This window comes from Rhinatrema bivittatum, chromosome 4, assembly GCF_901001135.1.
Source record: "Rhinatrema bivittatum chromosome 4, aRhiBiv1.1, whole genome shotgun sequence".
NCBI classification, from domain to species: domain Eukaryota; kingdom Metazoa; phylum Chordata; class Amphibia; order Gymnophiona; family Rhinatrematidae; genus Rhinatrema; species Rhinatrema bivittatum.
Window position 1 is genome coordinate 211888309 of NC_042618.1, and position 1033666 is coordinate 212921974.

A 1033666-nucleotide genomic window follows, 5' to 3' on the forward strand; every position below is an offset into this window, starting at 1 on the left:
CTGATTTATCAAGATTTAACTGTAGGCCTGAACAATGTCCAAATTCTTGGATGGTATGTAATACAATGGGCAGAGAGTAACATGCCTTCATCAGAGTTATGTTAGCGATCACCCTGCCAGGAGGGCGGAGTTAGCAATCTGGTGTCGATCATCCCGGGGGGGGGGGGGGGGGGGGGGGTGGAGTTAGCAATCTATTAGTGATTTCCCCGCCAGGAGGGCGGAGTAGCAATCTGTTGTAATCTGACTCCTCTAGAAGAGAGGGGTTAGCAGTCTGTTATGGCTTACCCCGCCAGGAGGCAGAAAGATCAATCTGTTAGAGTGTCTGCTAGGAGTTAGTCTGTTATTGGTTAGGACTGCTGCGTAGCAATCTGTAATAGGAGCTGCTATGGAGTTGCTCCCCAGAGAGGAGAGGTCAGCAACCATCAAGATCTGTTCTTCCAGAGAGGAGGAAATAGTATCTGTTATGAATCTCCGTACAGAGTGGCAATCTGATATACGAGAGTCTCCCTGGAGGGAGGTGTAGGCCCACTGTATAGTGGGCCTACACCTCCCTCCAGGGAGGTGTAGGCCCACTATACAGCAAATGGTTATGTTACGGTTATGATACAATGGTTATGATACAATTCCTGAGGAAGAAGATGTTAGCAACAGTTGAGCGTAGACTGTAAGGTAGCAGTATGTTGTACTCAGCTCTTGAAGTGTGAGAGATGAGCACCCTTTTTTAAAAAAAACTTTATATAATGGCAGCTATAAAAAATAAAAACTGAAAAAGTAATGTACAGTAAATTGAAAAATTAATGAAATGCAATAACTTGTATGTATAAGCTTGCTGGAACAATTCAACCATCATTAATTTAAAATAGTCTTACATGAAGGGAACCCCTACATGTTGAACATTTATATTAAAGCATGAGTCTTAAATTTTAAAGGCAGTATTCCGGTTGAATAAATGCATAATGTTTGTTTAACATTAAAAGGTAATGTGTATTGACATGAGAAAATAGATGCAATGCAAAAACTGAAACAGAATGTGATTAAGAACCAAAAAGAAATAAATATGTTCATTTGTAGCCCCTGAGGCAGCCACTGGAATGTGGCGAAACCCGGCCTGAGTTGGGCAATTTTAACTTACCTTATACGTCTCCACCTATTAAAGAATTGGCAAAGACTTTCTTGGGCATCTATTCTTTTGTTTCCTTATGAAATAACTTCTGAAATAGAAGTGAGTCTTCGTAAGGTTTTAGGAATATAGACCCTCGGGGAGTGAGTACCAGTTCCTATCTGCAATCTGTAATAACTCACGATCTCCGTACCTGCGATAGCGTCTTAGACAGAAGAGAGTCTTCAGTTCTAGAAACATGGGCCCTCAAGGAGCGAGTAACGGTTCCTATATGCGACTGGAAAGGAAACTCACAATGTTCACGTCTACGATCGCTTTCAGGCAGTAGGGAGTCTTCTGAGCGTTCAGGGACGTAAGCCCTCGGAGCGAGTACCAGATCCCATCTTAGCAAACTTAAAACAAGAGAAGAGATCGGGGGCCCCCGAGGAGCGGGTACCCCTGGTAAGTTCAAAGAGGCAGAGCAGTGGCAGATGAAGCAGGTCGGAATGATCCCCGCAATCAAACCCCTAGAGTGCAAGTAGTCTTGGATAGCCGAAGCTAGTCCAAACGGAGTCCTTGCTAACTCGCTAAGTAAGCATAAGCGAAGACCTTTTATGTTGGAAGTAGATGACGTCACTACGGGGGGATGCCCCCGAGGTTCGCGCCCTTGCTGGTACAAACTTCGGAGCGCACGCCCTACGTCATCTGGAACATGGCGGATCCGCAGCTTCAGGCCAGCCCAGGGACTCCAGGAAGAAATGGTGAGGAGAAGCCACAGCGGCATCTGTCCATCAGACCCGAAGGGAGTCGCCTCAGAGGTAGAGAGGGTTGAGCGAGGGCAAGAACAGGCACGAACGCAACAGGTTATTAACATATCATCTTCGAAGAAATTTTTCAAGGATTCAACACCTATGGGCATTCCCTGCACTCAAATGTCGTCTTTTAATTCTCTAACAAGTGCCTCCAAAGTTAAAAAAAAAAAAAAAAAAAAAAATTTGGATATAAAGGGCAACCTAGTCTTGCACCCTGGGCCATGGTAAATGGGGTGAATTTACGCCATTAACATTTTATAAATGCTGTCAGGCTAGAATATAAGAATTATAGCCATGTAAATTGGTCCCACAAAACCATTTTTAGTCAGACAGAATGTAAAAATGTCCAGGACACCTTTTGAATGCTTTTTAAGCATTGAAACTTACCACTAAAGGATCTATGGGTCTAGAATAAATGCTGAATTCCATGGCCAATAACAATTGACGGATATTTGAATTGGATGACCTCTTAAAAACAAACACAGATTGCTCTGGGGAAATAAAATTAGGAATAATATATTTCAATCTATTGGCTAATGTTGTGCTGGGAGTGGACCCTTGGCCTGGTGCAGGATTGGTACTACGCTCTGGTCAGACCCAGAGAGCGCCTGCCACCAGGAGGCAGAGCACAGGAGGAGACAGAGGCTAGCTGGAGTTTCACCAATAGCAACCCGGGGTTCCCTCAGGTTGAGCCCTTGGTTACCTGAACCGCCTGGTCTTAGGTGGGCCTTGCAGGGTCTCCTAGAGAGAAAGTTCAAGGGAGTGCCCACCACGAACAAGGGTGCGCGGTTGGTGTTCAGACAAGGAAGTCCAGAGGTCGCAGGAGGCCAAAATAGAGTGTCCGAATGTATAGCGAGAAGTAAGGCCAGAGTCTTGGTGCAGAATGGTCAGCCAGGCAGGGTCGGTAACAGAAGTCAATCCGGGCGTAGTCAGGTCAAGCAGGAGGCCTGGTTCCATGTGGCAGACAAGAGTAATCTGAGTTCCAGGCAGAGGTCAGGACAGGCAAAGGTCAGTACCGTGAGATCAGTCCGAAGGGTACTACTAGGGATGGAGAGACGAAGGAACAGGAGACGCTGGAACTGGAGACACAGGAGACACTGGAACAGAGAGATTGGAACAGGAGACACATGAGCAAAACACTGGAACACAGGAAGGCAAACTAGAGATACCGGAGTGTACGACCCGACTGCCAAGGCCCCGAGCTAGGGGCCAGGCTGGTGTATATATACCAAGCCTACGTGATGTCAGGAATGGGCGTAGCCCGGGGTTTTCCTGCGCTAGGATCTTTATGAGAGCGAGAGTTGTACGTGCGCCAGGGGGCACGGCCAACACCAAAGAGACACCGAGCCCTGGCGTGAGGAGAGCTGCAAGGGAGTAGGCCGCAGAGAGTCCGGTGACGCTTGTTGGAGCTGTGGCTGAGCGGAGCTGGGAGTCAGGGAGGAGCTGGTAGACGGTCACGCCAGGTGAACGGGCCCAGCCGCGGAGCCAACGCAGCCGGGAAGCGCAACAGTACCCCCCCCCCTTCTAGGCCTCCCCCTTACCGGCCTGGGCTTTTCAGGGTGAGTCCGATGGAACTCGGGGAGAAGTTTCTTATTGTAGTTGTGGTGGGAGGGCTCCCAGGAGTTCTCCTCTAGTCCGAAGCCCTCCCACGACAAGAGGTACTCCCAATGGCCTTTGTGTCTACGGACGTCGAGGACCTCTTTAACTTGCATCACATCTTCTGGTTCGGCCTCGAGTTGAATGGAAGCAGGGGGATCTTCGAGAAGGCCATGATAACACCAATGGCTTTAGCAGGGAGACGTGGAAGGTGTTGTGGATACCCATGGATTCCGGAAGTCGTAGCTGATAGGTCACAGCACCAATGCGACGAATGATAGGGATCGGTCCAATAAAGCTGGGGGCGAGTCGAGAGCGAAGTCTCAGTCTGATGTGCTTGGTGCTTAACCAGACTTTTTGTCCTGGTCGGAACAAGAGTGTGGTGCGTCGGTAGAGCGCTTAGCTCGCACGGTGTCCTGGCCCAGCCTTTCTTTGACTTGGTTCCATAACAGTCTTATCGTCTGGGCCGTCAACTGGGCCACAGGTGAAGGCACTGAGAGTGGGACTGGTAAGGGCAGATGTGGTTGGCGGCCAAATACCACAGAGAAAGGTGGTGGAGGCGACATGAGTATTGTGGGATAACTCAGCCCAGGGTAACAGGTTGGATCAGTCGTCCTGCTGGTCATTAACGTAAGAACGTAGGAAGGTTTTTAAGGACCTGTTTGTTCTTTCTGCTTGGCCGTTCGCCTGGGGATGATAGGCGGAAGTCAGACTCAGAGTAATCTCAAATTTCTTGCACAAGGATTTCCAATATTTGGCGGCAAACTGCGGACCTCGGTCTGAGATGATCTCTTTGGGTAGCCCGTGTAGGCGGAAGATGTGTTTGAGGAAGAGTTTAGCCAGTTCAGGAGCTGAGGGAAGTTTCTGGAGTGGAATGATGTGACCCATTTTCGAAAATCGGTCAATGATGACCCAGATGACTTTGTGACCTTTTGATGAAGGTAGGTCTGTGATGAAGTCGGTGGAGATGCTCGACCAGGGTTCTGTTGGTGCCAGGAGAGGTTGGAGGAGCCAACGCGGCCGGGAAGTGCAACAGCTAACAGTTTGGCATAAATCTTTTTATATCCAGATTCAATAAGGAGATCAGCCTATAAGATGCAGTATTTAGATCTTATCCTGGTTTTGGCAGCACTATGGTGTTTGGCAGCATGGTGGGAGGCATCTGACCCTCTTGCACCATATGATTAATGAGTAGATTTCCCATTTTTTAAGCCCCACAGCCTGATGCAGGGGAGGAGGCCTATTTCTTACCAGTCCGCACACTCTTCCCCCCCCCCTCCCCCCAGTCTTGCACAGCGTGACTTTGGGAGTGGAGTGGAAGAAGAGTTTTGAGAAGCAGATTTTTGTGTGGAGTCTGCTCCTGCCTCAGGAGAATTGTTCCCTTGTCTGAAGAGGGTCAGGGCAAGAGAGCTGTGGTTTTTTGCCTTCACTACCAGGAGGGACAGTAGTGACTTGCTAGTAGAGAAGTGAGAGGAATAATTTAAAATATATTGTTTCTGTTTAGTTTGGAGGAATTTTTTCCATCACTCCTGCCCATGAAAAGAAAGATGGTTTTTTTTGCAGTTTTTAGGACTTAGCCTAGTGCCAGCCATCTGCATGGACTAACTCAGCTGTGAAGGAGTGAGATCAGAAGTGCATTTTTTTAAGTTTGTGAAGATCAATTGAAGACATTTTGCAGCTAATTGAATATATTTTTGGTTGCAGTATTCTGTGTCGTTTGTGAGACTAAAAGGTGCCCATAAAGCAAGGGCATCCTAATAGTGAGTACATTTGAGAGAGAAAGAGACAGAGAGACTGTGTGTTAGTTCCCCCCCCCCCCCCCCTCCAGTTTGCCTTTGTCCCCAGAGGTTGAATCTCCTTCTCAGTGGACTGTACCCCGGTACCTGTGGCCTGTGGACTGCAATAAAGGAGGAAAAGAATAATAGAGGGAGTTTGTAGCCTGGGGACAACCCCTGGGCTGGTAGTCCCAGACAGATGTTCCAGAGGCCCATATCTCCAACACAGTCATTGATGGTACACTTCTCTTTATGGTCTGTTATGTTCTTAACTAACACAATAGCGGAGGATATAAATACACCAGAAAGGTAAACCGCAAACGAAAAAAGTGTGTTCAAAACACAAGTTCATCTATAGACAAAATATGCCTTCAATGCATATAGTAATTTTATTTTTATATTTATATGATACAGAATCGTCAGGCAGTCTTGTCTGTGAAACTTATTATTCCCAATTAAAGTCACAGGTCTGTCCCCTGACACGGGCCCTGTTTCGCAGTGGCTGCATCAGGAGGGACAGAAAATGAGACAAACGATCTTCAAAGCAATAATATAGAATCTTCCTTGAATCTTCTTCGGTTTATGCCCCTTTTTGTTTTGTCCGTCAATGCCATGTCTGGTTTTCAGCGATGCCCCCGATACCAGAGAATCATATCCATCACAGATCCACATAAGAGATGTGCCCTCGGCCTGGGGGCATCTCATGAATTCTGGGGTTGCTGCTTATGTGCCTAGATGACCCTGAAGGGACATCGGCTTCGACTTGACAAGATGGAGAAGCTCTTCAGGTCAAAGAGGTCTGAGCCATCAGCATCAAAGGACCAAGGAGCCGTACTGATGGATTGGGCCAAGCATCGAGGGATGCTGAAGTAGAATTGGCACCGGTCCTCGTCGATGCAAGGTGCCAGGCACGAGGATGCACCAGCTTTTGCTGCAATGCCTCCAAAGCGACCCTATGGCAAGGAATGCCAATCTTCCATTGCTACCAGGGGTCCATGATGGTCTCCACTGGTCCTGATGCCAGTAACCGATCCACCTCAAAGGTACGAAGAGGATCTGGCCACCCCTCCTTCCTCCCAGCAGTGTTGGCATCAGCAATGTTTGAAAAGGAGCTGGAGGTTTGAGTCCAGCTAGGGTGGACAAGGCGCTGCTGGGTTTCGGTCCTGTGGCACAGATAGCACTGGACCTGGTGCTGCCCATCCTCAGAGCACTACTGGAGAAGCTCAATATGCTCATTGGTGCATTACTGACCCAGCTGGCTGAGGTTCCTGGGAGAGTATCAGTGCCCCGCCTCCCCCTACTGATACGGTGGTTGTTGATGGTTTCCTCCAAGGAGGAAGCTCCACTGAGGCCAGCAGATATGCCAAGGCCTGCCACTCCCATCCAATTCTACCTGTGCCTGCACTTTGGATGAAGGTCGAGCATCTAGGTACCCATCCCCTGTGGCTTACAGTGAGGATGAGGAACCCTATGACCCCTGGGGGGATGACGCTTTGGAGTCCTCCTCTGAAAGCTCTGAGGTTCTCCCCTCAGAATCTTTGCCTCCAGAGGGGCGAAACAAGTCTCTGCTTGAGGATTTAAACTTTGCAGGTTTTGTGAGGGTGATGGCGGAAGCCATCCTGTTTCAGATATTGACAGAGGAGGATGCAGGCATAAAATGCTTGAGATTCTCCAAGGAGCATCCTAAGGAGATTGTGATGGTTCTGGTACACAAGATTCTTAAGGAGTTGCTGCTGAGTGTATGAGAACACCCCTCACAGTGCCTCCTATTAATAAGAAGGCAGACGGGATCGACCTCGTCTAGAAGGCTGCCAGATTCGATAAGCGTCAGCTGCCCCACCAGTCATTGGTGGTCGAATCCATCCTCAAGAAGGCCAAGTGATCTAGGATTCATTTCTCAGTGCCCCCAGGGAAGGACAATAGAGCAGTGAACATTCTTGGGAGGAAGGTGTTTCAAGGCACCATGCTCATTGCCCACATTGCTGCCTACCAGCTCAACATGAGTCAGTACTTGCGGGACATCTGGAAGCAGGTGCAGGAAGTGGCCGAACAGCTGCCTCAACAGCATAAGGGCCTGGAATGCAGACAACACGAGGTCCGTGTGACCTACGATGTTTTCGAGGTGGCATTGAGAGTCTCTGCAGTGGGAATCGGCAGCCATAGAATGGCATGGCTGTGGGCCTCAGATCTCTGACCAGAGTAATAGGAATGACTCAGATGTGCTGTGTACTGGAGAGAATCTCTTCAGAGAGAGGGTGAGGGACGCTCCGGTCCAGCCATGAAACCTTCCAACAACTATCCGCCAGTACTCCAGACCCGTTGTCGTCTTCTATGAGGCCAGCAAAACCGGGGCAAGGAAGTATTTCTTTTGTCAAAGGAAGTACTATCCTCTGACATCTTGCTCCCGTAAACACCATCAGGGCTCCCACAGCCATCCTAGGCAGCAGAGAGTCCCCAAGCCCCAGCTGGCTCTTCAGTCAACTCCGGGGATTGGGTTTTGACCTGGTCACAGGGAGCATTCGCTAGTTGCCCATACCCGGGATGATGGGCCCTCTGGTCAGGGGAAGGCTGCGGATCTTTGTGAACCACTGGCCCAGTATAACCTCAGACCAGTGGGTTTTATCCATTGTCTGTCTTGGGTACTAATTGAATCTATTGGGAGTCTCGCCAAATTGCCCTCCATGCCCGTTTTGGGGTCCGGTAGCGCATCAGGAAGTACTACTAGCAGAGCTCTCCTCCCTCTTAACAGTTGAGCCCATACCACCAGGGCAAAGAGGCTGGGGATTTTACTCTAGGTACTTCCTGATTCCAAAGAGAGCAGGAGGACTCCGTCCCATCCTAGACCTAAGGGCCTTGAACAAGTTTCTAAAGAAAGAAAAGTTCAAGATGGTTTCCCTGGGCACCTTGATCCCCCTTTTGCTAAAAGGGGGCTGGCTATGCTCCCTCAACCTAAAGGATGCATATACTCATATTGAGATCTTCCCTGGTCACAGGAAGTATCTCCAATTTGTTGTGGGAAACAGCACTTCCAGTACCGGGTGTTGGGCTTGCATCAGTCCCAAGGGTCTTCACAAAATACCTGGCCATGGTATTTTGCAGGCTGGGAGTGCATGTTTTCCTGTTTCTGGACAACTGGTTGGTCAAGAGTTTGTCTCAGGCAGGGGCCACCAGGTCCATGTGTTGGAGTCACTAGGGTTCATTCTCAACTACCCAAAGTCTTATCTCAGCCCATCACTTCAATTGGACTTCATAGGAGCCCTGCTAAACATTGCTCAGACCAAGGTCTTCCTGCCTCACCCAAGGGCAGTCACCTCGACAACCATTGTGGAAGAGATCCAACAGATCTAGCAGGTGTCAGCCTGGCACATGTTGAGGTGGTTGGGCCATATAGCCGCAACCATCCATGACGCTCTCTTGGCATGTTGGCACATGGACCCTGAGGTCACAATGGTGCCAGTCCACTCACAGCCTCCAGGACTGCAACCAAGTCAACCCATCTCTCCGGGACTCTGGTGGCAGGTACTTTCAAATCTGAAATGGGGGATCTCTTTTCAAAACCTCTCTACCCAAATTGTCCTAACCACAGATGCATCCACCCTGGGGTGGGGAGCTCATGTAGATGGATTCAGCACTCAGGGTCTCTGGTCTGCCCAGGAACACTCTTATCAAATCAACTTCCTGGAGCTTCAGGTGATCAGATATGCACTATGGGCTTTCAGAGATCAGCTGTCCCAACAAAGTTGCCCTGATGCACACTGACAACCAATTAGCTATATGGTATGTCAACAAGCAGGGAGGCACGTGATCGTACCTCCTGTGTCAGGAGGCAGTCCATATCTGATCGTGAGCTCTGTCCCATGGGATGGTGCTCAGGGCCATGTACCTGGTCGGGATGAAGAAAGTGGTAGCAGACAAGCTGAATCAAGCTTTCAGACCCCCCCAATTGGTCTCTGGACCGGGGGTAGCGAATCAGATGATCTGCCTCTGGGGGAGCCCAGATGTAGATCTGTTCACATTCCCTTGCAACAAGAAGGTGCCTTGCTTCTGCTCTCTGTACAGGTCAGATGACAAACTAGCCTTGGATGCTTTCGCCTGTTTCTGGGGCAAGGATCTTCTGTATGAGACTCTCTTGAAGGTTTGCGAGGACAGGGAGACTATGATCCTCAGCTCCTCATTGGCCAAGACAGATATGGTTTCCACTCCTACAGGAGTTGTCCATCTGGAGACCTATCAGTCTGGGGACTTCCCCAGATCTCATCACGCAAGATCAAGGTAGGCTACGGCATCTCAACCTCCAGGCCCTGTCACTCACAGTCTGGATGTTGAGAGGCTAATCCTGCAGCTGCCTGATCTTTCAGAGGATGTGTCTTGGGTCCTGGTGGCTTCTAGAAAGCTTTCCACTAGAAAGACCTATAGACTGAAATGGAGGAGATTTTCCATGTAGTGTGAGCAGAAGGCACTAGATCCATTCTCCTGCCCCACAGAAAAATTGCTTGACTACCTCCTACACATATTGGAGGCTAGCTTAAAGACCATTAGAGTTCATCTTAGTGCAATTGGCGCATACCACCAAGGTGTAGATGGTATGCCCATCTCTGTACAGTCTATAGTTGTACGCTTCATGCGAGGCTTGCTTAAACTGAAGCCTCCCCAAAGGCCTCCCACTGTGTCTTGGGCCCTCAACATGATATTAGCTCAACTGATGAAACTCCTTTTTTGAACCACTGCACACTTGTGACCCTGAAGTACCTGTCTTGGAAGGTCATATTTTTGGTGGTGGCCTTAGTGACTTATTCACTTTATATTAAGTTTTATCATGACAGGGTGGTCTTGCATATGCACCCTAAGTTCCTGCCTAAGGTGGTGATGGATTTCCATCTTAACCAGTCAAACATCCTGCCTATATTCTTTCCCAGGCCCCATTAGCACCAAGGTGAATGAGCACTGCAGAGTTTGGACTGCAAGCAAGCCTTAGCCTTCTATCTAGAGCAGACAGAAGCCCATAGACAGTCCACCCAACTTTTTATTTCTTTTGATGAAAATAGGTTGGGCATTGCCATTGCAAAACAGGCACCATCCAGTTGGCTAGCAGATTGCATCTCTTTTTGTTATGCCCAGGTGGGACTGCATCTTGGGGGTCATGTTAAGGCTCATTCTGTCAGAGCCATGGCAGCGAGCACTTCCCGTGGAGGAGATCTGCAAGGCTGTGACGTGGAGTGCTCGCCACACATTCAGATCTCATTACTGTCTGGATATGGATGACCAATGTGACAATAGGTTTGGCCAGTCTGTCTTCAGGAACCTAGTTGAGGTGTATAACCCAACTCTCCCAAGCTAGGGCCCGTTTGGGTTCAGGCTGTCTCCCCCTTTGTTACCAACAGCACCGGTGGTGTTGTGCCTGTTGGCACCTGGTTGGGTGTCTGTATCTTGTGTTGAGAAGCAGCCTGTAGCTAGGGATTCACCCATGTGTGAAGACTACCATCCTGCTTGTGCTTGGAGAAAGCAGAGTTGTTTACCTTCCTGTGATTCCATTAACTAAGGCAATGGCAGGTTCCTAAATAAATTCTCCCTATCTTCACCCCGAGTTTTGGCTGAATATAGGTCTGAATAAAACTGTATCAAAATATCTGAAATTTCCTCAATATCAGTAACAACATTTTGCCTATTTCTCATGTGACAAATAAAGTGTTGTGGCTTGGAGCTATGAACCAACTGAGATAATTTACTAGCTTTATTGCCATAACAAAATAGTTTACTATGTAAGCCATAGTAAGATTTCAATGCTGTTTGATGCAGTAGGGTCAAAGTGTGTCTAAGATTTTTAATCTGGGTTTGAACAGTATCTTGCTTTAAGGAAATATGAATAGGCAAGTCTAGTCAACTGCATGTTAAGTCTCAATATTTCACTATCCCTATATTTGTTTTTTCCCAATGGAATAAACAATTATAGTGCCTCTCATAACTGCCCTCCCTGCTTCCCATGATATGTCTAGTGTTATTTCAGAAGAAAGGCTAAATTCCAAGTATTCTTCCCTTTTACACATAAGATACAGTTTAAAATCCTTATCATACAAACAAGGGCTAATGCGCCATTTAAATGCTGGTGAGGAACAGGTGCCCAACTGTATCTGGTATAGGTGCATGATCAGACAAAACAAAATTGCCTATGTTTGCCTTAGTTTCTTTAGAAAATACAGTACGGGATATTAAAAAATAAACAAGATGGAAATAAGTCTGATGTGAATGATAGTAGAAAGAAAAATCAGGTATAGTTCCCTCCAAATATCCAAAAGTTGAGGTTCTTTTAAAAGGAAAGGTATACCAGTAATTAGGTAACATTTCCCAGGTAGATGTGGAGATTTAGCATCAATACAATTCAAAACGTCTTCCCGCCCAACGAGATTCCAGAATTTAGCCAAACTAAATATCCCAGCACCCAATCTGACTAAACTTTCTAGTACAAAAGAACGATCTTTCATCATTGCTGGATCAACAATATGGAACACCATGCCCTCTGAATTACGCCAGGAACTCTGTCACAAAAAATTTAAACAAAACCTTAAAACCTGGCTATTTAAAAAAGCCTACTATCAATGATCTGAATCCTCAACTACTCTTCCTAACTGCCACAATCTCTCATATATTGCTTATATTCTGTTAATACAAAGTTATATACTATATTGTATTCGTTCAGTTACCATGTTATAATGTAAAGCACAATGCTGAATTACTGTTTGAATGTAAACCGAGGTGATGTTATTTACGTACCCCGGTATAGAAAAATCTATAAATAAATAAATACATGGATCTACCAACGAATTGAAATCTCCACACAAAAGAACCAGATAATCAGGGAACTGAGCAAGCAAAGGAAATAATTTTAGTGAAAAAAAGTAAGATTAGGCATATAACTGGGAGAGGCAATATTCGCTTTCCTTTTACACCCCCCCCCCCCCATTCCCCCCTATTCCCCCCTTTCCTTGCTTCACTGAAAAACGACAAACATCTTTATTTGGTCAAATAAAGGCCGCAGTTTATTTACACCAGACCCGAGCCCCATAACTTTATAACAAAGCTAAAACATGACCCCCCCCCCCCCCTTGTAACATCATTCTTAACCGGCCCCCCACCTCGTCCGAGTGGTAGAGCTCCGCCTGTATCCTCCAGACCTCTTACCCCACCTCGTCCGAGCGTGGGTAAGTGATATCGCCTCTGAGCATCGGCCCCCCCTCTTGCTCATTGGCCAGCTCGTGCAGCAGCCCCCCCCCGCACTGCACAAGATTCCCCCCCCCTTTTGCATACCTTTTAACAATACAATAAATCAACAACATTTGGGCTCAGGTTTATCGCCACCACTGCGACAAATACACTTTAACAATACCACAACGACCACCTCTGGGCGGGAGGGAGGGAAAGCTTCTTGCCTGCTGCATCTGCCGTTTCCCCGCCAACTGAGGCTCAGTAACGGCTGCTCCCATTGACTCACTTTCCTCGTCCAATCCCTGGTCTGCCTTTAAAATTCCTATACCCTATTGGCTCCCTACCTAGCCCCCTCCCCCCCTTCCTTTCTAATTCCTCCCCTTTGTTTTTCTTCCTCACTAGGGCCTCGCTCTCTTGCCGCCCGTTATTTTCACGGGGTGAGACAAGCTCACCCTGCTTTAACTTAAGCACATGGTTATTACAAAAAAATAAATTTTGTACTATCTACTTCTCCCAGAACTATTATGTACCTTCCTTCAGGATCGGTGAATACTTTTTCTCCTGGGTCAAGCAGGATGGTAGTCCTCACAGATGGGTGACATCAGATGGAACCCTGTCACGGAACACTTTTGTCAAAGTTTCTAGAACTTTGACTGGCACACTGAGCATGCCTCTAACCTTGTGGCCCTTCAGTCTCTTTTTTTTTCCGCGCAGCAGTTGCCTTTCCGTTTAGGAGCTCTGTGAGAATTTTCCTCACGGAAAAATCCAAAGTCCATCTTCTCTATTTCACCCTTACCGGGGTCCCTCATTGCGCTCCGTTCCCTCCAATGCTCGGTAAGTGTATTTCCCGCGATTCACGCTCAGCTGAGCGTACTGTATTGCATCGGCCCCTTAATGTGCGCCAGTCTAAACTGCATGCCCCTAGTGCCCCCTCAGCAGGGGGCACCCTGGAGAGGTGACTGTCAGCAGGTTAGGAACATGGACACTCGTTAATTGAGAGGCCCTTTTCCTAATGTGACCGTTGGTTTTATTCTTTAAACTTTTTTTTTTGGGGGGGGGGGGGTTTGGGCACATTTCTAATTGTTTTAGTTCTTCCAACTTAATATTGCCATGATTTTGGGTTCCTACAAATCAGTGGCGTAGCCACGGGTGGGCCTGGGTGGGCAGGTGCCCACCCAACTTAGACCCAGGCCCACCCAACTAGCACCGGAACTGCAAGGCTGTCGCGGGATCCCATCCCCGCGACAGCGAACAAGAGAACCCACGCCTTGCGCGCCATCACGGCACACGTGGGGAAGCGCTGCTGCGGCCGTATGGCCAACCGGCCTTCCTGTTCGGGGGGGGGAGCGGAAGCGCGCGCGCAGCTTCCGCTTCCTCCCCCCAATGCAGGAAGATCAGCTGCCTCTCCTGCTGCCACCCGTTCTGCTATCTTCGGGTCAAACGGCCCGCCGAACTTCCTGTTTGGGGGAGCGGAAGCGCTGCGCACAGCTTCCGCTTTCTCCCCCAAAGCAGGAAGATCAGCTGCCTCTCCTGCTGCCACCGGCCTCCTGCTATCTTCTTCGGGCGTCGGGCCCTATGGCCCGCCGATCTTCCTGCTTGGGGGGGGGGGGAGGGAGGAAGCGGACGTTGTGCGCTGCGCTTCCGCTCCCCCCCCCCCGACAGGAAGGTCGGCGGGCCATACCGCCCGAAGAAGATAGCAGGAGGCCGGTGGCAGCAGGAGAGGCAGCTGATCTTCCTGCTTTGGGGGAGAAAGCGGAAGCTTTGCGCAGCGCTTCCGCTCCCCCAAACAGGAAGTTCGGCTCACCGTTTGACCCGAAGATAGCAGGAGAACGGGTGGCAGCAGGAGAGGCAGCTGATCTTCCTGCATTGGGGGGAGGAAGCGGAAGCTGTGCACGTGCTTGAATGTGTATGTGTGGATGAGAATGGGAGTGTGTGTGGGTGAAAACTGGAGCCTGGGTGTGTATGTGGGTGAGAATGGAAGCTTGAATATGTGGATAAGAATGGGTGCTTGAATGTGTGTATGTGTGGGTGAGAATAGGACCTTAAATGTGTATATGTATGGATGAGAATGGGAGCTTGAATATGTGTGGGTGAGACTGGGAGCATGGGTTTGTGGGTGAGAATGGGAGTCTGGGTTTGTGTGTGTGGGTGAGAATGGGTGCCTGGATGTGCGTCTGTGTGTGCATAAGAATATAAGCCTGGGGAGGGGTGAGAAAGTGAGAACTTGAATGTGAGCTTGTGGGGGAGAGCATATGAGAGTGACAGCTTGAGTGTGTGAGAGGGAGTCTGTGAGAGAAAGCGTGTGTGTGTGTGTGTGTGTGTGTGTGTGGCAGGGAAGAAGACAGTAATAGAAGAAAGACACTGAAAAGGAATTAGGAAATGAGCTATAAGGGAAAAAATGGGAAAAAGAGACCAGGACCAACTGATTAGAAAAATACAAAGATCAGACAACAAAGGTAAAAATATATATCTATATTTTGAGATGTTAGCAATTTAAATATAAGCAACACAACCGCTCTCTCAAAATTTATGGACAGGTAGGAGCCGTGTATAAAATTGTAATAATAAGAAGGCTAAAGTACCACAAATCACCGTGAATTATGTTTGTATCAAGTAAACCTCATACTTAGGCGTAGATGTGAATGCTATGCTGCATAATTTGCCATTATTTATCAGTAAAAAAACAACTAGTAGACCTGCATGCCTACAGCCCACCCATGTTAACCTTGTGCCCACCCAAAAAATCAATTCTGGCTACGCCACTGCTACAAATTAACACCTCCTCAAGGAAAACGTTAATTTTGGGCGGTAAAAATGTGCCCACACTTTTTTTTTTTTTTTTTTGCATCGGGGGAACAGATAATAGCTTCATCAACATGCATTTAGATGTGATGAGCGCTATTACCTACTCGCGTTTTGAACATGCTAATTGCCGTTTTGCAACGGGATGTATGCGCTGCCACCAGCGCACCCTATTGCATCGGCCTGAAGCATAATACGTCAACTCAAGAAAGAATGGGATAAGCACAAGGCATCGCTGAAGGAGTTGTAGGGATTTTAAAGCGGAATAGTTTTGAGGATGGACGGATTAGATAGCCTGTACGGTATTTAGCATCCCATTTCTAGGAGCAAGCTAGAGACTGGAAGGGGAAGCTTTAGTAAAAACCGTGGGATTTGGCGTATTATAGGACTCCTAACAGGGTTTCCAGGCTACTCTGCCCGCATCGCTGAACCCCCAAAAACACGAGTGCGACTGGATCCCGGCTCCCTGAGCTAGTTAAGGCAAACGGCTAGTGGGAGAGGTGGGCATGTACCGGTCAGCGAGCAATGGTGCAACACGGAAAATCCACAAACCATTCCCCAGTCTGCACACCTATTAATCCACTCAAAAGGCGAACCGCCAAACGTCTGACGCTTAGGCCGGTACGCAAACGGCAGACGACGGACACACCTCCACTTCAGACCAATCACGGTGAGCCGGGGCTCGGCCGGAAAGCGCCACTGAATTTGTCGCAAGCATCTGCCGTCAAAGGCCCCGAGAGCAGGGGATTGGCGGTTGTGGTGGCGCGCGATGGCTGCAGATTTCAACCATTCGCGCACGCTGTTTGTGAAGGAGGATGGCAGCCCTATGCGCTTCTATCTACGCCCGTGCGCCGCTAAGCGCCAGCTCCACCCGCTCATCCTGCACGGCGGCGGCGTGATGTGTCGGCTGCAGGAGCCGGGGGCTGTGCTGCTCCGGGAGCCGGGGGAGGCGCCCCCGGCAGGGGCAGCCGGGGAGAGCGAGGCCTCCGGCTCCGCGTACATTTCCGTCCGCTACGTCACCGACTGCGTGGAGCGCAACGAGAAGCTGGACGTGTGCGACTACCAGCTCCGGGGAGCGGCGGGGAACGTGTCCGGCACCTGCTGCGCTCACGAGCTGCCGCGCTTCCTGGGCTCGGGCCGCACCGCCTTCTCCCGGGCCGAGGATGTGGCCATCCTGGTCTACTTGCGGGACCATGCGGCTCCCGAGAGCGGGTACGCCGGCAACGCCATCTGGAAGGAGCTGCAGCGGCTGCAGCTGACCCGTCACTCCTGGCAAGCCATGCGCGACCGCTACCTCAAGCACCTGCGGGGCCGCGAGGACTCGTACCAGCTGGAGGTCCGCACCCTTGTTCCCCTCGTGGTGTTCCCGCACTGCTCCCGCTGCCCGCAGCCGAATGAGAGTGAGGAGGAACCGCATGCCGGAGACTGCACTCTGCAGCCCCATTCGGAAACCCACCGTATTGAAGAAGGGGAGACATCACTGCAAGGTAATACCTGCCCAGCTCCTATCCGGCTCCCGGAGGAGGAGACGGAGACCTGTAGCATCGAGGATCTTCCGGACAAAACTGCAGGTATGAGGACCTGCAAATGCTTTTTCCACTACTAGTACCTGGTTCGAGATCTAAGCACGGATTCAGAGTAACTGTTGAGTCCAAATAATACTTTCACCAGGCCTTTTTGACCCGGGTTGTGGATTCTTAATATCGGGGGACTGGCCTCCTAGGCCCATGGCTTGGAATTGGACTCTCTAACCCTTGGTGGTGTTATACCCCTCCCTGCTATGAGGCTGCAGGAAACAGGACATAGTTTTGGGTGCTCAAAAAATGTAAGTTCACTGTGATTTCTTCAAAATAAAGTCCAATTACTTTGAAAAAAATTTCCAAGTTTACACGTGTTAGAACTGGGCTCTCTTCCTCACTAGACTCCTCATACCTCTCTGTAAAATTGTCCTTGGTACAGGCTCCTGAGATAGGGTTTATCCCCTCATGGGGTGAATTAAGTGTCCCAGTGGGACAAGGTGTAAATGGGATCATCCCCCCCCCCCCCCCCCCCATATACCAGAGATCCACTGGCGTGCTTGTCTTCAAAGACCAGTCTGTGTCCTAAAGGGTGGAATTACCAGAGGTGGGTCTCCAGAGAAGTTTGCATTGCCATTTCTTTGCACTCCAAACTCCTCCTGGGGATCTCTCTTGATGGGAGAACAGGGCTGTTATAACTCTGCTACAGTGTGAGGAAGGGTGGTGAAAAACTTACTCACAAATTTAAGGGAAAAAGACACACACTATTAAAGTCCACAGCTCTCCTCTAAGATGATGATTCACGGTTGCTCCTTCATTGGCAGTGAAAGGGGTACAGCAGTTCTTCTGGTCCCTTGTCTCTGGATATGAGGCATGTCCTTATTCCAAGAAGTATCAGGTCCTCACTTGGGTTTGGTTACAACCCAGAGTTCCAAAACTTCTGAAAATAGTCTCTCTCCCATTTAGAGGCAGATCCTCACAAGCCAGGGGTGCAATAAAGGAAGTTCTCCCAAATGAAAGATCAGGCCAGGATGCCTAAACTTAAACTTGGGAGTGAAGAAAACCAGCTCCTCACTCCTTAATTCCAAGTCAGAATGACCATACACTACTCTCTCCTAAATCCTCCTTGTATACCAGGAGCTCTCCACTCCAGCATTCCCGTGGGGAGATGCTGTTAAGAATGGTATTCCCCTCTACTGACTAACCCAAGGGCTGGGATTGAGGGTCATCTAGTGGAGTCCTAAGACGTCTCTACACAAACTTTGCTGCCAATGTAGCAAGAAGTTTTGCCAACAAGTGTGTTTAACTTGGAAGCCTTTGTGTGGAAATTCCATGCTAGTGATGGCATTAGCAGTTCACCTCTAATGCAGAGAGGTGGGCTGGAAACTTCATGGTGGAGTTACTACCCTTAACAGAAGGCATGGGATTACTACCCTTAACCAATAAGCCTTGATGCTTTTGATGCAACATCACTCTCCACTTTGGGAGCTGGGGAGGGGAGGGAGGAGGAAGAGGAATTGGATTCAGATGACAACCAACATGGGCCCTGACTTTTACAGTCTGGGGCACCGACACAAAGATATAAGGGAAAAAGCACAGGAATGCTTCTACAGCCAAGTCCATAAGCAAAGCACGTCAAGCAGCACTGTTTGAATTTTCAAGGAGTCTCATCACCCAGTAAAAATTGTTAGTAGTAATTTTTTTTTCTGGGTTATCATAAGGCTTGGGGATAACTGCATGGAGCGGCAGTTCCTACCCTTAAGAGAAACATGGGGGTATCCTGTGTGGCAGATACCATAAAAAGCTTGCTGGGTAGACTAGACCATTTGGTCCTCTTGTGCTGTCATGTACTATGTATGGGCAGAAGCTGGAGTTCTGCTGCTGGGACCTGCAGTTGGTATTTTATGTGGAGAAAACATACTTTGTGCATAAAAAGCATGTTTTTTATGCTTAACTTATGATTTATGGGAACAAAAAAACATGTTCTATGCTGAAAACATTTTTTGTCTGAATAACTCATTTTTTATGTGTGGAAAGCATGCTTTTTGTGCACAAAACATGTTTTTACAACACAAAATATGATCTATGCACAAAAATGCTTTCTGTGCAGAATGCAATTTTGCGCACAAATCATACTTTATATGTGGAAAACATTTGTACACATTTTCTATGCATAAATCGTTTTGCTGTACACTAAGGTTAATGTAAATCAGTTATTTACTCTCAGATGATAGGACAAGGGGCACTTCATGAAGTTAGTAAGTAGCTTTTTTAAAACAAATCATAGAAATGTTTTTCACTCAACATGTAGTTAAGCTCTAGAATTTATTGCCAGAGGATGTGGTTACGGTAGTTAGTATAACTAGGTTTAAAAAAAGTTTGGTTGAGTTCCTAGAGAAGTCCATAAACTGCTACTAATCAATAAGGAATAGTAGTTTGGGATTTGTTTAATGTTTGGATACTTGCCAGGTGCTTGTGTCTTGGATTGGGCACTGTTGGACACATGATGTTGGGCTGGCATATTTTATGTTTTTACGTATACCTTTGCACACATCTTATGTTTCTGTATGCCTTTTTTTTTTTTTTAAACTCCCAGTACATTAGCATACTATTTTCTTACTGCATTGGGATTTAAAAAAGAAAATGAGCTTCTGTGTTAAGAAACTGCACTGAATTTCAGGACATAGTTTTAAGATGCAGATTTTGCAGTGGCCTTTATGGTTGGCAGCTAGTTCTCTCTGTGCTTCAGCTTTCCTCTGGGGGGGAGAGGTGGGAAATATATAACAGGAATTTTCCAATTCCTTTGTAAGTATGCATGGATATGTATGCTCTTCTTTTTCCTATCCTCTTTCTGACCCTTTCTGTTGCAGAGAGGATAAATAATCACCACCATCATGCCTGTGAACTTTTCATGGCAGAGTCTGCAGATGTTTGTTATTGGATTAAGAATATAAGAAATTGCCATGCTGGGTCAGACCAAGGGTCCTTCAAGCCCAGCATCCTGTTTCCAACGGAGGCCAAAGCAGGCCACAAGAGCCTGGCAATTACCCAAACACTAAGAAGATCCCATGCTTCCGTGTTTACTAATGAGGATTTTGGGGAGATACCAGTTCCTGAGATGGTTTTCAGGGGTGATGAGTCAGACGAACTGAACAAAATCACTGTGAACCTGGAAGATGTAGTAGGCCAGATTGACAAACTAAAGAATAGCAAATCACCTGGACTGGATGGTATGCATCCTACGGTACTGAAGGAACTAAAAAATGAAATTTCTGATCTATTAGTTAAAATTTGTAACCTATCATTAAAATCATCCATTGAACCTGAAGACTGGAAGGTGGCCAATGTAACCCCGATATTTAAAAGAGGCACCAGGGGCGATCCGGGTAACTATAGACCAGTGAGCCTGACTTCAGTGCCGGGAAAAATAGTGGAAACTATTCTCAAGATCAGAATCATAGAGCATATAGAAAGACATGATTTAATGGAACACAGTCAACATAGATTTACCCAAGGGAAGTCTTGCCTAACAAATCTGCTTCATTTTTTGAAGGGGTTAATAAACATGTGGATAAAGATGAACCAGTGGATGTTGTGTATTTGGATTTTCAGAAGGCGTTTGACAAAGTCCCTCATGAGAGGCTTCTAAGAAAACTAAAAAGTCATGGGATAGGAGGCGATGTCCTTTCGTGAATTATAAACTGGTTAATAGAAAGGAAACAGAGTAGGATTAAATGGTCAATTTTCTCAGTGGAAAAGGGTAAATAGTGGAGTGCCTCAGGCATCTGTACTTGGACCAGTGCTTTTCAGTGTATATATATAAAAATAAATGATCTGGAAAGGAATATGAGTGGGGTTATCAAATTTGCGGATACAAAATTATTCAGAGTAGTTAAATCACAAGCGGATTGTGATACAGGAGGACCTTGCAAGATTGGGCACCCAAATGGCAGAAGAAATTTAATGTGGACAAGTGCAAGGTGTTGCATACAGGGAAAAATAACCCTTGCTGTAGTTACACGATGTTAGGTTCCATATTAGAAACTACCACCCAGGAAAAAGATCTAGGCATCATAGTGGATAATACTTTAGAATCGTCAGCTCAGTGTGCTGCAGCAGTCAAAAAAGCAAACAATGTTAAGAATTATTAGGAAGGGAATGGTTAATAAAACAGAAAATGTCATAATGCCTCTATAATCGCTCCATGGTGAGACTGCACCTTGAATACTGTGTACAATTCTGGTCGCCACATCTCAAAAAAGATATAGTTGCGATGGAGAAGGTACAGAGAAGGGCAACCAAAATGATAAAGGGGATGGAACAGCTCCCCAATGAGGAAAGGCTGAAGAGGTTAGGGCTGTTCAGCTTGGAGAGGAGGCGGCTGATGGGGGATATGATAGAAGTCTTGAACGAGTAGATGTAAATCTGTTATTTACACTTTCAAATAACAGGACTAGAGGGCATTCCATGAAGTACACATTTAAAACTAATCAGAGAATTCTTTTTCACTCAATGCAAAATTAAGCTCAGGAATCTGTTGCCAGAGGATGTGGTTAGTGCAGTTAGTGTAGCTGGATTTAAAAAAGGGTTGGATAAGTTCTTGCAGGAGACGACCATTAAATGCTATTAATCAAGTTGACTTAGAGAATAGCCACTCTTTTACTGGCATCAGTAGCATGGGATCTACTTAGTGTTTGGGTACTTGCCAGGTACTTGTAGCCTGGATTGGCCACTGTTAGAAACAGGTTACTGGGCTAGATGGACCCTTGGTCTGACCCAGTATGGCAATTTCTTATGTTCTTGTGCAGGTTAATTGGTCTAATGGAGATTTCCAGCAGCTGCCACGCCATTCCATTCCTACAGATTTCAAATAGGCTTCAAAATGAAGCTGCTGTGTTACTCCTAGAGTTGACCAGTAAACAGTGCCGATGGTGAAAAGTCTGATTAGGTTATAATTTATGGCATGGTTGGAGACGTGCTTTTTTTTTTTTCCCAGAGGTCCTCTTGACTTGTCCTAAGGCATGTTTTCTTCGGACATTCAGTTGGAGGAATTTTGTGAGAAAAATCATCTCTAGATGTTTAATGAAAAACAAATGTAAAATGGTTCTTATGCAAAAGAAATGATGATTCTAGGGAGAGGGAAATCGAGATGACTAACAGCATGGCCCACTTTGTTTTTAATCTCGTATTTTTTTTTTAATTGCAGCAAAATTGCATATGAGGAAAGCTGCTAAAATGCAGGAGGAAAGCAATCTGAATAGTGATAAAGTTTTGAAGGTTCAAAAGAAAGCAGCAGAAAAGGAGCTGTCAGCAGAGGAAGGAATCATTGGACGCTTTGAGACCACTAATCAAGAAATTGAGGTATAAATCGAAATCTTGTAAATTCATCTAATACTGTTGTAGCAGTGTATGTGGTTTAGCTACTTATAGCTTATAGGCAGGGATAAAAAAATCTTACTAAGAACCCGGACACCGGCCCAAATTTTTCTAAGGGGGCCTGGAGAAAACTTGTCCCCTACCTTTCCCAACTTTTATTTTTTTAATATATTTTTACAGTTTCATTAACTTTTTTTTTCCTAGCGTGTAGCAGGTGGACTCAGGACCAATGGGTACAATGTACTCCTGATAGCAGTTGGAGACGGAGTCAGATTTCAATCTGACGTCAGCCCTAGTACATATACCTCTGCAGAAAGTGCAGCTCTTCAGTATTTTCCGTCTCCATAGCAGTTAGGGACTCTATGCACGCTCGCACAGCGTTAGAGTAATTTTACCAAAGAAAACCAAATCAAGAAGAAATCTTACCTCTACATACGAGCCCCACTCTCCTGCGGTGACACCCTTTGGGTCCCTCCCCCAGTTGAGAATTCCCGAGGTGATTTCCGCGATCCTTCGGAGATAAGCCTTGGTCCGGCGTCCGACTCTTGGCGGGGACCTAGCCCCCGACATCGGGTGAGGCTGAGAGGCAGTGGGTGCAACCTAGAGTGTGGCGGTGAAGGTATTTTCCCTCTCCCCCTGCAGCCGGAGACCGCCCGGAACGAGACCGGGAAGCGCCGAGACAAGGTAAGGTAGAAATCTATTTAAAAGTCTCCGGTCTCCAAAGCTCGAGGAGACGTACAGGTCACCAGCCGGGACCAGTGCCACCGGGTTGATCTGCCCTAGCAGGGCTAGACCCCGGTCAGATCAGAGGGTCCTCCCACGTGGACACCCTCCAAGGTGGTCGCCATATTGTCCGCGTGGTCGCCGTCACCATCTTGCTCTGTTCACTGCCCTATCTGCCGTTCCGATCTGTGCGCACAACGTTGCGCGCCCAAGTACCTTGTGTACAAGCGACGCGCTTACTGTGCCAGGCGCATAACTTCGACCTGTGCGCACAACAGCGCGCACATCTCCCTGAGCGCTCACCCAACCTACACGTACAACTTCACACACCGGAGCGCAGAACTGTATTTTACACGCACAACCCATGGCACCACCGGAAAAGAAACTCGAGGCTCGGGGCCTTTGTGCAGCATGCCACATTAGAGCCGCACAGCATGAGGAGGCCACTGCCCTGTGTATACAGTGCGAAGAGGCCCTAGGGGATCCAACTCATGGCCCTCCCCAGCCGGTACCAGGCTCCATCATCTCGAGCAGTACGCCGGACCTAGCATTGCACAGCGGACCCCCCCCCTCAAACAGGGCTCCCCAGGGACATGGCGCCCCTTAGTCTAGATCCAGCATCTATCAAGGGTCTACCAAGGGTCCATCAAGCCCAGCATCCTGTTTCCAACAGTGGCCAATCCAGGCCATAAGAACCTGGCAAGTACCCCAAAACTAAGTCTCTTCCATGTTACCGTTGCTAGTAACAGCAGTGGCTATTTTCCAAGTCAACCCAATTAATAGCAGGTAATGGACTTCTCCTCCAAGAACTTATCCAATCCTTTTTTAAACACCGCTATACTAACTGCACTAACCACATCCTCTGGCAACAAATTCCAGAGTTTAATTGTGCGTTGAGTAAAAAAGAACTTTCTCCGATTAGTTTTAAATGTGCCCCATGCTAACTTCATGGAGTGCCCCCTAGTCTTTCTAATATCCGAAAGAGTAAATAACCGATTCACATCTACCTGTTCTAGACCTCTCATAATTTTAAACATCTCTATCATATCCCCCCTCAGCCGTATCTTCTCCAAGCTGAAAAGTCCTAACCTCTTTCGTCTTTCCTCATAGGGGAGCTGTTCCATTCCCCTTATCATTTTGGTAGCCCTTCTCTGTACCTTCTCCATTGCAATTATATCTTTTTTGAGATGCGGCGACCAGAATTGTACACAGTATTCAAGTTCTTGGAGGAGAAGTCCATTAATGGCTATTAATCAATTATACTTAGGGAATAGCCAGTGCTGTTAATTGCATCAGTAGCATGGGTTCCCTGTACGTACCCGGATCAGTCCAGACCAGGGGTGGGCAATTAATTTTCCCATGGGGCCGCATGAGAAATTGGGATGGTTTTAGAGGGCCGGACTAATATAATTAACTCAGTTCTCAATAGCCCTACTTATGAAAAGACCTCTGAGAAAACACAACAAATAAGACCGATACAAACGCTTACATGCTAGCAAAATATCTCATCTCGGTAACAGACACAGAACCGACCTAACATACTCCCAGGATCCGTAGTAATGCACATAAACTAATCCACACACAGTTACACCTGTATTATGGAATACAAAACAGGAGCAACCCTATCTATGAAAAGGCAACACCACAAATATTAAATCAGGTCCTAAAAACCAATACACCTCTTATTAGGAAAACAGAATAGCAAGCAGCTATAGATCCCCACACAGAAATAATTGTAAAACTATACTAATAAGCAGAATAAATGTTTCAAAACAGCTATGAACAGAATAACATCCAACAATTAAAAACTCATAAAAACTATTAAACATTCTCCAAACACCAATAAAATATTTCAAAAAAGCAGACATCACACAATTAAAATGGCAGTCAAGAAAAATAAACTTAAAGCCATCTTTACTTACCCCCTCCAGCAGCTCTCCTACTCCCCTTCCCTGCAGGCCGTGGCACACACCAGAAGCAGCAGTAGAAGCTAAGCTCTATACTTATGGTCCTCTTCCTTAGTGCCCATGTCTCTCACACACACACACCATACCAGTCATGCCCCCATGACCAGTTTCTGTGTCTCACACACCAATCATCTCCCAAACAGTCTTTGGCACACACACCAGTCACCTTCCTGAACAGTTTCTCTCATGCCATACACACACACACACACACACACACAGGCTTCCCACTCCCGTGTTCTTCTTACATATATGGGCTTCTCACTCTCATAATCACTTTCTCTGTCTCTCTCTCTCACACACACATACCCACACACTCACTCACCAGTCTCTCACTCCCATGCTCACTCTTCACATGCACAGGCTTCTCATTCCCATAATCACTTTATTTCTCTCTCTCTCACACACACACACACACACACCAGTCACCTGATCTCACTCATGCATACACACTCACACAGGCTTCCCACTCCCAAGTTCTCTTTCAGATATACAGGCTTCTCCCTCCCATGCTGTCTCACACACACCCAGGTTTCTCACTCTCATGCTCACTCTCTTCACATGCAAAGGCTTCTCATTCCCATAATCACTTTCTCTCTGTTACACACACACCAGTCTCTCTCATTTCCATGCTCACTCTCCACGTGCACAGGCTTCTCATTCCCTGAATCACATTCTCTCACATTCACACACACCAGTCTTTTTCTCTCACACACACCGTCACCTTACCAAGCAGTCTCTCTCTCTCATGCATGCACACTCACCCAGGTTTCTCACTCCCACAACACCAGGCTTCTTACGCTCATGCTTTCCCACATACCCAGACTTCTCACTTCCATGCTTTTTCTCTCTCACACACACACACATCAGTCACCTCCCTGACTAATGTCTCACACTCTCACATACACATCAGTCATCTTCCTGAGCAATCACTTTCATTGTCTCTCACATACACACACACATCAGCTCTCTGACCAGTCAATCACACACAGGCTGGCTGGCTGCTTCTCTCTCTTTCTCACTTCCTCTCCCCCCTACCGGAGCACAAATGGGAGCTGCAGCAGCCCCCGAAGGCCAAGAAAGAAGAATCCCATCGGCCGCGGGAGGCTCATGCTGCTGACTCCTTTCTCGATTACTGGCTGCTTCAATTGCTCGGGAGCCGACGCGGCACGGCTCTTTCTCCTTCCCGCGCACCGCTCCGTGTATCACTTCTGTTCCGGGTCACGGGAGGGGGGGTGCAGGCGCGGGAAGAAGAAAAGGCCAGCCGCGGGTACCACAGCTTCTAACACTGCTGCCGTTCCCGCTGGGCTTGAACGTGCTGACAGCCCAGCGGCAACGGCAGCGGGAGAGACCGGGAGCGCGCGCCGCAGACCGGCAAAAAACTCCCACGGACCGGTGGTTGGGGACCCTTGAAAAAGACCACGAAGGCGGAACTGGTAGGTAGGTAGGAAGAAACTCGAGCGAAGACACGCTGTCCGATTGGCCGGTGCTGGGTAAGCCTTGCCCAGCACCGGCCAATCGGACAGCGTGTCTTCGCTCAAGTCACTCCCTCACCCCCCCCCCCCCCCCCCCCCCCCCCCACCGAATGCTGTAAAAAAAACAGTTCATTCTCCGCTCCCTCGCTCCCCCGATTGGCCGGCCAATCGGGGAGCGAGGGAGCGGAGAATGAGGCACGCTGCCTTCCCTTGAGGGAAGGCAGCGTGCCTCATTCTCCGTCTGCTCTCAGCAGTGGGCGGGCCGGTCACAGACCGTAGGCGGGCCGGATTCAGCCCGCAGGCCGCCCCTTGCCCAGGTCTGGTCCAGACTGTGGGTTGAGCCTCCTTTCCAGCAGGTGGAGACAGACTAAAACTGAAAGGATATCCTATATGAGGACAGAGCCTATCCTGTAACCCTTCAGTATTTGTCTGTCTCCAGCAGATGTAGCCAACAAGGTAATTATATAGAGGGAAAATGCTTTTTTAGCTAAACTCTCTGATATCACATAAACATATCACATCACAGAGAGACCACATACATGTAAATTATAATTTATCATTTATTAGAAATCACAAGGTATGTTACCTATCTAGACATTTAAAATCTAAACTCACACATTCATCCATCAATCACACACCAACCAATATAAAAATATCTGTATTGCACAAATGATATTCAATGATCCAAGATTACAATCAATTACCTGCATATATTTTACATCACTATAACAATGTCAGGTGTATAGAATTATTACTACATAAAGGTTATTCACATCATTTTTATTCCCATATTCCTCTGTGTTTAACAAAGGATCTCCTTGTTTCGCCTCCCAATCAGGCTTCCTCAGGGACTCGAATCTCATATAGCAGGTTATATCTCTCAAAACTTCATTTCTTAAGACTTTTATTCTTGTTCCACCACTCTCATAAAATGTCAATCTTCACCACATTTCATTATACCATCGATATAACCCAAAGTCATTTTCAGCTGTGGGCACACCTTCCCAGAACTGCTTTTGACCAGCCTCTTGATAGTGCAAAACATTACAACCAATCACCGCCGCTTGTTCCAGTCTTTAAATCACTCATAGTTCAAATGACTCATCAAAATTAATTCAATAAGGAACCTTGCGTGTTGTGCTTCATTGTATACGTGACCCGACGCAACACATTGCTCTACTTCTGACACAATGTGTTGATAAGCTTATGGACTCCTTGGGGGACAACAATGTCCATAAGCTTCCGGAGGACCGTCCTAAATCCACCCGGTCCTACACGCCTTCCCGTTCTCGCTTCCCGGGGCCAGCGTCGTTTCACTCCGCGCGGGCGGGGTGGTTCTTCGATAGGTTATTCTTCCCGGTCTCAGTCTTGGTCGCAGCCCTTTCGTGGTCGGCGGCCCTTTCGTGAGGGCCAAACCGCATGCTCCACCCCCAAGCCTGCCACACAATGAAGTTCGGCTGACTCGTTCCTCGGTCCCTCCCCTAGGCGGCCGCCTCTCCTTCTTTTTCGAGGAATGGGTCAAGATCATGTCAGATCAGTGGGTTCTCGACATCATCAGAGACGGGTATGCCTTCGAAATTGTCCGCGACCTACCGGATCTCTTTCTCTTTTCCTCATGCGGGCAGTCCAAGAGGGACGCAGTGGAACAGACTCCTGGCTCTGGGCGCGGTGGTTCCGGTCCCAGAGAGGGAGCGTGGCGCCGGCCAGTATTCTATTTACTTCGTCCTTCCCAAGAAGGACGGCCCTTATCGTCAGATCCTGGACCTCAAGAGGGTCAATCGGGCCCTCAAAATTCCTCACTTCCACATGGAAACTCTGCGAGCGGTTATTGCGGCGATCCAGCCCGGAGAGTTCCTTGCTTCTCTCGACCTTGCCGAGGCTTACTTCCATATCCCGATTCACCGCGATTACCAGAAATACCTATGCTTCCATGTTCTCAACCAGGACTTCCAGTTACGGGCACTTCCTTTCGGACTCGCTACCGCGCCTCGCACCTTCACCAAGGTCATGGTGGTGGTTGCGGCGGCTCTTCGCCGAGAGGGAATCCTTGTTCATCCCTATCTGGACGACTGGCTCATCCGGGCCAAGTCGGCGGCCTCGTGTCAACTGGCGGTGGATCGCGTGATGTCCTTCCTGGCTTCTCTCGGGTGGATAGTGAACTTCTCCAAGAGCAATCTCCAGCCCTCCCAGGAGTTGGAGTTCCTGGGAGCCCACTTCGACACCTGAGCAGGCAAGGTCTTCTTACCGCGTGCACGCGCCCTCAAGCTGATCGAGCAAATCCAGAACCTGATTGCGCTACCCTCCCCGACGGCTCGGGACTACCTGCAGGTCCTGGGATCCATGGCTTCCACCATCGACCTTGTGCCCTGGGCCTTTGCTCATATGCGTCCGTTACAGAAAGCTTTGCTGTCCCGTTGGCAGCCGGTGTCGGAACAGTTTCACATAGTCCTTCCGTTTTTGGACTCTACAGTCGACGACTTGCAGTGGTGGCTATCGCTTCCTCATCTCCTCCAGGGGATGCCCCTCCAAGCGCCACAATGGACGATAGTGACCACGGACGCCAGTCTGTCGGGCTGGGGTGCGGTTTGTCTCTCCCAATCCAGGGAACCTGGTCGCCGAGTCACTCATTGGCATATCAATGAGCTGGAGACCCTGGCGGTGTGCCTGGCCCTCCAGGAGTTTCTCCCCCTGCTCCCCGCGGCAAAGCAGTAAGAGTTCTGTCCGACAACTCTACCACAGTGGCTTACATCAATCGTCAAGGGGGCACTCGCAGTCCTCTGGTGGCCCTGGAAGCCAGCCTTCTCTTCTCTTGGGCGGAACGACATCTACAGTGCCTGGAGGCTTCCCACATCGCGGGCAAGGAAAATATTCAAGCCGACTTCCTCAGCCGTCAAGCTCTCGATCCGGGGGAATGGGAGCTCTCAGAGGCGGCCATGGATCTGATAGTGGACAGGTGGGGTCCTCCCCACCTAGATCTCATGGCGACCCTGCGCAATTGCAAGGCCAATCGGTTCTTCAGCCGCTGAAGGGAACACGGATCAGAGGGCGTGGATGCTCTGGCTCTTCCTTGGCCAGCGGACGTCCTGCTGTACGTGTTCCCCCCCCCCCCCCCCCCCCCCCCCCGTGGCCCCTGGTGGGAAAAGTCCTGAGAAGAATCTAACTCCACCGGGGACCCGTGGTTCTAGTATTACCCAAGTGGCCACAGAGGCCGTGGTTCGCAGATCTCGTCAACCTAGTGACGGACGGACCCATCCGCCTCGGTCATCTCCCTAGCCTACTTCGGCAGGGTCCTGTATTTTTCAACCAGGCCGATCGCTTTTGTCTAGCGGCCTGGCTTTTGAACGGCGACGCCTGAGGCGTAAGGGCTATAAGGAGGAGGTCATCTCCACCTTGCTTCGGGTCCGAAAACAGTCGACTTCCCTGGCCTACGTGCATATCTGGAAGGTTTTTGAGGCTGGCTGTGTGGAATCCGGTATCCCAGCGCGTTCCGCCCCAGTCTCGGTGATCTTATCTTTCCTTCAGAAGGGCCTCTCTAAGGGCCTCTCCCTCAGTTCTCTTCAAGTTCAAATTTCTGCGCTCGGCTCTCTCTTAGGTCGGGTGGAAGGTCATTCCCTGGCAGCTCATCCGGACGTGATTCGTTTTCTGAGGGGCGTAAAGCATCTTCGCCCCCCTTCTCGTGCCACTTGTCCGTTGTGGAGTCTCAATCTGGTCCTTCGGGCCCTCTGTGCAGCCCCGTTCGAACCTCTCCGTCGCTCAACGCTAAAAGACCTTATGCTAAAGACTGTCTTTTTGGTCTCCATTTCTTCCGCTCGGCGGATCTCTGAAATCCAAACGTTGTCCTGTCGGGAGCCCTTCTTACGCTTCTCCGATTCCGGGGTCTCTCTTAAGACTGTCCCTTCCTTCTTACCTAAAGTCGTTTCTAGCTTTCATGTCAACCAGTCAGTGGAACTCCCAGCGTTCTCCCCAGAGGAGGTTGCGGGTACGACTGGGGATGATCTCCGGCTGGACGTCAAGCGAGTCCTGCTTCGCTGCCTCCTGGTTACTAACGACTTTCGGGTCTCGGACCATCTCTTCGTTCTCTGGAGCAGTCCCAATCGGGGTAAGCCAGCTTCTAAGACCACTATTGCGCGGTGGTTGAAGGAAGCCATCTCCTCAGCCTATCTTTGCCAAGGTCGACCTGTACCCGAGGGTCTCAAGGCTCATTCTCTGCGCTCTCAAGCCACCTCTTGGGCGGAGAGTCAACTCGTTTCTCCACAAGAAATTTGCAGGGCCGCCACATGGATGTCCTTGCATACTTTTTCTCGACACTACCGTCTGGATGTGCAAGATCCGGTTGTTGGATCTTTTGGGCGGCAAGTACTTCGAGCGGGACTGTCTCAGTCCCACCCAGTTTAGGGAAGCTTTGGTACATCCCACAGTCTGGACTAATCCGGGTACGTACAGGGAAAGGAAAATTAGTTCTTACCTGTTAATTTTCGTTTCTGTAGTACCACGGATCAGGTGCCGTTATCTTTTCCAATACTTTATTGATGCAGAGACGTTCCAGATAATTTATCTGGAACGTCTCTGCATCAATAAAGTATTTGGAAAAGATAACGGCATCTATTCCTTTTGTGTTCACCTGACGGTATCATAGATCGCCTACCTCTTTGTTTTCTTGTACCACGGATCAGTCCAGGCGCCCTTCCCTGTCTGGTTTCTTTCTGTCCTCTCGAAGCTTGTTTTCTTGCAGGTTTTGCAGATTCTAATATTTCAGGTTTTTGTGCAAGAATACTGAGCAATTACACCGGAAGCCTTGGTCGTTCTAAACACCAAGTATATGCAAGAGCGTATAGCTATACCATGTTCATCCTATTGTTTTACAGTTGCTCCTTTGAGCTTTATGGTTACTTGCTTGATCCTATTCTGGGTTTGGTTTTTCTGCTTTGACATTGGTTATACTGAAGGGTTACAGGATAGGCTCTATCCTCATATAGGATATCCTTTCAGTTTTAGTCTGTCTCCACCTGCTGGAAAGGAGGCTGAACCCACAGTCTGGACTGATCCGTGGTACTACAGGAACGAAAATTAACAGGTAAGAACTAATTTTCCTTTCTTCTTAGTGTTTGGGTAATTGCCAGGTTCTTGTGGCCTGGTTTTGGCCTCTGTTGGAAATAGGATGCTGGGCTTGATGGGACCCTTGGTCTGACCCAGCATGGCAATTTCTTATGTTCTACTATGTATGCAAGCTTCATTGACTAGTCTGGTGTTGCTCTAACAATACATTATTTGGTATGAGTGGAGTGCTTTTGAATAGCACTGTGACATCGGTCTGGTATAAGCAGCCATGAAGAGGAGGGTTAGAATTTTCTTAGCAAGCATGTGTAAAACTTTCTAACCTGTCCATTATAAAGTAGTAAGTTGATATGGTGGTCTACTTACAAAAGAAGTTTTATTATTTTTATATCTTTGAATTGAAGAAATGGTGAGGACTTGGAAGTATATTTGTTCTCACACTTGAAGCTACTTTTACTAATGCAAGGATATTGTCTACATGTTAAAGTCATTATATATAGTGAAGGTTTAAAGGTTCAGAGTATGTCACAGTAGTTTATCAACACTTCTCATTCAGCTGAAAGCTTATTATTGGCTTTGTGCCTCATTAAATGCTTTTGGAGAACTGATGGCCCACAAAAATGTACAGTATCATGCCTGTTTCATAATCCATGCATACCTAGTAAATAAACTAGGTTAAAATACTTAACCTTTTCAGTTGGGTACTGTTCATCCAAGAAGCTAAGCTGATGAGAATCTGGAGAATGGATTGCATTGAAACACTACACCAGTCATTTATTTTTTATAAGATGCAGCATTGTGTTCAAATGAACATGAAGCAGATATTTTCTTTGTTTACATGAACAATAAGAGTATTGATCTATGAGATAAATGTTGACTTGACCATTGCTTTGGTTACTTCTATACAGGTAAACGATAAGACCCTTAAAATAGTGGAAGCATTATCTCCTGAGAAGGATAAAGAGCAGACTGAAAGCCCTGAGCCACAAACTGTGAAAGAGACACAGATGAATGTAATGAGTGAGGACTCTGCTGACCCTGATCCCCTCCCTCAAGGAGAAATGACATCGGGACCTCCCAAGACTGAGGAGGAGGAGCTTAAAGGATGCATTCAAAGATTAATGGAGGAGTTTGGCTTTAGTTTGTCAGTTATTACGCAAGCTTTACTGAAAAACAGTGGTGAACTGGAAGCCACAAAGTACTTTCTGAAGAACAAACGACGGGCTGATGGGTACCCTCTCTGGACCTTTCAGGATGACATGCTCTTGGAGGAAAAGGATCCAAAGTTCAGAAGGAAATTAATAAACAAATTTGGAGCTGAAAATGTAGCTAAGCGATATAAATTTCTAAATAGTTAGGTGGCTTGTTAGAATCTGTGTGCAAAACATTCAAGTCTGATGGTATTACATCCTCACGAGTCCTGCAGTTTACAGCAAGTTACAGGGTAATCTAGCAGAGTGCTGACGAAGTGGTAATGTCAGGATACTGAAGCCAGAATAGCAGAAACAGACATTTTAGTATAGAACAAGGTTTCAGTTCATGCAGAGAACTTCATCTATACTAAACTTTTGTTTGTTTTTATTTTTTATTTTATTTTTTTAGGTGTGCCTGATTTCTGCTTTTCTTGTTACCATCTGGTATTACAGTGGAAATAGATGAACTGCTCTGATAGAGCAGCTTGACTGTATTCTAATCATCCACGGCTGAAATGCTGGATGAGTTTGAGGCTGACTATATGCTTGTTTCAGGGTTCTATGAAAAATTGTGAAACAATCCAAGAAACAATGTGCCATGAAACACAGCAGTGTATGCTCTGAGACAGACACTCGCAAACACGCCCTTTTAATTAGGAACTTCGCTAAAAACCTTTCGTATATTTGCAACCCATCAAATCTGTCTTAAGTATTCACCAAATTTTAAAGTGTGCTTTATAGTCTAGTAAAATGTAAATAATTTTGCAGGAATAAAAGATGTATATAAGAAAGCATATATGGCTATATATATTTGTTTAAATAGATTATCAGTGCTGTGTATAGGAACAGTACTGTGCTATGTTCTTGTATTCTTGATGAAAAGACATACCCTAATTCTGTGAAAAGGGCTATTGTGACTTCTAACAGCTTATCTACAACCTTTATTTATTTATTTACTCACTCACTTATATTTTGCCTTTCAATCAATCAAAGTGGATTACAAACAATATACATAATACATGAAGATAAACAATATCAACATCTTTTTCACTTACAATAATACATTGTATATACATTAGCAATAGACAGCATTAATTAAAAGCTTCTAAAAACATGGGTGGTAAGCACCGTTCATAACATAACAGTACTAGATCTAATCTTCAGAATATCCACAATATGTATTTGCAATATATCACTTTACATATCAGTTCTAGTTTAGTGTTTCCCAATCATTTGTGCCTTCAGACTTGGTTAGATGTGTCTCAAAAAATCACCACTGCCTGATGCTCTGATCCAGGTCGGCACCTAGGCTTTGCTCTCAGCAAGAAGAGACACTAGTAGTTGCTCTTAAACATGTGGGAGCTTCTTTCTGAGAGTATGCCTCTTCTTCCTAGCTGTAGCATGAGCCCTGCAGTCTGGTAGTTAATAGCATGCAGGGGATGGAGAGCTGGGACCTGCTTTGTGCAGTGCACACAGCACCACCTCATCTTTCTCCTCTTTAGCTGCCTCCTTTTAATCCTTCTAGCCTCTATCTCTCCTCCTCAGGCTGAGTGAAATAGGAAGAGTATGCTCAGGACACTGAGTGTTGGTTGACAATGGAGGAGCTCTGGCAGCCACATAAAGCAGCCAAGGTTAATTGAACCAGATGCCCTTACCACACTAACTTTTACCTTTGGTCCATTGTGATGAGTTCAGGTATGTCTCTGTCCCCTCCTGCCCTTTGTTTTAAAATTTGGAAGACAGTGGTGGGACTTTTAGTGCTTCTGTAACTCTTTTTTTTTTTTTTTTTTTGCCAAGTCCTCTTTATGTCCACACTGTCTGCTCCATGGAGACTGGTATGCCATACAACATTTTGTAATGTAGGTGTGCTTTGGGCTTGAAAATGTAGAAAACACTGTTCTAGTGCATAGTCAATATATTTTTATTATCATAAAATTAGTATCTTCCTGAAATACTTGTACTGAAATTCACTTGTTCCAAGTTGTGTATTGCACTTGGTGTCTGAAAGGAATCTGTAAAATTTCAATGCTGTGCCATAGTAATTAATTAATAAAGATGATCATCACAGTTTTTCAGATTCAGCTGCTTCTTTTGCTTTATTATTATTATTTGGAACTTGGAGAATGCTGGCTTGCTAGTGCCAGTTCCAATTCTGTTAGTTTTCCATAGAGCATATAGAAAGACATGATTTAATGGAACATAGTCAACATGGATTTACCCAAGGGAAGTCTTGCCTAACAAATCTGCTTCATTTTTTTGAAGGGGTTAATAAACATGTGGATAAAGGTGAACCAGTAGATGTAGTTTATTTGGATTTTCAGAAGGCGTTTGACTAATATATATATATTAATATATATATATATATAAAAAAAAAAAAAATCTGGAAAGGAATATGACGAGTGGGGAAATCAAATTTGCAGATACAAAATTATTCAGAGTAGTTAAATCACAAGCAGACTGTGATGCATTTACAGGAGGACCTTGCAAGACTTGAAGATTGGGCATCCAAATGGCAGATGAAATTTAATGTGGACAAGTGCAAGGTGATGCATATAGGGAAAAATAACCATTGCTGTAGTTACACAATCAGGTCGATACTGTAATGTGCGGTTGAAGATTTCCCGTCTGTAACGTGCTGGGAGCGCACAATTCGGACGCGTAAGGCGATCCAGCCATACAGTCTCCAGTTTCACGCGTCCTTAGCGCTTCTTAAAACAGACGCATAACCCTTTCCGCACGCAGCATGTATATGATATGTAAATGAACGAATTAGCTGTATAATGAAGGAATTAGCTATTCCCCTCCGATACTGTGACGTGCGCTCAGATTATCTCCTTTGTAACCCGCTATTTTGCCGCGGCCTTAACGTGTTAGTTTACCGCTACCCTCTACTTGGTGTTAGTGTGGTGTTCGAAAATTAAAACGGGAATAAAGTGTAAAAAATGGTGTAAAAAAAGTGTAAAAACATTGCTTACCTGCCCTGGCCCCGTCCGGTCTCCGGTGCAGTCCCAGTCCTGTCCCCTCCTCCCGAAGCAAAAAAAAACCGAAAAAGTAGCAAGGCTCGGGCCTGCTACGGTAGTCCCTTCTCCCTTCTCCTCTCCTCCCGATTTCGGCGCTCAAGGCGGCCGGGTGGGCGTGCATTCATCCAGGCAGAGGGAGCCGGCGGCGAAAACGGCCTCCGGCTCCCTCTGCCTGGATGAATGCACGGCCCCCGCCGGCAGTGAATGAATGCCCGTGCGATTTCGGCGCTCAAGGCAGTCACATGCCGTGACGTCGCAACGTCACGGGCATTCATTCACTGCCGGCGGGGGCCGTGCATTCATCCAGGCAGAGGGAGCCGGAGGCCGTTTTCGCCGCCGGCTCCCTCTGCCTGGATGAATGCACGGCCGCCTTGAGCACCAAAATCGGGAGGAGAAGGGACTACCGTAGCAGGCCCGAGCCTTGCTACTTTTTCGGTTTTGTTTTTTTTTTGCTTCGGGAGGAGGGGACAGGACTGGGGCTGAACCGGAGACCGGACGGGGCCAGGGCAGGTAAGCGGGGGCTGGGGGAAAGTTTGCTGAGCATCGGGGAACATCTGGTACCTGTCATTTCAAATGTCATTTGAAATGACATTTGAAATAACAGATACCAGCGCGGCCATGAAGCGTTAGGCCCGCGAACCCAGGATACTGTATTAGGCGCTCTATACAGTAAAATGGGTTGCGCGGGCCTAACGCTTGCCTAAGGCTTCGCAGCCGCGGCATGCATTTGCATGCAATTTGAAGAGAGTATCGAGCGGTAGGTGAAGAGAACTGTGCGTGCGGGGAATGAGGGTGCGCCTGACACTGCTGCACTGTTTCTATCGCGGCCTTAGAGTATCGATCTGAATGTTAGGTTCCATATTAGGAGCTACCACCCAGGAAAAAGATCTAGGCATCATAGCGGATAATACTTTAAAATCGTCGGCTCAGTGTGCTGCAGCAGTCAAAAAAGCAAATAGAATGTTAGGAATTATTAGGAAGGGAATGGTTAATAGAACGGAAAATGTCATAATGCCTCTATATCGCTCCATGGTGAGACCACACCTTGAATACTGTGTACAATTCTGGTCGCCGCATCTCAAAAAAGATATAGTTGCACTGGAGAAGGTTACAGAAAAGAGCAACCAAAATGATAAAGGGGATGGAACAGCTTCCCTATGAGGAAAGGCTGAAGAGGTTAGGGCTGTTCAGCTTGGAGAAGAGACGGCTGAGGGGGGATATGATAGAGGCCTTTAAGATCATGAGAGGTCTTGAACAAGTAGATGTGACTCAGTTATTTTCACTTTCGAATAATAGAAGGACTAGGGGGCATTCCATGAAGTTAGCAAGTAGCACATTTAAGACTAATCGGAGAAAATTCTTTTTCACTCAACGCACAATAAAGCTCTGGAATTTGTTGCCAGAGGATGTGGTTAGTGTAGCTGGGTTCAAAAAAGGTTTGGATAAGTTCTTGGAGGAGAAGTCCATTAATGGCTATTAATCAATTTTACTTAGGGCAGTGATGGCTAACCTATGACACGCCGAGACTTTTTGCTGACACGCGCAGCGTTTTGTGGACTATCGGGAATTTTTTTTTTTTTTATCGGCTGCGCAGAGCCTTTTTTTTTAATCGGCTGTGCCGACCCTTTAAAACTAGTTTTTTATTATCCCCCCAATGCCCCCAGGCGCAGCGACAGGCAGATCAGCAAGGCCAAGAAAAAGATGGCGTTTAAACGCGATGATGCTCCTCCTCCTTCCTGCCTGTGCGTCCCCGGAAGTAAACGTTGCCGGAGCCGCGTGGGCAGGAAGGAGAGGAAGCATCAGCGCGTGCAGAAGTGGAGCAGCGCTTGCGTTTACGGGCAGCCGCGAATCTCAAGTCGCAGTGGCCCGAGAAGAAGAAGAGGCCCGGTAGCAGGGCCACTGCAGAGCCCATCCTGCGGTGACCCGCAAAGAGGAGGCCCAGAGGTGAGAGAGAGGCTGAGGGTCTGTAGAGGGTGTGTGTGTGTATGAGATGAGTTGAGAGATTGTGTGTGAGAGTGAGGACCTGAATGTTTGCAGAGACAGCATGTGAGAGCCTCTGTGTGTGAGAGACAGCATGTGACAGTGAGAGCTTGTGCTTGAGCAAGACAGCATGTGGGAGTGAGAGACTGAGTGTATGAATGATTGTATGAGAGAGCATGTGACAGTGGGAGCCTGTGTGTGTGTGAGAGAGAAATGCATGTGAGAATGAGAACCTGTGTGTTTGAGGGAAGAAGATGGAGAGAAAAGAAACAGAAAAAAAGACAATATAAAAGGAATTGGCAAAAAAAATAAGAAAGGGAAGGTGGGAAAAAATAAGAAAGGGAAGGTGGGAAAAAAAGCCTGTGACCAACCAATTAGAAAACGAAGATCAGACAGCAAGGGTAAAAAACAAAATAAATTACTTTTTAGTGATTGGCACATGTAATCTTTGGGAATGTGCAAGGATATCACTTTCTCTATGCGGATCTCACAATGTACGAGATCAGCATGGAGAAAGTGGAAGCCCACAGGGCCTGCACAGAGGAGGCAGCAGAATGGGCTTCAGTGTCAGTAGCAGCAATCGGCACCTCCCCAATAGCCTCACGGCAGCAGTGACAGTGGCAGCAGAGGAATGAGAGAGGTTCTGAGGTTGCTGGCAAAAGAGAGGGGGGTCTGCCTTTAGTGTGTGCATGTGTATGAATGGGAGTCTTCCTGGGGGTGTATGTCTGTGAATACATGGGTGCCTGCCTGAGGGTGTGTGTGTGTGTGTGTGTGTGAGAATGAATTGGTGCCTGCCTGGAGGATGGAGCGGGACTGGTGTGAGAATGACTGGGAGCCTGCCTGGGTGTGTGTGTTTGTGTGTGAGCCAGTGAGTGTGAGAGCATGAGTGTGTATGAGAAAATCCATGGGAGTAAGAGTTTGTGTGTGGAGGGGGAGAGAGTGTTTTAATTGAAGATTTAGCCAACGAAATTCAGCAACAAAAAAGTCACTAAGCAGGTAAGGTAAAGAATTATTTGTTTTTGCTTTATTAATAAATACAGAACATATATTAAAATTATAACTTTTTGTTATTAATATTAGAGCTACAAATATCACAAAATTATGGATTTTTCTAGAGGTGACACACCACCCAAGTTATGCTTGGTTTTTTTTATGAATTTTGACACACTGAGCGCAAAAGGTTGGCCATCACTGACTTAGGGAATAGCCACTGCTATTAATTGCATCAGTAGCATGGGATCTTCTTAGTGTTTGGGTAATTGTCAGGTTCTTGTGGCCTGGTTTTGGCCTCTGTTGGAAACAGGATGCTGGGCTTGATGGACCCTTGGTCTGACCCAGCATGGCAATTTATGTTCTTATGTACATTAGGAGTGGTTAAATCAGTGTTTCCCAACCCTCTTCTGGAGCCATATCTAACCAGTCTACCTGGCTAACAGTGGTTTAGGGATTTTTCCTCCAGGAACTTGTTCAAACCCCTTTTGATCCCAGCTATGTTAGATGCCTTGACTACATTCTTAAACTTTTTAGCATCCAGACAGATGACTTCAGAACCAGTGGGTTATGCACCTCTACCAGCAGATGGAGACATCACTCCTGCAGTGACATTGGTCTGCCAGTATTCTCTGTCTCCAGCACATAGTAGATGTGCATCTTCATACTGGGGATTGCTTTAAGTTTTAGAAGGAGAAAAAGAAGGAAATTTAATTTGCCCTGCTCTCCCGTGGGATTACCTAATGGTCCCTCCCTAGTTGAGAATTCCTGTGGTGATTTCTGTGGTCCCTCAGATGAGTGCCTTGGTCTGGTAGCTGCTGTTTCATCTGGCATGGACTTAGCTGTTGAGAAACAGATGAAAGTTAGTGGGTGCAGGAAGCCGAGCATGGGCGGTGATAGTATATACCCTCCTCCCGCAGCCAGAGACCGACTGTACTCAGCTGGGATGGGCTATGCTCAAGTAAAGTTAAAAAAAAAAAACCCCAAAAAAAAATACCTGTGGGGCTCTTAAGTTTTTTAGATGCATAATTTTTACAGTGCGAATTCAGCTTGGACACACCCCTTTCAGTTTCTTGTTAAGCGTACTGACAGATTGATGGTGCCTATAACTAAAAAACGTAAGCCCCTTTCCCTCTGTACTGCCTGTCATATTCAGGCATCCCAGCCTGGCAGTCCCTCTAACTTGTGCCAGCACTCACTGTTTAGAAGCTCAGGGTGAATTGCCTTCATCTGATTTTTTTTCTAAGCCCAGTTCTTTCCAGCCTGATGAAGGCCTGGGTAAAGACATGTCAGAAGGGGTGCCTGACCTTGGAACTCCTTAACTGGTTCATCAACGGAGGAAGGTAGCTCAGGGGCCACAGGACAGGTGCCTCCTAGCTTTGGCATGGCTCCTTCTGCCTTTTTTTGGGTGGAATTTTTTCAAGCATTGCAATCCTTTCTTTAGGCACAGTCCTTGGCCCCAACCAATCTTGCCAGGTCAAAGTCACAGGTGGTGACCTCCCGCATGCCTGATGCGGTGGCTAAATGCCGAAGTATACCTAGATCAGCAGCCGGTCTTCCCGATAGGGATCCAGATGGCACGGAATATGAAGCCGATCTTTACTCACTGGAGGATGGGGATCTTCCTCTGAGACTGGAATAATATAGGACTATGTTGCGGATCTTTCATAGGTACCAGCTCTGATTTCTCAGACTTTAAAGACTCTGAGAGAGGCTGGGGCTGATTCCATGCCTGAGCCAAAGAAGAATCCCATTTTGGTTTCATTGCGTAAAGCCGGTCAAGAATTGCTTGATCTTGAGTGGGTGCCCTGGAGGCTAATTTCAAAGTGGGTCGAGTCTTGGAAAGCCTGTACCCCCCTCCCCCTGGATTCCAGTGTTGAGAGCGGTTGCGTTTTCTGAAAGTGAATGTGCTTGCGTGTGCTGTCTCTAAGCTGATGGCTATCCCCGTGCAGGGAAGAGCGGCCTTGAAAGATACGCATGATGGAAGGATTGAGGGCATCCTTAAGCAAGCATTTGAAGCAGTGGTGATGACCTTGCAGATAGCTTCTTATTGTTCCCTGGTTGTCACTCCTGTTTTCCCCGCAGATAAGCAAGCTGAATTAGCCATACTGCCTGGGAACGTCCTCCGGTCCTCTAGGTGGCGGAGCTCCCCAAAGCACATAGAGCTCTGCTCTGTCTGCCCGTGTATAACCTCTCCCACGCGGTTCCCAGCTTGCCTCAGTCTTGTTCTTCCATGTTGCAGGCTGCCCGTGGAGCTCCTCTCTCCTTTACTGTTACCATTTTTTGGCTACAACTCCGCATACTTTGTTTCACCTTGCTGCAAAACAGCAAAGTGGGAATCCCAAGACCACCTGGCTTTGTTTTGCCAATGTGGCAAAGTGATGTAGGTAACAGATGGCCATGTGCTCTGTTACATTTGCCTGGGATCTGGCCATGACCCTTCCAGCTGCAGGGACTGCGGCCGCATGTCCCCTAGAGCACGCAAGCAGTGGATGGCGAAGATAGAGAAGTTGAAGGAGGCAGCATCAGGACTGGGTGTTACAGAACCATCGCGGAGATCCACTCAGTCCTCTCCAGGGCCCAGCCAAGAACCCCCGAGAGCATGGACACAAAGGGCCTCCTCAGCAGGACCCTTGGGCGACTAAAGGGCCCTGCGGAAGCGTGCCCATGTCGCCTTGACACAGGGAGCACTGGAAGATCTGCAGCTTCCAAGGCACACGCAAGTCTCAGGCGCCCGATGCATTGAAGCGACACATGACACCATGACTACGCATATGTGCTGAAACGTAGGAAACACGATGCAGGATCGAGGCACCGGAGGGCGTTGGTCGATGCACCTATGCAGGGATCCATCCCTGAAAGTGAAGAGTGCATTGAAGCAGGGGAGACCCTCAGACCATCGGGTCCTGCATACCTCTCCAGTGGATAAGAGCTTGTCTCCTACAGCCCAGCAGCGAGCCTTGCATATGGGGGCCCCTGTTCCGGATCTGGAGCTTGTGTTCTCGGATTTGGAACCGACATCAGTCCACGAGTCGACAGGATCCTCCCATTCTTCCAGGATCTTTTCCAACCTGACTTCAGCATCGAAGTGCAAGCGAGAAGGGTCACACTTCCAAGAGCCCTTGGGGAAAAAAGGAACAAGCGGGCACACTTCCAAGAGCCCTTGGGGGAAAAAAGGAACATGCAGCCTAGAGGCCCAGATTTTGATATCCTGGCAGCGTTGCCTCCCAGAGGGCCTCGGAAGGAATCCTCCCCTAAATCACAGGGATCCCTGGCCTTCCAGGCAATGACACAAATCTTGCAAATATGGACACTTTAGACTTTTTGGGTACTTGCCAGGTTCTTATGGCCTGGATTGGCTACTGTTGGGAACAGGATACTGGGCTTGATGGACACTTGGTTTGACCCAGTATGGCATGTTTTTATGGACACTGTTTCGGTCATCGCTGGAACAGCAGCATGGGCAGGAAGAGCATTCCCCCCTGCACGATTCCACCTTCACCGAGTCAGGGCACCGACCGGCCAGTACTAAGCCCCCCTTGAGATACAGCTCAGGAGGCTCCCACATATGACCCATACTCTACATCTCCCGGTCCAGTTGCATGCGATGGAGGAAGGCCTACGCCACCTGCTCTGTACCATTTACGAGGCATTTGATACCTAAGCCAGAATCTCTGCGGGAGCTAATCGCAGCCAGATGTTTGGCATGGCTACGGGCAAGTGCTATCAGGGAGGATGTTTATGAGAAGCTCGTCGACCTCTCCTGTCTCCCAGACAACTTCTTTGGGGACAAGTTGCGGGAGACAGTGACACAGCTAAAAGAACAGAACGTCGTGGTGCAGTACCTGACTTCTAGGGAGATCAATCATCCGGAAGAAGATACTATTCTGCCCCCCCCCCCCCCACCCCCTGTAGAACACATGCTCAATTGTGTTCGGGCAGACCTTACCCCTTATTTCGCCTGCAGTTGTACCAACCATCCAGGGGACCACAGCAAGCACAGAGCAGCAGTAGATAACGCAATCTGCCTCAGCCACGTGGGTCCCTGGACCCAACCAGCTCCAAGACCCAGCAGGAGTTTTAGGAGCACCCAAACCATCTCCACTGCTAATGGTGGGAGGAAGACACTCCCATTTTTTCCGATTTCTGGGAGGAAATTAAGACCCACCGCTGGGTACTGCAGACCATCAAGGAGGCCTACATCCTGAATTTCAAGACAATACCGACCTGCATCTCGAACGGATGCAGGGGGATGGAGCGCGCAGAAGGAATGCCCTCAAGGAGGAGATCTCCAGACTGCTTTACCAGGACTGCGTCTGTCTCCTTGCAGAATCAGGGATTTTATTCCCAATACTTCATCCCCAAGAAATTGGGAGGATTTTGCCCCATCTTGGACCTACGGATGCTCAACAGATTCACTCGCAAGGGAAAGTTCAAGATGACGTCCCTCAAGTACTTCCTACCCCTCTTACAGCTCAACAACCGGAGGAGTGCGCTAGATCCAAGGGATGCGTATGTCCACATTTTCATCCACCGTACCTGTGGGGTGTACATCAATTGTCACCATTTCCAATACAAAGTACTCCCATTTGGACTGTCATCATCCATGAGAATCTTTAAGTGCCTAGCAGTGGTTGTGGCCCATCCCAGGAAACAGGGAATACAACTGTTTCTTTATCTCATCGACTGGCGGCTGGTTGCCTCTGACCCATCCCCCCCCTGTCATGACGGATAAAGGTCACCTCGAGCATGAAAAGGGATTTCCAGTGGTGACTGTTCATGGGAAAGCCCCTCCGACAGCTGACTTATCAGGTCATCGTGACCAGACACCTCGAGCAAAGGCTGGGGAGCCTATGTAGATCAGTTTCAAACGTAAGGCCGATGGTCAGACTGGGAGAGAATGCAGCAAAGAAACCCGTTGGTACTGCGAGCGATCAGGTACACCTTGCGCACGTCCAGGGATGCCCTGCGGGGGAAAATAGTCATGGTCCACACAGACAACTTGAGCAGACAGACTCAGCACGACTTTCCATCCCCATGAATGGGAACTCAACCAGGAGGTGGTGAACCACTCCTTTGAAACATGGAGCCACCCCTCCATAGATCTCTTCACTACAGGAAACAACAGGAAAGTGCCTATGATCCACTTCGGCTACCCCAGCAATCACCGCCTAGCACAGGACGCTTTCCTCATCCCGTGGATGGAAGGACTGCTTTGCACCTTTTCCCCCCATCCTGCTCATATTGAGGACTGTCCAGAAGTACATCATGGACAGAGCTGATCTCATTCTCACAGCCCCGATGTGGCCCAGGCAACCATGGTATGCCTACCTATCAATCGGGCAGCCAGTGCCCATTGGGCACGCTCTGATCCTGCTGCCAGGGGACGGAAGGTCCCTGCTTCATCCCACGTTTCCCCCCCCCCCCCCCCCCCCCCCCCATATCTGACAGCGTGGAGATTGAAAGAACATTAACATACCTAAACCTACCATTTCCAATTCAAGATGTACTGGTGTCCTCCAGGAAGTACTCCACTAAGAAAAACTACCAAGCCTAGATCAAATACTCGAAGTAGTGCAGAGAACACAGAGTAGTCATGCCATCCACTCGTCTCTAGATGCATGAAGGGCATTCTATGGCTGTGCCCACTGGTTCAAAAGCCACCAGTTCCGTGGGACCTCAACCTAGTTCTAGAACAGCTGATGCTCCCGCCCTTCGAACATCTGGACAGCAGTCACATGAGGTACCTCTCCTGGAAAGTCCTCTTCCTAGTCACCCTCACCTCAGCAAGGAGGGTCAGTGAACTGCAAACATTGGTCTACTATTCACCATGGGGCGGATTTTAAGAGCCCTGCTCGCCTAAATCCTCCCAAATCCGGGCGGATTTAGGCGAGCAGGGCCCTGCGCGCCGGTGAGCCTATTTTACATAGGCCTACCAGCGCGCGCAGAGCCCCGGGACTCGCGTAAATCCCGGGGTTTTCTGAGGGGGGCGTGTCGGGGGCGGGCCCGAACCGCGCGGCGTTTTTGGGGCGTGTCGGGAGCGTTCTGGGGGCGGGCCCAGGGGCATGGCCATAGCCCGGGGCGGTCCGCGGGGCATAGCCGCGCCCTCCGGACCCGCCCCCAGGTCGCGTCCCGGCGCGCTAGCGGCCCGCTGGCGCGCGGGGATTTACGTCTCCCTCCGGGAGGCGTAAATCCCCCGACAAAGGTAAGGGGGGGTTTAGACAGGGCCGGGCGGGTGGGTTAGGTAGGGGAAGGGAGGGGAAGGTGAGGGGAGGGCGAAAGAAAGTTCCCTCCGAGGCCGCTCCGATTTCGGAGCGGCCTTGGAGGGAACGGGGGTAGGCTGCGCGGCTCGGCGCGCGCCGGCTATACGGAATTGATAGCCTTGCGCGTGCCGATCCAGGATTTTAGCGGATACGCGCGGCTACGCGCGTATCTACTAAAATCCTGAGTACTTTTGCTTGCGCCTGATGCGCCAGCAAAAGTACGCCGAATCGCGCGGTTTGAAAATCTACCCCCATACCTGGAGCTCCACCACAATAAAGTGACATTAAGAACTCATCCATCCTTCATCGCCAAGGTGGTATCAGCATTCTACCTCAACCAGACAATCACGTTATTGACCGTCTTCCCGAAGCCATACAAATCTGAAATGGAAAGACGACTTCACATATTGGATTGCAAATGTGCTTTGGCTTACTACAAACAGCAACTATTAATAAAGGACAACACCAGTATCTAATGGCAATCAAACAATTATAGCTAGTGTGACAAAATTGCTGCTGTTATAATTAATTTTTCTGGCTCTTCACTTAACTTGAATATCCACTGTTGTTCCTGGTGATACAAAAGTTTCAAACAATCCCCTCCTCGTTTACTCTTATGTACGACATAAGGTTTTTTAGACCCATGATTGCACTAACTGGTATGAAAATCTGATTAAATATTCAGTAGAAAACCAGTGGTGAGGTCTTTTCCTCTTATAAATTAAATATATAAGAAAAAAAAATTTAATAACAGCATCTATAAGTGTTTGGTTTACTACAAACAGCACACATATTCGGAGTCTAGGGCCTCCCAACTCTGTGTCTCCTTCAACCGGAACACCCCCGGACTCCCCATCTCCAAGAGAACCCTATAGTCTTGGATCTCCCAATGCATCCTGTTTCCTTACAACAGAAGAGCGGAAACCCCATCTACCTCACCAAAGGCTCACCAAGTCAGAGCAATGGCGGCCTCCATTGCCTACCTAAGCGAGGTGCCTATCCAGGACATATGTAAAGCTGCCACGTGGTTGTTGCTGCATATTTTCATTTCACACTATTGTCTCAAACAGCAGGCGGTTGCAGACGCTGTGGTGGGCCGAGCCATCCTGGCAGGAACAACTAAAGAGAATGTCCACAATGGTGTACCAGGTTGAGCGCATCTCCTACAAGAATCTGAATGAACTGTGCATCACTTCGAGACCATGCCCCGGCTCAACCTTCCAGCTGGGGACTCCCAGGTGGTATGGCTAATTCAGCCTGCTTATCTGTGGGGGGAAAACAGCAAGTTTGCTTACTGTAAATGGTGTTTTCTGTAGATAGGGTGAATTAGTCATGCTAACTCACCCACCTCTCTGGACAGTCTCTTAACCATGCAGTATAAGCTTGGATAACAGACTGAGGCAAGCAGGGAGCTGCGTGGGAGAGGTCACACACGGGCTTTGAGGATCTCTGCCATCTAGAGGACCGGAGGACAATAAGAACATAAGAAAATGCCATACTGGGTCAGACCAAGGGTCCATCAAGCCCAGCATCCTGTTTCCAGCAGTGGCCAATCCAGGCCATAAGAACCTGGCAAGTACCCAAAAACTAAGTCTATTCCATGTAACCATTGGCTAATGGCAGTGGCTATTCTGTAAGTGAACTTAATAGCAGGTAATGGACTTCTCTTCCAAGAACTTATCCAATCCTTTTTTAAACACAGCTATACTAACTGCACTAACCACATTCTCTGGCAACAAATTCCAGAGTTTAATTGTGCGTTGAGTAAAAAAGAACTTTCTCCGATTAGTTTTAAATGTGCCCCATGCTAACTTCATGGAGTGCCCCCTAGTCTTTCTACTATCCGAAACAGTAAATAACCGATTCACATCTACCCGTTCTAGACCTCTCATGATTTTAAACACCTCTATCATATTCCCCCCCCCTCAGTCGTCTCTTCTCCAAGCTGAAAAGTCCTAACCTCTTTAGTCTTTCCTCATAGGGGAGTTGTTCCATTCCCCTTATCATTTTGGTAGCCCTTCTCTGTACCTTCTCCATCGCAATTATATCTTTTTTGAGATGCGGCGACCAGAATTGTACACAGTATTCAAGGTGCGGTCTCACCATGGAGCGATACAGAGGCATTATGACATTTTCCGTTTTATTCACCATTCCTTTTCTAATAATTCCCAACATTCTGTTTGCTTTTTTGACTGCCGCAGCACACTGCACCGACGATTTCAATGTGTTATCCACTATGACACCTAGATCTCTTTCTTGGGTTGTAGCACCTAATATGGAACCCAACATTGTGTAATTATAGCATGGGTTATTTTTCCCTATATGCATCACCTTGCACTTATACACATTAAATTTCATCTGCCATTTGGATGCCCAATTTTCCAGTTGCACAAGGTCTTCCTGCAATTTATCACAATCTGCTTGTGATTTAACTACTCTGAACAATTTTGTGTCATCTGCAAATTTGATTATCTCACTCGTCGTATTTCTTTCCAGATCATTTATAAATATATTGAACAGTAAGGGTCCCAATACAGATCCCTGAGGCACTCCACTGTCCACTCCCTTCCACTGAGAAAATTGCCCATTTAATCCTGTTTCCTGTCTTTTAGCCAGTTTGCAATCCATGAAAGGACATCGCCACCTATCCCATGATTTTTTACTTTTCCTAGAAGCCTCTCATGAGGAACTTTGTCAAACACCTTCTGAAAATCCAAGTATACTATATCTACCGGTTCACCTTTATCCACATGTTTATTAACTCCTTCAAAAAAGTGAAGCAGATTTGTGAGGCAAGACTTGCCCTGGGTAAAGCCATGCTGACTTTGTTCCATTAAACCATGTCTTTCTATATGTTCTGTGATTTTGATGTTTAGAACAGGCAGTAATGGCTAATTCACCCTATCTACGGAAAACACCATTTATAGTAAGCAAACTTGCTTTTACTTCTCTCCCAGGAGGTTGGAGTGAATTTCAGGGCAATTATGGAGCCAGCAGGTGCCTTTCTGGCAGATGCGGACCACGATTTAGTCCACACCTCAGCCAGAGGGGTGGCTTCAGTGATTGCAGTCAGGCGTCAGTTATGGCTGAGAATTTGGTTGGCCAATGCGACTTCCAAGTAGTAAATTACCTGGACCGGATAGTATACACCCCAGAGTTCTGAAGGAAATAAAAAATGAAATTTCAGACCTATTAGTAAAAATTTGTAACCTATCATTAAAATCATCCATTGTACCTGAGGACTGGAGGATAGCAAATGTAACCTCAATATTTAAAAAGGGCTCCAGGGGCGATCTGGGAAACTACAGACCGGTTAGCCTGACTTCAGTGCCAGGAAAAATAGTGGAAAGTGTTCTAAACATCAAAATCACAGAACATATAGAAAGACATGGTTTAATGGAACAAAGTCAGCATGGCTTTACCCAGGGCAAGTCTTGCCTCACAAATCTGCTTCACTTTTTTGAAGGAGTTAATAAACATTTGGATAAAGGTGAACCGGTAGATATAGTATACTTGGATTTTCAGAAGGTGTTTGACAAAGTTCCTCATGAGAGGCTTCTAGGAAAAGTAAAAAGTCATGGGATAGGTGGCGATGTCCTTTCGTGGATTGCAAACTGGCTAAAAGACAGGAAACAGAGAGTAGGATTAAATGGGCAATTTTCTCAGTGAATGGGAGTGGGCAGTGGAGTGCATCAGGGATCTGTATTGGGACCCTTACTTTTCAATATATTTATAAATGATCTGGAAAGAAATACGACGAGTGAGATAATCAAATTTGCAGATGACACAAAATTGTTCAGAGTAGTTAAATCACAAGCAGATTGTAATAAATTGCAGGAAGACCTTGTGAGACTGGAAAATTGGGCATCCAAATGGCAGATGAAATTTAATGTGGATAAGTGCAAGGTGATGCATATAGGGAAAAATAACCCATGCTATAATTACACAATGTTGGGTTCCATATTAGGTGCTACAACCCAAGAAAGAGATCTAGGTGTCATAGTGGATAACACATTGAAATCGTCGGTGCAGTGTGCTGCGGCAGTCAAAAAAGCAAACAGAATGTTGGGAATTATTAGAAAGGGAATGGTGAATAAAACGGAAAATGTCATAATGCCTCTGTATCGCTCCATGGTGAGACCGCACCTTGAATACTGTGTACAATTCTGGTTGCCGCATCTCAAAAAAGATATAATTGCGATGGAGAAGGTACAGAGAAGGGCTACCAAAATGATAAGGGGAATGGAACAGCTCCGATATGAGGAAAGACTAAAGAGGTTAGGACTTTTCAGCTTGGAGAAGAGACGACTGAGAGGGGATATGATAGAGATGTTTAAAATCATGAGAGGTCTAGAACGGGTAGATGTGAATCAGTTATTTACTCTTTCGGATAGTAGAAAGACTAGGGGGCACTCCATGAAGTTAGCATGGGGCACATTTAAAACTAATTGGAGAAAGTTCTTTTTTACTCAACGCACGATTAAACTCTGGAATTTGTTGCCAGAGGATGTGGTTAGCGCAGTTAGTATAGCTGTGTTTAAAAAAGAATTGGATAAGTTCTTGGAGGAGAAGTCCATTACCTGCTATTAAGTTCACTTAGAGAATAGCCACCTCCATTAGCAATGATAACATGGAATAGACTTAGTTTTTGGGTACTTGCCAGGTTCTTATGGCCTGGATTGGCCACTGTTGGAAACAGGATGCTGGGCTTGATGGACCCTTGGTCTGACCCAGTATGGCATTTTCTTATGTTCTTAAGACTCGCTCTTGGTTGGGAGTGAGTTGGAGAAAATGGCCAATAAGTGTGGTGAGTCTCGTTCCTCGATTGCCGGAGGATAAGAACAGACCCTGTGCTCCTTTAGCATGAGAGATCATGCGAGGTGATCCAACCATTTTCGACCTTTCAGAGGACTTGGCCTTTCGTCCTAGACAGCCCAGCTGGGGGTGCAGGCTCGGGTAGCGGACCCCACCAATGCTCCCAATGAAGATGTGCCCATCCACCCCTGAGAACAAAAAATAGAGAGAGAGGCAAACCCCTATCAGAGTGGATTGAAATCACGTCAGACCAGTGGGTCTTGGAGGTGATATGAAATGAATATGCACTGGAGTTTCACAGTGTTCCTCAGGACATGTTCATGGTGTCTTTGCCACTTCCCACAGAAGAGAGAGGTGGTGGAATGTACATTGTCAAGGCTCAGCCATCTGAGGGCTGTGGTTTCAGTGCCCACATCTCAAGAAAATAAGGGCCAATATCCCATTTATTTTGTTGTGCCCAAGAAGGAGGGTTCCTTTCGTCCCATCCTGAATCTCAAAGGACTCAACCGTTGTTTGCGGGAGACTTATTTTTGCATGGAAACTTTGCACTCAGTGATAATGGCCGTGCAGTTAGAGGAGTTTCTGACCTCATTGGATCTGTTCGAGGCATACCTGCATATTCCATCCAACTAGAGCACCAGTGTTTTCTGTAATTCATGGTCTTGGGTCGTCATCTGTTTTAAGCACTGGTGATGGTGGCGCCAGAGTTGAGGAAGGATGGGATTCTGGTACATCCATACTTGGACGACTGGTTGATTCGGCCAAGACTCTGGAAGAGAGCTGCCTGGTAACTCACAAGGTGATCTCCTTGTTGCAGAAACTTGGTTGGCTGATGATCCTGACCAAGAGCAGTCTTCAGCCATCTCAGTTGTTAAGAGTATCTCAGTGTTCGGTTTGACAAGAAGCAGGGCAGTTTTCCTGCAGGAGGTTCATATTCAGAAGTTTTGGGCGCAGGTGCGTCTGTTGATGAACACATTATGCCCAGGGGTGGTTCTGTAGTGAGGCAGCCACTTCAGGCGGCAAGATTTTGAGGCAACAAAAGTACCCTCAAACCACCCTACCACGGCCACCTTGCCCTGCATTCATAGCCAGCTTTTGAGGTGTTTGACCTGGGAGATCACATGCCCTGACTTTGGGGGTGCTATGGGCCAGTGCGATGAATGTAATGGTGTTCCTCAGTCCCCTCCCCAACAAGTGCCTTCTTTTCTTTGATCTCTCACGTACCGTTGGTTCATTGGCTGATCTCAGTGTTATATCAAGGTGTTTGGTAGATTCCTAGGGGCAACAGTGATAGTGACTCCCATGGGGAGGAGCCCCGTAGGGAACTATAGCACCAGGCTAGACTCAGATGCACAAACACAGAGAATATATCTTTATTATGCTGCTTATATGGTTCACCAGAGGTGGCAGTAGAGAGTGGATTAGATAGCAACAGTCTGTGATCCTCGGCAGAGGAGACCCTTCCCACAATGGTGGTATAAGGCCCCGATGCAGATATCCAGTGAGGCACTGTAGGAGAGACAGACTGGCAGATGTTATTACACATTCCCTTGTAGCTGAGTAGATAGTTCCTAATAAGCAGTAGAGAGAGGATAGGTAGCAACAGTCTGTGATCCTCGGCAGAGGAGTCCTGTTCCACAATGGTGGTGTAGGGCCCGATGCAGATAGACAACGAGGAGCTGTAGATGAACAGACTGGGAGAAGTAGTACTCACTCTCTGTAGCTGATAGGTAGTGTTCCAGCAGGTAGAAGAATTGGTAGCAGGCACCAGGATAGATACAGGCCCTCAAGCGAGTACCTGGATTCAGGATAGGCACCTGGAAATAAGCAAAGGGCCCCCGAGGAGCGGGTACCCAAGTTAGTAGAACCCCAGAGGGTGAAGATAGCTTCCAGCAGCAGCAGAAGCAGCAGAGCAGCTTCAGATCGGAATGAATCCAATCCATTGCTAACTCTGCGAGAGTCAGCAAATGGGCAATCTTTTGTAGTTGGAAGCAGTGACGCCACTCGAGGGGGGTGCCCCCGAGGTTCACGCCAACACTGCTATAAGACGAGAGCTGTGCGCGCGCCCTAGGAGGCCTTAGGTCAACATAGCGGGACGCCGCGCCAATGCCACTCCGGGGATGCCGGAGGGTGCGGCAAGGAGACGCTACGGACGCCATCCTCCCGAGGTTGGTGGAGAAGGCTGAAATAGAGGTGAGGCACCAGCACCAGCTCTGTAGCAGTCTTGGGTTTTTTTTTTTCTGCAGCAGGCAGCTCCTCTTCTCTGATATTCTCCTAATCATACATTTTTTCCATGTGGCGGCAGCAATAGTGGCAGTGGCCCCCTCCATGGATCTGCTTTCATGGCTCTGAGTGCTCTCCTCCCATTGCTGTGACAGTGGAAACTATTCTTGCTGGCAGTAGCAACAGGAAGTAGACCCAATACTTATTTTTGGAGGGCCATATGCCTAATTCTTCCCTGACCAATGTAAGTGTAAAAATTTATTTTTCTATACAGAGGAGGGTGGGGAGAAGAGTGAGTCAGGGAGAGTGTGTCAGTGTGTGAGAGAATGCACAAGTCAGCCAGCATATGAGGGACTGTCATGTCATGTGTGTCAATGCATGAGGGAACATGAGTGTCGTAGATCGTGTCAGTGTGTGAGGAAGCATGTGTGTGTGAGGGAGCATATCTGTGTCGGAGCATGTGTCAACATGTGATATAGTATGTGAGTTACGGAGCATATGTGTCAGTGTGTGATGGAACGTGAGTTGGAGTATGCCTCTCCACCTTGACTAATCCATGACAATCTCAGGGTGACTGGAATCAAAAGTTCCCAAATAAGGAGAGGGAGGATATTTTTTCCTAATTAGTTAATTATTGGGTTACATAATGTTAAAACCCTTGAAACTTATCCTACCTGGTTTCCCTATAGATAGCCAGTGATGAAACAGACTTTCAGTTTCAGAAACATAACATTTATTAAGTAGCTTAGAGATCATATAAGAAATGGCAGTATTTGCTTATTTCATGCATACATACAAGTTCGGATAGAGGAATCTATAAGGAAATCAAGATTGTGTTTTCCTTATGGTAGTAAAGGAGCCCAATTTACAGAATATACTGTTTTGTGAGCAATGCCATTTACTCTTTTATACACTGTTAAACTTGGCTCTACCCCTCCCCTTGCTCATCCCCTACGTCTGCTGGTAATTTTCCTTCATGTGCCTTTCAGACATCATGCATTCTGCTTACGTAGTACTTCCTTTGTTTAACTTTCTTGGCACCTTTCTTATCTCACATTTGCCCTGCATTCTCACGCCGTTCTCAGCTTTGGGCTGACAATTGCATTTTTCTCTCTTCAGGCCTTCTTATTCTAGTTACTTGTTAACATGAGGTAGTTTTTTCTTAAAGCAGCAATTAACAAATAACCTAACTCTTCATTCCCCTCTTGATGATTGTGGACAATCGTCACACTCAGAGCCATGCGACTGTGTTAGGTTGTCAGAGGGTGTACTCTGATCTTAACCGTCATTGTCAACATGACTCATCCTGAGGAGGTCTCTTTCCAAGGAAGCTGCAGTATCGAGAGAAGCATTGAGGTACTGTGTCATACTTGACCCCTGAATGTTGACTGTGTTTAAGGTGATAGGAGACTTGTTTAGGCCCATAAAACAATAAACAGGTAGGCAAGCATATTCACACTGCTATCACAACTATAAGAAGGACCAGAGCAAACCACAAGAAAAACCCCTGCAATTTCCCTTAGGGATGTGAGCCAGTTTACTAGTTGTTCCCACCAAGTAGACCAATCTGGAGAAAAAACAATCATACCTACTGGTTCTTCTAGATTTATCCTCAGCTTTCGACACGGTAAACCACTCACAACTCTTAGACCAACTATCAAACATAGGAATTAAAGGCACTGCCCACAGTTGGTTTAAATCGTTTCTATCAAACAGGTTCTACAAGGTCAGAATAAACAATAAGGAATCTGAACCCATCCTATCAGACCAAGGCATACCACAAGGTTCATCTCTCTCACCCACCCTGTTCAACATTTACCTCCTCCCCCTCTGCCATTTGCTATCAAATCTCAAGCTTACGCACTACCTCTATGCAGACGATATCCAGATCCTCATACCCATCACAGAATCTATTCAAAAAACCTTCTCCTTCTGGGAGGATTGTTTACAACCAATTAAACAACTCCTCTCCAACCTAAACTTGATTTTAAACTCCAGCAAAACAGAGATGATACTTATCTCACAAGACCCACGTATCTACTCACCCAGCCTTTCGCAACCCTCCTCATTAAACATTTATCTCTCCTCAAAAGTCAGGGATCTAGGAGCATGGCTTGACAATCAACTTAACTTAAAAAATTTTATAAACACCACCACCAAGGACTGTTTCTATAAACTACAAGTCCTCAAAAAGTTAAAACCACTCCTTCACTTCAATGACTTTCGCCTCGTCCTTCAATCCATTATTTTTTCAAAACTCGACTACTGTAACGCAATTCTACTTGGTCTCCCCGCTAACAGTATCAAGCCTCTACAGATGGTACAAAACGCCGCTGCCAGAATCCTAACAAACACCAATAAAAGAGAACATATTTCCCCCATTCTGAGCAACCTCCACTGGCTACCCATCAAACAGAGAATCCTTTTTAAAACCCTCACCATTATTCATAAATCAATACACAACATCGCACCTATATCACTCCAAACTCAACTTCGTCCACACCTATCCTCCAGACCCATCAGAAGCGCTTACAGAGGCACATTATTCGCCCCTCCAGCAACATCATTACTAAGAAAAAGAGCACTCTCAACTGCAGGACCACACCATTGGAACGCTCTCCCCCCTGACCTACGCCTCGAACCCAGTCTACCAGAGTTAAAAAAAAAGTTAAAAACCTGGCTCTTCAGGCAAGCGTTCCAATCTCCAGAATGTAACTAAGCGCCGCATCCTGATTGAACTTGGGAATATTCTGTGTTACAGTTAATAATATGCAATTTTATGCAAAATTAAATTTCAATTTACCTTACATTTAATTTAAGTTCAACATGCCATTGGCCTAATTTTAATTAAATTACGAAAATATTTAAGGATTTATTGTTATTGTTCAATGTTCTTTGTATTATGAATGTATTATATGTTATTGTTCAATGTTCTTTGTAAAAAAACCCTGATCTGACTTCCCAGACCAGGGCTATCTTTTCGTTCCATGTAAACCGGACTGATTTGTATTGTATACAGGAATTCCGGTATATAAAAATTAAAAATAAATAAATAAATAAATACTAATTCAAAATTATCAATGGAAACACAACCTTTGTCCTTTTACAATAGCACATACTCAGCCCTGGGATAATAACAGATAATTATTTGTACATGTTTGTGATAATTCATTAATAGTTCTGTCAAAAGCATATTCAAACTCATAAGCCATAACTTCTAAAAATGACTTGTAAGCGCTGTATTTTTGTACCATAAATTGAAAAAGGAAATGGTATGACATCTGTAATGGCTAAACCTACATTTTGGCCTTCCGTAAGCAGGGAGGGTTTGTTAGAATTAAGGAGATCTAATGACTGTTGCAATTCTCTCTTCAATCAGGAATAATTAGAGTAAACATTTGGAATTATAGACAAATTCAGATAATGTGTGTGTAGGATAGAACACTTGCACTGAAGTGCTCGGTATGTTTTATGTCCACATACAAAATAATGTCTTTGTAGAGCTACCAAACCTGGGCGAGTCCCTGCACAGGAGAGTGAAGAAAGTCAGGAAAATAAAAACAAGAAAAAATGGAAAAAATAATTATATACCCCTCTTGATCCTTTTTGAACCTTGAATGGGATCAGACTAGCTTCCATAGATAAAGATAGAGGAGAGCTGACTCTGTAAGTAAATGCATATATGTATTAATAGTTATAGGACTGGAAAATGCTGCAAAACACTTGGAATGTAGGGACTAATAAAACCTGCATCAACTCAGATTGTTATCATTAATTTGGAAATCTAAATAATGGCATCTGCAAATTGATACCTAACTAGATATTGACTAGGTATATCATAAAAATATTTTTGTTATGACACTCAGTTATCACATGTCAAATAAGAGTACATTGCCTCATAAAACAAAGGTGTAAGGCATAGAACAAAACAAAGAGAAATTCAGGCAAGAAGTGTAAACAGTTCAGTTCATATAATGAAGGGTGCAAGATGGCTTCTGTGGCAAAGGATGGGATGATTTCTGAAATTGATGACATATGGCGTATACAGTTCTCTTAGTATGGTGTATTTCTTTTGACATCGAAGCATAGCCTCTTAATTCATTATTAAGTGAGATGTGTATGTTACGAATCAAAACCTAATATAAAATCAAAACAAATCCAAATTAATCAGTGAGAAGATTCCATCATGGCCATATCTCCCTGCATCTAGTAATCCTTACATATATACTATTACTATAATATTTCCTCTTTATTATTAGGTAACGTGCAATAGTCAGAACCACAAACAACTTAGGTGTTCAGACATTACATAAAAACATATATTTCACTGAACTGACACACAAATTCATCCATTACATTCTTCAGGTGTCATGACACACAACACAAAAGACAAACAACAATTAACACATATTTGAGCTCAAGAATTAGAAGTGTTTGGATCAATCCAGAATAAAACAAAAGTCAGATTTAAAATAGATCTGTTTAAAAATAAAAAGAAATCAAACTGGGAAAAATGTCATCTTCAAATGTCACATCTTTCATGGCAGAGTCAACCTGGAAAAATATAAGCCTGGCATACAACAAAATTGAGGTAGTGGTTACAGTGAAATTACAGTTCCATTAAAACCAAACATTCTAATATGCCCTAATTCAGCAAATAACGGTCATGAAGCTACTTTCTTATTTCTATTGTTATGCCTCTAGAAGGCACTACCCCAAGTTGTGGTGTGGAATAATACCAGTTTTAGTTTTTAACCTTGGAATAAATTCTCTCAGCAGAATCTTAGCTACAGAGATATCTGCCTTCACTACTGGGAAAGACTCCTCCCACTCTGTGAAAAAGCAAATTATTGTTAATGCAGACTTGTAATTTTGACATCAAGGCAATTCCTATACAATTTGTTAAAATCAATTTGGATTTGCAAGAAAGGGCTTGGGGGGGGGGGGGGGGGTGCTTTAAGTGTGCCGGTGTGATGACCAAATCTTTGGAAGCATTATAATAGCCAGAACCCTGACTGCTGAGACCATCCCCCACCAATGATATCATGCCAAGGAATGCTCGTAGCTTTTTCAATGTCCCAGGAACCTGTACTTTCAAAACAGCCTTAATTCTCTCAGTAGTCATTTAATACTGGCCAGGATTTATTTTTGTGTGATTAACTCTTATTACTGACACTTAGAAAAACAGGGATGTGATCTGACATCATTAGGATATAACATACTCTTTAACTAACATACTTTAACATACAGTACGTTATGACATGGTAATGTTATTCAATCAGACTCACTTACACGCACCTTCAAAAAAAACTTAGTAGTAACGCTCTATTCAAACAAACAAAACTCTTTCCAAAAAAAGAAAAGCTCATTCAATTCTGTATTCCCTGTACTGATAAGATATAGATTTTTATTCACTGCAAACGAAATTAAACATTCTTGCTAAACCAAGGTTGTTATTATTCTTAATATCTTTTAATTCTTCACCAATCTGTTTTTTTTTAACTGAAAGATTAATTCATTGAATGGAGTTTTTCTCCTCTGTTTATCTTCTCCTGAGAAATACTTTTCCTGCATTCACCCACTCACCCCCCACTTTCTCTCTGCTGCTAACCCCTTAACCGCCAGTGTCCTTTCAAGTTCTAAACTTTAACACTAGTAATTGCTCTTTCAGCAATCAAATTGCCAATCTCCCCAATAGAGGAGCCCCGATGTTCTCCAAACAATTCCGTTCCTGACATTTGCCACCCTTCTCTGGAAAAGACAGTTAATGATCTCTAAATTCAAATCAGAATTTTTATCCTAATGCAATAAGTTCTCTTAAATCTACCATTAACTCCCCTAAGAATGTTTTCTAATTCTGAAACAAGGAAAAGCAATATCCTTTTCTGATAATAAATTAAATACTCATAGCCTTTCAATCTAATTATTATGTGAAAATAGCTTCAAATGAGCACATCTTGCACAAATATGCCTCACAATTTATAGTGCAGAGCAGGAAGCAGGAATGCCAATAGATAATATCCAAAATAAAGGCAAATAGCAGAAACGCTTTCTTTTTAAGTCTAATCACCTGGGAAGACTTTTTCATTTACTAAAGAAACTACTGTGAATATTTTACCTAAAAAAGAAATCCTAATCTATTCTAACCACGGGATTTTTAATTTATTAAAGCAGAAAAATAAAAAGGAATCTTATCTCATCTCTATCAGATCTCTGTATAAACAATTTCAAACATCTTCATCTGCCCCGTTCAAAGAGAGAGGCACTCAGAAACTAACTGCATGTTTCACCTCATCCTGCCATATGTTCTTTCCCGAAATAAACAGTATTTACAGTATTTCATTACATACAATAGGGATAAAATATCAAATTTAACTCTATACAGGCAAATGAACTAGTATCACTTCTTAATAAGTTTTCATTAAGTATGCTGGACAATTGGCCAAAAAAAAATCTTTTTACTTGCTAACAACAGTTGTAAGAGACCGGGGCTGAGAAACACTACAGTCTTCAAACAAAACTAGCTTACTATGGACAACATACAAATCTTATTACAAACTATAAAAACAAGCTGTAAATGTGTAGCTCCCTGCACTATAGCTCAAATAAGGGTTAAATCCTAATTCTTTGAGAGAGAAAAAAAAATAAAGATATAGAACACGCAAGAGAAAGCTCAATAAAATAATAAGTGCACACAAATGGATAACAATAATATATTATGATAAAACAAAACTATAACCTACCCCAATGATGGCGAGAGCTATTTCTTCAATTTTTTTTGCTTACCTCAATCTCATCAGCAGCGTTATCGCGTAATCACGTGTCCATAATAACGTCGCGGGGCACAAAGAAATATTCATTACCCGAGGTCCGGATCTCTCGGGAAGTTCAAATCATTACCTGAGGGCTATGTCACTGAGGGAGTTCAATATCATTACCTGAGGCATAAATCTCTCAGGGAGTTCAAATCATTACTTGAAGGCTCCACACACACAGGGAGTTCAAAGACCTGCCAGAGGCCCGACTCTGCCTCCGGACCCAACTCTGAGGTTTCTGGACCGGATCCGCCCCCCCCCCCCCCGGATGAGGCACCAGCGGCTCACGTGATCGGCACGCACCCGTCGGGGTAAGGGCCTACCTCTAGCAAGGCCTCACCAGGCCTAGATTCGCTGCCCATTGATGATGCTCCGCCCCCCACGTCATAGGAGGAGGAGGACAACACAGGTCCTTAAGCCTCCTGCTGACCCAAGGCGCTGCACGCTGAAGGGGCCTGCTCCTTGGTGCGCCCCTTTGTGCTCCCCTTTTGCTCCTCCTTACCATCCCGTCCATTCCTGTCGTCCCTCCTTCCCTCCTGCCATCTCCCCTTCAGCCCTTCATCCCTACCTACCCGACCTTCAATACGCTGTAACTAAACTTATGACACACTGTACATTTGATAGTAATTCCCCCTGAAAGTTACATTGCTGAGTGTGCTTCACCTTATCTTACATTGCTTCTGTGATGTACACTGTTTTAATAGCTCGCTCACAGCCTACTCACTCTGCGGCCTTTATGGTTTGATTTAACTATCTTTACTGCATCACTCCTTCCCAGCACTGCAATTAATATATTTCATACAGCTAGCACTCTGTAATGGCAGCCTTCCCTATCCCCGCATACACCACCCAACCTTCATACCTCCTTTCCCTCACCTCCACAAAGCCCCCCCCCCCATCCGTAAGTCCCTTATCCCCATCCTTATCTCCTCCCTGACTCAACTACTAGGTCTCACTACCCTCTCCATAGTCCTATTCAACACCCAATCCCTCTCCAAAAAAACCCCCATCCTTAATGACCTCCTAATTGACTGCAAGTCTGATATCTGTGCCGTCACAGAAACATGGCTTAAAGACTCTGATATTGTTCTCCTTAACCAGCTCCCTAAACCCGCATATGAGATCCTCTCCATCCCAAGACCCAAAAAAAGAGGTGGAAGCCTTCTGGCAGCCCAAAAGTCTTTAAAACTCAAATATATTAATGTAGACACCCCCCCTAAACTTGAACTTGGCTTGTTCAAAACCCCGGAACTACAACTCTGCCTAGTCTACTTCCCCCCCCCCCCCCCCCTTCCTTCCTTGAATCCAACCCTTCCCTGCTCATAGAATTTATCGCAGATAATATCAATATTGAAATCCCTGCCATCATACTTCGAGATTGTAATCTCCATGTAGACTCCTTCCCACTCGTCATCCTGCGAAGCCTTCCTCAACTCCCTCCACACTATTGGATTTAAACAAATCATCTCATCCCCCACCCATAAAGCTGGGCACACTCTAGACCTTATTTTTATCAATTCCTGTATCCACTCTCCTAATACCCCCTTCTTGTACTCCCGTCCCTCTGGTGACCTGCGCGTGGAACAGGGAGCATTTCAGAGAATGCTACCCTGGAGGTTCTAGATTTAAGCTTTCTACCTATGAGCCTAAATTTGGCTTCCAGAACCTCCCTCCCACATTTTCCTATGTCGTTGGTGCCCACATGTACCACGACAGCCAGCTCCTCCCCAGCACTGTCTAAAATCCTATCTAGGTGACGCATGAGGTCTGCCACCTTCGCACCAGGTAGGCATGTTACCAGGCGATTCTCACACCCACCAGCCACCCAGCTATCTATGTTCCTAATAATCGAATCACCAACTATGATGACCGACCTAACCCTTCCCTCCTGGGCAGTAGGCCTTGGGGAGATATCCTCAGTGCAAAAGGACAATGCATCACCTGGAGAGCAGGTCCTTGCTACAGGATCCTTTCCTGCTGCACCTGGTTGGTGCTCTCCCATCATTAGACCTTCTTCCTCCAAGGCAGCACCAGGGCTGCCAGTCTGAAGTTGGGACTTGACTACCGTGTCCCTGAAGGTCTCAGTTAGTCAGCCAGAGTGACTCACTGCTCTCTTGATTAACAAATGTTGGTCCCTATTCAAACCCAATCACACTACCTCAACACCTTTCTAAGGTGAGTAACTGAGATGACGTATTCAACTTTTTTACTTAGGTATACACTGCTCCTAGCTTATTTCTAGCTTCTGGCTACTTTTTGGGGTTTTGTTTTTTTTGGTGGGGTTTTTTTTTTTTTTTTTACAAACACTCAGTTTGTATTAAATACAAACACTCAGTTCTTTAAAAGTCTGCAGAACACTCAGTTCTGCAGACTTTTAAAAATAAACACACTACCTACTGCTTACTAGCTACCTTATTGACTATTTAAAAATACAAAGTCTAGCTTGTTTATTCACTGCCTTTCTGACTATTAAAGGCACAACACACAAACACACTAAATAATATTCCCAAATAGTTAACCCTGCCCCAATACTTTTAAAAAAGACAATGTCCCAAGCAAAAACTTACTGATTCCTTTCAGCCACCAGCAAGGTGATCCTCTCCTCTCAGTGTTCCCACTGGAAGAAACTGCCACATTTCAGGGAGAACAAGAAATGATGTGTGAATTAAAACAGAATGGAAGAAGAGAAAAAAAATAAAAGGGGAGAGGAAGTGTATCCATTATGTGAAATTATTGACAATCTTTTCTATTGAATAATCCCTGAATCAGGCCGGCAGGCAGGAAAAAAACAATTGATAATCCCCAAAGTTTTCCAGAGTACATTGATGTCCCTCGTTCATGATATCCCAATGGCCAGACACTTGGGTAGCAAGACAACCTTCTCACGCTTCACTAGACATTTCTATTGACTGGGTATAGCCCAGGCTGTAAAGGATTTTTGTATATCTTCTCCAGTATGCCAGAGGATGGACCCTGATTTCCCTGCCATAAATATCTGAGCCCCTGAATCAGGTAGCAGTAGATATAGTGGGTCCCTTAGAGAAAAGTGTGCATGGCCATCATTATATTTTAGTCATGGTTGATTATGCCACTTGGATCCTTGGGCCATTCCCCTTTGTTCCATATCAGTAAAGGTCCTAGCAGAGGAACTAATCTGGATATTTATTTATTCATTTATTTATTTGAGGTTTTTTTTATATACCGAGGTTTAGCAATAAGCCTTCACCCCGGTTTACAATAGAACAATTTGTTACATAGAACGGTCAAAAAGAACAAAGAAAGGTTACATGGAATGGTATAAGGGAAAAAACAGAGGTTTATGTGACCTCAAACTAAATGGCTAATAGTCGGTGACTGACTTAAACATTTGAGCAAGGTTGTCAAGAGCAGATTAGCAACTTTGCTAGCATAGCTAACTCAAATTGGAAACTTTGCTAGCTCGAATTGGAGGCTTTGCTAGCACAAGTTGGAAACTGGGAAAGAACATATGTAATTATGTACAAGATTAAGTGTCGGGGGGGGGGGGGGGTGTGAGGAATGTATCCAGGGGATGGGGTAAGGAGGGATGGAGGAAAGGGGGGGGGGGAGGGGAGTAGAGTGGAGGAAAGGGAAGGAGGGAGCAAAATGGATTCATGGTGTATTTATCTTGTATGGGTGATGTTGAAGATGGTATTAAGGGATTAGCCTACGCCGTCTCTGAACGTTTTTGTGAATAACCAGGTTTTCAGTTCTTTTTTGAAGGATTTGCAGTCGGTTATTGTGCTTAAGTATTGTGGTAGGGAGTTCCAGATGTGAGGTCCTGCGATTGAGAAAGCTCTGTTTCTTGTGCACGTGAGCTTAGCCGAAGGCAGTGTTGGTATTTCCAGTAGTAGTTTGTTGGTAGATCTTGTGAGACGTTGAGGTTTGAGTTGGTTTATCATGCTGTAAAGTGAGTTGTTTTCCGTTTTGTGTAAGCTGTTGTGTACTAGAGTAAGGGTTTTGAATTCGATTCTCTGATCGATTGGGTGCCAGTGAAGACTTTTTAGTACAGGGGTGATGTGATCTGTTTTTTTCTTTCCTGTTAGGATTCTGGCAGCGGCATTCTGTAGAGTTTGGAGTGGTTTTAGTGAAGATTTGGGTATCCCTAGTAAGAGCGCGTTGCAGTATTCGAGGCTGTTGAAGATCAGCGATTGTAGAACTGTCCGGAATTCCTGATGGTGTAGGAGTGGTTTTAGATGTTTCAGGACTTGCAGTTTGTAGAATCCCTCTTTGGTTTTGGTTGTGATGGTCTTTTTAAGATTGAGGTCTTTATCAATCCATATTCCAAGGTTCTTTGTATTGTTTTTTATCTGGATGTTGATGTTGTCTATTGAGGGAGTGTGTAGTGATGGTTTGTTCTAGGATGTTTCTTCCTATGAGGATGCATTCAGTTTTATTCATGTTCAAGCATAGCTTTAATTTGTTTAGCATGTTTCTGATTAGTATTAGATGTTTTGCTGCAGTGGAGAGGGCGTCTTCTATTGAATTTGTAATTGGGATGATGAACTGGATGTCGTCTGCATACATGTAGTATGTTAATCCAAGACTGGAGATGAGGTGGCATAAAGGTAGAAGATATATGTTGAAGAGGGCTGCAGATAGAGCTGATCCTTGAGGTACACCGGTTTCAAGAGGAAGGGGTTCGAGGAATTGTTGTTCAGTGAGACCTTGAAGAATCTGTTTTGAAGGAAGGAGGAGAACCAATTGAGGGTACAGCCTGTGAGGCCGATGTTGGCAAGACTTGATAGAAGGCTTTTGTGGTCAACGGTATCAAAAGCCGCTGAAAGGTCAAGAAGAATTAGGAGATGATTTGTTTTGTTGTCGAGTCCTCTTAGTATCTCATTCGAGAGGTTGACGAGTAGAGTTTCTGTGCTGCAGTTTTTTCTGAATCCATGTTGTGCATCGTGTAGAATCTTGTTGTTTTCAAGGTGATCATTTAGTTGAGCCAGGGCAGCTTTCTCTGTCAATTTGGCAAGTAGGGGCAGGTTTGAGATCGGACAGTAGTTGTTCAGGTCTTTGGGGTCTAGGTTCTTCTTTTTTAAGATTGGGGTTATGATATTTTGTCAGGTGGGGTTTCCCAGAATGCTTCTGACTGATTTAGGGACAAATTTTGTCACAATTCCTCAAACAGGTTTGGGCCTCATTTGGCATACAGCATATCAAAACTGCTGCCTACCATCCGCAAACAGATTGTTAGAACGGTTTAACAGCATTTTATAGGGCATGCTACGCAAATGTATTCAAGAAGACCTCCACAATTGAGTCCAGTTGATTCCCTTTCTTCTGTTTGCCATAAGAGTGCCTTGGGCCTCCACAGGGTTCTACCCATTTGAATTATTATTCGGAAGACAACCACAGGGTGTCCTAGAAGCCTTAAGCCTCCCGCTAGAAACATAGTGAGCTATGTGGTGCAGTTGAAGGAAAGGTTGTATAAGGCCCACAAAATAGCCAGGGATAATCTACAGGGAGCCCAGGTTTGCCAGAAAAGCTATTTTGATAAAGGGGCCCAAATGAAGGAATTTAAGGAAGGAGATAAAGTCCTAGTATTGGTACCCACTTCCCCACACCGCCTGATAGCCAGCTGGCGAGGGCCCTGTAATATCTGCAGGAAGATGGGACCAGTGGATTATGAGGTTAGCCAGGGAAGAAAAAAAACTCAAGTTTTCCATGTAACCGTGCTAAAACCCTGGGTTGAAAGATATGGCTTAGGGAGAGGAGGAGGAAATGGATTTGGGCCCCGAAGTAGGACAGATGGCAGGAAAGGAGATTGGCCTCACACTCACCCAGGAAAGAAACAGGAGATGCAGGCAGTGACAGATCAATTTCTGGATGTATTTTCTAAATATCCAGGGAGGACTAGGATAATCTAACATACAATATACACGGAGCCGGGGAAAATGAGACAGAAACCCTATAGAATCTTCGATGCCAAAAGGAAAGAAATTGAAAAACAACTAGAAGAGATGCTGGAACTAGGGGTGAGTGAAGAATCATATAGTGAATGGGCTAGTCCCATGGTTTTGGTCCCAAAGGCTGATGGAATGACACGGTTTTGCATTGATTTTCAACAAGTAAATGCCACCTCCTGCTTCGCTGCATACCCAATGCCCAGAATTGATCTCCTGGAGCAACAGGGAGGTGCCTGATACCTGCCAACCCTAGACTTGACCAAGGGATACTGGCAAATCCCATTAAAACAGAAGAGATGGGAAAAATCAACCTTTATCACTCCCAGGGGGCCTATACTAGTTTAAAGTGCTTCTGTTTGGAGTACATGGGGCTCCTGCCAGTTTTCAAAGGGTGATCAACATAGTCTTAAGGCCACAACAGGCTTAAGTGGAAGCCTATATAAATGATGTGATAATTTTTTCAAAAACTTGGCAAGCATCTAAACATCTAAAGCATAAAACATCTAACAGGCATCCTGCAATCCATGTGCTAGGCTAGATTAACAGAGAATCCAAAAAAGTGTGTGCTTGGGAAAGCATAAGTTCAGAATTCGGGACATGTGGTAGGGCATGGAGTATAAGACCCAAGCTAAAGACAATAGAGGCCATCGAGAAAACTCCCTGGCCTAAAACAAAGAAACAAGTAAGAGCCTTTTTAGACTTGGCAGGCTATTATAGAAGATTTATTTATTTATTAGTAACTCCATTAATGGAGCTCTCACGGCCCCATTAATGGAGTTACTAATAAAGGACCACCCGAATCAAGTTAGGTGGGATAGCGAGACTGAAAGGGTTTTCGAGAAAATAAAGTGGAAATTGTTAGAACACAGTATTGCAGAGCATTGCTTTTCAATACCCATTTATACTGCAGACAGATGCCTCAGACATAGGGATAGGGGCAGTATTATCCCAAAGAGTGGGGGATGAGGAACATCCAGTCCTCTTATCAGCAGAAAATTAGAGATGAATGAAAAACATTATGCCACCATAGAGAGAGAGAGAGTGTCTGGTGTTTAAGTGGACCGTGGGAATTCTCAAATATTATCTCTTGGGTAGAACCTTCACTTTGATCACAGATCATGCCCCCCTAAAATGACTCAACCAGATGTGTACTTCAAATGCTCGCATCACAATGTGGTACATTGTCCTGCAACCTTTTAAATTTACAGTACAGCATTAGCCAGGAGGGATCGCAGAAATGCAGACTTCTTGTCCCAAGTTGCAATACCCTGTGAAAATGGGAAGGAACCAGGGACCAGTAAAAAAAAAAAAAGGAGGGAGGTTTGTAATGAGGTAGATTAAAGGGGAGTGTAGGGAAAGAGGAAGCCAGTGTAGGCAGAAATGGGAGTGGGGGGAGGGGATAACTACATTTCCCAGAGAGCCACAGGGCTGAGGGAAAAGGAGATTGTGTAAGACGAGGAACCAGGTGATGACCTGATTAAAAGGAGTTACCAGATATACAAAGCTGGTGGGGAAACCAAATTGAGGAGGGGATAGCATGAGGGAAAGCTGCTGGCATCTAACAGCAGCGAAAGTCCCCAACTGGACTGCAGCGGGAGGAGGTAAGAAAATCTGAAATCCTTGGCATTGAAAAATGAGTAATTCAGCTTGTGCATTTCCTACAAAGGGGAGAAGTAGCAATCCTCCCCAGCTACGGAAAAGTAACCGGGCTGGGGGCAGGTCAGCCAGCTTTTGAACTGCCTTATATTAAGTACTTGTGCCTTATATTAAGTACTTGAACTGCCAGACCCCTAAGTGCGTGTGCTGGGGACAAACCTGTCAGCAATGAACTACTCCTATAAGTGACGGTACTGGAGAAGAGAACCAGATCTACTCTTGATTCAGATGTGCTTTTAGCCCATATTTCAGCTCCGTTGGTCATAGGATCCTGCAGAAGGAACTGGCCTGGGAAATGTCAAGCAGCAGAATTCTACCCAATGGGTCTCTACACCAGACAAGGCTGTGGGGAAGGGTGATTTAATATGAAAGTTATCAGATAATGGTCTGAGAGGGGACAAACTGAGGTAGAGAAGTCTGAGGGACAGCAGTTGGAAGAAAGAACTAGGTCAACACAGTGACCATATTGGTGAATAGGAGTGGTAGAGCAGAGCCGGAGATCAAATAAGGAGGTTAAGGAAATGAGTTTTGAGGCATGATTAAGAGGGGTCAATGAAGTGGAGGTTAAAGTTCCCAAGATTAAGGGAAGTGAAAGATGGATCAAGAAAGAAAGATAGCAAGTTGATGAGAGAGGAGAAGGGGGATTTAATAAGCCATTGCCGACTTCACCTCCAGCCTGCAAGTGGTACTGTAAACTGCTTGGATTATCTATCCAGTCCTCCTAACTCTGTGTCCTTCATTTCCCCCCCAACAGCCATCTTGTTTCCTGCCTAGGTCTATATTTACACTCAGGCTTTTTATTAGTTAGTTGCCAGTACTTGGTCCTACTTCCTGGTCTTCATACTTTGGCTTCTTCTTTATTGCCTGAATCTAGAAGACTTTTTTGTTTCCAGTTTTTTTTTTTCCAGCGTTCCTGCTTAACCTGGTTTTCTGGGGGTTCCATCTTCCCAGTGTGCTCCAGGCTTCTTGCTCCTTGTTTGTATCAGAGCTACCCCTGTTTCTTATGCCTTGCTGGCCATCAGCACCTGAGGGCTCAACTTGAAGGGAAGGTGGTTGGCATAAGCAGAAGACCTTGTACCCTTAGCTGCCTGGATTTGCCTCTCCAGACATTAGGCCGCTAGTTCCTGTGGCAATTCACAAATGATTGACGTCGCGTGAGATTTATCAGGAGTTTTTTTATTTTTAAAGATTTTCTTTCCTCACTCATACATATTATGTTTGAGGTGGAATATAATGGAAACCATACAAAATTTAAAGTGCATCAAAAAGACAAAACAGATATGAAAAAAAACCCCAAACAGGTGGGTGCATGTTATAAAATCGGGGGTCGGCGCGCGCACGGGGGTGCACAATTGTGCACCTTGCGCGTGCCGAGCCGCACTGCCTCGGCACGGCCTCGGAGGGAACTTTCCTACCCCTCCACCCCACCTTCCCTTCCCTTACCTTCCCTGCCCTTTCACCCATACCTTTTTCTGTCTTCTGTTTCAAAACTTACTTCAGCCCTGGGGCACGCGAGCCCCGACACAGCGGCAAATGGCCACTGTGTCGGAGGCCTCTGACCCTGCCCCCCGGACCGCCCCTTTAGTAAAGCCCCCAGGACTTTACACGTGTCGCCGGGCCTTTTGAAAATAGGCCTGGCGCGCGTAAGCCACTCTACATGCTGTAAAGCTTTGAATATCCGTCCCTTTGAGAACAAATAAAGATACCTAGAAACCAATACTTTACTTTGGTACAGAGATTCCGGTTCCAGGAGCGCAGGCCGCATGGCAGACCAGAAAAGAGCCAGACCACTGGCTATATCTGTCTCCTTTCACCAAACTTTAGTGACCCAGCCCAAGACAAACCATGTAAAAGGAATACTTCCCTGCTCCACTGGCCTTGTATTGAGAACTGCCAGCAGGTTCCACCGCTGTCTCGTGGGGGATGAGGGATCTGGACCACCAAATTTCCACCCCATGGACCTCCAGACTGAGCTATCAGAAGGGTCACCAACCCCCCTGCTCATCCACCTCAAAGCAGGGGGGATGGCCCCACCAGGACCTCACAACCCTCTGGGAGGATCCAGAAATTTCTTGTCTTTTAATCTTTTTTTTTTTTTCTTTTTTTTTATATACTCCAGACTGCAGGTTTTACACCATCCACCATCTGCTGGAGACAGAGAAATATTGAGGGGACTGCAGGTGGCACACTGGGTTATGTACAGTATTAATGAAACTTTCTCTGTCTTCATCTGCTGGCAGGTAGGCAAAACCCAGGGGTCTGCACTGATCTGGGTACGTACAACGAAGTATAGTTTGATTATAGTTTATGTAATGATTTTTACAGGACTTACTTTGTGGCTTCAGTTTGACCATGACACTTTACTGCACTCTAGTGACTGGGACTATTGGAGTTTTTGCAGTCTGTGATATCTTTTATTGGACCAACAAAAATGATGTTGTACTGGAGCTTTCAAGATCACATAGGACCCTTCAGAAGGACCTATGGGACCAGGGGCAGATTGGACTATTGGAGCTCCAGACATACCCCAATGGGCTGGTCAGTCATTGATCGCAGTGGCCCCATGTTTGTGGAGCTGCTGCAATCAACACCAAGCCCTGTAGCAGCTCTTCCATGAGACTCTCCACTCACTTCTTGCTTTCTCCATGGCTGCAGCTCCATAGGCCTGCACGTCTGATTTTTTTTTTTCTTCTTTTTCCCGTGGCTTCAGCTGATACTTAGTCTATGGGACAACTCTCCCCCCCTCCTCTCATCACTCAACATTTCCACCAGTTCCCCTTACACCAAACTGTCTCTGTTGACAGAGGGCAGCCCGCAAACCTCCTGTTACTGCCTCACCACCATCTGCAGTTCTGTCAATGATCTCTACAACTGGCTCCCCTTTTGTTGGAGCCGTGGTAAAAAAAAAAACTCTCTCCCCCCTGTATCAGGGCCTTTCTGCCCATTTTCCCACACCAAGGGACACCTCCAGACCATCAGCAGGTAGCCTGCCTGAATCCTTCCTGACCACCAATGAAAATAAAAATATATTATTTTAATATATTCAGAGGCAGCAAGGGAGAAGAGTGAGAGTGGTAGTGTGTCAGTGGGCATGAGAGAAGGGGTGTGGGAGCATGTGTGAACTTGAGCGTGCCATTGTGTGAAGGTGAGACAATGAGCATGTGTAAGGGAGTGTGTGTGTGCCAGCATGCATGAGAGACCATGTGTGTGTGTGTCAGCGAGCATGCATGGTGTGTCAAAGAGCAAGCAAGTGTGGGTATAAGGGAGTGCACAAGTGTATGTCAGACAGCATGGGGGAGGAGAAGGTTTGTGCACTCCCCTATACCTGCTAATCCACAATCTCAGGAAAATAAAAGTTCTAAGTATAGAATAGGGGATTTTTAAAAATCATATTGGTTTTATATTGGGTGTTATCTGATGTGTCTATTGGTATTTGGGAAATTTTAACAATTTTTTATGAGTTTTTAATTACTGGATATTTTTAGTCAACTGTTTTGAAACATTTTTTTTATTAGTATGATTTTACTATTACTGATGATTCATATTTTTTGATTTCATTGTTTGATGTTTTATGAGGAATAATGATATTTCTATTTTTCTATTGCATTTCATACAGGGTCTGGATTGTTGCGGATTCCAGTTTAGTTTTTGTGTGCATGTTTCTAGTTATAAGAACACAACATAAGATTTGTCATACTGGGTCAGATCAAGGGTCCATCAAGCCCAGCATCCTGTTTCCAACAGTGGCCAACCAAGTTACAAGTACCTGGCAAGTACCCAAACATTAAATAGATCCCAAACTACTATTCCTTATTGATTAATAGCAGTTTATGGATTTTCCTCTAGGAACTTATCCAAACCTTTTTAAAACCCAGTTACACTAACTGCCATAGCCACATCCTCTAGCAATGAATTCCAGAGCTTAACTATGTGCTGAGTGAAAAAGAATTTTATTTTATTTGTTTTAAATGAGCTACTTGCTAACTTCATGGAGTGTCACCTAGTCCTTCTATTGTCTGAGAGCGTAAATAACCAATTTTCATCAATCTGTTCAAGTCCTTTCATGATTTTGTAGACTTCTATTATATCTCCCCTCAGTCATCTCTTCTCCAAACTGAACAGTCCTAATTTCTTTAGCTTTTCCTCATATGGGAGCTGTTCCATGCCCCTTATCATTTTGGTCACCCTTCTCTGCACTTTCTCCAATGCAACTATATCTTTTTTGAGATGTGGAAACCAGAATTGCACACAGTATTCAAGGTGCAGTCTCACCATGGAGTGATACTGAGGCATTATGACATCTACCATTTTATTTGCCATTCCCTTCCTAATAATTCCTAACATTGTTTGCTTTTTTGACCACCCCATTACACTGAGCCTACGATTTTATTGTATTATTCACCATGACGCCTAGATCTTTTTCCAGGGTGGTATCTCCTAAGATAGAACCTAACATTGTGTAACTACAGCAAGGATTATTTTTCTCTTTATGCATCACCCTGCATTTGTCCACATTAAATTTCATTTGCCATTTGGAAGCCCAATCTTCTAGTCTCATAAGGTCCTCCTGCAATTTAACACAATCCACGGGTGATCGAACTACTCTGCATAATTTTGTGTCATCTTCAAATTTGATTACTTTACTTGTCATAATCCTTTTCAGATCATTTATAAATATATTAAAAAGCACTGGTCCAAGTACAGATCCCTGAGGTACTCTACTGTTTACCTTTTTCCACTGTGAAAACAGACCATTTAATCCTACTCTCTGTTTCCTGTCTTTTAACCAGTTTGCAATCCACAAAAGGACATCGCCTCCTATCTCATGACTTTTTAGTTTTCTTAGAAGCCTCTCATGAGGGACTTTGTCAAACACCTTCTGAAAGTCAACTACACCACATATACTGGTTTACTTTTGTCTACATGTTTATTCACCTCTTCAAAATAAAATGTAGATTTGTGAGGCAAATCTTCCCATGCTGACTGTATCCCATTAAACTATGTCTAGCTAAATGTTTTGTGATTTTATTCATTATAACAGTTTCCACGATTTTTCCTGGCACTGAAGTCAGGTTCACCGGTCTATAGTTTCCCAGAGCACTCCTAGAGCCCGTTTTATATATCAGGGTTACATTGGCCATCTTCCAGACTTCAGGTACAATGGATGATTTTAATGATGTTACAAATGAATTGAAATAGGTCTGAAATTTAATTTTTTAGTTCTTTCAGAACCCTGGGGTTTATACCCATCTGGTCCAGGTGATGTACTACTGTTCAGTTTGTCAATCTGGCTACCACATCTTCCAGGTTCACTGTGATTTGGTTCAGTTATACCTTTTAGTCTTTTTATTCTGTATTTGGTGAGGGTCTGTCTGTATTCTGTATGTGTGACCAAGGTAAGGTATTTTGCTAGCATTCAGTTTTTGTCTAGGGATCTATAGTGGCTTGGTTTGTTCTATTTTCCCAATAGGAGGTGTGTTTGGGTCTGGTGTAATTTTTGCAGTATTGCCTTTTCATAGGTAAGGTGGTTATTATTTGAGTGCTGGCAGTTCTTGCTCTTTTGGTTTGGGAGACTATATTGTAATTGTAATTCTGTTTGCCCAAGGTCTTCTGAGAACTGAGCCCACATCCAGCATGTGTTACAATAAGCCTAATACAACATGGGATCCAAGTATCCTTTTATTTTTGATTGCAGGGTTTTCTGGTTGGCACCACAGCAGTGTATGTAAAAATAATGTACATGTTGTAAGTGATATATTTACCTCATAAGAGTGTATTTTGAATGTCCTTTTCAATGTAAACTCTGTTATAAATGCATAATTTTTAACTGCATGTGGGGAGGGGCTGGGGGGGTAAAAGGTAGCAAGGTCACCTGCCTTGGCTGCAGCGACTTCATGTGCGAAAGCAGTATTCCAGCTGGAGCTGTGCAGCTTTGGGTTAGTGGCTCTTCCCCATCTCGGTGTGGGCTTTCTTTTTTTTAGGCCTTGGAGGAACTACATGGATCACTTCTGATCCCCACCCCCACCCCCCCTCCCATAGATTAGGTAGGCAGCACCCAGCCTGAGAAACTATAAAAGACAATCACTAGTCGTCATTTTACTCACCTGGACGTTTTGGTCTTCTATCCTCTCGAACGATGGACTCTGGCACTTCCAAGTTAAAGCACCTTAAGCCATAACCCATATTATTTATTGTTTTATGTCATAATTACCTCCTGCCTTACCTTTCTTCCAGCTATTTAAGCTTCCAAGTTTTTACTCCCTGTTAAATGTAACTTTGCCTTATTCACCTCTATTGTTAATTACTTTTATTTATTGCTTCAGTTATACCCTTGTTCTATGTAAACCGATCCGATATGGTTATTACTATGAAGGTCGGTATAAAAAAGTGATAAATAAATAAATAAATAAATAAATAAATAAATAAAAAAAAAAGCATCAGACTGTGTTGTATAAGATCAATGTGAATGTGCTAGAGTGGAGGCAAGAGTATGAAGAAATGGAGGAAAAGGATGGGGTGAACCAAGAGGAAGGGCCTATGTATTTTCAGGAGGCTTCTGTCTGCTGAGCTTACCTCTAACAGGGCAGCTAGCTGTGGAAAGAGTCTCTTCGAGAGAAAGGGTGCCAAGAAGGAATGGGAATTGCAAAGGGGAATGGCTGGCAGCAAAAACTTTACATAATGATGCGACAGTGCTGGCTGAAAGGTATTCACTAAGTGTGTGTGTGTGCGTGTAAACAGCAGCATGACAGAATGGGTATGGGTGTCTTGCTGTGTCTGACACCCCCACCCACATTGTCTGAGAAAGTATGTACATAGGTGTCTTTCTCTGTGACATGGAAAGACACACACACACTCACACTATTTCTGTAATACAGACAAGCCACACCCACACACTGAGAGCAACTACAGGTGTGTGTGTCTTTGTAATACACAAGTGTTTCTGTCTGACACTGGCTGGCAGTGTGGTTGTTTCCTTACTTGGCAACTAGGTTGAGGCTTTAATACCAAACCAGGAATCCAGGGTACACATAGAAGAGATGTAACCAAATTTGGTGGAGTAACTGATTGCAGTCATTGAAAGGGTACTGTAGTTTTGTTTGCTCATCCCTACTCTAGGGCGTGCTCTAGTACTTAAGTTAATTAAGAAAACCGTGAAATTTATTTTATAGATTTTTTTTTTTTGGTTCAGTTCTGCCAGGGTCCAGGACCCACATAATGCATCTCTGAAGGATCAGGTTATTTATTTATTATTTTTTATATACCGACATTCGATCTCAATTGAGATATCACACGGGTTTACATTCAGGTACTGTAGGTATTTCTCTAGCCCCAGAGGGCTTACAATCTAAGTTTTTGTACCTGACGTGCTTTTGGGAACGGTTTCAATACACGAAGCAAGGATAGCGCAGAAGGGCGTCAGACAGTTACCCTGTGGGCTAGTAAACAACAACAACCAAAAATATTCCCCGCCTGATCTTTTCCTTGAATGTCTAATGCAATCTTAAATGTAAATATACTACACCATCTTTCTTATTCTTTTGTTGGGCCAATAAACGATATCAGAAGCCTCAACTATCCCCATTTATTCCACAACCATAACCCCAATTAGACCTCTGCCTACAACTATATACGAAGGGGTCTTATAAGAAAATACCCGTTTTCGGACCCAGGAAATGCAGCAGCCAGAAGAAAAGTCGGACACGTAATTTGGAAAAATACACATCTAACTCGATCTCCTTCCGGTTGAGGAGGTGATGCGATCTCCTCTTAACGTGCGAGTACCGCCTCGGCGCTTTCTCATTGCAAGTCACCGGCGCCCCGTGACGTCATTAGTCGCCGCCGACGCACAGCATTGACATTTCAGGGGCTTATTCAGGAGCTGGCGTGTTCCCCTCGGGGCTGGGGAAGACGGATTGGGTCGTGTTTTCATGGAAGTCTGCAGAAGTAGACAATAAAACTTCGGAGGTGAGGTAAGGAGTCGAAGGTGGAGAAGCGGAGGCGCGAAAGAGACCTACTGAAAGGGGGACAGGGAGGAAGAGAAGGGAGGCAAACTCATGAGGGTTGAGAGGGGTGCAGGGTGAGAGAGACTCACGGTGGGGAAGGGAAAAGGAAAGTGACTCATTGGTTGGGGGAAAGATGAGGGAATGAGAGAGAGGGACTCGGTGGGAGGGGGAGGAGAAGAAGGTTGTTTGGGGGAGAAAAGGGGTTCACTGAGAGGAGGATGAGGTGCTCACTGTAGTGAGAGGCACACGGAAAGAGGAGAGTAGTGGATTCTTTGAGAAGGTACAGAAAAAAGATAAAGTGGGGTTCATTGAGGGAAATGGGGAGGGGGAAAGGGAATCAAGAGTGTTAGGGGGAGGGGTTGGCTTACTGAAAGGGAGGAGATACTAGGGAGCAAAGATGAGTGCAAGGGGCTCACAGGTGGGTCAGGACGGATAATGTTTTAATGAAGGAAAATAAAGAGAAGAGAGGCTTACTGTGGGGTTAGAGAGGAAGGAAATGGGTTCCTGGGTTAGTGGGGGATAAAGAGGAGGGTGACTTCAGTCACTGAAGTGTTAGTTACTTGGGGAAATTGACAATAAAGGAAGAATAAACAAAAGGGGTCTAGGGTAGGGTGAGGAATGTTCAGAAGAGATGAGATCAAAAAAAGAAAAACTCAAGTATTAAGACAATATAGAGCACAAAAATAAAGACAAATAATATAGAACACAATATATTAAATGGAGTTTTAAAGTTTCAGAAATGTAAGGGAGAAGAAAATACAAAGGCTGCCAAATATGTGTGCATTGTTGGGGCAGCAAGGCAGGTAATGGAAGAAAGTGTTGAGCATTGTGGTACAGTACACTGCCTGTACTGTATTTGTTCTTATTTATTGTGCCTTGATTTCTTGCCTTTCCCTGTTTACCTTGAAACAAGTTACATTTAAAAGCAACAATACAAATACAATAAAATAGAACAATACCAACAACCCATTCAAAAACCTAAATCAGCCAGCAAATAATGGTTCAGTTCTATTACTACTAAAAGGCTTGTTGGAACAGCCAGGCCTTTAAGTTTCTGCCACAGCTCAGGATTGACCCTGTTTGTTTTAGAGTTGAGGGACAAAACATCTGAATGCCCTAAGCCTAGTAGCTAACTTTTTACCAGAAGCTAATGGGGAAGTGGCTAACAGTGCTGCTTGAGATGACATCAGGTTTCTGCCAGCTACATAAGGTAATAAATTTGCCAAATGTTGTGGAGTTGCTGTTTGGAGACATCAAAAAAACAATAGATAAGAGTCTCGTGATGAGCCTGAGCTAAGCAGCAGTGTTTCTCAGTGGCTTCTGACTCTACAGTATTTTTCTTGTTCCCTAACTTCTCTCTAGTCTCTCCGGGGAGCTTCACAAATGGCCAATAAAACGGCCAAAAAATCTCTGCCGATGATGCGGCAAGTGGTGCGAGTGAAGCAATCATGCAGGAAATAGTGGTGGACAAATCTGCTTGCACAGGAGAAACGGTGCCGGATGAAGGCAATATGGCTGATTTGGGCCTTCCCGCTGAGCTGGCTGAAGCAGTTAAAATGGCAATTCAGCAGCTGGGAGAGAAAATTCACGTGAGTTTGGGCACAAAACTTGCGTTGGTAGTTGATCAAATTACACAGTTCGTATCTACAGTCGGGGAAGCGTCAGTGAGGTTGGATAATATGACAGAGAAAGTGAAGGAGTTGGAAATGTCCCTCAGGTTCAACAAGACAAAGGCTAGAAGTACTAGAATGTACTCAGAAGAAATTAATGGAAAAACAGGATGATGCTGAAAATCGGAGTAGGTGTAACAATATAAGAATTGTGGGGCTCCCTGAGCGAGCAGAGGGGTCTGACGTGGTGTGGTTTTTTTTTCCTCTGTGTGGCTCCCAAAGCTCCTTAATATTACATGCAAGCTTAACGGTCTAAAAATAGATCGTGTGCACAGAACTTTGGCACCAATGCCTAAAGAAAACGCACGGCCCAGTGCGGTCATTATACGCTTACACAACTTTGGGGGTACGTGCAGGATCCTGGATGCGGGCATAAAGCTCAAGGCGCTGAATTTTCATGGCAAAAGAATTTTTATATATTTCAAGATTTTTCTGCCGATGTACAGAAATGCTGGCAAGACTTTGCTGAAATTAAGTGCAAACTTCAACAGAAGAGGCTGCAGTAAGCAGTTACACAAGAAGGCAAGATTACTGTGTTTGCAACAGTAAAAGATGTGAAGGCCTTCCTGCAAGGATGTGCTGGAGGCGGCGGAGGGAGCTAAACATTGACCCGAGTAGACGCTCTTTTTTTTTTTTTTTCTTTCTAAGTTTAGCGGGAGCAGTGGCTGAGTGAGGGAGAGAACAAGTCCTTAACAGTTTACTGCGATTGGTGGGAACAAGAATTTGCTTTGTTGTTTGGTTGTGGGAGGAAGGCATGGAATATTTCTTGGATACACTTACTTTTCTTCATAATGCCGCAGATATTCCAGACTGGAGATGTTTATTTCGTGGCCCAGCATGTTGACTATGCAGTCAGTACTTGGTTGTGTGGAGCCCAACCAAAGAGATGGAGGGTATATGAATGCGAAACTCGTGCTCTGCGCCTGGGGGAAGAAAGAGACTGGAGGTGGTCCAGCAGTTGGGACACTGATAAACTTTCTGGGTTATTCACCCCCCCCCCCCAAATCAATGACTGTTTATGGTTAAAGACTGGGTGGCAGCTTAATGAGGAGAAGAGTTATCCACCGGGTAGCTCAGGCCTCAGAGGGAGGCACAGTAATGACACAAGGTTTTAGGGGTTTAAGGTGGGGGAGAGGTAGAAAGATTCGAGGGTTGATTAATGGAGAAGCAAGTTGGTCTCGCCATTTCCCTCACCTGCTTAGTATTTCTCTATATAGGAAAGGGGAACATGGGTCTTGGGTGGGCATTGGTTGTGCCTGTGACAGGGAACATGTCAATGGGCCAGTGTTGGGGATGGCTCACTTTTGGAGAATGGGATAGGAGGAACGGGGAATGGAGGTTTTAATTTTAAAAAGTTACCAAACATACAGAGTGGGAAAGTTACCTTTCATTTATTTGTAGATGTACAACAAGAAATGGTATACTCAATAATGAAAGAAATGGTATACTCAATAATGATTGATTAGCCAGGATGTCTGGAGAAATGGGAGATATGGCTGATTTACCTATAAATTTGATATCCCTTAATGTGTGCGGTATTGGTTTTCCGACTGAAAGAAGTTGATTACTGGGATGCCTTAAGAAAAGAGGGCCTCAGATAGCCTTGCTTCAAGAGATGTACCTCATGAATGTGGAGCATGCCAAACTTTTTTGTGATTGGGTGGGTAGAGCTGAGTATCCCTCTTATAACTGTAAGACCTGGGGGGGGGGGGGGTATCTATTCTACATAAAGCTTTGCCATTATAAGTGGAGAAAGGTTTTAGTGACCCCCAGGGGAAATATGTGATGATGAAATGTTTGATGTATGAGAGAAAATTTACTGTAATCTTTGTTTATGGACCCAATGAAGGTCAGAGAGTTTTATAGTCAGTTGGTGTTACGGTTGAGTCTTTCTTTTCTGCGCCGCTAATAATGGGTGGAGATTGGAATGTTTGTTTGTCCTCTCCTAAGGACAGGTCTTCCAGCCTACAGTATCGTGGGCAACAGTCTCCCTGCAACTTTTAATAAAGCAATTGGGACTTTGTGACGTGTGGCGAATGCAAAACCCCATAGGGGAGACTATACATGTTTTTCGCCAAGACATAGAACATATAGTCGAATAGATTTCTTTCTTTGTTCTAGTTCCCTGGTTTCGAAAATGGGGCTGGTGGATTTATTACCTAGCTTCATCTCTGATCACAATCCGATACTTCTGGCAGATGAAATTTAATGTGGACTAGTGCAAGGTGTTGCATATAGGGAAAAATAACTCTTGCCGTAGTTACATGATGTTAGGTTCCATATTAGGAGCTACCACCCAGGGAAAAGATCTAGGCATCATAGTGGATAATACTTTGAAATCGTCGGCTCAGTGTGCTGCAGCAGTTAAAACAAATAATGTTAGGAATTATTAAGAGGGAATGGTTAACAAAATGGAAAATGTCATAATGCCTCTCGCTCTGTGGTGAGACCACACGTTGAATAATGTGTACAATTCTGGTCACCGCATCTCAAAAAAGATATTGTTGCGATGGAGAAGGGTGATGAAAATGATAAAGGGGATGGAACAGCTCCCCTATGAGGAAAGGCTGAAAAGGTTAGGACTGTTCAGCTTGGAGACGAGATGGCTGAGGGGGCATATGATAGAGATCTTTAAAATAATGAGAGGTCTTGAACGGGTAGATGTGAATTGGTTATTTACACTTTTGGATAATAGAAGGACTAGGGGCCACTCCATGAAGTTAGCAAGTAGCACATTTAAGACTAATCTGAGAAAATTCTTTTACACTCAATGCACTATTAAGCTCTGGAATTTGTTGCCAGAGGATGTGGTTAGTGCAGTTAGTGTAGCTGGGTTTAAAAAAAGGGTTGGCTAAGTTCTTGGAGAAGTCCATTAACTGCTATTAATCAAGTTGACTTAGGGAATAGCCACTGCTATTACTGTCATCAGTAGCATGGGATCTTCTTAGTGTTTGGGTAATTGCCAGGTTCTTGTGGCCTGGTTTTGGCCTCTGTTGGAAACAGGATTCTGGGCTTGATGGACCCTTGGCCTGACCCAGCATGGCAATTTCTTATATTCTTAATCTTTTCAAGAAGGTAAAAGTTGGAGACTGAATGTGTCATTCCTGTGGCAGGAGTCATTTTGTTCTTTGATCAGAGAGGTCATTAGAGAATTTTTTGAGATTCACAGTGTTGAGGGCTATTCACTACTTTTTGTTGTGGGAAGCGCTTAATGTATTGCGTGGGACAATAATTCTTTTTCCTGCACACTCCAAGAAAGAGAGGCTTAAGAGGGAGAGTTCCGTAGAGGGATGGATAAAACAACTGGAATGGTCCCATAAACATACGGGCTCATATAACGTACACTCATATCGAGTGTTAGAAAAATGTAGAGCATATGTTAAAGAATTACAGATGGGGAAATATTGAAAGAGTAATGTGTTACACTCTGCAGCGAATTTGTGAACATGGGAACAAGGCGGGTTCTATGTTAGCCAGACTGTTAAGATGCCATAAGCAACAAACATTAATTGTGGGAATATGTAAGTCACATGGGCTATTACACATTTGTTAAGAGATTAGTATCAGATTACATGCTTTCTTTGTACAATTATATTCTTTGGAGGTTCCTATTTCCATGGAAGAGGAACTCCAATGTTTGAGAGAGGTGCAATTGCCTAGTCTAACTGACAAAGAGAGGGCTTAGCGACACCAATCTCGGGGGACGAGCTGAGGAGAGCAGTTTATGATCTGCTTGGGAAAAAGTGTCCTGGCCCAGACGGATATCCACTAGAATTTTATAAGAGCTTTCTTCTGGAACTCTGGGGGCCCTTGCAGTTATTGTTTTAAGCACTTGCAGGCTCACCCAGAGACATCTGGAAGTTTGACGGATGCAACTATCAATTTGATATACAAAAAAGGCAGGGACCGATTAGAGGCTGAATCATACAGACCGATTTCTCTGCTCAACACTGATAAATTGCTGGTGAAGATTTTGCAGTTATGCTTAGAAAGTTGTCTGCCAGACTTGGTGGTATAGATCAGACAGGTTTCGTGAAGGGCGTTCTTCTATTAATAACACGCGAAGATTTTTTGATATCATGACCTTAGGAGGGACAGGATACCAGATCTGGTTATCGGACTGGATGCCGAAAAGGCCTTTGACACATTGCAGTGGCCCTTCCTATTTGGTGTGCTTGACAAATATGGCATTCCCCCTCAGTTCTCTGCTGAGATTAGGGCCTTATATGCTAGTCCTAGGGCACGTATAATTATCAGTAGGTGCTTGTCAGAATTTTTTCCCGTATAGAAGGCTACCAGGCAGGGATGCCTTTTGTCCCCTCTGCTTTTTGACCTGGCCATTGAGATCTTGACCCCAAAGATCTGATGATTCAAGGTTTTAAGGTGAATGGTAAAATGCATACTGTTTCCTTGTATGCTGCTAATGTCCTGGCTTACCTCTCTGATCCTAAAGTAGGAGGTAAGTGTTTGATTTCACTACTTACATCCTTTAGGAGGATAACAGGCTACAAAGTGAACTTTCGAACATCAGAAGTATTCCCAATAGGAATGAGTGATCCTAAGGATTTCCTACATTGCTTTGCCCCCCTCAAATGAGCGGATTCCTATATTAAATATCTGGGTATTTATGTGCCGCGCAAGGAAGGGGATTTATATAAGCTTAACTATTCCTCTATTTTTGACAAGATCCATAAAGATTTACAGGAGTGGAACAGACATTTCCTTTCTTGGGTGGGTAGAGCAAATGTTAAGATGAATATGCAGTGTTTTGCTGAATCCTTTCTGTATTGTTCAGTATGTTAAAAAGTTAAGCAGAAAAAAAAACAATAGACAAAACTTTGAATTTCAGATGAAACTCAGGCAGCTAGTGTTCTGTTTGGGGCTTGCATGTGAAGAAACTATGCTGCCTGTTCTGTGATGGGGCAGTGTATGTGAGATAGGCTAAGATTAATGCAACCCAGATTGTATTTGTTTCATTGCAGTAATATGCACTTTGGTGTAACAAACACTTTTGGTCAAGCGGTAGGTCTTCATTATGCAGAGAGATGCCATTAGATTTCTAGAAACTGTTGGATGAGTGTATAGAAACTATTGGACATAAAACAAATTTGGTCTCATAGCACAGACTTGCAGTAGTAATTATTCATTTTAAAATGCTTATAGCCCACATCAAATGTTTTGTTCTGGGAGGGTAATAGAGTTAACATACATTGTAAGTAACATAATAAAATCAACATAAAAGAAAAAAAATAAAACATTAAATCCAATTTAAAAAAGTTGTTGCCAGGCACATTCAAAACAGCTAAGACTCTTTAGATATCTGTTAAAAGCTTGTGTGACATTAAACAGCTTTGACTTGCTTCCTAAAATTTGTAAATTGGAAATTTCTCACACAATCTGGGAGTAAATTCCATAAAATTGGAGCAAGGATGGAAAGCATTTTATTTTTCAACTGTTTGAGGTGGACTTGCTTTATAGTCGGGGCAGACAGTGTGCTGTGAGCGTAAGGCATGCTAAGGGACATACTTGGAAATCAAGTTAGTTAAATAGCAAGGTGCATCATCATGTAGTGCTTTGAATACAAGATCAACTAGTTTGAACTTAAGCCTAAAGGCCATGGGCAGCCAATGAAGTTCCTGAAGTTTGGGTGACACATGATCTCTTAAAGAAGAGCCTGTAATACATTTAACAAATTTTTTGGCAAGCCAACATATAATAATCAAGTGACTGCACAATAATCCTGAAGCCCCCTTTATCAACTAAATACCTAACCTGGCCGATCAACTTCATTTTAGAAAACGTTTTTAAAAAAATCATTTTATTTAAATATAGCAGTGCAACGCACCTGCAAAATATACAGCAAAAATAAACAAAAGGATTGACAAGTATATCCTTTTCCTTCTAAATGTTGCTGCTGAAGTAGCAATAAAAGCATGACAGACATCCAATTCATGCACACATCTTACCCCTGGATAGGGCTAAACATACAAAACCTTCTGTAATAATACAGCTTTCTTATTTTGACAAACGCGAAACAAACCTTTACCAAACTGCAACATAATCTTTAGGAAGGCGTTTATGCAGATTTTTGGCACCCGGTTTTTCACTTTGTTTCCATTCAAGCATATGAATATACCACAGCTGCACAGGCGATGGTTCTTCCTTGATCCAAAACTGTAAAATGACAAACGTTTTGCCAGTGCAAGAGCTATTTGAGCAAATGTTACAAAACAAGAAAAAACCCTTGGATACCGATATTGTCTAAGTTGTTTCTCCCAACCGAAGAGACTTTCTTTAAAAAAAAAAAAAAGGGAGGGGGGCTTTAGAGAAGAAATCCATCTGCACAAGTGATAGTACCATGTCCCAAAAAGTATAGGAGAGCACACACAGCAGAAAAATCCTATGGATCAAAGTGTTCTTATGGATGTTACAGGTTGTTATAATTTATTTGAGGACTTATGATCTGAAGTACTCAGCGGATTACAAAAGGAACATACATAATAAATACACATGGTAAAAGCCTTCTTTCAGCAGACATTTGAGCAATTGATGAATGTAGCATGTGAAGCAATAGCACGATGGTTTTTATTTGAGAGGAAGCGGGTGATGGCATAAGGTCTAAATCAGCTTAGATCGTATTCTGTGTAAATGTGTGTATAGTTTGATGGTTTATTTATTTTATTTATTTATTTATTTAGCATTTTTTATATATCGAGGTATAGCAGAGTTGCCTTCACTCTGGTTTACATATACAAACAACATGTTACATAGAACGGTGTTTAACAAACCGGTAGCCGATCCAAGATGGCTGTCAGCAATAAAACACGTAGCTGGATTGGTGTAAGCAAGATTTTTATTGAAGCTTGCGAGAATCCGCTGTTGAGCGCTGATTTTGCGAGCTTTTTCCTCTGTTTGTCTTCATTAATTGGTATGCAATACTGATATTTTTAAAGCTCTGCTTTGAAACCTAAGGAACCTCCTCTTGATTTCATCTTGCGTTGTTTTAAGCCAATTCATGTGGCTTGTAAGCCCCTGAGGCAGCTCTTTGAGCGAAACTCGGCCAGAGTCGGGCAAGCTTCAATAAAAATCTTGATTACACCGATCCATCTACGTGTTTTATTGCTGATAGTTTGATGGTTTGACATATTCTTGTTTTATTTATGGATGTTTTTAATTGTATACCACCTAGAAATGTTTGAGGGTTAATACATTTTTTAATAAATAAAGGGAAAGCAAATTAAAAAATTGTAAATCGTTTGAAATCATCTTATAATACATACTCGATAAAACAAAAGTAACTTTAAAGACAAAATCAAACATGCTGCCAACTTTAAAGTGTCAGTGCTAAATGCTTTAATGCAAGACACCAAGGGCCGGATTTTAAAAAGGTTACACGCGCTGGGCCTATTTTAAAAAGGCCCGGCGACGCGTGTAAAGCCCCGGAACGCGTGTAAGTCCCGGGGCTTTACAAAAGGGGCAGGGGTGGGGCCAGAGGCCTCCGACACAGCGGGGGAGGGAAAGTTAGGGGAAGGGAACGGTGGAAGGCAGTGCGGCTCGGCGCGCCCAAGGTGCACAATTGTGCACCCCTTTGCGCGCGCCGACCCCGGATTTCATAATTTGCACGTGCAAGTTATAAAATCGGGTGTACGTGTGCGCGCGCAACCTTTTTAAATCTACCCCTAAGGGGTAGATTTTGAAAAAATACGCAAGCGCCTCCATATGCGCGCATTACCCGCAGCGTGTACATGGACACGTGATTTTATAACGGGCGCGCCAGCGGGGTAGATTTGGCCAGTTTATCCATGGCGACGAGATCGGGCCTCCCTCAGTTCCCTCCTGGTCCGCTCCAATTAAGGGAGGAACCCTTTTCTACCCCCCTCTCTTCCCTGACCCCTTTTCAGGGCCTGTCCCTTTTTTTTTTTTTTATATCTTCTTTATTTCAGAACTTAGCCAGCTCCTGAGCTGGCGTAAATTGCGCACACCGGCAGAGTGGCAAATGGCCGCTGCACCGACCACCTCAACTCTGCCCCTTTTCTTGGGCCCGGCATTTCTGCGTGTAACCCTTGTTTTCCCCGCGCACAATAAGTTGCACATCATCCGCATAAATTCAGTATTTAATATCAAAGGTAGAGAACGAAGAACCTAAAGGCTGCAGGTAGCTGTTAAACTAGCCGATAGAGCAGATCTCTAGGGCACACCACAGTCTTAGGGGCTCCAGCTTCCAGTAAGGAATGACCTAACTATTGAATGACTTTCTGCTTTATACCACAGGAAACCAATCACTGAAGAACTTCATGTGAAATAGTGTCGAAACACAAGAAACATCCAGTAGCACTATTTTAACAGATTTATCATTATCAGAATTGGGATAGCATTCTGAATTGATACAAGCAATGTTTCAGTACTTTGTATTTTTCCTGAACTCACATTGATAGGTATCAAGAAAATCCTCAAGCTGGTCTAGGACACATTTTTCTAGCAGTTTTGCTAAAAAAGGTACATTTGAAATGGGATGAAAACTGGATGTAATGCCGGCTTCTTGATAACTAGCCATACTAAATCATGCTTAAGGGCTTCAGAAAATACTCCTTCAATAAAAGGCGAATTAATACATTTTAACTGAGATATCTACAAACAAATGTTTCAAACTACACTAAATCCAGAGTGGGCATTCGTTCTGGAGACAAGCTGTAAGCTTTAAATTCTTCTTCCTAGACACATGGCAGAAATTGGACCGCTTTTCTGGAGCGGTGATTAAAACAACATGATTAATCAATGAGCATAGTGTTCTAATATTGTTCACAAAGTACAATGTAAACGACTCTTGCCTGATTAACATAATTCCCACCAATGTGGGAGAATGTTTGGTGTGTTACTTTTGGATGTCTGACTATTTGAGCCTTTCCCTGTTTTCTGCTGCAGCTCCTTTGACATAAGTTGTTTACAGAGAGGTAAAAGATGTCACGGGGCACAGGAACTGCCTTTCCACGCCGAAACTACAAGCTGACCTCCGAACCAGAGAAACCAAAGGTCACAGGTACTTGGTGCTATGAATGTTTGATTTGTGTTTGAACAGGACATTGCCATTGGTGTCTGGGAATTCGAAGTGGGTGAATGCTCATGATTAATAAGCTGGAGGAGGTGGGATCAACGGCACTTCGTCTCCCCTTGTGGTCTGCAGCTTTAGTGCCAATGTGGTACTGATCCAAGAAAACAAAGAGGTAGGCGATCTATAATAGCCGTCAGGTGAACACAAAAGGATAGATGCCTTGATCTTTTTCTCTGCTTCAATAAAAAGTTTTGAAAAAGATCAAGGCATCTATCCCTTTGTGTTCACCCAATGTGGTACTGTCCATTGTACAGTGTGAGAAGGAAGTAAGAATTAGAGCAAAGGTTGCTGGGGAAGAGAGACACAAAGTGGATGAAGAGTTGAACAGTATTCAAGGTGCTGTACTTTTGTGGTGAGGGAAAGCCAAACTAGGTGCTGGGGGATGGGGGAATAGGAGCCCAAGGAGATCTGAGAGAGGTGAAGGAAGTGATGATGAAGAAGAGGAGGAAAAATATAGTAGAGAGATGAAGCTGGGTGTTTTTGTTTTTTGTTTTCTGAGATATGAAAGTGCCAGAAGTTGGGTCTCTTCCTGTTTCTTTCACACTCCAGAAACTACAAGACTTCAGTTTTTCTTGGGTTAAGGATGAGAGAGTGTGAAGTTCTCCAGGGAGAGACAGCAATAAGACAGGAGAGCTGTGACAAAACTGGGGGAGAAAGATGGGGCAATGAGAGAGTTGAGTATCACTTGTGAAAAGAGATTAAGACCAGTAGAGATTTGGAGAAAGAAAGCACCAACATCAAGTGAGAAATGGGTAAAAAAAAGCAGCTTTTAACCAAAATGCTCATGTCTAAAGATGGAACAGAACCAGTTGTCAACTACACAAGAAAGCCCCAGCAAAGATATAGTGGAAGGAAGACTGGAAATCAACAGAATCCAAGGCAGCTGAGAGATCAAGAAAAATGAGAATAGTTGCGTGAGAGAGCTTGAAACTTACCAAATAATCCGAGATGGAGAAGCAGGTGTTCAAAAATTGTTTCCACAACTTACTTGGCAGGGGAAAAATGCACTTGTTCTATACTCTTGCTCCTCTCTCTCCAATCAGTATCTATATGTTTGGGGGGAAGATGTGGCAGGTGTACATGGTGAGTAAAGTTCTTTCCTGGAGCATACACACCCTGTACCCGACCCTGTGCAGCCCCCCCCCTCTCTCTCTCTCTTTCCACATTTCCTCCCTCCCCATCCCTAGGGAACTTCGGTGCAGTCCTCTTTCTCTTCCTTTAATCTCATCTCACTTTCCTCTTCTCCTCCCCTCACTCCAGGCTCCAACATGTTTGGTTTTTTTTTTTCCTTCTGCTCCTCTCCATTTTGGGAATGGCTTCTTGGCGTTGCATCTCCTGCTCCTATTTGGCAGTAGGGGGTTGGCAGGTGCTGCCATTTAGCACTTCTGCTACTGTTTCAAGATGAGCGTGCCTCCGCTGGGGTAGGGGTGTTCCTCGCTGACCTCTTGCTTTTCAGGAGTGGTGGAGGTGTTTGCTGGTTCTTGCTAGCAGCAAGAAACAATTGCCTGAGACCAGTAGGCGAACATATTTTTCAGTCCCTCTTGAGAACAGTTTAGTTTCAGTCAAATGAAAAGGGTGAAAACTAGTTAAGTGTTAGAGGAGAGTAAAATATTCAAAGTGTGGTGACAGACTTGATATCGTGTGAGGAGAAGAGCTGGCAATAGAATGGTATATTAATATGGTTTTAGTGGTGTAGGATGCAAAACCTACACCACTTATTTTATTTCATAGATTCTAAGATACTGAGTAGATAGGCTGGTGACTTGTTATGTACATTGTTTACTGTATTTTGTATATTTAGTTACCTCTATTTAGCTATTTATGCTTAATCTCTGTATCCTTTGCCAAGTTCCGCTGCCCCCCCCCATATTATCTGTTATATTGTTATCTTGTTGCAATGTAAACTGCCCACTGAGGCGTCAGTTTGAGTTCCTTGTAAACCGGTGTGATATGTATATTATACAGGAACATCGGTATATAAAAACCAAAAATAAATAAATAAATAAAATAAATATATTTTAGAATTTATTTTAAAAGGTTGGTTCGAATTATTTTGTACATCGCTATGAGCATTTGTTGGTGTAACGATAAATTCAATGAAAACAATACAATAAAGAACTGCAGTGGAATTGATTTCTAAGGACTAAGATAGGAAAGGACAGTGGAATTAAAAAGGAAATGCTCCAAAGTAAAGATGGTGGCAAAGATGAGCTTTAGGTGGAGGGGGAAGAGAAATGTTTAGAGGAAGCAAGGGTAAGGAGAATGACTGAGCACAATTTAAAGTGAAATTGACTGATTGTTCAAAGGCTTTGTTGGGTACATTATGGAGTTACCTGGACAAAAAAAACAGATTTTGTAAATTATCCCCTGCTCCCTGGCTAAATTTTAGCTGGATAAAGAGACGGTGCTGCAGGTGTTCTGGGGCCTGTTGAACTGATAGTTAGATGGCACTGATTAAAGGTTGGCTAGGTAAGTCTGGTCAAAGGAATTTGGCCTGCAGTTACCCAGATAACTTTCCTCAGGTATAATCAGTGACAGTTCTTACTGGATAAGTGCCGCTGAATATTTGAGTAAAGTTATTAAGGCAAATTTCAAGCTCACTGACCCTTCTCAATATCTACCTCATAATAGCATCTATAGAAGATGAGATCAAGATGGTGATTGGTTATATTCCTTGGAGGCATATTGAGAAGAGGAAAAACAGGGACAGAAGAGCTGGGAAAAGAGTATTCAATGTGAATATTAAAATTGTTAGCTATAAAAGTAGGAATTAATGTGAGAGCACCCATCCAAAAAGTTTTCAGTAAATGATGAGATTGATATAATTGGCATCACAGAGTCCTGGTGGAAGGAGGATAATCAACGGGACAGTGCTATATCGGGGTACAAATTATATCGCAATGATAGGAAGGATCAACTTGGTGGGGGTGTGTACTTTATGTCCGGGAGGGTATAGAATTCAACAGGATAAAGACCATACAAGAGACTAAATGCTCAGTAGAATCTATATGACTAGAAATCCCATGTGTGTTGTGTAAGAGTATAGTGTTAGGAGTATACTGCCGTCCACCTGGACAAAATGGTCAGACAGATGATGAAATTCTAAGAGAAATCAGGGAAGCTAACCAATTTGGCAGTGCAGTAGTAATGGAGATTTCAGTTACTCCAATATTGAATGGGTAAATGTAACATCAGGATATACTAGAGACACAAAGTTCTTGGATGTAATAAATGACTGCTTCAAGGAGCAATTGGTTCAGGTACCAACGAGAGAGGGAACTATTTTAGATTTGGTGCGAGAGGTAACGGTGGTGGGGCCACTTGGCAATAGTGATCATAACATGATCAAATTTAAACTAATAACTGGAAGGGGGAAAATTAAGTAAATCTACAGCTCTAACACTAAATTTTCAAAAGGGAAACTTTGATAAAATGAGGAAAATAGTTTAAAAAAAAAAAAAAGCTGAAAGGTGCAGCTGCAAAGGTTAAAAGTGTTCAACAGGCATGGACATTGTTTAAAAATACAATCCTAGACGCGCAGTCCACATGTATTCCACGCATTAAGAAAGGTGGAAGGGAAGGCAAAACAATTACTGGCATGGTAAAAAGGTGAAGTGAAAGAGGCTATTTTAGCTAAAAAAAAAAATCCTTCAAAAATTGGAAGGAGGATCCATCTGAAGAAAATAGGAAAAAGCATAAGCATTGTCAAGTTAAGTGTAAAACATTGGTAAGACAGACAAAGAGAGAATTTGAAAAGAAGTTGGCTGTAGAGGCAAAAACTCATAATAAAAACTTTTAAAAAATATATCCAAAGTAAGAAACCTGTGAGGGAGTCGGTTGGACCATTAGATGACTGAGGGGTTAAAGGGGCTCTTAGGGAAGATAAGGCCATTGCAGAAAGACTAAATGAATTCTTTGTCTCCATGTTTACTAATGAGGATGTTGGGGAGATACCAGTTCTGGAGATGGTTTTCAGGGGTGATGAGTCAGACTAACTGAACGAAATCACTGTGAACCTGGAAGATATAGTAGACCAGGTTGACAAACTAAAGAGTAGCAAATCACCTGGACCGGATGGTATGCATCCTAGGGTTCTGAAGGAACTGAAAAATGAAATTTCAGATCTATTAGTTAAAATTTGTAACCTATCATTAAAATCATTCATTGTTTCTGAAGACTGGAGGGTGGCCAATGTAACCCCAATATTTAAAAAGGGCTCCAGGGGCGATACGGGAAACTATAGACCAATGAGCCTGACTTCAGTGCTGGGAAATATAGTGGAAACTATTCTAAAGATCAAAATCACAGAGCATATAGAAAGACATGGTTTAATGGAACACAGTCAACATGGATTTACCCAAGAGAAGTCTTGCCTCTCAAATCTGCTTCATTTTTTTGAAGGGGTTAATAAATGTGGATAAAGGTGAAACAGTAAATGTAGTGTATTTGGATTTTCAGAAGGCATTTGACAAAGTCCTTCGTGAGAGCTTCTAAGAAAACTAAAAAGTCATGGGATAAGAAGCAATGTCCTTTCATGGATTACAAACTGGTTAAAAGACTGGAAACAGAGAGTAGGATTTAAGGGTCAATTTTCTCAGTGAAAAATGGTATACAGTGGAGTGCCACAGGGGTCTGTACTTGGACTGGTGCTTTTCAATATACTTTATAAATGATCTGGAAAGGAATACAAGTGAGGTTATCAAATTTGCAGATGATGCAAAGTTATTCAGAGTAGTTTAAATCACAAGCGAATTGTGATACATTGCAGGATGACCTTGCAAGACTGGAAGATTGGGAATCCAAGTGGCAGATGAAATTTAATGTGGACAAGTGCAAGGTGTTGCATATAGGGAAAAATATATCTTGCTGAAGTTGCACAATTTTAGGTTCCATATTAGGAGCTACCACCCAGGAAAAAGATCTAGGCATCATAGTGGATAATACTTTGAAATCGTCAGCTCAGTGTGGTGCAGCAGTCAAAAAAGCAAACAGAATGTTAGAAATTATTAGGAAGGGAATGGCTAATAGAACGGAAAATGTCAAAATGCCTCTGAATTGCTCCATGGTGAGAACGCACCTTGAATACTGTGTACAATTCTGGTCGCTGCATCTCAAAAAAGATATAGTTGCGATGGAGAAGGTACAGAGAAGGGTGACCAAAATGATAAGGGGGATGGAACAGCTCTCCTATGAGGAAGGGCTGAAGAGATTAGGGCTCTTCAGCCTGGAGAAGAGACTGCTGAAGGGGGGGGGGGGGGGGGGGGGGGGATATGATTGAGGTCTTTAAAATCATGAGAGGTCTCGAACTAGTAGATGTGAATCAATTATTTACACTTTTGAATAATAGAAGGGCTAGGGGCCATTCCATGAAGTTAGCAAGTAACCCATTTAAGACTAATCGGAGAAAATTATTTTTCACTCAACGCACAGTTAAGCTCTTGAATTTGTTGCCAGAGGATATGGTTAGTGCAGTTAGTGTAGCTGGGTTTAAAAAAGGTTTGGATAAGTTCTTGGAGGAGAAGTCCATTAACTGCTATTAATCAAGTTGACTTAGTGAATGGCCTCTGCTATTACTGGCATCAGTAGCATGGGATCTTATTGGTGTTTGGGTAATTGCCAGGTTCTTGTGGCCTAGTTTGGCCTCCGTTAGTAACAGAATGCTGGGCTTCATGGACCCTTGGTCTGACCCAGCATGGCAATTTCGTATGTTCATGTTTATTAACTCCAGAAGCAGGAGGTAGAGACATCTAAGTTACTTGGCTAAATAATAGTTAATGGTCCTGTCCTCTAGAATCTTATCTAAACCTATCTTCAACTCTGCTATATTACTATCACATTTTATGGCGGCAAATTCCATAGTAAGAGTGAAAAACAAATGCTTTAAAAAATATTTTTCCTAGCATGTAGCAGATGGATTCAGGACCAAAGGGTATAATGTGCTCCTGATAGCAGTTGGAGATGGAGTCAGATTTCAATCTGACGTCAGCACCAGTACATATACCCGTGCAGGAAGCTCTGCTCGTCAGTATTTTCCGTCTCCACAGCAGTTCAGGACTCTATACACGCTTGCACAGCTTTAGAGTATTCAAACCAAAGAAGAAAGAAAATTCCAAACAAAGAAGAAATCTTACCTCTCCAGACGAGCCCCGCTCTCCTGTGGTGATACCTAAGGGTCCCTCCCTTAGTTGAGATCTCTGAGGTAATTTCCGAGATCCCTCAGAGGTAGGCCTCGGTCCGGTAGCCGGTTCCCGGCGTGAACTTAGTCCCCATTGCACTCGGCTGAGAGGTAGCGGGTGCAATACTGAGTGCGGCAGTGAAGGTACTTTCCCTCTCCCCCCCCCCCCCCCCCCCCCAAGCCGGAGACCGCCTGGAACGAGACCGGGAAACACTGAGACAAGGTAAGGTAGAAAACTTTTTTTAAGTCTCCGGTCTCTGAGGCTCGGATAGCCGCACAGATCGCCAGCCGGCGTCTGTGCCATCGGGTTGATCAGCCCAGTCCGGGCTAGACCCCGATCGGATTCGAGGGCCCTCCCATGTGGAGACCCTCCGGGGTGGTTGCCATCTTGCCCGCGTGGTCGCAGATGCCATTTCGCCGCTCTGTCCGCCTAACTGAACCGTGTGCACAGCGGTTCGTGCATAGGTGCCATATGCACAGCGACGTGCACAACTGTGCCTGGCGCACAAGTTAAGACTGATCGCACAGCGGCGCGTGCATCTTGGGCACACCCGTAGCACATAACTAAGCCTCCTGGCGCGCACATTAAACGCATAGACCGGGGTTTTAACGACTTAAATGCACAAAACCATGGCACCACCGGCCAAGAAAACCAAGGCACAAGCCCTTTGCCCAGCCTGCCACACAAGAGCGGCGCAGCAAGAGGAGCCCACGGCGCTGTGCCTACTGTGCGAGGAGACCCTGGGAGAATCTGGCCAAGGCCCTCCCCAGCCAGTACAGGAATCCGGATCCACTGATAGTACCCCGGACCTTTCTATCTCCAGCACAACCCTCCCCCCAAACGGGATCCCTGGGGAATGCAGCGGCCTTTAATCTAGACCCAGGATGCTTCTCCTGGGTAGAATTCTTTAAGGGTCTACACAACTTTGTCCACATGCAACCACCACCGATGGCACAGATACATTTGCCACCAGAGGACCCTTGCCTCCCAGGGCCCTCCAGGCCTTCCAGTGACGTGCTCCCCCCGGCTAAAAGCCTCACCATAGGGGACAAGGACACCTTTGACGAAGATCAAGACCCCCTGGAGGAAGGGGAAATACCTCCAGGAACGGAACCTTAGTGAACCATGAGGGATTTCTTCTCCAAAGACGAGATACCAGATCTAGTGGCTCTCAGCTTGAAGGAGCTCGCCATTCCAGGCACAAGTGCCACAGAGGAACCAAAGACGAACCCTCTCCTAGAAGGGCTCAGTCAGGCCTCCCGCCATTTCCCCTTGCTGCAAGCCGTAAAACAGCTGATTGACTTGGAATGGGATGCCCCGGAGGCCAGTTTCAAAGGGGGGCGGGCCCTGGAAGCCCTATATCCACTGGAACCCTCAGCCACAGAGCTACTAGTGTTCCCCAAAGTGGACGCCATGGTCTGCGCGGTCACAAAGGAGTGACACTCAAGGATGCCCAGGACAGATGTCTGGAATCCATCCTTAAAACAGACATTCGACGTATCCGCTATGTCACTACAGATTGCTGCCTGCTGTGCCGTGGTAACTCACGCCTGCTTATCAATGACCAGGAACGCCGCCATGCCTGGCAAAGCACTAGAACCAGCTGTATCCTTCCTCACGGAGGCAATCTCTGACCTGGTACGCACCTCAGCCAGGGGCGTCTCATCTATAGTGGCAGCCAGAAGGCAACTCTGGCTCCAAAGTTGGTCAGCCGACGTAACCTCCAAGACGAAACTCACGAGAATGCCCTTTAAAGGAGCCCTCCTGTTCAGAAGCGAACTGGAGAAGTTAGCCGTCAAATGGGGCGAATCCCCAGTACCTTGGTTACCGGAGGACAAGAACAAAAGAAGCCAACGCCCCTCTCCCCGATTACCTAGGGGCAGAGGATCACAGCGTTTCAGACCCTACAAGAGTACATATCAAGCCCCTGCCCCGCAGGCAGGGGCCATTCCTTTCGGAACAAACACAACAAGAGGGGCACCGGCTCTGGCACAGGCCCCAGCCGCACCCAACAATGAGAATCAGTCGACCCATCCACAGGAAGAAGCCATAGGGGGCAGGCTTGCCCTATTCTACCAAAGATGGGTCGAGATAACGGCGGACAAGTGGGTCCTAACCATCATTCGAGATGGATACTATCTGGACTTCCACAACATCCCTTCGGACAAGTTCGTGAAATCTCCTTGCCACGCACCCTCCAAGAGGTCGGCAGTGGAAACCACACTGGCTAAATTACTCACCCTAAAGGCCATAACGCCGGTGCCTTTGCAACAACAAAATACTGGACACTATTCCATCTATTTTATCGTCCCCAAGAAAGAGGGAACATTCTGGCCCATACTGGACCTCAAGTCTGTCAACCGCTACCTGAGGGTATCACACTTCTGTATGGAAACCCTGCGCTCGATCATAAGGGCGATACAGCCGGGAGAATTCCTTACATCCTTGGACCTGTTGGAAGCCTACCTGCATATCCCAGTTCATCAAGAGCATCGACATTTCCTACGCTTCTCGATCCTGGGCCACCACTACCAGTTCCGGGCGCTACCCTTCAGGCTAGCCAGAGCCCCCCGGACGTTCACCCAAATCATGGTGGTAGTGGCTGCGACACTGAGGAAAGAAGGAATCCACGTACATCCATATCTGGCACCAGCCTAGCATCTCATCCGGATATCTCCCGCTTTCTGAGAGGGGTCAAGCAGGTTCGACCACCCCTAAAGTGGCCGGTACCCCTATGGAACCTCAATCTAGTACTAGATTTCCTAGCGGGAGCCTCCTTCAGACCTATCCAAGGTCTGCCTCAACGACTCCTAACCTTGAAGACAGCATTCCTAGTGGCAATATGTTCGGCCCATCGCATCTCCGAACTTCAAGCACTGTCATGCCAAGAACCATTCCTCCGGTTCACACTGGGATCCATACAGCTACGCACGGTCCCTTCCTTCCTCCCAAAGGTGGTTTCTCACTTCCATCTAAACCAAACAATCTCCCTGCCATCTCCAGATGAGTATAGGGGCTCGGAAGAATCTCACAGTCTTCGCCATCTTAATGTCGGCAGACTTCTATTCTGATACCTAGAAAGGTCGGAACCCGTACGAAAGATGGACCACCTATTCATCCTTCACAGCGGGAAGAAACAAGGGGAAGTGGCCTCGTGGGCAACCATAGCCCACTGGATCAAAGACGTAATCAAGACGGCCTACATAGAGGCGGGCAAGCCCCCACCTCTACAAGTCAAGGCCCATTCCACTAGAGCCCATTCAGTGTCCTGGGCGGAAACGAAGATGCTGTCACCCACCGAGATCTGTCAGGTGGTGATGTGGTCCTCCATTCGCACCTTCGCCAGGTTCTACAGACTGGACGTTCAAGCTCGGGAGGACAGCATTCGCAAGGGCAGTACCAAGTGGGCTACGTGCATCCTCCCACCCGGTTCGGGAGTAGCTTTTGTACATCCCATTGGTCCTGGCTCCATCTGCTACACGCTAGGAAATGGAGAAATTACTTACCTGATAATTCCGTTTTCTTTAGTGTAGACAGATGGATTCAGTATCTCGCCCATGGCAGCCGCTATACACGAAAACTTCGGGTGACAATTCCTGAGAGCAAGACAAACACGGGTAAGCCACGCTTCCCTTCAGCTAGGACACCCATATTTACTGGGTGTCGGCGTTTCTCGGTTGAGGGCACTGGCGGTCTCCAGCCATGGTCCACGTCAACCAGTTCAAGTTGATCACGTTTCTCAAGTTATTCAAGTTAAACAGTTAACAGAGTTAATCAAATTATCCAGACACACACATATCCACAATTGCTTTGCGAGGAGAATACTGAAGCGCAGAACTTCCTGCACAGGTATATGTACTGGTGCTGATGTCAGATTGTCTCCAACTGGTATCAGGAACACACTATACCCATTGGTCCTGAATCCATCTGTCTACACTAAGGAAAACGAAATTATCAGGTAAATAATTTCTCCATTAATCTTCAACTAGTTAGCTTCATAGAGAGCACCCTAGTGTTAGCACTCTTGGAAAGGATAAATAACTATTTCATATCAACTTGTTCCATCCCTCTCATTATTTTATAAACTTTAATCACATTGCATTTCAGTTGTCTTTCTCCTAAGCCGAAGAGTTCTAACCTATTTAGCATTTCCTCATAAGAGAGCCGTTCCCACCCCTTAGTCATTTTTGTGCAGAAAGAATAATAGCAGAAGTGGCCAGAGCAAGAAAAATACACCATCTCCAAATTAAACAATTCAGAGGAAAGCCATGGATAAATTTTCTCCTCAAGAGGAGAAAGGGCATTTTAACTGTTCCTGGATATGTATCTAGGAGGCACTGTTGTTTTTAAACCCAAAGCTAGAAGTGCTGGAAAAGCCTAAAGCATAGTTGTGTTATTTTGTGCCACAGGGATTGTGAATGAGAGGTTGCTGAGCGATTACCTTCACCGCATCTTCCCCAGTGCAGAAAAGATTCGTCCAGCCGCAGCTTACAGGTACAATTGTTTTCCCTCTTGCCAGCGTTCTTAGAAATGGAGGGAGGACAAGGCTGTCTCCCATTGAAAGCTGTGGGTGGAAGGATTTGCTCTCCCGCTGCTCAGAGTTGCTGTGATGGAGGGAGGGAAAGGACAGAGGGTGCTCCCCTCTTACTCCAAGCTGCTGGGAGGGGAGGGGAGTGATGCTGTCATCTGCTCAGGGCTGCAGACCCTGCTGAGTGTTTTGATACTGGGAATCCTGAAATTGATAAGGACACCATTTTATTATATACTAATTGAAGTCTGCAACCATACCAGCACAGATGCGGTGACCCCACCTAGCACATGTGTTCTTCCTCAGATTGAGAGGGATACCATGCTGAGTCCATTCCATGTGCGGGATCTGTACCTTCTGTAGTCAATGAAATAATGTTCTCATTGATTTTACGGTTACAGGCAGCATTATTTAACAAAAGCCTTTCTAGTTTCTTTTGTAATCTCAGTAGATTGTGCAGTCTTTTATTGGGAAAACCATAAAAATGAACCAAAGATGATGTAATTGAGCTTTCAAAATAACATTTGTCTCTTTTTCAAATTTCATAGATAGTCTTGAAAGCTCATTTAGTCATTATCTTTGGATGTTTGTGTTGGTTCAGTAAAAGGGATCACAAAGCTTTTAAAGGAAAAGAGAAATGTTTGTATCAGCAAACGATGCCAGAGAAATTGCTTCTTGTTCTGCTCACTGTGGCTGAATGCAGTTACTTGCACTTGTGCCATAGGGTTCCTCATCAGCCTAATCTTTTTATCCTGTTTTGTTAATCTCCTATATATACATTTTATTTTGAAACTGGGACTTCTATAAAGCATGGCCTGCAAACTATCTTGAAGAAATGTCAATGAAAAGAAGCTCACAGCATAGGGTACAGCATCCATACTTGTCTCAAGGTTTATTAGAAAATAGAAAGATTGAAAAAAGCAAATCTCAACAAGAAAGATGAAACATGTTGCCTTTTTTTTTTTTTTTGGTTGTTTTTTATATCTGAGTAATAGCCCTTGTGCTGTGGACTAATGTGTACTGTACATCCCACCTGATGACACCTCTCCCATTCTTGCACAAAGCACGTTGGCGGCCGCATCTACACCCACATCCACACAATCAAAGCAGTGATGCAACTCTGCAGTTGTCCTCTGTATCTGCTCAGACTCTTGGAACTCTTGCCTTGTTCTCCTCTGTGAGCCATCACTCTCCTGTTTTCTGAATAGTTCTTCGGTGTGCCATGGCTGCCCTCTGGCAGTGAGTAAATGTAGTCGTGTGTCTGACATCGAGTTGCTTTCCAGCAGCTATATTTAGACCTTGAGCTCTCTCTTCAGCCAACTTTGGGGCTGGAAATAACTTGAAGGAGTCTGAGGTTACAGTACTAAAGAACTCCCCAGATCATTTTACTACTACTGCATCTTGGGAAGTCAGAAGCTAGCAGAGGCTTTATTGTAACTGGATCATGAGATTGGAATAGAATAGAGTTACAGAATCTTTGAATTGTAGGTCATGGGTCCAAATCTAAATCAAAAACTGAAAACCATATGGTGGGCCTATGTGGAATGAGTTGGTGGTCTGAGCACAGTTTCTAAAGGACCAGTGTCCACATCACTAAAAGAACACCATACAGATTGATTGATTGATTGATTTATTTATTTATTTATTTAACGTCTTTTCTATACCATCGTTTGGTGACAGTCACAACGGTTTACATTAAGGCACATAACAGTAATGATACTACCATTTATCCGTTTACATAGGTGCCATAAGGATCGGTAACATAGTTTATCAATGTTAGATGTTAAATGTGATTAATCATGTCCATATCTTTCCTTCACAGTTTTAATAACAGATCTAATTTTACAAATGTAACTTTTCCATTAGTCATGGTGTGCTATGAGTTAAAACTACACACTTAGTGAATTTCTGCAGTGTGTATGGTTGTTTAAATAATAGTGCTTTGCCCATTCCTGGCTTCTATTCTCCCTTCTCTTTCTGGAAGGCTTGTTTAAATAGCCAGGTTTTCAAACCTTTTCTAAAGGTTTTATTGTCCTTTTGTAGTCTTAAATCCTGGGGCATGGAGTTCCATAGTATGGGTCCTGCCAAAGATAGTGCCCTCTCTCTTACTTGTGTTAGTCTTGCTGTTTTGACTGATGGTATGGTCAGAAGGGCTTTGTTTGCTGATCTTAGGTTTTTATTAGGGACGTGTACTCGGAGGGCTGGATTTAACCAGTCTGCGTTTTCGTTATGTATTAATTTATGTATGGTGCACAATGTTTTATAATGGATTCTTTGTTCGATCGGAAGCCAGTGTAGTTCAACCAGTGTTTCCGCGATATGTTCTCTTTTGTTTTTGCCGGTTAAAACTCTTGCTGCTGTGTTTTGCAAAACTTGTAGTGGTCTTAGTGAGGTGTATGGTAGGCCTAGTAGAAGTGCATTACAATAGTCGGTGCTTGCAAATATCAACGCTTGTAGTACTGATCGAAAGTTAGCAGTTGTTAGGAGTGGTTTGAGTCTTCTGAGTACCATGAGTTTAGCGTAACCTTCCTTTACTTTCAGAGATATGTGTTGTTTTAAGCTTAGTTCAGTGTCAATTATTACTCCGAGATTCCGTACTTTTTCTGCAAGTAGTATTTGTTGGTTGTTTTTGAGTGTGATGGGGCTTTGTTTAATTTCTGTGTTTTTTCGTTCTAAGTGTAGGAATTCAGTCTTCTCTATATTGATTATTAATTCCATTTGGTTTAGTAGCTGTTTGGTTTAGAATTAATTGACACCCTTGTTGGCAGTCTTAGCAGCTAGGCCAAGGATTGAAAGGGCATATGGAGATTGGATTACCTTCTCACTACTAGAGGTAGTCACTTCAGAGCAGGAATCAAGTACAGTAGGCCAGTATGTGGAAACCAGTATTGCTGCTGGTGGTGCATTGTGTGTGTCTGTGTGTGTGTGTGTGTGTGTGTGAAACTCGCACCTGTTCTGTGGTGGAAATAATATGTATGTAGGAAGTGTGCACTGCTACTGCCTGTGCTGTGATGGGGCAGTATATGAGTAAAGGTTGCATAGTTGTTGTGTATATTCTACCTGTTTGTATGTGTGAGGGAAGTTTACATTGTTGCTGCCTGTGCTGTACCTGTCCTGTGGCGAGGCAGCATTTATGGGAAGTTTGTAATGTGCAAAGAATTCATAGAAAATTCAATTTTTATGAAAAATTTTAACTGGGCTACCAAGTGCATCACCCTTCTGGATAGGAAGAGACTGAGACCTTCAGGTAATGCTTTCTTGGCAATGCTTTGTGACCATATGAGCTGTATTTAAAAACATTGTACTGGGCTAGTGGAATGGCTCAGTGGCAGTACTGTGTAGTGCTTGCAGTGTGACTTGAGTTTGATTGCCAGCTCCCTGGATTGGCTGTGGAGGTAGTGTTCATAGCTCATGGGTAGAGGAAGTTGTCATCGCACAATAGTGCCATCTAATGGCTGGATGTAGGGCATGAGATTGCAGAGTTCTGGACGGAGCCCTGGTGCATGGCCCCTGGCCAAGGATTGTTGCTGCAATGACCAGACTAAAGTTGGTGGGGGGATATAAAATGGGATAAAGACAGTTCCTGTTCTTACCCAGATCAGTCTAGACAAGTGGGTTTATGCATCCCTACCAGCAGATGGAGGCAGAGAACAAAAACTTTGAGGCACTGCTACATAACAGAGTGCCACCTGCAGTCCCTCAGTATTTCTCTGTCTCCAGCAGATGGTAGAAGTGCAAACCTGCAGTATGCTAGTTTAAAAACTAAACAAAAAAAATAACAGAGTAGGGAAAAGAAGATCCGGAGCTCCCAGAAGTGCTAGGGTACCTTCGTGGGCCATTTCTGTAGTTGAGCAGGGCGAACTGGGGGGTTGGATACCCTGGCTAGGCTCAACCCTTGATTCCAGGGGGAGGGAAAGCCATGAGGGTCCTGGTTCCCTCGCTCCCCCTGAGGGCCTCCCACCAAGGCTGGCCTGTGGACATGTCTGGAGCCCCAGAAGCAAGAGTATCTTTTTTGGTCCTTCCTTGAGGGGATGGGGAGGCTGGGTGCCTTTCAGGGCCATCTGTGTGGCTATGTTTCCCCTTGCTGCGGCTCTGTCGGCTCAGCGTCGGGGGGGGGGAAGGCTTGCGTGGCTTGTCCTGTCCGTTCAGCACCCGGAGCCCAGACAGCGGTGCAGCTGCAGCGGCTTTGTTTTTTTCTCCTCCTCTGTTTATGTTTTAGCTGCGAGTGCCATGCTGACTCCCGTTGAGCACAGGATATCCCATCAGGCCTGCGGAAGGAGGTGTTCTCACCTCAAGGCGGCCCTTCTCTGGAGGCGAGGGAACCTCGACACAGACTCCCAGGGGCAGACGTTGCACACGGGTGCAGGCCCAGTGCAGGAGGCCGCGGAGGGCACAGAGACAGTGGCCATTTTAGCTCCACATAGCAGGAGTCCTGTCTTGGATGTGGAGAGCAGGGATTCCCCTCCCCCACTTTCTACTGCGGTTCAGGGATTGGATGGGGGTGGAGTGGTGCTACCGAGGACATTCCCCTTGCTGCAGCAGATGAAGAAGTTGATTGACTGGGAGTGGGATTCCCCGGAAGCTGGTTTGAAGTTGGCCAGGGCTATGGCCAGGTTGTACCCCCTGCCCGATAACATCTTGGAGATGTGGATGTGGTGGTATTGGTGGTGACGAAGAAGGCAATCATTCCTGTGGCAGGGTCGGTGGCTTTGAAGGATTTCCAGGATTGGAAGCTGGAGATCCTGTTGAAGAGGCTGTTTAAGGTCTCTGCTCTGAGCCTGAGGGCTGCAGTCTGCACCAGCCTTATGCAGAGGGCTTGTTTGTGCTGGGTGCAGAAGGCGCAGGCGACTGCCGGAGGTACCCCTGCAGCTGCTGGCCAGGATGCTCACCTGCAGCAGGTGTGGCTTATGTGGCGGATGCCCTCTATGATTTGCTTTGCACTTCGGGTAGGAACATGGTGTCCCCACGAAGGCTTCTGTGGCTACGCAATTGGTCAACAGATGTTTGGTTGAAAGCACAGCTTGCTAATCTCCCTTGTAAGTGACAGTTATTGTCTTTGGTGAGGACCTGGAAAAGCTGATGAAGCATCTGGCAGACTCTTAAGGGGAATAGGTTTCCCAAAGATAAGAAGGGCACTAAAAAGACATTCTCGCTCTCACTTCTGTGAGATGAGATTTCGTGCCAGCAGACGTTTGCCCAGTTCTTATTTATTTTTTTTATTTAAATTCTTTTAATATACCGATGCTCAAGACCAGGTCTTATCGGACCGGTTTACAGTAAACTAGGGGTAACCAGTTAACAGAGCAAACAACAACAAAAGAACAAAAAGTTACATTATAACAGGGAATGTAGAACTAGGCTGTTAGAGAAAAAATAAGTTAAACAAATTCTAACAAATTTTTTTTTTTTTTAAAGTTAAGTTAAACAAAATTCTAACTGGAGAGAAGGGCAAAGGAGGAGAGGGTGCTTACTGGATAAGAATTATGTACGAATTTACCCAGTATATATGAAATTAATCAAATTTACATAGTGTATATGAGATTAAGCAAGTTATAAGATAGTGCAATTAGTCGGGCAACAGTTCCTTTGAGTTGCGGAAATGGACGCATCCGTGAGGTAAGAGACAGTTCTTCACAGAAGCAGGGTTCAGGATAGCAGTAGTTCTTTCAGGGGACCCATAGTCCGACCAGAGAGGGTTCCGGACAGGGGTCCAGAGGTGCCAAGGCCCACCCCAATGAAGGCGGGCTAGTCCACTCCTCCCTCATGGCTGTTGGAGAAGGTTGTCCCCATTTTTTATGAGGGTGGACCAGAATTACCTCTGATCAGTGTGTGCTGGGAAGTAATATAGACTGCTATGCGTTAGAATTTTTCTTGACACCCCCCCCCCCCCCCCCAGGAGGCCTTCATAGTTTCCCATTGCAACTTCACCCGCCAAGCCATTGTCCCTGCTGCCGCTCAAGGAGTATGTCAGGGAAGGTATTCCGTATACTTTGTGTTCTCAAGAAGGAGGGCTTCTTTTCAAGAAGGAGGGTTTCAGCCCCATTCTGGATCTGTCAAGGGTCAATGCGACCTTGTGGGTCCCATGTTTGCAGATGGAGACGTGAGCAGTGAATTGCGGCAGTGTGCTAAGGGGGGGAGTTCCTGGCCCCTCTCTCGATCTGACAGCATATCTCCATATTCCCATCAGGGTGGATCATCAGAGTTCTGCTGTTTTACTGTGCTAGGAGAGCATTTTCAGTTTCAAGCCCTGCCCTTTGGATTGGCTATGATGCCAAGAACGTTCACAAGTGATGGTTGTAGTGGCGGTGGCCTTCAGAAGAGAGGGATACTGGTTCATCCTTATCTTGACAATTGGCTCATTCGGGCGAAGTCCTGAAGCGGGAGTGCTTCGCCTCCATTTGGCAAGTGGACTGAGCACCTGGAGTCCCCTAGCTGGAGATATATCTGGCAAAGAATCAGCTGGTCTCTTCTCAGTCCTTGGACTATCTGGGTGCAAGATTAAACACCCTGGTGGGCAAGGTGTTCCCCTCCAGAAAGGATTCTTCAAATTGCAGTTGCAAGTGGTTTGTTTGAGGGACCCTGCTGGTCCCCAAGGTCTGGGATTATTTGCAGGTCCTAGGGTCATGGCTTCTACGCTAGATCTGGTGCCACGGGCTTTTGCACACATGCGTCCCTTACAGAAAGCTCTCCTATCTCATCTGAATCCAATGTTGGAGGAGTTTCAAGTGCTGTTGCCTCTCCAGGGAAGAGGCCATGTCCAGTCTCTCGTGGTGGCAATTGAGGTCCAGTTTGGAGAAGAGAATTGATCTGAAGGTTCCGGACAGAATGGTAGTGACCACGGATTCCAGTCTCAGCAGTTGGGGAGCGGTGTGGTCAAGGATTGCCGGCCCAAGGGCAGTGGTCCCTAGTGGAAGCGTCTTGGTCGATCAACCGTCTGGAAACAAGGGCAGTGTGGAGGGCTCTATTCTTTCACCCTTGGATTGAGGACTGGGCAGTACATGTGTTCTCGGACAATACAACGACAGTGGCCTATATCGATTGGCAGGGTTGAACGAAGAGTCATTTGGTGGCTCAGGAGGTTCATTGAGCTCTTTGGGCGGAGCTTCATCTAGCGGCTCTCGCCGTGTCTCACGTAGCAGGTATGGACTATCTTAGCAGGCAACAACTGGATCCAGGAGAATGGAAGTTGTCGCCAGAGGCCTTTACAGTCCTTCGGCACAGGTAGGGAGAACCCCTGTTCGATCTCATGGCAACACGGAAGAAAGCCAAAGCAACCAAGTTTTTCCAGGAAGAGATCCTGGTGGTTTGGAGTTACACATCTTGGCTTGGGTACAGCTCAGTACTGAGGGACTGCAGGTGGCACTCTGTTTGTAGCAGTGCCTCAGACTTTAGTTTTCTGCCTCCAACTGCTGCTAGGGTTGCAATAAACCCACTTGTCTGGACTGAAAGGTGGTATTCCAGGAACTAAAATTAGCAGGTAAGAACCAATTTTCCTGCCCTGTTAATTAGGAATGAAGGCTGATGATTCTAGGTCCCAGCCTTGCTTCAGAATAAGTAGGAAGCCCAATCCTCGAGCCACAGGATATTCATAATGAATATGCATGAGAGAGATTGCATGCACTACCATCAGTGTATGAAAATCTATCTCATGCATAATTTATTGTGGATATCCTGAAAACCAGGCCCGTTTTTGTGTTCTGAGAGCTGGAGTTGGCCACCCTTGGGATTAACAGGAAGAAATGATGTTGCCTTTCTGCTGTCATTCTTCAGAGCAGGATCTGGGGTAAGGATGTAAAATCATAAACAGTAAGTAAAGTTTTACCATTTAGTCCATTTAATAATAGCTGCCAGGGCAGGTGAGAGTGAGTTGGGCCACGGCTGAGGGAATGAGTTTGGCAGGCACCTGCGTTCGGTACTATTCAGTTGGCTGTGCAGCTCTCGTGGCCTGCCCCCATGGTTGAGGGAATGTCCTCCTCCCCCAGAATTTTTGGAGGGAGTGAATCTCTGTTCCAGATGTCAATTGGTTTAGGACCAGTCCTCTAAGAGCCTGCGAATAGGAGGTTGGTAGTAGGGGTGGGAGATGCTGTAAAAGCCTGAAGATGGGTGGTAGGGATAGGAGACTCTCAGAAAGTGAGTGATATTGAAGGGGAAATGCTCTTAGAGGTTGGTGATGAGACATGGACAGTAAGGGCAGAGGATGCTCAATGAGGTGGATAGTACAGGTGGGTGGTGCAGCAGGCTTATAGGGGTTGGACATGCTGTGCAAAGCTGATGATGGGAGGAAGGTATGGGCGGGAGATACTCTGCAGATTTGGCTGTGGCTGCCTTTGATGCTTCGGACCGGTTGTGTGGCTCTCTTAGGCCCCATGTTGGGGCGGGCCAGACTACTGTTGGCCAATTTGAGGAGCATACACCAATGCATTGACACATCTCCGTGCAGGGAGAAAGGGTTGTATTGAGTGGCTGCCAGCCCCTTCTTGTTTAAACAATTAACATTTTAAATTATGTTTAGATCTCTAGTCTGGGATCTGGCACCACAACTACCCAGGGATTTTGTATCCCCATTCAACTTAAGCTAGTGCAGTTACTGCAGTGACAGCCTAGGCGCCCGCTTCCAGAGTCCTTGCATGGTGACTGAGACTCCCTTCCCCTTCCGGCTGTTAGTGATGCCTCCACATCTTTCCAAGCCTGGATGAGATGGGGAGCAGAAGACCTGAGCTGGAAACTGAATCTAGATTAGTTTTTGTTTGTTTTTTTTCCCCTGTGCTAGGTCCCCAGATGTGCTCCAAGCAAATTACCATGTCTAAGTTCTCTTTATTCACACACAAACTCCCCAGTATATCCAATCAATCTGTAGAATGATATTGCCATAAACACCCTTGTTTATAAAGTGAATTAATACAAAAACATTTGTTAGAAAAATGTTTTTGAATGGAATGAGGTAGTTTTCATGTATTATCAGTGTGCCTCCATCCAGGATGCCTCACTATATGTCTTTTTATAACCATAAACAAACCTCCTCCATCCTATTTTTTTTTATATAATGGTGTAAATTCTAGCAGTAAAATTCATTTTTTATAAGTACCTATATATGTGTTCAAACTTTCTCCTATTGTGCGAAACTGCATCATATACACCACCAAAATGAAGATACTCTCTCTATGCTAAGTATTTTTCTTTTTTATGACCCGATATTTCTTCGTGACAAATGAAAGTCCCTGACCTGTACAAGTTTCGATTTAGCACCTTCCTTAGGGGTTATTCTCTCAAAAGAATCTTCAATCGAATGTTTTAACACTACTCAAAGTATTCTCTGTAAGTTTTGTTGTCCAAGTGATGTACCAAACTAATTCACTTTATAAACAAGGGTGTATATGGCAGTATCATTCTAAAGATTGATTGGATATACTGGGGAGTTTGTTTGAACAATCAGTTTCAACCCAGCACACTGATCTTGAGTGAGTAGGTCTGTACGCTGCCATAAAGAGAATTTAAGTGCCACTGAGCATCGCACTGTCCCCAGGCTGTCCTTTAGTAGCACACCTATTTCTACTGTGGGCCTGATTTACTAATGGATTTTCCCATTTTTTAATCTATGGGGAAAAATGCTTAGTGCAAATGCCTCTATATATTTCTGTAGTTTTAGTATTTGTAATTTTTTAAATATTAGATGTATTTAATATATATATATATATGCTCATCTTTTCTATAGCATAACTGGATGTTTTACACATAAACAAGCATGATAAACATTCTTGCAAATTGTTTACTGTGTTCCTTGCTCAAATCAGAATTGCCATCAGAAATTGGGTGCAAAATGCATGAGGGTGGTAATGGGGGTTTTAAAAAAATTGAAACCATAATTTCCCAATACTCCAAGATTGTACCTAAATAAATAAATAAGTAGTTGAAAGCTTATTTAGAAGATGTTCTTTAATTCTCCATGCAGTGCATGCTGAACACGTCTTCCCTTTCTGTATCCAGGAAGCCCTTGTCATTCCAGAACCTGCAGGAGCATCTGGAGCAGCTGCTCACCAGTGATGATGAAGAAAACAATAAGGGTAAGACTGTCCATGAGGTGGATGGTGTATAGGTCCTAATTGCTCAGAGAGCCAAATGGCAAGAGGTGGTCAGAGAGCCGGACATTAGGAGGTGGATGGTACAGGTGAGAGATGTTCCAAGCAGGGAAGGGTTTTGGAGTGTGCAGCTGCACGGAGCATCTTTGCAATAAGGGACACTAAAATCTGGGCTGATGGGTGGAGATCTTCAGGTAGTGGCAGCAGTAGTAGGAAAAATCAGCATGGGGTCTGTGAGTTGGAAGTTACTAGCAAGGCCTGTGGTGATCCTGCCTATTGCAAGAGTCTTTTCTTAGTAACAGTAAACCTATGTGAAAGGAGAGGGTGGGGCTGCTGGAGGACCTGTGATTGCCTGCCAGTTCAGAGACCCTGTGTGGATTTTTCCTTCTATTGCCAATGCCACCTTAAAATCTCTGCTGGGCCTGGAACTGAAACCTATTGAATAAGGTGAGGTGAGGGGCTGAATATAGGAGTAGAGGGGATGAGGACCCAGGAAGGAATTATGGGGAGGAAGAGAGCCCATCTTTGGAGGGGATGTCCCTTCTCCCTGGTATTTTCAGAGGGAGTTCTCTCCTGGATTGGACAGCCCTAGCTTCAAGAACTTGGCAGTAGGAAGTGGATGGTAGGGATGGGAGATGCTCCGAAAGCTTGACAGGAAGTGAGTGGTGTTATGTGGATATGCTCCAAGGCTGGTGATGGGGGGAAATGTACAGGGTTTGCTACAGGAGTTGGATGGTAAGGTAAGTGATGCACCAAGTGGTAGGGTTGTGATGTTTTGCAAAGCTCATGACAGAAGGAAGATGCTCCAGTGGGAGATGATCTGTGAGTTTGATGATGGGAGGAGATATTCAAAGTTCTGGTCATCTGGGCCTAGTGATAGAAATATTCCCTGTATTACTTTAGCTTCCAGCTTTGATTGTAAAGCACTGCTATGAATAAATGAGGAAATAGAAGGAAATGAGTAGTTGTGAGTATTTAAGTCTGCATGAGGTATGGAGATTGTTTAAAAATACTTTTTTTATCTGGGTTTTGCACAACTTAAAATGTTGTGCACACAAATATGATGAGTCCATTGTATAATCCACATTTTTACACCAAACCTTTTTCTGCAGAGAGGCAACTCACTTAAATTGAACTTTCTCTTAAATGAGACACTTGTATAAGTGAAAGCCTAGCTCATTCAAGCTTTTTTCTAAATCAAAAGCCCTGTGGTTTTCGCGGAAAACAAGACCAACTAGTTTGACCTCCGTTTTAGTTAATGGGGATCCTATTTTTGTTTGTCGAACAAGCAAAAATTTTAGGAATTCCTGCATTATACTGCCCAGCGGCAATCTGTTCTCTCCTCTGGGTATTTTAAATTAAAGCTACTTTGACATATTAGACCTCTTTTTTGGATCCCTCTGATTTTAGAACCTTAGTACAGTCGTTTTATTCTACCAGCAATTGATTATTTCTTTTCATTTGGACAGGCTCTGAAGAATGTTATCTATAAACCATTTTCAGGTTTTAATAGTTAACCAAAAATTTAGGTGTGTAAACATGTTAGTCTCAATCTTACAGGATCAATTACAGTACAGTTATTAACGTAAAATATTTTTAGTCTGCTTATAATAATAAAATCATGCTTAGCGGATAACATAGTCAACATAAAATAAGACAAGGTCCAGAACAGTAAGACACGCACAGTTCTGGATCAATCAAAGGCCTTTATAAATAAGAGGGCCTTGAGCGACTTTCTGAAAATTTTCAAATCAAGTGAACACAGTTCTGCTGCTAAATCGTTTCAAAGCTTTGGACCTATTACCAACAATGCTTGATTTCTAGTGTTTGTAATCGGATCTCCTTTATTGTTGGAATCTCCAAAAGATGCACTGTAACAGAGCATAAGGCACAAGAAAGGCGATACCATGTAAACAGTTTGGTTATGTAAGCGGGGGGACTTCCCAGAGAGATTTAAAAAGAAAAATTTTAAATTTTTCCCGTTGGGGAACCAGTAACCAATGCAATTGCCTAAGTTGGGGAGTGATGTGTTCCTGTGATGGAATTTTTGTAATCAGATGTGCTGCTGAATTTGCAATAATTGCAAGACTCTGATTTGATTTTTCGGCAGCCCCACATACATAGAATTACAGAAAGCATAACACAACAACCGGAAATGCCAATATAGTGCAAAGACAGTTAATTGATATACAATGATTGGAAATAAAGTTGATTGAATTGAGTTTTCCCACTCCTCCCCCCCCCCCCCGGAAAGGAAGAGCAGCTTTCGATATAATAATAATAAATTGCATATAACTAATAGAGCAGAACATCTCTGTCCTCTTATAGTATCTCATCAATAGTTGCATACTTAGGTATTATAATTGCTGTATAAGAATAATGATAATTGGGAGACTGAGGTAAGTGCATAATGCTGAAATCATATACCCCAGGTAACAGATCACATTTAATGATATCGTCATTGTTCTGTGTACAGATTCATAGGCAATGAGAATGTCATGAAATAGCATATGAGGTGTATAAGAGCTCCAACTTGTTATTTTAAGAACTCTAACTCACTAGTTTAAGGATTGGGACTGGGAATATTCCAGCTTGCCTTAGATGATAGGATAGGTGACATAGAAGATGCTAATTGTAATTATGGGGGCAAAATGTCACTATTCGTAAATAGCTTCCAAACTTTTTGAAAGGAGATTAACTGATTGTGCTTTACCGCCGTCAAGTAAGCTAACCTTTTGATGTTTGCGCAGCCTAATCAATACTTCTGGCAAAGTGGGCACTGTCGCAGACTTCCAGTGTTGTGTCAGTTGAGAAGCAGTCATCAAGTGAGAGCAAAATTTCTGCTGATTGGAGTCCAAATAAGCCACAGGGGCAAATAAAAGAATATTAATTGGGTCCAGTATAAGTGGCTTATATAAGATTGATCTCAGCCACTCCATAATAGTCTGCCAGTATGGCTAAATCTTGGAGCATTCCCACCAGATGTGGGAATGCCAACATCTGGTGGGAATGCATAAACTTTATCCTGCCAATAAGAATAGGCAAAAACTGTACCATCCCAATGTATAAAGTTGGTAGATGCTTATCCTTAATGGTTTATGGCTGTTATTGCTGCAGAAGGAGTTCCCCCAAATATTGAGTCAAGGGGTATGAAGACCTTTTTTGAATATTTCTATGACTGATCTTTCATGATGAAAATGTAGAGTGTATTCTATCAATACATTAAAGTAGGTCTTTCATTGATTTTATTTATAATTTTTAGACACTGTGAAAAATGGGTATGAAGACTTTTTTTTTTTTTTTTTTTTTACAAGTAACTATTTGGAGTCTAAATGCCTCCTTTGACGCAGAGTGCTTTTGAACAGTGTAGTGTTACTCTGTGCACTATAGGTTTCTTTATATCTCTTCATTTCACTGCCTCTTTGTGTCATACAGAAGTATTTCAGCTTGTCCGGAGTGTAACGATGGGCAGGAAAGCTTGGGAAGTGCCTTCTTGTTTGTAAAATATAACTGTTGTTTACTTTAGATCCAGTAGGAGAAGGAAGATTGGGACCCTCCACAGTGGTTCTTGATCACACCAATGGCTTTGAGGGCTTGCTTCTCGTTGATGATGACCTCCTGGGGGTGAGTATAGAGCTTGAGTGGGATGGGTTTCTGCCATTCTAGAGGAGACTGTTTATGAAGAGTATGAGGTTATTTCCTACATGCAAATTCTCTATGGTTGTTATGAAAATATGGCTAGTTATGAAGTCCCTGGGACAAAATTGAGAATACACATTTTAGAGGCAGAGCATATCATTGTCAAAACCAGTGTAATTTTATTACTTCTCCAGAACACCACCTAATGCTTCTGTAAACCAACCATATGATGTTCCACGAGATCAGTATATGGGCTGCCCAGATTCATGGAGGAGACCTGAAGCTTGCTCAGGCAGACCAAAGAGCAGCAGCCAGAGCTGAATATTAAACAAACTCATGTAGGGCTGCATGACACTCCATGAGTGTGGAGCGAGTAGTCTGTACATCTAGTGACCTCAGAAGTCGGGGATTTAATGCCTTGGATGCTGGTTTTGTAACCACCTGTTCTTGCCTCTTTGTTTAGGTGATTGGACACAGTAATTTCAGTTCTATCAGAGCTACAACCTGCGTATACAGAGGTAAGCAGGAATGACACAGGCCTACATAGGAACATGTGTGAGATGGTGCTGGGTTTTTTTTCACCATGTACACTTCAATGGCATTACTAAGGACAGGTTTAATACCCCAGCTCATTGCATGCTAGCATTTTTCTTGTAGGAAAGAGCTTACTTGTATTGATCCGCACCCAGGTTAGCTGTGTGCTCCAGTGAGAGTTGATTATATTTTTGTCCCATGGCACCTGCTCCTTTTTTGATTTCCAGCTCAGTCTGAACTGATCTCTTAAGGGCTATGGTGTCATCAACCTTCATTCACAACTAACTAAATTGTTTCCTCATTTTTAACTCTCTCCCTCCTATCTGGTCAAGCCAGTGCAATGACAGTCCTTAGCTGGGGCCATAAATCTCTGAAACTCTGTATACCTGCACACTGAATCTTGCTAAGATTGCTTGTTACTCCCTCCCATCCTCTGAGGACTATGAACATTATCTACATAGCCAGCCTTGTCACAGCTGGCCAAAGAGTAGAAGCCTGACTTTATAATCGAATACAGGTCTTCCATATGGCAGCACCTTGCACTGCTGCTGGGCCATAGTGCTGGCCCTGTGGTAAGATTGTGGAATATGCCCAGTGAGGCAGCAGCTGTATGAACATTAAGATTCTTACATGAGGTGTAATGGAACTGCCCTTGCTGTTTTGGGTATATTTTGTGAGCTGGAGACCAGGAAAAGACTGATCCTTCTAGGGTGATGCTATTATCCTGACTCTTAGCCCTTTAGGAAGTTGTGAAGCAGGAGACTTGGGGATAAATTAAGACAAAATTGAGAAAACATTCTTTGTAGTGTTTGAGTGATAGCTGTGGGCTTTCCTTCTCATTTTGGAATCGGGAGACAGCTATGTATAACATATATACAATATATCTCTTTCCTTGATGTAATCTCTCTACTGAAGTTGGAACTAATGTCAGGCCCAGTCCTTCCAAAGTGCTTTACATATATTATCTAGATTATTATTGGCATATATATATAATATTCAGATGCTGTGCGGCTCGCTAGTTCCCCAGATAAAAGTATCTGGCTAACCTGGCCTGTATATTGAGTGGTGCGAGCTTGCCATTGAATATACCCAGCTATCCTAAAGTTAGCCAGATACACCTATCAGCTAACTCAACTCTTCCCAATTATACCCTGCAGGGGTGTTTTTAGCCTACAACAGCCTCCGGAATGCCTATAACTTATCCAGCCAAGTTTTAGCCATATAATAAGTTGTCCAACTAGAATTTAGCTGGATAAGTGCCCAAATAATCATTTAGCTGGATAACTTCTGAATTATATGGATAAATGCTTCTAAGCATGGACCTCATTATATATATCTTGTGACAGTGTCTTGTATTTGTGAGTGATATGTGTACCTCAATTTTTATTTATTTTACACTGTCCCCACTGTTTCCCTAGTTAGAGCTTCCCAAACTTGTCCTGGGAACCTTATAGCCAGTCGGGTTTTCAGGATATCCACAATGTACAGGTCCTTGGTGAGGCCTCAACTGGAGTACTGTGTTCAGTTCTGGAAACCTTATCTCAAAGGGGACAGAGACAGGATGGAGGTGGTCCAGAGAAGGGCGACCAAAATGGTGGGTGGTCTTCATCGAATGACTTATGAGGAGAGGTTGAAGAACCTGAATATGTATACCTTGGAGAAGAGCAGAGGTGATTATGATACAAACCTTTAGATACTTGAAAGGTTTTAATGATCCATGGTCAACAACAAAGAGAAGAGCCATGGAAGTGGCTTGCTGGAATGGTGGCTACTACCTGGTGAATACTACCCTTTCTCAATAAGCCTTCACATGGTTAATGAAACTCCAACATTACTCTCTGCTTCAATGGCAAGGGGAAGTGTGGAAAAGAGGATTTGTATTCAGACAACAACCAACAAAGACTGAACTATACAGTCTGGATAAACAAGCATGGGGGTAGCTTGTTTATTGCGGTGGTTACTACCCTAAACCAATTAAGCCTGATACTTCACTTTGAATGCATATACAGCATTGCTCTCTGCTTCAAAGGCAGGAGGAAATGTGGAAAAGAGGATTTATTTTCAGACAACATCCAACAAGGCATTGATCTGTGCAGTCTGGGTAAACAAGCATTGGGGTAATTTGCTTAATGCAGTGGTTACTACCCTTAACCATTAAGCCTTATGCTTCACCTTTGATGCAACTCCAATATTACTCTCTGCATCAATGGCAGGGGTGGCAGGAAATTCGAATCAAACAATTACCAACAAGGGCCCTGAACTTAGTGGTCGGTGAAACAGATAAGTATGGGAAAATAAGTGTGGCAGCTTGCTGGGCAAACTGGATGGGCCATTTGGTCTTTTTCTGCCGTCATTTCTATGTTTCTATGTTTTCCATTGCAAAATTTAGTAGAACTAGGGATCACGATTTGAAATTCCAGGGAGGAAGACTTAGAATTAATGTCAGGAAATATTTCTTCATGGAGAGGGTGGTGGATGCCTGGAACGCCCTTCCTGAAGAAGTGGTGAAGACTAAAACTGTGAAGGATTTCAAAGGGGCGTGGGATAAACACTGTGGATCCCTAAAGGCTAGAGGGATGGGAGTGAATGAAAAAGCTTGGGGGTAACCTGCACGGAGTGGCAGTTACTGCCTTGGGAAGCTTGCTAGGCAGACTGGATGGACCATTTTGGTCTTTTTCTGCCATCATTACTATGTTACTATGAAATAAATTTCTCCGAGGACAAGCATGATGATAGACTTCGCACGTGGGTGACATCAGATTGAGCCCAGCCCAAAACGTTGATCTAAAAAACTTTAGAGCTTTCAAACATGCCCTACTGAGTATCTGCAACTGTATTTATCACTCTGCCCCCTAGCAGTGTCCCTCACACTTTTTTTTTTTTTTCCTGCAGAGCCATGTGGTCATGGTATTTAGTGTTTTGCTTTCCTCAGTTTTTTTTTTTTTTCCCCTTAGAGCTGCAGCTATTTTTTTTTCCTTACGGTAGTCTTTATTTTTTATTTTTTCTCTTCCTTTTCAATTGAGTGCCATGGTCACCCTAGATGCATGAAGGTGCCAGGGCGCCCTGGATGCCATCGATGTATGTGACCACCCTCCACACCGTAAGGGCGCCATTGAGCACCATGCATGCTGTCAATTGCCCTTGCTGGGGGGCAGGAGCCCTTTTGTGCCGTAGGCATCAGCGGGTACCATCATCTGCCATAGTTGCCATCGAGCACCTTAGGCTCTCGTTGTGGCAGAGTAGTGGCACTGACTGCGAGTGTCGCAATCCGGACCAGGACTGTCATCGAGTGCTGTGGTCACCCTTGATGCCATTGGTATCCCTGTTTTCTGTCTCTTGGTGGAAGGTTTCTGGATTTCATTCCTGGGAAGTTCACTCTCAGTTTCATCTGTTCCTATCATGCTGAGCAGTCTACCTCGGGGGGAGGGAGGGTACGCCCTACTGTAATCAGCAGTGAGTTGTTTAGGCTATATTATTTATTTATTTTTCTTATCCCTGTAGCCCCAGGGTCTATCTCCTTGCGATCTTCACTCCTTCCAGCTTCTGGTTGGAATGTTGGGGTGAGGGAGAGAGAAAAGCTAAGGCAGTCATGGTCTACCTTGGTGTACGCCTGCAGGGAACAGTACAGTACCTTTTCCCTGTTTTTATTTTCACCAGGTTTTGGACAGTACTGTCTTTAGCTGTTTCATACCAAAGTGCCTCCCTGGTCACCTGAGCTATCCTGTGGATGACGTGGATAGGCTTCTTGATAAGGTGGAGCATGGATGATCTTCAGGCCTAGCTTAGGTCCCTACTTGGGGTTTTTGAGCTAGCAATCCCATTTCAGGGATTGTCTTTTATACCCTGACACTCTTGATGTTTGTCCTGAGTGGTCAGATCTGTCTGGTACTTTGGCAGGTAAGGTCTGCTACAGATCTGGCCACTGTTGCCGTTTTTTTCTTCCAAGCTCCTTATCGGATGAGCTCAAGGCAGCAAGATTCTATCTGATACTTAAATATAATCTTGATCCTGACATACCTATTTCTAATCTATCTGGCCTTTCCAAAATTATAAAGAAAGTGGCTTTAAATTTTGGCCGTAGATGGAAAGATCCTTTCATTTCAGGAGTTGAAAAACCAATTTGGTTTAAGACGTGCATATCTTTCCATATATGCATTATGTTAATTCGTTGCCAAAAGGGATTTTAAGCGAGGCAACTGTTGTGAAAATAGAGGATTTTTTTCATATTGAAACAAGATTATCTATGTCACTTCTATATAATTTCCAAAACTTCTCTACAGTGAGTACAAATCAGTAGAACTAGGGGTTATGAAATAAAACTTCAAGGAGGATGACTCAGAACCAATGTCAAGAAATATTTCTTTACGGAGAGGGTGCTGGATGGTGGATGCTTGGATGCTGGATGGGAAGCCTTTCCGAGGAGGAGGTAGTGGAGGTAGTGAAGAAAAACACTGAAAAAAATTCAAAGGGGCATGGGATAAATACTGTAGATCCCTAATACTAGAGGATGGAAATGAAGAAAAGAGAGCATGGGGGTAACTTGCTGTTGCGGCAGTTACTACCCTTAACCAGTAAGCCTACATACTGTAAATGCAACTCCATGCTTCAACGGCAGTGGAAAAGGGGAATGGGATTCAGAAAGCAACCAATGAGGGCTCCGACTTTTACGGTCTATGAAACTAAGTATGGGGGTAACCCGCACGGCAAATACTACCATAAGCTTGCTGTCAGACTGGATGGACCATTTGGTCCTTTTCTGCCTTCATTTCTATGTTTCTGTGTTGATTGGGTTTTTCTGCCCCTTATGCCTTATCAGCTAATCATTGGGTGCGCTTCTGCAAATGCATTCTGTCCTTCAGATGCTATTGGCTTACAGTTTCTTTCTGGCAGGCTTTCTGGCCCCAGTTTTTTTTTTTTTCCAGTTGTCTTGTGAGACTGAAGGAATATAGATGAAGACCGCACAAGAGTTCTTCTCTTGGTTGATTTTCTAAGTCTTTTCCTATATCCAGGAGGATCTAGAACTACTTTGCTTGTCAGGGTTTGCTGATTCAAAATCCTGACTGTAATAGTCCTGTGAGGCAAAGTATGCTTCTGGATGGACTTCACATCATATCTTCTACTATTTATTTGGGTATTTGTGCCTCAGTCTGTTCTATGGTTTTCTTTTGTAGAACCCAATTTTTTTTTTTTCACACCTAAACCCATTTTTGGGTCAGCTGCCTCACAGGCCTATGCCTGCTTTGTTCTACACATGTAGCCTATAGCTTGGGAATCACCCATATGTGAGGACTACCTGCTTGTCCTCTGAGAAAGCAGAGTTGCTTACCTGTAACAGAGGACAGCAGGATGTCAGTTCTCATGAAATACACCCCCTTCCCTTGGGAGTTGGTTTCTCCATGTATTAGCTATATCATGGTTTGATCCTAGGGGGCAGGATGATAACTACAGCTGTACATGCTCAATAGGGCATGCTTGAAAGCTCTAGAATCTTTGAGATCAAAGTTCTGGGCTGGGATCCATCCGATGATGTCACCAGTGTGTGAAGATTGACATCCTGCTATCCTTGTAGAACACCTGTTTACAGGTAAGCAACTCTGCTTTGCATATCATGGAGACTCAATATATGTAAACTTAGCGCATGCATATTCATTGTAGATATCCTGAAAACTCAACTGGCTGTGGGGTTCCCAGGACAGGTTTGGGAAGTCCTGCCCTAGGTTAAGTAGTTCTTTTTATTACAGTTCTATTGATATGAGTTTGATGATCCAGTCAGTTGTTATGCCCTTCATGGTTTATTATATTATACAGTGTGTTTTACATTTTTGGTTGTTTGTGATCTATTTGTTTCTAATATATATGCCATAATCTGCTGAGAGCACTTGCTTATGAAGCGGGATAGAAATAAATATTTATTTTTATTTGTTTTACGTATAAGGCCTAGTTTAAATACAAACATACATAAATAATAATGTGCACAAACCTTTTTGAAGTGTTTGCTTGTCCTGTGTGAGTCCTTAAAGGTTGGTATGTGAGGAGAGAATAGCTCAGCAGGTTTAAGTGTTTCATTATCTCTTTGGGACTTGCTGCATGAAGTTTGTGGTTCTTTGGTTTTATTTCATGGCAGGTAAATGGCTCTATGAGGTTTTGATCTCCTCCCAGGGCCTCATGCAGATTGGCTGGTGCACCCTAAACTGCAGGTTTAATCAGGAGGTAAGTGAGTAGCGCCAGTATCTGTCATCACTGCACTTTTCCCAGATACAAGCTGTGCCCCAGCGTTAAGTGGGTAGTGCTAGTGTGTATCCTTACTCCATCTCCCTGACACAGGCTGTACCTAGGAGGAAAACTGACAGTACCAGTGTATGTCCTCGCCTCATCTTCCCGACACAGGCTATAGCAGGTGGATATATTGGGAGTGTCGGTGTGTGTCCGTGCTCTACATCTTCCTGATTTTAGATTGTAGCCAGGATGTAAGCAGGCAGCACCAGCAAATGTACTTAATCCACATCTCCTTAAGAGAGGCCTAGAAACTAAGCGGTGCATACCTTATAATGTACCCTCACTTTGCTTCTCCCAGAGGGGCAGGGTGTACCCATGAAATAAGATGAGTACTACTGGAAGACAACTTGTCTCATTAGAGTAATCTATAGCAAGGAGGTAAGTGAGCAATGCTAACTTACCTAACTCCACATCTCTTAGGGTCATAATATACTTAGAAGGTATGTAGGCAGTGCCAGCATGTATCCTCATGCCACATTTCTCAGCCAAGCTGTAGCTGAGGGTAGATGGGCAGTGATAACTTATGTGGTCAGGTTATGTACATCCAGATGTCTGAGGGGAGACTCTGAGCAGCAGGGCCCGGTACATTAGAGGTGTATGAGTATATACAGAGGGTAGAGGGGTGATGTGGAAGGAAGCAAGGGAAAAGTTAGATGCATTATACCTTTTTGTAGTTTACACATTCATGTTAGCTCTCTTTATAAATAGGAAGGGGTTGGCGATACCCCAGATTCTTATGCTTACGATGGAAACCGTGTGCGGAAATGGAATGTGACAACGACAAACTATGGGAAGGTAAGCATGTAAGGATATGAAACCCATCCATGGGGGACTGTGCATTGTAGTCTGAGGCTATCACCTGAAGCCCTGGCTAATGTGTTCCCTAAAGCTGGTAGTGGGATGCTGCATTCTGGCATGCTCATTAACAGAATCCCATGGAATGTCATTCATTCTGATTTTTCATAGAAACATGATGGCAGAAAAAGACCATGCTCATCTCTACAAGCCCTACCACTATCTCTGAGATCCCTTAAGCTTGTCCTATGCTTGCTTGAATTCAGTTACTGTCCTTGTCTCCACCAACTCCAGTGGGAGTCTGTTCCACTTTCATCCTATGACACCTCATTCCAGAGCCTCCTTTCCATTGAAAGAGGCCTGCCTCCTGTGCATTGCTACTTCTGAGGTAATTAAATGTTTCTAATCTCCCCATCCCATCTTTCCTTTATAGCAAAGATCTCTGAGCACTGTAGTAGCCACCTCTGGACCAACTCCATTTTTTATTCTTTTGAAGGTGTGGTTTCCAGAATTGTACACTGTATTCCAAATGAGTTCTCTCCAGGGACTTCTAAAGGGGCAATATTGTCTCCTTTTATTCTGACCATTCCTCTTCCTATGCAGCCAAGCATCTTTCTGGATTTTGCCATTGCCTTCTACTACTTCACGCATTTGGCCATCTTGAGATCATCAGATGTGATCATCCCCATACCTCATTTTGATCCATGCATAGAATTATTTCATTCTCTGTACTGTACCGCTCCCTTGGGTGTTTGCAATCCAAATGCATGACCCTGCTTTTTTTTTTTTTTTTTTTTTTTAAATCAAGTTTTATTAAAGCAAACAAAATTGTAATACCACATGTGTTATCTAAAAGAATAAATTCCAGTCAAGAAGCTCTTAAGCTTCTTTGGAGGAGCAAGGTGTTCTGGCAGGAAGTGATCCTGTAGGTAGGATCTGCCCTCCAGGTGATACCTTATGCTCTTGCACTGAGGATGTATCTCCAAGGTCATGTGCCCAGGAGGGAAGGATTAGGGTGGCCATTATAGTGGATGATTCGATCATTAGATATGTATATAGCTGGGAGGCTGGTGGATGTGAGGATTGCTTGGTAACTTGCTTGCTTGGTGCAAAGGTAGCAGATGTCTCGCGCCACCTGGATAAGATTTTAGAGAGTGCTGGGGAGGAGCAGGGTGTCATGATACATGGTACTAATGACATAGGAAAGTGCAGGAGGGAAGTTCTGAAGAGTATATTTTAGGCTCTTAGGTAAGAAACTGAAATCTAGAACCTCCAGGGTTGCATTCCAGAAATACTTCTTGTTCCTCATGCAATACCACACAGGCAGGCTGAGCTCCAGAGTCTTATGCGTGGATGAGACAATGGCGCAGGGAACATGCCAAGGAGGTAAAGTTTCTAGATTTATTTTAAAATATTTGTAACCCGCACTCTTTAAATGCAAGGTGGCTTACATGGTTAAAAACATTCATATTAAAAAAAAAAAAAAAAAAAAAAAAGACACCATAATATAAATAGTCAAATGGAATAAAAATGTGTGTGTGTATGTAATCAAGTCTTGATCAAGAAGGCGTAGTTATCAGCCTTAGTAAACACACAGATTTTTAAAGCCTTTTAAAAAAATTTTTTTTTTGTTTTATTTTTTATGCAATATCATGAAGGGTGTCTGGGATAGAGTTCCACAGAAGTGGACCTGCCACAGAAAATGCTCTTTTTTTGAGTGACTTCAAGCCTGGCACATTTGACAACTGGGACTTTAGGATGTTTTTTGTTTGAAGATCTGAATTGCCTGGCAGGCTTATAGAGGCAGAGGGCAGCATTTAGCCAAATAAATGAATCTTTCTGAATCAGGTTGTGAATGATGGTTACAATTTTATGCTGTATACTATATGGAATGGGTAAACAGCGAAGATCGATCAATACAGCTATAATGTGGTCTCTGAGTTGTGTCCCAGTCAAAATTCTGGTGGCAGCATTCTGGATCATTTGTAATGGGCATAAAGTTGCTGCTGGAAGTCCAAATCAATTGCAGTAGTCTCTGATTTAAAATTAGGGATTGAAGTACTAGATGAAATAAAATGACTGCTTCATGGAAAAGCTGGTACAAGAACAGACAAGAGGGGGAGCTATTTTAGATCTAATCCTTAGTGGAACACGGTTTGGTTTTCTCACCAATTGGGTGAATACCACCTCTGACCAGCAAAAGCCAAGGGTTGTCCTTGTTGATGCTAACTCTAGGGAGTGAGACCTCCTGCCTTTGTGAACCCCAAGTCTGTTTTTCTCACCCAAGATCCAGGCACTCAAGCTGTAAATTTCCATTATACTAAAACCCCACGACACCTGACAAAGCATATGTTCCCATACTACCATACCCTTATAGCCTGCATAATAATTAAAGAAACAAATAACAGAAACAAACCCTTCCCCCTCAGCCTTTCAAGTCTATCTTCCCACTCTTTCTTCCTTTTTAACAGCTAATAATTGTGCTATATTTTCCCCATATCCTTCCCCCATATCCATATAATTGGCATGTCAGCTATCAGCACACCAGAAAATATCAAACTGGCAAATATACTGCATTAGTGCCAATCTCTGCTACTTGTAAGGCCTCCTAAGTTTCAGTAGGTCCAGAGACGTCTGTCAAGAGAATAAAAACACCCAACTATGGTTTTCCCTTTCCTCCTCAGACCCAGTGTTAGCTCCAGTGAACCAGAAGATTGATTAAAAAAACAAATACAAAAATCACTGTGTGCTGCTTTGCTTTGTTACTTCCACGGCTGTCTTAGTCATTCAAGAGTATGGAGCTGATATCCTCCTCTGTTACTGAAATTCTTTGTTCATTCTATTGCTTATGATTAGGAAAACACTATTTTGTCTAATAATTCTTGTGGCTTCTTTAAGAATTTGAAAATCTAAAAGAAAACATACACTCTCCACGATCTAATAGTATGCTAAACAAATGGGAGTGAAGCAACAATATTTTTTTTAGTGATGTAAGCAAGGTATAATAGACAAAAATGTCTTTGCGGTGTTTCAGTAAATCTTCCCTGTAGTATAACTTACCATGCAATGTAAATTGTAATTTTTTTTAAATATGCAAATAGCATTTGTCCTGATAAACCTTTTGGAAACTTATTACATTGTTGTCAAAGAACCCAAAGACAATGTAGTTAAATGTCAGTGAAAGCAGTTAGTTTTTTCAAAATATCCCTTGAAACACCAGAAGATTCTAGCAGTGGAACTGAGTCTTCACAAACTGGCACCAAATCATCCAAGATTTCCAGACACCGCTGATGTTTTGGCATTACATGAATGCCTTCTTCAGTGGAGATTTCTAAAAAAAATTTAAAAATAAAATAATGGCTCCATGTTGCCAAAAGGATGGAAACATTTACTACAGTTATAAAAACTCCATTGTCTCAATCAGTGCATCAGAAATGTCAGACCAAACCACCTAAACATTTTTAAAGACAACTATTTTAAATTTCCTCTAAATTTTTCTATTGGTCTATCTAGCCAATCAAATGGGAGCAATTAACAAAACGCTATTTAATTTCTTAACTCAAAAGGGGCAACAGTGTTCAGAAAACATATTCATTGTTCAGAGTAATAATATTGAATTCCAATCACCTCTCAATTTGTTTACATGCAGCTGTTCCAACACAGAAAATGTAAAATTATCAAACTGATGTGAAAATGCTTTATAATGCTCTACTAATTGTGCATCAGATTTCACACGGTATATGCAGCTTCAAAATGGGGAAATATCTGAAGGCAGAACTTGAAGACTGGGAGAAAGTAGGAGAGGTGGAACAGTGGGCCAAACTAAAAGGAGCAATTACAAAAGCAACATCTATATGTTAGAAAAGTAAACTAAAATAAGAAACCAATCTGGTTCACAAAGGAGGTGACTGATGTAATAAAAGCAAAAGAAGCAGCTTTTAAGAAATATAAAGGATCCCAAAAAGTGGAACCCAGGGAGGATTATCTGGTGAACTGAAGGAGACGAAAAAAGAAATCAAGAAAGTAAAAGTCAGGCGGAGGAAAGGATTGCCAAGGAGATAAAGTAAGGTGACAAAACATTTTTCAGATACATCAGAGAAAGGTCCATAGTGGTATAGTGAAATTGAAAAGTGATAAAGATCAATTGGTGGAGAGAGACGTGGCGCCGGCCTGGGGCGTGGTCGAGGCCTCCGGACCAGCCCCCGGGTCGAGTGATGGTGCGCCAGCAGCCCGCTGGCGCACGCAGATTTACACCTGCTTTTGCAGGCGTAAATCTGCCAACAAAGGTAGGGGGGGGTTTAGATAGGGCTGGGGGGGTGGGTTAGGGAGGGGAAGGTGAGGGGAGGCGGAAGGAAAGTTCCCTCCAAGGCCGCTCCGATTTCGGAGCGGCCTCGGATGGAACAGGCAGTTGCACAAATGTGCACCCCCTATTTCCAGCAGATGGAGGTGGTGCAAAACCTGCGGTCTTCACCTTTTGTTGAGGTGTTGGCAAATCTCTTGTAAAAAAAAAAAGGCCAATTTAAGTCCTAAAGAAAAAAAAATGACAGATCAAGCGGAACAGCAGGAGCAACCTCCCAGGGGGGATAGGCAGGTCCCAGAGGGACCATCCCCCCTGGTTGAAGGTGTTCAGGAGCTGGGGTTGGTGATCCCGTGTGGCTCCAAGACGGTAAGGCACTGGGGGTGATTACCGGTAGTCCGGTCCCTCCCCCTCAGTCCCGGTCTGATTTAAAAAAAAAAAAAAAAAAAAAAGCAGCAGTTACCCTTCTTATGGTTTCCTGCTCAGGCTGCTACTCTGCCTGTTTTCTTTAAAAAAAAAAAAAAAAAAAAAAGCAGAAGGGAAGCAGTGACTATCGGCAGACGCGGGCGAAGCAGGGAAGTTTATTTCTGCAACGGCGTTTTCCTGCAGGAGCGCTCGGACTGCAGGGCACACGTTTCTGGTTGTTTCTGCTCCAGTCTGTTTAGATGCGCCTCTTCCACCCCCCCTCCTCCTGCCCTCTGTGCCGCGTCTGTCTCACTGTGTAGCCTGTAGGGAGTCCGTTTCGCAACTCTCCCACTCTGGGCTCTGTCTTCGGTGCCTTTCTGGCAAGGAGGGCACCTCCGATCGGCTGCCTAAGTCCCGTGGGGCTAGTAAGCGTCAGAGCAGTCAGGCCGACCTGTTCCCGCTGAGCGCGGGAATGGTGGCCATTTTGGAAACCTTTGCCGACGTGCAGGCAAGAGCGTCGGGGAGAGGGGAGCTCACGCCCGATCTTTCTCAAGTCCCTGGCAGCCCTGAGGCCCTGCAGGATCGGTCTCATGATGACTCTGATGGAGAGCACAATCCCCTGGGGGGGGGGGGGGGTTGTCCTGAGGCCGTTTCATTGGACTTTGTGCTTTTAATGCACAAAGCATTTCTGGCCACCCAGGCCCATCAGAAGGGGGCTTCCTTGCAGGGGCCCCCAAATAAGGTTCCTAGGGGTCAGGATTCCCAGGGATCCCTACGCGTGAAAAAGCTTCAGAGCTCTTCCCTTCCCGGGGTAGGGACCCCCATGACTGATGCCGCGGGCGCTGGTCAGTCAGATGCCTTTTCAGCCCCTCTGCCCCTCCCTGGGGGGGGGGGGGATCCGGATGAAGACCCGGGCAAGGCATCACCTTTGGAAGGCGATGATCCTAAAGTGGTTTGCCTGTTTCATAAGGAGGAGTTGGACCTGCTTATTCCGTGGGTCTTGGCAGAGCTCAGTGTGGAGCTTCCTCACGAAGTCCTTCCCCAGGATTCGGTGGGTCTAGTCCTGGAAGGGTTACGGGTTCCATCCAGGACTTTTCCTCTTGATCCCATGCTTCAACAGTTAATGACCAGGGATGGTATGTTACGGAAGCAGACCTTAGAGTTGGTCGAGCGATGGAAAAGTTGTACCCATTGCCCGAAGAGATCTTGGAACTCCTGAGATTTCCCAAGGTGGACACATCTGTGTCAGTAGTCACAAAGAGGACCATGATCCCGGTGGCTGGAACGGCGGTTCTTAAGGATCTCCAAGATAGGAAGCTCGAGGTTCTTCTGAAGAGGATCTTTGAGGTTCGGCTCTGGGTATCTGTGCGGCCGTTTGCCATAGCTTTATGCTCCAGGCGAGCCTACGATGGGTTCAACAAGACCTCCCACCTCAGGAATCTTTCCAGGCGTAGCGCCTGGAGGTGGCGGTTGCATATGGGGCGGATGCCTTATATGACCTACTACGTACTTCTTCCAGGACCATGGCGTCTGTCGTCTTAGCCAGAAGGCTTCTGTGGTTACACAACTGGTCGGCCGATGGCTCTTCCAAGGCCCAGTTCAGCTCTTTGCCTTTTAAGGGAAAGTTTCTTGTTGGGGAAGATTTGGAGCAGTTGATCAACTTGCTGGGGGAAAATAAGGTTCATAGGCTCCCGGAGAGCAGGCCTAGACCTTCCAGGGGCTTCTCTACGGCCCGTTCTCGTTTTCGGGGACAGAAGAGGTTCCGGTAGAGCAGGGTGCAGGTTTCGTTTCAGCGACAGCCTGCGGGCAGGGCGCAACCCTGGTCTCATTCCTTTCGAGGCTGAAGGCCCGCTTGGAGCCAAGTCCACTCAATGAGATGCGGTCGGCCCATTCCTCGGTTCCCAGGGTGGGAGGACGGCTGTCCAGTTTTTACGAGGAATGGGTCAAGAAAACCTCCGACCAGTGGGTTCTAGAGGTAATCAAACACGGCTTCGTGTTGGAATTTGCTTGGCCCATCCGAGACCTCTTTCTAGTCTCCCATTGTGGTTCTCGCATGAAAGAGCAGTTCATATGGCAGACCCTCGACCGGCTTCTGGGTCTAGGGGCTATCGTCCCAGTCCCCCAGGCGGAATGCTCGAAAGGGCATTATTCCACGTACTTCATCGTCCCAAAGAAGGAGGGGTCCTTCCGGCCATTCCTAGACCTGAAAAAGGTGAACAGAGCCCTCAAAATTCCACGTTTCTGGATAGAGACCCTGCACTCAGTCATTGAGGCGGTCCGCAGCGGCGAGTTCTTGGCTTCCCTGGACTTGACTGAAGCGTATTTACACACAGCCATTTGCAGGGATCACCAGAGGTTCCTTCGATTCAAGATCCTCGGCAGCCATTTCCAGTTTTGTGCTCTGCCTTTCAGTCTGGCGACGGCGCCTCACACATTCACCAAGGTTATGGTGGTTGTGGTACAGCTCTTCGGAAAAGAGTGTGCTGGTTCACCCGTATCTGGATGACTGGCTCATCCGTGTGAAGTTGAAAGTCCTTTGCGAGGCAGCGGTCAACAGAGTTATGTGTCTCCTAGAATCTCTGGGAAGGTTTGTCAATCAGGCGAAGAGCAACCTTCTTCCATCTCAGGTACTGGACTTCTTGGGAGCCCGGTTCCATACCCACATGGGGAAGGTGTTCCTCCAAGTGGAACGGATCTCCAAATTGATGCAACAAATCCGCCAGCTGTTGTTGCTTCCTATCCCCAAGGTCTGGGACTATTTGCAGGTCCTCAGTTCTATGGCATCCACCCTGGAGTTGGTCCCTTGGGCGTTTGCTCATATGCGACCGTTACAGAGAGCATTGCTTTCCTGTTGGGATCCGAAGTCTGAAGAGTTTCAAGTCCCATTGCACACAGTCTGCCAGATCCAGTCTTGGCTGGTGGCTGATTCGGGAACACTTGGGTCGTGGAGTGGATCTCTATGTTCCTTAGTGGGTGGTAGTGACCACAGATGCCAGCCTCTCCGGTTGGAAAGCGGTCTGCCAGTCATGGGCAGTCCAAGGACTATGGTCGCTGGAAGAGACGAATGGGTCCATCAATTGCCTGGAAACGAAAGCAGTTCGTTTGGCGCTACAGCTCTTTCTACTGATGGTGTGCAGTTGGGCTGTCAGAGTCCTGTCCGACAATGTGACGGTGGTCCACATCAACTGTCAGGGTGGCACCAAAAGGTGGCCACCAAAGTGGAGCAACTCATGGATTGGGCAGAGAAGCATCTCACCCTTCTGGCAGCATCGCACATCGTGGGCACCGACAACGTGCAAGCGGATTACTTGAGTCGACAAAGCCTCGATCCCGGAGAGTGGGAACTCTCCGAAGAGGCGATGGACCTCGTCATTCACAGATGGGGATTACCCCATCTGGATTTGATGGCAACTCAAAGGAATGCCAAGGCCCCTCGCTTTTTCAGTAGCAGAAGGGATAGACGCATTGGTGCTTCGGTGGCAGACCATGATACTCCTCTTTGCCTTCCCTCCGTGGCCGCTGGTCGGCAAGATTCTTCGCCGGATAGAGGTTCACCCAGGGAGGGTAATCCTGGTAGCTTCGGAGTGGCCTCTGCGCCCGTGGTTCGCAGACCTAGTCAATCTTGCAGTGGATGGTCCCCTGAGGTTAGGTCATCTTCCTAATTTACTGAGTCAAGGCCCTATATTTTTTGATCAGGCGGATTGCTTTTGTCTAGCGGCCTGGCTTTTGAAAGGAGGCAATTAAGAAAGAGAGGTTATCAGGAGGATGTAATTACTACCCTTCTACAAGTGTGTAGACCTTCTACCTTGTTGATGTATGTTAGAGTATGGAAGATATTCAAATTATGGTGCAAAGAGCAGGGCGTTCTTCCCCCATCGTTCTTCGGTGGTGCAGATTCTGGCTTCTTACAGAAATGCTTATCCAAAGGGTTGTCCTTCAATTCCCTTTGGGTCCAAGTGGCAGCCTTGGTGTGTTTCCTAGGCAAGCTTAATGGAAGATCTCTGGCGTCACATCCGGACGTTGTCCGTTTTACTTCAGGGGGCGAAGCATTTGAATCCTCTGGTCCGTACTGTATGCCCGATTTGGTGCTTAGAGTCTTGTGTGATGCTCCTTTTGAGCCCCTTAATCGGGCTACCTTAAAGGACCTCAGCTCGCTGGATTTCCGAGCTCCAAGCCCTTCTTTGCAGGGAGCCCTTTTTGCTCATTTCTCATTCTGGGGTCTCTTAGGACCGTTCCATCCTTTCTTCCAAAGGTGATCTCATCCTGCCATTTGAATCAATCTGTGGAGCTTCCTGTCTTTTCTCACATCGATTCAGAGGTGCCGCACGCTAGGGAGTTAAAGCGTTTGGATGTCAGGAGGGTTCTCTTATGCCATTTGGAGGTCACACATTCTTTCCGGGTTTCGGATCATTTGTTCATCTTGTGGAATGGCACTAAAAAGGGATAACAAGCGTCCAAGGCGAGTATTGCCCAATGGTTGAAAGACATTGTCTCTTCTGCTTACATTTGTTGTGGCCGACCTATCCCTGAGGGGTTAAAGGCACACTCATTCCGCTCTCAGGCCGCTTCATGGGATGAGTGTCAGTTGGTTTCGCCACAAGAGATCTGCAGGGCGGTGACCTGGAAGATGTTACACACTTTTGCTCATCACTACCGTTTGGACGTCCAGGCTCCGGATGTCATCAGCTTTGGCAGTAGTGTTCTTTGAGTGGGACTCTCAATGTCCCATCCTGTATAGGGAAGCTTTGGTACATCCCAGCAGTCTGGACTGATCCAGGTGCGTACAGGGAAAGGAAAATTGGTTCTTACCTGCTAATTTTCATACTTGTAGTACCACGGATCAGTTCAGATGCCCTCCCTTTAAGGGGGTTATCTCTTATTTTTTTCTTCAGCGTCCGCTCTACTGTTTATGTGTTTTTTTGCTGAAGAAATCAGAAAAAGACTACAAGTTTATTCTTTGGTTTTTTCATTAACCAGTTTGACAGTTCCCTGTGTTGTTTTTTTTTTTTTTTTCTTGCTTGATCTGCAATTTGCTGCAATTTTTGTCGTTTTATACTGTTATGTTTGTTTGTTTGTGTTTATACTGAGGAGATGCAGGTAGCACACCAGGCTAAGAGGGGTTCTCTACAAGTTTTTCTCTGTCTCCATTTGCTGGAAGGGAGGCAAAACCCAGCAGTTTGGACTGATCCAAGGTACTACAGGAATGAAAATTAGCAGGTAAGAACCAATTTTCCTTTACATTTACTTTATGGGATCTGCAAGGTACTAGCAATCTGGATTGGCCACTGTTGGAGAGAGAATGCTGGGCTCAATGGACCTTGGTCTGAGCCAGCATGGCAATTCTTATGTTCTTAATGTATATTTGTGGCAAAATCATTGTGTTGCAACCTAAAAACAAAGTTTTTAAAAAAAATATTTTTGTATCTGATGGTGTGTTCTTTTTTTCTGTCTAATTCATCATTAAACTCATTTTATTTTACTTTTGTCATCTTTCTCTTCTTTGCTGTCTGTCCACTTCCCCAAATTATCACATCTTCTTGTCTTCTAGCCACATCCCTGTCTGTAACTCTCTTCCCTTCCCTGTCTCTTTTCCTCCACATACTTTGATCCCTTTCCACCGATATATTTACAATCTGTTTCTACTCCAACCTATTTCCCTTCTTCCATAGCCTTTTCCTTATTACCTGTCTCAGTACTCTTTTTGTTTTCACATTTCCTAGACCCTTGCTTGCCTCTCTGCTCTTCCTTCAAGGCAGAGCTAGGACTGCAATGCTTTTTCTGTGAGCTGTGAGGCAAAGCTCCTCCACGGTCCTTGAGAAGAGCAGAAGCACATTATGGGTTTGAAGGAGCTCTAGCTGGCAGGGAGAGGACCTGGGAAAGCTCTGCCTGACAGCCCACAGGAAAAAAAGGTGCAGCATGGTGTGTGGAAGTCTGCAGATATGCAATGCTGATTCTGCATGTGAAGGTTATCAGATGTGAGTGCCACAGGCTGTTCCTTTTGCCTTTTTAGGAAATTGGCATCTTCTGGTCTCTTTCTTTCTGTACTTTGAATTGAGATTTGGGTGCCTGCAGTCCATTGCACTGCCTAGTCACTGATTACACACAGACTCCAGAAATACAGGAGTGAGTTTTAATATAATACTTCAGCTTCTGAGCTTCCCCATCAGGCAGGTATTAACGTAAACCTTGAAAAGAAACCTAAAGAATGAAAGAGACTGATTTTTTTTTTTTTTTCTTTTTTTTCCTATTCTAGTCCTGGGCAGCTGGAGACATCGTTAGCTGTTTGATTGATCTGGATGAAGGGACTATTTCTTTTTGCCTGTAAGAGAAGAATGATCTGCAATTTACTGTGATCCAGGCTTGGTGGTTGGGGGGTGACATGTTGCTCACCGAAATAGAGGAGAGATGGTAGTCTACAATATCTCTTTACAATGGGTATATTTTTGCAGTTGCAAACCAGGCTGATACTCTTATTTGTGGATTGTTTTAAGATGAAAAATTTATTATATTAGGCAAATGCAGATCCTATTTTGTTTGGTTATATTTCATTGCCATGTACACAGAACAATGAAACATAGACCTACAAAAGAAATTGCAAGAAGATGTTAGCAAAAAGCAGTCTGTTCCATGTTTGAGTACACTTTACTGAATCTGGTTCATGTAGGTGAAATTTCAAGGTTTGACACAGTGCATGGAGTTGCTTGTACAGACATTGGTCTCCTGCATTAAATATGAGATCTGCATTGGGATCTCCTTTCAGTTTTGCATATATATCCCTGGATTCATTATTCTGCTATATAGCAGAATCATGAGCCATGAAAAAAAGGCCAGGGAAGCGATAGTGAGCAAGCAGCCGCATCGCAGCAGTGTGTGTTTGCCTGCCGCGGTTGCAGCTGCGCTGCACAGTATTGCCCCCGAAACGCCAATGAAATAGCTGTAGCTATTTCTGGCACTAATACGGGCGATAATGTGCGATTACATTATCATCTGCTGTGCTACAGGACCCGGATTTTCCTAAACCCCGCCCAAACTCCTCCCCTTTCCCTAATTTATATTTTCGATTGGCAAAGTGGTAGTTAATGCGTGCGATAATGCCCTAACACATGCAATAATGGCCCATCACGATTGATTTCATAAATTACATGTGTATGTGGTAGCAATTCTCTGAGGAAGAGGAACAATTGTTAGTACAATTGGTAGCGCCCATCTACCTTCCTTTTAAAGAACAAATTAGAAGTGGGTAGTGAGGAGTCCATATCAACCACTTCCATCTACTTCCCACCACCCTCCATTCTCCAGCAGCTTGTCATTCTAATCTGTGTTCTTTTTATTCCTATTGCTCCCATCTTCCTCTCCCTTGCCACTCAAGTCATAGCAGTAGAAGTCTATCCTTCTGCTCTCATGACCTCATGATTCTTCAGCTCTGCTGTTCCTTCATTGGGTCTATTCTTAAATATGAAATTTGCAGGCTGTCTGTCCCCCTGTTGGCCTAATAGTGTGGAACATTTTTTTGAAAATCACCATGGAGACTGAGTAGCAAAAGCCAGAGCCAGTAAAAGCAGAGGGGGTGTTAGATGCAGTGATGATGGGATCCTTCTGCCTCTAGTACTGGTAAGAGGAAAAGTGATTGGGGATGCAAGTCTGCTAAAGGAGGAGAGAAGTGATAGAGGAGGGGATAGGTAGAAGAGAGAAATAGGGGAGATGAAGGGGGGCAGATGGGGAAATGGAAAGGGTGAGATTAAAATGGGGGGAAAATGAGATGCAGGCAGAAAGACAAAGGGAGTGGACGATGAATGATGAGAAAAGGGCCAATGGATCAGTGAAAGATGAAGAGGGAGATTGGAAAGGTTATAAAATTGCCATTCAGTGGAGACTGCACCTTGGACTATGTCTGTAATAGGTTCCTTAAAAATCTCCTCAAAAAAGCTTGAGGAGTGCTTGTGCATGATAGCTGTACTTCCATGTAAGCAAGTGGAAAGGTACTGATACGTACCAAACAAGGGAGAGATCCTTGGGTGCTCATATCTAATTTTAATGTTGCAAAACAGTGCAACTGGTATTGGCCAGAGCCAGAGGAATGCTAGCATGCATTGGGCGAGATGTAATTAGTACATTAGAGGGAGGTGTTAAAGCATCTGTTAAGTCATTTGGAGCAGTGTCCAAATGTGAAGGTTATGTTTCTAAAAGAATATAGATAATAGGGACTGTAGTAATTTATTGGGGTATTCCTGTCATCAAACTGACATATTTTGTCATCCATTCAGTTCTGGGTTCAAGCCCTGCCCCATCTGTAGACATGAATGAACTGTAGCTCTGCCAAAACCATGCACCCATCTGCTACAAACCACACTCCCTAACCCAGGACCAGCTGTAGGTTTCTTGGGCAAAAATTGTCTGGCTGAGTCCCTCCTCATTTAGACATCCTCTCCCCCTTTCTCTAGGCATTCCCTCTCAGCCTCTATCCCTGCTGCCAGCATTATCCTTCAAGCTTTTCTCTTCTCCCCCTCCCTCTAAGTGTTCTCTTTTTCCTGTCCATCCCCACGTCTCCCTCCCTCCAGATATTCTCTCTCCCTTATTCCACTCCTTTCTGGCATTATTTCCCCCTTCTCTATTCCCTTAAGAACATAAGAACATAAGAAATTGCCATGCTGGGTCAAACCAAGGGTCCATCAAGCCCAGCATCCTGTTTCCAACAGAGGCCAAACCAGGCCACAAGAACCTGGCAATTACCCAAACACCTAGAAGATCCCATGCTACTGATGCAATTAATAGCAGTGACTATTCCCTAAGTAAACTTGATTAATAGCAGTTAATGGACTTCTCTTCCAAGAACTTATCCAAACCTTTTTTGAACCCAGCTACACTAACTGCACTAACCACATCCTCTGGCAACAAATTCCAGAGATTTATTGTGCGTTGAGTGAAAAAGAATTTTCTCCGATTAGTCTTAAATGTGCTACTTGCTAACTTCATGGAATGCCCCCTAGTCCTTCTATTATTCGAAAGTGTAAATAACCGAGTCACATCTACTCGTTCAAGACCTCTCATGATCTTAAAGACCTCTATGATATCCCCCCTCAGCCGTCTCTTCTCCAAGCTGAACAGCCCTAACCTCTTCAGCCTTTCCTCATAGGGGAGCTGTTCCATCCCCTTTATCATTTTGGTTGCCCTTCTCTGTACCTTCTCCATTGCAACTATATCTTTTTTGAGATACGGCGACCAGAATTGTACACAGTATTCAAGGTGTGGTCTCACCATGGAGCGATATAGAGGCATTATGACATTTTCCGTTTTATTAACCATTCCCTTCCTAATAATTCCTAACCTTTTATTTGCTTTTTTGACTGCTGCAGCACACTGAGCTGACGATTTCAATGTATTATCTACTATGACGCCTAGATCTTTTCTTGGGTGGTAGCTCCTAATATGGAACCTAACATCGTGTAACTACAGCTAGGGTTATTTTTCCCTATATGCAACACCTTGCACTTGTCCACATTAAATTTCATCTGCCATTTGGATGCCCAATCTTCCAACTTCTAACTCAACATTCCCTGTACGTACCCAGATCAGTCCAGACTGTGGGTTGAGCCTCTTTTCCAGCAGGTGGAGACAGACTAAAACTGAAAGGATAAACTATATGAGGACAGAGCCTATCCTGTAACCCTTCAGTATTAGTCTGTCTCCAGCAGGTGTAGCAGCTCACCCTTCGGTTCTCTGCTTTAGGCTAGTCAGCCTTTCCTTCTTTTTCTTAGGCTCAAGCAAGTACTTATTTGTAGTCTTCTTTTCCTATTGAAAAAAAAAAAATTTTTGCTCTTGGTGACTTTTTTTTCTTTCTTCTGTGAGGGAGACTGATCCGTCTCCCAGCTCTTGCCGGGCTCAGGGGGCTTTGCCCCTTGTGCGCTGCATAGCCTGAGTCCGTATCCGCTTCCAGGTGTGGGGACAGTGTCTCTCCGGGTCTAGTCTTCTCCCCCCCGATCTGGCTGCTGAGAGGGTTTAGAACCCGACTGCTGCACTCAGTAAAAAAAAAAAAAAAAAAAAAATTAAAATTAGTTTTAAAGTTTGAATTTAAGTTACAGGTATTCCCCTACCTCTAACTTATTTGCAGCAGTAGTAGACCAGTCTTTTTTTTCTTTTCTTGTCTCAGGAGGCCTTGAACCGGCAGCCAGACAGTCCGGGCCTGCTTCACTCCAGGCCCGGAGTGAAGCAGGAGGCTTCACTCCGGGCCTGCTTTTTTTCTTCAGAAGCGGCTCTCCCATACCGCGGCAGGCAGCCTGCCTCTCTTGTGGGCAGCCCTCTTTGCAATTTTTGTGACAGGGCCTCTGCTCTGCTTGCCTGCCGGGTGGGGAAGGTCCCTCCTCGGCAGGACAAGCAAATTTAGCCCGGGGATCGTCTTCCTCCGGCATGGCCAGGCCGTTCCCGAGTCGGCAAAACCCGGGAACGGCGGCCATCTTGGATTTTTCAGCGGCTCCGTTTTCGGAGCTGCCTGAGGCTGGGGGGCCAGATTTTTTTGAAAGACCCCCCCCTCGCCCCCCTCCACGCCGTTGACGGCTGGCCTGGCTGAGGAGCCCAGGGGCAGGTGCGGGTGGTCCCAGGGGTGCCCCCCCCTTCCAGACCACCTGGTGGATCCAGGGTTCCTGGACCCCGCCATTTCCCCGGATCCGGAGGGTACCCCTCCTCTGGAAGGAGAAGACCCCAGAGCCCTTCGCTTGTTCTGCAAGGAGGAGTTAGAGCCCCTCATCCCCTTCGTCCTCCAGGAATTGGGTTTGGAGGGGCCCACTGTGGATAATCTGATGGAATCCTTGCCCAAAAATATGGACCCAGTCCTGGGGGGTCTCAGGGCTCTGGCTACCGTTTTTCTCTTCCACCCCATGCTTAAGCTCCTGATCCTACGGGAATGGGAGGTCCCTGAGGGGGCTCTCCGGATGGGGCATGCCATGGACAAACTCTATCCCCCTCTTGGAGAAATGTTTGAAAATGTTAAAGAATCCCTCTGTGGACTCCTATGTTTCAGCGATCACCAAGCATACCACGATCCCGGTGGAGGGATCAACGGCACTCAAGGACGGACAGGATCGTAAGCTGGAAGCTCACATGAAACGCATCTTCGAAGTCTTGGCTCTTGGAGTCCGGACGACTTGCTGCAGCAGTCTCATGCTGCGGGCAGGCCTCAGGTGGGTTCAGCAATTACTCTGCACCCAAGACCCTCCCGCCGGCAGAGGCGGAGCAGGCGGAGCGTCTAGAAGCCGTAATCGCTTACGGGGCAGACACACTCTACGATCTGGTTCGTGTTCAGGCAATGGCTTTAGCGGTGTATGCCCGGAGGCTCCTCTGGCTATGCAATTGGTCGTCCGATAAGTCTTCCAAAGCCCGCTTAGGCAAGTTGCCTTTCAAAGGTAAGATGCTCTTTGGTGAGGACCTTGAGAAGCTTATGGACTCCTTGGCAGACAACAAGGTCCATAAGCTCCCGGAGGACCTTCCTAAACCTGCCCGGTCTTACACGCCCTCCTGTTCTCGCTTCCGGGGTCAGCGTCGTTATACTCTGCACGGGTGGGGTGGTTCCTCGAGGGGTTTTTCTTCTCGAGCTCAGTCTTGGTCTCAGTCCTTTCGTGGGTGACGGCCCTTCGCGAGAGCCAGCCCGCACGCTCCACCCCCAAGCTTGCCACACAATGAAGTTCAGCTGACTCATTCCTCTGTCCCCTACCTCGGTGGCTGCCTCTCCCTGTTTTTCGAGGAATGGGTCAAAATCATGTCGGATCAGTGGGTCCTCGACATTATCAGAGATGGGTATGCCTTCAAGATTGTTCGCGACCTTCCGGATATTTTTCTCTTCTCTCCATGCGGGCTGTCCAAGAGGGATGTGGTGGAACCAACCCTCACCAGACTCCTGGATCTGGGCGAGGTGGTCCCGGTCCCAGAGAGGGAGCTTGGCGCTGGCCAGTATTCCATTTACTTCGTTGTCCCCAAGGAGGATGGGTCCTATCGCCCGATACTGAACCTCAAGAGGGTCAATCGGGCCCTCAAAATTCCTCATTTCCGCATGGAAACCCTGCGAGCGGTCATAGCGGCGGTTCGCCCCAGAGAGTTTCTCTCTTCTCTCGATCTTGCAGAGGCGTACTTCCATATTCCGATTCACCGCGACTACCAGAAGTATCTTCGCTTCCATGTTCTCAACCAGGACTTCCAGTTTCTGGCGCTTCCCTTCGGTCTCGCGACAGTGCCTCGCACCTTCACCAAGGTCATGATGGTGGTCGCGGTGGCTCTGCGCCAGGAAGGAATCCTTGTCCATCCCTATCTGGACGACTGGCTCATCAGGGCCAAGTCGGCGGCTTCTTGTCAACAGGCGGTGAATCTCGTATTATCTCTTCTCGCTTCCCTCAGGTGGATAGTGAATTTCTCCAAGAGCAACCTTCAACCCTCCCAGGAGTTAGAGTTCCTGGGAGCCCACTTTGACACCCGAGTAGGCAAGGTCTTCTTACCGCGTGCACGCGCTGTCAAGCTGATCGAGCAGATTCAGAATCTGATTGCTCTACCTTCCCCGACGGCCTGGGACTACCTGCAGGTTTTGGGATCCATGGCTTCCACCATCAACCTCGTCCCCTGGGCTTTTGCTCATATGTGTCCGTTACAGAAAGCTTTGCTATCCCGCTGGCAGCCGGTGTCAGAACAGTTTCACATGGTTCTTCCGTTCTTGGACTCTACAGTCGACGACTTGCAGTGGTGGCTGTCGCTCCCTCATCTCTTCCAGGGGATGCCTCTCCAAGCGCCACAGTGGACGATAGTAACCACGGACGCCAGTCTGTCGGGCTGGGGTGCAGTTTGTCTCTCCCAGTCCACCCAGGGATCCTGGTTGCCGATTCAGTCTCGCTGGCACATCATTCGGTTGGAGACCCTGGTGGTGCGCCTGGCCCTTCAGGAGTTCCTCCCCCTGCTCTGCGGCAAGGCAGTACGAGTCCTCTCCGACAACTCTACCACGGTGGCTTACATCAATCGCCAAGGGGGCACTCGCAATCCCCTGGTGGCCCTGGAAGCCAGCCGTCTCTTCACATGGGCGGAACGGCATCTGCAGTGCCTGGCGGTGTCCCACATTGCAGGCAAGGAAAATGTCCAAGCCGATTTCCTTAGCCGTCAATGGCTCGATCCGGGAGAGTGGGAACTCTCGGATGCGGCCATGGCTCTGATAGTGGACAGGTGCGGTCCCTCCCACCTAGACCTCATGGCGACCCTGCGCAATTCCAAGGCCAATCTGTTCTTCAGCCGCTGGAGGGAGCACGGCTCAGAGGGCGTGGATGCTCTGGCTCTTCCTTGGCCAGCGGACGTCCTCCTGTATGTGTTCCCCTGGCCTACGTGCACATCTGGAAAGTTTTTGAGTCTGTTTGTGCGGAGTCGGGTATCCCAGCGCGCTCCGCCCCGGTCTCCGTGGTTCTTTCTTTTCTTCAGAAGGGTCTCTCCAAGGGCCTCTCCTTCAGTTCTCTGCGCGTACAGGTCTCTGCGCTCGGCTCTCTCCTGTGTCGGGTGGAAGGTCATTCCCTAGCGGGCCATCCGGACGTGATTTGGTTTCTGAGGGGCGTTAAACATCTCCGCCCCCCCCTCTCGTGCCACGTGCCAGTCGTGGAGTCTTAATCTGGTCCTTTGGGCTCTCTGTGCGGCTCCGTTCGAACCTCTCCGCCATGCTACGCTAAAGGACCTCACACTAAAAACTGTCTTTCTGGTCTCTATCTCCTCCGCTTGGTGGATCTCCGAGATTCAGACATTGTCCTGTCAGGAGCCCTTCTTGCGTTTTTCCGATTCGGGGGTCTCTCTCAAGACGGTTCCTTCTTTCTTGCCAAAAGTTGTTTCCACCTTCCACGTCAACCAGTCGGTAGAACTCCCTGCATTTTCTCCAGAGGAGATTGCGGGTAAGACTGGGGGCGATCTCAGTCGACTAGATGTCAAACTGGTCCTGCTTCGCTATCTCCAGGTTACCAATGACTTTCGCGTTTCGGACCATTTCTTTGTCCTTTGGAGTGGTCCCAACAGGGGTAAGCCGGCTTCTAAGACCACTATTGCGAGGTGGTTGAAAGAAGCGATCTCTTCGGCCTATCTTTGCCAAGGTCGACCGGTTCCCGAGGGCCTGAAGGCTCATTCTCTGCGCTCTCAGGCTACTTCTTGGGCGGAGAGTCAATCTGTTTCTCCACAGGAAATTTGCAGGGCTGCCACTTGGACGTCCTGCATACTTTTGCTCGACACCACCGTCTGGATGTGCACGCTCCGGTTTTCGGTTCCTTTGGGCTGCAAGTGCTTCGAGCGGGACTGTCTCGGTCCCACCCGGATTAGGGAAGCTTTGGTACATCCCACAGTCTGGACTGATCGGGGTACATACAGGGAAAGGAAAATTAGTTCTTACCTGTTAATTTTCGTTCCTGTAGTACCACGGATCAGTTCAGACACCCTTCCCTGTCTGTCTTTATTATGTCCTCTCGAAGCTTGTTTCTTGCAGGTTTGCAGATTCTATTACTTCTTTTTTGCGCAAGAATACTGAGCACTTACACCGGAAGCCTTGTTCGTTTTTTCATGCTAAGTATATGCAAGAGCGTATAGATATACCATGTTTATTACATTGTTCTGCAGTTGCTCCATTGAGCTTTATGTGTACTTGCTTGATCCTGTTTGGATTTTGTTATTTTTCTGCTTTGACAATGGTTATACTGAAGGGTTACAGGATAGGCTCTGTCCTGATATAGGGCCTCCTTCAAGTTTTAGTCTGTCTCCACCTGCTGGAAAGGAGGCTCATCCCACAGTCTGGACTGATCCGTGGTACTATAGGAACGAAAATTAACAGGTAAGAACTAATTTTCCTTTCTCCTTCTCCCCCCAGACATTCTCTCCTTCTCCATCCTGCCTGTTCAGTCCCACCTGCCCTGCTGCTCTTCACTTTTGGCCAGCGCTTCTCCTGGATTCAGGGCTGTTGTACCCACTTGTAGGGCTCTGGGTAAACCTTTTGTGACTGGATCCTCTTATTTTTTTCACATGGACCACCCTCCATAGCCCCAACTCATACTACCAATTCATATCCCCCAACCGATCTAATACTCTCCACCAAAAGGAATCTATCTACTATTGGGATTCCTGCCAGATACTTGTGACCTGGATTGGCCACTGTTGGAAATAGGATGGGCTTGATAGGTTCTTGGTCTGACCCAGTATGGCAGTTCTTATGTCTCTTCCCCCCCCCCCCCTTCAATCTTTGCTCAGTCTATTTAAAAAAAAAAAAAAAAAAAAAAGTTGAAAGAAGACCCATCCTGTTTGCTTTTGGGGCTTGGGCTTGGATCTGGACCTGTACTTTTACCAGGACCATGATCCTTCCATCTGTCCTAGCTGTGGTTGGATGTCTCCAATGTTTCAGCAGTACCATGCCTTCACGATGGAGGCCTTATGGAAGGTGCCATTGAATAAGACCTTGAAGTCTTGGCTCAAGGTTAGACTGCGGAACTGATCCAACTCTCGGAGCAAAATGTTTTGGGACTCCTGGTAGTAGTCTCAATTGTGCTAGCTCCTGCAAGTCAAAGAAGATTCCCCCCTCCTCTCTCTCTGATGCTGACCTCCAAATCAGTCACAAGTCGGCGGTTGGACACTGCTTAGAAGAAAACACTGGATTAAGTGCTGAGAAAAATGGCTAAGCATTGTGAAGGTTCACTTTCCAGGGCACCAAAAGAAAACCAGTGTTGGTGCTTGGCTCCGCTCGGGCAGACCTTTCCTCAATGCAGAGATGAGATGAGATCCTTCTACATGGGTATCCTCTTCCTTCCTGGCACAGAAGATACTTATGGTGATGAGCAATTTGTTCTTCCCTTAATCCCAATTTTGGTGTTGTCTGTCTCATTGGCATGGAGTGTGCTGGTGCATTCCAGGGCACAGTAATAATCCACAAAAATTAGACTCTGGAACGTGTCCGAAAACCCTTTTTCACAGAAATGGGTAGTGGATGTTGGAATGTCCTCCTGGAAGATGTGATGAGGACAAGAACAGTAGTGGAATTCAGAAGGGCATGGAATAAAAAGGATCCATAGTGGCTGGAGGAAGGAAATGAAGATTGGAGGTAATGGGTGGTAATTTTGGTGTAACGTTTTTGTTCAGGAATAACCTGCACAGTACAGTAGTTAAAACCCTAAACATCTTGCTGGGCAGACTGGATGGGCCTCTTTAGTTCTCTGCCTCACCCCCCCCCCCCCCCCATTCTGTTGCCTGCAGGCTGTTTGTGATGGGAGGGTCTGGAGCAGGAACAGAGGGATAGCTGAAACTGAAGGCAGGCATCCTGTAGCTTTCATCAAATGGTTCAATTAAGGGATGGGAAGGCTTCAAGAATGTTGATTATGTGGCAATAGGCTGATTATGTACTTCTTCCTGTGGCTGCTCAATTTTAGGAGCCTAGGGGCATTGGTAGAGACATTTGGGTACCTTTAGAGGCATAAAATATGTCCAAGAAGCAGACATTTTTTCATTTGGAAGGAAATTCTAGAAGAGGAGGTCATTATATGAGAATTAAATAGGATGGACCTGGGAGTACAATTTAGAAAATATTTCTTTGTGGATGGGATAGTGGGTGCATGGAATGGTCTCTCTGCATAGCTAATGGAGGCAAAACGGTAGCAGAATTCAAGAAAGCATGGAATAAGCACAGAGTATCCTTAGTTGGGCGAATAGAAAACCAGAGATCAACTGAGTTTATGATATTACAACAGAAGGAAATTGTGCAGATTAGTTGGCCCGTATCCACCCTCACATTCAATGTGGCATGTAATATAACTATTCCATCTTTTTAAAAACTGAGATTAAAGGTCAAATTTTATTACTCTGACCTATGAACAGGTCTGTAGATATCATCATAGTTTTCAAGTGATACCTCATTTATGAAAATTTGCTGCACTAGTTGCAGAGAAAATAGCTTGTTATATACTTAAGAATTTTTGAAACCTGATGAGTCGAGTCAAATGGACAGGCATAAGGAGAGAAATGATGCATATTGACAACCTAGGAGCAGGATGGGATGGCATAAGGTTAGAAAGTGCATTGTGGATGCCTGATGAGTTTGAGAGAGAGAGTAAGAACTGCCATATTGAATCAGACCAAAGGTGCATGTCACTCACTGTTTCTGACAATGACAAGCAGCATGGGCTTAGATGCAGTATATAAGAAACAAGATGTGTGTAGAATTGTTCATGTTCTGTCATACTCTTCTAAATTTTTTTTTTTTTTTTTTTTTAGCAGTCATGGTTGAGGGGGTGCACTGAACCACGGTGACATCCCTGAGTTTTGTGTTAAATAGTCTGAGATAAAAAAAAAAAACCAAAACTTGTCTAATCCCTTTTTGAACTTCTCATACTATATCTGCCCAATATCCTAAGGCAGTAAGTTCCATAGAATAGCTATGTATATTGTGCTTTTGATTTAAACATGTTTCCTAATAATTTCATCAGGTGCCCCCTAAACCTTTTATTATGAATTATATGAGGGAAACTGTGCATAACACTTTGAGAGCCAGATGGAAAGGAATGGGGGAAGGATTTGTATGATGGCTCCTCAAGAAGAGCTGGGTAGAAAATAGTTTAAATCTACTCGTACAACTTAAAAAGGATTTTTCTCTGCCATGTTTGTGTTGTGCAAAGGTGGAGAATGAGTTTCTTGGTATGAAGTTGCTGGGTGCTTACTTGCCTGTCGCCTGTCTTTCAGAAACGGTGTGTCCCTGGGTACAGCTTTCAGTAACATTGTCATGGGACCAGGAATGGCGTATTTCCCAGCTATCAGCCTGTCCTTCAAAGAATCTGTTGCCTTTAACTTCGGAAGCCGCCCTCTTCGATATCCTTTTAAAATGACTTCTGAATGTTTAAACAATCATTTGGTTCAAGTTTTCTAGAAATGCTTTAGTGATTTAATTAAGCACCTAAATTGTAGGCTCCCAGATTTAGGAACCTATGATTTCAGTCGACTATTTGTCGAAGTTTAGGCCCTAAGTTATGGCACCTAAGCTAGGTGCTTAGTACTGCACATCAGTGCTAAATACCTAACTTTTTTTTTCTCTGCCCAAACTCTGGGGGTCATTTATCAAAATGCGATAAGGCGTTTTCGCATGTGTTAAGGGCTTATCGCATGCGAAAAGCCCTGTTAACGCATGCGATAGGCCCTTAACGCATGCGAAAACGTGTTTAACGCATGCGATAGCACCATATCGTATGGTGCGAAGCAAATTCAGAAAATAGGAGGAGTTGGGGGCGGAGAGTGGGCTGGGTTAGCCTGTCTGCGAAGAGCTATCGCACAGCCATAATGCCGATTTTGAATTGCGTTAGGCTGTGCGATAGCTGCCGTGACTGTGCGGTAAGGTTTCATTGCCCTTTGCGATGTCTCTCGTAAGGCTTATTTCAGGTGAATTGACGGGTCCAGCGCCTGAGAGAGAAAGAGAGAGAGTGGTTGAATGCAGGAAATACAACAGGTCTGGCACTTATCGCAGAATCTGAAAATGGTATCGCAATTTGCACTAACTTAGCTCTTCGCACAGGTAATTAGCGCAAATTGCGATAAATGCTATATTATCATAAAACACGCCCCTTTGCTATCGCATGCGGTACTTACCGCATTTTTGATAAATCCAGGCCTCTGTTCCTTTGATTGCTTTTTAGGAACCTACATTTAGATGCGTAATTAAATTAGGATCCTACTCCTGGCCAAATTCTGCACACGCAATGTAAAAAATGTGCAAAATTCTGCATACTAAATTATCAAAATAATAAAGGTGTAATCACAGTCTTTGAGTAGTAATTAATTTAAATGTAAAAAAACTGGATTTTTTTTTTTAAGTTTTAGGTGCAAAAGTTCAGTAATACTGCACCGTATTTAGGGCTTCTGTTTTTTGGGGATTTTACTTTAACAATCTACGGAATCTAAGGGGAGATCTGAGCTGCAGGAAGTGCTGATTTCTTGCCTATACTTCCAGCAGTACAATGGTGTCTCTAGTTGTAGCTACAAATGCCTGCAGCTCCTTTTGGGCTCTACTGATGACTAAAATGAATATTTCTGAAATCCAGAAAGCCTAACCATTAGGCAGTAGAATACATTCCCACTGCGCTCTCTCGCGCGCTCTCTCGCTCTCGCGAATTCAGCAAATGCACAATATTTTAATAATTTCCCAGATTTATATACTGGAAATATTGCTTTTTTTTCCTCTTTTTTTCTTTGTTTGCCCTTAGTAGCTGCTGTATAGTCTATGTGGGTATTCCTCGAAACAAAATAGTTGTCTCCAATAAATAGCTGAATTCACAGCAACCAAATGACTGGTACTCTTAAAAACAATATTGCAATATGTGATACTTAGCTTCTTTGTTCCCTATTTTAGGTGATTTTGATAGCTGGCCAAAGTCATGGGGACCTCTGCCAGACATTGCCAGTGTTTAGACGGGGTTATTGTCTGCTTTCAGGGGCCGGTACGGTTAATATTGGAGACATTCGCAGTTTCACCATGCTTATGACATGGCTGCTCAGGGATACTAAAAAACTAATAGCAACAGCTGTACCAATTACACTGCCCCCCCTTTTTTTTTTCTTTTTCTTAAACATTACAGTCACCTCCCTAAGGGGAATACAGAATGCTGGGACACAGTCATCCTGTGATTTGAGTACCTACAGTATTAATCTTTAATAGCTAGGAAAAGTTTTTTAACAGCCAGAAGTTGCTTCTGCACTAAAGGTTCATTTAGGAAAATTATGCGGGAAACTATAGACAAGTGAGCCTGACTTCCGTGCTGGGAAAAATAGTGGAAACTATTCTAAAGATCAAAATCACAGAGCATATAGAAAAACATGGTTTAATGGAACACAGTCAACCTCGATTTACCCAAAGGAAGTCTTGCCTCACAAATCTGTTTCATTTTTTTGAAGGGGTTAATATAAACGTGGATAAAGGTGAGCCAGTAGATGTAGTGTATTTTGGGATTTTCAGAAGTTGGACAAAGTCTCTCATGAGAGGCTTCCAAGAAAACTAAAAAGTCATGGTATAGGAGACAATGTCCTTTCATGGATTACAAACTGGTCAAAAGACAGGAAATGAGAGAGTAGGATTAAATGGTCAATTTTCTCAGTGGAGTGCCTCAGGGATCTGTACTTGGACCCGTGCTTTTCAGTATATTTATAAATGATCTGGAAAGGACTATGACGGGTGAGGTTATCAAATTTGCAGCTGATACAAAATTATTCAGAGTAGTTAAATCACAAGTGGATTGTGATAAATTGCAGAAGGACCTTGCAAGACTGGAAGATTGGGCATCCAAATGGCAGATGAAATTTAATGTGGACTAGTGCAAAGTGTTGCGTATAGGGAAAAATAACCCATTCAGAAGTTACATGATGTTAGGTTCCATATTAGGAGCTACCACCTAGGAAAAAGATCTAAGCATCATAGTGGATAATACATTGAAATCGTCAGCTCAGTGTGCTGCAGTAGTCAAAAAAGCAAACAGAATGTTAGGAATTATTAGGAAGGGAATGGTTAATAAAACAGAAAATGTCATAATGGCTCTGTATCACTCCATGGTGAGACCACACCTTGAGTACTGTGTACAGTTCTGGTCACCGCATCTCAAAAAAGATATAGTTTTACTGGAGAAGGTACAGAGAAGGGTGACCACAATGATAAAGGGGATGGAACAGCTCCCCGATGAGGAAAGGCTAAGGAGTTTAGGGTTATTCCGCTTGGAGAAGAGACGGCTGGGGGGGATATGATAGAGGTCTTTAAGATCATGAGAGGTCTTGAACGAGTAGATGTAAATCTGTTATTTACATTGTCTGATAATAGGACTAGGGGGCACTCCATGAAGTTAGCAAGTAGCACATTTAAAACTAATCAGAGAAAATTATTTTTCACTCCATGCACAATTAAGCTCTTGAATTTGTTGCCAGAGGATGTGGTTAGTGCAGTTAGTGTAGCTGGGTTTAAAAAAGGTTTGGATAAGTTCTTGGAGGAGAAATCCATTAACTGCTATTAATCAAGTTGATTTAGGGAATGACCTCTGCTACTACTGGCATCAGTAGCATGAGATCATCTTAGTGTTTGGGTACTTGCCAGGTTCTTGTAGCCTGGTTTGGCCACTGTTGGAGACAGGATGCTGGGCTTGATGGACCCTTGGTCTGACCCAGCATGGCAATTTCTTATATTCTTATGAGATTGCTCTTTTCTTGTTTGTTGCTTATGGGCTGGGCTAACACATTCACTCTAAAATTAACCACCAGGAAATATTCAACTTCCCATTGTTGCTTATTTTATTAATCATGTGGTTTCAATTAAACGATTAAATGTATCCATTGCTATGCAGTATGTTGCTTCTCCTTAATGCTCAGCACATATCCAGTGGAAGGTTATTGCCCTCTGCAGGATCCTCCTAGCACTGACCTTCAGAAGGTGTACCGGCTACTGGGCTTCTTGAAGAATGTGATCCACATAGGGATAGATGGGCCAGTAAGTTGCTGTCGAAGGAACCTTTGTCACCCTCCATTAGTCTGCACCCTGGGTAGCACTGCTCTAATCAAACAGACCAATGTAATAAATCTAGCAAGAGAGCTTGCAGATTCAGGCCTCATTTCTGCTCAGGAAGAAGATTGTGGTTATGGTGCTTTATATTTTTTTTCTGCATGTTTCTGATGCTACTTAGGCTATCCTGTAGCTTGTCATTCATTGCCTGAAGCATTCCTTGTCCTTAGTTCACCACCTTCGCATCTTTAGTAAGCAGGAAAAGTGATAGCTGCAAACCACTCTTTTCTTTCAAAACTTGATCCAACAAATGCAATTACTGAGTTATTCATTCCCCTGCTATTCACTCCCCTGCTACTGAGTCTCTGGAAATAAGACTGTAATCAGTGTTCTGACTTCTGTGTAATTAGCTCCCCCCTTCACAATTTCTTCAACTAGCCAGTCCACATCAGTGGGTTAGGCACTCCCCCCCCCCCCCCCCCCCCCCCTCTGGAAGATGGTGACTGAGTAAATCTGACTTGCTGACATCCCTGATGTATAGCCCTGCCCCGACAGCAGCCTGCCAGTATTTTCCATCTCCAGCAGATGATGGACATGCAGCTTCCTTGGAAGTTGCTTGTAGTGATTAAAAAAAAAAACCAAAAAACGAGAGAGAAGATTCAAATGCACCGCTTGAGCTGCTGAGGTGACACCCGTTTGGTCCCTCTCTGAGCACTTTAAGTCTGGAAGCCTGGTCAGGTGTAGACAAAAAAAAAAAAAAGCATAAAAGAGGACAAGGACATGCTCAGTGGTGAAAGCTTGTTCCCTCTCACCCTGTAGCAGGTGACTTGATTATGCTCTCAGCAGAGAGGCTGAGCTCAGATAAAGTTAGGAGGGAAGTTTTAGACCCCCCTCTTTTTTTTTTTTTTTTGTTTCCTTTTCTTTACCGGGTCCTCCTTTCCCTTGATGTTTCCCTTTTTTTTTTTTTTTTTCTTATCTGGGGAGTTAGTGAAGAGTGGCGGCGGGTTGAGCAGCTTTTGGCTAGGCCCTGCTTCTCAGGCTCGGTTCATCAGCTGTGTGGTAGGCTGCAGCAGCAGATTTTTTTCTTGCGCACTTAGTTGTGTGCGCGTATTCTCGCCTCTTGGCTGTGTACTGATGTGCATGCACGTGCACTTGGGCACGTAAGGCCTCGGCCTAGATTTGAGCGCATATTTGCGTTGGTGCATGTGGGCGCTGTTGGTGTGTGCAAAGGCCTGGAACTGAGTTTAGAAAAACTATGGCACCATGGGGACACACAATTTATTAGCATCTTGCTATCTGTGAGGCTTGCCATATAAGGGCAATCCAGCCATCACCTTCTCTATACCGGTGTCAGCACTGTTTAGATGCTCAAGAGATTTGGCTACTACAGATTTTGCTGATGTTCGGATATCCCTCGACCTGTGGTGGCTCTGGAGAGGAGTGGGCCAGAATGCGACACACCAGACAATTCCATCCCCCTTGTTTCTGATGGCACAGGGCCTATGACCACATCACCCTAATCTCGGAAGCTAAGCAAAGTTGAGCCTGATTAAGTACTTGCATGGGCATCCCCGAGAGAGGGTTTGGACAGTGCCATATTTGGGCCTATAGGCCCTGGGAAAGATCCATCCTTCTGGTTGGAATTTTTCCAGGGACTGCAGGCTTTTCTGCAGGGGTGCCCAGTGGAGGCAAAACATCTTACTAAGAATGGATTACATTCTCAGACTATCCCTGGAGATGTTCAGGGGGATGAGGATCATGACATGACGGATGGTTCCGATGGGGACTTGGCTTTCTCACTTCTGGAAGAGAGAGAAATTTCACCTGATTTGGAGCCAAATCGGACTTTTTTTTTTTTTTTTCACAAAGATGAGTTGCCGAGTCTGTTGACTCAGACCCTGAAGACACAAAGTGTCCTGTTTTTTCCCCCTCCTGGATCCAATTCAAGAGATAACTGACCTTGAGTAGAATGCCCCAGAGACAAGGTTTAAAGAGGGGCTCGTTTTGATGGGTTTGTATCCCTTAAATCTGAAGGTAAAGGAACAGTTGTGATTCCCGAAGGTGGATGCTTATTACCAAAGCGACTCACCATCCCGATTTGAAGGAGGGACAGCTCTAAAAGATACTCAGGATTGGAGGATTGACTCCATGCCTTTGAGACCATGACCATGAATTTGTAAATTGCTTCTTGCTGTTGTCTGGTTCAATCTGGTTTGCGTCTTTCTCAGGAGACCCAAGGAGCAGGGGTCCAGTGGTGCATCAGTGATGGAACCGGGAGCCAATTCTTAGCTTATGCGGGCTGTGACTTGTTGCAGATGGCCGTTAGAGGGATGACTTCCATGATGTTGGCTAGGCGTCAGTTGTAGGTGTGAAACTGGTCAGTAGACACTATTTCCAGATTCAGTCTTACAAGGTTCCTCGATTGCCCGAGGACAAGAAAAGCAGCATCATGTCCTTTTGGAGCCAAGGACCGCTCCAGGGATTCCTGTCTGTTTCATCCCTTCAGAAAATCTTGGTCATTTCATTCTAAGAAGCATAATAAGAATGTGGGCTCTGGGTCTTGAGCATTTAAATCTTTGCAATGAAAGTAAAGGGGCTCACCTACTGAATCAGGAGATAGGCGGGTATCTATTTGATATGATACAGACTTTCAGATACTTGAAAGGTTTTAATGATCCAAAGGCAACGACAAACCTTTACCATAAGAAAAAAATCAGCAGAACCAGGGGTCACGATTTGAAGCTCCAGGGAGGAAGATTCAGAACCAATGTCAGGAAGTATTTCTTCACGGAGAGGGTGGTGGATGCCTGGAATGCCCTTCCGGAGGAAGTGGTGAAGACCAGAACTGTGAAGGACTTCAAAGGGGCGTGGGATAAACACTGTGGATCCATAAAGTCAAGAGGCCGCCAATGAAGAGTGGGTGACTCGCCAGAATGATGGCTACTGCCTGGAGACAATACCCTTAGTCAATAAACATACACATGGTTACTGTGACTCCAACATCACTCTAAGATTCAACAGCAAGAGGAAATGTGGAAAAAAGGATTTGCACTCACAAAGACGGGAGTAGCTGGCTTGTTACGGCGGTTACTACCCCAAACCAAATATCCAAATTACTACCTCCACCTTCCTCTATTCCTGATGCCTTTCAACTAGCTTGATCACTCCATTCTTATACTTCACTTTCAATGCATATCCAGCATAGTTCTCTGCTTCAACAGCAGGGGAAAAGAAAAACTGTTACTTCACACATCCAGCAGAGCTCTCTGCTTAAACGGCAGGGGAGAAGAAAAAAGGGTTCGCACTCACAAAGCAGGGAGTAGCTGGCTTGTTACGGCGGTTACTACCCCAAACCAAATGTACCTGATACTTCACTCTCGACGCATATCCAGCATGGCTCTCTACTTCAACGGCATCGGAGAAAGACTGATACATCACGAATTTCCAGCATAGCTCTCTGCTTCAACGGCAGGGGAAAAGAAAAAAACTGATACCTCACGCATATCCAGCATAACTTCAACGGCAGGGGAGAAGAAAAAAGGATTCACACTCACAAAGCGGGGAGTAGCTGGCTTGTCACGGCGGTTACTACCCCAAACCAAATGTGCCTGATACTTCACTTTCGATGCATATCCAGCATAGCTCTCTGCTTCAACGGCAGGGGAGAAGAAAAAAACTGATACCTCACGCATATCCAGCATAGCTCCCTGCTTCAACGGCAGGGGAGAAGATAAACAACCAATAAGGGCTGTATAACATAATCTGGGTAAAAACAAATAAGCATGGGTGTAGCTTGCTTATTGCGGCGGTTACTACTCCTACTACCTCTAACTAATCAAGCTAGATATTTCACTTGGATGCAGCTCCTCCACCGCTCTCTACATTAATGGCGGGGGTGGAAGGGAATTAGAACCAAGAGCTAAGAGAAACAGATAAGTATGGGAGAAGAAATGAGGGAAGCTTGCTGGGCAGACTGGATGGGCCATTTGGTCTTCTTCTGCCGTCATTTCTATGTTTCTATGTTTCTATGTTATTTCTCTCTTATCAAAGATGGGCCCAGATTACGACAGACCATGGAGTCCTGGAGGTGGTAAGGGACAACTATGCTCTAGAATTTCTCAGAATTCCTTGTGATGCATTTATGGTCTCTCCATACAAATCTCTACATAAGAAAGTAGCATGAAGGCTATGTTAAGGAAGCTGTTGGAATTTGAAGGCTGTAATTCCTGTTCCTGGGGTGCTATTCATTTTTGTCATTCCCAAGAAGGAAGACGGGGGTCCTTTCGGTCCATTCTGGATCTAAAGGGAGTCAATCAACATCATGTGATTCACTTCAGGATGGAAACTCTAATTCTATAATTATGGCAGTACAAAGAGGGGAATTTGTCTCTCAATCTGATGGAGGCCTATTTGCATATTCCCATTCACCAGGAACATAGTTTCCTATGTCTCTCTGTTCTGGGATGTCATTATCAATTTCAGGCCCTGTCCTTTGGGCTGGTTACTGTGCCCAGGACCACCTTCAAGGTCATGGTGGTAATAGTGGGTTCTCTGTGCAAGGAGGACATTCTAGTCCATCCATATCTGGATGACTGGTTGATTCGGGCCACAAGTGCAGAAGAGAGTCACTTGGCATTTTGCAAGGGGATCTCCTGAGCTAGGCTGGGTGGTGAATTTGGCCAAGAGCAATTTACAGCCATCTCAGACGCTAGAGTATCTCGGCGTGTGATTTGATACAGAGCAGGGCAAAGTGTTCTGTGAGAGAGTCACATTCAGAAGTTAATTACTCAAGTTCAGAGCCTGAGAAGGACTATTCACCCAATGATGTTGTCTTACCTGGGTGAGGGTGCACATGCGGCCCCTTCAGCATGCATTACTCTCTTGGTAGAATCTGTGGTCACAGGAGTATACAGTGAGACTCCACTTGCCATTGGAAGCTCGTGCAATTCAACTGGCATGCTTGCGATTCGTCAAGCTGTAAGTATAATGTTGAACATTGCCATGACAATAGTCATCATCAATCATCAAGGCAGAACCAGAAGGCAACAGGTGTCTGCGGAGGAAGATGTGCTCAAGGTGTGGGCAGAACATCTTGAGGACATATCCATCTCCCACATTGCCAGGAAGGACAGTGTATGGGCCGACTTCCTCAGCAGACAGGTCTTGGACTCAGGAGAGTTTGAGTTGGCAGACAAGGCCTTTCAGCTCATAGTGACTCATTGGGGCTGGCCGAACCTGGATTAGATGGTGAGCTCCACCAAGATGAAGGTACCACGGTTCTTCAGTCACAGAAGAGATCTGATAGTGCTGGGAATCTATGCTTTCTTTCAAGTTTGGCCTCGGAGTGGGGTGTTACTTGCCTTCCCACCATGGCCAATGATAGCCAGGGTCATTTGGAAGATTGAGAGTCAGATCGAAACCGTACTTCTGGGGGCTCTGGATTGGCCCCGGAGGCCAATCTTCAGAGGCTACTGGTGGACAGTCCCTCTGACTGTCACTCTGGAGGGATCTGTTCCATCAGGGGCCAATACTGCATGACAATCTGGGTCTGTTCTGTTTTATGGTTTGGCTCTTGAGAGTGCTCGGATGCTAAAGCACAGTTATGTTTCTACAGTGATTTCCACTTTACTTAGGGTAAGGAAGTTTTTTATATTTTTAATTTGTTGGGGTTTAGAGAGTGTTTGAGAGCTGGTGTGAGGGGTGAGGTTCTGACCCTCTTAAAGTTGAAATTCCACTGATGGAATTTTTGCAGGAAAATTGGTTAAAGGCTTGGCCTTAAATACTCTGAAAGTGCAGGTAGCAGCCTTTGCTTGTTATAAGGGGTGGGCCAATGGTAAACCCTTGTCTTCCCATCCAGATGTGTCCAGGTTTGTGAAGGGAGTTAAGCATTTATATCCTCTCTTGTGGCTACTTGCCCTTTGGGACCTTAATTGGATCCTGTGTTTTTTGGCAGATCCTACATTTCGGCCACTGCGTAGTCTCTCTTTGCGGCTATTCACCTTAACAGTTTTTCTGGTAGCAATCTGTTTGACATGGCTGGTCTCTGAGCTGCAAACTCTTTCATGCCATGAGCTGTTTCTGTGAATGACTCTGGGGGTGGAACAGCTTAGGACTGTACCTTCTTTATTGCCAAAAGTGGTTTTGGAGTTTCATTTGAAGGTCTATTTCCCTGTCCACGCTGGACAGGGATAAAGATGAGCGGGATTATCTGACATGTCTTGGATGTCAAGCGGCATCATGTGCGGTTCTTGAAGATTACTCGCTTGTTCAAGAATCTGATCAACTGTTTGTGCTCCATAGTGGAGGTAAACAAGGAGAAACTGGCAATGCAGACAACTATAGCCCATTGAGTAAAGGAAGTCAAGGCTGCCTATGTGGATGCAGATATCCCATTACCTAGTAGGTCAGGGCACACTCCACTAGAGCTCAGGCGGTTTCGTGGGTGGAACTTTGGTTGTTTGTCTCCCATCAAGATTAGCCGGGCAGCAAGTGGTCCTTCTTACACACTTTCTCCAAGCATTACCGCTTGGACGTTGGGGCTCAGGAGGATGCTGCTTTCGTGCGTGCGGCGTTGACGGGACTGCAGGCAACCTTCCACCCTTTTTGGGAATAGCTTTGGTACATCCCACTGGTGTGGATTGGCCTGCCTGAGTGCAGAGGAAGGAGAAAATACTACTTGATGATGATTTCCTTTCCTCTAAGGAAGGCAGGCCAATCCACAACCTATCCTGGGTTGCCTACTTGCTTTTAGTTCTTCCCTTATCTGCAGAAGATGAAGAGTGTTTCTGTTCATTCATTTGAAGGACTGTTAAGTGACATAACCAGCCCCTAAGATTAGTTGGTGTGAATCTTTTTTTGCTGAGCTCAGTTGTTTCCCAGTCGGTTGGAAGCATGAGTGATTGACTGTTAATAGTCATGTTCCAGTATAATCAGTTCGTTCACAGTTTGGCTTTTCTAGAGATACTGGCGGGCTGATGTCAATGCAGGTCTATATGTCTGTGACATCAGCTTTATTCTGTCTCCAACTGCTAGTAGGAATGCATAACCCACTGGTGTGAATTGGCCTGCTTTCCTTAGAGGAAAGAAAATTATCAAGTAAGTAGTAATTTCTCTCTTTTTTTTTTTTTTTTTTTTTTTTTAACAAAAAAAGAAGTTTTGAAAAATAAGCAAGACTTAATTTTGTAGTTACATTTCTCAGTATTTTTCCTTTCTTGCAAAACAAGAGGACTGTCAGGAAAGCCTTTGATCCTTTTATAACAGCAGAAAAGGATAAGGCAACCAGTAATGTAGGGCACTGTGCTAAGTATTCTTCAGAACAGCAATTTACTGATGCTAGTACCTTATGCTTTGTATGTACAGAAAGAGGTCAGTTTTGCTATCCTAGAAGTGTCTGGTCAGCTGAGTTTCTATCCCAGGCATTTATGTTCTGCGTCTTAGTGAGTCTAGGAATATATCTTTTTATTTATGGAGCTAGTTCTATAGAATGCATTGCCTCTTGAGACTTGTTTGGAAATGGATTTTCTTCACTTTTGAAAAATAGTTAAAATTGTTTTTTGAGAAGGTGTTTGCTGAGATTTGATGGTTATGTCCATAGAGAGCTACTTTATTTCTTGCTTTGTCTTCCTGCAATGTACATGTTTTTATTTCATTTGTAATTGATGTGACAATTTTAATTGTGTTTTTGTCTTGTTTGGTTTTTGATGTATCTTTCACTTTGACTGATTTATTTTTGCTTGTGCTATCTTTGGTGAATGTTTTATATTGAAGTATTTATACCTGATTGTAATCCACTATGAGCACTTATTATGATTACTGGAGTACAAATGCATACAATAAATAATGCACAGGCTTTTTCATTGGTAAATGTTGCATCTATATGAAATCCTGGATTGAGTAAATTAACATTTTGAGTAAGATCCATGTTTAGCATGTGACTCAAATTTTTAATTGAGTGTATCAGTCACAACTGGGAGTCAAGAATTGGTTTTTAATGTATTTTGTGAGTATGTATGCTTATGTCCATTTAACTTGTTTGTGATTTAAAGTATACAAATTCTGTGTGGTGCACTGTCAAGGATTATATATATATATATAAAATGTACATAGTTGTATGGTGAACTGTCAAGGATTATATATATAAAATGTACATAGTTTATTAGTGGTGTATAAGAAATTAAATTTCCTTGTTCTCATTGATTCTTTAGTAGTGATGGGCCAGGCCTATCTGGTTTAAAGAGAGAGAATTTGTTACTATAGTACCTCCTGTAATAGGTCTCAGATAGTTCTGCTTTGTTGCTTATGCAGAGATCTACATTTTAACTTTCAGTTGCCTTATTTTATCTGATTCTGAGCTGGAGAACAACTAAAGTGATATAGATTTGAATCTGATTGGTTTATTGCTGATACTTTTAGGTCTTGTCAGGGGGAAGGTGCTGGTAGGATTTGAACTGTCAACATCTGGGAGATGAAGGGCCAGAGCCATAACAGAGCCAATGAGGGGACTAGAATAAGCAGGGCTAGGGGCCTTAAAAAGAAACAAAGATGGTTACTCTCTCTGGGAGAACCAGATTGGCCAAAGCTAGGCTAAAAGGGGTTTGCGGGCATCAGGAAGTTCTCAATAACCAGAATGTACAACTTGGATTGTAAGCCCCCTTGAGCAGGGAAATAGCTACAGTAACTGAACTGTAACTTGTCTTGAGCTTGGATTTGGAAAAGGTGAGTAATTCTAAAAATCCAAATCCCAAACGTTCCCCTTTTCCCACAGAGCTCTGCTAATTGCCTCAAATTTCAGCTGCGGCTGGTTTGCTTTAGGTTTTAGTCAATATTTGTGCTAATTTCTTTACATTTATTAAAATGTATTTATTGCTTAACACACGTGGCCTAAGCAATGTAAAAATAAAAACACTCAAATTATCAAAACATTGTACAAAAACAAATCCATACAAATTGCAGTAATATATAAAATACCAAAAATATAAGACATGACAACACTCGCTCTGATCTTAACAGCTTCTTGGTAATAAAAAAAACCCTCATTAATATGCTGCATCCAAAACTCACGTGTGTCGCATCTAAAGAGGAGAAACTCATTAGCATATAATACCTACTAAACTTAGGCAACAGTACCTGGAAACCTAGCAATTCGCCTGCTTAAATAAGATTTAAAAAAATAATCTGTATGTCTTGATGCAAACGCTTAATCTTAATTCCACTGGAAGAGAGTTCCAGAAAACAGGAGCTGCTATAGAAAAGGCAGATTCTCTAGTGACTCTAAGGCGAGCAGCTCTAACTGAAGGAACATCAAGCATACCATGCTTCGATGACCTTAACAGGCAGAAGGGTTGATATAGTTTTGAGCATCATCCATTTTCTTTGTGAGAGTTCACTACCTCTTTTAATCTTATAACTTTGTTGTAGGAGGGCAAGCTGGTGGAGCGAGACCCTGCAGCATGGGAGCTTCAGGGAGAGCCCACTGTTCTCATCACACTAGCTCATATCTTCAATCATTTTTCTCCTCTGATGGTAAGTGCCTTCCATGTGCAGGTGGGACATGGCAGCTTGTAATGGGGAGCTACTCGGAAAGAGTAAAGTTTACTTATAATAAAGATGGGGACACCAAGCTGGTAATATAATTTTGTGCAAGTCTTTTTGTAATCTCCTTTTACTGGGTGTGCTGCTCTTTGGCAGTCCTAAAGTTGTCTTGGCTGTGTTAGTGGGATAATGCTGAAAATCGGCGCTTATCTGGCTAGCTTATCCAGATAGCTGTCTGTGCTCTGGAATGCTCCTGCCTAGCCCTCGAGCTAGCTGAAAACGTTTTACTGGGGTGAACAGTTGTCCAGCTATCTTGGGGCCCGGTCAGTGCGGCAGGATTTTCAAATCCCACCATTTGTCTGACTAAATCTGAACTTAGTCGAACCAATGGCGTTAAATATGGATCTCTGTGTTTCTAAGCCAAAAACTGGCAGTTCATTTTGCCAGAATTTCAGCAAATTAGCCTTTGCTTGAAAGGGTAGCTGTGAGATAGGTTAGTAGGAGTCCACTCCTTTCTGGTTGATCCCTAGATTTTTCTTAATTATTACTGGGTATTCAGAATAATTAAGACTTTTTATTTATTTTTTTTAACCCATGAATGTCCTCCACTTCCTTTGGGCTTCCAATTCCAATTCAGTAAGAGTCCTCAGCCAAAGACCACAAGCCATGGTTCCCTCTGCATCCTGACTAATATGGGCCCTGAAAATCTAACCATTGGGTTGGTACTAAGAGAATTCATACTGTAAAATGTATTTATCTAATCATTTATTCACAAGTAGGAACCTATGAAAATCTGTAGTAATCTTCTCTGTCGCTGTAGTTGTTGTGGTTCTGTTCTCTTTGGCTGCATCCAGACTCAACAGTATTTGACCTACTATAGGCCTTGTTGCCACCACTCCTCTAACTGGCGGCTGTCTGCCCTTGCTGCTGTTGTGCTGCGGGTTCCTGCTGCTTTTTGGTGCCCAGTTCAACAGTTTCTGACCTGGCCCTCACTCCACTGCTGGGACAGCCTGGCTGGAGCCTTCCATCCCCCCCTTCTCCTGCATCTGTGTAGCTATTTAGCTTTTTCTCTCTCTGGCCTTCTTCACTCACTATTGTGCTTGTAACCATAGCAGCATCACTGACAGCATATTGGGCATTTTCATCTCAGCCATTCTAATAGCTCTTCATTTATTGACTGTCAAGTTTAAAAATAAAACAAAATATTTTTTTGGCAAAATGTTACAATCCCATACCTAGCTTGCCCATACAAAACAGCTCAGTTTTCTATCCGTGTAGAGATTAGTATTATAGGATGTTTTAAGAGTGACATTGTTTCCCCATCTCAATGATGACAGTCCAAACGAAAGCAATTTAATTTTGGAACTAAGCTCCCTATCCTCGCTGGAACAGGTGAAAATGGCATGGCCTGTATATTCTTGCTCTGTTTCTATAGGGCAATAGATTTCAAATCTGTGCTTAGGCTTCTCCTGCCCCAAGCCATTTGGATTTTTGTACTTTGAAGCATCCATCTTTCCCTTCGATATTCAGAAACCTTCCTATCCCCACACCATAATGCTGTCGCCACCATGCTTTACTGAAGGGATGGTGTTAGCCGGACAATGCTGTGCTTTTTTTATGCCACTGAGACCCAAAAGTTTCACTTTGGTCTCATCAGATCACAAAACTTCCCACATGTGTGCAGTGTCCTCTGAGTGTTTCTTTGCAAACACGTATGTGGCACATAATATGGCTTTTCTTCAGCAATGGCCACCCTCCATTGTGGAGTAATCTTGAATTTGCTGAACAGTTTAGGTTTTCCCCAATCTCAGCCAGAGACTTCTGCAGTTTTTTTTTTTTTAACGTAATTGTAGGCCTCTCTGTGACCTTTGGCAGTAGTCTCCTTAACCCATCGCTACTGAGTTTGGAAGCATATCTTGACCAAGGTAGTGTTTTGGTGGTGCCAAACTGTTTCCACTTTGCAGTTATGAAGCAGACAGTGCCCGAAGAGATATTCAAGCACATTGAAATTTTTTATAGCTTTCCCCAAATCTGCACCTTTTGATTAATGTTATCCTAGCGTTCTTTGGCAAGCTCTTTGTTCAGCATGCTTTGACCTTTGCTTTAAATTCACGTCATTCAACAGAAACCACTTGATTCTTCATTCAGGAGTACTGAATCAGCTCAGCTTCTGTGATTGGACACAAGTGGGCTCTGTTAGCTTATTATGGGCCTTGTTAAAGCAATTTTTTTAACCAAAGCTAATTTGGGTTTGTTATGACAAAGGGTGTGAAGACTTAAACAATCAACAATTTTTTAAAATGTATTCTTGCTTATTTTTGGAACATTTCTGTAATTGTTCTTTCACAATGAAAATGTACAGTATGTTGTGTAGATCAGTGAAACAAGCTCCTGGTTTTTATGCATTTTGATTGTTTAAAAAAAAATTCAATGTGAAAAATGAACAAGGGTGTGAAGACTTTTACAAGACATGGTACATATTCATTAGGGATATCCTGAAAATCTGACTGACTGGGGACCTTGGTATAGGTTTAAGAACCACTGCTGGAGGATACAACTAGGTTTTAACATGCGGGTTGGCATGCTAGTGCACTTATTTTTATTTTATTTATTTAGTAATTTTTATATACCGATAACCGTTTGCACATTGTATCGGTTTACATGGAACTAAGAGAGCGTCACCATGAAAAGGTGAGGCCTTTACAAGGAACATGGAACAACAAATTGGTTAAATAAGCTTATATAAGGAACATGATACAAAATTAATTGTATAAGGAGAGGTTATTTCGTTATTTACAGTTGACATTGAGGAGATTTTGCAAAAGGCAAGATAGAGAAAAATAAAGATAAAATTGATTAACTGGATAAATAATAGAGGCAAAAGCATATCGATAAAGTAGATATTTACATGATGACTAACATAGTGATATCATGGTATTTACAGATCTAAGGATTTACAATTCAGTGGAAGGAACTTGCGGGAATGACTTGTAAAAACAGCCAGGTTTTCAGTTTTTTGTTTTTTTTTTTAATTTAGGGGTAGAAGTTTCTGTTCATAGTTCAAGCGGCATGGAGTTCCATAGTGTGGGGCCTGCGAAAGAGAAAGCTCTTTTTGTTGTGGAAGTGAGTCTGGTGGATTTGATTGAAGGGGGCGGAGCGTTCCTTGAAGAGTGGACCGAATTGGTCTTGTGGATGTAAATGGTATGAACGGAGGGTTGATCCAGTGGAGGTTTTCATTTAGAATACTTTTGTGAATGAGGGATAGGGTTTTGTATAAATTCTTGATTTTATTGGTAGCCAATGTAAGTCCATGAGCGTGGGTGTGATATGATCTCTTTTTTTTTTTTTTTTTTTTTTTTAGTTAGTAAGGATGCGGGCTGAGGCATTTTGTAAGAGTTATAAAGGTTTGATGTGGGAGGAGGGGAGGCCAAGGAAAAGAGAGTTACAGTAATCAATTTTAGAGAAAATAATAGCCTGTAGGACAGTGTGGAAATCTGTGAAATAAAGCAGAGGCCTGAGTTTTTTAATTGTTTGCAGCTTGAAGTAACAGTCACTTAGGATAGATTTGATAAAAGGTTTAAGGTTGAGTTGGTTGTCAATCATGACGCCCAGGCTGTGAGTGTGGGTGGGGAAGGTGGAGGAGGTGTGGGGTAGGGGGATAGGGGTTGCAGGTTATTTGTTGGAAATGATAAGTAGTTCCGTTTTGAGGATTGAGAGCTAAGTGCATGTTAGTGAGAAGGTGGTTAATAGAGTTAAGGCATGATTCCCACTTTAGAAGGGCAGATTGCAGGGTGTCAGTGATCGGGAGAAGAATTTGCACATCGTCTGCGTAGAAGAAGTGCTTGATGTTAAGATTGGTGATGAGATTGGATAGAGGGAGCATATATATGTTAAATAAGGTTGAGGAAAGTGAGGAACCTTGGGGGACACCTCGGTTAAGGCTAATTGGGTCGGATTTATTGTTATCAATGATTACTGTGTAGTGCCTATTTTGAAGGTAGGACTTAATCCAGGCTAGTGCGGTTCCTGATATTCCGATACTGATAAGAATTTTGATAAGTATGTCGTGATTGACGGTGTCGAATGCAGTGGATATATCCAGCATAGCTAGTAGATAGGAATTACCGGTGTCCATGCCTTTGATTATGTCTGTTAGAGACAAAAGTAGGGTTTCCGTACTCTGGTGTTTCCGGAAACCATGTTGTGTGGTAGAGAGGATGTTATGATGTTCAAGGTAGTCAGAAAGGCGATTGTTGATGAGCTTTTCTAGGATTTTCAAGATGAATGGGAGGTTTGAGATAGGTCTCAAATTAGATAAACTAGAAGGGACAAGGTTAGGTTTTTTCAGAATGCGTTTAACTGCTGCTTGTTTGAGTATGGAAGGTACTGAACCTTGTTCCAAAGAAAGATTGAAGATGTTAGCAAGAGGCTTAGCAATTATTTTGGGAATAGCGAGGAGGAGCTTGGTTGGGATTGGAGGAGAAGTCCATTACCTGCTATTAAGTTCAATTAGAGAATAGCCACTGCCATTAGCAATGGTTACATGGAATAGACTTAGTTTTTGGGTACTTGCCAGGCTCTTATGGCCTGGATTGGCCACTGTTGGAAACAGGATGCTGGGCTTCATGGACCCTTGGTCTGACCCAGTATGGCATTTTCTTATGTTCTTATATGTTTCAGAGGGGTGCGATGATGGTCTCATTTTTTTTTTTAGGATGTTTTCTATTTCTGAGGAGGAGGCAGAGTCAAAGGATGAAAGTGTGGCTGACAGGTTGTTGGTAGGGAGATGCACATTGTCAGGGTTGAGGGGAAATTGTGCAGAGAGAGAGGTGACTTTGTTTTGAACAAAATAGGCTAAGTTGTTACACCATTTTTTGGAGGAGGATTCTTGAGGTTGTGTTGGGATTTTGGTGAGGTTGGTGATCATCGTGAAGAGAACTTTGGCGTTGTATTGGAGGTTGTGGACTTTTTTGCATAATATTCTCGTTTAGTTTCGAGAATAGTTTTTCTGTAGTCATGCATGAATTGGTAGTAGGTTGTTTTGGCAGCTGATGTGGGGTGTTTCCGCCATCGTCTTTCTGAGGTCCTGAGGAGGGTTTTAAGATTTTTGAGTTCCTGTGAGTACCACGGTTTTTTGTTTACTTGGATAGGTTTAATAGTTTTTGTCACAATAGGACAGGTTTGGTTTGCAATGTTGAGGGTGACATCAAACAAAGTGGAAGTGGCTTTGTCAGCTGACGATAGGTTGATTTGGTTAGATATGTCTGCGCATGCTGTGGTGAGGGTATCTAGGGTGCAGGCTTTTCGGTATTCGAAGGAGTGTGGTTGGGGTGGTGGAGAAGGGGGTAGAAGGTGGAAGTGCAAGTGTAGATTTGATTATAGAGTGGTCAGACCATGGTACAGTGATGCATGATGGGGGGGTTGATGGTATTGATAACAGAGCTTGTGAAGATGAGGTCTAGGGTATGGCCAGCTTTATGTGTGGGGGAGTGGATGATTTGTTTAAGACCCATAGCTTCAAGCGAGGAGATGAAAGCTTCACAGGAGGGAGATTGCAGGATAGAGTCAACGTGGAGGTTAAAATCTCCAAGGAGGATAGTAGGGAGATCTTGGGCAAGTGATTCAGTGAAGAATTCAATAAGTGGGGATGGATCTTTTTCGAGGAGACCAGGAGGGGTGTAAATAAGGCAAACTTGGAGGAGTTTAAATTTGAAGAAACAAATTTCGTATCCATTAGGAAGGTTGCAATTTTGAGGTGTAAGTTTTAGTTCTTTTTTTGCGATTAAGAATAGGCCTCCACTTCTTTTCTTTTTGCGGGGTATGGAAAAAAATCATTGACGACCACCCCCCCCCCAACTTGTTTGGTTGGGGGGGGGAGCAGGGTGGTTGTCAATGATATGATTGGGTTCTCCACTGGCAGTTGGAACTCCCAGGATCTAGCAGTGTCCCTTGGGAACTAGGATACATTTTGTCAAGCTTCATTATTTAGAATTTTTGTTTTGATTTTATTTATTTTTGTTTTTTGCTGTTTTTGATTTTATTTTTATGTCTTGCCTTTTTTTTTTTTTTTTTTTTTTACTTTTCCTTTCTCTTTCTTCCAGCTTCTCTCTCCCTTTCTTCTACTGCCAGCTTTTTTCTCTCCCCCCAGCTTGTCTTGTTTGCAGCCTGGCAGCAGGGAAGAGACATGTTTCTTCTTGGGTTCGGCCCAGCCATGGCATCTCTTCTGGGCCAGCTCCAGACACTGAGTTTTCATCCAAGATTTTTTTCATCGCTCTCTTATTGTCCATATCTCGAGGGCAGTGCACTTTGTGTCTCATGCTGACCAGCTGCTTTATATCCTCAGTGTAAAGTGTACCTGGTGGAAGATGCTCTGATGAACTTTCTACTGAGCATACTGGAAGGGGGAGGGTCTGTGGAAGAGCATCCCCTCATCCAGCAACTGCTGGAGCTCATGTGGCTGCTCATGGAGGTAAGTCTTTCCCTGAGGTTGCAAAAGTCAGTTTTTCCACATTTGCATTGATATTTGAGACTGACTATATGCTGTAGCTTTTAGAGAAGCCTGTGACCAGGATGTTACTGTGTGTAACCTGGGAGTTCTCCCATGTAAATAGGTGATGTGGCTGGAAGTGCTTATTGCAAATTACATGTGCTTCGTAGACTTCTTCCTTATTTACAAGAAACAGACTTAAAAGTGGTCATACATTCTCTGGTTCTCTCTTCTTTGGACTACTGCAATACCATGTATATTGGTCTACCTTTGTCCTCCATCAAGACATTGCAGTACGTACAAAATTCCACTGCTAGGGTGGTCTGGGGGAGGGTGGGGGGGGGGTCTCTGCTCATGAACATATCACTCCCATTTTATCTAAATATCACTGGCTTCTGGTAAAATGGAAAATAAAATTTAACATTTTAATGCTAGTATTTAAGGGTCTTAATCATTTGGTGCCTGCTAACTTTTAATAATGCTTTGAAGTTTTATCAACATTGAGACCACTAAGATCTGCTGCCCACAATTTACTGGATGTACCTTTTTTTTTTTTTTTTTTTTTCTTTTTGAAAGTAGTAAGACTTGATGAATCACTAGAGAGAGTGTTTTATGTGCAAGGCCCTGAGCTATGGAACTTGTTATCTTGTTTAATAAAGGAAGAAACCTCTCTTCTAAAATTTAGAAAATAGCTCAAGGCTTAATTTTGTTAAGGAGACTTTTGAATAGCTTACTAGCTGGTTAATAACAATGTCTTATAATATCTGTATAATATATTTAAGAGCAGAGAGTGAACAATTTAATACTGGGTTATGTAACGAAGAAGGAAAATGCATAACTTGTTTTGTTTTAATTTAGTTTTTATGTGTTTTATTCTGTTTTCATTAAGTTTTATGTTTTTGTTTTGCATTTTTATGAATGCAACTATGGAAACCACTTAGAAATTCTGATTTGCAGTATATCAATTTTTAAATAAAATATAGCAGCATGAAGAAAACTGTGTGCTGCCATAGAAGATTATACTCATTCAAAATTTCAAAAGAAATGTGTAATATTCAGAAAAAGAAATATATCACCTCATTTTTAAATTGAGCATTGTTTACAGGATCCTGAAGAGGCTGCATGCAATTCAAGGTTCTTACCCATGAAATTTGCTGAAAACTTCCATGATAACTCTGTATTCCAAACAGTGATTGCTGGCACAGTGGTGTCATCTTATCTCGGACCTGCTTTTCCACCTCCATGTTCTTATGCTAGCAGCATCCTGCAGGCTTCCCCTCCCTTCTTGGCTGTTGAAGTGCTGTAGATGCACTCCCTTCCCAGTTACTTGTCAGAGATGCTAAGTTACTTGTCAGAAATTGCTCTTAAAGAAAGGCTTTTTTTTTCACTTTCCAGGACTATGAAGTGCATGAATGCCTAAAGCAGCTAATGATGTCCCTATTACGTGCTTACCGATTCTCCCCCATCATTCCTGACCTGGGCCTACAGGTAAGCAGATGCTCTTGTGTCCTCATAGCAAAAGCTGTCAAACACTAGGCTCCATTAATCTTCTTATGAGTACTAGTCTGGCTAAGAATCAAAAGAGCATCTGTCTCAGAAGATGATCCTGGTATTTGGGAGTATATTCTTTCTGGCTATTTAATAGTAAATTAAAGCCATTACTAGTAATCCTATGATAGTATTAATTCATGGCCTTCTGTTTCTACAGGTACATTATATCTAAGTGTTGTGGGTGGTTTTTTTTGTTTTTTTTTTTACATTCTTTATATTTGAAATCTCATCTATTTTGATGGGGTCATTGTAACCCTTCTAGTTGCAGTATCTCCTCTGTTGCCTCACTGCTTCATCCTTTCATTTCATATGCAATTCTCATCTTCCTCCTCATTGCCAATTAACTTCAGTACCACTGTTGGCCCTTTCTAATGTCATATCACTTCCTCAGAAGTTTGAGAGATCACAGCTGGAACTCATATGGTGTTGATGTGCTTGGTTGAACCCTCTTAGTTCTGTCAGCGTGTCTAATACCAAATTTACAAGTGGGGCAGTGAGATTCAGTTGCAATGTTCTGGGTGCCATTAAACTTTCTGTTTGGGTCACAATTTAGAGGGATAGGACAATGACTACCATTGTGAACAAAGAGTAATTTCTGTGGTAACTCATTCTCAGCAGAGTTCTAAGCTACAGAAAACATTTTAAAATAATTTTGTTTTTAGTTTACAAAAACAGTATGTTCCTGTACGTACCCGGATCAGTCCAGACTGCTGGGTTTTGCCCCCCCTCTAGCAGATAGACAGAGATGTTTTAAAAACAAAGCTCCACGTTATATAGGAGAGTGCCACCTACAGTCTGCCAGTATTTGTCTCTAGCAGATGCTGGAGGTGCAAAACCTACGGTCTGCTCAGAGTATTTATTTTGATTTGATTAACTTTAGTTTAGTTAGTTTTCTCTGTTCTTCATGATTGTTAGTGCCTGTTGCTTTAAATTTCTTTGAAAAAAAAAGGATTTGTTTTTTGGTCCGCCTCCCAGAGGGTTGTTAGGCTCTGAGAGGGCCGTCCCCTGCTGGTTTGAGGCAGCTGCCAATGGGGGTTGAGGACCCTAACTATTAATTCAGGCAACGGGGGTGCGATACCGGGGAGCCCAGCTCATTCCACCCCCCAAGGATCAGCACCCTGGACCACGGTAGGCTATTTTTACTTTAAAAAAAAAAAAAAGTTCTGAAGTAATTTTTTCTTACTTTCTCTTTTGATCGGGCAGGCTCTCCCTTCCTTCCTCTCATCATGAGGGAGATTTTCGCCGTGTTTTTGGTCTCGGGGGGGGGGGAATGGGGGTGTTTCAACTTTTTTTCAGTGCTTTTTTTCACTCCCTCTGTCTTCACCGATGCCGAGGACAGCTGCGTGTAGAGCGTGCGGCTCGGCCCGCACGCAGCTCTTCCACCAAAATTTGTGCTCCCAGTGTTTGCTGGGGGGAGAGGGTTCCTCCGGTGCAGGAACTACTAAAAAGACTGCTAAAAGCAGGCCCCCCGCGGGTTCCTTCACCTGCAGCAGGAGAGTCTGTTACCTCAGGATCCTTTCCCTTTGAGTGCTGGCACAGAGGCCATTTTACAGTTGTTCCGCACTGCTGCTTCTGTGCCTGCTATGGGGGAGGGGTCTTTTCCTCCTCAGTTGTCTCCTCAGCCGCGGCCCCTAGAAAATAGGGATTTACAATAGCCTGCTTCACCAGCTCCGGAGGACAGTCCTGAGGGGACTTCTGACACCTCCTTGGAGTCTTCCTTTATTGTTTTCTTACATAAAGCCTTTAAGGCTAGGAAGGCAGGCAAGCTGATGGCGGGGGGAAAATCAGATTCCCATAAGCCCCAGGCGGCTATACAGTAAATAAGGGGACGGAGCCTATTCAGCCTAAGCGTCCTCTCCGCTCTGGAGTTCCGCAGGGGAATAAAGACTCCTTGGATCCGAATTCTCAACCCCAGATCCCGCAGAGTGCGGATGACCCGGAGCCAGATCCACCACTGGCGGACAGGGGCACTCAGGCGGCTGAGAGCGATGATCCTAAGGTAGTTCGCCTTTTTCGTAGAGACGAGTTGGCACCTCTTATTCCTGCTATCCTCTCTGAGCTAGGCATTGACAGCCCTCCTGAGGAATCCAAGCTTGGGAAGATGGACCCTGTCTTGTTGGGCCTGAGAGGTCCTGCTACTGCTTTTCCCTTTCATTTTTCAGTGTCTGATTTATTGTTTAGGGAATGGGATACCCCAGAGCTCGTTTTAAAAATTAGTAAAGCCATGGATAAGCTCTATCCTCTTCCGGAGGACGCCTTAGAGCTACTGCGAGTTCCAAAAGTGGACTCTGCAGTGTCAGCTGTCACAAAGAAAACCATGATTCCTGTCACGGGAACAACGGCACTCAAGGATCTCCAGGATAGGAAGTTAGAGGCGCAGCTCGAACGGATTTTCGAGGTCTCAGCCATGGGTGTCCGCGCGGCTATTTGTAGTAATTTTGCTATGCGAGCTGGGCTTCGCTGGGTGCTGCAATTACAGGCCAATGTAGATTTCTCGGCTGAAGAAGCTGCCCAGGCGAACTGTTTGGAATCCTCGGTGGCTTATTGTGCTGATGCCTTTCATGACCTCCTCTGGACGTCCACCAGGTCCATGGTGTCAGCGGTCGCGGCTCGTCGGCTTTTGTGGTTGCGCAACTGGTTGGCAGATGTGTCTTATAAGGCCCAACTGGGGTCCTTGCCCTTTAAGGGTAAGTTACTTTTTGGTAAATCTTGGACGACATGATTCAGTCGCTGGGTGAGAATAAGGTGCATCGCCTGCTGGAAGACACACCTCGCTCGCGCAGTTCCTTCTCTTCTCGAGCCAGATTTAGAGGTAATCGGAGTTCCCTGTACGTACCAGGATCAGTCCAGGACACCTGGGTTGTGACTCCGCACCAGTAGATGGAGACAGACTAAAACTTGTGGGCGGAGCCATATATGCCCCTGTGCCAGTCACAGCCCCTCAGTCTTACTCTGTCTCCAGTAGAGGGTGCAGGTGCGGTCACAGCTCCTTCCTGCCCTGGTTTTGGTACTCCGTCAGGGTCGGTTCTTTTTTCTTGGGTTTTAGGCCAGTTTCGCTAGGGTGCTTTAATTTTGAATTTTGAATTTTTCTGTTTACCAAATTGTCACTGACGTTCCGTCCGCCCTGCCTCCCAAGGGGGTTGTGAGGTCCTGAGGGGACTACCCCCCCTGGTTGAGGCCGCTGCTAGGGTCGAGGACCCGGCTTTCTTAGTAGCAGCGTCAGGGGTGACACCGGGGAGCCCGGTTCACTCCCCCTGTTGGATTAGGGCTCCAGGACTGTGGACAGAGACAGGTTTGTTTGTTGTAAAAAAAAAAAAAAAAAAAAAAAAAGGGTTTGTTTTATTTGTGCCGGCTCTCTCTCTCTCTCTCTCTCTCGTAGCGTCGCCGCTCTCCGGTGGGGGCGCCGCTGGTGGGGGGGGGGGGCGGCCGTTCGCTGCATTTTATTGGAGGTGTCTCTTCCCTACGGCGGTCCTTGGTCCCCGTTTCGCGCCTTTTCTTTCGCCGGCTTGACTTGTGGCTCGGTTGCCGGGCTGGCAGTTCGGCGCGCGCGCTGCTTCCCAGACGGTGAGGGATCGTCCGTGGCGCCTCGGGGGGGGCTCGTTCGTAACCCGCGTGATTTCCGCCGCGCGGGGGAGGGGGCGCGAACGAAAGCCCTCAAGAGCTCTTCCCGCTCCGTGCGGCAGTGGCGGCCATTTTGGCCGCGGCTGGCGCCTGAGAAGCAGGGGGCCCCCTTCGGCGGCCGCGAAATGGCGCGGGACACGGCGGGCGCCTGAGCGGCGGGTGGCCCCTCCTTCGGCGGTTGGCTCGGCGGGTCATTCGCCTGGTGCTGTGGAACTGGGACGGCTAGACCGGCATTTGTTGCTGCTGCAGTTGGCAGCGGTCCCGATCGCGACACGCAGGGACCCTGAGGCAGTAAGGGTAGCCATTTTGCCGCTGCAGTCGGCAGCGGTCCCAATCGCGGCTCGGGCAGCCATTTTGCCGCCACGGTGTACAGCGGTCCCAATCGCGGCAGCAGCGTCCCGATCGCGGCAGGGGCAGTCGTTTTGCCGCCCCGGTCGGCAGCGGTCCCGATAGCGGCGGGAACCTTCGGGGGGGGGGGGGGGGGCAGAAATCGTCGCCTCCACTTCTCCTCAACGGTTCCCTCTGCGTCCCTCAGTTCCCGCGGGTCCCTCGGGAAAGGGGGCAGGAGTCGTTGGGCATGCGCGGGGCCTTTGGGGCCCATAGGGCGCGCAAACGTTCAGTGGTTTAACGGCTGGGGGTCTCGTAGCGCCGTTTTCTAGGCCTCAGGAATGGCAATCGGTGGGCCCCGGCCGGAGGGCCGCGAGTTAAAAGGTTTTGAGGACCATTCCACCTCGGGACGATTGGGAGTCCTCTGTCTCGTCCTCGGCTCAGGAGGGCTCGGAGAACTCGTCCCCGCCCCCGAGGGGGGCAGAGAGTGACAGGCACCCTTCGCCCAGAGCCAGGCATTAGCACCGGACGTCCGAAGGGGCAGTTACCAGTTCCCAGGGTTGTCCAGCTGTTCTCCTCCCCGTCATTCTGGAAAAGTTAGGGATCTCGCGCCTCCGGGGGAGGCTAGAGGAGGCTCCGTGGATTCAGGGTGGGTCAGGTCTGCGTGGCCCTCTACCACCTTCCCGGTCCCGCTCTTGACTATGGACCTGCGGCATTGGGACAGGGACATCCTGGACTTGGGGCTGAAGGTTCCCCCGGCAATGGACAAGTTTCACCCTCTGCACGAGGAGGCCTTGGAGGTGTTGCGGGTCCCTAAGGTGGACTCTTCCACGTCAGCAGTCCCGAAGCGCACTCCCATCCCGATGCGGGATACCGCGGACTTATGGGATCTCTAGGATTGACATTTGGAGGTGCAATTGAAGAAGGCATTCGGGGCTTCCGCCCGGGGCTTGGGCCGCAGTCTGGAGTGATTTGCACTTCGGGCTGGCTTGGGATGAGCCCATCAGCTTCTGGCCACTGAGGGGAGCCCTGGCGATCACAGGGGCCAAGGCTTCGCAGCGAAATGTGGTCGGTCCATCTCTTGCCGCAGCCTCAACACGCCGTTCCTAACGTCAGGGCGCTGTTGTTGTCATTTTTCGAGGACTGGGCCGGCATAACGTCAGACCAGTCGGTCCTCAAAGTGATAGGACACGGCTACGCGTTAGATTGTGCTCGTACTTCAGCGGACAAGTTCCTTATCTCGCCCTGCAAGGCCCCGAGAAGACTGCTGCTGTGCTCGACACCATCCGACGCTTAGACGGCTTGGGAGGTTTTTTCCCCAGTCCCGGTCAGCCAACACGGCAAGGGCCGTTACTCCATCTACTTCATCGTCCTGAAGAAAGACGGCACGTCCACACTGATTCTGGATCTCAAAGGGATAAGTCGATGCCTTCGCATTCCTCACTTCAAAATGGATTCGTTCAGTCATCGCTGCGGTAAGGCCCGGCGAGTTCCTGGCCTCCAAGTTCCTGGCCTCCCTGGATCTCACGGAGGCATATCTTCACATCGGCATTCATCCGTCATTCCAACGCGTCCTCAGGTTCTGCATACTAGGGCGGCAGTACCAGTTCCGAGCGCTCCCCTTCGGGCTCGCGACGGCCCCACGTACATGCACGAAGCTGATGGTAGTGGTGGCGGCGTAGCTGCGCCGAGAAGGTCTCTTGGTCCATCCTTACCTGGACGATTGGTTGATTCGGGCGACGTCCGAGGCTCGGGTCGGATGGCGGTAGCCAGGGTCCTCCACCTTCTGCAGTCCCTAGGATGGGTGATCAACTGCAGCAAGAGTCATCTGACACCCGCGCAGACCTTGGAATATATGGGAGCTCTTTTCGACACAAAGCTGGGCAAGGTGTTCCTGTCGCATGAACGGGTGTGCAAACTGCAAGCTCAAGTACGACGCCTATTGTCTCTCCGCCAACCGCGGGTCTGCGATTACTTTATGGTCCTAGGGCCTATGGCTTCAACGCTGGCGCTGATTCCCTGGGCATTCGCTCATCTGCGACCATTACAGTCCTACTTTCTATCCCGCTGGAAGCCGGTCTCGGAGGAATTCCATCTACCGCTTCCGATCACGGAACACGCGAGGTCCAGCCTGCTCTGGTGGCTGGATCCCAAGCATCTGTCGTCTGGGGTCTCTTTTCGGGTGCCCAACTGGACAGTGGTGACCACGGATGCCAGCCTTTCCGGTTGGGGAGCGGTCTGCGTGGGGAGCGCAGTCCAAGGCCTATGGTCCGTGTCGCCAGCCCAGGGGTCTGGCCATCGCCTAGAGACCGGAGCGGTCCGTCTGGTCCTGCCTGCAAGCCTTCCTGCCGTTGCTGCGGGGGAAGGCAGTTCGAGTGTTGTCGGACACTGCGACCACTGTGGCATACATCAACCGCCAGGGCGGGACAAGGAGCCCCCAGGTGGCAGAGGAAGCTCAGTGCTTGATGGCCTGGTCGGAGCTACATCTCAGCAACATAGCAGCGTCTCACATTGCGGGAGTTGACAACGTGCAGGTGGATTTTTCTCGGCCGTCATCGCCTGGATTCCGGAGAGTGGGAGTTGTGGCCGAAGCATTTCTGCTCATTTGCAAAACGTGGGGGGGTGCCCCACATGGATCTCATGGCCACGTGGCACGACGCGAAGGCCCCGCGCTTTTACAGTCGACTTCAAGGACGGGGGGCAGAAGGCGTCGATGCGTTGGTGCTTCCCTGGCCGACAGATGTGCTGCTCTACGTGTTTCCCCCGTGGCCGATGTTCGGCAAGATTCTACGGCGCATAGAATTGCACCCAGCCAAGGTGATCTTGGTGGCACCGGAGTGGCCGCGCCGGCCGTGGTTCGCAGACCTCGCCCAGCTGGCGGTATCGGCGCCCTTTCGGCTCCAAGGAATGGCGGGCCTGCTCCATCAGGGCCCCGTCTGTTTGGAGGATACGGATCACTTCTATCTCGCAGCATGGCTTTTGCGAGGAGTCGGCTGAAGTGGAAAGGTTACTCAGATGCGGTGGTAGCCATGCTGCTGCGTTCCAGGAAGCAGTCAACGTCTCTGGCGTATGTCCGTGTCTGGGTGGTCTTTGAGGAATGGTGCGTGCAGCGTGGGGTGGACCCCACTTCGGCTTCCGTCTCCGACATTCTGGCGTTCCTCCAGGCAGGTTTGGCCAAGGGTCTGGCGTGCAGTTCGCTACGGGTCCAAGTGGCGGCGCTTGGTTGTTTGCGAGGTAAGGTCCGTGGTACGTCCCTGGCACTTCATCCGGACATTTCTCGTTTCCTTCGGGGTGCTAAGCACCTTCGTCCTCCATTGCGTCTCCCTTGTCCGGCTTGGAACCTCAATTGGGTTCTCTCCGCTCTCTGCACGGCGCCGTTTGAGCCCTTGAAACGCGCAACTCTTAAGGATCTCACTTTAAAAACGGCGTTCTTGGTGGCGATTGCCTCGGCACGGCGTGTTTCCGAGTTACAGGCCCTGTCCTGTAGAGAACCTTTCTTGAGTATTTCGGATTCCGGAGTTTCTTTGCGGACGGTTCCCTCCTTTCTTCCGAAAGTTGTGTCGTCTTTTCACGTGAATCAATCGGTGGAGTTGCCAGCTTTTGTGGGAAGGGAGTCCTCCGTTCCAGAAGAAAGGGAATTACGGAAGCTTGACGTGCGGAGATCCCTCCTTCGCTATCTGAAGGTTACTAATTCTTTTCGGGTCACAGATCATCTGTTTGTCCTGTTCTCTGGTCCAAAGACAGGGGCAGCAGCGTCACGCACAACGATCGCCCGTTGGCTCAAGGAGGCCATTGGTTCGGCTTACTTGATGCGGGGAAAACCACTTCCCGTGGGCCTGAAGGCTCACTCGACTCGTTCTCGACTCGTTCTCAAGCGGCGTCCTGGGCGGAAGCTTCGCAGGTGTCGCCTCAGGAAATTTGCAGGGCGGCTACCTGGCAGACGTTGCATACCTTTATCAGGCATTACCGGTTGGATGTCCGGGCTACCGGTTCCGGGGGTTTTGGAGAGAGGGTACTCCGAGCGGGACTCTCTGCTTCCCACCCTCGGTAGGTTTGCTCTGGTACATCCCAGGTGTCCTGGACTGATCCTGGTACGTACAGGGAAAGGAAAATTAGTTTCTTACCTGATAATTTTCGTTCCTGTAGTACCAAGGATCAGTCCAGGATCCCGCCCGCAGTGCTGCGCTGAAGTAATGGAGAGTCCGCTCTTTGTTCTGAATTATTCTGTTCCGCTTGTTTAGCTCTCTCGGTTGGAGAGTCCGTTTCCAGGAGGGGTGTTTTTCTTTCCCCGGTTTTTAAGCGGTTTATAGCGTGTTTAGTTCTCTGGTTGTGTTCTACTTTGACATTCCGTATGACTGAGGGGCTGTGACTGGCACAGGGGCATATATGGCTCCGCCCACAAGTTTTAGTCTGTCTCCATCTACTGGTGCGGAGTCACAACCCAGGTGTCCTGGACTGATCCTTGGTACTACAGGAACGAAAATTATCAGGTAAGAAACTAATTTTCCTGTATCGCCCTTCTAAACCGCCCGCTTCGTCCTTTCGTTCGGCTCCGGCGAAGCAACAACCCTATACACAGTCCTTTCATGGCCGAAGATTTGGCAGACCTGGGGCGGCACTCCCTCCCTCAGGAGCAAAATCCTCCCAATGAAAGACCGCTGGTCTATTCCTCAACGCCGGAGGTAGGGGGCAGGCTGGCCCTATTCTTCGAGGAGTGGACCAAGGTGACCACGGATCAGTGGGTCCTGGCTGTGATAAAACAAGGCTACGCTTTAGATTTTGCACAGCGGCCCCGAGATCAGTTTTTCATCTCTCCCTGCGGATATGCTACCAAAAGAGCGGCAGTTCAGGGCACATTGCAGCGGCTTCTGCAATTAAGGGCCATAGTTCCCGTTCCTCCAGAAGAGCAAGGGACAGGTCGGTACTCAATATACTTCGTAGTACCGAAGAAGGAAGGATCATTCCGTCCCATCCTAGACCTCAAGGAGGTCAACAAGTGTCTAAAGATCCCTCGCTTCCGCATGGAAACTCTCCGGTCGGTCATTAGCTCGGTGAGGAAGGGAGAATTCCTAGCTTCACTAGATCTCACGGAGGCTTACTTCCACATAGGGATTCGTCAGGATCACCAGAGGTTTCTGAGGTTTTGCATCCTGGGACAGCACTTTCAGTTTCGAGCCCTTCCCTTCGGTCTGGCGACTGTGCTACGGACGTTCACCAAAGTGTTGGTGGTGGTAGCAGCTCACCTCCAGAGGAAAGGTCTCCTGGTGCATCCCTACTTGGACGACTGGCTGATTCGTGCAAAGTCAGCAGCTTTAGCCACAGAATGCTATTCACAGAGTTCTCAGTTTCTACGGTCGCTGGGCTGGGTGATCAATCTATCCAAGAGCAAACTCGTTCCATCTCAGTCCTTGGAGTATTTGGGAGCGCTCTTCAATACTCGGAGGGGCCGCATTTTCCTCACCAAGGATCGCATCCTCAAATTACAAGCTCAAGTGCGGAGTCTACTGCTCCAGACTTCTCCCAGGGTTTGAGAATACCTACAGGTTCTTGGATCCATGGCGTCGACCTTAGAGCTGGTGCCATGGGCATTTGCTCATATGCGGCCCTTGTAGTATGCGTTACTGTCCCAATGGAACCCAGTATCCGAACAGTTTTTTCTTCCATTGCCACTTACACAAGTGGCGAGAAACAGCCTAACATGGTGGCTGGAAACGGACAATCTATCCAGGGGAGTTCCCCTGGAGATTCCCGAATGGACAGTGGTCACCATGGAAGCCAGCCTCTCCGGTTGGGGAGCGGTGTGCCAAAGGAAGTCTATGCAGGGCCTCTGGTCCCCCGAAGAGTCCCTGTGGTCGATCAATCGGTTGGAGACCCGGGCTGTATGGTTAGCATTACAAGCCTTTGTCCCTCTTGTACAGGGGAGAGCAGTCCGGGTGTTATCGGACAATGCGACCACGGTGGCGTACATCAACCGGCAAGGGGGGGACTCGGAGTCATCCTGTGGCAGAGGAAGCTGCTCAGTTGTTCAACTGGGCACAACATCACCTACTCTGCATTGTGGCATCTCATATTGCCGGAGTGGACAACATACAAGCGGATTTCCTCAGTCGACACCCCCTCGATCCCGGCGAAAGGGAATTGTCAGAGGACTCTTTTCACCGCATATGCCTTGCATAGGGAACGCCCAGCATCGATCTCATGGCGACGTTTCGGAACGCCAAAGCCCCACGGTTCTTCTTGTGCTGTCTGGAGCGGAAGGGGTCAATGCTCTGGCTCTACCCTGGCCCATTGACGTTCTTCTGTATGTGTTTCCACCCTGGCCATTAATCGGCAGAGTACTCCATCAGATAGGGCGTCATGCAGCGCCGGTGATTTTAGTGGCACCGGAATGGCCGAGACGTCCTTGGTTCGCAGACCTCCTCAATCTTGTGTCGGCAGGTCCCATTCGGTTTCCCGGGATTCCAGATTTGCTTCACCAAGGGCCAGTTTGTTTGGGAAAAAGCCGATCGCTTCTGTCTTGCGGCATGGCGCCGTCTAAGTGACAAGGGTTATACTCCTGCGGTGGTGGCTACTCTTCTCCGTTCACGCAAAACTTCCACTAATCTGGTTTACGTTAGAGTTTGGAAGGTATTTGAGACCTGGTGCCTTGCTCATGATGTTTCATCCATCCGAGCTTCTATATCCGATATTTTGTGTTTCCTGCAAAAAGGGCTGTCCATGGGATTATCGTGTAGCTCCCTACATGTACAGGTAGCTGCCCTTGGTTCTTTGCATGGCAAGGTGCAGGGTGCAACTTTAGTGGCCCATCCTGATGTGGCGTCTTTTCTTCGAGCAGCTAAGCATTTACATCCGCCTCTTCACCAGCCTTGTCCATCTTGGAGTCTCAATTTAGTTCTTACAGCTCTCTGTGAGGCGCCCTTTGAACCTTTATGGAGGTCAGCTCTGAAGGATCTTACATTGAAGGTAATTTTTCTTGTTGCTATCACTTCAGCTCGGTGGGTGTCAGAACTCCAAGCTCTTTCTTGCAGGGAACCTTTCTTGCAGATTTCCGATTCTGGTATTTCCATCCTTTCTCCCGAAGGTGATATCTTCTTTTCATGTCAATCAATCGGTAGAGCTTCCAGCTTTTGGGGATCTGGACCGTTTGGATCCTCTGTCCTGTGATTTGAGGAAACTGGATGTTCATCAAGCTCTTCTACGTTACTTGGAAGATACCAATGATTTTCGCACGTCGGACCATCTTTGTACTCTGGAATGGGCCCTGGAGGGGCCACATGGCTTCCAAAACTACTATTGCTCGTTGGATGAAAGAAGCTATCAGCTCCGCTTACTTGATGAAGGGCCGTGTTCTCCCGGTAGGCCTTCGGGCTCACTCTACTCGGTCGCAAACAGCATCCTGGGCGGAATCCCATTTCGTGTCTCCGCAAGAGATCTGTTGGGCGGCGACATGGAAGTCTCTGCATACTTTCACGCAGCATTACAGTTTGGATGTGCAGGCTACTAATTCGGATGGATTTGGAGAAGGTGTGCTACGAGCGGGCCTCTCTGGATCCCACCTCTTATAGGTATAGCTCTGGTACATCCCAGCAGTTTGGACTGATCCGGGTACGTACAGGGAAAGGAAAATTAGTTTCTTACCTGATAATTTTTGTTCCTGTAGTACCACGGATCAGTCCAGAGGCCCGCCCTGTCAGAGTGGTTCAAGTGAGGGGAGAGTCCGCTCGCCTTTCCATTCCCTTTTTCTGCAGATTTTTGAATTTTTTGACCTGCGTGGTTCTATAGGTTCCGATCTCACAGGGGTTCGGTGACATGTTTGGTACCGTTTTCCCTTTTTTCTTGTTTAGGTGTTAGTGTATGTAGTTATGGTGTCTTATGTGAGCCATCTTGCTTTGTCATTATGAAATACTGGCAGACTGTAGGTGGCACTCTCCTATATAAGGCGGAGCTTTGTTTTTTAAAACATCTCTAAGTGGAGTTGCCATGCAAATAAAATCTACATTACAGTTGTTTTCTAGATGCAAGGACTGTGTACTTTCTCTGCATCTCTCTTTGGTGTGTTTATAGAATTGTTATCCATACCACACAGAGGGGTAGACTTTAAAACCCCTGCGCGCGTAAATCCTCCCGGATTTACGCTCGCAGGGCACTCCACGCCTATTTTGCTTAGGCCGCTGGCACGTGCGTAAGTCCCGGGACTTCGTAAAAGGGGCGGGAGGGGGCGTGTCTGGGGTGTGTCCGGAGCAGGGGGCGGTCTGGGGCGGGTCCGGGGGCGTGGTGACTGTTTGGGGGCGGGCAGGGAGGGCGGTCCCAAGTCCCCCGGCGCTGCGGCCTGTGCCGGGGGATGCCAGGGCGGCGCGTGCAAGTTACGCCTGCTTCAAGCAGGCGCAACTTGCCCAACAAAGGTAAGGGGGGGATTTAGGTAGGGCTGGGGGGTGGGGAAGGTGGGGGGACGCGGAAGGAAAGTTCCCCCCGAGGCCGCTCTGATTTCGGAGCGGCCTCGGAGGGAGCGGAGGCAGGCTGCGCGGCTTGGCGTGCGCAGGCTGCCGATTTTGCGCAGCCTTGCGCGCGCTGACCCCGGATTTTATAAGATACGCGCGGCTACGCGCGTATCTTATAAAATCTGGTGTACTTTTGTTCACGCGCGCATATTTTTTGAAGATCTACCTCTCAATGTTTTGGAGGTTGCAGAAAACAATACTGTTAAATAAAATAAATTTATTTATTATTTATTTTTATTTAATGTCTTTTTTATACCGATAGCCGTTCACACATCGTATCGGTTTACAGTTAAACAGGAACCATTGGGCAGAACCCTTACATATAACATTGCAAATAGGTTAACTTTTGGGCAGGGCCCTTACATAAAATTGAGAACAGCAAAATCACTATATACATATCATCAAAACTATATACAATAGATAAGTACATAAATAGCCGAGTCAAAGTACAAAATCGATAGGCATACAACGTAATCCGAGAAATAAATCATAAGTCGCATATCAGATTCTAGGAGAATCACTTATTTAATCAGTAGGGATTTATGTAATGGGAGGTGATGTGTGGTAAGCTTGCTGGAAGAGCCATGTTTTCAGTTTTTTTTTGAAAGTGGGTGTGTATGATTCCAGGCGTATATCAGGAGGCAGGGAGTTCCATATAGAGGGGCCGGCTAGGGAGAAAGCTCTGTTTATAGTGGATGATAATTTGAAAGATTTGATAGGTTGTGCACGTAGGGTTCCTTGGAGGGCAGTACGTGTGGGTCTATTCGAGGTACGGGGGAGGAGTGGGGGGTTAATCCAATTCAGGTTAGAGTTCAACAGACTTTTGTGGATGATGGAACAGGCTTTATAGAGAATTCGAGAGTGTATAGGGAGCCAATGAAGTTCGATAAGTGTAGGGGTGATGTGATCTCTTTTTTTAGTGTTTGATAGTATCCTGGCGGCAGCGTTTTGTAGTAGTTGTAGGGGTTTGATATGGGTAGCGGGGATGCCTAGAAAGAGTGCATTACAATAGTCTACCTTAGATAAAATGATAGACTGTAGTACAGTGCGGAAATCAGAAAAGTGTAGCAGTGGTTTGAGTTTTTTTATGGTTTGGAGCTTAAAAAAGCATTCCTTAATGATAGATTTAATGAAAGGTTTGAATGTAAGATGGTTATCAATGAAAACACCAAGGTTGCGAACGTGTGATGGGAAAGTTGTGGAAGAGTATGCAGGTGGGATGTCTGGGAGCGGTGGCCTGTTAGATATAATTAAAAGTTCAGTCTTGCTGGGGTTTAGCGCTAGTTGCATGTCATTTAGTAATTTGTTGATGGCTGAGAGACAGGATTCCCAGTTGCGAAGGGCAGTAAGGAGAGAGTCAGAGAAAGGGAAAATAAGTTGCACATCGTCTGCATAAATAAAATGCTTGATGTGGAGGTTAGTGAGGAGGGTGGTAAGGGGGAGCATGTATGTATTAAAGAGGGTGGAGGAGAGTGAGGAACCTTGGGGCACACCTTGGGGAAGACTGATGGGGTCAGATTCATTGTTATCAACTAATACTGTGAAAAGGCGATCCTGGAGATACGATCGTATCCAGGAAAGGGCATTGCCAGTGATCCCGATGCTCCTGAGGATGTTAAGGAGGACATCATGATTGACTGTGTCGAATGCCGCTGAGATGTCAAGCATGGCAATCAGATAAGAAGAACCTGAGTCTGTACCTCTAATGAGGGTATCATGTAGAGAGAGTAGCAGGGTTTCAGTACTTAATTGCTTTCTGAAACCGTGTTGTGTGGATGGGAGAATCTTGTTTTGCTCCAGGTGATCTGAGAGCCGTGAGTTGACAATTTTTTCAAGAACTTTAGCTAGGAGAGGTAAATTAGAGACAGGTCTGTAATTAGATAAAGTGTCGGGGTCAAGATTAGGTTTTTTGAGTAGTGGTTTCACTACTGCTTGTTTAAGAACATTGGGGACTGTGCCATGCTCTAGGGAACAGTTAAGGATATTTGAGAGGGGTTTGGCAATCACCTCGGGGATAGCTAGCAGGAGTTTAGTAGGGATAGTTTCAGAAGGATGAGATGATGGTTTTAATTTTTTAAGGATGTTTTGTACTTCGAGAGAGGATGAAGAGTCAAAAGACGAGAGGGAGACTGGAGAGTTGATGGTGGGCAGATAAATATTGACGTTATTATGTGAGAATTGTGCAGTGATGGAGGAGACCTTGTTTTTGAAAAATTGAGCTAATTCATTGCAACGGTTTTTAGAGGGATTGGCTGGTAGTTGCGTGGGGGCAATAGAAGTGAGGTCTGCCACCATGGTGAAAAGGGCCTTAGGGTTGTATTGCATACCATGTATTTTTTTAGCATAGTAACTACGTTTAGCCTGGAGGATGGAGTTTCTATATTCATGCATTCGCTGGTAGTATAAAGTTTTGGTTGCAGGGGATTGATATTTGCGCCATGACCTCTCTGCTGTTCTGAGTTGGATTTTCAGATTCCTAAGATCAGGCGTATACCAGGGTTTTCTGTTTCTACGGTTTGGGTTAATAGTTTTCGTTATAAGAGGGCAATGTTTGTCAGCAATGTTGAGGGTGAGATTGATCCAGGTAGAGAAGGCATTGTCTGGGGATGAGGCGTCAATTTGGTTGTCTATGTCAGCGCATGCTTGTGAGATGGTATCTATATCGCATGGTTTGCGAAATTTAAAAGAAAAGGGCTGCTGGGGTGTGATGGGGGACATTTGCGGGAGAGAGAGTTTAGTCTGAATCAGGGAGTGGTCAGACCAAGGTACTGTGATGCATGTAGGGGGATTGTTTATGTTGATGGGGGAGTTGACAAAGATCAGATCAAGTGTGTGGCCAGCTTTGTGTAGGAGCGTTCACGATTTGTTGGAAACCCATTGCTTCAAGAGAGGAAAGGAATGCTTCGCATGCTGGAGATTGCGGGGAGGTGTCCACGTGTAAGTTAAAGTCCCCTAGGAGAATTGTGGGTATGTCAGGGGATAGAGAATTTGCAAAAAATTCGATAAGAGGAGATGAATCTTTCTCCAGTAGGCCTGGGGGCGTATAAATGAGACATAGTTGGAGCGACTTAGATTTGAAAAAGCCGATTTCGTACTGGTTTGGAATATCACAATTCTGGGGTAGTAGTTGAAACTCCTTTTTTACAGCCAAGAGTATGCCACCACCTCTTTTCTTTTTCCGAGGGATAGAGAAAACATCGTAGGTTTTTAAGGGTAGCTGGTTGATGAGGGGCGTGTCATGTTGTTTAAACCAGGTTTCCGTGACAGCACATATTTCTGGTTTAGAATCTGTGAGAATATCATGTAGTAGATGGGTTTTCTTTTGGAGTGATTGTGCGTTAAATAGAATAATGGAGATAAGGGATAAACTGATGGCTTGAGTGCGTGTGAGGGTGTATATTGGGATAAGCCTTCTTTTGCTGAGCTTAGTCTGGTGGTGTGGGGTCTGATAAGAGAATGTAAAGGGAAAAAATGGGTTGTGTCCCAGGTGGCAGGATAGAGAACAGTTTCCACTTAAAGGAGGCATTGTTAACCTACAGTGTGTTAAAAGTGTAGAGTTTGGTGAGACAGTTGTAAGGCAGAAAGGTACCGAGAACTATTGTCATACAGTTTACAGATAAAGCACCATTCTAATATTGTTTCCGGCAATAATGATTAATAAAGCCGGTTGTACAGTGGGTTAAACAGTTCTGACAGAGAATATCTTGTTTAAAGGTGTCTGGAGAGCAAAGGATGTAAAACACTGATATTGATAACGTGCATATGCATTAAAACTAGCAAAGAGGCATATGAGTGGATTACTTCTAAAAGAGGTCCTGATTAAGCACAGAAACAACGCATTAATCCCGCTAACGCATTGGTAAAGAGAGCGAGGATGGTACAGAGTGCTAAATAGCCTTCACAATATTAAGCAACAGACACATGAAGCACATAGAGTTAATTGTCGTACAGAATCAGATTACCAGAGGCTCCCTGACAGGTGTTATAACGTTTGCTAGCCTTACTGTTAGTAGTTTTAAATGATCGTACTGTTACGCTTGTCTAAGCTTAGGCTGGACCCGCTGGTTCAAGCAGGAACACTTTGATATTACTGCCGATACTTGTATGACTAACCGTTTGAGACTTACTCCGACCGCAGTATCTACGGCAGGTTATGACAGACACAAGGGAGACGTCCTTCCGGTCTGTCGAACGGGACTGCTCGAAGGGGCGCTCAAAGGGGCAGGCCCCTTTGTCGCGCTCCTTAGGCGCGCGACGCCGGGGCTGTATGGATTTTAAAGTCCCTCTGGTGCCTTCCTGATTGGCTGCAGGTAGGTGGATTGTGGGCGGGCCTTGCTTGCAGGTCTGGACGGACGGAACGGCGTCGGGACGGAGCGGTAGGCCGCATGGTCGTTCGCGGGCCCAGCGGGGGGAAGGGAGATTTTAAGCGGCCTTACCCCGATGGGTCCGTGGCGCCGACCCCGGATTTTATAAGATACGCGTGGCTACGCGCGTATCTTATAAAATCTGGTGTACTTTTGTTCGCGCGCGCGTATTTTTTGAAGATCTACCTCTCAATGTTTTGGAGGTTGCAGAAAACAATACTGTTAAATAAAATAAATAAAATATCATCGGAGGTATGGATGATTAATATATAGGCTTGCCCTTATTCCCTGTGAACCAGTAGTTCTCTCCATTTGGAAATGGACTTGATATTTGCTGTATATCTCATAGTCATTGATATGTATTCAGTGTCTTAAAATATATTCAGTCCAGATTTTCTATTCAGACTCTTTTCTTCTTTCCTACCAACTCTTTACCTTTTAATTCAATATGAATGGGAAACAGCTAATGATAATTACACCTCAGTCTTAGTTCCAGCTGATAGGCCAGCTTCAATTGCCTGAATTCAATTTAGTATTTATTTATTTAAAAATCTTATATCTCATCTTCTCACGATTCAGATTCAGTGCGGTTTACAAAGCACACATTCATAAAACACAAAACCATCAACATACCAATAAAATATTACAATAAAAAAATTTACCAGTGGTAGAAGAGGGTGAGGGTGCCAGTTTATTTAATCACCTAGAAGTGACTGTTAGCGAAGAGCTTTTGGTCTAAGACTCCTCAAAAAGCATATAATTATGGATGTCTTATAGAACAGAAGGCTAAGCAGTCTTTTAGCAGGCAGATGTCCACTGAAAGTAGATCTTTGAGAGATCTAAATGTGGTTCATCCTTTGAAGGGATTGGCAGATGGGAACTGGGAGCCTTCAGAAAAGAAGAAATGCCCTATCTGCATGGAGAGGGATAGGCTTGGTATTGAATGTTTTATCAGATACCTATATAAAGACTGGTAGGCATTTAATCTCTACTGGATCATTTCCTGCTTTCCCTAGGTTAATGCTGTCTGACCAGGGGATCTTCCTCCTCCAAGGCAGCACCAGGGCTGCCAGACTGGAGTTGGGACTTGGCTTCTGTGTCCCTGAAGGTCACATCTATACACTTCTCTCTCTGCCTCAGCTCCTCCAGGTCTGCCACTCTAGCTTCCAGTTATGATTCATTCTGTGAGAGACAGGAGCTCTATGCACCAGGTGCACACATACAGTCTCTCACCGGCAGGTAAAAAATCATATATGTGACACTTGATGCAAAAGACTGGAACATCCCCCCGCCCCTTGCAGCTGGACTGCTGCCGCCTTCTTAATTTTATTCAGTTCCTAGTTAAGTTTAGGTTGCTATGGGAGTTGAGTCTTTTAAATGTATTCACTATTTATCTGGTAGTGACTTACAAGGGGATGATTAACCTCTTGATAAGGCCTGGGGCAAGCCTGTGTTTAAGTTAAAAGGTTGATTGATTAATTTATTGTTTGTGAAAGTGTCTCCTACCTATAAATGAAAGGATGAGTTAGGGGTAAGTGGGCGGGAGGGAAATCAAAGCACCCAAACTCCTGGCTTCTGCCTGCCTTCTAACTAGCTATTTAATACAAAAACACACTAAAGAGTATGCTCCAATAGCTTACTTGTCCCCCAAACTTTTTAAGTTCTAAAATTTCCCAAAGTGGTACTTATTGATTTTTTTTTTTTCCAGCCATCAGCAAGGTGATTCTCTCCTCTGTGCTCCCACAAGTTCTAACACAGTACTACCAATTAGCTCACAAGAAATGTACTTAATTTGTTCTATTTGCACAAAATATAGAATGAGCTAATATACTTGCTCTCACTCCTTTTTTCTGGTACCAACCAGTATTTTTCTTTCTTATCCTGAAAATTAATTACCTGAAATATCTACTACTCTGAAGTGACGAAAAGCATAATATAAAAATATCTAAATAGAAAAATAGTATTACTAATGAATCTCCTCCTGAAACTTTACTTGATTCCACAGTAATTAAACTTATCTAAATTACTTCCTTGTGATACTCTGCCAGCTAATATCCACCTCCCCCCTTACTAGTGGGTTAGTCTATAAAGTTAGAAGTGAAGGTAGGGCTGGGTGGGAAGGTGCTCTTTCCTTCTACTCTACCTTTCTAAAACTAAGTAGAAAAAATGCCTATGAAACAAAAAAAGCAATGCAAAAAAATCCCTTTTTCAAAAATTAAAAGAACAAAACGTTATTAATAAACATTATTCCCCTTCAAAGTAAGGTCTCTGCAGTTGAATTCAGCCAGAAAAACTTACCTGTTGTAGTTTAGCTTCTCCAATAAAGGCAGATTAGTTCTTAGCTGTGGGTGATCTATATGCAGAGCTCAGATCCTGATCCATTTAACATAGGCAATGAGCTCCTTTCAACTCCCGAGCTTTTTGGAGGCCACAGATTTTGTTTTGGGCCAGCTAAGACTTTTCCCTTCCACAAGTCTGTGAAGAAGCTGGTGGTCAGGGAGTGGGGTACTCCTGAGTCTGGTTTGTGAGTCGGAAGAGCTATGGCGAAGCTCTATCCTGTACTGGAGGACACCTTGGAGGAGTTGTCTCTGCCCAATCTGGATGCCTCGATGTCTGCAGTCACCAAGAAAACTACTATTTTGGTAGCGAGTTCTGACGCATTGAGAGATGTGCAGGATCCGAAGTTGGAGCTCCATCTCAAGCAAATTTTTGAGGTTTCAGCTCTGGCCATTAGGGCTGTGGTGTGCAGCAGTCTGGTGCAGAGGGTGTGCCTCTGGTGGGTCCAACAGTTGCAGGAGTCGCATCCTGCGGAAGCAGTGGAAGTGCAACAGGCGGATCGGCTGGAAGCAGTGGTGGCATATGGAGCTGATGCCTTTTAGATCTAATTGGGACCTCTTCATGGATTATGATGTTGTCAAGTGTTCACTAGGCGTCTGCTATGGTTGCAAAATTGGTCAGCAGATGTTTGGTCCAAGTCACAGCTTGGAGCACTTCTTTTTAAAGGAAAGTTGTTGTTTGGACAAGATTATGAAGCATCTGGATGAAACCAAGGTGTACAAGTTGCTGGAGGACAAGCCTAAGGGTAGAAAGTTGGTACTGGTGCAGACTAGATTTCGGGGCAACAGACGATTCAGTCAGTCCAAAATTTGAGGGGCCACAGTGCCAGTTTTCTGCCAGGTCCTTGTCCTGGGGGCAGTCCTTTTGAGGGCATCCTAGAGCCACCAAGGACAAGTCTGGGACAGGTTCAGAAAGTGCAAAGCCTTTTCAATGATGCGAGGCTGGCCCACTCGGATTCCAGCTGTCGGAGGGCATTTATTGCTTTTTTTCAAGGAGTGGTTCAAAATTACCACAGACCAGTGGGTCCTCTCAGGTGATAAGACAGCTACGCTTATCCCATCAGGCATGCCTTTGTCATTTTCCCTTTAAGGTCCACTTGCAAAGCAGTTGGAAGTCCGAGAAACAATAGATCACTTGAAACTTCTGGGGAGGTATTCCATCTATTTTGTGGTTCCAAAGAAGGGAGGGTCTTTCAGGCGCATCCTGGATTTAAAGAAGATAAATGTGGCCCTCATTTTGGCAGTATGAGGAAGCGAGTTACATATAGAAACATAGAAATGACAGCAGAAAAGGACCAAATGATCCACCCAGTCTGCCCAGCAAACGTATTCCAGTTTCTTCTGCACTATGCAGGTTACCCCCATGCTTATCAGTTTACCAGACCGTAAAAGTCAGGGCCCTTGGATGCGGATTGTATCCTGTTTCCCTTATCTGTTGTCATGAAAGCAGAAAGCAATGTTGGAGATGCATCAAAGTTTCTTAGTTCTCCCAAGCCTTAAAAGTCCAGGCCCTTGTTGGTTGCTGTCTGAATTCAATTCCTCTTTTCTCACTGTCGTTGAAGCAGAGAGCAATGATGGAGTTGCATTAACAGAATTGAGGCTTAATTGTTAAGGGTAGCAACTGCCAAACTAGCAAGTTACCCTCAGTTACCCCCATGCACAGTTACCCCCATTTCTTTATTTCCAACCTCTATCCTTTAGGGATCCACAGTGTTTATCCCATGCCCTTTGAATTCCCTGACTGTTTTCATCTTCACTTCCTCCGGAAGGGCATTCCAGCTATTCACCACCCTCTCTGTGAAGAAATATTTCCTGACATTGGTTCTGAGTCATCCTCCCTGCAGTTTCATTTCATGACACCTAGTTCTTTTGATTTCTTTCCAATGGAAAAGGTTTGACGATTATGCATCATTAAAACCTTTCAGATATCTGAAGGTCTGTATCATAGTGCCCCTGCACCTCTTTTCTTCCAGGGTGTATGTATTTAGATCCTTCAGCCTCCCCTCATAAGCCTTTCAATGCTGACCCCTCTCCATTTTGGTCACTCTTCTTTGGACCACCTCTATCCTGACTTTATCCTTTTTGAGATATGGGCACCAATATTGAATGCAGTACTTCAGTTGAGGCCTCACCAAGCACCTGTATAAGGGCATTATCACCTCTCTTTTTTTTCTTACTTGTTTATTCCTCTCTCTATGCGGCCCAGCATTCTTCTGGCTTTAGCGATCACTTTTTCACATTGATGCGCCATCTTCAGTTCATCAGACACTATCACACAAAAGTCCCTCTCCCAATCTGTGCTCATTAGTCTTTCACTCTTTTGGATTGCTGCACCCCAGATGCATGACTGCACATCTTGGCATTGAATCCCAGCTGCCAAATCTTTGACCACTCTTCGTTTTCTTAAATCACTTTTCATTCTCTCTGCTCCTTCAGTTGTGTCCACTCTGTTGTAGATCTTAGTATATCTGCAAATAGACAAACTTTACCTTCTACCCCTTCTGCCAGGTCTCTCACAAAGATATTGAACAGTTTCAGTCCCAAAACTGATCCCTGTAGCACTCCACTTAACACCATTTTTTCTTCAGAGTAGGTTCCATTTACCATTAAACGCTGTCTCCTGTCAATCAACCAGATGGCAAGCCACGCTACTACTTTGGCACCCACTCCCAAGCTTTTCATTTTGTTCACGAGTCTCCTATGTGGGACCATATCAAAAGCTATACTAAAATCTAAGTAAATCATATTTAGTGCTCTTCCCTTATCTAATTCTCTAGTCACCCAATCAAAAAAATCAATCAGCTTGGTCTGACAAGATCTTCCCCTTGCGAATCCATGTTGCTTCTGGTCAGGCAACCCACCGGATTGTAGTTAGTTCACTATCCTTTCCTTCAACAGAGTCTCCATTAATTTTCGTATTGCTGAGGTGAGGCTAATCAGCCTGTAGTTTCCAGTCTCCTCTCTGCTCCCACTCTTGTGAAGCCAGGACCACCACCACTCTTCTCCAGTCTTGTGGTACCATTCCTGTTTCCAGGGATTTATTGAACAGGTCCTTCAGCAGATCTGCCAGCACATCTCTGATCTCCCTCCAGTATCCTGGGATGTACCCCATTCAGCCCCATGGCCTTGTCCACTTTCAGTATACTTAGCTCTTCCCATACATTCTCGACTGTAAATGGAGTTTCATCTACTCTACCCACATCCATAGTCTTGTTAACTAGAGATGGTTTTTCTCAAGAGCCTTCTCTGTGAACACCGAACTAAAGTATTTGTTCAATATTTTGGCCATTTCTTCCTCTCTCCCCACTTGTCACCGTTCAGTTTCAGTATACCACTTCGGACCTTTCTCTGATATATCTGAAAAATGTTTTGTCACCTCTTTACCTCTTTGGCAATCTCTTCTTCTGCTTGACTTTTTTTTTTTTTTTTTTTTTTTGCTTTCTTGATTTCTTTCTTCATCTCCATCAGTTTCACCAGATATTCTTCCCTGTGTTTCTCTTTTTGGGATCCTTTGTATTTCTTGAACGCTGTTCTTTTTGCTTTTATTTTATCAGCCACCTCCTTTGAGAACCAGATTGTTTTCTTGTTTCTTTTGTTTACTTTTCTAATATATAGATTTGTTGCCTTTATAACTGCTCTTTGTAGTTTGGCCCACTGGTTGCACTTCCATCATTTTCTCCCAGTCTTCTGGTTCTACCTCCAGGTACATCGCCATTTCAACAAAGTCCGTATTTTTTAAATTCAAAACTTGGGTCTTCGTGTGACTTCTGTGTAACTTATTTGCGATATCAAACCATACCATTTGATCACTGGTGTGGAGGTGGGTTCCCACCTGGACATTAGAGACAATACTCCCATTAGTGAGCACTAGGTCAAGTAAAATTCCATCCCTCGTGGGTTCCAATACTATTTGTTTGAACAGATCCTCTTGCAGGGCATCCATTATATCTCTACTTCTGGTAGATTCTGCAGAAGGGATTCTCCAGTCTACGTTCGGCAGATTAAAATCTCCTATAATCAACACTTATCCCTTCTTTCCCACCTTTTGGATGTCTTTGGCCAGATCTCTGTCTAGTTCTTCCGTTTGAGTCGTAGGCCTGTAAACCACTCCAGTAAAAATGGATGCACCATCGACTTTTTTTTTTTTTTTTGTTTAGGATGGCCCATAATGCTTCTTCTCTACCCAACCTTTCTTGCAGTTCAGTTGCTTGGATGTTTTTGACATAGAGCTACTACTCCCCCCTTTTCTGTCCACTCTGTCATTCCTTAACAAGATAAAGCCGGTATGGCCGTATCCCAATCATGAGAAGTCTTGGCACGTCACTCCACCTTAGTGACTAGACTCATGAAGTTAGCTCAAACCACTCGCACCTCTTCCATCATCTGCATTCCTTGATCAAAAACTGCCTGAGACACTGGCTCCTGGCCTAGAGCATGTGCTTCAGCCACTGAGATGTAGGCTCAGACACTACTGGCAGGTCAACAGATGATGGTGGGAGGGGTAGCTTGGGGCTCTGGCCCTCCCTTGGCTAGCAATGGCTGGCTCAACTGAGTCCCTGTGTCACTAGATCCAAGGGAAGAAAGAGGAGGGAGTCCCTACCAGGATGGGGAGAGGAATTTCTGCTTCAGAATTGCCTGTTTGGGGGGGGGGGGTTGGAAGAGGAGCTGGATGGCACAGCTGGGTTCCGTGATGGTGGTAGAGGGAGGGATAATGGCAATATAGCCTGCTCTTCCTCAGCAGTGGTATTGGCTTCGGTGTCGGGAGGGGCCGGACCCTCATCGCCATCTTCAGTCTCTTCCTCCTCATCTGACAAGGTGGCATCTATGAAGAGAACACAAAATAAGTGTCATTTCATGTGCTCATATGTTCTAGGATGTGATATGCACAATCATATAGGCAATTAGAGTGCATTTCTTTTCTGGAGAAGGGTAGACAAAGGGGAGTGCTCCTAGCTGCAGGACACCTACATCATAGGTGTTGGAAAGGCCATATAATGGTTCAGTGAGATTTGAAAGCTTCAGTTGAGCAGTATGTTACAACATAGTGCTGCCTAGTTAGTGATATGGGGCTTGGAGGTAGAAACTGTGTCAGGGTCGTTAGCATGGTCTACATACCAAGGCATCAAGGGCCATGATAGATCCCACTCCTAAAATAATTACCTATGAAAGTATATGCCCCTATCATAACACCCTCAAGAATTTCTTTCTAGGCCTGAGGGTGTTCTACAAGTTGGGTTTCATGATATTGCTACCTGTAAGCCAAATAACTTTCAAGATCTAATTATTTTTGCATGAGGGTTTGTTAAAGCTCATAGCAAAGATAGTCTTGCTGAGTGGTAGGCCAATAGTGTGGGCAGTAATGGAAATGGGACATAGACCATATGAAATGCTTCCTGATGACTCTATCATAAATTTACCTCTGCCATGCAGCTGGTCCATCCACCTCTGGTGCAGCTTCTGCGCCGCCTTCTTGAGGTCCTCAATCTATATGGAGAAATAGGAATACAAACCTAACAACATACGATTTACAATATTGGGTCAGACCAAAGATCCATCAAGTCCAGTGTCCTGTTTCCAACAGTGGTCAGTCCAGGTCACAAGTACATGACAGGATCCCAAAAGGTTGATAGATTCCATGTTGTTAATCCCAGGGATAATTAGTGGATTTTCCCAAGTCTACCTTAATAATGGTTTATGGACTTTTCTTCCAGGAACTTGTCTAAACCTTTTTTAAACCCAGCTACACTAACTGCTTTCACAACATCCTCTGGAAATGAATTCCATAGTTTAACCTTCATCCTACCAACTGGACCCCATACACTAATGTGCTTCTGCTATATAAACACCAGAAATTATTTTCAGCCACCATGTTAGGAATTTGTCACTTAGCATACAGTAAGTCTGATTCAAATGTTATTCTAAACTATTCTACTTTATTCTTCCTATAGCAGCTATTTATTATTTGGGGTCCAAAAAGACCCCAGAATTTGCGACTTTCAATTAAGCAAGTTTAAAAATGTATAACTACTGATTCTTTGCATTTTCAGTTGGTAAAAATGTCTACAAGAGGGGCTTCTAGGCAGAAAATTGCTTTCAGAACTGCAGATGTTCTGAAAGCAATTTTCGAGGATAACGACGACTCTGATTTTGAAGATACAGACAACTCTGAGGTTGATCACATTTCAGAGCAATTGGAACATAGTGACACCGAATCCGGTTAGCCACTTGTTGTTAGTCAACCAAATGATATTCCTGCAAGAGGAAGATGTTCATCAAGGGCACATAGAACTAGTCGTGACACACAGGGCAATCAATAAAACTGTATGAGGTCCATTTGGACCCCAGTTGGTAAGATTATGATGTAAAATATGTTGGTAGGATGAAGGTTAATTATGTATTGAATAAATAAAATTTTCTTATTTGTCTTAAATCTATCACCTAGTGTCTTCATCAAATGTCCCCTAGTCTTTGTACTTTTTGAAAGAGTAAACAACAGATTTAAGTTTACTTGTTCCATTTCACTTTTTTTTTTTTTAACTTTGAGTCGTATGAAACCAGAGAAATATAGGCAACACTATCCAATTCCATATATCAACATCTATCTCAAGAATATGCCAATATTCCACTCATTATTTTATAGACCTCTCATATCTCCCCTCAGCTATCTTGTCTCCAAACCGAAGAGCTCTAACCTATTTAGCCTTTCCTCGTAGGGGAACTATTCCATCCCCTTTATCATTGTGATTGCCCTTCCTGTTGCGTGGGAGGTGGATCCTTGGGCTGAGATGGGGTCAGCAGGCGGAGTGGGCTGAAGATGGAGGCCACTGGAGCTTCACCTATACCAGCCCACATTCCCCTCGGGTTGAGCCTTCAGGTGCCGGATCCAGCAGGACTTAGGCAGGCCTCAAGGTTAAGTACAGTAGTAGATGGTTCAACCCAGAGACAGCAGCCAGCAGGTGGCGTGGTCCTATCCCGGACAAGATGTGGAACAGGAACACAAGCACCAAGGAAGGAACAAGAAGGAACTGAAGGTGCCTGAGCAAAGGAAGGCCGAAGCCTTAATAGCCCGTGTCCAGAGGATAGGGACAGAGGCGTCACTGTCTAGCTTGAATGGAAGCTGGCGGCACTTGGAAGGTGTAGCAAGCAACGTGGAACTCTGAACTCAAAGTCTGAGGCGAAGTCATTCGAGGCAATGGTCAAGGCACTGAGAAGGCAGGCGTAGCAGTGGTCAGGCTTGGAGAAGGCAGGCAAGGTCAGGCGTAGCAATGGTCAGAACCAGGAAGTCAATCAGCACACAGACGAGACGAACACGGAACAGGAACTTGGAGAAACATGAACATGAAGCAAGGCTCATGGAGAAACGAGTACGAGGAAGCCAGGAACAGGAGACCAAGGAGACCTGTTGCAAAGGCAATGCTTCAGTGCGAGGCCTGAGCATTTAAGCGCTGAGGGAACTAACGTCAGCATCCGGGTCCGCAGCCAGGTTCCCGCCTTGGGCCTTTTAAAGGTTTCACTGGTGTGCGCGAGTGCCTAGGGAGGAGTGCAGTGGCGCTGCTGGCGGTGTCTCTCCACAAACCCCGCGGAGAGGCCCGACGGATGGAGGCATTCTGGCTGGAGGTCCCGGGAAGTGGAGCAGGGCTGGAGGTGCTGGCGGAAGTCTGAGGTCGGGACTGGCGGCCCACTGTCGCCAGCGACGAGGAGCTGGAGCCTGAAGCTTGTGTAGAAAGGTGAGAGGGTCGCACTGCGGGGCTGCTGCGGGCAGCGAGCGTAACACTTCCTTGTACAAAGTTTAGTGTGCAGTGTAGCTGTTGCTGTATATACGTACTGGTATGTATCTGGTTTCTAACTGATGCCTGCAGTGATTTGCATGACTCTTTGCACTCTCTTAATGTACATAGAAGCGGTGTGCTGCCCCCAGGATTGAAAGTACACCAGAACAGGGACACTACATGAATTGCCATGGATACTCCTTTACATGAGGCAGCAAGCTGAGCAGTGTAGCCATTGGGAATATCTTTCAGTAATTGCTAATTAAAAAGGGATAGATCTGGAACAATAAAGAGCACATTTGGGCCACCCTTAAATGTATACTATGTCCCAGAAGAAGTTCTACTTCATAATTTTTACTGTATTTATGACTGTTAATTATCATCCTTTGTAATCTTTGCCTACGATTTCACGCTTGCAACACAAGTGATTATGCTATAAATTGAATGTACATCTGTTACTATTTTCCCCCTTAGTGATCTCCTACGCACCTCCTAAAAGCAGCTTCCACCCCATCCCACATGCCCCCTATAGCTCCCCACTTAGAAATCCCGCCCCCCCCCCCACACACACAACACCGTAAGCAGCCTCCATGCCTACTACCCACATTCTACTTACCCAGCATGGGTATGATGCTCTCTGGTTGAATGCATGTTACAGGCCCTGTCCAGGTCTGCTTGTTCACCCACTGGTTCCTCCTGACTCCAGGGATAGAAACAACTCCCTCTCCTTATCCACTAGCAGAGATGCCAGTTGGGCGATGCCTTTGGTGGTGAAGTTTGATTGGTGTGTTGGTAGTGACATCTTGTAACAAGCCTGCCCTGGAAGAACTGGAAGTTCTGTGTTTCAGAAGCATGCATGTGAATGATTCACATGCAAATTTGTGCGCAAATGAAAAACCATTCGTAAATGTACATACAACATTCATGTGCAATGTATATGTATGCTTGTACATATTTTATATGGTGTGTGCTTGATGATAAAAATAAATTCACGCATGTGCATGCGTTTATGGGTTCGTGCAATTTTTTTTAAAGTTATCCTCCCTGAATGTAAGCCCTCTGGGAGCAAAAAAATATCTACAGTACCTGAATTTAACACTTTGACGTGGTGGACCAGTTACAAAAGGTAGAATATAAATAAAAAAAAATGTAGCTAAATTTAAATTAAATGGTCTGTCTGATATTGTTGACAAACTAAAACTGTGACTAAACTAGACATGAAATTAGAACCAAAGCAAAAATAAACAAATGCTCTGTTTAAAAAAAAATCTGAAAGTAATATCAGGTTAGGCTGAAGTTCATGCTAATATAATGAAATACAATGACATTATAGTCCCTGATCCCCTATCTCCCTTGTACATATGTTCTGAGTAGTACTATATCTGTTATATTATGCCTTTTATGTATTCCGCCCCCGAGGCGACAGTTTTAGTTCCTTGTAAACCGGTGTGATATGTATATTATACAGGAACAGCGGGGTATAAAAAATAAATAAATAAATATCGATTTCCTGAATTAAACTGCTATCTTGTGCATTCCTTCTCTCCTTCAGCCCATCAAGCTTTAATAATATTATGAAGATAACAAATCCATTATTAATGAAATGTACAGTTTTTGATTCTCAAATCTGGTCCTCTGCTCCCCAGTCTGGCTGGGACTTGGGGATATTGTGGAAGCAGCATTCATAGCCACTGGTGGGAGGACATCCCAGTCGTCATGCAGCAGTGACACATAGTGGTTGGAATTAGGGCCCATGATTTAAGGGGTCTGGACGGAACTCTGGGGCATAGCACCTGGTTGAAGACTGTTGCTGCAAGGACTGGCTTGGGTGAGCTGGGAGGGAGGAGGATATAAAATAGAAGAAAATAAAATCACAAGGTAGTTGTGAATGAAAGTTCATGTACCAGTTCCAAGCCCTGGTTTTGGCTGAGGTGGAAAACCAAAAGTAGCAGGAGGAAACTGCTCAGCCTATAAAAAGGAAATGTTAAGGGAGAGTTGCTATTATCTTATCTTATTTTTAATTTCAGTAGTACAGGCTACCCTTAAAGATTCATAGTATATTAAAGCCTCCTAATCAGGAAACCTTGAATCTGGATATCCCATGTATCTTCACATCTTCCTTGAATAGCTTTACTAGCCAGATCCTACAGAATATCAACTTGCTTGTTTCTTGACTCTACTGGTTCAACCTGTAGTCTTAGGCCTACAAGGATTAAAGAATATCTTCAGGCATTTCTGTCTCATCTGTCTCCCTCTTCATGCTGAAGGAGGATAAAGGAGATCTTCAGGTGATTCTATCACTTCTGCCTCCTGGTAAGATGCTGCTGTTAGTTTTTCTTATGTCAGAATGGAAGCTCCACATAAGAGTTACTGACAGCCTCATTGCATTGAAAGCACCAAACAGTGGTGGCAGTAGGTGGAAGCATCATATGAGAGTCTGTTTGCTTCTGTCACTGCCCTCAGGTCTTAGGTTTTGTTACTAATGATTTTTTTTCCAAGCCTAGGCAGAATCCTAGAACAGTCTATACTGTTCCTTTATCCTGGAGTTTCCTGGTGTTTTCTTACTGATCACTTTCTCTCTCTCTCTCTCTCTCTCTTCAGATTCACTACCTACGCCTCACCATTGCCATCCTGAAACATGAGAAATCCAGGAAATTTCTGCTCAACAATGTTTTGTATCCTTTTCCATCTGAATCACAGGAGCGGAATGTTCCTGGGCTACCACGGAGAGGAGATGATACAGCTTTTTTTTCTCTACAGTATATGGTGATGTACTGGAACTTGATTGCTTACTGAGAGCAGAGCCATGTTGGGCTTCGATCTCTCACTGCTGAGCATGCACCTCAGGGTTCTGCTGATTGAGATTATTATTGCTTTTCAAGTAATACTCGCATATCCTGGGAGGGAAGAGCAAAGTTTTGCTGTGCTAATAATATCTATCTTGGGAAAACTCAGCATTCATTTTAGCCGCCCCCCCCCCCCCCCCCGCCGGGTATCGGCATTTAAATGGTTTCAGGAAATTGAGTTTAAAATAAAAGGAAATATTATTGATCATGTATGATGGCTTCATGATGAGAACTGGATGAAAAGGGGCAAAAAGAGGCTCCCTGCATGATGAAAAACAAATAAGAGAGTACAGCAGTGAGCTTTGTAGGGAAGGCATGCAGCAGTTTCTCTTTTGTTGCTCCTTTAACTGTGTTGAAGATTTGATGTTCTGCGCTCAGTCGTTTTCTTCTACATTAAGAGTCCCTTGAGAGTGGAGGAGGCTGGCCTACAGGAACTTATTCCAACTACTTGGTGGCCCAACCGCTTCAACAAAGAGGTAAGAAATAGCCAGGCCTTGGGTACAGGCTGCATCTTCCTGTACATGGCTTCCCTTGATAAAATGTGTGTGTACAGCTTTGGTGCTGGCATTCACCAGTGCAGTCCTGCAAAGAGAGCCCCTGTATGGATGAATGCAGTGCTTTCTGAGGGTTTATTAATTAATATTACTACTGCTGCTAATAATAATGTTACAGATGAGCAGAATGAGACACCAGAAAGGGGAAGACTTCTCCAGATGCAATGGCAAAACGGGGGCTCTAGGGAGATGGCAGAGTGGGAATCCAGGGTGTCCTGACATAACTTTATGGAGGAACCATCACCTTCTTCCATTGTGAACTGTATGTGTTCCAGCATTCAAGGCAAGAACATGCTGTGGAAGATTTGGGTTCTCCTCTGACTCCAGCACATTTTCTCCTTTCTTCCAAGGATGATGTTCTGCTGTGTTGATAACAATTTACAATTTACTGCACATATAGACCGACAATCCATTGCATTTTTGGATATTTTGATCCAACGTGATAAGGATCGCATAAAAACCACCCTATATAGGAAGACAATTGATCGTAACAATTATCTTAGATACTCGAGTGATCACCCCTTGGGTTTGAAGAAGGGACTTCCCATTTCGCAATTCTTACGTTTAAGACGCATTTGCTCTACAGTAGCTGAATTCAAGGTACAAGCTCCAGAACTAACAGCGAGATTTGTTCAGCGTGGATACCCGAATATAGTTGTGAAGAAAGCTTACAAGAGGGCGCTATATGCAAATAGATCCCTATTGCTACAATACCAGCAGCGTCCTTTCTCACAGAAGACCACATGCACTCTGCAATATTGCAAACAAGCCAATATAGTAATGGGCATTATCAAGTCACACTGGAACATTTTGTCTCTACATTCTATCTTTCACAAGGGACCAAGATTCGCATTTTTCAGGGGTCAGAATATAAGAGACATGGTGGTTAAATCCACCTTTACATCCACTAATATACCCCCGTCAACTGGTGGCCACCGGGAGTGTGGCCACTGCGATATGTGCAGTCTGGCTTGGAAAGGTAGTCAGTGGAAAGTACCAAGTTCAGACAGGGTTCTGAAATTGAACACACGTACAGATTGTGATTCTGAGAAAGTCATATATGCTATTCAGTGTCCATGCAATTTGCTATATATTGGCCGTACAAAACGGAAGATCAGAACCAGGCTCATCGAGCATAGAAGCTGTATTAAGACGGGAAAGATTACGGCACCATTGGTACAACACTGTATCAATGCCCAACACAAGTTTGTTGATTTGAAGTGGCTAGTTGTGGAACAGGTGTATTGTGGCCCACGGGGTGGAGATATCCAAGCCCGTCTAAACATGCGGGAACAGTTCTGGATCTATTGGCTCAATACAATAGACCCGGCGGGTCTGAATGAAAAGATAAACTGGTACTCTTTGATCTAGTTCCCGCTGTTCTCTTTTCTACTGGTATGCTTGTTACCGATAAAATATAGTGAATCTTATGCTTGCGTTCTCCCTCAAGAATTTTGCATAAAGAGAGTCTTGGTATCAAGCTCCCGAATGCGAGATGACCATCAAAATAGTATACTACAATATAAGATTCAATTGTTTGCAGAAATCTCTGATCAGTTACTGACATTGATTGTCTTGGACTCACACACCCCCGGTGACGTCAAAAGCGGACGTGATAGAGGACTCCCCCGTTCTGGGTAGACCTATTGTTGAGTTATGGCAGACGCGGACTGTGAAGCCTAGTAATGCCCGTTTGGATATATAAGCATATGCTTCTTTGAACACTGTGAAACCTCTGAGTATTGTGAAATCGTGGTTTAAACGACTCAATTCCCTGGAGATGATAGGGACGTACCAGGGACTTCCGACGTGAAGGAAAACCATGCACGGTGACGTTAGTTCCGGTCCAGGGTATAAAAGTTTCACTTCAATGGGACGCCATTTAAAATACAAGAGCGGTGAGATGCGGCCGCTGGAAAATGAAGATAGCTTTAAAGAAGCCAAGAAATTGAGTGAAGGAGGCTAATCGCGATTTGAAAGCCGGGTAATTCTTTGAGTACCAGATACAGAAGGACATCCCCCTGAGGCAGAACTTCGGGTTCGAAACACGCGCGTGTCGGGGAGAGGGAGACCAGCCAAAATTTGGCAACAGATGAGTATTGCGGTTCCTCTCGTATCTTTTGATACCTTTGTGCTATGAACAGCGGTGATTTAATGCCCAGTAGTGATCATTTTGCTTGACATTTTAAAAAAAGAAAAAACTGCAAAAAAGTTCAAAAATTTAAATAGTTTACAATTAAAGCAAGGTGGCCCTATACCTAATTCAGGAGTCTGTATGACTTTGACAGACCCTTAGAGTGAGGGGCCTACATATATTTGGCGAGATTAATTCATGAATTAATTACCAGTGTAACAATTGTTTTTGGTTTTGCTATTAGGACACCATGCCTCATACTTTGATTTTTGCAGTGCTGGAACAACTTAAGTCTTTACTTAGTGTATTTGCTGTCCATTGGAGCACTTAAAAGGAAACTTTGCTGTGCTGTGTCACATGTGGACAGGAAGGGTGAGAAAATCAGCTGCTGTAGTGAGAATGTTTTTGGACATAAGAATTGTTTCTGGGATTAAGTGGTGTGCACTTTCTGATGTGGTTTACACACATTTATAATGGTACATGGGGTAGTGGGTGTGTATGTTCATACATATCTGTGAATGCTTTTGCATGTGAAGTGACAAAGTAATGAGCAGAATCAGCCCTGATTCATATAATTGCTGAATTTTCTGCAGGTTATACATCTACTAATTCCTTTCTTAGTTTCAGGTAGAGAGAAGTTTCCATAATTGCCTCTAAATAAAATCTGTACTGGAAAAAAAGCAGTTGATGACATGAAAATATATGGTAGAACTTACCTGTTTTACATAGCACCAATGCTCTGTGGGCAAGCAGGACAATAATTAGCTACACAAATGGGTGAGGACATGCTGTGGCGCTGAGATGAAAAAGCAAGTTTGCTTACCGTAAATGGTGTTTCCGTAGATAGCAGGATGAATTAGCCATGCTGTCTGGGAAGCGCCGTGATCCCGGGTAGGCGGAGTTTCTCTTAGCTGATCACAGAGTTTTCAACTCTGTGCGTCTGCACGGTCGTCTTCCCGCGCGGTTCCCTCACCTCTTCAGTTTCTTTTTTTCCGCGAGCCGTTTGCACGCGTGGATTTTTCTCTTAGTGAATTTTTTCTCTGACTGGATATTTTTTCGTCAAATTACTGCGTCTTTTTCTCACGAATTCCCATCCCAGATGGCTCCGAAGCCGTCTGGTTTCAAATATTGCCAATGTGGCAAAATTATGTCCATCACGGATGGACATATAATTATTGCTACATTTGCTTAGGCCCGGACCACGATCAAAAGTCGTGCCGGGACTGCGGCAGGATGTCTCTGCGGGCCCAGCAACACCGGGCCGCGAAGATGGAAAGGCTCCACATGGGATCTTCGGCCCCACCATCCTCCGTCCATTCCTCGCCGGGACCGGCGAAATCGGGTAAGGCCCACCCGAAGCGGGCGTCCTCGCTGGGACCAGCAGGACTTGAGAGGCTCGAAAAATGCTCCAGGCTAGGGTCTCACACACCCTCAAGGCCTTGTTCAAAAGTCGGGGGTCCGGCAGAGGATTTGCAGCGCAAAGTACCGGCGGGTACTCTTTCGGAGCCTGCGTCCTCAAAATCTCAACACGACGCTTCAAAATGGACAAAGCATGGGTATGGCGCGTCTACGGCGCATTGCCGCGATGATGCATCATCAACGCATCGCATGGAGCAACCGGAGCACACGGAGCATCTCAGGCGCACGGAGCAGATACGGCGCGAAGCCAATCGCACGACGCACCCACAGAGATAGAATAATCTGGGATGCTCCTACAGCACATGGCGCTAAAACAATGCCCCTTCAATCACCAGAATGAGGTGCATCAGGCAGACGTCACCATAAATCGCATCATACAGATTCTACAAAACAATTTTTTCACCTTCTCCAACTAGTTTGGATTCATAGTGAATTCTCTCAATGCACCCTTACGTATTAAAGATTGCAGAAAGGGGAATTCTGAGTGCTAACATTCAAGAAAATGGGAATTATTGATTTGTTGGCATGTGTGTTGGAAGAAGGGTACTTTTATGCATGTTTGGTGTCTTGCCTTTGTAGATGTCGTTTTCATCTGCTTTCTTTGGCATTGAGAGGAATGTCTTTGCGTTAAATAGGCTTGTGCGCCAATAAGTCTCTGGTGCCTGTGCTAATGGATAGTGACTGGAATTATTTGTATTGGAAAGAGATTCAGTTGATAGTGTTGATCTCTTACCATGTACCATAGTGGAATTCTTGTTCTTGTCTGTGTTGACATCTTGTCTGCATAGCTCCAATATCCCTTAGAGCCAAAGAATGCAACTTATCTCCAATTTACAAGGAGGGGAATGACACCTATGTCTATCCTGTACTGAATCATGTAACAGACCATGAGAGGATTCTTCCTTTTTAAGTTTAGGTGCTGAGGTCGATGCTTGAGGGGACTTCAAAATGTCTTGAAGGGCATGGCCTGGGGGACGTGCAGGCTCAGGCTGCACAATTTGGCACATCATGAGTATGCCTTAGACACCTGACAAAATTGGTCATGTTGGTGTGTTAAAGATTTCTTGCGGGTATAGAGGGGGGTTATCTTTTGAAGCTCAGTTTCTCTAACATCATGAAAAGGACTTGAAGCTAGATCAAATTCAGTTTTGAAAAATAAAGTTTTTCTAAGCTAACATTTATTACATCACACATTAAATGTTTTAGCATGTACATCAAATTTCTACCTACTTGCATGATAACAAATTTTTTTTACTGTGAGTTTTATTTCATAGTCCCCTTTATCTCCCTGTGCCTCACTGTAAACTTATCAATAGGAAAAGTTTCCAGCAATTATGGTTTAGAGATGCCATCCTGGATGGTTTAGTTTAATAGCTGCTGCCCCCTCTATCTTTCATAAATTTGTCTAAGCCTTTTTTGAACCCATTTATACTATTTGCCTCTACAATGTACTGTGGCAGTGCGGTCCACAGGATAACTATGTAAGCATCTATGCTTGGATGATGATATTTATGTATGATTGAATGATACTATTGCTCTTTCTGTTCAAGCATTTTTGTTAAATTTGATGAAATTGCCAGAAGTATGGATATTAAGTCTGATATATTTATATATCCAGTTTATTGTTCCTCTTTGATATGGATTGCTAATGCCATATTTTGCTGCATGAAGCTTTTTTCCCAGCATTTGGAGCATTGGTGTATTGAATGTATCTCACCTTAAATCCTAGGGAAAGGAGAGCAAAGAACTGAAGGATGAGTCTGCAGAGGAAAGGATGAGACGCCGAGCCTATGAAAGAGGCTGCCAGAGGCTAAAGAAGCGTATTGAAGGTCTGTGCTGCATGAACCTTAATGTCTTATGAACATCTCACTTTAATGGAAGACATTGCCAGGAGGAACTTAAACCCTGTGCCTCTCACACACTGGGGTAGATTTTAAAAAAGCGCGCCTTCGCGTACTTTTGTCGGCGCATCAGGTGCAAACAAAAGTACACTGGATTTTAGTAGATACGTGCGTAGCCGCTAAAATCCTGGATCGGCGCGCGCAAGGCTGCCGATTTCGTGTAGCAGGCACGCGCCGAGCCGCGCAGCCTGCCGCCATTCCCTCCAAGGCCGCTCCGAAATTGGAGCGGCCTCGGAGGGAACTCGCTTTCGCCCTCCCCTCACCTTCCCCTCCCTTCCTCTATCTAACCCACCCCCCCCGGCCCTATCTAGACCCCCCCTACCTTTGTCGGGGGATTTACGCCTCCCGGAGGGAGACGTAAATCCCAGCTGGCCGCTAGTGCGCCGAGACGCGACCTGGGGGCGGTTCCGGAGGGCGCGGCCACGCCCCTGGACAGTCCCGGGCCGAAGCCACGTCCCGCCCCCAAAACGCAGCGCTGATCCGACACGCCCTCCTCGAAAAACCCCGGGACTTACGCAAGTCCCGGGGCTCTGCGCGCGCCGGTAGGCCTATGGAACATAGGCGCACCGGCGCGCAAGGCCCTGCTCGCGTAAATCTGGGCGGATTTACGCGAGCAGGGCTCTTAAAATCCGCCCCACTGTGTAGTGTATCCCAGTTCCTCGTGGCAAAGTAGTGACATTCGCCCTGGATCAGTTTTCTTTAGTAAATTCTTTAGGCTGTACACCTTAACCTCTTGGAGTAGCTCTGTGCAGAGCACTCTTATAGCTTGCATCACAAAGAATAGCATCAGATTGATTTATGCTATATATGGAATGTCCTATGTGTCTGTCTGCCAGTCAGAGGCAGTGCATGAAAGCCATTGAATTATAAACACAGCTGCTCTTCGTTCAGGAGAATTGTAGGGGAGTAGCCTAATGATTCTAATTGTTACATTTTAGCATTTTTTTAAATTAAATCGGGATGGTAGGTCTATTTGTCTTCTCCACTTTTCATATATTTTATATTACATAGAGGCAGAGCTTTCTTGTTAACTTTCAGATCTTTTGCAACACCACGTTGGGGATCTGCCATCTTTCCAAACAGAAGAGCCACTTTACTGTTTGAGAGGTGCAACCATGTCATAAATCAGGTTGTTCATGTAAATCTCCTCCTCCTTCTCTTCTCCTCTCTCCCCAGCAATCACCACATCTCTCTTCAATCCCCCCACCTCATTCCCAGCGGTCACTCACTCCCTGAATCCTACTCCATTTCCCTAGCAGTTGGTCTTTCTCTCGTCAGTTCTCCTATTTCCAGCACTCTTTTTAATGCTCCTATTCCAACAGGTTCTTTCAGTCCACCCCCTCTCTCATGTATGAATTCAGTCCAAACCACAGGCACTTATAATATCGGCATACAGTAAACATAGTTCAGAATTATGAGACGAGTAAAATACATTTTTGTTCAGAGCCGAAAATTGTACTGACTGACTTTCACTTTGGCAGGAGCTGCTGCTTGTATCTGGCTGGGGACGGCAGTTTGTTCCCTACATGTTGGTGGGGCCTGCAGGTGATTACATCTGGGATAGGGGTAGAGGCAGCACCAGCCCTTCCGTTGCTGCTACTTCTACATTTGCTTGTATCTAGCAGACATTTTACTAATGGCCAGTGGGCACTACACCAGCAGGCAAGACATCTCAAGTCTCCTCATCCAACAAATTCAAACCAGCAGGGACCAAAGATGCCACCTTTCTTCTCCTTTTGCCCCCGAGGGGCTTATAATACCACCTCAGTCCTCCTACACAATCACACCCAACCTATGACCCTTTACCCCCCATGGGTTGATGATGCCACTTCAGGTGGTCTCCCACAGACTCGCACCAGTGCAGGTTGGAGAAATCACCTTCTGATCTTTGGCCTGCATTGGCTAATGACGCTATTTCTTTCAGGTGGGGCCTGCAGAGGTTAATAACCTTCCCCTGACTCCTGCATGACCAATGATACTGCAGCTGAAGCTCACACAGCAGATTTTGTCTCCTTCACTCAGGCTGATGATGCCAATATGCCCCTCCACTTCATAACAATGCCTTCATCCTCTGCAACCCATGTGGGCTTATGAGATACCTCCTGCCCCTGTGGCCTGCATGGGTTGCTGATGCTGCCAAGCCACTTATACTGAGCTGCAGTGAGGCTGTGAAAGAGCTGCATAAAGTTAAAGAGCTGCGGGTTACTGTCCCTTGTACTACATTAACAATAGGAGTAGAGGAGTAGCCTAGTGGTTAGAGCAGCGGGCTACGACCCAGGGAAACCAGGGTTCAATACCATTGTCTCTGCTTAAGACCTTGGGCAAGTCACTTTGCTCTCTGTTGCCTCAGGTAAGCCCTGCGGGGATAGGGAAATACTTATAGTACCCGAATGTGATCCGCTTTGATGTACACTTTGAAGTGCCGAAAAGCAGAATATAAAAATCTAAATAAATAAATAGGAACTGACAGCAGTCAGAGGATGGGGGCTTATTTTGTACATGCTAGCTGTGCTAAGACCACTGAGTATTGCAGGATGTATGTTAGAAGATCTGTTACTTATAATATAGTAGCTCTATGCTTTCTGTGCTTGCAAAACTTTCTTTATTAGGGATTCACTCTTAAGGAACTTTGAGAAAATCTTTGACCTTATTGAAAATAGAAACCAGAGATCATGGCCTACAAACGAGAAAAAACTGGGTGGACTAGTTGCTCTCATGTTTCTATGTTTAAGCTCAATATCAAAAAAAGGTACTTTTCCCCAGCTTTTGTACTGTAACTCTAACACAGAAAAGACTCTCTTTAATGACAAATTACCGTCTGCTGTAAATTTGACTTGCCTGTACTAATGTAGCAGAATCGCACAGAACTGCATTTTAGAAATGCAGTTATAGTGGAGTCATGTAGAGCTAAGAAATAAGCTTCCTCTTCCCTTTTTTTTTTTTTTTTTTACAGTTTATAACTAGCTGTCTTTCTTTTGTTCTAGTTTTTTCCCTTGTTATTTTCCTGATTGTCATTTTCTGATTTTCTTGTCTTATGACACTTGAAATGCAGAGTGTGTGGGGAATGCTGGGCTAATCACAGTGAGAATTGATTGGCAATGTGCTAAGGTTAATGAGAGTAAGTCACAGTGTTGGGGTGCCAGTGTGTGGGATAAGTCAGAGTGCTGGGCTGCAGTATGAGGTTGAGAGGTCTCATGGTGGGGTAAGGTTTTTATAAGGAATACCTGATGGCAAGGTAAGGAGTGAGAAGGTCTCCTTATGGGTACAAATTACAGCGTATGCGATTAAAATAGATTTGGAAGGTCTCGTTTGTAGATTTGTCACTGGGTTGGATGGCAATAATTGGGTTATAAGTTTTTTCCTGTGAGGGACTCACAGCAAGATTGATTCTTGTGAAATTCACAGAAAGGAGGCATAGCCTAGTGGGTAAAGCAACGGACTGAGAACTAGGGAAAGCTAGGTTAAAATCCACTTACCCAGCTGACCATCTTTGTGACCTTGGGCAAGTCACATTATATTCAGTTGCCTTGAGTATCCACTTAGACTGTAAACTTTCCGGGGTAGAGAGATATTGTACTTGAATTCTAATAATGCCGAAAGCTTCCTTGAGCATCATTTGGAAAAATGGACTAAAAATCCGGAATAAATTAATTACCTACTCTAAATGCTTTTGCCTTTAAAAAAAATAAATTATACATTTTCCAGTTACATTAATATTACAGTTGATCAAAAGAGCACTCATATAATGAAATGAAATTACAGCATCCAAGAATAGATGATTAATTTCATAATTATCTTTCTATATTCAAATAACAAATATCTGGCAGAGGCTAAAAACACAAAGTATTTTAGTAAAGAATCTGAGGAGTTTTTATGAGGAATACATGCCCTATTTGAGGTTTCCAGCAAAGAATGCAGACTGCTTCCTTTTTTGTGCTTGCATATCTTATCATTGCGCTTTTGCTGTAGATTTTAGGAAAATTTTGATGTTTTCCCCATAGAATATAGTTGTGTATTCTCCGTCAACATGCAAGCATGAATTAGCCATTACACATGGGCGATGTTATCTGACGGCACTGCCTCGGGCTCAACTTTTAGAACTCAATAAAGACTTTACTGATCATGCAAGGGAATTCCCACATGCACACACTGACTCATGATTCCCTTAGTATTTCTTCGTCTGAGCTACCATAAGGATGTGTCCCTGTCTGTTCCTATTTTTTTCAGCTTGGGGCCTTGTACCCGTATCTAGCGTGTTACATTTATTTTTCTACATAGTCTCTGCAGCCTCTCAATAGAACGTTTAAGTTTTACAAATAAAAAAGAGGACATTAGTGGATATAGTTTTCTTTTTGATGAGTATGGAGAATTCCAAAGCCAAGAAGCCTGTAAGTCAGCAGCTTCATGGCTGGTGTCTGTGGGTACTGGATGTCCATCACTGACACACATGCCTAGGCTCCAACATGATTTCTGCGGTTGCAGTATTGCACCTGGAAGATTGAGGCCCTAAGTGGGTAAGAACCTGAGGTGGGTAAGAACCTGAAGCCCTGGTTTGAGGCTTGGCAATCAAGCTGCTCCTCATCCGGGAGCGAGGTGTCTTTGGGTGCACGAAGTAGGGAGTCTAAACAGGATTTTCCCACCCCATTCCCACTCCCGATCCCTCAAATATGGGACAGCTCCCCCATACCTTAGTGCTGGTTCCTGGGTCTGGTTGCATAGAAGCCTGAGGCACTGAGAAGAGCACCTAAACAATATAGGTAAATCTTTCAGGTCATCCCCTGGGAGCCAAAGAGGTGATTGGTGCCATTGGCGCAGGGCACCATCAAAATGAGACCCTTATCCAATGCTGAGATGGGAGATATCTGTTCCGGCACAGAGCCCTGTGGGAGCAGAGCTCTCTGCATCCTTCATGGCATGGAAGTTTCCTGTGGTGCTAAGTCACTTACTCTTTACAGAGCTGGTGCCAACCAGGGTGCTGTCAGTTGTCCTCAGCACAGAAGTCATGCTGCAAGAAGGTTTTGCCTCACTTGGTGCAGCAGACCAAGGTTCTATTGGAAGCTTCGGAGAGGAGCACTTCGGTGCATAAGCCCAGGAATCCTGCTATAGGGCTATTCCCCCCACCAGATGGCTCAACTGGAGCCAGCCATGATCCATGGCGCTGTCCGTCAGGAAGTGTTGATATAATCGGTACAGAGCCCCTTGGAATTGGCCATGGTGGTGGCAGGTGTGATGGATGCGTCTCAAAGTTCATCCATGGTGATGTAGACTGCCTTTAGTAAGGATTTCAGATGAGAATGTCTCTCCAACTCCTACGCAAAAAATTCCCCAAGTTGTAGGGGCCCAACTGTTGAGAATTTCTTTGCCTCCTTAGGACCTGAGGAGCAGAGAGAGAAATTGGAGGCCTTCCTGTCCAAGCTGGAGAAGATTTTCCTACATAATAGGGCCTTCTAGGTTTCTGCACAGATGCATGCGTCCCTTCGAGAACTCCCAGAGAGGAACCAGGCTGCTGGTACTAACCTTTGAAAAGGAGGTAGTGCAGCTTTTAAACTAGTTGATGGAGGAAAGACGACAGTCACTTGGGAGCGCATGGTTTGGAACGATAAAAACATAAGAAATTGCCATGCTGGGTCAGACCAAGGGTCCATCAAGCCCAGCATCCTGTTTCCAACAGAGGCCAAATCAGGCCACAAGAACCTGGCAAGTACCAAAACACCAAAAAGAACCCATGTTACTGAAGCAATTAATAGCAGTGGCTATTCCCTAAGTAAACTTGATTAATAGCAGTTAATGGACTTCTCCTTCAAGAACTTATCCAAACCTTTTTTGAACCCAGCTACACTAACTGCACTAACCACATCCTCTGGCAACAAATTCCAGAGCTTAATTGTGCATTGAGTGAAAGAATTTTCTCCAATTATGATCTTTCTTTGAAAAATACTAACAGAAAAGAAAAGTTGAGGCATAAGAACATAAGAAATTGCCATGCTGGGTCAGACCAAGGGTCCATTAAGCCCCAGCATCCTGTTTCTAATAGAGGCCAAACCAGGTCACAAGAACTTGGCAATTACCCAAACACTAAGAAGATCCCATGCCACTGATGCAATTAAAAGCAGTGGCTATTCCCTAAGTAAACTTGATTAATAGCAGTTAATGGACTTCTCCTCCAAGAACTTATCCAAACCTTTTTTGAACCCAGCTACACTAACTGCACTAAATACATCCTCTGGCAACAAATTCCAGAGCTTTATTGTGCGTTGGGTGGAAAAGAACTTTCTCCGATTAGTTTTAAATGTGCCACATGCTAACTTCATGGAGTGCCCCCTAGTCTTTCTATTATCCGAAAGAGTAAATAACCGATTCACATCTACCCGTTCTAGACCTCTCATGATTTTAAACATCTCTATCGTATCCCCCCTCAGCCGTCTCTTCTCCAAGCTGAAAAGTCCTAACCTCTTTAGTCTTTCCTCATAGGGGAGCTGTTCCATTCCCCTTATCATTTTGGTAGCCCTTCTCTATACCTTCTCCATCGCAATTATATATTTTTTGAAATGCGGCGACCAGAATTGTACACAGTATTCAAGGTGGGGTCTCACCATGGAGTGATATAGAGGCATTATGACATTTTCCGTTTTATTCACCATTCCCTTTCTAATAATTCCCAACATTCTGTTTGCTTTTTTGGCTGCCACAGCACACTGAACCGACAATTTCAATGTGTTATCCACTATGACGCCTAGATCTCTTTCTTGGGTTGTAGCACCTAATATGGAACCTAACATTGTGTAACTATAGCATGGGTTATTTTTACCTATATGCATCACCTTGCACTTATCCACATTAAATTTCATCTGCCATTTTGATGCCCAATTTTCCAATCTCACAAGGTCTTCCTGCAATTTATCACAATCTGCTTGTTGATGGGAAAAGCAAATCATGCCTGCTTGTTGATGGGAAAAGCAAATTTGCTTACCTGTAAACAGGGTTCTCCTTAGGTAGCAGGAGGAATTGGCCGTTCCTTATACCTTTCCACCTTCCTGGAGAGTCGACTAACTTGCTAAAGCATAAATTCTGGAAGATACTGAGGGGCTTATGAGGCAGTGTGGACATGAGAATTTCTGTGCATGCTCAGTAACACTTTATTGAGCTCTGAAAGCTGGGTCTGTGCTGGCACCATTGGATGACATCACCCATGTGCAATAGTCGAGTCATCCTGCAGATATGGAAAACCCTGTTTATATGTAAGCAAACTTGCTTTCTTATCCATTGTTAAGACAAATTGCATTTCATACTGAAAATGCTCTAGATAATTAAAATGCCTTCAAAATTACTAAATGTGGACTATCATTCTCCTGATTCCTGCAGTTTGTTTTGTTAGACCTAAAGCCAGTAAATGATTAGTGTGCAGAACTCAAGATTACCACACAGCAGAGCTTGAAGCAACATATGTGCTGGTATATTTTATTGGCACTTTTCACTGCCCCATTATGAACCTGGTGAAAAGAGCAGTCACAGGGTCTGTAAGCATATTTTCTCTCTTGTGTCAAGTTCACTGACCTGCCATGCTTATTGCCATGATGGAAGGCTTGAGGTGGAGGAGCGAGGGAAAGAGCCAGACCTGATGTGATGGAGGGAGAGCAAAATGGGAAATGGCTAAGAGAAAAGTGCTGGAGGGGGTATGTAAGAGAGGGAGAGAGGAAAGGGTGATGGATGGTAAGGATGGGGCATTGGGAGGAGGATAGAAAAAGAGGCAAGGTAGGTCAGAGGGCCAATTTCATATTTTTGTCCACTTTAGTTTTTTGTACAGATATTGCTCTTCCTGTGTATTGCTGTATATCTGTCTAGCGCTAATTCTGGCTAGTTTATTGCAGCCAAGAAATTTTAGCCTGGTTGTAGTGGAAAGACAATAAGTCTGTACCTGTCCCAGCAGTAGTTACCTCATGCCTTTCGAGCATATGGCAGAAAGTCCCATTGAACAGATGTTGCATGCCTCTTAGTATGTATTTGCTTTGACATGACAATCTCTCGTGGTGGCACAAGAGGCTGGTTAGAAGGCAGTGTATACTATACTCATTGCATGTCTAATGCTGTCAGTACAGTGCCTGAATTCTTTCTCTCTGTGGACAGTGGTGGAAGAGCTCCAGGTACAAATACTGATGCTGCTCCTCAACAATAAAGACAAAAGTGGGGTAAGCAAAGCTACAGAGACTGCAAAGAGATTACACACAGCACACGCAATCACAGAATGCTAAAAGACTGCAAGGGGATCCATGTAATACATGCACTGATGTACAGAGCTCGAGTCTGCAAGGTACCACTGTATAGCACATGCAGTCACAGATCATGAGAGATAACAAAGGGATCTCTTGTAGTTTAGATGTTTTTGTAAAAGTGCTTGAGACTGAGAAGGGTCCCATGTACCATACTCACAGGCAAACAGCATGCCAGAGATTGTGAGGGATATGTATATGCTCATGTGTAAAAACACCAGAGATTGCAAGGGGTACCATGCACTGCACGAACTCATGTGTAAACAGAGCTCTTGAGACCTTAAAATATGCACTCAGTTTGATTCATTCTTGCAGGAACTACTGAAAAGAGCAGTATCTTTGATACCTTCTGTAGGAGCAGAGTGTAAATGTACATCCTACCTTTTCTGTCGACAAGCAGGCATGAATTAAACATAATGTGTGAGGGTGATGACATCTGACAATACTGAAATGGATCCAGTTCTCAGAGCTCAGTAAAGACTTTAATGAGCATGTGCTGGAGTTCTCATGCACTGCCTCTTAAGCCCCTCCGTCTCTTTGCTGAACTGCTGCATGGACGTGTTTCCAATCATTCTATCTAATTTGTTTTCTTGCCTTTTTCTATGATTGGCTGGTTTTTTTCTGCTTCATTGCATTGTTTTTCTTTTTCAAGCCACTACCTCATCAGCCCCTCCACAGAGCTTTTCAATTCTAAAAAAAAATATATATATATAAAAACAATTTGTGAAATGGAGAAGTTCAGGGTCAAGAAAATCACGATCAGTGTCTTCAAGGCCTACATCTGTGGGCTCTGGATGTCCTTCACAGATTCTTATTCAATTTGCTATCGCTCTCTGGAGCCGATTCATGACTCTGCCAACTGCTACATTTGTGGCAAGATGTCCCCACATATGGAAGAATACAGCAACTGGAAAATGGAGGCCCTGCAGAACGTGCAGTAGAGCCAATCCTCCTCCCTGCGTGAAGCATCGACAGACTCGGGGCAGAAATCAAAGTGGAATATTTCTCCTGCAAGTCTTGCACCCCTCCCCTCTGTGTGGTGCCAGTTCCTGGATCCATCACAGTAAGTGGTTGAACGTGTTGCATAGAAGCAGGGCGACAACTATGGCACTTAATGAGATGTGAGGGATCCCTTCTAGAATATTCTCTCTTGACACCGAAGAAGCCTGTGCCAGAGCAGAGTTATCCTTGACCCCAAGCCAGGACAGGACCTCCCTGGCATAGGTGCAATTCTCGTTCATGGCACAAAAGACCCCATAGCTCCAAGCCACCTCTTCTGAATCGAGCATGGTCCAGGGTGCCGCCTATTTTTTGGGCATGTAGCTCTTCCACAGTATGGCCTACTAAAACCCAGTTCTTGTTGGGGCAGAGAACCTTGGTGCTGAAGAACAAAAGTCCTGCTACAATGAAGAAGATGGTGTCTGTGGTGCTACCCATCAAACATAGCATTTATTAATGGGAAGTCTTGATGCATTTGTCATGGAGTGCCCCAGAGCCAGCCACTTGGTGCTGCTGGCATCAGCAGGCCTTAGTGAAGAGGAACCCATCTGAGTTTCTGAAAGGAGATCTCTTCTCCAGTGCAGAGGATCCATCAGTCAGTGGTAGCCAAATTATCAGAGCTTATGAAGAATTTCTTTGCTATTTTTAACCCTGAGGATCGGGGTGGGAAGTTGGAGCCTTTCCTATCCAGGATGGAGGATATCTTTTCACATAGTGATACTGTTCAAAGCCCCCCAATTGCTCGTGCTTTACTTCAGGGCCTTCTAGTGATAGGAGTAAGTTCTCATCTTGCAGATGTAAATCTGCCTCCTCTAGGAGGATCCCTTCATGATCAGAAAGGGAAGAATTAGCATCTGTACACTTGGAGTTCTTTCCAGCAGCTTCCTTTTTGGAGCAGCAGAGGTTTTTCTTAATGATACATTTTTGGAATGGGTTGACACTGGCTGTGAGGGTTCAATTCTATCGCCTGCATTATTAAATGTTTTATCTGGCACATTTTTGTTTTCTTATTGAACAATTGGGATTTGAATTTTCAGTCTATATAGATGATATTCAACTTTTTTTTTTCCAGTTGGTGCTCTCTTCCATCGGTATTTGAGTATATTTCTAGTTTTTATCAGTTATTAATACTTAGATGAGTAATAATAATTTATTACTAAATTTAGTTAGGTCAGAGGCTTTGTTTACATCTGCCGCCTATTTCCTTCCCCAATAAGTCAAAGCTGTGTGTTAACAATGAATGTTCTGTAATCCAGTTTTCAGAATCAGTGAAAAATCTTGATTTCTTTTTGATACCCATCTTAGTTTTAGAGGGCATATCCAGTCTGTATTACGGTCTTGTTATTTTAAATTGAGAATGCTTCAATATGTGCATTATATTTTAGATCCCAGTGATTTTAGAACCATTGTTCAGTGAGGTGGTTTATAGACTACTGACTACTGTAACACCTTTATATAGGCCTTGCTGGGCTTTGCATCTTAGGGCTTTGCAGATCTTAGAGTTCCTCTGCCTGTTTGGTCATGCGGGACTCTCCCTGGGAGCATATTACACCGCTGTTGTGTCAACGTCATTGGCTTCCTATTCATCAGTGGATAAAGTTAAAAGTTTTGATTTTGATTTTTAAATCTTTGAAAATGCAATGTCTTAGATATCTTGCTGGGTTGTTGAATAATTATTTTCCATCTCGATCCCTCCATTCTCAGGAAAAGTCCTTCTTGGCGTTCTTTCTCTTAAAGTAGGTTGTTTTAAGTGAAACAAGAAATTAGTCCTTCTCAATAATGGGTCCCACTTTGTGGACCTCATTACCTGAGTCATTACATTCTCTAGAAGATCTGGGAGTCTTTTGGAAACAGTTTCACAAAGCTTTCTCAGCAGTTAACTGGATCTCAGGTGTGTGATTAAGTTATTTTAGTTGTATTAGCTGTTAATAATAATTTTAATTTTTGGAAGTGTTATGACAAGTAATTATGTATTGTACATCACTTAGCTCAGAGTGGTCTGTTATAGGTGGTTAACAAATGTTTTAAAATAAAATAAATGTTTATCCCCAGTTGCCATAGTCATCGAGGTTAGGGGAGGAATAGGATTCCAATGCTTTATCAGTCTTACCTGTGCATACATCTCTTCCAGAAGATCTATGCTACTTATGTGACCTGGATAAGCTGGCAAAGATGCTTTCTATCAGTGTTGGGAAGGAAGTAAACCTAAGAGCAAATGTCTTTGGGCTGCTTCAGTTCTTCAACTTCTGATGTATGTCAGATCTGGTGCAGGCTTGTTTTGTGGTGGTTCAGCTACCGCACTGTTTGGTGGTGGTGGAGTATGCATTGAAATGTGAGACATGCATGTGGGATCACTCTAACCTAAGAACATAAAAAATTGCCATACTGGGTCAGACCAAGGGTCCATCAAACCCAGCATCCTGTTTACAACAGTGGCCAATCCAGGCTAAAAGTACCTGGAAAGTAATAAAACGCTAAGTAGATCCCATGCTACTGATGCCAGTAATAGCAGTGGCTGTTCTCTAAGACAACATGATTAATAGCAGTTAATGTATTTCCCCTCCTGGGAAGGACACACAGATATTAGACAAGTTTGGGAAGATGATCTTCCAGGTACCCATGCTTAGCACCTAGACTGATGCTCATCAGTGTACATGGTACAGTATTTGAATGAATGTGTGCAGAAACTGAAACCTTTGAAGGCATTCTCAGACACTGAACAGGATGAATTCCATTGAGCCATAGAGCAAGGGTGACAACCCTGGTTCTGAAAAGCCACAAACAAATCTGGTTTTCAGGATATCCATAATGAAGATGCATATGAGAGATTTGCATGCAGTGCCTCCATTATATACAAATATATTTATTCATTATAGATAACCTAAAAACTGGGCCTGTTTGTGGCTCTTGAGCCTGGAGTTGGCCACTCCTGCTATAAAAGAATGTGAGAAGCATCTGATTCGCTCCATACATGGCCAGGACTTCAGTTGCTTCCATCAGAGTTCTAAGACTTGCATGGCTGAGAGTGAATAGTCTTTGTGAAGATGTGTATTATTGTCTGGTTGATGTTGTGAACAAATTGTTTGGTAACAGGGTGAAGGAGAAAATGACTCCGATTTAAGGAGCATTAGTCCATCCAACATTTGTCAGAGGCAGCAGGAGACCGCCCAGCCCAATGACAATACTTTTCTTACAAGTGTCCATTCTTCCAAAGATGCCTCTTCTGCTCTTTTCAGTGCCCTCTAGCTCCTCCTATTCTCCAACAGCAGCAGTTGCCATCTAGAGACTGGCAGGAGGAAAGGCGTCAACTGAAGGCCCAGCAGTAGACACAGCCTAGGTCAGGGACTGTTATTTGATGTCCTTCAGGCCTGCCTTCCTGACCCAAAGAGCTTGACTCCAAACGCTCAATCTGCCCAGCCGCAGCTGGACTTAGTCACTCCTGCAGCAGAAAGTGATGGTGTGTCCCTTCTTAGGAATGTGGCCAGGGGTTCTTTTTCAAAGATTTTCTGATCCCCAAGCAGTCGGGGGAATTGAGACCTATTCTGGACTTGAGGACTGAACAAAACTGTTGGTTTGGGAGAGGTTCAAGATGAACCCCCTTCCAGATGATTTTTAAACCAAGGGATTAGATGTGCACTGTGGACCTGAAAAACACTTATGTGCATGTCCCCATTCACCCTTCTCACCAGACGTTCCTCAGAATTGTGGTGAAGGACATGCACCACCAGTACAAGATGCCTCTCAGCAGCTCCAAAAGAGTTCATAAAATACCTGGCAATGTTGACTTTGCATTGGCAGAAAGACTGTATATTCTTTTCCATGGATGATTGCTTGGTGATGGTTCCATCTCAGACAGAAATTCTGAGTCCTTAGAAGCAACCATTTGACTTCTTCACACTCTGTGGTTCCTGATTTACTTCCCAAGTCTAACCTGACTCTGTCTTAAGGGATTCATTTCAGTCAAGGAGAAGGCATTTCTGCCATTCGAAAAAGCCACTTTACTGATGGGTCTTGTGAGCTCCATTCTACAGTAGGACTGAGCACCAGCAAGATCAACCATGGTTCTTCTGGGATTCATGGTTGCAGTGATGCATTTAGTTCCCTTGACTTGCCTGCATATGTGGGGCCTTCATGAACCGTCTGAAACAAGTGAGATCAGCTGTATTAACCATTATCCCACCAAATCTTTGTAACCCCTGAGATGAACCTGGTGGATGAGCCCAGAGCTTCTCAAGACTAATCTCACTGCACATTAAAGAGCATCAAATGGTCCTTTCTACCAACACCTCCACTAAGAGGGATGCATACAGAAGATGCCTGGACCCAGGGGTTATGCTCCACAGCGGAGAGCCATCTGTAGATCAACATGCTGGAGCTGTGAGCTATCCAATATATGCTTGAAGCATTCTCCCACCTGCTGTCAGCCAAGAGAATATTGATTCAGATAGACAACCAGGTTGCCAAGTTCCATGTGAACAAGCAGAGGAGACATGGACTTGTATGCCCTCTGCAAGGACGCTCTCTGAATCTGGGCAAGGAATGCTTGTCACAACACTCATCTCCAGATGGTGTATCTTTCAGGAGTCCAAAATGTGTTGACAGACCACCTAGCAGAATGCTTCAACCTCACAAGTGGTTCTTGTATTAAAAGGTTGTGGATGAGTTGTTCAGTCTTTGGGGAATGCCCGTATAAGTTTTGTAGACTTGGTACAACCCTTTCGTTGCCAGTATTATCCAGAAGGTCTTTCAGGACAAGATGAGATTAATTCTCATAGCACCAGAATGCTCATGTCCAGTGTGATATCCATATCTCAATAGTCTATCAGCTCAGCCTCCAGTTTTGTTGGGGAGCTCTGATTCTCATCAGACAGGCAGGCGGAAGGCTCTGCCATCACTGGCCCTTTTGGTGTGGATGTTGAAGGCGCAGTTGCCTCCTACTTCCTAAGGAAATGGATGACATGATTTCCGCTAAAAAGTCTTCGACCATAAGATCCTACAGATCTCGCTATGGGACCAGCTGGCTGGATTCTTTTTTCTATGGCCTGAGGAATTTGCTTCAATATTTATTCTTCCCCCTCATCCTCAAGCCTAAGTGTCTCTTCCGTTAAAGTTCTTCCCAATGCCATTGTGACATATCACCAGTAGGTGGAAGAAGCTCCAATTTCTCTCCACCAGTTAGTATCAAATTTCATGAGAGATTTGTGGTATTCCAAGTTTCTGGTCCATAACCCTCCACTGCCTCCACCCTCCACTCAACTTATGAAACTCTTTCCACTGGACCATTTCTTAGCTGGAGATTCTTTTCTGCTCTCACTAAGGCACAAAGAGGTTCTGGTTTCATATTCATTTTACCTGCAGTTCTTTCACAACAGAGAGGTTCTATGCATTTGCCCAAATAACTTTCCAAAAGTGGTATGTGCATTCCACATTAAACTATTGTGCTGCCTACTTTCTTTCCAAGACCTCATGCATATAGAGGAGAATGACTTGTCAGTCCTTGGACTTTGAGGGCCTTAGCATATTTCTTGAGAAGGACGCAACCTTATTGTCCAACTTCTCAACTGTTTGAATCTTTTGATCCTAAAAGATGAGGACAGGCAATTGCCAAAAGAACTCTTTCTAATTTGCTAGCAGATTGTGTCATGCACTGTTATGTGCTGGCTGGCTTGCAGATTCCATACTCTCTCAAGGCTCATCAAGTGAGAGCCATGGTGACCTTAGCGGCTCATCTAAGGGCTACTTCCATTAAAGACATTTGCAAAGCTGCTACTTGTCCATTCACACCTTCACATCCCTCTGACTTGACAACATGTCTCAAAGGAAATAGTGACTTTGGATAAACAGTTTTGTATAGCCTAATTACCAGTACTCCACTCGCTTCTGTTGAGATCTGAGTGGTTTATTTCAGTAGTTGGTCTAGACTCCCCCATATATTATGGCTAATTCATGTCTGCTTGTCAATGGAGAAAACCAGTTTGCTTACCTACATTTAATCCCATCTGCCTCCTGGAGAGTCGACTACATTGCTAAAGCTCAATATGGAAAAAACTGAGGGACTTATGAGGCAGCATGTAACCACATCATTCTTTAAAATGTGTTATGGTGTTAAAGCACGCGATAAGCACCATAACACATGACGCAATGCTAATTTTTTAAAGGGGAGGGATTGGTGAGGAGTTGGGGTGGATTTCCACAAAAGTGAGCTGGCTTCGCAAAGTGCAAAGCCATAATGCATGATATCGTGCAGTTTTAATGCCGAAAATAACTACACCTTTTTCAATAGCGTTAAGCTGTGCGATATGCGTTATGCCCATAACACAATTTGCAATTTTTTTTGCAGATTCCTTTTTGGGCATTTTTAGACTGGGGAAGGGCCTGTGATGTGGGAGGAGAGTGGGGAAGAGGCCTGTGATGAGGGGAGAGAGAGAGAAAAGTAAGCAGTAACCCCCAAATTTCCCTAAACGTGTCCCTTTTTCTTAGCGCAGGCGTTATCACTGCATTAAGACTTTTTGATGAAGTTATGGGTTAATTAGTTAGCCGGCTAACTATAGCCAGCTTTTAGGACAGCTGTTTGACTCGACCACACTTAGCCAGCTAAGTCATCCGGTTAACTTAGCTGGCTAACTCAACTCCTCCCAGTTATACCCCTGGACTGCGCCTAATTTATCTGGCTAAATTCTAGCCACCTAAATTATTAGCTGGCTAGAATTTCACCAGATAAAGGCTGAATATAGCCTGGTAAGCCATTTGGATGGATAACTATTACGATATCCGTCTAAATGGATTTTGAATATGGTGCTCATAATTAATAAAGGCACCCTCTTAAGAGTTTTCCCTACACATAGGGGTGCAAAGCACTTACGCACATAAAATCAGCATATACACACATAAGTAGCCTGTACTTGAGTCTTTGCTATTTTATAAACTGAAAGTACGCATGTGCATTATGATGATGCATGTGCACATATACACTCAAGAAAAAGGGGTGGTTTACTATTTTATGACACATACATTAGGTAACTTGAATAAATTTACACCTGCTAATTATCTTGCATAATTGATATCAGACTTGTTTATTGTACACTGTTGGCTGGGTGGGAGGTCTGGGTGAACTGAAGGGAGTTCAGGCTGAAGAACCAGGAGGGTCTCAATGACCTGGAGAAGGACTGGACGAACTGGTGGAGGAATCGTCAAACTGGTAATTTCAGTTACGCATGTTTTAAAATATACTGACTTCAGTGCATTAATTGGGTTTTACATGAGCAAGTTCTACTTTTTCTCGCATAAAATATGTGCGTATATTTTTAGAATTGGTGGAAAATGTCTATGTTCGGTGCATTGAAATACTTGCTTTCAGTGCATTGTATGTATTCGCGCTTAAACATACATATGCACATATGCTGCAGGGTAGCAGTACATGTATTTTATACATGTACTGCTACCCTGCAGCATATGTTATTATTCCTCCTGCCTTTCTTTCTTCCAGCTTTAAGCTTCCCAAGTTTTTTCCTCCTTGTTAAATGTAACTTTGCCTTATTCACCTCTCTTGTTAATTACTATTTTATTTATTGCTTCAGTTATACCCTTGTTCTATGTAAACCGATCCGATATGGTTATTACTATGAAGGTCGGTATAAAAAAGTGTTAAATAAATAAATAAATAAATAATCTGCATGTATCTAATACATTAGTATTATAAAATACCATTGTAGATCTCCATGTGGCCACATAGTTCTTTGAAAATTATCCTCAGAATAAGAGAAACATTTTTGAAAATAGGACCCATTATATGTAGATAGATTTGGAAGTAAAGAAAAAAGAATGTTTTTTTTGTTTTTGTTTTTACCAACTATATTGTAAAACAGCACAAAATAATAGGGATGTGCATTCATTTCATTCGTTTCATACGTTCCCATAACATGTCAGTTAGATGTGCATTCATTTCATATGTTTCATGCATTTCATATTACATGCTTGTATAGGAAACGTATGAAACGAATGCACATCCCTACAAAATAACAGTGCCTATGTTGGAGGATTCTATGTTCATATAATACATTTTGGCATAAAATTACAGGGACTTATGAGAGAGGTTGAATGTTCCTGTTACATACCAGCCATGACATGGCAATAGATACTGTGATTGCAGGGATTTTGGAATAGGACATTATAAAATATGTAATTGTATGTGCTACAGGAACTGAATCTGAGTTCTTTGAACTATAGATATGCATTCTCTCCTTTTAGGGAGAAGCCTCCAGATATATCTTTCTAAACAAATTTCGGAAGTTTTTGCAGGAAAATACCAACAATCGTGGGGTAAGTTGATAACTGAAAAGTTGTACATATTTTGTAAAGAACAGATGAACAATCGCAAGCTGATTCTGATAGAACTGCCTATAACAACAGTTAAAATTATATAATACAATTTGGGAGATTAAGAAATTATACTTTTAGTAGAGTGAAATCAATCACCACTATATGCCAGGATGCCATTACTCCTTCATCTCCAGACTTCTGTATTAATGTTGCCTAGCATTTTAAAGAAAAAATAGACAAAATCTCATCAGAATTCATAACCCTACCAATTCCCATTCCATCACTTTCCCCTGCCATCAGCTCTTTCTCTGACTTTGATATTGATTCCACGAATGATGCTACCACGAATATCGGTATATAAAAAATAAACAAATAAAATAAATACTCGTATCATTTCTAAATCTAAAGCCTCAAATAGTCCATATAATCCCTGTCCAAGATACATGCTAAAAGATATTAAAGAACATATTTCCCCTTTTATAGCAGATATAGTCAATTTATCTCTTTCCACTGGATCCTTTCCAGCCACTCTAAAACAAGCTTCCATCTTACCAATAACCAAACAGAAGAATGCCGACCTGCTAGACATTACTAATTATCGTCCCATTGCCTCACTTGCAAAAATAATCAAATCTGTTGTCCTTCATCAATTATCAGAATGCATTACTGACAATAACCTTTTACATCCGCAACAACACGGCTTTAGAAAAGGTCACAGCACTGAATCCTTGCTCATTTCAGATTCCAATACAGAAAATTACATTATAGTTTTTTTGGATACTGCTGCATTCGATACATTAAACCATGACATTCTTTTTTCGAATCTTCAACAAATAGGAATCACAGGCTGTGTCCTTCAGTGGTTGAAATCATTTCGAACCAACCGCCTACAAACGGTCACTCTTGGTGAATTCAGCTCTGACTGGTACTACACTAACTCTGCAGTCCCTCAAGGATCCTCACTGTCCGCTATCCTATTTAACATTTACGTGCTCCCACTCTTTCATCTTATGGCTAGTCTTGACAAAAAATTTAAAATATATGCTGATGACATCCAGTTCATCGTTCCCTATACTGATTCCTGGTCTAAAACGTTTTCCTTGATACAATTACGTAAAAAACATAAATACCTGGCTTTCACACAACCGTTTAAAACTGAATACAGCAAAAACAGAGTTACTCTTATCCCCTATTCAAGACTCATCTTGTTGTCCCCCAGCAAATTTCACCTTTGGCAATCACACTATTCCAATTATTCATTTGCACACACAATTTAGGAGTAATGATGATTTGGTAGTCTATCAATGACTACCAACATCTCTGTATTAGTTACAAAAATCATTCTTCAAATTACAATTACTCAAAAAGTTAAAACCTCTACTTTTTTCATTTGACTTTCGTTAAGTTGTGCAAGCACTATCAGGATTATATTACTGCAATGCCTTATATTTGGGTCTTCCAGCATGCTCTATCCGTCCCCTCCAACTTATTCAAATTTCCGTGGCAAATATAATTACTAATACCCCCGTAGAGAACATATCACTCCAGTCCTTCAGTCTCTCCATTGGCTCCCTTTACAATACCGTATACAATACAAGGTTCTGTCCATAATTCACAATTTAATATACAACCCTTCCTCCATCTGGTTATGTTCTATACTAAGATTATACCATCCACCTCGCCAATTAAGATTGTTAGATAAATGTATACTTGAGGTCCCCACCATAAAAACAGCCAGATTAGACCTGACCCGCAGATGCGCCTTTTCAGTGGCCAGTCCCAACTTTATGGAATTCTCTCCCAGATCATATCAGTCTTATTGCAAATTCCAAAGACTTCAAAAAAGCTCTCAAAACTCATCTATGCACCCTTGCATACAATTAGCTAAACAACTATTACTTATTTATTAATTCAACGTCCTGCTCTGTTTGTTCCCATGTATTGCTAAGTTGTCCTATGTGATGTTGTAATTAGTTATTTCGCCTACTATGATGTTTTAAATTATGTATGTTTTAATCTGTTTGTAAACCACTCAGATCCACCACAAATTGTACAGGCGGTATATAAGAATTTTTAAATAAATAAATACTTTGCTAATTATCTTCATATCTGAATAGACCATATGACCTCTTTCAGATTATTAAAATTCTTACAGAGTCTACTAACATAGCTACTTCACAGAAATAGAGGTCGACAAAATAAATAGAAAAATATATATGGTGATATGTTTTTATTGGACCAACTTAATACATTTCTTTACTGGCTTTGGAGAGCACTTTAGGTCAGAATTCAAATGAGCAAAAGGTAACCATATTTGGAAATATAGTAACAAAGTAATGATGGAAAATAAAGACCAAATGGTCCATCCAGTCTGCCCAGCAAGTTTCTCATGGTAGAAACTGCCATTCTGTAGTATAGTTGTCACTTTCAGTACATATCCAGAGTAGCTCTTTGCTTCAACGGCAGGGGGAATGAAGAAAAGTAGACTTATATTCAGATAACAACCAACAAGGACTGAATTACACAGGCTGGGTAAACAAATAAGCCTGGGAGTAGCTTGCATATTGCGGCGGTTACTATCCCTAATCAATTAAGCTAGATACTTCACTTAGAAGCAGTTCCAGCACTGCTCTCTACATTAATGGCAGGGGTGGAAGGGAAATAGAACCAAAAGGTTACATTAATGGCAGGGGTGCTACAGGGCAAAGGTAGCGCCGGCACCATTTCTATCAACGCACCCGTGGCCCGAGAGTGGAACATCACACCGGGACCCCCCCCACTGGACCCCAGGTAATTTAAGACATTTTGGGGGGGTTTGGGAGGGTGGGCGATTTTATTTTAAAGGGTCAGGGTGGGTTTTAGGGTTATTTTAGTGTGCTGGTTTTCCCACCCTCCCCCTTCCCCTCCCCCTTCCCCCGATTTACGATTTTTGATGATAAATCGGGGGAATTCCTATTATATATCGCCTTTAACGATTTTTGACGATTTAAAATATATCTGACGATATTTTAAATCGTCAAAAAATGATTCACATCCCTAGTGATAACTCAAGGGAAGATGCCCTAGCATGTTTTTGATTTTAAAATTCAAAATATTTGGTTACTGCTACTAGTGAATCAATTCCCCTTGTGAGCAGATAGGATGCTGAACACTGGGCTGTCTCTAGTTGGGGAAGCCCAACGCAAATTATAGCCCCTCTGGCAACATTCTATTCTTTATCACAAAAGGATTTTCACAAGTTGCTGTCATTGCCAAGCCTAGTGGCTCACCTTTAGATGCTGTTCATCCATACATAATTTAAAAAATAAATAAAAAGGGAAGCTCTAGTACCTTACTTAAGTTTGATAATGACTTGCTCCCTAGTAGAGGAATTTTTCCTTCTCAGCTAAAGGAAATAGTGTTTTATCCTATTTTGTAAAAGGGCTGTTCTGATTTTTTTCTTCTACATCATACTTTGATAGGCAAAGGAAAAGACTTATAAAGCAATTATACAAATTATATTTTTAGATAAACATTTTTTTTTTTCAATTTCTCTTTATTTTTCAAAAATTTACAAAGTATACACTTTGATTTGAAACATGGTATTACAATACAGAAAATTAACTATAGTTTTGATTGAACTATGTAATCAAATAAAGGAAATAATTCTATCCATTATATTACCCATTAGACCCCAAGTAGGGAGGGGTGATAGTTACTATAAATTTTAGGAGATATCTAAGAAATTTTTAATTAAGGAAATAAAGGAACCTCGCAAAAACCTTCCTCTCTATATTATGGATTAGACAAATTATTACTCAATTGTAGTAGAGCTTTCTTCCCATCCGCAAAACTCTACAGTTGCTCCGGCTGGTAAAAAAAACCAAAACTATCATCTTTGTATTTTACAATACACTTGCACAGGAAGCACAAGAAAAAAAGGTGCTTCCAGTACCTGTAGCTCTTGCTTCAAATCCAGGAAAGCCTTCCTCCTCTGATGCATTGTCTTCGTTATATCGGGGTATATTCTTATGCTTGCACCCATAAAGTTGGAGTTGGTCTTTTTAAAATAAGCATGCATAATGTCTCCAAGATCTTTTTCATTAAAGAAGGAAATTAATAAAGTTGTTCTCTCCGCTATTTCATATGCTGATGATTCAAAAAAATCAGTTAGATTTTCAAGAACATTAGGGGTTGTTTGCTTTGGTTGAGCTTTTCGTATCGGGAGTACACCTTATCCAAAGGTGGAGTTTTTTTCAGTGGAAATCTCAAGTAGTCAAACGAGGGTAACTCTCCTACACTCTGGGGAAGTTTAAAATCCTCAGATTTGGATGTCTCATCGCATTCTCCAGATACTCTATTTTTCTATTTATAGCCCCATAGTTCTGCACCATAGTTGATTGAACAGTTTTAACTTAGATTATATCTTCTTCCATTTTTTGAAATTTTCCCACTGCTTCCTGCTTGAATTTTTCAGAATTCTCATTCATTAAACGCATCTGAGATGATAAAGAATTTATATTTGCAGAACATTCCGATAAAGATTTTGCAAGGGTGGATGTTAAAGACCACAAGGAGTCTAATGTCATTATCTCCGGTTTAATCAGTGTTACAAACTAGCCAGGACTAATAGAGGGAATGGAATCTAGGTTCTCACCACTTCCGTTGACTTGTCCCTCTTCAGTTTCCAGCAAAGGGCCTCTGGCAAGATTCTCTCCGGTTCCTCTGGGTGTCTGAACAGTATCTCCCCGGCACTAGCCCCTCTGCCCAATTAACTCAGAGGTCCTCATCGGGGCTTCCAGTCGGGTGGGGTGTCGAGGTTCTTCGTTCAGCAGAGGTAGCCTCTGATCCAAGGGCCTGAGGGAAAATACTTCCGAGGTCGGGTCGAATTCTCCTTCCTGCGACCCGACAGCCGGACCACTCAAACCCATCTTTGACTGTTTTGCAGTGCATTGAGGAATGGTCTTCTGCCCTGGAGGTAGGGAGGATGTAGAAGGGTAAGCCCTCTGCTTGCCTTTGCGTTTCGGGTGCATCTTGAGTTTAGAAAGAAGAAACCTTTAGAAGAAAAACACCGGAGCGATCTCAGTGCGCTGCTGATCGAGGCGCCATCTTGACTCCACCCCCTAGGATCAACATCTTATTATAAGTTCTTTTCAGCGAGGAATTTAAGAAAAAACAAAAAGGCCCAAATTATAGGGAGTTACATAATAGGAAAAAGAGAAATTACATATTGAAAACTGGCTTAACGATAAAGTTGGAGTGTATTTTCATGATTGTCATGGGTGTCCTTGCCCAGGCATGACTTCAACACTTCTGGCATGTAAAAAGGGCTTCAGTTGTTCTACCAAGGTAAATACAAAACTTTCATCTTTATTTCTTTTTTTTGTCTTTTTTTATTTTCTTTATGCAATTTTAACAACTTATAGACAGCAATTTAAACTTGTCAGTGAATAGGTCTTTACATTGCAACAACAAAAGTAATACTTATACATATTGGGCTCAATCTTAAATTAGGATTAAAGTATTATCTCAATACTCAAAAAGAAATATAATTTAGCCAGAGTCCAATATATAAAATAGGAAAAAGACCATTTATAAGGAATTAAGAGAAGATCCAAGATGTACAATTTGGAGCAAAATTAAGGAAATTTCCATTTACTTAAAAGAAATTAGAAGGAACTAAGAGCATTCCATTATCATATCCTATGATCCGATTGATAAATCTTATTTAGGAGCATGATCTAGGAATTTCCTAAGCTCTAGTGGTTCTAGAAACACATATCTTTCATTCAAATATTTAACTATACATTTACAGGGGTAATATAAAGTCATCTGAGCCCCTAGATTTTTAACCTCTTGGCTCATCTGTAGGAAATTCCTTTTCCTAATCTGCGTAAGCCTGGCAATATCCGGAAACATCCACATTTTCTGTGTTAAATAAGGTTTATCACGGTTACAAAGAAAAAGTCTTAGTATTTTGTCTCTGTTTTCAGCTCTTTGGAACTTTATGTATAATGTTCCACGTTTTTCCACTTGATCTTGCATCGATCCTTCCGAAAAATCTGTAAGATTATTCAATTGTTGTGATTGATTTTGAAGTTGCCCAATTTCAGGTTCCCTTTTCCCAGACTATAACATATATTTTTTCTATAGATGGAATATTCTCAAAAAGTAATTGTAAATTTTCCACTGCAAATTTTTTAAACTGCTCTTTAGGTGAAATTAGTTTTACAATGGGAAAGTTAAATATTCTCCGGTTATACCAGAAATTTTCTATGATTTCAGTTCTCCTTGCATTTGCAACTTCTCCTTTCATTAATCCAAATTGGATCTTTTGAACTTGGTTGACGCGGTTTTCCAAGGTCTCTAGCTTCTCAGTGTTTTTTTTACAGTTAAGTCCAATTGTTTAGACTGATTCTGAATTTCTGTTATTTTTGTATCAAGACTAGCCATTGATGTTTTTAATTCCATCAGAACAAGCCATACGTTTTCCAATGTTATCTTTTGTGTTGCCTCAACACTAGAGCGAACAGCAGATTTTTCAATTTGAAAGCGGCGTTCTTGCCTCATAGCAGAGGCCGCCGCCTTACCTTCGCTGCCATTGGGTGTTGAGGTTAGAGGCTCCATAGTCAGGACTTCCCCTCCGCCATTTCTCCTCTCACTCTCCGGTGGGACATCTTTGTTTCCTCAGACCTGTGGTCTCATTCCTCTTTCTCCGTTTCTCCCCCCGATGGGGTCCGGCAGCACCACGCTCTCTCGGGGTGTCCCCGGCTCCGAGTCCAGAGATAGAACAGGTAACGGCAGTTCAGGTGTCAAGGGTGCTCCGGGGCTAAGGGAGGTGTAATGATCCTGTGGCGTTGTAATTCGCATCTCCCCAACGCCATCAGCAGATACTTCACCCGGAGTCGTTGCACTTAGCGGTGAGAGGAACCCCTCAGTTAACGGTTGTGAGAAGGTGGCGTTAAGAATAGTCGGGGTCTCTATTCTTACTTTCCCCTTTCTTTTTGTGTGAGGCATCGTTGAAACAGCGGAAAACTTGCAAAAATTGAGGAGCTCTCTCTCGACACAACCTTCTAGGCAGCCATTTGAATCTTCCCTCTCATCTTTATTTCTTATCAGACACCTGCAGGGGTATCTTAATAAAAATGTAAACCCCAAGGCGAACACTTGTGGTCTTAAATGAATAAACTCCCTCCTCCTATTTTGGGTTGGTCTAGCCAAGTCGGGGAAAATCTTAACAGTTTGACCATTGAATTCTACTGTATTATTTTGAAAATAACATCTCATTATATTGCTAACATCTCTTTCCGTCACTAAGGATACCAACGAAGTTCCCCTACCCAAAACCTCTACAGCAGAGCTCTCTATAAACTGTGTTAAATTTTTTAAAGCTTCCATTTGATTTTCCGTATTTCTCCTCATTGACTTCATAAGGAAATAAGCTTTATTTATTAACGGCAATTGAGACTCTTCAAATTTCAAACACTATCTTATGTTTTTTTAAGGTGGTTTGAATGTCCTCTCCCAAAACACGTGGGAAGTTAAGAAATCTCAAATTCAAGTGTCAGGTGAAATTCTCCAGCGATTCCAGTCTTTTAGACTGTATTGCCATATCTTTTATTAATTTAACGTTCACCATATATACTTGTGCTGTTTTATGCTCCAACTCAGTCATTTTATTTCCTAAATCTTTAATTTGACCTCCCATCTTTAGGTCCAGGGCTTGTAACTCTATATCAACGTTTTTGTATTTACTTTCACAGTCCTTGACTAGCCCTCCTAGGCTAGCCACAAGGTCCCATAATGTGTCCAGGGTTACAATAGCCGGTTTAGGGGGTAATTGGAAAGACTCACTCCCTTCCCGGACTGTTGGCAGCCCTGGTGTTTCCGCCACTTGAACCACCAGAATCCTTCATTCTTCCTCCTCTGGAGACAAAGATGGTTCCAATACTTCCAGCTCCCTGGCATCTGTTGAAACCAACAGGCTAGAGGAAACTCACTGTAACATCGCATGATCCTCATCTCGGCGTCCCCCTCCCTTCGGATGGGTGATGTCATCAACCTGCGATGTTTCCTGGAGGAACGTCAGAGTTGCAGGGGCCGGCGGAGGTCGGCAATCCGGGGGACTGAGAGTGATTTCCCCAATCGGCATCGGAGCTCCCTCTCAGAAAACAGAAGCGGGGATGTCCTCCCCCGTTTTCTCCAACTTTGAGGTAGCAAAGGAAGTGATACGCTTCTGTCCATCTGTTAAGGCGGGTTCAGAGGGATATACCCATTTCTTACTCTTCCTTTTTGCTGGCATCTTGTATCGGGTAACAGAATTCTAGAGAGCATCTTTCCCTGCTGCCGTTTATGCCGCCATCTTGGGCTCTGATTTTTCTCTTCTAATTTATGTTTAATCTCACATTTACCTTTTCTGGGAAAATTAATTGGAAAAGCAGTTGCATCTGCCAATTATTTGGCAGATATTGATAGTTGAGCATCAAGCCAATCTGGATTTCATGCTGGTTACAGCACTGAGACAGCATTATTAGCATTGGTAAATAATTTTCCAAGAAGCCTACACTTAAGTCTAGGGAGAGTAAGAAGCAGTCCTAGCCTATCTGCTGCATTTAATACCATGGATCACAAGATCTTGCTGATGCAGTTGCGATCCAGCGATGTCAAGGGTACAGTACACACCTGGTTTGCCTCCTTTCAGGGGAGAAGTCTATGGGTATGCTGGGGATACAGCATATCTCTATCCTGGACCTTAATGTCTGGTGCTTCTCAAGACTCCACTCTATCATCAGTATTGTTTAAAATGTTCATTATACCTTGCTCAACTGATCGGTTCTTTGGGCTTTCATTATACAATACACACGGACAACATACAAGTCTACTGTGAGTCTGTCTCTAAATTGAACAAATGCCTCCAGAAGATTCAGCACTGGCTGGCATGCTATAAATTAAAGCTACATCACAATAAGACCGAGTTTCTGTGGCAGAGATGCATACGCTTGTCTTTCCATTGCTTTCAAATTGGATTGGCCATAGAGGCAAAAACTCATAATAAAAACTTTTTAAAATATATCCAAAGCAAGAAACCTGTGAGGGAGTCGATTGGACCTTTAGATGACCGAGGGGTTAAAGGGGCTGATAGGGAAGATAAGGCCATTGCAGAAAGACTAAATTAATTCTTTGCTTCTGTTTACACTAATGAGGATGTTGGGGAGATACCAGTTCTGGAGATGGTTTTCAGGGGTGATGAGTCAGACGAACTGAACGAAATCACTGTGAACCTGGAAGATGTAGTAGGCCAGATTGACAAACTAAAGAGTAGCAAATCACCTGGACCGGATGGTATGTATCCTAGGGTACTGAAGGAACTCAAAAATGAAATTTCTGATCTATTAGTTAAAATTTGTAACCTATCATTAAAATCATCCATTGTACCTGAAGACTGGAGGGTGGCCATTGTAATGGCCACCCTCCAGTTACTGGTCTATAGTTACCCGGATCGCCCCAGGGGCGATCCGGGTAACTATAGACCAGTGAGCCTAACTTCAGTGCCGGGAAAAATAGTAGAAACTATTCTGAAGATCAAAATCATAGAACATATAGAAAGACATGATTTAATGGAACACAGTCAACATGGATTTACCCAAGGGAAGTCTTGCCTAACAAATCTGCTTCATTTTTATGAAGGGGTTAATAAACATGTGGATAAAGGTGAACCGGTAGATGTAGTGTATTTGGATTTTCAGAAGGCGTTTGACAAAGTCCCTCATGAGAGGCTTCTACGAAAACTAAAAAAATCAAGGGAAAGGAGGCGATGTCCTTTCGTGGATTACAACTGGTTAAAAGACAGGAAACAAAGAGTAGGATTAAATGGTCAATTTTCTCAGTGGAAAAGGGTAAACAGTGGAGTGCCTCAGGGATCTGTTCTTGGACCGGTGCTATTCAATATATATATAAATGATCTGGAAAGGAATACAACGAGTGAGGTTATCAAATTTGCGGATGATACAAAATTATTCAGAGTAGTTAAATCACAAGCAGACTGTGATACATTACAGGAGGACCTTGCAAGACTGGAAGATTGGGCATCCAAATGGCAGATGAAGTTTAATGTGGACAATTGCAAGGTGTTGCATATAGGGAAAAATAACCCTTGCTGTAATTACAGGATGTTAGGTTCCATATTAGGAGCTACCACCCAGAAAAGAATCTAGGCATCATAGTGGATAATACTTTAAAATAGTCGGCTCAGTGTGCTGCAGCAGTCAAAAAAAAAAAAAGCAAACAATGTTAGGAATTATTAGGAAGGGAATGGTTAACAAAACGAAAAATGCCATAATGCCTCTATATCGCTCCATGGTGAGACCACAACCTGAAAACTGTATACAATTCTGGTCGCCGCATCTCAAAAAGATATAGTTGTGATGGAGAAGGTACAGAGAAGGGCAACCAAAATGATAAAGGAGTTGGAACAGCTTCCCTATGAGGAAAGGCTGAAGAGGTTAGGGCTGTTCAGCTTGGAGAAGAGACGGCTGAGGGAGGATATGATAGAAGTCTTTAAAATCATGAGAGGTCTTGAAAGAGTAGATGTGAATTGGTTATTTACACTTTTGAATAATAGAAGGACTAGGGGGTATTCCATGAAGTTAGCAAGTAGCACATTTAAGACTAATCGGAGAAAATTCTTTTTCACTCAACGCACAACAAAGCTCTGGAATTTGTTGCCAGAGGATGTGGTTAATGCAGTTAGTGTAGCTGGGTTCAAAAAAGGTTTGGATAAGTTCTTGGAGGAGAAGTCCATTAACGGCTATTAATCAAGTTTACGCTGAGGTAGATCTTTGAAAAGTACGCACGCGCATACTTGTGTTCGCGCAACCGGCCGAGCCGTGCAGCCTGCCTCAGTTCCCTCCGAGGTAGGCTGCTCCGAAATCGGAGCGGCCTCAGAGGGAACTTTCCTTCCGCATCCCCCCACCTTCCCCTCCCTTCCCCTACCTAAATCCACCCCCCTACCTTTGTTGGGCAAGTTACGCCTGCTTGAAGCAGGCGTAACTTGCGTGTGCTGCCTCGCATCCCCCGGCACAGGCCGCAGTGCCGGGGGACTCGAGACCGCCCTCCCGGCCTGCCCTCGAACCGTCGCCACGCCCCTTCCAGCCCCTTTTACGAAGCCCCGGGACTTACGCGCGTCCTGGGGCTTTGCGCGCGCCGGCGGCATATGCAAAATAGGTGCGCTGGCGCGGAGGGCTTTTAAAATCTAGCCCTTAGGGAATAGCCACTGCTACTAATTGCATCAGTAGCATGGGATCTTCTTAGTGTTTGGGTAATTGCCAGGTTCTTGTGGCCTGGTTTGGTCTCTGTTGGAAACGGGATGCTGGGCTTGATGGACCCTTGGTCTGACCCAGCATGGCAATTTCTTGTGTTTTTGAGTCCCATAATAATGTGCTTATATTGCCTATTTTTTTGTTTTCCTGTATTCATGTGTACCAGCCAAGAAGGCCCCTTTTTTCATTTCAGAAAGTCTTCCTCCAGATAGCAAATGGCATTAAGCTGATAACTACGTTAGAGAACTTTTTCTTGTTTGGGTCCCTTACTCTGGAAATCATTACCTTATGTTCATAGGCTCCTGGATGATTTGCCTGTCTTTCATAGTCAAAGCTTGGCTTTTTATGAAAGCCTTTGACTCATGAATGTTTAAAATGTGTTTTTGTTTTTAGCCTATCCTCCTTTTTTTGTTTTTTTGTTTTATGTGTACGCTGCCTTGTAGCCTTTGTGGGAGAGGCAATAGCATCTCTGAAATGAGTTCAGAGTCAGGTTGGCAACTTCAGCAGATTGGACACCAATGGCATAAAATACATTTGGGAGAAACTCTAGAGGTATACAATACAAGTCTCTGGCAGTAAAAATTATCTGTCCGCAAAGTTGTCATTCATTAAAGGTTGAAACAGCGATTATCTACCCTCAGGAATTGTTTAGGACAGTGAAGGCATTGATGATTGGTTGTAATGCTGATTCTGCCACTAAACATTGATAGTGAGTGAAGAATTAATTTTTGGTTTTATGCAAGTTATTCAGTTTCGAACTTGCTCAGCTGGGAATATTCTTAACTTAATTTTTATTGGAGTAGCTACTGTAGAAAAGTTTTTTTTTTTCCAATTTAAGATGTATGTTAGTACCGGTCAGGTTATTAAATTTTTAAAAAATATTCTTCTCCCTCTATTATCTCTGGTCCTGTGCTGTCTAGGCAAGATACAAAAGATATGTCTGTTTCAGACTTGATGGCTGGTTGCTGAGTTGCAGTTTGAGCACTTCTCAGGTTGATGAATTACTTGATTATATAAATGTATCCATGACTAAGATATTGTATACTGTTGCTCCAGTTACTAAGTGCAGTTCTCAGGAGTATTTTAATCATTCTTGGCTTTCTGCTGAGGTATCCACTTTTAAAACTAAATTGAAATGTATTGAGAGGCGCTGGTGAAAAACTATTAATATCAAGAATAAAGAATTGTATTTGAAATAATTGTAACAATATAAAACTTTGAGTCTTCTAAAAAGAAATCTTTTGCTCAACAATTAAGGTCAGTAGCTAACCATCCACGCATTTTGGGTTTTTTTTTTGGGGTTCGTAATATGATTTCTATGTCTACTGTATGTGAAATGCTCATATGCTGAAGCTTTAGCTTAATTCTTTGTTTAAAAAGTCACTAAACTGCATACAACTTTACCTCTTATTTCTAAACCACCTTCTTTAGATTAATCTATAGCCTAGGATCCTATAGCCTAGGATCATTTTTATCCAGTTCCCACTGTTGCAGTACAGAGGGTTTTTACTGTGTAGAAACAACTAATAATGATGTTTATGACTTAAAATTCTGGGCAATCAGCCAATTATCTCTGTCCTAATGCAAATTACTCTATCATTGAAAGGGAGGCCTAGTTCCTGTTAATCTAAAAACAAAACCCCCCCCCCAAACTATAGTTTACCCTAAGATCAAGATGTTTTTCAGCCATGTAGTTGCAGATCTATGTCTGTGGTTTATTTAACTCATGCCTTTTCGTTGATGGCATTGAAATGTACCTTTTATAGCAAAGCTTTTATATGTATATATAAAAAAATATATAGTATTTATGTAGGGAACCTTTGGTTTCCTTGCCAGAAGGTGTAAAGCAAAATTCTGGGGAGGTATAAAGAGAGTAATGAAGGAGAAGTTTGGGTTTTGCTCCCCCCATGAAGAGAGAAGTAGATGGCGTGCTCAGAGCCTTATAAACCCTCACCACTATCTGAGAGTGTGGATTTTAGTTGTAGATTTTCATTTGGATTTTAGTTGTTGTTTTCATTTTGGATTTTCAGTTCAAAGCTTAACTTTATCTTTTAAGGGGGCAGCATATCCCATGCTGTAACACTTTTGATTTAATGATCCATGGTCAACAACAAACCTTTTCCGTTGGAAACAATTTAGTAGAACTAGTGGTCACGATTTGAAACTCCAGGGAGGAAGATTTGGAACTAATGTCAGGAAATATTTCTTAACTGAGAGGGTGGTGGATGCCTGGAATGCCCTTACGGAGGAAGTGGTGAAGACTAAAACTGTAAAGAATTTCAAATGGGCATGGGATAAATACTGTGGATCCCTAAAAGGCTAGAGGATGGGAATAAATAAAAAAGCTAAACCAGCATGGAACGGCAGTTACTACCCTTAAGGGAAACATGAGGGTAACCTGTACGGAGCAGCAGTTACTACCCTTAAGAGAAAAATTGGGGTAACCTGCACGGAGCAGCAGTTACTACTTTTGGGAAGCTTGCAGGGCAGACTAGATGGACCATTTTGGTCTTTTTCTGCCATCATTACTATGTTACTATGATTATTTTCTGGATTAGGACTCTGTGGTCTTTCTGCATAGAGACTGGGAGAAGTAAGGAGACAGAATACCCTACCTCATATAGAGTTTTGTTCATGTTTTTGGTAACTGTTTTAGTTGCCACCTTTCCTGCCTCTTGTTGATTTTTTTTTTTTTTTGTGATACTGAGAACCTCAGGGCCCAGGGGGGTCAGATGCTGCTGGTTTGAGAAGCAGTGCCTTTCTTTTCAAAAGGCCTGGGAAAAGAAGATGTATTGAGGATGAATAGATTCACAATCATCTCCAGAGAGAAGAAGTCCCCAATGATCTTGTCAGTCACTCTTTTCTTATATGTGCCACACCCCATTCTGCTAAAGGTAGAAGGGAGGTAGCCCACCTGGGCAGGGGTGTGTGTACCTTAGAAAGGCAGGGCACTCTGGAGTCAGTGTTCTTTTGTCTGAAGCAACCACCATTCCTCATGGTTTGGCCCTTGGGGCAGATGGCTGCCAGGACTTACCAAGCGGAGGCAGGAAACCAGAACAGAGCCAAGGACCAGTAATGGAGTAGGAACCAGGAGACAACTAGAATCTAGAAACAAGTAGGAAGCCAGGCCAGGCAAGCAATAGAATCATGGAGCAAGCTCTATGAGGCCTGTTGGACCAGCAAAAGTGTGTCAGTCTAGAATTCCTTATATCCAGCCCTCAGTTTGGGACACATCTAATGCTGATCTTGTTGGTCAAGAAAGATTAAAAACTAGTGCTGATCTAATATGGAGCCTCTGGAGGTGGGTCTCTCTAATTCTGCTTAGCTTTGTATTTTTTTTTAACAGGATTCTTGATTAGCCAGAGACCCTGTAGCTCCATTGCAGGATCCCCTAGCCATGAATACCCGGCGCTGTGGGTTCAGTTCCTGCTGTCCCTGATAATATGCTGCCACTAACTCAGCTAATAGCTTCTTTTGGGATACAGTACCATTTTTCTGTGGATAATACCTTGTTGATATTTTCTATTGACCCATCCAGCTTTTTCTATTCCCTCTATTGTGGCTAAATGTCTGCAGGCAATTGCTAGATGGATGCCTGTCTTAAAAAGGCAGAATATTTAATGATTAGTTATTGTTCTCTTTTTTTGTGCATCTTTCATATACATTCAGAGTTTAATTATCTTAAGAAAAAAATCTATCCTGAATGGAGAACATATCTCACATTTGCTTACCTCATGCTTGGATCGGAAATGACCAGGCATTTAGGTTCATTATGAGTTTTCCGCCTGAATGCCTAGCCATTTCTAGTCGAAGCATGAGGTAAATAAATGTGAGATATACAGGTATTTCGCATTATGATTCAAAGTTGAAAAATTTCCAAATTGACACTCATTATCCAACATAAGTTTATTTTTGCTATAAGAAATTGCCATGCTGGGTCAGACCAAGGGTCCATCAAGCCCAGCATCCTGTTTCCAACAGAGGCCAAACCAGGCCACAAGAACCTGGCAATTACCCAAACACCAAGAAGATCCCATGCTACTGATGCAATTAATAGCAGTGGCTATTCCCTAAGTAAACTTTATTAATAGCAAATTCCTTGTTATTTGTCTTTTTCTTTTCTGTTTTCTATTTCTGTATGTTATACATTTCTTTTCTTCTCTCAATCTTTGTTTTTGTTGTTCTCTTTGTGAATGATGTCAGTGTGTATACACACTTATCTGAGCATTGTTCTGTGATCTATTTTTCTTCTTCGTTTCTTTTTGTCTGCTGTCTTCTTCCTATTACCTATCTCCCTCCACCGATCATCTTCTGCCAACTAATGTATAACGTGTACCCTAGATGTTTGACCTCATCGGCTGAGACTATTTTGTAAATAAAATAATCAATAGTGCCCTGTCTATAGGAAAAGTACAGGAAATGTCTTTGCCAATCTTTCCTCATGCACTCTTTATCAGAGCCCCCAGATGTTTCGCAGCAGGTATGCATTGACAATTTATTTATTTATGTATCTAATTTCTATTTATTTTATTTAATTTTTAAACATTTATTACCCGCCCTTCCTACATTCAGGTCGGGGTACAATCATACATTCACAATCAATATAACAAATGGCAACAATAATATAAAAACAAAAACATGGATTTCATATCTTAGAAGTAAAACAAGTTGTTTCAACATTCATATGCCTTCTTAAACAAATAAGTCTTTAAAGCTTTTTAAAACAATTTGGGTTCTTTTATATTTCCTATTCCCTTCGGGAGTGAGTTCCAGAGAAAGAGACCTGCTAACGAGAAGGCATGTTCCCTGGTTTCATCAAGGTGTGCTGTTTTCGGAGAGGGGTTATATAGTAAAGTTTGGCCAGAGGATTGAAGAGCTCTAGAGGGAATATAAATTTTCATAGCTGCTTCGAACCATGGCAAGTGTACATTGTTAATCAATGAGTGAATAATGGTTATTAACTTATATTGTATGCGGTAAGAAATTGGGAGCCAATCAGAGATTGCAGAGATGGAGTGATGTGATCATGGAAGAGGGTTCCTATTAGGAGTCTTGCAGCAGCATTTTGGATAATTTGAAGGGGGTGTATGGCATGCGGGAAGACATACGAGAAGAGAGTTACAGTAATCAATGCCAGAAAAAAGAAACTATTGCAAGATAGCACAAAGGTCATTGAATTCAAGTAATGGCTTCAGATGCTGTAATAATCTGAGCTTGGAAAATGAGGTTTGTGTTACAGCATTCAGGTGATTGTTCATAGAAAGTACAGGATCAATAAAAATACCAAGGTTACGTCTAGCCCTTGATATTTTGATTTTATGATTTTTTAAGGTAATCTTTTCAGGAATATCAACAACTGGAAATTGAGTTAGTGTCATGTTTTGGTTTGATTTGTTTAATGCTAATTTATTTTGATTAAACCAAGGAAAATAGTGTATAAGAAATTCTTCAGTTAGATTCCAAGATGTTTCACAAGGAAAAAAAATTGAATATTATTGGGGTAGAGTTTATAGCGTACCACAAGGCAATTTCTTAGGCAGCCAATTGCAGACATCTGTTCTGGGTGGCTTACAATTTCAAAAACATAATATAATAATTAAAAAAAAAAAAGTTATTCTTAGAAGAGAATTTGTATTAAATTTAACTGCTTTTATTATGAGCCAAGCATACATAAGGACCTTTGTTTTCAATCATTACCTTATTTTCCCTAGGAATGTTTCAGTGTGTTTTATAATGAATAAAAAAAGGAGAAATAGTGCAAAAAATGAGACTTTCTCCATTGATTTTTCTCTTGTTTATTGACATGCGGATGACGATCCAGCAAGGTGACATCAGCAGAAAGAGTGCCAAGGGCTTCCTTTTCTCTGAGCAATGTTAATGTAATGTCCTGTAGGCATGCCTTGGCACTTTACTCTTCAGATATTTTTATTTTATATATATATATATATTATATTCTGCTTTTCGGCACTTCAAAACAGATTACATTCAGTTACTGTAGGCATTTTCCTATCCCCAGAGGGCTCACAATCTAAGGTCCAGATTCATTAAGGCTTTTCTCCCATCTTATGTCTATGGGAAAAAACCTTAGTGAAGCGGGTACTAAGTTTGTACCTGAGGCAATGGAGGGTAAAGTGACATAAATGTAGTGCTTTAAAATGTTGCATTTTACTGTACTATATATTAATACATTGAGTTATTTAAACCGGTGCAATATGTATTTTATACAGGAACATCGGTATATAAAAATTAAAAATAAATAAATAAATAAATTTTGGTGAAAATAGGGTATTGGGCCATGATGCTGGAATGAATCCCCCATTTATAACGTTATTCTTATGGGAATATCGGCTTTGACGTACATTGCAACTTAAGACATGGTTTTCAGGAACTAATTGTATCTCAAGGTCTGTGGACTTTCTGTTCTTTTCATTTGAGACAGATTTTTCTTAAGATTAAATTCTGAATGTATTTGGAAGATGCATAAATGGACAGTAGCCAGCGTTGATGCCTTGACAATTGGTGCTATTACTAGTTTTAAACATGCTATTTCAGCTCTATTTTGTATTTGGTACCATGTGTCTAATATATATGCACATGTTTTACAATATATTTAGAAAATGGTAAAGGACATCTTATTTACTAGCAAAGTAATGGTATATTGCTCCTAGTTGTTTTGGAATGGTAACTGTAATATAACTACACACAGTAATTTAAATTGTCTGGAATAAAATCTTAGAATAATGTGTTTGCATTGGTGTCTGTGTGCTTGCAAGGTGAATCACTTGAAGGTTAACAGAGCATCTATAAACTAGGGCTTGGAGTTTTTCTGTGAGCTGCAGTGTACCATCATAAATATTTATAATTTAAATATGTAACCAAACCGAACTCTGTCCTGTCCTGTGTTGAACAGGACCCCCAGATACTCCAACGACTGGGATGGTTGAACATTGCTCTTGGTCAGATTCACCACCCAACTGAGCTCCTGCAATAAGGAGATAACCCTGTGTGTCATCAGGCGTCTCTCTTCCTGAGAGTTGGCTCGAATCAGCCAGTCGTCCAAATATGGATTCACCAGGATTCCTTCTTTTTGCAAGGCTGCCGCTACCACCATCATAATCTTGGAAAATGTTCTGGGAGCGGTGGCTAGATCAAAAGGCAGCACCTGAAACTAATAATGGCATCCCAACACCGCAGAGCATAGAAAGTGTTTTGAGTTCCAGTTGGATGGGAATATGAAGGTAAGCCTCTGACAGATCCAAGGAAGTCAGAAATTCCCCTGACTACACCACCATTAATACAGAGCGTAAGGTTTCTATTCGAAAATGTCACCTTCAAGTGTTGGTTGACCCTCTTGAGATCCAAGATGGGACAAAAGGAGCCCTCCTTCTTGGGCACAACAAAATAAATGGAATTAGCACACCATACTTTCTTGAGACATGAGCACCGGAACCACAGCCCTCAGTCTGAGGAGCCTTTGAAACGTGAACTCCACTGCCTGCATCTTCGACAGGGAGTGGCATGAACACATACCGAGGAATACTGCAAAATACCAGTGCATACCCATCACACATCACCTCCAGGACCCACTGGTCCGACATGATCTCAACTCACCTCTGATAAAAGAGAGTCCCCCTATTTCGTGTTCCAGAAGGTGGGTCGGCAAATCTTCATCAGGATACTTGGGGGAAGGTCCACCACCCAAGCCCGCTCCTCTCTTGGGCTGCCGGGGACGAAAGGACTGAGATCTACCGAAAGGCAGAGTCCACTGAAAAGTTTTTTCTCTGTAGGGACAAAAACACCTGGAACCCTGGAAACGACCTCTCCTACCAAAAGGGGCACTGTAACTGTTTATCTTCTGGCAACTGAGGCACCGGAGACTCACCCCACTTACTGGCCAGTTTCTTGAACTCGCTCTCAAAGAAGAGTGAGCCTTTAAAGGGTATCTTGATAAGACTGGCTTTGGAAGCTGTGTCAGCTGACCAATTTCACAGTCAAAGTTGACGCCTGGCTGCTATCACCGAAGCCACTCCTCTGGCCATGGTCTGGACCATATCCCAGCCTGCATCTGCTAAAAATGTGGCACCTGTCTCCATAACATATCTGAAAATCCCTCCAGATTCATCAACCTCCTGAGAGAAGCAGACAAGATCTCGCCACTAGGGTGCAACAGGAGGCAATCTGTAAATTCATCGCCATTGCCTCAAAGGCTTGCTTAAAGATAGCCTCAATCCTTTTATCATGTACATCCTTCAAGGCCACTCCTCCCTCTGTAGGGATAGTCATCCGCTTAGACATGGCACACACCAGAGCATCCACTTTGGGGAAAAAGCAAATGCTCTCTCACAGCTGGATCCAGGGGGTACAGGCTTTCCAATGCCCGACCACCTTTAAAATTTGCCTCTGGGGCATCTCATTGCAGATCAATTCCTGGATGGCATCCATCACAGTGAAAAAACCAAAATGGGATTCTTCCTCGGCTCTGACATAGCATCCGAATCAGGAACACCGAACTGTTTCAAGGTCTGGGAAATCAGGGCTGTAGTTCATCTCTAAGAAAGAACTACAACATGGTTCCAGGTCTGGAGGAACTTTCCCATCTTCCAGGGAATCAGGATCAACCTCCTCATCAGTGCCATTGGATTCCTGTCGGGAACACCTGCAGGGAGCCGAAGTGAGTGCTGACGCTTATGCATAGGACTGGAAGAGTTAGGAGCCCCCAGCTGAGGGTCCGACCAGACAGAAATGGGGAAAGCAGAGAACTGTGCTTAAAGAAAGGCTTGCAAGCCTTGAAAAAATTCCACCCAAGAAAAAGCAGCTGGGTCCAGACCAAGCCCAGAAGGAACTGGAGCTGGTCCCACAGAACTGCCCTCACCAGTGGAGAATACAAAAGAGAAGAACAAAGATCTGGCGTCCCCCCAGTCAAGGCCGTGACCAACCCATCATCAGAAGGGGAAGAGCCAGCTTAGCAAAATCTGAGGAAGACAATTCTCCCTGAGCATCTGAACAGCGCTGACACAGGTTAGAAGCCAGGTCAGGCTGAGAAGCCCTAATATGACAGGCAACACAAATAGGAAGATGCTTAGGCTTCTTGCTTATTAGTGCCAATGCTGCGGTAAACATGCATCGGAATGGCTTGCGCTCAAAAATAAAATGCGCCCAAAAAATAAGCGCCTGGAAAACACGGCAAGGTGCACATATAACCTATGCGCCAAGTTAAGCACATAAAACAGTTTGTGCTCCTAAAAAGCATGCCCAAAAACAGAGTGCACAATGCGTGAACAGAGCTGACACACTGCGCCCACCGACGGCCTGTAGAGGACAGCATAACATGCACAAGAGCACGCAAAAACGGTTGCCACGGCCTGCCACGCGGTATGCAAGAAAAAATCCTAAGTGCGGGGCCTACACACCGGGGACTGCCCAGTTCCCCAAACCCAACCCCAATGGGAGCGGGAACAAATGTTGGCACGGTACACCGAGAATGGAGACTGGAGGAAGTCCTGAAACCCCTCTGTCTCTGATTCAGGTAAAACGTTCTCCCTTTTTTTTTTTTTTTTTTTTTTTTTTTTAAAACCTTGCCTGAGCTCAGCGCTTACCGGTTGAGTACATAGATGGTCTCCAGCTGCAGGGGGAAAGGGCATCTGCCATCACCGCCGTGCTCGGCCTCCTGCACCCACTGCCTGTCAACTGAACTAGCAGCTAAGTCCATGTTGGGGAAACTCAACTCCCAGACCAAGGCACAGCTCTGAGGGACCAAGGAAATCATCTCAGGAATTCTTATCCAGGGGAGGGACCTTTTAGGTATCACTGCAGGAGAACACTGCTTTCTTTTCCTGAATTTAGAATTTCAAATTTCTCCTTTGAAAAAGCTCAAAGCAATCTTCATAAGGAGATGCACGTTCACCATCTGCTGGAGACGGAGAATACTGGCAGGCTGGGGTCAATGCAGGGTTATATATACTGTGACGTCAGCTTGCTCTATCTTCAACTGCTGGCAGGGGAGCATAACCCACTGGTCCTGAGTCAATCTGCCTACACGCTAGGAAATTCAGTTAAGTCAGATTTTGTCATTGTTACAGAAAAAAAAAATCAATTTAATTTTGGCATTAAATCTCAGACCTGGACTAGTGCCAACTTTTAGCTTTTTGTGTTATGTATGAATGTGTAAAGCTAGGGGGTTAATAATGAAAGTGAAGTGATGTTTGATTAATAATTATGCATATGTGATTGCAGACACCCAATATTTGTACAAAATCCTGGGCTGTATTACACCAAATATAGCTTGGTACCAAGTTCCTTACTTAAACTCTTTTTCAGTCATTGCCTCTAAATTGACCCCTAGTATCAACATGCATTCAGCTATTGTGGTTTATTGTAGTCTAACAGTTGCAAAGATTGTGATGACACTGGCCATTGTTAAAATGATCTGTATTGTGCTATCTCCTGGTAAGTCTGAATGCTTTTAAAGGACTGTGATATATTATAAGTGGAGAGAATATGAGGAATTTGTTTTGAGCTGTGCTGTATTCTTTACTCTTGTCTTTGGACCTCTATCTTGCCAGAATCCAACAGTGCTGTGTCCTCCGGAGTACATGGTATGCTTCTTGCATCGCCTTATCACAGCCCTCAGACGTTGCTGGGATGAGTTTAAGACTAAGAGTTTGACAGCAGTCTACAGTGAAGGTAATACTGTACAGTATAAAGAAGCCACTTACCAAATGTTTTCTTAAAAACTCTGAAGAGGCTCATTACTTCCTACTTCCCTCAGTTTCCCCTTCCTCAATCCTACAACACCCTGATTTACTTCTTCCCTATCATGGCTTCATTGTTTTAACTCAGAACCTCATATTTTGTTTTTTGTTGTGTTTCTTGTCTGTTTGTCTTTACTAGATTATAATCAAGGCATAAGGATTATCCATTGTGTTTCTGTAGACTGCTGTGTACTTGTGCTAGGTGCTATACAAATAATGATACTAACCACTCCTGCAGTGACACTAATGCTTATAACATCAAGTACCTGTTCCACAGTGAGCAATAACAGTAAAGTTTTCATATTTCCAACATATGAAATGTTGTAAAGATTTATGTAAACAAGGGCTGTGTCTGTCTGTCATTCTGGGGGCAAAATGTACATATATATTGTAGCACCAGATATAGTGTTAAATCATGTGTCACGCCTCACCAGTTATATTGTTAGACATATATATTGTCGCACTGATTATATTCTCTTGTAATACGTTGTTTTACCTGTAACCGGAGTGAAGGCATCTAGCTAAACTTCAGTATATAAAAGCACATAAATAACTGCAAAGATGGGACAGAAAGTCAAGAAATTTGACTCATTGGAAGAAAATGGGAATATTTTGGCTGAATTTGAAAACCAGAAATTTTGGATGTGCCACCTCCATTTTTAACACATCTGTTCAGCTCCTCAAACATACACTGGACGATTGTCAGTTGTCTGAATGCAGGAACCTTGAGCTGTCATGTGCCCCCTCCATCTCTTCCTTTCACTTTGGAAGTGTATCCAGGAAGAACAGGAGGCATCAAAGATGTTGTGAATATGCCACTGCCCACAGACTGATCCATGGTTGCAGAGGGTGGCAGTGAAGAGCTAGGGAGCTGCTGCAGCAAGAGGGCCAGAGTGAGGTTTTGGGCAATGGTAGCAGAGGGGGATTTTGACGCACCTTGAAGTTTGCTTCTTGAGTTGTGGCAGGCCTGAGAAGAAACTCTATAAAGCACACTCAGACAACTAAATTAAAATACATATAAAACTTTCAAAGTCACATACTCAGATATTTAAATTGAGCCCCTAGCCCTTACATTTTTATCTGTCTTTTTCCCCTCATCATACTGTCTTCTGGGAAGATAAGGCCATTGCAGAAAGACTAAATGAATTATTTGCTTCCGTGTTTACTAATGAGAATGTTGAGGAGATACCAGTTCTGGAGATGGTTTTCAGGGGTGATGAGTAAGATGAACTGAACGAAATCACTGTGAACCTGGAAGTTATAGTAGGCCAGCTTGACAAACTAAAGAGTAGCAAATCACCTGGACCGGATGGTATGCATCCTAGGGTACTGAAGGAACTAAAAAATGAAATTTCCTAGCGTATAGCAGATGGACTCAAAACAAATGGGTATAGTGTGCTCGTGCTAGCAGTTGGAGACGGATCTGACGTCAGCACGGGTACATATACCCCCACAGGAAGTGTAGCAAATCAGTAATTTCCGTCTCCAAAGCAGTTTGAAGTTACCTCACGCTCGCTGAGCGTGTTTCCAAATTTTCAACGACTAAATTCCTAGAAGAAACCTACTGAAGACAAGCCCTGCACTCCTGTGGTGATACCAGGCGGTCACTCACCCGCTTGAGTTTCCCGAGCTGACTTCCGTGGTCCCTCGGAGGTAGGAGCCTCGGTCCGGTGGCCGGTTCGCGGCTGGGTCCTAGCCCCCGAGTGAGAAGGGCTCGGTCGCGGCTTGGCCCCCGAGCGAGACGAGTTCGGGCGCGGCCTAGAGGCGGCCTCGGTCCCGGCGTGGACTTGGCCCCCGAGCGAGACTAGTTCGGGCGCGGCCTAGAGGCAGCGGGTGCCCTTCCTCGAGCGCGGCGGTGTAGGGTATCTACCCTCTCTCCCCGCAGCCGGAGACCGCCCGGGTCGCAGCCGGGAAGCGCCGAAGACAAGGTAAGGCGTACGTCTTTATTGGTCTCCGAGGAAGTGTGGATTGACTGGGCCTGCCTACGAGGCAGCCCCGCTTAGGAGGTTGCCGTTTTGCTCTACTCGCCTTCACCATCTAGGCGCACGTTGTTGGCGCACACGATAGGCGCCCGGTACATAGCAAAGCGCACGCGATAGGCACACGTTGTTTAGCGCACGCGATAGGCACACGTTGTTTAGCGCACGCGATAGGCGCGCGTTGTTTAGCGCACGCGATAGGCGCGCGTTGTTTAGCGCACGCGATAGGCGCGCGTTGTTTAGCGCACGCACGTTGATAAGACGCTCGTTTATAGGCGCACATTGATAAGGCGCCCGCTCATAGGCGCACATTGATAAGGCGCCCGCTCATAGTAAGACGCCCGTTCATAAGCGCACATTGATAAGGCGCCTGCTCATAGTAAGACGCCCGTTCTGGAGCGCAGGCTGTTAAGCGCACTTTGATAAGCGCACATCCTTAGGCGACACGTATCTTACTCTGGCTGGGAGGAAGTGAAAGGCGAAATGGAGCAGAAGAGAGCTCATGCGTCCGCAGAGCCGGCACCTCCAGAATCAGGCATAAGAGCTCTAAGCCTCTGCTCAGCATGCAACCTCAGAGCCACACAGAGCGAGGAAGCAGACTCACTATGTGCCCAATGTGAGGAGGCCATGGGAGTTCCGGGCCAGGACCGGTCCCAGCCCAGCGGTTCCTCAGGGAACACTCCGGACTTAGCAGGCCGCGGCGAGCAGCCAGGGAACCCAAGAGACCTGGTGCCCCTAAGGCCAGATCCGGCCTCGCTCTCCTGGGTGGAATTATTTAAGGGGATTCACGCCTTTGTCCAGATGCAGTCTGCTCCTCAAATGGGTTTTTCTGTTCTGGATGATCCGGCCCCTGGACCCTCGAGACCTAGGCATGGGCACTCGCCACCTGACAGCCCCAATTATGGGGATTCGGATTTTTCTGTGGAAGATGAGGAGCCCCCCGAGGAGGGTGAACTTCCCTTGGAGATAGAACCTTATCGGACTATGAGACGCTTCTTTCAGAAAGAGGATCTTCCAGGCCTGGTCTCCCACTGCCTATCAGAACTGGCCATTCTGGGACAGGATGCCCCAGGGGACCCCAAGATGAACCCCCTGTTAGAGGGCCTCCGCCAACCGGCTCACCACTTTCCCCTCCTACGAGCAGCACAGCAGCTAATCGATCTGGAATGGAAAGCGCCGGAGGCATCATTTAAAGGGGGTCGGGCCTTGTCAGGCATGTACCCTCTGGACCCGGCGTCCAAGGAGCTGCTGGCGTGCCCCAAGGTAGACGCCATAGTTAATGCAATTGTGAAGCGCACCACCATTCCGGTGGAAGGGGGAGCGGCCCTCAAGGATGCACAGGACCGGCACATGGACACCATTCTGAAACAAGCCTTTGAGGTAGCAGCCATGTCCCCCTACGAATCGCGACCTGCTGTACCGTGGTGACGCGTTCCTGTTTATCGCAAGCTAGAAACAACACCCCGGGAGAAGACATGGAGTCAGCTCTCGCATTCCTAACTGATGCAGCCTCCGACCTCGTCCGTAAGGCAGCCAAGGGAGTATCATCTTCAGTGGCAGCCAGAAGACAGCTTTGGCTACGCCATTGGGCGGCCGACTCTTCCTCCAAGACACGCCTCACAAGAATGCCCTTTAAGGGTTCCCTATTGTTCGGCAGCGATCTCGAGAATTGGGCTAATAGATGGGGTGCCTCTCCATTACCCCGTCTACCAGAAGACAGGTCGAGGAGGAGCCAGCATTCTAGACCGTCCAGAGGTAGAAACTCTCAGCGCTTCCACCCATACAGGGCTCGCTATCAAGCACCTCGTTCTCGGGCCAGGAACCAGCCCTTTCGGGCTAAGCACAATAAGAAGAGAACCGGCTCGGGTTCCGGTCCCGGCCGCAACCCACAATGACAATCAGCCGACCCATCCGAGGGTAGCAGCCATAGGGGGCAGGCTAACCCTCTTCTACCGCAGGTGGGTCAAGATTACTTCGGACCAGTGGGTCCTCGCCATCATCCTGGAAGGATATTACCTGGATTTTCTTCAGCTTCCGCTGAACAAGTTTGTGGAATCTCCTTGTTCACTGCTCAAGACAGCGGCACTAGAAGTGACCTTACAGAGGCTACTGGCCCTAAAAGCCATAATCCCAGTATCTGCAGGAGAGATGAATTCTGGTCAGCATTCCATTTATTTCATAGTACCCAAGAAGGAGGGCACTTTCAGGCCCGTCCTGGACCTCAAGTCAGTCAACCGACACCTACGGGTCCCCAGCTTTCGCATGGAAAGTCTACGGTCTGTCAGGAATTCAGTACAACCAGGGGAGTTTCTCACCTCCCTAGATCTGTCGGAAGCCTATTTACATATCCCAATTCATTGGGATCACCAGCGCTATTTACGCTTCAAAGTCCTGAATCAGCACTTCCAGTTCCGGGCTTTACCCTTCGGGTTAGCCACCGCGCCGCGGATCTTTACCAAGGTCATAGTAGTAGTGGCGGCGGCACTCAGGAAGGAAGGAATTCTCGTCCATCCCTACCTGGACGACTGGCTGATCAGGGCGAAGTCACCGGAGGAGAGCCACCGGGCAACCAACAGTTATAGCCCTTCTGGAAAGCCTAGGATGGGTAGTCAACATAAACAAGAGTTCTGAACCAGTATGGCAATTTCTTATGGATTTTTCCAAAGATGACAATCGGTTTAAACAGATATTCAGCATAATTTTAGGATGATTAAAAAGCTGCTTCAGAGCTGTGGATACAATGTTTTAAGGCCTCCCACCACTGCTGGAAGTCAGTGTAGGCCATAGCACATGCTGTGTTTCAATTTCCAATCCCTACCAGTGAAATCCCTTGCCTTTCAGTGCCGCCCATACCATGTTTCAAGTCCCACCTCCTCACCCCCAAAGCAGCCAAAGTGCCAGCTGTCTGGTGCCATGATTGCATTTGAAGCAGGCCATATCCACTAGAAGCACCTTTTTAATACTGTATTGTCTTGGCTTCTGTCAACCAAAATAAACTTCGATATTTATCTGGAAAAATGAGTCCTTTTTTCATCTGATTTTCTCCTGTTTTTGTTCTTGTAATAAACCCTGATAAATTCCCTGGGAAAAATAAAGAACAATAAAAACTGAAAATGAAGGTCCCTACAGGTCTTCTAGTTCTTTTTCAATCCCATAAATCTACTAATCTGTTTACTATTTTAAGAGAGGAGTTTTATTTCAAGATGAGAGATAAGACATCAGGTTCTGTTCCACTGTCATAGGAAAAATCATTTTCAAAGGCATTTCTGTGGAAATGGTGTGTTATAAAATTGCCTGTCCAAAGAGTAGATAAACTCATTGTGCATATGGCAAGTATGTGCGTACGTTTACCCACAGAGAGCAGAGGTGTTCCTGGGGTGGGATTGGGGAGGAGCTTGCATTTATGCACATATTTTTGCTTTTTTTGCATGCAAATTAGCTGGTGTAATTGTATGAGAGTAGTTTTGGTGGGCTAACTTTCAAAATGAAGTAATTGCATTCTTTTCCCTTTGAAAGACGAGGAGTAGCATAGTGGTCAGAGCAGCAGGCTGCAAACTAGGGAAGCCAGGGTTCAAATCCCACTCACACACCTTGTGACCTTGGACAAGTGACTTCACTCTCCATAGTTTCAGGTACAAACGTAGGACCCGATTTATTAAGACTTTTCTCCCATTCTGTGTCTATGAGCGAAATGCTTGGTAAATCAGGTCCTTAGATTGTAAATCCTCTGGGGACAGGGAAATACCTACAGTACTTGAATGTAATCTGCTTTGAAGTATCATGAAACGTGAAATATTGAAAATTGATGTAAAGTATGTGTGCAAATGTATGTGGACTATTACAAATCTCCTACCGTATATTACTTTTTTTTTTTGTTGTATTCTGTTTTGTTCCTCAGATGCCTATGTTCCTCCTCAGTTATTCTATAATGGCAAGGTGGATTACTTTGACCTTCAGAGGCTTGGGGGACTTCTGTCACACTTGAAGAAAACCCTTAAAGGTGAGGTCTTAGTATAAGGGATTTAATAGTAACTCAGGTGCAGTGATAAACTTTAGATTTTGCAGAATGGAGGAACACCACTAATTGGATGTTGACATTGGCTTGAGAATTCAGCTTGGAAGGAGCCTAGCTTCTGAGACACCTGAACTGCTGTCTCCCTCACTGCTGGATTAAGTAATTATGGGCCCATGACACAGAAATGGAAGTGCTCCTTGCCAACCCATCTATGATATGCAAAAATACCTCTTGTGTAATAATTCTAGGTTCAGAGAGGGAAAGAGGTTTTATATGTATACCTATAAATGCTCAATCCATCCTTTAAATATAAAGGATGGGATGTATGCCCTGACTTCCTGGATTATTTATATTTTTAAATATGACAGGTATCCCAGACCCCCCCCCCCCCCCCCCCTCAACTACGGTATTTACTTTTTTTTTTTAACTTCTCCAATCCATTTCTTAATCCTCCCCATCTTCTTCATGAATGGTGTGCAGCTCCTCTCCCTGTTTTGTGGATTAGGAGTGTTGTTGAGTCGAACCTGCTGGTTGTTTCATGGATGATAAAATCTGGCAAGTTTCTCTTTACTCTGTCTAGGACCCGTGTTGAGCTTTCCCTTTATACTCTGTTTCCCCCCCTCTTTTTCTGTTGACAAGCAGGCATGAATTAGCCATAACACGTGAATGACATCCGATGGCGCTGACACAGATCCAGCTTTCACAGCTCAGTAAAGATTTTGAGTATTTGCACACTGCCTCGTGAACCCACAGTCTTTCTTTTTCAAGGAACACTATGTGGATGTTTTCCAGTTTCTCATATTTTTTTTGATTTTGGATCATTTTTGGCCTCCTTTGCCTTATTGCATCTCTTGTTTTTTTGCTGCTGTCAACAGCCCCTCAACAGAACGTTTCCGCTCTAATTAAAAAAAAAAATAAATTTCAAGGCCTGTATTTGTGGGTGCTGAATGTACATCACTGACACATTGGTAGAGGCAATAAGAAGAGTGCCTAAGCAGCATACAGGATCACCTCTGGACCCATCTCCCTTGGTATCAAAATGAAAGTCAGTTCAGTCAGTGCAGGACCCTGCCAAGGTGGAGCCCTCCTTGATGCAAAATGAATAATGGCCTCCTTGGCACAGGTGCCATTATCCTTCATGGCACAGAGCACATCCTTGATGCTGAGCTTATCCTTGGTGCTGAGCTGTTTTAACTGGATTGGGTATTGTTGGGCGCAGAGCATATGCAAGGTGCCATCACTGTTGTTGAGGTGGAGCACTTCAGTACCCCTGAGAGTGTTACAAAAAGCCTTGCAGTGGTGGCTGTATGGTTTTAACAGGGAGTCTGTATATTCCTGTATATGGATGATTGGTTGGGGATAGGTCCATCTCTGACAGGAATTCTGGAGTTCCTCGAGCAGATTATTTGGCTCCTCGTGTCCTGGGGTTTTCTGGTTAGCTTTGTCAAGTCAAATCCTTTTCCATCTCAAAGGATTCAGTTCATAGGAGTCTGGATAGGCTTGCTTTAGGAGAAAATATTTGTCTGTCGAGAGGGCCACATAGTTCATGGGCCTAATATGGTCTCTCCTTCAACAGGGCTAAGTGGCAGCTAGGTTGGCCCTGGTCATTCTTGGCCACATAGTGGTTGTAGTGCATGTGATTCCTGTAACCTATTTCCCAGCTGTGTCCATCGCTTCATCTCCTCTTTTCTGCCCTCCCTCAACATATTCACCTTTTTTTTTTTTTTTTTTTTTTTTTTTTAGCAGAATCATTTTTATTAAGAAGATATGCAGCTCATAGGCAGAACATTAGCATACAAATACAAGGCAAAACCAGAGACCGAGTATTCAGTTAGAAAATTGAAACAACTGTCATGTCCTCCCCACTGCTCTGACAGAATCACCAGCCTGCAATCTTCATTTTTAAACCAATGAAAGCACCTCCATTCATCCACTAACTCACTCACAGACAACCCAACACTTCCAGCCATCATTCATCCATCTTAACTTTCAAGCCACACATCCTAACTATCCACTCCCTAACCCCACCCCTGTCCCCAGGAGACCAACAACCCTGTACACAGCACAGGAACAGATAATACATGGAGATACAAAGAGAACCGCAGCCCGCACTGCAGAAAACCCAAATACTTCCTCCTCCGAACTCTAGAAAATGGGAATTTGTGGCATAAGCCCAGAGAGCCAGCCCACTCATATTCACCTTTTCTTTTCACCTTTATTGATCTCAACTTTGTTGCTCTCCTTTTGCTTTTTCCTTTTTGGTTTTCTACTTCCATTACCTCTCTTTATACTCTCTTCCCCTTCCTTCCCTCTCTGGAGCACACCTGCATTCTGTCCTATACAGCGTAGAGTCACAGTAGCTGCTGCTGGCTCAACTCCTCCATGGTCTCATAGCTGCACCAGCTGCCACCACCAACTCTGCTTCTGCACAGCCTTAGGGTTTTATCAGCTACCACTGGCTTTATTCCTCCATGACATTGGGCCACAGCAGTTGCCACCAGCTCTACTTCTGCACAGCCCAACCTGCACCTGGTTGCAATATGTTCTCATGGAAAGCTATACAGAGGCATTGTTCTATATTATCTCTGTGACCCTGTTTCTATTGCTCTTTCTCTCCTGCTGGTGTCACCATGGCTTCTGGACACCATCAAACCCATATAGCTGTATGATAAACTGAGAGATGGGAATGAGAGCAGAAAGGCTCTTTCACTCTTCTCATGGGTAGTTTTTCTTACAGGTGAGTCCTCTTTAGCCAAGGGACTGCAGCCTATGCTCGTGTGTCACAGTCATTATTCTTGCCATGGTCTTACTAAGGAACATATCTCCTGGGTCCCCTGAATTGCTTATCCCTTATGTTCTGATGCTCTAATTCTAGAGAGCTATTGAATTTATTAGTGATTTTTTAAAAATGGCCTTTGGACTGAAGCATTTGGTCATTTTGTTATATATCTCTATATTTTGCATAACATAAAAGGGTCATTCTACAATTTATGCTTATGTAATTAAATCTGAAATTGAAGTTTTGAGTCTACTGGTAAGTGAGGAAGGAGGTGAGAGAAATTGGTAGGGAGAGGGCAAAGAGAGAGAGGGAGGTAGGCTGACGTATGAGAGATGGAGAAGGTGGAAGAAATGAGAGCTGAGAGGGAACACGAGGAAAGAGACCTATCTTTTGAGTCCTGTGATGAGCCTGAGGCCATTCAGGGTTTGTCTGTGGTGGTCGTACCTTTCTTCTTTCTATAACTGTCTCCTCATTCCTATTTTCCTTTCCCCTGACCCCTTTCTGCCTCTGAGCCACTTTTCTGATGTTAAGAAAAGAAAATACTCCGGGAGTGAGTATAGCCATGCTGACTAGAGGGGTAGAATTAAGGGGATAGTTTGGACTTGGAAAAGCAGGAGATGCTTACAGTGACATTGACAGGGGTAGAAGACAGAAAAGGTCAGAAGCAGACACTGAAATAGTGCAGATGGGAAGATCTGCTCCACTCTTCTTTGCTTCGGTTCCCCTCAACAGATTCCTTTTCTTCCGGGCAGGGAAACTAAACTTTGCTTGAGCATTTAAGAGCAAAATTTTCTGGGTTTAAAGGTATATTCTGAGCAGTGTAGGCAGCAGGATTTCTTCTCACTCATCATTCTTCCCGGTAAGGTCCCTATAAATTTATATTTTTTACCATGTGCTGTATTTGTTTTAACAATATTTTCAAACATTTTAGTTTCTATTGTTTTAACTGTTTCTCAGAAACCTTTTTGTTCCCTATGTATCCTGTTCCATTTTTCATCTTCTGTTCCTCTTTTATGCATGGAAATAAATATCAATAGACAAAAAAGATAAAGTGATACTTATTTTTCTTTTTTTTTTAGCCCAGTAGTTCTTCCATTCCCCTCTTTCTTCTAGCTCAGTTGAAACCAGTCCTGGGATTCTGGTACCATGAGCCTTTATTCACAACTACCTGGGGGGTTTCCCCCTATTTTAATAGGCCCATCCTTCCACTGTTCCTTCCCTGGTCATTATATCAATGATTCTGAGATAGGAGCCATGCACCAGGGCTCTTTCTGGAACCTTGTATCATGGGCCCTAAATCCATCCGACACAGTTTCACTAAAGGGGCTGCATCGAGAGGGACAATAGAGGCAGACACCCCTTATATCATTTCACAAAGGAACTCAAATGTGAGAAGCATGAAGTACACATTTGCTGTGACAGCAAAAATAAAATGTGTGCTTAAGGTTCAAGATACTGTATCCAGGGGCGATCTGGGTAACTATCCGGGTAACTATAGACCAGTGAGCCTAACTTCAATGCCGGGAAAAATAGTGGAAACTATTCTCAAGATCAAAATCGTAGAGCATGTAGAAAGACATGGTTTAATGAAACACAGTCAACATGGATTTACCCAAGGGAAGTCTTGCCTAACAAATCTGCTTCAGTTTTTTGAAGGGGTTAATAACATATGGATGAAGGTGAACCGGTAGATGTATTGTATTTGGATTTTCATGGCCAAAGGCCATTACGTGTAGGGATGGTGTCCAGGTCATGACGAGCAGGGTTGAAGAATGTGGCGAGTTCTTACATATACACGCGAGTTCTTATATATACCCCAAGAACTCGCCACATTGTTCAACCCTGCTCGTCATGACCTGGACACCATCCCTACACGTAACCTAAAAGATATGGCTCATATCATCGCCCCAACCATAGCCGCCATCGTCAACAAATCACTCGAAGAAGGTGAGCTGCCAACCGTACTAAAAACTGCAACCATAACTCCAATTCTAAAAAAGAAGAACCTAGACCCCAAAGACCTGAATAACTACCGTCCGATCTCAAACCTTCCTCTACTTGCTAAGTTGACCGAGAAGGCAGCTCTGTCTCAACTAAACGAACACCTTGAAAACAACAAAATTCTACACGATGCACAACATGGATTCAGAAAAAATTGCAGTACAGAAACACTACTCGTCAACCTCTCGAATGAAATCCTAAGAGGACTCGACAACAAAATAAACCATCTTCTAATACTTCTTGACCTATCTGCGGCTTTTGACACAGTTGACCACAAAAGCCTACTATCAAGACTTGCTAACATCGGCCTCACAGGAAGTACCCTCAACTGGTTCTCCTCTTACCTACAGAACAGATTCTTCAAGGTCTCCATGAACAGCAACTCATCAAACCCCTTTCCCCTCGAAACCGGCATACCGCAAGGGTCCGCCCTATCCGCAACCCTCTTCAACATATATCTTCTCCCTCTATGCCACCTCATCTCCAGTCTCAGAATAACTTACTATATGATTGCTGATGACATCCAGTTCATCATCCCAATTTCCAACACACTAGAAGAGGCACTCTCCACCGCAGCAAACCACCTAACATCAATTAGAAACATGCTAAACCAACTGAAACTGTGCCTAAACATGAATAAAACAGAATGCATCTGCATAGGAAGAAATGTATCAGAACAAACTATCAATACACACTCCCTTATAATTGACAACATTAACATCCTGATAAAAAAATGATACAAAAAACTTCGGCATATGGATTGACAAAGATCTCAACTTAAAGAACATTGCAACCAAAACCAAAGAAGGATTCTACAAACTGCACGTCCGAAATCATCTAAAACCTCTTCTCCACCATCAGGAATTCCGAACACTACTACAATCACTGATTTTCAACAGCCTTGACTATTGCAACTCGCTCCTGTTAGGTCTTCCCAAATCTACCCTAAAACCACTCCAACTGCTGGAAAATGCCGCAGCCAGAGTCCTAACAGGCAAAAAAAAATCGGAACACATCACCCCTGTTTTAAAAAATCTTCACTGGCTCCCAATCGAACAGAGAATCGAATTCAAACCCTTACTATAGTGCACAACGCCTTATACAAAACGGAGAACACCACACTCAAAAACATGATCCATCAACACAAACCTCAACGATACACCAGAACTACCAGCAAATTACTCCTGGACATACCCTCACTTCCATCGGCGTAGCTCACGAGCACGAGAAACAGAGCCTTCTCAATTGCAGGTCCAATCATATGGAACTCCTTACCACAATACCTAAACTCAATAATCGACAGCAAATCCTTCAAAAAAGAACTGAAAACCTGGTTATTTAGCCAAACATTCAGAGATGGCGTGGGCTAAACATCATAACCCCTCCACCAGCAACTCCCATACAGAATGAACACACTAAGAGCGCCTAATGCCCTCCCCTCCCTCCCCCCCTTCTCCGCTCTTCTCCTCTCAATCCCCTTAACATGCCAACCGTATAATGCAGCGATCCATTTCTCCCGTCCTCCCACCTTCTCTCATATTGCTTTGCTCTAGTCCTGTTTTTTTCTAGAAACCCGTTTCCCAGTTCTTGTTGCCGTTAAAGTTTAGTTAATCACGATGTAACCTTGTTCAAGTGTTTAAGATTTGTTCTATGATATTCTTCTAACAGTTCGATGTAATCTCTGCCACTTTATGTTCCATGTCCTGTTCATTGTAATAATTTGTTTTACTGTAAACCGGGGTGAAGGCTAATTGCTAAACCTCGGTATATAAAAGCTCCAAAATAAATAAATAAATGATCTGGAAAGGAATACGACGAGTGAGGTAATCAAATTTGCGGATGATACAAAATTATTCAGAGTAGTTAAATCATAAGCGGATTGTGATACATTACAGGAGGACCTTGCAAGGCTGGAAGATTGGGCATCCAAATGGCAGATGAAATTTAATGTGGACAAGTGCAAGGTGTTGCATATAGGGAAAAATAACCCTTGCTGTAGTTACATGATGTTAGGTTCCATGTTAGGAGCTACCACCCAGGAAAAAGATCTAGGCATCATAGTGGATAATACTTTAAAATCATCGGCTCAGTGTGCTGCAGTAGTCTAAAAAGCAAACAGAATGTTAGGAATTATTAGGAAGGGAATGGTTAATAAAACGGAAAATGTCATAATGTCTCTATATCACTCCATGGTGAGACCGCACCTTGAATTCTGTTTACAATTCTGATCGCCACATCTCAAAAAAGATATAGTTGCAATGGAGAAGGTACAGAAAAGGGCAACCAAAATGGTAAAGGGGATGAAACAGTTCCCCTATGAGGAAAGGCTGAAGAGGTTAGGGCTGTTCAGCTTGGAGAAGAGATGGCTGAGGGGGGATATGATAGAGGTCTTTAAGATCATGAGAGGTCTTGAACGAGCAGATGTGAATCAGTTATTTACACTTTCGAATAATAGGACTAGGGGGCATTCCATGAAGTTAGCAAGTAGCACGTTTAAGACTAATCGGAGAAAATTGTTTTTCACTCAACACACAATAAAGCTCTGGAATTTGTTGCCAGAGGATGTGGTTAGTGCAGTTAGTGTAGCTGGGTTAAAAAAAAGATTTGGATAAGTGTTTGGAGGAGAAGTCCATTAACGCCTATTAGCCAAGTTTACTTAGGGAATAGCCACTGCTATTAATTGCATCAGTAGCATGGGATCTTCTTAATGTTTGGGTAATTGCCAGGTTCTTGTGGCCTGGTTTGGCCTCTGTTGGAAACAGGATGCTGGGCTTGATGGACCCTTGGTCTGACCCAGCATGGCAATTTCTTGAATTCCTTCCTTTATAGAACTTTCTGGACAGAACATAAGAGTTCAAATGTACCATATTTATTCAAGGCTTCAAAATATAGATCAGTGACATTAAAATCAGTTCCCCAACACGGTCCGTGTTTTGCAGGAGGGGGCTGCATTGGGAGGGACAATAGAGGCAGACACACCTTATTTCAAAAAGGAGGCGGAAGACCTGACTCGGAGATCCATATGACAGTGTACCACACTATTACTGAGCCACTTGGGTGGCCCCACAAACAGTAATCTTGAGAGATGCATTGGTTTAATGTAAATATTACGTGAAGGTCAAAGCTAGAAATTCAAGGAAGTAAAGTTCTTGGACTGGTTCTTTTCAACATTTTCGTGAGCAACATTGCAGAAGGATTTTTGGGAAAGGTTTGTCTTTTTGCCAATGGTTCCAAAATCTGCAACAGGGTAGATAGCCAAAAAGGTGTGGAATATATGAGGAGGCATCTTGCGAAGCTTGAAGAATGCTCTAGGGTCCAGCAGCTAAGATTTAATGCTAAAAAAAAATGCAGAGTTATGCATTTAGGATGCAAAATCCCTAGGTAAAGGTACAGTATTGGGGATAAAATTCTTTTAAGCATAGAAGTGCAACCTAGGGATGATTATATCTGATAATCATTAAGGGTTAGCAGAAAAAGGGAAATGATATTGCCTCTGTAATGGTCCCTGGTGAGACCTCATTTGGAATACTCTGTATAATTTTGGAACCGGCACCTTCAAAAGGATATAAACTGGTTGAAGTCTGTCCAGAGAGTGGCTACTAAAATGATCAGTGGTCTTATGTATTTATGTATGTATTTATTTTAATGTTTTATAGACTGGAATTCGAGTAGCATTCATAGTGGTTTACAACATTGCATACATTATTAAAATACAAACAATATATTACATAACATAGAGTATGATGCAAAGTAGCAGAATTAGTTATCAATTTAGCCTTTCAATTGGAAATATTGGCTATAAAAGGCAAATTATGATGCACTTAGGTGTTAGTGTAAAACGGTTTTATTGAACAGACACAACTTGGTAGACCAAACAGAAACCAGAGATGCAGTATTTCTTATACATCCCCGATCGCAAGACAAAATTTAGGGTAAAACACCATCCCCCTTTCTACCCCTCCCACCAGTGATAGCTCCCCCATCCTCCACACAGTCCACATCTGTATACTTCCTCCAAGCAGTCCACAGACTATCCACGAGCAGGAATACCGTCCATCACGATCTTCAGTCAGTCATTAAGTACCAAGCTTCTGGAACGATGTGGCAGAGCTGCATCCCAGATTTGTAAAAACCGATGATGATGCTGCGGGCACACTTCAAAGCCAAATTGTCCATTTGCATCATGCAGTGGAGATGGATGTGCCAGGCCCAGAAAGAAGAGGGATCCGGCTCTCGCCAATTAAGTAAGATGACCTTCTTCCCCATAGCTGCTTCTTTTTTTTAAAAACAGGCACGGGCCCAGACCCCGAACAAACGGTCAGGGAATGCAATCAAATAAGAGCATATAAGGAAAACTGGGAGATGGATATCCAAAAGACGCTGCAAATAGCTCACAATCTTACCCCAGTAAATTTGAATGCAAGGGCAGGCCCAAAACGTGTGGGACAAAGTCCCTAAAGATGAATGGCAGTGCAACATGTCACTGTTGGAGTCAATTTAGCATGAAAAGCTAGTTGCGGGGTAACATATGCTCTCCTCAGAAATTTGAATTGCATTTCTCTGTAGTACATATTACCAGTACCCTTGGTCAAAATCTTCATACAAGCAGTAAAGGTAGCTACAGGCACTGTGAAAAGCCCATCACGCCCCCAGCGTTCCACTGATGTGAGATACATGTCCTTAGCGAGACCTCGCAGCAGCCCCTGATAAAATGTTGATAGAGATGGCGCACGCTGGTGCTCAAGCTGAAAGAAACTTATCAAGGGCCTGAAAATGGCAGGGCAACCTAGTGGAGGGTGGCAAAGAGTTTTTATGTAGTGACGTACTTGAAAATAACCAAACAGGTGACCACTGGTTAGCCCATAGAGATCTCTGAGCTCCGCAAATGAGAGCATCGTGCCCTTGGCATCCAACACATGACCCAACTGAATAATGCCCTTCAGTCGCCATTCTCAGAAACTAAGGGAGTGAGAGCCAGGAGAAAATTCAGGGTTCCCCATTATGGGTAACAAATACGCGCATAATGTGGGGATGCTTAGCTGCTTAGTCAAAAACCGCCATGCCTTCCTAATCGGCGCTATTAACTGGTCCTGGATCAATGCACTCGGGAGAGCCTGCTGGGGGCCCATAAGCACAAATTTAAGGTCCAGCAGGGCCACTAATGTGTTTTCGGCCAGGAGGTTCATGAAAATAGATTCCCCCAAAACCCAATCTCGAAGGACACGCAAGTTAACTGCAATATTATAGCGTAAGAGATCCGGTGCTCCCATCCCATCAGATCCCCATTTCAACTTTAGCCACAACAACGGGATTCGTGCCTTCCTTCCCTTCCATAGAAAAACACGCAGTATTTTATCGAACGTCCCCAGGTTGCTGCGCTTAAGGGAGAGCGGAAAATTCTGCAACACATACAGCCACTTAGGCAGGATAATCAATTTAAACAGATTGATACCGCCCCCCCCCCCCCCAGAGATAAAGGGAGTTCTCTCCAATGATACAATTTGTTGCGCGTAAATGTGAGTAATCCAGATATATTGAGAGAATAGATGGCTGTCAAGTCGGTGGACAGATGGATCCCAAGATATTTAATGTAATTTCTGGGCGACTGTAAAGGAAAGGGACCACTCCAGTACTATTTAAGAGCGGCTGATAGGCCAATGCTTCCGACTTGTCCCAATTAATTTGCAAACCGGAGAAAGTGCCAAAGGCCTGAAACAGTTCCAGAAGGATCGGCAACGAATGTTGGTGGGAGGTGAGAAAAACTAAAACATCTGCAAAAGCAGCATATTTGAAAATTCCCTCTGAGTCTGGGAGTGGAACTGCACACCGCGGATGAGAGGTGACTCCTGTATTGCCAGTAGCAGGGGCTCTATGGTGAGTAAAAAGAGCAGGGGGGACAGTGGACAACCCTGATGCGTGCCTCGTAACACTTGACAAGGGGAGGACAACATCCCATTCACCTAAAGAGAGACAGCTGGGTCATGGTAGAGAAGCTGAATGGCCTGAAACCCCCCTCCCCCAAACCCCATTAAGTTGAGCAGCCAAAACATATAACCCCACTTCACCCGGTCAAAGACTTTCTCGGCATCTAAGCTTACCATAAGGTAGGAGATATCTGAGCATTGACATAGCGCCATTGCTGCAGTGACCCACCGGATATTCGTGAAGTCATAACGACGCTTAACAAAGCCCACCTGACCTGGTTTAACTAAATGCGGTAAGATGTCCCCCCCAACCGATCCGCCAAGATTTTAGCCAAAAGTTTATGATCGATGTTTAACAAGCAGATAGGATGATATGCGGCCGGTGACAGTAGATCTTTCCCAGCTTTGGAATGAGAGTCACAAGGACCTTATTTCCATGAGGGGGAAAAGACCCCCGGTCTTTCAAGGCGTTAAACACCAAAGGGAGAAGGTCAGTAAGAGGTTCCACAAGGCATTTGTAAAACTCTGAGCCAAATCCATTGGGTCCTGGAGCTTTTAATTTCTTGGAGCCGTGAATCGCCAATCGCACCTCCTCAGTCTTAATGGGCTCGTTCAAACACTGCTGTTCCAAGGTTATGGAGGGAAGTTTAAAGCATTCCAAAAACGCATCCCAAGTGTCAGGGTTCCAACCTTCAGACTCATAAAGAGAAGAGTAATATTTATGAAAGGACGCCAAAATGACAGGTGTATTGTTAACCACTTGGCCCCCTGCGGACCTAAGAGCTGGAATATGACGAGAACCCCTGGCCGACTTGATCAAATTAGCCATCATTTTCCCTGACTTATTCCCAAATTTGTACAACTGAAACTGATAATACAGGACACTCTTTTTCGCCCGCTGATGTGAAAGGGAATTGATTGCCGTTTGTAGTGACATAGGATGCTCTATGATGAGGAGACTGCAGAGCAAGCAGTCCCTTTTAGCCTTCTGGAGCTGTGCACTAAGTAACAGAAGCCTTTTGTCCAAAGATTTCTTCCGGTAGGCCAGATAAAAATATCATCTCCCCGCAATACCACCCTTAGCAGTGTGCCAAAACAAGACAGGATCCTCACTGTGTTGGGCATTCAGTGTTGCAAAATCCGCCCACTTCTCCCTCAAAAATACCTGGAAGGAACTATCTTCTGCCAAAAAATAAGGATAGCGCCATTGCTTCATGGAAGGGTAAGTGTGCGCTGCTGTCAACTCCAGCCAAATCTGAGCATGATCAGAGAGAATAATGTCCCCAATCCCGGCAGAGGAGAACTTGGAAAAGAAATGTGCATTGACCAGAAAATATCAAGACGCGATTGGGTCACATGCACCCTGGAGAAATAAGTAAAGTCTTTCTCAAAGGGGTAAAGTGTTCTCCCAGGAATCGATCAGGTGTAAAGCATTTTCTAAGAGACGGGAGTCCCTTACTGGGCATACCCGTATTGGAGGCTGCCGATGTCCTATCCCACCCAGGGTCTCGTAGGGCATTGAAGTCCCCTCCGACCACCAACACCTGATCCATGTAGGGAAGGAGTAATTGATGTAGTGCTTGGAAAAAGGGGGCCAGATGTGCCTTTGAGGCATAAGCGCAACATAACACCATAGGGACTTGATTAAGTTCGGTCTCTAGAATCAGGTATCGACCATTAGGGTCTTTAATTTCGTTCATGACTTTAAATGGGAAATTCTTCCGAATTAAGATGGCCACCCCTGCAGATTTAGAACAGCAGATGCAAAATGAACCGCCCCCACCCATCCCTGGCGTAATTTGGCATGTTCCACATCAGTCAGGTGAGTTTCCTGAAAAAAAGCCAGGTCCGCTGATTTTTTGTTTCAAGGCCTGTAGGATCTTTGCTCTTTTAATGGGGGAATTAATACCACAAACATTCCAGGATAGTAAAACAGTTCCCCGACTAGCCATCAGTATATACAAATAGGAAGAACTGACCAAGACATTACCATCTTAGAAAGAGAGATGGCCATCCCAGCAAGGGCTACCCCTCCGGCGGTTGATCACCATCTGCTCGTGGAAAAAACCCCCAGATAAATGGAGTATACACATTCTCAGCCCATTCGAGATCTTTCCCCCCCACCCCCAATCCCCTCTTCCCATAAACTGATCATACTAAACCCCTCCTAATAAGATCACCTAAGACACTAGAGACTCCTTTGCCCACCACCCAACTCCATCCCCCTTTCCCCATTTGAGAAGAAGAAACCTTGACAAAGGCCCTAGGGAAGAAAAAGGAACAATAGGGCATAGAAGGAACAACAGCCCACAACTATAGTACATAAACTTAGAAGGCTTATATCCAACACAGTTAACATCAATCATATCAAGCAACAAAATTAGGGATATAACTAGTATACACTCAAAATGAAAAAATTAACTAGCTATATGAATCAGCTTGGGCTACAAAGTGAATAAATAAATGAGGTTTGTCTCTATTAACAATAAATTAGTGCTGTGACAATGATTTTTATATAGAGATTTTTATATAGAGATAAGACCTCAGTATTGGCAGGAGATCTGAATTAACAGAAACTTCTTATGGCCAATTGGTCTAATCATCGGTCTTATAATCTCTAATTTTAATTTTTAATAAAAATTATTTTATTAAATTCAATTTTAACTGTTATCACAAACTTCAATTTTTGTTTTTAATAAAATTGGATACGTGTCTATAGACAGTTATTTAACAACACTGTAAATTTCAATATAATTGCTGTTATAAAATTGCTTTAATCAAGCCTTGTTTTTCTCTATTTCTGTGAAGAATTATACTACTAAGATAGGATTTTGATAATTCTGCTATGCTGACTGTATTGGAGAATGATGTTACAATATTGCTTAGAGGGTGATCATAGAGCAATTGCTTTTATAGCTTATTGTAGCTAATTTAAAAAGATGATGTAACAAATCTTTCACAAAGCAAAACAGACGGCTACGCTGCTTCAATGGACCCGATCGTCTCAAAAGAATTTCATTTTGTTACTCATCGGCAACTATGTAGCATCTTCTTAAGCTGAAATGTCTCAATACAGATAAAAGCACAGTGTTTGCTGGTGAAACTTTGCCAAACTAGTCCAGTAGCAACGTGTCTCAAAATCAATGGAACAATGATCTCTGCAGCCAAGCTTATCTTTGTATTGTAAACTAGAAATTTTATATTTTTCACTATGTACTGACAATTGATAGTTTTAAAATAATAGGAGATAAAATATCTTTCATCTTTCTTCTTTCTCTCTTTTTCTTTTATTCACTCACATTCGGTTTGTCTCAGATGACCTGGCTTCAAAGGCAAATATTATTATTGACCCTGCAGAATTGCAGGCTGTGAGCATGGATGACCTGGATGAGGATGAGGAGTCAGCAACATCTGCCACACAGGTATTAATCACAGCATTGAAAATAATATACGGGTTACAAACAGCTGAGTCAGCTCTGTAGGTCACACAATTAATAAAACAGCACAGCCAGCCTTTTATTCACACAGGTATTCATACTAGGTATCTGCTCAGTACAGTGCCCTAACTCTATATATGCATCCTTTCTCCATCTATCAGCGTCCCAGCCCTGCAATGGTACTTGGTAATGCTCTGGCCAGACCAAGCTGGCTGAGCTCCCCCACCCTAGGCCGTGCAAACCGATTTCTGAGCACTGCAGCCGTCAGCCTGATGAACCCACGAAGACCTCTGGGGTCCCTAGAAAAGATCAAAGTACGCAGCCTAAACGTGGAGCAGAGGACTGAAGAAGACAGTGAGTATCCACAGCTGCATCATCCTTCCTTTTCCTGCTAGTGATGGAACATGTGCTTCTTGGCCTCTTGGCTAAGATTCAAGCACAAGGTCTGAGCTAAAGAGAGTCCTTTCTGCCCCTTTTTGGCAGCGACTGACAACCAGTACAATATGGGGGAGGGGGAGGAGGTTAATACCCTGCGGAACTTAATTCCACCAGTTTGTTGTTCTCAGGAAGTTTTATTATAGTTGTATGATAAGGTAGAGTTCAGTGCTAAAGAAATACATTAGCAGTCCCCCGACACGGACCCTGTTTTAGACAAACTGCTTCGGGAGGGACTGGATCAAATATTCGTCGTATACACAGAATTTAGTAGCAAAGCATTTTCAGGGATTTGTTCACATGGACTTGCAAAACAGAGCTTATCAAATATTTACAAGTAGCGTCTTTAGAGAACAACTATTTGTCCCATTTTCCTTACCTGCGCACAGCCACCTCTTCTGGGCGCTCAATGACATGGATGCACTAAGGACATGCAGTTTATCCATTGCACATCCCTTTTAGCACCCCAGCTCATTTGAGTATTACATCGAGCACCCAAGAGGAAGGGGATGTGCGTATGTTCAAAAAACATGCGTCCAGGTTGGATGCACTTTTTTTGCGGGCATGATATTGCATCGGCCCCTAAACGAGGTGTCACGAGAGATTTATGCAAAGGCAGTATCACTTCTGATGGTTATTCCTTTCTTTATGCACCATAGCATACTTCTAGGTTTGCTGCTGCGTTGTCACATGTATGGCCACCTTTAGATTGTCTGTCTGATATGATAACCCTCAGTTCCCTCTCAGTTACTGCACAACAGAACTTTTTCCCATATTTTGTTTTACTTTTTCTGAGGGTTTTGCTACCCGGATGCATGACCTCTTATTTTTAGCATTAAATATTATAGAAACATAGAAATGACAGCAGAAGAAGACCAAATGGCCCATCCAGTCTGCCCAGCAAGCTTTCACACTTATTTTTCTCAGACGTATCTGTTACTCTTGGCCCTTATTGGTAACTTTTTGGTTCCAATTTCCTTCTCCCCTGCCATTGATGCAGAGAGCAGTGTTGGAGCCGCATCGAAGTAAAGTATCTAACTTAATTGGTATGGGGTAGTAACCGCTGCAATAAGCAAGCTACTCCCACTCTTATTTGTTTACCCAGCCTGTGCAATTCAGTCCTTGTTGGTTGTTGTCTGAATATAAATCCTCTTTTCTTCATTCCCCCTGCCGTTGAAGCAGTGAGCTGCGCTGGATATGTATTCCAAGTGAAGTATCAGGCTTATTTGGTTTGGGGTAGTAACTGCGGCAACAAGCAAGCTATTCCCCCGCTTATTTGTGAATGCAAATCCTTTTTTCTACATTTTCTCTTGCTGTTGCAGCATAGATCTTGAGATCATTTGTATTGCTTATTTTGATCACATAGGTAGGAATTTGTGTGTTCTGGTTTTATTCAATATTTATATTAGTTGCCAAACTCTAGGCCAGTCACCTGGCTTCCTTAAATCACGTCTCAACTTTTCTATAACTTCTATAACTATCTGCAGAATGACAAATATAGTAACATAGTAATGATGACAGAAAAAAACCAAATGTCCCATCAAATCTGCCCAGCAAGCTTTTTATGGTAGTAACTCCCTCTCCTTGCAGTTTACTCGCACATTTCTGTTAAGGGTAGTAATTGCCACTCCATGCAGATTAACCCCAAGCCTTATGATAAGGGTAGTAACTATCATTCTGTGCAGGTTACTCCCATACACCCTTTTCTTCATTTTCAACCTCTAGCCTTTAAAGATCTGCAGTGTTTATCCCAGGCCGTTTCGAATTTGTTTACTATTTTTGTCCGCACTGCCTCTTCTGGAAAAGGGAATTCAATGCTTCCACCACCTTCTCTGTGAAGAAATATTTCCTGATGTTGTCTGAGTCTCCCTCTTGGAGTTTTATTTTGACACTCCAAATCTTTCCCAATAGTCCTTTGGCAATATTGCTTATATAAATGTTGAATAAAACCAGAACCAATACAAATTCCTATGTATGTGATCAAAATAAGCAATACAAGTTATCTCATGATCTGGAACCATGCTTGAGGCAGTAATGCACAATCGGGGTACTTAAGTAACCAGCAGTCTTGAGGATTGAAGCCAGAGCATAGGCAATGCTTTATTTATTTATTTATTTATTTATTTATTTATTTCAGACAATTTATATTCTGCTGATCCACAAATCACAAAGTTATTCTCAGACCCTATAAGCATATTCTAAGCCCTCAGCCATGGAGATATGAAGTCTTCAGGTGCATTGAGCAATGGAAGCTAAACGTCAAACACCTGAGAATCTATGAGGCATGAATGTACTCAAGAAACAGTAAAATCTTTTGAAGACCCTAATATTCAGAAGTACTGTGTGTGCCAAAATACCCAAACACTATAGATTAGACTGGCTAGTAAAATGGGCAACATAATAATAATGGGAGACTTAAATTACCGAAGTATTGATTGGGTAAATGTCACATCAGGACATACAAGGGAAGTGTATATTCCTAGCTGCCATCAATGACTGCTTCATGGAACCAACTAGAAAGGGATCTAGTTATCAGCGGAACGCAGGATCTGGTGCAAGAGAGAAAGGCGGTGGATCTGCTTGGCAACAGTGATTATAATGTAATTGCATGTGACATAATCACTGGCTGATGAATACTAAGGAAAAATATTGCAATAGTATTTAACTGTAAAAAGGGAGACTATAATCAAAGAGGAAATATGTTAGAAAAAAACTAAAAGGAGCTATTCAAAAGGTTAAAAATTTGCAGCAAGTATAGATATTGTTTAAAATTACCATGCTTTAGGCCCAGACAAAATATAGTCTATCCATTCTAGGCAGGATCTGTGGTCATCTGAGCATGGGCAATTTGATGGTTCCAACACATAAGGAGTGTTATGTGCAAGGGAGAACAAACTTTTTTTTAAAAAAAGGGCCACATTATTGGTGCTTATTGGAGCACAGGGCCGGAGTCCCCCTTTGTGAAAGGGGGGGGGGGGGGGGGGAGAAGGTTGTATCCCTCTTAAATGTCCATGAACAGCCATTTCAATAAAGAGATTAATTCAACACAATTAACAAATAGAATAACATCAAATAGTTAAACAATCATATAAAAATATTCCAAACACCCATAAAACATTTCAAAACAGACACATCAAATAATACCCAATAATTAAAACTAGTAAGGATTTAAAAAAAAAATTTCCTGCTGTCCATACCTGGGAATTTTTTATTTCCAGATGCCCAGAGATTGTCAGGGATTAGCAGGCAGAGAGCAAGAAGGGGGTGGTGGTGGTGGTGGTGGGGGGGGGGTTTGCACACACATGCACTCTTTTTGTATCACCTACATAAATACACACAATGCGCTCTCATCCACCCGTATATACATGCTCCCATTCATTCTCTTTCACACACACTCAGACCCCCAAGAAAGCACCTATTCATTCTCACATATACACAGCCCCCCAAGCAGGTAACCATTCATTCTCACATACACATACAGATCCCCAGGCGTGCACCCATTCATTCTTACACACACACATACAGACCCCAGCTAGGCAACCATTCATTCTCTCTCACACATATACACATGGCAGCCTCACATCCTCTCTTATTCCTCTGATGCTGTTGTCATCATTGTCATGTGCTGGGGAGAAACCGATCCATTGTTGAAGCTGCTCTGCTGCTGCTCCTCTCTGCAGGCCACACTGTATTGAAAAAACGTGGTTGTAGCACTTCCTTCATGCTGAACTTGTATATTGCAAGATCAGCACAGAGAACGTGCTGTCCTCGCAAGCTTTTAATACTGCTTGAGACCTGCAGAGATGACATACTGGTTCATTTCGCCCAGTGGTGCAGAGATGGGCCTCTTCTCTTCGCCGCCTCCCCGGCAGCCACATGGCCTCTTCTCTTCACCGCCGGTGGGATGGGATCCACCAGCGGCCTCTTCCTTTCTTTGCTGGCGATGGCATGGACCCCTCTATGGTTGGGCACTGCTTCTCTTTTTCCTACCCCGCTGCTCCCTCTGAGGGGGGACATAACCTCCATCCACTGACATCCCGGTGGAAGTCATCTACAAAAGCCTGCGATTCAGGCCATTGCTGATGACATTGAAGGTTCCGCAGGCTAGATCTAATGGGGCAAATCGAAGAGGAGGGCTGGAAAAAATATCTGTTGTCTGGCTGGATTTGGCTCACAGGCCTTAGTTTTCCCACTCCTGATCTGTGCCTATTTTATTAAATAGTCTTCCATTGTCCTATTTGAAACAATTTTGGAAAGAATTAAAAATGTATTTGTTTAATGATGATTATCTAGAGGAAATATATTAATGATCTTAACATAAAGGTGGATGTTTTTATTTTTTATATGATAAGATGTATAAATTATGCTGATTTTAAGTTATGTTAATTTTTATAATTCTTTGTATAATCCATTTAATAATTGATAAATCATGGAAATAAATAACAAATAAGAAAGGTAGAAGGAAACCAAATAGTTTCCAGTATGGTTTAATAGCGAGATAAGAGGCAATTATAGCCAAAAGGACACCTTTCAAAAATGGAAGACAGACCCAAATGAGCAAAATATGGAAAAGCACAAACACTGGCAAGTTAGATGTAAAACAGTAATTAAACAGCATAATAGAGAATGTTTGAAAAGAAGTTTGCCATAGAGGTAAAAAATAGTAAAAACTTTTTCAAATACACTTGTAGTGAGGAAGTCATTTGGGTCGCTAAATGACTGAGGAGAAAAATGAGTAGTCATGGAGGACCAGGAGAAGTAAATTAGTTCCACCTAATCAGAAACATTTTTTAATGGTGATGACTCTGAGCAACTAAACAAAATGTCTGTGAAAACTGGAGGATGTAATAAATCAAATTGACAGACTAAAGAATAACAAATCACTGAGACCATATGGTTTTCACCCCAGAGTTCTGAAGGAACTCAAACATGAAATTGAAGACCTGTTTCTGCAAACTATCATTTAAAACAGTCACAGTATTTGGAAGGTGACCAATGTGATGCCAATTTTTAAAAAGGGCTCCAAGGGTGATCCAGAAACTCTAGACTGGTGAGCTTGACGTTAGTGCTGGGTGCAATGGTAGAAACTGTCCTTAAAAACAAAATTACTGACCACATAGACATAGTTTGAGGGACAGTCATCATGGTTTTTGCATAGGGAAGTCTCGCTGTACCAATTTACTAGATTTTTTTCAAGGTATAAATAAATGTAGATAAAAGATGAGCCGGTTGATACAGTATATTTGGGTTTTCAGAAAATATTTGACAAAGTCCCTCATGAGATACTTTTTAAGTAACTGGAAGGGCATGGGACAGGAGGCAGTGTCTTATTGTGGATTAGTAACTGGATAAAAGACAGGAAACAGAGGGTAGGACTAAATGGTCAGCTTTCCAAAGAGATTCTTATTGGCGTGCTCCAGGAGGTCTGTACTGGATCTGTGCTATTTAGTATATGCATAAATAATCTGGGAAAGGGAACAGCAAGTGAGGTGACTAAATTTGCAGATGATGCAAAATTGTTTTTAAGATGTTAAAACAGCAGTGAATTGTAAGGAATTGCAGAAGGATCTTGTGAAATTAGCAGACCAGGCCTCTAAATAGCAGATGCAATTTAATGTGGTCAAGTGCAAAATAATGTATGTAGGGAGTAATAATCCCAATTACAGGTACATGGTGCTAGGTGCTGTCTTACGAGTCACCTCCCAGGAAAAGGATCTTGGAATCCATGTGGACAATTCCTTGAAATTTTCAGCTCAGTATTTGGTGGTAGTCAAAAAGCAAATAGAATGTTAGAAATTATTTGGAAAAGAATAGAGAACGAGAATATCATAATGCATTTGTATAGATTCATGATGCAACCACACTGAGAGTATGTGTACAGTTCTGCTCGCCCCATCTTAAAAAAGACATAGTATACATAGAAAAGGTACAGAGAAGAGCAACAGAAATGATAAAGGGAATGGAAAAAAGCTAAACAAATTAGGGCTCTTTACTTTGGAGAAGAAATGACTGAGGGATATGATTGTATAAAATCATGAGTGGGGTGGAACAGGTAAATAGGAACGGTTATTTAACCTTCCATGCAACACTAGGATAAGGGGACACTCGATGAAACTAGAAACCAGCAGATTTAAACAAATCATAGGAAGTATTTTTTCACTCTGTGCACAATCAAGCTATGGAATCTGTTGCCAGAGGACTTGGTCAAGGCAATTAGCATAGTGGAGTGCAAAAGAAGGTTGGACAACTTCCTGAAGGAAAAATCCATAAACAGTTATTAGCCAGGTAGACTTGGGAAAGCCAGTGATTATCTCTGGGAGTTAGATGCTAGAAATAGATCAGAGATACCAGAAATCAGCTATTTGGGATCTGCTGGGTACTTGTGACCTGGAATGGCCACTGTTGGAGACAATGGACCTTACGTTCTTATGTTACCACTGCCTTAGAAATCCCCTGTGCTTGTCCCATGCTTTCTTGAATTCAAATATTGTCCTTTCCTTTACCATCACCACTGGAAGACTGTTCCATGCATCCATCAGCCTTTCTAAAGAAATACTTCTGTAGATTACTCCTTAGTCTACCTCCTTTTGTCTTCATTCCAGAATCTCCTTTCCTTTGAAAGAAGCTTGCCTCCTGTGCATTGATGCATGTGAGGTATTCAAATGTCTCTATCATCTCCCCTGTTTCACCTTTCTTTTAAGGGTATACATGTTTTACTGGAGATGCTTGCTCCACCGATGCCCCTAGAGCCATCTCGGACAGGAACTATTCTATTATTAATTGTATGCCTTGAGAAAGGAAGAATGGAAACTTTCACAGGGAACATTGCAGTATCGATGGCAATTACAATTTGTTGGCTTGTCTATCTTGCTTATTTCTCATTCCCTGCTTGTGATGTTCTGATAGTTGAGATTAGTCAACCTTTGTATCCCTTTTTGATAGTCTTTCTTTTTTTTCGGGGGGGTTTATTGCAGTTGAAGGTAGTCAAGGAAATGAGGGTCTATTACTAGGAAGGCCAGCAGAGGAGCCACTTCATCCAATCACAGAGAATTCACTGCTGGAAATCTTGGATGGAATCATCATGATGTACAACCTTAGTGTCCATCAGCAGCTTGGGAAGGTAAGCAGACAATTGTTCTAGAGCGATGTCAGGGCTTACCACTCTCTTACTGTTCCCATGCCATCTCCTCTGACTGCTTGAAAAGTGAACAGAAATATTTCCCACGGGTTAGGATGGCATTTTGTTTTTTTCTCAGTCCTTGGGCCCTTTCCTGTTATCACTTTCAGACAGTGGGCAGGAAACTTTCTCAGAGGCACATCCAGTCTGCTGCTGCTACCTCCATTCCTCAGCAGCATGGGACAATGACTAGATATTACTCCTGGAGCTGTGACAAGGCACTCCTAGCTTCCTTTGAGTCCTTGCACTATGTTTGCAACCATTATGTAAGTCCAATAAACTAATAGTTTAGTGTGTTTAGTTCTCCACATTGCCAAGCAGGAAGGTTAGATTTGATTCTCTCTAATATGGGCTTCTGTTGCCTAAGTTGGCTGGGGCGAAGATTGATGCCATATTAGTTCTCAGATCCATTGGGTGGGAAAACTTAGTGACACGATCTTATTCAATATTATTGAAATTAGCTGTAAAATGCTCCGTTTTATGGTTTGTTAACCAAGAGAACGCTGTATATAACGTGGCCTAACCATAAGAAAAGGTATGTGGGAGAAAAATGGTAGAGGTTATATGCTACAGCTCCTTGATAAGATTAATAAGAAGCAAGGCTGCATATGATGGCTTATTGCAAAAAAAAAAAAAAAAAAGAGTTTGATCATAATGACTCCTGCATGAAAGCTGAGTAGACGCTAGGCATGATGGCTCCCTGATGAAAACTGGATGGGAGGAAGAAAGGGGTAAGACCCTACTTTGACAGCTTTTTGATTAGGGTTGGATGGATAGGAGTCTGGAGAACAATAGTGTGTTTGTGAATTCATTTATTTTATGTTCTTTCAAATTCATGAAAGTTAATGAGGGGAACCCTTCAGAAACTGAGAAAGTTTCTATACAGCCTATAGGGATACTCTCCTCGCCCCAACCATCAAAACCTCATTAAATAAACGTACTCTATCCACAGCAGGCCCCGTGCAATGGAACTCTCTACCTCCAGATCTCCGGAAAGAACCTTGCCCTATCACCTTTAAAAAGAGACTCAAAACTTGGCTATTCGAACAAGCTTTCTATCCATACCAATAATTTTCCACTCAATCTTTCCAAATATGTGCACCTTGTACCGTGACTCCTGTATATTTAGCCAGGTCCTTTCTAGAACCTCATTCTTTATTGTATTCTTTGTTCTTTAATCCCCAGTTATTTGATCCAAGTTTATCCACCTGTTCGATGTAATTGCATTCTGTCATGCCTGTTTAATGTTATAATGTAAACCGAATTGATATGTAACTTTGCTACATGAATTTCGATATATAAAAATGTTAAATAAATAAAGTTTTTGTAAATGCATGCTGTCCATCCACATGAAAATGACAGTAGTCAGGGAAGGGATTACTGTTCTGTTCCCCTTTCAGATGGTAGGTGTCTCAGATGATGTGAATGAGTATGCCATGGCGCTGAAGGATACAGAGGAGAAGATCATCCGTTGTCCTAAGAGGGTGAGAGCTCTTGATTGTGCTTTTTTGTTTCAATCTGTGTTCTCAACACATGTAGTCTTCTTATGATACTGTTGTGTGCATATAAGCATCCAGGTCAAATTGTATGTTTCAGTGAATCCCTAAGTGAATAGAAGTTGATACAGCCTCTACATGGTACAAAGATATGAATGACGACATCTGCAAATTTGAAGGCATAATTATCTTTTTGCAGTTTTCTTTTTTTGTTGGGTTTTTTTTTAAGATTCAAAATAAGAAAACAGTGAATTTAGCACATTCAAAAGAGGGTGCATGCTTTCAGTCAGTACTTTATAACACCTTTGGCAGAAATATCAGCTTCCAAATATTTTCAGTAGCTAGCTAACAGGCCGATGCAATATTGGCATGGGGAAAATGGGCGCTATGATTGAGTGCCCGGTCTCCCAACGCACGTCAATCAACTTTTCCAGGGCACCAGATTTAATAGTTAATATTTAAATCTGGTGCTGCGGTAAAAAGGCGCCGATGGAAATTGTGCACAGCCACAGGTAGGAAAATGGACACTTGTTAATTGAGCCTTCCTTTTCCAAACCTGACCGCCAGTACTTTTTTTTTTTTTAAGGTTGTCCTTTTTATTCCTCCAACTTAATATTCCATGATATCAAGTTGGAGGAAGTACAGAAAAGCAGTATTTTCTGCTTTTCTGTACACTTTTTGGGCTGCTCGCAATTAACGCCTGCCCGGAGCAGGCGTTAATTTCTGAGGGTAAAAATGTGCGTGTCAGGCACCCTTTTTTTTTTTTTTTGAATTGGGCGGAATCACTAATAGCCTCATCAACATGCATTTGCATGTGATGAGCGCTGTTAGTTTCGCAGGGGGTTGGATGCGCGTTTTGAACGGGCTGCTCCCCTTATAGAATAAGGTATTGTGGACGCACGTCCAACCACGGGTTAAACAGTGCGCTTGGCTGAGCGCACTATATTGCATCGGCCTGAAAGAGTCTTGCTTGTGAAACTTTTTCCCACTTTTCTTTGCAGAACTTTTCTAGCTCAGAAATATTCTTAGGTCTCCTTGCATGCATTGCATGTTTGAGATTGCCCCATAGATTTTCAATAATAATCAAGATTTGGGATTGAGAAAACCATTCCACATCCTTCATTTTTCTTTCCTGTAAGTACTTCATGTTTATCAGGTATGTTTAGGATCATAGTCTTGCTGAAATATCAGACCTCTTTTCAGCTTCAATTTCTTCACTGACTGTAGGGCATTGGCTTCTAGGATATGTTGATGTTTGAATATATTCTTCTTTCCACCTGTACAATATTTTTAAGCCAGTGATTGCCATGCAACCACAAAGCATAACAGTTCCACCCCTGTGCTTAAAAATTGGCAGTGTTCTCTTTTTCAAATGCTTCAGCCTTTTTTCGCCAAATGTATCTTATTTATTTATTTTATTTATATTACCCTTTTCGACACTTCCTGTGTGGTTATGGCCGAAGAGTTAATTTTAGTTTCATCGTTCCAAAAAGATTCAGTCTTATTAAGGTTTTGTTTTGTGTACTTTAGATGATGACTTTAGTGATGAGATTGCAGAAAAGGTTTTCTTCTGGCAACTCTCCCATGCAGATCATTGTTGCATAAGCAATACTGTACCGTGGACCTGTGGACAACTACTCCAGTGGCAGCTAAACTTTTCAGCAATTCATTTACATTGATCTGTGGGTTCTGTTTTGCAGATGTGATCGATTTTTGGGCAGATCTGTCAGATTTGTCTTGGTCTTCCAAATGTTGTGTTGATCTCAGCAGTTCCATGTAACTTCCATTTCTTAATGACTACACCAATTTAAGACACCATTCTAAGACTCCACTCCAAAAAACCTTTTTGTCTGTCATGACCATCATACTAGGCCTCATCGTATAAGCTCACGCTATTTAGACTCAGCCTTATATATAATCATAGGTCATTCTTGGTTGAAAAGTCCCGACAATCTCTCTTTTTTTGAAAAAAATTTTTATGCAATTAAAACTCTAAAAGAATGAAGTACTTAACTTCTGGTGTTCCAATATTCACTATTCGTGATGGTCCTTCGTCTCTTGACAAGAAGCTGGTAACCTGACACGGGGCCGTGTTTCGGACTGCTAATTCATTGTGCCAGTCCTTTTTCAAGGGTGAATTATCATAGATTTGACACAACTTTTTCAAACGATGGCAACCCAGCGTTTCTGTTCACTTCGATATGGAAGTTGATACTTCCATTTCTTAACCATGTTTCTGACAGTTGAAATTACTAGCTGGAAGTGTTAAGAGCAGGGGTCTCAACCCAGTCCTTGGGACACACCTACCCAGTCAGATTTTTAGGATATTCACAATGGGGTACATTTTAAAAGAGCGCGCACGCGTAGTTTTGTTCGCGCATCAGGCGCGAACAAAAGTACGCTGGATTTTATAAGATACGCGTGTAGTGCATATCTTATAAAATCCGGAGTCTGCGCGCGCAAGGGGGTACACATTTGTGCAACTTGCACGCGCTGAGCCCTGCGCGCGCTGCCCGTTCCCTCTGAGGCCGCTCCGAAATCAGAGTGACCTCGGAGGGAACTTTCCTCCCACCCTTCCGGCCCTATCTAGACACCCTCCCCCCCCACCTGTATCAGAAAAGTTGCTACTGCCTCCGGGCAGTAGTAACTTACGCACGCCGGCACAGCAGGCCACGCCCCTGGACCGCCCACATGCCCCCGAACACGCCCCCAATCCAAAACAGTGACCCCCCCCTGGCCACACCCCCGACCTCCCCTTTTTGCAAGACCCGAGGCTTGGGTGCGCTGCCGAGCCTATGCAAAATAGGCTCGGCGCGTGCAGGGGTTTTTTAAAAGGGTTACGCGCGTACCTTATGCGCGTAACCCTTTTAAAATCTGGCCCAATAAGCATGCAAGAGGTACATTTGCATGCATTGTCTCCATTGTATGCAAATGTATCTCATATATATTCATTGTGGATATCCTAAAAATCTGATTGGTTAGATATATCCCAAGGACTGGGTTTAGAATCCCAGATTTAGAGATTTTTTTCTTTATTTTCTTTTCTTTAGTTTTATTTATTTACATGTCTTTATATTCTGTTACATCCACAAATATTAATAATAATTAATAAGCTTGCCTGAAAAACTATGCGCTTAGTTTTTTTTCTAAAACTTTTCAACTCCATTTCTATTGTAAGTTCCATAGGCAAAGCATTCCAAACTACTGGTCTACCATAAGAAAATGCACTACCTTAGTCTCTTGACACCTATAATTACATAAAGATGAGACATTTAAATGATTCTGAACAGAAGAGCACAATAAACAAACTGGAGCCTACCTAATTAACAATCTATCCAAACTGCAAGGTTTCTCCTGAAAGAGAAGTTTGTGAATGATCGCTAAAATCTTAAATTTGATTCGCCATCTTGTCGGGGCCAAAGGCGTTACATTAATTTTGGTAATATTTTCTCATTCTACTCCCAGTAAGAAGACACACTGCTGCATTTTGTACCAACGGAAGTACACGCAATAGATTATAAGATAAGCCCATATATAATCTATTGCAATAATTCAATTAATTAATTACTAATGCTTGCAGGACTGTTCTAAAATCTTTAATAGTTAAATAATATTCAAACACCTTAATTTTAATTAAAAAAATGCAAGTCTAGAAACATTTCTTATTTGTGCCTTCCACTTCAGTTTTGAAATCCAACATCATCCCGATATTCCTAGTCTGTTACAATAGGTAGCTCAATATCATTAAAAGCTAATTGAAAAACATTTCCTGGAAGATCATTCCATCCAATCCAAAGAAGAACTGTTTTCTGGATGTTTCAAACAAATTTATTCTCTAACATCCAGATACATATATTTTGAAGACCATTAATAAACTGAGTAATTGGAAGGGTAACAAGGAATAAAAATACCTGTATATCATTAGTATACATAAAATCTTACCCCTAGCAAAGCTAATAACTGTCCCAGTAGTTGCAAATAAAGATCACTGGCAATAACGTAGAACCCTGAGGGACCCTGCAGACAATACCTTCCAAGACAAGCATTAGTCAGCAGCCTGCACTTGTTGTGTTCTGTTAAAAAGGAAGCAAACACTACACCCTCCATCAATGATTTATTTATTACTTGAGAAAGCAACTCATAAGTAATGTCTTGCAATCCCTGAAGAAATCCATAAGGGCAAAGATCCAAACTTCAGTATGTGGATTTTAATTTAGAGGCCAGAAATTTTACCGCTGCTGGAGTTACCAATTTAAACTCTGACCAACCACTAGGTATGTTGGTGACTTGTTGGTATATTGCAGTTGTATTATCACTTTTCCCCAAACTGGATTGCAACTTAACCGCTTTCTATCTATTGTATCTGCAGTAACAACTTCTACCTTTTTTTTTTTTTTTTTTTACTATTTTTTTTTTTTTACTGTATAGAACAGTTCATGTGATTGATTGACAGCTCTTTGAATATTTATAATAAAATATTTTTGCCTAATTTGCTGTACACCTTTATACTTTTAAAATCCTTAAATACTCCTCTTTCTTATTATCTGAATGCTTACACCAACTCTGTTCTCTTCGAAATCTTCCTTCACAAAATTAGACTGTTTTACCCTGGTGCTGATTTATGCCAGTTCACAAAAAGTGCCAACTGTTACAGTTGTGGACCCCTGTGCGGTGGTATGGTTGATTCAGGCACATGGGCTAACCCATGTGGTCCACACTGACCAAGGGCAGAAGGGCCAGGATGGAACTAGCAGGAACTTCACCTATACCAACCGTCGTCCCTATAGGTTGAGCCCTTGGTGCGGATGGCCAGCAGGACTTGGGTGGGTCCCAAGTGCAACGCAAGGGAAAATGTTCAGGTCCAAATGAAGGTCAAGGCAGGCAGCAAACAAGGAAATGCAAAGAATAAAGCAAGGACAGGCAGCAGAAGGCAGAATCTGAGAGTTGAAGCAGGGTCAAGGAGGACAGCAGGCAAGCAATTGGTCCAAAGCTGAGGTCAGGCCCAAGAAGTCAATCTGAAGAAGCAGGGCAGGCAGAAGAAGAAATAGAGGCAGAACACACAAGAAGACGAGATGGAGGAAGGAGCAGACACCGGACATGCCAAGAACTCAGGAGCAGGGCCATGAACTAGCACTGAGAAGCAGGCTACTCAGGAGGCCTGTTGCCGAGGTGCTGGCTGTTTGCAAGAAGCTTCATTATATACTCCAGAAGGATGTGATATCATCAGCCAGTGCCACAGGAAGTCCCGGCAAGGGGGCCTATAAAGGACATCCAAGTTTACAGGAAGATCTATCCCAGGTCCTTGGAAAAGGATGCTGCCGGAGGCTTTCTGGAGTCACTTCGGATCAGAGGTGAAGGGTTTACACAGGGGAGGCTCCTGGAGTCTTAACACCAACCTTGCTCAAAATATCAACAATAGTAGAAAAAGAGACGAGGTATAAAATATACTTTTTAAATGCACCAATTTGAGCCCAAACTTTTAATTAAGGGGTATCAGCAAGCTGTTTTACAAACTACTGCCTGTCTTCTCTATCATCTACCCACAGTTTGTTTTTGGGATTTTTGGTATTTTTTTTTTTTTTTTTTTTAATTTTTTCACAGTGCAGATAAAAATCTGACAGCCTGTCAATCATTCAATATATATGAAATATATTCACAAGACCCATTCTCCACAAACATATCTGAAAAGGGTGCTGAAATGCAAGACGAGGTCTCATAATGTTTATGCATCTATCAACAGACTGTCATGCATCCAGATTTTCTAATTGATTCTTCTTAAATTCCCAAACCTCTTGAAAACTATTCAACTCTGTCTTTTGGCCTGTTTTACTCATTCCTGAATTTGAAAAATATTCTAATTCCTTGTTCTTTAACTTAAACAAGATTAAAGTATGATCACTCCTAAGAATAGTCTGATTCTGAGCATTCTGCACCAAATTATCTAAATCAGAGATTCTCAACTGGTGTGTCGCAAAGCATAAGCTGGTGTGTTGCCACCTCTGCAGCCAGAATACTGTGCTCCCTGGTCTCCTGCTGGTATGAATACTCTACCTCCCCCTCCTCTGCTCCAGTGGAATGCAGAGTTCTCCTCCTGCGCACGGGCTATCGGCATTTTCAAGCCCAGATGAACATAGCAGCAGAGCCGATTTCAGTACTATGTGGCCACCTACTGCCCTGGGGGGTAGGAGGCCGTGTGCGTGGCACAGGCTGGAAGAGGAAGTGAGGTGGACCTGCATGGGAACAAGAAATCATGCCACTGTCATAAGTAGGCAAAGGTGCAAGGACTAATTGAGAAGGAGCAGTGCGAGTCAAATTTGAAGAGGCACAGCATCAGTTCCTGCAGCCCCAAGAAAGAGTCCTGTTGGCCACAGGGGCTGGAAGGGGACAAGCTGAAGCTGATGTTGTCACTTGTGTTTCCGGGAGGAGAGAAACAGCATGTGTGTGCCTGTGTGAGGCTGAGCACATGAGTGAGTGACAGCCTGTGTGAGGCAGAGCACATGAGTGAGTGACAGCCTGTGTGTGCCTGTGTGAGGCTGAGCACATGAGTGAGTGACAGCCTGTATGTTTGTGTGAGTGAGACTGAGCATGTGAGAGTGAGGAAGAGTGTATATGCATATATGAGAGAGAGAGAGGAAAAAGTTTGAGCAACAGCCCCACTCCTCTCCTCTTGCTAATCCAAGACAGTCTCAAGGCACCCGGAAATCAAAAGGTCCTAAGTATGGAGAGCAGGGTCTTTTTTTTTTTTTTTAATCCCTATTAGTTTTAATTATTGGATGTTTGTGTCTGCTGTTTTGAAATGTTTTATTGCTGTTTGGAACATTGGTGGATGTTATTCTATTCTTCAGCTGTTGTGAAATATGTATTCTTTTAATTAGTATGATTTTATTGTTATTGATTTTATATTTCTTGACTTTATTTGATTTTTTTTCTGAGGAATGTTGATTTCCATTGTTGTACTGAATATAGTTTAGCTTGTTGTGGTTTTCTGATTCAGTTTTTGTCAGTATGGTTTTTTTTATACTTTTGCTCTTTTTATTCTGTATTTGGTGAGGGTCTGTCTATTCTGCATATATGACCGAGGTAAAGTATTCTGCCAACGTGTAGTTTCTTTGTAGGGATCTATAGTAGCCTGGCTTGTTCTATTTTCCTAATATGAGGTGAATGGGTGTTTTAAGGCCTTTTCATATGAGGGGTTGTTACTGTTTGCGTGCTGGCAGTTAGTGTTGCTTTGGTATGGAGGTTTACTATATTGTTATCCTTTTACTCATGGCTTTCTTGAGTGCGAAGCCCACACTGAACACATTACAATTTATTTATCGAGTTTTATATACTGTCGTTCAGTTTCGCCATCACAATGGCTTACAAAGATTTGATGTAATAAATTTGCTAACAGATCTTATGGTTGTTAGTCTTAAAAAGCATAACGTATATAAATTTAAGTAATAACATTTGGTTTTTTAACACATTGTAGGTAGTTTAGATAATATCGAATGATATTTAACAAAATTTCCAAAGAAGGTTCCTGTGGTTGTTTAACTAGATCGCTTCTTTAAGTAACAGTCTGACGATTTTTAAACATGAATTGGAAGTCCAAATATACATCTTAATTACAGTCAGGGGTAGATTTGTCTGCTAGATCAAAGGTTATTAAGGTATGCTTTGGTGAACAGCATGGTTTTAAGTTCTTTTTTGAATGTTTTTGAGTTTAGCTGTGTTCTAAGTTCAGTTGGGAGTTCGTTCCAGAGTTTGGGACTACCTAGGGTTATTGCTCTCTTTCGAGTTGCTGTCAGTTGTTTGGATCGAGCAGGTGGGGTTTTTAAAAGCTCTTTGTTGGCTGAGCGTAGGTTTGTCTTTGAGTGTAATTTTATGGATGCACTTAGCCAATTTGTTTGATTTTCATATATAGTTTTGTGTATAATGGATAGTATTTTGTATTCTATCCTGGATTTTATCAGGAGCCAGTGTAGAGAGAAGAGTGGGAGTGATGTGGTCGCGTTTTCTGGATCCTGTGAGTATTCTTAATACCATATGGATTTCAAGTGTCTCTTTCTTTTTCTTTTTTTTTCTTTTTTACTTTTTGTTAAATAGTTTTTACTGGTTGGCACCACAACAGTACATGTAAATTTAATATACATGTTGTAAGTGATATTTTTTTTACCTCTCTGTACTTTTAATGTCTTTTTTTCATGTAAAGTCTCTTATAAATGCATAATTTATAATTGTGTTGGGGGGAAGGAAGGGTGCAGACTTCTTCACCCACTGGGCCCAGTAGGACACAGCTCTAGCCCTTATTCCTGCCAGAACCCAGCAAGAAATGGCAATTCTTTTTCTTCCTGGCCAGTGATAACTGATTTGGTCTTCTCTTGCTTGGGCCCAGAAGTGTCAGCTAAAGACAGGGGACAGAGAACACAGCTTGTACAAAAATGTATGTAATTTCTGTTCAGAGAAAGTACTCTTTTTCACTCCCTTGTGTCATACTTAACACTAAAATAATACTAAGGCTTTTTTTTAGTTCAGCTGTGGATTGTTGTGAACTGTGTTTCAGACATGTGAGCATTGTCCGTCAGGTGTGTCACGATGGGAAAAGATTGAGAATCGCTGGTCTAAACTACTTTCATAACAGAACAAAGATCTAGTTTATGATCATCCCTATGTGTTGGTGTCTGAATTGCCTGTAGCAGTCCTTTAGCAGCCATATTAGCCACAAATTCCCTTGCATATAAAGAAGACTCATCTACATGTAATTTAAAATCACCAACTATTATCAGTCTTTTATATAAAAGTTATAAATTTACTAACTGCTCTGTCAAGAACATAATTTGTGACAAAGAGCCCCTTGGTTTGTCGATATACTAAACATAGCATCTAAAGAAGGTTGTGCAGAGAGTTTCCCAAAGACAAATGACCCCATTTAATAAATGCCAGGAGATACTATTAAGCAGACACTGTGAAATTCATGAATCTTTTTTCCAATCTGGATATTTGAATGCCAGATCTGTAAGGAATAAGGATACTTATTTATCAGATGTTGTTTTTCAAAATTCATTAGATGTTTTATTAATTACAAAATCTTGGCATATTGATTCTGATCTAATAGTGTTGAATCAATTATGTCCACCTCATTCTCACAGGACAAGCAGGATGGTTGTCCTCACAAATGGGTGACATCGAGGATGGAGCCCACCACGGAAAACTTCTGTCAAAGTTTAAACAGAACTTTGACTGGCCCCTACTGGGCATGCCCAGCAAGGCACTGACCCTGCAGCCAGCAGGGGTCTCCCTTCAGTCTTCTTTTTTCCGCGCAGCAGTTGCCACGCGGTGAAAGGAGCTCTCTAACCACGTTCCTGACAGGAATTTGGAAGTTAATTTCCTAAGAAAATTTGCCCCTCAGGGGTCTCCCTTCGACAAATTTTTAGTCATCTTACGGAACCCGGTAAGTTTTTTGCCTTTTTCCATCGACTACCGTCGATTTTGGCCCTTGAGGCCTGTTGGCACTTACCGATCCCCAGCCTAAATTTTGGCTTCAGGCCATGGCAACGGGGTTCCGCCGTTGTCCGGATTGTACCCGGACTATGTCCATCACAGACCCCCACAGGGTTTGTGTAATGTGTTTGGGTAGTGAGCATGATGTCCTGACTTGCACCAAATGTGCCTTAATGACACCCAAGGGTCGCAAAGCCAGGATGGAGAAGATGGGGCTCCTCTTCCATGCACCCACCCCAACGCCATCGATAGCATCGACGTCATCGGAACCGGCACCGTCGAAGTTGTACCATCATCGTCAACCCTCCGGGGACCGTCCGCCATCGATCGCTTCTCGGCCGTCGACTCCCGTCCCTTCCCCGGATGGGCGAGGGGATCGGAAGGAAAAGCACCGCCATCGACGGCACAAGTCTCGGCCTGTCGAGGATCCACAGCCATCGACCTCTGCTCAAGCCGAGCCACCGACAAAGAAGCCGCGAACAGACCGGACACCCTCCACGTCTCGTTCGCCGGCATCGAGGAAACCCTCACCCTCCCGGGGTGCGGGGGCCGTGATCCCACCGGTTACGGTGGTCCCTCCGGCCCTGCCTCAGCCTCCCTCTCCCGTCGAGCCGGGTATGGTTACCCCTGGTCTCCGGGCAGAACTGGACCGGCTGGTCCAGGAGGCCATCGAGAAAGCGATGAAGAAATTGCAACCTCCATCGGCACCGTCTCCGGCACCGGTTCCAGTGCCGCCCCCGACACCGGCACCGGTTTCACCACCGAGGAGGGAACCGACCACCGAGCCGTTGATACAAGCGCTAGCACCGCTACTGAGCCGCATGGAGGCGCTCATGACGGCCCTTCCATCGGTGATTCCAGTACCATCGACAACGCCACCGTCTCCGACTGGATTTTCATCGGCAGGAGAAACACCGTTCCGGATTCCCCCTTCCGGGGTGGTTCCATCGGTGCCTTCTGGTATATCTCCACCGATATATCCTTCGGTTCCATCCATTCCACGCCAGGCACCGATTCCATCGGCAGCACCGAAGCCATCGATGCCATTTCTGGTTCCACCTACGGCACCGATTCCACCTCGGTTTCCATCGATGCCTTCAGAGCCTCAGCCAGGTCCATCAGGGCTACAAGCCCCACTTGATCCCTACGATACCTGGGGTGATGATGATGATACATCTTCTGACACAGATTTGCCTTCGCCACCATCTCCTACAGAGAGTAGAAAAAGATCTCCTCCTGAGGATCTATCTTTCATTAATTTTGTGAAAGAGATGTCAGAAGTTGTACCTTTTCAACTACAATCTGAAGCTGATGACAGACACCAGATGATGGAACTCCTTCAATTTCTGGATGCTCCAAAAATCATCGCTTCCATCCCTATACACCAGGTGTTTTTGGATCTGCTCAAGAAAAACTGGGAATCTCCTTCATCAGTGTCACCAGTTAACAAAAAAGCTGACTCCACCTACCTTGTCCAGTCAGCACCAGGTTTCCAAAAACCTCAACTGGATCATCGCTCTGTTGTGGTTGAGTCCGCGCAGAAGAAGGCCAAGCGTCTTAAGCCACACTCTTCTACCCCACCTACCAGGGACAACAAGTTCCTAGATAGTGTTGGACGGAAAGTCTATCATGGAGCTATGTTGATTTCACGCATAGCTTCATATCAACTTTACATGACTCAGTACAACAGAGCCATCCTTAAGCAGATGCAAGACTATGCTGACACGTTGCCAGACCAATACCAACCGCAGCTTCAAGCCCTTCTTCACAAGGGATTTGAGGCAGGGAAGCACGAGATTAGGACTGCCTACGACATATTCGATGCTTCCACAAAAGTTTCAGCCACAGCCATCTCAGCCAGACGTTGGGCTTGGTTAAAATCATCCAACCTTCGCCCAGAGGTTCAGGATCGTCTTGCTGATTTACCCTGCTTAGGCGATAATTTGTTTGGAGAGCAAATTCAGCAGATTGTGGCGGAGTTAAAAGACCACCATGAGACGTTGAAACAACTCTCATCTGTCCCACCTGAGCTGACCTCCAAGCAACTGCAAAAGAAAGACTCTAAGAAGTCATTCTTTCGACCACGCCGTTATTACCCTCCATCGGCCAGGCCTCGTCCAGCTCGATCCTCTACTAGGCCTCAGCCGCGTCAGCCTAGGAAACAAAGGCCTACTGTAGCCCCTCCTCCTGGGCCTGCGGCTGGCCTTTGACTCCCCTGTAGGGAACACATGCCAAACCCCTCTTCCGGACATCCCTGTAGGAGGTCGACTGTACCATTTTCTACAACCTTGGTTGCAGATCACCTCAGATCAGTGGGTGCTAACAATTATCGCACAGGGTTACCACCTCAACTTCATAACTCTTCCGGCAGACTCCCCGCCTCTTCAAGCGTGGAGTCTATCCACCCATTTGGCTCAATTACAACAGGAAGTATCCCTTCTTCTGCAATCAAATGCTATAGAACCCGTTCCTCCCTCTCAACGAGGCAAGGGATTCTATTCCAGATACTTCCTAATACCAAAGAAATCAGGGGGACTACGTCCCATTTTGGACCTTCGAGCCCTCAACAAATACCTTCAAAAAGAGAAGTTCAAAATGGTAACCCTAGGCGCGCTGCTCCCTCTGCTACAAAGAGGGGATTGGCTGTGCTCTCTTGACCTCAAGGACGCTTATACCCACATTGCGATCACACAATCCCATCGCAAATATCTGCGGTTTCTAGTAGGCCACGACCATTATCAATACCGTGTCCTCCCTTTCGGTCTAGCTTCTGCCCCACGAGTCTTTACCAAATGTCTCGTAGTGGTAGCAGCATTCCTAAGGAAGGAAGGTGTCCACGTCTACCCATACCTGGATGATTGGCTAATCAGGGCCTCCACCCAACAGATAGCTCAATCCTCCCTAAAATTGACAATTCAAACACTCCTTTCCTTAGGGTTTCTCGTCAATTACGAGAAATCTTGCTTAGTCCCGTCTCAAACCTTATCCTTCATTGGGGCAGACTTGGACACCTTACAGGCAAAGGTTTACCTTCCTCTTCAGAGGGTCCACACCCTAATGTCCCTGGCTCGCCAGCTCCAGTCTCAGAACACTGCCACGGCTCGCCAGTTCCTCATTCTCCTAGGGCACATGGCATCCTCGGTTCAAGTCACTCCCATGACCCGACTAGCCATGAGAGTAACACAATGGACTCTACGACACCAATGGATTCAAGCTTTTCAGCCTCTGTCCTCCATAGTTACAGTCACACAAGCGCTGCGCCTATCCTTAACCTGGTGGACGACTCAGGTCAACCTCCTTCAGGGCTTACCCTTTCTTCCACCGGATCCGCAAGTAATCCTAACCACCGACGCTTCTCACATCGGTTGGGGAGCCCATGTGGACGACTTTCAAACCCAAGGGTTATGGTCCAAAGAGGAAGCCGAACACCAGATCAATTTCCTGGAACTTCGAGCAATCCGCTATGCGCTCCGCACTTTCAAAGATCATCTCTTTCATCAGATAATCTTAATCCAGACGGACAACCAAGTGGCCATGTGGTACATAAACAAGCAGGGAGGCACAGGCTCCTTCCTTCTGTGTCAGGAAGCTGCGCAGATCTGGGCGGAAGCCCTCTCCCACTCCATGTACCTCAGGGCCACTTACCTGCCGGGAGTAGACAATGTATTGGCAGACCAGCTGAGCCGTGTCTTCCAACCACACGAGTGGTCACTCGATCCTCTGGTAGCGACCTCTCTGTTTCACAAGTGGGGTTCTCCCCGCATAGACCTCTTTGCGTCCCCTCAGAACCACAAAGTGGACGATTACTGCTCTCTCATTCGGAGCCAGCACTCTCGGCCGAGGGATGCATTCTCCCTCAAGTGGACAACCGGTCTGCTCTATGCATTCCCTCCACTCCCTCTTGTGTCAAAGACTCTCGTGAAGCTACGCCAGGACGGAGGAACCATGATCCTGATAGCACCTTACTGGCCACGCCAAGTATGGTTTCCAATACTCCAGGATCTCTCCATCCGCAGGCACATTCCTCTGGGAAAGGACCCGCATCTGCTCACTCAAAACAACGGATGCCTCCTCCATCCCAACCTCCAAGTCTTGTCCCTGACGGCATGGATGTTGAAAGGTTAGTCCTTCAGCCTTTCAACCTTTCAGATTCCGTTTCTCGGGTCCTGATAGCTTCACGAAAGCCTTCCACAAGAAAGTCTTACTCATACAAATGGAAAAGGTACACATCATGGTGCACTTCTCAGTCCCTTGATCCCCTTTCCTGTCCAATCTCCAAATTCTTGGACTATTTATGGCATCTCTCTGAATCAGGTCTTAAAACCTCTTCTATCAGAATGCATGTCAGTGCGGTAGCCGCCTTCCATAAGGGTATTGGGGGTAATCCTATTTCAGTACAACCCCTAGTAACACGCTTTCTTAAGGGCTTGCTCCATCTAAAGCCGCCCTTGCGTCCTCCGGCCCCATCCTGGGACCTTAACCTGGTTCTTGGTCGTCTTATGAAACCTCCTTTCGAACCTCTGCACTCCTGTGACTTTAAATATCTCACTTGGAAAGTGTTATTCCTTTTGGCTATTACTTCAGCTCGCAGGGTTAGTGAATTACAGGCCCTAGTTACCTATCCGCCTTACACTAAGCTCCTGCAGGACCGCGCGGTACTCCGCACTCACCCTAAATTTTTACCTAAGGTAGTTTCTGAGTTTCATATCAATCAATCCATCATACTACCTATCTTTTTTCCCAGGCCCCACTCCAACTCTGGAGAGCAGACCCTGCATACCCTAGACTGTAAACGAGCTCTAGCTTTTTACCTAGACCGTACAGTTTCCCATAGGAAGAGCACTCAATTATTCGTCTCTTTCCATCCTAATAAGTTGGGACAACCTGTGGGTAAGCAGGCTCTTTCTTCCTGGTTGGCGGACTGCATTTCTTTTTGCTATGAGCAAGCTGGCATTCCTTTTCAAGACCATGTTAAAGCACACTCTGTGAGGGCCATGGCGACGTCAGTGGCACACGTTCGATTGGTGCCGCTTCCTGACATCTGCAAAGCTGCAACCTGGAGTTCTCTCCATACCTTTGCAGCCCATTATTGTTTGGACAAGGCTGGAAGACAGGACTCCATCTTCGGCCAGTCTGTCTTGCGTAACCTTTTTCCAACCTGATGTACCAACACCCTTCCACCTACCCGGTTGGGTGCGGATGCCCTTTCCCAAATTTCTCCTCACTTATTGTGCCTGCTGCACACCGTTGGGTACATTTGGTGCAAGTCGGGACATCCTCAGCTCGGTACTCACTCATTTGTGAGGACAACCATCCTGCTTGTCCTGTGAGAAAGCAAATGTTGCTTACCTGATGTAACAGGTGTTCTCACAGGACAGCAGGATGTTAGTCCTCACGAAACCTGCCCGCCTCCCCGCGGTGTTGGGTTCGTTTTATTCTTACTTTCTAGGCACTGCCTGTAGCTTTGAAAATCAGACTGAAGGGAGACCCCTGCTGGCTGCAGGGTCAGTGCCTTGCTGGGCATGCCCAGTAGGGGCCAGTCAAAGTTCTGTTTAAACTTTGACAGAAGTTTTCCGTGGTGGGCTCCATCCTCGATGTCACCCATTTGTGAGGACTAACATCCTGCTGTCCTGTGAGAACACCTGTTACATCAGGTAAGCAACATTTGCTCTATACTTAAATGGCATATTCTCAGCAAAGAAAACATGGGGTGGGTTTTTAATTACATAAAAGTCACTATCAATAAAGAGGTAATCGAGTCACCAGTGGATGCTTTAGGTTATAATACAAGATTTTGTCTGTTAGTTATGAACATATTCCATCACAACTGGTATCCCAAACGAAATTGACATCACAAGAACAATAAAACAATGAAGCTAACCCTTCCCTAAACAAAGTAGTCCAAATAAAAGAATTCACAGCAAAATAACACAAGCAGCTTGCATTCCAACCAACATCTTTCCCTGACCACTAGGCCCCACCAAGGAGCACCAAAATGGCAGGACCTTAAGCGGGCCCTTACGTAAAGGCCCGCCTATCTGTTTTCCCCAAATGGGAGTCCAGGTGTGAAATCCAACAACATCACATGATCATCAGCGACTGGAAACGATAACAGTTGGTTAGATAGTCAAAAGCAGTGTTGGTGTAAAGTACACTGCACAAAGTAGATTCCAAGCAGGCATTTGATGTGAGAACATTGCAGCTCACACTGCGCAGGGTAAAATAGTTCATGCGACCTATGGGATACCCCTAAATGGGAGTTCACGGGCGACATCTGATGACATCACTTGATCAGGGTGGGACCCAGCAACTCAGCAATGTATCAGGACTGGAAATGCCAGCAGCAGAATAGACAGTCAAATTAGATTCCACGCAGGCAGTTGATGTAAGAATACTGCAGCTCGTGCTGCGCAGGGTAAAAGGCTCAGTTCATGTGGCCTACAGGCAGCCCCTAAATAGGAGCCCAGGGACAACACTTGATGTCATCACATGATCAAGGCAGGACCCTGCAACTCATTGGTGGATTGGGACTGGAAATGCCTTCACGTGCTTCGTAAGAGTGACTTGTTTTCATTTTCAGATGTTCAGACAGAGAAGCCCTGTCATAGGTTAAAGGTGGGATTCGCTGTGGTCGATGGTCAGGGGACAGGCCAAGGTAAGGGCAGGCGGAGTTCAATCAGAGTCCAGAGGCAAACAAGAAGTCAGGACAGGCAGCAGGCAAGGCAGGGTCAAGGATGAGGCCGTGTCAGAGACAAAAGTGGCATTGAGAATAGCAACTCACAAGAACACACAGAACCAAGCAGTTTCTCAGGCATTGGCTCAGATGACTGAGCTTTCTTTATAGTAAAGCAGTGATTATGTCCTCAGGGTGTGCCCGCAGGAAATCTTAAGGACATGTCAAATAGATATTTTGTGGAAATTTTGAAATTTTCTGTAGAGGCTTTGCCACTCCAGCGAGAGTGCAATATGTGCTGGTGTTTTCTCAGGATATTCTGGGGATCAGTGGAGTGAGAGAGCCCCTAGAACATGAAGATGTTAATTTGACAAAACGTTTGGAGCAATCTCAGGAGGAAATGATGGTACAGACCATTGATTGTTTGTGTGTTGGAACCTGAAAGGAATTGGATTTTGAAAACTTTTTTTTTTTTTTTTTGTCAATTAGATGCCTTATTTTATGAATAGAAGATCTTGGTTTTCTCTGAACTCTGAAGAGGCAAGCTTTGTTGGTCATGCATTTCAAGGTTGTCCAGTTGGGGACCATTTTCTTCCTTAAATTTCTTTTGACATGTATAGCATCATCAGATACCTCTTGAACTGTCTATAAAAAGGAGGCCTATTAGGCAGACCCTCGTCTTTGTGGGCCACCGGACTTATGGACCTTGGATTTTGATCACTTAACTAGGTTTTGTGTGTAGAGATTCATAAAAGTTTTATCATAACTGCTGTGTTAAGATAGTGAAGCTGTTTTATTTACAGCTGTAACATTTAAATATAAGATACAGCATATAATTCATGCCACTTTGTTGGTGTTTTTTACTGGCAACTTTTATTCCAGTTCATATGCATCAGGGAAGATATGGTGAGTTATCATATGGAAAAGACAGCCCCTATGGTGAGGGTCCTAGTCCCTATACATCAGGAACTGGGAGTTGTACATGGAAATGCTCCCTTATATTTGCATTTTGGATCTATAAATGCTTGATGATTCAAAATAAGACAGATTATGTGGCTAATGTTCTTTCTCATTAGAGAATTGTGGCATCATGATTTTGATGTAGTGCTTTTAAACCATATGTATCCTCTAGGTTACTCTTATGTGCAACAAGCTTGTCTGATTAAACAAGTTGGGGGAGTTCCTGTGATTTATAGAACACTTATCTGTAAATAGCAATGATTCTGTTGCTTTGCCACCTTGTGTGTTATTATTTAGTTTTACAGAATGGCATTATTGTATTATATATTGTTCTCCTCCTGGCCTGTCAGTTTCATTGTTGTCTGACCTGTTGGATTTGTTGGCCAGTCTTCAGCTGTGCTATGCTAGGCCAGGGATGGCGAACTCCAGTCTTCCAGTGCCAAAAAACAGGCCAGGTTTTCAAGATATCTACAATGAATATGCATGAGAAAGATTTGCTTGTTCTGCCTCTGTTATATGCAAATCTATTTCATGCATATTCATTGTGGATATCCTGAAACCTGGCCTGTTTGTGGCACTCGAGGACTGGAGTTCCCCATCCCTGTGCTAGGCTATTGTAATGGTGGATTTTAACCTACATATTAATGCTACAAATTCTACATGTGCCAATAATTTCCAGGCAGTTCATTGTGAGTCAATTTTTGTACACATCGTGCCAGCCATTTGTTAGATCTTTTGATCTTTCATCAGCAGTGGGCACATGTAATTATTGATCTCAGTATAAAGCTCTGGAATTTGTTGCCAGAGGATGTGGTTAGTGCAGTTAGTGTAGCTGGGTTCAAAAAGGGTTTGGATAAGTTCTTGGAGAGAAGTCCATTGAAGGCTATTAATCAAGTTTACTTGGGGAATAGCCACTGCTATTAATTGCATCAGTAACATGGGATCTTCTTAGTGTTTGGATAATTGCCAGGTTCTTGTGGCCTGGTTTGGCCTCTGTTGGATACAGGATGCTGGGCTTGATGGACCCTTGGTCTGACCCAGCATGGCAATTTCTTATGTTCTTATTTTAGATGTGTTATTGGTCAGAGCATTATTTAATCTTATTTAAAGTTTAGACACCAGGTAAGGTACCTGCTTAGCCCTTGTTAAGGAAAATGGTTCACCTGCACATAGAGATGGAAGCTTTTAATTGTCACTAGGAAAGAATCTTCGCTAGTGAGGATTGCGGGGTTTATGTGGGGATGAGGCTTTTACTAAATGGAATAAGGGATTAATGAACATATATGATATGGTTATCAGGAGGTAATATGTAGGCATAAGGACAGAAATACTCCTTGGTTTCCTTCATTTCTTCTTGATGAAAGACCATTGTTGACAGAAACTGAAAGATGGTAGAGAAAAAGACTAGATTCTATCTCTGAGTTATAGAACCATGTAAAAAGAATAAAGGGCGTTTTGTCAACGAGCCAAGACTGATTACTATATAAAATTATTCTTTAGGTTGATTAACTGTCCCCTGGGACTGTTATCCTTAGTAAAGAATTTGAGTGCTAAATTGCTAATTGTTAGTATTGAACAGCCTAGTTGTGAATTTTTTGACTTGTTTTTGTTTTTTTTTAACCAATGCTTTTAAAAATTCAAAATAGTCTGGTTAATACAGTTGAAGATTATAGTGCTGTAACCACATCCTCTGGCAATGAATTTCAGAGCTTAGCTAGGCGCTGAGTGAAAGAATTTTCTTCAATTTGTTTTAAATGAGCTATTTGCTAACTTCATGGAATGCCCTCTGGTCCTTCTATTATCTGAGAGAGTAAATAACCAATAGAAAATGAGGGGAAAATTCTTGGGGTGCTCCTGGATTCTAGTTTGACTTTTAAATCACAAATTAAAAAGTTAACCAGTGGGTCTTTTTTATAAATGGAAGCTTTTAAAGCCTTTAAAAAATGTTTTCCAGGGATTTATTTCACACTGTACTACAAACCTTAGTCAAAGGACAGCTAGATTATTGTAATGGTTGGTCTGCTACATAAGTCGTTTCAGGTTTTATAACTCATTTAGAATGCAGTGGCCCGGCTGCTGAGTGGGATGGGATACCATGATCATATTACACCAATTTTGATGGACTTACATTGGCTCCCAGTCAAACAGAGGGCACTAGTTAAACATGATGATGATATAAACAAGCTGTTATATGGGAATGTGAAATAGTGTCCCTGAAAACTCTCCTTAACCAATGCTAGACCAAGCATATAAACTGGTCCACCTTAAAAGCTAGAAATAAGGTAGCTCTATGGGTGGGTCCACAGAAAACAAGGATAAGAGTGTAGGCCTAGCTGGGAACAGACAGGCCCCGGGGTTCAGGAGTAGGCAGCTCCTGCAGGAATGTGAATACTGAAGGTAAATATTCATTATGACTGTACTGAAGGTAATCAAAAATTATGAAGCAACTACCTCTCCTAAATTAATCACAAACAAAGGAGAGAGGAGACTCAACTCACTCAATAAATCTAACAAATCAAATGTCGACTAACTTGTTATCCAACAATTAATTACCCGGCAAATGACAATATCATCAAGGTTATTGCTCTCGTATTGTAATCTGCAGCCTCTCGCCACGCAATGGGCCGCAGACTGTTGTCAGCTTACAGAGCTTCTTTTATTGTAATCATTTACTGTCATTTGTCCACCCACCAATTACCTTTATTCAAAAAACAGTCCTATAACCATGTTAATCTTTTTCAATAGTTTAAACTTTAACAGAACGGAACGTTCTTTAAATATCAAGTTCAACAAGATTGAATACTTAGCCATAAATTTTTCATCGAGCAGCTACAATGCTTTGCTGTTCAATTTAAACGTCCCAACATGTTTCGACTGAAATATCCGTCGTCTTCAGGGGAATTATGATATCTCGAATCAGGCCAAAATATTCCGTGTACCCTAAAAATTAAAAACCATAAATTAAAACCACTCAAAGCAGACCACACAGCCAAAATCCTAGTATAAACTATAATCCATTGTTTAAGAGTCAGGAGATATACTCCACTTACCCGGACCAAGTTTGCAGGTCTCACTAGGGATTCGAAAATGGCGCCTCAGCGTCCTAGTTGATCTCTACAACCATATTCACTCTGAATTTAAGCACATCCCACTAGTTCTAACAACCGGAAATCCGGATCCTCTAAACCCAATGAACCCCAATTCCCACAATTCTACGCTCTTAAAATGCCACGGTTTTTAAAACACTGACCAGTCAATGTCTTTATTTAATCCATTTGGATCAACAGTATTGAAATAATAAATCAGTCTAAAATGGAGAAATTTTTACGCGATGAACGTGATTATCAAAAGGGTTCTGTGTACTATTGGATGCAACCGAACTACAAACGCAATCAGAACAAAAAGCCACGCAATTTTGATAATTTGAGTTCATCGTCGTCTGAGTCGTCTGGTGAAGAAGGTACAAATTCCAATGATGGCAAACAGAACAGACGAGTGAAGTTCCAAGAGCAAAAAAACTCCAAGTTTGTGGGTCGAGGATCCAAAACGAGTCAACAACAAACCCGATCCCGTCCAGTTACTCGCTCGCAGCAGGATCAAGATTAAGTGAATCAACGGTAATTAATTTATCTTCTTGCATTTTAAGCGACAATAAAATAGCTGTGCTAGAGAAGGGGCTGTCATATGTACCTACTGTGAAATTTGATCTATTTGAGGTTGAGAAACATTTGTACAAATTTATTCGCCAACTTTGGCTTAAGGTTTATTTTGGTAACCAGGCATGTCAGAGTGATTCTTCGATAGTTTTTCTTAAAACTAAGTGGTGTCCCCCGGGAATTATGGACCCCGCTATTAGCACGTTTAGAGATTTAGTGGTTAAAGAGATACGTGATTTACAGAAGTTGGCATTTACAACAGAATCCAACATCTCTGAGTCTGAACAGAGTGCATTAATTGAACTCAAACAAGATCCTTTAATTGTCATCAAAGCTGCCGACAAAGGTGGGGCAGTGGTCGTGATGGATGCAGAGAATTATCAGACTGAAGTGATGCGTCAGGTGAATGATCCCGTTTACTATTCCAGATTATTAGAAGATCCCACTGTAGAAATGAAAAAAGACATTGATTATTTGGTCGAAATGGCTTTTTCCAGGTTTTGGATCACTTCCCGTGAAAAAAGATTTCTGACAGTTGACTTCCCAAAGATACCGGTGTTGTATATACTGCCGAAAGTCCATAAGACACTAGTGAACCCCCCAGGTAGACCCATTGTGTCCACCAGAGGTTCGCTGTTGGAACCACTATCAATTTTCGTCGACAAATTTTTGGCACCGATGGTGAGTAGACTCCCATCATATGTTAGGGACTCGTCTGATTTGATGTCCCAGTTAGAGTCCTTGACTGCACAATTATTCCCCAATGATCGTTTGGCGCTAGCCACTATTGATGTGGTTTCGCTTTATACGAATATTCCGCAGCCAGAGGCTATTGAAATTATTGCGGCAAAACTGAGTGAAGTGACATCTCGCATTCCATCCACATTTTTAACAACTTTGGCAAGAATAGCCCTGGAACAAAACTTTTTCATGTTTAATAAGGAATTTTTCCTTCAAAAGAAAGGGGTGGCTATGGGTGCCACGATGGCGCCTGACGTGGCTAACTTATATATGGGGAATTTCGAAGAAAGATTTGTGCAAGACAATCCCTTTAACAACCATATAAAATTATGGAGACGATATATTGACGATATTCTGGTGGTATGGGAGGGTGAGCTTAGTGAATTCACAAGATTTATGGAATGGTTGGAAGGTTGTGATAACAATTTGAAGTTTACGTATAACTTCAATAAGAGTCAAGTAGCATATTTGGACATTTTAATCATGTTACAACCTGTGGGGTTTGAATTTTCCATATATCGGAAGCCGACTGACAGAAATACATTGCTACGGTATGACAGCTGTCATCCTCACCATCTGCGCAATAATTTACCTTATGGTCAATTTTTGCGATTGAGAAGACTGTGCTCAGACATCAGAGAGTACAAATCGAAAGCTCAAGTGATGAGCCAGAATTTCCAGCAAAGAGGTTACCCACCTCAGATTGTTAGGAGGGCTTACAAACGAGCACGCTGGATCAATAGAGACTTACTGTTTTTGCCTAAGAATGTACAACATGACAATAACAGGTTGGTTTGTGTGTTGCCGTTCTCCTCACAAGTATATAAAGTTCAGAATATCATAAAAAAATTTTGGCACATTCTACATTTACATGATGGGTTCAATGAACTCCCAAGGTTTGCCTTTAAGCGAGGGAGAAACCTGAGAGACATGATGGTACACTCAGACTTCGCAGATGAAAAGAATGATGGAGAGATCAGAGATTTCGGGATTAAAGGACACTTCCCTTGTGGGAATTGCACTGTGTGCACTCAATCTTTTGCAGGTAGTGTTCTACCGTTTTTTGCTAATGGCAAATTTCAGCTTCGATGTCTCACCAATTGCGAGTCTTAGGGTGTGATTTATGGGTTATGGTGCCCATGCCCTCGTTTATATATTGGCAAAACCAAACGTTGTTTAAAGACCCGCATGATTGAGCACAGGAGTGCCATTACACGCGGTAAGGTTGAAGCGCCGGTAGTACAGCACTGCCTTTCACATTTGCATACGTTCAATGTCTTAAGATTCGCCGTAATAGAAAAACCTCTGCCTAAGAGTCGTGGAGGTGATTTCGACGGTTACCTCCTTCAAAGAGAGCAAAAATGGATTTATTATTTCAATACTGTTGATCCAAATGGATTAAATAAAGACATTGACTGGTCAGTGTTTTAAAAACCGTGGCGTTTTAAGAGCGTAGAATTGTGGGAATTGGAGTTCATTGGGTTTAGAGGATCCGGATTTCCGGTTGTTAGAACTAGTGGGATGTGCTTAAATTCAGAGTGAATACGGTTGTAGAGATCAACTAGGACGCTGAGGCGCCATTTTCGAATCCCTAGTGAGACCTGCAAACTTGGTCCGGGTAAGTGGAGTATATCTCCTGACTCTTAAACAATGGATTATAGTTTATACTAGGATTTTGGCTGTGTGGTCTGCTTTGAGTGGTTTTAATTTATGGTTTTTAATTTTTAGGGTACACGGAATATTTTGGCCTGATTCGAGATATCATAATTCCCCTGAAGAAGACTGATATTTCAGTCGAAACATGTTGGGACGTTTAAATTGAACAGCAAAGCATTGTAGCTGCTCGATGAAAAATTTATGGCTAAGTATTCAATCTTGTTGAACTTGATATTTAAAGAACGTTCCGTTCTGTTAAAGTTTAAACTATTGAAAAAGATTAACATGGTTATAGGACTGTTTTTTGAATAAAGGTAATTGGTGGGTGGACAAATGACAGTAAATGATTACAATAAAAGAAGCTCTGTAAGCTGACAACAGTCTGCGGCCCATTGCGTGGCGAGAGGCTGCAGATTACAATACTAGAGCAATAACCTTGATGATATTGTCATTTGCCGGGTAATTAATTGTTGGATAACAAGTTCGTCGACATTTGATTTGTTAGATTTATTGAGTGAGTTGAGTCTCCTCTCTCCTTTGTTTGTGTACTGAAGGTAAGCCATATATGTTGGACAGTTTGCTTGTGGAAAATAACGTTTTATGTAAGAAGAGCCAAACTCCAGCATTTGTCTGTCCTCTGGGAAGTTAGACCGCTTGTGCTATCTCACATATGGTGCCAGCAATGAGATTTTCTGCGCTAAACAGTGTTCAGCCAGGAATACGTGCCTCAGGAAGAAAAGTGTTGGAAACATGGTAAGGATTGTGTTACATGAAATTGTGAAATAGCTGTACAGAGTAGTGGAAGAGAGAGAGAATTTTTTTTTTTTTTTTTGCAAGGGAGGCTGGACCTTAGCAAGGTTCAGGCCAGATATACAGCAATTTGGCACAGAACAGTGCTCAAACTAGGAAAATAAAGAGAGACCTTTTTTTCTGTGATTCCTGCATAGAAAAGCAGTCTGGTGCAGCTTGGACATAGAGTACCCATCGCTGAATATTGTGTCAGATTTAACCATGCATTTGAAGATTTGCAGTTCTGAGGCAAGGAGGAGATATGGATTTGTGTTTCTGTTAAGATGTTTTTGTATTTTCATGTTTGTATCTTTATGAATAAAGACCTTTTTAATAGATATATATTTAAAATAGCATTTTGTGGTATATTTATCATTTATTTATTTATTCAATTATTCTTTGCTTGTACTGCTCTCTTTGTTCCGTTGTAGCACCATTGTATTATTTTTGCCTCTCTTTTCCTTTGTTATTCTAATGTGCCCTGTGTGGCAGAAGCAGCAAGACGCTTCCACATGAGAACAGCAATAGAATAACATTGGCAACCAGTAATCGAGGTATTATTTACTGTACCCCAGATCCAGGAGTTAAATTTCCAGCGTTATGTCAGCCGAAGCAATTCAGTTACCTCAGGCGCGCGCACACACAGACACACACAATGGTCTCCACCTGCTCATATATATATATGCATGGGGGGAGAGATTAGAAAGGGGTAGTGCATGTGCACACCCACACATACTCTGCAACTATAATCCCTGCCCCTCGACTTACCCCCTTCTGCACCACTACCTACCCACACTCCCATATACACAAGATGAGGCGAGGGTAAAAATGCTACTACCCATATACACCACCTCCTCAACACACACACTGCCGTTAAGCCAGTCACCGAGAGAGACAAAGGAGGGTGTTCCTTTTGCAGTTTTGCTTTCCTTTGAAATGCTGGGGAAGATGGGAAGCAGGGGTCAGGGTACCCAAAGGAGTAGTAGATGTCTGTGATAATATGTCCAGGAAGCTGGAAACCCTGCCACACCCCTGGGACCCCTCCACCCCCCTCCCCCTTTCCCAGCATTTGCCTCCTGGGGAAGTAAGTAATGGAAGATGGTGGGGTCTGTGTGTGTACAGTCTTGCTCTCTCTGTACTTCTCTCCTTTTTCCACCACCCTCTCCCTCTCCCTTTCCCCTCATACCCTCCCTTTCAGCCCTCACCCACATTCCTCCTTCCTTCCTGCCCCCTCACACATCTTCTTCCCCTCCCCTTGCCAAAGGGATTTTGCATGTGAGATTGTTCCCAGATAGGGATGCAAAGTGCCAATCTCTCATGCAAAGTCATTGTGCCAGAGTACCAGTGCATACTGTTCAGCTATTCATGCCTACCCAGAGAGGCAGGTGCTGGAAGTTGGATACAGAGTGCCAGACGTTTGTACTGGTCAGCTGTAGATGCTCTCCCCAGACAGCTTACCCTTTCATTTCTATTGGCATGCCTTGGTCAGGGAACAGAGTGCGAGTCTTACATGCATGGCTATTTTGGTCACACTCCTTCCAACTTCTAGCACCTACCTCTTTACACCTGTTTTTAAAGCATTTTTTAAAGTACTTTTCTGCATTAGTTACTCCTGCATGATTTGCATCCCATTAACTTACTATACCTGCAATTCTGTGGGTTTCTACCATGTGAGTAAAGTAGGTTTTATTACATTGGCTCCTAAAGATAGTGAAAGTTCAGAAACTATGATCTGAGTGTAATGCTTCTATTGAATGTTTAATTTTGGAAAATTTAAATTTGAGTTTAAAGGTATTGCACCTATTAAGACTTAATTCGTTTATGCTTTTTTAAAGTTTAATGTAACTTTACTTTCTAACTAGATGTTAATTGGTTTCCCCTCAGTTACATTGTAAACCGGTACGATAAGACCTGGTCTTGAGCATCGGTATAGTAAAAGAAATTAAATAAATAAATAAATAAATGCTGTTATTAATAATCTTTGCATATCTAATATACTTTAAATTCTGCTTTTAATAAACATCCCATAGAGGATTACAATTTGAATATACAAGATTCAGAACACTCCTTTTATATAGTTTTTGTTAGTAAGTAATGGAATGCACTCCCCCCCCCCCCTCCCCCCCCCGAACCTACGCCTGGATCCTAGCCTATCGGAGTTTAAAAAATAGCTAAAAACTTGGCTCTTCAGCCAAGCGTTCCCAGACCCTTAATGTAACCTGGTTGTCTTAATTTGATACATTAACTTTAAGCCTTCTAATGCTAACTCTCTTGACAGGCAGTACCTCCCCTCCTCTTTCTCCCCCCCTCCCCCCCCCCATTGAGCCTCCTATCTAGCAGGCTTCCCATTTACACTTTCATCTGTTACCCTCCTTTTGCTCCCTCCCCCCCCCCCCCCCCTCACCACCTTGTTCAATTGTCCTCAAGTTAAACTTTTGGCGAACTACTGTTCAATTTCAAGAAAATAGCCTTAAGCTTGCACCTACAGCCCCAGGCAATTTTCTCTGTTTAATTATTAATTGTTAACAATTAATAATGATTACCATTAATATTTTGAGACCCACTGTTTAATCATTATATGTATAGTTTTGGAGACTCATTGTTTACTGTTTTATGTAAAAAGCCTTTTGTTTACTGTTTTATGTAAAAGCCTTGGTCGGGTATGTAAGCCCCGGGCGATCTGTCGTTCCATGTAAACCGGATTGATTTGTATCTCATACAGGAATTTCGGTATATAAAAATTAAAAATAAATAAGTATTGTAATTTGAAGACACTGAAAGTGTATCAGCAACAGAGGCAGTACAGTCCATCCCCAGATGAGAACAAGTTTTGCTATTGCTGTATAAGGATGTCCGCTGCACAGGCTCGGAGTAGCTTTACCCTGGGGTTCTGGAGAGAGCCTCAGATTTGTGGCTGGTTAGAGTTTTGGGAAAAAAATGCCATGTGGTGCAGTGGCAGCGCCTGCTGCTTCTCACTGCAACCCCAATCTCGCCTCTCAGCATGACACTTCCTTAAGATGAGACAGACTCCAACTGAGCTGGAGGTCAAGGAAGAAGGTTGCCTGACTGACCCTGATGCCCCAAAGCCCAGTTTCCCAACAGGAAGCACAAGGTGACTGAGCTTTGAATGAGCGTCTACTTTAGAAAGGCACAAGAACATATTGTGAATCAGCCATGTGACAGTTTGTTCTTACCTGATAAAATGAATGTTGAACCTGTGTCTGGTTCAACATTCCTGGTTTTACAGGAAAACTTTGCCGGCAATTATTTATTTATTTTATTTATGTGTACAATTTTTATATACTGTTGTACAGAAACAAATTTCTATCACTACGGTTTACATTCCAAGTAAAAAATAAAACACAAAAATATTAAATAATTAGAATAAAATTACAAAAACAGGGTTAATAAAAATAAGACTTAATAATTAATTAAAAGTAGTGTGCCTGCACTTGAACACCTTGCATAAGCCTTTCACCAGTGGACTAAGGATGGTCCACCCATTTTTTTCAGTTAACTGCCTCCCCACAATTGAAGGAAAAAAGCTTGAATTCCCATTCAGGTTAGAACCATTGTCCATGTCCTTTTTAATGGTGGAGAGCAGGGAATCTAGTTTCTTGAAAGCCTCTTTTGCCTCCTGGATATTATATAATGATTATGGTATGACTGAAATTCCATTGCTAGTATTATGTGTCTGATCCCTCCAGCGAAAAGACATCCAGGAAGAACTGGTGAAAAGTCAGAAGGTTTTCTCGGAGAAACTGAATCATCTAAGCCGTCGTCTAGCCTGGATCAATGTCACCATCTACTCCAAGGTAAGGAGACGGATAGCTGTGCAGTGCCGCAGCACAGAGTATTAACATGGTATAATTATGGGCACAGATACATGTTTCTTTCCATCCAGGAGAAGATGCAGGACATTTACTGGCTGCTGCGGGTCTGCATACAGACCATAGAACATGGCGACAGGACCGGCTCCCTTTTTGCCTTCATGCCAGAGTTCTACCTGAGTGTGGCAATGAACAGTTACAGTGCTCTTAAGAACTACTTCAGCCCTGTCAGTAGCATGGAGGAACTTCCAGGTAATCAGACGCCTTGTTCTGCCATACAGACTTTAATACTTTAAAGGGGTGGTTCCCAAACCCGCTCAGGGAGATCCCCAGCCAGTCAGGTTTTCAGGCTATCCACAGTGAGCATGTATGAGATAGATTTGCACGCACTGTCTCCATTATATGCACATTTTAACTCATGCATTATCCTTTGTGAATAACCTGATTGTATTGGGGGGAGGGGGGCGGTCCCAAAGGGCAGGTTTGGGAGCTACTGCTTTAAAGCATCCATTGGTAAAACAAGTAAATTAATAGTTATGATTGAACAGCCACAAGGATGCAGTGTGTCTGTCCCATAAGAGTTTACAGTTTTCAAACAGATTAAGCACAGGAGATAAAATAATACATGAAACTACTACTAAAATAAATAAATCTATTGCAACAATACTGCAAGCTTTAAAATGGGGATGTGGCACTGTGTGCGGCCAGAATGGCTAGAGAATAGATGCAGGCTAGGCTCTGGCTGGTTTTCCATGCTCTTTTATTAATATACAATGAAAAAGTAACAGCTCTGCACACCTTCGCAGCTTATAAACAAAGAATGCTTAGTCTCTGTCTGGCCCTTCTCTAGGTTCCTTCATTCCCTGGGGCTTCCTATTCCTTCCTGGGCCCAGATAGATACACACCTTCCCAGCAGGCTCCACCCAGATCATGATTCCATGTTGTCTGAGACCTTAAGATATTCTGGTATTTTCTTCACAGGGGGACTATGATAAGATGATGAAATTAGTAAAAAGGAAACTAAAAGGAGCAGTTACAAGTGTTAAGTTTGCATGAGGCATGGAGAATGTTTAAACACATTATCTTGGAAGCTCAGATAAATTGTATACTACAAATTAAGAAAGGTCAAAAGAAAAACAAACACTTGCCAGCATGGCTAAGTAGTGCGGGAATGATTTTATCAAAGCCAAAAAGACATCTTTTAAAAATGGAAAGTGGGCCTAAGGAGGAAAATAAGGTACATAAGAGCTGCCAAATTAGATGTAAACTGTTAAAGCAAGCCACTAGAGAAATTGAGAAGAGACTTGCCAAGGAGGCAAAAGCTGCTAATGAAAATTTTTTCCAAGTAAATTTAAAAAAAAAGAAAGCTCCAAGGGAGTCATTTGTGCCATTAGATAATTGATCTAGTAAAAGAAGAAGGATAAGGCCAAGGTTCCGAAAAATACTGCCCACGGGCTGAATCCTGCCTGCCAAGGTCTTTTATCTGGCCCACTTAAAAAAAACAAAACTCTAGTATCACATGGCCCAGTCAAGTGCATCAGGGCTCATTCAAAAAGTAAATCTTCCACCATGTGAAGTGGCTGCAGCCCAGGCGGAGTATCAATGCAGGTAGCATCATTAGAATGGAGACCACCACATCTGGCACATAAGAAGTAGGTTGCAGGTGATAAGAATGTCATGGAGTCCAAAGTTGCAACGCTGGTTCCCCACTCCTGTCAGCAGACAAAGAAGACCCTGCAGTGGCATGATGAAGGCTGCAGTTCTGGCAGAGTTCCCAACCCCTGTTAACAAAAGAGTAAGCCCTATCCGTATATGGTGAGAAGGGAGGCGATGGGGAGAGGAGGGAGTGGGAAGGGAGTGACAGGGAGGGAAGGAAAAATGATTAAGAGGTGGTGAAGAGAGGTATGTGAGAGGAAGGGAGGAGAGTAAGGCAGTGTGGTTGAGAGGAGGGATGAGGGGGGAAGTATTGCTGTAGAGGCAAAGGGTGATGCCACTGGGAGCTGTATGCCAGTAACATGTTCCCCAGTGGCCATCCACATTTGGAGGTGCTGCCAACAGAGGTAGGGTTGGGGTTGGCTTGGGAGGACTAGAAGAGGAGTTAGGAGGAAGGGGCTCCCTAGTGTTTTATGAGCGGATGGGAAGGGCTGGCCTGCCTCCTCAGGCCCTTTTGGCTGCAACTTAATTTCTTGAGGCAGGGAGAGGGACACCTGCCTACCCGCACAAATTTCAATACCATTTAGGGTTGAAGGAGGGTCCTGGCTACCAGCCTGGGCTTGGATTTTTATTTTTTCCAATTTTCTTGGCACTTATGCAGCTGCATTCTTTTGAATATAGTGGTTAAGCCTTAAATTATCCAGGAACATGTTCTCAAATAACTTTAGACCTGCTTCTGGGAATGGCTGGAGTTAGCTGAAAAACGTATTCAACTCCTAATTTCAAAGTTAATCAGATAAGTTTCCTGGCTATAACTTGTCTCACCCTATCCCATCCCTGAACACCCCCAAAATGCCCATTATTTACTTGGCTATTTTCAGCTGAATGATACTTCTGTGATAAAAGTTAGCTGAATAAGTACTGACAATGCTGAAACCTCAGCATTTAGCCAGATAACTTGTGTTATCCGGCTAAATGCCTTTTAATATCGTCCGCTAACAAGGGAACAACAAGTGACGTGATCAAATATGCAGATGACACAATTATCTAAAGTAGCTTAAACCCAAGTAGTCTGTATGGAACTCCAGAAGGACCTTGCCAAATTGGGGAACTAGGCATCTAAATGGCAGATTAAATTTAATGTGATGCATATAGGGAAAAACCAATCCTAATTTACAAGTACACAATCCTGGGTGGTTACTCCCAATATGGAACATGGGTAAACTATCTTGGAATCGTTATGGACAATATGTTGAGATCCTCAGCTCGGTGTGCAGTGGCGGTCAAGAGACCAAATAGAATGTTAAGAATGATTTCAGAAAGGCATGGAGAATGAAACTAAGTACCATCTGTATAGATCCATGATGCAACTGCACCTTGAGTGCTGTGTACAGTTCTGCTTGCTCCAGCTCAAGAAAGATATAATAGTAAAGATACAGAGAAGGGCAACCTGATTAGAACTCTCTAGCTGTAGAAGAGAGATCTAAGAGGGGGGTGTGATAGTTTATAAAATCATGAGTGGGGTGGAACAAGTAAATCAATTATTTACCCTTTCAAATAGTACTAGGACTGAGGGATATGCTATGAAACTAGGAAGTAGCACATTTTTAAAACAAATTGGCAAAAGTATTTTTTCACTCAAAACACAATTACACTATGAAATTTGTTTCCAGAGGCATCTAGCATAACTGGGTTTGAAAAGGGTTTAGACAGGTTCCTGGAGGAAAATTCTTAAATAATTGTTAGCCAGATAGACTTGGGAAAACTCCCCACTTATCCCTGTGGGTGAGCAACAAGGAACTGGATCTTCTCCTTGAGATCTGCCAGGTACTTCCTAATGACCTGAACTGGCCACTGTCAGAGACAGGATGCTGGGCTTACTCAGCATGTCACATCTTATCTACTTATGGTTTTCTCCTCTGTAGGGAAAATGCTTATTGCACTACTCCTAAGTGTCTTGTTGACTGGCACAGATTAAATGTTGGTGTAGGGAATGAACCTGGGTTTTTCAGTACTGCTTAGTCCATACTGTTCTGTTTACTTTCTCTATTTTAACCATTCATGGGAAAGGGGGGATAATTTTGAGATTTTGATGCAGAGAGGGATCCATAGGTGGTTGTTTTTTCTAGAGGACTTAGCCAGTTGTTACCTGATTTTCAGTATTAAGCAGCTAAGTTTAGCTGAGGAACCTAACTATACCAAATCTAGCTGGTCAAATTTGACTGGCTAGATTTAGGATAATATTCGGCTGAAAATCTAGCCTGTAAAGTTTAGCTGAATATTCCCCTAAAGATAACTGGCTGAATTTGCCTAGGTTTCTTTGAATACTGACACTACTGTAACTAATTTAGGGTCAGATGTACTAAAGGGTTCTTCTTCAGTTTGTATCTATGATGTGTACAATGAGAACCGCAGTGACTCACGTTGTTGTTTGCTGCAGGAGAGCGATACCAGCTGTAGGTAACCTCGGTGACAAGGTAAGGCTACAGAAAGTTGTCAGCCATCCTGATCTGCTGATGTTGGCTGCCTAGTTTTGCATTTTGCTGAAGTGTTGCTCTGTTCCAATTTACAGGAGAAAAGTGTTCACATAGCTGAGCTGAAATGTCTTCTCTTTCAGCAGTGCTCTGACAATGTTTTCCTTGCAGGCTATGAGGACACATTAACCCGCCTTGCTGCTATTCTTGCCAAGCATTTTGCAGACCCGAGGATTGTAGGCACAGGTAAGGCTTGATTCTCACTCGCACTGCCTGCTGTGTGATACGACTATTTATTTATTTATTTATTTATTTATTTATTTAACAGTTTTATATACCGACCTTCATAGTAAATAACCATATCGGATCGGTTTACAATTAACAAGAATAAAAAACTGGGGTAACTATTCAAGTAAACGAAAGATAAACAGTAAGTAGGAATGAGTCAAAGTTACAATCAACAGGGAAGAGAACTTGGAAGCTTGCAACAAGCTGGAAAGAAGATAAGGCAGGAAATAAATATGAAGTGATGCCATAGGGCGTCACTTCATATTTATTTCCTAGTGATGCCATAGGGCGTCACTATGTGGTAAAGCTGATGTGTCTGTAACAAATTTCAAAATTACTCAGATCTCTCGTGGCTTGTGATTGATCTCAGTTGAAAAGCAAGTTTATATTTTAAAAATGAAATACATAAAAAACATGGGTCATCCATGGCCTGAGTGAATGACTACTGTAGATTCAGGGCACGAGTCCCTAAGTTGTTTTCCTCCGTAGACAGAGAATGGGAAAAAAGTCCTAATAAATCTGGTCCTCAGTAAATTATGTTTAAAACCAGCAAGTTTTTCTAAGGGTTACTGTTTCAAATTAAAATAAAAATCCTGAGTTGAGATTTTCATTCTGCAGAGAACAGTCCTCACTACTCATTCGCTGAGGTGGATCCTGCTTGTGTGGTGCAGTTATTCCATTCTTGCTGGCAGGGCGGTTCTATAATGAGGCAGAGTGAGGCAGCTTCTTCAGGCGGCAGAATTTTGAGGCGGCAAAAAATGCCCCCCCCCCCCACCTGCAAAAGAAAAATGCCCCTGCAGCGTCTGCCTCATCTCAATGCCTCACGAAACTAGAGCGGCATGAGCGTCCCACCTCACCGCGGCGCGCAGGCTCACCTTTTTGTTCTGCCTCAGGCTGCACAACTTCACTGAGCATGCAGCAGGGCTGAAGCTAAGGTGCGACTGTCCCCTAGTCTTGCCGCATTCTCAGAGGTGGCGGAAAGGTCCGTGTAGTACTGATCGCGGTGCTGCTGTTGCTGCAACTGGGTCGCGCTGGAGCTCTCTCAGCCTCTGCACAGAAAAACCCCCCAAAAGTAAGGGCTTGGATTTTCACTCCTCAGCTGTTAAGACATGCCATCGTTTTCAACCATGTCCAGAATGTGTTTTATTTTATATGCTTTAAACACTCTCTCACTCAGTGGCATAGCCATGGGTGGGCCATGGCCTACCCACCCAGGATTGTTTCAGTAATGCCATCGTGGGGATGGGACCTGTGTTCCCATCCCCACGGGTGGAGCAGAGGAGGCCCAGAGCTGCAAGGCCACCGCGGGATCCCATTCCCACAGCAGCAAAAGAAGGACGTTAGCTGAATGTAATTTGCGGCTGCCCATGCGTCAATTCCTGGCCCAGCACGCATTTTTGGCGTATTATTCCTTGGTGCTGGTGGGAGAACTTTGGCAGCCTGAGATGCACACACGTGTGCACTGGGCCCCTCCTTGCAGGCAGCCTGCTATGCTTCCCGCACCATGGCCTCCTTGCTCAAAGTGGACCAGAGCCTAAGAAAGCGAGGCCCCAGGCCCCGGTTCTGGATATGTGTGAGCCCGACACTTCCCCCCTCCCCCACCCCAAACCCAGCTCAGCATCTCTCCCCATCTATGACACCCCCCTCCCGATCCCAGTTCCCTCAGTCCCTGGTTGTCCCGGCCTGGTTCCCTTCTCCCTACTCTTGGCTTTGTCTGGTTTCTCTTTGGATTTTCAAAGGAGCCTGTCAGGGCGGATTTGCCTATCGGGGCTTTGGGCATTCCCCAGTGTGCTGCTCAGGCCAGTCACGTGGTTGTGAGGCTAACGTTTTCTGGGCCATGTGGTGGAAAAGAAGTCGCCCCTGTCAGCCGGGCTGAATGGCTGAAGCGAAGAGGCCCCTGTCAGCTGTGTTGCAAGGCAGAAAATAGAAGCCTGTAGTCTGCGAGGCTGCATGGCCAAAGGGAAGAGGCCCTGTCAGCTGGTATGTTCAGGAGAGAGAGCGAGCATATGTATGTTGAGATGGAGCATGTATGTATGTGTGAGAGCATATATGTGAGCAAATAGCATATAAGACTGCATGTGTATGTGAGAAGCTGTGCAGGCCTGAGGAAGCCTCTGTATGTTCTGGGGAGAGAGAGTGCGTGCATGAGAGAATGTGCGCGCGTGTATGTGTGCGAGAGAGAACGTGAGAGCATGTGTGAGAGAACGTGCTTCACTTGTATGGCAGTATAGTGGAATTTTTTTGTTTATTTTAAGGTTAAGGCCCTCTCTCCAACTGAATTTACTTCTTAGATTGTTTTTAAACTGAAAAGTCTATCCAGAAGATAGTTACTGGGGTTTTTTTGTGCATACAGGTATCTTTTCTGATGCATTTTTTCCTGGGTTGTATCCAAAGAGAGTCTTTATGAAATTGTGATTGTACCAATGACTGTGTGTTGTGGTTTGCATGGCTGTGTATATGGTGTCCTCCCCTTATAATTCAGATATGGCTTCAGATAAGGGTCTGAATCTTTGGTGGTGCTTGGTGTCATAGGGAGGGATGTGACCTTTGTGATATATACAGTGGGGTGTAGTTAGGGATGGTGGTGCGTGGCAAAGAAATGTATGCATGGGAGATTGAATAGGACGCTATGGAAAATCAGAGAACCAAGGCCCCTTAAAATGTTAGTTCCCTGTACGTACCCGGATCAGTCCAGGACAGCTGGGTTTTGCCTCCCCTCCAGCAGATGGAGACAGAAAAAGACTTTGCGGACTCTGTCCTTATACCCCTGAGGTGCCACCTAGTGTCTGTCAGTATTTATCTGTCTCCAGCAGATGGTGGAGATGCAAAGCTTAGTGTCTGGTGTTAGGATTAAATTTCTCTGATTTTGGTTTGGTTGGCACAGGTATTTTTCAGAGGAAGGTTTAGGTACTGTCCCTTTATCTTTAAATTAGTTTGAAAAAAAAAAAAAGGTCACAGAGATTGTGGCATTTAGCCTCCCAGGGGGGTCGGCAGATCCTGGTGGGACCATCCCCCCTGGTATTTGAGGCTGGAGAGCAGAGGGTTGGTGACCCTGAAGCTGCCACAGCTGAGGGTGATACTGGGGGTCCCTGCTCACTCACCCTCAGCGGGACCCATCCCGACCAGGTAAAAAAGATTTAAAATGTGTATTTTCCCTGTATGTACCTGGATCAGTCCAGACAGTGGGTTATGTCCCCAATCCAGCAGATGGAGTCAGCACAAGCTTTGAGGGGGCGTATCCATATATACTACTACCCCCTCTGCAGGAGTTCAGTATCTTCTGACTCCAGCAGATGCGAGTAGGGAAATCAGGCTTCCCCTCCTTTTCCTTTTTCTTCACTTTCTTGCTTGATTATGGCTTGTTGTTGTCTTTTTCTGTGGATCAAGTTTGTATCAAGTTTGTATTAAGTTTAAAAAAAAAAAAAAAAAGTAAGGCAGAGTTCTTTCAGCTTCTGGGGAGTGGCTTATCTTCCTTGTCTCTTCTCTCCGGCCTTGCTGTTTATTTCTCGTTGCAGCCAGGGGTAAGTTTGTTTTTCCTTTGTAGTTTTTTCCTTCACAGCTCAGCCCCCGGTGCCCGCGAAAGCCGGTGGAGCCGGCCTCTTCGCTCTTTACTCCCTCACCCGCGGCCATTTTACAGCTCCTCATGGGCTGCTGAGCCATTTAGGGAAAGATGTCTGGGGCGGGTCGTGTGGCCAGGAAGGCCCCCCCCGCGGCACCCTCCTCTATTTTCGGACAGCGGGCAGTGCGGGCCGACCGGGCCCCCCCCGCAGCGGCGCTTTTGTGCGCGTGGCCCCCCCCGTGGCTTTTTCTTTTCTCCTACAGCGATCCCGATGCCGCGGCCGTCCCGCTGTGCGCCTGCGGAGACCCGGGGTCCCGGATTTCCCGGGAGGGCATCTGTGCACGATGCCTTCCCGGGGGGGAAGGTACCTCACAGTCCCTGACTGATTTCTCTTTTTTGCCCGGGCGGCGCGGGCCGGCCACTCCACCATTTTTGGCGGGAACGGCGGCCATTTTACATTCTGAGCGCCCTGAGGCGCAGGCCACGAGGGGGAACGGATCCCTGGAGGCCACGAGGGAGAACGGATCCCTGGAGGACTCTACCAGCGGGGGTGTTCCCCCGATTTTGGTGCAGGAACCAAGCACCCAGAGCCAGGGAGCAGAAACCACGCCGCCCCCGAAGCACACCCGAGCAGGCCGGGGTTCTCTCCGGAGTTTATCCTGCTCATGCATACCGCTTATCTGCAGGGGCTGGAAGCACCTGTGGGACCCCCCCCCTCCTAAGATCCCTCGGATGTCGCCCTCGACGCCGGTCCCCCCCCGACCCTCCGGGAGTGGGGGCCTCCCGCCTTCCTACCCGGGTCCGATCCACGCCCGCGGCAGTGGGGGCGGTGCCAGACCCAGCGGGACATGGACTTGACCTCCCGGACGGGGGACAAGGGGACTGCACGCAGGAGGGGGATGATCCGCGTACCCTACGCCTCTTCCAGAGGGAAGAGCTGGACGACCTCATCCCGCAGATCATCCAAGAATTAGATTTGGACCCGCTTGCCCCAGTAGCTCCCGCTGTCGTCACTTCTTCAAGGAAGGGAGATCCTGTCCTGGCGGCACTCCGGCCGAGGGCTCGGGCTTTTCCCATTCATGACTCATTTTTACAACTTCTCACCAGGGAATGGGACACCCCGGAGGCCTCCCTGAAGAGCAGCCGGGCTATGGAAAAGCTGTACCCGCTCCCCGAAGATTTTCTGGACCTCATCAAGGTCCCAAAGGTGGACTCCGCAGTGTCGGCGGTCACGAAGAGGACGACTATCCCAGTGATGGGAGGTGCGGCGTTGCGGGACACACAGGATCGTAAGTTGGAAGTTTTCCTTAAGCGGGTCTTCGAGGTCTCCGCTCTGGGTATGCGGGCGGTGATGTGCAGTTCGCTTGCCCAGCGGGCTAGTCTCCTTTGGGTGCAACAACTCTTCACGTCTCAGAACCTGCCGTCCGATGAGGCTGCCCAGGCAGATCGGCTAGAAGCCGCAGTGGCGTATGGGGCGGACGCCTCGTACGATCTTTTTCGGGTCCTCGCAAGATCCATGGTTTCGGTAGTGGCAGCACGACGACTACTGTGGCTACACAATTGGGCGGCTGATACGTCCTCTAAGTCGAGTCTGGGCTCTCTTCCCTTCAGGGGCAAGTTCCTCTTCGGGGAGGATTTGGACCAGATCATCAAGTCCCTGGGGGAGAACGCTGTTCATCGGCTGCCGGAGGATAGGTTTCGACCATCCAGAGCATTTTCTTCTTCTTGGACCAGAGCGCAACGGCGCTACAGGGAATACAGACAGGCGGGCTCCCGGTCATCCGCCCCCAGGTCTCAGCCCTGGTCGCGCTCCTTTCACGGGCGTCGGCCCGCACGCACTACTCCCGGAACCGGGAACCCCTATACCAAGTCTTCACAATGATGCCAGTCTCGCCCACTCCCCTGTCCCCAGGATTGGGGACCGACTAATGTATTTCTACGAGGAGTGGGCACGGATCACCTCGGACCAGTGGGTCCTGGATACCATAAAACACGGCTACGCATTGGAATTTGTCCGTCCCCCGCAGGGAAGGTTCATCTTTTCCCCCTGTGGCTCGGACCTCAAGAGAGGAGCGGTGCAGCTGACTCTGGACAGACTCCGGGAGATAGGCGCTATTGCGCCCGTGCCCTTCGGAGAGGTGGGCTCGGGCCACTATTCCATCTATTTCGTCGTACCAAAGAAGGATGGTTCCTTCCGGCCTATCCTAGACCTCAAGGAAGTCAACAAATCCCTTCGAGTCGTTCGGTTCCGCATGGAAACGCTCCAGTCAGTGATTGCGGCGGTGCATCGGGGGGAGTTCCTCGCCTCCCTGGACTTAATGGAGGCCTACCTGCACATTCCCATCCGCCCGGACCACCACAGTTTCCTTCGTTTCAAAATTCTGGACCAGCGTTTTCAGTTCACGGCTCTCCCGTTCGGATTGGTGACGGCACCGCGCACCTTCACCAAGAATCATGGTAGTCGTGGCGGCAGCTCTTCGGAAGGAGGGCATCCTGGTTCATCCTTATCTGGACGATTGGCTCCTCCGGACGAAGTCATTCGATCATGGACGCTCAGCGGTGACTCGAGTAGTACGGTTTCTACATTCCCTGGGATGGGTAGTGAACTTCTCCAAGAGCTCCCTCATGCCCTTGCAACGCTTGGGTTTTTTTGGGGGCGACCTTCGACACCCTACTGGGCAAAGTTTTTCTGCGCCAGGACAAAGCTCAATCCTTGCGGGATCATACACGTCGGTTCTCTGTGTTACCAGAGCCCACCTCCTGGGACTACCTGCAACTCCTGGGAGTGATGGGGTCCACCATCGACCTTGTACCTTGGGCTTTCGCGCACCTCAGGACCTTACAGTGGGCGCTCCTCTCCCGTTGGAAACGAGTATCGCAGGACTACCAGATGATTCTCCCGCTCCCGCAGAATGCCAGGGACAATCTGGGCTGGTGGTTGGATCCGCCGAACCTGGCCCGTGGCGTGTCCCTCGATCTGCCAAATTGGGTGGTGGTGACCACCGATGCCAGTCTAGCAGGCTGGGGTGCAGTCTGCGATCGAAGCGCCACACAGGGGACGTGGTCCACGGTGGAGGCGAAGTGGTCAATCAACCGTCTGGAAACCAGAGCGGTCCGGCTAGCTCTGCGACATTTCCTCCCGCTTCTTCGGAACCGGGAAGTCAGAATCCTATCGGACAACGCTACCACCGTGGCCTACATCAACCGACAAGGAGGCACGCGCAGCCCGCAGGTCGCGCTCGAGGCGGCACTGCTGATGCGGCCTCGCACATCGCCGGTGTGGACAACGTCCAGGCGGACTTCCTCAGTCGTCAACTGCTGGACCCCGGAGAGTGGTCTCTCTCCGACAAAGCGATGCAACTTCTCGTCCATCGGTGGGGGGCCCCCCACTTGGATCTGATGGCGTCCGCTCTCAACACCAAGGCTCCACGCTTCTTCAGTCGCCGGAGAGAGCGCGGCGCGGAGGGAGTGGATGCCCTGGTCCTCCCGTGGCCGCCACATCTTCTGCTCTATGCTTTTCCACCATGGCCCCTGGTGGGCAGGATGCTCTGCAGAATAGAAAGCCATCAGGGGACCGTGGTTTTCGTCGCCCCAGAATGGCCCAGGCGACCCTGGTTTGCGGACCTGCTACAGCTGGTGATCGACGGGCCAATCAGGCTGGGGCACCTCCCCCAGCTCCTACATCAGGGCCCGGTATTTTTCGAGCAGGCAGAACTCTTCTGTCTTGCGGCCTGGCTTTTGAGAGGCGCCGCCTCCGGCGTCAGGGCTACCCGGAGGCGGTGGTATCCACGCTATTGCGGGCACGAAAGACATCGGCGTCGGCGGCCTATGTTCGAGTCTGGAAGGTGTTCGAGCTGTGGTGTACCAGCCAGGCCACGAGACCCGCTAAGGCTTCTGTACCTCAGATCCTTCAGTTTCTACAGGCGGGGGTGGAAAAAGGGCTCGCCTATAATTCATTACGGGTTCAGGTGGCCGCCCTTGGTTCGCTGTTGAGCGATGGGGGCTCTCTTCTACAGTATCCTGACATTGCTCGTTTTCTCAAGGGTGTCAAGCATATGCGTCCTCCGTTACGGGACCCTTGTCCCTCCTGGAGTCTTAACCTTGTGCTTCGCTCCCTGTCGGGACCACCGTTCGAGCCGCTACGCAGCGCAACGATAAAGGATCTCACTCTCAAGACTGTATTTCTTGTGGCCATCTGTTCCGCTCGACGCATCTCGGAGCTGCAGGCTCTGTCGTGTAGAGAGCCCTATCTCTGTTTCTCCGACTCTGGAGTTTCGCTTCGCACCATTCCCTCCTTCCTTCCGAAGGTGGTTTCTGCATTCCATGTGAACCAGACGGTGGAGTTGCCGTCCTTTTCTTCCTCAGAGCCGAAGTCTCTCCGTCTCTTGAATGTCAAGCGCACTCTGCGCCTCTATCTGGAGGCTACAAATGAGTTCCGGATCTCTGACCATCTCTTCGTACTCTGGGCCGGTCCTAAGAAGGGGTCTCAGGCCTCGAAGACTACCATTGCCAGATGGCTGAAGGCCGGCATCGCTGCTTCCTACATTGGGGCGGGTCGGACTCCCCCACCCGGAATCGTAGCGCATTCTACATGTTCTCAGGCGGCTTCCTGGGCGGAGGTTCGCTCGGTATCCTCGCAGGAAATTTGTAGGGCAGCCACCTGGAAATAGTTACACACGTTCTCGAGGCACTATCGTCTGCACCTCGCCTCTTCGGTCTCTGGACACTTTGGCGAGCAGGTTCTCCAAGCAGGCCTCGCAGGACCCCACCCGATTTAGGGAAGCTTGGGTACATCCCACTGTCTGGACTGATCCAGGTACGTACAGGGAAAAGAAAATTATTACTTACCTGCTAATTTTCGTTCCTGTAGTACCATGGATCAGTCCAGATGCCCACCGCGTTTGGGTTCTTGATCCTGCTCAGCTCTGCGCTACTTCTTGCTCGCAGTGTTCTGTGTCTTCACAGTCGTTTCTTTTCGCTGTTTTTCACAGCTCCCTACAAGTTGGTAGGGTGTTTGCAGTTACTTGTTGCGGTTACAATTGTTTTCATTATCTGTTTCCACAAACTTGATCCTTCGGGCGTTTCTACTCTGGCTTTGATATACTCAATACTGAACTCCTGCAGAGGGGGTAGTAGTATATATGGATACGCCCCCTCAAAGCTTGTTCTGACTCCATCTGCTGGATTGGGGACATAACCCACTGTCTGGACTGATCCATGGTACTACAGGAACGAAAATTAGCAGGTAAGTAATAATTTTCTTTTCTTGTCTTGGGTGCTCCAGCCTAGCGTCTGCTCCATTTTCGCTGCTTTTTCGCCATTTTTTATCGCTTTCCCAGCCTGTTTTTTGACTGGAAATCACCTCAGTCGCCACGGTTCTTTTTTCGGGTACCGATTAAATCAAAGCCGGGGATATGCCTCGTGGCATGGCCTGCAAGGTCCATCGCAGAGAAATCAGCACAAGGCTGATAGGGATAGCGCCAGGCTGCGTCGGGAGCCTGAGAGGCCCGATCGGAGAAGGCAAGGCTTGGATCCCTTCCTGCTTAGTGCAGGGTCGGAGGCTCTGCTGCAAACCATGAGGGACCAGGAGCCAGCAACGCTGGCGGCTCTAGGAGAGGGGCCCTCTCCGCCACCACTTTCCCTGAGGCCAGCTGCCCCGGGGGGGGGGGGGGGCACAGTTCTGGATGCGCAGGAGGATTCCTCGGAGGAGGAGCAGGACAAAGATTTGGATGGGTCGTCTTCCTCGTTCTCCTCCAAATTTGTTAGAATGCTGCAAAGGTTCTTCAAGTCCCGCAAAGCAGAGAAAAGATCATGTACTAAGTTGCCTTGGGCACCCTCATCGGGAGCAGGGAGAGGGTCCTCTTCATGCAAACGCTCCAGGTCATCCGGTGGCAGAGATGATCCCAAGGCAAAGCGCCCTCTCCGGTCTCTGTCCCATCCAGTGGAGACTTCTCAGACAGACACGTCAGATGAGGATCAGTCTCCTCCACCAGCTCCGGGTGACAGACAGGATCCAGATCTGGATCTTCACCCTCAGCCGGCCAAACCGGATGGGGTTCCTATGGTGGAGGACGATGATCCAAAGGTGGTGCGACTGTTCTGGAGGGATGAATTGGGACCGCTGATACAAGTCATTCTGGATGAGCTTGGTATTGAAGTTCTGCCTGAGGATTCCAGATTCGGAGCTATGGATCCAGTCATGGTGGGCCTCCAGGGTCCGGCTGGATCCTTTCCGTTTCATATGTCTGTCACGGATCTTTTGTTTAAGGAGTGAGACTCTCCAGACCTTGGCTTGAAGGTGGGTCGAGCTATGGACAAATTGTACCTGCTTCTGGAGGAAGCTCTGGATCTGCTCAGAGTTCCTAAGGTGGATGCCGCAGTTTACCCGGTCACGGAAAAGACCACCATTCCCATCACGGGGGCCACTGCATTGAAAGACTTCCAGGACCGCAAGCTGGAGCTGCAGCTGAAGAAAATTTTTGAGGTTTCGGCCCTCTGAGTCCGGGCGACTATGTGTAGCAGGTTTTGCGCAGCGGACTTGTCTCCGCTGGGTTCCGGATTGGCAGGCGGAAGCTTCCCTCTTGGATGCGGCAGCGCTGCGTGCTAGCCGTCTGGAGGCAGCGGTGGCGTATAGTGCGGATGCCCTGTATGATCTTCTGCACACTTCGGGCAGGACAAGGGTTGCAGCGGTTTCCACCCGCAGGCTTCTCTGGCTCCAAAACTGGTCGACTGATGGGTCCTCCAAAGCGCAGCTGAGTTCTTTACCATTTAAGGGGAAGCTCCTCTTTGGGCAACAGCTGGAGGACATGATAAAGTCTCTGGAAGAGAACTAAGTCTACAGGTTGCCGGAGGATAGGCCTCGATCCAAAGGTTCTTTTCCTTAGCGGGCGAGATTTCGTGGAAATCGTTTCCGCTCTTCAAGATCCACCAGGTTGGCATTTCGCCAGGGCACCGTCCATCAGGCTTCTTGGAACCAGTCCTTTCGGGGCCGCCAACCTGCCAGAGACAGTGCTCCGCAGTCCCATGGGGGCTCCAAGACCCGCGCAATGAAGTGAGGCCGGTCCACCCTTCCATGCCAAGAATTGGGGGAAGGTTATCCCTTTTCCAGGAGGCGTAGACCTAATTGACCTCCGACCAATGGGTCCTAAGCTTCATAGAACATGGCTACGGCTTAGATTTTGCCCGGCCGGTCAAGGAACATTACATAGTGTCCCCTTGCGCGTACCAGCTAAAGCGAAGGGCGGTGCGAGACGCTCTACAGCGCCTGCAGGATCTGGGTGCCATAGTTCCAGTGCCCGAAGGGCAGCTAAGGCGTGGGTGCTACTCAATCTACTTCGTGGTACCAAAGAAGGAGGGTACCTTCCGACCCATCCTCAATTTGAAGCGGGTGAATTGCGCCCTGAAGGTACCCTGTTTTCGGATGGAAACTCTTCACTCCGTCATAGCGTCGGTGCACAAGGGAGAGTTTTTGGCATCGCTGGACCTAATGGAAGCGTACCTGCACATCCCGATATGCTCGGGCCATCAGAAATATCCGCAGTTTGTGATCCTCGGGCGCCATTTTCAATTTTGCGCTCTTCGTTCGGGCTCGCCACGGCGCCCCGGGTTTTCACCAAGGTGATGGTGGTGGTCGCGGCATCTTGCGACGGGAAGGGATACTTGTGCATTCCTATCTGGACGATGGGCTAATTGAAGCAAAGTCAGAAAGCCTATGCAGAGCCTCGGTGGCGCGGGTGTTCTGGATGTTGGACTCGTTGGGATGGGTGGTCAACCCCGAGAAGAGTCATCTGATTCCCTCCCAGACTTTGGAGTTTCTGGGGGCTCGCTTCGACACGGTCTTGGGAAAGGTTTTTCTGACAGAAGAGAGGATTTCCAAGGTCGCATCATAGGTGGAGTCCTTGCGCTCTCTACCTCGACCCAGGGTCTGGGATTACTTGCCGGTCCTGGGCTCAATGGCTTAACGATCGATCTGGTACCTTGAGCCTTTGCGCATAGGTGTTCTCTTCAATCAGCCTTGCTCTCCCGATGGAATCCCCTCTCACAGCATTTCCATCTTGTCCTGCCCCTGACAGACGGGGCGCGTTCCAATCTTCTGTGGTGGCTTTCGCAGCACAATTTGCGCCAGGGGTGAATTTGGCGATTCCCTGTTGGGTCGTGGTGACCACCGATGCCAGTCTCTCCGGGTGGGGAGTGGTTTGTCGGGATACAGCAGACCAGGGCCAATGGACCAGGATAGAGGCCTCCTGATCCATCAATCTCTTGGAGACCAAGGCTGTGCGATTAGCGCTCCAGGCCCTCCTTCCGCTGGTGGAGGGCAAGTCGGTGAGGGTGCTGTCCGACAATGTGACAACGGTGGCCTACATCAATCGTCAGGGCGGAACCAGGAGCCATCCAGTGGCGACGGAGGCTCGGCCCTTGATACATTGGGCAGAGCAACATCTTTACCGGATAGCTGCCGCTCACATAGCCGGAGTGGACAATGACCAGGCGGATTTCCTCAGCTAGCACCAGTTGGATCCAGGGGAATGGGAACTCTGACGCCTTTCATCGTCTTTGCGCCCGGTGGTCCAGACCGACCATGGACCTGATGGCAATGTTCGACAACGCCAAAGCTCCCCGGTTCTTCAGCAGTCAGAGGGAACCAGGGGCAGAAGGGGTAGATGTGTAGGTCCTACCCTGGCCAAAGGACATTCTGTTGTATGTCTTCCCACTATGACCGTTGGTCGGAAAGGTTCTCGCCGAATCGAGGGGCATGCAGGCAGAGTGATTCTGGTGGCTCCGGAGTGGCCGAGGCGCCTGTGGTTTGCGGACCTCTTGAATCTGGTGGTAGACAGTCCTCTGAGGTTTCGTCCGTCTCCGACTCTATTGCGTCAGGGCCCCGTTTATTTTGCAGAGGCAGATCGCTTTTGTCTAGCAGCATGGCTTATGAGAGGCGTAGGTTGAGGAGGGCGTCAATTCCAGAGGTCCTGGGTTTCTTACAGGCAAGCTTAGCCAAAGGATTGGCTTTCAATTCTCTGCAGGTGCAAGGGGTTGCTTTAGCCTCTCATCTGGTGAGGCACGTTTTTTAAGAGGAGCTAAGTATCTACGTCCTTCGGTTAAGAGCCTTTGTCCCTCGTGGAAGTTGAATTTGGTGCTGAGAGCCCTTTGTAATGCCCCTTTTGAGCTTTTGAAGCAAGTGACACTGAAGGATCTGACCTTGAAGACAGGTTTTTCTGGTGGCTATATCATCCGTGAAGCGGGTGTCTGAACTACAGGCCTTGTCCTGCAGGTAACCTTTCTTGAGGATCTCTGATGCAGGAGTTTCCTTGAACAGTTCCCTCCTTTCTTCCGAAGGTCGTATCCTCTTTTCATTTGAACCAGTCCGTGGAATTCCCTTCATTCGCAGGTTTAAATTCTTCCTCTGCAGAGTCTAAGGATTGCGGAAGTTGGACGTGAAGAGAGTGTTGTTGCGTTACTTGGAGGTGACCAAGTTTCTGGCGCTCGGATCATCATTTCGTGCTGCGGAGTGGACCCAGAAAGGGGCATAAGGCTTCCAGGGGCACCATCGCACGCTGGTTGAAGGAGGCTATAGTGTCGGCTTACTTGGTTCAGGGTCACCCAATTCCGTCTGGTCTTAAGGCTCACTCTTCTCGATCACAGGCGGCTTCTTGGGCTGAATGTCAGCAGGTGTCGCCATAGGAAATTTGCAGGGCTGCTACCTGGAAGTCTCCTCATTCTTTTGCCAAACATTATCGACTGGATGTCAGGGCCCCAGAGCCCGGTTCTTTTGGAGCCAGTGTACTCCGAGCAGGACTCTGTTCCACCCTGGTTAGGAAAGAGTTGGTACATCCCAGCTGTCCTAGACTGATCCGGGTACGTACAGGGAAAGGAAAATTGGTTCTTACCTGCTAATTTTCGTTTCTGTAGTACCACGGATCAGTCCAGATGCCCACCCGAGGGGAAAATGGGGAGTACGCTCAGCCGGTAGCTGATCAATTTTTCTGCCAGTTTTTACCGACTGCCCCCCTTTTTAGGGAAAGGATTGGGCAAGTTTTCATTCATGAAGTTTCAGGTGTTTTCATTTTCTCTGCTCTTCAGGGGGAAGTGGTTTTCTGGTTGCCGTTATGGTTTATATAATTTGTGCTTGGGTACAGTATAATACTGACAGACACTAGGTGGCACCTCAGAGGTATAGGACAGAGTCTGCAAAGTCTTTTTCTGTCTCCATCTGCTGGAGGGGAGGCAAAACCCAGCTGTTCTGGACTTATCCGTGGTACTACAGGAACAAAATTTTTCCTTTTCCACGTGTTGTGCAATTTTTAAACTGGGTTTGTAAAAGTTTGAGGTACAGATGTTCGAAAGATGCTGTAAAAGTACTTTTAAAAGGCATTTCCACCAGTAAATGGGCTTTTTAACAATTGCCCACCCTAAATGTGGATCAAAGTAGATATGTGGATCAAAGTAGGATAGTAGAAAGACTAGGGGGCACTCCATGAAGTTAGCATGGGGCACATTTAAAACTAATCTGAGAGAGTTCTTTTTCACTCAACGCACAATTAAACTCTGGAATTTGTCGCCAGAGGATGTGGTTAGTGCAGTTAGTATAGCTGTGTTTAAAAAAGGATTGGATATGTTCTTGGAGGAGAAGTCCATTACCTGCTATTAAGTTCACTTAGAGAATAGCCACTGCCATTAGCAATGGTAACATGGAATAGACTTAGTTTTTGGGTACTTGCCAGGTTCTTATGGCCTGGATTGGCCACTGTTGGAAACAGGATGCTGGGCTTGATGACCCTTTGTCTGACCCAGTATGGCATGTTCTTATGTTCTTATGTTCTAAAGTAACTGCCTGTACTTTCTCCTGCAATGAGAGGAAGCACGTGCACACTGTTGAATTTTTAAAAATATGCAGATAATTGTTCCCATGAAAATCTACCTGCACAAATGTGAGTGAGAGACTGTCCCTGTGAGAGTGAATGCCTGTGAGAGAGACTGTATGAGAGGGTGGCTGGGTGTGTGTGTATGAGAGGATTGTGTGTGTGAGAGGATCTTGTGTATGAGAGGATCGTGTGTGTGTGTGTGTATGAGAGGGTATGTGTGGGTATGTATAAGAGGGAACATTTTTATTGCAGGAAAGGCCCTTAGGAGATTTTCTTGTAATGTCTTACAGCCAAGTTACCAGATAGATAATGTCAGGCCAAGGTATATATATAGTCTAGAGCATGTTCTACTTCTTGGTTATTTAGAAAAAATTTGAAATTTGTCAGATTTTTTTTTGGCTCAATTCTGCTGGTGATTTGTGATCCCAGGATACATGATTGATTAGAAAATGAAAAAATGTTTTTATTCTATAGATGCATTTCTATATTTAGAGAATGTATATTTCTGTATTTCAAAGGCCGGCACTGGAGTATTGGGGAAGGGACGGGAGAGAGAAAGTGAGCCCACCACTGCTAATCCATGTCAATCTAGGGGAGTTGGTTGCCTTTCTTCCTCCACCTTTCTGACTTCCTTACATTTTGGCCCCCACCCCTCCTGAGGACCAGGGATCAATTGGGGTGGGGGATGGTGGGTGCACCATTTGCCCTAGAGCCAGCCCAGTGAGTGAGAGTCCTTTGAGCGCTGCCACCAGGATTCATCCTGAGTTGTCCTGCTTGAAGGCAAAACATTGTGGATGGGTGGGGGGGGGGCGCCATCTCGTTCCTCGCCTCAGGCAGCAGGTTGTCTTGAGCTGCCCCTGCCTGCTGCTCTTTCTGTGAGGTGGAGCCTGCCTATGTAGTGCAGTAATTTCGTCCTCACTGCTTTTTATCAGGCCGATACAGTAAGGACGCGGAAGAAAGAGTGCGGTAGTGCCGCACGCACAGTCTGGATCACATACCGCTCGATACAGTATTTAAATGGCATGCAAATGCAAGCCGCGTCCATGAAGCGCAATCCATTTCACTGTATAGAGCGCTATACAGTGCCTATACAGTATCCTGGATGCGCTGGTACCTGTCATTTCAAATGACATTTGAAATGACAGGTACCAGGAAGTGGATACAGGAGAAGGGCTGGTGCAGTTTGTTTTGTTGTCCTGTGCAAATGATTGCTTCACTGCCTGACCCCCTCACCCCCCAGGACAAGACCCTTAGAGGAGCTAGGATCGGGCAAACTTTCCCCCAGCCCCCGCTCACCTGCCCTGGCCGCGTCCATGAGTGCTGGTCTCCCGTGTGGGCGCGCTGGCAGCTCCGGAGCAGCCCCAGTCCTCTCTCCCCTCCTCCCGAGTGGCTTCAGCAGCAGCCCAGGGTGGATTGGGCGCTCCCCAAGTGAGGCGCGGCTTCCAGCAGCCCCCGCCGGCGAAGGTGCATGAACGCCCGCCTGTACGTGCATGAGTGCACGCCGTGACCTCGGACGTCCAGCCGGGTGCTCAGGTCACAGCGTGCGCTCATGCATCTTTGCCGGTGAGGGCTGCTGGAAGCTGCCTCGCATGGGGAGCACCCGATCCGCCCCGGGCTGCTGAAGCCACTCTCGCTGCCGGTTGCCCCCGGGAGGAGGGGAGAGAGGACTGGGGCTGCTCCGGAGCTGTCAGCGCGCTCGCACGGGAGACCGGCACCCATGGACGCGACTAGGGCAGGTGAGCGGGGGCTGGAGGAAAGTTTGCCCAATCCTGGCTCCTCTAAAGGTCTTGTTCCGGGGGGGGGGTTGAGGGGGTCAGGCAGTGAAGCAATCATTTGCATGCGCTCATGCACCTTCACCGGCGGGGGCTGCTGGAAGCTGCCTCGCAAGAGGAGCGCCCAATCTGCTCCGGGCTGCTGAAGCCTCACAGGAAAGTTTGCCCGTGAAATTTTGTCTCTCTCTGCTGGGGCTTGCCTGACGCTCCACACTAACGCAGGGGTAAGGGTAGGCGGTAAATTAGCAGGTTAAACACGCGGCAAAACTGCAGGTTAAAAAGACGATAATCAGGGCGCACGTTACTGGATCGGAGGGAATAGCTAATCTGATCGTTTACATATCATATACATGCTGCGGGCAGAAAGGGTTACCTGTTGATTTCAAGAAGCGGTAAGGATGGGTTAAAAGGGATAGTGAATCGCGGGTTGGACTTATGCGGCTAAATTGTGGGTACAAAGCGGGTTAGAAGCAGGGTAACCGCGGCCGCGCTTTACTGTATTGGCCTGTATGGGAAGTGGAAGTGGAGTTAAAGCAGAACTGGATGTTTTCCTTAATGTATTGTCTATATTGTGGTTTCCAAGCTTGTTCTCAGGAATCCCTAGCCAGTCAGCTTTTCAGGATTTTCATAATGAATATGCCTGAGAGATACAGTATTTGCATGTACTGCCTCAGTTATATGCAAGTAAATCTCATGAGTATTCATAGTGGATGTCCTGAAAACCCAGTTGGCTAAGGGTCCCTGAGATCAGGTTTGGGAACCATTGCATTGCATGTTTCTTAGCTCTCATTCCTCCTCTTGGTTTTCTTTTTGCTGAAAGCTGTTTTCTCGAATCCTTGTTTATCTCACACTGTCAGTCCGAGATGGGTGTAAAGGAGCGTCTGTCTGTGCTGTGCATTGTGATACTTAGAGATGAGAACATGATTGGTGCACACGCTCCAGAGCGCACCCTACATGTTTTATTGGTTTGGGTGGGGAACAGTCTCCCAGTATTCAGAACAACAAATGAATGTTAACTACTTTAATAATAATTTGGATTTTTAGCCTGTCTTTCAAGTAATTGTCAAGGCGGCTTAAAGTAGTAGTATGATTCGGCTACAAAATATTTATCATGGCATACCTATAGAGAATCACAGAAATTGCTTCAGATTTATCAATGAAGAAATCCGGTAATAAACATGGAGATAAAATGGAAGCAGTTTTTACACTTGGACCCAGTGAGAAAACTGTGTTTTTCGGCATATCATATTTCTTGACACATAGCTCTGTGCTTCAGAAAGTCATTTTCAGTGTCCTTTTTCATTCATTTCTGTCTATTTTCTGCATAGATATTAAAGATTCTCTCATGCAAGCCCTTGCTAGCTATGTCTGTTACCCACATTCACTCCGAGCTGTTGAGAGGATCCCTGAGGAGCAGTAAGTTCTTATATCACATTCTCTGCTTTGTAACATATATAGTAATGTATGACTCCCAGAAAAGTTACTAGCCTGACTGTAGCTAATTTAGAACACTGCAGCTAGACTAATTGGGGGCCTGAAAGTGAGTGATCATGTTACAACAGTGCTTCAGGAGCTTCATTGGCTTAAGATTCAATATTGTTGTCAATTTAAGCTTTTGGTGGTGTTTTTAAAGACTGTAATAATTAGGCACCACAGTATCTCGTAAGGTAAATTGTGAATATGTGCTACATAAATTGCTCAGTCGTCTTGTGATCCCAATGATTAGAGAGATCAATTTGATCCTTAAACCTCCCTCCATCAATCGTAAATCACATTACCCAAAAGCTTGGATAAATAACCAGGTTTTCAAAAGTTTTGAAAGCACAAAAATCCTCATAAGTGCAAGGTGATGCATATAGGGAAAAATAACCCATGCTATAATTACACAATGTTGGGTTCCATATTAGGTGCTACAACCCAAGAAAGAGATCTAGGTGTCATAGTGGATATCACATTGAAATCATCGGTTCAGTGTGCTGCGGCAGTCAAAAAAGCAAACAGAATGTTGGGAATTATTAGAAAGGGAATGGTGAATAAAACAGAAAATGTCATAATGCCTCTGTATCGCTCCATGGTGAGACCGCACCTTGAATACTGTGTACAATTCTGGTCGCTGCATCTCAAAAAAGATATAATTGCGATGGAGAAGGTACAGAGAAGGGCTACCAAAATGATAAGGGGAATGGAACAGCTCCCCTATGAGGAAAGACTAAAGAGGTTAGGACTTTTCAGCTTGGAGAAGAGACGATTGAGGGGGGGGATATGATAGAGATGTTTAAAATAATGAGAGTTCTAGGACGGGTAGATGTGAATCGGTTATTTACTCTTTCGGATAGTAGAAAGCCTAGGGGGCACTCCATGAAGTTAGCATGGGGCACATTTAAAACTAATCGGAGAAAGTTCTTTTTTACTCAACGCACAATTAAACTCTGGAATTTGTTGCCAGAGGATGTGGTTAGTGCAGTTAGTATAGCTGTGTTTAAAAAAGGATTGGATAAGTTTTTGGAGGAGAAGTCCATTACCTGCTATTAAGTTCACCTAGAGAATAGCCACTGCCATTAGCAATGGTAACATGGAATAGACTTAGTTTTTGGGTACTTGCCAGGTTCTTATGGCCTGGATTGGCCACTGTTGGAAACAGGATGCTGGGCTTGATGGACCCTTGGTCTGACCCAGTATGGCATTTTCTTATATTCTTATGTTCTTATAAAACTGAAATAAATATCAACAAATAGTTAAAAGAAAAACAATCATACAAGACTAACAAACAAAACAAAAATATGCATCACCATATGTCAGCTCAGAGCAGCAAAAATAACAGCTGGGAAAGACAAATAATGCCTTTTTTCCTAGCGTGTAGCAGATGGACTCAGGACCAATGGGGTATAGTGTACTCCTGCTAGCAGTTGGAGACGGATCAGATTTCAATCTGAAGTCAGCACCTAGTACATATACCCCTGCAGGAAGTGCAGCTCTTCAGTATTTTCCTTCTCCATAGCAGTTAGGGACTATCTGCATGCTCGCACAGCATTAGAACCAAATTCAAAGAAGAAAACCAAATTTTAAAGAAGAAACCTACCTGAAGATGAGCCCCGCTCTCCTGCGATGATACCCTCGGGTCCCTCCCCCAGTTGAGATTCCCAAGGTGATTTCCGTGGTCCTTCGGAGGTAAGCCTCGGTCTGGCGGCCGAATCGCGGCAAGGACCTAGCCCCCGATCCTCGGGCGCGGCTGAGAGGCAGTGGGTGAACCCTTGAGCGTGGCGGTGAAGGTATTTGCTCTCTTCCCCCGCAGCCGGAGACCGCCTGGGACGAAACCAGGAAGCGCCGAAGACAAGGTAAGGTAGAAATCTTCTGATTGAATCCGGTCTCCGAGGATCGAGGAAGAGCACAGGTCACCGGCCGGGACCAGTGCCACCGGGTCGATCCGCCCTAGCAGGGCCAGGCCCCGGCTATTTCCAAGGGTCTACCCACGTGGAGACCCTCCGAGGGGGGTCGCCATATTGCCCGCATGCTCGCCGTCGCCATCTTGGCCCTATTCACCGTGCCGTTCGCTGTTCGGCCCAAGCGCACAAAACTGAGCTAGGCGCACAAAGCACTTGTGCGCATACACTTACACGCACATAAAAACTTCTGCGTATAAATTGCACGCACAGAACTGGGCGCATATCTATGGCTGGACGCACAGCTGCTCGCACAGCTCACATGCTCATCTTAAGTGCACGGAGCGCATAAGAATTTATGCGCCGACAGCCATGGCACCACCAGAAACAGGGATAAAGGCTCAAGGTCTCTGCCCAGCTTGCCACATCAGAGCTGCACAAAGCGAGGAGGCCGACACCCTGTGTACGCAGTGTGAGGAGGCCCTGGGAGATCCAGTTCAGGGCCAGTCCCACCCAGGGCGGAGTACTAGCTCTTCAGGGAGTACCCCGGACCTAGCAGATCCCAGTGGGACCTCCCCACAGATGGGGACCCCCAGGGAACCAGCGCCCCTCAGCTTGGATCCAGTGTTGATCTCATGGGCGGAGTTCTTCAAGGGGATTCACGCCTTTGTTCAAATGGAAACTAAACCTCCAGCTGGTCAGCCACATGCTCCGCCGGAGGACCCTTAGGCCCTTCAAGACCCAGGTACAGGCTTCCAGTACCCAGAAGCCCCACCTATGGGGACACGGACATCTTTGAAGAGGAAGCTGAGCCCCTAGAAGAGGGGGAGCTCCCTCCGGGGACAGAGCCTCACCGAACTATGAGACGCTTCTTCACAAAGGACGAGCTCCCGGACCTGGTCACCCAATGTCTGACGGAGCTCGCTATCCCGGGCCCAGGTACTTCGGGGGAACCTAAACCAAACCCCCTGCTGGAGGGTCTTTGTCTGACCTCTCGCCATTTCCCTCTGTTACAAGCGGCACAAGAGCTGATTGACCTGGAATGGAATGCCCCGGAGTCCACATTCAAAGGGGGGCGACCTTTGGCAGCCATGTACCCCCTGGACCCGGCGAACAAAGATCTTCTTTGCATGCCCAAGAGTTGATGCCATGGTCTGTGCAGTCTCTAAGCGCACCACTATCCCAGTAGAGGGAGGAGCAGCGCTCAAGGATGCACATGACTGGCATCTGGAATCCATCCTCAAACAATCATTTGACGTAGCTGCTATGTCTCTACAAATTGCGGCCTGCTGCACAGTGTGACACGTGCCTGCTTATCCCAAACCAGGAACATCACCCCGGGAGAAGACTTGGAACCAGCAGTATCATTCCTCACTGACGCTGCCTCCGACTTAGTGTGTACAGCGGCCAGAGGAGTATCATCTGCGGTGGCGGCCAGAAGGCAACTCTGGCTCCAAAGCTGGTCGGCCGACGCATCTTCCAAAACGCGCCTCAAAAGGATGCCCTTCAAAGGATCCCTCCTGTTTGGCAGCGAACTAGAGAAATTAGCCGACAAATGGGGCGAGTCCCCAGTGCTGCGCCTGCCGGAGGATAAAATGAAGAGAAACCAGCGACTCTTCCCCAGGTCCTCCAGGGGCAGAAGTTCACAGCGCTTCAATCCTTACAGGAGCAACTATCAAGCGCCCTGCCATATGAGCAGGAACCAGTCCTTTCAGAACAAGCACAACAAGAAGGGTACCAGCTCGGGTACAGGCCCCAGCCGCACCCCACAATGAGATTCAGCCAACCCGTCCAAGGGAAGAAGCCATAGGGGGCAGACTAACCATATTCTACCGCAGATGGGTCGAGATAACTTCGGACAAGTGGGTCCTAGCCATCATTCGGGAGGGGTACTAACTGAATTTTCTACGTACCCCTCCGGACAAGTTCGTGGAGTCCCCCCGCCACAAACTCTTCAAGAGGGCGGCAGTGGAAGCTACACTGTCCAGACTACTGGCCCTCGAGGCCATAACCCCAGTGCCTCCACAAGAAATAAATACTGGACATTATTCCATCTATTTTATTGTCCCCAAGAAAGAGGGAACATTCAGGCCCATCCTGGACCTCAAGTTGGTCAACCACCACCTGAGGATTCCCCGCTTCCGCATGAAAACCCTGCGATCCGTAATAAGGGCGATACAACCGGGAGAGTTTCTCACATCCCTGGATCTTTCGGAGGCCTACCTACACATCCCAATTCATCAGGAACACCAGCGCTACCTACGCTTCAAAGTCCTGAACCGTCACTACCAGTTCCGGGCACTACCTTTTGGGTTAGCCACAGCACCCCGGATGTTCACCAAGGTAATAGTAGTGGTGGCGGCAACACTGAGGAAGGAAGGAATCCTCGTCCACCCTTACCTAGACGACTGGCTGATCAGGGCAAAGTCCCCGGAGGAAAGCCACCAAGCAACCAGTAGAGTCATAACTCTACTGGAGAGCCTAGGATGGGTGGTCAACACAAACAAACGTTTCCTACAACACTCACAGTCGCTGGAATACCTAGGAGTCCGATTCGCAAGGAGATTAAAACTGTGGAACCGGCTACATACCTTGCTGAATGATCCTCATCCCACAACATGGGATTACCTGCAAGTCCTCGGGCTGATGGCATCCACACTGGAAGTTGTGCCATGGGCGCAAGCCCACATGAGGCCCCTACAGCACTCACTTCTATCACGGTGGCGCCCACGGTCCCAGAACTACACCGTACATCTATCACTCCCGGGCAGAGTCCGAAACCAGCTACGGTGGTGGCTGCAGGCCAACCACATGAGCTGAGCATCAAGACTATCCTCTCCAACCTGGACCCTACTCACCACAGATGCCAATCTACGAGGATGGGGAGCACACTGCGAGGAGTTAACCGCCCAAGGGCAGTGGAACGCAGAAGAGGCGGGATGGAACATCAATCGCCTAGAAGCGCCGGCAGTCAGACTAGGCTGTCTGCGGTTCGCTCACAGACTTCGAGACAAAGCGGTCAGAGTAATGTCAGACAACGCCACAACAGTGGCCTACATCAACCTATAGAGGGGAACCAGAAGCCAACAAGTGTCCCTAGAAATAGACCCCCTGATGGCGTGGGCGGAAGCAAATCTCCAGGAGATCTCCGCCGTCCACATCGCCCGGAAAGACAACATCACTGTGGACTTCCTCAGCAGGGAAAATCTAGACCCAGGAGAATGGAGGCTGTTGTCCGCAGCCTTCCAAATGATAGTGAATCGGTGGGGAACACCGGAAATGGACCTTCTGGCAAACAGATCCAACACCCAAGTGTCCAGATACTTCAGCCACAGGCGGGAACCGCAGTCCCAGGGGATCGATGCCCTGGTACAGACCTGGCCACCAGGGATCCTGCTATACGCCTTCCCGCCGTGGCCCCTATTGGGAGCAATCATTCACAAGATACAACTACACAGGGGGCTAGTTCTTCTGGTGGCTCCAGATTGGCTAAGAAGACCCTGGTACGCAGACATGAGAAGGCTGCTGGCAGGGAACCCCCTACCCCTGCCTCCACACAGGGACCTGCTACAACAGGGTCTGATCCTTCACGAGGACCCAGTTCAATTCTCTTACAGTCTGGCCATTGAGAGGGCCCGCCTGAGAAAGAGCGGATACTCGGGGGCTGTAATCGACACCCTCCGAGCACGCAAGTTCTCCACATCGTTAACGTACATAAGGATTTGGAGAGTATTTGTAGCCTGGTGCGAAGACCACAACATCAAGCTACGCTCATTTAAAGTTCCTGTGATCCTGGAATTCTTACAGAACGGACTAAAGAAGGGGCTATCCCTCAACTCCATCAAGGTACAGGTGGCCGCATTGTCATGCTAAGGCTCCAAGAGAGAGGGCAACAGCATAGCCTCTCACCTGGACATGTCACACTTCCTAAAAGGAGTCAAACATATTCGTCCACCACTAAAGTGGCCGGATACCTCTGTGGAATCTCAATCTCGTTTTGGATTTCCTAGCGGGAACCGTCTTCAGACCTCTCCGAGGACTGTCCCTCCGCCTGTTAACCTTAAAGACGGTGTTCTTGCTGTCAGTTTGTTCAGCCCGCCGCATCTCCGAACTACAAGCACTGTCCTCCTGTGAGCCATTCCTTAAGTTCACCCCGGGAGCCATCCAACTACGCACGGTTCCCTCCTTCCTCCCCAAAGTGGTCTCTCGCTACCAACGACGGATGGTTTGAAGAATTCGGAAGAAGCCCGTAGTCTACGCCACCTCAACATCGGCAGACTCCTATCCAGATACCTGGAAATGTCGGAACCCGTACGAAAAACAGACCACCTTTTCGTCCTTCACAGCAGAAAGAGACAAGGGGAAGCGGCCTCGCGGGCAACCATTGCCCGCTGGATCAAGGAAGTCATCAAGGCAGCCTGCGTAGAAGCTGGCAAGCCACCACCTCTACCGATCAAGGCCCATTCTACCAGAGCCCAGGCAGTATCCTGGGCAGAAACTAGAATGCTGTCGCCTGCCGAGATCTGCAGGGCGGCAACATGGTCCTCCATCCATACCTTCTCCAGATTTTACCGTCTGGGTGTTCAGGCTCGGGAGGACACGGCATTTGCAAGGACAATTCTAAGTGGGTCACGGGCAGCCTCCCACCCAGTTCAGGAGTAGTTTTTATACATCCCATTAGTCCTGAGTCCATCTGCTACACGCTAGGAAATGGAGAAATTACTTACCTGATAATTTCGTTTTCCTTAGCTATATCCAATTCAACCAGTTCAAATTATTTAAGTTAACCTAGTTATAAAGATAATCAAGTTATTCAAATTATTCAGTCATACATATATCCACAATGCTTTTCGAGGAGAATACTGAAGAGCTGCACTTCCTGCAGGGGTATATGTACTAGGGGCTGACATCAGATTGAAACCTGATCCGTCTCCAACTGCTATCAGGAATACACTATACCCCATTGGTCCTGAGTCCATCTCTCTTCACTAAGGAAAATGAAATTATCAGGTAAGTAATTTCTCCATTATTTATTTGTGTGCTTTTACTTCATTTTAAATTGCATTGTAAAATTTTATTGTAAATCACTTTGATATCTGTTGGAAGGTGATAAATTTTGACCATCATCATCATCATAATAGTGAACAGAAATAGTAAGTTATTCTTGGGCAGGGTAAAGGCAGGAGGAGGTATATGGCCTGTTATGTGCCATAAATAGGATGAGGCTTGTTACTGAAGTCAGCAGAATGTTTCTGTGTGAGGGAGGATAGGTCTAAGGGCAGCCCCATAACTTTCATATTGACTTGCCTTTCCTCCGCCAGACGGATAACCATGATGAAGAATCTCCTTGCCCCATATGAGCAGCGTCCTTGGGCCCAGACTAATTGGATTCTGGTGCGACTCTGGAGGGTAAATCTTTTGTTCTCTTCCACCTACTGTGTTTTTGTTTGCAGTAAAATATTAGGCATTATATATTCTCTTTCTTTATGTGTTTAATCTGCAATACAAAATTTGCATTTGATACATTTCCTAAGGTATAATTGCAAATGTAAAATACTCTTTATCATTAAAATGCTTTCACTTTTCCTCTGAATTCTGAGGCATTTGCCTCTCATAGAAACTGGAGGTAAAGTAGTGTGGCTGCCGTATTAGTCCACTTGAATGCTCATAAATAAAGATTAGCAAAAAAAAAAATGTTAGCTTTTACTTCTGTGCAGAAACTGCAGGGTAATTCTCTTTTAGAAGTTCTATTTATCTCTTATTCCCCCTCCCCCCCCAGGCTCGCTCTCTTTCCAAATTTTGATCTTCTGCCCCTATTTTTCTCCTGTTTTGGTATGGGATGAGGGGTAGAAAAGGTCCTTTTCTCCCTCTTCCTCCTCATCTCTCCTAGAGGGATTGGACTGGCAGAAACACGCTGGCAGTCACTTCTATCTCTGTCTTGTATCAAGAATATGGGGCTCACCTCTCTCCTCTGTATTTTCACCACAGGGCTGTGGATTTGGCTACAGATACACTCGTCTCCCTCACCTTCTGAAAACAAAGCCAGAGGATGGCAATCTACCCAGCCTTCAGAGTGAGTAACACCGCTCTTACAATCTCTCAACCTTCAGGAGCCCACCTGAGCCAGCTTCATGAGTCAAATCCATGGATTTGAATACAGCCCCAATATATGTTTTACCACAGGCTTTTCAGGGGGCACTCCAGAATGATTCCAGGACCTGAATTACCCAAATTACATAATCAGAAACATGATCAAACTTTAAAATCAGTAGAAGGTGTGACATTGTAGATAGGCTCAGATCAACCCCCGTGCATTTCTATGACTAATGTGCCAACTCTTCTCTCCTCCTGAGCCTCCACAAATCATTCACCAACTTTCAAAACTAGAAAAGTCTAATGCCTCTCATCTACTAACTGCACACACAATTTGGTGCATTTAGATCCGACCATTATAAAGTTAAAAGGGCATGGAGGGGATCCACATATATACACACAAACCGCAGCACATGCAGACATTCAGTACAACTTCTAAAGCCTCTCTGGTCTATTGAATCAATGCTAAAAAGTAATTTTACACAATATCCCCTAGGAATCCACGACTGAATATCATAAAAGCAGATAAGCACCGACACACAGTACTTAGGACGATACAGTAGAGTAGTCTATGAACCCCACATCACAACTAGCATATTGATAACACTATGTATGATAAATTTACCCGTAAAAGTACTTTTAGTACACTCGGTCATGGCCCACTTCTCTAAAAATTATTTTGTCTAATGATATATTGTAACCGAACCTTTAACGGCACCTGTTAGAATGTACTATACTACACTTTTACCTACATTAAATATGTGCCTACATGTAAACTGTTGCGATGGTATATAACTTAGCGACGGTATAGAAAAGATTTTAAATAAATAAAATGATTGCAAAATAAATGTCAATAAATCACAATTGCTAACATGAAATGGTTACAAAAATAATTCAGTAATGAATGATTACATATTCCACAACATTCCCAAAACCATCAAACAAAAAAACAAAGCTAACTGATATTTAAAAACACATCTAAAATGTCTAAGATTATTGGCAATTCCTTTTTTTAACCAGTCCATATAACCATTCAGATCATTAAGCTTACATGAACTGAAATGTTTAATGACAGAGTTGGTGGGTGGATTGCCCCTTCTTATGCAGCTTAGATGTTTCTTTATCCTTAATTTTAAATAATGTGTTCTTCATACCACAGGTACAATTAATGCTGTACACCAACGAGAAACATTTCTGAATAGCCCACAGTATTGACAGTGTGCTTCTGTACTTTTAGTGTATAGGCATTGTAGCTCATTTTCAAAGGGAAAGTACTCGGGTATTTCCCTTTGAAAATTGCTTGCAGTGTTTCTGTGCTAAAGCACTCAGGTACATTTGCACCTCCTATTTCTGTGGATGACCAACTGTGGCTCCACAGTTATGAAACTGGCTACTATTTGAGGTTAAGGCTACTAATATCTGCACTTCAGAAAGTTAGTCCAGACCATACTTGTACAGGGAGTTATTTAATAGCCTTTAATGCACCTACTGTATACCTTATTGATCTGAAATAGCTATCAAGGTATGACTCTGTCAATTGGGGTAGGGTACTCTAACAGATCCTATGCTTGGTATTTGGCTAACTATATTCTCGATGTAATAAAGTGTGCTTAGCTGTATGCACATATTAGTGCACGGTTGTATGCATGTTTTGTGTATTCTACTTTATTCTTTAAGTCTCTCCCCGCAAAGGATTTGAAAACCCAGAAATGATACCTTTTCAAAATGCATTTTCTACATTGGAACATGACGATGTTCCAGAAATGGAAACTAAATTGGTATCAGAAATAAAAATGACACCCCAGGTGTCCTTCAGCCCCAGAATACTGTCAAATGTCCAACAGAAAAGCCCTTCTGCTGGGAGACTCTGTTATTAAACGCATGAACGTGGGAGCACATTTTGAGAAATCTATGGTGGTTAAATGCCTTCCAGGATCCTCAGCTAGCAGAAAAGTAAACCAGATACTTGAATGCAATGAACAAAGTAAAACCTATAAATTTGATTTCATAATCAATTTGGGTACCAATGACCTTACTAGAAGCAGCATCTCTGCGGTATAGAGAGATTACAATATGCTGAGGAAGCAGCTTTTGCATCTGTTGAAAATCATAGCCTTTTCTGAAGTATTACCTGTTCATGGAAAGGGAGAGGAAAGGCTAAGCCATATAGATAACTTCAGTAAGTGTCTCAAACCCTGGTGTAAAGAAGACATTTTAAGATATATTAGGGGCTGGGGCCGCATATGAGACTGTGAAAGGCAATACAGTAAAGATGGTATACATCTTTCTGGTCAGAGAAAAGAATCCTAAGTGAGAAATTCAGATCATATGTTAGGCATTTAAACTATAGGAAATGGGTGGCAGATGGAAGCCAAGGGATTTGGAATGTCGCCCCCAACAAACACATGAAGTGGGTGTAGAAAATAACAAAATAAATTGGCTCAATAGTCCACTATGCAGCAAAAGAGCAGAAAAGGAGATCATGAGGAAATTTTTGCACACAAATGCTCATAGTCTGGCCAATAAATTTCCAGATCTGCAGGCACTAATGGTGAAAGTAGACTTGAATATTGTTGTCATGACCGAGGTGTGGTTCAGTGAGTTTCCTGAATGGGATAAAGCTATACAAGCTATAATCTCTTTAGGAAGGATAGAGATGACAGAAAAGTAGGAGGAGTAGCTTTATATAAAAAATAATATCCATCAAAAAGGTCCAAAGAGAGAGCCTCTATTTTGTTGCATTATTTTTTGGTTTATCTCAGCATTCACTGTTAGAGCCTTGCGAAGCCTGCTGCTAAAAATGGAGTATAAAACTCTAAGAAGCCTTCATACTGCAATTTTACGAGTGTCCGTTTTCCTAACCTGTGACTGTCAGCGGGTTTGGAAAACGGACGCTCATAAAAATGAGCGTCATTTTTCTGATCCCGCTGACATTCACTTCTCCTGGGTTTCCGCTGCTTAGGAGGTGCTAGGGATGCTCTAGTGTCCATAGCACCTCCTTTTTAGAGCGACCCCTCATTTAAATACAGTTTCGCACGCCCAGGATAGGTGACTGGACGCACGTTGGGAAAGTGGGTGCTCAACCCTGAGTGCCCATTTTCCCGCACAGCTTACAGTATCGGCCTGATAGTAATTGATGGTAGATAAATACCAACAGTCCATCAAGTCTGCCCAGCAAGTTGCTTAATGGTAGTTACCCTGCCAGTGCCTGATGTTAAGGATAGTAACTGCTGCTCCATGCTCCTTACCCCCCCCCCCATGCAGAAATGTTACACCTAAAGCTAATATAGTTACCCCAGATCTTCATTCCTTTCCTCTAACCTCTAAGGATCTGCAGTTTCCCTGTATGTACCAGGATCAGTCCAGACTGCTGGGTTATGCCTCCCCTCCAGCAGATGGAGTCAGAGAGAAAACTGAAAGCACCCCCTAGATATACTGGTGTGCCACCTGCGATCCCTCAGTATTTTCTCTGACTCCAGCAGATCGAGAGGCATTACCTGCGGTCCTGGTCTCATCCAAATTCTTCTGGGTTTCCAGGTTTTTCTTTGTTAAGCTTTCCCTGACTAGATCAAATAGTTTTATCTCCCTTCTTTTTTACTGTAAAAAAAAAAAAACCCAACAAAGCTTGTTGTTGTATTCTGTCATCCGCACAGCGTGGTAATAGGGTTATAGGCAGGCCTTGCAGGGCAATGCCCTCAAATATTTTCCCGGATTAGTGTTGTCCCACTAGGCGCAGGGGGAGAGTTTACCAGTGGGCTGGTCACCCTCCCCACCCCCTTTTTTTATGGTCGTTGGTTTCCAGAGGCTTGCCTCTGAAGGGGGCTGATTGTTTGCAGTGCTATTTCCTCACAAAAAAAAAAAAAAGCACAAATAGAAATTTATGAAACTTTTAGAGGCCACGTGAGTCCTGCTGGAGGCAGGCAGTGAGCTTCTTGTTACTGCCCCGGCCTGCCGCGCTTTCGCCTTGGGACCCCGGAGGGGGTGGCTGCCCGCAGCGTTTCTTCTCGGGTGTCTCCGGCGCGGCAGCGGCGTGTGCTGGGGTCCCGGGTTTTGGGCCCGCCCCCATCGGCAAGGGAGCCGGCAGCCATTTTGACCATGCGGCTCTCACATGCTGCTGAGGAAATGGCTTCGGAGGTGGAGGATTCCCCTCCTGATTCGCCACCAGCCCTTAGTCCCCAGAGTACGACCGATTCGGGAGCCCCCCGACCCGTGGAGGAAGCTCTTAAAGGGCCAGTTCCCTTTTCCTCCAAGTTTGTGCTGCTCATGCACAATGCCTTTTTGGAGGCGGAAGCAGGGTGGGTGCCGGAGGGTCCCAGTCCTCCTAAGATCCCCAGGACAGAACCAGCAGCCCCGGATCGGGGGTCTGCAGGGGCTCGTTGCCCCTGCTCACAAGGGGCAGTAGATCAGGGGGTCTCGGATCCCGCTCCGGATATCCCGGAGGTGCCAGGGGCGGGGGATGCTGACGGCCAGGGGGCTCTTGAGGGGGATGATCCTCAAGTCCTTCGGTTGTTTGGAAAGGACGAGTTAAATTATCTAATCTCGCACGTTTTAAAAGAGTTGGAAATATCGGGCCCGCACCAGGAAGCTGACACTTCCACGGGGGACGTGGCAATGGCGGGACTGCAAGCCCCTTCGCAAGCCTTTCCCTTCCATCCCAAAGTTTTGCAGATTGTCTCTAAGGAATGGGAGGTGCCAGAAGCTTCTTTGCGGGTTAGCCGGGCTATGGACAAGTTGTATCCACTGCCGGCGGAGTCTTTGGACCTTCTCAAGTCTCCTTCGGTAGATTCGGCAGTAGCGGCCGTAGTCAAGCACACTACCATCCCCGTGACGGGGGGGATAGCTTTGAAGGATCTCCAGGACCGAAAGCTGGAGATCATGTTGAGGTGCATCTTTGAGGTGGCGGCCTTAGGAGTACGTGCAGCGGCTTGTAGCAGTCTGGTGCAGAGAGCCACTCTTCGTTGGGTTCAACAGCTGCTTACCGCGCAGGATCTCCCGCTAGACAAAGCGGAGCAGGCCAACTGTATCGATGGCCTACACAACGGATGCTTTATATGATTTACTGCGGACGTCGGCGCGCACTATAGCTTCTGCGGTTTCTGCCAGGTGGCTGCTCTGGCTCCATCGCTGGGCGGCGTATGCTTCTTCTAAGTCGCGTTTAGGCGCTTTTCCCTTCAAGGGCAAGTTGTTGTTTGGAGCCGAGCTGGATCAGCTCATCAAGGATTTGGGAGACAACAAGGTGTATAAATTACCGGAGGATAAGCCCCGGCATCTGCGTTCCTTTGGGAATTCCAGGGGACGACTGCGGGGTCAGCGCCGGTTCCGGATGGGAAGGGGCGTTTCTTTTTCTCAGCGGCAGCAAGCGTCGCGGTCTCAATCTTGGTCTCCTTCCTTTCGGGGCCGTCGGCCTCAGCGGTCGGGAACCTCGCAGGGGTTTGCCCCCACCAAGGCTACTCAATGAAGGCGCGCAGGCCCATTCCTCCATACCGCTCGTCGGGGATTGCTTGTCCCTGTATTGGGAGGAATGGGTCAAGATCACCTCGGATCAGTGGGTCCTCGACGTCGTCCGTCACGGTTACGAATTGGATTTTGCTCGTCCACTCCGAGATCTTTTCATGACGTCTCCTTGCGGTCCTCCGGAAAAACGGCTGGTTATTGCCCAAACCTTGGAACGGTTGCAAGCATTGGGGGCGGTGATTCCAGTCCCCCCGGCCGAATGCAGGACGGGGCGGTATTCCATATACTTCGTGGTTCCAAAGAAGGAGGGCGCGTTCAGACCGATTTTGGATTTGAAGCGGGTAAACAAGTCCTTACACGTTCCTCGTTTCTGTATGGAGACTTTGCGGTCTGTTGTTGCGGCCGTCCACAAGGGAGAATTTTTGGCTTCTTTGGATCTAACCGAGGCGTATCTCCACATTGGAATCCGGAGGCATCATCAGAGGTACTTGAGGTTTATGGTGCTAGGAGACCATCTTCAGTTTTGTGCCCTCCCATTCGGGTTAGCAATGGCCCCCAGGGTATTCACCAAGATATACTGGTGGTCGTCACAGCCTTCCTGCGATGGCAAGGAATACTGGTTCATCCCTATCTCGACGATTGGCTCATCCGGGCAAAGTCGGAAGTTTTGTGCAAGCGGGCGGTTCGGTTGGTGGTGGAGCAACTGCAGGAACTGGGTTGGGTAGTCAACTTCGAGAAGAGCAGACTGAACCCGACCCAACACTTGGAGTTTTGGGAGCTCGCTTCGATACTCTGATGGGCAAAGTATTTCTACCACATCAGCGGATGGTCAATTTGATGTCACAAGTGCGGAACCTTATGGATCTACCGTTACCCACGGCCTGGGATTATTTGCAAGTCATTGGACATATGGCTTCTACGCTGGAGATGGTGCCGTGGGCGTTTGCGCATATATGCGGCCTTTACAAAAAGCGCTTCTGTCTCGATGGGATCCCAGGTTAGAGTTGTACGACATGGAGTTGCCATTGCTGGAACCAGCCCAGTCCAGCCTCGATTGGTGGCTGAACCCGGTCCATCTTCTGCAAGGGATGGACTTAGAACCACCATCGTGGATAACAGTGACGACGGATGCCAGTCTTTCCGGCTGGGGGGCTGTGTGTCAGTCCCGAGCGCTCCAAGGGACGTGGTCTCCACGTCAGGCCTCTTGGTCCATCAATCGGCTGGAAACCAGAGCGGTCCGTCTGGCGTTACGTCAGCTCCTTCTGTTGGTGCGCGGTCGGGTGGTGCGAGTTCTGTTGGACAACGCAACCACGGTGGCATATATAAATCGACAAGGAGGCACAAGAAGTCGGCCGGTCGCGACAGAAGCGTCATTGGCGTCATTGTTGATGGCCTGGGCGGAGCGTCATTTGTCCCGCATCTCGGCCACTCATATTGCAGGAGAGAACAACATTCAGGCAGATTCTCAGTCGGCAGCACCTCGATCCCGGAGAGTGGGAACTGTCGGCCACTGCGATGGGTCTCATAACCCAGCGTTGGGGGTTGCCGCATCTGGACTTGATGGCAACTCATCTAAATGCAAAGGCGGCGCGTTTCTTCAGCATATGGCGAGACCACGGGTCGGAAGGGGTGGATGCGCTAGTGCTTCCGTGGCCTATGCACGTTCTCCTCTACGTATTCCTGCCGTGGCCCCTGGTAGGAAAGGTGTTAAGACGCATAGAGTCCCATCGGGGTCTGGTGATTCTGGTGGCCCCGGAGTGGCCAAAGACGCCCATGGTTCGTGGATCTCGTCAATCTGGCGGTGGACGGGCCTTTGCGTCTCAGTCATCTTCCGAATCTGCTTCGCTAGGGTCCAGTATTTTTCGAACAGGCGGATCGCTTTTGTCTGGCGGCTTGGCTTTTGAGTGGCGGCAGTTGAGGAGGAAAGGTTATCCAGAGGCGGTTATTACTACTCTCCTTAGGGCGCGCAGATCCTCGACTACCCTTGCCTATGCTAGAGTATGGAAGGTCTTTGACTCGTGGTGCTGTGACTTACGGATTTCACCTCGACAGACTTCGGTGGGCCATATCCTTTCTTTTTTGCAGGATGGTTTGAAGAAAGGCTTGGCCTACAGCTCTCTCAGGGTTCAAGTGGCAGCACTGGGTTGCCTGTGAGGTACGGTTGAAGGTTATTCTCTTGCGTGTCACCCAGATGTTGCGCGTTTTTTGCGTGGTGTTCGGAACTTGCGCCCTCCTCTGTGGACCCCGTGTCCTTCCTGGAATCTGAACTTGGTTCTCCGGGGGCTCTGTTCGGCCCCTTTTGAGCCTCTTAAGAGGGCCTCCTTGAAGGATTTAACCCTTAAGGCTGTTTTCTTAGTGGCCATTTCGTCTGCGCGTCGTGTTTCGGAGCTCCAGGCGCTGTCATGTAGGGAACCGTTCTTGCGCATATCTGACTCGGGTGTGTCCTTACGCACCGTTCCTTCCTTCTTGCCAAAGGTGGTATCGGCTTTTCATGTTAATCAGACGGTGGAATTACCTTCCTTTTCGGAGGAGGAACTCCGGTCGTCTCAAGGTCGGGACTTGCGGCGTCTGGATGTCCGGGTACTTCTACAGTATCTGGAGGTTACTAATGATTTTCGGAGATCAGATCACCTATTCGTGTTGTGGCATGGACCCAAGAAGGGTCTTCAGGCATCCAAGACAACTGTTGCTAGATGGTTGAAGAGCGCAATCGCGTCCACATACATTGGTTGTGGTAAGGCGGTTCCGGATGGACTTAAGGCTCACTCACTGCGTTCTCAGGCGACGTCGTGGGCCGAAAGCCAGTGTGTTTCTAGCCAGGAAATTTGTAGGGCGGCCACTTTGAAGTCCTTGCATACTTTTGCTAGGCATTATCACTTGGATGTGCGTGGTTCGGCGGAGGACTCTTTCGGGAGCAGTGTGATTCGAGCGGGACTCTCCGGGTCCCACCCCAGTTAAGGCGGCTTGGGTACATCCCAGCAGTCTGGACTGATCCTGGTACGTATAGGGAAAGGAAAATTAGGTCTTACCTTCGATAATTTTCGTTCCTGTAGTACCAAGGATCAGTCCAGACGCCCGCCCGATGCTGGAGAGTCCACTCGTACTTCTGTCTGCGTTACGTGTTCCTAACAGTGTCATTTATCCGTTCTCTGTTTTTATACGGTAAGTTGGTTTCCACTTCAATTTTATTGCAATAGCGGTTAGGTTTGTTATTTTTTTAGGGAGGTGTTTCTACTTGATCTGGTCAGTGGTTGACGAGTGGTTGACAAGTTTGAGGTCTTACTCGGTGGAGGGGTGATTCCTTCTGCTTTGTTATCAATTATACTGAGGGATCGCAGGTGGCACACCAGTATATCTAGGGGGTGCTTTCAGTTTTCTCTCTGACTCCATCTGCTGGAGGGGAGGCATAACCCAGCAGTCTGGACTGATCCTTGGTACTACAGGAACGAAAATTATCGAAGGTAAGACCTAATTTTCCTGTTTATCCCATGCCCTCTTGAATTCCAATACTGTTCTCGCCTTCACCACTTTTTCCAGGAGTAAATTCCAGATAGCCACCACCCTCTCAGTAAAGAAATATTTTCTGATTTTTCTCAGTCCTGTTCCCCCCCCCCCCCCCCCCCCCAGTTTCATATTTCGATTCCCTAGTTGTACAGTTTCCTTTCCAACAGAAAATGACTGAAGTTTGTGCATCATTCCCTACACCTCCTCTTCTCCTGGGTACACATATTTAGATCCTTCAGCCTCTCCCTATAGATCTTCTGAAACAGACCTAACACATTTTGGTCAGCCTTCTCTGGACCACTTCCAACCTGTCTCTAGCCTTTTGAAGATATGGTCTCCAGTACTCCAGGTGAGGCCTCACCAAAGATCTGCGCAATGGCATTAACACCTTTTTTTTTTTTTTTCTGCATCCCTCTGATTTTAGGGGTGCAGAAACCCATAGGAGCTATACATGATGGGGGAACAAGAGACTGATGTGCACAGATAAAGGAGAAAGACCTCAGGGCAATCGTGTCTGATGGCCTGAAGATAGCAAAGCTATGTGACAAGGTGGTGACTAGGGTGAGAGGCATAATCAGCATGAAAAAGGAGGCAATAATACCCCTATACAGGTCATTCATTGGTGAGGCCTCATCGGGAATACTGTGTTCAGTTTTGGAGGCCGTGTCATAAAAAGGATGGAGATAGGTTAGCAGTCCAGAAGAACATAACCAAAATGATGTAGGGTCTGCAACAAAAGCCATATGAGGTGGGACTGAAGGATCTAAATATGTATACCTGAGAGGAGAGATGGGAAAATATGATACGGTCTTTTAAATGCCTGAAAAGAATTAATAATGGACAAGAATCAAGCTATCGCCACTGAAAAGGGAGCTGTAGAACTAGGGATCGTGATCTGAAGCTCCAAGGGGGTAGATTCAGGAGCAATGCCAGAAAATATTTTTTCACAGTTAAGGGTTGTGGATGCATGGCATGCTCTCCTGGAAGAGGCAGTGAAAACAAGAACAGTATTGTAATTCAAAAAGAAATGGGATAAATACAGAAGTTCCCTAGTGGCTAGGATGGAAATGAATAACCAGGTACACTTTGATAACGTTTGGTGAAACACTTCTGCATAAGTGTAAATGGCACGGAGTGCCAGTTACAGCCAGTCAGTAGTGCATTCAAGGGATACATTGGGGATATATCTTACAGTAAACGTATGGTTTATCTACCTGACTGTTTACATCAACTGAAGTTTGATCAAGTTCATTCATGCTGGTGGTAGGCAGGAGCAGTTCGCTCTTTTGCTTCTACAGCTGGGAAGGCCCTTTGTGCACAGCAAGAAGGAATGAATAAAGTTGGAAGACAGAGGTCTGGTCATCTGCTTTTACAACTTGGATGAGGCCTCCTTGGTAATCTGCGCAGAGTGACAGAACCCTAAACACCTTGTTGGCAGTTACCTTGTTACTATGTAAGATATTCTCAGTCAAGGTCCTGTTCTGCATCCATGCCTAGGTCATCTCAAACTGATGACCTGGAAGATGAAAAGTTACCGAAAGAAACTGGTGGAGCTAAGTTTAAATAAAATAAGCTCCTCAGATCAGGTGTGGGATTTGTGCATTGGTGTAAGGAGAAGAATAAAGATCCCCTGAGATGTCTGCACAAACTTTTCTTTTAGATTTTTTGCAAGCGACGACATCCCTCATCACTTGCACATATACAGCCTTCCAGAGCTGGCATACCCAGCAAGTGTGAATGTAGAATCCCAAGTTCCTCCCATCATACAGTGGCCATTCTGCTAAATGACTCCTCTGTTATCTGCTTTGGTTCAAGGATCTGGCCTTGTGACCAGAGTTTGGTTTACTGATGGCTTCTTGTGACCCTTGCAGAGCCATGCCCCTCCGAGCTCCTGCAACAACACATGGCTGAGCTGCTGCGTAGCAACCATGAAATGGCACCCAGGTTCCTGAACAGTGTGCTCAACCAGCTCAACTGGGCCTTCTCAGAGTTCATCGGCATGATTCAGGAGGTGAGCTTACTGCTGCAGAGAGGTAGAATAACTGCAAAACATTTGCATAAACTAGGAGAATGTGGTATTAGCGTTGTTGACAAATGTGTTGTGGAAGAGAATTGTTTTAGCCTCCTAGATTCAAGTAACTGCCGAACACCAACTAGGGACAGCAAGTTAAAGGCAGAAAAAGTGGTATGAGGCATCATTGAAACAGGGTTGTAATTATGTAAGACTTCCAAATGACTTCCTAAGGAAAGATTATCAAATGGAAATTCTTTATGGTAGTACAAATTTTTTTTCTGAAAAAAATATCAGCTGAAAGCTTACGGGGTTATTTACTAAAGCCTTATCGCCCTTTTCGTGTGCGATAGCATAAAAATTCGAGTCTGGACAGAGTCGGGGCGGTGAGGAGGCAGACTCGGAGGTGTCTTCGCTGGCGGCAATAAGGTTAGTAACGTTATCATCGCCAGTAGCACGCCGAATAGCACCACCTTTCACGGTGGTGCTACTCTGTGCGAAAGCCGGCAGCGAAGACACCGCGGTGGTGCGAAGACTGCGGGCTTTCGCAGGTTCGCCCCCCCCCGCCTTCCATTTTCGCTGAATTCATCATTCAGCGATGAATGATGAATCCAGGCCTTAGTTATTGGACACTTGATCTACAGGTTTAGAGGCAAATTTAATAACATGTTTGTTTAATTGTCTGGCTCAATTATCTGATTGGTTAATCTGCTCAACTAATATTTAATATATTTAATATAACTAATATATTTTTAGCTTGTATTAATGCCAAATGATAAAAACGAGAAACAGACATGCAGAGAAACCTAACAGCCTCTTTGTGCCATTTTCTCTTGAATTGGTACATCTGCTTTTTTTAACAGAAGATTTGCCATACTGGTTCATCAGTTTTTTTTCTCCATTCCTTTACGAATGATTCCCAACATTCTATTTTAACCGCTGCCACACTCTGAGCTGACAATTTCTACTACTATTAATACTGTTTAACATTTCTATAACTGTAACAACATAGTGCTATACAAACAACTCACAAAAAGGGCAGTCCCTGCTCAATAGATCTTACAATCTAATAAGACAAACGTACAGGACAAGAGACCTGGGGCAGTTCACAAAGTAAGATAATAAGAACATAAGAAAATGCCATACTGGGTCAGACCAAGGGTCCATCAAGTCCAGCATCCTGTTTCCAACAGTGGCCAATTCAGGCCATAAGAACCTGGCAAGTACCCAAAAACTAAGATTAAAGAAAAAGAAAGTCAGTTAAAGAGTCTAAAAGCAGAAAATCAGGCCTAAGATTTAAAAGCAGCTTCAAAAAAGTGGGTCTTTAGATAGAATTTAAACACGGCGAGAGAGGGAGCGTGACTTACCAGTTCAGGAAAATTACTCCCAGCACTTGGCGCAGCCAGGTGGAAAGCATGGAGTCGGGAATTGACGGTAGAGGAAAATGGCACAGATAGTGACTTGTCTGATGAGTGGTGTATTATCCACAAGAACTCCAAAGTCCTTTTCCTGGTTCCAATACAGAACCCAACATTTTGTACTTGTAGTTAGGATTATTTTTACCTTTGTCCATCATTTTGCACCTTTCCACATTGGGCATTTAAATTGCAGATTAAATTTAGTTTCCTAGTCTCAAAAGGGGCCTTTGCAGTTCCTTACAAGCTACTGCTGTTTTAACAACTTTGAATAATTTCATGTCATCTGCAAATTTGATCACCTCACTCATTCCCTTTTCCAGATCATTTATGAATATGCTAAACAGTATCGGTCCTACTACTGATCCCTGTGGTACTCCACTAATGATCTTTCTCCATTTGGAAAACTGACCACTTAGTCTACTCGGTTTCTTGTCTTTTAACCAGTTGCTATTCTACAATAGGACACTTACTCCTATCCCATGACTTTTTAATTTCCTGAGGAGTCTCTCATGGGGGAGTTTTGTCAAATGGTACAAGAGAGAGGCACAAAACATCAAAGAGATACAGGTAAAGATACCAGGGGTGAAGGACAATTACAAATAGGTATGCTGTGCAAAAAATGAATAAACATATGTATAAAAATAAATAGTAAAATATACATAATGAAAATGATAAAACAATGAGTGAAATGCAATCTTTATTGTGAAATCAATGTATACATAAAACATAGTTGACATTTGCCATGATTCAGCAATACTGCCTGCATCGGGGTCAAGAATAACCAATGCATGAAAATTAAAAAAAAAAAAAATGTACACTTGTTTAAAAAAAAAAACAAACCCCATAAAATTGAGAGTGTCTGGACAACTGGGACACCTATAAAGAACAAAATAATGAAGAAGACTAACCAAAACACTCATAAGGGTAGATTTTAAAAAGATGCGCGCGCTACCTGGCGCGCGCACATGTACACCCAATTTTATAACTTGTGTGCGCAAGTTATAAAATCAGGGTTCCCTGAATATACCAGAATCAGTCCAGATGGGTTATGTCCCCCGTCCAGCAGATGGAGTCAGACAAGGCTTCGAAGGGTTCTGGCATAAGTACCTGTGCACCCTCCGCAGGAGCTCAGTATATCTCTGACTCCAGCAGATAGGAGTAGGGGAACCTGAACATGAAGGGTTTTTCTTCAGTGGTTTCTTTCTTTAGTTGTTTTATTCTCAGGTTGGATCAAGTTAGTTTAAAAAAAAAAAAAAAGGGAGGAGCGAGGAAAGTTTTCCTTCTCCGGGACTTGCAGGCAGGGCTGTTTCAGTCTCTCTCCTCTGCCTCTGGGAAAGTGGTTGTTTTTGTGAATTTCTTTTTTTTTTCAGCTTGGAAGCTGCTATTTGTTGGGAAAGCTGGTGGTGCCAGCCTCTTCCCCCTCGTTGCCGCAAGTTGCCCCGCGGCCCCGAGACGTTCATTTCCCGGAGCCGCCGCAGCAGAGAGGGGACATTCCTCTGCTGCTGATCCGAGGGCACTCGGGGGAGCGCAGGGCTTCTTTCCTGCTTCCCGCGGCGATTCTTTCTCCTCCGTCGGCCTCCCTGCGGCTCGCCTCTCCCCCTCCCCCAGCTGCCTGTCAGCATGCCGCGGCCGTCCCGCTGCTCAGCCTGTGGCGAGCCAGGGTCGAGGATTTCTAGAGAGGGAGTTTGTTCCAGGTGCCTCCCTGGTGGGGAGGGCACCTCTGGGCCGCTGGACGTCCTTTCTCCCCGCGCCTCAGCACGATCCGGGCATCGTGGGCCGGCCCCTTCGCCGCTGTCAGCGGGATCGGCGGCCAATTTGAATTCTCCCGATCATTTTCAGCAGCCATCAGGGGAGGAAGAAGAGGATCCCGGCGACTTCCCTCCACCGATCCTCACTCCTATTGTTGCCTTAGGGGCCCAGGGGCCCCTGGATGCCTCGCCAATCGCCCCCCCTCCCCGGGTATCCCACCTTTTTCTCCGGAGTTCATTGTGCTTATGCACAATGCAGCGCCTGGAGGTTCCCAGGGCACCCACGCCGGACCCACCTCCCGCCAAGACACCCCGCTTAGCGGAGGCTCCACAGGGGGACCCAGGACTCAGCGGGGGGGGGGGGTGCCAGGGCCCTCCCATGGGGTTTCCAGGGTCCACTTCGCACCCCTCTCGCTGGGGGGGGGGGGGGGGGGCGGGCTCCTTCCCGGATCTTGGGGGAGATCCCGTCTCATCCGGACGATCCAACCTCGGAGGCACAGCTAGAGTGCGATGACCCGCGGGTCCTCCGCATCTTTAGGAGGGAAGAGCTTGAGGATCTTATCCCGCAGACCCTTCAGGAGTTGGACCTTGACCCCCCACCTGACCCGCCAGGACCCCCGGCTCCCGTCGTCGCCTCGTCCGCCAGGAAGGGAGATCAGGTCCTAGCCAGTTTGCGCCCTCTGTCCCGGGCTTTTCCCACCCATCCCACCTTTCTGCAGTTATTAGCCAGGGAATGGGATACTCCCGAGACATCCCTTAAGGTCGGACGGGCCATGGAAAAACTTTATCCTCTCCCAGAGGATTTCTTGGAGTTGATTAAGGTCCCGAAGGTGGACTCGGCGGTGACCAAGAGGAAGACTATACCGGTGTCGGGCGGCACAGCTCTGCGGGATACCCAGGATAGAAAGCTGGAGGTCTACCTCAAGAGGGTCTTTGAGGTCTCAGCCTTGGGGATTCGCGCTGCCATCTGTAGCTCCCTGGCGCAAAGGGCGAGCCTCCGCTGGGTCCAACAGCTACTCACCTCGCAGGCCTTATCACCCGAGGAAGCGCCGTCTAGAGTCCGCCATAGCTTATGGGGCGGACGCTTTGTATGATTTGTTCCGTGTCCTGGCAAGATCCATGGTCTCCGTGGTGTCCGCACGGCGCCTCCTATGACTTCGCAACTGGTCTGCGGATACCTCCTCAAAGTCCAGTTAGGGTCTCTTCCTTTCAAGGGCAAGTTCCCCTTCGGTGAAGATCTCAACCAGATCATCAAGTCCCTGGGGGAAAATTCGGTCCAGCGGCTGCCAGGGGACCGCCAGCGAAACCTCAGGTCCTTTACTTCCTCCAGAACTCAGTCCCGGGCGCAGCGTCGTTACTGCGGCTACGAACAGCAGGGGCCCCGGACACCGATCCCAGTCCTGGCCCCATTCCTTTCGTGGTTGCAGGCCCGCTCGGGAGGGGACGAGTCAGGGAACCTCGTCCAAGCCCGCTCAATGATGCCGAGCCCACCCACTCCTCAACTCCGCGGATCGGAGGAAGGATCTCTCGCTTTTACGAGGAGTGGGTCCGCATCACCTCGGACCAGTGGGTCCTAGACATCTTAAAGAACGGCTATGCTTTGGAGTTTGCCCACCGCCCAAGGGACAGGTTTCTCTTCTCGCCTTGCGGGTCGAGCCTCAAGTGACTGGCGATACAACAGACCTTGGACAGACTTCTGAGCCTCGGGGCCATCACTCCCGTCCCCTTCGGAGAGGTGGGCTCGGGCCATTATTCAATTTACTTCGTCGTTCCCAAAAAGGACGGGTCCTTTTGCCCAATCCTGGATCTCAAGGAGGTCAACAAATCCTTAAGAGTCCTCCGTTTCCGCATGGAGACCCTGTGTTCCGTGATTGCGGCAGTACATCAAGGGGAATTCCTTGCCCCTCTCGATCTGACAGAGGCCTATCTCCACATCCCCATTTTCAAGGCCCATCAGAGGTTTCTTCGCTTCAAGATTCTGAATCAGCACTTTCAGTTCCAGGCCCGCCCTTTTGGGCTGGCGACTGCCCCACAGACGTTCACAAAGATCATGGTGGTGGTGGCGGCCGCTCTGAGACAGGAGGGGATCCTAGTCCACCCCTACCTGGACGACTGGCTCATTCGAGCGAAGTCTTTTTCCCAGGGACAGTCGGCGGTCTCTAGGGTCGTCCATCTCCTCCGGTCCCTTGGCTGGATGGTGAACTTCTCCAAGAGCTCCCTCACCCCCTCGCAGCACTTGGATTTCTTGGGAGCACGCTTCGACACGCGTCAAGGCAAGGTCTTCCTACGCCTGGGCAAGGCCCAATCCCTCCGGGAGCAGATACAGCACTTTACTGTGTTACCAGCTCCCACGTCCTGGGACTATCTGCAGCTCTTGGGTTCCATGGCCTCCACGATTGATCTCGTTCCATGGGCCTTTGCGCACCTCCGCCCCTTGCAAGCGGCCCTGCTTTCTCGCTGGAAACCAGTCTCGCAGGATTACCAGCTGGTCCTTCCTCTCCCCCAGTTTGCCAAGGACAGCCTGGGCTGGTGGCTGGACCCGCGGCATCTGGCCCAAGGCATTTCTCTCGAGATACCGGATTTGGGTGGTGGTCACCTCCAATGCCAGTCTATCCGGCTGGGGGGCAGTATGCCACCGGAGCTCAGCGCAGGGGCAGTGGACGAAGGAGCAAGCAACCTGGCCGATCAATCGGCTGGAAACAAGGGCAGTGCGCCTGGCTCTCATGCATTTCTTACCCTTGGTGCAGAATCGAGCGGTGAGGATCCTATCAGACAACGCGACCACCGTAGCATATATCAACCTCCAGGGAGGCACGAAGAGCCTGGCACGTGTCACTCGAAACAGCCCGCCTAATGTCGTGGGCGGAGAAGCCCGTAGCGTGTCTGGCAGCGTCACACATTGCGGGTGTAGACAACATTCAGGCCGACTACCTGAGTCGTCAGCAACTGGACCCCGGAGAGTGGTCTGTCTCCGAAGCCATGAATCTTTTTCTGCATCGATGGGGGGCACCCCGCCTGGACCTCATGGCGACGTCTCTCAACACCAAAGCAGCTCGGTTCTTCAGCCGCCAGCGAGAGCGCGGGGCAGAAGGAGTAGACGCTCTAGTGCTCCCCTGGCCGGACCACGTTCTACTCTCTTTCCCCCCTGGCCTCTCGTGGGCAAGGTCATTCGGAGAATAGAGCTTCATCGGGGTCCCGTCATCCTGGTGGCTCCCGAGTGGCCACGGCGCCCTTGGTTTGTAGATCTGCTCCATCTGGCAGTGGACGTCCCGATCCGGTTGGGCCATCTTCCGCGATTGCTCAATCAGGGGCCAGTATTTTTCAATCAGGCAGAACACTTCTGTCTTGCAGCCTGGCTTTTGAATGGCGCCGCCTCCGGCGCAAAGGATACCCTGATGCAGTAGTCTCGACTCTCCTCAAGTCCCGGAAGACCTCGACTTCGGCCGCCTGCGTGAGGGTCTGGAAGGTCTGTGAGGCTTGGTGCACAGCGCATGATATCCATACCTCGAGGGCCTCGGTTCCTCAGATTCTGGCGTTCCTTCAGGACGGTTTGGATAAAGGACTTGCCTACGATTCTTTGAGTACAGGTCGCTGCCCTGGGTTCACTCCTTCAGTATGCAGACCATTCCTCTCTCTTGGGACAGCCCGTTTCCTCAAAGGGGCGAAACATCTACGGCCCCCAGCTAGGGATCCATTCCCTTCTTGGAATCTTAATCTGGTACTCAGGTCTCTTGCGGGACCTCCTTTTGAGCCTCAACGCAACGCCACCATTAAAGATATCACGCTCAAAACTGTTTTCCTGGTGGCAATAAGTTTTCTCCTCTGATGCCCTAGATGATGTGGCCTTCCTTCCTGCCTATCTGCCAGCCTGTCTCAGCAGGGCAGTCTTAAAGGAGTAGCTAGAGAGTCAGAGCACCCAACAGTGCTGATGCACTGATAATGCCATGTACCAAAGAATCAGATGTCCATGCACATCCAAGTGCCAGTGCACTGATGGGAATTGATGATGCTGGGCATCGGTAGGATCGACGCTGGGGCCGTGATGTCACAGACACCACAGACATCTGCCGTTTGGAATAGGCGCTGATGGAGTGTGCGGCGTTGGCGCCATTCTGTATTGTCACAAACCCCCTTTTATTTGTGTGTGCATTTTGTTTGAGTTGTATGTGGAGGGAGAGGAAGGTAAGGATCCATGGATGAGGGGTAAAATGTTTTTTACTTTTTATTATGGCAATTCAAACAATTGCTTTGTTTAAGGAGTCAAATTTTCAATTAAAAAAAAAATGCTTTTCCCAGGTGCTATACTCTGATAGCACAGCCTCCAATCAGCCAGGGAAGCTGTCGAAGCAGCTTCTTCCAGGTCTCCAGATATGGAGCTAGGGTCTGTTAGACCCTTAGTGTTTATCATTCCTGATACTGGTGAACTGCTTTTTTGAAGGCTTTATGGCCACAGGGGTGGGGGACCTTTTTGCATCTTATTGTTTTCTGTCTTGTTTCTTTTAATGTTTCTTTTTTATATTTATGACTGTTTTTATGTGAACCGCTTTGGACTTTGGAAAATGTGGCATTTAAATGTTTTTAAATAGCGAGGGGAGAGAGTCTTCCTATGATCTCTCCATCTGTCAGGGGTTTGTTCCTCCCTTTCATGATAGACAATGGAGGCCCTGCAAAGTTTAGTGTAGGGGGGGTTTGAAGGATCAGGAAATTATTACCCAAATATCAGTGCTCCTATTGTGATACCTCCTGGTTGAGCAGGATAAGACTTTTAGCTAAAACGAGAGTATCCAAGATGCTTGGATTATCAAGAAGAGGGTATTCCTATTCAATACTCCTCCAAATTTCTCTCTGAAAAATGCTTTTGCAGCTTTATTGGAGATTGTCCTTCCTTTCCTATCTGAGGACCATGAAGCCTGGACCAACTTACTTTGATGACTTGGTTCCATCCTGAATATAAGAAATGCTATACTGGGGCAGACAAAGAGTCCAGCAAGCCCGGTATCCTGTTTCCATCAGTGGCCATTCCTAAGTCACAAGGACTTGGCAAGTACCCAAACATTAAATAGATCTCAAGCTACTATGGCTTATTAATTACCATAAGAGTAGTTTATGGATTTATCCTCGAGGAACTTATCCAAACCTTTCTTAAATCCAGTTACACTAACTGCTGTAACCACATCCTCTGTCAATGAATTCCAGAGCTTAACTATGCACTGAGTGAAAAAGAATTTTCTTTGATTTGTTTTAAATGAGCTACTTACTAACTTCATGGAGTGCCTCCTGGCCCTTCTATTATCTAAGAGAGTAAATAACCGATTTACATTAACTTGTTCAAATCCTTTCATTATTTTGTAGACTTCTATCATATCTCCCTCAGTCGTCTCTTCTCCAAACTGAACAGCCCTAACTTCTTTAGACTTACCTCATAGGGCAGCCATTCTATACCCTTTATCATTTTGGTCCCCCTTCTCTGTACTTTCTCCAGTTTAACTATATCTTTTTTGAGATGCGATGACCAGAGTTGCATACAGTATTCAAGGTATGGTCTCACCATGGAGCGATACAGAGACATTATGACATCCTCCATTCTATTTGCCATTCTCTCCTAATAGTTCCTAACATTCTGTTTGCCCTTTTGACTGCCACAGCACACTGAGCCAATGATTTCAATGTAATATTAATTATGACACCCAGATCTTTTTCCTGGGTGGTAATTCCTAAAATGGAACCTAACATCATGTAGCTACAGTGTGGGTTATTTTTTCCTATATGCATCACCTTGCACTTGTCTCATTAAATTTCATCTGCCATATGGATGCCCAATCTTCCAGTCTCGCAAGGTTCTCCTGCAGTTTACCACAATCCACTTGTGATTTAACTAATCTGAATAATTTTGTGTCATCTGCAAATTTGATCACCTCACTCGTACCTCTTTCCAGATCATTTATAAATATATTAAAAAGCTCCGGTCCAAGTACAGATCCCTGAGGCACTTCACTGTTTACCTTTATCCACTGTGAAAACAGACCATCTGATCCTACTCTGTTTCCTGTCTTTTAACTGGTTTGCAGTCCACAAAAGGGCATCACCTTCTATACCATGACTTTTTGTTTTCTTAGAAGCCTTTCATGAGGGACTTTGTCAAACGCCTTCTGAAAATTCAAATACACCATATCTACCATTTCACCTCTATCCACATGCTTATTCAGCCCTTCCAAAAAAAAATGTAGCAGATTTGTGAGGCAAGACTTCCCTTGGGTAAATCCATGCTGGCTGTGTCCCAGTAAATCATGTCTTGAGATGTTCTTCCATCAGCATCTTCCTTCCTTCTCAGAGAAGGGGACTTTTTATGCTGTGTTGTCCTGGAGAAGCTACTTCTGAGTAGCTGCTTTCTGCCTGAGCCATTTGTCCCTTTGGAACAGTGTCTTATGCTGAAGTCAGAAAAGGAAGTAAGCCTAGCACTGACATCCAGACATTTCTTACTGCTAGGGTACCATTCAGAGTGATGCCTATGAGTAGTTGCCTGCCAGGGCAAAGAAAACTAGTACTGGTAGTTTGTGCAGGTGCTCACGCCGGATGCTGCAAAATTTGTAGTGCTAAAGGCAGGACACGTTGTTAGCGGATTTTCTGGAAACAGAAACAGTGTTAGAGTTCAAGAAAGAGTGGGAAAAGCGCAGAGAATTCCTGATTATGAAAAAGTGAGGAGAAAGCCAACCTGAACGTACTCTTGAGGAATGTGCAAACATTTTAGTGTCATAGAGCTCATTAGTGATTATATTGACTTAAGTTAGATTGACATTAAAATCTCCATATGATCTTTTTTTCAAACAAAATTATTTTTGTTTTTGTTTTGAATACTGATTGCATCATAGCGTTTGCATTGTTTTATTTCCCCACTTTTATTGGTAGAGATTATGATTCATTTGGATACTCTTGATTTGATCCTGTAACCAATTGAGTTTCCTGTCTATGATGTGAAAACGAGATGACAACTTTATACACTTGTCTTGGAAATATAGATCAACTAGAATCTATGGTACTGCAGCAGGAGTAGATTTGGGCAGACTAGATAGAGCTTGGGGTCATTATATGCCCTCATGTTTTATAGTTCTGTGTAATAGTGCATGTAGTGGTAGAGTTTCTAATATGTGTCCTTGTTGCACATTCCATGGGTTCTTTTAGTAGAGAGGTAATAACACATGAGAGGAAGGGAAAACCCTTAGAACATAGGATTAGATTACATAATCATTGTTAGATTGGAAAAGCACTCTTGATACTTGAGTTTTTGCAGCTTATGTATCCGTTTGATTTCTGATCATTGCTTTTTTTTCTATGAATAGATCCAACAAGCAGCAGAGCGTCTAGAGAGAAACTTTGTGGACAGCAGACAGCTCAAAGTGTGTGCTACCTGTTTTGACCTTTCAGTCAGCCTGCTGCGAGTTCTTGAAATGACTGTCACACTGGCCCCTCAGATCTTCTTGGACTGGAACCGTCCTTCTTCTGAGCTTCTCCTCAGACGACTTGCTCAGGTATGAAAAGGGGCCATTTGTCTTGCTTACTATTCTGTTATGGTCCATACAATACAAGGTTCTAATATCCCTAATATCTCTGGAGAAAACTGGATTCTTTGCAGGCTGAGATGTCTTTTATTGGATCAATGTAAGAATAATAAAAGATGATGGCATTCATGAGCTTTCAAGACTACGTAGGTCTTTTGACATCTGAAGAAGGAACTTGTCACTTGTATGGTCTCAAGCTGTTGTACAACTTCATCTTTGGATAATTCTTACATTGGTCCTTTGTGTTCCATAGAAACAGTAAGTATATGGCATATGTGTTGATGTACTAGAAGTGAAAGGGAGTTTGAAAATTTTCTTCTGGTTAAAACACTTAAAAGAAATTTTACTTTCTACATACCTACACACTAGGTCGTTCTTCAGAAGCAAGCATGGTAACATTCCATCTAACTTGCCACTTTTTTGGTTCTTTAAGGGTCTTTGGTGAAAAAAAGTAATTGCAATGAAATAGAAGGCTGCAGATGATTCTGTTTGGATATGTCATTGAAAGATAGTTTCATTGTCCAACATTATCTGCTCCTGAAAGAAACATCCTGTCTCAAGGTTTCCTGGCTCCCTGGAGAGCAGCTACATTGGCAAGTGTGTCACATATTACACAGGGTGGTATGCAGTAGATCCATGTAAGGTGTGTGTTATTGCTAGTGACACACTTACCACAAGATTGTCTCCAGGAGGTAGTGAGGAGTTACTTAAATGATGCAAAAAAATTATCTACTTTAAAGTATCATTTTCAGTGAGTATAGCTGCTTACCATGTCTGATAATTCTCATTCATGAAAGGAAGAGTTTCTTTTTGGAGATAGCACACATCTTTCCCATCTCCTATTCCTTCACCCCCAGAGGGTCCCTGGCCTCAAAAGTGTGCTGTTATTCATTGTGTATTTGACATTTTACTGTAAACCGATGTGATGTTTCTTACGAACATTGGTATATAAAAACGAATAAATAAATAAAAATGACCAAATGATGATTTCCTTGGCCTCAGCAATTACTGCCCTCCCTTTCTCTTTCCTTTGTGTTTCATATTTCTGTGTACAATTATCAATTTTATGTGAAGCACAAGAAAGTAACTTATAGCTCCTAACTGAAAGCAGTCCTAGTGACAATGTGTATTCATTTATTGGAACCTGGGGCTCCGAAGAACTGGCACCTGATGTGTGTAATATACAGAGGGATGCAGGAGATGCAAGGCACTAAGTGGAACACACTGTGTGATTAATTGTCTTTTATAAGTACAGTGCACAGTTATTGCTTCCTCTCTAAAGGTTGTTGTTTTCAGTGGATTAACACTTATAGGTTACATGATCTGGAGGAGCTCCCAAGTTTAGAATTTTAGAATTTAAAGCTCCAAAGTTCCATTGCAATCAGCACCAATTCCCAGCAGGTTAATCCAACATTTGGGTCATTTTCTGCTCCAGCTCAGTAAGGAGGTTTCTTGTGCACTGAGATTTTAATTTATTTGTGCTTTTGAAAATGTTCTGTTTGCTGCCTGTGCTGTATGGTGTATACCTCTCAGGCATAAGACAGTTCTGCCTTGGCACTGGATGTGCTACAGATTGTGATATGATGATCACTTTGTGATGACAGGTGGAAGGTAACCAAACACCAGTTGCTGTCCTTTCTCAAAGGAATAGATTGATTCAACAAGTGTTGGTGAAAAGTGAACATTTATTTACAGTCAGGCCGATACAATTGCTAAAATTGCCCTAACACAGATTTCCTGCCCTTGCTGCTAAGCTCAGAGAAGCAGGCAGGCTTGAAGCCAATTAAGTATTAAATATAAGCAGTTATCTCGTGTTTAATGAGGATAGATAAATGGCTGCCACTTAATGGAATATGTTTTATCTGGTTGAAAACTAAAATTACAATTACCACGGACACAGCTAAGTACTTAACCGATTTTATGTAAAACCTATCCGGACAAGTATTTTGAGTTGGTTTTTTTTTAATATTGAATTATATGGTGGTAAAGACAGACAAAGGCCCTTAAGTTCTTTCCAAATCTAGCTTCTAGAATTTAGTCACTTTGCTGAGTAAACCAGTAATCGTTTTAATGGATCAATGCAAGAACATAGCCTAGCAGAATGTGAAATATTGAGGGGCCGATACAATACAGTCAGCTCAGCCGAACACACTGTTAACCTGCAGTCGGACATGGGTAGAATAGGCACTAATCAATCCACTATTGCAATAAGGGGATTAGTGCATATGCTATGCACGTCCAACGCGGAGCGAATCTAACAGCGCTCATCCCATGCAAACGAATGTGAATGAGGCTATTAGGCATTCACTCCCGATGCAAAAAAAAAATGTGCATCTCAGTCGCACATTTAACTGTCATCTATTAACGCCTGCCTGGAGCAGGTGTTAACAGCTGAGCGCATCAAAAAAAAAAGGACAGAAAAGCAGAAAAAACTGCTTTTCTGAACTGCCTCCTACTTAATATCGTTGTGATATTAAGTAGGATGAAAAATAAAAGAAACAAAGTAAATAAATAAAAATAGACAGTCGAATTCAGGAAACGGCGCTTGACTAACAAGCATTCGCTTCCTGAACCCTTGGCGTCTGTTTTCCTACTGGCGGATAGCCAAGTCATGAAAACTGACGCCGATAAACCCGGCATCAATTTTCGTGACTGCCGTCCGCCGGGACTATCGGTTCAGTTTTCCTTACCAGCAGACGTCCGTCACGAAAATTGACGCCGGGTTTATCGGTATCAGTTTTTGTGACCGGTGGACGGCAGTCACGAAACTTGATGCTGGGTTTATCGGCGTCTGTTTTCGTGACGGCTGTCTGCCGGCAAGGAAAACAGACGCCGATGAACTCGGCATTGGTTTTTGTGATGGCTGTCCGCCAAATCACGAAAACCGATTGGGTTCGCGTTAGCAAGGATGCGACCCTAGCGCCTCCTTGCTAATGCGACCCCCTAATTTAAATATTGCATGGCACCCCCCCCTTTGGGGGTGCCTGGGGCACATTAAGAGAGCGGATGCTGACTGTCCAGCGCCTGCTTTCTACACAACTTTATTGCATTGGCCCCTTAGGGTGCAATCTAGTTCTTTCAGATGCTGGTGCTTGAGTGGCAACAGATGGAAGGCAATAGGGAAGATGAAAGTGAAAGGCTTCTGTTTTGGAGAGCTGCATGCAAATTCCCAGACCAGTTGTGTGTACAGATGAAACTTGGCAGAGCTATTACATTGATCCAAAGAAGAAGAAAGGAAGGTATCAGATGTTAGGGTATAGCACAGGAAGGACATTGGAATAGTTCTGGTAACACAGTGTTATGCTGCACCCTGCTGCCAAGCACTGCAGAAGCTTTAGAACACTTGTCAGTGTATCTCTAATAAAGTTAACTAACTAATATCCCCTCCACCCATTGCTACCCACCAGGAGGTCAAATACAATCTGTAGGGGAGCTCTGTGACCACAGTGCTAAGTGTGCTGAAGAGTTGTAGACAAGAACATTATTAGTGCAAGTGCTAGTGTGTGCTTTATCATTTCAGAAGGCTGACTCTGCTGTAAGATGCTGAAACACAAAACCTAGTAGTCTTAGGCGCCTTTCCCAGCACAGTGGTTTCAGATCTTTCTGTGGTTGCTAGTGCCTTTCCTACTGCTTTTGGCTGGGTTTTTTGTAGCACAAGCAATGATTACTGGCTGTCTTCTGCAGGTTTGGCTGCCTCTGTTGACCCATTGCATACTCAGCTTTTTGGGACAGTATGTTACCTTCTACATAGCTATTCCCATCTTATCTAGAACTCCATGCATGCCATGTGGAAAACTGCAGACTGAAAAGCCTCTCCCTGCTCATGTGTAATGTGTTGTTATGGCTATCTGTCTCTTGGACATAGCAAATATGATACGAATGGAAGCTCTTGACTGCACACGGGAGTTCCAGCTCTAAAGGTTATAGAATGACAGGATCATTACAGAAACAGTCTGCTTGCCTTTTGTTCCATAAGGTGGCCAGTCTGGGGCCAATTTCCCCACCTAAAAATTCCAGTTCGTTAAAAACTTTCATTTCCATGGCTTGCTGAGTGGCTATAAGTGGCTTAAATATTGTTATAATCAGAGGTGCATCTAGCCCCCAAAGAACTGTGTACATTTACAGGTAACACTATATGTTTGATTTGCGGTTCTTAAGAAACCATAAAATATACATCATCTAGTACTCTGCATGTAAGAACATTTTTCTAAGATGTTGATAGTTTGACTGTTTATCTATTTAAGTTCCTCTTTGGTGAGGCACTATGCTCTGCATCATTCCTTTTTGTTGAGTGGAGAACAAAAGTGTGGTCCACTTCATGAGCTGGTTTGTTGAATTACTGGGTTAAGCAAAGTGTTTCTGTTGTCAGGAATTCACATGCAGTAACTAGTCTTTGACCATCCAAATGGATGTTGAAATCTCCTGACATTATGGTACTGGGGTGTTCCAGAATTAGATCCAGGGAATGTTGTAGGGCTTCATCTATGCCAGATTGTTGTCACAGTTTCACCTGCTATGCAATCTCCCTGTGCCAAGGTTCAGTCTGCTGTTCAGTCTTCTCTCCACCAAGAGTCCTCCATGGGCTCTTCTCTCACTGCCTTGCCTGTTACCTCCTTTCTGTTCACCTGAAGCTCCAGCCCTATTTAACCCAACTTGTCCAATACCCCAGTGCCTCTTCATTGAGTCACCCCTGCTCCTTGACCTGGCTACCTCCTTGCTATCCTATCTTGCCTTGTGGCCTCTCTGGGCCTTCCGCCCTGCCTTGTGGCCTCTCTGGGCCTTCTGCCTTGCCTTGTAGCATCCTGAACCTCCTTGCCTTGTTCTGAGGCCTTCCTGGCCTCCTTGCCTTGTTCTGAGGCCTTCCTGGCCTCCTTGCCTTGCTCTCTGGCCTCCTGATCCTTTCTGCCAACCTTATGGCCTCTGGGACTGCTAGGTGCTCCTAGCCAGTCTTGTCCTCTGTTGGGCTTCTCTATTTATTGTTGTGTGTTCTGTCTAATCCAGTCCTTTTCTAAGTGCTGTCATCGTCCAGTCCTGTCTTTGCCCAGTCTTTGTTCTGTTTTGTGCCGCCCTGTCAAATTCCTTGTCTGTTTCCTAGTCCTTGCCCTTATCCCTGGTTCAGCTCTGTCTATATCCAGCTCCTGCCTGCCCTCAATACCTGGTTCCAGCTCTCAGCAAGTCCCCATTCTGTGCTCTGTTTTCAGCCCCAGTCAGTCCCAGTATTCAGTCTGTGCCTGAATCCAGTCCCAGCCTGTCCCTTTATTCACCCTAAGTCTGCATCCAGGTCCTCAGTATCGGCTCAGCCTTCAGCCTGTCTCTATCCAGCTCCTGCCAAGGCCCAGCACTAGCCCAGCTTCCAGCCATGACCAGCCATGATGTTTGCCAGGAGACAAGTCCTGCCGGCCCCAGAACCCAAGGGCTTAACCTGCAGGGGAGGGGGTTGGCTAGGCAGAATACCAGTTTCAGTCCATCCCTACAGCCCTGTCCCACTTCAGCAAGTGTGCTTCTGACTTCAGCCCGGCATCCCATGACAGTGGCGGGTGATATATCATGAAAATCCCCTGTTTAGGGTGAACATCAGCATTGATTTTATACCTTCAAATTCCCATGTGAGGGAGTGGACCAAGACCAGTGATTCATTGTGAATTATTGCTACCCATCTTCTTTGGGGTGTGTGAGAAATTGTAGCTTTGTGGGCAGACTTGGAGATGCTAGGGCACATTAGTGTCCGTGCCCAGGTCTCTGAGCTACAGCATATTGGCATACTTCTCTATTAGTAAGTCATGTAGCTGGTTTAGTTTGTTATGAATAGATCAGCAATTTAGGAGGATGTTTGCAGGTGAAGGGCAAAGCTATGGTGGGATATCAAGTGTAAGTAAGCAAATATTGAAGGCTATTTTAAAAAGTTACATGTGTAAATGTAACCTACTATCATAGCAATTATAAGTTTAAATCTGTTTTATTAATTTTCACAGTTTTCCAATAGTATATATACCATATCAGTATTACAAATGTGTCCCTGATAATAAATAGTAACAACAATGTAACAAAACTGAACCCATCCCATTCCCATCCCTCTCCACCCCAATCCTTCCTCCTTTTCCTTCCCTTGGTAAATTATCTATACCAGAAACAGAGAGTAGTATAAGGAGAGACTACTAGTTGAATGCAACCTCTTAAAGGCAAGATACTTATTGATCTTTTAGAAATCATTTCGAATCTGGCTTTGAGGTCTGTGTGGGAGCATTAAGAAATATGGGAGCCATATATCCATAGTCATTTTCTTCTTCCTTGGATGTTCTGATTGATAAGACATCTGTTCCATAATTAATAATTCCCTGTACGTACCAGGATCAGTCCAGGACACCTGGGTTGTGACTCCGCACCAGTAGATGGAGACAGACTAAAACTTGTGGGCGGAGCCATATATGCCCCTGTGCCAGTCACAGCCCCTCAGTCTTACTCTGTCTCCAGTAGATGGTGCAGGTCCGGTCACAGCCCTGCCTGCCCTGGTTCTGGTACTCCGTCAGGGTCGGTTCTTTTTTTTTATTCTTTAGGCCAGTTTAGGCTACGGTGTTTTTCTGTTTGGGTAATTTTCTAAATTGTCCCTTAGGTCCCTTTCGCCCTGCCTCCCAGGGGGGTTGTGAGGTTCTGAGGGGACCACCCCCCCCTGGTTGAGGCCGCTGTTAGGGTCGAGGACCCAGCTGGCCTAGTAGCAGCGTCAGGGGTGACACCGGGGAGCCCGGTTCACTCACCCCTGCTGGATTAGGGCTCCAGGACCGTGGACAGCGACAGGCGTTTTTGTTAAAAAAAAAAAAAAAAAAAAAAAAAAAAAAAAAGGTTTGTTTTTATTTCTGTGCCGGCTCTCTCTTGCTTCGCGTCGCCGCTCGTGGGGGGGGCGCCGCCGACGGGGGGAGGCCGTTCGAATTTTTTTGTTTAATTTCGTCGCTCCTGCTGCCCCGTTTTCGCGCCTCTTCGCCGGCATGCCTCGCGGCTCGGTCTGCCGGGCCTGTGGCTCGGCGCGCGAGAGTCTGTGCGCGGCCTGCATCCCGGGCGGAGAGGGGTCGTCTGGGGCGCCTCGGGGGGCTCGTTCGCGGCCCGCGCGATCGCCTCCGCGCGGGGGGGGGGGGGGGGGGGGGGGGCGCCGTAGAAAAGCCCCAAGAGCTTTTCCCGCTTAGCGCAGGAGTGGCGGCCATTTTGGCCTCGGGCCGCGAAATGGCGTGGGAAACGGCAGGGCCTTCGGCCTTGCCTCCCGCGCTTTCCCCGCAGCGGGTCGCGGTCGGAGGGGGTCCCTCGGGGGACACAGGGTCCCCGGGGAGTCCTGCTGATTTTTCCTCAGATTCGAGCTCGCTGTCGGAGGACCTTGCGCTTTTGTTGCGCAAGGTCCTGAAATACAAAAAAAGCAAGCGCGGCCGGAGGGAGGCTCGCACAGCTCCACCGCAGAAGAGGTCCAGGAAGCCTTCGGGGGTCGCGGAGGGGCCCCAGGGCGCCTTGCGGGGGAAGCGGCCTCCACGTGGCGTCCCACAGGAGGCGGACACCGATTCCTCCCCCGAGGACGACGCTGATTCCCCTGAGGAGACCCAGAAGGGACCCGACGATGTGGGAGCGGACGGCTCCGCTACGTCCGGCGTCGCGAAAGGCTCACAGGCAGTGGAAGGAGACGATCCCAAAGTGGTCAGGCTCTTCCGTAGGGATGAATTGCCACCTCTAATTCCAGCCATTATCCAGGAACTGGGAATAAACCCCCCTCCGGCGGTGGTTCGTCAGGAAGCGAACATGGATCCGGTCCTGTTAGGCCTCACGGGTCCGGCAGTTGCTTTTCCGTTCCATTTTTCTTCAACGGACATCATGTTCCGTGAATGGGACACTCCGGAGTTAGGGCTGAAGGTCAGCAAGGCCATGGACAAGCTTTACCCGCTCCCGGAGGATGCGCTGGACCTTCTCAAGTTTCCCAAGGTGGATTCGGCGGTTTCGGCAGTAACGAAGAGATCTACTATCCCGGTTACGGGTGCGACAGCCCTTCGGGACCTTCAGGACAGGAAGCTGGAAGTACAGCTCAAGAAGATTTTTGAGGTTTCAGCGCTAGGAATTCGGGCCGCCATGTGTACGAATTTCGCTTTGAGAGCTGGCTTACGCTGGGCTCAGGTCCTTCAAGCCAATGCGGATCTTTCGGCAGACGAGGCAGCGCAAGCGGATAAGTTGGAAGCGGTAATAGCATATGGCGCAGATGCACTCCACGATCTGCTGCGCACTTCGTCTAGATCCATGGTGGCGTCTGTCTCGGCGCGCCGCCTCCTGTGGCTACGCAACTGGGCGGCGGATGGCTCTTCTAAGGCTCACCTCGGGGCGCTGCCATTCAAGGGTAAATTGCTGTTTGGCAAGGAATTAGATGACTTGATGGCTTCCCTGGGGGAAAATAGGGTTTTCAGGTTACCCGAAGATAGATCCAGATCGCGGCCTTCTTTTTCAGCCAGGTCCCGCTTTCGTGGGCCCAGGAAGGCGCGACCTCAACGGTCGTCGGGGCACTCGTTCAGATCTTCCTCATCCCGTACTCCACAGTGGCAGCAGCAGCAGTCCTTTCGTGGGAGGCGCTTTGGCAGACCAGGGGGTGCCCTGGCCATCACGGCGCCCAAATCTTCACAATGAAAGGGGGTCGGCCCTTCTCCCGCCGCAGCCTCAGCACGCCGTTCCCAACGTCGGGGCGCGGTTGCTGTCGTTTTACGAGAGATGGGCCGGAATAACGTCGGACCAGTGGGTCCTCACCGTGATAAGACACGGCTACGCGTTAGATTTTGCTCGCATTCCAGTGGACAAGTTCCTTGTGTCACCCTGCAAGGCTCCCGAGAAGAAGGCGGCGGTGCTAGACACCATCCGCCGCTTAGAGGACTTGGGAGCTATCTCCCCCGTCCCGGTCAGCCAACAAGGCGAAGGCCGTTACTCCATATACTTCATCGTACCAAAGAAGGACGGCACGTCCCGGCCAATCCTGGATCTCAAAGGGGTGAACCGATGCCTTCGCGTTCCTCGCTTCAAAATGGAGACGATCCGGTCAGTCATCGCCGCGGTCCGGCCAGGCGAGTTCCTGGCCTCCCTGGACCTCACGGAGGCGTATCTTCACATAGGCATCCAGCCGTCGTTCCAACGCTTCCTCAGATTCTGCATTCTGGGCCGGCATTACCAGTTTCGGGCGCTCCCGTTTGGGCTCGCAACGGCCCCTCGTACTTTCACGAAGGTGATGGTCGTGGTGGCGGCGCAATTGCGCCGAGAAGGTCTCCAGGTCCATCCGTATCTGGACGATTGGTTGATTCGGGCGAAGTCCGAGGATCAGTGTCGGATGGCGGTGGCCAGGGTCCTCCATCTGTTGCAGTCCCTGGGATGGGTGATCAACTTCAGCAAGAGTCACCTTACACCCACGCAGACCTTGGAATATCTGGGAGCTCTTTTCGACACGAAGCAGGGCAAGGTGTTTCTGTCGCTCGAACGGAGGGGCAAATTGCAAACTCAGGTACAACGCTTGTTGTCTCTCCGCCAGCCGCGGGTCTGCGACTACCTTACGGTCCTAGGGTCTATGGCTTCCACGCTGGCGCTGGTGCCATGGGCGTTCGCTCATCTGCGACCCTTACAGTCATCCTTGCTTTCCCGCTGGAAGCCGGTCTCGGAGGATTTCCACTTACCGCTTCCTCTAGCGGGACACGCGAGGTCCAGCCTGCGTTGGTGGCTAGACCCCAGTCATCTTTCCGCCGGAGTCTCTCTCCTGGTGCCCAGTTGGACAGTGGTGACCACGGATGCCAGCCTCTCCGGTTGGGGAGCGGTCTGCCTAGGGAGCTCAGTTCAAGGCCTATGGTCCGTGTCGCAAGCCCAGTGGTCTATCAATCGCCTAGAGACCAGAGCGGTCCGTCTGGCCCTGCAGGCTTTTCTACCATTGCTGCGGGGAAAGGCAGTCCGAGTGTTGTCGGACAATGCGACCACCGTGGCATACATCAACCGGCAGGGGGGGACCCGGAGCCCCCAGGTGGCAGAAGAAGCTCAGCGCTTGATGGCCTGGTCGGAGCTACATCTCAGCAACCTCGCAGCGTCTCACATTGCGGGAGTAGACAACGTGCAGGCGGACTATCTCAGCCGTCATCGTCTGGATCCCGGAGAGTGGGAGCTGGGGGACGAAGCGTTTCTTCTCATTTGCGAAACGTGGGGTGTGCCCCACATGGATCTGATGGCCACGTGGCACAACGCGAAGGCACCGCGATTTTACAGTCTACGTCGAGAGCGGGGGGCAGAAGGCGTCGATGCGTTGGTGCTTCCCTGGCCGACGGATGTGCTGCTCTACGTGTTTCCCCCGTGGCCGATGATCGGCAAGATTCTACGGCGCATAGAGTTGCATCCGGCCAACGTGATCTTGGTGGCACCGGAGTGGCCTCGCCGGCCGTGGTTCGCAGACCTCGTACAACTGGCAGTAGCGGCCCCCCTTCGGTTCCAGGGAATGGTGGCCCTACTCCATCAGGGCCCCGTCTGTTTGGAGGAGGCGGATCACTTCTGTCTCGCGGCATGGCTTTTGAGAGGAATCGACTGAAGAGAAAAGGTTATTCAGATGCGGTGGTGGCCACGCTACTGCGTTCCAGGAAGCAATCAACGTCTTTGGCTTACGTCCGTGTCTGGGTAGTCTTTGAGGACTGGTGCGTGCAGCGAGGGGTGGACCCCACTTCGGCTTCCATCTCTGATGTTCTAGCGTTCCTCCAGGCGGGTCTGGCCAAAGGTCTGGCGTGCAGTTCCCTACGGGTCCAAGTGGCGGCGCTTGGGTGTTTGCGAGGTAAGTCTCTGGCGCTTCACCCGGATATTGCTCGTTTCCTTCGGGGGGCTAAGCACCTTCGCCCCCCGTTACGTCTTCCTTATCCGGCTTGGAACCTCAATTGGGTTCTCTCCGCTCTATGCACGGCGCCGTTTGAGCCCTTGAAACGCGCAACTCTTAAGGATCTCACTTTAAAAACGGCTTTCTTGGTGGCAATTGCCTCGGCACGGCGTGTTTCCGAGTTACAGGCCCTGTCCTGTAGGGAACCTTTCTTGCGTATCTCCGATTCGGGGGTTTCCTTACGGACGGTTCCTTCCTTTCTTCCGAAAGTGGTCTCGTCGTTCCACGTGAATCAATCGGTGGAGTTGCCCGCTTTTGCATGCGGAGACTCCTCTGCTACCGAAGAGAGGGAGTTACGGAAGCTTGACGTGCGGAGATCCCTTCTCCGATATCTGGAGGTCACTAATCCGTTTCGGGTCACGGATCATCTGTTTGTCCTGTTCTCTGGACCAAAGAAAGGAGCTGCAGCGTCCCGAACAACTATCGCTCGTTGGCTCAAGGAGGCCATTGGTTCGGCATACTTGGTGCGGGGAAAACCTCTTCCCGTGGGGCTGCGAGCTCACTCGACTCGCTCTCAAGCAGCGTCTTGGGCGGAAGCTTCTCAGGTGTCGCCTCAAGAGATTTGCAGGGCGGCCACCTGGAAGTCGTTGCATACTTTTGTCCGGCATTACCGGCTGGATGTCCGGGCTACCGATTCTGGGGGTTTTGGAGAGAGGGTACTCCGAGCGGGACTCTCTGCTTCCCACCCTCAGTAGGTTGCTCTGGTACATCCCAGGTGTCCTGGACTGATCCTGGTACGTACAGGGAAAGGAAAATTAGTTTCTTACCTGATAATTTTCGTTCCTGTAGTACCAAGGATCAGTCCAGGATCCCGCCCGCAGTGCTGCGCTGAAGTAATGGAGAGTCCGCTCTGTGTTTTGATTTGCTCTGTTCCGCTTGTTCGCTCTCTCGGTTGGAGAGTCCGTTTTCAGAAGGGGTGTTTTTCTTTCCCCGTTAGTTAGCGGTATCTAGTTTTGTTTACGTCTCTGGTTGTGTTCTACTTTGACATTCCGTAAGACTGAGGGGCTGTGACTGGCACAGGGGCATATATGGCTCCGCCCACAAGTTTTAGTCTGTCTCCATCTACTGGTGCGGAGTCACAACCCAGGTGTCCTGGACTGATCCTTGGTACTACAGGAACGAAAATTATCAGGTAAGAAACTAATTTTCCTATGGTGTACTTTATTCCTCCAAAAAGTCATCTGGCTGTCTCCAGAAGTATAATATAGTAAGTTTAGCTAACAAGGACTTTTCATATCCAAAATCTTTGTGGCAAAAGGCAATAAGGCCAACAAGGCATTAAAAACCAGAAATTGTGAGGTGACCCTTTCTTTATGAGTACACCCTCTGCCAACAAACTTATATTTTAGGTCAAAGCCAAAAAGAATGGCCAAGATGGCCACTTCCTCTGCACATTTAATACATGTATTCAAATCTGTTACTTGCGCCAAGAAAGCTGCTCTTTGTGAAATAAATGCTCTATTTAAAAACTTAAATTGAGTTTCTCTTAACTGTACAATAAACAAAATCTTAGAAATAGAAGTAAAACTTATAGGAAATTGTGTGCGTAACTCTTCTGACCATTTGTTCCATAATGGAGGGGTCCCATTTGTGCTCTGTGATTCAAGGCTTTATAAAAGGAAGACATTGTAGACCTTCCCAGATCTTGAAGATCAAATCAATTTTGTAAAGTTTCTCAGTTATCATTGGTTAGTTCAGAGCGATCTAGGGACCCCATATAATGGCTAGAGTGGATGTAGCTAAAATTGTCTCATCCAGTTAAAGCAAAAGACTCCTGCAACTCTGCAAATGGCCGTATTTCTCCATGATCTCCCAACATTTGAGCCTCCAGGATCAATCCCCTCCATTTCCAACCAGAAATTATCCCTGATTGCATAACTGGCAGAAAATTTGCATTGCCTGCCAGGGATAAAAATAATGAGACCTTCAGATTTAAATGTAATTTACGAGTCAGCCAACGCCATGTCTTTTGCAAAGGGAACAAGCAGACAATGAATTTTCAAGTGTTTAAGTAAATGTCCGCTGGTAACATGAAGTATGTATGCCAAAAAAAGAGGAGTCAGCCCCATTTCAAAGTCAGATGATATATAAAAATTGGTCCCCTGAAGCCAGTCTCCTATGATACGCAGATTAGCTGCCATATTGTAAAATTTCAAATTTGGCAGTTTTACTCCCCCTTTACCCCTATGGTCCCATAAGTTGAGACATTAGGATATGGGGCTTCTTTTCTCTCCAAATATATTTCCTCACCTCTCTAAAAATTTACCAAGTTGTGTTTATCCAGAAAAAGTGGAAGTAATCCAAAAGCATAAAGCCATCTGGGTAATACAACAGTTTTAAGCAAATATATACGTCCAAATAAGGAAAGATTGAGTGGTGTCCAGGCTCGTAAGGTGAGTATAGTGGCATCTAATAGTTGTTGCATGTTTAACACATGTAAAAGATGTACATCCCTTTGTAATAATATGCCCAGATATTTTATCATACGATCAACCCATTTAATAGGAAATTCTCCCACCCAATTTTGTGTTTGCCAGCCCCCAATTGGAAGTGCTTCATACTTACCTAGATTCAATTAAAATCCTCTTAATGGCCCATACAACTGAAATTCCCTATTCAATACTCTTAGAGAAGTTTCAGGTTCTGATACATGTACCAATAAATCATCTGTTTTTATAAGAGATAGTTTATAAGATAATTTATAAGAGATAGTAAGATAGTTTATAAGAGATATAAGTTTATAAGATAGTTTATAAGAGATAGTAAACTATACAAGAGACTCCACAGTATAATGTGGAGTCTCTTGTATAGCCCAAGTAATACTGGTGGCTTTCAAGTCCTCATGAGTCCCTCCTTAAGTAAATGAAACCTGTACTTAAGTTACTGATACCTATACTCAAGTTAATGAGACCTGTGCACTCCGTCATCTGTACATAGTTTCCCTCTATTCCTATAGTTTTCATTCCTTTACTTCTCATCTCTCTATCTGCCTTTGTTCTCCTCTCTTCCCCTTCCCCACATTGTTAATTGTTATTGCCAGTTATTTATTTACTATCATTATTATAAATATTGTTTTATCGTTACACTGTATTTTCCACCTGAGTTCATTGTAAACCGGCATGATGTGCTGCACGAATGTCGGTAAATAAAAGTTAATAAATAAATAAATAAAATAAATGTATATAATGTAAATAATGTAATCCTTTCTGTTCGGCTCTCTTATTCTTATCTCTCCTCCAAGTTTAAAACCCTTGTTGTAATGTAACTTTTGATCTCCCTGCACTTGTTTATGTTCCGTTTTCTGTTCTCACCCCTTGTTACCTGTAAACCGGCATGATGTGGTTTCTAACCATGAATGCCGGTATAGAAAAAACGCAAATAAATAAATAAATCTGCAAAAGCAGAGGGTTTAAATGTTTGAGATCCCACAGTGATTCCAAGAATATGAGGATTCTGCATGATATTTCTCAATAGGACATCCAGGGATAACACAAATAGTGGGGAGAGGGGACAGCCATGTTTTGTTGATCTGCATAGAGCAATTTCAGAAGATAAGGCTCTATTAAACAATATTTTGGCTTTTGGAACACCATATATTATAGTGAGGAATTTCAGAAAAAGGCCATCAAAACCATGGAACCTCAAGGATGTGAATAAAAATGTCCAATCTATTCTATCGAATGCCTTTTTAGCATAAAAACTGGGTAGGGAATGTAAATTCTGTCTCAAAACTTGGTCCATTGGTAGCTAGTATTTTCCGAATATTCATCACTAAAATTCTTCCTTTGACAAAACCCACTTTTTCTTTTGTGATTAAGGAGTCAAGGAAGGATGCTAATCGATCTGCCATTATCTTGGTAAATAGCTTTGCATCATAATTTAACAATGAAATACAGTGGTATGATCCAGGATCCTGTCCCTGCTTGGGGAGGACTATAATAGTTACTCTGTTTGCACAAAATGGTAATTTATTGCTTTTAAAAGAGCTTCAAACCCTTTCTTCAAAGGATGGCTTATTTTGCTGCTGAGAATTCTATAGAATTTTCCCGGTTGTCCGTCCAGACCTGGAGACTTAAATAATCATGTCTGTTTGATTGTGCCCCCAACCAGGATTCTTGGGCACTTACCATGGTAAAAGAAGAGGCTTCTAAATAGACATGTTGTTTCATTCCCTCATCCAGCTGTATAGAAGTCCTTGTAATATTGACTAAATAGTTCACTAATCTCTTCAGATGGATTCACCATTGCCCCTGATGCATTCCGAAGAGCTGTGATATTTGTAGTGCCTATTTTATGTCTCATTAAATTTTCCATCGTTTGCCCTGGTTTATTCCCATATAGGAAAAGGTTATATTGGTAATATGTACTTTTTTAGTTTTTTTGATGTATAAGCTTTGTCTGTGTTGCCAAAAATTATTTTATTTGCTGCTGTCAGATTGTTATGCAATGTTCGCTTGTCTTCCTGCAATTGACACTCCAAATGTAATATCTCCTTTGTCATGAGATGTCTCCTCTGAGAACTGCCTTGGCTGTTTCCCAAAAAAGTAAGGGATCCGAATGATGATGATCATTAAATGTATAAAAATCTCTCCATTTTTCTCTTAAATATTCACCAAAGTGTTGATCTTTATATAAATGTAAAGGAAACCTCCATAGTTGAGAGGATGATTGGGGCACCCAACCCTCTAATTCCATCCACATTAGGACATGATCCGAGACTTCCAGCGGAGCAATTTCTGAGCCTAGACACTTGTGAAAAATTGGGAATAGATAATACAATATAATCTAATCGAGAATGGGAATTACTGTATGCTACCTTGACATATCCATATAATCATGCTCCATGGGGTGTAGAACTCTCCAAACATCTGAGAGGTTCAGAGAGTTACAAAGGTAAGGAATGCTTTTATTCTGCGAAATAGGTGCTTGCAAATGTATAGGGGATTTATCCATTCCTGAATCATATGTAATATTAAAATCGCCTTCCAATATAATAGGTATATGAAAATATTGTGCAAGGAGGGTTGATTCATTTCACAAAAAAACTGTGTGTGTAAGATTTTGGAGCATATTATATTACCCAAAATGACAGGTTTCCTGAATAATTGACCACCTAAAAAAATATAGTGTCTGACAAGGTCTCAGTGAACCTGCTTCCTCTGAAATGGAATTAGTAAAATTGCCACTCCCACTCTCTCGTACCCAGAGGATGTAAAAAAAAAATGTCCCACCCAAACTTGAAGTAACTTTTTATGTTCTTCATCGGACAGCTTCATTTCTTGAAAAAAAATAAATAAAAAGGCTATATCAGTGTTATGAAATTTTTTTTTTTTTAAGAACAAGACTTGCCATACTGGGTCAGGTCCATCAAGCCCAGTATCCTGTTTCCAACAGTGACCAAGTCAGGTCACAAGTACCTTGCAGGATCCCAAGGGGTAGATAGATTCAAAACTGCTTATCCCAAGAATAAGTAGTGGATTTCGGCAGCCCTACCTCTCAGTAATTTTTGTTTGTATTAACATTCTGTTTTTCTTTTAGCTCAGGTGATTCTTACTTATAGCACATGGACTACATTTCTTATTATTGGAATCACTCTGTTAGGATGCCCTACCTTTAATGCTTCATTAGTATCCTTCAAAGATGCTTCCCTTCGAACCATGTTCTACTGAGCAACCGAGCTTTCCCCCTTGTTCTAGTTTATAAGCTGCTCTATCTCTTTTTTTTTAAAGGTTAGTGCCAGCAGCCTGGTTCCACCCTGGTTAAGGTGGAGCCCATCCCTTCGGAAAACACTCCCCCTTCCCCAAAAGGTTCCCCAGTTCCTTACAAAACTGAATCACTCTTCCTTGCACCATCGTCTCATCCATGCATTGAGACTCAAACTCTGCCTGCTTCTGGGGTCCTGCATGTGGAACAGGGAGCATTTCAGAGAATGCCACCCTGGAGGTTCTGGATTTCAGCTTTCTATCTAAGAGCCTAAATTTGGCTTCCAGAACCTCCCTCCCATATTTTCCGATATCCATGGTGAGACCGCATATTGAATACTGTGTACAATTCTGGTCGCCGCATCTCAAAAAAGATATAGTTGCGATGGAGAAGGTACAGAGAAGGGTGACCAAAATGATAAAGGGGATGGAACAGCTCCCCTGTGAGGAAAGGCTGAAGAAATTAGGGCTGTTCAGCTTGGAGAAGAGACGGCTGAGGGGGGATATGATAGAGGTGTTTAAAATCATGAGAGGTCTAGAATGGGTAAATGTGAATGGGTTATTTACTCTTTCGGATAATAGAAGGACTAGGGGGCACTCCATGAAGTTAGCATGGGGCACATTTAAAACTAATCAGAGAAAGCTCTTTTTCACTCAACACATAATTAAACTCTGGAATTTGTTGCCAGGGCATGTGGTTAGTGCAGTTAGTGTAGCTGGGTTTAAAAAAGGATTGGTTAAGTCCTTGGAGGAGAAGCCAATTACCTGCTATTAATTAAGTTGACTTAGAAAATAGCCACTGCTGTAACTAGCATATCAGTAGCATGGGACAGACTTAGTTTTGGGGAACTTGCCAGGTTCTTTTGGCCTGGATTGGCCACTGTTGGAAACAGGATGCCGGGCTTGATGGATCCTTGGTCTGACCCAGTATGGCATGTTTCTTATGTTTGTGCCCACATGTACTACGACAGCTGGCTCCTCCCCAGCACTGTCTAAAATCCTATCTGGGTGACGCATGAGGTCCGCCAACTTTGCAACAGGTAGGCATGTTACCAGGTGATCCTCATGCCCAACAGCCACCCAGCTGTGTACATTCCTAATAGTCGAATAACCAACTGTGACGGCAAGCCTAACCCTTCCCTCCTGGGCAGTTGCCCTGGGGAGACATCATCGGTGCGAGAGGAGAATGCACCACCTAGTGAGCAGGTCCTTGCTACAGGATCCTTTCCTGCTGCACCTGGTTGGTGCTCTTCCATCATGAGACCTTCTTCCTCCAAGGCAGCACCAGGGCTGCCAGTCTGAATTTGGGACTTGGCTTCTATGTCCCTGAAGGTCTCATCTATAAATCTCTCTGTCTGCCTCAGCTCCTCCAGGTCTGCCACTCTAGCCTCCAGAGATCGGACTCGTTCTCTGAGAGACAGGAGCTCTTTGTATCGCATGCACATGTACAACTTCTCACTGGCAGGTAAAAAATCATACATGTGATACTCGATGCAAAAGACTGGGAGACCTACCTCTTGCTGCTGGACTGCTGCCTTCATCTCAAATTTGTTCAGTTCTTAGTTAAGTTTTAGGTTGCTGTGGGAGTAGGAATATGTCTAATTAAGGTCCTTTAAATGTATTAGGGTATTCACTATATGTCTGGTAGTGGCCTATAGGGGAATGATCAAACTCTCAATAAGGTGTGGGGAATTCGTGAAGTGAAGTTAAAAGGCTGAATTTTTTTTTTTTTTTTAGTGTGAAAGTGGCAGCTGCCTATAAATTAAAGGATGAGCTAGGGGTGAGTGGGAGGGTTTGGAAATACAAACAACCTAACTTCTGTTTATTATCTGCCTTTCTGACTATTTAAAGCACAAACAAACTAAATAATATACCCCAATAGTTTACTTCTCCCCAATACTTTCCCAAGCAGAACTTAGTGATTTCTTTCAGCCACCAGCAAGGTGATCCTCTCCTCTCAGTAAGAAAGCTCTCCTGAGCCCCACAAGCTTCATAGAGTAGTGTTGGAAAACACAATTTTTCTTTCATCCACCATTGACAATGAGCCATGACGCATTGCTTTCAGTATAGCCACTTTCTGCAGAAAATCCAAGAACCAGGCAATGACATGGCCTCTCTTTATTTTCAATCTGCGAGCCCAAGCCTGTGCTCTCTCGATTTTTTACTGGCCCTACCGAGTCAGCCAGTTTGAGTTCTTTTGTCAACCATGTTTTCAAAAAGCCTCACAATTCAACTTCTGCCACTAACTCTGAAATACCCACCAGCTTCAAATTGTTCTGGCGGGACCCATTCTCAAGATCTTTGATTTTATCCTCCACACTCGCCACCTTAGCCTAAAGCTCACGGACCATCGCTGCCATCACACATGTTGCTCCACTGTAGATACTCAGCAAACAGTGATTTCCATAGACAAGGTAATTTCCTCATACTTACTGAACATCTGTTCAACTTTTTTACCTAATACTGACACCACTGCCGCAGTCACCGACTTAACCAGCATTTCATTATGGACCAGATAGCTCATTTTTTTTTATTTATCTTCCTGTTCTGCCATTTTCTGCTCAGCGGGCTTCACCTTCTTCTTATCTTTGTGAGCAAGTTTAATGGCCATTCCATCCCTGGAACCATCCAACAGAGAGCAAAGCTAGTATTCTCAAACAGTGAATTTAGATACCACGATTTAATAGCTACAGTGCTTTTTCAAACTGGTGGTTAGGGGGAAGGCCCCAGGAGCAGAGCTGAATTGCATCCTGCTCCTACCACAGCATCATGTGATCTTCTCATCGTAGCAATTTTAAAAAGCCATTTACACGCATAAAGTTTACATAAGAACATAAGAAAATGCCATACTGGGTCAGACCAAGGGTCCATCAAGCCCAGCATCCTGTTTCCAACAGTGGCCAATCCAGGCCATAAGAACCTGGCAAGTACCCAAAAACTAAGTCTATTCCATGTAACCATTGCTAATGGCAGTGGCTATTCTCTAAGTGAACTTAATAGCAGGTAATGGACTTCTCCTCCAAGAACTTATCCAATCCTTTTTTAAACACAGCTATACTAACTGCACGAACCACATTCTCTGGCAACAAATTCCAGAGTTTAATTGTGCGTTGAGTAAAAAAGAACTTTCTCCGATTAGTTTTAAATGTGCCCCATGCTAACTTCATGGAGTGCCCCCTAGTCTTTCTACTATCCGAAAGAGTAAATAACCGATTCACATCTACCCGTTCTAGACCTCTCATGATTTTAAACACCTCTATCATATCCCCCCTCAGTCGTCTCTTCTCCAAGCTGAAAAGTCCTAACCTCTTTAGTCTTTCCTCATAGGGGAGTTGTTCCATTCCCCTTATCATTTTGGTAGCCCTTCTCTGTACCTTCTCCATCGCAATTATATCTTTTTTGAGATGCGGCGACCAGAATTGTACACAGTATTCAAGGTGCGGTCTCACCATGGAGCGATACAGAGGCATTATGACATTTTCCGTTTTATTCATCATTCCTTTTCTAATAATTCCCAACATTCTGTTTGCTTTTTTGACTGCCGCAGCACACTGCACCGACGATTTCAATGTGTTATCCACTATGACACCTAGATCTCTTTCTTGGGTTGTAGCACCTAATATGGAACCCAACATTGTGTAATTATAGCATGGGTTATTTTTCCCTATATGCATCACCTTGCACTTATCCACATTAAATTTCATCTGCCATTTGGATGCCCAATTTTCCAGTCTCACAAGGTCTTCCTGCAATTTATCACAATCTGCTTGTGATTTAACTACTCTGAACAATTTTGTGTCATCTGCAAATTTGATTATCTCACTCGTCGTATTTCTTTCCAGATCATTTATAAATATATTGAACAGTAAGGGTCCCAATACAGATCCCTGAGGCACTCCACTGTCCACTCCCTTCCACTGAGAAAATTGCCCATTCAATCCTACTCTCTGTTTCCTGTCTTTTAGCCAGTTTGCAATCCACGAAAGGACATCGCCACCTATCCCATGACTTTTTACTTTTCCTAGAAGCCTCTCATGAGGAACTTTGTCAAACGCCTTCTGAAAATCCAAGTATACTATATCTACCAGTTCACCTTTATCCACATGTTTATTAACTCCTTCAAAAAAGTGAAACAGATTTGTGAGGCAAGACTTGCCCTGGGTAAAGCCATGCTGACTTTGTTCCATTAAACCATGTCTTTCTATATGTTCTGTGATTTTGATGTTTAGAATACTTTCCACTATTTTTCCTGGCACTGAAGTCAGGCTAACCGGTCTGTAGTTTCCCGGATCGCCCCTAGAGCCCTTTTTAAATATTGGGGTTACATTTGCTATCCTCCAGTCTTCAGGTACAATGGATGATTTTAATGATAATTTACAAATTTTTACTAATAGGTCTGAAATTTCATTTTTTAGTTCCTTCAGAACTCTGGGGTGTATACCATCCGGTCCAGGTGATTTACTACTCTTCAGTTTGTCAATCAGGCCTACCACATCTTCTAGGTTCACCGTGATTTGATTCAGTCCATCTGAATCATTACCCATGAAAACCTTCTCCATTACGGGTACCTCCCCAACATCCTCTTCAGTAAACACCGAAGCAAAGAAATCATTTAATCTTTCCGCAATGGCCTTATCTTCTCTAAGTGCCCCTTTAACCCCTCGATCATCTAACGGTCCAACTGACTCCCTCACAGGCTTTCTGCTTCGGATATATTTAAAAAAGTTTTTACTGTGAGTTTTTGCCTCTACAGCCAACTTCTTTTCAAATTCTCTCTTAGCCTGTCTTATCAATGTCTTACATTTAACTTGCCAATGTTTATGCTTTATCCTATTTTCTTCTGTTGGATCCTTCTTCCAATTTTTGAATGAAGATCTTTTGGCTAAAATAGCTTCTTTCACCTCCCCTTTTAACCATGCCGGTAATCGTTTTGCCTTCTTTCCACCTTTCTTAATGTGTGGAATACATCTGGACTGTGCTTCTAGAATATGCAATATGCAAGTAAAGCCTATGGACAATTGATAGGCATATATTGTAGCAATGTTCAAAAGCCCACTTACATGGGTAAAGTGCATTTACACATGTAAAACCCAATTTTAAGTGTGTAAATGCTTTTTTAAAATTAGACCCACAGTGTTTGACTGATACTTATGGAGTGTCTCAAGAGGGATGATGAATCTATGGGATCTGATCTTTCTTTCTAAGAAAAACTATAAAATGAATGCTAAAAAATCTCTTTGCATACCAGTTTAGAGTGGATGTCTGCTTGATGCCTTCCTTTGCTTGGTTTCAATTAAAAAAAAAAAAAAAAGTTGATTACCATGGGAAAGTCATGAATCTGGCTTGCACTAATCCAGAAAAGAAGACTATAGTAAATAAGTTTCTCACAACACTTAGCACTCCACTAGGTGGAATGTTCAGTAGATCAGATCTGAGGCTCAGCAGTTTTTCAGGAGGATCAATAGATAGAATTGCTCAGACCATCTTATGCATATAACACTGAAATGTGTGCTTTTCTAATTTGTATACCGAATAAGTAGTTTTTAAAATTAAGCAAAATCTAACTAAGCATTGATATATCTAGCTGTAGTGCCCAAAAGTTTTTTGTTTTTCTTTTCTCTGGTAAGAGACTAACTTCTCCAAGTGAGGTCAAAAGAAGCTATCAGCATCAATTACAGACTCTTCGTGGATGCCTGGATGAAGATAAGCTCTTGTCATGCTAGCTGCATGATAGTATTTTATGACAAACTAATCATGTTTTGTGGAAAATGTGTGTTATATTGATATTATGTATGCATGCTATGATAAGCCCATTGTAATATCTAATGGATATGGGCTTTGCCCACAGAAAGGAGCGAGTAAATTGAAATTATATTATATTTCTCCAAGGTTGTGGGATGTATTTATGGGCATATTTGCCCATGGCTGTGATCGTTTTTATTTGGGTGGCGGCAGGGGAGTTTACATTCAGACTTGTAGTGAAACGACACAATGTATAGTCTGTTTCTTTTGTAGTGTAGTATGAATTCTGAGAGGTGTGGATTTTTCACTCTTAAGAGTATATCTCCAGTTTAGAAGGTGGAGAAAGTAGGGCTGTGGGAATTGGATTATGAGCTGACACATGCCAGGATTCCAGTGAGGGTATAGGAGCTTGGCTAGAGTAAGACTTTCTGGGCTAGAGCATAGAGCCTACCTGGTGGCTTCTTCCAAGATGGATCCGCTAGATTGCATTTGCGTTTTCGACATTGTCTTCAGGTTTGCACGAATGGGTGCACAAAAGTGCATGCCTATCGAGCACCAGCAATGGTGTGCCGCCTTCAGTGTGCCTCTTAATGAGCTGGCAGTGGTGCCTACCTGATGTCTCCCTTCCGGGGTTGGGGCTTCAGCCGGCAGAGTAGGACGCCTGGGAGGATTAGGCTGCTGCAGATCATGTGCTCCCCTTCCTTCTTCAGCCTCTGGTATGGTTCTTAACAGTGCATGTACTTTTACCTGCGGGGCGGGTGCACAATTTTGAAAAAGCCCTTTTGTCTGGGTAAATTACCCTTTCCCCATATAAATGGCATTTGAAAATTGCCCGCATACTTTTGTTCTACAGTTATTAGATTTTGGCACCCCCACTATATCCCTTTAATTTAATTAATTAATTTAGTTGAAAGTAACTTTCTTTCCCTTACTAACTGCTTCTTGTACTACTACTTCTACTACTTATTTTTAAAATGCTATTGGACATATGCAGCGCTGTACAGAAACACTTAAGAGACATTGCTGCTCCATGGAGCTTACAGTGTTGTTGAGACAAACATACATGACAAACAAGAATCTGTGAGAAGTATATTTGTTGTTGAGAAGTGTTTAGGATTTAAAAGCAAAAAGGTGCATTTTTAGATTAGACTTGAATATGGCAAGAGAGGGAGCCTGCTGCACAGAATCTAGATGTCTATTCCAGGCATAAGGTAAAAATCGCGTAACCTCTACAAATTACACCTCTGAAAAACTGAGCTTGAAAATAATGCCCGGTTTACTAGTCCCTAATGCCCTGGGCATCAGGCCCTAATGCCCCTGGGGATCAGGCCATCAGTGTTAGAAAACTAGATAAATAGGTAAATACATATATATTAATGCATAGGAGGAATAACCTAGTGGTTAGAGCGGCAAGCTATGAACCAGGGAAACAAGGATTCAAATCCCACTGCTGCTCCTTGTGACTTTCGACAAGTCACTTTACCTTCAGGTACAAGCTTAGATTGTAAACCCTCTGGGGATAGGGAAATGCCTACAGTACCTGAATGTAATCTGCTCTGAAGTACTGAAAAGCAGAATATAAATTAAATAAATGATGGAGTAACATTTTAAAAAGTCCCTCTTTTCCCTTATTAGAATCTGTATAAGAAAAACTGAAAATTGGGTGTGAGCGTGGAGACTATAAATTCAAAGACCACGATCAATCCAATTGTTTTGCAAAATGCAATAAATGCAGCTTTTTGGAAACAAGTACTATGAGAGATGATGTATTGTCTACAGGGACTCTAACTATATATTTTGTTTTGTTTTTCCCTTCTCACCCTCTTCCTGACTGGATTTATGTGTGCTTTCATTTTTTCATTGTTTTTCTCCCTCTGATGTCACTGTTTTTTCTGTGCTTCACTCACTCTTGTATGTGTTGCGTCCCTTCCCCTCTCATGCCTTTTTACTTTTTGCACCTTTTATTTCCTGTGTCTGCCTCTCTCACTTGTCTTTGTCCCTTTCTTCTGATTCTTCTTTCTTCTTTCTCGTTCTCATTCCTCTTTCTCCTTTGTCTTGCATTGTTTACTTTCCCTCTTCCCTGCCTTCTGTTCCCTACCACAGTTGTTGAACCAGGTCTTGAATCGCGTGACAGCCGAGAGGAACCTATTTGATCGCGTTGTGAATCTCCGCTTACCAGGTCAGTCCCTTTCTCCTCCTCACCCTGATCTTCTCTGCTTACCTTCCTTGTCATATGCTCTTAGTGCCCATTCATTTTTTTCACTGTTTAATGAAATCACCTCTGGTCTGCGTTGCTGAGCATTTCTGTGAAAATAATCCTGGTCACCTGTAAGATAGTAGTTAAATCATTTCTATAACGACAGTTTCCACTGTGGATATGGCTTGCATTTTATGACACTCAAGCTGTTTTCTCCTTACTCATGAATCACCAGTGTGCCCGAGCTCATGGCCACTGAACATTATTTCTCCTAGGACAAGCAGGATAGTAATCCTCACAAGTGGGTGACATCATCCGATGGAACCTGGCACAGAAAACTTTTGTCAAAGTTTCTAGAGGCTTTGACCAGCACACAAGCATGCCGCTGCCACGCATCCACACAAGGTCCCCCTTCAGTCTCTTCTTTTCCGTGGTGCAGTTGCCTTGCATTTCGTGGAGCTCCATTTTTTTCTCATATTTTTTGCAGGAAAAGTCTTGTTTTCCCGTTTCCATTGTCTGGTCCTCCTTTGCGGTCAGTGCCTCCTCGGCATGGTAGGTAAAGTTGCTGTTTTTGTTCGCTTCTTTGCTGTTGATTCCCAACTTTTCACCTTTGGTGACCGCCGGGTAATTTTTATGGCATCCGGTTTTCGCTGGTACCCCCAATTCCCACGGACTATGTCCATCACAGATCTGCATGAGGTTTGTATCCTCTGCCTAGGGTCTCGCACGACGTCTGGAGGTGTCTCCTTTGTGATCAGATGAACCCTAAGGGCTGTCATACGTGTCTTGATAAGATGGAGAAGCTTTTTGGTTCTTCCAAGTCTGCTCCATCCACTCCAGTGTCGGAATCATTGACACCCAGAGGTCGCGGGGAGCCCCTTGATACGCTCCCTCTTGCTACACCTCTCTTACCTTCCTCAAAGGATCACGGGGATGGTGACCGATCTCCATGATCTCACTGATGTCCCGAACATCAGGATCCTTGGCATCCTCAGCGCCAGGGAAAGACTGGGCTGAGCTCCGTGAGAGATCCCACAAGCATTAGCATCGATCGCTGTCTGCGCACAGCTCCAGTACTGGCGACAGCCGTACTTCTTCCGAAGCGATCCCCGGCCATCGTAGGCCCCATCCTCCGATGTCCCCGGGAGTCCCAGGCATTCCCCACCGATATCGGTGTCAGGCACCATGTCACCTCGGAGACCCAAGGAAGAGCCGGTGACACCTTGTTCTCCTCCTTCAGTCCTGGCCTCACTGAACTTTCAGGAGGATTTGGACCGCAGGGTTCAGAACTCTGTGCTCAGAGCTCTCCAGAGTGTTGAGCCGGCCGTGCCAGCAGGCCCCATACCAGTACCCCAGCCTCTGCTGTCTATTTTAGCACCTCTGCTTGAGCGTCTAGACGTCCTTTTAGGTGCCCTACCAATGCAGATGGTGCCCAAGGGGCCTTCAATTCCCCAGCTGCTACCGATGCCCCCCCCACTGGAGCGATCCTGATCCTCAGGTCCAAGGAAGAGGGAGACGTGACTGGTACCGCGTTCCTGAGGCCTTGGTTCCCTGAGCCTCTACTGGGTCCCTCCTGTCCCCTTGATGCCAGGGGAGTCGTTGATTCATGTGGTGCCCTCAAGGCCTCCAAAGCCGTCTGAGCCTAGGGCTGATATCCCCCACAGGCCTCGCCTGCGTTGCGCTGGCCCATAAGGGGATGATTCCACAGAGTCTTCCTCCAATTACTTGGATGACCCCTTTTTAGTGCCTTCCCCGCCGGAGGAAAGGCATCAGTCTCCCTCCTGAAGACTTGTCCTTCGCGGGGTTTATCAGGGCCATGGCCGAGGCTATCCCCTTCCAACTCTTCATGGAGGAGGATGCGTGGCACAAGATGCTGCAAGTACTCCAGTTTGTCGATGCTCCTAAGGAGATTGTGGCGGTTCCCATCCATGACATCTTCAAGGACCTCTTCCTCTGGATGTGGGAGCACCTGATCTCTCTCCTGTCAATAGGAAGGCAGATGCCACCTATTTGGTGCAGCAAGCCCCATGGGGTTCGAAAGGCGGAACCTCCCTCACCTGTCAGTGGTTGTAGAGACCACCCTCAAGAAAGCCAGGCGCTTCCACACTCACACCTTTGCCCCTCCAGGACGAGAGCATAGGGAGCTTGATGCCTTCGGCCGCAAGCTCTTCCAGGGCGCCATGCTTATCGCCCGCGTTGCCGCCTACCAGTTGTACATAACTCAGTACAACCAGAACCTATGGAAGCGAGTCCAGGATCTTGGGGAAACCTTACTGCAGCAGCAGCAGGAGGCGCTCTCTGGTATTGTCCTACAAGGCTTCGAGGCTGGCAAGCACGAGGTGCGATCCACCTACAATGTCTTTTGAAACTGCAGCCCGTGTAGCCGCCGTGGGTATCAGCGCCCGTAAGCTGGCCTGGCTCAGGGCTTCTGATCTCCACCCAGTGGTGCAGGGGAAACTGGCTGACTTCCCCTGCACAGGTGACAACCTCTTTGGGGATAAGGTCCCAGGATGTGGTAGCGCAGTTGAAGGATCACCATGACGCCTTTCAACAGCTTTCCGCTAGTGCTTCTGATGCCCCTTCCTCAGCCATGAAATCTTCCAGGCCAGGATCTCGGAAGTCCTTCTACAGGCATACTCAAAACTCATAAACATCGGAGCCTATGATACTAACATGATATCTTTTAACATTAGGAGACATGAAGGACCAAAAATAAAACCAAGATAGTAAATTTTAACTAGAAGGACACTTTTAATATTATGCGTAATTTACTAGCTAGGGTAATCTGGGACCAGGTTTTTATTGGTACAGACACAGATAGCAGAAGTTAGGTGTCAGTATACTCAACAAGGATGCCTTCACAATCAAAAAGCTCTGGCTTTTGCATGATGTCAGTATAGACTGGCCATCTCTAACTTGAAAGCCCATCTGCTGGAAACTCTAAAGAATGCTAATTCAGGAGGGAGTAACAGCTAGGCATCTTCTTCTTTTTTTTTTTTTTTTTAATTCTTTATTTATTCATTTTTAATACATAAACAAAAATCAAATTTGCTTATAAAGAAATACTGTGGGTACATTAATTTTCATAATCACATTTTTTCTTTTCTTTTGCCCCCAGTTCCACCCAAACTCTTAAACAACAACTATAAAATATCCACTTGAAATTTATAAACCTGGCAGACAAATTTTAATCACTTTTTTTATAACATTAATCAGTTATTAAGACTCACTCCCAGCAGAATACTTAGTGGGGGGAGATTGAGAAATCTTTTAAGGACGAGAAAAAAGGAAATTACACCCATAATCTTATCATAGTGCACATAACAGTTCCATATTTAGTTTTTACTGGGTTAGTATGTTAACTTTCCTGGCCTCTATAAACTTTTAATTGATCAGCAATGAAAAATACAAAACGTTCATTTCCCTTTGTAAGGAAACACAAGGAAACAAAATTTTTACAGCATAACCCAGCCTAACAGCCTCTTGTCTGAGGTTTAAAAAACCCCAACGCCTGTTTTATCTAAACACGCCTGGCCTGGGTGGCTGGTGCCAAATCAGGGAAAATTTTTACTGCGTCCTCATGGAAGTTAACCAGATATTTCTTAAAGTATGATTTCATCACTAAGCCGATATCTTTAACTGTGATAAATGATACCAAAAGTGTTCCTCTGCTTATTACATCCAGGGTAGAATCTTCTAAGAAACCTGTCAGGTTCCCTGCAAAAGGGACACAGACAGGGTTTCCTGAGCGTCTCGACGTAGGAAGAAAAAAGCAAGAGTTAATGGATGGAAGCTTTCCTTCAATTATTTCCAGCTTTTCAAGGAGAAATTTCTTCAGGCTAGTGTAGGGAATTTCCCTTACTACCCTTGGAGCTAGGCATCTTCTGACAAATAAAAACAACAAATACCCTCACATCAAAGACCACTATATAGGATAGGCCCTGGGAACAAAGATAGATGCTCATAGGCTACCTCCTCCCCTAGCTTTTCATTTGTAAACAGAAGGCCATGCAGGTAGAAGAAGATGTTTGTGGAGAATGCTCAGCATTCCCAAGTCATGTGTTCCTGCTATGGCTCTATGTAGATGACAGAGAGTGCATGCAGCATGGTGCAGCAGCAGACAGCAAAGAGCATTCTATGATAAGCGCGCAGGCTTGGCTGATTGCTTTTGGCTCCTTGGATGAGGAGCTAAGCCAGATCAAAGTGGTAGCCTAGAGCTGGAGTTGAGTCTTTCAAGGCTCAACTTGCTATATCACTCAGGGACATGGTGACAGGTATGTGAGAGAGCAGTTGATACATATATAGGCAGAGAGTGGATTTTTTTTTTTTGTCTATGGGTAGGTGATAAATTCAGGAACATAGTGGCAGGTAATTGTGTGAGGTCAGATGATGTACTTAATGGACACTGCAAGTATATATAATTTGAGGGTATGTCATCCACTTATTAACAGTGAGAAAAGTGTGTGTGTGGACAAGTGATACACTCTGCCTCAGTATTGAAAATTACAGGAATATCAGTGCCACAGACATACTCTCACATGCTCTGGTCAAGGAGAAGCTAGAGGAAAGAGAGATGATTAATGATATCCCTGAGAACAATAGCACAGATCTGTTAGCATACAGGAAATGAGATATGTCTTCCCTTAGGGACTGGCTCTGATTTGCGCACAGACTGTTCTTGTGCAGTAAATGCTCAATAATGTGTTACAAGGGAATCTCTCATTACACATCATTAATGAAAGAAGGATCTGTGGAGACACGGTCAGAAGATCAAGGTCTGGTACAAAGCAAATATTGAGTCTTTTCTATAAATTATACTCCAGCAAGCTTTTCATAACACAGCAATAAACATTGTGCCTTTCCTATAAACTGTATGGCAACAGATAGCCATGGATTCTTGGGTCTTTGCCAACAGTGTTCCAAATATTTTACAGAACTGTGGCAGAGCCCCTTTTGTACTCTATACCGAAGCTCTTTACAAGGAAAGAATAGCAGAGTGGGTTTTTTTATTGCATATTTGCTGTGGCATTTACCTCTTGCTCCTTTGTTATTTATTTGATTGTTTAAGTTGATTTATATTCCTCCTTTTAGGCACTTCAAAGCAGATTACATTCAGATACAGCAGGTATTCTAGCTCTATCAGAACCAGCCAACGGCATCATGAGTCTTCATTCACAACCACCCACAGTTTTCCCTCTATCTTATAACACCTGTCTGGCACAGCCATTGCTGTCAGGTCCTTGGCTAAGAATCACAGATCGCAATTCTCTCTGGAATGTAGTATGTATGCAACCTAATTTCAGCCAGTAGGTGTCGCCATTGAACAATGACTGGGACTTCCTGCTTCACAAGGACTGTGAATAATGATGTATCCACATCCCTGTTCTTGTGCAGTAAATGCTCAATAATGTGTTACAAGGGAATCTCTCATTACACATCATTAATGAAAGAAGGATCTGGAAGTGAAAGTTGATTCTGGGAATTAAAGCTGGTCTTCCTCATGGCAGTACATAGCACTGCCATTGAACCACTGGATGCACTTTAAGTAGCATGCCTTTTATACAGCCTCTATCTCTGAAGAGTGCCTTGAGAGAGAAGAGTGTGCAGCCCTATCTAGGCTGAAAATAAGGCACCAGTTTATATGATGACAGACGGCTTCATGAAGGGTGGAGGGAAAGAGGTTAACATTAAAGAAAGAATTGCAGAAAGAATAAACATTAGTGGCAAGATATGAATGAGTTTCACAGATGTCACTTTGCAAGCTTCTTGATTTGGGGAAGTTTCATATTTTGTTCTGGCTAATTTATCAGAAGCAAGGTATGGTGTCCCAGAGCAGTGTCATGGAGTACCCTTATAAGCAATACATGTACTTGTACTACATGCATATTCATTGTGGATAATTCTGAAAACCAGTATTTCAGTCTCTCTCCTGCCTAGCCTTTCCCACCATTGTCTCTCTCCTCCAATCTACTAGTGTCATTGTCTTCTCTCTCTCTTTCCAGTCCTGCTCCATCCCACCCCATCATAAGAATGTCCGAATTGCCATGCCTGGTCAAATCAAGGTCCTTGAGCCCAGCATCCCCTCTCTGATAGTGGCCAGTCCAGGTTGCAAGTACCTGGCAGATTGTATAAAGTAGATCTACTTTTTGTTACTCTCGGGGATAGTAATTACTTTCTTTTTTCTACCTAGCTAATAATGCATTATGGACTTTTCTGCCAGGAACTTGTTCAAAACTTTTTCCTCGCTATGCCAGTTGCCTTGTTAGTACTGAGTGAAATATACTTTCTATGATTTATTATGAATTTGCTGGTTTTTAGTTTCATGGAGTGTCACCTTGTTTTAGTATTATTAGAAAGGGTAAATAACCTTCCTTTATTTAATAGTTCTACCCCGCTCATGATTTTATAAACTTCTATCATGTCCTTTCTCAGCCATCTCTTTTCCAAGCTGAAGAACCCTAACTTGAGTAGTCTCTCATTATAAGAGAGGTTCCATTCCCTTTATTATTTTTGTTTGGTCTAGTTCTGCAATGTCTTTCTTGAGGTGGGACAACCAGAACTGCACACAGTACTCAAGGTGGGGTTGCACCATGGCTCGATACAGAAACAATAGAATATTTTCCATTTGATTCTCCATTCCTTTTCAGATCATTCCTAACGTTCATTTTCTCTTCTCCACACAGTCCCTGTATACCAGTTTCTCTCACTCCCCGAGCCCTCTCCACCAGTGTCTCTCCAGTCCAACCCCTTCCTTCCATTCATGATGTCCTCAGCTTGCTTTAGCTCAAGGATTAGCCCTCTTATCCTGCTTTCTCTCACAGTGTGATGTCAGCAGCCCATTCTGTCTCAGGGATTAACCCTGTCAATCTTCCCTCATTTCTATGTAATGTCAAGGAACACAGAAACATGATGACAGAAAGATACCATATGGCCTATCTAGTCTGTCCATCTCTACTCCTATTCACGCCTTAAGAGATCCCCTATATTTGTCAAGGAGGATCAGTAACACTCCTGCACCATCATTCCATTTGACATTATACCTTCTCCATGATCGACACCCACATGGATTCTGTGCTGGGCCCAGCATGGTATCAGGATTGATATTGATTAAGGCCACCTGATTCTTCCAAAATCGAAGTCATCTGCATCATTACTGCTCTATCCAAACAGCTTAGCAATAAATTGAAATTTAATCTAGTCCAGGGGTAGGCATTCTTCACTGCTTTATCACACTAACTGGGAACTTTCATGTCATCAGAGATGATTATTTCTAAGGCCCTTTCCTACTTGATAGCTGAAACTTCCTGGGCCCTGGCTAGTCTGTTTTGTGCCCAAATGCATGAATTTGCACTTTTTTGCAGTGAAGCACAGCTTTTAAATCTGGGACCATTCTTTCAGTTTTTTCAAGGCCCCCTTTTTTTCACCTGTTTTGGTGTGTCTAATTTGTTAAAGATTTTTATGACATCTGCAAACGGGAATATTTTTAGTTCAAGTCCCCTGTAGTGTCACTTATAGAGATATTGAAAAGAACTGATCCTAGCCCAAAGCTAACCTCACTGGCTGTTTTACCTTCACCAGAGTGGATGCTATTAATCAGCATTGTTTGAGCTTTGTAGGTAATCAACTCCTTTCCCAGATAGTATGAGAGTAAACATACAATTATTAACTAGTTTGTTTAGCATGTGGAACAGCGTTAAGAGGTTTATATGAAGTTCAACTAGGCAATGTCTGTTGTACCTTCTGATCTATCTCCTCATCAAAGTAGTCAATCAAATTTATTGGACAAGGTCTCTCGCCTGTGAAACCATGTTGTCTAGGATCTTGTTATACACTTGTTTCAAGATACTGCAGTATCTGTTTTCAAAATAAAGTTTACATAAATTTGTCTTCTACCAAAGTTACACGGATTTATCATTATCTGCTACTTTTGTGTTTCCACTTCTGTGATGCAAGATTATATTTGCTCTCTTCTAATCATTTGTAATTTCTCCTATGCCTAAAAGCAAGTTGAACAGAGTTGTGAGGGATTCATGCAGCACTTCCTTCTGCTCTTTCAGCATTCTGGGGAGAACTTTCTGTGGTGTTTATACCTTAAGGTTTTCCATCTTTGTAAATGAATTAATCGTCATTTCTTGCCTTTGTTTCCTTTTGTTATGATAGGTCCTTTAATTTTGTCACAATTCCTAACACCAATTTTATGCCAGAATGGGATTTCTTTTTGCTCCCCGCATATAGTTTCTCTTAGGACAAGCAGGATGGTAGTCCTCACACATGGGTGACATTATTAGATGGAGCCCCAATGCAGAAAACTTATGTCAGAGTTTCTAGAACTTTGATTAGGCACACTGAGCATGCTCAGCATGCCCTATACAACATGTCCACGTGAGGTCCCTCTCCAGTTTCTCTTTTTCTGCAGAGCTGTAAGCCTCGCAATGTGAGTGAGCTCACTTTGGCTGTTTTTGGCCTTGTGGAAAACTTTCCTTTTTCTCGCATTTTTCTGGGTTTTTTTACGTGCTGTTCTGTCACCATGTCCCTATCGGTACCATTCCCTTAGTGCTTCTAGTCAGGGTTTTCTGCAATTTCCTTTCTCGGTCGATTCCCAGTGGCGGCGGTGCACCAGTGCCCACCGGCTATCGACACCACACAGCCATTGTTTCGCTTCGTGCCCCTTTTGTTTCATCCAACATGGCCACGTCCATTTTCAGGGATGTGCCCGGTGTCTGAGGGCCATATCAGAGTTGCCGTTTATACGACCAGATGACCCCGAATGGACGTCTGCTTTGACTCAACAAGATGGATCAGCTCTTCAGGTCAAAGAAGTCTGAACCATTGAAGGATCAAGGAGCCAAACTGATGGACACCAAGCCATCGATATTGGTCGGGGCAGGCTGCAGTTCTTTGCAAACCAGTGGCCCAGTATAACCTCGGATGAGTGGGTTCTTTCCATCGTCCGTCAAGGGTACCAATTGAATCTATTGGATGCACCGCCAAATTGTCCACCATGCTAAGTTTGGGGGCTGGTAGCACATCAGGAGGTGCTACTATTGGAGCTCTCCTCCTTAACAGCCAAGGCAGTCAAGCCCGTACCACTAGAGCAAAGAGGGTGGGGATTCTACTCCAGGTACTTCCTGATTCCAAAGAGAACAAGAGGACTCAGTCCCATCCTAAACTTAAGAGCCTTGAACAAGTTTTTAAAAAAAGAAACGTTCAAGATGGTTTCCCTGAACACCTTGATCCCCTTTTTACAAAAAGGGGACTGGCTATGCTCCCTCGATCTAAAGGACGCATGTACTCATTGTGATCTTCTCCGATTCGTGGTGGGAAAACAGCCCTTCCAGTACTGTGTGTTGCCGTTCAGGCTAGCGTCAGCCGCATGAGTCTTCACAAAGTGCCTGGCTGTCGTGGCAGCACACCTCTGCAGGCTGGAAGTGCATGTTTTCCCTTAGCTAGACGATTGGCTGGTCAAGAGCACATCTCAGGCAGGGGCCGCCTGGTCCATGTGCCTTCACCATCTAGGTGTTGGAGTCACTAGGGTTGGCTCTCAAATACCCAAAGTCCCATCTCAGCCCGTCACTTCAATTGGACTTCATAGGAGCCCTGCTAGACATGGCTCAAGCCAAGGCCTTCCTGCCTTGTCAAAGGGCCATCACCTTGACGACCTTTGCAGCAGAGATTCAGCAGCGCCCGCAGATGTCAATCTGGCACATGTTGAGGATGTTGGTCCATATGGCCACAACATCCATGTCACTCCCTTTGCACATCTACCCATGCACAGAGCCCAATGGATCCTGAGGTTGCAGTGATGCCAGATCACTCAGAGCCTCCAAGATTGCATCCGAGACACCCCGTCTCTCCAGGACTCATTGCCTGGTGCTTTCAAATCTGGAACAGGGATCTCTTTTCGAAGTCTCCCTATCCAAATTGTCTTAACCATGGATGCTTCTGCCCTGAGGAGGAGAGCTTATGTGCTTTGATGAGATCATCGGATAGAGCCCCGATGCGGAAATTTTATGGCAAAGTTTCTAGAACTTTAACTAGGCACGCTGAGCATGCTCAGCATGCTCTATACCAGCGCTTCTCAACCGGTGTGTCGCGACACACTAGTGTGTCGCCAAACACCGCCAGGTGTGTCGCGTCTCCCGGTGTCCCACTACCCCGTTCTACTTTCCTTTTGCCTTTTTCCAGCTCACGCGGGCCAATTGGAAGCCTTCGTTCTTCCTATCCCCATTACACAATGGGAAGCCTCCTTCATTCTGCCTGCCCCCGCGCAGGCCAATCGGAAGCCTCCTCCCTACCAGTGGGAGTAGGAAGAAGGGAGGAAGCCTTTGATTGGCCGGTGAGGCAGGCAGGGAGGAATTTTGAACTCTGATGAAGCAAGATCGCGCAGTGAAGAGGAAACCCGACCCCCGACGAAGCAAAGCCGCCATGGGAACCCATTCCCGCGGTGGCGAAAAAAGAAGGCCCGCCGGAGTAAAGCCGCGGCGGAACTGGAGCCCATCCCTGCAGCGAAGGAAGAAGAAGTTTTTGGTGAGAGCGGGTGCGTCTGTGTGCGTGAATGAGTGCCTGGGTGAGAGCGGGTGCGTCTGTGTGCGTGAATGAGTGCCTGGGTGAGAGCGGGTGCGTCTGTGTGCGTGGATGAGTGCCTGGGTGAGAGCGGGTGCGTCTGTGTGTGTGTGGATGAGTGCCTGGGTGAGAGCGGGTGCATCTGTGTGCGTGAATGAGTGCCTGGGTGAGAGCGGGTGCGTCTGTGTGCGTGAATGAGTGCCTGGGTGAGAGCGGGTGCGTCTGTGTGCGTGAATGAGTGCCTGGGTGAGAGCGGGTGCGTCTGTGTGCGTGAATGAGTGCCTGGGTGAGAGCGGGTGCGTCTGTGTCCGTGAATGAGTGCCTGGGTGAGAGCGGGTGTGTATGTGAATGAGTGCCTGGGTGAGAGCGGGTGCGTCTGTGTGCGTGAATGAGTGCCTGGGTGAGAGCGGGTGCGTCTGTGTGCATGGATGAGTGCCTGGGTGAGAGCCGGTGCGTCTGTGTGTGAATGAGTGCCTGGCTGAAAGCTGGTGTTAATGGGTGCTTGGGTGAGAGGTGGTGTGTGTGGGTGTGAATGGGTGCCTGGGTGAGAGGTGGTGTGTGTAGGTGTGAATGGGTGCCTGGGTGAGAGCTGGTGTGTCTGTTTGAATGGGTGCCTGGGTGAGAGGTGGTGTGTCTGTGTGTGAATGGGTGCCTGGGTGAGAGGTGGTGTGTCTGTGTGTGAATGGGTGCCTGGGTGAGAGGTGGTGTGTCTGTGTGTGAATGGGTGCCTGGTTGAGAGCTGGTGTGAATGGGAGCCTGGTTGAGAACTGGTGTGAATGGGAGCCTGGGTGAGAACTGGTGTGTCTGTGTGTGAATGAGTGCCTGGGTGAGAGCTGGTGTCTCTGTGTGTGAATGAGTGCCTGGGTGAGAGCTGGTGTCTCTGTGTGTGAATGAGTGCCTGGGTGAGAGCTGGTGTCTCTGTGTGTGAATGGGTGCCTGGGTGAGAGCTGGTGTCTCTGTGTGTGAATGGGTGCCTGGGTGAGAGGTGGTGTGTGTGGGTGTGAATGGGTGCTTGGGTGAGAGCTGGTGTGTGTGGGTGTGAATGGAAGCCTGGGTGAGAGCTGGTGTGGGTGTGAGAGCATTTGTGTGTGATTGAGAGCTTGTATATAAGAGACCATGAGTGTGATTGAGAGAGAGACTGGTCAGGGAGGTGAGAGAGACCGAGACTGTTCGTGGGGTCTAATTGGAGTTATGTGTGTGAGTGACTGGTTGTGGGCGCTAAGGAAGAGGACTGTGAGGACAGAGCTTCAGCAGCCCTTGCTGCTTCCTGTGAGTGCTATTGGCCTGGAAGGGAAAGGAGTAGGAGAGTTGCTGGAGAAGGTAAGAAAAGGTGGCTTTTTAAATTTATTTTTCTTGATTGCCATTTTAATTATTGGGTATTATGCGATGTCTGCTGTTTTGAAATATTTTATTGATATTTGGACGTGTGTTAATAATTTTTATGAGTTTTTAATTGTTGGATATTATTCTGTTCAGCAGCTGTTTTGTAACATTTTTAGTATAGCTTTACAATTATTTCTGTGTGGGGCTCTATAGCAGTTTGGCTTATTCTGTTTTCCCAATAAGAAATGTATTAGTGTTTAGGGCCTGGTTTTAATAGTTGTATTTCTTAGATAGGGTTGTTACTGGTTGAGTGTGTTCCATAATACAGGTGTATCTTTGTGCGGGTTAGTTTGTGTGCATTATTGCAGATCCTGGGACTGTTAGGTGCTATATTTCTCTTCCATTTCTCTAGGTTTGCACTGCATGCAGAGTGGCTTTTTTGGTTTTCCATTCCAGTTTCTGTCTCCATATTTATAATGTGTGGTCTTTCTGTACTTGGTGAAGGTCAGTTCTGGGTGTGTGACAGAGGTGAGATATTTTACTAGCATGTAGGCTTTTGTATCAATCTTATTTGTTGTGTTTTCTCAATAGGATATGCATTAGTGGTAAATTACTGTCTTTTCATAAGAAGGGCTATTGTGCCTGGTAGTAAAGGGAGTTTGTTTTGCTTTTACTGAGATGTCATCAGAACCAGAATATCTTTTTTTGTATGGCGAGTTGTACAGGGTAATGCCCTAGATCTGCTCTGCACTCATTGCGGGGGGTTGAGGGGATTCCTGTGGATGCAGAGTGCATGTTTACATTTAGCCCCGTGACGGTCACATGCTCAGTGTGTCACGCATGTGAGAACCATCTGTCAGGTGTGTCCCGGCCAAAAAAAGGTTGAGAACCACTGCTCTATACCAAACGTCTATGCATGTTCAGCGTGCCTAGTTAAAGTTCTAGTAACTTTGCCATAAAATTTCCGCATTGGGGCTCTATCTGATGATGTTACCCATGCCTGAGGACTAACATCCTACTGTCCTCAGAGAACACTTGTTACAAGTAAGCAACTGCTTAAGCCTGGAGTTAAATCCTTTCTAGCTGGGTGTTGCTCCTCTGAATATAAACATTATAATGATCTCAACAAAGCACCATGCAGGTACAGGTAAAACATGGTTCATGCAGAGACTTGTAGAACATGAAGGTTTTAAAAATAGGGTGTTGCTATAATAAAAGGGATGGTCCCAGAAAACAGCACAGAAGCTGATCTAACGAAGGCAGTGGGCAAACAGAAGGATAGACCAGGTTTCCTTAGGTATAGGGATTCTTTATTCACCTTAAAACTTAACAGCATAAAACAGCATATGCCCAACTCAGGCTAAGTTTTGCCCAATATGAATTAGACTAAAAAAACATTATATAAGAACATATAAAAACATTATATAAAAACATATAAAAACATACAAAGTTTAACATTCAAAACAACAATATTGAAATAATCAAAAAAAATAAGTATAAATAGACATAGAGGTAAACTTAAGTACAATGAAAAGAAATAAAGAAATGTTATGCATGTCAATGATAAGAGATTAGGTTAATAAATCTGTATGTTTAAAAAAAAAAAGTGTGGAGTAATATTTTTCATGCTATTATTATTACTTTCATTACTACTGTTTCTATTGTTCGCCTTGCAAAATATATAATTGTGGTTATTTACTGCAACATTCACACCAACCATTTATTATACTAATATTGCTAGTTCAATACATTTGCATATATATATATATATATATATATATATATATATATATATATATATATACAACCATTACAATTACTTTATTATGTACTGTTAATTCTAAGCATAATATAAATCTTTTTCCAACATTAATCCTTTAAGATCAGCATTGTTCACTTGTTTAGGCTATTGTAAATTTATTGCACATTATTATTTTTGAGTTCACTTTATTTTCCTCACAGTACTACCATTACATATACGACTTTTCACTACAGCTCATTTTGACACATATCAGCTTAGGTATGTGACTTTTATCTCATTTTTTTTAAACATACAGAAGATATATTAACCTTATTATCTCTTATCACTTTGACATGCATATCATTTCTTTATTTTCTTTTCATTGTATTTGTTTATCTATTTATTCTCATATTTTTTATTTTACTAATGTCATTTTGAAGGTTAAACTTTATATGTTTTTATATAGTCTTATATAATGTTTTCATTATTATTTTATTTTGATTATTCCATTATTGTCATTTTTTATTTTTTTTTGAAACCATGTTTTATTGGGTTTTCGTAAAATAAGAGATACAATAACAGTGAAAACACGGAAGGTAAACAATGTACAATTCCGATGGTACAAAATCCAAGATAACGAATGACAACACAACAAGGTACAGACTTATGATGAAATCATCAATACTGTCCCATTAAAGTAAACAGCTATGGTAGGGTTACCATCATATAACAGACTAAATCATATCGAACAAGTCCCTCCTTGTAGTCCTTGTAACTTTGCTGCTCTTTACTTAGTTACCCATTCACTTAGTTATGCCCCTCCCCCCTTCCCCCCCCCTTCCCCCCCCCCTTCCCCCCCTTCCCCCCCCCCCCTTCCCCCCCCTTCCTAGTTCCATTTCAGTTAATTGCAGAGAACAATATACACATGAACATGAACATGAATGTCTGCTTATAGCAACATCGAGATCTACATCAAAGTCATAGCATATGGACAATAATGGTAGAATTAGCAAAGTGAATAATACAGTTAAATATGTCCGCTGTTATTATTACGGTATGGTATTAGTGGCTTGGATTGTAGGTGACAGGTACTCTGTTAACGGGGACCACGTAAGCGCTAGTAGAGCCGAAGTCTTTGCAGATGAAGTCCTTGCTACTGCCAGTTCAATCGCACAGAGATGCACCAGCTGTTTGAACCACATGTCCTTGGTCGGCGCAAGATGGGTGGTCCACGTCTGCAGTATGGATTTTTTCCCCAACAGGCCCGCCTTTGTTAAGAATAGCAGGTTGGGGGCACTCAAAGAGCCGACTGTATTTGGCAGCGTTCCAAAAAGCCAAAGAGAAGGATCCATGGGTAGTTTTCTATGTAGCAATTGCGAGCAGAAACGGGAAAGCTGTGCCCAAAAAGATAGGATTTCCCGGCAGTCCCAAAAACAATGGTAATAATCTCCATCTTCAATCGTGCATTTGGGACATTTGTTGGTGGGAACAAGCCGCATGTGGTAGGCTCGGTTAGGTGGAATGTAAAATTGCCACATGAATTTATAATGAGTTTCCCGAAGTAGTACATTGACAGTGATTTCAGACGTAGTTACGACACTGCGTTTAAAGTCTTCCATTGTAATTGTACATTTAGCCCACTGCGCCCACTTACGATAGAGCTTATCTAGAGATGGCAAGGATGCTGATGCTAGTAAGGACTTCGTAAGTTTGGAGACAGACAGTTTTTTTACTGGGCCTGGTTGTAGGTGTTCCTGTATCCGCTGGGCAGTGTGTAAGATCGGCATTGAGAAGTTTAAGCTGCGAACGAAATGTCTTACTTGTAGATAAGGAAAGTAATCCGAGTTTGGGAACTTATAAACCACCTGCAATTCTGGAAACGTGAGAAAGTGACCCGTAGTCGCCTCGAAAAGTTGGTAGACGTAGGTGAGCCCAGCGTTTTGCCATTTGTGAAAGGTACCCCTACAATGTCCAGGTTCAAAAAGCGGGTTGCCCACTATCTGTAGTAAGGGGGTCATACGTGTGGACAAATGATGCTTAGTGCAAAGCATAATCCATGCTTTCCGACAAGAGCGTAGTAGTATATAGTTTTTGAGGTGGTGTGGGAGCAGTGTAATTGGCAAATGCAGTAGTGGGTTCAGAGATGTAACTCCATACCACTCCAGGAGGTGGGTGCAAGGGACATACCTGGACGTTGAGAATAACCAATCATTTACATAGCGAAGGGTACATGCCAAGTTGTAGGTTAGCAGGTCTGAGCAACCCATACCTCCCGCCTCCACCGGAGCAGTCAAAACCGCCATAGGTAAACGCGCTTTTTTTCCCCTCCAGAGGAAGATTCGCAGTGCCTTTAAAAAAAAGTTTATAATCCTTTTTGGTGATCCATAAAGGGGCCATTTGCAGAAGATAAAGCCACTTGGGGAGCAAGATCATTTTGACCAATTGAATTCGGCCAGAGAGTGAGAGAGGCAGGGACGCCCACTGATGTAACTTGATGGTGGTTAGATTTAATAGTGGTTGTATGTTCACTTGATATAGCAGATTGATGTGGGTGGGTATGCGAATTCCCAAGTATTTGAGTTCCTTAGAGACCCAGCGCAAAGGGAATTCGCCAGTCCAAGTGTTATGTACCGAACCGGTGACGTCAATGACCTCGGACTTATCCAGGTTTATTTTTAGACCTGCGAATTGACCATACTGATGCTGCAACCGTAGTACTTCAGGCAAAGATTGTGTGGGTTGGGTAATAAAAACCAATACGTCATCAGCGAAGGCCGCTATCTTAAAGTCGTGACACGGCCCCCCAAACCCGTGAATGATCGACGATGGGTCTAATTTGCGCAGCAAGGGGTCGATAACCAGGATATAAAGTAGTGGGGATAGAGGGCATCCCTGTCGTACTCCACGCCCCAGGTGAACATCGTTGGAAAGATATCCATTGGCCAGTATCCGGGAAAGAGGGCAGTGGTATAAAAGTTTGAGGTATTTCAAAAACTCCCCGCAAATTCCAAAACGTTGTATTATGGGTGGAAAAAAGATATGACCAGGCTACCCTATCAAACGCCTTTTCAGAGTCAAATCCGATGGCAAGTGCGGGGATTTGTTGAGATTGGCAGATTTCCATGGCAGACACAAGCTTTAAGATGTTAGCATGCGGGGACCGTCCCTTTACAAACCCTACCTGATGGTGTGATATTAAGAAGGGCAGTAGAACATTCAAGCGTTCTGTGAGTACCTTCGCTAGGAGCTTTAAGTCGCAGTTGAGTAGAGAGATCGGGCGGTAAGACGAAGGTTGTAGGGGGTCCTTGCCAGGCTTCGGTAAGACCGTGATGTGAGCTGTGTTAAAGGAGGGAGGAAAGCGCCCCACCGCCAGACCAGCTGCATAAAAGCTAGTAAGGGGGACAGCCAAATGGGGTTGGAGTATTTTATAGAAGTCATATGACAGGCCGTCTGGTCCGGGCGACTTCCCTGCATGGGTGGAGGATATGGCTTGCGAGACCTCATAAGGTTGGATCGGTCGGTTGAGGAAGTCCTGTTGAGGGGCATTGAGCTGTGGCAGCGTCAAAGCTTGAAAAAAGTCCTTTTCCTCTGCTTCCCCCTTCCCATGGTCTGGAGTATATAGGTGTTCATAAAAGGTACGGAATGACTCACAGATGTCCCGTGGGTTTGTGGTGATGGTCCCAGTGGTGGAATACATGCTATTTATGAAGGTTTTCCGTCTGGTAGCCCGGACCAAGTTCGCCAGTAATTTGCCAGATTTGTTTCCAAATCGGAATAGATTCTGTTCTCCTTTCTGAATAAAGGCTTGCGCTCTCATATGTAGGAGTGCGTTCAGGCTCCCTAGAATGCTATAGTATTCCTTTCTGTGTTGGGGGGAGGGAGACATGTTAAGTTCACGCTTGCTTCTCGCAAGTTGTTGTTCATGATGCAAGATGTTCTGATTAAGTTGCTTATTTCGCCGGTGGACATAAGCTATGATGTCTCCTCTTAGGACCGCCTTCCCTGCCTCCCAGAGAAGCTGAGGGTCTGAAGCATGTTGTTGGTTATTTTCCATGTAATCTTTCCATTTAAGCTGTAGATAGTCCTTAAATTTATTATCATCTTTAAGATAGCTGGGGAATCTCCATATGCGGTCGCCTTGCTGGGCATGAAGAGGAGATAAGCTAAGAGATATTGGAGCATGATCCGAAATCACTTGTGTTTCAATGGACGCCTTCTGTATCTGGAAGAAGAGAGCCTGCGAGACAAGAATATAATCGATCCGAGATAAGGACAGATGGGAACGTGACACATGAGTATAGTCTAATTGCCTGGGTGGAGCACACGCCATACATCCAAGAGTTGTAGTTGGTGACAGAGGAATGCGATACCTTGCTTAGTCTTAGTGGACCGTCTCAGTTGCGGCGGGCTCTTATCAATGGAGACATCGTGCACACAATTGAAGTCTCCTAAAAGGAATATTTGTCCCTGTGCGTGAGTGTGAATTAAATTACTGATGGATGTGAAAAAGGAGTGCGAGTATTCGTTGGGAGCATAGATGTTACAGAGCGTGACTGGTAGGTTGTTCCAATGGCCAATCAGCAAAATAAATCGGCCTTCCGGGTCCGCGATACTTTTAACAGTGTGGAAGTTCGCCGTTTTGCTAACTAGTATTGCGACCCCAGCCTTTCTGTTGACTGCCGCTGAAAAGACACAGGAACCAACCCAATCTCTTTGCAGTTTTTGACTTTCCTCTGTAGTGAGGTGTGTTTCTTGCAATCCGGCAATGTCCGTATGAAGGCGCTTAAGGTGATCAAGCACTTTACGACGTTTGACTGGCGAGCCCAACCCATTGACGTTCCAGGATATCAGGTTAGGCATGTAACAGACTGAGCAATTGCTGAAACAGTGGTGAAAATGACCAAGTGTAGGTAGAGGTGGAGGCTCCCAGCCTGGCCCCCCCTCCATTCCAAGAGAACTGGATTCCCGACCGGGCCCGTACTATTTGTCTGTGGTGTTGTTGCATAGCAGCGAGTTGCAGATGGAGATAAGAGTGTAGATTTAAGAAGTGATTGAGTACAGAAATGGAACTAGTACTAACTAACATATCCCTCCCCTCCCCCCCATACCATTCCCCCCCCTGTTGAGTCCATAGAATAGAAAGCCTCAATCCTGGAGGCGTAGAGGTCATTTGATTTGTGTACGAGCGCTGTAGCTCCATATCGTTGCCAGCAGGACCCCAAGAAAGAATACACCGAGTAAAGCCAGTGTTCATGAAGACATATGAGTGAAATTGGCATGGCAATTAATTAGGGATCTCTAGCTGGTTGGAGAACTGGGCAGAGCAAAAAGGTGTGAACACAGGAGATGGTCTGTTCCCTTCTGAACTGAACAAGGCAGAATGGGAATGGGGTGAAGCTTCCCCCATATCCACCAAGATGGTGTCACAGGAGACATAGAGAACGTAGAGAAGCGGCGACGTCCGCAGAGCTGGTATCTCAGCCCTGCTCCCCTGATGCTGAAGTGGTCAGGACGGATTTCAAAAAATCAGCCGCTGATTCTGGTGTTTGGAAAAGGAGTTGTTGATCCTTATGCCAAATCCGGAGTTTCGCTGGATACTGAAGGGCAAACTTAATTTTTTGCTGGGAACAGATAGGTGAGAATCCCTTTCGTAGTTCAGACACCCTTGCGGAGTAGTCCTGGAAAATCCTAATATTATGCTTCCCATAGGAAATGGTTGGTTTGCGCCTGTAAGCTTTCCAAATTTCGTTCTTATGAGTGAAACTAAGAAACTTTGCTATGACTAGCCGTGGCCTGATGAGGTTTGTTTTTTTTACTCCCAAGCGGTGTGCTCTTTCCACTTTCAGGGAGCCTTTGAACTGCTGTAAATCTAAAACCTCAGGGAGCCAGTGCTCTAGTAACTCTCCCATAGCTGCATCCTCCAGTTCTTCAGGAAACCCAAAAAAACGAAGATTGGTTCTCCTTTCCCTGTTTTCTAAATCGTCTACCTTGTCGAGGAGCTGGGCTAACAGTTTCCCCTGCTTTTCAGCTTTGGTCTCAGCACTGCGGGCATCATCCTCCAGCACAGAAATTCTGCCTTCGGCATGGTCAAGACGAGGGGAGAGCTCAGCTATTGCCACATGCACCTCTTCTATTTGTGCCTTCAGCCCTGCCAGTTTTTCATCCAGAGCAGCTTTTATAACGTGCTCAATAGCAGGCAGCGTGAGCCCTGCTGAAACGGGATCCCCGGCGATTTCGCCCGCGGCGGCCATTTTGGCTTCGGAGCCCCGCGTTTTTTCTTTATCTTTTTTAGTCGTTCTGGATGCCATCGGGGGTGGCGTTTTATTCATATATTTGGCGATGGACATAGGCACTCACAGTTTCTCCAGTGGGATGAAGTTTGGAGCCGTAATTGCTGTTTAAAATCGCGCTGAGAGAGCTAGGCACTCGGAGCTCAAGGGTTTTCCGCCTTCCCCGGCTCACCACATCACGTGACCTCTCCATTATTGTCATTTTGAATGTTAAACTTTTGTTTTTATATGTTCTTATGTAATGTTTTTTCGCCCCTGATGAAATCCAATTCATACTGGGTGAAACTCTGCCTGAGTCAGGCATATGCTGTTTTATGCTGTTAAGTTTTAAGGCAAATAAAGAATCCCTACACCTAAGGAAACCTGGTCTATCCTTCTTTTGTTTACCTGCTTGAATAAAAGGACATTACTTCATTTCAAAAACTGTGAAAATATGCCAGGTATATATGGAAATAAAAAGGAAAGGAAGCATTTTGAATTGACATAATGAAGGAGGGATATGGGCCAAACTCAGCTAAGTTGATAGTTTGAGGAATCCATTGCTCCTCTTTCGTTTGTCCACTTACTAGCTCACTTATTTAAAAAAATGAAACAGATCTTTATTAACAAACATAACAAGGTGAATTTTTAAGAGAGCCTAAAATGGATAAGTTATCAGGGATATTCAGCGGGATAAACGCATCCCGCTGAAAGTTGGCTGGATATATCTACCTGGATAACTTTGAAACTTAACTGGCTATTTTTGAATATTGCCTCTAGGTTTCGAAGTACCTGGATAACTTTACCTTAACTAACTATATTCAGAATGTAGCTGGTTAAGTAGGAATAGAAAATAATAAATAAATAAAAATACAAGTGGGCCTTCTTACCTAATCCTTCACTCCCCCCACCCCAGTGAAATAAACGTCGGGCTTTGAGATCAATCTGCCCTCTCTCCTCCCCCCCCCCCCAAAACAGCAAAAATAAATAAAATAAAAAAATATGGGTCTATGTGCCTGAAAAGTCTCCATCCCCCTTCCCCATTGAATTGGCAAAAAATGATGCCCTCATTCTTCACCCCCCATCAACCTAACCCAAACTTTTCCATCCCACCCAAAATCCCCCAAACTGCTTACCACAGCTGTCAACTCTGAACAATTGCCCAACTCCCAGCACATCCAATGTTGCTTTGACAGCAATGCTGGTAGCATAAGCTGTATCCTTGTAATATTTTGTCCTCTCGTAGACAGAAGTAGGATTTTAGGGCCTATAGGCCCAGAACTTTATTTATTTTTTTAACTATTTTGCGGGGCTCAGGTGGAAAAGGATTGACCACAAAGGGGCCAATATTTGTGTCATTGAGTTGGGGGGGGGGGGGGGTGGAGGGCAGATTGGGCTGGATTGCCCATTCATTTTTTTTTTTAAATTTCGAGAACAACTTAACTGGCTTTATTTTTTATATAGAGCCAGTCAAGATTAAAGTTATCTGTAAACACATTCCCAGATAACTTTAATCCTCCTTTTAGCTATGTCTTGAGTTAGCCAAATAACTTATTTGGCTAAGTTTTTTTTCGGATAACTCAACTTTGCTCTGAAATGCCTCTTGCTTATCTAGATAAGTGCCAACAGTATTCTAAATTTGCCATTTATTTAAATAACCACTTTATTTTAGTTTAAAAGGATGAGATAAACTCAAATGTTATCGGGATAAATGCTTTTGAATATCAGCCTCAACATATACCAACCTCTTAGTACATAATTCAGAAGCTAAAACTTGCAGACTTGTACTAACATTCACCTTATCATCCCTTCATGGATATCAGTAAGTTCAGTTGTATAAGCCAGTATCAAACACTTATTTATTTTAGTTTTTATTTTTTGTTGAGATACTGAGAAGACTGGCTGTGATTTTTAGAATAGTATGTTTGAATAGATGATACGGACTATTAGAATTTTCCAAGCTCTCCTGCAAAAGCAGGAGAGTCCTTTACCAATTGTCCGAATCTGAATTCCTGGACTGATAGACATTATCAGGTTTACCCTCTGATACTCTCACAGGCATTTTTTTATATCCAAAATTGTTTGGTTTCTTCCCAGGATTAGAGAGTGTTGACCACTACCCGATTCTTGTGGCTGTGACAGGTATTCTGGTCCGGCTTCTGGTGGACAGTGAACACCAATGGTAAGCTCGATTTTCCTTATGAGATTTTTTTGTTAGTCTGCTAGTGGAGGAGAGTAGCATTGTGTGTATCCATATAGATTGACAAGTAGACAAGGTGTAATAAATACAGTGTGCAATGGTGAGTGGACATGTTTTATATTGTAGAAGGTGTAGCATGGTGTACTCTTAGAATAAAGTATGGCACATCTCCTGGATAAAAGTATAACAGACTTATGTTGTATTAGAATCCTGGAAGGAATGTTCATCTGAAGTTCTTAAATTGAAATGTAGAGATCTTATGATCTGTTTAGTTCAGGGGGAATAAGATGTAGAAAAGCCACTGAGTTTTCAAACCCACATTTGAATGGGGAAGAGAAGCCTCTGTTGCAGGAAAGGTGAAGAAGTTTCTATGCACATTTTATGAGCCATGAAAATTTACTTAAGTTATTCTGAATGTCTAAACATATGTCTTTTTCTAGTACTCATGCCTAAGTCCCCTAGAGACTTGGTTATATCATGTTTAATCAGAATGGTCTATGAGTGGAAAGAAAAGATTAATTAGAATACATTTTTTACTTTAATATCCCTACTTCAAATTTGGTTCAGGTCGGTAGTGACTAAAACCTATTATTTTTGACAGCTTTTTTATACCGACATTAAAATACACATCATATCTGTTTACATCATAACGAAAGGTTGAAATTACATTCAACGGGGAGGGGGGGAAACATGAGAACAATAAACAAAAGAATAGGGGCTCTGAGGAAGAGCCAGAAATCAAGCGAGGAAAAAAGGGGGGGGGGGGGGAGGAGAGGGATATGAACATATTTACAAAAATTGGAAATGATAATGCATAACATATTTACAAAAATTGAGGATGGATATTATTATCTGGAAGCCATGTATTGGCCTTTGTTGAATCATGTTGTGGGTCCTGTCCTGATCCAAGAGGATGGATGCCCGCAACATTAAATAAAAATTGCAGTTTGCACCACTTTTGCCAGTCTTTCCAGAAGAGCTGATGAAAAGAGAATATCTAGGGAGAACAATCATGGGTATAGAAGAAAAAGAAATAAGAAAATAATGAAATTCTGTTTGTTGATGGTTAGCTTGAGAGGATAGAAGTCATCCAAGAAGAGATGACCAAGTTAGATGCTGAGAACCAAGGTAGTTCCAAGGTGAGGTGGAAAGAGTCATGGCACCAGATGTGGTGGTATATTGGGTGTCTATTCTGTGGGTATTCTTTTGCTCTGCATTCAAGGAACATCTGTGTAACTCTGTACTCATGATGCAATACAGGTATATACCAAACAACTCTGGAACACTACCAGACCTGTGTATTTTGTATAATTTATTATATCTCAATTCCTTGTAGTCAGAATCTTGTCCGGAAACATTTGTAGTAGGTAATGAATATGATGCCCTGTCTAGAATATATGAGGTTTTCCTCACTTTGTACAGGTTGGCTGGAAGGTAGCAGAGTATGGAAACTAGAAGGCATACTACTGTTAGATATTTTAAACAGACTTGATGTATTTATTAAGCTTTTTTGCATTATGCCTTCCCAGAAGCTTGTCCAAAGTGGAGAACAGCAAAAAAACCCCCCAAAAAACAGCTAGTATTGCTGTATATTTAAATTATTGCACAGCTTTGTGGCTAGACACCAGAGAGGTGGTGTGTGAGAAGGAAATTAGAGGGGATCTTTTATGTTCACCTGCTGAGTTAGTGGAATACCGAGTAGGATGACAAAAAAGACAATCTGGATAAGGAGCGAGATCTTGCAAGGGATCACAGTCTATAGCTAGAAACTGGGATGCATCTTGTGTGAACAGAATAAGTGGGCAATCTGGACGAGCCTAATGGTCTTTAGGCCATTATTTAGTATGTTATGTTACTATAAAATACAGGTACAAATAGATACATCTGCTTTCTTATTGTTTCATGTAATACAAGTGTCTGTCTCACTGCTTCCAAGTTGTCTTTCATCAGAGAAGTTTTCTACCTTTTTCCTTCATTTCCATGTCCCCAATTGCATGGTGTCCTAAAATTGGACTCCAAAGCCTAATTAGCTGTTTACATTACTTGGCCATTCGCCAAGCTTCCCACAGAGCAGAGTAACAACCATTTTCTCTTACTGATCATATTTTATGCACTTTTCCTACAAAATCTTATTATCTAAACTGGCATTATAGCATCCATGTTATCAGAACATACAAGAACACGCAGTCTAAAACTTAGAACATTTTACAACTCGGAGACTAAAATATAAATGCCATATTGACAAGTCTTTTTGATGCCTAGATAATTTGTTTTTACTTTTACTGAAGAATTTTTACATAGCAGCATAATTTTACTCTGGTTGTTACATCGCTGCTTTTCAGTTATTTTTTTGTCTATTTCAATTTTAACTCATTTTGTCCTGCACAGAATCGGGCCGATTCTGTAAAGCGCACTCGGCCGCATGTTTTCGATGCACGTCTGTACCCATTATACTGTAAGGGATTTAGTACATCGAAAATGCATGGCCAAACCCCCTGGAAACTAATAGCGCTCATCATATGCAAATGCATGTTGATGAGGCTATTAGTCGGGATACCGAAACTAAAATGTGCGGCCAATCCGAAAAAGTGTCCAGAAAAGCTGAAAATACTGCTTTTTTGTACACCCTCTGACTTAATATCCTAGCGATATTAAGTCAGAGGAACCAAAAATGTCAAAATAAATAAAAAAAAATGTGCCGGCTGGTTAGGAAACGGATGCTCAATTTTAATGGCGTCCATTTTTTTAACCAATGGCTGTCAGCAGGTTTGGAAAACTGACGCTCGTAAAATTGAGCATCTGTTTCCTGAACCTGCTGACAGAGCAACCTCTCCTGGACCAAGGAGGCGCTAGGGGAGCGTAATCGTCCCTAGCGTCTCCTTTTAGCACGACCTCATTTAAATATAGGATCGTGCACCCAGGTGTAGGTGGTTGGGCACACATTGGGAGAGTGAGCGCTCAACACAGAGCACCCGTTCTCCTGCATTTCTTACTGAATCGTCCTGAATATGTGCAGAACTTACCTCAGAAGGTAATGATGAATCCTTGAGCCAGAAATCTCAGGCCACTAGGCTTGTGTGTAAGATGAGTCCCAATACCAGCAGCGAAGGAGAAAATTCCCATTCCCGGAGATTCTAAAGGAACATTTTGGGAAATGGAATGAAAACTAATGAAGGACAGAATAAGAGAGTTCCAGGTAATGGCAAGTATTGCGAGGATGACAGAGTGCTCCATCACATCAAAAGCACAGATGAACAGAAAGGAAAAACTGTGCAAATATGAGCTAGAGGTCCCCCACAGGTTATTCAGTTGTCTAATTTTTAAACCACAATAGCTCAGCCTATGGGCAAGTTCCCAATGCTGAGCAGCAGTTTCACTGCAAACTCATCCTAGGCTAGCTTTGTTTCTAGCCAAGAGATCCCATTAATTGAGCATGATGCTGCTGTAGCCAAAAGCCCAGATGGTCTTGGGAGAAGATGTGAATCTGTTCAGAGAAGCACTCTGAAATGCATTTACTATTCCAGGCATGGTGCCAGTGGGATACTTTGCCTAGTACTCCACTTAGATTGCAGAAATAGGGAGACACGTGCCTGCCTCTGACATGAAAGAGCATGCACACGGTCTATTTTATTTATTTTTAATTTAGATGCATCTTGGTCTTGAATCTGCAGCATGATAATATCCCATTTGTCATGAGCTCTCAGACCACACCTGCTCTGAACTCATGAAAACAAAGGGTGTGAAGCTCAGTAAATTTAAATAGGATTTCATCTCCGTCAATAAAAATGTTGGGCTACTTACCCATTAAATGCATAAATATGGTGGCATTCTCAGGAGCTGCTGTACAGCTGTTTATTGCTGACACATTTATTTTATAAGCTCTTGCTATAATTTGAAGAGGCTACTATATGAATAATCTTGAGGGATATCGAAGAGCACAAGGAAGGATCTGTCCTAAGCTCCCATTGAAATGCCTCTGAGCCACAAGAGAGCTGGATTTCATTTCCCAAACCACTTTCTGCTACCTAGGGCCAGGTATGATGCAGAGGCAGCATTCATAGCTACTAGGAAGAGAAAGTTCTTGTCTTCATAAAACATGAATAAACTTACTGCCTGGTCAGGGGCCTGCAGTGGAGAAGGATCTTTCCCGAATGATAACTAACCTAGTGGATTTAGAAGGTATTAATCAAAGTTACTTAGGGAATAGCCACTGCTATTAATTGCATCAGTAGCATGGGATCTTCTTAGTGTTTGGGTAATTGCCAGGTTCTTGTGGCCTGGTTTGGCCTCTGTTGGAAACAGGATGCTGGGCTTGATGGACCCTTGGTCTGACCCAGCATGGCAATTTCTTATGTTCTTATGTTCTTAGGTTGCAAGGGAATTGTGGTCCCTGCATTTAAGCCAGAAGACTGTCGCTATGGTGGTTGGCCAATATGGGATTAAAATAATATTAATAACTGCAAATAATTCAAAACTCCGCTGCTTAAAGGCTTACTGGAACCTCAGTCCATGAACACATGACCCTAGTCCTATACACACTACATTGGCTGCCTATACAGTGGCATATTACAATACAAAATAGTAACTATAATACACAACCTGATTACAAATGTCAACTCACCATGGATATCTTCAACTTTACATATGTATTCACCAGCATGTGCCCTATGCTCTGCCAACCAGAACCTCCTAGATATACCTCCACCATAACTAACGTGCCTCAACACCACCAGAGAATGGGCCTTTTCCATAATTGGCCCTATGATCTGCAACTCCCTTCCACTACAACTGAGTAGCACAAAAGAACCAAAAGCATTCAGAAAGGCTCTAAAAACAACTTTGTTCAGAGCAGCATTTCCAGAAGCGCAAATGTAAAACTAATTATTCCAACTCTATTGCACTAAGTCCTTTGACATGTATTAGTCAAGTCTAATGTTTGTACTCAGTTATTTTACTGTTTGTTTCTGTGACTATGTGATCTTAATTATGTATGTGTTTATGTAACATGCCTCGAACTTTGGAGCATGCGGGAAACAAGTGATTTTAAATAAGCCCATATCATTCCAGACAAGACGTGTTCAAAATGTGCAGCACCAGAGGGTAATTTCTTCCATTGTTTTTAGAGCTGTCCACTTATTCGGCAATTTTGGAGGGATGTATTTGCTCATATCTCAAAGTGGGCAGGATGCCCGGTACCAGTAGAATTAAGGTTGGGTTTCTTATAAATCCTTGATTATGATATGTCTGATGCAGTCCTGCTCGTGTTTGTACAGAAAGCAAGTTGCATGATAAAAAAGTGTATATTATTGCAATGGATAAGTGGTAGTTCTCCTACCCTGGAGATGCGGTATAATTGCATGCATAGTCTGTTACTTATGGAAAAATTGACTGAGCTCAAAAAGTACTACAAGACGGCGACAGAAATTTATGACGATCTGGGATCCATACCTGAAATCACTTTCTACCAGAATCCAAAGCCTAATTGTTAATGTATTAATTTCATAAGGTTCATCTTTCTCGAAGGGCATGGGTTTGGTGGGGTGGGGCAAAATAACGGGCTGAAGGGGAACTGGGGATGTTCTGATGGGCTTGTATGTGGCTCTCGCTGTGCACTAAGGCGGTAATGAATATGATTGGAGAGTTGTGTATGTTAATAATGGTTAGACTTTGTTAAACCCTTCTGTTAATAAACAGATTTATCCTAAATAAAATAACAATAAAAATGGAAGGAAAAACCCTGGGTAGCTGCAAACGAAAACTCATAATATTGTGGTCCCAGCAGAGACTGGTTCTTATGGAGCTGAAGCTCAGGAGGAGTACAAGGAAATTACCAGGCATGTTGAGGGACAGATATCTAACTATTGCACCAGCCAAAGCCCCAACAAACAGAGTGACAGAACATGATGTAAGCCAGAGAGAGAAATGTAGTGGACTACATTTCCCAGGTTCCCTGGAGAGAATCCGGAATTATGGGGCTTTGAGGGTGGAGTCGCTGAGAGTAGGGAGGAAAGGGACTTCAAGCAGATGAAATAAATTGGGAGGAACCAGAGTTGCAAGGGGGGAAGTAACTGAGGAGAGCTGCTTAGTCAGCTCTTACTGGAGCAGAGCCAGAAGAAATGGAGATATGGATAGCAGAATTACCAGAGGGTACGGAGATGGAATAGATTGAAGCCATTTCTTTTGTGTTTGTTTCACTGTGGGGAGGAGGTGTGAGAGAGAGCAGGTCTGCTACCTTTGCTTATTGAACTTTGTTACTGAGAGCATTTGCTTGAAAACTTTCAAAGCTCTGCAATAATTATTAAACTTTGAGGTCCATATTCAGTCACTGTCCAGTAACAGAGTTAACCAGATAACTTTATCCAGCTTTGAATAACAGAGTTAGCTGGTCTGTTTATCTGGCTAACATAACTCTTCCCTGGAATGCCCCTAAGTTATCCAGCTAATTGACTCTGAATATGACCCCTATGTTTATTCCATTGTGAGTGGAGGAGAGAGATTGATTGTTGGACTTCACTACTGAGAGAGAGTAATTCTGCCACAGCCTTTGTTTATTGAATAAATTCTGTGTTTATCCCTGTGGGGGAGGAGGGGTGAGAAGGAGTAGTGCAACCATAACTTTAGCCTATTGCTCTTTATTACTGAGAGGGGGCAATTCTGCCTCAGCATGTTTTTAAAGGCTTTATTGAGAAGAAGGTCTGCAGAGACTGGGATTTAAAAGGAGGACATGAGCTTTTCTGCAGAGTGAACTCTTCGGTGGAAAGTAATCCTGTGGTCTTTGTCAAGGGCGGACTACCACACAGACCACAAGGAAAAAGAAATGCATTTGGCTGCATTTTATTTATTTATTTTGGCCTGGTAGTTCGTTCTTTTAGCTCGGTCAGAAGCAGTGCTGGGAGCCTGCCACCATGAGTCTTCATTTGCAGTGTCTTGGAGATTTTTCTCTTATTTGAATAGGTCCTTCCACCCTATAGTCTCTCGATAACCCAGTATCATGGGCTCTAAATCCAGCCACCAAGTGTCACCCTCAATGAGAACCATGGCTCCTTCCCAGGAGCTATGAACACTGCCACCTCAGCATCCCCAGAAGGGGAAAACCTGTTCAGGGGAACTTCCTCATGACAAGCCACGGAGCTGGGCCTCTGCTGCATTCATCTTTTAACCAGAATATAAATTGTATTGTTAGGCTTGTTAGCATTGAGGATGCAGTTGGGGAAATAATAAGGGTGGGGGGGAACAGGGGTCTGGCCATGCTGAAGACGGAAGAGATGGGGATGTTGGCAAAGAAGCAGGAGGGAGGTTGCAGAAGCCACTTGAGTGGGTCCAAAGTTGTGGAAAGAAGTTGCGGGAACAGAGGTAATGTTTTAAGAGTTTACTATGAACAAAGGGAAAGATATGAAAGGTAAAGGTGAGGAGAAGGTTGCAAGAGGTCAGAGGTAAGGATGAAGCGTGAAGATGCAGTAGATGGGATAGGGTTACAGTAGTTTGTTATTGGTTGGTGGCAAAGTTGTAGAAGTCAGGATTGAAATCAATGAGTCTGCATTCATTTGTAGTTGCTTGAGAGTGTTGCAGAAATTAGTGGTTGGGTGTAAGCCATGTTACAGTAGTTGTTTGTTTTGGAGCTATATTGAAGTGGATAGTGGTTGAGGTGGGCACAGTGATGTTGGAATCAGCAATGTGAGACAGGGTGATGTTGCTAGTTTGGACAATGGGATGCAGAGAGACAGACCCTCTGGCTTAATGCCTTCATAATGACAGCTTGATAGGAAAAAGTATGATACTCATGAAAGATGAATGGAAAGAGTACAGAGAGACTTTGGCTAATTGGTAATTGTTTGTGTTGTGAAACTATTTTTATTTTTAAATTTGCTTGTAAGTCGCCTGTGATTGACTAAAGACAGGATGATTCAAAAATGATCATAAATAAATAAATGATTCCTCTGTTAAGAAACTGGATGGAAAGGGCAAAAAATGCATCTGTGGTTGTGACCGGTTTCTTTTGGTGTGGCCTGATATAGCATTTTACCTTTCCTTGAGATTTGATAGCTCAAAGAAATCTCCATTTCCCAGTCCCAAACTGCAAAGCAACTAAATTGGGCTTTGGAAATCACGTTTTTCAGATTTTCATCGGAAAGCCCCAGGACTTGCTGTGCTATTCCAGCTACTGATTGCAGCAGGTAATCATCACTTCTGGCAACATTAAATCTCTGTGGCATATTAAAGATAGCAACATTTAAATCCTTCAAACCAAAGGAGTTAAATCAGTCCAAGGCAAAAGCAGAGAGGAAAAAATTCTTTCCACACCTTCAGGTTCCTTTGCCTACAACTTACCCCAAGATCTAGGTTCCTCTCCCCCACTCCCTTCACCCCCAGAATGAACAACATTTGAAATGTCTCAACCTAGCCCCTGAAGAACAACCAAAACGCATAGCGCGTCAAGCACTTTGTTGTTTTCAGTTTGGGAAGCTTCCGCAAAGAATGGATAATGCTATCTGTCGCAAAGATAAGTGACTTTACTTTTATTGGCAAAGAAAAAACATATTTAAAAAAAAAGTTGTTGGGACATGGGGTGAGACTTATGATTATTAAAATAAGGGGTAGAAACTTTTGTACTAAGGGTTCCTGGACTTCCGGTTTGTCATTTAGCGAGCAATGAATGATGGTCTCTTAAATAAAGCAGTAGGTTTTTACACCTTGGTTTGGTTTACCTCTCAGTATCTCTGCTAAAGGAATTTCATTTTATCACAGAGAGGAACTGCAAGCGATATTGCCTCAGTGAGATTTCCTTTTTCTGATTTTCAGCCTTCATTCTTGAGTCAGCAACCCAAGCTAATGGATCATGTGTAGCATTGTAGCTGCACTGCAGCCTAAGAGCTGGCTTGCACCTTGCAATCCCCTTTGGTGTTGATGTTTTGCTGAGGGAAGGTGGTGCATTCCGAAGGGAGCTTCATTAATGTTTCAGAGCTCTGTTGATAAACACGGCTGCATTTTATGATGCTGGGAACAAGGGTTGCGGTTTTCTGAACTAATGTGAGGCCTGCTGAGAGATCTGAAATGTTTTAATGAGCATTTTTTGCTTTGAAATTCCTCCTTCAACTGTGTCGTCGTCCGTCCCCCCCCCACTTCAGCAAATAAAATTGCAGAAATGAGTGTTGTGGTGCAGCTTTGCCCTCATACATCTATACTGCAAGAAGAATAACAAGCACCTGTCTGGGGAGCAGATTTGGGGTACCAAGGGTCATAACTTTAATTTCTCCATCTTCTGAAATATATGGACACTAACAATCATTTAGTTTAGCAGCGTTTGGTTTAAATAGGCTCCATATGCAGATACCCCTGGTTCTATGTCTCAGACTGTAGCCATTAGTTGGCACCACCAACTAATTCTCTGTCAAAATGTTCTGTATGTAGTATTTTACCTACGCTAAGGAAAGGAAAATGTTTTGGGTTTGTTTTTTTTTCCAGTTGTGTAGTAGTTTTCTGTATGGTAGTTATTGCTGGTCAGGCCAAACCTGAACAAGGCAGAAGGCGGATTAGAAAAAATTAAATACATTAATTAATAGCATCACTTATTCAATAACTTTCTCTGTCAGTTAGTCCTCATTCACTGACATTGTCATCCAACCCGTTTGTTTACCGTACCCACCAGCCTTTCTTTATCTACATGCATGTGCTTTATTTCCATGCTTTGGAAGCCAGTGTCACACCACATTCTTATCCAGAAGTCTTCTCAAGGGCTCACATCCTGATAGACGTGGCAGGGATTTTGTAAGGGAAATCACAAATCCAATGCAATTTCTTCACACTAAGTCTTAGCTTCACTTGCCTGCATTGCTCTATTAGAGCTTGTGGTCATGGCCGTGCTGTGATTCCTTCGATCATTGCAGCCAATAATGAAGATGTCATCCACTATTGTCTGGATGCTACTGAACCCTGCTAATAGTTTGTGCTACTTCCGTTGATACACCTTTGGTGCTACTCAGACTCCAAATGATAGTTTGAGCCATCTTTATCTGCCCCAGAAGGTTCAGAACATTGTGATTGAAACTCCTGCTATAGTGCAAAATCAGTGTTCAGCAAGGCTCAGTTTAAAGGACACGTTTTGTTTATTTTTATCTGCAGAAAAAGTATGATTCATAATTGATCATCATCAATTGATATGGAAATGTGTGAAATCCCAGCCAATGAACTGTATTCTATGGATCCTACTTTTAGTATATGAGCATGGGGAGCATCTCTCATTTCATATAGTAAAATCCCTGTTATGGTGAATTATCATATATGCAGAAATGCAGTATATTTTCCTCTAAAATAGTAATTAAAAAAGCCTTTCCAGAGCCATTTTTAAAAACCTCAGTATGCAAAATATGTGGATACTTTTACCCTTGCAACTGTAGATGGATTTTCAGATACAAACTACTATGTGTTTGAAAATGTGCCTAGAGTTACAAAAGAGTGATGTGCACTAACCGGGAGAGAAACCTCAGGTGACAGTGTCTGATGATCTGAAGCTAGCAAAGCAATGCAATAAGGTGGCGGCTAAGCCCAGAGGGATTCTGGGCTGCATAGAGAGAGGCATAACCAGTAGGAAAAAGGTGGTGATAATGTTCCCTGTATAGATCATCGGTGAGGCCTCATCTGGAGCACTGTATTCAGGTCTAGAGCCCATAGCTCCAAAGGATAGATAAAGGATGGAAGCGGTCCAGAGAAAGGCAACCAAAATGTGGTGACGTCACTGGAAGACTTATAAGAGAAAACTGGAGGCCCTAAATATGGCCTGGAGAAGACAGGAGATATGATACAATCATTTAAATACTTGACAGGAATTAATGATGCACCTCCAATAGAGGTGTAAAACTAGGGGTCATGATATGAAACTTCAAGGCGATAGACTTAGGAACAATACCAGGAACATATTTCTTCACAGAGAGTGGTAGATGCATGGAATTCCCTCCTAAAGGTGGTAGTGAAGATAAGAAAGGTAGTGGTTAGCGAACGTAAATGAAGCAATGGGATAACCTTTGCTACAAGCTAACATTTCTGCATGAGAGTAGCTGTACCAGAGCAGCAGCTACTACTGTAAACAACTTGCTGTTAAGAATGGATGGACCATTTTGGTCTTTATCTGCTGTCATTTATCAGTGATTCTTAGCAGAGCTACAGCAAAATAGAATCAAAAATCTAGAGCAAGGCCTGAATGTCTTAGTTTGCCAGGCGCAACAGGAACAAACAGATCTTGAACAAATGAATCAAGTGGTTTATCTGAATGTCACAGACCAGAGATTGCATCAGATCATACAGCATACTACGGCAGATGAGACCTTACAGGCATTGAAGTCTGTGGTCCTGAAAGAATGACCAGAAAAGGAGGAGGAAGTACCAGCTATTAAAAGAGAATACTGGTCATGACCTCAGCATGAAGTTTAAACAGTTTGCTACTGATTGGGAGTTTGAGCATGTCACATGGCACCCACAAGCTAATGGCAAAGCTAAATCATCTGTAAAGAGAGTGAAAGACCTGTGCAAGAAGGCCAAAAGGAATGGCATAGACCCGTGGAAAGCTATACTCCATTGGAGAAACACACAGTATTTGGTGTCAAGGAGACTGAAGACATCATTGCCAGTAGCCAGTAAACTACTTGAGCCCTACATGATGCAAGGTGTATTGGAAAGGCTGCAAAACAAGAACACATTTTTGTCAAGCTATGATGATTCTGCTAGAGATTTGTCAGAGGTGAAGATTGGTGTCAATACACTTTGACACCATTACCGGGAGGTCAAACGATCCATTGGAGGCTGGTACCTGCATGCAAAAGGTTGCAGCACATTCATAGCTGGCAGATACTAAAGGACCTCCATCACTTGAATCATATGGATTTGCAAGTGACTGAGCAGCCAGTTTCACAAGGCTGCTGTAGAGAGCACACGCATGGCTCAACTGAAGGGCCAAGCAATCCCTCCTGTGCAACTACATACCCAAGCATGAAAAGTAGAGCATCTGTGGGGAATAATGTAAATGGGAACTCTGAGCAAACAGCCATGCTTGTTTGAAGTTTGGGGCCAAGCATGAAGGCCAGAAGAGATAACAGCTCACTGATGCCAGTCTGAGATCAGCAGCTGCATGCACAGAAAAGCTTTTGTCTACTCTTGCAGTAGTCAACTATCAAAGTCTCCTAAGATTCTTAATATGTATGACATTTTACATTTAAAAGATGTGCATATTCTGAACAAAGAATGAAAAGAAGAGATGTATTTATTTAAAATGTTTATTACCTGCACTATCATTACTCCTAGTTGGGTTACAATAAATAATCTTAAAACCATATTAACATAAAATGCAATAATACCTACCTCTCTAATCCTGAAATCCTAATTCTAGAACATATTTTATCTGAATAATTATGTGCACCTTCAAGATCCAAATGCTTGCATGAGCAGCAATGACTTAAGTCAAACCTTAACTCATCTGAGATGTGTTAGATGTTAATTTACAGGTTGATGCCACTTTGTGGCTCATTGTTATATTTCATAGTTTTCCACTTCCTGTCTTTGTTGTTACTTTAACCTTATATTTTGCTTGCTGGGTATTACAACATTGCACCTGTTTACTTTCAGTTTTCTTTATTTTTACTTATGAAACTGTTCTTGCTGGAGACTAGTGCAACTTGCGAAAATCATATGCTGTTATAGTCTTGCAAAAAGGACACCCATATGTGCAGATAATTGTGTATAGAATAGTAATGTGAATAAAATGACAGCAGCAGCAAATACCTGCTGTGGCTACCACCATCTCATTCAAAGAAACTACCCTGCAAGTGAAGTTATGATCTAACAAGGATTCTATGTGGTCTAGAGTTACCTTCTTTGTTGCTTCCTTATCCACCACCAATTCTTTCAGGTCTATCAGCTTGAACCCATGAAACTATTATCACAAAATCTATCTTAATAACCACAAAGGTCCCTCTGCTTTTACATCTACCAATGGTATGCCAAAATCTCTTGTACAACCTAGGACTACCATTCATTTGTACATGCATCTGTTCCAACTGGTCCTACAAGAAAGTCATCAAGGTAATGCATAATCTTGTTCCCTGATACCTGTGACATGTCTCAATGAATGAGGGTGCTAAAGGTTTTAAAATATGCACAAGAGATGGAGCAATCTATGGTATTGCCCTTAGTTTCCTGGATTTCCAATTCTGTCAGGATGGATGTGTAATGGCATAATCAGTTGTAAGTGAATCAGCCCCTCCCCCCCCCCCCCCCCCAAGCCAAGGGTGGGCAGTATGCAGGCAGGGTGAATCTGGTAGGTTTCAAGATGAGCAGAGACAGGCATCTTCTGCTTACATCATCCACCTTCCTCCTGAGTTGAGTCCTCTAGTGATGGCAACTGGCAGGAATAGAATAGGAAAAACAAAGGCATGCACTAAGGCAATGTTGGACCAAACCTAAAGAGACAAATGTACACACCAAGGGAAGTGTAGGACCACTGCAGAAAGACTTGGAAGCACACAACATGCTGTAGTAACAAGGATACCCACAGGAGAATCAGAAAAGAAAGGCAAGGATCAAGGTCTGACAACCTATACACTGGAAGCCTGGAATTATAAACATATCTAGACAAGAACAAGATGGCTGCCAGCAGGATGTGTGGGCCAAAGAGCTGGGAGGACTAACCAGATAGCCCTAGGGGTCCACCAATACCCTTTACAGAAGGAAGTCAGAGCTTTCCCAGTGGATGTGACAGAATAGTCTGTTGGAGGTGTGATCTCAATGCCAGAGTAGCTGGTACACTGGCAAGGTGAGTCAGGTTCTGACTGGAACAGCAGAAGAATGTTTTCTTCCTGCAGTGGCCACCTTCCCCTTGGGTTGAGTGCATATACTAAGCCCAAAGCAGGACTAAGCAAGAAAATAGTAAGAATCACAAGCAAACACTGGAAACAGGAAGACCAGAAGAGACAAATCAGCAGATATGGAGAAGTGAGGAATACACTGGCATCAATGCAGCAAGATGAACTCTGGAAGCAGGGCTCCAAAAAAAATGCCAGAGAATGAGATCCATGCTCTGGCAACCTGCTAACTGGGAAGCCTGAAATTATGTATTCAGACAGGAAAGATGGCACCAGCAGGAAGTATGGGCCAAGGAGCTGGAAGGACTGACCAGATAGTCCCTGAAACCCACAGAGGCCTCTGCTGGCGGGAGGAGAGAACTGCCTATCGGGACCATAAGCATCCTCTTCTGCAATTTCTAAGCAAGTTAACTGTATTGTTTAATGCAGTATACTTGATTGTGCATAGCTCAGAGGGAACAAAATCATTAATGACAGTCCCTTCTGAATGGAGCAGGTTTTATATATCAACCTAAACTTCACTGGTTTCTTCTTAGGGACCATGCTAGCTATGACATGAGCAGATTTGAAAATGGATGGTCTGAGCATGGGCTGGAGATCAGTCCCAGTCTCAGCCCCACACACATTTTTTGATTTACTGCCATGTAACACACTAGGAATGGTGCATTACATAAAGTGGTTTTCTGATGATGTCTCTAGTATGGAATCCTGAAACCAAATCTGAAGCTCTCGTTCAGCATTAGGATCTCTAAGTTAGAGCACCAATCATGGAGCTGCATGATGTAAAAATGCATGTTGATGGCCCTATTAGTTATTCCCACGCGATTCACTAAGTAAAATGTGCAGCCAAGCCGCACATTTTACTTTCAGAAATTAGCGCCTACCCAAAGGTAGGCGTTAATTTCTGCCGGCACCGGGAAAGTGTATAGAAAAGCAGTAAAAACTGCTTTTCTGTACACCCTCCAACTTAATATCATGACGATATTAAGTTGGAGGTCCCAAAGTAAAAAATAATTTAAAATAAAAAAATTTAAAATCAGCCCGCGGCTCGAGGATTGAAAACCGGATGCTCAATTTTGCCGGTGTCCGGTTTCCGAACCATAGCTGTCAGCGGGTTTGAGAACCAACGCCGGCAAAATTGAGCGTCAGCTGTCAAACCCGCTGACAGCCGCCGCTCCTGTCAAAAAAGAGGCGCTAGGGACGCACTAGTGTCCCTAGCGCCTCTTTTTACTGCAGACCCTCATTTAAATACTGAATCGCATGCACAGGAGAGTGGCCTGTGCGGGCACTCGCTCACTCTCCCGCGACTTTTACTGAATCGGCCTGCTTCTTTCCTTTTCCTTTTTCTCCATTCCCACATCTCCTTGTCAAATTATATCTTGTCTGCTGAGATTTTTATACGTGTGTACACTGTCTCTTAATACTGTACAGGGCAGTCTACAAATAAAAATATATAACATCGGAGAAGGGGGGGGAATTCCAAGATGGCGGCATGAATGGTTGCTGCTCCTCCTCAACTTCTCTTCCTTCAAGAATATGGCACACGAGGAAGGGTGGAGTGAGGGTTTTCTCTTCTGAGCCCTCACTCCCACTGGACCAGCAATCCATCTTAGAATATGCCTCTCCTGGGGGGCGCTGTTGCCTCGGAGCAGAATGGTCGCATGATCCAGAGCTCCTCCATCTCCCACGCGACAAACAGCGCTTAACTGCATACTTTTGCGGCGGAACTCCCCCCGTAGTTCCCTCGGTGTCCTAGTGATAACCGGTGATGGCTCAAAAAAAGAAAAGTGTGGACTTTAAACAATTCTCCTATTCTAAAAATGACCCAGGCGACACGAGGCCTCCAGACGCGAGGGACCCCGGTCCGACGGCCGACTCGGAGGAAGAGGGCAGCCTGATTGGTGATATACCGAGTGAGGGAGTTCCGGCAGCCCCGACCCGGGAGGAATTTCGGCAGTGGTTTGCCGATTTACGTCGGGATATGAAGACTAACAAGAAGGAGCTGCTGGACAAAATGGCGGATCTCAAGGAAGACATGTCCGAAATCGGCCGTCGGGTAGATGATTTGGATTGCCGATTGGACGCCCAGGAGCTCAAAACGGAAGCCCTACAAACACAGGGAGAGAGGCTAACCCGAGACTCGCAGGACTTACAATTCAAATTGGAGGATTTAGAAAATCGGAGCCGGCGCAATAACTTGCGCTTCCGTGGAGTTCCTGAATCGCCGGAATATGCTGACTGTGTAGATGTTATACAAACCCTGGGTAAATTTTTCCTTCATCACGAGAACACTGCAGCTGCCGCGGATGCAGCGGAGGTGATTGAGATTGAGCGCGCCCATCGGACCCTGGGGCCGAAGATAGGGGATAAGCCCCGCGATATCGTAGTATGCTTCACCCGGTTCCCGACAAAGGAAAAGATTTGGCAGGCGGCTCGGCGGCAAAAGGATTGGGCCTGGCAGGGGCACAACATCGCGGTGTTTGCCGATATCTCCTCAGCTACCCTGAAAAGACGCTTGGAATATAGAGATATTACTTCTGCGCTAAGGCAAAAGGAGCACCGTTACAGATGGCTGTACCCGCAGGGCCTGGCCATCACGATCAATGGTCAGACATCTAAAGCACTTTCGGTGGAGGAGGCGGCGGCCATCTTGAAGGACGCGGGCATCATGGTTCAGCTACCTGCAGCACTGAAGCGCAGAGCCAACCTTCAGCCGCCGGACACTCCGAGATGGCAAAGGGTCCCCAAGGGGGGCCGAAGACTGCGGCGCCAGGAAGAAGAGACCGACCGGTCGGGTCCTCCGAAAGCCAGTTGAAACTTAATGGGGCCAGACGGCCTTCTAATTCGCTATTTTGTGAGCCGGCGTTCGCTGGATGTATAGGGAAGAGCGCGCCTCAGCTGCGAGGCGGCCAAGACATTGGGGGACTTTTCCTTCATGTTTTCCTTTATGTTTAACTTTTACCGGTATGTTACATACAGTTTGTTAGGGGAGGTTGTTTAGACATCGCTGTTTACCTTGTTGGATTATTAGAGTTACTAAGTGGGGGGGGGGAGGGGTATGCTCCGTGGGACACACTGTCCTCACCTGCTATGGCAGATCTGCCCTACAAGCTTGGCAGAATATGGTTGGGGGGGGGGGGGGGGTTGGGGGGGGGGAGTGGGGTTTTGGGTACTTACACGTTAGGCTCAGCGGGGGCATTCCGCTGCGCAACAGGGGTGTGGGCTGGACCTTCGGTTCGGGAACCCCGATTGTCCTCTACCCAGACCGTATGGATACCCTGCTGGCCGAGGGCTGTGGAGATAGGGGGGGATTTTCGACAATATGGCTAAGCTCAACATATGCTCGCTGAACGTAAAGGGCCTCAATACACCCAGAAAGCGCCAGCTTCTGCGGGAGGATACGTCACGGGAGGGTCCCGATATACTGTTCTTGCAGGAGACTCATTTGCTTCATAAATTTGAGCGTTTGCTACCTTGGTCCTTGTACCCGGCCTGCTATAGTGCTCACGCTTCCAAACAGCATAAATACACGGGGGTCAGTATCTTACTGCATAAACACCTGCAGGGCCGGCCCCTCAACCACGTCGCGGATCCCGAGGGGAGGTTTCTCATCCTTCAATTGGAACTGGGAGCCCAGGTGTACAATCTTCTCAATGTGTACGCCCCCAATACCTCGTTGGGCCCCTTCTTAGACAGGTTGGAGCGGGAGATGGCTGGGGTGGGGTCCGGTTCATGGATCATTGCTGGGGATTTCAATTTGACCTTGCAACCGCAGGTAGACAACTCTTCGGGAGGGGGTTTGGGGGCTCGGAGGGACAGACGGGCACTCAAGTCTTTTATATATAAATGGGGCCTGTATGACGTGTGGCGGGCTAGTAACCCGGGCGTGAGGAACTTTACTTTCTACTCTAATCCCCACAAGTCCTACTCCCGGATCGATTACTTTCTGGTAGAGAGCACGCTCTCCTCTAGTGTGAGGGACCCGACTGTTGGGCAGATCACGTGGTCTGATCACGCCCCCATTACTTTACATCTCCTGTTAACTGGGGTCGAGGAGGGTCGGAAATACTGGAAGCTTAATGACTCCTTGCTAGACGACGAGGCCTTTTGCTTGCTAGTAAAGGGGGATATTGAGACTTACCTTACCACTAATGCGGAAGCGAGGGAAAATCCACCATTGTTCTGGGAATGTCTAAAAGCTGTCCTGAGGGGTAGATTCATTTCTCAGGGGGCTTATCAGAAAAGGGAAAAATTACGCAGCCGGCACCTCCTACAGGCAGAGATTGCCCGTTTAGAGCAATTGCACAAGCAGTCTCCTACTGAGACTCTTCTTCGAGACCTCCAATTGGCCCGTACACAATATTGTTCTCTCACGTTGGCAGAGATTCCCCACCAGCTGAACATGCTTAAACAACAACACTTTGAATGGGGGGACAAAGCGGGTAGACTGCTGGCACAGAAATTGAAGCAACGCCGGGCTCAGGCACAGATTACTAGCATACGGGGGGCGGACGGTTCTCTTTTACTGACAGCGAAAGCTATACATGAGCGCTTCCAGAGTTTCTATGGGTCCTTGTATGCCCGGGAGTCCTCGATTAGAGAGGAGGATATCCAGGATTTTTTAAGTCAGGTTACGCTCCCTCAGCTTGCAGAGCAGGACAGGGCGCTTTTGGAGCAGGACATATCATTGTGCGAGGTTCTTCAAGTGATCAAGGACCTCAAGGTTAATAAATCCCCAGGGCTAGACGGCTTTACTGGCCAATTTTACAAAAAATTTTCTCAGGAACTTGCTCCGATACTTCTTGACCTGTTCAGCTCCTTGCTGGGGGACCGATCCCTGTACCAGGGGGCAAACGTTGCCGGTATTACCATCTTGGCTAAGCCAGGGAGGGATCCTGCGGACTGCGGATCCTACCGGCCTATCTCCCTTATCAATATTGATTTAAAAATCCTTGCCAAAGTCCTGGCCAATCGCCTTAATCTGGTCCTAGCTAAATTGATACATCCTGATCAGGCCGGATTTATCCCCGGTCGGATGGCCGCAGATAACGTCAGAAAGATCATAGATCTTATTTGGCAGGCTCAGCAACAGCGGGTAGCCACAGTGCTCCTCTCTATAGACGCTGAAAAAGCGTTCGATATGGTGCACTGGCCCTACCTGTTTGCGGCCATGGGACGGATGAATTTTGGCCCTTCATTCCTTCGCTGGGTGGCTGCATTGTATGATCATCCCTCTGCTTGTGTAAAGGTCAATGGCTCCTACTCAGAACCTTTTTCGATCGAGAGGGGAACCCGGCAGGGATGTCCTTTATCCCCTTTACTATTCGCCCTGTTTCTGGAACCCCTGGCCCTTCGGGTTAGGGCTGCAGCTGATATTGCTGGCGTATCAGTGGGGGGGGTGGATTACCGCTTATCGCTCTTTGCCGATGACGTGCTATTTACCCTGGCTGACCCTCCTAGGTCCCTGACCTCTGTGGTCTCCCTGCTTCGGGAGTTTAGCTCGGTTTCGGGCTTTAAATTAAATCTAGAAAAATCAGAGCTGCTCAATATATCTACGCCTCCCGACCAGGTCCTGGCTATTAAGGATAAATTTCCTTTTCGCTGGGCGGCAAAGAGGATAAAATACCTGGGGATATTCATCAGTAAATCTATAGATGATTTATTTCGTCTCAACTACACCCCTCTCATTGCCAAAATATTCACCGATCTCGATAGTTGGACTCGGCACCCTCTTTCATGGATGGGCCGTATTGCAGCCATTAAAATGACTGTGCTTCCCAAATTTTTATACTTGTTTCAGACGCTTCCTGTCCCACTATCTTCTTCCATGCTTAAATGTTGGCAGCGGAAGATCTTTGCCTTTATTTGGAAGCGTCGGCCGCCTAGGGTGGCCAGGACTACCTTGTTCAGACATAGAGATAGGGGGGGGTTAGGTGTTCCACACTTGGGTCGGTACTACGCGGCAGCCCAAATGCGGGCAATTATAGATTGGAATAAAAGGGGCGAACGGAAGTGCTGGGTGGCAATCGAACAAGCCTTGATGGGTCATATGCCGTTATGGGCGCTCACCTGGCAGCCGCAGGACACATGGCTCCGCGATGGAGAGGCAACGCCCGCCTTGACTAATACGCTTCGCACCTGGCGGGTGTGGAAATCCCTCCTAATAGGATCTAGGGAGTATTTCCTGAGCTCCTCCCTATTTCATAATCGCACTTTTCCCCCGGGTTGGGCATCGACGGGCTTTGCTCGTTGGAAAGCTCTCCCTAAACAAACTTTCGGGAGCCTGTGGGAGGCAGGTGCCATCCTACCCTTTCCGACCCTCCAGGACAGGTATCGGTTATTGGCAACCGATGTTTTTCCGTATATGCAAATGGTTCATTTCTTGAGGACGCCCGCCATCACCCAGGACCTAATGCTAGGGGGGACACAATTTGAACACTGGTGCGCCCAGGCGGATAGGACTCAGAAAGTCATATCTAAATTGTATACTTCCCTTAATACGGATACTACACACCGTCCCACCTTTATGGCCGCTTGGGAAACCGATTTAGGGAGGCGGTTGGATAAGGAGACTTGGGATATCATTTTTATGAATACCAAACGTAGCTCCATTTCCACATCGCTTAATGAAAATGGGTACAAGGTTCTTTTACGTTGGTATTGTACTCCATTTAAATTGTGGAAGGCTAAATTACGCCAGACGGCCGATTGTTGGAGGGGGTGCGGGGCCACGGGAACTTACTACCATATGTGGTGGGAGTGTTCACGGGTGCGGCCTTTCTGGTCTTTAGTAGAGGATGTTCTCCGTCAAATTCTTCAGCGCTCAGAACCTTTGCGCCCGGAGCAGGTACTGCTTAGTGTCCCGTCCACTTCCAGCCGCCATGAATGGTTACTATCGCAGCAGGTTTTTATCGCTGCTCGCTGCCTCATTGCAGCGCAATGGAAGAGCACTATCACTCCCACACTACGTATGCTTGTGCAGAAGTTGGACCACATGCAGGACCTCTATAAGTGGACTGCTCAAAAGCGGAAGTCCCAGCTTCGATTCGATGCTATTTGGTCACCTTATCAGGGTTGGAGGCGGTCTTATGCCTCCTTGTTGTGATGGGGAGGCGCACTATGGACTAAAGACTATTCTGTAGCGCCCTGGGGTATATCTTCTGGGCAGGAGATTGGGAAGAGCCGACTAGTGCCTGCACTACTGACTTTTCTTCTCTGTTTTTCGCCCTGCTGACCCTTGTTTCTTAAGCATATCTACTGCAATTGTACCCCTGTTAGTTATGTTCTTTAGTTGATGTACACTGAAAAAGTTGTCCATGTATCTTATGTTTCCATTCTGTAACATTTGACTTATTGGATAAATAAAAGACAAATGAAAAAAAAAAAAAAAGAATATGCCTCTCCTACTCCAGAAGTACAGGCATTGAGCCCCGTTGGCAGGATGGGGAGAGGAATCTTGTCTCTGCCTCAGGAGGTTTCCCCTCAGCCTGCTGGATATTCAGCTCCCGCTGCCCGCTAGTCTTCAGAGGAACGCTGACTTTGCCGGGGTGTGTGTTGATGGCCTCACAGCTGCTACCTGAGAGAAGGGAGTCACCAACGAGGGGGAAACAAGTTCTGTGCCATCCCTGCAGTGGGATTCTGCTTCAGAGACAAGAAACGCTGAAGGCGACTTTGACCCAGGATTGCCATCAGAGGGGAATCTGCTGGCATCATGTGCTGCTCCAGATGGTGAGCGTACTGTTTCTCATGTTCCCCCTTTGCTTGTTAAACCTGCAGTGGTTACATAAGATTCACTTTGGGATTTGATTGTGAAACTTGGTGATTATTCCCATCAGTTAGAGGCTGTTTCCTGGAGGTTGGATATGGTCGCTAAAGACTATCAGAGAATATTGCAGGAACACTCAGAGAATTTTAATCCCCTGAGGAAGGAAGTCAAGGAGGTACAAGCAGTCAACACTATGATTATCCGAGAATGTTTTTCTTTATCTAGAAGGTTGGAAGTTACAGAAAATCAACTTAGACACTTGAATTTGAGATTTACCAACTTTCTTAAAGTTGTGGGAGATCTACCCCGATTAACGCTTAGGAAATATTTCATTGATATTTTGAGAATTCTAGCTGATAAAATTCCATTCTCAATAAAGTGTTTTTTCTCCCTTATAAACCAATTTCCAGTCAGTCGGATTATCCTCAAGCTACTGTGGACTTAGCTAATTTATCTACATATCAGGAAAACTCTACTTATGAAGTTTACGAGCGGTCTACATTGCTTGTCAACTTTTCATATGTTCAGGAGCTAAGTTTTGTGATGAAGTCTTATTTTCAAAATTTCAATGCTAATGTTTTGGGTGCTCAAGTCAGGATGTATCCTGACTAAGCTAAGGTTACACAGGACCAACGTAAAGCTTTTCTTCAAATGCGCCAAGAAGTTCTTGCTCTTGGTGCTTCGTTTCTTCCAAGTTATCCTAGTAAATGTATCGTGAAATTAAGTATGAATATTTTTTTTTTTTGCTCCTGAACAGTTAAGGGAGTTTTTTTATTGCTAGAGGGGTGAGTTTTGCATGTAACCCTTAGCTATCTAGGTTTATCCATGATGTACATTGGGAGTAGTATTTACATGCCATCTATTGTATAAATACAGGATCCATGCTGTTCTTTCTTTTGCTCCTCTTAATTCTGATTCCCCCCTTAATTGTTGGTCTTCATAGAGAAAGGAGGATTTGCTTAGTTTGTTGATTATACTTAAGATTGTATAACTAGTATACATCTTTCGCTATTTCTGTGCAAAAGTATTTTGCTTTGTATTTTGAAATTTTCAATAAAAAAAATATATAACTGACAATTTTCAATACTTGTTTAAACATAGATGCACAGTCATCCTAATTAGCTATTTAGCTGCTTAGTTTTCACTAAGCATCCCACAAACCAAGGTAACAGCTTAATCATCTACCTGTCTCTCACTAGTATACACTTCTGTTACAAAATGGTGACTCCTATGATGTAAAATTGCAGCCATAGCAGCTGTGTTTATGGAACATACATGAGCACATAATCTAAGTTTTTGTTTCATGGCAACCACCTGAAACATCCCAGAGTCGATGTTGATTTATTATAAACATGATGACATAAAATGACCATATGGCCTATCTAGTCTGCCCATCCACACCAACTGTTCAACTTTACAATCCCTCCACTTCCTCAGAGATCCTGCATGTTTATTCCAGGCTTTCTTGAATTTGGGTACTGTCCTTTGTCTCCACCACGTCCATGAGGAGGCTGTCCCATGCATCCACTACCCTCCGCAAAGAAATATTTCCTTATTTATTTTTAAAGTTTTATATACTGCCTAATCCAAATGTTCAATCAAGGTGGTTTACATATTTACACACACTTAAAAATATAAAATATGCATTAAAAATAATTTTACTTTTTTCTGTGTTTTTAACAATAACACATAAGAGATTGTTCATCAGGTAGTGTAAGTAGCCTCCTTATAGCATTGACAATACTTTATGGTATAACATTTGCAGAATTGCTAGTATGTTTCAAGTTCAAAAGCCAGCTGGAAAAAATTGTGTTTAACAACTTTCTCACAGGACAAGCAGGATGGTAGTCCTCACATATAGGTGACATCATCAGGATGGAGCCCAATCATGGAACACTTTTTTGTCAAAGTTTCCAGAACTTTGACTGGCACCTACTGGGCATGCCCAGCATAGCACCAACCCTGCAGCCAGCAGGGGTCCCCTTTCAGTCTTCTTTTTTCCGCACAGCAGTAGCCACGTTGGTTAAGGAGCTCTTCCTGACAGGAATTTTCCTCACGGAACTTTGTTTAAAAAATTTCAAAAAAGTTTACTCCACAGGGGTCCCCTTATCGATTTCTTAGCTCCACGGTCGAACGGTAAGTTTTTGCTCGTTTGCGGTCGATTCCCGTCGAGTTTTTCCCTCGCAGCCTACCGTCCATCGACCGCACCACGACTAAATTTTGTTGAAGTCATGGCGTCTGGTTTCCGTCCGTGCCCCGACTGCACTCAAACAATGTCCATCACTGACCCTCACACGGTCTGTGTGATGTACTTGGGGTCCGGCCACGATGTCCTTACTTGCACCAAATGTGCCCAAATGACATCAAAAGGTCACAAGGCTCGGCTCAATAAGATGGGTCTTCTCTTTCGGCCAAAAACCCCGACTCCATCGATAACTTCGACATCATCTGAACCAGTGCCGTCTACGTCACGCCAGCACCGGGAATCCGCTGCTAGCCGACTGGCCTCAATGACTCCATGGGTGTCTACCCCCTCTGTTCCTCCTCTGGAAAAGCACTGGGGGGAACATCGAGAAAACATTGATACTATCATCGTAAAGCTCAGGCCATCGATACCGGTAAACCCTCGACATCAATGTTGTCTGAGCCTCCGACAAAGAAGCCCCGAAAAGAAAAGGCTTCATCCTCTTCTGTCTCTGGATCACGGAGGCGTTCCCTACCTGGACAGGTGCCGGGATCCGCGATTCCACCTTCACTTGTGGACCCTCCGGCTACGCCAATGCTACCTCCCACTCCGGAACCGGGTATTCATGCCCCAGGTTTCCATGAGGAATTGGATTGGATGATCCAGTGAAGATTTTCTAGACCTGGTATAATATGTTGCCTATTATCTATACTTGATAATATACAGGCAACTGTATTTTGTGCAATCTCAACATGTTAGAAATTTCAAGATATGCATTACAGTAATCAAAATCAGAAAATAGTAGAGATTGAAATACAGTCCAGAATTCATTACAGCCTAGCAAAGTTTTTAATTGCTGCAAAAGCTTTAGTTTAAAGAATGCTGCTTTGACTACTGCATTAATCTATGGCTTCAGAGAGAGATTGCAGTCCAAGATGACTCCAAGAATTTTTACTTGATCAACAATTGGAATTTGATCACCTTCAAATAGACATGTGGATGGCTTGTCCTGAGATGATTAGACTTTCTGTGATCATAACGTCAGTGTTCTCAATGTTCAATGCCAGTCTATTGTGAAATAGCCAGACAGTAATAGTTTACAAACATAAGATACCATCTGAATTGTAGTTGACCAAGAAGATGAGAAATGAGAGAAAAAAATGAATATTGTCCATGTAGACCCTAAAGTATGCTCTCAAGCATGAAAAATCTTTGCAAATGGGGGCCTGATAAATATTAGAGGGCTTCCATAAGGACAGATCCCTTTGGTACCTCTGTATTGACTATATACCAAGATGATTTAGATGAGCCAATTTTAATCTGCTGTTGGTATTGTGAGAGATGACGTGAACCAATCTAATTCCTTTCCTGCAATTCCACATTCTTATAGATGATGTATCAGTATCTGATGGATTATTGTATCAAATGCCACCAAAAGATCTAATAATAGTAAGACATAATGCTGACCAAAGTTGAAGCCTCAGCGGATGACATTTGAGCTGGAAATTAACAGAATCTCTGTACCAACAGATTTCCGGAAAACAAATTGATAGGCAACAAGAACTGAGTTGCAATCTAAGTACATGATTAGTTGTTTAAGCTACAGCTTCAATTACTTTTGACAAAAATTCTTGTCTGCCCTCTATTACCCTTATCCCATGACCCCTCGATCTAGATCCTCCTTTCTGTTGAAAGAAGCCTGCCTACTGTGAATGTTAAACTTTGGAGATATTTAAACATCTGTTATATCTCCCCTGTCCTGCCTTTCCTCTAGGGCTTTTGGCCTACTGAAGTTTGTTCCCTGGGCATCATTTGCCTTGTAAATAAAGGAGACTAGCTACAATCTCTGTATCACAGATACATATACCCACATAGTTTTATCCAAGAGGTTTATCAGATTTGTAGTAGGTAAATAACATTTTCAGTTTCACGCTCTTCCCTGTACTGTGTCAGCCCTTTGTATCTTCACAAAATGTTTAGTGGTCATCGCAGCATATCTACGCAAACTGGGGATTATTGTTTTTCTCTGTCTAGATGATTGGCTAGTCAACAGCACTTCTTATGGAAAGGCAAATGTAGGGCCATCAGAAGGGATGGGTAAGATGAGCAACTGCCCGAAGTGCCAGACCAGGGGTGGGGAGGGACACCATGCTGCCACTACTACAGTGGTGATAGAAGCAAGTTCCTGTGCAACTGCTTCTTGAGAAGGGGGCTGCATGATCAGCAGGGAGGCTCTCCAGTTGACTGCAACATGAGAAGTGGCCACCCAGCCAGCAACATCTTCAAAGGGGAATCCTGGAATCCCCTTCCTACTGACTGCTTGGGGTGCCATTTAGCCCAGCAACAGTCCTGGGGAAAAAATTCCATATGCATTACCATCTGGGTGCTGGAGTTTCTAGGGTTCATCATAAATTATCCCAAGTCGAATCTGATCACATCATCTCTATTTAAATTCATCCGGATTCCATTAGATATGACTTGGCCAAAAGCCTTTTTTGCTTGCCAGCAGGATCGCCAAGTTAAGATACAAAGTAATAGGAATCATGCAGTCAGTAAACAACTTGGGATATGTTGAGGAAGCTGGGTCATATGGCCTTAACAGTTCATGTCACACCCTTGTCATATCTTCATTGAGACAAGCCAGGGGACCATACCACTTACCCGATTAACAGTGGATGCTCAAAATGATGTACAAATAAATAAAATCCAACAATACATATAAACATCAAACCAACATAACAAAATACATTAAAGATGGTTAGAGTTACATGGTTAACAGGCTAATCTTAATTACTCTGCAGATGGGTAAAGCCAAGATAGCTACAGAGATAAAATGGATCAGCACAGAGACTCTTTCTTGATGGCTTATCCATATCAATCTGACCTGCAGATTACCCTTCCAAATTACCCCACATCAAATTGTTTTGGCAAGAGATACCAGATGTCTCTACCTTAAGCTGGGGAACTGATGTGATCCTTTCAAGAAAACCTCTACCATATCAATTTCTTTTGAAATTTGGGACATAATGAACACTTTAATGGCTTTCAGAGATCAGGTCAACAGCAGAATTGTCCTGGTCCAAATAAACAAATTGTCATGTTTTTTTCTGAATAAGCAGAGAGGAATAGGTTCACTTCTGTGTGAGAAAGCTGTGGAGCTAGGTCAACTGTAATGGGGTGATCTTAATGGCCATATCTGGAAAAGCAGACAAGTAGTCTCTGTATCAGGATATAGAAAATGAGATTTTGCTCAAGTGGGAAACATCTGATGTAGATCTGTTTGTGATTCCTCTTCAGGAAGGATCACAACTTTTGTTCCTGTGTTCTTCCTTCACTGGGGGACAGGTGTTCTATCCCCTGCCAGCAAGAAGGCCAGCACCATGGTGCAGCTTGTGACATGCTGGTGGGGGTCCCATCCCACCGCCACCAAGAAGGCCAGCACCTCAGTGCAGTGAGTGATGTTCTGATGGGATTCTCACCCCCCCCCCCGCCAGCAAGAAGATGCCCTGAACAATGGTGGGCCCGAAGTTAACCTGCTGGCGGCTTCCAACACCCAGCTGCAGGAAGAAGATGACAGAAAGCAGACAGGAAGGGTGAGTCATGTGATAGGTTCTTTTGTCTCGCAGTGAAACACTGCGGGACAAAAGAACGCAGCAAGGGCACTTTAGGTGCAATGGCAACCCCATCCTCAAAAGACCACCATCGCCTTAAAAGTTCGCTATCTTAAAAAAAAAAACCAAACAACTTGCTGCAGTTAAAAGTTACGCTGAGGTCAGGGCTGACCCCTCGATTAACCTGGGCCACCACTTGAGGCAGCCCAGGTTCTTCCAAGTGTAAAAAAAAAAAAAAAAAAAAAAGTTGCAATGTCATGCACGGTGACGGCCCTCCCCCCACCCAAAGGTTTCAGTGAAAGATATTGCTAGTTCAGGGATCCCTCCCCCCCCAAAAATGTGTAGAGACTTTAGCTCTACCCAGTCTGTGATAAAATTTGCCTCCCTGTGAACATGTCAAGGCTTATAATGTCAGTATGAGGATCCATTGGCAAATTCACCTTTGACCTGAAATTACACTCTGAGAGAGATATGGTTTATGATGCTCCCAGCTCTGTGCTCATCTCTCCCCCCCCCCCTCCCCCCCCAGCGGCCATCTTGTTTTCTGCCTAAACATGTATTTATACTCTGGCTTCTTGTCATTCACTATAGTTCCTGATCTTTGTACTCTGCCTCCGCTCTTATCACCTAAATCCAGAAGGCTTTATTGCTCCCAGCAATTGCGTTCAGCATTACTGCTTGATGTCTTTCAGTTTCCTGGGGTATCCAGCTCTCTGCTCATCCAAGCTTCTAGCTCCTTACTTGAATCGGGGACTGCTCCTGTCACTCGTGCCTTGCCAGCAAAACAGCACCTGAAGGCTTAGCCCGAAGGAAAGGTGGTTGGTATAGGGAGAAGATGCCCAGCTTTTCTCTTTTTTCACCATTATCTGCCTGGATTTACTTCTTTAAACATCCAGCCACTTGTTCCTGGGGCAACCCACAGATGACTGTTGTCATATCCAGGACCAGTGTGGTGTCAGCTGCCCTTTTAAGACCGATTTCTATTGAGAAGATTTGTAACGTAGACTTCTGTCCACAGATTCACCTCCCATTATTGTTTGGACACTGACTCTCAATATAACAGTAGGTTTGGTCAGTCTGTCCTTTGGGATTTCTTTGAGGGGTAGAATCCAGCTCTATTCTTTTTTTTTTTTCCAGACAAGTGTGTTTTGTAGCAGACATCCAGCGAAGAAAAACTGCTGTGTAAAAACTGTTTTATACAATGATTGAGCCCTAGATTATTGGGGCTTCTGAGCTGTTTTTGCTGATGAACTATGCAAAGATGGAGACTCCAGAAATGACATGGTGGATAGGGTTTGCACCATGTTGAGCTTGGCAGTTTTATGCAAATTGCTGTGAGTGAAGGGCACAGATGAATCAAAATCTTTTGACACTATAGTTGTAATCCTCAGACAGGTTTGCTCTGTAACATCAATGTTAGCCCCTTGGGTCAGAGCTCTGTAGCTCTTTGTTAGTTGCAGAGGATGGACAGTACAGTAGAAAGAGGATAACAGGGTCTGTTGTCTGTAGATAGTAAATGTGTGTACAGTTCCATATGTAAAATACCTAGAACTTTGCCCAGGGAGGAAGGGTTGGAGACAGCAGTATTTACAATGAAATCCCCTAAAGAGTCATCTGTATTATTATTATAAATGTTTATTCTATCAAAGAACATCCGAAATATGGCAAAGCCCTGGCCAGTTGCAGGGAGACATTCATATAAACAAGCTGTTTAAAGTTTGTTGACTGGGAAATAAAATGCCCTGTTTTTAAATGGGTCCCAAAGGCCCAGAGAATCAAAGGAACTCTCTGATGCTACAAAGCATATGTAAAGTATTTGTTATACTTCTGGTCGTGACACTTTTAGTTTAAAGACAGGGCATTTTAACCAGTGTTTCCCAATCCGTGTGCCTTCGGACCTGATCAGGTATGCCATGGAAAAGTCAGCACCGTCTGATGCCCAGATCCAGACCAGTACCTGGGCTGCGCTCTCAACACCTCACAGCAACAAGAATCACTAGAGGTGGCTCTTAAATGTACAGGAAATTCTGTGTAATCATACTTCCTCTTCCTGGCTTTAGCATGAGCACTGGAGTGTGATAATTAATGAGCAGCATACAAGGCATGGATAACCAGGCTCCGCTTTGTACGGCACACATAATATCACCTCATTTTTTCCCTCCTAAAGGCCGGATTTTAAAAAAGGGGCTTTAAAAAAGGGTGGTCCGGGGGAGGGGGCGGGGCCAGAGGCCTCTGGCACAGTGGCCATTTGCCGCTGTGTTGGGGGATCGCGTGCCGGCAGGCTGCAGGTGCATGCAACCTGCGCCTGCCACAGGGCAGGCGCAAAAGGTAAAATATAATTTGTGGGGGGATAGGTTAGGGGAAGGGCTGGGAAGGTTAGTTACGGGGGAAGGGATTGGGTGAAGGCTGCAGGCGTCAGCGTGTGCAAGATGCACTAGTGTGCACCCCCTTGCGCGCGCCGACCCCTGATTTTATAACATGCACGTACATGTGTGCCCGCCGGGTAGCACACGCACATGTGTGCCTGCGCATATGTCTTAAAATTTACTCCTAAGCTTCCTCCTTTGAGTCCTTCCAGTATCTGTCTTATCCCCAGAGAGAGAGTATACTGAGCACTGGATGTGACTCATTCTGAGTATTGGGAGAAACAGCAGTGGCGTTGCTCAGGCAGCTACATGAGGCAGCCAAGGTAACTAACTGACCTGACCGCCTGCATCACAGAGAATTCTCCCTTCTCTTTGACTTTTATATAGAGGGAGCCGGTCCATTGTGATGGGTTCATGTGTATCTCAGCCTCCACTTTCCCTTTGTTTTAAAATTTGGAAGAGACTGGTGAGGCTTTCAGCGTTTCCCTAGCTTTTCTTTTGATCATATTACTCTTCTCCATGTCCGCATTTACTGCCTCTTGGAGGTTGATGTGCCTTGGGCTTGAAAAGATGGGAAACACTGTTTTAAACTATTTTTGAAGCAAGTGTGATCTAGTTGGGGGAGCATCTCGCTGAGATTTAAAATTCCATGGGTTCTAAACCCAACTTTGCCACTGACTCTCTGAAGGGAGTGTATATGCCAATCCACCAGAATACCTTAAAGGACCTGCTCCAGCTATGTAGACCATTTTATTTTAAAAGATACCCAAGATGGAAACCAGGTCAGAGGGTAATTCCCTGGGGAGGGAAATAAAACACCAAGCCCAAGACTGGAAGGAGGAATCTTCAGGGAGTATGCTAAGACCCTGTATTTTGGGAGTACACTAGACTTTTTTGTTTGTTTGTTTGTTTATTTATTTATTTATTTGATGGTTTTTATATACCGCAGCACGTTGGGAAACATCGCCTCAGTTTACAGAGAACATTAAATTAGCAACAAGCTTTACAAGCAACAAGCTTTACAATCCACATCAGTTTACAATGAATATTAAATTAGCAACAATCTATACGATCTAGTTGTAGAAGCTGTTACATAATGTCTTTGCATTTCCTCTAATACCCACCAGTACTTGAACCCATGGCTACCTTGGGGGGGAGGCTCCTAGAAGGCACTGCATGGATATTGCCTTTTCATGCACGTGTCCACTCCTGGCAACCAGTCACCCACCAACTGGGTTCCGCTTGCTTTTGGGCAATTACCCTGCTCTACAAACCTGGGGTCCCATAGTTCCTAGAGAAGTGCTCACAGACCACACATGCAAAACACTGGGATTACCCAGCTTTTCACTTACCTGAGATTCAATCAGTCTCAAGTACAACAGTAATAAACTATTGATTTTATTATTGAGGAGGAGGAGCAGTGAACGAAAAAGTTATCACATAAATGTGCATTGCAGTAAGCAGAGGAAAAGAGATTACATAGTAACCTCTACTTTCTATTGAATTTAACTGCAGAACTAAGCAGTATAACAATAACAATAACAGTTCTAGTAACTTTGGCAATCGGACCCCTTGCTTCCAGATAGTTTTTAACTGATATTCTATTCAGGTAGCAGCAGTGAGATTAACTCCTTCAGCACCAGCTGCTGGTGACTGTGGAACACTGCCACCCCTGTATTGCAAAAAAAAATAAAAAGTTTAAATGTCAACAAGCAATATCATTCATAGTCAAAACTGTTTTGCCACAGAAGCCATTGAGATAAGCTGGCTCTATTTTTTTAAGTTTTTGCTGGAAGCTGGAGTCCAGGCTGTTTCTTTCCCTCCAGCCCCTCCCGGCCACTGAAACCCAAGGTCGCACACCATGCTGTCATATTCTCATTATGATTTTGGATATTTTCTTTTCTTGTGCCTCAGTTTTACCAGCTTGTAGTAGTAAAAGGGAGTGTATATCCCTCCCACACACACTATAAATCAAAAGCTGAGCCGACATGTTAAGGGTTTTATAACATACGGCCTAGTCTGGAAGATTGAAACCCATGATGCTATCAGTCCTCTGTACTTGATTGGATAGAATTTATTGGTGATCATTCTTGCAAGTAGTTGGTCCTCTCATTTTCTCAGATTTCATCTCTTTGCACTCCACCTATCTCCTTAACATTTTTGCTGTGTCTCTCACATTTCTCTGCCTTTAAGGCTGAAAGCTAATATCTAACCATTGTTTTTGAAAGAACACAGTATGGCATCTGTAGTAATGATCATGAAGAATTGTAATCTGTATGTTGTGGCTTATCATTGAATCATACTATGTATAATAAAACTGAAAACTCCTGGAGTGTACCAGGAAATTACAGGCCATCTACATCTTATGCATGCTTGCAAGTGCATTATTATTTTTCTCCTCCAGAAGTTGTCATAGATGGGCGTGTGATTTTTCACACCAGAGATGCCATGCATGTTGGTGAAATGCTGTCATTGTTAAGCAAATTAGGAGTCTCTTTGTATGAAAGATATTTTCCTGCTCTCTGAATATTTATATTGCAGAGAAAAACAATTTGTCTACATGTATGTTTGTACACAAATTGTTATTCACAGCAGTTGTTCACCAATGCATATTATGTGCTAGGAGCCAGGCTGTTTTAACCCTGCTGTTTAAAGACGGGAAGATAGGACTCTGTGGTGAGTAAATTAATGGCTTCACTATTAAAAGAAATCGGAGAATATCTGGAATCTTAGTATTATGCAGGATCCAAGGCAAAAGGGACTCAACAGAGGAAGATCATGTGAAACTAATCTGATCGAGGTTTTTGACTGGTGACCAAAGAATTAGATTGGGGCCACAAACAGAGAAAATACTCAAACCTCTCAATCATCCACTCTGCTTTACTTTACTTACTTTGTTTTATTGTTTACGGGAATCGTATATTTCTTGGACCTAATTTTATTTGCATTTATTTGAAAACACAAGAAAAAGGCTATGGTTTGAAATGCTTTAGTTTCGTAGGGTGGATGACTGAGAGGTCCGAGTATCCTCTATGTTTGTGGCAGATTAGGGGCTGTGGCCCAGTGAGACGATGCCAGGTCGAAAAATGCGCCATTAACTGCGTTCTACGCAGTTAATGGCGTGATGTGTGAAGGAAGCTGAACATACAGTGAGATGTCTGAATACAGTTTACAAAGAAATTTGATTAGCTGGAAGCTCTAAGTAAACAAAATAAGAGGAACGCAGTCAAGTCGACATTGAAATAATACAACACCATACAGTGGACCATTCGGTGTGAACACACGGGCTAGACTTTATAATTAAAGCAACAAATCAAGATATGTATGGAAAATATAATAGAGCGATGTCCCTGAAGAAGCCTAAGTATTAGGGTGAAATGAGGTTCTCGTTGGATAAAGATCACAGGAACACATCTACACAGTATAATATAACTATAGGAGTATATGAAGATAATTGAATATAATGATACTAGCTTGAATTATAATTGTCTTGTCTAAGAGTAGGAAATTTTCTTTGTGAAAAACATCTGAAGAAAGCGTTGAATTTGTTATAAGTAATTATGACTGTACCTATGCAAAGCAAGTTTTAGGATTTTCATATTTTATGTGAAGGATGAATGTTGAATGTGTGGGATACATGTATGGTATGATTCAGGTGATTGAAGGGTAAAGCGTGATTGGGTGACTTTTAGTAACTAGATATAGCTAGTACAGGAAATATAGGGAAGGGTCCACGTATGTAATAGTTTGTGTGAAAAAATTGGTGGCAACAATTTGTTGATAATAAAAAGATAATGCGGCATGGATAAATTGCCTTTAGGATGTCTGATTTAGTATATAGTGTTTACTGAGTTTTCAGAGGACATGCAGTTTTGTATTTACCATATGTGGCTTAAGAGGGCCAGCACTAACCCCGGCTTGCTGACACTGTCATAGAGAAATTCTGCAGGTTTTTTTTGTGTGTCTTTTTGCTTTGGCTAGTTATTTGTGACCAGTATGTCAGGCTTTGTTGTGGTTCTCAATGATATAGACAGGATAGAGGTGCAGTGTGTGTGCATCATAAGCCCACTGAAGTAAAATTTAAGGATGTCAGTATGTATACCATAGAGGAAAAGAGAGAGAGAGAGAGGGTGATTATAGAGACATTTAAATACCTCAAAGGAATAAATAATGCAGAAGAAATATTTTTCAGTATAAGATCTGGAATAATACATCATGAATTCAAAGGAGAGAAGGGTTAAGAATAAAATAAGGAATTATATCATTATAGAAAGGGATATATGAAATAGCCTCCTAGTGGAGTTGGATGGAGGCCAAGAAAGTCTAGGATAAGCACAGAAGATCTTTAGATAAAAGGAGGTAAAGCCTGAAATTAGCTAGGCTCTGTGGTATTGTATCACGGGCCTTGCAGTCCTTATTTGCTGTCAATTTCTATGTTTTTAGGATGGTGAAAAAGAAAAACAAATCATCTATGGTGATAGGATAAGGGTTTCATGACATGGTTTCAGTTGGGTGTCTGGCATGTCACTTGTACTAGAAACTTGCAAGAATGCATCTGTGATGCTTTTTTTGTCCCAAAAAGATGATTTAGCACAGTGGTTCCCATTTGGGGTCCACGAGACCATCACAGGGGATTCCACTGGAAGGGAAAAAAATCAAAGTACAGCTGCTGAGAAAAAGAGAAGGCTGACTTCACCTCTGAGGACCTCGGCTCTAAGGCTCCTGTGGGCTGATCCCATACTGCCCATGCCAAGGAGAGGAAGATAATGGTCTCAAGGAGCCCAAATCCATGTGGAGAAGAGGAAGGGAAGAGTGGGTCTGTTATTCACCATGAGCCTGCAGAACTGGCACAAAGAGAAGACAGGGAGGAGTGCGACTGATTGCCACCACAAAGAGTCTGAAACCATGCCAAGAGGAAGAAAAGCATGCTGCTGCCAGCATCTTCATTAGCTACTGTTTCACACCACCAGAAGAGAAGGTAACCCTGAGGAATGTCCCAGGCAGTGCTGTATGCACTCTGGCTGTCTTGCTGGCCTTACATTGAAGGAGGAAAGCTACACAGAGTGAACAGTATGGCCGAGAAGAGGGAGTAAAACAAGCACGCAAAAAGGAGGCCACAAGGCAGAGGAAAGGGGTTGTGAATGGAAGGCAGGCAGGAACATGAGGAAAAGTACTTGAAAAGTAGTCTTGAGAGGGAGGTTAGGAAAAAGAGAACTGGGAAAGGAGCTGTGGGGCAGGAGGAATGCGAGAGGAAGGGAGAAAGAGGTTAGGAAGGCACTGGAGAATGGGTCATGGGGAAGACTGCCCTCAGGAAGGAGTGGAGAAGAGAGAATACTTGGAAAGGAGCCATGAGGGGGAGAGGGTAGGAGCAGAAGCTTTTGGGAAGGGGGGTGGTCAAGGGTGGGGGAGGGAAGGCAGGAAGGTGATATGGGAAGAGGGCAGAAGGGAAAAGATAGAAGGAAGGGGTTGCAGGAAGGGATATTGCAGGAGGGAAGGCACGAAGGAAAGGGCCATGAGTGGGTAGAAGCACAACACGAGAAGAAGGTATTTAGGAAGGGTCCATGTGAGGAGACAAGGAAGAGAGGAGGAGGAGTTATGGGGTGGAGACAGCAAGAGAAAAGGCACAGCAAATGGTCAAGGGTGGGGGCAAGCAGGGCAGGATGGAAGGAGAGAAGGGCATGTAAGAGGGCAAGAGTGAGATGATCACCAGGTTTCACAAGGAAGGTGGGAACAGACAGCTACCAAGGATCAAGGCAAATGGGTAGGAGGGCGCAAGATGACCACCAGGTTTCATTTTGAAATTCCTGCATATGAAGTATTTGGGCATCATTGGCCCTGGAATTTCAAGGGGAAAACATAACAGGGAGTGTCCTTTTGAAAATTCACTTGCAGGCCCATGAGTACAATGTACAAAGATGACTGCTTGGGAGAGAGGCTGGAAACTGAGAAAACTGCTGGAGAGAGAGATACTGATTGTTTGACAGCTGAGAGGAGAGAAAGGAATGGAAGAATGACACACTGGTGGAGTGTTGCTGAGGGAGAATGTGTGACTGGTGGATTGGCAGACAGGGGAGAGAGAATTGCAAGAAGGGGCTTGTAGGAGTGAGACTGGTGATGAGGGCTTGATGAGAGAGACTGGGATGATGCTGGCAGGAGAGGGGAGGGAGAAACTAGTGTGGAAGAACTGAGAGAAAGAAAGACTGATGGGGAGAGAGGCTAAAGAGAGCGAGAGTGGTGGGGTGGGGGGAAAGACTAGTAAAGATGCTGTGGGATATGAGAGAGAGAGTGGTAGGAAGGGTCTGGGGACTGAGAATCTGGTGGTGTGGAGTTGGGCAGGAGTGTGTGAGATGAGACTGGGGAAAGATTTGTGATGGGAAAGAGACTTGTGGGGAGGAAATGGTGGGGAGGAAATGGTGGGGACAGAATTGAGGGTATCTAAAACTCTTTCATATAGAAAGGGGTCCCTGTACACAAAAAGGCTGGGAGCCCCTGATTTAGTGCTTATCTCTATAGGTTATATCCTTTTAGAATATGTTCCAGCAAGTTCTAAAGTGTTCATTATGATCCAGCTCCGTACCTTCCCCACATTTTAATTCTCTGCCCTGTACTCACAAGCAGACAGGCACATACTCATAACCCATATAATAGATAACAGCACTCTATAACTAGGCACACATATTCTCAAATACAGTGAAGGAAGCACTCACTTACATCACCCTAAAACAGATAAGAGCACCCACAAGGACACTCATCCATACCCACCTAGCATTTTAGATAAAAATTCATAAATAATACCCACATTCAGAAGATAAACACACTGACACTGTAGCATACTCAAAATCAGGGAGTAGGATGGATACTTATATTTCCCAGGACAAAAATCTTGTTAGTATAGGGTGTAATAGTCACTGGCCAGATTGCAAAGTTAGCCAGATAAATGTATCGGCTAACTTTGGAGGGATGTTTAGTAGTGCAGTCGCACTATTGAATATAGCCATCTAAAAGATAGCCTGATATCTTTATCTGGCTAACTTTGGCATGACTAAAGTAACCGCATAGCTTAGCCAGCTAACTTAATTCCTCCCAGAAACACTCCTGAACATTCCTATATTATCTGGCTAACTTTTACTCAGATAATGAGATATCTGGCTAAAGTTTAGTCAAATAAGCAAAAAAAAATTCAAAAGTCAGCATTTAGTTGGATTACTTATGAAAACCTCAACATGGTGGAACTGTTTAACTGCATTGCAAAATCTTCATTCTGGCTAAGTATTTTCTGCTTATTTTACTTCTTTTTGCTTATTGATCTGAAGTTGTGTAGGAGCTTGTGTAGAAAGCTTCTGTGAGTATTTACTGCCTGTGTTTTAACTTCTTTCTAGTCTGTTTCATTTTGTGTAGAAGCTTGTGTAGAAAGCTTCTGTTGATTATTTCCTGTCTGCAAAGCTATCAGCTTTTAAACTGGGAAAATCTCTCTAGTTTGGGGTTAGCTGGCACAACTAAAAAACTGGGGCATAAAGACTGTTTTTTTTAAAAAAAAGAATTGACCAAAAGGCAAAGACAACTGTCCAGTAGTGCCCTGCTTTACCCAGCTTGTCCCAGGCTAAACTGTTTGACTCCCTCCCACCCTACCCCTCTACCCACCCACCCCTGGGGCTTGTTTCTAATAAAGACTGCCTAGATTACCATTGGCAGCAAGATAAATTAGTACATTGGTTACAGTCAAGGAAATAAAGCCACAAATTACCAAGATGAGGACTATCCAATGTAACTGCTGTGGAGCCTTTATTCTGAGGGAAAGCATCTGGAAACTTAGAGCTTGCCCAATTTGTGCACAACTCTCATCCTTGAAAATGGAGCTGACTGTGATTAAAGATCAATTAGCTTCAATTAAAAGAATTACACCCACATTGCATTACTCAGAAAATAATTCCCCAATACCACAAACAAACCAGGAGTCAAGAAAAGGAGATCCATTAGGCTCAGGTAGGACCCACAGTCACCCATTCTTGACAGAAGAGCAGCCATCAGGTATACCGCCCCACTCAAACAGGTCATCAGGAAATTCTTTAAAAACCAGGAATACAGTTGGCTCTGGTAGAATTAGACCTGTGATGAGGAGACACACAATGTACCAAATGCAAAAAGAACAACAAGCCTTCTCTAAAATAAAAACTGAAGAAGTTCTTGAGAAAAGCATTGCAGTATTACCAGAAAAGAGAGAGAAAACACAATGCATGCAGTATTTAAAGATCCATAAGCAAAAAAAAAATCTAATTGAGATGGAAAACTCTGTCAACAGTGGCACTACCGCAAAAAGAAATAGTGAAATGAATAACAAATCTCAACAAATATCTCACAAGGAGTCCAGGAAATGCAATAACCGTAAAGAGAGTACCTGGAAGGCTATGACCACAAATGCTCATAGTTTGGGAAATAAAATCCCAGATCTGCAGGCCCTAATGGCTGAGGCAGAATTGGACATTGTTGCTATCACAGAAACATGGTTCACAGAATCTCATGAATGGGATACAACAATACCAGGCTACAACTTGTTAAGGAAGGACAGAGAGGATAGAAAAGGGGGAGGTGTGGCTCTTTATGTCAGAAACAACATCCAAGCAACTGAGCTACAAGGAAGTTGGGGTATTGAAGAAGCTCTATGGGTCGACCTAAAAAACGATGACGGAGCATCCATTTATATTGGAGTGGTTTACAGGCCTCCAAACCAAAAGGAAGAGCTGGACAGAGATCTGGTTAAAGACATCCATAAGATAGGTAAGAAGGGAGAAGTGGTGATCGTGGGTGACTTTAATATGCCAGATGTAGACTGGAAAATCCCATCTGCAGAAACTAAAAATAGTAGAGCGATAGTGGATGCCATGCAAGTATCTTTGTTCAAACAAATGGTGTTGGAACCCACGAGAGAAGGAGCTATACTCGACTTAGTGCTCACTAATGCAGATAATGTCTCAGATGTCCAGGTGGGCGCCCACCTCAGCAGCAGTGATCATCAAACGGTATGGTTTAATATCACTAAAATAATAGGGAAAAGAACCACAAAGACCCGAGTTTTACAGTTCAAAAACACAGACTTTGAGGAAATGGGGAACTACCTGGAGGAAGAACTTAAAGGATGGGAGAACGAGAGAGATGTGGATCAGCAGTGGACCAATCTAAAAGGAGCAATCACCAAGGCAACTGCTCTATATGTTAGAAATGTAAAGAAAAGCAAAAGAAAACTGAAACCTATCTGGTTCTCAATGGAGGTGGCTGACAAAATTAAAGCTAAAAGAACAGCATTCAAGAAATATAAAGGATCCCAAAGGGAGGAGCACAAAGAAGAATATTTGTATCAACTGAGGGAGACAAAGAAATTAATCAAGTTGGCAAAGAGCCAAGCGGAAGAGAGGATTGCCAAGGAGATAAAAAATGGTGACAAAACATTTTTCAGATACATCAGCGAAAAGAGAAAGGTCCAAAGTGGTATAGTGAAATTGAAAGGTGGTAATGATCAATGTGTAGAGAGAGACGAAGAAATGGCAGAAATATTAAACGAATACTTCAGCTCTGTGTTCACTAAAGAAGACCCTGGAGAAGGACCATCTCTAAACAACAAGAAACTGGAGGGAAGGGGAATAGATGAAAATCCTTTTACAGTAGAAAATGTGTGGGAAGAACTAAAGAACCTGAAAGTGGACAAAGCCATGGGGCCTGATGGGATTCATCCAAGGATATTGAGGGAGCTCAGAGATGTTCTGGCGGGTCCGCTGTGTGACCTGTTCAATAGATCCCTAGAAACGGGAGTGGTGCCAAGTGATTGGAGAAGAGCGGTGGTGGTCCCGCTTCACAAGAGTGGGAACAGGGAAGAGGCAGGCAACTACAGACCGGTTAGCCTCACTTCGGTGGTGGGAAAAGTAATGGAGTCACTGCTGAAAGAGAGAATAGTCAACTATCTACAGTCTGGAGAATTGATGGACCAGAGGCAGCATGGATTCACCAGGGGAAGATCCTGTCAGACAAATTTGATTGACTTTTTTGACTGGGTAACCAAGGAATTGGATCAAGGAAGAGCACTAGATGTCATCTACTTGGATTTCAGCAAAGCTTTTGATACGGTTCCGCACAGGAGACTGGTGAATAAAACGAGAAGCTTGGGAGTGAGTGCCGATGTGGTGACCTGGATTGCAAATTGGTTGACGGACAGAAAACAATGTGTGATGGTAAATGGAGCCTTCTCTGAAGAGAGAGCGGTTTTAAGTGGTGTGCCGCAAGGATCGGTGTTGGGACCGGTCCTGTTCAATATCTTTGTGAGCGACATTGCAGACGGGATAGAAGGTAAGGTTTGTCTTTTTGCGGATGACACTAAGATCTGCAACAGAGTGGACACGCCGGAAGGAGTGGAGAGAATGAGACGGGATCTAAGGAAACTGGAAGAGTGGTCGAAGATATGGCAGCTGAGATTCAATGCCAAGAAGTGCAAAGTCATGCATATGGGGAGTGGAAATCCGAATGAACTGTACTCGATGGGGGGGAAAGGCTGATGAGCACGGAGCAGGAGAGGGACCTTGGGGTGATAGTGTCTAATGATGTGAAGACAGCGAAACAATGCGACAAGGCGATAGCAAAAGCCAGAAGAATGCTGGGCTGCATAGAGAGAGGAATATCGAGTAAGAAAAGGGAAGTGATTATTCCCTTGTACAGGTCCTTGGTGAGGCCTCACCTGGAGTACTGTGTTCAGTTCTGGAGACCGTATCTACAAAAAGACAAAGACAAGATGGAAGCGGTACAGAGAAGGGCGACCAGGAAGGTGGAGGATCTTCATAGGATGACGTACGAGGAGAGATTGAAGAATCTAAATATGTACACCCTGGAGGAGAGGAGGAGCAGAGGTGATATGATACAGACTTTCAGATACTTGAAAGGTTTTAATGATCCAAAAACAACGACAAACCTCTTCCGTAGGAAAATAATCAGCAGAACCAGGGGTCACGATTTGAGGCTCCAGGGAGGAAGATTCAGAACCAATGTCAGGAAGTATTTCTTCACGGAGAGGGTGGTGGATGCCTGGAATGCCCTTCCGGAGGAAGTGGTGAAGACCAGAACTGTGAAAGACTTCAAAGGGGCGTGGGATAAACACTGCGGTTCCATAAAGTCAAGAGGCCACCAATGAAGAGTGGGTGACTCGCCAGAATGATGGCTATTGACACAATACCCTTACTAAATAAACATACACATGCTTACTGTGACTCCTACATCGCTCTAAGCTTCAACAGCAAGAGGTAATGGAAAAAAGGATTTGCACTCATAAAGAGGGGAGTAGCTGGCTTGTTACGGCGGTTACTACCCCAAACCAAATATGCCTGATACTTCACTTTCAATGCATATACAGCATAGCTCTCTGCTTCAATGACAGGGGAGAAGAATAACTGATACTTCACACATCCAGCAGAGCTCTCTGCTACAACGGCAAAGGAGAAGAAAAAGGGTTCACACTCAAAACGCGGGGAGTAGCTGGCTTGTTACGGCAGTTACTACCCCAAACCAAATGTGCCTGATACTTCACTTTCCATGCATATCCAGCATGGTTCTCTCCTGCATCGGCATGGGAGAAAGACTGATACATCACGCATTTCCAGCATAGCTCTCTGCTTCAAGGGCAGGGGGAAAAAAAAACACAAAAAAAAACTGATGCTTCACGCATATCCTGCATAGCTTCAACGACAGGGGTGAAGAAAAAAAAGGATTCGCAATCACAAAGCGAGGAGTAGCTGGCTTGTTACGGCGGTTACTACCCCAACCAAATGTGCCTGATACTTCACTTTCAATGCATATCCAGCATGGCTCTCTGCTTCTACAGCAGGGGAGAAGAAAAAAAAAAAAAAAAAAAAAAACCAACAAGAGCTGTACAACATAGTCTAGGTAAAACAAATAAGCATGGGTGTAGCTTGCTTATCGCGGCGGTTACTGCCCCTACTACCCCTAACTAATCAAGCTAGATATTTCACTTGCATGCAGCTCCATCACTGCTCTCTACATTAATGGTGGGGGTGGAAGGGGAATAGAACAAGGAGCTAAGAGTAACAGATAAGAATGAGAGAAAAAATGTGTGAGGCTTGCTGGGCAGACTGGATGGGCCATTCGGTCTTCTTCTGCCGTCATTTCTATGTTTCTATGTTTCTATGAAAATACATATTTCAAAGATAATCAAATCTGGTTATGCCAAACTCAGAATGCTTCACTGTCTGAAACCTCTGCTAACCTTACAAACTCTTATTTTTTTCTGATCTAGACTACTGCAGTTCATTATTTCTAGGCCTTAATGCTAACTTAATTAAACCTCAACTACTCCAAAATACTTCTGCCAGAATTCTCACTGAAACTAGAAAATGTGATCATATCACTCCCACCCTGATAGATCTTCATTGGCTTCCAGTAACCTTCCGAATCCAATACAAAGTTTTATCAATTATCTTCAATATCAATAATATTGACTCATCTCCTCCCGGAATTTCAATACAACTCTACATTCTAACAAGAGAACTAAGATCCTAAAACAAAGGCATTCTTTCAATACCTTCCAACAATATTGCTCATCTTACCCAAATCAGAGATCGTTTGTTTCCTATTGCTGGTCCCAAACTTTGGAACTCCCTACCTAGTCCACTAAGACTAACAACTGAAAAAAAGAAATTCAAACAAGATTTTAAAACATGGCTCTTCAAAAAAGCCTATGAACTCACCTGAATTTATTCAAATATACTTAGTAAAAAGACTGATCTCACACTTAATTTTCTCTGATTTGTATACTTTTTAAATCTTCTACTTAAATAATTCCTTGGAATTATTTTCCTTTGTTGTAGTAATTAATAACTCTTAATTTTATATCTTTTCATAATTTTATATTAATGCAGTTTGAAATTTATTATCTTTCTACATTGTAATTCAGTGCTATATTTGTAAGCTGTTGTGATCTACTTTTGGAATGACGGTATATAAAAGGCATAAATCCATAATATATCGGGCTTGGTAGTGTGTCCGTCAATGCTCGCGCATGTTCCCCAGCCCGCCGATAGATGGCGCAGGCGGCTCAAACACGCCGTACAGCGGCCATGTCACAACACCAGCTACAAGAGGTACTCCTGGGGGAATTCTGCACTACTGCGGAATGCAGATTTTGCGCAGAATTCCTCCTTCCTGCAGATTTCCTCCCTCACCTCGCCGATTTCCTCCCTCGCCGGAAGACTATTCAAAACCATCGCGGGACAGGCAGAAAATAGCAGAGGAAACCCTGGCATGCCGCGAACGGAGCACGACCCGCGGCACACGCTCCATTCGCAGTAAAGATGAAGGCCTGATGCGCCGTTCACGGCAAAAAGGGAAGGCCCCCCGTGTGCTGCAATCGGCGCACCCGAGCCTTCATCTTCTCCGTGAACGGAGCGTATACCGTGGGACGCGCTCTGTTCGCGGCATGCCAGGGTCTCTGCTGCTACTTTCTGCTCAAGGTGATAATAGAAGGCCCCAGTGTGCCGTGAACGGTGCACCGGGTCTTCATCTTCACCGCGAACAGCACGCCGGGCCTTCATCTTTGCCACGAACAGCGCGGGTCCCGCAGCATGCCGGTGAGAGACAATGTGTATTAGGGAGGGGAGGGTGTGAGAGAGAACATGGGAGGGAGGGGGATGCCGGTGAGAGAGAATGTGTGTGTGTGAGAGAGGGGGGGCGACAGAGAGCATGGTTGGTAAGAGGGGGTGGGGAGGTTGTGAGAGAGAGCATGGGAGGTAAGAGAGGGTGGGTGGGGGGATGCTTAAGTGTGGGTTTCAGAGAGAGGGAGCCTATATGAGGGGAGGGGGATGCCGGTGAGAGAGAATGTGTGTATGAGAGAGGAGAAGGGGTGTGGGGGAGTGCGAGAGACAGCTTGGTTGGTAAGAGGGGGAATGCGGGGGATGCTTGAGTGTGGGTTTCAGAGAGGGAGCCTATATGAGGGGATGTGTGTGTGTGTGCGAGAGAGTGAAGGGGCCTGTATGAGGGTGTGTGTGTGTGGAAGGGACACTCTTACAGTGACTTTCTAGGGAAATTCTGCTCAAAATAATTAAAATTCTGCAACTTTAAGTAATACATTTTTTCTTTAATAATTAAAATGAAATTACTTAAGAGCATATGTGCCAATAAAAAGGCTTGCCGCCTGGGCGTAGAACGGGTACAGTTGCTAGTAAATAAAATGGCTTTGAATATTGACCGCATAATGTTTTTTTGAATGGTCTGGGTTCCTGTGGTTGGTTTGGGAAATCCTGTTGCTTTCCCAGTAACACTGATGAGTGTATTTTGTGCTATTAGTAGCAGGTGCATAGACTTGCTAATTGTAGCAGATGAGCTCCAGCGGGGTGCATAGTCTGGTAACTATGGTGCTGCACAGAGTCGCTACCTTTCCTGGGAGCTCATATCTCCTGGGAGGAAAATGATCTAATATAAATATACAAAAACACTCTCGCTCTCTCTTCATACCCTCAGATATAACTCTTGTACCTACACACACTGACCTTTGACTGGGTTTGTAGAAGATAACTTACTCTTGATTAATTTGTTCTTAGACTCCATAAACAGAGGTGAGGGTCCTAGATTTCAGAAAAACTGACATTGTTAAAATGGGAGAATACCTCAAGGAGTTGTTAACTGGTTAGGAAAATCTAGGGAAAGTAGAAGAGCAGTGGGCAAAACTAAATGATATTTTAAGGGCAACTAACCTTTTTGTCAGGAAACTAAATAAAGGAAAGAGGAAAAATTGGCCAGTATGGTTTCTAAAGAAGTAGCTGAAAAAGTAAAGGAAAAAAAGGTTAGCTTTGAACTACAAGAGATTGCAGAATTAGGAAGACTGACAATATCTGGGAAAGAAGTGCGAATGAAAGAAAAATAGCAAATATGGGAAAATGGGGACGTTTTTTTTTATTTTTAGATTTGTTAATGATAGCAGGAAGTACAAAAGTGGCATTGTGAAACTCAAGTGATGACGGGCAGGAAAACATAGAGACTGACAAAGAAAAGTGGAATTTTTAATAAGCATTTCTTTTCTGTGTTCACTGTGGAAAGGCCAAGAGCAGGAGCGCACAAAACAAACATAAGGATTGGAAGTGAGAGCGCCTCTATTGATTTTCAGAAACGCGTGTTCAAGAGGCGCTAACCAAACTTAAAATAGATAGTGATGGGGTCAGATGGGATACATCTGAAGATATTAAGGGAACTTGGAGAAGTTCTGGAAGCTCCACTGGCTGACCTTTTCAATGCCTCTTTAGAGTTGGAAGTAGTTCCTGACGGCTAGAGACAGGTGGATGTGATTCTTATTCACAAATGTGGAAGAAAAGTAGAGGCTGGGAGCTACAGATTACTTTGTCTGACCTCTGTAATGAGAAAAATAATTGTATCACTTCTAATACAGAGGATAGTTCAATAGATTAGAAGATCAGAGGCAACATAGTTTTACCAGAGAGAGTTTTTTCCAGACAAATCTGAGCAATTTCTTTTATTGGGTGACCAGTTTGGATCAGGGGAAAGCATTATATGTAGTGTATTTGGATTTCAGTAAGCTCTTTGACACAGCTCCGCATAGGTGACTTATAAATAAACTGAGTGCCCTTGGTATGGTCTCTAAAGTGACTTGGTTAGAAATTGAGTGGTTGGCAATAAAGGGTCATGGTAAATGGAATTCACTCCAAGGAGAGACGTTACTAGCAGTGTGCTCTAGGGGGATCGGTCTCTGGACCAGTTCTTTTCAACATTGTCATGAGCAACATTGTGGAAGGGCTATCAGAAAAGATATTTTATTTTTTTGCAGATGAAACCAAAGAGGGTAGACAGCCAGAAGATGTGTAAAATATTAGGAGGGATCTAGCAAAGCTTGAGTAATTATCTAGAGTCTAGTAGCTAAGAGTTAATGCTTACAAAAATGCAGTGTCAATGCATGTGGGCTGCAAAAACTCAAGGGAGAGGGGTAAAATTCTTCTAAGCACAGAAAAATAGGGGGATCTGGGGCTGATCATTTTGAATGGTCTTAAGGTGACCAAACAAGTGAATAAGGCAACAGCAAAAGCCAGAAAGATGCTTGGCTGCATAAGGAGAAGAATGATCAACAGAAAAAAAAAGGTGATATTGCCTCTGTACAGGTCCCTGGCGAGACCTCATTTGGAATACTATGTACAGTTCAGGAGACCACATCTTCAAAAGGATATAAACCAACTGGAGTTGGCTATTAAAATGGTCAGTGGTCTTCATTCTATAGCATATGGGACAGACCTAAAGATTTAAACATGTATACCCTAGAGTTAAGGAGGGATTGGGGAGATATGCTACAGACGTTTAAATACCTCCAAGGTTTCCATGCACAGGAGGTGGGCCTCTTTCAAAGGAAAGGAGGCTCTAGAGCAATGGTTCTCAACCTTTTTTCCATCATGACGCACCTGACAAATGATGCTCATATGTGTGACACATTGCACACTACATTTAACAGCTATACTAAAAAAAAAGAAATCCTAGATATTATTTTATTGTTGAAAATGATGCAGGAGAAAGATATTCTTAATTTCTTTAACTGCTTATAAAATATCATTATTAAATATTTTTTTCACAAAAATTGTAATCTTTGCTTACTGCATCAGTGAGAAATCTGGGCTGATATGCATATGCAGCACACACTTCTTAGTGTTTGGGTAATTGCCAGGTTCTTGTGGCCTGGTTTGGCCTTTGTTGGAAACAGGATGCTGGGTTTGATGAACCCTTGGTCTGACCCAGCATGGCAATTTCTTATGTTCCTATGTTCTTACAGTTTTTCGATACAAACTCTCATGCATTTCACAGTCAACCTCAGAAAGTTCTGACCTCTTCTGGGGTTTATACAGAGCAGAGTTAGGAAATTTCCCCTTTCAACTCACTATACAAAAATATATTCAAATTTTGATATCCCCTCAGTAATAGTACTTCAAAATCCCTTCCATGTCAGCCACTTTGTGAAATAACATGAAAACCTGCTAAAAAGGCATTTAGAAATTATATGGCATACCAGCCATAAGAATATTAGCACCCAGGACTTGCAGTGCTGCTCTGCATTGGCACCCAATGCAGACAAAATGGCCGCCGCTTCTTCCCCAAGCGTGCCCGGCCTGAATCACTTGGCTGCTGGCGCCTCCGATGCGCTGCGCGAAAGGGAGCTCCTCCCTGACATCTGCTTCCACGAGGGTCCCTCGCCCCCGGGAAGACAGCGGGAGCAGAGACCCTCACGGGAGAGCCGGCTCCCTGACTCCCCACAAGCCGCACAAGTGTGTCCACGCGGCATAAAAAAGGCGCTTCAAGCTGGGTGAAAGAACTCCACCCCCTCCGGAGGCCCGGGAAACGCAGCAGGCGTAAGTGCTGACAGCAAATAAAAAAGACTATTTAAGAATACTTTGCTCTTTATTTTACTATCCCTCTTGATCTTCCTCTGTTTTCTTTCTTTTTTTTTTTTTTCTGTCACAGCCACCAGAGGAATAAGCATCTCTGGTCTAAGAAATAGGCAGTGACCCCACTGGCCAGAGGAATGACCCTTCTCTGGTGCAAGGTAGAAGAGGGGAGAAAGTGACCGGCCCACTGGTAAATAGTCTCCCCATTCACTGGGCTAGCAGCCAAAGTCTCCGGGTATAAAGGCTTAAGGGCAATGCCCTGCCATGCCTGCCTTAGAGAGAAAATCTTAAATGTCTTTCTTGTCTCTGTTTTCTTTTTTTTAATTGATTTAGTCAAAAGTTAATAGACAAAATATCAATAACCAAACCTGGTCATGTCAAATACATGTAATTTGAAAATTTTGACAGGGATCAGGACCGCAGGTCATGCCTCTGCATCTGCTTGCTAGAGTCAGAGAGATACTGAAGGGGCCGCAAGTGGCACACCAGTATGTATGGGGGTGCCTTTTCAGTTTTCTCTGACTCCATCTGCTGGAAGGGAGGCATAACCCAGCAGTCTGGACTGATCCTGGTACATACAGGGAATGGACTTTTCCTCCAAGAACTTATCCAATCCTTTTTTAAACACAGCTATACTAACTGCACTAACCACATCCTCTGGCAACAAATTCCAGAGTTTAATGGTGCATTGGGTGAAAAAGAACCTTCTCTGATTAGTTTAAAATGTGCCACATACTAACTTCATGGCGTGCCCCCTAGTCTCTCTGTTATCTGAAAGAGTAAATAACCGATTCACATCTACCCATTCTAGACCTCTCATGATTTTAAACACCTCTATCATATCCCCCCTCAGCCGTCTCTTCTCCAAGCTGAAAAGTCCTAACCTCTTTAGTCTTTCCTCATAGGGGAGCTGTTCCATTCCCCTTATCATTTTGGTCGCCCTTCTCTGTACTTCTCCATCGCAATTATATCTTTTTTGAGATGCGGCGACCAGAATTGTACACAGTATCCGAGATGCGGTCTTACCATGGAGTGATACAGAGGCATTATGACATTTTCCGTTTTATTCACCATTCCCTTCCTAATAATTCCTAACATTGTTTGCTTTTTTGACTGCCGCAGCACACTGAACCGATGATTTCAATGTGTTATCCACTATGACGCCTAGATCTTTCTTGGGTGGTAGCACCTAATACGGAACCTAACATTATATAAAAGAAGGTCTAGTTTTTCTGTAAGGTTTATATGCAGGGTTATTACAGATATAATCACAGGTATTTCACTGCATCTGCATGCAAGATTATATGGTAACATGGTTGGTTAGATTGGAGACCAAAGGTCCATCCTAAAATGGTGGTAAGGATATCAGCTCTATGACTTCCGGGATATGTTTTCCTTTGTTTAATGATTAACTTCATCTTGAGCACTTTCTTCATTGCATAGTGGCAGCTGTGAAGCTCAAGGTGTAGATAGCCTACAGATGACATTTAAAAAAAATGCCACTAGAACGGCTGCTGATTTCAAAACTAGAGCGAGATCTGTTCATGTCTTTAATTTTTTAATGGTAACTGAGAGTTTCAGAATGTTCTTTTGCTTAATATATAACTGTATAGTATGAATTTGAACTAGAGAGTTACTGCAGTAAATTTTTGCCATGAGATGTGAAAATATGCCTGAACAGGGTGACAGGGCTCTAAGGTGAGCAAAAGAAGTGCCATGCTGCATAAGAGCAAGGGTCCATCTAGGCCAGAATCTGACAGTAGGAAATCCAGATCTCTAGGCAGTAACTGGCAGATCCCAAAGAGTAGATCCATTTTTTTGCCTACTCCATGAACTGGTGACTTTCCTCCAAAAAAACCAAAACAAAAAACCAGGAACCTCTGTATAAAGAGATGATTCAAAACCACAGCCTCACCAGTATAAAGCAGGGTCTCCTGCCTCTGCATCACTAGTCAGCCAGTAAAAGCTAAATTTTCCTGCTGGTACTGGCATTCACAACCAAAATAGTACCTACGGTATATATCAGCCAGCAGTCCTGGGATTTGAAGCCATGACCTTCTGCATATCAATGCACGGCACTTAACACTTAGCAGAAATAGAAAAGATACATAGCAGGGCAAGACAAATGATTAAAAGTATAGGATAAGCTCCCATATATAACAAAAAGGCTATTAGGGCTCTACATCTTGGATAATTGAAAAGGGGAATATGATAGAGGTTAATAAAATCATAAATGGTGTAGAACAAGCAAATTGTGAATAGTTGTTCAGCCTTTCAAATAATACTAGGACTCTCGTCTCCATTTTCCACCTGATTACATAACATTTCCTTTTCAGTTCAGTGGTGCAGCACACAAAGTTTAAATCATTTTGAGTTATTCCAATCAGGGCTCAATAAACAGAAAAAAGATTAGACTTTGTCAGCTTCAAATGAGTATCATCATTCATTCAAGAGATAATAATCCCCTCAACCTTCAGCTTCTAGTAGATTTAAAACAAATTTAAGAACATAAGAAGTGCCATGCTGTGTCAAACCAAGATCCATCAAGCCCAGCACTCTGTCTCCAACAGTAGCCAGTCCAAATCACAAGGCAGATTTCTAATAGTTGATCCATTTCTTGTGTATTACTCCCAGGGATAAACATAGAAATGACGGCAGAAGAAGACCAGACGGCCCATCCACTCTGCCCAGCAAGCTTTCACACTTTTTTTCTCTCACATACTTATCTGTTTCTCTTGGCTCTTAGTAACCTGTTTTTTTATTCTATTTCCCTTCCACCCCCGCCATTAATGTAGAGAGCAGTGTTGAACCTGCATCTAAGTGAAATAGCTTAATTTAGTTAGGGGTATTAACCACCGCAATAAGCAAGCTACACCCATGCTTATGTGTTTATTCAGACTATGTAATTCAGTCCTTGTTGATTGTTGCCTGAATATAGATCCACCTTTCTTCATTCCCCCCTGCCGTTGAAGCAGAGAGCCTTGCTGGCTATGCATTGAAAGTGAAATATCAGTCTTGCTCCCCTGCCGTTGAAGCAGAGGGCTATGCTGGATATGTGTGAATTGTCAAAATTTCCTCCCCTGCCATTGAAGCAGAGGGCTATGCTGGATATGCGTGAATTGTCAAAATTTCCTCCCCTGCCATTGAAGCAGAGGGCTATGCTGGATATGCGTGAATTGCCAAAATTTCCTCCCCTGCCGTTGAAGCAGAGAGCTATGCTGGATTTGTGTTGAAAGTGAAGCATCAGGTATTTTATTGGTTTGGGGTAGTAACCGCTGTAACAAGCAAGCTACTCCCCTGCTTTTATGTGGTTGCAAATCCTTTTTTCCACATTTCCTCTTGCCGTTGAAGCATAGAGCAATGTTTGAGTCGCATTATTGAATAAGGATATTCATCTCCAGGTAGTAGCCAACATTCCCTCAAGCCACCCCCATGCCTCTTGTCTTCATTCACATCCTCTAGACTTTATGGATCCACAGTATTTATCCCACGCCCCTTTGAAATCCTTCACAGTTTTGGTCTTCACCACTTCCTCCGGAAGGGCGTTCCAGGTATCCACCACCCTCTCCGTGAAGAAATACTTCCTGACATTGGTTTTGAGTCTTCCTCCCTGGAGTTTTAAATCATGACCCCTGGTTCTGCTGATTTTTTTTGCAACGGAAAAGGTTTGTCATTGTCTTTGGATCATTAAAACCTTTCAAGTATCTGAAAGGTTTTAATGATCCAAAGTTCTGGCTTTCTCAAGTCTACCTGGCTTGAGAAAGCCAGAACTTTGGATCATTAAAACAATTCCTGAAGGAAAAGTCCATAAGCAGTTGTTAGTCAGGTAGACTTGACTTGAGAAAGCCAGAACAAGCAAAGTTCTGGCTTTCTCAAGTCTACCTGGCTAACAACTGCTTATGGACTTTTCCTTTAGGAATTTTTGAACCCCCACTATACTAATTCTCTTGACCATGTCCTCCGGCAACAGATTCCATAGCTTGATGGTGCGCGGAGTGAAAAAATACTTCCTACAATTTGTTTAAAATCTGCTAGTTGCTAGTTTCATAGAGCAGCACTTCTCAACCAGTGTGTCGCCAAGCACCGGCAGGTGTATCACGTGCTCCCGGTCTCTCCCACTGCTCTTCCCTCTCTGCTGCCGTTGCCGCCGGGCTATCAGCACATTCAAGCCCAGTGGGAACGGCAGCAGCGCTAAAAGAAGCTCTGGCACCTGTGGCTGGCCTTTTTTTCTTCCTGTGCCCCCCCCCCCCCGTGACCCGGAACAGGAAGTGATACGCGTTGAAAAGGAGCAGTGGCGGCAGCAGCAGCAGCATCGGCCCCTGAGCAATCAAAGTAGACGGTAATCGGGAAAGGAGACAGCAGCATGAGCCTCCCGCGGCCGATGGTATTCTTCTTTCTTGGCCTGCGGGGGCTAGAGGAGGAGGCTGCTGCAGTAACACTTAGGCTCGGGGGGGGGGGGGGGCGGGGGAGAAAGTGAGTGAGAGAAAGAGAGAGAAGCAGCCAGCCAGCCTGCCTGTCTGTAAGTGAGAGAATGTGTGTGTGATTGAGAGCCTGTTTGTGATTGAGAGAAACTGGTCAGAGAGCCGATGTGTGTGTATATGTGAGAGTCAATGAAAGTGACTGCTCAGAGAGATGACTGATGTGTATGTGAGTGTGTGAGAGAAAAAGCATGGAAGTGAGAAATCTGGGTATGTGAGAAAGCATGGGAGTAAGAAGCCTGATTATGTGAGAGAGAGCATGGGAGTGGGAAGCCTGTGTGGATGTGCGTGCATGAGAGAGAGACTGGTTGGTAAGGTGACGGTGTGTGTAAGAGAAAGAGACTGGTGTGTGTGAATGTGAGAGAGAATGTGATTCAGGGAATGAGAAGCCTGTGCACATGGAGAGCGAGCATGGAAATGAGAGAGAGACTGGTGTGTGTGTGTGTGTAACAGAGAGAAAGTGATTATGGGAATGAGAAGCCTGTGCATGTGAAGAGTGATCATGGGAGTGAGAAACCTGGGTGTGTGTGAGACACAGCATGGGAGAAGCCTGTATATCTGAAAGAGAACATGGGAGTGGGAAGCCTGTGTGTACGTGTGTATGCATGAGAGAGATCAGGTGACTGGTGTGTGTTTCTGTGTGTCTGTGAGAGAGAAATAAAGTGGTTATGGGAATGAGAAGCCTGTGCATGTGGAGAGAACAAGCATGGGAGTGAGAGACTGGTGTGTGTGTGTGAGACAGAGAAAGTGATTATGAGAGTGAGAAGCCCGTATATGTAAGTAGAACACGGGAGTGGAAAGCCTGTGTGTGTGTATGGCATGAGAGAAACTGTTCAGGAAGGTGACTGGTGTGTATGTCAAAGACTGTTTGGGAAATGATTGGTGTGTGAGAGACAGAAACTGGTCATGGGGGCATGACTGTTATGGTGTGTGTGTGAGAGACATGGGCCCTAAGGAAGAGGACCATGAGTATAGAGCTTAGCCACTACTGCTGCTTCTGGTGTGTGCTATGGCCTGCATGGAAGAGGAGTAGGAGAGCTGCTGGAGGGGGTAAGTAAAGGTGGCTTTTTAAGTTTATTTTTCTTGATTGACTGCCATTTTAATTATTTTATATTATGTGATGTGTCTGCTTTTTTAAAATATTTTATTGGTGTTTGGAGAATTTTTAATAGTTTTTATGAGTTTTTAATTGTTGGATGTTATTCTGTTCATAGCTGTTTTGAAACATTTATTCTGCTTATTAGTATAGTTTTACAATTATTTCTGTGTGGGGATCTTATAGCAGCTTGGCTTGTTCTGTTTTCCTAATAGGAGGTGTATTGGTTTTTAGGGCCTGATTTAATATTTGTAGTGTTGCCTTTTCATAGATAGGGTTTCTCCTGTTTGAGTGTATTCTATAATACAGGTGTAACTGTGTGCGGATTAGTTTATGTGCATGACTACAGATCCTGGGAGTATGTTAGGTCAGTTCTGGGTCTGTTACTGAGATGAGGTATTTTACAAGCATATAAGCGTTTGTATCAGTCTTATTTGTTGTATTTTCTCAAGAGGACATGCATTGGTGGTAAACTGCTATCTTTTCATAAGTAGGGCTATTGAGCTTGGACGTAGAAGGAGCTTGAGTTGCTGTTACTGAGATGACACCAGAACATCTTTTTTGTAGGGTGAGTTGTATGGGGAATGTCGTAATTCTGCTTTACATCCATTATTGTGGGTCAGGGGGGTTCCCATGGATGCAAACTGTACTTTTACATCTAGCCCCGTGATTATCATGGGTCAGTGTGTCATGCATGTGAGAACCATCTGTCAGGTGTGTCCCGACAGAAGAAAGGTTGAGAACCATTGTCATAGAGAATCATGTAATCCAAGTGTTCGAAAGGGTAAATGACCATTCTCTATTTACCCGGTACACCCCAATCATAATTTTATAAATCTCAGTCATATCCCTTTTCAGTCTCCCTTCCAAGCTAAAGAGCCCTAATCAGTTTTGCCTTTCTCCATAAGGGAGCTTTTCCATCCCCTTTATCATTTTGTCATCCTTCTCTGTACTTTTTCTATGTCTTCTGTTTCTTTTTTTTGAGATGGAGGCAACCTGAACTGCACACAATACTCAAATTTAAGAAAATATTTTTTTCTGTCAACACCTAATTAAGCTGAGGAATTTGTTGCCAGAGGGATATGGTCAAGGCCAGTACTATAGAAAAGATTGGTTCAAAAACGATTTGGACAGGTTCATTAACAATCGTTGGCCAAGAAGGCTTGGGGAATGCCACCTCTTACTGCAGGGAGTTGAAAGTGAACAATAGGCAGTATTATCAAATTATATTAAACTTAAATTCCCCATGTTGGGTACTTTATCCACATGACCTCCATTGGCCATAGTGGGAGGCACGATACTGGGCCTCAAAGGACCATTGGTCTAACATAGTTTGGCATTTCTTATGTTACATTTATAAACTGGCTGAATAACTCAAGAATGTTCCAGATCAGTGAGAGGATATAGGAAATAAAGCAATAATTTATGTGAACAAGTTCATGTTCTACCAAGATGAAGTGTATATGTATAACAGCGCTTCCTGTGTCTTAGCCACTTCCTCAGCATTGGTAATACCCTTGGATAAAATTGGGGTAGACTCTTCCGTGCTTCATCAGGACTCTTCTGGTCCTGATGGAGGACCAGATTATGTGTGGATGGTGTTCACCCACATGCCAGTAAACATTTGGATTCATAGTGATAGTTAATAGTAACTCAGAAAGAGAAATATAGAATGAACTTGCCTTCATCCTGCGAAAGTATCCCTCCAGACTGTAGTTGGGATACATGGGGCTATGCCTGCACTATCACTGTCTGAGTTTTACCTGTTTTGTGATGGGACAAAAGGAGCAGTGTTTTGGGGAAACAGCTGATGACTATGCTGTGCCTCTTGTGTATTGAAGGAATGTAAAGAAACTTGCCCTGCATCTTTCTATGCTACTACCCATGCTATCTCTGCATTATGGTGGAGGAGTATATGTGAGGGAAGCTTGCTCTATGCCAGTGATGGCGAACTTCAGTCCTCGAGTGCCACAAACAGGTCAGGTTTTCAGGATATCCACAATGAATATACATGAGATAGATTTGCATACAATGGAGGCAGTGCATGCAAATCTTTCTCATGCATATTCATTGTAGATATCCTGAACCTGGCCTATTTGTGGCACTTGAGGACTGGAGTTCTCCATCATTGTTCTGTGCTGCACCTGTTTTTTGGTGAGGCAGCATGTGTGTGAGGGATGCATGCTCTGCTACTGCCCGTGCTATACATGTTCTGTGGAGGAGCACTTTGTGTGTGAGGGAAGCTTGCTCTGCTGCTGCCTGTGCTGTACCTGTTCTGTGGTGGAGCATTGCTGCTGCCCATGCTGCACCTGTTTTCTGGTGAGGCAGCGTGTGTGAGGGATGCTTGCTCTGCTGCTGCCTGTGCTGTACCTGTTTCGTAATGGAGCACTGTGTGTGTGAGGGAAGAATGCTCTCCTGCTGCCCGTGCTGTAACTGTTCTCTGGTGGAGCAGTGTGTGTGAGGGAAGCTGGCTTTGCTACTGCCCATGCTGTACATGTTCTGTGAAGGAGCACTGTGTGTGTGTGTGTGAGGGAAGAATGCTCTGCTGCTGCCTGTGCTGTTCCTGTTCTCTGCTGGAGAGCAGTGTGTGAGGGAAGCTTGCTCTCCTGCTGCCCGTGCTGTACCTGTTCTCTGGTGGAGCAGTGTGTATGAGGGAAGCTTGCTCTCCTGCTGCCCGTGCTGTACCTGTTCTCTGGTGGAGCAGTGTGTATGAGGGAAGCTTGCTCTCCTGCTGCTCATGCTGTTCCTATCCTGTGGTGGGGAAGTGTGTGTGTGTGTGACACGGAAGCTTGCACTGCGGCTGTCCATGTTGTATCTATTCCTGTACTGGAAACTTGTACTTATGCTACCTATGCTGTACTTGTACCTAATTTCAGGGCTACATTTTCCAGTGTGAACAAACTAGTATCACCAATGCTAAAAATCTGCTTAACATAAAATGAGTAACCTATTGTGTTTAAGTTGAAGACACGTTTTTATTTGTGAACAAAGCAAGTCACCACTGTTAGCAAAAGTGGCTGTGGTAATTTTATTTCAAACAATATATGGCATTACCTCCTCTTCATGCAGATCACAGCTCCACAATGAAAAGGCCTCAGATTTATACAAAGGGTAGCCCATGGGGGAAAAACAACAGTGGCATAATGCAAGACACAGCAATAACGAAAACCCTTTCAGTCGGTAAAATAGCACTTTACCTTTGGAAATCAGGGACTCTTCATTATCTAGCCTGTCGGTAGGTAAAAGTGTGTGTGGAGTGACATGCAGGGTGCAGAAATCGGAACAACGCCTGTAGTTTTGCATAATCCCATTTCCTGACAGAAAACTTACCCCCAGAGAAGGCAGGAGCAGTCTCTGTGGGTAATTTTTCCAGAGAGCAATAATGAAAGTGAAGGCTGTGTGCAAACACCAAGTATAAAAGTGATCCCAGAGTTTGCACCACTGGGGGCCATTTGGATTATTGCCTCCAATGAGGATAGATGGGCCTGCTGAGAATTGCCACCTCCTTTGCCCCCACTAAAAGGAACCTGTGGGCTCTCACCTTCGCATGAATGTTTAGCCGGGTTCAGAAAGGCATTTCTTGGGGGTGTTTAGGTTGGGTCAGTAAAAAGGTGTGCATGCATTGAGATTTTCAGTTTTGCTCCCTCTCCCGCCCCCTCAGCAGGTATGCGGGTGCGGCAGCTGCTTAATGTTTAAAGGGAAATGATGCGGGAGGTTTACCCCTTGAAAAGTGGCTGCGGGCAGAAAAGCAGTCACATGCATGGTAAACAATGCAGGCTATTCAAAACTGGGGCCCGGTGCATCAATGGGGAGGACGACTCTCAAGAAAAATTCACCCATTACAAAATAATAGCAAGTGAAATGTGATGTACCACCACCACAGATCGGGTTCTGCTAACAGGAAAAACGTGGCTCTGGCTCAACATCTGAAGTTCAGGCAGCTGCTTAATGTTTAAAGGGAAATGATGCGGGAGGTTTACCCCTTGAAAAGTGGCTGCGGGCAGAAAAGCAGTCACATGCATGGTAAACAATGCAGGCTATTCAAAACTGGGCCCGGTGCATCTATGGGGAGGACGACTCTCAAGAAAAATTCACCCATTACAAAATAATAGCAAGTGAAATGTGATGTACCACCACCACAGATCGGGTTCTGCTAACAGGAAAAACGAGACTTGTAGAGGTCTCCTTCTGCAGTCGCTCAGCGCTTCGTGCACTCGTGGCCTGCAGAGCAGCAGTATAATACAGGAGACCTTCCATTAAGGTGCTTCTGAGTGGACATGTAATTAGAATTAATTCTTGAAAAAAAAAAGATATTGCCATGCTATTAAAAGCCAATCAGATGTTAGTAAGTTCATCGATCCCTTTCCTGTGTCTCTGAAACTGTCTTAATCATAGAGCCTCTGCTACGGGATGCTGAACAGTTATGTCCTTTCTTATAAATTCTAGTTCTATATTCTGTAATGTCTTGATCATGCAGATCTTCCCGCTCTTAGTCTTCTCTTTGTTAACCAATGTCATGGCAATATATACATTTCCTGAAAACTTCTTATTTTGCGTACTGTGTATCTTGAATAGATTGTAAGCTCTATAAAGCAGAGGCGCTGTCTCCGTGCGTCTAGGAGTACAGGCATCAGTAAGGGAGGGTTCAGATTGAAACACAGTGTGTCACAAAAACAAAACAGCCACTTTTTCCATGCCAACTATAATGTTTGTGGCTGTTTTGTTTCCATTGCACCAACAAAAATAAATTACACTGACATATTATTGGCTATTTGATTTTGGAGCTTCATAGTTCCCTTGTTTAGATATCCTTAGAGCTCTAAGAGTTATGGGAAGAAACACCAACTAAAAAGCTGAGCTGAAATCAGTCATACAAAACCTCCTCTTCTGAGAGAAAGAGGATCTTCTACAGCTCTTTCTTTTTCTAAGTGCACTGCTGGGAAGGGGTTTCAGCACTGTATTTAAGCACTTCAAGAGGAAGGCCTGGAAGAATTTTGAGGGGTCTCAATAAAACACTTTTAATAAATGAATGTCCCTTTGGGAAAGGATGGAGAAGTGCTGAGCTGAATAAATTCTCTTTCACTAGTAGCAGACCAGTAGTGTAAGAGCAGTGGTTCTCAAGCCAGCCCTTGGGGCACACCTAGCGAGTCAGGTTTTCAGGATCTCCACAATGAATATGCATGTGATAGATCTGCATGTACTGTTTCCATTGTACGCAAATCTATCATGCATGTTTATTGTGGCGATCTTGAAAACCTGACAGGTTAGAAGATGTGCCCCAAGGACTGGGTTGAGAACCCCTGGGGTGCAGGAATTCTATAAGTTACGTTAGTATCCCCTTCTAATGTATCCTAAACTGCAGGCTTTATCAAAGAAAACTCCGATCTGCTGGCAGCAAGATTTGCATCCTGTTAGGATAAATAACTGAAATTAAGTCCTTATAAAAGAATAACAAATGTTCTAATAAATTTTGTCTGCTTTCTCGCTCTTAATTGTTCTTTGCTTTAATGCGACCTTGGAGAGAAATAGCTTATAGACTTACAGAACATATTATAATCCTTTGTCCTAGAATAATTACTCATAATTATAGCTCCTTTCAGTTCCCATACCAGCACTTTGGTTTCCCTTTCCTTCTTTAGTTTAGTTGACTGACCCTTAATCACATTACTAATTATGCTGCAAAGGATTTTGCTCTTTAGTAGTTGTGCAGTAAATACAGTGTTAATGGGCCTGAAGATGTATTCATGGCCTGCTATAATGACATGATGGGTAAATCAGAGAAAACAGAGCTGATGGATTCAGAATCAGGTTTGGGCTGCAGAACCTTGGGATTTTTAGCATTGGGGTCAACCTGCTTGATTTTGCCATTTTGAACCTCCTTGATAGGTTCTAGAAACACCACATGCTTATTAGAGCTGGTCTTACGATTAGGTCCATCAGTGGCTGGTGGAGTGGTGCTAAGAATAGAGGACTTAGCACTGCATTCATAGGGTGGGCTGGGTGTTGCTGACTTCTTCCGACAGTTGCAACAGCAGCATGGCGTGAGGTACAAGTACATGAGGACTAGGATCAAACTGACCACACATCCCAGGAGTGTGGTGAGGCCAGTTTTGAATGGCTCTCCTTCATACTTGGGATAATGAACTGTTACATTTACTTCATATGTTGTGTTGTGATTTAAGCGCTTATTAATGGCTATACATAGATAAATCCCAGAGTTCCACGGCTGGGCCTCCTTGATCTCTAAGCTTCCATTACTGTGAATCTTAAGACTCTGATTATTGTTCCCGGGATATTTGATAAATTCGTATCTGGAAGAGATCCATACGTAATTAATAGATTCTTCATGCAGGCTAGAATTACAAGGAATGATGAGAGATTTTCCTACAAGTACTCTGAGATGCAATTCTGAAAAAACCCCATTGGTCAAAGGGCAGTTTTCAAAATTATTATGTCTGTTTAAGACCTTAACAAAGGCACGAGGCTTCCCTAAGACCAGGCAAGTGTGATCCTCTTTGAAATCTTCGACTGAGCTGAAGCCACAATCTGCCCAATGTAGAAACATATTGTAAAGGCTGCAGTCGCAGGTCAGAGGGTTGTTATGGAGGTACAAGCCATTTTTGAGGTATGCAGGCAAGGCCATGACTTCTTCAGTGGGAATAAGGGAGAAGTTATTGGATGAAAGATCCAAGGTCCTCAGGTGAGGGTGGCTGAAGTTTTGCATGGAGCTAAAAGAAAAACTTGTCAACAGATTACAGCTTAAGTAGATTTTGCGTATGCTGCTTAGGTGGGTGAAAGCATGGCCATCCACATGCATGATGTTGTTGTTGTAAAGCAGAAGCTCTTCCAGACTTACAAGCTGCTCAAAGAAGTGTTTTTTAATGGTTTCCAGATGATTTGAAGACAAGTCTAGGTGTTTAAGTTGTGTGGCATTGTGGAGCGCTTTTGCAGAAAGATTTTTAATCTGGTTGTGGCTGATGCGGAGATCCAGGAGACGGGGCAAGGCTGACAGCCAGTTATTGTGGAGCAGGCAAAGATTATTATGGCTGATGTCCAATATGACAACTGTGGGAGGCAGAACCGCGGGCACCTGCTGAAGACTCTGGTTAACACAGCTTAGGAGGTCAGAGGCACATATACAGACGCTGGGGCAGCTATGAGTGTGTGAGGATGTGTTGGCTAGAGCAAACAATTCTACAAGCATCAACAGCTTTCTCAGCCACATCCAAACAAGTTGGTCAGGTAACAACTTATGCATTATGTAGAAGTTCTCTTCTTTGAGATGAAGGAACTGCAGAATTTGAAGCTTTTTTAATCAACAGCATTAAGCAGTGGAACTACAGTTGTAAGTTCAAAATTAGCTAATCAGTTATTTTAAGCTTTAAGATGAAGGTGGTTCAGAATTACTGGCCCAAAGTATATTGTAAATCCAATGTCTTTTGGTGACTGATTTAGGATTCCCACTTTTTTAGGCAAAAATCAGTAAAGACTGTGTCATTAGACACTTATCTGAAATCACTTTAAACATGCAGGTAGAAGAGGACTTTAAATAAGAGATCCAAGACTAAGAAACAACAAATTAAAACAAAAATACAGAGCTTTTCAAGTGTCTTAAACTGGTACCTTTATGATATGTCAGTAGCAGCAGTGCCGTCAGTGAGCGAGGGAGTCAGATACATGGAAAGGATGGTGAAACAGAGCAGCACCATCCATTGTCAGGAATGCGTAGAATTGCTGAGGGAAATATGTTTACTAGCTCAGCACATCCCTGAACTGGAGCTTCAGCTGTCAGTGACATCTGCGGATTCAGGTCATGATCACTAGATTCTAAGGTCCGGGGCACGTCCCATTGTAGCATCCAGGCATACACAGAGATCAACATCTTTTTGTAATCCAGAAAAGTTGTGGTGCTGAACTTGAGCGAGAAACTTCAACAGCAGATGAGAAGCAGAATCCCATTTCGATGAGCAAGCGCAGGTGAAGTGTTTGGAGAGGAAATACCTCTTGAGCACATAGCCTGTAAGCACACCTCTGGCTGCTGCTGGCTCTGTCTGCAGCTCTTATTTCTCTCATCCCAGCACTTAGCTGTTCTCTCTCTTTCAGTCTGCATTTACGGGCGATCTGTGAGCACTGAAGGCAGGTTCTCTCCTCTCCTATTTCTCCCCCCCCCCCCCCCCAGCACAGTCTGCCAATTGGTCCATGTGGCAGGGGACAGGGAGGAGTCTCAGCCTCAGAGAATTAGTATTATATAACTTTCTTTTTTTTTTCTTTTTTTTTTAATGATTGCGGTGCTTTTATTGTACCACTAGTGGGTAGAGTAGTCCTATACCAACATGCTGAGTCTAGAGAAAGAAACAGACATACTTGCACTTACTGACTCAGATTGAAGGGAAGTAGGAGAACAGAAAGCAAGGGAAAAGATCAGCAGAAAACTACCGGCAGGAAAATATCTTCACTAGAGTTTGTGGAACAGCAAAATCCTTTCCTTTCTTTATATGGCTAAATAGGTCCTCTAGCTATAAAAAAAATTGTAATTTTGCATCCTAAATCCATTCAGAATACTGGACATCTAGAGGGCCTCATAAATGAATGGTTGACCTGCGCAGTCATCCTATCATCCATTGATTTGTTTTCTCTCTTGGGGAGTTTGAAGACGGTAGTACTTAAGTTTGTATTTTTAATGAACTAGTTATCTGCTCCTTAGTTCTGCTCCTGCTTGCTTTTTCTTATTCCTTGCTTTTTTTTAAAATCCAAGCTTCAGTTTAGTACCTTTTTATTATCATCATCTCCTTTTTAAAGACTTTCCTCCCCCGAAGTCTCTCTTTAGCCATTCATACTGTATTATATTTTGGTATGTTTAAGAGGGCTGTTATTTTATCTCTTGAGAGGCTGCAGTCTGGGAACTTTTATATATTTTGTGCTCACAGGGTTGCAAGCTCAGTTGCCTTTGAAAATATGGCTGGCACAGGTACAGTGATTCAAATCCCACTGCTGCTCCTTCTGACCTTGGGTAAGACACTTCGCCCTCCATTACCTCAAGTACAAACATATTATGAGCCCTCTGAGGACAGAATAAAATATTTGCTGTACCTGAATTTAATTCACATTGAGCTACGATTGAAAAGACGTGAGCTAAATACACACATTTTTGTATCTGCATAGAGCAGGCACAAAATTATGTACCAGGAATGACACAGGGAGATTGATTATACAATCTCCTTGCATAATTTTCTTCTCCTCACCTAACTCTGCCCATTATATTTTGTTTATACTTAGAATATTTTGCTGTATACAGAATAAGAAACAGTATGCTTGATAGTAATACATCGGTCCATAGTTAATTGCATAGTGTACTCTGGAATTACTCCAAATAGAAAAAAAGGCAATCACAACATAATAGTACCAGCTCCCTATTAAAGAGAGAACCAAGAAAGCAATAAGAAAAGGAAAATGTTTGTCAGAAAACACAGTTGGGGCATGCCACAAAGCCACGGGATACCTAACTGCAGCCATGTTCTACCTCCCAGCCCTGTGGAGATGCATTTAAAGTAGCAGAACAAAGTTCTGGTGCTACCTCATTTTTATCATTTAAGAAAATTCTCCAGTGGTCAGCATCATGGAAAATATTTGTCTGAAATATAATTAGACATTTACAGAAATAAATTGTGTATTCACAGAGAGACATAACTGGGATATATTTATACTAGGTTACAATGTATTCAGGGATGGTAGAGTAGGAAGACAAGTGGGAGGAGTAGTACTATATATTAAAGATAATATTAAAGCAACAGAACTGCAGGGCTTATGAAGTAAGCAGGAGGCACTCTAGGTTAATGTAGAAAGAGGGAATGGGACATCTATTAGGTATGTGCAGAGGCAAAATTTTCATTTTGGTTAATTTTTCATAGATCACCATAATTTGGTTCGTTTCAAACAAAAAAAAGCTGGATTATTTGTTTTGTTTTGTTAATTTGTTTACTATTATGTGGATGTACTGCATCTTATTTTGGGCTCCAAAATTGGGGTTTTATTATCAGTACTAATGAAAATTGTGGGAAGACATCAGAAGGGGGCAAGAATGCCAAGGCATCTAAACTGTGGCAAAGTGGCACCAAACATGGCATGAATAGCCTTAGGCACTGTATAAGGGCAAAGAGGTACCAGCAATGGCAGGAGTTCTCCAAGGCATCATAAGAGGAGCAAAGAAGCAGCAAGATTGGAAGGAACACTCCAAGCTTTCAAAAAGCCAAGCTTTCAAAGGCAGTTCGAGAAGCAGAATGGCATCAACATCCTAAGACACCATGAAGGAGGAAGCAAAGCAAAAAAGGTGGCAGGAAAAACCCCAAGGAACCAATACAGAGACAAAGTAGCACAAAGAGTGGCATCAACACACCAAGGCACCATGAGAGATTCAAGCAGCCCTCCACAGTGGCAAGAACCCAAGATGTAGAATCTGGGATATGACAAGGTAGAGTGGCAGTAAGACCCTTAAGATGCAAAGTTGAGTGGAAGAAAGTCTCCTAAGGTATAGGATAAGGAGATAGCATCAAGGCAGCGTGGCATGGGACAAATCTATCTGTCTTCCTTTTGAAGCACTTGCCACTTGTCAAGTACAAGAGAGAATGGTCTGTCAACAGTATACTTTCTATGTCATAAGCTTTTATTACATTCTCTACTTAAAATTGATCTTACTGCTCAGTGGAATTTTGGGTTTCTTTTGAAATTTGCTTTCCGATTTAAACTTTTGTCACAACCAGAGCATGACGATGGTCTCTCATCAGTATGGGTTTGCTTTATTAAGAAAGCTTTTCTTGTATGCCATAGCTAAATGCAGTTTCTTCCCTTTGTTACATTTTCTAGTGTTTCCCATATTCAGAACATATAAAAGATCTCTCCTGTGCATATTTCTGTTGTCTGCATTTCTTCCTTCAGGCTGTGAGGGTTTTGCTATAGTGTGTGTGTGTATGTATATATGTGTGTGTGTATATATATGTATATATAATATAGCAAAAAAATACACTCCAAAAGAGTAGGACAAAAGCACTTATGGGATTAAGCAGCTACAATGCAAATTAAACAGTAATTTATTACAGCAAATCTTTATTCATATATATACACACAAATTAAAATGAGGACTGTAGATATTCTAACAATAAGGAACTACTTAAACCTAATACAAAATTACTCTGATAATCCCTTGAGAAAATTGAAACAATGTCTCACACTATTAGCATCATAAAACATTTTACTTTTTAACTATACAATGATGAATCTAACCACATGAGATGACACACTTTGAATACAGCTCAACAATGACAACCAAGATGTAACAATACAAAGCTACATAGACCTTTAACAAAAAATATACATGGACAAAATATTTCTATGAAATTTAACAGTATACAATATAATAGCTCAGATCAAGGAGCATCACATCATCTCCAATCTTTGTCAGCTGGGGGAGGGGACCAACCTCCACCTTCCAGACGTCAGTACTTCTCTTACAGATGTTTATTCTTTCAGAGACACCCTCTTTTGTTCTTATCAATATCATCAGGCCACTCCTATTCTGCAGCAACAGCAGCCTTCTACCCAGAGGGAAAGGCATCAAGCAAAAGGTACCACAGCAACCAACGGTGAAATCTGGATCTCCCAAGCCCAACTCCCTGCCCCACCCCCAGTGGGAGAAGGATGAAGTCCTTTCATGCAGAATAGTTGAAGATCACTTAAGGGCTAGTGGATCCTAAAAATTGTGGAGTATGGCTACTGCCTACATTTCTCTCACCACCCTGTGGCTCAGCACTTATCGGTCTTCAATTCAGACCTCTCAGTCTGCCCAACTGGTGTCACTCTTTTACTAGAAGGTCATAGAACTTGTATCTTCTCTGGATCATGGACAGTGATTATATTTGTAGAAGACACGATTGAGGGGGATATGACTGAGGTCTACAAAATCATGAATGGAATAGATCAGGTAAATAGGGGACATCTGTTTACCCTTTCAAATAACACTAGGACTAGTGACACTCACTGAAGCTAACAGGTAGCAGATTTACAACAAATTGGAGGAAATAATTTTTTTCTCTCAACTAACCATCAAGCTGTGCAATTTGTTGCCTGAGGATGTGGTCAATGCAACTAGCATAGCTGAGTTTAAAAGGGGTTTGAACAAGTTTGTGGAAGAAAAGTACATAAATAGTTATTAACCGGGTGACTCAGGGAGCCCCACCACTTGTCAAAGGGAGTGAGCAGCAAGAAACTGAATCTACTTTTAGGGATTGGCCATTGTCAGACAGAATGCTGGGCTCGACAGCCTTTGGTCTGACCCAGCATGGAACTTCTTATGTTCTTATCTACTCCTGATACTTCCTAACTTCCAAGAAAACGGGTGAGTTGAGACACTTGTAGATTTACAAAAACAGAATAAACTGCCATTTCTGGAAAAGTTCAAGATGAATTCCCTTTAGACAGTTCTTCCATTCTTCAGCCCGGGGATTGGATGTATGTCAAGTTGATATTTTAAATAATGTGCTTTCTTCTGTTTTTAATAAAGTAATTCCATTAAAACAGATTAGGAAAAAAGCTAGAAGTAAAGCTTATCATGCTGGTCTTAGAACACTTAAGACAGGTTCAACAGACAAAATGTATATGGAGGAAGAATAAGTCCATTGAGGGAAAAAAATGATTGATAAAGCTAAATTAGATCAATATTCAAGTAGTATTAGGCAAAAAAACAATATTTAGCATGACAAATGCAGCTGGCCGAAAATAAACCTAAACAGCTATTCAAACTTGTTACTCAGTTTTCAAATAAGCCTACTGAGGGATCTATCTATTACTACAACTCTAACAGCAAATGTTTGCTTTTGTTTTGTGAACAAAATAACTGAAATACGTAATGACTTTCCCCCAACATCATGTGGCAACTCGCAGGATCATAATGATATACAACGAAATATTGGTTGTTTAGTCCTTTTTAGTAAATTTTCCATATTTAAGGAAATTTCTGCTGTAGGGTTGGACAAGGCATTATCTTTAATGAACGCTGATTCTTTAGCACTTGACCCTACAGAATTAGTAAAAATAAATAAAGAAAATAGATTTAAAACTAATTCAACTGCTTCTAGTTTTAATGAATTCTAGCCTATCTCAAGGTTCTTTTATTGTTTCGTTTTAAAAAAGTCAGAGTATACCCACTGCTAAAAGAAACAAAACTGTAATCCTATAGATATTAAATCTTATCATCTAGTCTCCAATTTATCATTTGTTGTAAAATTAATGAAAAAGTATTTTATCAAGTTCATAATTTTTTGGGGGGGAAAAAACAATGCATTTCATCTGTCAGGTTTTTGCCCTGGTCATAGTACCAAATCTGCACTCACAACTTTTATTAAATGAAATCAGAGTAAAGTCAGACAATGGATATGATACATTAATAATATTTAGTGATTGAGTGTGGCATTTGATCTTGTTGAACATAGTTTGTTGTTAATTTGGTTAGCAGAACTTGGTTCTATAGATACAGCTTTATCCTGGTTTGTGATTCTTGACTGATCATTCATTTCAAGTTAGATAGGGACACTAATGTTTCATATTCTAAACTCTACCTTGTGGAGTTCCTCAAGGATCTGTCCTTTCCTCTTTGTTATGTAATCTTTTTATTACTCCCTTGCCACTTTTTAATACAAATGACATCCAGGTAGCTACTTATGGGAAAGCTGGATCCATGGAGAGTTTGATCAACTTGAGTAAATGTTTAGATTATATGGCGCAGTGGCTTTCAACTCATAAACTTAAATTTAACCCTGAAAAATCAGACACAACATGGATAGGTAGGAACATTGTTTCCCACTTCATATTAATGGAATTGATACACCTCTAAAGGAAGTGGTAATGTCCCTAGGTGTTCAAATTAATTTGATTTCAAATATTTGATTATTGTGTTACATACGTTCCATTCATCTAAGACCTTTTCTCGAAGAGCATGATCTTCGAATTTAAGTTCACGAACTTGTTTTCTCACAGTTGAATTACTGTAACATTTTTTATATCGGCCTGCTAATTACTTTTGTTAAATGGTTTCAGTTGTTACAGAATATGGTGGCCTGATGAATTTTTAAATATAAAGAAATATAATCATGTTTCCTTCACTTTGGAAAAACTCCACTGGCTTCCAATTTTGTTGCTTCAAGTTTAAAATACTTTGGTTTTATAACTGTTTCACAGAGATCAATCGCAGTATCATTGTACCTTTTCAAATTAGACTAGAATTTACTAGATGTTCTGCTTTTCTTATTGGGCTCTAGTATTGTGGAACTCTTTTGGCCGGATTTTAAACCCCCCCCCCCCCCCCACCAATGCGTAAAAAAAAAGGTGGGTTATGCACATGGCCAGACCTTGCATGAGCTGCGCGTATTTTAGAAGAGGCCCGGCCGCATGCGATAGTGTGAACTATTTACAGTGAACTAGGCAGCATGGATTCACTAGAGGAAGATCCTGTCAGACAAATCTGATTTATTTTTTTGATTGGGTGACTAAAGAATTGGAACGAGTAAGAGCACTACTTGGATTTCAGCAAAGCTTTTGATATGGTCCCACATAGGAGGCTTGTGAATAAAATGAGAAGCTTGGGAGTGAGCACCAAGGTGGTGGTGTGGATTATAAACTGATAGAAGACAGCATGTAATGGTAAATGGAAACTACTCTGAAGAGAGAACAGTGTTAAGCGGAGTGCCACAAGGATCGATGTTGGGACCGGTTCTGTTCAATATCTTTGAGAGTGACATTGCAGAAAGGATAGAAGGTAAAGTTTGTCTATTTGCAGATGATACTAAGATCTGCAACAGAGTGGACATGCCGGAAGGAATAGAGAGAATGAGACGTGATTTAAGGAAGCTTGAACAGTGGTCAAAATAGGGCAGCTGAGATGCAATGCCAGGAAGTGCAGAATCATCCATCTGGGGTGCAATAATCCAAAAAATGCTATATGTAATGGGGGAGGGGGTGAAGGGCTGTTGTGCATGGAGCAAGAGAGGGACCTTGGGGAGATAGTGTCTAGCAATCTGAAGATGGCGAAACAATGTGACAAGGTGATAGCTAAAGCCAGAAGAATGCTGGGCTGCATAGAGAGAGAGATATCTAGTAAGAGAAAGGTAGTGATGATCCCCTTGTACAGGGCCTTGGTGAGGCCTCACCTGGAGTACTGCATTCAGATCTGGAGACCGCATCTCAAAAGAGACAGAGATAGGATGGAGGCGGTCCAGAGGAGGGTGACCAAAATGGTGACAGGTCTTCATCAAATGACTTACGAGGAGAGGTTGAAAGACCTAAATATGTATACCCTGGAGGAGAGGAGGTGCAGGGGAGTTAGGATACAGACCTTCAGATACATGAAAGGTTTTAATGATGCACAATCAATAACAAACCTTTTCCATTGGAAAGAAATCAGTAGAATTTAGGGGTCACGAAATGAAACTCCAGGGAGGATGACTCAGAACCAACGTCAGGAAATATTTCTTCATGGAGAGGGTGGTGGATGCCTGGAATGCCCTTCTGGAGGAGGTGGTGAAGATAAAAACAGTGAAAGATTTCAAAGGGGCATGGGATAAAAGCTGTGGATCCCTAAAGGCTAGAGATAGAAATGAAGAAAGGGAGTGCATGGGAGTAACTTGCTGGTGTGGCAGTTTCTAATCCTAACCAATAAGCCTGACACTTTTGATGCAACTCCAACATTGCTCTGCTTCAACAGCAATGCAACTCCAACATTGCTCTGCTTCAACAGCAAGAGATAACGGGGGAATTGGACTCAAACAGCTACCAACAAGGGTCCTGACTTTGACGGTCTGGGAAACTGATAATTATAGGGGTGACTTGTATGGCGCAGCAGATACTACCATAAGCTTGCTGGGCAGACTGGATGGACAGTTTGGTCCTTTTCTGCCATCATTTCTATGTTTCTATATCCTCTGGCAACAAATTCCACAGTTCGTGTGTTGAGTGAAAAAAATACTTTCTCCAACTGGTTTTAAATCTGCTACCTGTTAGTTTCAAGGCATGTTCCTTAGTCCTAGTACTGTTTGAAAGAGTGAGTAATCATTCCCTAATTATTGTTATTGCATGCTTTGTGTTGCTGAAAGTAGCGTTTGCTCTCCTGGTACTTATAATTGTGATTTCCATAAACAATAATTCACATAACAAATGTTTTCAGTATCCATGGGAAAATTTCAGTATGAAAGAAACAAACAAGGCATCATAAAACTAGGCTGCATAATTTATTAGATAAGAACATAAGATATGCCATACTGGGTCAGACCAAGGGTCCATGAAGCCCTGTATCTTGTTTCCAACAGTGACCAATCCAAGTCACAAGTACCTGACAAGAACCCAAACATTAGATAGATCACAAGCTACTATTGCTTATTAATTACCATAATAGCAGTTTATGGATTTTTCCTCTAGGAACTTATCCAAACCCTTTTTAAACCCAGTTACACTAACTGCTGTAACCATATCCTCTGGCAATGAATTCCAGAGCTTAACTATGCACTGAATGAAAAATAATTTTCTTCGATTTGTTATAATTGAGCTACTTGTTAACTTCATGGAGTGCCCCCTGGTCCTTCTATTATCTGAGAGAGTAAATAACTGATTTATATTAACCTGTTCAAGTCCTTTCATGATTTTGTAGACTTCTATTATATCCCTCCTCAGTCGCCTCTTCTCCAAACTGAACAGCCCTAACTTCTTTAGCCTTTCCTCATAGGGCAGCTGTTCCATGCCCCTTATCATTTTGGTCGTCCTACTCTGCACTTTGTCCAGTGCAGCAATATCCTTTTTGAGATGTGGTGACCAGAACTGCACAAAGGATTTAAGGTGCGATCTCAACATGGAGTAATACAGAGGCATTATGACATCCTCCGTTTTATTTTCCATTCCCTTCTTTATAATTCCTAACGTTCCGTTTGTTTTTTTGATCACCACAGCACACTGGACCGACAATTTAAATATATTATCCATTATGAAGCCTAGATCTCTTTCCAAGCATGCCTAAATTTTGTGCCTCTGTAGCAATAGGAAGAACATGACCTTTAAATTGAACCTTCCCCATATCAAAGTCCAAGCTTTGTCTATTCTTATAGAGTACCACTGTTTTATTTACTTTCCAAATCAACATTGTCTGACCCAGCCAGTTCTGAACTGCCTCCATACATGCTTGAAACTGCTGCACAGATAAAATTGCAGGTCATCAGCATAAATGTGGCACACTATTCCTAGCAACTGAAAAATGTGGCCTATAGGGTATAAATATTGAAAAGGGAAGAGGAAAGCGACAACCCTTCAGGCACATGAGAAACAAGAAACTGCCATGCAGAACACCTATCCTCCATCACAATCTGCTGCCTTCTACCACATAGAAAGAATGCAAACCAAATCAAAAGTTTTGGAGAAATTACTTACCTGATCATTTCGTTTTCCTTAGTGTAGACAGATGGGACTCAGGACAAATGTGTTATGTTCCCCTGCCAACAGACGGAGACCGAGACAGGTTCCAAAGCTGACGTTACCCTAGATACATCCCTGCAGTGACCTCAGCCCTTCAGTATTCTCTTTAAAAGCCACTATGGACATATTATTGAAAAAAAAACTTGATTAAAAACAGATAGCCATAACTGTACCCAACCAAACAAACACTGAACCCCAGTAAGATTATAGATGCCCTGATCTAGGGACTGGGATGACAGCTTACCCGGGAATCGATATCCACTCCTTCTTGAGCAGCACTGGGTGGGATGCTGAGTCCCTCTGACTACACTAAGGAAAACAAAATTATTAAGTAATAATTTCTCCATTTCCTAGCGTGTAGCCAGATGGACTCAGGACCAATGGGATGTACAAAAGCTACTCCTGATCAGGGCGGCAGGCTGCCCACAGTCCGGTTAACGCCGCCCTTGCTAACATTAATCTTTGCATGTCCACTTATGCGTGCAAATGGATAGGTTTGAAGGTTAGGCTGATAAGTGTGCTATCACTGAACATCAAAACTAATATGAACCAATTGGATCTAGTGAGTCTCTCTCATGTGTCTCTGCTCCTGGGGATGGCAGCATAAAGAATGTAAAAGCCTAGGATTATTTTTATTTGGTACTAAATGATTAGTGATGTTTCCTATATAGACTTATGAAAGGGAGATGCGTTTTCTTTTATTTCTTAAATAAAATCAGATCAATTGGTCTGTATTTTGTGAAATGTTGGTTCAAGTGAGGCATTATGCTATTGTTGATCCTGCAGTCATGTTATTGTATTGAGGAAAGTGAGCCAAATTCATGACACACATTTTCTTCAACAGATGAAATAATATACCCGTGCTGTAAATTATTTCCTGTAAACTGTATAAGGTTAAGTGATGGGTAATAAATCCAAAAGAGGCCTGATGTCCACTCTTTAGTTTTTGTGCTCCGCGTGGCTTGCAGCTACTGACAGCAGTGTCCTGTCCTTCTTGCCTCCGCAGGTCTGAGCGAGCTACTGCTGTGCTGCTGGCGGACCCCAGCTTCCAGCTCCGATCCATCCAGTACCTCCTTGGCCAGGCTGAGTCATCGACCCTGGGGACTGGCCTTTCTTCCACAGAGAAGAGGCATTTCTCACTGCAAGCCTGTAAGTTGTTCATAAGTTGCTGGAGTTGGGAACCAGGATTTGATTGAAGACCTGGAAGCTCTCTTTTTTTTAATTTTATTTTTAAAAATGTCTCAGGAATTTTTCAAAAGCATATTCCAGTTTTGTTTCTTTTAAAGCTTAGTGTTATAATAATGATGATCTCCATTCATAAAATGTTCCAGAATTTCACCACTATTTGAGTAAAGAATCCCTTCTTCCGAAATCTATTTTCCCTCAACCTGAGAGCATATCTTCTTGTTTTGTCTATTGCCCTTGCGGTAAAAAGTTTGCCTGTGAGATCTCTGCAAGGTGCGTTGTCATATTTGTATCGTACAATTAAATTCACCCTCAGTTTCAATAATCTTTCAGCATACTTGCATGTTGATCGGCCATTTTTAGCTACATAGCTTTTTTGAAGCTGTTTCCTAGCATCTGGTATTTCTGAGGATGGATACCCAAATGTGATCTGCAAATGCGTTATACATTAGTAGGATGATATTCTTATTTCTACCATCTATTGGTTCCTCCATATAGAGGTAAATTTTCAAAAGATAAAACATGGGTTACATGTATACTTTTCATATACAAACCTGGCAATATTATAACAAGCCATTTACAAGCATAAACCCATGTTTTATGCACATAAATGGCTTGTTATAGAATTGCCTGGGGTTAATGCATGTGAAAGTATGCATGTAACCTGATTTCATGCATAATTTTATGCATTCTTTGGGGGAAAGCACACGGAGTTAGAGTAAAATTTTGATTTACATGTATACTTTAGATTTTAAAAAGCATGCAGGTAAATTTGCACATGCATCCTGCAGAGAGCAGGTGTAACTATTTGTGTAGGTGAGTTTGTACACATACTTAAGGATAATTTTCAAATTGAACTAATGTGCAGAAGTTCATTTTGAAAATTGGTGCAACACATAGAAATAGGTGCTGCATAAGTAAGATGCAATGTTATAAAATTATCCTCCCTCTACATATATCCCATTTAAATTATATCACATCTGCCTACTTTTGTGCCTCAAATGCCATATGCCTTCACTTTTCCACATCAGCTTTCATCTGTCATGTCAATGCCCATTTGTCTCTATCTTTTTTTCTCCTGTGTATTTGGAGTGAAGGAGTAGCCTAGTGGTTATGAAAGCAGGCTGAGAACCAGGGAAGCCAGGGCTCAAATCCTGCTGCCACTTCTTGTGACCTTAGGCAAGTCATTTCATCCCCCATTGTCTCAGGTACAAACTTGAGAAGATAAGAAATATCATGCTGAGTCAGACCAAAGTTTCTTGTTGGACTCCAACCTATCCTTTAAACCTCAAATTAGAATGCTTATCAAAACTGGTTTTTTCAAATTGCGTTTACTTGTTGGATTACGTCATTTGCTCTATGAGAGGGATTTTTTGACCGTTGTTCGTGCGCTCATATTTCCGCATATCGATTACTGTAATGGACTTTACATTGGGTTACCAAAATGTCAAATTCATTCTATTCAGTTGTTATTAAATTCAGCTGCTCGGTTGGTTTCCAATCTAAAACGTTTTGAGAGAATTTCACCAGTGCTTTGTCACCTTAATTGGTTACCTGTTTGCGACCGGATTTCCTTTAAAATTGGTTTAATTGTCTTTAAACTATGTAACTCCAACTCGTCACATTGGTTTAATGCTTTATTGAGAATATATAAGCCAGTGAGATGCCTGAGATCTTCACAATTGAATAATCTCGAAGTTCCTTCTATTCGTCAAGCTCGTCTGTTTAGTACCCGAGAGACCTCTTTTTCAATTGCGGCACCCTCTCAATGGAATTCAATCCCTATAGAATTGAGATCTATGGATGATGTTAAGAAATTTAAATCATCCTATAAAGAATTTCTCCTTGCCCGTGCGTTCAGGTTGTAATGCATTGTTCGATTCTCATTTTGCTTCTGTGTTTATGATTATTGTATTGAAGTAAAAATGTTTATTTTTATTCAGATGTGTTATTATTGCATTTTTATTATTTTATATAATTTATAATGTTTGTTTGTTTTGGTTTTTGTTAATTTTCTTGTTTTTATTATGTATGTTCATTCTGTATATCGCTTAGGCCTTTTGTGTTAAGCGATTAATACATTTTTTAAATGAAATGAAATGAAAGTCCATCGAGCCCAGCATTCTGTCTCCAACGAGGCCACTCCAGGTCACAAATACCTGTCAGATCCCTGATAATTGATCTTTCTCACAAGACAAGCAGGATGGTAGTCCTCACGAATGGGTGACATCGAGGATGGAGCCCTGTACGGAAAACTTTTCTGTCAAAGTTTCAACAAGCTTTGACTGACACTGGCACACTGGGTGCACTGAGCATGCCCAGCCTGCAATTATCCCTGTGAGCCACAGGTGTCTCCCTCAGTCTTCTTTTTTCCGCTCTGCAGTCAGCATAGCGGTTGGAGCTCTGTGAGGATTTTTTAACTAATTACCTCATGGAAACACTTAACTTTTCACTTCAAAAAACACTTTTCCCTGCACAGGTCTCCCTCCGCGTACGTTTTTACGACGCTCGGTGAGTACTAATTCTTATTTTTCGGTCGGTTCCTGTCACTATCTTAAGGCTGTTAACTGACTGAAGCCTTCCCTTCCCCATTTTTCAGTTAGCTTTAAACAGCTTGCGAGTATCTCTGTGACACTCTGCTTGCTTATGCTAGTGGGGTAGGGATTTTTTCCTTAACTTTAGGACCTCTGTAGCTTCAAGTCCTTCGTTCCCTGGTACCCTCACGCAGTCGATACCCTATCGCTACACCGGGACCCTCCTAAACCGCCCTGGGCTTTTATATGTCATCAGCGCCCCTCCCCCCACGGTGCCCTGATGCCTTTATCCATGTTTTTTGCTTTTCAGTGCTACCAGGCTTTTTCCTCCTACGCACTGTTTTTTTCCTTGGGCTTCCTCGGTGCCGTCCCTACCCGGATGCATGCCATTGACGCACACGCTGTTAGTCACTGCCATGCATACTCGGGTCGCCGCCACCGCTGCCCGAGACACTTTTTAACGATCCCAGGGTCACTTCATCGATGCCACCCCCCCTTTTGGGGATGCCATCGATGCCCCATCCTCCCCACCGATGTCCAGCCCTTTTCCATCGGTGGGCATCGGTGCCACATCGATTCGTCGGTGGGCATCGATGCCGGATGGTCCCCATCAGTGGACATCGGTGCCGGATGGTCCCCATCGATGGACATCGGTGCCGGATGGCTTGTCCGTCGATGGCATTGGTGCCGGATGGCCGTCCGTCGATGGCATTGGTGCCAGGTCCTTTTGCATCGATGGACACCGATGCCCAGGTGTTTCATCCATGGGCATCTATGTTAGAATGCATCCATCGAGGGCAGTCGATGCCAGGCTGCTCCCATCGGTGAAATTCGATGCCCAGGTGGGTCCCATCGGTGGGTATCCATGCCGGCTCGATTCCGTGGATGGGCGTTGATGCCAATGCCAGCCTTATGGCTGGCATCGATGCCCATGCCGATTCCAGGACTGGCGTTGATGCCGGGATGGAATTCATCGACTGGGAGATCCATGCCATCGATTCCATACGTGTCCATATCGATGCCACCGACACACGTGTCTGGGGCACCGATGCCATGTACACTTGGAAATCTGAGTCTGTCCAAATCGATACCGTCAACGTCTGTGGCCCTATAGTTGATGCCCGTGGCCATGCCACAAACGGCATAAATGCCCGCCTCCATGCATCGATGCCCTCGACACCTCCGTTTTCCTTCGGTGTCCTTGACGCCCTATTGATTCGACTTCGACTCAGTCGATGCCGGTATCTTTTTCAATAACGGCAATGTTTTTCGATTATTCGATTCCACATCGTTTCAAAGATACCTATGCCACTGCTGTCAGTGCCCGTCACTGTCATCATTCTCCTGGCCAGTCATCGACGATTTTTCATACCCATTTTGATGATATCCTCGAAGCCCCTTAGGTTGCCTTCAATATCGTCAATACCGACATAGCACCGCCACATAATACCCTCGCCTCCTCACATTGCTCCACGCTTTGGGTTCTTTTTTAAGCCCCGTATTAGCTTAAGACACTCCATTGTGTCAGGAGCAGAGCAGGCATGCTGACAGTTCGTCATCGATCGCCTTCCAGGACGACGAGGGCTTCCATCTCGGCGCTGGGGAAAGACCGGGCCGAGCACCGTGGCACCCATCATCGCCGACATCGTGATCGTCCGCCGCTGACGCCATCCAGCACATCGGTGCCATCCTTCTCCAGGCTGGACAACGCTCGGGCAGAGCGACATCACCACTGCCATCAGCACTGTTCCTACAGTTTTGGCAGTCCTTGGTGATCCAGAACTTCCGGATCCAGGTCCGACAGCTTCTGCATTGGCGTCACGACACATCGAGCCGCTGGGACGAGGGAAGGGAACATGAGTTCCGTTAGGGCTCCTCTGTTCCTGGCGTGCCCCACCGTCAAGTGGTGTGGGACTATGGCCATCTGTTACACTTAGCAGTCTAAACGCCACTCACGCCTGGCCTGTCTCCTCTGTACCTGTGCCACCATACCGGGTTTCAGAGCGAGATGGACGTTTACGTCCCCGGCCTTACCCTCGAGGACTCCGGAGACCGTCGGAGTCAACAATCTTCACCGGCTCGTCTTGCGGCGATCCACGTCGGATGGTAAGTACCCGCTTCGGCGGCATTCCCATAGAGTTGTGTTCTCCCATTCGGACCGTGGTTCGAAAAGTTCTGGGTCATGTGCATTTTAGAACTGTATTAGTGTCACATATCGCTATGTTAGCTATGTTAGCCACAATATCAGGAGAACCCCTCTATCTTCTTGGGATTGCAGCAGGGCTTCTTCTCTTGTCAGTAACAAGTCCCTGTGCCGACCAAAGCTCTGACTCTTGGTTCCCTCCCAACCAAGGTCCAGCTGCATTGGCTGATCTGCTAAACATGAGATTCAGCAACCATTGCCCCATGTACAAGTCCACCTTGAGGCCTGGCCACAGGTCTCAGTGTCTCCTTGTACAGCATACAGAAATGCGGGTACCACTTACCGCTCACACACCTGCAGGAGCCTACATGATATCCTCCATTGGGACACCTCCTGGTCTCCCATCTGGTCAGATATCAGAGCGGCCACCCCACCTTGTACCAAAGTCCCGGTACACTCCCCCAGGCGCTACGAAGTGCAGAGGGGAGAAGGGAGGGGGGTTGGGGAGTTTTAATTGCACTATTCTTTCTTTTAACAGAAAATAGTTACTCTCCGCACATCCTGGACCTAAGAAAATCCAACTTTCTTTAGACGTCACAGGTACAATGGTATCTTTGGTTACCATCACTCCATACTGCAGTAAGTACATTATTTTAATGTTTCTATGTGCTTTATGGTGAGTCAACATTACAACCCCAAGCTCTGCCGCTGGCACCAGCTTCGGTAAGTGAACTGTCTCTTGCATCACTGTTGGTGAATGCTGTTTTCTCTGCGGAGTGTAACATCATTCACTTTCCTTGCATAGACTACTGCTAACCACTTTCAGTACATGCAAGGAGCTCTCACTTTTTTCAGGACTCACTATACATTTACTAACTGGGATTACTGTCACTGCCATAAATCCCTTCTGTAACACTTCTGGACACCACAGTCTTAAGACCCTCTTGTCCAGCATGCGCACAGACATTCTGATACATTGTTATATGTCCCTGCGCATATTTTCCATAACCTCAGCCTTTCAACTTTTCATGGTTGGGCTATGGGGTTTCTTCCCACTATGCATTTTTCTCATAATTCAAAACTGCTATGGGTTATATTCAGTGACATTCTATACTCAATGGACCTAAGTGGTTTCATTGCTTTCGTCCCTGATTCTTATCCCAGTTCGAACTAGGACCTAGTCTCCTTCGACTCATGCTCGCAATTCCTTAGGGTTATAAAGTTTCTCCTGAAAGCTGTCAACCCATTATGCATCTATTGCACTCCAGAATAGTTTCTCATAAACTTCCTGGACGTTGCACCCATGAGTTATGCCCTTATGCCTTCCAATACTGCTTTTGCAACAATTCTTTGTGCATACAGACAGACAGCATAGGGACAATGTGCTTTCCAACTCATAAGCACGCATTACCTCTTAGCTGCTCTGCTAGACAGCTGCGCAGCTCTACCCTTGGCCCTTGTTCACTTCATGCGTCCTTGGGCCACATATCTAAGAGATTTAATGAACGCTCTATCAGACCTTCTCCACGTAGGTTCTATCCTCTCGAATGGTCTCAATTAACATGTGTACAGGGCAAATCTTTTAACGCTGAGTTTAACTAAACTTTCCTCGGCGTCTGCATCATTCCATACGATGCACAGGTTCTGCTCCCTGCACATGTTTCCTATGCGTTCCCTTAGATGCCTTTTCTTCCATCAAAGGCCTCTTCAATATATCTCTTCTGCTGCCTCTCGTAGCCAGCATTCTTCTAATGTTGAACTGGGATGGGGTTCAGTATTTTTTTCCCCACTCCCTGACTGAGATCAGTATGCTTTCCCATACTTCTCAATCCATCATATCAGTAACCTTTTATTCTCTCACCAGTCAGTCCCAAATCATAGACTTACTGATGTTCTTAGGTTCTGGTAGCGTCACAAAACCTTCTAAACATAAATCTTGCCGTTTAATATGGCAGGCTTTACCTCCTGACGCTAAAAAAAAAAAAAAAAAAAAGAGGTATTACCCCTTTTACTTTCCCACCATTTTTTCTTACTCCCTCGGATTCTGTTCTCCAGACATCCTCCACATAGATACACCTTTCTCTTAGGAGGTGTATCGTTTTGGGAGTTGGGTTCCCGTTTTCGGTAATCCTCTCTGAGTCTGCTTACCATGGATTATCCACTGATCAAGCCGCCTCTATTTCTCTAATCACGGAATGAACATATATATTCTCCTTATAAGTCTCATACATTCTACGTTTGAGCCTTTCCATTCCTCTCTTCCACAGTTTGGCAAGGGAACTTCTTTCCCTCTTAATGTCATTCCTGCCAGCAGGGTCCGTGAGTTATGCACTCTTTCCATACTCACCTGACTCCGTTCCTCTGCCACTGAGTAGTTCTACGCATTCAACTTTCTATCCTTTTCAGGTAGATGTTGTATCTCCTTTCCTCAGGAAATACTCTATTAATTTTTCCTAACCTCTCTCTCTCGCCCTAGGGAGAGAGTGGGTTTTCCACATTCCTGGACAGTAATGCTGCGCTTACATTCTATCTACATTGCACTGCATTCCATGTGAATTCCACTTGACTCTTTCCTTCATGCAAGGGTCAAGCTGCTACTTCCAGTGGCCACACAGACCTAATCCTTCTGATTAAGTGGTCTATATTTCCTTTCCTACCAACAAGCAGACATTTCACTACAACACTGTGGGTATCCACATACTGTTGTGTCCGTCTTAGCCTTAACAGCTTCCCTTTGGTTACTGCTGCTTGTACTTTTTTATCAGGTTGCAGCCTGGAGTCCTCTCCATACCTTCGCAGCCTATTATTGCTTACATTTGACTAGCCGGCATGCTCCATGTTTGGCCAGTCCGCCTACTCTTACTTTTTTCAATTCACTACCCAACATCCTTCCACGAACCCATTATGGTGTTGCGGATGCCCTCCGTTCCCATTTCCACCTCAGTCGTTACGCCTTTGCGCATCTGCGGTGTATCTGGTGCATTCCCGGGCATCCTCAGCTCGGTACTCACCCATTTGTGAGGACTACCATCCTGCTTGTCCTGTGAGAAAGCAAATGTTGCTTACCTGATGTAACAGGTGTTCTCACAGGACAGCAGGATGTTAGTCCTCACGAAACCCGCCCGCCACCCCGCGGAGTTGGGTCTGTATACTTTTATTTTAGTTTCGCTTGCGCTTTTTAGCTATAAGACGAGACTGAGGGAGACACCTGTGGCTCACAGGGATAATTGCAGGCTGGGCATGCTCAGTGCACCCAGTGTGCCAGTGTCAGTCAAAGCTTGTTGAAACTTTGACAGAAAAGTTTTCCGTACAGGGCTCCATCCTCGATGTCACCCATTCGTGAGGACTAACATCCTGCTGTCCTGTGAGAACACCTGTTACATCAGGTAAGCAACATTTGCTATATCTTGTATCACTCTCTCAAGGATAAGCGCTGGCTTTCCCAAGTCTACCTGGATAATAACTGTTTATGGATTTTTCCTTCAGGAAGTTGTCCAACCCTCTTTTGAACCCCACTATGTTAGTTTGTTGACCACATCCTCTGGCAACAGAATTCCATAGCTCAATTTTGCACTGAGTGAAAAACTTCCTACAATTTGTTTTAAATCTGCCGGTTGCTATGTAAATGGAGTATCCCCTAGTGCTAGCGTTGTTTGAAAAGGTAAATAACCGTTCCCTATTTACCTGTTGTACTACACTCATTATTTTATAAATCTCAATCATAGCACCTCTGTTGTCTTTTCCAAGCTAAAGAGCCCTAATCTGTTTAGCCTTTCTTCATAAGGGAGCTTTTCCATCCCCTTTATCATTTTTCTCGCACTTCAAAAGCTTCAAAAGAAACCAACTCGGTGTCTGCTTTGTCTTTTTTGCAATGGGATGACCAGATTGTGATTGTAAGCCTTCTGTGGACAATTAAAATATTTACTGTACCTGAATGTAATCTGCTTTGAAGTGCCTGAAAGGTGGAATATAAATAAAAATAAATATAAAGTTCAGCACAGTTTGGTATCTAAAAAATTGCAGTCTTTCTATTTATTTCTTCCTCTAAACTATTTAATAAGTTTATCAACAGCGGTCCCAACCCAAAGATGATTCAGGAACCATTGGCATAAGTGTGCCAGAAAATCAGGACTCCATGCCAATCCTAGGGCTAGATTCATTAAGGCTTTTTTCCGATTTTGTGTCTATGGGAAAAACCCATAGTGAATCAGGTACTTGGTTTGGTGTATTATGAAAGCCATCAGTGTTTTCAGAAGCCCTCTGTTCTGGACCTGACACTCACCTGGAACTGGGAGTGAGCAATGAAAAGCCTGGTGGGGTTCCCAGGCCCCACCAGTAGAAGACAAAAGAGGCTCTGTGGTGACAACTGAAAGAGAAGATCTAAAGTAAAGGGAGAGGAGAGAGAGTGAGAGTAGGAGTAAGAACTAGAAGGAAGGCAAGAAAGGTGAGACAGATGAGTGAGAGAAGAGGAAGGGATTGAGATAAGAGCATGGCTAGACTAGGAGAGTGAGTGAGGGGATAGGGCTAAGTGAGAGAATTAGGTGGGGAGAGGGGTGAGTGAATGTGATTGAGGTGCGAGGGGACGGGGGGCTAAGTGAGTGGGAAAGGGCAGGGGAGGAGAAGGGTAAGAGTAATGGCAGATGAAGTCACTGTAATTGGAGGGAAGGGCACAAAGGTGGATGGGAGAGTGTGTGCCCATCTGCAACTCCAGTCCCTCACCCTTGCCCCTCCATCTATGCCTATCTATCCAAAAACCCCAACACACACACTAACCCTCCAAAAATTACACACTCCCCCACCTTACCACACCACCAGCACACACTCCTCCCAAAAAATGTAAACAAAAGCCCTACATACATACACACCCCCAACCACCATCTTCCCTACACCATACACACCCCCCGTGCCAATACACTCACACCATCTCTCTATATATTTACGCACAGGAGAGAGGAGTGGTGGGAGGGAACCTGCACACATAAACACAAACTTCCTTCCCACATTACCTCCCCATCCCCATCATGCTTCACATTATGCACACCCTCCCACATACATTGGGTAGGCAAAGGGAGTGAGAAAGTGGAAGCGAATAGTAAGAAGGAGAGGGAGATAAAGTGGCGTTCCTGTACATACCCAGATCAGTCCAGACCAGTGGGTTATGTACTCCCACCAGCAGATGGAGTCAGAGAGCAAAGCTTCGAGGCACTGGTATCCCAAGTGTGCCACCTGCAGTTCATCGGTATTTCTCTGACTCCAGCAGATGGTGGTCGTATATAACTGCAGCTCTGTGTGAGACGGATGTTTCTTGTTCCCTGAGGTGCTAAGTTCAGTGTCTGGGCCATCCCTCAGGTAGAGCCGGGCGGTGCTAGCCCGTGTGGTTCCGGGTCCCCTGTTAGCCAGGGGACTGGCTCCCTCAACAACCCGAAGGCTCCCCCTCAGTGTCTGCGGTACAGGGAAGTGTAGCCCCTTTGGGGATTTTTTTCTATTATTCTTAGCTTAGGCTTTATTTCTTTCTGTTACTAAAAGTTAAAGTTTTTGTGTAATAAAAAAAAACAAACAGCTCCAAGGTTCCCTGTTAACCGCAGCTCCCGGGGTAAATCAGTCTGCCCGGTGGTGCAGAGTCAGGCAGACCCCTGAAGAGGAGGGAAGAGTGTTTCAGCCCTGGTAAGAACCTCCAAGGACGTTTTTAGGCTCCCTGCCTCATTTTATGACTTGGTGCGTTCAGTGGCCCGGACTGTGGTCTCCTCGGTGGCGGCTCGGCGACTCCTATGGCTCCGCAATTGGGCAGCGGTTGCTTCCTCCAAGTCACAACAGTGCAGTCTGCCTCTTTGAGGGAAGTTGCTGTTTGGAAAGGATTTGGATCAGCTGATGAAATCTCTGGGGGATTCCAAGGGCAATAAACTGCCGGAAGATAGAAAGCCCTACTGGAAATCATTCAGCCCTTGATCCCGTTTTCGGGATTTCCAAAAAAGCAGGTCATGGAGGAGTGTTCCACCCTCTGGTTCCAGACAGACCTCTTTCCATACGCAGTCCTTTCGCGGCTCCAGTCCTGCCAGAGGTGGTTTTGGTCAGGGAACCGGAACTGAGAAGCCTGCCCAATGAAATCAGGCCCGCCCCCTCCTTGGACGGGATGATCAGGGGCAGGTTGTCCCAATTTTACAAGGAGTGGGCTAGGGTCACCTCTGATCGCTGGGTGTTGAAGGTGGTAAAAGAAGGTTGCGCCTTAGAATTTTCTCAGCCTCTCATGCCGGCCTTTGTGGAATCGCGATGCATTTCCCGCAGTAAGCGAGCTGCGGTAGAAGACACTCTACAAAGATTGCTGGCCCTGAAGGCGATCATCCCCATGCCGTCCGAGGAACGAGGGAGGGGACGGTATTCCATTTATTTCGTGGTTCCCAAAAAGGATGGCACTTTTTTGAATGGAAACACTTCGAACAGTCATCGCAGAGGTTCGAAAGGGAGAGTTCCTCACCTCCTTGGATCTCACCGAGGCTTATCTACACATCCCAATTTGCAGCGCTCACCAGAGATTCCTACGATTCAAGATCCTGGATCAGCATTTTCAGTTCCGGGTGCTGCCGTTCGGACTGGCGACAGCCCCGCGCACCTTTACCAAGGTGATGGTCGTGGTGGCGGCGCCCCTTCGGAAGGAGGGGATAATGGTCCTTCCTTACCTCAACGATTGGCTGATTCGAACCAAGTCGGAAGAGGAAGGCGAACGGACGGTTCTTCATGTGATCCATTGTTTCCAGTCCCTCGGCTGGGTAATCAACGAAGCGAAATGTCATCTGACTCCGTCACAGTGTCTGGAGTATTTGGGAGCTCTTTCGACACCCTCTAGGGCAGGGTGTTTCTCACGAACGACAGGATGTACAAATTGCAGCAACAAGTGTGTCTCTTGTTACAACTTCCAATCCCCAGAGTGTGGGATTACCTACAAGTTCTGGGGTTCATGGCTTCAACATTGGAATTGGTGCCTTGGGCCTTTGCTCACCTGAGACTGTTGCAGAGAGATCTACGGTTGCGGTGGAACCCAGTCTCAGAGCAATACCAGTTACCCCTGCCTTTGTCGCAGCGAATCAGGTCCAGCCTGCAATGGTGGCTGTCGGAAGACAACTTACAGAAGGGGATGCCCCTCGAAGTCCAGGATTGGGTGATCGTGACAACGGATGTGAGCCTTCAAGGCTGGGGAGCAGTGTGCCTCAGTCATGCGGCGCAGGGAACCTAGACCACGACCGTTCGGGTAAGGACCATCAATCGCCTAGAGACAAGGGCAGTCCGCAAAGCGTTGTTGGCATTCCAGTCCCTGGTGCAGGGGAGAATGGTTTGAGTCTTCTTAGACAACGCCACCACGGTGGCATATCTCAATCGCCAGGGAGGAACCTGGAGTCCGGCCATGGCACAGGAAGCACACCTCCTCTTCACTTGGGCCAAGCTTCATCTGGAAGACATTGCAGCCTCTCACGTGGCAGGTGTGAACAACATGCAGGTGGACTTCCTCAGTCATCAACAGCTGGATCCCGGGGAGTGTGAACTATCCCGGGAGGGTTAGAATCACATTTGTGCCTGATGGGGGAGTTCCCCAACTGGAGCTTATGGCGACCCGTGTCAACACCAAGACAGACCGGTTCTTCAGCCGAAAGAAGGAAATCGGGGCAGGAGGAGTAGATGCCCTAGTCTGCAAGTGGCCAACTAGAATCCTCCTGTATGCCTTTCCTCCATGGCCCCTAATCGGGTGAGTTCTCCGGCGCATAGAGGACCATCCCGGTTTGGTAATTTTGGTGGCACCGGAGTGGCTGTGGCGGCCATGGTTTGTTGACCTGGTACAGTTGGCGACAGACTGTCCACTACGCCTAGCTCATCTGTCGAACCGCCTGTGACAAGGGCCCATTTTTTCGGATCGGGAGGATCACTTCTCTCTCGCAGCCTGGTGTTTGAGAGGTGGCAGTTACAGATGAAAGTTTATTCGGAACAGGTGATTTCCACCCTGCTTCAGTCCAGGCGGCCCTCGACGTTTGTGGCATATTCTCGAGTGTGGAAGATGTTTGAAGTCTGGTGTGATCAGCAGGGTGTAGTGCCATTGTCGGGGACCATTCCTCAGGTCTTGGGGTTTTTGCAGCAGGGATTATCTAAATGTTTGGCTTATAGTTCCCTATGTGTTCAGGTTTCGGCCCTGGGATGTCTCCTAGGGGCGGGTAGGTGGCAGGCCTCTAGCCAGCCACTCGGACATTGTCTGTTTCCTGAAAGGGGTGAAGCACCTTCGTCTTCCTCTTCGTAAATTATGCCCGAAGTGGAATCTCAATCTGGTGTTAAGGGCGCTTTGTGATTCCCCCTTTTGAGCCTCTGGACACGCTTCCTTAAAGGACCTCATCTTGAAGACAGTGTTCTTGGTGGCCATCTGTTCCGCGAGGCGTATTTCAGAATCGCAGGCTCTTTCTTATAGGGATCCCTTCCTTTGCATTGCGGCTGATAGGCTGTCCCTGCGCACAGTCCCTTCCTTTTTGCCGAAAGTGGTGTCTGCCTTTCATGTTAATCAGTCCATGGAGTTACCCGGATTCCCTGATTGGGCTTGTGACACTGCTATGGGAAGAGATCTTCATCTGTTAGATGTCCACCGGGCTCTCCTTTGGTATTTGAAGGTCACTAACTCTTTTCGAAAATCAGATCACCTTCTTTTGCTCTTTGGAGGTCTGAAGAAGGGTGAAAAGGCATCTAAGGCATCCTTGGCTCGCTGGCTGAAGGAAACAATTTGCTTGGCCTACATTGGGAAGGGTCGCAAGCAGCTTCTTGGGTGGAGCGCAAGTGGCTTCTTGGGTGGATTGTCAGTTGTTGTCTACTGAGGAGATTTGTAGAGCCGCAGTCTGGTCTTCCCTGCATCCCTTTACAAGGCATTATCGTCTGGATGATAGGGATCTGGACCAAGCGCTTTTTGGGGAGAGCATCTTGTGAGCGGGTTTTTCGGGTTCCCGCCCGGTGTAATGTGGCTTTGGGTACATCCCACTGGTCTGGACTGATCTGGGTATGTACAGGAAAGGAAAATTGGTTCTTACCTGCTAATTTTCGTTCCTGTAATACTGGAGATCAGTGTAGGATCCCGCCCGAGTGCTACTGCCGAAAGACTGATTTACCTAACGGTTAGCTGCTGTACACAGGGAATCTATCAGAATGATTCTATAATATTTTGGTTTTTGTTATGAACCGTGGTTCAAACCTGATTTTCGTTATTGGGGTCGTTTGTTTCAGACTCTTGAGGGAGTTTTTTCCTGCTCACCCTTGTTTCAGGAATTAGATGGTTTTTTGTCAATTAAACTTTGCTTGGGTATCGATAAATACTGATGAGCTGCAGGTGGCACACTTGAGATACCAGTGCCTCGAAGCTTTGCTCTCTGACTCCATGTGCTGGTGGGAATAATTTTCCTATTGCCTTCCCCCCCCCCCCCCCCCCCACACACACACACAAGAGGAGGAGAGGGAAGGTAAAGTGAAGAGTACCTGCCTCACACATGCATGCCACCCTTCCCACAACTCATCCACCCCCCCCACACACACACACACATGCCACCTCCCACCACTATTCTCCACTCATACACACTGGGAGGAGAGTGCCTACCCCCCCCCCCCCCAGCCACACACAAACACAGAGAGGAATAATAAATTGGAGAGTGCACCACACTCATCATTCACACACGCACACTTAGCCATCCACATCACTCTCACCAACTTAACCCCCCAAACACACACAAACAGGAGGAGGGGAAATAGTTTATGCACACACCCACCACATCACTCCATTCCCCCTACTCACATACCCACACCTCTCATCTACATCCCACCTACAGACACTCGCTCCATCTACTACACACACAAGGGTAGGGAAGGGGTAACCCCCACATATTATCCCTTCATTACCACCCCCTACACACATACACACACACACACATAGAGGAGGGGGAGAAACTAGAAGAGTGCAAGGGGGACAGAATGTATACACACACACACACACACACCCTGACACCTTCCCCCACATCACTCACAGCAACCCCACAACTCATAAACAACCCTTTCCCCACCCACATACATGGGGGGACAAAGTAGAGAGTGTGAGGGGGAAGGAGTGTATGCACACACATGCTCTCAGTTTGCTTCTCATACACACAACTGACTCACTACCCTCCACACCAACCTCATAACACGTACCTACCCCTCTAGACACACACATACAGGGAAGGGGAGGAGAGTATGCAAGGGTGAAGGAGTGTGTGCACACACACTGCCCACTCTCACCTCCCACATATATACTCCTCTCCCACACACAAACATAAGGGAGAGGGGGAGGAGGAAAGATTTTACACACACATCCCCCCACTCAACCCCCCACATCTCATACTACCTATCCACCACTCCTGCATCACATACATCTCTCCTCACATGCACAAAATACACATGCACACACACAAACACAATCAGGCCCCTGCAAACTTTCCACATTTTTCCACACCTTCCACATAGAGCCCTCCTCACACACAGACACCTACCCCCAAAAGATCAAGTACAAGATGTCTTCTGTAATGCACGTATCCAGGTCATGAAGTCATAAAAGACACTCTGAAGCTGGCATGCAGTCCTTGCCTTCTGATTCTGAGGGGGTTTCCCATAAGGTCTATGCATTCTTAGAGGGAAAAAGGAGGAGCAGGGTAGCTCCTATAGCTCTCTCCCTGCCCTTCCTTTAGTTTCATCGCCAAGCAATCAACTATTCCTTGCATTTTCCACCTAGGCAGGAATGATGCTGACTGACAAGGTTGGCAAGTGAAGTGAGCAGGGGCACATATCCTGGTGTATATATGTATGTGTGTGTGTGTATGTGTGGCTATAGATAGATATCTATATCATCTATATATGGTGCCTCAGTTTCAAGCACAGCTCTGCCACTTTCTGAACCTGGGAAAATAATTTCTTTGATTCAGTTTTAACTGTAGTTGGTTCCAAAAATGTTTGTTTCTGATTCTTGTTTTATATAACTATTCTACAGATTTCCAGGGTGATGTAATTTGGTATTTATACTGAGAGAACAATATACATGTACAATAAAAAAAAAAAAAGTAGATGATAGAGGAGTAGCCCTAGTGGTTAGAGAAATGGGCTGAGCACCAGGGAAACCAGGTTTCAAATTCCATTTCTCCCACCGATACTCCTTTTGACCTTGGGTCTGTCACTTCACCCTCCATTGCCTCAAGAACAAGTTTAGATTTTAAGCCGTCTGGAGCCAGGGAAATACCTTCTGTATCTGAATGTAACTCGCTCTGAGATCAGATTTCGAAAGGCAGGCAATCAAATAAAAAGAAAAGATATAAAACAATACAACATAGAAGAGAATGAATGTTACATTCACAAGAGCACCAGACATAGAAGGACAGCATACAATGAAGAGGAAGTAAAGCTGTTGAGAATCCCAAATGAGCTTATACTAAAAAAAAATGGTGGTGTCCTTGTCCTGTAATTTAGCCAGAGTAACACTCATTCCCTGCATAGACAGGCAGGAGGCAAAGTTGTTTGCCAGAGTTAATTAAGGACCCTGGTTATTTCTGGACCTACTATATATAGATTGCTTATTTCCGCTGAGAATGCACAATGGCAGCAGAAACAGATGATCTACACAAGAGAAAGAGGGAAGGCACTTGGTGTCGACCTCTAGCTAATGTCTCATTTGAGAACAAGGCTGACATGCCACTTCACCTTTTGTATGCCATACTGGCACACTTCATGACCATGACACTTGCTTTTTTGGCCTCATTTTCATGGCTATAACCTTGAGCTTTTCCTTTTCAAACGGTGTTCCCACTGGAAAAAATCTGATTGGATGGCAATTCTGCTGAAATGTTCATATTTTGAAAGGGAATTCTTTTTATGTTATGATAACTCTTTGGACCAACATAAGAATTATTGAAAGATGTTCATGAACTTTACAGAACACGCAGGTTCCCTGTTCAGTTGTAGACAGACAGAAAAGACCAGTTTGATCTCAAAAGCTCATGTGCAACTTCACCGTTTGATCATTCTTTGCTTTACTTGTGATTTTCTTGTACCTGTAGAATTCTTTGACATGCACATATTGATTCTGTAGTTTTATTTATGCCTCAGGGTGGTGCAGCATGAACATAAGAAATGCCGTGCCTGGTCAGACAGAGATCTGTCGAGCCCAGCATCCTGTCTGACAGTGGCCAGTCTGGGTCACACAATCTGGCAGATCACAAAAAGTAGTTTTATTTCTTCTTACTCGCTCTCAGGAACAGCAATAGCTGTGGGATCTGTTGCCAGAAGACTGGGCTAGGCAACTAGCATAATGAATAAGAGGTGTGGACAAGTTCCTGGAAGAAAAGTCCATAAAACTTTATTAACCAGGTAGACTAGGGAAAGCCATTGCTATCCCTGAGAGTGAGTAACAAGAAATAGATCTACTTTTTAGGTTCTGCTAGATACTTGTGACTCAGACTAGCCACTGTCGTAGATAGGCTGCTGGTCTCGATGGACCTTGATATGACCCAACATGATGTTATACTGTCTTTGGTGAGGGAAGTATTCGACTGCTAATATTGTCATTTTCCAGTCATCCAACAGACCAGTCAAGATGGATGGGTTTTTCTCCCCTACCAGCAGATGGAGACACAGAATAAAAGCTTCACTGCACACTTGGTACTTAAGCTACTGTGCCACCTACAGTCTCTCAATATTCTCATGTCTCCTGCAGATGGTTAGGCTGTTTAAAAAGCAGACATTTTGGTGTTGGAATTGCTTCCATGAGTGTTAGACCCTAACTTGTGGGCTATTTCTCTGGTAGAGTAGGGCCGAGCAGGGCTCCCTCTTTCTGTTCCTCACTCTTCCACTCTGAGCGGATCCAGGGCCCCTCTGGTTGAAGAAGATGCCTTCAGAAAAGTTTTTTGTTTTTTTTTTTCCTTTGAGCTGCCTTATTTTATTTAGAATTCCCCTTTAAATAATTTAAAAAAAAGGCCAGGCCTCAGTGGAGCTGAGAGCAGCCAGTAGCTGCGGTAGCACTGGACAGGCAGGAGGTTTGGAGCCCTTTCTCCCATGGTATGTGCTGAGTTTTTCAGTAATTTGCTGTGCATGGAGGGAAACAGAAATCAGTGCAGGTCAGCTCATGGTTTTTTTCTATGCTGCAAGTACAGCATGGGAAGCGCTGCTCTGCATGTGGGGAATAGTCTTGGTGATTTATGTGAATAGCGAGGAGGGCTTCTCGAAAGAGGGGGCGACTACTGCAGAGGTGAATCACAGGACGATGATGAAACAGGAATCCTGGGGCTCCATTTTAGGGTCCCAGGTAGACTCAAGCAGGCAAGACACGGCATGGCAGCCATTTTGTCTCTTTCTACCATGATGCAGGGTAATCAAGCAGCGGATTTGGCTGGGCCCCCTTTTCTCACCCCGGTTGCAGGAGGTTCGGGGCTATGCAGATCAAGTCAGAGGGTGCTTCAGGGAGGCACATTATTGAAGATGATCAGAAGTTTTGTTATCAATGCACAAAACCTTTTTTTTTAATTAAAAGTGCTGTGACTGGTGGGTTTCTTCTGAAAGGGGCTTCCTTCGGGGGGGCCCTCTGGTTCTGTCACATCCCAAGAACAGAAAGATTGACCCCAATGGGGATTTGGGCATGGAATCAGGTCTTCGGATGAGAATTTCACCCTAGAGATTCCAGTGAGCCTCCTAGGGAATGAGAATGTGGAAGGATCTCTTTTATAGAAGGGTGAGATACCAGTAGCAGTGGAAATTACCTGAAGGTGGTTAGGTCTTTTTAAGCGGAAGGATTTGTCTGCCATGATTTCTCAAGCCTTAGTGGAGCTATGGATTAAGAAGAGAAGGATGTACTAAGAAGAGGAAAGTGAAGAACCCATATTGGATGGACTTAGAGGCCCCTCTTGGGCTTTCCTTTTTCATTGCAAGGTAAAGGCCTTGGTCTCTAAACTGGTTTAAAGGTTAGCAGAGCCATGGCCAAGTTGAGCCCTCTTCCTTAGGATGCCTTGGAGCTATTGAAGCTGCCCAGAGTAGATGCCCAGTTTTCGGCTGTTCTTGTTTAGGGTAGTGGCACTCTTAAGGATTCTCAAAATAATAAGATGGAGAATCTAGCTAAAGAGGTGTCTGCTTTGGTGTTCAGGGAGGTGGTTTGTAGTAGTTTCATGGCTGGGTGCAGCAGATCCCTGTGGTGGATTCCAAAGAGGCTGTCTCTGAGAAAGAAGCAGAGCAACTGGAGTCTGAGTGGGTCTTTATTGCAGATGCCTTGTATGATTTGGCGCACATATCCGCCAGGAATATGTTGTCTTCAGTGTTGGTGATGCATTTGCTATGGCTATGCAACTGGCCCACGAATGGCCACTGGGTGATCCAAATCATAGTTTGGCATTCTTCCCTTTCATAGCAGGTTGCTTTTTGGGAAGGATTGGTCAAGCATTTAGGCAATTCCAAGGCTCATATGTTGCCTGAGAACAAACCTAAGGGGAACTGGAAATTCTTTCCAAGTAGGCAGAGTTTCATGAGGCCAGGCATTAATGTCCTGGGAAGAGCTCTTTCACATAATATCAGTTTCCAGTAAGATCATAGTCTGTTCATGGAAGCTGGAGAAATTCTCACGATGCCACTGGTTCCAGGATGAGGGGACTTTAGGATTTTGTTAAGAGAATGATACCATTCCCTTTGATTTTCAGAAGGAAGAAAAGTCCAGTTTCAGCAAGGTCTTCAGAGACCTTGCTGAAACTTAGTAGGGACCAAGGAACTCTGATTCTCATAGAACCCTTTTGGCTGAGACAGGTTGGTTTCTGCTCCTAATGGCATTGTCAATCAGGAATCTAGTCAGGTGGGGAATTTCCCATCTCTTATCACTCGTGATCGGGAGATATTGTGCCATCCCAGTGTTGGATCCTTAGCCCTCACAGTCTGGATATTGAGAGGGTGGCTGTGCAACCCCTGAATTTACCAGAGGATGTTTTGTATTCTGGCTTCTATGAAGGATTCCTCGAGAAGATCAAATGGTTTTAAGTGAAGGAGGTTGGCCTTCTGGTGTGAAGGAAAGGAACTAGGCCCGTTCTCCTTTTCCGTACAAAAACTGCTTAAAAATCTTCTACATCTTTCAGTATCTGTTCTGAAGGTTAACTCAGTCATGATTCACCTTACTGTAATTGGTGCTTATCATCACTATGTAGAAAACACACATATCTCTGTACAGCCTTTAGTTGTATGTTTTATGCAGGGCTTGCTTCAGTTGAAGTCTCTCATCATGCCTCCTGCTGTGTCATGGGACCTAAATCTGGTATTGATCTAGCAGATGAAAACTCCCTTTAAGTCACTAAACTCCTGTAAGCTGGAGTACCTGACCTAGAAAGTGATATTTTTGAAAGGGATCACTTTAGCTTGCAGTCGGTGAGCTTCAGGCCCTAGTGACTTATCCACCTTATAAGAAGTTTAATAGGGTGCTTCGGTACACGCACCCTAAATTCCTGCCTAAGGCAGTGTTGGACTTCCACCTTAACCACTCAATTGTCCTTCCAACTTTTTCCCCAGCCCATATGTTCACAAAAGTGAATATGCATCACACAGTTTGGATTCTGAAAGAGGCTTGGCCTTCTATCTGGAGTGGACTGAAAACCTTAGAAAGTCTACCCAGCCTTTTGTTTCTTTTGACCCCAATAAACCTGGAACTATGGTTGCCAAGAGTACTCTTTCTAATCGGCTAAGAGATTACAACTCATTCTGTTATGCCCACGCAGACATGAATCTGGTGAGACATATCAAGGCTCACAGCACTGGATCAATGGTGGCATCAGTAGCTCACCTAAGATCTGCAAGATCTCCACACGTTCACATCTCATTATTATTTGGACAGGGCTCCCTAAGTGACAACAGATTTGACCGGTCCATCCTGAGGAGTCTCTTTGAGGTTTAGAGCCCAACTCTATCCCCCCAGAGCTTGTTAGTTTATTTCCAGACTGTGTCCTATATTTAAAAAGAAAAAAAATGAAAACAGAAAATGTAAAATAGCCTGTGACATCAAAAACAGTTTTGCTCATTGGCACTGTTTTCCCTGAGTTTTTCTCTCTTCCTTTTTGCATTGGAAGCAGTCTGTAGCTAGGAATATTCCCCATGTGTAAGGACTGAGCATCCTGCTTGTCCTCAGAGGAAGCAAAGTTTGCTCACCTGCAACAGATGTTCTAGGTCAGAAGGATGTCATTCTTCACAACATCCTCCTGCCACCCTTTAGAGCTGGTTCTTCAATCCCTTTAGCTTTGTATAGACTGAGGCCCCACGTGACAAGATTTTGCGAGTTGGGCCATGCAAGCTCCTTGAAAGCTGAAAGCTTTAGAAGCATTGAAGAAATCTCACTCCATGCTCCATCGGATGACATCACCTGTGGGTGAGGACTGATATTCTTGGGGAACAGCTATTATAGATAAACAACTTTGCTGTCCCCCTTCTTCCCAGCTAAATTTTGTCCCGGTAACTAGAAGTGGTGATGGAAACATTCTGGGAACATGGCTAAACTAGTCAGTGAGTGCTAATATTCTGTTAGCCAGGTAAGTCTGGACAGAAAAATGTGCATCCTAAAGTTACCTAGGAAACCATCTGGCTGGGTTCTGCTGAATATCCTGGGAAAGTTATCAGGGTAATTTTCCTACTCACCAGCCCGATGAATATCAAACTAAAGGTGTCTATGGTGGTATCTTCTAGATGCTCCAAATATCTTTCTTCAGGCTGTGACAGATATTTTCTTTTTGTTATTTCTAAATATCTGCTTCAACAACAGTTGCTATTTGTATTTATTTACTACTTGATTTCCAGAAGCCAAAGAAAATGTGGGTGAATTGAGCCCCCTAGGAATAGTGAAGCTTTTGGGTTTGTTTGGGGTTTTTTGTTTGTTTGTTTATTTGTATTCAGCACTTCAAAGCAGATTACATTCAGGCACTGTAGATATTTCCTGTCTTCAAAGGGCTCACGATCTGTTATATTTTCTCTCATTGACCCCAGTTTCCATTTTCTCTCCATGTCCTCTTACATTCACTTTTTATTTCATCTCAGACGCAGACTACATCAGCCAGGATGAGCTGTCCAAGGTGGATCAGATGCTAGCCCACCTGAGTGAGGAATCCAAGCAGGCAGCGGCTTCCACCCTTGTAAGTACTCTTGCCTTCCCGTTGGAACAGGAATACTTTGAAAATGTAAGTTCAGTCTACTGTTTGTTTTCAGATGCTCCAAGTGTCAGCAACATTCAGGTTCAGAGACATGACCCAAATGAATAGTATGGCTGGATTTTTGTTATACTGGATTCAAGATTTCAAAGTATTTAGGAACTGAAGCTTGCACAACATGGCATATAGGAACTTTATTCATGATGATGGATTGTGAACCTGAGGCTCTCAATAAGCTCAGTTCTCCTACACTAATGTACCTCATGGAAAACCTACTGACTAATAGTAAGAGTCCTGTGTAAACATTGTACAGTTGTACTGAAGAGTGCCATATACAGGTTCTGCTCCAAAATCTAATAATTGATTCATTTTTTTCCCCACTTATTTATTTAGCTGTAACTTTAAAAGTCTAGTGTGGATTGGATAATTTTCAAATGTGTTAATGTTGTGGGGTATTAAGACCTCAAGAGACATATCAGTGTTTGACACCAGTGGTTTGTCAGTGCGGAATGATGTAACTTCAGTCTGTCATAATAGAGGCACATAAATATACAGTATGCTGAGAGAGAAGACTTACAATTTCAGGGTAGATGCCCTCAGGCAGACTGTTGGGAGCACTTAGACCATTATATTGTTTACTTTTAAGAATATTACCGTAAATGATCCCTGAAATAACTAATTGAGAGGTTGTAATTTTGGAAATGATCTCAGTTTTTCCATATTTTAATGTTACTGTGATAGTGAGAATTTACTTTCTGATTTCACCACAAGAATTATATTTATGGTAATATCAGAAATTGAGTCCTCACTATCACATTAACATAATAATATGAATAAAGGTTTGATTTTTAAAAGATGATTTTCCTAAAGAAAGTTACAGCCTAAGTGATTACAATATTCATTTACTGTACATTAACATTTGAAAGACTTGTCTTTGGTAGTCCTTTATTTTCAGCCAAAACTGATGGAAATTAAGTTTCCACACTTCTCTATATGATGGGTGCCTTGATCCCACACTTTTCTGTATCATGGTTTCTCAGATACCATTTTGCTTACATATTTTTTATTATATCTAAAGTTTATTAATGCAGCAATACAGTACTATAAACCATGAAAACTTGCACAAAGCAGAGACATCCATGTAACATAATAAGTCTGTGCATTTTTTACTTTTCCATATATACACACCCCATTTTGCTAGCAATTTAGAGCAGTCAGAATGCAGCATTCTGGGGCAAGGAGAACAGGATTCCCTGATGCAACGAGCAACAGCATTCAGGTAAGAAAGAACGAAGGCACAGCAGAAACAAAAGCTGCTTTAGAATGAGTTGCAGCCTGATCTTCCAAGGGAGGCATAATCTAGGCACACTAACTCCCTCTTTGGTGTGTCATGCATCCCCAGACTCCCTGACAAAACCCAATCTGTTACAACTGAGCGCTCAGTTCTTGGAAACATGGCAGTGGCATGGCTATGGAGGGCATACAGAAGCAGGTCCAGGAAGTGCCAGTATTGCAGTATCCAAAGCACTCTCTGCCAGCTCCCCACTGTGCAGAGGACACATGAACTGTATTGGAGAAGAAAGGAGTGGAGTAGTCCTCGCCCTGTGACGGTCTTCACATACTGTTATCTCTGTGTAGTCTTTACCCAATGCCAGCTGTCCTCCAGCACATCTCTTACAGATGACTGACATCATCTTTTTCTGCATTGGTGAATGGCTGCTTTCCCCTGCCCTATGTCGCAAGCCCCTCAACCCCACCACAGGAGGAGGGTGACATGAAGTCTCAGGTCTGGATCAGCCCTGCTGCTGAAATGTGTCAATCCAGCATATGGCACTGTATGAGTGTTTTTAAAACCCATGGGCACTGTGCTTACATCGCAGTGCACTAGATCCACACATCTGGCTCGCAAGTTTTAAAAGTACTTGCATACTGCCACATGCCAGCTGGCCCTTGCACTTGCTGATGCATGGGATGAGCTCTGACCACCTCCGCCTGGTGCTTCACCTCTTCTTCTATTTGGTAGCCAGCGGGTAGTCTCCACTGGCCACCCCATGTCTCTGCCATCATGACCCACATGTGATTGTGGTTCAGGCTGGACAAAGCTTCTGCTTCAAGCAATTTTTGTGGAGACTTAGCATTCCCAGTCCACTTCTGCATACTGTCTATACTTAAGATCTTTCTCTTCTTTGAACAAGCCCTCAAGGCAGAACAATTTTCTTTGTCCTTTCCTTCTTGTTTTCTTTGGCTTTTTCTTTTCTAGAATAGGTAACTTGTTGAATAAAGTTTTTTTCTTTTTCAATGATGTTTTTCACATTGGCCATTCTTCAGGTCTCAAATCAGCCCAGTTCTGTCCAAATGCATCAAGTGCCTTGATGTGTTTGGTTTTTGTTAATCCAGTTAGATACATGGAATTTAAGGGTGAACAAACAATTTGTAGGTGATATCTTTTTATTGCACTAACTTAATACATCAGTGACAAGCTTTCAAGAGTTAGTCTGGTGAAGAGAAGATAACTTTCTTCATCTTTTTTATCTTTTATTCAAATTTATTGATCGCCTACAATGAGACTGGGTGATGTACAAATAAAAACATACATAAAATACCAATTATACATAACAGCCTTTCATAAAAGGACAAGGACAATCAAAAGCCAGATGGGGAAATGCTTGAGACAGTGTAATAGACTAATAAAAGGCCTGCTTTAAACAACCATCTTTTTAGTAATGTCTTGAAAGTTTTTAAACTATCCGCTAGGCATAGCAACTCTGGAAAAAAGTTCCAGATAACAGGGACCGCAACAGAGAAAGCACAGTCTCTGGTGCTGCATGACCTGGCGTGCAGTGGTGAGAGTGCATCCAGAAGGCCCCTTTGAGAGGAGCGAAGTTGTCATGAGGGGCAATACAAATGTAACAATGCATTGCACCACGGAATGACAGAGTCAGAAATCAGTTTGTAAGTAGTGACTGCAACTTTGTACTTAATCAATTTGGTGATCGGTAGCCAGTTTAGGTCTGTAAGTACAGGTGTAATGTGATCGTGTCTTTTGCTGCTGGAAATAAGGTGAGCAGCAGCACTGAGCAATAATTGGAAGGAGTCTTAAAGTTGCCGCAGGTAATCCCAACAGAATAGAATTACAGTAATCAATGATTGGAAGGGTGGATACTTGGACCACAGTTCGGAAATTGGACTTTTCCAGCAAGTGTTTGAGACCACACAGGACTCAAAGTTTGAAGAAGCCAGACTTTAATATATTTTTAACATGGGAGTGAAATGAGTGCAAAGGATTAACATGCCGAGATTCCGTATACAAGAGTTAAATGGAAATGTGATATTTTCAATAACAATTGAAAATTGAGAGATCTTAGAATGAGTGCATTGGATCAAAACTCATTGAGTTTTAGAGATATTCAGGGATAGTTTATTGAAAAACAGCCATCTCTTGATGGTAGATAGACACAAGTTGACCCAACTCCACAGTATCTTTTCAGGAAGGACGAACCCATACAAAGAAATGAATATCGTCCGCATAGAGTTTTGTGCCCATCGCACAGGCTAGCTAGAACTTTACATAAGGGAGCTAGATAGATATTAAAAAGAATAACTGAAAGAGCCGACCTTGTGGCAGGCCGGTCAAGATTTCAGACCAGTATGAGTATTTATGATATTATTCAACACATTGGAGCCGATCTGAGAGAAAAGAACTAAACCATTGCAGGACTGGACCAGAGATACCATATTCATGTAGACGGTAAAACTTGTCACAGATGTATAAAGTTAGTTCAATAAAAAGGTTTCACAACTTGTTTGTTGACCCTGCTGTGTTTCCAATGCTTGTATTTCTTTTGAACCACTTACCTTTTCATGGATGAGATCAGACTGAAGCAAGCTAGAGGTTTTAGGGAATGCTCCCAATGTGCACAAGGGATGTTTCTCCTGATAGTCACAATGACTGGGAAGTGCATGACATGTCTAGCTGCAAGATCTGCTTGAGCAGACTGTCTGAGGCTGTTAGGGCCCAGGAGTAAAGGCTTCATAGCCTAGAGTTGTGACCTGGCTTAGAAGCTGGTAAGAATTCTACATGATCTATCGGTGATGAGACTATTAAATCAGTCCTCTGCTACTTCAGTGCATTGCTAGAGCCAGGAGTGAAGGTCATCTGCTTTGAAGGGCTCAGAACAACTGGGGCATGAATCCAGGCATACAAGGTCAAACTGCTTCCTGAAGCCTTAACATTTAACACCTTTGTTGCATGACTCAGAAATCTTGGCTGTGTTGAAATTTCCTCATACTCCAGAATGACTGTGCTATGAGGATTTCCTGTCCTTTATAGTTGGGCTCAAGCCACCACAGATCCCTGGCAATCTGGTACAAGGTTTCTGAACATTTCCTATCCCAAATAACCATTTGTACTGATCTGTGATTGTCAGCCCTGAAGATCTGCACACCCCCCCCCCCCCCCTCTCAACCCACAGACCACAATCATGGTTGCAGAAAGTAGCTACAACAATAATAATAAGCAAAGGAGTGATCTAGCGGTTAGATCAGCTGACTGAGAGCTAGAGAAGCCAGGGTTCAAGTCCCATTTCTTCTACCGATGCTCTTGTGACCTTGGTCAAGTCCCTTTGCTGTCCATTTAGACTGCAATCCCTCTCTGGGGCAGGGACTTACTACTATATCTGAATTGTAACTTGCTTGGAGCATTGGTTTGAAAAGGCAAGTAGTTAAATCTAAATTCCAAATCTGATAATACTTATTTTTATAGTACTGTACTATGGTGATAAGTATTGAGAAACGATAAGTCCATACCCCAAAGAGCATACAATCTAAGTGGGTCCCTAAGGCAAAGGGAAATAAAGTGACTTGCCCAAGTTCCCCAGGAATGTCAGCAGGATTTGAACGCTGGCTTTCCTGGTTTTCAGTGCATTGCTGTACCCAGTAGGCCATTCCTTCTCTCTATACCATGGTCTAGGCTGCCTCCTTCATTTGACCACATTGCACCAATTGCACTGTTCTCACAGGCTGCACCAGGAACTTTGCTTCATGCACTAATCCATCTGTTTACCATGATTCACTTGGCGCATGTCATTAGGAGAAAACTAGCCACAAACTGTCCTACAGTAGCCACCAGAAATATAAATGAGTTTACAGAACTGATCTTTCAGTGTTGTAACCCTATAACCTGATGCTGTTATCTAGTTTTCATCAACCCACCTCTGTTTTCAAAGGCCCATAAACTCCACCCATGCATCAATTTATAATGTGCCAACCTCGTAAATCACCCTTCACTGTCATATGCTCAAGGATCTAATTTTATAGGACAGGTATCAGCCTCCTCTTGCGAATTCACTAAAGAAATTTTTGTATGCTCAAAAGTATACCATGACAAACTGCTTGAAGACACATTGGTTGCATTAATCTTTAACCGTAAACTGCCTGTGTATTAATTGATGACTGCAAGTTGATTGTTATTTGATTCCAACATAGCATATGGCTGTTTGTGTATTTCCTCCCCCCATCAGGACTATTCCGATGTTGTTCACCTTGAATGGGTTTTCACCCCTTGGAAAACAGACTGTGAATCAAAAAATTAAATTAAATTAATCCAGGTTTCCATGCGTGTGCTCTCAGTAACAGTGTCCCTTGTATCAGCACCAAGTCCTCTTAAGGAACAGAAACAGATTATATGTGCAGTTGTCTGCACTTTTTTTTACATGAAATTTCATCTGCTATTCAGTTACCCAGTCTCCTAGTCTCACAAGTTCCTTCTGCATTTCCTTACAACCTGTTGCCACCAATACTGGGGGCCACTGCTATCTTTCCAATCCAATCTGACAGGCGCAACAGCTGCACTAAACAGTTTTCCAGTAAATGAGCTAATTCAGAATCAGAACTGTACAGATAGCAATAAATCACAAATTATTTTGTCTTGAATGATTTTCAAGATCATCTATTTTGTCATCTTTCTCCAAGGCAGATTTCTCCAGTGCAATGATCTTTTCCTTTAAGGCCTTATCATCCTTCAACAAGGAAACCCAAGCCTCCACTCTATCAAAAAGCTTCACGATATCATTAACAGATTTTTTTTTAACCTTGGCAATGTGATCAGCCTGTACATCCCCTCAGACCATGCCATGTGACCCTGAGACTAGTACTTTTTAATATACCTTATAAATCTGGAAAAGGGAGCAATGAGTGAGATGATCTAATTTGCAATAGATACAAAATTATTCCACATTGTTAAATCGCAAGCTGACTGCAAGAAAATGCAGAAGGACCTTACAAAATGGCAGATGAAATTTAATGTGAACAAGTGCAAAGTGATGCACATAGGGAAGAGTAATCCAAACTGTCGTTACATTGGGGGCCCAGGATATGGAACCTGTGAGTGAGTGGGTGGGAGACAGCCTGATTAAATTACATAGAAACCAGGAAGGGGTGGGAGGAGAAGGCCTGACCTGTGGATCCACCACACTTTTAACTTTAGGAGGGTTTTCGGGAGTGGGGGAGTACACAGCCCAACAGGGCCATATATTAAATTTGGAGGATGGGAGGACGAGAATCTGGGATCTGTACTTAGTTGCTTTTTAATATATTTATGAATGATCTGGAAAGGGGTATGACAAGGTGATCAAATTTGCAGATGACACACAATTATGCAGAGTAATTAAATCTCAAGCGGATTGTGATAAATTGCAAGAGGACCTTGTGAAACTGGAAGATTGGGCTTCCAAATGGCAGATGACATTTAATGTGGACATATGCAAGGTGATGCATACAGGGAAAAATAACCCATGCTGTAGTTACACAATATTAGGTTCTATCTTAGGAGTTACCACCCAGGAAAGAGATCTAGGCATCATAGTGGATAATACATTGAAATCGTCAGCCCAATGTGCTGTGGTGGTCAAAAAAGCAAACAGAATGTTAGGAATTATTAGGAAGGGAATGGAAAATAAAAAGAAGGATGTCATCATGCCTCTGAATCACTCCATGATGAGACCGCACCTTTAATGCTGAGTGCAATTCTGATTGCCACATTTCAAAAAAAGATATAATTGCACTGGAGAAAGTGCAGAGAAGGACAACCAAAATAAGGGGCATGGAACGGCTCCCCTATAAGGAAAAGCTAAAGAAGTTAGGGCTGTTCAGTTTGCAGAAAAGACAACTGAGTGGGGGGATATGATAGAGATCTACAAAATCATGAAAGATCTTGAACAGGTTAATGTAAATCGGATATTTACTGTCTCAGATAATAGAAGAACTAGTGGGCACTCCATGAAGTTAGCAAGTAGCTCATTTAAAACAAATCGAAGAAAATTATTTTTCACTCATAAGAACATAAGAAAATGCCATACTGAGTCAGACCAAGGGTCCATCAAGCCCAGCATCCTGTTTCCAACAGTGGCCAATCCAGGCCATAAGAACCTGGCAAGTACCCAAAAACTAAGTCTATTCCATGTAACCATTGCTAATGGCAGTGGCTATTCTCTAAGTGAACTTAATAGCAGGTAATGGACTTCTCCTCCAAGAACTTATCCAATCCTTTTTTAAACACAGCTATACTAACTGCACTAACCACATTCTCTGGCAACAAATTCCAGAGTTTAATTGTGCGTTGAGTAAAAAAGAACTTTCTCCGATTAGTTTTAAATGTGCCCCATGCTAACTTCATGGAGTGCCCCCTAGTCTTTCTACTATCCGAAAGAGTAAATAACCGATTCACATCTACCCGTTCTAGACCTCTCATGATTTTAAACACCTCTATCATATCCCCCCTCAGTCGTCTCTTCTCCAAGCTGAAAAGCCCTAACCTCTTTAGTCTTTCCTCATAGGGGAGTTGTTCCATTCCCCTTATCATTTTGGTAGCCCTTCTCTATACCTTCTCCATCGCAATTATATCTTTTTTGAGATGCGGCGACCAGAATTGTACACAGTATTCAAGGTGCGGTCTCACCATGGAGCGATACAGAGGCATTATGACATTTTCCGTTTTATTCACCATTCCTTTTCTAATAATTCCTAACATTCTGTTTGCTTTTTTGACTGCCGCAGCACACTGCACCGACGATTTCAGTGTATTATCCACTATGACACCTAGATCTCTTTCTTGGGTTGTAGCACCTAATATGGAACCCAACATTGTGTAATTTTAGCATGGGTTATTTTTCCCTATATGCATCACCTTGCACTTATCCACATTAAATTTCATCTGCCATTTGGATGCCCAATTTTCCAGTCTCACAAGGTCTTCCTGCAATTTATCACAATCTGCTTGTGATTTAGCTACTCTGAACAATTTTGTGTCATCTGCAAATTTGATTATCTCACTAGTCTTATTTCTTTCCAAATCATTTATAAATATATTGAACAGTAAGGGTCTCAATACAGATCCCTGAGGCACTCCACTGTCCACTCCCTTCCACTGAGAAAATTGCCCATTTAATCCTACACTCCTGTCTTTTAGCCAGTTTGCAATCCACGAAAGGACATCGCCACCTATCCCATGACTTTTTACTTTTCCTAGAAGCCTCTCATGAGGAACTTTGTCAAACGCCTTCTGAAAATCCAAGTATACTATATCTACTGGTTCACCCTTATCCACATGTTTATTAACTCCTTCAAAAAAGTGAAGCAGATTTGTGAGGCAAGACTTGCCCTGGGTAAAGCCATGCTGACTTTGTTCCATTAAACCATGTCTTTCTATATGTTCTGTGATTTTGATGTTTAGAACACTTTCCACTATTTTTCCTGGCACTGAAGTCAGGCTAACCGGTCTGTAGTTTCCCGGATCGCCCCTTGAGCCCTTTTTAAATATTGGGGTTACATTTGCTATCCTCCAGTCTTCAGGTACAATGGATGATTTTAATGATAAGTTGCAAATTTTTACTAATAGGTCTGAAATTTCATATTTTGTAGTTCCTTCAGAACTCTGGGGTGTATACCATCCGGTCCAGGTGATTTACTACTCTTCAGTTTGTCAGTCAGGCCTACCACATCTTCTAGGTTCACCGTGATTTGATTCAGTCCATCTGAATCATTCCCATGAAAACCTTCTCCATTACGGGTACCTCACCAACATCCTCTTCAGTAAACACCAAGCAAAGAAATCATTTAATCTTTCCGCGATGGCCTTATCTTCTCTAAGTGCCCCTTTAACCCCTCGATCATCTAACTGTCCAACTGACTCCCTCACAGGCTTTCTGCTTCGGATATATTTAAAAAAGTTTTTACTGTGAGTTTTTGCCTCTACAGCCAACTTCTTTTCAAATTCTCACTTAGCCTGTCTTATCAATGTCTTACATTTAACTTGCCAATGTTTATGCTTTATCCTATTTTCTTCTGTTGGATCCTTCTTCCAATTTTTGAATGAAGATCTTTTGGCTAAAATAGCTTCTTTCACCTCCCCTTTTAACCATGCCGGTAATCGTTTTGCCTTCTTTCCACCTTTCTTAATGTGTGGAATACATCTGGATTGTGCTTCTAGAATGGTATTTTTTAACAATGACCACGCCTCTTGGACATTTTTTACTTTTGTAGCTGCTCCTTTCAGTTTTTTTCTAACAATTTTTCTCATTTTATCAAAGTTTCCCTTTTGAAAGTTTAGCACGAGAGCCTTGGATTTGCACACTGTTCCTTTTCCAGTCATTAAATCAAATTTGATCATATTATGATCACTATTGCCAAGCGGCCCCACCACCGTTACCTCTCTCACCAAGTCCTATGCTCCACTGAGAATTAGATCTAAAATTGCTCCCTCTCTCGTCGGTTCCTGAACCAATTGCTCCATAAAGCTATCATTTATTCCATCCAGGAACGTTATCTCTGTAGGTGACCCGATGACACATTTACCCAGTCTATATTGGGATAATTGAAGTCTCCCATTATTACTGCACTACCAATTTGGTTAGCTTCCCTAATTTCTCTTAGCATTTCACTGTCCATCTCACCATCTTGACCAGGTGGACGGTAGTATACCCCTATCACTGTAGTCTTCCCTGACACACAAGGGATTTCTACCCATAAAGATTCAATTTTGTATTTAGTCTCATGCAGGATGTTTATCCTGTTGGACTCTATGCCATCCCGGACATAAAGTGCCACACCTCCTCCCGACTGCTCCTCTCTGTCATTGCGATATAATTTGTACCCCGGTATAGCACTGTCCCATTGGTTATCCTCTTTCCACCATGTCTTTGAGATGCCAATTAAGTCTATGTCATCATTTACTGCTATACATTCTAATTCTCCCATCTTACAACTTAGACTTCTGGCATTAGCATGCAAACATTTCAAAGTTTGTTTTTTGTTTGTATTTTTATTCTGCTTTTTAATTGATAGGGATAAGTTAGAATTTTTTAGCTCAGGTGAGTTTTTAGTTACAGGCACTTGGACTACTTTTCTAATTATTGGAACCTCACTGTCGGGATGCCCTAATTCTAATGCATCATTAGTATCCTTTAAAGATACCTCTCTCCGAACCATGCGCTGCTGAGCGACTGTCGGCTTTCCCCTTTGTTCTAGTTTAAAAGCTGCTCTATCTCCTCAGCGCATCGTTGAGCTCTGGAATTCATTGCCAGAGAATGGGGTTACGGCAGTTAGTGTAACTAGGTTTAAAAAAGGTTTGGCTAAGTTCCTAGAAGAAAAATCCATAAACCGCTATTAATTAATATGTAATAGTAGCTTGAGATCTATTTAAAGTTTGGGTTTTTGCCAGGTACTGTTACGGTCCCAGGCCGTGCCCCGGTCCCTCCGCCTACCTCGGGGCCGGCCCAGGCCGCAAGAACTCCTCTTTGGCCATCCAGGCCCGACATGGCTCCCACCGCGGCTCTCCCTTCACGAGGGAGACGCCACCGACCCGATGCGCTGGGCCCCTCTCCCTAGGCACGCGCGTGCACCTTAAAGGGTCCAGCGCGGGAAAACGGGAGGACGGCCTTCAGATGACGTCAGACGCTGCAGGGTATTTAAACCCTGCAGCTCAGCCTAATCCTCGCCTTGCAACGAGGTTAGCTCTCTCGAGTGTCTAGTTGCTGCTGGACCTGCGTCTCCTAACCCCAGCTTCTGATTCCTGGCTTCTGACCCCGGCTCATTCCACGACTCCGACTTCAGCTTCCTTCCCTTCTGCAAGTATCTGGTTCTTCACTGCCTGGAGGTTTCGCCTAAGTCCCAGCAGCTTGGGCCCTCATGGGCTCCTCCCAGGGGGGCCGCGGGCTTCCAAGGGTGAAGTCTCTTCTTGTCTCCTGCGCTCGGCCGTTGCCTTGGATTACCTACTCTGGCTATTCCTCTGGTCCTTGGTTGCAGAGGCCCGGGTCCCTACGGGCTCCTCCTGGGGGGACTTTGGGCTTCCAGTGGTGAAGCCTTCTCCAGAGCATCTCTTCAGCGCCGCCTCCTGGCTGCGACGTACACTGTGGGCCCCCGCAGCGCAACACCATCAGTCTCAGCCAGCCCAAGGGTCCACATCCCTAACAGGTACTTTGACTTGGATTGGCCACTGTTGGAACCAGGATGTTGGGCTTGATGGATCCTTAATCTGACCCAGTATGGCATATCTTATGTTCTTAATTTTCACAGGCCCCTTTTACATTTTTTAATTTTGACACGCTACTTAAATATGTCTGGTTAAGTAGCTAATTATCTGGCCACATGAGACCAGATATCTTAGCCAGTTATAGTTAAAAAACAAAAAAAACAAAAAACTAAGTTAGCCAGATAACTCCTCCCCGTAATGCCTCTATTTTTATCTGGTTAGATTTTAGCCGGTTAATAACTTATCCAGCTAAAATCTAGCCAGACAAGTGGCTCAGTATTCAAAACTTGCCATTTAGATGGATAATTTGTAAGTTATCCATCTTGAGTGGCTTTGAATATTGTCCTCCAGATGTTACAGTTTTAGATGCTCAGCCTATTCTGAATGGAACTTCATTCATTTTTAGGGCTTATGTGACCGGTTTGGGGATGTCTTTAGATCCTGATCTTAATCTAGAGAAGTGAATTAACTGTTTCAAGAAATGCCTGCTATGCACTCTGTCTGATAGAATATCTGAAGCCTTTTTTTCCCCTAATGAACAGTTTAAGATGGTGGTGCAGACTTTCATGTTCTCCAGAATTGATTGTTGTAGTTCTGTGTTTTTGGGGCTTCTAGCAGAACATTTACAACTTTTACAGCTGACTCCAAATACTGCAGTATGGCGGGTCTCAGGTACTCCTTACTGAGATTGTATTCTCTAGTTTTAGCAGATCTTCATTGACTTCCCATACCATTCAGAGCTAGGATTGCCAACTGGCTCCAGATTTTCAAGATAGGTTTTCCTGACTGCCTGCATGGACTTGTAATATTGCTTTTCCTAAGAAAAGTAAGACTACAAGGCCATGCAGGCAGTGGGGTAAAGCCAAGACAGGGACAGCTTGTCCTCAGTTCAAGGATCTCTGTTTGACTTTTAGGACCCTGCATGATCTGAGACCAACCTTCCTGGCTAATAGATTAAAGCTGTGCGCCCTGACTCATAGGCTGAGGTCAGAGAGGGATTTTCAGCTGCACCTTTCTTCTCTTAAGGAGTTGAGACTGACCCACATTAAACCATTTACGGGTGCTGCTCCATCAGTATGTAACTCCCTCTCAAAGAACATAAGAAATTGCCATACTGGGTCAGACCAAGGGTCCATCAAGCCCTGTATCCTGTTTGTAACAGTGGCCAATCCAGGCTACAAATACCTGGCAAGTACCCAAACACTAAGTAGATCCCATGCTACTGGTGCCAGTAATAGCAGTTACTATTCCCTAAGTCAACTTGATTAATAGCAGTTAATGGACTTCTCCTCCAAGAACGTATCCTAACCTTTTTTAAACCCAGCTACGCTAACTGCACTAACCACGTCCTTTGGCAACAAATTCCAGAGCTTAATTGTGCGTTGAGTGAAAAAGAATTTTCTACGATTACTTGCTAACTTCATGGAGTGGCCCCTAGTCCTACTATTATCAGAAAGAGTAAATAACCGATTCACATCTACCCATTCTAGACCTCTCATGATTTTAAAGACCTCTATCATATCCTCCCTCATCTGTCTCTTCTCCAAGCTAAATAGCTCTAACCTCTTTAGTCTTTCCTCATAGAGGAGCTGTTCCATCCCCTTTATCATATTGGTCGCCCTTCTCTGCACCTTCTCCAGTGCAACTATATCTTTTTTGAGATGCGGTGACCAGAATTGTACATGGTACTCAAAGTGCGGTCTCACCATGGAGTGATACAGAGGCATTATGACATTTTCCGTTTTATTCACCATTCCCTTCCTAATAATTCCTAACATTCTGTTTGCTTTTTGGACTGCCGCAGCACACTGAGCCAACGATTTCAATAGAAACATAGAAGTGACGGCAGAAGAAGACCAAACGGCCCATCCAGTCTGCCCAGCAATCTTTCACACCTAATTGTTTTCATACTTATCTGTTACTCTTAGCCCTTATAAGTAACTTATTGTTTCCAATTCCCTTCCACCCCCACCATCGATGCAGACAGCAGTGCTGGAGCTGCATCTAAGTGAAGTATCTAGCTAATTGGTTTGGGGTAGTAACCGCTGTAATAAGCAAGCTACTCCCATGCTTGTTTACCCTGCCTGTGCAATTCAGTCCTTGTTGGTTGTCCAAATATAAATGTTGAGATTACTTACCTGATAATCTCCTTTTCCTTAGTGTAGACAGATGGACTCAGAACTAATGGGTATAGTATGCTCGTGCTAGCAGTTGGAGATGGATCTGATGTCAGCACGGGTATATATACCCCCACAGGAAGCGTAGCAACTCAGTAACCTTCCTTGCAAAAGCTGTTATGGATGTGTGTACTGACGCTCAGTGAAATAGTGAAACAGGATTCCCCTGACCGATTGATAGTAGCTGGAGACCACCAGCATTCCCAACTGGAAGGCGTCGACACCTGGCAAAAGGGGACGCTCTTATGAAAACAAATGACATGGCTTACCTTGAATCGGTGAAACCCATGTACACAGGCAGCTGGGCGGGATGCTGAGTCCATCTGTCTACACTAAGGAAAAGGAGATTATCAGGTAAGTAATCTCAATATTTCCTGGCGTGTAGCCAGATGGACTCAGAACGAATGGGATGTACAAAAGCTTTACTCCCAGCCTGGGCGGGAGGCTGCCTGAGGACCATGTAGTACCGCCCTCGCAAATGCTGTGTCCTCCCTGGCCTGGACATCCAGACGGTAGAACCTGGAGAAGATATGGAGGGAGGACCATGTCGCCGCGTTACATATTTCTGCAGGTGACAGCATCCTGGATTCTGCCCAGGATGCTGCTTGTGCTCTGGTAGAATGAGCCTTGACCTGTAGAGGCGGAGACTTCCCAGCCTCTACGTAAGCTGCTCGGATAACTTCTTTAATCCAGCGGGCGACGGTGGGCCGCGAGGCCGCTTCACCTTGTTTCTTACCGCTGTGCAGGACGAACAGATGGTCCGTCTTTCGTATTTCTTGTGTCACTTCCAGATATCTGGGCAGCAATCTGCCAATGTCGAGATGGCGTAATAAACGCCCTTCTTCAGTTTTCTTCAAACCCGCCGTGGTAGGCAAGGATATGGTTTGGTTAAGATGAAACTGTGAAACCACTTTAGGTAGAAAGGAGGGAACCGTGCGAAGATGGATAGCCTCAGGAGTGATTCGGAGAAATGGATCACGGCAGGACAGTGCTTGTAGCTCTGAGATGCGGCGTGCTGAACATACAGCCAGTAAGAACACCATCTTCAAAGTGAGAGAACGGAGAGACAGGCCTCGAAGGGGTCTGAAGGTGGATCCCGCGAGGAAATCCAAAACTATGTTGAGGTTCCACAAAGGCACTGGCCACTTCAGTGGCGGACAAATGTGCTTGACTCCTTTCAGAAAGCGAGAAACATCTGGATGTGTGGCAATGGTCTTGCCATCCCCCCTGGGACCATAGCAAGACAGCGCAGCCACCTGAACCTTGATGGAGCTGAGGGAGAGACCCTTCTGAAGTCCATCTTGCAGGAAATCCAACACAATAGGGATTGTGGTAGCGTGTGGATTGGTGCCATAAGTGTCGCACCATGCTTCGAATACTCTCCAGATCCTTACGTAGGTGAGGGATGTGGAAAACTTGCGAGCTCGGAGGAGTGTATCTATCAGGGGCTCCAAGTAACCTCTTTTCTTCAGTCTAGCCCTCTCAATGGCCAGACCGTAAGAGAGAATTGAGCTGGATCCTCGTGAAGGATGAGACCTTGACGTAGAAGGTCCCGGAGAGGAGGCAGGGGAAGGGGCTCCCCTGCCAGTAGTCTTCTCATGTCCGCGTACCAGGGTCTTCTTGGCCAGTCTGGTGCCACCAGAAGAACTAGGCCCCGGTGTTTCTAAATCTTGTGGATGATGGCGCCCAGCAGAGGCCACGGAGGAAAGGCATATAGCAGAGTCCCTGGAGGCCATGGCTGAACCAGGGCATCGATTCCGTGTGAGAACGGATCGCGCTTGCGGCTGAAGTATCTGGGTACCTGAGCATTGGACTTGTCCGCCAATAAATCCATGTCCGGAAACCCCCAGTGATCCACAATCATCTGGAAGGCTGTGGGTGACAGCTGCCACTCTCCCGGATTTAGGCTTTCTCTGCTGAGGAAGTCTGCCGTGGTATTGTCCTTCTCGGCAATGTGGACGGCGGAGATGTCCTGAAGATTCGCCTCTGCCCAAGCCATCAGTGGGGCGATCTCCAGAGATACTTGTCGGCTTCTGGTTCCGCCCTGACGGTTGATGTATGCCCCGTGGTGGCATTGTCGGACATCACTCTGACTGTTCTGTTCTTCAGTCTGTGAGCAAATCGAAGGCATGCCAATTGGACTGCCCGAGCCTCTAGACAGTTGATGTTCCACGCTGACTCTTCTCTGTTCCACCGCCCTTGTGCGGTGAGTCCTTCGCAGTGTGCTCCCCAGCCGCTCAGGCTGGCATCTGTGGTGACCAGAGTCCACGTGGGGGAGGACATCCTCGACCCCCTGCTTGTGTGGTTGGACTGCAACCACCACCATAACTGGGTCCGTACTCCGGCAGGCAGAGGTAGGTGCGTGGAATAGTTCCAGAAACGGGGGCTCCAGCGAGAGAGCAGGGAGCGTTGCAGAGGTCTCATATGGGCCCTTGCCCAAGGTACCACTTCCAGGGTGGATGCCATGAGGCCGAGAACCTGCAGATAATCCCAAGCTATGGGCCGACTGGCTCCCATCAAGTACGGATACGCGTCTGAAGTTTTAACCTTCTCTTGGTAGTGAGACTGACTGTGTCTGCCTGGGTGTCGGACTGTACTCCCAGGTATTCCAGCGACTGGGAAGGCTGTAGGCAACTCTTGCTGAGGTTGATTACCCAGCCCAAGCTTTCCAGAAGGGCGATCACTCTGTCGGTTGTCCAGTGGCTCTCCTCTCGTGATTTCGCCCTGATCAGCCAATCGTCTAGGTAGGGATGAACCAGGATTCCTTCCCTTCTTAGAGCCGCTGCTACCACTACGACCACCTTGGTGAAGGTCCGCGGTGACGTGGCCAACCCGAAGGGCAGAGCCAGGAATTGGAAGTGGCGTCCTAGAACCTTGAAGCGTAGGTAGCGCTGATGATCCGGATGGATCGGGATATGCAGGTAGGCTTCCGACAAGTCTAAGGCCGTGAGGAATTCTCCTGGCTGTACTGCGGTCTTGACGGAGCGCAGAGTTTCCATGCGAAACCTCGGGACCCTTAAGTATCGATTGACTGACTTGAGGTCCAGTACGGGCCGAAAGGTGCCCCTTTCTTGGGTACCATGAAATAAATGGAATAGTGTCCAGAATTCACTTCCCATGCGGGTACTGGGATGATGGCTTTCAAGGACAGGAGCCTCGCCAGGGTAGCTTCCAATGCTGCCGCCTTGTGTATGGGACATGAAGATTCCACAAACCTGTCCGGAGGGAGGTGATGAAAGTCCAGATAATACCCCTCTCGGATGATGGCGAGGACCCACTGGTCCGACGTAATCTCGACCCATCTGGGGTAGAAGAGGGTTAACCTGCCCCCTATGGCCCCGTCCCCCAGATGGATCGGCGGATTCTCATTGTGAGGCGCGGCCAGGACCTGAGCCCGGGCCTGCTCCCCTCTTGCGCTGCTTGGTCCGAAAGGACTGATTCCGGGCCTGAGGACGAGGTGCCTGGTAGCGACTCCTGTAGGGAATGAAGCGCTGGGAGCTTCTACCCCTGGAGGGCCTTGGAAAGGCGCGCTGGTTACTTCTGAACCGATCTTCCGGCAGTCGAGGTACTGGAGGCGCCCCATGTGCTGGCCAGTTTGTCAAGGTCGCTGCCAAACAGGAGAGAGCCCTTAAAGGGCAATCTGTGAGGCGTGTCTTTGAAGGAGCATCGGCTGACCATTTCCGGATCCAGAGCTGCCTCCTGGCGGCTACGGAGGATGAGATCCCCTTGGCTGTTGTCCGGACTAGATCTGATGCAGCATCCGAGAGGAACGAGAGAGAGCTGACTCCATGTCTGCTGCTGGAGCGTTGTTCCTGACCTGTGACAGACAGGAACGCGTCACCACTGTGCAGCAGGTTGCGATCCGCAAAGATAGAGCTGCCACCTCAAAAGTCTGTTTCAGGATGGCGTCTAGTCGCCGGTCATGAGGCTCCTTGAGGGCCGTCCCCCCTTCAACTGGAATGGTAGTGCGCTTGACCACAGCGCTAATCAAGGCGTCCACCTGAGGGCACGCCAGCAGCTCCTGGATAGCCGGTGCCAGGGGGTACATGCCCATCAGGGCCTGACCCCCTTTGAATGACTGATGAAGCAAGAGGGTAGGTGGTCTAAAAGCGCCGTGTGGGCAAACAATGGGTTAGACACCAAAGTAGTCCAAAATTCTTTATTTGAATGGAGACACAAGATTCATACTCTCGCCCGACTCAGGCCGAGTTTCGCCCCCCACGGGGCTGCCTCAGGGGCTACAAAACAATTGTAACATATAAACTAAATTAAACAAAACATATAAATGACCACAGTGATATTACTTTGTCAATAAAAATGGTATTACCTGTATGTAGACTTATGTAAATTCTATATTCAATATATTCTTATAACATTGTTCAAGTGTCTGAAAGTCTGAAAAATAAATCCATTTAATCAATAATTTGAAAAAAAGGCGATATATTAAAAACTAGTAATGATCAAACATTTGTGAAATATTTAAGAATAAGAATCACCACTTCAATAATTTGAGATGAAATACTAAATTAGAAACTTCAAATAGAAAGTAATACATTATATACCAAAAGTAAAATGAGACTCTTGTACTATTATGTAGCACATTTAGTTTGTAATCTAATAGAGTACAAGAGTCTCAGTTTACTTTTGGTATATAATGTATTACTTTCTATTTGAAGTTAATCATATGACATCAATACTAAATGCATTTAATATATGAATTTTACAAAATAACTGGAAGTTTCTAATTTAGTATTTCATCTCAAATTATTGAAGTGGTGATTCTTATTCTTAAATATTTCACCGGGAGTTCGGACTCATCCGGTGAAACCTCCTGGTCCGACTGATCCAGACTGTCTAGCGGCGGGAGGTCCCGCTCACGATATGAGGGTCCAGGAACAGGATCCGCTGGAGCCGCAACCACAGCAGCAGCCGCAGTCGCAGCCACAGCAGGAACCGCAGGGCCTGGACGGGAAGCCGTTTGCATCTGTACAAAGGCATGAATCCCCTTAGAGATCCACCCAGGAAATTGAGGCGGTCTCTAATCGCCGGGGTACAAGATCCCCCGGGATTCCAGATTGGTCGAGACTGCCCGCTAAATCCGGGGTAGCCCCTGGGGAACTGTCAGCAAATCGTGGCTGAGACTGGTCCTGGCCCGAGGGTCCCACGGCCTCCTCACATTGGGCACATAGGGAGTCTGGTTCTTCACTGTGCATGGCTCTAAGCTGGCATGCGGAGCAGAGGCCGAGGGCTTTAATGCCGGAGGCAGGAGGCGCCCCCGCTGAAGACGCTGAGGCGTTCTGTTCCATTGAAAAGTATGCGCTTAATGATATGCGGCAGCAATATACGCTTATTAGAACAGGCGCACAAAATATGCGGCAGCAATATACACTTAATATAACAGGTGCACAATAATATGCGGCAGCAATATACGCTTAATATAACAGGCGCACAATAATATTCGGCAGCAATATACGCTTAATAGAACAGGCGCACAATAATATGCGGCAGCAATATACGCTTAATAGAACAGGCGCACAATAATATGCGGTCAGCAATATACGCTCAATGGTATTCAATATGCTCTCAGCAATATGCGGTTAGCAGTACACGCTGAATGGTATTCAATCTGCTCTCAGCAATAAGCAGTTAGCAATACACGCTCAATGGTATTCAATATGCTCTCAGCAATATGCGGTTAGCAATACACGCTCAATGGTATTCAATCTGCTCTCAGCAATAAGCGGTTAGCAATACACGCTCAATGGGATTCAATGTGCTGTCAGCAATAAGCGGTCAGCAATATACGCACAATAATGTATATAATATGCGCTTAGTCATAGACAGGCGACTATCACGGGCGCTCAATACCTGAACAAGGCCAACAAAATGGCGCCCTCCACGGCGTGCCGCCTACAGGCCACGCCGCCGATCCTCAGTTCCTCGGAGACCAAAAGTAAGAGATGTATGCCTTACCTGATCCTCGGCGCTTCCCGGCTGGAACCCGGGCGGTCTCCGGCTGCGGGGGGAGAGGGCAAGTACCTTCACCGCCGCGTTTGAGGATATGCACCCGCTGCCTCGTCCACGCCGGGACCGAGGCGCCTCGCTCGCCACGCCTGAGCCTCACCCGGGGGCTACGTCCCTGCCGCGATTCGGCCACCGGACCGAGGTCTTAAACCTCCGGGGGATCACGGAAATCACCCCGGGAAACTCAACTGGGGGAGGGACCCCAAGGGTATCACCGCAGGAGTGTGGGGCTCAATGTTGCAGTAGAAATTTAGAAAGTAGAAAGTAGATTGGAAACACACTCAGCGAGCGTGCAGGCTCTCCAAACTGCTTTGGAGACGGAAATTACTGAGTTGCTACACTTCCTGTGGGGGTATATATACCCGTGCTGACGTCAGATCCGTCTCCAACTGCTAGCACGAGCATACTATACCCATTCGTTCTGAGTCCATCTGGCTACACGCCAGGAAATCCTCTTTACTTCATCCCCCCTGCCATTGAAACAGTGAGCTGCGCTGGATATGTATTCCAAGTGAAGTATCAGGTTTAATTGATTCGGGGTAATAACCGCCGTAACAAGCAAGCTACACCCATGCTTATTTGTTTACCCAGACTATGTAATTCATTCCTTGTTGGTTGTTGTCTGATTATAAATCATCTTTACTTCATCCCCCCCTGCCGTTGAAGCAGAGAGCTATGCCGGATATTCATTGAAAGTGAAGTATCAGGCTTATTTGGTTTGGGGTAGTAACCGCCGTAACAAGCAAGCTACTCCCCTGCTTTTTTGTGGATGCAAATCCTTTTTTCCACATTTCCTCTTGCCGTTGAAGCATAGAGCAATGTTGGAGTCACATTAACTGTGTGTATGTTTATTGAATAAGGATATTAACCACCAGCTAGTAGCCGTCATTCCTGCAAGCAAGCCACCCCCATGCCTCTTCTCTTCATTCACATCCTCTAGACTTTATGGATCCACAGTGTTTATCCCACGCCCCTTTGAAATTCTTCACAGTTTTGGTCTTCACCACTTCCTCCGGAAGGGCATTCCAGGCATCCACCACCCTCTCCGTGAAGAAATACTTCCTGACATTGGTTCTGAGTCTTCCTCCCTGGAGTTTTAAATCATGACCCCTGGTTCTGCTGATTTTTTTGCAATGGAAAAGGTTTGTCTGTATCTTTGGAACAGTAAAACCTTTCAAGTATCTGAAAGTTTGAATTATATCACCCCTGCTTCTCCTTTCCTCAGGGTGTACATATTTAGATTCTTCAATCTCTCCTCATAAGTCATTCAATGAAGACCCTCCACCTTTTTGGTCACCCTTCTCTGGATCGCCTCCATCCTGTCTCTTTCCCTTCGGAGATACGGTCTCCAGAACTGAACACAGTACTCCAGGTGAGGCCTCACCAAGGACCTGTATAAGGGGATTATCACTTCCCTTTTCTTACTCTATATTCCTCTCTCTATGCATTCTTCTGGCTTTAACTATCGCCTTATCGCATTGTTTCGCCGACTTCAGATCATTAGAGACTATCACCCCAAGGACTCTCTCCTGCTCCGTACATATCAGCCTTTCTCCCCCCATCGAGTACAGTTCTTTTGGATTTCCACATCCCATATGCATGACTCTGCACTTCTTGGCTTTGAATCTCAGCTGCCATATCTTTGACCACTCTTCCAGCTTCCTTAAATCCCGTCTCATTCTCTCTAGTCCTTCCTGCATGTCCACTCTGTGGCAGATCTTACTGTCATCCGCAAAAAGACAAACCTTACCTTCTATCCCGTCCGCAATGTCGCTCACAAAGATATTGAACAGGATCGGTCCCAACACCGATCCCTGCGGCCCTCCACTTAACACCGCTCTCTCTTCAGAGTAAGTTCCATTTACCATCACACATTGTTTTCTGTCTGTCAACCAGTTTGCAATCCAGGCCACCACCTCGGCACTCACGCCTAAGCTTCTCATTTTAATCACCAGTCTCCTGTGCGGGACCATATCAGAAGCGTGGCTGAAATCCAAGTAGATGATGTATTATCAATGTATTATCAACTATGTCACCTAGATCTTTTTCCTGGATAGTAGCTCCTAATATGCAATCTAACATCGTGTAACTACAGCATGGGTTATTTTTCCCTATATGCAACACCTTGCACTTGTCCACATTAAATTTCATCTGCCATTTGGATGCCCAGTCTTCTAGTCTCATAAGGTCCTCCTGCAATTTATCACAATCCAGCTGTGATTTAACTACTCTGAATAATTTTGTATCTACAAATTTGATTACCTCACTCTTCATATTCTTTTCCAGATCATTTATAAATATATTGAAAAGCACTGGTCCAAGTACAGATCCCTGAGGCACTCCACTGTTTACCTTTTTCCACTGAGAAAATTGACCATTTAATCCTACTCTTGTTTCCTGTCTTTTAACCAGTTTGTAATCTATGAAAGGTCATCGCCTCCTCTCCTATGACTTTTTAGTTTTCTTAGAAGCCTTTCATGAGGGACTTTTTCAAACACTTTCTGAAAATCCAAGTACACTACATATACTGGTTCACCCTTTTCCACATGTTTATTAACCCCTCAAAAAAATGAAGCAGATTTGTGAGGCAAGACTTCCCTTGGGTAAATTCATGCTGACTGTTTTCCATTAAACAATGTCCGTCCAGGTGATTTGCTACTCTTTAGGTTGCCAATCTAGCCTACTACATCTTCCAGGTTTACGGTGATTTGGTTCAGTTAATCTGACTCATCACCCTTGAAAACCATCTCTGGAACCAATATCTCCTCAACATCCTCATTAGTAAACACAAAAGCAAAGAATTAATTTAGTCTTTCTGCAATGGCCTTATCTTCCCTAAGAGCCCCTTTAACCCCTTAGTCATCTAATGTCCAACAGACTCCCTCACAGGTTTCTTGCTTCGGATACATTTAAAAGAGTTTTTTAATGAGTGTTTGCCTCTATGGCCAACTTCATTTCAGTTTCTCTCAGCCTGCCTATTTTTTTCCTATTTTCTTCAGATGGATCTTTCTGCCAGTTTTTGAAGGATGTTTTTTTGGCTAAAATAGCCACTTTCACTTCATCTTTTAACCATGCCGGTAATCGTTTTGCCTTCCTTCCATTTTTCTTAATGCATAGAATACATCTGGACTGCGGCTTCTAAGACTGTATTTTTAAACAGTGTCCATGCCTGTTGTATATTTTTAACCTTTACAGCTGCAATTTCAGTTTTTTTCTAACTATTTTCCTCATTTTTTCAGTTTCCCTTTTGAAAATTTTGTGTTAGAGCCATAAATTTACATATTGTCCCCCTTCCAGTCACTAGTTCAAATTTGATCATGTTATAATCACTATTGCCAAGTGGCCCCACCACTGTTACCTCTCACCAAATCCTGTGTTCCACTAAGAATTAAATCTAAAATAACTCCCTCTCTCATTGGTTCCTGAACCAATTGCTTCATGAAGCAGTTGTTTATTTCCATCCAGGAACTTTCTCTAGCATGTCCTGATGTTACTTTTACCTAGCTAATATTGGGGTAATTGAAACCTCCCATTATTACTGTACTGCCAAATTGATTAGCTTCCCTGATTTCTCTTAGCATTTCATCATCTGTCTGACCATTTTGGCCAAGTGGACGGTAGTATACTCCTATTACTTTACTCTTACCCAACACACATGGGATTTCCACTCATATAAAATGAGCAGTTATTCTTTTGTATGATCTTTATCCTGTTGGACTTTATACCCTCTCAGATATAAAGTGCCACACCCCCACCAAGTTGATCCTCCCTATCATTGCGATATAATTTAAACCCTAATATAGCACTGATCCTTTGGTTATCCTCCTTCCACCAGGTCTCTGAGATGCCAATTATGTCTATCTCATCATTAACTGTTATACACTCTAACTCTCCCATCTAACATCTTAAACTTCTGGTATTGGCATACAGACATTTCAAAGTGTGTGTTTTGTTTGTATTAACAACCTGCTTTTCAGTTGATAGGGATAATTTGGAATTCTTTAGCTCAGGTGATTCTTTTCTTACAGGCACAAAGGGATTACGTTTCCTTGTATGTGTGTATTTATTTATTTAAAAGTAGTTTAAATACTGCTTTTACAACAAGTGACAGTCAAAACGGTTTACAATTGGTAGCATACATAAAATACATTAAAACGTAAATCATTAAACAGTTAAAAAATAAACAGGAATGACATAATTACAGTAATGAACTAGTTGGGCAAAAGAAAAAAGAAGAGAGAAAAAAAAACAATAGGAACCACTCTGTTGGCATACCCTAAATCTCCTGTTTCATTAGTATCCTTCAAGAATACATTTCTCCAAACCATGCACTGCTGAGTGACTGTCTGCTTTCCTCCTTGTTCTAGTTTAAAAGCTGTTCTATCTCCTTTTTAAAAGTTAGCACCAGCAGCCTGGTTCCACTCTGGTTAAGGTGGTGCCCGTTCTTTTGGGAAAAGTCTCCTCCCTTCCCTAAAATGTTCCCTAGTTCCTTTCAAAAATGAATCCCTCTTCCCTGCACCATCATCTCATCCACTCATTGAGACTCCGGAGCTCTGCCTGCCTCTTGGGACCTGCGCATGGAACAGGGAACATTTCAGAGAATGCCACCCTGGAGATTCTGGATTTCAGCTTTCTACCTAAAATCCTAAATTTGGCTTCCAGAACCCCACATTTTACTACTATGTTTGGAGAGCAAACTTTTGAAAGCTCATCTTTTTATTCTGACTTTTACACTATGATATTTGTGATATGATTTTCAGTCTGTATGTTGCGGATTGCATACTTTGCCTTTTGACTTGCTGTTAAACAATGTTAGGCAATGGTGTCGTCATATGGTGGCTGTTTTAAATTTGTTTTAGTAGTATTGTTGTTTTGATGATATTGTAAGATTTTGCTTTGCTTAATGATCATCATCTTGAACTTCCATTAAGAGATTAATGAAATTTAAATAAATACAATCTTGGTGGTCTGTTTTTGCAATTTCAAAGATACTTTTTTTTTAAATTTAGTAAATATGCAATCCTTTGCCAGGCATTAAATCAAAATAAGTTTTACTGATGAATTAGCAGGTGCTGTTGAAAGTTCAGACATGAGTAGCTCTGTGCATGTTCTACGAGCAGTTACATATGGAAGGGTTTAGAGAAGATCAGAACTTGAGCATGGGTTAAAGGTCCAGAAATTTGACCTGCAAATCACAATGGAGGATTTGTAAGGGCTCTTCATCAAATTTAAAACGCAGAGGAAATTCTAGAGAGATAAGAGGAGACTCAAATTGTCATCTTTTCATGGTTCTAGCTGCATGACCTCTCTTCTGCAGCAAAATACAAGATCCATTTACAGCTAATGGCATAAAAATAGTTGCAGGCTTTGTTGAACCTGATATCTAATTCCAAAGGAGAGAAAGAAAAAGAGAGGTATTGCATTATTAATGTCCCTGCTGATGCAAATGGATTGTCATCTCTGTAAGCAGTATCCTTATTATCAGCACACCGATAAAATCCCAGATCCTCTGGTACTTTGAAGGAAGCGGGTAAGAGCAGCAATCATATTTCTATTGATACTGCAGGCAAATGACCACAGTAATGAGCGGGAAGACACCTAAAGATACTAACAATGAAGAGAAAAATCCAGTATAGCAATCTGAATCTGCAATATTCTAAAAACAGCAGCACAGTGTTGGAGAAGGAAGTTAAATAGGGCTCTGAGGTGCGGGTGTCTTAGAAAAAAAACACAACAGTGTCCATAGCAGACATGGGTATTCCTACTTTCCTCAGTTGGAGGATCTTTTCAACTTTGCAGCCTACACTTTGATCTGGACATAGGATTTCAGGCAGCTGATGGAACGGGTAGGTAGGATAGGCAGGGCCGGTGCAAGGGGATTTGGCACCCTAGGCGAGCCTTCTCCCTTGCGCCCCCCCCGTTGCGCCGCTACCCCCCGGTCTCGGCCCCGATTCCTACCTCATTCCCAATCACGCCCGCTGTGTGATTTTTCCGGTCACAAGCAGGTTGGGCACTGCTCGCGGCCCGCCAAATCTCCACTCCTCTTTGCCGCCGCTTGCAGCCCTATATGACTCGCACCCAGTGGCGCACCAAGGGTCTCCGGCACCCAGGGGCCAATGCATTTGTGTGGCTCTCCAGCATCGCCCCCTTAATCCTTCTTGTACTAATGCTTAAGGTCACAGAAAATCAGTGGCATCTCTAGACAGAAGAATTTGGTGGGGGGGGGGGGGGGGGGAGCCAAAATGACATTTCTTCATCACACACACCTCTATAGATAGCATGGATCCTGCTTTCAAATTGGTTATTAAAAAAAAGTGTTAATAAAAAAGTCCAAAGGCTCTTCTGGGTAATTTTAAAAAGCTGGCCAGTTTCACACTATAAAATTATTTGATAGCCTCATTCAACTAATTCTATATGGCTATGAGAGTGAAGTCAGGAATATATAGGAAGGAACAGAATGTCAATATAAATCCTGCATCTTCAGTTCTCTAACTCTGTGCATCCACTGAAATTCCCCTAAACAATGGAGCATGGATGTTTCCCTTACAGCCCATCATACTAAAAGATATTCTCAAATTCTGGTGTCACCTCACAGCAACAGCAGCACAAACACCTTCCACTGCCAGACACATTGTGAACTAACAGAAAACCCCGCAAAAAAGGACATTCAAAATCTATACTGCAATCCCATCGTAACATAACAGTAATAACACCAAGGACTCAAACAACAATAACCCTACCTTTGAAAAAGCAAGGGTAAATATTAGGGATGTGAATCGTTTTTTGACGATTTAAAACAATCGTCAGATATATTTTAAATCGTCAAAAATCATTAGAGCCGCGATACAATAATAATTCCCCCGATTTATCGTCAAAAATCGTAAATCGGGGGGGGGGGGGGGGGGGCGGGAAAACCGGCACACCAAAACAACCCTAAAACCCACCCCGACCCTTTCAAACAAATCCCCCACCCTCCCGAACCCCCCCAAAATGTTTTAAATTACCTGGGGTCCAGTGGGGGGGGGGTGTCCCGGCGCAATCTCCCGCTCTCGGGCCACGGCTGCATTAATAGAAATGGCGCCGGTGGCCCTTTGCCCTTACCATATGACAGGGCAAAGGTAGCGCCGGCGCCAATTTGGTTCCTGGAACCCGATGTCACGAGTGCAGGAGATCGCTCCTGGACCCCCGCTGGACCCCAGGGACTTTCGGCCAGCTTGGGGGGGCCTCCTGACCCCCACAAGACTTGCCAAAAGTCCAGCGGGGGTCCGGGAGCGACCTCCTGCACGCGGGCCCTATTGCCAATATTCAAAATGGCGCCGGTGCTACCTTTGCCCTCACTATGTCATACGGGCGACGTCGGCCCATATGACATAGTGAGGGCAAAGGTAGCGCCGGCGCCATTTTGAATATTGGCAATAGGGCCCGCGTGCAGGAGGTCGCTCCTGGACCCCCACACCACACAGCAAACCACCTCCATTTCAGGCCATAAGACTTCCTGGTGTAAGGCTTCCTGGAGGCTACCAGGAACCAAGAAACATCCTCTGACAGGTCAGGGGGCTGCAAGATCAGCCTCTCAAAATCAGCCTGGCACAGCCTGCCCTGATCCTGCATGACAAGGTCCGGGAAGGTCCCCAGACTGATCAGGTCCCTGATAGAGAGATCCTGCAGGAATGGGAATGAAATCTGCCTCGATCAATGAGGGGCTGTGAGGATCATGGTTCCCTTATCCTACCAGAGCTTCAGGAGAGTCTTCATCACCAGATGAAGCGGGGGATATGCGTTCAGGAGGCCCCTGCCCCAATGGTGGGCAAAGGCATCTGTGGCAGGGAGCAGAATTTTTTCACCTTGCTGTTGCAGGGAGAGGTGAAGAGATCCACGTCTGATGTTTCCCAGCAGCGGAAGATCCAGTCTGCTACCACCTGATTCAGGGACCATCCCTGGGGTCGGAAGGCCTGATTGAGGCAGTCCGCCACCACATTCTCCATCCCCACAAGGTATACGGCTCAGAGGAGCGTGCCCTGAGACCGAGCCCATGACCAAATCTGAACCGCTTCTCGACACAGGAGGAACGATCCCATACCTCTCTGTTTGTTGATGTACCACATTGCCACCTGGTTGTTGGTCTGAATCAAGACTGCCTAGTTGGACAAGTGATCCCAGATGCCCAAAGCGCATAATGAATCGCTCAAAGCTCCAGGAAGTTGATGTGGCACTGAGCTTCCTGAGCAGACCACAGGCCCTGCTTGCATAGGTCCTCCACATGGGCACCCCACTCCAGGGTCAACGCATCTATGGTGAGTAGAATTTGGGAAGGAGAGACTGGAAAGGAATCCCCTGTTCCAAATTGGGCAGACTATCCCACCAAGATAAGGAGGCCTGGAACGGCGGAATAACGTAGTTGCGCATGTGGAGGTTCTGGGTAGCTGACATCACCGGGACCACAGAGTCCATTGAGCTCTGCGCATATGCAAGTGAGTCAAAGATGTAAGATGGACAGTGGCCGCCATGTGATCCAGAAGAGTGGAGCATGAGAGAGGCTGAAACCTGTGGCCTCTGGCGAACCAGACCCGTGAGGGATGCCAGTGCAAGCACCCAAGGGGCAGATAGGCTCTGGCCTGAGCCTATGTCCAGCCGGACACTGATGAAGCTCAACTGCAGCAACAGGGTCAGATGGGACTTTGGGTAGTTGATGACGAACCTGAGGGACTCCAACACCCGAACAGTCAAGGGCAGAGACCAGTGCAGCCCATGGCATTGCCAAGGCCCTTGGTTCCACAACTGGCGTTCCCCAGTCCAGTTCCAGGTCCTTCGGGGGCCTTGGTGCCCAAACCGCAGAGCCTGGGAAGGGGCCCTCCACTGGTGACACCGGGTGATCTCAGTGAAGAAGATACCCCATATGATCAGTGGGGGGATATCTCCGAGTCCTTGACCAAAGACTCTGGGGATCTTCCCTCAGACCCGTCTCCAGAGGAGCAGCACCAGACCCCACCTGAGGACTTAATCTTTGCGGGATTTGTGTGGACTATGGCAGAAAACATTCCGTTCCAGCTTCTGATGGAAGAAGATGCCAGGCATAAGATACTAAAGGTTCTCCAGAGGGTGCAGGGGCGGGGCTGGCAGCTCGATGCCCTAAAGGGTTCAGATCATTGCCCATTGCACCCTACAATCCAAAATTGGAAGTCCACCAAAGACAGGATGGACAGAGGAGGGGGGGGGGGAATCTCCAGATCTCCCTTGGATTCCCAAGGGAGATCGGTGCCCAGCACCTGCATCGGTAGGGAACACCTAGGACTCCCAGGTTTGATGGAGGTTAATGCCTCCTCTCTGCGGGGTTGTTTCTGGAGCATTACAACTGAGGCCAGCCCGAGACTAGTGCCATGCAAAGAAAGTGACCACTGACGATACTTCTATGACCTCCCTTGGTGCTTGGCCTGGTCTTTCCCTGGTGCCAAGGAGAATGGAGACAATGATGACGGCCGATCTCCAGCCCCTCTCCAGAGGGGGCCCCGGAGGGGGAGTGGACAGCGAGGGCTCGGTATCTATCAGTTCCCCGCAGCCTCTTGGAGTCAAAGGTTCAGATTTCTTAGAACAAGAGATTTTCCATCTTGTCCAACTGGACGCGATGCCTTTGGGAGTCATCTGGTCATAAAAACAACACCCCCAGATGTCATGCAATGTCCCCAGGCAGAGAATACAAACCTCAAGCAAATCTGTGATGGACATGGTCCGCAGATACTGGAGGCACTGCGAAAACCCAACGATGCCATAGCAAAATGTACCTATCAAGCGGTCAGTGCCCAGCAGACACCGAGAGCGAGACACACCAGGAATTGACTGCAAAGAAGGGAAATAAAGCTTACCGTGCTGCCTACTAACTACAAGGCAGGCAAAGTCGGAACTGACCAAGATTTTCAAGACGATGGCTCCATGGAAAAGAAGAGACTGAAGGGGGGATCCCGCGTGGATGCATGGATAGTGGCATGCTCATTGTGCCGGTCAAAGTTTCTAGAAATTTTGACGTTTTCCATACTGCTAATAATTAAGTTGACTTAGGGCATAGTCACTGCTATTACTGGCATCAGTAGCATGGGATCTACTTAGTGTTTTGGTACTTGCCAGGTACTTATAGCCTGGATTGGCCACTGTTGGAAACAGGAAGCTGGGCTTGATGGACCCTTGGTCTGACCCAGTATTGCAATTTCTTATGTTCTTATGACACTGCCTTCCCCGACTCCTTTCTGCTTACTGTTAATGAATGAGACGCACCTGACCATAAAACGCACCTAGGATTCAGAGCGGGAAAATTTTTAAAAAATGGTGTGCTAAACCGGCTCTTTTCCCGGGCGTCTGTGCGTCTTATGGAGCAAATTAGAGGAGGGCATAAAAATTTTTTTTGTCCCCATTTCATTTTCGGGTCTGGGGAGGGCCATTTCTGTCCACTCCCTGAATCAGAAAACTTTTATCGTTCTCTTTGGAAAGGAAACAAACAAAAAAAAAAAAACCCCTTCCCAACCCTTTAAATTTAATTAACTACAACCCCTATCTTCCTGACCCCCCCCCCCCAAAGACTTGCCAAAAGTCCCTAGAGGTCCATCGGGGGTCCGGGAGCGATCTCCTGTACTTGGGCCGTCGGCTGCCAGTATTCAAAATGGCGCCGATAGCCTTTCCCTTACTATGTCACAGAGGCTACAGGTGCCATTGGTCGGCCCCTGTCACATGGTAGGAGCAATGGACGGCCCATGGCCAGTTTTTTGGGTTTTTTTTAATATTCGCTTCATAAGACGCACAGACATTTTCCCCCCTCTTATGGAGCAAAAAATACGGTAGTTTCCTCCTCATTTCTATTCTTCCCCGCTGCTTAATGGTGACTTGCATGTTGTCAGTTTATTGCTTAGCATCCTTCATAATTCATTGTTTGAAAGACTTGTGATGTGAGAGGAATCCAAACATTTCTAATGTCTTGTTTTAATGTTTGTGTCTTGCAGCCAACAAGCGAGGATGACCTTTGCCCTATTTGTTATGCACATCCAATTTCAGCAGTATTCCAACCGTGCTCCCACAAATCCTGCAAGTAAGGGACTTCAGTCCTCTCTTTTCTCTTTCAGCAGCATTCTGTCTCTACCTTTGCCAGTGTGTGAAATAATGCACAGTGTGTCAGGACTCCTGGACTTGCCATTGCCACACAAGTAACACACAGTGTGTCGGGACCCCTTGCCACACAAGTAACACACAGTGTGATGGGAATCCTACTCACCACTGGCATGCAAGTAATACACAGTATGACAGGACTTCTGGACTCAACACACACAATACAGATAGAAAGTGTCAGTATATTTGAGAAAGCAAACATGGACAAAATGAATAAAGTTATGATGAAGAGAAGCCAGGTTTTAAGATTTAAAAGCAACCTCAAAGGCAGGTTTTAGGAATGACTTGGCATGATACACCAAATCAGGAAGGAGTTCCAGACCCATGGCACAGTAAAATAAAAAACACAAGAGTCTGGCATTAGCGATGGAAAACGGTACAGCTAAAAGTAGCTTGCTTGATGAATCTATACGAAGATGTTAGGTAGATTTATATATTCTTCTAGCTCAAGAGTACTTGTGAGAAATATCTGCATACATCAAGGCAGTACATGCAAATAAATCTTATGCATATTCATTAGAGATCCTGAAAACCTGTCTAGCTGGGGGCCTTAAGGACAAGTTTGAACACCCCTGTTCTAGCTACAGAGGGAATACATAATGGAGAAATTACTTACTTGAAAATTTCATTTTCCTTAGTGTACACAAATGGACTCAGGACCAGGAGATGGAGCAAGCTGACTTCACAGTATATATAACCCTGCAGTGACTGCAGCCTGCCAGTATTCTCTTGAAAAGCAACTGTGGACAAAAACTTGATTAAAAACAGATAACCAGAAACTGTACTAAACCAACCATAAACACTAAACTCACATAAGATTCTAGGTACCCCACGCTAGGGACCGGATGAACACTTACCAGTAATCCTTTGGGACCTAGAGCCTCACAAGGAGGACTATTGACACACTCATGCAGCAACAGAGGGAGGGAAGCTGAGTAAATCAGGCAGGATAAGGCCTCAAGACAAGCTCAGAAATCCAACGTGCAGAACATATAGCCACCAGGTTGTAGTCTTCAAAGTCTACAACCATAAGGAAAGGCTACTCGATGGTCAGAACATAGGGCCCGCCAAATAGTCCAGCACCAAATTAAGACTCCACAATGGAACCAGTAACCTCAAGGGAGACCTAAGGTGCTTCACTCCCTTCAAAAATCCCTTCCACATCAGGATGAAACAACAAGGAAACACCATTCACCAGGTCTCTGAAACAGGCAAGAGTTGCAACCTGCACCTTTAAAGAATTAAGGGCCAAGCCTTTATGCAATCTATCCTGCAAAAAAATCCAGAATGAGAGGGATCTTAACTGAACGAGGAAGAACACCCGCTCCTCACACCAGGCCTCAAAAACTCTCCAATCTCACACATAAGCCAAGGAAGTGGAGAACTTGTGAGCGCGGAGAAAAGTAGCAATTGCCATTGAGGAATAACCATGCTTTAACAGGTGAGCCCTCTCAAGGGCCAAACCTTAAGACAGAATCGAGTCAGATCGTTGTGAAGAACCAGTCCCTGCTGAAGCAGATCCATATGCGGTGTAAGACAAAGGGAGAGTCTCCAATAGGAGTCATTGCAAATCTACATACCAAGGATGCCTGGGCTAGTCCTACGCCACCAGGAGTACTAGCCCCCTGTGGCCTTCGATCTTTCAAATTATCCTGCCCAGTAAGGGTCATGCAGGAAAGGCATAAAGCAAGATTGTCTATAACCAGGGACCATGGATCTCTCCTGCGACTGTAGAAGCAAGGAAACTTCATATTCGAGAAGTCGCAGCAGGTCTAGGAACTGAAGGCCCCACTGAGCCACGATCAGCTGAAATACCTCTGCTTGTAACACCCACTCTCCTGCATCTAGACTTCCTGCTGATAAAGTCTGCTCTTACATTGTCTTTTGCTTCAGTTTGAGAGCCAAGATCATCTGCAGATGACCTTCTGCCCATTCCATCAGCTGGTCTATTTCCTGTGACACTTGCTGGCTCTTGGTTCCTCCCTGGCGACTGATATAGGACACCATCGTCACGTTGTCCGACATCACGTGAACTGCTTGATTCTGCAGCCTGTGCCTGAACTCAAGCATGCCGGCCTTACCGCCCGGGCTTCCAGGCAATTGATGTTCCAGTGGGACTCTTCGGCATTCCAGCGCCCCTGGGCCGTTAACCCCAGACAGTGAGCCCCTCTACTGTGGAGACTTGCATCTGTCATGAGTACCAACCAGGTCAGAGAGGACAAGGAAACTCCTTTTCTCATATGATCCTCCTGTAACCACCACTGGAGGCAGGATAAGATTTCCATCGGCAAGTGGAGCTGAACTGCATAATCCTTAGACTGCAGGTTCCAACAAAATAACATAGAGCGCTGAAGAGGACCCACATGCGCCCTTGCCCACGCCACCACTTCCAGGGTAGCTACCATCAAGCCAAGTACCTGTAGGTAAGACCATACCATCAGGCATATGGTGTTCATCAACTGACGCACTTGAGACATCAATCTCTGGTTCCAAACTTCTGGTAGGAAAACTCTGTCCTGTCCCATGTCGAACTGGACCCCAGATACTCCAATGACTGGGATGGTTGAAGATTTCTCTTGGTCAGGTTCACCCCCAACTGAGCTCCTGCAATAAGGAGATCGCCTTGTGTGTCACCAGGCGGCTCCCTTCCTGAAACTTGGCTTGAATCAGCCAGTCGTCCAAATACGGGTGCACCAGGATTCCTTATTTCCATAAGACCGCTGCTACCACCACCATAATCTTGGAAAATGTTCTGGGAGTGGTTGCTAGACCAAAAGGCAGCATCCAAAACTGAGAATGGTGCTCCAAAACTGCAAAGCATGGAAAGCATTGGTGTTCCAATCAGATGGGAATATGAAGGTAAGCCTCTGACAGATCCAAGGAGATCAGAAATTCCCCCAACTGCACCGCCATTATTATACAGCGTAAATTTTCCATTTGAAAATGAGCTACCTTCAAATGATGGTTGACCCTCTTGAGATCCAAGATGGGGTGAAAGGAGTACTCCTTCTTGGGCACTACAAAATAAATGGAATATCGCCCTATACTTTCTTGAGATGTGGGCACCAGAACCACAGCCTGAGGAGCCTTTGAAACATGAACTCCACTGCCTGCTGCTTCTGCAGGGAGTAGCAAGGAACACCATGAACATGTCCCAAGGAATTCTGCAAAATTTCATTGCATACCCTTCGCGTATCACCTCCAGGACCCACTGGTCCAATGTGATCTTGACCCACTTCTGATAAAAGAGAGACATTCCCTTATTTCCTTTTCTCCTAGGACAAGCAGGATTGTAGTCCTCACATATGGGGTGACATCATCAGGATGGAGCCCAATCATGAAATACTTTTGTCAAAGTTTCTAGAACTTTGACTGGCACACTGAGCATGTCCAGCATGCCACTAACCCTGCTATCCAGCAGGGGTCCCCCTTCAGTCTCTTTTTTTCCATGCAGCAGTTGCCTCATGGTTTTCAGGAGCTCTGTGAGAATTCCTCACAAACTTTCCTCACTGAATGTTTTCTAAAAATTCCAAAACTTTTTCCCCGTCCTCGGGGTCCCCCATTGACTACCGACCTCCGCCAATGCCAGTAAGTTTTACCTTGTTCTTTGCAGTTGGTTCCTAGCCGTGCTTCCATCAGTGCCTGACGACCACCGACCGTGCACCGCCCTTCTTTTTGAAAAATGGCGACCGGTTTTCGAAAGTGCCCCGAGTGTCCGAGGACTATGTCCATTATGGACCCTCATGATGTTTGTGTCCTATGCTTGGGGCCTTCCCATGATGTCCAACGGTGCACTAACTATGCCCAGATGACTCCAAAAGGCCGCCGAGCCCACTTAGATAAGATAGAACACCTATTCAAATCGAAGCGCGTGTCTCCGTCCACTCCGGCCAAGAGTACACAGAGTCGAAAACTTTCGTCTTCATTGACCCAGTCACCAACGATGTCTCAACGCCATCGAGACACCAGTGACCAGCTGTCACCGGCATTTTCACGCTCGAAGACATCGACATCTTCGTCCTCTGTGCCAGGGAAGGATTGGACCGAGCATCAAGGAAAGCACCGTCATCGACACAGACGTGAGCCTTCATCTGATGCCGGCACCGACAAGACATCGGCATCGATGGAACTGCCATCTAAGAAGTCCCAGGGAGAGGAGCTCCCATCCTCCTCTGGACCCGGGACACCAAGGCGTACCCCACCTGCACCAGTGCTGGGAGCCAAGACTCCACAGATTCATGTGAACCCTCCGGCAATGTCTACTGAGCATCCAACCCCAGCCGCTGTGTTACCAACACCAGCTTTCCGGGAGGAATTGGACCGGATGGTCCAAGAGGCAGAACTTCAGGCGCTTCGAGGATTCCAGTCACCACTGGCGCCCACTCCCATGCCGACGCCTGATCCGGTGCCTACCATGCTGGCTCCACTCCTCGAGCGATTGGATACCCTGATCGGTGCACTTCCTTCAGTGCCCGTTCCTTCGATGCCATCAGCGCCACAGACACCGATCCTGATTCCCTTGTCCTCAGATGAGGAACAATTTTTACTGATGCCAGAGCTGATTCCAGGACCATCGGGTTTACTACCACCCCGACGTCCATCGAAAATGCCGATGCCATTGGTGCCTTCACCGTTCTCGATGCCGGTTCCTCCTGTTTCGGGTCCTCCAGATCTGGCTGGATTTGAACCACTTCCTCCATCTGAAGGCCCGCAGGGTGGAGGAGATCCACCATATGATCCCTGGGGTGATGATTCCTCTGACACTCAGGACTCTGAAGAACTTCTGTCAGAGCCTTCACCCCCAGAAGAGCACCGCTGCTCCCCTCCTGAAGACCTTACATTTGCCAACTTCATTAAAGAGATATCTGAAACCATCCCTTTTAAACTACAAACGGAAGAGGATGCCAGGCATAAAATGCTTGTGGTACTGCAGTTTGTTGTTGCCCCCAAGGAAGTGATGGAAGTCCCAGTGCACGAAGTACTCCTCGACTTGTAATATCGTATCTGGGAATGCCCTGGTTCAGTTCCACCAGTGAACAAGAAAACTGATGCCACTTACCTTGTTCAGTCAGTACCAGGGTTTCAGAAAAACCAGCTGCCCCACCACTCTGTAGTTGAGTCCGCCCAGAAGAAAGCCAAGCAATCCCGGCCTCATTCTTCTGCCCCTCCAGGTAAAGAGCAGAAGTCCTTGGATGCCTTCGGCTGAAGAGTATTCCAGGGATCTATGCTTATGGCATTTATAGCAGCCTACCAGCTATACATGACTCAATACTAGAGGAATCTTTGGAAACAAGTCCAAGACTTCTCCGAGACTCTACCAGAGGGTTTTCAAGAGGGACTCACTGCGATCCTACAAAAAAGACTTGATGCTGGAAAGCACGAAGTCAGGGCAGCGTACGACATCTTTGAAACTGCCTCCAGAGTCTCAGCAGTGGGCATAAGCGCTAGATGCTGGGCATGGCTCAAATCCTCTGACCTACGCCAGGAAGTCCAGGAAAGGTTGGCAGACCTTCCATGCTCAAGGGACAGTTTGTTTGGCGACAAAATTCAGGAAACAGTGGCACAACTCAAAGACCACTATGAGACCTTGCGCCAGCTGTCCACTGTTCCCTCTGACTTCTCATCTACCACCAAGAGGTCTTTCAGACAGGAACCTAGGAGGCTATCCTATAAGCCACATAGGTATTACCCTCCTTCATCCCGTGCTCATCAGCCTAGACCCTCTCAAAGAGGTCAGCCTCGACAACACAGGGCCCCAAAGGCCCAACCAGCTCCGCAGACTGGTCCGGCATCGGGGTTTTGACTCCCTTCTAGAGAGCAGCAGTCAACCACTGCCTCCAACTCCCATTCCCATGGGAGGCCACCTGTGCCATTTTACCAACACATGGCACACAATCACCACCAACCAATGGGTCCTTTCTCTGATTGCCCATGATTACCATCTAAACTTCATTACATTACCACCGGACTCATCACCAAGTCCGGCGTGGAGTCTAACCAATTGTACTCCACGTCTCGAGGCAGAACTCTCGACCCTTCTGCAGTCCAAAGCCGTGGATCCAGTTCCCCGACTGCAGCGAGGAAAAGGGTTCTACTCTTGATATTTTCTGATTCCAAAAAAGTCAGGTGGCATTCGTCCTTTCCTGGACCTCTGAGCCCTAAACAAGCATCTCCGCAAGGAAACGTTCAGCATGGTAACCTTGGGCACCATGCTCCCTCTCCTACAAAGGAGAGATTGGCTCTGCTCTCTAGATCTTCAGGATTATGCCCACATAGCCATATACCCTCCTCATCAGCAATACCTCAGGTTCGTAGTACGCCACCGTCATTTCCAATACCAAGTGCTGCCATTTGGCCTAGCATCAGCAACCCGTATACTAGTAGCATCTTACTTGCATCATTGCAGTATCCACGTCTATCCTTATCTCGACAATTGGCAACTCAGAGGTCCATCCAAGGAGGTAGTTCTTCACTCCCTCCATTTTACCATCAGCCTACTACAATCCTTGGGGTTTCTCATAAACTATTCCAAGTCACATCTGATTCCATCACACACTCTCTCATTCATCGGAGCAGATCTAAACACCATTCAAGCCAAAGCGTTCCTCCCAAAGGACTGAGCAAGCACATTGTCAACCTTAGCCAAACCACCACAGCTTGTCACCTGTTAACCTTGCTAGGTCACATGGCATCCAAGGTTCACGTTACCCCAATGGCTCGACTAGCCATGAGAGTAACACAATGGACTTTAAAATCCCAGTGGTCCCAATCATCGCAACATATGTCCCACATTGTCCATGTCACCAGCCAGCTTCGTCTCTCACTAGCTTGGTGGATACAGGAGTCCAATCTTCAGATAGGACTACCCTTTCAATCTCTGGAATCTCAGATTATGCTAACAGATGCCTCTAACCTGCGTTGGGGAGCCCATGTCAACAACCTGCAAACCCAGGGAACCTGGACCACAGTGGAAGCACAGCACCAAATAAATTTTCTGGAGCTCAGGGTGATACAATATGCCCTCTTCGCTTTTCAGGATTGCCTTATCCAACAAGGTAATCCTAGTCCAAACAGACAGCCAGGTAGCGATGTGGTACCTAAACAAACAAGGAGGCACCGGCTCTTACCTGCTATGCCAAGAGGCGGCGCAGATTTGGGCCTGGGCTCTCTCCCATTCCATGCTACTGAGAGCAACCTACCTGGCAGGCGTGGACAATGTGATGGCGGACAATCTCAGCCGGACCTTTCATCCCCCCGAATAGTCCCTAGATCCTACTGTAGCAAACTGAATTTTCCACCAGAGGGGCTGCCCACACCTAGACCTCTTTGCGTCAATCCACAACCGCAAAGTGCACAATTTCTACTCTCTACACTGCAGCCACAATACACCACCACGAGATGCCTTCGCCCACTCGTGGACAACGGGTCTTCTATATGCCTACCCTCCATTTCCACTCATCAGCAAGACTCTCGTGAAGTTATGGCAGGACCGGGGCATAATGATCCTCATAGCCCCTCACTGGCTGCGACAGGTTTGGTTTTCCATCCTAAGCGACCTCTCAGTCCAGCAACCAATTCGCCTGGGCACAGATCCAACTCTAATAATGCAGAACAGCGGACTGTTGCATCATCTGAACCGCCACTCCCTGTCTCTGACAGCATGGATGTTGAAAGGTTGATACTACAATCCCTTAATCTTTCTGACAATGTGTCCCAGGTCCTCGTAGCTTCACGAAAGCCTTCTCTTAGGAAATCTTATCGTTCCATATGGAAGAGATTTTCCTTGTGGTGGACTACAAAAATGAGAGATCCCTTTTCATGCCCCACAACAAGGCTCCTGGACTACCTCTGGTACCTTTTGGAGTCTGGTCTACAAACTTCCTCCATCCGAGTGTATGTCAGCGCCATAACCGCTTACCAGAAAGGTATAGGAGATGCCCTGATCTCGGCGCAACCCCTTGTAGGGCGCTTTATAAGAGGCTTGCTCCTACTGAAGCCTCCACTGCGTTCTCTGGTTCCGGCGTGGGACCTCAATGTGGTACTAGTACAGCTCATGTGACCTCCGTTTGAGCCTCTGCATTCCTGCACGCTACGTCATCTCACTTGGAAAGTGCTCTTTCTACTTGCTTTAACATCGACTTGCAGTCAATGAGCTGCAAGTGCTGGTAACTTACCCACCTTACACAAAATTTCTCCATAATCGTGTGGTGCTCCGCACTCAACCTAAATTTTTGCAGAAGGTAGTATCTGATTTCCATTTAAATCAAGCCATAATACTATCCACATTTTTTCTGAAACCTCACTCACAACCAGGTGAGCGGGCCCAGCATTCCTTGGTCTCTAAACTTGCGCTCGCCTTTTATTTGGACCGCACTACATCCCATAGGAAGTCCACCCAACTGTTTGTCTCCTTCGATAAAACCAAACTGGGAGTTCTGGTGGGCAAGCAGACCCTGTTCACCTGGCTGGCAGACTGTATCACCTTCTGCTACCAGCAAGCAGGCTTTCCGCTACAGGGACACGTAAAAGCGCATTCAGTAAGGGCCATGGCAATGTCAGTAGCACACCTCCGTTCTTTACCTCTTACTGACATCTGTAGAGCTGCCACATGAAGCTCTCTCCACACCTTCGCAGCTCATTATTGTCTCGACAAGGCTGGCAGGCAGGATTCCATCTTTGGCCAGTCTGTCCTATGTAATTTTGTTTCCAGTTTAATAACCCAACTTCCTTCCTGCAACCTACTGTGAAATTCAGGCTGCCCTCATACCCAAAACCACCAGTTCTGAGCCTGTTGCATGTCATTGGGTGCTTTTGGTTCAATCTGTTCGGGTATCCTGTAGCTTGCTATTCACCCATATGTGAGGACAACCATCCTGCTTGTCCTGAGAGAAAGCAGAGTTGCTTACCTGTTACAGGTGTTCTCCCAGGACAGCAGGATGTTAGTCCTCACGAAACCCGCCTGCCACCCACGGAGTTGGGTTTGCTTACGTTTCATTATTTTATTTTGCTACAAACGAGACTGAAGGGGGACCCCTGCTGGATGCAGGGTTAGTGGCATGCTGGGCCATGGTCAGTGGGCCAAAGTTGGACCTGAGCTCAGCGCTTACTGGCTGAGTACTGAGATGGTTTCCAGCTGCGGGGGGAAAGGGCATCTGCCATCATTGCCGTGCTCAGCCTCCTGCACCTGCTATCTTTCAGCTGAACTAGCAGCTAAGTCCAGGCTGGGAAACCCAGCTACCAGACCAAGGCACACCTCTGAGGGATCACGGAAATCGCCTCAAGAATTCTCAACTGGGGAAGGGTCCTTTAGGTATCGGCGCAGGAAAGCGGGGCTTTCTTTTCCTGAACTTAGAATTTCAAATTTCTCCTTTCAAAAAGCTCAAAGCAATCCCCATAGGGAGATCCATGTCCACCATCTGCTGGAGACGGAGGCTGGGGTCACTGCAGGGTTATATATATTGTGATGTCAGCTTGCTCCATCTCCATCTGCTGGCAGGGGAGCATAAACCCACTGGTCCTGAGTCTATCTATCTAAATGCTAGGAAAATTAAACTTTTGTCTTTTGTGGTATGAAAAGCTGTCAGTACTAGGAGCATCCTCATTCCTTGTAAAGAGCATGAGCTGTGTCTCTTGACCTTGAGGCCCATATTTTCTGGCCATGTGTTGCTGCTGTTTCTATGATGGCTGAAGGTGTGTTTTATGTTTCTAGGGCCTGTATCAACCAGCACCTAATGAACAACAAAGACTGCTTTTTCTGCAAAGCCACCATCACAGGGGTAGAGGACTATGAGAAGCCAGCCTTGTGCTAGTACCTGTCACAGTACCTTCCCTGAATGGATACATGTGTCTGTTTTGCTGCTGGTCTCATCCCTGTCACAGGCAGGTCGTGCATGAGGACAGTTTCTCTCTAAAGTGTATTCCATATCATTATCCCTGGAGCAGCAGCTACAATCCCACCTATAAATTCTTCATGGAAAAAAAGCTTGACGTTTACAAGGCTGTAACAGATGCACAATTTGACTGGTTTTAATAGCATTTTAATATTTTGTCGTATTTCACTAGTTCTGCTTCTCTGATGTGCGTTAGTAACCCTAGGATTGACCTGTGTCATGTCATTTGACTTCCAGGCTCCTATGCTGATCAGAGGAAAACATTTCGGCCCCCTAGTAATGGTTGGGTACAATATAGGCCTTACTACTCAATCATGTTGCCTGTGCTGAGAAGCTTGAGGGCCCCAGCCCTCACCACCATCCAGAATTTAATACCTGGGAGCAAGCTAACTAGCTCCTCTTGCTTGCATGCTGAGGGTAGCCTCGAGGAAGATGGGTGAAAGTTCTCTGTGGTGATGTGTGAGGAACCTGAACATATCTCAGCTTATGTAGGATGTTAGGAAGAAAAAACTTATACTTTTCATTCATTACTTAGACTGAAAACCAGGGATTTGAAATCTTTCTAATTAGGTTTAAACTCCACCCAGTCTTGAAGGAGGCTAATGTGGTTTCTCAGCCTGTGCATGTTTCTGTATAACCGTAGACGTAGAGCTCTGAGGCAAGCACCATATCCACTCCCATCAGTTACTATGTGTAGCCTCCTCCTCCCTCTGGGATAGAGGTTTATACTAGATGCACTGCCATTTTGCATACCTTGAGGCCAAAAGCACCTAGCTACATTATCTAGATGGCTGGAGGCTTTATATAACCTTATACTATATATCTCTTATTGCCCTCTGTGCTATAGATTGGTAGGCTGTTGCTATTCTTGGTAATGTAGCACTGGTAGATCAATTTCTCATTAAGGACAAGGTCTAGATTGCATCCTCTGCGGAGACAAATATCGCCAGAACTTAGGCTGTTTAGAAAAATAAAATCTCCAAAACATTCTACACTCTCTGCATAGCACAATCTTCACATATTCTGTTACATAATAACACTGAAACCTGTATATCCAAGAAATGATGCCTGAAAGTTTTAGTAATGCTTCTAGCCAAAGACCAGCCATATTAGCAGGAACATAGTGTAGGAGTGGATTGGAGATTGAACAGCACCTTACACAAGCCAGCTACCACTGTGTCTCTAATCTATAAATAATGTCAGCTATTTCTCTTAGCACATTGCCCTTTGATACCACATGGGAAGTATAAACATGATTCCTGCCTTGGTTGGATAGACATGCAGCAGCACCACTTCTGGCAGGAAGTAAGTTCCACCTCGGACACCCACAGGCCAAGTCAGGTTTGTGCACTGATACTGTTATGGTGGTTGATTGGATTGTCTGCATCCAGTAGCTTCATGCAGATTTTGGTTTAATACGGGTGAAGGTACCATGCTATCATTTATTAATTACCCAAGGACTGATTTTTAAGAAGGGGCACAGTCTTTGAGGTTTACTGTAGTTTATCTTACACATAACAAAAGAACTGAAATACCCTTTTCCACCAGACTAAGGAGGTCTGAGTTTCTCACTAGTACTAGTTTCCCCTACTGCCCTGCTCTCACCCTAATCCAAGACTTACACTAAGGTACTGGCTTAGTCTTTCAGATGCTAGGTGTACAGGGTGAATTTCAGTACATACAATAGGTTTCATGAGAAGAAAGTCTGCATCTTTGCTTTTCCTCTGACAGGGTTGCTGGGTCCCAAATATGGCCATTGCATGGCCTCTGTCTCCAACTTCCCTTGGTTCCTGTAGATGGTTGCATTAGCACAACTACTAAAAAGGCTAGACTGTAACACACATACATACCCAGTAAATTCAAGGGTAGTGAAGGGAGGTTCAAATAAACTTAACTGAAGTCTTGGTTTGCCTCTCTTCAGTCCTAGCCCACCACGTTCCTGAGATCCTCCTAAAGCGGCCAGATACATGACCATCAAAAGAACAAGATAATATAGATCTGTTGGCCAGTCTCTCACGTCTAAATTAAATCCACTTAACTCCTATAAAAACCAGCAGCAGATGTTCTTCCTTGCATTACAAAGCGCCCATTCTCATTATTCTGAGACCAGAAGGCTTTAATGGATGAATATCTTTTAGGTTTTGGCAACTTCAACAATGGCAGAAATAATGGTTAACAACAAAAAATATATACAGAAGGTGATACCATTTTATTAGACTACCTTAATACATTTCTTAAGTAGCTTTTGAGAACTACTGTAAATAGTATCACATTTTTTTTGTTAACCTTAATTTCTGTGTATGTAAGAGGACTAAAATGGCAGCCAAATTACACTACAATGTCAAAATAGATTTTGCTGGTTGAAAGCAGCAGCCCATGCCTTATCCTACTGAAAATGGGCCAATGAAAGTAGACTGCTAGAATCACTGGTGCCTCCTGCTCTCTCCACGAAGCAGGGTATCTGGACAGACACAGGCCTCTATGGGTATTTGCATCCTTATATTTACTAACATTGTTGCAATGGATTTTTTTTCTAACCCCTTAAAACATGTTATCAGACATTTTATCAGACAGACAGATTGTATATGTAAGTGATGAGTAGTTTGTTTTATTAGTGAAAGTCACCAGACTACACAGAATGTATGCTTTTGTGACTTCACTTGCATAAAATAAACATTAACTTATTGATCCTTTCAATGTTTTTATTTCTGAGCTGTTTTACTTTATATTTAGTACATAGCAAACTGCTATTTTGTTGAGGTAAGAAGGCAAATACTTCAGCAGCCTAGATTCTCCCATTTGTTAGGCGGCGGGTTGATGCTATTAAACATGAGTTATGTGACGGTCAGAGGATGTATAGCAGGGACCTGCCACTCTAGGCAGCTGAAGATTTCTTAAAAGTGGATTTTTTTTTTTTTTTTTTAGAAAGAGATCAGACTGTGATAAGCTTGGAAGTTCAACATGTGTAGGAGGGTGAATGTGAAGGGTGCAGTAAAGAGAAAAGGATCCCTCTAATCCCCCATACATCAAAGAAACACAGAGAGTAAGCAGCCAGTTTGTTCTTTAAAAAAGATTTTTTAAAAGAAAATTTTACATTGTAAATTTTACATTGTAAAAGTATGTACACATATAGAGCTTTCCGATAGCTGTTTTGTGTGCTGGAACAAAAGTGAGAAGGTAGCAGCCACCACGTTCTGCTTCCCTTATGGGCAGAGCTAGCCCATCATATCCATTCCACTCAGCATACACCCAAACCTTTGTCAATACTGCCTAATATGAACAGATTTGTCAGACAATACTGTGAACATCCCCGAGTCTACTGTAATGAAGTACCCAGGCACCTTAGAAATAGGCTTAGATCTGCTGTGGTTAGAAAGATTTCATAAAGATTAGAATCAAGCCTCCAGCAAGAAATTTGAGGTGTCCCAGCCCTAGCCACATCCTCACACCATCCTTTAACTGCAAACGTTTAGAGCAGTACATAACACCTGCTATAAACCTAAGCAGGGTAATATTTTCCTCCAAGCTACTTTTACCTTTTTATTTTTAAATGCAATGCTGGTAGAAATAGTTAATACTAGAAATATTTTTTTTTTTACTTTTTAAACGACAAGAATTGTTTCTGAGATGCAGCAGGATGGTCACATCCTTTTCTCTCTCAAGCAAGAAATGAGAGATGGAACACACCTAAAAAAATCTCTATCTAGATATATCATGTCAGATTCTAGAGCAGGGGGCTTCAGGAGATCCACCAAGAACACACATGAGAGAAACTGCACTAGGGGATTGTTTTATATGGCGAAGTCATTGACATCCTCTCCCACTGAAAATGCTGAGAAAGAGGTCAATTTTTTTAAAAGGAAATGCAGAAGCTAGCTGCTTCCTTTTCTATTCCAGCAAGGAGACTGGAAGACAATGGCCCACTGCAACCTGTCTTGTGGGACATTTTCACTGAAATGTCTACTGGTAAGATTATTGATATGAATACTAATTGTTGCCCCTTACATGAGTGCTGCAATGCCGGAGACTTGACCTAACCACCTCGAGCAGCTTCCGGGAAAGAAGGGTATGGCCCTGAACTCTTGAAGGCTGTTGCTGTTAGATTTGTTTAAAAAAAAAAAATCTAATCTTGACTGTAGTGATCTCAAGAATTATCCTCTCATCTCAGACCTCCCTTTTTTTTTTTAAGCAAAAGTGTTAGAAAAAGTGGTTTTGAAAAGTGTGTTTTTATGGATGATTATTCCATTTGGGACACACATCAATATAGCTCTTGAGTTGGTCACAATACAGAGACACTTTTGCCTTCTATTTTTGAAATCTTTCCACAAGGGTTTGATAATGGGTCTGAATTTTTTCTAGTTCTACTTGACTTAACAGCAACATGATACTGTTGATCATGTGCTACTGTTAAATCTATTAAATCGGATTGGGATTGGTGTTATTGCCCATAAGTGGTTTGCAGCTTTTCTGGATGGGCACAAGGAGGATTGTGATCCCCAGTTCTAAATTTTTTTTTCCATTAAATAGGGGTGGCCCTCAGGGCTTGGGTTGTCTACAACCCTTTTTAACATCTATATTTCCCCCATCTGTCAAATTCTTGCCAGTATAGATGTCTAGTACTGCCTATGCATGGAGAACATTTGTTTTATACCCAGCAGAAATTCTTTTAAGGAGACACTTAAAGACTTGGTTAGCTGAGCATAAATGAATGCTAAACCTGAGTAAGACTGAAATATCATGCAAGATTTCCTGCAGTTTAAGTACCATGTTTTCTGCTTGTTGATGGAGTACAAATTCTAATATCTAAACATGTCCACAACCCTATCATTACTTCCTCACGTGAGCAGGTAAAGAAGTGTGTCTTTTACAAATTTTGAAGGCAGCGCAAGTTGTGTTCTTTTTTAAATGAAAATGACTTGAAAACTGTTATGCACACTTATAATTTCCTCACTCGATTATTGTAACACTGTATATGTTTGTTTGCCTCAAATCATTTTACATTCATTGTAATATGTTCTGAACACAGCAACCTGAATCATTTCTGGGGATTAAATTTGATAGTACCTTGCTCCGGTTCTAGCAAAGCTTCATTAATTATCGATAATATGGTGAGTTCAGTTTAAAATTCTTACAGGTTTTCAAGGGTATTAACAGATAAGCTGCAGCATTAAAAGTGGATGGTGCTAATGTAAAATATGAGCTCAGCATCCCAGGGACTACTGTGTGCACCAACTTTCAAGCAAGTTATTTAGACTCACTAAATCTAATAAGCAGCTCTTCTGTGTTCAAGGTCCACTCCTTTGGAATGCTTTACCACAAGAAATAAAGGGTGTGAGCTTTAATTCTTAAAGTTCCAAAAGATGGTGGGAGTACACTTTTTTCAATAAATATTTGATGTTTTATTAATTTTTTTAGGATATCAAGTGTGATCACGATACTGGCAGATGAAGGTCTCTCAGTAATGTAAGGGCACTGTGATAAGTTTTATATTATTTGTGTTTTTGCTTTGTTTTTATCCAGAATGTATTTCTTTTATTAGTTTTTATTATTTGTTAATATTGATATTTTGTTTTAGTATGGATGTATGCCTGTTCACCACCTAGTAATTTTGATAGGCACTCTTATAAATTTAAAATAAATACATTTAGCATATATGTGGGGTCCCAAGGACAGTTTTGGGAAGCCCAGTTCTGCAGTTAAGTGTACTACCCCTATTTCAGTTTTCTTATGGAAGCTGCAGTAGTTTGTCACCTGCTATAAACTTAAGCAGTGCTATATTTTCTTCCAAGCAGCTTATCTTTTTATTTTTCTGGTATAAATAGATAATACTAGAAATAAATGGTGATGACTTTTATCAATAAGAATTATTTCTAATGTGAGCAGAATGGTCACATCCTTTTTCTCTTTTAATCAAGAAATAGGAGATGGACATATCAATTCCTCAAAAATAATCTCTCTTTCTTTCATCATATTCTAGAGCAGGGCTTATCCCCCATCCTCACATCCCCCCCAACCCATCACCACTACCATTTAAAAAAAAAAAAAAATTAGCTTTCAACTCATTAGCAGTTTCATTGCATGTTCCCCTCAACCTATGCACCTTCTGCCTTTCCTAACCCACATGTAGGGGGCCCATAGCTGAACTAACTGTTCTATATCTAGTATAGCCAGACACAGTCCCTGAACCTAGACTCAAAGGGTGGGGTAGGAGGGGGCCAGGAAAGAACACATTTACAGATACCTTTTGTTCTAAGCCAGGAACTAGATTTGGCTTAAAGACTAGTCTCACTGCCATCTAACACCTTTTTAAATTGCAGAAAATTAGGATTCAAACTTCATATGAGCAAGGCCTGCCTTCTGTACAGTAAGGAGACAAGTCACAGCAAAAGAGAGTAGTAACTGCCTTTACCAACAGGGGCTCAGAATTTATTGCTGAAAAAAAGACCTTGCCTTGAGCCCCAGTGCTAATTATTATCCAACTACTATGCTGGTTCTTACTGACTCTGAAACCAGCTTCACAGTACTACATGGACTAACCGATCACTGTAAAGTGATGGGACAAGCTGGAGCCAGCAAACTGTGTTTTCACTCTAGCCTAGCTGTCCAAAGAAAGGGTTCTCTTATTCTGAGTATTATGCATGAAGTTGGCTTATAACAAATGATCAATCAGTCCATCAATATACAAGTACTCTTATCTGGTAAGGAATATAATTTGAGCAATCATGGGCACTTCATCCCAATTAGCAGGATCCTATTCTTCATGAAGCAGGGTAATGTTCAGATCCTACAGAAGGCTGCTATAGTTTTCACTGTTAAATTTCAAATTGGGAAATAATGTCATCTACCCCACCACTACAGAGATAAAGGAGGTTTTTTTTTTCACCCAGCAGTGGGTAGCACAAAGATTTGGAAATATGAATTCATTTAATATCACATTAACACAACTCAATATAAAATATTGAATTTTCTTAAAATAATTTAGCTTGGAAATAAATATAATTTGGTTAAAAAAATTCTGTTCTGTCACTGTGGAGGTTGAGGCAGGAAATCTGTTCATGACTGCCAGAATCATGACAAGCAAATTACCCCCATTCTACTGAACTGCATGCAAATTTAGCTCCCATTCAATTTGGACATGATAAAGATCTAATTGGATTATATTTTAGAATGATCTCCTTACTCATGGAGTAGGAGAAACCACGTGTTGGATGGGAAGTGTTTTCCTGGCTGTCAGCCTTGGTTGAATAGGGGACATGGTCCAAGCTAGAAATAAAAAGTCCCTAACTATTCTCTTGGCCCCACTGCCTTCAGTGCTGCCCTACATGATAATTCGTGGCTCAGGCACAGATTCCGAGATAGTCTTGTGTGGCAGAACACTGGCTCCATTGAGATACAGCTCATCATTTACAAGGACATCTTCACCAAGGACGGTCACATTTTCCATTCTCACCTGAGAAGAGAAACAAAATAGCAGCTAGAGTCAGCAGACGGCACCCCGTAGACTAACAGGCAGTGAAGGAATGACTTGGTAATATCCAGAGATTGCACAAAAACCTTCTATAGTGTTTTCCATAACTCCACCCTGACATTTACATTCTTTTTTCTCTAAAGAGGTACTATAAGAATCAGAGTACAGCTTCATATGACTCAGAATATTGTTAATTGTTTGGACAGTAATAGATATCAAAACTGAGAATATCCTAATGCCTTTGTACAGACCCATGGTGCAACTGCACCTTGTATGCAGTTCTGGTTGCTCCATCTCAAAATAATATAGCAGACATAGAAAAGGTACACAGAAGGGAGACAGAGGCACCGGAAAAGCTCCCTTATAGAGAGAGGCTAAACAGATTAGGGCTAGTTAGCTTGGAAGAGAGATAGAGGGGATATGATTGCAATTTATAAAAATGAGTGGAGTAGAATGGGTAAAAAGGAAACAGTTATTTACTATTTCAAACAGCCCTAGCACAAGTGGACACTCCATGAAACCAGCAACCAGCAGATTTAGAATAAACCATATGGAAATATTTTTACATGGTGAACGCAACTCACCTAGTGGGGTTCAAATAAGGGTTGAACAATTTCCTGAAGGAAAAATCCATAAACAACTACTAGCCAGGTGGTTTTGGGAAAGCCTGGATCTCATTCAGCAGCACAACCTGCCACCTACTGAGCAATCAGGACAGCCATAATGGAGAAATTACTTACCTGATAATTTCATTTTCCTTAGTGTAGACAGATGACTCAGGACCAGTGGGTTATGCTTCTCTGCCAGCAGAAAGACTTAGCAAGCTGACGTATCAGTATATATATTTCTGCAGTGACCCTCACTCTGCCAGTATTCTCTTCAAAAGCAACTGTGGACAGATTAGCAAAAAACCTGATTAAACACAGGCAACCAATAAGAAAACACTGAACTCAAGAATCTAGGTACCCCAAGCTAGGGCCTGGATGAACACTTAGCAGTAATCCCTTGGGACTCAGAGCCCCACAGCAGAACCATTGACACACTCATGCAAGCAGCCGAGGACAGGAAGCTGAGTCCATCTGTCTACACTATGGAAAACGAAAATTATCAGGTAAGTAATTTCTCCATTTCCTATTGTGTAGACAGATGGACTCAGGACCAGAGGGATGTACCAAAAGCTACTCCCAAACAGAGTGGGACGCTGTTCCTTGTCCAGTCAACACTGCCGGGTAGATTTTAAAAGGGTTACGCGCATAACCCTTTTAAAACGCCTCTGCGTGCGCTGAGCCTATTTTGCATAGGCTCGGCGGTGCGCGCAAGCCCCAGGACGCGCATAAGTCCCGGGGCTTCGTTAGGGGGGGCGTGTCGGGTGGGTGGCGTGACGTTCGGGGTGTTCCAGGGGCATGGCCGAGGCCTTCGGAACAGCCCCCAGGGTCAGGAGATGGCGCACCAGCAGCCCGCTAGCGCACAAGGGTAAGGGGGGGGGTTAGATAGGGCCGGGGGGGGGGTGTGAATTAGGTAGGGGAAGGTGCGGAGGGGTAGGGAACGGGCAGTGCACGCAGGGCTTGGCGCATGCAAGTTGCACAAATGTGCACCCCCTTGCGCTCGCTGACCCCGGATTTTATAAGATATGCGCGGCTACGCGCATATCTTATAAAATCCAGCGTACTTTCGTTTGCGCCTGGTGCGCGAATAAAAGTACGTGCACATGCTGTTTTTTAAAATGTACCCCTGTATGTGCAAAGGTTGCATCCTCCTGGGCCTGCACATCCAGACGATAAAACCTGGAGAAAATAAGGAGGACCACATCGCAGCTCGGCAGATATTGACGAGAGACAACAATCGAACCTCCACCCATGACACTGCTGAGCCCTAGTGGAATGAGTCCAAACCTGAGCAGACAACGGCCTCAGCATCCACATATGTGGCAGTGACCACCTCCTTAATCCAGTGTACCTATTGTAGCCCATGAAGCTGGAGCGCTCTGCTTACTTCTGCCATGAAGGACAAACAGGCAATCTGTCTTCCGGAAAGGTTCATAAATCTCCAGCTACTGTATGACAAGTTTCTTGACATTCAATGAGCACCAGAGGCAATACTCCTCTACATCCCTGACCTTATCCAGGAACAGTAATGAGATTCAAATGAAAGTCCAACACCACTTTGGGCAAAAAAGATGGAACAGTATGCAGCTGTAACGCCCCTGGAGTCACCTGAAGCAATGGCTCCCGGAAAGACAAGGCCTGCAGCTCAGATTCGACACACAGAACATATAACCACCAGAAACACTGTCTTCAAAGTTAACTGCAAGGAAAGACTACACAGCAGATGGAATGTAGGGCCCACCAAAAAAATCCAGCACCAAGTTAAGATTCCACAAGGGAAGTGATAACAGCAAGGGAGGCCGAAGAGGTTTCACTCCCCTCAAAAAAAAACCAAAAACAGACCACATCAGGATCGGACAACAAGGAATCACCATTCAATGGGCCCCTGAAGCAGGCAAGAGTCGCAACCTGCACCACCTTCAAGGAATTAAGGGACAACCCTTTATTTATCCCATCCTACAAAAAACCCAGAATGAGTGGGATCGTAACTGAAGAACACCATGTTCCTCATACCATGCCTCAAAGACTCTCCAAACCCATATATAGGCTAAGGAAGTGGAGAACTTTTGAGCACGGAGTAAGGTGGCAATCACCGCGGAGGAATATCCACACTTCAACAGGCGAGTCCCCTCAAGGGCCAAACCCTTGATCCCCTTGAAGAACTGGATCCTGCTGTAAGAGATCCATGTGCGGCATAAGACTAAGGGGGATCTATACCAGGTGACTCCGCAGAGTGCCACCAGGAGTACTAGCCCCCTATGGCCTTCAATTTTGCAAATTATTGTGCCCAACATTGACCACAGAGGCAAGGCAAAAAGCAATCTGTCTTCTGGCCAGACCTTTATGAGAGAATCTATGCCCAGGGACCACTGATCTCTCCTGCGACTGTAGAATCGAGGAATCTTCGCATTGTGAGAAGTCGCCAGAAAATCTAGGAACGGATGGCCCCAGCGATCCACAATCAGCTGAAATGCATCGGCTGACAACACCTATTCTCCGAAGTCCAGACTTTCCCTACTGATAAAGTCCACTCTTACGTTGTCTTTTCCTGCAGTGTGAGAGGGCAAGATCATCCATGGATGCCCTTCTACCCATTCCATAAGTTGGTCTATTTCCTGCAACATTTGCTGGCTCTTGGTTCCTTCCTGGCGATTGATGTAGGCCACTGTCATTGTGTTATCCGACTTCATGTGGACCGCCTGACCCTGCAGCCTGTGACCGAACTGCAAGCATGCCAACCGAATCACCTGGGCTTCCAGTTGATTGATGTTCCAGCAGGACTCTTCGGCATTCCAATGCCCTTGGGCCATCAGCTCCTGACAATGAATCCCCCAACCCTGGAGACTCGCATCTGTCATGAGCACCACCCAGGTTGGAGGACAAGAAAACACCCTCTCTCAGATGAACCTCCTGCAAGAGCTGATTTCCAGTTGCAAGTGGAACCAGACCGAATAGTCCTGAGACTGCAGGTTCCAACAATACAGTAGCAAATGCTGAAGAAGATGCATATGTGCTTTCACCCATGGCACCACTTCCAGGGTTGATGACATCAAGCCAAGCACCTGTAGATAGGACCACACCATCTGGCATATAGTGTTCATCAACTGGCGCAGCTGAGACATCAATTTCTGAATCTGAACTTCCGGCAGGAAAATTTTGTCCTGCCCCATGTTGAACCAAACCCCCAGATATTCCAATGACTGGGATGGCTGAAGACCATCCCAGCTCCTGCAACAAGGAGATCACCTTATGAGTCACCAGGCGGCTCTCTTCCTGCGACTTGGCTCGAATCAGCCAGTTGTCCAAGTATGGGTGCACCAGGATCCCTTCTGATCTCAAGGATATCACTACTACTACCATAACCTTGGAAAATGTTCTGGAGGTGGTGGCTAAACCATAGGGCAGTGTCTGAAACTGATAATGGCATCCCAACACCGCAAAGCTTAGAAAACGGTGTTCCAAACAGATGGGAATAGGAAGGTAGGCCTCGGACAGAGCCAGGGAGGTCAGAAATTCTCCCGACTGCATTGCCATTATTTACAGAGCGCAAGGTTTCCATGCAAAAATGAGTCGCCCTCAAATGACAGTTGACCCTTTTGGGATCCAGGATGGGAAGAAAGGAACCCTCCTTTTTGGGCATAACAAAATAAATGTAATATCACCCCATACTTTGAGACGTGGGCAATGGAGCCACAGCCCTCAGCCTGAGGAGCCTTTGGAGCGTTAACTCCACTGTCTGCTTCTTCTGCGGGGAGTGGCAAGGAGACACCATGAATATGTCCTGAGGAATACTGCAAAATTCCAGACCATATCCTTCTCGGATCACCTCCAGGACCCATTGGTCCAATGTGATCTCTACACACCTCTGCTAAAAGAGAGGCATCCCGACATCTCTTGTCCCCAAAAGTGGGTCGGCAAACCTTCATTGGGAAGCTCAGGAAGATCTGCCACCCAAGCCCACTCTTCTCTTGGGCTGTCTGGAACAAAAGGTCTGAGACATACTGAAAGGCCAAGTCCTCTGAAAGGTAGACCCCTTATAAGGATGAAACCGCTTGGAACTCCAGAAACAACCCCTCATACCAAAGGGGCTCTGAAACTGCTTCTTATTCTCCGGCAACCGAGGAACTGACTATTCGTCCCGCTTACTTGCCCATTTCTCCAACTCGCTTCCAAATAAGAGTGAGCCTTTAAAGGGCATCTTTATAAGATTAGCTTTGGAGGCTGAGTCAGCTGACCAATTTTGCAACCAGAGTTGATGCCTGGCCGCTATCACCAAAGCCACTCCTCTGGCTGAGGTATGGACCAAATCGCAGCCAGCGTCTGCTAAAAAGATGGCAGCAGGTTCCATAACCACTCTGGAAGTCCCTCCAGAGTCATCAACCTCCTGAGAGAGAAGCAGACAAGATTTTGCCACTACGGCACAACAGGAAGTGATCTGTAAAGTCATCACCACTGCCTCAAAGGCTTGCTTAGGGATAGCCTCGATCATCCTATGATGTATATCCTTCAAGGCTGCTCCTCCCTCCACAAGGATAGTTGTCTGCTTAGAGATGGCACAGACCAGGGCATCCACTTTGGGAAAAATGTAAATGCTCTCTCACAGCCAGATCCAGGGGGTCCAGGCCTTCCAGTGTCTGACTGCCTTTAAAATTTGCTTCTAGAGCATGCCTTTCAAGATCAATCAATTCCTGAATGGCATCCATCACAGGGAAAAACAAAAGGCTTTACACAAGGAAGCCAAAATGGGATTCTTCTTAGACTCTGACATGGCAACCGAAACAGGAACACCCAGCTGTTTCAAATTCTGGGAAATCAATGCCAGCAGTTCATTCTTCTGAAAGAACCTCAACATGATTCGATACAGTTCCAGTCCTGGAGGAATTTCCCCATCTTCCAGGGAATCAGAATCTACCTCAGCATCAGTGCCATCAGGATTCCTGTCGGGACCACCCGCAGGGAGCTGAGGTGAGTTCCGGCGCTGAAGCCTAGGACTGGAAGAGGGAGGAGTCACCGGCTCAGGGTCCAACTTGACAGGAAAAGTTTGTAAGCCTTGAAAAAATTCCACCCAAGAAAAGGCAGCTGGATCCAAACCAAGCCCAGAAGAGAACTGGAGCTAGTCCCACAGAATTGCCCTTGCCTGTGGTGGAGCCAGTCAAGGGAGAACCAAGGTCTGGCATGCCTCCAAGTCAAGGCCGTAACCAACCTATCATCACAACAGGAGGAGCCAGGCTTAGCAAAATCTGAGGAAGACAATGCTCCCTGAGTAGTGCTGACACAGGTTAGAAGCCAGCTCAGGCTGAGAAGCCCTAATATGACAGGCAACACAAACAGGAAGACGTTTAGGCTTCTTGCTTCCCAGCACCATTGCAGCAGTAAACGTGCATCTGAATGGCTCACGCTCAAAAATGTATGCACTCAAAGCTTAAGTGTATCAGATGCAAGCGCAACAAGGTGATTGCACAACTTCTGCGCTAAGTCCCGAAGCGTGGAAAGTCCAAAAGTTGTACGGGTAAAAGGCACGCCCAAAAACAAGCACAAAACATGGGCGCAGAGCAGATGCACGTCCCACACCAAGAGCCTTGTAGAGGGGACCACATCATGCACAGGAATGTGTGAAAAACACCGCTGCAGTCTACAATGCAGTGTGCAAAGAAAAATCCTAACTTCAGGGCCTAGCCCACCGGGGCCACTAAATCCGCCAGGCTGCCCAGTTCCGGGAGTGGGAACAAACGTTGCTACAAGGCACAGAGACCAGAGGAAGTCCTAAAACCCCTCTGTGTCTGCTTAAAAGGTAAAACTTTTTTTTAAAACCTTACCTAAGTTCAGCGCTTACCAGATGAGTACAGACAGTTTCTAGCTGCAGGGGGAGAGGGCATCTGCCATCACCACAGCGCTCGGCCTTCTGCACCCGCTGCCTTTCAGCTGAATGAGCAGCTAAGCCCATGCTGGGAAACCCAGCTACTGGGCCAAGGCACACCTGTGAGGAATCACAAAAATCAGCTCAGGAACTCTTAACTGGGGGAGGGACCTTTTGGTATCACTGCAGGAAAGTGAACTCTTTTTCCTTAAATCAGAATTTCAAATTTCTGCTTTGAAAAAACACAAAGCAATCCCCATAGGGAGATGTACGTCCACCATTTGCTGGAGATGGAGAATACTGGAAGGCTGGGGTCATGGCAGGAGTATATATATATATATTGTAATGTCAGCTTGCTCAGTCTCTGCTGGCAGGGGAGAATAACCCACAAGTCCATCTGTCTACATCCTAGACATGTGCCATTTATTAATCCAACCTAGTCAGACTACAATTCAGCAGGATATCTAGCCAGTATAGATGGAAAATTTCATTAGCAGTGTGTGCCTGTTATCTCTCTCAGTACCAAGAAATTAAGTTGGACAATTTCCTTCATGCTTTCATTGACTTATTTAAGCTCCCCTGCACTCAAAAAAAATAAATAAATTTTTTAAATCAGGATTTCCTAATGCCATACATATCAATTACAAGGTTCCCAACCCAAACAGGGTTAGAGAGTTAGAAAGGACAAGCTGAATTCCTGGACTACTCCCAGCACTGTAGAAGCCTGAATAAGGCATACCACCCAAACCTTCGAACCAATATTGTATAGGGAACAGCAGGACAAGCTTCCCTCACTCAAGCACACACTGCCCTACTCCAGAGCAGGTACAGCACAAGCAGCAGCAGCAGTTCAAGCTTTTCTCACACAAACACAGAACAGTACAACTACACAACAAGTATGTAAGCTTCACCCGTATTCTGCCCCATCGCAGTACAGGCAGTAACAGTGCAAGCTTCCTTCATACAAACTGCCCGACCATAGAAAAGGTACAGCACAAGCAGCAGCAGTGCAAGTTTTACTTACTGTACATTACACACTAACCCACCATAGAATAAGGACAGTATTAGCAGTAGCAGTGTAAGCTTCACATATACTGCACCATCACAAAACAGGAACAGCTGCAGGCAACAGCAGTGCAAGCTTCCCATATACACTCCCTTACTAAATGACTGTCAATCTTGTTATTGAGGAGCTCTCTCTTAGGGTAAGAGTTCAGTCCTTTGTTCTCTAATGAGACTAACATCCAGGGTCCAATTGTAATGGTGTCCTTTCAACTGTTAGTGTGAAGCAACTAACTTCACACACGAACGTAGATGAGTATCATATGATATTTACTTTTGTTAATAGTGAGAGATGAATGTAACCACCCATAGCACACTTCATATCACCGCATGCTGTGGTACAGGGAAGATGAAATGTATTCTTACCTGATAATTTCCTGAGTCCAGTCAGATTAGTCCAGATGAATAGGTTATGCCCACCAACCAGCAGATGGGAGGCAGAGATCAACAGTTCGCTCTAGCCACACTTTATAGGCATCCAAACTGACCTCAGCCTGCCAGGATTACCTGTAACAAGTTAACTTCCAAAAAATGTTAAAACCCCTTACAACCAGAGGACTAAACAGAATAAGGAAAGAAAATAAGCAGAAAATTATATACACACAGATACTTAACCTCACTGCTTACCAAGAGAAAAGAGACAACTCACCATTATGCATTTCAGAGAGTTTTAAGGCACAACAACATATTTGCAGAGTAACAGGGTGGGTTCTGGAATAGCCTGACTGGACTCAAGGAAAGGAAATTATCAGGTAAGAATAAATTTCACCTTCTTCTTCATCTAATCAGACCAATCTAGATGAATGGCATGTACTCGAGCTACTCTCAAATTGGGCAGGTCATTGTGAATACCATTCTTAAGATTTCTGCAGCAAAGGAGGAGTCTTCTCTTGTGCTCATGTCCAAATGATAATGCTTTAAGAAGGAATGTAAAGACCACCAAATCATTGCTCTATATACAGTATACACACACAAGGTCATACATACATATGCTCCCTCTCAGATACACCCCCAGATGTCTCCAGTACTTATTTGGTTGGGATCTGCCAACAGCTCCGGGCCCTCCTCTTCATTTCAACTGCTAGGAGGTTGGGATCAACCTCCAGCCCCATTCTCTCACACACACACCCACACCCACACACCTTAGGCAGTTCTCATTCTCTCTGCCTCTCTTTCTCTCTCTCTCTCATACAACCCAGGCAGGCTCCCATTCTCTCACACAAAAACACAACCCAAACAAGCTCCTAGTCACACCCGCACACCCTAGCCAGACTCCAATTCATCCACACACATACAAAAATCCCAGGCAGACTTGCATTCTCTCACTCATATACACACACATATACATGCACCACCCATCCCAGGCAGACTCCCATTCACACACACACCTCCTCATCCCACACAGGTTCCCATTCACACACATACCCTATCCCAGGCAGTCTCCCATTCATACACACACATGCAATCCAGGCAGCCAGGGTCCACAGGTCATTCTTCCTCTGCTGCTGTCAGCTTGTACCTTCTTCTTTGGAGCGATGTTCATCTTGTGTGCTGGCCTATGGTATTCAATATTTGCAGTGCCTAGCACTTCCTGTATTTTCATCTCGGGCATTACAAGCTGCAAATACAGGAAGCACTAGCAACACAACTGTCAAATACCATGGGGCAGCACATGAGAAGGAGCTGCAGAACAGGTTTCATTTTCTGCCACCGGTGGCCTCCTGCTTCTTCTGACCACCAGTCGGAAGGGCTCTATCAGCAGCATAAGGCCTGATCTCATCCTCCTGCTGCCGGTGGGATGGGCTCTGCTGGCAGCACAAGGCCCAATCTTCCCTTCCTCCTACCACCAGCGGCACAAGGTCTGATCTTGTCCTCCTGCCACTGGCGGGAATGGATCTGTCAGCAGTACAAGGCCAGAGCTTCTCTTTCTCCTGCTGCCAGCGGCAGAAGACCTGATATTCTCCTCCTGCCACTGGTGAGATGGGGGTCTGCCAGTGGCACAAGGTCCAAGCTTCTCCTTCTCCTGCCATCGGGATGGATGCTGCCAATGGCGCATTTCCCAAGCTTCTCCTCCTGCCGCCATCTGCATAAGGCCTGATCTTCTCCTCCTGCCGCTAGCGAGATGGGCTCCACCGGTGGCACAAGGCTCAGTTTTCTCTTCCTATCACCAGCAGGATGGGCTCTGCTGGCAGCATATGGTCCAAGCTTCTCCTGCCACCGGCAATACAAGGCCCAATTTTCTTCTCCTCCTGCTGCCAGCAGATGGGCTCTGCCAGCAGCACAAGGCCCATGATTCTCCTCCTGCCACTAGGGACACAAGGCTCGTGCTTCTCCTCCTCCTGCCGTCAGTGGCACAAGGCCTGATCATCTTCTCCTCCTCCTGCTGCCAGTGGGATGAGCTGAGATGGAGATGCGCAAGGCCTCCTTTTTAGCTAGCCAATCTGTTGGCAAGGCGAGGCAGGTGGCTGCCCAGCGTTTTGGGGGGAACCTTTTGCCGCTCCAAAATTTTGCTGCCTCAGGCAGCTGCCTCACCCTACCTCATAGAACTGCCCTGACTCTAATAAAGCCATATAGTGTTCTAGCTGGTCGTCACTTAGCAGTGCCACTGTTACTGTTGGGAAAAGTTGAAGTCCCCGAACTGTGGTTCTAGATCCAGAAGACATGCAAGTAGATTACAGCTAAGTACCATTTTGGAAGAAAGGAAGGAACTCTACAAATTTTGGCAGTGTCTCTCATGATCACCAAAAAAGGTGACTGTGCTTGCAACTTGAAAACCTGTCTGGTCAAACAAATTGCCACCAGCAATCAACAACCTTCCTTCAAGGTAAGCAACTTCAGCAAAAATGCCTGACTGTGTTCTCACTGAGAACCCGCAAAAAAAGATAATACCAAATTCAGATCCCAAGACGGAATTGAATCTCTCACCAGTAACCTGATGGGCTCGAGTCTTCAAGAACTGTGTAACATCCAGATGAGAAGAAACAGATCTCCCTAAAATATGACCTCTAACACGCACAATAGCTGCTACCTGTACCTTCAAGGAATTGAGAGCCAAACCCTTAGCCAAATCATCCTGTAGGAACTCCAAAATACCAGGTACTGATGCCTTCCTAGGAACTATCTTCCGAACGAAACACCAAAATTCAAAAATCCTCCAAACTCTCACTTAGACTAGGAATATAGTAGGATGCTCTAGCCTTCAATATGGTGTGTTCACCACCTCAACAGAATAGCCCTTTTTGATCAGCCAAGCCATCTCAAGGGCCAAATCATATGACAAAATCAAATCTGGATTCTCATGAAGAAGAGAACCCTGTGAGAGAGAGTCTCTGCAAGGAGAAACCACAATGGCTGTCTGTCCAACAACCTGACAAGATCTACATACCAAGGACACCTGAAGCCACCAGAATAACCAGGCCAGATGACAGCAATCCTCTGAACAACTCTCCCCACCAAAGGCATCCAGATCAGACAACCCTTTCTGCTTCTTCTAACCGAAAAACCTGAGCACCTTCACATTCTTGTCAGTCACCACCAAATTTATTTATTTATTATTTATTTATTGCTTTGCTATACCGATGTTCGTTTGCACATTACATCTGTTTACATGGAACAGCATGGCTCCACCTGCTGATTATCATGTCAAAGGCTATGAAGGACAGCGACCATTCTCTTGGATCGACCATATTGTGACTGAGAAAGTCCGCTTTAACATTCTCCACACCCGCTATGTGTGAGGCCGAAATCTTCAGATTCCTTTCTACTCAGTGAATCAACACGTCCATTTCCTCCGATATCTGAGGACTCTTTGTTCCTCCCCGATGATTCATACACGCCATCACTGTGGTATTGTCAGATATCACTCTGACAGCTTGACTCTGAGGGTAGATATGAAACTAAGGGCCAAAAAAATCACCCTGGATTCTAAACAATTGATGGACCATGCTGCCTCCTCTTTCATCCACAGCCTTTGAGCCACTTACTCCAAGCAATGAGCTCCTCAGCTGGAGAGGCTGGCATACATAGTCAACATGATCCAAACAGGAGGTTCAAAGTCCACTCCCTACTCCAAATTCCTGGAACTCCATCCACCAGGTCAGCCTCCTATTATAATACTAATTTTGAGGATTCCACCCAGTAAACAATGCCCTCTGGAGGGAACTCATATGCACCCTTTCCCAGGGAATCAGATCCAATGCTGCTGCCACAGAGCCCAGAAGCTGCAAATAAGTCCATACTGTCAGGGTTCTCAATTACATCAATGAGCTAATTTGCTGTTCCAGTTTCTGAACCGTTTGTCCTTTTAAGCAAACTCAACCAATTTTTGTGTCAAACATTGCACCCAAGTACTCTTGAGTTTGAGAGTCTTAAATGGCTCTTTGAGAAGTTCTTGATCCAACCTAACTCCTGCAGCTATTCAGGTGGCTGCAACACTCTTGTTCTGACTTTGCTCTTTTGAGCCTCATCCAGGTAAGGATGCACCAGGATTCCCTCTTTCTGTAGTGCCACTGCAATCACCAACCATAACCTTTGAGAAGATACTTCGAGCTGTAGCTATACCGAAGAGCAGGGCCTGGAATTGAAAATGGCCCCCTAGCACCATGAAGAGAAAAAAATCTTTGACATTCCCTTATCAGAATATGGAGGTGTAGGCCTCAGTGAGATCTAAAGGTCAGAAATTCCCCTGCCTCATCACCTGTATGACCAACCTCAACATCTCCATCATGAAATGGGACACTGAGGAACTTGTTGACCTCCTTCATATTCAGAATGGGGTGACGAGAACAGTCTTTCTTGGGCACAACAAAGTAAATGAAATAGCAAGCCTGACCCATTGAATCACTGGGACCAGAATTATTGCCTTTAAACAGAGAAAACAATACAAAATTGATCTCACCACTTCTTTCTTTCTGGCAGAGCAGCAAGGGAAAGCCATAAAAGCACCTAAAATCAGTCTGGTGAATTCCAGGTGTAGCTGTCTTGGATTATCTTCAAAACTCACTGATCCGAAGCAACACAGAGCAGAGCAGTGTCGGCGTCAAGATGCCATCTTGGCTCCTCCCCCCCATCTTCCTTCTTAAGAATTTTAAACAAAGGAAAGACTATGCCTTTTTTTTTTTCTTTTTCTTTTTTTTTTAAATCAGAACAGAGGAGAAAAGATGAGATGGGGAGCCAAGTAGTAGCCAAACTAATAGCCCCATGGTCCAGTCTCTGTTCAAATGAGGGAGTGAGCTTAGCTTTTCTCCTCAGGAGCCACCTAAAAATCACATACACAGGTGAGCCAGAGGTATGCTCAACTGAGGGAGGGGAAAACTAATCTTTCCCCTCAGGAGCTGCCCTCCAAAAAATGTTTTCATGTACACCCAGCCTAATCAGACCTTATTTCACAGCCCAGAATGCTCACCTATCATCTGCTGGAGACAGAATACTGGTAGACTGAGTTCAACACAGATGCCTATAAGGGATGTCGTCAAGGCACCTGTTGATTTCTGTCTCCATCTGCTGGTTGGTGGGCATAACCCATTTGTCTGGACTAGTCTGACTGGATTATATTGCCATCCATAAGTGCAAATTGGACCTGGTTCTGCCATGCTGGTCATATTGAGGGGATGAGAGCAAAGGTGCTGCTACTACTGTGATTGGCATCTGGGGCTGCAGAAATCACTAAGACAGACAAAATAGAACAAAGAAAAAAAATACAAGGGCCAAGTCTGAACAGATAAGGAGATGAATGTTGTCATACTCCATTACATCTATAGCAATATAGTTCATTGTTTGTTACAAAGTCCAATAGCTTTATAAAATAATTGTCATGAAAATCAGCTTACCCACTGTCCAATAGAAGAGCTCCAGCCAATGATGCAGGATTCCAGCCAGGAGTGGGAGGAAATATAAGACCCCTTCAAAATGGTGCAGCGCTTTATGCGAACTCCATCTTCCACCACAACATCAGGACCAACAGTCACATTAGGACCTATGCTGCAATTCTTACCAACCTTAGCGCTAGGGTGCTAGAAGAGATCAGAGAAGTTACTACAGCTCTGAATCTGTCTGGATACAGGTCCTGCAGCTATTCTGTATGTCAATTCTCCTCCATTAAGGATAATAGTTCTAGGAACTGGCTCCACTCAAGAGTTCTAACAAAAGCTATAAAAACAAGTCCCTCCAAATTTAGATACTTTCTCCCAGTCTCACTGTGAATGCTGTAAAACTAAAGCTCAGATTTTCAGATGCCACAACCATAGCTGACAATCAAGCCGACGCAAAGCTGTGCGCTAGCTGCAGCACACAGCTCAATCCGCGATTGGACGCACGACCATAACCTCTGATGCAAAAAAACGGAGGATAGTGCGTCCAATCACGAGCATAGGTAATAGTGCTCATCACATGCAAATGCATATTGATGAGGCTATTATCTATTCCCCCAATGCAAAAAAAAAAAAAACCGTGCACGCGACTCGCACATTTTTATTCACCAAAATCAACACCTGCCCTGAGCAGGAATTAATTTTGGAGGTGCCCAAAAAGTGTACAGAAAAGTAGAAAATACTGCTTTTCTGTACTTACTATGACTTAATATTGTGGCAATATTATTTCCTAACCTGTGGCTGTGCACAGGTTAGGAAAAACAGATGCTCTAAAATTGAGCATCCGTTTTCTTAACCAGCTGACAGCCACCTCTCTCCTGGGTGCCCGCTACCGAGAAGGCACTAAGGGGCACGCAATTTCCCCTAGCGCCTCCTTTTTACCGCAGCTGCCCATTTGCATTTTTCATTGGGCACCCACCGTTAAGGGAGCAGGCGCTCAATCATGAGTACCCGTTTAACGCCCGCTGATATTGCATCAGCCTGTAAATACTTTAAGCTTAGACAACAGGAACAAACTGTACTATGCTTGTACTGTATTTAACACCTCACTTTCCTAACAGAGCTTCAACTTGTAACCTTCTTGTAAGTCTCCTGGGCCACAAGCTTGTGACCCAATCCACTGGTTGAGAAGCAGTGTTCCACATCACCACACATTCAAATGGTAACCGCCTGTCTTTTTCTGACAGCCAAGAGAAGTCTGGAAGGTTTCAGATGTGTCCAATTCTTGTGCTGCCTTGCAGGGAAAGCAGTTCAAAGCCATTCAGTACTACAAACCAGGTATCATATCCAAATGTACTCTGGAATTTCAAATCATGTTCCTAGAAGCACTGGAACTACAAATGCAATGTTATGTGCAATTTTGTCCATCATGGCCACTACTCAGCTGCAAATATTTGAAATAGTTCCTGTAATTTAGATAGGGCCTTATATGGTACTATAATATGTGGACTCCATAGTAGCTCAAATAAGATGGGACAATCTAGGTTTTCATTTTGCAAAGCTTTGCTACTCCATAATTATAAACAAAATGTGAACACTTGTTTGCATTTGCATTTTCACTTTCTTCAACTCTTGACAGCATCCCTTTAACTGCTAATTGTATCTTGATGTCTAGTTATATTTAACTGCTGACCCATCTTACAATGTTAGTGCCATTTGAAATCTTTGGTCACCAGCCTATAAGTGCCACAGCATCCCTCCCCGCATGACAAAACCAGACATCATCATCTTGCTAAGGGGCTCAGAAAAGCATAAAGACCCTAAAATATACTCTGAGTATCTTATAACACTGTCAGCTAGAAAACTAACCATTCAAATGCACTTTAAAGCAAAGAGAAATCATTTAACTGTTCTGACTGTACTATCAATCTCATCCAAGGAGAAATTCAACTGTTCTAAATGTAGCACACCCTCAATCAAAGACAGACCAGTTAAACAATATAGTAGGAATTCTATCAATGCAACCCATCAGCACTCTCAATGCTAACTCCAACATATCCGATCATAAAGGTTTGACATAATCACTGTCTAATAACTATAAAGAACTCCACTGCAACACCCACCACTGATCCAAAATGTGCTTCAGCCCTCACAACTTAATGACCTCTGAAATCCCAGTGATATGGGATAGATGAAACCATGGTCATCCCAGACCATAGAAAAGCCAAAGGACAAAAATAAGGAAAAACATCTACAACCTATTAACAGTGCTATGGCTACCACTTGCCCACCCGCAAGAGGATTCCTCACACCTGGCATATGGAAATACAGGCCTAGTAAATGCCAGCTTAGTCAACAAGAAATTCTCAAAAATCCATGACATTATAAAATGAACTGAATTTAGACATCTTGGGGATAACAAACATGGCTAGATAAAGCAAGAGTTGTCTCGCTGAATGAATTATCCAGATGATTTCTACACATCCTATACCAATTCAGACTAGGAGACAAGAGAAGGAAGTGGTTCTCTATTTTTGAAACAATCAAGCTATGTAAAATCCCTCTCCCTCAGTTGTCTGAATCAGAATGCTTACTAATTCAGCTAGGAGCAAGAATCCAATAGGACTCCTTGTGGTCTATTGCTCCCCTCAAAATAATACAACATCCTTTCAAGAGCTTCTAGAACTTATTGCAGATCTGACACTAAGATTCTCTAACCTAGCAATTATAGATGACTTCAGCCCAGATACAGAAAACCCATCACAACACAACTTCCTTGCCACCATGGACAACTTCCTTGCCACCATGGACAACACTAGATCTCACCCAGGCTGTTAAATCCCCCAACACATAAGAAAGGACTTAAACTTGTTTTGAATTTCTACATGGAGACAAAAAAATCCAGATCACAAGGAAGGCATTAAGCTAACATTACTCTCATTGACACAATGGATCTTAAACTCAGAGTCCCCCAAACCTCTATACTATCACCTATACTTTTTAACATATACCTCAAACCACTAGCAAAGCTGAGCCGAACCTTTGACATAAAAGCTTACATCTATACAGATGATGTCTAGCTCATACTACTAATTAACCCAGACCTATCACTGCTTTAAAAAAGCTAAATATGTGTTTCACAGCCATCCAAGAAGGGACTAATAATAAAATCCAAACAAAACAGAAATTCTAAGGATACAAAACATGCACAGACAAGTCCCCAATATAAAAGCCCCATTCAGAAGCTTTGAACCTCAGAGTCTTACTAGACTCAGAACTAATCATGCTTGCACAAATCCAGGCCAAAGTAAAGCGCTACCTCTTCCAATTACATAACTTTTGAAGACTACACCCTCTCATGGAGAAGAAAAATCTTCCACTGGTAACCACACAACTGGATTTCTGTAATGCAGTTTATGGGCTTAACAGACAAGGCCCTCCAATCAAATGCCAGATAAAAAAAAAAGAAAACCCATTCCACAGCAAATTTGACATGAGAATTCAAGCCACACAGCATCAAAACTGCCCTACACTGGCTACCAGTCTTCTACAGAAGCAAATTCAAAACCGTGACACTAATTTTCACGACTCCGAGAAAAGACAGACCTATTTGAAAAGGCTGTCCTTTCGAATGCCCTCCAGACAACTAAGATCCTCACGTGGCGATTCCATAAAGCAAAATTGCTTACCTTGTAATAGGTGTTATCCCAGGACAGCAGGATATAGTCCTCACATATGGGTGACATCACTGACTGAGTCCTATCACAGAAAACTTTGTCAAAGTTTCTAGAAACTTTGGCACACTGAGCATGCCCAGCATGCCATGATATTCTCAGCCACAGGGGTCTCCCTTCAGTCTCGTATGTAGCAATAAGCTTTAGCAAAAAATAAAATAATAAAACGTATCGGATCCAACTCCGCGGGGTGGCGGGTGGGTTTCGTGAGGACTACATCCTGCTGTCCTGGGATAACACCTATTAAAAGGTAAGCAATTTTGCTTTATTCCAGGACAAGCAGGATGCTAGTCCTCACATATGGGTGATCAGCAAGCAAGTCATTTTGAAATGAAGCAACATTGCAGTATTGTTGGTAAAAATGAGGCAGCCAAAAATCACAGCAGGTTGGATGTAGAAGGAGTTGGGATTATACTGGAAACAAGTTCTTTAAGACAGATTGTCTGTAGGCTGAATCTTATCGTCCTTCTTTGTCTAAACAGTAATGAGCTGCAAAGGTGTGAAGAGAACTCCGCTTTGCATATGTCGAGGATTGGCACTTAACGATAGTGTGCTACTGAGGTTGACATTGCCCTTACTGAATGCGCCTTTACTCGCCCTTGGAAAGGAAGGCCTGCTTTTTCATAACAGAATTCTATACAATCTGCTAGCCAGTTAGAGAAAGTGTTTTTGCCCACTGGATTACCCGGTTTGTTTGGATCAAAAGATACAAAAAGAGTTGAGTGGATTTCCTATGGACTGCAATGCGGTCTAAGTAATACAGTCCAAGGTATGTAAGGCCCTTTCATCTTGGAGAGTGTGAGGTCTTGGGAAGAATGTGGGCAAAACTATGGATTGGTTCAAGTAGAATTCCGTAACTACCTTGGGCAGGAATTTTGGATGTGTCCGGAGAATCACTCTGTCATGTAGGAATTTTGTATAGGGTGAGTACGTGACAAGTGCTTGTAACTCACTAACCCTTCTAGTCGATGTAATGGTTATGAGGAAGATAGTCTTCCATGTGAAACATTTAAGATCACAGGAATTCATGGGTTCAAAGGGAGAACGCATGAGCCTTGTTAAGACCAGATTCAGGTCTCATTCTGTGACAGGTGGCCGAATTGGTGGTTTAAGGTGAGTTAAACCTCTCATAAATCTACTGACAAGAGGTTGTATGGATATTGATGCATCTCCCATTTTGTTATGGTAAGCAGAGATTGCACTTAAGTGTACTTTTACAGATGAGGTCTGGAGTCCAGAGTCTGAAAGATGGCATAAGTAGTCTAGCAGAGAAGGTGTGAGGCAGGAAAAAGGGTCAATGTTCTTTTGTGTGCACCACAAAGTAAATCTTTTCCATTTCGAAGAATAGTTCTTTCGTGTGGAAAGTTTACGTGAAGCTATAAGCACCTGAGAGACAGTTGAAAGTTTGAGTGGTTGTAAGATCAAGCTTTCAACATCCATGCTGTCAGACATAGGGATTGAAGGTTGGGATGGCGCAACCTGCCCTGATCTTGAGTTATGAGATTGGGGGCTACACCCAGGCGAATTGGTTCTCTGATCGAGAGGTCTAGGAGTATTGGAAACCATACATATCCTCCCTTCTTCTCATCCCCCCCTGTCATTCCAGTCCCCCCCTCCCGGTGCCTATTCCACCCTTCTTCCACGCTCCTCTCTTCCCCCGTTCAACCTCACACCTCCTCGCATAACTCCTTGAGTCATGCCAGCTATTCCACGCCTTTTTGCTATAAAGCTAGCTTTTGCAGTGTGTCACTGCCGCCCCCCCCCTCTCCTAAACTGTTAAGCTTGTAATCGGCTGTATCTCGCTGCTCCCCCTTTTAACCCGGCCACTTCTCAGTTCACGATGTACTATTCCGATCCTGTTTTAAAAACCTGTATCAAGTTGTTATCCTGTTTCACTGTATATCAATTCGTTCCAGTGTTACCAAAATGTTACCAAAGTGTTAACTTGCATTAATCTGTTCCTGTGTTACCAAAATGTATTAAGTTGTTATCTTGTAAACCGGAGTGAAGGCTTTCCCGCTATACTTCGATATATAAAAAACTCGAAATAAATAAATAAATAAATACTTGTCGAGGCCAATACGGGTCTATGAGTATCATGGACCCCTTGTCCTGTTGTAGCTTCACTAGAGTTTTGGTTATTAGCGGTGGCTGGCTGGTGTTTCTGCCTGTGCAGAGCGCAGAACCTGTCCACTCTGTGATTCAGGAGTGATGCAAAGAGGTCTATTGTTGGTTGTCCCCAACAATGGAATATCCTGGTCGCTACTAAGGGATCCAGGGACCACTCGCGAGGTTGGAACTGACGACTGAGGCGATCTGCAACTACGTTGTGGATGCCCGCTAGGATAAGTGGCCCGGAGAAATATGGAATGTGTCAGGGCCCAGTCCCAAATTTGTGCGGCTTCTTGACAAAGGAGATACGAGTCAGTACCTCCCTGTTTGTCCATGTACCACATGGCTACTGTATTGTCCGTTTGAATCAGAACAGTCTTGTGTGAAAGGCAGTCCTTGAATGCATGCAGAGCATAACGTATAGCTCGAAGTTCCAGGAAATTGATTTGAAATGTTGCTTCGAGTTTTGTCCAAGTACCCTAGGTTTGGAGATTGTCTATGTGAGCTCCCCAACCTAAGGTGGATGCATGTGTAGTTAAAGTTATCTGTGGGACTGGTTGCTAGAAGGGTAGGCCCTTGTGCAAGTTGTCCCTGTTTGCCCACCAAAGGAGAGATAAAAGTAGCTGGTGGGTTACTTGAATTGGAGAAGACAGCGGTTGAATGGCTTGGATCCATTGTGACCATAATGTCCATTGGGTTATTCTCATGGCTAGTCTTGCCATAGGAGTAACATGAACCGTGGAGGCCATGTGGCCTAGTAAAGTGAGAAACTGATGAGCTGTTGCTTGTTTCTGCGAGTGTAGCGAGTTTGCCAATAGGGAGAGTGTGTCTGCCTGATCCTCGTGTAGAAAAGCTCTTGAAAGGATGGTGTTCAATTCTGCTCTGATGAATTGAAGCAGGTGAGACGGAATGAGATGGGACTTTTGATAATTGATGAGAAACCCCATTGAGTGCAGCAGAGTGATTGTTCGTCTGAGAGAAACAAGAGCTCCTTGTTGAGATTGCCTTCTGATGAGCCGGTCGTCCAGGTATGGAAAAACATATACACTTTCTTTGTGTAATTGAGCTGCTACTACTGCCAGGCATTTCGTGAATACTCTGGGAGCTGAGGCAAGTCTGAATCGTAGTACTCTGTACTGGAAATGTTGATGACCCACCAGGAAACGCAGATACTTAAGATAAGGAGGGAATATTGGAATGTGAGCGTAAGCGTCTTGTAGATCCAGAGTACAAAGCCAATTTCCTGTTTGAAGAAGGGGAAGCATGGTGCCTAGAGAAACCATACTGAACTTTTCTTTCTTTAGAAATTTGTTGAGATTTCTGAGGTCTAGGATGGGACATAGGCCTCCAGTTTTCTTTGGAATGAGGAAATAACGGGAGTAGAATCCTCTGCCCTGCTGAGTCCGGGGCACCGGTTCTACAGCTCTGGCTCTCAGAAGGGTGGATAATTCTGCTTGTAGATGAATTATGTGATTTTCGTTTAATGAAAGAGGTTTGTTTTGGAGGAGAGTCTCTTGGAGTTGAGAGGAAATTGAGTTGGTAACCTCGTGATATTATTGACAGTACCCATTGGTTTGTTGTTATCTGCAACCAATGGTTGTAGGAGGAGGAAACTCGGCCTCCTACTGGCAAGTTCGGTTTGGGATTGTGGAGATGGCTTTGCTCTCTGGTGGTGGCCTCAAAAACCTGCAGCCGGTCCAGTCTGTGGTGGCGGTTGAGGCCTAGTGGCTCTAGGCTATCTGGGCTGAGATCTTTGTTGTGGACGAGAAGATCTGCCCCTGGATGCCGGTGGATATAGTCTCTGCCTGTTGAAAGATTTTCTGGTTTCTTTCCTTGGTGTACTGCGAGACATTGATGACGAAGAGTCTTGTGGAACTGATGACAGTTGGCGCAATGTCTCCGTGTGTTTTTAGTTGGGCCACTGCATCCTGGACTTTGGACCCAAAAAGATTGTCACCTACGCATGGCAAATCCACCAGCCTCTCTTGTACCTCAGTCCTGAGGTCAGAGGCTTTTAGCCAGGCCCAGCGACGCGCACTGATTCCTGAGGCTGCCACCCTTGAAGCTGTTTCAAAGTTATCATAGGCAGTCCAGACTTCATGCTTTCTAGCTTCAAGACCTTTATGTATAATGGCCTGAGCAGCATCCTGGTACTGTTGAGGCAGGGAGTTAGAAAGTTCCTGCATCTGCTTCCATAGGTTCCTTTGGTATTGCATCATATAAAGTTGATAGGACGCTATCCTTGAGTTGAGCATAGCTCCTTGGAATACCTTTCTCCCGAAAGAGTCTAGGAACCTATGATCCTTGCCAGGTGGCATGGAGGAATGAGGTCGTACTCTTTTGGACTTTTTTTGAGCCGACTCAACCACTACCGATTGATGTGGTAACTGACTTTTGATAACCAGGCACATGCTGAACCAGATATGTAGAGTCCACTCATTTATTAATAGGTGGAACGGAACATGGATGTTCCCAAAGCCTATGTTGTAGCTCCAAAAGTACTTCGTGGACAGGAATGGCCAGGACTTCTTTTGGAGGGTCAACAAATTGTAAGACTTCTAAAGTCTGCTGTCGTGTATCCTCCTCAGACACTAAATTGAAGGGGATTGTGTCTGCCATGTCTTTTATAAAATTGGTGAAGGACAAGTCTTCTGGTGGAGACTTCTTCCTGCCTTCAGGAGGAGACTGGTCAGACATGAAGCTTTCCGATGCAGAATCAGTGTTTTTCTCCTCCCATGAGACGTGTGGCACTTTTCCGGAAGGAGAAGTAGGAATAGACCTCGGTGGAAGTGATGGAATCAGTGGTCTAAAGAGTCCTGAAGGCCCTAGTTGAGGATCATCGACAGGTCCCTGTCCAGGAACATCCCCTAGTCCTCCAGGTTTAGCAGGGATAAAACCCTCATTGGTGTGGTGGAATGGCACCAACGAGGGCTTCAAATCTATTCATCAGCATCTGGAATAGTGCGAATTCTGGTTGTCCTGGAGCCCCAGGTAATGGCATCGGTGCTGGTCCTGGAGATGGCCGCGGAATCGGCGTGGGCACCGGTATCGGCAAAGGTGCCGGCATCGGTGCGGGCACCGGCATCGATAGTGGTGTCTGCTTCGGCGAGGGCATCTGCATCGATGGTCGATGCTCCTGGAACGTTTCTAACACCGCTTGGCGGATAAATCCACTCAATTCCTCTGTAATAGCTGGTGCAGGCAGAGCAGCTATACGTGGTGGCAGTGAGGGAGTTATCGGTCCTACCACAGGGACCTGTGGACGTTCGATGACTGACACATCGAGAGAAGGTGAACGCCTCCTGAAGGCGAGGCCGCTTAGCTGTAGACTTCTCTGGGGATAGTAAAGATTCCGGAATCGAAGGATGTCTATGTCGGTGCCGATGTTTTGACCGATGTTCCGATGCTGATTTTGTCGATGCTGCGGATGGGGGTCAGTGATAAATGGTCCCCTGAACCTTACAGACGACGTTTGTTTTTTTTTTTTTTTTAAGTATTATTCTTTTTGAAGCTCCAGCGGAGACAACTGAGTGGACGTCGATGGGGAAGGTAAGAGTTGAAGATGGAACAAGTGTTCCATCTTTTCTTGTCGTGCTTTCTGACCATAAGCGGTCATTTCTACACATTTCGGGCAGGATGAGACATCATGATTTTGGCCCAAACAAAGTACACACTCGAGGTGCGGATCCGTAATCGACATGGTTCAATTACTTTTAGGATCCCGTGGCCATGATAACCTCGACAGCCATTGATGGATATCTGAAGAAAAAATCTTAACTCAAATGAGTCGGAAGGGAATTTATCTACTCACCGGCCGGTGGTAACGAGCGAAACCCAGATTGTGGGAGAGAAAAAAAATGAATTATCATCTGATTTTCAGTCAGAATTGTGTGAGAAATCTTACAGAGGCTCCTACTCCGCGATGCCAAAAGCAGCGCAGAAAAACGAATACTGAAGGGAGACCCCTGTGGCTGAGAATATCATGGCATGCTGGGCATGCTCAGTGGGTTCAGTGTGTCAGTCAAAAGTTTCTAGAAACTGTGACAAAGTTTGCCGTGATAGGGCTCAGTCAGTGACGTCACCCACATGTGAGGACTAGCATCCTGCTTGTCCTGGGATAACAACTCGAACAAAAGAAATCAAAAGAAGATATACCCATCAATGATCTCTCTCGGGAGCAATACCTGCCCTATGGAACTCTCTTCCAGAAGAGCTCTGGCAAATGCTTAGGGACCTTCATTTTTTTTTCCACAGGAATTTATCATGGTATATTATGATAAGAACAGAAACTGGAGAAAATCAGTGCGAAATGTGACTTTTGGGGGGTAAACATTGGAGATTATTTTGGTGGCTAGAAGCCAGTACAATAGAATAATATTAAGCATATTTTCCCACTCACCTGCTCAGCAACATCCCTCTCTCTACTGCCAACCCCTAATGTGTCCCTTTCTCTCCCCACACTCTTGAGAATCTCCTTCTTCCCCTTCTCCATTGCAACATAATTCCTCCTTACCAGTGGTGGCTTCAGACTTTCCCTATTTTCTTTGACAGCATGCTTACCTAGGCTCCTGTGCTCTGCAGCACTGTACTTCTGCTCTTGTGTGGGGCCAGAGAGCCTGTCAGGAAGTGCTTCTGGTAGGCATGGCCCGCATCAAATGCTACATGGGCAGCACCAAGCAGCAGGCATTTTGGCTGTTTGGGGGGAGGGGAGGCAGCCACTTGCTCGTCTGTGCCACATCAGCAACACCAGAGAGCGAGCACTTTCGCTGGTGGAGGCAGGACTTGAAACATTGCAGGTGCTTTGGCCCACACTGGCTTTCTAGCAGTTGCTGGAGGCCTTGAGACACTGCATCTGCAGCTGCTCTTTAATCAGCCTAAAATGAGGGTGAAAATCAGTTTAAACTGAAAAGGTCCTTACAAATACTTTACACAAGCTTTAGGAAGCTTGCTCTTCTGCCAGGCTTTTAATAAGAACATGCCATACTGGGTCAGACCAAGGGTCCATCAAGCCCAGCATCCTGTTTCCAACAGTGGCCAATCCAGGTCATAAGAACCTGGCAAGAACCCCAAAACTTAGTCTATTCCATGTTACTATTGCTAGTAATAGCAGTGGCTATTTTCTAAGTCAACTTAATTAATAGCAGGTAATGGACTTCTCCTCCAAGAACTTATCCAATCCTTTTTTAAACGCAGCTATACTAACTGCACTAACCACATCCTCTGGCAACAAATTCCAGAGTTTAATTGTGCGTTGAGTAAAAAAGAACTTTAAGTTGTAGCTCTTAAGTTCAGCCATCATTGCTAATTTATTTGCATTTCTGTCCTTACTATGCATCACCTTCTTTGGTTAAGCTGCTATTGATCGCAAATTGTATGCTGCTATTCTGATACATTGTACTCCACCTTAGGTGAATTATTTATTCAAAAAGGCAGGTAATAAATCTAAATAATAATCATCAGTAAGGTTTTATTTTACCTCCCTAGCAATTGCAAACCCAGCCTTTCTTTTTTTCCAGCTGCAAAGAGCTAGAATGACGACCATCTTCAAGATATATGTATGCCAGTGCATCAGTCAAACTAGGTGCAGGTCCCTCCCCAGCAGCATCCTTCCATTCACATATTCCGCATTCCTTCTTCCAAAATTTTAAGATGCTTGCATTTTCATTGCAGCAATTTGCTGAAGGCAAGGAATAATAATGTAATGGGTCCTTTCGTTCTGAAGCTTTAAAGTGGATCAAAATTAGAAAAAGTATTTCATATGGAGAAACAGTGAGGGAAGAACAACTATTTTAAAGTTCAGAATTTCATTAGCTGATGTAATAATTTTAAATATATATTTTGCAGTTTTCAGCAAGGGTGTTTTGCGGCAAAACAGGAATTTTGACTGTTGGTGTTATTTGCTTGTCAAATAAAACTTTTTAGTTAATCTCAGACAGAGCATGCCAACGACTTCATTCTGTTACCAAGGCTTCAAGAATGTGAGAGTTGAAAAGTTGTGAAAGTGACAGTCAGAAAAAGCTAAAAGAGAGAGAGAGACTTCTTGCAGCAGGAAAATACAGCTGGGGCTAGAGTGCAAAATGTCACTCCAGATAGAGTTCCAGATAGATTCATTTAACTAGTTGGTGCTTCTATGTAGTAACCTAGAAAATGAAATTAGATATACCGTAGACCAAAAAGGCACATCTAGTCTGCCCACATGGAATCCACCCACAATCTTAGTGTGTCCCTTTTGGAGTTGCAACTACTGCTCTGTGCAGGTTATCCCATGCCTTCCAGGAAGTATAATGTAGCCACATCACTGCAGCCTTGGGTTGAAACTGTTAAGTTAGTGATATGACCAAACCTTTCATCTTCCTTACCATGAACTGTCAATACCTCTGAAAACTGCACCACGGCCCAATATTTGAGCCCATTCCTTAATATCTGGAAATCACTGCCTTCATTTACAGCCAGGTCATTGGTTCCCAAATGGACTATGAGATCAGTGTCAAGTATTACATTCTTCTGTAATACAAATAATCTGATTTGTATTCCTGCAAGCTGAGGATCCTGGTAGGTATCTGACATTTTTGTAACCTTCTAAGTTTGTCCCCAAGTTAACGCCTTTAATAATGGAGCCCCCCAAGAGAAGGATTTCTGTATTTTGAAATTTTTTAACAGTGCCTTTGAGTTTCTGTGAACAGTGGGTATAATTCCTTTCCTTTTACCTTGCCTATAGCAATGCAGTTGTATTTAAAACCCTTTGTGTTCACTGTTCTGCCTTTTTTTTTTTTTTTTTTTTTACATTTTTATTGTGGTAATGCACATTTACAACAAAAACAATATAACTGTACAGCATTCAGACTATTACAACTAGTACAGTAACCTTTTGTTTATTTATTTATTTAAAACACAAACTGCCACAGCAGTAACAATACTGAAACAGACCAACATTCACATTACTCATTCAAACTTCCATACAATCAGCCACTCTCACACTCCCGGTAGACTTCCCTACTATCAAGATTTATAAGCGTCTAAAAACTTTTCCCACATTGTTCAGTATTCAATGGTTTGTGAACCAATTTAGCATTTATGGCTTCGATGGCCCTCCACTCCCTATACAGAAGGAGGTTGGATATTCTTCCAAGATTGTAAAACTCTGCCCAAGGGAGCAAGGTCACCCAGTTGTCTTGTTTGTCTCCTATAAAGGAACGAAGAAAGTTTTTTAGTGAGCAATTGGTTCGTTCCTCTTGTCAGTTTCCTTGTGGGTGAAATGCAGTTGTATAGTCTAGCTGGATTCCAAATTTTTTGCACAAAGCTCTCCAAAACTTAGCAGTGAATTATGACCCCCGATCAGAGGAAATGTGTTGGAGTAGTCCATGTAAGCGGAAGATATGTTCGGTGAAGAGTTATGCGAGTTCAGAAGCTGATGGAAGTTTTGGAAGGGCCACAAAGTATGCGATCTTGGAGAACCTGTCTACTGTGACCCAAGTGACCTGTTTCCCTTCCGAAGGTGGTAGGTCGACTATAAAGTCGGTCACAACATGAGTCCAAGGTTCCACAGGAATAGGGAGCGGTTGCAGCAACCCTCTAGGATGTCCCGGTAGGGGTTTTTGTTTAGCGCAGGTTGGGCAGGAGTCTACGTATGCTCTGATATCTTGGTTTACATGTGGCCACCAATAGTAGCGAGACACAAGTTCTTGAGTACGAAGCCTCCCCGGATGTCATGCTGTGAGTGAATCATGGGCCCAAGACAGGACTTTCTTGCGTAAGCGAAGAGGCACTATCATCTTTCCAGCGGGCACCACGTCGGTGGCTGCAAGAAGGACCTTAGCGGGGTCGAGAATGTATTGGGGTACGGAGGGTGAGTCCTTGGATTCCGTAATACGGGAGAGGGCATCTGCTCGTATGTTTTTTTGAGGCTGGTCTGTAGCGTAAGGAGAAATTAAAGTGGCTAAAAAACAGGGACCAGCGAGCCTGTCGAGGGTTTAGGTGCTGTGCGAGACACAGATACTCCAAGTTTTTATGATCGGTGTATACCACCACTGCATGTTGGGCCCCCCTCCAGCCACTGGTGCCTCTCTTCAAGTGCTATTTTTCTGGCTAAGAGTTCTTTGTCCCCTATTCTGTAATTCTTCTCTGCGGGGGTAAACGTCCTTGAGAAGTATGAGCAAGGAAGAAGTGATCCCTTGTCAGATAGTTAACATAACAGCCCCCACCGTAATGTCTGAAGCATCTACCTCCACTACGAAGAGTTGTGTGGGATCTGGGTGATGTAGGCAGGAATCAAGCAGTAAGGATTGTTTTAGTTCCTCGAACTCCTGGATTGCTTCTATAGGCCATTTTCTGGCATTGGCCCCCTTTTTGGTTAACGCGGTAAGTGGTGCTACCTTCTGAGAGTAATGGGGAATGAAATGTCGGTAAAAGTTTGCAAACCCCAGAAAGCATTGAAGGGCCTTCACTCCAACTGGGCGAGGCCAATCCTTAATAGCCAATACCTTTTCTGGGTCCATATGGAATCCTGACACGATGACACGTTGTATCGATGTATCCCAAGAAGGGTAAAGATGGTTGTTCAAATATACACTTTTCTAATTTGGCAAATAGGCGATTCTCACAGAGCCGTTGCAACACCAGACGTACTTGTTGTCGATGAGTATTGATATCTTTATTTATTTATAAACTTTTCTATACCGATGCTCATGAAAAGACATATCGCACCGGTTTACATATAACTCAAGGTCGAAAGTACATTGAACAGGGTAAAATTAACCAGACTGGAACTTCAACAAAAACAAACAAAAAACTGACAGGGTAGGCAAGAAAATTAACAATGGGGGAATAGAGGCAAAAGGAAAAAAAACCCACCTATGTACAGAAGAACATTTACAACTGAAAATTGGATGCAAAAGCTGGGATATATATCTTTAGAGAATATGAGGACATCATCAAGGTATACAATTACTGAAGAATGGAGCATGTCCCAGAAAACCTCATTCATCAGGTTTTGGAAAATCGCTGGTGCATTACAAAGTCCGAAAGGCATGACTAAATACTCGTGATGCCCATCACGAGTACTGAATGCAGTTTTCCACTCATCACCTAGCTTTATTTGTATTAAATTATATGCTCCACGGAGATCTAATTTAGTAAATATCCTTGTTCCTTGTAAACGGTCCAAAAGCTCAGGGATGAGTGGAAGAGGATATCGGTCCCTGCGGGTGATAGAGTTGAGACCCCGATAATCTATACAGGGCCTAAGGGAACCGTCTTTCTTGGCAACAAAAAAGAATCCAGCCCCAGCTGGAGACTTAGATGGCCAGATAAACCCCTTATCCAGATTCTCTTTGATATATACTGGGATATTGCCAGAGTCTCAGGTAAGGACAATGGATAAACTCGCCCTTGAGGCGGTATAGCACCTGGTAGTAAATCAATGGCACAGTCGAAGATCCGGTGTTCTGGTAAAAGCTCAGCCTTTTCTTTGGAGAAGACATCTGCATATTCTGTGTACTGAGGCGGCAGTGTCAGAGGAGTAACGGCCAAAGGTACACTAGGCCGTGGCAGATTCGACAAGCAAATCGTAAAGCAGGCTGGACTCCAGGATGTGATTTGTAAAGACGTCCAATTAATGAGTGGTGAGTGCTCCTGAAATCAGGGTAGGCCCAGAACTATGGGATAGATGGATTTGTCCAAGACGTAGAAGGAGATCTTCTCCTTGTGGAGAATTCCAGTGTGCAGGATCACAGGAGCAGTAGTAGATGAAATGCTGTCCGGCAGAGGAATGCCATGAATAGAAGAAACTTGTAGCAGTGGCGAGTGAGGAACCTCGGGCAGTTGTAACAGTTGAACCAGGTCAGCAAGGATGAAGTTGCCCCCGGCCCCAGTCAATAAGAGCCAAGGTGGCAAAAGTTCCCCCAGGATACTCCAGGGTGACTGGAACAGTGCATTGGGTAGCAGGACTCACACAACCTAGGATTAGCTCCCCAGTAACACCTAGGCTTGGAAGTTTTCTGGTCGCTCCCGGCATTGTGCTAGCATATGTCCCTTACCACCGCAGTACAAGCCTAGGGTACAGCGGCGCTTCCTATCTTCTGCGGTGAGGGGACTGCGGCCGAGTTGCATGGGCTCCACACCCTGACTGGATTGGTGTTCCGGAGGTGGTGCCATTGGTCAGGAGAAGGATGGAGCCAGTGTAATGGGTCTACGGACAGGTTTAACTTCTCGGGCCCGTTGCTGAAGCCTGCGATCAATTCTTCCCAACAGGTTTTTCAGGCCTTCGAGGTCATCAGGAAGATCCCTTGCCGCAAGCTCATCTTTAATGCGAGAAGATAGTCCTGCTAGGAAGACGCTGTGTAGACTGTCCTCCTGCCATCCTAGCTCCGATGCCAAGATACGGAACTCAACTGCATAGTCGACCAGCAGCCGGGAGCCTTGGTGGAGATGCAAGAGTTCTAACGCTGCGGTAGATTGACGAGCTGGCTCATCGAATACTAACTTAAAATTGTGCAAAAATTGTTGTAGATTCCCCAGCAGTGGATCACCTCGCTCCCACAGCGGGGAGGCCCATGCCAGGGCCCTTCCATCCAATAAAGACAGAATGTAGGTGGTCTTCACCTGATCGGATGGGAACTGCGTGGGTTGAAGAGAACTGCATGAGGCAGTGGATGATGAAACCCCGGCACTGCTTGGCTTCTCCCGCATAGTGAGGTGGCACTGGTAGATGCATAGATGCGGCTGGACCAGCGACTGGAGGAGCCGGCGGCGGGGCTACCACCGGGAGTGTTGAATCCAGGCGGTTAGCTAGTCTTTCGACGGTAGCAGTCAAGACATCTAAGTAGCGTGGCTGCTGCTGCTATCCGTTGGGCCTGGAGGCCAGAAAAGTCCATCGGGTCCATGGCCTTGGCAAACCTGTTGAGAAACCTGTTGAGAGCGTGGACCCTTGGCCCAGCTAGAGTGAGAGATGGAACCACTGAAGGAAGGCCTGCAGCGGTACTCGTAGCTGGGAGGTGGATCAAGACCAGGAGAGGAGTGGTGAACAGTCCGAGTCGTGGCAGACAGCAGTTGAGAAGAGTCGATGACGGTCCAGAGGTTCAAGGCGGGCAGCAGACGAGGAGAAGCCGGAAGATGAAGCTGAAGCCAAGCCGAAGAAGCCAGCAAGTGGGGACCAGAACACAGGAGCGGGAGCGGAGTAGGCAAGAAAGCATCTGTAATTAAGACAATTTTATGAAGAGAAATTTAAACGGTAAACCCCAGATCAAATTGGAATGGGAAAGTCATCATTACAGAGTCTCCAAGCTCCTCTGTGACATAGATCTTCTGGAGTCTGTGGTCCCACTGGATCTTTAGGGTTCATTGGGTTTGTCTCATATGTAGATTTATCATGGGAATCACAAACTGTGGAAGCCACTCTGGACATTGTTCCAATCTTTAAAAACACTTTCCATAATATACAAAGTTTTTAGTCCCAGAAGTGAGCTGAGATTTCCCTGAAGAAACACTCAGTTATGAAAAAGGTCTTTTCTTTATGCTGGTTTAGTTTCTAGGAATGAACTCCCATCAGCCTTACATCTACATTAGATTAATATCTAAACATGTTTGTAAATGCATATTCACCTCTTCATGTACCTGTTTTTGTACTCTATGTTCCATTTACTCTGCCATTTCATGGAACCTTCTGAAATCAAGGTTTCTCTCTTAATCTGGTTTTCTTGATCAGAGTAAAATGACAAAGGTCTGTATATTCTGAATAGAACAGCTCTTCGTACTCCTTTCATGATATCCCTATTAACCAATCGATCTTCAGTGTTTAGGGTCTTTTCCCACCAGCCAAAAATGGCATGGATATTACACTGGTGTACCAATCTGGAGTAAGACTTTTGTAGGCATCTTTACATCTGGAAATTATACACAATCTTTTACTCTCAGCAGTCTCAAATAAAAGGAGAAGAGGACTTAAGTTTTTTTTTAATTCCATTTTCAGCCCACAGGGCCAGAAAACCCAGAAAGTCATTCTCTAGTCTTCATACACCAGAAAGACTTTAAGAAGGCAACTGCAATAATGCACATTCAATAAATGAAATCCAGGGAAGCAATGCTCAGCAGTACCTAGCTAAAGAGGGCTTTAAACATGCATGAGTCCCCAGAGACACCCAGCAGCACAAAACCTCAATTATCATCATCCTATCAGTCTGGTTTACGGACAACAGGAAGTGCTGAAGACCTGGGCTGAGTGTCTAGATTGCTGACTTGCACAGAAGAATGTGAACTTCACTCATCTCTAATTCATCTAGTTTATACAGCATCCAGATATTAATGGGGCAATCAAATCAGCATCATCTCATGTAACATCCCTAATTTATATAGTACCAGGATACAAACACAGCAGTTCTGCATCTCATAATTATCGGTTTTCTTTTTTGCTTCTAGTCTATTATAGAAGTTTTATCATCATAGCCTCAGCTTTCTGCAAAAGCTCAGTGGTATATTTTGCAATAACTCCTTGGCATATATAGAAACATAGAAACATAGAAATGACGGCAGAAGAAGACCAACCGGTCCATCCAGTCTGCCCAGCAAGCTTCACACATTTGTTCTCATACTTAACTGTTTCTCTTGGCTCTTAGTAACCTTATGTTCTAATTCCCTTTTCACCCCCACCATTAATGTAGAGAGCAGTGCTGGAGCTGCTTCCAAGTGAAATATTAAGTTTGATTAGTTGGGTAAGCGGCAGCATAGCTCTCTGCCATGAAGCAGAGGGCAATGCTGGAAATGTGTGAAGTATCAGTTTTTCTTTTCCCCTGTCATTGAAGCAAGGAGTCATGCCGGACATGCACCGAAAGTGAAGAATGCCTTGAAAGTCACATTAACTATCATCAAATATTGAAAAGCCTAATAATTGGTAATACCTATAAGCCCATGAACCCATCCCTGTTTTTTTTTCTTTTTTTTCTTTTCTTTTTTTAATTGGGAGATGGATGCCCTTCATCCTTCTACTCTGTGAAGGTGGACACCTACCACCGGCCACTGGCATCCCGCTCCGTTAATGCCTCTGTGGCTACTGCCGCTCCATGCAGTGTTTTACTACCTGCTCTTTATATGCGTCCTCTAGAACTGATGGATCCCATCCCTGGGTTTTTTTATTATTGATTTAATTGGGAGATGACAGCCCTCCATCCTTCCGCTCCGTGAAGGTGGACACCTACCACTGGCCACTGGCATCCCGCTCCGTGAATGCCTCTGTGGCTACTGCCGCTCTGTGCAGTATTTTACTACCTGCTCTTTATATGGACACCTACCACTGGCCACTGGCATCCCGCTCCGTGAATGCCTCTGTGGCTACTGCCGCTCCGTGCAGTATTTTACTACCTGCTCTTTATATGTGTCCTCTAGACCTGATGGATCCCATCCCTGTTTTGTTTTTTGTTTTTGTTTTTGATTTAATTGGGAGATGACAGCCCTACATCCTTCCGCTCCATGAAGGTGGACACCTACCACTGGCCACTGGCATCCCGCTCCGTGAATGCCTCTGTGGCTACTGCCGCTCCGTGCAGTATTTTACTACCTGCTCTTTATATGCGTCCTCTGGACCTGATGGATCCACAATATTTATCCCATGCCCCTTTGAAGTGCTTCACAGTTTTGGACTTCACCACTTCCTCCGGAAGGGCATTCCAGGCATCCACCACTCTCTCCGTGAAGAAATTCTTCCTGACATTGGTTCTTAGTCTTCCTCCTTGGAGCCTCAGCTCGTGACCTCTGGTTCTGCTGATTTTTTTCTGTTGGAAAAGGTTTGTCATTGTCTTTGGATCGTTAAAGTTTTTCAAGTATCTGAAAGTTTGAATCATATCACCCCTGCTCCTCCTTTCCTCCAGGGTGTACATATTTAGATTCTTCAATCTCTCCTCGTATGTCAACCGATGAAGACCCTCCACCTTCCTGGTCGCCCTTCTCTGTACCGCCTCCAACTTGTCCTTGTCTCTTTGTAGATACGGTCTCCAGAACTGAACACAGTACTCCAGGTGAGGCCTCACCAAGGACCTGTACAAGGGGATTATCACTTCCCTTTTCTTACTCGATATTCCTCTCTCTATGCATCTATATGATTAATAAATGTAAATTCTGTTTGATATTATAAGAACAAATTAGTTTTCCCAACTTTGCTAATAAATTATACCATTTTAATGACATTTTAGTCTATTTTACTTAATTTGTGTTTTAATTAATGATTTAATAATGTTTTAGTGTTGTTTTAGATTACACTTTTGTGGTTATTTAGTTATTTGTATTTATTATATTATTGTATTTCAATTTTATTATTTGTACACCATTGTGATCGTTTTATTACTGATGTGATGATATAGAAAACCCAAATAAACCTTAAATGCTTATCTGTAACAGGTGTTCTCCAAGAACAGCAGGATATCAGTTCTCCTAAGTGGGGTGACATCATTAGATGGAGCCTAGTCCCAGAACTTATGTCAGAGTTTCTATAACTATCATGCCCTACTGGGCATGTGCAGCATGCCATGATACCACGTAACAATCCAGGGGCCCCTTTATTTCTAATTTCTTAGCTTATACATGCAAGGGAAGGTGGATGGGTTTCATAAGGACTGACATGCTGCTATCCCTGGAAAACAGCTGTTCGAGGTAAGCAACTCTGCTCTCTTTGAGAACAAGCAGGCTGGCAGTCCTCACAAGTGGGGAATCCTTAGCTACAAACTGCTCCAAATGAAAAAAGGTGAAAAACAAAAACAGCACCAACAAACACAACAGCAACTATTTTTGGTAGGAAAAGCCCTTTTCTTCCTTATATTTGTCTTGTATAGGAACAGCCTGGAACAAAAACAATGGGCCCTAGGGAGAGATGGTGTCGGATTCTACACTTCAAAGATTCTGCAGACTGGCCAAAACCACTGTAACATCAGGTGCCCCTGTCCAAACAAATGCATGAGGTGAATATGTGGCAAGAACTCCATGTCACAGCTTTGCAGATCTCCATGGAAACCAATCTAAGGTGGGCTACCCAATGCTGCCATGACTAACACTATCAGCCTTGATATGACCCACCAGATTCAGGTCCATCTGGGCTTAACAGGAGGAGATGCAATCTGCTAGCCAACTGGATAGGGTGTTTTGGAAACAGCAATTCCCAGTTTGTTGATGTAAAAAAATAAAAAAGCTGGGTGGACTTTCTAGGCTTCAGTCCATACAAGGCCAAGGCTCTTCTACAGTCCAAACTGTGCAGTGCTTGCTCTCCTTGGTAAACCTTGGAAAGATTGTGGAAAGGATAACTGATTGGTTCAGATAAAATTCACTCATCACCTTAGGCAGAAACTCAGAATGCATGCGCAGAGCCACCCTATCAAGATGAAACTGGATAAGTCACTAGAGGCTGGAGCTCATTCTCTGTGTCAGCGTCATCTCCACCAAAAATATGACCTTCCAGGACAGCTCCTTCAGCCCACAGGAAAGCAGCAGCTCAAAGCGAGCTTCCCTCAGCTGAGTCAGTACTATCTTGAGATCCCAAGACCCAGCAGAAAGCTGAAAGGGAGCCTTCAATTAAGCAAGCGAATAAGACAACCATGCAAGCAGATGCAATAATCTTGACGCTTATAAAATATGTGCGGGTTTTTAGCACACATTTTTAACACCAAGGGTATTTATTTATTTATTTTCACTCCCGCTGCAGTAAGCAAACGATAAGCTAATGCATCGGCAGTTAAAAAAAACACCTAAAGACTGTAAAATGTGCGTTCGGTACAGACCAGATGCACATTTTCACTTTATCTGCCTAAGTAGTGGCAAACCGTGCCAGACAACTATATGAGTACTGGACTTATGCAGCTATCTGGTGACTGCTTCCAGCTACCAAATAAACGGATAAATCAGTATTTATCTGGCTACGTGATGGTGGTGGTGAGGCTGTTGGTTATCTGGGTAAGTGGCAAGATAATAAGTTGGTTATTATCTGGGTAAGATAATGTTGATTATTTTCTGGGTAAGTGGCAGCAGCTGCCGGAACTTACCCAGAAAGTTTTTTACTTTTTTTTTTTTTTTTACTCTCTTTTTTTTTTTTTTTTCATAATGCTTGAAATTTAACTCCAGCTCTAACTAAGGGTTAAGTTTCCAACGCTAAAAAGGTACGCTGGCCAAATGTGGTCTCTCTGCATTGGGGGTAATACTTAATGCCCTTATTTGCATGGGATTTCCTTGCGAGGGTGCCAAGCAGTACTCCCATTTGGAAACATGCATTTTCTGCATGTAAAACTCCTTGCTGTATCAGCAGTAAGTCTGCGCACCTTTCTGCATTGGTCTGTAAGGCTGTAGAGAGATGGGTGCTAACTGCACTAATGTGAACTCCTACTGAGCTGGTTTTGAGACCCAACTCCAAGAGATGTAGAAGGTAATGAAGCAGTTTTTGTGTAGATGAGGAAAACTGCTTTTTGCTCATACCATAAGGAAAACCTCCTCTATTTTCACCCATAAGCCTTCTTAATGGCATCATTTCTTGAAACTAAAAACACCAGACCCATTCTCTGATAGATCCAAAGTTACAAGTTACCCTCCCAGCATCCAAGTTGTGAAAGGCAAGGACCTGATGTTGGGATGGTACAACTGTCCTCGATACTGAGTGATAACCGTAGTAAAATTCCCCAGCCTGCTTGGATCCTTGACATTTTCTTCAGGGGTGGAAATCAAATCTCTCTCAGCCAAAGGGGAGCTATAAGAATCATATTCTTTATTTCTTTACAAGAAAAACGTGCATTTTCTGTTGCAGGCCCTCTCCTTTGGAATTCTATACCCGATACACTCCGTCCAATAGAAAGCAATTTGAAAAATCTCTTAACATATCTCTTTCAGCTAGCATATAAAATTCCAGAAACTGAACAACACTACAGATAACTTCATTCCTGCATTTCATAGGGCTATTACAGCACTTTAGGCATTCGCTCTCTTTATCTTATGTAATGAAAATATTTTGTTTATATTAATACATTTTATGTAATTTATTTTCTATTTCTTTTGATTTTATAACTACATTTTATTTTTTTCACATTTGTAAACCGTTTTGATCAATTCATTGTAAAGGCGGCATATAGACATTTTTAAATAAATAAGTAGATATTCCTCAGTTTTCTCTGAGTTTCAACAGTGTCCTCTCAATGAGCAGACCCATCTAATCGAGGGCAAAGGCATCCGATGTTAGTTTGCCTTTTATTTATTTATTTATTTAACAATTTATATACCGACCTTCATAGTAGATTACCATATCGGATCGGTTTACAGTTTAACAGAGGGAAAAAACTAGAGTAACAAATTCACGTAAACGAAAGATAACCAAAGCAGGAATAAGTCAAAGTTACAATCAACAGGGGGCGGGAACTTGGAAGCTTGCAACAAGCTGGAAAGAAGAAAAGGCCAGTAAAGTAATTTTACCGTAGAGTACAAGTTACAAACTTAAGAACGGTGCTTTAATCTGAAGTCTAAGAGTCCATTTATTTTTTTCTTTGAGAAACGGAGTGACAGGCTGGGTAAGAAAGAAGGCTGGGTAAGAAAGAAGGCCAGCTAGTGATTGTCTGGTGGTTCAGGGAAGGCTTGGAGAAAGAGCCAGGTTTTAAGTCTTTTCCTGAAAGTTAATAGGCATGGCTCCAGTCTGAGGTTTGATGGGATACTGTTCCAGATGGAAGGGCCTGCTGTCGAAAAGGCTCTGTCTTTGGTCGTAGCGAGGCATGTAGCTTTAGTGGGTGGAACATTAAGAGTGCCTTTGTAAATGTCTTGCATCCCTGTGCTGGGAAAAGAAGAGCAAGACCTTCCTGTTCTGAGAAGAGGCAAACAGATCTACCATGGGGATGCCCCACTTACAGAATATCTGTAGCAAACCATTTGTGGGGTTTCATGAATTTACTCAATCTGTCTGCAAAAAGATTATCCTTGCCTGTCATATGTGCCTTTGAGGATCATCCCTCATCAATCCTACCTCTGGACAGCACCTTGACATAGGAAGAATGATCCCATTCCTTCCTGCTTACTGATGTAAAACATTACTAAAATTGTCCATACGGACCAGAACTACTTTGGTTGCCAACTAATCTCTGAACTGCACTTAGCTCCAAGAAATTTATCCAATGAAGGTTTTTCTGAGCTGACCAAAAGTTCTGGATGCAGAGCCCCTCAATGTGAGCTTTCCATCCCAGGCTGAATGCATCCATGATCAGAGCAATTTGAACTGGAGGAAGCTGAAAGGGTATGTCACTAGTCAGAATGGAAATGATTTGCCACCAGGACAGGAAGTCCTTGGGTGACAGAGATGCAAATCCTGTCTCAGAGATCCTGAGTGGCTTGAAGTCCATTGGGCTCTCCTTATACAGAGACATGCCAAGGGAATAACATGTATGGTTGAAGCCATGAGGCCCAAACACCACATGTCTCATACTAGGGTTGCTACAGAGCCCTCTTCAGTTTAGCTAATGTTTGATTTCACACCCCAAGAGTGACAGAAGAGGCACCAGCCTCAGGGGGTAGGAACAGTTTCACTTAGTTGAAGGTACTGGTATTGGGCAGGAGGCGGTTTTCAGGCTGAGTAGACTGCTCCTGGACCGAAGGGCTAAAATCTAGACATTTTCTGGACATTTTAGCCCTCCTTCTGGCTTCCAGATATTTCCCCAAATATCCATACTGTCTGAATATCCAGAGAGTTGGCAACCCTATCCCATTCTAATGCCTGACTCACTTGAATCTTTTCTACTGTGGATATCAACATGATAGCCCTCTGCTCTGGAAGGAAGATTCTTGCCAGAGTCATATCTAGCAGTGCGCCTATAAACTCCATTTGAGATGATGGGCTCAAGTGGGATCTGGGGTAGTTGATGACAAACTCTTCTGACTCCAACACCTGGATGGTTCTGCACATTGAGTCTGTGGCACCTGCCTGAGATGAGCTCTTCACCAATAGATTCCCAGGGTAGGAGAAAACTTTCACAACCAGTTTGCATAAATGCACTGTCAATTCAGCAAGGCATTTTGTGAAGACACGTGAGGCAGATGCCAGAGAGACAGGTAGCATGAAATAGTAGAGATGATGATCCACTATTACAAATTTGAGATATTTTCTGCAACCTGGAAATAACTCTAGGTGGGGGTAAAGCATCCTTCAGTTTGAGCTAGCATAGCCAATCTTCCTTTTGTCTCAGATATCAGTGCAGGAAGGGGAGAATTAGCATAAGGAGGAGTGAGGAAAAAGTAAGGAGAGAGGATGAAATGTGGGGAAGAATGTAAAAGGAAGAAAGAGGGAGAAAGGGAGGAAAGTTTTGAAATCAGTAAAGGAAGAAATAAAAAGAGGGAGATATCAGTTGGGATCATGGCAGGGAGCAGACAGGGAGATTTGGAGTGGGAGGGAAGAAAGCAGATGGAGGAAAAGATAATCTGGGATGCAAATTCTGTGATTAATGGGTTGGGGGGGTCTAGAAGGTGGGTGGAAGACTGGAAGAATCTAAGATTGGTTGGGGAGAGGAAGAGCTCAGGGGAATATTTACCACATTCTCACACATACGCACACTTCCCCAACTGATATTCTCTCCCAATCCTTCCCCCTGCCAATCGCTTTTCTTTTACATACATCCCGATTGATACCCACACCTTCTCCCAGTTGATCCCCTTTCTCAAAATCCACCCCAGTCGCTCAATCCTCACCCCCATTTCCCGGTCAAGCCGGATGACAGCAGAGAGATGAAAAATTGCATTCTCTTGTTCTGTCACCTGGAGCTTAACTTACAGAAGACACCATAGTGTTGCACATTTCAAAGTGCAAATCAGGTCCCAGGTGTCAAGAGGAGGACGAGAGAGCTTAAGACACCACCAGTCTCCTCTTATCTTCGCCAGCTTGTCAAGGGGTGGGGGACAAGGAATATAGGTTTATCTACATCTCCCACTCACCTCCCTCCTCCCTCTACCCCAGCTCCTGATTTCTTGCGATTCTTCAGGGGTTAGGCAAGGGCCAGCTGAGACAACCTTTGGCTCTGCATCATGGGAAACCAAGAGTCCTGGTGCGAGTATTATTGATAGCTTCTTTTCCATAGACACAATTCTGACTGCTCGAGCTTCCAGGAGGTTTATGTTCCATTCCGCCTCTTCCTTGACCATTGTCCCTAGGCAGTCAGTTCCTGACAGTGGGCTCCCCACCCTTGCAGGCTCGCATCCATGGTGAGCATAGGCTTAACTCCTCTGCTTAGGTGGTCTTCCTGTAGCCACCACTGGAGCTGAGAATGTACCTCTGCTGGTAGTTGGAGGCAAATTGAGTAGTCCTGGGACAGTGGGTTCCATCGTGACAGTAAGGAGTGCTGGAACGGTCTCATATGGGCCCTTGCCCCAGGGTTGAATCCATGAGGCCGAGGACGTGAAAATAGTCCCATACCTTAGGGCATGCATTGGTCATCAATCGTCTTAATTCTTCCATCAGTTTCCTTCTCCTCGGGGGAGGGAGGAAGACTGCTCTGTTTGGTGTCAAAATGGGTCCCCAGGTACTCTAGCGATTGAGAGGGCTGCAGACTGCTCTTGCCCGTGTTCACGACCCAACCGAGTTCCTGCAGTAGGCTCTTGACTCTGCTGGTCACCTGCAGGCTCTCTTCTGAAGACTTTGCCCTGATTAGCCAATCATCTAGGTAAGGGTGTACCAAGATCCCTTCCTTCCTCAGTGTTGCCTCCACAACCACCATGATTTTGGTGAAGGTTCTGGGGGCGGTTGCTAGGCTGAAGGGTAGTGTGCTCTGAACTGGTAACGGTGACCCAGTATCGCAAAGCACAGGAAGCACTGGTGATCCTGATGGACTGGGATGTGAAAGTAGGCTTCGGAAAGGTCCAGGGAGGTTAGAAACTCTCCCGGTTGTACTGCCATTATTACGGAGCGAAGAGTTTCCATGCGGAAGTGTAGAATCCGCAGATGACGGTTGACGTTCTTGAGATCCAAGATAGGCTGGAAAAATCCTTTCTTTGGAACGATAAAATAGATGGAATAGCGCCCCATATTTTGTTGGGGTGTGGGAACCGGAATTATTGCCTTCAGACTGAGTAGTCTTGTTAGAGTGGTTTCTACTGCCAGTCTCTTGGAATGGGAGTGGCAGGATGACATCATAAATTTGTCTCGAGGGATGCTGCGGAATTCCAGTGAGTAACCTTCTTGAATGATGTTTAGAACCCATTTGTCCGACATTATCTCGACTCATCTTTGGTAGAAGAGGGCAAGTTGACCCCCTATATCCTCTTCCTGTGGATAGGTTGGCCCATTCTCATTGTGGAACACGACTGGAGCCTGCCCCCCCGGGCCTGGTCCCCTCATGGTCTGTCTGTTCCGAAAGGACTGGTAACTTCCAGAGGGACGAGGTGCCTGGAACTGCGAGTTCCTGTAGGGTCTAAAGCGCTGCGATCCTCTGCCCTTGGTTCTTCTGGGGGAGGGATGCTGAGATCTTTTTCTCCTATCTTCCGGTAGCCGAGGCACTGGGGATTCGTCCCATTTGCTGGCTAACTTCTCCAATTCACTTCCGAACAAGAGAGATCCTTTAAAAGGCATTCTTGTGAGATTCGCTTTAGATGTCGCGTCCGCAGACCAATTCCGTTGCCATAGTTATCTTCTGGCTGCCACTACCAAGGCTGAGGTGCACACCAGGTCTGAGCTTGCGTCCATAAGGAAGGCTGCTGCAGGTTCCATCGTCTCACTGGTATACGTTCTGGAGTTATTTGCCTCTCTCAAGAGGAGCAAGCAGGAACGTGCCACCAGTGCGCAGCAGGAAGCAATCTGCAGTGTCATTGCTGTTGCATCGAAGGCCTGCTTAAGGATGGATTCCAATCGTCTGTCCTGAGTGTCCTTCAATACAGCCCCCTCCCTCAATGAGAATCATTGTTCGCTTTGAGACGGCACAGACCATAGCGTCCACTTTCGGGAAATGCAGGCGTTCCTTGGTCGCTGGTTCTAGAGAGTATAGGGCTTCCAAGGCCCGACCCCTTTTGAAGCTGGCTTCCGGGGCATCTCATTCCAGGTCAATCAGTTTCTGGATGGCTTCCATCATTGGAAAGTAGCAGAAGGCCTTATGAAGGGACACCAAGATGGAGTTCTTTTTCCACCATAGGGTCCATGCCAGGAATACCCAGAGTCTTCAGAATCTGGGAAATAAAGGCTGGTAATTCGTCTTTGTGGAAGAAGCGAAGCATGGTTCGGTATGGTTCCATTCCTGGAGGGATTTCTCCTTCTCCCAGGGAGTCACTCATCATCTGAGATGTCTGGGTCTCTGTTAGGGAAGTTATTGGTTAGGCGAGGCATGTCTCGAGGCATCCGAGCCGGGCTGGGAGGATCTTATGCTTCTGGCAGGGGTTGAGCCTGGGGCGCAGCTGGGGCCGATTGTGCCTGAACGAAGGTTTGCAGCCCTTGGGAAAATTCCAACTAGGAGAAGGTCCCTGGGTCCATGTTAACTCCAGGGGGAGTCGGAGTAGGGGCCCCGGAGGTGCCCTCCTGTGGGGAAGCCATCTTGGAGATGCATAGGTCCGGGGAGCTATTGTCAGTAGCTCCAGAACCATGCTTTGGTTCCCCCTGGGCTTCTTCGCAGTGTTGACACAGACAGGACTCCAATTCAGGCTGCGCAGCTCTTATATAGCAGGCTGTGCAAAGAGAGTGCCTTCTGGCTTTCTTGGGTGCCAGTGCCATTGTCTCTGTGTGTTTGTGCGCGTGCAGTTGTAAACGCGGCTGTGCGTGTAGATATGCGCCCAGGCGCGCTCAGTTGTGCGCGCTGCTGTGCGCGTAGCTGTGTGCGCAGCTATGCGTGCATCTGTATTGGACGTGCGCAAGTTAGGCGCATCGGCCGTCCAGCTTGCCCTGTGCGTACCGCCGGCCGAGAAGGGAAGATGGTGCTGACGACCCCCCCCCCCGGCATAAGATGGCACCCCCCCCCCAAGGGTCTCCACGTGTGTGGACCCTTGCACCGGATCAGGGCCTAGCCCAACCAATGCTGCTCAACCCGATCGGTGCTTCCGTCTAAGCTCACCGGGGACAGATTCGGAACGGCAATCTGAGCTCTGGAGACCTGAATTTAAAGATTTTCTCTTACCTGGTCTCAGCGCTTATCGATCGTGTGGTAGACGTTCTCCAGCTGCGGGGGAGAGGAATTACCTTTACCACCATGCTCATTTCTGCACCCACTGCCTTTCAGCCACACTGGGGGGCTAAGTCCATGCCGGGAACCAGCTACCGGACCAAGGCACACCTGTGAGGTATATCCGAGATCAACCTCAGGAATTCTCGACTGGAGGAGGGACCCTTAGGTGTCACCGCAGGAGAGCAGGGCTCGATCTTCCTTAAGGTAAATTTTGTTTCTTCTTCTGTAAATCTTAACACTATTCTAGTGTGTGGGATAGTGTCCGCATCTGCTAGGAGACAGAGAGATACTGAAGAGCTGAGGTTACTGCAGGGGTATATCTAGAGTGACGTTGGCTTTGAAATCTGACTCAGTCTCCCATCTGCTAGCAGAAGAGCACAATACCCAGTGGTCCTGAGTCCATCTGGCTACACGCTAGGAAAACTGCATTCTCCATATCCTGCTATATAACTCTGAATTTAAAGTGTACTAGAAGTTACTCTCTTCCTCTGTTTCTTTGTGCTCTCGTATGAAAGCTGCTCTGTCCTTCCCAATTCACCATTTTCTTTTAATTTTTTTTTTATTGCATTTCAATGTTATAAACAAAAGTATAGATAGGATAGCTATGATCACAAATCTCATCACAAGAAATTCAAAATTACATTGATATCATACCCCCTACATAGGAAATCAACAGGAAATTAGAGAACAATTAAAAGTTAAGTAAACATGGAGCATAATACAAGAAAAATAAGTGATTATTCACTAACCGATTGTTGTCTTTCCCACACATTAATATACTTATCCCTCTCTAAACAGTATTAAGAGTATTAAGAATGTGTATCTAAATAAGCACGAAGCTGATCTGGATAATTAAAGATATATCTAGTATCCATATGCTTTATAAAAACATCTACAGGGATATTTTAGGGTAAATTGAGCACCTCTTTCCAGTACTTCTTTACGCATGTCTATGAATTTTTCCGTCTCATCTGAGTTGTACGCACTACATCAGGAAATATTCTTATAGGATATCTATAGAAATCTTGTTTTTGGTATTTAAAGTGCAGTTTTAATACTGCATCTCTCTCTAAAAGAGATGAGAATTGGACTAACAACGTAGCCCTGTTATCAATTTTAGACTCTCGTGATTTTTCAATAAAGTCTGTTAAATTCAGATCTTCTTACTTTGCAAATTTTTCCCTTCTTGAGGTTATTGTAGGTAGTAAATCTTAGATATTATAGGCAAGGAAAATATTCTTCAGATAGCTGTTGAATAAATCAATTGGCATTACTAAGTGAATTTTTGGAAAATTCAACAATCAGATTTAATCTCCTATTTTGGTTCTCTAATATTTCAATTTTCCCTTCATATTCTTCTGCTGATTTTATCAGATTAATTTGAACTTTATGTATTTCTCCCAATTTCAAATCAAATATATTTGCATTTTTCTCCAAATTTTCAATTTTTTCCTGTATATATATATTCTTTTTTAACGCATCTTGGACCGTCAGCGTAAGATTATTTATAGATTTTTGCATATTTACCATCATTAAACCCAGTTCGTCTATAGAGAATTTTTGAGGAGTAATAACACTGGGCAACAATGAAAGTGTTACTGACCTAAAAAGGTCCTACTCTGTAGTATCTTGATGTGCTGAACACGAATATGACCATGAAAAGTTTTTATTGGCTCTCGTTTTGAAGATATTTAATATAGTTCACTTTCTATGTTTAGTCATGTAAATTTATCCATTAGGACTGTAAATAAGCCCAGAATGATGTAATATTGCATCATATTGCATAATACCATCATGCACACATCATCCAGAGTTTATTACATCATTTTCTGATGCAATGTAGTTCTACTGCCATGCTGCTGCTGAGTAAGCCGACGTCAGCAGTGTACTATATGAAGCCCAGTCAGAAAGGGTGAGCATTTGAAATATTCATGCTGGCTGACTACTGCTGGACAGAGATGCTCCCGAACAGGTGTACAAGAGACAAGCAAAGAAATCTAAGACGTAGTCTATGACTTCATTTTTCAAACGGTATTAACCGTAGGTCTCCTACTATTGGCACACAATTCAAGATGTAATTATATTATTGCATATTACAAAAAAACTAGAGCCAATTTTGCATTTTCACAGTCACATTCATGTTTAGCACATGGAAATGTATAAGAATTGACTAATTTCATTTCCGTAACATGACTTTTGTGAAAATTTGTTGCCCAGTGTAACAGAAATATCTTTAACACCAGATAATTGTACATCCCCTCTTATCTGTTTTAGAGTCCCAACAAGTCCTTCTGCAAACGATGAAGACTGAACTCTCATTTCCTCTTGACTTTGTTCTTCTATGTCATTGGAGATTTTAGTTATATTCACGACATCTCCTTGGGAATTAAAAGATTCTTTTAACACAAGTTGAATTTCAGTTGATTTCGCAGAAGGAGGGGCTGGTTTTTCTGGGGCCCCGGGGGTTAAAGATGTTTCATTGGCCAAATAGTTCTGTTCCTGCTCCTGAACTGAGCTATTAGCGGCCCCCTCCAGAGTTAGTGTGGAAACAATTTGAAAACAATCCACAATACTGGATTGCAATAATTTATTTGGTGTTGATGTTGTGGAAAATTCTCTCAACTTCGCTTTCCTCTTAGTATGAGGCATAGCGACTAAGTATTCTAATTCAAAGAAAGATTTCAAACCACAATTTACCCAACCAGGAATGTAGACAAATTTAGACAACTAAAAACTTATACTTAACTTGTCTTTGTTCTCTAAGGCCGCAGAAATCAATAATCTCAGTTCAAATTCGTTCCAATCTGGGCTAAGCCGGGCAAAGCCGCGCGCGGCGTCGCGCCAGCATAGGCAAGATTTTAAAGCCTACCCGGCTCCTCCTCCTCCTGACGTCACCAGTCCAATAGCCCAGATGCAGGAAGTAACAACGGGCCTCTCACCAGCTGGGCTCACCGGAGAAATAATGAAGGAAATATTCCGCGGGCCTCACACCAGCCAGACCCTCAAAGAAGAAATATTCAAGTGGCGACCCATTATTATTATTATTTTTTTTTAATTAAATTCACTCACTCCTAAGTTTCTTTGTGCCTTTAGGTGAGAGCCACACTCTCCTGCCCCAGTTTCATCGTGACCTCAGATGAAAGCCACTTCCTCCCACACCAGTATCCTTGTGCCCTTGGATAAGAGCTGTTCCCTCCCCTGTGCAGTTTCCTTGTGCTCTAAATGCCCGAGAACCCAGAATTACTGCTTACACCATTGGCTCAAATCAGTCAGTCAAGCAGGATGAAGGGGAATGTGCTGGAGACAGGCTTGAACTGGAGGAGAGGTAAGAGTGGAACAAGGGGGAGAGATTAGCAGCAGCAGGGTCCAAATGAAAGGAAGTAGCAGTGGGTGGTGCTTGGCAGCTGGAAGGGTAATTGCTGTGGAGAGCCATAATTTGGCCCTATTGTATGCCAGACCTCGTATCTCAATCCCAGCAATTGCTGAATGGAAATCAGGTTTAATAAACATGATATAGCATCATTAAAGAAATAATTTATACAATTAACTCACATTGATTTATTCTGTATAAGGAATAATAAAGAACTGTGGTTGCTGTGTTAGTCTACTTAGATATATGGAATTAAGGGTCAAAGAAAAACGTTGTAGGAGATAACCTTTTTATTGGACTAATGTAATACATCTGCGACTAGCTTCACTGACCTGATGAAGAAAGGATAACTCTTGAAAGCTTCTCGCAGGTGTAGTAAGTTAGTCCAATAAAAAGGTATTAGTTACAACTTGCTTGTTATTCCCTTAATTCTATAAATCACCTTATAACTGTTTTCTTTATCTGTGTAATTACAAAATTACTGATGAAACTATGATTTCCTATTTTTCCAATGTGTTAGGCACAAAATCTGAAGAGATGCGTAGGCAGATATTTCTAAGATGAAACAACTATCAAGGGAAAATACTGCATTACTATTTTTAAAATTGTGATCATGACAATTTTTCTAAGTAGCACATTAATCACAGAATAGCCAGGTTGCCTACCAAATAATACTATGTCGCCGGTGGTACTAAGAACCACTCCTGGTTTCCTGACTCTTGTCTCACTCAATGCATGAGGCAGACTTGTTCACATATAAGAAAATGCCTTTACAAAACTGGTTTGGCCAAAATTAACACAGGACTGAATCAAATCACGGTGAACCTAGAAGATGTGGTAGGCCTGATTGACAAACTGAAGAGTAGTAAATCACCCGGACCGGATGGTATACACCCCAGAGTTCTGAAGGAACTAAAAAATGAAATTTCAGACCTATTAGTAAAAATTTGTAACTTATCATTAAAATCATCCATTGTACCTGAAGACTGGAGGATAGCAAATTTAACCCCAATATTTAAAAAGGGCTCCAGGGGCGATCCGGGAAACTACAGACCGGTTAGCCTGACTTCAGTGCCAGGAAAAATAGTGGAAAGTGTTCTAAACATCAAAATCACAGAACATATAGAAAGACATGGTTTAATGGAACAAAGTCAGCATGGCTTTACCCAAGGCAAGTCTTGCCTCACAAATCTGATTCATGTTTTTGAAGGAGTTAATAAACATGTGGATAAAGGTGAACCGGTAGATATAGTATACTTGGATTTTCAGAAGGCGTTTGATAAAGTTCCTCATGAGAGGCTTCTAGGAAAAGTAAAAAGTCATGGGCTAGGTGGCGATGTCCTTTCGTGGATTGCAAACTGGCTAAAAGACAGGAAACAGAGAGTAGAATTAAATGGACAATTTTCTCAGTGGAAGGGAGTGGACAGTGGTGTGCCTCAGGGATCTGTATTGGGACCCTTACTTTTCAATATATTTATAAATGATCTGGAAAGAAATACGACGAGTGAGATAATCAAATTTGCAGATGACACAAAATTGTTCAGAGTAGTTAAATCACAAGCAGATTGTGATAAATTGCAGGAAGACCTTGTGAGACTGGAAAATTGGACATTCAAATGGCAGATGAAATTTAATGTGGATAAGTGCAAGGTGATGCATATAGGGAAAAATAACCCATGCTAAAATTACACAATGTTGGGTTCCATATTAGGTGCTACAACCCAAGAAAGAGATCTAGGTGTCTTAGTGGATAACACATTGAAATAGTCGGTTCAGTGTGCTGTGGCAGTCAAAAAAGCAAACAGATTGTTGGGAATTATTAGAAAGGGAATGGTGGAGGTCACGTGATGCAGTGCAGGGGAAAGCCGTGATTTTTTCCCTCGCAGCGCCGACCCTCCTGCATCCAGCCTCATCCACGGCTAATCGGGCTTAAGCACACTATGGGACCTTTGGGGAACCTGTCCTGACCGTCAGCCAGCCCAGACGAGCGCCATGGCAGCTCGTTTGAAGCAGAAAGAAAAGGAAAAAGATAAGCCGCGAGGCTCCGAGGTACAAACCAATATGGCGCCGGCCACCCCGCCCCCACCGACAAAGGCGGCGATCACCGAAATTAAGACCGCAATATCGGAACTGTTGGGTCTGGAACTGAAGGGTATCTCAACTAAACTTACTGAGCTTGCCGCGGTGTTTGCGGGCTGTGAGGCACGCTTTTCGACGCTTGAACAGAGGGTATCCGATCTGCAGGATGGAGCGCACAACGTGGGGGCTGAGGTGACGGCCCTAAAACTGGTGGTAGCGAAGCAGGCAGACCATCTAGAAGACCTGGAAAACCGGTCTCGCCGGTCAAATCTGCGCTTCCTGGGCCTCCCGGAGTCTATCCCTGATCGGGAACTAGTGACATTTTTGGAAGGCTGGCTGACCAAGGAATTGGGCCTTACACATGCGCACGGGCCCCTGCGAGTCGAGAGGGCCCACCGGCTGGGCCAAAAAAAGGCTTCGGATCCCCGACCGCGCATCATTATAGCAAAGATTTTCAATTTTGTGCACAAAGGGGAGATTTTGCAGGCGACCAGGGCAGGTAAAACGCTGATGTATGACAGTAAGAAGATAATGGTGTTTCAGGATTTTTCGACTGCCCTCTCTGCGAAGCGCCGCGTTTTAGCCCCGGTCTGCACCCAACTCATCAATTTGGGATACCGAGCCACTTTGATCTATCCGGCTCGGCTACGAGTGGTTACCCGTGAGGGTGTCCGGTGGTTCACCGAGCTAGCAGAGGCACAGGAGTTCGTGCGAACATCGGCCACCAGGAATCATCAGAGCTCTCCCAGTGCCAGTGAGGACCCCGATTGAGAGCAGCGGAGTAGCTGGAAATCACTGCTTGGAGACCTAGCTGGCTGAATTTGGGGTTTCTCCCCCTTTTTTTTGGAGTTTCTTCCTTCTTCTGCTGCAGTTATAAGAGCTGGGCTAGGCTGTTGTTCTTTTTGTGCCCGGGACTTTGTTACAGCGGTTCCTGTTATTGGACTTCCCTAAAGTTTATCAGTTTTTCATTTTTATAATAATACTACGAATGTGTCTATGTATGGACCTCCCAAGGTCCTTGTTCGCTTATACATTGAGTGGATGAGGCTGGAATGCGTCGGGTAGGGGGGGGGGTGGGTGTTTGTATGCATGGTGGTGACTTCTCTTCTTGTACGAATGCTGGGGCGGGTAGATACAGGGAACGGGGGGGGGGAAGGGAGGAAGGGAGGGGGGTATGGGGAATTTCATATCGGGTTAGGTGAGGGTTCCATGCACGTAGTTCTGGGGGTCAAATACTGTCATACTAAGGGATTGCTCTTACAGGGAGGTTTTAGCTGGGAGAACCTTCCTGTTTCTGTCCTCTGTCTACTCATTGCAATGTTTGTTCTCTCTCTAGGTCATGTCAGTTAGTGGACTAAGATTTATATCCTGGAATGTCTGTGGTATAAATTTGCCTATTAAAAGGTCAAAAATATTGAATCATCTTAAGAAAAAACAGGTGGACGTAGCATTCCTCCAAGAGACTCACCTTACAGATGTAGAACATTCCAAGCTTCGCAGAGGTTGGGTGGGGGATGTGTATTACGCCTCGGCCTCATCTAAATCCGCAGGGGTAGCCATACTTTTTGGTAAACATGTACCATTCACTATTTTGCGGGAGTTGAAAGATCCGCAGGGTCGCTATCTGATCTTAGTTGTTAAAATTTTCACTGTTTCAATAATACTTTGTAATGCTTATGCTCCAAATAATGATACGGTAGGTTACCTACGGGCCCTGCAGGGTCTGCTGCTTCCCTATCTTGATGACTTTATTATCCTGGGAGGAGATTTCAATGCGGTCCGAGATTTGCACCTAGATAAATCCACTAGTGGCCCGAGGGATCGGGTTGTTAGCTCTAGTTTAACACAGCTTGAGCAGTCGGTACATCTTCTTGCTGCGTGGCGGATCTTACACCCGAGTGAGAGAGACTTCACTCATTTGTCTCGCGCACACGCGACGTGGTCGCGTTTGGATTATTTCTTCATCAGTGATAAATACTTTACAAAGGTTAATGATGCTTGTATTGGCGATATTCTTATCTCCGATCATGCTCCCATTTGGTTGGATGTGCAGGTCTCCCCTTCTACTCCCACTCCACGGCTGTGGCGGTACCCCTATTTTTTGGCTGATGATATTCCCTTCCAAGAATATTTACGGTCATGCTGGCGGGATTATGCGACTCTTAATGAGGAACATAAATCTAACCCTGTACTTTTCTGGTACACTGCTAAGGCGGTGATACGTGGAGATATTATTTCATACGTCACCCGACGACGGAAAGTACTTGATACGAGTCTCCTTACCTAGCCTTTACATGGCTAATGTTAAGCCTTTACTTCAAGTGACCTTGGATAAGCTCCGCACTTGGCATGCCTTGCCTCTCTCCCTATGTGGCCGTCTCAATTTATTCAAGATGGTGCTCTTACCAAAATGGTTATTTCTTTTGCAAAATTTACCTCTTTTGCTTAGTCGTCAGGATCTTAGATCCATTGACAAAGCCCTACGTGTTTTTTTATGGAGGGGAGGTAAGGCGCGCATTTCGTTGATCGATCTTAAGGAGCGCTGGGGAGAGGGGGGATTGGGAGTCCCGGACTTGCGGCTCTACAACCTGGCATGTAACCTCCGTATTATAAGGGATTGGATGTTAATTCAATCTTCCTCTGTTCACATTTCAGCGGAGTCGGCCTTGGTGGTGCCTTTTGCTCTTTCTTATGTTGTTCAAGCTCCCGCCCGAGAACTCCCTTCAGTGTTACTCCATTCTCCAGTTGTTACCCCGATTAGAGATACGTGGCGGCTGGTCACCCGGTTGTTACGGATGCCTCGGTTGTGCGTGCCCCTGCTGCCTATCCAGGGGAATGGTGCCTTTCTCCCGGGCTCCCAGACCAAGGGGTTTCAAAACTGGCGGGCGCAGGACCTTACTCGCCTGGGCCAAGTTATTAATGATGGTCAGTTGCTTTCTTTTTCTGACCTGAGATCTAGGTTTGGGTTGACTGTTTCACACGTCTTCCCGTACCTCCAGCTTAAGCATTACTTTCAGTCCCTACCGTTGGAACCTGGCCCTGTGGAGGTTCTTACCTCCTTAGATAAGGTACTGCGGTTTAACGCCCAGAGGGGCCCCACGGTATCCCAGTATTACAAGAGTTTAAAATGTGTCACGAGAACTGAACCATATGCATTATTGCTTGAACGCTGGAATAAAGATGGGATATTTGCTCTTACAATCCCCATATTAAAAGCAAGCTTTGGACGAATTAACCACATTACTGTTAATATGTATTACAGAGAGATGCATTATAAGTTTCTGCGACGGACTTATATTTCCACACAATTGGCTCATCGCTCGGGGTTGGTCCAGAGTGAAATTTGCGGTAAATGTCATGGAGCAATTGGGCATCTCTCTCACTCTTTTTGGGCTTGTCCCAAAGTCCGCCGATTCTGGGGACGAGTCGCATCTTATCTAATGGATCTTTTAGGGGTTAAATTGCCTATAACGCCACTGCTTTTCCTTTTTGGTCATTTCCCACGCATTTCCTTGAAGCAGGGTCCCCGTAATTTCATACACAAGGCTTGCTTGGTGGGGAAAAAGGTTATCTTATTGTACTGGCGGGATCCAGGTCCCCCCTCTTTTTGGACTTGGCGCAACCACTTGCATCACTTGTTACGAATGGAGGAGCTGGGCTCCCGAGCAGATCCTCGCTCCCGTCGGAGATTCTTACTGATTTGGGACCCGTACTTGCAATCACTACCTCACCAGTCACGAAGTTTGGTTATCAACGATTGCTGAGGTTGTTGTGGAATCCACCTCTTGAAGATTCATCCTGCCATTTGGACGTACCGCAGGAGATATACGTGCATGGACTCTGCCCTTGGACATTTATCCTTCATTGGGGGGGGGGGTGGGATAGGGGTGGTGTTGTTTTGTACGCTGTGGAGCTGCTGTTATTACGAGGTCTGTGTAGAGGTCAGTGTACCACCTCTCCAGACCACTATCTTGGTTATATACTTTGACTATGATGATTGAATAATAATAATAAAAACCGTTTGAAACTAGAAAGGGAATGGTGAATAAAACGGAAAATGTCATAATGCCTCTGTATCGCTCCATGGTGAAATCGCACCTTGAATACTGTGTACAATTCTGGTCGCCGCATCTCAAAAAAGATATAATTGCGATGGAGAAGGTACAGAGAAGGGCTACCAAAATGATAAGGAGAATAGAACAACTCCCCTATGAGGAAAGACTAAAGAGGTTAGGACTTTTCAGCTTGGAGAAGAGGCAACTGAGGGGGGATATGATAGAGGTGTTTAAAATCATGAGAGGTCTAGAACGGGTAGATGTGAATCGGTTATTTACTCTTTCGGATAGTAGAAAGACTAGGGGGCACTCCATGAAGTTAGCATGGGGCACATTTAAAATTAATCGGAGAAAGTTCTTTTTCACTCAACGCACAATTAAACTCTGGAATTTGTTACCAGAGGATGTGGTTAGTGCAGTTAGTATAGCTGTGTTTAAAAAAGGATTGGATAAGTTCTTGGAAAAGAAGTCCATTACCTGCTATTAATTAAGTTCACTTAGAGAATAGCCACTGCCATTAGCAATGGTAACATGGAATGGACTTAGTTTTTGGGTACTTGCCAGGTTCTTATGGCCTGGATTGGCCACTGTTGGAAACAGGATGCTGGGCTTGATGGACCCTTGGTCTGACCCAGTATGGCATGTTCTTATGTTCTTATGAGACCTGGAATCAGCTCTCAAATAAGTAAGTCAAAGGAAAAGCTAAATAGGTTTCTAAAACTGTATTTATTTACATAGACTGTATAGCAGTTGGTGGAAACAGACAGAATTTTAGAGCATGTTGGGAAAGAGTCGGTTGTTGTGAAGGCTAGATTTAGGCTTTTAGGTAGAAAATTGAAATCTAGAACCTCCTGGGTTGCATTCTCAGAAGTGTTCCCTGTTCCACGTACATGACCCCAGAGGCAGGCTGAACTCCAGAGTCTCAAAGCAGGAAAGTGGGCTTTAGATTTTTTAAGAACTGGGGGCCTTTCTTGGGAAGAGAAATCCTTTTGCAGTGCACCTTAGAGTGGAGCCCTGCTGCTGATGCTAATATTTAGAAAGGAGAGCAGCTTTTAAACTAGACCATGGGGGAAGCTGAGAGGTGTTCAGAAGCATATGGTTCAGAAGGAGATATCTTCAAGGATACTTGCAAAACAGGTGAGTTAGTATATACTAGTAGAAATGTTGTGGTTATGACTCACATAGGCCAGACAAACGTAAATAAAGAGCACACAAATATGAATGATTCTAAATTGCTTTTATCTTCTGCTAATAAGTAGGTTATGAATACAAATTAAAAGCATATTAGAATATCTGCACACAAATACCAGAAGTCTGAATAGTAAGATTGGAGAGTTAGAACGTATGAAATTATACAAGAATCTAGACATAATAGACATGTCAAATATTATGGAAAGTGGATAACCGATGAGGCACTGCAATATAAGGGTATAAATTTTATCGACATGATAGGGCAGATCAAATAGTGGAAGGATAGCATTATATGTAAAGAATGCCATAAAAAAAAACAGAATAAAAATCCTGCAGGAAACAAAATGCACTGTGGATCCTTCTGGATAGAAACTTTGACTAGGCACACTGAGCATGCCCAGCATGTCCTATAACATGCGTCCACACGGGGTCCATCTTCAGTCATGTAACAGAATTATGATAAAATTAAAAATAGGAGAAACCCAAATCCGCAGGGTGTCAGGCGCTTTTTGTGAGTATTAACATACTGCTGTCCTTGGAAAACATCTGTTACAGATAAGCAACTATGCTTTCTCAAGGACAAGCAGGATGGTAATCCTCACACATGGGTGAATCCCTAGGTACAGGCTGCTCCCCAACAAAACAGGGAACCAACAGACATCTAACCAGGTGCCAATGGGCACAATAACACCTGTGCTGTAGGTAACAGACGGGGAGACGGCTTAAACCCAAACAATGAGCCCTAGGTTGGGAGAGTTGGGTTCCAAACCTCAAAACATGTCCCTGAGAACAGGGCCATGTTTTGTCATGTCAGCCATTGCTATCCAGACAGTAATGGGATATGAATGTGTGGAGAGAACTCCACGTCACAGCCTTGCAAGTCTCCTCCACAGGACTGCTCACAAGTGAGCCACCGACACTACCATGGCTCTGACAGAATGAGCCGTGTCATGACCCTCAAGATGTAGTCCCACCTGGGCATAATAGAAGGAGATGCAATCTGCTAGCCAATTGGATAGTGTCTATTTGGCGATGACAATGCCCAACCTATTCTTATCAAAAGAAACAAAAAGTTAGGTGGTCTATCTATGAGATTCTGTCCGCTCCAGATAGAAGGGTAAGGCTCGCTTGTAGTCCAAACTGTGCAGTGCTAGTTCGCCTTGGTGCGAATGGGACCTGGGAAAGAATATTTGCAGGAAGATTGACTGGTTAAGATGGAAATCTGTCACCACCTTAGGCAGGATCTTAGGGTGTGTACGTAAGACCACCCAATCATGACAGAATTTTGTAAAAGATGGATAAGTCACTAAGGCCTAGAGCTCGCCGATCCTGTGCGCTGAAGAGACAGTCACCAAAAATATGACCTTCCAGGTCAGGTACTTCAGGTCGCATGTGCACAGCGGCTCAAAAGGAGCTTTCATCAGCTGAGCTAAAACCACGTTGAGGTCCCAAAACACAGCAGGAGGCCTTATGAAAGGCTTCAACTGAAGTAGACCTGGCATAAATCATACAAGTATAGGCTGTACAGAGATGGGCATATCATCTACACCCTGGTGGTAAGCACCAATCGCACTAAGATGGACCCTAACAGAGGCAGTCTTTAAGCCAGCCTCCGATAGGTGTAGAAGGTTATCAAGCAGTTTTTTGTGTGGGGATGGAGAACAGATCTAGGGCCTTCTGCTCACACCACACAGAAAACCTCCTCCATTTCAGTTCTTAGGACTTTCTAGGGGAAGACTTTCTAGAAGCCACCAGGACCAGAGACACATCTTTCAAAAGATCGAGGAGCTGCAACATCCTGTGAATGACAGGGCCTGGAAGTTGGGATGCCGCAGCCTGCACTGATCCTGTGTGATGATATCTGGGAAAGTCTCCAGACTGATCGGCTCCAGATGGACAACTCCCAAAGGAGAGGAAACCAAACCTGTCTCAGCCAAGGAGGGGCTATGAGAATCATAGTACCTCTGTCCTCGCGAAGCTTCAAAAGAGTCTTCACCACTAAGGGAATCTGAGGATATGCATATAGAAGCCCTGTGCCCCAATGGCGGGAGAGGGCATCTGAGGCTAGTTTGCTGTCTATCCTGTGCAAGGAACAGAACAGAACTGAGGCGCCTTCCTGTTATAGGGGGACGCGAACAGAACTACATCTGGGCTCCCCCCAGAGGCAGAATATCCAATTCGCTATCGCTTCGTCCAGGGATCACTCATGGGGTCTTAAAGGCTCGACTCAGCCTGTCCGCTGCCACGTTCTCTGTCCCAGCCAGGTACATGGCCCTGAGCACCATCCCCCAGGGAATAGGGCCCACAACCAGTTCTGGATCGATTCCTAACACAGGAACCTACAATCCCTTACCTCTCTGATTATTGATATATCACATTGCTACTTGGTTGTCGGTCTGGATCCGGACAACTTTGTTGGATAACCGATCTCTGAAAGTCCATAGCTGTACCTGATCACCCAGAGTTCCAGGAGGTTGATGACATGAATGTTCCTGAGCAGACCATAAACCCCGGATGCCGAGCCCATCCACATGAACTCCCCACCCCAGGGTAGACACATATATGGATAACACAATTTGAGAGGGAAAACTCCAAAAGGAGATTCCCTGTTCCAGATTGGAAAGTACTCACCACCAGGACAAGAAGTCTAAGAAGGATGGGGACAACTTGGATGTGATCTTGGAGGCTGTGTGGCTTGCTCCCACTGAGGCATCAGGGTCCATTGGGCTCTGCTCATGTGTAATCATGCCAAGGGAGAAACATGGACTGTTGCAGCCACGTGGCCTAACAACCTCAAACTATATCAAGCCGATACCTGCTGGCTCTGTTGAACTTCTGCCACAATGGTTGCTACTGTGACAGCCCTCTGGTGCAGCAGCAGAAAAGTCTTGGTCTGAGCAATGTCTAGCAGGGCTCTGATGAAGTCCAATTGAGGTGACAGACTGAGATGGGAGTTTGGGTAGTTGAGCACCAACCCTAGTGACTTCAAGACCCATATGATCAAGTGTATGCACCTGGCTGCCCCTGCCTACAAACCAGAGATACTTCCTATGACCATGGAAAATCTCAATGTGGGTGTGTATGTGTCCTTGTAGGTCGAGGAAGCACAGCCAGTCCCTCTTGTTGCAAAAGGGGAATCAAGGTGCCCAGGGAAAATAACTTTTCTTTTTTTTTTTTTATAAATTTGTTCAAGGCCCTCAGGTCTAGGATGGGACGAAGTCCTCCTGTTCTCTTTGGAATCAGGAAGTACCTGGAGTAAAATTCCTCACCCTCTTTGCCATGGCGGAACGAGATCGACCTCTCTAGCCGTTAAGAGGGAGGAGAGCTCTGCCAATAGTACTTCCTGATGCAGTACCAGCCCCCAATACAAGCTCGGAGGGCAGTTTGGTGGTACACCCAATAGATTTAATTGGTACACCTTACTGACAATGTACAGAACCCACTGGTCCAAGGTTACACTGGGCCACTGGTTCACATAGAACCGCAGCCTGCCCTCGACTGGAGGGTTCATCGTCCTGGATACAGGAGACTGGCTGATACTCCCTGCGGCCCAGTCAAATCCCCATCCTGGGTTTAACTGAGGAGCCAGCTAGGGCTTGGGAGCTCTCCGCTGCCTGGGATGGCTGCGAGAGCTCTGATGCCGTGGACAAGATCAAGGAGGCGGAGGATAGTACTTTCTTTGGCAAAAGAAGGACTTCCTTGGCTCCTGCCTCAATGGCCTCCTGGAAGAAGAGGACTGATCCATTGAAGAATTTTAGACCTTATAAGCGATGAAAAGGAATTGATTTGTACAATGCAGCTAGCAGAGACTGCAGTGTACAAATCAACTTTTTAGAATTTTCATCACTTAAAGGTCAAAAATTATTTAATGATGTCAATTTTACAATGGATACTTCTGAATGTGTTTGTAACACCAACCCCCAAACCTAACCCACCTCCCGAAAACTCAACCCAAATGAAAGTGCCCCCTTACAATGGTCCATACATAGAGTATCAGACTGATCCCTATAAAGAGGCGCTCTCTCTCTCTCTCCCTCATGTTTACCAGACTCCTGCCCCTAACAGGTAGCAGTAGCAAAGTGCCATGTGGAAGATATGTGCGTACAGCTGTAGAAATGCACGAGTGAAGAGTATTTTATAAGTTATGCGTGGAGGTTATAAAATAGCACATATTTTTGAGCACAGCGAGATATGCGCATTTATAGGCACACAAACACGGCCCTTTTAAAATCTACCTTTTAGTCTCTTGCAGGATCTTTATCCTGTTGGACTCTAGCCTCCAGAGATCTGACTCATTCTATGAGAGACAGGAGCTCTTTGTACCAGGTGCACACAACCTCTCATCGGCGAGTAAAAAATCATACATGTGACACTTGATGCAAAATACTGGAAGGCCCTCCTCTTGCTGCCTTCATCTTAATTTTGTTCAGTCCCTTGTTAATTTTAGGTTGCTATTAGAGTAGGGATGTGTACAATTTGAGTCCTTTAAATTTATTAGTATATTCACTATTTATCTGGTAGTGACCCTCAAGGGGATGATTAAACTCTTGATATGGCCTCAACCAATCCTATGTTTAAGTTAAAAAGCTGATTATTATTTTATGTGAAAGTGTTTCCTACCTATAAATCAAAGGTTGATCTAGGGGTGGGTGGGAGGGAGGATGGAAGCAGTCCAGAGAAAGGCAACCAAAATATGTGGTCTGCTCCAAAAGATGTACAATATTAAACTGGAAGACCTAAATATGATATATGATTCGAGAGAAATATGATACATTCTTAAATACCTGAAAGGTATTTTAATGATGCACATGAATCAAGCCTTTTCCAGTGGAAAGAAAGCTGTAGAAATAGTGGGTCATACCCTAGGTATCTATACTGGTACCATTGCTTTTTAACATATTTATTAACAATGTAGAGATGGAAATGAGTAGGGTGATCAAAATTTGCTGATATAAAATTATTCAAAGTTGTTAAATCACAAGAGGACTTCGCAAGACTGGAAGATTGGGCATTCAAATGGCAGACATTATTTAATGTTCACAAGTGCAAAGTGATGCACATAGGGAAAAGCAACCCAAATTATAGCTATACAATGCAAAGTTCAACATAGGGATTCACCATCCAGGAAAAGGATCTAGGCGTCATGGATAATATGTTGAAATCCTCTGCTCAGTGTGGTGGTGGCCATGAAAGTAAATAGAATGCTAGGAATTATTAGGAAATGAATGAAAAATAAAACAAAGAATATAAAATTGCCTCTGTATTGCTCCAGGATGGTCACTGCATTTCAATTAGAGAAGGTACAGAGAAGGATGACCAAAATGATAAAAGGCATGGAACAATTCCTCAGTAAGGAAAGGCTAAAAAGATTAGGGCTCTTCAGCTTACAGAAGAGACCGCTGAGGGGAGATACGATAGAGATCTATAAAATAATGAGTGGAATGGAATGGGTAAACACAAATCGGTTGTTTGCTCTTCCAAAAAGTACAAAGACTAAGTATATTTATGACAAATAGGAGAAAATATATTTTTACTCAACACAAACTCTGAGATTTGCTGCCTGAGGACATGGTAAAAGCTGTTAGTGTAGCTGGGTTTAAAAAAGATCTGGACAAGCTCCTGGGAAAAAAAAAGTCCATAAATCATTATTAAGGTGGACTTGGGGAAATCCACCCCAATCCCCGGAATGAACAGCATGGAATCTATCAACTTTTTGGGATTCTGCCAGTTACATATGACATGGATTGGCCACTGTTGGAAACAGGTTACTGGGACTTGATGGACCTTTGGTCTGACCCAATATGCAAATCTTATGTTCTTATGATATGAAGCTCCAAGGGAGAGATTCAGGAACAATGTCAGGAAATATTTCTTTATGGAAAGAGTGGTAGATGCACAGGATGCCCTTCCAGAAAAGGTGGCAAATACATGAATAGTAATGGAATTCAAAAGGGTGTTGGATAAATACAGAGGATTCCTAGTAGCTAGAGGATGGAAATGACTTCTGTTAACTTTAGGTGTAACATTTCTGCATTGGGATATCCTGCATAGAGATGCAGTTACTAACATAAACAACTTGCTGGGCAAACTGAATGAATCATTTGGGTCTTTACCTACCATCACTTAATATGTTACCTTTTACATGGTGGCAAACACACCAATTTCACCAATGTGAACCTTAACTGCATCAGTTTCAAACTCACTTGGAGAAATGAAGAAGGTTCACAAGCAGTTTTGTTGTAAAACAAGATAAAAGATATAGGTCCTTTCCCATAAAATACACAGAACCTTTCCACACCAGAGAATTTCCTCTTGAAATCCTTCTTGGATGCAGGAATATAATACACCTCTCTAGACAGATACAAGGGTTGCAGAGCTATCCTTTCAACCTGTAGATTGGTACAACCCAAATGTAATGCTGAAATGAATAGCAGTTCCCAATTTGGGGATCCCCTGAAACAGACAAGGTCCCTGATAAACATGTCCCAAGAGAGTATAAACAAAATCTGTCTAGGCTAGTGGAGAGGTATGAAGATCACGCTTCTCCGATTCCTACTGAGGTTACATAACATCTTGCATCCAGAAGAATTAGAAGATACGCTAACTGAAAGCCCCAGTTCCAGTCTAGGGTGCATTCTCTTAGAAAGTAACAGAGGTTTGGGAACCATCCTATTAAAGGAGATAGAACCAGAGCTTCTCACAAGCATGCTGCACCCACAGGGCAACTGGTCTTAAAATTCTTTAACCAGGGACCACTGAAGATGTCCTACCACCACATGCAACTTGAACGGTAGGATAGCCTTCCTGTCCACCTAGCACATTGCTCCGAGTCCCTGCTATGAGAAACGGCCCTTATAAAGATAGCTTTCTGTCACAGGAAGTATGATCCCATTCCTCTCTGCTTGTTAATGAAGGAGATAGCAACTCAAATGTCTGAGTGGATGAGGACCAATTTGTTGGCCAAGCAAACCCAAAGAGTCTGTAGGGCAAACCTTACTGCTCTTCACTCAAGGAAATTTCCATAACAACAAATCTAAGTGGACTCGAGACCCTGGGTGTGGAGCTGCCTACACAAGTTCTGCCATCTAGGTTGCTCACATCAGTAGTTAGCACAATTTCTAACAGCAGAACTTGGACTGAATCTGCCACTGGGACACAGAATCCCTTGTGACTGGGTGCTGTGGATGCTGCCCAGGTGATGAGTGGCTGAAATCCACAAATATTTAAAGATCCATTGGACTCCTCAATAGTGAAAACATGCTCTAGGAGAACCAAGTACTGTCAGTTCCATAAGGGTTAACATGACATGTCCCCTGCTGATGTGCATGTGTGAATGGAGTAGTGGAGGGGCATGAGTGTGGGTATGGATAGTAGGGGGTACAGGTGTGTGCACATGTGGAATGGGGGCTGAATGAGCATGGCAACACATATGGGCAGAGGGAAGTGCAAGGACATGTGGGCACCAGGGGGAAGTGGCCAGAGGGGTGTGTGGTAGCATGGGACACATGTATGTGCATGTGGGCAGTAGGGAGAAGGCAGTGGGGCTACAAGTGCATGTGTACACGCACATGGGCAGTGTGTGGGTTGCAGATGCATGCAATAGGGGTGTGAGCAATGGGGGGATGCAGGTACATGTGTGGGTGGGTAGTGGGGGGATAGGATGTGCGCGAACATAAGAAATTGCCATGCTGGGTCAGACCAAGGGTCCAACAAGCCCAGCATCCTGTTTCCAACAGAGGCCAAACCAGGCCACAAGAACCTGGCAATTACCCAAACACTAAGAAGATCCCATGCTACTGATGCAGTGGGAAAATAGAAGGAATGTGTGTGGAGGCAGTGGGAACGTTGGTATGTGTGGGGGTGGCAGCATCATGCTGTGGAGATGCTTTTCTTCAGCAGGGATTGGGCATCTTGTTAAAATTGAAGGACAGATAGATGGTACAACATTCAGGGAGATACTGCAAGACAACATGCTTCAGTCTGCTAAAAAAACAAACTTGGGAAAAAGTTCACCTTTTAGCAGGAAAATGATCCCAAGTACAAGTCCAAAGCAACACAGGAGTGGTTGGACAACAAAAAGGTGAATGATCTACAATGGCCAAGTGAAAGCCCAGATCTCAATCCAATCGAGAATTTGTGGCACTATTTGAAAATTGCAGTCCATAAGCATTACCCAACCGACCTGAACAACCTGGAGCAAATCGGCCAGGAAGAATGGGCAAAAATCACTCCCAAACAGTGTGCAATGCTGGTAGAAACTTATCCCAAAAGACTTAAAGCTGTTATTGCAGCAAAAGCTGATTCTACCAAATACTGGTCTGAATGGGTTGAATACATATGCAAGCAGCATTTTTTCAATTTTTAATTTATTTTACAAAAAAATGCAGAGAAATAGGGCCGGATTTTAAAACGGTTACGTGCGCCGGGACCATTTAAAAAAGGCCCGGCGACACGCATAAAGCCCCGGGATTTTACTAAAGGGGAGGGGTTGGGGCCAGAGGCCTCCGACAAAGTGGCCATTGCTGCTGTGTTGAAGGATCACTTGTTGGCAGATTGCCGGCAGGCGCAAAAGATAAGATAAAAAAAAATTTTTTGGGGGGGGGGTTAGAGTAGGGCTGGTGGGGGGAGGTCCCTTACAGGCCGCGCGTTTCGGCACAACTGTGCACCCTCTTGCATGCACCGACCCCTGATTTTATAACTTGCGTGCGCAAGTTATAAAATCTGACGTAGATGTGCACGCGCCTGGTAGCGAGCACACATGGACGCCGCACGCACTCCTTTTAAAATCTACCCCATAATGAATTGTGACTTCGAAAATTTACTTTGAGTATACTGGTTTGCAATAAACAAACTATCTGGAACAATCTGTGTAAGTGTCATTTTAAATCCACACAACTCTGCAGACATTTTAGGGAGCCGAATACTTTTGCAAGCCACTGTACAGTGTACACATTGGTAGTTACTCTATCTTCAATATGCATTGGATATATTTGTTTTGGGTTACTTACATAGACTTCAGTCTATGATTTAATCAGAGGCTTAAAAACTTTTACAAAAATAAACAGTAGTTTGGCCCTGGGCTGTTAAAAGCAAACCTGTTTCAGAGTAAAGCAGCTCTAGAGCTAGTGGTCATGATACGAGTCTCCAATGAGAAAGACTCAGGAGTAACTTCATAGAAAGGGATGGATGCATTGAGCACCCTTTCACTGAAGGTGACAGAAGCAAAACTAATACTCCCAGTGCGCATGGGACAAGTACAAAAGACCATTAATTACAAAGAAGTGAAGCAAAAGCAAGAAATCAATGGGGTCTATGGTGCTGCAGCAAAAGCTAAGCTTGTCCAATTAGATGGGTTCTTATTTGCTATCATATTCTATATCTCTGTGTTTTTCTAATGGTGAAGAGAGGCAATAAGTTGTATGTGCGAAAAACCCATCAGCAAAAATAGTAAACGGCATCTCCAAGTGTTCGGAAAATTTGACAACTGAAAGTTGGCAACCCTAACTGGATCCAAAGTTAATAGAGGTCATTGCCTTACAGATATATATATAATTTTTTTTTTTAACATTTTATTGAAGATGCAATATAATAACAGTACACAGTCTTACAAAAAAACAGAATTACAACAAGAAGGTAACAGAACAAAATATAGACACAGTAGTGAGCTTCATCTTAGAAACCAGAATCATCCTCAAAAGCATTCTGTGATTTCTACCAAAACTATAAATTGTCTGAACACATATATCTCTTGTACTAACACTTTCTTTGCTATCAAGGCATTAAGCAGAGTCTAAAGTGATGGTGAACACAGGGTCCGCTATGGAAAGGAAGTTTTACCATATTTCAGGAATGTTTTGACAAAAAGGCCTAATATGAAAAGTGCTAGTTTTCATTGTATAAACTTGCCAGAAAAGACACAACCACACAAAAATAGAAAGGGTTCCAGATGCTCTCCAGTGACACACTATGATGCGTCTTGTGTCTACCAACATATGATTAACAATCTTTGGGTTGGGAGGAGGGAAGGATGGAATTCGGCTTGGAAGGCCCCATTTTTGTCTCACTGGGGTGAAGGTGCAGGCCAGTAGGCCCGCCATGTAGTTTTTATTTTGTTTGATTTTTTAAGCTTGCATTGCTCCTTAACTGGATACATATAGCATTCTAGGGCGCACAAGTTATGAAATCAGGGGTTGGCGCACGCAAGGGGGTGCACAATTGTGCACCTTGCACGGGCTGAGCCGTGCTGCCTTCCCCGTTCCCTACCCCCCACCCCACCTTCTCTTCCCTTCCCCTACCTCCCCCATCCTTTCCTCCCTACCTTTTTTTCTGCTTTTTTTTTTATTTCACAATTTACTTCAGCCCTGGGGCTGAAGCAAGTTGCGCGCACTGGCAGTCTGCCAGTGCGCGATCCCCGGCACAGCAGCAAATATAGCCGCTGTGCCGGGAGCCTGACCCTGCCCACATCCTGCTTTGCAAGCCCCAGGACTTACACGCGTCCCGGGGCTTTACGCATGTTGCCGGGCCTTTTTAAAATAGGCCCGTCACACATAACCCTTTTAAAATCCGGCCCATTATGTGTAACATTGAGATATTTCCTTCCGTGTACTATTGAACCTTTCTTTGATACACTGAAATATTTGTAATTTTTTTGCAGATATAAGAGTACAAAAAAAATATTGTTCCATTTTCTGAAATACCTATAAATGAATACTGGAATTAGAACTGAAATATTTAGAAACAAAAAAATAATTGTTAGCCATTCAAACTATTCTTATTCCTGAAATTCTATGTTCTTTTCTAAGAAACATCTTTAAGGTTAGAAGAATGATGCCTTGCAAAGATTCTGGAAAGAGTAGAATTGTGAACGGAAGTTGACGCTTTTTATGTTTCCGGATCCCAAGGAAGTAGCAGAAACCAGAAGATGCATCACATTGACCAAACTTACAGAAAAGAAAGGCAAAAGAAGAGTGGCAGAATGCCCAAGAAACATGAAAGAAAGAGCGACTAAGAAGAGATCCAACAAGAGCACTGTAACAATTCATGTCACAGCACACTGGAAGTGCAAATACTGGCTGAAGCAAGAGGTCTGGGATTTTTAGCTTTCTGTCCTTTTCCCTATGTTCATCATCCATTTTTAGCTCCCTCCATCTATTCCCTGATAGCACACTGAGGTATTGAGAGCTAGAAGGGAGCATCATCCCAGGAGCACAGTCAGTGCCATTTCCTAAATCATGATGCTGGCCCTGGGATGAAGAATTTACTTTACTTTGGAGGGTGGGAATTAGTAGAGGAAGGAAAGAAGCAAGAAAACAAGGGTTGTAGAATAGAGGATGAAAAATAGACAATATCCCTAAATTTGATGTAACATAGTAGCTGAATCAACCTTAGTATACTTAATCTCCATTTTAAAATGTACATTGTACAGTGGTCAATTCTATAAGAGATATTCAATGTAAGATAAATCAGTGTCCATACATACCACCAGCACATTCCCAACAAATTCAGGTCCGGAGTGCAGCCATTCAGGGTTCTTCTGCCTCACAGACTGTAGGTACATGCACATGCCTGTTAAAAAGTCCTTGGGCTGCCCAATGTCCATCCAGAATCCTGCCAGAACAAAGCCTGTTATTAATTCAGATTCCACAAATCAGCATTAATCACAACAGAAGCTGCCACTATTTCAGTGCCCCCGTGTTCCCATCAACCAAAAGAAAAGCTGCCATCAATATTCCTCCCTTGCAGGTTCAACTATTGCAAGAGAACCTATTAAAACAGTTCAAGGAGGTCACGTGATGTGGTGAGTCTACCCAGACGTGCTTGGGAGGGCTCCAGACACCATCCCTCATACATCTCTTAAATCTGATGTCATCCAAACTTCAACTATCTTGTTTGGACCCCAACAGCAGAGTCCATATGTCTATTGCACCTACATGAATAAATCTCCAGTAAATATGCTATAAAGGGAGGAAAATCAGAGAAACTAAAACCGAAGGGATTCTCAGACAAGATGGCTACCAACCCGGAAAGGCGGAATGAGTCCTCTTTATCTGGATGCTTTAAAACAAAAGGTAACAGATGCCATGATCAAGGCCTTGGATACCAGACTAAAATCTATTTCTGAACAGATTTCTGCACTTAAAGATTCATTTGCGGAAATTACTCCACGGCTGGACATGGCTGAGGGATTGATTGGAAGATGATTCAACTGCTGCAGCAGTTAAAATCGCTTTGCTTGAAAAACAGCTCATTACACAATCTGAAAAAATGGAAGATCTAGAGAACAGATCTCATAGGAATAACTTGTGCATAATGGGAATTCCAGAATCAGTTGAGGATTTGAAGCTTGCCAATCTGCTAGAAACGTAGATACAAGACACGCTACAACTACCAGAGTTGCAGGGCCTGCTGAAGATTGAGAACTCGCACAGGCTTGGGTTTAAAAAAAAAAAAAGAGAACGATAGCAGACCCAGAATCATTATAGCCCCATTTCTCAATAAGGTGCATAAACAAGTTGTTCCGATAAAACAAGAGGGTAGGCGATCTAAAAAAGCCGTGAGGGCAACAAAGTGGATTAGATGCCAAGTAATGTCCATTTAGAATCTTTATTATGGAGACTCGTTCATCCAATATAAAGCCAGACTCAGGCCGAGTTTCGCCCCCAATGGGGCTGCCTCAGGGGCTACAATACACAAATACAGCTTAATACAGGACATACGAAATTAAATTTAAAAAAACATATATACATATAAATGGTGACATTCAAAATGGAACATATAAAATGTAACATAGAAATAGAACATATAAATGGAAAACTGATCAGAACATGACAACCAGAACAAAGTGGTATAGATGTGGGCAAAAAATGTATGATTTTACCTGTGTAGAAATATCGCTTGAAAATGTATGAATGTGATCTCATACCAAAGAGAATATCTGAAAGTCTGTAACATGTGCAAACAAAAAATGACTGCTCAATATAAAATTGAAGGAAAAAACATCTAATCAAAACTTACTCGGGAGTGTGAAATACACCCATGATTGAGGCCAAATCCTATTGCTTAATTTGCAAAATTAAAAGAATAAGCTCTGTGTAGAAACTCTGCACAAGTGGCTATGCTCGCCTAAAAGTTATCAAACGTCTGAAAAAGAAAATAACTGCACAGTGTCGAAATTAAGGACATAAATACTTGAACAATGCCTCTGAGAAAATAAACCGGGAGTATAATTACATCTTGATAAAATATTAAAAGTGTGCTCTCTAAATGGGCAAGTGGCTATGCTCCCTACAAATAACTGCGATAAAAAATCAAACAAATAAACATTCAAAAGAGCGGCAGTGCAGGAGCCAATTGTTCTGGTGGTCTATAATTCTATTACTCAAAAATAAAAGGTAAAGAATTTTATGTATCACAGATACATGATTTTTTGAATTTTAACGCGGCTCCAGGTCTCTAAATGCCAGTACAAAAATAAACGAAGTTAATATCTAAACTCAGTTATATGCAAACTGAAAATGTGTCTCTATATGAGTCTCTTTTAACCCACAAACGCTGATGTAAATAATATTAAGGACTGCCAAACACTAAGAGCTGCGGGAAGATCATATTATAATATATGCAAGAGTCTTTCACTTAAGAATAGATCGCGGCTCTGAATTACTAAAATCAACTTTAAAAAAAAACTATAATACCTTGAAACTTACTTTTAGTATATTCAAGCGGCATATGAGTCTCCTTTCTAAACGCAAAGATGAAAGTAAATGATGGTGCGGCTTTTTTAAAAATGCTAAGAATCGTACCAAAACAGCTGTCAGTCAGAGAAGGGGGTGTGGCTAAAAAGTACCCGTATCTGACAGCTCAACCTACGGGCTCCCGAGTCAATCAAGGATAGCTGATAAAATTATATTAAAAGACACATGATAAATAAAGGTGGAACTGTAATAAAACTAAAAACGCTGAGGTAGATCTTTAAAAAGTACGCCGGATTTTATAAGATACGCGCGTAGCCACGCGTATCTTATAAAATTCGGGGTCGGCGCACCCAAGGCTGTGCAAAATCGGCAGCCTGCGCACACCGAGCCGCGCAGCATGCCTCAGAGGGAACTTTCCTTCCGTGTCGCCCTACCTAAATCCCCCCCCCCCCACCTTTGTTGGGCAAGTTACGTTTGCTTGAAGCAGGCGTAACTTGCGCGCACTGCCTCGCATCCCCCGGCACAGGCCGCAGTGCCGGGGGACTCGGGACCGCCCTCCGGACCCACCCCAGACCGCCCCTTTTACGATGCCCCGGGATTTACGCAAGTCCCGAGGCCTATGCAAAATAGGTGCGCTGGCGCGCGAGTGTCTGATGGTTTTACCAATATAAAATTTATTGCAGGGATACTGTACTAAATATACTACACCCATACTTTTACAATTGGTAAAGGATTTCAATTTAAATTTCCTAGTTGTGATACAAAACTATCTCTAATAGTTGTAAAAATTACACCTGTAAAATTACACCTGTAGATATCCGTTGATGATTCAATCTGTGCATGAGACATTGATTGATGATGTCAAAAGCTTGCATACAGCTTGCATACAGCTTGCATACAGCTTGCACACAGCATACATTCACACTCCTTCGCCCAAACTTTTTCACCTATCTTCCACCAAGCAACGTGCAATATCCCTAGCTGGACCCTCACTATGGAACTCCATGCCCACCCAACTACGCCTGGAAGCCTGCCCCAGAAAATTCCGACAAAACCTCAAGACCTGGCTCTTCTCCCGAGCCTTCACGTGAACACCCCACCCCCCCTCCAACCTTCTGCTCCCTCCCCACACCTCCCCCCCTTAACACACACCCTCTTTGCCCCTGCCTCCCCTCTGTCCCCCTAAGTAATCATCCTATCCATCCCTCTAAACGCCCCCCCCAGATGCTTTCTATAAATAAGTCTCCTGTACATAATGCCCTCCTTGTATATACATCCTACTATATCTCTTGTTAATTTGTACAGCTTACCCTTGTTCTCTTCCCCCCACCTTCCCTGATACCCAGTTCTCCTATCAGTTCATTGTAAAGCCCAGTTGGCTACTTTTATGTTATATGGAAACCGATATGATGTTCCCCGAACGAATGTCGGTATATAAAAATTGCAAATAAATAAATAAATAAATGTTGGTATAGAGCGCAACAATGTCCAAAGTAACCATTTAACATTTTGGTTACTTTGGACATTGTTGCGCTCTATACCAACATCCCGCAGACACAAGCTTTTGACATCATCAATCAATGTCTCATGCACAGATTGAATCATCAACGGATATCTACAGGTGTAATTTTACAACTATTAGAGACAGTTTTGTATCACAACTATTTCATGTTTAATACAGAAATTTTTTGGCAAATCCATGGAATCCCTATGGGATCACCTTTGGCTCTGACAACTGCCAACATTTATGTTATGAGGTTCGAAGAGGATGTTGTGTATAAAGCTGAATGGTGGCAATATATCACCTTATCGGTTCGTTACATAGACGACATTCTGCTTGTATGGAGTGGCACTCAACAGCAACTGCTTAGTTTCTATGATTGGATCAATGGTCAGGATCCTCATCTAAAATTCACTATACAACATTCGACATCACAGATAGCGTTCTTAGATGTTTTAATTAGTTTTGATGAACACACATTCAGAACCACTATGTATCGCAAGCCCATGGACAAAAACAACTTACTAAAATTTCATAGTCATCACTCTCACCCTTTTAAATGCGGGCTGCCTGCTAGCCAGTTTTTTCGCGCAAAGCGTATATGTTCCACCACGAGCGATTTTGAAATCCAAGCAGCAATTTTGCGCGATCGATTCTTAGAACGGGGGTATCCGAGATCAGCAATCAGGAAAGCCTATAAAAGGGCTAAATACTCGGACAGACAAAGTCTATTACAGTACAAACCTTCAAAAGACAGTCCACAATTAGTTTGTGTTCTAAAACAGTCAGTGGCCACAAACATTATTTCATCATCGATTCGACGCCATTGGCATGTATTAGCATTACATAAGATTTTTGAAGACACTCCGCTAATCGTCACTACACGTGGTGCGAATATTAGAGATAAGCTGGTACACGCTCAAGCTCCGATAAATGCACAGGTTTCAATCACAGGACATAATAAGTGTGGGCAATGTTCTCACTGTACGAACTGTATTGAGGGCTTGAGCTGGCAAGAACCGGTAACAGGGTATCGTGTATACCGTAAACACAACACATCATGCAATTCTGACTATGTTGTTTACGCAATTATTTGTCCGTGCCCAGGGTTATATATTGGCAGGACAACCCGCAAGATCAGAGTGAGGTTGAATGAACACAAATCAAAATTAAACACATCCACCTTATCTGCACCTATTGTTGCACATTGTGAAGAGCATGGACACTCGTACAGTACTTTGAGATGGACTGTTATAGATCATATACCTCTCAAGCCGCGAGGAGGGAATCGGGAAGAATTGCTGAATAAACGCGAAGCGTTTTGGATCTTTACTTTGAACACGCAAGCCCCTCAGGGAATGAATGAAGCTCTTGATTGGGGCTCTTTAGTTTGAATGAATACGTGATGACGTCATAGCGATGTGTGTTGTGATTGGTAGTGAAACCATCTGTGCCTCTAGCTTAAAAAGCTTGGATCGTTGGCGAGAGGTTTGTAGAGAGCAAGAGCGCTCTATGGCGCCTGGTAAAAATCTCTTTTGAAGCTTCATTTTCAGCTATCGTTACACCGACTGCTTCAGAAGAACGTATCCCCTGAAGAAAGGTTCCGTCGCGGACCAGAAACGTAGCTACGTCGGGTGGATTTAACATCATCAGATAAGTCGGGACTCTGAAAGCTATGCTCAATTAAATGATATTCGAATTCTACATATAAATACAAATCGTCTTTAAGGAATAATGGGACAAAAAATGTGTTGCAGTTTTCACTAGGGTTGCACGGAGCTAAAAATAATATAACAGGTGGAGGAGGATTGGTTGATGATTATACATGGAAATTTATCAGACCATGTGTTGGGCTGAAACATTTACATATGAAACCCTTCCTCTACTTGTCTAAAAATTTTGCGGTTTTAGCAAATTAGGCAGCTTGCATGTGTTTCACCACACATTGCAGTTGACCTTTCCAAAAAAATCTTTTTCAGTGGTCATTTAAACAAAGGCTTGGTTGTGAGCAGAGAATTGTTATCAACAATTTAATAATTTGCAAAATTTTAAAATTCACTGGGGTGTTACTTATTTATATATTTTGATTATCAAATAAAACAAGGCATGTTGGTGTTATTCTGGCAACCTTTTTTAGACCAGTTTCTAACAGATGTACTTCTTTATCCATGCTTTAGCTTTGTTGGGTCATCTTATCTTTAAATTCATGAATATGGGTTGTACTAATGATAATTTTCTGATTATGGAGGGTTTTTTTTCATTTCATCTAATTATTTATAGGTTGATTTTTTTTTGGCTTGTTTTTCTGCATGGGTTCATTCTCCCTATATACTTAACAGAGTTGCAGTGGGAGGGTTTTAGGGTGGGAATTTGAGAATACTAGTCTCCTTTGATGTATTGCCAACTTTCTCTTTCTTGATTTTTTTTTTTTTTTAATCAGAACTTTGTTTAACCACTATTTTTAGATATGTAGTTGGCATATTGTTCATGCCTTTCTTTTATGATTGTATTCTCTGAAAATTGAATAAATATAATGAATTAAAAAAAAACAGTTCTTAAGAGTTTCTATCAAGAGAATCTTCAAAAATGCATCTTCCAAGTTCCCATCTGCCCTAGGAGAACCTATCAAATAGTTCCAGAGTTTCCATGTTCTGTAAGAGAATATATTATAAGCTCATACAAATTTCCATCTACTATAAGATGTTCTGATGTCAGGCTAATTCCCATGCAAGAAAACCTGTTATCAATGAACATCCCACCGTGACAAGATGGGTACCTCGCACAGCTGGAAATGGTTTAGAGGTATGGAGGCGTTAGCGAGCTAGAGATACACAGGGTGCTGTAAAGCAAACACCAAAGGAGAAAGTGAAGGAGAGAACAGAAGCAAGTCCAACAAAAGGGATAAACAAAAGCCAGCTGGGAACTGTAGTCCAGCGGGATATGTCCTAAAGCTAATCGCTTAGAAAAGACTAGTAAAACAGACAAAGATTCTGTGAAATAGAACTAGAAACGGTTAAACATCTCATTGCTGGATGTGACCTGCTGATGTCTGAAGGCCTGAATAAAGAGAGGCACTAAGTAGCATGGCTTATTCATTGGACACTGTATAAATATTATAACATTGATGTACCAAACAAATATTGGGAGCACAGTCCTAACAGAATAGAGGAGAACGAAGAAGTCGTGATCACCTGGGACATCCCTCTTCCCACCAACAGGAAGACCAATGCACGAAAACCAGATATTGAGGTGAAGAACACAAGAACAGCATTGATGATAAGAGGTATCAGTACCCAGTGACTATTCTGTGGATCGTATGGATAAAGCAAAGATCCTTAAGTACCAAAATATGCAATCAAGACCAAGAAAATGTGGTAGAAAGATACATAAGTAGTTCCAATTATATTGGGTGCCACTGGCCTGATTAAGAAGAATTCTCAAGCTCATCTTGGTATGTTGCCTGTTAAGATTGCACCCTATAAACTCCAGAAGGCGGCTCTCTTTGGTACAATGCAAATACTAAGAAAGGCATTAGCAGTTAATTTGAGAGATTGAGATCATCCCTAATATAATAAAGTTCATGGTTGTCGTCCTGTGATTGAGCAAATATCCAAGAACCCCAGAATATCTTAAGGATCGGCTCAAGGTATCTGGCCCAATCCACTTTAAGGCTGAGTGTAGCAAGGGATTATGGTCCCTGGAAAGATCCCACAACTGAGATAAGAACCAGGATCCTATAAAGGCTTAGACAGGCCCCTGGGACTCTAGAAGGCAGCGCCTGCAAAATCGCTGACCTGAGTGACGTGTTCGATCAGTGAATTGAAACTATATTAGTACAGAGAGATTAGACAGCCCTTAAGAATAAGTGGCCTGAGATTGTGTTTGGGGAAGTATGAAGATAACGTTGAAATGTTTTAAACACTGTAAATAAAAGAACTTAAAGGAAAAGCCTTGACCGTTCTTGTTTGTGCTGCATGTGTTGTCTGTGAAGGAACAGGCAATAGAAGAAAAGTAAAGACTACACACTCTGCCAATAGTTTGGACACATGGTTTCTGGCCGTCAGGTATTCAGGGTAAGTTATAGGCAGTGACTTGCCTCAGCCAGCAAGTCTTCATTTACAGAACCTTCTAACCATAGCTTTAAACCAAGCAGTACCTATAGCTCAGTTATACCACAGAGTCCCCAGCCTCTTACCAAGCACATCACATACTGGGGCAGAGTTTCCTAACTTGTGTGTCTTCAGACCTGATCAGGTATGCCAAAGAAAGTCCAGACCACCACCTGGGATCTGCTCTCAGCACCTCACAGCAACAAGACTCACCAGCAGTGGCTCTTAAACTTGGAAAAGCTCCTTTCCAAGAATATGTGTACCTACATGCCTCTAAATAAGCGATGGAGTATGGTAATTAATGGGCAGCATGCAAAGCATGGATAGCCAAGCCCTACCTTATAGAGTACACTGATGTACAGAGTAACTCCTTGTCTTCACCCTCCAGAGCAGGATCAATGCTTCCAATAAGCAAACTAGGCAGTTGCTTAGTATGCCAAACTTTGGGGGCAGCAAAATCCTTCCAGTGCAAGGCCCAAAAGGATGCTCTGCCAGAGCTGATACCATTAAAGAAGGGAGTGCTGTACTGGAGCCAGTACCACCAGTAGGAGGGCGTGCTGTGCTGGAGCTGCCACTAATAGGTAAGTTGGGGGAGGGAGGGTGCATGACTGAAGCTTTACCTAGGGCACCAAATACCTATAGTACCTGAACATAAGAAATTGCCATACTGGGTCAGACCAAGGGTCCATCAAGCCCAGCATCCTGTTTCCAACAGTGGCCAATCCAGGCCATAAGAACCTGGCAAGTACCCAAAAACTAAGTCTAGCCCATGCTACTGATGCTAGTAATAGCAGTGGCTATTCTCTAAGTTTACTTGATTAAAAGCAGTTAATGGACTTCTGCTCCAAGAATTTATCCAAACCTTTTTTTTTAAATCCAGCTACCCTAACTGCACTAACCACATCCTCTGGCAACAAATTACAGAGCTTAATTGCACATTGAGTGAAAAAGAATTTTCTCCAATTAGTTTTACATGTGCTACTTGCTAACTTCATGGAGTGCCCCCTAGTCCTTCTATTATCCGAAAGAGTAAATAACAGATTTACATTTACCCGTTCTAGACCTCTCACAAATTTAAAGACCTCTATCATATCCCTCCTCAGCGGTCTCTTCTCCAAGCTGAACAGCCCTAACCCTCTCTTTAGCCTTTCCTCATAGGGGAGCTGTTCCATCCCCTTTATCATTTTGGTTGCCCTTCTCTGTACCTTCTCCAGTGCAACTATATGTTTTCTGAGATACGGCGACCAGAATTGCACACAGTACTCAAGGTGCGGTCTCACCAAGGAGTGATACAGAGGCAATTATGGCAATTATTTTCCCTTCTTTTAGCACTTGTTAATGTTTTTTTATCACTTTATTGTTGTTCACTCCTTGTTATTTGTAAACCGGCATGATGCGATTCCCTTCGCGAATGCCGGTATAGAAAAAAATAAATAAATAAATTTTCCATTTTAATCACCATTCCCTTCCTAATATAATGCCTAACATTCTGTTTGCTTTTTTGACTGCCGCAGCACACTGAGCCAACATAATCTGCTTTGAAGTGCCAAAAAGCGGAACCTAAGTAAGTAAATTACATAAATAAAATACTCTTACACTGGCCCTAGGCTGAGTGAGATAAGGAGAGTATACAGAGAGCATGGGATGTGATTCACTCAGTGTTAGAAGCAGCAGCAGTGGAAGAGCTCTGGCAGCCACAAGTGGCGGTCAAGGCAACTAACCAAGCAGGCCATCCTTCCCATACAGACGACACCCTTCTCTTGCACCTGCATATAGATGTAGCTGATCCACTGAAAAGGGTTCAGGTGTGTCTCTGCTCCCTGTCTTTTTGTTTTAAAATTTGGAAGAGAATGGTGAGGCTTTCAGTGCTTCTCTAGTAGTTCTTTTGATATGCATTGAGCTTAAAAAGGTTAGGAAACCCTGTACCAGGGATCTGTAACCTAAATATTGGAATTTACTGAATATCCTGATTTTTTACTTGTTTTATGCATGTCATTTAAAACTTAATGCATACTCTCTCATGTTAAGATTATGCTAAAAATATGAGAACAATTTTCAAAAACCCTTTTTAATTGGTAAACAGCTATTTTAAAGGCTTTTTGAAAATTTCCCCCCTGTATGCAGGTAAAAGTATGCATGTTGCATCACAATGTGCGTACTTATACCTGCATTTTCATGAAGGCTTTTCTGGGGTGAGGGTGGGCAATGATGCATAGTTTTACATTTTCAAAACTATGCATGGTATTTTAGCTGGAAAAAGTACTGCAGAGAAAAGAGGTGTAAATCTCTGAGGGTTATTTTTCCTTCAGCCATTTTCAAAAAATGTTGAATATACATGAACCTTTCCTTTGAAAACTGGTGCAGAGCCCACAGGTTTGCATCAAAACACTGTTTTGAAAATCGCCCCACTGGGTTAAAGAAAAAGAAAAAGTTAAATATAAAGTATCCCTGAAAGTGAACAGCATCCCAGTTCATACAATCAATATACAGCTCTGTCAATACAAACACAGGGTAGTGCTAGAAGAGGCACTGTGGTCCTTCTAGGGTTGAAACTTGCAGGGCAGTGTTAAGAGAATGTACCACCTTCCCTCTCTTTACATCCTAATGACTGGAGTACACAACACTTCTAACCTAATATGGTCCAACAATATGGAGTCAATGATCCCCTCTGTATTCTAGTAAAGACTATATTCCCCTTACAGAGGTATTCAAGATTACAACCATAAAATAAAATACTACCTGACATACAAACAATGTAATTACACAATTTAAAAATAGATTGAAATTGAATTGATGGGGTTAGTAACAATAGATTGAAGAGGTTATGTTTATATATGCGTGTTTTTATATTAACAGTACAGATATTCTGTCCGTTAAAATGAGGAAGATATGGTGAAGAGCAGATGAAGAATATCCCCTGAGGAAGCCTTTTTTGGGCGAAACGAGGGACCTTTGTTGGAGTTGACTGAAGACATTGAAGACATCTGAATCGTTGGTTTTAGTATGGGGATTTTTAGTGGGTGAATGTGGTATGAATATGGTATTTTAGTATTATTATTAGATGTGGGATTTTGAAGTAGTGATTATTGTTATGCCATAATATATTATTGTTATGAAATAATATATTACCAATATTTAATGATTTGAAATGTTATATATGCACTATTATTAATAAATTGTTAAATTGTGTAATTACATTGTACATCAGGTAGTATTTATTTTATGGTTGTAATCTTGAATACATCTAAGGGGAGTGCAGTACACAATATTTCATCAGATGGAATCAGAGTACTCAAGTGTAACCAAAAAGTGACCTACCATGCTTTAACACTGTTCTCTATGGCATATTTATTCAGGTTACCAGGCAGAGTTCACATTTGCTCACTCTCAGACAGAGCAGAGCCAGTCCAAGGAAACCAGCCTATTTTTCTCAAATTTCATCAAAGAAAGAGAAATGGGCCACTGATCTCAAAATATCCATAAGCTGGTGATGGAGGAAAACAGCCTGATCTGCCTCAGCTAAGTTAGTTCTGAAATGCCCATGATTAACAAAGCTTTAACATATCTTAATTATGATTACTTTTTCTACTGCAAAATGTGAGAAAAGACAGAGAGAAAACGGTAAGAAACGAAAGAATGTCTATTATGTTTGTAGAAAAGCAGTCTCTTTCATGCAGTAAAGACTTTTAAATTAGTCATGTCCTCACCCTGCAATTCCATGGCATAAAGGTGCGCCTCCTGAGCCATCACAGGAAAGATCTCCTTCTCAATGGAGGTTGGTTGCAACTGCAGAGGAACACAGATGTCAGCATCATTAGGACTGCTGGAAATCACATTTAAATCTCTTCGTCATGTTCAATTCAAAAGAGGCCATTCATTAAGGATTTTGGGCAGGAGTAAGCACCATGCTACTTTTAGTCCTCGGGATCTGCTTCTGCAAAAAAAAAGCTCAGAGTTTATGCTTCTTGTTCCATTTACTGTAGGGCCAACAATTTTCCACTCCCAGAACTATAATGGAGTTAACAACTTCCGAATGATACCATGAATTGGCATAGAAGCTCTTTAAGCTGTATCCCTGAACGAGACCAGCTTGATTTATAGAATGCATATAATGCCACAGTAAATAGTGTTCAGTCAGATCCAGTGAGTGGAGATAACGTGCCTCTTATTAAAATGGCTGCTACCATATGGTCAAAGCAATTGCATAGAACCTGCTTAAATAAATTTCACCAGGATTCAAAATTTGAAACTGATACAGATAAGAATTACTACTTTTGCACTTTTGACATACTGTACACTTCACTTAGAGTATGGCTGTGATTTAACTTATAGTGCCTGAAAAGAAAGCATTTCCCAGTCAAAGGAAGTAAAAGCTGGCAGTAATATTAAGACCCCTTAACTCAACAAGGTATTAAATGAGTTGAGAATACTCAATCTGAAATCGTGTACTGAATTTTAGACTCATCTTACTGGAAAAATAAAAATATTTAAAAATTCTTTATTTTCAGTTGATAGTTACTAGGAATTCCAGGTACTGTCACCAACTGTGCCATTTCCATTTCAACCATTTTAAACATGTCCCCTTAGCTTTCTGAGTTATGTGCTGTTGATGGTGCCTATATAACCGGTGTTCTCCGTAGACAGCAGGATAAATCAGCCACACAAATGGGTGATGTCATCCAACAACAATGAGATGGAAAAGCTTTCTTAAATCTCATAAAAACCAAGAAGGCATTTCTGATCATGGCTGCACTTTCCTGTGTAGCCAGCTTTATAGCAAGCTATTCTTCAAAAGGGAAAAGTTATGTGGCCAATTTATGCTTGTCTATAGAGAACACTTGTAGGTAAGCAACTTATAGTCCCGGGGGAATTTTGCACTACTGCAGAGACCGGAATTCCCCTCCTGTGCAGAATTTGGCAGGCCCCGGTTTGCCGCAAGCAGAGGCCATCCCGCTCATGGCAAAAATGAAGCAGGCCCACTTATGGCATGCCGAGGCCTGCTTCATCTTTGCCGTGGGCAGGGCGACCTCCGCTCGCGGCATACCAGAGCCTGTTCCATCTTCACCACGAAGATGAAGCAGGCCTTCGCTTGCGGCAAAGATGGAGCAGGCCCCGGTGAGAGTGAGTGTGTGTAACACCATGAGCCTGGTGGATGAGAGAGAGAGCATGTGTGAGGGTGTGAGGATATGGGTGCCAACAAGAGGGAGCTTATGTGAGTTCATTGTGAAAGAGTATGTGTGTGAGAGAGAGAGATTAGGTTCTGGTATGTGTTGAAAAGGGATTGTTTGTATGAAAGAGAGGGAGCCTGTGTGAGGGTGTGTGTATGTGTAAAAAAGAGAGCCTGTGTGAAGGGATATGCGTGTGTGTGTGTGTGTGTGTGTGTGTGTGCGCGTGAGCCTATCTGTAGGGGGGTGAGCGAGAGAGAGAAGGAGCCTGTGTATGGTGAGGGGTGTGAGAGAGAGAAGGAGCCTGTGTATGGTGAGGGGTGTGAGAGAGAGAAGGATCCTGTGTGTGTGTGTGGGTGTGTGTGTGTGTAACAGAAAAAGAGGGACAGAAGGAGCCTGTATTAGGGGCAGTATTGAGAAAGGGGTCAAATCTTGGGAGTGGAGATAGAGTGGAATGGATTGAGCCTAAAGGGGGAGGGGAGAGATAGTGGCAGGTGGAGGAGTTGGGGCTTGAGAGGGCAAAGTGAAAGAAGATTGGCCAGGGAAGTAGGGAGAGAAGGTGGAAGAGACACTCTTGCAGTGAACTTCTAGGGAAATTCTGAACAACATATTTAAAACTCTGCATCTTTAAGTAATAACTTTTTTCTGTATTGCATTTTAAATTAATTACTTAAAGATTGTCATTGTATATTTTCTTATTTTGACCAATATAAATTATGCAGAATTTTAAGTTTTTGTGCACAGAATTCCCACAAGAGTAAACTTAGCTTTCTCTGTGGACAAATGGGGACTTCCAAACAGAGGACTGCATAGGTTGGATTATTTTATTTCTTGAGAATTTTATTATATGATTGCAACCCATGTTATTTGCATGAGGCTGGAAGGTAGACTTGAAGGAATTAGTTAAATAAACTTTTGAAGACCTGTTGGACCAAAAAACTTATCTTGGTGCAAAATATTTTCAGGCAGTAATAAGCGGTAAAAGTATACATGGAAGACCACATAGCAGCTCTATAGATATCTTCTATGGATGCATAGATGTGCACACTTGAGGCTGTCTTGGCCCTAACCTGATAGGGTTTTATTTTACTTTGGAGATATAGTCCTGATGGATTGTAGCAATATGTAATGCAATCAGATATCCAAATAGAAAGAATCTCTTTGTAACAAACTCCTTGTTTAACTGCGTTTGAAAGAAACAAAAAGTCGTGAAGACTTTAAGGATTTTGCTCTTTTTAAGTAGAATAGTAAAGTTCTTCTGTAGTCCAATGTAGGAAGAGGCCTCTCACCCATATGGGCATGTGACCTTGGGGAAAAAATGTTGGCCATTCAATACACGGATTTAAATTCAAATGAAAAATCACTTTTGGTAGAATGTGAAGATGAGTTTTCAAAACTACTCTGTTGTGAAAAATTTGCGTACAAGTATACAAGATTAGGGCTTTCAATTCGCTTACTTTTTGAGCAGAAGGAAATGCTATAAATATTATAATTTTCCAAGAAAGGAATTCTAGATCAGTAGTTGCCAATAGATGGAATGAAGGTTTCATATGCTGAGCAAGAACTACATTTAGATCCCAAGATATAGAAGGATCTTTTATTGAAGGTTTCAGAAGCACGATGCCTTTCATGAATCTGGCAGCTATAGGCTCCATGGGATAAAGAAGCACCATCCTTGTCATCGTGGTATGTTGCTATAAAGTTGAGTTCGTTTTCAAACCAGAGTTGGAAAGGGTTAATAGAGAAATAACAAATAGACAGGACATTGAAAGGGATCCAGACTAAAATGTGAGCCCTGGATTGTAAATCTGTTTCATATATAGGCCGTGGAGACCAGGACAATGACAGCATCCCTCTGCCTTGTGGCTCAATGGCGGCAGCAGTGGTCAGGTGGCAGCGGTGAGGCTGTGCAGGAAGGCAGCAGCATCTGCTGGCATCTGCATGCTGGCATTCTCTTAGGTTTGCACACACACCTCCATTTAGAATTTAAAGGGTCTGCAGCGGCAAAAGCTCCACAGCCCCTCCTGATGATGTCCTTCCTGCAGCCCTATAAAAGGGCTCTGCAATCTTTGCTCTTGGCCTTTGTAAGGGTCTTCAGATCCTGTGGTCTCCTGGTTACTGCAAGATCCTTCATGGTCCCTCATCTTGTTCTTGGTCTCCTGTGATTATCGATGGTCTTCTGTTCCTATCCTCGTCTGGTTCCTGTGTCTTCCTGGTTTCCTGAGTCCAAGACTTCAGTCATGCTTCCAAGTCGGTTTCCAAGTCTTCGGATCTTGTTCCTAGTCTGTGACCTGCCTGAATCTTCCATCGGTTCTAGTCTTCCAAGTTCCTGAGTCTGAGTTCCTGAGTGTGAGTCCTGTCCCTGGTCTTCGGAGTTCTTGTTCCAGCTTCCATCTTATTCCTGGTCTGAGGTCCAGTGCCTGCACCACTATTGGCGTGGTCCGCGGTCAGCCCTGCGGTTGTATAGGGCGAACAGCAGCGAGGGACTCTCTGAGTCATCTTGTTCCAAGTATTCAGCGTCTTGTCCATGTCTCCAGCATCATCTTCTGAGTCCTCAGCCTTCATCTGTCCTCATGCACAAACCACTTAGCAGCGGCAGTCCAAAAGGGCTTTCGAGTGGCCGGAAGGATACCCTAGAGGCAAGCATTGCATTGCTGGGTCTCAATTCCTGATGCATGCTTGACATCCAAGCATTCCTATGCCAAGCGTGTTCCTGTTTCCAAGCCAAGAGTATTCCTGTTTCAGCCAGCCCATGCCCGGATGCATTCGCTCGCCAGCAGTGTGGACCATGGCCAGCCCTGGGGGTGCGCAGGTCATGTCATGGCACAGGGGCTCACACTCGAGTGCTCGTCTGCGCTCACAACAGATTGCGAATGCCATGAGCTTGGTGAACATGTCCTCGCGATGCGCTTTCCATGCTTTGACTCATTCTCTCCTGACTTTTGTTTTTCCCTTACAACCCGTAGGATGTGCCTGCACCTAGATTTTATTAAAGTTCTTCAGCCTTGGTTCTAAGCCTTCAGTGTGTCCAAGCCACATCTTCATCCAGTTTGTCCTGTATGGTTCCTCACTTCAGTTCCTGAAACCAAATATCTTTGGATCCTGTGTCTGCCCTTTGAGCACCTGTTGGTAAGGGATTACCTAGGTCCCTTCTGAAGCCGAAGAGAAGAGGCTGGAGGGGCTTTGAGGAGGGGCTACTGTTGCAATTCTGCTCCTGTGAGGACCCCGACAGCAATCTCACTCACCCACTGCTTCTCCTGACACTGCCAAGCAGGGCTGTCGTCATCCCCTGCAGCAGTGAGACACCGCTGTTGCCACCACTGCCATCTTTACAGCTAGAATGCCACTGACACCTGATGCCAGCAGACACCGCCACTACCTTCCTGCATGGCCTCACAATGCCACCCAACCACCACTGCCACCAGTGAGCCATGCAGCAGAGGAATACTGTTGCTGTCTTGGTCTCCATGGCCTGTGGGCCGCTGACTTCCATCCCTGCTCCTGTATGCTGGCGTCTCCTAGGCATACACCTCTGTTTAGAATTTAAAGGGACCACGGCAGGAAAGCCCCACAGCCCCTCCTGATGATGTCCTTCCTGCAGCCCTATAAAAGGGCTCTTCAATCTTTGCTCCTGGCCTTCTCAAGGATCTTCAGATCCTGTGGTCTCCTGGTTCCTGCAAGGTCCTTCATGGTCTCTCGTCTTGTTCCTAGTCTCCTATCTCATGTGATCATCATTGGTCTTCCTATTCCTGGTCCTAGTCTGGGTCCTGTGTCTTCCTGGTTTCCTGAGTCCAAGTCATCAGTCCTGCTTCCAAGCCTCCGGTTCCTGTCCTAGTCTGTGTCCTGCCTGAGTCTTCCACTGGTTCTAGTCTTTGGAGTCTTCCGAGTTCCTGAGTCTGAGTTCGAGTTCCTGTTCCAAGTCTTTGAGTCCAGTGCCTGTGCTGCTATCAACATGGTCTACGGCCAGCTCCAGGGTTGTGTAGGATGTGCAGTGGTGACTGACTCTCTCAGAGCCTGCGTCATGTTTCCAAGTCCTAAGCCTTCCTCTTGTTCCAAGTCTACTGCAACTCTGGACACATGGACAAGATATCTTCTGAGTCCTCATCCTTTATCTGTCCTCATGCACAAACTGCTTCGCAGATGCAGTCTGAAAGGGCTTTCGAGTGGCTGGAGGGCTACCCCAGAGACCAGCACTGTGTTCCTGGGTCTCAGTTCTTGGTGCGTGTTCAATATCAGAGTGTTTATATGCCAAGCATGTTCCTGTTTCCAAGCCAAGAGTATTCCTGTTTCAACAGCCTGTGCCCAGATGCGTTCGCCCACCCAGCACCGGGGGTCATGCAGGTCATGACACGGCACAGGGGCTCATGCTCTCGAGCACCAGTCCACACTCATAACACCTTCTCAGTTTCTGCCACTTGAAAATAGAATGTCAAGGTTTGTTTGATTTCCCCTCTCTGCATTGGGTGAAGGTACAATTTCTCACCTATGACAGTATTTTTACATTTGTTAATCACTATTACCCAATAGCTTACAGTAATTTACAAACAACACTATATGAAAGAAAAAAGTCATTTTTATATAACTCCTGAATGTTTTAATTTACAGTTAAAATTAATATTCAAGAATTCTTATATAAAATATTACATTGTTTCCCTTCGCATATATTTTTTACTGCTCCTTTTTATCAATTTTTTAATCATTATTTTTACCAGCTACAGGTCTGTCTCATAAAAGTCAGCCACCACAGCATGATATGCCTCATTAGCCTACTTTCTGCTGCGACATTTCAGTTTTCGGAAGGAGAAGATTGTCATGTGTGAGAAGTTATGATACCTGCAACAGTATGCAGCAATGGAAATAAATTGTTAAAGTAAACCTAATTCTAATTTAACCCGGGGAAGAAGATTTATAAGCACCACTATGTGCGGGTCACGAATACCTCCTAGGAAAAACAAGCCATCACACTAAAGCTGCTTTTGGGCTGCAAAATGCAGAGAAGAGGATGTAGCAGCTCTTTTATTTAGAAAGGTTAAACAGGTTAGGGGTCTCCAGCTTGGAAAACAATTAAGAGGGGATAAAAGAGGTTTACAAAACAATGAGTAAGTGGAACAGGTAAATAGTGAACAGTTATTTACTCTCTTAGATACTAGTAACAGGGGACACTCCTTGAAACTAACAGGTAATAGATTTAATACAAATTGGAGGAAGTATTTTTTCACTCAGTGCCCCAAGCAACCTGTGGAATTTGTTGCCAGAGGATGTGTGCCAGCAACCAGCATGGCTGAGTTTAGAAAGGGTCTGGCCAAGTTCATGGAGGAAATGTTCATAAACTGGGAAACTCACTAGTCATCACTGAGAGTGAGAACCAAGAAACTGGATCTACTTTTTGGCTTGGCTACTATCAGAGACAAGATTTATTTTATTTAGATATTTTTATATACCGACATACACTTTGAGTATCACATCGGTTTACATAAGACATGAACTTGGCTTAATAACGCTTTACACGGAACTATTTGTATATAAGAGTAACTTGAAAAATTATAAATTAAAAATTCCTTCATCCCTGTTAATGTCTGAGGAGATTTGCAGGAAATCCCAAAGTGTGTGATTCCTATATCATCTTGCCCTGATGGACCATGCAGCATAATTTAGCACATTATGAGTAAGTCTGAACAAATTAGAAACCAGTCACAATGATCTGTTAGGGACATCTTCACCCCACACAAGGAAAATCTCTTGAAGCCCAGCAAGGCAAAGAGGATAGAAGCCAAGTTGAGCTAGGTTCAAAAGTCATCTAACCTTTTTTTGAAGACTCACAAAAATAAAAAAGGTAAAACAAAGAAATTAAAATTGAGAAAGCAGAGTTGCTTACCTGTAACAGGTGTTCTCCTAGGACAGCAGAATGTTAGTTCTCACATGTGGACAACATCATCAGATGGAGCCTGGCACAGAAAACGCCCGTCAAAGTTTCTAGAACTAAGCACACTGAGTATGCCCAGCATGCCACTATCCATGCATCCACTCAGGGTCCCTCTTCAGTCTCATAACATAGAATTAATTAAAAAATAAAACAAACTATTAGAAACCCAACTCCATGGGGTGGCGGGCGGGTTTCCTGAGGACTAACTTCCTACTGTTCTAGGAGAACATCTGTTACAGGTAAGCAACTCTGCTTCCTCCTAGGACAAGAAGAATGGTAGTCCTCACATGTGGGTGAGTACCCAGCTTTAGGCTGCTCCCGTATGAACAAAGAACATGTAACACTTAACTAGGTGACAACAGGCATAGCAAACTAGTGCAGGTGGCAACAGAGGAAGCCAGCCTTAACCCGAACAAGGGGTATCAGGTCGGAAGAGTTGGGTTCAATTACTGAAAAGGTTCTGCAACACTGACTGATCGAAATGGCTGTCACGTCGACCTTCCCTGTCCAAGCAGTATTGTGAATCAAAGGTGTGGAGGGAACTCCAGGTTGCTGCTTTGAAAATTTTGTCTACGGGCCCGCACATAAGTGGGACTCCGAATTCGCCATGGCTCGAATGGAAACAGCTTTGACATGGCCCCCACCCCAGCTGTAGACCCACCTACACATAGCAGAAAGAGATGCAGTCTGCAAGCCAGTTAGACAAGGTCTGCTTGGATACAGCAACTCCCAATATATTTTTGTCGAAGGAAATGAAGAGTTGCGTGGATTGTCTGTGGCCTGTTGTAAATGCCAGGTAGAACGCTAAGGCCCTTTTGCAAACTAGGCTGTGCAGAGTTCGCTCCACCCAATGCGAGTGAGGCCTAGGAAAGAAGGTTGGCAAGAAGAAAGACTGATTTAGGTGAAAATCAGTCACCACCTTCGGTAGGAATTTAGGGTGTGTGCATAGAACCACCTGATCGTGGAAGAACTCCGTGTAGGGTGGATATGACACCAGTGCCTGAAGTTCGCTGACTGCATGCTGAGGTGACCACTACCAAGAAAGTGACCTTCCAGGCCAGGTACTTCAGGTCACAAGAGCGCAAAGGCTCAAAGGGAGCCTTTATTAGGTGGGCCAAGACCACGCTGAGATCCCAGAAAACCACAGGAGGCCTGAGGGAAGGTTTCAGCTAGAGCAGGCCCTGCATGAAATGACCCACTACAGGCTGCACTGAGGTAGGTGATCCATCCACTCCTTGGTGGTAGGCTCCAATCACACAGAATCACTTTCACAGAGGTGGTCTTTAAGCCAGCATCTGAAAGGTGCAGCAGGTAATAATGAGAACAGATTCATCCCCTGGCTGTCACATCACACCGAAAATCTCTTCCACTTTAGGCCATAAGATTTTCTAGTGGAAGGTTTCCTGAACTCCAGTAGGACCCGAGACACACCCTCTGAGAGATTTAGAGGCTGTAAGGTCACTCTTTCAACATCCAAGCCATGAGGGACAAGGCTTGGAGATTGGGATAGCACAGCCTTCCCTGATCCTGCATTATGAGGTCTGGGGACGTTCCCAGATGAATCAGGTCTCGCAGGGAAAGATCCTGCAAACACAGGAACCAGATCTGCCGGGGCCAATAAGGCACAATGAGAATCATGGTCCCTGGTCCTGCTGGAGCTTCAAGAGCATCTTGGAGATCAGAGGGAACGGAAGAAAGGCGTACATTAGGCCCCTGCCCCAGTGTCGGGCAAAGGCGCCCAACGCCATCCTGCCCTTCCTCCCGGTCAGGGAGCAGAACTGGTCTACCTTCCTGTTGTGAGCAGAGGCAAATAGGTCCATGTCCAGAGTTCCCCAAAGGCAAAAGATCTAGTTCGCTACCTCCTGCTTCAGGGACCACTCATGCAGTCGGAAGGAATGACTTAGGCCATTCAACAGCACATTCTCCTGTCCCTGTAGATACCGGGCTTGGAGAAGGATGTTCTGGGATAGTACCCATTACCAAATTTGGACCGCCTCCTGACAAAGGAGGAATGATCCCATCCTCCCTGCTTGTTGAGGTACCACATGGCTACCTAATTGTTGGTCTGGACTAGCATGACCTTGCCATCCAGTTGAACCAGAAATGCTCACAGGGCATAGCGGATCGCCCGTAGCTGCAGGAAATTGATCTGGCACCTCAGCTCCTGAGCCGACCAGTAACTCTGGGTGTACAAGTCCCCATGTGCCCCCCAAACCAAGTTGGAGGCATCTGTGGTGAGCACAACTTGATTGGGGGAAGCCTGGAAAGGAAGCCCCATCTCCAGATTGGGAAGGGACACCCACCACAACAGAGATTCGGAGCAGTGTGGTATCAGCTGGGACTTGGGGTAACTGATTAAAATCCCCAAGGTCTGCAAGATCCGCAGGGTAGTTTGCAAGGACTGCAGCGCTCCCAGCCTGGAGGGGCTCTTGATGAGCCAGTCGCCAGATAGGAAAACGCCTGCGCTTGCTGCCTTCACAGATGCAGTCACCGCCACAAGGCATTTTGTGAAAATGCAGGGCGTGGACACTAGCCCGAAGGGCAGTACTCTGTACTGAAAATGATGCTCACCCACTACAAACTGGAGGTACTGCCGATGGGTGTGGGAAATCCTTATATGAGCATAGGCATCCCGTAGATCGAGGGAACAAAGCCAGTCTCCTCGGCGTAGGAGGGGAATAAGGGCACCAGGCGAGAGCATCTTGAACTTTTCTCACATGAGGAATTTGTTCAAAGCCCTCAAGTCCTAAATCGAGCGAAGGCCCCCTGTTCTCTTTGGTATGAGGAAATACCTCGAGTAGAAGCTGCTTCCCCGTTGACCGGGAGGAACGGGTTCAACCACTCTGGCCATTGTGAGGGCTTTGAGAAGTATTGCCCGATCCCTGGAAGAACTCCAAGAGGGGCATGGTGGAGAGTCTGGCGGGATCTCCTGGAAGCTCTACCTGTACCCCCAGCGGATGATGGAGAGGACCCACCAGTCCAAGATGGCTCTCCAACCATCCATGAAGGACGCGAGTCGACCTCTGACTGGAGGGCCCCCCACCGGCTATATTGTCGACTGGCTTAAACCCCCTCGCAACCAGTCAAAAACCTATGGCAGGGGTCTGTTGCAGCGGTGGTTGAGTTCTGGAACATGGGACCTCAGTCCGGCCCTTTGAGGTCGTGCCCTCCCTGCCGGAGGATAGTACTTCCTTGGTTGGTAAAATGGTTGTCGAGATCCCTGCCTTGAGGACATTTTGCCCGAGGACTGGGGGTCCGAGGTGCTAGCCAAGAGATGCAAGGTCTCACGATAGTCTGAGTTTTGCTACAGCCTCTTTGATTTTGTCACCGAAGATATTCTCTTCAATACAAGGCAGGTCTGCAATACGGTCTTGTATTTTGGGCCAGAGATTAGATGCCCTTAGCCATGTCATACGAGCCCCAATGCCTACCGTGGTCACTCTTGCCGCTGTCTCAAAGACATCATATGCAGACTGAACTTTATGCTTATTGCATTCTAATCCCTGCTGCATGACTTTCACGAAGTCCTCCTGGAGTTGTTGAGGGAGGCAGTCCACCAACTCCTGCTTTTAGAGATTCCTGGAATATTGGTTCATATATAGTTGGTAAAAGCAATGTGGGCTGCCAACATAGATCCCTGGAAGACCTTATGGCCTTCAGTGCATCCAGGGCCTTGTGCTCATAGCCTGTAGGAGCAGAGGCATGGGTGCGAGACCTTTTTGCTTTTTTAAGAGATGATGCCACCACTACAGACTGGTGTGAAAGGTGGCACCTGTCAAAACCTGTAGATGCTTGAACTAGGTATATCACAATTGTCTTCCTGTTTACCAGAGGGACAGAGATGGGATGTTCCCGGATTCTGCCAACCAAGTCCTTGAAGACATCATGGACTGGAACAGCAACTACTTCCTTAGGAGCGTCCACAAACTGAAGGATCTCCAGCATCTTGTGCCTGGAGTCTTCCTCAGTGAGGAGCCGGAAGGGGCAGACTCCACCATCTTCCTCACAAAACCTGCAAATGTCAGGTCCTCTGGAGGGAAGCAGCACCTCTCCTCTGGAGAGGGTTCCCAAAGCAGTTCCTCGGAGTCCTCAGAGGAAGAGACTGAAGGCGGGTTGTAAGGGGCATCAGCCTCGCTTCCCAGCAACTCAGGCGGTAGAGCCTAGGACACGGCCCTGGGAGCACAGATAGCCCTGCAGGCACAGATGGCAGCACAGGCCCCGAGGGCACTGCAGGCACCGGGCGCATCAATGGTGTTGAGGGCCCCGGTAATCCGAGGCTCTGTGGCCACAGGACCAGTTGGGGGATGGAAGATGCACCACCGGGGCCAACGGCACTTCCTTACGGGAGGAATCTGCAATGGGGATGGTCTTCGACCGCGGCCTCATTGGTGCACCTCACAGCAGCAAGGGCTCCTGGGGCATCGGCACAGGTTGCGTCAGAGCGCAGAGGAGCAGATCCAAGCACTCAAGCAACGGTGCTAGCATGGACTGTGCCAGCTCCAGCAGCAGTGGAGGCATGAGGGGGCTGGCAGCTCGATACCCTGGAGCGCTTGTCCCAACGCTAGGCGTACCCTGAGCTCCAACTCCTTTTCAAATGCTCTCGATGAAAGCACAGCTTGAGGAGGACGCGGCGTAACCTGGATCCCCTTGGAGCCTCGAGGAGAACCAGTACCTGGCACCGATATCTGTGGGGTTTGCCTCAGGCCCTCAGTGTCAATGCCTCGTCGGTACTGGGCCCCTTTGGGGGCATCATGGACAAAGCTGACACCTTCCTGAGCTTGGAGCCATGTCAGGAAGGTGACAGATGCCGGTGCTTCCTGAGTTTCCCCACGGTGCTCAGCCTGGTCTTTCCCTAGTGCAGAGGATGATGGCGACAATCCAGACCTAGAGAGGGAAGAAATCGATACAGCATGATCCCCAGCACCTAGCTCTAGCTGGGGAATTGGTGAAGGAGAGGACAAGACTGATTTGATACCTCTAGGGTCTTCCTTGCCATGAGATGTCAATGCCCCCAACACAGAGACTGAGGGATCAGACTTCCTGATGCCAATAACTTATCCATTTTATCCAGGCATGCTCTAAGGCCCTTGGGGGTCATCTGAGCACAAAAAGAACAGCCGTGCACATTGTGCGACGCTCCTAGACACAAGACGCAGACCTCGTGGGGGTCTGTGATGGACGTGGTCCAAGGGTACTGGGGGCAGTGGCGGAACCCGAAGGAAGCCACGGAAAAAATAGCTGCCGAGCAGTTGATGGCCAGTGGCCACTAGGAGATGGCACAGTTGGTAACTGCAAAGAACACGATTTACTTAATGCGATGCCTTTAACTAGGGCCAGGAAAGATCGAGGGACCCGGCCTAGGAGACATGAGAAGAAAACTTGAATTTAAGATTTCCCAAAGGAAAAAAAAAAAAAAAAAAGAGTGCAAGCTCCACAACCACGAGGCACTAGCTCCGCGGAAAAGAAGAGACTGAAGAGGAACCCTGCATGGACGCATGGACAGTGGCATGCTCGGTATGCCTAGTCAAATTTTAGAAACTTTGACAGATTTTTTTCCATGCCGGCCTCCATCTGATGATGTCACCCACAGGTGAGGACTACCATCCTGCTTGTCCTAGGAGAAGACAAAAGATGAAAAACTACATGTGAAAAATTTTCAGTGAGTGGCTGAAGAAAAAAAAACTGCCTAGACTCATGAAACTGAAGGCTGTGCCAGTCCCTGTATGCTCAGAAAAAGCAAAATTGCTTACCTTGTAATAGGTGTTATCCCAGGACAGCAGGATATAGTCCTCACATATGGCTGACATCATCAGATAGAGCCCTGGTACGGAAAACGTCTGTCAAAAGTTTCTAGAAACTTTTGGCTGGCACACTGAGCATGCCATGATATTCTCAGCCACAGGAGTCTCCCTTCAGTCTCATATGTAGCAATAAGCTTTAGCAAAAATAAAATAATAAAACGTATCGGACCCAACTCCGCAGGGTGGCGGGTGGGTTCTGTGAGGACTACATCCTGCTGTCATGGGATAACACCTATTACAAGGTAGGCAATTTTGCTTTATCCCAGGACAAGCAGGATGATAGTCCTCACATATGGGTGATTAGCAAGCTACAGGCTGAGTCATCCTTATATCATACCAACAGCATACAACTTGTGCAACAAGCACAACTGGTGTACTGCTGGAAAAAATGAGGCAGCCTGAAATCACAGCAGGATGGATGTAGAAGGAGTTGGTGTTATACTGGAAATAAGTTCTTTAAGACAGATTGTTCAAAGGCTGAATCTTGTCGTTCTTCTTTGTCCAAACAATAATGAGCTGCAAAGGTGTGAAGGGAACTCCATGTTGCAGCTTTACATATATCAAGAATGGGCACTGAACGATAGTGTGCTACTGATGTAGACATAGCCCTTACTGAATGTGCTTTTACTTGCCCCTGGAGAGGAATGTTTGCTTTTTTGTAACAGAATTCGATACAGTCTGCTAGCCAGTTGAAAAGAGTGTTTTCCTACCGCAACTCCTGGTTTATTTTTGTCAAAAGAAACAAAGAGTTGGGTGGATTTCCTATAGACCGTCGTGCAGTTCAGGTAAAAAGCTAGCGCATGTTTACAGTCTAATGTATGTAAGACTCTCTCTCCCTGGTGAGTGAAGTCTTGGAAAGAACGTAGGCAAGAATATTGACTGATTGATGTGAAAATCCGTTACTACTTTTGGTAGAAATTTGGGGTGAGTGCGAAGGACTACTCTGTCATGCAGGAACCTTGTGTAGGGCGAGTATGTGACGAGAGCTTGCAACTCACTGACCCTCCTAGCCGATGTAATGGCTACTAAGAAAAATACTTTCCATGTAAGAAATTTTTCATCACAGGAATGTAGAGGCTCGAACAGTGAGCGCATGAGCCTTGTTAGTACTAAATTTAGGTCCCATTCAGTGACCGATGGTCGAATGGGAGGCTTAAGGTGAAGTAAGCCTCTCATAAACCTACTTACTAGGGGTTGCACTGTTATTGGCGCATCCCCTACGCCCTTGTGGTATGCCGCTATGGCACTTAGGTGTACCCTTACAGAGGATGTCTGGAGACCAGAATCCGAAAGGTGGTATAGGTAATCTAGTAAAGAAGGAGTGGGGCAAGAGAAAGGATCAAACCCTTTTTGTGTGCACCACTTGGTAAATCTAGTCCACTTAAAGTGGACTAGTGGTAAGATTGAAGGCTTTTGTGAAGCTACAAGAACTTTAGAGACTTGTGTTGAAAGATTAAGTGGTTGCAGAATTAAGCTTTCAACATCCAAGCTGTCAGGGCAAGAGTTGTCAGGTTAGGATCACGCAATTTGCCCTGATTCTGAGTTAATGAGAGTGGGTGCTGTGCCCAGGCGAATTGGTTCTCTGATCGAGAGGTCGAGGAGTATGGGAAACCATACTTGTCGAGGATAATACTGGGCTATGAGGATCATTGTTCCTCTGTCCTGCTGTAGCTTCACGAGAGTTTTGGCTATGAGAGGGATTGGAGGATACGCATATAGAAGACCTGTGTTCCAGGGGCGAGCAAAGGCAGCCCTGGGGAATGTTTGTCGATGGCCATGGAGGGAGCAGAATCTTTCCACTTTGTAGTTCAGTTTGGACGCAAAGAGGTCTATAGTTGGGCGACCCCAGCGTTGAAAGATTTTGCTTGCTACATGTGGATCCAGAGACGATTCGTGGGGATGGAAATGTCGACTGAGATCGTCCACTAGGATGTTTTGTACGCCCGCCAGATAAGTTGCTCGGAGATGCATGGAGTGCTCTAGAGCCCAAGCCCAAATCTGCACCACTTCCTGGCACAGCAGATAAGAGCCTGTGCCTCCCTGTTTATGTACCACATTGCTACTGTGTTGTCCATCTGTATCAGCACAGTCTTGTTTGAGAGGCAGTCTTTGAAGGCATAAAGGGCATATCGCATCGCTCGAAATTCTAAGAAGTTTATTTGACACTTCATTTCAAGTGTAGTCCACGTCCCTTGTTTTTGAAGGTTGTTGATGTGAGCTCCCCATCCCAAGTTGGAACCATCTGTAGTCAGGATGACTTGCGGAGTTGACTATTGGATTGGGAGACCAGCTTTCAATGCTGTTTGATTTGTCCACCAGTGGAGAGACAGGCGTAATTGGTGGGTGATTTGAACTTGTACGACAGTGGTTGGAAAGCTTGTAGCCATTGAGATTTCAAGGTCCATTGAGTTCTTTTCATGGCTAACTTTGCCATAGGGGTAACATGTACTGTCGAGGCCATGTGTCCTAGTAGCACTAGAAGTTGATGGGCAGATGCGAACTGGTATTGGGTTATAGAGTTCGCCAAATGTGCTAGATTGTTGGCACGGTCATTTGGAAGAAAAGTTTTCGCCATTGTGGTGTCGAGGTCTGAAGGTGAGGAGTTGAGACGGCTCGATGTGGGATTTTTCATAGTTGATTAGAAATCCTAGGGAGTGTAATAGTATTATTGTGCTTTTTAAGGCAGACAGAGCTCCCTGCCTGGATGGACTTCTGATTAGCCAATCGTCTAGGTATGGAAAAACATGAATGATGTTTTTTCTTAGACGTGCAGCAGCCACTGCTAGACATTTTGTGAATACTCGAGGAGCAGAGGCAAGGCAGAATGGTAGGACTTGATATTGGTAATGATGTTTTCCCACGATGAATCGCAGATACTTGCGATGTTGTGTGGAAATTGGTATGTATGCATACACGTCTTGAAGATCTAGAGAACAGAGCCAATCTCCCCGATGAAGCAAAGGAAGGATGGTTCCCAGAGATACCATCCGAAATTTTTCTTTGTGAAGAAATTTGTTGAGATTGCGTAGGTCTAAGATAGGGCGAAGGCCGCCTGTTTTCTTTGGAATTAGGAAATAGCAGGAATAGAACCCCCCTTGCCTTGTTGAGACCGGGGCACTGGTTCAATAGCACTGGTTTGATAGCCCTGGCAATCAGCAAAGTAGAGACTTCTACTTGGAGTTGAGGTGTGATGACCATGCTTGTCCAAAGTGGAATGGGTGGAGAATGCAGGGGTATTGTTTTGAATTTTAGACGGTATCCCCGATTTAGTATGGCTAATACCCATTGGTCTTTTGTGATGAGACTCCATTGGTGTTTGAAATGAAGTCGACCTCCTAATGGCAAGTGGGGCATAGGGTTGATGGAAAGGCTTCTGTTCTCTTGATTTATTTCAAAAACCCGCTGCCAGACCAGTTTGTGGTGGTGGTGGTTGGGTTTTTTTTGTTGTTTTGGCTGGCGTTGACGTCCCCTTTGTGGTGGATGGTATGGACGCGCTGAAGAAGCAGATGGGTAATATCTTCTAGGTCTAGTTGATTTTCTAGTTGTCCCTTCTAGTTGATTTTCTTAGGGAGGATGGCTGATCTGCTGGCAGTTTGGAGAGCTGGCGGAGTGTCTCGTGGTGATCTTTTAACTGAGAGACAGTAGCCTGAATCTTTTCAAGGGAGATCTGCCAATCTTTCCTGGACTTCTTGCCTGAGGTCCGAGGTCTTAAGCCAAGCCCAAGTTCTTGCATTAATTGCTGATACTGATAGGCGAGTTGATGTTTCAGAAGCATCATAAGCTGCCCGTACCTCGTGTTTACCAGAATCCAGCCCCTTTGCAATGAGTGTATTCAAAGCCAGTTGTTGTTGCTGAGGAAGATCATCGGCAATACCTTGAACTTGTTTCCACAAGTTTCTTTGGTACTGTGTCATATAAAGCTGGTATGCCGCAATACGAGATACCAGCATGGATCCCTGAAAAACCTTTCTTCCTAAGGTATCTAGGAACCTTTGCTCCTTTCCTGGTGGGACAGAAGAGTGAGGTTTCTGTTTTCTAGCTTTTTTCTGAGCAGATTCCACGACTACCGAGTGATGAGACAGTTGGGGCTTTTGGAAACCTGGAGCATGTTGCACCAGGTATGTGGCACCTGTTCTTCGATTCACTGCTTGTACTGAACCTGGATGTTCCCACATCCTTTGTTGGAGTTCTAAAAGAACTTCATGAATTGGGATTGCCATTACCTCCTTTGGTGCATCCACGAATTTGAAGGACTTCTAGGGCCTTGTGTCTGGTGTCCTCCTCCGTCATTAATTCAAAAGGAATTGTGTCCACCATTTCCTTAATGAAATTTGTAAAGGACAAATCTTCAGGAGGGGACTTTCTCCTCTCTTCTGGTGGAGAAGGCTCAGACTGTAATTCTTCTGACTCAGTATCAGAATCTACATCCTTCCAGGGAGTATATTGAGGATAAGGAGATTCAGGATTCCTTTGGTTGTATGTGATGCTTTGTCTTAAAAGCAGATTTTGATGGAATCTGCTTTGGCATCATAGGAGGTAATGAAGGCATCGATGGAGAATCGATGGGCCTCGATGGCAATCTATGTCAGGTGTCACCCGATGGACCAGGACGCATTGGCATCGAGGGATCTTTGATTGGCATCGATGGTTTCCCCGGTATTCGATAGAGGTGAAGACCCGATGGCCCTGGGACGAAATCAGAGTCCCTACCCTCTTCCTCCGATGACCCAGGAATTGGAATGGAAGGAGTCACCGGTGGGTTCATTGGCATCGATGGTTGCATTGGTGGTACCAGTGTCGTCGATGCCGGAGGAATTATTCCGATCAAGGCGTCGAGTTTGTTCAGCAAAGGCTGAAAAATCGACGAATCCGATATTGATGCTGGGGTCGGTGTCGGTACTGATGGTACAGTAGGAGGCTGGAAGTTTCGAAAAGCCTAGATGATGGCCCTCTAGACCATGGTAGTCACCTCTTCCCTGGCAACTGGGACTGGGTCCACTGTCACTGGGAAAGGTAAGACTGGCGCTACTGGCACTTCCACGACTAAGCATGGGTGGCACAGTCTCTAACACCAAGCCCGGTGGAGAGCACCTCAGTTCCTGGGGTACGGTAGGGCGTGTTAGTTCCAGTACCCGGACTCGTTTTGGCATCGGTTCGATGTCCTTTGACGTCGATGGCTGTGTCTTTCCATCTGATGGATCGATGGACCGATTTCAATGGCGTCTTTTTTCCTCAATGTTCCTTCGATACCGAGGAAGACGCTATGGAGGACACCGATGGAATCTGTGACGGACGGTCACCGGTTCTTTTTTCTCCTCGATGTTTTGCAACCAAGGGAGGTGTTATTCTTGGAGACTATGTCGATGATGACGATGGGGTTTTCTTAAACAATTCCTCCATCTTGTCATCTGAGCACAGGTTGTACAAGCCCAGACATCGTGGCCTGATCCCAGACACAAAACACAAACATTGTGGGGGTCTGTAATCGACATAGTCCAGTTACAATCCAGACATTTCTTGAATCCGGAGGCCATGATAAAAATTAGGCCGAATAACGGTCGATGACCGGAATCGACCAAAAATTGATTCAAAAAATGTACTCACCGAAACTGAAAAAATTTTCTTCCCTGAGGAAAAAAGTGAGGGAAAATTTCCCAGAGCTCCTAATCTGCTTTGCTTACAGCAAGGTGGAAAAAAGAGACTGAAGGGACACCCCTGTGGCTGAGAATATCATGGCATGCTGGACATGCTCAGTAGGCTCAGTGTGCCAGCCAAATGTTTCTAGAAACTGTTGACAGAAGTTTTCCGTACCAGGGCTCCATCTGATAATGTCGCCCATATATGAGGACTATCATCCTGCTTGTCCTGGGATAAAGGAAATATCTGTTAATTTCCTTTCCTTTAGTCCTGCCAGACTAGTCCAGACAAGTGAGTTATGTACCCCTGCTAGCAGATGAAGGTAGAGGATAAAAGTCTCAAAGTTGACTTCATTCTCCTTTTTCTAGTGCTGCCTTCAGCTCTTCAGCATCCTGTATCAAAGATAAGACAATTGGAAAGCAATTGTTTGTTTTGGTTTCCAAAACAAAATTGAATTATCATATCACTGACATTGCTATGAAGCTATTAAATTACTAACATGAACTGCTTTAAATGTGTGAACATTGAAATCTGTTGCAAAATCTTATCGTGCTCCTCCACTGTACTGGTGATTTCCCTCCCACTTTCCATTACACACCTTACATTCCACTATCACAACCAAAACCTCATAGAGACAAAAAAACTTTATTCCATGGTTATTAACCCAGGAATAAGAATCCCTACACCAAAATTGCAATTAGGCCAGTCTCCTTCAAAGTGGTCAACAACATATTTGCTGTTAGATTTCTGAAATTATCAGACAGAGCCTTTGATTGCTGCAACTTCCTGGGTGGGTTAGGACTGGTCTGGTGGGAATAAAGGAAAGAAAATTAACAAGTAAGCTTAAAATTTCACCTTCCTTATCCATGCCAGACCAGTCCAGACAAGTGGGACTTACCAAAACTCCACCCAGACTGGACGAGAGGAAGTCATGATAGCTCTCAGGACTTCTACATTCAAGACATTAACTCTCTTGGCCTGCACACCCATACTGAGTTGCTTCATCAGTTCACATGTCTGCACCAACTGCTGGAGACAAATACTGAAGAGCTGAAGTCAACACCAGAGCTTTATGGGGGCAGTAAAGTCAGCTTTAAGCTTTTTTTTCTGTCTTCATCTGCTGGCAGCAAGTTATAATGCATTTGTGTGGCATGGACAATAAAAAAAAAAACAACCTTGTCTTTTTATGAGTTCTGGGAGAACTTTTCCATCTTGGCACCACTAGATGACATCACCCATTATGTGGCCATTATTGTTCATGGAAAAAGCATGTTACCACACTCAGGTTTGACATGTGGACTGCAAGAGAAGCATAGCACTGACAGTAAATATTACAAAGTGGACTCTATTCTCGAAAGCTCGTGCCTCAATAAACTGGTCTATAAGGTACCACCTGCCTCGTCATTTTTACTTTACCATAAATCAGCACTAATAGTAGGAGACAGAATTCAAGAAAATGCTTGCAAAGATGTCAAATGCATTCTGTGACAACTAGTACACAAATGCTCACTAGAAACATATGGTGAGATGTGACACAGTGACAAATGTATTGTAAGATGTTACAGAGAATTGTGTAGTAAATCTAGGGCTCTAATTGGCTGATTATTCAGTCATATATAATATTACTCATCTACATCTAAATCCACAAAGGGAACAGATGATTTTACCTAGATCACACAAAGTCTAAGTAAACAACTAGGATTAAAACTCAGCAAGTCCTAACATCTACAAACATAGGATGTGTGATGCTGGGTTAGACCAAAAGTCCATTGAGCCCAGCATCTGGTCTCTGACAGTAGATCTCCGAGAAGTATTCAGCAGATCTCAAACAGCAGATCCAATTCCTTGTTGCTCACTCCCAGGGATCATATTATGCTTGCACTGTGCTCTGATAAAATGGAGAATAAAATTCAAGATCATTACCCTATTACATCAAGTGCTCAGCAGTAGTAATGCCCCACCATGTGTAAGGGCACTAGTGAAAATATATAAACCTCAGCTGGTCAGAATCTCTTAGATGTGACATCTCAACTGTTTGTTCGATGTGATGACACACAAGAAAGGATGTTTTATATGGCAGAGCCCATTCACTACAATGAATTGCCTGAGACTCGCTCAATTCAGCGCTATTCAAATTTTAGGATGCACGTGAAAGCCTTTTATTTCAATCAGGCATTTGCTCACATTAGATGATCATACATTTCGTACTTTATGGCATAGGAGATATTCCCTGTGATATCAGATGTTTTTCATTTCTGTTTTTATGTCGTCAACATTTATTTTATTATTATTATAACTTATGTTTTTATGATACTGTATGTTCTGTATTTACCTTTTCATCATTTTATGTATTTATTATGAATATTCTATTGCACCCTCCCAGGCACATTGGACTGAGCAGGCTAGAAGTCAAATAAATAAAATAAACAAGCTGTGGCTTTCCCTGAGCCCACTTAGCTAATAGTAAATGTAGTAAATGCTGAGAGAGATCAATCCTTTTCAAAAATGAGTAATACACATATGGGTAATTTTATAAATCAACTGCAATATGTTTTCTATGATTATGAATGTACTCTACCTAGAACTGTGAACAGGCAGGCTAGAAATCTTTTAAATAAATATATAAATGTTCATGGACTTTCCCCCTATCGAATGGTGCCTTACCACATCTGTTCAAGCTACACCCCTTCTTGAGCCAATGAGGTGTAGCTGTGATAAATCTCTCCCCCCCCCCTCCCCCCCACCATCCTTGCCTGTGGTCCTTACTGATCCCCTTCCTGTTGGGTGTGATGAGTGGGGATATTTTAGCCTGCTCAGTGCCACAATGCTATCACCCACCCCTTTCCTACCCCATTTCCATGTCCCCCAGAACTCCCTGCTGCCCCCTCTGGGATCATTCCTAACTGCCTCCCTGGAGCTTATCCTGCTTAATGTTGAAACCTATCCACCCCACCCCTTCCCCCACCTTCACCTATACTCCTGAACTTGTCAAAACCCTTTTTAAACCCAACTATGCTAGATGCCTTGACCATATCCTCCAGGAACAAATTCCACGGATTAATCGTGCTTTGAGTGAAAAAATAATACTATCTTTAGTTTTAGATCTGCTAATTTCATAGTACTGTTTGAAGGGGTAAATAACCATTCCTTATTTACCTGTTCCCCCAACTCATGGTATTATAAATGTTTATTATATCCCCTTCTTGATTGTCTTTTCCCATCTGAAAAGCCTTAAGCTGTTTAACCTTTCTTCATAAAGGAGCCATTCCATGCTCATCATTTTTGTTGCTGCTTTCTGTACTTTTTCTAGTTACCCTCGGTGTATGTCATTCCCCAGGAGATCACAGTGGAAAGTGGGCATGTTACACAAACACACACACACAGCTGAAAAATCTGCTTCTCCTCAATACGTACCTGAATTCTGTCCAGGATCTTGGGGCTGAAAATATACATCCCAGCATTGATCTTATTAGACACAAACACTTGGGGTTTCTCCACAAACTTTTGTATGCGCCCAGTCTCAGCCTCGTACACCACCACTCCATATTTGGAGGGTTCTTCCACCTTAGTTACCTAGAGGAAAGGAGGATGTCATTACAGATAGGACCTCTGACATGGTGGACAAGAATGGTGCTCCCACATCTCACTCATCATGCTCGCACACACCATGTAAGGAATCAGGTAGGCGAGAATAAGGTAAAAGTAAAATAATATGTTTATTGATATACAATCTTAATAATTCTAAGTATTAAAGGTATACAGTTCTAAGCACTAAAATATACAGTTCTAAGCATATACAGTTCTAAGCATTAAGAACAATTCTAAGCATATTCATCTGTATTCGTGCACAATATTTCAGCCAATACTCACAACACCCTTTTCATCAGCCTGACTGAGAGAGAGCCCACCATAGGCAAAAGGGGTCCTGTCACTTTGTACGTCTACAAAGGACACGCAGCACTTTGCATACCAGCAAAGTGAAAGTATGTTTCTCGCTCTCCCTGTTTTGCAGCCATAGCTGTTCGTCCTTTATAGCCCAATGTCAACAAGTGTGCGTGCAGGACAGGATTACTCACTATCCCTGCCAGCAGTTCCAGTCTAAACAATACTCAAGGATAGATAGTCAGGTCATCTCTACTCCAGGCCGAATGTCAGTGCTGCAGCTGATTCTGCAGTTTCCCTTACACACCACCTACAGGAGCAGTCCAATCATGTCCCATTGGCTGTATATCCCTAGACCTGAGGAAGCTACAGTAGAAAGGACACTGTCAAGTAGAAAGAAAGACGAGTTTACTGGCCAACACTGGTCCACAAGTTGGACTTGTTGGTCCTAGACAAAGAAACATGGCTGTATGTTCAACCACTTAAAGAAACAGAAATAAGAGGACAGCAAACAGGTTTTGAAATTTTTTCTTTTAACTGGACTACCCTTATATATTTCTCACCAGCTTTCAAAGAGTTATGCTCCCTTTATCATATCAGTATAAAATGAGTTGAGAATGTAAATTTATTGAATTAACTACATCAATGTAATTTTCAAAGCCACTTTCACACATTAAGCCCAGTTTTGTGTGTAAGTAGGTCTTTGAAAATAACCCTAGAAGCTATGGAGGTAATTTTAAAAGGAGTTACACATGTAAATGTAACACACAATTGTAACACTTTTCAAAAGGCATTTACTCTTGTAAAGTACACTTACACAAGAATATCCTATGGACAACTCACTGACAAATTATTGTAGCAATTTTCAAAAGCCTACTTACATGGGTAAAGTGCATTTACACATGTAAAACCCAATTTTAAGCATGTAAATGCTTTTTTTTTTTTTTTTTTTTAAATAATTTAACCTTTATTACATTTCTGCATATTTAAATACAAGAATGTAAAGAAAATAAAGAAATGTACATTAGTACCCACATGAAATCCATCATCCAAAAACAAACTAGTAACAAGTCCACATTCATATGAGGGGGCAAATACCAAAGAAATTTAAATAAAAGAAAAAAAAATAAAAGGGAGGGTAGAGAAGAGGTACTTAATTATACTTCTGCTAATGACTACTCCCATGTTGATAAACCCTCTTCAGTCTGCAGTTAACCCTTATCTGAAAGAAATGTTTTTAAATGAAGTAGGTTAGAAAACACAAATTAGTTACTCTGAAAAGAAATTAAACATTTGTAAGGAAATTTAAGAAAGAAAGTGGGCCCAACACTTTTTAAAATCAGGTCTTAAGCATATAAAAAAGTACATGCATAACCAGATTTTGGATATTCTTTTGTGTGCACTCAAGGTAGACATTCCGAGGGGTGGAGTTGAGCTGAGATAGGTTTTCACAGGCTTTTGGACTTTCAAAAGCAGATGTTACTTGCTGGATGCAGCTTGTGCATGTACTAGAGGACTTTAACTCAAAATTGCCAAAGTAATTTTATGTGCATAAAATTACTTGGAAAATTAACAGTAAAGGCTGCGCATAACAGACATGTTATATATGGTGGTCTAAAATTACCTTCTTGTACAAGGCTTCCCAAACCTGTCCTGAGAACCCCACAGCCAATTGGGTTTTCAAAATACTGACAAAGAATATGCATGAGAAATTTGCATGCTTTGGAGACTCAGTATATACAAATTTATCTCATGCATTTTGATTGTAGATATCTTGAGAACCTGAATGGCTGTGACTTCCTCAGAACAGGTTTGTTCCCTGATTTAGTGAAAGGCTGCAAGCAAAAGAAGGCATGGGCTATACATGCTCAGGAGCCCTTCTAGCTATGGCATTCGTTAAAGTGTATCTGCTCTAGAGGAATCTGCAATTACAAGAAAATAATATCAGGTAAAATGTGAGAAAATCAATACCCAAAGCAGGGTTTCCCAAATCTGTTCTGGGGACCCCATAGCCAGTCTTCTTTTCAAGATGTATCCACAATAAATATGCATGAGCAGAGCCGAGGCATGCCTACGGCCAATATGGCCACAGCCATAAGCAGCACTACTGAAGGGCGCCATAGAGCCACCATGGGCTAGCAAGAGCAGTGCAGACGGCGGGGCCTCAGTAAGAGTAACAGCAGTGCAGCCCCGCTGAAATCAATGTGGTCAGTGGAACGTTAGTAAGTGGAAAAATAGTGTGATCCAGCCAATCACACTGCTGATTCTGGCAGGGCCACATTGCTTTTCCACTTCCTAAGGCCCCTCCAATCATGCTGTTGATTTTGGCAGAGCTGCACTGCTGAGGAGGAGGAGGCGGCGGCGTGAACCCTGCCATGCCCTTCCCTGCCAGGAGTCCAAGGCCAGAGCTGGGTTGGCCCCTTGGCTGCGGGGGCTGAAGAAGACAGTAAGCGCCCAAGAAAGAGCACACAAGTGTGTAAGAGGGAGCAAGAGAAAGCATGAGTGTATGTTTGTGGGAGAATGAGAGCGTACGAATGCATGTGGGAGAGCGAGAGAGAGAGAGACCATGTGTGTGGAAGAGAGCGAGCATGTGTGTGCACAATCCCTCTTCCTCTCTTTCTGCTAATCCATTACAATTTCAGGGTATCTGGAAATCAAAAATTCACAGGTATGGATAATGGGGACTTTTTTTTTTTAATCCTTAGTTTTAATTGTTGGGTGTTATTTGAAATGTGTGTTTGAAATATTTTGTTTGGAAATTTTTAGTTTTTAATTATTGAATGTTATTCTATTCATTAGTTTTGAATTATTATTTTTATTGGTATGGCTTTATTAATTGTATTGTTTTATGAGGAATGGTAATGCTTGTATTTTTCCATTATTGCAATGCATAAAGATTTTGACTTGTTGCGATTTCCAGTTCAGTTTTTGCTTGTAGATTTCTTTTTTTTTTGTATAAACATTTTTATTGGCGATAACAGAGTAACATTGGAAATAAATAATATAAAATACAATCACTTCACCGATTTTTGTCCGTTATGTCCCCAGAGTACCCCCCAACCCTACCCCCTACTCATATCCATCTAAGAACCAATGAAATGAGCTGATTTACAATGTATATCCCTCTAAGTTATACACATCACATAGTTACTGTGTGTAAGTCAATCAATATCCCACATCTCTCCTTAACCATATGCCCATGGTAGGAAGTAATCAGCCGATAAAAAGGAAATACTTCTTCTGCAAGATTAATAATAGTTCCTTATTTTATTTATTTATTTATTTTTAACTTTTATATACCGGCATTCTTGCATTAAATGCAAATCATGCCGGTTTACAGTGAAACAGAAAAAGCAGGAAAAAATTCCTTAGTCGAATACAATGAAACAGCTTAGTTAACAAAGGAAACATAAATATAAATTTTTACATATACACAAAGGTTTGCACTTATGTGTCCCAAAGGTCACACCAATGTAAATATGGGCCCCATATTTGTTGAAAGGAGTGCACTGTCTGACGTTTCTCTGCAGTCAGCTTATTCAAGGTGCAGACTTAGTCCAATCTTCTGAGGATAGCTGCAAAAAGGGGGTCTCTCCTTCCGTTTCCAATCTTTCACAATCTCTAATCTGGCTGCAATACATACTTGGATACAAAAAGGGTGTACAGAATGTGTTCCATCTGTCAACACTATGTAACAACGCATATTCCATTGTTAACTTTACTGAGACAGATAACTCCTTAGCCAAGAAGTCTTCCACTTGTGACCACAAAGATGTAATGTAGTTCCCTGACCACCACATATGCATAAATGACCCAAGAACTTTACAGCCTCGCCAGCACAGCCCATCATAACCTGTAGAGAATTTCTGGAGCCTTTCAGGAGTGATATACCAATGGTATAAAAGCTTGTATCCGTTTTCAATTATAGAAGAGGATACTGAGGCTTTGCTGATGTGGTAGTAAATATCATCCCAAGTCTCGGGGGATAGATCATTAGCTAGGTCAGTGATTGCCAACCTTTTGAGCTCAGTGTGTCAAAATTCATAAAAAAGACCGAGCATAACTCGGATGGTGTGTCACTTCTAGAAAAATCCATAATTTTGTGATATTTGTAGCTCTAATTAATAACAAAAAGTTATAATTTTAATATATGTACTGTATTTATTAATAAAGCAAAAACAAATAATTCTTTACCCTATCTGCTTAGTGAAGCACTGCTCTTCTTCTGCACGCACCGATGCGTCTCCTCCTTCCTGCCCATGCAGCTCCGCCAACGTTTACTTCCGGGGCCGCACAGGCAGGAAAGAGAAGGAGCATCAATGCGTTTAAATGCAATCTTTTTCTTCGGGCCGTGGCGACGTGAGCCTCATGAGCCTCCCTGCGCCCGGGGGCATTGGGGGGGGGGGGGGGTGGAGGGGTCTGGAGGGTGGGTGGATACTAAAAAACAAATTTTAAAGGGTTGGCGCAGCCGAAAAAAAAAAAAAATTCCCGATAGTCCATGAAACCTTGCGCGTGTCAGCAAAAACCTCTTGGCGTATCACCTCTGACACGCATGTCATAGGTTAGCCATCACTGAGCTAGGTCCTTCACCCATGCCTTAATATAAGGCTGCGATACCGTGAGTCTGGCATTCATTAATTTATAAACTTTGGAGATTAGGCCCCTCTGTTGTGTTGAAGGAAAGCAAAACCCCTCAAATAAAGATTTCCCTAATAGTAATTCTCTCTGAATATTTTTACTCTGACAAAAGTGGGAGAGCTGACGATATGCTAAGAATTCTGTTGCAGGTAAGTGATATTTCTGACAGAGAGTCAAAGGACATTATCTTATCCCCTCCCCAAATATGTTCCAACTTAGTCACAGAGTGATCCTTCCATACCCTGAAAGCAACCGAAGGAAGACCCAGTGAAAAATCAGTATTGTGGAATAAACTAGACGAGTGGAAATAATCTTTCCTACCTACCAATTTCCCTTTCCACTTATCCCATTATCTGCATGGTATGTCTAGTTGTAGGTAACATAGAAGGGCATTCCCGCCATGTTGTTCGTGGTTGCCATGGTATAGAGGATAGTGGCATTCCGGACATATGGAAGTCTTCAATATGGACCCAGTGTTTTACGTCATGTACAGAATGCCACCCTATCAAGGGATGGAGCTGAGCGGCAACATAATACCCAGGTATAGTGTGGTACACCCAGTCCCCCTTCTAGCTTAGTTTGATAAAGCACATTGCGGCTGACTCTGGGCGGCCTTCGTTTCCATATGAAACTGAAGGTTTTCCGTTGCCATAATTTCAATAAAGCATTTGAGATAGGTATAGGAAGTGATTGAAACAAATACAACAATTTGGGTAAAATATTCATTTTGATAGTGGCTATGCGCCCTAGCCAAGAGATAGGTAAATTACCCCATTGTTCCAAATCTATCGATATTTTTCGTAGTAAAGGAGTATAGTTTAATGCAAAGAGTTCTTTTGGGTGTTTAGATAAATACCCAAATATTTAATTTTATGGGTTGCCCATCTGAATGCGTGTGCTTGCTGTAGCATTTGAACAGTAGCAGCTGGGCATGTGATGTTGAGGATTTCCGACTTTTCCCAATTAACCTTAAATCCTGAAGCTCCACTAAATAGACGAAGCTCATGCTCTATCCCTAACAAGGATGTGTGGGATTGCGCAACTATAAACAATGTCATCAGCAAACAAAGCTTGTATGCTTCGCCGCTGACTCGAAAACCCTCAATCTCGTTGCTACGTCTGATGTTAATAGCCAGAGGCTCCAAGAACAGGGCAAATAAGATAGGAGATAGTGGGCAACCTTGTCGGGTTCCTCTACAAAACTTCAAAACAATCCAAAAAACCCCCGTTGACTTTCAAGCAGGCTCTGGGATGATCATATAATTTAGAGAGCCACTCACAAAAGGAGGGACCGAAACCCATTTTTTTTCAAGACCCCAAACAGAAAAGGCCAATGCACCATATCAAAAGCCTTTTCGGCATCTATGGAAAGAAAAAAACGTTTCTGTTTGGTGCTCGTGCGCCAACCACATTAAATCAATAGGTTTCCGAATATTGTCTCCAGCTAATCTCCCTGGAATAAATCCCACTTGATCTTGGTGAATGAGACCAGTAAGATAGTGGTTTACTCGTTCCGCCAATATTTTGGCTAGACTTTTTAGGTCAATGTTTATCAGGGAAATGGGCCGGTAAGAGCTACAGGACGTGGGATCACGGCCTGGCTTAGGTAATATTGTGATTCCAGCCTTATTAGCGGCAGGGCCTAGAAATCCCCCCATACATAGATTAAACATTTTTTGTAAGGGAGTCACCAAATAGGGGCAAAACAATTTATAAAACTTAGCAGTTATTCCATCCGGTCCTGGTGATTTCCCTCGTCGCAAGGATTTAATAACATTAAGGATTTCTATGGTAGTGATTTCGGCATCTAATAAAGTCCGGGCCTCATCTGTTAAACTGGGCAACGGGTCCTCTCTAAATAATCAACCGTTTCCTGGGATATTGCTTGCTTAATACTATACAGTGTTGTATAAAATTTGAGAAAGCGATTACGTATGTCTGTATTATTTGTATTACATCATGTTCACTTTTAATTTTAGCTATCAAATTTTGATATTGAACCTTCTTTAATTTATTGGCAAAATGTTTCCCTGCCTTGTTGCTTCCTTCGAAATAAGCTTGTTTTGTTAGTAGCAATTGGTGATTCATAGAAGCAGACTCCAAACGAAGGCGATCTTCTCTAGCTTTAGTTAATTGAGTTAAAACCTTCCTGGATCCTGAAACTTGATGTTGAGTAGTAAGGGTCTGTATCTGTGCTCTTAGGGCCTGTGCCACCTGAAGCTGACTTTTTTTTTTTTTTTTAACATAAGTAGCCCTTGCTATCAATAAACCTCACGAGTAGGCTTTAAAAGCTTCCTACACCAGAGAGGAGGATATCTCTCCTGTATCATTAGTATGGAAAAAATCTTTAATGTGTTCAATAAAGGATTTATTATATTCCTCATCGTTCAGTAGAGATTCATTGAGGCGCCAAAACCTAATCCCTTTATCATAATTCTGGAAGTTAACATCAATGATCACTGCAGCATGATCCGACCAGGCGACTGGTATGATATCTGCCTTAAGAAGATGGTTAAATAACCCTCTATCTGAAAGAAAGTAATCTATCCTGGAGTGTGATGAATGGGCAGTAGAGTAATACGTATAAATCTGGACTGAGGATAGTGGGTTCTCCAGACATCGAGTAACTGCCAATTATCCATGAACTCTTGCAATCGTAATCTATGTGACCTAGAGGTAGAAACCTGCCCTTTAGAGGTATCGACGTTTGGGTTTCGGACTAAATTGAAATCCCCTCCCATGAGGAGCTCACCTTTACTATGGGTCAGGAGAAGTTGATATAACATAGTTAAGAATTTACCCTGCTCTGTATTGGGAGCATAAATGTTTACTAGAATATAGGCTACCCCATCCACTAAAATAGCTAGAATGATGTAATGACCCAATGGATCCTTAATACATAGCTGACATTCAAATACAAAATGCTGGTCAAAGAGGACCCCCACTCCTGCATACTTTGCCTTGTTAGAACTCGGAGCATAGAACTGAGATGGGTATGCCTGAGATTTCATTAAGGCTTCATATTGAGCTTTCAGGTGGGTTTCTTGAAGAAATATGACATCTACACGTAAATGGCCCAATTCTGTAAATAATAATCGCCTTTTAAAAGGAGTATTAAGCCCCTTTACATTCAGGGAGCCTATCCGAATCGTGGCCATGGTATATTAAAGTAGCCCACTCCTCTGCACCATCGTACCATCCTCCTGGGAACCCTGACACTTTTTGCTGTATCATATATAACAAGTACAGTAAATATTTATTTATTTATTTGGATTTTTATATACCCGGCATTCTCAATACAAGTATCGAATCAGGTCGGTTTACATAGAACAAAACTGTCGCAATAAAGGCGTTACATTAAACAGCGTTTCTTGACATATGAGTAACATATAACATATAACATATCATATAAAATATAAATAAATAATACAAATTTTAAATATAACATAGACTATAATAATACTAATAACTCGTCAACAGGACGTGGATAAATACAAAGGATGTTTAAGGCCTGAGTATATATCTTGAATAATTATATGTACCTATAAGTCCAAAGTCTGGCATGCTGGACACTAAAATCCCACAGAATACCTGTCATCAGCAAAGATATCTCAAACTTAGATGGATATAGATCCTCTTTAACCTTCCCATTTCCCACCCTCCCCCATTATAGATCTGCATTCACCTCCCCGCAGATTCATATCTCTTCCCTATAGAGGAAGATAGTATCTAACATCTCACCCCCGTAACCCTATTGTAAACACTGTAACAGGAAGTGTACTGTAATAAGACAATTATGATAATATAAAACTTTAGTTCCATTAAAAGTTGACGATTCCAAAAGACAGCTCGCATAGCCTGAGATCCAAGACTTCAATGATGTAGAAGAAAAGATCTCCAGGAAGTTAACTCAAAGCAATCTTCCCCCTCATGAGGTCCCCTCCACCCGAGTGGCAGCATCAGAATTTCTTTTCAATCTGCTGTTACGTGCAGTAGCTCTTTGCCATCTCGGATGCTGACCTTTAGGAATAAATTTCTTGGCATCGGGTCCTGGAGTATTAGATGGCTGAAATCCTTTATCCCGCAAGATGACTGTGGCTTCTTACAGAGATCGCAATTGAGAAGACACGCCCTCCCAGGTGAACGTGAGCCCGAAGGGGTGTAGCCAGCGGTATTTTACATTTTCCTTGCGTAGAAACTGAGTCACCTCTCGAAGGTCTGATCTATTTTGTAGGGTGGCCTGGGATAGATCAGCATATACAGATATTTCCTGATTTTCCCACTGCCACCTAATCTGTTTTCTGGCTATGTTTGCTATTTTATCTTTCTGAGATTATTCATGGAAACAAACAATAATGTCACGGAATTTACTAGCTCCCATGGGCCTCAATGTTTGGTGCGCTCTATCCAGTTTGATATCCATAGTCGAATTCTGCTCACCATTGCCATCTTTGTCCAGTAAGAAATTGCAGAAGCATATGATGGTTTTCTCACAATCAGCATTTTCTGGTGTTACTAGAAACCCGCAAAATCTCAGGTTTCCCTTCCGTGCTCTGTTCTCCAGGTCCGCCATTTTAGCTCTCATAGTGGCATTCTCCTCCTGAAGCTAAGTATATACCTCTTGCAGCTGTTTTGTACATTCAATCTGGCCATCTAATTTAATGTCCAATTCATCCACTCTGTGGCCCATGGAATTAAGTCCAATGAAACAAATCGGAAGGCGATTTGACTTGGGGAATAGAAAATTTCTGTTAGTTATATTTTCAAACTTGGGACATAGACAACTGAATACCTAGACTAACACACTTCGTTCTTCGAAGCAGTGTGAGTTGCCTATAAGACCAAGGATTTTTGATTGCTACTTTCTTACTACATAAAAGATTGTTTATGTAGTTATGTAACCATCTGAAGCAAATTGAGCCCCTGATGTAGCCTTAATTGGCGAAACTCAGCCGGAGTCGGGCTCTAGATAATAAAATTCAACAATAAAATCCTTCCACGACATAAGGTTGTCCCCTTGTTTTTTTGCCATGGAATTAAGTTCCTCATGGAAATAGTCTAGCATGGCATGCATCTCTTTCCTGTAATTTTTTAAGTCACTTCTCAAGCTGCTGAACCAGTTTCTGAATTCAGCGCGGGTCAGCGCCTCCTCAGAGGCTAAATTAAATGCATCATCTGAGTCTAGCTCAGATGGTGGGCTCCCTGCATCTGCGCTGTGTGTGCCTTCGATCGGGCCCTACTCTCCTGGTTTTTTTTTATAGGAGAAACGCTGAAAGTTGACAGACTTTCGTTTCGCAGCCATTATTGCCGGGTTCTCTGGCTAATGCTGCTCTCGGAGGATCAGAAGCAGTTTGCTGTAGTTCCTGTAGATAGTATTTTGTAGCGGGTATCGAGGGAGCTCACGAGTTAGGCTGCCATCAGCTTAGATGACGTCACTTCCTCCCCTGCCTGTAGATTTCTATTTATGCTTTATGGTCTCCTTATTTTGTATTTGAGGGTCTACCTGTGTTTTGCATGTGTAATGGAGGTATTCCGATAGTGTGTAGTTTCTATGTAGGGATCTAGAGTAGCTTGGCTGTTCTGTTTTCCAGAACAAGGTGTATTACTGTTTTAGGCCTGGTGTAATATTTGTAGTGTTAACTTTCGTAGGTAGAATTTTTCCTGCTTGAGTGCTGGCAGTTAGTGTTTTGATAAAGAAAGTTTATTGCATTTTAATTCTGTTTTCTCGTGGCTCTCTGACGGTCATGCCCAAGACGCATTACAGTAAGCCTAATACTGTATGAGTTCCAAGTTTCTCTTGCATTTTTTTATAGGGCTTTCTGGTTTGCACCACAGAAGTGCATGTAAATATAAAACAACTATTGTAAGTGATATTTTTACCTCAGAAGACTGCTGTGAGTGTCCTTTCTCATGTAAAATCTGTTATTATAAATGCATAATTAATTGTGTGTGAGAAGAGTGTGATGGGGTGGGGGTGCAAAGCTGTAAGCTTTTTCTAGATTACTTAGAAATCTTGCACCAGCCATGGGCATTACTGCACAAACATTTGACAGGCTCAACTCATGGTTTCATATGCTGTGTAATGGGTGTGTGCGCAGTTTTTCACTTGGCCATAGGTGCCACATTGCATGGCTACAGCTCTGTGCATGAGATGTTTGTGCACATTAGAGACTCTATATATGCAGATTTCTCTCATTTATATTCTTTGTGGATATCCTGAAACCCTAATGGCTGTGGTCTAACCAAGATAGGTTTGGGAAGCCTTTTTTTTGTAAAGTAAGGGTCAAACAAGTTGCAGGTGACACCTTTTTATTGGGCTAACTCAAAACATCTGTGACTAGATGGATTTCGAAAGCTAATCATGGATGTATTGAGTTAGTCCAGTAACATTTTCTCACCTATAATCTGTTGTTGGCTTTCATTTCTATGGATTTACACAACGCAATACTTTCGGGCCGATACAGTAAGGACGCGTAAGAAAGAGTGCGGCAGTGCTGGGCGCACCCTCGTTTGCCGCGCACATATTTTGGTTCACATACCGCTCGATTTAGTATTCAAATTAGACGCAAATCCAAGTGGCATCCAAAGCACGTCCATGAAGCGGTAGGCGTGCGCAAACCATCTTACTGTATACAGCGGTATACAGCACCTATACAGTATCCAGGGTGCGCTGGTACATGTCATTTCAAATGTCATTGCACCAGGTAAGTGGATGGTTCTTTCCTACAGACCCCACTGCCCTGAGCGCCCGGCTGGACGTCCAAGCCAGACGTCCGAGGTTGCAGCTTGGACGTCCAGCCGGGCGCTCAAGGCAGCGGGAAGGTCCATGAACATTTGTCCGCACTGAAGCAAGTACCACACACTAGTTACTCACCAAAATACTCTTTCTTCATGTGCAGCTCCAGCTCCTTCTCCAGTTCCAGGGTCAAGGCTTCCAACCTCCTCTCCGCCTGGCTGGATCCGCTCTCCCTGCACGGAGTCACCTGGTAGGGGAGCTGGAACTTGTGCGGCGTGGCCGATCCTCGGTCGGGATGGGGGGATGCGGCAGCTACACCGGCCGGGGCGACGACTTGTGCCAGCATGCGTCCCCGCAGTTGGGCGGGGACGGGCTCCTCCGGATTGCCGGAGGAGCCCGTTCCAGAAGAGCCTCATGGACAAGCTGGGGGAGGGGGTCCTTAATCCAGGCGCCGTGGGAAGCTCAGCAGAGGGGCTCCATTCCCGGGCGAAGTTAGTTCAGAGCCGCAATCCTCCACCCACCAGAAGCGATCACACGTGCGGCTCTCCCCCCCCTGCCAGGGGCTTTCCTCCCATGCTGGGCTGGCGCTGCAACAACAGCATGGTCAGGCCAAGGGGCCGGCAGGCCAACCCGCTCCCCAGCCCCTCAGAACACGCATCGCACCTCCAAAAAAAAAAAAAGCCCGAGATTGTTTTTTGTCCCCCCCCACCCCCACAGTCCAGGTCCCGAGCCTGCCCCTCCTGCCACCAACTCAGATCCACCAGCCACGCCATGCCACTGGTCGTAGCCCATGCTGATGCCGCTGGTCCAGTTGCTACTGGGCTTGCTGCCGCTGCTGTAGCCGGTCAGGTCACAGCGTCCGTTCATGGACCTTCCCGCTGCCTTGAGCGCCCGGCTGGACGTCCAAGCCAGACGTCCGAGGTCGCGGCTTGGATGTCCAGCCGGGTGCTCAAGGCAGCGGGAAGGTCCACGAACATCTGGGTGGGTCCGCTCTCCCTGCACGGAGTCACCTGGTAGGGGATCTGGAACTTGTGCGGCGTGGCCGATCCTCGGTCGGGATGGGGGGCGGCGGCGGCTGCTCCGGCTGGGGCGGCGACTTGTGCCGGCACACGTCCCCGAAGTCGGGCGGGACGAGCCCAGCAGGGAGGCGCGGGGTGAGGACAGCGGCGGCTCCGGGTACGCGCTCAGGGAGCCCCTGGAACTGTGGCTGGAGATGCTGGAGCGTGGGCTCAGCACGCAGGGGTTGCCGGACGTGCGAGGTCGCGGCCTGGACGTACAGCCAGGTGCTCAAGGCAGCGGGAAGCTGACTGAACACCACACTAATGCCAGGGTCAGGGCAGGCGGTAAATATGCAGGTTAAAGACGCAGCAAATAAGCTGGTTAAAAAGGTGATAATCTGGGCGCACGTTACTGTATCAGAGGGAATAGCTAAAATCGATCATTAATATATCATATACATGCGGCGGGCAGAGACAGATACGCGTCCATTTCGGCAAGCGGTAAGGACGCGTAAAACCGGATACTGAATCGTGGGTTCGCCTTACGCGTCCAAATTGTGTCCCCAAAGCGGGTTAGAAACAGGGTAACAGCGGCCGCGCTTTACTGTATCGGCCCGTTTGTGTTTTATATAATTCTAACAAGTCACTAATATGCTGACATAACCAGAAGAAAATGTTCCCAGGTTTGTTTGTTTTTTTGAGTCAGTTATTTTGTGTCTGTGGAGGTTTATTTTGGTCTTTGGAGTCTGTTTTATCTAGGTCCCGTTTATTTGTACATTCCCTGCACATGTTGTACACCACATGAGTAGAGGACTGGGATTTTTCAGCTGAATATCTTCTTCAGAAGAGTGACTGCAGGGTACTAAATAGATGCACTGGCACATTGTGCAATGTGGCATCATCAAAGGGTTCAGTATCTGTCTCTGAAAGCACTTCTAGCCATTTCCTGACATTACTCAAAGTGGTGTACAACAGAACTATAAATGCAATATAAAATTAAATCTGTTGAAACTGCTTGTGTTTTCTTCGTGCCAGCTTTTGTTTTGGATTGAGTGGTTTACAAAATCCTAGAACTAGAGAACAGGGAATATTTCTTTCAGTGATTCATCCTCCAGTAGGTGGACTGTAGGTATTAGGATTTTGGGTACTTTTTTTTTTTTTTTTTTTTAGTTTTGGAGGAAGGCACTCCATGATTTTTCTCCATTTGTACTGCAGCAAGATTTTCCAGACTATTCTGAGTGAAGATGCAGTTTTGCTGGCGATATTTTAGTTATTTATTGTCTAAAGGCTTCAGTTAGTACTTAAATGTGCTTTGAGAGTATCAGTGAATGGTACCATGTGACTTGATTGTATCTAACAGCCTTGCTGGAATGTGAAGGATGCAACCTTGAGCTGTAGCTACAGTGACATCTCTCAACATGTTTCTGCACTCAAAGGTTGCATGTACTCATTCAGTGAGCTTGCACTGTGCAAGAAATTAGAAACAGGGAAACATTCTGAATAGGTCTGAAGTATAAAATTAGTTAAAAGACCTGTAAAATGTATTCCTCACTCCGAACACAAATCAATTATCTGCCTGTTCAATTTAAAACCCAATTCAAGATTCATACTATAGCACAAAAGCAGTGAACAATCAGGCCCCGTCTTTGTCTATTCAGCTCTTTCGTTATACTCCTAGAAGGAAGGATGTTTTTTTGTTATTGTCTTCGCTTTTCTAAAACCTTGAGGCTACGGGGGGGGAGGGGGGGGGGGCAAGGGAGCCTCAGGCTGCTTTGGGCTGCATCTTTTTTTCATTATTTGAGGGAATGGATCAAGCGCTAAGCATCGACTTTTTTTAAATTTTGGAGAAGTCTTAGGGCGATCAGGCCTGCTTACTTGAAAGGGTTTTGTTTTGGGGTTCTTTGACACTAACTGGTTATATTCAGAATATAGCCGGTTAGGTTTAAAGCTATGCAGGGAAACTTATTCGGATAATTCTGTCATTCACCAGCCCACTGAATATTGACAGGAATACAGAAACAAAACAGTATATCGCCAGCTTCTCAGCAAGTACAGGGCTCAGTTTAAAGTAAAATGAGATGTGTTAATTGGATGTAATGTTTATGTAACATATGGGTGTTATTTGTTACATATTTGTTGATACTTATATATTATGTATGTACTCATGTGATCTGCCCCTGGACAAGCTTTAAAGCTGAAAGTTGTGGAATATAAGAATTTTTACATAAATATTGTGTTCAAAGCATGATTTCAGTTCTCCTTATTTGAAAGACAAATTGCAAAGGCATTGTCCAACTTGTCTATTACAGACAGCAAAAGAAGACCACTTAAAGTTGCTCTTTTGAGGTGGTAAAATTTGAAGCAACCAGAAAAAGTGTTTCTGTGGAACATCATCCCAAGAAAAATTTGTTGTTTCTCTAACTCCTTGCAGTTTAAATGCCATCTTAAGTCTAGAGGGGGTTCCCTTTCGTTTGATTTTAGTGTTATTTTACAATAGCATATACTAAAACCAAACCCTGTCCACAGTTTTTAAGAAGCCCTTCCCTGGGTTTTCTCTCACCCCCTGACGGTCCCCCTGGTTTCCCCCTTAACGCATATCTGAAAGCAAGTAATCGCCCAAGGAGAGGAGCAACCTTCAGTCACTCCTACCCCACCAGTGCCATTTCTCATAATGGTGTCAGCTTTTTACCGTATACAAATGGCATGACGTGTGTTTTGTTGATTTTATGGTTTCATTATTTATACTGCCCATGTAAGATTATGATGCAGTTTAAATTATTCATTTTGCTTCTTGAGCATATTAGTTGGGAGGAGGTTTACTGAAATTGTTAGTTTTTATACTTCCTATTCTGACATACTGTAATTTGAATTTTTGTAAATGTTATAGTTTTTGTTGAATAGTATTTATTTAAGGGTTGGGTTCACTGATTGTATTTTATGTTTTGCTTTATAATTTGCTATGGGATTTTTTGAATAACTTGGAAGTTAGCTTGCTTAATTGTGCCTTTGTAGTTTCTTTATTGCTGTTTCCTTGTTTGTTGGTAATTGAATAAAGGTTATTTGTTTGAAGTATAGGGGTCCATATTCAGCTGCTATGCTAATTAGCCGGCCAACTTTAGGACAGTCCTACAGCCCACCAGAGTTAGCTGCAGAAGGTACCCAGCTAAAGCCACTCCTCCCCAAAATGCCTCCTGCTTGCTGAATATAGCCGGATAAGCCATTTAGACATAACTATTATGTTATCTGTCTAAATGGCTTTTGAATATGGACCTCAGTGTAATAAGGTTTGTTTGGAGGAACTAACAGCAAATAAGCAGAAAGGTAAGGACAGAACAAACCTCAATCTTGAGGGAGTCGCTGTTGAAGCAGGGCTGCAGAATGGGAGAGGGCACTGACTAAAGAACTGGGGTCTGTGTAACTTGCTTAACTGAACTATTTCCTTCTGCTTGTTGTCTTGCTTAACTGCACCTTTGCAGTTTATTTTTTCAGTTTGAGGTGTGAAAGAGTAGTTTTCTTGTTTGTTTTTCCCAGCCTACCCTGTCACAAATCTACATTTATAGATTTGCCCAATTAGGAGGCTGAGAGAAAATGTACATAGTAGGAGCAAAACCAGTACTTTGAACAAATAAATGCAAAATAAAGCTTAAAGCCATCTCTTATTCTATAGAGTACTGCCCATTTAAGGGGGTTTGGGAAAATCCTTGTGCATAAATAGTATCAATTAATGGACTTACACAAATAAATGCAAAATTAATCCAGACTAAAATTTTAAAGAAACCGTTCTATTGCAGATCGTAGGGATACAGGTAAGGAAAATTACAAGTCATCACTTGGAGAAATACTGCTTTGTACCAGGAATGGAAACAAAGTGATTTTGGTTGGATTTTTTTTTTATCATTGGCAAACAGAACAGAAAATTAAATCTTGTGGTAATTATTTCTAGTTGGTCTGATTTAATTTTAGACCCTAAGCAACAAGACACTACAAAGATATCCACACTAAACTACATACCTCAGATAAATAAATATTGTAGTCTAAAAGGCTAAGATAAGCCACTTCATACTTCAAAACAAGTGGGCAAGCAAGCGGGACTACAAACAGGGATTTTGAGTGTGAAAGTGGAATTAATATTCCACAGACCAGCTAATTTTACTTGCAAGACAGCTGAGGAAAAGGTAGGGACTTTAGCAGGGTTTTCTCATTTCTTTTGAAAGGTAGCAGAAGCTCCTAACAGTTGAAGGATGTGGCGAAACAAGGGTTTTGCATGCTCTGCCCTGTGATGCTTTTCCCCCCCAGAGAGCTCATTTCCTCTGTGCTGGCCTGCAGGTGGGTTTGACCTCTGCACAGTAGTTCAAAGAAAGGCTGTGGATGCTGCTTTGATTCAGAAGGAAGCTTGGACAACATACACTTCCTCAGGGGTGCTGGGATATGTAAGAAACTTATTTCAGTGCCATTGGCCAAAAAACACTATTACTGGTCAGACGGTCACTGGTGAATGAATGCTTGTTAGTACTCTGAGGCCCTGATTTGTCCTGCAGACAAGAGAACTAGTGTTGAAGATGCTAGAATGCTCTAGTCTCAGCTGGGAGTACAGCGGGAGCATTTATCTGTGCTAGGGACTTGTTCAGCTTTTGTGGACAGCCAAGTCTTTAGTTACCTTTTACTTTTGTAATACTTGTTGTTTTGCCTGTTCCTGTTTGCAAATTAAATCTTTTTTTTTTCACTCACAGTTCTTACTTTCAGTTAATAAACTTATTAGTTGGTTAACCCTGCTTGTATTGGACTGATTAACGGTCCCGGTATTGTGTGTTTGGTTTTGGGTATATTTCTAGGAATTGTGAGATCCCTTGATTGTGAGGGGGTCTCAATATCCCTAGAAACTACCAGGGGATTGCTTGTGGGTTGGGAACTTGAACTTGAGACAAAAAGGAACCCAGTTAGTGGGTGCAGTGTAGGAGCACATGCGCACATTCAGGTGGGCCTGGACAGTGCTTGGCAGGACCCTCCAAGTGGCCTCAGTGTTACCCTGCGTGAGTGTTAGGGGTAGCATGGAGGCATTAGGAGACAAAGGATGTCATGCCTTATTGCTGGATGTCGTGTTGATGTCAGAAGGCTTGTACACAGAAAGGCATAATAAGGTGTCACACCTCATCCACTGAAAATCATGAAAAATTTAAGTCACTGTAACTAAAAAACACTGGGGACATGACCCTGAGAGAACTGTACAGAATAAAGAACTTGATGCAAGAAGAAATGGATATAGTGATAAAGGAAAAAAGCACAAGAACAGCATTGCTGATAGAAAGGAAAATTGGTTCTTACCTACTAACTTTCGTTCCTGAAGTATCACAGATCAGTCCAGATGAGTGGGTTTATGCATCCCTACCAGCAGATGGAAGCAGAGAACAGACTGTGAGGCACTGCTACATAACGGAGAGTGCCACCTGCAGTCCCTCAGTATTGACTTGTTCCCAAGCCAAGATGTCTACCCTAACAAACCCCAATAAATCTTGGGCAAACAGAGACTTAAAGTTGGAGCCCCCTGCAAACTAGGACTCCTTGATTTAACACAAACATATACGAAACTATGTACAGTTTTCATTACTCTGATTATATCAAATGTCAGCTCAATCTGCTTAGCCATATCCAGAAGCGAGGAAGTCTTGTCAGATGGGGACGGGTCTCTGGACTGATCCGTGGTACTTCAAGCATGAAAATTAGCAGGTAAGAACCAATTTTCCTTTTCTGTTCGTACCCCTGATCAGTCCAGACGAGTGGGATGTACCCAATCCCCTCTATTCTGGGCGAAAGACGTGTGCAATACACTCTCCCCAAATGTCACTTCCTCTAGAGCCCACACATCTAAGGGGTAATGTTTGGTAAAAGTGTGAAGAGAAGAACTCGTCGCCACACGACAAATCTGAGGAGAAAACAGTTGACACTCCGCCCACGAGGTCAGCTGCACCCAAGTGGAATGCACTCACAACCCCTCCGGCACCAGCTGGCCCTTGCAAATGTAAGCCAAAGCTATCATCTCTTTTAACCAGTGAGAAATAGTGCCTTTGGAAGCCTTATTTCTCTTATTTGCTCCATTGAACAGGACAAACAGATGATCCGATTTCCGAAAGGGATTCGTCACCTTGAGATATTACAAAAGGATACGACGCACATCCAAAAAGTGAAGTTCCCTAGCCAAAGAATTGCTGTCAAGTTCATAAAAGCTGGAAGCTCAACCACCTGATAAAGGTGAAAAGAGGACACTACCTTCGGCAAAAAAAAAAAAGAAAGAACCATGCGTAAAGAAACCCCATCATCTGAAAAATGCAGAAAAAGGTCCCTACATGACAACGCTTGCAGCTCAGAAATACACCTAGCCAAACAGATGGACACCAGGAAACAGTCTTCAGAATTAAATCCTTCAACAACACCCTCTGCACTGGCTCAAAGGGAAGGCCACACAGCACCCGAAGAACGAAATTCAGATTCCATGCCAGACAGATCTTCAGTACTGGAGGACGTAAATGCTTTGCCCCTTTTAGGAAACGAGCCACATCCGGATGAGATGCCAGCAGTCTTCCCTGAATCCTACCATGGAGGGAACACAAAGCTGTTACCTGGACTCGAAGGGAATTATACGCTAACTCCTTAGACAAGAAGGCTAAGATTTGTGGAATGTCCATCTTTAAGAGCTGCACTCTATTCAGCAAACACTAGGATTCAAAAACTCTCCACACCTGAACATAAGCCATTGAAGTTGAAGGTCTCCTTGCCTGAAGCCAAGTTGCAATCACCGGTTCCGAATACCCATTCAAATGGAGCCACTGCCTCTCAAAAGCCAAGCCGCTAGACAGAAGTGATCCTCCTGGTCTGAAAATAAGGGTCCTTGTTGAAGAAACCCTGAGAGATGAGAAAAACGAATGGGCCCGTCTACTGACAGACGCAGATGGTCTGCAAACCACGGCCAACGTGGCCACTCACGTCCCACCAGAATCACTCTGCCCACATGAATCTTGATGCACCACAGCAGCAGTCCTACGAGCAGCCAAGGAGGAAACCCATACAGCAAGAGGTGTGCCGGCCATGGCTGCACGAGAGCGTTGATGCCCTCTGATCCAACTAATCTGCGACTCAAAAAGCGATCCGTTTTTGCATTTGCTGGATTTGCCACGAGATATACGACTGGTTTGCCCCACCTTACTTGCAGCAAGGCGAAGGCTTCCCCACTGACAACCCCTAATCCCCCGGATCCAGATGCTATCTGCTGAGGAAGTCTGCCTGCATGGTGTCCACTCCAGCCACATGAGAAGCAGCAAGTCTCACCAAATATTTCTCCACCCACATGAACAGCTCCTACGCCTCCAGCACCACTAGATGACTCTTCATTCTGCCTTAACAATTGATGTACACTACAGTCATCACATTTCCAAGAATACTCATACCGACTTGTCCTGAAAGAGAAGAAGAAACACCAACAAGGCCTTGCGCACTGCCCTAGTTTCCAGTTGATTGATCGACCAAGCCGCCTCCTCCAGCGACCACTGCGCTCTCACTGGCCCCCCCATCCAGAGAGGCTGGCATCCATGGTTACCAGTACCCAGTCTGGTATTTACAGATCTATTCCCTTCTCCAGACTGTGCCACAACAGCACCATAAGAGACTGAATTGGCATCCGCTAGCAATAGTAAAGGAAGCTGAAATTTCTCAGACAATGGATTCCATTGGGATAACAGAGCCCTCCATAGAGGACGCATGTAAGCAAAAGCCCATGGCACTAAATTCAGAGCAGAAGTCACGGACCCCAGGACTTGCAGGTAATCCCAGACCTTGGGCACCGACAAACTCAGCAAACGAAGAACCTGACACTGCAGCTTGAGGACTCTCTCCAAAGTCAGGAACACCTTCACCAGCTGTGTATCGAAACGTGCACCCAGATACTCCAAAGATCAGGTCAACTTCAGATGACTCTGTGAGGTTCGTCACCCAATCCAACGCCCCCAGAAGCTGAAGTACACGCTAGACTGAACAACCACACTCTACATCCAACTTTGCTCGTATCAGCCAATTGTCCAGGTACAGGTGGACCAGGACACCCTCCTTCCTGAGTGCCGCTGCCACTACCAGCAGCACTTTGTGAGTGTGCGTGGCGCTAGTGCCAACTCAAAGGGAAAAGCTCGAAACTGAAAATGTTCTCCCAGAACCATGAACCTCAGGAACCTCTAATGTTCAGGCCGAATGGGGATATGAAGATAGGCCTCTGACAAGTCCAAGGATGCTAGAAACTCCCCTTTGCACACCGCCACTATCACTATGTGCAGCGTCTCCATCTGAAGGCGCAGTACCCAGAGGGCCGCATTTAACTTCTGCAGATCTAGAATGGGCCAAAAGGTCCCCTTTTTTTTTTTTTTGGCACCATGAAGTGCACAGAATATCTGCTCTGCCCCCTCTCCTGAGGCAGCACCGGAACAATGGCACACAGAAGTTGTAAGCACTGTAGCATGTCCCACACTGCCTCTCGCTTGCACTGGGAGATGCAGCGGGAGACTACAAAGGCATCCCTGAGCAGCCGAGAAAATTCTAAGGCATAACTGTCTCTTACCACCTCCAGGACCCACCATTCCAGCATGATTCTGGTCCACTCCTTGCAAAAGAGAGCCTCCCACTGATAGCTTCCAGAGAGGAGTGGACAAAACACACCTTCATTGTCCAATCTTACTTCCACTCTCCCCTTGGGAACTACCATCCCTCAGGGATCTGCACAGATTTCAAAAGGGCTGCTGTCTACTCAAACTCTGTTTCTGTGATGCCGGAGCAAGGGCTCTGCTCACCTGAAATCTCCTAGCCTCTCGAAAATGGGCTCGCGGTGGAAAGGACTTCCTAGGACCCTTCCTGTCCTCGGGTAATTTTTTGCCTTTCGACTCTCCTAACTGCTTCACGAGCTGCTCCAAGTCCTCCCTGAAGAGAAGCTTCCCCCTGAAGGGAAGGTTTGAGAGCTGGGCTTTAGACCACTCATCCGCTGACTAATTTCACAGCTCTAGGAGCCTTCGTGCCCCCACCACTGAGACCATACTCCTGGCAGAAGTCTGGACCATGTCATACAGAGCATCGGCCACATAGGCTATCCCCGCCTCTAAACGGGCCGCCTGCGCTGCTTCAGATGCTGTTCCTGAACGCTTGTCATGTGCCTTCTGTACCCAGGACAAACAGGCTCTCTGCATCAGATTTCTGCACACAGCTGCCAGAAGGGCCAAAGCTGAGACTTCAAAGAGTCACTTGAGAAGGATCTCCAGCTTCCTACCCTGGACATCCATGAGAGCAGCCACTCCCATTACCAGGATGGTCATCTTTTCAGTAATCACCGACACGGCTGCATCCACCTTGGGAATTCTCCACGATTCCAAGGTCTGCTCCGGCACGGCATATAGCTTCCCCACTGCCCTAGTGACCTTCAGGCCTGCCTCGGGAGATTCCCATTCCCGACCCACCAACTTCTTCACCTGCTTCGGCAATGGGAAAGAGGTAGGAGGTCCCCGTAACCCCTCCAGGAGTAGGCTCACCCCTTCCTTGTCCAAGTCTTCCTGGGGGGCTTTGATCCCATGCTCCTCCAGAACCTGGGGAATCAACGGACCCAGTCCCTCCCTCCTCAACAGCCGAACCTATCACGGGTCATCTCCTTCCGTGTCCAGAACAACATTCGGGTCCTGAGCATCTGGATCCTGCATGGGGGTCTCCCAAAAACATCCAATAGATCCCGGTCCGGGTCCTGCCCTAGATCTCCCAGGTCACCATCAGGGTCCTTGTCCGGTCTCACGGGACCCCCTTGAAGCTGTTCAGGATCATCCAGGCTACCGACAAATTGTCTCTCTCTGGGGCGCACCAGAGTCCCACATACACAGGATCCATCCTGACTCCATGGGCTTTCTAGCCTTTTTGGCCATCTGGGACTTCCTAGGCAAGGGTTTCTTTGCCCCTATCTCCTTCTTGGCTAAATAAGCCTTATGAAGGAGAAGCCCAAACCCTGTGGAAAAAGCCTCCGGATCCAAGGAGGAAGTTTCCTGATCGGCTTCTTCACAAGCCCCTCTCCATCCCCTGCCACCATCAGGGTCCTTTCCCACAGGCAAAAGCACGGGGAAAGAATCCTGGGGCTCAGATATGGCAGCCTGCACTTCAGCATGTGCTGCCAAAATGGCCGCTGGCTCCTCTGACCCCGTCCCCCGGAGCCTTTCCAGCTGCCTGCATCTTCACCCTATTTCCCAGGGGTCCTGCTGAGGTCCCAGCCCCCCCCCCCCCCAAAAGCACATTCACAGCAAAACGAGGCTGCTTTGAGGCATATTTGCCTCAAACCGCAGCCATGGCAAAGTTTGCTGTGCTGCGTGGGAGCCAGCATGTCGAGGCTGTCAGGCCTAAAAATAAACAGAGCCTCCACGATCACACTTGCCACTGACCCGGTGGTGAAGTGCAGCCTCCACGATCACACTTGCCACTGACCCGGTGGTGAAGTGATCTTTGGAGTATCTGGGTGCACGTTTCGATACACAGCTGGTGAAGGTGTTCCTGACTTTGGAGAGAGTCCTCAAGCTGCAGTGTCAGGTTCTTCGTTTGCTGAGTTTGTCGGTGCAGCATTCAGCATTCAGCATTCAGCCAACCCCAAGAAGGCAGGCAATTTGGTCGCTCCCTCTGGCTTGCCTCTCGGCAGGAAAACAAATACTTATCCGCTCCTCCGCCCTGTGTAAAGCCTCTGCTGCTGCAGATCTCCCTGCTGCAAGTCTTTTTTTTTTTTTTTATTAACTAAATTAAAGAGACAGCCCGCAACTAAAAGGGGGAAAGAACTAGTCCCCTGCTTCTGGAGATAGGAGGCTGAGGAGACAGGCCCACCGAGGGAGAGAGGGAACCAGGACTCCTGGCTATCTACCCCCACCCCCGTCAAGAAGGGCCAAGTCCAAACAGGGATTACCTTCCAAAGTGATGGCCCATGAAGGAACCTAACACCTCAGGGAGCCAAATCCTCTTATCTTATCCTTTTTTTTTTTTTTTTTTTTTTTTTTTTAATCGTCAGTGCAGGTGGCACTCTCGGTTACGTAGCAGTGCCTCAAAGTTTTGTTCTCTGCCTCCATCTGCTGGTAGGGATGCATAAACCCACTCATCTGGACTGATCCGGGGTGTGAACAGGAACTATTCATACCAAGCGACTATTCTATGAACTCTATGGAGAAAATACACTCCAGTATCAAATGATGGACTCAGACCAAGAAAATGTAGCAGAAAGATACAGAAATGGTCCAATTGAATTGGGTGCCCTTGGCCTGATTAAAAAAAGAATTTATATGTGCATCAAGACATGTTGCCTTTGCACATAACATCTTTGGCACAATGCAAGTATTAAGAAAGCCATTAGCAGTTAATTGCAGAGATCAACATACCCTGGGGCTTATGAGAAGTCAAGGTATGTGCAAAAATTAGCACATTTGGAGACCTTACTTCATTGAAGAATGGACGTAAAACATCTCATAATTTCCCTATCCCCAGAAGCCTTACAACTACCTGCATGTAATCTGCTTTTAAGTGCCGAAAGGCAAAATATAAATAAAAAACAAACCAAGCTGTCACTACTGTTATGTCTACTGCTACTCAGATAGATATCTTGATACACAGTGAAAAGCCAGGTCAGTGAAAGTTACCTGCAGGTCGACTCCCTCAGGAAACAGGTGACAGAACTCAGAGAGGAGATGACAAGACTGAGAATCATCTGGGAAAATGAGGACTACATCAATGAACTCCTTAATGAGGCATCAAAGATGGAACCAAACACCTACCTTACTCCTGTTTTAAAGCACTTTTCTGCATTATTGCACATTTTTCAGGTTAACTCTCATTATAGTGTGTTTTTTTTCATGTAGTGCAGTCTTTTTTTTTCACTCCTCGATTTGCATGCCGCTAGCTTACTGCATCCCATAGGGACCCCTGTTTTTAACATGCGTGTTGAGTAAAACCCACACTAAAATTTAACTCCCATTTTAGCACAGGTTTTATTATATTGGCCCCAACAGGACTGTCATCATGCTAGGCACGCACTCACCACAATAGTGCCTTCCTTGCCGTGATGTTTGTGGAATCGCATCATGTCTTCAAATGGAAAGTCACATATCACATCGCTGTTCAAAACAAAGAAAGGGTCGGTGTTCTCCACAAGCAGCTGCCGTGCCAATGCCAAAGGCCCCGCTGTAGAGAAAACACATAGAAACTAAGCAGGAGTGTCCTAAAACATGGCCCTCCACCCTCTGCTCCCCCCCCCCCAACCCAGAGACCCTGCAACAAACAGAGCACACATTGAAACAGAGTAACACCACACAACAGTAAGACCAAGACCATACTGCAAAGACAATACACAAAGAAACTGAGCAATTAATGTCAAACAACAAGGATGTCCAAGAATCTCACTGAGGAGGAAGCATCTGAAGAAAATAAACGGTCATCATACAAAAGACACGTTCATACCAAGTCAGCTGAGTGAGAGGTTAACCAACATCGCTGCTGTATTGCAACCTACCTGTGTCAACATTCAAAAACCAATCTATAACCTTCATTTGCAAGGGATTGCCATATGAGGGTGCTAAGCAGGCCACACAGTTTTGTGCACAAAACTCTTTGCAGCATTGGGAGTGACGGTTACACTCAAAGAATGTGCATACAACAGATGGTAAAACTGTGCACTCTGCTGAATGTACCATATTGCATCAGCCCTAGGGATAATTAATGGTTTTGCCTAGTCTACTAGCTAATGTTTTATGAGCTTTCCCGCCAGGAACTTCGCCAAATCTCTTAAATCCCGCTATGCTAGTCTCCTTCATCACATCCTCTAGCAAAAGATTCTACAGCTTGATTGTACGTCGAGTTAAAAAGTACATTCTACGATTTGTTTTAAATCTGCTGGTTGTTAGTTTCATGGATTGTCCTCTTGTTTTAGTTTTTGAAAGGGTAATTAGCTGTCTTTATTTACCCATTCCATATTACTCATGATATTATAAACTTCCATCGTATCCTCTCTCAGCTATCTCTTTTCCAGGCTGAAGATCCCTCTCATCACAGGGAAGCTGTTCTAGCCCCTTTATCATTCTTGTTTCCCGTTTCAGGTTCCGTTCTGTCTTTTTCTGAGATGAAGCAACTAAGAAAAGATCCTGACCCCCAACATGAGGCTTGGAGTAAGAGGGGAAGATGAAAGAGTTAAATGGGGTAATGAGCATGAGACAGGGAATTTGAATAGTGGGAAGAGGATAGTCAGTGGGCTAAAAAGATACCCATGCCAGAAATGACATTCACGATTCAGAGGAAATGAAACAAATCTCAGTGAACCTCAAAGGTGTACTAGGGCAAATTGACAAACTAAAGAGTAGCAAACCATCTGGACCAGAAAGTTTACAAAATTTCCAGTATCAGGTCTGCAATTTCATTTATTAGTTCTTTCAGCACTCTGGGATGTATACTATCATTAATATCTTCTATGGTACCTGAAGACTGAAGGGCTGCCAACGTAAGGCCAAACTTTAAAAAGGGATCAAGGAGTGATCCAGGAAACTAAAAACCAATGAGTCCAATGTCCATGCCAGGCAAAATAATAGAAACTATCAAAGAACAACATTGCTGAACATATAGACGAGCATAGTTTAATGGGGCAAAGCCACATGGATTTAGCCAAAGGAAGTCTTGCCTCACCAATCTGCTACATTTATTTGAGGGCATAAACAAATAAATGTGGATAAAGATGAACCAGTTGACATAGTGTATCTGGATTTCCAGAAAGCATTTAACAAAGTTCATCATTAGAACTTCTTAGGAAATTAAAGAGTCATGGGATGGGGAACAGTGTCATACAGTGGACTGCCAACTGGTTAAAAGATAAAAAACAGAGAGTAGGCCTAAATGATACATTTTCCCCAAAGGAGAAAGGTGAATAGTGGAGTGCCCCAGGGATCTGTTCTAGGACCTCTGCTTTTTAATATATTTATAAATGATCTGGAAAGGGGAACAAGTGATCAAATTTTCCAATGACACAAAATTATTCAAAGTTGTTAAATCTCAAGAGGATTGTGAGAAATTGCAAGAGGACCTTGCAAGACTGGGATACTGGGCATGCAAATGAAATTTAAATGTGGACAAGTGCAAAGTGATGTACTCAGGGAAAAGTAACCCAAATTATAGTTACATAATACAAGGTTCCACATTCCAGAGTTACTATTCAGGAAAAGGATTTAGGCGTCATCGTTGATAATACATTGAAACCTTCTGCTCAGTGTGCAGCAGCATATTGAGCAGAAGATTTAAATAGAATTCAGCCAGAAAGCAAATAGAGTGCTAGTGATTATTAGGAAAGGAATGGAGAATAAAATAGAGAATATCATAATGCCTCTGTACCACTTCATGGTGCGACCTCACCTGGAATATTGTGTGCAGCTCTGGTCATCACATTTCAAAAACGATATAACAATTAGAAAAGGTGCAGAGAAAGGTGACCAAAATGATAAAGAAGATGGAACAATTCCCCTATGAAGAAAGGCTAAAGAGGTTAGGACTCTTCAGCTTGAAGCAGAGACTGCTGAGGGCAGATCTGATAGAGGTCTATAAAATGAGTGGAATGGAATGAGTAAAGGTTAATCAGTTGTTTACTCTTTCAAAAAGTACAAAGACTAGGGGATACACAATGAAGTTACTAGGTAATACATTTAAAACTAATAAGAGAAAATATTTTTTTACTCAACATATAATTAAGCTCTGGAATTCATTGCAAAAGGATGTGGTGAAAGCTATAAGTGTAGCTATGTTTAAAAATGGGTTGGATAAATTCCTGGAGGAAAAGTCCATAAACCATTATTTCCGGTATTTCTCAAACTAAACAACCAGATTGTAAACAAGTCCCATGGTCAGACCACTCTCTAATCTCCACTAGCTTTTCTCTGTCACGACCAGACTCCGATCTCGACTCAAAACCTTCTTTCCTCTACAGGAAACCTTGCAACTCGGAACACCTCAGCAAGCTTCTAGCCCCAGATCTCTCACACATTGATGTTTCTACGCCCATCTCTGCCCTCCAATCCTGGTCCAAAATAACAAAATCAGTAGCAAACACTCTTTGCCCTCTGACAACTAAAAAACAAACGCTAAATGCATCCAAAAGACATCCCTGGTTTAATGATGGATCTGCGAAATCTCAAACATCTACTTCGGCAGAAAGAAAGAAAATGGCGCAAAGCCCCTTCACCGGCCTCACTTTCGGATTACAAACGCGCACTCCACCTATACAAGAGCACTACACTGAAAACCAAAAGAGACTATTATGCCCTCAAGATTCACCACCTCATCTTCGACTCAAAAGCTCTATTCGCCTTCGTTTCCAGTCTCACTAAAGCTATCACTCCAGATATCCCAACCGAACTATCCCAGACTAAAGCAGACGAACTGGCTTTACATTTCAGCAAAAAAATCTCTGACTTGCTCAATCAGCTGACACCAAACACTAGCTCACCTGAGAACACATATCTTCTTCCTAATAAAGACATTCAGCTCAACGCATTCGAACCCATCACCATCACAGAGATACAATCGGTGCTGAAGAAAATGAAACCTTCATCACACCCTTTTGATCAAATCCCTTCCAAAATGCTTCTTCTCATCCCTGCTATTATATCAAAAACCTTAGCCGAAATCATAAACTGTTCCCTGTCCCAGGGCATCTACCCAGATGACCTAAAAACAGCCTCAATCAAACCCCTCCTAAAAAAACGAACCTAAATGCCTGCGATCCTAACAACTTCCGCCCTATTTCCAACCTCCCATCTAAAGTTATGGAAAGATTGGTGAACACACAACTATCCAACTACTTGGAGGACCACAGTATTCTATCTCCAAACCAATATGGTTTTCGTAAAGCCGCAAGCACCGAAACGCTACTCCTCTCACTCACGGACTTCCTCCTCTCCGGAATCGATAAAGGCCAAGCATTTTTATTAATCCTCCTCGACTTCTCGGCGGCCTTTGATACTGTCAACCACTACCTCCTTCTAAAACAGCTGGCAAACATAGGAGTGACAGGTGCTACACTAACTTGGTTTAAAACCTTCCTGGAGAACAGAGGATATAGGGTCAAAATTCATAATACAGAATCCCAATATCACCCTTCCACCCAAGGGGTGCCGCAAGGTTCATCGCTTTCACCCACGCTTTTTAATGTCTACCTGCTCCCACTCTGTCAACTGCTCACAAAACTAAGCCTGAAACACTTTCTCTTCGCAGACGACATTCAGATTGTGATCCCTATAAAAGAATCCATCACGAAAACTATGGAATATTGGGATAGTTGCCTATTAGAAATCAAACACCTCCTTACCAGCCTAAACCTTGTACTCAATGCTTCAAAAACGGAATACCTGCTTATATCACCAGAAAACAACAACAACACACACTCAAAGCCACCAACCCTCCTTCAAACTACTCACGTAAGAGACCTAGGAGCCATCTTAGACAACCGTCTAAACCTCAAACCATTCATTAACCAAACCACCAAAGATTGCTTCCACAAATTACATATTCTGAAAAGAATAAAGCCGCTTTTCCACGCTCAGGACTTTAGAACAATCTTGCAAGCAATAATCTTCTCCAAACTAGATTATTGCGACTCATTACTACTAGGCCTCCCAACTTCATATACCAAGCCCCTACAAATGGTGCAGAACACAGCAGCCAGAATCCTTACAAACTCCAGGAAAATCGACCATATCTCCCCAATCCTCAAAGACCTTCATTGGTTACCGATTCACTACAGAATCATGTATAAATCCATCACTACCATCTACAAGGCCATCCACCAACACACGCAGCTCGACCTACAAATCCCCTTTAAAAAACACACATCCACCAGACCCATCAGGGAATCCTACAAAGAATCACTTCAGGTACCGCATGCCAAAACTTACCAACATAAATCTCTCAGTCTCAGAGCTTTCTCCTCAGCAGGTCCACCTCTATGGAACTCTATCCCTCCCGACTTGAGACAAGAACCCTGCACACTAACATTTAGGAAAAGACTGAAAACTTGGCTTTTTAAAAAAGCATTCCCAGGCCTGGATTAAAACCTCCAACCAACAGCACTAACTCTTATTCAAAAATTGGATTGAAATAAAAAACCACCAACTTCCCACTCATACCCAGCACCACATTATCATGCCACACAACTATATCACATAGATTCATTTTTGCTATACAACTATATTATTTGATGCAATTGGCTGCATTGTAAAGATTCTACTGTTCAGTTATCTCCCCCTTTCCAGATCCAAGTTAATTCTCCCTGTTTTATTGTAACTTTCTCACTTCCATACTATTGTTTACTGTGTTTGAATTTTGAATATTGTTTACTATGTTACTCTCTACCTTATTCACATTAATTGTAAACCGGGTTGATGTGATTCTTATCATGAAAGTCGGTATAACAAAATAATAAATAATAATAATAATAAATGTGGAGTTGTAGATCTCCACTGCTTATTCTTGGGATAAGCAGTTTGGAATACATCTACTGTTTGGGATTCTGCTATGTACTTGTGACCTGGATTGGCCACTGTTGGAAACAGGATATTGGCCTTGATGGACCCTTGGTCTGACCTAGTATGGTATTGTCTTATGTTTTATGTAAAGTGGACATCAATGTGAGCTGACAAATAAGTTAAGGACCTTTACGAGGAAGCCTGCCCATGAACATAACCTCAGTTGGCTCCATGGACAATGACTTACATTCACCAGGAAGGAAAACAAAGTTTGTCAAGCCTGAAATCACTCTTAGTAACATCCTGGCACAGATCCCATAGACATATGCATTACACAAATACATAGTTCATATGACAGTGTGATGACATCTTCTGTATGCACTTGAGGCAGAATTTGAAGCTGGTCTGCTTCTCCAAAATGGTGAGTTAAAATCAACATTGTAAATTCAAAAGCAGAGGTTTTCTTCAGAATCAATGTCAAAAAATGAAAAACCATCCTGTAGGCCTACAGTATGTAGCACTGATAGAAACACAGAAATGATGGAAGAAAAGGATCAAAGGTCCATCCAGTCTGCACAACAATCTTACAGTAGTATCTGCCACACCGTGCAAGTTACCTCCATGCTTATCAGTTTCCCAGACCATAAAAGTCAAGGCCCTCGTTAGTTCTGTTTGAATCCAATTCCGCTTTCCCCCCTGCTGTTGAAGCAGAGAGCAATGATGGAGTTGAATCAACAGCATCAAGGCTTATTGGTTTAAGGGTAGTAACCACCACACCAGCAAGTTATCCCCACGCACTCTTTTCTTCATTTCCATCCTCTATAGCCTTTAGGGATCCACAGTGTTTATCCCATGCCCCCTTGAATTCTTTCACCATTTTTGTTCTCCGGAAGGGCATTCCAGGCATTCATCACCCTCTCTGTGAAGAAATATTTCCCGACGGTTCTGAGTCATCCTTCCTGGAGTTTCATTTCATGACCCCTAGTTCTACTCTATTTCCAATGGAAAACATTTGATGATTATGAATGATTATGATTATGAAACCTGTCAGATATCTGAAGATCTGTATCATATCTCCTCTGCATCTCCTCTTCCAGGATATACATATTCAGATCCTTCAGCCTCTCCTCATAAGTCTTCCGATGCTAACCCCATACCATTCTGGTCACTTTTCTTTGGACCGCCTCCATCCTGCCTCTATACTTTTTGAGATAAGGGCATCAGAACTGAACATAATACTCTAGGTGAGGCCTTACCAAGGACCTGTACAAGAGCATCACCACCTCCTTTTTCTTACTGGTTATTCCTTTCTCTATGCAGCCCAGCATTATTCTAGCTTTAGCTATTGTTTCGCTACCTTCAGAACACCAGACACTATCACCATAAGGTCTTTCTCCCAGTCCGTGCACATTAGTTTTCAGTCCCCATGAAAAATCATGGGGACTGAAAACTATCATCTGTCCCCATGAAAAATCATGGGGACAGATGAAAAAGCAATATCATTAAAAACAAAGATATTTATAAACCACTAAAAAAGCTGACTAAGGATGTCCAGAGGGGAAAATCTGAGGCAGAAAAATGCTACTCGAGGCAAAAACCGCTGATACAAGAAAAGTTCAGTTGTAGAGCTAGAGTCACATCCAGCAGTTCTGATAGACTAATAGAAAATGAGGCAAGGCAGGCTGTGGGACTGTTGCTCATGGGGTTTCCTAGAAGAGACAACTAATTTTCGAGAAAGCTCTGGAAGTCTATTTCATCAGAGCCAAATGAGTGGCTGGCTGATCTGCTTGCTTTCAGAGAAGTACAATACATTGTTTTGGAAATACCTTCACAAAGCACTGTTGCTTTAGAAAGATCGGCCATAAAAAAAAAAGAAAAAAAAAAAATCTGGTTTATGAGCTCAGATGGCGCCACAAATGACTCAAGAGTATCCTTCTCCTGATTCACTCATGAAGGAGGGAGGTCAAACTTTGTTGCAACAACTGCTGTATAGATAACATGATTTATCTGGATGTAAGCTGAAGGCTCTCAATGACAGAATGATAGAGAAATAAAGATCAGCCAGTATCATTTTCTTTTCGGAAGCATTCAAAGCCAGGGTGAGGGTTTTCATGTGTTAGGTCTTCAGCAGCATTGCTGCTGTACTTTAATATTCAAAACTTTACTTTCTAAACCATTCAGAAATGCTTTTAAATAAGTTCTCATTAGATATGTACGGCATAAATGTATAAAAAAAAAATCTGTACTTATGTGGGGACAATTTTCAAAACAAACAGTTCACCCAGGTGCAAAAGCTGCATGTACTCTCCCTTTGAAAACTGCCCCTGTGGACTCTGCACCTGATTTATTTGCAGACTAAATCTCGTTAGGAAATAGGACATGTATATTTGAAAATGGAGTATTCATGTGCTATTTCAATCCCACTCAAATTAATATTTACCTGGGTAAATGCCTCTGACAACTGTTCTCTAAGCATACAGGGATCCAGCTTATGTATGTAGTCCATAACAGATGGAAACTGTTCTGTAAGTCCTTTTTGGTTTAACATAGTAATGACGGCAGAAAAAGACCAAAATGGTCCATCTAGTCTGCCCAGCAAGCTTCCCAAGGTAGTAACTGCCGCTTGGCACAAAGTTAAAAAATGTGCATTGCATATGAATATGGTAAAGGCTTTGGACTTTGTCATTTTCAGTTTTAGGCAGGGAGGATGCCCACTCATCTCCTGTCCCATTCTCATAGGGTAATGGTAGCTTCCACACCAAGATACAAAGGACATTTTCATAGGATCCTGCTTCACGGAATCCATGTTGGGAAATATAAACAAAGTCCATTAATTCAGATTCCTGCTGTGTGCTTAGGATACAAAGAAATGCAAAGTATATGTAAAAGGCCATCTACCTATATATGCACCTACACAAAGGTCTCAAACTTGTCATGCTCCCAAACCTAAGTTCTGATTACAACCTCACAATATATACACATCTATATATACAGTGGCAATAGGAAGTCTTTCACTCTTGCAAAATGTTCACCTTTTATTCCTGGGGGAATTCTGCGCACAAAAACAAAATTCTGCAAACTTTATATTGGTCAAAATAACAATTTACATGACAGTCTAAGTAATTACATTTAAAATTAATACAAAAAAAGTATTACTTAAAGATGCAGAATTTTAAATATTTTGAGCAGAATTTCTCTAGAAATTCACTGTAAGAGTGCCCCTTTCACTCACTCTCCCCTGGCCACTTTGCCCTCTCAGGCCCCAACTCCTCCACCTGCCAGTATTTTCCCTTCCACTCTATCATCAGTCCCAGAATTTGACCCAGTTTTCAGTATTGCCCCTCACACAGGCTCCCTCTGTCCCTTCCTCTCTCTAGTACACATACACACACCCAAATACAGGCTCCCTTACTCTCTGGCACATACACATCCCCTCATACAGGGTCCCGCTCTCTTGCATATACAACCACACAAGTTCCCTTTCTCTCTCACACATACATCCGCACACAGGCTACCTATGTCTCTCTCACGCATCCCTTCACACAGGCTCTCTCTCACTCATTCACAATCCCTTCACACAGGCTAGCACCCTAACATACACACAATCCCTTTTTCATACACACCAGCTCCCAATCTCTCACACACATACACACTCCTTCATAATCTCCTCATATAGGCTCCTACTCTCTGGCACCCACACTCAAGCATCCCGCCCATGCTCTCTCTCACACCCTCCTGCTCACCCCCCCCCCCTTCCTGCTCTCACACCACTCTCCCTCTCCACTCACACACACACACATTCACTCTCACCAGGGCCTTCATCTTTGCCACGAGCCATTCGTGGCACACTGGGGGGGGGGGGGGGGTCCTTAATCTTCGCCACAAATGGCATGCCGGAGCCTTCATCTTCGCCGCGAGCAGAGCACGTCCCGCGGCACACAGAGTCCTTCATCTTTGCCGAGCGGTGCACCGGGGCCTTCTTCATGCGCTCCATTTGCAGCATGCCAGGGTCTCCTCTGCCATTTTCTGCACAGAATTTGGCAATTCTGCGCAGGGGGGAATTCTGTGCAAATTCTGCGCTCTGCAGTAGCGCAGAATTCCCCCAGAACTAAACCTTTGGCTGCCTTATAGCCTGGAAATAAAATGCATGAAAATAGTTTTTGTTCCATGCATCCCTACATCCTAACCAGAGTGAAAAATATATTCCAGATCAAAAGAATTGCCATGCTAGGTCATACCAAGGTCCATCGATTCCAGTATCCTGTCTCCAACAGTGGCCAATCCAGATTGCAAGTACCTAGCAGATCCATAAAGTAGATCTAATTCCTGTTACTGACTCCCAGGGACAGCAATAGCTTTCTTTAGTCTACCTGGCTATGAGAGACACAGTTGAAAGGTCTCAGGAAATAGCCTGTATGCAAAGCCTTTGATACTATTTCCTATCATTTCCTATGCACGGGGTCTAAGACCTTTAAACCCTAATCACATCAAGAGATGCTATCTAGATATGCTAAGTAACAGGCAGATATCAAGCACTGATATGAGCTTGCCTCAGGTAGGAATATATATCAAAGAAAGAACAGGAAATAATATCATATAAGGACAAGGAGGGAATATTGATGTGAGAACGATAAGAACTGGATAAAGCTGTGCTCCACAGGGGAACATCCGCCTGGCATCCGTTTTCTGCTACTTTGCTGGCAGCAGGCGGAAACTAGATCCCAGTACCTACAGAACTCTTTGTACTTTATTTGCTTTTAAACAAGGCTTCTGTAGTTTTTCCTTTTATTCCTCTCGATAATAAAAAAGTTCTTCATTTGTAAGAAGATTGCCTAAGTTGTTTATTTAAGAAAAAAAAAACAGATTAACAACAATTAATGTGTTATGGACTTTTCCAAACCATTTTTAAACCCTGCTGTGCTAGTCACTTTGATCATGTCATCTGGCAACAGATTCTAAAACTTGCTAGTGCACCAGTGAAAAAGTACTTTATTTTGAATCGTCTGGTTGTTAGTTTCATGGACTGTCCCCTTTTTTTTTTTCAAATACTAAAACGAGTAAATAACTTATTTACCTGTTCCACCCACTCATGATTTTATAAACTTGTCCCCTCTTAGCCATCTCTTCTCTAAGATGACCAGCCCTAACCTGCATAGCCTCATAGGAGAGATGTTCCATCCCCTTTATCATTTTTGTCACCCTCCTTCCTCCACACCTTTTCTAGTTCTGCTATGTCTTTCTTGAGAAGGGGTGACCAGAACTGCACACAATATTTAAGGTGTGGTCACACCATGGCTTGATACAGAGGCAATGTGTTTTCCATTTTATTCTCTATTCCTTTTTGGATCATTCCTAACATTCTATTTCCCTTTCTGACCACCCCCCACACACACTGAGCCAAATATTTCAATATACTGTCCACAAGGACTCCCAAGGTCATTTTGCTAGGTAGTGACTCCCAATACACATATGAAATATGCTAAGGAACACTCAGAGGATACTATCGCCATGTTACAAAATGTTTTATGGTCTGACAAAAGTAAAATAGAACTTTTTGGCCTTAATGTGTTATGTTTGGTGCAAATCCAACACAGGGCATTACCCAACGAACACCATCTCTACTATGAAGCATGTTGGCGACAGCAGCATCATGCTATGGGCATGTTTCGCATTGACAGGGACTGGAGCACTTGTCAGGACAGAAGGGACAATTCATGGAGAAAAATACAGAAGAAAACTTGAGGAAAACCTGATGCCTTCTGCAAGAAAGATGAAACTGGGACAGAAGTGCACCTTTCTACATGACAACAACTGGGAGCACACAGCCAAAGTTACACTGGAGTGGTTAAGGAACACAAAGTTAAATGTCCTAGAGTGGCCCAGTAACCTCAATCCAATTGAAATTCTGTGGCAGAACTTTAAAGATTGCTGTCCATCAATGCCTGCCCAAAGAACATTAAATTAAATTTAGATTTACAGTGTGCTTTGAGTGTGTTGTGCGATTAGTTGCACCCAAAGAACATGAAAGAGCTTGTAAAGAATGGTCTAATATTGACATATTTAGGTGTGCAAAGATGGAGACCTTTCCCAAACAGGCTCACAGCTATAACTGCTGCCAAAGCTGATTCCACCAAGTATTGACTCCATGGAGTGGAGACATTCAATTATTGGATTTCGGTTTTATTTTTTGAATATCTATATACTTTGTCCCACAGTAAGATACTTTTTGGCTCTGAAAGGTATGGACTATGGTGTGCTGGTGAGTGAGAAAAAAAAAACCTCATTTAAATGCATGCAAGTCTAACACAACAAAATATGAAATATGTTCAAGCGAGAGTAGACTTGCAATAACCACTATATCTATATTGCCCACACCCTGCCCTCACTCAGACAAGGGAGCAAGCCAAGGACATTGGTTAAAATAATCTTGGTTATGGCAGAGGCCCCAGTTTTCTGTAGCAGTAAATTCTCTGTAATTCAGAAGTTCCATGGCATATTTACATACAATTTAGATTATTTATGTTTAAATATTCTTTTATTAATTTTCAAACAATACAAACACCAAATGATTGGCCAAACATATCAACTAGGAGCACTGGTGGGTCCTTTCAGTGGTCCCAACCATCACAAATAGATTCCCCAGTCAGCTCCTCCCACCCTGCAAGGCCACCACTCTACAAACAATAGGCAAGAAAACTAGGACAGGTTCGTATAACTTCCTCATAAGTTGTTCAAAATGTCACTACGAGCTCCATGTGGTAAGGATTGTATATAAAAGTTTCAAGTTCACAAAAAGGTTTTTTCTTCTCTTCAAAAGATCGGTTTGTTCAGCATATTTCTTGAACATGCACAAGTTGTATACCAAATTCCTCCATCAAGTTAACATAGGTGGGTCTTCCCTCATCCAGCATTGCAAAATGACTTTCTTGGCAAGCAATACATTTTCTGCAACCACAGTTTCAGATATCTTTGACCAACAGCAAAGCCCGTCAAATTGTCAAAAAGCAATACCTTAGGCCAATCATCACCTCTCCCATTCCTACAGGACTATCCTCTTGTAGTGAGATGAAGGGGTAATTGATTCTTGAATTTGTTAAAAATGACTGTTTAATGACAAAAAGGGTCGGAAAACTGATTGACAGCTGCATGGGTCCAAATACAAAATAGTGGACCAGCAGTATGCTAAAGACTGATAAGAACCAATAGGAATTTGAACAGGCAAGGAGCTGCAGATACAGAATTGCTGATTGCAGCAAAAATTGCAGACCAGGGGCAGCTCAAGGCAATCTGCTGCCTGAGACAAAGGATGAAATTGTGCCCCCCGCCCCCCAATGACCCAGTGCAGGTGAAATCACAGAAGGCCAGGGCAGGGGGAAGGCAATGGAGGGTGAAGTAACTTGCCTAAGGTTGCAAGGAATGACAATAGAATTTGAACCCTGGATTCCCAGGGTTCAAATTCTATTTGAACCCTGTTTTTGGACCGGTTATTTTTTTTTTTATTCTCAGTCTTCGGTGTCCACAGTAAGGGTTGCCAGAGAAATGTTTAATGGGGTGGGGCAGCCTTTGGCCGCCCCACTTCCTGGGTCTAGAGATAGGACTCTTCCATTTCCTATTACCTGCCTCCCACCCTTCTCCAGGACCTCTTTTCCATTTTAAAATTTAAAAACTATACCAACCTAAAAAGGTAGATTACATACTGAAAACAGACATTCAAAGTACAATCTTCTGAAGTAAAAATATCATTTACAACATATATATTATATAGACATACACTGCAAAAAGGACACTTTCAATAATAGTGTAATAGACTTAATAAACTACCTTTCTCATAGTATTCAAGGCGGTTTACTGGATCTGATAAAGTATTAGGCCTATGGTAAAGTATGAACTTGGCCCACAGAAAGCCAGGAATAAACTAAACTACAATTCCAATATAGTAAGCCTTCCATATCATAATTGCCGGCACTCAACCTATGAAAAAGCCATGCTGCAAATATTACATCAGGCCCTGAACACCAATACACCTACTGGAGCAAAATACACTGGACTGCTATAGACTCCTGCACAGAAACTACATACTAGCAGAATACCTCACCTGTGACACATACAGAGAACACAGACAGAAGCTCATTGTACACAGAACAAGGGACTACAAATTTAAAATGTACAGACAAAAACTGACATGGAGGCCACAAGAAGCCTGACTTTGCATGCAGTGCAACACCAGAAAAAGAAACAAATGCATTTCCTCCTATGCTAAGAATGAGATATAAGAGATGCACATTCCCAAAACAGATGTATTTCAATCATGAAACTGAAAACTAAAATACTTTTTTCTACCTTTGCCATTTTATTTTAATTGCTCTGTTTTCCTCCATTTCTTTTCTCCTTCCCTAAGCTCTGACATTGATTTTCTCTTTCATCTCTTTTCTGCTGTCACTCATAGTGCAATTTTATACCCCCTTCTCTCTCACCTTCTAGTTCTCATTTTCCCCATTTTCACCTCTCACCTTCGAATCTGCTTTCCTTCTACTCTCACCCTCTTTGCAGCCCATCTGTCCTCTCTCTCACCCTCCTAGTCCCCTACCTTCCCCCCTCCACTGTCTCACTCTTTCCTCAGCCTATTTCCTCCTCTGACTTTCACCCAGTCCCTAATCCTCCATTTCCACTGCCTTTACTAGGCATGTGCTGCTGTTTTTCAGTTCATTTCGATTAGTGCACATATTGGGCTAGATTTTAAAAGCCCTGCGCGCTTTACGCATGCAGGGCACTCGCACACCGGCGGGCCTATTTTGCATAGGCCGCCGGCGCGAGCAAAGCCCCGGGACGCGCGAAAGTCCCGGGGCTTCGTAAAAGGGGCAGGAGGGGGCGGGCCGGGAGGGCGGTCTCGAGTCACCCGGCACTGCGGCCTGTGCCGGGGGATGCGAGGCGGCACGCGTAAGTTACGCCTGCTTCAAGCTGGCGTAACTTGCCCAAAGGTGGGGGGGGGGGGGGGGACGCAGAAGGAAAGTTCCCTCCAAGGCCGCTCCACGGAGGCAGGCTGCAGGGCTCGGCGCGCGCAGGCTGCCGATTTTGCGCAGCCTTCCAAGCGTGGCTATGCACGTATCTTATAAAATCCGGCATACTTTTTAAAGATCTACCTCTTAATTTTCCGGTGCATGCTAATTTGAATGTGCACTACAACAAATCCACCAAACAAAACAAACAAAAAAATTAGATTTTGTTGGCTGCACACCCCCTTTTCTGTATTCACCAGCTTGTTAAATTACAACTCCTTTCCTATGCTTCGCATCACCAACCCCATATCCCTTCCTGTCACTCAACCCTCACCTCTCTCTTTTACCTTCTACCCAGTCTCCCACTACTCCTCTGTCACCTGCTCCCTAGCCCCTCACAGACCATCCCTTTCCTTTGTCTCTCACTCCCTTCACACTTCTCCACATCATCTCCAGATACCTCTCCACCCTTCATGCCCCCCACCTCACTTCCCCAGTCCATCCAACATACTCTTACTCCCCACCCACCCCAACCAGCAAGTTGCTGCGGTCCCCCCTCCCCAGCTCAATTTCAGAGGCCCTGATCCCTACCTTATTTCTCAACACAGTCTCCAAGTTCTTGCTCTCTTCCCCTCCCCTCATGCCAGCTCTCCCACCCTTTCCCCCAATCCCAGAGTTCCCTGTTGTGACCCCTATCTGCTTCCCCCTTCCCGACTTTTGCGTTTGTTGCTGCTCCCTCCCCTCCATGGCCAGTCTTGCCACTGGCGCCTCTCCTTTCCCTCCTGCAGTTTCATGAACCTCACTGGCAGCCAGGAGACCGGGGCATGGGAGAGGGAGGGGGAGAGTGGAGAGAACAGCCGTGGGGCATGGGCCCCTGTTGGTTGAGAAATAGACTTACCCGGTCAGTAGAGTCTCCTCGCCTGCAGCTGCTCAGGGAAAAAAGGGAGCTGAGCTTGCGATCTGATCTATAAGGAAGGGAGAGAGGTGGGCTGGCTGTTTCGGATTAGTCCCATGGAAGGGGGAAGAGCAGAGGGCTAGCCCCAAGGAGTAGCCGAGTTCCCGATCAGTTGCGGGGAAAATGCTGGCGGCACCGCAGTGAATCTTCTTTGGCCACAGAGACCTTCTTTTTGCCGGCAGAGTTTGCCTGAATGGTGAGGCGGCTGTGGCAGGAAGGTTTCAGGTGGCAATTTTGCTGCCTGAAAATCTTGCCACCTGAAGCGGCCGCCTCACCCTGCCTCATTATAGAACTGCCCCTTTTGCAGATTTCCACAAAACTACCTATTGTCGGCATCATATATCCTGATTGTTCATATGGACATTGTATATGACATCGTTTTATGGGAAGGAATTTGAATATACAGCCAATCAGCAAGCAACAAGACTTCTAACTCAATATATCAGAAAGAGTATAAGAATCAATGTTACAGCTTTATTATTGAGGAGACAGATCAAAGAGAGGAAGACACTTCTGCATATTCAGTCTGTCTCCCAGCTTACGTTTCTGATAGGACCCAGAGAATATTTCAGTGTCAATGCAGAAATAAAAGACAGGACTTTAAGAGTAAAACAGGTAATGTGGAGAAATTCTAAAGATCCCAAAACGTTATAGTGAAGTTATATATAGAATACATTGTATAACTTCTAATTAACATAATTAACAAGACTTATTTAATTCTTGTCATCTATCATCAAGTTTGTTTCACAAGATATTATCAGATGTCCAAAATGACAGCTTTTTCTTAGTTAGAGTTAAGGTAAAATTAGTTCTTCTCTGATAATTTCCTTTTCAGTCCAGTCCAGATGAATGGCCATGTTTACCAACCAGCAGATGGAAACAGAGCAATAGATTCGATTGTCACCCCTTACAGGCATCAGTGCTGACTTCAGCCTACCAGTATTATCTGTAAAAAGTTATGGACAACGCCAGTGCAAACCAATCAACATTATCTTTGCTTTCTCTCTCTTTTTTTTTTTTAACCAAAGGATTTCCAGAAGAACAAGGAAGTAGAAACAGAATAAAATTCAAGGAGCAGACAAGAAATCACTCACCTATCTAGATTTGAAATAATCTGTAGCCCTTTCACGACCATGTCAGATTACAATCAAAGAGATATGCCAGGTTGGCAGCACAGAGAGCATCTGACTGGTCGAACTGGACTCAAGGAAAGGAAATTATCAGGTAAGAACTAATTTCACCTTCCTCTTCATCCAGTCACACCAGTCCAGACAAATGGGATGTACCCAAGCTATTCTTGATTATGGCGGGATGCTAGAACACCTTCTCCTCTCCCAGTACCTTGAAGCAAAGGAGACCCTTTCTGAATCCTTGACATCTAAGCGATAATGCTTATAAAGGAGTGAAATAATAAACCAAGCTGCCACTATACAACTCCCCAAAGGAAATACCAACACAGAGATGCTCAATAAGCAGTTTGGTTTAATAAAAAAAAAAAGACCCCTACAAAATACCAGAGGTAATCAGATCTTCTGAAGGCATAATTGCCCCCAAGATATCTCCAAGAGACCCCTCTCACATCCCATGCAAGCAGGATCCAGCACTCAGCCCAGACTGTACCCTAGCTGAACGAAGGAGAACAACAGTCTGAAAAAAGAAAGACCTTAACAAAGTTTGATGGGCACTTCGTGATCTCTTCATGATCTGTAAAACCAAATAAAACAAAGACCTCTTACAAAGAATGCTGGCAATACTGAAATTCTTCAGGCAGACCAAAGGGTACCACAGGAAAAAAAAAATGCTGCTAAAGGAAGAAATAGTAACCCATGTGCTGAAACAAGTTGCGATTCTACAAAAAAAAAAAAAACAACTCAAAGTGAGCTCCAAAAATGGAACTGGAAACGCTGACACCCAAGAAACTGGACCCATCGGAATGTAAAGACAAAAATATTTTTTGGTTAATATCCATCCCCTCAGAGAGCTGAAACCTGCAGCTTCATGAAAGGAAAAGCCAAATTCACTGAAAGAATCTCTTGGAGAAAACTTGCATCACAGCCTAACATGGAGTTCCCAGTCTCCCGGTGCATCAAAACCTCCTGAGACACGCACTCCTGGTCAAGAAATCATTCTCCTTAACACAGGAAAAAAAAATTGAATGGACAATTTATCATGACCAGTACTGAGCCCTCTGAGAAACTGGGAATCACTTCCTTCTCCTCTGCAAGGCTCAGCGTCCACATAGACTGGGAAAATAAGGGCTGCTAGAATTTCCTATGACAAGAAACAGCATCAAAACACACCATCCACACTGCCAGGGAAACAAAATCCTTCATAGAGGCCTCCAAAGCAGAAGGGCCACCCTCTGCTAAAAAAAAAACAAAAAAAAACGACATGCTGTCTTCCATGTACCACTGTATGCCCTGCCTCCTCGCCAAGAAGGCGAGAGGGCGGAGGCCAATCCCAGGACTACTCTCTATCCCATGCAAGTGACACCTCATTCATTTCAATGGGGAAATGGATCTGCTGCAGTGGAACCCAGCACTGCACATGATCATCAGGGCTAAGGGAAGAGACTTTTCATAGCCCAAGCAATTAACAAATGTGGGGCTCACCTCAGCCACCACGAGGCTGGAGGTAAGAGTCCTATCGGCATAGGCCACCACAGATGCCCCCCCGATGGGCTGAAAATGTCAGAGCTCTCCCTAAGCTCATATAAAACTGGCAGCATAAATTGCTATATCCCTCGTGCTAGAACCAACTTTATACTACAAGCCGGGCTAAACGCAGGAGCACTATGCTTTGTTTCACTTTTTCTGTGGCTCAAATAGGGCCACATCATGTGCCTCAGCAAGTCGAGCCTCAAAGGCAGAAGGAGGGGAGCCAGTCCTGCTACTGCCGCTGTGCCTTTCTTCCTCTCGTTAAACCTTTCGGGGTTCCCCTTATGAAGAAGCCTTTCCAGTTAGCAGCCCCTGCAGAGCATGGTTTCTTTTCCACACTCTGCCTACAGCAAAATGGCTCTCCCCTGGGACACTGCCGCGGCCAGGGAGATAGGAGAAAAGAGACTCACTAGCGCTACCTTCAGCAGAGCTGCCCAATATTTCTGCCACTCAGGTATACAGTCTGAGCTGCGTTCCATTTTAGCTATTTTTTTTTTTAAACTATTTCTTCCTAACTACAAGAGACAATATGGACAAACTCCAATGGGAACAGGGGCAAACAGAGAGAGAGAAAATTGAAGGAGGGGAAAAAAAAGGGGGGATGTGGGAGACAAGAAGGGATTGCAGAAAACAAACCACAATACCCCAAACCAGCAACATCCCCAGAAGCTTCCCAGGCTCAGGAGCTGCTTCCATTAAAAATTATTTTTTTTACCTGACCTAGAGCACTGGTCAACCGAGGCAGTGAGAACAAGCTTTTCACCGTGGGAACCGCCTGCCACCATGCCTTTTCATCTAGCCTAACCAGGCCTTAGCTCACAGCACGGAGTGCTTGCCTACCATCTGCTGGAGACAGAAGGCCGAGGTCAACACAGATGACTATGAGGGGTGACGTCAGCGAACCTGTAGATCTCAGTTTAAATCTGCTGGTTGGTAAGCATAAGCATTCACCTGGACTGATTTGACTGAAGAGGAATCTAAATTTATATACACACAGTTAGAAGAAGTGGCTTCATCTATTATTATACCGCCCACTACACTCTCCTCTCCTTTCTTTCACTTGCCAGGATGATTCTACTCTCTTACCCGCAGCCCCCCCAAGGCCAATTCTCTCCTGCCAGCAAGAGGAGAGTGGTATTTTATACCACATCCACCTACACCTGGGCTAGCTGCAAGTTGACTACATGTGACACCGCGAATCAGACCCAGACAGCAGCAGGTGGCAAACCTGGCACAAAATACAGTCACTCTCCCACTCCTGCCACCAAATTTTTCTGCAGAAAGAATCATTTGGGGGGAGGCATACTGACCAGCCAGCCACCATCCTTCCTGGGGATTCTGCAAGGACCAGAATTTGCGGCCCCTAGTGCAATGGCACTGCAGGAGACCAGGGATCCTGGATTTTAAATATAAAATTCTTCTAAATAAACAGTTAAATCAAAGACCTACTAATAACTAGCTTCTTATTTGACATGCATCTTTTGTCGTGAAATGCCCCAAATGAACCTGTTTCTAGGATAACCAACCCTAGGAGACACTGGAAACCAACCCATGTATGGCACTCAAAAAGCATTATTTGTCATTCTCCAGGTTTAAACTGGGATATGTGCCAAGTATGCCCCTTTTCCTCCTCATCCATGAGCAAGTATGCTCTGCAATATGTACAACTGAGCTCCCTGATAAGCACACAAGTACCGTATTTTCATGTGTATAGGCCGCACACGAGTATAAGCCGCACCCATGTATAAGCCGCGGAAATCCGTGGTCTATATCAGCAAGTTGTTGTACAGGCCGCACCCATACATTGGCCGCACCCTTGTATACCGTACTATGCCTAAGCGTCATTCTTACACGGCAGATTTTAAACTGGCAGCAATAGAATACGCAAAAACACACGGAAATCGAGAATCGGGTCGTCAATTTTCTGTGGACGAAAAGTCAACGACAATAATTAATGGCTTCAAGAAGGCAGGCTTACTGGAGAGCACAGATGGCGCTAATTCATCGGCTTCGGAATCAGCTTCAGATGAAGACTACGAATTTAACGATGACGAAGCAGAAGCTTTTGCAGCTGAACACTTTGCTGATTCTGATTGCTTGACAGACTTTGAGGGATTTTCATCATATGACGAGGTATGGTATAAATATCATAAAACATTAAAATCTTATACATCTTCCATACTTTAATTTTGGACTCTTCCGGAAAATATTTTTTCCTTGTTAATAAATAAATGTTTTTCTTCTTTCTAGGGACCAAATGAGCAAACTGTAAATACCGGTACTCTGGAAATGCCAAACTGGATATGACAAAATATTTGGCAACGAATCATTGTCTGGCAGTACTGTATATTGTGTTGGCTAACTGAGATTACACTGCTGCCTATAACAAAATGAGATTCTTATTTCCTCGTTAATATATAGACTGAAGTTTACATGTTTTTGCCGAATTCTTTATGTGTTTTATGTGTAACTGGTTCCAAATGGAAATACAGTACTTGGAAATATTTGTATGCTTTTGTGTTCTAAATTTTCATATGTGACAATTCGAAATTACTGGTAAATTAAAGGTACTGTATCAATATATACACTTAATTAAAATAACATCTCAATCTGGTTTTGAATTGTCTGCAGTGCATTCTTCTTTAATAACAATACTGTTATATACGGTAATTTGAAGTGTGCTTGTTATTGCTCCTACTTTCAGTGGTAAACATTCCGGTATTATTTTCCACAAGCAAACTAAAAAAACTATATAAAGATTATCCTAGTCTATCCTATGTAAATACAGATTTAGATAAGCCGCATCCCTCTCTTCAAAAATGTAAATCCATGTATAAGCCGCGCCCTATACACACGAAAATACAGTACATGTGTGCGCAAAGTTGAGGAGAAAGTATCAAACATGTATGAATGCGTAACCATAGCAGACAGGAGTGCTGCAAAAGAGTTCCTATGTCTTATTTTATTATTTATTTAAACCTCTTGTATTCTACCCCTTCCACGATGCATGTCCGTCCAATGTGGATGACATGAAGACATTCATAAAATACAGAGTAAACATTATTTAAAACAATAAAACCAAAACATACTTAAGACACATGACTACAACAATTCAAATATATCCAGCATATCCATATGCTTCTCTAAATAAAGTTTTCAATTGCCGTCTAAACACCTTACATCAGCCTCGTGCCACCATGGAGAAGGCTCTAGCCAGAGTTTATAAGAGTCTATATCCCCATAAAGAGGGCGCCTGCAGTAGATTTGTGCCAGAAGAGCACAAGGCCCGTACAGGAGTATACCACTTGAGTTTAGATTTTAAACAGCACGGTTCTTCTAGGGATAATAAATTATGTATTACCACTAGCATCTTGCATTTAATCCTCCATTTTACAAGTAGCCAGTGCCGTTGCTGAAGAGAGGGAGTTATATGTCCATATCTGCTCACCCCAGACAAAACGCAGGCAGCTGCATTTTGCAACAGTTGAAATATTTTTTAATAGTTTATCAGGGAGACCTAAACAATAGGATTGCACAATCTATATGTCTGAGGACAAGAGTTTGCTATACACTTCTAATCAGAGACCGGTAACAATGGCCAAAGGAGCAACATCTGTTATTTAAAGAAACATATTTTAGGCAAGTGATGAATATGGGGATTCATAGTTAATGTGGAACCCACAAGGATTCCAAGACTATGAACCTCAGAGTACAGCTAATGTTTCACCTTCACAAGAAGTCAAGGCATTTTCCCCAGAAACCCAAACTCTGCCAGCCCATAAAACTTTGTCATTAAAAAGGCAATCCTGTAGTGTTATGCTGCTTACCTGTTCCTAGAGGCTCTTTCTCGTGTGACAGAGAAATGCGAATCCCCAACTACAGGAGGGAAAAAGCCAACAAAGGAAAAATATGTCAGACACATAAGTACATAATGCAAATGACCTGCCAACGTATAGTCACTATCTGGGCCCTATCCTTGTGAATTAGACCCTTTTCCTGCCTGTGCAGAACAGCACGGCAGTAATGTGGTTATAAGACACTGTGTCCATTAAAACAATTAAAGCTCATTTACCCACAAAAGCAGGCTGGCATAAGAGTAGAGTTATAATGCAAACACTACCAGAAAATGCTACATTATGACAATACAGCTCAGCACCCTTTTGCACTGCCCTGGAGGAGGATCAGGAGTCTACATACATGCTAAACCTGAAATCACTATGGTTATTCGAAGCAGAGAAAAGAGGGAAGCAGGGTATTAAAAAAAAATCAGTTCTTTCAAAGCTGCTTTTTTTTTTTTTTTTTTAAGTTTTAAGTACATGAACAGGCCATCAAATGACTTTTTTTTTTTTAATGTTCTTATGCATTGTTCCTATACCACCACAAACAGGAAGGTGCTAAAGTGAAAAAAACAATGAATCTAAAGTCTAACTGCACAGATCCAATGTACTGAAAATGGTTTTTTTAATGACTATTTCACCTAGTATTAAAACATTTAAGGGCACACTTTGACAAACTGATGTATAGTGAGGATTCTAAGAATCCCATTTGCTACTTTTTGAGATCTGTAAGCCAGCGGCTTGATTTTATATGCAGAGTGATTTTAAATGATTGAGACTGTCAATGACGGGACATCTTAGATTCTAATTACCCTCCCTTTACAACTTACAATCTAGTGTGCTCCAAGGGGGAGATTTTTAAAGGTGCGTGCGTCCAGGTACACGTGCTTCCCTGTGCACACACATGGATGCGTTTATTTTACAAGTTCCCTAACCCCCTGCCCATACTCCCTCCCTCTTCCCCTGTCCTTCCCATCCTCCCTAAACCCTTTACCCTACTTTTTTTTTTTTTTTTAAATTTTGTTGCTTACTGCTCCGTTGGAGCAGTAGCAACTTGCGCACGCCGTCAGTCCCTTGCCCTGTACAGCAGCAAATGGCCGCTGTACCGGCCGCCCCCAGCCCCGCCCCTTTCCTTCGGCCGGGCACTTCTGCGCATAACAAAAGTTACGCATGCAGCCAGGCCCCTTCTAAAATGCATGCAGAGCGCGCAAGGCCCAGCCACATGTGTAACCCCCGGATTTTACGCGCAGGGGGGGGGGAGAATTTAAAATTTGCCCATAAAAAAGTGTTTTAACATTAGATGAGAGCAATCATTAAAAATCTGTTTAACTAGAACTCTGATAGTTCTATGAAGTTGTGCATATGAAGGTGAATTTTAAAAGCCCAGTGCATGCATCAACTAGGGGTTGCACGAATATGTCCAGCTTGCGTGTACTGAGCGGATTTTAAAAGCCGCCCAGATACACGCGTAAATGCCTCTGCACACACATTTCAGAACTTCACAAAAAGGGGCGGGGGTGTGGGCGGATGTTTTGGGACTTTAACCAGAAATTTGCACGTAAATAATTATGCGATCTGGCACATGCCGAGGCCCCCTGCCACATAACTTTACTTCTGCTAAAAATGGCATGCAAGTAAAAAAAAAAAAAAAAAAAAAAAGGCATTTCGGAGGAGTTTAAAGGATCTGGGATAGCTAATGGGTGTACAGGCTATCAAACCAGGGGAGGTTGGAGGATCTGTTAATGGGGCAAACTGGGAACAAACTGCTTTAACTGGCAAATGCATCGATGCACATCCCTTTTAAAATCCCCCTCACTTATGGTAGAAGTGGGATTTACGCACAACTTAAAATTGGGCACACTTGTGCGTGCAGACAGGCTACTTTATAACACGTGTACTTATACGCGCGTATGTTGTAAAATAGCCACGCCCCCCAGCACAGGCCAATGAATGCACTGTGCATCGCTTTGAAAGTTACTATTATGGATTTTAGATTCATTTTTTTTTTCCACTGTAGGATCTACCTTTGCTGTTTGTGGTTGATACATAATAGGAAGTGTTTCAGTCCCTTTGTTTTGCACAAGTTTTTCCACTTTTTTCTACACAAACCAACAAATTTAAAAAAAAAAAAAAAATTAACACTCTACATGCACAGAACTTGCTTTAAAACCAAATTTCTTCAAACTTCTGATATTCTCCATTTCAAGACCACTCTTGCTAAACATCTAGCAAGGTACCAAACTTGTCACAGCAGCTTTGGAATTACCAGAAAAATTGTATTAAAAAACTGTGGAGTTTTCATTCTAAATTCACATTTATTAAAATTTATGAAGCACTTAACACTAAAAAATAGGTCTAAGCAATATACAAGAAAACAATCATAAAAATAATAATTACAAAAACTAATACAAATATAAACTAAAAATGATAAAATATAGAATAGTCATGGACTTCCAGTGATGACATGCTGCTGAGTGGAGGTCGATCTTTTCGGCTCCTCTGAGAACCACAACAATATACTGAATATTTCTGAGCTCTTGTGATTAAATAGCTGCACCAAGACTTTAATACTACTGCACTGACCAACCGGGATTGGACTCCTTTTTCCAAGCTGTTAATGGCATATAGAGGAGTTCAAAAGACGAGAGCAGAGAAGCCTGTGGCGCACGATGACAAAATGGCAGCAGGAACTACCACCCCATCTGACTGCATTTCGGAGGCAACTCTGAAATCTCTTATCGAGAGAATGTGCACTATCTTTGGCAGGTCCCAAAATCTGGAACTCATTACCCATAAAGTAACATCTCCAACCTGAATTAAAATTTTTTAGAAAGGAGGTAAAAACATGGTTATTTTCAAAGGCCTATCAGGATGCAACATAATTTCTATTCCTTTGATTTAATGATAATTCAGGATCAATGACTTTCTAGCTGTGTCAGTTTTATTCACTTTTTAGATTTTATTTAGCTTTATTTATATTTGGGCCAATACAGTAAAAACACGGGAGAGCGGCCTGTGCGCGCGATACAGTATTTTAATTTATTAAAATTAGGCCAGGCAGTAAAAAGAGGCGCTAGGGACACTAGCGCGTCCCTAGCACCTCTTTTCGGACAGGAGCGGTGGCTGTCAACGGGTTTGACAGCCGACGCTCAATTTTGCCGGCGTCTGTTCTCAAACCCGCTGACAGTCACGGGTTCGGAAACCGGATGCCGGCAAAATTGAGTGTCCGGTTTTCAAGCCGCGAGCCTATTTCAATTTTTTTTTTTACTTTTTTAAACTTTCGGGACCTCCGATTTAATATCGTCATGATATTAAATCGGAGGGTGCACAGAAAAGCAGTTTTTACTGCTTTTCTGTACTTTCCCGGTGCCCGGAGAAATTAACGCCTACCTTTGGGAAGGCACTAATTTCTGAAAGTAAAATGTGCAGCTTGGCTGCACATTTTACTTATTTATTTTATTTAAAAGTATTTATATACCGTTTTATAAAATGAGTTTTTGTCAAAACGGTTTACATTAATTAAAATAAAGTTTTTAAAAAGAAAAGTCAAATTAAAAATAAGTTAAAATATACAAAAATTAATCAATAGCTAAAACTTTTAAAAATAAATCAAATTAATTACTCAAAAAATAAAAAATAATAAGAATAAGAATATGTTGCCATGGACTTCCTATCAGGGGAAGGAGGGGAGGGGGGAAAGAGGGGGCATGAAAAAATGGGAATGTAGCTAATATGGGGGAGTGGGAGAATGGTAAGGAGGGAGGAGGGGGATAGGGGGGGAGAAAATGAAATGAGAGTGATGAATGTGGAAATGGAATGAATGAGCATTAAACTTCTTCTTGAATGGATGTTTGAAATGCAAGTTGGAACAAATGAGTTTTGAGTGATTTTTTGAAATGAGAAGGATTTGATATTGATCGAAGAGGGTTTGGGAGTGAGTTCCAAAGAATGGGTCCGGGGGGGTTGGACGCGCGTTTTGGACGCACTATTACCCCTTACTGAATAAGGGGTAAAGCTAGCGCGTCCAAAACGCGCGTCCAAATGTCGGCTAATAGTGCGCTTCATCGGAGCACACTGTACTGTATTGGCCTGATTGTTATTTTATTGTCAGTTTCAATTTTAGGCCATTGCTTTGTTTTATTTTCATCTTTTTATATATTTACTGTATTGTATTATTTTCCTTTTATTCTATGCTTAAATTATGTAAATCGTGATGTTTTGCAAACAACGGTATATAAAATCATTAAATAAATAAAGTGGTTACTGCAAAAATTGCAGTCTCCCCTCGTTGAGCTTCATAAGAAAATGGGGCAGAACCAACGGTCGCAAGTGGCTATGGAAGCCAGAATCGCTCAACAAGAGGTGAGATAGGATGGCACGGAGGCCGCTCTAGCCGCGCTAGACCGACCTTGAAAACAAGCTTGATGAGCTCAAAAACAGGAGCCAAAGAAATATACGGGTGGTGGGTCTCCCCAAATCCCTTCAAGAAGAGGCGTTGCTGGCTTGGTTCATGACCTGGCTGCCAGAGACCCTTAAGGTGGTAACCACTGCAAGGCCGATCGTTTTCGAGCGAGCGCATAGATTGGGGCTGCTGGTGGATAATCAGAGACCTAGGCAGGCTATTGCAAGATACCTTAACTTCCTAGACAAAACTAAGATTCTGGAAAAATACAAACAACGGAAGGAGCTACTGTATGAAGGGAAAATATTATTTCTGGACTTTTCCGCCCGAGTGTTGGCAGCTAGAAAAGTGATGTCACCGTATTGCATGCAACTATACAAAGGCATTCATTTTGCTCTCCAAGATCTCGCAAAGGTACAAGTCACGCACCAACGTACAAGCCACACATTTACGATGAAAGACAAACTGGAATCCTTCCTTTCAGGAGCCTGAGAGCAGGCCCGGCAATTGTGGCAGGCACTGCCCTTCAATTCTTCTACCTTCTGCCAGCCTTGGAATTGACTTACCAAAATGTTGTGTTCGATATCAGCTGGGATGATTATGATGACTTTTCAAAGATTTAATAATACTGGTGCCATTAAGAACTGTCAGAGAACTTCTGAGTGCTGCTAAGACTGATTCACAGCTAGCGGCATGCTTTATCACGTAGTGGGTATCCGAAGCACCTGGGTCTCGTTCCTCCTCTACTCCGTGAAACACAGAGGGCTGAAGAATGGTGGATTTAGAAATCCAAGACGGATTTGGAGAGAAGTGAGACTCTGGGTTGGAAAGTTGGTGTTATATTTGTTTTTTTTATATTGGGTGTACTTGGTACGAGTGAATGTGTGCATGTGACTGATCCCAATGTTGCTTTACCTGTGCGTCAAAGCCTCAATAGCGACTCCTCACTGGAGCTGGGGGGGGGGGGGGGGGGGGGGGCGGTGACATCACCTCAAAAAGTTGTAGTTTTCTTCATGCTTTTGGAATACTATATGGGGATGCCTTACTACGACTATTACTACTTACTATGACTACTATTACTTATTGTACCCTCAATGTAGCAAGAATATATTCCCCTATAAAGAGAAAAAAGTTGTTAAAACACAAGCATACTATAGTGGCCTTCCTACAGGAAACACACTTAATGACAATGAACATCAGAAATCGCAGAGGGAATGGATTGGGGCCTGCTACTTTTCATAATACACTACAAACCAAAGGGTGTGGAGATACTAATAAATAAATCAGTATCTTTCCAGTGCGAGGGAGTAATCCATGACCCAGAGGAGCGCTACGTGATAGTGAGGGGACTACTCAATAACATAAAAACCTTATTAGTAAGTGTCTATGCACCAAAGAAATACTCCCACTCATTCTTTACTAATTTGGTGTCATGACTAGCCATTTGGGAGGACTATGTCATCCTCCTGGGGGGTGATTTAAACATAACTGACAACCCTACAGTTGATTGTCGACTGGCCAAGACACCGTGGCGGGACCAGGCTAGTATGGGGTTGCTTTCTTATGCCAAGAACTACAATTAATAGATACTTGGCGCCCTAAGAACCCGAATAGTGTGGAGTTTACTCATTTTTCACATGCTCACAACTTGTATGCTAGACTTGACTATATATATCCAAGCAACTGAGCTGCAAGGAAGATGGGGCAATGAAGAAGCACTATGGGCTGACCTAAAAAAAGATGGAACATCCATTTTTATCGGAGTGGTTTACAGGCCTCCAAACCAAAAGGAAGAGCTGGACAGAGATCTGGTTGAAGACATCCAAAAGATAGGAAAGAAGGGAGAAGTGGTGATCGTTGGAGACTTTAATATGCCAGATGTAGACTGGAGAATCCCATCTGCAGAATCTAATAATAGTAGAGAAATAGTGGATGCCCTGCAAGTAGCTTTGTTCAAACAAATGGTAATGGAACCCACGAGAGAAGGAGCTATACTCGACTTAGTGCTCACTAATGAAGATAATGTCTCTGATGTCCAGGTGGGCGCCCACCTCAGCACCAGTGATCAAACGGTATGGTTTAATATCACAAAAAGGGTATGGAAAAGAAGCACAAAGACCCGAGTTTTGCAGTTCAAAAACACGGACTTTGATGAAATGGGGAAGTACCTGGAGGAAGAATTAAAAGGCTGGGAGAACGAGAGAGATGTGGAACAACAGTGGACCAAACTAAAAGGAGCAATTACCAAAGCAACTAATCTATATGTTAGAAAAGTAAAGAAAAGCAAAAGAAAAATGAAACCTATCTGGTTCTCCAAGGAGGTGGCTGACAAAATAAAGGCTAAAAGAACAGTGTTCAAGAAATATAAAAGATCCCAAAGGGAGGAGGACAAAGAAGAATATCTGGTAGAAATGAGGAGACGAAGAAATTAATCAAGACAGCAAAAAGTCAAGCGGAAGAGAGGATTGCCAAGGATGTAAAGAGAGGTGACAAAACATTTTTCAGATACATCAGTGAAAAGAGAAAAGTTCAAAGTGGTATAGCGAAATTGAAAGATGGAAAGGATCAATATGTGGAGAAGGCGAAGAAATGGCAGAAATATTAAACGAATACTTCAGTTCTGTGTTCACTAAAGAGGACCCTGGAGAAGGACCGTCGCTAGTTAACCAGAAACTGGAGGGGAGTGGAGTAGAGGTAACTCCATTTACAGTAGAAAATGTATTGAAGAGCTGGAGAAACTGAAAGTGGACAAAGCCATGGGGCCTGATGAAGTTCAACCCAGGATACTGAGGGAGCTCAGAGATGTGCTGGTGGGTCCGCTGTGTGACCTGTTCAATAGATCCCTAGAAACGGGAGTGGTGCCGAGTGACTGGAGAAGAGCGGTGGTGATCCCGCTTCACAAGAGTGGGAACAGAGAAGAGGCTGGTAACTACAGACCGGTTAGCCTCACTTCAGTGGTGGGAAAAGTAATGGAGTCAATGTTGAAAGAGAGAATAGTGAACTATCTACAGTCGGGAGAATTGATGGACCAGAGGCAGCATGGATTCACCAGAGGAAGATCCTGTCAGACAAATCTGATAGACTTTTTTGACTGGGTAACCAAGGAATTGGATCGAGGAAGAGCACTTGATGTCATCTACTTGGATTTCAGCAAAGCTTTTGATACGGTCCCGCACAGGAGACTGGTGAATAAAATGAGAAGCTTAGGAATAAGTGCCGAGGTGGTGGCCTGGATTGCAAACTGGTTGACGGACAGAAGACAATGTGTGATGGTAAATGGAACTCTCTCTGAAGAGAGAGCGGTTTTAAGCGGTGTACCGCAAGGATCCGTGTTTGGACCGGTCCTGTTCAATATCTTTGTGAGCGACATTACGGACGGGATAGAAGGTAAGGTTTGTCTTTTTGCGGTTGACACTAAGATCTGCAACAGAGTGGACACGCCGGAAGGAGTGGAGAGAATGAGACGGGATTTAAGGAAGCTGGAAGAGTGGCTAAAGATATGGCAGCTGAGATTCAATGCCAAGAAATGCAGAGTCATGCATATGGCGAGTGGAAATCCGAATAAACTGTATTCGATGGGGGGAGAAAGGTTGATATGCACAGAGCAGGAGAGAGACCTTGGGGTGATAGTGTCTAATGATCTGAAGTCGGCGAAACAATATGACAAGGCGATAGTTAAAGCCAGAAGAATGCTGGGCTGCATAGAGAGAGGGATATCGAGTAAGAAAAGGGAAGTGATTATCCCCTTGTACAGGTCCTTGGTGAGGCCTCACCTGGAGTACTGTGTTCAGTTCTGGAGACTGTATCTCTGAAGAGACAGAGACAAGATGGAGGCAGTCCAGAGAAGGGCGACCAAAAGGGTGAATGGTCTTCATTGAATGACTTATGAGGAGAGATTGAAGAATCTAAATATGTACACCCTGGAGGAAAGGAGGAGCAGAGGTGACATGATACAGACGTTCAGATACTTGAAAGGTTTTAATGATCCAAAGACGACAAACCTTTTCCGTCGGAAAAAAAATCAGCAGAACCAGGGGTCACGATTTGAAGCTCCAGGGAGGAAGACTCAGAACCAATGTCAGGAAGTATTTCTTCACAGAGAGGGTGGTGGATGCCTGGAATGCCCTTCTGGAAGAAGTGGTGAAGACCAGATCTGTGAAGGACTTCAAAGGGGTGTGGGATAAACACTGTGGATCCATAAAGTCTAGAGGACGTGAATGAAGAGTGGGTGGCTCACGGGAATGACGGCTACTGCCTGGAGATAATACCCTTATTCAATAAACATACACACGGTTAATGCGACTCCAACATTGCTCTAAGCTTCAACAGCATGAGGAAACGTGGAAAAAGATTTGCATTCACAAAAAAAAGCGGGGAGTAGCTTGCTTGTTACGGCGGTTACTACCCCAAACCAAAAAAGCCTGGTACTTCACTTTCAATGCATATCCAGCATAACTCTCTGCTTCAAAGGCAGGGGAGAAAGACTGATACATCACACATATCCAGCATAGCTCTCTGCTTCAACGGCAGGGGAGAAAGTCCGATACTTCACTTTCAATGCATATTCAGCATAACTCTCTGCTTCAACGGCAGGGGGAATGAAGAAAAGTAGATCTATATAAAGACAACAACCAACAAAGTCTGAATTATTTAGTCTGGGTAAACAAATAAGCATGGGTATAGCTTGCTTATTGCGGCGGTTACTACCCCTAACTAAGCTAGATATTTCACTTAGAGGCAGTTCCAACACTGCTCTCTACATTAATGGTGGGGGTGGAAGGGAAATAGAATCAAAAGGTTACCAAGAGCCAAGAGTAACAGATAAGTATGAGAAAAAAAAAAGTGCAAAACTTGCTGGGCAGACTGGATGGGCTGTTTGGTCTTCTTCTGCCGTCATTTCTATGTTTATAGAAACAACTCAGATGGCTGAGGGGCTATTTTTGTTTGTGGGAAAAAGTGCTTCGTATGATACCACAATAGGGAATGGTAGAGATGTGGGGGCTCTATGGTCTAGGATCGGTCATGGTGTGGATGAGTGCATGGGTGTGAATGTGTGATGATAAACAAATAGATGAATAAAAACAGTGAAGCCTAAAAATAAGCATATTTGAACAGAAAGGTCTTGACAAGCTTACTGAAATTCTTTACTGAGTCACATTGCCTAACTTCTATTGGGAAAGAATTCCAGAGAAAAGGCGCATTCATGGATGATGTATAAAAGTGCAACTCTGGGTGACAGAATATCTAGCAATTCGCATTGGGAGGAATGCAAGGTTCTAGTGAGTTGGTAAAATTTTAAAATAGCATTAGCCCATGGACAAGTTTGGTCTTTGAGCAGTTTGAAAATTGTCATTCCACATTTATATTTGATTCTCTCACTTATAGGGAGCCAGTGTAACTCGATTAATGTTGGGATAATGTCCCATCACTTCAGTCCTGATATTAAACGAGCTGTGGAGTTTAGCAACAGTTACAATGGTTGAACCACAAATCCTAATTTTCTGCAATTCAGCAGGCTGAGACCTGGCAGTCCAAGCCTCCCAAACAATATTCAGAAAGGGAATGCATTTTCAGCAAAATGACAAGTAATAGTACATCATGATTTACCACAAAAAAACGAGCACACAGCCATAACTGCAATAGTGTCAGCATAATCAATTATATTCAGTGTGAGAGGTGCGAGGTGATTGTTTGCTGTCAGAGAGAGCCAACCTTATGGGACTGAGAGGTTCAGAACAGCACAGCCTTGTTATTCCCAATCCCTGTTTAGGAACACACCTTGGACCAAAAACATCAAGACGTTTCTCTTGTCTATGGAAAAAGTGTTTAATTCATCAAGCTCACAACATAATATATGTATCCAGGACTGGGGCTTGCAAAATAGGAAGACAAAAAAAAAAAAAACCCTTCACTAAAACCAGGAAAGTCCAAAACAAACTATTTGGAAAACCATTTTATACATAGTAGTCCAGACTGATGTTTTTTTCTCACCTATAAGCAGATGGAAACAGAAAATCTAAGCTTCACTGTACAATACTGTACTTAAGGCACTGGGCCAGCTGCAGCTTTCCAGTAATTCTGTTACAAAGCTAGAACAAAAGCCCCCCCTAAAAAGCAGGGGACCAACAAAACTCTGTGGACCCAAAAACTTGGCTGTCCACGCCACTTATAGAGTGAGAAAGCCCAAAACTACAATATGACACCAATCCACATTATAGAAAAAAATGAGCAGTCTTCGGATAAAGGGTGGGCCTCTGGACTGGTCTGGTCGAACTAGAGAAGAGAAAATTAGCAGATACGTACCAATTTTTCTTTCCTCTGTCCTCCAGAGCAGGCCAGCCCAGTCCAGACTGATGGGATGTACCCAAGCCATCATAAATTGGGAGGGAAATAAATACCTGCTTGCAAGATTCTTGCCCCAAACGCAGCCATGCCCAACGCCTGCACATCTAATCTGTAATGGTTAGCAAAAGTACTCAAGGAAGTTCAAGTCACCACTTTACAAGTGTCCTGTGGTGATACTGACATTCTGCCCAACAAATCGCCTGACTGCTCGTGAAATGAGTCCTCAGCAATCTGGGATTACCAGATGGCCTGTAAACTTGTTTTATTTTTTAGATTTATTGTAGTATTAATTGTGAATGTTCTTTTGTAAGCCACCGAGAACATGGGAGGGTGCAGCATAAAAATTTAGTAAATAAATACCAAATGCTGACATGTTTGTTTCAACAGAAAACAAGATGGAGAACTTTGACCACAATAACAATATGGCCCAGGTTATCTGATCTCCCTATTTAACTTAAGGGCTATAGCTTCTTTCAACAAATTATTAAGTAAGCTGCCAAAGGACAGGGACAGGTCAGAGACGAGTAAACAACCCATATATGCCCAGAGATGAAAGACAGCCTATCCAAAGGGAGAGTTTTATCAGACAGGTCAGCCCACAGAAAAGTGCTGACACATCAGGGCAGCACTGGTCTGGAGTCACTACGTAGCAGAAGTAGTAGTAACTCCCCCCCTCCCCCGGATAGGACAGGGGCCAGAAGTCTGACGTGAAGAAATGACACCATCTGCCCCTCTGTTTGATTACTCACGAATGTTTATATATGCACATCTGGGCTGTTAAAAGCAACACTCCTGCTCTCCCTGCAGCGAAGCAGAAGAGCTCCCATGTCCTAGAAACCTGCACGTAAGAAAATCCTGCCCATTATCTGGCTGCTCTTCTCCAGGGTTGAGACAAGCCTCCACAGTCCATCAAGTGACAGGGACCAAGAAAGCAAGCTCTCTTCAGCAAAGACTGTCTCAGAGACCTCCAGCTAGAGATGTGAAATGGAAGGTAATCTCCTAAGGTTAAGAGGTAGTTAGCTAATTACATTTATTAATATAGCCAAAGCAGGCTAACTTCTATGTTATGTTTATGTTTACTAGTGATGCAGAGCTATACTCAGTATAAACCTGTGCTTTGCTACGGATGTTAGAGGCAATTGTATCTTATTTCAACTGCTAAACCTGAAATGTCTAAAAATAAAGCAGTCCAATTCTAAGACAAATAGGTGCCCTTTCCTAGACTTTTCAAATCACATATAATGTAATAAGTGGTAGGTTTCTGTAGCATCACCAGTATCCCCCAGAGGGGGAAGAGGAGGGGAGCAGGCAGTCTCCTCCCAACTACAAATACCCTTATATTGCTTACAGACCTTCTGACAAGCAATTCCAACACCTAATTGAAATAAAAAGAGCATACCACCTTAGGCTAAAAGGAAGGCACTGGCCAGATAGACACACCATGGTCCGTAAACCGGAAAAAGAGATCCCTCCAAGACAAGGCCCTCAATTCCAAAATGCGCCTCACCGAACAAATGACCATGAAATATACAGTCTTCAGGATTAAATCCTTCTAGGAGGCATCTCAAAGATGCTCAAATGGAGAGGAACACAAAGATTTCAACAGCAGATTAAGACTCCACTGAGGTACTAACTCCCTGATCAGATGACACAAATGCTTCATATGCCTGTTAAACCGAAGCGCATTCAGATGAGACACTAAGAAACCTCACCTTATAATTTTAAAAGCAGCAGCAGCAATCATCTGAACTTTGAGAGAATTCAGTTCTAAACCCTTTTGAAGGCCTGGAACAAACCTCCAGCCAAGAACATCTGCTTCCAGTTGGACACCCGCTGTGTGATGTTCTCCAGTACCAGCTTGGAGTTCTGCTACCTGTGAGCATTCTGGCAAAGTCTATGGCACTGGCTCGGTTTGCTTCCTGCCTTACTAAGAATCTCTTCTCTTCCTGATTTTATAGGCCCAGCATCCTGAACTTCATGTGGTGTGCTCTAATGATGTTATCACTCTTCCTGCATATAAGCTTACTCATTCAGCTGGGTGATACCTAAGCAAGAAGTTAGGTCCCCATGTATTTTGAAACTTTGAATCCTAGATTGTCGTCTTTGATCTTGACCCAGTCTGTTCCTGATCTAGCCTTGCCTGCCATCAGCCTTGACATCAGCCTGTTACCTGGATCTCGCCTTGCTTGCCACCTATTTCAACCCTTGCCTGCTTATCAGACAGTCTTTCTTGCCTGGATTGTGGCTCGTTATCTGTTGCCTTTGCGCAGGTCTGCATGCACTAGACATTCTCCTTCCAGCACCAGTCCTAAGGGTTCATATGTCTACCTCCAACCAGTCCAAAAAAAGCTCCTGAAGTGGCCAGAGGGCTGCCTGCCTTACCAGCGAGCCTGTCTGGGATTTAGTCGTTGAGCTCGACATAAGAACTCTAAGTTCTTGTGATCTGTGTAGACAGTAATAGGATGTAGTGCTCCCTCCAGCCATTGTCTCCACTCTTCGAAGGCCAATTTGATAGCTAGAAGTTCCTTGTCTCCAATACTATAGTTTTGTTCCGCTGCGGAAAATTTCTTGGAGAAGTATGAGCATGGAAGCAACTTCCCTTTACTGGAGGTTTGACAGAGAACTGCACCCACTGCGACGGTTAGATGCATCTACCTCCACAATAAAGGGGTGCTGAGGATCCGGATGGTGTAAACAAGTATCCAGCAGGAATGCCTTCTTCAAATCCTCGAATGCTTGGCAGGCGGCCATGGGCCACACTCTGGCATCAGCCCCCTTCTTGGTAAGTGCTGTGAGTGGTGCAACTTGGAGAATAATGAGGGATAAATGGTCTATAGAAATTTGCAAATCCCAGGAAGCGCTGTAAAGCTTTTATTCCCATCGGACGGGGCCATTCCTTAATGGCAGAGACCTTGTCTGGATCCATATAAAACCCTGTAGAGGAAACGATGTAGCCCAAAAAGGGGAGTGATTCCCATTCAAACAGGCATTTTTCTAATTTTGCGTAAAGGTGATTGTCTTTAAGGATCTTTAGCACCTGTCTTGCATGTTGTCGATGCGTATCTAAATCTTGGGAGTATATCAAAACATCATCCAGATATACAATAACCGATGAATGCAGCATCTCACGAAGTACCTCGTTCATCAGGTTTTGAAAAACTGCCTGAGCGCTGCATAAGCCAAAAGGCATGACCAGGTACTCATAGTGTCCGCCTCTAGTATTGAAGGCAGTTTTCCATTCGTCCCCAGGGCGAATTAGAAGACGGTTGTAAGCACCGCGAAGGTCGAGCTTAGTAAATACTTTAGCTCCCTGTAACCTGTCCAGAAATTTGGGAATCAGGGGTAAAGAATAACGATCCCATCGAGTGATGGCATTTAAGCCCCTGTAGTCGATACATGGCCTCAAGGATCCGTCCTTTTTCCCAACGAAGAAAAACCCCGCAGCAGCAGGTGACTTGGACAGACGAATGAATCCTCTGGCGAGGTTTTCAGTAATGAATTTGGACATGGCTTGTGTCTCCGGAAGAGACAGAGGGTATACCCATCCTCGGGGAGGAGTGGTACCAGGCAGCAATTCAATTGCACAATCGAACGGGACAGTGCTGTGGCAGGATCTCTGCTTTCTCTTTGGAAAATACTTCAGAGAATTCTGCGTACTGTGCCGGTGGTGTTATAGCAGTGTTCATTATGGCTACACTGGCCCATGACATTTTGAAAAACAGTATGAACTCCATCTTGCCACTTGTAAAGTGTCCCAATGAATAACTGGGGAGTGTTGTTGCAGCCAGAGTAACCCTAGTACTATAGGGTGAACAGCTTTCTCCAAGACCAGAAAGGAAATCTTCTCAGAATGGAGTACTCCAGTCCGGAGTGTAATGGGGGCAGCGGAGACAGATACTTCCTGGCAGTAAGGTGCCCCAAATGGAGGTGATCCGAAGTGGAGGATCACGGGGAAGAACTGGTAACTGAAGTTGTTATACCAAATCAGACAGGATAAAGTTCCCTCCTGCTCCGGAGTCAATGAAAGAGAGTGTAGAAAAAGACCCTCCAGAGTATTGTAGGGTCACTGGGACAGTACATTGAGGAGCGGAATTAACACAGCCTAGGACAGCTCCCCTGTGGCACCTAGGCTTTGGCATTTTCTGAACACTCCTTACATTGGGCCAAGAAGTGACCTTTGCTGCCACAGTACAGACAGAGGCCCAAAGCGCAACGTCGTCTCCTCTCCTCTGCAGTCAAAGGAGTCCTTCCCAGCTGCATAGGTTCCTCTGCAGGAAGATCTGAATGAGAAGTCGAATGTGATGAAGGAGACACTGGCCTAGAAAAAGCGAGAGCAAATGATACTTGCCTCCGCAATGGACGACCCTCCTTAGCCCTTTGCTGTAGACGGTGGTCAATTCATCCAGCTAACTCAGACTGTTTAGATCATCAGGAAGATCTCTAGCTGCCAGCTCGTCCTTAATGCATGCGGATAGCCCTTCCAGAAAAAGACCACGCAAGCTGTCCTCTCGCCATCCCACCTCCGTGGTCAACGTGCAAAACTCTATCGCATAATCAGCTAAGGACTGCGCACCCTGTCGCACCTGTAATAGTTCAGAAGTAGCGGTAGACTGACATGCGGGCTCATCAAACACCTGCTTGAAGTTTAACACAAATTGCTGAAGATTATTCAACAGAGGGTCATTACGCTCCCACATTGGTGAAGCCCAGTTCAGCGCTTTTCCATCCACTAAGGACAGGATGTAAGCCACCTTCACCAAATTAGAAGGGAACTGATTTGATAGGAGTGAAAATCTTATATAGCACTGGTTCAAGAATCCTCGACAGCTTTTGGCCTCGCCTGAATAGCGGGGCAGAGCTGGTAACTGAGTGGATGTGGTAGGCCCCGGAACCTGGACTGGAAGATGCACTGGAGGCGTCTCTGGAGGAGTGGCATCCAAACAGTTGGCACAGGACCATGAACAGCAACAGTCACTCCTTAGAAAGAACGCTGTTGCAAGGCAAGGACTTCAGTCAGAAGCCGGGTTTAATATCCTGCCGGCGTCTGACATCATCTCAGGGGCCGGCCTCGGTTTCATGCCCCTGCACCTCCAACTGCCTTCCCCTTGCGTTCGCCCGTGCCTAAGGGGGCGGAGCTTAGAAGCAGAGCTCTGCAGCGTCTCCCTCGTGGAGACGCTGCCACAGAGAGGGCCAAGAATGCCTGAAAAATGCCAGACACAATCGCGGGAGCCCAGGGCAGAGGAAGGTAAGGACCCGGTCGCAAGTCCAGCAAGTTCTTAAGTACTCCCAAACTACCAAGGGCCAAATCTCTCGTTGATTTGCATCCTCCATAAGACAGGCTAAGAGAGAATTTGAAAAGAAGCTGGCTGCAGAAGTAAAAATTCATAATCAAATATTTTATAAATATATCCAAAGCAGGAAACCTGTAAGAGAGTTGGGGTTGGACTGTTAGATGATCAAGTAGATAAAAGAGCACTTAGGGAAGGTAAGACCAATCCGGAAAGACTAAATTAATTCTTTTCTTCAGTGTTTACTAATGAGGATGTTGGAGAGATAGCAGTTCTGGTAACATTTTTCAAGAATGATTATTAATATGAACTGAAGCACTAGTGAAGAGACCAGATTGACAAACCGAAGAGTAGCAAATTATCTAAACCAGATGGTATACATACCAGGGTTCTGAAAGAACTCAAAAATGAATTTTCAGATCTATTATTAGTAATTTGTAACCAATCATTAAAATCGTCCATTGTACCTGAAGATTGGAGGGTGGTAAATGGAACCCTGATATTTAAAAAGGGCTTCAGGTGTGGTCCAGAAAACTATAGACCAAAAAGCCTGACTTCAGTGCCAGGAACAATCATGGAAACTATTCTAAAGAACAAAATCACAGAACATATACACATCGTTTAATGGGACACAGCTAGCATGGATTTATCAAAGGAAAGTCTTGCCTCACAAATCTGCTCCAGTTTTTTTTTGAAGGGGTTAATAAACGTGGATATGGGTGAGCCAGTAGATGTAGTGTATATGGATTTTCAGAAGGCATTTGAGAAAGTCCCCCATGAGAGACTCCTAAGAAAATTAAAAAGACATGGGATAAGAGACAATGTCTTTCTGTATATTGCAAACTAGTTAAAAGTTAGGAAACAGAAAGTATGATTAATGGTCAATTTTCTCAGAGGAGAAAGGTAAACAGTGGAGTGCTTCAAGAATCTGTACTTGGACCGGTGCTTTTTAATACATTTATAAATGTTCTAAAAAGGGGAGACAAGTGAGATGATCAAATCTGCAGATGACAAAACATTATTCAGAGTAATTAAATCACAAGTGGATTATGATAAATTGCAAGAAGACCTTGTGACACTAGAAGACTGGGCATCCGAATGCAGATGAAATTTAATGTGGACAAGTGCAAAGTGATGCACATAGGGAAAAATAATCCATGTCATAGTTACACGATGATTGGCTCCATATTAGGAGTTATCATCCAGGAAAAAATCTAAAAGACATAGTGGACCATACATTGAAAATGTCGGCTCAGTGTGCTGCAGCAATCAAAAAAGCAAATAGAACAGTAGGAATTATTAGGAAAGAAATGGTGAATAAAATGGAGACTGTCATAATGCCTCTGTATAACTCCATGGTAAAACCACACCAGTATGCAACTTGGGTCACTGCTTCTCAAAAAGATATTTTTGCACTGGAAAAGTTACAGAGAAGGATGACCAAAATGATAAAGGGAATGGAACAATGCCCCTATGAGGAAAAGCTAAAGAGGTTAGGGCTGTTCAGCTTGAAGAAGAGACGGATTTTTTTTTTTTTGGGGGGGGGGGGGGGGGAGGGATATGATAAAGGTCTATAAAATCATGAGAGGACTAAAATGGATAAATGTGAATCGGTTATTTACTCTTTCAGATAATACATGGATTAGGGGGAACTCCATGAAATTAGCAACTGCACATTTAAAACAAAATCGGAGAAAATTCTCATACTCAATGCATCAATTCACAATTAAGTTTTGGATTCATTGCCAGAGGATGTGGCAAAGGCAGTTAGCATATCTGGATTAAAAAAGGTATGGATAAGTTCCTGGAGAAGTTGCCCATAAACTTCTATTAATCAAGTTGACTTAGTGAATAGCCACTGCTTATTATTGGCAATAGTAGAATAGGTCTTATTTAATGCTTGGGTACTTGCCAGGTACTTGTATCCTGGATTGGCCACTATTGGAAACAGGATCCTGGGCTTCATGGATCCTCGGTCTGACCCAGTATGGCAACTTATGTTCTTATGACTCTTCACAGAAAACTGTCTCTGAGTAAAAGACATTTTTCCCAGATGCTAGCATCTAGACTCCCAAAATTTAGGCAGAATGGAAAAAAGCCATTCAAGAACTTTTCAGTTTATCCTCTGGTAACAAGATGCTTAACCAGCTTCTCCAAGTCCTCACCAAAAATTAACTTTCCACTGAATAGTAAACTGCTGAGCTACAACTTAGACCAAACGTCTACCACCTAATTTTTCAGGCATAGCATACGCCTAACAATAAAAACAACCCCCGCGTGCAGCCGCTTCACCTCCCACTTGGAAATATCTGCAGAGTTAGCTACTGCTAGCTAGTGAACCCAGGTAAACCAGCTTGTGCCATAACACTAAAGCATACTGCCACCCAAAGAATTAGAGCCATGACCCTTTTGAGATGAACCTCAATCTGTCCTGGACATCCTTGAAAGCTGCACTCCCTTCAACCGGGATTAGTGGTCTTAAGTGACAGCTGACAAAGCATCTACTTGAGGCAATCTTAATTGTTCTAAGGCCTCCCTCAAGCAGGAGATATAGCTTTACCATAGCTCTGCCCATCTTCAGCCCTGCAAAGACCAATGCCTTAACAGTCCTATTAACAAAGAAAGGATCTGGTAGGTCCGTTGAGCCCTTCTAAAATGAGGTCCTCCCTCTTCTGATCTGGTTCCACTGTTTTTTTTCCTTTTTGTCCTTGATACCCAGCTCTGCAAGAGCATGGGCTATTATGGCTGGAATCTCTCTTCTCTTTGAAAGAGTTAGATTACCTTAGGGTCATCCCTTTCAGTCACAGGGATTTCCCTTTCCTCTAACTCATCCGCTTCTGGATCCGGCTTCTCTGGAAGGTCCTCAGGAGATCCTTCCAACATCTCCTTAATAGCCATGGAATCCAGATCTAAATCCATGACATTTTCTAACCTCATGCGCTTAGGGTGAGAAAGGACTGCGGAAGCCCCTCGGTAGCCCCATGGAACCGCAATAACACCAATCTTAAAACCCTTCTTAAACAAAAAAGCTTTGTGAATTTAAAGCACAAATTCTGACGAGAAAGGCTCTTCTTTTTTTAAATATATCCGAAGCAGAAAGCCTGTGAGGGAGTCAGTTGGACCATTAGATGATCAAGGGGTTAAAGGGGCACTTAGAGAAGATAAGGCCATCGTGGAAAGATTAAAAGTTATTTATTTATTTGCTTTTATATACAGACATTCGATCGAAATATCACATCGGTTTACATATAACTGAACAGATAAGTCAAGGGCTGCTTATTTTACATTGAAACACTAGTAACTTGAATGATAATTATAGAGAAACATTACATTATATAACATTATATTACATTGTAACAATAGTAACTTGAATAATAATGATTTCTTTGCTTCGGTGTTTGGTGAAGAGGATGTTGGGGAGGTACCCATACCGGAGAAGGATTTCATGGGTAATGATTCAGATGGACTGAACCAAATCACGGTTAACCTAGAAGATGTGGTAGGCGTGATTGACAAACTGAAGAGTAGTAAATCACCTGGACCAGATGGTATTCACCCCAGGGTTCTGAAGGAACTCAAAATGAAATTTCAGACCTATTAGTAAAAATTTGTAACCTATCATTAAAATCATCCATTGTACCTGAAGACTGGAGGGTGGCTAATGTAACTCCAATATTTAAAAAGGGCTCCAGGGGTGATCCGGGAAACTAAAGACCAGTTAGCCTGACCTCAGAGCCAGGAAAAATAGTGGAAAGTGTTCTAAATATCAAAATCACAGAACACATAAAAAGACATGGTTTAATGGAGCAAAGTCAGCATGGCTTTCCCAAGGCAAGTCTTGCCTCACAAATCAGCTTTACTTTTTTGAAAGAGTTAATAAACATGTAGATAAAGGTGAACCGGTAGATGTAGTGTATTTGGATTTTCAGAAGGCGTTTGACAAAGTTCCTCATGAGAGGCTTCTAGGAAAAGTAAAAAGTCATGGGATTGGTGGCGATGTCCTTTCATGGATTACAAACTGGCTAAAAGACAGGAATCAGAGAATAGGATTAAACGGATAATTTTCTCAGTGGAAGGGAGTGGGCAGTGGAGTGCCTCGGGGAACTGTATTGGGACCGGTACTTTTCAATATATTTATAAAAGATCTGGAAAGAAATACAACAAGTGAGGTAATCAAATTTGCAGACGATACAAAATTGTTCAGAGTAGTTAAATCACAAGCAGATTGTGATAAATTGCAGGAAGACCTTGTGAGACTGGAAAATTGGGCATCAAAATGGCAGATGAAATTATTGGGGATAAGTGCAAGATGATGCATATAGGGAAAAATAACCCATGCTATAGTTACACAATGTTAGGTTCCATATTAGGAACTACCACCCAAGAAAGATCTAGGCGTCATAGTGGATAACACATTGAAATCATCAATTTATTCTCTCAGGTAATAGAAAACCTAGGGGGCACTCCATGAAGTTAGCATGTGGCACATTTAAAACTAATCTGAGAAGTTTCTTTTTCACTCAACGCACAATTAAACTCTGGAATTTGTTGCCAGAGGATGCAGTTAGTGTAGCTGTGTTTGAAAAAGGACTGGATAAGTTCTTGGAGGAAAAGTCCATTACCTGCTATTAAGTTGACTTAGAAAATAGCCACTGCTATTACTAGCAACAGTAACATGGAACAGACTTAGTTTTTGGGTACTTGCCAGGTTCTTATGGTATGGATTGGCCACTGTTGGAAACAAGATGCTGGGCTTGATGGACCCTTGGTCTGACCCAGTATGGCATGTTCTTATGTTCTAAGTCCTGCTGCCCCCAATCATGGACCTCTGGAATTATGGACTGTTTTCTATTAGATGCACCAACACCCCCACCCCTGTCGAAAGAAAGTCAGGATTGGCGAGTCAGGGAAGGCTTCACTACCTTTTACATCCAGAACAGGAAGGCTCAACATGGCCACTGTTCCCACGCATTGCTCAGCCATGGCAAGACCTCATTCAGAGTCTTTAGTCATTTTTTAAATTTTAATCCAGATTTTTCAACCTCCCCAATGGAAGAGTGATCACCCAACAAGCCCTCCCTGCCTCTCAAATGTGTTTTACATAGTCTGGAAGTTTGGACATTCCCCACCGACCCCACATACGGGACACTTCTTCCCATTTGCAGCAGGAGCAGCCATTGCAGCACTGTACTACCATGCACTTCTCCCAAAGCAACCACTTTCTCTCTCTCCTCCCCTGACGACTCAGGCCTGTCTCAACAACCCGCATCTTGGGGGACTGCCAGCTTATCACCAAGTGCTCCAATGGAGCTAAAGTGACTGCCCCTGAACAGCAGAACTAGAATTTAGTCCCCAAATTTTTTTTTTTTTTTTTACATAAGCTTTAACATAGGTAACAAAATAAAGGTTCACTTCCCTGATAGATCAGAAGAATCCACTCAGGCAGCACAGGGGGAGAGAGGTGATGTACGGGGATGAAGAGCCAGCAACACTGGCTTTCAACCCCTCCTCAGTGAAGGACAAGAGCACCAAGAAAGGTCACTGACTCTCTGCTCATCTCTACTCGACCAGAAAGATAGCTCTCTAGGACTTGCCCACTTCTGGAAGCAATTTGTCCAACAAACCAGTGACTGCAGGTAAGGCACCTCTACCATCTGCTGGAGATAGAGAATACCTGGAAAGCTGCAGGTGGCACAGTGCAGTAAGTACAGTATTATACAGTGAAGCTTTGAGTCTCTCTCTAACTGCTGGTGGGGGTGAAAAACTCAGTCTGGCCTGGTGGACGAAGAGGAAACTAAGATGGTTATTAGGGCCAAACTTACTGTACTCCCCCTCTCATGAGCCTGAAAAGTTTTGAATAAAGGAACTGAAAAAGAAAACCCTGTGTAGTATTCCTGCAGAGTACAACTACATCCTAAGACTGTATAAAGCCACTCCCAATGCACAAAAAAGGATTGTAAAACCCTCACAAGATGGTACAAGGAATCTGCAATGAGCTTTCAATCTTACCCTTTCTTCCTGTTTCTTCATTTCCTTCTCTAGCATCTGCGACATGTAACTGACAGCTAGGATCACATGATTTACACCTGCCTATCCCAGAAAAACAAAACCACAATTGTTACTAAATTATCATCATCATAATTAATCACTGTTAGTAAATAAGAAATATCGTCTTCTTGGTTATACAGCTTTATAATATACCAGTTCGGTGCTTCCAACTTATTACAAATTATATCATATAGCTGCAATGCTCTCAAAACCTGAGATGTGTTCCATTTCACCAAACTTTGGGCTGAGCTTACAAAAATTTAAAAAAAAAAAAAAAAAAGCTTTTCCAATATTTGTGATGAACAAACTCCAGCACAAATTTGGCAAATTTTTCAAAATGTTTAAAGAAAAGAAACGAGTCCCACAACCTACTCATGCAGTAAAGCCAATACTGGATCATTGAAGGTGATTGCAAGTGCAGCAAGACATAAAATCATTAACAAGAACAATTATTCAAAGAAAAGCAACTAAGTAGTTGGGTTGGGAAGTAGGCAATAAGATGGGATTTTTTAATTTTTTTTTTTGACAGACTATCATTTTGTATGTTGTGAAAAACACAAAAAAAGCTGTCATCAGCTTGCCCTACTTATCAGGCAGTAAGGAGAATTCTTACTTACCTGATAATTTCCTTTCCTCTAATGAGGGCAGGCCAATCCTCACCAGTGGGTTAAGCACCTCTGCCAGCAGATGGAGTCGGAGCAAAAGCTGATGTCACGGACATATAGCCCCACCCCAACATCAGCCTACCAGTATTCTCTGGAAAAGCCAAAATGTGGACAAACTGATTACACTTGAACATTAACAATCAACCACTCATGCTTCCAACCCAATGGAAACACTGAGCTCAGCCAAAAGCAGCAACACATTCACTAAACTAAGGAGCTAGGTAAGCTACTTACTAGTTTTCAGTGAAGAGCAGGAATCAAATGCTACAAAGCTTGCCCCCAAAAGACTAACCAAAGCATAAAAACTCAGCAGCCTCGGGCAGGTTTGGACTGGCCAGCCATCATTAGAGGAAAGGAAATTATCAGGTAAGTAGTAATTTCTCCTCTCTCTGCATTCAGGAAGGCCAATCCTCACCAATGGGATGTACCAAAGCTAATCCCAAAGAGGGCGGGAGGTTGCCAGCGGTCCAGTTAATAATGCCCACATGAATGTGGCGTCCTCCCTAGCCCAAAAATCCAAGAGGTAATGCCTGGAAAAGGTGTGCAACGGGGACCACGTCGCACTCGGCAAATCTCAGCAGGCATGAACAAATGAAGTTCCACCAACAATACCACCTGAGCCCTCGTGGAATGTGGTCTGATCTGTTCAGCAAAGCAACCTCATCAGCCATATAGGCAGCCATAATGACTTCTTTAACCCAACAGGCTATCATTCCCTGCGTCACTGGTGCTCCCTGTTTACCGCCAGCATGGAGCACAAACAGGCGATCCGACTTCTGGACAGATTTAGTCACCACCAAGTATCACAGCAAATATCGATTGACATCCAAAGAACACAATAGACATTCACTTTCACCTCTGCCCCTGTCCAAGGTGGCCAATGAAATGGACTGATTCAAATGAAACTCCAAAACCACTTTTGGCAAAAATGAGGATGCAGTCTGAAGCTGTACCACTCCTGGAGTTATACACAGAGGCGACTCATGGCAAGAAAGCCTGCAGCTTGGAAACCACATGCACCGAACAGATTGTTATCAGAAATATTGTCTTCAAGGTAAGCAGCTGCAAGGAAAGAACACAAAGCAGCTGAAAGGTCAGACCTGCCAAGAATTCAGGACCAAATTAAGATCCCACATAGGCACCGAAAGCCGCAAAGGGGGAGTGAAGATGCTTAACTTCCTTCAAGAAATGGGACACATCAGCATGGGAAGAAAAAAGGCCCTCCATTGACTCAACCCCTATAAAAAGCAAGGGCCACACTTGAACCTTCAAGGTTTTTCAGGGCCAAGCCTTTACACAAGCCATCTTGTAAAAATTCCAAAATTAAAGGAATATCCACCATGAGAGGTTGAGAACCTTGCTGAGAATACCAGGCCTCAAAAACTCTCCAAACCCTAACACAGGCTAGAGAAATAGAAAATTTCCTGGCCCAAAGTAAGGTGGAAATCATAGTGGGCGAATAACCCTGCTTCAACAACCGAGCCCTTTCAACGGCTAAACCATAAGACAAAATTGACCCGGGTCCTCATGTCGATTGGGTCCCTACTGCAACAGATCCTTCCAAGGTGGCAACCTGAGGGGACTGTCCACAGCAGCCTCTGAGCCCAATCCAAATCCACTAAAAGGATGTTGTTTGAGTTACAATCTTCTGGACGATCCTGCCTAACAAAAGCCAAGGCAGGAACGCATACAGCAGAGTGCCTCGCAGCCACTCCTGAACAAGAATGTCGATGCCCAGCACTTTTGAGTCCCACCTGGACTGAAAAGACGCAGAACTTTCGCATTTTTGAAGGCCACCAACTGGTCTAGATCCGGGCAGCCCCAGCAGTCCACAACGAGCTGAAAGGCTTCATCCGCCAGCTCCCATTCTCCTGGGTCAAAGTTTCTCCTGCTGAGAAAGTCAGCTCTGATATTGTCCTTTCCAGCAATGTGAGAGGCGAATATGCCTAGATGGTGTTGTCCAACCCACACCATGAGTGCATCTACTTTCTCAGACATCTGTTGATGCTTGGTTCCACCCTGATTGACGTAAGCCACAGTCACACACTGACATTATTCGGACCACCTGAGCCTCTAGACACTCAGCGAACCGCAAGCACGCTAACCGAATCACCCATGCTTCCAATCTGTTAATTCTCCTCTGCCACTCCTCTGCATTCCCATGACCTTGCACCATCAACTCCATGACCATGAGCCCCCCCAATCCAGAAGACTCGCATCTGTCATCAGCACCAACCAATCCAGCATCTCCAGGAAAACTCCCTTCCTGAGATGATCTGCCTGTAACCACCAGTACAACTTAGACCTCAACTCCAATAGTAGGAGCAGCCTCATTACATAGTCCTGCAACTGCAGGTTCCATTGAGAAAGCAACATGTGTTGAAGAGGTCACATACGTGTCCTTGCCAAGGAAACTACTTCCAGTGTGGCAGCCAGCAACCCCAGGACCTGATGATAAGACCACACGTTCAGGCAAATAGTGTTTGTTAGGGTTCGAACAAAAGCCATCAACCTTTGGATTCAAGTCTCCCACAGAAATACTCTGCCCTGCTTCTTATCGAAGTGAACTCAGAGATAATCCAGAGTCTGAACAGGCTGCAAATTGCTCTTGGCCAGATTTATCACCCAGCCTAGCTCCAGTAGAAATGAAACTACCTTGTGAGAAGCCCGAAGACTCTCTTCCATGCTCTTGGCTCAAATCAACAAGTCATCCAGATAGGGGTGAACTAAAATGCAATCCTTGCATAAGGCCATCATTACCACCACCATAACCTTGGAAAAGGTCCTGGGCACACTGGCCAGCCTGAAAGGCAAGGCATGAAACTAGCAATGTTGATTCAGAATGGCAAATCGTAGGAACCGTTGATGTTCCCAATAGATGGGGATATGCAGATATGCCTCCACAAGATCCAGAGACGTGAGGTATTCCCCTGCTTGTACTGCCATTATGACAGAGCACACAGTTTCCATCCTGAAATGAGTGACTCGCAAATGACGATTGACACCCTTGAAATACAGTACAGGTTGCAAGGGCCCTTCCTTCTTGGGCATGACAAAATAAATGGAACAGGAATCATGGGCTTTCAGGTCCAACAGCCTTAGCTTCCACTGCTACCCTCTTCTCAAGGGAGTTACACGGAGATATTATAAAGGCAAAGGAATGCAAAGAAATTCTAGGAGCATATCCATCCAAACCACTTTGAAGACCCATTGATATGAAATAATCTAGGCTCACCTGTGATAAAAGTGAGATAGGCTATCTTCTTGGTGGCTGGGACCATATCCAGAGGAATCTTTAATATCTCAACTAGATGTTTTTTTAAAGGTAATAGGAGGCCGTTCACCAAGGACCTTTGGAAAATTAAGCAGCCGCAAACTCAGTTGTCGAAGGGAGTTTTCCAGAAATTCCAGCCTCCTAACAGAGGCCAGATGCTCCCGAATAATTGCAGTATTGGTATCCTGTAACTTTTTAACATCTTCTTCCAATTTCTGGATATGAGACAAATGATCTTGCAAATTCGTTGATGATCTTGAGCAACCATATCCAATTTCAGTGACAAGTATCCAAACGTTGGGTCTGCTCTTTAAAAGTAGAGGACATACCTGCTATTAAATCCCAAAGGGATTCCAAAGTAACAACAGCTGGTCTCAAAATCTCCTGGGGTAATTGTACAGCTATTCCACTTCCCACAGCACAAACACTCCCATTAGTTGTAACCAGGAGGACATCCCCGCTCTCTCCAGCACTCCCTGTGGAGGCCTTCAATATCTGGGCTGGAGTAAGGGTCAGTACTCATTCTGGCAAAACGCCGGCGGCTCCATCCGGCTGAGGCTTTCCGAATGAGTCTCCTCTCGAGGCCTCAGCACAGACAATGTCGCCTAGGGGAGAAGCCATCAGATGTTGTCATGGGTCAGGAGGACTCAAAGATATCTCCCCAGGAGAAAACAGAGCTCCTCTCTCTGCTTCATCAGTGGGGGTAGAAGCCCTCAACTTCATAATGAGAGTCGCGAACTCGGTGATACATTGCTGGTCCGCGGGAAGGTTAAGTTCAGACGGAAAAATCCTAACCTTCCCCTTCCTCTTGTGCAGAATAGCAGAAAGTCAGTCAAAGAAAGCAAATAGAACAGGTATATCTTGAGGAAATTGCAGAACAGCAGGAGTCGCATCCTCTCAAGCGGCCATCTTGGATCAGCCCTACGTTATCTCAGAAGCAAGTTCTGCCACGGTCAAATAATGAAGGGAATTCCTCCAATTTGTCTGAATATCTATAAAATTCCTCTACAGAAATTATTGCTAGATAAGGTTGTTAGATTTTTTTTTCCGTACAAGATATAAGCCTAGTTATGCGTTACTACTTTAAAAATATAAATGTTTCCTTTCTGGGTGGTATAGTTCGTGTCTATCCAGACTTAGCTAGACCTACCTAGATGCGCCGGAAGGCTTTTCTGAATATGAAACCCAAAGTTGCTTCTCTTGGAGCAAGTTTTCTCTTGCAGTATAAACATAAATGCATAGTTAAATTACAGGATTACATTTTTTTCAGACCTCAACAGTTGTGGGAGTTCTTAAATGTTAGGGTAACTGTACCTGCTATTAATCTTTAGTATTAGTGGGTCATAACTGGGTAGTTAATGTGGGGATGTTCTCACACTGCAGTTTCCTTTTATTTTATGGTTTCATTGACCTCCTCCTTTATTTTTATTTTATTTCCTATCCTCTCCCTAGATTACCTCTATGATGGAGAGAGTTTGTAACAAATTTCTGTAATGATTAATTACCTGATTTACACTGCCTTAAGTTGTACTCTCTGAAAATTTCTTTAACAAAAAGTATTACTTTGTGGTTGTAATAAAAAAAAAAAGAGTGAGATAGGCGCCCACCTATCTCCTGCACCAACAGGTGAGCCCACAAATCGTCATTGAGAAGATCGAGGAGCTCCACTTTCAGAGCCTGCATCCTTTTGAGGTCTTCGGGGGGGGGGGGGGGGGGGGGGGAAGGACTGAGAACTGAGGAAGGGACGGGATCTCTGGGAAGAGCTTCCCCTATAAAGCTGAAAACGCTGGTAGTTTCAAGAGCGGCCACTTGACCAAAAATTCCGAGAAACCAGCTTCTTGTCCTCCTGCAAGTGAGGGACCTGGGTTCCCCCCCCCCCCCCATTTATGCCATTTTTTCCAACTCACTGCCAAACAAATGCAAACCTTTGAAAGACAGCTTAGTGAGATTGGACTTTGAAATAGCATCTGTTGACTGGTTGCACAGCTGCCGTCTAGCCACTATAACAGAAGTGGCTCCTCTAGCGGCTGTGCGAACCAGGTCACAGCCCACATCAGCTAAGAAGGAGTCCCCGGTTCTACCTGATTCTTGAGAAAGAGGCAAGGTAGCTGGAGCCACCAGGGCGCAACAGGACACAATTTGCAAGTTCATCGCCACTGCCTCAAAGGTTTGCTTTAGGATAGCCTCAATTCTCCTATCCTGAGCATCCTTAAGAGCTGCACCTCCATCTACCAGTTCGTTTTGTGAGAGAACACACAAAAGCCATCCATCTTAGGAAAATGCAACTGCTCTTTGGCCTGCAGATCCAAGAGGTATAAACCTGCCAAACACACCCTCCTTGAAAGGACGTCACTGGCGCACTCCATTCTAGATCAATCAACTCTTCAATTGCATCCAGGAGGGGAAAATCATGAAGCCTTATAAGGGTGACCAAAATGGGGTCCATCTTCTGCACCCCTGAGAAGTCATCCCCAGCCATTCTGAGGGTCTTCATAGTCTGAGCAATCAGGCTTGGCAACTCATCTCTATGAAAGAAATGGAGAAGAGTTCTATGTGGCTCCAAATTTGGGGGAGCCACCACCAGAGTCATCTTGATCCACATGCATTTGAATCTTGTCAGGCCGCGCTATGTCACGGTGCTTGACCGTGGTGACAAACACAGAAGAACTCTGAGTGCAAGGACTAAACTATAGGTATTGCTCACTCAGACGACCACCCCTGTAGAAAGGTCTGTAATCCCTGGAAGAATTCCACCCAGAAAAAGGAGGACAGCTCCATTCCAGGCTCCATAGGCCCAAACCCGACATCCTGAGAGCAAGTCTCCCCAGAACACCTAGCCAATGGATCAACTGAAGAAGGGGACACCCCCATCATATTGCCTTCAGACCCACTCCCCTAGGGACCGAGGAGATGGACCATAGTCTGTAAAGTCAGAAGGAGGCAAATCCCCATGAGCATCCAGGCAGTGCCGACATAGGCTTGCAGAAAGCTCTGGCTTTATAAGATATGCAGCACAAATAGATAAGCGCTTAGACTTCTTTACCACCTGCACCATGCTTGTAACGCACTCAGACAGATATATAGGCACACACCCAGCTAAATACACAAAAATTGCATCCAGGTACCCAAACATAAAAAGCAGGCTCAAACTAGGCACACAGAATGTGCATCCAGGTACATACACTTTAAAAAGCACTCAAGCTATGCACATAAAAATGTGCATCCAGAAAGAAGTATGCCCAACCTGGACGCACAGTGGGGCAGATTTTCAAAGGGGTACACGCGTACCCCCCGAAAACCTGCCCCAAGCTCCCCCTGCGCGCACCGAGCTTATGTTGTATAGGCTGCTGGCGCACGCAAAGCCCTGGGACGCGCGCGCGCAAGTCCCGGGGCTTTCCTGGGGTGGCGTGTCAGGGGGCGTCGCGGCCAACGCAGGCAGGCGTAACTTTCGCGATAAAGGTAGGGGAGGGGTGGAAGGAAAGTTACCTCCGAGGCCGCTCCGATTTTGGAGCGGCCTCGGAGGGAACGGAGGCAGGCTGCACGGCTCGGCGCGCAGGCTGCCGATTTTGCGCAGCCTTGCGCACGCCGACCCCAGATTTTAAAATCCGGCGTACTTTTGTTTGCGCCTGGGGAGTGAACAAAAGTACGCGCGGGCGTACTTTTATAAAATCTACCCCTGTATGTGCGTCCAATAGAACCACTCAGACACACACACACTTGCACCCAAAAGGAGATGCAGAGGTAGAAGCACAATAAGACGTGCAGGCACGTGCAAACACACACTGAAAACTCACAAACTAATGGCGGCGGACTACCACGCACCAAAAAGGAGAAGCCCTAGAGCGGGCCTAACCAAACAGCTGCTCAACCCGCCATGCCTGAACTGCCTCCACACCTCGCAGAACTCCCCGGAGACATGAGAGTGAAAAGTCGAATGCTGAGGAAAGAAACCCAGTAGGAAAACTCCTCACTAATTATTTTATATAAAGTAAAAACTTTTACCCAAGCTCAGCCCTCCCTGGCCGAGAGCAGGAACGGGTCTTAGCTATGGTGGGAGAATGGGAAAGTATTCACCACCGAGCCTCTCTCCGCCTGCAACCGCTAATTAAAAAAAATAATAATTTAAGTCTATGCCACCCAAGGCTACCGGTTTGAAGGCTCTCAACTGAGGGAGGGACCGAACGGTATCACTTCAGGAGACAAGTGGTGAAATTTAAATGTCTCATCTTCTAGATTTTTTTTTTTTTTTTTTTTTTTTTTTTTTAATATGTCCACCATCTACCTGAGACAGAGAATACTGGAGGGCTGGTGTCAGGGCGGGACTACATATCCATGATGTTAGCTTTTGCTCCGTCTCCATCTGCTAGGAGATGTGCATAACCCACTGCTGGGGATTGGCCTGTCTGAATGCAGAGGAACCACCATTCATGCATTTTGATGACCACAGGTCAAATCATTACTATAACTCTGCTACAAACAAACAGTCTTAATCTTGATATATACAGCCAGCGGTATGTATATCAAAACAGAACAAGAGAAAGAGATAAATTGTCTCCTTGAATCACTTTCAATAACTGAAAGATCACACACTGAATAAAGAAAGAGGGCCATATCAGGGTTTCTGTCCTTAAGATCTGTAGTAATATTTACATTCTGTAGGTTATAAAGTCAACTATTTACAGTTCAAATTGGCCTGTCTCATTACCTTCACCAAGGCTTCCACCTGGTGCAACAGGATAGGCTTGTTACAGAAATCCACCAGTGGTTTTGGCACACTGAGAGTCAGAGGACGTAACCTTGTCCCATAGCCACCAACCAAAATTAGAGCTTTCATTCTGACCTAAAATAAAAAAAAAATAATAATAAAAAGACAAAAACTGTACAGTAACAGTGCACCTTGGTTACAACCTGCAGAAGCAGGAGGGACAAATTAGGCACAGCTCTCCTCCTGCAAGGTCAAACTGCACTAACAATGCTTAGACTGGGACCACTGGGATGGGGCATCCTGTCAAGTCTCATCTCTATCACTTACTCACTAATTCTTCTGCATGATGGTGTTTCATGTTGCTTTTGAATACAAGGTTAGCCCCACTTTCTTCACACATTTTGCTATGATTTGAAACTGTCCATCAAAAAACCTTGCTAAAGAGACTGACTGATTCAGTTATTTCCACAATTTCTACTCTACTGATCCACCAATCTCAGTGAATTACAGTCACTTAAGGAAGGCCATCACGGAAAGATTAAACGATTTCTTTGCTTCGGTGTTTACTGAATAGGATGTTGGGGAGATACCCATTCCAGAGATGGTTTTCAAGGGTGATTATTCAGAGGAACTGAACAAAATCACGGTGAATCTGGAAGATGTGGTATGCCAGATTGACAGACTGAAGAGTAATAAATCATCTGGACCAGATAGCATATACCCCAGAGTTCTGAAAGAACTAAAAAAATGAAATTTCAGACCTACTTCAGTTAATTTGTAACCTATCATTAAAATCAAATGTTGTACCTGAAGATTGGAAGATGGCCAATGTAACCCCGATATTTAAAAAGGCCTCCAAGGGTGATCCGGGAAACTATAGACCAGTGAGCCTGACTTCAGTGCCGGGAAAAATTGTGGAAATTGTTATAAAGAATAAAAATCACAAAACATTTAGATAAACATGATTTAATGGGACACAGCTAGCATGGATTTACCTAAGGGAAGTTTTATCTCACAAATCTCCCTCATTTTTTTTGAAGGGGTGAATAAACATGTGGACAAAGGTGAACCAGTAGATGTGGTGTATTTGGATTTTCAGAAGGTATTCAACAAAGTCCCGCATGAGAGGCTTCTAAAAAGAACTAAAAGTCATGGGATAGGAGGCGATGTCTTTTTGTGGATTGCAAGCTGGTTAAAAGACAGGAAACAGAGTAGGATTAAATGGTCTGTTTTCACAGTGGAAAAAGGTAAACAGTGGGTTGCATCAGGGATCTATACTTGGACCAGTGCCTTTTAATATATTTATAAATGATCTGGAAAGGGGTACAAAGAGTGAGGTGATCAGATTTGCAGATGACACAAAACTATGCAGAATAGTTAAATCTCAAGCAGATTGTGATAAATCGCAGGAGGACCTTGTGAGACTGGAAGACCGGGCTTCCAAATGGCAGATGAAATTTAACATGGACAAATGCAAACTGATGCATATAGAGAAAAATATGCCCTTGCTGTAGTTACACAATGTTAGGTTCCATCTTAGGAGTTACCACCCAGAAAAGAGATCTAGGTGTCATAGTGGAGAATACATTGAAATTGTCGGCTCAGTGTGCTGTGGCGATCAAAAAAGCAAAAACAATGTTAGGAATTATTAAGAAGGGAATGGCAAATAAAATAATGGATGTCATAATGCCTCTGTATCGCTCCATGGTGAAACCGCATCTTGAATACTGTGTACAATTCTGGTCACTGCATCTAAAAAAAGATATAGTTGCACTGGAGAAAGTGCAGAGAAGGGCGAACAAAATGATAAGTGGCATGGAACAGCTGCCCTATGAGGTAAGGCTAAGGAAGTTAGGGCTGTTCAGTTTGGAGAAGAGAAAATATGATAGAGGTCTACAAAATCATGAAAGGACTTGAACAAGTAAATGTAAATCAGTTATTTACTCTCTTAGATAACAGAAGGACCAGAGGGCACTCCATGAAGTTAGCAAGTAGCTCATTTAAAACAAATAGAAGAAAATTATTTTTCACTCAGTGCATAGTTAAGCTCTGGAATTCGATGCCAGAGGATGTGGTTACAGCAGTTAGTGTAGCTGGGTTTAAAAAAAACCGTTTGGATAAGTTCCTAGAGGAAAAATCCATAAACTACTATTAATTATTAAGCAATAGTAGTTTGAGATTTATTTTATGCTGGGGTACTTGCCAGGTACTTGTGTCTTGGATTGACCACTGCTGGAAACAGGATACTGGGCTTGATGGACACTTGGTCTGACCCAGTATAGCAATTCTTATGTTCTACAGAAAAGCACAGCAAAATCTTACAGAACGCAAAACAAACATGGGGGCAGACAGCCATTCTATGGTTTGATTCATTCTTATCTGGAATAATTCATACTATATCCTATGCCTTGTTGAATTCCAATAGGTTTGTTTTTGGTTTTTGTTTTAACAGTTTGCATAGCAAAGACGGGTGGCAGGTTTTTCTCTTTCAAAAAGTGAGCAACCCTACAGAAGACCAGGAAAGGGGGGGGGGGGGGGTCTCCCAAAGAGCAACGACCCCTCCTCTGCTCTAGGGATCCTCTGCTAACTTTACCTTTGGGATCTTGAATTTGAACTTAGAACTCTTCTCCTATATCGTCTTGAATGCTAATACTAGCTGGGAGCCCGTTCCATATGTCTAGCACCCTTTGCCCGAACTGAAGAGGACGACCAAAGCCAGAGATGGGCGCAGAACTTATTTCACCTACAGCTTTATCCTCATTGCCCACAGCAAAGGAGGCGCATTCTTGTCACAGGCTTTCTTGAATTCTTACTATCCCCATCACCTGCCTTAAGGAGACAGAAAGATTTGCTTTCTCAGGACCCAGGAAACAGAACGTCTGCCCTCCCATACCAGTAAAGGCAAGAAGGTGCTGTTTCTTTCCCACCACTGCTCAGTTAAGGTCCCTCATCCCCTTCCTCACTCACCACCTTCGTCACCGGCCGCCCCGCTTCCAACTCAGCACACGAGGGCTGGGCAACCACGGGTTAGGGGGCGGAGCGACTTAGTCCTGTTTCCGGGATCATAGCTCCGCTCATCTGAAGGCGGCGGGCGAAAACGCCCCGCTTCGAGCCCCCTCTTACCCCTACAGGAGCTCGGACCCAGCTGGGACGGCCTTTGCCTGCCGGTTCTACGGCAACAGCTGCAGCCAATCACCTCACACTGACGTGGCCCACTAATCGGAACACCAATCAGATGCTGACGCAGTATCCGTGTGTTGCGTGTAAGTGGCCTATGGTGTTACGAATCCGCGTTGTCATGGCGCCGGATCCAGAGATGCGGAAGTAGCTGCTGATAAACTGGATTTCTGGAGGGGCCAGGCTGGAGCGGTATTTCCCAACTAGTGTGACTTCAGACCGAAACAGGTGTGCCACGGAAACGTCACCACTCTGATATTCAGAACCAAAGCAGCAACTGGGCTCTGCTCTCAAGCACCATCAAGTGTTATCGGCAGTGGTTTTTAAATGTGGAGGAGCGCCTTTCTGAAAACATGTGTAATTATGCATGAGCCCGGAGTGTGGTACTTCATGTTCTGTATGTTTGTCTTATTGGAATGTAAGCTCTGTCGAGCAGGGACGTTCTTTTTTTTTGTATGTTTGTACAGCGTTGTGTATGTGGTGTAGTGCTATAGGAATGTTAAGTAGTAGTAGGGCCCCACTTTGTGCGGCACACACACCTACTTTCTTCCTGCTCCTGAGCTTCCACTTTTGAGTTCTTCCAGCCTATCTTATCCTCAAGCTGAGTGAGAGAGAGAGAAGGTAGGCTAACTACTGGATGTAATCCATTTTGAATGTTGGGAGCAGCAGCAGTGGATGAGCGCTGATAGCCGTTTGTGACAATAAAGGTAACTTAACTGAGCAGACTACCTACCTCCGATCCCTTTCTCTTGCACTTGACTATTATGGATGTGCATTCGTCACAAGTTTATTTCGATGGGTATACGCATTTGTCACAAATATCTCATTAATATACACACATACTCTCCATTTCCCATGTGTACTAGAAAGTCAGTGAGGCCGCAAAGTTTTCACTGCCTTCCAGAATAGTTACAATCGGATATTAACGGGAGAAACATCCTCAAAGGACTATCCCACTTTGAAACCCACAGCCTAGTAGATTTCTCAGGATTCAGAATCAATTTCTGGAGGGATAACCAATTATAAATTGCCCCCAACAGTCAGTAAGGATTGCAATTGCAACAGACTGGTCCTTATTAACTAACACTAATAACTGAATGTCAGCAAATATAGAAACATAGAAGTGACGGCAGAAGAAGACCAAACGGCCCATCCAGTCTGCCCAGCAAGCTTTCACACCTATTTGTTTTCATAATCTGTTACTCTGACTGCTGAGGTCAGGGCCCTTATTGGTAACTTTTTGGTTCCAATTCCCTCCCCCCCCCATTGATGCAGACAGCAGTGCTGGAGCTGCATCTAAGTGAAGTATCTAGCTAATTGGTTTGGAGTAGTAACCGCCGTAATAAGCAAGCTACTCCCGTTTGTTTACCCTGCATGTGCAATTCAGCCATTGTTGGTTGTCTGAATAAAAATCCTCTTTATTTAATTCCCTCTGTTGCTGAAGCAGTGAGCTGCCCTGGATACTTATTCCAAGTCAAGTATCATGTTTAATTGATTCGGGGTAGTAGCTACCGTAACAAGCAAGCTACACCCATGCTTATTTGTTTACCCAGACTATGTAATTCATTCCTTGTTGGTTGATGCTGATATAAATCATCTTTTCTTCATTCTCTCTGCCGTTGAAGCAGAGAGCTATGTAGGTAGATCAACCCCAAATTTTTCAGTTCTGCAACAAGTGGAGTAATATAAAGATTAAGGGGAGCATATTCAATGACATTTAGCCAGAAAACTTGTGAATTATCTGGCTAAATGCTGAGTTTTGAATATTTCTGCCACTTATCCAGATACATTTTGGCCAGCCAACTCATCATCTGGGCTATAGTAGAGCAGTTCTAAAGCTAGCTAGATACACTTACTTATCCAGCTACCTTAATAATAGTCGGGTATATTCAATAGTGTAGCTGCACCTCTGAATATACCACAGTTTGTTGGATATTTATCCAGCTAACTCTGCTGGCCAGACAATGGCTGAAGATGGACCCCTAAATAAAATCAGGGAGAAAAGTGATCTCACCAGCACATCTCCTTTATTGTCACATATCCCCTCTTGGTGTCCATTCCCTTTCTTCTTTCTCTTATCCCCTAGCTAGCTTCCTATTCCCCCTCTTTCACCTCCTCCTGTCCATTTCCCCCACTCTCTTCCCCTTCATAAATCTGTCCCTTATTTTTCTCACCCCATCTCCTCTTAGCTCCTTCCTTGCCCCTCCAGGTCCTTCACACCATTTCTCCATCCCTTCCTGTAAACATTGTTTTCTCTTTCTCAACCCCTCCCTCAAGACACTCTTCCCCCTTCCCCTACTCCCTCCCTCCCATTCACTCCTCTTCAAAGGTTCTATCTCTTCACTCCAAATACCCCTTTTCACCATCTCCCTCCCTCCTGCTGTTCTTCCCTCTTTTTACCTCCTCCCTTCTTCCAGATGCTCTTCTCCCTTCTCTCCCCTCCAGCCCCACCAGTCACCCACCAGTTTATCCCTCCCCAGTCCCATCAGTTTCATTCCCTCCCTCAGCCCCATATGTTTCTCTTTTGCCCCCTTCTGTTACTGCTACCTTCCTCTGGCCAGCCAAGTTGCCACTTGTGGGCTGCTATTTATCTCTCAGCTATGCTGCTGTTCCCACTACTCTTAGTCTGTGCTGACTGGGTAAGCATGTTTAAAACTCATGGGCACCATTTCCTGTAGGTTGGTCATGTTCATTTTGAGATCAGCTTATAGGATGTGCAAGCCAGTAAGTTTTGAACGTTTGCCCAGCTGGCACAGACTGAGAAAAGCAGGGACAACAACACAAGCTCCAACTGATACTTTTGGTGGGTAAGGTGCATGACCATGCAAACAGGGGCTGGCAGCAGGAGTAGCATTTAAGTGCACGCCAAGATAACGCTGCACCTACCTTGAGACCTGGTTCAACAGCCACAAGAGATGACGTGCGCTTAAGCTGCTCCTGCTGCCGCCTCATGGGGGAGCAGTGAGAAGGACTGACTGTACCATATTGGATCAGGTGGAATCCAATTTCTGAAACGGTGGAAAGCCATTTTTTGTGGTGGTACTTGCTGCCCCTTGCCACCGCACAACAATGCCTATGGGTGCACAGCAGAACAGGGGGTCAAGCATGGATAATAGCAAGGAATTTGCCACTGTGGATGATGATCCTGTGAAGAGTAGTTCTCCGAATATCCCTCTTTGCCCTCGAGGATAGGCATTCCCCCAAGCTGGGATTGCTGCTCAGTCATGCTTCTTGGCCTGGAGTTGGGTCTGACCAACCTGGTTCAATGATACCTTTTACTGAATTCTTGTTCTGGGGCTTCCTTCTCCCTAGCTCTCATATCATCTCACTCTCCTTTTCTCAAAGAGGGGATTGGTGCAATAATTCTGCATCATACCTTCCAACTTCTGGATTTCTAGGGCTCTGGATGTGGCTAGGGGTGGAGGTCCTCTCCTGAAACTCCACCAAGGGTTCTTCTCTGTTTAGGGCTTTCCCAGATTTTCACCTGCTGGTTTGTCTTTGGCTGTGGGCTATTTTGCTAGCTTCTTTCCTGCAGCCAGTATATGCCTTATGTCAGGAACTACCCAGCGAGGAGGTAGCATACCTGGAAAGGCTAGGCCCCAGGAGTCTTGGTGGAGCCCTGGTACTAATCAGGAACCAGTAGCTAGTGATATACACCTGATGGGGAGTCATGAACCGAAGTCACTGGGAGGACTTGGACAGTAACAGGAGTTGCTGGGACAGCTTGGACAGGAACAGAATCAAAGTCTAGATGAACAGAGTTTCCATGTAGTGGACGCCCAGGAGTTTGTTGGACCAGCAAAGGTGTATTTTCTGAGATTTCCTTATATCGTGGCTTCAATTTAGGGCAAACCAAATGTTAGTCCAATGGAAAGCCTTCAGAGGTATGTTCACCTTTCTTGGGTAGAGAAGACAACTATCCTCAAGCTCCCTCATTAATTAGCAACCTCCATGGCTCTGTTGTAGGTTCCCCAGGCTGAAATTCTTAGGGCTGTGGGTTCAAGCCCCATCAGCCTTGACAGAATACCCCCCTCTGGACATCCTCAACAACCCCTGGGATCCCAGCCCTAACCCAGGAAGGCACAGTTCAGAGTAGGCATGGAGGTCAGACTTTGTCGGGCCCAAAGCAGGAAAGGGTCAAACTTTGCTGGCCTGGAATCAAGCACAGGACCCAACCTGGAGCCCAGATCTGCAACTGACAGTTGTCAAAATAATTGGAGCCAAACTCTCTGGGATGGAAACTGGAATCACAGAGATAACTGAAACTGGGCTCTCCAGTGTGGGAACAAAAGTCATTGAGATGAACAGAGCCAGCCTTTCCTATACAGAAACCACAGCTGACTTGAAGAAAGGCCTTGGCTCAGAGTCCTGGTGTCAGAGTAGGTTTCCCAAGGTTAGCCAAATTTAAGTCCCAGAAGCTATCTGCTAAGGCCTCTACAGAAACTGCTTCTCTAGAATAGGCAGGAGTGGAACTGCTGGGATAACTGAAGCCACTGGTGCCAGAACTGACTGAGATGGGATGTGGTTGACTCTGGAAATCACTACAACCCACCTTAGGCCTGAGCTGCTCCCATCTCATGCTCTTCGAACAGCTAGCTAGGTACTGGGGAGGTTGTAGCCCATCTACATGCTCCTCCCAGCAGCATCGGTGGTTGACTCCAGAAGTCACCACATCCTACCTTGAGCCTGAGCTTCTCCCAGCCTGCTGCTCAGGTATGGGGAGGCTGCAGGCTTCTCTATTTATTATTGCTCCATTACATTTTCTCTTCCTGATGCTAAGCCTCCCCAATCTCATCAACCACTACTAACACCAAGTCCACCTTCCCAATTCCCCACAATCTTTATCACCTGCCATTCTGTCATTTGCAATGTTCACCGCTCTTGAACTTAAAAGTTTTCGTCCTCTCATCCAGCTGTCTCCACCCTCCCTGACAGCACCTCATCCTTGTCACTGTTGTCACATTTCTACCTCTCTTCTACATATTCTCCTAACCCTCCTCTTACCATCAATCACATCTCTGGCCCCCCATGGCAACTTTCAACCCCATCGGTGCATATCAAATCATTATCACCCAATCTTATCACTGTTCCCCTTCTCCCTTCCTCTCCTCTTTCCAGTGCCCTTTGGAATGCCCACTCTATTTCCAAAAAGCTTGTCTAAATTCATGACCTCTTTATTTCTCATACTCATCCTCTCCATGTCTTGACTGAGACCTGGTTTTCCCCTGAGGACCCTGCTTTAGTTGCTACTCTTAGTCATAAAGGTTTTCTTTTTTTTCCCCCATATACCTCGTGCCATAGGCCATGGTGATGGTGTTGGACTGCTGCTCTACCCTTCCTATACGGTTCAGCTCCTCATTCTTTCTTCTTTTCGAGGCTCACATCATCCATCTATTCACCCCACTTCCTCTCTGGGTAGCTGTCATTTATCAACCCCTGCTTCACTTTTTTGAAGGAATTAATAAACATGTGGATAAAGGTGAACCAGTAGATGTAGTATACTTGGATTTTCAGAAGGCGTTTGACAAAGTTCCTCATGAGAGGCTTCTAGGAAAAGTAAAAAGTCATGGGTTAGGTGGCGATGTCCTTTCGTGGATTGCAAACTGGCTAAAAGACAGGAAACAGAGAGTAGGATTAAATGGACAATTTTCTCAGTGGAAGGGAATGGGCAGTGGATTGAGACCCTTACTTTTCAATATATTTATAAATGATCTGGAAAGAAATACGACGAGTGAGATAATCAAATTTGCAGATGATACAAAATTGTTCAGAGTAGTTAAATCACAAGCAGATTGTGATAAATTGCAGGAAGACCTTGTGAGACTGGAAAATTGGGCATCAAAATGGCAGATGAAATTTAATGTGGATAAGTGCAAGGTGATGCATATAGGGAAAAATAACCCATGCTATAGTTACACAAGGTTAGGTTCCATATTAGGTGCTACAACCCAAGAAAGAGATCTAGGCGTCATAGTGGATAACACATTGAAATCGTCGGCTCAGTGTGCTGTGGCAGTCAAAAAAGCAAACAGAATGTTGGGAATTATTAGAAAGGGAATGGTGAATAAAACGGAAAATGTCATAATGCCTCTGTATCGCTCCATGGTGAGACCGCACCTTGAATACTGTGTACAATTCTGGTCGCCGCATCTCAAAAAAGATATAATTGCGATAGAGAAGGGCTACCAAAATGGTAAGGGGAATGGAACAGCGCCCCTATGAGGAAAGACTAAAGAGGTTAGGTCTTTTCAGCTTGGAGAAGAGATGGCGGAGGGGGGATACGATAGAGGTGTTTAAAATCATGAAAGGTCTAGAACGGGTAGATGTGAATCGGTTATTTACTCTTTCGGATAATAGAAAGACTAGGGGGCACTCCATGAAGTTAGCATGTGGCACATTTAAAACTAATCGGAGAAAGTTCTTTTTTACTCAACGCACAATTAAACTCTGGAATTTGTTGCCAGAGGATGTGGTTAGTGCAGTTAGTGCTGTGTTTAAAAAAGGATTGGATAAGTTCCACACTAACCACATCCTCTGTGCCAGAGGATGTGGTTAGTGCAGTTAGTGCTGTGTTTAAAAAAGGATTGGATAAGTTCTTGGAAGAGAAGTCCATTACCTGCTATTAATTAAGTTGACTTAGAAAATAGCCACTGCTATTACTAGCAACGGTAACATGGAATAGACTTAGTTTTTGGGTACTTGCCAGGTTCTTATGGCCTGGATTGGCCACAGTTGGAAACAGGATGCTGGGCTTGATGGACCCTTGGTCTGACCCAGTATGGCATGTTCTTAAATCCCTCCCCTCCTTTCTCATTGCCTTTGATTCTTGGATCTCCTTCTTCCTTGACCCATCTTCCCCTTTCTTTATTCTTGTTGACTTTAACCTCCATGTTAATGACTTTCTGACATAATGTCTCAAATCTCCTTTCCTTAACCTTCTCATTTGATGCCCAACTTTGCTCTACTGCCCCTACTCACAAGCATGGCCAATGCCTTGACCTAGTCCTTTCCTCCAACTGCTGTCACAATTATCTAATAATTTTTACACTAAACCATCCTCGCCCACAGCCTCGTTCAGTCACCTCAACCCTTGTATCCTCTCCGCCACATTGTCTGAGTCAATGGACGAAGCAGTTTCTTCATACAACACTATCTGGTGATTTTAAAAGGCTTGCATGCGTCAAAACCAGGAGATATGAGCTGATTTTAAAAGGCCCATGACAATGAGCATATCTCACAATCCGCACACAAAACATTTTTCTGGGGAAAGGGGCAGGGCATGAGCTGGCCGAGGCATGAGTTCTGCATGTACCTATTTATGTGCACAAGCGCGCACCAGGGTCTCCTACCACATAACTTTACTTCTGCTATGGACAGCGTGTAAGTCATAAAATAAAAAAATTATAGGCTACTTGAATTATAGGCTACCTGAATGTTGTGACTATTAGTTTATTACAGAAAAGACACTTCCTATCTCTGAATCTTGCGAAAACACAATGTGTTCTGATTCAGTGCTCTCCAACTAAGAACCAACAAATGTCAATTGTGATTGATAATTCTATTTTTTCACTTGACTCCTGTATCCGGAATTTATGAGTAGTTTTAGACCCCACTCTGTCTTTCCGTCCCTATGTAAGAAACCTGCTAAAATCTAGATTCTACAAGCTTCGGGTTATGTGCGGTCTTAAACATCTCTTGGAGAAGCCAGACTTTAGGATGGTTGTACAAGCATCAGTTCTATCATTAGTGGATTATTGTAACTCTGTTCTTCTTGGCTTACCTGCCATGACAATCAAACCTCTGCAATTATTGCTTAATGCAGCTGCCTGTCTTATCTCCAGGCAAGAAAGACGCAACCACATTACCCCCATGCTTATGGACCTTCATTGGCTCCCCATCATGGAACGGATCAAATATAAAATTGCTATTACCACCTTTAAATTGATCTCTTCAGACATGTCACCATAGGGCAATGCACTTTTACATATGTACTGCCCCACATGCCAATTACGCTCTTCTCATAGGGGCCTCTTGAATGTGCCTTCAGTGCGCCAAACAAGATTATGCTGCACCATGGACTGTGCCTTTTCTGTGGCAGCTCCGATTTTGTGGAATGCATTGCCTGAGGCCCTATATTTAGGTGACAGTCTAAAATCCTTCAAATCCTTGCTGAAAACATGGCTATTTAAGCAAGCGTATGACTTGATCTGAAAATTATCTACTCGAATTATTGGTTTACATAGCTGTAACTGAACTTGTATGTGTTTTTATGTGATATGTTGGTGCATATTATTTTATGATTGTACTACCTGTACATCACCTAGTTTTCTTGCTTTAGGCGATTTATAAATACAAATAAAGTTAAAGAAAATAAAGATACTTAATGAGGTTTAGGGGGTCTGGCCTAACAGTTAAAGGTAGGCAAAGTAACAGGGGTTAAGAATGCCAATTGGTTAACTGGGTGAACTGGGAATGAACTGGGAAAATGGGCTCTAGCGGCATGCATGTCTACTTACGCGAGCAAGGCAGCATTTGCGCGCACATGCATTCATCAATATGAAATTGTGCACACATGTAAGTGCGAATAGCTGATTTTAAAACGTGTGCATATATGCACATTTTTAAATTACCATGGCCAAGTGCACACACCGGAAAACACATGCAGCTTTTAAAATCTACTTCTCTCAACCTAGCTTGATGGACTCACATCAAGCTAGGTTGAGAGAACATTGCCCAAATCTCATCTTGGAGTGAGTTTCCTCACTCCGAAGGCCAGCAAATCTTCACAAGAGACCACTGTTCTGTTCGTAGGTGTCACGTAGCATGTCAAAGTGGCCCCTAACCCCTACACACTTACCTAATCCCCACCTCGAGTTACTAGGTGGGCCTACCATAGGGATACAAATACCTGCCTATGGGCCATGATATTATGGCCAGTCTCTCTCTCTCTCTCTCACTCTCATATTAAACATGGTCCCCCAGTGGTTGAACGCAGGAAATACAACAGGTCTGGAATCTGAAATGGTATCGCAATTTGCACTAACTAACTCTTTGCACAGGTAATTAGCGCAAATTGCGATAAATACTATATTAGCATAAAACACGCCCCTTTTGCTATCGCATGCGGTACTTACTGCATTTTGATAAATCCAAGCATTAGGCACCTAAATTTGAGTGTTCAGTACTCTTTGAATATCAGGCTTAAAGCATCTGTATTTCACCAAAGCTCCACAAATGCCCCTGCAAACTCTTAACATGGACTATATGGTGAACAGGATTACTTCTATTGTTCAACTGTTATCCCTTCTCCTTTTCTTTATGCATCATTCTCTGTGCTGTGTGATCATTGCATTTCATATCCTTTGTGTGTGCATCATTTTTTGTGCTTCAGTGTATCTCGCATCTTTCATGTAATGCTCCTTGTACCTTACCCATAGAAAAGGCAGAAAATCACAGGAATATAAATAAAGACCTATTTCTTGATGGCTTTTTTCCTCATGTAAGGAAGAGATGACAGGTGCAGTGTTTATTTAGTTTTTGTCTACCTTTCCATATTTATCCATTGCTACAAGTTTTCTCTCTGCTTATATAAAATCTTTTGCGTAATTTCTCCATCTCTAGTAACAATATACTACAAAACAACGGTTACTGATGTTTCTTTCTTATTGGTGTTTTTCTAGATTAAGCAAATGAAACATTTTGTTATTTTATACTCCATAAGTGGTTATTTTTTTAATTTCTATGTTTTAAAAATGTTTAATCAGAGAGATTTATATACACCAAAAGCGCAAAGAAGACTTAACTTGGTCATAGAATAACGTTTCAAAATTCTTTTATTTGAACACGGTGACTCCTTTCAGTGAAACACAGTTTTTGACAACAGTCCCCAACACGGACCCATGTTTCGCCAGTCCGGCTGCTTCGGGGGGATAATTTCAGGAGCTCCTGAAATGTTTCTGAAATGATTGGTGACACAGACTGTTGTTTAAAAACTGTGTTTCACTGAAAGGAGTCACTGTGTTCAAATAAAAGAATTTTGAAACGTTATTCTATGACCAAGTAAAGTTCTTCTTTGCGCTTTTGGTGTATATAATACAATTGCAGAGTGCATTCCTGCTCCGGTGATATATTGGATAATCAGAGAGATTTACCATTTCAATAATGTCTCTCTGTGTGATTTTCTGCATTTTTTTTAAGGACGTGCAGGTAGTGCTATTCTTTCATCAAGGACTCTGTAAACTGCTCACCTGAAATGTTCTCAGTTTTTGAATGGGTAATTTAATTTGAAGCTACGTTTTCCTATATATTGTGTATGTGCAAGATATGTGACTTTATAGCAAGAAATCTTAGCTTAATACATAGTGAATGATGGAAGAAATCCCTCATCTGCCAAATTATTCCTGTCCACACTGCAAGGATATATCCCAGCTGCCAGCCACAGAGCATGACCACATGTGAGCAATCTCATATCCAGAACACTTTTAGTGAACTTCCTCATTTGTACTCTACCATTTTTTTTAAATCAATTTGTCTCTCACAGGACATGCTTTGGTGAATATTGATTATAGAGTCAGCATAAGTCCTAATGAATTTGTGTGAGGATTCCAACTTAGATAAAAACACTGGGGATGTTTAGGATTAAATGAAGCATACTTTCCTTGCTTTCCTGAAATCATCATGTGTCATCTTTGATATAAAGTTTAGCAACTATTATACCACTTTTCTCTGAACTTACTTTTCCATACATTGGGCAATGTTCTCCTCCAACTTTGGGCTTCTAGTTTAGTCTCAACCAGGACTGGAATCTGGCACTGTGAACCATCATTCTCAATGATCCAGAGATTTTTTTCCCCCTATTTTACATCCTTTCCCACTTTTGTAATCATTCATTGTAGTGACATTCCTCAGCCTGCAATTATGTAGCTGGACTTCCTCAGAAACCCTGCAATCATAGACCCTAAATCCAGCCACTCTGTCACCATTGTGTGATGACATTGACTCCCTCCACACTAGAGGCTGTGAATCCTGCTTCTGCAGCAACTCCAGCCAACCCACTGACTGGAAGTCCTAAGATGGTAATCATACCCAGTTTGTTCCACATAGCAATGCACAGCACTGCCACTGAACTAGCAGGCTGGTCTTTCTTGACCATTTTTTCTATTGACCCAACCAGCTCTCTGCTTTCTTCTACCTTACCTTCCAGTAGTAGACAGCAGACTACAGAATACAGCAGCCAACCTTTTATTTAAAGCATACAAACATCATCAGATCTTATGACGCCCCTGTCATTAAATTACACCGGTTACCAGTGGGTTTTAAAATTAAGGTTAAGATTTTATCTGTTGTTTTTACATGTTTACACAGGGACAGTTCTCAATATTTAACAGATTTGCTAGTCCCATATAACTCATCTTGGATTTTATATTCTTCTCAATGTGAGTTCCTTCTTCTCACTTCACGAACTCAAATAGATTGGTGGGTTCACAACAATCTGCTGTCAATTACTTTGGGCCTCTTTTTTTGAATTCTATCCCTTTGGAATTAGGGTTGGATTCCAACTTTTGTAAATTCTGAAAAGATGTGAAGGTTTGACTGTTTAAGCAAGCTTTTGATGTGAGTTAGGTATTTTGATAATTATTGCTTACCTGTTTTAGTTGTTTTATTTCTAAAATGAACATTATTTATATTTTGAATGGAGAGAAGTAGGCTAGTGGTTAGAAAGCAGGACCAGAGAAGCCAGAGTAGTGACCTTAGGTAAGTCACTTTACCCTTAATTGCCTCAAGTACAAATACAATAGTTAGAGGGGCGTGTTTCATGGTAATAGCCTATTTATTGCAATGTGTGCTATCTTAGCGCTTCGCATATGTATTACCATGACGTGCGTTAACTTTTTATTGCATTTCCTACCTGAAGCCACTGAGGGGGGGGGGGGGAGAGGGAGAGAGAAAGAGAGAGAACCAACCTATCTATAAGGCCCTTGTAGTAGTTAGCTATTTATATCTTTATAGGAGGCCCACCTCGTAACTCGAGATGAGGTTTAGGGAGTAGTGTAGGGGTTGGGGGCCACTTTGACATGCAGAGTGAGATGTACAAACAGAACAGCACACACTCCTGTGAAGATCTGATGTCCTTCGGAGTGAGGAAGCTCACACAACGATGAGATTTGTACAATGTTCTCTCAACCTAACTTGATGTTACCCAGGTAGAGAGTCCATCAAGCTAGGTTGAGAAAACATTGTACAAATCTCATCGTTGTGTGAGCTTCCTCACTCTGAAGGATATCAAATCTTCACAAGAGTGTACTGTTCTGTTCTTACGTCTCACTCTGCATGTCAAACTGGCCCCTAACCCCTACACAACTCCTTAAACCTCACCTCGAGTTACTTGGTGGGTCTCCTCTAGTAGCATAAATAGCTGCATACTATGGTGCCACCCCCAGAGGTGCGCTTTCTCTCTCTCTCTCCTCTCATATCTCAGGCCCTTCACCCAATCCCCCCCCCCCCAGGTCCCTCCCCAGCCTAAAAATGCCCAAAACACAATTTACAAAAAAATCGCAATTTGCATTATGGGCATATTGTACAGCTTAACGCCAATGAAAAAGGTGTAGTTATTTTCGGCATTAAAACTGTGTGATATCATGCGTTATGGCTTCACAAAGTGCGAAGCCAGCCCAGTTTTACAAAAATCCCGCCGACTCCTCCCCTTTTAAAAATTTGCAACACACCATGCATTATGCAGTATAGCATTTTCTTATGTTTCTTATGGTACTTTTCGCATACATTAAGACCCTCTGGGGACAGGGAAATATCTACAGTATCTGAATGTAATCTGCTTTGAAGTGCAAAAAAAAACCAGAATGTAAATAAGGATAATAGAAAAGCTAAAAGGCAGAATATAAATAAAATGTTAATGGCTTTTTTATATTTTAAATATTGAAATTAGTATATTATTGACAATATTTGTATGCTTTATTTTAAATTATGCACCACTCTGTTTATAATCAAATACTTTATTAAATAATAAATTACATTATCAAAGCCTCTGAGTATAGAACTAGCAAATCTCATTTACCTTTAGGCCAAGTCTCCTGTTCAGGTTCTCTCCTTCCATCATCTCATGAACTCTCATTTAAGATCATGTTCTCCCAGTTAATCAAGCATTTTTCTAAAATGTCACTTTCAAATACATATATTTTCTTTACTATAAATCCATATTTAACAACTGTATCCCACTATGGCATAGAAGTTGATCTATTTAGTTGCTTATTTTGCTTTAAGTTCCTCCTAAGGCACCCTCTTAATCCCAAAAGTAATTTGTTTTCATTCCCAATTTTTTTAACTGTTAAATATTTTCAATTTTCTTTGCTCCTAATACCTATTTATATTCTTTAATTTGTTCTAGTTTCATTCTACCAGCAAATATTTGTTGCATTGGCATTCTGTTTGCTGATTATCATAATTTTTTCTTAGCATTCAAGTTTATTCCATATGATTTTCAGATAATCTATGCATCATCTTTTGCAGATCGTCCTTTTTAGATCCAGGAGTACTGGATTATTTGCATATCAATGTTCATCAACTTTATTCCACTGTTATTTATGCCTTCTCATTCTATCAGAAGTTTTGAGGTACAAAATTTACTGCATACAGCCTTGTCTTATTCCTCATTTTATTTATTTATTTTATTTAACAGTTTTATATACCGAAGTTCTGGTAACAAAGTTACTAATCACTTCGGTTTACATTACAACAATAGATTGACAGTATTTAGAATAATGTCTAAATTTTATTTTATTCCCTCATTCTTTGTTTTTCTTGCTGTATCACCCTCCAGGAGAAAAAAAAAAAGAAAACTTTATAATTTATAGATCTATTTTTAGGTCTTTAGAAAAATAAAAATATGATTTAGTTGGATTTAGATCTGTGAGTAGATTTAGCTGAAGATCATAGTGTGTGGGATAAGAACATAAGATTTATGGAAATGACAGCTATGAAGTTGAAAAAAATCACAAACAATGCCCAATTGAATTATACACTGTAAGGATCCATCATCTGTGAGCAGCAGCAAGAGAGGATTAAACCCCCGGAAGCAGAAGTTGTTTAAAACATGGATCCCTGTCGGGGTGTTTTTCATGACTGGATTACAAGCTAAGTACTGCTTTGGATATTAGGGTCACTGCACGCACTTCAAACAGCTTTGGTTAAGCCTAGTTATATCAGTTACCAGACAAGGGTCATCATTTTATTTGCAACAAAAATCTTAAAAATAAAATAAATAAAAGCAGACCTAAGAGTTGACCAGCTCTCTTATGTGATTTGAGCTGATGCTGTGTTGGTCCTACAAACTTTATTAAGACAGTTTGAGGCTTTCTCAGCACTTGTTAGAAATAAATGACCAGCAAACTAATGCTTTTTGATTTTCACATTGTGTGATGAGAGCTATGGAGATGAACCAACCCTTAGGGCAAACCCTGGATGTGTTTTGTTTTTTTTCCCATGAGTCATTGAGTAGGGAGGATGTGGTTAAATAATTACTGGTAGAGTCTGTGGTGTGGATCGACCCTTTTCATATACTGGGTGCTATAAAGGTTAATTAAATGATAAAGTGGGGTAATAAAATAAAAGAGAGAGGTAAGGAAAAGTAGACTCGGACAAATTTAAGGAAAAATGATGGCAGGAGATTAATATGAACTTTAATAACCAAGACATAGCTAGTCTGGTTAGCAAGTAGAATGTGATTTTTATCATCAGTCTTTGATGAGGTGGCCCCACCACAGATGATTTGGGTTAATTAAAATAAGAAAAGGGTGCAATGGTTTGCTCATGGTATGAAGGAACTGAGATGAAAGCTTTGTAAAACAAAGGCAATGGAGATCAAAACAGGAAGTAGACAGCGTACTTAATATCGGTGAAAGGATATGAAAGTTATGCGCAAAGGGGAAAAAAAGAGCTTATTTTACAAAGCACATAAATACAATTATTATTTATTTATTTTAAAAATTTTCTATACCGTCGTTAAGTTAAATACCATCACAACGGTTTACAGAAGGGCACGATAAAGAGAAATATGGGTGGTATAGATTACAAATTACTCGTGTGCCATCATAGTACGGTAACAATTTAACATAATAAACTAGGTGTGTAAGTTAAACCTGATTGTTAGGAACAAATTACTTAGGCAGTTTGATTTTAACATTAATATGCTTATGTAGGTTACTAAAAACGTCTAGCTTGGTGCATCCTTATCTCTCAACTATTTTTCTCCTTTTCTTTATCTTTATAAAATGCTTGTTTAAAAAGCCAGGTTTTCAGATTAGTTTTGAATAATTTCAGATTTGTCTGTAGTCTTATTTCGAGTGGCATGGTATTCCAGAGTACAGGACCAGCCAGTGACAGTGCTCTTTCCCTTACATGCGTGAGATGTGCTGATTTGACAGAGGGGACAGTTAGTAGAGCTTTATTTGCAGATCTCAGGTTTCTTTGTGGTACATGCACGTGCAGTGCCGTGTTAAGCCAGTCGGCTTTATCATTGTGGATTAGTTTATGGATTATGCAAAGTGCTTTATATTGTATTCTTTGTTCAATTGGAAGCCAGTGGAGTTCAGCAAGTGTTCCTGTAATATGGTCACTCTTTTTTTTTTTGCCTGTCAAAACTCTGGCAGCAGAATTTTGCAATATTTGCAGAGGCCGAATTGTAGATTGAGGTAGTCCTAAAAGCAGGGAGTTACAATAATCTGTGCTAGCGAATATCATTGCTTGTAGAACTGTGCGAAAATTGTTAATCGTTAGAGGTTTTAGTCTTCTTAGGATCATTAGTTTTGCATAACCTTCTTTTATTTTCTGTGAGATGTGTTGTTTCATGTTTAGCTCAGGGTCAATTATTACTCCTAGATCCCTAACTTTTATTGCTAACTCGGTGGTTTGAATATTTTTGATTGTGAATGTTGGTTGTGTGTGGTGAGTGTTTTTACGTTCAAGGTGTAAGAATTCAGTTTTGTCAATGTTTATTACCAATTCCATCTGGTTTAGGAGCTGTTTGATTATTTCTAGGTACATATTGGCTAGTTTCATTGTTTCTTCAATGGTGTTTGGAATGGGTAATTGTATATCATCTGCGTAAATGTAATGTATGATTCCCAGTCCTGCTAGTAAGTGACATACTGGGAGGAGGTAGATGTTAAAGAGTGTTGCAGATAGGGCTGATCCCTGTGGGACACCAGTTAGCAGTTTGACTTTGTCTGAAAGTGCATTTTTTATTTGTACCTGAAAACATCTATTGTTTAAGTATGACTCGAACCATTTTAGTGTTTTGTTAGTGAGTCCTATTTCTTTCAGTCTATTAGACTGCAGGAGCTGTTTTTTGTAGTTAATAAGCTGGTGGAGAAACCAGCTTTGATGGAACCTGGTGCAGAAGATTGTGAGAAAATTGCCGGTATACCTCTATAGTCACATTTCAGTTTATTACCCTGCATGGACACTTCACATGTATGCATGTGATCTCTGGCCGGGACTCTAATAATGAACCACATAGCAGTATCTAGATTTAAGGCCTCATTCACTAAGCATTTTCCCCATAGACACAGAATGGGAGAAAAGCCTTAGTGAATCAGGTCCTTAGTGAGCTCTGTTGTGGTAGAAATGGTTAAGAAAAAAGCTACCTTCATGTATGTCACTTAAGTAATAGAAAATAATTGTAACTGATGTTAATTTATTAGAAAAATATTTTGGCTTTTAGGTCCTCCTGATGTTCGGGGGGGGGGGGGGGGGGGGAGGTTTACAGAAGCAATGCTCATAACAGTAGGGGGGCGGGCGGGGGAGGAGTCCCTGCTATTGAAAAACAGTGATACCTATTTGCCAAAGTCTGGGTGCACCTGTACTGGATTTCAGAGAACCATGGTCCATGGACCTTCACCAAGTGCTGTTGCTGTAATGGCTAGGCTACATTGGAGAGGATTTAAAAATTAAAACAGGGTGGTTGCAAATGTAAACATGGAGTCTTAGCCTGTGTAAAGGTTGGTTCTGATTGAGCTTGAAGCCCAAAGGAGCAGAAAGCAAATAAACACTGCTGCTTTAAACGAATCCGTCAGGGAATGATTGGTCATTACAGCTGAATCACCAAGTGCGTATAGCCAACAGGAATGTTGAAATGACACAGCAGTTATCTAAGCCAATTTTCCATAAACTCGAGGTAGCACGCATGCAGCAGTCCTGTTTACGCCTTTGCTGCCCTGCCCTCTTGTCTTGCGATCCACTAATGGAGTGCAACTGGCAGAGGCTTCAGTTACACAGCTATTTCACATACAAGAGAGCACGTTGAAGTCAGCTATCTTAAATAATGGATTAGGGAATACCTCAATATCAGAGAAAGGTTTTCTAAAATGTGTCCGACTATACTTTAAATACAGTGCTTCCCAACCTTTTCAAGTGCAAGGAATATCTATATTAATAAACATATTGCATGGCATACCAACCTCCATGGCCAAGAGAAAACTGCGTTTCCATAGCCTATCTCTCTTCCAAATTTTTAAATAGAGAGGGCTAGAAGCACACATGGACCTGGTACAATGAAGCAGCATTCCAGTAACTGAAATTAACTGGCATAGAGCAGCAGCCTAATGGTTAGAGCAGTGGGCTGATAATCAGAGAAACCAGGATTCAAGTCCCATTTCTCCCACTGTTTCTTGTGATCTTGGGTAAGTCATTCACCCTCCATTGCCTCAGGTAAAAAATTAGGGCCTAATTTACTAAGTGGTCGCTTTTAAACAAGTGCGCATGCACTCATACACATGTGCATGAGCGTGCGAGCGAGGATACACTAGAATTTTTAATCATGCGCACACTTATGTCCTAAATGTACCAACTGCACATAAGTATGCTCCTAATTTTAAGAGGTTACTCGAGCAGAGCTAGCGCATGTCTTCAACAGGCCCATGTCGGCTTTTACGTGCGTTGTGTGTTAATTTTAAAACATACTTGCGCGAGCCACATTCCCAGTTTTCTAATTGGCCTACCCGTATGTCCAGTTAATAGTGAGGTTTTTCAGACCCCTCTAGGTCTTCATTCTGCACTCTGCCCAGTTGACCAATAAGTCCTAAAACTTGAGATCTACAAACTTGCTCCTCATCAGGAACAATAAAGTTATGTGGACATCTAGCATATACATGCTGTGGGTTTCATTTTTAAAATTCAGAGTTTGGTCATGTCTTGGCCCTACCTCAGAACACCCATGCCCCACCCCTTTATTCCTCACATGCGCATCAGTACATACGCACATATTTTGCGGCTTTTAAAAATCTATGTTGCTCGTGTGCGGCCCACAGATGCGTGCATTTGGGCATTTTTGCACAAGCAACGCTTTTAAAATCGACCTGTATGGCTTTCCTCTTATTTTGTCTATGGGGAAAAAAAAGCTTAGTAAATCAGGCCTCTAGGGCAGGGAAATACCTACTGGACCTGAATGTAGCTCATCTTGCATTTGGGTTTAAAATCCAAATTTAGACATGCCAGCTTTAAGTTGGGGTAGTTACAAATATATATATATATGTGGAGAGAGAAACGGGCATACATCCAGGGAGAAGATAATTATTGCTGTTACTAAACCTCCAGTTGTCACTTTCAATGCATATCCAGCATAGCTCTCTGCTTCAACGGCAGGGAGAATGAAGAAAAATTGATTTATATTCAGACAACAACCAACAAGGAATGAATTACATAGGCTGGGTAAACAAATAAGCATGGGTGTAGCTTGCTTGTTACGACAGTTACTACCCCGAATCAATTAAGCCTGATACTTCACTTGGAATACATATCCAGCGCAGCTCACTGCTTCAACGGCAGGGGGGGAATGAAGTAAAGAGGATTTATATTCAGACAACCAACAAGGACTGAATTGCACAGGCAGAGTAAACACGCGTGGGAGTAGCTTGCTTATTACGGCGGTTACTACCCCAAACCAATTAGCCAGATACTTCACTTAGATGCAGCTCCAGCACTGCTGTCTGCATCGATGGTGGGGGTGGAAGGGAATTGGAACCAAAAAGTTACAAATAAGGGCCCTGACCTCAGTGATCAGAGTAATAGATAAGTATGAAAACAAATAGGTGTGAAAGCTTGCTGGGCAGACTGGATGGGCAGTTTGCTCTTCTACTGCTGACACGTCTAAGTGTCTATGAATTTCTCCTACCATTTCTATGGCTATAGCACTGGAGGATGAAGAAAGCAAAATTGCTTACCTTGTAATAGGTGTTATCCCAGGACAGCAGGATGTAGTCCTCACATATGGGTGACGTCACCGAACGGAGCCCAGGCGGGAAAGCTTTCTGTCAAAGTTTCTAGAAACTTTTGACTGGCCCTGTGAGGCCACTGAGCATGCTCAGCATGCTATGATATTCTCTGCCACAGGTGTCTCTCTTCAGTCTGTTATATAGCATGAAGCGATAGCAAAAAATAAAATAATAAAAGGTATGAGACCCAACTCCGCGGGGTGGCGGGTGGGTTCTGTGAGGACTACATCCTGCTGTCCTGGGATAACACCTATTACAAGGTAAGCAATTTTGCTTTATCCCAGGACAAGCAGGATGCTAGTCCTCACATATGGGTGAATAGCAAGCTAGAGGCTGAGTCATGTTGTATTGAGGCAATATGGAAGTATTGTTGTTGAATGAGTCAGCCGAGGATTCCAGAACATTGGATGTAGAAGGAGTTGGGATTAAACAGGAAACAAGTTCTTTAAGACAGATTGTCCGTAGGCTGAATCATGTCTTCCTTCCTTGTCTAAGCAATAGTGAGCTGCAAAAGTGTGAAGAGAGGTCCATGTTGCTGCTCTGCATATGTCTAGTATTGGCACTGAACGAAAATGTGCTACTGAAGTTGACATTGCTCTTACTGAATGTGCCTTTACTCGCCCTTGAAGAGGAAGGCCTGCTTGTTCATAGCAGAACTCTATGCAATTCGCTATCCAATTGGATAGGGTATGTTTACCCACTGCTTTACCCGGTTTGTTTGGATCATAAGAAACAAAAAGTTGAGTGGATTTCCTATGGACTGAAGTACGGTTTAAGTAGAAAGCGAGTGTACGTTTACAGTCCAGGGTATGTAAGGCTGTTTCTCCTGGATGGGAATGAGGCCTTGGAAAGAATGTGGGTAAGTTTATGGATTGGTTCAAGTGGAATTCCGTAACCACCTTGGGAAGGAATTTAGGATGTGTACGGAGAACCACTCTGTCATGTAGGAATTTTGTATAAGGTTCGTATGTGACAAGTGCTTGTAACTCACTAACCCTTCTAGCTGAGGTAATAGCTATGAGGAAGATAGTCTTCCATGTGAGAAATTAAAGATTACATGAGTCGATGGGTTCGAAAGGAGAACGCATGAGTCTTGCAAGTACCAAATTCAGGTCCCAGCTTGGGACGGGTTTTTGAATTGGTGGTTTGAGGTGAGTTAAACCTCTCATAAATCTACTTATGAGAGGTTGTGTAGATATAGGTGCATCTGCTATCTTGTTATGGTAAGCAGATATTGCACTTAAATGTACTCTTACGGATGAAGTCTGAAGATCAGATTCTGAAAGATGGTATAAGTAATCTAAAAGAGAAGTTACGGGGCAAGTGAAAGGATTTATATCCCTTGCTGAGCACCACAAAGTGAATCTCTTCCATTTAGAAGCATAGTTTTTTCGTGTGGAAGGTTTACGTGAAGCTATAAGCACTTGAGATATATGAGATGAAAGATTGAGTGGTTGTAAAATCAAGCTTTCAACATCCATGCTGTCAGTGACAGGGACTGGAGGTTGGGATGTCTCAACCGACCCTGATCTTGAGTAATGAGAGTGGGAGCTACTCCTAGACGAATTGGATCTCTGACTGAGAGGTCTAGAAGTGTGGGAAACCATACTTGTCGAGGCCAATGCGGGGCTATGAGAATCATGGCCCCCTGTCCTGTTGTAGCTTCACTAGAGTTTTGGTTATGAGCGGTATTGGAGGATACGCGTATAACAGGCCTGAATTCCAAGGGCGAGCAAAGGCGTCCTTGGCTGGTTGGTTCTTCTGTCTGTGTAAAGAACAGAAGTTGTCCACTTTGTGATTCAGAGGTGATGCAAAGAGGTCGATTGTCGGTTGACCCCAGCGTTGAAAGTTCCTGGTTGCTATGGTAGGATCCAGGGACCATTCGTGCGGTTGGAAATGACGGCTGAGGCGGTCCGCCACTACATTGTGGATGCCTGCCAGATATGTGGCTCGTAGAGACATTGAGTGAGTCAGGGCCCAGCCCCATATCTGTGCAGCTTCTTGACAAAGGAGATACGAGCCCGTACCTCCCTGTTTGTTGATGTACCACATGGCTACTGTATTGTCTGTCTGAATGAGAACAGTCTTGCGCGAAAGGCAATCCTGGAACGCATGCAGTGCGTAACGTATCGCTCGAAGTTCCAGAAAATTGATTTGGTATGTTGCTTCGAGTTTTGTCCAGGTTCCTTGTGTGTGGAGATTGTCTATATGAGCTCCCCATCCCAAGGTGGAGGCATCCGTAGTTAAAGTAGTCTGTGGGACCGGTTGTTGGAAAGGTAGGCCTTTGCACAGGTTGTCCCTGTTGGTCCACCAAAGTAGAGACGATCTTAGTTGGTGGGTCACTTGAATTGGATAGTGTAATGGTTGAATTGCTTGGATCCATTGTGACCTTAAAGTCCATTGAGTTACTCTCATGGCTAGTCTTGCCATAGGGGTAACATGAACTGTTGATGCCATGTGACCTAACAGAATCAGAAACTGATGAGCTGTGGTTTGCGTCCGTAAGGAAATGGACCTCGCTAACTGAATAAGGGTTTCCGCCCGTTCTATGGGTAGAATGGCCCTTGCGAGGTTTGTGTTCAACTCTGCTCCTATGAATTGAAGCATTTGAGTTGGAGTGAGATGTGATTTTTGATAATTGACGAGAAATCCCATGGAGTGAAGTAGAGCAATTGTCCGGTTGAGAGAAGTTATTGCTCCTTGTTGAGATGGACTCCTTATGAGCCAGTCGTCTAGATATGGAAAAACATGGACACCTTCTTTGTGTAAGTGTCCTGCTATTACTGCTAGACATTTGGTGAAGACTCTGGGAGCAGATGCTAGTCCAAAAGGGAGAACTCTGTATTGGTAATGTTGAGGACCCACTGTGAAGCGCAGGTATTTGCGATGAGGGGGGTATATCGGAATGTGAGCATAAGCGTCTTGAAGATCCAGAGAACAAAGCCAATCCTTTGCTTGAAGAAGTGGAAGTATGGTACCTAGAGAAACCATCCTGAACTTTTCCTTCTTTAGAAATTTGTTGAGATTTCTTAGGTCTAGGATGGGACGTAGGCCTCCTGTTTTCTTTGGAATGAGGAAATATTTGGAGTAGAATACCCTGCCCTTCTGCTTCCGAGGCACTGGTTGAATGGCCTTGGATTTCAGAAGGGTGGATAATTCTGTTTGTAATTGATGAAGTTGAGATCTTTGTTGTTGGCATGATGTTGGTGGAAATTCTGGAGGAATTGAAGTGAAATTTAGTTTGTAACCTCGGGCAACTATTGAAAGAACCCATTGATCTGAGGTTATGTTTTGCCAATTTTCGTGAAAAAGGGATATTCTGCCTCCAACTGGTAGGTTTGGTTTGGGATTGCAAGGTTGAGTCTGTTCTCTGGTGTAATCCTCAAAAGCCTGTTGCAGGCCCTGTTTGCGCAGGTGGTTGTGGGCGGGCAGGTCTGGGTTGTCTGGCTTGAGAACGCTGAGTTGGCCTAGTTGATCTACCTCTATTTGTTGGTTGGTAGTACCTGCGTGGTCTGTAGTAAGAGCGTCTTACATCTCTTCGTGGAGGACGACGAGAAGGTTGACTAGCAGGTTCTTGTGGGGTCTGAGACAGTTGTTTCAGTGTCTCAGTGTGGTCTTTGAGTTGTTGAACCGCTTCCTGAATTTTATCTCCAAAGAGATTGTCGCCAAGACAGGGAAGGTCAACAAGCTTATCCTGAACCTCAAGTCTGAGGTCAGATGCCTTGAGCCAGGCCCACCGGCGAGCAGTGATTCCTGCTGCTGCTGTTCTTGAAGCAGTTTCGAAGTTATCATAAACTGCTCTTACTTCATGTTTGCCCGCTTCAAGTCCTTTTGATATAATTTCTTGAGCAGGTTCTTGGAATTGAGATGGTAAGGAAGTAACGAATTGTTCCATCTCTTTCCAGAGATTTCTTTGATGTTGAGTTATATAGAGTTGATATGCAGAGATTTTTGTACTCAGCATGGAACTCTGGTAAATCTTTTTACCTAATGTGTCCAGAAACCTGTGATCCCTGCCTGGTGGGATGGAGGAGTGTGGACGCACACGTTTAGACTTCTTCTGTGCTGATTCCACAACGACAGATTGATGGGGCAATTGTTGTTTATGATACCCCGGAGCTGGTTGAACAATGTAAGTAGTTTCTACTCTTTTGTTTACAGCAGGTATGGAAGCTGGGTGTTCCCAGATTCTTTTTTGAAGTTCCAGTAACACCTCATGTACAGGTATTGCTAGTACCTGTTTGGGTGGATCCACAAACTGTAGTACTTCGAGAGTTTGTGTTCTGGTATCCTCCTCAGCAGCCAATTTAAATGGAATGGAATCAGACATAGTTTGTACGAAGGATGAGAAGGATAGATCTTCCGGAGGTGACTTCTTTCTTCGGTCAGGAGAAGAAGGATTGGACATGAATTCCTCTGAGGAAAATTGAGAGGGTTCATCATCATCCCAGGATTCTTCTGATTCCTCTCTATAAGTTGTTGGAACTGGAGAGGCTTGCAGTCCGGAAGGTCCAGGTTGTGGATCATCGAGGAAAAAATCAGCAGATACCTTCTTTTTTGTAATAGGTGGTAATTTGTCGATGACTTTTTGGTATCTTTGTAGGAGACGATGATAAAAAGCTTCATCGCGGACCTCCTCCGATGGAATAGGTTGCTGCAGAGATGCAGTCGTTTGATTCGTCGATGGAATTTGAAAAATCATCGATGTAGATTGAGTCAGTACTCTCGGTGTAGTGGTTATAGTATCCGCCGAGGATCTTGATGGAAAAGGTGTTGTTGTCATCGGTGTTATCACCGGCATCGATGATGTAGGTATCGGCATCGATGGTATAGTCATCGGCATCGATGGTATAGCCATCGGCATCGATGTTGAGGACATCGGCATCGATGCTGGAGGCATCGGCATCGATATCGAGGGTATCGGCATCGACTCCGAGGTCGGCATCGACAGGCCTGTCGGGAGTTGTTGCTCTTGAAGAGCTTGGAAAACAGCTTGTTTAATCAGTGCAGACAATTCAAGCTGTGGTGTGAGCGAAGGAGCCGATGGTGTATGCGATGGTATTGCAACGACCATCGATGACTGTGTTGGTGTCGGTGGCGGCGAAGGCCCAATCACCGGCGTCTCTTGGTTTTTAGACCGCTTTGGCATCGACTCGTCCTGGGACAGTGTTTCGGAGGATGATCGATGGCGATGGCGATGTTTAGTTTTGGAGCGTTCTGTTGACGTGGCAGAACGTACAGAAGATGGCGAGGATGAACGGTCCCCCGATCCATCCGGACGCGGTTTTTTAAGGAGGATTTTCTTCGTAGCTCCAGCCGGAGACGAACTCGGTGCTTTTGAGGAAGAAGGAATTAGTTGAAGAGAAAAAAGGTGTTCCATCTTCTCTTGTCTGGCCTTTCTTCCCTTGACCGTCATTTCAGCACATTTTTCACAGGAATTAACATCATGTTGTTTCCCGAGGCACATTACACACTCCGAATGGGGATCAGTAATAGACATAGTTCTATTACAGACCGGACATTTTTTAAAACCGGTCGCCATTTTCGATCGACAGCCGTCGATGAAACGAACGTGTGAAAAAATTTTCAGCCGAAAATTGTGAAACAGACAGTACTCACCAGCCGGCGAGGCAGAGAACTTCCCGTGACAGAGAATATATAGAAAAAATTGACTTTTAGTCAAAACGATATTCCCAACGGTAGGGCTATCGGTCCGCGGTGCGAACGGCAGCGCGGAAAAATGAAGACTGAAGAGAGACACCTGTGGCAGAGAATATCATAGCATGCTGAGCATGCTCAGTGGCCTCACAGGGCCAGTCAAAAGTTTCTAGAAACTTTGACAGAAAGCTTTCCCGCCTGGGCTCCGTTCGGTGACGTCACCCATATGTGAGGACTAGCATCCTGCTTGTCCTGGGATAACACATTTACTTTATGGGTTAGCTACAGCTCTGGAACATTTTCCAGTAATACTTTCTTGGAATTCAGCAATAGTTGGACGCTCTTGTGCATAAAAAAATCTCTTTGGGGGCCCCACCTCATTTTTTTCTTCTCTACTTCATTCACTCTGCTCTCAGCTGCCTTTAACATAGGCACATCACTCACCTGACCCTACTCCTTACCCTGCAAGTATTTATGCAATCTCCGCTCTTTCCTGCCTGCGGATTCCTGCTTCCTTCTCTACCCTCAGTCTCCACCCCCATGCAGGGCATCTTTCTTTCATGATCCTGTTCATTCAGTTCCTCGCTATGAGCAGGCTCCTCCATTCCCAGACTCCAGCACTCTGCTTATAGGAGAAAACAAATCCTTGCGGTGCAAGCAGCTGTCTTGGAGCCCTATTTACTAAGCATTTTTCCCATAGACAGAAAATGGGAGAAACTCTTCAATAAATAACCCCCTTAGTTACCTTGGCTATCAGAGCATCGCTGTTTTTGCTCCCAACACTTAGTCAAATCTGGTGCTCTTTACATTCTCCCTCTTCTGCAGTTTGGAGATAGCAGAGTTGCTTACCTGTAACAGGTGTTCTCACAGGTCAGCAGGATGTTAGTCTTCACATATGGGTGACATCATAGGATGGAGCCAATCACGCAACACTTTTGTCAAAGTTTCTAGAACTTTGTCTGGCACCTACTGGCCATGCCCAGCCTCATCCAGCAGGGGTCCCCCTTCCGTCTCGTCTTATAGTAAAAAGTACATGCGAAAAATAAAATAAAACATAAGCGAACCCAACTCCGCGGGGAGGCGGGCGGGCTTTGTGAGGACTAACATCCTGCTGTCCTGTGAGAACACCTGTTACAGGTAAGCAACTCTGCTTTCTCACAGGACAAGCAGGATGGTAGTCCTCACATATGGGTGAGTACCGAGCTGAGGATGCCCGAGCAAAGCACCAAATGCACTCAAAGACGTGCAACAGGCACAACAGGGGTGGAAATTTGGTTAGGAGGGCATCCTGAACAGGTCAGTGGAAGGATGTTGGGAAGTTAAACTGAAAACAAGTTGCATAGAATAGACTGGCCAAAGATGGAATCCTGTGTACCAGCCTTATCTAAGCAATAATGGGCTGCGAAGGTATGGAGAGAACTCCAGGTAGCAGCTTTACAAATATCAGCAAGCGGCACCAAACGGAGGTGCGCTACTGATGTCGCCATGGCCCTGCCAGTCTGTGCTTTTACACGGTCTTGCAACGGACCTGCTTGCTGATAGCAAAAGAAATGCAGTCCGCTAACCAGGAGGAGAGGGTCTGCTTTCCCACAGGATTTCCCAATTTGATACTATCGAAATAGACAAACAATTGAGTGGATGTCCTGTCGGCCGATGTGTGGTCTAGATAGAAGGCTAGGGCACATTTGCAGACCAAGGAATGCAGAGCCTGTTCTCCTGGGTTGAATGGGGCCTGGGAAAAAAGGTAGGTAGGATGATGGATTGATTAATATGAAATTCCGACACTACCTTTGGTAAAAATTTAGGGTGGGTGCAGAGCACTACACTGTCATGCCGAATTTTAGTGTAACCATCATCAGAATTTACCGAAGCCTGTGTAATTAACAGACGGTGAGACCTCATATGTACTACGGCAGGCTATTGAGCAAAAGCCCGTCAATGCCAGTAGTTTAATCGTATGGAGATAAATGCAGTATTGCACCGTCTAAACATTTATAATCATTGGTCTCACAGTCTATTGTATTGTACTGACACGTTGTGTCAGTTACTGATTTTGTATAGGCAGTAAGTAGGGTAAACACTTATCGTAGCAGGTTATGCAGTGAGGGTGTATCGCTGGCGAATTGGCCCGACACGGCTCGTGTTTCTGGAGAACCTTCTTCAGGGGCTGCAGTATGCCAGTATGTTCCCAGGACTGCCAACTCGTTCTGCTACTCGGCTGCGGCAAAAGTCAGGCAGCAGGATCCGCCATCTTAGAATCCGAATTATATACCCAGCGTTGCAGACAAAAAACAATTAGTGATGACGTCAAAGCAATTGACTGAGACAGGTACTGAAATTAATGAAGAATTAAATGAATTAAGTGAATTAAATAAGGGATGTCCATTCTACGGAGTCATTGAGACCCGAGGGTGTTTGGGATTTTAAAGTAAAAATCCACCATTGTTCCCGGGTATTTAGCAGTTGTTTGAAGTCTCCCCCACGCGGGCTGGGAGTAATTTGTTAGAGGACGGTCCACCGTAATTGATCAAATGTGTGGCCAGATGTGATACAATGGTCGACCATAGGTGCTTCTAAATTTGCCGTTTTTAAACGGCTGCGATGTTCAAAGAGGCGTGTTTTGATTTTTCTGCTGGTACGTCCTACATAGGTTAATAAACAGGGACACTGGATAAGATATATCACACAGGTAGAGTTACAGGTAGTCTCTGATCTTTTATGATAGGTGTGACCTGTACGGGGGTGTTGCCATGTGGGACCTTCCATAGTAATAGCACACATTTCACAGTTACCACAGCTTGAATGAGTGCCGTGCTGTCTTGCCGGATTCTGCAGAGTGATAGCTGTGTGAACAACAATATCTTTTATATTCTTGCTTCGTTGATATGCAAAAAGAGGATATTCGGAAAAAATATGATGCAATTGAAGGACATGCCAGTGTCTTTTTATACTTTGCATGATCAGGTAGGATTTGTCCGTGTGTGTAAGCACACAAATGTCTGTTGAAACAGGATCCCGTGTTTTATATTGCAGAAGGGCTGTCCGTGGTGAATGCCATGCTCTTTTGAACGCTTTATATACTGCATGATAGGGATATCCTCTAGAAAAAAATCTGTCCGCCAATATACTCGCCTGGAATTTAAAATCTTTGTCCGACGAGCATAAGCGTCTGAGTCTAAAAAATTGACTGACTGGCAAGCCTTGTTTGAATGCTCTCGGGTGAAAGCTGTGGTATCGGAGTAAGTTATTCCTTTCAGTTTCTTTACGATGAAAGTTTAATTCACTTAATTCATTTAATTCTTCATTAATTTCAGTACCTGTCTCAGTCAATTGCTTTGACGTCATCACTAATTGTTTTTTGTCTGCAACGCTGGGTATATAATTCGGATTCTAAGATGGCGGATCCTGCTGCCTGACTTTTGCCGCAGCCGAGTAGCAGAACGAGTTGGCAGTCCTGGGAACATACTGGCATACTGCAGCCCCTGAAGAAGGTTCTCCAGAAACACGAGCCGTGTCGGGCCAATTCGCCAGCGATACACCCTCACTGCATAACCTGCTACGATAAGTGTTTACCCTACTTACTGCCTATACAAAATCAGTAACGGACACAACGTGTCAGTACAATACAATAGACTGTGAGACCAATGATTATAAATGTTTAGACGGTGCAATACTGCATTTATCTCCATACGATTAAACTACTGGCATTGACGGGCTTTTGCTCAATAGCCTGCCGTAGTACATATGAGGTCTCACCGTCTGTTAATTACACAGGCTTCGGTAAATTCTGATGGTAGAATATGATGATTGTTTGAATATTGACTTGAAGAATTCATCATAATATCAACAGTTCTAAATTCATACGTGTGAATTTTAGTGTAAGGCAGGTAGGTAACTAATGCCTGCAATTCACCAACTCTGCGAGGGGACATGAGTAAGGAGAAGGAAAACTACTTTCCATGTGAGATAATGGAGATCACAGGAGTGGAGAGGCTCTAACAGAGGTTTCATGAGCCGCCCCAAAACCACGTTAAGGTCCCAAGCAGGGGCCAGAGGGCGCAGTGGAGGTTTTAAATGGAGCAAACCTCTCATAAAGCATGTTACTAAGGGTTGTGTCGAAACAGGCACATCCCCCATGCCTTTATGAAACGCGGCTACCATGCTGACATGCACCCTGATGGAAGAAGTTTTCAGGCCTGCCTCCGATAGGTGCCAGAGATAGTCCAGAAACTTCACCGTGGAACAAGTGATGGGGTCTAAGGACATAGAAGTGCACCATACTGTAAACCTCTTCCATGTAGAATGATAAGACCTTCTTGTGGAAGGCTTTTGTGAAGCTAGCAGGACTCGGGACACCAACTCTGAAAGGTTAAGAGGTTGGAGTATTAACTTTCAACATGCAGGCAGTCAGAGATAGGGCTCGGAGGTTGGGGTGGGGCAGGTATCCCATTGTTCTGAGTTATCAGAAGCAGATCCTTCCGCAGAGGAATGTGGGGGTGTACTGATAAGACCTGGAGGATTGGAAACTACACCTGGCGTGGCCAGTGCGGGGCTATCAGAATCATTACGCCCTTGTCCTTTCGTAACTCCACGAGAGTTTTGGATATGAGTGGAAGAGGAGGGTATGCATGAGAGGGCAAAAGCGTCTCTCGGTTGCGAGGGGTGGCTGTTAGAGAGTAGAAGTTTTCTACTTTGCAATTGTGGACTGACGCAAATAGGTCTATGTGAGGGTAACCCCAACATTGGAATATTATGTCCGCTACTGTGGGGTTGAGACCACTCGTGCGGAAGAAATGTGCGGCTCAACTTGTCCGCCAACACATTGTCCACACCCAGCAAGTAGGTGGCTGTGAGGGACGTCGAGTAGGAAAGGGCCCAGGCCCACGCCCAGATCTGTGCAGTTTCCTGACACAGGAGGTAGGAGCCCATTGTCCCTTGCTTGTTGATGTACCACATCGCCGCCTGATTGTCAGTTTGAATCAGGATGGCCTAGTTTGAAAGGCAATCCTGAAAAACTCTAAGGGCATATCTGATTGTCTGAAGCTCCAGGAAATTTATCTGGTGTTTGGCTTCCTCTGGAGACCAGGTTCCCTGAGTCTGCAGGTCGTCAACATGAGCACCTCACCCTAGGTTGGAGGCATCTGTTGTCAAGGTAATTTGAGGTTCTATAGCCTGAAATGGAAGGCCTTGAAGTAGATTGGAGTGTTGCATCCACCAGGCCAGCTATAGTCGGAGCTGTGTGGTAACGTGAACAATGCTGGACATTGGTTGACAAGCCTGAACCCACTGGGATTTTAGGGTCCACTGCATAATTCTCATGGGTAGGCGAGCCATCTGAGTAACATGCACTGTGAACGCCCTGTGACCCAGCAGTATGAGGAAGTGACGAGCAGTTGATGATGCTCGAGTCTGTAAATGATGCACCAGAGAGGCCTGGGTGAAAGCTCAATCTTGAGGAAGGCTTTTTTTTTCTGTATAGGGTTTAGGTTGGCCCCTATAAAAGATAGTTCCATCCCAAGCCCTATCTTAGATTTGGGATACTTGATTAGAAACCCTAGGGAGATCAGGGTATGGAGAGTGAGACGCAAGGATGCCAATGTGGCTGGTTGAGTCGGAGCCCTTATCAACCAATCGTCGAGATAAGGGTAGATATGGACACCCTGACTCCTGAGGAAGGCTGCGACTACGACGAGGCACTTGGTGAATACTCGTGGAGCAGATGCTAAGCCGAATGGTAGTACACAGTACTAAAAGTGACTAGGGCCGACCAAGAATTGCAGGAATTTGCAATGAGATGGAATAATTGAAATGTGTGTGTATGCATCCTGGAGATCTAGAGAGCATAGCCAATCTCCTTTTTGTAGAAGAGGAAGTAGAGAACCCAAGGTTACCATTTTGAACTTCTCTCTTTGTAGATACTTGTTTAGGGCACGAAGGTGCAGGATTGGGTGAACGCCACCTGACTTTTTTTGGGATGAGGAAATAACGGGACTAGAACTCCTGCCCCTGTTGGGGAAAAGGGGCACTGGTTCTATTGCCCGGGTCTGGAGGAGGGTTGAAACCTCCTCTTCCAGAAGGAGAGTATGGTCGGACGATCTCCACGGTAGTTGAGGTGGGAAGTCCGCCAGTACAGTCAGGAAGTTGAGGTGGTAACCCTGATTGACTACCGCAAGTACCCACTGATCGGTGGTGGCTGTGTGCCAATTGCTGGTAAAGTGGCACAATCGACCGCCGACCGGTACCAATGGAAGAGGTTGGCCTATGCTCTCCAGGAAGGAGTCAAAACCCTGACACTGGTCCTGGCTGAGGAGCAGGTTGGGTCTTCTGAGATCAGGACTGCCTGGACTGACCTTTTTGATAAGGCTTGGAAGGGCAACCTTGGGAAGCTAGAGGATAATACCTTCTTGGTTTGTAGGCCAGTCACTTAGCATCTCCCCTGAATGTCCTCTTGGAGGTGGACGACAAATCAGCAGGCACTGAAGAAAGTTGACGCAGCGTTGCATTGTAGTCCTTCAGCTGTGCCAAGGTCTCCTGGATTTGGTCTCCGAAGAGATTATTCCCAGCACAGGGCAGATCAGCCAACCTGTCCTCTACCTCTGGTCTGAGGTGAGAGGATTTCAATCAGGCCCACCTTCTTGTACTAATCCCCGCTGCGGACACTCTAGAGGCAGTGTCAAATGTATCGTACTCAGCACGGACCTCATGCTTACCCGTATCCAGGCCTTTCTGAGCTAGAGCATTAAGCTCATCCTGGAGTTGGTCAGGTAAAGATTCAGAGAAATCCTGTATCTTCTTAAAAAGGTTTCTGTTATACTGGGTCATGTACAACTGGTAGGAAGCAATACGAGATATAAACATTGAGCCATGAATGACTCGTCTGCCAAAAGCATCTAGGGAGTTTTGTTCCTTTCCTGGAGGTATGGAGGAATGAGGTTTGGAACGTCGTGCTTTTTTCTGGGCTGATTCCATAACCACAGAATGATGATCCAGTTGTGATCTTTGAAACCCAGGAGCTGACTGTACAAGAGAGGTGGCATCTCTCTTACAGTTGACAGGTGGAACTGAACCTGGATGCTCCTAATTTCGCTTTAGCAAGTCAATTACCATTTCATGAATGGGAACTGACATGATTTCCTTAGGAGCATCAAGAAACGGGAGTACTTCCATCATCTTGTGCCTTGAATCTTCTTCTGTCTGAAGCTGAAATGGAATTGTTTCAGACATTTCTTTAATGAAGTTAATAAAGGAGAGATCCCCTGGAGGAGAACGCCTTCTCTCTTCAGAAGGGGAGGGTGCTGAAGGCAGAACATCTATATCCTAGGAAGAATCATTAGCCCAAGGATCATAAGGTTGATCCCCAGCTTCCTGAGGATCTCCAGAAGGGAGAAATGGCATTAATCCCAAAGGACCAGGCCTAGGCATTGATGGCATTGGAGGTGGTACTGACGGCATCGATGGCTGCACCGATGGAACTGGCGACATTGATGGATGAGTCGGTGGCAGAATTCCAGACGGCGGTATGGTTAGCAGTGTTTTTTCGTCTTCTGAAGACACAGGTATCGGCATCGAAGGAAAAGGACAGACCAGTGTCCTCAGTTCCAACAGTGGAAGGGCACCGAGCAACGAATCTAGTCTACCAAGTAGTGGTGCGAGCGCCATGGGAATTGGATCGGTGACCGGCTCGGGCACCGGTATAGGCATCGATGGAGGCTGGAAGCCCTGCAGTGCTTTACCGATAGCCTCTTGGATCATCCGATCCAATTCCTTGCGGAAGCCTGGGACGTGGAATCCTGGCACCGGAGTAGGAGGCAGCACTGGCGTAGCCGGAGGGTTCACCGGTGAAAGTGGAATCGCTGCTCCCTGCACTGATGAAGGTGGGGAACACCTTGATGACTCGGTCACAGAGTAGGATGGGATTTCTTTGTCGGTGGTTCTGTCGACGCCAGACTGAGCCTTCCGATACCGGTGTCTATGCTTTTCACGATGTTCTCATCGGTCCTTCTCCTAAGGCAATGAGGAAGAAGTCGACACCTTTTGAGTAGTCGATGCCGGTTGGGCACCACTGGTGTCTCGTTGCTGGCGAGTGGTCGATGGCACCGGCTCGGACGAAGTCGAAGCAGTCGATTGAGTCGGGAGTTTTGAATGAAAAAGAAACTCCATCTTCTCGAAACAGGCTTTATGGCCCTTCAGTGTCATTTGGGCAACTCTATCCGGGTCTGTGATGGACATTGTCAGAGGACAATCGGGGCACAGACAAAAACCCGACGCCATGGCTTCGACAAAAATTTAGCCGCGGTGCGGTTGATGGCCAGTAGGCCCCGAAGGGAAAACTTGACGGGAATCTACCGCAACTAGGGTACAACCTTACCTGTCGACTGTGGAGTACAGATATTGATAGGGGGACCCCATGGGGTAGAATTTTTTGAAAATTTTTAAAGAAGTTCCATGAGGAAAATTCCTGTCAGGAATCTCAAGAGAACTCCTTAACCCATGTGGCTACTGCTGTGCAGAAAAAAAAGAGAGACTGAAGGGGGACCCCTGCTGGATGCAAGGTCTGTGCATTGCTGGGCATGCCCAGTAGGTGCCAAAGTTCTAGAAACTTTGACAAAAGTGTTCCGTGATTGGGCTCCATCCTGTGATGTCACCCATATGTGAGGACTACCATCCTGCTTGTCCTGTGAGACAAAACAGAAGCTCAAGAGAGGAAGAGTAGGTGGTTCTATGTGCTGTACAAAGCAGGGCCAGCTATCCATGCCCTACATGCTACCCATTAATTCCCATAGTCCGGGACTTATACTATAGCTAGGAAGATGAGGCATACTCAACTACACATGTGCTCAGAAGAGAGTCCCTGCATACCTAAGAGCCACTTGTTGACTCTTGTTGCTGTGAGCTGCTGCACAGTGTTGGTCTGGACTTGAGCAGGCAGCAGTGGTAACTTCTCCATGACACATCTGATCAGGTCTAATGGCACAGTGATTGGGATATTCTTTAATACCATGCCACCTCAGGGAACTGGATTTTCAGGCAGGCTTAAAGCACACCCTGAAACAAGATCTGACGAATTGTATGCAATATTTGGGTCTAAGCCTTACAGGGCCTGTAATGAGCGAGGCAAACTCTTACAAAGTAGTAAGGCTCTTACTCAAAACCTCTTCCTGTCAGTTGTTCCAAGAAAAATGATGACCAGCACACACATTAGGCTCAAGGTTTCTTTTTTTTAATTGTTACTACCAAACATTAGCAATAGATTTTTAGAGCAGGTGGACTTTGTCCCTTATAATTCAATTCCAATGGTTTCTTTGTAAATCCATAAAAACAAACATAACATTGTGGAATTTCATCCCACCTTCTTCAGTCATCAAATTATATATATATTTTTTTATATATCATTTTTATATATATTTATGTATATATTTTGTTCATATAATGGTGAAACAAACCAGCAAACCCCTCCGTCCGACCCTTCCTCCCCAATGGAATTTCTCTAGTTACAAAGAATGAACAATGGAAAATAGTCATGGAAGTTTGATTAAAATCTTTCACTTTCAAAACAGCAAGAGGAGAAACAGCCAACTGACTTAAAGTATGAGGGGCAGAAGGCCATAATATCCATCTTATACACCTTCAAACTCTGGCCAATTTTAATTTAAAAAATATTTGCTACTATTCAGAAACTTGTCCAGTGAAGTCTTTCCTTTTTAGCTTATCTTTCTGGAGACATCAGATTAACTTAAGTGTCTGGCAAAAAAAAAAGAATCACACCAGCACACAACTTTGAGGAAACTATTTTTCTGTTGTATTCAGAGGTGGTTTGGACACCAGGAGAGCAGTAGTACAGTGATTTTTCTTCCCCATCAAAAATTTGCAGCATACAATATTTACACACAAATTCTCTTCGAGTTACAAGAGTACAATAAATATTTTATTCACTGTAGAAGCCAGTAGATAGTTAAACAGACCTGCTCTAAGAGCTCCACGGCAGATCTTAGCTTCTTATGGTTTATTTTTGCCTTTTGACATTACCACTTACTGTATACAGTCAAGCAATGAAGAGATTCCTCTGTTACTGCACTGTCAAAGTGGCTTATGAAGTTAAAGTGGTAAGGCCAATATTGAAAAATCTGTGCTCCTAAATTAGGCACCTATTTTCAGCCCAATTTATAATCCTAAATTTACAGCAGAAAATTCACCTTTGTTTAGACGCTAAAACTTAGGGTACTAAATTTAGGGCTGATATTTTTCCCCAGTCTAGATCCCTAAGTTGTGTGACCAGTGATAAAGATCAGTGCTAAGCACCTAACTGTTTTCTCCACCTCCTTAACCATCCACTTTTTAGGATCCTAAGTTTAGGAGTCTACTGAAACTGAAGGGGTTCAAAAACTAGGAGACTAAATGTAGGATTTCATACCTAGTACATTTTCAGAAGGGCCAATTTAAGCCCTCTGTTAATCCACACACAGTAGTAACTGAGTGCCAGACTCCTTGGTATTCATCCACAACTAATTCTGACTTGTCTTGTTCACACTATTTCCCCCACCTCCTCTCCAGTCACTATTATCAAATTTGCTTTAGGTAGCATCTGATACCCTTTGGCAGTTTCCTAAGGGCTAGCATTCAGACTTTTCCTGGGGTCTTGCAAAGAAGCTCTGTCAGGGACCTATGTTGTTGCATTGGTCCAGTCCGGGAATAGCTCTAACACATCCATCATGACATTTAAGATGGCAATGCTGCACTAACTATATGCATTTTGATCTTCCCGCGTCTTGTTTACTAAAGGAGTCAGACATTCAGTGTGTACACAATTGTGAGAAGACTGTCAGTAAGAGGAAACAGAGTACAGCAATAATTAGCATAAGATAGGTGTAAACAACCAGCAAGTCCCACTTTTTTTTTTTATTTTTAACTCATACAATATTTAGAACATACACAACAAAAGACTACAGAAAAGCATTTGAAGGAAGTCTAGTGGGCATGAAGGATACCAGACAACCAGTGTTCATGCAGCTGAAATTCGGATACTGGTTAAATAACTGATTATATGCAGATGGCTCCTATAGATTCACTTTAGATACTTTGACAGTGCATGCTCTATGGCTCTCTGCTCTTTGGCCAAGTCACTGGAAAGGGTTCAAATCAGACAAATACCTGGTTGAAAATAATACTTTAAGGCAAAATTCACTAAATTAGACAATCTCACTGGCTGATGCAAGGATTTTCAGCAGCAGAAGACACCTCATCTGGCTGAATTTTTGAGTTTGAACAGAGTCCTATCCAAAAAAAAAAAAAAAAGGTAGAAAATTCTAAGTAAACAAGGCCATTGGTTCTTATAGCCTGCTTCTTCCATACAGTAACAGAGTAACAGTTTCTCCTTTTCAGGGTTTGAAGACATATTACTTAAGAGGAAACACCCGCCACATAAATGCACCTCAACTTTTCAAGCACACGCTTTACTCACATAGCAGCAGAAACAACACTGAAGTGTGCCTGCATGCCCAGTCTTTGGACTGAGCAAACAGTAAGGGAAATGTGACTGGAGGAATCCTGTAGTATTTTAAGAATGTAAATACTCACTACAAAACATGAACTTTGGCAGTTCCCACACACAGACAAATGCATCTTCGCTACTAGCCCCATAATATGACATATCTATATTGAGAGCAATTTTCAAAGCATTTTACCTGTGGACATGAGGGCTTTGAAAACTGTTCACCCTCAATTTGGGCAAAATTACATGCATTGTTCTACAAGGGTATTTTGCCCACTTTGTTCAGAGATCGGGAGAGAGCAGAATGTGCAATAATGTGTAGTTTTGTATAATTGACTATGCACATTATTTCCAATGCAAACAAAATATCTGCAGAGATGAGCAGAAAGCTCTGCAAGTCTTTTTCCAGGAGCAATAATCAAAACAACCTGCATAGGTTAGCTTTATTGGTGAATTCCACAGTGGTATAAAGTGCCTATAGGGTTTGCACCAACACAGGTGGTTTTATTATTGCCCTCAGAGTAACTTAAAGGACTAAAACACAATGCAACACTCTCTGGATTCATACCATGCAGAGATAGGACACTCTCTCTAATAAATTCTTCCCAGGTTGTCATTTGTATTAATGGGCTGGAGAAAAAGCAAAAGGTGACAGGTTAGTAAGTTGTATGTCATCTTCTCAAAAACAAGAGCATTTCCAACCTTTCTTCTCCTTTCTCATGGGTCTCTGTCTGACTGCTTTGGCGAGGGAGAGACAAGGCATTTGGAAAAACAAGTATGGAAAGGCTGTAAACTTCACACAGACCAAATATCACTACTTGCAGTAAGTACTTTTGAAAATTATTGCACTGTGCACAGAAGGCAGAGTTTTGTTTTAAAACCACCTTTTTTAATTTGCCATATGGATTCTAAAATATTGCACAAGTACAGGGTAGGTAGCTCTATGTTGAATACTTTTTCAGAGAATGGCACACTCCCCACCATCTGTTCACAGGAATAGAAAATAAAAAAAAAACGTACTCATTCTCCTCCAAGGGACACATTGGCACACCTTACATCAGATAGCACCATACATAGGACACGACCATAAAAAAAAGGTATAGATAAGCTCCAGCAGAGAAGAAATGTCATCAAAACGATGCATATCAAATTTATAGTCAGCAATGTGATTCAGATGTTTCAGCAACTTTCATAGCATTTTTCAGCAGAAAGAACCAAAACTGACAAAACTTTTCTTTATCAGCTGGAGTCAAGGGAGGTCACTAACACAGAAGTGGGCAAATTATTGCCCTCAAGTCACATCTAGCCCACAAGCAATCTCTCACATGTATCCCTGGTCTGAGAGCAACATCAATAAAGACCCAAGCAGTGCATCAGGTTGAAAACAACCTCCCCACCGAGGATAGTGGTACTGTTTCCATATTTCTGCTCTTATTACCCCAGCCAGAACTGGAGCACAAGGGCTGCAGGCACTATTCCCTCTAAGCTGTGCGCATGTGCCACACACAGAGATCAAACTCCGTGCACATAGTAAAATATATGTTCACACAAAATCCCAATATTTGCACTAGACAGGCTTATAGCACACAGATCTGAACTTGGCCAATAAGTTGCACCAAGAACATTTTTGTGCACGTGGTCTTTAAAAAATGAGTGAGAACATTGATCCCAGGCAGTTACAGTAAGAGCTATCTTCTCCCAGGATGCACCAGTAGGTGCAGTCCTAGCCCCTCCACAGCTGCCGCAGTTACAGCCTCTTCCTTAGTGGCCATTTAACCCTTGCATCTGCACCTAGGGCTGCAGCAGGTTCAAAACTGGCAGAACAGCACTTCCTGCCTACTAATCTTGCGATGCACATGAGTAGCAGGAAGCGCCAGCCTACACAGACAAGCAGTTGGCAGTACAGCATTAATTAAGGGCTGCTGCCACCAGATGCAGCACCTCCTTCACAGACCAGGGCTTCCTCTCTGTGCCACTTGATACTGCCTTATGTAGTGGAGGGGGCCTCTCTTCTCTGGTGATAATGTGTGCGAGTGTAAGCAAGTGAATGTGTGAGTTGACAGCACAGAGAGAGAGACAGGAGACAGCATTAGTCAGTAGGTGCCCTGCTTCCACCTCTATGTACAATGCCAAATTAACAGGCCCAGTCAGTATGGTACGCTCGGCCAAGCTTACCGTTTAGCGCCTGTTTGGCTGTGTGTTGTCGATGCGCGTCTATTACCCCTTATACTGTAAAGGGTAATAGCGCCTTGAAAACACGCGGCCAAACTCACGAAAACTAATAGTGCTCATCACATGCAAATGCATGTTGATGTGCCTGTTAGTTGGTCGCCTGGGATGCTGAAAGTAAAATGTGCGGCCAAGCCGCACATTTTACTCTCAAAATTAATACCTGTCCAAAGGCAGGCGTTAATCAGCACCAGGAAAGTGTACAGAAAAGCTGAAAAAAAAAAAAAGTGTACAGAAAAGCAGAAAAAAAAATTTAACAAAAATTTCATAAGAAAAAAAATCTGTCCGCCTGTCCAAAAATGGACACTCAATTTTGCCATTTTCAGAACCTGTGGCTGTCAGCGGGTTCGAAAACAGACGCTGGTAAAATTAAGCATCTCAGCCGCCGCTTCCGCTAAGAAGGAGGCACTAGAGACGCACTATTGTCCCTAGCGCCTCCTTATTAGCGACCAGCCTAATTTAAATACAGAATCGCGCGCCCAGGAGAGGTGCCTGGGCGCTCGTCGGGTGCTCAACATGGAGCGCCAGCTCTCCCGCACTTTATACTGAATTGGCCTGTAAGTGTCTGGTCCAGCTTTGTTCTGTCTTGTCTTTAAGGGATGGGTCCCCTCCCCCCCTTGGGCTTCTGGGAAATTGTTCTGTAATACAAAGTGGCCCTTGGGCCAATAGGCTTGCCCATCCCTACTTTAACACACAGTAGAACAAATACCAGGCCCTGGGTGGTATGAAACTATGGACATAAATTTAAAATTCATTTTACAACTTGTTGGCATGCTTAGTGTTTGTTCCACTTAAACTTTGGTACAATTTAGCCTTCCTGTCATTCACCAAGAGCAATTGGTTATTTGTTACAAAATACTGCATTTTGACGAGAAAGTGCCAGGACAGTCTCTTATAACAGTGTTTAACCAGGGTTCAAAAGAGAATTCAGATCTGATACAGCACAATTTTATATATAAACAGTGAGAGGACAAAAAAGAGGGTTGGGGGTTCCACAGTTTCATAATATACGTTTGATAGGATTCCTTAACCAAAACATGACTGAAAACCTCTGACCTAACACACACCACATTAACAGCTATACATGACAGCTTATCCTGCTACCTTTATCTCTTGCAGAGCTGGGTTGTTTAGCTGGGGGAATGCTTGACAGACTTTAAAAGAAAATTACTTCTTACCTGCTAATTTTCGTTCCTGTAGTACTAGGATCAGTCCAGACGGTGGGTTATGTCCCCCGTCCAGCAGATGGAGTCAGAGTAAAACTTCGAGGGTGCTGGTATATAAACTGGTGCACCCTCCTAGATCCTCAGTATCGAGAATATCAAAGCCAAGCCAGAAAAAACTGGACAGACCAAGGATGATGGATCAAGCATGAACTCAACCAAAAGATTGAAACTGTGAACAAATTTATGCAACATGCAATGAGAACTGTCAAACATAACAACACACAAAAACCCCTACCCCCCGAGAGGGAAGGAACAGCGAACAGAAGGACAGTAGAGAATAGTCGAGCAGGTTCATACCGGGTGGGCGTCTGGACTGATCCTAGTACTACAGGAACGAAAATTAGCAGGTAAGAAGTAATTTTCTTTTCCCTGTACGTACAGGATCAGTCCAGACGGTGGGATGTACCAAAGCTTCCCTACACCGGGTGGGTCCCTGAGAACCCTGCTCGAAGTACCCTGTCCCCAAATGAACCAGACTCCGTCCCCGGTACATGGAGTCGGTAGTGTCTGGCAAAAGTGTGGAGAGACTTCCAAGTTGCCGCCCGGCAGATTTCTTGTATGGAGACCAGCTGAGACTCTGCATGGGAAGTGGCCTGGGCTCGCAACGAATGCGCCTTGATACCCACCGGAGGAACCTTCCCGGAACCAATGTAAGCAGCAGCCACCGCCTCCTTGAGCCAGCGAGCGATGGTAGTCTTGGACGCCTGCCGGCCCTTTCTAGCACCAGACCAAAGTACAAAGAGATGGTCGGAGAGTCGAAAGTCATTCGTCACCTCCAGATAGCGAAGAAGCGCTCGTTTGACGTCCAGGCACCGAAGCATCGCAGGGGCGTCTCCTGAGAAGGCTGGAAGTTCCACCACCTGGTTCATGTGAAACGAGGAGACCACCTTAGGCAAGAACGAAGGAACCGTCCGCAGGGAAACCCCGGAGTCCGTGAACCGCAGGAAGGGCTCCCTACATGACAACGCCTGTAGTTCGGAGATACGCCTTGCCGAGGCTATAGCAACCAGGAAAACCGTCTTTAGGGTAACGTCCTTGATGGTAGCGTGACGTAAGGGCTCGAAGGGTAGCTCCCCCAGGGCCCTCAACACCAAGTTGAGATTCCAGGAAGGACAAAGAGGTCGCACCGGCGGCCGCAAGTGTTTAACTCCTCTGAGGAACCGGGAGATATCCGGATGAGACGACGGATCCGGCCTACCTGAGGCGCGAGCCAAGGATGCGAGGGCTGACATCTGCACTCGGAGCGAATTGTAGGAAAGGCCCATTTCCAGCCCATCCTGCAAGAACGCCAAGATGTGATGGCGGGAAGCTGCGGTCGCGGGGGTCCCCCGCGCCGAGCACCAAACTTCAAATACCTTCCAGACCCTCACGTAGGCGACCGACGTGGAAGTCTTACGCGCCCTGAGAAGTGTGTCCACCACGGGAATAGCGTAGCCCCTGTTCAGGAGTGCCCTCCTCTCAAAAGCCACGCCGCAAGACAGAAGGGTTCCGCCTGCTCCAAAAATACTGGACCCTGATGCAGAAGCCGTGGAAGGTGCGCGAGTCTGAGTGGGCCGTCCACCGACACGCCGAGCAGGTCCGCAAACCACGGGCGCCGTGGCCATTCTGGAGCCACAATGATGACCTGACCGTGGTGCCGTTCCACCCTCCGAATCACCTTTCCCACCAGTGGCCAGGGGGGAAAGACATAAAGTAGGATCTGAGTGGGCCAGGGGAGAGCCAGAGCATCGACACCTTCCGCGCCGCGCTCCCTTCTGCGGCTGAAGAACCGAGGAGCTTTTGCATTGGCGGCGGACGCCATGAGATCCATCGCCGGTGTCCCCCACCGACTGGAGATCAGCGACATCGCTTCGTCGGAGAGTGACCACTCCCCCGGGTCCAACGCTTGACGACTCAGGAAGTCTGCTTGAATGTTGTCCACCCCGGCAATGTGAGATGCCGCCAGCTGATTCAAGAAACGCTCTGCCCACGCCATCAGGCGCGCGGCCTCCCACGCGACCAGTTGGCTCCTGGTGCCCCCCTGACGGTTGATGTAGGCCACCGTCGTCGCATTGTCTGAGAGAACTCGAACCGCGCGCCCCTTGAGCAGCGGCAGAAACTGCACCAGGGCTAGGCGAACCGCCCTCGTCTCCAGGCGGTTGATTGACCAGGTAGACTGATCCCCCGTCCACGTGCCTTGAGCCGAGCTTCGGAGACACACTGCTCCCCAACCGGACAGACTTGCATCGGTAGTGACCACTACCCAGTCCGGCGTTTCCAGGGAACATCCTTGAGCTAGGTTCCTGGGGTCCAGCCACCACTCCAGGCTGGACCGAGCAGTCTGGGGAAGTGGGAGAATCGCCTGGTAATCCTGGGAGACTGGTTTCCATCTCGAGAGTAGGGCCATTTGCAGGGGCCGCAGGTGTGCAAAAGCCCAGGGAACCAGGCTGATCGCAAACGCCATGGAACCCAGGACTTGAAGATAGTCTCTCGCCGTGTGTGTCGGGAGAGACGCAAACCGGGTGATTTGATCCCGCAGCGCTTGAGCCTTGTCCGGACGCAGGAAGACCTTGCCCAGAGCCGTGTCGAACCGCGCCCCCAGAAAATCCAGCTGTTGGGCTGGCCGCAGACTGCTCTTGCTGAAGTTCACCACCCAGCCGAGTGACTGAAGGAAAGACACCACCCTGTCGACCGCCGCCTGTCCCTGAGACAGGGATTTCGCGCGAATGAGCCAGTCGTCCAAGTAAGGGTGAACCAGAATGCCTTCCTTCCGGAGTGCGGCCGCTACCACCACCATGATCTTTGTGAAGGTTCTGGGCGCGGTTGCCAGGCCGAATGGTAGCGCCTGGAACTGAAAATGTCGACCCAAGATCTTGAAACGAAGGAATCTGTGATGAGCCGGATGAATAGGGATATGTAGATAGGCCTCTGTGAGGTCGAGGGAAGCTAGGAACTCCCCTTGATGCACCGCCGCAATGACAGAGCGGAGTGTTTCCATACGAAACTTGGAGACCCGGAGCACCTTGTTGATTTCCTTGAGGTCCAGAATGGGACGAAAGGCTCCGTCCTTTTTGGGAACCACGAAGTAAATGGAATAATGCCCCGAGCCCACCTCTCCTAAGGGGACGGGCGAGATGGCTCCCAGGGTCAGCAGCCTGTCCAGCGTGTGTTGCACTCCCTGTCGCTTGAGACTTGACCCGCAGGGGGAGAAGACGAATCGATCCTTGGGAGGCCGCACAAATTCCAACGCGTAACCGTCTCTTACAATATCCAGGACCCACCGGTCCGTGGTGATGTCGGTCCATTCCTCGCGAAACAAAGCGATGCGACCTCCAATCCGGGGCAGCGAGGAGTGGACTGGCCTGACATCATTGTGAAGGCTTGCCGGAGGCTCCCTGGGAAGAGGAGTCCCTGGCCGGTCTGCGCCCTCGAAAGGGCCGCGTCCACGTCTGCGACCTGGTGGAAGGCGTCCTAGGGCTCTGTGTCCTGGAGCCTCGGTACCGCCTCTGGGCGCGGTAACGATTCCTGGCATTCCCAGAGTATGATCGAAAACCACGCTGCCGGTCCTCAGGCAACCTGTGGACCGAATTTTCCCCCAGGGTCTTGATGATCTCATCGAGGTCTTCTCCAAAGAGAAACCTGCCCTTGAAGGGCAGAGCTCCCAGGCTCGCCTTGGAGGAGGCGTCCGCCGCCCAATTCCTGAGCCACAGAAGTCTTCTGGCAGAGACGGCCGAAGCCATGGTCCTGGCCAGGACCCTCAGCAGGTCGTGCAGGGAATCCGCCCCGTAAGCAATGACCGCCTCCAGACGGTCAGCCTGAGCCGCCTCCTCAGGCGGTAACTGCTGAGAGGTGAGGAGCTGTTGGACCCATCGAAGCCCGGCTCTCTGGGTCAGCGAACCGCAGATGGCCGCCCGGACCCCCAGCGCCGAGACTTCGAAGATCTCCTTGAGGGCGACCTCCAGCTTTCTATCCGAAACATCTCGCAGTGCGGTGCCTCCTGTGACTGGGATGGTAGTTCTCTTGGTGACGGCAGACACCGCTGAATCAACCTTGGGGACCCGGAGCAGGTCCAGAAAGTCCCCCGGAAGCGGATAGAGCTTGTCCATCGCCCTGCCGACCCGAAGGGACGCCTCCGGGTTATTCCATTCCCGCACCAGAAGATGGAGAAATGAATCATGAATGGGAAATGTCTTCGCTATGGGACGCAGACCCGCCAATACAGGGTCACCCTTGGAGGTAGCCGAAGCCACGGAGGGAGCCGGGGGCCCTGGGGGTGCCACGGGAGGGTCGAGGTCCAATTCCTTGAGAACGTGTGGGAGAAGATCCGCCAATTCATCCTGGCGGAAGATGCGAAGGACCCTCGGATCATCACATTCCAGATGCGCTGATAAGGGCAAATCGTCATCCACCTGTAACAGTGGGTCGCCCCCGAGGTTCGGCGAGGGTGACGGGCCCCCCAGGGAGAGTGGTATACTCAGGGGCAACCTGGCGCCGCCCCCTCCGGTCCCCGGTACCGCAGCCGTAACCCCCGAGGGCCTGGGAACCTTGGCGGGAGGAGGAGCGAGAGCTGCCCCCCCCTGAGAGCTCAGGCTCTGTAAATACGCCTGGTGCATCAGCACCACAAAGTCCGCTGAAAAACTGAGCGGACCCGCCGAGGGAGGGGGCAGGAGGTCCCTGGGGAGTCCGGATGTGGAAGGCAGAGGCCCCGAATCTGAGGTCGGGGGGGCGGACGGCAAAACATCTTCAGTGGGCTCCTCCGCGTCCGAGTCCGCGCTGCATTCCAGGTCTAAGATGGCCGCCGCTCCCGCCAAAGACGGGGGCGGGGCTAGCCCTCGAGGCCCGCGGCGCTCCGGGCGCGGCGGCGAAATTGTCGGCGGGGCAGCGCTCGTCTCCCCCCCGGGGAGACAACGCCCGCATGGACCGTCCCTCGAAGCGCCCTGGCCCGGGCCGCCGCAGGACGGGCAGCGCGCGCGTTGCATCGCGCGAGGGCTAAGTCGGGTGTAGCACGCCGGGAGGAGCCCCCTCCTCGGGAAAGCCTAAGATCGCGGCGCGGGAAGAGCGGGCTCGCCGTGCCCTTGGACACTCGCCCAAACACTCTCAACCCCGGGGACGGCAGGGGAATGGGACCTCCGTGCCGCCTGCAGCCCTGGGGAATGAAGCGTCGCAGGGCCGCGGGGGAGGTGAGCCGCCGCAACGGAAAGGAGGGGAGAGGCTGGCCCCACCAGCATCCACCTCAGAAGGTGTCCAAAACCTGCGCTGAAAGGAAAAAATAACACAAACTGAGAAAACTACCCCCAAGCTTACCCCTGAAGATCACAGGAAGAGATAAATGAGGTAAGAGGCAGTCCTTATGGCAGGCTGATCAGGGGAGCCAAGAACCCCGGCTCCCTTCTGACAGGAACAAAAGTCTTTTTTTTTTTTTTTTTTTTTTTTTTTTAAATAACTTGATCCATCAGTGAAAGAGAGAATAATAATATAGATATATGTAGAGTAATAAACCCTAAGTTGGGGAAACAACGAGATCCCCTCTCACATCTGCTGGAGTCAGAGAGATACTGAGGATCTAGGAGGGTGCACCAGTTTATATACCAGCACCCTCGAAGTTTTACTCTGACTCCATCTGCTGGACGGGGGACATAACCCACCGTCTGGACTGATCCTGTACGTACAGGGAAAAGAGACTTTACTCTTTTGGGTGTAAACAGGTGAGAAAGCAAACATAACAGTTTAGAAGCTTAGCAGACTCCTCTCAGTCTGTTCCACTATTCAAGTTTACTTTTTTTCCCCTACTTTCTGTTGCTACTGTGCACTATTATGCTATTCGACAGGAAGGTTATCAGCAAGAAGTATTTTTCAATTCATCAAATCAGATGTTAAAAGCAAGGCAGTGTAACTGTCCTAACATACACTTCAGGCATAGCAAAATTTATGGCCTGAAATGTAGTGTTACAAAAACAGAATTTGGATCAGAAGAAATTGCCTCTTTTTCCATTAGGTGTCCTTTGTCACATCTGAAAAGAAATTTTAGAATTCAAAACAAGCTTCATTACCCAATCTGTCAGGCTCTAGCACAAATTTTAGAATTAAAACAGAAACCAAAAGGAGCATCTTCCTTCACCCTTTCTAGAGCACCAGATACATTTGGTAAATCAAACCATAATGGTGAGATCACCAGCTGACCCTCCTACTTGATAAAGGAAGGGAATAATAATACACTCTGGAACTAGACATGCATTCTCTGGAATTTTCAAGTTTTCTACAAAATTCTGTTTTAGCAAGGACGTATGAGATGTAATTAATTTGGAGAAATTAATGAATCAATGTGTCTTCTGATGCAGTCCAGGTTTTACAACTTGGAGCTATGTTTTGATTAAATTATTCCTGTAAATGCATTAAGCCTCAGCCCACAAGATATATTATGTATGATCTCCCTCAGTACCAGACTAGGATCAACTGGAGATCTCTCAGAGTATCTTCTCCTATGGCATCTACTAGTTAGAACCTCATCATACTAGGATCTGCTTTGAGAATGCAGTAAGGGTTTTACAGGCTAGTTTTTTCCTTATGTTTTCTATGTAAATTGATTATTATTGGACAGCCCCTTAATTTTTGGACTGGTTTTCTATCAAGTGGTATTTGATTTCCTGTTTCTATTTCCTTTTTCATTATGTTTCTTTTGTCTTCTTGATACTGTTTTCCATGCAAGATTTTTCTTTTTATTAAGATAGATACTTAGATATTTAAAAAAAAAAAAAAGTGTCAGAGATTCATATACAAGTCCTCTACAGAGCTACCAAGTGCGCTAATGTCTGCAGGTAAACTTTTGACCAATCCTGATCTTTGGCCTACTTTCCAAAGGGAAAGAAGGCTTTTGAGATGACCATATATGTTTGTGCGAATGTCTCTCCCCTCTAATAACTTTTCTGTTTGATGCCCTAGTGACACAGTTTATAGGATACGTCAGTGGAGAGAGAACATGAGGATTCTGACCAGTGGGTATTTTGTTTTCAGATCCACACATATGCACAGACCATGAATGCACATGACCAGGAAAGTAGACTGGATCTTAAGGCGCTAAAGACCTGTTTAATCAAAAAAGGCCTTTAACCTGGAGGCTTAGGCTAGCTAATTTGAGCAGCTGGAATTGCCACCTCTGCAGTGGCACACTAACATTTATTTTTGTTTCTGATGTTATTGTATCTGTACATTTGTACTATTTTTATTGTGTTTTATTATGAATGTTCTCGTGTAAGAGCTGTGAAAGTGTGGAAAAGTTTTTAAAAATTCAAATTCTATTCCTAGAGCACTGTGAGCGTTCTAATGCCTAAAATCAATACTACAGGTACCACACAATGCATCAGGAGGGGTGTCAGAAAGCCAGGATAGCCTAGCACTTCTCTGCAAAAATCAGAACTCTTGGCAGTTCTGCATGTATCTGCCAAGCTCATGTATATTATAACACGCTGGGCTAATGATATCTGGAGTTGCAGAAGCTGAAAAGTAATAGCACATGTTTGAAAATATGGAACAGGAAGAGCCTGTGGTCTTTTGAGTCATATCAAACTTCCAACCTCCATGAGATCCTGTTTCCACTTGCTTCCCATGGCTGGAACTGTTTTAAGATGTGATCAGTAGAGATATGCATTCGTTTTAAACGAAATTGTCTAATTTGTCATAGTTTGGGAGCGCTCTGAAATGAAGGAAATTTTTCTGAAATTTCAAAAAAATTTGTATTTGTGTTAGCACGCACTAACACGAGATTCGGGAACCATGAAAAAAAAAATCCCGAACAGCGGAAAAAACAAAAATTACCCGTGGGGGACCCGAACCGAAAAAAGAAAACAAAAAACGATACACATCTCTAGTAAACAGCCCAAGCATAATTTGCCCAGGGAAGTAAAAGCTGGCTTTATCCTTAAAGATTTTAGTATGTTAGGAGCCCTGTTCAAAAAACAAGAATGAAGAAAAGAAGAAAGAGCATACTAAAGTAGCTTGTCTAACATAAGAATTCTGATATATAAACCATTGCTTTTAGAATATAATTTTCTTCTACAGCCTGCCAGAAATCTTCTTCGGATCCCAGAAACATAACAGAAAGCATCCCAAGTGCTTCAGTGCTTTGTGTCAGCACATTGGAAGACAATCAACATTTGATCTCTCTGCAACGCCTCCTCAGAATGTAATCTTGCTTAGAGACAAATGTTCCATTTTCTTCCTGTAGGAGGCCCTCTTACCTTTTGATTATATCTGATGGAGACAAAATCCTAAGCACACCAGCATTTTATATATCTAATACTACTACCGAATAAATTAATAGCTGTAATTGTAGAGGATAAAAAAACATGAAGGTTTAGTGTTCATATTACTTTCTGTAGGCCTGAAAACTCACTAAAAAATATTTAAAACTGGCCCCACAATGCCCTGTACTTTCATAATGGCCCTGAGTCATATAGCTCACAGGAGCTACTAAATATGCTTTTTAATATATCTATTATTGGTTATGGTTGCTTCAAAAAGTTACTAGATTCACTAATCTAACTTGCTCAGAAAAAATGAGGGCATTTAAAAAACCAAAAATTACTGAATCAGTCAAGGATTTTTCCTGTGCAGTTTCCCAAATGAACGACACGTTTACTTGTTCCATTTGCTATTCTGAATGCTCAGCACTCATACATAGACCATGAAAGGGGAAATGCCTTTAATTCCAACACACTAGAATACAAAATTTGTCACAATAAGAAAATGGAAAGTGCACTGACTCGCGCTTTATGTACTATATTGTGCCAGCTACCTTCTCACACAGTGCAAAGCAAGAAAAAGGTCAAGCCAGAGTTCACCACAGGGCAGAAAGACAAGCCATAAAAATATTTCAAACACTTTAAAAAGGACCCTGCATTGTATACCTGGTGTACAGAGCAGTTATAAATAGAAATTACGTATTGTAGACTATTTTCATAACTTTTGCTGATGAACCTTTTTCTAGTTGTATTCACACTAGAAGACCAGCCTCAAACATCTTTAAACCATAAATAACTGGAGCTAGGACTTAAGGAATGTTCCCTGGTGCACCTGTCTGCATTTCTAGTATTTCTCATTTAGTATTTGGTGTTTAGCCATTTGCTTTGTGGTGTGTCGTCATTTTCAGTTTAAATAAAGAATTGGCCACACAATTGTCACTAATACAATAAATCAAATACACAAACAAGTGACAATTTATTTTTAAAACATTTAAAAACTACATAAGTATTTTTTGAATCCTTTTTATAAATTATTTTTTTGGTAGGAGTGATTCGATATAACTAGCACCATGTGCTAGCTATATAATAGTTGTTCTCTGAAGACAAGGTGAATTAGTCACATGGTGATTGCCTGGTCTTCAGAGAAAACCTGTTACAGGTAAGTAACTTTATTCTATCACTCCAATTAAGATACTAAGAGAAAACGCTCTTTTTCAAAGTCTGGGCAAATTTTAAACAAGAAAGAAAAAGATTTCCTAAGCCAAATCCAATATTTTTGTCTACGTTCATTTTACTATTGCACATATGTATGGGGCAAAACCTTTGTATAGCCAGCCTTGCTATATTGCCCAATTTATCCAGTGATGTTTGCTGCAATATAGTGCATTTCTGTTAAAGAGGCCTATAATGTCATTGGAGGAACAGCAAGAAAAAGAAAGCACCACACTAAGTCTTCAGTATCAAGTAACAAAGAGAAGAGATACAAAGTCCATCAACAGCTCCTTAGTAGGTCAGGTAAATATGCTTGCCTTATAATGGAGAGAGTGCTCCTTTACAAGGTACAAGAAGCCAAGGTTAAAAGAAGGGAAGAGGGGCATGTGGCAACTAAATAAGCAGGTCTTCCAAATATTTAGCTTTTACAGTATCAGCTTCGTTTCCTAACAATAAAGCAAGTGAAATTTCAGATCAATAGTCATGTTCACTAAAAGGAAGTGCATGAATTTTCCAGTGGGTTTCAACATGAATATTGAAAACATTAGTAAATTCCAGGCCCATGGTTGGGCTTCATCCTGAACATGACCTTGATCAGTCCACTCACAGAAAACATTTTCTGGACAGCCACCAAACAGAGGAATTGAATAACTACAGCAGTGCTTTTCCAATATGTATTGAAAAGTGCTAAAAAGGTAACAGTGATCCACTTATAGCACAGGTTGACTTTTAGGACTAAATCAGCTAAATACAATAAATTAGACCAAATTAAAAAAACAAAACAATTCCCTCAAAGTTTCAGAACCCTCTGCCTCAAAGAATATTAAAAGCCATATGTGATCTAGGGAAAAAAAAAAATTACACTTGACCGAGGTTGTCAAATATTTTCATTGGTCTCAAGTATATCTTGCCCACCTGTGGTCCTAAGCAAAAGTCTACTTCTAGGCAAATCATGTCAATCCTGACAGGCTGAGTCAGACCTAGGTTTGTACAATCATGTCTATAGATTTGTAGTTCCATTTTCTTTAAGAAAAGCATAACTACAAACCTACAGACTCAAAGTAAACGAGATCAGGACTGGAACAGCTGTATCAGGGCTGACTTGGGTCATATGGCAACCCTAATCAAGGTACAAAGTTTCTGTTCAGTAGATCCTATTTAATCAACATGTACCTACAAAAACACACATTAATGGCTACTGCTTTTTCATGAAACAAACAGCTGTAGGAGTTTTACTGTATAAATGGGGCTGCAGGACACCAGCAACGAGTACAGCTTCAATCCAATACAAAACTGAAGTTTCGATTTCTTTGAGAAAAACAAGTGGACAACTCTATAGAGGCTGCGAAACTAGATTTAAAACCAAGATTGGCTTGGCATGATCTTGATGACCTGAAGCAATTCAAAGCCAATATACATAAACCAACATTAGTGGTGTCACTTTAAAGGTTCTGGGTTGTTTTATGGTATTTAAATTGGTCTGACAAAAATCCAATAAAGGCTGATGTCTCGTAACACAAACTAAAAGACAATATGTACTTCAAGAATAGATCAGCTATGTGACCACTGCTTACATCGTTTGTATATCTGTCCTGACCAGGAGGCACTGGACCCCACCCAACTTGGGTTTCTATTCAGCTAAGAGCTTCAGTGATTAGGCCAGTGTTTGAGTTAAAGTCCATCACAGAACACTTGCCCAGGGCTGGGCAGACGTTCGCAATATGAACCATGTGTGAATTATTCTAGTTGCCGTACCACCACCGCATCCTGACATTTAAAATTTCTGGGTCAAGGGATGGTGATGGTAAATAATATAATGAAGAGGAAGAGGAGCAAGCAACAGTAATTTTCCTGTATACTGGCCACTAAAAGAAATCCATTGCTCAAGGAGGGAAAAACCAGAAAGAAAAGAAGATACACCTACTCTTCCCTTTTCTGTCAGCCCCCCTTTAGTACAAACTGAAAGAATGCTTCACTTTTAATCAGCTGACTCAGCTTATGCAGGCAATCCTCGGAAAATTAATATACCTCAATGAAATTACCCATTTCATATATTCTTCTGCACTCCTCTCCTTTGTCTTTAACAGTATTAACATTTTTATTGCCTTATTTTAGACCCAGAACTCGACTGGTTCTTCAACCTCAACTCAATGAGATTGTCCTCATTGTAGCATCAGTCATCTACATAAGAGATTGTGATGATACAAATGGAAGACAGACTTCAAAATGCAGATACACAACAGGCACAGAAGAGTTTTAAAAGACAAACGTTTTCCCAGAGTGCTTTTTGGTAGCAAGTACAACACAGCAAATAAATATATCGAATAAAAACCAAACCTTAAATATGATATGTAGAACTTTTTTTTTTTTGAGACAATGACAGCTCTATAATGAATGGCTTTCTAAAAATACATAAACAATAACAAGCCTATCCTGGAACAGATGCAAACAAAGTGGATAGGCAAGGAATGGCTTTAACCAATGTTGGTACATTCACTTGGACATCGGGGAGACAGTGCTAGGAACTGTGACAATATAACACTGCCCTCCACTTCCACCAGTAACAATAATAAAAAAATAGTTATAACAGAGTCCCAGACATTCCAACCCTTTAAAAAAATAGCAGTGGCAATCTGACACCCGTAATACCCCTAGTTACATCTTCTAAAGCCAGAGTGCACACTTAGTGCTGGTCTTTGGTCCAGAAAGTCTGCTGTCACTTGGAGCGTGTCAATCACATAGTAAAGAGTCTAATGTTGTCAAGTGCAGCAGACTGTGCAGATGGCATGGCAACAAGAAGCAGACACTAAGATGTAATAGCCCCTCTTTGTAGAACACCATGCCTTAAACATTTATGCTCCCTTCCTTCTTGTAGACAAAACAGTAGCTCAAAGTCTGTATACATTCTATTGCATTAGCAGAAGGGAGATCATGCTGTTATATTAGCTTATGAGGCCTGGATTCTGCCTGGTCTGCTGATATCAAAGCTCCCCAAAACAGAAGGAATATTTCTAATCAGAATTTAGAAATAGAATCTGGTAAGGTTTTGTTGGTCAAAATGTATTTTTCTTACATTGAAAAGGCCTTCAGTAATAAGCCAGATGATTCCTTTCAGAGAGATGTCTTCATACATGCCAAGGAGTTAGCAAAGAAAGGTGCTCTGGCCTTCCATCAATGTCACAGTGCCAGAAACTAATCATTCTTTCCAAACACCATAATGCCATTCCCCTAAAGCAAACTGACCCCCGCTATAGTGTAGGAGGGTTGCCTGCTAATGTAACCCCTGTATTTTAGAATGGTTTAGAGTTCAGCACACTGGCATACATTGCCTCTGCTCCATTATCGCCCTGATGTTAGTTGGTTACACACTGCCAGCCAGAAGCTCAAATACCTTGGGTGGCTGAGAATAAGCCAAGTTGTCCCAGAAATTCAATTAACAGATGTGCTGCAGGCAAAAACAAAGGAGGCCGAAGACATCCAGGTCCTGAAGGAGGGAAAACTTCAATCTCCTGTTGGCAGTGTATGCATATAAGCAAACTCGTATGTCAGAAAATCTTTCATAAATTTCATCATACACATATATGTGTATACATATATAAATATACACATATATATTTATACAGATGTGGCTACTAGGCCTGTAAGTATTTTCTCTGTTTAGAAGAACTGCTAAGTACTGGAAGGCAAACCAGAGGGATACTTCAAAAGCACTCGGAATAGAAAGCTTCTTACTCAGCAGTCCTAAGCCTTCCCATCTCATAAACAGCTTAATTCAGGCTTTCATTTCCCATTACTGGGTCCTCTGTGCCACACTTCAAACTGCTGCTGGATAATTAGTTACCAAAATGCAATGCAGAGACCAACAGGCATTGCAGGGTCGCAGGGCCACCTGTCTTAATCCTCAGTTTTCCACAGGCAAAGCCATGAGGTAACCAAACGTTGGCTGAGGAAAACCACAATTCTTTATATTCCTAAAGTTAAAAAAAAAACAAAACCCAAAAAACATTTTTTCCATTTGTTGGTGTACACCAAGGAGCAATATAACCATTTGTAAAGATGAAATGTTTTCCTTTCTGTAGCAAACAGCTGAAAACAGGAGCTCCAATCTGTGCCTTACACTCAGCCATGGGGCACTACTGTATAAAAAAAAAAAAGAGGGAATCCTGGTGATATTGGACAGATGAGGAGTTTCTCTCTCCTCCCCCACTGCTACTGGTTCTCCATATTGATCTCTTCCAGAATGTTAATGAGATTTCCAAGCCCAAAGATATAGCCCATATCAGGCCCATCATGCACTGTGGGGTCATCCCGGAAACCCTTAAATGTGCTGTGTGCAAAGTCAATCATGCGCACATCTACCTCGGGGTTTGGGTCAGGAGTGGGCTTGTCCTGTGGAGAGTCCATGAGAGCAGTGTCTGAGTGTTTGGTGTGTGACTCTGCCCTGGCATGATCCATGCCATCATAGATGATTAGGAGGGAGCTAGAATAGAAGCGGTAGGATGCCTGCCTCTCCACCACAGCCACCAAGTTGCGCAGTTTACTTAGGACAGGACGGAAGAGGTCCCTGCGGAGGTTCACGCCATTATGCAGATACTGGTAGAGTGCTTGCCGGAAGCCCTCAATGGACAGCCCGCGGCCATAGTACTTGTTTCGGCACAGGTAAATCCCTGAATCCATCTGGAAGACCTAAATCAATGAAAAGATGCAGAATCACACTTAGAACTACAGTCAAATCGCTACACACACAACATAATGAGCAGTGAAGATATTCTGGGGCTCACTTACTCACTAGAGCCATTCTGAGGACCATCAAGTAACTTCTCCTATAAACTGTACGTAATGCACTAACATACATAAACCAAAGAAAGGATGGAAAAATAGAAACAAAAATTTAAAAGAATAGCTTTCAAATGTCATTTACATGTGTAAATACTAAATTTACCTGCTTAAAAGATCTGTCAGAAAATTGTCCTCCTTCACACAGCTAAACGTAGACATGGGTTTCCACAAGCTAAAACCTTTTTAGCTGCATTAGAAAGCAATACTCCTAGTGTGTGTTTAAGCCAAGAGAGGAAAATAGTATGCATTGATTTGCATTTTTGAAATTACAGACATTTTCCATGAAAAAAAAAGTGCCTGCAGAAAAAGCAGATGCAAACATACACAAGTAGTTTTTACTTCTGATAAGTTTTAATGTGAAAGTCCTTGCTTAGTTTCACTTTTGAAAATTGTTGCGAAGACCAGGGGGAACTATCCATGGACTTTGCAGTAAAGCAAACAATTTGGAAATTGCCCCCACAAGCACAGCACCCAGTTTCCTGTGGCAACTCAAAGACAATTCTGTGACAAGATTTGGAATATTCTGCAGCAAAATTTCTGAAATTCTGACCTTTGCATACCTTTACATATGAAGTTTGCTTACCGTAAAAAATGTTCTCCATAGACAGCAGCTATGACATGAAGAGATGTCATCCAACGACACCACAGACCCAGCTCTTTGGCTCAGTAGAGCTTTTGCTACTGAGCATGTGCAGGAGTTCCCATGTGCACATTGCCTCATGAGCCCCTCAGTGGATAAAGGAGCTATATCTAGCTAGGTAGTCAACTCTCCAGGGAAGTGTGGGTGGGTATTAAGCACTGCTAATTTATCCTGCTGTCTATGGAGAACACCATTTACAGTAAGCAAACTTGATTTCTCTGTCAACAAGCAGGGATGAATTAGCCATAACACACAGGTAGTCCCAAACTGACCTTTACACTGGAACGCTTACAGGAAAGCAATCTGGACCCCACTGTGGAGAGTAGACTACTAGTAAACAGGTTACGCCAGACTGCTTGTCCAAAAATGTCGTCTCTTGTAGATATGTTGTCCAGACAGTAGTGCAAGGGTAGCCAACTCCGGCCCTCAAGAGATACAAACAAGTCAGGTTTTCAGGAAATCTACAATGAATATGCATGAGATAATTTGTATTCAGTGGAGGCAGTTCATGAAAATCTCTCATATCCATATTCATTGCTGATATCCTGAAAACCTGATTTATTTTTGGCTCTCAGTGAGCAGATTTGGCCACCCCTGTACTAGTGTCATGTAGAGATGACCAAACCACAGCTTTACATATAACTGTTATGGGGACAGCTCTCACGAGCGGAACGAAAACGTATGGATCTGACTTGATGTGCTTTGACAAAGTCTATAACTGGAAGGTCAGTGAACACACAGCAGTGTGCAATACAGCCTACTAGCCAGCTGGACAAGGAATGAATGGCCACTGCTACCCACAGACCAATGGATTCGTAGAACACAGACAACTGATAAGCCTAACAATGTGGTAGAGCTCTGCTCCAGAGATATGGCACAGCCCTCTTACAGAGGAACAAATGAAAAATATTTTGTCCTCAGTGCACATGGCATGACTTTGTGGAAAAATAGAGGCCATGAGGAGAAATTCAAGATGGGCATGGTGCACCCTTCTGTTAAGAAAGGAGTGCAGTTGCTGACTTGCCTAGTCAAAGAGATCATGACTAGGAACACCTCCTTCTAGTTAAGAAGGCCAATTTTAAACAGCTTGACCATGATGCTGCATTAATACAGGATTCAAAACTGGAAAATGTAAGTGCCAGCAAAACTTCTGTAAATTGTGATTTCCAATAATGAAGTGACAGCAGTATTTCCTGTACTTGGAAGAAGTAAGCCCCAGCAGCCATAAAATACCAGGACTCATTGATGTTCATTTAGTTTTATGACCCAATCTTTAAATTAAGCTAGAATAGTAACCGCTTTCCAAGTTTTTGGTATCCAAGTTTTTGTACCCCCTGTTCCATGTACCGTCTTCGGGTGATCTGTTTCAATGTTCTAATGTAAACCGATGTGATTTGTATTTCATACAGGAACACCAGTATATAAAAATAAAAAATAAATAAATAAATGAAACATTGAGACTTGCTGGCAAAAGAAATATGTACTGATGCAGATCCTTGGTAGAACAGATGAAGGGACCTGGATAAAAGTAGCTGCTTTCTAAATTTATAATCCTCTTTGGGGTTCAGCCTTCTCGTCAAATAGAAGATGCTCTGGACCTGTTTGAACAGTGAAAAGAGAATTATCGAGCGTTGAATTTCCTTGCTACCAAGTTACATGAGGGAAGTTTTATAAGGTATGATGATCTTTCCTCTGTGGTAGGAGCAAGTTTGACTGAGGAATCGGCAGGAGGATTGACTACTGGATGAGATATGAGAAAATAAAACCCACACCTTGAGTGTGTCATGCTATGACAAGGAAAAGCTAGCCCATTCCAAAGAACTTTCTGAAAGGTTCTTGCCACCAACTGTAGTTGTGGAAAAGACATAGACAGTAGGTATTGCCTCCCAAGTTAACCAAAAAGGGGCTGGAGTGGATCTGTATTCACTCTGTAGGATGAAATCAACTATTCAGCCTTTACACTTTTCAATGTAAAAAGGACAAAGAACAAGGATCTGAAAGAACGGCCCATTTTAGGTCAGAAGACTCTGTGAAGGTGATCCACTAAAGAGTCAGAGACTCTGGGAAGGTCTGTTTGTGAAGGGAGGCCTTGTGACCAAGAGCACATACCTAATCTGCTGAGAGTTTCGGCAAAGGGTCAAGGACCCTGTGCCTCCTTACTTGGTTTCATAGACTAGCATGGACTATAAAAGTTTGGATCAACCATCCCATCCCTTGCATGAAATGGGAAAATATATAATGCAAACTGGAAGGGTTCACGGCTCCAGGAAGTTTATCTGGGAAAAACCTGCTCCATAATAGACTTTGGTCATGCAATAGAAGGAACCAGTAACACTAGATATGGGAGAAACCAGAAGAGAGGAGCATTCCCAGGACCAACAGGTTTAGCCACACATGAAGGGACTTGTTCATCAAGTCCCTTCATGTGTGGCTAAACCTACAATATCTAAGTTCAAAAATTCAAAAACTCATTTTATCTTATTATTTACATCTGGCATGGTTACTATGTCACTATATCCAAGTTACATAGTTAAATTATACAGATTATATTACATAATTTTATTAATTACAATGTTAATCTATAATATTTATTATCATTATGTTATATTGTCATCCAGTTATATTGTTACATATGTGCCACTGTTCTATGTAAAGCCCCTTATCTCTGTTGGGCAGTTTATTGTTATATGTAAACCGGAGTGATTTGTAGTCTCTATAAGAACCTCGGTATATAAAAATTAAAAATAAATAAAAAATAAATAAGGAGTCAGTATAAAGTGTATCATGACCGAATCCAGCAAGGGCTGATGGAGAGCTCTCAGGTTTAAGAAGCGTAAAGGAACTACAAGCCCTACTGCCGCCATGCTCAAAAGAAGAATCATTGACTCGATCTGCTGGGAAGAATATACTTTTCTTCACCAAAGCTATCCATTTCCTAAAGTGATAACATTTAAGGACTGAAGCTGAAAGTATTTAACAGAGTTTGACACCAGTTATTCAACTAGGCTTGAGCAGGTATGCATTCCTCAGTGGTCTAACTGTGCTACTAGCACCATCAACAAATTAGTGAAGACCTTCGAACAATCAAAAAACCAGGAGGGTAGCACTCCATCGACTTCTGAGCATTCATCCATCTCCCTGTTTTGAAATATGTTATGGTATTTGTATTTATCAAAATTTATGAAATCATTTAACACAAAATAGGCCTAAGCAATTTACAGTAAAACAGGCATAAAATTAAAAATTGATGACAAAACATACACATTAAAAAGACATAAAAATAAGGACCAACCAACAACAGCACAGAATAAACATGGGCCTAGTACAATAGAGGGTTCTTCAGGAGGAGTCTGATTTTTTTTAGAATAGTCATATAGCCAAATGTTACCTTATCAGACCACTATCAGCACGGGCTAGCCATAGGCCTGCTGCAGAAAGAAGAACTTCAATTGGAGTCTGAATTTTTTTAGATTATCTTGAAGACGGAGATCATATGTCAATGAGTTCCATAAAGAAGGGGCTGCTACTGAAAATGAGGTTTCTCTGGTTGTAGTCAAACAGGCAAGACGAACAGTGGTGGAGTAAGGGGTATTCATCTTGAACTTCTCCTCGAACAATGCCCTGAACAGCAAACTCTTCAGGAGGAACATGCACTAATGCCTGTTAGCAAAGGAACTACTTCCCCTAAAGATGCAAGTGGGGTGTCCAAGGTGGTCCCAAAGGGAAACCAAACAATGGCGATGTACTAGAACACAGAGCATTATCGGTAACTACATTCTATAATCCTGAGGACTCAACGGTCCTCCTTGATTTGTCTGCAACTGTTTAAGGAATAGTGGAAACTATTCCACATGGATAGAGAGAAATGTGCTTCAAGGCCATTCAAAAACTGTGGTTGAGTGCTGCTCTTTAGTCTCTAAATGGGGAAGATAGTCCACTTACTATTGTCATGTGAGCAATGGACCATATGAGGCTGATGAGTAGCCATCTGAACATTCTACAGAAGACTGTGGAGGATTTTGTCCCCCAATATCTTTTGAAGAAAGGAGGGACTTTTTCGCTGCTACAATGTCTACCATACAACAATGGACTAAGGTGATCAGTACACTACTATAGCATCGACAGAAGTACCATTTAAAAAAAAAAATCTCCTCTGAATGACTCCAATTATCTTCATCCAGAATTCTGGCAGGAGAGGTCTACTGACAGACACAAACGTTCCTCTGGCCAAAAAAGAAATGGTCTCCTTAGGATGGAGAAGCAATATAGAAACCTATATGAAGAAAAATAATTTTGTAAATTCTGTCAGACACAGATGCAAAAGCTTTGCACTATATTAAACAGTGCAGAGGAGCTGCCTAAGGAACGATAAAAATGTAAAAAAAAACAGAGGCCCTACAGCTGATATGCAAAATAATTTCACAAGACAGAGAGGGTTCATGTTCACACTGCAGTGTGGACAAAAAGACTCGCAAGGCAACATGCATGCAGGAACTCCTCCACATGCTCAGTTGACCCATCTCTTTAGCTCTACTGAGCTAAAGAGATGGGTCAGTATGAAGCCGTTGGATGACTTCACCAACATGTCATGGCTAATTCAGCCTTGCAAGCAGACAGAGATATTGCAATTTACATTTGTTTTACTTTATTAAAAAAAAAAAAAAAAAAAGTTTGACATTTCTGGATCCAGTTAAATTATTTGATTTTTATTGGAGGAAAGGGGATCTTGGTGGTCAATGATGGAGAGGGAGGAAGAATTTGGGTGGATAAAGGCGGAATCTCAAAAGAAAAAAATGGAGAAGGAATCTCAGGAGGTAGAGAGATGAGGCATAGAAGGATAAGGGATGAGGGTGGAAGGGATAAGGGGTGGAGAGATGAAAGGGGTGGATAGGCAGAATCGGAGAACTGAGAAGAGGGAGGAGAAAAACGAGACCTGGCATTGGGGGAGGGAGAAATACTCTATTGACACCGCTCTGTCTGACACAGATCTCTACTCTCCCCACTCCTCCCCAAATCGCACTCGCTTTCTTTCCACACATCCCCCTTCTGAAATTCCCACACACCTCACTGCACCTCCGATTCTCTCTTGCTCCCATCCTCTTACTCACTCTCCTTACCCCTCTCTCTCCCTCTAGTTCCCTGGATCCTCTCATTCACGCCTGCCTCTCCATCCTCATACTTCCTTCCTGCTCACCTCAATCACTCTCTTGCTCCCTTCCCCAGTCCCTTCATTCATTCCATCTGCTTGTCTGTAGATGACAGTGGCAGTGCGGTGCCTCAGACCATGTTCCTCCCCCATCGGCTGCCCAGGGCTGGTGTCACGTTTTGAACTGGCATACCATAGTACTGTGTAGTTCAAAGCACGACATTCAAAACCTGGCAGCAGAGGCCAAAGATACTGCTTGAGATTTATTTTATTTTTATTTAAAATTTTTATATGTCAAGACTGCTGCTGTCCTCCTAAGAAGCCAGGATTGTATGGTATGAAGAGCTGGGGAGAGATACAAGAGCCACTAATGCTGCCATTCTGGCCCCAGTCTTCTGTTGCAATTCCATGGAGACTGGGGAATTCTGCTGGAAGGACCAAATTTTGCAGCTCTTCCCACAGCATTGCAGGAAACCGGGGGCCATGCCAATAAGTTAGACAATTAGAAAAACTAAACTGCTTACACAAAGTGGTTTTTTCTAAATAGAAAAATGAGCCACATGACTGAGTTCTATGACCTCTCAACTACTAACAGATATTCCAGAGTTTTCTAAACAGTCTTTCAGGCATATACAATAGTTTGCAGAATACTACTTGCCTCTCAGTTCCCCAGAGACAAGGCCAGGCATTTTGGCACTTATGGACAAGTGAAAAGTGGACCTTCACACCATACAGACCACTACCAGCTGGGAGACAAATGTTGGGGGGGGGGGGGGGGTGGATATTAAACATTTAAAACATAACACTATTATTTACAGCCAACAGACAAAGAGAAACCTTAATCAAAAAACATGTGACCCTTAGGTGTGTATGGATGTGATTCTTAACTTCTACCCAGCTAATTAATCTCTACCTTGTTAAGCAGTAGGAGTTGAAAAGGGAGCATGTGCCTTTAAAAAGCACGTCATGCCTTTTTTGCTTTTATAGAATTACATGATTTTTGATTATATGAAACTACCAACATTCTAGATTTCATTAACAGCAAAGCAAACTCCCTCCACTACCATGCACATTGTGATTCACCACAAAACCCTGCCAAAAAAAAGACACTTGGAACCTTTATAGTACACCACCGTAACAGCACAAACACCCAGGACTCACACAGCAATAACTTTACTGCAGGGCCAGTGGCTCCTGTTAGCTAAAGTCCTTTGTATTTATTTTCCAGTTTTATATTCCGCCATATCTCCATATTCATGGTAGACCACAGCATGAGCTCCTCTCCCCTTAAACCTTGCCCACATTCTACAACTACTACTGCTACTTATTTCTATGATTTATATTCCACTGTTCAGGCATTTCAAAGATTACATTCAGGTACCCTAAGTATGACCCTTGCCCATACAGGGCTTAATAGTCCTAGGGGGGTCATTTACTAAGCTGCGATAAACACTGTTTATCATGCGATATAACCATATCATGGCAATATCATGTGAAATTTGCCTGTTATTTTGCGCCAAAACATGCTCACATTACAATGCACTGCTTTGCATGTGATTTGCATGCAAACATTTTGCAATTGCATAGAAAGCAGCTAATCTATAAAACTATTCAAAGAAAATAACACAGCTGGCCCAAGCCACATTACTTTCAAAACAGTTATCTACAACTGAAAAGCTGTGGCAAACTGTTTCCTGGAGCACTGGGATGTGACTGCACAGTAGGGGGTTTAGAACCATATGGTTTTTTTTTTCTTTTAAAGGGGAGGGGCATTGCCATACAACAATGCCTTTTTTTCTGTGGACTGCCTCAGGCAGCAGGAGATGGGCAGCGGTCTCCCAAGACCCACCACCCAGGGAATTTTTCACTTGGGAGGGGGGGGGGGAGGAGGAGGGGAGAAGGTTATTTTGGGGCCACTGCAGCTCTTGAAGACAATGGCGTCCTGTGCAAAGGGGGCCCACCATTATGCTTTTTTCATAGGTTGCTGCAAGAAAAAATATTGCAAGGACCCTGCCACAATATTTTCTCATGGGAGGCGCAAAATATTACAAGAATGCCCTTCCACTCACAATAAAATATTGCAGCTTGGTAAACAGATCCCTAAGTTTGTACCTGAGGCAGTGGAGGGTGAAGTGACTTGCCTAAGATCACAAGGAGCAGCAGTGGGATTTGAACCCTGGCTTCCCAGCCCACTGCTCTAACCACTAGGCTATTCCTTCTTCTATAGCATTATTGAAGAATGCAGTGTTGTACAAATACCACAGAGACGAGCCTCTGCTCAGTACAGCTTAAATAAAAACAGATTTATATAAAAATTATCAATAAACCAATGACAAAAAAACCCATCAGCAGAGTGCATTTCTTATGCACCCCATATGCCAGCAAGTAAAAGAGATAACTATGAAAAAGGTATAAATTCCAACTTTTTAAACACTTCACTGTCTGATTTTAAAAGGCCCGTGCGTGTAAAAAAAAAAACCGGGTTACGTGTGTGGCCGAGCCCTAGGCGCGCTGCATGCATTTTACAAAGGACCCACCCACACACATATAACCGCCGCTATACGCCGAAGTGTCGGGCCCAAAGAAAGGGGCAGGCTGGGGGGGGGGGGGGGGGGGGGGGGGGACGGACGGACGACAGCACCATTAGCTGCTGTCTCAGGGAAGCGTGCGCCGGCATCAGGCCAGCACACGGCATCTACTGCTGCTCCGAAGCAGCAGTAAGGTACAAAATAAAAAAAATTCTAACAGTTAGGTAGGGGTCAGGGAGGAGAGGGGAAGAGGTAGGACGGTTAGCAAGGAGTATAGAGAAGTTCCCTCCCAGTTCGCTCCTTAATTGGAATGAACTGGGAGGGAACTGGGGAAGCCCTCCTCGCATTGCTGCTCTTTGCGTACATGTTATAAAATCGTTCCGTCCATGTGCGCGCGTGCGTGTCTTAAAATCGCCCCCTAAATTTCTCTGTTTGCTACAAGTGCAACATCTTGTCACGGTACGCTTTTACTTCACAGCAAATTTTCCAACCCAGTCTCTTCTGATATGCACAGGCCTGGAGAGCGACTTTAGGATGATAGTGTCCGATGATCTGACGGCAGCAAAATAATGTAAAAGGCAGTGGCTACAGCCAGAGGGATACTGGGCTGCTTAGAGAGAAGCATAACCAGCAGGAAAAAAAAAAGTGATAATATACTTCTACAGATCTTTGGAGAGGCCTCACCTGGAGTACTGTGTTCAGTTCTGGAGACCATATCTCAAAAAGGATAGACACAAGATGGAAGCAGTCCACAGAAATGCACCAAAATGGTGTGAATTTTACACATTATGAGATGAGACTAAAGAACCTAAATATATATACCCTACAGGAAAGGAGAAGACAGACAGGGGAGATACGATATAGATTTTTAAATACCTGAAAGGTGTTAATAATGCACAAGAATCAAACATTTTTCCAATGGAAAGCTGTAGAACTAGGGGTCACAATATGAAACTCCAAAGGGATAGGACTCAGGAACATCAAGAAATTTTCCTTCACAGAAAGGATGGTCGATACATGGAATGCCCTCCCAAAAGAGGTGGTAAAGACAAGAATGGTAATGGAATTCAAAAGGACGTGCGATAAACACAAAGGATTCCTAGAGCTAAAGGATAGAAATGAAGAAATGAGGTACTCTGTGGTACATTTCTGCATGGGGTATCCTGCACGGAGTGGCATTTACTACCCTGAATAGAAGACATGGGGGTCATTTGCATGGAGCAACAGTTATTATCCTCAGTATGTGTTGCCTTCGTTCTAGTGTTCCTGTATTCTTGTCTTGCCCTGTCTGTCTGCCCTTGTCTTGGCCTTTGCCTTGTCTCTCGCCTCCCCTTGGCTTGACTTCTTGGAGTCTGACCCTCGCTTGGACCTTGACCATCCCTGGATTGCCACCTGGACCTGATCTTTTGGCTTGGATAAGATCATGCCTGCCCTGTCCTCTGGCATCTCCTGTCTGCCCCAATCTCTGGCCTGTCCTCTGTATCTCTTTTCTGCCACCAGCCCTGACCTCGGTCAGTCTTTGGACTCTTGCCTGCCTGACTGCCCCAGGGACCCACCTAAGCCCTGCCAGCCACCAGAACTCAAGGTTCAACCTGAGGAGGAGAAGGCCGATGTAGATGAAGCTCCAGTCTGTCCCACCTCAGGGTAAGTCTGCCAGCTAGCTGTGTGGGCCTAGCTGGTCTGCCTGCTAGACTGCACCAACTACACCCCAGCACCAAGGATCCACCCATACTGAGCTAATTACAGAACCTCACTTGAACAGGTGACATGGCAAGGGTTGCTCAGACTGTGAACCCCATATAAATAAAAAAAAAAATATACATAGGAAATAATGAAATCTTTAGAAAATTACAAAACAAATAATATAGAAATAATTGTCTTGAGGCGAGGAAAGATATTTTGGCAGATGATATAGAGCATCACTAGCAGGCACTGCTGCTTTAAAAGCTGGGGAAACAAATCTAACTGTAATCCCTAACAGAATATCCACTATATACACACATTCAGATATACTCCCGAGTCAGTATATGTTATAGTCGCATACACTTACTTAAAAGGGTTCCTCTAAGCTCAAGTGTATACATGGATGAACATACTCCCAATGATCCTTGAGCTTAGCACATGATAGAGATGAACAAACATACAGCATATATTACAAATGCAAACATTCCCAAGGATCCCCTGTGTTCAATGAATGTTACACACATGCATACTCTTAAGGAATCCTCTGGGGTGCAGCATATAGATACAGTACCTGCATACCACAGACCCGTACTCCTAGTGCAGCTGAAGTGCTCTGCTCACACTTCTTCGTCTGGCGAGCAGCTTTCTCTTCTGAGGCATCATCTCCATGCTGTCTTGTCCCCATTTTCAGGTCTAGGACACAGGGAAATTTAAAATGTTGTACCACATTCTCCAGCAGCAAGAACTCTTGGAACTGTGTTAAGGAGCCATCGAAAACAGCTTGGGATGAGCAGATCACAAAAACTCTGCAGAAGGCACACACATACATATAATCTTTAAACACAAAAATGGCCACCTCTACTTGACTTCCTATGGTGCTCTGGCTGGTCCTAGCTGTCTAACAGCAATGCTTCATTCTCTCCTTTCAGGAGCTAAAAAGGGTACATGAACTCCAGCCCTATCCCAGAATTTTGAGCTGGGAACAGATTCCATCTCTCTTTAGTGGTGGTGTAAAGAACTAAAAACTTACTCCTGGGGGAATTTTGTGCAACTGTACAATGCAGCATTCGACTCCCCATGCAGAATTTTGCTTGGGGCCCAAAAGGCAGTAGTAACAGTACTGGCCCACAGAGGACTACAAAAAAAAAAAAAAAAAGAAGAAGAATGTGGTAGGAATAGCATTGGTCCACATAGGCCAAGAGGCAGCATCAGCCTATGTAAGCTAGAAGGCAGCAGCAATTGTTTTGACCCATGTGGATCTGGATAGAAGAGAGAAATCAACACCCACATGTGCCAAAACAAAGGCAGTAATAATGGTGGTGGTGGTATTTGGTCAATCCTGGACAGGCATGTGGGGAAAGCGAGCACAAGCTCACAGTGGATAGAGCCTAGAGGAAGAGAGCAAACAAGAGTTTGGACTGGGGGGAGAGCTATAGTGTGAGAAGAGGGGGCAGGGGGAGAGAGAGCTAGGAGGGTATTGCAGAGCTGTGGAGTCAGATTGGCCAGGGTGGTAGGGAAAGTGAGAGAGCCTATGGGAGTGGGGATGGGGTGGGTAAAACATTAACTTGATTTTATGAAATTCACTTTGATTTTCTACAAAAGGTGGCGTATTAATTTTATTTATTTATTAAAATGTGAGGGGAGAGTTGTGGGGGGAGGAATGTCAAGCCTGGTTTTTTTTTTTTTGTGGGGTTGCAGAACAGAGCAAGAAGTGGTCTGGACTTGTGATGGAATCTTGCACAGAATTAAAAATGTTGCATTGTTGAGCAATAATTTAAAATGCATTATAGAAAATGTATTAATCAGATACAGTAATTATATTTTAACAAATAAATAGTGTGCCAATTTTTGCAGAATTCCCTCAGGAGCAAAAACTGAGGCAGAGAGAGATCTCATTCTAATTTTGTATTTATAATGAAAGCATTTCTGTCTGGACTATGGCAGAATCTTGCATGCTGTGGAAGGATACTGTATAGCTTTCTTTCCTTAGACTCAGACCGCATCAGCTTAAGCTGTTCTTTGTGGCAGCGCAGGCTCCAGGGGTTGTGGCTGATTTTCTCCGAGCTCAGGCCACTGTTTCCATCCAGCATCTGAAAGGGAACATCTGATTGCATCTGCAATTCAAGATTGAAGCTCTTCATCTCCTGGGTGCTGACATCACAAAAACAGGACAGAGAGTCACATCTTTTAGTTTGTAGCCGCCTCAACAAGGCTTCTTTTCTTAATCTGTCTGATACAAGAGCTAGTACTCATGGCCTCTTCTCTTACTGCTTCCATCCTGCTCTCACTAAGGTGGTATCAGCCTTGAAGACATTGTGGCTTGTGAAGATAGGACCTTGCACTGGGTAACTGCTAGAATTTCTCTAAACTCAAGGGTACTTTTGTGTGCTGAGAGGCGAGTGCTTAAGCAGAAGGACAATATCTGCTGGGTGAATTTGAGTGCGCAAAAGATTATAAAATAAACTTGCCTGTTGAGGGAATTTAAGTGTTTGTTTTCCCCCAACCCTGCCCTCCACTAACCGCCACATACCCCAGATTCAAATCTTAAGATATAGACTAGTGCCCAATTATGGGGTTCAGGAACAAATTATATATAAAAGCAGTCAATTAGTAGACTCACAAAAACAAGGCACAAATACCCTGTCTAAATTTAAAGAAATGATAGGTCAATTTGAAATCATTGTCAAATGGAGTAATCAAAATTAAACCAAATACATTTAAAGAAACACAATCTTTCATAATAAGTTAAACAAAAAAAGATGCAGACAGCAGTAAGTTACAGGTTACCTGGTCTTCTGCACCAAATGTCACATATTTGAGAACCTACCTATTGGTGGGAAGTCATGCATGTGCACCGAGTGCAAAAAGAGTTCTCCAAGAGCTAGAAACAAGTCTGACCTCTGGATGCTAGAGTGGCAGACCTGGAAGAGCCGAGACACAAATATAAGTATATAGAGGAACTTTAGAAACAGAATGGGTCCACCTCTATTCTGGCAGCTCCGGTGCTGCTTTGAAGAGGCAAGGTAGCCTGGAAGGGGAGCATCACCTTGGTGTGGCAGGAAGTGGACCTGCCCTACAGGTGATGAATTATCCTTTTGCATAGATGATGTTTCTTCAGGTCTGTGTGCCTAAGTGGGAAGGGATAGGAGCAATGTTCCCGCTAAGTTGCGTGCATACACGGCCAGGCACAGCTTTTCTCGCAACCGTGCACAGCTTTCCTCCCCAGCACAGGAAGAGCAGTGGGGCTACGGTGGAGCTCATCCCACCATGGCCCAAAGCAGAGAGCAGCCATCGAGGGCCACAATGGAGCTCATCCCACTGTGGCCTAATACAGAAGATAGGTCACTGGGAGCAGCGGTGGATCTCATCCCATCACAGCTCAAAGCAGGGAAGCCACCAACGGGGACCATAGTGGAGCTTATGCCACCACGGCGTGAAGTAGAGGCCATGCATGTGTGTATATCTTTGTTCAAGATCCTGTGTGCAATGCATGTATGTATATCTGTGGGAAAGCTTGTATGCCTATGTGTGAGCATGTGTGCTTGCGTGTGTCTGTATAAGAGCCTGTGTGCATGTACGTCTATGTGAGAGCTTGTGTGCATATGAGTGTGTTCCCATGACAGCCTATATATCACACACAGACACAATGTGTATGTGAAGGAGAGAGAGCCTGTGTATATGAGGGAGAGGGAGTGTGTGTGAGAGCATGGGCACGTTTATGAGAGGGGGAGTGTGGGAGAATGAATATATTAGTGTGTGCGCGTGTGTGTCAGAACGAGAAGAAAATTTGTGCAGCCCTGCCTCTGCCAATCCATGACAATCTCAGGGTGACTGGAGAGCAGGATATTTTTTAATTCTTATTAGTTTTAATTATTTGGTGTAATTTGATGTTTCTGTTTTGAAATATTTTGTTATTTTGGGGAAATATTAGAACATGTTTAAATTATTAATGTTTTATTCAGACGTTTTGAAATGTTTAATTGAGAAATATTAGAATAAATGAATTAAGTTCTTTAAATAATTAGATGTTTGTCGGCTATTTTGACATATTTATTCTTTTTATCACTATTGCTTTAATATTATGATGTTTTATATCTCTTGATTTTATTGGTTGAGGTTTTGCAAGGAATGGTGATGTTTGGTTTTCTATCGTTGAACTGCATAATACCGTCGGGCTTGTGGTTTCCAGCATACTTTTTGTTGGCATGTTTCTATTTATACTTATGGTCTTTCTATTCTATATTTGATTAAAATCCATATTTTAAAAGGTCCAGTTCTTGTGTAACTAATTCTTGCTGTGAAAATGATGGTACCTATCACTTAATTTTATGGCATTATGGTCAGAAGTTTTCTGTTTATTAATTTAATTTGCATGCAGAAAATGGTTTTGAATGTTCTTGCAGAAAATATTTTTTCATTCACATATTTTACTGTTGTAACTGCTGTTAGTAGATTTGGTGATTTTAAGGGATGGACTTAGCTAATGTTCCCTTTAAGAATTGGGTTGCTGTGGGCATAAAATTGATTGGCTTTTTCTATCAAAGAAAAAAGTGCTCACAGAGGGGCCAAGCACACTTTATAACCCGCAGGCTGACACGGGATAAATAAGCGCTAATCTACCCCAATGCAATAGGGGGATTAGTGCCTATTTAACGTGCATCCGACGCAGAGTGAATGAGATAGCGCTCATCACATGCAAATGCAAAGATAAATGTGCGTCTCAGAAGCACATTTATCGCTCCGATATTAACGCCTGCCTGGAACAGGCGTTCATAGCTGAGCGCATTGAAAAGAAGTGCAGAAAAGCAGAAAATACTGCTTTTCTGTACTTTTTTAAAGTAAAAAAAATAAAATAAAATAACTCGGCAGATCACTAAGTTATGAAGACTGACGCCGGTAAACTCTGCATCTGTTTTCAAAATGGGCTGTCTGCCAGTAATGAAAATGGCTGCTGATAATCTCGGCGGCCGTTTTTATTACTGGCAGACAGGCAGCACACTGTTAACCTGCCATTGGACGCGCGTTTTCCCTTACCCCTTATTCAGTAAGGGGCGGAAAACGCGCGTCCAACCCGCCGAACCTAATAGTGCCCTCAACATGCAAATGCATGTTGATGGACCTATTAGGTATTCGCTCGCGATTCAGCAAGTAAAACGTGCAGCCAAGCCGCACATTTTACTTTCAGAAATTAGCACCCACCCAAAGGTAGGTGCTAATTTCTTCGGGCACCGGGAAAGTGCACAGAAAAGCAGTAAAAAACTGCTTTTCTGTGCACCCTCCGACTTAATATCATAGTGATATTAAGTCGGAGGTCCCGAAGGGTAAAAAAAAAATAAAAAAAAAAATTTGAAGTCGGCCGGCAGCTGTCGGGTCGAAAACCGGACGCTCAATTTTGCTGGCGTCCGGTTTCTGAGCCTGTGGCTGTCAGCGGGCTCGAGAACCGATGCTAGCAAAATTGAGCGTCGGCTGTCAAACCCACTGACAGTCGCCGCTCCGGGGCAAAAGGAGGAGCTAGGGACACTAGCTTCTACCGCCGGGCCTAATTTAAATACTGAATCGCACGCACAGGCGAGTGGCCTGTGCACGCGCCAGGAGAGCGGGCGTTTGCCCGCTCTCCCACGGACTTTACTGAATCGGCCTGTCAGTAAGGTAACTTCAACAACCACCTAGGCTGTCATAATGACTTCCTTAACCCAGCGGGCAATCATTTCCTGTGTTGCTGGACTTACCTCCGCCATGGAGCACGAATAGGCGATCAGACTTCCGAACGGCCTTAATCACCTAACACCGCTGTAAAGGGTTCTTGTCGATGAAGGAATGCAAGAGGCATTCATCTCTGTCCCTGTCCAAGGGAGGCAGAGAAACGGACTGGATCAAATGAAACTCCGAAACCACTTTAGGTAAAAAAGAGGGCACCGTCCGAAGTTTATTTATTTATTTATTTTATTTCTTTTATATACCGACATTCAATCGAGATATCACATCGGTTTACAGGTAACTGAGCGGATAGGGCGAGTTCTGCCCTATTTTACATTATAACATGGTAACAATTATAACAGGAATATATGGAAAAAATGACACCCGGAGTCATACGGAGAAGGCTCACAGCAGGAAAGAGCCTGCAGCTCAAGGACCCAATGATTAGATTACCAGAAAACAGGTAAGCAGCTGCAAAGAAAGAGTACGCAGTGGTAGAAAAGTCAGACCCACCAAAAACTAGAGGACCAAGTTAAGGTCCCACAGAGGCACCAGAAGCCGCAACGGGGAGTGAAAATATTCAACTCCCTACAAGAAACAGGACACATCTGGACTGGAAAATAAAGGTCCTCCAATTACTCTTCCCCTATAAGAAGCCAGGGCTGCTGTGATTTGATCTTCAAGGTGCTAAGGGCCAAACCTTTAAGGAAGTCATCCTGTAAAAATTCCAGAATCAAAGGAATATCTACCTTGGCTAAGACCCTCGTTCAGAACACCAGGTTTCCAAACTCTCTAAACTCTATCCTAGACTAGAGAAGAACATTTCTGGGCCCAAAGAAAAGTGTATTTGTATTTATTAAAATTTCTTAATCACTCATGCACAAGCCCCGAGTGATTTAATACATAATAAAATTGCAATTAGTTACAACATAAAATAACCTAACAGACTGAATACAAAACAATCAATATTCGATCTTGGGAGCTGAAATCTTCAAGTTCAAAGCATAATTTCATACAAATGCTTGGCTCATCAAAAGTAATCTTAATGCTGTTATAAAAGTTTTAGTACACTCCATTAGTCTCAAAGCACGGGTATGGTATTCCACATATCAGGCGCAGCCACCGAAAAAGCACAATCTCTTGTTGCCGATAGTCTCCCTGCTCGTATTGTAGGCACTTCAAGAAGTTCCCTGTCTTGAGATCTTAGGTTCCTAGTGGTTTGTTATATCCGTAACAGGAAATTGATCCAGGACAGAGGAAATACTGATAAGTTTGTGATTGAGGAGCAGTATCTTTAACTGAACTCTAAAGCAAACAGATAGCCATCGAAGATGATGAAGGTTTGATGTAATGTGGTCTGTACGCTTTTTACCACTGACCAGCCAAGCTGTTGAATTGAGAAGTAGCTGTAGGGGCTTTAGTGCTGAATCCGGAAGCCCAAGGTAAATCACATTGCAATAATCTAAGGTCGGCAACACTGATGCTTGAACTACTAATTTAAACTCACCTGGTTCTAGTAAATTCTTTAAACCATTAAGGACTCTGAGTTTGAAAAAAACACCTTTGATCACAGTCTTTATATGATTATTAAAAGACAACTTTGAATCAATCCAAACACCAAGACTTTTGGCATGTGGCAAAATTGGAAATTTGTGATTATCCAGCACTATGTTCGAAGGGACATTAAGACTGTTTGAACTTTGAATAACCAAGAATTCTGTTTTAGCTACATTAAATGAGAGTTTATTGTGCTTAATAGCTGTTGAACAAATACCAATTGAGCTTGCTGTGTCAGACCAGGTAGAGCTCATTGTGATAAAAAAAAAAATGGATATCATCTGCAATGATCCTGTATCCTTCACAAAGACTCACTAAGATCTTGCAAACTGGTGCCAGATAGATGTTAAATAGAAGCGATGATAAAGCCGAACCCTGAGGTATACCTGTAGAATTGGCATACCACAAAGAGCTCTGGCCTCCCACCTTAACTTGAAAAAACAATTAGAAAGAAAGGATGTGAACTATGAAAAAACTTGGCCGGAGATATTACATTCTTTCAATCGATGAAGAATAATATCATGGTCAAGAGTATCAAAAACAGATGATGTCTACCATAATGAGTACATAACTATGACCACTGTCCAGACTATGTCTAATGTCAGCAGAGACCAATAAAATCTTGAAATTGAGAGATTTCCTAAATTCAAATTGGTAGTGGTCTAAGATCTGAAGTTCTTCAATAAACTCTGACAATTGTTTAAGGACTGCTGCTTCTAATAACTTAACCATAAACTTTAGAGAGACAACATATTGAACCTATTTAATATTTATTGACAATATCCACATATATACCTACATAGACATTTAAAACTAAGCTAGTACACACATTCATACAACCAAATAAAACAGCAAATGTTCATCTGAGATGTTGAATTGAGATTAACATGTCTTGTTTTTACAATGAAGACACTTGTGAAACTAGAAACTGAATATTCAACAATACAGAGTTTAAACTTACTAAAATGTTAAGTCACAATTCTAAATGCATATCTTTAATTTCATATATTAATACAAATTATAACTGTAAATGTTTTCATTGATCATCGCAATGTATCCACATTCATGTAATTAAAATCGTATGCTCGTTAATACGATTACATGAATGTGGATACATTGCGATGATCAATGAAAACATTACAGTTATAATTTGTATTAATATATGACATTAAAGAAAGATATGCATTTAGAATTGTGACTTAACATTTTAGTAAGTTTAAACTCTGTATTGTTGAATATTCAGTTTCTAGTTTCACAAGTGTCTTCATTGTAAAAACAAGACATGTTAATCTCAATTCAACATCTCAAATGAACATTTGCTGTTTTATTTGGTTGTATGAATGTGTGAGTGTGCTAGCTTAGTTTTAAATGTCTATGTAGGTATATATGTGGATATTGTCAATAAATATTAAATAGGTTCAATATGTTGTCTCTCTAGTTTGTGGTTGAGTCTACGACAGTGATATAGAGAGTTGTATTACCCTTTGTGTTATAATACCGTGTTGGCTTCTAATAATTTAGACAGAAATGACAAGGATGAAATCTGCCTATAGTTAGAGAGGTCAGAGGAATCTAGGCCAGGTTTCTTTTTAGTAGCAGCCTAAAAGTGGAAACTACAGCAGGCGAAAAACTCTGCTTCAACAACAGAGCCCTTTCAATGGTCAAATCATAAGACAGAATCGACCTGGATCCTCTTGCAGAATAAGCCCCTGATGTAAAGGTCCGTCTGAGACTGTAGCCTCAGGGGACTGTCCTCCAGATGGAGATCAGCGTAGCACGGCTTTTAGATTAGTAAAAGGACAGTGTTGGCTTGACTTGTAAACCATCTGGACTAGAATGCCTATCAGAGGTCAGAGGGAAACCTTTGCGCAGTTGAAGATCACCAATAGGCCCCAGGAGAAGAAAGGGCTCACCTGCCAGCTCCCAGTCTCCTATGTTCAATTTTCTCCTGATGCGGAAATCAGCTCCAAGGTTGTTCTTTCTGGCTATGAGAAAGCGGATATGCTTAGAAGAAGCTGCTCTAGCCACTCGGCGAATTACTGGCACATCAACCAAACAACTTGTGCTTCCCATTTGTTGATGTTCCACTGCCGCTCTGCTGCATTCCAGTGCCCTTGCAGCACCTCCTCCCAATCCCGGAGGCTCATTTTTGTTGTTGAGTACCAACCAATCCTGCATCAGGGAAATTCCTTTCCTAAGATGACCCGCCTATAACCACCAGTCCAACTGGGATCTCACCTCTAACGGAAGGAACAGCCTCACCGCATAGTTCTTCGACTGTGGACTTCAACAGGAGATTAACAAGCGCTGAAGAGAGAATATAAGTGCCCTCTCCCAGGGAACAATTTCTAATGCAGCAGCCATCAACCCCTAGTCCTGTAGATAAGACCCATGGTCGGACAAACAGGGCTCCACAGGGAATGAACTCCTTGGAGAGCCACTGCTACCACCACCATGACCTAGGAAAAAAAGATCCCAGGCGCTGTTGCAGCTAGCCCGAAAGAGAAGGCCTGAAAATGGTAAGAATGATCCAGAACAGCAAAATGGATCACTGACTGTCCCAATGGCAGGGAATATGCATCCAGTATGGGTTGAAACGTTCCTTCTTTCTTGGGCATGACAAAATAAATGAAATAACGGGTTGTATATCACTGTGATTCGGGAATGGGAATTACCGCTTTCAGGTTCAACTTCTGTTGTAATGTCACTTCCACTTCTACCCTCTGCTGAGGTGATTTAGATAGAGAGACCATGAAGGCATCCAGAGGAATGCGAAGAAATTCTAACACATACCCACCCCAAAAAGCTTCCAGAACATATTGATACGAAATAATCTGGACCTACCTGTGGTAAAAACAGGATAGATGCCACCTATCTCCTAAACCAACAGGTGAGCCTGCCAACCTTCACTGGCAGACCGAGGGGCTCCACCTCCAGAGTCCATATTCTTTCAAGATCCTCGGAGGTGAAAGGCCTGAGATCTGTGGAAGGGATGGGACCTCTGGGAATAATCTCCCCTAAAAGGCTGAAAACACCTCAAATAATGGTATGGTTCAAGACAGAACACACCAAGGCATCCACCCTGCGGATACAAAGGGACATAAACCCACATAGATGCATCCTTCTTTAAAAGACGCCCCTGGAGCACTCCATTCCAGAAGTCAACGCCTGGAGTGCAAGCCAGAGGGGAAAGAAACAAGAAGCCATGCATAGGGTAACCAAAATAGGGACTTTCTTCTGCCTTCCCAAGAAGTCCGTCCCAGCTGCTCCGAGGATCTTCAATGCCTGAGAGACCAAACTCAGCAACTCATCTCTAACAAAGAAACAGAGTTCAATTTGGCTCCAAAGGTGGGGAAATGTTCCTGATCACCATCAACATCATCGGTATCATTTTGATTCACCTGCATTCGAGAGCTAACAGGCTGCATTGTGCTATGATGCTTGGTCAAAGAGCCAGGTGGAGGAGCACTTGGATTGTACAGACCAACCTTAGTAGGCACTGGAAATTCAGACCGGCCCTGTAGGAAGGTCTACCAACCCTGAAGAATGCTACCCAGGGTCCATTCTAGGCCCTGCCATCCTGAGAGCTAGCAGCTAGTGATGACTTGGCCCGTGGATCAACCAAAGGAGGGGATACTGTGGAGATTGCCCATCGCTGGCAAATCAGAAGGGGGTAAATCACTTTGAGCATCCAGGCAGCACTGACACAGGCTTAAAGAAAGCTGTGGCTGAATGATCTGGAAGTGGCATACAGCACAATAGATAAGCGCTTAGCCTTCCTCACCACTGGCACCATAGTTGTAAGCATGCACAACAGCGAAAGCTCGTGCCTGGAATATGCGCGCATAAAACCCGTGCCCAAAATGGGTGCCAAACTAGGTGCCCAGTAAACCAAGGCACCTAAGCAGGACACACAAACTGATACACGGGCACGCGCCAAGCAGCCCACAGCACAAAAAACACTTGCAAAGACCTCACGGCCTAGCAAGCGCCCTCCCACAGAATGGAATGAACGTTGGACTGGTGCGCCAAGCACAGAGACCGTGGGAGGAGGAAACCCTACACAACAAAAAACCTCTTGCTAAGTCTCTGTATCAATCTCTCTCTTTTTATTTATTTACTTTTTATTTACCGGAACTCAACCTTACCTGGCTGAGCACAGAGATGGTCTCTGGCTGCGAGGGGAGACGGCATGTGCTGTTACACCGCTGTGATCAGCTTCCTGAACCCACTGCCTTTCAGCTGCTCAAGTAGCTAAGTCCATGCCAGCGAAACCAGCTACCAGACCAAGGCACACATCTGAGGGACCACGGATATCACCTCAGGAATTCTCAATTGGGGGAGGGACCATTTGGTATCACCGCAGGAGAGTGGGGCAAATTATTTTTCCCTTAATTCTCCTTTAAATTTAAAATGAAGCAATATGGAGGGGGAGGGGGGATTACAGGGGTTTTTTCTATGATAACTGTATTGGCCTCACTGTTTTGTTGTATAGCATTGTTTTGTTATCTTGGTCAATAAAACTTTATATTAAAAAAATAAAATAAAATGAAGCAATCCCCAGTGGGAAGGTGCACGTCCACCATTTGCTGGAGACTGAAAATACTGGCAGGCTGATGTCACTGCAGGGATATATATACTGTGATGTCAGGTTTGCCTCATCTCCATCTGCTGGTAGAGGTGCATAACCCACTGGTTCTGGATCCACTTGTCCATATGCTAGGAAAGCTGGGGTTAATTCTGTATTTTGTAATGATGGGGGTCAATTTTTGGAAGGTTTTTCTTTATCTTCACTCCCTTGTTTCTGGTCTCTATGTTGGACTATCATAGGGCAGAATTGCTTGATTTTTCTCTTATGTAATAATTACAAATTATTTTTTTCTTGTATTTCTGACATATTGTTTAACAAGTTTAATGCTTGTATGTTATTATTCAAAATATGAAGCGTTTAAAAAAAAAAAACCAAAAAAAACCAACCCCCCCCCCCCCCACACACTCTCCCTTCTAAACTGCCATGATCACTGATCCTAAGATTTCTATCCTGAAGTGATCCACCTTCTGGAAATCGTTGATCTGCTTCAGATCCAAGATGGAGCAAAAGGACCCCAACTTCTTTGGAACCACAAAGTATACATGGAGTAGCGTCCCTGCCCTTCCTGTCTTTTAGAACTGGATTCACAGCCTTCAAAATCAAGGAGCTGCTGCAGAGTAGCTTTTACTGCCTCTCTTTTCACAGCCAAATGACAAAGAGAAACCAAAAAAGTGTCAGAAATGGGACAGGCAAATTCCAGAGTGTAAATATTTTGTATTATTTCCAGGACCCATTGATCTGTCATAATTTGATAAAACAGAGAAAGACAACCACCTAGATCTGGTACCTAAGATAGGGCCACAAGCACTCATTGTGTGCTCTAGATGACCCGAAGCCTGATACCTTGTCCTTACCTCTTTTCTTAGAACAAAAGGACTGAAACCTAGAATTCTTGTTCCTTTGTCCCAAAGAAGTACGGCTGTGCCTGAATTGTCAACAATCTCAATACCTACTGCAAAAAAGAATAACCGAAGCAGAGCCCTGGCTCTGTCCTCTGGGAGTCTCAGGACCTTAGGAGTTGCCCCATGCTTTCACCATTTTCTCCATCTGTTCCCTAAACAAAAAAGTACCGTATTTTTCGCTCCATAAGACGCACTTTTTCCCCCCCAAAAGTGGGGGGAAAATGTCTGTGCGTCTTATGGAGCGAATATAAAACAAAACAAAACAAAAAAACCCCCCAAACCCCCCCCCCCCCCAAAACCCCATCCCAACCCTTTAAAGTTAATTATCTACAACCCCTGCTCCTACCATGTGACAGGGGCCGACCAATGGCACCGGTAGCCCCTGTGACATAGTAAGGGCAAAGGCTATCGGCGCCATTTTGAATACTAGCAGCCGATGGCCCGAGTGCAGGAGATCACTCCTGCATCCCCGCTGGACCACCAGGGACTTTTGGCAAGTCTTGGGGGGGGGGGGGGGGGGGGGCAGGAGGGTGGGAGGTTGGTTGTAGTTAATTAACTTTAAAGGGTTGGGATGGGGTTTTTTGTTTTGCTTTTTTTCCCAACAAAGAGAACGATAAACGTTTTCTGATCCGGGGAATGGACAGAAATGGCCCTCCCCAGACCCGAAAATGAAATGGGGACCAAAAAAATTTTACGCCCTCCCCTAATTTGCTCCATTAGATGCACAGACGCCCAGGAACAGGGCCGGATTAGCACACCATTATTATTATTATTTTTTTTTCATTTTCCTGCTCTGAATCCTAGGTGCGTCTTATGGAGCGAAAAATACGGTAAGCCTTTAAAGAGCAGTTTTGTCAAATTAGTTTTGGAGAGAGAGTCTGCTGACCAGTTACACATTCACAGAAGATATAGAGCTGCTATCACAGATGCTACACCTATAGCTGAGATGCAAACCAAATCAAAGCCAGCGTCTGCCAAATAGGCTGCTGCCAGCTCCAACAGTGGAGCCTCCTTTTCCAACTCTTCCTGGGCAACCTGTGCCAGGTAAAGCGCAGATCTGGCCACAGTACAGCAACATGCTGCCATCTGAAGAGCTATGCTGACAGCCTCAAAGGCTTGCTTAAGGACAGATTCTATCTTTCAGTTCTGCGTGTCCGCCACAGCTGCCCCACCTTACACTTGGATGGTGGTCCTCTTAGTCACTGTGCACACCAAGGCATTTACCTTGAAAAAATGGACCAATGCAACTTGTCCAGAGAGTGGCCCTTTTTGAAATTGGCCTCTGGAACTGCCCATTCCAGATCAATGAGATCCTGCCTGGTTAAGGGGGAAAACCCCCCAAAACACCAAGGCTTTTTCAAGCTGACTATAATAGGGTCCTTCCTGGAAATGGAAGCTTCTTCCTTATCTGAAATCCGTTAAGTGTGCAAGGACTGTGAAATCAGGGATGATCCCTATGAAAGAGACACAGTATAGGGTCGTGGTCCTCTCTCTTCCAGAAGAACTCACCTTCCTCTAAATCTGTGTTACTATCTCACTGAGGAAAATATTTAAACCTCTAGAGAGTGACCAGAGTGAGGGAAATCTCCAACTAGCACCCCTTCACCACTCAGATGCCTAGTTCTTTTTTTTTACTCCAGGTGCCTGAACTGGCAGGCACAGGGAGGGAAGGCAGAGGTGGTTGCAGACAGTCTGATCATTGAGGACAGAAGAAGGGTAGACAGCGTCCCTGGGGTTGTGCCTTGTCCCCACTTCAAAATTTCTGAGATTAAGACCTGGGGAAAAGAGGAAACATCCAGCGCAGCAGCAGAAACACCAGTCCTGGGTCCAGTTGGATGCTCACCAGTATGCTCAGGAGGGGAGGAGGCTGCCCTCCATCTTGGTACCCTGTGGATGTGAAATGGCTGCTGGGGCAGTCAGGGAGGCAGGAACCAGGATCTCGGGCATGGGCTTCCTCACTGCCTCAAAATCATGTAAGATCCCCCCCTCCCCGGCCATAAAACATTCACAGCAAAGAAGTTGAACAGCCCAACAGCAGGCAGAGTACAGTGTGGTCTCTCCCCCACACTTCCCTGCTGGTGCCATCTTGCCTTCCTTGTGCTGCAATGTAGTTGCAGTACCAGGCTTCCTAAAACAAGCGCCCTCTCACTAGCAGACAGTATCAAAAATTCCCCATGCAGTCAAATCGATGTGATCCCACTGCCACAGAGAACCTTTGCTAAGCAGCATCAGTATTCCTGCCTAGTCGCTTTTTTTCTCCACTTTAATTTGCTGGCTATCATTTTTCAATAAAGGCACAGAACGCCTATGGAGAGGAAAGCTCAAAGAAAGAAATTACAAGCAGGGGGGGAAGGGATAAAGAGAGGGCAAAGTAAGGATCAAGACCCTCTGGACACCCTCTGGCCTCACCAACTCTATAGAGGGAGTGAATAAGGGCTTTTACCTCCGGAGCTCCCAAATATAACTATTACTCCTATCCCAAAGAAAAAGAACCTAGATCCCTATGATCTAAACAACTATCGCCCAATTTCAAACCTTCCTTTACTTGCTAAATTGATTGAGAAAACCGCTTTGCTTCAACTAAATGAGCATCTTGAAAACAACAACATACTTCACCCCTCTCAACATGGCTTCAGAAAGAACCGCAGCACTGAAACCCTTCTGTTAAACCTAACTAAGAAATTAATTAGAGGCTTTGATAACAATCTGAACCACTTACTAATTATGCTTGATCTATCTGCTGCCTTCGATACAGTCGATCACAATTTACTAATATCAAGCCCTGCCAACATAGGACTCACCGGAAATACCCTTGATTGGTTTACTTCATTTCTAAAAGACAGATCTTTCAAAGTCACCTTTAATAACGTCTCATCTCTAGATACAGGAGTACCACAAGGATCTGCCTTATCTGCCATCCTCTTTAATATTTATCTTCTACCACTATGTCACTTCATCTCCAACCTTGGCATCACATTCTTTCTTTATGCTGACGATATTCAAATACTTATCCCCATAACATCTACCATTGAAGACGCAATTTACCTCACAGTAAAATACCTCAATTCAATCAAAACTTTTCTCAACCAACTAAAATTATGCTTAAATATGAACAAAACCGAATGGATCTTAATAAAAAGAAACTTCTCAACTCATTCTTCTCAAATTCCCTACATTCAAATCGACAACTCCAACATTCAAATGAAAAATCCAATAAAGGATCTTGGCATCTGGATTGATTATGATCTGAGTCTTAAGAATTGTATAGCTTTAAAAACGCGAGAAGGCTTTCATAAACTCCAGATCCTCAAACATCTCAAACCATTACTGTACCCAAATGACTTCAGGACAATTCTTCAAACCCTCATTTTCTCAAGCCTAGATTATTGCAATGCTATTTTCTTAGGACTACCTAAATCCTTCCTAAAACCACTACAATTACTTCAAAATGCTGCTGCACGAGTGCTCACCGGCAAAAGGAAGTTTGATCACATCTCCCCAACCCTAAAACACCTTCATTGGCTACCAATTTCACAGAGAATTAAATACAAATCATTATCCATCATACATAATGAAATTTACAAAGACAACAATTCATCTCTGGACAACATGATTGCAATTCATAAATCTCCCCGCCCTTCAAGGTCTTCCGACAAATTACTGCTAATCATTCCTCCTCTCTCATCTGCGAAACTATCCTCTACCAGAAACAGAGCCTTCTCTATAGCTGGTCCAACAGAATGGAACTCTATCCCAGGATACCTAAGTGCCATCAAAGATTCCAAGTCATTAAAAAAAGAACTAAAAACATGGTTGTTTAGACAATCATTCACAGTCTGATATGATCAATGTATATATAAATATCAACCTTCATCTTGAACTCTAACACTCCTTTTAATAAGTTTCTTCTAAATTAAACCTTAAACTGTCTCACTCTAACATGTTATTCTCTGCTGCTGCCGAGATGTTATAACTAAGTGTATATTGTGTTATAATTTATAACCTGTTCATTGTATGAAGTTGTTTCACTGTAAACCGGGGTGAAGGCACTCTGCTATACTTCGGTATAAAAAAGAATATAAATAAAGAATATAAATAAATACTTATCTGTGGTCACTTTTTGCCAATAGAGAGGCAGGGATTCTCACTCAACTGATGGAGGGAGAAAACACATCTTTCACCTCATAGTAAGGATGTGCATTCATTTTAGACGAAATAGGAAATATCGACGATATTTCCTATTTCATTGCGGTTTGGGGGGGGGAGGAGCCCTGAAACGATAGGGAAAACCAAGAAATTTGATGTGGTTTTCTTATCGTTTTTTTTGGGGGGGGGGGGGGGAAGGGCACACAGAAACCCCACCCCAACCCTTCAAATCTAATTATTTACAATCCCCTATTCTCCCGACCCCCCCAAAACTTGCCTAAAGCCCCTGGTGGTCCAGCGGGGGTCCCGGGAACGATGTCCCCCTTTCGGGCCGTGGGCTGCCACTAATCAAAATGGCGCTGGTGGTCCTTTGCCCTTACCATGTGACGGGCTATCAGTGCCATTGGCCGGCCCCTGTCACATGGTAGGAGCAACTGACGGCCGGCACCATCTTAAAAAATAGCCCCTGTCACATGGTAAGGGCAAAGGACCAGTGGCACCATTTTGATTAGTGGCAGCAGATGGCCTGAGAGGGGGGACATGGCTCCCGGGACCCCTGCTGGACCACCAGGGACTTTAGGCAAGTTTTTTTTTGGGGGGGGGGGGGGGGGGGTCGGGAGAATGGGGGATTGTAAATAATTAGATTTGAAGGGGTGGAGCTTCTGTGTGTCCTCTCTCTCCTCCCCCCCCCAAAACGATAAGAAAACCACATGAAATTTTGTGGGTTTTCCTATCGTTTCAGGGTCCACCCGACAACAATGAAATTTCCCACAGTTCTACGAAAATGAAACCGGAAACGATTGCAGGAACAATACACATCTCTACCTCATAATGGCATTCTGTTCGGCCAAACAAGCTAAGCCCACAGCACAAAATGCTTGACAAACATTTGCTGGAGACAGAATAGTGGCAGGCTAGCAGCACAGAGTTAATCAAAAAGTGACATCTGCAAGCCTGTTAATCTGTTTCCATCTGCTAGTTGGTATGCATAACCCACTGGTCTGGCGTGACTGGATGAAGAAGAAACAGTTTAGTTCTGAAAGCTGCCATACCAAAAAGAATAGAGAGGCTAGAGCTAGTCCAGAAAAGAGCAACCAAAATGATATGCAATCTGCATAAGTAGCCATATGAGATGAGACTTAAGGATCTAAATATGTATATCCTAGAGGAGAGGGAAGGATATGAAATAGACATTTCAATATCTGAAAGCTATTAATAATGTGCAAGCAGCAAACCTTTTCCAGTGGAAAAGAAGTTCTAGAACTAGGGGAAATGATATGAAGCTCCAAGCGAGTAGATTCAGGGCCAAATGCCAGAAAATATTTTTTTCACAGAAAGGGTGGTGGATGCCTGAATAGCCTCCCAGTGGAGGTGATGGAGAAAAATGGCAATGGAATTCAAAAAAGCATGGGATAAAGCAGAGTTGCTTATCTGTAACAGATGTTCTCAGAGAACAGCTGGATGTCAATCCTCACACATCGGTGACATCATCCGATTGAGTCCGGCATGGAAAACTTATGTCAAAATTTCTAGAATATTGACTGAGCCTCTCTGAGCATGCACAATACCAGACATGGCCACACGGGGCCCCCTCAGTCTTATAATATAGAATTAAAGAAAAACCCCACAAAGTAGAGACAACTCCACGGGGGGGCAGGTGAGTCTCATGAGGCCCAACATCCTGCTGTCCCGGAGAACACCTGTTATAGGTAAACTACTCTGCTCTCTCCAAGGACAAGCAGGATGGTACTAGTCACACATACAAAGGTGCAGAACATTCCTGCCCAACAATCACCAAAACGCTACACCCATCTCAGGACAACAGGAAACCGTGGTTCACCCCAGAACTAAAGGCCCTTAAGCAAGACCTACGCAGCAAAGAACACAGATGGCGCAAAAACCCCTCTACCTCGACTCTACTTGCCTACAAATCCCAACTACATTTATGTATTATTTATTTTATTTAACATTTCTATACCGGTATTCGTGTGAACATCATATCGGTTTACATCAAACAAAAGTTAGAAAGTACATCAAACAGGGTAGGGAGGGAACTGGGACAGGGAAGGAAAATAACTGGAGGAGTAAGGCAGAGATAGGTTAAGGTTAACAGCGAAGGCATAACAACGAGGTCAACAACAAATGCAAGGTAGATTAAATAGTTAAATAGTAAACAGAGTGCGTTACAAATAGGTTGACAAAGCAAGGCAGAGTGATCACATCCGAATCGAAGCAGATGGGGGGGGGGGGGGGGGGGGGGGGAAGAGGAGAAAATGACTGGAATGGGTCCTATTCTGGGTATGCCTGTTTAAATAGCCAGGTCTTTAATTTTTTTTTTTAATTTTTGGGGCAGGGCTCAAGATGGAGGTTTGGAGGTAGTTTGTTCCAACAGGTGGGGCCCGCAATAGACATGGCTCTGTCTCTTGTTGAGGAGAGGTGTGCTTTTTTGTGGTAGGGTATTTGGAGCATACCCAAATGATTGGTTCGAGTGGGGCAGCTAGGTTGAGCGTGAGTGAAAGGTTCGCCTAGCCAGTTAGAGTTATGTGAATAGATGGATTTGTGAATGATGGTCAGTGTTTTGTGGAGGATACGGGAGGCAACGGGGAGCCAGTGTAGGTCGTTAAGGATGGGGGTGATGTGGTCTGATTTGCGTGTATGGGCGATGATTCGTGCTGCCGCATTCTGCAGCATTTGTAAGGGTCTAATGGTAGCGTAGGGGAGGCCAAGGAGTAGGGAATTACAGTAGTCGAGTCTAGATACGAGGGTTGACTGAATGACAGTGCGGAGATCATGGGAGTGGAGAAGGGGTTTAAGCTTTTTCATGACTTTGAGTTTAAAAAATCCTTCCTTCAGTACTTTGTTAAGGGTTTTTTTTTAAAGTTTAGGGATTGGGCGATTTGGACTCCTAGGTCTCGTGCGCAAAGTTGAGTGGCAATGGAGTTGAACGCGGGGTCGTTTGCAAGTGCAGGCTTCAGGGTTTGATAGTTGGTTATGAGTAGTAGCTCTGTTTTAGAGGAATTCAGGGCTAGTTGGAGGGTTGAGAGGAGGTTGTTTATCGAGTTGAGGCATTTGTCTTTTAAGGAGTTTTGTATAGGGATGACGATTTGTACGTCATCGGCGTAGATGAAAAATTTGAGCCCCATATTGGTTAGGAGGTGGCAGAGGGGAAGGAGGTAAATATTAAATAGTGTAGATGAGAGGGAAGAGCCTTGTGGGACTCCTTGAGAAAGGGGGTGGTGGGGGGATTCCGCATTGCCGATTTTAACGGAAAATTTTCTGTTGGCTAGGTATGAGGCAAACCAGAGCAAGGCTGTACCAGAGATGCCAATCTCGGCGAGGTGGGATAGCATGAGGTTGTGACTGTTGGTGTCGAATGCAGCGGAGATGTCAAGGAGTGCCAGAATGTAGCTGTGTCCTTGGCCCATGCCTAAGAGAAGGGTGTCTGAGAGAGTAAGGAGGAGGGTTTCAGTGTTTAGATTTTTTCGAAAGCCAAACTGGGATGGGTGGAGGATATTGTTATCATCAAGGTAGTCCATGAGTGCCTATACGAATGCCTATAGGAACGCCATCCACAGATCCAAGAAAGATTTCTTCTCTAAAAAAAATCCATCATTTCATTTTTGATTCCAAAGCCCTGTTTTCCTATGTCTCAGCTCTCACCAAACCATCCCCACCCATCATACCGGATGACCTAGCCCTCAGCAAAGCTACAGAGCTGGCCAACTACTTCGAGAAAAAAATCTCCAACCTCATCACACCCCTCACTGCCTCCAACCTGAGGTCCCCTCTCCCGCTAACAATCTTTCCACAACGAAACTCTTTCCTGGAATCCTTCGATTCTACGTCATCACTGGAAATTGAAAATATTCTGAAGAAGCTCAAACCTTCCTCACATCAGACGGACCCAATACCTACCAATCTTCTTCTCTCCATTCCGAATATCATTTCTAAACCTATAGCAGATATCATTAACTGCTCCTTTGCCCAAGGACTGGTGCCAGACCAACTAAAACTTGCAATACTCAAACCTCTATTAAAAAAACCCAACCTATCGCCTACGGACCCAGCAAACTTCCGCCTCATAGCGAACTTGCCTCTGATCGCCAAAATTATGGAAAAAATAGTAAACAAGCAACTTTCTGAATACTTGGAGGACAACAATATTCTCTCCCCATCTCAGTTTGGCTTCCGCAAACTCTAAACACAGAATCCCTCCTAACTTCCCTTTCGGACACTATCCTCCTAAACCTGGAAAAAAACCAACCTTATCTCCTAGCGCTTCTAGATCTATCTGCGGCCTTTGACACCGTGAACCATACAATCTTATTAGAGCGTCTGGTAGATTTAGGCATTAAGGGAGTTGCGCTCAGCTGGTTCAAATCATTCCTCAATAACAGATGTTTCAAGGTCAGGATCAACAATAAAGAATCACACCCAGTCAGATCCAACCTGGGAGTCCCCCAGGGATCATCACTTTCACCCACCCTTTTCAACATCTACCTTCTCCCACTCTGCCAGTTACTTACAAACCTAAAACTAATTCACTACCCTCTACGCGGACGACGTCCAGATTCTTCTCCCAATCACAAACTCTCTTCAAAAAACATGGTCCTACTGGAATAGCTATCTTAAAGCAAACAACCTCCTTCTCACTAGCATCAACCTCGTCCTCAATACCAATAAGACGGAGATTCTCATTATAATCGCTGGATGAAAACAATGTTCTCCTCAACCCCCCGAGCCCCTCCCAATTTGCCTAAACATCTATTAATCACTCACTATCTGTTAGAGATTTAGGGGTTCTGCTTGATAACCAACTAAATCTAAAAAAATTTGTCCAAAATACCACAAAAGAATGCTTTTTCAAACTGCAGGTCCTTAAAAAACTGAAACCGCTCCTTCACTTCCGAGACTTCCGGCTGGTGCTTTAAGCCATCATCCTATCTTAAATTAACTTATTGCAACTCCCTCCTTTTTGGTCTCCCTGCAATCACCATTAAACTCCTGCAGATGGTTCAGAACGCCGCCGCCAGGATTCTCACCAACTCAAACAAAAGAGAGCACATCACTCCCATTCTTCAGGAACTCCACTGGTTACCAATCAAATTTAGGATTCTTTTTAAAGTCCTCATGATGATTCACAAGGACATTTACAACATCTCCCCCCTCCAGCTAAGCATTCAACTACGTCTGCACACATCAGACAGACCGATCAGAAGAGCATACAAAGGCACACTTTATGCTTATCAACAGCGGGTCCCACTCTCTGGAATACGCTGCCCCCGGATCTCCGACAAGAACCCTGCCCTCAGACATTCGAAAAAAACCTCAAAACTTGGCTTTTCAGTCAAGCCTTGCCAGAGAGATAAGCACTCCCTGAACCTGCTTCTCGGACAAGGTCACAACGTACTTTCGAATTAGTCCTTTCCAAATTTTATCTGGGGCCCCCTTTCAAATCTATCATGTACATCTGCCCCTTCATGTCCAGCCTCACACCTTACAGTTTATCCCCTTATTGCATCCCAGCCCCGTGGTTCATAACGCATTATCTTACCTGCTCAATTAACCTGCAATTAACCTGTAACTCAGCGGTCCTCATTTTGCATCCCAATGTTTTTTAATCACTTAACCAGCGCTTCAAAGTTGCCCTCCACCTAGTTTCAACAGTTTCCTACTTTCTCTGTTATTACTTGAATGTACTCTAATTTTATTTTATTTTAATATGTACTGAAGTTCTTAATCCACTTGTTTTAAATGTTCCTTGTATCGCTACCAAGCAACTGTTCTGTTTCCATGTAAACCGGTGTGATCTGTATTCTATACAGGAACATCGGTATATAAGAATTTAAAAATAAATAAATAAATATGCATGAATCCCTAGCACAACAACGTTTTTTTTGGGAACAGGAGGGGGCAGCCTGAACAAAAACAAAGGGGCCTAGGCAGGAACAGAGTTGGGTTCTAAACCTCAAATATGTTCTGAGGGACAGATTGACCAAGCCTGATGTCGCATTGACCATCTCTGTCCAAACAGTAAAGAGATGTGAATGAGCAGATGGAACTCCACATCACAGCTCTGTAGATCTCAATGGGGACTGCTCGCCAGTGGGTCACTGGCACTACCATGGCTTGAACAGAGCAAGCCTTGACATGACTCCCAACATGTAATCCTGCCTGGGCATAACAGGAGGAGATGCAGTCTGCTAGCCAATTCACTAGCGTCTGTTTGGCAATGGCAATCCCCAGTCTGTTCTGGTCAAAAGAAACAAACAGCTCAGTGGACTGTCTTTGTGCTTCTGTCCGCCCCAGATAGAAAGCCAAGGCTCTCTTGCAGTGCAAACTATGCAGGGGCTGATCATCTTGGTGCGAATGAGGCCTGGGAAGGAATGTTGGCAAGACAATGGATGGATTAAGATGAAAATGAGACACCACCTTAGGCAAGAAATGAGGGTGGTCTTCCATACGCATCATATTGTGAAAATATTGTGTGTAAGATGGATAAGTCACTAAGGCCTGGAGCTCAATGACCCTGCATGCTGAAGGCACAGCCACAAAAAATACGACCTTCCAGGTCAGCACAGTGGCTTGAAAGGAGCTTTCACTAGCTGAGCTGAAACCACACTGAGGTCCCAGGACACAGCAGGCAGCCTTAGAGGAGGCTTCAACTAAAGTAGACACCACATGAGATGTACAACTATAGGCCGTATGGAGATGGGCTTACCCTTTACACCACTGTGATATAAACTAATTGCACTAAGAAGAACCCAAACAGAGTTGGTCTGGAAAACAGTGTCGGAGAGGTGTAGAAGGTAGTCAAGCAGTTTTTGTGTTGAGCAGGTGGTGTCTAGGGCCTTTTGCTCATATTACACAGAAAACTTCCTCGAGTCCATAGGACTTTCTGGTGGAAGGCTTTCTGGAAGCTACGAAGGACCCAAGACACATCTTCCGAGAGACTGAGGGGTAGCAGGATCAAACTCTCTAAGCAGTGAGCAACAGGCCTGGAGGTTGGGATGCTGCAACCTGCCCCATTCCCAGGTAATGAGATCTAGGAAAGTACTCCCGAAGAAGTGGAAAGCAGACCTGCCTTGGCTAATGGGGGGCTATGACAGTTTCCTTGTCCTCCCTGAGCTTCAACAAAGTCTTCGCCACCAGCACAGCTGAAGGATACACATACAGGAGACCCTGGCCCCAACAATATGCAAAGGCATCTGAGGCCAGCTTGCCATGTGCACTGTACATGGAACATAACATAGGATCCATAACAGATCCAGCTCCGGGGTTTCTGAGTGTCAGATCCAGTTTGCTACTCCCAGGCCAGAACCTACTCGTGGGGTCTGAAGGAATGATTCAGTCTACCTGCTACCCCATTCTTCAGACCACTCAGATACATGGCTCTGAGCACCATCCCATGTGAGGGCCTAGGACCATATTTGGGCTGCCTCTTGACACAGGTGATATGAGCCCATACCTCCTTGCTTGTTGATAACTTGGTTATCTGTCTTGAGCAACATAATTTGTGTTGGACAGTCAATTTCTGAAAACCCTGAATATACCTGATTGCCCGGAGCTTCAGAAAATTGATTTAATTCATTCCTGGGCGGACAATAGACCCTGAGTCCATCTATATGGGCAACCCAGTCCAGGGTTGATACATTTGTTGTCAGGACAATTTGTAATTGAGGAATTTGCTAAGATACTAACCCCCCCCCGTTCCAAATTGGAAAATTCTCACCACATTGACAAAAAAAATCCTGGAGAGAGAGTGAATTGGATGCAGTCTTGCAGATCCTGAATGACTTGAAGTCACTAGGACCTTAGGGTCCATTGGGCTCTCTGCATGTGCAGATATATCAAGGGAGTAGCATGTACGGTTGCAGCCATATAGCCCAACAGTCTCAATACGTGCCACACTGATACTTGCTGGCTCTCTTAATTCTCCGTTGCCTTATTTATTTATTTTATTTATTTAGCTATTTTCTATACCGGCTTTCACGACCAGGGGTCACATCAAACCGGTTTACATTTAACAGTTTGTGCATTAAAACATAGAACTGGAACAACTAACTGGTGCAGAAAATACAGTTACAATGAACAAGGAATTATACAACTGGGAGAGTGGGAAGAAGAAGAAGAAGAGAGTATAACAATTAATAAAAATGCATTTACAATGGATCTTTACAAAATATGTAACTTAAAGACCCAGACTGAGAGCAGTCCTGGTCTGGAGTAGGTGGTGGATGATTAAGACTTTATAGTGGAGTTATGAGATGATGCGAACTCTGAAAAAGTAATTAAGGGATAATATTAACATGGGTTAATCTAAGATCGGAAAGGCTTTTCTGAAAAGCCAGGTTTTTAGTCTTTTTCTAAAAGTTAGTAAGCATGTTTCCTGGCGCAGCTCTACTGGGATAGAGTTCCATAAGCATGGTCCTGCTGTTGATGGTGCTCTGTCTTCAAGTGATTTGTGTTTGAAGGCTTTGGCGTGTGGAACCTGTAATGTTTCTTTATAGCAATTCCTGGTTGGTCTGACTGTGGAGTGTTTTTCCAGGGGGATTTGTAGATTTAATGGTGCGAGATGATGGATGACTTTGAAGATGGAAGTTATGGACTTATACATTATTCTGTATTGAATAGGTAGCCAGTGAAGGGCTATCAGGATCGGGGTTATGTGGTCGAATCTCCTAGAGTTGGTCAGAATTCTGGCAGCTGTGTTCTGCACCATCTGTAGCGGTTTTGTATGAGAAGCTGGAAGGCCTAGTAGAATGGAATTACAATAGTCCAGCTTGGAAAATATAATTGATTGTAAAATTGTTCTGAAGTCGCGGGAATGGAAGAGCGGTCTGATTTTTTTGAGGATGTATAATTTGTAAAAACAGTCCTTGGTCGTTTGGTTAATGAATGGTTTTAGGGTTAGGCGGTTGTCGAGGATAACTCCTAGATCTCTTACGTTTGTGGTTTGCAGGTTGGCTGGTGGATTTGAGGTGATCTTGTTATTGTCGTGGGCTATGATGAGGAATTCTGTTTTTAAAGCGTTGAGAATCAGGTTCAGACTGTTGAGGAGGTGTTTGATCTCCGTTAGGCAGCTCTCCCAGAATTCTAATGTGTTTGTAATGGATTTATTTATGGGGATAACGATCTGCACGTCGTCTGCGAATAGGAAGTGTTTTAATTTTAGTTTAGTAAGAAGGTGGCAGAGTGGGAGAAGGTAAATATTAAAAAGGGTTGGAGAAAGGGAGGAACCCTGTGGCACCCCTTGTGAAGACAGATGGTATTGAGATTCTTTATTGTGGATTTTAACCTTGTATCCTCTGTTCTCCAAGAAGGTTTTGAACCAGGTCCGTGCAGTGCCTGAAACTCCAATGTTTGCCAGTTGGTTTAGTAGGATGTGATGGTTAACCGTATCGAATGCCGCCGAGAAGTCTAGGAGAATTAGAAGGTATGCGTGACCTTTATCGATGCCAGCTAGGAGGAAGTCTGTAAGAGAGAGCAATAGTGTTTCCGTGCTTGCTGCTTTGCGGAATCCAAATTGATTGGGCGATAGTATTTGGTGATCCTCCAGGTAGTTGGATAACTGTGTGTTAACTAGTTTTTCCATAATTTTTGATATGAATGGGAGGTTAGAGATGGGGCGGAAGTTGCCGGGATCATTGGTGTTCAGGTTTGGTTTTTTGAGTAGGGGCTTGATTGAAGCTGTTTTAAGGTCATCTGGGTAGATACCCTGGGCTAGGGAGCAATTTATAATGTCGGCTAGAGATTTAGAAATGGAATCCGGGATAAGTAAGAGTATTTTGGTAGGGATTTGGTCGAAGGGGTGTGATGGTTTCATTTTTTTCAAGATCGTTCGGATGTCATCGGTAGTGATGGGTTCGAAAGTGTTGAGAGTGATGTCTTTGTTTGGATGAGCATATGAAGTGTTGGAAGGTCCACTTGCATTTGGAGTCAACTTATTCAGGAGGTCGGATATTTTTCTATTGAAGTAGAGAGCCAATTCGTCTGCTTTAGTTTTTGCTAGGTCCTCTGGGATTGCTGGGGTGATGGCTTTTGTGAGGCTGGACACGTAATTGAATAAAGCTTTCGAGTCAAAAATGAGGTGGTGAATCTTGCGGGCATAATAGTCTCTTTTTGTTTTTAATGTGCTGTTTTTGTAGAAGTGGAGGGTGCGTTTATATTCCTGAAGCGAAGTAGGTGAAGGGGTTTTTCTCCATTTTTTTTTCCTTCTGTCGTAAAGTTAATTTGAGTTTTCGCAGATCCTCGTTGAACCATGGTTGACTCTTTGGTGCATTATGTTTGAGATTTTTTGGAGTTAGGGGACATAGTGTATTGGCTGCTGATTCTGTTATTTTCGACCAGGATTGGACTGCTGAGTTGGGAGTGGAAACGTCTAAGAGTGAAAGATCTGGGGCTAGATGCTTGGCGAGGAGATCCGAGGGGCATGTTTTCCTGTATAGAAATGGTTGAAGTGGGGGATTATTGTAGCTTGGTTTTAATAGAGAGAATGCGGTGGAGATTAATGTATGATCTGACCATGGGACCTTTTTGCACTCGGGATGTTCTGGGAGAGAGATGCCGGAATTGGTAAAGAGAAGGTCCAGCGTGTGACCCGCTTTGTGTGTGGGTTTGTTAATTTGTTGTTTGAAACCTAAGGCTGTCATGGCTGTGAGAAATGTTTCGCAGTTAGAAGAGAGAGGGGACTTGTCCACGTGAAGATTGAAGTCTCCCATGATAATGGTTGGAGAGTCCAAGTTTAGCGTAGTAATGATTTCCAGAATAGAAGAGGAGTCGGATTCTAGGAGGCTTGGAGGGGCGTAGACTAAGAGAATTTGAAGATATTCAGATTTAAAGAGGCCTATTTCGAGTTTGGTTGGTGATTTGATTGGATGATGGGTAAATCTCAGAGATTTTTTTACTGCCAGGAGGATACCCCCGCCTCTTTTTTTTTGCCTTGGGATGGAGAAGAGGTCGTAGTTTTGGGTAGGGAGTTGGTTTAAGAGGGCGATATCCGATGTTTTGAGCCATGTTTCCGTTATGGCGCAGAAGTCTGGCTTGTCATCTTGAAGAAGGTCGTTGAGTATCAGCGTTTTGTTAGTAAGCGATTGCGCATTGAAAAGGATGATGGTGAATAATGTGAGTCCTAAAAACTGAGTTGTGGGGGAGATCATGATCGGAATGAGAGATTTGTACGTGGTTGGCCGGTTGATCATTGTAGATTTTGTAGATGATTAAACTGCCCGCTGAGAAGATGTTGTGGGTATAGTAAGTATTGTCTCCTTGCTGATAATGTGGTTGTTCGAGGTGGCGTTGAGAGAGGAGTTTATGGTCCTGTGTAAAAGGTAAGGAAAATGATTTGCTACTCGCTGTTCTTTCTCCGAAGTGTCGTCCTTACTGAGTTCTATGAAGTTGAGTCTGGTTGTGGCTGGATGGGTGTTGTATGGTAGTGGATGTGTGCTGGGTGTGGCTGGGTATTGTTGAGTGGGTCCTGGAAGTGTGATAGAAGAATATTGATGTGTCCTGTCCGTAGGGCTCCTTAGTGCAGGGAGTGGTACAAATTTAAAGCCCTTCGTGCTAGGCTCTGATAGGCCTGCTGCCTGTCGTGGGGCGTGTCTTACTCACTGCGAAGGATTCTGCTGGGCGGGGTCTTCTCTTTTGTTTAGTTCCCTTATTTGATTGTTTGATTGGCTCTTTCTCTGCCTTCTGGTTGGCTGGATTGGTGGCAGCGGGTGGATAGGCCGTCTGGGCCGTCTGGCCTGCGGGTTCGGGTGCAGGGCAGCTGGGGCTTTGATCGGCGGTCGGCGGGGCTGAGTCCCAGGGCGGGGCGGCGCCGACTTGGAGGTCCTGTACGTCCCGAAATGGGTGTCGCCGACCGCGCTAGGTCCAGTGGAGGGGGATGGGGTACGGCTGAGGCCGGGCAGGCGGAACGTTGTAATACCCGTTGTGGGTTCTGACAGGTTTCGGATATTTTGCTGTTAGTCTCAGGAGTTATGCTGCAGTTGATCTGTGGTTACTTCCGTGAGTATGGGTCGGGGCTTCTTCAGGGCTGCGACGAAGGGGCAAGACAAAGGGGCAGGCCCCTTTGTCGCGCTCCTTCGTGCGCGCGACGCCAGGAAGGGGAGCTGAATTTAAAGGGCTCCTACCTGCTTCCTTAGTTAGGTTTCGTCACTTCCTTCGCTTTTGCTGGCTTGAAATTTGGCGCGGTTTGTTTCTTCTGCCTTCTGATTTGTCCGGGGGTTGTCCCACGTGGTTGCAGCGCTCGGGATCGGGGCTTGATCCTTTCTGTCGGGTCGGCGGGGCTTGTGTCCCTATCGGGGCGGCGCCGACTGCGAGGAGCTGGAGGTCTCTTTGGGAGCGCTGCGAGGTAGGTGGAAAGGAAGGGTCGCCGAGAGGAGAGCCGAATTTAAAGGGCTCCTACCTGCTTCCTTAGTTAGGTTTCGTCACTTCCTTCGCTTTTGCTGGCTTGAAATTTGGCGCGGTTTGTTTCTTCTGCCTTCTGGCTTCTGATTTGTCCGGGGGTTGTCCCACGTGGTTGCAGCGCTCGGGATCGGGGCTTGATCCTTTCTGTCGGGTCGGCGGGGCTTGTGTCCCTATCGGGGCGGCGCCGACTGTGAGGAGCTGGAGGTCTCTTTGGGAGCGCTGCGAGGTAGGTGGAAAGGAAGGGTCGCCGAGAGGAGAGCCGAATTTAAAGGGCTCCTACCTGCTTCCTTAGTTAGGTTTCGTCACTTCCTTCGCTTTTGCTGGCTTGAAATTTGGCGCGGTTTGTTTCTTCTGCCTTCTGATTTGTCCGGGGGTTGTCCCACGTGGTTGCAGCGCTCGGGATCGGGGCTTGATCCTTTCTGTCGGGTCGGCGGGGCTTGTGTCCCTATCGGGGCGGCGCCGACTGCGAGGAGCTGGAGGTCTCTTTGGGAGCGCTGCGAGGTAGGTGGAAAGGTGGGTGGCCATCAAGGTGATTGCTGTGGCAGAAAACCTTGGCCTGAGCAGTGTCTATAGCAGGGCTCCGATGAACTCCAACTGAGGTGACTGGCTGAGAAGGAACTTGGGGTAGTTGATGACTAATATTAGTGACTCCAGCAGCTGGATGGTAGAGCACATAGATGCCTCAGAACCTGCCCGAGTGGTGCTCTTGACCGGCCAGTTATTTAGATAGGGGAAAACGTGTACTCCCAGTCTGCGAAGATTCATTGCCACCACAGCCAAGCATCTTGTAAAGAACCGTGGGGCAGACACTAGCCAAAATGGTAGAATGTGCTACTGGAAGTGCTGTTTTCCCTACACAAATTGGAGATACTTCCAATAGCTGGGAAAGATCTCTATGTATGCAACTTTCAGATCGAGAGAATATAGCCAATCCCCTTTTTGCAGAAAAAGGATCAAGGTGCCCAGGGAAACCATCTTGAACACTTTTTTTTTGTAGAAATGTGTTCAATGCCCTTAGGTTTAGGATGGGACAGTGTCCCCTGGTTTTCTTTAGAATCAGGAAATACCAGAAGTAGAATTCCCACCTTCTCTGCCCTGGTGGAACTACAGGGTGGCCCATGGAAAAGTAGCCTGCCTCCAATAACTGGTGGAGGCAGGCTACCCTGTATTAAGAGAGTGGAAAGCCAAACCAGAAGTATCTCCTGATGAGCTACTGGTTCCCAAAATGGACTCGGAGGGCGTTTAGAAGTGGCTGGGTCTTGAGTGCCTGCGGAGAGTTACTGAAGTGTTACACAACGATCATGGATCTGTGTTACTACGTCCTTCACTTTATCTCCAAAAAGATTCTATCATGTGCACAGCATGTCCATGAGCCTTTCCTGCACCTCTTGAAGATCAGAGGCCCGCAGCCAGCCAAGTCTACGTACACCGATTCCTGCAGCAGAGACTCTCATTGCCGTCTCAAAGACATTGTAGGTTGACTGGACCCCGTGTTTTCCACACTCTAGACCCTTATGCACCAGTGAATGGAGGGTGTCTTGCTGCTGCTGAGGAGACTGCTCAGCCACCTCTTGCACCTGCTTCAGGATGTCCCATATGTATTGGCCCATGAAGAGCTGATAGGCCATTATGTGAGCATAGCTCTCTGAAATACCTTCCTCCCAAGAGAGTCTCCATGGCCCTCGGATCCCTCCCCGGGGGTACAAAGAAGTGAGTCTGAAGGCACTTGGCCTTCTTGAGAGTGGATTCAACCACAACAGATTGGAATGGCAGCTGATGCTGGTCGAATTCAGGAGCACTTTGGACGAGGTAAACCACGTCCACCTTCTTGTTAATGGGAGCCACTGAGAGGGGGGTTTTCCCACATGCTCATCAGCAACTCCATAAGGATTTTGTGCACTGGGACTGCCACAATCTCCTTAGGAGGCTCTATGTACTGGAAAATAGCCAGCATCTTGAGCGGGTATCTTCCGACATCAGTCGGACAAAACCTGCAAAGGAGAGGTCTTCCAATGGCGACTTCCTTCTACTGGCAGGAGAAGGGTCAGAGGGGAGGCCATTTGATGCCTCATCTTCCAAAGCCTCTCAGGAGCTCCCCCCCATCAAGGGATCAAAACGGTCCTTCTCATTGCAATAGATAGGGGATGGATATATTGGTGCTTGGTCCTCTGCCATTGGTATGGTAACTTGAGTGACTGGCCAAGTGGGCCTGGACGCTGAGGCCACCCCAACCTAGAAGGAGCTTTGTTGTGGTTGTCCACAGTTCCTTGGAGGAACTGTGGACAACCACCATGCCAGTAGGCAGAGGCTCCAATGTCCCAACAGGCATTGATGCCTCTGCGGACACAGACATCAATGATGGTGTTGGTGCAGCACCTATAAGTGCTTGTAGGGGGCTGAGCAGTGGCTCAAGGAGCAACTGTGCCAGTCCCAGTGACATTGGAGATCCGATGCCAAAGCCCTGCAGCACCTTCTCCATGGCCAGCTGAAATTGCTTCTCCAACTCCTCCTCGTAGATCGTCGATACAAAAATGGCCAGGGACCCAGGAGGCATGGCCAGATCCTCTTCGGAACCAAAAGGAGGATCGGTGGCAGACATCTAGGAATCATGGAGGACTGGTGCTCCTCACTACAGGGTTGCTTTGGGAAACTTTTGGCCATAACTGGCGCATCTTTGTGTCCGGCATCATGCATCAACAGGAACAGATGATGCTTCTTCAGCTTCCCCCAATTCTGAGGTCAAAGACAATGAACCCGATGTCTGATCTGAAAGAGCTGGGCAATGGCCCAGCTCCAGAGTCCCTGCAAGTTACAGACACTGACAGATCCAATGAATCGACTGTCATCGGTGTGGCTCTGAGGTCCCTCTACATCGATAGATGCCGATGGATAGGTCTTCCCATTCCAGAAGAGTTGGCCCATCATCTCCAAACGGGCCCAGTATCCTTGGGGGGGGGGGGGGGGGGGGGGGCATCTGTGTGCATTTGCAGCAATCCTAGATGTCATGCAATGCTCCAAGCAGAGGACACATCTATAAGAAAATTATTACTTACCTGCTAATTTTCGTTCCTGTAGTACCATGGATCAGTCCAGACCGTGGGTTATGTCCCCAATCCAGCAGATGGAGTCAGCCCAAAGATCTGAGGGGGCGTCACCATAAGTACTACTACCCCCTCTGCAGGAGTTCAGTATCGAGTATATCAAAGCCCGAGTAAACAGAAACCCCTTGATTGGATCAAGTTTAAACAAAACGGCAACAAAGAGCCGCTGGGTCGAAATAGAGAACTGGAACCGTCCCACCAACGGGTGGGAGGCCACGAACATCGCGTGTCAACCTCCAAGAGAATGGTGACAGACAATGAAAACTGGAAACACGTGAAAAACAACAGCAGTAAAGCCACTACTGTAACATAAAGAACAGTGGAGCAGAGTCAGCCCCCAAATACAGCTGAGCAGGAGTAGAACCCAAATGCGGTGGGCGTCTGGACTGATCCATGGTACTACAGGAACGAAAATTAGCAGGTAAGTAATAATTTTCTTTTCCCTGTACGTACCTGGATCAGTCCAGACCGTGGGATGTACCCAAGCTTCCCTAATCCGGGTGGGGTCCTGCGAGGCCTGCTCGTAGAACCTGTTCGCCAAAGTGTCCATGGACGGACGAGGCGAGGTGTAGTCTGTAGTGTCTTGAGAACGTGTGCAAAGATTTCCAGGTGGCCGCTCTACAGATTTCTTGCGAGGATACCGAGCGACTCTCCGCCCAGGAGGCCGCCTGAGAGCGTGTAGAATGCGCCACAATACCGGGTGGGGGCGTCCGCCCCGCCCCGATGTAGGAAGCGGCAATGCCGGCCTTCAGCCATCTGGCAATAGTCGTCTTCGAGGCCTGGGATCCCTTCCGGGGACCGGACCAAAGAACGAAGAGATGGTCAGAGGTCCGAAAATCATTCGTAGCCTCCAGGTAGAGCCGCAGGGTGCGCTTGACGTCAAGGAGACGGAGAGACCGCGGCTCAGACGAAGAGAAAGATGGCAATTCCACAGTCTGATTCACATGGAAGGCGGACACCACCTTCGGGAGGAAGGAAGGCACAGTACGGAGTGACACGCCCGAATCAGAGAACCGGAGATAAGGCTCTCGACAGGACAGAGCCTGCAGCTCCGAAATACGCCGAGCGGAGCATATGGCCACCAGGAACACCGCCTTGAGAGTGAGGTCCTTGATCGTCGCACACCTCAGTGGTTCAAACGGAGGTCCCGACATGGAACGTAGGACCAGATTGAGGCTCCAAGAGGGACAAGGATCCCGCAATGGAGGCCGCAAGTGCTTGACCCCCTTGAGAAAACGGATGATGTCCGGATGCTGTAGCAGCGATCCTCCTCCCCGCAGGAGAGAGCCAAGAGCGGCCACTTGAACCCGAAGTGAGTTGTAAGCGAGCCCCTTGTCCACTCCCGCCTGTAGGAACTGGAGAATCTGCGGGACAGACGCTTCCGTGGATCTTGTGTTCCGCTCGGTACACCACAGCTCGAACACTTTCCAGACTCGCACATAGGCCACCGACGTTGAAGTTTTCCGAGACCGCAGCAGAGTGGACACTACCGCCTCCGGATACCCCCGTCGGCGGAGGCGGCGCCTCTCAAAAGCCAGGCCACAAGACAGAAGAGTTCTGCCTGGTCGAAAAATACCGGTCCCTGGTGGAGGAGGCGGGGAAGATGTCCCAGCCGGATGGGACCGTCGATTACCAGGTGGAGGAGGTCCGCAAACCAAGGTCTTCTTGGCCACTCCGGCGCGACGAAGATCACCATCCCCTGATGAACTTCTATCCGTCGGAGTAGTCTTCCCACCAGCGGCCAAGGGGGAAACGCGTATAGGAGCAGATCGGCCGGCCACGGGAGCGCGAGAGCATCGACGCCCTCCGCCCCCCGTTCCCTCCGGCGACTGAAGAAGCGAGGAGCCTTGGTGTTCTGGGCGGATGCCATGAGATCCAGGTGGGGGGCGCCCCACCGCCGAACAAGCAGCTGCATGGCCTCGTCGGAGAGCGACCACTCTCCGGGATCCAGAAGCTGGCGACTTAAGAAGTCCGCCTGGACGTTGTCCACGCCCGCGATGTGCGAGGCCGCCAGGCGGCGCAGATGTCGTTCCGCCCACTGCATCAGCATCGCTGCCTCGAGCGCAACCTGCGGGCTGCGAGTGCCGCCCTGACGGTTGATGTAGGCCACCGTAGTCGCGTTGTCCGATAAGATTCTGACTTCCCGATTCCGAAGGAGCGGCAGGAAGTGGAGAAGCGCCAGCCTGACCGCCCTGGTCTCCAGACGATTGATGGACCACTTTGATTCCTCCGTGGACCACGTCCCCTGCGTGGCGCTTCGGTCGCAGACTGCTCCCCAGCCTACGAGGCTGGCGTCGGTGGTTACCACCACCCAATTTGGTAGGTCGAGGGACACGCCTCGAGCCAGATTCTCCGGCACCATCCACCAGGCCAAGCTGTCCCTGGCAAACTGGGGCAGCGGAAGTATCACCTGGTAGTCCTGCGAAAGTGGTTTCCAACGGGATAGAAGTGCTCTTTGCAGAGGCCGTAGGTGCGCAAATGCCCAAGGAACCATGTCGATGGTGGAGCCCATCACTCCCAGGAGCTGCAGATAGTCCCAGGAGGTGGGAGCTGGTAATGCAGAGAATCGTTGTATGTGTTCCCGTAGGGCATGCGCCTTGTCCTGTCTGAGAAAAACCACGCCCAGGCGGGTGTCGAAGGTCGCCCCCAAGAAATCCAAGCGCTGCGAGGGCACGAGGGAGCTCTTGGAGAAGTTCACCACCCATCCCAGGGACTGCAGAAACTCTATCACCCTGGCCACTGCCGCCTGTCCATGTCGAAAAGACTTCGCTCGGATGAGCCAATCGTCCAGATAAGGATGGACTAGAATCCCCTCCTTCCGAAGGGCAGCCGCCACGGCTACCATGATCTTGGTGAAGGTGCGCGGGGCCGTCGCCAATCCAAACGGAAGCGCCACAAACTGGAAATGCTGATCCAGAATCTTGAACCGTAGCAGACAATGATGCTCCCGGCGAATGGGAATGTGAAGATAGGCCTCCGTCAGGTCCAGGGAGGCCAGAAACTCCCCTGGATGTACCGCCGCGATCACCGAACGTAGCGTTTCCATGCGAAACCGGACCACCCGAAGGGACCTGTTGACTTCCTTCAAGTCCAGTATGGGGCGGAAGGAACCGTCTTTCTTTGGTACCACGAAGTAGATGGAATAATGGCCCAAGCCCACCTCTCCGGAGGGTACGGGCACAATGGCGCCTATCTCCCATAGTCTGTCCAGGGTCAGCTGCACCGCCCTTCGCTTGATGGCCGAGCCGCAGGGAGAGAAGATGAACCGTCCCTTCGGAGCGCGGGCAAATTCCAACGCATAGCCGTGTCCTATGGTGTCCAAGACCCACTGATCCGAGGTGATCCGTGCCCACTCCTCGTAAAAGAACGCCAGCCGCCCCCCGATCTTGGGGACGGCGGAGTGGGCGAGCTGAACATCATTGAGAGGACTTGGGCAAGGGCTGTCCTGCCGTGGGAGCGGCACGCGGTGGGCGGCGCCCACGAAAGGACCGGGACCAGGGCTGAGACCTAGGAGCAGCGGCCCGAGACGCCGCCGGTCTGTAATTCCTGTAGCGCCGTTGCGCCCTGGCTCTGGTCCGGGAGGACGAAAAAGCCCTGGTGGAGCGATATCTGTCTTCCGGCAGGCGATGGACCGCGTTTCCCCCCAGAGACTTGATGATCTGGTCTAGATCCTCCCCGAACAGGAATTTTCCCCTGAATGGCAGGGAACCCAGACTTGACTTGGAGGACGTGTCCGCCGCCCAGTTGCGTAGCCATAGAAGACGACGTGCCGCCACCACCGAGGCCATGGAACGGGCGAGGACCCTAAACAGATCATAGGAGGCGTCAGCCCCGTATGCCACCGCAGCTTCCAGCCTATCCGCCTGGGCGGCCTCCTCGGGCGGCAACACCTGAGAAGTGAGCAATAGCTGCACCCAGAGAAGACTGGCCCGCTGGGCAAGCGAGCTGCACATCGCCGCCCGCAGCCCCACCGCGGAGACCTCGAAGACCCGCTTGAGGAAGACTTCCAACTTGCGATCCTGCGTATCCCTTAACGCCGCTCCACCCGTCACCGGTATGGTCATCCTCTTCGTGACTGCCGACACCGCGGAGTCCACCCTGGGCACCTTGATGAGATCCAGAAAATCTTCCGGCAGCGGATACAGCCTCTCCATGGCGCGGCTGCCCCTTAGGGCAGCTTCCGGGGCATCCCATTCTCTGGTGAGAAGCTGCAGGAAAGACTCGTGAATGGGAAAAGCCCGAGCCCTCGGACGCAGGGCAGCCAGTACCGGATCCCCCTTCTTTGAGGAAGTGACGACCGCTGGCGCCACAGGAGCCGGCGGATCCGGCGGAGGATCGAGGTCCAACCCCTGAATGATTTGCGGGATTAGGTCATCCAGCTCTTCCCGCTGGAAAAGGCGCAGCGTGCGTGGATCCTCTCCCTCTGCAGTGGAGTCCCCTTGTCCCGAAGCTGCAGGGTCCGCCCCAGGGGAAACTGGGTCCGACCCAGCTCCCCCCGAGCCCACAGGGAGCCGGGTGGGGACGGGGAGCTGTGGGGCCCCCACGCCCGCCGGCGCGGGGGTGGCCGTGTAGAGGGACGAAGGTCGCGGCAGCTTGGGTGGTGGCGGTTCCGCGGGAGCAGCCAGGTCCTGAAGATAAGCTGTGTGCATCAGGCGGATGAACTCTGGTGAAAACCCCGGCCTACTCGGGGGGACATCCGCTGTTGGGGGCCCCGGGGGACCCTGCCCCTGCGGGTCTTCTGGTAATAAGTTCGGGGGGGAGCCCTCTGAGGCTTCCCCGTCCCCCTGCGCTGCCTGATCTCCCTCAGGACGCAGCGCATGCAAGATGGCCACCGTTCCCGCCAGGAATGGGGGAGGGGCCGGCCCACGCCGCCCGGGCAAGGCTGCCAGAGGGGAAAACCGAGTGAGGGGCCGAGACGTGCCTTCCCCCCCGGGGAGGCACCGAGCGCAGATCCCCTCCCTCGAGATACGCGATCCAGGCTCGCCGCAGGCCGAGCAACGCGCCGGCCGCGGCATCGCGATCGTGATAAAAAAAAAAAGAAAGAGTCTCCGGCAGCCAAAAACGCCCTGGGAGCCTCGGGGGGGGGGGCCGCGATACAGAGCGCCGCTGCGGGGGGGCCCGATGGCCTGCACTACCCGCCGAAGAACAAAGCGGCGCCGCGGGGGGGCCTTCCTGGCCGCACAACCCGCCGAAGATGATCACCCTGCTCCCCGCTGCGGCCCACGTGGAAACGAAAAATTGCCGCGGGAGCAGGCGAAGACGCTGGAGGCCGGTGCCCCCGGCAGCCGCGTCTAAACTAGCTGCAAATCAAAACAACAACGGAGAAGAAAAAACACTTACCCCGGTGAAGCACCAACAGGCGCCGAGGCAGGAAAGAGAGGGACAGAGACTTACAACACAGAAGCCACGCCTCCCCAATTAATCAATTAACTTTTGGATTTTTATTTTTTTTTTTTTTTTGAACTGAAGCAGAACTTGATCCAAGCAAATAAAACTAACAAAGGAGCAGGAAATAAAGTCCCAAACAAGGGAAGAAAAGGAAGAAGGTTATAGGCAATCGGGAGCAAGCCCAGATTCCCCTACTCGCATCTGCTGGAGTCAGAAGATACTGAACTCCTGCAGAGGGGGTAGTAGTACTTATGGTGACGCCCCCTCAGATCTTTGGGCTGACTCCATCTGCTGGATTGGGGACATAACCCACGGTCTGGACTGATCCAGGTACGTACAGGGAACATGGGGATCGTGATAGTCAATAGTCCTTCCAAACTGGGGGCATTGCTGGAACCTTGATGATGACATGGCATCACAAAAGAAAAGATATGCGAGATTGAAATCGATGATGGCGACTCCTGATGGTCAGTTGGCACCAAGTATACCACCACAGAGATTGACAACAAAACTTATCCAAAGCACTGAAAAACCTACCTAGGGAAGATAGAGAAGAGAACTGAGGGACCCTGCATAGAACCGCAAGATCCTGACAGTACTTCAACAGTAAAAAACGCATAAAAAAATCCTTAAAACAGGGGGGGGGGGGGGGGGGGGGAAGAGACTATCACTCTACTGCGAAACACCAGGCTCCATGGAAAAAGAAAGACTGAGGAGACCCTGCATGGCCACATGGTATAATGTGTGCCTGAGCATACTGAGAGAGGCTCAGTCAAAGTTCTAGAAACTTCGTCATAAATTTTCCATGGTGGGCTCCATTGGATGTTTTCACCCATGTATGAAAACTACCATTCTGCATGTCCTCGGAAAAATACAGAGGATGCATAGTGGTAAGAGGATGGTAATAAAGCACTGACGTTACCTGCACAGAGCAGCAATTACACTGAACAGAAGGCACGGGGGGCGGGGGGAAGAACCTGCATGGAATGGTAGAAACAACACAAGACAGAAGAGGTATACATGGTTAGATGGAGTACATGGGGGAGGAGGGAGTGGATAATTGCCTCCATGTGGGAATTTATGGGTGCATCTGCCTGGGGTGGGCAGGTCACTGCTAGGCAACTGGATGGGCAATATTTGTCTTTTTCTGCCATCATTTACCATATTACTATGTTCTATATTAGGAGTCGCCACTCAGGAAAAGGATCTTGGAATTGCTGTAGACAATATATTGAATTCCTCAGCTTGTGCAGTTGTGGTAAAAAAGCAAAAGAATGTTAGGAATTATTCAGACAGAACAAAAAATAAAACAGAATACCATGCCTCTGTGTCAAACCATGGTTTGGATTGCACCTTGAGTGCTATGTGCAGTTCTAGTTGCTACATCTCAAAAAAGATAAAGGAGAACTAGAAGAGCATAGAGGAGGATAAGAAAAATGATAAAGATGATGGCATGGGTGCCTTGTGAGGAAAGGCAAAACCAGATGGGGTGCTTTAGCATGAAGAGATGACTCAGAGTGTGTCTATGGACTAGTACTCAAATTAGGGTACACTATGAAACAGATAGCAATCTCAAACAAACTGAAGAAAGTATTTGTTCACTCCATGCACAATTAAACTGTGGAATTTGTTGCCAGAAGATGTGATCAAGTCAACTAGCATAGCTGGGTTTAAATGGGGTTTGGACTAGTTCCTGGAGGACAAGGCCATAAACAATTAGGCAGGTAGGGAAAGCCACTGCTTATACCTGGTAATGAGCAACAAGGAAAAGATTTACCGGATGCTTCCTAGTAATCCAGACTGGCCACTATTGGAGACAAGATGCTGAGCTCAATGGAACTTTGGTCTGACCCTGCATAGCACACCTTGTCAGATTCAGTTTATTTTTCTTCAAGCTAATGCATCACAATTGGATTCTGTAACAGAGCTGTGTTTTGAGATACTGAGGGAATGTACACATTATAGGTACCTAAAAACATTCTCAGCAATGTGGCACTTACACTATAGACTTACAAATGAGAACATCCAATGTTTAGAAAGGTATCATAAGCAGCCATGTAAGGCAGAGAAATATCTCCCATTTTATCCTCACCTCTTTATGATTTCTACCATTAATTCTTTTCTCCCTCATTCTTCTCTCTAAATTTTTTAATCATTAGAACCTCTCTCAAATTTACCTCTCTGTGGGGTTCATACAATTACTTCAGTTCAGCAGCTTCCCCATTTCTTGCCCTGTGTTTTCTGCCTGATTCATCTCCCTTATTCTTTTTTGTCATTATCCCTTCCCTCATCCCTGTCTTCTCCTATAATCTTCTCTATTCAGCCTTCCCCCTCCATGTTTTTACCCACCAATTCATCCCTCTTTCTCACCCCTCTGTGCATTCTCCTGTCACTCCCAGAAACTTGTCATCCTTGTGTTCAGTGGAGCTGCTTGATCTGTGAAAGCTCCTGCGTGAATGTTTTCGCCTCGGCTGTTGCCTCTCTGAAATCTCATCCTGTTCCAAAGCTTCATTTTCCATGTAGGGATATGCAACCAGGTTAATGTATCCATCGCTGTCACCCTCAAAGCACACCGACACCACACCTGTCAGAAGGGAATAATAAAGATCAGGCTCCAACACTCACTCAGAATAATATTGGCTTTTATCCAGTGCAGATTCACTGACAAGTCTGATCAAGGTTTGTCGTCATCTGTTCCTACTGGCTATCCCAGGGGTAGGCAACTCCAGTCCTGGAGTGCCATAAATTGGTCTGTAGATGTCCTGAAAACCAGATCTATTTGTGGCACTCCAGAACTGGAACCGTCTACCCCGGTCTATCCCATCATTCCCTCTGTGTTCCCCGAAAGGAATTTGATTTTCTCCCTTCTGAAACCATTCCACAGACACTATCACTTGTCACAACAAACCTCAGTATGCAATAACTTCTAGGGTATTTGGACCAGCTATCAATTTTGATGACAGAACTGTAAGAGAAAGTCTAAAGGGGAAATTATCAATTACAATTGTGGTAAATGGAGAAAAGGAGATTCATCAACTGAACGAGAGTCACAAGGGAAGCACAGAAGATAGTGTGTTTATATGATTCAGTCTCATATTCTTGGATTGGGGGGGGAGGGGCTGAGCCACATCCATAAATTTACGCAAACTCTGTTTACTCTGCCACAGTATAATATAACGCAGGGAGGTCAATTTTCAAAGCTTTTTAACTGCGTCTAAAAATTGTCCTCCCTCAATGCAGTTTTAAATTTTCATTTTGCTCCACAGCACTCATATCCTTTAACTATATTATGGAGCTGCTATTCTGGGGTGGGGGTGCCACGTTTGTGTTGGGGAAAAAAAGTGTGCATGTAGAGTGCATTTTCAAATCTTTGGACTTTTCCACAAAATTCTTCCCACAGAAAAAGAAGGAGCAATTGCATGTTCGTTGCACCTGCAGCAAGTTTAAAAGCAAAAGAATTTGCAAACATTCACAATGAAAAATTGTACAAAGCCCACATGTTAAAAAGTATGCAGGCTTTGTCCCAATGCAGACAATTGGAAAATCGCTACCATTAAATTTAGTGTCATCAGTAGGGACTGAATGAATGTTTTGAAAACTTGAGTGTCAACCGAAATTATTAGAGTTGGGAAAAGCAAGTTTGCTTACCTGTAGACAGGGCTCTCTGTCATAGAGAATGACAGCAGATAAAGACCCAAATGGTCCACCCAATCTGCCCAACAATTTGTTTAGTTTAGTGTTGTAACTAATGCTCTGCAAGGGTTACCCCCATGCTTTCCATTAAACCTCACGTTAGAACAGGTTACTGTGTTTCTTACATTCCATCCTCTAACTACCACATCTTTGTTTACCCAATGTCCTTTTGAATTCATTACCGCACTGTTCTTCACTACCTCTTTCAGAAGGTCATTCCATACATTTACCATCCTTTCTGTGAAGAAATATTTCCTGACATTGTTTCTGAGTCTACCCCCCTCACCCCAGCATTTCATAGCCATCTCCAGTTCTACATTTTCCTTTCTATCAGAAAAGGTTTGATTCACGTGTATCATTAATATCTTTCCGGTATTTAAAATCTGCATCATGGAGTCAGGCGATGCGATGATTTTAAGCGGTTATGCTGCTGTGGAGCTCTGGATGCCATCCCTACCATATCTGATCTCCAATTATTTTTTTTTCAAGAAATCCATATTTCAATGTTTTCAGAGCATCACAGTGTGCTCCAATTTTGGAAACTAAGCTATAATGGCTACAAAAAAAATGTTAAAAAAAAAAAAGACAAAGACATGCCTTATCTAGGAGAAAAAGGTGGCCCAACAGCAGAGATGACTCTGCACTGAGATATATGGATGAGGCCTCAACTGAGAAGGCAATGAATGCTGTTGTGGCCCTAAACAATGATGGACAAAATCCATGCACAACTTGCAATACTTAATTCAGCACTTGCTGATGGGAAGCACACTGATTCAGTGAAGCAGAGTTTTTTTTGCTGGTGAAGGGGTTATAAAAAAAAAAAAAGTCACCAGGTAAAAGGTGTAATGGATGAGAAAACTGACAAATTAGAAAACAGATTTTGGGGTAATTTGAAATTTGTTGGACTAGCTGAAAGTTTATTGTATCTGATCTAGTGTGCATGTTGGAGAATTGGTTTCCCACTGAATTAAGCCTACCTGACATGCAGGGGAAACTGCAGTTTGAGCAAACGCATAGTCCGAACAAAATCGGCATAGAAGAATAAACCGCATATGGTGTTAGTAAGATTCCCAAACTATATCCATAAAACTAACACTTTACAAGCATATAGGAAAAAGGAACTGAGCTTTCAAAGCAAAAGAGTCTTGATTTTTCAAGACTTTAATAAAGTTTCAGCCAGATGGAAGGATATTATCTCTCTGTTCGGAACTGGCTGCCTGAGACACTTCTCCCGTTTGTAGAAAGCCTTAATTGCATTTTTTCATTAGCCCACATAGGAGTTTTGGTGACTAATTGTTTTACCGAGTAGCTAAGAGTAGTGATGTCTACCCAGAAGAAAACTGTCGATTTAAAACAGTTTTCCTTCTCAAAACTTGGAGAAGAGCTGTGCAGCGCAGATTGAGACTTGGGGCCTATTGGAATGGCTGACAATGCCAGACCCTCGCAACTGCCGCCAGAGGATTCTGATTTACCATCGCAAGCCGAGTTCCGTGAATGGTTCTGCAACCTTTGTAAAGATATTCGAAATAATAAGGCTGACATTGCTAGAGATGGGGAGGCGCACGGATGAACATGGCACGACCTTCAGTGCTCACAAACTTCACATCAAAGATCTCCAGAAGCACTGTGAGGTGCTCCGGGACAACAACTCTCTCTATGAGAAATCAGAGGACATCGAGAATAGGTCTCGCCAGTGCAACCTCTGTTTTAGAGGTATAGCAGACTGCAAAGCCTTAATTTTCAATTCTGTGCCTTTTTGATGGATTCAGAGAGGCCTCGGCCTTCCCGCGCCTTGACGACATTGTGATTAAGCGGGCCCTGGGCATGTCGGTGATCAACCGTGCGACATTGTTGTTTGCTTTCACTCCTATTCTGCGAAGGAGCAAATCTTTTCTATTGCTAAGGAGGAGATTTGGGCTTGGGATTCACATCTTTTCTTCAAAGCTTACAATGACAACCAAACTCTCACAACAATACCTCAGCAACTGAACTCCCAAATGAACTTTAACTTGCTCAGTTTCCATGGACAACAATATTCCGAACCACCTCCAGCTGATAACTTATGTTCCCTTAGCTTGTTAACTTCCACATTATTACATCACTCCTCTTTACCCTACCTCTGTACTTTAACCTGACTGTATCTATTTCCACCCCCTCTCTATACTCTACCCTACCTTTACCTGGAAGTTGTTGCCTATATATAGATCCTCCTTTTGAAAATATGTAACCTTTATCCCCCTGTTGAAATATGTAAACCGTTGTGATGGCATTACTGAATGACTGTATATAAAACTCAACAAATAAATAAATCAAGTCGCTGTCTTCGCCGATTTATCTGCGGCCAAAATACGTAAGCACACAGAGATGAAGCCTGTAATATTGATATTTCAGAAAGAGAACTGCAAATAAGGGTGGCTATTCTCCTTTAGACTCGCATTCACCTTACAAGGAGTCACATACAAAGCAAAAACTCTCGGTGAGGCGGAGCCCATTTTGAAACAGCTGGGCTTTACAACTGCATCTTCCAACGTCTCTACTAATACAGCTTTGACATGCCATAAGGATCATCCACGTTGGCAGCGGGTGGAAAAAGGTGATCGCCAACTTCAGCAAAATTCAGGTGGATTTTGCAAGATTTCTTTATCTTTTTCAGATTTTCCCGATTTTCATCCCCTCAAATATGCTGAAACAGTGGCAGAAGTGTATTTGATTCCCTTTGGAAGAGGAGACCTCCTTGGGTATCAAGGCGGGTTCTCTATTTAAGGGTTCCCAATTTGGCATGGTATTACGCTGCCACCCAACTTCAGGCCATCTCGGATTGGCATCGTCGGGGGGGGGGGGGGGGGGGAAGAAATTGTGGGTCACTAGCAAGCAGAGTTTAGTGGGTATGATGCCTTTGTGTGCCTTAATTTGGCAACCGTCTACTACATGGCATCCTTTCCGGGAACATCCACTGACCACATCGAAGTTGTGGTCATAGTGGAAGATACCTCTTATTGGTCAGAGGAATTATTTTTATATTACTTCTTTAAATAATAATTGTGATTTTACCCCAGGCTGGTGTTTTCACAGTATAAGCTGTGGATGGACAGAGGGATTCTCACTTGTGGAAAGGTTTGGGAGGGTAATCATGTAATGGCTTCGCAATCTTTTAAAGATAAGTATTCCTTGGTTATCAAGACATTTCTACAATATGCACAACTGAGTCACTTTCTGAGTACCCCCACCATTGTTAATTACCTTGCCCTCTGTAGGACTCTCTTTGAAGGGTATTGCTTGCAGGAGGATAAGGTGAAGGGCATAATTTCTAAGACATTATAATTTACTAAATCTGATTTGGTGGAAAAGCTGTCCCATATTCAAGCTTGGGAGAGGTATGTTGGCTTGGTGTCAAAGGGAGATTGGGATATATTTCACAGAGTGGTAAAGAGTTCTATTTCAGTAAGTATTTTGGAAAATTCATACAAACTTCTGTTTAGGGGGTATCTGACACCGGTACATACATGCCAGATGTATCCACAGGCTTATTCTACTTGCTGGAGTCAGTGTTGGTGGGGGGGGGGGGGGGGGGGCTTTTCTATCACAATTGGTGGGACTGCCCCTTAACTTAAAGTTCTGGCAAGATGTTTTATGTCTTTGTGGAAACATTGAATGGGATACATTTGGAGCCTTGTGTGAAATCTGTTTTATTGAACTTTCCTCCCGCAAAAGTAATATTCATGTTCAACTGTCGATAAACCACATTTTTTTCTTCCTGCTAGGAATGATTGCTTCTCATTGGCGGATGGTCTCCGTGCCGCCTCAGTCCAAGGTGTTTAGTTGCTTGGACAGAGTGCACTTACTTAGCAAAATTACAGCTTATAAATCCCACACAATTACTAAGTTTAATTTGATATGGTCTTCCTGTGCCTGCTGGAAAGCCTCTCGATGAGGTTAATGATATAATTAATGGAGTATGTGTGGCCTTGTCGATGGAGAAGTGCTGGGGTTGGTGTGTACCATTTTCCCTGTTCATGTTTTCTCCCTGGTATCAGGTCTTTACAATGTGCTATTCTTTGTATTAATAATTTTTAGATTTTCTTGCATTAGTGATGACAAAGCAAAATTGCTTACCTTGTAATAGGTGTTATTCCAGGACAGCAGGATGTAGTCCTCACATATGGGTGACGTCACTGATGGAGTCCTATCACGGAAAACTTTCTGTCAAAGTTTCTAGAAACTTTTGACTGGCACACTAAGCCCACTGAGCATACCCAGCATGCCATGATCCCTCGAGCCACAGGGGTCTCCCTTCAGTCTCGTATGTAGTAATAAGCATTAGCAAAAATAAAATAATAAAACGTATCGGACCCAACTCCATGGGGTGGCGGGTGGGTTTTGTGAGGACTACATCCTGCTGTCCTGGGATAACACCTATTACAAGGTAAGCAATTTTGCTTTATCCCAGGACAAGCAGGATGCTAGTCCTCACATATGGGTGATTAGCAAGCTATAGGCTGAATCATTTTGTAGTGGACCAACACTGAAGTACTGTTGGAAAAAATTGAGGCAGCCTAAATCACAGCAGGTTGGATATAGAAGGCGTTGGGATTATGGGGGAAACAAGTTCTTTAAGACAGATTGTCCGTAGGCCGAATCCTGTCGCCCTTCTTTGTCCATGCAGTAATGAGCTGCGAAGGTGTGAAGAGAACTCCATGTTGCAGCTTTACATATGTCAGCTATTGGCACTGAACAATAGTGTGCTACTGAGGTTGACATTGCTCTTACTGAGTGCACCTTTACTTGCCCTTGGAGAGGAAGGCCTGCTTTTTCATAGCAGAACTCTATACAATCTGCAAGCCAGTTGGATAGATTTTGCTTGCCCACTGCGTTACCTGGTTTGTTTGGGTCAAAAGAAACAAAGTTGAGTGGATTTCCTATGGATTGTAGTGCAGTCTAGGTAATAGGCAAGTGCACGTTTACAGTCCAAGGTGTGCAAAGCCCTCTCACCTTGGTGAGAGTGAGGCTTTGGGAAGAAAGTGGGCAAGACTATGGACTGATTCAAGTGGAAGTCCGTAACTACCTTGGAAAGGAATTTTGGGTGTGTTCGGAGTACCACTCGGTCATGTAGGAATTTTGTATAGGGTGAGTATGTGACAAGTGCCTGTAACTCACTAACCCTTCCAGCATAAGTAATGGCTACTAGGAAGAGAGACTTCCATATAAGGAATTTAATATCGTAGGAATCCATGGATTCAAAAGGAGAATGCATGAGTCTTGTTAGTACTACATTAAGGTCCCATTCTGTGACTGGTGGCCGTAAAGGGGGTTTCAGGTGAATTAAACCTTTCAATAAATCTACTGACAAGGGGTCGCACTGATATTGGTGCATCCCCTATTGTATGATGGTAAGCCGAGATAGCACAGATGTACCCTTACGGATGAGGTCTGGAGACCAGAGTCTGAAAGGTGCCAGAGATAGTCTAACAGAGATGTTATGGGGCAAGAAAAGGGGTCAATACTTTTCTGTGCACACCACATGGTAAATCTTTTCCACTTCGAACTATAGTTTTTTTTTGTGTAGAAGGCTTACGTGAAGCTACAAGCACTTGAGAGACATTAGTTGAAAGATTGAGTGGTTGGAAGATTAAGCTTTCAACATCCAAGCTGTTAGAAATAGGGAATGGAGGTTAGGGTGACGCAACCTGCCCTGATCCTGAGTTATGAGAGTGGGAGTTGTATCCAGGCAAATCGGGTTCCTGATCCAGAGATCTAGAAGCATGGGGAACCACATTTGGCGAGGCCAATACGGGGCTATGAGTATCATGGACCCCTTGTCCTGTTGTAGCTTCACTAGAGTTTTGGTTATTATGTATCGGGGGATATGCGTATAGAAGACCTGAATTCCAGGGGCAAGCAAAGGTGTCCTTGGCTAACTAGTTTCTTGGTTTGTGGAGGCAGCAGAATCTGTCCACTTTGGTATTCAGCTCGGATGCAAAGAGGTCCACTGTTGGTTGACCCCAACGTTGAAATATCCTGGTCGCTACTAAAGGATCCAGGGACCACTTGTGAGGTTGGAACTGATGACTGAGGCTGTCTGCAACTACTCTGTGAATGCCTGCCAGATAAGTGGCCCGGAGAAACATGGAATGTGTCAGGGTCCAGTCCCAAATCTGTGCGGCTTCTTGACAAAGGAGATACGAGCCCGTACCTCCCTGTTTGTTCAGGTACCACATGGCTACTGTGTTGTCTGTCTGTATAAGAACAGTCTTGTGTGAAAGGCAGTCCTTGAACGAGCAGAGTTAGAAACTGATGGGCTGTCGCATGTTCCTTTGTGTGCAGAGATTTCGCTAATGAGGAGAGTGTCTCTGCGCGGTCCTCTGGGAGGAAGGCTCTTTATATTATGATGTTCAACTCTGCTCCGATGAATTGCAGTAGGCGAGATGGCATGAGGTGGGATTTCTGGTAGTTGATTAGGAATCCCAACGAGTGGAGCAGATTGATTGTGAGCCTGAGAGAGCTGAGAGCTCCTTTTCTTGACTGGCTTTTGATGAACCAGTCGTCCAGGTAAGGAAAGACATATATACTTTCTTTGTGCAAATGGGCCGCTGCTACCACTAGGCACTTTGTGAATACTCGGGGTGCTGAGGCCAGTCCGAATGGTAGAACCCGGAATTGGAAATGCTGATGACCCACCAGGAAGCGTAGAAATTTGCGTTGAGGAGAGAATATTGGAATGTGAGCATAAGCGTCTTGCAGATCCAGAGAACAGAGCCAATCTCCTGCTTGAAAAAGGGGAAGCATGTTGCCTAAGGAGACCATTCTGAATTTTTCTTTCTGTAGAAATTTATTGAGATTGCAGAGGTCTAAGATGGGACGTAGGCCTCCTGTTTTCTTTGGAATGAGGAAATAACGGGAGTAGAATCCTCTGCCCTGCTGAGGTCGGGGAACTGGTTCCACGGACCTGGTTCTCAGAAGGGTGGATAATTCTGTGTACAGGAGAGTGATATGATCTTTGTGTATCCAAAGAGACTTTGGTGGAGAGTCTTCTGGTACTGTGATAAAATCCAGTTGGTAACCTTGTGTTATAATGGATAGTACCCATTGATCTGTTGTTATGTTTGACCAATTGGGTTGAAAGAAAGAGACCCGACCTGATTCGGGATCGGGTTGGTGGAGTGGCTGCTGTCCTTTGGCAGGTTCTCAAAATCCTGATGCTGAGCCTGTCTGAGGAGCAGGTTGAGGCTTAGGTGCCCTTGGTTGCCTAGGCTGACTTCTCTGCGCTGGTCTGGATACCCTATTACGGGGTGCTGGTGGATAATACCTCCGTGATCTGTAATAGGGTTTTCTGGTGTCCTTTCTTACTGTTCTATGTGCAGAAGTTGGTGTTTCTGTTGGAACCGCAGCGAGTTGGTGCAGAGTTTCTGAATGTTCTTTTAGCTGCACCACTGCATCTTGAACTTTCCCCCCAAAAAGGCTGTCACCAGCCCAAGGCAGATCTGCTAACTTTTCCTGAATCTCAGGCCTGAGGTCAGAAGCCTTCAGCCAGGCCCACCTACAGGTACTGATGCCCGTTGCAGCCATCCTGGATGAGGTTTAAAAGCTATCATAGGCTGCACGGACTTCATGTATGCCTGCTTCTAGGCCCTTGTGTATGATGTCATTCACTGAGTCTTGATATTGTTGAGGTAAGGACTGAGATATTTGTTGCATCTGCTTCCAGAGATTGCATTGATACCGAATCATATATAGTTGATATGATGCTATCCTGGAGACAAGCATTGAACCCTGAAAAACCTTTCTGCCAAGAGTATCTAAGAACTTTTGTTCTTTGCCAGGAGGTGTCGATGAGTGGGGATGTATCCTCTGACTTCTTCTGGGCGGATTCTACCACCATAGATTGGTGTGGGAGTTGGGCCTTTTGGTAACCTGGAATATGCTGTACTAGGTAGGTGGCATCCATCCTCTTGTTCACCAGTGGGATTGAACAGGGGTGCTTCCCACAGCCTATGTTGTAGGTCAACCAGGACTTCATGGACTGGTATTGCTAAAACTTCTTTAGGAGGATCTACAAAATGCAAAGCCTCCAGCGTCTTCTGCCTGGAGTCCTCTTCTGCCACTAGCTGAAAAGCAATGATATCAGTCATCTCCTTTACAAAATTTGAAAAGGAGAGGTCCTCTGGAGGTGACTTCCTCCTTTCTTCAGGTTGGGATGGTTCAGACAGTATATCTTCTGATGAGGAATCAGTGTCTCCCTCCTCCCAGGTGTCTGATGAAGGGTGTCGTGGAGGAGTATTTATTTATTTATTTAAAATTTTTATATACCGACATTCATCAAGGATATCACATCGGTTCACAGTGTAACGCAAACAGACGCCAGGAGTGGCGCTTTACATCGAACAAATATAACCTGTTAACAAGAGAGTAATTGAAGGGGGGGAGATATAATGGGAGTATAACATTAAATATTATAAACAAGATTTGCAAGTATATACAATATGTACATTAATTGGGGATAATATGAAATATAAATTTAGGTAGACTATGAAGTGAGGGGGGGTAAGGGAGAGGGGAGGGAAAAGGAGGGGAGGGTGGCGTGGTGGAGAGGGATAGGGGAAATTAGGTGTATGCTTTAGCGAAAAGCCAGGTCTTAAGCTTCCGCTTGAAAGTTTTTAGGCATTCTTCTTGCCGTAGTTCGACTGGCATTATATTCCAGAGAGTCGGCCCGGCGATCGATAGCGCGCGGGCTCTAGTAGAAGTTAGTTTGTAGAGTTTAGGAGAGGGGATAGGCATGGTGGCGAGATGTGGGTGTCTAGTGGGCTTATTAGATTGGTGTAGGCGGAAGGATTCATTAAACCAGTTCATTTCAGGATTGTATAAGGCCTTGTGGATGAGAGAGAGAGCCTTATATTGTATGCGGGATGCTAGTGGGAGCCAATGCAGGTCTTTTAGAGCAGGTGTAATATGGTCATGTCTTCGTGAATTGGTCAAAATCCGGGCTGTTGTGTTTTGCAATATTTGAATAGGGTGGATGGCGTTGTTGGGTAGGCCGAGGAGGAGAGAATTGCAGTAGTCTGTTTTGGCGAAGATGGTGGTTTGTAGCACTGTACGGAAATCAGGGGGATGTAGTAAGGGTTTAAGTTTTTTTAGGGTGTGAAGTTTAAAGAAGCCATCTTTTAGTATGCTACTGATGAATTTCTTCAGCGTGAAGTGACCATCAAGGATAATTCCCAGATCACGGACTTGTTGGGCAATTGGGATATGAGAAGGGGGGGGGGGGGGGAAATCGGTTGGTTTTGGGGTGAGATGAGCATGATTTCAGTTTTTGTGGTGTTGAGAGCTAAGTGGATGGAAGATAGGAGATTGTTTATGGAATGGAGGGTGTCATTCCAGATATCCATGGTTTTCGATAGAGAGTCAGTGATGGGTATGAGCAGCTGAACGTCATCAGCGTACACATAGTGAGGGAGATTGAGGCTAGAAAGGAGGTAACAGAGGGGTAAGATGTAGATATTGAAGAGGGTTGAAGAAAGGGATGAACCTTGTGGGACACCTTGATTGAGGGGGATGGCCTTGGATACGTGATTTCCTAGCTGGATTTTGAACTCTCTGTTGCTGAGGTAGGAGTTGAACCAGTTGTGGGCAACACCTGTAATGCCAATTTCGGTTAACCGTTGTAGAAGAATGGGATGGCTGATGGTGTCAAATGCGGAAGAGATGTCGAGAAAGGCAAGAATGTAAGATTGCCCTTTCTCAAATCCTTTAAGAATATGGTCTGACAGGGAGAGTAGAAGAGTCTCAGTACTATGGGATTTCCAAAAACCGTACTGTGCGGAAGCAAGGATGTGATTATCCTCGAGGTATTCTGTAAGTTGTTTGTTGACAGTTTTCTCAAGGAGTTTAGATATGAAAGGAAGATTGGAAATGGGGCGATAATTAGCTAGATCAGAGGGGTCTAGTTTAGGCTTCTTTAGAATAGGTTTGACGATTGCCTGTTTAAGGGGGACTGGTACCTGCCCAGAGTTAATGGACAGGTTAATGATATTTGTTAAGGGTTTAGCAATAAGGTTAGGTATTGTAATTAGATGTTTAGTGGGTAGTGTGTCAGATGGGTGGGTGGAGGGTTTGGCTTTCTTGATAAGGGTTTCTATTTCTAGTGTTGAGGTGTAGTCTAGAGAGGAGAAAACTTTAGTATTGTTGCTAGTTTTTGTTTGGTTGAGGTCAAGTTCAAAGTGATTGAACGGTGTAGCAGAGGAGGTAAACTTGGATAGCAACTTATCTATTTTGGTTTGGAAGAATGTGGCAAGTTCTTCACATTTGGATTTGGCTACTTGATCTGGGATGTCGGGGGCTGCTGGCTTGGTAAGTGAGTTAACGTAATCGTATAGAACTTTAGGGTTGTATTGGAATTGGTGTATTTTGTTAGCGAAGAAATCTCGTTTCGTCGTGTTAAGTTTTTCGCTATACAGATGTAGGGAGGATTTAAATTGTGCCAGGTGTGTACGTGAAGGGTCATTGCTCCAGAGTAGAGTGAGGTATGAACAAAGGCATCGATGGCATTTGCAGTGGCATCGATTGAGGAGAAAAAGGCATCGATGGAGACACCGGAATTCTCGGCCCAGAAATTCCAGATGGCCCTGGAACGGGTTCAGGCTTGGGAGAAGCCCCGGAGGCATCATCTTCACTCCCGGGAATCGGAATTTTCGGTGTTGTTGGTTGTATCAGGAGAGCACCGATGAGGGCATTGAGCTTCAAGAGGATTGGTGCGAAGACTGAAAGATCCGGCGCCAGCAGCAGTGCAGGCATCGGCACAGACATCGGTAGTGGTATCGGCGTGGGTATCGGCTGAGATGGCGTCAATGGTTGAAGGTCTCTGACAGCGTCTTTGACTGCCTGGCGGATAAAACCATCCAGTTCCTCCCGTATAGCTGGTGAGGTCAGAGTAGCTATAGGGGGTGGCAGAGAAGGCAGAACCGGCACTTCCACAGGTCCCTGTGGTGGCTCGGTACCCGGCACCTTTACCGGTGGGGATCGCCTTGGAGTGAGAGGCATAGAGGGGTATTGCTGGCTCTTCCACTTGAGACCTTTTCGGCGATGGTTCTTTTGGCATCGACTGAGTTCTTGAAATCGATGCGACATCGGGTGTTGACATCAGTCAATGATGATGGCGATGCTTCTCCTAATACTCAGTGCTTTTTTTCTCAAGCCCCGATGTAGACTTTACCAATGACCGGGATGGAGTTGGTGATAATCGGTCACCAGAGCCGTCAGGGCGACGCTTTCGGATGACTAACATTTTAGCCGCTGCAGCCGGAGACGACTGAGTCGATGTCGACTTCGATGGTATTAGTTGAATATGGACGAGATGTTTCATCTTCTCCTGACGGGCTCGCCTGCCCTTGGCCATCATTTTGGCACATTGAGGACAGGAGGAAACATTATGAGATTCGCCTAAGCACAACACACACTCGACATGCGGGTCGGTGATAGACATAGTGTGAGGGCAGTTTGGGCATTTTTTAAAACCCTTTGCCATTATGAAGGTCGGACAGCCGTCGACGACCTTCTGACAGAAAAATTCTGTTTAACTGGAATAGGCCGGGAAAAAACAAGTACTCACCGGCTGGTGGAGACAGGGAGACCCCTATGAAGGGGTAAATTGAGAAATTTTAACTTTTTTCTCTAAGTGTTTTGTGTGAGAAAACACACAGGGCTCCTTCACCGCGATGCTAACTGCAGCGCGGAAAAATGAAGACTGAAGGGAGACCCCTGTGGCTCGAGGGATCATGGCATGCTGGGCATGCTCAGTGGGCTCAGTGTGCCAGTCAAAGTTTCTAGAAAAACTTTGATAGAAAGTTTTCCGTGATAGGGCTCCGTCCAGTGACGTCACCCATATGTGAGGACTATCATCATCCTGCTTGTCCTGGGATAATGACTTTTATCCAACCTTCTTCATAATGCAACTCACCAAAATTTGATTCACTCATGGACCTTTTTGAGCAAGATATCTGTTTCCAGTCTACATAAAATTTCTTCTAAATTTGAATCCTCAAGGAATTATGAGAATGCCTGCTGATGTATGGAAAAAAGATTTTTGAGTTTTTGACCTTAAGGAAAAAACCCTTTATAAATGTAATACATTTATATTTAAAAGTTACTCCAAATATTAAATTAAAATAATTACAATTTATTTTCCACAGAATTATTTTTCACCATTGAGGATGTATAGGGTTGGACTTGTTAAATCTGCTTTGTTGTTTAGTGGTATAAAGTACCTAGAGCAGCACACTTTACTTATAGGAATGTCCAAAAATCCAATCCTTTTGGAGAAGTATTGTTCATGACTTGGGTATGGTAACTGGCAAGAAAAAAAAAATCTGCTGTGTTTTGTTTATTAAATCATTTAGTTCATAATTTTATAAGTTAGGGCTGTTCAGCTTGGAGAAGAGACGGCTGAGAAGGGGAACACGATGGAGGTCTACAAAATCATGAGAGGGCTAAAAAGGGTAAAAGTGAATCGGTTATTTATTCTTCGGATAACAGAAGGACTGGGGGGGGGGGGGGGACGACGACTCCATGAAGTTAAAACAAATGGGAGAAAATTCTTCTTCACTCAATGCACAATGAAGTTCTGGAATTCATTGCCAGAGGATGTGGTTAAGGCAACTAGTGTAGCTGGGTTTAAAAAAGGTCTGAACAAGTTCCTGGAGAAGTCCATAAACTGCTATTAATCAACAGGGAATAGCAACTGCTAATTACTGGCATTAGTAGCATAGGATCTATTTAATGTTTGGATACTTGCCAGGTACTTGTAACTTGGACTGACCACTGTTGGAGACAGGACACAGGGCCTGATAGACACTTGGTCTGACCCAGTATGGCATATTTTATGTTCTTAATTTTTAGAAGAGTGTTTGTGAGGAGCTAGCTAAACTAAAAGTAGATAAAATGATGTTACTAGATGGGAAATATCTGTGCTTGCTGCTCCGCTGACTGACCTTTTCAGAGCTGGGAATAATTCCAGGGTACTGGAAACAGGCAGATGTGGCTCCTCTTCAGACTGGTTAGCTTGACCAGTGGTAAGTTAAGTAACTGCATCGCTGCTAAAACAGAGGATAGTGCAGTTTTTGTTATCCAATGAACTACTAGATCCAAAGGCACCATGGTTTTACCAGGATGTAGGTCTTGCCAGACAAATCTGATCAATTTCTTTGAGTGACCGAGAGTTGGAAAAAGGCAGAGCATTAGTTGTAGTATACTTGGATTTCAATAAGGCCTGTGACATGATTCTGCAAAAGAAAAAATAAGGACCCTAAAGTGACTGACTGGATTAGAAACTGGTTGAGTGGGAGGCAACAAATGGTAGTGGAAAATGGTGTTCACACCCAGCAGAGGGACTTACTACCCGCATGCCAATACTCTTATAAATGAAGTTGCAGAAGAGCTATCGGAACAAGTTTGCTTTTTGTGGATGATACCAAAACCTGCAACACTGTAGACAGCCAGAAAAGTGTGGAAAACATAAGGAGGGATCTAGAAAAACTTGAGGAATGGTCCAGAGTCTGGCAGCGAAGATTTAATGCTGAAAGAAATGCAGGGTCATGCATTTGGGCCGCAAAAAACCAAGGGAGCATTTTGATTTTGAAGACAGTTTTATCAAGTTTTATCATTTTTACATAAATCTTATTAGTATAGTGGGTGAAATTCTTCTATGCAAGAAAGAAGAGGATCTGGAGGTGATCATATTTGATTATCTCAAGGTGGCAAAATAGATGGATAAGGCAACGGCAAAAGCCAGAAAGATGCTTGGCTGCATAGAGAGGTGGGTCTCTTTCAACAGAAAGAAGGCCCTGGAATGAGGGGGTCAGGGTATGAGGATGAAGGTGTATAGACTCAAGAATAATAAAGGAAATATTTCTTTATAGAATGGGTGGCGAATGCACAGAACAGCCTCCCAGTGACAGTGGTGGAGAAAAGGACAAGAACAGTAACTATATTTAAGAAAGCATGGGACAATAGGGGATCTCTGAAATAAAGGTAGGGACTGGATCGTAGAGTTGAGCAGTTGGTGTAGACGGAAAGAACAGAGAGATAGGTCACATTGTCTTCTGCCATCATGTTTCTATGTTTCTAACAAGACAAACTTTTCCTCCTAACCCTGCTTCAATATTTCTCAAAGCTACAGAACCAAAATCATCCCCAAGACCAATGCCTGAAACATTCCACCAATTTTTCTTCTGCCATTATAGTGAATTCTATTTACTATCATTTCACCTATCTCTCCACAAATTTCTAATCCAGTGCACCACCTAAACTGCTTAGTTTATTTAGGAGCCTGCTATGTGGGACAATATCAAAGTATACCACATGCAGCATTTGCCTCAACCTAATTCTCTGGTCACCTAACTAAAGATGTGCACCATATTCGGACAATCTCCAACTAGTAAAACTATGCTGCCTTGAATCCTGTAGCTCACTGCTTTCAGGATTTCCATTATCCTTTGCTTCAGAAGATTTCCATTAATTTTTCTCATAAAGTTTGTAGTTTCCGGCCTCCTTCATATTACCGCTTTTATAAAATAGGCACATTCTCCACCTTCATGGAGCCAGACCTGACTCCAAAAACCTATTCAATAGGTCCTTCAGCAAACTTGCTTGACCTTTATTATCCTAGGAAGTATCTCATCTTGTCCCAAGGCTTCATTTATTTTCAGGTCTCTCTACGGTCACGCTAACTATCTTCTGTAAAAGGAGCAGCATCCATCCTATTATATACAAATCCTTACCAACAATCAATGGTCCTTTTCCAATACCTTTTTTTAGTGAATACCAAATAGCAGTATTTGTATAGCATTTCTAGTTTTTCTTGTCCTGTTTCCTCCCCCCCCGCCCCCCACACTTCTCCTCTTATCTTATCTCTGCCCTCCCTCCTTTTTTATTCACAGTTTTCTATGTCTAAACGTCACTTCCCCTTTGCCCCACACTATGGCATATATTATCCATGCTATAAAAAAACAAAGATTCACCAGCAGGGTTTGTAGAAGCACTAAGCAACCGCCTAGATCACTGGAAGTTTGGGGGCGATGGCCTACTGTTCCCACCAGTAGTGCTTCCTGCTTTCCTCTGAGGCCATATACCCTATACTGCTGCTGATGGACAGATAGATGCATAGGCCTATGCCTGGGGAATTGCTTTTTGTTGAGGGTGTGCTCCCTCATCCCAGTATTATATTGAAGGAGCATCAATATTTTAAACTCTTGGGACCCAGGGGTGAATCCTGTCTTGGCCACAAGTAAATCTGTGGCTAGTGAACAGGGCCAGTCCAAGGGTCTCAAGTGCCCTAGGCATCTCTGTCTCTCTCTCTCTCTAATGCTGCTTACTTCCAACACGTGCAGCCGGCCACTGCTCCTACTCCGCCTCCATCTGGCCCTGCGGGACATACTCCTAATGGCCGCACAAACTGATCATTGCTGCTCATTCTATTTCCTTCCATTGCTTGTCACCGTGCACAGTAACAGGACTTGGAAAGAGGCAGAAGCAGCATCACAGAAGAGAAGCTTTTCCTACCTATTTTCAGGGCTGCTTACATTGGTGGAATTTACAGACCACAAGGAAAAGATTGAAAGAGAAACAGAGAAGGAGGAGCACAAGTAGATCCAAGGAGCTATGAGAAGCTCGGGGGGGGGGGGGGGGGCATTATTCAATATTTTCTGATCATGCAAAAATTAAAAAAAAAAAAAAAAAAACCAACCTGCTGTATTTGTGTCAGGTAAAGGCAAGCAACAAAGGAGGGGTTTTTTTGCATTTCTTTCTGCTTACCTTCTGTGTGGCACCTACCTGGTGATTTCTATTACTAGCATATGTACCAGAAAATTATAAAAGATATAGCAAATGTTGCTTACCTGTAACATGTGTTCTCACAGGACAGCAGGATGTTAGTCCTCACATATGGGTGACATCACAGGATGAAGCCCAATCACGGAACACTTTTGTCAAAGTTTCCAGAACTTTGACTGGCCCCTACTGGGCATGACCAGCATGGCACCAACCCTGCAGCCAGCAGGGGTCCCCCTTCAGTCTTAATTGAAAGTTATAGGCAGTGCCAAAAAATAAAACAAAACGTTACGAACCCAACACTGCGGGGCAGCGGGCGGGTTTCGTGAGGACTAACATCCTGCTGTCCTGTGAGAACACCTGTTACAGGTAAGCAACATTTGCTTTCTCACAGGACAAGCAGGATGGTAGTCCTCACATATGGGTGAGTACCAAGCTGAGGATGTCCGCCGAACATTTATTTATTTATTTTATTTATTTCTTTTGTATACCGACATTCGATCGAGATATCACATCGGTTTCCAGAAAACAGGTTGAATAGAGCCGGAGCTGCCCTATTTTACATTGTAACAAGAGAACAGTTGATTAAACAATAAATATAAGGAACATTGTAACATATGAATAAAATTAGAATTAAATATTAGTGGGTATATAGAAATGGCAAATAGCCTATATACAATATGTACAATATGACTTGGTTATGAGTAGGGTGGGGGACAGGGAAGAGGGAGGTTACGAGAAGGGTGGGGGACAGGGAAAAGGGAGGATAGAGAAGGGGGGAGGGGTTATGCGTTCATGCAGAGTAGAAGTTATGCGGTAAGGCTTTCAAGAGCGTTTATTATAGGATGTTGGGGTTCAGGAGGGAATGCTTTCAAGAACAGCCATGTTTTGAGCTGTTTTTTTAAAGACTTGCGGTGAGGGTTCGTTTCTGAGCTGTGGGGGGAGGGAGTTCCAGAGGGTAGGGCCAGCTATTGTAATGGCTCGTTTGCGTGTTGTATTGAGGTGAGCATTTTTAAGAGTTGGGATGGAGAGGAGACCTGAGTTGGTGGATCTGAGATTTCTTTGTGTGAAATATGGTTGGATGTTGTTGTTTAGCCAGACCATTCTGTTGTTGTTTATTTTTTTGTGAAGAAGGGTGAGGGTTTTATACTGGATTCTTTGTGTGATGGGCAGCCAGTGGAGGTCTTTGAGAGTGGGTGTGATGTGGGAGGATTTTCTGTGATTGGTGATAATTCTGGCGGCGTCGTTTTGTAGAACTTGTAGGGGCTTGATGTGGATTTCAGGAAGTCCAAGGAGGAGGGAGTTGCAGTAGTCGAGTTTTGAGAAAATAATTGATTGTAGTACTGTTCGGAAATCATGCAGTTGGAGGAGAGGTTTGAGTTTTTTAAGTGTTTGAAGTTTGAAAAATCCATCTTTGATTATATTGGAGATGTGTCGTTTAAAGTTGAGTTGGCTGTCGATGGTTACTCCTAGGTTTTTTGTGGATGGTGTGAGTGAGGTTCTTGATAAGTTTGGCATCCCAGTGTTGTTTGCGCTTCCTGTGTTGTTTGAGGGGGTGCTCTCGAGGGGGGAAGCGGGACGGTCGTCCTGGATGTGAATGATTTCTGTTTTGGCTTGGTTGAGGCAGAGAGATAGTTGTGATAGCAGTTGAGATAAATTTGAACTGAGTTTGTTCCATCTTTCCATGGTGAGTTCAATGGATTTGGTGATGGGGAGGAGAATTTGAATGTCGTCTGCATAAACGAAGTAGGTGAGGTTGGCATCAGAGAGGTATTTGCATAGTGGGAGGAGGTAGATGTTGAAGAGGGTCGAGGATAGTGAAGAACCTTGAGGGACGCCATGGGTGAGGGGCACTTGGGAGGATTCAGAAGAGTTTGTCTTGACAATGAAGGATCTGTTAGAGAGGTATGATTTGAACCAGTTGAGGGTAGTGTCTTGCAGACCGATCTCTTTAAGTCTGGTGAGGAGAGTTCTGTGGTTGATGGTGTCAAATGCGGCTGATATATCGAGGAGGATCAGTAGAAATGTCTTGCCACTGTCTCGGCCTCTGAGGATGGTGTCGGTGAGGGAGAGGAGGAGAGTTTCTGTGCTGTAGAGTTTTCTGAAGCCGTGCTGTGTTGGATGGAGAAGATTGTGGGCGTCGAGGTGGTCTGTGAGTTGATTGTTGACAGTTTTCTCGATGATTTTTGCTAGGAATGGGAGGTTGGCGACTGGTCTGTAGTTTGGCAGGATCAGATTTGTCGAGTTGCGGTTTTTTTTTATGATAGGTTTGATGATGGCGTTTTTGAGTTTGTCTGGGAAGATTCCTTGTTCGAGGGATAGGTTGATGATTTGGGTTATAGGTTTGGCAATAATCTCTCTGATGAGTTTTAGGGTTTTGATGGGGATGGAGTCTACGGGGTGGGATGCTGGTTTGGTTTTTTTGATGAAGGGTTCAATTTCTGTAGATGCAACAGGAGTGAATTGGGTCCAAATGTGGATGGGAGGAGGGATATTTGTTGAGTCGTTGTGGGAATGGGGAATCTTGGCAATGATGTTGTCGACTTTGTCCTTGAAGAATTGAGCTAGTTTGTCACTGGAGATGTTGTTGGAGTTTGGCATTGTGTCATTCTGGATTGGGTTGGTGAGTTCTTTGACGTATGAGAAGAGGGTCCTCGGGTTGAATTGGTATTCATGAATTCTGGATGTGTAGAAATTGCGCTTTGCTGTGTTGAGGTCAGCTGTATATTTGTGTAGAAGTGTTCTATATTTGTCTTTCAGGTTTGGTGTAGGTGTTCGTCTCCATTGTTTTTCGGTTTGTCTGAGCATTCGTTTGGATGTTTTCAGTTCGGGGGTGTACCAAGGAGCATTTTGTTTAGTAGATGATCTGATTTCCTTTTTTATTGTGGGGCATAATGTGTTGGCTATGTCAGCGTTGATGGAGATCCAGGAGTCTGTAGCTGAGTTGGCATCATGTAGGTTGATTGTTTTTAGTGCTTCCGGGAGTAGCTCTGCTAGGTCTTCACTGGAGCAAGGTTTGGTGTATTCAATGAAGCAGGAGTCTGTTTTTGCTGTGTTCGATTGATGTTGGAGCTTGGCTTGAATGAGGTAGTGGTCGGACCATGGAGTTGGAGTAGTAGTGGGTGATTCAGTTGTAGATATTTTATTGTTAATGAAAATTAAATCAAGGGTGTGCCCAGATTTCTGAGTGGGGGTGGTAATGATTTGGGAGAATCCGAGAGCTGTCATGGAAGATAGGAGGAGTTCGCAGGTGGGAGTTGTTGGTTGGGTGTCAATATGGAGATTGAAGTCTCCTAGTATGATGGCTGGTTCTTGTAGGTTGATGTGTGATGTGATGGCTTCGATCAGGGGGGAGAGGTTGTGTTGTAGGCAGCCGGGAGGAGCATAGAGGAGGAGTATTTGTAGATGTTTTGATTTAAATAGGTTAGTCTCGAAAGGAGGGGGTAGGTTTAGGGGGAAAGAGGAGAATTTAAGTTTTTTGTGGGCTAGGAATAGTAGTCCACCTCCCTTTCTTTTGCTCCTAGGTATGGAGAATATGTTGTATGTGTTTCTGGGCAGTTGATTGAGTAGGACTGTGTCAGTGTGTTTGAGCCATGATTCAGTTATGCAGAATATGTCTGGGTGGTAGTCTGAGAGCAGGTCATGAATGATTGGGATTTTTTTGGTGATAGACTGTGCATTGATGAGTAGTAGAGTGATGAGTTGGCGTGCAACAGGCACAACAACCGGGGTGGAATTTGGTAGAGGGCATCCTGAACCCCACCGGGCAGGCGGAAGGGTGTTGGTACGTCACTTTGGAAATAGGTTACAAAGGACAGACTGGCCGAAGATGGAATCTTGTCTTCTGGCTTTGTCCAAGCAATAAGTGGGCTGCGAAAGTGTGGAGAGAACTCCAGGTGGCAGCCCTGCAAATGTCAGGAAGCGGCACCGATCATAGGTGTGCTACTGAAGTCGCCATGGCCCTCACAGAGTGTGCTTTAACACAGTCTTGAAAAGGAATGCCTGCTTGCTGATAGCAAAAAGATATGCAGTCTGCCAACCAGGAGGAGAGAGTCTGCTTATCCACAGGGCGCCCTAATTTGTTGGGATGGAAAGAGACGAATAACTGAGTGCTCTTCCTGTGGGCAACTGTACGGTCTAGGTAGAACCCTAGAGCCCGTTTACAGTCAAGGGTATGCAGAGCCTGTTCCCCTGGATTGGAGTGGGGTCTGGGAAAGAAGATAGGTAGTATGATGGATTGATTAATGTGACACTCCGAAACTACCTTAGGTAAGAACTTAGGGTGAGTGCGGAGTACCGCCCGGTCCTGCAGGAGTTTAGTGTAAGGCGGATAGGTAACTAGGGCCTGTAACTCACTAACCCTGCGAGTTGAAGTGATAGCCAAAAGGAAAAAAAAAGTGTGTTTGCTGTGAATGAGGGAGCAGTAATTGTCCACTTTGTGGTTCTGAGGGGACGCAAAGAGGTCTGTCTGGGGATAACCCCATTGTTGGAAGATGAAGGTCGCTATCGAGGGGTTGAGAGACCACTCGTGTGGTTGGAAGACACGACTCAGCTAGTCTGCCAAGAATTGTGCACTCCCGGCAAGTAGGTGGCCCTGAGGTACATCGAGTGGGAGAGCGCTTCCGCCCAAATCTGCGTAGCTTCCTAACACAGAAGGAAGGAGCCTGTGCCTCCTTGCTTGTTGATGTACCACATGGCCACCTGGTTGTCAGTCTGAATCAGGATGACGTGATTTGATAGGCAATCCTGAAAAGCTCTGAGAGCATATTGCATTGCTCGAAGCTCCAGGAAATTTATCTGGTGTTTGGCTTCCTCTGGAGACCAAGATCCTTGTGTCTGCAGATCGTTCACATGGGCTCCCCACCCGCGGTTGGAAGCAGTGGTGAGAATGAGTTGAGGATCTGGTAGTTGAAAGGGCAGTCCCTGGAGGAGATTGTTCTGATCTTTCCACCAGGTGAGAGACAGACGGAGTGAGTCGGTGATGTGGACAATGGTCGACAGAGGCTGAGTAGCTTGAATCCATTGTGACCTCAGAGTCCAATGCATGAGCCTCATGACCAGGCGGGCCATTGGTGTGACATGGACTGAGGAAGCCATGAGTCCGAGAAGGACGAGGAATTGCCGAGCTGTTGCTGTATACTGAGACTGCAACTGGTGAGCGAGAGACACGAGGGTTAGCACTCGTTGAGGTAGAAAGGCTTTTGCCTGCAAGGTGTCCAAGTCTGCCCCAATGAACGACAAGGTTTGAGACGGGACTAAATAGGATTTCTCGTAAATGACGAGAAATCCTAGAGAAATTAGAGTGTGTAGGGTCAAATCCAGGGACGACCGAGCGGCTTGCTGGGTTGGGGCCCTGATTAACCAGTCGTCCAGATAGGGGTAGACGTAACACCTTCTTTCCTGAGGAAAGCTGTGACAACTACGAGACATTTGGTAAAGACTCTTGGTGCCGATGCTAGGCCGAATGGAAGCACTCTGTATTGATAGTGCTTTGGGCCTACTAAAAACCTGAGGTACTTGCGATGAGCTGGAGATATCGCAATGTGGGTGTATGCGTCCTGGAGGTCCAGAGAGCAGAGCCAGTCTCCTCTTTGCAGAAGAGGTAGAAGCGAGCCCAAGGTTACCATCTTGAACTTTTCCCGCTGGAGGTACTTGTTGAGGGCATGTAGGTCCAGAATTGGACGAAGCCCCCCGGATTTTTTGGGGATCAAAAAGTACTGGGAATAGAACCCTAGGCCTTGCTGCAAAAGTGGGACGGGTTCTATTGCTCTTAACTGGAGAAGAAGGGAAACCTCCTGCTCCAGAAGGAGAGAGTGGTCGGGTACTCTCCACGCTTGCAGAGGTGGTGAGTCCAGTGGAAGAGCAAGAAAGTTTAGGCAGTAACCATGAGCAATGATTGCTAGCACCCATTGGTCGGTTGTGATTGATTGCCACATGCTGTGAAAGTGGCACAATCGACCTCCCACTGGTATGCTTGGCAGAGGAATCAGGCTGCTACTCTCCAAGGGAAAGTCAAAAACCTGAAGCAGGCCCCGGCTGGGGAGCTGCTTGCGGCTTTTGCTTCCGGGCCTGGCGAGGCTGAGGTTTTTGATAAGGTCTCGTAGTTCGGGACCTTGGTGGTGGAGGATAGTACTTCCTTGGGCGGAAGAATGACTTCTTAAGAGTCCTTCCTGAAGGGCTGTCTAGGGGGGAAGTCAGAAGGTATCGATGAGAGCTGTTTGAGGGTCTCATGATGGTCCTTTAATTCAGCCACTATTTGCTGAATCTGTTCATCGAACAGATTGTCTCCTATACAAGGCAGGTCAGAGAGCCTGTCTTGTACTTCTGGGCGAAGGTCAGAAGATTTGAGCCAGGCCCAGCGTCTTGCCGAAATGGCAGTTGCAGACACTCTAGTAGAGGTGTCGAAGATATCGTAAGCTGTTCTTATCTCATGCTTTCCTGCTTCAAACCCCTTGTTGACAAGGATTTGAAGCTGTTCTTGGAATTGGTCAGGCAGGGTTTCAGAGAAGTCCTGTATTTGCTTGAAAATGACCCTGTTGTATTGGGTCATGTACAGCTGGTAAGAAGCAATTCTGGAGATGAACATGGCCCCTTGGAACACTCGTCGACCAATATTGTCTAGGAACTTGTGTTCCTTAACAGGAGGGGTAGAGGAGTGAGGCTTTGTCTTTTTTGCTTTCTTTTGAGCCGATTCTACCACAACTGAGTGGTGGTCGAGCTGAGATTTTTGAACGCCAGGGGCTGACTGCACTAAATAGGTAGTGTCAGCCTTTCTGTGTACTGGAGCAATGGATCCAGGGTTTTCCCAGTTTTTTTTTAGGAGGTCAAGAAGAACTTGATGAATGGGAATAGAAGTGATCACTTTAGGGGCATCCAGGAACTGGAGAAGCTCCATCATCTGGTGCCTATCATCCTGCTCCGTTTGAAGCTGAAAGGGACCAAGTCAGACATTTCCTTCACAAAATTAATGAAAGAAAGGTCCTCTGGAGGAGAACGCTTTCTTTCAGTAGGAGAAGAGGGAGGTGAAGGTAAGTCATCGGAGTCTGTGGAAGTATCATCACCCCAGGTGTCATAAGGATCAGCTGGCTGACCTATAGGACAAGAAGGGGGTTGGATACCGAAGGGCCCGGCTGAGGCTCCGAGAAAATCGAAGGAATCACCAGGGGCACCGTGGACGCCCTGGAGGGCATTGGTGCCGGCATCGAAGGTGCCGATGTCGTCCCTCGCCACCGATGAATGAATCGGTGGCGAGGGACGACATGGCATCGATGGCTGAGGCAATACCCCCGAAGGAGGAATGCGGAACAGTGTTTCTCCTCCCGATGAAGCTGTCAACGGGGAGCGCACTGGAGCCATCGGAGACCCAGGAATCACCGGTGGAAGGGCGGTCATGAGCGCCTCCCATCTGGGACAGCAGCGGTGCCAGCGCTGCTGGAATCGGGTCGGTGACCGGTTCCACTCTCGGTGCCGGTGTCTGTGCCGGAGGAACCCGGAACCGTTTCATCGCCTTGTCGATGGCCTCCTGGACCAGCCGGTCCAGTTCTTCCCGGAGACCTGGAGCAAGCAGCCCCGGCTCCGTGACGGAAGAGGGAGGCGGAGGCACAGTCGGAGGGACAACCTTTACAGGCGGAATCGCGACTCCCAAACCCCGATCTGGTGAGGGTGGCCTCGATGTCCCGGTCACGGGAATGGTCGGTGCCGTTCCTGGACGGGGCTTCTTTGATGGTGGCGAGGTCGATGATTTCGCTCCCTCGACGGTCCAAGACTTACGATGGCGATGTTTCTCCCTACGATCCCCTCGATCTTGAGGTGGAGTAACGGGAGTCGATGGCCGTGAAGACGTCGATGGCGGGCGGTCACCGGACGGTGGTCGGTGCTGGTGCGACTTCAATGGTGCTGGTTCCGATGACATCAATGCGATGGACGGCGTCTGGGTGTGAGCACGGAAGAGGAGTCCCATCTTCTCCATTCTGGCTTTGCGACCTTTTGGTGTCCTGACTTGCACCAAATGTGCCCTCAGGACATCATGCTCACTGCCTAAACACATTATACAGACTCCATGAGGGTCTGTGATAGACATGGTGCGAATACAGTCCGGGCACCGACGAAAGCCCGACGCCATGGCCATAGAAAAAAAATCGAGCCGCGGTACGGTCGACGGCCAGTAGGCCGCGAGGGCCAAACTAGACGGTAATCGACAAAAGACGGTCAAAAACTTACCGGAGTACCGCAGCCTGAGAAAAGTTGAGGAGGGACCCCTGTGGGGCAATTTAAATTTAATTAACTCTGTGAGGAAAATTCCTGTCAGGAATCTCTTCAGAGCTCCTAAACTGCGAGGCTACTGCTGCGCGGAAAAAAGAAGACTGAAGGGGGACCCCTGCTGGCTGCAGGGTTGGTGCCATGCTGGGCATGCCCAGTAGGGGCCAGTCAAAGTTCTGGAAACTTTGACAAAAGTGTTCCGTGATTGGGCTCTATCCTGTGATGTCACCCATATGTGAGGACTACCCATCCTGCTTGTCCTGTGAGAAATCAAGTTACAGCAAAGATTCCTCAGTACCGATATATCAAACTAGGTCTTCCTAGTACATATCCTTCTTAGCTCAGTTTAACATGAGCCATTTTCAGGTAATTGTGCAAGGAATATAGTGTTGGGTCTGACTACCATATAAGCCCCTGTCCCTCACCCTGGTACCTATGCTACAAGTACAATGTCATGGCTGCCTGAACCACACAGCTCCCAGTGAAGATGATTGTGTGTCTTATTCTTGCTCATATCTCACCTTTATACTCTGGTGTGAATTCCTTCATCTCCGGTGGGAGGGACTCATAGAAGCGCTGCTCTCTGGAAATGAGGGGCTTGCAGACTGTGTGGATATCATAGAGCATCATGCTACTGTGACCGCCCACCTGATGGATAAAAGGTTCCAGCAGGACTCCTCGGCCTGCGGCTTGACTTGTGTTCTTACCATACTTCCCCACTTCCATGGTTTGACAAACACACATTGCGCTGGGGGCTCGTCACTCATGCAGTGCATGGGGGAAAGTACATGGGCCAGAGTCAGATTGGCTGCTGGAACTCAGTTCTTCACAATTGGGCAAAGTCAATACACTGCTTCCAGCAAGCTGCTTCGGTCCTGCAAGAAAACATAAAATAATCTGAAATAAGAGTCTCTGCTGCAGCTAGAACAAAAAGTGACCATAAAGCAGAGTTGCTTACCTGTTTAGGTGTCCTCAGAGGACAGCAGGATGGCAGCCCTCACGTATGAGTAACATCATCCGATGAAGTCTGACATGGACTGTGCCTTGCTGAGGATGCTCACGCATGCTATAATGCCACACGTCCATGCGGTGTCCCTTCAGTCTTGTCTTTTAGCATTGAAAAACAAAGAAATCAACACCAAGAAGAAGTGGGCAAGTTTCATGAGGATTGCCATTCTGCTGTCCTCTGAAACCATCTGTTACAGGTAAGCAACTCTGCTTTCTCCAAGCACAAGCAGGATGGCAATCCTCACACATGGGGCATCTCTAGCGACAGGCGGTCCCCAGTGAAAAGAGGGGAAATAATAAGTGCCAACAGGCGCAATCATATTTTTGTTGGCAAGAAGCCTTTTTTCCCCATTTTATACTTAATGTATAAGGGGACAGCCTAGAACAAAAACAGGCACAAGGAAGGAAAGGAATCAGGTTCTACACCTTAAAAAATTCTGCAGGACAGAGCCAAATCTACTGTAGTGTCGGCCATCCCTGTCTAAACAGTAACGAAATGTGAATGAATGGAGAGAAGTCGACATCACAGCCTTGCAGATCTCCTCTATAAGTATAACGGAGTGTGAGCTCTTGGCTGTGGCATGGTTGACGCAGCCTGGCAGGCAAATCCACCAGACCCACACCAACAGCAGGTGGATGCGCTTTAACTGGAACATGGTCAGGGCTTTCCCAATACCAACCCTGCAGTTGAGCTCTTGGGTTCCAGGGACCAACAGGGTCCCGTAGGGAGAGGTCAAGCAGGATCTGATAGCAGGCCAAGGTCAGGGCAGGCAGTGACAAGTGGTTGTGAAGTTTAAGTCAAGGAAGGCAGATATCAAGCAGTGTCAGGGCAGGCAGAGATCAAGCAGGAAAGGCCAAATCCAAAACAGATATCAGAATTGGAAGTCAGTCAGAAAACAGCACAAGGAGACAAGAGTCAGGACAGAGAGGACAAGAAGCTGGGCACGAAACATGGAGCTGGGCTGGAAGAAGGCAAGATACAAGGCAGGTCACATGGAGCAACATGCAGGAAGACCTGTTGCTAAGGCAAAGATCCAAGAATCCAGATGGTGTTTAAATGGCTCAGAGGGCCTGACATCATCAGGAAATGTCAAATGATGTTTCCCACCACAGGGCCTTTATAAGGAGAACTGGGGTGCACTCACGTGCCCATAAGGAGCATAGAGGCAAAGATGGTGGTGAAGAAGCTGCAAAGATGCGTGACAGCAGCTGGGTGAGAGTGGCCGGTCACAGGACCAACCTGCAGCTGGTCAAATGTTTCAATGGGAACTGATCTCAGGTGAACCACCGATGTTGCCATGGCTTAGAAAGAGCAAGCTTTGACATGGCCCACCAGATTCAGCCCTGTATCAACATAATAGAAGAGATGCAATTAGATATAGTCCATTCGGCAATGGCAATCCCCGGTCTGTGTCAAAAGAAAATAATTTGGGTGGACTTTCTATGAGTTTCAAACCACTCCAAGTAGAAAGCCAAGGCTTTTTTTGCAGTCCAACTGAGCAATGCTTGTTCACCTTGGAGGACATGTGACCTGGAAGAAACTTAAGATGGGTGTATAAGACCACCCTATCATGATAAAATTTGGTATAAGGTGGATAAGTTATTAGAGCCTGGAGCTGTATGCCGAAGTGACTACCACCAAAAACATGACATGCCAGGTCAGGTACTTTAGGTCACAGGAGTGCAGTGGCTCAAAGGGAGTTTTCATCAGTTGGGACAGAACTACACTGAGGTCCCAAGACACAGCAGGAGATCCAGCATAAATCAGACAACTAAAGGTTGCACAGAGGTGGGCTTACCTTCTAGATGATGTAGGTGCCAAGTGCCAAATACAAAGTTGGTCTTGAGATCAAACTTAGACAAATGTAGAAAGTAATCAAGCAGTTTGTGTGTGGAGCACGAGAAAGGATTTAGGGTTTTTTGGGGTTTTTTTTGCTCACACCATATAGCAAACATCTTCCATTTAAATCCATAGGATTTTCTAGTGGAATCCTTTCATGAAGCTAATAGAACCTGAGAGAGCCATCATCAGATAACTCAAGGAGTTGCAAAGTCAAACTCTCAATATCCGAGCGGTGAGAAATAGGGATGCATAACCTGCCCTGATCCGGACTGAAGCCCACAATCTGATCAGTTCCCTGAGAGACACCTACCGGAGGAGCAGGAATCAGATCTGTTTCTGCCAAAAGGGATGTATGAGAATCATGGACCTTCTGAACTTCAGAATTTGCTACTAATGGAAAAGGAGGATATACATATAGCATTCCCTACCTCAATCCAGGACAAAAGTGCCAGAGGCTACTTTGCCACATGCCCTCTAACTGGAATAGAAGTGTGGAACCTTCCTGTTCTAAGGGGCCGCAAACAGATCTAACACTGCTGTGCCCCAGTGGAGGAAAATCTGTTTCATTACCTCATCCCATCCGCAGAGACCACTTGTGGGGTTCCAAGGACTAACAGTTTGTCTGCCACAACATTCTCCACACCCACATTGTACAGCCTCCTGGGACAGGACATACCATTTTTGAAGGGGGTTAATAAATATGTGGATAAAGGCGATCCAGTATATGTAGTCTATTTGGATTTTCAGAAGGCGTTTGACAAAGTCCCTCATGAGAGGCTTCTAAGAAAACTAAAAGGTTATGGGATAGGAGGTGATGTCCTTTCGTAGATTACAAACTAGTTAAAAGAAAGGAAACAGAGTAGGATTAAATGGTCAATTTTCTCAGTGGAAAAGGGTAAATAGTGGAGTGCCTCAGGGATCTGTACTTGGACCGGTGCTTTTCAATATATTTATAAATTATCTGGAAAGGAATATTTGACAAGTGAGAATCAAATCTGCAGAGGATACAAAATTATTCAGAGTAGTTACATCACAAGGGAATTGTGATAAATTACAGGACCACCTTGCGAGACTGGAAGACTGGGCATCCAAATGGTAGATGAAATATAAATGTGGATAAGTGCAAGGTGATGCATATAGGGAAAAATAACCCACGCTATAGTTACACAATGTTAGGTTCCAAATTAGGAGCTACCACCCAGGAAAAAGATCTAGGCGTCATAGTGGAAATACATTGAAATTGTCGGCTCAGTGTGCTGCAGCAGTCAAAAAAAGCAAACAATGTTGCGAATTATTAGGAAAGGAATGGTGAATAAAACGGAAAATGTAATAATGCCTCTGTATCGCTCCATGGTGAGACTGCATCTTGAGTACTCTGTACAATTTTGGTCGCCGCATCTCAAAAAAGATATAGTTGCATTGGAGAAGGTACAGAGAAGGGTGACCAAAATGATAAAGGGGATGGAATAGCTCCCCTATGAGGAAAGGCTAAGGAGGTTAGGGCTATTCAGCTTGGAGAAGAGACAGCTGAAGGGGGATAGAACAGAGATCTGTAAAATCATGAGAGGGCTAAAATGGGTAAATGTGAATCGGTTATTTACTCTTTCGGATAGCAGAAGAGTTAGGGGGCACTCCATGAAGTTAGCAATTAAGCTCTGGAATTTGTTGCCAGAGGATGTGGTTAGTGCAGTTAGTGTAGCTGGGTTTAAAAAAGGTTTGGATAAGTTCTTGGAGGAGAAATCCATTAACTGCTATTAATCAAGTTGACTTAGGGAATAGCCACTGCTATTACTGGCATTAGCAGCATAGGATCTACTTAGTGTTTGGGTACGTGCCAGGTAATTGTAACTTGGATTGGCCACTGTTGGAAATAGGATGCTGGACTTGATGGACCCTTGTGTGACCCAGTATGGCAATTTATGTTCTTTGCTTGTAGTACATCGCAACTTGATTGTCCTTTGGACAAAGATACCTTTCTTTGATAAATGACCTCTGAAAACCTTTAATAGCACTGGATCACCCAGAGCACTAGGAAATTATTAAAATAAATAAATAAAAAAATTCCTAAGCAGACCATAGGCCCTGGGTGCACAGTCCCACTACATGAGCTCCCCAGCCCAGGTTGGAAGCATCCGTCATGAGGAAAATTTGGATCTGATAAATTTGGAAGGAGATTTCTGTGATCAAATTGGAGTCATATCGCCACCAGGCCAAGCAGTGCTGGAGTGGCTGTGTGACATGGATGCAGTCTTGGGTAGCTTGCAGCCACAGAGACCTTAAGGTCCACTGGGCTCTCTTCCCATGGAGATGTGCCATAGGAGTGACATGGATGGTTGATGCCGTGAGACCCAAACAGCCTCAGATTGTCCCATGCTGATGTCTGGGATTCATTTGTATCTTTTCCTACTGTGGACATCAAAACGGTAGCCATTTGTTGCAGAAAGAAGGCTTTTGCATGAATTGTGTCTAGCAGAACTCTGATAAACTCCAATTGAAGTGACAGGCTCAGATGGGACTTGGGTAGTTGATATCAAACCCCAACACCAATATGGTCATACACATTGATTCCTTTGTTCTTTTTCGAGATACGCTCTTGACCAGCAAATCGTCAAGACAGGAATACATGTGCACCTCCAGTTTGCATAAGTGCACTGTCACCATGACTAGGCATTTTGTGAAGACATGTGGGACAGACACTAGCACAAAAGGCAAAATATGATACTGAAGGCACCGGTTTCCCACTACAAATCTAAGATATTTCCAGTGATCAGGGAAGATACCTTATGCGAGTGTAAACATTGCCAGTCCCTTTTGACAAAAAAAAAAAAAAATAGGATTAAGGTATCTAGGGGAAACCATCTTGAACTTTTCTCTTTTGATGAATTTGTTCAAGGTCCTTACATCTAGGATGGGACGGAGTCCCCCTGTTTTCTTTGAAATTCAGGAAATACTTGAAGTAAAATCCTCTTTGCCTTGGTGGAAAAGACTTGACTGCATTGGCCAGTAAGAGAGAGGAGAGCTCCTTTTGAAGCAGTCCCTCATGCAGCAAGTGATCCCAACCGAAGACTGTGGGCAGATTTGGCGGGAGACCCAATAGATTTAATCTGTACCTGCTCCTGATGATGCAGAGGACTCATATGTCCAAAGTTAAGCCAGGCCACCGGCTTATGTAAAAGCTACAGAGAGGGGTGCTTGTCTACAGTTCCTAAAGGACTTCATGGCTGGGATTGCTACAGACTTTCCTAGGGGGGCTCCATGAACTGGAGGATGTCCAGCATTTTAATTCAAGCTTCATCGCCATCTATAAAAAAAAAAAAAAATGGAATGGCCTCAGCCATTTTCCTGACAAAGCCTGTGACGGAGAGGTCCTTAGGAAGAGACTTCCTACTCTCTGTTGTAGGAGAGGGGTCAGAGGGAAGCCCCGTCAACAACACATCTTCAGAGGCATCTGTGGAGTTATAACCATACCCCCAAGAGTATTTGGAGTCCAACTCTCCCTAGTCCACCGGTGGCAAGTACTCTCTTGGTGCTCAACCTCCATCAAGGTCTCAAGGACTGGTGCACTTGGCTGTTTGGGCCTGGACGTTGAAGAATATTGTTGGTTCAGGGAAACGAGAAGCCAGAGATTAAACAATGAGGTGGCAGTCACCAACCCCAAACCCTCTTCTGTCATTGGCATCAGATACAACACCTGTAAAGAATCAAGCAGAAGCTCGTGAATCAATGGTGCTTGCCTTGGTGCCCTCGATGCCCCCCTCACAGAGGTCCTGCAGCGCCTTCTCCAAGGCCTGGTGGAGCTTTCTATTCAACTCCTTCTCAAAGATAGTTGATGCTACCACTGACTGGGAGGCAGGGGGAGTGACCACTCCTCTCCTCATAACCAACAGATGGGTCAGTGGTGGACAACTGGACAAGTAAGCTGTTGCAACTCCCTGGCCTGCTTAAAAGGATGAAATCTCCTCGCCACAGAACTACTTGGAGAGGTTCTCAGCATGCGCCCGAGCATTCCTGCTCCAAGCACTGGGCACAGATGGAGATCAATGCTGCTACTTATTCAGTTTCCCCTTCATGCTCAGCACGGGATCTCCTTGATACCTGTGACAAAGAGGCAGAAACTGATGCTTTCTTCGATTGGGAAGAGTCAAAGGCCTACCTCTGGATTCCCTTTCAGCCAGCGGCACTGAAGGAACCAATGGTCCCCCTGATGTTCAATGATGCTCCCTCCACCAATGCAGCTCAGAGCTCATTCGATGTCAATGCTGAAGATACAGATGTCAGTGGATCGGTATTCCAATGCCCAAAATGCTTTTCCATGAGTTCCATTCGGGACCAGCAGCCTTTCTGGGTCATGATTGCCTATCTGTGACACCCCTAGACACTATGTGATACCCCCAGGCACAGGATGTATCTATCATGGGGGTACAAGATAGACATAGTCCTTGTATACATAGTGCATTGCAGAAACATGCTAGACATGATTGGCCAACATAAAAGGAAAGCAAAGTCAGATTAAATGGTGGCAGTGCCTTGAAGGCTGGTGAGCACCAAATGTGCACTGCCACAGAACAGAGTACAAAGAAGAATGAAAACAGAGAAACAACCAAAACAAAAACAAACTCATTTGGGTAACAAGGAAAAAAACCACTGCATCCCACAACAAACAATCCTGCCAATCTGGAAAAATCCAAAAGGCCCATAAAAAGGGGCGCGAGGCACCAAAACCACATCTGGAGAGCTCCGCAGAAAAACAGACTGAAGGGACCCTGTGTGGACGTATGGCATTATAGCATGTGTGGGCATGCTTGGTGAGGCATAGTCAAAGTACTAGAAATTTTGACATAAGTTTTTTGTGCCAGGCTCTACTGGATAACATCTCCCGTGTGTAAGGACTGCTATTCAGCTTACTCTCTGAGAACGGTATTCTGTTTTATTTCCACCCACATTTACTCATTCATTCTTTCACAACCATTGTTAATTTAGACTTCTTCTTCTATAACACAGTCAAACTCTGACCCATTCTATCCTCCCACCCTTCAAAACAGGATTCTAGGCCTAAATCTCTTGCCCCCTCCTTGGCCCACCTTACTCTTCTGGATCCCACTTAGTATGCAGTGACGAGAATAAAAATATCTTCTCTTACAGATCAGGATTTTAGATTTATTACTAGCCTTTCCAAATTCAAGAACAAGGAAAGATATAAATTCAAATACTATTGCTAAGTCCCTGCCCCAAAGGGCTTAAAATCTAAGGGGCCAATGCAATACAGTGCACTCAGCCGAGCGCACTGTTAACCTGCAGTCAGACGCGTGAAGAATAGGCGCTAATCAATCCCCTAATGCAATAAGGGGATTAGCGCATATTCAACTCGCGTCTAATGCGGAGTGAATCTAATAGCGCTCATCACATGCAAATGCATGTGAATGAGGCTATTAGGCATTCACTCCCGATGCAAAAATAATAAAAAATAAATACTGTCATCTATTAACGCCTGCCTGGAACAGGCGTTAATAGCTGAGCACATAAAAGTACAGAAAAGCAGAAAAATGCTTTTCTGTACTGCCTCCTACTTAATATCATTGTGATACTAAGTAGGATGAAAAACTAAAGAAACAAAAATAGTTAAAAAAAAAAAAAATACAGTCGGGTTCAGGAAACGGACGCCCGACTGAAACATTCGCTTCCTGAACCCTTGGCATCTGCTTCCTTACCGGCGGACAGCCATCACGAAAACAGACACCGATAAACCCGGCGCCGATTTTCGTGACTGCCTTCCGCCGGTAAGGAAAACAGACGCCAGGTCTATTGGCATTGGTTTTCGTGATGGCCGTCCGTCCCTTGGGAGCGCGTTAAGAAAGCAGGCGCTGACGGTTCAGCGCCCGCTTTGTACGCAAATTTATTGCATCGGCCCATAAGTTTGTACCTGAGGCAATACAGGATGAAGTGACTTGCCCAAAGTCACAAGGAGTATCAAAGGGAGAAGCAGAATTTGAACCACGGCCCCCCAACCTGCTGCTCTAACCACTAAACTATATCTCTACTGTTTCTACCTTTCCCTTCAATCTGAAAGTTTGGAGGGCAATTTGCATACTCTCCATGGAACTTGTACATCTGCAAGTTGATTTTCTAAAGGAAATTTTGTGCGGAGTTTCTCTTTCCATAGCAGGCTGGTGCCGCATAGACTCTTTACATTGTGTATTTTGTAGTGCAAGTTGGCATGGTAAAAAATGCACAGGGATCACTGTGTGTACTTTACCAGATCTACCCCTTTTCTCTGTGGTGAAAAATACATGTGCTGTGGACAGCATATGTGGATTTTTTTCCCTGTATAAGACGGTGGGGGCGTTTTTCAATCTTCAAAATCCCTTTGAAGATTGCCTTATTAACTTCATGCATCTGCTATCTTACAAAGCCCTGCACTCTATTGGTCCTCTCTACAATTCAGGCCTCATTTCAATTTCCTGCACAGGACTCTCCCCTCATTTCCTCGTATCTAAAGCTGTTTTTCCAACTGTTTCCTTTATCTGTAATTTACTCCCCTTTTTTCTAAAAATAGATAGCAAAGATTCACTTATCACAGATTGGCTAAAACTTTACAGATTTACTTATGACCAAGGCAGATTCAGCTCAAACAGTTTGATGTTTTGATGCATCATCAATCTACTGTTCTCAGTACTTCAGATTCCTGATCATCTTCTATAGAATGCTGGGGGATCAGGGAGACCACATCAGAAAGAAGCGACTTCTCAGACCTAGCTCTCTGCTTCTGTTTATCTTTATCCAGTGATAGGAACCTTCAGAATGCCCTTTAATTACCACAATGGCTCGAGTGCTTCTCTGACATTTGCTAGGTAGAAACTTCACTAATGCAAAGGAACACCAGATTTTCAAGCTGAAGTTAATGGAACTAAATTAAAGGTGGATATCTAAGAGCTAATGCGATAAATGGAATCTTTTTTAACAGGCCATCTGACATGATAGTATGTACACACCCACTGTATATTTCAAGCCTCAACATCTTAGCCAAACCAAAGCCCATCCTGACAAGCGTAGCTACTGCCTGCCTGATTGGGGAAGTACCAGTAATTTTTTTTGTTGTTGTTTTAACCATGTTAGTTTACATCAAATTTGCCTCTCCCTTACTTTTAGTATTTTTGATGTACTAATATCTGGCCAGAAAAAGGTTTTTGAAGTATCTTCCTATTGCACCATGAACTGCCATCTTTCTTTGTTGCATAAGGCAGAATATAAATGAATAAATATCTAAGAGTATTAGACAATAATGACATGTACTGTCACTACATTCTATATTTGTAGAATCACCATTAATAGCATATATTCATGGCCTTAAAAGAGATCATGTGGTTAAAGCGGCATTTCCAAGTAACACTGATGATAACCCTGATGTTTTGCAGATTGCACATTTTCCGTGCTACTGCTGTGACATGTGACCCATGACAATTAGCAGAGCAAGTTTGGGAACATCCTGGGACCCACTTACAGATAAAGTGTAAATATTACACAAGATTGTGATTTGGTTAATGTTATTAATGTGATCCAGTGTAACCACCCTCAACTGTATATTGGTAGGACAAAAATGATCCATTAGGGTATGCTTGCATGAACATGCAGTTGTCTGACTTGTAAGGAACATCCCCCAAGGTAAAACACTGTATGTTGCATCATCACTGTTTTGAAGATCTAGGGTGGAGCACTACTGAATCAGTGATATGACCAAAATGGGGGCAATACAATATCTCTACTAAATTATAGAGAACAAATGGATCTTTATGTTGGATATGATACAAACAAATGGTATGAATAAGACCACTGATTGCTTCACTTTGATATAATATTTTGTGGACATTTTTTGATTGGTCTGTTTCTCCTTTTTCTAATTACTGGTCGTCTTTCAACCATGTGGTACTTTTAAATGGAGTCTTAATTGTAACATGATCCTTGTTTACAGGAGTACATGTTAGTCTGAACTGGGAAGCAAACTGACTCAAATGTATATGCCCCTGAAGAAGCCAGTGAAACACAGCCACTGTCAGGCCTTTTTGGAAGTTGGTACCATGCCATGAGAGAAGAATGTGTTTTGAGCAAACATAAGTGCTACTGTTATATTGATACTTTTATGAGTGACAAGACAAGAATTCTTTAAAGTGACATTTTTGATAATCAATTTTTATGTGCAAAAAATTCAAAAAAATATATTCTGATCCAACACTGATAGAGACAATGAATAAATCTGTGAGCTATTTCACAAATCCAATGATACCTAAGTGCCAATGTATGACAGGTTCTCTAGTGCCATGTTAATCTGGAGTAGCAAAAAAATGACAAGGATCGGCTGGCACCTTAGTACTGAGTATGACTCTATATTAACGGTTTTGTATTAGTTACTGTTTTATTTACCACCAACACCAGGTTTTGTTTTTGATCCCTGGGGTATTATAGTACATCTGCAAAATGCTCACTCATTGATTTAAGATCATACCCTTTAATAAATGCAATGAAAGAAGCCTCACGATTTTTGGAAAGATGAACATTTTGTTGATGTTCTTAAAGGGTTTTTTGGATTTTTTTTAAACTCCCCCCCTGTGATTGATAATACAATTTTTCAGGATTTGGCATAGTTGAGGGATAAAAGGATTCTCTTCTCTGTATTGTGCATCACAAGACTTGCTCTTTCTTTAAAATAATTGAAATTGATCTTTAAGATTCCCAAAGAACATTTTTATACATATTTGCAAGCTAGGCATTATATGCAAGGGTTGAAGCAACAAAATCCTATTTTATTTGATTTAGAGAATGTGTTTATTACTATAGCAAAAATAAAATTGCTTGCTGGTGTTACATCTAGAAAAACCCAATTTGGATACATTAAGTAAGCTGGCCCCAAGCTGGAAACAAAGAGATGGGTCAGAAGTGCAATTTAAGATACTACAGAAGATGTACTTTGCTACATCCAGGGTTTTCCAAATGGGTCTTGAAGATTCAGGTATTTATGTGAAATGTAAAATCAAGGGAACTGACAATTTTCTTCTTTGTTTTAAACTATGACGTCTGGAATGACATCTTGGTAACACTAGAATCTGTAATAAATCTAAGACCACCATTTCATGGTGAGGTGCCGTTATTAGAACTACTACTTGGTTTGAATCATTTGGCATTTGAAAATTTGCTCGAACTACAGTTTTGTTGGCCAAACTCTGTATTCAGAAATTTTGGATCAATGATATGGCATCAACAAATGGACAGGATGCAGGTGGAGAGGCTGAATACAGTATTTATGCACAGGACACCTGCTAAAAAATATACCAAGAAACCTCATGATATTATGCCTGCAAGCTAAGTCAAGCTTGTCATATGATGTCTTGGAACTAATCTAATATTTTCTTTGAAACATGGTGTGAAATGATTTATATTTATTTATTTTCACTATTGGTAGCCTGGACAATCCACAGTTCTCATCAGGAAACAAGAATACATTCAATTTATGGGCATAACAGATAAAACATCATATGGCTGTAATGTCTTTTATTAGTTATGTCAGCTGTAAATATACAAAACTGATGCTGTATATGTAAGTTATGCAATATTGTTAATTACGCATACTTTTTGCCATTTGTGGTATTTGCAGGGTTTTTTTTTTTATACCGCTTATATCAGAAATATTGTGCTAAGCAGCGAACAAAGCAACATACATAAAACAAAACCTAAAAGAAATAAAATAAACAATGTGCAAAAATAAACAGAAAATAAAACTTCAAGAGAAGGCAACTTTAAAAGAAGTGAGTTTTCAGGCATTTTCTAAATAGCATGTAATACATGATATGCCAAATACACAAAAGCAACTCATTCCAAAAATGAATACTTGTGTGTGGCATCCTCGAAATAAAGTTAAAAAAAGAACGAACAAACATGTCTAAGACAAAAGTTCTCCCTCCTACAACCCTTTTATATAGTCTCCAATGGGCATAGTTTGATTTATCCAAATCTAATTTTAGACCTCTCACCCTCCCACACTTGATTCAACCTGTGCTATTATAAATTTTAATTTCTATCACTAACCCTAAATCCCTTCATCTGCAAAAGCCACCAGCTTAAACTGCTGGGTTCTAAGAAGTACAGAAGTATGCGGCTATTTTCCCTATGCCCCTTACTCCTTTTGAAAAAGATTCCAAAAAGTAAGAAAAGCAATGGTAAGAAAAATCCTGTTAAAAAGTGTCATTTACTAGGCCTGATATTATTGGAATATTGTAAAGGGCAGTAATAGACTTCAAAAACCACCTGTTAAAACCATAGTTCCTTAAGGCCTCAAACAGAAAAGAGCAATTTACTCTATCAAAGGCTTTTTTTGGACATTAAAGATCATTAGGTGAGACTAATTCACATATTTAAAACCGTCTGTCTGCCCTTTACAGATGATATCACTTGTTCATGTGCTATTAAATATAGCAGTACTTTAAAAGATGATTTGCTATAATTTTATATCAAAATTTAGCAGGAAAACGGGTTCTGTACATTTCTGGAAAAGCAAGTTTGCTTAAAGTAAACGGTGTTTCCGTAGATAGCAGGATGGATTAGCCATGCTGTCTGGGAGCGCCTCGCGACTGGTCAGTAGGTGGAGTTTTCTCAAGTTAGTACAGAGTTCTGAACTCTGTACGGCTGCGTGGTGAGCTTCCCGCGCAATTGCCTTGTTACCTCAGTCTCTTGTAGCCAAGCGAGATGTACGAGAAAAATGTTTTGGTAGAATCTGTAGACTGTCTAGGGAGGTAGGATGGGATCGCATGGCTAATTCATCCTATCTACGGAAACACCGTTTACGGTAAGCAAACTTGCTTTTTCCCGTCGATAGCAGGGCTGAATTAGCCATGCTGTCTGGGAGTCCCAAGCTCCTGGGTTGTCTCCATTATAAATAAGTTTTTTAAGTTAAGGACACTACCCTTCAATAAAAGGTAGACAGTCTTACTCATCATGTAGGGTTGACAAAACTGCCAAACCCAGAGCTGCATCGGAAGATGCTTGCTGTCCGATACAGTAGTGAGATATGGAGGTATGAAGAGAAGACCAGGTTGCCACTTTGCAGATGTCTAGCAGCGGAACCCTTTTCAAATGTGCAACAGATGCTGCTGTTGCGCGTATCTGGTGTGCTTTCGGTTTGTTGCTCAAAACCAGAGAACATTTATTGTAGCAGAATTCAATGCAATGAGATAACCAACCAGCAATGGTTCTTTTGGAGACAGGCTGGTTTAGATTATTAGGGTTAAAGGAGAGGAACAATTGAGATGGTCTTCCTTGAGATTGAGTTCTTTGTTTGTAGTAAGCTAATGCTCTTAAAGAGTGCAGAAGCTTGTCTCGGTCATTAAGATGAGGTTTAGGTTTAAAGACTGGCAATGTAATAGACTGGTTTATGTGGAAAGCAGATACTACTTTAGGAAGAAAAGTAGGATGAGGCCGAAGAGTGACCTTATGGTAAAATTCTAAATAAGGAAAAATAGTGAACCAAGGCTTGTAGCTCACTTACTCTCCGTGCTAATGTGACGGCCACTAGAAATACCGTTTTCCAGGTTAGGTATTTGATTTGGCATGAATCTAATGGCTCGAAAGGAGGCAGCATTAGTTGTTCCAGGACTACATTGAGATTCCAGGACTACATTGAGATTCTATGGTATAGGTGGTTTTGACACCGGTGGCCTTAGACGTAGCATGCCCCTCATGAATCTGGAGATCAACGGATGGTTGGAAATGGGAAGTCCATTATGAGAGTGGTGGAAAGCTGCAATAGCGCTAACATGCACACGAACTGAAGCCAGCAAGGTAGAGTGTATGAAGATACTCTAGGAGTTGTGTGGCTGTTGATGAAAAAGGGTCTAGCCTTCTTGGCTTGCACCATTCTGTGTAACAATGCCACTTTCCTGCATAGTTATGTCCAGTTGAAGGTTTCCTGGATGCAATTAGAATGTCTTCAAGTGGAGCTGGCAGACCCAGATGGTTTAGTAACTGCCTTTCACCCTCCAAGCTGTCAGGCAGAGGGATTGATGCACTGGATGAAGGCGGGGTACCCCCCTTCCTGAGTCAATAGATGTGGATGGTTCTCCAGTGGAATTGGTGGGCGAATGGATAGTCACATAAGTAACGGATACCAGGGCTGTCTTGGCCATGCCGGAACTATGAGGATCATATCCGCTATGTCTCGGATACATTTTTTAATCGTCCTGGTTATTAGCAGAATGGGAGGGTAGGCAAATAGTAAGCCCTCTGTCCATGGAATGAGGAAGGCATCTGGAGCGTGACGCAGTTTGCTCGGGTAAATGGAGCAAAATATTTGTGTTTGATGGTTATGCTCTGTGGCAAAGAGATCTTTCATCGGGTTGCCCCAGTGTTGAAAGATTCTGGTTGCAACTTCCCGATTTAAAGTCCATTCATGTGGATGAAAAATCTTGCTGAGGCAATCCGCCGAGACGTTGTCTAAGCCTGGAAGGTAAGTGGCTTGCATCGAAACTTCGTTTGCTATTGCCCATGTCAGTATTCTAAGTGTTTCTCGACAAAGCATCCATGAACCTGACCCTCCTTCCTTGTTTATGTAAAACATGGCAACTTTGTTATCTGTGTATACCATGAGATGTTTACCCCGAACTTGAGGGGAGAAGGTTTGAAGTGCCTTCCAAATGGCTCGAAGTTCCAGAAGGTTGATCTGGTTTGTGCTCTCCTGTGTAGACCAGAGGCCTTGAGTCTAGTTCACTCAGATGAGCTCTCCAGCCCCTTCTGGATGCATCTGTCGTGAGGGTGAGTTGATGGGGAGGTAACCAGAAGGGTGCTTCCGAGGTCAAGTTGTCTATGTTTTTCCACCAACAGAAGCAGAACCAGGAACCAGAACCAGAATCCAAAACCAGAACCAAGTTGTATCTTGGTTGAGAGGGCCTGAAAATATTGAGACTATTGATTCTTTAGTCCCCACTGTAGGCGGCGCATATGTAGTCTCGTCTAGGGAACTACATGGATAGCTGCCGCCATATGACCCAGTAGCTGGAGGATTTGACGTGCAGATGTATGTGATCGGTTGCACAGACGTCGAGCTAGAGAGGATAGAGTTTGAATCCTGTCCTGTGGGAGGTATGCTCTCTGTTGTGTTGTATCAATGAGCGCTCCAATGAACTGTAGCGTTTGGGTCAGTTGCAGGTTGGACTTTTCGTAATTGATTATGAAGCCCAATGTCTGCAGACAGTTGATTGTTTGGTACGTGTCAGTTCGTAGAGTAGCCTGATCCTAGGCTACTAAAAGCCAGTCGTCCAGATAGGGAAAAATCTGGATTGACAGTTGTCTGAGGTGAACCACTACCACCGCTAAACACTTTGTGAACACTCTTGGGGCTGAAGACAGGCCAAAGGGTAGAACCTTGCATTGATAGTGATTGGTCTGAGCTTGAAAGCAAAGGTATTGCCAGGAAGAAGGGTGCATGGGGATATGGGAAGTACGCATCTTTCAAGTCTATGGAACACAGCCAGTCGTTGGCTTGTAGTAGGGAAAGAATAGTCTTGAGAGACGTCATCTTGAATTTTTCTTTTTGGAATGAGAAAATAATGGGAGTAGAACACCTGATTTTCCTGTGTCCTTGTAATTCTTTGAATGGATTTCTGGCTTTGTAGATTCTGTAACTGTTCTTGAAGGTGCAGTGAATGGGTTGATGTATTTCGGGGGAAGGGAATATGAGGGAGATCCGGAAGTGTTACAAAATTTATTCAGTAGCCCTCTCTTATGATGTTCAGCACCCAAGCATCCGAAGTAATCGCCTCCCAAATGGCATAAAATAGTTGAAGGCGACCTCCTATGTAAAGGTGGTGGAGGTGGCTCAGGATAGCTCAAAAAGAGGAAGTCTGTTTTTGAGGAGGTGCTGGTGTTTGTTTTTGTGGCCTTTGTTGACGAGGTCGTCCACGGGACTGATGGGCCTGAGGTTGATATCTTTGGTGGGAATAATTCTGTGATTGAATTGGGTAGGACTTCTTCCTGAAGGAAGGGTAAAATTTCCTGGATGAGATATGGGGGTCCGTTGGAGATGTGAGTGATAGTACAGCGGTACTCTGTTCTTTAAAGAAGAGTAACGGTTTCCCCAAACTTCTCACCAAAAAGATTGTCACCCAGGCATGGTATGTCCACTAACTTATCGTGAACGTCCTCTCTAATTGCACTTGCTCTCAACCACGCCATCCATCTGACCACTATAGCTGTAGCCGAGGACCTTGCGGAAGACTCAAAAGACTCAGACAGACCGAAGTAGATGGTGAAGCCCTTCTTCCATGTCTGTAAAAGGTTGTGGTAGAGTATTTTCAGAGGTTAAACAAAGTACGTAATTCTCTGAAGACATTCAAATAAATACTGGATTATGTAAAATTGATGATGTTTAATTTTTGTTGCCAACATGGAGGAAAGGTATACCTTACGGCCAAAGTCATCCATAGACTTATGGTCTTTTCCTGGTGGTGAACTGGAATGAAGCTTTGACCTTTTTGCCTTTGAGAGTGCAGATTCCACTACTATTGAATTATGTGGCAGCTGTGTGGAATCGCAAATTGTGGAATTACGCATACGGTACTTGAAGTCCTTTTTCCTTGATGAGGCCGCAGTGGTGAAGGGTTTGTCCCAAATTTTACGAAGAACTGTATCCAGCACTGTATGTGGTGGTAAAGCTGTTGGTTCTGGAGGCATTTCAAATATTTTCAGTATCCCTAACACCTCTGACCTAGGATCAGGGATCTTTCCTGTCTCGAAATTTAAGAGAGCCCACTTTCTAGATGAACTTTGCATAGGACAAGTCTTCGGGAGGGGAATAAGGTTCCGGGAGTCCTTCTGGAGGGTCAGATGGGAACCCTGTAGATGAACCAGGCGACATTGTCCATGGTGAGTCTGGAATGTCTGGTTGATCTGGGATTGGAGATGGTGCCGACGGCTGAGACGGAAGGAGCGGAGTTGGCGATGCAAGTGGCGAAGGCGCAAGTGGAAGCTGAGGGTGTGCCGTGTTCAGCCCTTGGAAGAAAGTATTTAATGCCTGCGAAATCTGTAACATCGCTTTAGATGCGAGAGCTTGTGGTCCTGGAAACGGACCCATTCCTGAAGGCACTGCTGATATGAGCTCGTCTTGAGGAGGCAGGCCTGAGTTATGGAGAAGCTGAGGGGATTGTGGTCTACTAAGAAAAGATCCATCAGAATCAGAACCCTTGCTAGATGTGGCAGTGTCATGGATAGAGACTAGTTTCACCTATTGGTCAGAATCTGTCACACAAGGTTTTGTAGATATTACATGCTTAGTTTTTTGTGACTTTAAGATGTTCCTGACTTAGTAGAGTAGACTGCATCAAGACTGGTGTCAAGTGCGTCGGAATTCGAAGTTGAATCGATAGTGTCACATGTTTTGAGACATGCTGCTTCGATGCGTCGTGTGGTATCGGTGCTGCACGCTTATATGCACCTTTGTGCGCCGATCCGTACACCGATGCGTTGTGCGTGCAGCTGTGCACCGAAGCCTCGGGTGCCACTTGTGTGCCAGTGAGTTGTGCGCCGGGCTATGTGCCGACGCGCCAATGCGCGCATCCCAGCTCCAACACACGCACGTTCCTACTACTTCGGCTGATTTGATTTTCTATGAGGCGACTTCTTCGGTGTCAATGAGCGGGATCGAGTGGGTTCAGTGAACTGAAATTCACGCGGCTCATGAGGGGATTTCTGTGAAAGAGAAGTTGCGGCCTCAACTCCCTTCACTGGCCCTGGTGGATTGACAGACCTGGCCGAGGTACCCTCTAGCGAAGCAGACCTTTTAGACAGAGTTTTCTTCGGTCTCTTCGACGGTCCCGGCGAAGATTGTGTGGACGATATCTTTAGGTACACAATTTTTTTCTGCGCGCTTCCTTTGGGCCCTGGGGGACATCCGACCACAGTCCCGGCATGAGACTTGGTGTGTTCCGGTCCCAGGCATATATAGCAGTATTATGTCATCTGTAATGGACATAATTTTCCGCATTGGCAGTAACTTAAATCCGGATGGCTTAGGAGCCATCACTACCCAGAAAAAAATGAAAAAAAATAACAAATTGAGAAAAAAATCTCTTCAGAAACGAGGAGGAGAAAAAAACCCTGTGTGCAGACTGCTCGCGGAAAAAAGAGACTGAGGTAACAAGGCAATCGCGCAGGAAGTTCACCGTGCAGCCCTACAGAGTTCAAAACACTGTACTATCTGAAAAAACTCCACCTACTGACCGGTCGCAAGGCGCTCCCAGACAGCATGACAAAGTCATGACCAAGTTTATTTGCCCCATAAGCGATCTCTTACTACTCTATTATATTCTAAAGCAGCGATTCTCAACCGGTGTGTCGTGACACACCAATGTGTCGCAGCTCCCCGGTGTCCCACAGCCCAGTTATACTTCCCTTTACCTTCTTCCTGCCCCCGTGGGCCAATCGGAAGCCTCCTCCCTTCTTCCTGCCCCCACGGGCCAATCGGAAGCCTCCTCCCTTCTTCCTGCCCCCACGGGCCAATCGGAAGCCTCCTCCCTTCTTCCTGCCAGTGGGAGGAGGAAACCTCCGATTGGCCGGAAGGAAGAAGGGGGGCATCTCATAGCCTGGGGGTGGGGTGGTTTGAGAGGGGCTGGGAGAGTGGCAGTGGTCCAGGCCCTTGGCAGCGAAGAAGCCCAACACTGTGGCCACCAACGGGCTGGAAGTGCTGAAATTAAACACAGTGGCGAGCCACAAAGAAGAGAGAGGCCAGCCGCTGGCAGGGAACCTCGATAGAGTAGGGATTCCCCAAAGTGGCAGTGAGTCGCAAGCACGAAGAGGTCGGTTGCTCTGGGGATATCCCCCCCCGATGCAAGAGTGAGCGCGGCAGAGCCACAATTAAAGTAAAAGTGGCACTCAGCCATGCTGATTACAGATGGGGCAATTGGAGCTCCCAGCGGCCGTAAAAGCAGGCAGATGGGGGGCCACGGGAGCCTAGGGAATCCAGACAGTCAGAAGAAAGGCTTGAGTGCTGTGGCATATTTTTCTAAAATAAATGTTTGCTGCTTCAGTGTGGCTAAGAAGCCAGTGGCAGCACTGGGAAATCTGCCACTCGCAAAATTAAAAGGGAACACAAGCATTGGAGAAATTACTTACATAATAATTTCGTTTTCCTTAGTATAGACAGATGGACTCAGACCAGTGGGTTATGTACTCCTCTGCTAACAGATGGGAGACTGAGTCAGATTTCAAGCTGACGTCATCCTGGGTACATATACCCCTGCACTGACCTCACTTCCTCAGTATCCTCCTTGAAAAGCCATTGTGGATATATACTTTGCATAACTCTGTTATACTTATTAAACTTGATTAACTGATTCAACTGATTTGAAAAACTGGAGACCACCAATGCACTCAACTAAGTCAACGCCGACACCAGCCATCTGAAGGTGTCTTTAACTGAGGGTAGGCAACGGCTTACCCGTATTTGTTTAGGCCTCTAGGTTCGCTTTCTCAGGTCCTTCTTCTCTGGGGGCAGCTGTGGGCAGGATGCTGGAGTCCATCTGTCTACACTAAGGAAAACGAAATTATCAGGTAATTTCTCCATTTCCTAGCGTGTAGCCAGATGAACTCAGACCAGTGGGATGTACAAAAGCTACTCCCGGTCAGGGAGGATGGCTGCCCGTGGCCCCACTTAGTACTGCCTTTGCAAAGGCTGCATCTTCTCGGGCCTGAACCTGGAGAAGGTGTGTAGGGAGGACCACGTTGCCCGCCCGACAGATGTCTGTGGGCGATAGCAGCTTGGTTTCTGCCCAAGATACTGCTTGGGCTCTAGTAGAATGAGCCTTAACCTGTAGTGGTAATGGCTTCCCTGCCTCTATGTAGGCTGCTTTGATCACTTCCTTGATCCAGCGGGCTATGGTTGCCCTTGAGGCTGCTTCTCCTTGTTTCTTCCTGCTGTGGAGGACGAACAGGTGATCAGTTTTGTGCATCGGTTCTGATCTTACCAGGTATCGTACCAGGATTCTACCGACATTTAGGTGGTGAAGAAGGTGTGAGGCTTCAGAGTCCTTATGTTCATCAGGAGATGGTTTGTTACAGATGAAATTTGGAAACCATTTTTGGTAGGAAGGAGGGAATGGTGCACAGCTATATGGTTCCCAGAGTGAATCTAAGGAAGGGTTCCCGGCAGGATAGTGCCTGTAGTTCAGAGATACGCCGAGCTGAACATATTGCCACCAGGAATACCGTCTTCAATGTTAAGAGGCGTAGTGACAGACCGCATGTTGGTCTGAAAGAAGCCCCCACTAGGAAGTCTAATACCAGATTGAGGTTTCACTGGGGCACCGGCCATCTCGGGGTGGCCAAAGTTGCTTGACCCCTTTTAGAAAACGGGTCAAATCCGGATGAGCTGCTAGACGGATACCATTCACTTCGGCTTTGAAGCAGGAGTGGGCGGCTACCTGGACCTTGAGTGAGTTGAGAGACAGTCCCTTCATCATACCGTCCTGTAGAAACTCCAGGATCATGGGGATTCTGGCTGACCGCAGGAGAGTCCCGCAGTCCTTGCACCAGGCTTTGAATATTCTCCAGATCCGTATGTATGTCAGGGATGTGGAGAACTGCGTGCTCGTAGAAGGGGTGTCAATCATGGGTTTCGAGCAACCGCGCTTCTTCAGGCAAGTCCTCTCAAGGGCAAAACCATAAGAGAGAATCGAGATGGATCTTCATGAAGGATTGGCCCTGCTGGAGAAGGTCCCTGTGTGGAAGTAGGCACAGAGGGCTCCCGGCAAAGATTCTTTGCATGGCTGCGTACCATGGGCGTCTTGGCCAATCCGGGGCTACTAGTAGGACTAGTCCCCTGTGGTGTTCTATCTTGTGGATGACCTTGCCCAGTAGTGGCCATGGGGGGGAAGGCATACAGTAAGACTTCCACTGGCCAGGTCTGGACGAGGGTGTCGATCCCTTGGGAGTGTGGCTCTCGTCTGCGGCTGAAGAATCCGGGAACTTGGGCACTGACGTAGGTGGCCAGTAGATCCATGGCTGGTAGGCCCCAGCGATTCACTATCAGTTGGAAGGCTGTGGTTGACAGTGTCCATTCTCCCGAGTTCAGACTCTCTCTGCTGAGGAAATCTGCTGAGACGTTGTCTTTTCCTGCGATGTGGGAGGCAGAGATCCCTCGCAGGGTTATCTCTGCCAATGCCATGAGAGGATCTATCTCCAGGGACACCTACTGGCTCCTGGTTCCTCTTTGGTGGTTGATGTAGGCCACCATTGTGGCATTGTCTGAAATTATTCGAATCGCTTTGTCTCAGAGTCTGTGGCTGAATCGCAGGCAAGCTAGTCTGACTGCTCGAGCTTCCAGGCGGTTTATGTTCCACCCTGCTTCTTCCTTGCTCCATTGTCCATCGGCCATCAGTTCCTGACAGTGGGCTCCCCACCCTCGCAGACTCACATCCATGGTGAGCAAGATCCAGTTTGGTGGGGATAGGTTTACTCCTCTGCTTAGGTGGTCTTCCTGTAGCCACCACTGAAGCTGAGCATGTACTTCTGCTGGAAGTTGGAGGCGAATTGAGTAGTACTGGGACAGTGGGTTCTAGCATGAGAGCAAGGATTGCTGGAGCAGTCGCAAGTGGGTCCTTGCCCATGGAACGACTTCCAGGGTTGATGCCATGAGGCCTAGGACTTGGAGATAGTACCATACTCTGGGGCGTATATTGGTCATCAATCGTCGTAGCTGTTCCATCAGCTTCCTTCTCCTCGGGGGAGGAAGGAAGACTTTTTTCTGTTTGGTGTTGAAACGGGCCCCCAGGTACTCTAGGACTGGGAGGGCTGTAGACTGCTCTTGCCCATGTTTACGACCCAACCAAGCTCCTGCAGTAGGTTCTTGACTTTGCTGGTCACCTGCTGGCTCTCTTCCGAAGACTTTGCCCTAATCAGCCAGTCGTCCAGGTAAGGGTGGACCAAGATTCCTTCCTTCCTTAGTGTTGCCGCCACGACCACAATGATTTTGGAGAATGTTCTGGGGGCGGTTGCAAGGCCAAAAGATAGCGCTGGGAACTGGTAATGGTGACCCAGTATCACAAAGCATGGAAAGCGCTGGTGTTCTTGATGGACTGAAATGTGAAGGTAGGCTTCGGAGAGGTCCAGGGAGGTTAGAAACTCCCCTAGTTGTACTGCCATTATTACGGAGCGGAGGATCTCCATGTGGAAGTGAAGTATCCGCAGATGATTGTTGACGTTCTTGAGGTCCAAGATGGGTCGGAATGATCCTTCCTTCTTGGGAAGGATAAAATAAATGGAATAACGCCCCGTATTTTGTTGGGGACACAGGAACCGGAGTTATTGCCTTCATGCTGAGTAATCTTATCAGAGTGGCTTCCACTGCCAGTCTTTTGGTATGGGAGTGGCAGGGCGACAGGATAAATTTGTCCCACGGAATGCTGCGGAACTCCAGAGAGTAACATTCTCGGATGATGTTTAGCACCCATTTGTCTGACGTGATCTCAACCCATCTTTGGTAAAAGAGGGAAAGTCTACCTCCTATTTCCTCTTCCCGTGGATGGATCGGCCCCTTCTCATTGGGTGGCACGGCCGGAGCCTGCCCCTGGGCCTGTTCCTCTCTTGGTCTGTCGGTTCCGAAAGGACTGGGGCATTCTGGAGAGATGGGGTGCTTGGAACTGTGAGTTCCTGTAGGGTCTAAAGTGTTGAGAATCTCTGCCCCTGGCTCTTCTGGGCGAGGGGCGCTGTGATCTTTTTCCCGTCTTCTGGTAGCTGAGGCAATGGTGATTCACCCCACTTGCTGGCTAACTTTTCCAGTTTGTTTCCGAATAGGAGAGATCCTTTAAAGGGCATTCTCGTGCGATTCGCTTTAGAGGTTGCGTCAGCAGACCAATTTCGCAGCCATAACTGTCTTCTTGGCTGCCACTACCGAGGCCACTCCTCTGGCTGAGATACACACTAGGTCTGAGCTTGCGTCCATCAGGAAAGCTGCTGCAGGTTCCATTGTCTCGCCAGTATACGTTTTAGAGTTATCTACCTCTCTCGAGAGGAGCAAACAAGAACTTGCCACCAGTGTGCAGCAGGAGGCAATCTGTAGTGTCATTGCTGTTGCAAAGGCCTGCTTAAGGATGGACTCCAATCTTCTGTCCTGAGTGCCCTTCAATGAAGCCCCTCCCTCAACGGGAATGGTTGTTTGCTTTGAGGCAGTGCAGACCATGGCGTCCACCTTTGGAAAATGCAGGCATTCCTTGGCCGCCGGTTCCAGAGGGTACAAGGCTTCCAAGGCCCATCCTCCTCTAAGCTGGCCTCGGAGTATCCCACTCCAGGTCAATCAGTTCCTGGATGGCCTCCATCATAGGGAAGTAGCATGAGGCCTTGCGAAGGGACACCAAGATGGAGCTCTTCTTTGGTTCCGCCATGGGGTCCATGCCTGGAATACCCAGAGTCTTCAGAGTCTGGGAAACAAGGGCTGGTAATTCATCCTTGTGGAAGAAATGAAGCATGGTTCGGTATGGTTCCAGGCCTGGAGGGATTTCTCCTTCTTCCAGGGAGCAATCATCATCATCTGAGGTATCCAGGTCCTTGTCAGGGAGACTCTTAGTTAGGCGAGGCATTCAAGTAAGGCCGGGAGGATTTTGTGCTACCGGCAGGGATTGAGCCTGTGTTGCAGCCGGTGCTGATTGCGCCTGTATAAAGGTTTGCAGCCTGGAAAAATTCTAACCAGGAGAAGGTGCCTGGGTCCATGTTAATCCCAGGTGGAGCTGAAGTAGGGACACCTGAGGTGCCTTCCTGTGGTGTAGGCATCTCGGAGTTGCCTAGGTCCGGTCCAGACCCGTCCTCAGGCAGTGAAGGATCAGGCTTTGGTTTCCCCTGGGCTTCTTCACAAAGCTGACATAAGAGCCACGAGTCTGAACTGGAGTCCTGCCTATGTGGCAGGCAATACAAAGAGAATGTCTTCTGACCTTCTTGGATGCCGGTGCCATTGAATCTATGCTAGGGTGCACAAATTAATTTCACTGCGTGCGAGAATAGTACGCGTCCGTAGTTATGCGCATGGTGAGGATTTGGGCGTGGCCGTAGATATGCGCGACTCCGAGTTGTGTGCACAGCTGTGCGCGCGATTATGGGATGCGCACAAGTTATGCGCATTGGCCACCAGACTGTCCTGCGTGTACCGCCAAGGGGAAGGGAAGATGGCGCAGACAACGTACCCTGCGTGTAAGATGGCGCCCCCCCTCTTAGGATCTCCACATGTGAAGTCTTGAGGATGTGAATGAAGAGTATAGGCATGGGGGTGGCTTGCGGGAATGAAGGCTACTACCTGATGGTTAATAACCTTATTTAATAAACACACACGGTTAATGCGACTCCAACATTGCTCTATGCTTCAATGGCAAGAGGAAATGTGGGAAAAAGGATTTACATTCACAAATAAGCGTGGGAGTAGCTTGCTTGCTGCGGCGGTTACTACCCCAAACCATCCAAGTAGCTCCCTGCTTCCATGGCAAAGAGGGGTGAAGAAAAGAGGATTTATATCCAGACAACAACCAACAAGGACTAAACTGCACAGGCTGGGTAAACAAATAAGCGTGGGAGTAACTTGCTTGTTACAGCGGTTACTACCCTGAACCAATCAAGCCTGATACTTCACTTTTAATGCATATACAGCACAGCTCACTGCTTCAACGGCAGGGGGGAATGAAGAAAGGATTTATATTCAGACAACAACCAACAAGGACTAAATTGCACAGGCTAGGTAAACAAATAAGCGTGGGAGTAGCTTGCTTATTGCGGCGGTTACTACCCCTAACCAATTAGGCTTCATACTTCACTTTGATGCAGCTCCAGCACTGCTCTCTACAACAAAGGCGGGAGTGGAAGGAAATTAGCACTAAAAAGTTACCAATAAGGACCCTGACCTCAGCGGTCAGAGTAACAGGTAAGTATGAGAAAAATAAGTGTGAAAGCTTGCTGGGCAGACTGGATGGGCCACTTGGTCTTCTTCTGCCGTCATTTCTGTTTCTATATGTTTCTATGATCCTTGCACCGATGCCAATGTCGATCTTGTCAGTGCCGGCACGGAGGAAGTTTCTCGTTGGTGCCGATGACTGTGCTTTTCTCAGTGCTCGGCCCGGTCCTTCTCCGGCGCTGAGGATGTTGAGGCTTTTGAGCGTGACGATGCCGGCGACGGTTGTTCCCCGGCGTCCTGATGCTGAGACCTCGATGGAGATGGAGACTATGATGAAGACGACTTCTGACTCTGCGCTCTTGGCCAGAATCGATGGAGACAAGCGCTTAGAGGTGAACAGGTGCTCCATTTTTTCTAGATGGGCCCAGTGGCCTTTAGGGGTCATTTGGGCACAGCTAGCGCACCACTGGACGTCATTGGTAAGGCCCCAAGCATAAGACACAGATGTCATGAGGGTCCGTAATGGACATAGTCATCATACACTCGGGGCACTTCCGAAAACCAGTCGCCATTTTTTAAAAAAATAAGGGCGGTGCGCGATCAGTGGTTGTCGGGCACTGATAGAAGCACCACCAGGAACCAACCGCAAAGAACGAGGTAAAAACTTACCGGCGTCAGTGGAGGTCTGTGGTTGATGGGGGACGGGGAAAAAAATTCTGAAATTCTATCGGGCCGATACAATAAAGTGCGCTCCAGTGGAGCACACTGTTAGCCCGCGTTTTCGACGCGCTAATTTTACCCCTTATACAGCAAGGGGTAATAACACGTCGCCCCAAAACTAATAGCGCCCGCAACATACAAATGCATGTTGATAGGCCTATTAGTCATTCCTGCACAATCCAGAAAGTAAAATGTACAGCCAAGTCGCACATTTTACCTTCAGAAATTAACACCTGCCAAAGGCAGGTGTTAATTTTGGCCAGCACTGGGGAAGTGTACAGAAAAGCAGAAAAAACTGCTTTTCTGTACACCTTCAGACTTAATATCATAGCAATATTAAGTCGGAGGCCCCAAAAGTTAAAAAAAATTTTAAAATCTGCCCGCGTCCCACAAGACGGACGCTCAATTTTGCTGGTATCCGTTTTCCGAACACGTGGCTGTCAGCGCGCTCGAGAACAGACACTGGAAAATTTAAGCGTCTGTCAAACCCGCTGACAGCGGTCGCTTCTGTCAAAAAGGAGGCACTAGGGACGCGCTAGTGTCCCTAGCGCCTCCTTTTACCGCAAGCCCTCATTTGCATGCCTCGGATTAGTGCACTTGCCGGCTCTCCTGCGGGTTTTTCTGTATCGGCCTGTATGAAAAGTTCCATGCGCAAAAGTTGTGAGAAATTCTCACAGAGCTCCTGAGAACCACAAGGCAATTGCCGCGTGGGGGAAGAAAAAAAAAAAGATACTGAAGGGGGACCCCTGCTGGATGCAGGGTTAGTGGCATGCTGGGCATGCTCTGTGTGCCAGTCAAAGTTCTACAAACTTTGACAAAAGTGTTCCATGATAGGGCTCCATCCTTTCCGATCCTTAAGAAACCTACTACCAACCCAGACTTCTGTTATTTGTCTCGTTTCCTCTCTCCAATTCTTATCCAAAATTATTGAATGAGTTGTGTTAAAACAGTTCACAACCTTCCTAGATGAGCATTCTCTGTTAGACCAATACCAGTTTGGCTTCAGGCCCACCCACAGCACCGAAATGCTTCTATCTTCCAGCACCAATAAAATTCATTGCAGATTTGATGTAGGTACTTCATATGTATCCATATTTCTAGACCTCTCCGCCACCTTCGATACAGTAAACCATGAAATACTACTCTCTAGGCTTTCCAATATAAGCATTCCGGGACAGTTCACTCCTGGTTCCGCTCATATTTTTTAAATAGATTCCAACAAATCTTTATAAACCATACCAGTTCTTCTCAATTTCCACTAAAGACAGGAGTCCCACAGGGCTCTGCTCTTTCAGCCGCTTTATTCAATATATATCTCATCCCCATCTGTCAAGTTCCCTCAACCAGAGTTTCTTACCACCTGTACTCTGATGATATACAATTCTACTTTCTGACCTGGTACGATTGGAATTCCACTTTACAATTCATCCAACCCTGTGTTTCTCCTCAGTCAAAACATGGTTATCTCACAATAAACTTAGTTTAAATTTGACAAAAACTGAAAAGAACAGGAATCAGCGAGTAGGATTAAATGGACAATTTTTTCAGTGGAGGGGTGTGGACAGCGGAGTGCCTCAGTGATCTCTACTGGGACCCGTGCTTTTCAATATATTTATAAATGATTTGGAAAGGACTACGATGAGTGAGGTAATCAAATTTGCAGATGATATAAAATTTTTCAGAGTAGTTAAATCACAAACAGATTGTAATAAATTGTAGGAGGAACTTGTGAGACTGGAAAATTCAGCATCCAAATGGTAGATGAAATTTAATGTGGATAAGTGCAATGTGATGCATATAGGGAAAAATAACCCATGCTATAGTTACACAATGTTAGGTTCCATATTAGAAGCTACCACCCAAGAAAGAGATCTAGGCGTCATAGTGGATAACACATTGAAATTGTCGGTTCAGTGTGCTGCGGCAGTCAAAAAAGCAAACAGAATGTTGGGAATTATTAGAAAGGGAATGGTGAATAAAACAGAAAATGTCATAATGCATCTGTATCGCTCCATGGTGAGAACGCACCTTGAATACTGTGTACAATTCTGGTCGACGCATCTTAAAAAGATATAGTTGCGATGGAGAAGGTACAGAGAAGGGCAACCAAAATGATAAAGGGGATGGAAAAGCTACCCTATGAGGAAAGGCTAAAGAGGTTAGGACTGTTCAGCTTGGAGAAGAGACAGCTAAGGGGGGATATGATAGAGGTGTTTAAAATCATGAGAGGTCTAGAATGGGTAAATGTGAATCGGTTATTTACTCTTTCGGATAATAGAAGGACTAGGGGGCACTCCATGAAATTAGCATGCAGCACATTTAAAACTAATCAGAGAAAATTCTTTCATTCAACGCACAATTAAGGTCTGAAATTTGTTGCCAGAGGATGTGATTAGTGCAGTTAGTGTAGCTGGGTTTAAAAAAGGTTTGGATAAGTTCTTGGAGGAGAAATCCATTAACTGCTATTAATCAAGCTGACTTAGGGAACAGCCACTGCTATTACTGGCATCAATAGCATGGGATCTACTTAGTGTTTGGGTACTTGCCAGGCACTTGTCTGGATTAGCCACTGTTAGAAACAGGATGCTGGGCTTGATGGACCCTTGGTGTGACCCAGTATGGCAATTTATTATGTTCTTAAAACAAAAAAAGATTGAGAAGCACTACTCTATTCAGTCCAATCATCGTTCAAAAAATGGAAAGCAAACCCAAATGAAGAAAATAAGCAAACAATTTATTTGGATTACTGCCTTTTAAAATATGAAATATACACAAAACCATTTACAGCATATTAGAATAGCAGCATTTACAGATTTTCAATAAGAAGTTGTCCAAAAGAATTTGAACAGCAGCGAACAATTACAATTAAATTTGTCTATAAAAAGGTCTACTTTAAGACTAATTCTAGATAGATCAATAGAACTGACTAAGGTCTGCTAACATATAGCAGAAATATAGTGACCAACTTAAAAAATGCACACACTGTGGCGAAACAATCTACAGCAGTACTTTTAAGGCATTTAAGGCAGTGTTTCACAACCTTTTCATGTCCAAGGCACACCAACTGCCACAGAGCAGGCAATGCAGATATGGAGGACACTCCTATGGCCAAAAAAAGAGCTAAGAAAACACTGAAAACCATAGCAGTCTCTCTTCCAAATTTGGGAGAGTCAAGGCAGAGATGATGGATCAGCTTACTCTATACACCGGTAAAGAAGTATACGGTAGATCCTCCTTTAAAGTCCAGGACCTTGCAGGAAGACAGTTCTGTTCTGAGGATATGTTCCTTAGAAGGGGATAAGAAGCCAGACCCTGGGAGAACATGGGGTCCCAGGGAAGAGAGGAAAGGCCAATACTGACTTGCTGTGAATTGCATTGCTGTCTTTTTACTTTTGAAAACTGGCAATGTAAGCAGAGCTGGTGCTGTGTTATTTTTCTGTAATTAATACAAAGTTTATGAGAAAACAACCAGCCCGAGAATGTTCTCTGGCCCGCCAAATACCGTTCACGGTGTCACAATACCATCATTATGGACCAGTTCCCTCTATATACAAGTGCAGGTTAAGGGAGATAGCAGTGTGGTACGGGCAGCCAGCTTGGTTAGATGCAGTTATTGTCACTGCTGCTACTCTCAACACTCAGAATAAGTCACCTTCCAGTACTCAATGCATGCTTTCCCATTCTTACTCAGCCTGGAGATAGGACAGAGGCTGAAAGGACACGAAGGAAAAGGCACCTTGTGCAATGTATGTGCTCCACAAAGTGGGGCCCAGCAATGTGTCCTGCATGCTGCCCATTAAATTATAAACACTCCAGGATAATGCTGTAGCTAGGAAGAGGCAGGTGTTCTCTGCAAGGAGCTCCTACATGTTTAAGAGTCACTGTTAGTATCACTTGTTGCTGTGAGGTGCTAAGAGCAGAGGCCAGGTGCTGGCTTAAATCTGAGCATCAGGCAGTGGTGACTTTTCTGTGGCACACTGGTTGAGAAGCACTGATTTAAGATGATATCGGGAAGTTTCCATAATCAGTTTAGCATCTTTGAGTTCCCGGTTGGGCATTAAAGGCCTGACAGAATAGCCAAGCTTTTATATACTTCATGAAGTAGAAGTCGTCCTGTATTTCTTGGAACTCTTCTAGAGTAGTTCCAGAGGGCAGGTGCTACTCCTAAGAAGGATCTGGTGCAGCTAGCTGTCTCTTCTTTGGATTTCCCTTGACAAGTTAGATATTAAATAATAGGAAAACTGACCAAGGGAAAATGTAAGAAGAAAATTGCCAGAGAAGCACAAATTACTAATAAAAATACTTTTGCAAGTACATTCAAAGCAAAAAGCCTGTGAGAGAGTCAGTTTGGGCAGCTAGATGACCAAGGAATAAAAGAAATGCTCAGGGAGGACAAGGAAGTAGCAGAAAATCTGAATTAATTTTTTGTCTCAGTCTTTACTGAAGAAGATGTTGAGAACATACCCACACCAGAAAATCAGGAAATATTTCACAGAAAGGGTGGGTGGACGCAGGGAATAGTTTCCCAGAATAAGACAAAAACCATAATGGAATAAACACAGAGGAAACCTAGTGGCTGGAGAATGGAAAAGAAGTAACTTCCATTACACCTAAAGTTAACATTTCTCTGCATGGGGAGTACCTGCACAGAGTGGCAGTTACTAGCCTAAGCAACTTGCTGGGCAAACTGGATGAACCATTTTGGTCTTTATCTGCCATCATTATCTATGTTAAGGTGATGATTCTCCTGGTGATGTGGCCATTACCTCTGATCATTAGGCAACATGAAGGGATTAGATGAATTTCTGTAAAGGAAACCCAATATAAAAAAAATGTCATTGTTCGCAGATGACATTGTTTACTTTAAGTCATCCCAGGCATTCTTTGCAGGTATTGATTTCAGAATTAAGATCGTATGGGAAAGTGTCTGGATTTAAAATTAATAGAGATAAATCAGAACTCGTGGCAATTTGGTTGTCGGATACTGATAAACTGCAATTACAAAATTTATTCTCATTTAAATGGGTGTCAAAGCAACTTAAGTACTTGGGAATACAAGTGAGTAATGAAAGGAATGAGCTTTTTAGATTGGATTACAAGCTTCTGGTCAACACTATCTTTAAAGATTTGAATATATGGGAAAGGCAAAATCTATCATGGTTTGGGAGAGTAGCCATCATTAAGATGAATGTATTTCCTAGGTTCTTATACCTTTTTTAGACTTTACCTAAAGCTTTATCTGAAGCCTTTTTAAACTAGTGAAAGCCCGAATTTTTAGTTTCATATGGAAAAGATCACCTCCTAGAGTGACAAGAAATATTTTATATCAAACTAAAGAGTTAAGGGGTCTGGGGGTCTCCAATATCAAAAAATACTTCATTGCTGCTTAGTTGAGGGCTGTGGTGGAATGGCATATGCTGCATAAGTGCAAGCAGAGGACTGTTATAGAGCAGACTATTGCTCATAACGTACCTATTAAATGTACCCAAGCATTGTAGATCATTGATGGATCCTCTCTCACCCTATAACAGTTTACTTACATGTTTGGGATAGATAGATAGAAAGGGTTTCTCATAGGAAGTCATATTTTATTTGGGTCTCCCATTTATGATAATAGGAACTTCTTTATCTGGTATTGCTTTGGCGACATTTAGAAGGTGGAAAACATTGGGATTGATATATATTGGACAGCTATGGAATAGTGCAGGTGTCTTGAGCTTTGATAAGGCTTGAGATAATTTAAAGTTATCTCATAAGGATTGCTATGCAAGTCTTTATTTCAAGGCTTATGTTTTAGTCCCAAACCATGTAAGAAACTTATTTCTAAGTTACATTTACAACTGCTGGGTGAGTCAAAATCTAATCCCAAACATTTGGTAACGTGGGAAATGTGATAAGGATTGGGACATCTGCTTTAGTAATTTAAGATGCAGTTCAATATCTTCTCATGGGAGAGAATGGATACAAAATAGTTTCGTTGGTACTTAACACCGGCAAGACTCCAAAAAATTTATCCTAAGGTTTCTGCATTGTGTTGAAGGAAATGTGGAATTATAAGAGATATGTTTCATATCTGGTGGGAATGAGCAAAGATTTCTGTTTTTTTGGGATAATGTAATACAATGTATTACTAGTGTTTTGGCATGCACGATTCCTAAGGATTCTAGATTTTTTTAAATATCTTTTTCACTTCCAGATATTTCTAAATATCAGATATTCACACAGATAGCACTAGATGCTTTAACTCCATATTAGTTGCCATGATGGTATTGCCTCCCCGCCCAATCCAATATCCATGTACTATGCAGGAGAGACAAGATATACAATAGTGCTTTTATGGATAGTTAACTTTCAAATGTTACTACATTCATATGAATTTTATTTATTTAAAAACTTTTCTATACCGTCGCTAAGTTATGTACCATCGCAACGGTTTACAAAAAGGCACAAATAGGTATATATAGGTATGTATCGTACATTCTAACAGGTGCCAACTAAAAGCGGTTACAATATCATTAATAAAGTTAAATTTTTGGGTAGTGATGGATTAGTCTGGTAAAGTTTGAGGTACTTTATTTCGGTCTATTTCTCTACTGTATTATGTATTTATGATATTGTGATGCCATTTATTCTTAGCTGCGTTTTCTGTATTTCTCGTTCTCTATCTCCCTCTCTACCCCACTGTTTCTTTTGGAAAGGCTTGCTTAAAGAGCCATGTCTTTAAGGTTTTCTTAAAGGATTTGATGCCACTCTGTAATCTGAGTTCAGTGGGCATTGTGTTCCATAGAAAAGGCCCAGCCAGTGATAAGGCCCTTTCTCTTACTTGGGTTAGTTTTGCTGATTTTACTGTAGGGATTGTTAGTAGTGCTTTGTTAGCCGACCGAAGGTTCCTTTGTGGGACATGGACTCTTAGAGCTGTGTTTAGCCAGTCTGCTTCTTTATCATATATTAGTTTGTGTATTGTGCATAAGGCTTTGTACTTGATCCTGTATTCAATTGGTAGCCAATGTAGTTCTGCTAAAGTTTCTGTTATATGGTCCCTTCTTTTTTTTCCTGTTAGAATTCTGGCTGCTGTATTTTGAAGTATTTGCAGTGGTCTGATTGTTGAGCTGGGGAGTCCTAGTAAGAGTGCATTGCAGTAGTCAGTACTGGCGAAAACAAGTGTTTGTAGGATTGTTCTGAAGTGGGCAGGTGTGAGTAATGGCTTCAATCTTTTAAGGATCATGAGTTTTGCGTAACCCTCCCTTACTTTTAAGGATATGTGTTGTTTTAAATTAATTTCTGGATCCATTATTACTCCCAGATTTCTAACTTTTTCGGCTAGTTCTATTTTCTGGTTGTTTCCTAGCGTTATTGGTGTTTTGACGATTTCAGTTTGTCTTCGTTCAAGGTGTAGGAATTCTGTTTTATCAATGTTAATAACCAGCTCCATTTGGGTTAGAAGTTGTTTTATTATATCAAGGTACATGTTTGCTAATCCTAGTGTTTTTTCAATGGAGTCCTCTATTGGTAGAATTAGCTGAATGTCGTCAGAGTAAATGTAATGAATTATCCCTAGTCCCGCCAATAGATGACAGAGGGGCAGCATATATATATTGAAGAGGGTGGCAGACAGAGCTGAACCCTGAGGTACTCTGGTTTCGAGTTTAAGTTTTTTTGAAAGAGTGTTTTTTTTATCATAACTTGTAAGAACCTATTGCTGAGATAAGATTTAAACCAGTTAATTGTTTTGTCTTTTCAGTAATGTTTGGTGGTTTACCGTATCAAAAGCTGCGGATAAGTCTAGCATTATAAGGATGTAGTGTTTGCTGTTATTGAAACCTCTTAAGATGTTGTCGGTTAATGAGAGAAGTAATGTTTCAGTGCTGTAGTGTTTACGGAAACCGTGTTGCGAAGGGTACAGTATGTTGTTTTCATCTAGGTGTTCAGCTAATTGTTTTTGCACAGTTTCTCTATTAATTTCGCTATTAATGGGAGGTTAGAGACTGGATGGTAGTTGTTAAGAATTAGGGGGTCACTATTTTTCTTTTTTATTATTGGTTTTATGATTGCCCCTTTCAGTATGTCTGGCATTATTCCTTCTGTTAGGGATAGGTTTATGATGTTCGTTAAGGTTTTTATGCTTCCAAAGTTTCAGGAAACCATCTGCTATAATTGTAACCATTATCATAGTCTTGGTATTTAGGTGTGCTGTAATGCTCAGATTTTGTTGACAGATAGAATGTTCAAATATCTTTGGTAACTCCATGAAACAAATCTTATAGCAATGTGGTCTATACCAGGGTTTCCAAACCTGCCCTGGGAGACACAGGTTTTCAGGATATCTACAGTTAATATGCATGAGATAGGCATGCAAATCTATTTACCTCATGCATATTCATTGTGGACTTGAACAGGTTAGTGTAAATGTGTTATTTACTCTCTCAGATAATAGAAGGACTAGGAGGCACTCCATGAAGTTAGCAAGCAGCTCATTTAAAACAAATCAAAGACAATTCTTTTTCACTCAGTGCATAGTTAAGCTCTGGAATTCATTGCCAGAGGATGTGGTTACGGCAGTTAGTGCAACTGGATTTAAAAAAGGTTTGGATAAGTTCCTACAGGAAAAATACATAAACTGCTATTAATTAAAAAGCAACAGTAGCTTGAGATCTATTTAATGTTTGGGTACTTGCCAGGTACTTCTGACTTTGATTGACCACTGTTGGAAACAAGATGCTGGGCTTGATGGACCCTTGGTCTGACCCAGTATGGCATATCTTATGTTCTTATAAAACAGATGGACTGTCCACCTATATCTTTGATGGAACAGAAATTATTCTCTTCATTCTATCTTGGCAAGTTAATAGCAATTCGTTCGGATATGGTGGACAAATTTACAAAAATATGGCAACCTTATATTTCATAGAAGCCCAAGCATGAACTCATCAAGTGCTGAATTATTATATTGGACTTGAGAACTGATCTTTTATTTTCTATTATACTCAATATGATTGATAGGGCTTGGGGGTATATCGTTGTAATTACCTTTTTTCATTGTTTATGTATTGCTATTGTGGTGGTTATTACATATGCTATGGAGTCGATAAAACCTTTGAATTACAAAAAAAGGGTGTTGATTCTAAGCAACTAAAACAAATTCCTATGATAATGGAAGATGTAATTGATCAGACTGACAACCTAAGGGGCGGATTTTCAGAGCCCTGCTCGCCTAAATCCGCCCAAATCCGGGCGGATTTAGGCGAGCAGGGCCCTGCGCGCCGGTAAGCCTATTTTACATAGGCCTACCGGCGCGCGCAGAGCCCCGGGACTCGTGTAAGTCCCGGGGTTTTCCGGAGGGGGCGTGTCGGGGGCGTGTCGGGGGCCGGGCCCGAACCGCGCGGCATTTTCGGGGCGTGTCGGGAGCGGGCCCGGGGGCGTGGCCGCGCCCTCCGGACCCGCGCCCTCCGGACCCGCGCCCTCCGGACCCGCCCCCAGATCGCGTCCCGGCGCGCTAGCGGCCCGCTGGCGCGCGGGGATTTACTTCTCCCTCCGGGAGGCGTAAATCCCCCAACAAAGGTAAGGGGGGGGTTTAGACAGGGCCGGGCGGGTGGGTTAGGTAGGGGAAGGGAGGGGAAGGTGAGGGGAGGGCAAAAGAAAGTTCCCTCCGAGGCCGCTCCGATTTCGGAGCGGCCTCGGAGGGAAGGGGGGTAGGCTGCGCGGCTCGGCGCGCGCCGGCTATACGAAATTGATAGCCTTGCGCGTGCCGATCCCGGATTTCAGCGGCTACGCGCGTATCTACTGGAGCGCCAACAAAAGTACGCCTATTCGCGGTTTTTGAAAATCTACCCCTAAGTGTAGCAAATCACTAAGACTGGACTGTATCCATCCCAGAATCCTGAAACAACTCTTAATAAAACTGCAAAAACCTGTTGCTAGTAATCTGTAACCAATCATTTAAAACAGCCACAATACATGAGGACTAGAGGGTATACATGTATCCCCCACCCTCCAAAGTTCAGGAAGGGTAACATAAAAACACTCTTATAAAACTGCATAGAAAAACATATAAAACAAACACGGGTCCAGATATATCTGGAAGCCAATGTAGCATTGTAAAAGAAAATTTGTTTGCAGCTTAATTGTTTGGGCTGGATGCTATTAATTCACTGAAAGCACTATTAAATAGAAATGTTTTAAGAGCTTTCCGGAACATCTCTGGATCAGTAATGCTTCGAAGTTGAGTGGGTAATGAGTTTAAGTGGACCTGCTATTGAAAATGTTTGTTCCCTAGTGAGATCAAAACAAGTCAATTGGGGTGAAGGAATTTCAAGGAGCATCTGATTGGAGGAGCATAAACCAATCTTTAAAACAAGAGTGATCTTAGAAACTATAGACCAGTGAGCCAGACATCAATGCCGGGAAAAATGGTAAGAACTATATATAAAAATAAAATTATTGCACATATAGATCAGAGGGAGCCGACTCCAGTTCCCGAGAGCACAAACAAGCCTGGTTTTCAGGACATCCACAATGAATATGCATTAAGTTGATTTGCATACAATGGAGACAATGCATGTAGCTCAGTCTCATACATGTTCACTGTAGATATCCTGAAAACTTAGCCTATTTATGCCTCTTGAGTTAGCCACCCCTGATATAGATAGACATGGCTTAATGGGGAAGCGTCACCATGGTTTTAGCAAAGGGAAGGTTTGTTGAGTAATCTTGTAGATTTTTGAAGGTATAAAATATGTAGAGAAAGATTAGCCAGTTGATATACTGTTTTTGGATTTTCAGAAGGCATTTGATATGAGAGATCCCTCAGAAAATTAGTTATAAAATAGAAGGCAGTGTCTTATTGTGGCCTGTAACTGGTTAAAAGGCAGGAAGCAGAGGTTCAGACAAAATGGACACAGTTTCCCAAAAGGAAAAAGGTTTGCTCCAGGGATCTGTACTGGGAACTGTGTGGTTTAATATATTCATAAATTATCTACAAGGTGGAAAAATGAGTTGATCAAATTCGCAAATGTCATGAAGTTATTCAAAGTTGTTATAACAGAAGTAACTATGAGAAATGACAAAATTTAATGTGGAAAAGTGCAAAATGATGCATATATGGAAAAATAATCCCAGCTTCAGGTACACAATACTGGGTTCTGCATTAGGGGTCACCATCCAGGAAAAAGGACCTTGTGGTCAATACACTGAAATCCTCAGCACAGTGTGCAATGGCAGACAAAAAAAGCAAATAGTGTGTTAGAAATGATCTGAACAGGAATGGACAAAAAAATGGAAAATATGTTGCCTTTGTATCAAGCCATGGGGTGACCACACCTTGAGTCTTGTGCACAGTTGTGATCGTCACATCACAAAAAAAAAAAACCCTACATACATAGCAGAACTGCCAACCAGGTTAGAGTATATTCCCCAAACTTCTTGCCCAGAAGGCAATCTGGCCCTCTTGACCACATCAAATTGCCAAGAGGGCCAGATGTGGTCCCTTCTCAGTATCTCTCTATGCCCTGCAGCCTCTCTTCTCCCCATCACATACCTTGTTCATCTGATTTTTTTTCCTCAGGTACCAGGTTGTAGACAGTTCTCCTTACAGTGGGTGCATACTCCCACATGACCATCATCTAAAAGTGCCCTGCCTCCACACCTGCACTGAACTGGTCGTCGGTACTCCTTTCTTTCTCATGTGTGTGAGTGTGTGCGCTTGTGACCCTCATAAGCAGAGGGGGAAGATGATGGATCCTAACCATGGATATCAGCCTTGCTGCATTTGCCTCAGCAGTGCTTTTTAGAAGGATAAAAGCAAAGAGAAAGAGTGAAACATGATTCACAGGCCAGAAAAATGAACTCCATAGGCCAATGTGAACAGATGGTTATAATCTGGAAGCCTCTGCTCAATAGCCCACCAAAGAATAATGCAATATTCCCTGCTATAGATGTTACAAGTCTCTTATCGCATTTATATTTCTTTTAGAGAGAGTTGATAAAAATACCTGAATGATTTTACAGTTCCTAATTACATACACTCGGAGCCTTCCTCTGCATAACTTTGACATAGTTCATTATCATAACTCATCTGTAATACATTTTTCAGCAAATATATTCTTTGAATATGCCTGAGGTATATGAATTTAACACAGTCACCATTGAAAGCTAGTTTCTTTAAACATATTGAACTGTATGTTCAACTCTATACTACCTTTTTTTTTTCTAATTGTTCATGAATAATACTGATCACATTTATAGCATAAATATGACACCATTATCATTGGCTGAGCTTTAGCAGCTCTATATATATATATACTTCCCAGAAGTTTTCATACCAAGTGAGTTTACTGTTTTTGTAGAAATGCAGACTTTTTTTTAACAAGGTTTAAAGCAGAGTACACAACTTCAGATTAGCAGCATAATATGCCAGTGTCCAAGCTACTACACAAAGTCCAACATACGTTACTCCTAGAACTAGTAAATAAAATAACTATAACTGAAAAATGAATTTGCATATTTCTTTACACCCCCCCCCCCCCCCCCAGAACAAGAGAACACTGTTCTATCTACTGCTAATTAGTACTAATGGCACTACCCGTCCTTACGCTTGGGCCCCGGGACACTAACTCATTTGTAAGGGGACAAATCGTGCACCCAAGACATCCATTTCTGTCCCTGCTTACACCAGGGTGCAAGAGCTTCTCCTCCAAGTGCAGATTTATTTATTTATTATAAAGCATTTATAGCCCGTTGATCTGATTCTGCCCAGGGCGCAAAGATAGTAGCCCCTTATTCCAGGGGACTGTTCTTTCTATCCTGGGGCAGAGGCACTGCGCTTCCTAGTAGTAACCTTTCTGTGGGCACCAAAATAAAATCCCAGGACACCAGCACCTGTCCCACCTGATTCTAAACTATCTCGAACCACCCTTGCCTCCAAGGACGTAGGCTCTGCCTCCTTACCCCAGAATGCCGGGTACTGCCCCCTCCTCCTCCTGTCACTCACCGCGTGGGCCACTGTCTCTTATTCTCCGTTCCGGAGTTTCCGGCTCCTTAGCTCTACACTGTGTTCAGCCCGCCTGGCCGGGAGGCGGCTACAACCCCCCGGCCTCCCACATTCAAAGCAGGCCTTCACTAATGTCCGGAATCCGCGTTTCTCTTCCCAGATTCCCTGTACCCGCTACTGCTTCAGTTCAAATCAACAACAAGATGGCGGAGTCCCGGAACCTGCCGTCATAGCAACCGCTGCACAAGCCCCACCCCTCCCCGCTACAGTAGCAATTACATCCTATTAGCACGTCAACTTGGAAAACGTTAGGCTTTCTCATAGGCTAAAGCAGACGTGCCTCATATATGTAACCCCGCCCCATTTCAGTCGCGGTCAATAACTGGCAGGTTGTGTACGTCATGGTCATGTGATTGTGACGCTATTGCTCTGCTCGCATGTCCTATATCAGTGAAAAAAAATAATGCCTGCAGTTAGCTGACTCCACCCTTTTCCATTAGATGTGCGCTACTGTGCTAGCTAGCTGTTGTTTAATTACCCAGCGCCCCCTAATGGATAGAAAGGAGTTTACAGGGCACCAGTCTGGGGTGATCCATCCTCGTCGCACATTAAACTATTTGTGAATGCGGTTCTTTCCACCAGACTAGACCAAATCTCAGCAAGGCACCCATTACTACTGAAGTATGAAAGGAAGGAAAAAGAAAAACTCAGACTGGATGAATGTTGCCTAAGATATGACTAACACAGCAGTTAAGCTTCTTTGCCCAAGACAGGTGCAGTGGAAGAAAACAAGTCAACCAAGCTCTGCAACTCCCTACCCCCCCCCCCCCCCCCAGCCTTCCACCTGCTCTTCATCTCTTCCCATACTGATCAGCCGAAGAAAGAGGAGAGCAATAGTGCCCCAAGCTTCTCCTCTTCTGCCACCTGGTCCAACTGCTGCTTTCAGTCACACAGCTTGTTTCAGAACAGCAGTCAGGCTTAAAATTGCAGAGTTGGAGGATGCTGCTGATGCACTGCTGTTACGATCCTGCCCGCGAGGAGCGCGGGCAGGCCCTCACCTCCACGCGGCCAGTCGGGCTGCTGACGCTGTGGCAGTCTCTCCTGGGCGTCTGGGCTCCTCCCCGGCCGTCTTCTGCTCCGCGCAGCGGGGCCGACCCGCCGCGAGCACCTCCTCGTGGTCGGGACCCCCGCTGTCTCTCCTGGCTCTCCCCGGCGTGCTCTGCCGCTCCTGGGGTCCTCAGCCGGCAGGGAGGGCGTCCCTGCCGGTGCCCATCGCTGCAGTTCGGGTCCTTGCCCGGCAGGGAGGCCGTCCCTGCTGGTGCCTGCAGCCCCCCACCTTGCCTGCGGTCTGCAACCGCTCCTCCAGCTTCCCTGCAACCAGCCTTACCTCTCTGCCTGCAGTCTGCTACAGCTACCGGCTTGTCCTGCAGTCAGCCTTCTCCAGCTCTCTTCCTGCTCTCCTGCTTTCATCTTCGTAGCTGGAAGCCGCTCTCGCAGCCTGCCACCTCTCCAGCTCCAGGGCAGGCCTGCTTCGCTGCTTGCCTGCTTCCATGGGTCCTCCACGTGGCTGAGGACGCCACCAGCTTCCAGCACTCATCTCTCCAGCTTCCTAGGGCGCGAGCGCGCGCCTCTCGTCTGTTCTTCAAGGGCCAGCCATGTGTGGCCCCTGCTGGCTCCTCCCTGGGCGTTGTCCACCTCAGCTCTACAAAGGGATTCAACGTTCAGTCTGTCTTTGTCTTTGCAAGGAGTTGGTCACTCCTGAGATCCTCGTTCCAGGAGCTGCCTTGTGTTCCAGCCTTCTGCAAGGTCCAGTGTTCTATATTTTCCAGTTGTTCCAGTCCTGATGTCTTCAGTTGTTCCAGTGTGGATGTCTTCAATTGTTCCAGTCCTGATGTTCGCTTGTCCATGTTCCTGCCTTGAGGTCTGATTCCTAATCCGGTATCCATGGTCCAGCCCAGATATTACAAGCCTTGCATCTTGATCCTGAAACTCGCCTGAAAGCTAAGTACCTTGCTCTTGAATCTCTTGAAAGCTAGCACCTTGATCCTGTGTCCTCCAATGTCCTAGTACCTCGCGGCAAGCCACGCCGTGGTCCGTGACCAGCCCTCGGGGCGGGCTGATTAGGGCCATCTGTGATGCAAGCCATGTACCTTGTTTCTGAGTCTCCAAGAAGTCCTTACCTCGTTCCTGAACTTGCCTGAAAGCCAAGTACCTTGCTCTTGAATCTCCCGAAAGCTAGCACCCTGTTCCTGTGTCTTCGAATGTCCTGGTACCTCGTGGCAAGCCATGCCGTGGTCCGTGACCAGCCCTCGGGGCGGGCTGATTAGGGCCATCTGTGATGCAAGCCATGTACCTCGTTTCTAAGTCTCTGAGAAGTCCTTGTTCCTGACCCTGTTACCTGCCTTGGCTGCCGGTGTGCAGCAATCCTGCTTTGGCTGCTGGTGTGCAGCAACCAGCTTCTTCCCTGTTACCTTGATGTCGGTGCCAGATCCAGTTCCTGATCCAGTCCCATAAGTTCTGTCCTTCGTCTTGTCTGGCTCCTGAGCCTTCTGGCCTGTTGGGCCCTGGAGTGGCCAACAGGTGGGATTCGTCCCTGTGCTTTGGAGCTTCCCTTCCTGCCAGCCGACGGGGCTTCGGATGTCAGTATCCCAGCATCGGAGTTCGCTTCGCCTGGATCTCTCCTGCATTCTCCTGTTCTCAGTGTGGTCCGTGACCTACCCTCCAAGGCAGTGTTGGGGACGCGTGGGACAGGGTGGCCCTTGACTCAGTCCCAGGAGTGGTCTGAGCAGGGTGCCCTGAGGGACAATGCCCATGTCTTCCTTCAGCCCTTGTTCCTGAGTCTACATCTGCACCTTCAGTACCTCGCTTCTGAATCTACCTCTTCATCTACAGTATCTCGCTTCAGAACTTACCTCTGCATCTTCAGTACCTCGCTTCTGAGTTTACCTCTGCACTCCCAGTACCTTGCTTCTAAGTCTACGTCAGCATGCCCAGTATCTTGTCTCTGAGTCTTCGTCTGCACTTCCAGTATCTTGCTTCTGAGTCTACGTCTGTACTTCCAGTACCCTGCTTCTGAGTCTCGTCTGAATCTATGTTCCAGTCTTCGCTGTCCTGGCCTCTGTCCGGCCTGCCGCTTCGTGCCGTACCCTGCGGCAGGTCCGAAAGGGCTGGGAACGGTCGGAGGACTGTTCACAAGACCAACATTGCGTTGTTGGGTCTTCCGAAGCGTGCAGGTCCGGAGGAGGGCCTGTCGCCTGGTCATCACTCCAGTCTTGCTTCCGTCCTACCCATGCTTGGGCATGCCACGCCTCCCGCAGCCCTCTTCGGAATCCTCTGGGGTGAGCCGCGGCCCAAGGACACACCTCTCTCAGGAAGTGGGATCGCTCTCCGAGCACTCCGCAACAGACTACTGCTGTCCTTCTACTACTGCCAAACTGCTGCTGCCTACCCAACCCAGTCCCGGATCTCCCATAGCAATTCTGCAGAAAGTGCCATATTTTGGGTGGGCCATGGCCTCTGTGCACCATCCCATTCTGATACCTATGGTCTAGGATAAAAAGATGCCCACCCCTGCTCTTTGGCACTGTAGCTAATGATGTTGATAAGCAATAGTACAGAATCTTCAGCTGATGACAACACTCTTGGTGCAGTTACAAGCCACAGTGAACTTGTTCATGGACCCATTATAGCGGGAGATAGATTACAGAAGTTCATGAAAAAATTAAGACTAACTACAGTTAGGTGGATCTCTGAAGATAAAAAGCAGAAAATGTATTGCTATTTTTACTCCACAAACCCTACATTTAAATCAATAGTGTTTACAAAAGAAACAGAAAAAACAGAGGCTATAAAAGCATAATATGTGATATTCTGCCATGAGGCCAAAATGAGAGCTGACCAGGGACAATTGTTACACCCGTCGGTCGCAGATGGCTGCGACCGCTGATGCTCACCTCTTTCTTTGCTGCATTAACCTTGTTGGGGAGAGTGGCGGCCTCCACCAGCTACCGCCGACCTGCCTGGCGTCCCCGGGACAGCCTGGGCGCTGCCGACCGCCATCTTGCCTTCGGAATCACTTAGGCGCACGCACGGGCCAGTCTTAAGCATGTCATGGCGGGAACCTCAGGGGTGTCCCCTCCGGATGACATCATCACTTCAGGATACTTAAGCTGGCTGGCCCTGCCTACTGACGACTTGGCAACGAGTTCCCTCACTGCTGAATCCGATTCGCTCACTACGGACTTCCCGTTCCAGTTTCTGCACCTTTGGCGCGAGACGCTCTGGGTACCCGCTCCTCGGGGTCCCTTTCCTCGTCTCCGGCTATCCACTCCTCGGAGGGCCTTCTGCCTTGGACTGCTACCTATCCCCGTCCCCCGGGGCTTCTACTGGAACATTCATCACTGTGAGTACCTTCACTCTACGGACCACTACCGTACCATCGCTAGTGTGGAATCCTCTCCCGTGTACCCTGCACTGCAGGCCACTACCGTATCATCTCTAGTGTGGAGTCCTCTCTGGTGTGCCCCGTGCTGCGGGCCACTACTGTACCATCTCTAGTAGGAAACCTCATCGGTGTACCTTGCACTGCGGACCTCTACTGTACCATCTCTAGTGGGAAACCCTCACTGGTGTATCCCGCGCTGTGGGCCACTACCGTACCATCTCTAAGTGAGGAACCCCTTCGATGTACCCTGCGCTGCATCTCTACAGAGGAGCCTTATGGGTGTACCCTGCTCTGCGGACCATTGCCATATCTTCACTACTGAGGTATTCCCCCTGGATATACCCCACCGCAGACTCTGTGACTTTCTCCTGCACTCCCCGCTTCTCGGGCAGTGCCTCTCTATCTCTCTAATAAAGATTCTATTTCACAGCTGTGAATGACATCCGCTGAGACCTCGCCTCCTGACGGTGAGGCTCACAGGGCTCCTCCTTGTGGGCGGTACCATCTCTCACCTCGGCCCAGGGCCCACATACCTACAAATTCTAACAACAATATAGACTAGTACAAAAAAAATGAGACTTGCATTTTGTTACCTGTAATTTTACTTTACTGTTATTTTGTAACTTTTTCTTCCCATTTTTATTTTAATCATTCAAAGGGTAATTTTTAGCAGTTCACACAGACTTTAGCCCAAATTTTCAAAGCAGACATACATATAAGTCCACTTTTGAAAATTAGCTAGATAACATGAAACACAGTACTGCATATGCACACACATTTACACCTGCCAATTAGTAGGTGTAAATCTACCACTTATCTCTGCTTACCAACAAGAAAGTGTGAGGATATGGACAGAGGCAACACAGTGGGCCTCTGCCTAGTCTTCCAAGTTCAGTGACTGGAAAGTCCTACTGGTGGCACTGGCCATGTTGTTTCAATCCTGCCACAGATATAAGCCAACCTCACACAGGGCCCGATTTCGGCATAAGCAACTGAGGCACATGTCTAGGGCAATAGATTCTGAAGGCATCCAAAAACTGGGATTCCTCCTGCTGCTTTCTAATTTTCATGAGTTAAATCACCCACTAGGGATGTGCATTCATTTAAAACTAAACTGCAAAACGTGATAAATAAGGCTAATTCATTTCATTCGGGGGGGGGGGGGGGGGGGACGACGACCCAAAATGAATTGAGGGCCCCCCCTGACTGAAACAAATCTTATTCGTTCATTTCATTTTAAACTAATGATTTGGGCCTAGAACTGGCCCCAAATCAGGGCCTCATCTAGGGTATAGGCCGAGACTCAAAGCAGGGGCCGCAGCCTATGCCTGAGTGCGACGCCGGCGCCTCGGCCTAGGCCCGAAGCTGTGGCCTCGGCTAGGGCATAGGCCAAAGCCCAAAGCAGGGGCTATGGCCTAGACCTGAGCACGATGCTGGGGTCTCAGCAGACATACAGGCTGATGCCAGGGCTTTGGCAGAGACCGTCAAAAATTAAACAACAAAAAAAACCTTACCTTATCCTTCAGGTATCCGACGAAGACTGGATCCCAATGCTGGGGCCTAGGACCGGACCCAGACCCAACACTGCGACATGGCCCAGAGGCCAGGACCTGACACCGAGGCCCAGACCCAGACCCGATGCCACAACCCGACCCAGAGGCTGGGTCCCAATGCCGAGGCTGCGACCCAACCCAAAGGCTGGGTCCCAACATAGGGGCTCAGCCTAGGCCCAACGCTGCAAAATGACCCATAGGCTGGGTCCTGACGCTGGGGTCTAGGCCCTGACCCAGGACAGATGCCAGGGCCTCAGCCCAGGCCTCAGAGCCTCTTCTTCCTCCTCTTCTTTCTTCGGCACTTGCAAGCTAAATGACGCCGTCCGCTGGGGTCACACTGGAGTTAATTAACTCCAGCGCATTCACCCCAGCAGATGGTGCCATTTTGATGTATGGCCTCTGGGTCGGGTAGCTGTGGCATCAGACCTGGGTCTGGGACGAGGCCCCGATGTCAGTATCCGGCCTCCAGGTCGTGGTGTTGGTTCTGTCTCCAGGCCTCCGAGTCAGGCCAAAGCCTCGGTTTTGAGCAGGCTAAATGTTGTGGAAACCTACTGCGCCCTCGGCCTATGCAAGGCCAAGGCTTCAGCCTGCACCCAGGCTGAAGCTGGCAGATCCACACCAGATCAGATAAGTGGGGGCCAGGGGGGGATCCTAGCCCTGGCATTTTTTGGGAGGGAGGCCCCGGGAGGTCTTGTTTTTGGCCGTTTTTAGGTTTTGGGGTGTTTTTTATTGTTTGATTCATTTTTTTTCTCACGAACAAAAACGAATCAAACAATTCATGGAACAAAATTCGTGGAACAAAATCCTCCTGAAAACAAACTGAAAACAAAAAACAATTTTTTTTTTCTCCTGCACATCCCTACCACCCACACTCAGCCCTTTGCCTATGAGTGCCATAATCTTAAATCTGGCCCTGGCCTCACACCATGCTCTATTCTACAACTTTGTCCTCAGCTGGGTCCCATTCTTGGCTTTAAGTTTGGTTTGCCTTGTATTCTTGTCTGTCCATTCTGTGTCTGTAAGAGGTTTGGGTCCTTGTCACAGACCTGTTTTGCTTTTGTCTTGTTCACTGTACTCCCAAAGTCTGCTCTGTGTTGTGTTCTGGCCCTACTTTCATATCCTGCTGTCTTGTCCTGTTTCTGGTTTTTGTGTCCTAGTCTGTCTTGGTTTTGTGGGTGTCCTGCTCCTGTGGGCACCTTACAGTACCCTGGTATGGGTCTCTGCTTCCTGTCTAACTACTGGCAGTTACCAGCCCCTAAAGGCTGAACCTCAAGGAAGGGTGGCCAGTATAGGCAGAACACTCCTGTTCCAGCCTCCTTCAACAGTGGTCAGTCCAGATGATCTGGATTGACCACTATTGAAGACAGTATTCTGGACTTGATGGACATTTGAACTGACCCAATATGGCATTTCTTTTGCTCTTATGACAATTTGTCATCAGCATCCAGCAAGGAATATTTGAGGAAGATTGCCTATCACTACTCTTGTGTGGCACCCTTACGGGTTGGCCATTAGATGTCACTAGGTCCCTGCATAGAACCCTCCATCTATGAGCTGTCCATCCCTCTTAGCCCCTCCCAACCTGCAGGCCAATTCAGTAAAGATTGCTGGAGAATGGGTGTTCCGTGTTGAGTGCCTACTCTCCCGATGCATGCCCAGCCACCTCTCCTGGGCGTATGATCCTATATTTAAATGAAGGGGTGCACTAATCGGTTAGGTAAACAGATGCCGTTAAAATTGAGCATCCGTTCTAACTGGAAAAAAAAATTTGTAATTTAATTTTTTTTACATTTTTGGTTCCTCTGACTTAATTTCACTAGGATGCACTAGGATATTAAGTGGGAGGGTGTATAGAAAAGCAGTATTTTCTGCCTTTCTGTACACTTTTCTGGGTTGCTCATAAATTAACGCCTGTCATTGGGCAGGGTTGGCCACACATTTTACTTTCTGAATCCTGGGTGACTGACTAATAGCCTCATTAACATGCATTTGCATGTACTGAGCGCTTTTAGTTTTCAGGGGGTTTGGCTGGGTGTTTTTGAGGCGCTAAACCCCTTACAGTATAATGGATAATAGACCCCTGTAAAACAGTGCACATGGCTCAGCACACTTTACTGAATCGGCCACTGGAGGGCTATGTTTAGACACCACACTCTATTTAACCCAGCCATTTTAGTGCTCTGTGTGATCAGTGTTAGAAAGCCTTGTAACAGTGAAGAAATGTGCCAGGTTTTGTATAATCATAGGTCATCCATGAATGAGCATTTTTCAATATGCTTAGTGAAATAGTCCAGGAAGATTCCCAATCATATTTTAAATGAATTAGCAAACGAATATTTCAAAACATTCAATTTTTCAAATATCTTTCAATTATCATAGTTTTGACTTAACTTTTGTGTAGTGTGAAGAAACACCATGTTCTTAGTGAGGCTATGATTATACAAAACCTGGCACACTTCTTTACATGCTAACTAGCATGACACTATATGCCTATGTATGAGGTCATTTAAATGAGTAAAAAAAACTCCAGTTCACCTTGGGTGTTGACATACAGCTGCAATTTGTGTGGTTATACAGTCTGTTTTGTAGTTTATGCTGTGAACTGTTTCCACTCCATACAATTTGAGAGGTGTTCTTGATTACTGTATTTTAACCACCATAATTTTTTGTTGTTTTTTATGATTCTATGATGTGAACCGTTGTGATGTTTCTTGCAAATGACGGTATACAAAATTTTTAAATAAATAAAATAATACTTTATGAAGGCTAAGGTTTATGGCATGTTTAAAGTCACTAAGGATACAGATCTTTCTTTAGTATAAACTGGTGCTTAGTAGCAAGGATGTTAGAGATATGTACTGTTTATCTTTTTCTAAATGCTAAGCCTGCAAAGTCTGACAAATAAAAGTTTAATTCTATGGATAAAACTCATTGTCATTCCTGAATAATTTGGATTGTGTGTGGTATAGGAAGCAATAGGGAGAACTGTCTGTAGCCTGGCCAGCCCCATAGGTGTGGGAGAAGGGGGTCTGTGAGGTGCACACTAGCAGACAGGTTCCCAAACCCCTATATTGCGTATAGGCTGAGTGTCCAGGAAGGATTTGGATTCAGGTAGGACTGTTTTGCTCTGCATGAGGGGACCCCCTTCAATAGGATTCTCAGTTAGCCACTGGGTGAACCTTTCACATTTATAACACCATGGGAAGCTCATCTCAGTTCCTTGAAACAGAGGGTACCTACCTACAGAAAAATACACACATGTACCAACAGTCAGATGTAACTTCAATCTATTAGACAAATGGACTTTGATTTAATTGTTGCACAATCAGTAAACTTTAATTTAACACCCAAATCCCGGTCCTGTCTGGTTTATCCTAGTATCTCACATATTGGGATGCATCTACTATCTACACACACTGGAAGCAAAACACCATTGTCTGGGCCATAATCAAGAGCATCCCCCCATAAAAAGAATCCACCATGGGATAGAGAATCACGCATGGGAATTAATTGCTAGCTGGAGCAGCCCAGAAGAGAATAAATGTTTTGTGTGCCCTTGGGACTTAAACCTCCTCAGTAAGAGACGAGTTACTCTTGTTTTGTCTGCCATTTAATCTACTCTTATTATCGCCTTGGGCTTTTCATCCTTAATTCCAGAGAAACAAATGATCTACAGATAAAGTTGCACCTATTATTTGAGATGACTTGAAGCTTTATAGCTCCTATGATTGTCACTTAGTGGAACAACTGCGAGTAGTAAAGAGCTTGTGAGAAGGCGCTCTCTCCTCTACCTCCACTTCTAGCACTGCTGGCACAGAAACGGAAGCTCCTTCCACCCCACCCCTTCAAGAAACATCATCCAAGGTTATTGCCAGTCCCTTAATCCTGCCTCATTACCTACAAAATCTAGCTAATCTAGACTCTCCTGATATTGCTCGTCCTGATTGAACAAGAGTCTACCACCCACATGACTGAGGCAGCAGTCTTCCTCTCCATGTCAGAAGTACAAACTTCTTGCTGGTGATTCTGGGAAAGTATCCCACAGCTCTTCCCACCACACAGCAATTCAACCCAATCGACCGCACCTGCACTTCCTACACTGCCCCATGTGCCACCTTTGTATCCTTCAATCAGAACAATTACCTGTCAGAGTAGATATTCCCCACACTCTCCACCAAATCTGTACAAACAAATTGAACCTTGTAGGATTATCATCTACCCTTCAACAGAAACTCTATACACAACAATCACATCCCAACCAAACTACTTTCCTCAAGCTACTACTCCTTAATATTAGGTCAACCACAACAAGCTAGCACTAGTACACAATCGACTCAGAGACCAACTTGCTGACATTATGTGCCCAACAGAAAGCTGGGCACATGATGCAAACACCCCTCAGTTTCTCTAAATCTGCCTCCCATGGCTCCACTTTCACTCCACATGCACTCACAAACAAGGTAAAGGGTAGCCATACCTTTCAGTGACATTCTCGGCCTAATCCACTCCCCCATCAGAGAACTTGAGGGAATCAAACCATCCTTCTACAGAATGACACGCAATGCAACTTATCACCCACCATTAAACAAGGATGAGACCCTCCAGAATCTCCTGGCGTTCATGTCAGAAGTAATACTAGAGCACCCTCGATCACTCATCCTGGGTGACTTCAACAGCTACACTGATGTTAAAAATTCAGCACCCACAGATTTCCTCTCCCTACTGGAAGCCCTAGGCATGACCCAAATAGTCAAAAAGCCAACTTGCAGAGCAGACAACATCCTCAAACTGATACGCTATTTTTTTAATTTAAAATTTCTTGTTAAATGATTCTTTGACTCAGAACAAGACTATCTGAAAGTGTACAAGTGACATGCATAATCAAGTATTTAACATATCACTCAACATATACAACACAATCATAAGACATATGCTAATTACACACCACAAAAAATACCATAAGCACATCCATTGAAATCCTTAATTTAGGGATATAAACTTCCCAAACTACCTTAAAATTACATCTTAAATAAAGCATAGCCAATGTCCCTTCTCTACAGAAAAACTTTAAAATCATAAAAAAGTAAGGGGGTCACGTGATGCGCTTGGAGGATTTAAAAGTTTTTGGCCTGTCCACTCTGATGTAAATTTTAGTCATATATTCCAGCATTTTACCCCTCTAAAGTTGAGATTATTGCAGCAAAATAACCTTTCCACAATGTTTTGGAGCTTTGTGAATTGTTTCTTACTGCTATTTCTGGGAAATAATGAAAAAAAGACAAGGAGAAGGGCTACATTGCTGACTCTAAGATGGTTGATCCAGCAAAGAAGGTCCCAATGCAATGTAACATGCAACTCAGCAAAATGGTAACAATGGTGATAGCCACTTCAGATGAAAAATTTGAGATTTATCAAACTTTTGTTGTAGCTGGTGAGGTTTGGGGATTCCCTCTCAGGATCAGGCAGAACCACAAGGCACAAACTGAATCTGTCTTTTGCCTGGCCCGCCTCCTCCCCCACAGGTTGAGCCCTTGGGTTCTTGGAACCAGTAGGACTTGGCTGGAACAGGCAAGGTCAGACTGAAGGCTGAGGCAAGGCCAGACTGGAGACATGGATTGAATGCCAGAGAAGTACAGGGCTGGAGGCAAGGGCTGGATATGAAGGCATACTGGGCTGCAGGCAAAGGGTGGATACAAAGGCCTGATGAAGCCAGGACAGGACAAGACATAGACAAGGACTGGACAAGACAGATAACACAAAAGGCCCGAAGGCCACAGAGCTAGGCAGGAGGCCCAAAGGCCACAGAACTAAGCAAGGCAAGGGGCATGAAGGCCCTTAGGCTGCAAGGCAAGACAGGAAGGCCTGTAGCCACAGAGAAGAGCAAGGAACAGAGACCAGGACAAAGAGCCAAGAATAACTCAATGAACCAGCAAGGAGGTTCTGGCAATGCAAGTCTAAATAGAACTGAGGCTGGGTGTGGGGCAGGCAGGAAGTAGGAGCCTGGCAAGTTCTGGTAGCCAAGCCTCTGAGGACTCTTGGTGGAGAGAAGGCTGCACCACAGGCTGTTTCAGGTTGGTCACTGAGGAGCTGGTTCTGATGGCTGACAGCAGAGTTCATAAGAGCTCTCTAATGGTGAGGAGGTGTCATAGCAATGTAGGATGAAACTGCATAGCAGGCAAAATCCAAACAACTTTGCTGCTCTTCATTCTCAATATACTGATTTTACTAAACAGCTTACTGAAACACAATAGAGGCTGTCCGGTGCAGAGAATCATGTTGAGCTTTGTTGCACTGCAAAAGTTTCAACTATCAGTTGTTGACAAACTCGAAGACCTGGAAAACTGTTCCAGGAAAAGTAATTTGTAGTTTGTTGGCTTGCCAGAATCGCTGGCCGAAAAAGATCTCTCAGATGTTTTACACAGCTGGCTTCCCAAAGCACTATCGGTGCCTCAGAAGAACAGGACTCTGCATTTTGAAAGAGTACACCGACTGGGAGCATGTAAAGCTGAAGCCCAAAAGCCATGAGTGGACTGTCACAAAGAGGGGAATCAGCTGGATGGGGGTTCCCCCAACAGGAGCAAGTCTAGAGTATTGGGCGGAGCCGGACAGGGTCTTTTGCCTGACCAATCACCTCCCCTTGGATTGAGCCTTCAAGTTTGGGTGGCCAGCAGGGCTTTCTGGGAGCAGTACAAGACTGGCAAAGGTCTAAGCAGGCAGCATTCAGATGATATCAGTGTTCAAGCAAGAGTTAAAGGCAGGCAGCGAACAGACAAGGTCAGTGGCCAAGCAGAAGGTCAAGGCAGGCAGTGAACAGACAAAATCAGGACAATCCAAATCAACAACAACATCAGTACAAGGAATGCTGACAGGGAAGGGAAGACAAGGCAAGGCAGAACAGAGGAACCAGATGAGAGCAGGGGACTGGCACAGGAGACAAGGTCTGGGACTGGAGACAGGGACTGGAATTGGAGGCAAGGTAGATATGGGAGACAATGGCTGGAACTGAAGGCCCATAGGGAGCAGGGTCCACAGGAAAGACCAGGCAGGAGAAGATAAGACAAGGTCAGACAGGGCAGAACAAGACTAGGACTGGACAGGGCTACATGAACAGAATATAAAAACACAGGCTAACAGGGAACTAATGCAATGCGAGGTACATACAAGACAAGATATGACAAGGGAGAAAGAGACAAGGAGGCCTATGCAGGCCACTGTTCAGGATCTGTTGCTAGGAATTAGCAATCTGTTATTAAAGCTCTGTGTTTAGAGCTGGGAGTAGCAATCTGTTATTAGTCTGCTGTCTGATGGGAGGAGCAAACAGATAATAGTTAGCAAACTGTTCAGAAACTACTAGGGTTTAGCAGTCTCTGTTATAGTTGTGGGTGGAACCCTGGGCCAGTGGCAGATGACCACGCCCCCGGGAAGATATCCTGAGAGGGACCACCAGCTAGGCTTGAGTATGGAGACAGACACACATTAGTTCTTTTATTAAACAGGTTTTTTAAACCACCAGAGGTGGCAGTAGTGAGCTGATATGCCCGGTAGGGCTGTAGTCCTTCAGGTACTGGAACAGCGATCCAGGATGGCTGAGCTGTTGAGAAGCTGTAGAAAAGTGAGTGGGCAGATTAGGCAGAGTTCATGAACAGAACTAGATGACAAAACTCACATAAGGTCTCAAGGAAGCTCAGGAGCTGGAAAGGTTTAGGCCCTCGAGGAGCGAGAACCTGGTTCCAGGGAAAGCTCTGAGAGAGCGGTGGTAACTCACAATTGTTTGTAGCAGCGATAGCTTCCAAGCAGTAGAAAATCTTCAGAGTGTCCAGGAACATGGGCCCTCGAGGAGCGAGTACCGGTTCTTATCTGTAATCTGAAAGTAAAGAAAAGAGCGAGGCCCCCAAGGAAAGGGTACCCCTGGTAAGTCCGAGGAGGCAGATTAGCTTGGGGGGAGTAGTCCGTAGGTAGCGAGACACATTCCCAATCCACCCCCTTGCTAACTCAATTAGATAGCGAAATAGAGACCTTTAAATATTGGAAGCGGATGACGTCATCTCAGGGGAACGCCCCTGAGGTTCGCGCCCTTGCTGGTACTTCAATCAGAGCGCGCGCCCTAGGTCTTCAAGCAACATGGTGGATCTGCAATGTCGAGCTGGTCTGGGGACGCCGGAGGGAGATGGCATGGAGATGCCACGGCAGCCAGCCATCCATCAGACCCGGAGGGAGTCGCCACAGAGGTAAAGAGGGCGGAGTGAGGGCGTTGAGCAGCGACAGTCGCAACAGCCACAAGGCAAGGCAGAGCGAGACTAGGAGAACCAAAGGCCACAAGGCAGGCCAAGAAGGCCACAGGACAAGGCAGGGAGGCCATGGAGACTGCAGGACAAGGCAGGAAGGCCAAAAAAGCCATGAGGCAAGGCAAAACAAGAAAGCCACAGGGAACATGCAGAAGCAAGGCAAGGCAAGGATTGCCAATGCAAGGAGCCAAGGTGACTCAATGAAGAGGCACTGAGTTATGAGAGAGGCAGGGCTAAATAGGGCTGGCCTTGCTGAATCATAGGATCATCAAGGAGGTGGCTAGAGTGGGAAAGCATGTAGCTCCATGAAGACTTCTGCTGCTGGAGGGGTGGGGATGCCTAGCAGACAGGATTGTTATATGGTCATAGCAAAAGTCCTGAATTTTGCTCACAAGATTGACATTTTGCAGGCATACTGTCAAGTATCAGAGTTCCTGTATGAACATTAGAAAATCTTGGTATTCCAAGACTTCTCGGCAGCGGTATCTGCACAAAGGAAGGAATTTGGCCCAGTATGTACTCAGTTGATAAAAAAAAAGAAGCTTCATCTCACTTTAATGTAGCCTGCAAAACTTTGGGTGATATAACAAGGGAAGTCTCACATATTTGAGACTGTAGAGTCTGCCACACTTTTCTTGCAAACTTTAAATTCCTGAATTTGAAGGAATGATCTCACCAGGAAGCTAGAGGCAGCACTGGAAGCATAAGCTTAATGTAAGCTTACGCTTCCAGCACTGTCTCTCTTAGAGCAGCTCAGAGGCACCAAGAGGGGGGCAGAGGATCCTTTGCTCCTGGCAATAAAATATATGGTATTGGGAGGGATGGGGAGAGTTGGGGGAAGGGGAGGGGGGCACCGTGTTGCTGTTAATCCTTGCAGGTAGGTGGGAGGGAAGGGGGGCAGCCTGATTTTTTATTTTCAAAACCAGCGGGATGTGGGAGGTCTCAGTATTATTTAAAGTATTTGGGGAGTAGGCCTATATAAGATATTTGGAAAGAAAAGGGATGGCCTGCTGGGCCATTTATTTATTTGTTGTTTTCTTTAATGACAGCTCTACTTATCTGGAAATTTTTAAAGGTATCTGGTTAAGTAGCACGTTAATCATCCACACAAAACCGGATAACTTTAGACCTGCTGAGAAGCAGGTCTAAAATTACCCAGCTCACCTAGCCGGATATACCCAATATTCAGTTAAGTTAGCCAGATAATTCAACCCCTCCATGGAACATCCCTGAAATGCCCCTTTTATATCCAGCTAAATTATTGCTGGATAAGTGGTTGAATATGCCACGTTTGACATTTAGATGGATGACTTGTGAGTTATCTGTCTAAATGGCTTTTGAATATTGACCTCAGGATTTTTAGGGATTATCTGTTAGTCAAATGGAGAGCTTTTGTCCAGAACAATGTTGAACATCAACAAAATCCTTCTTTGTTTTGGGAGACAGCTAAAGTCTGCATGGGGTTATCATAGTTTTTCACAATCCAGTAGAAGCACTGAGAGGAGAGGATCACCCTGCTGGTAGCTGAAAGGAATCAGTAGGTTTTTGCTTCGGACATTGTCTTTTTCAAAAGTATTGGGGCAAAGTTAACTATTTGGTAATATTATTTAGTGTTTGTGTGTTTGTGCTTTTAATAGTCAGTAAGGCAGCAAATAAACAGAAATTAGACTGTATTTTTAAATAGTCAGTAAGGCAGCTAGTAAGCAGTAGTGTGTTTATTTTTAAAAGTCTGTAAGGCAGCTAGTAAGCAGAAGTTAGAGTGTTTGTATATTTAAAGAAAAAAAAAAGTAGCCAGAAGCTAGAAATAGGCTAGGAGCAGAGAATACCTAAGTAAAAAGGTTGAAAAGTTCAGTTCAGTTACTCAACTTGGAAAAGTGTTGAGGTAGTGTGATTTGGTTTGATTAGGTACCAACATGTGTTAATCAAGAGAGCAGTGAGTCACTCTGGCTAACTAACTAAAGTTAGACTGTTTGTATTTCCCAACCACCCCTAGCTCATCCTTTAATTTATAGGCAGGTGCCACTTTAAAAAACAACACCACCTTATTGAGAGTTTGATCATTCCCGTGTAGGCCACTACCAGACATATAGTGAATTCACTAATACATTTAAAGGACATTAAGTAGACACATTCCTACTCCCATAGCAACCTAAACCTTAAATAGGAACTGAACAAATTTGAGATGAAGGCAGTAGTCCAGCAGCAAGAGAGGGGCTTCCCAGTCTTTTGCATTGAGTGTCACATGTATGATTTTTTACCTGCCGGTGAGAAATTGTACATGTGCATGCGATGTAAAGAGCTCCTGGCTCTCAGAGAACGAGTCCAATCTCTGGAGGCTAGAGTGGCAGACCTGGAGGAGCTGAGGCAGACAGAGAGTTATATAGATGAGACCTTCAGGGACATAGTAGCCAACTCCCAACTTCAGACTGGCAGCCCTGGTGCTGCCTTGGAGGAAGAAGGTCTTATGATTGGAGAGCATCAACCTGATACAGCAGGAAAGGATCCTGTAGCAAGGACCTGCTCTCCAGGTGATGCATTGTCCTTTCACACCGAGGATATCTCCCCAAGGCCTACTGCCCAGGAGGGAAGGGTTAGATCGGCTGTCATAGTTGGTGATTCGATTATTAGGAATGTAGACAGCTGGGTGGCTGGTGGGCATGAGGATCACCTGGTAACATGCCTACCTGGTGCGAAGGTGGTGGACCTCACGTGTCATCTAGATAAGATTTTAGACAGTGCTGGGGAGGAGCCGGCTGTCGTGGTACATGTGGGCACCAACAACATAGGAAAATGTGGGAGGGAGGTTCTGGAAGCCAAATTTAGGCTCTTAGGTAGAAAGCTTAAATCCAGAACCTCCAGGGTAGCATTCTCTGAAATGCTACCCTTTTCCATGCACAGGCCCCAGAGGCAGGCAGAGCTCCGGAGTCTCAATGTGTGGATGAGACGATGGTGCAAAGAAGAGGGATTCAGTTTTGTTAGGAACTGGGGAACCTTTTGTGGAAGGGGGAGTCTCTTCCGAAGGGATGGGCTCCACCTTAACCATAGTGGAACCAGACTACTGGCACTAACCTTTAAAAAGGAGATAGAGCAGCTTTTAAACTAGAACAAAGGGGAAAGCCGACAGTCACTCAGCAGCGCATGGTTTGGAGAAAGGTATCTTCAAAGGATACTAATGATGTATTAGAATTAGGGCATCCCGACAGTGAGGTTCCAATTATAAGAAAAGTAGTTCAAGTGCCTGTAACTAAAAACCCAGCTGAGCTAAAACATTCTAACTTATCCCGATTCCCTATCAATTAAAAAGCAGAATGAAAATGCAAACAAAAAACAAACTTTGAAATGTTTGTATGCTAATGCCAGAAGTCTAAGATGGGAGAATTAGAGTGTATAGCAGTGAATGATGACATAGACTTAATTGGTATCTCAGAGACATGGTGGAAGGAGGACAACCAATGGGACAGTGCTGTACCAGGATACAAACTATATCGCAATGACAGAGAGGAGCACCCGGGAGGCAGTGTGGCGCTTTATGTCCGGGATGGCATAGAGTCCAACAGGATAAACATCCTGCATGAGACTAAATGCACAATTGAATCTTTATGGGTAGAAATCCCTTGTGTGTCGGGGAAGACTATAGTGATCGGAGTATACTACTGTCCACCTGGTCAAGATGGAGAAACTGATAGTGAAATGCTAAGAGAAATTAGGGAAGCTAACCAAATTTGTAGTGCGGTAATAATGGGAGACTTCAATTACCAGCCAAAAAGAATGCGAGCAAACGCTGCACTTCATGAAATATCCAAAAAGAAAAAGTGCAGACCAACAAAGTTCAAGTCCCGATCAAGGAATTCCAAACTCAGGGTATATAAAGTGAATTGTATAATTTTATTGCGGCAACTCCACTGCGTTCAATTCCAAAATGTATTTTTACAAAAGTCCCCCGACACTGTCACGTGTTTCTCCGGAGGCTGCATCGGGAGGGACCACCAAATTTATAACAATCTGAAAACAAAACATATCAACAATCAGGACACAGAAATGGACTTAACGCTGAACTAAAAGTAATGACATATAACAGAATAAGCAGGTTAACATACCTGGATGCAGAAACTTACAGCATAGCAGGGAGTGCACTAACCCTCAGTACAACACAGGTATTTAAACCAAGCAGAGTTTAGGCGCAAAAATTCAGGTGAGGCGATGACAAAACTCAGGGGAACCAATCACCGGCTCCCACAACCCTGAAGTGCCCAATCACAGTCAAGCGGACTGATTTCCGTACAGATAATGAAAAAATGATGAAAAGAAGTCATGTAAAAAGGTACCATTCAACTTCACGATTTAAGCCTTTAGGTGTTACAGTATCTAGAATAAAAATCCACTTTTGTTCTTTACGGCCTAAATGTTCAGCATAGTTGCCCCCCCCCCGAGACGGCCTAGGGACAACTTCAATAACAAAGAAAAACAAATCAGAAATAGTATGAGAATGACTGGCCCAGTGTTCAACCAAGGGTTCTTGCTCGCGGGAAGTCCTGATATTTGAGCAATGCTCAATAATGCATGTTTTAATCCTTCTAGATGTTTTACCTACATAAAGTAGAGGGCAAGGACATTTAATAACATATATAACCCCCTGTGTGGTACAGTCAGAGTCAGATCTGAAAGAAAAAGTTTTTTGAGTGATAGGATGTTTAAAGGATGACATAATATTCGTGTGATGACATACCGAGCAGTTCCCACATGGTCTATGTGTACCTGCTGTTGCAGGGTCTTCATCAACCTGCGGGTAATCCGCGTGAACCAGTCTGTCTCTTAAATTTCTGCCCCTCTGGTAGGTAAAGCGTAAGGAGCCCTGGAAGAGCTGATGCAGTGCTAGCGCTTGCCAGTGTTTTCGCACAATGCTCGTTACCTCCCGACTCAAAGTAGAAAAAGGCAAGATGCAATTATTAGTAGTGTCAGAGGAGCGGACCTGGGGGAGAAAGAGTAAATCCCGGTTTACATGAAGGGCACGCTTAAAAGCATTCCTAATCACTCTACTGGGGTAGCCTCTTACACTAAACCATGATGTCATAGCTTGCGCTTGGTTTAAAAATTCCCCGCGTGTGGAACAAAGACGCCGAAGCCTCAAGAATTGACCCGTCGGGATATTATGCCTTAAATTGCGAGGGTGACAGCTATCAAATGACAGCAAAGTATTCCTGTCAGTATCTTTTCAGAAAATTGTAGTGTGAAACCTATCATCGTCAACAGAGATCAAAATATCTAAAAATGCTATATGGGATGGGTGTATAGAAAAATTAAACTGTAGATGATGATTAAGCGAGTTTAACCAATCTAAAAACATAAAAAACTGTATATCAGTCCCCAACCAGATAATGAATACATCGTCAATAAAGTGTAGCCACAGGGAAATCAGGTTAAACCATTCAGAGGGGTAAATAAAAAGTTCTTCGAATCTTGCCACATAAAGACACGCCAAACTGGGGGCCATGGTGGCCCCCATTGCTGTGCCCTTGATCTGCTGGTAAAAAGTGTCCTTAAACCGAAAAAAGATTTTTGTCAGAGCTAACTCTGCATCAGCTCTTCCAGGGCTCCTTACGCTTAACCTATCAGAGGGGCAGAAATTTAAGAGACAGACTTGTTCTCGCGGATTACCCGCAGGTTGATGAAGACCCTGCAACAGCAGGTACACATAGACCATGTGGGAACTGCTCGGTATGTCATCACATGAATATTATGTCATCCTTTAAACATCCTATCACTCAAAAAACTTTTTCTTTCAGATCTGACTCTGACTGTACCACACAGGGGGTTATATATGTTATTAAATGTCCTTGCCCTCTACTTTATGTAGGTAAAACATCTAGAAGGATTAAAACACGCATTATTGAGCATTGCTCAAATATCAGGACTTCCCGCAAGCAAGAACCCTTGGTTGAACACTGGGCCAGTCATTCTCATACTATTTCTGATTTGTTTTTCTTTGTTATTGAAGTTGTCCCTAGGCCGTCTCGGGGGGGGGGGGGGGGGGGCAACTATGCTGAACATTTAGGCCGTAAAGAACAAAAGTGGATTTTTATTCTAGATACTGTAACACCTAAAGGCTTAAATCGTGAAGTTGAATGGTACCTTTTTACATGACTTCTTTTCATCATTTTTTCATTATCTGTACGGAAATCAGTCCGCTTGACTGTGATTGGGCGCTTCAGGGTTGTGGGAGCCGGTGATTGGTTCCCCTGAGTTTTGTCATCGCCTCACCTGAATTTTTGCGCCTAAACTCTGCTTGGTTTAAATACCTGTGTTGTACTGAGGGTTAGTGCACTCCCTGCTATGCTGTAAGTTTCTGCATCCAGGTATGTTAACCTGCTTATTCTGTTATATGTCATTACTTTTAGTTCAGCGTTAAGTCCATTTCTGTGTCCTGATCGTTGATATGTTTTGTTTTCAGATTGTTATAAATTTGGTGGTCCCTCCCGATGCAGCCTCCGGCGAAACACGGGACCGTGTCGGGGGACTTTTGTAAAAATACATTTTGGAATTGAACGCAGTGGAGTTGCCGCAATAAAATTATACAATTCACTTTATATACCCTGAGTTTGGAATTCCTTGATCGGGACTTGAACTTTGTTGGTCTGCACTTTTTCTTTTTGGAGACTTCAATTACCCCAATATTGATTGTGTAAATGTATCATCGGTACATGCTAGAGATATAAAGTTCCTGGATGGAATAAATGACATTTTTATGGAGCAATTGGTCCAGAAGCTGACAAGAGAGGGAGCAATTTTAGATCTAATTCTCAGTGGAGGACAGGATTTGGTGAGAGAGGTAACGGTGGTGGGGCCACTTTGCAATATTGATCATAATATGATCAAATTTGAATTAATGACTGGAAGTGGGATAGTAAGCAAATCGACGGTTTTCGTGCTAAACTTTCAAAAGGGAAACTTTGATAAAATGAGAAAAATTGTAAGAAAAAAACTGAAAGGAGCTACAAAGGTAAAAAGTGTGCAAGAGGCGTGGTCATTGTTAAAAAAATACCATCCTAGAAGCACAGTCCAGATGTATTCCACACATTAAAAAAGGTGGAAAGAAGGCAAAATGATTACCAGCATGGTTAAAAGGGGAGGTGAAAGAAGCTATTTTAGCCAAAAGATCTTCATTCAAAAATTGGAAGAAGGATCTAGCATTAGAAAATAGGAGAATGCATAAGCATTGGCAAGATAAATGTAAGACATTGATAAGACAGGCTAAGAGAGAATTTGAAAAGAAGTTGGTCGTAGAGGCAAAAAACTCACAGTAAAAATTTTTTAAAATATATCCGAAGCAGAAAGCCCTGTGAGGGAGTCAGTTGGACCATTAGATGATTGAGGGGTTAAAGGGGCACTTAGAGAAGATAAGGTCATCGCGGAAAGATTAAATGATTTCTTTGCTTCAGTGTTTACTAAAGAGTATGTTGGGGAGATACCTGTTCCGGAGAAGGTTTTCATGGGTAATGAATCAGATGGACTGAACCAAATCACGGTGAACCTAGAAGATGTGGTAGGCCTGATTGATAAACCGAAAAGTAGTAAATCACCTGGACCAGATGGTAAACACCCCAGGGTTCTGAAGGAACTAAAAAATGAAATTTCAGACCTATTAGTAAATATTTGTAACCTATCACTAAAATCATCCATTGTACCTGAAGACTGGAGGATAGCTAATGTAACCCCAATATTTAAAAAGGGCTCCAGGGGCGATCCGGGAAACTGCAGACTGGTTAGCCTGACATCAGTGCCAGTAAAAATAGTGGAAAGTGTTCTAAGCATCAAAATCACAGAACATATAGAAAGACATGGTTTAATGGAACAAAGTCAGTATGGCTTTACCCAAGGCAAGTCTTGCCTCACAAATCTGCTTCACTTTTTTGAAGGAGTTAATACACATGTGGATAAAGGTGAACCGGTAGATGTATTGTACTTGGATTTTCAGAAGGCGTTTGACAAAGTTCCTCATGAGAGGCTTCTAGGAAAAGTAAAATGTCATGGTATAGCTGGCGATGTCCTATCATGGATTACAAATTGGCTAAAAGACAGGAAACAGAGAGTAGGATTAAATGGACAATTTTCTCAGTGGAAGGGAGTGGGCAGTGGAGTGCCTCAGGGATCTGTAATGGGACCCTTACTTTTCAATATATTTATAAATGATCTGGAAAGAAATACGACGAGTGAGGTAATCAAATTTGCAGATGATACAAAATTGTTCAGAGTAGTTAAATCACAAGCAGATTGTGATAAATTGCAGGAAGACCTTGTGAGACTGGAAATTGGGCATTGAAATGGCAGATGAAATTTAATGTGGATAAGTGCAAGGTGATGCATATAGGGAATAATAACCCATGCTGTAGTTACACAATGTTAGGTTCCATATTAGGTGCTACCACCCAAGAAAGAGATCTAGGCTTCATAGTGGATAACACATTGAAATCGTCGGTTCAGAGTACTGTGGCAGTCAAAAAAGCAAACAGAATGTTGGGAATTATTAGGAAGGGAATGGTGAATAAAATGGAAAATGTCATAATGCCTCTGTATCGCTCCATGGTGAGACCCCACCTTGAATACTGTGTACAGTTCTGGTCGCCGCATCTCAAAAAAGATATAATTGCAATGGAGAAGGTACAGAGACAGGTGACCAAAATTATAAGGGGAATGGAACAGCTCCCCTATGAGGAAAGACTAAAGAGGTTAGGACTTTTCAGCTTGGAGAAGAGATGGCTGAGGGGGGATATGATAGAGGTGTTTAAAATCATGAGAGGTCTAGAACGGGTAGTTGTGAATCGGTTATTTAGTCTTTCAGATAATAGAAAGACTAGGGAGCACTCCATGAAGTTATCATGTGGCACATTTAAAACTAATCGGAGAAAGTTCTTCACTCAATGCACTATTAAACTCTAGAATTTATTGCCAGAGGACGTGGTTAGTTCAGTTAGTATAGCTGTGTTTAAAAAAGGATTGGATAAGTTCTTGAAGGAGAAGTCCATTACCTGCTATTAATTAAGTTGACTTAGAAAATAGCCACTGCTATTACTAGCAATGGTAACATGAAATAGACTTAGTTTTTGGGAACTTGGCAGGTTCTTATGGCCTGGATTGGCCACTGTTGGAAACAGGATGCTGGGCTTGATGGACCCTTGGTCTGACCCAGTATGGCATGTTCTTATGTTCTTATAGCTTATGTGGCACTCAAACGCAGAGAACTTGACAGGGCTATTCTGCATTTGGAGAAACAGATTAATGCAGATAAATCTAAATTCTTAGCCTGCCCTTCTTTGGCTAATAAATCTTAGTTTTTGATGACACAAACTTCTCTTAACCCCTTGATTCATCAGTACACTAAGAAGAGCCTTCACTATTATAGTGAATAGTTGTTTCCATCGACCTCCCCTCTTTTTAATTTCATGTGCCCATATGCCTCTAATAAATCTCTTCATCTTTAAGATTAGAAACTTCCTGTAACCCCGCCAGGACCCTGTATATATTCCCTCTCTTGAACAGTCTGTATATAAGTTGCACCATTGTATATAGCCTTTCTGTTACCATTTAATGTTACTGTTTTTACTTTCTACACTTCTGTAACTTTGTAATTACTCATTCTCTACTCCCCCTCTCCCATTGATTGTATTTTCAGTCTTTTAGTTGTAATATAAACCGGTATGATGTTTGCATACTAATGCCGGTATATAAAAAACTTAAATAAATAAATACATATTATAAATTTCATTTTGTTATATGGTAATAAAAGCTGGTTATTTGTTGGCTAAGCTTACCAAACCAGGGAAGGGTTCTAACTGTATTTCCACTTTGGTAGATGGTTCTGGTAAATTGGTGAACTGTATTAAAGATATAGCTGTAGTTTTTCATGATTACTGTGCAAAATTATATTCTCAAGAGAACCATAGTATTAAAGAGGCGAAGTTTTATCTTTCTACAGTGGGTTTGCTTAAATTATCAGATCAGCAACTCCAATTCCTGAATGATCCGATATCCCTGGAGGAGATGTGGAGAGTCATTTCACAGGCTAAATTATATAAAGCCCCTGGACCTGATGGCTATTTGAGTGAATTTTATAAGTTGCTGTTGTGCCAGATAGGACCTCTCTTGGTTCTTTTCTTTGTAAACTTGATTGATAAAGGGAGATTTGTTTATGGAATGAACAAGGCTATGATATCAGTTATTCCCAAACCTGGTAACGATGCCAAATTACCTCAATCTTATAAGCCTATATCCATGATTAATTTTGATATTAAGATATTGTCCAAGATTATGGCTGATAGACTGTCTCAAGTCCTGCTGGATTTGATTATAGAAGCTCTGGTTGGTTTTGTGAAAGGGAGGCAATCAGTGTTCAACATCCATAGGCTTATAGCTTCTATTGAACAGTCTAATATGAGGCAACATGATACATTATTGATAAGCTTTGATGCTGAAAAGGCATTTGATAGAGTCAATTGAACTTTCATGTAGTTATGGGTTCACAAGTTATTTCTTGCAGGTGTTGTCTGTACTTTATTCTTCTCCTTCAGCCCTTTGGTTAATGGGATGTTGCCTGATGCAATTACTTTGGGCAAAAGCATCAGAAAAGATTGTCCTCTCCACAGCTTTTTCTTTTATCTTTACCTTTTTTTGCATATTCTTTTTAATTTAATGGATATTTTGATATGTCTTTGGGAGCTTCCTCATTCAAGGTAGCAGCCTTTGTGATGATATGCTTTTAAATACTACTGACCCATTGATTGTTCTTCTGAGATATTGGAGGAATTTCAGTGTGTCTGGGCTGATGTTAAACTTGGATAAATCAGAAGCTTTACCAGTAGAGACTTTTAGTTCTTCTAAGTGGAGAGGGGCCTTTCCTCGTAAATGGGCAGCGGAGTCTCTGTCTTATTTTGGGGTGTTAGTAGATCACCTTAGTTTCATTGCACACCTTAATTTTATTTGATTGTTAGAGCATACTGGGAATGCTTTGCATATTTGACCATCTTCCCCCATATCACTAAAGGGTAATATTAATTTATTTAAAATGACTTTGCTCCCTAAGTGGATTTATGTTTTCAGTATGATCCCATTTTAATTCTCTCACTCTCATGAAAACATTATTCATAAATTATGGAGGAAATTACTTTGGTCTGGGAAAAGAGCCCGTATATCTTTGCATATTTTAATGAAACCTTGGGGAACTGTAATTTCCTACCAGGGGTGTTCCAAAAAGTCTTTTGGGAATGGAGTTGGAAGGGATTAGTAGTGATGTCACAGTTTTTTGATTCAAGGGGGTGTTTTGTTCCTTTTCTGGAGCTGCAAGACTCTTTTGCTTTAACCCAGAGAGATTTTTATGGATATTTGCAAGTGAAACATTATATTTCTAGTTTAGAAATTCTCTGTCTATTGGATGCATAGCAATGGCCTCGTGTTTGGAAGGTTTTTGATGTTTTAGATCCAGAGTGTTCCTCTTTGTCAGCTATAAACAGGTAATTAAAACAAACAGACATGCAGATTAATTTTTGTATTTTATTAGATAAGTGGCAAAAAGAGCTACATACGTACATAGTCCATTGACAATTCAACAATTCATTCTTATCCTGCATTAAAGTTATCACTACTAATAATTCATTAAGGGAAACACAATATAAATTTCTGATCCATTTCTATGTCTCACAACATAGAGCTTTTTTGGCTAATATTGCTATGTCTGCAATCTGCTTAAAATACAGCAACCAGGAGGGTACTCTGAGTCTCACTTTTTGGTGCAAGATGTTATCTAAGATAGCGGGTTTCACTATTCCTTGTACTCCTGAACTTGCTTTGTTTAATGCTTTCTCTTCCATGGCACTAGGGAATAAAAGCAATAAGTTATGGTTAAGGATTTCTTTTTTCTTGGAAAGATGCTTCCCCTCCCAACCTTACTTTCTAGAGGAACACTCTACATACCCTACTTGTGCTGGAGAAGATGGATCCTCGGCAGACTATGTTTATCTGGAAAACTGCCTTTTTACAGATTTGGACTCTCTCCCAGCTAGAGGATGTAGTTTACTTTTGAATGATCTTTGCCTGCTGATTATGGTTAAATGTTTTGTTTTGCGGTAGATGGGTTGGCGGGGGGGGGGGGGGGGAAGGGAGGTTTGGAGGGATATAAATGTATTATCTTTAAAATGATCTCTTCCCTATCAGCGACATGGTATGTTAAGAAACACACATTACTTTGTCCAGTTGATATATTGATTTTTTTTCCAATAAAAAGAATTAAACATAAACATAAAACAATACATTTTATTTAAAACCCAGATTTAATAATTTCTTTTTTTTTTTTTTTTTACAAAAAAACCCCCTTTTTTTTCTAAAGATAAACTCATTTTTTTAGATCTGATATCAGTCAGTAATTAATTGCAAGGTATAGGAGATACAATGTATTTATTTATTTAAAATATTTGTTTCCCATGCACTCCAAAATTCGGGGCAGGGTATTCTTTTAAAAGAGTAAATAACTGATTTACGTTTACTCATTCTAATTGACTTATAATTTTATAGATCTCTATCATATCCCCCCTCAGCCATTTCTTCTCCAAGCTGAACAGCTCTAACCTCTTTAGCCTTTCTGCTCAGGGGAGCTTTTCTATCCCCTTTATCATTTCGGTTGCTTTTCTTTGTACCTTTTCCAGCTCAACTATATCGTTTTTGGGATGCAGTGACCAGAATGACACAGTACTCTAGAGTGTGGATTTTAAAAGTTCAAAGGGCGCCAGAGCCGGGAGATACAAGGGTATCTTGGGCTAGCGCGTGCCAGGCACCCACGTACACATGTATCTCCTGGTACGCGCACAAATCGGGAAGTCCAAAAATGCAGTGGGGCATGGGTGGAGTCTGGGAGGGGCATGGGCAGAGTCTGGGTGGGTCATGGACAGGACATGGGTATTCTGGGTCTGCAATCTGAAGTATGCACATAAGTATTTACGCACACAAGTGTGCACCAGGGTCCCCTACTGCGTAACTTTACTTCTGCTATAGATGCCGTGAAAGTTTTAAAATAAAAAAATAAGGGCAAGTCAGCAGGGTTTGAAGGGTCAGGAATAATAGGGTAAAAGAGAGGATATCTAGCTAGATAGTTTAGGAAGTCCTATCCTTTACTGGGGCGAACAGGAAATGAAATGGGAAAATGGGTATTTGCGTCAGCATGCATTCCTAGCAAAATTCACTCACTTATGTGGTAGAGTTTTCATTTGCGCACACATGCTTGTATCAATATAAAATTGTGCACACATGTATGCATATACTGCTGATTTTATAACGTGCGCAAATATACGCACGTATGTTATAAAATGGCCTTGTCCATTTGCGCGAGCTGGTACACGTGTAAATGTATGCCTGTGCAGCTGTTTAAAAGTTACCGTCTAGGTGCTCCCTCACCATGGAGCGATACAGAAGCATTATAACATTCTCCATTTTATTTTCCATTCCTTTCCTAATAATTCTTAACATTCTGTTTGCTTTTTTGGCTGCCAATGCAAACTGAGCTGAGGATTCCAAAGTATTGTCTACGATGACTCACAGATCCCTTTCCTGGATGGTAACTCCTAATGTAGAACCTAACATCGTGTAACTACAGTGTGGGTTACTCTTCTCTATGTGCATCACTTTGCACTTGTTCACATTAAATTTCATCTACCATTTGGATGCCCAATCTTCCAGTCTCACAAGATCCTCCTGCAATTTCTCACAATGTGCTTGTGATTTAACAAATCAAAATAATTTTTTGTCATTGTAAAATCTGATCGCCTTGCTCATCGTTCCCCTTTCCAGATCATAAGAACAATTACAGACACCTTTAAGAAATTCCGGTTAAACTTTTCTTAAACCACCATAAACTGTTTCACTGCCAGTGCTTGAAAGTGGTTTTGTGCTATAGCACCTTGCAAGAAGCACTTAATTTCCCTAACACTGCACACTTTTCACCCATCGATCACATGTGCCTTGCAATGTTCTTCTTTCCAATAGAAAGGCCATGCCTTTAAGCTGGAACTCAGGGTCTTGGATAAGCAAGGGAATATCTTTCTTTCTTATGCAGCTTATTTGTGACTCACGTGTTGTTCACAATTCTTCTTTCATCCAGTGTTCATTCACAACATCTAACTTCAGAAGCTGACAGTTACTGTACTGCGGGTCAGTTCCTCCATATCATCACCATTAAATACTGTTTTCAGAACAGATATCTCTCCAACATCCTCCTCCATAAACACTGAAACAAAAATTTAATTTAGCCTATCTGCTATGGCCTTGTGTTTTCTATGTGTCTCTTTTACCCCTTGATCATCTAATGGTCCAACTGACTCCCTCACAGGCTTCCTGCTTTAGATGTATTTGAAAAAGTTTTTATTATGAATTGACAGGCGATATAGAAAAATGTCAATGAATAAATAAAGCAGGCTTCTTTTCAAATTCTCTTTTTGTGTTCCTTATCAATGTTTTGTATCAAATTTGCCAGTGCTTATGCTTTTTCCTTTTTTCTTAATTTGGATTCTTTTTCTATTTTTTTTTCAGAGAAGCTCTCTTGGCTATAATAGTCTCTTTCACCTCATCAGTCATACTGGCAGTTGTTTGGCCTTCCTTCTTCCTTTGGCTTGGGCTTCCAAGATGGTATTTTGAAACTATGCCCCATGCCCAATGTAAACGCAATCTTTGCAGCTGCACCTGTCGTTGCCTGTTACCAAAATGGGCCCTTTTAAAGGGCAAAGGCCACCAGTACCAAATCTTCCAGGAGAACAGCTAATTCTTATGGGCTATATTCAAATTAAAGTCATTTAAAAGAAACATTTCATATCAGTCCACAACTTCCCTTTTTCTTTTTTTTTTTTTTTTTTATTGTGAAAGACATCAAAAGAGAACCAATCTCTAAAGCTGTTCTGAATCTCCAAGTACTTACAGTTATATAAGTCATATAACTGTGCTTACAGTTATATAAATCATATAATCATACATAACAAAACCAATCAACACATTGCAATGCCCTTACACATTTCCTTGTATCGTAGTCTAATGCTCAGTTGCTATGCCCCTAACCAGTCATGTCCAGTCTACCATTCCCAACCCAATCATCTATTTATTTTCCAATTTACATCATAATGCCAAAGCACACCCCACTACCAATCACCTTAGATCTTAAGGCCATGTTTCTCTTATAAGCCCTCTAAGGCCTCAAGGTCACATATCCCTTATGCTCCATTTTGTAGAAGGCATCTTGTGATTATTTTTCTTGAGCAAGCGACCGCGCCTCCGCACTCACAACAGACTTGGAGGAGGAACAAGAGGAGGACTTCTGGGCTAGCACCTACCGCTCAATTAGTAAAGACCTGATATCTACCACACTAATTGAAAGTGGTCTTATAGATGGTATTACACTCCATCAAAACTCCAACAAATTTACCCTAGTGTATCAGATAAAAGCTGGAAGGGCTGTGGTGAAAGTGGCACATTTTACCATTTGGGGTGGAATTGTTCCTTGGTTAAAAATTTCTGGCTGGATATCTCTAACTGGCTGAGTGTTATTAGCAAAAGCGAGATTATATTAACTCCCAAAACAGCGCTGTTAAATGAACCATATGTCAAAGGAAACAAGTATCAACAAAAACTAATAAAATGTATTCCTACCGCAGCTAGATGTGAAATGGCCAGAAAATGGAGGGAACGCACAGTGCCCACTTTAGCCCTAGTTCAGACTCGTTCGGAAGAACTCTATCGATTGTGCAAAATAACTGCATATAAAAATAAAAGGGTACCAGCATTTAAAAAAACATGGTCCTCTTATTTGAACTGGAGAAATACGCAAACTTAAACTATGGTTACTTACCCCCTTTTTAAGGCATATGTATCCAACAGATGCTTGAGAGGCTTGATTTCATTGTACTTGCAGTTTAGGGGAGGGAGGGAGAGAGGGTTGGGATTTGGGTTTAGGGTAAAAAATGACAAAAGAAGAGACTAAATGGAGTTATAAGTTTTATTGTGTAATGATAAAGCATACAAATTGCTGACATGTAAAAAGAGTTAAAATAAGTTACTAATTATGTAGAAACATTCTGTGGCAGAAATTTTAGTTGTTCATTTATTTCTTTTTTTAGTGACTTATGGTTCTCCTATTCTTGATCCATGACTATATAATTTTGATCCAATTCTGGTAAATCAAGAAGTATTGTCTAGTTCTAGTACATAGTTTACTATGTCATATGACTGTATTTTTGTTGTGGTCTCAAATAAAGTTTGAATTATTTAAAAAAAACCAACAAACATGTTTTTCATCCCTCAAAAACAGGAAGTTTTGCAGTTTCGTTTTAGCTAGGCTCCCGTTGCAAATATAAAAGTACCCTAGATTCCAGACAGCATGATTTCAATATTATATCATAAGACAGCAACATGTAGAAACAGCATTCTTATCCTAACTTAAAATCTTTTTCCACTGTGGCACTGATCCAGCTGGCTCAATGAGAGATCCAAGAATCTCAGAGGTCTCAGATTGAGGACCTCTTAAAACTCTATTTTAAGTTTTTTCTCTTTTTCTCATTTTAACAAAGTCTCCCTTTTGAAAGTTAAATGCTAAAGCAGTAGTTTTCTTTAATCTCCTCCTCCAGTTATTAAGTCAAATTTGATTGTGTGTTATGATCACTGTTGCCAAGTGGCCCATTACCATTAGCTCTTGCACCAAATCCTGTGTTCTTCTAAGAATTAGCTAAAAAATAGCTTTCCCTCTCATTGGTTCCTGGGTCAGCTGTTTTGATAAGCAGCAACAAAGCATGTCAGAATCTGCTCAAGGTCTTGATTTATTCTCTCCTTAGGCCGTTAGTCTGGGGATGATATCTGCATGTCCCTAGAGAAGTCCCCTCAAAATTAAGCAATGAATTGAGGCCCTTGATCCCTTGGTTGGGATTCCATGTAAGCAGACAATTTATCTTATAAAAATGATGGCAAGTTGTGCTGCTGATGGCAGTTTGGGCATGGAAACTAAATTTGCCATCTGTGAAAGACAATGCACTGCCACCAGGATCACTGTATATGCCGATGAGATCAGAAGATCAGTTAAAAAGTCCATAGATAGGGGGCACCGGTTGGAAGGTGAGAGAGAGAGGTCCCCCAGTGCTCCTGGACTTTGTGCCTTGTTTTTGCCATCTAAATTGCCACGAAAAACAGCTGAGCCCCGAAGAGGGGGCGGGACTAGTGATGTCATCGGCCCGAGCCTGCCTTTAAAATCGGCAGGGAAGCGGCGTTTTAACTGGGGAACCGGTTGGAAGGTGAGAGAGAGAGGTCCCCCAGTGCTCCTGGACTTTGTGCCTTGTTTTTGCCATCTAAATCGCCGCGAAAAACAGCTGAGCCACGAGGAGGGGGCGGGACTAGTGACGTCATCGGCCCGAGCCTGCCTTTAAAATCGGCAGGGAAGTGGTGCACGCCTAAGCCACGCGCTCCGAAGGGGCGCGCGGCTTTGCCCGGCTTTGCCCGGAGAAGACCGAAGAAGACCGGGAGACCGGAGAGGCAGAGGGTGAGTCTAAGTTTCACTTTGGATATTGGTGGACTTTGCTGGACTAATCTGACCCATATATGGGGAAGAAGAGGAAAGTTAAAAGTTTTCCTATATCCCCGATTACACCAAGGGGACCAATGGACAACCACGTTTTTAGACGGGTTGAGTCGCCATCAGGGGATAGCTCAGGGGGTCAATTTTCACCTTCCCTGAGCCCCGGCGCAGGACCATCACTACCCCCACAACCGTCGGCAACCCTACCAGATGCCTTTCTACAGTTGGACTCAGACAGTCTACCAAAGGGAATTGACTATGCTGACTCCAGTAATATTCAACCTGTTATTAATTCTGAAGGAGAGTCAAAGAAGCCAGAGCAGTGGCCAATTGACCCACCCAAAGATATAACATTAATAGACATTTGGAAGATGTTGTCTAAAATGAATGATAATGTCTCACAAATGAACATGTCTTTGTCTGCAGTGGTAAATTCAAATAAGGTACAAATTGAGGAACAAAAAAAGGAGGTCTTTAATTTAAAGGATGAAATGGGGAAAGTGACAACTAAAATAAAACTTTTAGAAGAAACGGGAACCATACATATAAGAGATAGCTTATCCACTCATAAAGAACTAGAAAAATTAGAAAATATGTTGAGGTATAAGAATTTACGTTTGACTAATTTTCCTCAAACTAGGCTATTATCTCCAATAGAAATGTTGAAAAAATATATGCGAGATATTTTGCAATATGGAGATAAAGATTTGCCATCAATCTTAAAAATTTTCTATTTTCCTGATAAAGTGGTAAAACAGAGAGAGGAAGAGGTTGAGACTTCAACAATTGGAGTTTCAACATTCCTCGAAGAGTCAATAGACATCATACAGAAAAGAGCTACCCTTTTTGTTTCATTTTATTCAGAGTCAGACAAAGAAAGATTATTTAGAGATTTTCTTAAATACAAAGATTTAAACTTTTGTGGTCAGAGAATTTTTATGTTTCCAGATGTCTCTAGGGCCACTCAGGCCAGGAGGAGGCATTTTCTCTCCTTGAAAGTAAAGTTGCTAGCAATAGGTGCTAGCTTTTTCTTGAAATATCCATGTGTTTGTTATGTGACTTATCAAGGAAATAAGTATAGTTTCTCTGACCCATTGCATTTGGAGACATTTTTATGTGACAAAAATAATGAAGGTGGAAGTGTAAATGGTCCAAAATGAATGAAAATTCTCTCTCTCTTCCTATGATTCTGATTTATTATATAATATTTATGTTTCTTTTTCCCCCTATTATCTGAAAAGTAATTGATACATGGATTACGATGTTTATGTGTAATCATTTTTTGACTTTTTTATTTTGTATCAATAGTACTTATGTATATTTTTGTTTAAAAATATTTTGAATGAAAATTGAAGAAAAAAAAAAAAAAAGTCCATAGATATATGGATCCAAGGTTCTGAAGGAACTGGAATTGGTCATGATTCACCAAAAGGGTTTTCACAGAGAACTTTGGTTGTGGCACATACTGGATAGGCCAAGATGTAAATGTTACAATACTTATGTATGGATGGTCACCAGAAGGTTTTAGAAATCAATTGAGTGGTTTTCTTTATTCCCACAGGTCCCAAGATTTTGGGATCATGAACCCATTTGAAAACATCTGGGCAATAGATATCGGAAAGGAAGATAGGCCAATCAGAATTGATGTCAGAGGTTCCCGAGCAATGGATTTTTGAAGGATCTTTTCCAAAAGGTCACTCTTTACGGTATTTGTGACAATCAGAGAAGCCGGTGTAATAGGGCCCTTATCCTGAAGTATAAGGGCTTCCTCTGAGAATTGTCATGAAAGGGCACCGGCCCTGACATTTTTTGAACCAGTGTGGTAAGAAATAATAAACTGGAATTGGACAAACAACATGGCCCATCGAGCCTGCTGAGGATTCAGTCATCTAGCAGTCTCAATTCAAAATAGGTTGTTATGATCTATAAGGATTGTAACTGGAAAGGTTGTTCCTTCCAATAAATCTCTCCGTGCTTCTAAATCCCATCTTATGGTAAGGAGTTCCCAATGTCCAACGTCATCATTTTTATTTTTAAATTGTTTATCTATTCTACTTTTTGTGATACTTCAAAGCAGATTATATTCAGGTACTGTAGGTATTTCCCACAGGGTTTATAATCTAAGGGATATATTTACTAAGCTGTGATAAGTATATAATGTGTGAAAAACAGTGTTTATCATGCAATATTGCAGTGATATTGTTGTGAATTAACTGTTTAGTGGACCCTTGGGCCGACCTGTGAGAGACTGGGGAGAGGTGTACTATAGTCTCTGAGTGACAGGTCGGGAGGCAGATACCAGGCAGGAGCTGGACGTGAGCTTCACCCTGGAAGCCGGTACTCCCCCAGGAGGAGCCCGTAGGAGCCCAGCCGCTGGGATTTAGGTGATTCACCCTGGAAGCTGGTACTCCCCCGGGAGGAGCCCGTAGGAGCCCGGCTGCTGGGACTTAGGAGATCACGGAAGCTGGAGCAGGCAGGCAGGGATCAGAAGTCAGGCAGGTACTGAAGCAGGCAGGAACTGGAGCAAGCAGAAGCTGCAGTGGGACTGGCTACTGGAACCAGACAGGAGTTGAAGCAGAACTGGCTACTGGAACCAGACAGGAGCTGAAGCAGGACTGGCTGCTGGAACCAGACAGGAGCTGAATCAGGACTGGCTGCTGGAGCCAGACAGGAGCTGAAGCAGGACTGGCTGCTGGAGCCAGACAGGAGCTGAAGCAGGACTGGCTGCTGGAGCCAGACAGGAGCTGAAGCAGGACTGGCTACGGGAACCAGAAAGGAGTTGAAGCAGGACTGGCTACTGGAACCAAGCTGGAACTGAAGCAGAACAGGTTACTACAAGCAAGCCAGACAGAAGCAAGACTTGGGCATGGAGTGAAACAAGTCTCAGGCAGGAACGTAGTTGCTAACGCAATAGCACACTCCGGGGCACGGCGCAACAGAGAACCGCAAGGAACCCTGTTGCAAGGCAAAGTCCTGGGCTCTGCGGCAGCCTTACATAGGCCGCGGCGTCTGACGTCGCAGATAGGGCGGAGCTTTCAGTGGCGGGAAACGGCCTTCATAAGCGCAGCTTGCACATGCGCGCCTAAGGAGAAGGCGTCCAGGCAGGGCTTCTCGGTGGCGTTCCCCCCACGGGGATGCCGCAAAACAGGCCGCAGACCCTCGGAGACGGGCCGGGACCAAGGAGGTAAGGGCCCAGTCGCGACTGCCGCGACTGGGACCACAACAGTACCTCCCCTCTTACGCCCCCTCTTAGCAGGCCCGGGTTTACCTGGGTGATCTTGATGGAAGGCTTTCAGTAAGTCCTTATCAAGGATGTTACGGACTGGCTCCCATGTGTTGTCCTCAGAGCCACAGCCCTCCGAGGCGATGAGGTACTCCCAGCGGCATTGATGAAATCTGACATCTAGAACCTCCCGGACTTGGTAGGTGGTATCTCCTGGCACGGAAGGATCTGCAGATTCGGGAGCTTGGGGATGGTACCTGGACAGGACGAGAGGCTTCAAAAGCGACACATGGAAGACATTGTGCACATGCATAGAGGAGGGTAAGCGCAAGCTTACCCTCCTCTATCCCTGTTCCAAGTTATTACTACCCTGTTTTATTGTAACTGCAACCCTTAACTTTCACTTGTATATTGTTACTATTACTACTACCTTTTTTAATTTTTGTTATTTATTGTTATTTATGACCTCTTGTTACCTCTTCACTTGTTAATTGTAAACCGACATGATGCGATACCCATCGCGAATGCCGGTATAGAAAAACTTAAAATAAATAAATAAATAAAATAAGCGATAGGAAACAGCTCCTACGCGCTCGGCAATGCGGAATGGTCCGCAGAATCTGGGAGCGAGTTGGCGAGAGGGAATCCGAAGTTGTAAATTATTTGTACTCAGCCAAACACGGTCCCCTGGGAGGTAGACTGGTGCTGGCTGACGGTGGCTGTCTGCCCACCTTTTGGCAGGCGGGCGGCTCTTTGCATCTTCTTTTGGATAGACGTCCAGAGGGCAAGTAGCTGGCGGGCAGAGAGTTGCACTGCTGGCAGTGCACTGGGTTCAGGCGAGGGCAAGGGTGGCCAAAGCTGCTTCCCATAGACAGCTAGGAAGGGAGAACATCCTGTAGCGGAGTGTGTATGATTGTTGTATGAAAATTCCGCCCATGGGAGTAGCTTGGCCCAATCGTCTTGTCTTTTGTTTACAAAGGAACGCAGGAAGGTCTTCAGGGTCCGGTTCATACGTTTGGTCTGTCCGTTACTCTGACGGTGGAAGGCTGATGAGAGACTCAACTGGACCTTGAAGCGTTTACATAACGCCTTCCAGTAGCGGGCGGTGAATTGTGGTCCTCGGTCTGATACGATGTCCTGGGGAAGGCCATGCAGTCGGAACACATGTTGAACAAATAAATTAGCCAAGTCGGGCGCTGAAGGCAATTTTGACAAGGGAACAAAATGTGCCATTTTGGAGAACCGGTCCACAACGACCCAGATGACCGTGTTCCTGTCTGATGCTGGGAGATCCACCACAAAATCAGTGGAGATATGCATCCAGGGCTCCACCGGGATAGGCAAAGGGTGTAACAATCCTCTGGGTTTCCCGCCAAGCGGTTTCTGCAATGCGCAGGTGGGACAGGAGTCGACGAAGAGACGAACATCTTGTCTTACCATTGGCCACCAATAGTACCGGTTGAGGAGGTCTAGGGTCCTGGTACGGCCCGCATGCCCTCCCGTGAGGGATTCGTGGGCCCATGCCAACAAGGCCCTTCGAGAGCGGCGTGGGACTACGGTCTTTTCTTTGGAGGACACGGACGTGGCGGCAAGACACACCTTCCTGGGATCTAAAATGTACTGGGGCGTCTCAGGAGTCTCTTCAACCTCAGTGAACCGTGACAGAGCGTCTGCTCGCACATTTTTTGAGCCAGGGCGATATCGCAGGGTGAAGTCAAACCGGTCAAAGAACAAAGACCACCGGGCTTGTCTCGGGTTCAGGTGCTGGGCTTGGCGTAGGAAAGAGAGATTCTTATGATCCATGTAAATAGTGAAGGGGTGATTGGCTCCCTCCAACCACTGCCTCCATTCCTCCAGAGCGAGTTTCACAGCGAGCAGTTCTTTGTCGCCGACCCCGTATTTACTCTCAGCCAGAGAGAACCTCCTTGAGTAATAGGAACACGGGAGAAACTGTCCCGTGTCGGAGTGCTGGCTCAGTACTGCTCCAACAGCTACATTTGAGGCATCAGCTTCAACCACGAACGGCTGACTGGGATCAGGATGGCGAAGACATGTATCTTGTAGGAAAGATCTTTTCAGATCTTCGAAGGCTTGGCAGGCTTGGGCAGGCCAGTCCACCGCATTGGCTCCCTTCCGAGTGAGCGCAGTCAGAGGAGCCACTATGCGGGAATAGCCTGGGATGAAATGCCGGTAAAAGTTAGCAAAGCCGAGGAAACGTTGTAACGCCTTGAGGCCCCTCGGCCGCGGCCAGTTCCTAATTGCAGCGACTTTCTCCGGATCCATCTGGAAGCCGTCAGCCGAAACAATATACCCCAGGAACGGTAAGGAAGTTTTTTCAAAGCTGCATTTCTCAAGCTTGGCATATAAGCTGTGCTCTCTGAGTATTTGGAGCACCTGGCGAACATGCTGGCGGTGCGTAGGCAGGTCACGGGAGCAGATTAGGACGTCGTCGAGGTAGACGATCACACAGATGTTGAGTAAATCCCGTAGCACCTCGTTCATCAGGTGCTGGAAGACCGCTGGGACGTTACAAAGGCCAAAGGGCATTACGAGGTATTTGTAATGCCCATCCCAGGTATTGAACGCATAAATCCAACTTAGTGAAGACTCTTGCGCCTTGGAGCCGATCAAATAGCTCTGGTATGATCGGGAGAGGGTATCGGTCCCATTTCGTAATCGCGTTGAGCCCTCGGTAGTCGATGCAGGGCCTCAGGGAGCCATCTTTCTTGCCGACGAAAAAGAATCCTGCCCTGGCGGGCGATTTTGACGGGCGAATGAATCCTTTCGCTAAATTCTCAGTGATGTACTCGGACATAGCCCGTGTCTCGGGCAGGGACAAGGGGTACACCCTACCCCGAGGTGGCATAGTTCCAGGCAACAAGTCGATAGCACAGTCATATGGACGGTGTTGCGGAAGGTGTAATATTTTTCATAGGTGGGATTGTTATTTTTCATAGGTGGGATTGTTATTCTTTGAGTGTTGGCAAATTGTACTGTGTTGATACGGGAGGACCATGCCGAAATATATCACAATAGGTATGATGCCATATGAATTCCAAGATGCAAACAGTGCATGAAATTATCACAACAACTTGTATATTAATTATACCTCAGAATGTCATTTTTCATGTAAAATATGTTATATATGCATAATTTAAAATTGTGTATGGGGAGGGGGCGCCAGACTGTAAGGTTTGCCTAGGGTGCCTAATACCCTTGCACCGGCCCTGTTCCTAGCAATCACTTTATTTAAGGCAGGGAAAAAGAAATCCTCTTGTGCAGGTTTTAACAAAATACTTAAGCATTACGGGGATAGTGAGTTCTCGGTATGCATTCACAAGTGGAACAGGCTCCAGGGAATAAAGATTAAAGTCCCAGACTTGAAGAAATTTTTTTGCAGAATTAATTACAGTACAGAAAATGTAATCTTGCGTGAAACACAATTTAAATTTCTCCACTAGATGTATGCATCCCAAATGAAGGCTTTTAAGGCTGGTATATGTAATACAGATATCTGTATTAAATGCAGCAAGATGAAAGGAGATTATTTACAAGGATACCTTAAAGGCATATTGGTTTTGTCCATCCCATTATGCCTACAAGTTTGGCTTTTTGGAAACTATGATCAAGTCCCAGGTAACATAAGTCAAGCACAATGTTGGTTTCTGGAAAAAGTCAGTTTGATAGCAAAAAAACCCCCAATTTTGTCTTCTTGGATAACAGTGGAGAGACCATATCTGTTGCGCCGAGGTGGGGTTGATGCAACTCGTAGGAGGGACATACGGGTCCCCACCGTCGGCAGGCGGAGTGGGCTGATGTATGGAGGCCAGCTGGTGCTTCACCAATACCAGCCCTCATTCCCCGCGGGTTGAGCCTTTGGGTTCCGGGCCAGCTGGATTTAGGTGGGCTTCCGTATGTCATCGTCCATGGGAGGATCGAGGTCAGCCCAGAGGCAGCAACAGAGGAAGATGTGAGTCTATACTGGACGAGGCAGAGTCCCGGAGACCCGGGTGCCAATAGGAACAAAGTCAGACAGGGGGCGACCGAGCAAGATCAGGCCAAAGCCTGAATAGGCCAAGTCAAGGATGTAGACTGAAGAGGTGTCGAGAGTCAAGCTGAAGTCAGGGCTGGCGACAATCTGGAAGCGGTGGCAAGCAAGGCTGAGGTCTGGACGAGGAGAAGATCAAAGACTAAGTCGGACAATGTAGAGGTCTAGGTCTGGAGAGAAGCAACAGAGTAGTCAGGCAATGCAGAAGTCTGGGTCTGGAGAGAGGCAAAGGAGTAGTCAGGCAATGCAGAGGTCTGGGTCTGGAGAGAGGCGACGGAGTAGTCAGGCAATGCAGAGGTCTGAGCTTGGAGAGATTCAATGGTGTGGTCGGCAAAGCAGAGGTCCAGGCTTGGATAGAGTCAACGGCGTGGTCAGGCAAAGCAGAGGTCAGGATCCGAATGGCAATCTGAGGATAGGTTGAAGATCAGGAATACAGGAACAAGAAGAACGGGAACCGAAGTCAGCAAGGATCAGGAACCAGGAACAAGGAGAATCACAAGGAGGCAATGAGTACTTGACCAGCGAGAAGACCTGTTGCAAAGGCAATCTTGGGAAGCGGAGCCCAAGCTTAAGTACCAGAGCTCTGCTGATGTCATCATCTGGGGCCATAGCTCGGTTCCCGCCGCGGGCTCTACTTAAGTCATAGTGATGCGCGCGCACGTGCCTAGGGAGGGGCACGGAGCTGGATGGCGGCGTCTCTCCGCAGACCATGCAGAGAGGCCCGACAAGGAACACCAGGATCTGAAGCTGAGCCAGAAGCACCAGGGGCAGCCCAAGGACAGAGCAGGCGGCCCGCCACCACCAGAGACGAGGGATCAGGCACTGGTTTAGCTTGAGAGAGGTAAGAGGGCTGAGCCATGGGTCTCCCACAGCCGGCACACATAAAAGTACCCCTCCTTTACACCCCCCCCCCCCTTGGAGGTCTGGGTTTGCCTGGATGGGCACGATGAAACTAAAGGAGGAGGGTTTTATCCAGGATGTTAAGAGCTAGCTCCCACAAATTTTCCTCAAGGCCGTAACTCTCCCAAGAAAGGAGGTATTCCCACCAGCGGCCCCTACGGCGAACATCAAGGACTTCATGAACCTTGTAGGTGATGTCAGTTTCAGTAATCAACGGAGGTGGTTCAGGAGCTTTTTGTGAAGGCCAGGATAGGACCACGGGCTTCAGGAGTGATACATGAAACGTATTGTGGATTCCCAATGTAGGTGGCAACTGAAGCTGGTGTGTAACTGGTCCAACACGACGGATGATCGGAAAAGGTCCAATAAACCTGGGTGCAAACCTCTGGGAAGGTATTTTAAGCTGGATATACTGGGTTCTCAACCAGACTTTATGGCCAGGATGGAACTCAGGGGCCGAGCGTCGATGGCTGTCAGCAGATTTCTTGGCCTGGGATGCAGCTTGGCGTAAGCGAAGATTCGATTGAGTCCAGAGTGCCTTGAGGGCATCAGCAGTAGCTTGCGCAGCTGGAGAGGGTACCGTTAACGGTATGGGCAGTGGTGGTCTTGGTTGCTTACCATAGATGATGGAGAAAGGTGACGTACCTGTAGCAGCGGCAATATGGGAGTTGTGGGAAAACTCCGCCCACGGAAGGAGTTTGGACCAATTATCTTGACGGTCATAGGCGCAGAGAAATGACTTTAAGGAGTGGTTCGTACGCTCAGCTTGTCCATTGGCTTGTGGATGGTACGCTGTTGTTAAACTGATGTTAATGCCAAACTTGCTACAAAGAGAGCGCCAGTATCGGGCAACAAATTGTGGGCCCCTATCTGAGACAATGTCCTGGGGCAAGCCATGAATTTGAAAGATGTGACGAAAGAACAGGCAGGCCAACTCGGGAGCAGATGGTAGGCCTGGTAGTGGGTCAAAATAGGCCATTTTGGAAAATCTATCTATAGTAACCATATGAACTTGTGGCCCTTAGATGGTGGTAAGTCCACGATGAAATCCGTGGAGAGATGCATCCACGGTTCTTCAGGTGCTGGAAGTGGCTGGAGCAGACCCCAGGGTCGACCGACCGGGGTTATTTGTTGAGCGCAAGTGTTGCAGGAATAGATGTATGCTTTAGCGTCAGAGACCATAGTGGGCCACCAGAAGAACCGCTGGAGCAGCGCTAGGGTTCGCGCTCACCCTGGGTGACCGGCAAACTTAGAGTCATGTGCCCACCGGATGTTATAATTAGTGAGGTTTGGGTGGACCCTTGGACACTGTGGCAGCTGACCATGCCCACGAGGGATATGTCCCGTGAGGGGCCACAGGTCAGGCTCAGCTTAGGACACACAAACACAGAGATTGATCTTTTATTAGACAATGTGGTGAAGCCACCAGAGGTGGCAGTGGTAAGCAGCAGAAGTAGCCCGGCTGGGCTAGTATCCCTCAGGCGCTGGAACAGCGACTCCTCCGGTAGCAGTGCTCTAGTGGAAAGAACTGAGAATAATGAGTACAGTGGAATATGCACAAAGCCCCAGTATGGAGAACCTCAGGATAGGGAGAGCAGGCCCTCGAGGAGCGAGTACCTGATCCCTGAGAGCTAGGAGGCTTGAAGGTAATGTACTCACACAGTGGTTCCACGTAGGAGATGGCACTAGGGCTGGAACAGAGGCAGGCCCTCAAGGAGCGAGTACCTGGTTCCAGGGAACAGCTCTGAGGTGAAGATGGTAGTACTCACTGGTGTTGAAGATAGCGAATCTTTCCAGGCAAAAGAGAAGGTAGGATCAGACAGCGAGTCAGGGAACATGGGCCCTCGAGGAGCGAGAACCGGTTTTCTGATAGCGACCTGAAAAGCAAGTGAGGCCCCCGAGGAGCAGGTACCCCGTTAGTGTTAAGAGTCCAATGGAAAATTGGAGAGGCAGAGTAGCTGGGTATGGAGAGCGAATCCCATCTGTAGATTACCCATTGCTAACTCAAAGGCTAGCAAACATCGTAGGCTTTAAATATCCGGGTGTTACGACTGTCACTGCTTAACGTCTCGACTCCACCCTCCTTACCTCTTTGGCGACTCATCCCGCGGTTGATGGACATCTGGCTGCCGCGGCGTCTGCCTGCCGTCCTCTCCGGCGTCCCCGGAATGGTTTGGGTGCTGCATCCCGCCATGTTGTTCAGCTGCCATAGGGCGTGTGCGCCGCGCAGCCCTGCTTCTTATTCTTTCTTTGGCGTGAACCTCAGGGGCGTCCCCCTGTGATGATGTCACGCATCCCGGATACAAAAGCCTACTCTGTTTGCTAGCTAATCAAGTTAGCAAGGGACTCCTTACGGATGGGATTCACTCTCCGTACCTAGCTACTCTGCCTCTCCTTAACTGGACTTACTCTATCGGGGTACCCGCTCCTCGGGGGCCTCTCTCTTTTCTTTCAGGTCGCTGTCTGGAACCGCTACTCGCTCCTTGAGGGCCCATGTTCCTGGGCTCGCTGCCTGAGCTCACTTCTGCTTGGAAGAACCCGCTGTCTACATCATCAGTGAGTTACCATCTATATTCTTTCAGAGCTGTTCCCTGGAACCAGGTACTTGCTCCTCGAGGGTCTGCCTCTATTCCAGCTTCTGCGTTACCTTCCGGGAGAAACCGCTGTGTGAATAATCAACCAACGAGGCTCTACACCAGAACCCTGTGTATGCTCCACTGTGCTCACTATCTCAGTTTCTCTCCACTACAGCACAGCTATTGAGGGATTGCTGTTCCAGTGTCCTGAGGGACTACAAGCCCAGCCGGGCTTCATCTCTATTCACTACTGCTACCTCTGGTGGCTTCTCAACTCTGTTTAATAAAAGATAATTCTGTGTTGTGTGTCCTAAAGCTGAGCCTGACCTGTGGCCCCTCACGGGACTTCCCCCCGTGGGTGTGGTCAGTTGCTACAGTGTCCAAGGGTCCACCCAAAACCTTACAAACAATAACACTGGGCAGCGTGATGTCATCACAGGGGGACTCCCCTGAGGTTTGCGTCAAGTAGGAAATAAGAGTGAGGGCCACGCAGCGCGCGCACCCTAAGGTACCAGTGGAGCATGGCGGGAGGCAGCACTCAAGCCAGTCCGGGGCTGCCAGAGAGGACGGCAGGCAGACGCCGCGGCAGCCAGGCGTCCATCCATAGCGAGAGAAGGTGCAAAGAAAGAAAGGTAGGCGGAGTGAAGCCATCGGGAAGGGACGGTTGCAACAACGGAGGACTCTTTCACGGAGTCAGTGGGGCACAACAGTCTTCCCAGTGGAAACTGGGTGAGTTGCAGACAAACTGATACTAGCTGGGTCAATAATATGACCTGTTTCTTCTGGAATTTCTTCTGGTTCAAAGGAGCGTGATAAGGCATCCACCCAAAGGTTTTTTCCCGCTGGGCGGTAGCGAAGCTCAAAATTAAATCTGGAAAAAAACAAGTCCCATCAGGCTTGATGGGCATTGAGAAGTTGGGCATGGTTCAAATGTTCCAGATTTTTATGATCGGTAAATACAGTGAATTTATGTTGAGCGCCCTCTAACCATGAGCGCCATTCTTCTAAAGTTAACTTGATGGTGAGTAACTTGCGATCTTCAATACTATAGTTCTGTTTTGTTGAAGAGAACTTGCAAGAGTAGAATGAGCATGGAACGACGGATCCGGAAGCAGATCATTGGCTCAGAACTGCCCTAGCCCCAATCGCCGAGGCATCCACTTCGACCAGAAAGGGGTGATTTGGATCTGGATGTTGGAGACAGGATCCAGCTAGGAAAGCCTCTTTGAGGCGATGAAATTCTGTGATGGCTTCCGGGGTCCAGTTGCAGGTATCTTGGCCTTTACGGGTCAATGCAGTCAATGGAGCTGCCAACGTGGAATAATGTGGAATAAAGTGGCAGTAATAATTCGTGAATCCTAGAAATCATTGTAAGGCTTTAAAGCCCACGGACTGTGGCCAGTCTTGGATTCCCTTGAGTTTTTCAGGATCTATCGAGAATCCCCGTTGTGAAATGATGTACCCCAAGAAGGGCAGACTAGACTTTTCAAACAAGCATTTATCCAATTATGCAAACCGATGATTTTCTCGGAGACGTTGAAGAACTGTGCGAACATCAGCACGGTGCGTGGCCAAGTCCTTGGAAAAGACAATGATGTCATCAAGGTATGCCACAACCTTAACATATAGGAGGTCTCTGAAAATTTCATTCATCATTCATTGGAATACTACGGGTGCTTTACAGAGGCCGAAGGGCATCACCAAGTATTCGTAATGCCCGTCTCTGGTGTTGAAAGCTGTCTTCCAGATGTCATCAGGTCGAATACACACCAAGTTGTAAGCTCCACGTAGATCTAACTTGGTGAATATAGAGGCTCTGTGTATTCGGTTGAATAGTTCAGAGATTAAGGGCAAAGAATATTTGTCTTTGCGGGTAATCGCATTCAAGCCACGGTAATCGATACACGGCCTTAAATATCCGTCTTTCTTCGTAACAAAGAAGAATCCTGCTCTGGCAGGAGACGTGGAAGGATGAATGAAGCCTTTCGCAAGGTTTTCTTGGATATACTCTGTCATAGCCATGGTCTCAGGAAGAGACAAAGGACAGGTGCACCCTCGGGGGGGGGTGTAGTCCCAGGCAGGAGTTCGATAGGACAATCAAACCTCCGAAGAGGTGGTAGAAGGTCCGCCTTTTGCTTCGAGAACACATCTTCAAAGTCTGCATAGGGAGCTGGTATACCAGAGGAGGTGGTCACCAAAGGAACTATGGGTGGTGGTACCACTTTGTGTAGACATGTCTGATGGCAGGTGGAACCCCATTCCACCAGTTGGAGCGACCCCCAATCAAATTGAGGGGAGTGACGTTGGAGCCAAGGTAGCCCTAAGACTACCGGATGAATAGATTTCTCGAGTACTAATGGTTCAATTTCTTCAATATGAAGGGCACCAGTATGAAGCTGAACTGGCTCTGTGGTCAAGGAAATTTGACTGGGTAACAGTTCTCCATAGATTCAAGCAATGCACAAGGAAGTCTCTAGAGGACGGGTATTTATACCCAGAAGTTGATCTAGATCCTTGAGGATAAACTTGCCTCCTGCTCTAGAATCTGCCAGAGCAAGAACCGGAAAGGACCGGGAGTCCCAGATTAAGGTGACGGGCACGGATAACTGAGGAGCCGGAGATGTTGCGCCCAAGTTCAGGACCCCAACTGAACTTAGACCGGGAAGTTTCCCGGACGGATTGGGCAGGTCTGTAGATGATGGCCAGGTGCTCCACAATACAGACACAGGCCTGTTTGTCTCCACCAGAGGTGCTCTTCCGGGGACACCGCCCACGGCCCAGCTGCATGGGTTCTTCCATCTTGGCCACAATAGAGACCCTACTAGAGGCAGGGGTGATGGTAAGTGGCGAATGGGAGCGAACCCGCAAGGGTTTCTTGGGCATCCGATTCTCTCGGTGACGCTCTTGGAGACGATGATCAATTCAGCCTGTTAGATCGATAAGATCCGAGAGAGAGGAGGGGAGCTCCCAAGCTGCCAATTCATCCTTTAGCTGCAGGGAAAGTCCATCCAGGTAGATAGCTCGCAGGCAGTCTTCCTGCCAGGCAAGTTCTGATTAGGCTTCATTGGCCTTGTCGAAGATGTAGCAGGTTAGCGCTTGCCACAGCATGCTGCCCAGGATCATCAAAGGTCCGCCTGAATTCGGCCACAAATCGAGACAGTTCCTGTAGGAGGGAGCCTGATTGCTCCCACAAGGGTGAAGCCCAGGCCAGCGCCTTCCCCTCAAGACAAGACAAAATAAAGGTGACTTTTGTAAGTTCATCTTGAAAGATGGAGGGCTGCAGAGCAAACTGCATGTAGCATTGGTTAATAAACCCTCTGCAGAGCTTGGAGTCACCAGTGAAGCGGAGTGGAGCTGGGAGGGCCAACAAAGCTTTAGAAGTGGAAGGAGATGGCTGTTGATGAGAGGAAGCTGGTACTGGAACTATATTGCTGGATAAGGCATCAAGCCGGGCATGTAGACGCTCAAGTGAGGAGGCCAATGCCTCAAGAAACTGTTGCTGTTCTCATACCTTTGAAGCCAGGAATAGCCTGGAGGGCACACGGCTCCGCCGAGTCCATGGCCTATGCAACCTGTTGCGCTGGAGGTGGCCCCTTGGGCCAAGGTGGGGTTGACGCAATCCGTAGGAAGGACCTATGGGTCCCCACCGTCAGCAGGCAGAGTGGGCTGATTTACGGAGGCCGGCTGGTGCGTCACCAATACCAGCCCTCGTTCCCCGCGGGTTGAGCCTTTGGGTGCCGGGGCCAGCTGGACTTAGGTGGGCCTCTGTATTTCGTTGTCAATGGGAGGATCGAGGTCATCGCAGAAGCAGCAACAGAGGAAGATGTGAGTCTATACTGGATGAGACGGCGTCCTGGAGACCCGGGCACCAAGAGGAATAAAGTCAGACAGGGGGCGACCGAGCAAGAACAGGCCGAAGCCTGAATAGGTCAAGTCCAGGATGTAGACTGAAGAGGTGTCGAGAGGCAAGCTGAAGTCAGGGCTGGCGACAATCTGGAAGCGGTGGCAAGCAAGGCTGAGGTCTGGACGAGGAGAAGATGAAAAGCATAGTCGGACAATGCAGAGGTCTGGGTCTGGAGAGAAGCAACGGAGTAGTCAGGCAATGCAGAGGTCTGGGCTTGGAGAGAGTCAACGGCGTGGTCATGCAAAGCAGAGGTCCGGGTTTGGAAAGAGTCAACCACGTGGTCAGGCAAAGCAGAGGTCTGGGCTTGGAGAGAGTCAACGCGTGGTCAGGCAAGGCAGAGGTCAGGATCCGAATAGCAATCAGAGGATAGGTTGAAGATCAGGAACAAGGAGAACAGGAACCGAAGTCAGGAAGGATCAGGAACAAGGAACAAGGAGAATCACAAGGAGGCAACAAGTAGTCGACTAGCGAGGAGAGCTGTTGTAAAGGCAATCTTGTAAGCGGAGCCCCGGTTTAAGTACCGGAGCTCCGCTGAAGTCATCATTCGGGGCTATGGCTCGGTTCCCATTGCGGACCCTACTTAAGTCATAAGGATGCGCGCATGCGCGCTAGGGAGGGGCACGGTGCTGGAAGGCGGCATCTCTCTGTGGGCCTCGCGGAGCGGCCTGACACGGAACACCAGGATCTGAAGCTGAGCCGGAGGCACCAGGGGCAGCCCGAGGTCAGAGCCGGCGGCTCACTGCCGCCAGAGACGAGGGAGCAGGCACTGGATTAGCTTGAGCGAGGTAAGAGGGCCGAGCCACGGGTCTACTGCGGCTGGCACGCGTAACAATATCTAAATGTATGGAAGGGTAAAATGCTTAAATTGTTAACATTCGAATATTTGACAGCAAGAAATATATCGAGAAAAAAATTTGACAACATGATGGCTATATGGGAGGACTTCATGCAAGCCCTGGCTCCCGAGGTTAGGAACTCTTTTTATGATTTGTACATTATATTGCCTTATTTAATGTCTGAGAACAGATATTCCATTTATTTCATGTAATTTGTTTACTTTGTACAACATAGCTATGTAAGGGACTAGACTAGTTATGTTAAATATATTTTTGGATGTATCTTAAGGACCTTATATGGTTTTGCTGACAACTCATGGCTTTATTTCTATACCATAATAGACACATTTCTTATACCTTACAGACACATGTCTTGTACTTTAAAGGCGGTATATAGGTATCCACTCATTGTACACTGCTACTTATTCAGTTGAGGAGGGAGGGGGAGGGAGGTTAGGGTGGATTTCAGAGTTTGACACTGTAGTCTCCTAAGTAAGAACACAGAGAGAAGTATTTGATGTTGATTTGACTTTGTATGTTTATATGTTCTGAGTTGTTTATCTTGAAAACTCTTAATAAAAATGGATATACAAAAAAAAGCCTGCAAAACCAGCAATAACTAAATCACTTTTAATCCATATCTACCTCCAGTTGAGCTTCTTTCATTAGCCGGTACAAACCTATCACTTTCTGGCTTTCCCTGCAACTAGGCCCACTCACAGTTTCCTCTCTACCTGAAACTTTTAAACATTGTTTTTTTTCTTCAATACAGCTTCTGAGTCACACCCTTTCACAAAGAAACAAACCGGAAACCGATCCAATATTGCAAGTAGCAACCAAAAGAAGAAGATCGGTAAACACCAAGGAATTTAATTAGTACAATCCGTCATAAAAAGCCCGACTCAGGCCGAGTTTCGCTCTATTCTGAGCTGCTTCAGGGGCTATGATTGTATTGCTGAGTGCAAGGTGGTCACCTTGTTGTGATCATGTACTTTATTTTTATTTATTTATTTATTTAACAGCTTTTAATATACCGGTGTTCGTGCAAGCACATCACACCGGTTTACAATAAACTTGAGAAAGGAGGAAATTACAAAAAACAGGGAGTGGGGGATGGAGCAGGAGCGAAAAAGGGGGGGGGGGAGAGAGAGGGAGGAAGGTAAGGAGGAAAGAGAGCAGCTGAGCAGGTAAAAGGAACGTAGCAGTATTTACAAGAGAGGTTGCTTAACGGGGTTATACATTGTTGTTTAATTACAGCGGTTAAGGGGGGGTAAAAGATTATATAGGGGAGAAGAGTGGATGCTTACTTACAACAGTTATGGGATATAATGAAAACTTATCTGAACATTTAAAAACACAAAAATGTAAAATATTAGCTTATTTACAACAGTTATGGTTATAGCAGGTACTAAAAGGGAGCTTGATTTAAGGTTTTTGGCGCAGGTTAAATGTTTTAAAATTGATAATGCAGCGGAGGACGGTAAAGGGTAGCGCAGGAGTGAGAGGTGGGCTGGGGGGGATATAGGAACAGGTGAGGGGAGGGAGGGGGTGAGGGGGGAGGCTGGGGTGGATGAGGGAGGCTGGGGTGGAATAAGGGAGGAGGGACTAGGGAGAGGCTAGAGGGGGGAGACTGGGTGGACTAGGGGGGAAGGCTACGAGGGGCTGGAGTTGGGGTAAGCCTGCTTGAAGAGCCAGGTCTTAATGCCTTTTTTGAAGATGGGTAGGGAGGGTTCAAGACGGAGGTGTGTAGGGAGGGAATTCCAGAGGACGGGGCCCGCGATGGTGAAGGCTCTTTCTCTGGTGGTGGATAATCGGGCTGTTTTGAGGGGGGGGGTGTGAAGGGTGCCTGTGGAGGTGGATCTTGTCTGGCGGGTTGAGAGGTGGAAGTGGGGCATTTCTTTAAGCCAGGGGGGTTGTTTTTGTAGAGGGTGTTATGAAGGATGGTAAGGGTTTTGTATTGGGAGCGGAAATGGATGGGCAGCCAGTGTAGGTCTATTAGGATGGGTGTGATATGCTCTCTTTTACGTGTATTGGTAAGGATTCGAGCCATGGCGTTTTGGAGGGTTTGGAGAGGTTTGATAGTGGAGAAAGGGAGGCCTAGTAGCAGGGCGTTACAGTAGTCCACTTTGGAGAAGATGGTGGACTGTAGGACTAGTCTGAAGTCTTGAGTGTGGAGTAGAGGCTTGAGTTTTTTGAGGATCTGAAGTTTGTAGAAAACCTGCTTTAAGGAGGGACTTGATGTGAGGTTTGAAATTGAGGTGTTGGTCAAGGGTGACTCCCAGGTCTCTTACGGCGGGGGGTAGAGTGGGGGAGATGTTAGGGGGCGGTGGTGTGGTGGAGGAATCATGCTCAGATTGCTTGGATATAAAGAGTAGTTCGGTTTTAGTTGCATTGAGAGCAAGGTGAAGGTCGGTTAGTAGGGCGTTGATGGTGACTAGGCAAGATTCCCAAAAAAGGATGGTTTCATTGAGGGTTTTTTGAATGGGTATGAGTATTTGTACGTCATCGGCGTATAGGAAGAAGTTCAGGCCTAGGTTTGAGAGTAGGTTGCAGAGAGGGAGGAGGTATATATTGAAGAGGGTAGAGGAAAGGGAAGATCCTTGGGGAACGCCTTGTCTGAGGGGGACGTGGCCGGATTCAAAGTTTTCGAGTTTTATAAGGTATTCTCTGTTAGTGAGGTAAGAGGTGAGCCAGTCCAGTGCTGTGTCGGTGACTCCTATCTCTGTCAAGCGTGTGATAAGGATTTGATGATTGACAGTGTCGAAGGCTGCCGATATGTCTAGTAGGGCCAGTAGGTAGGATTTACCTTGGTCAAGTCCGATGAGTATGGCATCAGTGATGGCTAAGAGGAGATTCTCGGTACTTCGGCCTTTTCGAAAACCAAATTGTGAAGGGTGTAGGAGGTTGTGGTCCTCGAGATAGTCGGTGAGCTGGGTATTGACTACTTTCTCGAGGACTTTCGCAAGGAAGGGTAGGTTGGAGATGGGCCGATAGCTTGCAGGGTCAGAGGGGTCAAGGGATGGTTTTTTTAGGAGGGGTTTCACAACGGCGAGTTTGAGGGGATCTGGCACTTTGCCGAAGGTGAGGGAGCAGTTAATAATGTTGGCTAGGGGTTTGGCGATGGTGGTGGGTATGGAGAGGAGGGTTTTGGAGGGGATTGCATCTAGGAAGTGTGTGGCCGGTTTCATTTTTTTAAGGATGGTCTCGATTTCTAGCGTGGAGGTGGGGTCAAAGGCTTTGATGCAGGAGCTATTGTGTATTGGGGAGGGGGGTGTGGTCATGGGGTGGTGGGGGAAACGTAGGAGGATACTGGAGATTTTGTGCTGGAAGTATTTAGCAAGATCGTCGCATTTTTTCTTGGAGCTTTCTTCCGTCGTAGCAGGGTGGGGGGTTTTAGTGAGGTTATTGACGTAGGAGAAGAGGGCATTGGCGTTGAATTGTAGGTCGTGAATTTTTTTGGCATGGAAGTCCCTTTTGGCATTGGTTGTGGCTTGTCGGTAGTTGTGCAGTGATTGCTTATACACTGCTTTATGTTGGGAGGAGGGGTGGCGGCGCCACAGGCGTTCTTTTGATCTGAGGTCCTGTTTCAGTCTTTGGAGTTCGTTGGAGTACCAGGGTTTTTTTTTTGTTCTGTATGATGGGTATTTCTTTATGTATCACGGGGCAGAGATCATTGGCTATAGATTTGGTTATCTGATTCCAGGAGTGAAGGGCTGCATCTGGATTTGAGAGGTCAAGGTTACCAACAGTTTTGTCGAGTGCTGTGGTTATGCTTTCAGAGGAGCAGGGTTTATGGAAAGATATAGTTTTCCTTTGGGATGGTGATATCTTGGTGGGGGAGGTGAGGCGGATTTGGGCATTGATGATGAAGTGGTCAGACCAGGGTATGGGGGTTGTTGAGGGGGGGCAAGGTGTGGATAGATGGGAGTTGATAAATAGGAGGTCGAGGGTGTGCCCTGCCTTATGAGTGGCGGAGGTGATGAGCTGTTTGAAACCTAGGGCTTCGAGGGTGGTTAGGAGTGTTTCGCAAGAGGGGGTACGGGGAGTGGAGTCCACATGGAGATTAAAGTCTCCGAGGATCACTGCGGGGGGAATCTGTTTTGAGGTTGTCTACAATAAATTCAATGAGGGGGGAGGGGTCGTGTTCGAGAAGGTTGGGTGGGGCGTAAATAAGGCAAATCTGGAGGGTGGGTGATTTAAAGAGACCGATTTCTAGTTTAGGCGGGGGGTAGATGGGTTGGAGCATGAGGTTCAGGTGCTTTTTTGCGGCCAGGAGTATACCACCACCTCTCTTTTTAGGTCTTGGGATGGAGAATGTGTCGTATAGTTTTCCGGGGAGCTGATTAAGATAGACATGGTCTGATTCTTTGAGCCATGATTCAGTGATAGCAAGAAAGTCAGGGTTATCATCCGTGAGCAGGTCATGGATGATGGGGGCTTTTTTGAGGATGGATTGTGCATTAAGGAGGGTTAGGGTGAGAGTGGCTAGCCCAAGGAATTGGGTGAGGGGAGAGGTCAAAATTGGGACTAGCGAGCAACGAGGATTGGCAATGTGGAGATGGGGAGCGCAGGGTTTGCGCAGGTGAGGGAGATATAGGATGGGTACAGATTGTATGCACATGTCTGGTGTGGTGGGGCCGGGAGGGTGTGGTGGCCCTTTTGGGGGAGGAGTCTCTGGGGTGTGGGGAAATTAGGCTGGTCAGAGCTTGGAGAAGAGCACATGGGCATCAAGGCAGTGATACGGCATACAAACAATATAGGTTCTTGTAGCATACAATTCTTGTAACATAAGGTAATGTAGGCAACGCAACAACACAATATAGGTAACACAAAAGCAATGGGGTGCTGCTCGGGGTGAGCGAGGGGCGAACCGAAGGGGCGAAACAAAGGGGCAGGCCCCTTTGTCGTGCTCCTTCGGCGCGCGACGCACGGCGCGCGACGCCGGAGCTGCTGTAAGTTTAAAGGGCCTCTGTGCCCTTTCCTATTGGCTGCCGGTAAGTATGGGTAGGCTGGCCTTCAATCGCGTCTCTTTCCGGTCGGGGCAGCGGCAGGACGGAGCGGCAGGCCGCGTGGTCGGCCTCGGACCCAGCGGGGGGAAGGGAGAATTTGAATGGCCTTACCCCGATGGGTCTACGGCGCCGATCGCGCAGGCCCTCCCTCGCTCCGGATGCCGTGCAGAAGAGATGGTCTTCGCTGGTGCTGCTTGCTGCGCCGAAAGAGGGAGATTGCCGGAGCTGCTGGAAGTTTAAAGGGCCTCTGTGCCCTTTCCTATTGGCTGCCGGTAAGTATGGGTAGGCTGGCCTTCAATCGCGTCTCTTTCCGGTCGGGGCAGCGGCAGGACGGAGCGGCAGGCCGCGTGGTCGGCCTCGGACCCAGCGGGGGGAAGGGAGAATTTGAATGGCCTTACCCCGATGGGTCTACGGCGCCGATCGCGCAGGCCCTCCCTCGCTCCGGATGCCGTGCAGAAGAGATGGTCTTCGCTGGTGCTGCTTGCTGCGCCGAAAGAGGGAGATCGCCGGAGCTGCTGGAAGTTTAAAGGGCCTCTGTGCCCTTTCCTATTGGCTGCCGGTAAGTATGGGTAGGCTGGCCTACCCATACTTACTTTAGCTTGATGCTTATCCATAAGCTGTTAAAACATGATACCGGTGGTTGCCTATTTACAGCAATTCATGCGGATTCCATGTGCTTAAAGTCCATATATATTGCTGAAGGTAGCATTTCTAAAACAACATTGTTTGGGCAGATTTTTAAAAAAATGCCAGTGGTTGCTTGTTGGCAATTGTTCATGCGGATGCCTTGTATTTGACATCCGTGTAGTGTACTGGAAATAACAACTGTAAGTACTGTGAGCCAAAAGTACTGTAACCACCGCTTGCCAATCCTCCTTCCTTCTTCCTTCCTCTTGTGAATAAATTGGTGTTTCTGCCTGTTTCTACAAAAATGAAAAATCTCCAAAAACAACCTAAGGGGATTGAACATTTGACTGTTTCTAGAGAACTCTTCTTTAGAAGTATATGATCGTGCAATTCTCCTAATCACTTTTTCAATGGAAAGAGATCTCAGTGAAGTTATGCGGAGATACTTTAAAAATATCTCAGCTAGCTTCTATGCACAAGAAATTCGGTTAGATCCTGATTTTACACGAATAACTTAGGAGAGAAGGCATGAGTTTCTCGTGTCGAAACCCCAGATAATATCCTTAGGATTCTCCTTTTGATTAAGGTATCTGTGCAAATGTCAGATTCGTTCACAAACTGAGTCATATATTTTCTTTTCTCCTGAACAAATAAAATCATTCGTTAGTGCAAGGAATATAGCAACCCTAACTCAACTTAACATCTAGGTCGTAGATCCTTAAAAAATTTAAAGAGAAGCAGAATTCACGTTAAGTGCCTGTTTTCTTAAAATGTTGTTGATATAATCTCCCTATGTTCTTTTCCCCCCACTCAAGAATACCTAAATTGATGAAAAGGTACATTATAAAGTTAATGGGATTATGTTGTATGTATTATAAGATAAAAAGAATTGTATGTACACTTTCAATATCTATCTGGAAGTAAGTGTTTGTTCTTGCTTATATATATTGAAAATTCAAAAATTCAAAATTTAAAAAAAAAATATTTTTTTTTCTTTTTGATTTTAGGCATTCTTTCCCAGCAAGTCCAACTTCCAGCAGCAGATGAAGATTCTGCATTCAGAACTCCCCACTGATTTTCACCTGCTTTGGTTAGTTATAATAAATGCTCAGGGAAAATAAAATAACTGAAAATGAAGATCCCTACTTATGCAGCTAAAATTAGCTGGATAAATTTATCTGCTCTACTTTTTTTTTTTTTTTTTTAATATTGGCCTCACTGTGTCTACTTTCACAATGTCACTATATTTAGCCAATTTATGCCATTCTTGGCATCATATTTGGTTCAGTGAGGGAGAAAAATATACATATATTATTTACATTTTCAATTCTATATGCATTTTTTCTTCCCTGAAAGCCCAGTCACACAAATAACAGTTGCAGAGAACATGGGTACCTTGTACCAGTATAGGCTTAGATGATTTACCTGGGTAGTTTCTGTTTACAAATCCACCTAAATGTAAATTTCTGCTAAATGATTTATTTAAATTCACCCCCTATGTGCATGAGTAAGTGGAGTGGACCCTTGCTGCTGTGGTGAGGTTGGGCCAATGGGGGTGAACCCCACAGGCCCTCAGCTGGCGGGGATTCTCTGTGGGAGACCAGCCAAAGGACTTCACCTTTACCAGCCCCTTTTCTCACAGGATTCCAGGGCCGGCAGGACATAGGCGAGAATCTTTCAGAGGACAGGGTAGGTGGTAGTCCAGGGCCAGGCAAGGGACAGAGGCAGGCGTCAAACAACAAGGTCGATGTCCAGGCGAGGGGGGTCAATGGTAGGCGGCAATTTGGAATAGTCAGTGTCCAGGCAAGAGGTCATTTCCAATAGTGAATCCAAAGAGCAGACAATGACAAGGCAGGGCAGGCTGGAAGACCAAGGCGAGGCTGGAAGGAAAGAACCATGCTCTTTGCTAGCTAGGAAGACCTGTTGCTGAGGCAAGGTAGGGACGTCAGGCAAGCCCTTATATAGGCCCAAGACGTGTGATGTCATCAAAGGGCATTGTGGCCTTTTCCCACCAAGGGCCCTTTAAATGATGTGACGTCGGGCACAAGACACCTGTGGAGGGAGTCAGGAGGCAGCAGCTCTGGTGGTGTCTGGCTGCTTGGAAGAGGCCGATGGCATTCTACCACGAAGTTAGGGCCCTGCGGCATCTGGTGTAAGCGCGGACAGTCACGTGTTTGTTCCGCGGTGGCTAAACGTAACAGTATGAGCCCTGTTCCCATGGAATGAATCGTCACTAATTGTCAATGCACTTTCTGAGACGAGAGTTATAATACTGCTGACTATTTTGAACCAGCAAGGTGTGCATGCTGTACCAGAAGAACGGATGAGCTTTAGGGTTGCTGGTCCAGTAAAGAACTGATCTCTGGCACAGTCTCTTCCGTGACAGAATGTACTGGGACATTTTCATCCCTTTATCCAGGATAACCAGAAGAACCACATCTACCTTCTCATCCAGGAGTCTCTGCTGAGTCAAGAAGAACACTTGCCTCAGAAGGCCACAAGCAAATCCATCCCTGGTAAGGATAAAGATGGTCTTTTTGCTCTTGTATATTGCTTCATAAAGGTTTTCAATTTTTGATTTTCCAGCTATCCAATCCCTTTCTTCTAAACAGAGTTTAAAATGTCTCCTTCCTCTTTCTTCCAGATGGACCACAAGCTCATTATAAACCCAGTCACTGACAGCACTGTCTTGCGTATCAAAGGCAATGAAAGCATCATACTCATCATTGTCCAAAGTTGGGAGTTTAGAATAGCCTTTTATTATTACCGCCTGTAAGAAATGACTGGTGTACCAGATGTCCCAACCAAACAACTTCTTCAAGATAGGAAGAAGTGTGCCAAAGGTCACCATGAGTGCTGTGCAAATGAAAGCCAAGTGACCATAAATGTCCTGGCAAGAATGAAAGTCTGTGGAGAGAAGAAGCTGTCCATGTTTGGATTCTGGCACATTACATATCATGTTAGTAGAAAGGTGGTTTACATAGATGGAGGTGGACTTTAAAAAATGTAAGAACCAGGATGCATCACAGGTACATTGTAATGGATTACCACTCACATCTAGCATTTCTAGGCTCCTTAGAAGCACCTTAGAAAAACTGTTTTCATCTATCAATTGTATATGATTGTGGCTTAAAATCAGACGTTTCAGGCTGCTGGAATTGGAAAAAAAGGCTTGGTTTAAAGAACTGATTTTATTGTATCCCAAATTGAGAAATGTGAAATTTCTACCGAAGGAGACTGATACTTTAGGTAAATGTTGTAAGACATTCCAACTTAGGTCAAGCACTTGAAGACTATTTAAATTATCCAGTTTCTCCCAGTGGAATAAATGTAATTGGTTGTTGTTAATATACAGCTTTTTCAAACCCTTGGGTAAAGTATCAAAGACAGTGACTGGTATGAAATTGATTTGATTGTAGGAAATGTCCAAGAATGTTACCTGAGGAAGGTTTTTGAAAATGTTCAAATAGGTGTCCCTTCCACTCTGCCACAAAATGTCCAGCCTGTTACACCTGAATATTAAGGACTCAAGTGAAGAGCTCCTTAGCTCTTTTGATATTCTCTCACCTATATTGTTATAAGACAGGCTCAGTATTTTCAGGGAGGACAAATTTTTAAGGAACTCAAAACTATGTCCGATGCTCTTCATTATAAACTGGTATTCATTATTATTTAAGTATAACACCTCTAATTTAGGGATTTCACTGAAAGCTTTAATATAGTACAGATCAAATCTATTGTAGGACAGATCCAAGAGTCTCAGTGACTTCAAGTGTGAAAACTGACTTCCATTCAAATGCTGACTGATGTAATTATAGCTTATATTTAAGCATTCAATTTCCCCTAACCCTTGGAAGTCTTTTGGTTCAATGCTCTGAATGCTATTGAATGACAAATCCAGACTCTTTTCATAATTTCTGCAAGAAGGAAAGTTGAAATCAATATTATCGCCAACATAATTATTACGATTTCCCCCATTCTCCCTGTGCTTGGGATACATATCCAAAGTTGGATATTTATAAAAACTCTGTGTGAAAATTCTTGTGTTTTCATGGGATCTCCTACAGGGCTGGGGGAATGTTAAGCTGTTTTCGGACAAGTCAAGGTACTTGAGTCTTTGACAGCTGGAAAAGGTGGTCAGGTTCACTTCTTCAATAAAATTTGTCCTAAAGGTTATCATTTCCAAGTTGGGAAGACTTAGAAGAGGCTTAATTCCCTTTTCATCCAGATTTTTAAAAAAGTATCCATTAATGAAAATTCTTTTCAGAGACTGCATTTTGGCTACATCTGGTGAAAGGGTCAGCCTATCAGTGGTAATGAAAGGATTGTAATTAAACTGCAGATTAAGATTCTCCACTTTGGTGAGTTTGGAGAAAAATGTCCCATTCTCAATGACAGAGGACAGAAAGTTGTCTGACAAATCCAGATATCTTAAACTCACTAAGCTATTGAAGAAACTGTCATTCAGATTGTTTATGGAATTGCCTCGAAGGCTCAAGTTTATGAGGTTCTTGAGATGATGAAAAGCATCTGGGCTGAATTGTAATGCGGTGTTGTTTTGGCAGGGAAAGCAGGGCTGGGCAGCATGGTCACACCGCTGGCAATTCCATTGTAGGTCCAGAAACTTCAGACTCGTGAGGTTAGAGAAGTCCCTGCTCCTTATCTCTGAGATCTTGTTTTCTGACAGGTCCAACGCCAACAGAGATGATGGAAGGCAACAAGGTACTGCAGTGAGGTTGTTGAATTTTAATGAGAGGAGGTTCAGGGACTTTGTGTCTTTGAAAACATCCCCCATGAGTTTGAGTGAAGAGTTACATGGGTTGCGATAATAACAGTTCATACCTAGATATAGACTCTTTAGCACAAAAAGCTTTGACAGATTCTGATGTCCCAACACAAGAATATTATTCAGCTCCAAATTGAGTTCCTGCAGACTAGAGGGCAGTAGTGGGATAGTTGTCAAGCTATTGGCTGCCAGGTTCAGATTCTGTAAATGCTGGAGTTTAACAAAAGCACCTTGGTCGATTGTTAACTTGCAGGGCTTTTTATCTGTCCGCAGTTTGCCAGGTTCACAGTTCCAGCTTAAGTTCAGAAGATGTAGGTTTAGGACCCCAGAAAAAGAGTCATTGGCTATATTTACTAGACTATTCTTGGCTAAGTCCAGTTGTTGCACAGAAGCGAACTGTATGACAGGGACAGAAGTTAAGTTACGCTGGCTACAGTCCACCTTGGTGGAATTGTGGGTGTCATCACAAGGCATGAAGCGAGGAAAGAGGGCCACAGCCACCGGCAGACTGCTGAGTACCAGAAACACCAGCCCCAGAAGTGTAGTACACATTAGGAAAATCTGAAAGCATAAGGAGAGCATATTAGACACTGATAAAAAAAAAAATAACTATGTTCAATTACATGACTGGGTAACAAAAACAAGGACCAATGAAGAAGCTGTTATCTTCTAAACATTATCAGCTTCCCAACCTGTATATTCTGATAAATATCTGCTGTGACAGCAGTATGAAGGCATAAGAAATAACAAATGCAAATGAGGGGGTATTTTTATAACAGGCTGCATAAATTTGTGGGCTGATATGCGCCCAAATTACATCAATTTTTAAAGTGACTTTATGCATGTAAATCTGCTTTAAACATTATCCCAGCAAATACATGCACATGATTACACTTGCTATTTGGCATGCATAGTTTTGCCAAAAGAATTTAAGTACATACTTTTTGTAATCAAAAAGAATGTGTGTAAATCCCAATCCTGCCCAGATCCTACCCCATGGAATGCGTCTCCCTTATGTGCATAAAAGTACACGTATACAGTGTGCATGTGAATAATTTGATTATTGGTTGTTAAATTTTCAAAAAGCCATTTCTGTAAGTAAGCACTACATTTGCAGAATCTCTTTGCAAATGACCATGCTGAATTTTCAAAGGGTTCTAAGTGGGTCATTTCAGTTGGACTTAAAACTGTCTTCCAAAGAGTGGTTAAATATAGCTGCCTTGTTCCACTAGGCAGCTCTAGTTAGGTACTGAAAAAAGGGCGATGTTAGAGATGGGGTTATGTTGCAGAAGACAACTTTGAGCATGCTTTTGATTTTCAAAACGTACAGTTTGAGTTTCAAAATGTACAAAATTTTAGGCACCCAAGATCAAATTGTATTTTTCAATGAATCTATAAATGAACAGAAGCTGACACAACCTCTGCATGGTAAAAAGTTAAACACAATGAGGTCAATATTCAAAGCTGGGCGTTTAAGTAACTTGGCCAGATATAACTTACTTGGCAAAGTTACAAGGTATATTCAGTGGCACGGCTATGTTGTTGAATATTTTATTTATTTTATTTATTAAGGCTTTTATATACCGACTTTCTTGATACAAATCAAATCAATTCGGTTTACAATGAACTAAGCAGAATATACAATTAACCAATCAACAAGAGATACAGAGCATACAGTTACATTATAACAAGGAAGCCTTAACTTGGAGTAGGAAAATAAAGAAGGGGTGAACGGAGTAATAAATATATAAATAAAATGAAATAAAATAGAATAAATACTATACGTGTATATCTTCACACTTAGCCATATAAGTTATAACTTGTAGCCATATAAGTATGGCACGTCAAGCTTAGCCGGTTAACTTATGCAGCTAAGACTGAATATTGCTCTTCCCCGATCTGCCAACTACATGTCCACAACTTATGTAGCTAACGTTTTACCCATATAAGTGACTTATGCAGCTAAGCGTCGGCTACTGAATGTAGGCGTATATTCAGCAGCTGCTACTTAACCACATATACTATACTTATATAGATAAATAGTGCTGAACGCGCTTTGAATATTGACCTCAACATCTTTCTGCAATATTTAATGCAAAATTCCTATTTGTTGATTTTAACAGATTGAAAATAATAAAACAGTGACTATGGCATGTGCAAAAGTTTGAAAACTCTTCCAGTTGATTCATTACCACTTTTTAAAGAAGTTATTAAGGCCCAAAAGGTTGATTGATTATTTAGACATTTAGTTAATCAGGTAAAGACAATTCCACAGTTGAACAAATAGTCTGAACCTTCTAACCTCTTAGGTTGTGATTGCTGTTCTGTCTACTTTCAACAACCATGGACTGCTCAAAGCAGCTGGCTGAGCATTTGAAAATGAAGACAGTAAGCTAAATAAAAGAAAATTAAAAAATTAAAAACAATTATATAGAAAAGAATAACTACTTTCAACAAAAAGGGTAGGAAGTTCAAGAACTGAACAGACATAATAACACCCCATTGTTTAAAAACTCTGAAACACCCAATGAACAATTAAGCACTTGTAGATGACAATATTCCTGTGGAATTTCTGTGAATATAAATATAAATATAAAGAAGATGTTACATTTCTTACTAATTGTATAACAGAAAATAAAAGGGGATGAATTACCACATTTCTAAAACTTGTGAGCAGGATTGCCAATCATCAAGTCTTCAACCTTGGCTACTGGCCATTCGTGCATCTTTCATATACATTCAGAATTCAATCATCTTTTAAAAATCTATTTATAGTGGAGAATATAACAAAGCACTCATCTACCCTTACCTCTTGCCTGGATCAGAAACGGAGAGCAAGAAAGCTGAAAATCTTATGAGCTGTCTTGAAAATGTAAATATCAATAGATGAATAGTTTATAGGTGGATGTGATTGTCCAAGATAAAGGAGGGAATGAGTGCTGATAAAAAAGCACTTTGCTTTTTTTTAGTATCTGGGATGCAGTCTTGGGGAACAGAGCTAAAATCATTTAAAAAATATATAATTGAGAGATCATGTGATGTAGTTTGCTCGGGATTCCTTCCTCCTTGATCTGCCTTCATCGAGCTCATATTTGTTACTTACAAGCAGTCAATCAAAGGCAACAGCAATGGGAATTATGTTGTTATCAGCATCAGACTATGTCGATTTGCTTGGCCAAAAAGGATAAAGAAAAAGAGAAGGTATGGACAGCTGACTCAAAAATGGTAGATCCAAGGCTTAGTCCAGAATGCAACTCGATGCTCTCGAACCTGAATTCCAAAAAATCATTGATAAGTAGGAAGAGGTTACCGCCACACTCAATACCTAAGATCAGCGTTTTGAGACTGTGGAACAATGGGTCTCAGATCAACAAGACTCTCTGTCCACTGTGCAAATGGAGATGAGTGAATTGCAGGGTCTAATTAAGAAGCAGGAGGACTGTCTCGAAGACCTTGAAAATAGGTCCCATAGAAATAATTTAAGGCTTGTTGGTTTACCGGAGGTGATTGAAGAGAGAAAGTTGCCGAGTTTTTTAGAGTCCTGGCTGACACAGGAGCTAGGCCTGTCTAACACTCATGGTCCGATGCAAATTGATCACATATACAGACTGGGACAATGGAAAGGAAGAGTGGACAGACCAAGAGTGGTAATTACAAAAATTCTGGATTTGTACACAAGTCTAACATTCTACAAAAGTTGCACACAGAGAAAAAATGTGCTTATAACAACAAAGCAATGCTGATATTTCAGGACTATTCGGTGCGCTTATCAACACGAATTTGCTCCCTTATGTTCACGTCTAAAAGTCCTGGGAATTAAATTCGTTCTTATTTATCCTGCCAAGTTGAGAATTGCCCAGCATGATGGTGTGACTTGGTGCCAATTGATTAGGGATGCTAAAAAAATTTGTGGAGGCCCTGGAAGTGAAAAAAGATTAAAGACATCCAGTTTTTGTTGCAACCGTCCCTTCCTGATGGCTTCACTTCACCTCTCTTTCTTTCCTTGCACCTCCTCTTGCTGTTGAAGGACGCCTGGCTGCCGCGGCGTCTGCCTGCCTTCCTCTCCGGCGTCCCTGGACTGGCTTGGGTGCTGCCTCCCGTCATGCTCCGCCTGTACCTTAGGATGCGTGTGCCGCGCGGCCCTCACTCTTATTTCCTACTTGGCGCGACTCCTCAGGGGCGTCCCCCGGTGATGATGTCACGCTGCCCGGATATTTAAAGCCTACTTTGTTTGCTAGCCTTTGAATTAGCAAGGGATTCCTTACGGATGGGATTCGCTCTCCGTACCCAGCTACTCTGCCTCCAATCTTCTATTGGACTCTTAATGCTAACGGGGTACCCGCTCCTCGGGGGCCTCACTTGCTTTTCAGGTCGCTATCAGGAAACCGGTACTTGCTCCTCGAGGGCCCATGTTCCTTGACTCGCTGCCTGCTCCTACCTTCTCTTCTGCCTGGAAGGATTCGCTATCTTCAACACCAGTGAGTATTACCATCTTCACCTCAGAGCTGTTCCCTGGAACCAGGTACTCGCTCCTCGAGAGCCTGCCTCCATTCTAGCCCTGGTGTCATCTCCTCGTTGGTTGATTACTCACACAGCGGTTTCTCCCGGAAGGTAAGACAGAAGCTGGAATAGAGGCAGGCTCTCAAGGAGCGAGTACCTGGTTCCAGGGAACAGCTCTGAGAGAATATAGATGGTAACTCACTGATGGTGTAGGCAGCAGGTTCTTCCAAGCAGAAGTGAGCTCAGGCAGCGAGTCCAGGAACATGGGCCCTCGAGGAGCGAGTAGCGGTTCCAGACAGCGACCTGAAAGAAAAGAGAGAAGCCCCCGAGGAGCGGGTACCCCGATAGAGTAAGTCCAATTAAGGAGAGGTAGAGTAGCTAGGTACGGAGAGCGAATCCCATCTGTAAGGAGTCCCTTGCTAACTCGATTAGCTAGCAAACAGAGTAGGCTTTTGTATCTGGTATGCGTGACGTCATCACAGGGGGACGCCCCTGAGGTTTGCGCCAAAGAAAGAATAAGAAGCAGGGCCGCGCGGCGCGCGTGCCCTATGGCAGCTGAACAACATGGCGGGATGCAGCACCCAAGCCGGTCCAGGGACGCCGGAGAGGACGGCAGGCAGACGCCGTGGCAGCCAGACATCCATCAACCGCGGGAGGAGTCACCAGAGAGGTAAGGAGGGCGGAGTGGAGACGTCAGGCAGTGACAGTTGTAACACCCGGAGTTAGCAAGGGGTAATCAACAGATGGGATTCACTCTCCGTACTCAGTTACTTTGCCTCTCCAATTTTCCATTGGACTCTTAATGCTAACGGGATACCCACTCCTCGGTGGCCTCACTTGCTTTTCAGGTCGCTATCAGGAAACCGGTACTCGCTCCTCGAGGGCCCATGTTCCCTGACTCGCTGCCTGCTCCTACCTTCTCTTCTGCCTGGAAGGATTCGCTATCTTCAACACCAGTGAGTACTACCATCTTCACCTCAGAGCTGTTCCCTGGAACCAGGTACTCGCTCATTGAGGGCCTGCCTCCGTTCTAGCCCTGGTGCCATCTCCTACGTAGAACCGCTGTGTGAGTACAATACTTTCAAGCTTCTCAGCTCTCAGGGATCAGGTACTTGCTCCTTGATGGCCTGCTCTCCCAGCCTGGGGTTCTCCATACTGGGGCTTGTGCATGTTCCACTGTACTCTTTATTCTCAGTTCTCTCCACTACAGCACTGCTACTGGAGGAGTCGCTGTTCCAGCGCCTGAGGAATACTAGCCCAGCCGGGGCTACTTCAACTACTCACCACTGCCACCTCTGGTGGCTTCACCACATTGTTTAATAAAAGATCAATCTCTGTGTTTATGTGTCCTAAGCTGAGCCTGAACTGTGGCTCCTCACGGGACTGCCCCCCCCTGGGCGTGGTCAGTTGCCACAGTGTCCAAGGGTCCACCCAAACCTCACAAATTATAACAGTTTTAAAGACTTTGAGGTATCAATGGGACTTGGAGCCCTACAAATCACAGCATGGAACATTATTTTTTAATCAAGAATTTGGATGCCAGCTTTCTTTGGATGAAGATTCCTTAGTTTTGTAGCGGACTTCCTAAATTCTGAGCAGGCCAGTCAAGTCCGTTAATCTGATAAAGATCAAGCAGTTTAAGCCCCAGTTGAATAGGAAATAAGTTAATATGAAGGGGTGACTGGAATAGATGGGATATCATCTATAGCGCCTGGTAATGTTTTCCTGGTTTGGATATATTTAGGTCGCTTGACCTGGATATGGATTAAGTAAGGAGGGAGAGCCTATTACATTGTTAAGTGAGCTCTGCCTCGTTATGGGTGTGAATAGGGTAAAGGCTTGGTTGGTTGTGGGGCAGGTGGTTGAGGATGGGAGGGGGAAGCTGAAGCAGGGCTTCTTTTTACATTTGTGAATATCAAGCAGAGGATGAATGATTTGCCTGGAAGAAAGTTGCAATGTGGGATCTTTGGCTGGAAGGGATTCCACAGATCAATCGCACGAAAGTGGGAACTTGATCAAGCGCTTGGTGGGAATGGGTAGGAACACTGTCAAAATAGTTTCCTGGAATATTTGTGGCATTCATTTGGCAATAAAGCTATCCAAGATTTTAGCAACTTTAAATAAAATGAAAGCTGATATAACACTGTTATGGGAAACACATCTGAATGCTCTGGAGCATTCTAAACTTAGAAGAGGTTGGGTGGGAGAAGTACATTTTGCATCAGCAGATAATAGATCCACTGGAGTGGCAATCCTTATATGGAAAAATATTCCTATTGAAATCCAAAAAAACAATCGTAGATCCTTCAGGCAGGTATGTGATCCTGATAGCTAAATTGAATAGGGAACCAATTGTAATTGGTAATCTTTATGCTCCCAATAAGTATGTGTTGCGCAGGAGGTGGACCCTTCAGCCAAGGTGGGGTTGATGCTACCCGCAGGACAAGCCCTATGGGTCCCCACCATCGGTAGGCGAAGCTGACTGATTGATGGAGGCCGGCTGGAGCTTCGCCAATACCAGCCCTCTTTCCCCGCAGTACAAAAGGACCTAGTGGCTTTGCTGGATGTATGATATTTGTTGCATGCACCAGCTTCATTATTATCAAGGGGTGTAGCTAGCGATATGTTAATTTCACTGATTAGGTTGGCGTGGAAGAACTAGCAAAGTTGTGGAACTTTTCCCATGAGACATCACATTACTTATGCGTTAGGGGAAATGCCAGTTTTATACCAGATTCCCAAGGAGTTAACTTCAATTTTTGGGAGCAAAGAGGTTTATGAGAATGGGCTAATTAATATGTTCTGAGGGAGACGGATTGGTTCTCTTATTTATAACTAAAACATTACGCAGCAACACTATCAAGGGATGATCTATTGGAAAAGCTTGTTGAAGATATAGATGATTTTTTTTCGCATTGATGATAAACCCCAGATATCCCTCTTCAAATTGCATAAGGCAGTGGTAAAAATGGGCAAGATGGATTTTGTAGGGTCTCTTGTGCTTAGCTGGATGAGGGACCCATTTCCATTTCAGAAAGTGTTTTGACTTCTTGTTTTAAATGCTTCAAAGAGATGCCATCGAATATGTATCTGAGGGAAATGTAATATACATTCTTGAGAAGAGCTTATGTCACTCCATCCTTAGTTTATAAAGCTAAGCTTACAGAAACAGATCAGTGCCTGAAATGCCATTTAGGGTCTCTCTTTCATATGTTTTGGTCATGTCCCAATTTACAAATATTTTGGTCAAAAGTAATAAAATGCCTGGAGAAAATTTTTGGCTATTCATTCCCACATACACCAGAACTTATCTTATTTGAATCCCCTCAAAAATTTGTTTTCATTCTAAAGGGGAGGCACTATTTGCAAAGAAGGGCTTTATTTTGGGTAAGAAATCAATTTTATTACATTGAAGGGATGAGTCTGCCCCCTCTTACTGGCAGTGGAGGAATTCATTACATGACATGGCATTAATGGAAAGCCTGGCATCTAGGATGAGTATTGCTGGTAACAAACTCTTTCTTAACATTTGGGAAATGTATCTACAAAGTTTATCAACATGAGCTAGTGTTACGCCTCTATCCGCGGACCCCATTCCACAGACAGGGTCTCACTTCTCTCTCCAGCGCTGCCATCTCCTGTGGCCCAGACTGCCGCCGAGCCGTGCCTCTCTCTCTGCTTCTTTGCAGCCTTGCCACTGCTGCTGCTGCTTTCTCCCGCGCGGGATTCCCTTCTCCTCCGCGGCTCAGATGCCGCCGGTGGAGTCCCTCTTCAGTGGCAGGAAGCCACCACCGCCTCGTTCTCTTCGTCAGGGTCGATTCTGCCGCAGCGCAGCTCCTCTTCAGCGGCGTGGAGCCACCTCCAGCCTTCTCCTTGCTTCGGGACGTCGCTGCAGGCCTGGCTCTTCCCACTTACCTCCAGGGCTCCTTCTAGGGGTTGGCCGCGTGACTTTCTCTCATTATTAAAGGACCAGGAGGTCCCCCTGTATCCTCCCTGATGACATCTTCAAGGCTCTTCCTGGTCCTGCCTTATAAAAAGGCACTGCTTCAGTTCCTCAGGGCCTTCGGAGGGAGTTATGTCTGCTCCATAATCCATCCTCAAGTTACACCTAGGAATTACATCCTCTCCAGATTCCATCTTCGGAGTTCCACCACTTCCACCATGGTCCATCTTGCTGCTCCTGTCCGGAAGACTTCATGTTCCATGTCTTCTTGTTCCTGATGTCCATCCAACGCTCCAGGTCTTCTTCCTCGTCAGATCTTCCTTGTGTTATGTTCCTGCTCTTGGCTTTCCTTCCGTAAGCCTCGAGGTTTCTCGTCCGTCTTAGATGTCTCTGACATTCCTGATGTCCTGATGTCCAGATGTCTAAATGCCCAGATGTCCACTGGTTCCAGTAATTCAGATATCCATTGTCCAGACATTTCTTGTCCTGATGTCCATCGTCCTCTTCTCTACAACCCTTCGATATCTACTCGTCCACGAGTCTTCTCTTCCTGTGTCCATCATCCCAGAGACCCTGATATCCAGTTGTCTTCTCTTCCCGAGATCCAGATGACCAGGCATCCAGATGTCCTGATGACCTGCGCTTGAGGCTTCCCCTCTTGCATACCTTCTTCTTTCTCTCCTTGTCTCGATCCTGACGAATCCGCCAGCAGCCTTGTCATCCACCGGACTTCGTCCCCAGTTGTCCTTCTCAGAAGCATCCGGCGTCCCCGGTGATAAGTCTTCAGGTGTCTGGAACCATCTCCGGTTGGGTTCTCCTAAGCGCTGCCCGGACTCTCTTCTCCTCTCTGTGCACGTCCCGCTATCAACGTGGTCCGTGACCAGCTTTCCAGGTTGTGTAGGGAATGCAGCGGGACAGGGTGGTTCATGACCAGTCCACATCGGGTTGTGTAGGGCACCCTGAGGGACAGCACTCTCTCAAATCTCCCAGAGCCTTGTCTCTTCTTTGTCTTCAAGAGTATCCCCTCATTCAAGTCTTCAAGAGTATTCCCTTGTCCAAGTCTTTGAGTGTCTCCCTTCATTCAAGTCTCCAAGAGTATCGTCTTGTCCAAGTCTCCATTTCTTTGAGAGTTTCGTCTCGTCTCGTCCAGTCCAGGAATCCTCTTCTCGTCCAAGTTCCAGGAGTCCTTGTTTCCTTATGTACTTTGAGTTTGTACTTTCTTTGTACCTTGCCTTTGAGTTTCATTAGTATGTGTTGGTTCAACAGAGGATTGACCCACTCCGTCCTCTTCTTGTGTTCTTGCTATGCCGTAGCTTGTACTTGCTCGCCTACCTCGGGGTGTGTCTTGGGGCTCCTCCCTGAGCCACCTCGGGCCAGGGGCTCGCACTCTCTCAGGAGCAAGCGATCGCACCTCCACACCCTTCCCAGGGCTCCCTGGCTCCCTGAGCGTGTTCGTAACAGCTAGAAGTTTGATTGTTAATTGTTAAGGTTAACTTGAAACTTCGGCTGTCTTGCAGCAGCCGATTTTTCTTTGCCTGGGGGTAATGAACTATTCATAGTAATTATTGGGGAAGTGGGGAGGGGTAGGGTTAGGGGAGGTTAAATTTAATGCCTAACTTCCAGGTATTATTCTGGAACCTTCTGGTGTCAAGGAACAAGACACCGGGGGGGGGGGGGGGGGGGGGGTTGTTACTGGATATTGAATAATATTCAGTGTTTTAAGTATGTGGGTTGGGAGGGAAACTAGTGGCTTTTGGGTAAGGTTTCTAGTATTGGAGCAAGCAATCAGTTCTATAAATTGTTCATGCCAAAGTTTGTTGCGGTGAAAAAAAGAAATCCATGTAACTGTTGCAGTCTAGGAAGCTGCAGTCCAGGTGTGAACCCTTGAGCTGAACTACCCTGAAGGCAGAGTAGGTCAGGAGGCGGAGCCACAGGCAAAGGTCTTCACCCGGGAACCAGGAACCCCCCAGGAGGAGCCCGTAGGGTCCTAGAACCTTGGGACTTAAGAGCCACAGGCACAGGTCTTCACCCGGGAACCAGGAACCCCCCAGGAGGAGCCCGTAGGGTCCTAGAACCTTGGGACTTAGGAGCACAGTAACAGTCTCTATAGAAAGAAGGCCTGGGCAAGGAGTAAACCACAGCGTCCAGTAATCAGTGGGCTGGAAGGCCCGGTGTGAGCGGGGCGGTAGAAGACCAGATAGAGTCTCTAGCGTGCTGTGAATAGAAACAGTCTGTGAGCAGGCCCGGGGTCTGTAGTATGCAGTGGAGCGGAGCAGATAGAGAACAGGATCAGAGTCTGTAGCGTGCTGTGGACTGTAGCAGGCTGAAAGCAGGACTGGAGTCTGTAGCGTGCTGTGGACTGTAGCAGGCTGAAAGCAGGACTGGAGTCTGTAGCGGGCTATAGAGCTGGAACGGGTTGTGAGTAGGAACGGAGACGAACCCCAGTCAGGCTGGCAGCCAGTAGAAGCAGTATCAGGAACAGGCAAAGGTCGGAGGCTGGCGGCAATGAGAAGCGGAGTCAGTAACAAGCTGGAGTCAAAGGCTGGCAGCAAGCAGAAGCGGAGTCGGGCACAAGCTGAGATCAGTGGCAGGCGGCAGGCAAAAGCGGAGTCAGGAACAAGCTGAGGTCAATGGCAGGCGGCAGGCAGAAGCGGAGTCAGGAACAAGCTGAGGTCAATGGCAGGCGGCAGGCAGAAGCGGAGTCAGGAATGAGCTGAGGTCAACCGGAACGTGGAACAGAAGAAGCGCAACTAAGAACTACTAACAGTAGCGACCCTCGTTGCAAGGCAATGAGAAGGCAGGCGAACGCCGGTTAAATCAGGCTTGGGGCGTGGCGTCGTTAACCCAGGCGGGGCCAGACTTCCGGCGGCCGTGCGTCAATAATGCATGTCCTTGCGCGCGCGCGTGGCAGCAGAGAGATGATCTGGCAATGGCGGACGCCCTGAAGGCCTGGCGGGACCGCGGGAGTGGCGTTTCCACCACTGGAGGTGAGCACAAAGCAGAGCAGATAGAGGGGAAGCGGTGGAGACCGCAACAGTAACTTAAAGTTTTTGTTTATGATCTTGCTCAATGAAAATGTTTTGAACTACAAAAAAATATAGCAAGCCTCACACATTACCACTACATTTTGAACCTAGTACACTCACAGCCAAGATATTTTAAAAGAATCAACATGATAGGGGTCAGACTGACAGCACTGGATATAATTCTATGATATCATCAATTTTGTAATGCAAAATACATTTATAGCGTGAAATGGAAAAACTGAGCATGAACAAGTGGGTATCAACACCCACTGCTTTTACTGTTCTTTTTTTTTTTTACAACTATGGTTAACAAAATGAATGGAGTCCTTATACCAGCCTTCTTGTACAGATGCTTCCATCTCTGTAGAACAGGAATATTATAAGCCTTTTACACTGGTCCCCAATTTAGTTAGAAGTATTAAGATTAACAGAGCTTACCATGGTGAGTCAGGGCAGCGGCAGATGTTGTAATGCAGACTTTCTGGTGCCTTCCTTATGCCCTGCGGGGCTGGGATAGTGATACACACATAGTCCCCTGTACAAGCGTCTGTGCTGTGTGCACTTTGCACCATAAGTGTTGGTGTGTGCACGACTTAGGGATATCACAGACATCATTTATAAGAAAAGGGGAACATCTGCTTTCATTTCTGCTTGTAATGCCCACACTTCAAGGCTGAAAGTGAAAAAGAAAGAAAAATAGCTTTTTGGAAACCAGATATTTTAAAAGAATCAATCAGCACCATCTAAAGGACAATTTCAAGGCAGTTATGCCCGTAATCCTCATCAAAAGACAGGACAACTATCTGCGAGAAATAAAATCATCCCCAGCGTCTTCAGTCAACCCTAGGGAGCTAGAGACTCTGTGCCAAGATTAGATTTTTGCCATCTTGGAGTGATTCCCACCCACCAAAGGGGCCTTAACCAGGGGGGTCTACTGCTTTACCTGACCCAGAATGGCAGCGGGATTCCTGGCCCTAATAATAGAATCTTGCACAGATAGAGGGCACAAGAATTGTGAACCAAGAGAAAGAGAAAAGAGAGAACTGTGGAGCTGGAAACCTATTTGTTTATGCTATTCAACCATGTTGTTTGCAATAAAGTATTATCTTTGGATATTCATTCAGTGGTGCCTGTGTTTTCTTTGGCACTCAGCACATAGCAGCAAGTGTAAAAATTCACCTAGCCCAGGGAATTCAGCGCATGAAATTAGCCATCCCACACTGGGACCTGAGAGGACTCCTTTCTACCCCTAGTAAAAGAATCCACACCCAGGGATCGCGACTCACCGCCACTGCTGCCGACGCCGCCAGACTCTGCTTAGCACGGCCTGGATGGCCGCGTTGCTCCTGTCAATGCTCGCTGCTCCCCGGGGCCTTGCTTGTGCGGCCGGATGCCACTGACGCCATCTGCGAGGCCTGGTGCCGCTGCTGCAGATGCTACCAGGGCCTTCTTTGAGGCCCGGAGGTCACTGCCAATCCTCATGGCCTGGTGCCGCCGGGCCCTGCTTCCTCCTTTGCAGCCTAGAGTACTGCCACCACTGCTTTCTGTCTTCGCGGCAAAGAGAGCTGCCCACCGACTTCCTTCTTCGCAGAAAGGGAAGCTGTTGCCGCTGCCGATTCCATCCCGTGGCTCAGAGGCCACCTCCAACACCTGGCTGTCCCCTCATTCTTCACGGTCTGGAGGCCGCCGCTGTCCTCGGTTCTGCTCCACTCCATGGGCCCTCCTCTAGGTGCATGGCAGCGCCTCTTCATTCTATTTAAAGGGCCAGTGGCGGGAAAAGCCCGCGGCCCCACCGGAAGTCCTCATCAGCTTCACTTCCTGCTTCAGCCCTATAAAAGGGCTCAGTTCCTGTTCCTCGGGGCCTTTGGATCTGGGACCCATGGTCATCCATACTCCTCTTCGCCGGATCAAGCTCCTCCGTGGTCTTCATTTGTCCCAGATGGCTCTTCGTTCTATGTCTTCGATGTTTATTTTTTTATTTTATTTATTTAACATTTTTCTATACCGAACTTCATGACAAGCTTCATATCAGACTGGTTTACATCAAACTTAGGGATTAACTGAACATTACCATATAACAGGAAGGCCGAAGCGGTCTTGTTTCCTGTCTTGTTCCTCGTTAGAGCTCCTTCATCGCCTGTTCCATGTCCTGATGTTCTAGATGTTCCTTGGTCCTGATGTCTGGAAGTCCTGATGTTCCGTGGTTCCGTTCCTGAAAGTCCTGATGTTCCATGTCCTGATGTTCCAGAAGTTCTGTGTTCCTGATGTCCTGGTCCTGATGTCTTCGTCTTCGCCTCTGCAACCAGTTCCCAGATTCCTTGCATCCACCTTTCTTGGTGTGCCACCGTCGTGGTCCATGACCAGCTCATAGGGGGCTGTGTAGGACGCCTCGTGGCACATTACCTCTTTCTCGTCTGCAGCGCAAGCCTCCGGAAGAGTTCTGTTTTTAATGCCTTGCTTCTGAGAATCCTGAGTCTTGAATCCTGTCCCGGTCTTTGGAGTCCCTTGTGCCTGCTTCTGTCCATGCCCAAGACTCTGCCAGAACCTGCTCCACTCAGGCGTGGTCCGTGACCAGCCACAGGTGGCTGTGTAGGACGCGCCCCGGTGCAGGCCTTTACTGAATCTTTGACATGCTCCAGTCTCAAGTTCCACTTCTTTGCCTGGATTCTGCTTCGCGCTCAGCGTGGTCCGCGACCAGCCATGTACTTTCGCCTGAGTCCTGGATCCTTACCAGAGACCTCCAAGTAACCTGAATCCTTGTCTGAGTCTCCAGAGTAACCTGAATCCTTGTCCGAGTCTTTTGAGTATCCTGAGTCTTCGTCTGAGTCTTCTGAGTATCCCTAGTTTTCGTCCGAGTCTTCCAAGTTCCTGTCTTGTCTTGTTCCTGCCCTCAGCCTTCGTCTGGCCTCACGCACTCGTCATTCCCAAGTGGAGGGTCCGGAAGGGCTACTGAGTGGCCGGAGGGCTACTCTTGTGACCAGCATTGTGTTCTGGGTCACACTGATGCGTGTAGGTCCAGTGGAGGGCTGACCCTGCCTTATTCCTGCTTTGAAGTTTCTTGCCGTAGTTCCAGTCCTGCTTGCTCCTGCTCCTCCCGTGCTTGCATGCTCTCACCTCCCACGGTGTGCCTTGGGGCTCCTCCCTGAGTCATGCCGAGGTCCAGGGGCTCACGCTCTCCCATGAGCTAGCGACTGCACTTCTGCGCTCTCAACACCAGCCTTAGGCTGCGCCCGCATCAGGACCCGCAGGCCTCGCAGTCGCAACAGCACATTGTAAAATGCAAAACCTGAAAAAAAAAAATCCATTCAGCATGTATAGTAAACTTGCTGTACCATAGAGGCACTAGCTCAAAGGCCTCAAACAGCAATAGCCCTACCTATGAAAAGAGAACAGTGCATCACCAATGCATGTCCTATTGAAAAAACACAACAAATAAGACTGATGCAAATCCTTACACACACACACACACAACAACCTTCACCAAATACACTCCCCTCCATGCCCCCATTATCCCTCACTTTTCCCATCTACTCCCTTTCATTTAGACTCTTACATACCTGCCCAGTATTTCCAACCATCGTCTGACCTCTTTCCATCCTCCCTCCCTTCCCTGCGCAACTCTCCCTGCACCCTTCTTTCCCTCTCCCCCTTACTGTCCAGCATACACCCAACCCTCTCTTTTCCATACTTTCTTGCTTCTCTCCCTACCCAGCAACCCTCACACCCAATCTCTCCCCCCCACTCACCAGCCCCACACCCCCTCTAGTCCCACCTCTGCCTACCCAGCAACCCCATCCTATCTCCCCACACCTTCCTGCCCAACATCCTGAATCCCTATCTTGTCATGTCTTCCTGCCTAGTAGCGCCCACACCCCATGTCTCCCCCCCCCCCCCCCGCCACACCTCCATGCATAGCAGTTTGCTGAGACTCCCTCTTTCCCCCCACGCCACCCAGGAAACTCCTAATTCACTTTCTCCCCATCCCTCCCTAGCAGCACCCACACCGCTTTTCCTCTCCATCCCCATCTGCCTAGCAGCACCCACACTCTCTACCCCTACTTGCCTAGCAATACCCATATTTCCCCCTCCTCCTGGCTCCCAGCCAGCAGAAAGGCCTCTAGTCCAGTCCAGATTTTCTCTCCCTCCATACTGGCAGCAGATGAGGGCAAGAAATATTAGGGAGAGAAGGAGGAGCGAGAAACAGCAGAGAACTCACCTCTCTCCCTGGTGCTCCTGCTGTCTCTATCCCTTGCGGGACTCACAGGGTGAAGAAGAGCATCAGCAGTATCAGTTCTGTGCCCAGCAGGGGATGAAAAAGCTGGTGTCCCACCAGGCCTGGAAGAGCCAGGAGTTGGCGATCTCTCGCTCTAAGCTGGGTGAAGGAGGGAACAGCCTCCCACTGGGCCAGGAAGAGAAGGCTGCAAGAGCAGTCTCCTGTTGGGCCCAATAAAGGGGAAGTTGTCTGTCTCCTGCCCAGAGCAATGAGGAGAGAGCAGCCTCCTGCTGTCCCTGCGACACATCTCCCAGGACCTCAAGACACAGCAGTGTGTCCTGACACATCTTTTGAGAGCCCCTACTCTGGAACGCTAGGGATCTATATATCCCTTCACAGGCGCATTCTATTACGGCACATGCAGTGAGGAGTTACTCTTACAAATGCTGCATATTATATTCGCCTTATTCCAAATACTGTACATATCCTTGTGTATTGTGTGCCTTTTTGGTGGCCCCCATCACAAAAAAGACACAGCGGAACTAGAAAAGGGAGGAGAACAAAAATGATAAAGCGGATGGAACGGCTCCTGTATGAGGAAAGGCTAAACAAGGTAAGAGCTCTTCAACCTGGAGAAAAGATGGCTGATAGGAGATATTACAGAGGTCTATAAAATCTTGAGTGGGATGGAACGGGTAAATAGGGAATGATTATTTACTCTTTCCAATAGTACTAAGACTAGGGAACTCTCCGGCACACTTAAAACACATCAATGAAAGTATTTTTTTAGCTCAGCACCAGCGTTCTCTCTAAGGATGGGGTTGCTGTGAGCAAAAATGTTTGGTTTCATTACTCTTTGAGCACGACTTTCTTTGATGCAAAAAGCCTATCAATTTTATGCTCACAGCAACCCAATCCTTAGGGGGAACTTTGGCTAAGTTCATCCCTTAAAATAATTGCCTAATCTACTAACAGCAGTTACAATAAAATATGTGTATGAAAAAATATTTTCTGCAAAATCATTTAAAACCACTTTCTGCATGCAAGTGAAATTAACAAGGAACAAACTGTTTAAAATAGAAATGAGGAAGAGAATGACCATAATGTCATAAGAGCCAGTGATGATAAGCACTATCATTTTCACAGCAAGAATTAAAGTTAAACAAGAACTGGACATTTAAAATACAGACAGACCCTCATCAAATGCAGTCTAGAAAAGCATAGAAACGTGCTGACAAAAATTGTACTGGAAACTACAAGTCAGACTGTATTATGCAGTGGAACAATAGAAAAACACAAACATCATCATTCCTTGCAAAACATCAAGCAATAAAACATCATTCAGAATATTAAAATCATACTAATAAAAATATTAAATATGTCTAAACAACCGAACATCCAATAATTAAAATATCTTGCATAAATTTGTTCTATTTCCCAAACACCAATAAAATATTTCAAAAGATCTGATGAATAAAAAAATCCAATAATTAAAAAATGTTCTAATATTTCCCAAAAAAACAATAAAGTATTTCAAAGCAGCAGAAACATCCAATTACACCTAATAATTAAAACTAATAAAGCTTAAAACATCTCCTGCTCTCCAACCTGGGATCTTTTGATTGTCATGGATTGGGGGAGAAAGGGCCACACAAACTATCTTCTCTGTTTTACAGGCACACACTCAATAACACATTTATTCTTTCATACATTCCCTCTCTCATATACATGCCTATGCTCTCACACACATTTCCTCTCTCTCTCACATGCATAGGATCTCTCCCTCACAGACACATACCTGCACATAGGCACTCACACACAGGTACACAGGCTCTCACACAGATACACAAGCTCTCACACAGTCATACCAAGCTTTCATATATGCACACAGGCTCTCACACAGACACACACAAACAGACTAGCAAACAGGATCTTTCAGAGACACACAGGCTCTCACACAGTCACACACACATACACATACACATGCACACAGGCTAGCACATGCACACATACATAGCTTCCTCTTTTCTTAAGGCCATGTTGAGATGAGCTCCACTATGGCCCCCACTGGCCTCCTCTTCACTTCAGGCCATGGAGGGATGAGCTCCACTACAGCTCCTCCATTCACCTCTTCACATCAGGCTGTAATGGGATGAGCTCTACAATGGCCTGTGCCAGGGTGGGGAAATATGTGCACCCTTGGGAAAAGATGTGCATGGGCATGCATGTGTGCAACTTAAAGGAAACACTGCTCAGAGCACAATTAAACTGTGGAACTTGTTGCTAGAGATATAGTGAAAGCAGATAGCATAGCTGGGTTCAAAAAGGGTTTAGACAAGATCCTGGAATAAAAATCCTTCAACGATTATTAGCCATGTAGACTTGGGAAAGCGACTCTTATTCCTGGTTATAAGCAAGAGGATTGGACCTATTGTTTGGGATCCTGCTGGGTACTTAGAACTGGATTGGCCACTATCAGAGACAGGATGCTGGGCTGTATGGTCTTTGGTCTGACCTAATATGGTATTTCTTATGTTCCTTAACATTCACCTTGACCAGTTCATCACTCAGGCCCTCTGCTATCCATATCTGACATTATTATGTCAGATATATATATAAATAAAGATAGATATCTATATCTATATCTATCTATCTAAATATATATATAAGTCCCTCATGAGTGACTTCTTAGGAAATTAAAAAGTCATTGGATGGGGCAGTGTCCTATTGTGGTTTGGGAACTGATTAAAAGAAAGAAAACAGAGAGTAGGTCTAAATCTGGTTTTTTCCCCCTAGTTCATTGTAAACCGGTACGATAAGACCTGGTCTTGAGCATCGGTATATTAAAAGAATTTAAATAAATAAATAAATAAATAAATAAATGGTAAAATGTTCCCAATGGAAAAAGGTGACTAGTGGAGTGCCCCAGGGATCTGTTATGGGATCACTGCATCTTAATATATTTTAAATGACCTGGAAATGGGAACAACAAATGAGGTGATCAAATATGCTGATGACACAAAATTAATCAAAGTTGTTAAATCACAAGAGGATTGTGAGAAAATGCAAGAACTTTGCAAAATTGAGACTGGACCTGTAAATGGCAAATTAAATTTAATGTGGACAAGTGCAAAGTAATGCACTTAGGCAGGGACGGATTGCAGGAAAATATCAGCCTGGGGGATTTTTTTAAAACTGGCCCACGGGGTATCTGACTCCCTCGTGCACTTTCTTTGCAGCACGTGTATCAACAGCTCCCGAAAGCACACCAAGTCGACGCTGGAACCTGGCAGAATTAAGCCTAAATATCTCCAAAATAAATTTCACATTTTTTCCTAAATAACAAAGAAATAGAGCATACTCTACACCAGTGGTTCTCAACCTTTTTTCTATCAGGACACACCTCAGAGATGACGCTCACATGTGTGACACACTGAACACATGAGCATCATGGGACTACATATAAATATATACTCTGTATCCCTAGGAATCCTCTGCAGAGTATATGTTTATATTTAGTCCCTAACAATGAGTGCAGAGCAGAACTAAGACATTTCCCTGTACAACTCACCATACGAAAAAGATACTCTGATTCTGGTGCCATCTCAATAACAGCATCACAAACTCCCTCTGCTATCAGGTGCATTGTAAAATAATACAAAACCTGGAAAAAAACAAACAAACAAACCCCATTCTGTACATGTTTATCAAACCTGCCATACCGATGCAGCCCTAACTCCAAGAAATGAAACAGCAATAGCCCTATCTATGAAAGGCAGCAGTTCACCTCCAGTGCAATATCATATTGAGAAAATACAACAAACAAGACTGATACAAATCCCTATTTGCTAGTAAAGTACCTCATCTTAGTACCATACACACAGAACACAAACAGACCTGCCTTCACCAAATAAAGAATAGAGACCACAAATTACAAATGCAGAAACAAAAACTGGAATAGAAACCCCAAGAAGACCTTCTGCATGCAGTGCAAAACTGGAGAACTAGAAACAGAAATATATTTCCGCCTACACTAAGCAAAGTTCAGAGAAGAAATGCATATTCTCAAAACTGACCCCATGACCCCTCACGTCTCCCAACAACTCAGTCATCCTTTCCCATGCTCATATCCCTGTCCAACATTTCCTACACCCCCCACCCCTGCATCCTCTTCCCTGTGCCTCCTCTCTCCTTGCCTTTCCCTCTCTCCTTCCCTACCAAGAATCCCTCTGACTACCTCTTTCCCACCCCTTCCTACTCAACATCCCCTGACCTCCCTTCTCTCCCCCAACCCAGGCCCCACACCTCCATCTCTCCCTCCACTTCCATCTCTCCTCAATGCCCCGTAGCCCCCAGCCCCTCCTTTCTCCACCTCTCCTTATTCAGCAACCCCAGCTTCCTTTCTCCCACCCCTTCCTACCCAGCAGACTCCTGACTCCCTATCTCCCAAGACCTTCCTGCCCAGCACATTTCCCCCTCCTGGCTCCCAGACAGCATAAGCCTTCAGTCCAATACAGAGTCTCTCTCCTACTTTACCAGCAACAGATGATAGCAAGAGGCATTGAGAAGAGGAAGAAGATGGAGCAGCAGCAGCAGCAGCGGAGGTCGGCAGTGGATCTATAGAGCAGACACCTCTCTTCCTCATGCTCCTGCTTTCATGACCATGGAATGAAGAAAGAATCAGCAGCCTCACTGCCAAGTCAAGCAGAGGAAGATAAAGTTTGTGTCCTGCTGGGCTCATATGAACAGGAGTTGGTAATTCTGTCATGGCCCCACCAAAGGCCTTGTTTCGCGGCTTCATCTCAGCAGGAATGCTGAGATGCACGATCCTCCGATAGGCCAATCTGCCACTGCACTTTCCAAGGTTCCACAATAGGAATCATCATTCAGAAAAAGGATATAGGCGTTATTGATAATACGTTAAAATCTTCTGCTCAGTGTGCAGCAGCAGCCAAGAAAGCAAATAGAATGCTGGTAATTATTAGGAAAGAATTGAGGAATAAAACTAAGAATATCATAATGCCTCTGTATTGCTCCATGGTGCGAACTCATCTTAAATATTGTTTGCAGTTCTGGTCACTACATCTCAATAAAGATATAACAGAATTAGAAAAGGTACAGAGAAGGGCGACCAAAATAATGAAGGGGATGGAATGAGTCCCCTATGAAGAAAGGCTAAAGAGATTAGGACTCTTCATCTTGAAGAAGATATGATAGAAGAGGGGAGATAGAAGACTATAAAACAATGATTGGAGTGGAATGGTTGTTTACTCTTTCAAAGAACAAAGAGTAGGGGACACACAATGAAGTTACTAGGTGATACACTTAAAACTAATAAGAGAAACTATTTTTTTACTCAATGCATAATTAAGTTCTAGAATTAGTTGCCAGAGGATATGGTGAAAGCTTTTAGTGTAGCTGCATTTAAAAAAGGTTTGGACAAGTTCCTGGAGGAAAAGTCCATAAACCATTATTAAGGTAGAATTGCAGAAATCCACTTCTTATCCCTGGGATAAGCAGCATGGAAACTATCTACTCCTTGGGATCCTACCAGGTACTTATGACCTTGGATTGGTCACCGTTGGAAATAGGATACATGACTTGATAGACCTTTGGTCTGACCCAGTTACCTCAACGTCATGAGGCACATAAAATGATGAAAGGTATTATCCCTGTATTCTCAAATGTATTTATTGGGTTCAAAATGTTGGGTCATGCAGATGGAGAAATGGATCTAGATGGAAGCAGTGGGCTAGATCACTTTTCCACTTGGCCCTTCTCCCTTCCATGAACCCACTGCCTGTACTTTTCCATAAATTCTGGCATATGTAAAATTTCAGAATAGAATCACCATTCTCAAATAAAACCAAAAAATTTCTTAACTTTATATCTGTTTCACACAGCCAGTCAAGTAGGTACAATTTATTATAAGGTAGATATTTAAGTACTGAATACTCAGAGTTCATGGGATACACATTCAGAGTAAAACATTTATTTATTTAGAAACTTTTATATACCGGCATTAGTGGGTACATCATACCGGTTCACATAATAACTTAAAGCTTGGAAAATACATTTCAACAAGGAGAATGTAACTGGGCGGGGGGTAAAATAAATAGGCAGTAGGAAGGATAGATAAAACAAGAAAGTCATAACCAGAGAATACAATTTATAATTTACAATGGTAGTCTCCTTAATATAAGGAGAGGGCAGTCCCCTGGAGGGGGGGGACTACGAGGGGAGATGGAAGAATTATTCTGGGTAAGCATGGTTGAACAGAAGTGTTTTTAGTTTCTTTTTGAATTTAATTGCACACGGTTCAATGCGCATGTGGTCAGGTAGAGAGTTCCATAGAGCCGGACCGGTCGCGGGTAGAGGAGAGATGAGCCATTTTCAGGGATTGGACATGTAGGGTGCCTTTGTTGGTAGATCTGAGTACCTCTAGGGTTAAGGTACAAATCTCTCATACTTTACTTGAACAGAATTTAGGTCTACACCAGTGGCGCAGCCAGAATTGATTTGTTTGGGTGGGCACAAGGTTAACATGGGTGGGCTGTTGGCATGCAGGTCTGAGACCTACTAGTTGTTTTCTTATTGATAAATAAATGCCATATACTGCACCCTAGAATGGCTTTCTAAGTAATTTGCAACAGCCATTGTGTATCATGCGTGAAACTTTAAATCATTTGACCTCAATTATTTCAAGCACTTACCAGCATTAAAAATTCCTTATTGCCTTTTCTTATCAGTGCTGATGATAAGGAAGGGATGAGGTGAGAGCCCAACCCCCAACGAATTGTTTCTTCTGTTCCAGCATTTCCGGATAGCGCCAACATCATCAAGGGGCGAGTGGCTAAGGATAAAAGCCAGCCCCCTGCGGCGCAGAAACTGAGGTGGAGGAGAGAAAGAGGACTAATTTCCTAAATCTGTGCCTTTTCTTACCAGCGCTGACGATAAGGAAGGGGTGAGGTGAGAGCCCAACCCCCAACAAATTATTTCTTCTGTTCCAGCATTTCCGGATAGCGCCGACGTCATCAAGGATAAGGATAAAAGCCAGCCCCCTGCGGCGCATCGACGAAGCCGCGCGTGTCAAAGAGGCGCATGGCTTTGCTGGAGAAAATAAATTTCTTTGTATTAAGAATTGGATTTACCCTTCCGAAAATTTTCTGGAACTAAAAATTGTGAGTGATTAAGTTTTCTTTTTTCTTTTCCTCTTTCTTAACTGAGCCTTCTCTCGAGAAGTTAGAACTGTAACTTAAGATTAAGGAAAGGAGGTCTAGGATCAGAGTCTTGATTTTTCATTTAAAGTAATATGCCTCATGCAAAACGGAAGGCAAAGATTAGGGAGGTTGTAACTTCATCTCCCATTTCTGAGCCTTCACAGCCTCAGATCCGTGCCTTCTTTTCTTCAGCATCTAACAACCAACCGGTGAATAGGGCCATTGAAGATATGGGCACAGAGCGGGTGTCCTTTCTTCCGGCCGAAGCATCTCTCAGTCCCGGTGCCCCCAAGTACTCCTCCTCCACCTTTGCTTATTCCTTCTGAATTTTTAGAAGTTACTTCTACTAATGCAGAAAAGGAAGAAGGAGACATGACTAGGGAGGGGCTGCAGGAATCCAGCAATCCAAGAGGAAATTCTCTGCATTTAATTAAACCAGCAGAGGTTACGATGGATTCTATCTGGTCGGCTATTAAAGAATTGGAGCTAGCAATAGTAAAATTAACAGAATCAACAGAAGTAACAAATCAACGATTCAGTAATATTGAGACTGTAATGACTAGAACGGAAGGGGAAAAGTATCAACTTGAAGAAAGAGTGAAAAAGATGGAAGGTTGCTATCAGAAGTTTACTAAATCTGAAATACTCTATGATAAAAGGTTTGAAGCCATTGAGAACACTTTGAAATATTTAAATTGAAGAGTATTAAATTTTCCCAAACAGGACTTAATCCCACCGTTGGAAATGTTTAAAGAATATTTGTCTCATGTTTTACAAATGTCTCAATATCCAAAATCTATTATACTCCATCAAAGAGGACTAAAGGAGAATTGGATAAAAAAACCAAGAGGAATCCCAAACTAATTTGACTGCAGTTTTAAAAACAACTGCAGAGACAGTGATTTCTTCTAGAGCTACTTTGCATATAACATTTGTTTTTGCATCTGATAGAGATGCTATATTTTGTTTTTATATGAGGAAAAGATTGGAGTATTTCCATGGGGCCCCAATTTGGATCTACCCCGATCTCTCCAGATCTATGCAATTAAGAAGAAAAACATTTCTAGCTTGTAAAGCAGAAATTGAAAAATTGGGGGGAAAGATGCTTTTAAAATTCCCATGTAAATGTGAGATTACACATCAAAATCAGAAATATATATTCTTCGAAGATACGCAATTGTGATTGTTTCTGGATTCAATAGCCCCAGGGTCCCTAGTCTTGGAAACAGAAGCAAAATAAATATAGAGAATATGTTAGATGCAAATCTTAATTTTCAATTGTTTATTTGATATTCAAATAGGTTACCTTTAACCGCTTTGTTTCTTTTTATCTTTCTCGAGGATTTCTTCTTAACTTATTTTCTTAGTACAGATAGATGTATTGTAAATGAACTTATCAATGAATATTTCCTTTATTAGATTACAAAGATCTGTATGGTTACTTTTCAATGTAATATTAAAAGACATAAATTAAAAATTAAAAAAAAAAATCCTTATTAATCAGAAGTTATTTTATATTTATTGCAGTTTATAAATGCACAAGTATAGAAAACAATCAGATCCAATCATGTAATAAAACAAAAATGAATTATTTCTTTCATGAACCATCTTTGCAGAAACCCAGAAATCTTCATAAATACAATAAAATATAATTAATCATCAGAACAGGTGCAGTGCAGAGCTAGGGCAATTCACATTACAACTAACATGAAAAAGAAATTTCAGATTCTGGTGTCACCTCAGCAGAAAATAACCCTCCACTGCTATTTTGTGAAGTAACACAAACTCTTGCAAAGAAAGAGGCATCTAGAACCTTGCCATTCAGTCACAGCACTGACTCTCAGGATTCAAATAACAGCAACCTTATGAAAAAGCAGCAATGCAAATACTACACCAGGCCCTAGAACATTAATACATCATCTACGAGAATAACAGAACAAGCTGAACTACTACTACAGAGAAACTACACACTAGCAGAAATACTGCATTTAAGTCACACACACAGGCAAAACTGAGACCGATCTTTACCTAGTATAGAAATAAGAGACCACAAATTAGAAACAGAAACATGCAGATAAAACCAAAATAGAAAGCCTGAGAAACTAAAGTCTCTGAACAGTGGAATACTGAAGAAAGAGCAAAATACAAAAATATAAGAAATGCACATTCCCAAAGATGGCATATCTAACATCTCAAAATAATTTTTTTTTTACCTTTGTTGTCTGATCTTTGTATTTTTCTAATCAGTTGGTTCTGGTCTCTTTTCCCCATTTTTTCCCTTATAGCTCATTTCCTAATTCCTTTTCAGTGTCTTTCTTCTACTACTGTCTTCTTCCTTTCACACACACACATATGTTGCAGTCTGGGAAGCTGCAGTCCTGGTGTGGACCCTTGAGCCGAACCACCCTGGGTAGAGTAGCTCGGGAGGCGGAGCCTCAGGCACAGATCTTCACCTGGGAACCAGGAACCCCCCAGGAGGAGCCCGTAGGGTCCTAGAACCTTGGGACTTAAGAGACACAGGCACAGGTCTTCACCCGGGAACCCCCCAGGAGGAGCCCGTAGGGTCCCAGAACCTTGGGACTTAGGAGTACAGTCTCAGTCTCTATGGAAAGGCCTGGGTAAAGTTAACTCACAGAGTCCAGCAGCAGGGAGCAGGTAGGCCCAGCGAGAGCGGGGCAGACAGGTAACAGGAATAGAGTCTGTATAGCCTCGTAGGGTGTGACCTGCAGAAGGCAGGACCGGAGCCAGTAGCGTGTAGAGACCCAGACCTGGCAGAGAGTAGAAGGAGACGAACCCCAAGTCAGACTGGCAGCCAATGGAAGCAGTCCTAGGAGCAGGCCGGGGTCGGAGGCTGGCGGCAAGCAGGAGCAGAGTCGGGCACAAGCTGAAGTCAATGGCGGGCTGCAGGCAGAGATGGAGTCGGGTACACGCTGAGGTCAGTGGCTGGCGGCAGGCAGAAGCGGAGTCAGGAACGAGCAGAGGTCAATGGCAGGCGGCAGGCAGAAGCGGAGTCAGGAACGAGCAGAGGTCAATGGCAGGCGGCAGGCAGAAGCGGAGTCAGGAACGAGCAGAGGTCAACCAGGAAGCAGTACAGCAGAAGTGCAACTAAGAACTACAAGCAGTAGCGACCCTCGTTGCAAGGCAATGAGAAGACCGATGAACGCCGGTTAAATCAGGCTTGGGGCGTGGCGTGGTTAACTCAGGCGGAGCCAGACTTCCGGTGAGCGTGCATCCATAACGTGCGTCCTTGTGCGCACGCGGGGCCGCAGAGAGATGGCCCAGCAATGGCGGACGCCCCACAGACCCAGCAGAGCCGCGGGAGCGGTGTTCCCGGCATCGGAGGTGAGCCCTGAATACAGCAATTAGGGGGGAAGCGGTGGAGACCGCAACACACATATACATGCTTTCTCTCACAGACTCCCTCACACACTCAAGCTCTCTCATATGCTCTCCCCTCCACACACATTCTCACATTCTCTGCAGACACACATACAAGCTCTCACTTTCTCACCCCTCCCCAGGCTTACATTCTGTTATTGTTTGTGATAATTGTGGGTGGATCCTTGGGCCAGTGGCAGATGACCACGCCCCCAGGGGAAGATCCCGAGAGGGGCCACCGGTCAGGCTCTGAGTTGGGAGACAGACACACACTAGATCTTTTATTAAACTGTATATTGGACCACCAGAGGTGGCAGTAGTGAGCCGGAAGAGCCCGGCTGGGCTGTAGTCCCTCAGGAACTGGAACAGTGATCCCAGGATGGCTGAGTTGTAGAGAAACTGAGTATAGTGAGTATGCAGAGTATGCAGAGTTCAGGAACAGAACCTTGATGGTAACACTCACACAATAGTCTCTTGAAGCAACCCAGAGGCTGGAATGAAGTAGGCCCTCGAGGAGCGAGTACCTGGTTCCAGGGAAAGCTCTGAGAGAGAGATGGTAACTCACTGGTGTTGTAGGCAGCGGTGACTTCCTGGCAGAAGTAGTATTCGGTAGCAGGTCCGGGAATGTGGGCCCTCGAGGAGCGAGTTCCAGTTCCAGACTGCGACCTGAAAAGCAAGAGAGAGAGCGAGGCCCCCGAGGAGCGGGTACCCCTGGTAAAGTCCGAGGAGGCAGAGTAGCAAGGTATGCAGAGAGCGAATCCCATCCGCAGCAATACCTGATGGAGGAATCTAGGTAAACCGTTGCTAACTCGAATAGCTAGGAAAAACAAAGACCTGAAATATCCGGGCTTGATGACGTCATCTCAGAGGGATGCCCCTGAGGTTCGTGCCACAGCTGGTACTTGAGTCGGGGCTGCGCCGTGCGCGCGTCCTTAGGTTTCAGGAGAACATGGCGGAAGGCAGCGTCTAGCTGGTCCAGGGACGCCGGAGGAGAACGGCAAGATGACACCGCGGCAGCCAAACTTCCATCAACCAAAGAGGGAGTCGCAAAAGAGGTAAGGTGGGCTGAGTGGAGACGTCGGGCAGTGACGGCCGCAACACATTCTTATGCATACACAGACGCACATCCAGGCACCCATTCTCACCCACACACTCAAACCCAGACTCCCATTCTCACCCACAAACCGATGCTCCTATTGACACCCACACATACACATATTCAAGTTCCCATTCACACCCACACATACACACATTCAAGCACCCATTCTCACCCACCCACACAAACCCAGTCTCCCATTCTCACCCACACTCCCATTCTCACCCACACATACACATTCAAGCACCCATTCTCACTCACCCATACAGACCCAGACTCCCATTCTCACCCACAAATACACACATTCAAGCACCCATTCTTACCCACATGTTCAAGCTTCCATTCTTACCCATACACAAACTCAGGCTCCCATTCTCACCCACACACAAACCCAGGCTCTCGTTCTCACCTACATATTCAAGCTACAATTCTCACTCACACATACATACATTCAAGCTCCCATTCTCACACACACACACACCCAGGCTCCCATTCTCACCCACACATACACATTCAAGCCCGTGCACAGCTTCCGCTTCCTCCCCCTCCCAAGCAGGAAGATCAGTTGGCCTCTCCTGCTGCCACAGGCCTCCTGCTATCTTTGGGCCGTACGGCCCATGGTCTTCCTGCTTGGGGGGTGTGGGGGGAGAGGGAGGAAGTAGAAGCTGTGTGCGGCGCTTCTGCTCCCTCCCCCCCAAATAGGAAGATCGATGGGCCATACGGCCGCAGGATTGCTTCCCTATGTGTACCGTGCAAATGCACGGAATGGCGCACCAGCCCTGGGTCCTCCTCTTCGCCGCGTGGAGATGGGATCCCACGATGGCCTTGCAGGTCCGGTGCTCCACTTCCATTTCCAGTTGGGTGGGCCTGGGTCCCAATTGGGTGGGCAGCTGCCCACCCAGGCCCACCCATGGCTATGCCACTGATCTATACCATTCTCCCTTAATATCACCTACTCCTCTTTCCAACTTGGGATCTAGAGCTTAAATCCCCAATTAATCCCAGTAGGCCAGTTTTCCCATCCTCATAAATTCTCATCCTCTGGCATCTTCTCTCCCATCTCTTCACCTTTCCTCTCTCTATATATTCTGAATCATGGAGCTGAACATCCATATCTGGGAACTTTTGATTTTCACTCATCATGAGATTGTTATGGATTGGGGAGGAGGGAACATCCACACACAGCTCTTTTGCTGCCCTGTACAAACAATTACTTTGCTGGCCCCTCCTCGTTCTGTTTTTTTTTTTTTACATTTAATTTGCTTTTCTTTTTCTAATCAGGGCCAGTGTAAGGGTAATAGGCACGCTAAGTGAATCTTACAGCTTTGTGCCCGGCCTTCCTCCCCACCACAGCCTTCTGAACACATAATTTTAAATTATGCATTTATAATAAAAGACATTACATGAAAAAGGACACTCAAAGTACAGTCTTTTAAAGTAAAAGTATCACAACAGAGTGTATATTACATTTACATGCATTGCTGTGGTCTCAACCAGAATACCCTGCATGTTAGGGGTGGGCTTGGTCATCAGAAAGCCATGAGCAAATTAAATTCCAATTATAAAATAATAAACCTCCCATTCCAAAACAGCGCTGACTGCAAACATTATGCTAGGCTCTAAAACACCAATACACCTTCTATTAGAAAACAGAACAAGCCAAGCTGCTATAGATCCCTACATAGAAATGACACAGCAGAATACTTAACCTGAGTCACACATGCAGAACAAAGCAGACCCTCACCAAATACAAAATAAAATTACTATAAAGTATAAATGGAAAAATGTAGACAAAAACTGAACTAGAAAGAGCAACAAGTCAGACTCTGTAAGTAGTGCACCAATGGAAAAACAGAAACATCACATTCCTCAGAAAACATCTGTTGCATCCGTCGGTCGCAGACGGCTGTGACCACTCTGCCTCACCTCTCTTTTACCCTTTTCCTCCTCCATTGGAAGAATGGCTGCCTCCGCTGCTGTTTGCTGAAACCTCTGCGTCTCCGAGCCAGCATAGGCGTCCCCGTCCTTGGCTTCTTCCTGAGGCCTCCTAGAGCACGCACACGCGCACACGCTGCCTACGTTTTTGAATACGTTATGGCGGGAACCTCGGGGGCGGCCCCACCACATGATGTCAGTACCTCTGGGTATTTAAACCTCCGCTCTGCTCCAATTGAATTAGCTAGCAAGGACTTCAGTTTTGCTACTCTGACTGCTTCTAAATATTAAAACCATACTAATAATAATTAATATTTCAAAACAGCTGATGAACAGAACGTCCAAAATTAAAAACTCATATTTTTTGTAATTTCCCAAATAAAAATAAAATATTTCAAAACATCATACCAATTAAATAAATTCAATAAGAATTAAAAAAAAAATTACTCATTCTCCATGCCTGGGAAATTTTAAATTCGGGTCAATCTGAGATTGTCATGGGTTAGTGGGAGGGGAAGGGAGGTGCACAAACTTTCTTCTCATATACACACACATTCATCCTCAAGCTCACACAGACATACACAAGCGCTCTTTCAAAACTCACACATGCTCACACAGACACTGGCTCCCTCCCTCTCTGTCAAGCACACATACAGGCTCCCTCTCTCTCAGGCACGCATGCTTATACATACACACGCTTCCTTTCTCTTAGGTACACATGCTTACACACCCACACACAAATACTCTCTCTCTAGCAGGTGTGCCGGACTGATTCCCTGCCAACACGGGACCTCCTTTAGTTGGGTCGCTGGGCAGGACACGATTCCCCGGCAGCCATGGCACATCCTGCATTTCGGCCGGGCAGGATGGGATCCCCAGCAGCCAGGGCCTCTTTCAGTTGGGCTGCCTGGACAGGATGGGATCCCTTGGCGGTCATGGGCCTCTTTTCTCCTTCGACCGAGGTAGGATGAGCTCCACCAGGACCCCGCTGGTCTTACTCTGCCCAGGGGCAGGGGGAGGGGGACAAGCTGTGTGCAGCAGTGCATGAGTGCTGCTTAGGGAACATTGCCAGCGGTCAAGTGCCTCCTTCAGTTCGGCCACCTGGAGGGATAGGAAAATAAAGCCCTCCCACTCGGTATGCCACTGCCCGGAGTTTTCTGATGCTGGCCCGGAGACCCGGCAACTCCTTTAGAATTCCGGAGTCTCCTGGCCAAATCTGGAGAGTTCCCAGGTATGAGGACACCCCTTTCTCTTCTCCTCAAGGCACTCTTTCCCTTGAACCTCAACAAGGCACTCTCTTTCTCTGGAGAAAAATTTGCCTTTCTTCCACTCCTCTTCCTCGACCATTTCCTCAAAAGGAGGACTCGCCATAGCCCCATTCCACAGTCTTGGGCCTTTTCTCTCGAGGGGAGAAACTCCTGCAGGGCCCACTCCATACTGGAGGGGTCCTTGGGCCCCATCAGCCCATGGGCTGGCTTCTCTGGGATACTACATCTCAGAGGTCCCTCTCTTCTCCAACTCCAACTTAGAAAGGGACCCTCCCATCAAGTGAACCCAGAATTTATACCCTACTAGGTCACCAATCAGATCATCCTATCCTCTTAAGGGCAAACTTAAAATAAACCCCATGAAACTTCATTTAACACATCTCCATAACCCACAATCAGGCCGATACAGTAAAGTTTGCGGGAGAGCAGGCGAGCGGCCACTCTCCCTGCGCGCGCACAGGCCAGTGTCCTGTGCGCGCGATTTAGTAAACTAAAATATTTAAATTAGGGCCGGCAGTAAAAAGAGGCGCTAGGGACACTAGCGCGTCCCTAGCCCTCTTTTTGGACAGGAGCAGCGGCTGTCAGCGGGTTTGACAGCCGACGCTCAATTTTGCCGGCGTCGGTTCTCGAGCCCTCTGACAGCTTCGGGTTCGGAAACCGGATGCAGGCAAAATTGAGCATCCGGTTTTCAACCTGTGAGCCTCGGGCTGCTTTTACATTTTTTTTTTACTTTTTTTTTAACTTTCGGGACCTCCAACTTAGTATCGCCATGATATTAAGTCAGAAGGTGCACAGAAAAGCAGTTTTTACTGCTTTTCTGTGCACTTTCCCGGTGCTGGCCGAAATTAACACCTACCTTTGGGTAGGCGCTAATTTCTGAAAGTAAAATGTGCGGCTTGGCTGCACATTTTGTTTTCTGAATCGCGCAGGAATACCTAATAGGGCCATCAACATGCATTTGCATGTTGCGGGCGCTATTAGGTTCGGGGGGGTTGGACATGCGTTTTGGACACGCTATTACCCTTTACTGAATAAGGGGTAAAGCTAGCGCATCCAAAACGCGCATCCAATCAAGGGTTAACAGTGCGCTCCACCAGAGTCCACCGGTGCACACTGTACTGTATCGGCCTGAATGTAAACCATGGCTCTATACCCATCCCCTCCAGTGGTCACATGATAGAAATGCAGGTCCAATAAACAAATTTTCCCCACAGATCCTCAGGCACAGAAAACTCCCGAGCCTCCCTGACCTAAAATATCTTGTATTACTGTAATATGGCAGAAATGTGTGGGTCTCCCCACAGGTATGAGAATAGGATAATTTCTAGTTGTTAAGCTTTGAGAATTTTCTGTATTTTTGCTGCTTTCTGCCTAATGAAGCAATAAAGCTCATTCATTGTCTTATTGACATTTTGTCATGCTCTGGAAGGGCAGAACAGTGTTTCAGATTGGGCGAGTCATCTTACTTTAGGCTGAGTGAAATCTCTTCTTTGTGATTTGGAAACAGATTGGTCAGTCCATGAATAATCAGAATAGGTCAATAAACTCAATATTTGATAATTTCATTGATAATGTCAGTGATAAACTCAGTGAAAAGCATGGTTGATTAATCCGAGATATTCCCTCTGTCAGTTGACAAAGGGAAGTCTTATCCAAAGTGCATTAGCAGCACTATTTGCTAAAAACTCCAGGATTCTCTCTTAATTTAAACAGAAATTCCTCTCTGTGTCTAATACTTGCTATTACCGTATTTTGTTTGCCTTTCGAGCTGGGGATACTGGATCTGAGGAAGTAGCTCAACCACAAGAAAAGACAAGGGGAAGCGATTTTCCCTTGCGTGTTAACGTTTTAAAAATAATGTATGTATGTATATATATATATATACAGAACAATAACACTTTGTAATGGAAATATAGTCTGATACAATAATCGCCCTCATCAAGAACTAAAAAATGTATAGTTACTAGAAAACAAAGAAAAAATATATATATAGCAGCCAAAGTGAATCCTCAAACTGTAAGAGGGGTAAGACTGGAAAAATAAAATGAACTGATTCAGTTATAAGAACTGAACTGATTCTGATTAAGTGAAACAACATTATACAAACACCTTAAACCACCCAAAGGAGCATAAATCAAATTTCTGGGACAGAATTGGCCTCTGAAGCAAGTCAAATGATCAGGGTAGGTAAACAGAGAATTATTCCCCTGGTATAGATGAGAAACTGGGCTCTCAAGTAAAGAGCTTGCTGGCACAAAGCAAGACATGTTTTTGTGCCGCAATTATGAACTCATGCAGATGTCAGGAGCAATAGATATTTTCAGGACGAGAAAAGGAATCTATTACGAGTGTAATATTAATGAGCTGGGTCACAGGCTTAAAATGAATCACAATCAACTTCACAATCTGTGATAAACCTCTGAAGGTTAACTACACCTCGAGGTATAGTTAACTGCCCTCCTCTTGCCCCACCCCCGAGAGCATTGGCAGGCTAATGCATAGTGCATGGTAGTTAAAAAAAAAAAGTGCACTAAAAGTGCATTAAAATGGTAGTGAAAGTAAACTGTGTTTTTAAACTGTAGTAAAAAGTGTCATTTAGGGAAAGAATCACACTTTTTAAAAAATAGGGCATCTGGCCTGGGCCAAGTCTGGGTTAGCCGATGCCATTTTGGAAAATGGCGGCCACTGGGTTCTGGAGTGTAAGGATCATTTTGGGCCCCCACTAGACACCAGAGCAGATTTGGTAAGTCTGGGGGTGGGGGGTCAGGAGAGTAGACTATTTTTGTCAGGGGAACACGTGTGCACTATTCATGTTTTTTTTCTATCTTAGTTTATTTAGCTTTAAAAATGACAAAACAAAATAGGAAATGTTGACATTTTCTATTTCATTTCAAACAAATGCACATTTCTAATGTACAATGAGGTCCATATTTGGCACAGTCCAGATAGCAGTTAGCTGGATAATCAAGTAAAAGGCTTTAAATTGCCAAGAATCTGGTGACTGGAATATAATTTTCAGTATTACTAGTAAGTTTCTGTGTGTACATTTGATTTTTTACTATATGGAGAGAGGTGGTGGTATATATATATAATGCTTCTCTCATCCCATCCCAGATGGGGCAAATAAAATGTGAGAGGGTCTGGTAGCTGAGTGATATGAATACCAGTCTCTCAGTAGGGTTCAAGAGGAATTGGGTTAAGCAGATGGTGCAGTAGGGATGTGTATTCGTTTAAAACAAATATGCAAAACAAAACAAATAAGGGCAATTAGTTTCATTTGGGGTGCCCTGAAACGAATCAAAGGACCCCTGAATGAAATGAACCTTATTCATTGCATTCATTTTAAAAGAATGCATCAGGCCTAGGTCTAGGCCCTGCTTGGACATAGACGAAAGCCCAAAGCAGGGGCCATGTCCTAAACCCAAGCACGACGCTGGGGTCTCAGCCAAAGTTGGGACATCAACCGAGTCACCCCCCCTCCCGAAAAATCACTTGCCTGATCTGTCGGGTATCCACCGAAGCAACCAGTCTGGGTCACGACGCCTAGGTCTTGACTGGCAACACAGTGGCCTTGGACCAGACTCAGGCCCATTGCTGGTGCCCAGCCTGGAGGCCAGGTCTCCATGCCTGGGCCTCTACCCAGACCCAGGCTCAACGGTGGGGTCCTGATGCCCGGCCCCTGGCCTAGGTCGAAGCCCAGGCCCAATGGGACCTGGTCTGGAGGCCAGGTCACAATGCCTGAGTCTCAGCCTAGGGTCAGGCCCAAGCCCAGAGCTCAGGCCTTGGAGCAGCTCCGACGGCATCCTTTTCTTCTTCAACTAGCGCTGACCACTAGGGAAGAGAATGGACAAGAGAGAAGAGAATAGACAAGGAAACTAGCTGTTTTGTTGTGGTGATTTGTTTAATGCTGATTCTTACTTTTGTGATTCTGGCCTGGATTCTTTTATTTAAGTTGCAGTAAAGACTTTATTTTGAACACCATTTTGGACTTCTTTTGATTTTTTCTTATAACATCAATGCAAGAACTGAATGGATGGACACTGGTTGGAATTTGGTTTATACCCCTTTTATTGATTATGGCTTCTTTGCTCCTTTTCTGGACAATTTGGCACATTCTGGAATTTCTAGAACTGGAGTGTGAGTTTGTGGCTGAGATTGTGATGGACAGCGCCAGGGGCCCTGGAAGATAATTCTTTCTCCCCATCCGGACTGGACTCGTAGCATTTCTGGATGTGGCCAAACCACCCTAGCAGGGGACCCACTACACCTCTATGTCTCCCTCTGATTGTTATCTCCTCATGTCCCACTCATTCCAAGGATATGCTCCAACAAACAAAACTTTTTTTCTGGTTACAACAGCAGTCAGAGTAGGCAACATAGAGTTACAAAATAGAAAATGTTAAACATACTAGTTCTTCAACAATTATACACACCTGTTCCTTGGTCAGGAGAACTACTTGTAAAATGTTCCCCATTTTCCATCCTAATAGCTCAAGGTATACTCAGTGAATACAATTACCTCTCACTTCAGCTACTATTTCTTCCTTTACTTTGACAAATAAACCATGGTTCTCACAGTCTTAGCATAACATATATCACATTAGATGCATCAGTATTCACTCACTGGATACATAGCAGTTCTCTCCAGTAGCAATGGATTGTGGGATTTCTGAATTTTCCTCCATCTCTGGGACTCAGGTTGGGTCTCCTGGTTGCTTCCTCTCTGTCTTGGGCCTTTCCTCCTGAGGAGAAAAACCCTTGCAGGGCACTCAGAAGAGAGGATACTCTGAGCGAACCTGTTCCTTGTATAGGTTTCCTCCTACTCATTTTGTCAGATCCTAAACTCAGCATTTTATACTGGAGAACGTCTCTTCTTAAAAGAGAACATATCCCATTAAGAATCCATTAACCACTCTTCCCACATTTTACTCAGTACATGTGCATGTAATTTTAAGACATGATGCCATCTAGTGGCCATTTAGAATATTAAGAACATAAGAAATTGCCATGCTGGGTCAGATCAAGGGTCCATCAAGCCCAGCATCCTGTATCCAACAGAGGCTAAACCAGGCCACAAGAACCTGGCAATTACCCAAACACTAAGAAGATCCCATGCTACTGATGCAATTAATAGCAGTGGCTATTCCCTAAGGGGCGGATTTTCAGAGCCCTGCTCGCGTAAATCCGCCCAAAACCGGGCGGATTTACGCGAGCAGGGCCCTGCGCGCCGGGAAGCCTATTTTACATAGGCCTCCCGGCGCGCGCAGAGCCCCGGGACTCGCGTACGTCCCGGGGTTCTCGGAGGGGGGCGTGTCGGGGGGCGGGGCCGGAGGGCGCGGCGTTGCGGGGGGCGTGTCGGCAGCGTTTTGGGGGCGGGTACGGGGCGTGGCTACGGCCCGGGGGCGTGGCCGCGCCCTCCATACCCGCCCCCAGGTCGCGGCCCGGCGCGCAGCAGGCCCGCTGGCGCGCGGGGATTTACGTCTCCCTCCGGGAGGCGTAAATCCCCCGACAAAGGTAAGGGGGGGGGTGTAGACAGGGCCGGGTGGGTGGGTTAGGTAGGGGAAGGGAGGGTAAGGTGAGGGGAGGGCAAAGGAAAGTTCCCTCCGAGGCCGCTCCGATTTCGGAGCGGCCTTGGAGGGAACGGGGGGAGGCAGCGCGGCTCGGCGCGCGCAGGCTATACAAAATCGATAGCCTTGCGCGCGCCGATCCAGGATTTTAGTGGATACGCGCGGCTCCGCGCGTATCTACTAAAATCCAGCGTACTTTTGCTTGAGTCTGATGCGCAAGCAAAAGTAGGCTGATCGCGCTTCTTTTAAAATCTACCCCTAAGTAAAATTGATTAATAGCCATTAATGGACTTCTCCTCCAAGAACTTATCCAAGCCTTTTTTGAACCCAGCTACACTACCTGCACTAACCACATCCTCTGGCAACAAATTCCAGAGCTTTATTGTGCGTTGTGTGAAAAAGAATTTTCTCCGATTAGTCTTAAATGTGCTACTTGCTAACTTCATGGAATGCCCCCTAGTCCTTCTGTTATTCGAAAGTGAAAATAACCGAGTCACATCTACTCGTTCAAGACCTCTCAGGATCTTAAAGACCTCTATCATATCCCCCCTCAGCCGTCTCTTCTCCAAGCTGAACAGCCCTAATCTCTTCAGCCTTTCCTCATAGGGAAGCTGTTCCATCCCCTTTATCATTTTGGTTGCCCTTCTCTGTACCTTCTCCATCGCAACTATATCTTTTTTGAGATGCGGCGACCAGAATTCTACACAGTATTCAAGGTGTGGTCTCACCATGGAGCGATATAGAGGCATTATGACATTTTCCGTTCTATTAACCATTCCCTTCCTAATAATTCCTAACATTCTGTTTGCTTTTTTGACTGCTGCAGCACACTGAACTGACGATTTTAAAGTATTATCCACTATGATGCCTAGATCTTTTTCCTGGGTGCTAGCTCCTAATATGGAACCTAACATCGTGTAACTACAGCAACGGTTATTTTTCCCTATATGCAACACCTTGCACTTGTCCACATTAAATTTCATCTGCCATTTGGATGCCCAATCTTCAAGTCTTGCAAGGTCCTCCTGTAAGCTTCGTGGACCCTTGGGCCGATCGGAACCAGAAGATGGGATACCTTAGAGAGGTTGTGACACCGGTTCCAACCGGGAGGCGGCGAAGGCAGGCTCGCGGACAGCTGAGAGGAAGACACGAAGGGCCCTATGCGACCAAGGGCCAGGAGAAGAGGCTGACCTGGTGGAAGAGGATCTTTGCCCTGGAAGCCGGTACTCCCCCGAGAGGAGCTCGTAAGAGTCCGGCCGCTGGGACTTAGGAGATTCACCCTGGAAGCCGGTGTCCCCCCGGGAGGAGCCCGTAGGAACCCGGCCGCTGGGACTTAGGAGATCTCTACCGACGGAGTCGTTGCTCACCAGGCCAGGGTCGGGTGCCGGAGAATCGCTGTCGCCCAGTCCGAGTCCAGAGCCAGAGGATCGTCATCAGTCTGTCCGAGTCAGGAGCCAGAGGATCGTCGTCAGCCTGTCCGAGTCAAGAGCCAGAGGAGTACCGTAAGCCAAACCGGGTCGAGAGCCAGAAAATCACCGAAGCCAAGCTGAAGTCAGGAGCCAGGAAGAACCACAAGCCAATCCGAAGTCGAAAACCAGAAGATCAAACAATGAGCAGGAACTCAGCAACTGGGAGCAGGACGAACCTGGGAACCTCGTTGCAAGGCCCTGAGGAGAGGGACTGCAGGGCTTAAGTAGCCCAGTCGCGTCTGACATCACTGGAGGGAGAAGGCATGTTCCCCGCGCCTAGCCCTTTAAATCCCGGGCCGAGACGCGCACGTGCCCCTAGGGGGCGGAGCCAGCCGCGGCAAGACGCTGGCTGCTCCGGCGGCGTGGCAGCAGCATAGAGGGAGCGGAGGCAGACCCGGGCGCCGCGTGGGGACGCCGGGAGCGCGGCGGTACGGGCCCTCGGAGGTCCGGGGAGGGCTGGGACGGAGCGGAGCCCTGCACAGGTGAGCGGAGCGGCCGGGGCCGACCCGGAGCCGCAACAGTACCCCCCCCTTACGCCCCCTCCCGGGGGGTCGTGGTTTGTCCGGATGTCGGAGGTGGAACTGTCGAAGAAGGTCCTTATCCAGGATGTGGGAAGAAGGCTCCCAAGAATTCTCCTCGGGACCGTATCCTTCCCAAGACAGTAGGTACTCCCAGCGGTGGCGACAGCACCGGACATCCAAGACCTCTTGTACCGTGTAGATGACATCCGGATCCGAGGAAACATTGGAGGGCACTGGCGGGGAGGCCCGAAATCGAGAGAGCACCAGCGGTTTGAGGAGAGACACGTGGAAGACATCATGGATCCTAAGCGAGGAGGGCAGCCGCAATCAGGCTTCGGTGTTTACTGAAGAGGATGTTGGGGAGGTACCCGTAATGGAGAAGGTTTTCATGGGTAATGATTCAGATGGACTGAATCAAATCACGGTGAACCTAGAAGATGTGGTAGGCCTGATTGACAAACTGAAGAGTAGTAAATCACCTGGACCGGATGGTATACACCCCAGAGTTCTGAAGGAACTAAAAAATGAAATTTCAGACCTATTAGTAAAAATTTGTAACTTATCATTAAAATCATCCATTGTACCTGAAGACTGGAGGATAGCAAATGTAACCCCAATATTTAAAAAGGGCTCCAGGGGCGATCCGGGAAACTAAAGACCAGTTAGCCTGACTTCAGTGCCAGGAAAATAGTGGAAAGTGTTCTAAACATCAAAATCACAGAACATATAGAAAGACATGGTTTAATGGAACAAAGTCAGCATGGCTTTACCCAGGGCAAGTCTTGCCTCACAAATCTGCTTCACTTTTTTGAAGGAGTTAATAAACATGTGGATAAAGGTGAACCGGTAGATATAGTATACTTGGATTTTCAGAAGGCGTTTGACAAAGTTCCTCATGAGAGGCTTCTAGGAAAAGTAAAAAGTCATGGGATAGGTGGCGATGTCCTTTCGTGGATTGCAAACTGGCTAAAAGACAGGAAAGAGAGAGTAGGATTAAATGGGCAATTTTCTCAGTGGAAGGGAGTGGACAGTGGAGTGCCTCAGGGATCTGTATTGGGACCCTTACTGTTCAATATATTTATAAATGATCTGGAAAGAAATACGACGAGTGAGATAATCAAATTTGCAGATGACACAAAATTGTGCAGAGTAGTTAAATCACAAGCAGATTGTGATAAATTGCAGGAAGACCTTGTGAGACTGGAAAATTGGGCATCCAAATGGCAGATGAAATTTAATGTGGAAAAGTGCAAGGTGATGCATATAGGGAAAAATAACCCATGCTATAATTACACGATGTTGGGTTCCATATTAGGTGCTACAACCCAAGAAAGAGATCTAGGTGTCATAGTGGATAACACATTGAAATCGTCGGTTCAGTGTGCTGCGGCAGTCAAAAAAGCAAACAGAATGTTGGGAATTATTAGAAAAGGAATGATGAATAAAACGGAAAATGTCATAATGCCTCTGTATCGCTCCATGGTGAGACCGCACCTTGAATACTGTGTACAATTCTGGTCGCCGCATCTCAAAAAAGATATAATTGCGATGGAGAAGGTACAGAGAAGGGCTACCAAAATGATAAGGGGAATGGAACAACTCCCCTATGAGGAAAGACTAAAGAGATTAGGACTTTTCAGCTTGGAGAAGAGACGACTGAGGGGGGATATGATAGAGGTGTTTAAAATCATGAGAGGTCTAGAACGGGTAGATGTGAATCGGTTATTTACTCTTTCAGATAGTAGAAGGACTAGGGGACACTCCATGAAGTTAGCATGGGGCACATTTAAAACTAATCGGAGAAAGTTCTTTTTTACTCAACGCACAATTAAACTCTGGAATTTGTTGCCAGAGAATGTGGTTCGTGCAGGTAGTATAGCTGTGTTTAAAAAAGGATTGGATAAGTTCTTGGAGGAGAAGTCCATTACCTGCTATTAGGTTCACTTAGAGAATAGCCACTGCCATTAGCAATGGTTACATGGAATAGACTTAGTTTTTGGGTACTTGCCAGGTTCTTATGGCCTGGATTGGCCACTGTTGGAAACAGGATGCTGGGCTTGATGGACCCTTGGTCTGACCCAGTATGGCATTTTCTTATGTTCTTCTTATGTTCTTAATCTATAGGATACAGCCCCTATGCGTTCGGCCACCGGAAAGGGTCCAATGTAACGAGGCGCTAGTCTCATGGAGGGAGTCCGCAATTGAATGTGCTTAGTACTTAGCCATACCCTTGTCCCGGGTAAGAATACCGGGGCGGGCCGTCGAGACCGATCTGCATACGCCTTGAAGCGAGCTGCAGTGCTGCGGAGCTTCTCCTGAGTGGTAATCCAGAGGTGGTGAAGCTGGCTAGCTGTTAGCTGCGCTGCCGGAGAGGTAACGGTCACCGGTAATGGCAGTGGGGGTCTTGGGATCCTCCCATAGACTAGCTGAAAGGGGGACTGTAGCGTAGCGGAGTGCTTATGGCGATTGTAAGAAAATTCCGCCCAGGGAAGGAGAGAGACCCAGTTGTCTTGGAGCTCATCTACAAAAGCTCGGAGGAAGATCTTAAGAGACCGGTTGGTCCGCTCCACTTGACCGTTACCCTGGGGATGAAATGCCGTGGTGAAATCCAACTGTATCCCAAACTTTTTGCATAATGCCCTCCAGTACTTAGCCGTAAATTGGGGGCCGCGATCCGAAGCGATATGCGAGGGCAGTCCATGTAATTGAAAAATATGCTGGACAAATAGGTCAGCCAGCTCAGGAGCTGTAGGTAGCTTGGGTAAAGGGATAAAATGTGCCATCTTAGAAAAGCGGTCAACCGTGACCCAAATTACAGTTTTCCCCTCAGAGGGAGGCAACTCCACCACAAAGTCGGTGGATAGGTGGGACCACGGTTCTGTGGGAATAGGGAGCGGCTGGAGTAGGCCCCACGGGCGTCCTGGTGGAGGTTTTTGCTGAGCGCATGTGGGACAAGACTGAACATAGTGCCGGACATCCTCCCTCACTCGTGGCCACCAATAAAACTCAGTGAGCAACTCAAGGGTTCGCGAAATCCCAGGATGGCCAGCCGTCAAGGAGTCGTGTGCCCATGCCAAAACCTTCCTCCAGGAACGGACTGGAACCACCGTCCTCCCCTCAGGTCCTACGTCAGTGGCTGCCAGTAGGACTTTAGCTGGGTCCAATATGTACTGAGGGGTCTCCGTTGCGTCGTCAACCTCTGTGGTGCGGGAAAAAGCATCCGCCCGGACATTCTTGGCTGCGGGTCGGTAGTGAAGCGAGAAGTCGAACCGACTAAAAAAGAGGGACCAGCGGGCCTATCGTGGATTGAGCCTCTGAGCATGAGATAAGTACTGCAGATTCTTATGGTCGGTATATACTATGATCGGATGTTGGGCTCCCTCCAGCCACTGCCGCCATTCCTCGAATGCTAATTTTATGGCCAACAGCTCCTTGTCGCCAATCCCGTAATTCTTCTCGGCCGGTGAAAACTTGCGGGAGAAGTATGAGCAAGGCCAGGTCTTGCCGGTCGGAGAGGTTTGGAGCAGCACCTCCCCCACCGCGACATCGGAAGCATCCACCTCTACTATAAATTGGCGTTGAGGGTCCGGATGCCGGAGACAAGTATCCTGTAAGAAAGCTTCCTTGAGATCCTGGAAGGCCTGCATAGCAGCTGGAGACCAGTTTCGTGCGTCTGCGCCCTTCCGTGTAAGGGCCGTCAGAGGGGCAACCAGACTGGAGTAATGCGGGATAAACTGGCGGTAGAAATTCGCGAATCCTAAGAACCGCTGAAGAGCTTTCACTCCCGATGGCTGTGGCCAGCCCTTGATGGCGCTCACCTTGTCCGGATCCATTCGGAAGCCTGTAGAGGAGACAATGTATCCTAGGAAGGGCAGTGCCTCTTGTTCGAACTGGCACTTCTCTAGCTTAGCGTACAAGTGGTTCTCCCTTAGCTTCCGAAGAACTTGCCGCACGTGTTGCCGATGTGACTTGAGATCCTGGGAATATATTAATACGTCATCCAGGTACACGATAACAGAGGTGTATAAGAAGTCACGGAGAACCTCATTCATAAGATTTTGGAATACCGCTGGAGCGTTACAGAGACCAAAAGGCATGACAAGGTACTCGTAATGGCCCTCCCTGGTGTTAAAAGCGGTTTTCCACTCATCCCCTGGGCGTATACGGACGAGGTTGTAAGCACCCCTGAGGTCTAATTTTGTGAAGACACGAGCCCCTTGGAGGCGGTCCAGAAGCTCCGGAATCAGAGGCAACGGGTAGCCGTCTCGGCGAGTGATTTGATTCAAGCCCCGATAGTCAATACAGGGGCGAAGAGACCCGTCTTTCTTCCCTATGAAGAAAAACCTGGCCCCGGCCGGGGATTTGGAGGGTCTGATGAAACCCCGGTCCAAGTTTTCCTTAATGTAGGCAGACATAGCTTGGGTTTCCGGCAGAGACAGGGGGTAGACTCTCCCAAGGGGCGGTGTGGTTCCTGGTAGTAAATTAATTGCGCAATCAAAGGGTCGGTGCTCCGGGAGTAATTCTGCCTTTTCCTTAGAGAAGACATCCTGAAAGGCATGGTACTGTGGGGGTACCGTTAACGAGGCTGTGCAGAGAGAAATGGGTTGCAGCGGACGTGCGGGAAGGCAATGACGGTGGCACGCGGAACTCCAGGAGGTAATCTGAAGAGACCTCCAATCGATCACTGGGGAGTGTTCCCTAAGCCAGGGTAGGCCCAGGATGACTGGGTGGATGGATTTTTCAAGGATAAGAAACGAGATTTCCTCCTGGTGGAGGGCTCCCACCTGAAGCTTCAGAGGGCTGGTGCGAGTAGATATTATACCAGGAAGTGGGTTCCCTTGAATAGAAGAAACCCGCACAGGCGGTTCTTGCGGGCAAACCTCGAGCTGTAGCTGTTGTACCAGCTCCTGGAGGACGAAATTCCCCCCGGACCCAGAGTCGAGTAAGGCTAGGGTATCAAAGCCTCCCTCCGGAAGACACAGGCGTACCGGAACGGTACATGGGGAGCTGGGTGAAATGTTGCCTAGAGTCAACTCCCCGCTGAGCTCTAGGTTCGGGCGTTTCCCGGACGCTCGGTACAGCGGGCCAGAAAATGCCCCTGGCCCCCGCAGTAAAGACACAGTCCTTGGGTACGGCGGCGTCGGCGTTCCTCAGAAGATAGAGGACCCCGGCCTAACTGCATGGGTTCCTCGGTTGATGGAGTGGTGGCTGCAGGCGGTGACGTCCGGACTCGAGGCGGAGTGATCCTGCGGGTGGTTTGGCCCTGAGTAGGCCGTCGCTCTCGGAACCGACGCTGAATTCGTCGGTCTACACGCCCAGCTAGTTCAATGAGCTCTTGAAGGTCGTCGGGGAGATCACGACCGGCGAGCTCGTCCTGAAGACGAGGAGAGATGCCTTCCATGAAGATACCGTGCAGGCTGTCGGTCCCCCAGGCCAGCTCAGTGGCCAGGGTCTGGAACTCTGTGGCGTAGTCCTCTAGGGGCCGATTGCCCTGCCGTAGCTGAAGCAGTTCGGAAGCGGCCGTGCAGGCCCGGGAAGGCTCGTCGAAGACTCTGCGGAAGGCTTTGACAAACTGAACCAGGTTATTCAGTCGGGAATCCTGCCGTTCCCAGAGAGCCGAAGCCCAAGACAAAGGTCTCCCATCCAGGAGGGAGATTATAAAGGTCGTCTTGACTCGATCCGTAGGGAATTGGGCGGGTAGTAGATCAAAGCGGATGTAGCATTGATTGAGGAACCCCCGGCATGCCTTCGGATCCCCCGAGTACCGGGATGGAGCAGGCATCTGTACTGGAGCGGCGGAGTCGGGATTGGCCTGAGACGTAGACGCCCGGGAACTTGCTGCGGAGGCTCCATCAACGCGATCTGCCAGACGTTGTACTGTCGACATTAGCGTGTCGAGGCAGATTTGTTGCTGCTGCAACTTCTGGGCTAAGCCTGGAATAGCCTTGAGGCCGGCAAGGTCCGCCGGGTCCATGGCCTTGCAATCTGTAAGCTTCGTGGACCCTTGGGCCGATCGGAACCAGAAGATGGGATACCTTAGAGAGGTTGTGACACCGGTTCCAACCGGGAGGCGGCGAAGGCAGGCTCGCGGACAGCTGAGAGGAAGACACGAAGGGCCCTATGCGACCAAGGGCCAGGAGAAGAGGCTGACCTGGTGGAAGAGGATCTTCGCCCTGGAAGCCGGTACTCCCCCGAGAGGAGCTCGTAAGAGTCCGGCCGCTGGGACTTAGGAGATTCACCCTGGAAGCCGGTGTCCCCCCGGGAGGAGCCCGTAGGAACCAGGCCGCTGGGACTTAGGAGATCTCTACCGACGGAGTCGTTGCTCACCAGGCCAGGGTCGGGTGCCGGAGAATCGCTGTCGCCCAGTCCGAGTCCAGAGCCAGAGGATCGTCGTCAGCCTGTCCGAGTCAGGAGCCAGAGGATCGTCGTCAGCCTGTCCGAGTCAAGAGCCAGAGGAGTACCGTAAGCCAAACCGGGTCGAGAGCCAGAAAATCACCGAAGCCAAGCTGAAGTCAGGAGCCAGGAAGAACCACAAGCCAATCCGAAGTCGAAAACCAGAAGATCAAACGATGAGCAGGAACTCAGCAACTGGGAGCAGGACAAACCTGGGAACCTCGTTGCAAGGCCCTGAGGAGAGGGACTGCAGGGCTTAAGTAGCCCAGTCGCGTCTGACATCACTGGAGGGAGGAGGCATGTTCCCCGCGCCTGGCCCTTTAAATCCCGGGCCGAGACGCGCGCGTGCCCCTAGGGGGCGGAGCCAGCCACGGCAAGACGCTGGCTGCTCCGGCGGCGCGGCAGCAGCATAGAGGGAGCGGAGGCAGGCCCGGGCGCCGCGTGGGGACGCCGGGAGCGCGGCGGTACGGGCCCTCGGAGGTCCGGGGAGGGCTGGGATGGAGCGGAGCCCTGCACAGGTGAGCGGAGCGGCCGGGGCCGACCCGGAGCCGCAACACCTCCTGCAGTGGATCACAGTCTGCTTGTGATTTAACTACTCTGAATAATTTTGTATCATCTGCAAATTTGATAACCTCACTCGTCGTATTCCTTTCCAGATCATTTATATATATATTGAAAAGCACCGGTCCAAGTACAGATCCCTGAGGCACTCCACTGTTTACCCTTTTCCACTGAGAAAATTGACCATTTAATCCTACTCTCTGTTTCCTGTCTTTTAACCAGCTTGTAATCCACGAAAGGACATCGCCTCCTATCCCATGTCTTTTTAGTTTTCGTAGAAGTCTCTCATGAGGGACTTTGTCAAACGCCTTCTGAAAATCCAAATACACTACACTTCCCACAAAGGAAAATTAGTTCTTACCTGCTAATTTTCCTTCCTGTAGTACCACGGATCAGTCCAGACTCCTGGGTTTTGCCTCCTCTCCAGCAGATGGAGACAGAGAAGTTTTGACCAACTCTGCTCTCTACCCTGAGGTGCCACCTACAGTCCGTCAGTATTTTACTGTATCAAAGCAGAACAAGATAAAACTATCATAACAAGTTAATGGCCCCGCATGAACCGGGGGAGAGAAACCCTGTAACCACACTCAACCTGCTCACGAACCCCAAGACAAACCAGAACCCGTGAGCATTTATAGATATCTGGAAAACCAGAATGCAAGAAAAAAATTAAGCACTAAACAAGCGGACTCTCCATCACCCGAATGCTGAAATGGGCGGGACTCTGGGCATATCCATGGTACAACAGGAACAAAAATTAGCAGGTAAGAACCAATTTTTCTTTCCCTGTATGTACCCGGATCAGTCCAGACTCCTGGGATGTACCAGAGTTCTTCTAGTTGGGTGGGACCCTGAGAGTCCCGCTTGGATCACACCTTCACCAAACCCCCCAGTGCCTGGGACCTGGACATCCAACTGGTAATGCCTCGCAAAAGTGTGCAAAGACTTCCATGTAGCCACCCTACAAGTCTCTTGCGGCGAAACTTGCTGACATTCCGCCCACGATGCTGATTGCAAACAGATAGAATGTGCTCGTAGACCGACCGGGAGCGGACGGCCTTGAACAGATATGCCGAACCAATAGCCTCCTTCAACCAGTGAGCAACCTTAGCCCTGGACACCTTGTGACCACTCCACAGCACAAAGAGAGGGTCTGACATGCGGAAACTATTGGTAACCTCCAAATAACTCAATAGAATGCGATGCACGTCTAGTTTCCTCAGGTCCCTCAACTGGGGATCAGATTGATCCAAGTCAGGAAAGGAACGGAGCTCTACCGATTTCCTCAAATGAAAAGAGGATACAACTTTTGGGAGAAAGGAAGGAACCATTTGTAACGAAACTCCCGTATCCATAATTCTCAAAAAGAGTTCCCTGCAGGATAACGCCTGAAGTTCCAACACCTGAAGATCCAACACCCGACGAGATGAGGAAATAGATACGAGGAAAACAGTCTCATATGAGCAAAGGCCCAGGGAACTAACTCCAGGGTAGACGCCATCGATCCAAGGACCCACAAATAATCCCAAACTCTGGGAGGATGCTTGGACAACAAATCCAGAACCTGCTCCTGCAGCTTGACGATGCGGTCCCCAGTCAGAAAAACTCAGCCCTGTCGTGTGTCAAACTGGGCCCCCAGAAATTCCAAGGACTGGGAAGGAATCAGGTGGCTCTTGTCGAAGTTGATCACCCAGCCGAGCAATCACAATAGCTGAAGAACCCGATAAACTGCTGAGCGGCAAAGCAACTCCGACTTTGCCCGAAACAGCCAATCATCCAGATATGGATGAACAAAGAATCCTTCCTTCTGGAGCTGTGCCACCACCACAATCATCACTTTGGTAAAGGTCCTGGGTGCCCTGGCCAGCCCAAATGGCAGGGCACGAAACTGGAAGTTGTCTCCAAAGATGGCAAACCTCAGGAATTTCTGGTGGTCGGACCAGATGCCGATGTGCAGGTATGCTTTTGTGAGATCTAGAGATGCCAAGAATTCGCTCTTGTGTACCGACGCAATTACGGATCTCAGAATTTCCATGCAAAACCGCAGTATCCGAAGGCACCTGTTTACTCTTTTTAAGTTGAGAATGGGCCGGAAGGTGCCCTCTTTCTTTGGCACCACGAAGTAAATGGAGTAATAGCCTTTCCGCTGTTCCGTGAGAGGCACCTTCACAATGGCCCCGAGTTCGAGGAGATGCTGCAACGTGTCCTGTACCGCCCGGCGTTTCTCGACATACGAGCATGGGGAGATGAGGAAGCGATCTCGAAGGCGCCAAGCAAAATCTAACGTGTAACCGTGCTTTATCACATTGAGGACCCACTGGTTGGATGTCAGAGTGGCCCATTCCCCATAAAACCGAGACAGTCTGCCTCCCACCACTGGAGCAGAGGAATGGATCGGCCTCACATCATTCGGAGGACTTAACACCGCCGGAGGACTGCAGGGCTCCTGGTCTGCCGAAGTGCCGGCCTCGAAAGGACTGAGACCAGGACTGTTGTCTTCCCGATGGCTGTCGAAAGGAAGATCCTGAAGACCGGGAGGAATGGAATCTTCGATTTCCTCGTAGGCGCGAGCAAGACAGGAAGGAGCCCCTCCCCTTTGGCCTATCCTCTGGTAGGCGGTGTACCTTGTTCTCACCCAAGGATTGAATCATGTCCTCCAGGTCCTTTCCAAAAAGTAGCTTTCCCTTAAAAGGTAAAGAGCCCAACTGAGCTTTGGAGGAAACGTCCGCTGACCAATTTCTCAACCAGAGAAGTCTGTGGGCAGAAACTGCTGAGACCATTGATCTGGCTGAAGTATGCAGAAGGTCATAAAGGGCATCTGCACTATAGGCGACCGCCACTTCCAGATGCCCCGCTTGCACTGCTTCTTCTTCCTTCAGGGCAGTGCTATTCTGCAATTGCTGGAACCAGCGAAGACCTGCCCTCAAGGAGAAACTTTTACACATGGCAGCTCGGACACCAAGCACCGACACCTCAAATATCTTTTTGAGCTGCACCTCCAGCTTCCGATCCTGGAAATCTTTGAGGGCCGTCACACTCGTCACAGGGATAGTGGTCTTTTTAATGACCGCTGACACTGCTGCATCCATCTTAGGAACGTGGAGAAGGTCTAAAGCCTCTTCTGGCAAGGGATATAGCTTGTCCATCGCCTTACTGACCTTCAAGCCCAGATCAGGAGTATCCCATTCTCAGAACAGCAAGTCCGTAACAGAAAGATGAAAGGAAAAGGACTTGGTTGGACCAAGCAGGCCCACCATGATGGGATCCACGGAACCCATTCGGGAATCCTCCTGAGGGGTCTCAATACCCAATTCTTCTAGGATAGCAGGAATTGGTGGACCCAACTTATGCCTGTGAAATAGGCAGACCACCTTTGGGTCATCTCCTTCGACAATCTGTGGACCCCCGTGAGCAGGAGGTAGGTCCTGGTCCTCCTCCAGATTCTTTCCCTGATGAGGGGCCCCGCTAGGCTCCTGATCATCATGCTCTGAGACCTCAGAGAACTAATCATCCCAGGTATGGTGATAAGGTCTGAAGTGGTCTCTTAGCCTATGGATCCCTCACTCCTACTGAAGGCCGGGACCTTTTGACCGCTTGACTCCCTGAGCCACTGGCCCCAAAGGCTGAACGCACCTTAGGGCCCTCTCCTGAATGTCTCCGAGCTGCTCTCCTGGCCTTAAAGGCCTTATGCAGCAACAAAACAAATTTGGTTGAAAATGAAGAGGAGGAGGAGTCTGATGCCCCCTCTGGGCTCGCCTCAATCAGCCTGGGGAATTCCTTTGCCGGGCAGCCCCCCCCTCGGGGGCTGTAGGCTGCGGGGAAAAAGGAGGGGGAACGGATATACAGGCTGAGGCCGCGAGCGCCCGGACTTCGCTGAGCCCCGTTGTGGCCGTGAAACACCTCCCCCGACCGCCGCCTATGTGCCTTCCCCTCCGGGGAGGCATGAAGAACAGAGACCGTCACACGAAAGGTGCATGCGTGCATCCCCACAAGCCTGACAGGCCGCGCCTTGAGGCATCGCGAACCGGCTAAGGAAAAATGAACTTTTCTTTTTCAGCGGCGGCAGCAGCGGGGGACAGACGCCGAATAGCGCAGGAGTGCTCTTACTCTTTGTTTCCAAATCTGAGAAGAAAAACGGGTCCTGATTGTCCTGGGGCGAGTGAGCCGGGCTCCCCGGTATCACCCCCAACTCGGGACCATGCTGTTCAACAGGGTTCTCAACCCCTATCCAGCCGAGCCTCAATACCAGGGGGGATGGTCCCCTCAGGACCTGCCGACCCCCTGGGAGGCAAAATGCAAATGCTCCTGCCGGCTTCTGATGGAAAGCTGGATGTCTTCTTTCTTTTTTTTTTTATTTTAAAGAAGTACTAACTCTAAGCAAATTAAAAGCCAAATTCCTGACTACACTTCTTGATTTTTTTTTTTTTTAAACTAGCAACAAACTGTAGGATTTTGCACCTCCACCATCTGCTGGAGACAGATGGTGGCAACTCAGGGTAGACGGCAGAGTCTGTCAAAACTTCTCTGTTTCCATCTGCTGGAAGGGAGGCAAAACCCAGGAGTCTGGATTGATCCTGGTGCGTACAGGGAACATCAATTTCTACCATTTTAGCACTAGCACCCAAGTAGAATTTAAGTAGTTTCTACCTAAAATTCTCTCCAGGCTCCTTCTTGGAGATCCATCACAAATAATTTTGTGAAAACAAGCGGAACATAGCGATGAAAGCCCCTTGCTTAAGAATCTGACAACACAGGGTCTCCCTTGGCACTTCCAGTGTGGTTGGTGCACATTATGAGGACAAATTTAAAACAATTTTACTGAGACATCTAAGCAGTTACCTAAGTAAAACCATCGACTGAAAATGGCTCTCACCCTCTGCAGGTAAAAGTAGCCATGCTATGTCACAGTGCGGATACTTTTACCGGTACTGCAAAGAGGTGGAGCTGGCAGACAACATGCAGGAATTTCAGTTTTAAGTCCCCACGCTTTGCACCTGCAGGCACAGATCTGTCAAGTCCTCCGCAGTTGACTGGAGACTCTTACTTTGGCACCTCTTCTTCGGTTAAGGCAGGCTAGCATCCCGCCTGATGAGGCAGCTGGTGGGGGTAAGAGCCAGGGTGGTGCCAGACGTAATGCAACTTAAGACAATGTAGTGGCAGGGGTTTTTTTTTTTTTTTCTCTCTTAGTACACCCCCTTAAAGGCATTGCTGTCAGCCCATGACTTTAAAGGGGTGGATTCAGATGGGGAGCACTGCTGCTGCTAGTTGTTAGTGGGCGAAGGAGGGAACACAAGCCCAGCAGCATAAGGAGAGGCAGGCAGAAGGGAGGGCTGATGAATCAGTTATTCCAGAGAGGAGGATGACAGGTGAATTGCCCTGGGGAAGGGGAGACATGAGTTGTTCCTGGGTCCAGGGGTGGATATGTATATGTGTGAGTGCTAGTGGGAGGGGTATGTCAGTCGCTTTAGGGTATATATATGTGTGTGAGGTCCAGGGGTGGGGCAAGAAGGATGTCAGTTTCTATAGGGGGAGTAGGTATATATGTGTCAGAGAGAGGGCATCCATTGCTTCAGGTTATTTCTGTTTGAGTAGGTAGGTGGGAGACTGGGGCTGGAGTGTGTTGGTGGTTCCAGGGTATGTGTGTGTGTGTTTGAGTTGCTGGGCGGTGGTGGGGGAAGGGGGTGGTGGTAAGAGGGTATCAGTTGCTCCAGGGTGTGTGTGTGTGTGTGAGTTACTGGGGTAAGAGGGGCTGTGTGTGTGTGTGTGAGGGGGGGGGGGGGGGGAGCAGAGTTGGCTTTAGCATTAGCGACATCCTGTGCAAGCCCCGGGAATGGCACCCCCCTCCATAGCTGGCGGGAAGGTTACACATGTCTGATACCAGACCTTTGCTTTTCCTTCCATGCCTCACCTTTCACTGCTGCCCTTACTCACCCTCATTTTCCATCTTTCATCTTCCCCCACCCAGCAGTCTGATGACAGGAAGGCACAGCCAGCGATCTGCCTCTTCTAACCTCCCCCTGCTGTGGGCTCCTCTCTCTCTCTCCTGGGTAGTTCATTTTACATGTTAGCTGTCTGACATCTAACTTCCTTCTGCTGGCTCTGCTCCTGCCATTTTGGCTGCAGGGAAAGAGAGAGAGAGGGCTGCACAGCAGTTCCCAGGCCAAGTCAGGAGGCCAGATGGCAGAAGTTATTGGGCCCTACTACCTCATGTCTGGAGGTGAGACAGGTCATGTCTGGAGGTGAGACAGGTTGGCTGGAGCAACAGTTCTTCAGCCTCAAGGGCTATATTGGAAGTGGCGTTGGCTCTGGTTCTTTCAGCTGCACTGGGAGGGAGCAGTGGCGCCCACTAGTGCATGGCACCCTGTGTAATCACACAAGTCACACATCCCAAAAGCCAGTTTGTCAGTTGCTCTGGGGTGTGCTTCTGTGATTGAGTTGCTGGGGCTTGAAGGGAGGAGAGGGTGTCAATTGCTCGTGTGTGCGTGTGCGTGTCTGTGTGAGTGTGTGTGAGTGTGTCTGTGTCTGTGTGAGTCTGTGTGTGTGTGTGTATGTGACCAGAGATCAGGGGTGGAGTAGGGAGCTGCCGTATGCATGCGCATGCTGGAAAGCCTCACTTTTAAAAGTTGCTCCCTTGGTAGCTTTCCAGTGTGCAGGTGGAGTTATTTATATGAATCTGTCTGACAGAGTAACCAGTGGACAGCATTAGCCATTTGAAAATAACATCTTGCTTGCCTAGTCACTGTAATAAGGGAACCACAGTAATATTATTTCCTGTTCAGTTCCTAGTCAGAGGATTTACAGGAACATCTTGGAGGAGGCGTATTATTTATTTATTTAACACTTTTCTATACCGACCTTCATGGTAGTAACCATATCAGATCGGTTTACATACTGTCAGGTATTATTTTGCCTAGAATTGTAGCTGATCAGTTAATTTATCCAGTTTTCATTTCATGTTTTTGACTTATCATTTATTTTTGAATAATAGGTTAATGTATTTTGAAGTCCCCTACCCACCATTTGAATCTCTAAATTATTCAGCTCCACACTGCTGTTTTTACACCTTCTAACGACAATGTGTTATAGTTTTAAAGTTATTGTATTGATAGTATCATGACCCCTCCAGCATAAGTGTTCTCCTTAAGATATCTTTATGAATATAGTTGCCTAAGTAACTCTTATACTCCCTGTTCTCACATACATATATATCTCTTGTATTTTATTGTATAGTTCTATTTATTACAATTATATCTTCTGTATATTTGTTTTCCACATTGTTCTACTGTTCTTTGTAAGGGGCTTCGCCCATAAGTTATTAGTTGTATGTAAACCGATACGATGTGCAAACGGCTATCGGTATATAAGAAACCTCAAATAAATAAATTAAATAAATAAATTAAATAAGTCAGTTTGTTTCCCATCTTGCTTATCTTGGAAGTTGTGTGTGATGTGATTTCTGATATCCTAGTCAAAGCTCTGATTTTCCAGCCTGGTTGGACTTACCATGATGGAGTTCTGGCCGTAATTCGAATTCGTAGTACAAATGGATTGTTAGGGAACCAAAGAAAAAGGCTCTAATCACAAAGACCATGATTCAAACTTCCATAACTGAGGCATAGTTGGGCAAAAAATGTACCAGAAAGGATGCAAAAGCTTTTCTTACTGGACAGAATTAGATCCTATAGCAGAGGAAAAACTCTCATATCCTTCACTCTTGGTGAAGCTTCTGTGTAGCTTTCTCTCTGAGGTCAGAAAAGGGAGTGCGGCTACCTTTAAACACCGAGAGGTCCATATTCAGAAGTTAGCTGGCTAAATTAATATTTGGGCACTTATCCAGCTAAATTCTAGCCAGCTAATAAGGTGTAACTGAGAGGAGTTGAGTTAGCTAACTATCGGGCCATTACAGTAAAGTCCACGGGAGAGCGGGCACAGGACACTCTCCTGTGTGCGCGATTCTCTATTCAAATGAGGCCCGGCGGTAAAAACAGGCAAAAGGAGGCGCGTCCCTAGTGCCTCCTTTTGGACCGGAGCGGCGGCTGTCAGCGGGTTTGACAGCTGACGCTCAATTTTGCCAGCATCAGTTCTCGAGCCTGCTGACAGCCAAGGGCTCGGAAACTGGATGCTGGCAAAATTGAGTGTCCTGTTTTCAACCCATCAGCCACCGGCCGACTTCAAATTTATTTTTTTTTTTTACTTTTGGAAGCTTTCGGGACCTCTGACTTAATATCGCCATGATATTAAGTCGGAGGGTGCACAGAAAAGCAGAAATTAGCGCCTACCTTTGGGTAGGCGCTAATTTCTGAAAGCATCATGTGCGGCTTGGCTGCACATTTTGTTTTCTGAATCGTGCGGGAATACCTAATAGGGCCATCAATGCGGGAGCTATTAGGTTCGGGGGGGGGGGGGGGGGGGGGGGGGGGGGGGTTTGGACGCGCGTTTTCGGCCCCATACTGAATAAGGGGTAATGATAGCGCACCGAAAACGCTCGTCCAAGGGCGGGTTAACTGTATCGGCCGTATGTTAACTGGCTAACTCTCAGCCTGCTATTGGATGCGCGTTTTCCCTTACCCCTTATTCAGTAAGGGGAGGAAAACGCGCGTCCAACCTGCGGCACCTAATAGCTCCCTCAACATGCAAATGCATGTTGGCCCTATTAGGTATGCGCGTGGGATACAGAAAGTAAAATGTGCAGCCAAGCCGCACATTTTACTTTAAGAAATTAGCGCCGACCCAAAGGTTGGCGCTAATTTCTTCTGGCACTGGGAAAGTGCACAGAAAAGCAGTAAACTGCTTTTCTGTGCACCTTCCAACTTAATATCATGGCGATATTAAATCGGAGGTCCCGAAGAGTAAAAAAAGTAAAAAAAAAAAAATTTGAATTCGGCTCGCGGCTGTCGGACCGAAAACCGGATGCTCAATTTTGCCGGTGTCCGGTTTCTGAGCCCGTGGCTGTCAGCGGGCTCGAGAACCGCCGGCAAAATTGAGCGTCGGCTGTCAAACCTGCTGACAGCCGCCGCTCCTGTCAAAAAGGAGGCGCTAGGGACACGCTAGTGTCCCTAGCGCCTCCTTTTCCCCGTTTCTACCGCGTCACCTAATTTAAATACAGAATCGCACGCACCGGCGAGGGGCCGGTGTGCGCAATCCCGCGGACTTTACTGAATCGGCATGTTTGATAGAAATCTTTTGCATAAGTACCTGTGTGGCCCCTGTTACTGTCCACCCACTGTTTACGGCAGCTGGAACTGTTAGGAAAAGAAAAAAAAAAACATGTAAAAGACAGAAAGCGCTTGGATATCTGTCATATTGCTATGGCAAAAAAACCTCAAACTATAGTCATGTGTTTTCTTATCACACTACAAGAGAAGCACTGTTTTAATTGTAAAATCTCAAACATTACTGAGGCCAATGTATTAAGGTATGCTGATCCTCGCACATAGTTTTCCATGGTGACCTAACCCTGCTATGTAACAGGGTTGTTAGCATGGAAGACGTCCTCACTAAAACAGGAGTTAAAATGAGCACAAAGGTTAGAGTGTTTGTAAGTATAACCCTGCCTGAGAGGGCACATAAAATGTGAGCGACTCCAGTGCCAGCGCTGGTCTCCTGGTAGGGTCAGTGGAAGTTGTGTAGAGGACCCAGGCCCAGATGCCATGGTGGGATTTTCCAACTTCTGAGCTGGACATCAAGCAACCTCAGGGATGGATTTGTTCTTTTGCAACCCCTAAGCAGCTAATGTCGGACTCCCCACTTTTGGCCTTGCTTCCTCTCTTCCTGCAATCCCTCCCCTCCCCCCGCCTCAGTTTCTCCCCTCCGATCTTTGATCCCCCACCACCACCACCTTTGTCCTCAATCCCCCCTCTCCCCCAACAGCCGCGCTCCCTTTGACCTCAATCTCTCCTCTCCTGTCTGTCTTCTTTGCCCTCGGTATCTCCCATCCCTACAGTCTTTCCTCTTCTTCCGCCCACATTCATTTTCCTGCCAATTCTGGTCCCAAGCCCTTTTCTCTTTTCTTCCTCTGATGGATTCCTGCTGACCTTGCAGCTCTGTCCTGGATCTTCCTGTTGGTAGGGGCTTGGGGATCCCCACTGACCTTGCAGCTTCGATCCCAGCTCCAACCCTTTTTTCTTCGATTGCTGTGGTCCGGTGATGCCTGCTGGCCTCGCAGCGGAAGCAGAGTTGGAGCCCTGAGCTCTTCAGAGGGGGCAGCAGGAGGGAATCGGGTTGCGCTGCGTCCTGCTTCTCGTGGAGATGCTGCCTACCCTTCGTGCTCTGGTGGAAAATGCCCCACTATATTTTTCTGCACCTCTCCATCCGATCCTACCGGACTGAGCTGCTGTATTCCTCGGCCTCCCAACCCCAAGGCAGCATTTAGCGCCAGGTGGCAGCAAGTGTGCAGAGCATTAGATCCCCTGATAACCCTGGCATTCCACTGCCTTTTTCATGTTAGTGATACTGCCTGTAACAAAAAAAAAAAACAGAAACAGTCCTGTTTCTCTGGTCTAGCTGCTAGCTGTCCGTCATCCTTCTGCTGGAATATGGACTGAGGTACGGCTCTTTTTTTTTTTTTCACCTGAATGTGCAGCACAGCCTATCTGTACCCTGCTGCTCTGCCCTTGAAAGAGCTGCTGCCTGCCCCTGCCTCAGCCAGCTGCTATCAGTGTGCCATTAGGGAGAGGTAGGCATGCGTAAAGTTTTGGCTGGTCCAGATGTTGCTGGTAAAATGGATGCTAATCCTCTCCACCTTGGCCAGCTGCACCTGCATGAGATTACAGTACTGACAGTACAGGGCGGGGCCAAATGCTGTTCTAGAGGGCACTTTGTAACTGAGGGCTAAGAAGTGCAGCAGCTGTTCAGATCTCACGTTCTCCAGCACCTGCAAAGGCTGGTTATCCAGGGCAATCATTTCCCTGATGCACCAGATCACCACCTTCAATGTTGCCTGCTTCTTACCCCAGGGCAGTAATGTAGAACACCACCCCATCTGCTCAGGATGGCTTTCCCCTGATGAGTGTGAAGGCTGCTTGCCTGCCACATGTCAAAGGCAAGTTCCTGGGCCTTGCATGACCAACTGACTGTTCTCTTGAACATGCAATTCAGAGCCAGCTACGTGCAGTAAAAAGCAACTTTATTCTATGTATTAGTATTCACGCACACATAACTTTTAGTTCCTTTCTTGTGACACCAGCAGGATCACTCCAGGAGGATACATTGGTAGTCACTCACGGGACAGCCCAATTCCTCGAGTCTGAATAAAATGTGCTTCTCAACTGATCCTTTGTAGATTTAAAATCCCTAACCTCAGACTGTGGGCATCTCTGAATCAAGACATACTGATAGTCTCCCACATGCCAGCCCAATTCTCTAGGGCTCCGTAGAGCCTACTTCCCAACTATACCATGGCATATTCAAAAACTAAAACCAGAGGTTGTCGGCATCTCTACTTCTAGGTCTGGGTGAGCCCTTTCTCCTGACTCCCAACCTAGCGTTCTCTCTCTTTCTCTCTGTCTGAAAGGCAGTGCTCTCTCCCGTAAGAGACACACTAGTTCTTTGCAGTAACTCTCTGTAATTAGCCTCAGGTATGCCTACCAATTAGTAACACATATTCCTGTGGCTGTTATCTTCATCCCAATTGGCTGTCTGCTAGAGATGTGAATCGGAACTGATATCGGATCCGATTCTGGTTCCGATTCACATCTCTACTGTCTGCTAAGGATCTCAAAACTGCATTTCCTAGCAGCCCTGTGCTTTCTTTTCATTCTGGTTTTACAATCCCCTAGCCAACTATTGTTCACTTTTTTTTCCATCTTAAGGCAGTATTTTCCCCTGGAACTCCCTTTAGATCTCCCTCTGTCTTCTGGACAATCTAGGTGTCCCGTCTGTTCATGCTGCTTCTGCCTGTGTGAAACCCTTTCATCACACACCTCACTGGAGATATGGGGGGGGGGGGGGAGGGGGGAGGAGCAGTTGGCGTAAGAGATGGGCTTCCACTTTTCTCTGGATTTCTTCCTGCTGCTGCTGCTTTGTATGGAAGATGGGTTCCACCGACTAGTATCAGTGGCCTCCCTGAAACCAGTACTAATGGGTATTGATTTTGTAAATGATGTTGCATACCACTGTTTGAAAGGTAGCCCTCAGTAATGAATGTAGTCTACAAAATGCTGGTACTCTTCAAATCTGCCTCTACAACTCTGAAGTCTGTCAGGATTCCCTTCTCTGTCCTTGGGTGCTACTGCTGGGCTTGAGGGTAGACCAGGAAGGAAAAGATCAGGAGCATTTGTCATACTCTCCACAAATGTTCTTCCTAGCAGAGGGGTACTCCTGGCCCTGGCAGTACCAGCTGCTACCTCCTGCAACTGCTCACTGTGATGAGCGGCATGGGAGTGAGTCCTTAGTGCTGGCAAACACACCCTGAAGTGAAATAGACTGGAGCTTCGCCTATACCAGCCTCCTCTCCCACAGTTTAGCCCTTGGGTTCTGGCTGTTGGCAGGACTTACATGGGTCCCTAGAATGGTGGGATGCGTAAGAGCCCAGGAACACGCCAGTGTCAGGACAGGCAGCAGACTGGAGGTACAGGGAACAGGCCACTGGTCAGGGTAGGTGGCAAACAAGCAAAGTCAGGTCTAAGGCAAAGGTCATATCCAGGCAGCAGGCAAGTGTAGTCAGATCCAAGGCAATGGTTAGGTTCAGGTGGCAGGCAAGCATGGTCAGTTCCAAGGCCAGAAGTCAATGCCAGGTCGAAGGATGGACAAGGACAGGAGAGGAGACACTGGACGAGACGAGCAGGGCAAGACAAGGCTGGACGACACAGGCTGGGCAAGGTAAGGCTGGAACACTGGAACACAAGAACGACAGAAATGCAGGAGCAACATGCACTGCAAAAGGCAGGAGACCCATTGCTAAGGTGGCGGTAGGCAGTAGGATGTCACAGCCCTTTATGAGACGATGCTCACAATGCTCGCGTGCCTATGTAGACCCCCAGGGAGGGGCAGGAGCATGGTAGCATTCAGGCAGCGTCAGAGATGTCAAAAGCATAGCAGCGTTTGAACAGCGTTGGAGCCACGTCAGGAGCTGGGGCCTTTTGACAAGCAGTGGCATTCCTACCACACCAAGAGATTGCTGTGGTGAGTTGGAGAGTATGGCCAGTCGCAGGCCTACCTCGCGGCCAGCCAAATATAACTGTACCCCTCCCCACCCAGGCTTCTAGGCTTGGGCTTATGTGGGAAGTTTCTGTGAAAGTTCTTCAATAATTGAGGTACTTGAACGTTTGAGGCAGGCTCCCAAGAATTTTCTTCTCGCCTAAAGCCCTTCCATGTGACGAGGTATTGAATCTTGTTCCTGACTCTTCTAGAGACCAAGATTTCTTCGACTTCATATGGAGTGCCATCCTTAGCCACTATTTATGTGGGTTTAAGCAGTGGTCTTGAGGACTGAAATAGGATTACTGGCTTCAATAAAGACACATGGAAGACATCATGTGGGTGGCCCCTAGCATTTTCCAAAATGGCGCCGATCTGACCTTGGCAGCAGAAGAGGACTGAAAGGCTCATTTGCATACTGCTCCCAGCATCCCCCAGGAGAGAACTCCAGAGGTCACAGTGATTGATCCAGGTTTCAAACTCCACAGCCCTAGCTTCCAGAGGCCCTGCACCCTTTGCAGTAGAAGAGGACCGGAAGGCTCATCTGCATACTGCTCCCAGCATTCCTTGGGAGAAGACTCCAGAGATCACAGCGAGAGATCCAGGTTAGGAACTCCAAAGACCCAGCTTCCAGAGGCCCTGTACAGTTTGCAGTAGAAGAGGCCCGGAAGCATACTCCTAGTGGTGCGTGAATCTCAAACATCTCATTCCTTTGAGTGAAGATCAACTTAATGGTGGTTGAAGAGGATTGGTAAGTATAGCCTTGGAAATTCTTAGGACTTAAAATAGTTTGGAGAGAGGTTTAATAGTGGGATATATTCTTTAGAGTGTGTGTGTTTCTAAGATAATATGCAAGCCAGAGGGAGTTAATTCTAGTGCCTGTCTTTCCCTCCCACCCACCCCTAGCTCAACCCTTGATTTTTAGGCAAGAGACACTTTATTAGTAAAAATCAATCAGGCACTTTTCTAAATCATATTATTGCACTAGCCCTTATTGAGAGTTTAATCATCCCCTTGTAGGTCATTAGCAGCTTAATTAGTGAATACACCTATACATTTTAAGTACTCTAATTCCAATTCCCTTAGCAATCTAAACTTAACTAGGAACTCAACAAAATTAAGATGCTAATTGTTAGCAGCTCATTGTTCTCTTTGTTTCTCAGTTTTCTCATTTGTCAATTCAGTTGTTCTTGTAAAGCTTTTTATAAGCCTGCACCACTGTTAATTGTATCCCCTGTTCATTGTATCGCCCCCGAGCGAATTCTTGCAGTTGCATTGTAAACTGATGTGATATGTATTTTATACAGGAACGTCGGTATAGGAAAGTTAAAAATAAATAAATAAATAAATAAATAAATGAAGGCAGCAGTCCAGCAACAAGAGGGGGGCTTTCCAGTCTTTTGCATTGAGTGTCACATGTATGATTTTTTTATCTGCCGGTGAGAGATCGTATGTGTGCACCCAGTGCAGAGAGCTCCTGGCTCTCAGAGAATGAATCTGATCTATAGAGGCTAGACTAGCAGACCTGGAGGAGCTGAGGCAGACAGAGAGGTACATTGATGAGACCTTCAGGGACATAGTAGCCAAGTCCCAAATCCAGTCTGGCAGCCCCGGTGCTGCCTTGGATCAGAAAGGTCTCCCAGTTGGAGAGCATCACCCTGGTGCAGCAGGAAGTGATCCTATAGTAAGGACCTGCTCTCTACATGATGCGTTGGCCTCAGTGTGAGAGGACAAGTCTCCCAGGGCTACCACCCAGGAGAGAAAGGTTAGATTGGCTATCATAGTTGGTGATTTCATTATTAGAAATGTAGATAGCTGGGTGACTTGTGGACATGAGGACTGTCTGGTAACTTGCCTGCCTGGTGTGATGGTGGAGGACCTCACGCGTAACCTAGAAAGGATTATAGACAGTGCTGGGGAGGAGCCAGCTGTTATGGTACATGTGGGCACCAACGACATAGGACATATGGGAGGGAGGTTCTGCCAAATTTAGGATTTTAGCTGGAAAGCTGAAATCCAGAACCTCCAGGGTAGCATTCTCTGAAATGCTTCCTGTGCCACATGCAGATACTCAGAGGCAGGCAGAGCTCTGGAGTCTCAATGCGTGGATGAGATGATGGTGCAGGGAAGAGGGATTCAGTTTTGTAAGGAAATGGACAACCTTTTCGGGAAGGGGGAGACTTTTCTGAAAGGATGGGCTCCACCTTAACCAAAACTGAACTAGGCTGCAGGCGCTAACTTTCAAAAAGGAGAGAGCAGCTTTAAAACTAGAACAAGGGGGAAAGCCGACAGTTACTCAGCAATGCATGGTTCGGAAGAATGTATCTTTGAAGGATACTAATGAAACAAGAGACCTAGGGCATCCCAACAGAGAGGCTCCAATAAATGCAAAAGTAGCCCATGTACCTATAAGTAAAGAATCACCTAAGCTACAGAATTCCAAATTATCCATATCAACTGAAAAGAAGGTTGTTAATACAAACAAAAATGCACTTTGAAATGTTTGTATGCCAATGCCAGAAGTCTAAGAAGTAAGATGGGAGAGTTAGAATGTATAGCAGTGAATGATGAGATAGACATAATTGGCATCTTAGAGACCTGGTGGAAAGAGGATAACCAATGGGACAGTGCTATATCAGTGTTAAGCCACAATAATTGGGAGGATCAACTTGGTGGGAGTGTAGCACTTTATAAGTGGGAGGGTATAGAGTCCAACAGGATAAAGATCATTCAAGAGACTAAATGCTCTGTAGAATTTAGATGTGCATTGTTAACCCCTATCGGTTCGGGCTTTGTTTTCGGGCCCCCACGGGAAATTTAGTTTTTCCCACGTTTTTTTTTTTTGTGGGTCCCGATTTTTGTGTTAATGCATGCTAATGGGAGTTAGTGTGCACTAAGTCCTGTTAGTGTGCTAACACGAACTACGAATTTTTGGAAAAATTCTGTTCATTTTTCGGTGCCCACGAACCATGACAAATTAGATAATTTCGTGTGTGTGTGTGTGAGGGAGGAAGACAGTAGGAGAAGATACAGTAGGAGAAGAGAGAGCCTGAAAAGGAATTAGTAAATGCCTGACAAGGGGAAAAAAGAGACAACTGATTAGAAAAATACAAAGATCAAACAACAAAGGTAAAAAAAATATATTTTGAGATTTTAGCAATTGGAATATTCCATCTTTGGGAATGTGCATTTCTTATATTTTTGTATTTTGCTCTTTCTTCAGTATTCCACTGTCCAGAGTCTAGTTTCTCAAGCTTTCTATGTTGGTTTCTTCTGCATGTTTCTAATTTATAGTCCTTTATTTCAATATTAGGTAAGGGTCGGTCTCTGTTTTGCCCATGTGTGTCTGAAGTGCAGTATTTCTGCTAGCGTGTAGTTTCTTTGTAGGAGTTCAACTTGTTCTGTTACTCCATTTGGTGATGTATTAATGTTCTAGGGCCTGGTGTAGTATTTGCATTGCTGTTTTTTCATAAGGTTGCTGTGACTATATGGTATGGCAAGGTTCTACACATCTCTGTTTTTGCAGGAGTTTGTGTTACTTCACAAAATGTTTAGCAGTGGAAGGATATTGTTTGCTGAGGTGACACCAGAATTTATTTATTTAGGTACTTAATATACCATCGTTCCAAAAGAAGATCACAATGGTTTAGAGAATTGGCATTCAAATACATGGTCAACGATCATGTGCTTTGTGTTAGTGTTTACCTTTCTGATTCAACATCACAGCATAAACATTTTAGTTCATAGTTAAGCATTTTCAAGGATATTATAGAGGTTCCTAGCTAATTTAGTTACAAATAATTCATTCTAGGTCTACATCTCAGTGACAACAGATACTAATCATACTAGTAATACTTTTCAGTCATTTATTATGTAATGTAAGTTCGAGCAGCACTATCTCGGTAACAGTCGGTGCAGTTGTCATTGCAGCTTACATTATATTAGTTCATATGCCTTTCTAAAGAGTCAAGTTTTTAATTCACACTTGGAAGTTCTTTCTTTCTGTTGTCTGCCATAATGGTTCTGGAATGGTTCTTAAATTTTTTTTTGCATGTTGGTTGTAATGTGAATTGTCCTAGCTCTGCTCTGCACCTCTTCTGATGATTAATGCTATTTTAAACATAGAAATATAGAAATGATGGCAGAAAAGGACCAAATGATCCACCCAGTCTGCGCAACAAGCTTATGCCAGTATCTGCTGCACTGTGCAGGTTACCCTCATGCTTATCAGTTTCCCAGACCATAAAAGTCAGGGCCCTCAGATGCTGTCCAAATCCAATTTTCCCTAACCCCTGCCGTGGAAGCAGAGAACAATAATGGAACCGCATCAAAAGTATCAGGCTGGATGATTAAGGATAGTAGAAGCCGCATCAGTAAGTTACCCCCATGTTTACTTGTTCCCCAAACCATAAAATCGGGGCCCTTGTTGTTGCTGTCTGAATCCAATTCCCCTTTTCCCACTGCCTTTGAAGTAGAAAGCAATGATGGAGTTGCATTAAGCTTTGATACTATTATTTGTTAAGGGTAGCAACTGCCACAGCAGCAAGTTACCCTCAGTTACCCTCATGCACTCTGTTCTTTAATTCCATCCTATAGCCTTTAGGGATCCACAGTGTTTATCCCATGTTCCTTAGAGTTCCTTCACTGTTTTTATTTATTTATTTATTTATTTATTTAATGGTTTTTCTATACCGCCGCTCATCAAAGATATCACGTCGGTGTACAAGGAACAAAAATACGCAATTGCGTGTACATATAACAGGATAAAAATAGATGAATTCTAAATTACATTAAACAATATAAAACAGTAACAAGAACGAATTATTTAGCTAATAAAAAGATAATGTAAAACAATATAATATAGATAACTATAGCAGCATAACTTAATCTAAAATCAAAAAGTAATCTAAGGGGGAAAGTGGGGAGGGGAGATAAAGGAAATGGGGAGGGAAAGGAAGGGTCAGAAAAAAGGAGGGTCAGGAAGGAATGGGTTATATACAGAAGGGCAGGAATGGGTTATATACAGAAGGGCATTCTAGATATTCACCACCCTCTCTGTGAAGAAATATTTCCTGACATTGGTTCTGAGTCGTCCTCCCTGGAGTTTCATTTCATGACCTCTAATTCTAATGATTTCTTTCCAACGGAAAAGATTTGATGATTGTGCATCATTAAAACCTTTCAGGTATCTGGAAGGTCTGTATCATATCTCCCCTGTACTTCCTCTCTTCCATATTCATATCCTTCAGTCTCTCCCCATAAGTCTACCAATGCTGATCCCTCACCAATTTGGTTGCTCTTCTTTGGACCGCCTCTATCCTGTCTTTATACTTTTTGAGACATGGGCACCAGTTCTGAATGCAGTACTCCAAGCTAGGCCTCACCAAGGACCTGTACAAGGGCGTTATCACCTCTTTTTTCTTACTGGTTATTCCTATCTCCATGTGGTCCAGCATTCCTCTGGTTTTAGCTATTGCCTTGACACATTGCTTTGCTGCCTTCAGATCATCAGACACTGTCACACCAAGGTCCCTCTTCCAGTCCATGAGCATTAGTCTTTTACCGCCCATCACATACAGGTTTTTTGGATTGCACACCCCAGATGCATGACTCTTCACTTCTTGGCATTGAATCCCAGATGCAAAATCTTCAACCACTCAAGTTTCCTTAAACCACTTTTCATTTTCTCTACTCCTTCAAGCATGTCCATTCTGTTGCAGATCTTAGTATCATCCGCAAATAGAGAAACTTTACCTTCTATCCCTTCCGCCAGGTCACTCACAAATATATTGAACAGAACTGGTCCCAAGACCGATCCCTATGGCACTCCACTTAACACCATTCTTTCTTCAGAGGAGGTTCCATTTACCATTACACGCTGTCTCCTGTCAGTTAACCAGTTTTCAATCCACGCCCAAGCTTCTCATTTTGTTCACTAGTCTCCTATGTGGGACCATATCAAAAGCTTTACTAAAATTCAAGTAATTCACATCCAGTGTTCTTCCCTCATCCAATTCTCTAGTCACCCAATGAAAAAATCAATCAGATTTGTCTGACACGACCATCCCCTGGTGAATTCATGCTGTCTCAGGTTGAGCAACCCACTGGAATATAGATAGTTCACTATCCTTTCCTTCAGCAGAGTCTCCATTAATTTTTCCATCACTGAGGTGAGGCTAGGCAGTCTGTAGTTTCCAGCCTCCTCTCTGCTCCAATTTTTGTGAAGCTGGACCACCACCGCTCTTCTCCAATCTTGCGGCATCACTCCCATTACCAAGGATCTATTGAACAGGTCCTTCAGTGGACCTGCTAGCACATCTCTGAGCTCCCTCAGTATCCTGGGATGTACCTCATCCGGCCCCATGGCCTTGTTCACTTTCAGTTTTCATAGCTCTTCCCATTCATTCTCTGTGATAAAGCCAATTCAGAAAATAAAATTGGTAGAATTGACTACTGGGACAACTATCGTCCCATAACCAATTTGTCTTTTCTCTGAAAAAAGTACTTGAAAAAGCAGTGTTATCCCAACTTGTAAATCATTTTACAAGATATTCTTTTCCCAAGTCAATTTGGATTTATGAAACATTGTTCAACTGAGACTTTACTCCTCTCCTTAATGGTCTCTCTTTTACGAGGGTTTGATGCTGATGAATCTTATCTTCTTGTGCTAATCGATTTAACAGCTGCATTTGACCCTGTGGACCATACCCTGTTATGCCATCAGCTGAGCAATATTGGGATTAATGGTAGTATTCTCAGATTCTCTTCCTTTCTAACAGGACATTCCAAGTCAAATTGGGCAATCACATATCTGATACTTTCCATATTGATACAAGTGTCCCTCAAGGTTCAGCCCTCTCAGCAACATTATTCAATATTTATATGCTCCCACTGTGTAAATTACTGGCAGATTTAGGAATAACTTTCTTCTTATATCCTGATGACATAGTTTTACATTCCATTCTCCAAATCATTTGAAAATACAGTATCAACACTCAACCAACATGAAAGCAATACAGCAAGAACTGTCTCAACTTAAACTAACATTAAACCCTAAAAAGACTGAAATCATTTGGTTAAGTAGAAAATCCTCTACAGTTAAATCTCCGGCTCTAGACCTGGGTCATTTTCAAATTACACCCTCAAACCAATTACGGGTTTTAGGTATCCAGCTAGATGAAACCTTACTATGAGAAAGCACCAACAAATTTATTAATACAGGTTACTTCAAGTTGCATCTATTACATCAGTTGAAACCTTTATTAACTTTCAAAGACTTCTGTATAGTTTTGCAAACTTTTATTTTTTCAAACCTAGACTATTGTAACTAGGGATGTGAATCGTTTTTTGACAATTTAAAATATCGTCCAATATATTTTAAATCGTCAAAAATCGTTAGAGCCGCGATACAATAACAATTCCCCCGATTTATCGTCAAAAAATCGTAAATCGGGGGAAGGGGGAGGGGAAAGGGGAGGGCGGGAAAACCGGCACACTAAAACAACCCTAAAACCCACCCCGACCCTTTAAAATAAATCCCCCACCCTCCCGAACCCCCCCAAAATGCCTTAAATTACCTGGGGTCCAGAGGAAGGGTCCCGGTGTGATCTTTTACTCTCGGACCTCCTGTGCGTTGTAGAAATGGCGCCGGCGCTACCTTTGACCTGTCATATGACAGAGCAAAGGTAGCGCCGGCGCCATTTTGTTTTTTTGTCCCCCGACGGCAGGAGCGTAGGAGATCGCTCCCGGACCCCCGCTGGACCCCCAGGGACTTTTGGCCAGCTTGGGGGGGCCTCCTGACCCCCACAAGACTTGCCAAAAGTCCAGCGGGGGTCCGGGAACGACTTCCTGCACGCGAATTGTTTTTCCGTAAGCGTGCAGGAAGTCGTTCCCGGACCCCCGCTGGACTTTTGGCAAGTCTTGTGGGGGTCAGGAGGCCCCACCAAGCTGGCCAAAAGTCCCTGGGGGTCCAGCGGGGGTCCGGGAGCGATCTCCTACGCTCCTGCCGTCGGGGGACAAAAAAACAAAATGGCGCCGGCGCTACCTTTGCCCTGTCATATGACAGGTCAAAGGTAGTGCCGGCGCCATTTCTACAATGCACAGGAGGTCCGAGAGTAAAAGATCACACCGAGACCCTTCCTCTGGACCCCAGGTAATTTAAGGCATTTTGGGGGGGTTCGGGAGGGTGGGGGATTTATTTTAAAGGGTCGGGGTGGGTTTTAGGGTTGTTTTAGTGTGCCGGTTTTCCCGCCCTCCCCCTTCCCCTCCCCCTTCCCCCGATTTACAATTTTTTGACGATAAATCGGGGGAATTGTTATTGTATCGCGGCTCTAATGATTTTTGACAAATTGCAGAACGTATTTTTTTTCACTCTGCACACAATTAAACTGTGAAATTTCTTGCCAGAGGATGTGGTAAAAGCTGTTAGTGTAGCAGAGTTTAAAAAGGATTTGGACAAGTTCTAGGAAAAAAAATCCATAAACCACTGTTAGCCATATTGACTTGGGAAAGCTACTGCTTAACCTTGGTTATGAATAGAAATAACTAGTTCTGTTCTTTGGGATTCTGCCAGGTACTTGCGACCTTTATTGGTCACTGCTGGCAACAGGATGCTGGACTTTATGGACCTTTGGTCTGACCCAGTACAGAATTTCCTATGTTCTTATATTCACAGAACCTACCTCCAAACAAAACCTCAAATGTCTGGGCTTTTAAGTAGAACCAGCTTCTAGCACAGAGTGATGCAGTCTCTATCAACATTAGTTGTGTTAAAATTGTACCATTTTCCTGAGGCCCTCCATTAGTCTTTCTACATTTTAGAAGCTTTCTCTTTCTTGTTTTCCTTGGACTTCCTCCTTACTCACATCAACTGGCTGCTTAGCTTGTTTATTTCAATGCACTTAATAAAATAATAATTGTTAATTGCAAACAAGAAATTACACTAAAGATACATAATTTAGCATTGTGCACTTTATAGTAGTTTCAAGCTGAAGGGCAGGTTTTGCATTATTTACAAAAATAAAACAACATTTTTAAAAAATATATATTTTTGCCTTTTTAAATGCATGCTATTAGCAATGAATATTCTAAAAATATGTCATCTTTTCCACTGGGCAAAAGATATAGATTTTTAAAGAAACTTGAAGTACAAAGTCATAATAACAATAGGAATCTTTGAATCTAGCTTGCTGTATGTACATGAGCCCTGTTTCCGTGGAATGAATCGTCACTAATTTCAATGCACTTTCTGAGGTGAGAATTATAATACTGCTGGCTATTTTGAGCCAGCAAGGTGTGCATGCTGTACCAGAAGAACGGATGAGCTTTAGGGTTGCTGGGCCAGTAAAGAACTGATCTCTGGCACAGTCTCTTCCGTGACAGAATGTACTGGGACATTTTCATCCCTTTATCCAGGATAACAAGAAGAACCACATCTACCTTCTCATCCAGGAGTCTCTGCTGAGTCAAGAAGAACACTTGCCTCAGAAGGCCACAAGCAAATCCATCACTGGTAAGGATAAAGATGGTCTTTTTGCTCTTGTATATTGCTTCATAAAGGTTTTCAATTTTTGATTTTCCAGGTATCCAGTCCCTTTCTTCTAAACAGAGTTTGAAATGTCTCCTTCCTCTTTCTTCCAGATGGACCACAAGCTCATTATAAACCCAGTCACTGACGGCACTGTCTTGCGTATCAAAGGCAATGAATGCATCATACTCATCATTGCACACAGTTGGGAGTTTAGAATAGCCTTTTATTATTACCGCCTGTAAGAAATGACTGGTGTACCAGATGTCCCAACCAAACAACTTCTTCAAGATAGGAAGAAGTGTGCCAAAGGTCACCATGAGTGCTGTGCAAATGAAAGTCAGGTGACCATAAACATCCTGGCAAGAATGAAAGTCTATGGCAATAAGAAATTCTCCATTTCTGGATTCTGGCAGCTTACATATCATATTAGTAGAAAGGTGTTTTATGTAGATGTGAGTGATCTTTAAAAAATTTAAGAACCAGTATGCATCACAGGAACATTGTAGTGGATTCCCCTCCACATTTAGCATCTCCAGGCTTTGCAGAAGCACATCAGAAAAACTACTTTCATCTATCAGCTTTATATGATTGTAGCTTAAAATGAGATGTTTCAGGGTGTAGAATTTGGAGAAGAAGACTCTATTTAGAGAACTGATTTGATTGTATTTCAAACTTAGAAATGTGAAGTTCCCACCAAAAGAAACAGATTCTGTAGGTAAATAATGTAATTTGTTATGACTAAGATCGAGCAGTTCCAAGTTGTTAAGATTCTGTATCTTATCCCACTGGAAAAAATGAAGTTGGTTGTGAGTAATGTACAATTTTTTCAAAATTTTGGGTAAAGTGTCAAAAACAACATCTGGTATGAAGCTGAGTCTGTTATGTGAAATGTCCAAGAATGTTAACCTAGGAAGATTTTTGAAAATGTTTACATAGGTGTCCCTTCCACTCCGCCACAAAATATCCAGCCTATTCCACCTGAAGATCAGAATCTCAAGTGAAGGGCTCCTTAGCTCTTTTGATATTCTCATGCCTATATGGTTGTGAGATAGGCAAAGAACTGTCAGAGAGGTTAGATTTTCAAGGAATTCAAATTTGTGTTGGAGGCCCTTGATCATAAAATGAAACTGGTTGTGAGTTAAGTATAATACCTCCAATTTTGGAAGCTCACTGAAGGCACCATTACAGTATAGATCAAACCTGTTGTGAGCCAGATCCAAGACTTTCAGTGATTTCAAATATGAAAACTGACTTCCATTCAAACGTTGGTTGATGTAATTATAGCTTATATTTAGGCATTCAATATTCTCTAACCCTTGGAAGTCATCCAGTTCAATGCTCTTTATATTATTAAATGATAAATCCAGGGTCTTTTTGTAATTTTTGCAAGAAAAAAATTTGAAATTAGATTTTTGTAGATTCTGCTTATGGTTATCGGTGTATTCCCAATGCCTTGGATATTCATCCAAAGTCAGGTCATGAGAAAGTCTCTGTGGAAAGATTTTGATGTCATCATATGATCTTCCCCAAGGCTGGGTGAATGTTAAGCTGTTTTCAGACAGGTCAATGTGAGTGAGTCCTTGATGACTAGAAAACATCGACAAGTGTACTTTTTCAATGAAATTTGTCCTAAAAGTGATTATTTCCAAGGTGGGAATACTTAGGAGAGGCTTAATTCCTTTGTCATCCAGATTTCTAAAAAAGTATCCATTGATAAAGACTCTTTTTAGAGATTGCATCTTGGCCACGTGTGGTGAAAGGGTCAACCTATCAAAGGTAATAAAAGGTTGATAATTATATTGGAGATTAAGATCCTCCACTTTGGTAAGTTTGGAGAAAAAGGTCCCATTCTCAATGGCAGAAGACAGAAAGTTGTCAGACAGATCTAGGTATCTTAAATTGAGTAAGCTATTGAAAAAACTGTCATTCAGATTATGTATGGAATTGCCCCGGAGGTTTAGGTGTGTAAGGTTTGTGAGGTGATGAAAAGCATCTGGGCTGAATTGTAATGCGGTGTTGTTTTGGCAGGGAAAGCAGGGCTGGGCAGCATGGTCACACCGCTGGCAATTCCATTGTAGGTCCAGAAACTTCAGACTCATGAGATTAGAGAAGTCCCTGCTCCTTATCTCCGAGATCTTGTTTTCTGCCAGGTCCAACTCCAACAGAGATGATGGAAGGCAACAAGGTACTGCAGTGAGGTTGTTGAATTTTAATGAGAGGAAGTTCAGGGACTTTGTGTCTTTGAAAACATCCCCCGTGAGTTTGAGTGAAGAGGTACATGGGTTGCGATAATAGCAGTTCATACCTAGATATAAACTCTTTAGCACAAAAAGCTTTGACAGATTCTGATGTCCCAACACAAGAATATTATTCAGCTCCAAATTGAGTTCCTGTAGATTAGAAGGCAGTAGTGGGATGGTTGTCAAGCTATTGGCTGCCAGGTTCAGATTCTGTAACTGCTGGAGTTTAACAAAAGCACCTTGGTTGATTGTTAACTTGCAGGGCTCTTTATCTGTCCGCAGTTTGCCAGGTTCACAGTTCCAACTTATATCAAGGAAATGTAGGTTTGGGACCCCAGAGAAGGTGTGACTGGCTATTTGCCTCAGATGGTTCTTTGATAAGTCTAGATTTGTCAGATTGGCAGATTGTATGTCAGGGATGTAAGTTAAGTTCCGTTGACTGCAGACCACCTTGGTGAAATTGAAGATATCATCACAAGGTATGAACCGAGGAAACAGGGCCAAAGCTGCTGGCAAACTGCTGATCAACACAAGCAGAAGCAGCCCCAGAAGAGGAATGCACTTTAGGAAAATCTGAAAAACACAAGAAAATTGAACTTTATAACTGTTCATTTAATTAAAAAGAAAAAAACAACATATGCATGTTATATGCAAGTAATTATTTGTTTTTTGTGTATTTCAAGTCCCTACAGAGTTTTCAGTTACAAATCCACAGTGCCATAGATGGCAAAATGGGAAGTTGAACATAAGAACATAAGAAATTGCCATGCTGGGTCAGACCAAGGGTCCATCAAGCCCAGCATCCTGTTTCCAACAGAGGCCAAACCAGGCCACAAGAACCTGGCAATTATCCAAACACTAAGAAGATCCCATGCTACTGATGCAATTAATAGCAGTGGCTATTCCCTAAGTAAACTTGATTAATAGCCGTTAATGGACTTCTCCTCCAAGAACTTATCCAAACCTTTTTTGAACCTAGCTACACTAAGGTGTAGATTTTATAAAAGTACGCTTGTGCGTACTTTGTTCGCGCACCAGGCGCAAACAAAAGTATGCCGGATTTCAATAGATACGCGCGTAGCCACGCGTATCTGTTAAAATCCGGGGTCAGCGCGCGCAAGGCTGCCCAAAATCAGCAGCCAGCGTGCGCCGAGCTGCGCAACGGGCCTCCATTCCCTCCGAGGCCGCTCCAAAATCGGAACAACCTCAGAGGGAACTTTCCTTCCACCCCCCCGCACCTTCCCCTCCCTTCCCCTACCTAACCCCCCCCCCCCCCCGGCCCTATCTAAACCCCCCCTAACTTTGTTGCACAAGTCACGCCTGCCTGAGGCAGGCGTAACTTGTGCGCGCCAGGCCAGCCGCCAGCGCGCCATGGTCCAGTCTGGGGGCTGGTCTAGAGGCTGCGGCCAGGCCCCTGGAACGCCCCCGATGACGTGCCGGCCGCGAAACGCCCCCCCCCCCCCGACATGCCCCTGACACGCCCCCCAGGAAAGCCCCGGGACTTACGCATGTCCCGGGGCTTTGCGCGCGCCGGCAGCCATTGCAAGATAGGCCCGGTGCGCGCAGGGGGGGTTGGGGTAGGTTTTCGGGGGTTACGCGTCTAACCTATGCGCGTAACCCTTCGAAAATCTACCCCTAACTGCACTAACCACATCCTCTGGCAACAAATTCCAGAGCTTTATTGTGCATTGAGTGAAAAAGAATTTTCTCCGATTAGTCTTAAATGTGCTACTTGCTAACTTCATGGAATACCCCCTAGTCCTTCTATTATTCGAAAGTGTAAATAACCGAGTCACATCTACTCGTTCAAGACCTCTCAGGATCTTAAAGACCTTTATCATATCCCCCCTCAGCCATCTCTTCTCCAAGCTGAACAGCCCTAACCTCTTCAGCCTTTCCTCATAGGGGAGCTGTTCCATCCCCTTTATCATTTTGATTGCTCTTCTCTGTACCTTCTCTATCGCAACTATATCTTTTTTGAGATGCGGCGACCAGAATTGTACACAGTATTCAAGATGTGGTCTCACCATGGAGAGATATAGAGACATTATGACATTTTCCGTTTTATTAACCATTCCCTTCCTAGTCATTCCTAACATTCTGTTTGCTTTTCTGACTGCTGCAGCACACTGACCTGACGATTTTAAAGTATTATCCACTATGACGCCTAGAACTTTTTCCTGGGTGGTAGCTCCTAATATGGAACCTAACATCGTGTAACTACAGCAAGGGTTGTTTTTCCCTATATGCATACCTTGCCCTTGTCCACATTAAATTTCATCTGCCATTTGGATGCCTGATCTTCTAGTCTTGCAAGGTCCTCCTGTAATGTATCACAGTCTGCTTGTGATTTAACTACTCTGAATAATTTTGTATCATCCGCAAATTTGATAACCTCACTCGTCATATTCTTTTCCAGATCATTTATATATATATATTGAAAAGCACCAGTCCAAGTACAGATCCCTGAGGCACTCCGCTGTTTACCCTTTTCCACTGAGAAAATTGACCATTTAAACCTACTCTCTGTTTCCTGTCTTTTAACCAGTTTGTAATCCACAAAAGGACATCGCCTCCTATGCCATGATTTTTTAGTTTTCGTAGAAGCCTCTCATGAGGGACTTTGTCAAATGCCTTCTGAAAATCCAAATACACTACATCTACCGGTTCACCTTTATCCACATCTTTATTAACCCCTTCAAAAAAATGAAGCAGATTTGTTAGGCAAGACTTCCCTTGGGTAAATCCGTGTTGACTGTGTTCCATTAAATCATGTCTTTCTATATGCTCTATGATTTTGATCTTGAGAATAGTTTCCACTATTTTTCCCAGTACTGAAGTTAGGCTCATTGGTCTATAGTTACCTGGATCGCCCCTGGAGCCTTTTTTAAATATTGGGGTTACATTGGCCACTCTCCAGTCTTCAGGTACAATGGATGATTTTAATGATAGGTTACAAATTTTAACTAATAGATCAGAAATCTCATTTTTTAGTTCCTTCAGTACCCTAGGATGCGTACCATCCAGTCCAGGTGATTTGCTACTCTTTAGTTTGTCAATCTGGCCTACTACATCTTCCAAGTTTCACAGTGATTTCGTTCAGTTCGTCTGACTCATCACCCCTGAAAACCATCTCCGGACCTGGTATCTCCCCAACATCCTCATTAGTAAACACGGAAGCAAAGAATTCATTTAGTCTTTCTGCAATGGCCTTATCTTCCCTAAGAGCCCCTTTAACCTCTCGGTCATCTAATGGTCCAACCAACTCCCTCACAGGTTTCTTGCTTTGGATATATTTTGCCTCTATGACCAACTTCATTTCAAATTGCTAGCATCAGTTCACAGACTACAACAGAAGGGGGTCATTAAAATAAATATTTAGATGGGAATTTTTGAACTGTACAGGCAGAGATAAATTGGAGTTTTATGTGCAGACTTTACATTTTCAAAGCAAACTTATATACATAAGTTCACTGTGAAAATGCTCACACAAAATAACCTGCACAAAATTAAACCTGTTTTTTTGCAAGGCGTAACTTGTGCAGGTTAACTTATGTGCATACTTTTGAAAATATAAAAGTATGGGAGTGATTTTCAAAAGGATTTACACACTTAAAAATGGGTTTTATACATAAAAGTGCACTTTAAAAGGTACATTTTAAAAGCTTAGCATGCACTGAAAGCGGGAGATGCCCGCAGAGAACTCTCTGCTGGCTACACTTAAAAACAGCAGGGTGAATAGGGAGGGTTTGCCTATAGGCAATGATAAACAGCTTCCCCAATTTCTCAAAGGTAATAGCTCTCTCTGTAGAGTTCTGGTCTACGGGTCTACCACCTTAGGGTCAACGGTTCATATCCTTCAACTAACCTTATGCATTTAGAAAATTCCTCTAAATTTCAAACTTCCAGCCTCTGCAATCAATTTCAGATCCTATTGTAATAACTGTATTTACACTTGTACACCCCCCCCCCCCCCACAAACAACCAAACCAAATATACGTGTATCCCAGCAAGCATTGTACAAACCCAGCTCAAGAATACAACTATAATCTTTCCCATTTTCACAAATTATATATAAGAACTGCAAACAGCAGGACAATATCCATTAGAGTATAATCCAAGAGTTAACATACACCCCACCAGTAACCAATGACCTCCCACTACGGTAGCTACCCAAATCCCCCAGACATATGTGTGTAAATTACATAGAGAACTAAATATGATCAGCCACTCCTGCCCCTATTATCATACTCACAGTTAAATCTTAAAATATCAAACATAATAAAACCAGCTTCCAAATACCACTACTGGCAACAACAAAAAATCTCAATCCCATAATGCTATAGCAATAACACTCAACCATGCGGTGCATATGCATCTCCTTGCAGGAAATTCACATACAGAAAAAATAATGCATATTTAAATTGTAAAATGAAACAAAACCCTTGAAAAGGAGTGGCCTTATTACCCCTCCTTAATCTGTGTGGGACCAGGCTAGATGCCTGGTCCACCTTAAATCCCATAGAGGGAGAGAGCTCTGTGGGTTGGACTCTGCTGGGTAGGCTAAGAGGCCTCAGCATCTCCAGGAGTGAATCCTGAATCCTCTGTGACAAGGTGTACAATATTATTAACTCTATGCTGAAAGTCTTGAATAACGTAGAAGCTGCATGAAGAAAGGCTGGAGTCAGTGCGTTTACTGCTTCCAGCCTCTGAAAATTACTTAGAACATGGTGTCAGTTTGTGGAATTCTGCTCTAAGCTTCACACAGGGAAAACCCAAGTCTCCAAGGGAGAAAAGAAAATAGTAAAGAAGAAGAAAAATATATTGGGTGTGTGAATCCTGCCCAAAGAATCAGTCTGGACAGAGGCAGTCTGTTGGAACACAGAGCACTGAGAGAGAACCTGAGGCTCTAAACAAGATACAGAGCACAGGAATACACAGAGCACTGAGAAATGTAAAAGACTGTGGCTCAGGCAGGAGCACAAAGATAAACAATGTAAAAGTTTTCTTCAGCACAGAGAGCTGTAATTTGGGGCCTGAAGGAAAAGGTAAAAACTTTTAAATGACTGCAAGTAAAGGACAAGCTCTGCTTGCATAGGCAGAGTTATAAGTGTTACGCCTACCGGTCGCAGCCGCAGCCGCCCCGGCCAACTCTCCAGCTTGCTGGCTCTCTCCCGGTCCTGACCGCACCTCCCAGGCTTCCCGATGCGGCCGCTGGGCCCTCCTTTCACCCGGGCTGTCTCGGGCCTTACTGCTGCGTTTCTCTGCCGACTCCAAAAAAACAGTGCATAAACTCACATTTTAGTAAAGATAATACAAGTAATAATGTAAACAAACAAAAAAAAAAAATTACACCCACAGTTACTCAAACCACTCATCAAAGTGAAAATGACAAGCAAAATGTCCAAAAAATACTCTAGAATGTCCATTAATAATAGCTAATCAGACTCTGACTTCAATCCAACTACAATCCATTGATGAACCACATACATTTCAGTCTTTACTTCTATAGCAGATCCAGAGCTCTTGATGAAAATTTCTAAATCCCTTGGATCTTCAGAATTTTTAGTAACAATGTTCACAGTCCCATGCATCCTAGTGAGGTAAAGTCCAAAACGAGGACCCATTGCTCCTAACAGCACTCTCAATCCCAGAAATCTTTTCCACCGCTGCAAAATAGCCTTGTGAAGATCAGAGAATATAAGAATCCTTTTTCCCTTCATACCATTGTGGTGCTATCAATGTAATCATCACAGCTGTTTGCTCTCTCTGCCTGCCTGTGTAACCTTTAATGTGACTTCCACATTCAGAAATACAAATAAAAGCAGGGTCCCTTTAACCTTCATCCTACCAACTGGGGTCCAATTGGACCCCACACACTAATGTGCTTCCACTAAATAACCACCAGAAATTATTTTCAGCCGCCATTTTAGAAATTTGTCACTTAGCCTACGGTAAGTCTGATTCAAATGTCATTCTAAACTATTCTACTTTATTCTTCCTACAGCAGCTATTTATTATTTGGGTTCTAAAAAGACCCCAGAATTTGCGATTTTCAATTAAGCAAGTTTAAAAATGTATAACTACTGATTCTTTGCATTTTCAATGATTCTTTGCTTTTTCAGTTAGTAAAAATGTCCACAAGAGGGTCTTCTAGGCAGAATTATGCTCGGTATTCTACTGCAGATGTTCTGAAAGCAATTTGAGGATAACAATGACTCTGATTTTGAAGATACAGACAATTCTGATGATGAGGTTGATCACATCTCAGAGCATTCGGAACACAGTGACACCGAATCTGGTTTTCCATATTGAAAGAAATAATAAGGCATGTTCAATGTCAATGATTTTCAAGATTAATCAACAAAACTGCAAGGGGTCCATTTGGACCCCAGTTGGTAAGATTGTGATGTAAAATATGTTGATAGGATGAAGGCTATGACTTCCACATATCTTGCAAATCATCACTAGGGATCTCCTGTCTGCCTGCGAGTTAGTTGCACAGCCAACAAGCAAAAGGACTGCAGTGGAAGTCATTTCCAGAGCTAACCAAGCTTAGCTATTCATAATGAAATTGAGGTTTTTTTGAAAATCTATCCAAAGTTAAAAATCTGTGTTTTATTAATTTTCCATATACAAAATTACTATCTGCTAACCAAATGTTTAAAAAATAATTGAAGGAGAATTTAGCATATGAAGAGAATAATTTACTATCTATATCTAAAATATTTTATTTAGCTAAGCAGAAAAACCTTGATAAAGATGATCAAGATAGACAGCTTTCTCTTCCAGGAAGCCCAGGTTTAACTACCTTTTCGGAAGAATCGTTAGATATTATTTCAAATAGTACTACTATGATTGTTTCATTTCATGCTGAATGGGATAAAGATCTGTTTTTTTTCTAAATACTTTAAAAATAGGGACGTTTCTTTTTGTGGGCCAAAGGTTTCTTTATTTTCTGATGTCTCCCATCCTTCTCAAGCTTGTAGGAGACATTTCCTTTTATTGAAAAGTAAAGTGATTGCCCTTGGAGCATCTTTCTTTTTAAAGTTTCCATGTAAATGATTTTTTATTTTTCAATCAAATAAGTTTATGTTTACAGATCCTTTGCATTTGGAAACTTTTATTGTGAATAAAAATGCTGAGCAAGGGTTGGAAGTTTAATATATTGGGGGAGGTTAAATACATTAATAAATAAATATGTCAGGTATATCTCATCTATGTGTTGGGGATCCGTAGGAGGGAATGCTAGGGAGCGCTTCCAATCCCTGGGAGAAGTGTGCCCTTGGGCCATGGCGAACCAGGAGAGGAGCTCCAAGGAAGCGCCGAGGCAGGTGAGACAAAGTCCCATCTGGGCTAGGACTGGAAGCCCAGGCCCCCGCTGACCTGCACAACCTTGGTGAGCCAACCATGCAAGGTTGGTCTCTGAGTGGTCCTCTGACCACTCCGAGCCCTTTCAGACCTGCCGCTGGGAACGGCAAAAGTGGCAGGCTGGACAGGAGACAAGGGCGGATGGAGACTCTGGGATTGAAGACTCAGACTAGGAGACTTGGAACGTAGACTCGGACTAGGAGACTTGGAAAGTAGACCCAGACGTGGAGACTTGGAAGATAGACTCAGACAAAGAACAAGCAAAGTCCCTCAGGTGCCCAACACAGCCCGGGGGCTGGTTGCAGACCACAGTGCCCCTATGCGCCCTACACAGCTGGACAGCTGGTCGCAGACCACAATAGGAGTGGGACAAGCTCAGGATGTCTCACAGCACAGGAACGAAGTAACCCCTTGGATCCTCTGGAGTCGGAACAGGATACAGACTTAGGATAAAACTTGGAACTTGGAAACCGGAACTTGGACTTAAAAGCAAGGAACCTCCGGAGGCACGGGTTATTCAGGACCTGGAGCATCAGGACTTGGATCAAGGGACATCAAGACTGGAACACAGAACCTCAGGGCTTTGGAACACAGAACATCAGGACTTGAACATCAGGACTGGAATATGGATCATCAGGACTTGAACATCAGGAATGGACTCACGGAACATCTGGACTAGAACTTGGACATCAGGATTGGAACTCGGACATCAGGACTGGAACATCAAAGACAAGGAGGACAAGGAACGGAATGCCTTGAAGAAGAGGAGGAGGAGGACGTCATTGGAGGCTTCTGGACCAGAGAGCTGGAACAGGATCCAGGAGCAGTCCAACTCCTGAACTGGCTCCTTGCGAATGCAAGGATGAAGTGGAAGCAGGGCCCTTAAGTAGGGCTGAAAATGAAGAGATGCCCTGGGAGGAGTTCAGGTGGGGCCCAGGGCATATCCGGCCACGGGCCCTTTAAATCTGGCTGAGGGACGCGGCCTCGCCCCTTAGAAGGAAGGGGCAGGATCTTGGACAACGGCCATGCTGCCGTTGGTGCTGAGGAGCAGGACTGGGCCGAAGAACAGGCCCAGACGAGGGAGGTGATCTCTGAGCCGCGAAGAGGAAGCTGCAGGCGGCTCCATGCTGCAGGGGAGCCTGAGGACTGCGGCCTCTAGGCCGCGAAGCAAAGATGGCGGTGGCTTCTGAGCCACGAAGATGGCCTAGTCGGTGGCGTCCTGCTGCGGGAGAGCATGGTGGCAAGGCCCACCGTGCAGGAGTAGCAAGTGGGCGGTCTCCTGACCATGTGGGATGGAGAGCAGCAGCGTCAGGGAATCGTGCCAACACAAGGGGAGAGGTAAGAGGCCTCCCTTGGCTCAGCCGTGGGAGGAATCACAACAGCACCCCAGCTGTGGCACTTGTGCAAGGAACTGATCTGTTGAAGGGGATTGCCCAGATGACTATGAAGATGAAGTTCCCTTTAGGACTAAATCAAGAGCCGCTTAAGGTGGATGGAGCTTCAAGAGACCAGGCTCGAAGACAGCAGAGGATTTCAATGGGTACGCAGTGAATCCCCACAGATGGAAGGTCAAATGCAGGCGATGGTGAACATCCCTGCAGAAGTAAGTCTCTGGTGGAAGACACAGGAGTTGGCGAATACTCAGTGACCTCATAGAGCCATACGGAAGGCTTTCTGGGGTGATGGACTGAAGATAACCACATGGGTTCTCAAGGATTCAAGGATGGAAAGGTTGAATTGCCATGGTTCTCTCAGAAGACAGGGTCCCATCAGGAGAATGAATAGCACAGCAATGCAGGCATACTGGACCATTGGAAGGTGGTAGTGCAGTTCTTAGCTTGGCAGTGAGGTGTAATGAATCTCCGTGAGGAGTTAGCAATCTGTTATTAAAGCTCTGTGTTAGAGCTGGGAGTAGCAATCTGTTATTAGTCTGCTGTCTGATGGGAGGAGCAAACAGATAATAGCAAACTATGCAGAAACTACTAGGGTTTAGCAATCTCTGTTATAGTTGTGGGTGGATCCCTGGGCCGGTGGCAGATGACCACGCCCCCGGGAGGATATCCCGAGAGGGACCACCGGCTAGGCTTGAGTATAGAGACAGACACACATTAGTTCTTATATTAAACAGGTTTTTGAAACCACCAGAGGTGGCAGTAATGAGCTGATATGCCCGGTAGGGCTGTAGTCCCTCAGGTACTGGAACAGCGATCCAGGATGGCTGAGCTGTTGAGAAACTTGAGAAAAGTGAGTAGGCAGAGTTCATGAACAGAACGAGATGACAAAACTCACATAAGGTCTCAAGGAAGCTCAGGAGCTGGAAAGGTTTAGGCCCTGGAGGAGCGAGTACCTGGTTCCAGGGAAAGCTCTGAGAGAGCAGTGGTAATTCACAATTGTTTGTAGCAGCGATAGCTTCCAAGCAGTAGAGAATCTTCAGAGTGACCAGGAACATGGGCCCTCGAGGAGCAAGTACCAGTTCCTATCTGTAATCTGAAAGTAAAGAAAAGAGCGAGGCCCCCAAGGAGTGAGTACCCCTGGTAAGTCCAAGGAGGCAGAGTAGCTTGGGGGGAGTAGTCTGTAGGTAGCGAGACACATTCCCAATCTAACCCCTTGCTAACTCCGTTAGATAGCAAAATAGAGACCTTTAAATATTGGAAGCGGATGACGTCATCTCAGGGGGACGCCCCTGAGGTTCGCGCCCTTGCTGGTACTTCAATCAGAGCACGCGCCCTAAGTCTTCAGGCAACATGGTGGATCTGCAACGTCGAGCCGGTCCGGGGACGCCAGAGGGAGACAGCATGGAGACGCCGTGGGAGCCAGCCATCCATCAGACCCGGAGGGAGTCGCCACAGAGGTAAAGAGGGCGGAGTGAGGGCGTTGAGCAGCGAGGGTCACAACATGAGGCTGTACAGCAGAGCGGATGGCGGAGAATCAGGATCTTCCAATCCTGCTTGTGGATGCTTGAAAAGCTGCATGAAGGACCCTGGAGGACCCATGGTGGCGAGTTCTGGATGGAGGATAGCTTGCGATGGTGACCCTGGGTAGAATCCACTTGCACGAAGCAAGGGCTGGGTTAGCTGTGTATTCAAGGTGATTCGCTGAATAGAGGGTCATAAGACCAGTGAGCCTGACTTCAATGCTGGGAAAAATAGTGGAAACTATTTCAAAGATCAAAAATCACAGAGCAAATAGAATTCTAGATATGGTTTAATGGAACACAGCATGGATTTACCCAAGGAAAGTCTTGCCTCACAAATCTGCTTCATTTTTTTGAAGGATTTAATAAACATGTGGATAAAGGTAAACCGGTAGATGTAGTGTATTTGGATTTTAGGAAGGCATTTGACAAAGTCCTTCATGAGAGGCTTCTAAGAAAACTAAAATGTCATGGGATAGGAGGCAATAACCTTTTCTGGTTTACAAACTGGTTGAAAGACAGGAAACAGAGAGTAGGATTAAATGGTCAGTTTTTTTCAGTGGAAAAGGATAAACAGTAAAGTGCTTCAGGGATCTGTACTTGGATAGGTGCTTTTTAATATATTTATAAATGATCTGGAAAGGAATTCGACGAGTGAGGTAATCAAATTTGCAGATGATAAAAAATTATTCCAAGTAGTTAAATCACAAGCAGACTGTGATAAATTCAATTGCAGGAGGACCTTGCAAGACTGGAAGATTGGGCATCCAAATGGCAGATGAAATTTAATGTGGACAAGTGCAAGGTGACGCATACAGGAAAAAATAACCCATGTTGTAGTTACACAATGCTCGGTTCCATATTAGGATCTAGTACATAGGAAAACGATCTAGGCGTCACAGTGGATAATACATTGAAATCATTGGCATTCAGCAAAGCACACAGAATGTTAGGAATTATTAGGAAGGGAATGGTGAATAAAACGGAAAATGTCACAATGCCTCTGTATCTCTCCATGGTGAGATCGAACCTTCAATATTGTGTACAATTCTGGTTGCCGCATCTCACAAAAATATATAATTGCACTGGAGACGATACAGGGAAGGGTGGCCAAAATGTTAAAGGGGATGGAAATGCTCCCCTAAGAGGAAAGACTAAAGAGATTAGGGCTATTCAGCTTGGAGAAGAGATGGTAGAGGGAGGATATGATAGAGGTATTTAAAATCATGAGAAGTCTAGAATGGATAAATGTGAATTGGTTATTTACTCTTTTGGATAATAGAAGGATTAAGGGGCACTCCATGAAGTTAGCAAGTAGCACATTTAAAACTAATCAGAGAAAATTCTTTTTCACACAATGCACAATTAAGCTCTGGAATTTGATGTCAGAGATGTAGTTAGTAAAGTTAGTGTAGCTTTAAAAAGGTTTGGATAAGTTCTTGGAGAAGTCCACTGACTGTTATTAATCAAGTTAATTTAGGGATTAGCCACTGCTATTATTGGCATCAGTAGCATGAGATCTACTTAGTGTTGTACTTGCCAGGTACTTGTAGCCAGGATTGGCCACTGTTGGAAACAGGATGCTGGGCTTGATGGACCCTTAGTCTGACCCATTCTGGCATGTTTTTATGATCTTATTTCATTTTGGTTTGTTTTTTATTTCATTTTGGACAAATGAAAAAACAACAACAACAACAACAAAAATTAAAAACAAAAAAAGCACATTTTTCTAGTGCACATCCCTACCAGATATCTTGGTTCTGTTTGGTATAAACATTTGAAAATTAAAGATAAAATCATATATTTTACCCGCTACTCCAAAAGTAAGCAGTGCAACTCCTTCAGAACAGGTAAAATAAGATCACCAGATCTAGCAGCTGTGTTCTGAAGGAGTTGTAAATGCTTGGATTTTCAGGTGGCAGCTGAGGTTACTAAAATCTGTATGTGGGTTGAATTCACGCTATATTATACAGATGCCATTTGAAGGAAGTTTCACTCTAAGGAAATTTCATTTAATGCTTATGCCTGCAGATAAGTTTAGATGTGCTGTGATATATATCATAAGCTCAAATGAACTGTGACAGATGTTTTAGATCTTATGTCCCCCTGAAATAGCAATTAAGGGACCCTTCTGGGAGTATTATTATTGATCTATAGGAAGTTTTCTGGAATTGAATATTTTTTATGCGATTGGAGTCACAGAGACTTTTTCATGTTCATGAATAATTTTTTGGAGGTTTTTTTTAAAGGGTTTTTTTTACAGTGTGTAATGGTTATATATATATATTTTTTTTTCTCCTGCCGCTAAGACAAATTTTGTCTGTAGATCGAACTCACAATTTTTCACTCAGTTTTAGGTTTGCAAGTTTTGTTTAGTGTTTTTATGGAATTTCTTTTTTTAGGAACTGTTATTTGGAAGTTACCTTATTATATTTTTTAGGTATAATCCCTTTGGGTGGGCCTTAATTAGCCCTTTGTTTTTTGTCTCCAAAATATTAGGCAGATCCATAAATGGATGCTTTTTACTTCAAATCCATAGTGCTTCACATTTAGATGGTTGAATTTTAATTTATGATCTCCCCACCATTCTGCCACTTTCTTTTATTTCAGTCAGAAACAGAGAAAATAACGGCAGATAAAGGCCATGAGGAGTGAAACCACACTATTGAATATAGCTGGCTATCTTAAAATTAGCCAGCTAACTATGGAGGTCATTTTCTAAACCCTTATCGCATGCGAAAAGGGCCTTTTCGCATGCGATATGATGCAAATTAGGGGGAGGGGAGGAGTCGGGACAGGGAGGGGAGGAGTCGGCGGTGTTTTCAGTGCTGGCGATAATGTTTCTAGATTATCGTCGGCAGTAGTGCGCCGAATAGCACTACTGTCGGTGCGAAAGCCTGCAGCCGGCGCACCGCAGTGGTGCGAAGGCTGTGGGCTTTCACAGGTCCGCCCCCCCCGTTTGCCCCCCGCCTCCCATTTTCGCAGGGTTCATCATTCTGCGTTGAATGATGAATCCTGGCCTATAGTTACCTAGCTTTAAGACAGTTCTTTGGCACAACCAGATTTAGCCAGCTAAGTCATCCGGCTAACTCTGAATATCGGAGTTAGCTGGCTAACTTAACCGGCTAACTCAACTCCTACCAGTTACGCCCCTAATTTATCCGGCTAAATTCTAGCTGGTTATCTTAATAGCCAGCTAAAATTTAGCTGGATAAGTGCCCAAATATTAATTTAGCTGGCTAACTTCTGAGTAGTCCGGGTCCATAGCAGGGGTCAGTACCAGGCAAGCAAACAAAGGACCGGGGCAGGGCAAGGCTGGAAGTAAGGTAAGGTGGAGAGGTCGAAGCAGGCAGGCTGGACAAGGCCAGGCAGGCTGGAGAAGGCCAGGCAGGCTGGATGAAGCAAAGGCAGGATCAGGAACACTTCAGGAGAGCAGCTCACACTGCAAACACAGCAGGACCTGTTGCTGAGGTGATGAGTTGCTGAGGAGCCTGTCCTTAAGTAGCCCGACAGAGCTGACATCATCAGGAGACGCCAATTCAGAATTCCCGCCAAGAGGCACCACACTGTGCATGCACGCGCCTAAAGAAGCCCTCAGGGCACAGCACAGTGGCCGTATCGGTAGTGTGGGAGGCCTGAAAGTGGGTCGCGGTTGACACCATTCCTGTTGTGTGGGGTCAGACAAGGCGCCTGGGGGTGAGTGCTGCCAGTCACGGGATGACTCTAGGACTGGAAAATGCTACAACTTTTTTTTTTTTTTTTAAATTCTTTATTTATCAGTTTTCAAAATACAAACAGAAGTAAAATAAGTTTACATTACATATGTTCATATAATCTCGTATCCTTAATGGGTAATAAGAAGAAAACAGTTACCGTGCAAACTAACATTAACTACCTTAACTAATAACATTATCATAAAGAAATGAAAGGATCGAAGGATTTATTGGAACACTTCAATACAAATAAAAAACCAAAAAGAAAAATAAGGAGGTAATATCAGCCTATCTTCCTTTTTATCACCTGAAATAGTTAGGTGGTACTAGTCTCACTCTTACGGCCATCCAAAAACCTCCGTAGTTGTGATGGTTCATAAAAAATATATCTATTACTAACAATTTTCATCAAACATTAACATGGATATCTAATGTTTATTTGAGCACCTAGTAATCTTGCTTCCTGACTCATTTCCACAAATAACTTCCTATGAGTTTGTGTTTCTCTCATTATATCTGGATATATCCAGACTTTTTGTCCCAAATATAGCTTATTTCGATTTCGGAGGAACAATCTTAGAATTAAATACCCTCATGTCCCACCTCTGCTTCCGATTCCTCTTCGGCCATTTGCCGCGTTCCTCGGACTGAGTTCTGGGGGGTTACCTTGAAACGGAGGGGAGGGGATTTCAGGTGCTCCCGGGCTCAATGAGATTTGATTGCCATGAGGGACAGGTTATGTTCCATATCTGCACCTTCTGCGGACCTTTCTCCCGGTGCAGAGGCTGTTGCCGGCGCAAAATACCTCTCAATCAACGGTTGCGAAGGGGAAGTGACTACTGGGGCAGAGGACTCGAGTCTCACTCGACCCTTCCTCTTTGTATGCGGCATTGTTTAAATGAGGAAAAACTCAAAATTGAGAATATTACCAGAGCCGGCCTCTCCTTCACGCTCTTATCCTTCAATCCTTTCTTGGAGGTTACAGAGGAGTGTAGTTTTAGTCCCAGTGTTTCCTGCTGTGGTGAAGGAGGTCAAGCCTCGCGCCCCTTCGGCACACGCCAGTGGCAGCGTCAAGCCACAGAAGGGGCCGGCTTTAAGGACCTCGCCGGTCCCCGATTGATGACATCACACAGGAGGGACCGCAAACGCCCCGTTGGGGCCGGGAATCAGTCCTCACCCCTGGAGAATGCGTCTGGCAGTTCTTTTCTCTCCTTTTGCTTCTCCTTCACCTCCAAAATGTTACAACTTTATGATGAAAAGTGTTTACCATTTTATGAAAAACTTCTATGTATAGTCTCTCAATGTGGTTGGAAGGAGTATAGTAAACTTGCACAGTTTGCAGTTGGACTTTCCACTCTTTAAAATAAAAAGCAACTTTTCTGTGTACTAATTATTGTACCCACATTTTCCTCATTTGACCAACAATACAATGTACACTTGATAATGGCGGCTCAGAACTGAACTCTCTCCCACAGTACCAAATTGCTCTCGAGCCTCTGAAACAGGCAGAGCCCCGCCAAAACGCTGGCAGTGTCGGGCACACTAGGAGAGTGCGGGTACAGCACAGTGAGTACATAGAAAAGCCGCTATTCATTTGAAAAAAGTGGAAGTTCAACTGTAAACTGATTTGTTTTCCCGCACTCATCTTAATTATATCGAGAGACCGTTCAAGAGACTGCACGTTTTATTTTTGGGCAAATGAGGAAAATGTAGGTACAATACCTGGGCACGTGATAGACTATGTAAATGAAGGGGGTCACATCAAAGTGGAGGTGCTAGGGACAAATGTGCGCTGCTATGGCCTCCATATTTTCTGCTTTTCTGGCCTCCAGTATTTTCTGCTTTTCTGTTCACTTTTTTGGGCTGCTCAGAAATTAATGCCTGCTCAGGGCAGGCATTAATTTCTAAGCGTAAAAATGTGCGGATCGGGTTCCCTTTTTTTTTTTTTTTTTTATCTCAGGCGAATAGCTAATAGCCTCATCAACATGCATTTGCATGTGATCAGCGCTATTTGGGCCGGATTTTAAAAGGGTTACGCGCATAAGGTACGGTCGTAACCCTTTAAAAAAACCCCTGCGCGTGCCACCGAGCCTATTTTGCATAGGCTCGGTGGCGCGCGTAAGTCCCGGGGCTTGCAAAAAGGGGCGGTCGGGGGCGTGGCCAGGGGGCGCGGTTTTGGAGCGGGGGCATGTTCAGGGGTGTGTGGGCGGTCCGGGGGCGTGGTCGAGTGCCCCGACACAGTGGCCTGTGTCGGGGCCTGCCGCGCTGGCGCGTGTAAGTTACTACTGCCCGGAAGCAGTAGTAACTTTTCAGATAAAGGTGGGGGAGGGGGGTGTAGATAGAGCCAGGGGGTTGGTTAGGTAGGTGAAGGGAGGGGAAGGTGTGGGAGGGTGGAAGGAAAGTTCCCGCCGAGGCCGCTCCGATTTCAGAGCAGCCTCGGAGGGAACGGGCAGCGTGCACAGGGCTCGGCGCGCACAAGTTGCACAAATGTGCACCCCCTTGCGCGCGCTGACCCCGGATTTTTATAAGATATGCGCGGCTACGCGCGTATCTTATGAAATCCGGCGTACTTTTGTTCGCGCCTGATGGGCGAACAAAAGTACGGGCGCGCGCTGTGTTTTAAAATGTACCCCTTAGTTTGGCGGGGGGTTGGAAGCACGTTTTGGATGCTCTAATCCCCTTATGGTATAAGGGGTTGTGGACATGCGTCCAAAACGAACGTCCAACCACGGGTTAAACAGTGCGTACTGCTGAGCGCTCTGTATTGTATGGGCCTGTTTGTGTGTCACAGATTTAGCTGCCTCAAGAATGTAAGCAACCGGTACCAGGGTTAGCAGTGCCCTGGAAGCTTGAAGGAGAAGTTGCTGCTACATCAAGATTTGAGTCGGGGCACTGATTAATCCCATTCATGTTGTGGAATGTTAATCATGTTCAGGAGATAAACGTTTTATTTTTGCCTTATGTGCATGTATGTTATCAATAGGCAGAAAATTTACAACTGGTCTATAACATGTTGTCTTTCAGTATTAAAGTGGGAATGTTTTTGATTTATGGTTAGGAACCTTCATTTTCTGTTTTTATTTTATTTTCCCTGGGAATATCACAGTTATAACAAAAAAGAAATCAGTGGAAAAATTACCTTTCTATTGATTTTTTTTTCTCCTGCTTTGTTATAACAAAGTCATCTTTCCAAGGAAAATTACTTCCAAAATAAATAGGTCAGCAAATGTTTTAATCACAATTTTGATCATTTTTGAAAGCATGCAACAAGGAGCATTACTAATATTGTAGTTTGATATAAATTTTGATTATAGTACTATCTGATACATACATATTTTTTTTCCATTTTTTGAAGTACTTTAAATTTGTTGCCCCTCTGTTTTCCATGTTTTAACTTAGTCATTCTCTAATGTGGCTTCTGGAGTTCTGGGATGTGGGTTGTGAAGTGATATCCCATTTTGATTAGGTATAGCAAAAGTACGGAGCAAGACATGGGGGTTAAGGACCTCATTCACTGAAACCTCACTTTATACCCCTTAACCTTACTTAACCTCACTTTATACCACTTTCCCCCTTCCCCTGTCCTTATACCCTTCCTTTTTCCCTTTTACCCCTTTTATTTACCCCCTCCACTATCCTTTAAATCTTACTTTTCCCTATAGCAACCCTGCTAATCTATATATAGTTGCCTTTCTGAATGCATAATTTGTAATGTCATATATAGTGTCTCCAGTATGTACTAGTTAAAGATAATGTATATTACTGTATATATTACTTTTTGGAGTGTAAAATTTATATACGGTTATCAACAGTGAATAAGGTTATACACAGTCCCTTACTGAGTGTATAATTTGCAATGCTACTTATTATGTTCTTCTGTTGTTTTCCATCAGGTACTGTTCCTTTTCTCCTCTTCCTGTTTTTCCCTCTCTTCCTATCTGCTCCCTCTCCCCCCACCCTGGTTTTTTGTAATTTTCTCCTTCAGTTATATTGTAAACCGGCATGATGTACCCACGAATGTCAATATATAAAGCTAATAAATTAGGATTTGGAAATTCTTCTGTCTTGCGGCATAAGAAATATTATAGATTGATAGAGCTTACCATGAATGATGAGTCAGGGCAGCGACAGATGATGTATGTCTAATTCCTGGCCTCTGTATAATTGCCAGTATGTTCAGGACCTCTAGAACCCTCAGCTCCTTATCCCTGAAGGGATGTAACTATCTCCACGGCATCTTCCCTGTGCACACCGAGCCAGAATGTCTGGGTGTACACTGGGTGTGCATGTGTATGTATGCTGTGAGAGTGCATTTCCAGCAGATCGCAAAGGCACAATCAAGGAGAACAGGAAGCGCACAATTACAAATAGCTTCCTCCACAGAGCAAGAATGACATTGGACTTTCATTTCTGTAATTTAATCATGCTGCAGGAGTCTAGCAATCCAGAAAGGCAGCTGATGAGACATCTCATGCTCCTCATCTTATTCATTATCGGTCTTCTCCATGCTTCACGCGCCTCTCAAAACACCCTGTCTCCTGTTCATTGGCGCAAGTTCCCCAGCTCTCCTATACCTCCCTGATTCTCATCTCTTTTGTTCATTGCTGCAGACTCTCTGTGACTTGGAAACTTTCTCTATTTCCTTATCTTGACCTTTTCTTTCCTCTTTTTTCTCTCTCTTTCTTTAATCACGCATTCTATTTTTCTGCCTATTTGCTTTCTGTTTATCTTTTCTCCTCTCCACAGTAATATAGTGAATGACGGCAGATGAAAACCAAAAAGGTCATCTTCTCTGCTCAGCAAGTTTTCTTTTAATTTTATTTTTTTAAGGGTAATAGCAACTGCCGCTCCGTGCAGGCTACCCCCATGCAGAAACATACACTTTAGATGAAATAGTAAAGTTACCCCATTTGTTCATATCCATTTTCTAGCCAGCAGGGATCCTCTGCGTTTATCCCATGCCCTTTTAGAATTCTATTACCGTTCTCATCTTCACCACCTTTTCTGGGAGGGCATTCAATGTATCCATCACCCTTTCCACTTCATTTCCTTATCTCAGTACTGGGTTCCCTGCTCTGCCTATGACGCCTCAGTCTGGCTATCTCAAACAGTCAAATGTTGATGACAAAGAGTTCGGCTGTGCACCCGCAGGGTCATGAGTGAAGTGAAGTGCCCAGGAGGAATTACATCTGCGGTGTGGCTTTCTCAACCCAGAATGATTATCTGGCTTGTGAGGAGGAGAAATCTGAGCATGACCTACAGGGCACGGCCCAGAGAGACTCTCTTTTGGCACTGGGGTTCATTACCAGTCGTGCCTTTAGTTTAACTCCTTTAGCTAGGGAGAGAGAGGTGGAGAAAGCGGGGAGGCACCATTCAGTACAGCCCCTTCTTTTGAGGGTGCTGGAATGGCCGTTCCCCTGGTAAGGAAATAAGAGCCGCTTGCAGCAGTACAAGGGAACACAATGAATGCAGTTTGGTTTTGAAGTTAGAGAAGGTGTAGGGGAGTTTCCTTTTTTGGATTTTGGGCCTTATCTAAGGACACTCAGGCAAACCCTGACCTGTGGTTCCCTGAGTAAGGTTGGGTATCTGCTCTTCCAGTCCACTTACTGGCTGTTAGGGGCTTTATACAGAGTTGTTTTGGGCTTTCACTAACCTTTCTTGGTAAGAAGCCTGTGATTGGATGACAAACTTCGTCTATGTATTGTTTTCTGAATGGAATGTATACTTCCTTTCCTTTTCTATTGGTTGTCAGTTTGACTTAAAATTGTAAAATGTTGGAAAATAAAAGTTAAAAAAAGAAGCCTGGAGAGATCATGGGGAAATGTCTCTCCCTTGGGGGGCTCAGGATAGGGTCTGCTCCTCTGCAACCTCCTGGAGACCAAAGGTTGGGTGGTGACCCACTGCACAGGTCTTCTGGTGTTTAGGCTCAGTTTGGGAAAGAGATTTCTGGTCGCAAGACCAGGCAGAAAAGCTTTGCTGTCCCCTTCCTACCCTGACTGGAGAAACACTGAGAGCTGTGTTTTCTGTGTGGATCTCTTCCATCTTGCGATTCAGAGACAGTTTGATTGAGACCTTGGAGAACTGAGAGTAAGACCAATTTGAGACCTAGTGGAGGTCTCCACTTGGAGTCTTCACCCCTAAGAGCGAGGAAATTTGGACGTTCTGTGCAGAGACTGTTACCAGTTTTTTACAGCTTGGAGGATACCCTGTCCACTTGGGAACGTGATTTGTCCATGCCCTGGAGAGTGAGTGTTTTACCTTGTCCTGATACTAAGAGCCTTGCACAGATAAAGGAAGTACTGTAAATGGGAAAAGATCTGCTGTGGGGTTAAGAACAGATTTTGATCTGTGCCATTAATTCATCTGATTCACCTTCAGTAAAGTACTTATTTTGGACACTCAAGACATAGTCTCTTGTGTGTCATTGGCATTAACAGCATTCACAGCAGTAAAAGATCTACACCTCTCCCAGGGAATCAAGTTATACAGGCACCCCTGTCACTCCGGGCCTTGAAGGAGAAATTCCTTCCCCCACTAACAAAGAACTCGGGCCCTGAGGAAAAGAGACGTGCCACCATTACGCAAGTAATTTGCTTATTGGACTGTATCCACTATTCAGCTCAAGATTCTACTATAGTTTTCTGCTGTCTTGTCGTTTGGATTTACAAATAAAATGTATTATTTTTGGAACCGACTAATGGTGTGGACCTTGGATTTTATTGTGTGGTAAATCTTCCCTTGGGCCTCCCAGAGACAGTTTGGTCCACAATTGGCGATCCCTGGTGGACGTTATCTGTTCCCAGGGCTACAGAATGGCTCTCACCTCCCTCTGCAGTCTCTGAAGGTGACCCCGGGAAAGGGAGGGGGGGGAGGGGTTTACATAAGTTTGTACCTTCCTTCTCACGCTCTCTACCTGCAACCTTTCCATTTTCTCGCTCTTTCTCTCTCCAGACCATACCACTCTCTTTTCCCATAACCTTCCTACCTTCCTCCCCCCCAACAAACTTCCCACTCTCTGTCACCCCACCACAATCTTCTCACTCTCTCTCCCCCCTGTTCCCCTTACCAGCAGTGCGGAGCTCACATCTGCACAGGTTGGCAGGCTGGGCACTTCTCCAGTCATTCTCCATCCTTTGAGCAGGTACCACAGGGCAGCAGCAGGCAACTGAGAAGAACTGTATTGTCTAGTCCCCCGGTCCTTCATGGTGTTTGCATCGCACATTCTGCATATGTACTCCCATGCTCTCACCTGAGCCACAGGCAAGCAGGAAGCGGCGTTAGGCCCCCAATTGCTGAGCACAAATTATTGGTGCTTCATGGGACTCTCAGGCCTGGATTTGAAAATAGGCCTGTGCTTACAGTGGAAAAAATCTGAGAGGCAGCAGGCTGGCTGAAGATTTGCTGATTTAAGTTGAGCTGAATCTCACGTTGCAGAAAAAAAACCCCTCTTCTTGCTGCTCCAGCCCTGCACTCCCAAGCAGTGCAAATGTAACATGAGGGGAGGGAGCTAAAGCTGGAGCAGACAGCAAAGCAAAAAAGAGCACCTTTGCTCCCTAATCCAACCCCTCCTCTCCTGTCATTCATGGACAGGAGGGAAGAGGGTGGGTCTGGAACAGACAAAGCAAAGATGGATCATTATGAGGAAGATAGGAAGGGCTGAATCATTGGGGGGTGAGGAAAGGGGCTGAGAATTGATTGGTTGGGGTACATGAGTTTATATGTGAGAGGGAGAGAGCAATGGGGGCAGTGTTTGTGTGTGTGGGAGAGAGGAGATTGGTGCTAGATATATGTGTGTATATCAGATTGGATGGGAGTTTAGAAAGTGGATGAGGATGCAAAAAGGAGCAAAACTGGAGATTGGTAGGGAGACCTTCTTGCTCCATCCCCTCCTCCTTCCCCCCACCCCACCCCAATTCAGATTCTCCCTCCCTTGTCCTCGTATTCTAACCCCTAAATCCAGGAAATTCCCCTTCCTTCCTTCCAGTCCCTTCTCCCTAGAACCATCACTTCAGTCTCTAATCCCAGATCCTTCCTCCTCTGATACTGCTCCTACTCTCTCAATCCCAGAACTTCTCTCCCTCTCCCTACTCATCCCCATCTCAGATTCCTTATCCTCTCCCTAATATATTCTCCCCTTATATAATCTTCCCATCTCCCATCCTCCCACTCCCCAATCCTCTCTCCCTCTCCTCCCCACATCCCTAGTCCTCTCTTCTCCTCACTTTCCTTCAATCATTCCCACTCCTTTCATCTTCTTCTCACTTCAATCCTGTTCCTGCTGTGATGGGATCACTATTTGTGCCCTGACCATGTGGTTAGTATTTCAAGGATTTTGAGTGAGGGAGATCAAAAGGTGTCCTTGATCTAGATAGAGTTTTAAGAGGAAAAGTGTAAAATTGTGATTGCAGTACTGCTGGGTGACCACTGGATGGCAATTAGAGTAATGCTGAGCAATGGGTTGTATTGTGTTCAATTATGTTTTTAATTTGTATGTTATTTGGGGGGGGGGGGGGGGGAGGGATTTATTCTGGATTACTCCTTAAGAAAGATTGGGGAGTGGTCTAGAAAAGTATAAAACTTAGGTCCTTTTGGCAGGAGGAACCCTCTCTCTTGTGTAAGGTTGAGAAGAGGAGAGGGGTCCTTCAGGATGTAAGGAGCCTGAAATAGCCAGCCCATGGGATGGTGGGCCTGGGGACCTATTCAGTATGGTGTGGGCCGTGCAGGGACTCTTTCCCTCAAGGGGAGAGGTCTGAGCCCAGGAGTTAGGAGGAGAAGGGGGATTCTAAGAGGATGGTAGCCCCAAGGTGGATCCAAATGTGGAGAAGACCGGGAAGACCTACACACTGCTGGAGGGATGGATTGCAAGCAGAGAATGAGTGGGGAAAATCAAGAGGGAAGGATTACAGGCTTGCAGAGATGCCTGCAGCCTTTGGTCAGGGCTTTTAAATCCACAAGAGTAACAGTTGGGAAGTGGGAAACTGGGCCTGCCTATAACTGATTGTTAATGTGCCTTACAGGGGGTGACCCTAGTGTTTATAGAGAGAAACTGGAAGCTTTAAGTGTGATGTAAACAATGCTACATGGAATAAAGCTGTTTTCACTGCAGTTAGCTGGCTCTAAGAAATATGTAACAACCTGAATGCCAAAAGTGCTCACAATGTATAGAAGATGCTGGTTTTAAAATTGACCAGTCATAATAGGCTTCATCGCAGGAGCAAGATCGCTGTATGACTCCGCCTTATTTTTAATCATCGGTCAATATTGATGTTACAGAACATTTTTTTAAAAGATTTTTTAAAATGCTCAGTGGATGTGACTAATCTGAAAAATCACCGCTGGTTTGCTTAGCTCTTAAGCCTTCAGTTCTTAACATGCCAGACATGGGTCCATGTTTCGAACAATGCCGTTCTTTTCAAGGGCTTAATATCAGCGTCTACAGAATGGAAAAGATATATTATCTTGAAGTTTTATATAAAAACAATACCGAAAATATAAATGCAATCAATTTGAATTCAGGTAGGCAAAGTCTCTTAAATTTAAGAAGCAGCTGATGCACTTACTGTTATTTGTAGTCTTTTAAATCTTAAATCTTTAAACATGGCATTCCCGTGTTGTTTCCTGTGACAGCACCGGAAACGCCAACCTTATAAACATGCAGAAGTGTCATCATTAGTGACGTCAAGATCGTAATCAGATTAATGTATACCACTCGACAGCAATGTTCAAGCCATTAGGTTGAACTGAATTTATTTTTATTTAGAATTTGTATACCGACATTCTTGAAAGAAGATATCAAATCATATCGGTTAATTCAGTCTGTAAATCCACAGTTACTCTCTCCGATTGAGGATAGCCTTAGTATTACCACCTCTTGGATTAATGTGGACTGATTCAATGACACGCCATTTAATATCTTGAAAACTATGATTATGTTGAAGACAATTGATGCTTGAAGTTTGGAGGTAGCTAGACAGCTGCGATGTTCCGTGAGTCTAGTTTTAATAGTACGTTTGGTTCTCCCTACATAAAAGAGGGGACATGGACATTGTAACATGTAAATGACATTAGTGGAAGCACAATCTGTCTGATCATAAGCAATATGAATTTCCCCCTTAGGGTCTGTCCATGTGGTGCTAGTGATGGCTTGATTGCAGAAGGAACACTTATTACAAGTCCAGTGTCCAATGGTGGTAGAATCAGACATTATAGGTAAATCAGATAGATAAGAATGGATTAGCAGGTCTTTCAAATTCTTGCCTCAACTATATGCAATAATAGGACGTTTGTGGAAAATTGAATGCATTTTTAAAATCGGCCAGTGATGTAAAATTAACTCAGAGATTTGCAAAGAAAAAAATAGAGTAAGGTAAAACGCATGTCAATGGGATTTCTTCAGAATGTTTATTGTCAAGGAGTAACCAATCACATTCTGCATTATAAGCTCTTTTGTAAGCTAACTTGATATACTTCATAGGGTAACCCCATTGCAGAAATTTATCAATCATAAATTGTGATTGCATAATAAAATCTTGTTTATGTGTAC

The 1033666-nt window shown here is 44.7% G+C and overlaps 7 protein-coding genes and 1 long non-coding RNA gene across 12 annotated transcripts; 2 read left to right on the forward strand and 6 right to left on the reverse strand.

Moving 5' to 3' along the window:
* The first annotated feature begins 15887 nt into the window (after positions 1 to 15887).
* On the forward strand, positions 15888 to 34657 carry TERF2IP (TERF2 interacting protein). The gene is made up of 3 exons (XM_029599659.1): positions 15888 to 16855; positions 22008 to 22162; positions 32303 to 34657. Exons 1-3 carry the CDS (start codon positions 16054 to 16056, stop codon positions 32750 to 32752), a joined length of 1407 nt encoding a protein of 468 aa, XP_029455519.1. The 5' UTR covers positions 15888 to 16053; the 3' UTR covers positions 32753 to 34657.
* A 20181-nt stretch (positions 34658 to 54838) lies between these two features.
* Positions 54839 to 72520, reverse strand: LOC115090492. The gene is made up of 3 exons (XR_003856406.1): positions 72381 to 72520; positions 61261 to 61320; positions 54839 to 56014 (listed from the first exon to the last, which is right to left on the reverse strand). It is a non-coding gene; the product is annotated as an uncharacterized LOC115090492 (long non-coding RNA).
* A 1565-nt stretch (positions 72521 to 74085) lies between these two features.
* RNF123 (ring finger protein 123) lies at positions 74086 to 528463 on the forward strand. Of its 2 annotated transcripts, none has more exons than XM_029599662.1 (39): positions 74086 to 74246; positions 84872 to 84986; positions 95644 to 95728; positions 105747 to 105823; positions 109365 to 109462; positions 109941 to 109995; positions 116136 to 116221; positions 116996 to 117082; positions 128038 to 128105; positions 139494 to 139619; positions 143151 to 143265; positions 152695 to 152799; positions 159152 to 159277; positions 160691 to 160783; positions 190363 to 190436; positions 190966 to 191083; positions 196444 to 196543; positions 204740 to 204801; positions 214129 to 214200; positions 236060 to 236180; positions 242126 to 242227; positions 256262 to 256368; positions 256545 to 256737; positions 263793 to 263938; positions 265396 to 265479; positions 293157 to 293264; positions 293354 to 293531; positions 297578 to 297652; positions 315213 to 315300; positions 322586 to 322673; positions 323253 to 323337; positions 334187 to 334326; positions 344830 to 345018; positions 369496 to 369571; positions 391583 to 391667; positions 462965 to 463107; positions 484897 to 484991; positions 515717 to 515802; positions 525589 to 528463. In XM_029599662.1, exons 2-39 carry the CDS (start codon positions 84908 to 84910, stop codon positions 525686 to 525688), a joined length of 3915 nt encoding a protein of 1304 aa, XP_029455522.1. In that variant the 5' UTR covers positions 74086 to 74246; positions 84872 to 84907; the 3' UTR covers positions 525689 to 528463. The 2 variants fall into 2 exon arrangements, with proteins under 2 accessions (XP_029455522.1, XP_029455523.1); XM_029599663.1 differs by having other exon boundaries at positions 74086 to 74241.
* AMIGO3 (adhesion molecule with Ig like domain 3) lies at positions 447471 to 452569 on the reverse strand. The gene has a single exon (XM_029599664.1). It carries the CDS (start codon positions 451712 to 451714, stop codon positions 450209 to 450211), a length of 1506 nt encoding a protein of 501 aa, XP_029455524.1. The 5' UTR covers positions 451715 to 452569; the 3' UTR covers positions 447471 to 450208.
* A 361-nt stretch (positions 528464 to 528824) lies between the features above and the next one.
* On the reverse strand, positions 528825 to 712260 carry GMPPB (GDP-mannose pyrophosphorylase B). 2 transcript variants are annotated; one of them, XM_029599666.1, is made up of 10 exons: positions 712142 to 712260; positions 709019 to 709153; positions 700336 to 700416; positions 678283 to 678331; positions 656390 to 656532; positions 631477 to 631635; positions 609244 to 609322; positions 597715 to 597842; positions 546590 to 546772; positions 528825 to 533219 (listed from the first exon to the last, which is right to left on the reverse strand). In XM_029599666.1, the coding sequence occupies exons 2-10, from the start codon at positions 709145 to 709147 to the stop codon at positions 533088 to 533090; spliced, it is 1083 nt and encodes a 360-aa protein (XP_029455526.1). In that variant the 5' UTR covers positions 709148 to 709153; positions 712142 to 712260; the 3' UTR covers positions 528825 to 533087. The 2 variants fall into 2 exon arrangements, with proteins under 2 accessions (XP_029455526.1, XP_029455525.1); XM_029599665.1 differs by having other exon boundaries at positions 711986 to 712210.
* A 45207-nt stretch (positions 712261 to 757467) lies between these two features.
* Positions 757468 to 881594, reverse strand: IP6K1 (inositol hexakisphosphate kinase 1). 3 transcript variants are annotated; one of them, XM_029599667.1, is made up of 6 exons: positions 881355 to 881594; positions 842420 to 842773; positions 816504 to 816717; positions 778313 to 778494; positions 776915 to 777090; positions 757468 to 766193 (listed from the first exon to the last, which is right to left on the reverse strand). In XM_029599667.1, the coding sequence occupies exons 2-6, from the start codon at positions 842640 to 842642 to the stop codon at positions 765717 to 765719; spliced, it is 1272 nt and encodes a 423-aa protein (XP_029455527.1). In that variant the 5' UTR covers positions 842643 to 842773; positions 881355 to 881594; the 3' UTR covers positions 757468 to 765716. The 3 variants fall into 3 exon arrangements, with proteins under 3 accessions (XP_029455527.1, XP_029455529.1, XP_029455530.1); XM_029599669.1 differs by having other exon boundaries at positions 881312 to 881594; XM_029599670.1 differs by lacking the exons at positions 842420 to 842773; positions 881355 to 881594 and having other exon boundaries at positions 778313 to 778433; positions 816504 to 816652.
* A 52367-nt stretch (positions 881595 to 933961) lies between these two features.
* LOC115089380 (toll-like receptor 7) lies at positions 933962 to 939681 on the reverse strand. The gene has a single exon (XM_029597471.1). The coding sequence runs from the start codon at positions 939679 to 939681 to the stop codon at positions 936577 to 936579; it is 3105 nt and encodes a 1034-aa protein (XP_029453331.1). The 3' UTR covers positions 933962 to 936576.
* Positions 939682 to 1006344: 66663 nt separating this feature from the next.
* Positions 1006345 to 1030345, reverse strand: LOC115089381 (toll-like receptor 7). The gene is made up of 2 exons (XM_029597473.1): positions 1030190 to 1030345; positions 1006345 to 1009698 (listed from the first exon to the last, which is right to left on the reverse strand). The coding sequence occupies exons 1-2, from the start codon at positions 1030343 to 1030345 to the stop codon at positions 1006537 to 1006539; spliced, it is 3318 nt and encodes a 1105-aa protein (XP_029453333.1). The 3' UTR covers positions 1006345 to 1006536.
* Positions 1030346 to 1033666: the final 3321 nt, after the last annotated feature.

Coding starts and splice junctions, on each gene's coding strand:
- TERF2IP (XM_029599659.1), top strand. CDS start 16,054: ATGGCTGCAGATTTCAACCATTCGCGCACGCTGTTTGTGAAGGAGGAT. Junction 16,856..22,007: donor TCTTCCGGACAAAACTGCAG/GTATGAGGACCT, acceptor TTTTAATTGCAG/CAAAATTGCATATGAGGAAA. Junction 22,163..32,302: donor CCACTAATCAAGAAATTGAG/GTATAAATCGAA, acceptor ACTTCTATACAG/GTAAACGATAAGACCCTTAA.
- RNF123 (XM_029599662.1), top strand. CDS start 84,908: ATGTCACGGGGCACAGGAACTGCCTTTCCACGCCGAAACTACAAGCTG. Junction 204,802..214,128: donor ACAATAAAGACAAAAGTGGG/GTAAGCAAAGCT, acceptor CTCTCCTTTTAG/GGAGAAGCCTCCAGATATAT. Junction 297,653..315,212: donor CCCGAGGATTGTAGGCACAG/GTAAGGCTTGAT, acceptor TTTTCTGCATAG/ATATTAAAGATTCTCTCATG.
- AMIGO3 (XM_029599664.1), bottom strand. CDS start 451,714: ATGCATAAGTTGTTACCTGACCAACTTGTTTGGATGTGGCTGAGAAAG.
- GMPPB (XM_029599666.1), bottom strand. CDS start 709,147: ATGAAAGCTCTAATTTTGGTTGGTGGCTATGGGACAAGGTTACGTCCT. Junction 678,332..700,335: donor TGAAGAAACAGGAAGAAAGG/GTAAGATTGAAA, acceptor TCCCTCCTGTAG/TTGGGGATTCGCATTTCTCT. Junction 546,773..597,714: donor TTGTTGGGAATGTGCTGGTG/GTATGTATGGAC, acceptor GATCTCTTCTAG/CACCCTAGCGCTAAGGTTGG.
- IP6K1 (XM_029599667.1), bottom strand. CDS start 842,642: ATGTGTGTTTGTCAAACCATGGAAGTGGGGAAGTATGGTAAGAACACA. Junction 816,718..842,419: donor ATTCACACCAGAGTATAAAG/GTGAGATATGAG, acceptor CCCTTCTGACAG/GTGTGGTGTCGGTGTGCTTT. Junction 777,091..778,312: donor TAAGGAAAGAAAGCTATACA/GTATCCTTCCAC, acceptor CACAGTTCCAAG/AGTTCTTGCTGCTGGAGAAT.
- LOC115089380 (XM_029597471.1), bottom strand. CDS start 939,681: ATGTGTACTACACTTCTGGGGCTGGTGTTTCTGGTACTCAGCAGTCTG.
- LOC115089381 (XM_029597473.1), bottom strand. CDS start 1,030,345: ATGTGCGATGCAAACACCATGAAGGACCGGGGGACTAGACAATACAGT. Junction 1,009,699..1,030,189: donor ATGTGAGCTCCGCACTGCTG/GTAAGGGGAACA, acceptor TGTGTTTTTCAG/ATTTTCCTAAAGTGCATTCC.